This window comes from Suncus etruscus, chromosome 7 (assembly GCF_024139225.1).
Source record: "Suncus etruscus isolate mSunEtr1 chromosome 7, mSunEtr1.pri.cur, whole genome shotgun sequence".
Taxonomy (NCBI): Eukaryota; Metazoa; Chordata; class Mammalia; order Eulipotyphla; family Soricidae; genus Suncus; species Suncus etruscus.
In genome coordinates, this window is record NC_064854.1 from 111,891,539 (window position 1) to 113,044,971 (window position 1,153,433).

At 37.6% G+C, this 1,153,433-nt stretch overlaps 5 protein-coding genes, 1 long non-coding RNA gene, 7 other non-coding genes and 1 pseudogene across 17 annotated transcripts in view; 6 read left to right on the plus strand and 8 right to left on the minus strand.

Moving 5' to 3' along the window:
• Positions 1 to 1,279: 1,279 nt before the first annotated feature.
• Positions 1,280 to 1,477, minus strand: LOC126014914 (U2 spliceosomal RNA). Its single transcript, XR_007497862.1, has one exon. It is a non-coding gene; the product is annotated as a U2 spliceosomal RNA (small nuclear RNA).
• Positions 1,478 to 149,075: 147,598 nt separating this feature from the next.
• On the plus strand, positions 149,076 to 719,033 carry CADPS (calcium dependent secretion activator). Of its 4 annotated transcripts, XM_049777273.1 has the most exons (30): positions 149,476 to 150,037; positions 271,924 to 272,037; positions 282,745 to 283,077; positions 390,800 to 390,880; positions 407,342 to 407,575; positions 412,217 to 412,338; positions 488,205 to 488,316; positions 495,579 to 495,718; positions 514,454 to 514,520; positions 521,585 to 521,693; positions 529,088 to 529,300; positions 543,327 to 543,463; positions 546,877 to 547,064; positions 569,801 to 569,902; positions 572,079 to 572,142; positions 572,833 to 572,956; positions 576,222 to 576,239; positions 588,774 to 588,880; positions 593,894 to 593,914; positions 595,144 to 595,300; positions 596,094 to 596,235; positions 609,866 to 610,012; positions 613,540 to 613,695; positions 617,362 to 617,509; positions 627,790 to 627,864; positions 628,759 to 628,842; positions 669,024 to 669,056; positions 675,602 to 675,709; positions 714,181 to 714,285; positions 717,816 to 719,033. In XM_049777273.1, exons 1-30 carry the CDS (start codon positions 149,591 to 149,593, stop codon positions 717,993 to 717,995), a joined length of 4,068 nt encoding a protein of 1,355 aa, XP_049633230.1. In that variant the 5' UTR covers positions 149,476 to 149,590; the 3' UTR covers positions 717,996 to 719,033. The 4 variants fall into 4 exon arrangements, with proteins under 4 accessions (XP_049633233.1, XP_049633232.1, XP_049633230.1 ...); XM_049777275.1 differs by lacking the exon at positions 609,866 to 610,012 and having other exon boundaries at positions 149,077 to 150,037; XM_049777274.1 differs by lacking the exon at positions 593,894 to 593,914.
• LOC126014764 (small nucleolar RNA SNORA51) lies at positions 429,744 to 429,873 on the minus strand. Its single transcript, XR_007497761.1, has one exon. It is a non-coding gene; the product is annotated as a small nucleolar RNA SNORA51 (small nucleolar RNA).
• LOC126013993 (N-alpha-acetyltransferase 25, NatB auxiliary subunit-like) lies at positions 463,904 to 466,975 on the minus strand. The gene has a single exon (XM_049777277.1). The coding sequence runs from the start codon at positions 466,970 to 466,972 to the stop codon at positions 464,054 to 464,056; it is 2,919 nt and encodes a 972-aa protein (XP_049633234.1). The 5' UTR covers positions 466,973 to 466,975; the 3' UTR covers positions 463,904 to 464,053.
• On the plus strand, positions 615,308 to 615,699 carry LOC126013997 (uncharacterized). The gene is made up of 2 exons (XR_007497559.1): positions 615,308 to 615,366; positions 615,585 to 615,699. It is a non-coding gene; the product is annotated as an uncharacterized LOC126013997 (long non-coding RNA).
• Positions 638,372 to 638,465, minus strand: LOC126014843 (uncharacterized; annotated as a pseudogene).
• A 26,059-nt stretch (positions 719,034 to 745,092) lies between the features above and the next one.
• On the plus strand, positions 745,093 to 747,944 carry FEZF2 (FEZ family zinc finger 2). Its single transcript, XM_049777278.1, has 4 exons — positions 745,093 to 745,941; positions 746,282 to 746,416; positions 746,610 to 746,742; positions 747,685 to 747,944. The coding sequence occupies exons 1-4, from the start codon at positions 745,093 to 745,095 to the stop codon at positions 747,942 to 747,944; spliced, it is 1,377 nt and encodes a 458-aa protein (XP_049633235.1).
• Positions 747,945 to 809,956: 62,012 nt separating this feature from the next.
• Positions 809,957 to 825,679, minus strand: C7H3orf14 (chromosome 7 C3orf14 homolog). The gene is made up of 3 exons (XM_049777279.1): positions 825,561 to 825,679; positions 812,569 to 812,643; positions 809,957 to 810,179 (listed from the first exon to the last, which is right to left on the minus strand). The coding sequence occupies exons 1-3, from the start codon at positions 825,651 to 825,653 to the stop codon at positions 810,045 to 810,047; spliced, it is 303 nt and encodes a 100-aa protein (XP_049633236.1). The 5' UTR covers positions 825,654 to 825,679; the 3' UTR covers positions 809,957 to 810,044.
• Positions 825,680 to 842,342: 16,663 nt separating this feature from the next.
• Positions 842,343 to 842,473, plus strand: LOC126014667 (small nucleolar RNA SNORA38). The gene has a single exon (XR_007497670.1). It is a non-coding gene; the product is annotated as a small nucleolar RNA SNORA38 (small nucleolar RNA).
• An 8,636-nt stretch (positions 842,474 to 851,109) lies between these two features.
• LOC126014583 (5S ribosomal RNA) lies at positions 851,110 to 851,227 on the plus strand. Its single transcript, XR_007497605.1, has one exon. It is a non-coding gene; the product is annotated as a 5S ribosomal RNA (ribosomal RNA).
• Positions 851,228 to 863,868: 12,641 nt separating this feature from the next.
• LOC126015362 (U6 spliceosomal RNA) lies at positions 863,869 to 863,971 on the plus strand. Its single transcript, XR_007498230.1, has one exon. It is a non-coding gene; the product is annotated as a U6 spliceosomal RNA (small nuclear RNA).
• A 14,703-nt stretch (positions 863,972 to 878,674) lies between these two features.
• PTPRG (protein tyrosine phosphatase receptor type G) overlaps positions 878,675 to 1,153,433 on the minus strand; it is an 837,085-nt gene continuing 562,326 nt past the window's right edge. Inside the window, exons 5-30 of one of the 2 annotated variants that reach the window (XM_049777271.1) lie at positions 1,132,116 to 1,132,211; positions 1,062,510 to 1,062,576; positions 1,032,834 to 1,032,991; positions 1,019,608 to 1,019,800; positions 998,002 to 998,186; positions 994,908 to 995,016; positions 984,569 to 984,618; positions 979,775 to 980,549; positions 966,882 to 967,011; positions 951,108 to 951,194; positions 937,303 to 937,394; positions 921,916 to 922,007; positions 912,556 to 912,652; positions 907,231 to 907,313; positions 906,905 to 907,039; positions 905,574 to 905,708; positions 900,015 to 900,187; positions 897,956 to 898,091; positions 895,991 to 896,137; positions 895,057 to 895,150; positions 893,823 to 893,899; positions 893,209 to 893,337; positions 889,277 to 889,423; positions 888,560 to 888,702; positions 881,682 to 881,817; positions 878,675 to 879,562 (exon numbers count right to left, since the gene is read on the minus strand). In XM_049777271.1, coding sequence (XP_049633228.1) covers positions 879,416 to 879,562; positions 881,682 to 881,817; positions 888,560 to 888,702; positions 889,277 to 889,423; positions 893,209 to 893,337; positions 893,823 to 893,899; positions 895,057 to 895,150; positions 895,991 to 896,137; positions 897,956 to 898,091; positions 900,015 to 900,187; positions 905,574 to 905,708; positions 906,905 to 907,039; positions 907,231 to 907,313; positions 912,556 to 912,652; positions 921,916 to 922,007; positions 937,303 to 937,394; positions 951,108 to 951,194; positions 966,882 to 967,011; positions 979,775 to 980,549; positions 984,569 to 984,618; positions 994,908 to 995,016; positions 998,002 to 998,186; positions 1,019,608 to 1,019,800; positions 1,032,834 to 1,032,991; positions 1,062,510 to 1,062,576; positions 1,132,116 to 1,132,211 — 3,813 coding nt within the window. In that variant the 3' untranslated portion in view covers positions 878,675 to 879,415. The remainder of the gene's footprint in view (positions 879,563 to 881,681; positions 881,818 to 888,559; positions 888,703 to 889,276; positions 889,424 to 893,208; positions 893,338 to 893,822; positions 893,900 to 895,056; positions 895,151 to 895,990; positions 896,138 to 897,955; positions 898,092 to 900,014; positions 900,188 to 905,573; positions 905,709 to 906,904; positions 907,040 to 907,230; positions 907,314 to 912,555; positions 912,653 to 921,915; positions 922,008 to 937,302; positions 937,395 to 951,107; positions 951,195 to 966,881; positions 967,012 to 979,774; positions 980,550 to 984,568; positions 984,619 to 994,907; positions 995,017 to 998,001; positions 998,187 to 1,019,607; positions 1,019,801 to 1,032,833; positions 1,032,992 to 1,062,509; positions 1,062,577 to 1,132,115; positions 1,132,212 to 1,153,433) is intronic. The other variant, XM_049777272.1, reaches the window with a different exon arrangement.
• On the minus strand, positions 965,706 to 965,812 carry LOC126015003 (U6 spliceosomal RNA). The gene has a single exon (XR_007497913.1). It is a non-coding gene; the product is annotated as a U6 spliceosomal RNA (small nuclear RNA).
• LOC126014906 (U2 spliceosomal RNA) lies at positions 1,074,405 to 1,074,595 on the minus strand. Its single transcript, XR_007497855.1, has one exon. It is a non-coding gene; the product is annotated as a U2 spliceosomal RNA (small nuclear RNA).

Here is a 1,153,433-nt window from a genome sequence, read left to right on the forward strand (position 1 = left end):
ACAGGAACATTCTGTCTGATTCAGTGATTATAGGCCTAAACCTATGTTTTAACTGCAAAATTAGGGGGTTGTCTTATATGCCAGAAAATACAGTAGATCCTTCTTCCTTCCTGATGAAAATTTGCACAGCTATAAATTTTCCTCTTAGTACTGTGTTAGCTGTTTCTCACAAATTCTGCTATTTTGTGTCTTCATTCTTATTTTTTCCCAACAATCTTTGATTTGCTCTTTGATTTCATCTCTGACCCACTGGTTGTTATGTAGTGAGACATTAATTTCCAGGTGTCAAATTTTTTCATCTGTGTCTGTTTGTTATTCACTTCTAAATTTGGTGCATTATGGTCTCAGAAGGAAAGTAATACAATTTATATCAGGGATCTCAAACTCAATTTACCTGGGGGCTGCAGGAGGCAAAGTAGGGGTGAGGCAGGGCCACATAAGGGATTTCACTTACCGAATATTCGCAATAAAAAATTGCATTAGTAAGAAAAAATATCGCAAAAAATTGCATTAAACATTTGCATACCCCGAACGGAACTTCTTGGGGTATGTGAATGTTTAATGCGATTTTTTTCTTACTAATGCGATTTTTATTGCGATTATTCGGTAAGCGAATAATCGCGAATACTGCGATATTTGTGGGCCACAAAATGTTGTACGGAGGGCCACGAGTTTGAGACCCCTGATTTATATCCTCCTGATTTAAAAAAAATCTTATGGGATAGAATGTGATCTATTTTGAAGAATAACTCATGTGCAATAGAGAAGAATTTATATCCAGTTTTTCTGAGATGGAGAGCCCTATATTTACTAGGCCAATTTCTTCCATTTCTCTTTTCAGAGCTTACATATTCTTGTTAGGTTTCAGCCTGGTTGACCTATCAAAGGTCATGGGGCATTATTGACATCCCCCTCTATTACTGTGTTGCAATTGATATCTTCCATTCAAGTTTGTCAGCAGTTGTTTTAATTATTTTGCTGGTCCCTCATTGGGTGTGTATATGTATAGGAGTGTGATATATTTCTATTGGACATACCCCTTGATTATTAAAAATGTGCATCTATGTTCCTTATAACTTTTTAAAATCTAAAATCTGTATCATCTGCATAGGATAGCCACTCCAGTCTTTCTAAGGGAGTTCTTTAATATTTAATATTGTCCTCTAATATTTTACTTCAAGTCGATGTTTGTTCTGACTAGTCAGATGTGTTTGTTGTAGACAGCAGAATGTTGGATTCAGTTTTCATTTCCAGTTTTTTACTTCGTGTTTCTTTTTTTTTTTTTATTTCCATTCCCGGAGGTACTGCAATATCAGGTCGATGTGCAGAGTGGATGGTGGATGGAGCAAGCTCCTCTTCCGACTCCCAGCTCCAAAATTTCATTTAATATATTGTCCTCGGATAGAGGACATATCAGATATTGAACTGATAAGAACAGATACTACACTTGATCTTAGCCAAAAGGCCAAGAAGCGATTACTTCATGTTTCTTTTTTTTTTTTTTTTTTGGTTTTTGGGCCACACCCTGTGATGCTCAGGGGTTACTCCTGGCTATGCGCTCAGAAGTTGCTCCTGGCTTCTTGGGGGACCATATGGGACGCCGGGGGATCGAACCGCGGTCCGTCCTAGGCTAGCGCAGGCAAGGCAGGCACCTTACCTCCAGCGCCACCGCCCGGCCCCAACTTCATGTTTCTTAACTGGTGCACTTAGTCCATTGACTTTAAGAGAAATTATTGCCATGGTATTTAGTATCATCATGTATTAGGAGTTCTATGTGTCTGTTGGTCTGTCTTGTCTTAAAGTAGATCTTTCAGTTCATCCTTTAAGGCTGATTTTGAATTTGAAAACTTTATGAGTTGATGATATTTATCCATGAAATTATGTAACCTTTCTTCAAACCTGAATGTAAGTCTGGCTGGGTAAAGTATGATTGGAGATCATTCATTTCCTTGCTTTTTGTCCCTATATTCCACCACTGCCCTTGGGCCTTAAGGGTTTCTTGTGACAAATCTGCTATAAATCTTACATATGCTCCTTTAATACAATTTACCTTTTTGATCATGCTGCATTCAGTATCCCATCACTATCTGTGGGGTTTGTCCTTGTGACTAGGACGTGCCTTGTGTGCTTTTTTTAAATTTATTTTTGTTTAATCTCTAGGATGCAGAAATTTGTTGCATGCAGTCTTTTGCTCTGGGAGTTCCTCTGCAATAATGTCCTTGACTGTTGAAACTTCATGTTCTTTTTTCCTGTGTCTCCGGTCTCCAATGATTCTTATGTTGTGTCTGTTTATCTTATCAAAGATTTCTATTTTCATCTGTTCACATTCTTTCAGGACTTTTCTTATTACCTGATCATTTGTTTTAAGGCTTTATTCCAACCTTTTTTGTTGTATGGAGTTGTTATGCATCTCATCTTCCAACTCACTGATTTTGTTTCTGCTGCTGTTACTCTGTTGGGTAGGTTTTCATTTCAACTACGAAGTTTTTCAGTGCTGTTATTTTAATTTGAAGTTTTCACTTTTCTACTTTCATATCATCTAATTCTTATTTGTGACATGTTCAGTTTGTTCCATGCTTTCTTTGAGTTCTATAAACATCCTCTATGTTTCTTGTCTAAAATTCTTATGTGAGAGGCTAAATAGGTCGTTGGTAATTTTGAGGTCACCAGAGCTACCATGTTCATTCTTTAGGTATAGTGGAGGCCTATATTGTCTGCTCTTCATCAAGTTTGCAGTGTGGTTTTTTTCTACCTCCGATGCTCGGGTTTATTGAGTAGGAGGAGTGTGTGACTGTGAGGAGAATGGAGTGGGTCTTTCTCTCTGTGTCCTCTAAACATTAATGCCATAGCCACTGCTGCTGTCACAGAGAAGTAGGCTCCCAGACTTGTTTTCTAGATACTTTATAAACCCCTACTTTAAATAAGAGCCATACATTTGTGTTTTATTTTTATTTAAATCAACTCACAGTTCTATAATTATTTATTAGTTATATTATAATAAGGATTAGTTTTCATATACTAAAATTACATTTGAAATGCTCATAAATGGCCCAATGTATAATAGAGTATGTATGTGTGACTTTCTGTTTTCAGTTCTATTAGTTTATCTATTCTATTCAGCAAAACTCCAAAACTCCAAATTAATATTTGAACTTTTAAAGTATATTAATATAACATGGATGCTTATTTGCAATGCAACCTGACGAGTGTTTTTGACCTCTGGGTCACTGATTGATAAATTTGAGTCATAATTTTTAAGTAGATTTAAAGTAATGAATATGGGACTCAGAAAATACCTCAGAGTCCAGTGGAGCATGCTTTGCAAATATAAGGACTCAAGTTTAATTTCTGGTGCCATATAGCCCTTTGAGAACAGCTGGATGTCCCCTCATGGCCTCCAGTAGTGCTGAGCTTGAGTGGTACCATATTGCTAAATAGCAATACTGACTAAAAATTGCCAGGAATGTCTCCTTGGGATCACCTTTAAAAAACAAAGAAAGGGGGCTGAAGAGATAGCATGGAGGTAAGGTGTTTGCCTTTCATACAGAAGGTCATCGGTTCAAATCTTGGCATCCCACGTGGTTCCCCCCTCTCCCCCCCCCCCCCCCCGTGCCTGCCTGAAACTATTTCTGAGCAGATAGCCTGGAGTAACCCCTGAGCATTTCCGGGTGTGGCCCAAAAACAAAAACACAAAAAAAGTTGTTATTGTAATGGTGACATTGCAAGTAAGCATGTTTGATAACCTGGAAGTCAAGTTTGTGTATATTACTATTGCACAGTGTTCTACTGTGCTGTGCCAGGGACCATAGAGATGCAGATATAAGTTGTGTACAGTTTCTGAGCTCAATAAAAATCCCAGTTTCTGTGTAAATTTTGTAGCACAGAATAACTAAAACACAATTGATAAGATAGTAAATAGTTTTAAGTGGAACAGAACAATTGGTTAAATCTATATATCAGAAAAGCTAAAAGAAAAAAGATGAGGAAGAAAATCTTGAATATGTAAGATTTAAAGACACAAATAGAATGAAGGAGGGTCCAGAGAGAATGAACATAAATAAATTCAAAATTGGGAAAACGGAAATCTTCATGTGAATATATTAAAGTTGTCATTGTAATGAAATGAAATAAAATGAAATGGCTGAATTTGCAGTACCAAGAATAACCCCAATAAAATAAAAAAGGCTGAATGTGAGTCCCAGATATGTTTTCTATCTGAACATTGGCATGTCTCTTTATCTTACTGAGAATTTGTCACCTTATCATTTGAATATAGAAAATAACACTGTCATAGTATGTTTGTTAAGATCAAGTGAACTAAAATATTCATTAAGTGCTAATATTCTTCTGCAATATATTTTTCTTATATAAATCATTGTATCCTCAAAGAAAGTGAAAGGATTTATTAATAAGTTTGTAGCTCTTAAATATTAATCCTGTATGTCCATGATGATGATATCAAAGTAAAGATGTTTGCTCTGCCTAGACAAGAAGTATTACTTTATGTTTTCTTAGGAAAAAATTATGAGCAGAAATAAACATCTCATGCCATCTAAGTTTTATGGTCATTTAGTATACTTTGTTATAGCAGTAAAAATCTGTTGTAATGTGCAGAAATGTTTTGTTATTTGGTGTAAAAATTAAAAGGTATATGAACTTGCCTTCTGTTTCTAGTAAGTCAACAACAGATATTTATTTTGCCCTTGAAATATTGCTAATACATCTACTTTTCATCATCACTGCTACTACTAACTTCGCAGTTATATTTTGAAACTTCCCATGCAGTCTGAAATTACTGTGCCCTTCCTGCCATCTACTAATTTACTTCAGTTTTGAAAATTGTGAACCCAATTTTGTTGAAAGAGAGTTGAAATGAATTAATATTACATGAACATACACTTAATTTCACATACTCAAATAATGTGTACTAACAGTCAACCACAACATAACAATAACCATAATACAAAAAATAATTGGTAAATACTAGAGAACATTCTTTAGTCACTACGTTTAGAAATGTATGTACTTTAGTTATATCTTCTTACGAAATCATTCATAACATGGTGTTATCATTGTCCCCATTACACAGATATGGGAAGGAGCATCTCAATATTTTATAACTTGACCAATATATGACAACAGGAAATTTGGAGAGCCAGTCTATTTATGTAAACTCTCACATAATTATACATATGAAAGCACTGAGTACCAAACACTTATTCAATGAGTTGCAAATACTAAGGATAAACTTGAGTACATAACCACATGTAGGCAGAAACCCAGGATTTTCCTCAAGTAGAAAATAAATACATTTGGTTAGAGAGGGAGGAGAAGAGATTAGGAGTGAATAAATGGATTTTTTTCTCAGACACATAGGGGAAAACTGCACTAAATTCGTAAGCCTTTATATTTTCTACAGCTGAAAAATTTGTGGAGTAATTAAAGCCAGACTTGTAGCAAAACTCCCAAGATAGATATTGCATTTTCTATGAGTGCTTTTCACTTCTTTCTCAGAGCAAACAGCTTTGCATTTTCTAGGAAGCCTGAAACACTTTTTTGTTCTCTTTGGGCAAGTGTAGAAACATAAATATCTTCACTATCACTATCAACATTCTATTCTGGCAGGCCTGTGTTCTGCTCCTTATTTTCACTCACCATAAATTTTAACTCCAAAATATAATAAGGTGCATAGAATGGATTTCTACTTGTTGGAATAGTAAGTTGGCTAGTGGAGGGAGAAAATATGATGAGTGAATTGATCTAGTTCTAAAAAATTGAAAAACAAAATAAGCCTGACTTGATTGTAGATTTTGCTTTTCTGTCACATCCCACATTGAACTCAAAAGAAAAGTCTGACTTCAAATGTATGATATATCCAAATATAACCACTTGTCAACCCTTCCACTGCTATTGTCAGCTAATTATCTTTAATTAAACTGTGTAATTATTGTAATCAGTAATTTAGTCTTCCTAACTCCAAAACATGGGCAGACTGATGTCTTGATAGCAAGAGATTAAGTAATTCTTCTCATAGATACATTCATAATACCCAACTCACTCTTAGAAAATCCAAAGTTTTGGGGCCCGGAGAGGTGGCACAGCAGTAGGGCATTTGCCTTGCATGTGGCTGACCTAGGACAGACCTCAGTTCCATCTCCTGGCATCCCATATGGCCCCCCAAGCCAGAAGTGATTTTTGAGTGCATAGCCAGGAGTAATCACTAAGTGTTACCTGGTGTGGCCCAAAAATTAAAAACAAAACAAAACAAAAAATAAAATCCAAAATTTTTATGGACCCCATTATTTCTCAGAAGCTGTGCTGGCCCTATTTTCTCACTCAAACTAAACATTTACAGTTTTGCTGTCTCTATAGAATACCCATTTGCTTTCACCTGGAAGCCCTCACTTAACCTCAAAGATCCTTCTTCATTTTATTTGTCTCTACTCAATAAACTGTGTCATATAAATTTCCTATGATCACAATATTTAAACACTGTAAACCTCTGCACAACTTATTATTTTGCTTTACCTTGTTTAATAGCATATGTCACCTTCAAAAATAGCATACAACATGCTTATTTGTTTATTAACCTTCTTACTGTACAAGCTATAAATTTATGAGACCATAGATATCTTTTCCTTCAGTTGATTGGATATAAGCTCATATATTTTTAAATACTATTTTATTTAAAAACCTTGATTACAAACATGATTGTGGTTGGGTTTCTGTCATGTAAAGAACACACCTCATAACCAGTGCAACATTCCCATCACCAATGTCCCAAATCTCCCTCCTCCCCACCCCACCTGTAGGGAGCCAGATTCTCCCTCACAGCCTTAGCATAAGCACAGCCATCTTGTAGCAAACTGCCATTTTCTAATAGGCCTGTCCTTTAATTAAGCTATACATTGTGTACGTGCCAACTGGCCATGAGTTGAGGCAGATCAAAAGAAACATAAGGTCACACTCTTCTGGCTCAGGAAACTCAGATCTATAGATAGAGCATTTGGTGTGATAATAGGATGTTCCTCAAGACACTTCTATCAAATTAACAGGCACATGCCAAACCTTTTGAACTGCATGCTTGACAAATGCATGCTTGACAAATGTTTGCATTGTCCCCTCCTCCCTTTGTGTAAAAACTATATAAGTCATGGCATTTCAAAAATAAATTGACACCATAATCAGAATCCTTGGTGGTCCCCTTTTTTCCACCCATTTTTTTTTCAGGTGCAGATCCTTTCCACGATCACGAATAAACTGAAGCTGCAGGCCAGCACACCACCCCCGCCTATACTCTAGACAGCCTTTCTATTTCCCTCCTACCTTCTCATTGTTAGGAAAGTTCTCAATGTAGTTATTTCTCTAACTAAACTCATTACTCTTTGCGGTGAGCTTCATGAGGTGAGCTGGAACTTCCAGACCTCCTCTCTTTTGTCTCTAAAAATTATTGCAAGAATGTCTTTCATTTTTCTTAAAACCCATAGATGAGTGAGACAATTCTGCATCTTTCTCTCTTTCTCCCTGACTAATTTCACTCAGCATAATAGATTCCATGTACATCCATGTATAGGAAAATTTTATGACTTCATCTCTCCTGATGGCTGCATAATATTTCATTGTGTATGTGTACCACAGTTTCTTTAGCCATTTATCTGTTGAAGGGCATCTTGGTTTTTTCCAGAGTCTTGCTATGGTAAATAGTACTGCAATGAATATAAGAGTAAGGAGGGGATTATTGTATTGTATTTTTGTGTTCCTAGGGTATATTCCTAGGAGTGGTATAGCTGGATCGTATGGGAGCTCAATTTCCAGTTTTTGGAGCAATCTCCATATTGCTTTCTATAAAGGTTTTACTAGATGCCATTCCCCCCAGCAGTGAATATTGCATGTGTTCCCAGTAAATTGCATTGAATAAAGGAATGGGTTTTAGAAGAAAATAAATATGTTTGATGATTAAGAACATAAAGCATAAAATGAGAATTTCTGGTTCAAATTTCTTGCTCCAGTTCTTAATAGTTTGGAACCATTTATTTTATCACTATAAACTTCAGTTTCTAATTTTATTTTTAAAAAAGTATAATAGGTGGCTGGACCCATAGCACAGTGGTAAGGCATTTACCTTGCACATGGCCAACAAAGATGGACCCTGGTTCAAATCCCGGCATCCCATATGGCCCCTGAGACAACTATGAGTGACTTTTGAGTGCACAGCCAGGAGAAACTCCTGAGTGCCACCAGGTGTGACCCAAAAACCAAAATAAAAAGTATAATATATAGAATATGACTTGTGGAAAGACTCATAGAATATTAATCTCATCAAAACTTACTAAATTCTCAATAGGTATTGTCATTATACAGTTAAAATCAGTCTTTACAATGAGATATTATCTTACACAAGTGAAGATAGCACATATAGAAATATTGTAAAAAGTTTGTGTTGGCAGAGAAGTGGTGGAAATGCTGCCTGGCCTATCCCCTATTGAAAACAATATGAAGGATTCTCAGTAAAGTAAGAATTCATCTGCTATATGACCCAGCGATCCTATTTTTGGGTATATATTTATAGAACAAAAAACATTTATTAAAAAAATGTATGCATGCCACTATTTATTGCAGTACTCAATTCAATAACTAAGAGTTGGCATAAACCTAGATGTCCAACAACAGATGAGTGGATTATAAAGATGTGTATACATATATACATTGGAATATTACATGGCTATAAGAAATATTGCAATCATGCAATTTGTTGAAACATAAATGTAACTTAAAGATACTATGTTAAATAAAGTAAGCCAGAAGAAGAATAAATACAGAATATCACACTTAAATGTGGTATTTAGTATAACTGCATGAAGAATGCAATGATTTAAATAGGGCTTGTTGAAAGCACTCTAGGACCCAGAGTACAGCAATGAGAAGGATGAAATTGAGTGGAGGAGGAGAAACACAAAAATGAAGGGATGGGTGACAGGAGCCAAAATACTCTTAGGAGTATTAGACAGAACTAAATATTCACAGTCAACAACAATGATATTATAAGACCCAAACCATAACAATGAAAATAAAGCATGATTCTATTATGCTGGCAGACTGGGGGGCATGGCTGGTGGCATGGGAGGGACTCTGGGCACATTGGTAGAGGGAGATTGACACTATGATGGGGTTGGCCCTAAAATATTGTCAATATAAAATCCAAATATAAATAATTGTGTAAGCCATAATTGTTTAAATAATTATTTAAAAATATTCAGGTTTTGTGGATCAGAGTGATAGTACAGTGGGTAGGGCATTTGTCTTGCACATGGCCAACCAGTTTTTGAACCCAGACAACTCATCTGGTCCCCTAAGCCTATCAGGAGTAATTTCTGAACACAGAGCCAGGATTAACCCCTGAAACTACTGGGTGTGGAACCAAAACCAAAGAATCAGTATTTACAAGTTGTTTTCTTTCTCCTCAAAAGGCCTTGTGTGGAATGGTTGTCTCTTCAGTAATGTATGCTACCTCCTTCTTGTACAGGCTCATTATCTAAGAGACCTTTAGTAGTCCTTTGTGAAAGAAGTTCGTATATGTTCTCTTGCTGTCCCCAGTATTAGGAACCAAATTAGCATCTTGGATACTTTGGAAAAGCCCCAGAACCTGGTGGCCATATGTACAGTGGTCAAGTTATCATGTCCATCTACAACAACTTTCAAAAAGATCATGCAACTGAGATTTTGCACTGGCTAAATTCAAGTTATTTTACCAGCAGAAGATCTATCATCCACAAAACAGGGATTTAACAAGTTTATACGGAAAGTTTATACAAGTTTGATAGGTTTGAATAAAATGTGGCTGAAAGCAACTGATCCCATATGACTATGAGATCTAATATATACATATATATATATATATATATATATATATACATTCAAAAAGCTCTGCACAAATGGTGAGTACTGCATTCCTAAGAAACTCAGAATTCTGCTAAGTCCCTGTTTCCCACTTCTGCCCTACCCACGACGTTGCAATAAATCCTATTTCCCTTCCAAGGTAAATATATAAAAAATATTTGAAACTGTTTTTAAATTGTTGAAGGGTCATACCTAGAAGTGCTCAGAAATTCAGTGTCATTCCTTAAAATGTTTGTAGGACACCAATATCACACGCAACAAGGCTGACAGGAGGATATGTAGTGGTTGGGATCAAACAATGATCATAGTCATGTTAAGAACTGCATGTTAAGAACATGGGTAGAGACTGCCTGTTGATTGGGGCAATGGAATGACAGGATCATGTTATTATCTAGAATATAGGCTGGATATAATATATTGGAGATAATTACTGACAACTATTGACCATGTGATGGGCATAGATATGTGTGTGAACAGAAAAGAAAGGCATTTTTATAATAAATTTACTAAACTCATAAATTTATAACAAGTCATGCCTTTGTGGAGAAGAAATCATTTCCAAATCCTAATCTCTTCTTGTTCAGTTGTCATGTAATATTTATTACATTAAACTTGAGAAATGTAATGCAGATCACATTCTTGCTAATTTATTGTTTCCCCAAAGAGATATTTTCCCCTCATCACTTCTGATTGATTTTGTGAATCCCTAAAATCCTCTAACCCATACTCTCAGATTCCTCTGATCCCTCTCTCTCTGAAAAGCTGATTTGTAATTATTTGTAAACACTTACATTAATTTGTAAGATACACATTTGTAGACCAACTTATAACAGATCCTTGCTTTATTCATAATTTTGCTTTGAATAATAAATTATTTTTAAATAGAGACATACTCACTGGTAGATGTACTCATCAGAATATAGCTCAGACATATTCCCACAAAGTTTTCACTTAAAATTAAAACTGTCCTTAAGCCACCTACCTACTGCTTAGTGATTAAGTGTCTGATTGAACAGTCTCTCAAGTGCATATGTGGAAACCACCCTACAAGTAGACCAAATAGGCAATTTTAGAAGCTGTAATTTTAGGACTATGGAAAATACATTCATCTGGCTGTTCTGTGATCAGTGAAATTGACAGCACACAGACTTTAATTACATAATTAAAACTTGAATTGCAAATACCTCTGTTGGCTTTAACACAGAGATTTGCATTCATGTTAATGATGTAATTAAGTAGGAAGATAATAGACATTATCTACCTATCATCTATTTCATCATGTATTCTGAGCACCTATGTGCTAAATTTTTCATGTCCTTTGCCCCTTTAAAAATGTCTCCTTTTGGGGTGGGGTCAAAAAATGTCCCCTTTCAATATTCCCTTTTTATTTTTAATGAACTAAAGTAGTTTTATTTATTTATTCTGGTTTTGGGGGTACACCTGGAAGAGCTCAAAGTTTACTCCTGACTGCACTCAGTAATAACTCCTGATAAGTCCAGGAACTATAGGTTTGCTTGCAATTGAACTTGGGCCATGCACATTTATAAGATAAGTGCTGTACCTGCTCCTAAAGTAGTTTTAGTTAGAGAAATTTTCTAGAGAAATATAAAGGAATATAAATAGAAAGATGTATTAAAAAGAGAACAGGGACTTCTCTGAAGAAAAAGCCAATATATATATATATATATATATATATATATATATATATATATATACACACTCACACACACTCACACACACATATATATTATATATATATTAAAAAATATATATATAAATGAAACTCATTCTCTACCCTGAGAATTGCCTGCATCTTAACCAGATGAAGGTATCCTCAGGGTAGAGAATGAGTTCCATTTTTATTTATTTTTCTCCATGACATCATAATATTTTCCCCAAACTTTAATTCATACTTCTCATTAATTGGATCAAGAGAGAAAATGGGTCCAATACCTATTCCTTCACCAGTGCACACTACCTCCACCAATATTCCCAGTTTCCCTCTCAATAAAAAGACTTTATGCATCTCACTCCATCAATCTCTATGCTTTTAACCTTGGTCTTTCGTGATGGGTACTGTTGTAACATGGAGGTATGTGGTTTTTGTTTTTATGTATCTGTGACCATAAAAACCCTGCCTTCAAGACCACTGCTTCTATGGTTGCTATATTGACCTATCAAATCCATCCTGTATTTTATTTTTATTTTATTTGGCTTTGAGGATCACACCCAATGGTATTCAAAGCTTACTCCTTACACATGTTAAGGAATAATTCCTGGTGGTACTTGGTGGACATATGTAGTGTTGGGGATTGACAGCAGATTGACCATGTGTAAAGCAAGCACACTACCAACTGTACTATGTTCATCTTTAAGATTCAATTCATATGTCAACTGAGTCAACTCTAAACACTACAATAAACAAAAATATAGTCCACAGAATACCTACCAGTAACAAGAAAAAAAGCTATAAACATAATATGTATTAATATATTCTTAGTGCCCAGTTATTTTTTTTCCTTAGTTCCAAGCTGTTACCTAAGCTTCTGACTTAAGATGAATGTTCTTTATTTGCCAGCCCAGTGCAAGGACATGCTGAGTATCCATTTACAATTTCTATAGTGAAAGGTTGGAGATTGAAAATTAATGGGACATTTTAATGTCCAGAAAAGGATTGTTTTCTAGTGGAAGTGAAACAATACATGAGATAGCAACTCTAAGACTATCTTAGCTCCACATAGCTCTAAAACATTTCCAGAAAGGTGAAATTTACACTCAATTTTGATGAATGGGTAGATATTTTATCTGAAAATTGATAAGATTGAGAATGATAAACATTGTTTCTTGACCAAGTGTGAGGAGTATATTGAGTTGGCTTTTAGAAACACAATAAACTGTGTTTCTGTGGTTTTGTAATTTACTTTAGTTTATATTTCTCTATATGACATTCTACTTAGCAAATTGTAAGTCTTGAGCAGAAGATCAGAGTTGCAGGCTGCCAGTCTCAGGAGAAAAATTATCTTTTGAGCTTGAGAAGTTAAAGGGATGGAGGCAGATCCTGCCAACTTTGAAGAAGTCAAACTCTAGTTCACAGTTCTGAGAGTGGGTGTAGTACAAGCAGGTGGGAATGAAACACAGTAATTTCCATGTGTTTGGCCCTTAAATGCCTTTGCACTATTACCAACAGACAAATAACCAATCAAATTTAATTTTTACCAGTAGACTTTCATTACATTATGACACAGTACATTTTGGGATGTCCAATCCAAATAACAAGGGTGGAGTCCAATGGGTATCATTCTCAAGATGCCAACTATTAAACTTATCAGAATTTTGTGGCAATCCAGGGTCTTGATTCTCACTGATACTCACTATTTCCAAATTCCAAAAGCTTTCAAAAGGGACCACTCTTTAAAAACTTCAAACACTCAATTACTTCCAGATTTATTTACTTTTTTTCAGAGCCAACTGTACTAATTTCCAAAGGAAATTGAGAATCTGAAAAGACTCAATTATTCTAAAGCACTCTGCAAGGGAAGCAGACAATTAATAGGGCTTCTGTGTTTGACATTAGTCACAAAGACAGCCATCCCAAAAAAAAAAAAAAAAAAACATAAGTCCAACTGTGTCAAAACTTCTAGGAAGTCTTTTTTTCATTTGAATAAAATTAAGTCACCCCAACTTAATCAACCCCTTCTGTTAGACGAAAATAAACTAAAATACCTCTCATATAAAGCCCTAATTAGCACCCAAGTTCTTTGTTAATGCACTTGCAGAGTTATTGCCTTATTTTCTAAAGGTTCAAAATAATAACTATATTTATCTTCTGTGAGGAGTTCAGCAGTTTTTATAATTAATACTCAGGTTAGAGCTATTTCATGTATATTACCACCAAGAAGGTTAAAAACTTTCTCCAATTTGTTGATACCATTAGAATTCAAGGATTCTGTAAGTAAAATTACTCAATATATTGCTGTAATAGTATTACATTATTACACTATTTTATGCAATAATATTATAATACTATATTAATTTATTATATTATATTGATATTATAGTATATTTCTATCATATGACATATAATATGTAGAAATTCTAATTCATTTTATATACGTAGACCATTTGCTTTCTTTTCAAATTTAGTCTCTTCAGTCCCGAGCACATCACATATAATAATTAGATGTCATTTACCTTACCAAGAATTTTAAATACATTATATAAGCTATCTTAAATTATATATATAATTTTAATTCAATATAATATATACTTTTAATTGAATATATAATCTTAACTAAATTATTAAGCTATTATGTAAGTTATTATATATTTTAACTATTATATATACATACATATATATATATAAATATTTATAAATGTTAGGGGTGGGTGGAAGAGAAAGAAGGAATGAAGAACAGGACAACTAAAGTCAGACAGCCTGAATTCAAAACTTTACCCCTGCCCTTTGTCAATGGTGTATCTTTGTCAAGTCCTTTTTCATACATTTGTATTGTATTTTTCTTCTAAAAATAATGACAAGAAGATCTAAGTATCCAATCCCATAAAAATTACTCTGAGAATTGAATAAAATTTTAAACAGTGCCTGACCCTGGATAAATACTGGTAATGAAGAAAAATTAAATATAATGATTGATTATTCTGTTCTATCTAATTGATCTATTTATTTAGATATAATCTAAAATTTTGAGAACTAAGAGGTATATATCATGCAAAAGTTGGTTTGACCTTTTATATTTGACTTTTTAATTTTTATTTGACGTTTTTGTATTTTTTGACTGTATTTATTATTTGCCAGATTCATTTCTAACCAAAGAAAATTCAATTTCCACAGTCTTGGAAAATGCTATCATTATACCTTCCATATAAATGTGGCTGAAGTTGTTTAGGATACAACTGGAACAAACAAAATGTGATAGTGAAACCAATGAATTGTTATGACAAATCTGTTGGAACATCACTTAACTTCTAATGCTCTTCATCTAAACTGGTAAAATTTTTAAATATGATCTTCACAAAATAGAAATTGAGCTTTTACACTTATAACAGGCCAATTCCACAACTGTGAATATATCCCAAGTACCCCAAAAGTACAGTACAGAAAAGGCCTCTGCATTTTGATGTTCATTGAAGCACTAGTCATAAAACCTGAAAATGACTCAAGTACGCCAGAACAGATGACTGGATAAATAAACTACGGTACATTTAAAAAATGGAATACTTCTCTGCAATAGAAAAGATAAAGCCTTGCAATTAATGGTATGTGGTTAAATTAGGATATTTATCTTATTGAGTGAAAAGAGAGTGGTACAGACCAAGAATGATCTCTCATATGTGGGATATAAAGAAACTTGATGAGACTAAAAGACCCAAAGGAATTAGAAATGAAGATAAGAAGAACTGGCCTTCAGTAAGAAACTTGCTTCTAGGGTTGGGGTAGTGAGGTCTAATAAGGAAAAGCCATATGAGAACAATGATGGAGGGGAAAGTGCCTGTCATAGGAGTAGGCTGGGGTGGGCAGAATGGAAAGTGGGTACATTGGTGGATGGAAGTAGAGCTGGTGAAGGGATTGGTGTTAGCATATTGTACACCTGATACTTATAATGTATAACTTTATAAGTCTTCATGTCAGAGTTTTTCACTAAAAAATTAAAATGATAATAAGAACTCTGAGGTTATGAGAGGTCATGTAATCATCAGCTCACCAGCTAGAGAGTAGCTGAGATGGGTTTTAAATTCTTTTTTCTGAATGAAGCAGCTCTTTTATTTTCACTTTTGTAGCACATTAAATTATCTCGGGTAGCTCCTAAAACTACCAATAATCTAAACCCATTTAAAATAGTTAAATTACAGCCTACAAATGTTGCAGGAAAACAGGGGCCCATTTAATCTATAAAGCTTTCCAGGGGGTTCTAATGTGCATTCAAGGCTGAGAAACACCTAGATTCTTCTACTTCTCTAAAATGTGCAAAAGATTCACTCAAAGCTATAATGTTCACATGATATATTTCATTAAAGTAGCATAGATTAAGATGCACTGCATCATTCATTTAATGTACTCATGTTTGCTTCTTACAAAGTATTCAAATTAGAGAATTCTATATCCTTCAAAATGCTTATATATGATAGACCATTCAAATTTCTGGTGATTTGTTTTCACTTGGGAAGTGTTTTAGAGAACTTGTATTGTTGGTAATAAGTGATATACTTTTTAAAACAAATGATCCCCTCAAAGGCTTCTTTTTGATTTATTTATTTCTCCCAGCATGATAGATTTGATATACTTCCTTATCAGTTTATCAATAATTTACTTCTTATAAATGCTAAGCAGAATCTTGGTATATAGAAATTATCTCTATGAGTTTAGGCACATGAAAGTTTAAAAATCACTGAATTCATTGTTTTTTTTAAGCACAGGAAATGCTTAATGCATTTCTTGCTCTTTCTAAATTTTGGCCCATAAAATACATTTATATGAATTGATAAATTTTATGTTTACAATACATAGATTTTATATTTATAGTTATGTTCCCAAACCAAACATTCATGGGAGAATTTTCATAATTTAAAATAAATAGTAATTTGAGCCAAGAGAGTGAGCATTTTGACACAACACGAGTGATTCATTTGGGTTGAGGACCAGAAATCATATGAATAGCATTATACTTGTACACCTATATTAATTGCAGTGCTATTTACAATAGCCAGAATCTGGAAGTTACCTAGATGCCTGACAAGAGATAAGTGGCTAAAGAAACTGTGGTATATTACACAATGGAATACTATTCAGCCATCAGAAATAAATGAAGTCATAAAATTTTTCTATACATGGATGATCATGGAAACCATTATGCTGAGTGAAATCAGTTACAGGGAGAGAGATAGACACAGAATAGTCTCACTCACCTATGAGTTTTAAGAAAAATAATAGACATTTTTGTAATAATACACAGAAACAATAGAGATAATGGCCGGAAGGATAGGCCCATGATCTGAAGCTTACTACAAAGAGTGGTGAGTCAGTTGGAGAAATACATTGACAACTATCATGACAATGATCATGAGTGAGGTAATTAGAATGCCTGTCTCGAATACAGGCAAGGAGTGGGGAGGAGGTAGTTGGGGGGCACTGGTGATGGGAATATTGTATTGGTGAAGGGGGGTATTCCTTTTTTATAACTAAAACCCAACTACAATCATGCTTGTAATCATGGTGCTTAAATAAAGATATTGAAAAGCCTATTGATTCTCAAGAATCTTTAAGATCAAACATATCTGATGCAAGCATGCATGTTCTCACTCATAAACATTTCATGGTGTCTTTCTTATTTAGCGGTGATCTTAACTACATATACAAAATGGTTTAATTAACAGGTAGTAATATTCTTGTAAAATCGTAGGAAAATCTTGTTTTTCTTCATACATCTTGTCCCACAATAGTTTAAGTCATAGCATCAATATCAAATACATGTTTCCATACTCAAGAAATGTATCTAAGAAGAATGTTTACACTGTGCTAACCCAGGATAGTTATTTAAGACAATATTATAAAGGACCCTCATGCCTACATTTTAATTCAGAGCATATTTCTGTTTGACATCGTTGTTTCACTAATGTCACACATGAAATCACACTAACATTTAAAACAGTTGGTATGCCAGAAGTCATCTGAGAAATATGTGTTTTGTGATTATGAGCTGGTCTAAATGAAGAAAACAATTCTTATTACTAAAGTTTAAAAAAGCTAAAAAGCCCTATTAAATTGAGAGCAACTGCCTTGATTAAATTTCTTAGACATATTATTACTTCTTAATAGTTATTCATTAACTATAAGATAAGTACATGAAGGATGACTCGATTTTAATAGGAAGTAGTTAGGGGACAGTGGATAGGTGCTCAAACTCTGGAGTCTGGTAGAATTAGGGCTGTCATATTCCATCAGAGTTCTTGGCAATCCACTTCTCTCATTCTTAGCTCCCATATCACCAAAAAGATAAGACTATAAGTTCCCTAGGTTGCTCTCTGATTAAATTATATTACTTAATACATTATCTAACACCTTACTAGAAAATGTGGATGAAATTCCAATCTGAGCATTTTCTGAAATTTCATCACTTGAGCCAGAGTGATAGCACAATGTTAAGACATTTGCCTTGCACGCAGCCTACCGGGGACGGATCTTAATTGATCCCTGGCATCCCGTATGGTGCCCCAACCAGCCTGCCAGGAGCGATTTCTGAGCCAGGAGTAACCCCTGAGAGCTGCCGGGTGTGCCCCACCCCTGGCAAAAAAAAAAAAAAAAGAGAGAGAGCAGTAGAAATTGCATCACTTAGAATTCTTGTGTGTGTGTGTGTGTGTGTGTGTGTGTGTGTGTGTGTGTGTGTGTGTGTGTGTGTGTGTGTTTGGGTCACACCCGGCAGTGCTCAGGGATTATTTCTGGCTCCAGGCTCAGAAATTGCTCCTGGCAGGCACGGGGGACCATATGGGACGCCAAGATTCGAACCGATGACCTCCTGCATGAAAGGCAAACGCCTTTACCTCCATGCTATCTCTCGGGCCTCTTCACTTAGAATTCTAATGGCTTAGCTCTGCCTGTCTTCCACACTGTGGATTAACTAAAACAGAAAAAATCTCGGAGGCATATACAATGGAAGGCTCTTTTAAAAGGCAGGATCTGCTTACTGTTTGTATGCTGTCCTAAATTGTTATCCCTCTTTGATTTCACTGTGAAAGCTTTCTTGTCACCTAGTAGTTGCCCTACTTCACTAAACAAAATTAGGTCCCTCTACACATCTCTTACACCTTTTGTATGTTGTATGTAATCATTGAACTGGGAAAATACTATTTAATTTTGACTACACTCCCTTCTTTCTTTCCCCTGCTTCAACAAACTCCCTTTTGCCTCAACGGAACCCCTATAATAGAAAACTAAGTGAAATAATTTAAATTTCAAAGTCTATATCTGGAAACATGTCCCTATTCTTAAAAAAATATTATGAAATATTGAAGGCAGATACCAAAAATACAAAGACTCGGATTTAATTCTAACATACTCCAACTATATTGTGTTGTAGAAAATAAAACTCAAAATCCTCCCAGCCCTATATGAGCAACTTCCTTTCCTCCAACCATTCTTATCTCCCACTTCACCCACCTGTCCACTTTAATTTTCCTGGGTTAGATCACTACTCCCTTTGTTTCTTAAAAACTCAATGAGCAGCCAGTCTTGCAGGCCAAAAGTTCTGCCCACAATATGATATAATGGCCTGAAAGCACTTCTAAGGGGGTTGAACATATCTCCAATTCCTTCTGGAATTTCCAAAGTTCCCTGCACATCATACTTAGACATAACAGGACTATGTAACATAAATACAATGTCCTTGCAGAAACAGTACCTCAAATCCTTTCTCTTCAATCTCTCAAGCATTTTCCTCTAACTTATTAAACTCATGTAAATATAGTCTTCCATCCATAATTTCATCCATAAGTTAAATAATATATTTTATTTAACACTAGTAAAAAATCAGAAATAATATAAGAGGGTCTACAAGTTGTTTTTTCTAAATACATTTTCTAAAATAGAAAATTTTAATTGTCTATATTACTAATTTATTTAAATATCTTTATAAAACATGCTTTTCCATAATTCATATTATTGAAAACATCATGTATATGAACTGTTTTAAAGATATAAATAGCATGTGAGGCCAACTCAGAAATCCGACTATAGATTACAAGAGACCATAATATAAAACTCATTTTTACCTAAGAGGAATTATACATTTTTAAATAAGATAATTTTAAGTTAATAACAATATTAGTCTTAAATATATTGTGACTCACTCTTTCAATAAATATTGAGAAATATTATTACAATATACCATAATATAAAATTAATTTTACCTAACAAAAATCATAATTCTTTAAGGAATAAATGTGAAGTCAATGGTAATTTTAAGTTAATAACAATATTAATCTTAAATATCTGTGATTTACTCTTTCAACAAATATTGATGAATATATGTAAAGCAAAGTTGGAGAAAATAAGATGTATATATCTTGTATTTTACAAAAGCTATGTATGTTATAAATATGCAATGAACATAAGCTCTGAATGTCTTTATTGTGTAGAATTTCTAACAAAATATTCTAAAGTTTGTGAAGTCAGGAATTATATGTCATATATTCCTCAGTAAACCTATTGAATAGTTTTAACATTAAAAACTGCATGTGTTTCCAGATTCTGACTTTTGTAAATAGTATTGCTATGAATACAGGAGTGCAGAGGACACTGTTGTATTATGTTTTTGGTCCTAGGGTATATCCCTTGAAGCGGTATTACTGGATTGTATGGTAACTCAAATTCAACTTTTTTAAGGAATATCCATATATAGGAAGCAACTTATATACAAAACAACAGATGAGTGGCTAAAGAAACCATGATATATCTACACAGTAGAATATTATGCAGCTGTTAGAAAAAAAATAAAGTCACAAAATTTGACTATTTCTGGATAGAAATACTATGTTGAGTAAAATAAGTTAGAGGGAGAGAGATAAATGCAGAATAGTCTTATTCATTTGTGAGGTTTAAGAAAAATAAAAGATGAGGCCAGCGAGGTGGCGCTAGAGGTAAGGTGTCTGCCTTGCAAGCACTAGCCAAGGAAGGACCAGGGTTCGATCCCCCGGTGTCCCATATGTTCCCCCAAGCCAGGGGCGATTTCTGAGTGTTTAGCCAGGAGTAACCCCTGAGCATCAAACTGGTGTGGCCCAAAATAAACAAAAAAAAAAGAAAAAGAAAAAGAAAAGACAGTATAATAATAATTAATAATAATAAAATAATACCCAGATACAATAGAGATGAGGACAAAAGGTCCAAACCATGGTATAAAGCTTACCACAAAGAGTGGTAAGTGCAGTTAGAGAAAGAACTACACTAACAACTACCATGACAATGATAGAGAAATGCCAGGCAGGGGATGGGAGAAGAAGGAAATGGGGGACATTGGTGCTGAGAAAGTTGCACTAGTGAAGGGGGTGTGTATTTTATCGCTGAAACTCAATAATGGACATTTTGTAACCATGGTGCTTAAAGAAATTATTTTCATAGAAATAAAAATAACTACATGTGTCTGGGAATCAGTGGTAAAGCATATACTTCTGATATTATAGCGTATTTTAATAATTTGTTTGATTTGGGCCTACACACATCAGTGATTGGGTCTTACTCCTGGCTCAGCACTCAGGAAACTCTCCTGGCTGGGCTATGGACACCACCTATATGTGATGCCAGAGATTGAACTCTGTTCGGCTGTGTACAAGGTAAACATTCAACCTATTATATTATTGGTCAGCACCTAGTCAGTGATTATAAAACAAAGAAAAAGTGCCTGGTTCATAGTAAAGGAAGTTAAGCATTGCTATTATCAAATATAATACTGCTAGTGTTATTTTACTAAAGCTATTATAAAAGCATAGCTATAGTAGCATAACATAGCTACAACTAGTATTATGCTTTTTCTTATTCTACACTAAAATAGACATTGAGATAGGAGAATGGCCAGTGTAGAGGTGGTGTACAATTTACCAAGTTGTGAAGGAATCAAAAAATTTTGCTTCTCATAGCAAAATATTTTCTTGGCTAGATACTTAACTTCAAAGTTAACCAACTACACCATTCAGATTTTTACTTATGCAAACATTTATATGCTTCTGCTAGCAGTAATAACTCTTTTATACTGCCCATTAGCAGGTTAACACTGACTCTTTCATTGCAAGTGCACTGAGATTGATGTGATGTACAACTAAAAAATTGTGTACCACAACCCTGAGCCCACGCCCTAAACAATACTCTCTTTTGATATTCATTATTATCAACATCTGGATAGTGCGGGGAAGCCATATCTATAGTATCCAGGAAAACTAGAATTGATTTCTACTCTTTGCTGCACCCATGTTTCTTATGCCTTCTTTATCTGAGTTAACTAAAACTTCAGTTAAACCTAATCTTATCATAAGGATTTTATTTAGAAAGGACTTTGAATTCTTTCCAAATACAAACTGACAACTTATTAATTTATGTAGATAGAAAGTATGCACAATTGAAAAAAATCATCCTGTAAGACACATATGCCTGCAACTTCTGAAATGGAGTAGAATTTATTAGATAAAGAGAAATGATTTTCTCTAATAAAAATTTGCTCTAGTTTTCTCTTGTAAGACCTTAGGAAAATCTGTTTTATCTTTATACATTTTGTCCCACAATAGTTTAAATCATAGCATCAATATCAAATAAATGTTTCAATATTCAAAAAAGTCAAATCATATTTACTTTGTTAAAAGTTTATATGTTCTGATCATTCCAGTGTAAAAATTTTAGTGAGTAAAAAGAGGGTCTGAAAATGTAAATACAACTCCTAAAATGCTTAATATATCACATGGTTCTTTTATGTTCAGGTCTCAGACCACATAAGGCCTGGAAAATCATGTGGCCTGATCTGATGCATGATGGGAAAGACATGAATGCTTTTATTGTCTGACTTGTATGTTATGGCCAACAAATGATGTCATCAATATTTAAATGGCCCTTATCAAAAGAAAGTGTCCCCAAAAGAATTGCTTTTCTATGTTTTTGTCACTTGGATTTTTTTATTTACAAACCATTTATGAAAACTACTCTATATAAAGTACTCTATACATATTAACTCATGGGAGTCATTACAACAACCACTTTGGGATCTTCTTATTTTCCCAATTTAGAAATGATGAGACTAAATCTGACTTTACCAGTATCTAATGTTAAGTAAAGCAATGTGCACAAAGCCCATAAATAAGAAAAAGCATAATGTGTTGGAGGAATGCAAGATAAACGTGAATTTCCTGAGGAAATTAACTGAAAGTTGGAAGTATTAGGGTCAGATTTTGTATTAAGATGAGGAGCTTGAATTAACCTGGATAAAAATGAGAAAATACTAGAAATCTGAAAGTGGTCCACACCCAACTGTGCTCAGAGTCTACATTTGGCTCTGCTCAGTTTTCAGCATGCCTAACAGTATTTAGGCATGTGCAGTGCTAGGGATCAAGCTAGGGCCAGGTTTTTCCTTTTTTTTAAATTTCTTTATTTAAACACCAGGGTTACAGAAATGTTTAAAATTGTGTTTTAGTCATACAATAGCCAGTTTCATACCAGACAAGCTCCTAACCACTAAACTGTCTCCAGTCTGGGGAATTTTGGAGTTGAAAATAGATATGATGTTATTTGGTCTCTAGTCACCTATCTGCTAAAAATATTTTACTTGAAAGCAACAGAAATAATATCCAAAAACAGAAATATTAAATTTCAATAAAAATTAAATATTATTTTTTGCTTTGTTTTTATTTTGTTTGGGGCCACACCTGGTGATGCTCAGAGATTACTCCTGACTGTGCGCTCAGAAATAACCTCTGGCTTGGGGGACTGTATGGGACGAGGGATTGAATCGCGGCCTGTCCTAGACTAGTGCGGGCAAGGCACATACCTTACCATTTGTGTCACCACTCTGGCATCAAGTATTAAATATTATTTTTAAAGTTTGGATAAGCTTTGAGTCAGATGGTAAAAAATTTTTTTTCAGGATTTCTTTCCATTTCTCCATTCCAAATTCTCATTCCTAGATCTGATTTTGGTTGTATGTGTAACATAAAGAACAACCCTTCTTTATGTTTGTTTGTGGGTCAGACCCAGTGGTTTTCAGGGCTTTCTCCTGGCTCTGTCTCAGTATGTTTCCTGGAGGGGTTGGGAATTCATCTGATCTGGGAGGGACTGAACCCAAGTTGGCTAAATGCAAGACAAATATCTTACCACTGCCCCACAAGGACAAACTTAAAATTTTATGTTTCTTTACATATATTCAGTAAAGTATAATTAGTGTACAGAGTATAATTAGTATAAAAAGAAATGCTTTTTTTAATTTTTTTTTAAATTTCTTTAAACACGTTAATTACATACATGATTGTGTTTGGGTTTCAGTCATGTAAAGAACACCACCCATCACCAGTGCAACATTCCCATCACCAATGTCCCAAGTCTCCCTTCGCCCCACCCGACCCCCGCCTGTACTCTAGACAGGCTCTCCATTTTCCTCATACATTATCATTATTAGGACAGTTCAAAATGTAGTTATTTCCGTAACTAAACTCATCACTCTTTTTGGTGAGCTTCCTGAGGTGAGCTGGAACTTCCAGCTCTTTTCTCTTTTGTGTCTGAAAATTATTATTACAAGGGTGTCTTTCATTTTTCTTAAAACCCATAGATGAGTGAGACCATTCTGCGTTTTTCTCTCTCTCTCTGACTTATTTCACTCAGCATAATAGATTCCGTGTACATCCATGTATAGGAAAATTTCATGACCTCATCCCTCTTGACAGCTGCATAATATTCCATTGTGTATATGTACCACAGTTTCCTTAGCCATTCGTCTGTTGAAGGGCATCTTGGTTGTTTCCAGAGTCTTACTATGGTAAATAGTGCTGCAATGAATATAGGTGTAAGGAAGGGGTTTTTGTATTGTATTTTTGTGTTCCTAGAGTATATTCCTAGGAGTGGTATAGCTGGATCGTATGGGAGCTCGATTTCCAGTTTCTGGAGGAATCTCCATATCGCTTTCCATAAAGGTTGAACTAGATGGCATTCCCACCAGCAGTGGATAAGAGTTCCTTTCTCTCCACATCCCCACCAACACTGTTTATTCTCATTCTTTGTGATGTGTGCCATTCTCTGGGGTGTGAGGTGGTATCTCATCGTTGTTTTGATTTGCATCTCCCTGATGATTAGTGATGTGGAACATTTTTTCATGTGTCTTTTGGCCATGTGTATTTCTTCTTTGTCAGAGTGTCTGTTCATTTCTTCTCCCCATTTTTTGATGGGGTTAGATGTTTTTTTCTTGTAAAGTTCTGTCAGTGCCTTGTATATTTTGGAGATTAGCCCCTTATCTGATGGGTATTGGGTGAATAGTTTCTCCCACTCAGTGGGTGGTTCTTGTATCCTGGGCACTATTTCCTTTGAGGTGCAGAAGCTTCTCAGTTTAATATATTCCCATCTGTTAATCTCTGATTTCACTTGCTTGGAGAGTGCAGATTCCTCCTTGAAGATGCCTGTAATGTCCTGGAGTGTTTTGCCTATGTGCTGTTCTATATATCTTATGGTTTTGGGGCTGATATCGAGGTCTTTAATCCACTTGGATTTTACCTTCGTGCATGATGTTAGCTGGGGGTCTAAGTTCAATTTTTTGCAAGTGGCTATCCAATTGTGCCAACACCACTTGTTGAAGAGGCTTTCCCTGCTCCATTTAGGATTTCCTGCTCCTTTATCAAAAATTAGGTGGTTGTATGTCTGGGGAACATTTCCTGAGTATTCAAGCCTATTCCACTGATCTGAGGACCTGTCCTTATTCCAATACCATGCTGTTTTGATAACTATTGCTTTGTAGTACAGTTTAAAGTTGGGGAAAGTAATTCCTCCCATATTCTTTTTCCTAATGATTGCTTTAGCTATTCAAGAGTGTTTATTGTTCCAAATGAATTTCAAAAGTGTCTGATCCACTTCTTTGAAAAATGTCATGGGTATCTTTAGAGGGATGGCATTAAATCTGTATAATGCCTTGGGGAGTATTGCCATTTTGATGATGTTAATCCTGCCAATCCATGAGCAGGGTATGTGTTTCCATTTCCGTGTGTCCTCTCTTATTTCTTGGAGCAGAGTTTTATAGTTTTCCTTGTATAGGTCCTTCACATATTTAGTCAAGTTAATTCCAAGATATTTGAGTTTGTGTGGCACTATTGTGAATGGGGTTGTTTTCTTAATGTCCATTTCATCCTTATTTCTATTGGTGTATAGAAAGGCCATTGATTTTTGTGTGATAATTTTGTAGCCTGCCACCTTGCTATATGAGTCTATTGTTTCTAGAAGCTTTTTGGTAGAGTCTTTAGGGTTTTCTAAGTAGAGTATCATGTCATCTGCAAACAGTGAGAGCTTGACTTCTTCCTTTCCTATCTGGATTCCCTTGATATCCTTTTCTTACCTAATCGCTATAGCAAGTACTTCCAGTGATATGTTGAATAGGAGTGGTGAGAGAGGACAGCCTTGTCTTGTGCCAGAATTTAGAGGGAAGGCTTTTAGTTTTTCTCCATTGAGGATAATATTTGCCACTGGCTTGTGGTAGATGGCCTTCACTATATTGAGAAAGGTTCCCTCCATTCCCATCTTGCTGAGAGTTTTGATCAAGAATGGGTGTTGAACCTTATCAAATGCTTTCTCTGCATCTATTGATATAATCATGTGGTTTTTATTTTTCTTGTTATTGATGTTGTGTATTATGTTGAAAGATTTACGGATGTTAAACCAGCCTTGCATTGCTGCGATGAAACCTACTTGATCGTAGTGGATGATCTTTTTAATGAGGCATTGAATCCTCTTTGCCAGGATTTTGTTGAGGATCTTTGCATCTGCATTCATCAGTGATATTGGTCTGTAATTTTCTTTTTTAGTAGCATCTCTGTCTGGTTTAGGTATCAAGGTGATGTTGGCTTCATAAAAGCTATTTGGAAGTGTTTCTGTTTGTTCAATTTCATGAAAGAGTCTTGCCAAGATTGGCAGTAGTTCCTCTTGGAAAGTTTGATAGAATTCATTAGTGAATCCATCTGGACCTGGGCTTTTGTTTTTCGGCAGACATTTGATTACTGTTTTAATTTCATCAATGGTGATGGGGGTGTTTAGATATGCTACATCCTCTTCCTTCAGCCGTGGAAGATTATAAGAGTCCAAGAATTTATCCATTTCTTCCCGGTTCTCATTTTTAGTGGCGTAGAGTTTTTCAAAGTAGTTTCTGATTACACTTTGAATCTCTGTCATATCAGTAGTGATTTCTCCTTTTTCATTCCTGATACGAGTTATCAAGTTTCTCTCTCTTTCTCTTTCTCTGTTAGGTTTGCCAGTGGTCTATCAATCTTGTTTATTTTTTCAAAGAACCAACTTCTGCTTTCGTTGATCTTTCGGATTGTTTTTTGAGTTTCCACTTTGTTGATTTCTGCTCTCAGCTTTGTTATTTCCTTCTGTCTTCCTGTTCTTGGGTCCTTTTGTTGAGCATTTTCTAGTTCTATTAGCTGTGTCATTAGGCTACTCAGGTAAGCTCCTTCTTCCTTCCTGATGTGTGCTTGCAAAGCTATAAATTTTCCTCTCAGTACTGCTTTTGCTGTGTCCCATAAGTTCTGATAGTTTGTGTCTTTATTGTCATTTGTTTCCAGGAAGCTTTTGATTTCCTCCTTGATTTCATCTCAGACCCACTGGTTATTGAGCATGAGGCTGTTTAACTTCCAAGTGTTAGAGTGTTTCTTCTGAGTCCCTTTGCAGTTCACAAATAATTTCAGTGCCTTGTGGTCAGCGAAGGTAGTCTGCAAAATTTCTATCCTCTTGATCTTATGGAGGTATGTTTTATGTGCCAGCATGTAGTCTATCCTGGAGAATGTCCCATGTACATTGGAGAAGAATGTGTATCCAGGTTTCTGGGGATGGAGTGTCCTACATATATCCACTAGGCCTCTTTCTTCCATTTCTCTTTTCAGGTCTAGTATATTCTTGTTGGGTTTCAGTCTGGTTGACCTATCCAGTGTTGACAAAGCCGTGTTAAGGTCCCCCACAATTATTGTGTTGTTGTTGATATTATTTTTCAGATTTGTCAACAGTTGTATTAAATATTTTGCTGGCCCCTCATTCAGTGCATATATGTTTAGGATAGTGAATTCTTCCTGCTCTACGTACCCCTTGATTAATATAAAATGTCCATCTTTGTCCCTTACAACCTTCCTGAGTATAAAGTTTGCATTATCTGATATTAGTATGGCCACTCCAGCTTTTTTTTGGGTGTTGTTTGCTTGGATAATTTTTCTCCAGCCTTTTATTTTGAGTCTATGTTTGTTCTGACTATTCAGGTGCGTTTCTTGTAGGCAGCAGAAGGTTGGATTGAGTTTTTTGATCCATTTGGCCACTCTGTTTCTCTTAACTGGTGCATTTAGTCCATTGACGTTGAGAGAAAGAATTGTCCTGGGATTTAACACCATCTTTATTTCAAAATTTGGTGTGTCTTTTGGGTAGTCTTGTCTTAGATTAGGTCTTTCAGTTTTTCTCTTAAGACTGGTTTTGTGTCTGTGAAGTTTCTGAGCTGTTTTTTGTCTGTGAAACCATGTATTCTTCCGTCAAACCGGAAAGTGAGTTTTGCTGGGTATAGTATTCTGGGTGAAGCATTCATTTCATTCAGTCTTGTCACAATATCCCACCACTGCTTTCTGGCATTGAGTGTTTCTGGTGACAGGTCTGCTGTAAATCTCAGGGAAGCTTGCTTGAACGTGATTTCCCTTTTGATCTTGCTGTTTTCAGAATTCTGTCTCTATCTGTGGGATTTGTCATTGTGACTAGGATGTGTCTTGGGGTGGTTTTTCTGGGGTCTCTTTTGGTTGGTACTCTTCGGGCATGCAGGATTTGATCACATATATTCTTTAGCTCTGGAAGTTTCTCTTTAATGATGTTCTTGACCGTTGATTCTTCCTGGAAATTTTCTTCCTGGGTCTCTGGGACTCCAATGATTCTTAAGTTGTTTCTGTTGATCTTATCATAGACTTCTATTTTCATCTGTTCCCATTCTTTGACTAATTTTTCCATTGTCTGCTCATTTGCTTTAAGTTTTTTGTCCAATCTCTCCTGCTGTATGGAATTGTTATGTATCTCATCTTCCACAGCACCAAGTCTATTCTCAGCTTCTGATACCCTGTCCCAGAGCTTATCCATTTTGTCATTCACTTTGTTTACTGACTTTTTCAGGCCTGTTAGTTGACATGTTATATCAGTTTGGAGTTTTGTGATTTCTGTCTTCATATTTTCTTGGTTCTTATTAGTGTTCTGTTCAACTCGATCCATGGTTTCTTGGAGATCTTTGAGCATCTTCCATATTGCTAGTCTAAAGTCCTTATCTGAGAGGTTGATTAGTTGGTTGGTCATTATCTGGTCCTCAGAATTGTCATCTTCATTCTCTATGTCTGATGCTGGCCTGCATTGTTTCCCCATTGTCACACTTGTATTGTGGATTTTTCTACGTGTTGTGGTGGTATTCATTGTCTATATGATGCAGGCAGCACACTCCTCTGGCTCCTCCCTTTCTGGATGGGCTGACTTGCCTCTAAAGGAGGGGAGTCCTCCGTATATGAAGCCTCACACTGGGTCAAATCTTAGGCCCGAGCATGCAACAGAGAAGACAGTCAGGAGAGAAATGTTTGCTTCTGTGATATAGCACCGTTCTTAGTGTGATTTTTCCTTCTTGTTGCAATGGTGTTCTTTCCTTAGAAAGAGTGCACGGCCACGTAGCGAAGCGGAGCAGCCGTGCTCTGCTGGAACCTCTTTTTGCCCCACTCGCAAGAGTTTCACGCAAGAGGACAGTAGACAGACATAGACAGGTCACACTCACAGTTTTTCACAGTTGGGTCCCACTGGGCCGGTGTATTTTTGCGGATTTTCCCCACCTGGTGTCACACACAGGGAGCCGGCTTTTGCAAAACCTTGCTGGTTTTCATGCTCTGTAGTCCCTCCCTGAAAATGGCGTCTGAGCGAGCGAGGTTTCTGGAGCCTCTTTTTGCCCCACTCGCAAGAGTTTCATGCAAGAGGACAGTAGACAGACATAGACAGGTCACACTCACAGTTATCACAGTTGGGCCCCACTGGGCCAGTGTATTTTTGTGGATTTTCCCCGCCTGGTGTCACACACAGGGAGCCGGCTTTTGCAAAGCTTTGCCGGTTTTCCAAAGAAATGCTTTTAATTGAACTTCTGATTGGCCTGATTTGGCAATAAATCTAATTTTGAATTAATAAATATAGGCAAAGCTAGCAGTATTTCTATTGATATATAGTCCAGAGTCATAATATCTGCACTCAAATTTGAGTGTTATGTCAGTAACCAGAAGTTTTGGCCTGAGATCTGAGGAAGATTCCCAGAAATTCAGATTCTATTCTTAAAGAACCATTTATGTTCTCAAGGAAATCTAATGAAGTTGGTCACTCAATGTTCCTGATTACTCCAAGCAAGCGAACATGTGACTCAGCCTCTAGACGTATAAAAGCCTTTATTACAGCATTGTAAATCACAGTGCCTGGAACATTTTTGTAAAGAAGGCATCAATGTGAGGTGATGAATGTTTTAATTAACTATGTGAAAAGGATCGTTTACAATAAAGACATACATATTTTAAATCACCGTAATGTGCAACTTTAAATGTCTTACAATTCTATGGTCATTATAATTCCATATGGTTGTTGTGTATTATGAAAAGTATTTTGATATTTAGTATAGAAGACTAAGATGTAATAGGTTGGTTGTTGTTTGTTGTACAAAGTGATGAGAAATTCAGTCATCTCTACTCAAATTCGCAATTGCAAAAAGATATTTCATCATTTTCTGTCACCATAATTGGTTGGTCCCTTTCTTATGACAGTAACAATATCTGAGCTGAAAACTCAAAGCAAAACGAATTATCTTTCTCAACACTTAGAATGAGCAATAAATTTCAAAAAAGAAAAAAATAGCTAACATCTCTAACTAGGGAAGTTAGTTATTAAAGAAAAAATTAAGGTTTGGGTTTCCCGCTGTGAGTTGCATGTTTCATTGTCTATGATTGATTTTTGCTAGTTAATTACAATTCCTTATTAAATCAAATATTTCCCCAAGGGACGCTATAAATCTCCACTGTACCTTTTTATCCATTTCAAAAAAATAAATTCTAATTTCCTGTAATATTGTTTCTATTTTATGCCCTAACATCAGAACAACTACTTACAGAAACAAGCAGTTAATAAAACATATTAAATTGGAAGCTTGAAAGAACAGTTTCTAGTAAAATGAATTGAACAGTTAATAACATGCAAAAAAGGCTTAAATTAATTTTCCATAGTTTGGGCATATTATTTTTATTTCTGTCTTTATGCAAAGTAAGAGTACTTGCTACTCAAGGACAAAATTAACAAATCACATCACACTTTATTGCAATGAAAAGTTAAGATCACCTGTTTAGTAAGGCTACAAAACTCAAATTTAAATTCTTCTAGACTAGACCATTAATTTATGCAGGCATAAATGGTGCAGGCTATATCTATTGAATCCAGTTGTTGCTCAAAATAAGAGTTTTAAAAAATGTTAAGCAAATTTAGGAAAAGGATATAGATATTTTAAGATTTAATTGAATTGGTAATCTTGAGTGGATGAGAGGATAAATATTTTACACAGATCTCCTAATAAAAGTTAGTCCAATATTCTATACTCTAAATAAAATGATAATAATAAGAGAATATCCCCAAACATACTAATATATCCCTTTCTGAATTTCCCCTACTGCCTTCAATCAACTCACAGTTTTCATTGCTGACCCATAGCATCTTTGAAAATCTAATATCATACTGAATTTCAGAAGCATATGATAAAAGTAGTCAATGAGTGAATTTTATTTTCTGGTTACAGTAATTAGCTGAGGGTAATTGGATGAGTAATCAACTGAGTCAATCTGATTGGAATGAGTCTGGAGATTTCCATAAGAAATGTCCTTTGGTAACCTGTCTTTCTCATAAAATGGAGCATCAAAGTGAGGCTTGCATTTGTAGGGAATTTGTGTGAAGAAACTGTCTTTTTCATCATGTAAGTAGGTAGTGAGTCAGACAGGTAGGAAAGGGACATCAAGGCAATGGATTAATGAAATGTAATAAAACTAAGTGGTAGGATTTGAACAAGATTTTTATTTTGATATGTGTGTACAGCAGATCCAGGAGGACAGGACCTCCAATTAGAAGAAACTCAGAAAAAGAATATCAAAAAAGACTATCAACTACCCCTAAACCTTCCTCCTAGCAACTAGAGTCTTATTAGGGGTGTAGAAAACCCTACATGTGGCAGACTGGGAAAATCTTATAAAAGTCAACTTGGAACAAATGTAGTGTTAACTGGGTACATAGTACTCAATAACAAGGCTTCCATCTCTATCCCTCAAGTTGTAGACTTTTGTACTTTCACGCTGGATTGTGTACTGGAGCTCACTCTGCCTTTGGAGAAGCCGTTTGGAAAAGGCAAGGGCTCTCTCCTGAGAGTTGTATTTATTACTCTCTCCCCTTTCTTATCATCTCCTTCCCTTTTTTCTATACCTCCAAATTAAATCTATCCTTCTTGACTGCTTGTCTCCCGTAGACGTGTGTGTGTGTGTGTGTGTGTGTGTGTGTGTGTGTGTGTGTGTGTGAGAGAGAGAGAGAGAGAGAGAGAGAGAGAGAGAGAGAGAGAGAGAGAGAGAGAGAGAGAGAGAGAAGAGAGAGAAGGCAATGGATCTGAAAGTCCTAGCCAAGATCTAGGATTGATTTTGCTTCCTGTGCCAGAACAAGGCCCACCATGATAGATCTCCAGAGCCACTTTCCCGAGTGGCAGAAGTGGGTAGAGAGGAAACAGTAGATTCCAGTTCCTGGGGCTGCTTCTCCTCCCCACATCATGTAAATCACCTCAGAGACCTCAATTGGAGCCAATAGTGAGGAAAAGTGACAAATTAAGCCTGAAGAATATAATTAAGACAATTAGGAGACTTAGAAGCAGAGTACTCTGTATTTCTAATTCAAAGTTTGACTTACCTTAGAATGTTCTGTCATATGACCCAAAACATTTCATTTTATTCTCTGAGTTTAGGTTTTAGCAGAAAGGAGTATAGTAATAGTTATGTAGCATGCATATTTAACTAATCTTATGACATCTATTAAAGGTGGTTATTACATTATCTCATTTTATAGGTGAAATATTGAAACTCCAAATGATTGAAGAGTCTATCACAAAGCTATGTTAAGTGATAGACTCTGGTTCCAAAACCGGCCCAATTAATCGGTAGTGCAATTCCTAAATAATGTAGCTTCCTTTAAATTCCTCGAACACAACAGCTTCTATCTTTCTCAGTATCTTTTCATTTGGAATTCTCTCTACTTAAAACATTTCTTCTTGTCATTCATGTCTTATGTTTCAATTAACACTCCTTATATGGTCTCTGCCCTGAGTTCTCTATTTACCATAGTATCCTCACAGAAACTGTATCTCATTATCCTCTCTGTTTCCTTCATTATAGGCTTCTCACCCTGTGGTTTTCCTCAGACTAGAATGTAAACTATAGACAGAAATCTTTTTCATATTCAGTCTTCTATCTGCAGTGCCTGTTCTAGAGCTATCAGGTTGCAGACAACAGACAGACACTTGATATTTTTAAGTTACTCCATACTTCATTATATTTACAATGATTGTGGTTATTCATTTATAACCTCACTTTCATTAATGTATGCTAATGAAATAAAGCAGGGATAGAGGGAAATAGAAGGAGAGAATGATTGATACTTTATAGCCGTGGGAGATCACTGGTAGATTTGTTTTGCTGTGGCATCAAAGCAATTTGATGAGTCAGCAGGTCTGCATTTATCTGTGAATAGCCAAGTTATCATTTTAAATGTCCTCTATATCTATTCATATGCATGGTTACCCAAATAGCTATTTAGAGAAGGGACCCGAATGACTCCAGTTTCTGTATGATTCATGGACATGAGGAGAGCAAATGGAAAGAAACCAGAATGAAAATGAGTACTGAGTAATATTGACCTGCCATGAGGGTAGGGTGGGGTAACATCCTTTATAAGTTCCTCTCTCAAACTCACTTCTACTAAGAAATCTTTACAAAAGTGCTAGCCTATAGTTATGCTTTGTGATAGATTTCCCAAATCTGCCCTAAATATTTTCACAACTGTTGATGTGGATTTGTCCTTGGATATATTTATGAATTTCTATAATTCCTCCTCAAGAGTATGCTTAAGGAGACCTGTCCATTTTTCTACTTTAGATGCTAAGTTGATTCTATAAGGTGTGATAATTAATATTCCAAGACCTATTCTTAACTAATGAAAGATAGAAGACAGTGAATAGATTTCCCTGTGTCCCAATGTTGACAATTTTCTTCAAAGCTCCACCATTTCAATGGGATTTAGTTCTAGTGACCCACAAGGGAAATCAAATCATTAATACAACCATCACTGCCTTTTCTTACTCTTTCTCATTCTCTCCTTCCAAATAAGCTATGTCTTTCCTAGTCTCTGTCCTAGGACTAATTTTTAGAGGAGAGAAGAAAATTAACAAATAGATTTACCCAGATGTGTGATTGCAATAGAAACTCTCATAGATGGAAAAATACCTAAAGTCAAAATATATTTCTTCCTTGAGACAAACAAATGTACCTGAATTTGAAAAGCACTGGCTATATTTCAGTCCACCTGCATGGTCTCTCAGTCCACTTGATTTGAAGCTACAGAATGCAAAACTATAAATGACCTTCCCAGCATAGATACTCTTTGAGGCTCCTCAGATATAGATAAATCATTTTTAAGATTCACCGGCTTTAGTAATCCAGTTTTTATATGCATATTTTCTAATTCCAAATCTTAATACCTTTCTTCTAATGTGGGCAGCCTGAGTAAGCAGTGAATAAGGCAATCATATTCTTTTGAAAAATCAATATTTTCTCTTTTCTAAGTTCTGTACATTAACAGATGATAGGCAAAGTAATTAGGTAGACAAATATCTGGCACATAGTACTCAGTAAAATTGTTTTCACTAAATAGATGAATGATGGAAAGGATAGTAGGAGGAAATAGAAATATTTCCATATTAATTTCCCAATACTGGATATTAATAATAAAATAAACTCAGATTCAGCTGGAATTCTGCCATTATTAACATCAAAAGTTAGAGCAATTTATCTCACTGATTTGTTTTGAATTCCCTGTTGCTTGTATCATTTCAAGAATATAGTAGGCAGCCATTTTGAACTGAATTATGGCAGTGCATGCTTCTACTCAAGAAGCCCAACCACAACACATAAAAACCACCACCACACTACAAAGGTCATAAGAAAAAAGAAGCGCAGAACCCCGAGGCACAATCTATCACAATGATGAATACCACAGATAGGGATGGAATACCGAAGACAGCAAGATCAATAAGAGAAATTTTGTACAAAGGAGAACCCTTAAAGTTTACAGCAGATTTGTCAAAAACAACTCTCAAGGCCTGAAGGAAGTGGTGGAATATAGTGGTAAAATTCAATTAAATGAATGCTTCACTAAGAATACTTCATTCAGCCAGACTTACATTCAGGTGTGAAGGAAAGATACACAGCTTCACAAATAGACAACAGCTAAGGAAATTTACAGACTCAAATTCAACTTAAAAGAAGAATTGAAAGGTCTACATTAAGGTGAGACAGACCCATCAAATACACAAAATTCTTACAAAAAGATGACCCTAAGTTCCATGACAATCATCTCTCTCAGTGTCAATGAACTAAATGCCTGTTAAGAGACACAGAGCAGGAAATGGATCAAAAAGTTGAATCCTACGTTTTTCAAACTTCAGGAAACACATTTAAATAGCCACTGGGTATGGCTCCAAAACAAAACAAAACAAAACAACACACACAAAGAATTTATGGGGCATATCATTAAAATGAAAATTTATAGCTTTACAAGCATTTGTCAGGAAAGAAGGGGCCAAAAGAAAGAATTTAATAATACATATTAAAACTTTGGAAACAAAAACAGCAAAATATACCAAAATAAGCAGATAAAAGTAAATAATAAAATGTAGAGCAGAAATTAATAAACTAAAAATTAAAAAAATTAGAAAGATTAATGAAAGAAAGAATTGGTTCTTTGAAAAAACAAACAAGATGAACAAACCATTAGCCAAACTCACAAAGAAAATGAGAAAAAAACTTAATAAACAGAATTAAAATTTAAAATTGGAGACTACTATAGACACTACAGAAATTCAAAGGTTAATCAGAGATTACTTTGAGAAACTCTATAATACAATATATGAAAATATGAAAAAAAATGGTTAAATTCTTGGACTCCTATAACCACCCAATATAATCCAAGATGACCTGAAAAGATATATCACTATTGACGAAATTAAAATGGTAATCAAAAGTCTTCCTAAAAACAGTCTAGGCCCAGATGATTCACTAGTGAATTCTTTCACACTTTTGAAGAAGACCTAATGCCAATCCCTTTCAGGTTCTGGAAATTTAAAGAAACAGAAACATATCCAAATAGTTTTCTACAATGCTAACATTATCCTGATACTACAAGTTGACAAAGATTCTACAAAAAAGAGAACTTTAGACAATATCCTTGGTAAACACAAATGGGAAGATTTTCAACAAAATCATAGCAAAGAGGATCAAACCTCATCAAGAACATCATACACCATGACCAAGAAAGATTCATCCCAGAGATGCAAGAATAGTTTAACATACATAAGTCAATCAATATAATCACCACATCAACAAAAGGAAAAATCAAAACAATATGATCATAACAATAGAGGCAGAGAAGGTATTTTATAAGGTACAACACTTGTTTATGATAAAAAAAAAACACTCAAGAAGAAGAGAATGCAAGATACTTTTCTCAATATAGTCAAGGCCATTTACCACAAGCCAATGGCAAATATTATTCTCAATGGAGATAAACTAAAAGACTTTTCTCTTAAATCTGGCACAAGACAAGGCTTTCCCCTCTACCACTCCTATACAACACAGTATTGGAAGTATTTTCCATAACAATTAGGCAAGAAAAAGATAACAAGGTAATCCATATTGGAAAGAGAAAGTCAAATTCTTACTGTTCACAGATGACGATATTATATTTAGAAAAGCCTAAAGACTCTACCAGAAAGCTTCTAGAAGCAATATATTTGTATAGCAAAGTGGTAGGCTACAAAAATTAGCATACAAAAATCAATGGCTTTCTTCTATACAAATAATGATAGAGAAGAAATAGATTTTAAAGAAATAACATTCAGTAGAATGTTATTTCTAGACAGTAGAAAGCCTGTCTAGAGTACAGGCCAGTGTAGGGTAGGAAGGAGGGACACTTGGAATATTGGTGATGGGAATGGTGCACTGGTGAAGAGTTTTTTTTGTTTTTTGTTTTTTAGGAAAAAAATAAAGATCATAAGCACATAAGATACAAATAAAAAGGGATCAGACTTGTTCCTCATTAGCCTTTGTTTGCTGGACTTTTATAACTATGACAAGTTACTTGTTTACCTTATTAGAGAATCCTTTTTAGTTTTGTTTTGTTTTGTTTTTGTTTTGGGGTCACACCCGGCAGTGCTCAGTGGTTACTCCTGGCTGTCTGCTTAGAAATAGCTCCTGGCAGGCACAGGGGACCATATGGGACACCGGGATTCGAACCAACCACCTTTGGTCCTGGATTGGCTGCTTGGAAGGCAAATGCCGCTGTGCTATCTCTCCGGGCCCTAGAGAATGCTTTTAAACTGCTTAGACATAATCATGCTTCTAAAGGTAAACTTATTTACTTTAAATTAGGAGGTTCATTTAGATAAGAACTGACATGGATGCAAAAAAAAATAATAATAACATTCAAAATAAGTACCACAGTAGCTCAAATACCTTGAAGTCAACTTAAATAAAATGGTGAAAGAGCCATAAAAAGAAAACTGCAAAACACTGCTTCAAGAAATAAAAGAGGTGGGGCCGGAGAGATAGCACAGTGGTAAGGCATTTGCCTGAGAAGCAGGACGGTTGTTCAAACCCTGGCATCCCATATGGTTCCCCGAGCCTGCCAGGAGCGATTTCTGAGCATAGAGCCAGAAGTAACCCCTGAGCACTGCTGCGTATGACCCCAGAAACAAACAAAAACAAACAAACAAAAGAAATAAAAGAGGACACAAGCATATGGGGGCATATACACTGCTCATAGATGGGAAGGATCAACATTATTAAATTGGCAATACTTCCCAAACAATTGTACAGGTTTAATGCAATTCCTCTAAAGATACCCATGACATTCTTCAAAGAAGTGAATCAAACACACCTGAAATTCATTTAGAGGAATAAACACTGAAAATTACTAAAGCAACACTTAGGGGAAAAAAGATGAGAGGCATCACTATTCCCAACTTTATCTTGCATTACAAAGCATAGTCATCAAAGCACCATGGTATTGAATAAAGACAGAACCTCAGATCAATAAAATAGACTTGAGTATTCAGAAAAATGAACCCCAGATATACATTAAATTAAACTTTGAAAGGGGAAAATGCAAAATATAGAAAGGAAATCCTTTTCAACAGCATTGTTAGGACAACTGATTAGCCACATGCGAAAAAGGTAAACTCAGACCTCTATCTAACATCATGCAAAAAGGTCAAATAAAAATGAATTAAAGACCTTGATACCAGACCTGAAACTATAAGTTATATAGAAAAAAATGTAAGAAAACACTCCATTACATTAAGACTAATGGCATTTCCCAGGAGGAAACACCACTGTCCAAACAAGTAGAAGCAGAGATAAACAAATGGGACTACATTAAACTGAGAAGCTTCTGCACCTCAAAAGAAACAGTGATTAGAATACAAAAGCCACTCAGAATGGAAGAAACTATTCACCCAATACCCATCAGATAAAAGACTAATATCTAATATATCCAAAGTACTAACAGAACTTAACAACAAAAAAATAAAACTAATCACATCAAGAAATGAGAAAAATAAACAAACGTTTCTTCAAAGAAAAACCACAGATGGCCAAAAGGCACATGAAAAAATGCTCCACATTTCTAATCTTCAGGGAAATAAAATTAGTACAACAATGAGGTATCATCTCATGACACATAGATTGGCACACATCAAAATAACAAGAACAACCAGTGCTGGCATGCGTGAAGTGAGAAAGAAACTTTCATTTACTGCTAGTGGAAATACTGTCTAGTTAACCTTTCAGGAAAACAATATGGATATTCCTCAAAACGCTAGAAATTGACCTTCCATATGATACTGCAATACCACTCCTAGGGATATTCTATAGGAACACAAAAACACAATACAAAATGCCCTCTGCACCCCTATGTTTATCACAGCAATATATACAATAGCCAGAATCTGATAACAATCCAGGTGCCCAACAACAGATGAGTAACTTAAGAAATTGTGGTATATTTCCACAATTGAATACTTTGCAGCTATTAGGAAAATTAAAGTTATAAAAGTTGCCTTGCATGGATGGACATGGAGATTATTATGCTGAGTGAAATAAGCCAGAAGGAGAGGGATAGACATAAAATAATCTTACTCATGTGCGGAATATAAGAAAAATAAAAGACAATAATCAACAATATCCAGAGACAATAGAGCTGAATGCCAGGAGGTCAGCTCATGGCAGGAAGCTTGACACAAAGACTTGTGAGGGCAATTAGAGCACTAACATTTCCATAACATTGATAGTGATGGAGGGAGGCAGAATACCTATCTGAGAGACAGAGAGGGGGTTGCGATGGGGAGGAAAGTGGGGGGACATTTGTGGTGGAAAGATCACACTGGTTAATGTTGTTTACATTTTGACTGAAACCCAGAATAAAAATTTTTATAAACACACTGATTAAATAAAAAAATATAAATAAAAACTTTAAATCCAATCGTAGCCTTAAGCCTAAACATAACCCTAACCCTAATACCCTAATACTAAGCATAATCCTAAAACCCAATACTTAAACCTAACCCTAAACATAAAACTTCTCTAGCCTAAATCTAAGTGTAACCCTAATAATAACCATATCCATAACCCTACATTAATACCCTAACTATAACCTTAAACCTTAAACCTAACCATAACACTAACCCTAAACCTAAATAATTAATTAATTAATTAAAAAAATTTAAATAATGTTTCACATCATTGATCATCAGGAAGATATAAATCATAACAACAAGATATGATCTCATGCCACAGAAACTGGCACACATCACAAAGAACAAGAACAAGTGCAGATGCAGATGCTAGGAATAAAGGTACTCTTATTCACTGCTGATACAAATGCCGACTATACCAGAATTTTTAGAAAAATAATGGGGATATTTCTTAGAAAACTAGAAATTAATATTCCATATCATCTAGCAATACCACTCCTAAGAATATAACCTAAGAGTCCCAAAACACAACATACAAAAGCCCTCTGCATTTTTATGTTCACTGTAGCACTATTCACAATTACCAAAATCTGGATGTTTCTAAGTGCCCAAAGGAGCAGATGAGTTTCCAAAGAAACTGTGGTACTCCTACACAATGGAATATTATGCAGGTGTTAGGAAAACTGAAATCATACATTTTTTATATATAGATGGATATGGAGATTATTATGCTGATGTAAATGAGTCAGGGAGAGAATACACAGAATGAGTTAACAAAATTGTGTAATATAAGTAAAAAAGAGGACCAATCCGTGGTATAAAGTTTGACAAATAGTGGGAGAATGCAGTTAGGGCAGAGACCTAGGGACCACCATTGTCGTAGGGACCACTATGACAATGACAGCAGGAACTGATCACTCTGTACAAGAATTGGGTGGTATTGATAGACATGCTACCACTCGCTAAAAATATTGTTGAAAAGAGAGTAAGAGGTAGAAAGTGAGAAAGACAGAGAAACAGAGATAAGAAAACTGTCTACCCCATAGGCAGGTAAGGGGAGAGGTTGGAAGGAAAATTGGGGACATTGGTAGTAGGAAATATACACTGATGAAAGGTGTTGTACATTATATAACTAAAACTTAATCATGAATAACTGTGTCTATGAAAATAAACCACTGTTTTATGAACAACCTTGTGTCCACGGTGTGGATTTTTGTCTGCTTTTTATTTGGAGGCCACACCCTGTGATGCTGAGGGGTTACTCCTGTTATGCGCTCAGAAATAGAGCTGGGGGACCATATGGGACGCCAGGGGATTGAAAAGCGGTCCAGCCGCATGCAAGCAAACGCGATACCGCTGTGCCATAACTCCGGACCCATGAATAAGAACATTTTAAAGTTTCTTTTTTGTTTGTTTGTTTGGGTCACGCCCGGAGGTGCTCACGAGTTATTTCTGGTTCTGCACTCAGAAGTCACTCATGGCAGGGTTGGGGGACCATCTGGGATGCCAAGAGTGAATCAGGATGAGTCCTGTGTTGCCCTTGAGCAAGGCAAACAGCTTACAACTGTGCTATCACTCTAGCCCCATTTTAAAGTTTCTTGAGTTACCTATTTAGATAGATTTTTCCAACTTAACATTGCTTATTTTAATTGTGTACTGTAAAATACTATTATATGGTTATTCTCTGAAGTGTCAGGATTATAGCACATGTCAGTAAATGTATACATTGTAGCCTCAGAACACTTCCTACTGTTTCACTGGCCTCTTTACCAATAATTTCTCTCACCCTTTTCCCCATTCCATATGCTTGCCACCATTTCCTTGAATTCGGAATGTTCCCTAGCAACACATTATTGTCACTGTAGCCCACGTGGTCTAATTTTGCTTCTATAGTTCTAGGAAAATTATTCAGCCACTGCTTTGTTTAGAGATTTGTTGAGAAATTTAAATGCTGGATTTCTTTGTCACTTTAATGTTTTTGTTTTGGTCTGCACTCATAAAATCAGCTGACTCAAAAATTGCTGAAAGACAAACTCAAATACCAGAGAATTTCCCACTCTTTCTAGCTCAGAGTCCCAGAAAAGAAGTGGGTCATAAACAGAAAGAGCCAGAAGCTCTGGGTTTTAATTCATTCCTACCTGTGGCTGACTCCATGTTTGATCTGATGTGCAAACAAAACCAAATTGTATTTATTTATTGGAAGTGTTCAGGGCCTATTCACCTGCAATGTGATAGGGAGATGTGGGGAAATCATGCAGTGCCAGGGATGAAACTATAGTCAGCCATATTCATGGCAAATACCTTACTCTTTGTACTATCTCTCTATGCACTATATTTATGTATATATAGATATAGTTAGATATTATAGATATAGATATATGTATATATAGTGGAATTTCATTATTTACAACATTATTTTATTGAGATATTAGACACAATATGTTCTAACACTAATCATGACCATGTCTCTTTCTTTCCCCCCACCATGTTCCCAGGTTCTCTCCTACAAACCCTCCCATCCCCATCCCCATTACCTTGTCTATCACATTATTTAAGTTCAACTGTTGAGATTTGGATCTATTATTTTTTGGTTTTATTCTTCTTATGATTTATTATTATTTATATCTATTATTTTCAATATTGTTGACTCTGTGGTTTGGATAAATAGCTCCTTCAAAGAACTTCTTAGGATCTTCTTGGCCCCACTCTCCATTGCTTCCTATCAATCTCTTCTCCCATTCAATTTCTTTCCTTCTGTGTCCTCCCAATACTCTGGGGCCAAGGAGGAATGAGGCATCAAAATTTTTAATATTTTTATAAATCAGCTGTTTACAATGAAATACCTCCAAATTACCTGATGGCAATGATCAGTAGAGAGTCTCCATTTCTAGAGATGACAGCCATACTTGCTATATAGTATCAAAACCTCTAGGAAGCTCTCTCTAGTCATCAGCTTAAACTTATTTGACTCCCATTAACTGTATAGAATCTTACACACACAAATGCACACACCATTCCACCAGTTCATATATTACTCATTTAGGTGTATGTTTGCAGTTGAGATTCTAGAGAAAGCTAGGGCATCTTGTGTTTTCTAAGGTCTTGGTTATTCTTTTCAGTCTTGGTATCTTCCTTGGCCACCCTAGGGAAACCAACAAATGCTCTTCTGTTCATGACACATCCACACCTCACTTTCCCCACCTCACAGCCTCACACCAAACACAAACACACACCTTTGTCTTTCCTGTTTCCAAGACTCCATTTTTGTCCAAGGTAAAACTCTCTCTTTCAATGCTTTTCCCTTCAGTGCTTTTTCAATACCCTTTCTTCATATCTCTGACAGGAATCTTAAATTACTTATTCAGTGAATTTTCAGTTGATATTTTAGGTCAAAGCACAAAAGTGAATTGCTTGCTTTCTTTTCTTGTTTACTCTTAACTTTTCTGGAGGCAAAATAAATTCTGTCTACATTTGAGGTAATAACAAACAAATACTTCAGAATAAAATGCAAATTCAGTGAAATCTGCTGCACTACTCTGTCATGGGTCACCAAACTATTGTCCATGGGCCACATGCAACCTGACAAGAACATTTATCTGTCCTGCTGGTGATTTTGCAGCTGCTGCCTTTCCTGCTTAGCAGCTGACTCATCCTGGGCCTGCAGTGCTTATGTGTGGACTTCCTTCATTTCCTCTGTCTCTAAACTCCTCTTCTCAATCTCGAGTGTGACGATACAAGTCAACAAGCTTGCCGTGCAGAGTCTGCTGCAAACTGAAGACCTAGGTAAGAACAAGTTAGGGGATTTGAGCGATAGCACAACAGGATAGGCGTTTGCCTCGCACACTGCCATCTCAGGTTCAGTCCCCAGCATCACATATGGCCCCTGTCCTGTGCCTGCCAGGATTGGATTGAAAGGTGATGGAAGAAATGGCTCTGTATTCATGAAGGTTCCTGCAATAAACCAGTGTGAACTTGAGGTAAAAGCAGAGTTCCACCAGTATGGGCACTGTTGAGGCTGAAATGACGTGGACTGCATTGATGGACACTGCAGCACAGTCTGTATGTCTGTGTGTGCAAAGAGAAATTGCTGGTGTATTATTTCTGTGGTGCTATATATTATATATATATTATATATATACTATATGTGGGTAAATATACTCATATATATATATGAGTATATATGGGTATACTACTAACTGGTTGCCCACTTGCATCACTTGTTCTGACTATCAGTGACAAATAAAAAACTGGACTTTGACCATCTCACTAGCCAAAAGCAGACCCATATTTCCCATTGAAATACTGGTAAGTTTTTTATTTTTAACTTTACTTATTCTTCATTTTAAATATTGTATTTCTTCTCATTTTGGTTTTTTACTTCAAGATAAGATATGTGCAGTATGTATAGGAATTGGTTCATAGTTTTTTTTGTGTGTGTAAACTATAGTCTTGACCTCCAATGGTCTTAGAGACAGTGAACTGGCTCCCTGTTTTAAAAGTTTGGGGTCCACTACTATAAGTTATTTGAGTTTCAATACATTAACAAAAGATGAAGGTAATCAAGGAAGGTTTGACTCATTAAAGATTTGGTATTATCCAAAAATGAGGGACCCAGAGCATAAAAGAGTGGGCAGACACTTGCAGACAACTGACCTGTATACAATTCCAGTTACACCATATAGTTTGCCAAGCCCCAATAGGATTAATCTGAATTTCAGAAGTAAGCCTTGTGCGCTGTTGGGTGTGACCCCCAAACAGAACAAAACAAAACTGGAACTATTTTTTAAATAAACATGTATTTATAAATGATTACAATTTCAAGATAAAGGGATTTTGCTGCTGCAATGTTTATATTTGACAGAATTATGATGAGATGATGAAGACCAGTCTGCTCTCTCTACCTCAGCCCTACAAAGGCACTACTTTCCCCAGGGAGCCTGGATGCTGAAATCAGTGCAGGAGAGGAAATGTTAGTAACAGATAACAATAACTGCCTTCTACTAGGCATTGTGTCTAAACCATGACTATCACATTCACATATAAAAATTCTCAAATAAAAATTCTCAAAATCATGGTAAATATTCAGTAGAGGCACTGAGTAGCATAAATATGCATACAGGTTTCAACAACCTGAAATTTCTTTTGTCTCTTCAGACTTTCTTTGAAATTGAATAAATACTGAATTAACATTTACCTCAGCTGTTTCACACAGTGACTGTGTGTGAGGTTGGCATAGGGAATTGTTAGTTAATGCCATCAGGCTGTGAGCTTGCTGTGAGAGTTAAGATCCTCCACCCATGGGGCCATGCACCTTGCTGGTTGCTGATGGGGCAACTAGAGAAAACCAGAAAGACCCTTCTAGAAAATACAAAGCATAGTTTCTATCTTTGTCTCAGAATCAAATAGAGGCTTCAGTGTCAGAAGCTATCATTAAATTGTTAAAGTCTTTTGACGATAAGATGAATATGCTCTCATTGTTAACTCTTTGTAAACCACCAAGAAGAAAACACATGTGTGAGCATACAAGTAACAAGTGTAAGGTAGGTTCCTGGTTCAGATACTAAGAGTGTAAGAAAAATGACAATAATATATCAATATGTATTTCTTAGGATTCATCATGTACCCTATCACCTTCCTTACAAAGACCAAAAATTAAGTAATTTAATGTATAATTGTATCATTTAGCATAGTGACTAATAATAATTAATAATAGATGCCAATTGAATTCTAAATAAATGTTGAATATATGTTCTGAAGACCAATTATTAATAATCATACAATTATGGCACCAAATTTTTCCTAAAAAGGTACAAATTGCAAATACATCAAACTTTATTGATCAGGATATCTGACATAACTATTTGGTTTTGCTATTGAAATAGGAAAACACTACAGATAATATATATAAGTCAATGGGTATGGCAGTTTTCATAGAAAACTTTATAGAACTGAAAGAGGAGACAGAGAGATAGTCCAGGGGTAAAAGCACATGCTTTGCAGAGAGCTGACCCCAGATCAATCCCAGTACTGGTTCATATATTCCAGTGTTGGACCCATATAATGTCCCCAGAGCAAACTCAAGAGAGATCACTGACACATAGTCAGCAGTAAATTCTCGAACTATGGGTGCTCTCTTTTTTCCCCACGCCCTCCCAAATGGTGAAAAAAAAATCAAAAACAAAACCCACAGAAGACTGGATTTGGGCCACTATCTGCACTTCACTGAACATTAATTTATAACATTGTTACTCAACATGGGATCTGAATACCCGGCATTAGTAAGGACATAAATGGAGAATCTGATCCCTATGTCATATCTACTTAATTAGAAAGTAAATTCTAAAATTAATGAGTACCCAGGAATTCATATACACAGTAATAAGAAGCATTTCCTCTACACAATAACGATCATATTAGCATACTAAAACTCTCAAATGATGTAAAATATCCAGTAGAGGCACTAAGAGGAAATAAAAATAATTGCATAGATTTTAAAACAAATTTATATATATATATATATATATATATATATATATATATATATATATATATATATATGACCTGACTGAAGGGTAATGAAGCCAAGTCTGATTTAATCTGATGCAAACAGATTTACTATTTTATTGCTCAAAAGAAAAATGAGAACAGTTAAGGAAAATTAGAATGAGACCTACAAAATTTGATCAGACCACAAAATCTGAACAGTCCAATTTAGTACAAGTAATGAGTTATCATACTATGCAAGACTTCTCCCTGCCTTCTTTTCCTTAATTCTTCCTTAACCAATAGGTCCCAACTCTAATTTCTCAGATGTACAAATAATTTAAGTATCATTGCCACTGCAGGTCACAAAGTGTTTATCTGTTGTCATACAAGTCAGATTCACAGCTGTGAGGAGAAATGAATGCCTCTGAGGACATTACCTGCTTGTTAACCTACTAAACACTAAATACTAAAACAAAGATGAGCCATATTGGAAAGGACAAAGGAGGGACAGTGTATAATTAATAGCTTTTTCCTCAGAAAAAATGACCACCTGCTCTATCTCTTTTGTTTGTTCTTTTTGGATCACACCTGGCTTTACTTAGGACTTACTCGTGGCTCTACAATTAGAGATCATTTCTGGCGGGGTTTGGGTGACCATATTTGGTACTGGAATCAAAACCTGGTTAGCTACATTGCAAAGCAAGCACCCTACCTTCTGTATTATCTTTCTGGCATCCTACCAATTGTTAACCATAGGAGCCTTAGCTATTCATTTTAGGACTCAGAATCACTTTGTTCTGATGCAGAAAAGGGAAAGTGGTCAGGATGTAACTCAAAAGTGTGGAGTACAGAGGCCAAAGCAATATCAGAGTGGTAGGGTGTTTGCCTTGCATGTGGCCAGCCCAGGACAAACACAGATTCAATTCCCTGCATCCCATATGGTCCCTAGAGCCTGCCAGGAACAACTTCTGAGTTCAAATTCAGGAGTAATCCTGAGCACTGCTGGGTGTGGTCCAAAAACAAACAAACAAAGAAAAATTGTGGAGTACATGCTTTGCATGAGCCTGAGTTTGATCCCTGGCATTGAATGGTACCTCAAATAAGAGTAGGGAGAGCTTCTCTGGAATCCACTAGAATCATTCTGAAGCCATAGTTTCCATTCTCCTAAAAAAGAAACATGGCTCCTAATTTCTCAGTACATTTTATAGACTTGGATCTAGCAATTGTTCTTTTAGGATTATGTTCTACAAAGTTTTTATATAGATTTTAAAAAGTGTATAGAGACATATATTCATCTAGTATTGTTTATATAGTAAGTTTGAAAGCATGTAAAAGGTTAAAATTATTAGAATAGCTAAATAATTTGTTTGAAACTTGTTTTAATAAGTAGTAACTTAAAAAGAGTATTAACTTTAAAAGTAAATTAAAAAGTAACTAAAAGGTAGTTACTTCAACTTTTTATTTGCTTGTGATTTTTATTAGAATAAAATATTTCTTTGCTAAACGTTTAAAAAGTTGAAAAACAATGAATTCTATATTCATTGATTACAATATCTGTTTTTTTTCACATTTTGAGTTTATTGATGGTGTCTTATAATTATATTGACAAGTAAAACTCGATGCTATGTATTAGATAACAGCATTATATTAGGTACCACTAAGATTTAAAGCCAATAATAATAATCATCATATAAATACAATAACAAAATGATAATCACATAAAATATATGTTCATATATGTTTCTTTCATGCTCCGTTTTTTAACTTAAAATACATATCTATTGATATGTACAAGCATTGAATAGTGAGCACCCATGTATATCAAATGAACAATATTATAAAGGAGGTGGGTGACATTTTGTCTTCAGGTTTTATGATTTTTATCTACTGTATTGTATTGATTTTTATATTCTGTATTGCATTAATAGATTTATATTTAATTAAAAATATGACAATAGTAATGCCTTTATTTTTGTCTCACAATATGGAGGTAAAATGTTATCATAATATCTTATGATTGTAAAACTGTCCATAGTTCCATTTTCCTTTCTCTTCCACAGAGAGTAGAAATAGAAATAGAAATTGAAGACATTTTGGGCTGCCACCTTTTATATTTTGCCTTGAGTACAACATTTATTCTATGAGAAAATGAGACAGGATGGCCCATGGCAACAGGAGAAACCAATCTTTGGCTCATTGGGATATCAGTTCCAATTTTGAATGTGTCAGGAGGCATTCATTCATGAGGCAAATCAGAAAGAAAATGTCAAAACATCGGCAAATTGTAAGTAAATAGACTCAGATGCTTTGGTGCAAACTTGCTGAGAACAGAGGCTGTGGTTTCCATATGCCCTGCCAGACTCCACTGGTAGAAACCTTCATGAATATTAACCAATTAAACTGTTCAGGCTAAACTATGGTGGTAGCCAAGCAGTCAGCCTGTATCCTGGAAAAGGGCCTGGACTTTGGCTATTTTAAAATAGTCCAGTGGGCTATTTTAAAGTTTCTCTCTAGGAGCCAGAGAAGTTATACTCTGACCTGCATGCTATGTACTACCCTTTGTCTTCTTATTTTGTAGATAATTATAAACACTCATGACATTCTTATTCTTAACTTCAATGTTCTCTATTAGTCTATGATTTTTTTGGAGGGAGGCCACACCCGGTGTTCTCAGGGGTTACTCCTGGCTATGTGCTTAGAAATCGCTCCTGGCTTGGGGGACCATATGGGAAACTGGGGGATCTAATTGAGGTCCATCCTGGGTCAGCCACGTGCGAATCAAATATCCTACTGCTGTGCCATTGCTCCGGCCCAGCCTGTGATTATTTTTATAAACAAGCTCAGTCCATTAAAAAGAAACACGGGGCACATTTTCTTTCTTTAGTAACATTAATATAATAATCATTGCTTACTGGAAAGGCCAGATTAAATGGAGGAAAACTAGACTCACAGTGATGATGATATACGGAGCCATACATCTAAAACTCTAAAAGTAAGTAGCCAAGTGAACAAACAAAACAAAGCAAAAACAAACTCTTTGATGGTGAGAAGAGATGATGATTCTCCAGGGAAAACTCTTTGATGGTGGTGAGCAAATCAGTTCAAAGGGTCAGTTATATGCTGGTGAACAGAACGTAGACTTTTGTTGGGAATTGTAATGCACCTTAAACAAGTGTCAAATTATGTGATTAGGCCTAAACAATTACTTCGCTAAATAAAAACAAAGCAAAAACAAACTCTTTGATGGTGAGAAGAAATGATGATTCTCCAGGGCAAACTCTTTGATGGTGGTGAGCAAATCAGTTCAAAGGGTCAGTTATATGCTGGTGAACAGAACGTAGACTTTTGTTGGGAATTGTAATGCACCTTAAACAAGTGTCAAATTGTGTGATTAGGCCTAAACAATTACTTCGCTAAATATTGAAGGAAAGAAAAAAAGAGGATTTTATTTTCATTTGGGGGCCACATCTGGTGACGCTCAGGGGTTACTCCTGGTTTGGGGTACCAAGCAGAAATCACTCCTGGCTTGGGGTACCAAGCCAGAAATCACTCCTGGCTTGGGGTACCAAGCCAAAAATCACTCCTGGCTTGGGGTACCAAGCCAGAAATCACTCCTGGCTTGGGGTACCATCTGGGACACTGAGGGATAGAACCAAGGTACATCCTGGGTTAGCCATGTGCACAAGGCAAAAGCCCTACCTACCACTCTGCTATTGCTCCAGCCCCAAGAAAGAGGATTTTTAAAGGTTTGTTTTTAAGCAAGTTGTATAGTGAGTTATTCATATGTAACTTTTGAGTAAGGTTGAATTTTCCATAATAAATGGGGGAGAAAACCCTAAGGAACATTTAAAGCCAATCCTGTATCATCAAAGCTGTGCTCTTCTGCCAAAAATATTTCTATGATTATATTGTTTCCTGACTGAAAAACTGAGAATATGGGAACTCACTGGATTGAGACAGTTTAGGAAATAAATGTAAAATACCCAGCTCTGTGACTCAAAGTTTGTGACTGCACATAGATAAAAATACATTAAAAATAACAGATTGACAATGATTTATTTGAATGGTAGAAATTTTTTTTTTTTGTGGTTTTTGGGTCACACCCGGCAGTGCTCAGGGGTTATTCCTGGCTTCACACTCAGAAATTGCTCCTGGCAGGCACGGGGGACCATATGGGACGCCGGGATTCGAACTGATGACCTCCTGCATGAAAGGCAAACACCTTACCTCCATGCTATCTCTCCGGCCCCAAATGGTAGAAATTTTTGACTTCATTTCTTATAACTGTTTCCCTCTTGTCTATATTAAACAGAGAAGTACTTAGGGCAGAGGAGGGACCATCGTGAGAATAATAATTGGAAATGTTCACTTTGGACAAGAAAAGTGATGAAAGGTGGTAAAGTGTTATGAATGATGCCTTTTAAATAATGGTACTGCAAACCAAAGTGCCTAAAAGGAAAAATAGAAAAGAGAGAAAAGAAGGAAGGAAGGAAGGAAGGAAGGAAGGAAGGAAGGAAGGAAGGAAGGAAGGAAGGAAGGAAGGAAGGAAGGAAGGAAGGAAGGAAGGAAGGGAGGGAGGGAGGGAAGGAGGGAGGGAGGGAGGGAGGGAGGGAGGGAGGGAGGGAGGGGAAGAAAGAAAGAGAAAGAAAGAAAGAAAGAAAGAAAGAAAGAAAGAAGAAAGAAAGAAAGAAAGAAAGAAAGAAAGAAAGAAAGAAAGAAAGAAAGAAAGAAAGAAAGAAAGAAAGAAAGAAAGAAAGAAAGAAAGAAAGAAAGAAAGAAAGGAAAGAAAGAAAGAAAGAAAGAAAGAAAGAAAGAAAGAAAGAAAGAAAGAAAGAAAGAAAGAAAGAAAGAAAGAAAGAAAGAAAGAAAGAAAGAAAGAAAGAAAGAAAGAAAGAAAGAAAGAAAGAAAGAAAGAAAGAAAGAAAGAAAGAAAGAAAGAAAGAAAGAAAGAAAGAAAGAAAGAAAGAAAGAAAGAAAGAAGAAAGAAAGAAAGAAAGAAAGAAAGAAAGAAAGAAAGAAAGAAAGAAAGAAAGAAAGAAAGAAAGAAAGAAAGAAAGAAAGAAAGAAAGAAAGAAAGAAAGAAAGAAAGAAAGAAAGAAAGAAAGAAAGAAAGAAAGAAAGAAAGAAAGAAAGAAAGAAAGAAAGAAAGAAAGAAAGAAAGAAAGAAAGAAGAAAAAAGAAAGATGTCTGCCATAGAGACATTCTGACAAATGGGGGGATTTGAGGAGGTAGATTATGAGAAAAACTGGGGACATTTGATGTGTGAAATATACATTTGTGAAGGGGACAGGTGCTGTAGCACTGTATGACTGAAACTCAACCATGATTGACTTTATGTCTGTGTGTCATGGTGATTCAATAAAAGAAATAAAACCATCTTTGTTTGAAAGTTCTGTTGGTTCTTTTGAACTAATGTATAAAGATCTGAAAATCTTAGACTACAAAACATTGCTAAAAGTTCTAATAATGCGAATTTAATCCAAGTAAGTTTAAAGGCTTTTTGAACAACAACTTTGGTTTGAATTTTGTTTAAGAGAAATTTTTGTAAAGCTGAACTATCATATAGCCATCTGCATAACTCACAATAAATGGGCATTTATCAAGAAACCACTGGGGTCATAGACAACTACAAACTCAGTGTGTAAATAGCTAAGAAATCAGGGTCAGAGCATGAGTAAGTAGGTAGGAAGTTTTGCTTAAACATAACTGACTTGGCTTTGATCCCCAGCACCACATAAGTTCCACTACATATAGACAGGCAGTACAGAGCCAAAATTAAGTCTTGAATACTGCCAGCTGTGGTTCCAAAACTAACAAAAGAATGAAAAAATTAATATTATCTACTGATCTTTAAATTTTTAGTTTAACTATAATGGCATATGTGTATAAAACAGGAAACAAGATATTAAAATAATCGATCGGTATTGAAATAAGTCAGAAATTTCCTTATAAACCAGTAAACTCGTTTAGTCCTTAGGATGTGTTTAGATATATTAACATATATAGCAATGTTTATTAAAACTCCCAAAATCACAAGACGGAGGATAAAGTATTTGGACATTTTTGCTGTACTTGTTCTTCTATCAGGAGACAATGTCTAGTATAATCTGTTGACTTGTGAAAATGTAAGGCAGAGCAAGGTTTTCAGCCAAGGTTATCCTAAAGTAGGTTTAGCAAGTCAAGTTCTTGATGTGTAAGAATGATTGAGAGTGAAACCAATCCAGATCAGCCAAGTGCTGGTCAAGTCTGATCAAGTATATGTACTCTTAGACTCAGTAGCTGAATCCATGTTTTCTCACTATAAGAGTTTGAGTTTTCCATGGTTTTTACTCTCTTTGTAGATAGTTTAAGGGTTACATTAACTGATCTAGCAGTTACCCCAGGGAAAAACTATTTGCAGGAAGTACTCTGCTATGACAATTTTGCCTAGTTATGTAGCAGCACAGTGACAGCTTATAACTGATGGTGTATATGAGACATTTCATAGTAGCATCAACACAGAAAGCTCCGAGAAGTCAGTGTCTTCAATTTATTGTCACCCCAATAAAAGCATAGACAATAGATGCATGACACATGCTTTTAAGACAATACAACCTTTCACGCCTCTATCTACAGCAAACCATCCTTTTAGATAGCAATAGAGCATTTTTGTTTATCCCCCAGGGAACTACTTGGTGTAATATTGTAACTTGTCATTGCCAAGTGAAATTCAGAACATTTACAGAGAAAAAGCCAGCAGCAAATTTGAAAATACTTTGGAACCAACAGGTAGACAAGATGGCTATATGATAGTTCAGCTTTACTAAAATTTCTCTTTAACAAAATTCAAACCAAAGTTATTGCTCCAAACGATATAATTTACAGCAACCTTACTGAAACTGGAAGAAAAGCTGAATGAAAAACTCCAGAAAAAAGAAAAACAAACACAGAATGATCTCATTTATCTGTGCTATAGAAAATAATTGTACTAGGAAATGTAAAAATGTAGTAGGAAATGTAAAAGTAAAGGGGTTGCCAAAATAACGTTGACTGAAGAGCCTAGAGAAGCAAAGAAATCAAGGGAAGGAAGATGAGAAAATGAAAGGGGAAAAAAGGATGAGAATCGGAAAGTAGGGGACTGGTCTATTATTTTAGGGATGTGGGAGAGTGGTATAGTTATACATCCAAAGAATGTAACATTGAAAACATAGGGAGGTTCGTTGAAGATAGGAGGTAACAGAATATGGGAGTACTGATGATGGAAATTGACACTAATGATGGGAATTGGCACTGGTGGTGGGATTGGTGTTGAAATATTATATGCCTAACATTCAACTATCAAGAACTTTGTAAAACATGATACTTTAAATGAATATTTTTAAATATTTCAAAACCACTTCACCTTCTCCAAGAAACTATTCTGCACTATAATTGCCTTGTCTTTGAGGGTTTTGATATAATAGCATTAAACACTTAGTAAATTACTTGACTTAAAATATTAAAGTAAAATCCGCTGTTAATAATTTAAAAGTTATCAGCTTATTGTTCCTTGTTTATATCCCTAGGAGTGGTATAGCTAGATCATATGGGAGCTCAATTTCCACAATAGAAAAATGCCTTATGCATACCTATATTCATTGCAGCACTATTTACAATAGCCAGAATCTGGAAACAAACCAAATGCCAGACAATGGATGAGTGGCTAAAGAAACTGTGATACTTATACACAATGGAATACTATGCAGCTTCAGGAAAATGAAGTCATGAAATTTTTCTATCCATGGATGGACATGGAAACTATTACGTTGAGTGAAATAAGTCAGAGAGAGAGAGAGAGAGAGAGAGATACAGAATAATCTCACTCATCTGTGGTATATAAGAAAACTAAAAGACAGTGTTGTAATAATACCCAGAGACAAAAGAGATGAGGAATGGAAGGACTGGCCCATGATATGAAGCTTATCACAGAGTGTTGTGTGCAGTTAGAGAAATAACTACACTAACAACTATCATGAGAATCGTAGTGAGTGAGAGAAGTAGAATGCCCATCTCAAATACAGGCAGTAGATGGAGGAGGTAGGAGAAGGAGGGCATTGGTTGTGGGAAGGTTGCACTGGTAAAAGGGGTATATTTTTATGACCAAAATCCAACTACAAACATGTTTATAATTATGGTGTTCAAATAAAGATATTATTATGAAAAACAAAAAATAAAAGAGAACTATGGAAAAAATGATTGATCAGCTTAATGCGGATATTGTTATATTTCAGTTTCTTTCTCTCTAGAGAATAGAAATTTACAGGAGGTCACAATTTTTTCAGACAAAGTTTATTGATGAAGGGAAATTGTGGAAGGACAAGGAAGGCAACTTGTCCCTAAGTATAAGAACAAGAGCATTGAATAGAGTGCCAGGCTAACTAAAAAAGTAAACATGGTCAATTTTCTAAAGATCTTGTGTACAGGATTCTAAAAATTCTGTCCCACTCACTGTCTTGTTGTCTATTGCCAGGAAACAATGATCTATGTTCCAGAAACTATGCAGGTCCATATTATGGACATATCTGCTTGTCATCTATGGTAACATAAGGCATCACAAGAAGAACATGCCTGATGAAGATCAACAGCACTTAGGTTCAAATGGAGAGGTTACTTATTACTGCCACCTCAGGGAAGTTGAAGAGCAAAGTGTGTAGGGACCCTAAACATTCCCAAGGGACCACAATATGAGCCAGGAGAATCAAATGAAAGGTGGTGGGCCCAGGAATAAAACACAGTGGCAAGGGAGCCTGAAAAAGGATTTAAAAGGATTAAAAAACATTGACTCTAGCACAGGTACCAGGACTAGAAGCTCTCCCTGCCCGCTAAATCGGAGAAAAGTTGGTAATTAAAAGCATAATTAGTTTGTTCCCAAAGACTTTGTAGGCCAGAGAATGTTTTGGCTTAAGAAAGTTTCTCTGGGGGGCCGGGCGGTGGCGCTCGAGGTAAGGTGCCTGCCTTACCTGCGCTAGCCTAGGAGACGGACCGCGGTTCGATCCCCCGGCGTCCCATAGGGTCCCCCCAAGCCAGGAGCGACTTCTGAGCGCATAGCCAGGAGTAACCCCTGAGCGTCACCGGGTGTGGCCCAAAAACCAAAAAAAAAAAAAAAAAAAAAAAAAAGAAAGTTTCTCTGGAATTATAGGTTGTGCTTCTTTATGGGATGAGGGGCCATAAAACTATGTTATTAAGAAATTTTATGGACATAAGGGAATTTTAAATAATATCCAGATGTTTCAAATGAGAAGGAAAGTTTGAGAATGTCTGAAAAGTGCATGTAGATTTTTGAGTCCTAAATATTTTTGCAAGTCCAATATGCAGACCCAGATTCTTTTTTTTTTTTTTTTTTTTGGTTTTTGGGCCACACCCGGCGGTGCTCAGGGGTTACTCCTGGCTGTCTGCTCTGAAATAGCTCCTGGCAGGCCCGGGGGACCATATGGGACACCGGGATTCAAACCAACCACCTTTGGTCCTGGATCGGCTGCTTGCAAGGCAAACACCGCTGTGCTATCTCTCCAGGCCCAGACCCAGATTCTTAAGGAGATTGTAATTCAAACTTAAGCTGAAGGTAATAGTAGAAAATTAATAACTGGATAGCGGAATAAGACACCAAAGACCACCTGATTGTAATCCTAGTAAGCAATTCCATGAGTATAAAGAAGATAGAGGAGTATCAAAGTATACCAAGTTAACATTCATTTCTTTCTTTTTTTTTTTTTTTTTGGTTTTTTTGGGCCACACCCATTTGATGCTCAGGGGTTACTCCTGGCTAAGCGCTCAGAAATTGCCCCTGGCTTGGGGGACCATATGGGACGCCGGGAGATTGAACCACGGTCCTTCCTTGGCTAGAGCTTGCAAGGCCAACACCTTACCTCTAGCGCCACCTCACCGGCCCCAACATTCATTTCTATATATCTCACTCACAGGTATCTTTTTTTTCTGACTCTCTGAGCATAGGGTTCAGTTAAGTCTTGTCTATGAGCATTGTTAGCCATAACCCAAATAAGATAATTTGGAAGAGGAAGATAAAATAAAATGACATATCCCCTTCCTGTGGTTAGAAGAAACAATAAAATAGAATCACATAAATTGGGGGCCGGGATGATAGCACAGCAGTAGGGTGTTTTGCCCTGCACACTGCTGACCTGGTTGATTCCTGGTATCCCATATGGTTTCCCAAGCCTGCCAGGAATGATTTCTATTGGAGAGTCAGGAATAATTTGTGTATTGTAAAAATAATAATAATAATAATAATAATAATAATAATAATAATAATAAAGTAGAATTACATAACAGGGCCTGGAGAGATAGCACAGTGGCGTTTGCCTTGCAAACAGCCGATCCAGGACCAAAGGTGGTTGGTTCGAATCCCGGTGTCCCATATGGTCCCCCGTGCCTGCCAGGAGCTATTTCTGAGCAGACAGCCAGGAGTAACCCCTGAGCACTGCCGGGTGTGACCCAAAAACCAAAAAAAAAAAAAAAAAAAAAGAATTACATAAACATTTGTAAGTCCTTAATTTGAACAACACCTTTACTTTAAAATGCCTCATCATCAAAATGGGTGAACCCAGGATTATATTAATTGAATAGATAGTATCTTTTTGTTTGTTTGTTTGTTTTGTTTTTGGGTCACACCCAGCAGCACTCAGGGGTTACTCGTGGCTCTAAGCTCAGAAACCACTCCTGGCAGACTCGGGGAACCATATGGAATGATGGGATTCAAACCACCGTCCTTCTGCATACAAGGCAAATGCCTTACCTCCATTCTATCTCTCTTTCCCCAAACAGATAGTATCTTAACAAATTAAATTATACTGAAAATGAAGGAGAAGACACACTAGTTACAAAATTCAGAAAGTATTTCTAGTAGAATTAATAATGCACCATACTTTGAGACATTATAAAATTAATTTAAATTTTATGTCATCATCATTTAGATAAGATATTAAATTAAAATATATGCTTATTTATTTACATATACACTTATATACATAAATATATATTAATTTATGACACAGTGAAAAATATACCATATAAGAAATTTTAAATTTAAACTTAATATATAAATATGTAAGGAATAAGCATTCAATTAATCATTAAAGAAATAATTTTTGTAGAGTCAGATAATAGATAAATGTATACCTAATTTTAAAAAGGCTTTGAATGATACATTAATATTCGACAGAAAATTAATATCCCACTCTCCAATGAATCGGCATCACCAGATTTTTATATATTCTATTTTTTCTTGTAGCATTGCAGAACTTTCCACCAAAAGCTAGAAAAAAAAACAGGCAACATGCCTTGAAAAGTGGGTAAACACTGTTATTTTATGCTAGTGAAACCAATTGAGATTGTATTCCAAAACTGGATACAGAACAAAGGCAAGAGCTCTGTTTTATAGAAAACCTGATGGGCATTGGGGCATTTGCAGGCAGCTGGCAGAAGAGTACAGAAGCAGAAATTCTAGAGCATGTGATTTTGCAGAGCAGAGTCTGAACCTCTTAAGGACATGAGCACATCTGGAGTTTGTTACCAGGTTACCAAGGTTACGAAGGGAGACTGGGGAGATTAGGATCATTTCAAGGACATTCCAAATGCACTCTGTGATTGCACTAGGTCCAGACTCATTTATGTTGTGAGTCTGCTCAGACCCTCCCCTATGGAAGGCCTGCTCTCTGGTATTACTCTGCATGAAGTTACTTGATTGAAATATTGGTAGGGGCTTCTTTTTATTATAAGCATATGCTTAGATAGTCTGATAATTGTATTACAGTTTGAAGTGTGAAATGTTGTTTTAAAATATATGTCCTTTTTATATGTTTTTTTAAAAACTAAAAATGTTGCTGCTCACATAATTTAAATAATCCGGAAAAGTTTTCAGTGAATTGATATTTTTTTGGTTTCAGGTGATCAAGAAAGAAAAATTTTTAATATATATATATATATATATATTTTTTAATCTGTGAATATATCTAGGTGTTTTATCTGACAGTTCAAACTCAGTTTAAGTAATGTCATGGCTATTCATTTGCTCTCACTTTCTGATTTTATTCTCTACATGGGGCCTCCGTTTATAGATACCATGAAGTTACAAAAGAGTGGCCAGGTGCACTAAAGCCACATTCTACCTAGCTTCAAATCTATCAAAAAGTTCTTTTAAGTTCTGAAGGTTTTTTTTTTCTTACTGAGGTTCAAATAGGAACTCATCAATCACTAGACTAGTAAAAATAAAAGTCAATAATATTTTTAAAAATCATCATACTAATTACCCCCAAACTAATTACAATGGCAATAGGAAATTTCCTCAACTTGGAAAAGCACTCACAACCCTATCTCTACTACAGCATAACGTTCTTTTTTTTTTTTTTTGGTTTTTGGGTCACACCCTGTGATGTTCAGGGGTTACTCTTGGCTCTGCACTCAGAAATCACCCCTGGAGATAGCACAGCGGTAAGGCGTTTGCCTTGCATGCGGAAGGTCGCTGGTTCAAATACCGGCATCCCATATGGTCTCCCAAGCCTGCTGGGGGGCGATTTCTGAGCATAGAGCCAGGAATAACCCTTGAGCATTGCTGTGTGTGACCCAAACCCCCCCAAAAAAATCACCCCTGGTTTGGGGACCATATGGGACACCGGGGAATCGAAACGAGGTCCTTTCTAGGCTAGTGCTGAGATGCCTTACGCCTTGCACCACCACACCGCTCCTTCAGCACAACTTTTAAGAGCAAATTATATTTCATAGAGGAAACTTTTCTGTGTTTATCAGAAGGTTGAATTGAGGACCGGCAGAGAGAAATCAAATTCTATATCCTTAACCTATTAAAAGGCAAGTAGTACTGATTATTTATTGCTTTGTAATGTAAATAAGTGGAACTAAGAAAATCTTTTTCTGTTTACATATAATTATTTGTTCTCAAATATTTTTTCTATTCCCAAATCTTATTTCTTACCACAGGATAAGTATCAGGTGGAAAATAGTGAGTCATATATTTAAATGGCAGCAATATAATGGCTTTGATTTCAATCATGTTGACTTGAATTTGGTAGTTCAGTTTTTGCTCATTTTTCTATTAGTTTTCCATATCACTTCCAGCAAAAACATGGTGATGATTATATGATTTGGTCATTTCAAAAAATTTGTTATTGGTTTACTTTCTCATTCTTCAAAATTATCATCAAAGGTGGAAAAAAGTTGTGAAAGTCTTTTCATAATACTTCTAGATAAGTTGTAGAATATCAACTAATATTTCAATAGAACTAAAACTTAGGTAATAAAAGATATAACTTATTTACAGGCACATTTTCAGTTACATTAAGAATTATGTTAACAATCAAAGCAGTTTTCACTAACATTAGAAATATATCCAAGATTGCAGTAGATACAAGCAAGACTAGATATCACAACACAGGCTATATGGCAGAATAGACTAAAAAGATAATTAACTCAGGTGTGTTTAAAATGCAAATTGTTACCTATGACCTAGATCTAATGAGCTAATGATCAGCAGGTGGATTCTGAGACCTTCTCTCTTGATTAGTTTAAATGGTGATGCTTTAGTAAACAAAATTTGAAAATAAAAGGATGTCTGAATATGTTTAGTTTTTTTAATTGCTCTCTATCACTCTGTATATCCATTTATGTACGGTCACTAAGAAAGAATATGACTGATAAGGTTGTCAAAGTTGGTGTGACATATTAGAAAAAATGTTTACAAAATTACACAATTGCATGTTTACAAAACGCATCAATGGTCTTTAGCTGTTCGTAGAGAATTCATTTCCTTGACCTTTCAAAATCTGTTGATTTTAATGCTCAGTTAGTTGCATCTTACACAAAAATTTTCCAGATAAGAAATAGTGTTTTCCTTAGTTAAGGATACATGTATGCAGAAGATGCAAATCAATCTTTTGAGTCTCATTGAAATTCACAATATACATATCGGAAATGATCCCAGCTCCCAGAACACTGTGTTTTCTAAAATAAACATGAAAGAAAACTAAGAATCATAATGAAGTCTTCGAAGTCATATTTTTCTATGACTTCCCCTGATCTTAGATCATCAGATACAAAATTATATCTGAGTAATTGAGGCACATTTATTGTGCTATACCTGGTCATGCTCAGTTTATTCCTGGCTTTGTAGTGTTGGCAGGACTGGGGATCAAATCTCATCAGCCATGTAGAAGGCAAGCATTTTACCAGGTAGATTCTCTCTCTCTCTCTGCCCCCCCTGTCTGGATAATTTATCTGAAGTAATGTTTAGAACTAGATTGAGCACTGTCCACAGTCTTTCATTTCCAATAAATGGGTAGAGTTTTCTCTTCCTTGTATTTACTGTGACTATTTCAATTTTTGTTTAGTTCATCTAGTGCACTGACTAGCACATAATTTTATGACATTTTGTAGAAGTAAAATACAATCACCTAAGATATGATAAATGTTTATCAGCCAACTTTGGGAAGGCAGTGTATTGGAAGACCTTGTAATGTTTGTTGATTTTAATGATGTATTAAGGACTGCCATGATACCTCTAGAATGCAGAGTTGCAAGCAGACATGTAATACAGTAATTTTCAAACACTAGTACATGGAACAATACCTTTTAACATATGTTAAAACAGTTGAAAATCACTGTAGATAGAGCATATTATTTTATAGTCCTCTCCATTAGAGACTCAATGTGTAGAAAAAATTTAAACTCAGGGCAAAAGGTAAATGCACTAAATTTATTAGAAAACTTGAGCTTGGTTATTATTGCTTTGTTTTTAAATATATTTAACCAAGAGTTTGTACAAGATTTTTATAGTGACTATTTTTAACAGCTGGTTCTAAGAATTCTAAATATTGTCTTTTATGAGTTAACTTCATTGCTATTGTTAAGGTTCTTGATTCAAAACTTGGTATGAGTTTGAGTCACGATTTCTCTAGCTCTATAACTTTGAACAAATCTATATCATATCCTTGTGCCTCACCCTTCTTCCTTTTCTTTTGTTTTGATTTGTTTTGTTTTGGGGCCACATCCGGTGATGCTGAGGGATAACTCCTAGCTATGTGCTCAGAAATTGCTCCTGGCTTGAGGGACCATATGAAACACTGGGGATCAAAGCACAGTCTGTCCTAGGTTAGCTCAGGCAAGGCAAACCTCTTGTGCCACCGCTCAGGTCCCTGCCTCACCATTCTTATCTAAATAACCGAACAATATTTTACATGTAGCATGGTGAATAAATCAGATAACATGGATAAAGCCAATGATTTATGTAGGAGTTTATAATATGTTAGCTTACAAAACACATGTATAATAACATAATAATGTATAATAATGCATCAATGTGTTAGCTTTTAATAAAAGTAGCAATATTCATTAAGTGGTGTCTCAGTGATTAGACATTGAAAAAGGCTTGAATGCATGGATGGATAGATACATTTCAAGAAGAGAAGAAAGCTCTTTGAATGTAAAAGATTATAAATAAAAATGAGCTGTGTTTGCCAACAAAAATGTCTCTAAGGAGGAAATGAAATCCTCTACTCTGAAATGTGGTTTAGATTTAATCAGCCCTTGTTTTCCATAAAGCTACCAACCAACATTTATATACTAAAGATACAACCAGACTTGCTATTAGTAATGTCACTGGCACTGAAAATGCAAGAAAAAAATAATGCCTGTTACCTACTTCTTACTTCCCCTGGAGCACAAATGTTAAATCCTTACCTTCTGACATATTCAGTACCCCTTCTCTTTGGAAAAGGTTGAATTTGTTTTCACAATCCACTTTAGTTAATATCTAGTGGCATTGTTTCCCCCTCCAGCTGCTTCCTCTTCTTTTTCAAACTCCCTAAGGAAACATCTTATTTCTGCTTAACAGTCAATTGATTCCATTAACCAAAATATTGCCCTGTGGAGGCTTCTCAATCAGATAGGAAAGTCTAAGTTATCGGAAATTGTAAGTCTTCTTAGAGTAAAACCTTTCATCTTTGGAATGACTTCTTTCTCTTTATTCCTGTGACAACTTCTATTTCCCTAATATGCTAAGATCAAGGAAGAGTCCTAAAGACTATAGAACCTGAATATCAGAAAAATACTAGGACAGATAATCTCAGTTACATGGAAATTCATCATTTTAGATTTGCTAAGAAGGGTCTCTGAGTGGTTTTACAATGGTGGTGATCATAGCTGCAAAGACTTATAACAAAAGTCTACATTAAGAAGTCTACAAGATGAGCACATCTGAGTGTGACCTCCAAACAAACAAATAAAAAAAAGTAGATTGCTTGATTAAGTCTAAAATAATTTTTCATTGACTCATGCTGGTTTGTTAACTAGAACAATTCAAACTGATTATGATATGAGTTTTAAAATTTAAATAATGATAGTCAATAGAGATCTTATTGAATCCTTAAATTCATTGACTACTCGGTTGGACTAAGAATAATATTTAAGCATATTGACATATCTTACAAAATCCTGCATGATCTAGTCCATTCTAATTCTATGGCCTCCCTTTTCTTGCCCCTGAGGCAACAAAACTACTCCAAATTCTCTTGATTCTACCTGTATTTAAATAGAGAATGATGTAACATCAATCTCTAATGATGCCTTTACTAAACATTCAAAGTTAACAAAAGTATCTTGTAGGTGAAAACTTTGTGTCCCTATATTAATTATTATTTTATTAACAATGATACTTATTAATCAAATAAATCAAACAATACTTAAGAATATATAATAGAAATTGAAATTTCCATTTTGTATTCCTTCTCAATCAAATATCCCTTTCATAGTTCAGCACACATAATTCTGTACACATGGTTCAGCATATTCTTCCAAATCTTTATTTTTTAATTTTATTTTATTGAAACCATTGTGATTTACAAATGCTTTCATAATTAGATTTTAGACATATAATGAATCAGGACCTATGTTCCCACTAATGTTTCCAAAGTATATCCTACGGCCACCTTTTGTCCCTGGTCTGCCAGTATATAGGCCCATTTTAAAGTTTCAAATCTGGGGCCAGAGACATAGCATGCCTTTCATGCAGAAGGTTGGTGGTTCAAATCCCAGCATCCCATTTGGTCCCCTGAGGCCTGCCAGGAGCGATTTCTGAGCATAGAGCCAGGAGTAACCTTAGAGCAAAGCTGGGTGTGACCCAAAAAACAAGAAAAATAAAAACAATAAAGTTTCAATTTTTTATTTTTAAAATGCAAGTAAAATGATTCCATCAGGCATCTTATTTTCTTTTTCTCTGATGACTAAAAAATTTTTAATGTTTATATATAAGGATGTATTTTATTTTTAATGAATTGTACTCAGATATTTTAAGTATGATAATATATTATTTACATAGTTAATATTACATAATTAAGGATTCATAACAAAGTTTGATGTTTTACTTAACATTTTATAAAAAATATTTGCTGTTTTAAAACAAAAACCTTAGGGTCATGGATTAGGCCTAGTGGTAGAGCATGCAAACATAAAACTGTTGTTCTCAATTCCCATTATGGCCCCACACTCCAGGTACAATCCCAACAGCACTGTCATTAGGATTCCTCAGAACCAAACATGTGTGCAACCTCAAACATAGCCAATTGGATTTGAGTACCACTTTAAGGATGCATTCTTTGTTCATCATAGCAGCAGTGGTACAATAAAGGGTAAGAGAGAGGGAATTAAATAATAAGTTAATTACTTTAAATATCTGTAGAGGAATAAACTTTAAGAAAGCAAGAAAGACTGTAGGAGAATACATTTTGGGCTATTAGTCCAACCCTGCTGTATGCCAGGAGTCAGTTACTAAAAGAGACATCTTTTAAAATTATCTTACAATATTATGGAAATCATATGGAGTGGGGTTGTTTGTAGATATGCATTTTTAAATTTCTAGGAGTGCTTAGAGCTTTTTTTTCTGTTTTTTTTTTGTTTTGTTTTGTTTTGTTTTGCCATGCCATGCATATTCAGTAGCTTGGTGTAGGGGGATTTGCCCCCTTACCAATGTTTGCAGTTGGGTAGTTGCCACTGTAAGTACTCAGGATTTTTTCTGGTGCTGGAATCAAATATGGGTCATCTGCATACAGAGCATATGCTCCTGCTGCTCATTGAGCTATCGCTCACCTAGAGATATTTAAGCTATTGTACCTTTAAAGGGTTTTCATTGTTAGAAGTTTTGAACTGTCCACTTTCATTTTAAGTATCATAAAATAAAAACAATTAGGTAAAGTCTTTTTCTCTTTTACAAAGACATAAATTGTTAAAGGAATGGCTAATCTTATCATAGAAAATTTCTAGATATGTAATTTTCACTTGATTAAATGCTGCTAGTAAAAGCAGAAACGTAAGATCATTTTAATATCTTTAAATGTTATTATGATTGTTATATTCACAATTTTTAATTTTCATACTTTTCTAGACAGGAATAAAAATAGAAAGCATGAGAAAGGCAAGAAATTAATGATAATAAATGTATAATATCCCAATTAAATTGTACCTCCTAAGAACACACATATTATTGTATTGAACAATATCTTTAAAACCCATATATATTTGTATTTCTACTACCTTAGTTTCTATTGTTGTTTTGGAAGAATATCTGTCATGATTATATTTCACTTTGTTTCTGAATCATTATATTTTTAGACCTATCCACATGAAGGGTTATTTGAAGAGAAGTGCTACATATAGAAGACCTAAAATTTTTATTAGCTTGTCATTTGGAAGCAAAACAGAACATAAATGTAAAGCAGCTAACTTTAAAGTGAAGAGTCTGTGTTTCAAACAATAAAGTTATGTAGCCATTTTTAAAAATCTATTTTGATATTTCAACACCTGCTAAATCCCAATCTTTATTTAAATATCTCTTAAATCCTCTAGGATCTGATGTCCGTTACAATCTACTTTTAACACATAATGAATTCAAGAACATTAATAGATGTCCTTTTTAAGAACAAGATTTAGATTTCTTTGTATTTATTTGTAAAGTAATTAAAGTGATACTTTAAAAAATATATACTGAACCTAAATTCATATGATTCATGGAAAAAAACAGACAGAACTCCCCATGATATTGAACCTAAAGTTATCTTTAAGAAGGCAACACCATTGAGTAAACAAGTGGAAGCAAAGATATAAATTGGAACTACATTAAATTAAGGAGCTTCTGCACCTCAAAGGAAATGATGGCCAGAACGTGATTGTATCTTACAAGTTTAGATATTTCTCTAAATATTTGCTAACATTTATGTGATAACAATTAATAACTAAGATTTATAAAGCATCGATTAAGCTTTATAAGAGCCTTACAAGAAAGAAAATGCAACCCCATCAAAAAATTGGAAAAGTCTTTGCCAAAGCCTTTGAAGCTGCAGGCACAGCCCACAATCACTGCCATGCCAGTGGCCCAAATTCACTGCTTTTCTACTGCAGAGACATTTAACAGACAAAAATACTCCAAGGCATGCAGGTTTAGGGATTGAAAACTCTGGGTCAACTCAAAGAATCCTCCTCTATCTTCTCCATCCTTACGAAAAGCCCAGCAGCCACAGACATATATCACAGATGCTGCCATGTCAGCACATCCACCAGCATCACATACCCTGGAATTTCTGGAGTGAACAGCTGCATACATACAACATATCTACACAACATATCTCAATTTTTTAATATTAACATCCCAATAGGAACACAGCAAATTAGACATCAATGTACCATAGAAGACAGAGGTCAACAAACAAAACCAATCATCAGGGAAATGAAAACCAAACAACTATGTGTTATCACTTCATGCAAAAAATTCTGACACACATTAAAAAGAACAATAACAATTACTGTTGTGTGAATGGAAATAAAGACCCTCATTCATTGCTGACAAGAATGTTGACTGATCCAATCTTTTTTGAAGAAAAAATGTCATCCGTAAAAAAGACAAGAATTGGTATTCCAACTTTATTACATACATGATTGTATTTTGGTTTCAGTCATGTAAAGAACACCACCCATCACCAGTGCAACATTCCCATCACCAAAAAAAAAAGATACAAAAAAAAAGAAAAGAAAATTTACAAAAAAGTAAAGCACAGATTAATTATATCAACAGAAAAAAAAGACCTTCCTATAATTTTTGATTAATCCTCAGTTTAGTCTTTCTCTGCACACAAAATGAGAGAGAAAGGAGTCTTGGGAAAAAAAATTGGGAGGTGCTGATTACTATTACTAATAAATTGCTGTTGATAAAAAAAGAAACAGGAGAATAGATGTAGAAGAGTCAATGGTCTCCATAATATGGTTTTATTTTTTTCGAAAACTACTAGACTTGTTTTCTAATGTTGTTAGTCTCTTGAATGGATCTGGGGATGAGTCACAGGTCTTCTGTAACTGGTTTGGGAGGCCACAAAGAGACTACTTTGTAGACTAAATACATTGATCTCTCTGCAAGCATCAGGAAAAGAGACTGACTTCAAAAGCCTTCATGTTGCGGGCCAAACCTGTTCGCAAGACGCCAGCGCCTGCAAACAGATCCTTCGTGGAGTTCGGGAAAAATTCCACGGGGAGAAAGTGGGTACACGGACTGCGAACGACGGAAAATATGTTGTAGAAATGAATGAAACCACGCAGATTGCATGGGGACTTTCGTTAGCAGAAACAAAAGACAAATTTATTTTTTGAGCTAGCTGTTTTTAAAGGTTAGAGACTTGGAAGGCAGATGCAAATTTTAGACATCAAAGAGGCTGGGAAAGAAAGGAAAGACCCTGGCTTAAATTAGCATGTAAAAGAGTTGAAACTGAAGGTGAAAAGAGGGCACTCTACCTTGTGGTGTGTGCCTCTTCTGAGTGGGGTGTGACACCTTCAACATGAAAGAGAGCATTTGAAGGAACAGAATTTTTATATTCTATCTAAATAGAATTTATTTCCATTCCTGCATGCATCAAGAATATGTAATTTTTCCAATAAAATAATGAGAATTCAAATGCAAAATTGGTCTTCCATTGGCCTTCCATATGACCAGCAATCCCATTTCTGGAAATATATTCCAACTGTTTAAAATTACAACATAGAATAGACATCTGCACTATTATATACTTTGATACACTATTCACAATAGCCAAAGTCTGGAAGTTCCAATTACCCAAGATGGATGACTGGATAAAGAAGCTATGATACATATATGCAATGAAATAATATTGCTTGGTTGTAAAAAAGATGAAGTAATACAATTTGCTAAACACAGATGTATATGGCAAGTATATTGAGGTAAATCAGTTGTAGAAAAGGGAAAGACACAGAATGATGTCTCTCATATGTGGGGTATAAAGAAACTTCATAGGTGAATGCCCAAGCAACAGTTAGGAAAGGATATAATATAATATTCATTAAAGAAAGTCACCACTCAGGAGGAGAAGAACAAAGTGCTGGAAGGAAGTACACAGTTCCCACCATAGAGGTAGACTGGGGGCTGTTTGGGAACTAGGTTATTGATAGAGAGAAGACTTTAGAGAAAGAACTAGTATTGAGATGTTGTATGATTGAAAATTATGAATAACTTGCTAATTTGCAACTCACAATAATGAGGTTAAAAAAGATTATTTGAAGAGATAGATGAGAAACAACAAGGACCAAACATCAGGATTCAGATACACTGATGGTATTAAGGAATGATAGACTTAAATATCCAAAGTCAACCACAAAGTCAACTGCACTGAAATCATGGAAACCAAAATTTAACAACCAAACAAGATGGCAGACTGGAGGTGAGAGGGAAGGAGAACATATCTAGAAATAGTAGTTGAGAGAAGTTGACACTACTGGCAAGATTGGTGCTCGAATATAGTATGTCTAAAAACAAACTGAATAACTTTGTAAATCCCAGTGCTTTTATAAACTAATTTTTAATTTTTTTCAAGTTAAAATTAGGTAAAACAATTTTTGAGGCTGGTGAGATAGTTTAGCAGGTATGGTGCTGTCCTTGCATGCTGCCAACACAGATTTGATTTTTTAATATTTTTATTTAAGCATCATGATTGCAAGCATGTTTATAGTTGGGTTTCAGTCATTTATATTATGCAAAGAGAGAAATAATATGAGTACTTATATACTAGTAATGTGATTCATGAAGCATTATTATATTTCATATATTTAATTTGGTCCATATATACATTTGGTATATATACATTCATATATATATATATATATATGAATTTGTCAATTCAACATTATTTTCTTTTTTTGAAGCAGTGCCTGAAGTTTCTGTTGGGTACTAATCCTATCTAATTACAGGTAAAATTTACTTGAGTCCTTCTCTATCAACAGGTATTATGACCCAAATTATGAAAATAAGAATGAATGTATTAATTAGTTATAGAATTAGATTCTGATGTCAGTTAGTTCAGAAGTAGACGATGAAAAAAAAGAAGTAGACTATGACCTAACAGTAGATATTTTTCACTGGAACAAGAAACATTAGATATATAGATATAGACATAGACATAGACATAGACAGACATAAACATAGACATAGACATAGACATAGACATAGACATAGACATAGACATAGATATAGATATAGATATAGATATAGATATAGATATAGATATAGATATAGATATAGATATAGATATAGATGGGATCTATTGAGATTTATGGAATTAAGGCTAAAATTACCTTATCACGAGAAGATCTTGCCTGAGAATAAAGCAGCACGGGCAGTTTAAGATAATGGGTAGAAGCATGTTCCTAAGAAGACCCCAGATCTGATTGCTACTGAACTGAGTTGCATATCACTCCTACACTTGTCAAATAATGATCAATAACTTGATATGTCTCCTTGAATAAGCCATTTTATTTCTCTAGATGTCATGTCTCTTCTAAAAAATTAATGCATCATAGTGATCACTTCGAAGTTATTTCCAATATTACAATTTTTATAATGTAGTTGATCATTAATTGATATGATTAATAGTTCATTGATAAATTCTCTGAATCTAAGTTCAATTAACAAAACAAATGGTACTCAACATCTGCCATCTTTATAGTTGAAAAAATGTATTATATAATATAAACTTAGCAGCTTGAAAAATCACCCAATCCTCCATCATAGTTTCAAGCCTAAACTGAAAATATGCAAAGATTATTTTATACATATTATTTTTTTTATTATTTAGGGGGATTTACCTAAAGCTTCTCAAAAGTCAGAAGTCACTCATAGCAATGCTGGAATGTGTGAGGGAATGCTGTACCTCTGAGGTCACATTTAGGCATTGACACCATAAGTCAACGGCTCTACAAATTGAAATACATCCCTAGCCTCCTCTTCTTCCTCCTCTTTCCTATTCCTCCTCCTATTCCTCCTCCTCCTCCTCTTCTTCTTGTTCTTCTTCTTCTTCTTTTTCTTCTTCTTCTTCTTCTTCTTCTTCTTCTTCTTCTTCTTCTTCTTCTTCTTCTTCTTCTTCTTCTTCTTCTTCTTCTTCTTCTTCTTCTTCTTCTTCTCAGTCTTTTTCCTCTTGCTCTTATTATTATTCTCATTATCCTTATCCCCTTCCTTCTCCATCTCCCATTCCACCTTTTCTTCCTTTTTTCAAATCATCCTGGTTCTACACTCAGGAATCAATGCCAACAATGCTTAGGGCACCATATGCAGTGCCAGAGGTTGAATTGGAATCACCCATATGCAAGGCAAGGGCCTTACTCTTGTCTAGACTATCTCTTCAACCTCTCCACTACCAATGATATTTTTCTTTGAATGGTGCTTAAGAGTGAATGCCAGAGTTAATTTAATTAAAGATGCCGTTTGCAACTTATGTCACAGTTCTAAATATTTCTTGCTCCATTTTGATGAATAGTCCTGGCAGTTACCCATATTATTATATACTTAAGAATATACACAGAAAAAAAACATCTTTATGTAATTCACTAATAGTTTAATAGTTCTTTAATATCTGCTAATTATTTTACTATAAGGTAGGATATTATATTTCCCAGATGATAATTTATAAGTAGGAAAGCTTTTAAAAATACATTATTTTTGACCTTTTGAGATGAGATTTTTGTTGTGAAATCAGTCACTTTTATTACTAAGGTGTCATTCAATATTAAATAATATGTTTAGACAGGTTGCAGCAATTTGCTTGCTGTTACTCAAATCTTACCCTCTAATTAGAAGAAGAAAAATGAAGCCACATCAGTGAATAATTTAACAAACTCAATGCCATGAAATTACCGTATTATTTTCGTGCCCAGAACAGAAATTTGGGCATAGAGGTAAATATTCACTTCTGCAATGCAAAATATGACTTAGAATAAGAGTGTTGTTGAAAGGTGAGACTATGTGATCCAAACTAATCAAACGTTTTGGACAAGTTGCAGAAAGCAGGTTTTAAAATACAATTTAATTCTGCATCTGATCTAGCTTGGGATGCAGTGATAAAAGAAATGCAGTTATTTGAGGCAAGAGAAAACTATTTGAATCAACTGGAATCCCAGGAAGAATTCTTGAGGGAGTAAGAATAAAACTTCTAGATGGAAAAGCACATGCACATCAAAGTGACAGAGATATCTCTAAAAATATTTTAAGAATATTGTAGGAATTCAAGTTTGTTTTGACATTATTTTTCTACCATTTACTTAAATTCCCAAAGTAGGGTAAGTTAAAGGCTTTACATGGTTACTGTAAAATGATAATCATGTACAGAATCAAGGTTACTTTTCATTCACATCACATATCATTAGTTATATTCCTATTCAGGAAGACTTCTAATTGATTATATCATTTTTTGTAACCTCATCCTCCTTTATTTATTTTAGTATCTCTTCATTTAGTCTGTGGTTTATAATAGAGAACTTAGGAAAAGTACATCCATATGTTAACTAATACATTGCTCTCAAAATGAAGCAAAACACTTCTTTTTATGTCCCATTGACCAGAACTTAGTGATATGTCCACATTCAAAAGTAAAGATCTAAGTTGTGCCTGAGGGCAGGCAAAATGAAAAGAAATTTTTGTATGAAGACATTATCTATCATGCTCATTCCTCCCCCGTTCCTCTATCATTTTTACTGTATCAAGATAGCAAAATAAGAATACAGAGCTATATATGCTCTTGAACAGTGTTTTGTTTGCTTTACTGCTGATCTGTGGAATAATTGCTACCTACTAAAATGTCCTTCAATCAGTGAAAGTTAAGTTGACAACACATGGTCATCCTTGGTCACAAAGCAGAGTGAAGAAGTGGAACCATATAGCCCAAGATAATGAATCTAAGTAGCAGATTGTTTTCACATATTATTTTTCCAGTAAGTATGGAATCCACTGAACAATGGACAGTAGAACTTTTAGTCATATCTGACACTTTCCATCCAACTCATTTTACATTTTCTGTGCCTATATATGTTTTTGCTCATATTATATTGTGTTATATATTTAATTAGGTTATTTCTTTCATCTTTGTGCTGTAATATTTGAAGTCTAACAATATTTAGAAAGAGAAAAAGCATGTTATGTAGAAAAAATTTTAACTTTTCAAAGCAAGAAAATGTCAGAAGAAAATTAATAAGCCTAAATAAGCCAAGTCCAAATGCTTAGAAGAAAAAATAAATTTGTTGATACATCAGAATATGTGACAGAAACAAATAAATATGAATCTATCTTAGACATTTGCATACACAAGACTTAAACTTTGGTGATATCAATGCCACTGACAATAAACTGTTGCATGACCCTTGTGTGTCACATGTCCCAAAGATTTCTGTGTGTTACTTGTCCCAAATAAGTTCTGAAACCTTCCAAATTTGCTGACATCTGCATTCCAACCTTTAGGTAATCTTTAGGTAAGTACTAGATTTGGGGGATGAGGAGAGTAGTTGAGCAGTATCTTGCTGTGTTCAAGGACTACCTTTGGCTATGTGTTCAGTAATCATTTCTGGCATTTATCAGGAAACCATTTATAAAATCAAGATCAGCTCAGATCAGCCATGACCAAGATAAATGCCTCATACACTGTCATATCTCTTCAGCCCCAATCACTAGATTTTGTTTGGTTTCATTTGGGGGCTACATTCAATGTACACAGGGCTTACTCCTGAATCTGCATTCAGGGATCACTTTTGGCAGGCTGAGGGTAGCATATGGAATCAAACCCAGGTTAACCCACTGCAAGGCACACACCCTACCATCTGTACTATCTCTCTGGCCCTAATCATTAGATTCCTTAAAAATAATTACACATCAGTGGGACCAGAACAATAGCCAATGGGTAGAGCTTTTGCCTGCATGTTGCGTACCTGGGTCCAATCACTGGCATCCTATATGTTCCCCCAAGCCTGCCAGGAGTATTTCTGAACACAGAACCAGGAGTAACCCCTAAGCACTACTGGAGGTGGGAAAGAAAGAAAGGAAGGAAGGAAGGAAGGAAGGAAGGAAGGAAGGAAGGAAGGAAGGAAGGAAGGAAGGAAGGAAGGAAGGAAGGAAGAAGGAAGGAAGGAAGGAAGGAAGGAAGGAAGGAAGGAAGGGAAGGAAGAAGGAAGGAAGGAAGGAAGGAAAGAAGGAAGAAGAAAGAAGAAAGAAAGAAAGGAAAGGAAAGAAAAGAAGAAAGAAAGAAGAAAGAAAGAAGAAAGAAAGAAAGAAAGAAAGAAAAAGAAAGAAAAGGAAAAAAGGAAAGAAGGAGAGAGAAAGAAAGAAAGAGAGAAAAATAAAGAAAGAGAGAAAGAAAGAAAGAGAGAGAAAGAAAGAAAGAGAGGGAGGGAGGGAGGAGGGAGGAGGGAGGGAGGAGAGGAGGGAGGGAGAGAGAGGAGAGAGAGAGAGAGAGAAGAAGAGAAAGAAAGAGAAGAAAGAGAAGAAAGAAAGAAAGAAAGAAAGAAGAAAGAAAGAAAGAAAGAAAGAAAGAAAGAAAGAAAGAAAGAAAGAAAGAAAGAAAGAAAGAAAGAAAGAAAGAAAGAAAGAAGAAAGAAGAAAGAAAGAGGAAAGAAAGAAAGAAGGAAGGAAGGAAGGAAGAAAGAAAGGAAGAAAGAAAGAGAGAAAGAGAGAAAGAGAGAAAGAAAAAGAAAAAAAAAATAAAAGAAAATGTTAGAAGATTCAAAGACAATAGGTCATATAAAATGTTTTAAATGAGTTGTTTAGTTTTTTGGATATCTAAAATTAAAACCTGCTATTGGTAAGATATTAATAAAGACTTCCACATAGAAATTGCTTGGGAAATCTGAGATCTTCAAGCCTCTCAAAAACTAGACACTACTACTTTCAATCTCAGTAATCTGATAAAAAAAAATGGTTGACAAGGCCATTGAAAATGAAGAACAGTTGTGTCTGAGCAGAGAAATCAGAATGTTCTGTGATTCAACTTGATGACTCAGTTTACAGAATAGCCATGACACTCTATTTTGCATCATGTGATAGAACTTCTGAGTTGCCTTGACTGTCCTAGATGAAGCACTAGATAGATGCTGTTGAGTATTTTCAAGGACAATAAAAAACAATGTGTGACAGATTATGAGTCTCAGTATGAGTGTATTTAGACATCACTGGGGTATGTAAAAATAAAACAATGGGCATTACTCATCCAGAATCTGAATCTACTCTCGACATGATCCACTGTGACTATCTCACTGCAAACTTGCTTCTACTTTACTACAAACTGTAAATCCCAAACTGATAACTAGTGAAATTTTTAGTCAACTCTGAACTCTGAACTGTTCACAAGCCTGTGAAAAACATCTCTGTTCACAACCTTGTGAAAACCATCCCTTCTCCTGCTTTAAGAACAAAGGGGACAAAGTTTGAGAAGTTTCTTCTTGTTTGTTTTTGGGTCACACCTGGGGTTTTTCCTGAATCTGTGATCTGAGATTTGAACTGGTAAATAAAGAGAAGTTTCCCTGGCCAGAGAGATAGAACAGCGGTAGGGTGTTTGCCTTGCAGGCAACGGATCCAATGCCGGCATGCATATGGTTCCGAGCATATGGTTCTGTGCTCAGAAATTGCCTCTGGCAGGCGAGGGGGACCTTATGGGATGCCACGAATAGAACCGGGGTCTGTTTTACTGTGCTATCTCTCTGGCCCCAGGAAGACGTTTCTTTCACGCTTTGTGGAACTGAGAGAAGAAGCAAAGCAGTTTCTGTGAGAAAATTTCCTTGGTAGAACCTTTGTTGGATGAGGAAAAGATGACTAAATTTTAAATTAGGCAGATGATGTAGTAGTCCCTTCAATGAATTTAATATTGCTTAGGGGGTGTTGCATTAATATCTTTTAGGGAGAAATAAGATTCTTGCATTCAAAAATAAGGCAGTCGCATTGATCTTTGGAATAACCTACTATAAGACAAAAAAATGTTTGGAAAAATATTGATTGCTGTTGATGTCAACTTAAAATAAGTTACTATTTAAAGATATTAGCTCAAAACTTTAAACATGATTACTCTGAACGTGAAAATCCACATAAAGGTAATTGTGAAAATGCCCATATACCATATTTTTCACCCAAGGTGAGAGGATCTGAAGCAGGAGTACTGCACAAATCTTGACAAAGAAAATCATGGAATCGAGTGGCTTCTTGCCTCAAGGTCTCCATACCCACCAAACCAAAACGTTTTGTTTGTTTGTTTGTTCGTTCTTGGGACACATCTGGTAGCACTCAGGCGTTACTCCTGGCTCTCTCCTCAGAAAACACTCCTGGAAGGCTCGGAACCATATGCATGCCGGCATTGAAACCTCCATCTGTCCTGGATCCGTTGCCTGCAAGGCAAACGCCCTACGGCTGTTCTATCTCTCTGGCCAGGGAAACTTCTATTTATTAATCAATTCAAATCTCAAGGTAGGGTGAGGGTTGAGTGAAATACAAAGTGTCTTTAAACTGATCTAGTCTAGGTGGATTTTAACATCTCAAAGGAATATTTGAAAAGAAAAGAGGAAACTGAAAAATGACTTTTTTGGGGATAAAAGCATGGTGTTACCACAACAATCACTTAGAGATAGTATTCAGGAACACAGGTAAAGAACACCACGGGAAATCACTGTCTGCAATGGAATCATCCCATAACACTACATTTTATTGTCTTTATCTTATAATATTTAAAATAACCTCTCAGCTTTTATATCCACAGGCATCCTTGAATACAAATGGCGGATAAACTAAGATAGCAGCGCGGGATACCACACGAGATACCATACCTAGCTTGCAATATGAGATGGCCCCGAGAAAACTCTTTAACATACATTTTATCTCTAGGTTACACCTTCTTTTAGGAACTGAAGCACGTGACCAGTCAGACCACCAAAGCAGTAACTGAGACGTACAGACTTAAACTACACGCTCTATTCTGTGAACACATTCAGGCAAACTAGCATTCCCCTGCTATTCTCTCCTCTCTTCTCACTACTTTCTTTTTTATTTTTTATCTTCTTTTTTTTCTCTTCTTTTTTTTCTTTTTCTCTCTCTTTTCTACTCTTCTCTTTACTTTTTTCCTTTTCTCTTCTCCCTTTCTTTCTAAAGTATTTTCTCTTTTCTCCCTTACTACCCCTTCCATATACCTTCCCCTTTTCCCCCTTTGGAAATCCAACTATCCCTTCACCCCTCAATCCCATACAGACCTCCCGCCATATTAAAACTCTCCACCCTCAGTCCTTAATCTATTAGGCATCAAGATTGACCTCCTAACCCAACGAACCATTACCCAGCACCCAGTGGAGAGGACACCCAGTCAAACCCACACCTCGTCTCCTCCAAGAAAAGGCAGCCAACTCCCCTGCGGATCCATGCTGCGCGGCCCTCCCCACCAACTCCCCCTAACGTGGACTGTTACCTGAAACCTGACTTAGGTCTAAAAGTATCCTCAATGCAAGAACCCTTCCAGGACCTCCCTGCCACAAATCTTTTGCCACTCTGAAGAAGATCTGGGGATGGGATGGAAAGATGCCTGGGGACCCACACACCACAAGAAAAACCCAAAAGACAATGGGAAAACCTGTATTTCCAACATAAGCATAAGAACTGTATCACACCACCTCTTTACCTGCTTTTCCCCAAACGTAAGATAGTCATATGCATCACTTTGGCCCTTTAAATACTTTGCTACCTCATTTTAAAAAAAAAAATCTGGCCTACATATACATATGTAAGCACATACATTTTTGATACCTACTTATTTTTCTATTTATTATTTTTTCATCTTTTTTTTTGGGTATGTAACCTGTTTCTGTTTTCCCCTTTTGACCACCCCCAAATGCACCAACAATATAAGGTAGCACCATTTCCCCCTGCAAAGGCACACTAAAATAAAGGGGAATTCTTACATAAATATATATATATTAAAAAAAAGAGAGCTCTTATCTATTAGAGATAGGAACTCATAGTTGTTTACAATAGAGGGATATCTCCTACCTTGAAAATATGTCATGTGGAATTAACTTAGACCTCAGGTGTTTAGATACCATCAATCCAGCCTTGAACCCTGGATCCCAGACACAGGAACGACACAGTTCTTCACAACTGCTACAGGAAACAAATCCCACCCGGGACAGCCGCAATACTGCGAGGTCACCAACAAATGCCAGCTCTAATATGACATCCTGACAACGAAGAAAATGGGAACAACTTGACCTAAGTGAAGGTTATCCTACCTTTCTAGCTAACGACAAGACAAAATCAGAAGACTTGTCACCCTTTGGAAGGCCCAAAAGCCAAGATTTCGAGTTACAGATGACTGCTGCTAGAACCATGACCAGACTGTATACAGCCTGGGACCAATAAAAAAGCCCTAACCTAGGGTTTGAACTACGATCTGCACAATGAACATGATCCCCAGTTTCAAAGGTCTGGCAGAGACCATTGTAACGGAATGGGGCTTCTGGAAGCACAAAGAAAGACACTGTCCTAGGTGCCATCCTAGCTTCAGTGCAAAGACCAAGATCACCAACCACAGAAGATGAATTAAAATGACACTGATGGAACAGAACTTCTAGAACCACAAAGACTGACTTCATCATAACTCCCACCGCAGTATCTGTGCAGATACTGAGATCCCTAGACACAGAGGCCTGATAGTATCACCCAGGACAGAGCAGAGGTCTTACAAACACCACAAAAGCACCACCGGGAGAGTAAATGATCCTGAACAGAGTCTATAGTTGATCCCATGACAATACACTCCAAGGGCGGAGAAACCCCATATCTCTTAGGCCAAGTGAATTCCTTTTCGAATGACCCCAATATTTACTGTGCCTGGGCAGGAGGGAAAAAAAAAAAAGCACAAATCATTATTTTTATATATATTATTTTATTTTCATTTATTATTATTATTTTTATTTACTTATCTATTTTTGGTCAATTTCTCTGTTTGGGTGTGATAATTGAAGTTGTCCCCAGTTATACTTATTCTTTCTCTTCCTTTCTGTTCTTCCTTTGTATGCTATGCCATGTTTTCTATATCAAGACCATGACATTTTTTGTTTGTTTGTTTGCTTGTTTTGTTTTGTGTTTGTTTTTGTGGGTTTTTATTTTTTGTTTGTTTGTTTTGTTTTGTTTTTGTTTTTTTTGTTTGTTTTTTTTGTTTTTTTTTTTGGTGCTTGTGCTTATTGTTGGAGTCCTCACGGGATATTTGACACTTCTTTTTGTACTGGTGGAATGTTTCACCTTTTTTCTCTCCTTCATTTCTCAAACCGATGTTGAAAGCCTCTGGAAGAATTCCACTTATTTTCGGCGTATTAGACTTTTACCCCAGTTTATTACTTTTCTCTCCTTTAAACAAAACCACGTAACTTGAACTAGCTAGTCCTGCCCCCCCAATTAGAGGGGGAAACAAGGGAGACACCAGGACCAAATAGGTGCAAGACTACTATGCAGTAGGCTAGATACAGAGGAGACCACACATCCTAGCTACCCTGGGGGTGAGGGAAGAGGATATGGGTGGTAGGACAAAAACGGAGGTGTAGGGAGGACAATTTGGTGATGGGAATCCCCCCTGATTTTATGTAAATATGTACCTAAAATATCATTGTCAACAATATGTAAGCCACTATGATCAAAAAATAAATAAATAAATAAATAAATAAATAAATAAATAAATAAATAAATAAATAAATAAATAAAAAAAGCATGGTGTTCCAACAGGTAATCTCTGAATTAATAATCTCTTCAAGGATGACGTCAACTCATATATTTAATTTTCATACGAAACAAAACCAAATCAAGATGTCTTCTGATGTCATTCTGATATCTAGACATAAAATGCAATCACTGATTTAATATTGGCTTTCACTGTAAAAAAGAATATTAATCTTCCAGTTAAGAGTTATAGAGTTATTGAGTTATTGGTCTATTTTGTGAAGATTTTTTTCAACTCTCACAGTGATAAAAATCAGACAATAGTCAAATGAATGTTAATAAAGCTTTTCAAAATATCTCTCAAAAACAATGCCAAAAAAGTGGTTACCAAATACTGTCAAACAAACAACAGCAAATTATATTCAAGTAACTGAGTTAGCTATTGTTTTCTCAAAAATTTAAGATATTCTATTAATATTTTACTTATTGATTTTCTGATTGTTTTAAATTTAAATAACTAGAATTTTATTTAATATATTAAAATATATAAAATGCTATTATAAAAACTTTTTTAGGTTTTTGCATAATATTCTTTCTATTTTCACTGGTCTTCAAGTAAACTATAATCACTGCTCTAGACACAAGCTTACCAAGAGTGAAAGCAAGTCTTCCTCTTGAGACCTATGTGATTGTGGGAAATTACATAAACTTTCAGTGTTCACTCTTCTGTAAAGCAAGAATAATCATCATCATAATAATAATACTTATTAATAGCATTGATATGAATATCAAATTAATTAGCAACTGTAAGAATTTGAATATACTTCTTGATATATATATCAGGAGATATATGTACTTCTCCATACATGTATCAGGAGATATATCTTTTGGGTTGAAATAACAACTTTGCTGATTTAAGCAAAGGATAATAGTAGAGGAGAATGAAAGTTGAAAAACAAGTCCAAATCTCTAGAGGGCTGGCATCAGAATTCCAGGCATTTAACAGTAGAACAGGTCCATCAATACAAGCCATGTCTGCTGGAGGATGAGTTGCTTCAAAACCCCCATACCTTGCAGTTTATTCAAATTCCAAGCACTGCAAAATTCTATTTGGCTAAATTGAAGTCAGTGCCTGCTGCTCAATTTTCCAGATTGAAGAGACTAGGAATTGTTCAATTATTTCCTAGTTCCCTAAAATATATGTGATGACATTTTCTAAGGTGAGGATATGTTAAAAAACATTATTTGCCACAGTATCTTGTCATGATTAGATTATAAACAATAAAAATGATAGAGGCCCATTATATGATGCATCTTTTCTGTAACCATTCTACCCATCCTCTCTTCTAATTATTCATCATGCTTTCATTTAACCAATTACTTCTATTTATTTACACAGATATATATATATATATATATATTTTACACACCATCAGATTTTAGTCTTTATTTTTATATCTATGTACCCATTACATAATTGAATCTTTCAGAGAAAGCTTTTATGGACCTAATTTCCCCCGTAGGCTTATGTCTCTTGAGTGCCGATGAAAAGTACTGCAGCCTGAACACAATCAACTTAAAGAAATTAAGGACCTTGTCTACATGTGTGATATAGTATAAAAGAGAGATTCCAATCCCATAGTAAAAGGAATTATATATTTCATAAGCAAGCTATTTGTTATGGTGGCAGTAAAAAATGGCCTTTGTCAACTTTAATATCCAAATGCATCTATAGTAAGTATGTCATATTCAGATTCATATCTAAAATGTGCATGAAAGCAAAGAATATATATATAAATTCAATTTAAAATTCTCTTTAAAGAACCAGAATAGGGCTGCCATTGATCTTGTTTCTATGCTACTTAAAATGTATTTAATCCTTTGAACAGAGTTTAATGCTTTCTTCTAGAACTAATACTCTCATTTAATTTTTAGTTTCTATGATGTTAGATTTGACGTGTTCAAAATAAAAAGGAAGAAATCTTATTTTATTCAATAAAATTCTAAATTAGCCCTTTGTTGTTCCAATTTATCCCACAAAGGTTCATGTATTTTGAGGAAGCTAATAATCTTGGTATTTTAATATCATGTTTTACAGGAATTAAAATTCAGTAATACATTTCACTGTTATAAAGTATAACAGACAAGTATAGAATTCCATCTCCCTCCTTATAAAGAGTAGGCACAATTCATCATAATAAACTGTGAATCTACTTATTTAGTTTTCACAAAAACGTACCTGTCTAGATACAGATGGGGGTGAAGTGGGGAGAAGGGAGACTTGCGACATTGGTGATGGGAATGTTGCACTGGTGAAAGGGGGGTGTTCTTTACATGACCAAAACCCAACTACAATCATATTTGTAATCAAGGTGTTTAAATAAAATATTAATTTAAAAAAAGATAGGCTTTATTTTTTTATTTTGTATATATAAAACTACATACATACACACATATATACGTAGGAAATGACTTTTGTCATGTCAGGTAGCTTTCCCAAATTTATTTTTAGGTAATAAACCTGAAAAGAAAATCTAGTTCTCTGATCAAGACATAAGTATAAATCCTGCATAGTTCATGCTAATCGATTTACTTGTCTCTCTTATTCACAAAATTGCCTCATAGGCAGCCATGTGAGGTTTAAATAATCCCATTATCTTGATCACTGATGATAGAGTTAGACCTTATTTCAAGAAAGAATGAGGTGGCTGTAGAAAAATGAGATTGTGGGGCCGGGCGGTGGCGCAAGAGGTAAGGTGCCTGCCTTGCCTGCGCTAGCCTTGGACGGACCGCGGTTCGATCCCCCGGCGTCCCATATGGTCCCCCAAGCCAGGAGCGACTTCTGAGCGCATAGCCAGGAGTAACCCCTGAGCGTTACCGGGTGTGGCCCAAAAACCAAAAAAAAAAAAAAAAAAAAAAGAAAAATGAGATTGTGTTAGAGGCCTCTTTTTAATTCTATGTTAGTTTCATAACATGGAATCTTGGAAGAGCATATTTTCATGATGGGTTTAGTAGCAGGAAAACTTGTATGTCAGAAGATCAAAGAATTCAGAGAATATGCCAGGAAAAATTTCACATACTTCTTTTTTCTTTATTATTATTATTATTATTGTTTTGTTTTGGGGTCACACGAGGCAGTGCTCAGGGGTTAACTCCTGGCTCTGCATTCAGAAATCGCTCATGGCAGGCACAGGGTTCATATGGGATGCCGTGATTCAAACCACCATTCCTCCTGAATCGACTGCCTGCACAGCAAATGCCCTACCATTGTGCTAAATCTCCGGCCCTCTTACTTTTCTTTTCTTTCTTTTCTTTTTTTTTTTGTTTGTTTTTGGTTTTTGGGGCACACCCGGTGATGCTCAGGGGTTACTCCTGGCTCTGCGCTCAGAAATCACTCCTGGCATGCTTGGGGAGCATATGTGATGTCAGGAATTGAACTCAGATCAGTCCTGGGTCAGCCATATGCAAGGCAAATGGCCTATTGCTGTGCTATCACTCTGACCCCATCACATATTTCTTAAACCACATAGGGGTTGGGGACCTCCAGAGACACAAAGTTACTACTTGAGATTTTCAACCAATGTAGATTTTGGTTCAGTGAATGAGCCAAAGACGCCATGCTGCTCAGGCCCTTCATGACAGTGGATGAGTAAAATGTGATGAGGAAGGCAATGGGTGGAAGAGTTTAAACCTATGTTCACTTAAACTGCATTGCCAGACATCAGCCCGAACAAATGTAAAATTTCCTGGATCTTCATGACCCTTATATTTGTTGGTTTATTTTTCTGTTTTGGGGTCACACCCAGTAGTGCTCAGGGGTTTCTCTTGGCTCTGCACTCAGAAATCGCTCCTGGCAGGCTCAAGGGACCATATGGGATGGTGGGAATAGAACCGGGTCTGTCTTTGGTCGCTGCGAGTAAGGCAAACGCCCTACTACTGTGCCATCTCTCCAGCTCCTCAACTTCATTTTTCAATTAAAAATTTCAAACAGTATGTAGACTTTCATAAATATATGCATGCATAACTATAAATATAAATACATAACTATAATAAGGACAATAATGTGGATCATCAGATATGCTATTTTCTTCAATACTGTATCTAACTTGCTTCACAATGGATTAGAGAGGAGATCACATAATTGGAGGGGGGTATCATAACAGAGGTGTTGAGGACCTCATGGTGTTGAAATAGAATGAACTCAGTTTCTGCTTGAAAGAAGGATACACTTCAAAATATTGTACTGATACCCCTGGCTGCCATAATCCCCCTGGATCCTTATGGTCCCCCAAAGCCAGAGCGATTTCTCAGCACATAGCGAGGAGTAACCTCTGAGCAATCACCAGGTGAGGTCCCCCCCCCAAAAAAAAACTGAAAAAAATAAAAGAAATTTGTAACATTTTACTTAACTCAAGTTTGCAGTCTCAGAGTTGTTATTATTATATAATACATATTATATAAAGCATTAGTATTAATTTTTCCCTTATCTCTTCTGGGATTTTCTCTTATTCCATTGGTTTTGCAGCCAATTTAAAGTAATTAAAATTGCATTTTGTTTTTATGACCCCAAGTGTCCAATCCTATAATAAGTGCAAGAAGAACTCAATATTTCTTAAATGCTTGCAACTTGCTAAGATTTTGCTTGAAGTTTACTATCAAAAATCAAAACACTCTGGAAGACTTGAAGAAGTCATAATTTATACTGTAGTCTCCTAACTTCTAGGACTAAAGTCTTTCTCCCACATTATAATGTCACTTACTTCATGCCATTGGTAGAAATCTTCCTGCTTAGGGGGCCGAGAGATAGCATGGAGGTAATGAATTTGCCTTTCATGCAGAAAGTCATTGTTTCAAATCCCAGCATCCCATATGGTCCCCCCAGCCTGCCAGGAGTGATTTCTGAGCGCGGACCAGGGAGTAACCCCTGAGAGCTGCCGGGTGTGACACAAAAGCCTAAAAAACAAAAACAAAACAAAACAAAAAAAAAAACAGAAATCTTCCTGCTTAAAGCTCCACCAGAAAGTAGCCTGACTGATCTTTGTACAGGTTTTTTTGTGTACTTTTGCTTCTGCTCTCATCTGCCGCACCTAGTTTCCTTCCTTGTCACTCTTTTGTGTTTCTTTCAGCTTCATAACTTCTGCTGCTCATTACTTCTTCTATCTTGAGACATCTGCATACACATTCAGTTATTTCCCATGTGCTGTAGTATTCTATGACACCATCTCATCTAGATAAGTTAAAATTAAAGTGTCATTTAACTTCATCTCAGACCTTTGGAAACCTACAGCGTCTCTTGGATGCCAGTTCAAAATACTTGAGATCAAATTTATTGACTGAGCTCACTTGACTTACAAGTGTGTGGGTTCTTTTATCAGGCCTTCGCAGACAGAAAGACTCGGACTATAGACCGACTCTTGATCTCATCTCTTATCTATACATGTATGTATATTGGTTCATGAGTAAGTGACTATGTGTATGTATGCATATCAGGATGGTTGAAGGATGGTTGGGGAAGTAAGGAGAAGCAGTGCTGAGATGCATAAGATCACTGTGCCCTGTGAATGCTCTCTCACCAGTGATAGTGGTGGCAACCACCAAGGAGAGGTATGCCTTAGTTTATGTTTTGCATGAAGTCTCTGTGTATTAATAAAGCAAGATCTAATATTTCCAGTCTATTTTGTGCCGATGGCATTTTCTAAATGCTTTCCGTGATATTTCCATGATATTGTGCATTGCTAATAATTACATTCTCATCAGTGTCCCATTCTGAAATATTATCTTTGTTTTGGTGATGAAACTAAGGAAAGGAAGTCAGAAAGATAACATAGGGATTAGAATTCCTGCATGTGCCTGACCCCAAATTGTGTAAACATGGAAAGCCTAAAAATGTCCAGGAACTCCTGAGCACTGCTTGAGTGACATCGTCTTCCACCCAGAGCAAAATAAATAAATAAATAAAGTAAGTTATCAGTGAAATTAATGTGGCAGTGTTCTCTGCATGATATTTGTAAGCCAAAGATAGACTTTGCTTTTAGAAAAAGTTTAGGAAACGTAATTCTTCCCATATCCACTAGAAAAAAAAAAGTTCACTCTAGGAAGTCAGTGAGGGTCACTCAGTCTCATCTTCCAATCTGAATCATTGAATTGCAAAAGGGTAACACAAAAGGTCAGTTCAGATGCCACTTGACTTTAGGATCAAATTTTTTCCTCCTCCAAGAAGAATTTCCGGATTATGTAGTTCTTTTTAGCCCTGTAACATACAGTTCTCCTGTTTAGTGTCTAATCCTAGACACTAAATCCACAAAAATAGAAAAGGAATAAATAATTGTATCCAATGCCTCAACCTCTTTGTGGGAAATTCAATTGAGATACAACTGAGCAACAGCAGCTGTTAAAATATTAGCATTAGGGAATTTGGTGAGAAGCTAAAAAAAGCCACAAGCAAACCTATGATTGGGCCTTTTTTTTTTTAGCCCTTTTTATATTGGCTGCTGTTTTACTTCCCTAGTGATGCTGAAATTTCTTTCTCTATGGAGGGCCTGATCCTGAATTTGGAGGAAGCTGGCTGGTCTTTGAGGCCTGGTTAGATCATTTTATCTAAGTGAGTCCAACTGAATGAAGAAAAAAAGCACAGCCCTTAACAAGCTGCTAAATGAATCAAAAATAGAACCAAATAGTGTACGAACACTATGGTCACTAAACTAACTTTAACCTAACACACACCAAATTGGCAAAGGACTCAATTTCCCTGGCAACCACCAAATAGAGGCCACCAGTACTGAATTGTCCTGCCTCCCACCTCCTAAGTACTGCCTAGTGAGAGTTTCCAAGATACAACAAATCCTTCTTGATAAGAAATGCAGTTTGTGGGCTTTGAATTAGTACTGTGTTGGGCATTTAACTTGTTTGTGGTGCCATCCAACGTAATCCTCAGCACTTTATATCATTCCCTGAGAAGGAGGGATATGAACCTGAAACAGGAGTAAGTTCTGAGCATCACCCCATATGATCCAAAAAGAAGAGGAAGGGAAGAGAAGAGAAGGGAAAGAAAGGGCAGAAAAGGAACAGAAAGGGAAAGGAAGAAAAGAATGATTGCAAAATTGTTTGGAACTCATTCTCTATTGTCTACTTATCTTTTATCTATGTCCACTCATAGACCAGTTCCTAGTCTATTTCTCTTGACTGCAATCCCTCAAACAGAGAAATGACTAAGAAGATTTTTTTAGAGTATCTTTTCATGTTTTTGTGTGGATAAATTTTCAAGGAAAAATGACCCTACTGAAGTAGGGTCACTCACTTTATAATATTGGTGTTAAAACCTGCCTATATTTATAGAAATGACAAATACAAAGACTTACATTTTGAGCTCTTTTGTGTGGGTGTGTTTTATTAATATCAAATTCTCTTTCTGAGCCAGAGTATGTCTATTTTTTTTTTAGAAAAGAGCCAGAGGGATTACGTTAGAGTTTGTGTGTGTGTGTGTGTGTGTGTGTGTGTGTGTGTGTGTGTGTGTGTGTTTAACTTTACTTTTCAGGGTTTTTTCATTTATTTGTTTTTGTGTTTTGGTCCACATCAGTGACGCTTAGGAGTTACTCCTGGCTATTCGCTCAGAAATCACTCCTGGCTTGGTGGACCATGTGGGACACCAGGGATCCAACTGAGGTCTGTCCTGGATCAGCCACGTGAAAGGCAAATACCCTACCACTGCATTATCCAGTTTTTAAATAGCAGTGTGGTTTTCTCTTTGTAACAATATTTTGTTGTTGTGTTTTTAAAGGTAGACACTGCCAGGTCTGTAGTTCAATAGGAAAGTACATACTTCATATATATCATTGTTTTCAATTATTGACATCCAAACAAAGGAAAAATAAGCACTTTCATACTTTTTCTTTACCAAGTTTAGGAGACCAAGTTCTGGGACTATTCCCAGTTGAGGACCAGTTGCCTAAAACTTACAGAATTCTTACACAGTGGGTACGTAACATATAGATTTCATTGTGGAAAAATATAATGGATACTTCTTATTGTTTAAGAAAATGTATTACATGTATACTTGGCCTTCATGGCTAAGAATCTAACAATAGTCTACTGCTTATTTGGATCACTGTCATGTCCTCAGTTCTTTGTGTTCTGGACATACTCCCTCTATCTTGGGATTTCACAAAGCAAACTCCTCTACTCTAAATGACTTTCCCTTTACTTCTCTGCACTCATTATACATTATCTTTTAGAATTTATACAAGAAGCACTTCCACAGGGAAAATGAGAGTGATATTTTTCTTAATGAATTTCATTTTTTTAATATAGCCATTCTCCAGTACTTATTTTTGTCTTGCTTGGATATTGTATTTGTATATTTCTGATAAACATTTCTTTTCTTTTCTTTTTTTTTTAGTTTTTTCGGGCCACACCCATTTGATGCTCAAGGGTTACTCCTGGCTAAGTGCTCAGAAATTGCCCCTGGCTTGGGGGGACCATATGGGATGCCAGGGGATCGAACCACGGTCCTTCCTTGGCTAGCGCTTGCAAGGCAGACACTTTACCTCTAGCGCCACCTTTTCTTTTCTTTTTTTTATTGCTCATTATCAGCACAGTACCTGTGCTATATTATATTAAAATATACTTAAATATATCATTAACTTAAATTAATTTAAATATATCATTAATAGTATATTTCCTAACAGACATTTTCCAATAACCTACTTTCTTATTCTTGTTAGTAAATTCCTAATTAATTGCACACTAATGTAGAATAAATGCCCATAATTAGATAATAAACCATAAAACATACATTAAAAACAGGGTGTGATACACTCCAGGAACTTAACATCAGAGATGTGTTTGGAAAGTCAACTTCATTGACAAGGGAAACAAAAGCAAGAATTTAAAAAAATATTTTAAGAAATTAAAACACTTCTATACAAAAAAAAATAAAACCTGTTACAAAATGAAAAGAAAATATAGCAATGAGAGAAGATATTTACATACCATATCTATCAAAATGTTGATATCTAAATATAATGTCAGGATTTCATGCACCTTTAGAACAAACTGGAAAGCAAGCACTCAATTTTTTAATATTGGCAACAGAACTAAATAAGTTCTTCCCTACGGAAGATGGCCTACAACACAAAATAAAAATGTTAAATTTCACTTATAATTTGAGAAATTCATATAAAATTGACAATGGGTCATCACTCTACACACTGAAATCAACCTCTGACAAAAAAATTGAAAACAACAAATGTTGGTAAGGATGTAGGAAAAAGATACTCTAATAGACTATTATTTGAAATACACATTGGTACAGTCTATATTAAACAGTAGCAAATTAAATATTAACTAGTAAAATATATACTAAAAATATAAAAACAGATATACCTTGTGATATAACAATATCAACACTAGGCATTTATGACAAGGATATAAAAGCACTAATTCAAAAAGGGTTTTATCTTTATATTCAAACAGCATTATTCACAATAATAAAAATAAGAAATTAACCTAAATATCCATTGATAAAATACTTAATAATTCTGCTATTAAAATATGAAATTATTGGGCCTAGCACAGTAGGTAAGGCATTTGACTTGCAAGGGGCGGATCCGGGTTTGATCCTTGGTGTCCCAAATGGTCCCCTGAGTTTGCCAGGAGTAATTTCTGAGTGCAGAGCCAGAAGTAACCTTTGTGGACTGTAGGTGTATTTTCTACCCCAACTTCCTGTTTATCCCACCTGAATGATCAGAACAGCCCACACCTGGAGTGGGCTGGTAGAGGTGTCTTCTTGGGGCAGAGAGGGTATAGAAGAGAGAGAGCCAGAGAGAGGAAGAGGCTGAGAGATTATTAAACAGGAGCTGCCAGGGGCTGGAACTCAGCAAGAAAGCATGTAGACAACAGAAAAGGAAAGAGAGAAAGCTCTGGAGAAAAAGAGATGAGAGAGAAAGGCCTGGCTTAGGAGCAGCAGAGAAAACAACAGGCAGATAGCCAGAGAGAGGCTGCTTGAAAAATTTAGCATAGAAGCCATGTTAGGAAATGCACATGGCTGATAGGGCTCTGAAATAAAGCTAGGCGACTCCTATGAAACTTAAACTAACTGCTTATGATCATTTCTCTGCCGTTATACTCTTCAATTAGAACCATCCGCTGAAGGGACAAGGGGTGCCAAGCCAAAAAATGCCTCACCCAACACGAGTGGACTGCCTTTTTATATTAAAGGAACAGTGTACCACTGGGTATAACCCAAAACAAACAAACACAAATTATTATGCTTTAGGAACAGCTGGATGGAACTTGAAGTAATTATGTTAAGTGAAATAAGTCAGAAAGTAAAAGGATAATTACCAGATGCTTCTCTATTATATATTATATTTATATATTTTATTATATGGAATATGAATTATAAAGAAAATAAACTTGAAATAAACAACAACTACCACTACCAAAATAACTCTGAGATTTGGTAAAAATGGTTATATTTTGGGACAGGATGAGGAGACCAGTAAAAGAATTAGGTACAAGAGTATTTTTATATTGGAGTGGTGCTGAAATTTTGGTGATGGATATTATGACTCAAACAAACATATTGTGAAAGTTTTTAATGAAGTTTCTAAAATTTCACACATTGCAAATTACTGAAAATGAACTTTAAAAGGAAAAAATTAAAATTAAATATTAACTAGTAAAAAATTAAGATAGCCTTTAATTTTAAATGTTAGTGTAGAATAGTATATTCCATTAACCCGTCAATTACGTAAAAAAAAAAAGTAAGAATTTGCAAGTGCCATTTAAATTATAATCAAGTATATAAATCCTAAAGACTCAGAGCAGTGGTTCTCATAAGAGCCACATTTAATGGCAACCATGTTAAATTGCGGAGTCCTATATCTAGACTTTCTGTCAGTAGGCTTAAAATAAGAAATAATTTGTACTTTTAACAAATTCTCAGGAGATGTTGATAATGCTGGTAGAATCCTTAGTAAAAACACTACACACAAAAAATGTATATCCCTGGAAAGCCTATAGGTACCTGAAATTTACTTAATGTTGACTTATCTACAGAAACAAAACTATACAAATAGCGATTCAGAATGGTGAGGTAATTGTCAGAACGTGACTATACAGCTATCTAGTAAGCTAAGTTAGACTCGGTTCACAAAGCAGAATTTATGATGCTGCTTTTTCTTTTTCCTTTTCTTTCTTTCTTTCTTTTTCTTTTTCTAAAAGAGGGTGAAATCAGCACACACAGTGATTGACAGTTGAGGTCTACTCCATAAATGTTCTCATGGAACCATGTGGTGCTTGGGTTTGAACATGAGTCTCCTATACACATGAAAAAATTATGTTCAAGTCCTTTTAGCTATCTTCCTGGCACTTTAACTCCCAGGTCTGTGTTTTTAAGTTGCCTAATATTAAAATTTGCTTAAGGTAGTTGTTATACAGGTAAGATTCCTTATTAAGCAGGGTTGGTAAACACTGCTGTCTTCACTTCCTGTCTTCCACTCAGCAGCACTGTTCTGTGACTAGGATTCCTTCCAGTGCTATATTCCTCCAAACTCAACCATAGGATGTCCCATCACTCAACAGTGATACCCACCAATTTACCTAGTACTTCTTTAGATGCTATCACTCCAGAGATAAACATTAGTACATAAGATTTAGGCAAAGCTGAAAGGTAAATGTATCTTTTAATTTTTTTAGCAGCAACTTTTCTTTCTGGGGAGCAATCTAAGACATTAAAAATAGAATTCATATAGACTGCAAGAGTAGTTGTGTGTGTGTTTATGCTTAAGATAAGCAATATTGGGATAATTCAATGGCTATTTTAATATTTTATGCCTCAGTACAAATGAAAATTTTATTTATCATCTATCTGGACAAGCAGCAAAAATAGTCAAGAAGAATGTACTCTCTATGTATTGGTTGAAGTCTAATTTTATTCCTGAAAGTCAGATAAAATGGTGAGTAAGATTTATTACCTAATTTGAAGAAGTTAAACATTTCAAGGATCAGGTTTCTGGGTAAAATATAGGTTGCCTAGTGAAATTTTAATATCCGATATGTATATCCAATATAATGCTGAAATGATTATTTCTTATATGGAATCTTAATTTAGATTTATACCCAGCTTCCTCTATCTTCCACCTACTCTCCAAATCTTATATGGGGCAAGAAAGCTGTTATCTATGCATTCATATTATATTATCTATATTAATTGGACAATAAAGTTTACTTTGATGGAACTATAGAAGGACTAGTTTCAGAGGAAGTAGAAGCCACGTATTTTGGAGACTAAAGATGATGCAAGATATTTATGGTTTAGGACTTAGCATTGAAGAATAAGCAAGATTTAAGAAAAAGAAGGTGTGGATGGATGACCCAAACAAAATGACAAGGCAAAGAACAAGGGAAATATAGAGCATATGTAGTTAACCAAGATATAAAATTTGAGGGAGGACATAAAGCTGAACAGATTAATAAAGCCAGCATGCAGAGACAATAGCTGACTAAGGAATTTAGGGTTAATACGTTCCACAGTGAATTAAAAACTCTGATGATTAGGATATAGACTTCAAAGAGGGCCTGTCCTGGATCTGCAGAATAGACTACAAAGGAAAGATAATTTAGAAGAGTACTCCAGGAGTTGGTATCATTTTTTAGTTTCATAATTCTGAGTCAGAGCTTGTAATTAGATTATATATTTGACTTCATTGATCATGGCCAGTACTTTTAAAGACTTAATATTAAAAAGAACAGAATGAATATTATCAGGGGCTGAAGAGATACTTCAAAGCACTGTAAACAATAATTTAATGGAGGAACCTCAAAGGTTTTCTTTTTTGTTTTGTTTTGTTCTTATCTTTTGTTAATAATATTTTTTATTTAAACACCTTGGTTACAAACATGATTGTGGTTGTGCTTCAGTCACATAAGAGGATCCCCCCCATCACCAGTGCAGCATTCCCACCACCAATGTCCCAAATATCCCTCCTCCCCATCCCGCCCCACCTGTACTCTAGACAGGCTTTCTATTTCCCTCATACATTCTCATTGTTAGAATAGTTCGCAATGAGGTTATTTCTCTAACTAAACTCATCACTCTTTGTGGTGAGGAACTTCAAGTTTAATCCCCAGCAGTGCCTGCTCCTTCAAACATGATCAGGAGAAACTCCCAAGCACATTCAGGTGTATCCCCCAAGTTCAAAACAAAGAATAGTCTATAAAAACAAGAATGATATTTGTTTCTTTAATAAATATGTGTAAATGTGTAAAAATTGTGAGAGAGAACTCATAACATAAAATGGTCTTACAAAGTCACAGTCCAAATATTTGGAGGCCATTGTATTATACAGAGGACTTCTTTCAGTTGGGTATATTTGTTTTATTTTGTTTTGTTATGTTTGAATTGTCCACATCACTTTTTGAATAATTCACTCTCTCCTCAAATAGAATATTAATATTCTACATGATTTCTAGCTCCAAGGAGGATAGATTAAGCCAAGAGTAACTAGCACACAATCTGGGGTAGAACCTATCATCTCATTCTAAGGAGCAATATTAAGAGCATAGAAAATATCTACATATATATGGGCTCCAGTCATGAGGTTTGAATCTGATAGCTGGTAGCCACATTGGGAATTTGGCAAACTGAAGCAACTATTCATAAGAACAAAACATGTAGCCTGAACAATAAATAGTATAGAGTAGGGTTCTTGCCTTGTGTAATCTCTACCCAGGTTCAATTCCTGGCATCACTCATTGTCTTCCAAGCATTACAAGGAGTAGTAATTCCTGAATCCAGACCCAGAAGTAATCTCTAAGTATCAATGAGTGTGGCCCAGAACAAAAAGGGAAAGTCGAGATAAGGTTCAAACAATCACAAAAGATGAAGTGTCATGAGAACTAATAAAGTCATTGATAGACAAAGAAATTAATTTTCCCCACAAATTTCCACATTTATATGTGGCCAGTCTAGTATTTCTGGTCTTTACAAATTTATCATGTTGCCTATTGTGACTATGTATTCTTACTTTAAATAAAATTTCCTTTTTTCAAACTTAATCTGAAGCCAAACCTGTTCCTTATTATTAATTGGTATCTCACTAAAGCAGGCTAATTATACAGGTGGTCAATATTTACAGTGGACTAAAAGAAAAGTAACTTGGGAGTTGGTTGATAATGATGATGATGATGATGATGATGATGATGATGATGATGATAGTAATAATAATAATAATAATGCTTTTATGTTATCAGAAACACAGGAGTAGATAAAGAGCTGATAGCCTGAATAAATACGAATACTTATCACTTGTTCTTTACTTGTTATAAATTCAGTGCACAAAGTATTAGACAGAAAGTCTTAGGCCACCTAGTAATAAGTAACAGCAGGGATTTTTTTTCATGCTGATAGTCCTCTAATTTTTGTTCACATATATATGGACTACTTGATGAAACTATGAAAAGCAAAGTCAGTGAGATAAGATATTTGGTCATTGGAATTTTGAAAGATTCCAAACTCCAGTTATTTTGTTCTTCTTCTTTGCAATTCTTTATGCAAAGAAATGCTAAATCCATTTTATTTTCCTTTTTTTAATTTTTTTCTTTTAGTTTTGTTGTTACAGATGCTGATGCTCTGGATTACTCCTGGCTCTATCCTCAGGAGTTACTCCTGGTGTGCTCAGGGACCATATAGGATTGGTTGCATGCAAGGCTAATGCCCTATCCATGGCTATTATTGCTCTGGCCCAGAATGCTGATTTTTTTTTACATTCTACTTCTTTACCTTCTAATAGCAATCCACTAATCTTGCAGCAAGAAGCTGTTACCATGCAATCCCAAATGAAATGGACATAATTTTATATAGTTAATTTGTTCAACATTTAAGTCACACAATTCAGGTTTACAGAAAAGAAAGAACTTTAGAAATAATTTGTAATCTCTGCTAGCCTGTTAACTTTAGTTCTGCCTGGTCTTCACATAAAATATTCACAAGACACTGGTAAAACCATCAGTTAGTGCATAACTTCAATCCTCAATTTTATTTTTTAATAATATGTATTTGCTTCCAGTGGCAATTAAGGAAAAAAATCAGATTGTCTGTATAGTACCTTGCTGCTAGAAATCTTTAACGATTTATGTTGTTCCAGACATAGTCTAAATCCTTAATATGATATTTATCCACCTTCAGAAACTGATACTTACCTGAAATGTAAGGACTACCAATTTTACTTCACCATTCATCCATTCATTTAAGCATGTGTGTATACAAAGACCATTTGTTGCATTTCTACAATGTGCTATCTCTATTTTTAATAATATAATTTTTATTTTAATCATAGTGGCTTACATATCATTCACAGTAATATTCCAGGTACATATTAACATTGGATCAGGGAAATTCCCACCACCAAATTGTCCTCCCTCCACCTCCGCTCCCATTCTGCCTCCCATATCCTCCACTCTCCCCCCAGGGGCTACTAGAATGAGTGGTCCCCTCTGTGTCTAGTTTATTACTTAGTGATCTTATAACTGTTTGGTCTTGGTACCTCCATTACTTCCCCCTCTAATTGGGAGGCGGGACTAGATAGGTCAAATTATGTGGTTTTGTTTGAGGAAGAGAAAAGTAATAAGATGGGGTAAAAATCGACTACGCTGACTATGGGCAGAGTCCTTCTAGAGGCTCTCCTCCTAGGTTTGAGAGATAAAGGGGGAAAAAGAAGGTGAAACACCACAACAGTTCAAAAGAAGTATCAAATAAGATATCCAGTGAGCACTGCAGCAATAAAGATATGCACCACATAATTGCCATGGTCATGAGGTAGAAAATATGACAGAGCGCAAAAAGGAAGAAAAGAAGAAAGAAAAGGTAAATATATAAATAGAAAAATAAATAACTACTTCAATATCCACCCCAAAACAAAGAAATAAAAGCACAAAATAATCTTTTTTCTTTTTTCTTTTTTTTCCTTTTATCTAGTTTTTGTCTATTTCTTTGTTTTGGGTCGCTATCTCTATTCTAAGCAAGTTTTAATACCATTTTTCACTAATAAATGATCTGAATGTTAAAAGTGGGTACAATATGTGTACAATAGCAACATGGATACATTATTGATATTGTAATCAAGTATATCATCAAGGAAATCAAGACAAAGAATGTTTATTTTCTTAAGCATTGCAGAGAATAAATCTTTTCATAATTAATAATTAGACTTTTGATCTTAGAATCTAAATAGTGAAGATTTATTCTCTACTACCTGTCCAGAAAATACATTTCTGACCCACAATATCTCACTCTGAAGAAAAGGAAAGTGAAAGAAATAGCAAATGGAGAGCAGTATGAAAGGAGTAAAAGATTCAGTCTGATCTAATCTGTTTGTATCCTCAAGAACTTTCCTCCACAAAGATGGCTGTGAAATTTTACCATGTCCATACTGAATTTTCCCTTCCTGGAGTCACTGCTCAACTTTTATCAAGTGATCTAGTCATGCAAATACCTTAAAGCTATTGTAAATAGCATTACAATAAATATAGGTGTGAGGAAGGCATTTTTGTATTGTGCTTTTGTGTTACTAGGGTACATCCCTAGAAGTAATATAGCTGGATTATATGGGATTTCAATTTTCAGTTTTTAGAGTAATCTCCATATTGTTTTCCATAAAACCATAGACTAGAAGGCAATCCAATCAGCAGTGAATGAGAGTTCCTTTCTCTCCACATCCCCGCCAGCACTGACTGGTCTTGTTCTTTGTGATGTGTGCCAGTCTCTGTGGTATGAAATGGTACCTCATAGTTTTTTTGATTTGCATCACCCTGATGATTAGTGATGTGCAGTATTTTTATGTGCCTTTTGGCCATTTGTATTTCTTCTTTGAGGAAGTGTATGTTCACTTCTTACCACTTTTTGATGGGGTTAGATGTTTTTCTCTTGGTAAGTCTGCCATTACCTTGAAAATCTTAGACATTAGCCCTTTATCTGATGGGTAAATAGTTTCCCCCATTCTGTGGGTGGCTTTGTATCCTTTGCCCTATTTCCTTTGAGGTGCAGAAGCTTCTCAGCTTGATATAGTCCCATCTGTTTATCAATGCTTCCACTTGTTTGGAGAGTGCTGTTTCCTCCTTGAAGATGCTTTAGTCTCAATGTCATGGAGTGTTTTACCTACTTGTTCTATATACCTTATAGCTTAGGATCTGATATTAAAGTCATTAATCCATTTGAATTTGATCTTTAAGCATGGTGTAATCTGGACGTTTGAGTTCGCTTTTTTTTTTTACAAGTGACTGACCAAATGTCCCAACACTACTTGTTGAAGAGGCTTTCCTAGCTCCATTTTGCATTTCTTGACCTTTATCAAAGATTAATTGATTGTATATCTGGGGAACATTCTCTGAATACTCAAGTTCATTCCACTGATCTGGGAGTCTGTCTTTATTCCAATACTATACTGTTTAACAACTATCCCTTTGTAATAAAGTTTAATGTTGGGGAAAATCATGCCTCCCATATTCCTTTTCCCAAGGGTTGCTCCAGCTATTTATGGGTGTCTATTGTTCCAAATGAATTTCAGAAGTGTTTGATCTACTTCTTCAAAGAATGTCATGGATATCCTTAGAGAGATTTCATTAAATCTGTACAATGTTTTAGGGCATATTGCCATTACTATGATATTAACCCTCCCAATCCATGAGCAGGGTATGTATTTCCATTTCCTTGTGTCCTCTTTTATTTCTTGAAGCAGGGTTTGTAGTTTTCTTTGTATAGTTCCTTCACCTATTTAGTTAAGTTGACTCCAAGATATTTGAGTTCATGTGACACTAATGTTAATTGCATTGTTTTTTAATGTCCATTTCTTCTCCATCTTTATTGGTGTACAAGACGGCCATTGATTTTTGTGCATTAATTTTGTAGCTGCCACTTTGCTATATAAATCTATTGTTTTTGGAAGCTTTTTGATAGAAGCTTTAGGGTTTTCTAAATATAGTTTTATGTCATTTGCAAACAGTAAGAGCTTGATTTCTTCCTTTCCTATCTGGATGCCCTTGATATCTTCTTCTTGCTTGGTTTTTATGGCAAGAAATTCTAGCACTATGTTAAATAGAAGTGGTGAGAGAGGGTAGCCTTGTCTTGTACCAGATTTTAGAGTAAAGGCTTTTAGTTTATCCCTATTGAGAAAAATATTTGCCATTGGCTTTTGGTAAATGGCCTTGACTATAATGAGAAAAGTTTTTTTCATTCCCATATTGATGAGAGTTTTTATCAAGAATGGATATTGGATCTTATCAAATGCTTTCTCTGCATCTATTGATAAGATCATATGGTTTTTATTTTTCTTTTAGTTGTTATGGTGTATTATGTTGATTGATTTACATATGTTTAACCATACTTTCATTCCTGGAATGAATCCTATTTGGTCATGGTATATGACCTTCTTGATAAAGCATTGGATCCTATTTGCCAGAATTTTATTGAGAAACTTTGCATCACCACCAAGATGCCCTTCAACAGATAGATGGCTAAAGAAACTGTGGTACATATACACAATAGAATATTATTTAGCTGTTAGGAGAGATGAAGTCATAAAATTTTTCTATACATGAATGTACATGGATGGAATCTATAATGCTGAGTGAAATAAGTCAGAGAAAGAGAGGTAGATGCAGAATAGTCTCACTCATATATGTGCTTTAAGAAAAATAAAAAGGCATTATTGTAATAATGCTCAAAGACAATTAAGATGATGGCTGGAAGAACAGGCTCACAATATGAAGCTCACCACAGAGTGATAAGTCCAGATAGAGAAATAACTACATTGACAACTATCATAACAATGTTAATGAGTGAGAGAATTAAAATGCCTGCCTGTCTGGAATACAGGCAGGAGAGGGGAGAAGGAAAATGGAGGACATTGATGATGGGAATGTTGAATGGGTGAAGAGTGGTGTTCTTTATATGACTGAAACCCAACTTCAATCATGTCTATAATCAAGGTGCTTACATAAACATATTATAAAACAAGATGTACTATTATGGGTACAGGAGGTAGTTCAGTAGTACCACTTGCTTTGCATGTAGAGAAGCCCTGAGTTTGATCCCTGGAACCACAAAAAAATAGATATATTCCAAATAAAAAATGTAGTTGATGTATGTGATTCTGTTTAGTCTCTAAGTTCATAAAAATTGTATTTATTTTATTATATATTACTGAAATTTTTTTGCAAATCTACTGTCTCCTTACTGAAAATTGAATAAATTAACATAATTCTAAAAATAACAAATATCTTAAGGTGTATATATTTTCCCATATATTTCCTCACAGGGTTAATCAAATGAGATGTTCTTTCCTACCTAATCTGGATTTCCCTCAGAAATCTTCCCAGAATAGCTTTTAAGGAATCCTGAATTAGAATTGGCACAAAAAATAAATATATCTTTTAAGGTTTATCTATCTCCAATTGCATTATAAATTAGAGAATTTAAGCTTAGGAACCTGGAGTTACTACCTAAGATTATATAGCAAGTCAGAAGTAAGCCAAAGTTTATAAGCCAGGTCTCCTCCATTTCACTTCAGGGTTCTATTCCCCAACCCTCCTGATTAGCCTGTAGTCTATTGCCAATCATGAGAAATAAGGAGAATGTCAACTAAGAAAGCAGAGATGGAGAAGGGAAGTAAAATGCCAATTACACAGCCCAGACAGACTGAGTGCCTGCTTGCAAGCTGAATAGGAATACACCTACGGAAAATGCCTTTAATTAGAGAGAGATTTTTGATGAAAGGTTGGCACTGTCTCTGAAATTCTTGTTTGCATTTGCTAATGGAACACTATGCATTTATTTCCATGCCATATTTGAGTTGAGGAATATTAAATATTTATTCTTTGTTAGTTACTGAGTAACATGCTGCTCAACTTTCCTATTTACTAACATAGTCATTTATTTAGTCCAAGACTGCCTTTCCTGTTGAAAATTTGAAATGCCAATTATACTGGATTCTAGACTACTCAAAACAAGTTTAAATTTACAAATAAAGGCAAAGAAATCACATATTTATAAATTAAAATAGAGATATCATAGTTAAGTGTTTCAAAGTCATTTGACCCTATGGTATAATGGAAAGGCTGTTTATAGTCATGAAAATTGGATTTGGCACCAAAATTTTATTATTATCCTCTATAGGGCCTTAAACAAATGAACTAATGTTGCTGACTCAGTTTCCTCATCTTTTTTATAAGATGTAATATTGATAAATCTGAACAAGATTATGTTGAGTTTGACCTATTTATTTTTCTGCTAAAATATTTTTAACATGGAAAACTCTACCAGTGCCAATCAGCTCTGTAAACTCTAGATGAAGTCAATAAAGACATGATGACATTTAATGATCTTGAAGAAACTATGGTACAATAGCCAGTGAAATACAGAAAAGTGTGAGAGCAGAAGTGAAAAAACTACCACCAGAAATGACAGAACTAAATATTATACTATATAAAATTTAAAAAAAGGAGTGAAAAACCTCATTATCAGAATAAAAAATAGCTGAGGAAAAAACTGGTGAGCTTCATGACAAGATGCAGAATCCCCTAGAAAACAAGAGGTGGGGAAATGTCTGAAAAAATGAACTCATAATGGTGTAACTTCAAGGAGAACTATATAAGGGGTATCAAAATACCTAAGATATTAGAAGGCAAGTTCAACTACAAAGTACTAAAATCATAGATAATAATTGCACAGTGCTGAGGATTATATGCAATAGATCCAAGAAAGCCAAAGTGTCCAAGAGAAAACAGAACCAAATAGAAAACTCCAAGACACATTGTACACTCAGAATGACAAAAAAAGTGACAGAATATTGAAAGTAGCATTTGTCAAATAAGGGATTTCAAAGCCAGAAATATTATATAGTCAGAGTGATGCTTGAATACAATCCAGGAGTAAGCCTTGAGCACAGCGGGAGTTTACATTAGAAAAAAACCTTACATAAGAATCAAAGTATGTCTATCAAATGAGACTCTGCGAACCAGAAGAGAATGGTGGGATACAGTGTGGGGAGAGTGGTAAATGACTAAATAAACACCTCCCCAAGAATACTCTATTCAGTTAGATTGTCATTTAGATTTGAAGAAATGATGCAAAGCTTTATGGAAAAATAAAAACAGTTTACACAGATAATAGTCTTGAAGCCAATGTACAAGTAACATTAAGAAGCATCTTTTAAATATATAAGGTAAACTTTTCAATATTTTACCATTAAATATGTCATTCTTCCTGTGCTTATGGCTGCCATTGACTAAATTACTAAAGGTTTGTTTTATCCTAGTTTGCTAAAAGTTTTTATACTCTTTCAATAAAGAATTAATGTTTCATTTACTTCAAGTGTTTTTTCCTATTAATTGGGTGTTATTTTACATCTATGGAATTTTTTCTTACCATTGCAGATATTTGCATTATCTATAATAAATTTTATAATATGCTATCAATATTACCTTTTTTTAGCACACATCTATACTTTTATAGTTCTATTTAAATTGTCCTTTAAATTTTTAATTTTCTCCTCATTCTATTGAAGCCATATATCTGTTAGGTTTATATATTTTATGTAAATTTAAAATGTATTATCCTAGAATTATTCATAATATCAATGTTAATTTATATATCTATAAAAAGTAGAAATAGTTTTAAAAACATTTATCAACATAGCATTTACATTCAATATTTATATACAAAATGTGCAATTTTAAGTTTAATTTTGCTAACCTATATATATGCAGTTGATACCACCTCCATAGTTTAAATAAGTCTCTCATATGTATAATATATTTAATATAGTAAGGGAGCAATTAACAGCCAGAAGCTTCATAACTTGAGAAATAGTATATGGAACTGAAGTTATGAGAGTCATATATAGGTAGAAGAATCATTGAGAAATTGTTGAAAAAAATCAAGCACTCTGGTGGTACTGGAATAGTGTATTTATGAATAATGGTATTTTTTTCGTGGTTTTTGGGTCACACCCGGCAGTGCTCAGGGGTTATTCCTGGCTCCAGGCTCAGAAATTGCTCCTGGAAGGCACAGGGGACCATATGGGACACCAGGATTTGAACCGATGACCTCCTGCATGAAAGGTAAACGCCTTACCTTCACACTATCTCTCCAGCCCTGAATAATGGTATTTTAAAAGCATAAAAAGTAAAAATATATTCAACTTTGAATTTAAATGCAATTCAAGATCCAGTATAATTATATTGATAACATAATTCTATTATGTGTATTTATGCAAATATATTTATATATGGTACTTTTAGGCTGAGAGAGAACACAATACTTTGCATGCTAGATATTCAGATATAACTCTAGCACTAAATGATCCCTGAGTATTGCCATCAGTAAACCCTAAATACAGAGCCTGGAGTAGCTTCTGAACATTGCTTATTACAGCCTCCCCCCAAAGTTTTCTATTACGTATAAGTAGTTTGAACTTTGTAAGTTATTTAAGCAATTTGTGCCATACTTTATATGTCAGATATAATTATGCCATATACCTGTGGGGTTTTTGTGAAGAGCATGAAAATTAAAAAATATAAAACTTTGAGAATAGTACTTGAGACATAAATGCCAGCTTAAAAAAATTGCTCATCTTCCAAAAATGAATTGCTGGAATATAACACTAATTAACCGGTGGAGTTACAACACAAACTCCAAAGTGCTGCATACAACCTCTATGCCTTGATATCCTATATTAAGAAGACTATTTTTCCCCTTCCTGGAAGCTTCCTTTACTGATAATATTCTTTGAAAGAGCCATCCACAATCTGTTTCAATGAGCCATTTTTTTTACAGACACTGGAGTATAAGAGGGAATAAAAATTGAACTTCCACAGTCATTTTCTGAAGTTCACTGAGCTGAGAAGTCTTCCTGAAGCTATGGGGAACAGGATTATAGGAAGCAGTCCAAAGGACAGGGAAGAATTAATGTTTGGGAGGAAACAAAGGCCATAAGTCTTTTGTTAATAAAGTAAAAAAAAAAATCTTCTTTGTTCTGCTTCCATTTACCATAGAGACTTACCTAATAACCTGTTTTGTTTGTCCATAATCTGTATTTTAATAGACACATGGAAGAACAACTTTCCTTGATTTCTTTGCTGAAGCTTCCATTTTATAAGAATGACTGCTGAAAATTCAAGTTTAACTTTTTGTTTCTTTCATTAGAATGAATCACTTTTAGCATAAGGGAAGGCAGATATTGACTGAATTGTCTCAATTTGATTTATGAAAAATTTTATTCAAATAATCTGCATTCTAAGTACTGCATTTTATTCTTATATCAAGTGTCTGCAATATTACAATTACACTAGCAATTTTATAGGCCAGAAAATAGTTTCTCAAGGAAAGTGAGTGGGGACAGAGTGATCGTATATGGTAAGGTGCTTGCCTTGTATGCAGGCAGCATCAGTTTCAATCCTTGTTATCCCATATGATCTCTCGAACACTACCAGGAATGAAATAGAAGTGTAGAGCCAGGACTAAATACTGAATGTTGTCTGGTGTGGCCCCCAACAAAATAAAAATCAAATAAATTAAGTAACTTTCAAAAATAACAGAGGAAGACTATAGATGAGGTTCAGATTGGCTGAAGTTTTTCTAAAACCCACGTTGTAAAGTTTTGAATATAATGGTTCATTATTCCAAAATGTTTTAAGTTATATTAAAATATAATAAACACATAATACTGTCTAAAATTAAAGTCTACATAACCATGTTGTATACAGTGTGTAATTATTACCACTAGAATTTTGTTAATATTGTTTGCCTTATATAGATACCATTTTTGCCTTATACAAAACGTTTTGAATTTATTTTCTTTGCAAATTTCCTGTTCAACATTATACCATCAGTGTTTATGTATTTTATAACTGAAAATTTCTGTCCAAATTCTTCCATTACCTCCACCATCCATTGCCAATTTTGGTACCCGGAAATCAGACTTACGTTTATTTTGAAGTTCTTTTTATTGGTTATTTACTTTTTATGTGAGAGTGTACATATAAATGAGAGCATACAGTTTTAATTTTTGATGTATTTTGCTCTTGGATAATGCCCTTAAGCTCTATGTATTTTATCACAAGTGACATAATTTTCTTCTTTGTGGCTGATTAGTGTATCATACCTACCACAATCTTATATTCATTCATTCATTAGAAAACCATTTGTTTCTATACTTTGGTTATTGTAAATGATTCCATTAATGAATGGGAAAGTCCATCTCTTCTACCTAATTTTGTTTCCTGTAGGAAGTAGCTGCATGGTGAATATATGGTCAAAATATAGGTACCATGCTAGCTCTCCTGACCCCACTTTATCCCTTTAATTACACCTTTTATTAAATCTTCTTTTTTTTTTAAAGAAACTTTTTTTCCTTTAGATATGTGTGAGCATATATATTCTTAGTTTTTGTCGGGAGTCTGGTTTCTTTTCTCTCCACCCCCCAAATCCACCAGCAATATAATGTAGCACCACTTTCTCCTGCAAAGACATATTAAACAAAGGGGAAATTGTATGTATAAAAACTAGCTCTTATCTACTAGGGATATACCTAAAATACTACAGTGAAAGATACGTAAGCCATTATGGAAAAAAATTGTGTTTTTAATCAGAAACTTTCTTTGACTTACATGTATTATTATATCAATTATATTATATGTTATGTTATGTCACTATATTATGTTATGTTAGTTTACCTCATTATGTTAATCAATTTTGTCTCTTGAATAAATTTTTACAATAAAAAAAAGAAGAAAAAAGCTAAATAGTCTGGCTGAGAGATATCCCCCATTGGCAATCTACTTTATTGCATTAATTTTTCTCTAATATTTTTAAAACTTAATAAATTAATGGTGAATAAAAAATGAAAGAATATAAAAAAAACTTAGGTACCAAAAAAAATTGAAGAAAATGAAAAAAAATAAGAGAAAAAGTATGGGATCAAAAGCCTAACAGCCTCAGGAACTGAGAATAGTGCTGTCCTTCATGTTGGATATTTATTGCTTTGAGTCAGGAATCATTAGGAAAGGAAAATATTCTCTGGCTATTATCTAACTATTCTATTGGGACTAAATTTTTTTTTTCAAATCTGTGCACTTCAGGATATCAAACAAACATTTTTATAGTGGGCTTATAGAAAGGGATGCTTCCTTTAGGTGGAAGAGTAGAGATAGAACAGTCACAGAATTCTTTCCTCAAAGGCTTTCCACATCTCTATGGCTGTCTGGCTATCAAGTCCTGTTTTCTGCCATTTCTGCCTTGCTTCTCATTCTGTCTAATTAATCTTTTGTTCCAAATTAGTATATACTCAAAAAGAGAAAATAGGATAGAATCCTACTTTTTACATTTAGAGGAACCCCCGTACTATTTCCATATGATGTAATATTTCTCCTCAGTAAGTTACAAATGTCACTCTTTCATAGGATTTTTTCACACCCTTGTCAATATTTATTATCTTTACCTTATTGCAATCATTCTAAGATGTATGAGGTGGGGCCAGAACAGTGGCGCAAGTGGCAAGGAGTCTGCCTTGCCTGTGCAAGCCTAGGACGAGGACGGATTGTGGTTCAGTCCCATATGGTTTCCCAAGCCAGGAGCTATTTCTGAGCACATAGCCAGGAGTAACCCCTGAGCGTCACAGGGTCTGGCCCAAAAACAAACAAACAAACAAACAAAAAAGTGAAATGTATGAGGTAACAACATTTATGATTTTGATTTGAATTTCCCTTATGATATTAAGCATCTTTTTATGTTTCCTTTGGCCACTTTATTATTTGTTTGCTTTTGGGGGGTCACATGAGCAAGGCTTACTTCTGGCTCTGTGCCAAGGGATAACTATTGAGAGGTATTGGGGTTCAAAGGGAATTCTGAGGATCAAACCTGAATCAGGCACATACAAGGCAGGAACCCTACCCACTCTAATATCACTCAGTCCTCCTTTGGGATATTTAAATATATTAAGGCCTTTTTGTGTTGCTTGTCTTTTTGGGGGGGCACAACTGGTGGTACTCAGAGATTACTCCTGGCTTTGCTCCTGGCAGGCTCTGGAGATCATCTAGGAATCTAGCCCAGGTCCATCCTGGGTCAGCCACGTGCCCTACCACTGTGCTATTTCTTCAGCCTTATAGGGCCCATTTTTATTTGATGACTTGTTTTTGTTATTTACTTGCAAGTATTTTTCTCCTTTTCCATAGATTATATTTAAATTTTTATTGATTATTTATTTTTATATAAATTTTTGATATATGGCATTTTCATCCCATACTTTTATTTTGCTACTTGTCCTCTAGGTTTCACAACCAAAAAATGTTATTGCTAAGACTTATTTCAAGGAGCATTTTCTATTTTTGATTCTTGGATTTTTTTTTTCACCAGGGGAGATAGTTCTACCAAGCAACTCTCATGTGATCTGCAAACACTTCTGGCAATAGTCTGTTAATTGAACTAGAAAAAACAATGGAGGCATAAGATGGCAGAACGGCACAAGCCCTATTTTGCCAGGGATGACTGTGGGCATCCTGGTGGTTCTTAGGAACCTACAAGACTACACCTAGTGAAACTCAAAAAAGCCATGTTATGCTAGGATTCAAACTTGTTTTGAATCAAGTTTTTTATTCACCATCTCAATCATATAGTGCTTTTTATGGTTCCCTTCATAGAGTTAAACCTTTAATCTATTTCAGTATAGTGTTTCTGAGTGGTATAAAACAGGAATTTAGTTTTATTTTTAACACTAAATATCCAATTTTCCCAGAATTATTTATTAGAGGATTTTTTTTCTGTCAAATAGTTTAGATTCCTTTGTAAAATAAATGTATGGATCTACTTCTGGGTTCTCATTTCCACTTTATTAATCTATCATTATATGCCTTATTTTTCAGAAATGATACAGAATTATTATGACAGGCTGCAATTTCCTCAGTGCTCTGGCCCCAGTTTCCTATATATCTCTCTTCTCTACCATTCTAACCACACTGGCCTCATTTGTAATATGTAGTCCAAACCCCTGAAGTGTTAATTCCCACTACAATTGAAGAATTTTCACTTTTACTACTTTCCCAACTGCCTAACTTCAAAAAAAATATTTTATTAGGAAAGTACAAATGTCAACAAAAAAGTAGTTTAATCAATAAAAATCTGGAAAGAAGTATACTATATTGAGGCTCCAGAGATTAGTTAGCTGATAGACACAAGTAGTGATCTGGAAATTTCCTTAATAGTTATGTGTACATAGTCATGTTTTCTCTTCTCCTAAATGAGAATCCCCAGAGATTCTTTCTAAGCCCATGAAACAGCTTAAACATTATAGGCACAGAATTCAGAAAGCATCTTAAATTGGCCCAATTCAATGTCCAAATTTATATCACAATGTGGAAGTACGTTACAAGGACTACTGGTAATTTTATTTTGGTGATATTTCTCACAAAACTGGGAATTTTTTTTCAAGAGGAGAGGTATGGGAAATCTCTCCCTTAACAAAACCCCCAAAGTCAGTATAATCCCCTAAGCAAAACAGTTTATGTCTTAGAGAATAATGAGGAAAGCAAAGTGCATCCTGGAGGAAAAGTGCAACCTGTAAAGAATAGAATATATGTTGGAAAAATCAAACAATGCACCCAAGAAATAGAATAGTTTAGGTCTTTTAGCTGTAGAGGGAAAGAAAACAAATATAGAATAGAGGACCACAACCAACACCTTCAAGGCAGAAAATAGTTCAGCTCCTCTACCAAGCTCCACATGAATAAAAAAAAAAAGAATGTCAACTCTCCAAGTAGGCTGATCAAGGTTGATACTTCTGAAGCCTTGGAAGCAAAGTCCTCTTTCTGCTTGAAAAAACAGCAGCCCAGTACCACACCCTATGACCTCTGAAAGAAATGGCCCAACTTAACAACTTAGAGAGATCAAACTGCCGAGACACCGAAGTTATTTCAGATCTATAGATCCTGGACATTACTGCCATTTGCAATGCCTCAAAGTTTCATAGTAATCTCAGCTCAATTTCACAGGAAATCTTATGAAAAGTTACATTGTAGGGGCAGGAGAGAGCACAGAAGTAGGATGTTTGTCTTGTACTCAACAGACCCAGGACGGACCTAGGTTCAATTCTTGACATCACATAGGGTCCCCCAAACCTGCCAGGAACAATTTGTGAGTGTAAAGGCAGGAGTAACCCCTAAACACCACAGGGTGTGGCCCAAAAACCAAAAAGAAAAAGAAAAACAGAAAAAAAGGAAAGTTACATAGTAATATGTTAAACTCAGTGAGCCTAAACAGTAATATCTAAGGTTCAGCTACTCTAGTAAATCTTTATGCACTGAATTTAGTAATATAGAGAGATATCACAATTATTTCAAGTTGAATCTTGGTGATCTAAGTTTTGATAATTCACTTTTTGTTGTAACAAACAATATGAAATAAAATTATTCCTGCATGCAACTGAGCAAGCTAGGGTGGTAAAATTGGGGATATCACTAAAGGACCGTCATTTAATGCCTAAAATATTTGTATTATAAAAATTTAGTAAATAACAACACTCTAATAAAAAGATAATTTTATAAATAAATAAAGTAGGAAATTATTATTGCTATAAAGGTGCCTACTGTTGGGCTGTGTAAAATATCCAATTCTATTCTTACTTTAGCCCTTGAATTTTAATGTACTTGCTATATATATATTGGTTTTGGGGTCATACTTGGCAGTGCTCAGGGATTACTCCTGGCTCTATGCTCAGAAATCACTCCTGGCAGACTTTGGGACCATATGGGATGCCAGGATTCAAACCACCGTCCTTCTGGGTGCAAGGCAAACAACCTACCATTGTGCTATCTCTCCGGCTCCTGTACTTGCTATATTGATGTCTTTGTCAAGGTAAACAATATATTGGGAGCTCATGTATTGGTATTTAGGATGGGAGAGTGATATTTGTATTAAATAAATGGCCAACCTAGGAGGTCACTATTTGCTGCCTAGGTGACCCTAAAGCTTGGGTAGTCCTTTTGTGTGGTTGTCTCCATAAGTGCTTATTTGTCTCATTCTCTATGACAAGTCTCTCTAGTCAATGGTCAAAGGTGGCAACTGGATTTACTGTTGTAAGTTGCCACATATATAGGGTGGGCAAACATGGTGGTACATGGGTGCTATTTTCGATGTGCTCTGGAATCATTTTCAGTAGTATGCTGTAGTATTAGGAATTAAAGCCAAGTTTTCTGCAGGTAAAGTAAGTTTCTCACTATCTAAACAATTTCCATTGTCCACAGTGAGGATTTAACAATTTCTTGCCATAACATTTTTATATAAAAGTGCTCAAGGGAGATGCAAATCAAAACAACAATGAGGTATCATCTCACATCACAGAGAATGGCACACCACAGAAAATAAGAACAACCATGTTGGCATTTTTGTGTAGGAAAGGTACTCTCATTCACTGGTGGTGGAAATGCTGTCTAGTCTAGGTTTTCTGAAAAAAAAAAATGAATATTCCTAAAAGAAAAGCTTGAAAATTAAACTTCCATATAACCTAGCATTACTACTCTTAGTGATATAACCTAGGAACACAAAAAAAAAATGCAATACAAAAATGTCCTCTGCATCCCTGTGAACATCACAGCACTATTTACAAGAGCCAGAATCTGAAGAAAACCCTGATATCCAACAACAGAGTAGTGGCTAAAAAACTTTGGTACATCTACACAATGGAATACTTTGCAGCTATTAGGAAAAATGAAGACATAAGATTTGCTTATACATGAAAGGACATGGAAATTATTATGGTGAGTGAAATGAGTCAGAAGGAGAGAAACATAAAATAATCTCCCTCATCTGTGAGATTCAAGAAAAATAAAAGAGAGTATGTAATAATATCCAGATATAGATAGATGAGGACTGCAGGACCAGTTCATGCCAAAAGAAATGAGTGTGCAGTTAAGCTATAGAAGGGTCCACTCTGGCAATGATACTTGGAATTGATTACTCAGAACAAGAAATGGGTGATGAAAGGGTATCAGCTGACATGTAAGTACCTCTTCATCAACAATTGTGCAAAGCACAGTGTCAAAAAATAGAGAGAGAGAGAGAAATAAAATGTCTGACTAGAGGCAGGAGGCAGAGGAGGTGAGAGGGAAAACTGGGGACATCTGTGGTGGGAAATGTGCACTGGATTGTAAATCAAAGGTTGTAAAAGGAGAAAGAAAAAGAAAGAGAGAAAGAAGAAAGAAAGAAAGAAAGAAAGAAAGAAAGAAAGAAAGAAAGAAAGAAAGAAAGAAAGAAAGAAAGAAAGAAAGAAAGAAAGAAAGAAAGAAAGAAAGAAAGAAAGAAAGAAAGAAAGAAAGAAAGAAAGAAAGAAAGAAAGAAAGAAAGAAAGAAAGAAAGAAAGAAAGAAAAAGAAAGAAAGAAAAAAAAGAAAGAGAGAGAAAGAAAGAAAGAAAGAAAGAAAGAAAGAAAGAAAGAAAGAAAGAAAGAAAGAAAGAAAGAAAGAAAGAAAGAAAGAAAGAAAGAAAGAAAGAAAGAAAGAAAGAAAGAAAGAAAGAAAGAAAGAAAGAACAGAAAGGAAGAAAGAACAGAAAGAGGTGAGAGAAAAAACTGCACCAGAGACAGAAAGGGGAAAGGGCATGAGGAGGTTGAGAGGAAAACTGGGGACTTTGGTGGTGGGGAATGTGCCTATATGAAGGTTATTGTACATTGTATGATTGTACTCAATCATGAACAACTTTATCTGTGGAAATAATAATAGTATTAATAACCTTGTAACCATAGTGTTTAAATAATCACAAAATAGATAAATAAATTTTATTTTTTAAAAAGTGTTCTTGCCTGGGCCCGGAGAGATAGCACAGCGGCGTTTGCCTTGCAAGCAGCCGATCCAGGACCAAAGGTGGTTGGTTCGAATCCCGGTGTCCCATATGGTCCCCCGTGCCTGCCAGGAGCTATTTCTGAGCAGACAGCCAGGAGTAACCCCTGAGCACTGCCAGGTGTGACCCAAAAACCAAAAAAAAAAAAGTGTTCTTGCCTTTTGCATATTTGCTTATATATGCCTTTATAAGAAAGCAAGAAGTAGTAATAGAAGAAGAAGAAGAAGAAGAAGAAGAAGAAGAAGAAGAAGAAGAAGGAGGAGGAGGAGGAGGAGGAGGAGGAGGAGGAAGAAGAAGAAGAAGAAGAAGAAGAAGAAGAAGAAGAAGAAGAAGAAGAAGAAGAAGAAGAAGAAGAAGAAGAAGAAGAAGAAGAAGAAGAAGAAGAAGAAGAAGAAGAAGAAAAGGTAGAAGAATAAAGAAGACATAACAAAAAACTTGGTTTTTATTAATTATGTAAACCACTTTAATGGTTCACTTTTTCATTGGCCAATGTCATTACAACGTAAGTGTGCACAGCAATCTCAATCTTAGAATAATTACACAATAAATACTCATATAATATTATTTTTACCCGAAGATGTCAAGCAATATGTATATCTCTGAGAAACTTTGAACAACTTAGTACAAGCTACTCAAATTTTCTGAAATTTAATAGCTTGATTTCTTTTATGTACTGAAGGGGGAAAAAACCTGTCTTTCGAGGTTAAGTATTAGGGTTACCCAGAGAAAGAAGGTAACAGTTTTGCTTTTAGTTCCTTTGCCATGCCCTTCAACCATCCCCATCTCCTCTCACTTAGTTCCATTGAACTCCAGATTTGATACCATTTTGACAGGTAAGCCATTCTCAGTTAAAAAAAAAAGTTACAATAAAGGTAATATAAGTAAACAAACTTGGGGATCATTACCTGAGGAGACATTCTAGTCTTGAAAAGTTACAAATTAAGAAATAACTATCATAGTATATGCTATTTACATGCACACTTGACCTGCTCTCAGTTATTAAAGTCTAACTTAACTTGGTTTATTAGAGTAATTTCTTTTTTAGAAGATCTCATCAAGGATCTAGCTGGCATGTGAATAGAGCAGATTACTATAGGTTTTTACAACCACAAAAAAAGGGCATAATTTCTTTTTATGACTAACTACTAATACCTCTTCAAAATTGACTCTGTGCCCAATATTTTTTAACCTAAAAATGATTTATATACTAAACACTGTATCATAATCTCCCTGGGTATTAAAAAGATATCTAAATAAAACCTGCAGTGTAATAACTGGAACATAGGTCTCAGTAAATGTTATTTTCTGTGATAACTGCCATGGTTGATCCTATTCCCTTTATAAGAGGCATTGGTTTCACTTTTTCTCTTTCCCTCCCGCACCAATACCATAAACTAATAAAGTAAATTAAATTCACCACACTGCTAATTAGTCTTTTATTTTTACTCTGGTCAAAATATTCTAAGATAAAGTAGAGAGGACCTTAGCTTTAACTAATGTTAAAAATATGAAGTTTTATGAACTAGAAATAAGATCATAAGATGTGGTTTGAGATACTTATTCAACACTCATATATCTAACGTTTACTGTTTGGCAATAGTAGTCATGATCATTTATTGCTTTTTAAAACTTGAGTCTTCTCTGTGGCTAATATGAGCAATATCTTCTTGAAGTGATCCATTTCTTCCCAAAATATGGAAATTGAACTCCCATATGATCCCGCAATACCACTCATAGGGATATATCCTAGGAACACAAAATCGCAATACAATAATGCACTCTGCATATCTATGTTCATTGCAGCTATATTTACAATAGCCAGAATCTGGAAAAAATCCAGATATCCAACAATAGATGAGTAACTAAATAAACTGTAGTACATACAATAAAATTCTTTGCAGCCGTCAGAAAAAAATGAAGTCATGATATTTTCCTATACATGGATGGACATGGAAACAATTATGCTGAATGAAATCAGTTACAGGGAGAGAAATAGACCCAGAATAGCCTCAGTCATCTGTGGGATTTAAGAAAAATACAGTATGGTAATAATAACCAAAGACAATAGAGATGAGGGCTGGAAGGACCGGCTATGATATGAAGCTTACCACGAAGAGTGGTGAGTGCAGTTAGAGAAATAACTACATCAACAACTACCATGACACTAGTAGTTGAGTGAGAGAAATAGAATGCCTGTTAATATGACGGAAACACAACTACAAACATGTTTGTAACCATGTTACCTAATAAATAAAATAAAATAAAATAAAAATAAAAAAAATGCTTGTACATAAATATTCACAGCAAATTCAATCATAATAAACTCAAAATAGAAACAACCAGAAATTATTGCAACTTTCATATGTTAGAAGTATATTTGGCTTTTAACTAGAAAGTTTTGCTAAAATTTTATGGTGAGCTCCATGCTTTAGTTTAAACTCGGGAAAGAACAAAACAGTATTCAGAAAATTTCATCTACTAAAACTAAATTATTGGCTCAACAATGGGAACAAGGGGCCGGGCGGTGGCGCTGGAGGTAAGGTGCCTGCCTTACCTGCGCTAGCCTAGGAGACGGACCGCGGTTCGATCCCCCGGCGTCCCATATGGTCCCCCAAGCCAGGAGCGACTTCTGAGCGCATAGCCAGGAGTAACCCCTGAGCGTTACCGGGTGTGGCCCAAAAACCAAAAAAAAAAAAAAAAAAAAAAAAAAAAACAATGGGAACAAGTGATGATTATATCCTTAACTGTTAAATCCTCCCAATGTCAATATAGTGCTGCTCCGCAAAAAAAAGTCACAAATGGCTATCGAACAAGGTCAGTGAATGAATGAAATAGTAATTGAATTACTGAGCTAAATTATAATAAAATTCCAAGTTTCTAGTGAAATAGTAATTCAGGTCTTAAACCATTCTGAATTCTATAAGGATCCAGAGAGAAGAATAATTGGTTTACTACAATTCCCAGTTTATCATACTAGTGGCTCTCTCAAGAAAAGAAAATCATATTATATTACAAATAATTACCTTAATATCTTCCACTAGGGATTTTTCCTTTCTAATCTATACTACAAATTGCCTTTAAATTAATCTCCTTTTATTAATTTATTGTTAATTTATTCAAAACACCACCTATCATTTATTTCTCTATTTTAATTCCTCACCTCATTTCATTATATTAATTAAATAATAAAAAATGTTTTCTTTAAGAGTAAATATTTCATTTTAGAGAGAGTGGGTGGTTGTTGTGATTTCTATTTTCAGTATTACTGTCTCAGAAATATGCTCTTTGACCACAGAAACAAATAATCCTTAAAATATAATAGTTACATTCTTAAAGTCTTTTACTACCCAATTTTTTTTATCATAATTAGGATGTAAATAATAACTCTTGGAGACACAGTATCATTCAGCACATGAAGATGTTCATGGAAAGTCAAAGTTCTCCATAATTCTTAGAGGAATTCGTTTTTTATCTATTTTTTAAATATTTTTATTTTAATTATGTGAACAATGATGCAAAGAAAGAGGACAAGGTAAAGTTACAGTGAGGAATTTGTTTTGTATTGTTAATTTTTATTCACACCTAGTGCTGTACAGGGCTTACTTCTGGCTCTGCACTCTAGGATCAGTCCCAACATAAGTCAAGGGACCATATGGGATTCACGATTGAACCCAGGATCAAACCTAAGTTGACCTTCATAAGGCAGACCATTACCTGGTGAACTATTCTCCAGTCCTCAATTACTGAGACTTATGAAACTATCAGTAAACATATATTAAAATTTATCCATACTAATTATAGCAACATTGTCATTTTCTATTTTTCTATTTATTTGTATGATAAGGGTGTTATACATTTGTTTATCTAACCTTCACCTTTTCAGAAAGTAATTATGCCAGAGCTATATAGTTCAGCAGGAAGGACATTAGCACACAGCAATCAAACTGGGGTTTAATTCCTGGCATCCCATGTCATCCTCTGAGCACCACCAGGAGTGATACCTAAATATTAAACCAGGAGTAAGTACTGAGACAGCCCGGTGTGCCCAGACCACATAAAAGACATCAACAGAAACCATTTACACGACCTACTACAAGTTAACCCCCACCCGCCCTTGTACCTTTCTGTTCCTTTGTGCTACCCATGGAGATGGTCATTATCTCCTGCTAGAGGGTACCAAGGCTGCCCTCAGATTCTTTGTGAAGTCCATAATCAACCAAAAGGCTCATCAGGCACATCTGACCTCTATGTTAAAATTCAGCAGAACTAATTGATGAAAGCTCAGAGACACTGGTAACAGGGGGCACTGCAAGATATGCACCAAATCTTGATCCTCAGTATCACCACAAGAAGACAAAGGACATACTACCCTGGGACTTCTGGAAAGTCCCTGGCCCACACCATCAAGGTGCTGCTTAAAGAGTAGCCCTTAAGGAACTTAAGGGTTGAGATTGCTCATATCTCATTCAAGAATTGCAAAGCAATTGTAGAAGGAGCAGTCTATTATAGTCACCAATTCCGGGCTGTGCAATGAAGAAAACAGACAATCATTGAGCATATGAAATTGTTTTGAATCTACAATACAACTGGAAAATAATATTTTTGTTTTGGGGCTACACCCAGCAGCTATCAGGGGTTACTCTTGGCTCTGCATTCAGAAATTATTACTGGCAGGCTCAGAAAACCATATGGCATGCCAGGGATCAAAACTGTGTAGGCTGTGTGCAAGGCAAACGATCTACCCACTATGCTATTATTCCTACCCCAGCAAAATAAAATATTTTAAGTAATTGTATGATAATTAATCCATGTTTTATAGAGTAGAAACTCCAAAATCAAAAACATTAAGTAATTTTCTCAAAGTTATATCACTTAGAAAGGAGTACAATAGAATTAAAGAAGAAATGGAATGGTCAAAAATCATTTTTTTATTTAAAGACAAAGATACAAAGAAAGGACAAGGTGAAGTTACAGTGGGAAGGCAATCATTCACAAACAGAATTCTCAAAAGAAATTCCCTTAATTTTGAATTTTCAGACCAAAAAATTAAGAAAAATAAAATAGAACACATGCATATTTACTTTGTCCCTCAAGATCCCAGATTGTAGTATAACATTTCTTAGTAGTACACAAAGCATTCTAAAGCCACAAAATTTATGTAACTCCTTTAACATTAAAGGCTATAGTATTGTTGACATAGTTGATCATAATACACTATTTCATTAAGGATGAATCAAAGGAACACAACAAAGACGATGTTAGTGTGACAATTGTTTGCATAGACCCAGCAAAATATAGGGGACTTGGAAAGAAAAGGCCTTGGCCTAAATAAGGAGACCTTACCCCTGAAGTTTTCTGGCATAAAACCAACTCTAGGCTCCAGGCATACTAGGTTGTCCAAACCAAGTCATTGTCTGTAGTGCCAATACACTTTTATTTTTCACACACTGTTGTTGGTGTGAGGTTTCTGTAGCTAAGGAATATGTCCATATCCTACATCAAAGTCAGGATTATGTGGAGCATCCTTTAGTTTCACTCATAATTAGAGGGTGATGCAGAGAGCTCAGTCCTGAAAGTAGATCGTTGTTGTTGTTAAGTCCTCTGGGTGTTAAAAGGAAGTCTCTGTTGAATAAGTCTATGCCAGAGCGGTAATAGGGTCTTCCATGGTAGAGGATTGCTTTCAGGTAATGTAGTACACGCTGTGGTTGTTTTGTAGATGGCATCCCTGGTTCAGGGATAAATGGACAATGCCTGTTCTTCTGAGGTCTGAGCCAGGTCTTTATGACAATGTTCAGGATGTAAGGTCCCACTGCATTACAAGATTTGTGTGTTCACATCTCTATTAGATAAAAACGTGTTTGAATATAATTTCCCATTTTTAATGTGCCTATGCAAAGGAAGAACAATGCCACACTGTGTGGTTGGTGCCTATGGGGACACTAGTACATGTCCAACAATCCCCTTGTCTTGGTTCTAACATAAACTTTAAATGGAAGGACACTTCTACAGACTTCCTTATTTAACAAATAACAAAAAAGTCAGAGAAAACAAATAGATAGAGGGAAAATTTTGAAATACTTGGGTAGGATGTTAAATTCAGTGAAAGATTTTGGTCTGTGATTGACCTGTACATTATGAAGGCAAAATAAGTAAATGGGGGAATAATACTTGGGACTGAGGCAGTAAAGGACTAGAAATGAGTTTCGTAGGGCAGTGTTAAGGTCACAATACAAGATGGATATTATTCATATATAAAATATATTATATATATATATATATATATATATATATATATATATATATATATATATATATATATATATATATATATATACTGTATGAGCGGGTTCGCTAGTCCCCACATGGTTTTTAAAATGGAAATGAATGAGAAAAAAGTGTCAGTGACTGTCCCAACATAAACCAGTGCAGCATCGGCCCGCCCTCCTCCCCATGACCCTCCCCCCTAGAGTAGGGAGAGGTAGGGGGAAAGCTAGAGGACCCCTATAGAGTCCATGTGGGCAGGCATCCAGGGAAGGCCTGGAGGCCGGGGAGAAAGAGGGGGACAGCTGGGGGCCTGCCAAGCCTCCCAGCAGCCCCCAAGCTAGGGAGAAGGCCTGAGGCCTGGGGCCTCCCCAAACCCCATACCCCATACAAAAATCTTTTAATCATTAGGGAAATGCAAATCAAAACCAGAATGATATATCATTTCATGCATATTTGAATAATTACTTTTATTTTTTTATTTATTAAGCAGGCTATTTACATATAATTTTTATTGAGACCAATATGAATTACAAGTCTTTCACAGTTATATTTATGGTACATAGTGACAGTGAATTAGAGTCACTCCCACCACCAGTGCTGACCTCCCTCTGCCATGGTTCCCAGCATGCATCCCATATCTGCACCCTTAGGCCCCTGGACTGCTAGTGCAACAGGTCCCTCTTGTATATAGATTGTTGTAGTTTGGGTCTTTTGATTCTATTGTCATTGACTTTGGTTTGGACATTTAAATTTACCATTTTTTTATTTCTACTCAATGCTTCTGAGATCGCTTGGCCTCTGGTTCTCATCCACTTTTTTTTTTTCTTTTCTCACTTTCTCTGAAGACATAGAAATATGAGACAGAACAAGATGTTCTGTGGCTCTCTAAAAATGTTGGTAGGATTCCGTCTAGAAGCTATAAATATAAATTAAATTAAAAGAAGAATACATGAAAAAGAAAGAAGAAAATTAGAAAAATATAAGAAAAATAAATTTAAAAAATTGAAAAATAAAAGAAAATAATTGGGGACATGTGGTAAGATTTTTATAGGCACAGTAAATATTGGGAAAATTAGAAAGGAAATTCCCTTGGCCTCAGAGATATAGAGAGTGTCTCTACACTTGAAGCACACTGTCATGAGACCTTTAGTTAACAGACATTAACCCCAAGGTCTCTCTTTATGGTCCCAGGAAATGTTCTGCTCAGTTGCAGTTGTCAAAGTCAGTCCTTTGTAATTAGAGATCTTGGTTTTTGCACAGATCCTAGGACAAAGCCTAAGATAGAGTCTTTCTTTATGGTCCCAAGAAAAGTTCTGCTCAGTTGCGGTTGTTGTAGTCAGTCTTCTGTAATTACTGTTTTTGGCTTTTGTAGAGATCCTAGGATGGCAGATCTTCTAATTCCATCTCATTGTTATATGATGCGGTATCAATCCTGCCCTTAGACCAAGTTTTTGCTGTTACCTCATCATCAGGGTGTCATATGAATCTACCCTGGTACAAGTTGATGCCAGAGCAGTATTAGCACCTCCTCCAGGGGAAATTTAATTCCTGATGCTGTGTAGGAAACGGTGCCAGTTTTAAGGTTGGGATCTGGGGTTCAGAGTTGGATAGTCAATGTCTGATCATGTGAGGTCGGAGTGGAGTCCTCATGACAAATGTTCAGGATGGAAGGCACCCTTGTATTATAAAATGTATGGATTCTTATCCCTATTAGATAAGAACTTGTTTCTACACGTAAGATATCCCCATTTTAGTGTGCCTATGCAAAAGGGAATGATGTCATATTATTATATTATATTACATTATATTATTTTATATTTTATTATATTACTTTATATTAATTATATTATATTATATTATATTATATTATATTATATTATATTATATTATATTATATTATATTATATTATATTATATTATATTATATTATATTATATTATATTATATTATATTATATTATATTATATTATATTATATTATATTATATTATATTATATTATATTATATTATATTATATTATATTATATTATATTATATTATATTATATTATATTATAATAATGGTGCTATACAATCTCTATACCCTGGTTTTTACCTGAACTCTAATCCCAAGCAAGACTTTTCTACTCAAATTACTCACTAAACAGAACCAAAACTTTTAAAAGAAGCAAATAATAAAAATGTTGGTATTAGGTGAATATATTGCAGATCTTGAACCTTTATACACTGTTAGAATGCAAACTTATTATTATAGAAAATGGTTACTCAAATATTAAAAATAATAATAGCATATAATCCAATACCCCTATGAATATTATTACTAAATAATGAAATGAGATCTTAAGAGATGTCCTTTCAAATTTCTGAGTTAATTGAACATTATTCACAATAGTTAAGATATGGAAATAACTTAATTTTTCATCAATATATGAATGAATAAAAATGATGGTGCAGACAGAGACATATGTAGAATGAGATACAATTCAGACTGAAGACAAAAAACTTGACATTTGTAGTATCGTGGATGAAACATGGATGACATTATGTTGAGTGAATAAACTAGATACATATAAACAAAGCTAAGTGTGTACTACAAAAGTCAAAGATGCAGTGAGTAGAATAGAGGTTGCTAGAGAATATGAAAAAGGGAAAATGAGGATATTTTCAGAGTCCAAAGTCATATTAGTTAACCAGAATATGTGAAAGACAAAAGAAGCTGATACTATTGCATATATATATGCATGTTTTCTTTCTCCCTTGATATAATTGACCCATTTATTTTCTTTGAATGGAAGAGGTTTAGAAAAAAATATTTAGCAAGTTTTTTTTCTTCATTCTATAAATATAGAAGCCACTATGGAAACTGTTAACTCCTCTGATCAATAGTTGAATCAGTGTTGACAAGAAGAAGGGGAATGAATATAAAAAATAATGCTTAGCATCGATTGGTTTCAGGTACTGACTTAAGCAGTTTCCATAGTTATTTCTTTTAATCAGTTCCCAAGTTATTTATTTTAATCAATATACTTAATAGGACCTACCTTAGTGTAAATATACTTCAAATTACATGTTGAATCAAAAAGTCAAACTAATAACTCAAAGGTGGGAGCATTAGGTGACATATTTGAAGAAGGAATACTCAGTGATATCTTGTTATTAAATATTTAAATTGTTATTGTGGCATCTCCCCAATTCAGAGAGCACTGAAAATATTCTACATGGACTTGTTTTTCAAGTAAAACCATAAAGTTTTTTTTTTTTTCAGATTGTAGAGGTAGCCAGAGGGAACTTCTCAAGGCATCAAAGTAATGGCCCAAAGTGTTAGTCAAAATAACAAGTATGAAACAAGATATTCAATTCAATGCATTTGTTTGGTTTGATCTTTAGCATTGTATGGTCCCCAGAGCATACCAGGAACAACCCCTAAGTGACAAACCAAGAGTAGATACTGAATAACTGCAAAGTGTGACCCTGAAATAAGTCAAAGCAAAAAATAAATTAATTATAAAGCATGAGTGGCAATCTAAGGCAGGTCCAGAATCTAAATATATTGGGTTATTTGTTGAAGCAAGATTCCCAAAGTTGGGCCTGGAATGGTAGCATAGAGCAGTAAGGCATCTGCCTTGCCGGCATTAGCCTAGGATGGACCTCGGTTCAATCCCCCTGGTCGTCCCATATGATCCCCCAAGCCAGGAGTGATTTCTGAGTGCATAGCCAGGAGTAGCCCCTGAGCATCTCCAGGTGTGGCCAAAAAACAAAAACAAACAAACAAAAAGATTCCCAGAGTTCAGAGAAGAAATGAAGAGAAGAAAGAATTCTTCATTATAGATTGAATCTATGGGTAGTAGAATACAAGAGGAGTCACAATCAGAGAAGGTAGCCACCAAAGAGTGTTTTCTTTGCTACTAAACCACTCTTTTGGCCCACCATGACCCCACTGGTCAGGAGCAATCAAGGTCAAGACTCATAGAAGCTCTCACACAGCATGCACATTGAATTGCATAATCCCACTCAGGTTTCCCAGGCTTTCTGTCTATTGTCTATTCACATAAGGCAAGACGTTTAGGAGAAGACAAATAGTGGTGCAAAGAATTTTTTTTAGAATATATGTAGGTGAAGAGAGAGAAAAAGAAGAAAACCTATTCTAGAATGAATATGAATTTCTCCAAATAAAGAAGAAAATTCCTAATGTAATGGAATTATATTACATCCTATGTTGGTATGCAATCAACTTCCAGAAATGGAAATTAAATTAAATCAAGTAATTTACCCAGAGTAATGGGTTATGGAAGACTTTATAAGATAGAGTGTACTTAAGAAAGTAAAGCGGAGAACTTGCGAACTGGAACAGACAAGCATGACGTGAAACATGATAGTGGACTATGCCATCATAGGTGTCTTTAACACAGGTTATACAAAGATTCCTTCAAACTGCCCTGCCTTGGATTCCATTGTTTTGGCATGATCATATTTCTTTATGGAACCTTCTTGGATCCTTAAATGAGTGAGCTGATTTTATGAAATTTATTGTCAAGACCACCCTATCCCCCCTCCACCTATCTTCCTGCCTGCACTAAATCCAGAGGCAGACTTGCCCTATTATGTCTAATTCAAATTGGCAACTTGAATCAAGCTTCTGGCAGAAATAACAGAATTGCTGACCATTCCACAACCCCCAATCAACTAAAAAATGCTCATATGCCTTCTAGCCCCATTCCAGATGGAGGACCATATGAAACCATCCTTTGTAATCACTTGCCTTACAGTCAAAATCCCTCTTACTTCTACCCTAATCTTTTTTATTCTTCAGGTATTTGAGGGTCTAGAAAGGAGAAATAGCAGAATAGGGAATATCTGTTTCAAATAATTTTATTCTTGGCTAAGATAGGGGTAATAGCAAAAGGGAAAAAAGAAAATATTAGAGCTTTATATATTAAATACAGAAAATAAAGCTTGTTTCCATACTACAAATACAAGAAAATGAGGTTAAAAGATAATTAAAAAATAAAACATGGATCCAGAGACATAAAACAGGTTAGGTGTTTGCCTTGCATATGGCTTACCCAGTTGCAATCTCTAATATCTCAGATGGTCCCCTGAGCCCTACCAGGAGTTGTCCCTGAGTGTAAAGCCAGGAGAAAAATCTGAGCACGATTAACACCAAAAGAAAAAGAAATAAAAATAAAATAAAAATTGGTTGAAATCACATAATGGCCAGCAGAGATGTAATTTGAGATCAAATTTCTTAACCTTTCTACAGTGAACTCTTAATGTAAAAAAAAATAAAATGTAGAAAGTTTTCCCCATCCAAAAAAAATGCCCAATATAGAATTTCAAACATCCTTCGGAGTGATAAGGACAGAAAATTTTCAATTACGTTTAGGGACAAAAAATCAAGTAGCAAGATGTATTGTGGACACCCTGCTGGGCTAAGTAAGACTTTAGTATTTAAACAAAAATACCTTAGGGGACTAGACTGATAAAACAGCAAGTAGGGAGGTTAGCTTGCATGCTGCTTACCCATAATCCCAAATGACACCCTCCCCCGCAAAACAAAAACAAAAGCAAAACAAAAAACACTGCCAGGAGTAATTTTTGAGTGCTGAGCCAGGAGTGTACCCTCCAAAAATAAAAATAAACAAATCGAGTATAAATAATAAATTGGGCTGGGGAGCTTGTTGGGAGCCACAAGTTTAAGCCCAGATATAAACTAGTGGACCATAATCCTATATAAGAACACATCACTGAATGTGCAGGTCATATAAACTTTGATAACAATTGAAGCTTTCTTCATGTGAAATGATCAAAAATAATTCAAAATTAACATGATGATTTCTGACGTCTTTTGGCAATGTTTGCCCTTGCTGCATTTCTCATGCAGCATGGGTCATGTGCAGAAAAGTCTTAAAAAACCCTGGATAAAAGAACATTGTTTAATAAAACTAATAGTTATTTGCAGAGTGCTGACAGGGAAGAGGGGGAAACTTTCTTTTATAACAATAAGCCAATGTGGTGTAAAAATGTCTGAATGTATTGGAGCTGAAGTATTTAATTTTTAATTTTAATCATCAGAATTGAGGTTATATGCCCAGGAAAAATAAAATAATAGAAAGAATCATTATCTTCTTGGTGACAATGGCTTTCTAGCATCAAATACTTAATTTAAGGAAAATAAACACAGAAATATTATTAATCAAGTTAAATAAAAAGTCATAAAGGGGGCCGGAGCAATAGCACAGTGGTAGGGTATTTGCTTTGCATGCTGCTGACCCAGGACTGACCCAGGTTCCACCCCAGGCACCCCATGTGGTCCCCAAGCCAGCCAGGGGAGATTTCTGAGTGCAGATCCAGGAGTCACTCCTGAGTGCTGCTGGGTTTGGCCCAAACCTCCCACCCCCCAAAATGGGCTGGCAGGGGAAATAGTGAAATGGTCAAGTCCCATATCATAGCATCACTCAACTTCCTGAGCATCTCCAGTTGGAATCCTAGAATCCCTCTGCCCCAGCCTTGACAGGCAATGAGGAGGCCCAGGTTATCCTTGATACTAAAAGACCCTAGCAATACTGCATCCATAGTTCTGAACACTAAAACACCAGACTGCTTAACCTTGTATCACCAGGATTAGGTCCCTTATACACAGTTTAGGAAATTTCCATATATATATATATAAAATGGACTCTGGGGTCAGAGCAGTGACACAAAGGTAGGGTGTTTGCCTTGCACACGTTAACCTAGGACAGACCGCAGCTCTATATCCGGGCATCCCGTATAGTACCCCAAGCCAAGAGCGATGTGTGAGCGCATAGCCAGGAGTAATCCCTGAGCGTCACTGGGTGTGACCCAAAAACAAAATAAAAATAAAATTGGCTCTAGAAATAGCTCAGTGATTTGGGTTTCCCAGCTCCACACAAAATACCTGTTTGGACTCTGACACATGGCAAGCAAGTGTGCAAGCAATGCCATCAATGTGCAACCCCAGCAAATACCCAAACAAAATGTATATAAGACATATGTCTTGCATAAGTCTTAGTCTTCATAAAAACCACTAAAAATGCAAAGACCGTGGTAATACAACAACTTAAGTCCAGTTAAAAAGCAATAACAGATAAAATTATGTGTATATTAAAATGCTTTCCAGGAAACTAAATTTTCTCTGAATTTCAAAATTAGGAAAACTGAAAAATTGTCCCAGGATCCAGGTATGAAGGGAAAAATATGTGAATGGTTATGGGATTTTTCTGTAAACCTTTGCAGATTGCTAAAAAATATATATAATTATTGAACAATTAAAAGTCAACTTAAAATGCACTTATAACCATTGCAATATTTTTGCAAAGATCTTCCATTTCTATGTTCCCTTATCACCATAGCAACTTGCATCCCATGACAAATGATGAAGTTATAAGAGGAGGCAGACACAAGGAAGCAGATGTGATCTTTTCAGTCGAGAAACTCTGTGCGAGTGATTACTATCCACAAGTTTGTCTTTTTATTATTGATACTTAGTAGCTCCCAAGAGCTATATCACTTGCTCCTGATTGTTTTGGTGTTTAATGATATTGTTTTGTGTGCTAGTTAGTCTAAGAACAAACAAATCATTGAAACTTGTTATAGGTCTTAAATGCATACCTCCCTCACAGAGGTCACATTTTTTTTTAAAGGTAATATGGGAAAACCTAACCATGAAATTGTAGGCCTCAAAAATGAGGAAATAGGGCCCGGAGAGATAGCACAGCGGTGTTCGCCTTGCAAGCAGCCGATTTAGGACCAAAGGTGGTTGGTTTGAATCTCGGTGTCCCATATGGTCCCCGTGCCTGCCAGGAGCTATTTCTGAGCAGACAGCCAGGAGAAACCCCTGAGCAACGACGGGTGTGGCCCAAAAACCAAAAAAAAAAAAAAAAAATGAGGAAATAATTTAACTTAGTTATTGAAGGGAAAAAATTCTAACAAATTCTTTAAGATTTGGGATGGGTGGGCAACCTATAATACAGCGGGTAAAGAAGGCATTTGCCTGGCACGCAGCCCACAGAAGATCAATCTCTATACTCCCTTATGGTCCCCTGCACCTGCCAGGAGTAACCTTTGAGTGCAGAGCCTGATTGCAGCCAGGTGTGTACCCAAAACAAAACAAAATGATATATATGAGGAAATGCACAACATTCCCATAAATAGGGAGAAAAAAATTACTCAGGACATTGGATACTGTCTTTGAGAATTCTATTATGGGGCATCAAGTACTTTATCTCTACTGGATGTTAACTAGACTTGTGTAAATATATGGTTTCTTTCAACTGAGGAGAGTTTACTAATTTTTAGAAAAATGTTTCATAAACTGCCTAAAAGAAGCATCTTATTTACTGAAATGTATGTGTTACTCCAACATATAAGATAAATGGAAACAAACAACTAGTTTTTGAGCTGAATGCAGAATAAATTGAGAAAAGTATGTTAGTTCTAAGGTCTAATATTAAAAACAAATGTGTGAAATTTTTGTTATGGTTTTTGGGTTACACCTCGCAGTGCTCAGGGCTCACTTCTTGCTCTGTTCTCGAAGATCACTCCAGGCCGAGCTTAGGAAACTACATGAGGTGCAAGGATTGAATTCAGATAGGCCACATGCAGTGTACTATTGCTCCAGCAATAGATAAAATGTGATCAAGATTTCTTTCTTTTTTTTTTTTTTTTTGGTTTTATCTTGCGGCCACATCTGACGAAGCTCAGGGGTTTCTCCTGGCTCTGTGCTCAGAAATTACCCCTGACAGGCTCATATGGGATGCCAGAAAAGGAACCCAGGTCAGTCCTGGATCTGCCACATGCACGGCAAATGTCCTACCACTGTGCTATCTCTTCAGCTCCATGTGATCAATTTCTTTCTTTTGGAGGGAAAGGGGGCACACCAGGGGATGCTCAGGGGTTACTCCTGGCTGTGCACTCAGAAATTGCTCATGGCTTGAAGGACCATGGCTTGAAGGACGCCGGGATAGAATGGTGGTTCATCCTAGGCTAGCGCAGGCAAGGCAGATGAGCCACCGCTACGGCCCCATGATCAAGATTTCTGTAGTTCCTTTTATACTATGTCTAGGACTAATCATGTAAGTTGCTACATATAATTCTTTAAAAAATTAAAAAAGAATAGAATTTAAAGCCTAACATGCTTAATTATCTGCAAGTCAAAGACCGAATCAAATAATTTATGCAAAGTATTTAATTTAGTTTTAAAAAGAAATAAAGAAAATACTAGAGATAGAGAGGAAGAAAAAAGCAAAACAATGCAAAGCGGGAAAAGGAATGAGGTTAGAGAGAAGAGCAGTAGCATTAAAAACAGATACAAGCTGGGGTTTAATTTAATACACTAACGCTTCTTCTCCCACTCAAAATGCTTAAAACAGTGTTCCTCCTCAAGGAATACTGAGTTTGAGAAATACTCCCACAGTTAAATAATGCTTTCTAAGAGGGAAGAGAACGAATACATTTGTCTTTGATTCTAATTAGTCCATAACCATTCTGCTAATCCTTTAAAGAAAAGGAAGTCACGCAGGAGAGTTTTAGGTGCTGTGTTCAACCACTCCTTTTTCTTGTAGTTTCTTAATATTTTTAGTTTTGCATATTGAATAGAAACATCAAAAGAATCTCAGTGATACCTATGCTAACTTCTCAGTTCACTTTGTCCAGAAATCACAAGTAGGCCCAGTTGTTGCCTTAATTATCATGTTTATTTTATTGGAAGTTTTTGTATTATAGTCACAGTAAGTCAAATAAAAGTCAATATATTGGGGCCAGAGTGGTGGCACAATGGTAAGGCATCTGTCTTGCAAGTCATTGACCTAGGATGGACTAGAGTTCGATCCCCTGGCGTCCCTTATGGTTCCCCCAAGCCAGGAGCTATTTCTGAGTGCATAACCAGGAATAGCCACTGAGCATCACCAGATGTGACCCAAAAATAAAAACAAAACAATACAAAAAATTAATGTTATCTAAGCATCCCTCCCTACAACACTTTATAACAATTTATGTCAATAGGTCAGTGTCAGTCCATAAGACATTTCTAAGAATGTACAAATATAAATACTAATAATAGAGCTTTATAATAAATAGATTCCTTCATGCTTCCCTGAAAATGTTTCTCAATGTTTATGTCATGGTCATCTCTTCAAGCCAAAATATTCAGATCTAGTTTATTATTTTCATTTTGTACTATCATGATATAAATGTGTCTTAATTCAATGACTTCTATCTATTGTTTGACTTAATATCTAGTTTTGTTTTATGCTATGACAATCTCTCAACACAAATATGTACATATCTGTTTATAGATTTGATACCATAATTTTATGCAAATTGATATACACATTTTATTTTTAAAAGAGAGATACCAAAAAAAATAAGAGACTTGTAACTCAGGGAAGCAACCCAATTTGCAATTTAGATGTAGAAGCAATTAAACTTCGAATATTTCATTTTCCTTCTTTTCAAAATAAGAATCCTGGACAGGTTCTATAGTGACATAAAAAGGCAATGATCATCAGAATAAAAAGCAAATCTATTATAGCACATACCTCCACATCACAGGACCAAGCAAAGTTCCCAATGTAACTGATAAAAATGGCTTTTTACTGGGCAGAGTGGTGGCAGAGTGGTAGCTTTTTACTTGTACATGCTAACCTAGGACTGACCGAAGTTCGATCCCCCAGCGTCCCATATGGTCCCCCAAGCCAGGAGCGATTTCTGAGCACATGGTCAGGAGTAACCCTGAACATCACCAGGTGTGGCCAAAAAAACAAAAAAAAATAGCTTTTTATAAAGACCAAAGTGTAATGGTAACTTTATTAAGTCATTAGGACTCATTCTACTTAGTAGATTAAGTATAAATAGGTTTTTTTTGTTTGCTTATTTATTTGTTTGATTGGGTTTGGACCACATCTGGGGCTTACTCCAACTATGTACTCAAGGATCACAGGTATGTTGCTCAGGGACCAGAAGGGTGCTAAGGATATGGAGGGTCAAACATAGGTATGCTTGCCTGTAAGGCAAGAGCCTTCCCCACAGTACTATTTCTAGGCCCAACTTTTGTTTGTCTTTTTTCCATCTTTTTTAGAAATACATAGAGTACTTAGGAACTCCTCCTATTTCAATGTCTATGGATTTGCTTCCGACTATACTCAGGGACCATGCAGTACCAGGATCAAAACTGTTGCTCCAGTGCTTTAAGACATTTCCCTAGACCTGGTATAAAGGTTCTAACATTATCTTACCCATAATATTATCTCTTCTTCCTTAAAATGCTAAAGGCCTATTATTGATTATTCTTATTTTGAAGAATAAAAGTATTAGAAAACAACAAAAGTAACTCAGATACTGTGAAAAATATGGTGGTTATCAGAAGAAAATGAAAGCAGGTGTTGAGGAAAGGGGCTTATGACCCTACCTCCACCTCATTAGGTTATTTTGGTAGAGTGATGGTACTAGAACTAGAACTTTTGTGCTGGGTGTAGTGAGACCTGTATATTTAGATATGAAGCTGTATGGCCCACATTTCATGGTATTAAAAAGCAATGGTAAACCAGTAAAGTTTGATGAAAATAGATGAAGAATCTTGGTGTCTCAAGTTTAATTTTTGATAATAAGATCTTTATTTAAGCACTATGATTACAAGCATATTTGTAGTGGGTTTTGATCATACAAAGTATACCCCCTTCATCAGTGCAACCTTGCCCACACCAATGCCCCCATCTCCCTCCTCAGATATCCCTTTCCTGTCTTCCTGACAGACATTTTGTCATGATAGTTGTTAATGTAGTTATTTCGCTAATTCTGCTACTATTCTTTGTGGTAAGCTTCATATCATGTGCTGGTCCTTCCACTTTTATCTCTATAGTTTCTAGGTATTATTACCATAATCTTTTATTTTTCTTAAATCCCACAGGTGAAGTGAGACTAATCTGTGTCTATCTATCCCTCTGACTTATTTCATTCAGCATAATAGTTTCCATGTCCATCTATGGATAGAAAAATTTCATGACTTCATTTTCCTGAAAGCTGCATAGTAGTCCATTGTATATATGTACCACAGTTTCTGTACCCACTCATCTGTTGTCTGGCATCTGAATTGTTTCCAGGTTCTGGCTATTGTAAATAGAGCTGCAATGAACATAGACCTGCAGAGGGAATTATTGTGTTTGTGTTTTTGTGTTTTTAGGGTATATTCCTAGGAGTAGTATGGGAGCTAGATTTCCTAAAGTTTAATGAATAAAGTGAGTCTGTACCATTTGTGGAGTGGGTGAAGATTATGACAGTCTTTAGAAAGTGCAGAGATTGTTGAATTGAACATGATACAAATAAATGTCTCAGAGGTGGAGTGATAGAAAAATTTTTATTCTCACGAATGTTTCTGTGCCAAAGCAATAGCACAGTGGATAGGGCATTTGTCTTGCACATGGCAGACCTGGTTCAATCCTCAGCATCCTACATCATGGTCCCCTGAGTCTGCCAGAAATGATTTCTGAGCACAGAGCCAGGAGTAATCCCTGAGCACCACCAGATATGGCCAATAAATAAATAATGTTTCTTAGCAAAAGAGAGGGTACAGTCTTTCAAATTGGAGTCCAGTAGAGACTATAATCTGTATAAGGATGTCAATTCCTTTAGTAATACTAATGTTATACCTCTTTGAGGCTTTGAAATAAAAAAGACTAGGAAAACAGATCAGCTACTGAGGGTTTATCAAGCAACCATGCAGAGAAGTCTATGTTTTTTGAAAACCCAAGTTGTGAAATTAGCTCAGTCACTTACAGTTTAATGTAATGGAAACTATTTGAATAAGAATTCAGATGCCTTCAGTATTATTTATGTAAACACTCTGAGTTTTTATACCCTCTTTGCAAACATGTTGTTTTTGCCCGCACTCTCTGTGTTTTTGCTGTGTTCCATAAAATAACATAACCAATATAAGGATAAAGGTTAAAAAGCACAGACTGAAGTCAACCCAGGACTGAATGACTTTCCTGGTTACTGCTTTAATAATGACAGGGCTGGGCATTGTTACTTGTCCTCTAAGCTTCAGTTTCAAAAAAAAATTTAAAAAAGGGTGATAACATGCTCATTTTATAAGTGATTTAAGAGACCATGCCTTCAAAAGTAAAATTTCAGTGCCTGGTACAGTAAGATCTCAAGAAATGTGAGCTATTATGTTTAAAGTGCAGCTTGAGTGTGATCATTTCTTGAGGAGCTTCTCGGTTTTTTTCCCAGAGGTCACTTAAGTATTTCCTTCCATGAAATAATGCTCTTCGTTCCATACATCCACTATTCTTTCTAACCCATTTACTCTATTCCTGATAGGGTCCTTGGCTTTTGCATCAAGGCTGTGGAAATAGTTAAGAACATAAATTCCAGCTTGTGGTTTGTTTGGATGTCAAATATAATATAATTTAATATAATATATAATATAATATAATATTAATGATATATAATAATATAATATAACATAATCATAGAATATGAGATATTCAATAAAGATACTAGGGTCCTTAGAGCTGCCCATTGTTGGCCATTATGTCAAGAACAGTAATGTTGTTATGAGGTAGGTGGTAAGCATTTCTTTTGACAGGCAAAAATCAAGCTAATCCACCTAACGACTATTTCGTCATAAGCATGTAGTGATCTGGGGATTCAAAACCAAGTCTTATCTCCAAGGAGTAGGCATTTCTCCACACAAATGGTATCTTGTAGGGTACAGACCTCAAATTTGACACCCAGCTCTGCTTTTGTCACTGCAAAATTGAATTTACTTCTGAATGGGTCCTGAGTACTGTTTGAAAAATGTTGCATATTAAATTCCAGATAAAGAGCCTGAGAGCTAGTGCTCAGGTTGGGCGTTCATCTTGGACATGGCCAACCAAGGGTAGATCCCCCACCAGTGTTTTTGGGTCACACCCGGCAGTGCTTAGGGGTTACTCCTGGCTCCACGCTCGGAAATCTATCCTGGCAGGCTCAGGGGACCATATGGGATGCCGGGATTCGAACCAATGACCTTCTGCATGAAAGGCAATGCCTTACCTCCATGCTATCTCTCCGACCCCACATGCAGCTCTTTCAAAGCTTTGCCATGCCTCTGACAGCAGGGCTGATAGCAGGGTGAAGCAGGGAGCTATATCACTTAAATATTTTAATTGGCTATTAATTTGCACAAATACATGAGTGGAAAGTTTCTTTTTTTTCCAGATAGACAGCTTACTGCAAGACCTTGTATATAGCAGTAAGATAAGAAATAATGTATGCAGTGCTATGTTTGTTTTAAATGTCCTGATGGTTTTGCAACTCCTAGATGTTTTTCTTTCCTTCTGAAACGAGTCCTAGTGGCTCTTTATGTCTTAAAGGTTGCCAACCCTGCAGCCTAAAGCCTCCCAACACTGCTTGAAGTGATTCCTTTGTGAAGAACCAAGATTAACCCCTGAACATCACTATATACGAACCTAAAACTGAAAAGCAAAATAAAAAAGATAAAATAAAACTCCAGCTGTTTATGAAGTTATAGTTATTTAACTATAAGATGGTTTGGAATTTCTTGATTTCTATGTCCTGAAACCATGCTAGTTGCTCACTGTTAACTCTCTGGTTCCATACAAATTACCTACTGGCTCCTGTGTTTGTTTCTCTTGTTGGTGCAATCCCTCCAGATCCAAGCTGCTTTCTTATTGACTCTGTCTCGAAGTCCAGTGCTGCCCTCATTGTCTGTTGCAGAGGTTCCAAGGCTACTTCTCAGGGCCAGTGGGCTAGTGGCTCTTTGTCCCTATGGAATCCCGTTGTTCTCCAGTCAACTGTGTGTGTGTGTGTGTGTGTGTGTGTGTGTGTGTGTGTGTGTGTGGTATGTGTGTGAAATGCTGACTTCCTGCCATTTGCCCAGGCATGAAATGTGGGGTCCAAGAGAGATTATGTTTCATTTGATATCAAAGGAAAGGAAAGGTTATCTTGCCACGGGATATAGGATTTATAACTCACAATTTCTCATCTCCAACCATTTTATTATCTATTTTGACTAGCTAACCAGTCAGTGAATGAGATTTAATACATAAATACATACATACATAAGTAAATAAATAAATAAATCTGGAGCCCCTTCCTTTCCTTCTTTTTCTATTGTAATATATTTGCCAAAGTTTGCTGCCAACACAAGCAGATTTCTTACATTTTATCTTCAAGTATAACATGGAGAGGAGACAACAGCAGTGAATTACTGCCTAATATAACTGCAGAGTGGTCCAGATCAGAGCGAATGTAAAGAATGCATGGAAAGGTACAAGCACCTAATTGTAATGAAGGAATATGGTTCAAATAGAGAAAGAGAGACAATTTCGCGGGCAAGGTGAATTTGGCTTAGGAATTACCTTTAAGAATTTGTTCAATTCCCATATCAAGACTGAAAATGACGTTTCAAATTCATCTACTATTAACCCCCAATAGAATTTCTGCAAGAATTTAATTGTTCTCTATTAGCCACATGTGGTTATTGAGTCACTGAAATATGACTTGTGTAACTAGGGAAATAAATTTCATTTTATTTCATTTCAACTTAATTTAGTTTGAATAGCCATATATGACCAGTAACAAGTTAGACATTTTGCTATGTCCATGTGTGTAGCTTAGTGAGTTAATATGCTCTCTAGGAGATGCTCTAAATGCAGACAGCCTTGAATCCAGGCTTTTACATTTATTCTATAAAATCTCTGTCCCCAGTTTCTTCATCTATGTAAAAGCCATTCAAAACTATGACAATTTAATAAAGTTATTTTGAGAATTAAATGAGGTTTGATTTAAAAAAATACTTTAAAGGCTGTTCAGAATATGCAAACAATTGAAGAAGAAGGCCAAAATAGCCCATAAAAGGATAATTCAATGAGAACCTTTATGGAGGGAGATCATGGGTACAAATGCTCATTTAAGTTCTTACAGAGAACTCCACTAGATCTAAACACCCATTCAGAATCCGAGACAAATCAAAGGAGAGAGTGCAAATTGTGATAAGATAAAAGGGATTGGCCCTTGCTCCAGCCCCTTGCCCCATAGCTACAAAAAGTCAAAGAGCGTGATGGATATAAAGCTCTAAGTGGGAAGATAGAAAATCAAGGGAGAAGTACAGGTGACAAGGAGTAGCAAGGATGTTGCATGAATAAAAGGGCTGTACTGAGGGAAGAACTGGAGGAAGAGTAGAGTGGGTAGGGAACTTGCCTTGCAGGTGCAGATCTGAATTTGACTCTAGGCACATCCCCAGGAGAGCAAGGAATCAGGAGTAAATCCTGAGCACCATCAGGTGTGATCCCCTCCCCAAAATTAATTCTGCAGTGAGAAGTCAGAAAGGAGCAAGATTCAGGTGTTTTGGAGGCATGTCTCAGATTTCGAGATGGATAGATTTCTGTTGTCTCTCAGAGATGACTGGAAGGAAGATAACACCATGGGGAGTCCTGCTGCAGCTATTCTAGAGATGAATGAACCACTGTAGTAACAGTTTCAAGGTCATAACCAGAGATCTGATGTAAAAGTCTTCAGTCAAAATTGTTTGCATTGAAAAAAAAAAAAAAAACACACCTCAGTCCAGAGATCTTTAGATCTCTAGCAGTAGCAGCTCACTGAGTTTATGAATAGGCAGCCAAATTTGAGATCCAAGCCCAAGCTTTACCCTGAGTTAAGGGGGAATGATATTAGAATGCAGCTGAACTGCAACTTATGGGGTTTAATGGGGGTCCAACAAATCAGCTGACTGGACTCACTGACACAAAGTCAGAGCTGCTGACTTACTCTTCAGCCAGTCCATTTTACTCCCTCTCTACAAAGATTGAAAAGCCAAGTAAGGGTCTTGAGGTTATTTCTAAGGAATATGAAACAGTATACAATCTAAGAAGCTTTGATGACAACACAGAAATGTATAGAGATTCAGATCTGTTGTTTTAATATAAAATAAAAAGTCTTAAGTCCTAGTATTGGGGTGAAGCCTTTCTTGGCAAGGCACCTTCCCCCTTCAGCTGGTGGGTATGAAAGTACAGAATGACAGTGTAGAAATTCACAAGCAGTCAATTAAAGTTTTAGGAGTCAGCCAGCTTTATTTCATGGCCCTAACCGCCATGTGCATTTCCTCACATGGCTTCTATGCTAAACTTTTCAAGCAGCTTCTAGTCTGCTCCTGTCTGGCTCTATCTGCCTCTGTCTCTCCTTCTTTTTAGCTGCCCTCCATGCTTCCTTGTTTTTTTCTTCTCACCAGGCAACACCTTTTTTGTTGTTGGTGGTGGTGGTGGTGGTTTTTGGGCCACACCCGACGGTGCTCAGGGGTTAATCCTGGCTGTTTGCTCAGAAATAGCTCCTGACAGGCACGGGGGACCATATGGGACACTGGGATTCAAACCAACCACCTTTGGTCCTGGATCGGCTGTTTGCAAGGCAAACACCGCTGTGCTATCTCTCCAGGCCCAGGCAACACCTTTTATACTTTACTCCAAACTGCAGATCCTCCCAGGTATGGGTGGTTCTGACCATCCAGGTTATATTAACATTTCAATAGAAAGTTTAGGGCATTGAGGAAAGGAGTACCTCACACATATCCATCTAATATAGGGTCCTTGATCCTGGGAAATTTTCTAATCTAAAGAGCAGACACGGAAACTTGAAGGATCTTAGATTAATAGGCACCCTTCACCACACGTATCTGAAGTATCAGGTAGCTTCCTTCCAGATCCTTCAAACTAGTGAAAGGGATTCATTCATTGGCTGTCGAAAAACCAAAACAAGAGACAACACAACAGAGCTTTTCAAATTCAGCACAGACATATCAGAGGTTAAAGAAAACTGTGACTTCTGGTAGTCTTTTCAGATCTGTTCTGGCTAACTCCCTCACATATGTGGTCATGTATGAATTAGTCCTTTTAGCAGTACCTAAGAACCATTCCACCTTGGTGACACAGGTCTTTCAAGACAATAGAAGATTAAACTAATGATTGCTACCTAGAATGGCTGAACTTTGGCTCTACTCACTATTACAGTTTGTAACTAACAAACAGAAACTTCACATTATCCACAAAGATCAGCCTCCTTCATGATCTGCAGTGACTGCATGTTTATGACCATAATCACCAGTTATTGCCTGAACAAGACAGACTGTATCAAAGTATCAGCTGCCAGACCCCAGCAAACATGATCATTGGTTCAGAACCCAGACAGTCTCAATCTCAGAGCAATGACAGCTACAGAGCACTTGTATTTATAAATCCACAGTGGCCATCCAAACCCTCATAAACCCAGAATTAGAAGGGAATCCCAGATCTCTGCTAATATCAGTTTGTAATGGGAGAACCTAAACTAGCCACTAAACCAGGAGTAATGAAAAAGTGAAGGAATTAGCACCTAGGAAGGTCCAAAGTTTAGCTGCTGCTTTGTAGCTTTCTGTTTTGTACTCTGATAGAAGGCATGATGGAATATGCTTTTGGCGTCCCTTCTTTGATCCTATTTCAAAGACTTGTGAGAATTGAAGATGTTGAGATGGTAGTGAAAGTGTAGTGTATCCCAAATAATCATAATCTCTATTTGTAAAACAAGCAAATGTGTAGTGGGTTTATTCTCTTTCCCATGCTTGCAAGAACGGTATGTGCTTTTGGATCAAAGCACAAAGTCCAAATCAGCTCAGTGAGGTTCAGGCCACTTAGAAAACTGAAGGACAGATATAGCACAGTGGGTAAGGTATTTGCCTTGCATGTGGCCTGTTAGGCCGGAAGCACAGAGCCAAGGAGATACTAGAGATAGTTAAAGAATAGAAAGTTTATTAGGTAGTTCAGTTCTGAGAATTCCAGGCCAAAGAGACTTAAGATCACGACAAACTATATATACCTTATATACCTTCTGCACAAAGGCAGGAAAACCACATTTCCACCTCACTGACTTATAGTAAAGTCACAAAAATTAGGGTATCCTAGATTCCCCGGTGAGGTTTGGGAATTAATGTAAGAGGTTGTCTAAATTGGTCCCTTTTCTCTGAGGTAATAGCGCCTGGGGTTCTTTCCTTGCCGATTATTTACAATCTATCTACAAAGTGCTCCTTCTGAGATAAAATTCTGAACATACCCAAAATAAAATAAATCATGGCAGTTAGGATATCCTGACATAATGACATACATACATACATACATACATGCATGCATACATACATCACCCTAAATTTGAGCAGTTCTAATTTTGAATTCCAGCCAGGAATTGTCTTTGGTCAAGGCTCAGCTCAGATAAAGGGGGCTGCTTATTTTTGCAGGCTTCACAGTCATCCCAGAGTTCAATTTCCACCATCCCAAGGTAATTCCTGAGTCCATAGTCAGGAGTAATCCCTGAACATTGAACATGACAAGGGCAGTCCCCCAAACAAACACAAAACAAACAAACAAACAAAAATAACTTGGAGAACTCTTGATAAGAACATGCTTATTATCTTTCTTTTTTATTTTTTAAAGCAAACAACCAAAATTCTTAAACTTAAACATTACAGGGTACAGGAATATAGCTCAAAGGGATGCATGCACAAAATTGCAAGACTTATGGTCCCTTGAGAATCAAGCTATGGTGACCCTGAACATATTCTGATTAAAAAAATAAAAATAAAAGAAAAGTGACAAAAGTTGCTAGAGACATTCTGTGGGAAATATTGAATTAGATATCAACACAAAGCAAAGCAGACCTGAAAGAAAAAAGACTAGTTAGCTGATTTTGCTTGGGTTTGGACTCACAAATGACTTTGCTTAAAGCTCTCTAGCTCGACATCTCCCATGGGAGTCTCTCCACTCCCTTCACTGTGTAAACCAGTTTGTGTTGAGTTTTCATTTCTTATTACCAAAGCAGGACACTTCTTTGCCAATCTCTCTGTGCTAAACTCCTTGCTCTGCCATCTTCTCGATATGAAATCCGATGACTTTCCCTGGTAATCCAGCCCTAAAAGTCAATCAAAATAGACCCAATGACAAAAACCCTGCATAGCTCATGGCAGACATTTTAAGGATGTCCTGTGTGGAACTGACCTTAAGAAGGAATTCTACAAAGTGCCTTCTTATGCAATTTAAATTCTTAAAATAACTACAGACCTAGACAGATAATGCCACTGAGGCTCCTAACTGTCTAATCTGGGATGAAGAGGTCAGAAACTCTCAGTGAATGAAAATAGGTTGACAACAAAATAGGCTAAGAACAAAAACATCTCTTATCCTCAGCAGAGCAGTAGAGTGGGTCAGGACTCCAAGTGGCAAATTAGTGACTTTGCATTTATTTAATGACTTCTCAAAAAAATACCTTTAGCAGCACAGCAGGAGAGCTGTCCCATTTCTGGGACTGGAATCAATAGGCTGATAAAAGTAATCTGCAAAAATAGCTTTCCCTTCTTAAAATATATTTCCTATTGAGCAGCAACCGAGAGGAAACTTTTATCCTGGATTCCTAGACTCTCGCTCCATTTTCTTTTCCGTCTGATCAAGATAAAGTAAAATTGAAGCTTTGATGTTCTGAGAAAGTATTTGCTTAGGTGTTTTACCCTGGGGTTCAGATCCTGCGTAAAACTCCAGTTCACGTTTCCCAACTCTCCCGGGGAGCTGCCTGTCCCCCACCCCCCCTTGGGTGGTGAAGGGGTGAGGCCAGGGAGGCTCCCTGAGATCACTTTGCCTAGAGGGATGCAGCTGGTGTTCTGCTCCTGTTTCCGTCAAAAATTAAACCTGGAACCTCTGAGCTAGGAGAGAGATCTGAGTGCTGAGGACGACTTGAAGAGAAGCACGGAAGCCCTCGGGGAAGTGTGTCTGTTTAGGTTATTCTGGAGCTGAGTGGAGTAGAGAGGGAGGAAACAGATTTCAGAAGAAATCCACCCCAGGACTGTTTGAAATTTGTGGACAGTGGACAGTGTCTTTCTTGCACTGAAATGATTTTCCTTATTAGGTCTCCCTCAGAATTACGCTGTCACTAAGACCCTAATTCTAATCCTTTCGTGTGTGTGTGAGTGTGTGTGTGTGTGTGTGTGTGTGTGTGTGTGTGTGTGTGTGTGTGTGTGTGTAAACATACTTAACTATGGATAGAAAACCTACTTGTTTTTTCCCACATTGTGGAGGGGTGTGTGGTGCTCTCAAAACTTGTTTGGTGGCTTTAGCAAGGGCGCATAATTGCTCTTCTATCCTGGACCATCCGCCACTGTTGGGGGAAGGCTGGTCTCTTAGAGTACAGCTTCTGGGGGGGGGGGGGGGGGGCTACATGGAGCACTGAGGGAAGAAGAATCCTGAATCAACAGTGGTGAGAGATGGAGGCTGGGAACCTGCTAAGTCATGTTCATATCAGGCAGGAACTATAACAGCTCTACTAGCCCCAATAAAATACCTATCTTTATTTCAAATTCTCTCCAGCACTTTGTAAATCATTAATATCTTAGGAACTGGCTTCCAACTCTTCGTTCTTGGGTTATAAAAATGCAGCATCTCTAAGGAGCACTTCTCAAGTACAATCACAGATCATTTGCATCTTTAACTCTTACAACACCTGACAATAAATGCTTGTGATTAAGCCCAGAAACTCACCTTGGGCATAAGAAATCAAAAACAAGAGAGAATGGAGCCTAAAATACACACTTTCAAGACTATTTCCCAGCATCCTTTATTTCAGTGAAATTGAAAACCATGGACCAATATTTAGAACGGCCTTTCTCATAGCTTTGCATAGTCACCTGCCCTCTGATCTCCAGGGGAAAAGCCCACATAAAATGGTGAAGATGCATCACTCATACTTGATTGGGGAAAGCAAGTATTAAAGAAAGCACAATGGTATTATAATTTCACCTGTATCAGAGCAATAAATCCCGTTTTCCCCTAGTTTACAGGAAAAGACTTATCTTGGATATATATAAAGGAGCAGATGTCTGTCCTGTATAATGTTTGGACCACCTTAATCACATAAAGAATCTTCCTGAAGAGCAAAGAATGCATAATTTTTTAAACTTCCATGCTGCTAAATTTTGGAAAAATCCCATAACCCTTAACTAACGCCTCTGAATTATTCACTCAAATCAAGTCTCCAGTCAGGAGCTCTGACCCAAGCTCTCCAGCTACTCACCTTGTGTTGTCATTTTATATTTTTCTTTAGATGGTCTGTCTTCCTTGTTTCTGTACCGGACTCAGGGTCAAGATATAGTACCATTTTTTACTTTTATTCCTGATTTTTTGAGCCCTTATGAAAATATGTTAAGTAAATATATTTTGGGTTATTTTAAAATATCAAAAAGATCCAAGTTTCTTTTTAAATTAAACTCAGTCACTCTTCAAAAATCTGTGACAACTGTTAATTTAATGAATTTGGAGGCTTGTAGAGATGATAGTTCACTGTGAAATTAATTTATTTTATTTATTAAATTGATAACTATTTTAGTAGTTTATTTAAATTTGAATAACCGGCGTTAGGGTAATGGGGACTAGCAGTTATTTTATAGCTTTGTCTTCTGAGTTCTGAGGCTAAATAATGCCCATGGGAGCGTCAATAGGACAAATGAAAAATTTGCTTCCGGATTTATATCATTTGAAAAGGGTGAGAAATAGAGACTAAGAAGTCACTGATGAGAAGTAGAGGACAAAGCTATTAACAGATGTAAATTTTATTCTACGAAGGTCCTTTTAATTTTATTAATTAATTTTGGTTTGGGGATTACACCTGGTGGTGCTCTGGGCTTACTCTTGACTTTGTGATCAAGAATCACATCTGGTGGTGCTTTAGATATCACACAGAGTGCCCAAGATCAAACGGAGTTTGGAGTTTACTGCATGCAAGGCAAGTACAATATTTGCTAGATTATCTTTCTGACACAAAAGAAGTTTCTTAGGGAATAGACAATGTCAGGTGAACGTTGTCCCTGTGACATTTGAATGATGCCTCATGGAAGGAGTTTCAAGGTGATAAATATGATGACTCAAGATCAGATATCTTAGGAGTCCTTCCTTAAAGTGAGAAGATTGGCAAAAATAAACAAATGAAAGTCCTATATTTTTGTTGCTAACATAGCTATATTTATCAAGAGTAAAAAATCATAAAAATGAACTTGTTGAGATGAAACCTAATATTTTCATTTCTTTGGCTGTCCTACCTAACCCTCAGAAGGAACAAAGTTAAGGAAATCTGGGGCCTAAAATAAATAAATAAAATAAGATAAAGCAAATAACTTGTTCAAGATTCATGTATTTATTAAATAGCATGACCAGGACCTGGACTTCGTTAATCAGATGAAAAGATTTGACTCTTAAAATTTTTAAAAATAAACATTATAGTGACCAGAATCTAAACTTACTTGCTAGAATCAATCTGAAATTCTTATTTAAGTATCTATTCAAGTTTGAGGCAAAACCATGAGACAAAATTAGGAAAAAAAATAGACTAAAATAAAGTGCTCAGTGTCTGTAGGGATTAAAAAGTATCCAGCAAATAAATCTGCTTATTAGCACTATTATTACCCACAGATACTTTTATAGTTTAAACACTAATTTTCTCTACAGAGGACAAATTTAAAACTTTATTTGCTCTCAGGTGTCTTTAGAGTTAATAAAAATAAAATTAATAAATAGAATAATAGGTTATGCATAGATTCCATAACTCTAGGAAATTTCCACACTTCTACATGGATTCATTATTCTTAGCTACTTAGTAACAAAACTGGGATTAGATCTTAGATCCATTTGATTCCAGGATCTGAGCAGAACCTTTAATGTATAATTCTACTTTGTGCCTTTGAACCTCTTTTCATACATATTTTTTGGCCCAGAAAACATAACGTTTCTTCCTTCTCTTTAGGAAAGACATCTCCTTCAAACCTTTCTGGAATTATCATGGAAGCATAATTTAAAGTAGAGAATTTTACCTGATGGCCCACTTTATTTATTTTCTATCATTTAGAAATATTGGACAATACCTCATTGCCATTTCTGCTTTTCCAGTTTCTCTTTACTATTTCATATTTCAAATCTAGGCTTTTTTTCCTAGAAGATTCTATAGCACTCAAGGCCTACAGTTCTATCCTGGACCTTGCAGAAGACATTATCGTTTTCTCTTTTGTTGGCTATCTTCCCAACAATACTGTGAGCTCTCTTGAGACAAATAAAAATCCTGCCTGTTAAATTTTCTACTCCCAGAATCTAGCACAGAAGGTGGTACATAATAGGGATTCAATGTGTGTTTGTTAAACCAGTAAGAAAGATAAAAGACTTTCAAAATCTTGAAGTTGAGAGTTATTTAACAAACATGAACTCCCACCTGACGCACAGATACTAGATTACCAAAGACTCTGCTTACAAAATCTAACTTAAATTATCAGGGACATTAGTCCCAATGGTTAAAAATACAACCACAATTAGAATTAGCTAAATCAAAATGCCTTTGAAGTTCTAGAATGCACTTTTGAGGTAAAAAATACTAGAACTCTCAGCTCACCTTAAGGTTTCATGTATAATTTTTGTCATTTATGATCCCCAGGCTTAGAAAATGGCACAAACTAAAAGGAACTTCTTGGGATAAAGGAAAATCCTGATTCCCTGATATGTTCCAACAAGGACAGAAGGATTGCAGTTGCATTTCCTGCCAATTTTCAAAATATGAATATTTTGATATGATTATAAGTAAGCAAGACAAGTTTACTTGAGAAGCAAATAACCCTGAAATACAAAAACAGATTATTGTTTTCCATCCCTTTTTCCACTCAAGTTGATTTGTTTTGCCTTTGAAAAAGAAAATAAGGTCAGTGGCAGGAATTATTTGAGAATATTTAAATTCACAAAATCATAATGAAACAAAATTTGCTCTTTCTTATTCAATCACACCATATAATAAATAACTATGCTTCAGTTTCATTGAGATTTTGGGTACATTATTTGATTAGTTTAAGCTCTCTCTCTCTCTCTCTCTCTCTCTCTCTCTCTCTCTCTCTCTCTCTCTCTCTCTCTCTCACTCTCCTTTTTCACCAAAGGGAATTTCTCTGTTATCTTCTAAATAAAAACCTGTACAAATTAGGTAAACTCTTTAGGAACCACCTCTTGGAGTCACAGTGAAGTATAGAGATAGTTAAAAAAAAAAAAAGCTCTAATTCAGAATAATAATAGATATGAGACAGACCTCCTTTAACATTTCTCGAGTGAAATAATAAAGCTTATATTTTATGACACCTTTTGTAGTAATCTAAAACCATAGTTTTTGTTATGTTAATGAAACAATACTATCTGAGGACTCACTATATTTTCTTTTTATACAAAAGCACTTTCAGAACGATTTGGTTAGGGCAAGACTACCTTCCCATTACTATCTTATATTTAAAAAAAAATCTTCTAACATCTAACATATGTTATCTGAATTAATGAGAGTAATAAGCAAGAACAAAGATTAGTGATAAAATTACCCCATGGAAGACTTTATTTTACCCTAAAATCTTTTCTCTTTTCTGCTATTTAAATTTTATTGCTAGATATAAAGTGAAAAATGCTTTCTTGTATACTTTCCTTATGTCACCATCTCCTTCACAGACAATCTGACTCACTTCTATTCAAGATCAAACACAACTTTTACAAAAGGTTTAATTGCATCTAGACGTTAATAAATATTCTACTTAGGATCTGCAAATAAGACTATAGGAAGGTAGGGAATCTTTTTGTTATGCAAATACAGACTAATAGAAGCTCTTTCTGAATTCTATTTAGCTGAGCCCTCAAAAAGCAATGTCTGAATGGCCTTTTCTTTCCCTTTTTCTTCCAGAATGTCAACCTCATTATAATATCCTTATTACAAGATTATTTGACAAAACTGTTCTTCTTGAAATAATTTTGATGAGATATATAATGATAATTCATATTATCAGGCTATCTCTAATGAAGTTTTCTTGGTTAGGGTTAGAACATTGAATTTTTTTTTTGATTTTTGGGTCACACCCAGCAGCGCTCAGGGGTTACTCCTGGCTCTACACTCAGAAATCGCTCCTGATAGGCTCAGGGGACCATATGGGATGCTGGGATTCAAACCACAGACCTTCTGCATGCAAGGCAAATGCCCTACTTCCATACTCTCTCTCCGGCCCCAGAATATTGAATTCTTGATGAGAAAATAAAACTTGTATAAATGATTCAACAGGAACTGTCCTCTTTCTAGAAGGCACATGCCAGACATATACTTTTACCTACTTCTCTAGTCAATGGGACCCAACTCATGTTTAAAGCTGATAATAGTTTCCATTTCCTGATTATTGCTAAGCATTTTAAACATATTATGTAAATCATTTTCAAGGAAACACAACATATTTGCCTCTTTCATTGCCAATTCAAGACCCCAAAAAATGTATGTTTCAAAATTATCTTTTTTCCCCAAGATCATATAGTTGGTAAAATTAAAATTCCATCGCCAAACTGTCTGTTTCCTAAGGCACAAATTATATTTTTATGAATTGTTTTAAATTCTTGGTTTGAGTCCCTTTTTTTCCTAGAAAAAGATGTTAAATGAATAATACAGAAAATACCTATAAATGTTTTACCTAACAGCAAAAGCTATAAAAATTAAAAACATTGGGGCCAGAGCACTAGCATAGCGGGTAGGACATTTATCTTGCACATGGTGGACCAGCAAATCCCATATGGTCTCCCAAGTACCACCAGAAATGACCCCTTAGCACAGAGTCAGGAGTAACTCCTGAGCACCATCAGGTGTGACAACCAAACCAAAACATAATAACAATAATAATGAAAAACATATAAACCATGGTAATAAATATAAAAACATATAAATAAAATATATACTAAATATAAACAAAAAAACATTATAAAGAAAATATAAACAAATTAAAAACATATAAATGTTAAAATATAAACCATAGCAATAAGAATAATTTAATGTTGATAATGAAATATTTGTCCTATGAGGCTCCATGAACCAAATGGGATGTCAGGGATCAAATTCAGGTGGGCAGCATGCAAACGAAGTGCCCTACACAGTGTATTATCCCTTTAGCCCATATTGTCTTTCTGTTAAGGGACAATCAGATTTTCTTTGACCTAACTAAACTAGGAATGCCTTCCCCTTCCAAAATTTAAGGCCAAGTCTTAATTAAAATTGAAGTACATAGAATGCCAGAGCAATAGTATAGTGTTGGGTGCTGGTATCCCTTATGTTCACTGCATCCCCACTGAGAGATGCCAGAGCCCAGAGCCCAGAATAAGCCCTCAGTATCACTAGATGTGTCTCCCCCTTCTAACAAAAACAAAAAAATTGAAGAACATAAAGATGATCTACTAACCTCCACTAGCATTTATCAGAACTATGATCTATTCTTTGTTCTAAGCACACACATACATTTTAGCTCTTACCACCTTCAAAGTTATTACCAAGATAAGTTCCAGAATTCCAAAGAAGTACAACTGATGGAGATAGACTCTTAAAGAGACAGTATAGTCGCTTATTTGGATCTCTTCTTAAGAATCTGAGAATTGAGACTCTTGGTAAAAGGTATGACATGGAAAAAGCCAAGTTCCTGATTTTGCTATCATCTTATTTTATCATCTTATCAAGAATAGACTTTATGAAGCCTGAGAGATAGCACAGTGATAGCGCATTTGCCTTGCACTCTGCTGACCCAGGATGGACCTGGGTTTGATCCCTGGGGTCCCATAGGGTCCCCCGAGCCTGCCAGGAGCAATTTCTGAACTCAGAGCCAGGAGTAATCCTTGAGTGCATCCATGTGTGGGCCTCAAAACTAAATAAAAGAAAATAAAAAACAATAAAAGAAATAGAATTTACCAATCACATTTACCAGGTAAATTGTGTTAGTTGAAGCAGGTTTATTAATGGATAGACACTGAACATTAAAGAGCTCTGTCACCCTGAATTATTTTTCTCTTTTGTTTCTATAAATGTAAGACCTTCACACAGAGACCATTTGTCATTCAGTTTTACAAATATGCATTTTGTAATATTTGTTATCTCAGCTTTCTAGTCTGACCAGAAGATAGCAAAACTTTAAAATATAAATTCTGAGCAATAAATGTAGAAGCTTTAATTTTTTTAAAACAGATATATACTCCTTTTTACCATTATCAAAGTTTGATTCTGGAAAAGTATTGAGCACTGACACAATTACTATAATGTTGTCATGATTTTTTAAAATTATTATTATTTGGTGAGTTGGTGATCACACCTGTGTTTACTCAAGGATTGTCCTAGACATTGTGTCTAGCTCTGTGCTCAGGACTAACCCTTGGCAATGCTCAGGGTATCATCATAATGCCAAGGACTGAACAGGAGTTAGATACATGAAAGCAAGCACTTTACCTCCTGTACTGTATCATTTGCCTGGTACTATGATTTTTATTTCTAGTTATAACTTGGTTATCACTCCAAAGATTAGCATGTGAAAGAATATAAACACTCATCAGTAATTTATTAAGATATACCAAACCATAAAATAATGTAACCTAAAGTTTTGAAGAAGTTCATTATGGTAAATCATTAGATATAATTCAAAAGTAAAATATAATCACATACCAGGGGCCAAACCTAGAGCATATCTAGTAGGGTGTTTTCTTTGCATGCAACCAACCTGGGTTTGATCCTGGTATTCTTGATGGCCCCAAGAGTAATTTCTGAGAGCAGAGCCAGGTGTAACTGCTGAATGACCCTGGATGTGGCCCAAAAACCAAAACCAAAGCCAAAACAAAAAGTAATCAAACACCAAAATTTCCCTTAATATTCTTTGGGATCAGGCTGTGCAAAAAGATCTTTCTGAAAGAGACAAGTAATAAATGATACCATTCTTAAAACAATGAACTGGAACAGTGAACCCTGCTAAAAAAAAAAAAAAGAGTCAGTGTGATCCCAACAAGGAAGGATCTGTGCAGAGTACAATCCTGTTTCTGCGAACTTCTCTTTTGCTTATAACAAGCAGGCATTAAGATAACTAGGACTGAGTTAGGACATGTTAGCCAACATTTATTTGTAGGTTTGTTAATGCTTGAGGGTAGATAGCATCTATCTCTGGACCAGGAACTAACAATATATATTTTACTTCATTCATCAAATATCTCTCATTCTTTTTTGCTTAATCATTTTTTGTCTTCTTCCAAAAGACTAAGGCCTATATAGTTTAGGGTAGCCAAATTGAAGATATTTTAAACTTAGAATATGAAATTGTACTGACTTCAGTCATTACCTTTTACAATCTGTACAAGTATTTCAGTTTAAAGTCACTGTCATTTTAACACGTACACATGACCCTAGGCAATGAACTTAGAACTCGTTTGAGAAGGTGAAAATATAGTGGTAGTAACAACTATCAAAATAAGGCAAACTGGAGAGAGAGAATAGTTAAACCTATTTTTACCTAACACTTATAATGAGGAAATATCTATTAAAATATTTTTTGCCTTTAACTCGCATGCAAGTCATCCTTCCCCATAATCAACACAAAAGACCCAACTTTCTACTTTGTCTATATAAAACAGCTGCAAAAAGTACATAAACCACAGAAAATGTTTAAGTGTACTAAAAGAAGTTTACATACAAGATATGTGATTACCCTTGTGAATAGCTATTTTTCAAAATACAAATTAAATATTTAATTTATATTAAATATATAATTATATATTTTATTTTATATTTTATATATAAATATATATATATATTATTGCCTGGAGCTCAAGAAAATGCTTTTGCATGGCTTGATTTTATTACTTTTAGTTGTACGACAATCCCTTAATTTCATCCTAATGCACTATATTTTAATCAGAAATACCATAATTAAATAATGACAAATAATGATGAGCCATTTTCTCAGTTCATGAAAAGGATAAACAGGACAGGAATAGTTTAAGCAGGTAAGAAAATATGTTACTTGATCATATACTTCAAGGTATTTGAGTGTTCTAATATTTACTAATCATTTGTGTTGATTTTTCTGATCTTAATTATTACAAGATAACTTCACCAGTTTTTAAGAAATATATAATTTTAAAATATGATAGACAGAACTAAAATATAACAGCTAGTTTAATTTTCTTGTCACACATGAGAAAGCTGTGTCTGTGTCATTAATTAATCTTCTCAGGAAAACTCTGCTACTATTTTACAGAGATTTAAATTGCTTAAATTAAAAACATCCAAGTAATTAATGCAGTATAGACATACTATAAGATCCAAATGTATTTATTTTGTGCCTGTAAGTTATTCTGTAAAGATATTTGGGGAGAAAGGCTGGGCCACACCTATAGTACTGAGAGAACATTCCTGATTCTGCGCTTAGGAGTGTTGTGCTGGGGAGTGAAGAGGGTCACTACTATAGTGGTTGTTTTTTAGTTTGTTTGTTTTTGGGTCACACCCGGCTGTGCCCAGGGGTTACTCCTGGCTCTCTGTTCAGAAATCGCTCCTGGCAGGCACGGGGGACCATATGGGATGCCTGGATTCGAACCACCGTCCTTCTGCATGCAAGGCAAACACCTTACCTTCATGCTATCTGTCTGGTCCCTACTATAGTGGTTGTATGTACAGTAAGTACCATACCTCCTGTACTAGTTCTTTGATTCATTTATTTATTTATTTTGGAGTTTTGGGCCACATCAGTGACACTCAGGAGTTACTTCTGGTTATGCGCTTAGAAATCGCTCCTGACTTGGGGGACTAAATAGGATGCCAAGGGATAGACCAATGTCTGTCCTAGGTCAACCATGTGCAAGGCAAACACCCTACTTGGTGCACCACCGCTCAGGCCCAAGATCTTTGATTTTTAAATAAAAGAAATATTTATTTGAGTGAGATAACTACAGGCAGATAATATAAAGTCTGTTTAAAAGAGATTGAAATGTATTAAGTGGCCAATCTCTTTTTTCCTGTAACAAACATGTAGAGACATTAAAAAGAGCACTAAACTCAGTTTATTTAATTGAAACAGGGTGTGAGTGACATAAAGAAGCTACATGTTTTTAAGTTTCTGTCAATTACCAGTGAGATGTTCCATCATATTTGCAACCTTTTGCACAACCACAGTAAATGCTTCAGTAGGTAGAAAGCATTTTAAGTCTAAATTAGAAAACTCTGGTTAAGTATCTCAGTCACTTCCATTATTTCTAAACTTTTCTACCTGTGGGTGGGATTAAAGATTTTATTATTATAATTTCTTCTTTTATAATATAGTTTTTAGATGGCTGATGAAAATTTATTTCATTATTTTGAGGTTATTTAATTTTTTTTATCAAGCAGAGCTGGAGATTACAGAAGGCCAACATGAAAGCACCTAAAATAGTGAGTTTGAGGATATCAGTGCTTGTATATATGTATATATGTATGTATATACATTTATATATAAATTTATGGGATACTTGTGTTTTTTTTTCCAGAAAAATGAACCAAAGACATTAATAAATGTACATTATTCTTTAGATCAGACATGATATGACTAGTTTCGTCATTATTTGCTAAATGTGCACTAAAATTTCCAATTCCTGATTCAAATGTTTAGAAATTTCTGTCTGGCATATCATCAGCCAGTAATGAGCTATAATACCTCCAAGGGTATTTAATTAAATTCACACACACACACACATATATATATGGAAGATATACAATTCAATACAGCAATTATTACCATTTAAAGTAAAGATTTTAGTAAAATCTGTGTTTCTTGGAAAACTTTTAAAAGATGTTAAATTAAATTAAATAAAAGTATTTAAGATGAATATTAAATTTTTTTAAACAATGCTAACTTTAATACCTAATTCATGGATATTAAGTAGCAAAAGGTAGATGAGTTTTTCTTAATGTGTACAATTTAAATATTATAACTTAAAAAGTTCATAAAAAGGTATAAAATTCAACAAAATTTTATTACACAAAGCCAATGAGAAACTCAATGTTTCTAAAGACATAGTTCATGGCCACTTTACTACCAATGTTTAATATGATAATACTTAAATGCATATATTTATTCAAAGAAGAAATGTTTAATTAGTCAATGGTCTTTGTCTTCTCTTCAAGAGCAATTCCATGGCATGCTCCCTTAATCATCATATGCTCCCTTAATCAATTCATTTTTTTGTGTCTTGAATTGGGTCCCTCCATTTGGCAAAATGAATTACTTCAACTCCCCCTATCTCCTCACTTACCTATGCTTTCATCTTCACACACACACACACACACACACACACACACACACACACACAAACACACACACACACTCTATAGCTCACTTGAATCCTTTGCCCTTTCACTACGGTCTTGCAAATAACCTTTTTTATACTTGTGAAATAGGCTCCTTCTCCCTTAATTCGCAAGGTTTTCACCTTTAAACTTGAGCCCTTTCTCTGAGAAACACACGGCTTTCATTGTTTTATTGTTTCATTCATGGAAGTTTTCACAAACTTGTATTTGTTAATATGCTGCGTTCAAATTAGTGTTGTTTGCTGCTTTCACATACTTATCTCTTTTAAAAATTCCACCTACCCCAAGCACCAGGATCAATATTTACTCTATGAAAAGGCTCTGAATAAAGGATGTTGACTGATTGATAGGCTGCCTATATTTTCAGTTCCAGGGAAATCAGTATAATGTATTTGGAATAACTTTTACTTCTTTTGAAGAGTTAAAAAATGGTCATTTTGGAACCATTTTAACCTTTCTAGATTCTGTTAGATTACAAAATATGTGATAACCACTAAGATTGTGTCCTTACGTTGAGATCAATGGTGATTCATCCTGTTAGTTAAAAAAAAAAAATTCCAAGAAAGACTCTTTTGAGGTAGTATAATGTCAGATGTTGACTTGAGTTTATTTTTTCTCTCTCTCAACTATAGTAACTAGAAATATTCATTCATTCACATATCAGAGTAGAACTCGGGGCAAATTTGAAGATACCTAAAAGTCAGCTGTGATAAAAACTTTAAATACACACTAAACTCCTACAGGAACTTCTACGAGTATCAAATTTCAATGCATTCACAGTAAAATACATTAAAAAATAAACATAGGATATGAGGTTTTCGGAGGTAAAGAGGTCTTCAGGGAGCCTCAGATCCCCGGATGGCAGGGGCTGGTTTGTTTTCAATCCATCTGCGAATCTCTGATTGGATTCAGCACGCTGGCCAGCTCCCCAGACCGCCAGGTTTATTGGCCTCAAAGAAAGGAGCTAAGGGAAGGGAAGGCACCATCTGCTGCATTGAATTGAATAGATAACCGAAAAGCAGAGATGAAGACAGTGCGACAATCCATGCTTTAAATGTTGACGCCGCTGAATTCTTGGGGGTGACTTTGTCTGGTCTCAGGATCCTCACTCCACCCAGACGACAGTGCGCCAGAATGAATAAAGTCCCCAGAAAACAATCCTGTTTCTCTGGTAGGTTCTCCTCAGTTGAATACAGTCCTAGTCTAGGTATTAAAAGATTGCTTCTTGTAGCTTGGGCATAGCAGATATGGGCGGAGGATTTTGCCTCAATAGTTGAGCTAATTGGTTGACACTCCAATCGGGCTCAAAATTTGATTCACGTTGCTTTTCACTGGGATGCAAAGTCAACTGCTGGCATCAGGGCGAATAAGCTGCCCAGCCAGCCACGCTGCATGGGTCCCTACCAGGGTTTGCAAAACCTTGCAAACAGCAGTCACTCTGGAATCTTCCTGACATCCTTTGAGGGAGCATTCAGGATTGAAGATCTCCCAAAGAGGCAGCTCCCTATCACTGAGAAGTCATCACCGGGTTGGGTCTCCATCCTTTCCTCCTCCCCCAACTTTTCCCCTCCCTAGCTGGAGGAGAGGGGTGGAGGCGAAGAAAGTTGGGGGAATCAACATCAAGATCAGCAAGAGGGGATTTATCCCTACCAAAGGGAAGACTTTAAAGAGTGGGGTTTGAAGGGGATCTGGGATCCGTCCTGAAATTCTGAGACTTTGGGGACGACGCGCACTCTCCCCCACTCTTCCAGCCACCCTTTGCGCCGCGGACACGGGAGAGTTAAGCCAATAAACACGTAAGCGCCGCTCCCTCTCCAATCGTCAAGATGCCTCTTCTCCAGCTCTGGGCTGCACCGACAGCTTGCCACACTCGGCATCTTTTCTGGAGGCGCCTCCTTCAGCGGCTGCAGATGGTCTCCGGCGGAGGGCTCGGAGCTTGCCATTGATTTCTCCATCCCTGGGCCATCTGGGGAGGGGGTCTCGGACGCACCCCTTTCTCTCCCCATCCTGGTGGTTCCTGGGGTCTGCATCCTGCTCCCCATCAGTTGCTCAGCTGCAACTGCACCAGCACCAGCAGAAGCAGCAGCAGCAGCAGCAGCGGCCACAACAGCCAAGCTCGCTCCCAGCTTGCTATCCAGCCCGAAGCGCCCATCCCGGAGAGAGAGAGACCCCCTAGCTGCCTCCAGCGTACCCCCCAACCTTTTGTGCCCCAAATCGGGGGCTCCTAGGAACCCCCCTATCCCGGCGCCACCATGCTGGACCCTTCGTCCAGCGAAGAGGAATCGGATGAGATCCAGGAGGAGGAGAGCGGCAAGGAGGTGCTGGGCTCGGCCGGGTCCGGGGCGCGCCTGTCTCCCAGCCGAACCAGCGAGGGTTCGGGCGGCGGCGCCGGGCTGGGGGGCGGCGGAGGGGCCGGGGCCGGGCTGGGCGCTGGTGGCGGCGCCGGGGGCAGCGGCGGGAGCAGCGGCAGCGGCGGTGGGGCCGGGGGACTGCAACCCAGCAGCCGTGCCGGAGGTGGCCGGCCTTCCAGCCCCAGCCCGTCCGTGGTGAGCGAGAAGGAGAAGGAGGAGTTGGAGCGGCTGCAGAAGGAGGAAGAGGAGAGGAAGAAGAAGCTGCAGCTCTATGTGTTCGTGATGCGCTGCATCGCCTACCCCTTCAATGCCAAACAGCCCACCGACATGGCTCGCCGGCAGCAGAAGGTGAGTGAGAGAGTGCGCGCGCTTGGAGAGGCCCAGCCCGGGCGCAGCGCCCCGGACGTCGTCAGGCGGGCGGGGCGAACAATGGGAGAGCTGGCGGCGCAGCTGGCGAGGAGAAGCAGACAGCGCCCCTGGGAAAGGGTCTTGGGGCTCCCTCGAGGCCCCTGGGGCACAGCCCGGGGGGCCTGGAGCCAGCCTGGGGCTAGGAGCGCAGCGCAACGCAGCACCGCGCGCTAGGGCCTTTCATTCCGGTGCCAAGGAGCGTAGCGCGCCGGTTCCACTTTGTGACCTCGGAGGCTGCAGCCCGGGGCACCCCGAAAGGCCTGGCTGTTTTGCAGGGGTTCTCGGGACTCCCCAAGCGGCTGCGCTCAGCTCCGGGCCCGCCCTCCTGGGCGTGCGCCTGGCAGGCGGGGGCACCCGGCAGGTGGGGGCGCGGATGCGCGGCGGCTGCAAGTGCGCCTCCCAGCCGCACTCGCCTTTCTCGGACCCAGCACTTTTTCCAGGGGCCGAGTCAGAAGGCAGAGCTATCTGTGACACTGTGAAGGGCACTCTTCTTCAGCCCGGGTCAGCTGATCACCTCCCAGGGTCGCCCTTGGGCCTTGGGTCACCGATTGCCCTCTATACTGGAATTGCCTCCTCTTGTGTCCTGTACTGACTCGCCCCAAAAGGCCATATCTATTGGGGAGGGGGGGGGTGTCTCTCGCCAGGGTCATCTCCTTCCTCTCTTTCTCTTTCCCTTTGACCCTCTTCGCTTCCCAAGGTGACTTCGCCGCCACCTTCTGGCCCTCTGAGGTCCTCTGAGCTTTGCTGCCCTTGTCTTAGAGTAGCAGCTGCAGAAAGCCTGGCAGTAAGCACTCCCAAGCAAACGCACAAATAAATAAAGCTTTTTGTGCCTAAGACTGGGACAGGGCTCTGACTGTCCTCAGTTGCCTTTGATGCAAGGGAGGCATGAAAACGCCTGTTTTCAGGAGGCATTTCCCTGTCACAATGAAGGGCAGAGTGGTCACTGCAGAGGGAGGGACAGTAGCCAGCATGGAAAGGCAAGGGGTCAAATAGCTAGCTGGAGTGAGTGGAGTGAGTGAGTGAGTGAGTGAGTGAGTGAGTGAGTGAGTGAGTGAGTGAGTGAGTGAGTGAGGAAAGTCAGTCCTACTCTCCTCTACACAGAGAATCAGAAAAGCAGGTGAAGAGGGGGCCCTGCGAGCTTCCAACTGTAAGACCCAATTCTTAAAATAGTGGATTTCTATTTTTCCAGTCTTTGTGCTATTTAAAACAGAATTATACGTTGCCGTAGCGCAGTGTCAGGTTTTCCTATATTTATACACTCTTATCTACTTAGCACAGATTTCTTTGTTTGTTTTACCCACACACCACCCAATACCAGTAATCTCTCTCAGATGTCACAGGGTCGGGGTGCAGTTTTATTAATAAAAGAAAATACCTAAATTGTTTCCTTTTTTGAAGAGTAGGTGGGTTGGACACTCTACTTTCAGCCTCTTTTTCTTGTTCAGTCTGAATTTTGAATTACAGTACAACAAAGGTATCTTTAGAACAGTAAAAGAAAGTCCTTTGAGTTTTCTCTTAAGGTTGGGTCAGGAGAATTGATCTTTCAAGTTGAGCTTGCAATTATGTTGATTTGTGTCTACTGTCTAATCCAAAAGAGGATTTGGATTCCATCTCCAAAATCTGCCCCATTTAATAACAGCATCAACTCAAAATAATCTAATTCTTTTGCAGTGAAAATTGTTATGATTTAATGAAAGGAAAAAAACCCAAAACTTCATTTGTCGAAAGCTGCACTTTTAAATACATCTTTAAATTTAGCACTAGAGAATGAGGGAAGACATCCACTTTCACCAGATCCAGTTTTTCTGAACAGACTTCAGTCATCTGAGAAAAATCAGAAAAATAAGATGAATTTATTTTTACGTGATTGTTTATGTTATCTTAACCCATTCCATGCTCTGATTTTGGGGGTCATGTGGGTCCTCTTTTTTACACATAGCTTTAAAAATCGGAAAAATTTTAGGGTAAATTCATAATACTAGCATTGTTCAAAGAAGCTATGGCAGAAATCTAGTACTAAAAACATATCCTACAAAGTTACCAAAAAATTGGTGGCTCTATTAAAAAAACAGAAAATATATTACAAAAATCCACAAGATTTTTCTACTGTGATGGTATATTTTAAGTTTTAACCACTTCCTGGAAAAGTTTATTTTTTAATTTTTTCTCCAAGTAGAAAGACTTTTGATTAAAAATACAAAATCAAAAAAAGCAACCATCAAAGTAACTAAAAAGTTTCCATACGTATTGTAATACATTTTAATTCTCCAAATGAGATCTATGCACTTCTAATTTTATTTTCAATAAATAAAAATCTAAATATAAGCTAAGTCTGATATTGTAGTATATAGAAATGATGAATTGGAAAAAGCTGCAGGAAAAATGATGTAGGCAAAGGTCAGACGGAGGGAGAAAGAGTCCTGTGAAGAGTGATTTTTGAATTGAGAAAAAAAAAGAATTTTGTGAAATTACTCTGCTATACACTCTGCTATATCACACTGCTATATATTATAATGTAATATAATATGTATATGTGTAATTATATATAATATGTAAGTTACATCTTGATAAACCTGATGGTGGTTGATAACAGACTTTATAATACCACAAGGCTTTATCACAATACTGGCTTCATTTTTAAGTACCTGCTTCTCTTAGCTTATTGTTTTAAACAGACTTGATTTTTAAAAAGTTCTTTAGCTTTGCTGGAAATTTGAGGGAAAAAAAAGCCAAAATTTTCATATACCTTATACCCACTTTTCCACAGACCCATTTTGCCCCAGGATTAATATTGTACAGTAAGTGTTAAAATAAAAAGGTCCATATTAAGCATTTATAGATTATAAAAATATTTCTTAGTTTTTATCCCAAATTTCTTTTTCTTTTCTTCTTCTTTATTTTTTTTGCCTAGAAAAGGAATGAGGTTTACTCCTGTTTCTGCACTCAAAAATCATTCTTGGTGGTGTTCAGGGGTTCATAGGTGGTTGGGGGTTGAACCCAGGTAGGCTGCGTGCAAGGAAAGTGCCTTCCTTACCATCTCTCTTGCTCCCTTCCTGAATTTCTTGTTCTATGATCATTTAAATGATCTTAATAACCCTAACAGTGTAGGTATTTCTGCATTTGGGAGAGATAAAACAAACTCTGAAAAGAGTTTTATATTTTTTAAGTTGCCTAAAGCTTTATGTAAAAAAAAAAGAGTGAGAATTGAAGATAAAGTACTGTGATCCTAGACAGTATCTTTTAAAATGAAACACTGGAAGGAAATACTCTTTTTTTCCTAGTGGGCCACATCCAGTAGTATTTAGGGCTTACTCCTGACTGCACTCAGGGATCACTCCTTGGTAGGGCTTGGTGGTCCCTGCGTGATACTGGGTATTGAACAAGGGTTGGTCCCATACAGGACAAACACCTTTATTCTATACTATTGCTCTGGCTTTTAGAAGTATTATAGAATGTAAATGGAAACTTGTCTCCTGACAACATATCACATACAAATTTTTTTTTGCATTTGGGGGGGCACATTTAACAGTGCTCAGGACTTACTCTTAACTGCACTCAGGGATCACTGCTAGCAGTGCTCAGGTTATGCTTTGAGGTGCTGAGGATAAAACTCAGGTCAATTGTGGCAATGTAAGCATCCTACTGCTGTATTATTACTTCAGTCCCTTTATAGCATTTCTTTATCTAAGCTTAGTTTTATTTGGGTTCAGAGGAGTCCTGCTACTCTTTTTCTGGTTTCCTACCAAATAATCAACATAGGCAACATGGACATTTTGATATTTATTTTGTAAATATCACATGCAAATATTTTGTAAATGATAGAGATGGGCCAGTCTTTCTGCATCAGTCTTTCTATTAAGTTTGAACTTGGGGAGAATGGTCTTCTCAGTTAGAGGGCAATTGGATACTATACAGAGAGAAGGTATCATTGGTAGATAATTCAGACAGATAATTAGTTCCATATCAATCTTAGCTTGGTATAAAATAATACATGGACATTATAGCCATCTTCCAGGTTAAACAATGGGATTTTAAAACAAACTATTTGAGAGCGCTTCATTTGTAGGGATAATTTTGGAGTTGCTATGATTCTAAATATAACATGCTGGTAATGTTAATATGCAATCTGAACAAAACTCCAGCATTAGATTATTACTGTAGATGGCATTGAAGTTTGTAAATGATAATTTGAAAGACAATTCTGCACATTTTACTTCTCTTTTGTGAGTGCATCCTAGAATTTGGCATGAGAGAACTACACCATATGTTTCTGAACCATGTAGTAATAATGATGGGCAGCTACCTCATGTGAACTTAGCTACTTATGGATATTACAAGAGGGAATGTAAAAGCAGTCACTGTAAACAATTCTGTATAATATTTAGAGTAATCTGGCCAGATTTTCAAATAGCCTAGAAATTATTTATATTGCATGGTCTAAACAAATGTCCAAAACATATATTATGTATGTCTGTTGGTTTGTGTACATATATATTTTTGTGTGTGAGTGAGTGTTAATGGAAAGGGAAATCCTAAGAACATATTCTGTAGCAACTCCTATTGTATTAGAGGACTTTTGTAAAGTCCCCCAAAACAACAATTGCTAAGTTCCAGTTACTTAACTTCATGTGATCCAGTTTATATCTTGCCTTTAAGTTATGGCTAAATTGAGTCACTGTTAGAGATAAAGACTTCTCTGTTCCTTATCTTTTTTTTAATGTTATTTGTTAATGATTCAAAAATTTAAATCGTTTATAAAAATAAAAACATAGAACTTGTTCACTGTTTATATCTGATCAATATTTGTGATTCACCCATTAAGATTTGCTCGGAGACATTTAAGTTAGCTCCACTATTCAAAAAGTTGTGTTGCTTTGTCAATGCAACCTATAATTTACATGGAATAAAACACAAATGTTCTCAACCCCCTTTAAGGGAGTTAAAAATTGACTGTTAAATTATGATTTCTATTGAAAAGAATTATGTGTTTCTTTCCATAAGTGAAAGAACTGAATTATTTAGATATGATTTTTTGGCATTCATGTCTGTATCCTTCCTGCCCCAGACAATCTCCTTGGTGCAGTGGATTAGAACTGTTATGCTCTGTTGCAAAGAAAGATGTTAAGAAAATCTGCAATACCAAAGAGGCAATGAGTGTTTCCTATCTCATTACACACTTGGAATAGCCTTATCATTCCCTAAAACTGGACTGCAAATTAAGTATAAAGTGATAAAAGTCAAATGATTCTTTGAAAAAAGTTAAGATGAGTCATAGACTCTCTACTTAAATGTGTCTGTATAGCATAAATCAGTATCAATATGATTTAGTTTAGAAGTAATTTCTAAAATAATTGGCTAGTTAATCCTTGTAACCAGTCCAGTCTCCTACTTTCAATGGCAAACCCAATTATTTTTCTGAGATACATTTCTATTTATAAGATACGGAATGTAAATAAGATATATCCTCTCTCCCGGGTAATTTCTTTGTCATATGAAGAAAAAGATGGGATAATTTCAGATAATTACTACCTTATCCCCTTTGTGTAATAGATGATAGCTTTCTGGGCAAGCGAGTTTACTCATTGTAAAGTCTTCAGTTTCATTCAAATTTGTATTTGGTACTTTTGTATTTTCTGAAATAAGTCAATGTTTTCCAATAATCTGAGACAAGTGAAATTCTAATTTCACGTCTAGCTATCAAAACTTTCAAGTGAAGAGGTGAGATCTTATAAAGCTACAAAATACATTTTTTTAGCCCACTGTCAATGTTTATGACATAGTTATGACAGTGGGATGAAAAATGTATCTTGATTTTATCTACCCAGTATTTTTTTTTCTTTCACCTTTTCTTTTTTTTTTTTTTAAAAAAAAAGAAGGTCTTTTAATGCAGCAGATCTTCTTTTAAAAAAGAAAGTCACCCTGGCAGTGCTCAGGGAACCTGTGTGTTGCAAGATATTGAACTGGAATCAACTGCTTTGCAAGGCAGGTATCACCTCCCAATTGTACAGTACTTTAAAGTTTTTTTAATTTTCAAATTTTAAGATGCAATATTATTTTTTGGGGGGGTCACACCTGGCAGTGCTCAGGGGCTACTCCTGGCTCTACACTCAGAAATCACCCCCGGCAGGCTCTGGGGACCATGTGGGATACTGGGATTTGAACCGTCCTTCTGCATGCAAGGCAAATGCCTCACCTCCATGCTGTCACTTCGGCCCTGCAATATTAGTTTTATATTTCACATAAAAATCGATATTTGTGTTGAAATCAACAGTAGAAGTCAGTTGCTAACCTACTTTAAGTCATTTATGTATTAATATTATAGTTATGATGTTTTGTAATGCTATTTTAAAAAATAATAAATGTATTAGTATAATTTAAAGCATATATGTTTTGTTTTTGCTTCTATTTTAATTGGCAGATGAGCAAAGTGATGTTTGATGTTTTATTTATTTTTGGTTTGGCGGCCACAGCTAAAAGTGCTTGAGGCTTATTTCTGATTCTGTGCTCAGGTACAGGGACATTTTCCTGACTAGGATTAGGACCTTATGCGATGCTGGTGCTGGAACCCAGCTCAGCTGCATGCCAGGCAAGCACTACTATAATCTTTGTCTCTGGGATTAAGATATAAAAAAACTTTTAGAGGTACTACAGAGGCAAAGGATTACTATCTGTAACGCTCATTCCAGATCATGATACATCAAGGGTAGCCAGCACTGCCCCAGTGGGTGTTTGGGGAAAATCAGTGCCACACTTATTAATATCAAAGGATTGTGTTATGCCAGGGATCAAACCCAAGGTCTCATAAATGCCTGTGCTCCACTGCTTGAGTTATCTCCCTGTGAGTGAATTTTCTGAATACAAAAGGCAACAGAAATAAGATTAGTAAGGTATCTCTTAAATAATGGCATGTTAAACACTTTTAACTAAACGGCCTTTGTTTTTAGAGAGATCCTGTTTGTATCTGGTAGAATATCAGGTAACTTATTCTTGCCAGCATCATTCTCTTCTTGTCATTGCTGCACAGACATTGATGATCTGATAGTAGCTTTATAACCCCAGGATATTTCATGCCATATTACCTTTGTTTCACTTTTTTTGCTTATTTTAGAATATATTTCTCACCTTACTTCCCTTGATTTGATTTAGTTTGTTTTTTTGTTTTTGTTTTTTGTTTTTTGGGCCACACCCATTTGACACTTAGGGGTTACTCCTGGCTATGCCCTCAGAAATCACCCCTGGCTTGGGGGGACCATATGGGATGCGGGGGGATCGAACCGTGGTCCGTCCTATGCTAGCGCTTGCAAGGCAGACACCTTACCTCTAGCGCCACCTCGCCGGCCCCATAGTTTGTTTTTTAGTTAACTTAGGTGCTATCTCCTTCAAGAAACTTTTAGATGGTGGCTGGAGCGATAGCACAGTGGTAAGGCATTTGCCAAGCATGCTGCAGACCTGGGATGGACATATGGCATCCATATGATCCCCGAGCCTATCAGGAGTGATTTCTGAGCACAGAACCAGGAGTAACCCCTGGGTGTTTTTAATGAACACTAGAATACCAGAGTACTTCTGGGTGTGGCCCAAACCCACCCCCCAAAAAGCAACTTTATATTGGACTAAATATTCCTATTTCTAGCGAATCTATTTATACATTACCTCCTATTTGTTATAGTTAAGTTATCTTTGATATTATATGCTCCTCTCTCTCTCACTGGACTGTAAGAACCCTAAAGATACGAACTATGAGTGCAGGAAAGTAAATCTTCAGTTTTACATGTACAAAAGAAGGCAAGTCCCCTATTTATGAGCCACAGTCTGTGAGAAAAAAGTCATTTGACAGGGAAGGTGGAGATGGGCTAAGGCCACTCCTGGCTGTGGTAAGGGTCTATTCCTGGCTCTATATTCACTGTCCCTCTAGCAATACTTGAGAAACTATAAGAGGTGATGGAAATTGAATTTTTGCAGGACACATACAAAGCAAATATTTTACCTCCAATATTATCACTCAGAAAATACAGCTCATGAAAATCATCTTTGCTTTGGTTGGGAAGGGGTTTGAACCACACTTGGTTGGGATGTAGGTGGTGCTTAAGGGACCACTTGTGGTGCTGAAATCAAATCTCTGTTGGCTACATGCAAGACAAATGCCTATTAGCTGAATAATATTGTTCAAGTCCCTTAAAAAGATCACTTTAAAAAGATCAAAACAACTATAAATGTCTTGCTATGCCTGAATCCTAAATCTTGCATAACTAATAGTTCATGTTTAGGTAATAAAACATTGTCAGGAAAAGTCAAGATGGAAACTAAATTTCTGTATTTTGTATAATATTCTTCAGTAAGTTTTAGTTTGTTGAGCTTTAAAGAAAAAATATATATTGTGAAAAACACTAGAGTAGAAACTATTCATTAAGAATATAAGTCTAAATCTTGTTAGCGTTATGTAACAAACTGCATACGATCTATATATGCACATATAAATATACATCTTATTTCTATTTTTGTTCCCTGTGGAATTTTGACATTAATTGACACTAATTTTCTCTTGTTTTCAGCTGTCTAAAGTCCATGCTCTGTGAAGGAAGAAAATAAATATATTAGTATTGTGTATCATGTGATGATAAAAATATATTGTGGAACATCTCTAATAAAGTAAAACTGGGATAGAAACTCTACCTCATTTGGCCAGAATACATGCTTGGCATACAATAGATCTTGAACTTAGTTCCCCACACTATATGGTATCCCTGGATACTATGCTGGATACCCATTCCAGCACTACTGGATATGACTCTGGTGAGCTTCAACATTCCTGGGTTTGGGCACTGACCCATTGACCAGCAATTTCCCAGTAGTTCCACTGGGGCTCTGTACATAACTGGGAAGGTCTTCAAAAGTAAAACTGGTTAGTAAGTGTTAGTTGATGATTTTCAAGAATCAAAGAGGAAATTCTCTTTGCTAAGCCATTACTTTTATTAAAAAAAAAAAAAACAAAAAAAACATTGAGGGAATTATAAAGTGAATTATCAAGCCACCAAGTGTTCCATGCTCTTGTATTTATTCTGTAATTCAGAGATCAGGAATAAACAGATAATGTGTTGATGTTCTCTTATCAGCCAGTCAAAGGAATATATCAGCTTGTCATGTGCTGTTTCTCAGGATCATTTTTGTGCAGTCAGAATTTCTGAGATCCTTTGCAATTAATTCTTGCTTTTATGCATGAGTTCCAGAAGTGCAAGCTAAGTTAGCAACCCTCCAGGTACAACAATGCTTTAAATAAGACAATAAAAATTTGGCAAATATGCAGAGTAGTACAGAGTCTACTTTGCCACTTAAGAAAGCAAAGGAAAAACATTGAAAAGTCTTGTAAATAATTAAGCCTTCTGTTTCCCATGCAGAAAAACTGCCTTTTGGTGTGGATGGTAGGCATAGAGTTGTTGAAGCAAAATGCTTTAAAATATATCTTGAGCATCTACATTGGTGATTTTTCTGACATGTATAGCAACTGTTGCCTATAAGGCAATGTGTCATAACATAATGTGTTCAAAACATTTCTTGAGGACTCTTCCATATTTAATTTTTGTTTGTTATACATAATCAGACAATTGTTTTGAGCCCTTTCTACATAGAAGAAACTCACTAAATACTTTTGGCAAATAATACAAAGACAGTTGGCCTTCTTGGTCTCTGAAAATCTATTGGTCTTAGGGAGAAATTAAGGTACATAAACATAGAACAAATAACCTATTGTATACAACAAGATATGGAGAGTGCATTCTATATATTGATATTTTCAGTTTTCCATTCTTTATCTTTATTATGACTTATAATGAATCCCCCATATCCATATGTACAAGTCCTAACTCCCAATACTTTATTTTGAAATTGCCCTTGCAGATATAGTAAATAAAGTATACTAACAAATTATGACTGATGTCTTCACTAGGGACCAATGGACAATGTGCCAATGACATATGTCACCACTGTACAAAGTTGAACAGAGATTTGAGCCAGAGATTGATGGTTTACGGTTAGTGAAGAACTTCAAAAAACAGTTAAGGAACCATCTTAGTTCTAGCATCATACAGAGAGGTAGAACTGGTGTATCACCTGGTGGTTTGACTTTAACTGTATGTTAACCTGTACAATGTCTTGACTGCCTTGGAGAATTTAGCATACATTGCTTCAATTCAAACCTGTTTCCCCCACTGATTTTACAGAATTTATTCTGTTTAGCTATCTAATTTTTGGTAGTTAGTACATAAGCCTGGTAGGCTCTCAATAAATAGTTACTGCATGAATGAATAATCATTAAGTTCATAATTATATAGAAATTTAAAAAATATTATTATCAATATTATTAAAATATTTAAAATCACATTATAGAATAAAATTCTACCCATTTACCATGTTTATTGAGATGATCTCATTTCTTTTTTCTTTTCATTTCTTTCTTTCTTTCTTTTTTTTTTTTTTTGCTCCACACCCAGCAGCTGGCTCTGCTTAAGGATCTCACCACCCTTGATGGTGTTTGGGGGACCATATGGGATAATGGGGATCAAATCTCAGTCAACTTTATACAAGACAGGCATCCTACCCATTGCACTCTCTCTCCAGCCCTCATCTTATTTCTTTTTTTTTTTTTTTTTTTTTTGGGTCACACCCTGTGATGCTCAGGGGTTACTCCTGGCTATGCGCTCAGAAGTTGCTCCTGGCTTCTTGGGGGACCATATGGGACGCCGGGGGATCGAACCGCGGTACGTCCTAGGCTAGCGCAGGCAAGGCAGGCACCTTACCTCCAGCGCCACCGCCCAGCCCCATCTTATTTCTTTTTAATAACAACCTATTTGAGTAATGATCCCCCCAAGCCAGGAGCGATTGAGTAGGCGGAGCATGGAATGTATGTTCACATTTTGAAGCAGGCAAAAGTAATATCTGAGTGATTCCATTAGCTTAAAAGAATTATAGAACACTAACATGGACTTCCTTAATGCATTTTGGGCTCACTCCAATTGTATATTCACTCTCAGGATAGTCAGAGCTATCATAAATTTTAAGGTCTGAGTGAAGAATTTAAATGCAGAGATAGAAATCTCTGAGTATACCAAGGTTTCTGTGAATTTATAGTCATTTCTTAATCAAAGCTAGAAGATGGTTACGTACAAATTATCCTCCTTTTATGATCCCCCCCCACCTCATACAAATATTAAAACAGGCTTCCTATGCTTAACCACCTATTATTTTAATTGAAAACTTCCACAAACCATTGGACTGGATTTTTTAGTTAATTTTTGTTTGATTTAATCACTTCAATTACAAAGTGAAAAAATTATTGAGTTTTAGGCATATAATGTTCTAAAACCAATACTTTCAAAAATGTCCATTTCCCTCTACCATATTCCCCAGTTCCCCTGCTTCCCAGCCTGTTTCTTTGGTAGACACAGTTTTTTTTTTTCCTCCCTGTCTCACTCCATTTTAGGCACTGTGGTTTACAATAATATTACTGATAGTAAAATATGTATACCACTGACTACATTTAGCACTAGTCCTTATTCAGAGAGAATATTTCCCTATGTCATTGTCATAGTGGTCCTTTTCCTGGCCTTCCCCTCTCCCACACTCCTCACCAATAGTGACAAGCTTTCAACCAAGAGCCAGTTCTTTTGCTGTTTGTTTCTATTGTGTTTGAGCATTAGTTATTTCTCTTTTCTTTTTTTGTATATTCTGCATATGAATGAGGTCACTCTTACCATACAAGATCCCTTTCCATCAGACTCAATTTACTCAGTGTGAATCTTTTCAGATCCATCCATGTATCAGCACATTGCATTACTTTCTCTTTTCTTTCTTTTGGGGGGCACACTTGGTGATGCTCAGGGATTACTCGTGGCTGTGCGCTCAGAAATTGCTCCTGGCTTGGAGGAGCCATATGGGATGCCAGGGGATCAAACCATGGTCCGTCCTAGACTAGTGCCGGCAAGGCAGACGCCGCAGCTCTGGCCCCAATTTTATCTTTTCTATGGCCAAATAGTATTTCATTGTGATAATGTACCATATTTTCTTGGTCCAATCATCTGCTGTTTGTTTGGTCCTTGGATTGTTTCCAGATATTGATTATTATGAATAGCACGAAATGAACATAGGAGTGCAGATACCTTTTTTGCGTTGTGTTTTGACTGAGTCATCTGAAAGAACAATTCCAAGATTTTTTTTTTTTGAGGAATGTCCATATTGACATCCAAAAAAGCTGGATTATTTGATATTTCTACCAACAGAGAATAAAGGTCTCTTTTCCCTATTTTCACAGCAATACTGCTGTTATTGCTCTTTTTGATGAATGCTAATCTCTCTGGTGTGAGATATTTCATTGTTTTGATTTGCATTTCCACGATGATTGGTTATATAGAGCTTTTTTTTCACATGCCTTTTAGCCATTTGCATTTCTTTGTTGAGTTTCTGTTCAACTTTTCTCCCCATTTTTGGAGAAGTTGAATTTTTTTTTCTTGTAAAATCCTTGTAAAGTGTTTTTTATATCTTGGATATTAACCCTTTGTCATATGTATGGTGGACAAATAATTTCTCCCAGTCTATGGGGTTTCTTTTTTTTCTGGTCATCACATCCTGTGATGTGCAGAAGTTTCTTGTTTTAATGTAGTTACATTTGTTTATCTTTGCTTTCATTTATTTGTTTGGTCAGTGTCATTTTATCCTTAAAGATGATTCTAGTTTCATTGTCATGGAGAATTTTGCCTATATTTTCCTCTATATAACTTATGCATTCAGGTTGCTCTATTTTGGTTTGACTTTTGTGCATAGTATTAGAAATAGTTCTGAGTTCACTCTTTTTCAAATGATGGCTTACAAGTTTTCCCAGCATCATTTGTTAAAGAGGCTTTCTTTGCTTCACTTCTAACTTTAGTTTCTTTATCAAATATTAGCTGACCATATACCTGAAGGTTTATCTCTGGATTTTTAATTCTATCATATTGATATGAGGGTCTGTCTTTATCCCAGTAGTACCACATTATTTTAATTACTACGATTTTATTGTACAGTTTAAAGTGGTAGAATGTGGTATCTTGATTTTCTTTTAACTAGGGATTACTTTGGCTCTTAGGAGAGGTGTGTTATTGTTCTCTTCAGGGTGGTTTTATTTTAAAATAATTTGTATAAGCAAATTAACCTTAGTTAATGAATTAACCTTTATTAATAAAGATTAATTATTTTTTGGAAAAATGGTATAATCACAGAAATTCCTAGAGAAATTTTAAGACACAACCATGCCAGTTGTCTCTGATAATAGTGGTATTTTATGAAGACTACATTTAACAATAAAGTTACAGATGTTGAGTAGTCATTTAATTAAAGATTAATTTAATTAAAGATTAATTTTCCAGTTTCAATTTTACATACAAGACAAGTACTTTATTTAAGATATCAGACATGATATAGACCTCTCGAAAGCTTCAAAATGACAGGCAATGCCTTGTGGCTTAACAAATAAATAAAATAGCCTATCTTAATGAAGAAGTGGTATTTGAAGTTAGTCTTAAGTGGCTGAGAAGATCAAAGGATAGGAATATATATTTGGGAGACTGGAGTTTGGTAGAAAAGATGCTTTCAAATATTTAAGAGGAGATACTCAAATAATTCAAGTACATTTGATCAGATAAATTTGCATATTTTGCAGTATTGGATATGGAAAAATAAGATCAAAGGTTAAGATCAATTCTTAATTGTAGATGCAATTCAACAGAGTCAACAACTGGAAATTTATCTGTAAATCCAATGGAGAATCATTGAAGAATTTGTAGACTGTAGGTAAGCCAGACCCAGCAGTGCTCAGAGCTTACTCTTGGGTCTGCATTCAGAGATTATGCCTGATAGGGTCAGGGGACCTTGTGGGGTACCAGGGATCAAACCCAGATCAGCTGTGTGCGAAGAACATCCTACCAGCTATTTTATGAAGCAGAGTTTGGAAAGCCTGGAATGAATATAGGAGAGGAAGGGGGAATGTCTTTTCATTGTCAGAAAAAAATAAATCACAATTTATTTTCATTTTTTTGCACAGTTAATTGTTGAAGTTTTGCAGAGAAAAATTTGGAAAGTTTTAGAAAATTAGATTTTATATGTATAATTGTCACAAAAGCTGTTTCAAAAGTATCATATTACTGCATTTGTTGAGCCTTGTTTTTACTTTTTTATTAGTCATTTTTATATGTTTGCAATAATGTGTGGGGCATGTGTAGAGGTCTTTTTACACATTTCATAAATGCCCAGCAAAGTACCTGCCTTTTAGATTATATTTAAATTCAGTGACCATGTTCTTTTATCTTCCTGTGCAGGTACAGAAACATTCTTGCAAAACATAATGAAGAACATAATTTCTCTCTTGGACAAAGATTATAGAGCCAGGCCTGATTTAATTTCAGAAAATATACATATGATTCATTTTTGTTCTAGATAACTTAATAGATACAGATGCAGCTTATCTTTGCCCACAGGGGACACAATTATCCAATCATAATTCCAAATTAATATTAAGGTCACAGGAGGATAGAGTTGAAATAGAGAGTTGAGATGCAAGTTTGAGAACTGAAAAGTTTGAGTCCCTTAGCTTTTCTAGACCAAAAGCTTGGATCTGTCTCCCTAGACATGTTAAGATTCTATTAAATAAAACATGTAGATTTGCAAAACATATGGAAAAGTGTATTTTCAAATTGCTTATTCTTCCTCATTTATCCACAAGCAGAGTTTAATTTTAATGGTCAAAATGTCACATCACATTTATTAGTAGCCAGTGTAACTTACACTAAAAAGAAAGCATATCATTTATTTTCTTGTACATTCTTTGGTAGCAATATCTTATAAACAACATCATTTGTTAGCAGAAATGGAAAGATTTAGTTAGGGAGTTAGAATTAAAAAAAGGGGGGACATATGTTTCAGTTCAGTCTTCCAAAGCCTCAGTGATGAAATGACATATAATTTTCTATTTGTCATTGCTGTCTGTGTGTATAGTTCTCCTGAGAAGATAGGCCACCTTTCTGAGATAAAATTAGAATTGCTGGATTCCAAGGTCTTTGCACCATCTTAAAGACTTCTAACCACCAGATTCATTTCCAGACAATAACAGTGCTTCCTGGAGAAAGACTCATTGTAGCTTTGGGAAGATAGGATCACAGGGAAGTGAGAAAATAGATGTTTTAGGGAGAGCTTGAGAGAAGATACAGAAGTCACCCAAAATTTGAACACATATAAGATAAAAGTTTGGAAAGGGAGATTGGAAATAGGCAGTGAATAACAATGAATGCTAGTAGACAATTTTTTTTTTATTGTGATAGGTACTCAATGTCATTCATAATGATCAAGACACCTGAATAGCTTTAGTGAACATTCTACTAGCCTGAGACATAAGAACTGTCCAAGAAAATGCAGACCTTTGGGTGATTGCCAAGTGGAGCATGATTGGCCTTGCCTTGTCATGGAACTTTTTCTTAAAAGATATTTGAGGACTTGAAAATTTCCAAAAGATATTACCAATACATTCAAAATGTCTTAATTTGCAAATGGGCAAGAGTTACTCTAGTATTTTCAGTAGGTCTGTTAGAAACAACTTCCTATGAGCTTTTTCCATGGTATAACATCATTCACCAATCTTTGTGTGTGCCTGGCAGTAGAGAAGAGAGAATGATTCTTTTCTACTATCTACTTTCCGCAGGCAGTGGCAGTACTGCTGTGTATTATGATTTCGTTTTTATATCAATCCTCCAAGTGAACAGGCAACATACTAAGGTTTGTATTTGTTTTAATTAATCAGAAACACAGTTCTGTGCTGCCCCATACTACAACAAGCAGCAGTTCGAAACAAGTCTGGACTTTCCATTTAGCCCAAAGAACTTTTCATATTTTTCTTTCCATTGCTCTGTGCTGAGAGCTCAAAGCTGTTTTTTAGTCGATATTCAATTAGGATTTGAGTCAGAAGACCATGTTGAGCTTCTACACAGGGACATAATGCGGTCTCTGCACTCACCTCCTTTTGCCTCTGAGTGAAAAACAATCTGTCACTTTTCACTTAAAAAAATCTAGGCTTACTTCACCCTATGTTAAGTATTATGCCGCATTGTTTATTTTCTTATGGCCCGGTAATAAATGATGGTGTTAGGAAAGAAACCCAAATTCAGAATTATGCATATTTTAGTGCAGGATATTTAAGGGAGATTTATGATTTAGAACATTTCCCTTTTCACTTGTGATGAAGAACTTGCTTTTCTGTTTTGTGCGCTCATCCAAATGCTTTTATGTAAGGCTTTCTCTAATCACTACCCTTTGACATACTCTTTTGTTTCCAGCATAATTTATTGCTCAATATTATCTTTGTCATTGAGCTTTGGTTTCAGAACAAAAATAATTCACTCCCAGGATTTGAAGGAAAATCTGAACAAAGAGTTTCTGCAAATCTAATAGCAACAGAAATATTAAGAAGATGAAGTAATTTATTTTGAATTTACTTATACAAAATTAGCTCTTCTATTAGAAATGTCAGGTCTTTGGTACAACAATCATAAGATAATCATGATGAGACCATTGGAAATTTATATTAGTTTTATGTCTCCAACTCAGATAAACAATACATAGTATATTATTGAACTGATAGAGTTAATTTACTATATTACTCAATGGCTCTAAATAATGTCTAGCCAGTTGAGATGATTCAAATAAAAACTTAATCATAACTTGTAAAGGCTTATCTTTTAAAAATACGTTTTTATTATTATTGTTTTGGGGTTTAATAGTTATGCTTAGTGATGATTAGGGCTAGCCCTGCCTCATTATACTAAGTCATTCCCAACAGTGCAGGAAGAGAATTTGGACCATTCACATGCAAGCTGAATCTTTTTCTTTGTACTAACTCTTCAATCCTGGCAAATGTAGCTGTTTGTAACCTGTATATTCTACTTTTAGAGATGTTATTGGTTACTTTTCAATTTCTTATGCCTAAATTCCAAGCAGAATTCAAGTTTTTATGCTATATTTCCCCCTGTCCCCAGCTAAGTAGATATAATTTAATCAAAACCATTTTGCAACATGACACTATCCTAGAAATACAGTTGGGCATATGTGACTTTGGGTCCTAAATTGATTTACTCTTCCTTTTGTAATTAACATAGCAAAAAGAATCTTGTCCTCCCATTGCTTTCAGTAGTCATGTCTAAGGACTAGGAGGCTCAATTGAGGCTGAAGTCAGGGGGGAAGATAGTGAAGTTGTTGAGATCTGGCAATAACTTGATTTCTGCTCACAGTATTATGCTCCAGATATGGATATTCTGCCTTCAGATCCAGATTTACCTATCTATCTATCTATCTATCTATCTATCTATCTATCTATCTAACTAACTATCATCTATCTATCTATCTATCATCTTCATCATCATCATCTATGTATCTATCCATCCATCTATTGTCTATCTATCCATCCATTTAACTATCTATTATCAATCCATCTAGCTATATCTATATACCTATATAGATATATAAACATGTTTGAACTTAGATCAGTTATAAGAAAAGAACATGCCCCTTCACCAGTGCAATCTTCCCACCACAAATGCCCTCCATTTCCCTCTTCACCCTCCCCTTGCCTGTAGTCAAGACAGGCATACTACTTCTCTCATTCTCTACCATTGTCATGATAGTTGTTAGAGTAGTTATTTCTCTAACTGCACTCACCACTCTTTGTAGTAAGCTTCGTATCATGGCTGGTCCTTACAGCCCTCATCTCTATTGTTTCTGGGTGTTATTACTATAATATCTTTTATTTTTATTAAATCCCATAGGTGAGTGAGCATATTCTGTGTATATCACTCTTCCTCTGACCTATTTCATTCAGCATAATAGTTTGTATTTATATATAGAAAACTACTGGTATGAATAGTAGTGAAAAGTAATCTAGTTTAAAGCTTAGAGTTAATTTAATTGTTTGGATGGTTATTCAATGTCAATTTGAGATAATTGCTTCCTGACCTGTGTTGATAAATAAAAGAGTGGGGATTAGACTAGTAAAGAATGCATTAGAAATGATCATTTTTACATAGTAAGGATATTTATTAGTTTTATAGATGGGTAGAAAGGCTATTATTGTATTTATATATAGAAAAATTTCATGACTTCATTTTCTTCATGGCTGAGTAGTATTCCATGGTGTATATGCATCACAGTTTTATTAGCCACTCAAGTGTCTGGGTTGTTTCCAAATTCTGGTTATTGTAAACAGTACTGCAATAAATATAACTGTGCAGAATGCCTTTTTGTGTTGTTTTTCTAGGGTTTATTACTAAGAAAGGTATAGCTGGGTCATAAGGGAGCTCAGTTTCCAGATTTTTGAGGAATCTCCATATTGTTTTTCATAAAGGCTGGATTAGGCAGCATTCCCCACAGCACTGAAGGAGAGTTCTTTTCTCCCCACATCCCAGCCAGCACTGATTGTTCTTATTCTTTGTGCTGTGTGACAGTCTCTGCGGTGTAAGAATACCTCATTGTTTTTTTGATTTGCATCTCCCTGATGATTAGTGATATGCAACATTTTTTTCATGTTATCTTTTGGCCATTTGTATTTTTTCTTTGACTTTTAACATGTGTTAGGAATTAAAGAACTATTTTTTCCGAGGTGGATATACTAATTTTTATTTTAATCAAGTATATAAAATTTTCATTTTCTTGATACCTATATTTCATATTCTTATCTTAGTGCTTTTGATGCAAAACATTGTTACAGGTGTAAGAAGATATCTTAGAGTGGATACTATTTGCATTTCTAATATATAATTAAAGATTTTTATTTGTATGTCCCTTAAACATCTTAATTGCCTTTCTGGGTTTCATTTATATAAGATTCTTATATCCCATTATATTTAATTTCTTCGGCCTCTTAATCTTTATTAATTTTTGAGAGCTCTTCTATTGCACTTTTTTCCTTCTAAAACTTCTACTTATTTTTGTTTGGGGGTCACATTTGGATGCACTTGAGGCTACTACTGTTAGGCAGAAGTCGAAGGATGAGACCACCAAATTGGAGTAAAGTTTAAACTTTATTCTGCCTGCCAACAGCTCCTAACTGACTGGTCAGGGTTCTCTCCCATGAGGGATGAAAGAACCCCACTCAAGGTCATGAATGGGATTATATAGGATAGGGATCTAGGGAGGTTGTAGCTTTCTGATGATCTTTAAAATATTTGGCTCTTGTCTAGGGGTACCTTCCTATTGCTCCCTTGTCCTTCCTTGATAGGCTACTTAGTATGGCCAGGTAGACTGAGGTGGGTTCTATGGAAATAGGCTCACAACATGTGGTCCTTACAAAATGGTGTTTCTACCTGCTCAGAACCTAAAGAAGGAGTCTGCCATGTGGCTTTTACAAAATGGCGTCCCTCCTTATTCAGAATTCAGGTCCCAACACTACCAGGTCAATATAAAAGGAACTCTGCAGTGCCAGGGCTCAATTCTCAAACTCCAACAAATAAACTGTACATTTCAGCCCCATTGAGTTGTTCCCCTAGGCTTCACAGAGGGTTTTGTTTTTGTCCCATAAATGGTCAGTCCTTAGGTCTTACTTTCAATTTGGTGCTCAGTGAGTCATCTGGCAGTGCTCAGGGAACAATATGGTTCAGGGTTATCCAGCTCAGTGCTCCTGCCTGCAAAACATTGTTTAAAACTTTAGAACTATCTTACTGGACCAATATTATCATTTTTAAAACCTCTGTATTTTTCTATCTCAAAGATTTTGATAGTGATTAAACTGTTAGCACTTTATTTAAGTGATACTTTATTATAAGAGACATGGTCATTTAGATATACTATAATGAATAAAATAATAGAAATTACGTGGATTTTTACTGAAATTCTCTAGTGCTTATAGATTAATATAAAAAAGCTGACCTGTTTGTGAACATTTATGTTTTGTCATTTGTCTTTGGGAAATTTTTAGTTTTATTTTAATCATTTCATTTTTAATTTTTGTTTTGTTTTGTTTTTGTCCACACCAGTGTCACTCAGAAATCATTCCTGGTAGACTCAGAAGACCCTCTGGGACACTGGGTATTGAACCTGGGTAGACCTTTTGCAAGGCAAATGCTCTCCCTGCTATGCTATTATTCCAGCCCCAATTTTTAGTGTCTTAATGCTGATTTATATTTACATAAACCAAGTTTATTTTTTCTGCAGTTAAATCATTTTATTTTCCTTGATAATTTCTGGGTTTTATGAAGTGAAATAATTGTTCTAACCCAAGAGTTTAAAGAGTTCATTTTAGTTTTCTATTGGTTTACAGTTTTGTTTTTTGAACCTTATTCTTTTCACATCAGATAAGTACTGTTTCAGTATTGTTACACAGTTTGAGAGAAGCCAAAGTCACCTAAACGTGAATAAATGAATAATTTCACCTAAATTTTTGAACTGTAATGCTTATGAAATGCCAAATAACTGAAATTGTATTTTACTGACCTGAAATTTATATTAGCATAATTAATGAAGTATAAAACCAACTTTCTTTCTAAGCAATTAGTATTTAGTTGTTTCAGCATCATCTGTATTTGTTTTCTAATGTTTTAAGGGTTTTGCTTCTTATGTTAATTCAAATATTATTAATATGAGGGAGTATTTTATTCTAGGTGGAAGGTTATTAATACTGTTTTCTCTTTCCCTACCATCATCACTATGGTTTTATTATCATAGTCTTTTTATAGGTCTTAGGATGTATTAATCAAGAATTTCCTATCAGAATATACATCAGAATATCATGACTTCCATATTCTATTCATTGCAGAATATATTTTAACAATCATGTCTGTTGTAATAAAATATCACTTGAATTTTTACTGAACTTCCATTACATCGATAGATCAATGTAGAGAAAATTGACATTTTATTTATAACTGAATAATCCTGTCTTAAATTAGTGATGCTTTGTATTAGTTTCATAATATTTTTTGTCTTTTGGACCACATCCTGTCTTGCTCAGGTATAACTCTGGCTCTGCACTCAGAAAATGATCCTGGCAAACACTGGGGACCATATGGGATGTCAAGAATTGAACCTGGGTTGAAGTTAAATGCCCTATCCACTATGCTATCACTCCAACCCCTTTTTTTTTATTTTTAATCTCATAATTTTTATCTATTCAAGTTTATTTTTCTAATTTTTAGTTTTTATGCCCTAAATGTTTATTATTATTTTCCCTTAAATATGTAGCATTTATTAATTGAAAACCTCTTGTTTTAATTGGAGGGGCCACACCCAGTGGTGCTCAGGGATTAGTCTTACTTCTGTGCTCAGGGATTCCTTATAGTAAGACCTGAGGAATCATAAGGGGTAATAGTGATTGAATCCAGCCTTATAAACTGTATCATCACTGTGGTATCATTCCATGAATACCCTTAGCTTACTTTAGTCAAAACTTTATCTGCCTTGTGCAAAACACAGGCGCTCAAGGTTAATAGGCTGCCATTAGTCATCAGATATATCTGACCCCATCAACTAAATTGTATGTTCATAAAGAGTAATGGTCCTTTCCAAACTTGTTTAAGCTGATTTCAGTAGTTATTATGGTTTTATAATTCAACTAAGTATTATATAAATTAATAAGATAGGATTATGAAAGCAAAAGAGGGTCTTGGTTTAAATTAAATAAAATTGTATTGGGAAGATTGAGTTATATCGTTGAATGTTATTAAAATGTAGTTGGGCCAAGTTGCACTAAAACTATGGAGTCAATGTTATACAATCTAAATTTCTTTAGTTATGTTGTTTTATAAGTTCTTTAATTTATTCCCATTTAAAAATAAAAAATAAAAATAAAAAATAACATCATAGACTATATAACATGGGTATTAAGGAGGTTGTAGAACTTCAATCAGTGGACATAGACATAATCCCACCATTGTAACTCTACATCATAAAAAGTCATTGAAGCTAGAGAAACAGTAGAGTGGCGTAGGTACTTGTTTTGTACACTACTGACTCTAGTTTAATACCCAAACTTGCATATAGATCCCAAGCACCACCAGGAGCAATCCACGAGCACTGAGCCGGGAGTAAGCTCTAAGTACAGTCCGTATGACCACTTAAGAAATAAAACAAAATAGAATATAAGTCATCAAATGCTTTGTTTGTGGAGACCTGATTTAGTCCCCTGAGCACTGAGTGAGGAATTTCCTCTGAGCACACCAGTGTGCAGCCCCCCAAAAAACAAATAGTAAATAAATGAATAATTACAATTTTTAAAAATATTTTTACATTTGTTCTTTGATGTTATATAATTATTCAACTTAATATTTTAACTAATGAAGTAGATGGTATTTCTTGTATAGGCTGAGAGGAATGATATAGTACTTCAGGTTTCTATTGGTATGTGTAGAGAGAGTACATATTTAAAAGTAGTTAGTGTCATTTTAAATAGTTTAAAGCTATTTTGAGTATGTAAACAATAATTTCTAGTGAAAGTAACAATTTTGTTTGATTCTCAACATATTTATCTCTTCCCCTAATTTCTCTAGTTAATATTAATTAATTGTCAACTACTGTAGATAGACAGATAAGTTGGTGCTTACAGTTTTAGGTACATGAACTTTGAAAACTTTTAAGGTAGGACAATAAATTTTATTTTATAGTTCTTTGAAAAATATTTGAAACTTGGTGCCAGAGAGATAGTGCAGAATTAAGGCACTTACCTTGCAATCAATTGAGGTAGGGCAAGTGCCTGCCTCATTTCAACTGAGCACTGCTGGAATTTAATTTTGGATGATAGAGCCAGGAATAGCTTCTGGGCACAACCAGGTGTGCCCCTATCTCCACTCACCAAATATTCAAGGAAATAATTAGAACTTACTTATGATGAAAAAGTAGTGTTCCCATGTTTAGTTTCCATGCTGAGATATGTATTTCATTTGAATAGGTCTCATTCTAATTAGTTTGCCTTAGAATAAAAGATTGAACATCATTGAATAAATACTTGCATTAATTTTTAAATAAAAATGCATAAAGTATGATCAATCAGTATTTCAAAGGTAAAAAATATCTAGCACTCATCTACATTTTACTATTTTATTTTAATTGAATCATAACAGCATTTTCTTTTCAGGTTTATAGCATAATGACTTGACATTTTTCTATATTGTAAAAGATTAATCTCACTGCCAATTTAACATTTTCTTAGCATCTTTTAAATTTAAAATGCCGCATTATGGATTATAACCCCCAAGATGCATATAATATTCCCTTGATTTATATTTTGCAACAACCTTACTGTCTTTCCCCCATCCATTTGTTGTGATGAGAAGGAAATGCACACACGTCGAGTTGCGCAATGCTCACAGACTCAGCCACTATGCTGTGAATTACACAGGTTTACTTCTGGTGCATATGCACACTTTGGTTGGTGTGCTTTTGTAGTGCTTTCTGAGGAATCGTATCTCACCAGGCCATGGTGCTTGAATATGCTTTCGGTGGATTGTGTGGGTTGAGCACTTTAGTAGTTTCACTTTCACACACTTGGCTGTAATACAATAATGATCCCTTACTCCGTTGTATCATTTTAGGCCCAGAGAGCTAAGTTTCAGGACCACATTTAGTGCATGTGGACAGTACTGGAATTGAACAGGGGCATCATGCTTGTAGGGAAAGTGATTTGACCACAGGTATATCTTTGGGACCCTGTCATTGGGAATTTATGTCTCTCAATCTTCACCCTGTTTCCCACCAGCAACCCCTACATTTTTGTCCAGTACATTCTCTGCCTCTATAGTTTCTATTTTGTTTGCGTAGATTTTATATAGATGTAGATTCATAAGATAATTTTCCTCTTTGACTTATTTAGTTTAGCATAGTTTTCTCATTACACCAATATTGTTATAATGGCAGACTTTCATTTACACGAATGAGTAATATTCCACTGTGGGCAACAGCTTCTTTAGCCATTTGTATATCTGTTTATCAATGGATACTAAGTTAGTTTTTATATTTTGTTATTATTTATTTTTATGAATGATTACTAATTCATCATTATCGTTTTATTATTAAGTATTTACTTATTGTGAGTTTATTCTTATTATGAATTTATTTTTATGAATTATTATTATGATTATGTAATGAGCATAGGGAGCACATATCTTTTCAAATATATGTCTTGGGAGAGATTAAATACTTTAAAAAGGTATCGCTGGATCATATTGTAGTGCTACTTAACTTTTTATATCTTCTGGGCATTTAAGCCATGTAAGGCAGGTGGTCTCCCAATGACCCACATTCCTACATTCCTAATTCTATTTTTTTGAGAAGCTCTTATACTGTTATCTATAGTGGCAGCACCAATTTATATTCCCATCTACAGTGTAAATCTCCTCTTTCTTCACATCTTTGTCAATAGTCATTAATTGTATTTTATTAAGAGCAATCCTAAAAGGAATGAGGTAGTATCTCATTAAGGATTTGATTTACATTTTCTTGAAGATGAATGTTATTGAGCATTTTTATGTGTCCATTGGTCATCATTGTGTTATCTTAGGAAGAATGACTTCAGTGATTCTATTTTTAAATTAAATATAATTCATTATTATTGATATTTTATTTTGGGGACCCTCCCAGGTAGTATTTAGAGCCAGATAGGCAATACCTGCTGGTGATCTGGGGGCCATGAAGTGCTGAGATTTTCACTTAGACCCTGAACCACATCCCCAGCTCTATTGGATTAAAAAAAAATTAAGTTATTTGTAGTTTTCTGTATTACTCCTCTATCAGATATGTGATTTCTGAGTACCTTTTCCCATTCTTTTAGTTTGTCTTTACATCTTGATAATGATTTCTTTGTCACATAGAGGCAGTTTCCTAATTTGATAGTTTTCATTCATTTGTTTTTACTTTAATTGACTATCCTTGTGGAATTAAATTCATAAAAATATTGCTGAGAAAGTGTCAGGCTTTTTCCCTTCTAAGTTTTGTTCTCTGGATTTTTTTTTTAGCTTCTAGTATTATACTCAATTTTCTAATGCAACTTAAGTTAAGATTTCTGTATTGTATGAGAATTATCGTTTTACTGTTTTGTGCATTGCTGTTTAGTTTTCTCAGTCTTGTTTACTAAAGTAACTTTTTACCTGTTGAATTTTCTTGCCTTTTGGATGAAAATTAACCCTGTATAGCATTCTTTCCCATTTTGTCTCTGTTTTTATTCCAACACTATACTGTTTTGATTGGGAGACTTTCACTTGGTTCTTAATTTTCAATTTTACTTTTTTGAATATTCAGGGCCTATTGCGAAGCCAAAGAGATTGTTTATCCTATGCCTGTGGAAAATGTCATAGAACATTGATGGAGCTTTTATGTAATCTGTAGTTACTTTGGTAATAGAGAAATGTTAGCAATGTTAATTCTTTGATGCATGCAAATAGACTATCACGACATTTCTGATTTCACTCTCCAAACCTTTAATTATTTGTTTAAGTTTATGCCTAAGATTTTAATCTTTTTTTTTTAATTTTTATTGTGACTGAAGTGCATTACACAAAATTATTTATGGTACATAGTGACAATGAATGAAGGGCATTCCCACCACCAATGTTGTCCTCCCTCCACTCTGTTCCCAGCATGTCTCCCACATCGCCCTCCTTTACCCCCCAAAATACTAGTGTAACTGGTCTTCACTTTACAGCTTGTTGTAGATTGGGTATCTATTCTGTTGTCATTGACTTTGGGTTTGGTGTTCCAGTCTGATCATTTTTTATTTTCACTACATGTTCATATGACTGGTCCTGGTATCATCATTCCCCCCCCCCTCAATTTATGAGGCTGTATGATTCAAGTTATGCGATTCTGTTGGAGATAAAAAGGTTAAGGAAAAGCGAAGAAAACTTTGGTATCAACTACTAAAAGAATTCCCCAAATAATATCCACAAGAGTGAAAAAGAAAGAAAAAGTGGAAGAAAAAAGAGAAGAAAAATAATATCAAAAACAAACAAAACAAAACAAAGCAAGAAAAAGGAATGCTGGAGTGGCAGGGTTTGGTGTTCCCCCCACTTTTTTTTTTTGTTTTTGCATAGGCACTGTAAGTATTGGGGAAGGAAGGAAATTCCCGTGGTCTAAGAGATTCAGGGTTTCTCCACTCTTAAAGCATACTGTCATGGGAACAACCACTGGCTCCTTACATACTCATTGCCATATCCCAGAGTTTTGTTTGTTTGTTTGTTTGTTTTTTTGTGGTGTCAGGAAACTTTCCTCTCGGTTGTGGATGAGAAAATCAGGCCACTGTAGCTAGCAATCTGATTGTTTTCTTTTTTTGCTTGTTTGGTTTTGTTTTCGGGGGCAATACCTGGCAATTGCTCAGGATATACTCACTCAGTTATTATTCCTGGTGTGTTCAGGGAACCCTAAGAAAGGCCAGGATTGAATTTGGATTGGCCATATATGGGGCAAAAACCCTATCCACTATACTATTGCTCTGGCCTCAATTTATGATTATTTCCTTAATTGTTTTTGGTAGTTCATTATTAATGTATAGGCATGTCAACTATAATTATGTGTATTGACTTTTTATTCTGCAACATTATTCTATTTAATTATTTTTAGTGAAGTTTTTAGAGTATTTAGCATAGGAAATGATTCTGTCAGCATTCCATGAGTTTTACTTTTTTTTTTTTTTTTTTTAATTTTTTTTTATTTAAACACCTTGATTACATACATGATTGTGTTTGGGTTTCAGTCATAAAAGGAACACCACCCATCACCAGTGCAACATTCCCATCACCCAAGTCCCAAATCACCCTCCTCCCCACCCAACCCCCGCCTGTACCCTAAACAGGCTCTACATTTCCCTCATACATTCTCAATATTAGGACAGTTCAAAATGTAGTTATTTCTCTAACTAAACTCATCACTCTTTGTGGTGAGCTTCCTGAGGTGAGCTGGAACTTCCAGCTCTTTTCTCTTTTGTGTCTGAAAATTATTATTACAAGGGTGTCTTTCATTTTTCTTAAAACCCATAGATGAGTGAGACCATTCTGCGTTTTTCTCTCTCTCTCTGACTTATTTCACTCAGCATAATAGATTCCATGTACATCCATGTATAGGAAAATTTCATGACTTCATCTCTCCTGACAGCTGCATAATATTCCATTGTGTATATGTACCACAGTTTCTTTAGCCATTCATCTGTTGAAGGGCATCTTGGTTGTTTCCAGAGTCTTGCTATGGTAAATAGAGCTGCAATGAATATAGGTGTAAGGAAGGGGTTTTTGTATTGTATTTTTGTGTTCCTAGGGTATATTCCTAGGAGTGGTATAGCTGGATCGTATGGGAGCTCGATTTCCAGTTTTTGGAGGAATCTCCATATCGCTTTCCATAAAGGTTGAACTAGACAGCATTCCCACCAGCAGTGGATAAGAGTTCCTTTCTCTCCACATCCCCGCCAACACTGTTTATTCTCATTCTTTGTGATGTGTGCCATTCTCTGGGGTGTGAGGTGGTATCTCATCGTTGTTTTGATTTGCATCTCCCTGATGATTAGTGATGTGGAACATTTTTTCATGTGTCTTTTGGCCATGCGTATTTCTTCTTTGTCAAAGTGTCTGTTCATTTCTTCTCCCCATTTTTTGATGGGGTTAGATGTTTTTTTCTTGTAAAGTTCTGTCAGTGCCTTGTATATTTTGGAGATTAGCCCCTTATCTGATGGGTATTGGGTGAATAGTTTCTCCCACTCAGTGGGTGGCTCTTGTATCCTGGGCACTATTTCCTTTGAGGTGCAGAAGCTTCTCAGCTTAATATATTCCCATCTGTTAATCTCTGCTTTCACTTGCTTGGAGAGTGCAGTTTCCTCCTTGAAGATGCCTGTAATGTCCTGTAGTGTTTTGCCTATGTGCTGTTCTATATATCTTATGGTTTTGGGGCTGATATCGAGGTCTTTAATCCATTTGGATTTTACCTTTGTACATGATGTTAGCTGGGGGTCTAAGTTTAATTTTTTGCAAGTGGCTATCCAATTGTGCCAACACCACTTGTTGAAGAGGCTTTCCCTGCTCCATTTAGGATTTCCTGCTCCTTTATCAAAAATTAGATGGTTGTATCTCTGGGGAACATTTTCTGAGTATTCAAGCCTATTCCACTGATCTGAGGACCTATCCTTATTCCAATACCATGCTGTTTTGATAACTGTTGCTTTGTAGTACAGTTTAAAGTTGGGAAAAGTAATTCCTCCCATATTCTTTTTCCCAATGATTGCTTTAGCTATTCGAGGGTGTTTATTGTTCCAAATGAATTTCAAAAGTGTCTGATCCACTTCTTTGAAGAATGTCATGGGTATCTTTAGAGGGATGGCATTAAATCTGTATAATGCCTTGGGGAGTATTGACATTTTGATGATGTTAATCCTGCCAATCCATGAGCAGGGTATGTGTTTCCATTTCCGTGTGTCCTCTCTTATTTCTTGGAGCAGAGTTTTATAGTTTTCTTTGTATAGGTCCTTCACATATTTAGTCAAGTTGATTCCAAGATATTTGAGTTTGTGTGGTACTATTGTGAATGGGGTTGTTTTCTTAATGTCCATTTCTTCTTTATTACTGTTGGTGTATAGAAAGGCCATTGATTTTTGTGTGTTAATTTTGTAGCCTGCCACCTTGCTATATGAGTCTATTGTTTCTAGAAGCTTTTTGATAGAGTCTTTAGGGTTTTCTAAGTAGAGTATCATGTCATCTGCAAACAGTGAGAGCTTGACTTCTTCCTTTCCTATCTGGATTCCCTTGATATCCTTTTCTTGCCTAATCGCTATAGCAAGTACTTCCAGTGCTATGTTGAATAGGAGTGGTGAGAGAGGACAGCCTTGTCTTGTGCCAGAATTTAGAGGGAAGGCTTTCAGTTTTTCTCCATTGAGGATAATATTTGCCACTGGCTTGTGGTAGATGGCCTTCACTATATTGAGAAAGGTTCCCTCCATTCCCATCTTGCTGAGAGTTTTGATCAAGAATGGGTGTTGGACCTTATCAAATGCTTTCTCTGCATCTATTGATATGATCATGTGGTTTTTATTTTTCTTGTTATTGATGTTGTGTATTATGTTGATAGATTTACGGATGTTAAACCAGCCTTGCATTCCTGGGATGAAACCTACTTGATCGTAGTGGATGATCTTCTTAATGAGGCATTGAATCCTATTTGCCAGGATTTTGTTGAGGATCTTTGCATCTGCATTCATCAGTGATATTGGTCTGTAATTTTCTTTTTTGGTAGCGTCTCTGTCTGGTTTAGGTATCAAGGTGATGTTGGCTTCATAAAAGCTATTTGGAAGTGTTTCTGTTTGTTCAATTTCATGAAAGAGTCTTGCCAAGATTGGCAGTAGTTCCTCTTGGAAAGTTTGATAGAATTCATTAGTGAATCCATCTGGACCTGGGCTTTTGTTTTTCGGCAGACATTTGATTACTGTTTTAATTTCATCAATGGTGATGGGGGTGTTTAGATATGCTACATCCTCTTCCTTCAAACGTGGAAGATTATAAGAGTCCAAGAATTTATCCATTTCTTCCAGGTTCTCATTTTTAGTGGCGTAGAGTTTTTCAAAGTAGTTTCTGATTACCCTTTGAATCTCTGTCATATCAGTAGTGATCTCTCCTTTTTCATTCCTGATACGAGTTATCAAGTTTCTCTCTCTCTCTTTCTTTGTTAGGTTTGCCAGTGGTCTATCAATCTTGTTTATTTTTTCAAAGAACCAACTTCTGCTTTCGTTGATCTTTCGGATTGTTTTTTGAGTTTCCACTTCGTTGATTTCTGCTCTCAGCTTTGTTATTTCCTTCTGTCTTCCTGTTCTTGGGTCCTTTTGTTGAGCATTTTCTAGTTCTATTAGCTGTGTCATATAAGCTACTCAGGTAAGCTCCTTCTTCCTTCCTGATGTGTGCTTGCAAAGCTATAAATTTTCCTCTCAGTACTGCTTTTGCTGTGTCCCATAAGTTCTGAGAGTTTGTGTCTTTATTGTCATTTGTTTCCAGGAACCTTTTTATTTCCTCCTTGATTTCATCTCGGACCCACTGGTTATTGAGCATGAGGCTGTTTAACTTCCAGGTGTTAAAGTGTTTCTTCTGAGTCCCTTTGGAGTTCACAAATAATTTCAGAGCCTTGTGGTCAGCGAAGGTAATCTGCAAAATTTCTATCCTCTTGATCTTATGGAGGTATGTTTTATGTGCCAGCATGTAGTCTATCCTGGAGAATGTCCCATGTACATTGGAGAAGAATGTGTATCCAGGTTTCTGGGGATGGAGTGTCCTATATATATCCACTAGGCCTCTTTCTTCCATTTCTCTCCTCAGGTCTAGTATATTCTTGTTGGGTTTCAGTCTGGTTGACCTGTCCAGTGTTGACAAAGCCGTGTTTAGGTCCCCCACAATTATTGTGTTGTTGTTGATATTATTTTTCAGATTTGTCAGCAGTTGTATTAAATATTTTGCTGGCCCCTCATTCGGTGCATATATGTTTAGGAGAGTGAATTCTTCCTGCTCTACGTACCCCTTGATTAATATAAAATGTCCATCTTTGTCCCTTACAACCTTCCTGAGTATAAAGTTTGCATTATCTGATATTAGTATGGCCACTCCAGCTTTTTTATGGGTGTTGTTTGCTTGGATAACTTTTCTCCAGCCTTTTATTTTGAGTCTATGTTTGTTCTGACTATTCAGGTGCGTTTCTTGTAGGCAGCAGAAGGTTGGATTGAGTTTTTTGATCCATTTAGCCACTCTGTGTCTCTTAACTGGTGCATTTAGTCCATTGACGTTGAGAGAAAGAATTGTCCTGGGATTTAACGCCATCTTTATTTCAAAATTTGGTGTGTCTTTTGGGTAGTCTTGTCTTAGATTAGGTCTTTCAGTTTTTCTCTTAAGACTGGTTTTGTGTCTGTGAAGTTTCTGAGCTGTTTTTTGTCTGTGAAATCATGTATTCTTCCATCAAACCGGAAAGTGAGTTTTGCTGGGTATAGTATTCTGGGTGAAGCATTCATTTCATTCAGTCTTGTCACAATATCCCACCACTGCTTTCTGGCATTGAGCGTTTCTGGTGACAGGTCTGCTGTAAATCTCAGGGAAGCTTGCTTAAACATGATTTCCCCTTTTGATCTTGCTGTTTTCAGAATTCTGTCTCTATCTGTGGGATTTGTCATTGTGACTAGGATGTGTCTTGGGGTGGTTTTTCTGGGGTCTCTTTTGGTTGGTACTCTTCGGGCATGCAGGATTTGATCACATATATTCTTTAGCTCTGGAAGTTTCTCTTTAATGATGTTCTTGACCATTGATTCTTCCTGGAAATTTTCTTCCTGGGTCTCTGGGACTCCAATGATTCTTAAGTTGTTTCTGTTGATCTTATCATAGACTTCTATTTTCGTCTGTTCCCATTCTTTGACTAATTTTTCCATTGTCTGCTCATTTGCTTTAAGTTTTTTGTCCAATCTCTCCTGCTGTATGGAATTGTTATGTATCTCATCTTCCACAGCACCAAGTCTATTCTCAGCTTCTGATACCCTGTCCCAGAGCTTATCCATTTTGTCATTCACTTCGTTTACTGAGTTTTTCAGGCCTGTTAGTTGACATGTTATTTCAGTTTGGAGTTTTGTCATTTCTGCCTTCATATTTTCTTGGTTCTTATTAGTGTTCTGTTCAACTCGATCCATGGTTTCTTGGAGTCTGTTGAGCACCTTCCATATTGCTAGTCTAAAGTCCTTATCTGAGAGGTTGATTAGTTGTTCAGTCATTATCTGGTCCTCAGAATTGTCATCTTCATTCTCTATGTCTGATGCTGGCCTGCGCTGTTTCCCCATTGTCACATTTGTATTGTGGGTTTTTCTACGTGTTGTAGTGGTATTCATTGTCTATATGATGTAGGCAGCACACTCCTCTGGCTCCTCCCTTTCTGGATTGGCTGACTTGCCTCTAAGGGAGGGGAGTCCTCCGTGGATGAAGCCTCACACTGGGTCAAATCTTAGGCCCGAGCATGTAACAGAGAAGACAGTCCAGAGAGAAATGTTTGCTTCTGTGATATAGCGCCGTTCTTAGTGTGATTTTTCCTTCTTGTTGCAATGGAGTTCTTTCCTTAGAAAGAGTGCACGGCCGCGTAGCGAAGCGGAGCGGCCGTGCTCCTCTGAGCCTCTTTTTGCCCCACTCGCAAGAGTTTCACGCAAGAGGACAGTAGACAGACATAGACAGGTCACACTCACAGTCTTTCACAGCTGAGCCCCACTGGGCTGGTGTACTTTCGTGGATTTTCCCCGCCTGGTGTCACACACAGGGAGCCAGCTTTTGCAAAGGATAGCCGGTTTTTATGCTCTGAAGTCCCTCCCTGAAAATGGCGTCTGGGCGAGCGAGGTTTCTGGAGGCTCTTTTTGCCCCACTCGCAAGAGTTTCACGCAAGAGGACAGTAGACAGACATAGACAGGTCACACTCACAGTCTTTCACAGCTGAGCCCCACTGGGCTGGTGTACTTTCGCGGATTTTCCCCGCCTGGTGTCACACACAGGGAGCCAGCTTTTGCAAAGGATAGCCGGTTTTTATGCTCTGAAGTCCCTCCCTGAAAATGGCGTCTGGGCGAGCGAGGTTTCTGGAGGCTCTTTTTGCCCCACTCGCAAGAGTTTCACGCAAGAGGACAGTAGACAGACATAGACAGGTCACACTCACAGTCTTTCACAGCTGAGCCCCACTGGGCCGGTGTACTTTCGCGGATTTTCCCCGCCTGGTGTCACACACAGGGAGCCAGCTTTTGCCGAGTTTTACTTTTTATCAAATTTGGATGACTTCTTTCTCAGATTTTCTAGTCCTCTAATGAATAAAAGTAGCAAAAGTACATATAACTGCCATTAATTTCTTACAAGAAAGTTGTTTAGGTTTTCACCATTGAATAAAATATTAGCTTTAGACTTGACTTATCATGTTGATATACATATATATGTATGCACATTTTTGGGAATATATCATTATAAATAGAAATTGATTTGGGGCAAATATTTTTTCTGCATTAATTGTGATTATCATGTGATATTTATTTATTTTGTTGATTTGTTATAACATGTTGATATTTTTGGCAAATGTTGATCCATTTCTGTATCCTTGGAATGAGTCCTACTGGATTACAGTATATGATTATTTTAATTTTGAAGAATTTTAATTCTTCTATTTTAATTCTAATATTAATGATGATATTGAATATTGAATATTGGTCTATAATGTTTTATTTTATAGTATGCTTACCTAGTCCAGGTTAAAAGATGTTATAAATTTTGTAAAATAATTTTAGAAATAATCTAATTTTTCTTTTAGTGAATGGTTTATCACATACTAAAGGAAATCAGACTACTTTAGAATCAGACTACTTTAGGCTTTATAATTTATTATTATTATTATTAGGTACTATAATACACAATACTTAATTTTTGAATGGATTTCATGAACGTAGTATTCCAACATCAGTTTGACTCACAATCTCAGTTAACCAATAGATAAAAGCAATCCTTAGCAAGATAGACTTTTTTCTAATCTATCATTTCTAACCAACATCAATGTAGAAAAATAACATGAAATTCTTAAAATAACAGCAAATGGTCTTATTGGTACTCATATTCTTTGATAGTAGACAATACCCAATCCCCTAGGTAAGCCCTATCATTTATATACTAAAGAGTAGATTAAATAAGTTTGTAATACATTTATTAATAAATTACATCTCTTAGAAGGGGATTATTGAATCTTAAAGTACTCATGTGGGGCTGGAGTAATAACACTGCTGGTGGGGCATTCGCCTTGCACACGGTTGAACCAGGTTCGAGCCGTAGTATCCCCTTTGGTCACCAAGCTTTCCAGGAGTGATTTCTGAGCACAGAGTCAGGAGTAGCTCTGAGCACTGCCAGGTGTGATCCCTCAAAAACCAAACAAAAGACCAAGTTGCACTTTTTTAGTGTAATATTACATATTTTAGAATACTATTTCTGCACCAAGGAACTTGAATATATTAATTGTTTGCTGGAAACTTCACTAGAACAGCTATGACAGCGGTCGGAGAGATAGCATGTAGGTAGCGCGTTTGCCTTGTATGCAGAAGGACGGTGGTTCGAATCCTGGCATCTTATTTGATCCTGAGCCTGCCAGGGGCGATTTCTGAGCATAGAGCCAGGAGTAACCCCTGAGCACTGCCAGGTATGACCCAAAAACCAAAAACCAAAAAAAAAAAAAAAAAAAAAAAAAAAAACGAAAAAGAAAAAGAAAAGAAAAGAAAAGCTATGACAAAACTTGTTATTTGTAACAAGATGATTGGTAATTTTATCATATTCAATTTAACCACATTCATTTTTTATTCACATATTTAAAAAATGTTGGACTTATAGGTTGGACATACTGACAAAAAAATTCTTTAAAAAAAGTTTTCTGAGCTGAGATCTTTATTTTAGCTCAATTTTCCCCACAAACTATTTTCAAAATGTTGAGAGATGCCAATGGAGCTTCAATAGCTTGAACATAATAACTTATTTATCATCTATAGTTTAGAGAACCTTTCACAGCACATCACAGTATTTTTGACTGTAGGCCATAAATGCTGAAAACAGTGCAGTATAGAGCATGAGGGAATCTCTTCTGACTTGACCTGGTAAATTATATTTTATGTTCCAGAGGTTCTCTTTTTTATATGCTGCCTACAGAAAAAAATTGAAAAAAAAAATAACAGTAGTCATTGTTATTCTTAGCTCTGTTGTTCATTTAGAAGTTCAGTTCATTCCCTTTGTGCAAAATTAATGTCAAAAGCAAAATAACACTTAAACTGTTTATCTAGGCTTCCTAGAGCTTGTAGTTCATTTGCATGTCACTGGAGAGTTGGGGAAAGGATGCTGTAAGATGTGATAATTCCCCTATATTTTAAATATATTTTAAATAAAAGAACAATTAAATATTGAGTGAGGGATGTAGAAAGCCTGTCTCGAATACAGGCGGGGGATGGGGAGGGAAGAGATGGGGGCGTTGGTGATGGGAAGGTTGCATCTACAATTATGTTTGTAATCACGGTGTTTAAATAAACAAGTTATTAAAAATAATAATGAAAAAATAAAAATAAGAGAAAAGAACAGTAACATTGCTTTGATCTGGGTTATTTAAGTTTGCAGTTATTTGTTATTCATTCAGAGCTATGTAGGTATGTGGGCAACTAAAACATCAAATAGCTTTTTTGGGGGGGGCACACTTGGGGATGCTCAGAGGTTACTCCTGGCTATACACTCAGAAATCACTCCTGGCTTGGGGGACCATATGGGAAGCCGGGGGATCAAATCGTGCAGTCTGTCCTAGGTCAGTCATGTGCAAGGCAAACACCCAGCTGCTCCACTTGCTCTGGCCAATCAAATAGCATTTATAATTTAAAATAACAAAAGCCTTTAAAAAGACACATAAAGGGTCCTACCTTTAAAAAGCTCTCACAAAATGGTGGTTTCTAACCAGAGTTGTAAAATATATTTGGAATAAGATTATTTAAAAATTGGAAATTATGCATCAACTAAAACAGCTCACACTGTAGAGATATATTGTGTTTTTGTTTGTTAATTTGCCCATTTAATTTTGGGGTCATACATGTGGTGCTTTGGATGCTGTTTTCAGGTTGGTGATCAGGAATCATTCCAGAAGTGTTCTATAGACAATGTGGTCCCAGGACTCAAACCCAGGCTTCCAGGACACAGAATATGTTCTAAAACTTTGAACCATCCTCCCAGCTTCACATTGCTGAGTACTTTTGGTTTTTTAAAGAATAAATGTAAAATTTAAATAAAATATTCTGTGGGAAATTAAAAATCAGATGCAGCCTACTAATTCCAAACTTCAAAACATTAGTAAATTTGGTCTAATATTTTAATATAAGGAAAATAAATTATGAGAAATTTATATGTGTGTGTTCTAGGTATAGCTATGTTTTCAAACTGCAGAGTCAACAGCACAGAAAGTAGAAGTTCTAAATAACAACAAAACTAAAAGTGTGTCTGTCAAGAAGGCATGCTGAGGGGTAGAGGTAACTTAACAATATTAACGGAGGGTAGTTGACACTGGTGGTGGGTTTGGGGCTATAACATAATAACATAAAAAATATCTAGGGCCTCATATGAAAGACATGCAATTCTATTGCTAGGTCAAAGAGTTACTGACCAAGCTATCAATATTTTTAAGGTCACATCAAAAATACTTAAAAGTATATAAGAATAGAATGAGTAGAGAGGATTCTTTAATAAGGATAAAAACTGAAATGCATTATCTCATTAAATTGATCAAAATCCTTATCATTATTATAAAGCTAAACCCCTCAGTCACTTTTAGATTATATAGATCTAAGAAATATACATTTAAAATAGATAAAAAGAAGAATCAAAAATTATTGTTTTTAATGACTCCTTTAGGACAAATTAAAGATAAGGGAGAGTTTTCTAGTAATATTTATCTGAAGGAGAAATGATTGCAATTGCTACTGAATTGATGAGTCTATATACTTATTATAAAGTGCAACTAAAAAGAGAAATTAGTTATGCGCCTTCAGTTGGAAACACAGAACACACTGTGTTTCAGTCTTACCATAAAATTGAACTTACATACGACCTATACATAGATCTAGCAAATTATTGGAATTCCAAGTAATAGAGAGATACGTTTTATTACCAGTGGAGATGAAGGAGTCAAGATAATTTAGGATATCAGAAACTATGGAATTCAATATTAGCTCCTTACAACAAGAGAAATATTTGAGAAGAAATGATATAAAGGAAGGGAAAAGATAAAAAGCTGACAAGTTAAAAGAAAATTTAGGGGCAGGAGAGGTGGCGCTAGAGGTAAGGTATCTGCCTTGCAAGCGCTAGCCAAGGAAGGACAGCAGTTCTATTCCCCGCGTCGCATATGCTCCCCCCAAGCCAGGGGAGATTTCTGAGTGCTTAGCCAGGAGTAACCCCTGAGCATCAAATGGGTGTGGCCCAAAAAAAAAACAAAACAAAAATTAAGGTGTATTATTCAATCTATCAAATATTCAAAGCATCAAAGTTGGGTTTAAAATTTTTCAAAATTTACTCTTGATAACAGTAGTTTTAAAATTATTCATCTTATAAGTTCAGCAGTTTTCATTTTATCTGAACTTTAGACGAGAAGGTTGAGTGCTCACTATGAACCATATAAATTACTGTTTGATATATAATCCTTCTTGTTATTAGTATGAGTCTGTGACTGAGATTTATAACTTGATCACTATTTTTAGAGGGAATGGTACTAGACTCTGAGAATTAAAGAATTTTGCTCAAGGTCAAACACCTGGATTCTATAGGAGAAGTCACAGTTTTATGGCTGTTCAATATCTTGACAGTTTGGGGAACTTGTGAAAATGTGAGTTTTGGGGCTAACTCTTCTGTGACAAAAGGTCAGGAGAGAAACTCTCACAGGGTCTGAAAACATGACTTATATTGACCATCTGATGGACATTTCCTTTTGATATGAAAAGTTTTGAAAATTGAACCAAAAGAAAAAGTAATATTTTAGAATATATTACAACCAAGGTGATTGTATCCTATGTCAATTAGGCATAGAATATTTATAAATATAAATATAATATCAATTATCTTTATTTAGAGAAATTTTGATAAATTCTAAGCCAATATCTGATGCTCTGAATATTTGATGGATAGGTTAATTAATATACTTAAATTTTCTTTTAATTTATTATCTTTTTACCTTCCTTTATATTGTTTTCTATTATCTATTTCTTAGTGTTGTAAAGAAATAGTATTAAATTCCATAGTTTCTGGTATCCTTAATTGCCTTGACTTCATCTCCATTGTTCATCAGATTAATAGTCAAGTTACCAGTTCTACTCTGTTAAGCTGAGTATCCATGACTATTTTCAAGCATGATTCAGCACTTTTCTCAGTTTTCTCCTTTGGTTCTTTTCTGTTTTCCAAAGTCATACTGCAATCCTGTGGCCTCCACAATATTTTCTCAGCAAATTCTTCTTTTCTATTAACCAGAATTAGTTCCTCATTTTTGTGCTCAAGAATTTTCATAAATTCAGCCAGTTAGATCACAAGTTTATCTGAAACTAAGCCTGTGCTTATGGCACATAATTAAGACCAATAGGCATTGGTATGTATGTATATATAGAGGTATATATGTGTATACTGTGTATACATATATATGTATATGGTAAGTGAAGATATATAAGTGAAGGATATATATTACTTAATATATACTTATGGCTAAAATTAATGAATGGGAGAACTCTCGTTTAAACATTTCAATATGCAAGCAGTGGCCTGAACACTATGGCCTGAAATGAAGGAAATAAAAACTTTGGCTATGTTGAATTAAATGGTTATTGTTGAATTAAATATTAAATATAAAGTCCTTGATGGTGGTGGATGATGGCTAGATGGAGGAATGGAGAGGCCTTTCTTTCCAGGCACCCACCAGTTGGTGGTCTCAGGGTGGCAGCGAGGAAATGATCCACAAGCAGTCAGGTTTCAGGAGACATCAACTTTATTAAGTCCCTAGCCACCATGTGTGGCTCCTAAGCTTTTTAACCTTTTAAGCATGTTCCCTAAGTAGCCCTGCATTCAACCCTGTCTCTACCTCTCTTGTTCAATCCTCTATCTCCAACCTCCCTCTGAATCTCCCCCAATCTATCCTCCTGGTGAGCAAAACAGGAAGCCAAAGACCCTTCCCAGACGTGGGCAGGTCTGCCTCTAAAGGTGAGCAAAACAGGAAGTTGGGGAAGGAGAATAACAGTTATTTGTAGAAGGGTAAAACATAGAAAGAGGAAATAATATATTGATGTATCTGAGAGATAATAGTATAGTTGTCAGGCATGGTTTCAAAGTGCCTTCCTTGGAAACTTCCAATACTGCAGTGTGATTCTACTTTCTCATTACATTTTTATATTATCCTTTTTTTTCTTCTTTTTTTTTAAATTTTGGGCCACATCCAGTGATGCTTAGGAGTTACTCCTATCTATGCACTCAGAATCGCTCCTGTCTTGAGGGACCGCATGGACTCTGGGGGATCTAATAGTGGTTCATCCTGGGTCTGCCTCTGAAAGCCAAATGCCCTAACAATGCGCCATCTCTCGGCCCAATCTTATTATTTTTGATAGTAGTTATTTTATATATTTCAGACAGAAGTGCTAACAAGTATACCTAGGTGTTGAGGATATTTTTCTTTTTGAGAAGCTAGTTAGGGGGCAAGCTCATAAATTGTCCTTTGCATATGCAAAAAGAATGCCAAAGAGAATTTGGGCTAGTGGCCTTCCATTTAATTTTGAACAGAAAAACTTTTCTTTCTTCTCTTACTCATTTGCTAGTTGATGCATTTCTCTACATTCAGTTGTATATTGGTGCCTAACAATGAATTCATGAGACTCAGGAGATATTTGCTTGCAATATTTTAAAAGAATAGAGATGTGAAAGACTAGAATGTGTAACAGGGTAAATGTAGACAAAATTCAATTACTGCCCAGAAATGGGAAATATATTAATTAAGGCTCTGTTTTTTTTTTTTTTTTTCAAAATTTAATGGGGGAGTTGTTTTTGGGTCACTCACAGCAAAGTTCAGGGATTGCTCTGCATTTAGGAATAACTCCTGAGGTGCCAAGAATGAGAATTCAGGTCCGCTGTGTGCAGGGCAAGCATCTTACTTACTGTACTACTGCTATGGGCCCCAAAAGCAAATCGACTTTTATATGAATGAATGCAAGACTGATTATTGGAGACACCAAGAATATAAGTACTGTAAAACAGGTTTTCAACTGAACTTTTTTGTAAGTTCTTTTTTTTGGGGGGGCACGGGAGAGGGTCACACCCGGCAGTGCTCAGGAATTACTCCTGGTTCTGCACTCAGAAATCATTCCTGGCAAGCTTGGGGACGATATGGTATGCCAGGGATGAAAGCAGGGTCTGTCCTGGGTTGGCCTTGTGCAAGGCAAATACCCTACCTCTGTGCTATCACTCTGGCCCCTTTTTGTGATTTCTTAACTTGATCAGAGTAGCACAACGGACAACCCCACTGGTCAGGGTATCAAAGATTTATATAAAAATGTAGAAAAATTATATAGCATAAATTTCAGAAATCTAGGCTGTTGACTATTTAAATGGTTTACATTACAATATGCAAATTTTACAATATGTAAATATTTACAGTATGTCTCTAGCCACATATGTACATATGCACTCACAAGATCATACATAATATTTAATTTTCTGGGAATTACTATTTAAAAATGAATATGTGACTCAAAGGAAAATAACTTTTCACTTATGTGATTAAAAATACCATGGTGATATGCTTGTCATGTTAAACCAAGAATCTTAGAGCTATAATTATCTTCTCATTATTAAATATTATAGAAATAATCATTGTACACTGTATCATCTCTTTGAATTTAATGCCACTTAATACTATGTTAGATTTATGTCTCTCTCAAGAAGAAATTGATGTTGTTTCATAGACAATTTCTTCCTAAACCCAAATGTGAATTTGAGATGATGGGTAGTTATTATCACCATTGACGTGGATAGGAAATTTATGGTTGAGAGGGGTTGAATAAGAGTTTGTGAGAGTCTTTCCTGTAAGCTAATGACAATAATCATGAGGATAATTAGTTTTTGTAGTTCACAAAGCAGTTCATATGCATTATCTAATTTGATCTTTATTGGAAACCTATTTCAATTTCACTCATATGCCCTTACTTGGCTCCAGCACTGTGTCTCATACTGAGCTCACCTCTGCTCAAGCCCTAAACACATGCTTTTGTCCTTCTTGCTTTCTCAGTTTTAGATGTTGAATCACCTATCCTCCAAACTAGAAATTTCAGTGGTTGTACTTGAATGTGTCTCTTGCACCCCACAGATTCACTAAGCCATTTCTTGTTATATCCCCTTTTCTCCTAAAGTTAGCTAGTTAGCTACAGGCCGTGTGTGTGTGTGTGTGTGTGTGTGTGTGTGTGTGTGTGTGTGTGTGTGTGTAGGAGGGGGGCTACATCCAGCTGTGCTCAAAACTTTGGCTTTAGGCTTTATGCTCAGGGATTGCTCCTGGCTGACTCAGAGGACCATATGGTCTGCTAGAGATCGACCTGGGTCAGCTGTATATATGGCAATAGCCCTACCTGTTATGCTATCATTCCTGCCTGATTTTTTACCTTTTGCTTTCTCTTTGTGTGCATTACAATCTCTTTTATTTAGATTCCTTTTCTCTAGTACAACGCTTCTTAACCCATCTTTCATAGTACTGCCAGATTTACTACTGTGTCAATGCTAGAATTTCTCTGAAGGATAAATATTAGTTTTTCACCTTGGCATTCAGGCCTTTCCTAGTCTAACTAACCACTCCCTTATCAAACTGTATTGGACTCCAGTATTATCAATCTTTAACCATTTAATAGTGTTTCTTGCCTCTTGGGCTTTGCTAATATTCTCTACTTTAAAGATCCAGATCTTTCCTTTCCTTAAAAGACTACCTCTTATTGCAATGTGTTCCTGGAAAGCAGATGAAAGTTATCCACTCCACAAGTGAATTCAAAATTTTCATGTGTCCCATTAATCTTCTGAATGTAATTCTGTTACTGAACTTGCCAGTTAAGTATAAAGTTGACATATATAATTACTACTTTCTGTTCATACCTGACCTTGAATTCCTCTAGGGAGGAACATATCCTTATATTTATAAGACCTACACACACAGTGTCAGGAAAGAACTAAGTATTGAAAGTAAGGCAATTATTGAAAAGTAACTGAGCTGTGAGAAAACCTACTTCTTATATTGGATATCTGGTATCCAAATCTAAGTAATATAGTTTATTAGTTTTAGAGAAAGTTTTAACTTGGATCCAACATTTTTAATATTTTTAAATTTTTTTCTGTCTTTTATTTTATTTTATTTTATTTTATTTGGTTTTTGGGCAACACCCTGTGATGCTCAGGGGTTACTCTTAGATCTGAGCTCAGAAAATGCTTCTGGCTTGGGGGATCATATGGGATGCTGGGGGATCGAACATTGGTCTGTCCTAGGTTAGCTGCGTGCAAGGCAAACGCCCTATTGTGCCACCGCTCCATCCCCAGGATCCTTTTATATCCCAGATGAAAATGATTATTGGTTAGCACTAAATATAGCCCTGATAATTTTAAAGTATGTTATAAAAACTACTTCTATAAATCATGCAGAAATCATGTGGACTGTTTTGTCATTTCTAGAGATATTAAGCAATTTTTAGAGTAATTACACAGAAATAAACAGAACCAGGATTTGGGCAGAGTCTGTACCCAATCCTTTTGAAATTCTGAAGAAAGTAACTTTCTACCCCAAACATGCATATCCACATTTCCACCACATTTCTTAGGTTTTTATAGGTTTACAAAGGGCCATATTTAAATTTCTTTTTTTTTTCTTCTCTGTGGGTCTATGACCATATTACCCTATAAATTTGTGCTCTCTCGAGCATGTTATCCTCTCCTCCTTTAAGTTTAGATCCTTAAAGTTTAGGTCTCTTGATTCTATTGTCATTGACTTTTGACTTTGATATCTTGTTTTGTCCTTATTTTCTTCCACCAATGCTCTGAAACCAATTGGCGTCTGGCCCCCAGTTTTCTTTTTTCTTTCTTCTTACTTTTTTTAGAAAAATGCAAAAATATGTTGTAAGATAAAGTAATCTGTGTCCCAAGGTTCTATGACAAAGGGGAGAGACCCTATTTAAAAGATAAGAAATAAATAAAATAAAAGGATAAAAAGGGTGTATGTGGCAGGTGTTTTTGGTTTGTGTGTTTATTTGTTTGTTTGTTTTTGCATGAGTGTAGCAATAGTTGTGGAAAATAGAAAGGTAAAACCTTTGGCCTAAAATCAAATAAGTGGTTCATGAACATGTGATACATATAAACAAAGGAATACTAAGGAATGATGCAATCAGGCAATTTGCAGCAACATGGATGGCACTAGAAGATATTTTGTTAAATGAAGTAAGAATAAGAATTCTTATTTATAAATTCTGTATTTATACATGGTATTTAGAATATATGAATCAAAACAATGATCTAAATGGTAGTTGTCTCAAACACCATTAACCCCAGAGTGTGATTACTCTAGTCATTCTGAATTGAACAATTAATTGTGACTTCTTTCCTTCTTTTATCAAAAAAAAAGTTTCTAGGATTTACTCTAAAATAGAAACCCCATTTCCTGGTCATGACAAATGAGACTTAGCAAAACCAATCTGTATCTAGTTACTCTAGTCTAGCTACCAAATGGACCTTTATTTTGTCCTTACGGGTAAACTCATGAACATAAAGATGTGCAGTTTCTTTTTATCTTTGTGCAATGTCATTCCCTCTAGTAGAAGAATAATCTTGATATGTTATGAACAATTGAATGCATACAAAACACAGCTATATATATCAGTACCAGCATATAAATATAAATGAGGAAATTTATTTCAAATTTGAAAATGTTAATCATATTTTATTTTCCTTAATAAGACGTTCCTTTAAACCTGTTGCTGGCTGATTTCCTTTGATTCCAGTGCTTACCTTTCATCTTATTTTTATTTTCATTTTCATTTGATTTTTTATTGATTCATCCCAAGAGTCTATGAACTCAAGGAGAACAGGGCAATCAATTGCCTCAATTTCTGGAATACAAAATAAACAGAGTAATATTTGAGCAATAGGAGAAGTCAGGAAGTAGGAAAAGGAAAATTGTTGTAGAAATTTTGGGTTCTTTTTTTTTGGATCTGAAGTAGTTTGATAATTTAGAAAGTTCCTGGAAAACAGGGAAATGACCCAAGTACTTTGGCCAATTATTCTAAACATTGGCTGCATATAGATTCACTGATGAAATTTAAAAGATCCAAAGTCTAGGAGGAAGTACATTTTAGAGTCTCCCTAGGTGATTGTAATGTACATCTAGGAATAAACACTGAATTAACCAGAAGGTGCTCAACAAATGTGTAATTATTGAATATTTGCTCAATTAATTAATATTTGATCAATGAATCTCACTTCATGCAATATGTCTAAATATAGCTAGAGATGAAGAAGATCAGAAGGATGTCATTAGATATTCACTGAGTCACTCAATAAATTAGACTCTCAGGAATGCAACATGTTTTGCAAAATTATTATTTCTTTATTTTGGGGGTGCCACATCCGGCAGTGCTCAGGGATTACTCCTACTTCTGCACTCAAAAATCACTCTTGGCAGGCTCCAGGGATGATATGAGTTGCCAGGGATCAAATACAGGTCAGCTGTGTGCAAGGCAAGTGCCCAACTCACTGTGTTATCGCTTCAACCCTGAAAAATTATTTAGTGAAAACTTTATATGCCTATTTTTGCTCTTGGGCATCATCAAGTTTCAGAATCGGGATAGAAGAGCTGTGTCCCTGAAATATTGTAGGAATGTTTTGATAAACATCACAGTAAACATAGAGATTCGTCTAACAATTCCTCAAGTCAGAGCTACATGGCTCCCATTTTGTCCATCCTGTGACTTCCCATTACCCCTATGAGATTCATGCAGTTACTTTCCCTCATCATAAAACCTTCAATACTTGCCTGCATAATTCATGATTACAAGGTTTAGAGGTGAGATAATAAATGAAACTGATATTTTAATTTATGTAGCCCGTGCTTTCTCATATAAAGTCAAGCACAAAGAAAGCACAGGCTCAAAAAATAAGAGTACCAAGAAGGATGTCTTTGATTTCATTATAAAGACATGAGACAGGAAGTTTGAATTTGGAAAGCATATGAATATAGAGATAAATTTTTTAAAAATATCCAGCAGTACTGTTGCATGGAATTTTTACATGAAATTTTCTGGCTAAGACATACCAATCTTCTTATCATTTTAAAGTTTAATTTGCATTAGCATAGTATGCAGTATGGATTTTTTTCTCTTGATATTTAAAGAGAGTGGTGGTGGATTATGTGCCTCACCTGATTGCTCTGTGCTTAATCCTGGCTCTTTATTCAAGGATCATTCCTGGTAGTGCTCAGGGAAACACATGTGGTACCTGGAATTGAACTTAGTTGATCACATGCAAGGCAATTGTCTTTTCCTGCTATACCATCTCTCCAACTCCCTTTCAGCTATATGATAATACTTATTAGGGAAAGGTAAATTTATGAGCTTATATGTCTTCAGCTTTTTTCTATAAACTTAAAAATAAAGTACTCCAAGTTTTCGTTTTCAGTACAAAAGATTCTACTATGGCATTGTTTCTTATAAAATGGATTTGTATCTTGAAAATATTAGAAATATTTTAAGTGAAATTATATAAAGTGATATAGCATCTGTGTTTGATCATATTTTATTTTGTTTTGGGAAAGGGACCATCCCTGCATATGCTAAGGCTGAGTCATGGTTTTGTACTCAGGGATCACTCTTGGTAGTCTCTGGGCCTTAAGAAGTGCTGGGTATTAAACCCATGCTGGTTATATGTGAGGCAAGCACCATAGACATTGTACTCTCTCCAATTTTATAATATTTTTAATCTCAAAATTGAGCCTGTTCCTCTAAATATTATCCTTTATATCCTTTATAGCAAATGAAAAATAGACATACATAGTCTCATTTAAATTTTGAAGGCAGAATAAATTATGTAGTTACTTATCAAACCAGTTCATGTTTTATAAGTGATTTATGATGGGGAGAACATTACTGTATGTTACTTAATTTTCCCAATTGGCAAGGAAGCACCTTATCTCACCATTAACCCATCTTCTGTAAGTTGATCAGAAAATATTAAATACTATTTTGATGTTTTAAGAAAAATATTTTTAGAGAGTAGGATCATGTCAGTAAATATTTCAAAATGAAAAATAGGTCTAGTGTGCATGAAATTATTGGATTTAAATATTTAAATAAAATATTATAATATGATACTGATGTGTCAGCTGAGGAAATTGAAGCATGTATGAGATTATTTGCTTCTGATTGTAGTTGGGAGTCATAACTTTGACAGATGTCTAACCCAAAGTTGGTATGCTTCAGTAATCACATCTGTTATTTTTCTTATCCATACAAGGAAGGTATTTGCTGAAGACTATCCTTTTTTTTATTATTTTTTTTGGGGGGGGTCACACACGGCGTTGCTCAGGGGTTACTCCTGGCTGTCTGCTCAGAAATAGCTCCTGGCAGGCATGGGGGACCATATGGGACACCGGGATTCGAACCAACCACCTTTGGTCCTGGATCGGCTGCTTGCAAGCCAAATGCCGCTGTGCTATCTCTCCCGGCCAAAGACTATCCTTTTTAAAGATCTATTTAAATATTGTGATTTACAAAGCTGTACATAATTCAGTTACTTTGGGCATTCAGTGTTCCAGTATGAATTCTGCCATCAGTGTAACCTTCCCTTCACCATTCTCCCCAGTTTCCCACACACTCCACAAGCCATGGCAGACATAAAAAATTATATTGCTTATTACAATAAAATGATAAATGGAATTATCAGAAATAGTATAGGGAAAATTTTGTGAAAAATCAAGGCTCTTCTTTAACTGTCTTCTACTAGGTATCTCCTCTCACTCCTTTCTGTTAGAAAAGGTAATTATAGCTAGAAAAGTAGCACATAGTTTAGGCACTTACATTGACACTGCTGTCTGTAACTTTTAAAAAGAGAGAGAGAGAAGGGGGCCTGAGTGGAGGCACAAGCGGTAGGGCATTTGCCTTGCATGCTCTAGTCTAGGATGGACCGGCATTCCATATGGTCCCCCAAGCCAGGAGCAATTTCTGAGTGCATAGCCAGGATTAACCCTTGAGCGTCACTGGGTGTGCCCTTCTCCAAAAATAAGAGAGAGAAGAGGCCTAAACAATGGCTCAGTGGTAGGGTGTTTGCCTTGCATGCACTAGCCTAGGACAGACAACGGTTCATCCCCTGTGTCCCATATGATCCTCCAAGCTAGGAGTGATTTCTGAGTGCATAGCCAGGTGTAACCCCTGAGCCTCACCAGGTGTGGCCCAAAAACCAAAGGGGGGGGTGAGAGAGAGAGTCATTTCTGTAGATAAGTGGCAATTAAAAGCTAAGAGCTACTACATTTATGGCTGTGTAACGTACAGAGAGGCCCTAACACTAGTGCTTTCACAGAAAAATCAGGGAATTACCTTTCAGTTATATGTCTTGATAAGTACTTATTCATGCTTCACAAATCTTTGTGCTGCCCAGGAGACTACAAAAGTCCACATTAGTTGAACTGTGACATTTTCTTTTACCTATGTGTGATTCTTTTTACATTATAAAATCCATTGCACAGAACTTCAAAAAAAATAACAAACAAGCAAAAATATGGGACTGGATCAATAGTACAGTGCATAGGGTATTTGCCTCACATGTGGCAGATCTACATTTGATTTCTGGCACCCAGGTGGCCCCCCTCAGCCTGCTACTAGTGATCTTTGAGACAATAGAAAAACTAAGTACTTCTGAGTGTGGCCTCCAAACCAAAATTAAATAATCTTAAAAAGAATCTCAATAGATACATAGATAATTTGTAAATGTTCTTTTGGGGGAAGAGGAAAGGCATTGAACAAAAACTAGTCTGCTGTTTTTCTCTTAGTTCTACCTCAGTTAGTATCTTAAAGTCCTACAAGGCAATGAAGGTCTCCAGTATAGGTATATCAAAAGATATTAGTAGTTATAGTCTTTGAAATTCTCATTTGCTAAAAGTATAAACATAGTAAAAAAAATCTTCAGTATTTTCTTCTGGTTTAGAAAAACAGCATGAATCTCCTTAACATAAACCATTGAAAGAAATTTGGAATATCAAAAAAGAGGCCTATGACTATGTATACAACCTATGTATACAACCTCCTTCATGTAAGACACACATATATTTAGAACACTCCTCACTGAGAATCAGTTCCTCCAAAAGTGAACAAAATAAAGTTTCTGGTGTGTGTGTGTGCATATGTGTGAATAAGAAGTAGATTCTTCATTCAATCCAACAATGTCAATAGCCAGCAAGTAGCAGATGGCCCCCTTCTTCTCTGCCCTTTAGTATGACTACAAGACTGCAAGAATTTTTAGCAGTCACAAGAGCTGGCTTCATCTATCATGCAAGGCTACGCCTCAGTGGTGGCAGCTTGTCTTTCTACATTTAGGATCTATATATGTGGATTAAAGACAGCTTCATGTTTTCACATCAGAATCTGAAGATGAGTGATATGAGGAGAGATGAAGTTCATCAAATTTTTCTACACTCTTTAATTCGTAATGCTACTGGTAACCAGCAAATTTAAGTTAAAATTTATGGTGTTAGGTCCAAAGGTGAAATGTATTCTCTTCATATCCTCTGGTAGAATAAAACAACCTTTTTTATGGCACTTAATGCTAAGATATAAATTCCACAACCCCTCCCTAATTCTCCCTATGATATGGGCAAGACATTCTGGGTTTTGCTTTAACTTTTATATATGATTGTAGTGTAACCTTGGTTATGCCTATTTCTATTTCACTGAAAGAATGACATTATATTTTCTCTTAATGCCTCACATAAACAGAGCCGCTTAAACTAGTTCTACTTGTGACCCCTTCCCTTTTGTTGTTTTGTTTTATTTTTGTTTTTATTTTTGTCACACCCAGCGATGCTCAGTTGTTACTCCTTATTCTCCACCCAGGAATTACTTCTGGAATTTTTCAGAAGACCATTTGAGATGCCAGAGTTAAAACCCAGGTCTCTGTATGCAAGGCAAAAATCCTACTCACTTGTATCACAGTTTCCTTGCAACCTCGTTTCACTCGAGAAATTCAGCATGGACTAATGCTGCCAGAACCGATTCAGATTTATTTTCTGTTTGGTTTTGAATGAATTCTGGTTGCTGTGTATTTATAAACATTTACTAATGCCAAAATGTTTTCAACCCCCACATTCAGTTATGTGATCCCCATGTAAGATTGTGACACATAGCGTAAGAAGCAAGATCATAGAGCTTTCTTTTATCTTCATCCACTTTCTCCTCCTCCTGAAAGCAAATTCAAGACCCACGCTTACAAGACACATGTTCTACCATATAATCCTGATCAATAAACCCTTCTATAAAAGATTCATTTGGATTGGTCTCAAGTATGTAGTTATATTTACTATCACTTAGAGTATTATTTTCAAAAACAATCAGAATTAAGCTTCAGTTATTCTAAGGTGTAGACAAAACATAAAAACATTAGATGTGGCAAACCTACTCACAATTGTGCCCATTCTCTTATATGTGTTTTAATTGTATTTATAACTATTAACCAAACATGTCAGGTTTTTTTCTAGAAAAAAATGTGACTTACATACCAACAATGAAAAGTGAACATTTTTGTGGTGTTTGAAGATTGAGAGTAAGAGTGGTGATGGTCAGAAGCTACCTGTATTCAGGGGAGTCACTTCCAGCTGTGCTCCAGGGGTCATGCTGTCCTGGAGTTCTAGCCTAAGCCTCCCAAATACAAAGCTTTGAGTTAGCACTGAGACCAGAAGTTAACTCCCTCAACAAGAGACAATTCATTTAGAAAAATATGGTTCAAAAATTAACTCTAAGACTTATTATCTCTGTAGTTTTAGGCTGTCTTTTTTTTTTTATAAATTTATGTTATTTAAAGAGCATGCATCACATAGTTGATCATAATATATTTGTTTCTAGATAAATGATAGCAAAATTACTTTTTTTTTTTTTTTTTTGGTTTTTGGGCCACACCCAGTAACGCTGAGGGGTTACTCCTGGCTATGCGCTCAGAAGTTGCTCCTGACTTGGGGGACCATATGGGACACCGGGGGATCGAACCACGGTCCGTCCAAGGCTAGTGCTGGCAAGGCAGGCACCTTACCTTTAGCGCCACCGCCCGGCCCCACTTTTTTTTGGGGGGGGGGGGCAAAATTACTTTTTAAAGAAAAGAATAGATAGGTAAAAAAAATGAATGGGAGTGAAGAGGAAAATAAGAGTACAGCGACAAGCAAATTTGTAAAAATTAGTGTGTCTCCAATGAAGTCATTAAGGTACTGTGAGAAGGTTTAGTAAATTCTTGTTGCTAGCTGACCATTTTGTTGCTGCATTTATTTCTGTATATTAAGTGATTTTAGCTACACATTAGTATCCAAATTGGTGTGTTCCTATGGAAATGACAATATTAAACAAAATTTAGGTTGTTGCAGTGCTGCAAATGCTGCCATGTGGTCCTGGAATTCAAAGCACTATTGTTGATACCTTGGAATTTGTGGGCATGTTTAAAGTAGTGGTGAGGGGACCCCATACTCACCCCAAAAATGTCATGCTGATATTAGCCCTAATACCAGCGTCCTGAAGTTCTGTCAGACAGGTGTCTCTGCAAAAGTTATAGAAGAGTGGTGAAGGAGGGCTATAGGCAAGGCAGCGATTATGGATGATGGGTGCAACAGGGTGGCTTCAGTAGGCCAAAAGTCCTCCCACAAGATTGCCAGCTTTCAGCTGCCTGGCTGGTATAACCATGATTTTTCACAGCGTGGTTTCTATCTCTTTCAGGAATAGTGTGAATAGATGGACTTGGCTAGGTGCACACGTGGAAATTAATTTGTGAGAGCAATTTCCAGGTTTTAGTTCTTTTGTATCTGCTTCTTTGCTTGTTTTCCAAAAAAAGAAATGCAAATACCTGTGCTGCAAGGGCTTTAGTTCCCTTTGCATGCACTGCTGTCCTTAAATTGCTAGGGTCTTATTATCAAGCAAATATCCTAGTTGAAATCCTTGAAATACAAAAATTTGTCTATAATTGTATGCCTATAAAAACACAGTGATTTTAACACTGAAGGAATCCTTCCTTCTCAGTAAATTGGAACTGTTCCATGACCAACAGTTGGTAAACTCTACAATTTGAATTTATCATATATCCATTTATAAAAGTAAATGGAAAATGGAAATATTCTGTAGTATCTAGTCTAGACTTAGTTGAGAAATATGGCCTGATATATATGTATATATTTTTTAGATTAAGAATCATCTAATTGAGTCTCTTCAGAACATGCAGAGTCTAGGAAATAAATATACAGTTCACGCTATCACTCAGTGTAATAGCCTTAACAGAATTGAAAAGGCCATGGTTTCTTAAATCATGTCTGTGAAGCTAGATTCAGTTTCTGGTGGAGAAACTTTACTTATGATTGAGTAGGATTGTAAGGTTTCTAATTAATATAGCTTCTATTGCCCAGAATAGTCATTACTTCATCAACTTGCTTTTCTTCATTTACTTTTCTAGGGGAAATAGGGAGTTGAGAATAAAGACAACAACAAACATGTTTTCAACATTTTCCTAACTTGTTGTATCCAATTTTATATATATATATATATAATTTATATATATATAGCTTACTGCTATATTAGCAAGCACATTCAAGACAGAAAAAAGGGAGATAGCAAAAATGATGGACTAGGGAATCAAAACGGGTAAAACTTCTCTTTTATGTAAAGATAAAACTAATTTGAAGAATTTAGATTAGCACATTTGGGACTATTTGACAAGGCAGTGCTTTTCCAAGATGACTACTAGTTGAATCTTCCAACAGATCTCAAATGTGAGAGCATCTACCTTAAGGTTTGAGGTTGCCATTTCCATGTGTCCTCTCTTATTTCTTGGAGCAGGGCTTTATAGTTTTCTTTGTATAGGTCCTTCACGTCTTTGGTCAAGTTGACTCCAAGAAATTTGAGTTTGTGTGGCACTAATGTGAATGGGATTGCCTTCTTGATGTCCATCTCTTCCCTATCATTATTGACGTACCCTGCTCATGCATTGGCAGGATTAACATCATTAAAATGGCAATACTCCCCAAAGCATTATATAGATTTAATGCAATCCCTCTATAGATACCCATGACATTGTTCAAAGAAGTGGATCAAACACTTATGAAGTTCATCTGGAACAATAAATACCCTCGAATAGTAAAAGCACTCCTAGGAAAAAGAAAAATGGGAGGCATTACTTTCCCCAACTTTAAACTGTACTACAGAGCAATAGTAATCAAAACAGCATGGTATTGGAATAAAGACAGACTCTCAGATCAGTGGAATAGGCTTGAGTTCTCAGACATACAAGCACCTAATTTTTGACAAAGGAGCAAGAAATTCTAAGTGGAGCAGGGAAAACCTCTTCAACAAGTGGTTCTGGCAGAACTGGTTAGCCACTTGCAAAAAAGCAAACATAGACCTCCCAGTTAACATCATGTACGAAGGTAAAATCCAAATGGATTAAAGACCTTGATATCAGACCTGATACCATAAGGTATATAGAACAACACATAGGTAAAACACTCCATGACATTAAGACTAAAGGCATCTTCAGGGAGGAAACTGCACTTTCCAAACAAGTGGAAGCAGAGATTAATAGATGGGAATACATTAAACTGAGAAGCTTCTGCACCTCAAAAGAAATAGTGCCCAGGATACAAGAGCCACCCACCATGTGGGAGAAATTATTCACCCAATAATACCCATCAGATAAGGGGCTAATATCCAAAATATACAGGACACTGACAGAACTTTACAAGAAAAAAACATTTAATCCCATCAAAAAAATGAAGAGAAGAAATGAACAGACACTTTGATAAAAAAAGAAATACAAATGGCCAAAAGGCACATGAAAATATGCTCCTAATCACTGATCATCAGGGAGATGCAAATCAAAACAACAATGAGATACCATCTCATATCACAGAGATTGGCACACATCATAAAGAATGAGAACAATCAGATCTGGCAGGGATGTGGAGAGAAAGGAACTCTTATCCACTGCTTGCTGGAATGCCATCTAGTCCAACTTCTATGGAAGGCGATACGAAAATTCCTTCAAGAACTGGAAATTGAGCTCCCATTCGACCCAGCTATTCCACTCCTAGGGATATACCCTAGGAATACAAGAATACAATACAAAAACCCCATCCTCATACCTATATTTATTGCAGCACTATTTACAATAGCCAGGCTCTGAAAACAACCAAGATGCCCTTCAACAGACAAATCGCTAAAGAAACTGTGGTACATATACACAATGGAATATTATGCAGCCATCAGGAGATGAGTCATGAAATTTTCCTATACCTGGATGTACATGGAATCTATCATGCTGAATGAAATAAGTCAGAGGGGGAGAGAGAGACGCAGAATAGCCTCACTTATCTATGGGTTTTAAGAAAAATAAAAGTCATTTTTGCAACAATCCTCAGAGACAATGAGAGGAGGGCTGGAACTTCCAGCTCACCCCATGAAGCTCACCACAAAGAGTGGTGATTGCAGTTCTAGAAATAACTACACTGAGAACTACCACAATCATGTGAATGAATGAGGGAATTGGAAAGCCTGTCTGGAGTACAGGTTGGGGTGGGGTGGGATGAAGGGAGATTTGGGACATTGGTGGTAGGAATGTTGCACTGGTGAATGGGTGACTGAAACCTAATCACAATCATATTTGTAATCAAGATGTTTAAATAAAGATAAATAATTATTTAATTAAAAAAAGACTTGATGTTGCTTGAGAATAACAGTATCTGGATATAATCATTTAATATTATGTGCTTTCTGCCTAATATAACTAAGAAAAGTATAGGAGCAGAATGAAACAAAGGGGCAACACCTACCTTATGTTGACTGACAGTAGATAAGGATCAATTTTCTGTTTATTGACAACAGATGAATTTTAGATCAGAAGGACTCCTGAATGTTTAGTGATATTGAACTGTTGAAACTTAATTCACATCTCTGGATTTCACACAATATGAAGAATTTTGTTGTTGTTGTTGTTGTTGTTGCTGCTGTTGTTGTTGGGCCAGACTCAACATGCTGAGGTATTACTCCTGGCTTTGCACTCAGGAATCACTTCAGTGCTTTCTTGGTCAGCTATTAGTTATGGTGGGAATTGAATCCAGGTCGACTGTGTGCAAGGCAAGTGCACTACTCACTATGTTATCTCTAGAAGCCCATGATCAATGTTATTTGCTTTTTATCAAAGACCTACATGCAAAAAGTAATGTGTGCTATTAATTTTAATGTAAAAATTAGAGAGCTTATACTAATACTTTATAGATGTTGCACAACATTTTGTAACATTTTGACTTGATCATTATTGTTGGCTCTGAACTCAAGAAGTCATAGTAAATTATAGGTCTTTATAAATAAATAATAGGTCTGTAACTGTTATAAAGCCAATATTAACAAAGTTCACTTATTCTTCAAAATAACATGTGATGTAAAGGAAATTCTAATACTAATCAGATTTTTTACTTGGAAAATAAGTTTACCAAACATGAAAAGCTTTTATATTTTTTAAACATAGAATTGATAGTTCTATAAAATCTTGAGATACCTTCATTTTCATTAATTTTCCAACTTTATTTCTTGGATGATTAATCTTAGATTGTGACACTTTTATGTGATGGAAAAATCAGTCCCTATTAGAGTGTATCTATATAGTAGAGATGAATTTAAGTGGAATGTAATACAGTAGGAATGATGGATACTGATTAAATGAATCAAGCAATATCTATGTAAGAATACCAAAATTAATTTCTGACAATATGCAAGTAGGGCTCAGCACATGTCCCTATTCTTTGGTTGGGCTGGATTCATAAACAGCCAATTTGCAACCTCATCAGAAAATCTGAAACACAAATGTTGTCCTAATCAGAATAATGGTAGAAGAATTATTTTTAATGTTAGCATTATTTGCATGTTATTAAACCTGTACTTAAATATAATCTAATTTCTTTCTCCAATTATGAATATAATTTAAAATATGTATAATATTAAATGGCTACTGATATGCAAAATAAATTTAGACTCAATCTTTCTATAAAATAATTTTCATGAACATTCATTTCTTCTTGGTATAGATTTTGCTGCCTTATATTAAAAAAATGAGGGGCCGGGCGGTGGCGCTAAAGGTAAGGTGCCTGCCTTGCCTGCGCTAGCCATGGACGGACCGTGGTTCGATCCCCCGGTGTCCCATATGGTCCCCCAAGCCAGGAGCAACTTCTGAGCACATAGCCAGGAGTAACCCCTGAGCGTTACTGGGTGTGGCCCAAAAACCAAAAAAAAAAAAAAAAAAGAAACTGGGGCCAGAGTGGTGGCAAGCAGTAGGGTGTTAGCCTTGCACGTGGCTGACGTAGGATGGACCATGGTTGGATCCCCTAGAGTCCCATATGGTCCCCAAGCCAGGAGATATTTCTGAGTACAGAGCGAGGAGTAACCACAGAGCATCACTGGGCTTGGCCCAAAATAAAAAAATCAAAACAAACAAACATATGACTCAGTAGTAGAGTAAAAGCCTTGAATGTGTGAGATCCTGGGTGTGATTCCTGACACCACATATCCACAAAACTGTTATGAAGAAAAGTAGATAGATCTCAAAAATACAATTAGTTAATTGATGAGTGTCTTAGTGAGAATCCTATCATATTGCCGAGTTATTTAAAATATAATCTCCCTGGTGTTTTATATGAAGGGAAACCTTTATGGAGCTTCCATTACATCCACCCCAATCATAATTAGGTTTACATCACTTTTTTAAAACTTGGTATATTTTGACTTTATTTTGTTTTTTATTATTTTCTTATTTTTTTTAATAATTTCTTTATTTCAAACTGCTGTTACAAAAATGTTCATAGTTGAGTTTCAGTGACTGAATGTACAGCACATTCACAGTGTAACTTTCCTCTCACTAATGTACCCCATTTTTCTCTTCCCCTACCCACTGCCTGCCTTCAGGACAAGTATTATATTTTTCTCTCTCTTTGTCTTTTATGGAAGTTGTCAGTGCAGTTATTTCTCTAACTGAGCTCAATGCTCTTTGTGGTAAGCTTCATATCATGAGCTGGTCCTTCCAGCCCTCATCTCTGGTGTCTCTGGGTATTATTACCACATTTTTATTTTCTGAGGTACTACAGATGATTGAGACTATTCTGTGTCTATCTCTCTCCTTCTGACTCATTTTATTCAGCATAATAATCTCCATGTCCATCCATGTATAAGCAAATTTTATGACTTCATTTTTCCTAACAGATGCATAGTATTCCGTTGTACATAGTTCCCCTTTAGCCACCCATCTGTGGTCAGAAACCTGGGTTTTTTCCTCATTCTGGCTATTGTAAATAGTGCTGCAATGAACATAAGCATGTAGAGAGCATTTTTGTAGTGTGTTCTTCTGTTCTAAGGGTATATATCTAGTAGTAGTATTGATGGATCATATGAGAGTTCAATTTCCAGTTTTCTGATGAATGTCCATATTACTTTTCAGAAAGGCTGGACTAGATTGTTTAACCACTAGCAGTGAATAAGAGTTCCTTTTTCCCTGCATCCACATCAGCACTGGATGTTCCTGTTCTCTGTGACATGTAGCACTTATTTGGTTGTTCTTTGGGTCACACCTGTGATACTCAGAGTTTATTCTTGGCTCTACTCTCAGAAATCTCTCCTGGTAGTGTTCAAGGACCGTATGATATCCCGAGAATGGAACCCAGGTCGACTTTATGCAAGACAATTGCCCTCTTCACTGTTTCATCACTCCATCTCCAGGCTTATTGTACTTTTGGTGCTTAAAATAACTTTTGGTAGAATCATGGAATTACTACTAGGAGAAACCATGTTTTCTTTTTTTGGGGGGGGGAATGGAGGGGATGGGGTTGGTCCACACCCAGTGATGCTCAAGGGTTACTTCTGGCTCTGTGCTCAGAAATCACTCCTGGCAGGCTCAAGGGACTATTAAGATATGCTGGGAATTGAACCCAGGTCTATCCTGGGTCAGCCTCATGCAAGGCTAATGCCCTACTGCTGTGCTATTTCTCCAGCCCCAAAAGAACATGTTTAAAACTAAATTCCTTTTGACTTACAAAAGTGTAAAATATCTCCACCATATCTCAGAACCTTTCCAAGGCATTAGGGTTTTACCATTCTACTTAAAAATGTTGTGAGGGCTCAGAGAGATAGCACAGCGGTGTTTGCCTTGCAAGCAGCCGATCCAAAACCTAAGGTGGTTGGTTCAAATCCCGGTGTCCCATATGGTCCCCGTGCCTGCCAGGAGCTATTTCTAAGCAGACAGCCAGGAGTAAACCCTGAGCACCGCCGGGTGTGGCCAAAAAACCAAAAAAAAAAAAAATTGTAAATGGCAGGGCTGGAGTAACACAGTACAGTGGTATGGCATTTGCATTTATGCAACTGACCCAGGACAGACCTGGATTCTATCACTGGCATTCCATATGGTCTCTTAAGCTAGAAGTTATTTCTGAGAGCATAGCCAAGAGTAACCCCTGAGTGTCATCAGGTGTGGTCCAAAAATCAAAAACCAAAAAGAAAAGAAAATGTTGTGAGGGGGGTGGAAGTTGATTGTGGAATTTTATGGATAAAAGATGAGTGCTGTTCATTCTTCTATGAACCTGAAAGTCCCTTGGCATGAAGCAGTATCCTGGATAAATCTCAGAATTCATTACTATGTGGAACAATATTTTATTCTCTATGACACTCATTTGGGAAATATCCTTCTGAGCTTATGACTTTTATAACAATCAAATGAGATAATATATGTGAAAATGCTTTGAAAAGTCTAAGCATTGCAGGCACTCAAGGTATAATGATTATTGTAAGTGACAAGGAGAGACAAAGATCTTTGTGAGCTGTAAAGACCCATAATCTCCTTATTTTTTGGATCTTGACTATCTTGGCCAACATAGTTATTTTGCTCCTTTAAAATCTGTTGGATTTGGGGCCGGAAAAAAAGCATGGATGTAGGGCATTTGCCTTGCATACAGAAGGATGACGGTTCGAATCCCAGCATCACATATGGTCACCCAAGCCTGCTAAGAGCGATTTCTGAGCATAGAGTCAGGAGTAACCTCTGAGTGTCACTGGATGTGACACAAAAACCAAAAACAAACAAAAAAAATCTGATTGATGGATTTTTCTACTCTTAGGGAAATTAAAACAAGTCATATTTGTTTAGTAGATCGTCATCACCTACAAGGATCATTAACTAATATCAAAGTTAAAATTGAAGAAAATAAAAATTAGCATGTAAATTCTATATGACCCAGTAAAACCTCTCCTAGGCATCTGCTTACTTGATATAAACACTATCAGAAGGGTGTTTTTATGCCCCTGTTAATTCAAGCAGTATTTCCAAAAGCTAAAACATGGAATCAAATTAAATACCATCAACAAATGACTAGAGAAGAAGTCACGGTGTAAGCTTCATATAATGGGCTGGTCCTTCTGGTCCTCATCTCTATTGTCTCTGGGTATTATTATTATTTTTCTGTCTTTTATTTTTCTTAAATTCCACAGAGGAGTGAGACTATTCTTCATTTATTTTTCTCCCTTCGACTTATTTCACTCAACATAATAGACTCCATATCCATCTATGTACAGGCAAAATTTGTGACTTTATTTTTTCTAACTGCATAGTATTTTATTGTGAAGATAGATCACAGTTTCTTTAGGATTAGTTTGTTATCAGGGCATTATTGCATTGAGGATTTTTTGGTTCTAGTGTATATCCCTTGTAGTGGTATTGCTGTGTCATATGGGACCAGCCCATGATATGAAGCTTACCAAAATGAATGGTAAGTGCAGTTAGAGAAATAACTATACTAATAACTACATGACTATGATAGAGAAATACAATGCGTGTCTCAAAGACAGGCAGGAGATGGGGGCGGAGAGAAATGGGGAATATTGGTGGTGAAAAAGTTGCACTGGTGAAGAGTGATGAACATGTTATGGCTGAAACCCAATTACAAATATGTTTTTAATCATGGTGCTTAAGTAAATACTTTATTTAACCATGGTGCTTTGTTGCAAGTCAGCCCCTGAAGAGGTTGACTGATGGAGGGATGGAGGATGAGGTCTTTCCCCTCCAGCTCAGAGCACGCGTCTGCCACCCTATTCAGCCGGCAGTTCTGAGGTGAAGCAGCGGGTAAACAGCTCGCAGACAGTCAGATTTGTAGAAATATTAGCTTTATTCGGAAGACAAGACTGAAGCCCAAAGCCTCAGCATCAGTTCCAGCCAAAAAAAACCCCTCGCCTTCCACAGACCCTTGATTTTATCCCCCAGGATCAGTTACCACACAATGGTGGGATCAGATACCACCCAATGGTGAAAACAGAATCAGGTACCACCCTAGGGTGGGGGCAGAATGCCAGGTCACACCCCAGGGTAGGGCACAATCACCGATGAGGGTAGGGTCAGTAACATAATAATTCCATAAAATGTTTACATACACAACAATTCCTCCATTTGTTTTAGTAAACAAACAATATTGTTTACAATTATTAAAGGAAAAACTAGTCAATAATAAAAGAGCTGTTTGCATAAGTGCATCACAAGAAAATGTAAAGAAAAACTTCTAACCTAAACACAGGGTGTCTAAAACAAGAAAAATGTATCAAGGAATCAACTACAAGCTCCTGAGAAGATAAATCTAAGACGTACATAGATCCTTCGAAGAGATTCCAGAAAGGTTGTGTAGCAGGCGAGAAGAAGCACTTTTTCTTTGTTGTTGTTGCTGTTGTTGTTGTTGTATTTTTGGTATTTGGTTTTTGGATCATCCTGGCAGCGCTCAGGAGTTACTCCTGGCTCTATGCTCAGAAATCACTCCTGGCAGATACCGGGATTCGAACCAATGACCGTCTGCATGAAAGGCAAACACTTATCTTCATGCTATCTCTCCAGACCCATTTTCATTCAAGTCTAAGTAGACCAGAAAGCCCATCTTTGAGGGCATTGAATTAGGCCCTTATTTTGGAGGAAGAAGCATATACCCCCCAGCCAATGCAATGATGATCAACAGGCTTCTGAACTTAATCCAAGTTCTTAATCCAGGCTAAAGTCCATATGATGTCCGAAATTGATGTACCAATATAGTCGATTATTTATAGATGGGAGCTTAAGTCACAAACCAAAACAAAATGTTTAAGGGCGAGACTCTCCCTGTGTAAATAAACAACTTGAGGATCCATCCGAAATGGATGGAACCTCCTATAACCCTAGTATTTTGCCTATGATGCGCCCACGCAAAAAACCCTGAGAACAGACAAAAATAACATTTAGGAAATTATAGACAACAATATCTAACCCACTAACCTAAAGTCAAGAAAGCAAAACCCTAATGTAATACATCAATTCCCAAAATTAAAAACTAAAATAGAAAAACATTAATTACAATAGTCAAAAGAAGTGTAGTACCAAATATAAATTCAAAGGTTTACAATTTTAAGAAAAATACAAAAGGTGAAATTTCTACAGAGTCCAATACCAATTTGTAAAGATGAGGGGTCTGGAACTCTGAAAAGACTAGCAAAAGACATTTGATGGGTCTGGAAAAGTGGGTTGAGGCCTGGTACAGAAGATAATATCAAGCTGAATGAAGAAGGAAGGCCAGTACAGTCATCCATGTGTTGGGACATCCCCAAACATTACATCGTTACCATCAGAGTTGTTTGGGCTTCTACATTTCCTTTTGGAGTGGTGCAATCTTGGGGTAGCCATTGTAGAAATGGTCAACAATAGCACTGTGTATGTGGATGGAAAACCAGAAATTTAGATAGCACAGTTTAACTGAGATCCAGAGACTGTGGGTCTTATCCATGGATCTTTTCTCTGGGGTTATATTATGACACAAATTCCAGGTGGCTTCATTTCCAACAAGTTTGCAGCAAACATGGTACAAAACTCCAACAGTCATGGATTTCTTCCTCAGGCTGAGATCAGGAGGCTTGTAGTTGTGGGTGAAGGAGATGAGTTGCACATGTGAAGGGAATCCTGAAAATTAAATGTTAAGGACTAGGAAGAGAGAAAGAAGGATAAGGAAGACTAAATTGGGGAAGATAAAGTTAGGAAAAAGGGAACTATATACAAATATGCAAAACAGACAAACAATGAACAAGACATACACATACAGACTTCACAAAAAATATGGCCATAACACTCACTCATACCAAAAAATATTTGAAAGGATGCAAAATAGAGCAAAAGAAAAAAGAATTCAGCTGAATCAAGTAAAAGTGCTTTAAAATGTAATAGCTGGCAACAGTTTAGATGAATCATTTCAAATTAAAAAAAATTTTTTTTAATGGCAGAGCAGAGCAGATCTGAAAGAGAATTTCATGCATAATACAAACATGGAAAATTCTACTATAAGTGTATAACAGTATGTATACAAAGTTATTGTATAACAGTAACTCTGTGATAGTCAATCATAGATGAGAAGCACTGTGAAGAAAGTCCACCTAAAAATTATCATTATGTCAGCATCTTAAAATTTAAATTGTGGAAAACAAAGCAATGATGTTAAAATAAAAAGAGTAAAAGTCGTTAAATGAGTATATCTAGAAAGAAAAACAACATTAATATGATGAGAATTTTTTCTTTCAGGTGAACCTTCACTAAATTAAATTGTAAGATTTAATAATTAACTGAGACCTAGAGCAATAATGAAATTAAGATATAAATCCACCATACAAGGAAACACATTGGGGGTTCATGATTTTTAATCCTATTCATTGATCATGCTTCTGGAAAGAATCATAGAGCATTAATAGCAACCGATAAGGAAGTGAAATGATTATCTGGTGTTCATTGTAGATTTTTAAGAAGTATAAAACAGGATGTATGCTGCTGTGGATTTCACCAATGTATTAGGGACTTCTTTATTCTTCTTGTCATCAAAATTGATCCAGTGTTGTTTTGCAGCAATTTTACAGTATGAAGTACAGTGTCCATAAGGAACTTTACCATAATGGTTCGACACTGATGATAAGTTGTATTTCTTAATCTTGCTTTTATCCTCTGAAGTGAATTCTACTAAATTGAGGTCTTCTAAAGGAAAATCCACATGTGTGCATTTTTTTATTTGTTTGCCATCAAAAGCAAAACGTTTCAAGTGTATTATAAGTACTGGTGGCAGTGTCCATAAATATGTTTTTTTTTGAAAAATCTCTTCTAGTTTTGCAGCTGTTGCACTGAACTTTGTTGTCGTCCCTTAACTCTTCTTCTTTAAAAAATATCAGAGAGGCATTCCTGTAATGTACATTTATCTGTAGATATAACAGCCAGAGATAAATGAACAAATGTTTCATAAACCTCAGACTTTTGGTGGCATGTGAGACACTGTAGTATAGATTTGAATTGTCCTTGAAAGAGATCATAAATAATAGATTTCTGAGCCTTTTGGTGTTCTGGACTAAATTGTTCATAATTTTCATTTTCCATAAGATGTGTAGTTTTGTCTGTCATTAGATTTACAGTAAGCAAGTCCTGATGTAATTCCTCTATTAGAAACATCAGTAGTTCGTGTGGCTCCTGCTGATTGTATCCAGCAAACTGGTCATTAAGTAAACCAATTGTTACCTTGAAGCTTTCAGGGTTAATATATCTATGAAATCCATTTCCCATGGTTTTGATGAGCTGATCAAATTCTTCTAATTTACCTTCATGCCCCATTGGATTTTTCTTGTTAATATCCTTTTTATAATGATCTTGATGAAAATACTGAGTCAAATCTGAAATATTTTACAAGCATTACAATATTGAGTTCATGTAGCAAGAGTTTCCTATATTTTGTAGCCCAGTTAAGACAGGCTCCTGTCTTTCCTTTTGCATCTCAGAGTGTAAGGGTTTATCACTACCATCAGTCTCACTCAATGTATGGTGTGTGACAGCTAAATCCTTGTTCCCTGCCCCAGAGACCTCAGCAATATTACTGTTGTTAATGTCTTGAGTATTCTGTTTTTGCTCTAAAGGGGAGTTTATAGTCTGAACCTGATCATTTGTGCTAACCCGATTTCTAATAAGGCGTAATGGAACCCAAAATTTCTTGGGAGGGTTGTCATTTGCAGAAACATAGGCATAACCCCTTCCTCTCATGAGAAGATATCCAGCTATCCATTTTTCATCCTCCTTGATCCAAATAGGTTTATGGGTTGTTTCTTGTCTCTGAATATCTTCTTTAAAATGTCTTTCCACTGCAGTGTAACTTTCCCCTTGGGGTAAGTTTAAGTAACTTAGTGTGATAAGTGTCAAAGATAGCAAATCCATTGGTGGTAAACCTCTTTTTCTATTTTTTTGTAATTGAGTTTTTAAGGTTCTGTGAGTCCTTCCTACAATGGCCTGTCCCCTACAATTGTAAGAAATTCCTTTCAGATGTCTTATCTGCCATTCTTTACAAAAAAATGTAAAAGTTTTGCTAACATAGGGTGGCCCATTATCAGTTTTTATAGAATATGGAATACCCATCACAGAAAAACATTGTAAAAGAAAACTACAAACAGCCTTAAACTTTTGAGAAGACATAGGAATTGCCCACATAAATCGAGAATAAATGTCCACCACAACATGAAGATAAAGTTTTCTTGGAAATAAACTGAGTTATATCCATTTGCCAAAGTTTGTTAGACTGTAAGCCTCTAGGGTTTGCTCCTGCTATGTGAGTCTTTTTTGTTAACGGTGCACATATGTTGCCGTTTTCTACAATTTTTCTAGCTTGCCTCCATGGAATTTGGTAATTTACATGTAAACGGCGAGCATTTGTGTGTAGTTCTGAATGTTCCTCTACAGGTGATTTAAATATAGGCATTGCTAGCAATCAGCAGTTTTATTTCCTTGAGCCATTGGTCCTGGAAGACCTGAGTGGGCTCTAATATGCATGATGAAGATGGACTCAGTTCATCTTTGAAGAAGCTGCTGTAATCATTTAAGTATGATCGGGTTATTAGCATTAAGGGAAGCATTGGCTATCACATGATATAAATTTACCACATACAAAGAATCAGAAACTATATTCATGGCTTCAGATACATTTTCTAACAGGTAAATTAACGTTGCTAATTCAACTTTCTGTGCAGATTTATATTTGGTATCTATGGTCATATTAATGTTGTCTCTGGTTATTCCTTCTTTTCCATTTTGGGATCCATCAATGTAAAATACCTTGGCATTGGTAATAGGGGAATCCCAAACAATTGAAAAAATAACAAACTGAGTTTTCTTTTAAAAGTCCCAAGCTTTTTCTGCTGGATAATGGGAGGATATTTCTCCTGTGAAATCTGAGAGGGCCCTTTATAGAGATTCATTAAGAGGCAATATTGACTCAATTTTCTTTTTTGGTATTGGCAAAACTATTATAACTGGGTCAAAACCTAGTAAAGATATAGATTTGAGTCTTGTCTTGATAATAATCTCTGAAATCAGTTGCAAATAGGGGACTACTGAGTGAGGCTGTTTGTTATGTAAATACACCCATTCCAAAGGTCCTGACTGTTGTTGCATCAAGGCCCCTGTGGGGGTTTCTACAGTAGGGAAGATTAACAGAAATACCTTTTATCCTGGGATGAATTTTAAGAGAAATTATTTTTGTAATCTGCTCAAGAAGATGTCCAATTCATTTTTGTCAGCTTTTGTTAAGTTTCTCAGGCTATCTAAAGCAGGGTCACCCTCCAAAGTTTTAAACAGATTAGACAACTCTGCATTCGGGATTCCTAGTGCAGGGCAGAGCCAATTTATGCCACATTAAAGTCTCTGAAAATTATTAAGCGTTCTGAGGTTTTCTTTTTTGATAGAAATTTTTTGTGGACGTATTGACATCCGGTCCAAAATAAAACCCAAATATTGATATGGTGACATTGTCTGTATTTTTTCTAAAGCTATTTTTAGTCCTGATGTTTGTAAACAGTCAATAACATTAGAGTATAAGTCCTGTAAATCAGTTTCATTGTTCACTGTGAGCAAGATATCATCTGTATAATGAAATATCATGGCTTGAGGAAATTTTTCACAAGAAGGGCTCAAGACCTTATCTACAAAAAACTGGCACATTGTTGGGGAATTCAGCATGCCTTGGGGGAGAACAGTCCATTGAAATGTCTGCGGGGATGGATTTTATTGAGAGAAGAAACTGAGAATGAAAAACGTTTTTTATCATCTGGGTGGATAGGAATATGGTAGAAGCAGTCTTTCAGATCAATTATAATTATTGGCCATTCCTTTGGAATAACTACAGGTGATGGTAAACCAGTCTTCAATTTGCCCATAGGTATCATGGATAAATTTATAGCTCTAAGATCCATCAAAAGTCTCCTTTACCGGATTTCTTTTTTTTAGTGAATATAGGTGAATTCCATTGAAAAGAAGATGGTTCAATATGTTCTAAACTTAGCTGTTCCTCCACTAATTTTGTCAGCACCTTTAATTTATCAATTTTAAGGGGCCACTGACCTATCCAAATTGGTTCATCAGATTTTCATTTTATTTTTATTGCTGCTGGTGTTTTTACTACTAAAAATTTTGGGTTTTTAAATCAAAAAAAGGTTCGGGCTCTTCTGGAGCTAATGTTATGTAGAATTTTGCTTTCCACTGTTTGTGTAGGTCACGGCCCCACAGGGATGGTGAAAATGGGCCCATGTGAGGTCTGATTATTGCTTTTTGATTTTCTGTGCCATAAAATATCATAGTCCTCGTACTCAACAGACAGGAGCTCAGGCCTCCTACTCCTTCTAGCGAATACGGGATATCCAGAAGAGGCCAATTTTCTGGCCATTCTTTATCAGAAATTATGGTAACCTGAGGACCCGTATCTATCATGCCATCAAGGGTTGCCCTTCCAAGTGAAGTTTGATCATTGGGTGTTCATCTTTAAATTTAGTAACCAGAGCCACGATTGGGTTTTGAGCAGCACCTGGATCTGTGCTTCCAAAACCTCCAATTCTAGTCTTATCTGAAGTCCCAAATCCTCAGCATCAGTTCCAGCCAAAAAGCCCCTCGCCTTCCACAGACCCTTGTTTTTTTCCCCCAGAATCAGTTACCACCCAATGGTGGGATCAGATACCACCCAATGGTGAAAGCAGAAGCAGGTACTACCCTAGGGTGGGGACAGAATGCCAGGTCACACCCTAGGGTAGGGCACAATCACTGATCAGGTTAGGGTCAGTAACATAATAATCCCATAAAACGTTTACATACACAACAGTGCTTAAATAAATAATTATAAAAAATAGCCATGGTGTATGGAGCTGGCCCCGGTTGCATCATTTATCCAGTTGGCTGAGTACCATTAGAATGTTCTTTACCAATTCAAAGAAACAAAGCTATGAAATATATACTCTGTAGATTATTTGTCATTACAAAATAGAAAGTTATGCTAATTGGGATAAAAATGAATGGATTTTGAAGTGACAATGCTAAGTGAATAAAAGTCAAAACAATTATTAGATAGTTTTATCTTTTGTGGAATATGAATAAAGAAAATTGTAAAAACATATACAACTCATTAACTCAATGAACATTGTAATAGCAGCCAGAAAGAAATAGAAATGTAAGAGGAAAGAGAAGAGGGATGTTTTTAATAATGATCTGAAATTTGGCTAGTGAAATTATGACAATTCATATACATACAGAGAGGTGTAAAACTAAACTCCTGAAATTTCATGATATGGTAAATCATTCTAAACCAATGGGAAATTAATAAAATAGAAGTTTCCCAATTGTTCTTAGAAAATTATCAAATTAAAAGTCTACATAAACTGCACAATGCAACTGTTAAAACATGAATGTGGGGTACAAATGATGCCCGACTCCATCACATCTCATTGGCTATGACAGTTTGAGCAAATTAATTCACTTCTAAAACCCTAAATTATCTTTAAAGTGGAAATTAAGTTACTTATGTATGTGTAATAGAAGTTAATGGTCTATCATATTGGGTATTTTCATTAAAAATGTACTTTATCTTTCTCAGTGCTGTGTTTGATAGAAAGTGGAATCCTGCTTTGGCCTTCAAACTTTCACAATGATGGAAAAATTAATTTCATTTTAGGATTCTTTAGAATAATGTATTTAGGGATTAGATTATAATTCCAGTTAGAAGATGATGGGATTCGTTCATAAAATGGAACAATAAAAAGGAGAGAAAAAAATAGCCTGCCAAGGGGCTGGAGCAGTGGCTCAAGCTGTACTTACATGCAGTGACCTAGGATGGACCTCGGTTCGAATCCCCAGCTTCCCATATGGTTCCCCAAGCCAGGAGGGATTTCTGAGCACATAGCCAGGAATAACCCTTGAGCATCACCGGGTGTGGCCCAAAAAGCAAAACCGAAACAAACAAAAAAGAATAGCCAGCCTTCTGTTCTGAAATTTATTGTCTGATCTTGCCTGCAGTTTATCTACTGAAATACCAGTGTGTTTTATCAAACCGCCCACAAAGCCAGTAACAGGTAATAGGTTGATGAAACATTCTTGGCTCCCAACAATAATCTTGGTATATTTTTAAATATTCATCCTAGTGGCTCATGAGGTGAATAGAATTAAGAGACCAGAACAATAGTATAGTTGGTAGGCATTTGCCTTGTTTATGGCTGACCCAGGTTTGATTCTCAGCATCCAATATAGTACCATAGGCACCACCAGGAATAATTCCTGAGTGCAGAGCCAGGCAGAAGTAATCCATAAGCATCCCTGTGTGTGGTCCATGGACAAAAAAATAATTAAATAAGGGAACAGGGAGCAACCAATAGATTTATTTCCAACAAAAAGTTCTTTCCCCAAACTGCCCACCCCTTTCTTGGAATAGGTTAAAAGATGCTGTAACCAAAATAGCAGAATGGTGATTGTGCTTAGCAACCACTCTTAGACATGCTTACTAATTACCAAATCAAGAAGACCCTCCTTCAGTGTGTGACTTCAGCAGTAAGCAAAAATATCTGTGTTTCAGTGAGTACTTTGAAAAGGTAAGATAATATGAGAGTCTCCCTTTTATCTGCTCAGGAACTATAGGGACTTGAAAACTGAGGAAAAGGACATTTAAGAAATGAAATATAATGGTCCTCCATTAGTTTGCCAAGTCACTTTCTACCCTTATTGATATGACATCAATTATTCTATATTTATTGAAGTATTAATGGCAAATTAAAATTATCATTACTTTGTTTGTTAGACATGATATTTTGAGTGTACAGCATGATAATTTCTGTATATTGTGAAGCAATTACTGCAGTAAAATTCTACATAACTTTCATCACTGTAGGTGACTATTACCTTGGAAAATTTCAAATAGACAATATAGCATTGCTAACTTAGGTCATCATGTTATCCACTAGCTCTCTGAAACTTATTCAACTCTTGAATTTGGGTTTTTTGAGGTCATATAATGTGAATGATCTGATTATTACTTTGTACTACTCTCTGTGTGGCTTAATCACTGCTGAAATCTCCCAGCTCAGTGTATGAATTCTTGTTTTTCGTTTGTTTGTTTTTGGGGCCACACCCAGCGTTTCTGGCTGTCTGCTCAGAAATAGCTCCTGGCTGGCTCGGAGGACCATATGGGACACCGGGATTCGAACCAACCACCTTTGGTTCTGGATCAGCTGCTTGCAAGGCAAACGCCGCTGTGCTATCTCTCCGGGCCCAGTGTATGAATTCTTAACATGTATCATATGTTGAGGGCTCAGGGTGGAAAATGGTTGAATGTCAGTGTACCTATAGGAAGACAATGTACATTTTTATACCTGGGAATCATTCAGTTTTCTAGCAGAACTCTTAAGAACTGATAACAAACTCTAAATGGTCGATTATTCCTATATGGAAGGTTCTGTGTAAAGATATTAAGGCCAGAAATCTGAATTAAAGTAAAAATTGTAGTCCCATCATTGATTAGCTATGTGGTAGGCAGTGTGATGTTCTCACAAATGTTCCACACTTTCTTCTTGTGATAAACCTGTTGAAGATGTATCTGAAACTTTTTATGACTCAGAATGTCACAATATTTAAATGATTCAAGTCAGTGACTATCAAATATAAGCATGTTCTAGAATAACCTAGAGGGTGAGTCCTAACAGCTTACCAAACCTAGCAGAGTTTCAGATTCAGGAGGCTGTGATGATAATGTGAATTTCTATCAAATTCCCAAGTGTCACTGCTACTGGTTTGAGGAATTACACTGTGACAGTCTCCTGTGATGCACTTGTCATCTCACTTCAGAAACTTCTAATATAAGAAACAAAAGTATACTGAATAATGCATGTAAGCCTTTGTGTTCATCTGATAGGGTAGAATCCTCTTCAAATTATAGTAAAGTCCCCAATTTGCCCATCCTTTTAAAAAGCTCTTGGTTCTCTGGTTTTCCAGAAACTGATCATCTTGCTAATGTCTAAACCAAGAGACTACGAAAGTAAATACCCTTAACATGGGTACACAACCAAGTTTCATAACTCCTCATTTTACATTTGATTTTTGTTCCCTCAAAATAAAGTTAGATTTAGGAGTTTTTGTGCTGTGTTATGCTCATGTTCATGTATGTGTTCGCATGCGCACTTGTACTCTTTCTTCTGACTTACGATGCACCAGCTTTACTCAGCCATATAATATTTTCAGCAGGCAAGTCAACTTTGCATGCTATTTTTTGTATATGTATGTGGGAGGGAATGTGGGAGAAGGAAGCTTGGGAAAACAAGTGTTCTTAGAAGAGCTCCAAAGAACCTGTCATTAGAGAGGCAAATTAAAATATTTCAGTTCTTGGTTTATACTTTTTCAGTACATCAAATTACATCCGTCCTTGATCGAATACACTGAAAACTATAGAATAATTTTAAAATGATGCAATTTTAAAATTGCAGTAAGAATGACACAAAGAAAATCACTCTAAATGTTATTTAATCACTCTAAATAACTCTAAATGTAAAAAACAATGTTATATTTTTACTACAGTTTTCTTTGTAAGTTTCTTTCCCAGAAGTAAATCTAAAGAATTATACTAATATCTTCAGTGTCTTGGATATCCTGACATTGCTTAAAACCTTTGATTTTATTAGGTTACGCTTCCAATGCCTTACACATTCTCTCCTATTCTGTAGAGGATTCATCCTGGCTAATAATAAAACTGCAATATATTACTGTAGCCTCAAACTCTATTTCAGATTCAAGGTGCTATTGAACTTATTACTGGAACACATGATAAAATTGACTTCACATTTATCAGTTGTAACTTTTGAATATCCACACATATAAACATTGGGAGATTCAGTTTCGTGTTTAATATCTGGCTGTTCTCAGATATGTATTTTTTTCAGATATGTATCTTTAAGAATTAGTTAGATGTTTTTTTTTTCTTTGAGTTGATAAAAATAGCAAAAACACAAGACAGTTTAAAAAAAAGATAGAGAAGGGACCATTATGAAAAAAAAAATCAAGAACATTTAAATAGCAATGATAATCTTAGGCTGGCACTTAAATTTAGATTTTATTTTTTGTCCAACTCATCCTAGTTTAAGGTTATTTGGGGCCATTTCCCCCTGGTATATTGTGTAATATCTGCAAAGAGGAGTCATACGGGGAGAATAACAAAGGAAATTTCCAGAAAAACACAGGGACTTATCTTTAGGTTGTTATGCTACCTGCAGCCCCCGTGAGTTCCAGTCAAAATGAAGTAGTGTAGTCAGGATTTCCCATCCTGATCAGTTCATTACTAGAAAAGACAGCCAACAGGCATTGAAATAGTAATTGCCTTTCTTTCTTTCTTTTTTTTTTTTTTTCAAAGAAGCAAACAGAGGAAGGCCTACCTCCTTCGGTGTAATGAATAAATGCTACGTTCTGTTTTGTCTGACAAGAATGCCAAAAGATTCTAGGGTAGAGGAAAGAACTTAAAATGATTCATTTTTGTTAAGTACATCTGTAAATTTTACTCTCAAGAAATACATTTATCTTGGGGCCCGGAGAGATAGCACAGCGGCGTTTGCCTTGCAAGCAGCCGATCCAGGACCAAAGGTGCTTGGTTCAAATCCCGGTGTCCCATATGGTCCCCCGTTCCTGCCAGGAGCTATTTCTGAGCAGATAGCCAGGAGTAACCCCTGAGCACCGTCGGGTGTGGCCCAAAACCCAGAAATACATTGATCTTGTTCCCACTTCGAAGTCTGCTGTTCTGTTAGCTACAGACTCAATGCTCCCAACCATTTTTCTTACATTAAAAATTAAATATATTTAAAAAAGTATCTTCCAAATAGTACTTTACTGAATCACCCAAAGGGGAAATATAAGTAAAGGTAGACATTTGTATTAGCCTCAGTTAAGACAAAGTTTGAAAGTGTGATTAGCCTGAAAATGCCTGAGTCTTCTTAATTTATAAGACTGTAGCAGTGTATGAAGTTTTTCAGCCCACTCAGGTTTTTGTACCTACATGGAGGCTCTTTATTTAAAATTTAACTGAGGACTAAATGTAGATTTTTTAAATCTTAGCAACAGAGGTATGCTTGCTGGTTTGTCACATCAACTGAGTTACTGCAGCTGCAAAATCCCTACTCTGTATTCTCACTAACTGTCATGAAAGTGTCTACACCTATTACGTTTTTGAAAAGGTAATAGATAACACTTGTAAACCAAGAAAATATGATAGAATAAATGGCAGATCATTTCTCTGATGGGGACATAATGCTCACTTTTGCTAGTTTCTATCAGGCTCTTTATTTCAATTTGGTTTTTGTTTCCTTACTTTGAATCTTCAATTTCTTTTTTTCCATTTTCCTGCTTGAAAATAAAGGTCTTTTCAACCATAATTATGATTCACAATGTTTTATATTTATGAATAAGCTAGTAGGTTAGCTAGTATTTTCAGCTGCCCAATTTTTGTTAATACATTTATTTAAAAAGAACCTTCTTTGCCTTATGTATGGTGTTCAAGATATGAGCAGTGAATAGATGAGTGTCTATTTCATGACCTCTTGAAGCTTATAGTCTAACATGCAGACAAAAGTTGACTATGTAATTATATATATGAGGGAAGCTGCAACAGAAATTATCAAGAAAAAATTGATGGGAAGAATTATAAAAGTAACCCTTCAACCTTATATAATTCTCTCTGTTTTGTATGTGGGTGGGAACTGTGACTATAATAAGATACTCTCTTTTGATGATGTTAAGTTATATGGCAAAAAGGAAACTAATTTAGTGGTCTAATATAATTATATAAGTGCTTTGAAAGCAAAAGATTTTGTCCAGCTAGACAGTTATTGAAAATAGAGTTTAAACACAAGAAAAATTCAATACATCATCAATGACCTGAAGAGGAAGGGTCAATGGTGATGAATACTGATGGTTTCTAGAAGGTAAAAAAAAACCCGCTAGCTGATGCAAGAAAACTGAGACCTCAGTCTTAAAGTTGCAAGGATCTGAATTCTGTCAATCTAAATGAACTCAAAAGTGAACTGTTCCCACAATTTTAAGAGTTTATTCCTGTTTGCCTTGCATGCAGCCAATAAGTTGTGTCCCCAAAATCACCGATATCACTTCTGAGTATAAAACCAGGAAAAGACCCTGAGCGATAGTATAGTAGGTATAGCATTTGCCTTGCACATGGACAAACTGAGTTCAATCTCTAGCACTTCCTATGATCCCTATGATCCCATGAGACCACCCTGTGTTCAGAATAAGAAGTAAACCCTGAGCACTTTCAAGTGTGGCCCCCCCCAAAAGGGGAAGAAAATAAATTTTGATGGAATTCTGACTTAAGATAAAGAAAGATTGAGGCTACCAAGGGTAGGAAAAGGCAAATAAGGTTCTTTCCGAGAGTTTCTAGAAGAAAAAAAGACTTTCCAACATCTTCCAACATCAGTTCTCAAGTCCTTTAAGAGAATAAGCATTGTTAATATCTATTGCTTATATCATCCATATTTGGGATACTTTGTTATGGCATCCCTAAAAAAATTGAAATACAAGACTTTAGACAAAGAAGCCAATGGAACCAATCTATACATACTTGTGATCTATAGGATCATAAGATATAAACTAATATTATTTCAAACCTCTATTGGAATAACTAGTTTGGCATCAATAGAAAATTAATATAGTGTGAAAAGTGTCTGTGTAATCTGAAAATAACATCTGAGAATATTTTAATGATCAGGAAAAAGCAAATGTGAACTATCTAAAAGGAAGAAAAATATGTTATTCCATTTAGAGGGAATGCCACATATAAAAACCTCGAGGCAGCAAAGAAAAAATTGCATGTAAGAAACCAAACTATTCAGGTATTCAATTTTTCAAGCAAAATTGTTAGAAGTTTTAGGCATATATTAAGTGCTGGTTATAAATTAAGTATTTATGAATTTCATCATTGCCTATTCAGAGTTGATTTATTAGGGGTTATTAAAAATGCACAGTAAATCTAAGAAATAATAATTACTACCTCAAAGGTGGACCATGAAGGGAAAAAAAAAACAACCTGAGACAGAAAACTACAGCTTATTAGATGAAATATTGTAAATGAGGAAGAGTTTACTGTACTCTGAGTGAGGAAAGGTAGGCATGTTTGCATGTCCAGGAAAGTACTACCAATACATAATAATTATACAGGTATTTTTAACTTTGCTCCCTGCATAATAGTCACTTTTACCTTCTCAAACTGATACCAGCATAGAAAATTCTGTTTTTTCTACACTTTTATATTAGTGCATCAGTCTACAGGCTACTTGTTTCAAACTTTTCTATATCAGTGTTTCTCAAGTATTTACTGATTTTAACCTTTCTAACCTGTTTCTACCCTGTTTCTTTTCTATGGCCCTGTTCTACCATGTATCCCTCTAGTTTCTTCTTTTCACTCTCATTTATGTGCTTTTCACCTTTGACCACTTGAAATTTCTTGGAGACTCATTGAGAAACCTACTGAGAAATTGAGAAATGGAATTCAAGACCATTTCCTAACCTAGCAAAAGATTGTACTTGTAGGATGGTAAATTTTAAAGCTTATTAACACAACTGGACAATTATTTAATAATCATCAAAACTGTCTGTTCCTATTTGGACCAAAGGCCATCGTTACTTTAATAATCTCAATGTACTTCTATTTTGTATGTTTGAGTATGCCTGTTTCTGTTTCAGGGACTACTACAGTAAGACTTCTACAGTAATACAACCGACAGATTCAACCTTTTAGAACTAAATTCTCCAACTATTTATTTGAATCACTTGGAAACTAAAAAATTCCTAATGTATTTCTAATATTCCTGATAACATGCTTGAGGGCCAGACCATAGCTCACAGTTACTTTAGACTCATCCCTGAGGGAAGGACCCCAAACATCAGTAGTTTTAAGTCAATCCAGATTATTCCAGTGTGTAATCAATTGATCACTGCTCTAGAAATAAATCAGAAAAAAACTCTTATTCTTACACTTGCAGTTATCACAGCAAAATAAAAAACAGATTAAAAGGAACAGAGTCAAAAGGAAAAAGATCTAAGATAGAACAAGTGTGAAGTCACATGTCTTCTCTCCCAGTGAAGTGATTCTAACAATGCTTACTTTTTGTTTTGTTTTGAGGTCATACCTAGCAATATTCAGGGGTTATTCCTGGATCTGCACTTAGGAATCATTCCTGGCTGGTTAAGGTTACCTGAGAGGATGCTTGGGATTGAACCTGGGGCAGCCGTACCCCCTGTATTATCACTCTGGCCCTCTGACAGTACTAACCTTTCCCCCAAAATAATGTGTGATAACACATCCAGAAGTTGTAAAAAACAATACTAATCTCACCTGAGCTTTGATCCCCTGAATTTTTATTGAGGGTCATTTACATAAGTTTGGATGCTTACAAGACTGACCTTAGTTTTGTCTCTGATCTTTCCAGAGATCAAACTTGATGCAGGCCTCTTTACTGACCCAAGGCCCCATATTTAGTCATAGAATTAGTGTAGACTATGATGTCTCTCAAGGTCCTAGATAAACAGATATTTTTATCAAACTGAGTATTCTAGCACTATATAAGTTATTTTCCAGGATAGGTAAAGGGTGACATATCTTTCTTTGAGATGTGTGGGACTAGAGTGTCACAGACAGAATTAATCAATCCTTTACGATAATACACACATTGTATTTTGCTTTATTTCTCACCTCAACTCTACAAAATATTGAGAATCTAGTTACAAGATTCCCGAGACCGTAACACAGCATAAAAATAGTAATTTTGCTCTTACATCTCTTGCTGTAATAATATATTAACATAAATTCACACTATAAATGGCTTTGGAAAAATATTTTTATTATTTTAATTTAATTGATCTTATTGAGGGTTTTATTTAGATGCCCATAGGTGGATAATACAACCATTTTTGACATGTTTGCAATCACAAGCTACATGTCTGCCAAATTATAGAATATTTCCATCACTCTAGAAAATGCCCTCATTTCAATTCTTAGTCTCTGGATACAACTAACTGGTATCCATCACTCTTTTTATTTTATTAAAAATTAGCTCTGCCTTTCTAAAACTAAATGTACATGGATACTTGCAATATATATATATATATATATATATACACATATTGCATTTGGTAGGTTTTATGCCTTTAAATTCTGAATAATATTTATAGGTTCATCTATATTGTTTTATTAGTGATTTGTTCTGTTAATTATTGAGTAGTTTTCTTTGTATAATTATAACACAATTTAAGTTTTAATCTTCTTTGTATCAGTTTTAGTCACCCGTGATGAATCCAGTCCAAGACAAAGTTTTCTGTGGACATGAGTTTGATTGCTCTTGGGTATATGGATCAAAGTGGAGTTACTGGCATGCTAAGTAGACATATGTTTATATTATTTGACACACTGTATAGTTCAACACGTTACACTCCTAGCAGCATTTTTTTTAAAAAATTGAATTACCATGATAGTTACAAAATTGCCAAGTTATACATGAATGAGTGTCAAGCATTCAATATTCCAATACCACCAGTCCCTTTATTACTTCTTCTACCAATGTCTCTTATTCCCTTCCCAACCTAATTCCTAGCCTACCTCTATGGTATGGATTTTATATCTCAGTCTTCAGAGAGACTTGTTTCCCTCCACCAATGTCATATCATGCCCTCTCCTAACCTTTGTGCACTTGTTATTCTCCTGCTATGTTTCAATGTATCCCGTATATAAGAAAGATCATTCTGTGTTTGCCCCACTTTCTCTGATTAACTTCACTCGATAGGATACTTTCCATATTCATCCACATAACGGCAAATTCTATGACCTCAATTTTTGACTGGGTAGTATTCCATTATATATGTATGTGTGCATATCACACACATATTTATACACGCATACACACACATATATATACACACACTTACTATAGTTTTTTCCAGTTATCTGTTCTTGGGCACATAGGTTGTTTACAGATTTAGCAGCACTTTTTAAGAACTGTAGTTGCTCCACACCATCTGCAAAATTGGCTGTCTATCTTGTTTAGCTGTTCCCATTGGTCTCACTGTAGTTTCATAAACATTTTTCCAGTTACAAATGATATTGAGCACTTTCTCATGAACCTGTTAGCCACTTGAATGTATATTCACTTCTAAAATATGTGTTAGCCTTTTACTTATATATAAAGTTGTGTTGTTGGACTTGTGTTATTGAGTTGTAGGAATATTTTTTCTAGTTCATTGTTTCTTGAGATTTTGATACACTAGTATGGGATGTCACATGTTTGTGAAGTACAAGCAAATTTAATGCCCCTGTGTTTATAGGTAAGATGTTAGTTTGCTAAGACTGGAGCTATTTTTGGCAGCCATAACTTGAGATTTTTTCCATCTCAAATCTTGTGGTTCCTTTAAGTTGTCAAGGAAAACATTGGGAACATTTTTCCAATGTGTTGTTTCCTTCCTGTTATGAAATTGGCACAGTATTTCATCACCCACTTAGAGTTGATACAATTCTAAACTGACCACCATCATTTAAACAGCATGTGGATTTCATACAAAGTAGTACTATAGTTATTAAAGGACCCCAGAGTTTATTTGTCCAGAGTTCATATCCTCATGATGTTTTTCCTCCTTCAAATAGAAATATAGTATTATGAAATATCATAATTTAGAAGTCTAAATGCAATTTGCATTCTTCTCTAAGCATAATTATTTTGGAAACAACTTGAGCCTTGTGCTCACGTTTATGTTGCAACAATTTGTCAAGCAGGAAATCTTCTGGATCCAAAATTTTAGACTTCTACCCAATAATTTATGAACTTCAATACAGCTTCTGAGATGTGGATCAAGCAGTTTCCTTGGGGATCTTTATTTACTATCAAAAGACAAATATTAAACAAAAATATCCCACCCAATTATTAATAAACCCAGGGCTAATTATAGTAAAGGAAACATGATTTGAAAGTTATTTTGAATCTTGAGTCATATGCATATGGTTTAACATGCTAATGAAAGAGTATTCAGTGAATCAAACTTCACTAAACTTAGGCATCTGAAAAAGTCCTGTTAGTTGATTTTTCTCTTTTGCAGGGTTCCCTGATGCTTTAATAAACTTACTAAAAAAAAAGGATAGCTCACATCCCATATGAATGTTGAAGATATACACTGATTTGAAAACTTCATAGGAATCCTTTTATATTACAGATGACTTGTGATGCCCAGCATCCCTGTAAGGAACTACCTTTACAATACTGTGTACTTGACCTTTAAAGATATGAAGTTCTCAAGTTAGCTAGAGACTCAAAACAAACATTATGCATGTCAATAAAAATGTGTTATCTTGGTTTTTCAACTATTTTTTTCTTTTTTCCTCTCTTTTTTATATTAATAATTTTTATTGTGACCAAAGTGGATTACAAATCATTCATAATAGTACTTTAGGTACATAGTGACATTGAATCAGAGGCATCCCCACTACCAATGTTGTCCTTCCTCCACCCATTCCCAGCATGCTTCCCATATCGCCCCTCCTTTGCCCCTGGGTTACTAGTATAAGTGATCCCTTCTGTGACTAGCTTGTTGTAGATTGGGTATCGATCTGTTGTAGTTGGCTTTGGATTTGGTGTTTAAGTCTGATCATTTTTTATTACAAAGTTGTTCAAAACTGATTTTCAGACTTGTAAACTCCCCCTTCACCCTAGAACATTTTCCTTCACCAGTGGCCTTGGTTTCCCTCCCATGCTGCACTCTGTTTTTCTCTCTCCTTTCTCTCTCTTCCTTTTTAGACACTGTGTTTTTACACTATTATTAATGAAGAGATACAGTGCATAGCATTTTATCTCTATCCAGTACCCAGTTATCATCCTAAGTGATCAGTTCCAATTGTCATTGTCTTAGTGGTCTATTCTTTGCCTTAACTGCACTGCTCCACTATTTGTGGCAAGCTTTCTACCATGAACTGGTCCTCCTCTCTATTGTCTCTGGATATTATTTTTATATTATAAATAATAGAGATTAGTCAATGTTTATCCCTCTTTCTCTGACTCATTTTACTCGACATAATACCCTACATATCCATCCATGTATAAGCAAATTTCATGATTTCATCTTTGCTAGCAGTTGTATAGTATTCCATGGTATAAATGTTAAACTTTTTTTATCCACTAATCTGTTTTGGGCACCTGGGTTGTTTCCAGATTCTCACAAGTTTACATAGTGCTTTGATGAACATAAGAGTTCAGAGGGCATTTTTGTATTGTGTTTTTGAATTCCTAGGGTGTGTCCCTAACAGTGATATTGCTAGATCAAATAGGAGCTCAATTTCCAATTTTTAGAGGAGTATGCATATTGTTTTCCAAAAAGAGTGAACTAAACAACATTCTCACCAGCATTGAATGAGAGTCCTCTTTTCCCCACATCCAGTCCAGCACTGGACTTGTTCTTTGTGATGTGTGCGAATCTCTGTGGTGTGAGATGGTACATCATAGATTTTTTGTTTTGTTTTGTCTTTTGGCCACACTTGGTGATGCTCAGGGGTTACTCCTGGCTATGCGCTCAGAAATCGCTCCTGACTTGGGGGATCATATGGGATGTCAGGGGATCAAATCATGGTCCGTCCTAGACTAGTGTGGGCAAGACAAATGCCTCACCACTTGTGCCTCCATTCCTGCCCCAAGGTACATCATTGTTTTGATTTGCATCTCCCTGATAATTATTGATGTGGAGCATTCTTTCATGTGCTTTTTGGCCATCTGTATCTTCTTTGAGAAAATGTTTGTTCAAGTCTTCTCATTTTTGTTTGGTAAAGTGATTCCTCCCATCTTCTTTTTCCCAAATATTGCTTTAGCTATTTGTGGATATTTATTGTTCCATACAAATTTCAGGATTGTTTAAATTTCTTTAAAAAGTCAACTGATGGGGCAGGAGAGATAGCAGGGAGGTAAGGTGTTTGCCTTGTATCCAGAAGGATGGTGGTTCGAATCCTGGCATTCCATATGGTCCCCCGTGCCTGCCAGGGGCGATTTCTGAGCAGACAGCCAGGAGTAACCCCTGAGCAACAGCCGGAGTAACGCCTGAGCAACCCCCTCCCAAAAAAACAAAAACAAAAAAAACATAAACAAAAAGTTAACTGATATTTTTTTCATATGAGAGAAACATTTTTAAGGGCTAAAGAACATGTTTAAATCCATTGAAACCACAATTGACTATTGTTTCAGGGACCAGAACTACATTTGATTTGTTTCTGGGTCTTGGTCCATTCATATTCAAGGTTGAGAAAGGCCAAGGAGTTTACCACTGACTGTTTTGAAAGAGTAAGGTGGATAAAGCCCTAGGTTCCATACAGTTTCTGGGCTGCTGATAGATTTCCCTTGTTGTTTCTGTAAGCTGTAGGGATCAGAGAACTGTTGGTATTATCAAGAAACACTAAAATGTGAAAAGAGAGATAACTACATGTCAGTGCTGTTTGATTTACTCTAAGAGAGAAACTGCATTTTAAAACTCTCCTGTGAAAAACATCACGTTTTTGAATTTATAGATTCAGACTATTTGGCAGAGGATGTTTTGAGGTTATAGATATGCACAGTGAGAGATAATCTTTAAACAACAAATATTGTCCATTCTTTAGAGATTCCATCCAAACTGGCAAGTAATATTTTTGTTTATCACATACATGCATATATAACTTATATTAAAGTTTTATTAAAAAATTGATTCTCAGCCTTTTGGCTAAGATCAAGTGTAAAGTTTTATAAAATAAAATTTTATAGTTAAAGAGCTAAATTTGTAGCTTTTCCAGCTCAAATTGTAAAATAGAATGATAAGTTAAAATTAACATTTCTTAATTGTTTGGTTCCTCATATCACTATAAAAAGGTTCATGGGAATAATTTAAAGATAACTTATTTCACTAGACATAGTTCTGGTGTTAAGACTCTTGCTTTCTATGTAATCATCCCCGGTTTGATCCCTAGTATTGAATATGGTTCCTAAGCACTGTCAGGTGTGAGCACTGAGCACAAACCTAGGAGTAAGACTTGAGTACAGCCAAGTGTGACACCAAAACCAAAATAGTATTAGTTCTTTAAAACTACTATAGCTCATGTATTACAATTAAATAAAAACATTTTAATTACTAATTGAATATTTTTCAATGAATCTGCACACCTGAAGATAGTAGATACTAGAAAGATAGATGAAGCAAAAGTCATCCACACAAAGGACAAAGGACAAATAAAAAAGTCTTCTTAAAAAGATTTATCAGTTGTTCTAGCTTTCTTAGAAATTAAAATAGGAAAAGGCATAAGATAACCTAAAGGGTTTTATTTTTTGTTTCCATATTTTTATAATTTTTATTGAGAGCAATGTTAGTTACAAGTCTTTCACAGTTGCATTTAAGGTGATAGTGATAGTTTGACCTCCCTCTGCCATTGTTCCCAGCATGCATCCCATACCTTCACCCTTCATCCCCTGGACTGTCAGTGTATCAAGTCCCTTTTGTGTATAGCTTGTTGTAGTTTGGGTCTTTTGATTCTATTGTCATTGGGTTGGGTATGATAACCTAAAGTTTCTAATGAATCACTTGAAGCATGAGAAAAATACACCACGCAATTAGCTTTCTCTGGTGTTATTTTTTAGTAAATTGTAGGAGGAGATAATGAATATATGGAAAACTCCCCAGATCTTACATGTACTAGTAGTGTCATATGTTTTCATATCAATGTATGGGATGTTACCAATACCCTGACAGCCCACTTCTGAATTCTAGTACTTTTGGTTACTAATTCAATCAGAAAAAATTAAATACTAATTTATCCTTTGTTCTGTGGGAATCATAGTGTGATGACTCATGACTGATTTGTGAAGTTCATCTGTGTTGTGTGTGGTATGCCTAGCAGTAGAAATTGACTAATTACTAGTATATTTCATTGACTATATCACATTTTTTGATATAATTAAGTGACTATTTTGCAATTTGGAATTATTACAATTCATGTTTCATGATCAATTTGTCCTTATGGTTCCCTGAGCCTGCCAGGAGTAAATTCTGAGTGCAGATCCAGGAGTAATTCCTGAGTGTTGCCGGTGTGACCAAAACCTCCTCCAAAAAAATCTAAGAAACAAATTTGTTTTCTAAAATGTTGCACACATTCAAGTGATTGTTGAAATACTTTCAAAAGTTTGATGAGGTATACCCAAAGAAAAGAGAAGTGAAGCCAAATCTTTGTTGTAGTTTGTGTTTACAGAGAGCCCTTGGAATGAGTATGATTTTAGATGTTAAAATTTGTTTAGTGATTCATATCATCCGCTAATTGCTTTGATCTTTAGAGTGATGACAACAGTTGAAAGAGGAAGAGAGTGAGTCCTCCCTGTACTTAACAAAAAAAGCTTCATAGAGATAAACCCTAATGATTGAAAAGCCCTAAGTATGCTTTAGCTTCATTGGACACATGTGCAGTGACCAGATTTCCTTGAAATTTTTGGATATCACTTGCCAGTTAGTTTCAAAGGAACTGTAATTGTTTTTTTGATTTTGGGGCCACATCCAAATAGCCAGGGATTACTCCTGGCTATGAGCTCAGAAATCGCTCCTAGCTTGGGGGACTATATAGGAGGCCGGGGGATCGAACCACGGGCAGTCCTAGGTTAGCAAGGGCAAGGCATCTAGATGCCTTATTTTTTGCGCCACCGCTCCGGCCCTGAAACTGTAAATTTTGAGAACCACCAGAGTTTAGGTTCTCCCACAGTGAAACTTCTTTCTGCGAGTTTGAGTAGCTACTTTGGAAAGTTATGGAATGAGACTTGGAATGGCAAAGGGTAGTACACTCATCAGTGCTCAGGGGCTACTTCTGCCTCTATGCTCAGGTCATTGTTGACAGTGTTCATAATCCCATGTACTGTTTTAAGGATTAAATTGAGGTCAGCTGCATACAAGGCAAGTGCCTTACCTCCTGTACTCACTCTAATATTGTGATTTTAGACCTTTACTTTTCAAAAAGATCATTGGTTTGGTCCAGAAAACAGTGAGTTCGCTAGGACTAGAAAAAGATGTTTTAACTTTGTTAATCTTCTGTTGCTACACTAAGACTTGGTAGCACATGTGTTGACTTAGTTTGGTCATAACTGTCCTTTATGTTGATTTATAGCTTTAATCATGACAATTCTAGACAATAAGACAGTTTACTGTCTAGAATTAGATTAGAAATATATAATTATTATGCAGCCATTTCCTCTGTATAAAGTAGAAAGCCCCTACTGTTTTATCAATTCAGTCAGTAAACATTTATTAAGCTTCTCTTTACTGGCAACTAGTCAAACCATACAGATTTTTTGAGAAATCATGCACAGTTTAAACTGGAATTAAATTTAAGCATACAAAAAAAGAGACAGTGTGGATTTACCAATGACAAGTAAAAACTCTTAAGGTAGTGCTGAGGAATTGTGAATTAATTTAAGCTTCAGATTTTATTTTTTTGTTTTTGTTTTTTTTCGGATCACACCCATTTGATGCTCAGGGGTTACTCCTGGCTAAGCGCTCAGAAATTGCCCCTGGCTTGGGGGGACCATATAGGACGCTGGGGGATCGAACCACGGTCCTTCCTTGGCTAGTACTTGCAAGAGAGACACCTTACCTTTAGCGCCATCTCACCGGCCCCAAGCTTCAGATTTTAACCAGTATCTTTTGTTTGAATTTTTTTTGGGGGGGGAGGGATTGCACACCTGGAGGCACTCAGGGGTTACTCCTAGCTCTGCACTCTGAACTCACACCTTGCAAGCTCTTTGGACCATATGGGATGCTGGGGACTGAACGCAGGTCGTCCCAGATTGGCTGCATAAGTGAAAGGCAAAAGCCCTACCTCTTTGCTATCACTCCAGCCCTTTGAGCAGTATCTTATTTCCATTTATTTTATTTTTATCTTATTCAAATATAAATTCTGTTTAATATCTACCAGGTAATTATACAAGCAGGAGAGCCACTAACTAATGAACCAACGGTGCTTGGCAAGAGGCTCTCAGATAACACATCATAAATCTTTTGCATGCAAAAGAAAAATGCCTTTGAGCTGATGCTTTGTGGTTCTGTCTGAAGAGGAGTGATAGAGAGTCTAGTCATCTCTTGTAATTCAGAAAAGGTCCACCATCAGTTTTCTAAAGCTTGTATATGTTCTCTCAGATGATGGAGATGATACATACTGAACTACTTAATTGCCCCTGTGAATTGAATTGCATAATGTCTGTAGAACCATTTAGATGGCATATGTGACCTGAGGCAGCAAACACCAATCATATTCTCTGCTTCCTCTGAAATGAGATTCCATGCATAGCTAAAGACAAAAACGCACAACTGGTTGTAAAATTGCATCTTTAGCACCAATTCAGACTATAAAAGACAATTTTAAAAATTATTTTATTAAAACCAACGTGAGTTACTAAGTCCTTCATAGTTTGATTTCGGACATAAAAAGAATCAGAGCTAATTCTTCCACCAGTGTCTACCTTGCTCCAGCAATGTTCCAGAGGCACCCTATATCAATCTTTGCCCCTAACCTGTCAGTATAACAGGCCAATTTTATGTTTAGATGGTTATAGTTTGGGTCGCATAATTATATTGTTGTTGACTTTGGCTTGGATATTTAGTTCTGTCCTTTTTTATCTCCACCAATGAATGCACCTGGGACCACTTGGCCCTTGGCCCCCATCCTTGCTTTTTTCTTTTTCCTTTTAATTTCATAGAAAAATGCAGAAATCTGAGGTAAAGCAAAGTAATTTTTGACCCAAGGTTCTATGAAAATTCAAGAGCCCCATCTAAAAGATTTTTTAAAAAAAGGTGGCAGTTGTTTTTTGCATAGGTGCAGCAAAAATTGGGGAAATAGAAAGATAAAACTTTTGTCCTAAAAACATGGTGTCTCTACCCATGAAGTATCCTGCCATAAGACCAACTACAAGCTCTGGACATACTAAGTTGTCTAGCCCCAAAGGCTTCCTTCATGGTCCCTGGAAAATTTCTCCTCAAACATGGTTGTTGCAGTCAGGCTTCAGTAATTAGAGATCTTGGTTTTTGCACAAACCTTTGTAAAAGACAGCTTTTTAAGTTATTTCCTGTAGGTACAGATCAATCCTATATTGACATTTTCTGCATCCAAACTGCAGCTCCAATACTGCTTTGATAATTAACCTGGGCATACTCACTAACTGGGTACCATTACCTCACAGTTGGAAGCCATCTTAGATTAAAAAATGAAAGATCTATTTTTTTGGTTTTTCAAAGTGAAACGTATTTGACAGTATCGGTAAAATCATGACCCATTTGTTAAATGTAATTATGCATAAACATCAATAAAAATAAGTTAAAAATCACTTATATTCAAACCATCTCCAAAATATGCTAAAATTGTTGCACATTTCTTTTTATTGAAGGGGGCCACACACAGTGGTGCTCAGAGGTTACTTCTGGCTCTGTGCTCAGAAATTGCTCCTGCAGGCTCATGAGACCATATGGGATACCAGAAATCAAACCCAGTTCTGTCTCAGGTTGACCCTATTCAAGACAAATGTGCTACCGATGTGCTATTACCCCACCTTCCCCACTTTTTGGATGATTTTTGCATGGATATATCCAACTATTTTGAGTATTTTTTCAGTTGAGGTCAAAATATCTTTTTTTTTTTTTTTTGGTTTTTTGGGTCACACCCGTTTGATGCTCAGGGGTTACTCCTGGCGCTCAGAAATTGCCCTTGGCTTCGGGGGACCATATGGGATGCTGGGGGATCGAATCGCAGTCCTTCCTTGGCTAGTACTTGCAAGGCAAACACCTTACCTCTAGCGCCACCTTGCCGGCCCCAAGGTCAAAATATCTTAATATAGTTATATTTCTGTGAAATGAAGGAACCATTTACTTAATGCTTATTAAATGCGTTGAAAATTAATAATCGCACAATCTTATTTCATAACTCTTTGAGGGGTCACACCAGCTGTGCTCAGGGACCACTCTTAGCTCTTTGTTCAAAGGTATTTCCTGAAAGTGATTAAAGTATTTATGTACTATTTGGATTGAATCAGCATCATGACTACATCCATGTCCTGGGAAACCATCTCACACTTTATATTATCTTCTTGGTATAATAATTTTTCATAAAATGTACTTCATATTTTGAAGTACATTTAGATAAGAGGTTATCTTCAGGGAAATTTAAATTTAAATAGTACTTTTTTTTAGATTTTGGGCCACACCTGGTGACACTCAGGGGTTACCCCTGGGTATGCACTCAGAAATCTGGCTTGGGGGACCATATGGGACCCAGGAGGTGAATGCCCTAGCACTGCGCTATTGCTCTGAGCCCTAAAATAGTAATTGTAAATCTTTAAGGTCAAATATATTTTAAAAGTTTAATTCAAATTTCAACATAATAACCCTTTTGCTATTTTAAGATTATAACCAGATTTACTTAAGCTGTAACATTCAGAAATAATGAATATCATCATTTTGGGGAGTGGGGAAAAGGAGATAATTTTTAAACAAAAATCAATTGCTAAAATTTTAGCAGTACTTGTCCTTACTTTGAATAAGTAAATTATAAATTAGCAATTCTGATAGGTGTGATAATTCAATTTCCTAGGAAAAAATATCAGATACCGTGCCAGTGAAAGAAGAGAGATGATCAAGAGAGGTTTCCAGATGAGTTGATAGACATTAAAGTGGGCTTTGTAGAAAAGAAATAAGTCCCTATAATGCAGAGCAATGTACATGTCACGTATTGTACATTGCACTTATCACATTCCTTCATTTGTAATTTGTATCATTCTTTTAATACTACAGATAAAATTAATATATGTAAACATATGAAGTTAATAATAATACTTTATATAAATATTATGTATTTTCTCAAAGTTTCCAGTGTGGGTGATAAAAACTTCTGAGAGAGAAAAAATTCCTAGCTTCTAATCCTAGTGGTGGTTACGCAATACTCATCTTTGAAGGAGTACAGAAAGCAAATGCTTTATAGATTTTTCATGAGACTAGGTAGTAGGAGGAGTGGATGGGATATTTGAAACAAGAACAAAAAGCAATTAGGTGAAAATGTTAGACCATTTTACTTTAAATATTTAGGATGGTATAGTAGTTGGAATTGACTCATTCAATTGTACTTTATATCCAAACTTTCTGCCATTTACATATCGAACTTTTAGCTTTTCTTGGGTCATCAGCTTTCTTGGAAGCTTAATATAAGTTAAATATTTGCTTTCCATAAGAATAAAATAAAACAAGATATGCCCTTTCATATCTCAGTATTCCCCTTTTAGGTTCAATATCATAGCCATATTTATCCGAAGAAGGTTTGGTTTATATCATTAAGACTATCTAATATATGGGCCCGGAGAGATAGCACAGCGGCGTTTGCCTTGCAAGTAGCCGATCCAGGACCAAAGGTGGTTGGTTCGAATCCTGGCATCCCATATGGTTCCCCGTGCATGCCAGGAGCTATTTCTGAGCAGACAGCCAGGAGTAACCCCTGAGCACTGCCGGGTGTGGCCCAAAAACCAAAAAAAAAAAAAAAAAAGACTATCTAATATATGATTTCAAAAATATGAACTTGGCTCAAATCCATCAATTTACTTTGCTTTCTGATCTATACACATTAGGCTAGCCTTGGAAACTAAAGGGATCTCAGCTCCACTGGATGATTTCCCACCATCTAACACTACTATGCAATGAACATAAATTAAGACATAGATAATGGCCTGTTAAGAGTTTCACTGATGAAAAATCTCCGACATCATTTTGAATAAAATATGTTCACAAATGTTTACTAAGCTTTTTCTAAAGAAATGAACTTACCCTTATGAAAATAATTTTGAGAGAATGGAAAAATTAAAGAATATTCATTTGTACTTGATAGAAATTTGATTACAAAGTTCAATTGGCTTGATGACTTTTACCCAAGAAACTTTTGCCTTCATGATGATGCTCCAGTGTTGATTTAGATCTGATTAATTTTAGTAATCAAAACATTTGTAGCATTGACAGGGTAAGGTTAAACTCTTGGGACAAAGTGTCTTATCATTGATAGGTACATTTTAGGCAATAATTACAGTATAAATGTCTGTCTATAATATATAAGAATTAATTGCTATTCCAGGTCCATTGAAATGATTCTTAATTTTAAATCTCCTGATTTGTAAAAATTTATTACTTTACTGTCAAAATTAAGATGATAAATACTAGAGATGAAATACTTATTCCAGCATCTCATTCAGGGAAAGTTTCATATTCCTTGTCTGAGCAAGGATATTTTTCAAAGTAGCATCATTCAAATTAGAGCCTTTTCAACTGGAAACATTTCTCTCTGAAACACTTATTTGTTCCTATGTTTGGTTTATTTTCTTCTGAATTATATTGGTTTCAATCGGGGGTGATAATTAAATTCACCTCTGATCACCAATTCAGTAAATGATGGCTAGTTCCTAGTTATGTAATCTTAAGTTACTTTATATTGCTTTACAGAATATAAATGGGAGCAATAACATCTACACTATAGGGTTATTATGCTGAAGACTGTCCTACTTTAAGGATACTGCTCAATACATTGAAGTATACTGTAATTAAAAAAAAAATAGCACATTTTGGGCCAGAACGGTAGCACAGTGTTAAGGCACTTGCCTTGCAAGTGGCTTACCCAGGACAGACCTCTGTTTGATACCTGGCATCCTATATGGTCCTCCAAGTCAAGAGCAATTTCTGAGCGCATAGCCAGGAGTAACCCCTTGAGTGTCACCGGGTGTGGCCCCAAAACAACAACAAAACAAAAGAAATAGCACATTTCTATTACTCAAAATGTAATTTCGCTGATTTATTTAAATAATAATTAGTTGGAATTTTTAATTTAAATTTTTAATTTAAATAATAATTAGTTGGAATTTTTAAGGCAAGGGTTGGATTCTTTTCCTTTATTAATTCCATTTCCATTGTATCTGTCTTCAGAGTTGAAGCAAGAAATAGCTGCCGCACCCAAACTGGACAATTGAGCTACGCTGAATAAAGATTATTTTTGTTTTAGAGACACACATGGCAGTGCTCAGGGCTTACTTTTTATTAAAAATATTTTTTACTTTTAATCGTTTTATTCTTTTTAAAATGACTTTATTTAAACACTGTGATTACAAGGTTGTTCATAATACAGTTGTATTTTTACCCCATGGGTACAAAGTCGTTCATGATTAAAGTTCAGTCATATAATGTACAATAACCTTCACCAGTGCACAACTTAAACCATTAATGTCCCCAGTTACCCTCTTGCTCTCCTCACCTACCTCAGGGGCAAATATTTCCCCTTCCTCTCCTTTCCCCTGTCTCTCCCTTTGGACACTGTTGTATGCAATATTGTTACTAAGGTTAACATGACTATTATTTTTATCTCCTTTCAGCTCCCAGTTCTTGTTTAGAGTGATTATTTCCAACTATAATTATCATAGAATCTTCAATTCTGCAAATAGGAGACAATTTGGGTCACAACAACTCAAGATGCCACTACAGGCATAGAGTAGGTTGAAGATAAAGATTCTACTCAACATACTACTATACCTAGAAAATTATTCAACACAAAAAATGATTGTAGTGATCAATGATTCCCAAATGTCAATATAATAAAAATTGAAGAAGCACTGGCCTAGACTTTTTATCTCTTAATCTCCTTTCTTAGACTTGAGATTTAACAGAGGATATGAGGATGTGATGCTACTAGAGATTACACAGTCTACAATAGTAGAGCTTAAGAGGCCTCTAGGGTTGCATCAAGGCCATCTCAGTGGTTGGGGACCATGCATCACTGGTTATAGAACTGGGATTGTGCATCTTAATCATTGTACTATTATCACTCTGGATCCTTGACACTGATTCTTATGTTACTTTAAAGAATTTTTAAAGAGCCAAAACAACCCTATGACACTACACTAAAAATTACAAACACCGTAATTAAGTCACTTGAATCAAATATATGTAAGACAAGAGCAATTCCATAATTTTTAGGGCATTTTAAATCACCAAGGAGCATCATGTTCAAACATATTGTGTTTTTTTTTTCTGCAACTGTAAACTTGGGTCAGGCTCTAAACTATAGAAAATGAAAGCTGAAAAAGCATAAAACTAATGAATATGAAATATGTCTGTGGAATTATATATTAATTTATAGAAAGACTGTATTTTGATATAGTTTGATTAGGGTTCCCCTATCCCATTGTGGTCTTTCTCAACCCCTAATTTCTATCTATTCAGAGTTGTTGCTCCTGGCAATAGTTAACTTTATTTTTGTGTAGTTGTGGTTATTCAAGCAGAATGCCTCTCAATCTCAAACTAGCTGTGAGTCTTCACCAATAGTTTTATTTCCTCTAATCACAAAAAATGAAAAGTCCTCCTTGGTCTTCAATTCATTCATTCATTGACTTCCTAAGTCATCAAATATGTGCTCTATTACATGGCTAAGACAGAACAAGCATAATGATCCTTATTCCTATGTAACATATACTTAGATATGTTGATATGAATCAGTGAGCAAATACACTAATAAGGAGTGGTTAATTGTAACCAGGTCTATAAAAGAATTATATACCTGGACAAAAACCCAATAAAGAGTTCTATTTTATTTAGTGAAACAAGATAGATTTTGTTGAATGAAACTTTCTTAGAAAGGTGTGAGAAGAGAGAAAGAGGGGAAATGTGATCCAGAGAGAAGTCGGGCTTTTACAGAGTGGAAATAAGCAAGGAAAGAAACAGATAAGCAAATGAGATTCGTGGTCAGAGAAGAACATGGGCTTGAAGAGAAAGCACAGAGTCCTATTTTAGGCAATCTTAGGAGAAAGGTCTTACCAAGAACATTTAAGGCAAGGCAAGAAGAGAAGGGGACTCTTCAAGAGTAAAACTGGAAGGCCATGTGCAAAGCATGTCCAAAGAACCCCAGACAAGAAAGATTGAAAGTTTTCAAGAAATAAATTTTGAAGAGATAGGCTTCTTTGGGAAAAGGATGTTAGATGAAATCAACTAAAGAAAGTAGTGGGTAAGGGGGGAGCTTGAGCTTATTCTTAAAGGAGTGATGAAATCAAAGTATTTTAAATGGGAAACAATTCTGCATTTAATATTTAGTGTAATTCAGTGAACACACACATTCTCCTCATGATATGAGAAAACAAGCACAAGGAAGTTAAGAAATATAAGATTTCATAACTAGATATCAGAGTATCTCAACTTCACCACTACTAACTTGAGGACAGAAAGAATTTTGATGGTATGGTATTTAGTAGCAATTTTTCTACTATACGTCAGAAACCTTCTAGTAGTAAACTTCCTTTTCTTTGCAATTGTGATCACAAAGCTTATGCCCCAAAATGGTAGGATTTATCCTTTGGGGGAAGAGATAAAGATCACCCTGTTACATAAAAAAAAGATAAAAATAGTGTCTCAAATTCTATCATGAACTATCAAGTGCTTGATGTCTGCAAGTCTCTTTTCAAAGCTTTATCCATGTATGCTTTAAAACATACTCTTTGCAATGTCACTATTTCAGATTAATGGCTCCCTTCTTGCCCAGATAATAAATACATACCAATGAATTCCCCTAGCAAAAGCAATGATAAAGAGTTGTATATGACTTTCATAAGTTGCATCTGATGCAAGATTAGTCAAGAAGAGACAAGTCAATGTAGACTGTCTGTATTCTCTGCCTCACAACGATTCTCTTCATTTCTGAGGATTGTTCTTGTTTATCCAGATGCCCACTCAATGTTGCCCAGTAGTACTGAGGCATTGCCTCTGAGTCAGGTCAAGTGTCTCTCAACAGTAGAGGTATTATGATCTAGAAGAACGGCATTGTTTTTCTCCTCCAAAATCATCACTCTGCAGCATATATTAGTAGAACAAAGAAGGATGTTTTCTCTTGTGAAAATAGTCTGATGATGTAGTGAGCTCACTTTAGATTTGTTACTTGAAATATGAAGGTGCCTAACACAATGAATTGTCACCTTTGTTTTTGGTGCCACATCTAGTGGTGTTTGGAGGATCATGCACATTGAGGGTTGAATCAGAATCTCCCACATATAAGGCATGTGTTCCATCTCTTTGATCTCTTGGTTTATAAAAGTCATATATACTAAGTCTCTATATCCAAAAATATGTGTTTGTTTTGTTCATTCAATACCTGGCAAGTTAAAGGAGCTATTTTGAGCCCTTTTCATTTCAAAATTCTTTTCACTTTAGGTCTTTAACTATATCACTATCAAAGTCCTTCAGCCAATAATTTGCCGAATCATTCAGTGACATGTGTCTTTAGTAATCTTTTGGAGTTTAAACTAAAGAATAAGGAAACTAAAGGATCACACAAATGAATGTCAAATAACAGTCAGACTTCTCCTGGAAGGGGAAAGTGTTTGGTTCTAAGTAGAACTTAGAAGACTTTACCTACTCTTAAAAATTAGTTTAGAACATTATTTAGCAGTGCACAGAATTTCCAAGAACAAAGAGTGAGTGAATGAAGTGATGAAGGGAGAGAGAAAGCACTCCAATTATAGAATGAAGCATATTTAAAGGCCTAAATATAGACTGAATTTGTACCAAGATGCCAGAAGTGTGTATTATATATAGCTAGCTTTTGTTTGTAGCTTTTGCTTCTTACATTGGCATCACTGGTCAGTGCTCATAATGTATAATACTAGGTTACATCAAATTTGGCTTAAGTCAATGTGTCCCATGGTTTAATTATGTTTAATTTCCAGAAATTTGCATTATTTGCTTACACAGAATAAACTTGTGCTGCTAAACTGATCTTTGGGAGGCAAATTTGCCAATCTAAATCTTATTATTCACAAAAGCCTCACTGGATAGTATCCATAAAAATCCATGAAGATAAGCAGAATGAGATGGAATAATGATGACTTTTGTCCAACAATACAACTAGTAAGTGAGAAAAAGTAGGTTTTAGGAAAGATGATGAAAACTGTAAGAAATATGACCTTTTGGAAAGAACATTAAAAATTCTGATTTTTTTTTAGAAAAAGAAATTCAGAATTACTCAGATTTAAGTCTCCTCTAACTTCACTTGTTGCCCTGGACAAAACAAAACTCTTTCCTTAGAATACTTCCCTACTGAAGTAATGAGGTAATGGTATATTATTCATAAGATCAGTATAAAGAGTAAAGATGATTTATGAAAAAACCTAGCACATTGTTGGTTCTAAGTAAATGGTATTTGCCATTATTAGAATTAATAAAACAAAAATAAAGCTACTACATTTTAACGTTGCACCATAAATTTTATTTAGAGTTACCTGGCATCCATCATAATACAGAAAAGTTGCATGACTACTGTTGGTATTAATTAAGTAATATCCTAGATATTCATTGGACATAAGATTCTCTGGCATGTTAGGCATGAAAGAAAAGTTTCATCTGGTTTCAATGAAGGTGTCATTGAGCACTAGAGAAGAAAAACATTGTACTCTATAATATTTCCATTGCAAATAAATTTCAGTTCTTTTTATGTGTTTGTTTTGTTTTGGGGCCACACCCAGTGATGCTCAGGGGTTACTCCTGGCTATGAGCTCAGAAATCGCTCCTGGCTTGGGGGGCCATATGGGATGGCAGGGGATTGAACTTCGGTTCATCGTGGGTCAGCAGCTTGCAAGGCAAACACCCTAATATTTCATCAATGTTTTCTTTTTTTAAGGAAGGTTGGGTCATAGACTTTTGGATATTAGCAATGGTTTATGCTCTAGCTTTCATTATTGTACATCATTATTGTACATATTGTTCATTATTGCATTCAACTGACCCTTGAATCTCCAGTACCAGAAATGTTCTCTAAACACTGCCAGGGATCACTCCTGAGCATAGAGTCAGAATAATCCCTGAGCACTGCCAGGGATGGAGCTCCAGCCCTCCCAATATCAACACATTGATAATAATTGATATCGATGATCACTCATGCCAGTGACTATACCAAGAAAGTCACAGTAAAATTATTAACACATGGGCTCTGAAGTCAGCCTCCCTAAGAGCAAATATTACCTCCTGCTCTTGGTCTTATTTGCCAAGGTTTCACAGCTAGTGACAGATCTGTGATTTAATTCTAGACTGATTAAGAGCCCATGTTCTTAATAAACACTCAATCATACTTTTAATTTAAGTTATAATTAACCTCTATCTTAGAAATACCCCATTATTAATCACGTTTATATAAGTCTATTTGGACTGTATATTTTTATTTGTAGAGTTTTCTTCGAAAACTCACATAAAAGAGCTAAAACATTAAGGTTTGTTGAATGTATCCTGACTAATTCTGGTCTCTAGAATTACCTTTAGAGTTCTATAGAGCCAAAAAAAATAAAAGGGAGATGTTAATTGGAAGTCTTTTTCTTCAAAGACTTTTCCACAGTGTTATGATGTTATGATGTTTCTGAGGATTAAAATTGTTGAGAAAGAAAAAATGTCCCCTCCCATTCTGTGGTACTGGTCAAATAATCAAACTTAACAGTTTCATTTAAGAAAAAATAGGTATCACAGAGCTTTAGGGAATCTGTATATATGCATCTGCCAATATTAATGAGGGTAAATGATAGGTATATATATCCCTAAAAATTGGGACAAGGAGTCCAGAACTTCAAAGGAGAAGGAGGAATCTTATGACCAAAGAGAGATGCTCTGTAATTTGATGTTTCCTCTGTCATTAAGGTAGGTTTCTATGATAGATTAATTTTTGGTAAATCGAAAACCCTAATTGTGTTACCCAGAGTAAACGTTGTCATCCTCACTTTTTATTCTTCTAGAGTTGTGTGTTTATGTTCTCCTTTTTATACACACTTACCTCTTGTTGTTACTCATTTAATTTTTTTTTGGGGGGGGGGCACACCCGTCATTGCCCAGGGGTTACTCCTGGCTGTCTGCTCAGAAATAGCTCCTGGCAGGCACGGGGGACCATATGGGACACCGGGATTCGAACCAACCACCTTAGGTCCTGGATCGGCTGCTTGCAAGGCAAACACCGCTGTGCTATCTCTCCGGGCCCCATTTAATTATTTTTAAGTTTCCCCTGAAAATATACTTATTTAATAAAATTCACTAAAAAGCAGATTGATTGACCTCAGAAAATAAGCTCATTCCTAAACAATTTTTCTATATCTGGGGTAAGGATAAGTCAGGGAAAAGGAACTAAGTTATGTGGTGTAGTCATTTTCTAACAAGAGTTAATGTCAGGAAGTTCATGGTCTGGGTTAACACTAATGGCAGTTAGTGAGAAAGAACAGTTAATGAGATGGTCTGATGCATATATTAGCTCAAGTGCTGAATATTTTCTTTGAACTTCTTCCATTATGTTTTAATTCAGGTCACAGATATATCTGGTCAACTGCTCCATTAAAACTGGTTCTTTATATTCCAGGTTGATGCTGGTTTCTTTTCAAGAAGAGCATAACCTAGTATAGAAAGGACTGCTTCATATAGATACATATTTTTACCTTTAACAGCAATATAATCTTAGACTACTAGGAGATCATGGAAGTGAGTGACCACTTAATAAGCTTAGAGAGAAACAAATGCGTCTTGTAGCCATATTATGCAGCATATTAAAATGTCTGTGCTGTTTCAAAAGCATTGTGGATGCCTTTGTCACTTGGCATTCACAAATTCTTGCAACATTTGGTTTGAATGTTGAGCAAAGGAGGGATAGAACTAATTTGTGAAGAAAAGAACTTCAAATAGTCCTTACACAGACAGTAAGCAGTTTTTTTTCTTAGACTCAGTTAACTACTTAGTTGTTTTATTAAGGCATATATTTTTGTTTACTCACTTCTACTTTCTTTATATTTATATAGTTATATAAAATAGCTTATATTTACTGAGTTTCCAGGTATTTGATATTTTCTAGTAAGCACCAGGAATGTGTCAACTCATTTTATTTGTACACAAATCTGTGAGTTTGTTGTTACTTTTATCACCACAAATGCTGTAATAAAGACACAAATGAAGACACTAAGGCAGAGGGAAATTTTGATAGTATGTGGTATAGCTGGGCTTTAAGTCCATGATATCAGGCTTTATAAAACTCCACTGTCTTGTAATAGAAGACAAATATTTGTTACATAAATAAAATGTCACACATACACAAAATAAAATAAAATGTCACACATTAATTTCAATAATGAGAGCTCACTAAGGTCTTGTAGTAGAGGATATGACCTAAAATAATTTAACAGCAGGGAACAGAGAAGAGATAGTACAGCAAGTTAGGTGCTTGCCTTGCATATGGCTGACCCAGTTGTAATCCTTGGCATCCCATCTGCTTCCCTGAGACCTGCCAGAAGTGATTCCTGAGTGAAGAGCCAGTAGTAAGCACTGAGCATTGCCTGGTGTGGGCCCAAAACAAAAACAACAAAATTAAACAATATGTTCACTAATCACAATTCATTCACTTATGATTTCTCATTTAGAGATGTCATGTCCATGTACAAAGAATTATTCTCTTCTAACATGCTGGGTGCAATTGCCTGAGAACAAAGCATATAAAACTTCAGAATCATTTAGCCTAATTTATACTTTTACCTAGTATGTTTCCACGTGTACAACTAATTTAAGGGTATATGTTTCTTACAGCTATATACTAATAGCCTTGATAATTGAAGCAACAGCAATAATGACTTGACCCTTTATTATTGTTTTCTGTTAATCTTCACACATTGTTTCTCCTTAAAAACTTGTGAAATAGTCTCAGAGAAATGAGTTAATTTGCACAGGGTAAAACGTTTAGAAAGAGATATTGGGGGCCCAGAGAGATAACGCAGTGGCATTTGCCTTGCAAGCAGCTGATCCAGGACCAAAGGTGGTTGGTTCGAATCCCGGTGTTTCATATGGTCTCCTGTGCCTGCCAGGAGCTATTTCTGAGCAGACAGCCAGGAGTAACCCCTGAGCAACGCCAGGTGTGGCCCAAAAACCAAAATAAAAAGAAAGAGATATTGTCCAAAGAGCTTGAGACAATATTTATGCTTTGCCCAGTATGCTGTATACTACTTCCTGCAACATTGTGATGTTTTTTTCTTTTTTCACTTTTATACTTTGCTCAGTGCATGGTGCCAGGAACAGTAACAGGTCCCAAAGAATAGACTTAAAAGATTAGTTGGTTGAGTGATTGACTGGTTGGTTGATTGGATGAAATGAAATGGAAATTAGAGCATTGTACCCTACAATAGAGCCACTGAAAGAGTGGTTTATATATGGATCATTTTGGAGTCTTACCAAAATGTAGACAGATCCTAACTCAGAGATTCCAGGTAGGAAATGAGATTCTTTATTTCTAATTTGCTTCCAGTAGTGCTAACATAGTTAGCCTATGCACCATAATTGATATTCATTCTAAATTATTCATATTCTAAATTATGGTAACCACTAACCATATGTGATAATATAAATAAAAAACGAGTTAATATATAATTTAATTCTCCTTCACATTAGTCTCAAGTTCAAAAAAGCTAATCTGATTATTGGGTATCATATTGATCTAGCAGATAAAGTTTTATTAGATTGTATTATTAGTAAATGTTCAATAAATGTTAAAAAAAAGTTGACTTTAAGATCCTCAAACATATTTATATCTTATTTTTGGGGGGTTAAAATTTGTACCCTAATGGTGTATTCCTATTACCATTTATAGTCTGATAACTATACATATAATGTCCAATCTTTGGTGAGAATGCCAATATTTCATAAAGAATAATGATAAATATATTTATACACACATATATTTTTTTACTTAGTCGGAACACATGTGCCTGAGGGAAAAATGCAATATTTTAAAAATAACAAACCATAGTGTTGTCACGACTCCAAAAACACCAGAACTTTCTTGAAAATGTTCTAATTAAGATCAGAAACATATGAGGGGTTTGCTTGTAAATTCCACACTCTCTAGTTTCTATTAATAATTATTATGACTTTGATCTGCATGATTTTGTAATGAACTGATCTTTGTAAATACTTTCAGACCTATAGGATATCGTTATTATCATCAAAATAAGGAAAGGTTTTTATTTTTCGTAATATTCTTAAGATAGTCTAGACTGGGGTGGTGAACAGGATTTTTACCCTCACTCAAAATGACAAAATGCAATATGTGTTTAGTATAATAATGTTAAAATTAGATGCTTTTGTGTGAGTGTTTGTCTGTTTTGGCAGGTCACTGCGTGGTGTGGCTCTCTGACTCTCACAGTTGAAAATTTTGGCTCTTTGTGTCGAACTTGTTCACCACCCCTGTAACTAGACTCTAGTATCATTAGATTATTCAAATCTCTTAATTAACATGGTAAACAGGGTCAGAAATAGATATAATTACAACTAGTATTAATTAAACCTAATAGTAATTACTGAACTGATGTGGATTTAGGATTTTTTTTTCTACTGGATTAGATTTACTCAATAACCAAAGATGATGAGTGAGAGTAGAATGGTTGTGTCAAAAACAGTGGGTGAAAAAAAAAACAGGGGTGGGGGAGGAGGGAGATGGGGAGCATTGGTGTTGGGAAGGTTGCACTGGTAAAGGGGTGTTCTTTTTATGACTGAAATCCAACTACAAACATATTTGTAATTATAGTGCTTAAATAAATAACACTTTTGGCACATATGTTGCCTGAATACATACTGCCCTAGTACATGTTACCTGTATCTCCTCTCTTTTTTGTTTTTCAAAATTACTTTATTTAAATGCCATGGTTTATAAGGTTGTTTATAATAGAGGTTTTGAAGTTGGACATGATTAGTTGTAGTCATGTAATGTATGACACTCCTTGCCAGTACACATTTTCCACTAACAATGGCCCCAGTTTCCCTCCTGCCCCCTTCCCTCTTCACTGCCTACCTCTATGGCAACCATTTTTCTTCTTCTCTTCCTCCTCCTTCTCCTCCTCTCATTTTCCTCTTTCTCCTCCTTTTCCTACTCTTCCTTCTTTTTTTCTTCTTTCTGTCTTCTCTCTCTATCTTCTTTTTATACTTTCTGGTTTGCAATAATATTACTGAAGGAGTATTATCCATATCACTTTATTTTATTTCAGCACTCAGTTCTTATCTGGCATGATCATTTCTAACTACCATTGTCATAATAGTCTTTCTGTGCCCTAACTGCACTTTGAACTTTTTGAGGCAAGGCTCATATCCATGGTCTGGTACTCCTGGCCTTCATCTCTATTGTGTTAAGAATTAATACATTACTATCTTGTTTTTGTATGTACAAAATTAGTGCAGTCATTCCAAGTTATCCCTCTCCCTCTGACTGATTATGAGCAGCATAATACTATTCATATCCATTCATGTAGAAACAAATTTCATGACTTCATTTTTCTTAGCAGCTGCATAGTATTTCATTGTGTAGTTCTACCACCATTTGTTTTTTTTTATTTTTATTTATTTTTTTTGTTTTGGGGCCATACCCAGCAGCACTCAGGGATTTCAATTTCTGGCTCTGTGCTCAAAAATTGCTCCTTGCAGACCATATGGGATCTGGGAATAAAACTTAGGTTCGTTCCTGGTCCTAGGTTAACCAAATGCAAAGAAAATGCCCTACCCTATCACTGTGCTATCACTCTGGCCCACCACCATTTCTATATCCACTTATCTCTTATCTGGCACTTAGCTTGTTTCCAGATTCTGGCCACTGTGAGTAGTACTACAATGTACATAGGTATGCATGTATGTTTTCTGCATTGAGTATATAATCCCAGAAGTGTAATCCCAGAATATAATCCCAGGAGTGGTATGGCTGGTTCAGATGGAAACTCAATTTCTACCTTTTTGAGGAATGTTCATATTGTTTTCAAAAATGGTTAGATCAGTCTCCAGTCCCACCAGCAGTGAGTAAGTTTCTTTCTCCCCACATCCACACCAGCACTGACTGTTCTTATTCTTTTAGTCATGTACCAGTCTCTGTGGTGTGAGATGATATCTCATTGTTGTTTTGATTTACATCTCCTTGTTGATTTATAAAGTGGAACAATTTTTGTTTTGTTTTGTTTTGGGGCCATGCCCAGTGACAGGGGTTATTCCTGGCTATGCACTCAGAAATTGCTTCTGGCTTGGGAGACCATATAGAATGCTGGGGGATCAAACTGCGGTCCATCCTAGGTAAGCATATGCAAGGCAAATGCTTTACCTCTTGTGCCACCACTATGGTCCCAGGTCAAGCATTTTCAATGTGCTTTTTGGCCATCTGTATTTCTTCTATGAAGAAATGTCTGTTCATCTATTCCCATGTTTGGATGCGGTTAGATGACTTTTTCTTGTTAAACTCTATTAGTTCCTTATATATCTTTGGGATATCAGATGGGAAATCTTTGTAGCCAGGTTACCATTTTCTTGAGGTGCCAGGAGAAACCCTTGAGCACTGCTGTGTGAGATCCCCCCCCCAATTAAAAAAATAAGTGAGAAATTCTCAGAACAGTAAAAATGTCATTAGCACATAAAGCTCTTCACAACAATTTTAATTCAGAACAATTCAGAACATAAACTCAAACATTTATAACCTTTGATACTACAACTTCATAACCACTGGTAGTTATTGAATATGGTTATAATTTTATGTATAATTTTATGCTTACATATTTTTCTTGTATGGACTTAGCATTTACATCTAAATTAAAGTACATTTACACCCAAGAAATCAGTGTGTGTTCAATTTTGTTGCACTTTCCACTTAAGACAAATCTTGCACTATCTTTTACTGAGCCCATTTTCCATCTGGGGAGAATAAGACACAGTGTTATATAGAAAAAACAGAATGGTTTATCTCATATGTGAACAACAAGGTAGCAACAAATGTCTAAAAGCAACTGAACAGGAAAATTGATAATCATAACTGAATTGGTGGTGAGTGGGTGTGGGGCTGAAAGATAGGATATTAGGGGATAGAGATGGCTTCACTGATTATGGGTGTTCTCTTGGAGTTATGTGCATAAGGACAATTATTAATATTACTATATATCACAGAATCTGTCAGTATGTAGAAAAAAATCACATTAGGCATGCCAGATATTCAGAAAGATGTTGAAATGTAATTTTAATCAAAACATCTCTGTTCCCAATTCAAAGTGTCTTTGACTATTTTATGATAATCATGTAAATCATGTAAATGGTATGGGACAGCTTCCACACGAGTTTGTGCAAATCAAGTACTTATTCTGGGCCAGATATTATGCATTTATACACATTATCTCATCAAATGCTCCAGGAAGCAAATATGTCGATGTTATTATTCTCAAGAGCTGAGAAATATATTAAATTGTCCAGGATCATTTATCTATGAACTATGACCAGAAACCAATAGTATGGGAACCCCAAATCTGAATTTTTAACTACCCAGTAACACTCTACTGAGAACCATTCAGAAACCTGTTCTTGCTCTCATTAGAAAACAGAAAATGTTTTCCTGTTCCCTAAAATATCTCCTAAATAACTAGGACTGAACTTCCCAGATCATTATTAGGATCTAAATTATTTTACATTTTTAGTTCTATTTAACATAATTGAAATAGACCCTAAACAAAATAGCTTTTAAATTTGAAGTTCAATGAATATTTTTCATCTCTTACTGAAAAAAAAACCCTAAGTAAAATTTTTTTCTTTGCAAAATGACTTTATATGTTAGTGCTCTGGTTGAGTACACAGAGAGGGCAAGGCAGCAGATTATTTAAATAGACAAGATGTCCATTTGAAAGCACTCTACTAATTTTATTATTTAGGAGATATCTTATCCATATGAAAGTCTCTTTAGCAACAAATCATGTCATTGAACTGAGACCTAAAACAGAATCTAAGTATCATGAAACCACTCTATGGAATACAAACCAGGTCTTTCTGTTAGATCTTTAAAACATTTATTTAAAGGATTGAATCTGATCTTAAGTGGTCATTAAGAAGTGAGTCACTAAACTTTATTTTAAAGTGATAGGAATTAAAATAGTATGGAATTGGGATAAAGAGAAAACCTCATATCAATGAAGCAGACTTGGATATTCTGAGAAAGACTCTTAGGTACATGACCAATTTTTGAAAAGGGGCAAGAAATACATTGGAGCAAAGAAAAGCTCTTAAATACAAGTGGTGTCTTGAAAACTGTTCAACTACATGCAAAAAATTAATTCAGAACATTTTTAATGCTGTGCAAAAAATTAAATAAAAATGGATAAAAGACCTTGATACCAGAAACCATAAGGCACATAAAGGTAAACATAAGCAACACTCTATGTCATTGAACGTAAAGGCATCTTTGAGGATCGAACAGCACTGAATAAGCAAGTGAATGCAAAGACAAACAAATAGAACTACATTAAACTGAGAAGCTTCTGCATCTCAAAGGAAATGGTAACCTGAATACAAAGATTTCCCATAGACTGAATGAGAGACATTTTTCACCCAAGATCCATCTTATAATGGGTTAATATCTAAGTTACATAAGGCAATAGTAGAGCTTTACAAGAAAAAGACATCTAACCTCATCCAGAAATTTCCTCAAAGAAGAAATACAGATGACAACAAAGCACTTGAAGAAAATGCTCCACATCATGAATCATCAGTGATATGCAAGTAAAAACAAGACATCTTCCCACACCAGAGACTGGCATACACCAGAAAGAGGAAGAAAAACCAGTATTGAAGTGGACGCTGGGGTGAAAGAACTTTCATTCATTATTGGAAGAAATGTAGACTAGACCAACCATTTTGGAAAACAATATGGACATTCTTCAAAATAGTGGAAATTGAGCTCAGTATTCATATGACTCAATGTTCATATGACTCCTGAGGATATATCCTAGGAGTCCAGAAACACAATGCTGAAAGCCCTCTTCACTATATTCACTGAAGCACTATTTACAGTAGCCAGAATCTGAAAACAATCCAAGTGCCTGAGAACAGGTTAGTGCTTAAATAAATGGTGGTTCATATATACAATGAAATACTCCGCATCTGTAAGTAAAATAGTCATTAAATTCGTTTATACGTGAATGGATATGGAGAGTATAAAGCTGAGTGAAATGAGTCAGAGAAAGAGGAATAGACAGAGAATGATTGCATTCATTTATGAGACATATAAAAATGATGATAGGGTTCAGTAACAGTATTTCAAACCACAGGGTCTAAAAGGAAAAAAGAGAGGGGAGAGAAGAAGAGAGGGAGGGAAAAAATATATATCACAGAGGCAGGTGGGGGGACAGGTAGAAAAACTGGGGATATTAGTAGAGGAAATTGTGTGTTGGTGAAAGGTGGTATAGAGTGTATGACTGAATCTCAATCATGAACCACTTTGTAATTGTATCTCTTTGATTCCATTAAAATTATAATAAAAAAAGAGATGAGTCACTTTTCACAAATCATTTAGTTTCTAGTCATCCCAACAATAAAGTGCTTTCTTATTTCAGTTGTCATTTACTTTGTTCCCATCAAAGAAAACATGTAGATACAACAATTGATAAAAACTATGCAAACAGAATCTGAGAGAAATCTGAAAATAGAATAGGTGTGAGAGCTGCTAACACTGTGCCCTGCCTGATTTCTTCAAAGGGCCTTTTATATTTTTTGAGCAATTTGCAGACTGAGGATATTAGCTAATGAGGAAAGGCACTGATTCTCTGTCCTTTGTTTTTCTCGGAGCTGACTAGAGAGGGGTTACCATGCTGTGCCATTAGTGAGACTTAGGAATATCTGTACCATGCAGTTTTAATGACTATTGCTTTGTAATACAAATTTAAAATTGGGAAAAGTGATGCCTCCCATCTTCTTTTTCCTAAGGATTGCTTTAGCAAGTCGTGGACATTTATCATTCCGAATTATTAATTGCAGCAGTGTTTGATCCACTTCTTTAAAGAATGTTATGCGTATCCTTAAAGGAATTGCATTAAAACTATACAATGCTTTGGAGTATTGCCATTTTAATTATTTTAATCCTTCCAATCCATGACCGGCATATGTGTCTCCATTTCCTTGTGTCCTCTTTTATTTCTTTTTTTGTTTGTTTGTTTGTTTTTTGGGCCACACCCGGTGATACTCAGGGGTTACTCCTGGCTATGAGCTCAGAAGTTGCTCCTGGCTTGGGGGACCATATGGGACGCCTGGGGATCGAACTGTGGTCTGTCCTAGGCTAGCGCTGGCGAGGCAGACACCTTACCTCTAGCGCCACAGCGGCGGCCCCCTCTTTTATTTCTTGAAGCAGTGTTTTATAGTTTTCTTTGTATATAGGTCCTTCACTTCTTAAGATAAATTGGGTCTAAGATATTTTACTTTCTGTGGCACTATTGTGAATGGGATTGTTTATTTAAGGTCCATTTCTTCTCTCCAATTATTTGATTTTTGCACATTAACTTTGTAGCCTCTCACTTTGCTATATGAATATATTATTTCTTGGAGCTTTATGATAGTATTCACGGTTTTCTAACTAGAGTATCATGTCATCTGCAAACAGTATGAGCTTGACTTCTTTTACTGTCTGGATGCCCTTGATATCTTGCCTAATTGCTATGGCAAGACTTCCAGTACTATGTTGAATAGGAGTGTTGGGAGGGGCCAACTTGTCTTGTTCCAGATTTTACAGGTAAGAATTTTAGTTTATCTTCATTGAGTATAATATTTGCCATGTGCTTGGGTAAATGGCCTTGACTATGTTGAGAAAAGTTCCTTCCTTTCTCATTTTGTCAAAAAAAAATTTTTTATCATGAATAGGTGTTTGACCTTGTCAAATGCTTTCTCTGTATCTATTGATATGATTTTATGGGATTATTTTCTTTTGTTGATATGGTGTATTATGTTATTGATTTGAATATGATAAACCATCCTTACATCTCTGGAATTAAACTTACTTGGTCATGGTGTATGACCTTGATGAGGCTTTGGGTCCTATTTGCTAGGATTTTGTTGAGAATCTCTGCATCTATGTTCATCAGGGATGTTGGTCTGTAGTTTTTTTGCTATTAATGATGATGTTAGCTTTATAAAAACTATTCAGGAGTGTTCTTGTTTCTTTAATTTCCTGGAAAAGCCTGAAAAGAATTGATAGTAAGTCTTCTTGAACGGCTTAAAAGAATCATTAGTGAATCCATCTGGGCCTGGGCTTTTGTTTTAGGGAAGACTTTTGATTACATTTTAATTTTCTCAATAGTGATGAGTTAGTTTAGATATGCTAGATCATCCTGATTCAACCATAGCAGATTATGGGAGTTCTAGAATTGATCCATTTCTTCCAGGTTCTCTTTTTTTGTGGCATAGTTTCTCAAAGTAATCTCTGACTACCCTTTGAATCTCTATAGTATATATAATGATCTCCCCTTTTTTATTTTTAATTGGTTTATTAATTTTCTTTCTCTCCCTTTCTTTGTGAGTTTTGCTAGTGGTTTATCAATTTTGTTTATTTTTTCAAAGAACCAAATTTTGCTTTCATTGATCTTTCAAATTGTTCTTTGAATTTCCACTTCATTATTTTTTGCTCTGAGCTTAATTATTTCATATCCAGTAATTTTCTAATCTTGAAGGTCTCATCTCAGAAATATGAACCCAAATTACTCATTCAAATCAGATTCCTAATAAAAACCATATAATTATTTGGTATGCTTCTATGTATGTCTTTTAATACTTAAAATTTCTGTTTTATTATATAATTTTACAAACACTTTTACAATGTCATGTCATTTATCCTGGAAATTTTCAAGCAGGCTATTCCTGCTGAATGTATACCCTTGGCATTACTCAACACAGTCCACTTAATTTCTCATAAATTGATAATAGGATTCAGTAGATTAACACTTTGAAACTTGAGTCTTTTATTATAGTGCCTCAAAGGCAGTGTTTGTACTTACATCTGTAGGCACATGATGACTTGTTCTTCTTTGGAGGATGTTAATAGCCTGGATCTCTAGATCATTCTTTTGTTGGAATTTAATTTAAAGTGATAGTTTGGCATTCTTTTTTATGCTAGAAAAAATTTATGGAAAAAAATACTTTCGTTTATCAATTTTTTTGTATTCTCTGAGGTACAAATTATACAAAGAAAGGCCCAGGAAAAGCTTGATAGGTTATCTTTATAATTTCAGAATAATAGGCTGTTGTTTCCTTAGTAACCTTGGTAGGTGACCTTTTTTTTTGTTTAGTATCTGCTGTTATGATTTAAATATATTTGATCCTCTCTAGTCACTTTATTGATTCTCTAATTATTTGTGAAATAAAACCTACTTTAATTGATTCCTGAGTCCTTTTATCAAAATCCCAGGTGTTTTAGATAGCTTTTTAAATTTCTGGTAAGATAAGATCCATTGTATACATTTTATACATGACACAAGAATTCAATAGAGGAAGCCTGGTCGTTTAATAGAGGGAAATGGTGTTCAGTGATCACAATATAGAAATCATTTTCATTTTATTGTTTATATTTATCTTTAAAATAAAATATTTGTGTTAATATGTATTTCTGGTTCCATTTTTAATTAGCAATATTACTAAAGGTTAATAACATATCAGTACATAAAACTATTCTCTACTCCTTTGCATACTTAAGTAATAAAATAAAGATTACATTTATACTATAAAATGAACTATTTTAATACTTTATTTACCAAATTCCCAGTAGTATGTTTTCGCTGCTATAAATAGTGCTACGCTAATTGAACTTGAGTGTATATCTTTATTATTTTTCTCAACCACTGTATAAATGGCTAATGAGTTAAATAAATTACTTGAGACCATAAAATTAGTAAGTGCTAAGCTAGGATCCAAATCACACCTTGTCTAGCCATGAATCCAAACATTTATTTGTTGTTTCTTTATTTTTCAAGATAAAATATTAAGCCTTGATTTAGAACAATTCAGTGCAGTGCTACAGCTGATCAGTAGCTTAAAGATTTCTACTGCCTTTCATTAAAAAATATGAGGAAAGAAGAATATCACATAATAAATACTGAGTTTAAGCAAAGTTCAACTTTCAAAACTTGATTTCATAGGAGGAGAAATAAAGGTTCTTAATGTTGAAAAAATTGGGGTTGCTTAAAATTAGAGTTTGCTTGATACTGAAGAGCAGATTAGTAGCATACATGAATCACTGTTTATCCAGGTCTTTCTCAGACTGATAAATTAAGTCATTTTTGTTGAGGATGTCTTTGTTTATTTAGAGGTCACAAAAATTTAGAACTTGTGGAAACTAGTGTTATCCAAAAGATAACATCCAAGGATCAGTGTTTCCCAGCTGGGTTCTGCAAGCTCCCAGGATATTCTTTTTTTTTTTTTTTTTGGAGCTTTTCTTCTTCTTTTTTTTTTTTATTTAACCAACTTTATTACATACATGATTGTATTTGGGTTTCAGTCATGTAAAGAACACCACCCATCACCAGTGCAACATTCCCACAACCAATGTCCAAAATCTCCCTCCTCCCCACCAAACCCCCGCCTGTACTCTAGACAGGCTTTCTACTTCCCTCGTACATTCTCATTATTAGGATAGTTCAACACATAGTTATTTCTCTAACTAAACTCATCCCTGTTTGCAGTGAGCTTCATGAGGTGAGCTGTAACTTCCAGCTCTTTTCTCTTTTGTGTCTGAAAATTATTATTGCAAGAATATCTTTCATTTTTCTTAACACCCATAGATGATTGAGACCATTCTGCCTCTTTCTCTCTCTGAATTATTTCACTCAGCATAATAGATTCCATGTACATCCATGTATAGGAAAATTTCATGACTTCATCTCTCCTGACAGCTGCATAATATTCCATTGTGTATATGTACCACAGTTTCTTTAGCCATTCATCTGTTGAAGGGTATCTTGGCTGTTTCCAGAGTCTTGCAATGGTAAATAGTGCTGCAATGAATATAGGTGTAAGGAAGGGATTTTTGTATTGTATTTTTGTGTTCCTAGGGTATATTCCTAGGAGTGGTATAGCTGGGTCATATGGGAACTCGATTTCCAGTTTTTGGAGGAATCTCCATATTGCTTTCCATAAAGATTAAACTAGACGGCATTCCCACCAGCAGTGGATAAGAGTTCCTTTCTCTCCACATCCCTGCCAACACTGCTTGTTCTCATTCTTTGTGATGTTTGCCAATCTCTGGGGTGTGAGGTGGTACCTCATAAGGGAGATGCTCCCAGGATATTCTAAGGGACTATGAGACGAGGGTCGAACAGTAGGTCACATCAGCTACAGAAAGGAAACATTCAGAAGGGGCAACAGCCAGGAAAGGGTTGAGAAATATTGATTTAGATCAGAGGCTGGCATACTTCAATATATGTCAGATCTTTACCTAGGAAAAGTGTTCCCCTTCCTCCCACACACATTTCTCAAGAGTATGGGAGGGCGGACTCGAAAAGAATATTAAATAACTATCAGTCAAATAGTATCTATTTACATACTATCAACTTTTTAAGTTAGGAAGCCATGACCTACAATGAGCAATTATCAAAGAATGATTTAAATCTGTATTCAAATTATCAGCAGAATGGAATAGGGGTTGAAGAGCATTATAATGAAAGAAAGATTTATAGTCCTCTAGTAAAGGAATGCTGACATCTGTGTTCTACATATTATTCATAATTGTTTAATGTCCCATATTGTCAATAAAGCTTTCACTTTGGGGGTTATCTTTTCCTATCATGCAAACAACTTGCAATTTGTCAGTATTCTACAAGTTAATCCCCAATTTGGCCCTAATCAAGAAAAAGTATATTAAATAAACAGTACTTTCTGAGAGTGGCATGATCTCTGGGTAGCTTTATCATACAGTGACATGTAAAGCAAAAAGATAATACTATCATCCTGCAGTCTTATTTTCAGTGTCAAATATTTTGACAAATGATATGAACAAAGGATATGATTACATTTTTATTTATTTATTTGCTTTTGCAGAGTGGCCACACTGGCAGTGCCTGGGGACAGTTTATGGCGTGGTTCTCTGAGTTGATCCTGTCAATGCTCCAGGGGCCACTGGATGCCAAGAATTCTATCTGGGGCTACTACATACAATGAATGTGATTTAGTCTATGAAGCTACTTCCAGGCCCTCTGATTGAATTTTTAACAATCTAGAATTTAAATATCAGTTTAGAGATCATTTTAAAGACTAACAAACTCAGAGTGAGCTAAAATATCCAAAGTCATATATCTCAAAAGTGGTTAAATGTGGAAGAAGAGAACTTGGTCATGTTTATTTACCATCTAGTACCTAAAAAAAGCACTAGATGTATGGGGCTGGAGAGATAGCATGGAGGTAAGGCGTTTGCCTTCCAAGCAGAAGGTCATTGGTTTGAATCCCAGAGTCCCATATGGCCCCCGAGCCTGCCAGGAGCAATTTCTGAGTGTGGAGCCAGGAGTAACCCCTGAGCACTGCCAGATGTGACCCAAAAACAAACAAACAAAGCACTAGATGTATTTTATAATATGATGGTTCATATCTATTTAGTACATTTTGAATAAATGATTTCTGTGTGTTAAGCATTCAAACAGGAAGTTACATGGTGAATAGAATAAACTCAATTTTTGTGGATGGGTCTGTATAATAGAAAAGGTACACATGTAATAAAAAGAACATTAAGTATCAAGAATTGCAAATTTAAGGGGCCAAAAAAGTATTCAACCTTGTCTGAATATTAAGAGTAGTTTTCTAAATGAAGTGTCATTTTATAATAGTTTAGTCTGAAAACTGGAGTGAGTTTTTGGACCTAAATTATAGGTGTACTAAAGCTTACTGCAACTCTTGCTTTATGGATGGATGCCTTCTAAATGGACCAAATAATGTACATGAGGAGATACTCCTTCAAACTTCTATTGCACATGCATGTGTTGAATATTTAGCCTATTCCAGAAAGAGTAGGAAAATATCTTCAATCCTAAATAAATATACATCATAGTTAAATTATTCCACATATATTTATTCAGTAATACTCAGGTTTGTGCATTCAGAAATGCCCTAAAGTTTCTGTTTTGAAGAGACCTCTATCTCCAGCTCAAATATTCTGACTGAGAAATATGAGTGAATATGTGGGCTACAAGCGTTGATTTTTTTTACAAACATTGTGGATAATATAGATGATGAATTCCCAGATTTATTGGGACTACTATCTACTAAGTGGCTTAATTTACTATTGTTCTTCTGCTAAGGACATTTTAAAATACAGATGGATTTTATTATATAAACAATTAAATATTGTATATTATATAAAATAATATATTTATATTAATATATATAAATAAAATCATTGGGCTCAAGGATTACTTCTGGCCCTGCACTCAGGTTATTACTCCTGGCAGTGCTTGGAAGACTATATGGGATGTTGAACCCAGTTTGGCCATGTGTAAGGCAAGTGTCCTATCCAAGGTATTATTCTCTTGGAAGACTTAAATATCACTAATGACCAAAAACATCATTTCGCAAACAACAAAATTAACAACCTATAAGTGGCATTGTGAGAATTTGCTAAAAAATGAAATTTTATTCTAACCATCTGCAACCTCAATGTTGTACTACAACATAAAAGCATATTGTTCTTTATTGCAGAAAGGTATTTTAAAGGTAAATATGAGCCTACTTAAAGAAATTTCATTAAAAATACATGAAATAAATACATGAAAAATAAACATTAACTGTCCATTGGCAAGTATCAGCCTCAACTGGAAGGAAATTGCCCTCTTAGATGCCTAAAAGGAACCCCAACTATTTGTCAGTGAGATGTACTGATGATTTTAAGTAATTAGTAACACAAAGTGTAGGGGATGAGAACTGAGCCCATAATAAACAGCTTTGGATTTTAAGGATAGGGGATCATACCTACTAATGTTTAGAGTCTATTTATGTGGTGTCATGTGTTGCCAGGGATTGAACCTAATATTAACACACAAAGATTGCTTTCTAGCCCTTTGTGTCATCCTTCCCAGGCTATATATATATATATATATATATATATATATATATATATATATATATATATATATATATATATATATATATATATATATATATATATATATATATATATATATATATATATATATATATATATATATATATATATATATATATATGAAACTAGAATTAATTTGTGTATATATAACAGTCCCTGAAATCTCTGTAATTCCAGCTGATTCAGACTGCCATAGGCTTTTAGATATGGAAATCAAAGAGACACTTCTTTTTTTTGTTTATGTTTTTGTTGTTGTTGTTATTGTTTTTGGTTTGGAGTCACACCTGGTGATGCTCAGGGGTTACTTTTGGCTATGAGCTCAGAAATCACTCTGGCTTGGGGGACCATATGATTGAACTCAGGTCCATCCTGAGTCAGCCGCTTGCCAGGCAAATGCCCTATTGCTGTACTATGACTCCAGCCCCTTGTTTTTGTTTTAATTTTTGTTTATTTACTTTTTTCTGTTTCTGTATTTCAGAACCAACTTGAGTAGCAGGTTTTCTGTCTTCCCTGTGCTGTCTTTTATTCTGAATTGTGCATGGTGCAATTAGGATGCTGTATTGAAAATCAGTCTTTTTGTGTATCTTTTAATATATTTTTAATTTTAGAGTTGCATTGAATAAAAAATAAATAGGAAGTAATGAGAGTTCCTACATGCTCTGAGTTCTTCTTTTTAGCACAGTCTCTATTATTGGTGTCTTGCATTTATACAATATATTTTTCAGTTGGTGAGCCAATGTGGGCACATTATTATTAACTCAAATCCATAGTTAACATTAGGATTTACATTTATGTTTTATTGTTTCCTAGTTTCAGGATGCTTTCTGATATTCCCCACCTCTTTGCTCTGCAAAACAGAATTAGAACAATTATTAAAAGAAGTTAAATTTTTCACCCCATTTCTAAAGAGGGAGAGCTGACAAGATTCTTATCTAAATACATTTCGGTAAAGATTTGTAAGATGTTGAATAAAAGAATATTCTAGAGTTTTCATATCAATTGAAATCAAACTAATTTTTCCATTGGAGAAAATTGCTACTAGTAACTTTATTATTAAACCTTATTAGTCTTAGCATGCTATTCAGTAATTTCTTATGATTCTTCTTTGTTTTGGTTTCGGGGCCACACTCAGTGATGCTCAGGGGTTAAGATTTCTGGCTCTGCACTAAAGAATCACTCCTGGCAGGGTTGGGAAACCAACTGGGATGATGGGAACAAATCTGGGTTGGCTATATGAAGACAAGTTCCTTGCCCACTGTACTATCTCTTCAGCCCCTATTTCATATGTTTCTGTGCCAAAGTGGATTACAAATCTTTCACAGTAATACTTTAGGTATATAGTGACATTGATTCAGGGGCATTCCCACCATCAATGTTGTCTTCCCTCCACTCATGTTTCCTGCATGCATCCCTTATCCTCCTCCTTTACCCCCCTGGCTGCTAGTATAAGTGTCCCCTCTATGGCTAGCTTGTTGTAGATTGGGTATTGATTCTGTTGTTGTTGGCTTTGGATTTGGAGTTTAAGTCTGATCATTTTTTATTTCTACTTAATGTTGATACAACTGTCTGGTCTTGGTACCCTCCATTATTTCCCCTCAATTTGTGAGGTGGAACAAGATGGTTCAAGTTATGTGGTTCTGTTTGAAGGAAAGAAAAAGATAAAATGGGACAAAAATCAAACAAAGAATGGGAGGTGTCCTTCTAGAGGCTATATATAAGAGACGAGAGAGAAGGAAGAAAAGAATAACAAAAGAAATTCTTATACTGTCTTTTCCGAAAAGTCCCCACCTTTTCCCATATTCATTCATTTTGTTTCCCCATCCTAGTATGTCATTTCATTACTTCTCCTACTATCCCTCTCTCCCTCCTCTTCTCCTACTATTTCTCTCTTTTCCAATTGAGAGTGTAGATATTATTCAAGGTCCTCCTTTTCTTAGAAGCCACAATTTTGATGCCTGACTTTATACTGATAACTATATTCTTTGTCTCCTATTCTTGCATGCTCTCAAACCAGGTCAACCCCTGCATAAAACACTTTAGTGGTGCTCATTTACTTTGTATGATTTCCAATGTATTACTTTGATGGTCAGTGCCTAGCACTATGCAGTGTTCTCTGCCCACCTCCCTTTGATAATTTTCTACCACTCTTCTCCTGAAAGTATTAATTGCATTAATTCCAATGGAACTTTGAAGCATTAATTGCTGGTTGAGTTTATTGATTTACTAGATAAGTTGTTCCCAACTTCTGATCCGCATTCCCTTAGCGGGTGGCCAGGTGATTGATTTCACTAGTAATATTATTACTTTGTTTGCTTTATTTACACCTTTATCAATGTTTAGAATATAATATCCTTGGTAGCTTTACATTTGACCATTATTCAAATGTCTTACAGCATAACATATATAGTCAATTATTTGTTTACAACTTCACCATTAAGGGCTGAGGACATAGAACAGAAACTATGGTGCTTGCCTTGCACACAGCCCACTCAAAATCAATCCTCAGCACACCATATGATTTTCTTTTTTTTCTTTTTTCTTTATTTCTTTTTATTTTTTTATTTTATTTAAACACCTTGATTACATACATGATTGTGTTTGGGTTTCAGTCATGTAAAGAACACCATCCATCACCAGTGCAACATTTCCATCACCAATGTCCCAAATCTCCCTCCTCCCCACCCGACCCTGCACCATATGATTTTCAAGCCTCACCAGAAATTATCATTGAGCACAGAGGCAGAAATAATATTATAATAATAAATAATTCATAAATACTAATGGATGTGAAACCCCAAAATTCGCAATTCACTTTCTTTTTGTTTTTGGGTCACACCGGGAAAATACTTTTTTTGCTATGCTATCTCTAGACCTAAACAGTCATAATCAGTGAATTCATCTCTATCCCCTAAGACAGTGGTCGGCAACCTGCGGCTCGCGAGCCACATGTGGCTCTTTACACTTTTAATTTGGCTCTTCTGTGTGCCGGGCAGCCGCTCTAGGAGTCAGGACTCTGCTCCGAGCCTGTCAGTGCGCGCCCTGTGTGGCTCTCAAAATAAATTTCAATCGTGGTTTTGGCGAGATTTGGCTCAGTTGAAAAAAAAAGGTTGCCGACCACTGCGGCCTAAGACATTCGATATCCTTCCTTTCAACCACACACCCACTCACCACCAATTCAGTTGTGAGAATTGATTTTCCTGATGAGTTGCCTTTAGCCCTTTGTTGCTACCTTGTTGTGTATCATTCTGGTGGGCTTTTATTTATTTATTTGTTTGTTTGTTTGTTTTGGGGCCACACCCAGTGACGCTCAGGGGTTACTCCTGGCTCTGTGCTCAGGAGGGGCCATATGAGACACCAGGGGATCAAACCACGGTCCGTCCTAGGCTAGCGCGGGCAAGGCAGACACACCTTACCTCTTGTGCCACCACTCCAGCCCCAATTATTTCTTAAAATATAAACGATGTATGCACAATAGTTACAATATACTTAACTGTAGGTTGTTTAAGCCTTCAATTTCACAGATACTGTTTATCAAAAATAATGAACTTATTTGAAATAGACTCAAGGAAAGATATAGAGTGCATGTGTTTCCTCTCACTTTTTGTTTGTTTGTTTGTTTATTTTTCGATTACAACCTGTGGTGCCAAAGTGTTACTTCTGGCTCTGCTCAGAAATCATTCCTGGCAGGCTCGGAGGACCATACATGTGGGATGCCAGAAGTGGAACCTGAGTTGGCCATGCACAAGACAAATACCCTAACTACTGTGCTATCTCTCTGGCTTCTCCTTTTACTTTTGTTTTGTTTTGGTTTGGTTTGGTTTTTGGTTTTGGGACCACACTCGGTGACGTTCAGAGGTTACTCCTGGCTATGTACTCAGAAATCGCTCCTAGCTTGAGGGAAATTGAACGCAGTCCATCCTAGGCTAACTCGCACAAGGCACACCTTATCACTTGCGCCGCCGCTCCGGCCCCTCCTTTTACTTTTATTAAAAAAAAAAAATGCTGCTTTTAGAGAAAGCATATTACGAAAAAGTCACATATATTCATTAGGAAATCTCTTTTAGCTGCAAATAAGAGACTGCTTTTTCCTCACATAAGGGGAAGTTCAGAAATGGGTGTTTGCAAACATTTTCTCAGCTCCTCCAAAAATCTAAGGCCAGACTTCTCTGTGATGCTCTTGAACTTATTGGTCGCACAATTGTAGAGAGTCTATTCATGTCCTCTGCACAAGGGCTTGCCAGGGAAGTGAAAGGTTATACTGGCCAGAAAATTCCTTATTACGATGAAAAGCTTGAACAAAAACCCCTCAAGAGCCTGCTGTTTTTGTTATATGCCCACTCCTTGTTGCAAGGGAGATGGGAAAGGATTATGAAGGCTAAGAAGAGAGAGTTAGAATATCACATTCACATAACTTCTAAAGACTAAATAAAAAGAAAGAAACAGTGGGAAAAGATGAATTTTAAGAGAAAACTGAAAGTTATGAAGGAGGCAGGTAGGTAGAAAAGGGTTCCCCCAACCCCCATAGCAATGTGTTCTTGGGAGATAACTTAAAGTTATGTAGATATAATAAAACCAAAAGATGGGAGTAATAATGTTAATATTTCTTCTTATATTTCATTGTGTCCTTATGCTGTATCATATACTTTGTTATATCCCTAACACATATTACTTGATCTTGCCCTCAAAAAAACCCTTTAAAGTAGATCAGATGATCAACAATAGAGAAAATCAAAATTAACTACTTGCAATGTATGTGTTAAGAAACAAACAAACAAGATCTGACTTGAACTTGCTTGGATTTCAACATCTCTTAAAACCAGCACTTAAAACATGTGTTCTTTTCTTTATTGTAAATCTTAGTTCATCATTACCCGAACCGCTTCAGTAAATTACAAAGTGCCAGGAATGCAATGGGAATTTTCAGGCTTTGCTTAATGAGGTGAATTGAACCAAGAATGCTTGAATATATCTCATAAGTGCTGCTGCAGCACTTTCTTCTGAAATAATTATCTTTCATTTTTTTCAGGTTTTCTGCTCTTGAATGCATTACTTCTGAATTCTGATCTGATGTACAAGTGGTTCCTATACATATCAAATGCTTTAGATGGACTTCTATTTTAGGATGATTCTGTTTGTAAGCGACTCTTGGAAGCCAATTTGTCTATTAGAATTGTACTGTCAGCTTCTCTGGGCCAATTATCTCAGTATATTCATGCAAGGTCACCTTCAGTTATCTATCTAGGCCAGTTAACTTTTACTCAGAGATAAACTTTGTCCCATAGGTTTTTTTATGTCATCTATTTATATGAAATGTTAAAATTTTATTCAGTCTAAGATTCAGGAGTGGATTGCTGCAGAATTAGATCAATGTATGACTTCCGACCACCCTAAAATAAATTGAGCTAATACCATACCTAGGTCATAACATATCTTAAAAATCTAAAACTGTGCCTCAATTGACATTAATATAACTTTTATTCACTCACTGATATTTGTTAGAACCATTATGTGACAGGTTTTATAAGCATGGTATGAGTTCGATATGGTTAGTGTACATGTGAAACGTACTTATGGGATGTAATGAAAAATAAACATAAATTTAACAATAAAAATATAAGGCCTAAATGTCCATCAGTAGGAGAGTGAGTCAGATCATAGAAAAATACAATTGGATATTGCTGTTTAATGAGGAGGAACAAATTATTATTGTTCTCCACTATGTGACAGACTCTTAAACTATATAAATGCAAAGCCATCAAGTTCTAAAACACCTAAAAATTACGACAGTAAATCAGGTTAATAGCCATCTTTAAAAAGGAAAATTGGCTTTAGGATACACACAGAAGCATCAAGGACTGGGCTAACATTATCTTGATAAGACAATGGTTCTATTGGAATGTTTACTGTGAAGATCTCTCATGTTCTGTGATCAAGATGCATATTTTTATACATGCATATGAAAATCAGGTAAATTTATCTTGAAAAAAATCAGTGTTATGGTAATAACTGTGAAGGAAATGTTTAGAGTTTATTGTAATTTGATAGAGTTCCTTTTTTATTGAGACCAATGTAAATTATAAGTCTTTTACAGTTGTATTTCAGGTACATAGGGACAGTGAATTAGGGCCATTCCCACCACCAGTGTTGACCTGCCTCCACCTGCCTCCACCATAGTTCCTAGCATGCATCCCATACCTCCTACTGTAGCTCCCTGGACTGCTAGTGTAATAGGTCCCTATTGTGTATAGCTTATTATAGTTTTGGTCCCTTCTTGATTCTGTTGTCATTTAATTTGGTTTGGGTATTTAGACCTGAACATTTTTATTTCCACTCATTGCTCCTGTGACCTCTTGGCCCCAGGGTCCCATCCAAATTTTTTTCTTTTCTCCATTTGTAACAAGACATAGAGATATGAGGCAGAACAAGATGATTCATGTTATTTGGTTCTTTAAAAAAAAAAAAGGCAGGAGCCCCTATCTAGAAGTTATAAGTAATTTCATAGAGTTCTACTTGGGGCCACTACGTTTTATTAGGTGGTGAGGGAGAACCACCCCAAAGATGCTAAGTAGTCTTAGACTAGTTCTCAATAATGGATACTAACTCAGAGACAAGCACATAGCTCCACCACTCAGGTCGATAACACTGCCTTGGAGCCCACTAGGTACTTGAAGTGTACGAGGAAGTGAGAATATTTTGTGTGGTTTTGTGAAGTGTGTTCTCTGAACTTGGATAGAATCAAACGTTTTGAAGACTGTGTTTTTGAGAAGTTTATGTCCTGCAATTTCCTACCTGTAAAATTCTAAACATATTTTTTGCATTTGTATGGGCTTTTTCTTCTAGTAAACTATAAAGATTCCTCTGCATAATCCCTTATTTATTTTGATTCCTAAATTCTCTAGGCCCAGGCTGTTAAGATGGGATCTTCGATGTGTTTTGTTGATCATAGGGCCCTCGGTCCTGGGATGGCCTAACAAGTGGTTGGTGCTCTGTAAATATTTCTCAATTAGGCAAACACTATGATTACTTAGGAAAAGGTTAAAATGATAACGAATTTGTTCTGAGCCAGCAATCAATCTTCATTATTAGGATGCCCTATACTTAATTTTAGTTTAATTATGTAACCATTTACAGCAAGAGTAAGAGGACAAGTTTAATAATCAATCATCGCTCCCTTTCCTGCTTTATTATTCCATCCTACCCCACCCCATTTTCAAAATAACAGAGTTGCTATTGATTCAGTCTTTTTTTTTTCTTTTTGGGTCACACCCCACAGGGGTTACTCCTCACTCTGTGCTCAGAAATCGTTCCTGGTTTGTGGACCATATGGGACGCCAGGGATCGAACTGTGGTTCGTCCTAGGTTGGCTCATGCAAGGCAAATACTCAACCACTTATGACACTGCTCCAGCCCCTGATTCAGTCTTGAAAGATTTTCTGAGCAAATTATTTTGTGCAAGACACCTCAGATGGTAATCTACTGCAGAGATTTGTGAAGTAGGCCATTTGAAGCTGGCCAGCTTGAAAGAATTTCATGTTATAGTGTCATTTTTATGAGCAAATAAACTGCTGCCTAGGGGCCGGGCGGTGGCGCTGGAGGTAAGGTGCCTGCCTTACAAGCGCTAGCCAAGGAAAGGACAGCGGTTCGATCCCCCGGCGTCCCATATGGTTCCCCCAAGCCAGGGGCGATTTCTGAGCACATAGCCAGGAGTAACCCCTGAGCGTCAAACGGGTGTGGCCCAAAAACCAAAAAAAAAAAAAAAAAACTGCTGCCTAATATTTCAGTTTAAATGTTTTCAAGTACATATGAAATAACTATAATTATTTGGTACAACTCCCCTGATAACAATATTGCAGGTCAGATCAGAAAGCTTGAGTGACTTAGAAGTGAGTACACTCTGGGACCCTGTTGTCCAAGGTGATAGCAGAAGCTAAAGGGGGTATTAGAAACTACATTTTAGAATTCCTATTCGAATAAATAAATAGCACTGGAAAAAAAAAGAAATTACATTTTAAGAAGCTTACCAACTGCTTACGATGTACATTCCAAATTGAGATGTATTCTAAGTGCAAAATATATCTTATGAATTAATATTAGAAGTGGAAGATTTCATTCAAGTGTGTGTAATATTTATATATTAAATATATTAATAGGCCTAATACATATATTAAAATTAATTTCAACTGTTTATAACTTTTTTAGTGTGAATTTTAGAAAATATAAAATCAGACATATGGATAACAATGGACAGTGATGCTTCAGAATGAACACATATGAATTCAACAAACTTTAACGTTTTAGGGCCTGGAGCGATAGTGCAAAAGTAGGGCGTTTGCTTGCCCTCTGCTGACCCAGGATGGACCTGGGTTCTATCCCCGGGGTCCCATATGGGCGCCCGAGCCTGGAGTGATTTCTGAGAGCATAGCCAGAAGTAAACCTGGAACATCACTGGGTGTGGCCCAAAAACAAACAAACAAAAAATTAACTCTTTAATTAATTACTATCCTCAACTTCCTGATTTTCCTATTTGTCCCTGCTCTCATTATATCTATTCTCAAAACTGTTTTATTTCATAATTGAATCAGAGCTCAAGATGGGTTTTAGTTTTAAGCTATATCTTTCACTACACATCTATTGCCTAATAATAAAATTATTTTTATATTTAAATTATATAAAGGAATCTATAATTTTCCAAACTAGATGTAATTAAAAATATTGTTAACACACAGACGTTCCCTGTGGTGCTACACACATGTGTGTTGCCAGTTCATACACATAGTTCTTAAATACACATGTCCCCTCATGAAATGTATTTTTTCATATTTTTATTCTTTAACCCTGGGTTTTGTACTGGCTCTCTCTGCCTTTGTAGAAGCCCACATTCTCACTTGAGCACAATCTCTCTCCTCTTCTCCCTTTCTTTCCTCAGAATTTCCAAATGAAACTTTTATTCAAAAAAAATACTTGTCATATCAATTGTAAACTTAGAATTAACACTTTCAATAATTGAATCACTACAAATTATATGCAGCGTTACAAAGATATTAATGATTGAGTTTCAGCCATACAATTTTTCAACACAAATTCCCTTACCAGTGTCCATTTTCCTCCACCAAATGTCCTCAGTGCCCTTCCTTCTATTCACCCCCAAGGTCTGCATGTAGGTACTATTTAATTTTTCATTTTTCTTTCTTCCATTTAGTTCCTGTGTTTTATCATAGTATCACTGATCAGTTATTATACATGTTACTTTACTTCCTTTCAGCACCTAAGCCTACTCAGAGTGACTACTTTCCTATATCGTTGTAGCTGTCTCTTTTCTGACATATTCCTTTACTCCAAATCCCCAGGGGCAAGTTCTAGCACCATTTTCTAAGCAATATAAACAGAATGAGACAACATTTATTTATTTAAATTCATTTCTTTTCCATATAAAGGTGTTTATATGTAGACAATTCAGAAACAATATGTGGTTTTTCCAAGAAACAATGGTCAAAGAACTGGGATGAGAGTCGTTTACTTTTCTGTCAGACCAATAATTCTGGACCCAGTGTCCTATAATCAATTATGAAGTATAGCTTAGCAACTAATAATCAACAGAAGAAGGTTTTGATGATTCCTTTATATGTAAGTTAGAACTGATTAAATGACACTGGAGCTAAATATTTCATACATTTGTTCATTCATTCATCAGATTCTTATTATATATCTGCCATATGTAAAGCTAGTCAGGAGGAACATCAGTGAGCGAAGTAGCTAGTAGAGCTTGGTCATCCCAAATGTTTAATTATAACAAATAGGATGAATGTGAACTATGGAATTATACAGCATAAAGTCCTAGGTTAGGGAAAAGGAAAGACTTCACAAGGTACTGTTGGGGTAAATGTGAAAGACATGGAAAGACAGGAGTAGAAAAGACTTGGTAAGGAGTCTTTTGGGGGTGATTTTTCTAAATAGGAAATAGCCTAGACATTTTCTCAAAAACTACTGTTCAGAAAGTTTACAAAGCAATGATTAGATACACATGTATATTGTGAAATCATGACCACAGTAAATGTAGTTAGCACCTGAAATTTCTTATACAGTTACAAAATGTTTTTAAGATATACCTTTTAAAAAGCAATTCTAAAGTATAGTATAGTATCACTCTCTCTTTTTTATTTCTCTCTGTCTATCTGTCTATCTCACAGATCTCTCTCTCCCTCCTTATTTTTAATAGGCACTATGGTTTTTAATACTATTAACTTAAAGGATATCCTGCATACCACTTTTTTCTCCTTTCAGCACCCAGTCTTTGTTTAAAGTAATCAAGACCAACCATTGCCAACTGTCATTGCAACAATGGCATCTTCTCTGTTCTAACTGCAGTCCCATCCCCTTTGTGGCTTGCTTCCTACCCCAAGGACCAGACCTCATCCCCTCTTTTCTATTGTCTTTGGGAAGTATTTTCATACTATGCCATTTTTTAATATCCCACATATCAGCACAATAATTTTATGTCTATTCTTTCCCTCTGACTCATATTACTCAGCATGTATGTCTATCCATGACCATTCATGTATAAGCAAATTTTATCTCAGAGTTGGAATTTTGTTTGGTGGTAACATAACCTCTTTCCTCCACCTCTCAGTAACCGGCAACTTCCAATCTACAATATTTCCATGACTTACTTAGTTTTTCCATTTGACTTACTTAGTCTTTGTTTTCCTCCTCTGATTTATATCATGTAATATTAAGTCCTCAGGTTCCATACATGTGTTAGAAATGGCACTACTTCCTTCTTGTTTATGGACGACATATTCCATTGCACATTATCATCGGGCATTTTGTTTTTTTCTGTATCTTGACAATGTAAACTTGAAAGTAAAAAGAATTCTAGGATTCTAATATCTTATGTCAAATATTAGTTGACCATATATGTATGTGTTTGTTTCTAGAGTCATAGTTTTATTCCATTCATTCACACCATACTACTTTGTTGCTATACTTTTTATAAAGTAAGATATTTTTGAAGATGTAAGAGGTCTGTATAATAATATTTTACACAACTACAGCAACTACAACCTGGTTTATAGAATTTGTCGATTTTCATGGTGGTAAAAACTCCTCCTAGACTAATAATCTTGTTTCCAGTAAGATGTGGAATTGGGAAAGGATGTGTAATAGCATTTTATTTTTTATCATTTTCATCATAAAAATTCAATAAGTAACCTCAAAAGAACAGATAATTGTAAAATGAGTTAAAATAGACAGGAGACTATGACTTTTGATATGTGTTACACTTGTTTTATGGTAATTTGTTTAACTATAATTTACATTATTTGTAGTAGTGCTGTGTTTAGTGACTCAGATAATTTCTGAAAATTCAGCTGTCAGTTCTTACGTGCCTGTACAAGCCAGTTCTGACATGCAAAATGGCCTAGCATCTTTTTTTTTTTTTTTGAGGGGGTTGGTTTATGGATCACAATCGTCGGCGATCAGGGGCTGCTCCTGGCTCTGAGATCAGAAATTGCTCCTGGCAGGCACAGGGGACCATATGGGATGCCATGATTCAAACCACCATCTATTCTATATCAGATGCATGCAAGGCAAACACCCTACCGCTGTACTATCTCTCCGGCCCTGGCCTGGCATCTTTTGTATAAAATAATAATGATCCTTGGCTAGAACAAGTCATCATTGTCACTTTCCTCTCTTTCCTACAGATCAGTAAACAGCAACTTCAGACTGTCAAGGACCGGTTTCAGGCTTTCCTCAACGGAGAAACCCAGATTGTGGCTGACGAAGCCTTCATGAATGCAGTGCAGAGCTATTATGAGGTAAATATTCACCATTAGATCTTAGGATCATAGATCAAATAAAGTCTGGAACTTTTGGTGTCACTTTTATAATTAGTCTTCCATAATGTGCTTATATATTGTCAAGGCTAGATTAAAGCAACTAGAAACCGATCTCCAAGTATTAGGAAATTTATGCCACTTTGCCATATGTAGTTCAAAATAATAACAAAAAAATAAACTTTCAAGAAGTGTAAGGACCAACAACTGATTTTTCCAACATAGTTTTGCTTTATTTATTTTCTCCTTTCCTTATTCCTGTACCTTTAAAAAGGTTAAGTTAGAAAATTATTTTCCCAAAAAACCACATTGATAATCCTGCTTTGTTAGCACTCTGAACATATATTTCATGTGCAGATGATTCAGTCTTTAACAGATAGTTTAGTTGATTGAAGTCAGGGTTGCTTTGGGAAATACCTTATTTCTATTCTGATATAACTCTAAACTTCTTTCATGGAGAGAGTTAAGCAAGAGTGAAATTAGTTCCTGTGAAAATATTGATTTGTTTTCTAATTAGTATGTGATAGTAAGTAGTCTTTATCTCTGATACTGCTGGGACTAGCCACAGACTCAATTTATGTAACATTTTCTCAGTGAGTTTCTATTATGATCGGGTTTAGTTATTAAATTTATTTATGTTAGTCAAAACTATTTTTCATTTTATAAGTATGAATGCCTCTCAGTAAGAGTTGAACTTACTACTTTATCGGATGTGACACAGTGTTTAGTTGAATTTAATGGTGAGTAAATTAAATTTGGAATCATGATGGCATGCCAGAGAAAATTTGAATATATTAGACAATAATTCAGTTTAAAAATTTCCAGAGAATAAAGCTATGTGTATACACTTCCTTTCTCTTTAGATTCTGAAAGACATTTCTAATCAGGAAGATCCATAACACTAGTTTTCCATGTGCAAAATCATTTCTAGTCTATAAGTTTAAAGAGTATAAATTCTAATTAGAAAACTTATTTAAGTAATGACTTAAATGATCATTTGTGTCTATTAGTTATATTTGAAAAGTATGGTAATAGGAACCAAAATCCCAAGAAGTTTCTGGAAATTAGCATTTTATCTATATATCTATATATCTACCATTTTATCTATATATATATCTATTATATATATAATGCTTTATCCTATTATCAGCAGTTCTTTTATTTGAAAGGGCCAGTCATGAGGTTAGAATACAACCATTTGTTGATAAATTACTGAATATTTAATATTAAAATTTGAGTATCAGGAAATAATTTGGATTATTAATTATTTACTTTAGTCATTAGAGTGGCTGCAGTAGATCCTGAGACTCATGTTTCCCAGGAAGTTTAATTCTCTGGAGCAAAGGGCCCTACTCAAGAGATTAGAATCAGCTCTTTAATTCAAAGTTTGTTAAATGCTGTTCTTTTCCCTTTACTCTTAGGTAGTGAAATGCTGGGGTTTCTTCTTCCACCCTCCTATAGGGACAATTGCTTTCCTGTTAGCATCTGTCTTTGTGTACAATCTTTGAACTATAAGTATAAAAAAAATACCTTATTCAAATTGGTTTAAGCCAAAAATGAGATTTATCTGCTCAAGGTGCTTAAATTCCAAAGGTAAATCTAGCTTCAGCTATGGATGACTGGATCCAAAAACACTAAAATGCAGGGGGTAACTTTCTTAGTATTGTTCCCTTTCCCAAGATCATTGGTTCATTTGAGAGGCAGGTTCTCTCCATGAGAAGGAACCTGAACATTAGAAAATATCCTGACAATTAGTAATTAGCAATCCCAGCAGTGATATGACTACTTTGCTGAGAGTTGCCGCAAAATTGCAGAGTGAGGGGTTAGAGCGATAGCACAACAGTAGGAGGCTTGCCTTGCATTTGGCCAACCCAGGATAGACCCAGGTTCATTTCCTGGCATCCCAGATGGTCCCCTGAGCCTGCCAGGAGCGATTTCTGAGTGCAAAGCCAGAAATAACCCCTGAGCGCTGCCAGGAGTGACCCATAAACCCCCCCAAAATTGCAGAGTGCCTTGGTTATTATTAGCTCTATAGATTTTCGTGACCTTGACACTATGTGGTGGAAGTGGGGGTTGGAGGGATGCTGAATAAACTGTGGAATCAATGCTATGACAATTTCAACCTCTGGAGCCTGGGTGCCCCACTGAAGACATTTTTAAGGGAAGTATAATGTTTTTTCAATTTGAAATTAGGATGTTTTTTTTGTTTTACCAGATTTAGGGGAAACAATACTTAACAAGCAAAAGCAGCAGATTGTCTTCTAAATTTGCTCTTTCTCCCCTCCCACTCTACCATACTGCATATCATACCTTCACATATTTTTTTCCACAGAGATAATTTTAGAAAAGGAAGGGAGTAGATGTTGGAAGAAAGTAGGGGAGTTGGGGCCAGAGAGATAGCATGGATATAAGGCATTTACCTTTCATGCAGAAGGTCAGTGGTTCGAATACGGGCATCCCATATGGTCCCCTCTGCTTGCCAGGAGTGATTTCTGAGCATTGAGCCAGGAGTAACCCCTCAGCACTGCTGGGTGTGACCCAAAAACCAAAAAAAAAAAAAAGTAGAAGAGTCAAGGTATTAGACTTTCATGCAGTTAATGCTGCTTTGAGCCCTGCTCAAAGCCATATATGGCTTCCTAAACCCTACTAGGAGTGAACCCTGAGCACAAGGCCAGGTAAACATTGCCCCTCCTCCTCCCAAAAAATAGCAGGCATTGGCTTATGGAAAATGAAGAATATATATTTTGGAATTAAACATCATAACTATAAGCAGATATTGATGTTTAATTTTTTGTTTTTGTTTTTGTTTTTGTTTTTGGGTCACACCTGGCGGTGCTCAGGCGTTACTCCTGGCTGTCTGCTCAGAAATAGCTCCTGGCAGGCACGGGGGACCATGTGGGACACCGGGATTCGAACCAATCACCTTTGGTCCTGGATCGGCTGCTTGCAAGGCAAACGCCGCTGTGCTATCTCTCCGGGCCCTGGTGTTTAATTTTGTATATACCTAAAACATCTCTAACATTATCAACCATTGTTACACATTTAATTTTCTTTCTTCTAAGATTACTAGAAAAAGTTGGTTTCAAGCACTACCTTTGTTTTAGTGAGGCAAAAGTAGGTTATTAAATAATAATAATGAAAGAACTTTAAGGAAACAGTGGATGTTTTTCCTTTTTCTATCTATTCAAAGTCAAACCATTGGAACATTAAAATTAAATAAGACCTAAGACGGGGCCGGGCGGTGGCGCTAAAGGTAAGGTGCCTGCCTTGCCTGCGCTAGCCTTGGACGGACCGCGGTGCGATCCCCCGGTGTCCCATATGGTCCCCCAAGCCAGGAGCAACTTCTGAGCACATAGCCAGGAGTAACCCCTGAGCATTACCAGGTGTGGCCCAAAAACCAAAAAAAAAAAAAATAAGACCTAAGACTTGTATTGGCTGAAACATAGAGAGTACATGTACCTATGGTTCTCAAGAGCATGCAGGATTATTTGTAATTACCTAGTTTCCCAAATAGACAAAATGAATAAGCAGGGAGCTGATTACTTCTTTGATCTTTTGCATTATGTTATTTGGCCAACCATTAAAAACAGTACTCTGAATTTCTATTAGCAATCCTTATGGAGTGTCCATACAATCATGTGATGATGTCAGAGTCCTCACACCATTTTCATGTTGCTTTCCTGCTTCTAATTCCTAGCTCTTTTAAGACCTTCCCCTTCCCCCCTCCAAACTCACCTTCCCTTCACATTTCCTGTTTAATTTTTATTCCTTTACATACTGAACCTGACATTCGAGAAGAGAGGTGGGTGAAGCAATTTTACAGAATCTTTCTCACTCATACTCTGCCTAGAAGGAAACCTGGGAGGATTTGATTAAAATAAATGTAAATGTGTAGAAGACTGATATACACTCATTTAATACGAGAGCTGTTAGCTGGGCTTCAGCCAATGAAACAGCCACCATTGAATTTTGTTTTGTTTTGTTTTGTTTTTAGCTGATCTCTTATAACAAAGGCCCAGTTGATTTATGTTAAGCTAGTTTTAAAATTTATCAAACAGTATTCTTCTGCTGCTGGCACCAGAGACTGATATGGTTAAGTCTTAAGAGCAAACAACAACACCAACTGTTGTTATTGTCATTCAAGGAAATATCCAAGCTTCAAAGAATCTCAGCTGCATTGGATATAAAGGGGATATAAAGGTGACCCCATGGCATTCCTTGGAATATGGTTGGTGTAGGATCTATTCTAACTTCAACCCATTCTTGTGCCACTCATCCTAAATCTGAACCCCAGAAGAGCAGTCTGACAGTCCACGCCCAAGTCCTAACTCACCGCTTGGCTAAGAAAAGATCTAATCTATCATTTCAGTTCCCACTTGAACTGTTCAGTGTCAAAGAGGCTTTCAGACTGAGATTCAGAAGGGACTGATGGCTAGTAGGCAACAGCTGCTAGTGTCCTCTACTGGAGGTCAAATATGTTATTTAGACTTTATTATGGTTCTTCATTATTAATCTAAGAAAAGTAGAAGTCAGGTCACAACTGGCTATTTTTCCCCTGAAGTGAAGCTATGAGTATATATATATATAATTATTTCTCAATAAATAACATCCTATAATTCCTCAGTGACCTTAAAACAGAGAAGTATAACTACCCCATTCATTCAACAGGCATTAGTTCTTGTAGAGAAAGCCAGGCAAAGAAGGCAGTAGATATTAGAGAGCATCCTGCCAAGTCCAAGCTTCAGATTCTCTATCTTCATTTGTAATACTTGCCTTGTTCTTGTACTTGCACTTGCCTTGCATTACTGCTGTAAAGATTAAATTACATATATGTAAATATATGCATATTATAAGCACATATGCACGTACACATGATCTTACTCTATCAAGTATCTAAAAAGTGAAATTACTTATAAAGTTACTGTTCATAAGTGAAAGAAGAGAGAAGAAAGTATAAGTATGCTCCCTGGTTTCAGGGCTTAACATGGGGTAAGGGGATTCCCAAGGCCAAGGCAGGAGAAAGGGGCATAGAAAGGGGAAGAAAATCTACTTTTGCTTCTCAGTCACTTCTAACCTCTCCAGGCTATGTCCCCATATCTACTTCACTGAGATTGCACTGGATTTCTTCTTTTGTCAAAAATTTATGAAACAAAGATATATTACCTTGCTTAGAAGTTGTATTAATAGGGCTTAGCACTCTTCAAATACTTAAGCACGGCAGTGGTCATTCCTGAGCACAGGATTAGAATTGCCTCAGAGTACAACCACATGTGGAACAAAATAGCACCCTCCCCAAACAAAAATTGTGTTAATTACCTATGATTAAAAAAGTATATAATTTCAAGTATGATTAATTATAAATAAAATACATGTTTTATTTGTTTTGTTTTGTTTGGGGACCATATCCAGCAGTGTTTAAAACTTACATATTTTTTTTCCACTGACAATTTAATTTTAATTTATATTATCTTCTAGAAATTTATTTATTTTATTTATTTTTAATTTTTAAATATATTTATTTGAACACTGTGATTACAAACATGACTATAGTTCAGGGGTCTCAAACTTGCGGCCTGCGGGCCATTTGTGGCCCTCTGTACAACATTTTGTGGCCCTGCCCTAGAGGAATCTTTTTTTGTTTTGTTTTGTTTTAGTTGTTTGGGTCACACCCTCCAATGTTCAAGGCTTACTACTGACTTTGCACTCAAGGATCACCCCGACTTTGCCTCCTGCGGCCCCCAGGTAAATTGAGTTTAAGACCCCTGCTTATAGTTGGATTTCAGTCACAAAATGAACACCCCCCTTCCCCAGTGCTGGTGTAGGACTTACTTCTAGCACTTTAGGGTCATTCCTTGAGAGTTTGGGGGAACATATCAGATGCCAGGGATAGAACCCAGTAAATAAAAATGCTCGACTCATGGTACTATAAAAACAGACACTGAGACAGTGGTTGAGAGAAGTAGACACTGTAAGAGGGTGTGACAACTGATTGTGTTATGCATAAAGCCTACCTTTAATAGTATAAACCTAGGTGTCTAAAAATGTTACTCAAGTAAACATCTTTTTATAAAAGTAAATGAAAACATGGATAGTAACCAAATAATCAGAAAGACAATTGACCAAAGGTGGCTAGGGAAGGTCTTTGGAAAAAAATGACTACAGAGCTGCTGAGACTTCTCACTGGAACCTGCTCTACATCTGGGGAAGAGTGATACAAATAGATGAGGAAGCAAGCCTGGTTTCAGTTTGATTGATTATTTAAAAGTCACCTCTAAAATTCATTAGAGCTGACAACAAAAAGTCAATTGATTCTTTTACATCCATTTCCTCTCACTTGTTTTCCTGTAGATACTTTCTACTGACCAGTTCTCTCTTTGCCATCAACCTAAACAGCTAAAAAATCAGATGCCAAATGCCTGTTCTTTTAGCCATCTTCAGGTCTGTTTCCACATTAAAGGCAGAGAATGTGCATGTAATTTCAACATACCCCATCTTATATCCTTCAATGAATTCTCATTACCTTCAAAGGAAGGCCAGCATCCTTTGTGGTCTGTCATGTCCTTAGCCATCTGGTCCTTTCCTATACATCTCACCTCAGGCCTTCCTCGCACTCCTCTCAGCACAGCCACCTTGGCTATTTATTTCCTAAAATAACAACATCTTTATACAAGTTTATTTTCTACAAAAAAATCTTTGGCACTCTTTTTAATATTCTTTCCCATTGTCTTCACCTATCTACCTTGCTTTATTATCTCAAAAGCGGTTTCCTTCCAGATTTTCCTTGTTGTTTATTGGGAGAAGTGGGGGAATTCTTGGCAATAAACACCCTGGGGAACTTTGTATTTGTCCCTGACACCATTTTATCCAAATTGCAATGAAATTTTATGGGCTAATTAAGATGATGCCATGCAGGCATAAGGACTAAATCTGCATCTGTTCTGTTCACACTGGCATCTGGCCAGGCCCATTCTACCAAGAGACACCCACAAAAGACAAACAAACAAACAGATGAATAGGTTCCTGAATAAGAATATAAACATTTCTGCAGAAAGAAAACACTCCAAAACTTTCATACTTCATGTAAAATACTGGAGAATCAGAGAGAAGAGAATCACAGGAGAAGGTCACCTAACAAGTTACTGCGATTTAAACTCCTGTCACAATGCCATTTTGCCTGTTCATAAATCCTTTCCATTTGCCTCAAAAGCAGTAAAGCATCTTGTCTTCCTTGAGATCTACACTTATGGGAAAACCATCTACACAGGATATTATAAGTTTTGAGGCAAATTCTTTAGCTTTTTAAGATTCTTAGGGCCTGTAGATTCCTTTAGAAATTCATTTTTTTGGTAAAAATTGATTTAATAAAATAAACTCTAATTGGTATATTTATTGAGACATTTACAATAGATATCAAAGATGTTTTGTAGGTATAGGATTATTTTACAAGTGTTTCAAGATCCCTCTATTATTGTCCTATGGTTATTTTCCCCCCTACACCCACCCTAGATGTGATTTTTAAGTGAATTCTAAATTCTCAACTCAGTAACAATTCCCAAGTCCCGAAAAGCTGGCTGTGGCTTCTAATTTGTGGTGCCAGTACTAACCTCCATTCTTCCCAAACTAGTTCAGTAAGCCAGAGTTAAATGGAGGTTCTGACATCTCTACTTCCAGGTGAAAGAGAAAGTAATGAGATACCCCCAGTAACACTGTCTCTGGGCCAACATGGACATTTCTGTAAATCTGACAGTGAAATAAATATCAGTTCTGTCTCTGGAAAGATATTCTTGTATCTTCTGAAGTGTGACCAGAACACAGCTCAAAAGTGTCAAATATTTCCTTCCTGTGAATTGGAAGTGCAGCTTCACTGCCTTGTATATTATCTCAGAAACATGTAACTCATGTAAGCTATTCAATGTTGGGCACTGAAAGGAATGCTAAATGCTTTTATTGGACATTTAGTTTTAGGACATAGTAGCATCCAGAGAAAATAACAAGTCTTCCATTCACAAGGTACATCAGATCCACGGGGAAAGAAGGAACCAGGTTCAAGACAGAGATCAAACATTCATAGCTACCAGTTTGATTTTCTCAGATGAAATCCCTTCTCTCTAGACACTTGCTTTTTTCCAGTTATAAAATGGAAATTTTATAATGCCTATCTTATTTACTTTATTTTGTTCTGTTTTTTGTTTTTGGTGGGTTTTTTTTTGTTTTGTTTTGGGGGCACATCCAGTGGCACTGAGGGGTTACTCCCGGCTCAGAAATTGCTCCTGGCAGATTTGGGGGACCATATGGGATGCGAGAAATCAAACTCGGGTTTGTCCTGGGCCAGCCACATGCAAGGCAAACATGCTACTGTGGTGCTATTGTTCCAGCCCCTCTTATTTACTTTAAAACTGCCAGACTTTCCACATACAGATCACTTGGGGAACAAGAAAGATATACTCTTTGCCATACTGAATCACTTTATCAGAAATGGAGACTGGCATTACATATATGGAGTTTCTCTCACCATCTGAAAGAAAAAACTTTGACAATTTTTATAAGACAGAGTGACAAACGCAAAGAAACAATTAACTTGTCAAAGAAACAATTACTTGTCACTATTTTTATGAAAATATTTTTTGGGGAGGATCATACCTGGTGGCACTCAGGGGTTACTCCTGACTCTGCATTCAGAAATCGCTCCTGGCCGGCACAAGAGAGCCTATGGGATTCCGAATTTCAAAACACAGTCTGTCCTGACTAGGCTGTTTGCAAGGCAAATGCCCTCCTGCTGTGCTATCTCTTTGGCCCCTATGAAAATAATTTTGAGTGTGCCCAGACAAGATCCAAGAAGAAACCTACCAAATCATGTCAAATAAAATATAAAACCTAAAATAACACAATATGTTCATGAGAGCAAGAATATTACTACTACAAAACTTGCATATCACTGATGCAAAATTTATACAGTTTCTGGAGATGAAACTTAGTGGGAACATTCTCATTGGGGTATATGCTGCCCCTGGTATGGTGATAGCCAAATAAATCAGAATACTTCCTTTTTCCTTTTGTTGTAAAACTTAAGTTACCCTTTTTGGTCTCTTTGAGTTAGCCAAAATAGATGCTATTGAAGCTATCATAAAAGGGGTACTAAATTTTCAGAAAGATACAAAAATCATTAGTAGCTCAATTCAAATTGTGGTGCCAGCAAGAGATTACAACTAAGTGTATTATCATTTCATTACTGATGACAGATTTAAGCCAAGTGACAGATTAAGCCAAGTACTTAGCATGAGCCAGTGGAACAAGAGCAAGCACAAAAACAAACATATAAAAAAAAATAACATGGAATGAATATGGACCACTATTTTAAGTGTTTATCAGGCAATGACTCATTCAATATTTATTTGTAATGACTATAAGACTATTAGTTTCTTTTACAAAGATTAGCTCATGGAAAAAAACAATTACTAAAAAAGGGAGAAAGATTGTTTACTTTTTATATATTATTTTTTACCTTCATTTATTATTATTATTATTTTTACTTACCTAACTATTTTTGGTCGATTTCTCTGTTTGGGTGTGGTTATTGAAGCTGTTGTCCCGTTATACCTATTTTTTTCTCTTCTTTTCTTTTCTTTCTTTTTGGGTTATGTCATGTTGCTTATCTCAAGACCATGGCATTTTTTTGTTTGTTTGTTTGTTTGTTTGTTTGTTTGTTTGTTTTTGTGCGTGTGTGGTGCTTACCATTATTGTTGGAGTCCTCACTGGATATTGGACACTTTTTTTTTGTACTGATGGAATGTTTCATTTTCTTTTTCTCCTTCACCCCTCAAATCGATGATAAGAGCCTCTAGAAGGACACCGCCCACTTTTGGAGTATTAGACTTTTACCCCAGTTTACTACTTTTCTCTTCTTCAAACAAAACCACACAAATTGAACTAGCTAGGCCTTTCTCCCAGTTAGAGGGGGAAATTAAGGAGGCACCTAGACCAAACAGGTGCAAGACTACTATGTAGTAGGATAGGTACATAGGGGACCACATATTCTAGCAGCCCTAGGGGTGAGGGAAGAGGATACGGGAGATAGGACAAAAACGGAGGTGTAGGGAGGACAATTTGGTGATGGGAATCCCCCCTGATGTTATGTAAATATTTAACTAAAATATTATTGTCAACAACATGTAAACCACTATGATCAAAATAAAAATTATATTTAAAATAAAAAGGGAGAAAGATTCCATGCACTCTGTATGTTTTATTGTTTTTGTTGTTGTTGGTAGTTAACTCAAATCCAGCAGTGCTCAAGACTTACTGATGGTTCTATGCTTAGAGGTCACACTTGACAGGACTGGAAGACCAGATGTGAAACTAGGGATTGAACCCAGTTTGGTTCATGCAAGGCAAATATTCCACCCACTCTCTCCAACCCTGGCTGTCATTACAATTTCTCTACTATATGTTACCTTTCAAGATGTTGTTGCCTTATTTAATCCTTGCAACAATCTGGTTATTGCGGAAAATTTCATTTTTCAGTTATGGACTCAAAATAAAAATGAATTCTTTCATTTGTAGACCTATGAAATGGTAGATGTGGAAATAACCCAGAATAGGACCTCCTTAAAGGTGCAGTCTAGCCATTTCCCATAGGGAGCACACATCTTCCATACCCATTTTAATGTATTCCTTACTACTTTTTGTTAGGTATTCCTGAAGAGTGACCGAGTGGCCCGCATGGTACAGAGTGGGGGCTGTTCGGCCAATGACTCTCGAGAAGTCTTCAAGAAACACATCGAGAAGCGGGTGCGCAGCTTGCCGGAAATTGATGGCCTGAGCAAGGAGACTGTGTTGAGTTCATGGATGGCCAAGTTTGATGCCATCTATCGTGGAGAAGAGGATCCCAGGAAGCAGCAGGCCCGAATGACGGCCAGTGCAGCATCAGAGCTGATTCTGAGCAAAGAACAACTCTATGAGATGTTCCAGAACATTCTGGGAATCAAGAAATTTGAGCATCAGCTTCTTTACAATGCTTGCCAGGTAAGATGCATCTCCTGGGCTCCCAACGCTGTGACTTAGCAGGGCTACTTCATGACCATATGTCTTAAGCATTGTCTTCATGAGCTACTTCAACATTTTAGAAGAAATCATGCTTGGAAATTATATTTTAGGGCTGGGGAGAGAGCTCAAGTGTAAGGCTGCATTCTTTGCATGCTTAAGGACCAAAATTTGACCCTCAGTGATTCTTGTGCCTTAGCACCAACAGATGTAGCCCTAGAAGACTCTGGAACGTCTCTTGCACCAACTAACACTTTTCCGCAGGGTCCAACATTGATAAATCTATCTAGTCTAGTTCATCTAGTATCACCAGAAATGACTCTTAAATCCACTAAGCAAAACTAAGAGTCTTCACCAAAATTATATTGTGTAATGGTTACAACTGTTCAATATTATTTAGGCTAAGCTATATTTCTTTTCCTTATAATTTAAAACTTGGTAATTTTTTTATGAGCCCTAACCTAAAGGTCCTGGGCACAAGGCTCATTGATTATTGTGTGAAACAGGTGAGTTGACCCTGTTTCATATCTGGCTCTCACTTGTCAAAAGTAAGAAAAATATAATTATTTTTCTCTTAAAATGATTTTTGTACATTAAAATTGATGTTGCTTACTAGTCAAGATATTTCTGCTTCCTTGGTTGAGGAAATAACTGTATTTGGCAATTGACTATGATAATTAAAATAGAAATTTTCCAAACACCTAAGTATACCATACCCATATATTAATTACATCTTGAATATCTGAGTAGCTCTATGAGGGCTAAAACTTTGCTTGAACTTACCCGTAATTAGGTGAATATTTCCTCTGGATCAGTATTGGATGCATGAATTATTGATATTTCATTTCAAGCATAACCTTTATATTTTAGTTATTCAGTAAGTATTTGAGTGCCTTTTATACAGCAGTAGTTGCAAACTTTAGAGTAATTTTGAAAACATTTTTCACATGCATATCCCCAGCCCTAAACCTAAAGTTTCTGATTCTTATTCTCAGGGCAGGACCCAGAATATACCTTAAATCAAGAATGGTTTGGGGTTTGTTTTGTTGTTGTTATTTTGTTGCTTTTCACAGTCCGTTATATATAATAAAATATATTATATGATGTAAGTTGAATGAAGATACTATAGTATATTGGTTAAGAGTTGTTCTTTTCTTGAAACCAAGCAGGCTAGTTACATCTTAATAGAGTCTCACTGGGTCAACTTAGCCCCTAAGGTAAGTCAAATGAAAATACTATACAGTTTATTGATTAACAATGTGCCTTATTTAAAATAAAACAGGCCAGGTAAATCTTCATAGTGTCCCTCACTAGTTTGGTGGTACTGGGAATATTTAGCCTCTCACATGAGCTGGGATAAAATTGTTATAAAAATGCAATGAGTGTAGAGCCAACAGTAATATGATATATTTTATAAATGGTAGTACTTAAAAATAAATCATGTACTTCTAAAAGACATTTTAACAGACACTACGATCATAGTGTCATACATGTTTAGTTTAAGGATTATAGGCTTCTGAAACATTTTTTCTCTTCCATGGTCACCCTTCAGTTCAAGGTACCAGGGATCCTACCTGAATAACTAGTGTCTACCCAGTTACTAACTCTTCCTCCACTCTTGCTCTATTATAATGCACCTATCAAACACAGCTGGGGTGGTTTTTCTAAAACATCAATTGGATCGTGCTATCCAGAGCCTAAAATCTTCCAGTAGCATCCCAAGATTTTAGAATGAAGGTCCCGATTATTCACTTAGGTTTAAGACATTGCTCTGATAACTTTCCATTACATGCTTACTGGATATTTTTTGTTTTCCCAACATATCTTTGTTGCCCCAACATAATTCTTTGTGTTTGCTCTTTACTCTGTTTAGAAAGATTTTTGTTAAGGCTTTTCATGATGAATTTAGCTGAATTATACTCTTAAAAGGGTCTTACAAGACAACCACATCTAAAACTCCCTTGCTTCAAACCTCTGAACTGCATAAGACACACATAATCTGATCCCTAATTCCTATTTTTTTCGGTTCCTTTTTTTATATATATAATTTTTATTTTGACCATATTGGCTTACCAATCTTTCACAGTAGTATTTTAGGTACATATTAACATTGAATCAGGGAAATTCCCATCACCAAATTTGCCCTCCCTCCATCCCCATTCCCATTCTGCCTCTCCTATCCCCCACCCTTACCCCCCAGGCAGCTAGAATAAGAGGTCCCCTCGATGTCTAGCTTACTACTTAGTGATCATATATCTGGTTGGTTTTGGTGCCCTCCCTTATTTCTCCCTCTGTTTGAGAGGTGGAACTAGATAGCTCAAGTTATGTGGTTTTGTTTGAAGAAAGGAAAAGCAGTAAAGTGGGGTAAAAATAAAATAAGCCAAAAATGGGTGTAGTCCTTCTAGAGGTTCTCAACCTTAGTTTGAAAGAGGACAGGAAAAAACAAAATTGAAATACCACAACAATACAAAAAGAAATATTGAATAAAATATCCAGTGAGCACTACAGCACTAAAGGCAAGCACCACATAAGTCTCGGTCCTGAAATAAAACCATGCCAGAGCGCAAAAAGAAAGAGAAAGATAAGATAACATAAAATAGGATTGGGGACATCAACTTCAATATTAACACTGAAACAAAGAAGTCAAGAAAGATAAAAATAAAAAAAAAAATAAAAATAAATAGATAAATAGATAAAAAACTGTTTTGTGCCCCCCCCCGGTTGTTGTTGTTTTTTTTTTTCCTGCATAGGCATAGTAAAAATTGGGGATATTAGAGAGGGAATTCCCTTGGCCTAGGAGATATAGGTCTCTCCACCCTTGAAGTATAGTGTCATGGGGTTGGCTATAGACTCCTTGTCTGTTCTTTACTCTCCCCTCAGTGCTTTTGTGGTGTATGGAAGACTTCTGTTTCATCATGCGCAATAAAATCAGACCTCTGTAACTAGAGATCTTGGTAGCTGCACAGGTCAAGGAATGGAGCTTATGATGAAACCTTTCTTTGTGGTTCTAGGAGTTCTGTTCCTTTCGTGTCATTTTAATCCATCTTCTGTAGTTGGTGGTCATGGTTATTGCTCTGCTCCTAGGATGGAGCCAGAGATATAGTCTTTTGTTAAGTTTCCAGAAGACACGTTCAGTTGCAATTGTCTCAGTCAGATCTCTGGTATTAGAGACCTTATTTATTGTACAGATCGTAGACCAAAACGCTGGCTAGAGCTTTGTTGTTGGTCCCAGGATGCGTACTGTCTGTCCAGTCATGGGTGTAACGACCAGACATCTGTAGATAGCGATCTTGGCTTTTGCACAGATCAAGGAATGACAAGTCTGCTGATTTTGTCTTATCGTGTTCCTATTTTTACCAGTCTTTTTTCTTTTTTATTTCTTATTCATTTATTATTTATTATTATCTATCTTTTTATCTGTGACCTTCATCAGAATATTATTCTCATGAGTATGGAATTAATGTTTGCTTTATTTGCTAATATTCCCATTGCACAAAACAATTTCATGTTATCTAGTGTACATATATATTTATCTAGTAAATATATATTTAATAAATAAATGGATTACAGATCATTTTAACTCATGTTATTAACTCATAACTTTTTTATGAGTAGTAGTTCTTAGTAGTTAGGTATTTCTTAAGCATTTCCTAATATTTGCATGATATTAAAAGGCTTTTCTAACACTTGCTTTCTTTACAGTTAATTTTAATATGAAATACTAATTACTAAATTGAAGATAAAAAACTGATTGATGATTCAATATGTATTTTATATTATTTTTAATTTTAATATAAATTTTCTCTTTATTTAAAAAATTTAAAGCCTACCTGGATTGTAAGAATGTTTCAATATTGCAGAACTAGTTAATCATTTTTAAGTCTACTGAGCACAGAATAATATAAAGTAACTTTATTTTCTTACTAAAAAATCTTTTGTTTTGTTTTTTGTTTGTTTGTTTTTTGGTCTCACTTGGCCACTCTCAGGTGTTACTCCTGGCTCTATGCTCAGAAGTCGCTCCTGGCAGGCTCAGGGGACCATATGGGATACCAGGATTCAAACCACCGACCTTCTGCACACAAGGCAAATGCTTTACCTCATGCTCTCTCTCCGGCCCCCTTACTGAAAAATCTTTATTCTTCATACTTTCTCTTTTCCTTGCTCAAACATCAGCATTAATAACTTTTGTGACCATTACACAATTATTGGAAATAATCCATCATACTACTAGTTCTAATCTCAGTGTTTTGAGCTTGTTGAATAGCGTTAAATGGTGGAACTATCTCTCACTGTTTTTCCTTAAGAGAGAAATTAATTATATTCAAAACTTGACTAACATTTTTATGAATTTAAAAAGTACAAAATACTCTTCAAAAATGATAACTGCCTACCTAAAAAATTCTAAGATATGTAAAAGGAAATACTTCTTGGATAGGATACTTAAGACATTACTCTGTGCTCATATATAAGTCCAATTGTTTACAATAGAAATCAGCATAAAGAGCATCTGAAGATAATTCACAAAAGAAAAAACAAATGACTTCTGACTTCATAGTTATTTCTAAGTTCCATAATTTTAGTAATCTGAGTTAAATGAAGTATATTGAAAACTAATAAAAATTCTGAAAGGTTAGTTTCAGTAATGATCTTTGATCATGTTATAGAAATGAGCATTTTTCTGACTCTCCATTAAAATAATTTACTATTTTATCTTGCTGAAGACTATTTTCTGTTTAACTTGTAATGGACAATTTTTTACCCAACTTTTTTTCTCTAAGAAATTGTTAAAAATAAATACAAGGTCCTCAAGAGTGTTGAATCCAAGAGATGGTTATTGTATTTTTATATTTTAGTGAAAATAATAGAAGACATTATATTTCCCAGCACTACGAGTTTTTTAGGTTTTCACTTGACCATCTAAGAGAATACTTGGCAGTTGGTAAAATAGTTGAAGAAGTTATCACATGCAAAAATGTTTATTGATACTGCTAAGTGAAAAGCTGGTCTAATTTTATTTTTGTACTGTAATTTAGTTCAAATATAAAGCATAGAAGAGATTAATATTTTTATGAAATAAGTACTAGATGAAAAAATATGATCTTTAATGGTCACTCGGTTAACTTTTAAGGTTTTCAGTTGTGTTTTCTATGTTTCCAGCTTTTTGTTTTGTTTTGTTTTTGATTTTTGGGCCACACCCGGTAGCGCTTAGGGGTTACTCCTGGTTATATTCTCAGAAATCGCTCCTGGCTTGAGGGACCATATGGGCCGCTGGGGAATCAAACCTCAGTCTGTCCTGGGTCAGCCTCATGCAAGGCAAAAGCCCTACCGATGCTCCATAGCTCCGGCCCATTTCCATCTTTTTATACCTTAAGCATATAGTTTGCAATATACATATTGTTTGCAAAAGAAATTAAATTTTCACATCTCAAGGCCAGAACAAAGTAAGCTGCTTTCCTTGCATGAAGCCAAACTAGGATTGTTTTTCGGTAATCTTTATGGTTCCCTAGCACACTGGAAGTAATTTGTGAGTGTAGAGGCTGGCGTAATCCCTGAACATTACCGGGTGAGGCCCAAATACCTATATATGCATATATATTTTTATGTATGCATCTGTATATACACATTTCAACATAGAAACCATCATAACAATGGAATAGAGAGAAAAAATGTTAGTTATGAGTGGTTCTACAGCAGATAGGGCATTTGCCTTTCCCTGGCAGACCTGGGTTTGATTTCTGACATCCCATATAACCACCAAGTCACTAGCAGTGATCACACTACAGAGCCAGAAATAAGCCCTGACCAGTCAGTTGTGACATCTTCCCTTCTTCCCCCAAAGGAAAAGTATATTTTGTTTTCTAGATTTTAACCATTAAGACGCTACTATTTTCATGATTTACCTTGTAATTGCTTATTTATTATTTAATTAAAACAGCTCACTTATTTTTTTATAATAGTGCATTGGTGTTATTGATGGTCAAAGAAAAAAATCTTTTACTTGAAAAGAGATTTTCTTTATTTAACACAATATTTTTGTATAGTCTAAATTTTTTTTCTAAGAGATTTTTGTTGTTGTTCTTAATGTGATAATGTCCACCATGGTTGCATTTCATTTGTGAAAGGGAAGTAGGAGGTCTTTCAACAGGCTCTGACCAGGAAGTTTCAGCCAGTAGCTCCTTTCTTCACACCCTGTCATCATTAGTTCTGAGTCCGTGGAGGTTGGTAAAGCTGTTGGGTTGGCTGAGTGGATCTTCTTGGCTGACCAAATAGTTCACTTTTTTATTTTTGGTTTAGGACCATATCCAGTGGTGCTGAGAGCGTACTCCTGGCTCTGTGTTTAGGGATCATTACTGAAGTTCTTGATGGATAGTGTCATCCATGGCAAGTGACTTAACCACTGTACTATCTATCACTCCAGCCTACCAACTCAACTTTTAAGGCCATATTTATTTTACAATAGATATGAAATTATATCACTTGGGTGGACTGGATTTTTAGAAACAAATATTCATTAAAGTGAAACATAACCATTAAAACAGAAATGCTTCCTTAAGTTAACTTCCATCATTTCAGAGTTCCCATGAGGTCTGAGTTCACAACTGTCACATAGATCCTGTACTTTTCTCATCTGTTGTCAAGTATCAAAAATTATAGTCACTGACCTTGTCATATATTATATCCTGTAGAACTCTTAACCAATCCACAGGAGCAAAGATGCAGATGTTAAAATATTGAACAGTATCTTGTTCAGATGTTTTTGTATTCTCTGGGTCTTTTGTTTTGTTTTTTTTTTGTTTTTTTTTTTTGTTTGTTTTTTTGTTTTTGGGCCACACCTGGCGGTGCTCAGGGGTTATTCCTGGCTGTCTGCTCAGAAATAGCTCCTGGCAGGTACGGGGGACCATATGGGACACCGGGATTCAAACCAACCATCTTTTGGTTCTGGATCGGCTGCTTGCAAGGCAAACGCCACTGTGCTATCTCTCTGGGCCCATTCTCTGGCTCTTTTAATGAGACAAAGTAGTTCCTACACACTTCCAAAAGCCAGATATGTGCATAATGTTTTCTTCTTAAGCATATCACCTCCTAGGGGAGCCTATAATCTAATTTTTGTTGCTGTTTCCTGAAGGTTCATGTGAATTTTTTTATGAGGTTCTGCCAGTAACAGCACTTTTCATCACAACTAAGAAATGCCATTTATCAAAGAGTGATATTATAATTTATACATCAGTTGGTTGCTGCAACATGAACTGTGACTATCAATATTTTTAAAGAAAAGAGGCTTAATAAATGTCTCCAACTTGTACATTTTGAAGAGTCAATATTGTTTGAGAATGCATGGTTCTATCTTCAAAGTGTATGCATACTCAAGCATAATAATCAGTGTAAAATGATTATAAGCTCTTATTATGCAATGTTTTTATTTTCTTAGACTCTTGGGAGCAAGCAAATACATATGCATATGCAGCTACTTCAGTTAAATTATAAAACTAATTCAAAAAAACAAGGGTAACCTTTTTGCAAAGGGGTTACAGGTCCTCTGAGCAATGAAACAAAGCCACAGACATCTTTTTGAAGAAGCAGGTTTTCCATGTATTAAAAAAATGCACAAAAGTGACTTTGGTTATTATAATGATGTGGTACCTAACACATTCATTACAAAATGCAAAGTACTATTTTTCACTGTTCCCTTTCTTTTTCTGTTTGTTTGTTTGCTTGTTTTTTGTTTTGAGGCCACACCTGGCAGTGTTCAGGGATTACTCCTGGCTCTGTTCACAGGAACCACTCCTGCAGCAGGCTCAGGGAACCATATAGGATGCCAGTAATGGAACACAGGTTGGCTGCTTACAAGGCAAGCGCCCTACCTGCTGTGCTGTCACTTTGTCCCCAACCCTGTTCCCTTTCTTCACCTCCACAGCTGAACTGGAGTTCTGTATTCGGTGCCTGCTATTTCTTATCCATCTTCCTTCATTTTCTCTTTCTAAAGTACATGAACATTTTCCATTGGAAAAAATGCCTCTGGGTATGCTTTAAAAGGAGGGGAGCCCACATATTCATAATCTATTTTAATGTAAATAAGCTTTACTTATGGAAATAATTTAATTTCTAAGGGACTATGTGTACGTATGAACCACATTTTCAGCTCTGCTCTTGGGAATAGTATTTCTCTTCTGTTGTTACCGATCTTTTTTGTAGTTCTAGGAATCAATCTAGCTGTGCAATTCATACCTTTTCCCAGTCATCCTTTTTGCCTAATGGGCAGCAGGAATAAAATATGACATACCCAAATATCTTCTCTTCATTTATATGGTCTTAATTTTGGATATTATTTACATGAACTGGAAGTTTTAGCTAAAGAGGGATATATGGAATTAATTTTCTAATTTATCAGTGTCTTTGCATTTTTATAGTGAATTCTCTATCATTATTGAGCTACCAGTTTTCATAACATTTTATTTTCTTTCCTCTGAACATCAATGCAGCCTTTTAGGATATGTTTACTTTATTACAGTTCTATCTTTCTTGGACTTGATTAGCACTTGGCAGATTTTCATAGAGTTTATTTGACTCTGAAGAGAAACCTTAAATTAGCAGGCTTTCAGCTGTGACCTGAGTTACAAGGTTATATCCATAACTCATTACAGAGACTTTAATTTCCATGTGAGAACACAGTTTTCCCTAATCTAGAAGTGATCAGTGGACCCGATGACTGAGACTTTGCTTCAATAGCCAAATTCTATTTCTTACTCACTTTTTGACCCCCTAGCACCAATATATTTCTTTGTACATAATTATCTTTCAATACATATCTATTGAAAATATGTTTTAAATTTTGAGACAATTTCTTTCTAGTGTGAAAGATTTTTATAGAGCCATATACTTTCTTTATTCATTCATGCATTCAGGTTCCAGATCTTTTAAATATCTACAGTACACATGGTATCACTAGTCAAACCCTAGAGATAAATCCTAAAATTCCAATAAAAGGCTTATCTTGCATGCACCTGATCTGAGATCAATTCCCCACACCACTTTTGATTCCCCAAACCACATCAGGAATGATCCTTATCACAGAACTAGGAATAAACCCTAAGCATAATGAGCTGTGGCTCTAAAGCCAAACTGAAATCAATCAAACTAAAAATAATATAAAACATACAACCCCCTCCCAAACAATACTACTTCATTTATAACCCATCGTTCTCCTTGTTCACTAACACACACTTCCCAATAATTTGAATTTTCATTTTTGCTTTGCTTTTTGTTTGTTAGTTTGTTTTATTTGAGACATAATTCACAATGCTCAGGAGCAATTTACTGGATGCCTACTTGGGACTGCCCTGGTAAGGACAATACAGTGCTGGCACATAGGTCATCAATGTGATGCAAAGCTCACATTCCAGCTCTTTGGTCTGTCTTTGTCCCCAATTTTGAGTTTTTGTCCTGTTTAGAGTATTCTGTTTGCTTTTGTTATTTTGCCATGAAACAAATGTAGTAACTTAATTATTAATCACAGTTTTTGTAGGTGAAAATCTGGACACACTTTAGCTGGGTTCTTTGCTCAAATACTAATTAGAAAATAAGAGTTTGACAGAGCGAGGTTCTTAGCTATAGGTTCGACAACAGAAGAACTCACATCCAAACTTTCTGCTATCACTGGCATAAATTGTAGCCTTGTAATTATAGAATTCTTTAAACTCTGTAAGAGAGACAGTCTGTGGTACTTAAGTCTTTGATTTCCATATCTATTTTTAAAAATATGATTGTTAGACCTACTCAGGATAATTTCCTTTTTCCTTAATTTAAAATGAAGTGGTTAAAATCTATAATTATATCTTTAAAACTTCTTCACCTTTTTCACATGGTATGGTTTTAAGACATAGATCCAATCTATACTTACACTAAGGAGACTATACTAAGTTCAAGTCTTTGGGTACTATCTCTGGAATAAGTATTTTAATTCTAATGTTCTTCATGCGGTTGGTTCTTTAAGTATCAATTTATATGTAACCATTTAGAGAATCTCACCATTGCCATTTCTCCTAAAATAAGTTCACCTTCCATCCCAAAAGAACTAAACTTGTTTATCAGTACCCCAGTACACAATCTGGAATTACCTGACATGGTTTTCTATTTACTAATGTCGGTTTCTCTATTTAGATGACCTTTTTAAAGAGCTAAACTATATTTTTGCATTCATCTCTAATAGAGAACACAGCAAAATGTTCAGCACAGAATATATGTTCAATTAAATATTGACAAATTCTGCAAATGCCAAGATATTCCTGGCATCCCTGGGGCTTCAATGTTCTTATTCCAAAAAGGTATTGTTTTGCTTGATATTTGGTTTTGTACTGACTAGAACAATAGCAGTGAAAGAGTCATTCCCATCTAAGACCTGAAATTACCTGCGTATAGTCCTATTTTACAGTGTAGATATTAGCTAAGTATTTCAGAATTCCGCTAGACACAACTTTTTCTCTAGTATCATCTTTCTGTCTTTCCAGCCCAGAGTCCAAAGGAGAAATTCATAATTCAAATCCTATCATCCTGGGGCCAGAGAGATAGCATAGCTGTAGGGCATTTGCCTTGCATGCTGCCAATTGGGAGAAAACAGGTTTAATTTCCAGCATCCCATATGGTCCCCCTGCCTGCCAAGGGTGATTTCTGAGTGCAGAGTCAGGAGTAACACCTGAGCATTGCTGGATGTAGCCAAAACAAAACAAAACAACAAACCAATCAATCAATAAATAAATAAAAGTTTTTTTTTTAAATCCTATCTTCCCAAAGTCACACATTGCCTCTGGTAGTCATTATATATTTGAAAGAGTGCTGTCTTTAGTTTATTTTATTTTAGGGGTCACAGCTAACAGTAGTCTGGGCCCAATCCTAGCTCTGTGATAATGGCTCACTCCTAGTGGTACTCAGGGGTCCCTATGCAGTTCCAGGACTTGAACTAGAGTCAACTCCATGCTAGGGAAGTGACTTACCCCCTGTACTTTCTCTCCAGCTCTGACTGCTGGTTTAGATTGCTGTGTTTTACAAATGTACCTTAATTTCAGATTCTTGGTATGTGGAAAGAAAGCAAGATGCTTTGAGCGTGTAAATAATTTGTCTTCATAAATAGGTGCAAAATTAGAGGGTACTGAATATGAGCCAGACCAGAAATACCCAATTCCCAGAGTGACAATTTACAGAAAATCCCATTGGAATTTCTTTTACATCTTTATCAGTTCTTCCAAGGCAACATAGCTAGGTATTTCTGTCTGACTGCACTGAGTATTAGTGAAAGACTATTGCAAAAATTGGAATTGAGAGACAATGGATACTAAAGAAAGGGAATTGTATACCTTCTATGTAGCCTTCAAAACTACTAGACATTTTAGTTATTTCTTCCCCTTTCTGCCAAACAGAATAAAAATATGCTTTCATTTGAATTTTTTTTTCAGTGTGTTATTATTTTTATTTGTAAGTACATATAACTTAGATACTTGGAAAGATAGGGTAATAAAATACACATATCCTGGACCTGGAACCTAGAACCTCTTATCCTGGAACCTCTGCAGAACCTTTACTTTCCAAGGAAAATTCTAGAACAAGATGTTTCCATAAAGGCTATGCAAATAACATATTTGAGCACTAGGAATTTTTTTTACTTTGTTGTTTTTTTTGTTTGTTTGTTTGTTTTATAATTTTTATTTGATCATAGTGGTTTACATGATGACAATAATATTTTAGTTAAATATTTACATAACATCAGGGGGGGATTACCATCACCAAATTGTCTTCCCTTCACCTCCGTTTTTGTCCTATCTCCCATATCCACTTCCCTCACCCCCAGGGCTGCTAGAATATGTGGTCCCCTATGTACCTATCCTACCACATAGTAGTCTTGCATCTGATTGGTCTAGGTGTCTCCCTAATTTCCCCCTCTAACTGGGAGGTAGGCCTAGTTAGTTAAGTTTGCGTGGTTTGGTCTGAAGGAGAGAAAAGTAGTAAACTGGGGTAAAAGTCTAATACTCCAAAAGTGGGCAGAGTCCTTCTAGAGGCTCTCATCATCGATTTGGGGGGCGATGGAGAAAAAAGAAAATGAAACATTCCATCAGTACAAAAAAAAAAGTGTCCATTATCCAGTGAGGACTCCAACAATAATGGTAAGCACCACACATGCACAAAACAAGTTTTTTTAAAATAAATATCGAAATATGCAATAAGATGTAAAAAGATCTATGAGAGAGGTATACTTACAGAAAAAGACATACAGAAGCAGTAATTTCTACTCTTACCACCTTTTCTTAAATAATGAAAGCCTTTACAAACCATGTAATATAGCATTTCAAATAGTATTTTTTAAATATTTCTAACATGTTCACCACTCCAGACTCACAAATTCACTTGAATTTTTGGTTGGAGGCAGAGGCCACAGTCAGCAGTGTCCAGGGCTTACTCCTGGGTCTGTGTTCAGGAATTATTCTTAGCAATGTTGGGGAGACCTTGTGCAATGCAAGGTGCAAAGCAAGTACGTTATCCACTTTAATATCTCTCCAGCCTCTAGATTCACCTTCTTTTTTTTGTTATTTTTTGTTATTCTTTTATTTCAATCCATTAGAAAATATGTGTAAAATTTCTTATTTTTATTTCCTGCCAACTAGCAAATGATACTACATTGGTCTCACATGAAGACGCTAAGTCAGGAGAAGTCTCAGGATCAATGTTCTGACCACTAGTTTGAAATAGTAATAATGCCTTTGAAATATAAAGCATTCCCTATGTGCAACATTCTAAGTCTAGTATTTTGCCTATATTGTCATAATTAACCCTCATAACAATGTTGTAAGTTAGGCATTTTAATATTTTATATTTTTATGAAAGTACAAATACTCTTTTTATTTCCAATCCTGCTACACTATGCCCACCACCATGATCTGTCCAATATTATTTCAAGGTCCCTTATTTCCCTATCCTCCTTAGCAAAAGATATTCATTTTTATTCACTTTTAATAACAAATCTGGGGAGGGGAGTGTTTATTTCGTTTACAAGGTCAAAAAACCAGTCAATAGCAAAATCTACCTTCAAGGTTGATTTAAATGAATTAATTCAAGGTTGCTTGACTCCAAAATAAACTTTCTGACTCCATTGCTGAAAACAGTAATTCTTCATTAATACTTAAGAATCTGAAGCATAAACAGAAGCTCATTGATCTTTCTTAATGGTTATGTATATGTGTGTTTAAAATGCTTTTAGAAATCTCTATTTTTGTGTTACTTGTTCTTTTTTCCCTAACTTTGTTAAATGAAAGGTCACTTGAGGACTCAGTTCTGTCTATTGGATGATTATGATTTTCATTACAATGGCTTCATTCCATAGAGACTGCATTTGCTTTATATTTGATTCCTTTAATTCTACATTATCAATACAATTGTTTTGTGGCTTGATTTTTTTGATTTTTAATTAAATAAAAGATTCACAGTGTTCAGAGAATGATTCAGGATAAGAAATGTTCATCTTTCTGGGTTTTATATATGATCACATATTGAAGTCAATTGAAAAATAAACTATCAAAACTTCAGGAAATATATTACTGTAAGAACCATGCAGTCTTGATCAATGACTTAGTGCTCTCATTGAGATGAAAGCAGTCATGAATGATCTATAAGGGAATGAGCATGAATGTGTTCTAGCAAATTTAATTCATAATAACAAACAATAGGCAGTTGGTGAATTTGATCCTTGTTACAATTTCTTTAATTAAATAATTTTATATTATAATGAAATTCCTAAAAATAAGTAGCCCTATGATATATAATGTTACCATTTCAACGCAAAATGTTTTGATATAAAACTTAACATAGCTCCACTATTCTGTAAACTGTGAGAAGTGATGATTGTTTATGATATTGGAGCTGAGAGAAGCTATTATATAATGCATAAATGAGAAGTTGTTACTACCGTAATTTTTTTGTTTTGTTTTGGTTTTGGTTTTGGGCCACACCCGGCGGGGCTCAGGGGTTACTCCTGGCTGTCTGCTCAGAAATAGCTCCTGGCAAGCACGGGGGACCCTATGGGACACCGGGATTTGAACCAACCACCTTAGGTTTTGGATCGGCTGCTTGCAAGGCAAACACCGCTGTGCTATCTCTCTGGACCCACTACCGTAATTTTTTAATAATCTGTTTTTATTAGACTCTTTTCCCCACCACACTTGATTGATTCTCTAAGATGCAAGTGTATTGCAGGGCCAGAGAGATTGTGTAGGTATCAAAGCACTTGTCCTGAAAGTGGTTGACTCTAGTTCAATACAGAGCTTTGAATATGGTATCCAGAAACACCACCTCTGAGACTGCTGGGTGTGAGCCAAGCACTCCTTTAGCTTCACAAAAGTGCAACAGAATGTGTTTAAGGCTCACTCCTAAATGTGCTCAGAGATCACTACTGTTGATGATCACCATGGGGTATAAGACTTAGCATCCCTATAACATATAAAATAGAAATATTAATAACTTTCACTTGACTGCATTTGTTGTGAGGCTATATAATACGATAGTAAATTAGCACTATGTGGCATATATGCATTTAAAAATTTAAACCTACAGAGTCACTATCGTCACTTGAATGAAGTCTTATTCCATGAACAGGAATACACGGACTTTTTTTTTTTTTTTTTTTTTTTTGGTTTTTGGGTCACACCCGGCATTGCTCAGGGGTGACTCCTGGCTGTCTGCTCAGAAATAGCTCCTGGCAGGCACGGGGGACCATATGGGATGCCGGGATTCGAACCAACCACCTTTGGTCCTGGGTCGGCTGTTTGCAAGGCAAACACTGCTGTGCTATCTCTCCGGGCACACCGACTTTTTTAATAGAATTTCACAGCTAAATTTAACCACAGTTACAATTTAACCTATATTATATACTGAAATTAAACCCTGAACACCAGTGGTTGTCTGGGGAATTGTACAGTTACAGAGATTTGAATTTACATTCTGACTTTGCTACTTATATTTTCATGAGCTAATTTTTACTTTTTTTTACAGATACATAATATAAGAACAGTGATAGTACTTAGTACATGATGTAATTAGTGTAGTTATCATTAGTCAACATTTGTTATCAAATTATTTTCTTTTAGGAGACTTTTGATTAATCATGATATTTAAACTTGGACTTGTTATCTGGAATTCTTACGATCAAATATTTCATTTAATCATGCCAGGAAAAAGTCTGAATAAGTGTAACATAACTATATCTAATTTTTAAAGAAGAGTTAAATATAATTTGAAGGAAGAAAACTAATATGCAAGCAAAATTTATCTACAATATGAAGCCAAAATGTGACACAGTATATATTTCTAATGTATAAAGACAGTGTAACATGGTGAAGATACTTTATTTTATTGACTTCACTAGATAGAAACCCAGATTTATTTTTTGTTTGTTTGGTTTTGGGGCTACACCCAGCAGTGCTCAGGGGTTACTCCTAGCTTTGTGCTCAGAAATCGCTCCTAGTTTTGGACTATATGAGATGTTGGGGAAATCAAACCCGAATCCATTCTGGGTAAGCTGCATGCAAGACAAACGCCCTACTGTTCTACCACTTCGGCCCCAGACTTAGTTTTTATTATGTTAATAGTTCTCAAACTTTTACACTAACAGACTGGCATTTGTCCAACAAACTGGCTATTGAAAAGCCCTGCATTACCATACAATAGCAATTCAGTAAGCCATAGCCTGAGTTGATCACAGTAATTGAAGCAGTGGTATTGGGGGTAATGATACACTGGTGTTTTAGCTTTGGAGATTTCATATAACAGTGGAATTTGTTGGTTGGCCAGTAGAGGAGGTGGATTTGAACGATGAGATAATTTATGTTCAATGAAGGCAGATTAAGTATGATATGAGTAAATAATTGGTTGCAATTATTTCATTGCTCCTAATTACAAATAAATATTTTTATCCACCTATGTTAGAATTAAACAGCCTCCTGCTGAGTAAACTTTTCATCTTTTGATTCTGAGCCTAACCATCACAATTGTTTTGTCAATGGGCTGTTAGCAGCTTTAACAGCAGAGGACCGGAAATATATTTGTACTTGCAGTCTAACTGCTATTGCAAAAGTTAGACTTTTGTTATTTTCCAAAACCAAGAAGATTTTAGCTAAACTCATCTAGGAAGAAGTCAACCAATACTCAGCCTGAAGTTTTATAGCCAATGCTTGTCTGTATCAGCAGTCAAGAAAATTTATAGACCCATGAACATGACTATATTTGGTGATGTGAGTCACTTATTTGGAGTAATTATTATGCAGCATTATTGTGGCAATCACTGACTAACACAGATTAAAAGTATGCATTATATAATGTATAACTAGCATGATATAGATGCAATTAACTATACATTATAGAACCTTAGGTACGGTGAGTTAGTGAGTTATAATGTTAACTTTCTACCATTTGTTATTATTGCATCTCTATTCATCTATAATCTCTTCTTTTGTTTTGTTGTTTTGTTTTGGTTTTGGTCACATCCAGTGATGCTCAGAGGTTGCTCCTGGCTCTGGACTCAAGAAGCATTCCTGATAATGCTCAGGTCGAACAAATGAAAAGCAAGTGCCTTAATCACTGTATTATTGCTCCAGCCTCCTATAATCTCTTCTTTTATTCCTCTCATTTTCTGTATTGAAACTCATTTGTTCTTTTCCCATCTCCCTATTTGTGCTAACCTGGCAGCAATGAAATGTGTTAATTTTGAAGGGCTCTTTCTATGAAATTGGAAAAATAGAAAAAATAAGTAGGCTAGGGGAAAATATTTTAGAACTAAAGAAAAATGGCTTTATTCATTACACAACAGTCAAATTTCATATAGATAGATTTGGGAACTGCACATGAAAGTTCTCAAATCAGAATAAGAAAACCAAATACTAGTTTATTACAGAAGTCAAGAAAGATTAACAAGAAATGTTATGGGTGTGATATTAGAATTATGTTTCAAGAAACCATCATCAATATAGTAAATCATAGTATCTTAATTAACACAAAATATTTTAATAAAGCCAGAGTGATAGCACAGTGGGGGAGGGCATTTTCCTTTCAAGTGACCAACCCAGGTTCGATCCCTAGCATTCATTATGGCCCCCAAGCACCACCAGGAGTAGTTTCTGAGTGCAAAGACAGGATAACCCCCGAGTGCATCTAGGTATGTCCCAAAAACCAAAACCCAAAAAAAAAATATTTTAGTAAAAAAATCCTAAAGTCTATTTCTCTATCCCAACTAGTCGCCAAGTTGTGTACATTTGAGAACATAGAAAAAGTACTGAATCTGGGATCTAGGTTTTATAACACAAATGAGTGATGATGAAGACGACGAAGAATACTTGACTTTATGAATCAGAAAATAATTTTAAAAATGAAACTTGTGAAAAATCAAATTAATTCTAGAAGCAAAATGTACATGACGACTGGGCATTTTAGAAGTTTTCAGCATTTTGATTGATTGCTTCCTCGTTGTTATGTATTATTTAAGACATGGAAAGTTATACAAAATACTGTAATTCAAACAACCACATACCTATTACCCAGATTAATTAATAAATGCTATCAATACAATTCAAATCTCAATTTCTTTAAAGAAATCGAGTCTAGCTTTTTCTTTCCACTTATCCTTCCATGTATTTCTTAATACTTTCATTACCAACTATACATCCTTAATAGATATATAGCTCTGATGTGGCTATTTTAAATATTTATAAAATCTTTCAGGAAGCTTATCTAAAAGAATCATTATTGGTCTATGAGGTAATTGCATCTTAAGAGTAATTAGATATTACCAAATAATATTTCAATTAGTTATACATTCTCTGGAACAGTGTAAAATTTCTGCAATCTTTTAATTATTCATGGTTAAAAGTAAAAAATTTGCTATTAGTGAGGCAAATTGTTTTCAGCTAGATTGCTACCAAAATAAGATCAAGAAGGCACATAGAAGTTTCATTTTTAATAGTCAGAATTTAAAAATAACCTTAGTATCCTTAAACAATATAATGGACAAATTCTAACATAGTCATATAATTTAATTCATAGGCAATTAAAAAAGAAAAACACTACTACATTCAACAGCAAAAAAAATTTAACAACAAAAATAATATGCCTTACATATATTATTTTGAGAAGAAAAATTGGTAGCCAAAGAATAGATATTCTCTCATTTCCTATATATGATATTCAAATCAGGTCAAAAATAAGAAATCAGAATAATAATTGTATCAATGAAAGGGAATGAACTATGTATATTTATGAATTGCTTAAATGATGTTAATATTTTTACATATGTAATTCTAAAATGGTAGCCACTAACCCCATTAAATAAAACTAAAAGTTTAGTTTTACAATCCCACCATATTTTAAGTGCATAGTGCATTCATATAATGCATGGCTGTCAAAATAGCATAAGGCTGAAGCAATAGTACAGTAGGTAGGATTCTTACCTTACATGCAGCCAAACCAGATTTTATCCCTGGTATACATATGGTCCCCTGAGGAGTGATGAACTCAAGCCAGTAATAAGCCTGACCACTGGTGTAATTCTAAAACAAAACAAAACAAGAAAAAGCACAAGGTATCTTTAAAGAAGAAACAGCACTCTCCAAAAAAGTTGAAGCAGAGATCTACAAGTGGGACTATACTAAACTGAGAAGCTTCTGCACCTCAAAGGAAATAATGCCTAGGATACAAAAGCCACCCACAGAATGGGAGAAGCTATTTACCCAATACCCATCAGATAATATTTAAGATATACAAAGTACTGACAGAACTTAACAAGAAAAAACATCTAACCCCATCAAAAAATGGGGGGGGGGGAAATGAACAAACACTTCCTCAAAGAAGAAATACAAATGGCCAAAAGTCACATGAAAAAAATGCTCCACATCTCTAATCATCAGGGAGATGCAAATCAAAACAACAATGAGGTACCACCTCATACCACAGAGACTGGCACACATCACAAAGAACAAAAACAATCAGTTCTGGTGGGAATGTGGAGAGAAAGGAACTCTCATTCACTGCTGGTGGGAATATCCTCTAGTCCAGCCCTTATGGAAAACAATATGGAGATTCCTCAAAAAACTGAAAATTTAGCCCCCATTTGATCCAACTATACCACTCCTAGGGATATACCTTAGGAACACATAAATCCAATAGCACTTTTTACAATAGCCAGACTCTGGAAACAACCAAGATGCTCTTCAACAGATGGATGGCTAAAAAAACTGTGGTACATATACACAATGGAATATTATGCAGCCATTAGGAAAGATGAAGTCATGAAATTTTCCTGTATATGGAGGTACATGGAATCTATTATGGTGAGTGAAATTAGTCAGAGAGATACTGAATAGTTTCACTCATGTATGGGTTTTAAGAAAAATTAAAGGCATTCAAATAATCCCCAGAGACGAGGGCCAGAAGAACCAACTCACAATATAAAGCTCACCATAAAGAGTGTTGAGTGCAGTTAGAGAAATAACTACACTGAGAACTATCATAACAATGCCAATGAGTAAGGGATGTAGAAAGCCTGTCTCAAATACAGGCAGGGAGTGAGGGAGGGAATGGTGATGAGAAGGTTGCACTGGTGAAAGGGGATGTTCTTGTTATGACTGAAACCCAACTAAAATTATGTTTGTAATCACAGTTTAAATAAGGAAATTATTTGGTTAAAAATAAATAAAATAATAAACCTTCTCAATCTTAAAAAAAGAAAAAAAAAGCACAAACAGAGCTGTCCTATCACCACATTAGCTCTTTCAGAATAGCACTATTTTAGTTCTTAGGTTGAATGTGTAAAATGCATGGTCAAACTATATCTTTCATTTTGCATTTTTATAATATGCCTCACAAATCCAATACAACTCAAGCTAGCTACTACACCTCACCATGAATAAATAGAAGAATAAAGGAAAGAGAAACTTAGAAAGGAAGGCCATTTATTTTTGTATTTTTAATGTAATTGTGACACAAACTCAAGAAAACAGCACAAGAAAAAAAAACTACAAAGATTACATGAAGACTTTCTCAGTGGAGACTTTGCTCATTAACTTTAATTAGGTTTGCAATTTCAGAAAATTATCAAACCCAAAATGAAAACCTTAGGCTCATCTCTCAGGCAAGTTTCCTCAAATTTTAAGCGCCTATGAATGCTCTTGTGGCATCATTGCTGTTGTTACATTTCCATGTAAATAATCTATATGGCTAATTACATTCCAATATGAGTATGGCTTCAATCATTTTATGTTCAGAATCAACTCCTTTGTGCAGAAATGTGTAAGTACCCCATTTCAGTCATGAACAAATGCATAGAGAGTAATAAGTCAGATTAAAGTTGTTTGATTTCTGTCTTCTGAATGTTAATTGGAAGTGCAGCTTTAATCTTTGTTAAAGATACTTAATGAACTCATAGCCAGTCTTACTTTCATTTCAATGTATATATTTAATTTTAGATTATTTAGAATCAGAGGAGGAGAAGTCTGAGACTTGTGTGTCAAAGTAGATCTTACACCCGAGATAAGCGCTTAAATGACCTTCACTATGTTTGAACAGAACAAAATGAATCAGAAGAATTATATGACCTTGGCCAACTTTTATCTTTCCTGAACCACAGTTTTCCCACTTTATATCTTCCATGACTTTGCTAGGTATAGTTACAGTCTTTCTTGTTTCCACAAGTTACTGCAACAATTTGAATTGCAGAGAGCATAGTATGTGTCCTGTATGTCATGGATGATGAGCATTTGGAGAATATGAAGTTCATCTTTATTTTTGTAGTACCAATGTACTGTCTGGCCTGCAGTTTCTCATAAAAGATTAGTTGAATAAGTGAATCAGTGACAGAAGAAAGAGCAGTAATGGCAGAAAGAAGAAGGAAGTTATGTTGTCTCTTGCTATATAGCACATTACCCTAAAACTTAGTGACTTGAAACATTTATGACCTCACACTTTCTGAGTCAGAAAATCAGGGACAGTTTAACTGGGTTCTCTGATTCAAGATTTCTCTCACAGGTCAACAGTCATTCAAGGTGTGAGCCAGAGTTGAAATCTTCCCAACTAGAACTGGATCTATTTCCCAGTTCAGTCAGTGGTTGTTGGAAAGAGTCAGTCAGTTCCTAAAGGATGTTGTAGTCTTTAGTTTTTTGCCGTGTAAGACTGTCTAACATGACAACCTGCATTTAAAAAAAGAGAGTATCTGCTAAGGTGACGCTCAATCATTCATCACAAAAATGCCCTGCTGTGAGTTTGTTGTGTTTGATCTGTTAGAAACAAGTCACTGAGAAAATAGTGAACCCAAAGATCTGACACAGGTGGAGAGTATAAGAGAGGCCATGTCAGAAGCTCTCTTTCACAAATGTCTACTTCAAAGGGCCTCAAGAATTTTCAAAAAGGAGACCATGTCTATTAAAATCACAAAGTACTGTTTACTCTTCTTGCACTGTTATTTTCCCCCTGAATGCATCTCAGCACATCATTATCATCGTTTATGTTTCATTTTAAATCTCACAACTCTTTTATAAAATTTAAAATATTCTCAAATTGTTATAAAATTGTTTTTTATTAACCAATTTATTTACTTTGAAGCAAAAATTGCCACCCATAATTATTTTATTGGCTGATTATCTTCTCTACCATGGGGTACACCCCACAAATGTAGGAATCCATCCTGTCATATTCTCTCCTTTTCAACAAGTGCCTCACACATCATTTAACTCATTAAATATCTTTGAGGTAGGAGAAAAATTGTACTAGTATATTCTGCTATGATTTGTTTTTATAAAAGTTATAAACCTGTTATAACAGTTTCCTAGCATGGGGAATTCTCTGCCAAACTAAAATGAGATCATACATCCAAATAAAATAATCTTTGGGGTACAAGTTATTATTAAATTGCTTCAATGCATTTGAATCACCTATGTTGGAGAGGGGAGAAAATAATGAAGCACTATGACACAAATTATTCTGGGTTTATGTTGCTTATAGTTTGGTTTGTGGGGAGGGTTATTTTTGCAATGCCCTTTCTTGTCTGAACTTCTAAACATTTTTGCCAACAATTTTTGCTTTACACCCATGTAGTGAGGGTTACATTTTCCACAGTTTAATAGTTGACATTTGTTGAGAACAAAGTAATAGCAAGATATATACTAATTAATAGAAAGAAAGCTTTTACATATCTTCTTTCCCTAGTCTCACGGTAACATTTTTGGGGGAGTGGGGGAACACCTGGTAATGCGCAGGACTTATTCCAGATGCTGAATTCAGGCATCACCCTGACAGTGATCAAAGTACCATAAAGAATGCCAGTCATCAAATTTTGATCAGTTGCATGAAAGTAATGTGTCCCACTTGCTATACTATTGCTCTGACTCTCCTCACTACAATTTTTATATAGTAGGCTGAATTTCATATGTTAAAGTGCAAAATTTAAGGCAATGAAACATTGAAGGACAAACTGTTTTCAACCATTAGTGCATTTTCCATACCCTATTCTCCAAATCCCCTCCCCTCCTCATCATGCATGATAAAAGACAGAAAATTTGGTAATGAGCAGGTCTTTCTCTGATCATACTTACGCCATTAACTAGACTACCGAGGGTACATTGTTTTTAAACTTTCATCATATATAATGTTAGCCTCCTTAGAAGATACCTATTAGGATTCCAGCCCCAGCTTTGCACACAGAAAGCAGATTCTCAGGAGTTTGGGCTCAAATGAGCAGGATTTACCTTTGTCAAATTCCTTTTACTTTCCAAGAATTTAAACTGCTCAATGAACCAGAATATGAAATTTCTTATAATTTTGTCAAATATCATTTGGAAGACATAGAAATCAGCTATCAAAATGCAGCTGCAATTGAAGAACATAAAAAGGCCTCTTTGGAAGAAAAATTATTTTTGAAGTCTGGACTTTAGGCCTAGTTCAACTCTCAGGGTATCATTTGCAAGGATGGCCTATTAAAAACTCTTGACTATGTTTATTGGGCCCACCATAGATTAGTAACCTAGGTAGCCAACCATGATAGGAAATATACATAATTCCTCTGACATACAAAGGTATGGTGAATATACATTAAATATACATCGTTTTGATAAGAGTGGGATCTATGGTAAAGGCAAGGAAGTAAACTGTGAGCAGTATGAGGATCTCAAAGAAACTCTGTATTAAACTAGAGCACCATTGAAATTTTCCATTGAACAAATCATTCTTGTGTGTTTTTGTAAGATACTTAACACTATCATTGGTATCTACTCACTAGATGCCAGTTAGTATCCCTTTCCATTTGTATCAAGTGTCCCGAGAGACAGTATATCCACCAACTGAAAACTACTGAACCATAGATAGGAATGCGATATTAGCCAGAATATGCTAAATTGGACAATGAAACTTTCAATGGCCAATAAAAGACTAAGAGTATGTTAACTATATTATGATGGCATGATGGCATGACAGAATGCTGTTGTTCACCATTACTTAAAGACTTGGACTGATGAATAGCCAGGTTTCCTTATTTTTTTTTCTTTTTTGGTTTTTGGTTTTGGGTCACACCCGGCAGTGCTTAGGGGTTACTCCTGGCTCTACACTCAGAAATCGCTTCTGGCAGACTCAGGGGACCTTAAGGGATGCTGGGATACAAACCACCGTTTTCTGCATGCAAGGCAAATGCCTTACCTCCATGCTATATCTCTGGTCCCGAATAGCCAGAGTTGTTATGAGTTGTCATGCAAAAAAAAAAAAAATACAGTACTCTTTTGAGTCTTGACTCAACAACAATGTAACTTTATAGAGAAATTTTATGTCCTGAGTTTGTATCTCTTTTTTCAAAACTATACTGATCTCGATACAAAAAATCATAATGGATAGCCTTACTACAGACAGAAGAAATATTTGGCAAATAATGTTAATGACCACCACAGATACAAAGGTAGACCATTCATCACTGTTGAAGAATGACAAGGTTTAAAGGGTAGAGAAACAATGTCCCCCTCTTCTTCCAAAATACGAAAAGAACACAGTAAAATTAACATCGATGTAATAATAGCTACAATTTGTATTATGCTTACTCTATGACAGGTAATTTAATTCTCATATAACAATGTGATGAGGTAAGTACTTTTCACTTTACAGATTGTGAAACTTCAGGCTCACAGAGCTAAGATGCTTGCTAGAATCACAAACTTAATAGCAGTAGATCTGGGATTTGATCCAAGGTGTCTCTGACATTAAAAATTGAACACTTAAATCCTACTTTATCAGTCAATTTGGCTGTAGTGCAAATAACTTCCACACAGTATTAGGTTGAACGATCAAGTTTCCTCTCCCATAACCTGTTCTGCACATCTGTGGTTAGGTGTGAAACAATGATTGAGATAGCTATCTTAGCAAACTTCTTCCATCCTTTCATTCCCTGACAAAGATTTTTTAAATAAATATGTCATTTCTAGAGTACATAGGGAGGTGTTCCTAGACACACCATCATGTATGATCATTCTTAGAAAAGCAAATAAAAAACTCCAGACATTCAGAGTCAACAGTGAGATCCACATAAATTTGAATAATATACAACAGAATGTTCTACTGAAATTAAATAGCAGATCAAATAATGTGATATTTTATGTAACCACTTCATAAAAATTAGGTCTAGACTTACTTGACATTTATAGGTCATATATACTTATACCAGTGGGTTCGTTTTAAAGTAATAACTGAGTGATAAAGATTTATGCTAGGAATTCTTGCAAATATTCATTACCTGATAAAAATAAACACTATTAAATATCACAGTTTAAGATGTGATCAAATTGAAGCTGAGGAGTTAATTGGCCAATGTCAAACAACTTTTTGGAGGGATTTTATTTCAAGCTTTCATTCACTCTAATAGGTATGTAAAATCACTTACCATTGTAAATACAATAAAAACCTCTTCCTTGTTCCTTTAATGTTTTTAACTTTCTCTTACTATACTTATTTGAAATATAGAAATGGAAATGAAGGAGGATAAAATATAGTATAATATTATACTATAATAAATAAAATATATATTTATCTTATTTTCAAAAGGATTCCCGTGAAATTTTATACTTATAATATCTAAAGATAAATACTTAAACTTGTCAAAGTGGCTTTTAGGATACAATAACAATAACACAGCCATTTACTCAATTAATTACCACTGACTGAATATTTAGATGTAGTTGAGAAATAACTCTAGATTTCTCAAGATCTAGCTCCCAAGAAATGTTTTATTTGAGATAGCTATTGAAGATCAGTGATCATAATTCCTTTCAAAAATAAAAGGATATAATAGTAAAATAGAAAATTGTAATTTGTCTGCAATTCATTAAATTTTAATAAATTTTTAAACAAAAAGTGAAATGAGTGTCAGGTTTTTTTTTTTTTTAATTTTGGGCCACACCTGGTGGTGCTCAGGGGTTACTCCTGGCTATCTGCTCAGAAATAGCTCCTGGCAGGCACGGGGGACCATATGGGACGCCGGGATTCGAACCAACCACCTTAGGTCCTGGGTGGGCTGCTTGCAAGGCAAACGCCGCTGTGCTATCTCTCCGGCCCTGAATGTCAGTTTTAAGAAAAAGGTCCCCTAATAAAGCAGCAGGAAACAGATTTTTAAAGTAGTAAGGACCATATAGCATACCACACCCTGCAGAATCTGAGGGTCGGCTAATTTCTTGCCAGTTGAAAATGTTATGTATGGTAAAGCAAACATTGATCTTGCATGCCAACCTTGTGGGTTGAATTACATCCCTGTCATTTAAACCTGTGACTTACATGGAACCAGTGAACAGCAGTGCTTATAAATTGATAGTTGTGGGAGCAGGAGCAGTGGTGCAAGCAGTAGGGTGTCTGCCTAGCATGTGCTAACCCAGGATTAAATATGATTGTTAATCTGGCTAGGTAAAGTGTTCTTGGTGAGGCAATCATTTCATTGTTATATTCCAGAACTGCTTTTGGGTTTGGAAAGATTCCTTTCGTAAATCTGTAGTAAACCTTAAGGATGTTCCTTTTTATGTAGTTTTCTTCTTTGGTATTGCTGCTTTCAGTATTCTATCTCTACCTATTATTTTTATTATCTGATTATATGCATCTTGGAGTATTTTTATTTGAAACTCTTTTAGTTGGTACCCTTTGGAAACCCAGGATTTGGATATCATGAAATTTTCAGTTATGGGATCTTTTCAGCAATGATTGTCTTTGACCGTTGATTCTTTACAGGGGTTGTCTTCCAGGTTTTCTGGGACAATTTTTTTATGTTGTTCCTCTTTTAATTCATCTCAAAGTTCTCTTATCAGCAGTTCATTTATTTTAAGATTCTGTCCATCTTTTGTTGTTGTCTTCAGGTGTCATGCAGCTTATCTTCCAGCTCACTGATTCTGTTCTCAGCAGTTATTGCTCTGCTGCTGAGGTCTCCCAATGCGGTTTTTATTTTGTCTAGAAAGCTTTTCAGTTCTGTCATTTCTGCTTAAAGTTGTATTTCTACTCTCATCTTGAATCTTACTTCTGTTTGTTTCATGGTTTCTTTGAATTTTCTAAATATCCTCAACATTTCTTCTCTACATTCCTCATTAGAGTGGTTCTGTAGCTGGTTGACACTGGTTTGGTCTTCAGAACTACCATCTTTGCTGACCAAGTGTGGTGGGGTTCAGGGTTGCTTCCCATTGCAACCTTTGCAATCTGGTAGTGTTTATTATGTATTTCAATGTGACTCATTGACTAAAATAAATGCCCAGCCTCTCTGCCTTTTCAGGTTGCACTGGCATGAGGGCAAAAATAGTCCTTCTCAGAAAGGCAAAAACTGAGCAGACTACACAGTCTTGGGATTGTGTAGCAAGGTAGAATGCTTCTAGAGGATCCTGCTGGCTCTCTGTCTGCTTTAGTTTCTTGGGATTGTGTAGCTGGATAGAGCCCATCCAGGTTGGCTGGAAGACTCCTCCTCTTTTCGCAGCACTTCTCTTTCTCTTGAAGAACACTGGCCTGGGTGCAAAAAGTTTCTCTGAGTCACAAAGAGAATCCTATTGTCACTTTGTCAGCCTCAGTTTCTTTGCTTTTTTTTTCTTTTCTCAATTTCACATCTAATAGGTTACTTTTTATTGTTGTACATAATAGTAATTTATTCTAATTTATTATTATGTAGTATTTCAATGTATAATAAGCCATCATTTATACATTCTACTGTTGAATATTTGAGTACTTTCCTGTTTGATGTAACTGTAATTAAGGATGTTCTAAATGCTATACTGTATGATATTGCATGGATTCTAGCACTTTTTTGGTATTTATATAGGAGTACATGATAAAAAGAATGAGTGGTAAAATGTTTTACAGATAAATTCTAGTTAAGAAATCTACTACAAAGTACATCTGTAATAAATACTATTTACAAAAACCCACTTGGAGGTAGCAGGCTACATTTTTTTTAACATGGAAAAGGAGATAATAATGAAAACTCTAACAGAAAATTCTGAGCTTAAAACAATGTATTAAGCTCATGATAACCTAAATAATTCTTAAAAGTAGAAAAATACAAATGGAATTTGAAAACTACAAAAGTCACATATCAAAATATATGGGAGAAGGAAGAATATGATAAGAATAAAAAAAACAGAAAATGTATGTAAGACCTAGAGTCTAGATAGTGGTAATACATTACCTCATGCCAATATTTTTTCTGTGTAGCAATGAGATTTACTTACTAATCAAAAGTTACAGGATGGATACATAGATCAGGAATCAAAAATCCAATCTTCTGCTATTTACTGGAAACCCACTTCAATATACTTGAAAAAATAGGTTCAAAATAAAAGAATGGAAGACAATTATACAAAAAATGGTAACCTTTAAATAAAAAGATAAGAACAGTAAAGCTGAGGCAAAATAGATTTCTGGCTAATCAAAGGTAACAAGAGACAGCAATGTGCATTATAAAACGATTAAAGAATCCATACAGCAAAATTAACCACTCATTAACATAAATGCATCAAACAAAATAGCACCAAAATTTACAAAGTAAATAAACAGGTCCAGAGAGAGACATCAATATAATATTGGATTAACTAGGCTTAATAGATATTTACAGGACTTCTTAATTCCCCAAAAACTATTACATAGGTTCCTCCAGTATATGTAAACTATTTCCAAGTAATGTCCACACATTGAGACACAAACCAGGGCTAATAAATTCATAAAGATTTAAACTACATGAAGTATATTTTTAAATATTTTAAATTTAGTCACTATGAAAGTACAAAATTAGTTATGATTCCTCAAGCATACAATAAATAGTTCAACACCAATCCTTTAGCCAGTGATGATGTTCTCCACAGATGCCTTCCAACCCCCTTTTGCCTCCCACTTAATATTCTTCTCTGAGTACAAAGCACTTTTTAAGTATTTTTTGAACCACTATAGACTAAGAATAGAAATAAACCACCAAGGCAAAGCTATAAGAACTACATCATTTGGGACACTTAAGCCAATTTTTATTGAGTAATTATTGTCACAGCAGGGATATCAAAGATGGGATTAAAGCATTGCCAAAACAAACAAATGAGAAAGATGCTCTTAGAATATATGGGACGTAGAAAAGCAGTACTAATTGAGATGTTGCTATCAATTCAAATTTATATTAGGAAATAAGCAAAATCACATGTAAATAATTTATTTATTTTGCTTAATAATATCTTTATTTAAGCACCATGATTATAAACATGTTTATGGTTGGGATTCAGTTATAAAAAAAGAACACGCCCCTTCACCAGTGCAACCTTACCATCACCAATGCCTCCCATCTCGCTACTCCCCACCCCTGCCTATATTCGAGAGAAAAATTCTATTTCTCTCACTACCATTGTCATGATAGTGTTAGTGTAGATATTTCTTTAACTGCACTCAACACTTTTTTCTTCATATTGTGGGCCAGTCCTTCCTGTTCTCATCTCTATTGTCTTTGTGTATTATTATATTAATGTCTTTTCTTTTTCTTTCTTTTTTCTTTTTTTGGTTTTTCGGGCCACACCCATTTGATGCTCAGGGGTTACTCCTGGCTAAGTGCTCAGAAATTGCCCCCGGCTTGGGGGGACCATATGGGACACCGGGGGATCGAACTGTGGTCCTTCCTTGGCTAGCGCTTGTAAGGCAGACACCTTACCTCTAGCGCCACCTCGCCGGCCCCTATTTTTCTTAAAAGCCATAGATTAGGGCTGGAGTGGTGGCACCTTGCACGCGGCTAACCTAGATGGACCGTGGCTTGATCCCTCCTGCATCCCATATGGTCCCCCAATCCAGGAGCAATTTCTGAGCTCATAGCCAGGAGTAATCCCTGAGCGTCATCGGGTGTGGCCCAAAAAGCAAAAAACAAAGAAAAAAACAAAAAAACATAGATTAGTGAGACTATTTGTGTCTATCTCTCTCCCTCTGACTTATTTCATTCACCATAATAGTCCATGATCATCCATGTATAGGAAAATTTCATGACTTCATTTTCCTCATGGCTGCACCGTATTCCATTGTATATATATACCACATATATATTAGCCACTCATATGTTGTCAGGCATATGGGTTGTTTCCAGATTCTGGGTATCATAAATCTTACCTATTATGAAACTAGAAAAATAAGAAAAAATGAAACTGAAAGTCAGTGTGAATAAAGACAAAATAAAAAGCTTGAACAAAAATGAGATAGAAATAAAAAATGATCATACAAAGATTAATGAAATCAATAGCTGATTTTTTTCTTTCTTTGGTTTTTGGATCACACCTGGTGATGCTCAGGCCTTCTCCTGGGTATATTAATAGAAATTGCTCTTGGTTTAGGGGACCATATGGGATGCTAGAAATTGAACCAACGTCTGTCCTGGGTCAGCCATGTGCAAGACAAATGCCCTACTGCTGCACTATCGCTACAGCCCCAGTAGCTGATTCTTTTGTAGGATAATAATATCAAGATTGTCAAAAGAATTGGTGAAACCAATAGATTATTTTTAATAGGATACAAAAATGACTAAACTTAACCTAAGTTCATGAAGAACGAAAGAGAAGTCCCTAATAATTAGGTTCAGAAATGAAAAGTCAATTAAAACAATTTAATACTGAAGTGTAAAAGGAATCATAAATAGACCATTATGCAAAGCATTGTCACCAAGTTGAAAACTAGTATAAATGAATAAATTCTTGGGCTCATATAAGCTCCCAGACGAATCAGTAGAAAATTCGAACAGATCAATTACAATCAAAGAAATTAAAAAGTAACCCAATTTTTTAAAAACAAAATCTCACATCCAGATTCTATCAGGTCTTCATAGTTGAACTATTATTATATTTCACAAAATTTTATAAAAATTTTGGAGGAGGGGGTCTGATTGATAATACAACAGGTAGGGTGTTTACCTTGCCTGCAACCAAACTGGGACAGACCAGGGTTCAATCCCCAGTATCCCCGTGGACAGAGAGCAGGTATTCTGACATTGTATTAAGAATCTCATGTGAAAATACATATTCTAACATGTTATTGCCTAGAAACCCTAAAAAATCGCTTAAATCTCTATGGCTCAGTTACTCTGTCTTTAGAATAGGGCATAATAATAACATTTAGTAGAGTGACGAGTATCAAGTGAAATCTTATAGCATGTCTCTATCACTACTGCTGAGATCATGATGGTTCACCTTTGTGAAGGTGATGACTCCAAAGCACTGAAATGGAGAAGCTGCTACATTCTATGTTTATGTGGATGTAGCCCCAAAAGCAAATAATAAAAACATGAAAATAAAGATTGCTATTGATATAATTGTGAAAAATTTATTGTTGTTGTTGTTACTAGTACTCCAGTCTTATTCTGGTTTCTGTTTAAGAAATCATCCCTAATATCGAGAACCATATAAAGGTACCTGATTTTGAATCAGGATTGGCCATAGATAAGCAAAGTAACTTAACACCCTGTACTTAACTCTTTGGCCTTAATAGTGAGCATTTTAACTTCTCCAACTGAACTGCCTTGAGGCAGTTTCTTATTATTATTTCTTATTATTCAGAAGTTAATTGCTTTCCTGCTTTTCTTTTGTGTTAAAAATGCTTCTGTACAAGATCAATCAGTGCTGGTGTGGACACAAGAAGAAAGAAACTCATTCACTGCTGTGGAGATGTAGAGTAGTCCAATCTTTTTGGAAAACAATATGGCTATTCTTCAGACAACTAGAAATTGAGCTTCCCTATGATCCAGCAATACCACTCCTAGAGATTTACCCTTGGAACCCAAAAACACCTTGCAGAAAAGTCCTCTAAATTCTGATGTTCATCACAATACTATTTACAATAGCCGGAATCTGGAAACAACAGAGGTGTCTGAGAACAAATGAGTTGCTAATGAAACCCTACATCTATACAATAAAATTTTACACGCTGTTAGGAAAATGAAGTCACAAAATGTGCTTACATAGGGATGGGATGTGAAGATTATTATGCTGAGTGTAATGAGTCAGAGGTAGAGAGAGAAATTATCTCACTCATTTGTGGGGTAAAAGAAAAATAATGGATGGTATGGTAATAATATCCAGAAAGAATCGATATGAGGTCCAGGAGGATCAGTCCAGGGTAGGAAGCATGCCACAAAGAGTGGCAGGTAGAGTAGTAAATGGTCCACAGTGACAGTGATGGTTGAAACTGATTGTCTGGACAAGACCTGGGTACTGAAAGGGGATGAAATAATATATATAGTACCCCTTAATTAGCAATAGTGCAAATTACAGTGTCAAAAAAGAAAACAGAGAGAGAGAGAAAATCTATCCCATAGGCAGGCGGGGGAGGGTGGGTAGGTAGGAAACTGGAAAAATTGGTGGTGTGAAATTTGCACACTACTGCAAACCAACGTGCCTAAAAGGAAAAAACAAGAGAGGGAGAAAGAGAGGAAAACTGTATGCCCTAGAGACAGTAAGGAGAATAGGCTTTAGGATGTGTAAAACTAAAACTGAGGACATTAGTGGCAGGAAATGTGCACTGATGAAGATTGTTGTACATTGCATGACTGTAACTCAATCATGAACATCTTTATCTGTGGGGGGAAAATTGCAACTGTATTATGAGGAACCTTGTAACCATGGTGTTTAAATTATATATATACATATATGTATGTTATATAGCAAGGAAAATTGTAATTGGCATATAAAATCTCAAAAAAATACCTGTTTTCGGAAAGCTTAAAATTAGATATGTCTATAGCTTGATTTATTGGTTTTTGGATTACTGTTTCTTTTTTTTTTTTTTTTCTTTTTGGTTTTTGGGCCACACCCGGCGTTGCTCAGGAATTACTCCTGGCTGTCTGCTCAGAAATAGCTCCTGGCAGGCACGGGGGACCATATGGGACACCGGGATTCGAACCAACCACCTTTGGTCCTGGATCGGCTGCTTGCAAGGCAAACACCACTGTGCTATCTTTCCGGGCCCAGATTACTGTTTCTTAAGCCAAAATGTCATCCAATATGGGAGGTCAAAGTCAAGTCAACCCTCTTCTTTCTTACAGGACCAGAAAGTCACACAGGCTTTGTCCCTTGACAATTGTTTGACCCAGTTGTGACCACTGATTTTGTCCACTTCATCCTCTCTATGCCCAATCTGGACCCAGGCATGGCCCAAAACGCCCCCCTTTGAGACAATGTCTCACATGAGGCCACTCAGATCTGGAGAGACAGGAAAGGGCAAGGTCAAATTGAGAGAGCTGCCAGGCTCCCAGCAGCAGGCTTCTCTGCATTTTAAATAGCATATGCAAATTAAATTAGCAAGGGTTTCATTTCTCTCCTAGCAGCTCTGCCACACTCCCCAATAATTCCCAAGCCAAACTGACCCAGTTTGAAATTAAAATCAGGTTTATTTTTAGAGGAATCTATTTCTCTCTGCCTCAGTCTCAGTGGAAGCTTTTTCTGTTTGGCCTGATAAACATCCAAGTACATTATTCCCAGACCCGCTGGGTCATTCTGACAGTCACTTGATACATAAAAGAAAGCATCAAGTCTCGTTCATGTATATTCAGATGGCAGAAGCAAGCACTACATCTTCTCCTGTGCATTGAGTCTAGTTTACTACATGTATATTCAGATGGTAGAGGCAAGCACTACACTCTCCTGTGCCAAGCCCTTGCTCAGAGATACTGTGTACACGGTAGCCTCTTTCCTCTAACTATGTGCCAATCTTTTATTTATTTATTTTTTGGTGGTGGGGGGGGCACACCCAGCAGCGCTCAAGGGCCACTCCTGGCTCCATGCTCAGAAACCGCTCCTGGCAGGCACAGGGGACCATATGGGATGCTGGGATTTAAACTACCATTGGTCCTGTGTTTGCTTGCAAGGCAAACGTGCTACTGCTGTGCTATCTCTGGCCCCATGCAGCAATCTTTTTTTTTTTTTTTTTTTTTTTTTTTGGTCTTTGGGTCACACCCAGCAGCGCTCAGGGGCCACTCCTGGCTCCATGCTCAGAAATCGCTCCTGGCAGGCTCGGGGGACCATATGGGTGCCGGAATTCGAACCAATGACCTTCTGCTTGAAAGGCAAACGCCTTACCTCCATGCTATCTCTCCGGCTCCCCGTGTGCCAATCTTAAGGCTGGTATTAGGGTCCCTTGAACTGGAAAAACTGTAGCGTTTAAGGCGATTTAGTGGTCCTCAAACTATGGCCCGCGGGCCACATACTGTATTTGTATCTGTTTTGTTTCTTCATTGCAAAATAAGATATATGCAGTGTGCATAAGAATTCGTTCATAAGTTTTGGTTTTACTCTAGTCAGACCCTCCAATGGTCTGAGGGACAATGAACTGGCCCCCTGTTTAAAAAGTTTGAGGACCCCTGACTGTTACAGCATTCACTGGAGACCTATAACATCTCTTGATAAAAATCTAGTCATTATGAATTGCTTCTTTACAGACAGGTCCAAGAGCGTTTTTCATACCAGATGAAGGCTATGTAATTTTCCTTTGTACGGCTTTCCAAAGGGAATTATTTCCAGGATTGTGTAGTTAACATCAGGCTCTTTTCTTAAAGCTAAATGCTGCTAAACACAGCACAAAATTGCCCGGCACCTAAGTTATTACAGTTAAACTTGAAAAAACAGTACTGGATGAATCTGATCTTATATATTAGGCCTATTACAGGCAGGCCTACTCTCTTACTGATTAATTGCAAACAGTGCTATTGAGGAATGCAAAGTCAGCTTGTACCTCTCATAAACTGACTTTGCAAAATGCTTCTTCTCTCCCTTAGTCTAGTTTCTTCATAGGTATAAAATTTTTAGTTGTGAGCTCAGAGAAAGAGCACATGAAGGTGGAGCATATGATTTGCTTGAAGCAGACCCACATTCTATCCCCTGCACTGCATAGTCCCTCAAATACTACCAAGACTAAACCCCAAGCATTGAGCCAATAGTAGCCCCATAGATAAATGATTGATAGAAAAAAAGATCACTTCATTGCGTGAAGATGGAGCTCTAAGTGATTGACTATGTACTTTGCATCTGAGAGATCCTAGGTCCAATCCTTAGTGCTATATACCCCATCCCAGCACAGTGGGATATAGCCCTAGTGATCACCAGTTACTTCTAGCAAGAACACTGCTAGGAATGATCCTGAGATTCTAGTAATGCTGAAATTTTGCTGCCTCCCTTCCCAATTACTCCCTAATATTACTGCTATGATATTAATATTAGATTATTCCTATACTTAAAGAACAGGATCTGACATGATAATTTTTTTTTGTTTGGTTTTTGGGCCACATCCAGAAGTGCTCAGAGATTACTTCTAGCTCTGCTCTCAGATATCGCTCTAGGCAGGCTCAGGGTTCCATATGGAATGCCTGGAATTGAACCCAGGTACATCCTGGGTTGGCCATGTGCAAGGTAAATGCCCTACCACTGTGCTATCACTCCAGCCCCTTGAGCTGGTAAGATATTTAATAGTTCTTTACTAGTATTATTTTTTATTGCTGATATATTTTTCCAAGTAGAAAAGCTTGTATTATAGTAAAAAAAAACAACCCCAAATCTTTGTTTAAATTTTTTATTTAAATACCATCATTATGAGATTGTTCATATTATAGGTAATTTTACAGATAAAGTTGTTCATAACAACAACCTTCACTAGTGTGCATTTTCCATCATCAATGTCAACAGTTTCCCCTCTCATCCTCCCTGATGCCCTTTTCTCTCTCCTGCACTCCTCTTCTTCTAGGGCAGGCATTTTACTTGTTCTCTCTATCTCTCTCTCCTTTTTTGGCACTAAGGTTTACACTACTGTTAATGAAGAGGTGCCATGCATGTAACTTTATCTCCTTTCAGTACCCAGTTCTTGTCCAAAGTGATCAGTTCCAACTACCATTTTCACAGTAAACCCTTCTCAGCTCTAACTTTACTCTGTGTTCTTTGTGGCAAGCTTCCTATCATGGACTGTTCCTTCTAATCTTCATCTATATTGTCTCTGAATATCATCCCCACATTGTCTTTTATTTTTCTTATATCACACAGATAAGTGAGATTATTCTACATTTATCCTTCTCCCTCTGACTCATTTCTCTCAACACAATAATCTCCATGTTCATCCATGTATGAACAAATTTTATGAATTTGTTTTTCCTAATGGCTGCATAGTATTTTATTGTGTAGATTTACCTGTTTCTTTAGAACTCATATGAACAACTCAAATATGTTTTGTTTTTTTTGGGGGGGGCACACCCTGTGACCATCAGGGATATGTGCTCAGAAATCGCTCCTGGCTTGGGGGACCATATGGGACGCCAGAGGATTAAACTAAGGTCCGTCCTGGATCAGCTGTGTGCAAGGCAAATGCCCTACTGATCACTCAGGCCCCAACAACCCAAATATTAATGTGATAACAAACAAGGTATTTCTCTTTGGTTTTCCCATGCCAGGCATAGACTCGTGGGATCTCTGTTAATAAACATTATGATGAAGTTATAAGTTAGAATGACCAAGGCTGAAGGTATAGCTCAAATTTCAATTGGTGTTCACCCTGTATCAAAACACAAGGTAGTTCTGGTGGTCTTGCATTTGCAAATAGATAGTTCTCAAAACTGATTGATCAGAATTAATTACGAAAGCTTATTTAATCCCCCAATCTATATAAAAAAAAGTTGATTCTGACCATGTTAACCTAGGTAGAGAATTGCAGAGAGTTTTGCTAACAGGGAGAAATGACCATCACAGATCTTTAGCCTCATAGTAGGATGACTATTTTACTTCTGTCATAAAAGTCAGCATGTGTGTTTTCAGGAATTCATTATCCCATGTACAGTTTCTCCAACCATTTATATTAACAAATACTCATTGGACTCTACCTCAAACTCAATACTGAATATATTAATAAGCAAAATCTTTGCAACTATGCATCTTACAGACCATTGAACATTGAGCCTTGTTTTTTTTTTTGTTTTTTTTTTTTTGTTTTTTTTTTTACAGACCTCACCTGTTAGGTGTCTATCATTTGAACTTTTAAAATAGATAAATACCTAGCTCAAATTTGATTACTTCCTTATGTTATGCCTGGCAAATCAGAACTCTTCAGGGTAGGGGATTTCAGATGTACAAATCCTGATGCCTCTGCTAATCCCTTAATAGGCTATACTACTAAGCTTAAAGAAAGTGAAAAAAGCCCATTGTTTTGAAAATTTTGTATGCACAATCTAACCTATGGTACTTTTTACAGCTTACCACCTACTTACTGCTGAAAGACTTTTTTTCCTTTTATTTCCCAAACTTTTACTGTGCCTATACAAATTAATAGCCACTCTGGGAATTTATTTTACATTTGGTGGCAACAAACAAAACTTATTTAAGCCTTTCTCAATTTTTTTTTTTGGTTTAAAAAGAAAAGGTGAAATTGTTAGGTCATCGTGCATTTACCCAAAACAAAGGTATTCCCCCAATTTCCTCTTTCTTTTCACCAAGCTCTTTGACTTGTAATAAACTTCCTGGATAGAAACTTTTGTCTCTTACTCAACTTTTACCTTCCTGTGAATTTTTACTGGTTTAATAAACTTCAGTCTGGCTTGGCACACAGAGAGAGACCACGAGGTAAGAAGCCACTGACTTCATGGTTTTCTCCTAATTGGCTTGGTTTATTAATTATTCACTTCTACCTTTCTTCAGATTCTTTTACCTGGGGTTGGAAATATGGTGCATGGGGTGATTTTATACTCACCTATGAATAGTTATGAATTGAGGTCAAATATTTGAATAAATAAAAAACATCTCAGTGAGACTGTGATATACATATGGTCATGGGTAATTTGGGGGTGTAAGGAATGAGGGTTGGGCCATACCTGGCAGCACTCAGGAGTTACTCCTGGCTCTGCACTCAGAAATTATTCTTGGCAAGCTTGGGGGACCATATGGATACTGGAGGCCAAACCCTGTAAGCTACATGCAAAGCAAATGCCCTACCTGCTGTTCTCTCAAGCCCCTGGGGAGTTTCTTTTTAAGTGATGTTTGAGTTTAGTGTGTAAAGGACAATATGTTCTTTGCCAAGTAAAGCAAAAAGAGAATAAATAACATTTAGGACAGAAGGAACTGAATATTCTCAAAGGATCTTTTTCAGTAGTGAAACAAAGGCTGATTTGAAAGCATTTTCTATATGAAGAGAATAAGGCCAAGCAAAGGCATCTTGGCAGCTAAGAACAAACAGGGACTTGGCCAAGACTTCATGTGAATATTTGTTCTTTGTCTCCATTATGAGCTAAGCCTTTAAAAGATGTAACATTAGGCTTTATCATAGGAATCTGGATGACATGCTCCTGAGCTTTTAAAACTTTTGATCCCTTTGACACACACGAAATGTTCCAAAATCACAGAATATCTGCTTCATCTTAAAACAAATATCCCAAGGGCTCAGAACAAAAAGTTCAAAGGATTGAGTACAAGCTTTAGTTGTATGGGGTTTCATTCCCTAACCCCACTCACTGCCTTAGTCCTTCTCACATGCCACCAGGAGTAAACCCTGAGCATAAAAGTAGCCCCTAAACACGATCAGATGTGAGCCTAAAGGCAAAAAAAAGAAACAAAACAAAACAATATCCTATTGATTCTTTCTCCAAAACTGAAGTCTAGAGCCACCATTGACCCTACAAATATAGCAATTGTTGCTTGTATTTCTCAGGCACTTGGAGTTCCAACACAAAGAGTTTGAGAAGGAAGTGCCATATCTACTTTTAGCAGTACAGTTTCCTGCATGATGAAAAGCACTGTTGAAGTGACTAATGATGCATTTTTACCATCAGGGAGGGCCTTCACATAGGGGAGGATCTTCACTTCTAGCTGCAAAGTGGGGGTAAACAAAAATGGATTTAAGAAGACCAAGTAAGATCCAACCAAATGAAACTGATGTCTTGCTTGAACAATAGTCAAGAGAAATATAATAGTCACTTGAAGATAATAAGAAGCTATGAAATACAGCTGGAAGTAGAGAGATAGGACTTGTACTGCTATCTACCAATTACTGCTAGACTCTATGTAGTATAAGAAAAGTATAATTTTTAGGCTTTAAAATATAAGTAAAGAATATAAAGGGATACTTGTAGATATAATTTTTAAAGATGAAAAATGAGCACATTTGGTACTAGATAGAACTAAGATATCAACACTACTACATATATTTAGGAGGCACTTATGAAGAGCTCAGAGTTGGAGATAAGATCAGGATTATACATTAAATAACAAAATCCACTGAACTAACTATGTTGATATCAGAATATTTGACATTATTTCATTCAACAACTAGTGCATTCACTACAATGAGCTTCAATATTAAACTGGAATGGGAGATTCTGTTCAAATCCATTCTGTCCTATTGTTGAGCAAGTACTAAAATACTTCATTGTTTTTATTACCTGTCTAGTTTTTAGTGTAATGTGTTTATTAAAAGAAAGATAAATGAAATGGATTTATAGGCTAATAGGAGATTTTTTTAAAAGAATACATTAGTCAATGTTTAGACATCTGTGACTATTGCTATAAATGAATTATTCTCCCACTGAATACATATAATATTGAAGACTTTGTCTATTTTGGAATTTTATTATCTTGGCCTGTACAGAGTTGAACATATGAATAATTAACACTTTTAGAATCTGCATATGTGATGCCAGGAGATTGGAAAACTAATGTCAATTAGTATTTAAAAACTAGGTTTTCAAGACTTTGTAACTTTAAAATATCTATTAATTGTGCCCAAAGAAACCACGTGATGGAAGCAGTCTGATTATGGAGGGTCCAAAATACTTTCCATCTAATTATTCTCACACTCTATAAATCTGATAGTTAGATGATAGGTTATATTGATAGATAGATGACAGATAAGATAGATAGATAGATAGATAGATAGATAGATAGATAGATAGATAGATAGATAGATAGATAGATAGATAGATAGATAGATAGATAGATAGATAGATAGATAGAAAGAAAGAAAGATAGATAGATAGATAGATAGATAGATAGATAGATAGATAGATAGATAGATAGATAGATAGATAGATAGATAGATAGATAGATAGATCATGTAGTCACTCTGCTCCAATTCTGTTATTTTTTTAAAGGCTTGATTTTGATATAGACAACTGGTAGAAAATAGCACTAACGTTTTCCTGTTAGGGTGACAGTAGTTAAAGTGCTTTGATCTGCTAGACTGTCTCAAGCAAATGACACCAAACGTTCTGAGATTGCATAAAGGGCTAGTTTCACATTTACAAATATCATTAAGGGATATGGACCCTAAACTTCCTTGATTTGTTTTCCAGAAACTCTCCTACCATTGTTTACTGGATAAATATTTGAAGTGTGTAGATTAAAATATTCAACCACATACTGTAGTCTATTATTTTTATATCTATAAGAGAATAATCAAATTTTGCAACTCTGATATTATTTTAATACTAAACCTAATTTCAATTTATAAACCAGGGTCTCTAATTCTTTATTTTAAATATTATTATATATCTTTAGTGCTTTGGATATTTAATGTGTTAAGAGTACTCATTATTAGTAAGATGAAGGTAACTGTGTTTTGCTGGGTATAGTGTGGTATAAAATGTTTTTGGGGAACTTGTGATAAAATGCCCAATTCCCTTATTTATTAAATTACTAATACTTATGGAATTATGAGGATAAAAATGAATTCTATTCAACTATACTAAAAATATAATAGTTAATGAATATTAAATGAATAAGTACTTCAAGTATACTTTGAATATCTTTGCCCTCTTTGGGAATCAGAGTGATATTAGCCCCAGAGAAGGAATTGGGGAGGATTCCTGTCTTCAATGGTTTGGAAGAGCCTATGAATCAGTGGAAGTAATTCTTCTTGAATTGTTTGATAGAATTCACCTGTAAAACCATCTGGGCCTGGACTTTTGTTCTTGGGAAGTTTCTTAATTACTGTTTCAATTTCCTCCAAGGTGATTGGCCTGTTTAGGCTTTCTAAATCTTCCTTTTCTAGTCTTGGAAGCTGGTATTTTTCCAAGAATCTGTCACTTTCTTCTGGGTTCTCTAGCCTAACTGAGTGTAGTTGTTCATAATATGCCCTCATGATGTGTTGGATTTCTTGGGGGTTCTGTTGTAATCTCTCCCCTTTCATTTGTGATCCTGCTAATTTGGGTGTTTTCCCTCTTTTTTTTTTTTTTTTTTTTTGGCCAGTCTTGCCAGTGGTTTGTCTATCTTGTTTATTCTTTAAAAAAAAACAACTCCTGGTCTCATTGATTTTTCTGTATTGTTTTCTTAGTTTCTATGTTGTTTATTTCTGCTCTGGTTTTTATTATTTCCTGTCTTCTGATTGTGTTTGGGTTTCTTTGTTGCTGTTGTTCTAGCTTCTTCAGGTGGCCCTTTAAGCTGCTATTTTGTTGTTTTCCTCTTTCCTGACATAGGATTGTATTGCTATGAGTTTCCCCCTGATTACTGCTTTTGCCCTGTCCCACAAGTTTTGACAAGTTGTTTCTTCATTGTCGTTTGTCTCAAGAAATGTTTTTATTTCTTCCTTGAGTACCTCTTTGATCCAGCTATTTTTGATCAGCATGTTGTTTAATCTCCAGGTGTTAGATTTACTCCATTGCTTCTTTTTACAGTAAATTTTGACCTCTGTTGCATAGTGATCTGACAGAGTGCTTCTTATGATTCTTACCTTTGTGATTTTATGCAGGTTAGATTTGCATCCTAAGGCATGGTCTATTCTGGAGAAGGTTCCATGTGGACTTGAGAAGAATATGTATTCTGCTTTCTGGGAGTGAATATTATTATTTCTGGGAGTGATATATTAGCCATATCTTCTAATTATCCCTAGTTCTTCTAATTTTTTATTTAGGGCTCTTATTTCTTTGTTAGTTTTCTGTCTGGTGGATCTGTCCAGTGGTGATAGTGGAGTATTAAGATCTCCTACTACTATCACATTTCCTTTCATGTGTTTCTCCAGTTTTGCAAGCAGTTGCCGTACATATTTTGCTGCCTCTGCATTAGGTGCATAGATATTAACCAGAGTTAGCACTTCTTGGTCTGGTGTTCCCCTGATCAGTGACCCTCGTTGTCCCTGATCACTTTCTTGAGGTTGAATGCAATTTGGTCTGATATCAAAATGGCCGTCCCTGCTTTTATTTTTTATTTCTATTGGCCTCGATAATTGGTTTCCATCCTTTTATTCTAAGCCTGTGCCTATTTTGTACTTGTAGGTGTGTTTCTTGTAGGCAGCAAAAATCTGGTTTATGTTTTCTAATCCAGTTCTCTATTATGTGTCTTTTAATGGGAGAGTTTAGTCCATTAACATTTAAGGAGATTATTGACAGAGAGGGCTGTTGTGTAGTTGTGTTGTTTAGGGTGATTGTCATTACAATCGGGGTTTGGATTGTGTAATTCGTCTCTGAGTAGGTCATTTAGGGTCAGTTTTGTTTGCACAAATAAGGCGAGTTCATTTTTGTTTGAGAATGATTTTAGCCTTTCTTCCCATGTGAATTAGAGTTTCGCTGGATAGTGTACTCTAGGTTGAAAATTTCTTTCATTCAGTCGTTTAAATATGTCAGTCCACTGTCTTCTTGCTTGAAGTATTTCATATGGGAAATCTGGTTTGATTCTAATGTTCCTTCCTTTGTATGTGAGGTTTTTTTTCTCCCTTATTGCTTTAAGTAGGTCGCCTTCCTCTTTGTTTCTTGCCATTTGAATTACTATGTGTCTTGGTGTTGGTTTGTTAGGGTCTATTTTGTTGGGGATTCTTTTCACCTCCTGGATTTGCTCAGATGTGTCTTTCCAGAGGGTGGGAAAGTTCTCCGCTATTATTTTCCTGACTAATTGTTCTTTTTTTTTCCCCTGTTTCCTCCCCTTCTGTTATACCTACAATTCTTAGATTGTTTCTTTTGTCTTTGTTCATTAAATACTGGACTTTTACTTCCAGTGCTTTCCCTTCTGTTTCTCGGTTGGCTTCTTTGTTGTCTTTTGTTTGCAGTTTATCTTTGAGTTGTGCTATATGATTCTCAAGCTGTGTGATTCTGCTCTTCTGGCTTTCTACAGTAGTATGTAATTCCTTTCATTCTGTTTGCATGAAGTCTCTCATATTTTGTAACAATTCTTCTTTTAGTTGGTTGATCTGTTTGTCCATGGATTTCTTGTATTCGCTGGCTAGTGTTTCTTTCATTTCCTTTAACATGGCTTGCATTTCATCCCTTATGGCTAATTTAAGATCTTCTGTTGGGTCTGTGTGTTTTGGAGGATTTGGAAATTTCTTAGGGATCCTTTCCATGTCCCCTGGATTCAGGGTCTTCCTTGATCTACCCATATTCCTTTGCTTATATTGGTGTGGCTTAGAGTGCAGTGCCTTCTGAATTCAGATTACTTTTGCCACCTGTGTGTTGGGGCTGGGTCCATTCTCTGGAGTGCTGTTCCTGGTGGGTATGTTGCTGAGGCTTGGCCCTTCCCCCATTCTCCAGTCAAGCCTGGTCAATCACTTCTCTTTCCTGTGAGACAGTGTAGCTCTGCTCCTGGCCACAGTGGCAGAGGGGGCCGTTGAGCCTAGATGAGTCTCCTCCCTCACATGAGAGTCAGCCTGTGCTTCCTTCTTGGCCCTCTAGTCACTGCTCCTCCTGGCTCTCTGTTCCCCCAGGCTGCCTTTGTCACCTTGGCTAGTTGGCGAAAGTTTTCGAGCTCCCTCTGGCCTCTCTCTCAGGACTCAGGGTCCTCCTGGGATACCTGTTATGGTGACCCTCTGACGGCCCACTCATGACCTTTCCAGTACCTCCTGCCCAACCTCACCGCCTCTCCAGCACTGCTTGCTGCTCCCTGGCTCCCCGGATCGCTCGTGTCATACTTTGAATATATTAAGAATTAGGGTAATATTAAACACTTACCTAAGTACTTACCTAGGCACTAAGGTAAATAATTTGTATTGTTAATTTATATTTGCAAAAATGCTATAGGTATATTATTATTATCTTGATACTTGAAATGGAGAATTAAAATATATGTCCAGAACCTGATGTCTGTGTAAAAATAAGACTCATGAAAATGGCATTCAGAGTCCCTAAATAATATAGACTATCTCCAAATCAAGAAATTTTAATTTTTGACATCAATCTGCCATTCAACTAAGCATAATAACAAACACCTATATTTAGTTTAAGAAATACATTTGGGCCTGAGAGTACAAAGGATAGGTGCTAGACTTGAATGCATCTGATCCTGGTTCAGTTCCTGGCACTGCCTATGATCCCTGAGTAACACCAGGAGTAATCACTGAGCATAGAACCATGAGCAAGATATGAGCACCTAAAGAAAACAATATAACTCAAAAAGTATATATTTTGACTCTGTCTAGAGAGGTGACTTGAAGTCCTGAGTACCTGCTTTGTAAGTTCATATATAGAGACTTGGGTTCAAGTCCAGACATTGACATAGTCCCTGAGTACCACTGGGTGTGACTTTAAGGACAAAAAAGAAAAGAAATACATTTCCCCCTTATTATTTAACATTTTAGTTTGGAAAGTCTCTAATATGTTCTATAGTATAAAGCATGGTTTAATGATCTCCATATATATCACCTTTTTTTGTGTGTGTGGTTTTTGGGTCACAACCAGCAGTGCTCAGGGGTTATTCCTGGCTCCAGGCTCAGAAACTGCTCCTGGCAGAAACAGGGGACCATATGGGACGCCAGGATTCGAACCGATGACCTCCTGTATAAAAGGCAAATGCCTTACCTCCATGCTATCTCTCCCGTATATCACCTTTTATACTTACTCATCTGTCATCTAACAAGATATTGTCATTTTTGCTCACACCCATTTCATCTACCTTCAGCTTATTTTGAAGTTAGCTTCAAACATCTTATTTGTATTTACTTTAATATGTAATTTTACAAGATAGAACTCATCAAAATAATTATAGCCACAAATGATTATCTCTCTATACATATATTGTTATCATCCTATAATAGCAAAGGTAGTCATATTTCCCGGTGATTGTTAATGTGTGTATAACTTTTTCACAGTTTGAATGGCAGTCTGAATAATATTTATACACATTATCATTGGGGATTATATCGCAAACCTTTCTTATATTCTATAAGTAGAGATACTTTATTTTTATTGAAGCAAAACATTTTATTGAAAAAAGTTAGAGATATGTAGAGAGAAGGAGGGCAGTGAGAAAGAAAAAAAATATATGTTCAAGAGAGAACAAAGCCTCTCTAAATGAAAAAAAAGCAGAAGAGAAGAGAAAAAGTGAGAACTTGGGCTGGAAAAAAAGTTGAGGCAATAAAAAAAACAGTTGTGCTGGGGGGCTGGAGAGATAGTAGTACAGTAAGATATTTGTTTTCCATGAGGTCAACTTGGGCTTGATGTCTTGAAACCCATATGGTTCCCCAAGCATTACCAGAAGTAACTCCAAAATGCAAAATCCTTGAAGATCCATCCCCACATGTGACTCCTAAAAAACTAAGAAACTCACTAGTGAATCTATCTGGGGCTGAACTTTTGTTTGGGGGGAGACTTTTGATCATTGATTTCCTCAGTAGTGATAGGCCTGTTCCAGTCTTTTATATCATCTTGGTTCAGATAGGGCAGGTAATAGGAGTCCAAGGGTTTATTCATTTCTTCTAGGTTCTCTTGTTCAGGGGCATGGGTATTTTCAAAGTCACCCTTCATGATCTTTTCAGTTTTTGAGGTATCTGCTATGATATCTCCCTTTACATTTCAACTTTGGTCAGTTAGGGTTTTCTCTCTTTTCTCTTTTCTTTTATCGTATTCTGTTTATTTTGTTGACTTGTTTTGCATTGACCACAACTGGTTGTCTGGGGTTACCACTAGTTATGCACTCAAGGCAAGTACCCTATTTCCTGTATTATTTTCCTAGACACACTCTTTTTCTTTCTTTGTGCGTTTTATAGTAGCTTGCTTATCAATTGTTTTGTTTTTGTTTTCTTTAAGAACCTTCTCTTGGTTTTCTTAATCTTTTGGATTTGGGGAGTGGATTCCAATTCATTAATTCCTGTTGTAAGTTTTATTAATCCCTTTCTTCAGGGTGCTTTGGGTTCCTTCTTTTGTTCTTTCTTGGTTCCTTAAGCTGTAAATTTAATTTATTCATGTGAGCTCTTGCTTCCCTCCTGAGAAATGCTTGCATTGCTATGAATTTTTAACACCACTTTTGCTATTTCCCAAAAGTTCTGGTATCCTGTGTCCTTATTCTTCTCATTTATTTCCCGGAATCTTTTGATTTCTTCTCTGACCCACTGCTTATTCAATAATGAACTGTTCAATTTCCAGATGGTATTTCTCCATTTCTTTGTGTGTGTGTGTGTGTGTGTGTGTGTGTGTGTGTGTGTGTGTGTTTGGGTCACACCCGGCAGTGCTCAGGGGTTATTCCTAGCTCCAGGCTCAGAAATTGCTCCTGGCAGGCACGGGGGACCATATGGAATGACCTCCTGCATGAAAGGCAAATGCCCTACCTCCATGCTATCTTTCCGGCCCCCATTTCTATTTGTAATTAATTTGTACTGGTCATTCTGGTCTAAGAAGATAGTTGATACAATTTCTATCATTTTGACTTTATGGAGAGCTGTTTTCTGGTCCAGCATATAAACTGCAATGGAGAATATCCATTGTGCATTGTAAAAGAATATGTATTCAGCTTTGGAGAATTAAAAGTCATATATTTGGGACTGGAGTGATAGCACAGGAAGTAGAGTTATTTGCCTTCCATGCTGCCAATCCGGGTTCAATCACAGCATCCCATATGGTCTCCTGAGCCTGTTTGGAGTGATTTCTGGGTACAGAAATATGAATGGTGCAGGGTGTGGCACAAACAATTGCCACCCAGCCCCTGTGGCCAAATGTGTGTGTGTAATGATATTTTTTTTAATGGATGGAACATTAAATAAAGTTCTAAAGAGGGCCTGACATCTGCCTTGCGCATGCTAGCCTAGGACTAACTACGGTTTTATCCCCTGGCATCCCATATGGTCCTCCAAGTCGGAGCATTTTCTGAGCGCATACCCTGAGTGTCACTGGGTATGCCCCCCCCCCCAAAAAAAAAAAGTTCTAAAGAGAATAGCAAAACCCAAAAGGCAGTAGAAACAAAGAGCAGGAAGACTATTCTTCAATATGACGCTTGCCATTGAATTGGAGATGGGGAAATAGATTAGCAAAGGACAAGATTGAGGGAGAAGTGTCTAGCTCTTGATGCAGATGAAGAAGTGAAGAGAAACTGAAAATATTGGTGGAGGGAAGAAACTGGTGAAAGAATTAGTGTTGGAAATGTGTATGCCTGAAATTGAATAATAAGTAACTTTGTAAAGGTAACCCACAGTGATTAAAAATTTAGAAAATAATTTAAGAAAATAAGTTGTATTGACCCCAAGAAGTCAAAGCATATTCTACATCAGCATATATTAAAAAATATTGTTCTTTCCTTTAGAATTATAGTTTAATCTTATCTCATTTATATCTGTGAATTTTGCTGTGTATGTATTTTAGTTTTATTTTTATACACATTTGATTTATTTGTTTGAATTAACTGGTATTTGTAGGTAGGCTTCTCTTTTATCATACCTTTGTTCTGTTGTTGGAATTTCAGCTCCAAAGTAGTGTCCCAATAATTTTCTGGCTTTTACTCTTTCCATCTAAACATTTCCAAGGTAGTAGAGAGCAAATATTTGTTGCTATGGTACCAAAACTGACATGATGAAGATTATGGTTCCCCAAATATTTTCTCCAGAATTAGTAATTTGTGCACTATTAGGTAACAAAATATGAACAAAATGAATAATCATTTATAATTTAATGCTATTCTGGGCCATAGGTAAAGTATAGCATTTAAGACTTTATATAGTGTGTGTTTACTGTTGCAACCTTGATTCAAATCTTAAAACTGCATATGGTCTTCCCATCACCAGGTGTAACTTCTGAGCACAGACCTAACAAATGCTTAGATTTAATTCCTTCATTATAGAAATATTTTTGGGTCAGCATGATAGTGCAACAGTAGGGCATTTGCCTTGCTCGCGGTTGACTCAGGATGGACCTAGGTTTAATCCCCAGCGTTCCATATGGTCCCCCAAAGCCAGGAGCAATTTCTGAGTGCAGAACCAAGAGTAATCCCTGAGTGTCACCAGGTGTGCCCCCACAAAAAAATATTTTAAGTTCAGCGACATTTTTACAAAGAAATTTCCAAGATTGGCTGGGTTTTTTTATTTTAGTTTGCTAACTTTTTCTCTGTAGTAACTGTGACCTTGGTTACATGTCAGTGTCTAAGAGTATTTTGGTATAGGCCAGATTCGTGGTCATACCAGGTTTCATAACTCATAGCTTTTTAAACTATTGTGCATGATTCAATATGAGGGTCACACAAAGAAATTTGGGGTTGTTTTTTAAATAAATTGTATTTATAATGATTTATTTTCACTAATATTTTGGCTCATATACCTATATTATATCATCTAAATGCCTTGATAACAGGGGTCACAAGTTTAAAAAATTTAACTAGCTCGACGATGACTTACTAGTTGTATAATTTTGAATTAACTCACTTGCACAAAATAATATTCTATAACTACTCCAGTTGACTTTATCAAAAGTGAGAAGAGAGGCCTGAGCAATAGCTCAGCAGTAGGGCATTTACCTTGCATGTGGCTGACCCAAGACCAAAGCTGGTTCAGTCCCTGGCATCCCATCTGGTCCCCTGAGCCTTCCAGGAGTGATTTTCTGAGCACAGAGCCAGAAATAACCCCTGATCCCTACCAGGTGTGGCCCCAAAACAGCAAAAAATAAAATAGAATAAAATAAAATAATAATAAAATAAAGTAAAAAGTGAGAAAGGTAGTCTTCCATTGGAAGAGTATGGAAGAGCTCACAACTGAAGGTGTAGCTGAAAACTATGTTCAGAAAAGGCAAAAATCCAAGGTGAAATTGAAGATCTAAGTAGAAGTAAATAAGGAAACTTACTCAGTCTCCAACTACAAAAATAATCAGTTCTAATAGGAAAGATTTCAAGTCCCTGGAGAGTGATTCTCTTAAGGGCTATGTCATGATCTCCCTGCTTGAGATGGTTTCTGATCTGAAAAGTCTCAGCAGGACTAAACACAGAGTAAAAGGTTACACTCCTGAAGGAAATTGTAATCATTAATAAAGAAAGAGATGACTGATTTGGACTAAAAAACTAAACAAATCCCATCATGTTATTTCACAGAAGTTTATTGGAAATTACACAAAATAACAAATAACATTTGTTGAAAGCTCAGTAGATGATTGTATTATATTAGTATTATAGTTTAGGGGAGAAATAATCAATAATTTAACCGTGATGCAAGGATATGCAATCATTAACATTTCTTTTCTGTGAGAAGTTCCTGATATGTTTTATAACTCTAGAATTCTCAGAATTGGCCAGACTTGATGATGGGACATTTATATCCATTAACATTATGACCTTGGGTCTTAAATTTGTGGTCAGTTCCTCTTTGCACAAAATCATGATTACAGAATTATGCCAGAGAACTGCTAGAGAGCACAATTTCTGACCAATTGTTAAGAACTTAGAGAAATAGATGAATGTTACTGCCAAACCGCTCCAATGGATTCACACAGAATAATTGAGGCATGGTTTAAACAATCATAGCTCACAATTTTTTCAAAGTATGTTTTATTTATAAGCTCACCTCATCCCAAAAGAATCCTTGCTGTTCAGATTCTGTATTAGGAGCAATAATCTAATTCTTAAGCATATGAACAGGGGAAATTTGACTCAGAAGTTAACAAAAGGCTTCCTTCATTTAAGTAATCCAAGAAGCATGTTTATTTATATCACAATAAAAATGGCCCAAAGGCACAAGTGCTGAATAAATCAAAATTTATAATGTGTGTGTAAAATGTTTATTGATAATATAAAAACATGGAACAACAGTGTCATATATTTTACTTATCTCACTGGTAACAATTAAAATAAAACTTACTAGTACATCGTGTTGGCAGGGACTCAACGACTAGTACCCCTGCATACTCATAGGAGTAATAGAAATTGACACAAGCTTTCTGTGGGACAAATAATAAGATCCTGGGAAAGTCAAAAACCCCTAGAGGTCCCACAGAGGAGACCACTTATTCTAGTAGCCCGGGGATGAGGATGGACAAATTTGGTGATGGGAATTCCCCTGATTCAAAGTTAATATGTACCTAAAATATTACTGTGAAAGATATGTAAGCCACTATGGTCAAAATAAAAATCATATATAAAAATGAAAAACATTATAAAATCAGTAACTGTTAATTTAAAAATATTTGGTTCGAAATATTTTATGAAAAGGTTTTTTTTTTAAAAAAAAAAAAAAGAAAACCCCATTTGATGCAATAATTTAGCTTCTAGTAATATGCCTTACAGTAATTTTCATATATGTATTCACAGAAATATATAGAAATATGCATAGTTTTGGTTTTGTTTTTTTGTTTTTTGGGTCACACTCGGCAGTGCTCAGGGGTTCCTCCTGGCTCCACGCTCAGAAATCGCTCCTGACAGGCTCAGGGGACCATATGAGATGCCAGAATTCGAACCACCATCCTTCTGCATGCAAGACAAATGCCCTACCTCCATGCTATCTCTCCGGCCCCAAAAATATGCATAGTTTTATAGCAACACAGAAATAATTAAAATGTCAAATGAATTTATAGTCAATTTTTTGCTAATCAGGTAATTGTTCATAATTTTATATAGTCATATCAAATTTTATTTAGTCATTGAAAAATGCAGTGTTTTCTTCTAAATTTCTAAGTTTCTTCTAAAGTAGAAATTCCACTGAAATTTATTTTAATGTGCAAATACTAAGTTGTCTGATTGATAGCATGTTTCTAGAGATTTTAAAAGGACATGTTTCCATTTTAAGTTGCTACTGAGCAGCCAATATCGGTAGGATCAGAGAAGAAAATCTTATTAACTTACCTGCTCTTGGTAAAAAATCTAATAGATATTCATGTACCTTAGAAAATAATGCAACCATATGATTAAGCAAGTAAATAAATAATAAATCTTAGGTAAACCTGCTATAAATCAATAATAAACAATCAATTATAAATCATTTTAAGCTACAAGTATTGACCCAAGATGTGTGTGTATGAGAGAGAGAGAGAGAGAGAGAGAGAGAGAGAGAGAGAGAGAGAGTCAGAAAGTGAGGGAAAGACCTGGAATTCACACCTAACTTGTGTAACCCTGTGCAGTCATTCAGCGTATCTCAGCTTTTTTTGTAGTCACTACTGAGCTGGCTTGGCTACACTCTCACTAATAAAAGCCTTAAGATTCAGAAAATTATGAAACAAGAATCTGAGACTGCCTTATATCGGGGGGGTTAGAAGAACATTAGATAAAATCTATAAATTGGATGTAGGAGGTCTAGTATTAATTGGGAGAAAATTTGCGTTTTCATTTTGCTTTTCTTTACTTGGAAATCAGCAAATTATTTGATTTTTGAATATGGACTTCAAACTTTAACATTATATTAATAGATTATTATTAATAAATTATAACTACTTCACATGTTAGTTGCTTGAGATATCTTCAAATATTGCTTGCATTTATAACATTTAGTTGATACAGAATTTGCTAAATTTTAATTAGTGTTATCAAAAAGCACATTAATTTAAGATACTATTTAAACTTAAATTTCTCATCTGTGTATCAACATACTTATCTTTGGGGCCAGAATGATAGTGCAGCGGTAGGGCATTTGCCTTTCAAAAGCAGCTGATCCAGGATGGACCTGGGTTCATACTTATCTTTGGGGCTGGAGAGATAATGCAGTGGTAGGGCATTTGCCTTTCACGCAGCTGATCCAGGATGGACCTGGGTTCGATCCCTGGCATCCCATATGGTCCCCCAAGCCAGGAGCAATTTCTAAGTGCATGTCCAAGAGTAAACCCTGAGCATCAATGGGTGTGGCCCCCAAAAAACAAACAAAAAAAAAACCCATACTTATCGTTGTAATTCTTCATATTACATTCAGAATATTACAACCAGAAGGGATCTTTCAGTTAAAATAAAAGTCTATATTCGAAATTTCCTGACATCGAAGAATTAAGAACCTGTACCTTCTTTCTTTTTTGGAGGGCACACCCAGTGATGCTCAGGGGTAACTTGTGGCTTTGCACTCAGAAATCTCTCTTGGCTTGGGATACTATGGGACACCTGGGGATCGAACCATAGTCCGTTCTAGGCTAGCAGGGGCAAGGCAGATGCCTTACCGCTTGCACCACTGCTCCGCCCCTGTACCTTATTTATTTTCTGTTTTTTTTTTTTTTTTTTTGCTATTGCCAAAATCAATGACTGGTTTTTTAGAGAGAAAGACAAACTCAGAAAGTAGCAATGTACAGGGGCTAGAAGATGAATCCCTCACCTCAGGAAGGTATGGGCACAGAAAAAAATAAACAATCAGTAAAGAAGAGAAACTCAATCACGAGCAACTTTGTAATTATGTATCTCACAATAATTCAATTAAAATTTATAAAAGAATATAAACTAAAAAAGGAGGAAGAAATCAGCTTGGATGGACAATTATGATAAACTGAAATTTAGCTGAAAGTTTGAATTAGACTGTGTGATCATTTCCTCTTTTACCTGATAATTCGCTGAATTCAGAACTCATATTAAGGCCAACCACCACCCTCTTAGTACATTGGATAAGGCATTTGCCTTGTATGTATCTGACATAGGTTCAATTTCCAGTGATTCATATGGTCCCCCAGCAGTCTCATGAGTGACACCTAAGAAGAGCTGGCATGGCCCCAAAACAACAACAAAAGATTCATCCAATTATTCCCTAGTTTCTATTGTCTCATTCAAATTCACAAATATTACCAGAGGTAGCATGAACAGAAATAGGGAGTCCAATGTTTCAAAACTCAAATCAGCAATTCTCCAATTTTGATGAATGTGAAAATCACCTGAAGAGCTTTAAAAAAACAACATTTTAAAAACAATAGGGTAGGTTAGAGTGAGGAGCATGGGGGAGCATTCTGTCAGGAAACATTTTCCACTTATTACTTGAATGCAACGTGGGGAAATACTGCCAGAAATACCATGGATTCATTACATAGTTGATTTTTAGTTAATTTTTGGTTTTGCTTCAGAATACTTTAATTGTTGTCAAAGGTTTTTGCAACACCCATATTTATTGAGCAATCCCATATTGACTCACAGCTAAAGAATGTAGGGTTTAGATTACTAAGACATACATGATGTCTTCATCTGGGTGATGGTTAAAAGGTATATCTAAATTTAAAATTGTATTAATTGTGTTTGAGAAGGTGTACCTATATCTCAATTAAAATAAAAAGCAATTTTAGACTCTACCATTGGAAGGTCTAATTCACTTAAACTAGTCCTCCAAGAAACTGAGCCCAAAATTAGCTTTTCTTAGTAATTTCTTCCCACTCACACACAACAATTAATTTCAATGAAGAGTCAGGGTTGAGAACCACCTAGAAGCTTCACTGGATGAATCTATACACTCAGTTATACATTCCAGAAATACTTGAGTGTTAATTAGTAATGAGGATAGGAAATAAAACCATGTCTGTTTCTAAGTCTTTTAAAGACAAAATTAACACATCGACACAGGTTGCTATATGTGTTCATTAAACCAAATTGAAATGTGAGCCACCAGTGGTACATGCTAGTGTCAGTGTGTTTCAAAGCTGAGATGTTAACATGTTAGCATTTTAACCCAGGGATTCTACAACTTAAGTCTCATCCTCAGAATTATCTGAGGAGCTCTGTTAAAAATAAAGTTCTCTAAATAACCAAGCCAAAGTCAACAATAACCTAAAATTTAGCAATCTAAACTTAAAAAGGCCTGTTATACTGGCAGGCCGGGAGCAAAGGGTAGTGGTATAGGGTGCATTCTATGGCCATAGGTAGAGGGACTTTGACACTAATGGTGGGAAGGGCCTTGACTCACTGTATATCTAAAATTTGACTATGAAGAATTCTATTGATCACAATTGTTTCAAAAAAATAAATTTAAAGAAAAAAAGTTTATCAGAACAAAAAGAAGTAAAGTTCTTAGGCTAGAGGTTCTTACACTGTTTTGACAGACATGAGCAAGGTGCTAAGGAACAATAAATAACACAGAATTTGGCACAATCTTAACATATAATCCAGAGCGCTTGATGGTAGTTAGAAATTACTGGGCCAACAGCTTCAGATGTTATCTAATCTAATAGAAGCAACACTTCTCGCAAGATATACTTTAAGCATAACTCAGGTTCTCGCAGAAGAAAACTGTGCATTGAAGACATTATACAATTTAATTTAATTTAAGTTAAATTTAAGTTTCAATTTAATTTAAGTCTGGTAGCTAATGAATTGGACAGCAGGTGTTCAAACATAGTTCACTTCTTAATGATCTCAAGTCTGAAAGTTCATGAGAAGCAATAAAATCTTGCTTTGTTTTCTCTGCTGACAAGGAAAGGATATGCAGGGGACTGGCAGAAGGGGAATATGTGACCCCACTGAGCAGGTTATTGCTATGCCACATCCCCGTATTGGAACAGAAGCTGGGATTTCCTAATTAAAATCTGCAGTAATCATAAGCCATCAGAAGGTGGATCTGGAAGCTCTGTGTTACCTCATGCTAGTACCTTTAAATACCTTCAAACACCTTTGCAGTGAAAGAGACTGTGTTCTGGCTTTAAATCTCACCTATTCACATCCCACAGAGCTTTTTTCTAGGGCAGAAGCCAAGACAAAGAGAGAGACTGTTAGCTAATTGTCCTGTCAGTACTTTTTTTCTGCTCCACATCCAATCTCTATGGCTTCCCTAAAAGTTGAATGGGTGCTTATTCACCTCTGTTCCGTTCTTTATCCTGTAAAGCTGCTGAAGGTTCCACAGCTGCTTGGATTTCTGTTTTGTCATTGATCCAGGAATAGAGGCAATTACAGGAAACCACAAGTGACTCTCTGGATTTCTTCCTTCATTCTGTCTGATTAGGCTTGGTCCTAATAAAGACCAGGAAGAAGGAGCAATTTTCCTACAGGGTTCTCCGCACTCTGACTCAGTCTTCAGTTCCTCTAAGTGGAAACACCCTCTCCAAAAAGAGAGGTGTGAAAAATCCTGTGAGGGAGAGGGCTCTGGGGACAGGATGACTAGCTTAACGTATCACTATTTTTTTCCTTTACAGTCTCAGAAAGAACACAATCCCCTGATACTTTGACCTAAGTTTTTTTATGGCAACCCTAAAGAATTAGTACTTCTCTGGGACCAGAGCTATAGTCCATTAGCAGGGTGTTTGCCATGTACTCAGCTAACCCAAGTTCAACTCTTGACATTCCATATTATCTCCTGAGCTTACTGACGTGATCCCTAAGTGCAGAACCAGGAGTAAGATCAGAGCACTTCCTGACATAGAGACCCCCCCCCAAAAAAAAAAAAACAACAGCAAAAACTAAAATGAAAACCTCCCCTTTCTATTTTTATGAAATATCAATCCAATACTTTCTCAAATTATATGAGCTCACTGCAAAATATCATGATAAAATTGAAGAAATTAAGGGATTCACAAGGTATTGGGGACATAGACAATACATATATAATGACATAAACAGATGATTACAAATCGATTTACTCAAGTTCAGTAAATGAGAACATAGTAGGGGTGGCGTAAAAAAGGAGAGCAGGGAAAATTGGCTTCAGAGGGCCACTCAAGGCTTTACAGAAGCAAGCAATGACCTGGGGATTCACACAAAAGTGATTGTCTATGAAAGTTTCTAAAACAGAAAAGCACTTGACAACATTCTACAAACACCAAAAGGCTGGGGTGGCAGGACTGAAAGTGGTGGTGAGAAAAGAGGGTGATAGGCCAGGGAGACAACTAAAGTGGTAAAACGCATGTCTAGCATGTTCCAGGCCCTGAGTTTGATCCCCTGAATTGCATGCTGCCCTCAAGCACTACAGATCACTAGAACCCTAGTGGGGGCCCTCCCTGAGCACTGCTAGCCTGATTCCTGCCAGGAATGAGTTTAGATCTCAAAACTCTGTCAGATGTGTTGTGCATTTAAAAAAAAAAAAAAAAGGAAAGGAAATATATGAGAAAACAAGAATTACCACTAGAGGCCATCAAAACAATGCAAATTTTATTCTAAAAAACAGCAGAAGGATGTTTTTTGTTGCTATTTTTGTTTTTTTGCAGGTGAATGACATATTGTTGTGACATGTATTTTAAGATTATTCTCACTAAAAGCAGAATGGACAGGAAGGTAGTATGTCTTTCTGATGGAAAATTAAGAGCAACTACAGAAAGAAGATTGAGCACAGAGAAATTGGTATTTGTACACAAACAAAAGTGTTCCATTTGTTTCTTGTGGCAGCTGCCAGTAAGAATAGGGTGCTGTCTTGATGAAGAAAGAGTACCCCAAATGACCTCCCTGGAGCCAATTTTTTTTATTTTCATGTGATGCAAAGAGTAAAATAGTTCTGTAAAATCTCTTGTCAACTTAAGGAAGAAAGCATTGCAATGAAATTCTATTGTTGGGGCGGGAGAGATAGCATGGAGGTAAGGCGTTTGCCTTTCATGCAGGAGGTCATCGGTTCGAATCCCGGAGTCCCATATGGTCCCCCGTGCCTGCCAGGAGCAATTTCTGAGTCTGGAGCCAGGAATAACCCCTGAGCACTGCCGGGTGTGATCCAAAAACCACAAAAAAAAAAAAAGAAATTTGATTGTAACAATTTGTTTCTAGGCATCACTTCTCTCTTACAGGAATATTTTATTGTAGATATTTTTAATACCAAACTGAAATTCCACATCTTACAGCATGTGGGTACACTGGATTTAATGAACTAGCTGAGTGCTTTCTGTACTCAGAATTCTTCCACTTTATTAATTACATTAGCAAATTTTCCATAGCCTGGGCTTTCTAGAAATGGTGTGACAAAAAAAGAGAAAAAGAATATTTCCAGGCTGTAGTCTGTTACTTGATTTTAAAGCTAACAGAATATCTATAGATTTTGTAAAAATTAGAATTATCAAGTGTTGGGGCCGGGCGGTGGCGCTAAAGGTAAGGTGCCTGCCTTGCCTGCGCTGGCCTTGGACGGACCGCGGTTCGATCCCCCGGTGTCCCATATGGTCCCCCAAGCCAGGAGCAACTCTGAGCACATAGCCAGGAGTAACCCCTGAGTGTTACCGGGTGTGGCCCAAAAACCAAAAAAAAAAAAAAAAAAAAAAAAAAGAATTATCAAGTGTTATTTCCATTGTGTTAGAAGCTCAAGCACGCATGCTGTGGGGGTCAGGAGATAGATAGCACAGTGAAGAGGGCACAGGCCTGACTTCCTAGCATATGCCCCAACTGGTTTTAACCCCTGCATCACCCAGGTGTGGTCTCCTGGGTCACAGATTATCTTGAATTATCTCTAAATCCACAGAACCTGAGCAGCAGTGCTGCCTCCCATCCCATGCCTTAATCTCTCAACCTGGCATGACAAAAATTACCAGTGGGACTGTCAGACCTCATGAGCAACTTTTTGTCCTCCAAATAAATAGCATATGCCTGGTTGTCTAAGAAAGTAATCTATCCTCTATAATCCCCCAGCACTCATAACTGATGATAACTTTAATTACCATGTAATCAATCCATCATCATTAGCAATCAGACCATTTCAGAGAGGACATATGAAAGGAAGTCTGCCAGATGAAAGACAAACAAAATTAGTGCTCTAGTTGGGGGCAAAAAAGAGAAAACATAAAACAGTGGTTGAAATAAATACAAATTCAAAATATACCAGAAAATGACCTTAGGTTTCATTAAACCATATGTGAGTCAAAGAAAAAACAGAACAAGTCAAATTAAAGTCAAATTTTCTCACATAAGTGGGAGATGACAAACATATCATTTCTACAGTTTACCAAGAAAAATTGTTTGAGCAGATACAAAGATCAAGAGAGGACTATTTTCTGAGATAAAAAATGAAGTTACCCTTTATCTTTCAGACCAATAGAAATGACTTTTATAACTAAAGCACAATATTGTAGCATCTGATTTTATTTATGAAATAAAAATAAATAAAATAAAAGCATAGAAAAGAAATTGATTTGTGTTGTTTAAATTACTTATTTATGACCTTGTTCCCCCACTAGAACATATGAATATAAACATATTCATATGAATACATATTCATATATGAATAATATAATAACATGTTAATTCATTCAATATGGTGTCCCTATGAGCTAAAGTCATGCTAACCTGGATTAAGTGGTCAGTACATAAACTGAATAAATAGACAAAGTCAGAATTAAATCCTTGCAGCATAGCTGATAGAGTTGATTGCCAGGTTGGCCCCACATTGCCAGGAATTCACTTGTGCACCCCCCCCAAATCTAAATGAAGTTTTGTTATATTAACCAATCGGTTCATTGGAATTCTTTTCTCATCTCCCAAGGTTGCACATTTTACAACTAAGAGAAAATATGACCTGGCATTTCATCTCAGTGTGGTTTGCCTGCTTTTCATCTTGAAGTTAACACAGTCTGTGACCTTTTGTGTTCTGTAGTTATGACACATTACCCTGGGAACCATTGGTTCAAACCCATCTTAGAGCACCATAATTCATTCTCATGCCCTCTCTAGAGCCTGTCACTTCTAAGATTTCTCTCTTCAATTTGCCATTAATCCCACTGAAGAAAAACTGGCATCAGAATTCAATTTCAGCATCCTGGTGGGACAGGCAAATGTCAGCAATCTGCAGAGAGATATTCCTAAAAGCTTTCTCAAATCCACATGATAGAGTCTCAGTTGTGGACTCTTAATGTCAAATCCTTACAAGTTAAAAAAGAATACTCTCTGATTTCACTCAGATTAATTACAGAGTCATTCCCCAGACCCACCGAGATGTACTCCTCTGGATTAAGTAACTTCTGGTGAGAAAGTGCTGGGATCTCTTAAAATCAATGCATTTTCAGAATTCATTCAGTAGGAGCACTAGCTTGGAATAGTAAACCATTTCAGCATAATCCTATAGATTTTGCCAGAGATGATTCAGAAGTGTTTACACATCTGAGTCAATAGTAAACTACCCAATTATTTTGCCAGTAATTCCTTTATCAAAACCTTGTGAAATTTTACTGTTATTGATGGGACTTATTTTCCACAAATACACTTGTATATGCAGTATTCTGACACAATGGAATGGTTAAAAGCACAGATTGTAGAGTAAAGATGTCTCTATTTAAATATAATGAAATGACTGTGCCCTCCTGGCTAATCACTATGCCCGGTTCTTTATCCATAAATTGTGGCAAGGGTGATAGCTATTGCATAGAATTATTATGACAATGAAATGACAACACTTACATAACTGGCTTTAAATTAAATTAAAATTGTATAAAATTAATGCAGTTTTAACTGCTCCATCACATTACATTAATCCCATTTCAAGTGTCCAACCATGTTGTGACTATTAACTGTCATATTGAAAAATTAAGATATTGAGGTTGGAGTGATAGCACAGCAGGTAGGGCATTTATTTGCCTTGCACATGGCAAATACATCCCCGGCATCCTATATGGTCCCCTAAGCCTGACAGGAGCAATTTCTGAACTCAGAGCCAAGAGTAATTCCTGAACACAGCCAGGTGTGGCTCAAAAACAAATAAACAACAACAACAACAACAAAAGATTTTATATCTATTGTGACAAAAAGGATTTCTAAGAAACATAATAATCATCAACTTATATTGGTTTCCTCTGCATCAATCCACTCACCATATATATACTCAAGATCATAATTTCCAAGAGTACTTCCATCTTTCTATTTATATCATTAAAAATCCATGTATTTCCCTTGATGTTCCTTATTTTCCTCAAGGCTTCCTCTCTCATATTCCCTGGAGCATTCCCAGGCTTTCGTCATTACTCCTCAGTCAAGCTCAGCTGGTCACATGTGACTAGTCATTTGTATTTTGACTTTTATGATTCTCAAGGTAGAAACTTTGTTTATCATTGCCTCTCCCAGATTTCTTGCCATGAAATAGCATTCAGATGTTTACATAAACAAATCAGTGGAAAATTAAAAAAAAACTTTCATTTCTAGGTCATAGATATCTATATTTAATTCTTTGTCATTTTGCTTCTGTGCCCCAAGGCACTGCCTCCAGGGATAAGTCTGTAGGTACCTGCTATAGAGTCACATAGCAAGCAGGACATGTCTTCAAAACATCACTTAGTCCTCAGGCTTTTCAGAGAGTCTCTCCACTGGTTTTATGGTTTTGTGTGGATCTACATATTTAAGAGGGCTAAATATGGGCTTCTTGTATGATTTGTTTTGGGGGACATACACAGAAGTACTTAGATGTTACTTCTGACTTGCATTCAAGAATTAATCCTGGAAGTTGTAGGGGTCCATATGGGATGCCAGAGATTGGACATGAGTTGAGCTGCCTGTGTACAAGGCAAGAGCCCTATCCTCTGTATTAGCACTCTACCCTCTGGAGTGGAATCTTCTAGTCTTGGAAACCCACTGCCCATAAACACCAAATGATAATGATGATGATGATGATGATGATGATGATGATGATGATGATGATAATTTTCCGAACAACTGCTCACTTTTTTCGAGAAGAATAATGTGGGTGGAATTGGAGTTTTGAGGATCCAACTAAGGATTCTCAGGTTTTTCTCTTAGTTTACTAGTTGTGAAGCCTTGGGAAACTTATTTTTTACCCAGGAAATAAAATTTCCCCAGTGCATAAACTTTCCTAGTGCATACTTCATAATGTTGCTGTAAGCATTCAGGGAGAAAAAGCCTGTGACGTGCAATTGTATTGTCTGACACATAGTAAGAACTAAGTAGAGATTATAGTGCTAGTTCTAGAATTCCCACTTTACTGACACCAGTGAGTCACAGGATTAAATCTCCCATTCTTTCTTTTAAACTGCAAAAATATCTTCCCTGATGCAGATAAGCCACTATTAGAGATTCAGTTATAATAATTATAATAATGAGAACTGAGTGTTATGAAGGAGCAATTCACTTTATACCAGGCACTACAATAATTTAATACCTGAAAAATCCAAAAGAGAAAGTCAGGGAGAAAAGCATAGTGCTTTTCTATGATCTATTTTCACAATCATAAATCATTACTTCTACGGAATTCTGTTCCTTGTAATCATATCATTAATTTCAAGTCATACACAAGAGAAGGAAAATCAGGCTCCACCTAATGAAGAAAAGATGAACAAAGAATTTGTAGACACATTTTAAATGAACCTCATATATAACATGCTTTTCTCTCTATAGTTTGTGGCCTAATAAGTAATTTATCTAAATTGATATAATTATATAGTTAGATAGGTATTATGATAGATATATACAATGCATATAGATCCAATAAACCTTCAGGAGAAGGGATTCAAATTTTTATAACAGATTAGCAAGTAATTAGTTTATACTTAGTCTCTGTTGCAATGATTCAACTATGATATTATAGTATCAAAGGAGTCATAGACAATGTATGACCAAATGAGCATTTATGTTAGATATAAAATCTTTATAAATATATATAGACTATTTTCCACTTTTGTTCAATAGTCCAAATGTGCAACTACTGATCTTGAAAAAAGCTTACTAGCTGTCTTTAGAGTAGACTCAAAAAGAAGATTTTTTTTATGATCACTGTCTAGAGAAAAACTCAGTTCAATTAACTGGGAATCTCTATAAGAAGCCAAATATTAGTATTAGTATTAGTATTTTAAATGCTCCCAACTAGGGGCTGGAGTGATGAGGCAGTGGTAGAGGGATTGCCTTGCATGCGACTGATATAGGACGGACCATGGTTCAATCCCCAGGCATCCCTTATGGTCCCCCAAGCTAGGAGCGATTTCTGAGTGTATAGCCAGAAGTAACCCCTGACCATCACTGGGTGTAGCCCCCCGCACCCCCCCAAAAAAAAAAACAGAAAAAGCTCTCAACTAATACCTAAGAGTAGCAAAGGTAAGAAGAACCTGGCATAGGAGATGATCGTGTTAGTTGAAGAAATTGACAAAGATAAGCATAAAATCATGAACCCTAATCTTACACTGAGGGCTAGTGCCAAGGCCAAGACTTACTGATATATTTTGATACACAAAATGGCATCCCAATTTGGGCGCTAGATGTTGAGGGTACTGGCTGTTCCATTTCTGTAACGGGCCAGTCAGCAGCTAGGAGTGGCACAGAAGTGGACTCACAGGTGAAAAACTATAGGGCCAGGGGCCAGAGAGGTGGCGCTAGAGGTAAGTCATCTGCCTTGCAAGCGCTAGCCTAGGACTGACCGCTGTTCGATCCCCAGGCGTCCCATATGGTCCCCTCAAGGCAGGAGCAATTTCTGAGTGCATAGCCAGGAGTAACCTCTGAGCGTCAACATGTGTGGCCCCAAAACAAACAAAAAACTATAGGGCTAAAGGTATTCCAGTTTCCTAATTTAGGCTCAGCCCACACTCTAAAACGTTATGTCCACTTTGATTGGAGAAAGTTAACTGAACAATGGGTAAATCACCTGAGAGACTTAGGTAAGAGTACTGCCATTAATTAAACCTAGGTGCATCTCCAATTGAGCCTGCGTAGTTTTAACTTAAAATAAAAAAGTGAGAGGAGGAAAAGAAGTAAGGAGAGCTCTTACAGGTGTCTACAAGATGTTACATTCACAGAATTTAACCAGATATTCCAGTGATTTGAGCCTCTTGTAGATGAATTCCAGCATTGTGCTGCACATAAAAATGTGTGAAGGAACTTAGATGTTAAGAAAAGTGTAAGATCAGGACTTATCACTGTGATTTTGAATAAGTACATTCAACTCTCCAGTTCCCTTTTTTTTTTTTACTCATTCATGAGAACTAGTAAACATTGTTGATTTGTTTGTTTTGTTTTATTTTGGAGGAAACAACACACAACTGAGCTTTGTGTTGACTCCTGCCTCTGTGCACAGGAATCATTACAGATAGGGTTTAAGGGACTCTATGAGATGCTGGAAACCAAATGGGGTCAGCTACATTTAAGGCAAGTGTACGACTGTTTGCACTATTTCTCCAGCCTCAGAGTAAGCAATTTTTGGACATTCCATTCTATAAAGTAACTTCTTAAGCTCTTTATAAGCTTTCTGTCTCCTAAGTATTAAAATAACCTTCTAAAGTGGGTGATAATAATGCCTATATTTGAGCAAGAGGAAATGGAAATTACTTGTGCAATGTATGTAAGAACACATAGCTAGGATAAATAAAAATCAAGATTCAAATCCAAAATCTCACATAGTGACTGCCTTGCTCTTTCCAAATTTTTATAAGGATCAAATTAGATCCTCAAAATTATTATAAGCTCTAAAGCACTGTCTATGTGCCAGGTGTTATATCATGATTATATCATAACATGACAAAAGAAAAAAATTCAGCAACTTGTATAACTTTGACTTTTTTAGTTTCTAGTGTTTTTAATGTACTATAGTTTATATGATATGTATATAACAAGAAAATACTTCGAAACACAAAATAATTTAAGTTCTGAAGCAAATGGGATAAGTGAAAGACAATTATTCTGTCTGAAATGATGTGGGTCATGAGGATAGAAGAGAACGAGATTTCACATGGAAAGGAAGGAGTTACTTCTTTACTTTGATAATATTAAAAGTGAGCTTTTCAGGGGAAGGGGAAAAGTTCACTGATAACCCTATGGCAGTATATAGGTAATCGATTAAAACTCTATCATTCTGAAATTAAACAATTTGATTGGTTGAAATGGAAGGGAATAATACTTTATGATAGTTTTCAATGAACTTATTCATCAAATCTTTGTTGAAACTCTGCTCTGTGCCTACTGTGATATCTGGTTTAGAGTTGATAAGAATAACAACTACTGTCCCGGTCCTCCTGGTATAGCTCTTATAATCCTGGGCTGAGGAACAGACTGCAATAGAGTGAACAAATGAAAACACAAAATAATCATACCCTGTCACAATGACTAAGAAGGAAATGAACAGATTGATGTGATAAAGGGTAATGGGTGGGAGGTAATGAGCACTTAGATAAAGTAGGCAGGAGGACCACTCTAAGGAAGTGAACTTAAGCTGTAAAAAATAAAGAATAGGGAGTAACCAGCATGGGTGTAGACAGGAAGAGAAAGTAAAGGGGCTTTGGGATGAGGGAAATTTAATGCTTTAGAAAGATTTTAGGGACGGTTGACTAGATGATTTAGAATTTAGTAAAGATCACATTATTTATTGAAAGGCTATGAATTTTCTAGAAGAGATAATGATGCTAATTGTTGAGAATAAACAGGACATAATTGCCTCTACATGATGATTAAATCAATTCTCTTTTTTAATTTATAAGTTTAATGTAATATGAATGTAAAAATAAATAGTTTGCTGTATGAAAGGAAAAATTTTTATTTCTGATGCATAATGCATCTATAATACAAGGTCCTAGACTGTAGTACAGGGGCCATGAATTAAAGGAGGCAGACCAGACAGAAAAATCTGAACTGTGCTGGTGAACAATCATGGTAGCTTGAACTAGTATGATGAAGAGAGAATGAAGTAGAATTTTATCTTTAGCTACAACTAAACTGTTACCAAATACTTCCTAATATCTCCTACTCTCCACCATCCTCCAAAGAAGGTAATCAAGAACCTGTTACTATAGTTGATAATGTCATGTGTAATTGAAACTTGATAAAGTGTAGAACTCAAGGGAACTAAAAAAGAAAAGAAAAACAATGTGGATGTGTAAACTAGATGGTCAGAATCCTTTCATAGTGTTTATATGTATCAGATTAACATAAACACTTTAGGTGTATATATTTTGTTAACTTACTTCAATTTAAAAAAGAATGTCTTCTTTCAAGAATATGGTTATTAGATTAAATATACATTTGCAACAGGAATAGCTTGATTTTTAATAAGTCAAAAGGCATATAGATTCTAAGTCATTAGCAGAAGGCCATAATAATACCTAGGTTTGGGGCCAGAGAGATAGCACAGCAGATTGGGCAATTATATAGCAAACACAGCTAAATTTGGTTCAATTTCTGCATCATAAAAGATCCTAAAGATCCCCAGGCATGAGCCCTAAGCAGAGGGTTACAAGTAAACCCCAAGCTTTTCTGAATGTGGCTTCAAATCTACCTTCTGTCAGTCTGTCTGTCGGTCTGTCTATCTATCTATCTATCTATCTATCTATCTATCTATCTATCTATCTATCTATCTATCTGTCTGTCTGTCTGTCTGTCTGTCTGTCTGTCTATGTATATACATCTCTATATATACATACATACAAATATATATTAGGAATAATAATTGTTGAAATGTTTTACTTTGTATGTAGTTGAATCCTTTAAGATGATTAATTGAATAGGCTGGTATAATTTTCTCTCTACATTTCACTCTATCTCCCTCTTTTCTCTCTCTCTCTCTCTCTCTCTCTCTCTCTCTCTCTCTCTCTCTCTCTCTAACACACACACACACACATTTTCCCTTTTTTTCTTCTCTTAACTGTCTACAACTCTGAGGTTCAGGCCCCAGTGAGATCGGTATGTACTGAATCGAATTTAGTGGGTGGAATTCAGCTTATAACGTTTCTCCTACATACATAGAAAGAAGCCAGGTACTTCTTTATAATTTATAGAGAAAAAATTGGAAACCTCTGGAGCTGCTGTATTTTATTGCCTAATCGGGCATTGCCTTCCCCTGTGGCCTTGGGAAGATATTTAATGATGCTTTTTCAGTCATAAGTCTCAGTCCATAAAGAAAGGAGCCTGCTGTTCACCTTGAAGAATATTTATGAAGAAGTAAATGTGAATTTCTTTCTGGTTTTCATAATGATACTGAAGATGGGCTAGAAGTTCCACTGGAAAAGAAAAGCAGTCACTAGTGCCAGAAAGAAAGGATGTGACTATAGGACAAGCACAAAGAAACCCATCAGGCAGCAGATTTTCAGCCTTTTGTTCTACGGAAATGGTTGTTTGAGAAGTTCAGACAGCTGATATCAGACTGGTAGAGTGGATTTATAAACAATAGTCATACAACCATGCACAGCTTCAAACAAGCATTGTTATTTAAAAATTATTCACTGGCAAGTGCCTCATCTTACAGTCTGACTAAAACCAAGAACTGATAAGTTTCTATGAGCAAATTCTAGTAAATTAGACTTTTTAAAATGATTCTCTGATACTTAAGTATTTGTTTTAGTTTGGGGGCCACGTTTGGTGGTACTTGGGTGCTATTCCTGGCACTATGTTCAGGGGTTTTTCCTGAGGTTCTTGGGGACAATGTTGTGGTTAGGATTAAACCTAGATTTCTTGCATGCAAAGTTATTTCTCTGGCAATGTCCCTTCAGTTCTTTTTTTTTTTAATCTTTTGTTCTTTAGATACTAAAACACATAGGTGATCATGCCTTTATGTAATCAATTTAATTCATTCACTTAATATAGCCCTCCACAGCTTTCTCCTCTTTAATTCCCCGAATCTGGCATTATTCCTGTTGTATCCTCTTAGATCTGACTCAGATCCCTAATTCTGTGACCATAACTCTAAAGTCAAGTCTCCCAGGATGCTGTCTCAACCAACATTCTTCTCCATTTTCTCTTTGTCTCCATTTGCTCCTTCTCAAACCCCTATCTATTTATCCTCTTTTATTCATATAGTGAAATCTAATCCCCAATATTATAGAAGTAGAATTTGAAGACAGGTGAGGTTCTTATATTAATAAGATGGATGGAATGAGGGCCTTCTAAAAGAAACCTTGAAAGTTCCCTTGATCCATCCATGCTTGGGTACAAACACACACACACACACACACACACACACACACACACACACACACACACACACAGAATACTAAGTAACTTGGCCTTAGGATTCCCAATCAAACCTGTCATAAATAAATTTCTAATGTTTGAGAGGATGTTGGACCAAATCCAACAGTGCTCATGGGTTAGTCCTGGCTCTGCACTTGGGCATATATATATATATATACTCTTGATATGATCAGAATATTTGGGATACTGGTTTGAACCCAGATCAGCTAAATGCAAGGCAAGCTTCCTGCATACAGTATCAATTCTCCAGCCCAAGAAATTTTGATTGTTTATAAAATGCCCAATTGTTACATCTTTAAGGAAGGCTGAATAGTCTGTCACTCCTAAAAATAGCTCTTCCCGTGATCCTCGCAAAGATTTCTATTCTTTGTCTGCAATCTTTCAGCTTTAGTGACCTTCATTCTGGTTATTTCAATTGTCTTTTCCTTTCAAGTCATTCCTAATTTTCTGTCCTTTCTCTCAGTCTTTTATGTCTAATCTCATATTTCCAACTAATCTGTCTGATGTTATTAACCTGCACAAAATGAGCTTATATCATATCAGCAGAGAAGTTTGTTTTTCTGATTTTTGAATTTATTACATAATAAATGCAAGAAGTTAGGACAAAAATCTCAAAATGTCACTTCCTTGTCCCTACATTAGAACCACTGCCTGATTCATTGCTACTAGCATCATTCAAAACACTGCAATCATGAACCCTGCTACTTTACTCACTGGCTCATACTATTTTCTCTTTGAACATTATGTCTTCTATCCCATTTAGCATAATTTCTTGTGTCCACAATGAAATACAACTTTTAATGCTTTATACTTCATCTCCAAAACTTTAAAATTCTTTACTTCTAGAATTTAAGGTCCGCTGTTGATGATATTCTAGATTTTTGTTGTTTTGAGGCCACACCCGGTGACACTCTGGGTTACTCCTGGCTCTGTGCTTAGAAATCGCTCCTGGCTTTCGGGACCATATGGGATACTGGGAACGAACCCAGGTCCGCCCTGGGTCAGCCGCGTGCAAGGCAAATGCCCTACCGCTATGTTCTGGACCCAATATTCTAGAATTTTAAAATAAACTAAAAACCTCAATTAAAAGCATTACATCACAGGACTATTAAGCACAACTTTATTCCAATATAAAACTTGAGCTGCCTGTTTAGAATTTTTACCTACTAAAGATACAGTACTATTCCAGGATACAATTTTATATTTTTCCTAACAGTTTTGCCCTTTGATCAAAAAACTAATTTGATTTTATCTAAGCATGCTTTGAACTGACTTTATCATGATAATCTTTCTTACACTCTTTCCTCCAATTAGAATTCCTTCCTTAATAATTTTTGTTTGTGGAGTGGCTTGGCCATAACTAGAAGTATTTCTGACTGTTTTTGGAAGTCACTTCCTGTGGTGCTTGGGGGACCATGTAGTATAGAAATATCAAACCAAGTTAAGCCACATGCAAAGCAAGTTTCTTAATTCCTATATCTTTTCTGACCTTTCTTTTTTAAAATTATATTTTTTTGTTTGGAGACCACACCCTGTATTGCTTAGGGCTTAAATTTTGCTCAGTTCTCAGACATCACTTCTGGCAGTACTCCAGGGATCTTGTGGGATTCTGGGGGATCAAGCCTGGGTTGAGCTAAAATGCCTACCCATTATGCTATCACCATATCCCCTTCCTTTCTTTTATCTTTTAAAATCTTGCCCATCCTGATCTTCTATAAGCTTTTCCTGTTTTTAAAAGAAAAAAAGGTTTCACCAGGGAAATAAACATGACTGAAAAACTCTATTAGCACATTTTTGTAGATTGATATCTCAACCAGAGGCAGATCCTAAAAAAGATTGGAACAAGATTCTGATATTTTTTGGCAGCAAAAATTCTATAATGTCAAGTTCACTTGCGTCCAAAGGGCTATGCAAACACATCAACCAAGTGCAAATTAATATGTTGTTGTCGGTTTTTTTTTAATGTCCTAGAAACTCCCTCCTGAGAATGAAGGAGAATTGACTATATTTAATAAAGCTATGTTTTTACAGCAATTCACTTATCACTCAGGGAGCCCTCGGGCACTGACATTCAATGAAGGTCTTGGCTAACACCCAGCCTACATTTCTCAGCATTGGTTTTCTTCTCTTTTCACACTTTGAGAGCAGTTGGAGGTCATTATATCAAATTGATATTCTACTTTCTTGGCATTATCTCTTAATTATGTTTACATTATGATTTAAAGTTCATTGTGTACAGTTGATTTAGATTCACATTTCCTATTCTAGGGAAAGTGTTTATAAGTCACCTAAGGTGATAGGAGGGAAAAAAATAACAGAAAAATGCTTTTTCCCAACTCAGGTGCAGCATGGAAATACTAATTTTATTGCTTTGCCTAGAAAAAGCATTTTACTGCTTAGATGAAATCAAACATCAATCTTTCCTTATTCAAGATGAATTCATTGTTGGTACAAAATTTTTTCTATAAATAAATAGCACTAAAAGTCTAAAACTGTCAAATCACCACTTAGTAACAAAGGACATCAAAAGAAACATTTGTCACACTATTATTCTTATTCACATTTTGGAAAGAGTTTTTTTCTGCGACTCATTTATGAAAAATTGCTGACAATGTCAAGTAAGTTTCTACTTCTTCCTCTCTTCCCAATCAGTTCTCACTGCCACCATGAATATCCTGAGGACAATTGGTCAAGCAGCACAGCATCCCCCACTAACTCTGATGCCCCAAAATTCTGAAGGCTTTGTGTTTCCTTGTCTAAATTTTTCATGAAATAGAGAATAAAATGACACAGATACTCTGAGCATGGAAGATCAGCCTAAGAAAACTCTTTTCAAAACCTGAACTTTCTTATAATGTAGGTGACAAGTGATGTTGAGACACTAGGACAAGACAATGTTTGCAGATGGTAAGGGAAAGAACACAGTGATACTTTGAGTAGATGAAAGGTTAGAAGAACTTTTTCTGGAACAGTCTGTATATGGAAGGCATACCTAAAGGTTAAAACTAGACTTGTCTTTTATCTTCCTTTTTTTTCAGAGCACTTAGTAGGTTTTCCATAAAGAATAGATGACGTATGAAAGGCATGGCATAAAGGTTAAACCAGAATTGTTCTTTACTTGCATAACATTTTACTTGCATAGCATTTTACTAGCATAGCAAAGAGTAAGAATTCCATAACTAGATGAAATGAGTAAGAAAATGAAATAGCAGCGAAGGCTCCCTTTTTCAGTTCATTCAATAACTTCATTAGCCACAATACTTTTAGGAAAATTGTCTTACCTGTTTTCCAAATGAGGAACTAAAACTTATAATAAAATTTCATTAGCTTAAAATTTCATTAGCTCAATAGCACTCACCCACTCTATAGTTGAAAGAATTAACTATTGAATAATTTACTTGGAAATTTGTCTTTACCTTTCTGACATTTTCATTTCATTTATTGCACATGGCTTCACTTCCATCTATTACACAATTGTGCAGGTTAGTAAGATATTTTTGAAAGTTCTTTGTATTATATACTCACATATATCATTTTACCATAGTATTGTTAAGGTGAAAATACAAGGTCAGGAAAAGGGTTAAGTTTCTTCCCTTGCTTGAGGCTGATCTCATTTTGATTCTGGTAAACATAGAGTACCCCAAGAACCAGCATGGTGGTCACAGTAATCCCTGGCACTATAGAACCCAAAGAACTGCATCCTTAGATGCTCAGATTGAACAGCTGTGTTAGTTGGATGAGAATTCCTAAAGGGTGCTCCAAGACCTCTTCAATACTGCTTGCAAGACTTCCCACAAAATATAAAACAAAGAAAAAACATAGACAACCAGGAAGCAGCAATAAAACTGTTAGTGCATAATGTTGAAATTTAAGAACAGGCTTTCAAAAGAAACGATTGATTTTTTTTTTCAAAAAGATGAAGTAATCCTGATACCTCTAAAATCTGAAAGTGTTCAAACTAATTCATCCTTACCCTAAATTCTTTTTTTTTTTTTTTTTTTTTTGGTTTTTGGGCCACACCCAGCTTTGCTCAGGGGTTACTCCTGGCTGTCTGCTCAGAAATAGCTCCTGGCAGGCACGGGGGGGGGGGGGGGGAGGGGGGGGACACATTTGGGACACCAGGATTCGAACCAACCACCTTTGGTCCTGGATCGGCTGCTTGCAAGGCAACCGCCACTGTGCTATCTCTCCGGGCCCTACCCTAAATTCTTAATACCTTACATGTCATAGAATCATTTTGTGCTTATTTATTATCTTGTTTTGTAACTGAATACAAGAAGAAACTCCTGTAAATGACAGAAGTTGAGGGATTTTTCTTAGAACTTATTAATATTCTCAAAAAAAATAAATTCTCTGGACTGTTGATAGACATTATTTGTACTTGAATCAGATCATACTTTGCAGAACTTTTGGTCCCAGTGGGGACTTTTCCTTAGATTTACCAGCTGGGCATCAATGTACAAACTACTATTGTTGAAAGCATTGAGTAGAGAACTTGAGCACTGAAATCAGCCTTTTAGAAAAACAAGAACAGCTGGGAGGGATTTGCTACCACCCTGGCCTAATCCCTCTTCTATCCTAATCTAGAAAAACAAGATGGTTGATCCCTCTTTACCATAAACAAAACTCTTCATGTTGTTTTGAGCATCAGGCCCCTGGCCTAGAAGGGAGTAAGCAGCCTATTCTTGATAGCTATTTCCAGGCTGTGATGACAGCTGCCATTGCTATGCTACTTGGACCCCCAGCTCTCTCTGTCATCACAATTGTGCTATTAAGAACTAGCATGAAGCTGGGATCTCCTGGCTATTACTATTTAGAAAGGAATTTAAGAATAAATGAATTGTAGATGATGACAAAAATATATTCTTCCCTCAGTACATTCTGGAGTGTATCTTAGTAAAAGATAAAAAAATGCATAATGTGAAATAAAGTCCAACTCATTTATGTTTACTTGATAAAATAAATAAAGTGAGTTGAACTTTACTTATTATAAGTCACTGGTATAAGATAAACAAGGTACTACCATGAAATATACTCTATTAATTGGAACCAAAAGTCAAACATAGAATGGCTAGATAAGACTTATCCTAGAGATTTTATTTGCCTCTGATAGTATCTAGACTAAGTCCTTTATTTTTTATACATCATGAACTACAATGTAATCACACAAAACTTCAAGAATCATTAAGAACTAGAACGAGATGTTTTTCCAAAAGTTCACAGGGGAAAGGGTAGGTATAAAATAAAAGCACAAGTTTTTGTGTTTCAATATACAAGATATAGAATTAAAGTACTCTGAACCAAAAATTAAATAGAAAACAACTATTATTTGTTGTACTGGAAAAACCACTTAACCTCTTCAAGTATCAGCATTTTCATCTTTATTACAGATAAAAAGCTTTCCAAAGAACAGGGAGTGCACTCAGTGCCTATATGCTGGTACCATTACCTCATTAGAGGAATCAGAATTCTTCAGAAAAATGGATAAATTCTCAGACTGGACAAATTTTTGATGAATTATAATATCCTACACAAGACAAACCTGGAGCATCTTGTAGTGCAATAAAAAGTAATACTCAGGGGTAAAGGGTAAAAGAGATAAAGAATATACCTAGAATCACACTTTATTTTCCTTTTGCATTTCAAGTGATTGGATCTAGTCAGTTGTAATCAATCAAGGCATATGCTTTTCAGTCGAACCACATTTTAAAAATTATTTTCAATAGGCTTATAGTGTTTATATTGAATAATTAAGTGGAATCAAATCAGTAGAAGTGAAGAAACAAGTTTCCCATACAGAATAATTCCAAATTATGTTGATATGACTCAAAGAAATAGAGGAAAACTTGCTACATAAGTATGGGTGGCTTTCTTTCAAAGACAGTAATAAGAAAGGAGGAAAGAGATAGAAAATAACTTAGTGGATAAGCATGGATAATATCACTTTAGCCAAGAATCAGTTTGATATCACATGCATAGCCTACCCCTATGTTAAATATGATAAACTAAGAATTACTTTTTTACTTCTGTGATATTCCCTAAAGTTAATAAATGTATATCCATGAAAAAATTAGACATGCCCAAATAATGGTCTAGAAAATAGAATTAATAGAATTAGCAGTATTCCTTAAACTGTCATGGTCATTAAAAATATAAAATGTTGGAAAGAAAAATAAAGCCCAGAGAATCTAAAACTTTATTGTAAAATATGAGGTATTATACTTACTGGGAAAATGAAAACAATAGCAACAGCAACAGCAATGAAAGAAATATACCCTAAAAAATTTAACTAAACTTGTACATACTATAAAGCATTTTCCAACAGCTGGTACTTAGGATATAGCAGACATATCACCTTTCACAACTGATTAATTCACCTTCATTCCTTGTAGTTCACTCTCCACATGAGTCATGATGATGTTTATGATGCTAATATAAACTTCTCCACTCTTGCCATATTTCCTACCTAATCCTTCCACTTTATATCTTCTACTGTTTTTTTTTTTATTACTTCTCAGACAGATGAATAACTCTCCTATGATTTACAAGACAGGCTTCACACAGTCTCTTTATGACAAACATGGCTCGATTGATAGTTGCCTTATCTTCTAGAACTTTTCCCCTCACCATTTTCTATTCATGTACTGCTCTGCATCCATGTCCCTGCTGTCACTTTACACATATTCTGCTTGACTAATACATGCTTCCCTATCTATGCTTTGCCTAACTAACTTCCTCCTACATGTACTTCTTATCTTATTTTTAAAATTCTCTTTAGTTCTATTTGAATGTAGCTCTTTAGTCCAAAAATTGCTAGGTGAGATGAGGTTGTTTTGGTTTTGGTTATGTTTTGTTTTGTTTTATTAGAGCCAAATTCTGTTCCTTTGGAGTAGTGATAGATTTACTGTATGTTAGCACTCCTTGTCAGAAATTTAAAAAATTTAAATTCCAGGAGTATAGAGCTAGTTAATTTTTTGCTCCTGACTGTAACTAACACATTACCTGTTAATCTGTATTTAAAGAGTTTGTGACACAAGAGAATAATCCATCAAGACATAATAGGATCCATGTCAAGGAATCATACATAATTAAGCATATGCAAATACATTAATATAAAACACCATATAAATAGAAGGAAGATAAAAGTCACATGATCATATCAGTGAATAACAAGAAAAATATTTGACAGTATTCAACATCTATTGGTAAAAAATTCTGATCAATTGGGAAAGCATTATAAGTTCAAGTAGGAAAGCATAATAAAGGTTTTTTTAGGATAAACTAACAGCTAATTTCCTACTCAGTGGTGAGAAACTGAAAGCCCCTTTCCTGAGATCTAGAATAAGACAAGCATGTCTACCTTTTCTTTTTTTTTTTTTTTTTGGGGGGGGGTCACACCCGGCAGCGCTCAGGTAAGGCAAATGCCTTACCTCCAGCTATCTCTCCGGCCCCAGTTCACCACTAATTTCTAGCATGGTTTTGAATTCCTAAAAATGGCAATTAAACAAAAAAAATTATAAAAATAACATAAAAGTGAAAGGAAGTAAACTTATTGCTATTTTTATGTGATCTAATGTCATTAAAAGAAACTTTGAAGACCACACAAAATACTTAGAAATGTTTAATGAGCTCTGTAAAATTTGAGGATACAAGATCAATATAATAAATTTGCATTTTCATATACAATGAGTCAGAGGTAAGGAAAAAATTTTAAATAACATTTATACTTGTATCAAAAATGTAAATACCCGATGACAACCTAGCCAAAAAGGCAAAAGTCCTATACACTGAAAAATGATACAACATTATTAAAAGAAATAGAAGACACACAAGAAATGAGTTCACAAACTGAAAAAAAAATTCAAAAAATTTTAAACAGCCACCTAACCTACAACAGTGTACAGATTTAGTGCAATTCCTCTCAAAATAAAAATAGCATTTTTCAAGGAAATAGAACAAGTGGATCTAACATTTTCTGTGAACCATAAAAACCTACAAATTGGAGAAAAGAAGAAAAATGGTGGTATCAAGCTTCATGACTTCAAACTGCCATTTCAATATGGTACTGGAACAAAAGCAGGCACATCAACTATTGAAAAAAAAGAAAAGCCCAGAAATAGATCTATAAAATATGGACATCTAACCTATGGTAAAAATAGCTGAGACCAATAATTGTAGAAAAGAAAATCTTTTCAACAAATGATGCTAGGAAAACTGAACACCACTTGCTTAAAATGAAACCAAGTTACTAACATCACATACAAACAATAACCCAAAATGATAACAGTCTTGGATATTAAATCTAAAATCATAAAGTAAATGGAAGAAAATAAAAGTGATACACTCTGTGATCTGTCTCAGAGACTTGATGACATTTGCAAGGTAAACAAAATTGAACATAAACAAATGGGGCTACATAATATTAGAAAGCACTAACAGTAAAGTAAACACCCTCCACAACAAATGGGAACATCATGTGTTCAACAAAGAGTTGACATTATATATAGGTATAACACAATTCAATAACAGCAGAAGCAAGTGGGTAAAATACGTGAGTAGTTAGTAGTTATTTTCTTCTTCTTCTTCTACTTCTTCTTCTTCTTCTTCTTCTTCTTCTTCTTCTTCTTCTTCTTCTTCTTCTTCTTCCTCCTCCTCCTCCTCCTCCTCTTCCTCCTCTTCCTCCTCCTCCTTCTTCTTCGACCACATCCAGCAGCACTCAGGGGTTGCTCCTGGCTTTATACTCAGAAATCACTCCTGGCAGGCTTGGGTACCACATGGGATGCTGGGATTTGAACCACTGTCCTTCTGCATGCAAAGCAGATGCCTTACCTCCATGCTATCTCGAGTAGTTATTTTCTAAAAAAATTATTTGGATAGGCCATATATATCCTCCCTCAAATCTGCCAGAATTGATTCCTGAATGCATGGCCAGGAAAAAGCCCTGAACACTGCTGTGAGAAATCCAAAACAATCAAACAAAAAAGCTTTTAAAACACAAGTGTTCATGAGAATTGGAATGAAAGACAACATGGTACACTATTAGTGGAATGTAAATTTATACAACCTTTTTTGGAAAATGATACAGAGATTCCTTAAGAAAATAGAAAAACTATGATCCAACAATACACTCCTACGCATAAAAAAAGGATATGGAAACACAAATTCAAAAGCTTAAATCTGCCCATGAGTTATTTGCAGAATTATTCACAATAGCAAATGGAATCATCTAAATAAAATACCTATATACAGATGATTGGGTAAAAGAGTGGTATATATATACATATATTTACATTTATATTTACATGTACACGTTTATTTACATATATATATATACTCAGTGGAATATTACTCTGCCATTAAGTGTCTCATTAAAGGGAAATGTGTAGGACTTGGGGAATCACGTTAATTGAAATAAAAAATGAAACTATGAAGCTGTACCTCTGGTATTCTATAATATTTTAACCAATATCAATAAAATGAACAATGTAAAAAAATAATGTTGGACTAGAGATGTAGTTCAGTGAGAGAACTGTTGCCATGCAAGTGTGAGAGTCTAGGATCATTCCCTGAATTTATATATATTTTTAAAAAGGCCATAAATGCACTGATGAAGGGGAATATTCTTTTTCTTAACTGAAACTCTAACTACAAACATGTTTGTAATCATAGTGCTTAAATAAAAATATTATTAAAAATAAATTTAATTTAAAAAATGTAAAATAGCTAATGATGAAATTAGTGAATAAAATATATTTGGGAGTTAGTTAGGAAACTTGTTCAAATGTTAACGCACATGCCTTGTATGTGCAAGGCTCTGATTTCACGCAGAAAGCCTCTAGAATTTTACTAGCTATTACATTGATGACTCTCGAGCACTGTGGGAATGAAAACCACAGTGGTAAGGTCTAGCAAAAAAATGTCAGGCCCATGTTCTAGGCTAAGTTTTTCATAAAGTAACCCCATTTAACAAATACTTTTAGGTTGGAGAAATAGTACAAGAGGTAGGGCATTTTCATAGCTCATTGAGCATGGGCTCAATCCCCAATATCCCAGTATCTCTCAAGCACAGCCAGGAGTTAATTCCTGACTGCAGAAACAAGAGTAAGCCCTGAGCATCATCAAAAAGCAGCTAATAAAACAAAACAAGAACTATTGCATGCAAAGAGATGAAGACTAATTTCCTTCTCCTATAGTCCCTGTCAGGACCATTTCCCCTCAAAGAATAAGAAGTTGGAATGAGGAACTAGGATGATAGAGTGCAGCAGGTAGGGCACTTGTCCTTGCACATAGCCACGCTGAGTTCTATCCTCTTATAGGGTCCTGCAAGCCTCCCAGGAGTGATATCTGAGCTCATGCCAGGAGTAAGCCTTGAGTATTGCTGGGTGTAGCCATAAAACAAAATACAAAAAAAAATTTTAATAGACAGAAAAAAGCGATTTTCTGAACAGAACTGGATATAGAAAGGAGGTAAAATGAAATGCATGATACATTTTTGGTAGCAGCATTGCAAGCAATAGTGCCTAAAAGAAAAAAAAAATAGGAGTGTCTGCATTAGAAGCAAGCTGGGGAGCAAGAAGTTAACGGGGTGCTGGAACATTGAGCAACTGTAACTCCGTCATGAACAAAGTTACAACATTTTTAGTTTAAAAAAATGCATCACATAATTGACATAACTGATCATAATACATTTGTTTCAAGATGACAGAAATCAGTTATGAAAAAAATAGAAAGAAAATAGGGGCCAGAGTGGTGATGCAAATGGTAAGGCATTCCAAGCCCAGAGCGATTTCTGAGCACATAGACAGGAGTAACCCCTGAGTGTCACTGGATGTGGCCAAAAAAAAATAGAAAGAAAATAGAAAGAAAAACTAAAAAAAAATAAAATGGAAGAAAAAAGAAAGAAGAAAAAGTTCAGTCACAAGAATATTTGTGAAAATTGTTTCTCCAATAAAGTCATTAATACAATAGCAGATGGTTTAGTGAGCTCTTTTTTTTAAATATAAGAGATAAAAATACAATTAAAAAGAAGTGAGTGTGTGTGTGTGTGTGTGTGTGGCAGTTGTTTTTGTGTGTTTGTGTGTGGCACAGAAAATATGGGAGAAATAGAAAGGAAAAAGTGTTGGCCTAAAAGCAGGAAGACCTTACCCATGAAGTATTCTATATCTCATGATGATTCAACAAATTAAAAAAAATGATTCAAAAAATTTGAAGTGATAAGCTAGTTCCCAGAGCTTCCAATTGTGTTCAATAGCAAAGAGAGGAAGAATATTAACATGGACTAGTCTGAAAATCCTGTGACTTACCAAATACTAATTGCCTTTGGAGATGATTTCTGAAACAGTAACAAATCATAAGGGAAGCTACTACTTGCAAAGAAGCACAGAATGCAGTAAAGAAAAGCTAGCTTCTCTTTCTAGACCTTCCATGCAATGATTCTAAATTAAGCTCCTTAGGATTTAAGTGCCTTACACAACTGAGTCCCAGTGGATCGGTTCTGGCATTTACTGATTACTTAATGGCTCACTGGCTTCTGAGGGTTATAAGTTACCTGTGCTAAGATATAAGGTATAATAAACAAAAGCTCCTTTAAACTTTCAAGCTTAAAGAAATAAATGAGTTCTTGATTCCAGAAGTCCTTTTATTTTGGTATCAAACCACAGCCATAAATATCTGTGGCTATGAGATAGGATTTCAATTATTTAAGAAAGAATTCTCCATCTTTCTAAATTGCCATCATCCTTTGTGCTATTGAAAATAACTATCATTCCCTCTGATTATTGTACTACCTTTGAATTCATTAGTCAATAAAGTAGTTCTGCAATAAATACTATGATTCTACAGGTATGACTTTGGTGTTACTCTTCTATTATAATTTTCCTCCAATTAAAATTGTCCTCTGGAGAATATAAGGTCTAATATGCTGCTCTTCTCTCTCTTGCACTCTATACTCAGCAGCTCCTGTGTCTCCCTACTTAGTTGCTAAAGTAAGTTTGGAACATAATTTGGAATAAAGCAGAGGTCTCCAGAGACATGTTGACATTATTGAGTCAGTACTGAAAGAACCAGAGTTCAATCAAGTGGGATTTTTTAGTGGGGTCTTGGAAGTTAGAGTTGGAATAAAAACCCAAGCTACATTTTTGGTCATGTCAGTAATACACAATAACACAATACTGAACAATAATCTTTTTTGTTTGGGGGCTATACCCAGCAGTACTCAGGGTTACTCCTAGCTCTGTGCTCTATTATTATTCCTGGCAGGTTTGGGGGGTTATAAAGGATGTCAGGAATTAAACAGCTATATGCAAGGCAGATGTCCTACAGTCCAGGGGTCTCAAACTCAATTTACCTCGGGGCCGCAGGAGGCAACGTCGGGGTGATCCTTGAGTGCAAAGTCAGTAGTAAGCCTTGAACATTGGGGGGTGTGACCCAAACAACTAAAACAAAACAAAACAAAAAAAAAAAAAGATTCCTCTAGGGCAGGGCCACAAAATGTTGTACGGAGGGCCACAAACGGCCCGCGAGTTTGAGACCCCTGTCCTACACCCTATATGATTACTCTAGCCACATGTACAATAATCTTGCCCACCATATGTTTCCTCAGGATCTATCAGAGATGAGGAGAATAACTAGGTTCATTCCTTTTTTAAAAAGTTTCTAATCCTATAAGAGCATTAAACATCGGTGCAAACAATAAAAATACCAATTTCTTTAGTAGTGGATGTCATGGGAGGGGCCCCGTAAAAGATTTCATTCTAAAATTTCATTCTTCATTTTTCCCTCACAAAAAATTCATTTAGCCATTAATAGCCCAAGATTTTTTGCCAGTCTAAGGTTTTGTTGAGTAAAATTCATGGTAGCACACGAAAAACTTAAAAAAAAATAAACAGACGTTTTATCAGCAATCATGCTAAAGGATATACAAGAGTATATTTACCTGTGAAGGATAGTATAAGATTTTATGAGAGCCTTTGAGAAAGAGAGGTGTGGTAGAAAGCATACTCCAGAGAGGAGAGGAAGCAGTAATTAATATGTAGAGTGGAGTAGGAACTTTCAAAAAGGGACAAGAGCATATCTGAACTGAACACTGTAGCCCAGCCCGGTAATGCTAGTAATACAGGGATGTTTTCTGAGGACACAGAGGAAACACCCTCTTCAGCTTCTATATATTAGTTCCCATTTCCAGGGCTCTATTCCATTTAGTCTCATGTTGTGAGATGTCTAGACCAATAGCTCCTCTCCATAGATGTTCCCCCCAAACTTAATTGCTCTACTGCTCCATTTTTAGAAAAAAAAATCACTTGGGCTCCCCTCTCTGAACATCTACCTTCTTTACATAAATTAAAAACACCTCAATAGCACCCAAGGCTACTAATCACACTCCTGGATATTTCTTGTGGCCTTTGAAAGTAGAACTAGTAAGGTTCACTTTGAAAAGCACACGCTGGCATACCAGCGCGCCCACGTGACGCGGCCTCCCTCGCGACCCGAGGTCCTTCTGCCAAATTGTCTTGACATCTTCAAAATCGGAGTAGGCTTTTGCATTGCCAAATGCAATGGATAAAAACATAGATGACTGACTCCTGGAGTGAGTGAGAAATGGCTGCATGTGGGGGTTTCCAGGCAGAGTGCTGATTGCTCTACCTGCAAAGTCTCCACCCGGCTGTGCTTCTTCTGAGGAACTGAGCACCGGAAGGGATCCCTGTCCTACCCTTCTCTGTCTTTCCTGAACTCTGGAAGCTCTCCTCAGAGCCCTGGGAAGCGAACCCCAAAGAAACTACATTCGGGAGCTACCCAGCGAGCCAGTGAGTGAGTGAGAAATGGCTGCATGTGGGGGTTTCCAGGCAGAGTGCTGATTGCTCTACCTGCAGAGTCTCCACCCGGCTGTGCTTCTTCTGAGGAACTGAGCACCGGAAGGGATCCCTGTCCTACCCTTCTCTGTCTTTCCTGAACTCTGGAAGCTCTCCTCAGAGCCCTGGGAAGCGAACCCCAAAGAAACTACATTCGGGAGCTACCCAGCGAGCCAGTGAGTGAGTAAGAAATGGCTGGATGTGGGGGTTTCCAGGCAGAGTGCTGATTGCTCTACCTGCAGAGTCTCCACCCGGCTGTGCTTCTTCTGAGGAAACTGAGCACCGGAAGGGAGCCCTGTCATACCCTTCTCTGTCTTTCCTGAACTCTGGAAGCTCTCCTCAGAGCCCTGGGAAGCGAACCCCAAAGAAACTACATTCGGAAGCTACCCAGCGAGCCAGTGACTCTCCTCAGAGTCCTGGGAAGTGAACCCCAAAAATACAGCATTCTGAAGCTGCCCAGCAAGCGAGTGAAAACTACGCCTGACCAGTGGGGCCCGACTGTGAAAAACTGTGAGTGCTGCCTGTGTGTGTCTCTCTGCTATCCTGTTGCGTGAACCTCCTGAGAGTGGGCTGAAAAGAGGCTCCAGAAGGCACTTAGCTCCACTTCGCTACGCAGCCGTGCGCTCTTTCTAAAAAAAGAACACCATCACAAGAAGAAAAAAACCACACTAAGAACTGTGCTGGATCACAGAAGCAAGAATTTCTCTCCAGACTGTCTTCTCTGCTGCGTGCTTGGGCCTAAGATTTGATCCTGTGTGAGGCTTCATCCACGGAGGACTCCCCTACCTTGGAGGCAAGTCGGCCCATCCAGAAAGGGCGGAGCCAGAGAAGTGCGTTGCCTGCATCATATAACCAATGAATACCACCACAACACGTAGAAAAACCCACAATACAAGTGTGACAATGGGGAAACAACGCAGGCCAGCATCAGACATAGAGAATGAAGATGACAATTCTGATGACCAGTTAACGACCAACCAACTAATCAATCTCTCAGATAAGGACTTTAGAGTAGCAATATGGAATATACTCAAAGAACTCAAAGAAACCATGAATAGAATAGAACAGAACACTAATAAGAATCAAGAAAATATGAAGACAGAAATCACAAAACTCCAAACTGAAATAACATGTCAAATAACAGGCCTGAAAAAATCAGTAAACGAAGTGAATGACAAAATGGATAAGTTCTGGGACAGGGTATCAGAAGCTGAGAATAGACTTGGTGCTGTGGAAGATGAGATACATAACAATTCCATACAACAGGAGAGATTGGAAAAAAAACTTAAAACAAATGAACAGACAATGGAAAAATTAGTCAAAGAATGGGAACAGATGAAAATAGAGGTCTATGATAAGATCAACAGAAACAACTTAAGAATCATTGGAGTCCCAGAGACCCAGGAAGAAAATTTCCAGGAAGAATCAACGGTCAAGAACATCATTAAAGAGAAACTCCCAGAGCTAAAGAATATATGTGATCAAATCCTGCATGCTCGAAGAGTACCAACCAAAAGAGACCCAAGAAAAACCACCCCAAGACACATCCTAGTCACAATGACAAATCCCACAGATAGAGACAGAATTCTGAAAACAGCAAGATCAAAAGGGGAAATTACATTCAAGCAAGCATCCTTGAGATTTACAGCAGACCTGTCACCAGAAACACTAAATGCCAGAAAGCAGTGGTGGGATATTGTGACAAGACTGAATGAAATGAATGCTTCACCTAGAATACTGTACCCAGCAAAACTCACTTTCCGGTTTGACGGAAGAATACATGGTTTCACAGACAAAAAACAGCTCAGAAACTTTACAGACTCAAAACCAGTCGTAAGAGAAAAACTGAAAGACCTAATCTAAGACAAGACTGACCAAAAGACACACCAAATTTCGATATAAAGATGGCATTAAATCCCAGGACAATTCTTTCTCTCAACGTCAATGGACTAAATGCACCAGTTAAGAGACACAGAGTGGCTTAATGGATCAAAAAACTCAATCCAACCTTCTGCTGCCTACAAGAAACGCACCTGAATAGTCAGAACAAACATAGACTCAAAATAAAAGGCTGGAGAAAAGTTATCCAAGCAAACAACACCCATAAAAAAGCTGGAGTGGCCATACTAATATCAGATAATGCAAACTTTATACTCAGGAAGGTTGTAAGGGACAAAGATGGATATTTTATATTAATCAAGGGGTATGTAGAGCAGGAAGAAATAACTCTCCTAAACATATATGCACCAAATGAGGGGCCAGCAAAATATTTAAAACAACTGTTGACAAATCTGAAAAACAATATCAATAACAACACAATAATTGTGGGGGACCTCAACACTGCTTTGTCAACACTGGATAGGTCAACCAGACTGAAACCCAACAAGAATATACTAGACCTGAAGAGAGAAATGGAAGAAAGAGGCCTAGTGGATATATATAGGACACTCCATCCCCAGAAACCTGGATACACATTCTTCTCCAATGTACATGGGACATTCTCCAGGATAGACTACATGCTGGCACATAAAACATACCTCCATAATATCAAGAGGATAGAAATTTTGCAGACTACCTTCGCTGACCACAAGGCTCTGAAATTATTTGTGAATTCCAAAGGGACTCAGAAGAAAAACTTTAACACCTGGAAGTTAAACAGCCTCATACTCAATAACCAGTGGGTCCGAGATGAAATCAAGAAGGAAATCAAAAGGTTCCTGGAAACAAATGACAATAAAGACACAAACTATCAGAACTTATGGGACACAGCAAAAGCAGTACTGAGAGGAAAATTTATAGCTTTGCAAGCACACATCAGGAAGGAAGAAGGAGCTTACCTGAGTAGCTTAATGACACAGCTAATAGAACTAGAAAATGCTCAACAAAAGGACCCAAGAATAGGAAGACAGAAGGAAATAACAAAGCTGAGAGCAGAAATCAACGAAGTGGAAACTCAAAAAACAATCCGAAAGATCAACGAAAGCAGAAGTTGGTTCTTTGAAAAAATAAACAAGATTGATAGACCACTGGCAAACCTAACAAAGAAAGAGAGAGAGAGAAACTTGATAACTCGTATTAGGAATGAAAAAGGAGAGATCACTACTGATATGACAGAGATTCAAAGGGTAATCAGAAATTACTTTGAAAAACTCTATGCCACTAAAAATGAGAACCTGGAAGAAATGGATAAATTCTTGGACTCTTATAATCTTCCACGGTTGAAAGAAGAGGATGTATCATATCTAAATACCCCCATAACCATTGATGAAATAAAAATGGTAATCAAAAGTCTGCCCAAAAACAAAAGCCCAGGCCCAGATGGATTCACTAATGAATTCTATCAAACTTTCCAAGAGGAACTACTACCAATCCTGGCAAGACTCTTTCATGAAATTGAACAAGTGGAAACACTCCCAAATAGCTTATATGAAGCCAACATCACCTTGATACCTAAACCAGACAGAGATGCTACGAAAAAAGAAAATTACAGACCAATATCGCTGATGAATGCAGATGCAAAGATCCTCAACAAAATCCTGGCAAATAGGATTCAATACCTCATTAAGAAGATCATCCACTACGATCAAGTAGGTTTCATCCCAGGAATGCAAGGATGGTTTAACATCCGTAAGTCTATCAACATAATACACAACATCAACAACAAGAAAAATAAAAACCACATGATTATATCAATAGATGCAGAGAAAGCATTTGACAAGGTCCAACACCCATTCTTGATCAAAACTCTCAGCAAGATGGGAATGGAGGGAACCTTTCTCAATATAGTTAAGGCCATCTACCACAAGCCAGTGGCAAATATTATCCTCAATGGAGAAAAACTAAAAGCCTTCCCTCTAAATTCTGGCACAAGACAAGGCTGTCCTCTCTCACCACTCCTATTCAACATAGCACTGGAAGTACTTGCTATAGCGATTAGGCAAGAAAAAGATATCAAGGGAATCCAGATAGGAAAGGAAGAAGTCAAGCTCTCACTGTTTGCAGATGACATGATGCTCTACTTAGAAAACCCTAAAGACTCTACCAAAAAGCTTCTAGAAACAATAGACTCATATAGCAAGGTGGCAGGCTACAAAATTAACACACAAAAATCAATGGCCTTTCTATACACCAATAGTAATAAGGAAGAAATAGACATTAAGAAAACAACCCCGGGGCCGGGTAGGTGGCGCTGGAGGTAAGGTGTCTGCCTTGCAAGCGCTAGCCAAGGAAGGACCGCGGTTCGATCCCCCGGCGTCCCATATGGTCCCCCCAAGCCAGGGGCGATTTCTGAGCGCATAGCCAGGAGTAACCCCTGAGCGTCAAATGGGTGTGGCCCAAAAACCAAAAAAAAAAAAAAAAAAAAAAAAAAAAAGAAAACAACCCCATTCACAATAGTGCCACACAAACTCAAATATCTTGGAATCAACTTGACTAAAAATGTGAAAGACCTATACAAAGAAAACTATAAAACTCTGCTCCAAGAAATAAGAGAGGACACGCGGAAATGGAAACACATACCCTGCTCATGGATTGGCAGGATTAACATCATCAAAATGTCAATACTCCCCAAGGCGTTATACAGATTCAACGCTATCCCTCTAAAGATACCTATGACATTCTTCAAAGAGGTAGGTCAGGCACTTTTGAAATTTGTTTGGAACAATAAACACCCTAGAATAGCTAAAGCAATCATTGGGAAAAAGAATATGGGAGGAATTACTTTCCCCAACTTTAAACTTTACTACAAAGCAATAGTTATCAAAACAGCATGGTATTGGAATAAGGACAGACCCTCAGATCAGTGGAATAGGCTTCAATACTCAGAAAATGTTCCCCAGACATACAATCACCTAATTTTTGATAAAGGAGCAGGAAATCCTAAATGGAGCAAGGAAAGCCTCTTCAACAAGTGGTGTTGGCACAACTGGCTAGCCACTTGTAAAAAATTGAACTTAGACCCCCAGCTAACATCATGTATGAAGGTAAAATCCAAATGGATTAAAGACCTCGATATCCGACCCCAAACCATAAGATATATAGAACAACACATAGGCAAAACTCTCCAGGACATTGAGACTTCAGGCATCTTCAAGGAGGAAACTGCACTCTCCAAGCAAGTGAAAACAGAGATTAACAGATGGGAATATATTAAGTTGAGAAGCTTCTGCACCTCAAAGGAAATAGTGCCCTGGATACAAGAGCCACCCACTGAGTGGGAGAATCTATTCACCCAATACCCATCAGACAAAGGGCTAATCTCCAAAATATACAAGGCACTGACAGAAATTTAGAAGAAAAAAACATCTAATCCCATCAAAAAATGGGGAGAAGAAATGAACAGACACTTTGACAAAGAAGAAATACAAATGGCCAAAAGACACATGAAGAAATGCTCCACATCACTAATCATCAGAGAGATGCAAATAAAAACAACAATGAGATACCACCTCACACCACAGAGAATGGCACACATCACAAAGAATGAGAACAAACAGTGCTGGCGGGGATGTGGAGAGAAAGGAACCCTTATCCACTGCTGGTGGGAATGCCGTCTAGTTCAACCTTTATGGAAAGCAATATGGAGATTCCTCCAAAAACTGGAAATCGAGCTCCCATAAGATCCAGCTATACCACTCCTAGGAATATACCCTAAGAACACAAAAATACAATACAACAACCCCTTCCTTACACCTATATTCATTGCAGCACTATTTACCATAGCAAGACTCTGGAAACAACCAAGATGCCCTTCAACAGACGAATGGCTAAAGAAACTGTGGTACATATACACAATGGAATATTATGCAGCTGTCAGGAGGGATGAAGTCATGAAATTTTCCTATACATGGATGTACACAGAATCTATTATGCTGAGTGAAATAAGTCAGAGAGAGAGAGAAAAACGCAGAATGGTCTCACTCATCTATGGGTTTTAAGAAAAATGAAAGACATTCTTGCAATAATAAATTTCAGACACAAAAGAGAAAAGAGCTGGAAGTTCCAGCTCACCTCAGGAAGCTCACCACAAAGAGTGATGAGTTTAGGTAGAGAAATAAATACATTTTGAAGTGTCCTAATATTGAGAATGTATGAGGGAAATGCAGAGCCTGTTTAGGGTACAGGCGGGGGTTGGGTGGGGAGGAGGGAGATTTGGGACTTGGGTGATGGGAATGTTGCACTGGTGATGGGTGGTGTTCCTTTTATGACTGAAACCCAAACACAATCATGTATGTAATCAAGGTGTTTAAATAAAAAAAAAAAAACAACATAGATGACTTTCTTAGAAGCAATAATACATCTGGAGTTCTTAGCTCATGCCAAAGAATTTATGATGCGCTTTGTGAGAGACAGGTAAATCTTAGTGCTGCGCTGCCAGGCATTGGAGAACTCAGCACTCAATTGGAGACTATGGTGATGTGAGATGAGACAAGCCTTGAAATTTGAGTGGAAAATCCACCTTTAATAGACCAGGGAGGAGGTCACTTGGTAAAGTTAGCACTGTGTGGCATTGCTATTAGAAGTGAGACCTACAAGCTGGGGGTAGGGGGTGGAAAGTGGGAGGGAGAAGACTGGGTGGGGTCAAAAAAAAAAAAGCACACGCTGTAGCATGATTACTGCAAAATTAGCTGGAGCTCAGGTACATTCTCAGAGTGTTCAATAGTCCAGGAGCAACCCCAAAGGTCACTTTTTGTTGTTGTTTTGTTTTTTGGTCAACACCCAGCAGTGCTCAGAGCTTACTCCTGGCTCTGTGATCAGAAATTACTCCTGATAGGAGCCAGAGCAATGGCTCAGTGGTAGGGCATTTGCCTTGCACGCGGCTGACCTTCGATGGACCACGATTTGATCCCCTGGCATCCCATGTTTCTTCCAAGCCAGGAGCAATTTCTGAGTACATAGCCAGGGTAACCCCTGAGCATCACCGGGTGTGGCCCAAAAATAAAAAAAAAATAAAGAAATTAAGAAATTACTCCTGATAGACTCAGACCAGATTGGATGCTGGAAGATCAAGCCCAAATCAGCCTCATGTGAGGCTAACATCATCCCTGCTGTGCTATCGCTCCAGACCCTGAACATCATATTTTTAAGTTGAAACACTCAAGTCATGGATATAGTGCTCACTATAGCGCTCACCTTTGCTCAGCAGGACTTTGACTTTTACAGGCCTTGACACATTTTTTAGTTTCAGCATTAACCAGGAGTTATAATTGTTTTTCTGGCACTCACACACATCTCAATATGGTACAGCTGGAAGTTGTTTACAGTGATGAGGCTCAAAAGTAGAAAAACTCAGATTCTAGGATAACATTTGGCGCATTGAAGATATGAACTTGCGGCTGTATGCTTGCAAGACAGATGCTCCAGCTACTGTGCTGTTTTGTGTTTCTTACCAAACAAGAAGAATCCTTATCAATATTTTATTACAGGTGTTCCCTTGGGTCAAAGTATTTCTACTTTATGGTTGTTTATATAAAAAAGCATATAAAACCTGCTTGAATTTTATTGTAATGAAAACTTTAACAAAAGATGAATAAACTAGGTCTCTGAAATAATAACTTCACATTCACTGAGAAGTTTACCCAAGAAGTGAAAAAGTGAATTCATTTCAAACTTTATTTTCTTGGCAAGGTTAGTGTGTTTCCTCAGCTTAGGGAAAGAATTCTCAGAAAGGGATGTTAGTACAGCATTATTTTTTCCTTAAAAAATTGTGACTATAGGAAAGCTATAAATAATATTACAGGAAATGGAATTTAGTAAGGATAGAGAGCAAAAATATTCCTGGGAAAGAAAGAAGCTGTGTTTTTCCACTTTTAATGTGAATTAGAGAAAAAAGTAGGCCATGTGATGAGATATCTCCTTTTGGTTCTATTCCTTCTTCAACAGTATTTGACAGCTCATGGTTCTGATTAATTACTGGGAAGATATCAGGCTCTGGAATCAAGGAGATATGGTTGAATGTTTGCATTACCTTTCCCTTTGTTACGTGTTGGTGACGTGTTGGGGGCCTGGTTTGGGGGTATGTTGGAGTCAGAATATATTGGATGATATATTAGAGAGGAAGACTACTTTCCTTAATGCTAAAGAAAAGACAGTGAACAGTGATAAGAATGCTATACGCAAAACTCACAATAGGTCTGGTACATTCAGCAAACTCCCAGCAGGATTCTGGTAGCTGAACCTCTTCTTTCATAAATCTCACTGAACACATCTCTAAAGCAGGACTCCACAAATACCTATCCAGGTTATTTTTTGCAAACCTAGCACCTTCTTGAATATATTTCTTAACCACAGTATGCAATTGCCAACATCTCCCTTCTGATCTATTTTCTTCCTCAAATTATTTCTAGTCTCAGCCCAGCTGGTAATATTGAGAAGCGCTGAAGAGCAAGAGGATTAACATTGTAAAGTTAAGCTCCCATGTCAGTGTAGCAGTGATCTCTTTGTCCTGTAATCAAGTGTGGACAGGGTAAACATAGTATATGCCCAAGGTCAGTGTCTACAGCAGGGTTTCTCAACCTCAGCATGATTGACATTTGGAGTTGGATAATTCCTTTTTATAGGGACCAACCTGTACATTGTAGGATGCTTACCGCATGACTGATCTTCACTTGCTACATTCCGGTAGCATGCTTTCATTGTGATGTTAACTAAAATGTCCTCTGACTTTGCCAAATGTCTAGTGGGATGAAAAGTCACTCCCCACCTCCACCCAGTTAAGAATTGTCAACCTATAGATCATATTGTGAAGAAATGTTCCAGTCTGAGACTGTATTGAATCAAAAATCATTTTTAAGAGACTGTGGTTAAGAAAAGATTGATTGCTTGCAGCTTATAAATTCTGAGGTCAAATGTCACAGTTCACAATGAATGTTTCCACTTCAATCTGCAGCCCTGATTTTCTGATCAGAAACCATAGATTGCCAGTGAAAATGAATGATTCTAGAGGGGCTAACATAGGGAGATATGGCTCCAGCCTTTGATTGTACCTTAGTGGTGGCCAGTATAAAATGCCAGTGCTTGTTGACTTAGAGATTAATTATTAATGATAAAGAGAGCTTATGAATTTTTCAGAAACTTTCTTCATTAGGTGCAGCAATCTGATTTTCTATTAGGAATATGAGATCCTTTCCAGCTGTCCTAGATCAGAGTCACAGTCTGCTACCCAGGCAGTTATCTTGTTCTCTACAGGATGGCTGCATATATCGACTCTCAATTTTTTAATCAACCGTTTTCTAACTCAACTGCACATGTCAAACTACAGAGACAGAATCCATTAAGCACCGTCTCAAACCAGCAGGGGCCTTGTGGCATCGTGGTTTGATATTTCTATGGCAGAATTTCACAATAAAAAATTAGAGGAGCAAACATTTTGCCAAAATGTCAGCGAGATCGCTGTTGAAATTAAAAGGAAGTTGTAGATTATTCCTCACACCCTAATCCTCAGGGGAAAAGGGAAGCGGGTCTGGAAACAGGGCTGCTACAAAAAATAATGCAAGCTGAGCTGGAGAGATAAAATGGGTCTGGAGATCCTTCCACCATGTGGAGAAAGTGAGAGCTGCCAGAGCTGCAGTCTTTTTGTTTGTTTGTTTGTTTGTATGTTTTTTGGGTCACACACAGAGCTCAGGGGTTACTCCTGCCTCTATAGGATGCTGGTATTTGAACCACTGTCCTTCTGCATGCCAGGCAAAGCCCTACCTCCATGCTATCTCTCCAGCCCTGCAGCCCCCACCCCGTTGGTAAAACTCTTTTAAAAAATCTTTATTTCATAGGTCTTTAGGTATACTTTGTGGGCTACAGCAGTAAGAGAAACAGGAAACTGTGCCTAGGACCACAACTCAATGCTGCTAGTCATTTAGCTCTTCTGCAAAGTTGGGACTGCTTGAGTTGCAGTCTTTATAAGAATAGGACCACCCCCATGGTTGGAGAACAGGTTGAGGTAGAGAGCCTATCCAGAGGGTTCTTTCTCTCAAGCTGTCATAAATATATGTAAAAAAGAATCCATCGTTGATTAGGGTGAAGACTAATTAGTCCAACAACTCCCCCTTGTGTGTTGATAAAAATGCAGAAATGTGAGATAAACTAAAAAAAATTGTGTTATAATGTTCTCTGCAAAAGGCAGGAACCCCTGTATAGAAACTTAAAATGTGGCTGTATTTTGCATAGGCATAGTAAAAGCTGGGGAAATAAAGAAGAAAAAACTTTTAGCCTAAAAGCAGGTGTCCTTTCCCAGGAAGCATCTGATCACATTACCAACGACAGGCTTCAGACAATCTAAGTTTGCCTAACCCCAGAAAGTCTTTCTTCTAGGTCCTAGGAAAAGTTCTCCTCATAGTGATTGTTGTAGTAAGGCTCTGTAATTAAAGTTTTGTTTTTCACAGGTCCTATGTCACTGTCACAAAGTGTGTCCTTGTTCCACTTTGCCATTAGAGTGGCATTTCTTGGAAACATGCCTCAGTTGCACATCATTGCTAGTTCAGTGTCATCATCAGGGTGGTATGGGAGCCCGCCCTGGTACATGCCAGTGCAAAGGTGGCACGGAAGCCTGCCCAGTTAAAAGTCATTGCCTAGTGTATTGCAGAAACCTATGCTGGTTCCAAGGATAGGACCCAAATTTTGAGGTTGTACAACAGATCTCAAAGCAACTGGAGCCTAAGTCAATTCAATATGACAAATGTTCGGGGTAAAAGGCCCACCTGCAACATATAAAACCACCAAGTACTATTGGGGCATCAGTGGGCTATAGCTATATAGTAGTATCTATCCTTCAGTTAATGTCACGCTCAATAATCCCCAAGATATAGGTCTAGTAACCATGCTATTCCCCAGAAAATACATATAAAGAAATACTGAATCCCAATCAGTATACATAAAGAAATATACATAGTAAAAATATACACCTAAAGAAATATACATATCCTTTCTTATGTCTTTTGAATAAGTCCAAGGGGGTAAAATCTTGATTATTGCTTCAGTCAGTGAGGTGATCTGTTGGTAGATAGCAGTCAGGGAGGTAGGTAGCTGGATGGAGTCACCAAACAAGATATGTCCTTGAGCCAAGGTCCACTCAGAAAGCCAAATTTGGTCGTGGACAGCAGTCCATTTGATGAGAAGTGGAAGGGGTGGGGTGGTGCGATGCTCCAGGTCATAAGGAGTAAGGGTCATAAAAGGTAGAGCTGTAGGAATAAAGGATTTAATAGAGAGGGCAACGATTCTGGGATAAATGAATATAGGGAAACAATAGAAAAGTTTTGTAGAGTGACAGGCAGGGAATGGGGAAGGCGGTGCAACACAGATGGACATAAGACTAACATAAGTGTAGCTAACACACATACACACAAAACATGCACAGACATATATTGTAGATTGATCCATCTGTTATAACTTTAAAACTGACCCATCTAGAAACAGGTCAGTGTTTCATAGCCAGCAGGTAAGGTAATGAGGAAATTTTCTAATTTTGTTGAGAATAGACTTGGCTGTAAATGTATCATAGGTTAAATAGTTCATATAACATTATCAAAACAATCAGCTTTTCCAAATAAAATGTCTTCAACATATCACTATAGCTTTTCCCAGAATTTTCTAAATGATTTTATATTGAGCACTATAATAAGATCATAGAGCATCATATTATGGGTCTAGGACACTCAGGTTCCTTTCCTGTAGGAGTCTATAAACAAAAATATTAGGACATGATTGCAGACATACTTAGATTGAAAAAAGGTTTCCAAAACATTCTCAAAATGAGCACTGTAATGAGTCTATAGCATCCAAGTTCCTTCTCCATATTAAATAAAAAAAGAAAAAGAAAAAGAAAATAAATGATACTATAATAACCAATATTTTTAAACCAAAATAAAAAGTGCTGTTCATAAAATAACTAACTATTTATATTAAAATTAGGGTTATCTGGGACCAGAGCTGTGGTACAAGCATTAAGGCAATCTGCTTTGCTCGAACTAGTTTAGGATGGACTGAGAGTCAATCCCCTAGCATCCCATATGGTCCCCCAAGCCAGGAGCGATTTCTGAGCACATAGCCAGGAGTAATCTTTGAGCATCACCGGGTGTGGCCCAAAAACCAAAAGATAAAAAATAGGCTTATCTTTTATTGCTTTTTGTTTTGGGGTTTTCTTTGGTTTGATTTGTTTTGTTTCTTTAGGCCACACCCTATGACGCTCAGAGGTTACTCCTGGCTCTAAACTCTGAAATCTCTCCTGGTTTGGGGGAACATATGGGACACGGGATGGAACCCAGGTATTTCCTGGGTCTGCCACGTGCAAGGCAAACGCCCTACTGCTGTGCTATAGCTCCTGCCCCAGGATTATTTTTTAATGAAAAAAATGTATTCTCTCTTTTCTTATTACTCACTTTATAATCATACTAATTATTAATTCCATTATGATATTAAAGGGTTAAAACGGCCTCAATTCTGACAGGAACCCATTGCTGCAGATTGCTGAGAGGATAAATTTCGAACTACAAATTAGATTGTTTAGTTTAGAATAATGAAGGCTTTCTGTCAAATGGATAATGAAATATGTATAAGCAATCATTCAATAAATATATGCTAAAGATCTATTTTGCTACAGCTAATTTATCCAATTTTAAACCACTGGAGTTTTATTTCCTGTTAAAAATCATTTCTTTTTTAAAATGTATTTTCCAAGATCCCTCATTAGAACACAAAAACATTTCCCCAAAAGGCATTATTTTGCAAATCAATTTTGTGTTCAGGAATGCTAGAATAGAAAGAGTAGAGTATTTACCTGATGCATGCATTTTGTAAAGCTCTTTTAAAAATAAAATCCACATTATAAATATACTTTACTTGTGAAAGTAAATTACTTTTTAAAAAGTGGTTAATTAGGACCCTAGGCTAAATTTTTGTTCTTTTTGAGATTTAAAAGTAATGTATGAGAGAGGAAATTTTTACTACATTTTCCTCTCAAAGCCCTTAAAAGTATTCTCCTTGCTTTTGCAAATATTAAAGGTCAACATTAGCAAATGAACTATTTAATCTTAAATATAGCTTCTCAGAGATTAGTCTTACATCTTAGTTGCAAACAAAATTTCAAGAGATGAGAAATCATGTGTCTTAATGGTGATCTCCCACACTAAGTATTGCTTAGCCTAGGCAATTTTAAGTACAGTAGAAATAAATTAGATTTTGAGGCCTTAGGGCTCTTTTACTTTTGAACCTCTCCAAGTCTCTGAACTATGTATTTCTATCAACATCATTTTTATTTACAGTGATTAAAATACTATTTATTTGCAGGTATTTCCATCACAAGAGAGTACTTTCTTTTATTTACCTCATGTAAGCCATAGCCATATTTACCATCAACAGTGAAAATATAGTTACATTATACTAATATTTATTTGAATTGATTTATTTTCACTCGTGTTCTTAAATCAACATTGCAGGGACTGGAGCAGGTCTGAAAATGTAGATGGGTTGAAAACCTTTGGTCTATCATCTTGTATCTAATTGTTGGTCCATAGAGGACTATGTAAATAGGTGTGAATCTACAGAGATAAAAATGTTGAAGAATACTGGTTTACATGGCCAGATAAAGCAGAGAAGTCATCAAGTCACAGGATGAATATTTGGCTTTATATAAACACTTTCACAAGGATCCAAAAAGAATCTTTGGTAGCAGATGCTCACAAATGATATGTTACCTTATATTTTCTAGCCTCCAGCAACCAGACTTAGTTTTTCCATCTATGTTTTCCTATAATAATGAGCCTGAAAGCCACTTATTAAGATGGCAGCATTGGGGCTGGAGAAATAGCACAGCGTTGGAATCCCGGCATCCCATATGGTTCCCGTACCTGCCAGGAGCGATTTTTGAGCATAGAGCCAGGAATAACCCCTGAGAGCTGCCGGGTATGACCCCAAAACAAAAACAAAACAAAACAAAATGGCAGCGTTACAAAATGTTGATGCTTGCATCTAAACTGGACCCTGACTGACAATTAAAAACATAGTTTTACCTAATCCACACTGGTTCTAAGTAAAGTAAACAAGAAATAAAGTGTTATTGTTACGTTGCTGTAATTCAGGGTTATTTTTTTTTACCTTGAGTTACATTGGTTATCCTGATTAATTTGTTCCCTGTTCTTACCTTTTATTTTAAATATTTAGTTACATTTTTAGTATCACCCATGATATGTTCTTTTAACTTTGTTTGAATATTGTGGTTTACAAAGCTGTTCACAGTATAATTATTTTTCCACCTTTGTGTCCAATTTCTCACCAACCTCCAAGCCTATCCCCCTTATCTGGCACAAAATTATTTATTTATAATTAGCCTCTCTAATACTTGACTAGGATTGAAATTAAGGACTCATATTCATTGAAAAAAATCATCTATACCAAACTCTCCAACTTGCTGTATATGACAAGAGTAGGTGTCAATATATCCTTGCAAAAAAAAAAAAAGTAAGAACTGTCACATATGTTAGAATAGATAATATCCTAATGCCTTGATCATCCGTAGAATTCAATGTAGAATGTTGCAAGCAGGAAGAATTTAATAAATGCTGACAGTGTAATTGGGGTTTCTAGTCACTTTTTTCCTCCTATCTGTTGGAAAATTTGGGGCCCACTATTTTTAATACATTTCCTCCTCTTGCCTACAGATGCTTCTAAAATAGCTCATATTTTTTCTACTTGATTATGGATTTGCCATTTGAAATTAGTAGTTCCTTTGACAGGTTTAATCAAAGCGAAACACATCCTTTATAAATATTTTTGGCTTTCAAGAACAGTATCACCAAGGTAGTCAATTTTTAGGGCAGGCAAAATAGTATAATGATATATGTGGGAAGACTTAGAAGTAGATCCCATTTCTACCAGGTTTTTAGATAATGATTAGACTGAGACTAGGAATTAAACATGTCTTGTCTTTATGACATGCTTCTCAAGGGAAACAGGGGTACATGTGACACTTGTCATGTAACCTGGAAATTACACTGCATCACCTCAATTTGAATTAGGGCTATGATTTATAGCTCTAAAATTTTCTGTTGTCAGATGTCTCTGATTTCCTATTTCTGATAGCACAATCATACTTAGAAATAGTTCCCTCTATGCAACTATTTTTCCACTAACAGCATTTTTTTCCAATAACAGCATAATCTGGAAATTTTGATATTGTTCTTGTGAGTTAAACTTTATATTTGATATCAAATTTAAAATGAAGTTTCTTCTTCTAAAAAGATGAGTATGCATTTTTAGCAAATGATTTCAATATTTCTAGTGTCTAGAGACATTTTAGATATTGCATTTTTTTCGTTTTCATTAAGTGCATTGTTTTTGCCAGTTAAATGCATTGTTTCCCCCACAGTTCAATGCTGCTGAGATATCAATATTAATCAGCAGCACTAAGAAAGCATTTTACTTGTTATAATATTTATGCAGAATTTTCCAATGCTCATTTCTTATTGAGGTGCCATGATTTACAATACAATACCACTAATGATAGTTTCATACATACATTATATATTGTTCCAAGACCACACCCACACCACAATATTCAATTCTCCACCAATTATTTTGGGAAGTTAGTGTAGGGCTTATTTTAAAATAATGAACATACTCATCAATTGGGTGTTTAAATCAAATTTCAAAAATTAATAGAAACTATTTTAAAACTATTAATAATAAAAGCAACATATGTGTACAATACCTTAAAAATTCCATCTTTGGTTTGTCTTTAAAAGAATTCTAATAAGGGGCCAGAGCGATGGCACAGGGGTAGACCATTTGCCTTGCACACAGCTGACCCAGGAGGAGCCTCGATTAGATCCCTGGTGTCCCATATGGTCCCCCAAGCCAGGGGTGATCTCTGAGCACATAGCTAGAAGTAACCCCTGAGTGTCACCAGGTGTGGCCCAAAAACAAACAACAACAACAACAACAAAGAAGCCTAACAGTTATTTTGAACAAGTATTGTGACAGAAACTGGTTCAAAGCTTAAGCTCTGAGTTTAGAAATGAATTTCTCATTCAACTATAAAGGACTTTGTAGATCACAATGGTTTCAATAAAATAAAATTTTAAGATAAAATGAGTTTCTCTTTTAGCTCATCCACTTCTTTACTGTTTAACTTCAACCCCTTGGGCCTCAGTTCTATCATCTGGAAAGTGGCATTGATTATACTAGTAATTGTTACCTAAAGGATTAGACAAGAAAATGAATGAAACACTTGGTAGGGTGCCAGGCCACATAAATACTGTACATTTAATACACTTATGTACATAATAAGCTTATAGGAGGCAAGTTCTGTATTTATTCTGTGCTTACAGCATACAGAACAATGTCTGAAACAAAGCAGGAGTTAAAGATACATTTTAAATAGTGGTTCCATATTAATATTCCCAGTTCCTAGGCAAGGGAATAGACAATCCCAGAATTTGAGGGATTTAGACTGCTATAATTCATACCATTTTAATCAGTTACTTTCATTTCCTCCTATACGTACTCAATTTCAGTGTACATTTAACAAGGACTTAATAAGCTTAAACTATTTACATTCAGATTTCTATTTGGGTCATTATTTGAACACCTGTTAAGTGACAGGCACCACCCCAAACTTCTGGATTACTATATCTCATTAACTTATCAAAAGAACCCAACAAAGAAGATATTATTTTCTCTGACTCAAACTTATGCTGTATTTCTTAGTCTCTTGGCATTGTATTAGTCATTAAGGATTTTATAGTAAACAAGACAAAAGAGGCCCTTGCCCTGACCCTTTTGGTCTTTCTTAGTCTTGCATTTTGGTCTTTTTTAATCTAACATTTTTCAGCCTTGCAGAGAGCATGGTAGGAGCAGATAATGCAGATTGATGAGCATGATAACAGAGTTTTAGGGTGCAATAGGTGTCTAGAGAGGAATAATCTAGACTGGGGCCAAGAAGTAACCTAGGGAAAGAGGACTGAGACTGTTACTTTGACAAGTGAGTAATTGTTGGTCAGATTAAGTGAGCAGAGAAAAGAGCTTGGCTTCACTTCCCTTAGTGAATCTTTTTGCAACCATAATTGAAACTGTACAAATGATGCAGTTAAAAAGACTGATGACTTCAGGGGCTAGCGAGATAGTATGGTATTTATGGTGCTTGCCTTGCATTTGTCTGACTCAGGTTCAACCCCAGGCATTCCATATGGTCTCCTATGCCCCACCAGGAGTACAGAGCACAGCCATCTGAATATCGCCAGTTGTGGCAAAAAAAAAAAAAAATCAGGGATCTTAAAGGAAGATGAGAGAAAACTGGATTATAAAATAAATAAATAGAATCAATGAATTTGAGAAATATTCAGGAGACAACTATGGAGTTAAGGGATAAGTTAAAACTAGTCCAATACTGTGGTATCCTAGCTTCACAAAATCACCTGCTGCTTCTAAGACCTGGACTTCTGCTGCTGAACTCCATTCATAGTTAAAATATCCACTTCTTCTCTTACATGGTTTTAGTTTCCTGTGTCCTTAGGATAGTTCAGATGAATTAAACTATCTCTCAATGAAGGGCATAAATATAACCACTATTACAAATACTTGTAACTGTGTCCTCCATGCCAGCTAAAAACCATAGGCATAGATCAATGGTTCTAAATTATCACCCTAATTTTGTGGATTTGCCATATACCAAAGCATCATACTAAGTTCTCTTTGACTATTGTCTCATTTTTTCATTGATATGATATGTATTGGCCTTTGACATCATTAACATAGGGCTATCTCTTTGCAGATGAAACCACAGATATAAAAACTTCAGTATATTTTTATTGTCACAGAGCTCATAGTTGGCAAATATTTGAGCCCAGATATGAATGCTTTTTAAGTCCCTAACCTCTTTCCTGGCTGGAAAAGTAACCTAAAACATATAGAAAGGAGGGAACACTGCATGGGGCTGTCAATGCTAATAAACACAGGTATATATACAAAGCAAAAATGACCAAGAAGTGCTTCTTCTGTGAAGGAAGCAGGTCTGGAAATAGACTTCAAATGATGTGTTAAATTTGAAATGGTGAAAAGAAGAGCAGAGGTCATTCCAGGCTTGCATCAGAATAAAGGAAGGCTGAGTACTGCAGGATCTTAAAGGAATGGATTGCTTTTCTGTTTGGGGACTTTTATGTATTTATTTGCTCCTTGCTCAGAGAATGATTGTGTTTGGAGCTCTGGCGTTATATTTACCGCATTGCCAGAAGCCAGCAAAGACATAAAACTGGTGACTCAAATGCAGAGAATGCTCTCATTGGCTAGGAAACTGTAAGAGCTAAACCCTGCATTTAGCAATCAAGGAGAAGTGCATCTTTCAGAATGGAAACTTTGACCTCCTCAAGGTCTTCTCAGGGAGAGGAAATAAGGCATGACCAAGAAAAACACAAGCGATCTTATTTTAACTCTTCCATAAATGATCTGGTATCTTCTTGAGTGGTTTTATAGAATACAAGAGGTAATTGAGTATTTATGGAACACCCATCTGTATTTTCTCTACAAATTACTCTGGAACAGAGCCCTGGTAAATGGTTCAGATGAGTGACAACTTTGCAACTTTCATCAGATTTGACCCTACAATGCTGACAGAAATAAAATGAAGTCTATCATGTGTTGACCCCCTACAGTAGAGAACTACCTCTTAAAATTATTATTACAATTCTCCTTTTAAAGTCTTCATAAAACTTCACATACAGAGATTCGAACAGATATTTTTCCTGACCCTGGTCACACTATGAATAAAAAACAGAGGTAGAAATGTATATTAAGATTTTCATTCTAAAATCAATACAGTGTTTCTTTATTTTTGAAGGGTTTACTCCTTCAAAGTAGAAGAGACATGCACACTTCTATGTAGTACAGCCAGCCAACTGTCTCTAGCATGTATGATATGCTATTCATGAAAACTGATGTCTTACCTTAAAAAAAAGGAATAAGCTGTTACTTCGGATGTTATTAGAATCTGCTTTGTGTAAGGAAGGGTGAGGCTAAGGACTAAGGGATGCTAAGGACTAATGGCTGTAAAGAGTTATGAAAATTGCATGCTGAGTGTCACAGACAGATTATCTCATTGAAATTGTGAATTGTGCATTATTACTGTTGCTATAATTATTACTATTTTAAATTTAAGAGCATCGGAAAATATTAAAAGTTGATGTTAATTAAAAGTCAATGGCTTCAAAAACTGAAGGTGCAAGGATTGAACCTGGACAGGAGAAAGTGGGGACATCTGCTACTTGATATAATCAAGGTAAACAAGCAAGAAGCTACATAAAAGACAAGAGATAAAGAACCTGAGGTGGTAGTCAAGCATGGAATACAGAAAGAGAGAGGAAGTCTAAACCTCAGTATATTCTTGAGACCGGAGCGTGGGGACTGCATCCGTGAGTCAGGAGCTGTTCCCATGCTTCCTGTAACTTTCCAGACTGCAGTGCACCATGGAGGCTGCGTTCATGTGCTAGAGCAGTTTGTCTGAGAAGAAGGATAAAATCCAGAAGGCTGCCAAGAAAAGAAGGGCTGAGCCAGTGGAGAGAAATGCCCTTGTAGAGCAGCCCATCTGGTGAGGTGCCTCCACTATTTTTTTTTAGGCAGCCTCCTTCCCAGATGCAAATCTTCCATGTAGTGAAAGGCCAGGCTGGAAATGGGAGAGAAAAAAAAGTGAAAATATTGTGTCACAATCTAGTCAGCAGGTGATTTGTGCCACAGCTATTTACAGCACACCTGCCTCAGTTTCCCAAGTCTCAGAATTAAGGTTGCTCCATCAGGAAAACAAGTGCTGAGAGGCCAGCTAAGTTTAGTCTTCCTGCAGAGAATGATAGTTACTGGGCTGCAGCCAGAGAGCAGACTGAAAGTTGATAGGTTGGAAATTTGATTTCAATTCTCTTACTACTTACAGATAAACTGTGAATAGGTCGTTTTCTTTCTCTTGGTCATGGATAATGTGAATATGTCTTTTAACAAGTCAGACAATTTTCAGAATTGGCACAGTGCAAGGTGCTGAGAATGAAGGCGTGAGCAAAATCACAACATCTCTGCCTTCTAACTGGCAGAGATGCCAATTTCCAATTGGCAAATAAACATGGTATAACTTCATGTTAGTGACTTCTATGAACAACTTTCATTTTGTTCTAGCAAAATACTGACTAGAAATCCTCATTGAGCCTGCTGGGGCTGGAAAATTTTCTGATAAACTAGAACATGGTTGTTAAAAAAAAGTGATTACTGGTAAAGATAAATTCTTAGTTGTGCAAGACAGTGTGTGCCAAAACCCAGCCAGAGAAAAAAAGGAAACCCTTCCATGATCTCTAAGAAGGAACTTAGTGAGCACAGGCAGGTCCTCCACCAGAGCCTGAAGTCACTGCATCAAGTCTAAAATTCCTTCCAACCACAGCGTGTGTCTAAAGCTCCTTCCAAGCAAAGTTCAAATATAACTATCCTTCCAATCACAGTTTATGTCTAAAACTTTTTTCAACCATAGTTCCAGTCTAAAATTCCTCCAACACAGGTCTCCAACATTTCTATTGTAGACCTACCATTTAAATTACTTTATTTTCTCTGAGGTCTGGTCACCACAAATATTTTCAGGAAGCAAAGCATTTATTCAGATAAAGCTGAATTTCATTTTCCTCTCTCTGTTTTATTTTTCTGCATGTTAAAATTATGAGTACTGTTTGGCTGAGGGCTATCACATGATAGTGAAAATAATAAGTCCAGATTTAAACTTGTTTTCATGTCAATGTAATATGTGAACCCTGGGAATTCAAGCATCCCTAAGGAACTAGTGTGTAGCCCAAGGCTTTTCCCAAATACATTGGAAAAGTGTTCCTGCCAAGTATTGAGGCTAATAAAGAAACTCTAGCCTGGACCCCATGATAATTTCTTTATATCCTTACTGGCTGGAAAGACCCTTCAGTGAGGGTTCCTTTTTACTGGGAAACAGTTGCTCATTTCTCCTCCCCCTTCAAATTAAAAAGAAATATTTTTATAAATATAAGAAAAGTAAAAAAAAACAAACATGGAAGATTTGTTTGTGGAGAAGATCTCAAAAGGTGATGTTAGGATATTTAAGGTATTACTTGAAAGATTAATTTTGGGGGCTGTGAAGTGAAAAGATAGTGTAGAGATTATGACACATGCCTTCTATGCACTGGATAGGTCCAGTTCAATCCTCAGCACTGCACAATCAACCAATCATTGCTAGTTAAAGACCTAAAAGGTAACTTACACCAAATTATGTGACTCTAGAGATTTCACTGCCCAGCACTGCCTTGCTAGCCCTGGTTGGCCCTGAACATCCTTGGATGCTCACATACAACCAACTATCCCATTGGCCAGGAAGTCTGAAGCAGCCCTCAGGCCCCCTAAGTATCTCTTGTGAGGGGTCAACTTTAATTGGCCATACAACCCTTTCACCTAGAGTGCATGTAAGATATGTGGTCCCAAAGCATGACTTTGAAAATTTTCCATCTAAGTTTTCCAGACATCTCTGAACCTTAAAATTTTAATAGAAAATTGAAGGAGAGGTTAAGATTTCAACCTGAGATACCTCAGCAAAGGACAAAAAGAAATTAGACTACAGACAACTCAAGGCCACTTCAGGTCTCCCTCATTCACACATTGATTTCCTTCATAAACCAGATAGGGCAGCCAGTTAGGAAAATGAATACTTGATGTGTCTCCACCAGAAAATGGGCATGATGCTAGAAGCCTTATGTTAAATTCTAGGACTTACAATGTGCCAGCACCCCCAAATATTTTTCAGGTCCATTTGGCCCTTCTAATAATATGCAGATTAGATATCTTATCTCAACTTACAAATGAGAAAATTGAAACTTAGACACGTTTGTTCTCTTTTGGTAAAGACATTGTACAGCCAAGATTTGGAAGTAAATCAACCCGAGTCCTCTTGCCCAACTTCATATATTACTTACTGCTGTTCTGTCAATAGAAATACAAGATAAAAATGACTCTTTTGAGTCAGGGAAACTGAAGTTCAGAGGGGATTAAGACACATGGAATATCATGGATCTAGAAAGTGAGGTAATTGGACCCAGAATTTCATTCCTGAATACTCAAATTCCTAAGTCAAAGGTCAGGTTACCAGTCATAGTCCTTGTTTCTTTGTTGTTTATTTAAGAAAAAAAAAGGCCCCAAACTTGAGTTGGCAGAAATTCCAATATTTGGCCAAAAAAATGTCTGCATTTACCTGTGCTGAGCTCAATTCTCCATCACTTGAAAAATAAAACAACAGCTCTTCTACCTCTGCTAGACCTCTGCCAGCAAGAAGATTATTTGCCTAATTAGGTAAAAAGCTCTTGTGCACATATAACATATTTGAACCCTAATGAGCTGTCAATGGAAAGGTTTGCCCTTGACCTAGTTCTCCAGCTGATCTTTCCTTACCTCAGTGGAAAAGACCAGCACAGTAAACAGAACCTTGTTTCCATGGAAGCTCACTCTCAGCCTTTTTCTTTCCAGCATTTGAACAGGTAATTACTTGATTTCGCTTTATATTTTTGGATTTCATACGGTGAAGCTGTCAAGCTCTCTCTAGAGGATGGCCTTCTCTCTCATGCCAGGCTATTTTAGGGAGCTTAAGTTGCGGTCACACTTCCTTTTCAGCTTCTCTTCAGATCATTAACCATGAGACAGTAGTACCTGCCTTCCAGACCCCACCACCACCCCCTCGCTAATTAAAGACTAACAAAGCAGAGGGACTTGCCTATGGGAAAAGTGGGAGATAATAAGAGAGGAAACACTGTCCAGAAACGGGAGGCCTAGGATACCTTCTTCCTTTCTGACTGTCATATCAAGAACCTATATTCATGGTAGGGAACACTGACACCTCTGAATCTTTTAGGTTCTATTGTGGCCCTTGTCAGAAAGACAGTCCACATGAGCTATTTTAATAATACAAACAATGACCACCATTTCCTGAGGGTTTATGGAGTAACAAAGTACTACAAATACTGGACTAAAGTACTTTATTTATCCATCGTCTGACAGCCTGTAGTGTTGTTATTATCCTGATCATTCCAGATGAAGACAGCTGAAGCCCAAAGAAGTTAATAAACTTCCTCAAAGTCATACAGTTATTAAGAAACAGTAGAAAGACACACCCATTGATATCATTTCTTAGGGAGGGTATAGTTATGGCAGCAGAGGCCTCCCCAGAAGAAATCAGGCAACTTTGACAGTAGTGACAGGATAGTTCTTTGTCTGGTCCCACAATTTCAGCTCTATGTGTTAAGTCGATCCATGTATGTAAGGAACAAAGTGTGGGGATTAAGTAGTTCATTTACTAGATCAATTAAAAAAATCTAAAATAGAGCTTTTAAGAAGGTATCAAATCGGGGCCGGAGAGTTAGCATGGAGGTAATGTGTTTGCCTTGCATACAGAAGGACAGTGGTTCAAATCCCGGCATTCCACATGGTCCCCCAAGCTCGCCAGGAGCGATTTCTGGGCATAGAGCCAGGAGTAACCCCTGAGCACTGCCAGATGTGACCCAAAAATCAAAAAAAAAGAAGGTATCAAATCAAATGCAGAGTCAAAGAATTCTAGCTTGAGAAAAGGCAGACAACATTTTAAATACCTCATACCCTTACCAAATTTGAGAACTGGGACATATCTGAGCTTGCTGAGACTCTTTTTCTTCATTTGAATAATGAAAATAAAAATGTTTCCTCACCCATCAAGCTGTTTCATATGTACAGTTTCACAGACTGCTCTATGGAATTTTGTCTTCAGTGCAATAATTATGTAAAAGATAAAGTGAGTAGAAAAAAAAAGATAAAGTGAGTGTCCCCGGGATATGGTTCAGAAAGGGAGAGCACATACCCAGCACGTGCAAAACCTTGAATTGGGCTCTCTGAATACCTCTAGAGCTAATTCCTGTAGCCCTAGGTATTCCTAGAACTGAGCTCTGAACCATCAGGCATAAACTGCTGGGTCATGCATCACTGGGTGATCCTTGAGCACCCCAACACTATTGGGTATGATGCCTACATTTAAAAAAATAGATATAATTAGGCTTATTTGCTCTACAAATTCTCAAGCTCACTAACATGCCAATTTTAACTATATATTATTGTGTATTCTAAGAGAGAGAAGCAAGTCTAGATTTCTTTTCTGAGAGAAGGTACATTAATACCAGTTTCTCCAGACTCTTTAAGAAAGGTGCAGTGTAGGTCATAGGAAACCTGGGCTTGTTCTAGGCATTGATAGATGCTAATCCACTCTCTTTATGACCAATTGGTTAAATAACCCTACATGTTCTTTCTGTAATTAGGCTCCCTAGATCTAGGGTCTGTCTTGTACTTGCTGTATTTTACAATCTTGGTATAACAGAACATTTTTGAGTAAATGACATAATAGAGTAAATGAATGGATCAATGTTTTAAGCCATTGAAAGTAAGTGATCTCTCCCATTCTTTTTATAACCACCTTTCTCTCCCCTTTCTCATTGCACTGGACAAGGCTGCAGAAGAACCCTATTCAGAGTAGTGGCTGGTTCTTTGGGCTGTCTTTTCTATTCAATTTCAACTTGTGTAAGCAATGTCTTTGACAGAATTCCCCCTACTTCCCAAAACAAAAAAATTTTTGGTGTTTGTCCGTGAAGCAGTTAGATGTTTTTCTGCATTTGTATTTTGAGCAAGACCTTTCTGAGTGTTCCAAAAGAGTTTTCACCTTGAGCTGGTGTTGGTCTTCAGAGAAAATTCAATGAAGCTCTCTTTTAAGTTCATTGAAGCTTTAAAACAGTACTGAGAATACTGTTTCCCTCCTACTCCTGTTAGCAAATGGTGATCATATGGACCACTAAGCAGCAATGTGACTTCTGCTGAACCACTTTCAGGGTGTTTCCTTTATTTTATTTAAAATGGAGTTTCCAATTGGTGTTCTCTGAGTATTACATAAAAATAAAACTTGATGCTTAAGCTAAAATGCAGTTGAACTGGTCCAAGTCTAATAGATTTCCTTACTTTAAAACTTAATGACTCAGCACATTTACACACAGCATTTTTTAAAACTTATTTGGAATTTGGGGCTGAATTGATAGCGCAGCAGGAGGTATTTGCCTTTCATGCACTGATCCAGAACAGACCTGGGTTCAATCCCCAATCCTCAGTGTCCTATATGGTCCCCCAAGCCAGGAGCAATTTCTGAGCGTATAGCCAGGAGTAACCCCTAAGTATCACCAGGTGTAGCCCCAAAACCAAAACCAAAACCAAATTTACTTGGAATTCTTCTAGAATATTCTAGGATATTCTAGAAATATCCCTTTGTTCTGGGATATTTTAGATTATTGTTGTGGAACTTTCTTTGGAAAATCTTATTCAAATGCCTCTGTTTCCTATTAACAAAATCTGCATGAATAAAATAAACCATAAATTACTGAACAAAGTAAACTCAATTATACTTTGAAAGATAGCACTAGGCTTACTTGAAAATAAAGACATACTTAAATTTAAGTAATAGGGATTATGGCCTCCCAAGTGTTGCTTTAAATAATATTATCTGAGTCTGGTACTTAACCTTACTGTTAGTAGCTAAGAAATCTATAAATGTATAGGAAAATTTCATGACTTCATCTCTCCTGACAGGCGGGGGTCGGGTGGGGAGGAGGGAGACTTGGGACATTGGTGATGGGAATGTTGCACTGGTGATGGGTGGTGTTCTTTACATGACTGAAACCCAAACACAATCATGTATGTAATCAAGGTGTTTAAATAAAAAAAAATGATAGGAAGTTTGACACAAAGTTGGGGTGGGGGAGTGCACTATGACAATGATAGTTGGAAATGTTCTTTTTGGACGAGAACTGGGCCCTGAAAGAAGGTAAAGGGATATATGCATGATACCCCTTCAGTAACAATATTGCAAACCATATGCCTAAAAAGAAAAAGGAGAATAAAGAAAAATGTCTGCCACAGAGGTGAGGGTGAACTGGGAATATTGGTGTGGCAGGAAATGTGCACTGGTGAAGGTGCTGGACATTGTATGACTGAAACTTAATCATGAACAGCTTTGTAACTGTATATCTCATGGTGATTCAATTAAACTTCTATAAAAATGAGAAAAAAAAGAAATCTATAAATGTGAATGTGACATCTAAAACCTATATAATGTTGTAAAACTATGTTAATTTGTTAAATAAATGTAAGTGAATAAAATCATACAAAAACACAGCTATGCATATTCTTTTACATAACTTCTGTGGTTATTTTCACTTTTTTAGGAGAATTGCACCATTGCCTATAGGATCTTATGGCCCTTTACAGTGTCAATAGCCCTTTACAAGAATGTTTGTAATCTCTTCAAAAGATTTATAGAAATATTAAAAACGAGGGGCCGGAGAGATAGCATGGAGGTAAGGTGTTTGCCTTTCATGCAGAAGATCATTGGTTCGAATCTCGTGTCCCATATGGTTCCCCGAGCTTGCCAGGAGCAATTTCTGAGCATGGAGCCAGAAGTAACCTCTGAGTACTGCTGGGTGTGACCTAAAACACACACACACACACACACACACACAAAAGAAGTATTAGAAAGGAATGGAGATACAAAACATAACAAAACACTTCCTTCTATTTATAGAAAATTTAAATAAAAAAGGTAGGGAATTGTCCAGCTTTAGTTATGCTTGAATATTCCAATCCTCATGCTGTAATAGTTCAAAATATCAAGAAAAACAAGGGCAGATTTCAATGTAGATATCGACATAAAATGTGGCCTTCTGGAGAAGCCATTGAGAAGGTCATAGAAGTAATGATGCAATGAAAACTTAATATACATGATTTTGAGCTGAAAGAGCCACAATTCCTGTGCTACTCTGAAGAATTTATGTCTATGCCATACATTTCTACTAATAATGCTTTCATCTACTTGCTAGTTGCCTGAAGTGTAAACATATTCTTTTTTTTTGTTTCATTTTTGTTTTTATTTGTTTCTGGGGGGGGGTGTCACATCCGGCAGTGCTCCGGGGTCACTCATGGCTCTATGCTCATAAATTGCCCCTGGCAGGCTCAGGGGACTACATGGGATGCCGGAATTTGAACCACCATCCTATTGTATGCAAGGCAAATGCCTTACCGCCATGCTATCTCTCCGGCCCCCCAGTGTAAGCATATTCTTCGTCAGATCAAAACAGGGTCTTCAATAGAAGCCTAGCAGTTTAGAAGTGATTCATGTTCAAGATCATTCATATGTCTTAACTACAAACATGTTTGTAATCATAGTGCTTAAATAAAGGTATTATTAAAAAACAAACAAACAAAAAAGACTGTTTCATGCACCATGCAAGAAATCCTAGGAGGACTTAACTTAGTACTTAAAAGAAATTGGATTTATCTCTTCTAAGAATCTTAACTTTTGCTTAAATATTTCTATGGGGAGAGAGAGTGTTCATGAAGGGGAGGATACAGGAGTTAAAAATTGTTATGAATGAATCAGCTGAATGAATCTATGTTTGTGCTTTTGTGCAGCTGGACAATCCAGATGAGCAAGCTGCCCAGATCAGACGAGAACTGGATGGACGACTCCAGATGGCAGATCAAATAGCCAGGGTAAGAAAACGTTGGAGGCATTTGCTCAAGGATTAGGCCAAAATTCCACACAGGAAGAATGTTTATGAAAGGTCACAAAAAGTAAATTAAAAAACAGAAGAGGAGAGATAAGTACTATCACCCTGACTGACCCCCATTGCCTCTCCTTTCTCATGTCAAGCCAGTCCTTCCAAGCCTAGCACCTGATAAGGTGCTAGACACATGTGTAAACTAATTCATACCACCAGCATATTCACCAAGTATTTCAAGTTGATTATGTTCAAAACCTGACTCCTTATGCTCTTTCTCTCACCATATATACACACTTAACTTACTCCTCTTCATATTTTCTCTGTCCAATAATTATGGGTGGAACTGCCTAGTCATTCTCAATTCTTCTTTCTCTCTACAACTAAGCTCACTGGTCCTGCCTCCAAGTATTAAATGCCTCTTTTTTCTTCCAGCATCATTGATAATATCTCATCTTCAATTATTGGTTGTATAATAACCACCTGATCATTCTGTCTCTATTCCCTTCCTCTCTCCTGTCCATCTTTCATACAATTGCTATCTAAAACTCATATGAACAGCTCAAAACAGAGGGATTCAAAATCCTTTGATCCCCAAAGAACAAATCCTCCTTTTCACAGAATAAAATCTAACCTCTTTAAAATGTTTTTCAAAGCTCTTAATCCACAGACTATACACTTCTTATGGGCTACACCTCCCATAAATTTATCATTAGAACTCCCCAGTGCAGCTACAGTGAATATCTCTCTGAGTAACTGCCCCTTTTTTCCTCTTCTATGCAGTCTCTCCAACTCAATCTTTAGTATTCAATTTAAAACCTTCACTCTATGTTAGCATTTAATACTACCCCACATTTATCTTCTCTTTTGGTCATTAAATGAGGGGTTTTCATGAAAATTGGTAAATCTTGCTGTATATAAAATTTTTCTAGAGCAAAACTTATATCTACTATTGATGACTAATTTAAGTCTTATACACAATTATTACTGTAACTATCAGTCTTTAATTTTATTAACAGTATTTGTTGAGTTCTGACTCTGTGCCAAACATCTTAAATTCATGTACCATCCTTTTAATTCTTTTTTTTTTTTTTTTTTTTTTTTTTTGGTTTTTGGGCCACACCCGGTGTTGCTCAGAGGTTACTCCTGGCTGTCTGCTCAGAAATAGCTCCTGGCAGGCACGGGGGACCATATGAGACACCGGGATTCAAACCAACCACCTTTGGTCCTGGATCGGCTGCTTGCAAGGCAATTGCCGCTGTGCTATCTCTCCGGGCCCACATCCTTTTAATTCTTAAAGTAACTCAATGAGAACATTTTAGTTGTCATTCTTATTTCATAGTTGGAAGAAGCCAGGTTAAATGTAAGTGCTAGTTAAGAGAACAAACTCAATTCTAATCAAGTTTGTCTAAATATTGAATCTGGGAGAGGCCTAAAATAATCATCTCAGGTACAGAATTTAAAGGACTGTAGTGAAAACATAATTTAGAATATATCATGTAATGCTTTTTTATATCTTTATTTAAACACCTTGATAACAAATATGATTGTGTCTACTAGAATTTTCTACTAAATCAATCCAAAAAAAATGGGGATTGGGAAAGCTACATCTACATAAGGAAATATACAATAAGAAATATACCTATTAAGGCAATATACCTAAAGAAATATACAAAGGAAATATACATATCCCCTTGAAATCTTTTGAAATAATCTGGGGAGGGAAATAAAATCCAGAGCAAATTTATAGACTGGGACATGGTCTTGTGGGGTCTGAGATGGTTCATAGCCATCACAGACCAGAAAATGTCCTCAACTTGAAGGTCTCTCAAAAGCCAAAGCCAGGAGAAAAGAGGTCGCTGAGAACAAATCAACAGTAGCTGTGGCAGTACTTTTTTCCTGAGCTGAGGGAAGGTGGGCTTGGAGACTGTCCTTTCACTTTGGGAGCCAGCTGGCAGAGAGTTTGGGTGGGGGGATCGTTCTGATTCCTGAGGACTTAAGAACGGAGGGTAAAAAGAGTTTTTAAAAAAATGAGTAATGGGGCCGGAGAGATAGCATGGAGGTAAGGCGTTTGCCTTTCATGCAGGTCATCGGTTCGAATCCCGGCGTCCCATATGGTCCCCCGAGCCTGCCAGGAGCGATTTCTGAGCATGAAGCCAGGAGTAACCCCTGAGCGCTGCTGGGTGTGACCCAAAAACCAAAAAAAAAAGAGTAATAACAGATCAGGGGTGAGAGAGTGAGAGGATAGAAAAGAATTTGTAAAGGTAAAGTGGTAGTGGGGGGGGGGGAAGGAAGGGTTATATATAACAGGGTGAAAGACTATATACAACATAGACATTATTTACAATACAGATGGGCATTAGACTGACATATGGCCACCACACAAACTCACATACACACACATGGATAGAGAATGAAGATCAATCCATAAATTGAAATTGAAAAACTGACAGAGGTGAAATGGGTCAGAGTTGTTAAAAAAATTCTGGCAGGGCAGATAACAAGGTTTTATACTACCTAGACAAACCATCATTGGTGAGGGTAAGCTTTGCTGAAAAAATAGCTTTCTGGGTTAGATTGTGTATGAAATATAAAACAATCATAATTTTCAAGCCTAGAATACTAAGCAATATGGTACTGAGCACTGTAAAATGAGTATGCATGATAAAGTGTCATCTAACAAATCTTTAGCATCCAGGTTCCTTTCCTGAATGTAAAGTGACAACATTGGTATTATAATATAATAGTGAACTAGCTTGAATTGAACATAAATTGGTAAAACATACTCAATGAATGAGCACTATAACAAGACTCTATGGCATGCAGTTGCCTACTCCAATGATATTTGTGGACATAAATAGTAGATAATATTAGCAGCCTTTATTATAAGGAAATGAATAAATCAGAATATTTGTCTAGATATTATCATAATGCACACTGTATTAAAGTCTAACGGCACTTCAATGCAAAACTAGGGTGGCCAACCTATATCTCCAAGAACTACTGTGAGCAGTGGATTAAAGATTTATCCTAGACATATTAAAAGTATGAAAACGTTCTTATAGTGAGCACTGAAGTGGAAGTCTGTGAATTCCAAACACATTCTACACTGCATTGTTTCTGTGGGTAAAAGCATTAGAAAAATTTTATACACATCTGTCAAAAGCAGTTAATCGAGCATCAGCTGAATCTATACATCTAAACATCTATATCCATTGCTGCAGGTCTCTTTGAAGTGTAAAAGACAAAGTAGGATTTTGTTTTTTGTCTCTTCCCTTCAGTTTCTTTCTTTCTCACTATACTCAGGAACTAACAGTGTTCAAGACAACTACCATTTATAGACCATTGCATTTCTTCATGCAGTTATTATAAATACCACATATAAGTGATGTCATTCTGTATATATCCTTCTTCTGGCTTACTTTAATTAACATAATATCTTCTTGCTTCATCCACATTGCTGCAAATTGCATGATTGCATCATTCCTTACAGCTATGTAATATGTCATAGTATATACATACCACATCTTTAATTTCTGATTTGATATTGTGAGTCTTGCCAGTGGATTGTCTATCTTGTTTATTTTAAAAAACTAGCTTCTCATCTCATCATTTCTTGGTAATGTTTTCTTTGTTTCTATACTGTTGATTTCTGTTCTGGTATTTTTGTTTTGTTTGTTTGTTTTGGGGTCACATCTGGAGGTACTCAGGGGTTACTCCTAATTATGCACAGAAATTGCTAATTTAGGCCTGTATTGCTATGAGTTTCCCTCTAATTATAGATTTTCTGTGACCCATAGATTTTGTCAATTTGTTTCTTCATTATCATTCATCTCAAAGAATCTCTTTATTTCCCTCTTAATTTCATCTTAGTTGTTTTTGAGCAGCATGTTGTTTAGTCTCCAGGTTTTAGATTTTCTCCACATCTTCTTTTAACAATCAATTTGGGGGGGGGTCGACGCTTAGGGGTTACTTCTGGTTCTGCACTCAGAAATAACTCCTAACAGGCACGAGTAACTATATGCAATTCGAACCACCGACCATCCTGGATTGGCTGCATGCCAGACAAAGGCCCTACCACTGTGCTATCTCTCTGGCCCTTGAAAATCAATCTTGATCTCTGTGGCAGTGTGGTCTGATAGGGTGTTTGGTATAATTCTTTGTGAATTTATGTAAGTCAGACTAGTGTACTAAAATGTGTTCTATCCTAGACAAGTTTCTTTGTGCATTGAGAAGAATGTGTATTTAGTTTTTGAAGGATGAAAGGCCCCATATAGATACATTAATCCCAATTCTTCTAGTTTCTCATTTAGGGCTCTTATGTCTTTGCTGGTGTTTTGCCCAGTCAATCTGTCTAGTGGCAAAAATGGCATGTTGAAATCTCCTATTACTATCACCTTTCCATCCATATGTTTCTCTAAGTTTGTGCTAAAGTCTTACAAATTTTGCTGACTCTACACTTGCTGCATAAATGTTGAGCAGAGTTAGTACTTCTTGGTCTATTGTTCTGCTGATCAATATGTAGTGTCTATTGAATGCAATTTGGTCTGATATTATTATGGCTGTCCCATCTTTCTTTTGTTTTCCAGTAGTTTATGTAATTGTTTTTCAGTATTTTACTCTTAATCTGTGTCTATCCTAAAATTTTAAGTGTGTGTCCTGCAGGTAGAAGATGGCTGAGTCTTGTTTCTGTATCCAAACTCCTACTCTGTGCTTTTTGATAAGAGAGTTTAGCCCAATGACATTTAAGAAAATTTTCACAGAAAGGACTTTAGTTCCATTATATTGTGTAAGATTGTTGCTGTTACAATTGAGTATTTGGTTTCTATAATCAATCTTTGAGTAGTTCATTTAGACTATGTGTTTTTAGTGCCAATATGCATGTTCTTTTTTGCTGAGAATCTTTTTAACTTTCCCTTCTATGTAAATAAAGATTTGCTGAGTAGTGAACTCTAGGTTGAAAGTTTCTTTCATTCAGTAGGTTGAGTATGTCATTCCACTCTTTTCTTGCCTGTATTGTTTCAAATGGAGGATCTATTTTGATTCTTCTGTTTTTCCCTTTATAGTTGAGTTTTTTCTCCCTTATTCTTTAAAGAGTCAATCTCTCTCTTGTTTATGCTTTTAGATTACTATATGTCTTTGTTGTTCTGTTAGGTTCTATTTTGTTTGGCACTCTTTTTTGCCTCTTGGATTTGTACAGCAGCCTCCTTCAAAGAATGGGAGTGTTCTCTGATATTATCTCCCTCACTTCTTGTTCTTCCCTCCTTTTTTTTTTTCTCTACTTTTCTGGTACGAGATTTCTGGTAGGAGATTCTTTGGAGATTTTTTTTTGTCTTTGTTCATTAAATACCTTACATTTACTCTATTATTTTGTACTTCCTTTCTTTTTTTGACTTCTTTATATATGTGGGTTATAAATTGTCTTCAAGTTCATCTATGCAATTCTCCACCTGTGTAATTCTGGTATGATGGCTTGCCTACATGTTTTTTGTTCCTTCAGTTCCATTTGTATGGGTTGTTTTATATTATGAAAGAGTTCTTCTTTGAGTTGGTTGAATTGTTCATCTATAGATATCTTAAATTTGCAGAATAGTGACTCCTTAATTTATATTGCTAAAGCATTAATTGTTGATCTTAGTCTTCATCTATAAGGCTCAGGCATTTTAGTGGGCTTGGAAATTTGACAGGAATTCTTTCTATATACCCAACTACAGGTATCTTTCTTAGTTTCCTCATTGTTCTTTAAATTTTGTGGGTTGGAAACCTGGAGTTTCAGGGTGTTTCAGAAACTTATTTATTAAACTGGTTGTACAATAGATGGACAGAAGCATATCTGCTTTAGAGTTTATTTTCCTAAACAAGCAAAGTTATCTAAACATGATAAAGATATTTCAAACTAATTCATTGGTTTTTTTCAACTGAGTTTTGGGCTTATAGTTTATAGAAGAAGAAAGTACTAAGCCCAATCTTCATGGAAATATATGATATAAATTGAAATTTCTTCATGTTGACATATTTTGGGAGGAGGAATGTTGCTGGTACTCACCACACAGAGACCTGAGTTGTAGTTTGGAACTGCAAGGGGATCTTGTACTGCAGCGGGACTGGGAAGTGTATGTTCTTGTCTTTGGATATGTCCAGAATTTATATTTAAGTCAGCCTGATACCTAAAAATAGTATACAGTTACAAATTTGGTTAAGGGAGTATAAAAGTTCTTATGTTTGAAAATCTGCATAATGCAAGAGTAAATATAAATTAGGCTTTAAAATTTACTTTTGTATTTGTAGGGTCTCTTTAGTGGACTATTCAAAAAATGGAGGCAGTTTTTCATTACCTATTTATAAGCGACTATTACATCCACAACTAATAAATATTCATCCAATTTAGAGAAAATAACATAACACATAGATATGTATCAAAACCAAGAAAGATTATAGAATCAATTGTTTTTTACTAAAATACTTAACATTTTAATAACTAGAAAATAATTTTAATTTTTAAGAGACCATGAGTGAACAGTTTGTATATTAGGAAATTAATTTGCTTATATTAAATAGTATACTGAAAATCTCTCTCCCTCACCTTATACTTCTAGATATTCTGAAACCAAGTAGGATTTTCTTGGATAGCAAAATATGCATTAATATAAATCTGGTTATTATTTATAATAATAATAATTTAAAAGTAGAGGAAGGTCCCCAAATATTTCAGTAAGTGAATCTTCCTGTGAGAGATTCTGTGCTTACTATTTTCTGTTCTCTAAAACAGTGACTTTTTCCTTCTATAGTAATCACATGTCCTGACTCACCATAGCTAGTGCCATAGCTAGTTGATCCTGAAATTGAACTCTTAACCCCCAAAAAACTAATCATAGTTCCCAGGCTGTTCTTAACACTGGTGACTGGCCCATAAATGGATACTTAATGAATCCTTTCCCTTCCTGGGACCTACAGACTCTGAGCAAAGTTATAGGGTTCTGTGTCTTTTAATGGTAAAGAAAAAGATGAATGATGAAGTCAACATACAGCAAACAGACAAGGAATATACAAATATTCAACATGTTCAAAGCATTAAATCTACTTTTTTTTTTGCTTTTTGGACCACACCCTGTGACCTTCAGGGGTTACTCATGGCTATGTGCTCAGTAATCGCTCCTGGCTCTGGGGACCATATGAAATGCCTGAGGATTGAACCAAGGTCCATCCTAGATCGGTCACTTGCAAGGCAAACACCCTACCACTGTGCTATGCGCCAAATCTACTTATTCTTAAATCTGAGATGTATATCTTCTTTCCCTTCCTTTCCTTTCGTGTGTGTGTGTGTGTGTGTGTGTGTGTGTGTGTGTGTGTGTGTGTGTGTGGTTTTGGGGTCACACCCGGCAGTGCTCAGGGGAAACTCCTGGCTCAAGGCTCAGAAATTGTTCCTGGCAGGCACGGGGGACCATATGGGAAGCCAGATTCGAACTGATGACCTTCTGCATGAAAGGCAAACGCCTTACCTTCATGCTATCTCTCTGGCCCCTCCTTTCCTTTTTCTTATTCTAAGAAAATAAATGTTTTCTTTGCCTAAGCCAGTCTGGGTCATACAGAGGAAATTTGAGAAATACTTCATCTACTAAAAATTAAATAAGTTATCAAGAGATATTGACTAGTTTGTGAAGAACTGCTTCAAATATTCAACAAAGCACCACTGCTTGTCTTATTTTAACATGTGTGCCCTGAAATTTCTATTTCTAGCATCAGAATGAATTTTAGTGAGGGTTTGCAACTCAACCCATATGGCTGAACATCAGCTCCTGTAAATATCATAACCAGAAATTCCTGGATATGGATGTCACCCGTCATACATAATTCACTTTGTTCTCTGAATTAAAATACGGTTAGAACTATTTATCTGTTTTCAGTGCAATTAAGAGGTATCAACTTTAAGGAGCTTATATTAAATAGGGAATTGATTCAAGGGATCAGGAATTTTTTCTTCATAGGGCGCATGGGCAAGGCACAATCAACACCCAGGAATGATTCAGGGACCACCAACTCTCTCAATTCTGTGTGTCTTGTTTATTCCTTTCTTTCTCTGTAAGTCTGATTTTATTTTCAGGTACAAAACATGACTGCTTCACCTGGTTCTGCATGTTTTCAATTGCCATGAGAAATCATTCAAATTCTCGCTCGAATCTTCCCTCCATCTTCTCCCTTTCATACTACTGCTTTCAGATTCAAAGTTTCATAACCTTTGAATGATTCAACTTCTAGGGGCCAACTTCTAAGGGACCAACTTCTAGAACCCTTATAGAATGGTAGTTTTTATTAAACAAACACTGCAAGTTGGAAGGTTATATAAGAAATGGGGTTCTGTGACTGGAACTCCATTATTTGGGGCACACCCAAACTGATATAGTAAAAATTAATGGCTGCCACTATGTACCAATTTTTATTCACTGCTTTCCATAATTAGTTCTTTGACAGTTAAATATTATCAATACACCCATTTTATATAGGAGGTTAATGCAGAGATGTTGGAGAATTTAACAAAGGATACTTAGTGCCTAGATAGAGTCAGTATTCATAATCAGTAACCATACTACCACACAACAATGATTTTACTAAAAAAACACTCATTTTCTCCATCACTACAACCCAAGAGTCCAACGTGTTTTTTTCTTCAGGCCATCACCTATTTTGTCATGAACCCACTAACCTCTCTATCCCTTTCCCTCTTCCTCTTTCTTGTCTCCTTTCTTTCCTAACCAATCCTTTATTAAAGATGCCTGGAACAAAATAGAAAAGTTAAAATCAACTCTTATTTTGACCTCTGTTTAAAGACAAGGGTCACAATATTTTTCCCCAGGCACATCAAAGACTCGAAGTAATGTGTTCACTATGAAGAAAACTGAGTATTCTAATTCCAATTTTCATCTCTTCTTTTTATACTTTTATCATTTTATTAAATGATGTGAGAAATGACACAGAGTAACAATCAGTTGAAGAGATGTAGGAAATCAAGAAAAATATTAAAGCAGGAACTTCTATCTCTATAGGCTGAGGGGTAATCATTCTCTACCGACCAGGATATACTCACCAACCTGAATTCTTCCCTTGTCTCTTGGGATTTTGTGTTCTTTCTAACATACATGTAATCAATTATTAATTTTGCATCCAGACCCCTTTCTAGAGAAGGAGGATACTGAAATGACCAAACTCCTATTTGTATGTTGGTCTTTATGATATCTGACCCCCATCCAGGAGCCCACTCTGAGTTGCATCTTTTGAGTTGCTTCTAATCATGTTCTTTCTTGTCAAATAAGAGGGAGTTGTAAAGTTGCTATTGGAAAATAGCAGAAAGTTGCTATAGGAATTGACTGGTCCTCTCCCCCACAAGCCTCTCTTATTGATGATTGACTCTGTCAGAAAATTCTAACTCTCTTCCATTAAAATATTATGGTTACTGCCTTCAGTTAATCCAGATGGCCAAATTAACCAAAAGAATCTGAAGAATGACTTTGGTGACTGGGTTATAGGGACTTTGGTGGATTTTCCAGCAGTATGCTCACCACCATCTCCACTGAAAGTCGTATGTCTACATTTTCTTGAAAAGATAGAAGTCAAATGCAAGGCAGCATTTGTCTTTCCACATCCTATACTGTAGCCTGTCAATTCAATCCCATCAACAGCTCATAAAATATCAGAGAGGGTCACATTAACTCACACTGTGATCATCAGACATGCTGCTGTAAAAACCCCAGAAAGAGATCGAAATGCATTTTATTAATCTGTTTGATAGATTGCTTAATCCCTGTTCAAATATTTCCCCAAATCCTCTCATGTTGATATTAAAGTGACCCCAAATTTCACCAGGAATTAAGTCTAACTTATTTAAATTGTGTGAACAGGAGTTGACATTGAAGCTTAAATAGATTGTGGCATTAGTGTTGCTGTGATATTTGCTTGGGTTTTTTTTTTAATCCACCTTTTGGGGTAAAAATCTAGAAAATTTTAGATCATTATATAAGACAAATAATACAGTTTATATAGTATTCGTTTCAGAGGTATGAAGGTTATTTATTAATTTTAATTATAGTTCATTTTATCTTTATTTAATTATTAATTACATTTTAAGCTATCTCTTAAAAGTGGAGTTGCCATTTGGATTCCTGTGCTACACAGAGAAAAGATATCCTTTCATGTCATAGAACTATTGCAAATATTGAAAGAATATGCTCGCCAGAGAGAAATAATCTCTAAACACATTTCCGTTGGAGTTACGTTCTGTGCAATACAAAAATAAGATTAAAATGGAATCTTCTACCCAAAAAAGTGACACTCCTGCATACAAATTAGACTCTGCTCCATAAAGTAGTACCATACAATTGTCCACTTCAAAAAAGAAGGTTCAGTAGTCAAGTAGGTTCAGTAAAGAAGCCAGTGTAGATTCTATATAGCTGCACCCAAGGTACCTTCTAGTATCTGTATTGCTGGTTTTGGTACATAACTTACAAGAACTCATTTCCTTGCTGAATAAGAGCACACCTCTTTAATTCTCTCTATACTTTCACCACCTTTTATTGCACACTGGGGGGGGGGGGTGTGAGGTGATGCACAGAGGCTGCAACAGGCTAAAAGAGCCTTGCGTGATCTTCCCTATCAATATATCATTGTTTTTTAACAGAGACTCTATTTTGAATCCAATTCTGCTGATAATTTAGTTATCTTTTATGTCTGATTTTCCTCCTAAACTGAAAATAAATGGGAGCACTAGTCTCCAAAAGTTATTGGCGGGATTAAATAAGGTAAAGATGATAAAGTACTTAGATTATGCCTAGTATGCAGTTAAGACTCAATGAATGCCATATAACATTGTGATTCTCTAAGATGTTGCTGATTGCATTATGCCTGAAACATATATGCTTGTGTGTATGTATCTGTAAAGAGAAGTTCTTATTAAATATTTATTTAGATATGTATATTTGCACAGATATAAGTAAATATATGCATATTTAGTCAGTAGACGGGTCAAATATGCAAATATTTATTCCCATCTCTTACTTTATGTCTCTTTACATAGAATTTAATATATACAATACAAATGTGGAAATACAGTGATACTATCACACATAGGGAATTTGCCTTGCATGTATCTGACCTAAATTCACTCACCAGCGCCCCATTTAGTTCCTTAAAACTACCAGGTATGATATTAGAGCATAGAGCCACGAGGAAGGCATAAGCACCTCTTGGTGTGGTCCAAAAAAACTTAAAAAACTAAAAGAAATAATGCAAATATGGAAACTAAAAGAATAAAAACTTCCTGTCTTTAGGAGCTAGAGAGACATTACAGCAGGTAAGGTGTTTGTCTTGCATGTGGTCAACCTGGATTTAATAACTGGCATCCAATATGCTTACCCAATGCACTACCAGGAGTCAGGAGTAAACCTTGAGCAGTATTATGGAGCAGTAATCAAAAAAAAATCTGTCTTGGGGCCGGAGAGATAACATGGAGGTAAAGCGTTTGCCTTTCATACAGAAGGTCAGTGGTTCGAATCCCGGCATCCCATATGATCCCCTGAGCCTGCCAGGAGCGATTTCTGAGCATAGAGCCAGGAGTAACCCGTGAGTGCAGCCAGGTGTGACCCAAAAAAAAAAAATCTGTATTGGGGCCAGAGTGGTGGTGCAAGCGTTGAGGCAATCTGCCTTGTGCATGCTACCTAGGACCGACTGAGGTTCGATACTCTGGCGTTTCATATGGTTTCTGAGCTCATAGCTAGAAGTAACCCATGAAGGTCACTGGGTATGGCCGAAAAAAAGCAAACAAAAAAAAATCTGTCTAGGGACCAGAGTGATATCATAATATAAGGTGTTTGCCTTACATGCAGCTAATATGGATTCAATTTCTGACATTCTATATGGTACCTCAAACCTGACAGTAGTAATTTCTAAACGCAGAACCAGGAGTAACCCCTGAGTATTGTCAGCCCACTCACCAAAAAACAAACAAACACTACCTCTTTCAAATCATATATAAGTGGCAGATCCAAGATTCACAGCATAATTTCTGTAATTTATTCAGTAATTTATTTCAGTAATGTGGTTGGAGAATGTTGCTTGGTTGATCTTTGTAGATCTTTTCTTTGAACATGACTTATATTTAAAAAAGTCACACAAAGGTATCTGACTGCTTTCCCTCTGCACTGTCTTTCCTCCTAACACATACCCTCACCCTTTGCCCACACAATAGATTCTCTACTCACTCTTTCATCCCCAGTGACAACTGCATTACTCAAGAATGAAGGAGACCAGAGATTTACAGAGGATATATGAAATAACTGCAATATCACAACACAGAACTCAGAGAACTTTTGGATCTAGAAAATATCTTTCTGTCACACCTTTTATTTTGATCACCTGCCAGTATGTGTCATTTGAATCTGAATAGCTAAAATTTTTTGAAGAATTGTTTTTGGCATTTAAAAAATTATTTCATCTTCTATAAGCAAAAATGAAAACATAGAAAAGCAAATGGCTGACAGCTATCAGCACTTTCAAATGCTATATTTCAGGGTACAAAAGAATACCTCAGTGTGGCTGAGCATAAATAACTCTGGTGGGAATTGCCTTTGGGTAGTGAGCTCTATTGAGGAACATTATCAACCAAAAACAAAAATCATGGCCAGAAAAATTGTCTTTAGAAGACTTTGTCCATGTGTTTGTTATGTGTTTCATAAAGCATTCTGAATAAACAATCCTTTTGTCAAGGCTAATTTACTTTTTTGCCGAGAAAGGAACAATCAGGATGGATGGCTACATTTTTCTCATTTGGGCATCATTTCAACATTAAAATGTGTTTGTAATGGATCTGCTGCTGAAAACTCCCCTCAAGAACCTCAGCCTAGATTGACAGAATGCTATTTCTTCTCATGGCTTAAGTACCCTGAAATGAAAAATAAATGTCCCTGCTTTCCCTTGCATAGTTCAGTTTGATGGTTCTCTTTATAATGCCATTAGGAACTGTCCAAGGTTGGAGAAGAGAAATCATTCTTTGGATTTTTCCAATATTTTGCCATGCCAAGTGTAGTGGACACTAACATTGGGCCTGTATGGAGTTATCTTTAATCACTGAATCTTACATAAAATTTTGCAGTAAAAAGCTGTTGATGTCTCTCACAGATAAATGTGACAGAAGGGCTACACTAACCAATAAAGTCTCTAAAGGCTGATTGAAAGAAACGAAACTACTTCATAAACATCGTGTTTGTTTCTCTACATCTCCATGACAACTGTAAGGACACTAGCTGCCAACAAAAAATCAGACTCCACTTACCCACTCAACCAAGAATGTCATATAGTTATAAAGTTTGAGTCCCACATGATAAAGTTCAGGCTGTTGGGATGTAATCTTTGCTGTTTAATATCCTTCAACATGGTCTGGGGACCACAGTCCACCCACTTTATTTCCCCTTTTCTCCTCAAGGCCATGTTCAAGGAACACAGGAGAAAGGGCAATTGCTTTGCACATGGCTGACCCAGGCTCAATCCCCAGCATCACAAATGTCTGATTCTACCAGAATTGGTTTGAATGCAAAGCCATGAGTAACCCCTGAGTGACCCTGGGTGTGTCCCAAAAAAAAAAAGACAATATTCATAAGAAGATTAGATAATATTCTATAATGACATAGTTATATAAGCCTGGATTTATAGTTGCTTGTTACCTTTTTGGTGAAAAGAACATATCCAAGGGTCAATCTCAGCCAGTTCATCATAGTATTAAACTCCTCTTTAATAAGACACTCAGTCCAACAGTCTACTACTGGAAAGTCAGATCTGTTTCTTAGAAAGAGATTATATCTCAAACACTTGCATTTCAGCACCTGCTTTAAACTTCTTGACCTTAACCCACAGAGAAGAATCCTCATGATTATTTTATGCCTTACTCCCTTCCAGGCACACTGATGGAAGTAGAAATATTTTTAAGAGTCATGTTCTTACATCTCCATTGTCTTTTTTATATATATAAAGAATATTATAATTTTTTTTTGGTTTTGGGGTCATACCTGGTGACTCTCAGAGGTTACTCCTGGCTATGCACTCAGAAATTGCTCCTGGCTTGGGGGACCATATGGGATGCTGGGGGATCAAATCTCTGTCCTAGGTCAGCACATAAAAGGCAAATACCCTACTGCTTACACCACCACTCTGGCTTCAGAATATTATTATTTCTGATATTTACTAACTCGGAATAAGAGTTCAAAATTGACAAAAGACATTAAAGCAAGGGAAATGCTCAATAAAATAAACTCTTAGACTTTAAATGCAGAAATAAGGTTTTCAAGTGGAGGGCAGTCAGAGAAGGATTCTTTGAACAATAGTGGAAAGATATTGGCATATTATTATGGGAGTAGTATGGAATGGTAACAGGGAACCCCTAAAATATCTAAACACTTGTACTCTTGTAAACTAATATTACCCCAATAAAGGAGGGAGGGAAGTGGGAGGAGAAAGAGGAAGGAAGGAAGGAAGGAAGGAAGGAAGGAAGGAAGGAAGGAAGGAAGGAAGGAAGGAAGGAAGGAAGGAAGGAAGGAAGGAAGGAAGGAAGGAAGGAAGGAAGGAAGGAAGGAAGGAAGAGAGGTAATACTTGTACTGAATCATTATAAGCCACTGTTGAGGTCAAGTACTTATCTCAAATTTATCTATCCTGTTTCTCTCATCACATTGGGAAAGTATCTTGCAGTAGATTAAGCCCATCCTAAAAGCAGGAACTGATTAGTCAAATAAATTCCAGAAGGGACTGATTCTTTAATTTTGAGTGGATTTTCTAACCCCAGACTAATTTACATGGAAATGTAGAATGTCATGTTCTTCCAGAATTTAGTCATCCCTCCACTAGCTCTTCACTGTTGAGTTTTGTTACATTGATATTTAATATTGAAACCTGGAAAATCCATTCATCTTCTGGATTCATATTTTCAAAATATTCTGTAGACCAAGAATTAGATCTATAAAGATAGATATGGTCCCTTCCTTTGGCCCAGTTTTAAAGATAGACATTAAACAGAAATTTTATATAAATTATAGTTATCATTGATAAAAAAGACATGAAGCAGAAATATAAAAAAGTACAATAGGAATAACCCACCTAGAAAGTAAAACTGAGAATAAATTATGGATGATTATATGAAAACTGATAGTCACTTACAGAGGCAGAATGAAGATGAATACTTGTGATGTACCTAAGAGAAAGATTGGCATTGCATAAAAATAGCTCCAAGTGCCATATATTTTATCCACTATGTAACTCTCAGTGAAATTTTGTGATTACATTAAACACCCTTCTAACTCACAAATAAATAATAATTGAAAGAAAATAAGAAAAATTTCAAGAAACTAAAATGATGCTTTGTGGATATTAGAAAACTATGGATGACATAACTCATACCTAAATAATTCATCATAGCATAATACCAAACATAGAAATTGATTCAAGGTATCTATATTAGTGGTATTTTAAGTGAGAATTAGAAATGTTCAACCTTTTTGTCTTAAAAGACATTGTAACTTTCTTATTCTGCCTCTAGAAAGCATGGTGTAATATTTTTAAAGTTAGGATTCTTAGCAATTCTATAAGAATAGGAAAACATCTTAAGCATAAAGCAAATCCAGAAAAAAATTTTAGAGAAAAAAATCTATTGAGGTTCTTCTATTTGAGTCTTGATTTAAGCCTTGCCAAAATCTGTCCTGTCCTACAACATATTCAAACTAATGATTCTTTATCATTGTTTTAGCAATTCAAGTTGTATTTTCCCAATAACAAAATCGAAGTCAAACTAACTTTCTTGCCTGTCACCAGATCAATTATGGTATAGATTTGGGAAGGGCCAGTTCCTATTTGAAGTGAGAAGTTATTCTGGGGTAGATTTTTAAATTACTTAGAAAATGTAGAGATATAAAAAAACAAACTAAAGCATATTTTGTCAACCTAATTCATGAGCAAAAGAAAGAAAAATAATAGAAATCAGTCTCTACTAAATTCAGTTTTTTTAAGGAATTTAAATTTGTCATCACTTTATTAATGTTTTGTTTCTTTGGAACATAGTAAGTATTCGTATGAATAATCATGGCTATGTTTGAAATACTTCAAATGAGTTCCTTTTAAATTATTCATATGAGAAAAATATTTATAGATACAGGTATAGAGTATTTTTCTATCTGAATAGGTTAACAAAAACAACTAGCTATGCTTTGATAAAACAAAAAAACTTGGGATCAGAAATAGAATTATAATGAGTTTTGTGACTTTTATAGAACATATTTATGTTTCCTCTCTGTAGATATTTAAGTAACTGAAGGTAAGCAACTGTCTACTCAACCCTATATAATCTTTACACTGGTATATAAAGTAATGAAACCTTCATATCTTTATTTACTACTTTGCTCATGGTTTTTTCCATTTCTTCTCAAGGAACGCAAATTTCCCAAGTTTGTATCCAAAGAAATGGAAAACATGTACATCGAAGAGCTGAAGTCATCAGTCAACTTACTTATGGCCAATTTGGAAAGTATGCCTGTGTCCAAAGGAGGCGAGTTTAAGCTCCAGAAACTCAAACGCAGCCACAACGCTTCTATCATCGACATGGGCGAGGAAAGTGAGAATCAGCTGTCCAAGTCAGACGTTGTGTTATCTTTCTCCTTGGAGGTAAAAACTAATTCTTCAAAGTTTCCTGGCAACAGTCAGCAGAACCTGAATGATTAGATGCATCACAATCAACTTGTTTCCTTCTTTCACCCCAGGAGCAATTATTAAAATAAGAGTGTGCTAAGTGCACAGGTTAGCTAATCAACAACTCCTTATCCAGGAGTTCATACTTTTCTTAAGGAAATGAAGTCTTAGAAACTACCTACTAAAATTAATCTCATTTTGCTTTCTCCATCATAAAATGGCACTCAAAGATTTACAATTTTATAGTCTAAGTGGCAATTAAGAGAGAAGTAACTAACCTCATTATTTTATAGTGAGTCACAAATTTTCTTTCCGGTTGTTTCTGATGTTGACTTTCTTATTGTTGTAAAGCCTAATTTTTAATTCATTGTGTCACCCAAGGAAAGGAGCTATAAGGGAAGATTTATGGCAGAATGTTTGACAAGCTAATAAATATGTCTCACTTCTACTCAGATAACTGATTTTCAGGTGTATCTTGATCTACATGGAAAAATTCTCTGCTATTATCTCCCTCACTATTTGTTCTTTCCCTTTCCCTTTTTCCTCCCCTTTTGGTAGTCCTATAATTTAGAGAGTATTTCTTTTCTGTTTGTTCAATAAATACCTTACATTTTCGTCCATTGTTTTGTCTCTCCTCTTTTTTGACTTATTTATCAATGCTGCTTGTAATTTGTCTTAGAGTTCTTCTATGCAAGTCTCCACCTTTGTAATTCTACTATTATGGTTTGCTAACATGTTTTATAGTTCATTCAGCTCCATTTGTATGGATTCTCTCATCTTCTGGAAGAGTTGTTCTTTGAGTTATATATATATATCTATATATATATATGTATACATATTGCTTAATTTCACTGGTTAGTGACACCTTGATTTCTGCTGCTAAAACATTAATTGTTGATTTAGGTCCTCATCTATAAGGCTCAGATATTTGGAAGTTTGCCAGGGGTTTTCTCCATATCTGCCACTGCAGTTGTCTTTCTTAGGTTCCCCATAGTTTTTTGCATTTAATGGGTTGTAATGCTGGAGTTTCATGTGGTTTTAGAACAAAATCTATTGGATTTGTTGTATAAAAGGTAGCTAGAGGTAGCTCTGCTTTATAGTCTATTTTCTTAAACATGTGATATTATCTATATATAATATAAATGTTGCCAACTAATTCATTGATTTGTTCAAGTGAATATTGAGTTTCTTATTCTCTAAAAAAAAATAAAAAGAAGTGCTAGTCCCAGATTCATATGTAATATAAATTGAAATGTCTTCTTAAGGTTTGTGTAGTTTGAGAAGAGGAGAGTTGACAGGAGGGACCAGAAAGTCCCTCCCTGGACAGATGAACATGAGATGGGGTGAGAGATAGCAGGGAGGTCAGACGTGTCAGTAGAACACAGAAGCAACTTGGGGGAAGACTTTGGATATGGCACTGGCTGTGTTTTTTGGGAGGGACTAGAGTGTCCTTTGCTCTGCAGACAAAGCCGAAATGGGGTGGGGCTGCAGGGAAATCAAGACTGATCATGGGACATGGAAACTAAATTGATTTTTAAATGAAAAACAAAAGCTATGAGATTTTACATTGACCATTAATTTGTGAGACTTAAAGAATAGCTCAAATTCCTTTAAATTTAATTAGGATTTGTAAAGACTAAATTTTCTCAAATACCATTAAAGCTTGCTGTGTATTAACTGAAAATAATTTGTTTTACTGTGCTCAGTTTGCTCAAGATAGCCACATTATTATGTTTTCAAGATGTATTTTGCAGTCAAAAGAGACAACTTTCAATTAAATTTAGCGTGGTTGGTATATGAAAAAAAATCATCAGTTTAATTTCACAGAAACTTCCCTTTTTTCTAAATACTACTGAACACTTTTTCTTTGGTGTCTTTGAATTTGATTATTGCCAATTAGAGGTGACAATATATTCCATCTTGCCTCTTTTTACAGAAAGGGAAAAGGGAGTGGTATGTTTGCTTTCATGAAGCTTTTAATCACTAACTTCTGAATTCCTTATTAGTTCTCAATATTGAAAAACTGATTATTTGATATATACTTGTAGATGACTCCCTAGTCATATTCCTATATGTAGATAATTCACTCAGTCTTTAAGTATACAGATTAAAAGACTCGAGGGCTCCAAAACACTTCTTCATTAGAACAGAACATTGCAAATCATACCAAAACTGTCAGCCAAAATCATGCATGGTGTATGTGTGTGTGTTTGGAGGTGCTCGGAGAGGGAAGGCAAGAAGAGGGAAAGAGGGGACAATTACCTCATCAGGGCTGAGTAGTATTGAATTTAAGGATAGTGCAAAACATACTGGGGGAGGGACCAGCTTATGACAGAGTTTCATGGCAAGAAAGGAGAGCAAGAAGCTATTATCTGCAGCAAGAGTACTGAATCGCAAGCCTGGTGGCATGTCCTTGGACAAGGAACATACTCTGATAGAAAGCATTAGGTACTTAAAGTTATGTAGACCAGGTGCTATACTCTCATTGGTTCAGTGAATCCTTGAAACTGTCTTGAAATTGAAGGTACTTGCAGATAACTTTCACGTATACACAGCTAATGAAGATGCAAATATTAAAATTGAACTTGCCTCATTTGAATACCCCAATGGAGCACCTTCGGGGTGCCTCCTGTTTCTTTTCACTTGTTTCGTGGTTCTTTCTATCGCTCAATTTGTAGTTAGTTGTATCATTTCATTTCATCTTCACACTGTAGCCCAGGAAAGAGCAAGATAAATAACATTATCCCCTCTTTACAGATGAGAGGACAGGCTGAGGTGATTTGAAAATAAGTCATTACCCGCATCACTTGAGGGTGTGACTCCCGGATCAAGCAGCATAACATCAATAAAACTAGGGGGGTCGTGAAGAAGAAAGACTGAGGGTGAGAGAGTGAATAGGGATTAAAATGCTTACGTTGCAAGAAGCTAACTCTAGTTGCATTTTGAGCAACATACATGTATGAACCCTGAGCACTGTCAGAACTGACCTTCCAGCAGAAAGACAGAAGTGAGCACTGAGCATTGTTGGCCGTGGTTCTCAAAGGGAAAAATGAGAGATCTAGAAAGTCTTGGCTCTACCTAGTTTGGAGGCGTTTCCTCCACCTCTAGTAGATAGTTTAATTTCTAGTTTAAGAAGCCACACAGTTGATCTTGATTCATATTAACCTTTTAATATTATTGGTCTAGTGAGCAGCACATCTGTGACTTGGGCATCCTGATTTGAGCCAATCCTATTTCATTTCCTTGTATCAAGTCCATTAAAGAATTTTTTATTGACTACCCACATCTCTCTCACTATGGGAGTGCCTTTGCCTTTCACAGCATTCATATGAGTGTTACATTTTTTTTAAATACTCCTTACTTTTGAGGTCACTGATGCGAATCTCTTTTACAGATTTTTAAATCAATATCTCTGTTCTCCCCCTTGCCTCCTTTCCTTTATTTCTTATGTTGATGAGCAATGGAGAACAATGAATATGAGAATAGCAAATGCTTTAATGGAGTTTGAGAGTAGTGGTGGGAAGAATTGTAAATGACACCATTTTGGTGCATTCAAAACTCCAGTCTGGCTTTTCCCTAAAAAAATTAAAACAAAGCATCTAGGTAGCTGCAAACTTGATTTGGTTCGAGACTGCAGAATAGAGTTTGTTGATTTTATACCTCCCTTTTCAGATTACTGTCTAAATTTCTAACTTTCATTCTGATTCAAACTTCCTTTTTCTGGTTGGAAAATATCAGAGTATCTGGCAACCCTAGGTTGGTAAAAAGTAATGTGGCAGTGGGACATAAGTAGCAAATATTCTTTTTTTAGTTAGAATGTGTCTTTCAGGTTGCTATAGACCCTCTAGTTCCTACTTTCAACTACTCAAAATCCAAGTGGATGGCACTTGCCCTTTACCCAAACTCTTGAAATATCATTTACTTTACTCTACAGAGAAAAGTGAATTCCTTTCTGCAGGGTGCTGAATTAAAGGTTGAACTACTTTAACTAAACAGGTGAAGCGCATGATTAGCATTCAGGAAGACTAAGTTGGAACTCTGATACCACCTTTTCCTAGCACTGATGGCTACGGCCCAAAACCAAAAGAAAGGAAAATAGAAGCTGGCTATTTTTAAAGAAAATAGGAGTTGAGGGCAAAGCAATAATACAGTAGATAGGGCATTTGTCTTGCACAACGCTGACCTGTTATCCCATAATGTCCCCTGAGCCTGCCAGGAGTAATTCCTGAGTGCAGAGCCAAGTAACCCCTAATTACTACTGAGTGTGACCTCAAACCAAAATATTAAAAATGGAGTGAGTCTGTTTTCTTTGCAGTAAACAAAAATGAGTTTGTGTGTTTAACATAAAAAAGAATTGTTAAAGTATTCAATATTTGTATCCCCAGTGAATAACTGAATTGGTGAACTTTGTCATTTCACCCAGAAGGTAAGGAAATCCACTCCAAAGAATTGCATTTTCAGGTTATACTGATTTTGTCAAAGTGGAGAAATCTGAGAGAGGCCATGAGTTGCCTATTGGCTTTGTTTATAACTTCCTCTCACCTTATTTATTTCCACTTGAGATGTTCATGAACTTTGGAAATAATCTTCCCTATGTGGAATTAATTCTCTTTCCAGGTGGTGATCATGGAAGTTCAAGGGCTCAAATCCTTGGCCCCTAATCGAATTGTGTATTGCACAATGGAGGTAGAAGGAGGAGAAAAACTTCAGACCGATCAAGCTGAAGCATCAAAACCAACGTAAGTTATGATTCTCCAAGCCTCATCTTTCAGAATCTTGATCTCATTGATTCCATTTAAGAGAACTCCAATTTAACATAAGCCTTTCTTTTCTTTTCAAACAAGATGACTGTTTTATTTGGCACTTCTTAGAAGAGTTATGATTTACTTAGAACAAAGAAATAAATTCAGGGAAATTAAAGGAATTAAAGTCTCTTTCTAGAGACTTCAGAGTCACAGCGAGTTTGACATAATTTTGTCTTATATTTTCAAAATGTTTATGATACAAGCAAATTTTTTTAAAAATTCTTGCTGTGTGCCAAAGTAATAAAAATTATCAGCAAAGCAGGACCAGATAGATATAGCATGGAGGTGGGGCATTTGCCTTGCATGCAGAAGTATGGTGGTTCGAATTCCAGCATCGCATATGGTCCCCTGAGCCTGCCAGGAGCGATTTCTGAGCAGAGCCAGGAGTGACCCATGAGCACTGCCAGGTGTGACCCCCCTCCCAAAAAAATAACAAAAAATAACAAAAAAAATTCTAAAAATTATCAGCAAAGCAGATGCTACTTTGAAAAAAATATATCAAAACATATTTGTATAAAAATCTCACTATTTAATGTGTACAAAGGTCTTGTACACAGAAGACAAAATATCAAGTTGCAATACTGTAAAGTTCACAGTTGAATGAGAATATTAAAAATAAAAATCACATACTATATCATTACACTTTGGGAAGAGATGACACATAAATAGGAAACAGTTTGTAGGAACATCCTGGGAAGTTGTAAAACATTTGATTTAACATTTATAATAGTTATACAAACCAGAAAGAATGGAAGGAGAAAGGAGAATTCCAGAAGAATCTGCTTATGCAAAATCTTTCAGTAAAGGCCAAGAGCATACATTGCAAGAAGTCACATGTGACTAGAGTTCAGTTCAGAAAAGAAAGACATATGTCATAAACTTCCAATGAGGCAAGAAGGGGACACATAAATGGCCCATATCAAGGTCTGCTAGAAGTTAGCCATGGACAGGAAAGCACAGAAATATGTGATTAGCTATATGTTTTGAGAATATCACTTGGTATGATATGTAAAGGGGCAGAGATGATACAAGAGACCAGCTAGAATTTTATTGCAGTGCTTTACTGGAAAAATGATGATTAATTGACTAAGGTCAATAGAGTCCTAGGCCTCAAAGATTACTGAGAGAATATGGCTTTCATTCCCCCTTGCCCACTGCCTATCTCCTTTTCTTTTCTTCTTTTTTTGTGGGGGGGAGGGGGTCACACCTGGCAGTGCTCAGGGGTTACTCCTGGCTCTATGCTCAGAAATCGCCCCTGGCAGGCACAGGGGACCATATGGGATGCCGGGATTCAAACTACCGTCCTTCTGCATGAAAGGCAAACGCCTTACCTCCATGCCATCTCTCTGGCCCCAACCAATCTCCTTTTCTAACTCAATTAAGCAAGCTACATTAATGAATATCTTTTTTTATGTTTGGTTTTTGGGCCATACCCAGCAGTGCTCAGGGGTTACTCCTGATTCTGCCCTCAGAAATTGCTCCTAGCAGGCTCAGGAGACTATATGGAATGCTGGGAATCAAATGCAGGTTTGTTCTGGTTTGGCTGCATGCAAGGCTGTGCCATCTCTCTGGCCCCACTATGAGTATCTTTTATTGTTATTAATTCATAAGAAACTGAGGTACATATACACAATGGAATATTACACAGCTGTCAGAAGAGATGAAGTCATGAAATTTTTCTATACATGGATGTACATGGAATCTATTATGCTGAGTTAAATAAGTCAGAGGAAGAGAAATAGATGCAGAATAGCCTCCCTCATTTGTGAGTTTTAAGAAAAATAAAAGACATTTTTGCAATAATTCTCAGAGACAAAGAGAGAGGAGCTGGAAGGTCCAGCTCATGGCATGAAGCTCACCACAAAGAGTGGTGAGTACATTTAGAGAAATAATTACACTGAGAACCATCATAACAATGTGAATGAATGAGAGAAGTGGAAAGCCTGTCTAGAGTATAGGTGGGGGTGAGGTGGGGAGGAGGGAGATTTGGGACATTGGTGATGGGAATGTTGCACTGGTGAAGGGGGATGTTCTTTACATGACTAAAACCCAGCTACAATCATATTTGTAATCAAGGTATTTAAATAAAGGTATTAATAAAAAAGAAATTCATAAAAAGGGTAACCCCTAATAGCAGTTCACTGCCATTTTATACCCATAACTGTTTGGCAGAACATTAATAACTTACCAGAATGTTCAAATAAAATAGCTCAAAGAAAACACTGGATATTTCCTAGACTAATACAAAAATCTAAAGGCATTATATGCCTTCAAGTGGTTCTTTGCATGAATAGACAAAGATTTCAGATGCTCAGAAGCTGTTTGAAATTAATGAGTATCTGCAGGAGGGAATAAAAACAAATGTAACACTCATACTCTATTCAACTTCCCTCTTTGTAAACTTAATTTCCAACTGGAAATAAATTCAGCTTCCTTTTTTATAGCCATTAATGAAATCCCAATTTCTTCTGTCATTCTAGCTTGATCATTAGTGATTTTATATGCTACTTCATTGATAAATACTTTAAAATAATATATCACATATGGATTGCAGGGAGCCTATTTGGTTATTCTGCCATCTTTTTAGGACAATGAACCTAATATAGTGCCACCAATTAGAGAAAGATAGAGCTCCGATTATTTTAACAGGCTAATTTTTTCTTTATTTTTTTAGATATTTTTGTGGATATTTGAGCTAAATACAGTAGTGCTTAAGGGAGGTGGGGAGTGGCTGTTGAGCTTAAGGATGCTGTCATAACCTGCTTGATCCAGACACTAAGGGAATCCTCGGAGTCCTGTGTAGGAAGGTGTGTGCATGAAGTTGATAAATGGGATTAGAGATTCAGACACTCAGAAGTGATGTTGCATCCTGGGGACTGGAGCAATGGTGCAGTGGTAGGGCGTTTGCCTTGCATGTGGCTGATCTAGGAAGAACTGTGGTTCAATCCTCCATATGGTCCCCCAAGTCAGGAGCAATTTCTGAGTGCCTCGCCAGGAGTAACCCCTGAGCATCACCGGGTGTGATCCAAACCCCCCCCCAAAAAAAGCAAGGTTGCATCTTATCTCTTTATTCTTGTCTCTCCAACCCTTGAGCTTGAACAGAACACTTATACAAAATTTTTTTAGTATGGCATCACAATTACAGACTTAACCATTATTTCTTTCACTGTACCTAGATAAAATATGCCCAAGATAAGCTACATGTTCATCTTTATAACTCTGAAGACATTCCCCAATAATTGCTAGGTTTGGCCTCCAGTCCACCTAAGTACTCTTGGTAGTTCCCAAGCTCCAAAGAAAAGAAAAAAAAATCAATGTATCTGTTGCTTAATTATCCAAAAGAATGTCACATAATTACTTGTAATGATGGAATATAAACTCTAAATACTTACTAATTAGGAAACGAAAGAAGCTTGGTTTTGTAGATAGCCAGGGCATAAAAGCAGTATATTGTCATGGACAAGTGCATGAAGTCAGGAGTCAATGCTGAAAAAGGTTCAGTCTCAATTGTGTGAACTAAGGTAGGTTAATTAACGCTCAGTGCCTTAGTTTCACAATTTTGGGTGAAAATTAAATACTTTTAAGAAAATTTAATAAATTTACATACATAAACACTTAAAACAGCACCTGTCTCATAGTAACTGTGTTGCTATAATTATCATATTTTATTCACTTTTGAAGGAGAAGGAGAGATGGGGAAGTAAAAGTGTCCCAGACCTAAAACTAATATTGACTGAACAATTTTTTTTGTTTTGTTTTGTTTTTGTGTGTGTTTGGGCCACATATGATGGCACTCAGGGGTTACTCCTGACTCTGCACTCAGAAATCGCTTTTGGCATACTTGGGGGAACCATATAGGATGCCGGGGATCAAACCTGGGTCTGTCCTGGGTCGACTGCGTTCGAGTCAAACAGATGTCTTACTGCTCTGCTATTACTCTGGTCTCTTATTCAACCATTTTTTGACAAAAAATTGATTAAAAATAGACTGTAAATAGTTTTTATTATTTTTTTTATTTTATTATTTGTTTTATGTCTGTCTGTTTCAACAATTTTCAATGGACTAAGGGCTGCACTACAGTTCGGTCACCTATAACAATTTAAGTATCTATCAAAGCCTATGAGATAATCACTACAGTTTTGCTTCAGAGAGACAAAAGATTTTGATCAAATTAACAACCAATAGATAGCTCAGCTGAGATGAAAAACCACAGCCTATACTTCTCAAACATTTTGCTATTCTACCTTTCACTTTAACCACTTTAACAAAAGGCATGTCAATATTTTGACTAGCACTACTCTTTAGCAAAACTGCCTAAGAGGATATATTTTCTTTCATAAATAGTTTATTTTGTGGGTTAAGTCACTTCCCTTATTTGAATGATGATTAATGCGCTGCAGAACTTTAGCAGTAGCCCAGGTGTTCTGAATTAATGTGAACACTCAGCTCAACAGGTGTAACCTGACCCAAATACAGCTATGCTGTCAAGTGCTATATATGTAAATCTGAACCAGAGGGGACCCCTACTATTAAGGTAGATGCAAACAATTCCAGAAGGATCACGAATAGTTTTTATCATTACTTTTACTTCATGAAATAATTATAAATAATAACTGCTTCTACCATTTATTAAAATGTACTTGGGACCAATACTCATGAAGCCAGCCAAAGTGCTAGTTAGTACCAAAGGTGGGAGTCAAACAGACTTGGATTTAAATCTGAAATCCAAGATTGGTTGGACAAGTGTATTATTCTTATTGAACTTTCATTTCCTCATATTTAAAATGGAAACAATAATACAACATGCCTTATGGTTTGGATATTGAAAAATTATGTTTCCCATGCAAAGGCTAAGTTTAATAAACATATTGTAATGTCTCAACAAATGCCAAAAAGTAAAATTGTTAGGTCACATGAAAACTCAATTATTCTTTTTTTGAGATGCTTTCATACTTTTGTCTTTTGAGGCTGAAACAACTAATATTCCCCTCTATATCAGCTGAGCATTCTATCATCCACACATCCTCGGCAGCATTGGTTTTTCCTACTCTTTTTGTGCCAATGTCACTGGAGTAAAGTGAGATTTCACTGTTATTTTGAATTGAATTTCCCTGATGATAAGCACTTTTGATGATGAAAAGACTTTTTATGTGGTGATTTGTCATCTGTATGCCTTCTTTGAGGGGGGATTCTGCATATTTTTGAGGGGGGTGATGTTTGTATTCTGCCAAGTTTTTCAGTGCTCATATCCTGAATATCAAACCTTTGTCAATTATTTTCCCCAAGTTTATAGCATGTCATTTTATTCTAGTCATCAGTTCTTTGCAGTGCAGAAGGTTTTAAATTTGATGTTTTGCTATTTGTTTATGTTTGTCTCAGTCTGTTTGGCATTAAGTAATTTAAGATGACCCTGGGGTCATTATCACGAGAGTTCTGCCTGTTTTCTTCAATGTAATTTATGAATTCAGTTTTAATATTGAAGTCATTAGTTAACTTTTTTGCATGGTGTGAGATAAGGATAGAAGCAACTTTTCTTTGCATCTGACTAGCCAGTTTTCATGATATTCTTTATTGAAGAAATTTTCCTTTCTTCACCTAGAACCTTTTAAAACTATTTACTGTAATTTGGTCTATCTCTGTCTTCTCAGTCCATCCAAAAATTAACTTTTGGGTATCTATTCCAAGGACCTAAGAACTAGTTCAAAAAGATATTTGCATTCCTAGGTTCATTGTCCTATTCTTCACAAGCTGTTCAAAAAGTCTATGTATAGACACTACCAAATGCCCTGAGATTCAATCTACTAATTTGAGTTTACCAAGTGGGGACCCAAGGATGGATGGCAGGAGACCTTGAGATTTCACATTAGTGAAGTGAAATACATTAACACTCTGAGTGTAGGTGTGGTGTTGAAACATTGTATGCCTGAAACTTTAACAAAACTATAAATCATGGAGCCTAAATACTTTGGACATATTATTGATAATCCAAGATCTACTATTACCTCACTGAACCCAGAAAGGTATTAAGAAACATATCGCTTTTGTCACACAAAGGATAAAAGAGAAGTTCGAACCTAGCCAAAAATCCTCAATCTCCACAAACCCAAACAGAAATCCAAACAGAAGGAAAGCGAATAGTTAATTGTGACAAAGAAAGGAAATAGTCTAAAGCTGTAGGATAGATTCTCCAGGCAAGCTGCTCTCAATCTGAATGTCAAGAGCTGAACTAGCCAAATTTAGGTGAAAAGAATGGAAAAGGATAGTGTTTCCTTAAGCCCTCACTCAAAGTCACTCCTTACCAAATCATCCAGACTTCCTACAGCCTTCATCTCTGCAAACACTTTCTTCTGACTTCCGTCTGGATCAAATTCTTTGTTCAAGACAGATTAAAGTGCTTTCTTTGTGTTCAAAAATATTTGTTTTATGACATATACATGCACACACACTCAAGAACTTCTGTGATATTGGGCTTTTCTTTTTTCAAGAATGTGTTGTATGTGAAATGTAAGAATGTAAGCAGTAAGATAGATGCTTTTCTTGGCATAATGCCAGACATCAGGCTCTTTGGAAACTTCTGGACTCTGGTGCATAAATTCAGGAGATCTTAAATTTCTGGGATTCATTGGTAAGACTTAGAAGTTCTTGCCTCATTCCAAAGCTTCTGATTCCAAGGGATGAAGTGGAACTGCTATTTCAAGTAGTCTCTAATATATGAAATCTACTTGGAAACATTTGAATAATCATATGGAAAGTAAAAGATCACCATATGCATAAGAGCAGAAACTTTGGAGTAATATGATTCCTATTTTGGATCCTAATTATTCCACAGACTTTGTCACATTGGGTGAGAATCTAAATCATTTTTCCTCAATAAAATAAACTAGTAATATTTATATCACTGATTTATTGATGAGCATTCAACAATCATAATATCTGAAAGCATGACATAAATGTAAGAAGTTATTTATTTTAATAATAATTATTATCTCCATTAGAACCAAGGTAAAAAGAAGTAGATAAGAAGGATTTTAGATACAGGTGGTATAAACTAAATTGATGAAGTAGTGTAAGACAGCTTTATCTCTTAAATATCAAGAACTATCCCATTTTTTGGGAGAATGTAGTTATTTATATGTAGATTCCTTGCTTGTTCTTGGAAAAAATCTCTATACCAGACTTGTTTTTTTCCAATGCCTTACATATAATAAATGGTAAATAAATCTTAATTGAGCCAGTCAATTATGCTTTAATGGTCCATGGTGAAATGATAGCTGAGAAAGGGGTTGAATTCCATGTGATGGCTTTGAAAGTTTCTTAGAATACTGGTGAGCATGATAATTATAGTGGCATTTTCCCAAATAAATGCTTAAAATCAAAACAATGTTAAATACCTTCAAAAATATTCCAAAGAAGAGAAAAAAATAAAATAAAATGAATCCATTGTGTGAGTTCTTCATGGCACCAAGCCATTGTCACTTTTCAAGAAATGAACTGGTCCCTTCTGCTTTTAAGAAGAGTTTCTCTCTCTTTCCTCTTTCTTCTCTTGCTTGTCTGTCTGATTTTTAAGTGACTAATTTTAAGTGACTGTTTATTAGTTTAAATATTGACTCAATCCCAGGGCCAGAATCCCCAGTTATCCTGGTCTTTCTTCAGCATCTTGGTACCAGTTGTAGATGGAAACCTTGTCCCCTTTGGTGCTCTTTGCCATCTCAATATGATGGAAGTCCAGGTTGTCGTGCCTGCACTACTGAATCTGGGTGAATCAGTAGCAATGATAGATGGTCTCTGTGTTCTCCACAGTTCCCAGCTTCTTCAGTATTTTCAAGATGGAAAAAAAAGTTATAACAATGCTCAGACTCAGAAAACAAATGTTTATTGGAAAGTAAAAGGTAAAGAAGTAAAAGGTAAAGTCCCAGCCAGGAGGGACTTAGCAAAGAGCTAAGTTAAGGCTTGCTCATTTTAGGAGATTTTTATAGGAAAACTGAATCATTGTGTTACTTAGTGAATGAGGTATGAGAGGATTCCCATTATAATCCCAGAGATGTTTTGTTAATTCAGGGTTTATATGTGTTGCTAAGATTAACATCCTGACTTCCTACGTGGGCTGATGGAAACTGTTTATTTAAGACCTTTTAGCAAGAAGAGCCCAAAATGGTACCGAGCGACAGTGCAGCAGTAGGGTATTTGCCTTGCATACGGCTGACCCAGGACGGGCCTGGGTTAGATCCCTGGTGTCCCATATGGTCCCCCAAGCCAGGAGCGATTTCTGAGTGCATAGCCAGAAGTAACCCCTGAGCATCACTGGGTGTGGCCCCAAACAAAAAACAAAACAAAACAAAAAACAAATAAACAGCTCAAGATTTTGCAAGAATGTTTAATTACGATTTATGGTAGGGACAGCTCAGATAAAGTAGCTTGTAGCAGCTGACAAGAAGAAACTGAGGTTTCCACTTTCATAACAGTTCCTAATTCTTTTTATGGTATATTCTGCCATGATGCTGACTCCTAAAGAAGGCGTTGAAGCTCCTTGCCATTCAGATCCTCAAGTAAAGCCACCAGAATCCTTCTTGTGATTTCTCCTGAACACTTAACTCTTTTGCTTTTCCTAATTTTTATCAATTAAAACTTTTCTTTAAAAGTTTTAATTAAAAATCTTTGTACTTATTAATATATTTATTTAAGCATCATTATAAAAACATGTTTCAGTCATAAAAATGGATACCCTTCACCAGTGCAAACTTCCCACCACCAATTCCCCCCATCTCCCTCCTTTCTCACCCCATGCCTGAATTTGATACAGACATTCTATTTTTCTCTCACTCACTACCAATATCACGATAGTTGTTTTGTAGTTATTTCTCTAACTGCACTCACCAATGTTTGTGATAAACTTCATATCATGGGCTGGTCCTTTCAAACCACATCTCTATTGTCTCTGTGTATTATTTCCTTACTATCTTTTATTTTTCATTTTCATGTTTCCTGACAGCTTCACAAAAAGAAGAAAGGGAAGGGGAATTTGGGGAGTAAGCTTTGGGTCTGAAATCCCAGTTCTGCACTGCTATGTCTGTCACCTTATTTTTCTTCTGTGGTATCAATCATATAAATTATTTCTATTCCATGAACAAAAATAGGTGATTTTTTTTCTCCACTCAGATGGAGCAAGTTGAGGAACATGGAAAATAAATTTCTTTCACAATTTCCTTCTTTAGAGAGTTTCCAAACAAGACACATTTCAAATATCAAAATTGCCCCTAGAAATGATAGCCTCTAGAGCAGTGTTTCTTAACCTTTTTCTGACTATCACCCCATCCATCTTAGTTTTATTTCTAGTATAGACTCTTTATTCTATTGGATGCCCCACCAATTCTCATGAAATTGTATTGTTTTTACATATAATCCTCTTGGAATATCCAAGGAAGAGCATCAGGTATCACATGACTACTGCTTGAGAAAGGCTACTCTAGAATACACAAAAGCAGACACACACATAGCACTGATTTGGTCAGTTGTGACCAGCTTTTTTTTTATTGAATATAATTTTTTATTTAAGTAACATTATCATATTTGGGTTACAGTCATAACCAGAACACCCCCCTTCACCAGTGCAACATTACCCACTCCCCCCTTCCCATCCCCTACCTGTATTCAAGACAGGCATTCTACTACAGTAATTTGTTTTTAAGTTCAGTAAGTTGTATTTTTTTTTCCTTAAAGGATAAGAGTAAAAAATATATATAGTAAAGATGTGATAGTGGCAATCACCAATGTTTGCATAGGTCCAGAAAAATGGAGAAAATGGAAAAAAGTACTTGACTTGATTACAAAAAGGCCTCACCCCAGAAGTTTATTGGCATAAGACAGACTCTGGGTTCCAGGCATACCAGTCTATCCAACTCCAGTCACTCTCAAGGTCCCGGTGAAACTTTTATCCTATGGATCTGCTACATACTAATTCCACAGACACATATACATCAGGGGAAGAACTCAGTCACAGAGAGAAGGACACAAAATTCATTTCACTATTCTCTGTTCAGCCAGTCATTTCATCTTCTTATTTGTTTGAGTGGCTACTTCATGCTATCGATTATGCCACATGCAAAGGATGCAGCTGTGATCCAAAGAAGCAAATTTGCTTGCATCATGACATCTGCAATCTAACAGAAGAGAAAAGATAATACACAGACCATTTCAGATAATTAGATAGAGAAGTTTTCAAGTCTTGGGCCTTACTACTTAAGGTTTAATCTTTCTTTAACCTTGTCTTTAGAAGAAATAATGGCTAACTGTTATCTTGAAGTCATTTCTAGCATCTCAATAGCACTGTGTATGCTCAGTAAGCTTGTAATTACATAGATAACCATCATAGTCAATCAGTGTGATAATGACTATAATACAAGAAAAAATCACTCTGCATTATTGTTAATATTTGAATATTTCCTTGAAATGATAAGCATTCCAAATGCATTTTGGACTCAGATTATTTTTTGCTTTATATGTTTAAATTCAATTAATCCTTAGAATTATAAAACATAAATATACATATTCCAGGACTTAGCTCACTTTTCAGATGTATATTCTTTGCTTGCACCAGGTTTTTAGTTTAAAACCTTATATGATATGGCCCTGGGAGCATCACCAATAGAGGCCTGGAAGCCCCTGAGCACAATAGGTGTGACTTTGGTAACCACCCCAACATATACACACCACTACCATCCCATCAGTTCAAAGCAGCTTTGCAAATGTATGCCATAACATTGAATAAGCTGCTTAGTTGACTATCACCAAGAGTGACTTGAGGCCTCTTAAACATTGCTTTGGTGCAAACCCTAGCCCCCAAAAGGGAAAATTATATAGACTCACATATATTTCTTTGTTGTTGTTGTATGTTTGTTTTTTTAATAATATCTTTATTTAAGAACTATGATTACAAACATGTTTGTAGTTGGGTTTCTGTTATAAAAATGAACACACCCCTTCACCAGTGCAACCTTACCACCACTAATGCCCTCATCTCCCTCCTCCCCTACCCCCTACCTGTATTCTAGACAGGCATCCTCTTTCTCTTACTATCATTGTCGTGATAGTTCTCAGTGTAGTTATTTCTATACTGGACTTACCACTTTTTGTGGTAAGCTTCATATGGTGGCCGGTCCTTCTAGCCCTCATCTCTATTGTCTCTGCGTGTTATTACAATAATACCATTTATTTCTCTTAAATCCCATAGATGAATGAGACTATTCTGTTTCTATCTCTTTCCTTCTGACTTATCTTACATCTGACTTATTTCATCCATGTATAGGAAAATTTTGCGATTTCTATTTGTTCTGAAGGCTCTGTAGTATTCTATTGTGTATATGTACAACAGTTTCTTTAGCCACTCATCTGTTGTTCAGAATTTGAATTGTTTCCAGACTCTGGCTATTGTAAATAGTGCTGCAATAAGTATAGGTGTGAGAAAGGAATTTTTGAATTCTGTTTTTGTGTTCCTAGGGTATATCCCTAAGAATAGTATAGATGGATAATATAAGAGTTCAATTTCCAGGGTTTTTTTATATCGTGGTGTTTATTTTATTTTATTTTATTTTTTTGGGTTTTTTTTTGTTTTTGTTTTTGGGCCACACCCAGTGACGTTCAAAGGTTATTCCTGGCTATGAGCTCAGAAATCACTCCTGGCTTGGGGGACCATATGTGACATGGGGAATTGAACCATGTTCTGTCCTAGGCTAGCACAGGCAAGGCAGATAGATGCCTTACTGCTTGCGCCACCACTCCAGCCCCTATTTTTATTTTTATTTTATTTTGGTTTTTTTGGGCCACACACAGCGTCGCTCGGGGGTTACTCCTGGCTATCTGCTCAGAAATAGCTCCTGGCAGGCAGGGGAGCCATATGGTAAGCTGGGATTCGAACCAACCACCTTAGGTCCTGTATTGGCTGCTTGCAAGACAAACACTGCTATGCTATATCTCTGGCCCCTATTTTTATTTTTTAATATTTTATTTAATTTAATGTTTTTATAAAATCTTTATTTAAGCACCATAATTACAAGCATGATTGTAGTTGGGTTTCAGTCATGCAGTTAGGGAAATAACTACACTAATAATTTCCAGGTTTTTTTGAGGAATATCCATATTGTTTTCCATAAAGGCTGGACTAGACAGAATTCCCATTCACATGTTTCTTATGAAATATGCAAGTATATAATGATTGAAACATAAAGCTCTTCTGTATGAATAATTAAGTGATGAAATAGAAAAATGGGTGACTTTTCAAAGATGGCATCTTTTAATACATTTTGTTTTGATTGTTTGGAGAGTGGATTTTGGGTTACATGGCTGTGCTCGTCAAGGCTTACTCTTGGCTTGCAATCAGGGATCATTCCTGTAAGTCTCTGGGGAACATATGTGGTACTCGCAATTGAACCTCGGTCAGCTGTATCAAAGGCAAGCACTCTGTCCACTGTACTCTCTCTCCAAACTTCACATATTGTTTATTAAACAACTAGTGAATTATTTACTGAATAGCCTCACATATTTAGTGTCCCTTTTGAATAAAGAAATATTTTAATCTTTAGATAATGCAAGGCTGAAATATAAATATTAGATTATAACTATAATCCTCATTTGGTCTAAACAATATTAACATATTCAGTGAAATGACATAGAGTTTACCTTTTTCTATTACAATCTAGAAGGTGAGAAAGTAAAAATTTCTGGTGCCATTTGAAAGGGAGTTCGTGCCACATTAGTTGTGCTCAGGACATAATTCTGGCTTTGAACTCAGAGATCATTCTTGGCAAACTGACTCCAAGATATTTAATTCCTGCACCAACACTGAAGCAAAATAAACATCTCTTTGGTGCATCTTAGATGTGCCATATAAAAGTACCAAAGAAAAGTTTTTAGCTGCCTTGTCATTCATACTAAGAAGAAATTTTTCCCATCTGCACATATGCCCACCATGCATAAAGACACTAATTCAACCTATCACAGTGCATGCCCCTCTTTCCAGTACTGAAAAATATGGATCTGGTGGCCCTGGCATCACTGAGATGAGGCACCATGCCATCAGTCTGTTATTAGGCTGAATATCTCTGGGAGTAATCTTTGGACCCAAAAGAAAGTATCACCTTATATCAAAGTAAAAAATAGTTTAATACTTTGTCTACAAGAATTATAATCCAATGTAATAATAATAAATTATTTGACAATTATATTTAATGTTTATATTCCCAGGAGCTTATGAGTTGTTAGAACTCAATTTCAACCAAACATTCATCTTTCAACCAAACTCATCTTAAATTTTATCGTAAATATGGGTCTAGAGCCCTTTCACTTCTGCTGTGAAACAAAAATGTGAAGTAATTTTTAGTAGAACTTAAAAGAAAAAAAAAGAGAAATTATCCAAGTTGGAGAAAAGAACATGTTTTCATTATGTTCATCAGAATGTGTCTCCCCAAAAGTTTTACGCTCAGTTAAGACAATTAAGCTTTTTTTTTTTTTTTTTTTCTTTTGGTTTTTGGGGCCACACCTGGTGGTGCTCAAGGGTTACTCCTGGCTATCTGCTCAGAAATAGCTCCTGGCAGGCACGGGGGACCATATAGGACACCGGGATTCGAACCAACCACCTTAGGTCCTGGATCAGCTGCTTGTGAGGCAAACATCGCTGTGCTATCTCTCAGCCCCAAGACAATTAAACTTAAACCTAAACTAGGATTTATCAGACTAAGACAGAGATGGGCAGAAGGAAAGAGAGCTGAAACCAGAGTTCTCATGATCTTATTGCTATGGAAATGAGTTACTCTATCAAATCTGAGGGATAAATTAAAAAAAAAAAAAAAAAAAACCGGAGGAACTAGAGTCTAGAAAGGGAGCAGGGCTGGAAGCAAAACCATAGAAATGGTCACAGTCCCATAAGGTCTAGAAGTCAAGGCAAGAAGTTTAGATTTTAAGCCCTCCAAAACGGAGATCTTTTGGCTGTTGCATGTAGAGCATAGGGTGTGTTGGGAGAGGAGGAGGAAAGAAAGATTCAGGATACATTGGAACTTAACACTAATATTTCCTTGTTATTTAATTTTAAGCATTTCCAAAATATGTTTCCAATTGGACCCTTAGAGAGCCCACTCAGACCCATGGACAACACTTGTTATCACTCTTTTTTTTCTCATTTTACTTCATCAAACCTTGCGTTGCAGATAACCTTGTCAGTGTGTTTGTGTATTGATGAGTGCTTTTTAAACTGAAGCAATCTTTATCAGGTATTGGAGGTTCACCTGGGAAATAGGGCAGCCAGCTCCCTAGTTGGATCTTTTTTTATTTTATTTTATTTTATTTAGTGGGGATAAAATTTGTTCTTTTCCATGTTAAAGATGTTGCTTTTAAGGAATGCTGTCATTAGGGTAACTTTTACACAGAGCCAAAATAAAATAAATTAACACATGCACTTCCACCCCTCAAGGTTTCATTTCCTGCTTGGTTGAAATCAGATTGCACTATGTTTGTGGTAATTCTTAATGTTGGTAGGGAAGGATAGCATTTCAAAAAGTAATCTACAGTGGGTCTATCTTACAGTGTATCTTTCTCCACAGATAATACAAAAGCTCTTAAAGATTCTCATGTGCATAATTTGTTTACTTAACATTTAAGTAAATGCTGGTTTGTAACTGTCTTTCCTAAGTATAGATATTCTGGAGCAAACTGAGACCATTGGGCAGCCTATCACAGCGAACACAGGAGTTTAATCTTCATCATACTCACACAGTGAGAAAGTGCATGCCTGCTTGTCACTTTTTGTTGGGTCCTTCTGTCTCTTCGGCATCTGCCATAAGGACACCATCTTTGTCTTTGGCAGTTTCAGAATTAGTTGCAGCTTTTAAACTTGAACCTAGAATTAAGATGTGGTTCAGCTGTGCATATACAAATAGCAAGCAAATCATTGTGCTCAAATGAAGGTCATTCTCTGGCCTCACTGAGCAATCTCAATTTGCTCCATTTGTTTGGGTACATAAAAAAGCTTCGCAATTAGAATTATTATATAAACAGCAAAGTGACACTTCATGTAACTAAGCAAGCAGATTATATTATGGTGTTTGTACATTCAGGTGCGAACAATTAGCGTCTCGGTTACATTTGTGAGGCTCTTGGGTGGTTAAAGCTTTAGGAGAAAATAGTCAGGGATTAAAATTAATGTACATGAAACAAGCACAACTCATCCTAGAAATTTCCAGGATTTTTACAATAAATAGTAACAATGGTAAATATTTTTGAAATGAAGGGGGGGTTGTGTGTAAGTTTCTTCTTGAATTTTTTTATCATACATTCAGGACACCATGACTCTATTATATGGACAAATTAAAATGAAAAATAGTAGTCTTAGGGCCAAGGTCATACCACTTGGCTAATCAAAATAAACTGAGATTAGCTTTGTTATATCTAAACTTTTCTAAAGTCTAGGAAAAAATGTTTTATAGATAAAAAGATATATGTATTAAAATGCAAATAGTATAACTTTAGAAAATCTACACAATTTAAGAAAAATGCTCTTTGACTTCAATATTTCTTTAAAAAATAAAGAAAACAGTTTCACACTCATATTTAAAATGAAAAATATTAGGTACTTAAGTGAGATAAAAAATTGATACAACCTTGTGGATATTTTATAGAAAGGAAGTCAGTGAGACTTCATTCTATATCTGGGTTTCCAAGGTGACCAAAACCTTAAGTCTGCTGAAATTAACACCAGATATCTTGTTTTAAAGTGGGGATAAATCACACAAAACTCTAAACAGCAGTATTTCCTTTTTTTTTTTTAATCCAAATGTTAGACTTTCTCTGTATGTGGCTAAAGCTAATCAAGGAACAAGTGATTAAGTTTTCTTCCTGAAACACATATTTTAAAAAAAAATACAACCAATTTAACCCAAGCAATGACTGCACTGCCACTACTTCAGATCTTCAGATGTACTTTATATACTTATTTCAATGTTTCCTTATTCAACCAAAATTTATTGAGTGAATAAAGAAATTGAAAATACTCTCTGTATTAGGAATCAAATAACAAAGGCAGACACGGTTTCTGTCTTCGATAACATCTATCTAGGGGAAGAAAGCATTAAAAAAAGTACCTGATCAAATAAAATCATTTAAGACACAAGTATATATAGGATTATTCTTGTCTATGTTCTCCCCTGAAAATGTAGTTATCTTTGTTTCTTTGCTTGCCATCTCCACTCTGGAAAAGTCTGTGTTCATTTCCTCTTGTGCTCATTTTTTCCCTTTCTCTCCACTCAAAGTGTCCTTTCTACTGTATCATTACTCTGGTCCCTTATCTCACATCTTTCTAAATAAATTTCAGTAAAAACTATCTTGTTTCACACACTCAGAAGTAGTGCATTTAACAATCAAAATTAAGTAGAAGTGATGTGATAGTTAATAGCTGCAACACCTTTAGATTTTCTGGACCAAAGTATTTTGCAGTACCAAAGAGTTTGCAGTACCAAAGTATATCTTCAAATATCCCGAATCTAGTCACCTGAAATTCAGAATATTCCTGGCAAAAAAAATATGTATATTAAGTTTAAAGTCCCAAGATGGGAATATCTAGTAGTATTCAAGAATAAAAATACAACTGTATTTAGATAACATGAGCAAGGAGAAGAAAGGAGGTTGTCAGGGAGGGACTTATGAAATAGAGAAGAGCTGTTCTTTTTTAAAATCAAAAGTTTAATTTTAACTACCCTAATTATTCATCAGCAATATGAAAGCCAAAATCTTCATCATGCTAGTGTTTTCAGCTTTAGATTGGAAAAAGACACTGAGCACTAAATGACTTTGAAAGAATAAAATTCAAAGTTGAGTAAAAGTTTCTTGGGTGCTTCCTTTATTTTATTATTTTGTGTGTGTGTCAGAAGTTACATAGATGCTTATACTAGTTAGCAAGAAAAAAACCCGTGTGATTACATGACTCCTTAAAATAAGCATATGTTTTGAGAAATGTATCGTAGACTATTTTATCTTTGTGAAATACCACAGTGTGTTCGCACAAATTTAGATCAGTCTGGCCTTTTCCACACTAATATACATAAGCTATACTTAACTTCCACTATAATACAGATGGCTCATGATTGAGCAAAAGGTGACATGTGTCTATAATGTTAAACTCAGACTCAAAACCCATCTCACAAAGACTGGAGGAGACAGACAGCACTGCAAGAATGCAAAGGAGCTTTATTCTGGCATGCTGGGGTCAACCACCTCCTTAGAAAATGGTGACCCCCGGTGTGCAAACAGGCCCTTTTTTATAGGGAATTTAGGAGATTCCTGCCTCCAGATAGTTGATTTTTTGTCCCCCCATTCACAATACAGACCAAGCAAAGGGCCTGGGTTGAGGTGTATATAGGGTGTGTTTACTGTACCTCCTCTTTCTATACAGTCAGTGTAAAGAACACAGCGTGTGGTAAGCAATATTCCCATCACCAATATCCCAAGTGTCCTTCATCCCCACCCCACACCGGCCTGTACTCTAGACAGGCTTTCTACTTCCCTCATTCAGTTGCATTTTGTTATGATAGTTCTCAATGTAATTATTTCTGTGACTGCACTAAACGATCCCTGTGGTGAGGTTCATGTCAGGAGCTGGACCCTCCAGCCTCCTCTATTTTGTCTCTGAGAATCATTACATAAATGTTTTTCATTTTTCATTTTTCTCAAAACCCGTAGATGAGTGAGGCCATTCTGTGTTTATATCTCTCCCTCTGACTTATTTGGAATAAATGTGAGTATTTGGAATAAGTATATGGAATCTATTATGCTGAGTGAAATAAGTCAGATAGTTGATTTTTTAAAACTATAGCTTCTTAATACAAAGATGCATCAGACAAATGACGAGGATTTGTCGTAGGATATACGTTGCAGCAGGCAAATGGCTAGGGTGGGTTTTTGGCTCACTGAGGAAAAATCATGCATCTCCAGATCCAGGTTGTGGTATCAGACCCAGGGTATGGTTGTCATCTGGCCATCTGTCTGTTGCTGTATTTTTTGGTATATACTCCTATAGTCTGGTTCCAGGAACAGACTGTTCTTCAGGGCCTAACTTGAGCCTGTCATGGCTGTACTTAGGTTCATAGCAAAGCTACATTATAGTTAATTCTAAACCATGTACAGCATCCCATTTAACTGAGTTCAGAAAAAGTGAATCTGTGGCTACATAGTACAATTGGCTAAAAAAAAATATATATATATAAAGAATATTTTAGGGGTTAATGACATTATAAAAGTTGACATAGCCATAGTTGCACATGTTGTAAATTTGGTAAAAAGTTAATTATAAACTTGATAAAACCTTATTATGTAATTTTATTTTAATAGGTTATTATTTTTATTAAGTATCAGGGAGAAATGTTAGATAGGTTACATTGTTCTTTTTATTTTAAATAATGGATAAGGCAACTAGTAAATAATCTATTGCAGTTTTTCTAGAAATGGTATTGTCTCTCACTGCATTGAAAATGAAGACAAGCATATTATATTTTGGGCAATGATGAAAAAACTTCATGGTTGAATTAGGAGTCTGTGTGGGGTGGGATGGTGAAAAGTTGACTTGAGTAGGAGGTAGTTAAGTATTGGAGGACAGTAAAGGAACCAGTATAGTGACTGTGCTTAAAGTTTAAACAACCAGATAGTTTGTGATCAATTTTTTGCATTTTTAGAAAAACATTCTATTCACTTGTCATTACACCCAATAAGTACAAAGTCTACCGCTAATAATTTGCTACAGAATTTTGAATATACTAGAAAAATATAATCAAGTAGAAAATATTCAGAGCTGGAGGCAGAGTGAAAGCACAGTATGTAGAACATTTGCCTTGCGTGAGGCTAATCTGTCCAGTTTCGATCCCCCATCATCGCATATGGTCCCTCCAGCACCTACAGGAAGAACTCCAAAGCACAGAGCCAGAAGTATCTCCTGAATACCATGGGGTATGGCCTATAAGCAATATACATATTCACAGCTGCCTCTGTATTAAGAACTTTATTGTTATAATTATTTATAATGTAATGTACTTTCATTTAGTGTGGAAGAAAATCATTGCCTGATAGCAAATATGCATTGGGAAATGCATATCCTTCAGCTTCAAGAGTTACTTTTCACTCTGCTTATTCCATCGGAGCAAGTCATGCAGTCACTTTTCTAATATGTATCTTTCTTTTTTTTTTTTTTCTTTGGTTTTTGGGCCATACCCGGCGGTGCTCAGGGTTACTCCTGGCTGTCTGCTCAGAAATAGCTCCTGGCAGGCATGGGGGACCATATGGGACACCGGGATTCGAACCAACCACCTTTGGTCCTGGATCAGCTGTTTGCAAGGCAAACACCTCTGCGCTATCTCTCCGGGCCCTAATATGTATCTTTCTAATTTGTTAATTTGAGCAGAGAAAGAATACTCACCTTTACCTATAGAGACTTAAATATTTAGTTCTTACTAGCATGAAAATTTTTACCTGCAAAAACTTCCTCACAACAAGGTATGGATCAACTGAGATGTGTGCACATTTATACACACATACTTTCTCAATTTTCAAAAAATACATGAGTTTTCCGTTAGAATTTTGTATGACAATTTGATGCTGAATGTATTTGAGACCTCAAAAAAAATTTTTTTTAATTTTTATTGTGATTATAATGGGTTACATATCTTTCACAGTAGTATTTTAGGTACATATTAACATTGAATCAGGGGAATACCCATCACCAAATTTGTCCTCCCCCCATTCCAGTTCCCTTTCTGCAACCCATATACCCCACCATCACCTCCCAGGCTTCTAGAGTAGGTGGTTCCCTCTTTGTCTAGCTTACTATTAGTGGTCATATATCTGTTTGGTCCTGGTACCCTCCCTTGTTTCCCCCTCTATTTAAGAGGCAGAGCTAGATAAATCAAGTTATGTGGTTTTGTTTGAAGAAAAGAAAAGCAACATAATGGGGTACAAAATAAGAAAAAAAAAACAAAGACAAAAAAAAGAAGTCAAATATGCTGAAAATGGGCGAAGACCTAGAGGCTTTCAACCTCAGTTTGGGAGAGGACATGAAAAAGGTAATTGAAACACCACAACAATACAGAGAGAAATATCAAATTAAATATCCAGTGAGCACTACAGCAGTAAAGACAAGCACCACACAATAGTCTCAGTTTTGAAATCAAATCATGCCAGAGTGCAAAAAAAAAAGAGAAAGATAAGATAAAATAAAATGAAATGAAATAAAATAAAATAAAATTGGAGATATCAACTTCAATATCTACACCAAAATAAAGACATCAAAAAAATCGATCAATCAATAAATAAATGTGTGGAAAGATGATTATTTTGTGTGTTTTTTTGTTTTTCCCCCTGCATAGGCACATATTGGGGATATTATAGAGGGAATTCACTTGGCCTAGGAGTTACAGGGTTTCTCCACCCCTGAAGTATACTGTCATGGGATTAACTGTAGACTCCTTGCATGATCATTTACTCTTCCCTCGGTGCTTTTGTGGTGTATGGAAGACTTCTGCTTCGTCTTGGATGGTAAAATCAGACCTCTGTATCTAGAGATTTTGGTGACTGTGCAGCTCAAGGAATGGAGCTTATGATGGAGTCTTTCTTTGTGGTTCTAGCAGTTCTGCTTCTTCAGTGTCGTTTTAATCCATCTCTGTAATTGGTGGTCTTAGTCATTGTGTTGCTCCTAGGATGGAGCCTGGGATAAGGTCTTTCGTTCTGTTTCTGGAAGACCCATTCAGTTGCGGTTGTCTCAGTCAGACCTCTGGAGTTGGAGATCTTGTTTGTTGAACAGATCATAGACCAAAAGCTAGGCTAGAGGTTTTCGTTGCTGTTTTTGTTGTTGTTGTTCCCGGAATGCGTACTGTCGAGTCCTGGTTGTAACAACCAGTCATCTGTATATAGCGATCTTGGCTTTTGCTCAGGTCAAAGGGTGACATGTTTTCTGATTTTGTCTTATCGTTGGCTGTTGAGGAAGGACAATTTGCTCTTAGATCAAGTTGTTCCCATTTCCTCATTGTCAGGTTATAAATTTAGAACTCGTGCAAGTTGGCATCAGAGCAGCATTATGAATGCCCTGGAGGGGATTTGGTTCCTGGAGCTGTTGTGGAGAACTCTGTCAGTTCTATGTCTGGGATGCAGGAGTCAAGGCTGGAGGGTCGGTGTCTAGTTCCCTGGAGTCTAAGTTGGTTCCACATGACATACATTCAGGGTGGGAGATGTCCCTGTGTTGTAAAGAAGTATGAGTTCTTATTCCTAGTAGGTAAGAGCTTGCTTTTACATGTAAAATTTCCCCTTTGTTTAATATGTCTTTGCAGGAAGAAGTGTTGCTACATTATATTGCTGGTGGATTTTTTGGGGGTGGAGAGAGAAGAAAACAGACACACGCCAAAAACTAAAAATATATATGCTCACACATATCTAAAGAAAAAAAAAAGGTTTTCTTTAAAAAAAAAAAAAAAGATTAAATAAAAGACGTAATTAAAGGAATAAAGTGGGTCCAGGAGAGATAGCATGGAGACAAGGCATCTGTCCTTCCTGCAGAAGGACGGTGGCTCAAATTCCGGCATTCCACTTGGTCCCCCGTGCCCACCAGGGGCGATCTCAGAGCACAGAGCCAAGAGCGCCCTCTGAGCACCGCCTGGAGTTACCCAAAAGAAGCAAAAACAAATCAAATCAAAAAATAAAAACTAAAACAAAACAAAACAGAAAAACAAAACAAAACAAAAGAACGGACAAGAATAAAAAAGAAAAGAAGAAAAAGAAAGAAAAAAACAAAAAGGGAGAAAGTGAAATCGGAGATTAGGGAGAAACAGGGTAAGAGGTAGTGTTATATAGGTCTATACTTATGATGAGAGTATAGGTTTCCCCATTGTCTTTTGAGATTTCCTTGTGAGGTGTGCGGTCCAGGCAGGGAGGAGACCTCAAAAATTTTTTTAAAGAGGGGAATTTTATTTCTTCCCATTGAGGGAGAGTCCACACATTAGCAGTGTTCATGAACTATTCTTCTCGCTGTTTTCATGGGCTAATCTTGATTCTTTGCTCAGGGATCTCTCAACAGTGCTCGGAGAATCATATTAATAGTGTCAGAGCTGAGTACAAAGTCATCACCTAACAGCATATAGTATTTTTCTAGCTCCTCATTGGTTTTTAAAGTGCTGATGTGCAAAATCCAGATGTGAAATATAAGCAGGGAAATATGTGCATGCTTGGGTAAGTTCTAGTGAGCAAAATTAAATTACAAATAACTCTGGGCCAGAGAGATAGTATAGCAGTAGGGCATTTGTCTTGCATGTGGCCAACCAGGGATGGATCCAGGTTTGATTTTCGGCATCCCATATGGTCCCCCAAGCCTGCCACAAAGGATTTCTGAGTGCAGAGCTGGAGTAACTCCTGAGAGCCACCAGGTATGGCTCCAAAACAAAACAAAACAAAAAAGCAAATAACTCAGAAATAAAGGTCTTCTAACACATAGTTACAGGTAAGTATATGTATACATATATGTATATTTTTAAATTCTAATTTTTGGGCCAGGGAGGTAGTGCAGAGGGTACAGCACTTGCTTTGCACACAGACAACTCAAATTTGATTCCTGGCACCAGGAGTGATTTCTGTACCCAGACCCCATAGTAAGCTCTGAACACCAGTGGGCATGTTCCATATACCAAAAAGAAAGGAAAAATATATATAATAAAGTTCCAATCACTATATAGTTTATAAAAATGACATAAAAATGTTTCTAAAGACTTTTACATTAGTCTAAAAACATTTTTCTATTTAGTGATTTCTATTATGTGGCATCAATAAAGTTGATGTCTTTTTCTTTTAAATTCCTGTTAGAAATTTTCAGTTTAGTGAACGGGTCATAAAATATCTCTCATTTGCTTTCTAACAAATAAGGCAGAACAGCTTGCCCAGATTTAAATAATAATTTACATTTAGGTTTATTTGATAGACAGGCCATAAGTACATTTGCAAAGCTGGATAAAACCAAAGCACTAGAAAATTAAAAAGAGAGATCTATTTCCCCCTACACATTGAGCTCAATTGTAATTTAAAACCAACTGCTTTAATTATATGGATAATTGGATTAAGCATAGGTTTGCCTAGTTTGTCAGAGTCAGGATATGACAATGTTTGCTGTTCTGTTCTGTTGAAAGTAGGACGAATATACATGCCCTAAAAAAGCAAAGAGTAAAATGTAACATGAGAATGATGCAGAAAAAATAAGAACTTAAGGCTATATAAAGGCGAATTGCCATATGAGATTTCATGACAAATTTCTATTCCAAATGTGACTTGGAGAAGAATTAAAACAAACCCCTACTAGCAAGCCACTTTTATTTTTTCAAATCTAACTTACTGAAATATATAGCAAATAACACTCACTACATTTTCCTGAAATTTCAGTCATTCTTGGCCTCCTTTACACCATACCTCTGTATCACCAACACAGCTATGTTATAGTTCTCTCTAAATATACTCCCGTGTTTTGAAGAAAACTCTATTCTGCTATATTGTAAAACGAGGCTAACCATAAAAATAACTTCAGTGAAAATGAACTAATCTTGAAAATTCTAGATTAATGCTGCTCTCTGCAAAAGTAGGCTCCAAACAACAACTCCAAAAGAACAATATTGCTCTTCTTTCAAAAAAAATGATGAGCACAAGCTTTTTTTTTATTAATATCTTTATTTAAACACCTTGATTACAAATACAATTGTAGTTGGGTTTCAGTCATGTAAAGAACACCCCCCTTCACCAGTGCAACATTCCCATCACCAATGTCCCAAATCTCCCTCCTCCCCACCCCACCTTTGCCTGGACTCTAGACAGGCTTTCCACTTCTTTCATTCATTCACATTGTTATGATAGTTCTCAATATAGTTATTTCTCTAACTGCACTCATCACTCTTTGTGGTGAGCTTCATGTCTTGAACTGGATCTTCCAGCCCTCCTCTCTATTGTGATGAGCACAAACTTCTGCCACATTGAGGCTCTTCCTCAAGTAATCAAAAGAATGACCATCTCCAGAAGTCATATGATTCCCTAACTTTGTCACTTAAAATGATATCCACTAATTTTGGAAAGACAGTACAGGAGTTGAGATACTTGCCTTGCTTCCAGTGAACCACAGTTTGATCCTGGACACTACATATGGTCCCCAAACACTATTAGGAATGATCCCTGAGCACTACTGGGTTTGGCCCCCAATTAATTAAAGTCATCACCAAGGTAGATTTGTCTTTTGAGAGTTTTAGCTTTTACCTCTCTTTGTGGAATGGATTAACTATACTCTGAATTTCTCTGGCTTATGTTCATTCTCTTGGAGGTTTATCTAAACCATTCCACTACTTCTTTTTGGCTTCGTGAATCTTTTCATGCCAGCTTGCAAAGTGAAATAAATGAGAAACACTTAATTAGTAACTTTGTTGAATATGAATAGTCAAGATAAAAGATGTTCCTCTGTGGTTGGCTTTGTCTTCTGAACTACCTGAATAAAATATCAAATGAAATTTGTTCATTCTTAATAGGAAAACCAAAGAAAAGGTTTAAGAGGAACAAAACATTTGAAACAAGCTCCTACTTTTCTCGAAAATGTACTTCGATATATATTAGCATTTTGCTATAGCCTTGGAAAAAAGTTGAGATGACAATTATTAAAGTTACCAGCCCACAAATAAATGAAATGAATAATTTATTAATTTGACAAATTCCAATTAAGCATCTTTAATGTGTACAATATTACTTGAGGCTACTAATAGAGAAATAAGTCCTGGGCATTCATCATGAATATATAATAGAAAGAATCACATTCTGAGGCAAACTGCTCATCCTTTCTTCTTGGGAAAACTGAAGGAACATTGCTTTTGGAGGATATATGACTTTTGGGATGGCCTTGAATTTAGCTCTGAAGCATTTGCAATCACAGGGTGTGCAGCAAGAGCATTTCAGCCAAAAGAAAGCAGTGTCCACCAACACTATATTCTCTCAGTGCCACAACACTTGTAGGGTAATAGAGGTTCTAAAAAGATATAAGAAGAGAACAAAATCTATAAGTATAAATTGAACCAAGCTCCTACTTCCAAAATAAGTCTTGAAAATTAAGCTAAAGCAGTGGTCGGCAACCTTTTTTTTTTTTCAACCGAGCCAAATCTTGCCAAAACCACGATTGAAATTTATTTTGAGAGCCTTTTTTTTTTAGTTTTTGGGTTGTTTTTTGTTTGTTTGTCTGTTTCTTTGTTGGCAGTGCTCAGGGGTTACTTCTGGTTCTATGCTCAGAAATCGCTCCTGGCAGGCTCAGGGGACCATATGGGATGCTGGGATTCGAACCACTGACCTTCTGCATGAGAGGCAAACGCCTTACCTCCATACTATCTCTCTGGTCCCGAGAGCCACATTTTTAAAACCGAAAATACTTAGGATGGTACGCTGTTTTTAGTTTCAATAAGTTTTTATTGAGAATATTTTGCATGTAAGTATCCACATAGGTCGGGAGGATACAAATAACACAACTAATAAAACAAAAACTTTAGAACGATATTATTTATTGATAACATTAAATTCCATAAAATTTGCCTTACACTGTAGAGAAAATTACATCCTGACAATGACTGACAAAGTCACAAACACTAATGGGAACATTGGCCTTGCATTTCCTTGGATAGTTTGAGTAAGTCAGGTTTGTATGTTGTTGTTTTTAATTTTAGGCACGATTCCAGGTTCTCATCGATGAGATGATTTCTCAATTTACTCTTGATAAGATTCAGGCTTGAAAATGATTGTTCGCATAAATATGTAGACCCGAACAAGGAAAGAACAGCAAACGCTAGCTTTTTTTAGTTGATTATACGAGTCAGGAATACTATTCCAGGTGTTAAAAATCAACATATCTTCCTTCTCCAGATCTTTCAAAGCAGACCACTTGTGCTGTGAACTAAGTTCACATTTGTGTTTCTTCAATCATTCTAAATTAGCACAAAGACATTCAAATTTTGAGCTCCACAGTTCTTTGTTTTTAAATCCAGAAATTGCATTTCAAAGTTGCCAATGTCGATGTTAAAGGGAGAAAAATTTAATTTCGTTACAGTGGCATCTAGAGGTTTTTCTAACGAAGGTCAACGTCGCTTTGCTATTTCTGAAATCCTGAAACCTCTTGAGAAAAGCTTCCCTCATATTTAAAAGTGATGTTTTAAAATTGGTGATGTCAATATCAGAATTATTTTCTTGGAGATATTTCAATAGGCTTGGAAAGTGAATCAAAGTTTCTCTGTCAAAATCTTGAGCAAAAACATAATTTGTTTTCAAACTAAATAACTTCTAACATCGAAAAAATTGTGTTTCCTTTTCCTGATTAAGCTGATTTAGATGTGGAGTAAATCCACCTTGAAATACAGCTTTTGAATCCACTGATCTTTTGTTAATTCTGGATAGTGAACACCCTTCTCAAGGAAATATGCTTTGATTTCTGATAATAAGGAAGCAAAACATTTCAAAATGTTTCCTCTTGATAACCAAAATGTGCTGAAAATTTGAAACCCTACAATATGAAGATAAAACAGGTAAAAGAGAAAAACCTTTAAACAATCTTTAAAAGCAAGAACAGTGTTCTAGAGAAAAGTAGTGATTTCACTGAAAGGAAAAATAATCTATTGACACTGTAGTGTGTGCTGCAAGAAACCAAACTAAAATACACACAAAAACAAAACGGCACTTTGTGAAAGGCATATGATAGCATATCATAAAGGAATTAAAATAGAGTGCCTGAAACGTTTTAAAAATATTTTTTATTTAAGCATATTGTTACAAAATTATTCATACTTGAGTTTCAATTATAGAATGTACACCACCCTTCACCAGTGCATTTTCCCCACCACCAATGTCCCTTGTTTCCTTCCCCTTCACCCTCCTCTGCCTATGTCAGAGGCAGGCATTTTGCTTTTTTCTCTCTATCTCTCTTTTCCTTTATGACACTGAGGTTTGCAAAATTTCCTTTATGACACTGTGGTTTTCAATATTGTTAATTAAAGGGTACCATGCATGTCACTTATCCATTTTCAGCATCCAGTTCTTGTCCAGAGTGATAAGTTCCAACTATCAATGTCATAATGTACTTTTCTGTATTCTAACTGATCTCACCACTTTTTATGGCAAGCTTCCTATCATAGACTAGTCCTCCTGTCCCTCATCCCTATTTTCTCTAGATATTATTACCATATTGCCATTTATTATTCTTATATGCCACAAATGATTATTCTGTGTCTACACCTCTCCTTCTGACTCATTTCACTCTGAATAATAATCTGATGTGTTGATGTATGTATAGATGATGCACTGTGCATGGTTCAGTGTTTTTGTGTAGTCACAGGAAACAGAAGTTGCATACCTGTACATTGTATCCACTCATTGTATGATAGACTGGATTCAAAAAAACTCCCTGCTGAACTAAACTCTGTGATGATGACACAGTAAAGATAATTTGTGAAATTCACAATTGTGGTCAAATCCAGGCTATTCACCACCCTCAGTGAGAGTATGGATGCCCACTACTAGCATCTTCTCCATGAAGAAGTGAAGTGGCTGTTCACAGGAAGGGTTTTCTCTCGCCTTGTTGGCAAGAGGGAAGAAGCAGTGCAGTTCCTGTGAGAGCAGAACTCTGACTTTATACAGTCCCAGTTGGACAGAGAATGGGTAGCTAAGCTTATGTATTTGGCAGGCATTGTTCATTTTCTCTATGAATTTAATATTTCTCTGCAGGGGAGTTTCACATGTAGTTTTTACAGTGAGACATAAAATGGATGTGTTCCAAAAAGAATCTGATTCTGGGATAGCTGTGTCTGAGAAGGAGATATTGCAATGTTTCCACTCTTGCAAAAATTCTTTTTGATTGGCATTTATATTATGCAGAAAGTCATAATCAATATGAAAAACAGCATTTAAAAGCATTAGCTCACAACTTTAATCATGAGTACTCTGAACATGAGAATCCACGGAAAAGAAAACTCTGAGTTGAGAATCCCTTCATGGAAGATGCCCACTCTTGTGCAAAATAAAATATGTGTTTTAAGATCACTCCAGGCACTGTATTTCTAAACCCCACCCAACCTGGTCTGAAGAAGCAGGGTAGCAGGAAAGAAATAATAAACCAAGCTAGCCAAGAAAGGATGATAATGGAGTCCATGGCCTTTTACCTTGTACTCTCTGCCTCTAGCCCAAAAAGCTAAAACACCTCTTTCTTTATTAAAACCAATTCCCAATACCAGGAGGCTTCAGGTCAAGAGAGAAAAGTACATATTCAGTGGACTTTTACATATCAAATGAAGAGGTTTAAGAAAGGATGACATTGGGGGAACACCTTTGTTTAGGGTTGATACTGGATATCATCTTACACTCTTGGAGCTGGCCGCCAGGGCTACACACAGGGCGCGCACTGACAGAGGCTCAGAGCAGAGTCCTGACTCCTGGAGCGGCAGCCTGGCACACAGAAGAGCCAAATTAAAAGTGTAAAGAGCCACATGTGGCTTGCGAGCCGCAGGTTGCCAACCACTGAGCTAAGGGATAGAGAAGTAAGTACATTGATGTTGGTGTTGTTCTATCCTGTTCTATCCCTGGCACCATATATGATCTCCCAAACAATGCCAGGATTCTCTTTGGAGTACAGAGCCAAGTAAACGCCCTGAACACAGATGATTTTGGTCCCATGCCCCTCAGAAAAAAAAAAAAAAAAAGAATGTAAAGAAAGAAGTCAATTGTAACCAAGAAAAATAGCCTAAAGATCTAGACTAGAGTATGTGACTGAGGCCTCCTGAGCTCAAGCCTGGCACTACATGCTGCCCTCTCCCATTCTTTTCACATATACATATGATTATACATTATGAGTCTGGTCACACTACCCTGAGTGGCACCACAGAATCATCAGTTCTATACAACTGCACCTAATATCACTGAACCTAATAACACTGAACACCCACCGTCTTCCCTACCAGCACTCTGAGCACTAAAGGGAAGCACCCTTCCAGGAGAAAATAAATAGAGAGTAGGAAAAGAGGTGAGAAAAAAAAGAGAGGGAGGGAGGGAAGGAGGGAAGGAAGAAAGAGAGCAAGGAAGGAAGGAAGGAAGGAAGGAAGGAAGGAAGGAAGGAAGGAAGGAAGGAAGGAAGGAAGGAAGGAAGGAAGGAAGGAAGGAAGGAAGGAAGGAAGGGAGGGAGGGAGGGAGGGAGGGAGGGAGGGAAGGAAGAAGGGAGGGAGGGAGGAAGGAAGGAAGGAAGAAGGAAGGAAGGAACAAAGGAGAGAAGGAAGGAAGGTAAAAAGGAAGGAAGGAGGGAAAGAAGGAAGGAAGAAAGAAGGGAAGGAAGGAGGGAGGAGGGAAGGAGAGAAGGAAGAAAGTAAGGAGGGGAGGAAGGAGGGAAGGAAGGAAGGAGGGAAGGAAGGAGGGGAGGAAGGAGGGAAGGAAGGAGGGGAAGAAGGAGGAAAGAAGGAAGGAGGGAGGGAGGAAGGAATAAAGGAAAGAAGGAAGGAGGGAGAGAAGAAGAAAGAAAGAAAGAAAGAAAGAAAGAAAGAAAGAAAGAAAGAAAGAAAGAAAGAAAGAAAGAAAGAAAGAAAGAAAGAAAGAAAGAAAGAAAGAAAGAAAGAAAGAAAGAAAGAAAGAAAGAAAGAAAGAAAGAAAGAAGAAGAAAGAAAAGAAGGAAGGAAGAAAGAAGAGAAGGAAGGAGGTAGGAAGGGAAGAAGACAAGGAAGGAGGGGAGGAAGGAAGGAGGGAAGAAAGGAGGGAGGGAAGAAAAGAGGGAAGGAAGGAGGAGGGAAGGAAGAAAGGAGGAAAAAAAGAAGGAAGGAAAGAAGGAAGGAAGGAAGGAAGGAAGGAAGGAAGGAAGGAAGGAAGGAAGGAAGGAAGGAAGGAAGGAAGGAAGGAAGGAAGGAAGAGAGAAAGAGCAGTACAACATGAAGACTAGAAAAAGAATGTTCATCTACTTACTATAAAAAGTTCATCAAACCCTTAGTGTGATCTATCTCCAGTAGCTTCCCCATTTTGTTTTCAACTTTGCAGTGAGGGAATACTGTTAGGTCAAGTGCTGGGTCTGCCTTTGTGACCACGGTGGCAAGATCATCTACCAAAAATATGGCACTGGTCCAAATCAGTGATGTCCAAGAAATTATTCTGAAGTGGACTACTGTGAAACTCAGGACAATTTTGTGGAGAAGGTCTTTTCCCATTTCACAGTGAAGAAAGATACTCAACAATATAGGTAGTTTTGGAAAACATTTAAAAATAGAAAGGAAAGAATTTAAAAAAGAATATCTCTGAGAATTTTTAAGTTATCTAAAATCAAGTGTATCTGAAAAGAAATAGACAGCTTCATCCCTTATCAGGATTTGTATTGTTTCTGGGCCATATTCAGAGGTACTCAGGGCTTCCTTCCTCTTGGCTCTGTGTTCAGGGATCATTTGCAGAAGTACTGGGAGATAATATGGGGTGCAGGGAATTGGACCTGGTTCAAAAGTCTGCAAGGCAGGCAACTTGCCCACTATTCTTTCAGCTCTAAGAAATATTTCTTTTTAAGATGCTTTAAAATGACTGTAGAAGTAGTTTTGGAGATAAACATGCACAGGTCTTAATTGGTTCTTTTCACAACTGCATATACTTAGTAAAGAATAAGTATGTTACATTTGTGGATCCCCCCCCAACACACCACACACACACACACACACACACACACACACACACACACACACTGTGGATAGTGTAATGCAATTCACAAATAGGTAGATCCAAAAGGATTTCCAAATGCTCAGAGGTTAAAGGGGTGGAGTTGGGGAATGCAATGAATGGAAAATCAATGATCAGTGTTGTAACCTACCTACATAGTTCCATCAGTCCTTTTGTTGTGGGACTCATAAAACTAGCAAAACTTTCCATACCACTGGATGAAAGATTTTGGGTTTCTTGCGTTCAACACTGAGCCCAACTAATTCTTTGTTGCTAGGGATATCCTATACATTGTGGGATGTGCAGTAAAGTCCCTAACCTCTAATATGTACTAAGCTGTTCCTAAAAGTAATAAATAGAAAAATAAAGAACACCCCAAAACTATCCACATAGATAGACCTTACCAAATGTCCCCTGGGCTTGGGAAAAGAAACTCAGTCCAATTAAGAATCACTTGTTTAGTGGACAGAGGGATAGTACAGCTGTAGGGCGTTTGCCTTGCAAGCAGCTGACCTAGGTCGACCTTGGTTCTATCCCCAGCATTCCAGATAGTTCCACAAAGCTAGAGGCAACTTCTGAGTGCATAGCAAGGAGTAACCCCTGAGCATCACCGGCTTTGGGTCAAAAAACAAAAACAAACAAAAAGAATCACTGGTTTAGCTAATAATTCTTTTTTGTTAATTCATTTTTGTTTTGTTTTGTTTTGTTTTGCATACACATTCAGAGATGCTCAGAGCCAATAATCACTCCTGGCCAGGAATGGGGACCATATGGGATGCCAGAGAACTGAATCCAGTTTAGCCTTTGCAAGACAAGTTCCCTACCCTCTGTAATATCACTCTGACTATCTAACACTTCTTTTTATTTGTAATATCAAACCTTTTTATTTGTATGGGCAAAAGCAGTAATTTTAGAGGTGACAGAGACATTATAATTAGTATTCATTGTCCTTGTGGACAATATTATCAATGAAAGGCTATATTAAAGGGTCTGCTAGCCTTGTATTAACTCACAAAAATATTCTAATAGTCCAAGATCCAATAATCTTCACACCACTCACAGTTACCAAATTACATCTAGCATGCAAAGGGTTGGAAATTTACTGTCAATCAATTTAGGGCTTTATTCTTCAGTCATTATTATCTTCATAAATGTCAAATAGAAATCCATTCCAGTCTAGTCCATTTCCTAATGATGTCCAGAAATGGCACCTGATTAAAATGATTCACTCAAAGGAAATGGAAGGTTTACTTTCATTATTAATTAAATAGTAAGGATCTATCAGCCACCAGTATAAATAATCCACGAGTTTTTTCTATTCAAAACTCAACTCCTGGGCCTGAGGAATAGTACAAGTGTGTAGGGTATTTGCCTTGCATGAGAATGGCCCAAGTTTGATCCCTGGCATCCATATTGTCCCTGAAAAGTACCAGGAAAAAGTGTTCAATGCAGAGCCAGGAATAATCCCTGAATATTTCAGGATGTCCCTCTTTACTTTCCCAAATAAAATCCTCGATTGTTTATTGTCTTACTAATTTTTATATTTTTAAAAAATAGCTATTCAGACCATGAAACACATGGAAAAACTCTGCTTTTTAAAATTTATTTTATTTTTTATTTGAAACACCATGACTACAAAGTTTTTTGTGATTGGATTTCTGTCTTACAGTGAAGGTCTCTCTGCTTTGACCTCTCTTCCTGGCTACCTCTGAACAAGAGAAAGTATTACATAGCATAGATGCAATTCCAGATATGGAAACTTACTTCTAAAACAGGAAGACAGGGTTTTCTTGAGATAAACTTAGCTTCCAAATTACCTTTATGTTTTTATATAAATCAAAATCAGGCCCATCTAAAGGAAAATTAGCCAAACCTTTTAAAAATTATATTTGAATGTTGACCTAACTATAGTTTCTCTTTATTAGTCGATTGCTTTACTTGATTGAATTAACAAGTAGTTATGTGTATAAAGACTTAATGTGGTCACCAACATTTTCAAATGAGGTGCAATATTCCTGCCACAAATGGAAATGTACTCGGAAACAAGGGAATAAAAATGCACTTTGGTTGTGCTTTAGCAAAGCTCTCCACGTAAATTGGCTTTTATCAAAATGGAAAAAGCATTTGCAGCCTGGGACTGCCATCTAGTGGCTAAATTCTGTATGAATTTCTTTTCACCTGAGCTTTTAGAATCTTTTCTTTCTCATCAGTAAATTCATGGATCAGTACATCCTGGCAATCCAACTCAAAGATAGGCAACAAATTATATAAGTAAAGGAACCAGGATATCTAAAATGCCAAATTTCCAATATTATTTTATCATTTTTAATACATTTTCTAATTTCTTATTAATTCAAGGTTGACTCTTTACCTTTAAATTTTTAGCTGAAATAAGAAAGCCTACAATTATGATTATCTGGAAAATGAACAATATCAGTATCCAGGCCTGATTATTCATATTTTGGAAGAAATTGTATTGACCTTAAAATGACTATAGCAAAAGCTTGATACACATATAGTAGGGTTATGCTCATCTGCGCCCAAAGGTAGGTAGGTATTCATCACACCAAGAATTCAACATTTGTTGAAAATTTTGTTTCCTGTGAAAGGTATCTAGAAGCCACATACATTTAACACCATTTTATTTCCCTTTCATAATCAGTTCTCTGAAATATGAGACAGGCCTACTTGCTTTACATGTGTGAGTTTCTCTGGTGATACCAATGAGCTTAAATCAACACAAGAGATCCCATTATAGTATTTTAAATAATAATAATAATTCCACATGGTAGAATTGACTACACAGGGGCCGGGTAGGTGGCGCTGGAGGTAAGGTGTCTGCCTTGCAAGCGCTAGCCAAGGAAGGACCGCGGTTCGATCCCCCGGCGTCCCATATGGTCCCCCCAAGCCAGGGGCGATTTCTGAGCACATAGCCAGGAGTAACCCCTGAGCGTCAAACGGGTGTGGCCCAAAAACCAAAAAAATAAATAAATAAATAAAAAAAAGAATTGACTACACAGAAATAGGGATAAATGAGTGAGAGCTGGAATTTTCTAGGAAGATGTACAGAAGTGATAGAAATTGTCTGATAATGAGTGAGATTTTTATAAGCGGGAAATAGAGCTATTCTTTTTTTTTATTTACCAACTTTATTACATACATGATTGTATTTGGGTTTCAGTCATGTAAAGAACACCACCCAGCACCAGTGCAACATTCCCATCACCAATGTCCCAAATCTCCCTCTTTGCCACCCAATCCCCGCCTGTACTCTAGACAGGCTTTCTATTTCCCTCGTACATTCCCTGGTACATTCTCAAAACATAGTTATTTCTCTAACTAAACTCATCCCTGTTTGCAAATAGAGCTATTCTTAGTAAAGAAAACCAATGGAGAAAGGTTTAGAATTAAAAGGGCTTGGGGGGAGGTGGGTGTTGTGGATAAGGTCACCAATAGGAGTGACAGAAATCTTTGGTCATTGGAATTCTGCCAGCAGATCTAGCATTTTCAGGTCTTAAGGACTCTTGGTGTCTTGTAAGTCAATTCTTGCACGAACAGCCTCTTTTATTTCCTCTGGAAACTCTTTTGAAACTATTTTTCTATCCAAATGACTGTTTCCTGAACACGGGTACTCCTAAGGAGATGCCCTTTGCTAGAGGCATTCAGAGAGAATCCAACTCATGGAAGGTTCTGAATTTGTGTAATCTCAATTCCACTTCTAACATGGGTTTCATCACAAGGTTTTTAAAATATGACTCAAAGGTCAAAATGCCAGGTCTCCATTATGTCTCACCCCTTACTAGCCTGGTGTTTGGAATACATTCTCTGATTAATTTAGGGTTCCTTCTACTCTTTTTTTTTTTTTTTTTTTTTTTGGTTTTTGGTTTTTGGGCCACACCCGGCAGTGCTCAGGGGTTACTCCTGGCTGTCTGCTCAGAAATAGCACCTGGCAGGCACGGGGGACCATATGGGACACCGGGATTCGAACCAACCACCTTTGGTCCTGGATCGGCTCTTGCAAGGCAAACGCCACTATGCTATCTCTCCAGACCCTTTCTTCTACTCTTCTAAGAAAGAGCAGTAAGACTGTTTTGAGCATAGCAAGCCAGTGTGTATAGTTTTGTTTTTGGTTTTTTTTTTTTTTTTTGGTTTTTGAGTTACACCCGGCAATGCTCAGGGGTTACTCCTGGCTCTATGCTCAGAAATTGCTCCTGGTAGGCACAGGGGACCATATGAGCAGCCTGGACTTGAACCACCATCCTTCAGCATCTAAGTCAAATGTCCTACAGCTTTACTATCTCTCCGGCCCAGTGTGTATAGTCTTTAGCACAATGGCAAGCACATTAGTTGTTATAAGGTTAATTTATTATTTTAGTTGTTCTCTGATTGAATGACCTTGATAGAGTTATTTTAAGACTGTAAATGTCAGCATCTTTCCCTGTCAAAGGAAATGAAAGCTTTATTTTATGATTGAGACAGGGAGATTCTATAGTTACAGCTCTTAGCTCAGTTCTCCTCCTTCACACATACACACAGTAGGGCCTCATGTTTTCTTCTTGTTGTTGTTTGGATTTGTGTTTCTTGGTTTTGGGTCCATACCCGGTGGTGATCAGGTTTCACTCCTGACTGTACTCAGAAATTTCTCAGGACAGGCTCAGGAGACCATACGGGATGGCAGGTATTGAACGAGGGAGGAGGAGAATGAGTCATTGTTTTAATGAGTGGGTTATTAGATCTTCTGAATTATGATAGAAAACTTGCTAGGTCTGTTTGGCTACTTTCTATAGGATTTACAAAATTCTAATAATAATTAAAATTCTAATAATACAAATAGATCCCTGATCCCAAGAGTAAAAATGAAAAATAGATTGCACCCGATAAATAAATAATGAATGTCTTTTGCACATCAATAACAATTTCAAATCCCAACCACACTGAACATTCTTCCTATGGTCAAACATGCCAATCAATAATAAAGGAAACAAAAGTATCCATAATATAATAACCTCAAGCCAAAAAATGCATTCTTAAGCAGTCTTTGACCACAAAATAAATTCTAACAAAGCACCACAAAGAGAGGTTACTGGGAGGAAAGGGAAAAAAAATAGCACAATCAATACTGTTAAAAAGCCTCCTCTCATACAAAAAACTAACACTTTAAAAAAATACACCAAAAAATTTTCCAGACCCTTATAAATTCCCAGTTTTCCAAGAAGCTGCCAAAAAACAACTAGAAATATGGGCTCTCCCTGCTTGATTGTCATCTCTTTTATAAGGATCAGGATTTTTATGAAAGTTAAAGAAAGCTTCCTTTCTTCTCAGCCATATCTTGGAAAGTGCCATGTTAGACCATTTATCTTAAATCTGCACTGTTTTTAAGCGTGATATCCAGTCTTAGAGTTCAACCAGGAACTTTCTCTATTAACTGGGAAAATATGAAACATGATTTTTATATAAAATAGTCACCCATACTATATGGTAGAATGTGAAATCTCATGGATACACTATTTTTTAATTTATTCATAGTAATTTTTAAGTCACAAAACTTTGAAAATGTGGTATTAGCAAAAGTAGTGATCATACAGATATTGCTATCAATCTGGGAGCCCAAATTTACTATTTAATTTTTTAAAAGATTTGAATTAAAGCACCAAATATCTTAGGGTCCCATTTATGTTAATAGAATATACATTTATGAGAAAGTTACACCAGAGTTCAACAAACTTTTTTTTGGTAAAGGACTACAGAGCAAATACTCCAGCTTCGCTTACCATAAAATTTATCCACACCACTCAACTCTGTTGTTCTAGTATGAGATCTGTCATATATTCTGAAAAAGTTCATGGATATACTTTATAAAACTACATTAAAATAAATACCAGGTAATAGACTAAGTCTGACCCAAAAAGACATAGGTTGTCAATCTCTGGGTGAAATAAGCTTTCGTCACCACTTAATAAAATCAAATTATTGTATAACAGTGTAAATATTAAGTCCACGAGAGCAGAAAACTTTTTACTCTGATGCTCACTGAAAGATATTAAACTTCAGTGGGCTTGTAGGTGCCAGTTTAAAAAAAAAAAAAAGAAGAAAAATGTATGTCAGAAAAAAAAATCTAGATTCTTGGAAGAAATAGGCCTCCTGGTAGGTAAAGTTTTATTCAAGGAAGTTTTCAATAATATCCAAGTAATGTCTAGATTTCAATCCAATTAAAAGTAAAATGTTAAGCAATTGGAACAGAACGGAAATGATGCTTGGATTGTGAGCAGGAGTAAATGAAGAGGAAAAGGTGGGTAAAGAAATGTTGGTAGTGGTTTGGGGCTGGAGTAATATATATTCAGCAGGTAAGGTGTTTTCCTTGAATACAGCTGACCCAGGTTGATCCCTGGCATTTCCTATGATCCCCCAGTACCACCATGAGTGATCCTTTAATGCAGAGCCAGAAATTATCCCTGGTCACTGCTGAACTTGGCTAAAAACAAACAAACAAGCAAACAAAAGAAATATTAATAATGGAGCTGTAACTTACTGACATCTTCTATTGTATTTATGACGTCCAATCTTAAGCGTTTTGCAATGAGATAATCTCTTGTCATTCAGGGGCTAGAGCAATATTAAAGTGGGTAGTGTGCTTACTTTGTACACAGCTGACCTAAATTTGAGCCCTTATTGGGATCATATATTGACAACTTATATGGTCCCATGAGCCAGCCAAGAGTGATCTCAGAACACAAGTACAAGAACCCTAAGCATTGCTCAAGATAACTTTTAAAAAATATGTGAAAAAGAAAATATTTATCATTCCAATTAACTGGAGAACTTAGGACTACAAGGCATGACTGGCAGGACCCTGAGACTCATATGCTGTTACCAAGAATTTCTCTTGTCAATTGTTTTGTGAGTTGTCTTCATTCTCAAGCAGTTTTATAGAGTCCAATAGATTTCTGACAATAGGTCATGAGTTACATGCTGCCCTAATTGAAAAAAAAAAAGTGCATCCTTAGCAACATCTAAGAAGACTTCTCCAGTTTATGACTTTGAATGAATCAACTAAGTCACATGTCCAGTTCAGAATCAGTTATTCAGGCCTCAGAAATGTAGAGCCTTGTATGGCCACATCACATCTCATTTGGTCATTCATGGGTTCAGCTTCACGTGAAGCATAGGAATGAATGTCAGGGACAGATTGTTCCACGAGAAGAATTAAGATGTTATAACTAGGGACCAGAGAGATAACACATCGGTAGGGCATTTGCCTTGCACACAGCGGATCCAGGACAGACAATGGTTTGAATCCCAGAATCCCATATGGTCCCCTGTGCCTGCTAGGAGTGATTTCTCAATGCAGATCCAGGAGTGATCCCTGAGCATCACTACATGTGACCCAAAAACCATAAAAAAAAGTTATAACTAAAATCAGTGGTAGGAAGGATGTGGAGTATGTAAAGACAACAGATGTGCAAGAACTTCACCAACTTTACCAGATTTTCTTGGGCTAGTCAGCCTGTCATTTGATGGTGCCTTTTCCATACCGAACTTAAATATTTCTACCTTTTTTCTAGCAAACCATAGCAGCTGCTGTCCATCATTGACAGGATATCTTTGTAAAATACAGAACTATTGAACTGTCTTCCCCTCAACTATCTCCTTAAGTAAACTCCCTCATCCTATGTTACATTAGTCCCTTCTCCCTTTCTTAAACATTATCACAAGAGACTGGTTCTATTTGGAACTTCCTTATCAGTCTTTGAGCTCCTGAAAGTAAGGACTATGCCCACAAAAATCCCAACCACAGCGTGTGCTTGAGAATAATTTACTGTAACCTGAGAGCAAAGAAAAATTCTAAAGGGTTTTAATAAAAATGCTTTTTTTTTTTTTTTTTTTTTTTTTTTGGTTTTTCGGGCCACACCAGTTTGATGCTCAGGGGTTACTCCTGGCTAAGAGCTCAGAAATTACCCCTGGCTTGGGGGGACCATATGGGACGCCGGGGGATGGAACCGCGGTTGCGATCTTTCCTTGGCTAGCGCTTGCAAGGCAGACACCTTACCTCTAGCGCCACCTCGCCGGCCCCATAAAAATGCTTTTCACTTTCCATCCCCGACTCACTTATACCCATCTAGATTTTATTGATTTTGTTTGTTTGTTGTTTGTTTGGGGGCCATACCCGATGATGCTATGCACTAACTATGTGCTCAGAAATTGCTCCTAGCTTGGGAGACCATATGGGACATCAAAGGATCAAACCCAGGTTTGTCCTTGTCAGCTGCATGCAAGGCAAATGCCCAACCGCTCCACTATAGCTCCAGCCCCCTAGATTTGATTGATTCTTAAAACAATCTAAATGCTTCACCCACCAAATAGACTCCCAAATCACCGTCTCATCTATCTCATTCATCTCTAAGCCACAATGCTTGTTAACTCTATAATTTATTTATTAGTTGATTGTGTTCTGCCTGGGGAAATTTCTTGAACTTATTAATCTGTTTAGTTCCTCTGTATAGTTCTTTCATTGTTCAGGTAATTACTCAGTTCTTCAAATGAGGAGGGACAGAATCTAGGAATGAAACTTTTTGTGATACCCCAAAGTAATTGTGTGGTATAAAAACAGTAGACAATTATTGGTTATTGTAGAATTGATTGTATTTCTGTGCTGAGGATGAAAAAGTTTCATAATACTATAAAATTTGAAAGGTCTATATACATTTGCAATTTTTTACAGTGAAATAGTTTTATTTTAAAATGACAATTTATGGTATTTACTATAAGCAGTTAGATATCAGTAAAAAATTGACAGTATATCCCAAATTTTAGAATTTATATATTATGTACTACAATACAGTCCATTTTACTAATTGAGGCTTGAAGTTTGGACATGGTAACAAAATTGAAATTTTAACTCCTTTTGTTAAGTATAAATAGAATTTGAATATTTAGATTGCCCTGCAATACCACTACTATAAGAATAGCAAAAAGACAGAGAGAAATTATCAACACCCTAAACATTACCAATAATTATGCCTGACATAAGACAGGAGATTAAAACACAGTTAAATAGCTCTAGATTTTATATTAAGAAAATGTTGAATTTTTAATGATGCAAATTATTTTTTCATTTTTAAAATTTTTTTTAATTAAGCCATTTTGATTTACACAGTATTCATCGTTGGGTTTTAGACATAAAGTGTTTGAGGACCAATCTCACCATCAGCATCCTCCTTTTACTAATATTTCCAGAGTGTATCCGATGCCACCACCAACATGACCCAGCCTAGCCTCATAACAGGCCAATATTAAATTTTGGTTTGTTAACATTTGAGTCTCATGATTTCATAGTCATTGACCCTGGCTTGAATGTTTATTTTTGTTCTTTCTTAATACCATCAGTGGACCTGTACCCCATCTTTTCGTATTTGTGTTTCTCCTCCTCATTTGCTCAATTTCTTTCCTTCTCCTCATTATACTCTGGGGCCTAGTGTGTTTAAGGCAATCCCCATGTAAACCATTGTATTTCTTTGTGCAGTTATTCTAATACCACATGTAAGTGATACCACCCTGTATCTATCGTTCTTATTCTAGCTTACTTCATTTAACATAATATCTTCCAGTTCTATCCATATTGAGACAAATTACATTATTGAAAATATGCAAATCATCCTTAAAAATTTGGAGTCAAGCTCCTCTGCAGCTGCGACCCTTTTTTGTTCTGTACACAGGCTAGTGCTCAGGCAATTAAATTATTATTTATAACTTAAATTGATAAAAATTAATGACCAACAGGGGCCTGAGTGATAGCGCAGTAGTAGGGTGTTTGCCTTGCATGTGGCTGACCCAAAAAGGACCTTGGTTAGATCCCCAGAGTTCCATATGGTCCCCCAAGCCAGGAGCGATTTCTGAGCACATAGCCAGGAGTAACCCATAGGTGTCACCGGGTATGCCCCCCATTTAAGAAGCCCCCCCCCAAAAAAAACTAATGACCAATATTCTATGAACTCTTTTAGATGATTGATGGAAGAAATAAAATTATCATAGTGTGCTCAGAATGAAGTATCACAGCCAAACCTCTTGACTACCAGGTTGGAGGCAAGAAAGGGATGTGTAGGCAGAAGAAAAATGGCACATAGAGTTCTTTTTTTGGGGCGGGGGGAATATACAGAAGCTTAAAAGAATAGTGGTGCAGTATTAATTCTGTTCTGCATCTTGAGAATGGAGAAGAAAACCAAGTAGTAGTACTCAAAAGGTCATGTTGTTGTCTTATTATTTATATAAGTCTGAAAGTTATGAAGAGGCTTTAAAAAACTAATGATGTCTGAATTCTTATGTATGTCAAATTTGATAGTAGTTTTCTCAGACTAGTACTTTTTTCTTTTAGTTCCTTATTCTCTTCTGTCATTCTCTCTCATATACAACCCTTTCTTTCTCACTCTTATCCCCACAACATCCTGCTTTTCCTCCTTATCTCTCATCTCTATTTCATTATATCTGTTGGTTATTTAAAAGTCCCAGGATATTGTGAGCAAATGACATTAAACAGAGAATTATTTCTTTATCTAAATTTTCTCTCCAGTGATCACTTGTAATTTGAAGTCTCAGAAGCCTTCTTGACTCTAGCCGACCCTATCCAATTAAGACATGTTGTGAAGGTCAATAGTTATTGAATTTAGGTTCAATTCTCAAGTTTACTAAATGAAATAATCCATGTGAGACAGGACTAACAAAGTCTGGCACAGTTTCCACTCAGATCTTTGTAATTATTGTCATTATTTTCTGAGGAGGACAATTTTGTTCTTCAATCTTATAACTTCCTATTAACAACCACTTTTGTACTGACTTGCTAGGTCATCATTCCAACATTGTTCCAATGTTCCCCATGTTCCAATTAATGGCCCACAAACCAGAAAAGCAATTTGCCTAAAGTCAGTATCTTAAGAAAATTGTTGTTCCAGGATCACCAATTACAGAGAGGAAGTCTACCATTTGAAGACAAGATCAGAGCAAAATATTTCTTGCAGGCCTATTTGCTGGTTTGTTCAACATACTGTTGAGAGCTGTATGGACTCTTAAAACATCATACTTAGTACCTATAGTGATGGTAGTGGCATTATTACCAAGGAATATCATTAAGAAAAACAGGCTCTTTGCTTTGTACTTAAAAAAAAATCGGAGGAGGCACACTCACTAATATTTGGGTTGATTTTGTGCCCAGGTATTATTCCTGGCAGTGCTCCCAGTACCATAAAAGGCTCTAGGAACTGAACTTGGGTCAAATAAATACAAAGCAAATTCTTTACCTGCCATACTATCTCTCCAGTCCTATAAATATAAATTTTTGTATATATATATATGTATATAGTTATGAGATGGATTATGGAAATCTCTATGTTAAGTTCTTCACCCATGGATCTTCCATCCCATGATTTTGAGACCCTTATTTTGCCCCATCTAAACTAAAACATGCTTCCTCTCTGTCCTACTTTAATACCTACCTTACATTCTCAAAAAATTGGTACCCTAACTCATAAACTAGTATTTATTGAGAATTCTCAACAGGACATGACACTATATTTAATCTCAACAGTCAGAGACAAACATTGTCTCCCCATTTACACATAAGAAATGTGAGGCTCAGAAATGTTAGGATAAATACACAAAATCACTTAGGTAATTAGTGGCTTTGTTATATCTGTTCTACACCTAGAGTTCCGGTCTGTATGATTTTACAGTTCTAGCTCCAACATTATATGTGAGTGTTCATAATTGCCTCAATCCTCTATGAAAGGCTTCCTATTCCCTACAACAGAGCTCAGAAAAAAGAACTTGTCAAATGAAAGAAAAAGGCCTGAAGATCTTGGGAAACAAGAAATTGGAAAAAGTTTCAGTGAATAAAATCCATGTCTTCCTAAGAATAATTTCTTTCAAACAATTGTCAGACCCTTGGTTGTAAACATTCAGAGCGCATAAAAATGTGATCAAGAATCACTGATTAAAGTACTAATCCCTGCTCTTTTCTACGATCATTGATCTTCAATCATGATAATTTATCTACAATAATGCAGGCATTCACTTTACTATCAAAATCAAAAGCTTCCTTTATGATAAAGGGAATGTTGGAAAATACAAAGACACAGAGCTCAGTTCAGCTTATATTTTTTGTTATAATAATTTTTATTTTGACCAAAGTGGACTTCATATTTTTCACAGTAATATTTTAGGTACATATTAACATTGAATCAGGGGAATTCCCATCACCAAAGTTGTCCTTCCTCCACCCCCATTCCCATCTTGCATCTCTTATTCCCCACCCTCAATCCATGGGCTGCTAGTATAAGTGGTCCCCTCTGTGTCTAGCTTACTACTTAGTGATCATACAACTCTTTGATCTTGATACCCTCCATTATTTTCCCCTCCATTTGAGAGGCAGAACTAGATGGTTCAAGTTATGTGGTTTTGTTTGAAGAAAAGAAAAGCAATAAAATGGGGTAAAAATCAAATAAGCCGAAAATGGGCAGAGTCCTTAGAGGTTCTCAACATCCATTTGAGGGAAAAAAGGGAAAAAGTAAGAGAAACACCACAACAATACAAATAGAAATATCAAACAAAAAAAATCCAATGAGCACTACAGCAATAAAGACAAATACCACAGAATAACCGCGGTCCTGAAATAAAAACAGACAGAGCGCCAAAAAGAAAAACAAAAGGAAACAACAACAACAACACCTGCCTACCTACAATATGCTTGGAGCATTCTTGGTATAATGTGATAATCTAACCCAAACCTAAGATATTGCAGTTTATCAGTGTAAAATGACTAAAAATTGGATTTTAATATCATAAGGAAATATGTTCCATATACTGCTAAGCAAACATAAGACTTTGGACAAACTAATATTATGTCTTAGTTTTCTTTTTGGTGAAGCATATCTATCTTCCATCCCACAGTATCAAGGTGACGATTAAGTGAGATAATATGTAAGGGAGCTGGAGCAATAGTACAGTGGATTGGGTGTTGGTTCTACACACAGCCAACCGAGGTTCAATCCCCAGCACACCATCTGATTTCCAAAGCACTGCTATGAGTGATCCCTAAGTACACTGTCAGAGTAAGCCTTGAGCAATGCCCAGAGTAGCCTAAAAACAAAAACGAAAAGGAGAGAAGTAATCTGTGAAAAGTATTTAGGATAATGACTAACTCATAGTTAAGTTTTCAAGAAATAATGCTACTATTTGGATAAACAGGTGACTGTTAAACAGTCAAAATAATTACATTACTCAGACTATAGGAAAATAATTAGAAATGTTTCTAGCATTTTCATTATGGCAGGTAAGGTGTTAAAGCAGAAAGGGGAATCATGCTGGTGGGAAGCAACTGAGTGAGTTTGGAGGGGAGTAGAAAGGGAAAATTATAAAGAGAGACCTCTCCTGATACCTTTATCTTTATCCATCTCCTACAAAAACTTGCTTAAAAGAAAATTGAATAACCCAGTTTTTTCTTTCTAACCCAAACTTTGAAGTGGTTTAATTAATTTCTCCTACACAATAACAATCAATTTTATTTGATTACAACGGAGCACCAGATCTGGATGGAAGCAGGACTGACTGCTGATACCAGCCGGCCTTAGAGATTATCTGGGCTATCCAGAAGCAAAGATTTAGCTTATATGACTTTCCTTGGCACATTGGTCAGTCTTATTCAGAGCTTGACATTTGAATATAGAAAAGTTTTCTATAATCATATAAATTTGGGAAATGTTAGGTGCTATGGCCCCACTTGAAAATTCAAACTTCACATTAGTATAATAAAGGCAGAATCCCAGATAAATATCTGTCCCCAAACTGCCCATTCTCTGCTACTTTACCTTGGCAAGTGAGACAAGTGGGCTTACTAAACCAGCCTCATTTATTCACTCTATTTTCAGGGTGATGTATACTGGAAATAAAGCAGAGACTGGGTTTAGATGGCTCTATTCTGATAAAGCTGAGTTCTCCCACTTGAGTTTTCTTTACTGGAGGAGAGGACAGAAAGGAGATGAGCAGATTGTTGAGAACTTCTCTACACAATTATGTCCTCAGACAGAACTACTCCTGTCTATCCCCATCTCATGTAACCCTATCAGGCATTTTCTAGGCCATGACCCTATATTTTTATCTTCATGTTTCCTTTCCTCCTCAAAAAAAAAAATTTTGTCTATATTGCAAACAATAAGAATTTTTTTCATGAGTGCTGAAACCTTCTCTTTCTTATTTGAAAGAGAATTTTGAGTCCAAAATGGTGTCTGGCTCATATTGTTTCCAATATATGTTGGACAATTGAGAAGCTATATAAATGAATGCATGGATGAATGAACAATAACAGAATACAAATGAGGTCTACTGCAGCTGGATAATAAATGTCTTTTCATAAACTGGAGAGTGCAATGATTGACAAGAGCCAGATCCAGAGGCCAGAGTAGCAAATCAATATTTTTCTTGCATACAGCCAATCTAGTTTCAATCCCTATCACCCTATATGGTCTCTCCAGCCTCACTGGAATGATCCCTGAGTACAGAGCCAGGAATAAAACCTGAACACTTCTGCAAGTGGCCATAATAATAATAATAATAATAATAATAATAATAATAGTTTTGTAAATCAGAAATAATACAGTTATCAAGCTAATGTTCCTATTCCTGTACTATTGTCCTAGCTTCTGGTCTTGCCAATGTAATGCATAAGTCATTTGCTTGGTAGCCAGCAACTTTTGTCCCTTCTAGCTGTTCCCTTCAGCAGTTATTTTACTGACTTAATTAACTTGGATTCAAATTAAGTGTCATCAAGAAGCAGGAGTGGGATGGGGCAATGAAGAGGAATGAATATGTGGACTGGAAATCGCAAACACATTGGAGGGTCTTGAGAACTTTGGTGGTGCTGAGATGTTGTAACAGTATATCAAAGCCATAAACATAATGCTATTGTAAAATTGTTACTAAAACTACAATAATAATATAAATAAATAAGTACATGACATTGTAGTCCACCAAAAACTAGGATCCTATACAAAGGCTAGAAGGGATGAACGGGTAAAAAAAAATAATCAGATGGGAGAATATTCAATTTGGATATTAGAGGAATGCTTTATCTATTTTTGTTACTGTTATTATTGGGAAAGCATACTCTGCTATGCTCAGGGCTTATTCCTAGCTCTGTGCTCAAGAATCATTTTAGTAGTCTCAGGGGACCATCTGCAGTATAGGATGGAGGTCAGGTCAGCAGCATGCTAGAGAGAATTTTCTTAGTTAGGTTCCTGCATAGCCCAGAAACATTCTCTTGTAAAACACCATTTCTTTCACTTTATCTGTTATATTTTTATTCAGTGCTGCTTATGCCATAGGCACTAAGTCAGATACTTTTTCTTTTATTTTATTTGACTTTCTAACAACTTAAGAATTGTAATCCTTAAGAGTTTTCTGACAAGAAAGTTGGAACTCAATGAGTTAAGTAGTTTTCCGTGGTTGCACAACATGTAAGTGACATAGAAGAGAATCCCAGTTGGCACAACACATTTGGAATATGTTATTTATAATTCAATGACTTTAGAACTTTTCAATAACACTACTTTGATTATTTATTCAACAAATTAGTTGTGAAGTATCTAAAAATGTGCCAGGCATTAGTCTAGATATAGAAGTTCCAACGAATAGATTGGGGGGAAAAAAGCCTATACTTCCACAGAGCATGGCTTCTACTGGGAGCAAATACAGTAAATAGGCAACAAAGGTAAAGCTTATATTAGGTGACAATAAATGTTAGGGAGAAAGAGAAGTGTTGGAAAAACTGCTTTATGCAGGTCAGTCAAGGGAAACTTTGCAGATAAGGTGACTTTAGAAAAGCCTGAAAGAAATGGAATGCTTGATGCAAAATGCTAGACAGAGGATAACCATTTGCATATAGACTATTTATACAGCAAAAAATCTAGTCAATAAGCTGAATGAAAATGAGAAGGTTAGAGGCAATAAAGACTGAATTCCTTTAGGATTTTATAATACATGGTGAGATTCATACTATTTGTTTTTATTGAGGTGGAAAATTATTGGAGGTTTTTGAACAAAAGAGTAGTAGAATTAACTTAACATTTTGTCATCTCTTAGAATTTTCAAGGGTGTCACAACTGTGTGGTAGAATTAATATCATATCCTTCAGTTATGTATCATTGACTTTCCATCAGACAAAACAAAACAAACTAAAAGGCCCTCTACTTATTGCATCCCCCATGATCACTTTCCCTCTGGTAACTATCATTTTCACTGTCTGAGAGTTTGTTTCATATTTCCCCAAAAATAAGTATTAGTGAGTAGTTTTTCATGTTTTTATCCTTTTCTGGGAAAGTGTTTATAAATGTATTTTTTCAAAATGTTATTAAGATGCTACATATTTCTGTTATTGAGTTGTGTAAGTTCTTTAAATAGTTGGACATTAACCCATATGATTTCTTAAGCACCACCAGGGTCATCCCAATCCCTATCAGGAGTGATCTCTGAGTGCAGAGTAAGGAGTAAACCTGGAACATTGCCAGGCATGGCCTGCCCCTTCCCCAAAAAATGTTATAGAATTCACTACTAAAGCCATCTGAGCCTGAACTTTGAGGGGAGTGAAAAGCAATGTATTGGGCCATACCTGGCTGTGTCCAGGAACAACTTCTGGATCTGTACTCAGGAGCTAATTCTTCTAGAGGTGTTTGGGGGCCTGTGCATGCTGGAGATCTAACTGAGATAGACAACATACAATACTAGCTCCTTTACCTATCTCTCTAGGCTTTTGCTCTTAAGGAGACATTTTATTAATATTTTGGTTTCTGCTCTTGTGGTTAGTCTGTTTAAGCTATTTATTTCTTCCTGATTCAGTCTTGAAAGGCGGTATTATTATAAAAAGTTCTATTTTCTAGATTATTTAATATTTGCATCTAGATATTTATTATAGTGTTTTATCTACACTGACTAAACTGCCTGAATGTTCAGGCCTGCTCTTGGTTCTGCACTCAGGAATCACTCTTGATGGGTGTTGGATAGACCATATATGGTACCAGGGATAAAATCTGGTTTGGCTGCTTGAAAGATCACTAAGTATGAAAAGCTGCATAAGCACTTCATCTATTGTACTATGCTCTAGCCCTGTTTTACTTTTTACAGGATCACTTTCTTTCTCATTGGAGTTTGGAAGATCCACGAAAAATATATAAGTACAACATTTAGGTCTATAGCAACAAATTAGAAGTGAGATTTTTGTTGGTGACCTGGATTGGAGTAAAATAAGTGAAATTGTTAATAGTGGTCATAATCTGTTTTGAAAGTATGTTTTGAAGATGGGATCAGTAAATTTAATAGTCCTAAATTACTCCCAAGTTTTTGTCCAAAGCATCTAAGATGGTGGCATGTCCCATTACTAACCAGAAGGAGAGCAGAGGAGTATATCTGAATTTTGGATTAGGAAGACAAGAGGTTAAGTTAAATGTTGTGGACTGGACAGATAGATTAAGGTGCTTTTGTATGAAGCCAACCCTAACTTGATTCATTGGTACTGCATAGTTTCCTGAACCCAGAACCAGAAAGCATTACAGAGTCTTGCCCAATGTAGCCCAAAACAAGCAAACAGAAAATTGAGTGTTGTAATTGCTATTACAAAGAGAGCCCATAGTCTTGACAGTATTATTCACAAGAGACAGGAATTGAAAACAGTATAACTACCATTTTTAGACTTGCAGGTGATTGCAAAGAGGGCGTTGAGTTTTACAATGCGTGAGCACGCACGCATGCACACACACACACACACACACACACACACACACACCACAGAAAAATACTACTCAGTTTTTTCCCTTTTTTGGTCTTTGGGGGATGAGGAAGTAGGGACCCTTTTCAATAGTACTCTGGAATTAATCTTGGTTCTGTGTTTAGGGATTGCTGCCAGCAAGTCTCAGGGGACCATTAGTAATGCCAGAGTTCAACCTCAAGGCATCTGCTTACAAGGCATATGCCTTACCCACGGCACTAAAATTCTGTCCTCTACTCATTTTTGTAAAGAACAAAATCCTGCTATATATTGCAACACGGATTGATCTGGGGGGGGGGGGGGTAATATGCTAAATCAAATATAAAAAATGAACAAACAAAGTAAGCTCTTCTATTTTAAGAATCAACTAGTGATTACCAGAGAGGAAAGAAGAGAAGGGAGATGCATAAATTAGGTGAAAATAATTGAGTCAGATAAAGATAATTGGAAATGCTTGTTTTAGTGGTAGACACGATGTAGCTGCATATATTGATGAAGATTAATAGAACTATACACCTAAAATCTACATAATGTCATGAGCCAATGTTACAGCAACTTTAAAATAATCTATCAGTTGAGGGGCCAGAGCAATGGCACAGTGGTAGGGACGTGCATGCGGCTGACCCAGGATGGACTGCGGGTGAATCCTCCAGTGTCCCATAGGGTCCCCCAAGCCAGGAGCAATTTCTGAGTGTATAGCCAGGAGTAACCCCTAACCATCACCAGGTGTGGCCCAAAATTTTAAAAAAAAAGTACCAGTTTAGTGTATTGAACGTGTTGTTTGTGTTGCCAATTAGACGTCATTTTCATGTTCACAGTGGATTAGAATTTCTCGTTCGCAGCAAAATTAACATTTGACCTAGATAATTGCATGTTCAAATGCCTGTAAATTTGAGATGTTGAGCAGCAAGTCTCCCCTCTACTTTACTAGATGACAGTGGCAGCTTTTATGTGCATACATGCATGTGTCCATGCGCACACATATACACATGCCCATTATTGCGTGCCAACCTAATGTGCCTCCAGACACTGCCAAAAATACTATGAGAGACAAATTCTTCCCTTTGAGAACCATAGATGGGTATTAGAAAAGAGGTCTTCGCATGCATTCCTTTGTGTGCCAAGGGGCAGAAAGGAGATTTTAAAAAATGAGCTAATGGGGCTGAGGAGATGTGGCTGGAGGAAATGTGGCTGGAGCAGCTAGGGCAACTCACTCTTCAGCTGTTTTAGTAATTCTATGTCATTCTCATGATTTAAAAGGAAAAAAATGCCTCTGTAAATAAGTTCATCAGGGCCAGAGTGATAGCACAGTGGGTACGGTGTTTGGTTGCAAGTAGCCAACCTGGGTTTGATTCCCGGCAACCCATATGGTTCCTTGAGCCTGCCGGTAGTAATTTCTTAACGGAGAGCCAGGAGTAATCCCTGAGCATCATCAGATGTGGCTCCAAAACCAAAAAGCAACAAATAAAAAGTTTATCAGAATACAAAGATTTTAATAAACTATGTCAGCCCTATAATACAGCTATGCTCTCCCAAAATTTGTTTTACCATAGGTTTCAAGTAAGCCTCAAATTTGACTACCTGGATTTATTCAATCAAAATTTATCAATTTACAGAATTATAAAATTTAGGATGTCAAGCTATGTGACTCTCGATGTATACAAGTCTCACCAAATTTACCACCAAAGTTGGGCACTTGGGTTTCTTATTTCTTATTTTGTGTTTATGCTGTTGTCTTTTTCTTAAATAAATAAATTGTTTTGTCGAATCATTGTGAGATACACACATATTATCTTCCTCTATTGTTATTAAAGAGGTATCAAGCATACTTTATCTCCTTTTAGCACTCAGGTTTTTTTTTCTTTTTCTTTTTTAATAAATAATTTTTAATATAATCACGATGAGACACATAGTTACAAAGTTGTTCATGTTTGGGTTTCAGTCATACAGTGTATAACACCCTTGACCAATGCATATTTCTCACCACCAATATCCCCAGTTTCTCTCCTGCCCTACCCCCTACCCCTCTCCTGCCTGCCTCTTTGACATTTTTATACTCTATCTTCCTTTTTTTTTCCTTTTAGACACTGTGATTTGCAATATTGTTACTGAAGGGGCATCATGATATCACTGTATTTCTTTTTCACACCTAGTTCTTGTCCAGAGTGATAATTTCCAACTGTCATTGTAATTGTGTCCTTCTTTGCCCTAACTACGCTCCCTTTTGTGGTAAGCTTCCTACCATGGACTGGTCCTCCATGACATTTGTCGCAATTGTCTTTGGATATTAATATAATACTATATTTTTGATATCTCACAAATGAATGTGATCATCCTATGTTCATTCCATGAAACATTTCCCTCTAATACATTTTACTCAGAATATCTAGCCATGTATAAGCAAATTTCACTACTTCATTTTTCCTAATAGCAGCATAGTATTTCACCGAGAAAATATACCACCATTTCTTTAGCCACTCATCTGTTCTTGGGCATTTGGGTTGTTTCCAGATTCTAGCTATTGTATATAGTGCTGAAATGAACTTAATAGGAACACTTAGGTTTGTTTTTTAATATATATTTTATTTATTTGTTTGTTTGTTTGTTTGTTTATGAATTTATTGGTTTGGGGGCCACACCAAATGATGCTCAGGAGATACTCCTGACTCTGTGCTCAGAAATCGCTCCTAGCAAACTCAGGGGACCATATAGGATGCCAGGAATCAAACTGGGTCTGACCCTGGTCAGCAGCATGAAAATCAAATGCCCTGGAACACTTAGATTTCTGATAAGCCTTTGAATCACTGTCTTTTACAGGACTCTGAATAGCTAACATTTATTTACTCAACCAAGCCATACTGTATTCATTGTACCCATGCTTTAAGTGATTTATCTCATTTACTCTTGTTGATCATCTCTTTTTTTTTCTGGTTTATATACAATAATTTAATCAGATGTATACATTTAATACCTAAAAAAAGTAATTCACAATCAAAGTCCTTCATGCATTTTATGAGGGAGTTCTAGATTAAAATGATGGTCAATCAGATGGAGCTTTTTGCCTGGGAAGATGATGTCATTTCAGTTGTAAAATCAATGCCTGGAGTTCATACTTCCTTAAATTTTCAGTTTCTTTGTGGTCTCAAGTCTTTTTTTCAGCAGTTCCCCAATTTCTAGAAGTGAGTGCAAATAACTACTCTGCACCTTTCCTTGCACAGTCTTTGAAAATTTTTTCTCCTTCTGTGAGAGAGAAGAGTCTTCTAAAATAAGTTCTTCAAGTTTAAGTGCAATTAGATGTGCTTCAAGCCCTTTAATATGATCCACAACATTGGAAATCAGAGTCTGAAGCCCAGTGACATAGTCTTGAAAACTGGTAAAGACTGGTGGCATGACAAGGCTGCTTTCTTTTTTCTTCTTTTTCTTTTTCTGTAGATTTAGTTTATACGGTCGCAGGACACTCTCACAGTAACTAGATACCCAAAGGATAATAGAAATAGTCTCAACAAAGAAGACTAGATTTTCTAGAAGCGCGGGTTGTGTTTTCAAGGTACCATCTTTAACTTCTAAAAGGTCACCTTTACACTTAGTGAAGACATCTTTTAATTGTTCTAATAAAGACTTTAGCCTATTTTCTACTCGATCCTGGATCTCCGTTGTATCCTCTAAACCATTGGCATCCAGCTCATAAATATCACTAAGGAGATAAAAAGAGCTGGTCTGACAGAGGGCACAGCCAGAACTGAAAAATCCAGCCATTCTGGTAGGTACAGGGCCAAGGAAAGGATACTGGATTTCCCTCTCTAGAAACCGCTTTCCCTTGTCCAGCGCCGCCTCCAGCTGCTGCAGGAGCAGACGGAGGATGTCAATGCCAGAGGCCACACCGTTCTCGGTAGTCTTCTCCGAGTTCTTTGACTCCACGGGGTGGTCCAGACTTGGCAGTGCACTGAGCAGCCTCAGCGTTAAGGAACGAATCCTCAACCACATGGTTTCCTCTTCCAGAGAGAGTCTCTTATGCTCTTCAGAAACATCCCTGTCTTTTGGATCCCAGCTAAAGAAAACATTTAAGTCCCTGTTGTCTCGCAAGAATTCCCATGGAATGTCATCTTCTTCAGGCCGAAGATTCATTGACTTTATACTTTCTGCTAAGCTGGTTGATAGGTTTGCTTCAAGTAAAAGGTCTAGTAACATCCGCTCGGTACGGACTTGTGCAAAATGAAGAGAATTATTCAGCCTGTTCCTAAAAGCGATAAACTCTGGTATCTTCTCAAATGCACCATATTTATAAGCTTGAATAATATATTCTGAGGTATCTTTCTGGTTGGAGTGGAAGAACCTGAGAGCAAAGGTACAGGACTGGGCTGCAGCAGCATACTGACCTAGGGACTCTGCGTATTGGGTCAAAAGGTAACCAATGGTGTCGTGCTGGATATGCTTGGCATCCAGGCTGGAGTAGAGGTCCACCACTGGCTCAAAAGCCCCCAGCATACAGTAGATTCGAACAAGCAGCAATTTGAACTGAGCATTGGATGGGCTGTGAGTCAATCCCTCTTCCAGCAAATTCAGGGCCTGCCACACAGTAGTCTCGTCACCTGTTTCTCTCCATATATCAATAAGTACATGGACAGCAAGGAGACAGTAATAGTCTGAAATTTGCAATTCGGTTTTCAAACAGGATTTTCCAAATTCCAGACCGTGCTGGTACCGTAACATCAATTCTCTGACCACGTCCAGTTTCTGGTTTTTGTTTATCGTGTGGTACAAGCCAAGCAGCCTCGTCAGCTGCACCACACACAAATGCTGCTGGAGAGCTCGGATGTCGACAGGCAGTGCCAACTTATCCTCTGTTGGCGTCGACAAAGGAACCACTCCAAGTAATTGATTAATAAATTTTGTACATTGTGTAGCTGGCAAGAGATCAACAAACACCTTGAGATCCGTAAAACAACAAGGTTTATCTCCAAACTTTTTAAAATACTGAAACATTAATTCTTCTGGATCATCCAGTTTATATTCGTCGTTGAAGCCCTGTCGTCGTAGCCGTCTGATGAGCTCCAGTTTAGCCAGATGTGGACCTCGGAGATGGCGAGAACTCTTAGATTCTTCTGTGATCCGATCTTCTATGAACTTCACCGCCTCTTCTGCTGAATAATGTACTTCTCCTTCTAAAGAATGTTCGCCTGCAGCAGGAGGGGTCCAGGCCCCTTCAATCAGTCGAAAGACAGAATCGAAATAAGTCAGATAGAACTGCCAGTCATCTGAGTTTTTCAGCAAGAGGCAGCGGGACAGGGCGTTGCACTCCGGCCACCTGCTCAGCTTCTTGTACATGGCCATGCACTTATTTTCCCGGCTCTGGAGCTCACTGGTCAGCTTCTCTCCTAATTTTCCTCTAATGACATCCAAGGCTTCTTGATACTTTCCCAAACGCTCCAAGATCATATAATAAAGTTCAACCTCAGCCTCAGCTTCGATCTTATCTTCTTTCACCATTTTCTCAACCATTCTCTCGGCAAGTGGGAGAAACATAGTTTTTGAGAGGTTTTCATCCTGGGCTGATATGGACTGCATAATTAAGCTCATCACAGACCAAAAGTAGTAAGGGTTTTTGGGAACGATCTTATAGAGAGCCATGCCAGCCTGTTGCATTTTCTTGTACTCGCCAACTCTGGCATAGGCCATGAAGAGGTGAGAGTGATACTCCTCGCTGTTGGGAACTTTCTTCACAGCTGCCTCATAAAGTTTCGTGACTAGCTCCGGTCGGTGCATTTCCCTGTAGAGGATAGTCAGTGCTTGCAGTGAGTTGTCATCCGTGGGCTCCAGGGCCGCCACTTCCTGAGCCAAGGTGAAGGCCTCCTCTTGCTTTCCAGTTCTCTGTAAGCCAATGGCCTTTAAAACCTTCGCACAATGAAGATCTTTATGCTTCTTCAACAATTTATCCGCTTGATGAATGGCCATTTTGTTGTTACCATTATCAAGATAATCGTAAATGGGCCGGAGGCGCCTGTCGTTAGGGTCCTGCACATGGCCCCGCGTCGCCATGATGACAAGCCGTTGATCATCTCTTGAGGTAGTATTTTGCTTCTCTGCAAGCTTATGAAGATTCATCTTCTTGCCTACAGGTCTTACAACCAGCTGCTAAGAGGTGGCGCCCATATTCAAATAAGTTCCTTGGACCCAGAGTACTCATTGCTGACCACAGTGTCCGTAAATTTTATTCACGAACTACCATCTGGCTTAATTTTCTGATCTTGTTTATTTTTTTAAACCCTGAGACTTAAACTAGGTAGAAAGCTTAAAAAGCAAATCTGAGACAAATCTAAGTGCCTGACTAGCAGATATGGTGAAAATAAATACTTAATTTCAAATAAATTCCATTACAGTTCCTTCACTCTTCTCTAAACAAGCTAGATGAAGTCTTGGGGTTAGGCATATATAGATTATCCAGTGTGAAAATAAAGGCTGATTGTAAAAGCATACTAACACCATTTATGAGGGTCTTGGAAACACTAAAAGATTTTTACAAAGGAAGGTGAGTTTTATTAAACTCAAATCAGTAGTTCTCAGGTCTCTCTCAGTACACTTAATTGCATCTATCTTTATTTAAATTTGTCTTCCCTGGTTCTGTGACAAAAAAAGTACATAAACCTTCTAGGGAGAAAAATGTAGCAAAATTCCCTGCCTATTGACTTTGATTGGACAAAAGACATGAAAATGACTGTTATTGGGTGGAGTTGTGCATGTCGGCTTGGGATGAAACTAATGTGAATTCTGATTCTGGTCAATTGGGGAAACTACAATTTATTATTACAGATGGAAAAACTAAGTGCCAGTCATGGTTTTCTAGTTACATTTGGGACCCAGTAAATCTAATCAGAGTCTTCTTTTCCACTGTACTACTTAATAAGTAGGTAAAGTGCTTGTGGCCAAATGCTTTTCAAGAGCCTATGAAACTAAACCTTCAGAGAAAATGTGTTAACTCTAAATAGATAATATTGAGTTATATCTCTTTTTTCTTTTTGTTAGGGGGGTGCATTTCTATTAATGCTGAAGAACTACTCCTATCTCTGTACTGGGAGGGTTGCTACCAGTAACACTCAGTGGCAAATGCAGTGATTGGAATCAAACCTAGAGTACCCATATACAAAGAATTTACTTAGCCTATTGAGTTATATCTACAGACCTTAAATTTTTCTTCTGTTTTTCCATTTTTACAAAAAAAATAGTAAAGAAGTAAGAATCCCAAAACAATGGAATACTCTCCTTCTAAAACAAGGAGAGTCAACAGAAGGCATCTTTCAGAATCAATAAACCATGGTCTGATTGCGTAGTGGTGATATTTTTCTACAGCTAAGATTTTCATTTTTCAGAAAGAATTCTCTGACTGTGTCCTATACTTGGCCTTCAGGGCAACTTCTTCCATTGCTTTAAAACAGCACTTCAGTCCATACTGAAGGGCATTTAGCCAATTGGCTTATTCACTATTTCCATTGGAAGCTTTTGGCATTCATGACCACTACCAGTAGTTTCACATGAATTTACATAGAGAGAGAGAGAGAGAGAAAGAGAGAGAGAGAGAGAGAGAGAGAGAGAAAGAGCAAACCTATGAACCATTCCCCAGAGGAAGAAACAAACATGCTTACACTGTTTTCTCAGAGGTCCCCGCTCTATGAAATGATGGGAATCCAGCCCATGAAAGTAAAATCAACAATAATTCCCATAATCCCTCTGTCAAAAGCAACAAAGAGATCTCACAGAATGTGATTCTCACTGGGAGGTCAGCCAAAGCCCTGAATAGCCATTCTGGAATCTCTCAAGTTTTGCATCTCTGTGCCCACTATAGTTGGCGTATGCACTCAGAGCCATTAAGGATGGGAATACTCAGGTGCTACTTACTGATGTTGGCCTAATGATCATCATCTCCCATGTGGGAGATTGTGTGTATGTGTGTGTGTATGGGTGGTTGGTTGGTTGGTTGGTTGGTTGCTTAGTTTATGGGTCACACCTGGTTATTCCTAGCTATGAGCTCAAAAATTGCTCCTGGCTTGGGAAACCATATGGGATGCTGGGGATTGAACTGAGGTCCATCCTAGGTTAGCATGTGCAAAGCCAATGACCTACCGCTTACACCACTGCTCCAGCCCCTCAGGTGGGAGTCTTGATCCAGATAAATTTCAATGTGACCAGGGCTTCCTGGAGTCCCTTGACCACAAGAAGTTTGAGAGTCATTGGCTGCCTGCCGTGGCACTGGGCAGTGTTGGCATTCTTGCTCATTACATGACTAAGGAAAGCATTTGTAGCTCCCTTATCCCACAGAAGCAGGCCTCCATTCCATTCTCACACTTGGAGACAGCCTCATTTGACATGAATACAAGGCTGTTCTTTCCTGAGCATTATTTTAATTTGAGGGGTCCTAGTGGTGCTCAGAGTTTACTCGTGGTTCTGCACTCAGGAATCACTTCTGGGCAGGTTTGGGAGACCAGATGGGAATCAAAGTTGGGTCAGATGCATGCAGAGCAAGTAATCTCCCCACTACACTATCTTTCCAACCATGGGAGTATTTTTTCAAGCCCATAAAGTGATTAGGCATGATTTCATGATTCATTTATAATGTAAAATGACTATCTGATATGCCCACTCCTTTCAGGATTTGATTATCTGAGGACTAGAAGCGCATCTACAGAATATCCACACCAGGATTAAATGTTTTAAATACCAGAAAAGAGATTTAAGAAATAAAATAATTATACTTAATCACCTGCATATAGATGGGGATTGATTATTTTGAGTCAGGCTCATACAAGTGTCCTAATTTCAAATTGCTGGTCTGGTTGTCCTTAGGCCCTGTTTTGGCATGTATTTGCTGCACATGGTTATTGTAGGATCCTTGCTGAAGATTTAACAGCTACCCCAGGGCATGTCCTATCATCACAAGAACATGTCATACCAGCTACTGCTTCTATCACATCTGCTTGCCCAAAGGATGATTGCAGAATTTTAAAGTCAAATTGTGACTGCATATTGCTCAAATTCTCTCTCTTTCTCCTTTCTGTCTTCCTTCTCTCCTCTCCTCTTTCTCCTCCTCCCCCTCCATTCCCCCTTGCGCACGTGCACGCACACACACACACACACACACACACGCTCACACAACACACACAGGCTCACACAGCTAGCATTCACAAAGCCAACAAACATCAATAGGGCAAAAAGAAAATTCTTCTTTTGAGAAAGTAAAAGAATGAACTGATCTAAGGTTCTCACCCCAACCCCAGAGTCAAAGAAAGGTTTAGTGAAGAAGATAAGCAGGTTTGGGGGTGGGATTGGATGAGGGTTGTGGAGAGGAAGTGCTTCCTACACTCAAAGAAAGCAGAGACAATGAGAACAAGTGCTTCAAGTTTACTTTATCGTCACAGTTGCCAGAAAATTAACCCAAAATTTAAGTCCGATTTTATTTTGCTCAGAATAAGAAAAGCAAAACAAAAGTTTTTCCCCTGATGGCCTGAAAACATTTGCAAAGTCAGCTCAGATCTTGATATATCATTCTTGAAAGTGTGCTGGCACTTGGACTAAGTTGTACATCTTTGAGATGTCACTGAATAATTATAGAGTTTTTTGATGATCAGGCTGTAGCATTTTTCTCATCCAATGCTAACAAGAGCAAGCTAAGAGGAAAACACTGTTAATGCCCCCAATTGATGGGTAAAAAAAAAATAGGGCTGTGAGAGATACAGTCAGCTTCTTGGTGCCACCCTGGGAAGAATGGTATGGACAATGAAGCGCACAGTGGCACAGTATAGATGAGATGAACACTTTCACCCAAGTATTCTCACCTAGTAGTTTACCTAGATTAAAGATCCCACTCTCTTTATATTATTATATTACTATATCATATTATATTGTATTATATTATATTTTATTTTATTATTATATTACTAATTCTAGTGCATACCCTCTGCAAAAACTTGTACGAAGGGCTTCTTTCACTTAATGGGGCTTTAGGGTTCAATACAGTCAGGATACCCTATAATCTAGATGCTGTTAATGTGCCCAGCTATAGACTTGAAAACTGAGACCGAAGAAATGAGAATAGTTCATCTGTTGTAATAAAGCTATTAGACGATAGAAGAGCTATCTGACTCCAAAGTTTTTCCCTGGTGTATCATTTGTAAATAAGAAGTGTGGCCAAAGTGCTCTTCAGAACTTTTCAATTCAGAATATATTGCACTGTCTTTCCCAGTCCAATTTCTTGTTTGACTCACCTGCTTAGGAGAACAGGGTGTAATGCAAAGTAGTTTGCCTGTTGTTATATAATTTCTACAAGGTGTCTTAAGACATCAGTATCAAAGACATAGTTAAGATATTGGTGATGGGAATGTTGCACAGGTGAAGGGGGCTGTTCGTTTTATGACTGAGGCCCAACTGCAAACATGTTTGTAATATTGAAATTATTTTTTAAACAAATTAATAAAAAATTTAAAAATTGTAAAAAAAAATGGACACAAAGAAACCTACATTATATGTACACTATAGTAACCCCTTCATGTTCTAAGAGAAGTTATAGAAAAAAATTCCAATGTGGGAATGAAATGAAATGGTTGAGAAACAGGATGAAATAATGTAAGAAACAGTTCCAGCAATCCAGCAATTTCTTTTGGGGGAAGGGGAAGGAAAATGTTAGGGCCACAGTTGATGGTGCTAAGGGACTACTCCTGGCTCTGACATCAGAAATCACTACTGGTGGGATGCAGGGGGCTATGAGGGATTCCGGAGGATTGAAACCAAGTCAACCACATGCAAGGCAAACACCGTCCTGCTGAACTATCACTCTGGCCTCTCCAGCAATACTTTCTTGAGAGCTTCCTTAGCCTGTACTTAGCAGAACCTCCTCTCTATTAATCTGTCATGTTGCAATTAATTTATTTTTTCTAAAGGTACCTTGGCATTAAGAATAAATAGATGGTGGTAAGCAACAAGTTCATATAGATTCACAAGAGCCCCAGACTGTGAAAACAACCTTCATTTCAATGATGAATTTCAATTCTACCTCATTTTACAATGAGAGAGAATATCCTTGGGCTATGGAATATAGCACTGCCAATCCAGCCATGTAATAAGTTCATCTCTGAGAGTTTTTCCTTGAGAGTTCCTTTCCACTAAAACCACTAACTTCATGATCGCCTCCCCAACACCCTTTCTCACCCACCAGCACATATATCACTATTCCCACCCTAGTCTTGCACCTTCATGTTATTTAGCTCAAACCTTGTGTTTCATGTGTTGGTATTCTTGTTGAGTACATTTTTCTTTTTTTTCTTCTTTTAACATGTTTTGTATGTGTGTGTGTGGTTAAAAATTCAACCTTAAAATTCTCACAGTATGAGCAATCATGGCTAGATAAAATGTTGAAATATACAGGATCTATTGGACTTCCAGTTTTCAGTCTGGCATGTAAGAAACTGAGAAGTCATCATTTCTGGCTGCAAAAATAAAAAGAAAAAAAGAAAAAGAATAAAACAAAACAAAACAAAACAAAATGAAACATCTTTTCTTTGATCCTGAGAAAGCTGGGTGTAGAGAGCAAACTTTTGACCCCCAAACTAGAGAGCAAGATAGGAAAAAAATAGTAACTCAGAACCAAATGAAAAAGAAACCCAGGAAAAGACATTATTGCTGGAGCGACACTGATTATCTTTGATCTCCTATATAAACTTTGGCTTTCAACACATATTTAAAAACCAACAAAAGAAAATTAAACATAAATTTGAAAAGACACAAGAATTTAAATTAGGCCTAGATAGGGCTTAAAATCTAAAACTATGTTTAATATACTAGAGTCTTTAATCAGAGGCAATAGAAGTGGACAACATTCAAGAAGAGAAAGGTAATATAAGGATAGGTATAGAGATGCTGAAAGGGAATCACAGGAATTGGTAGAAATCAAATCAAATTTACTCTTATCCAACTATTTTTTTATTAATACTTTTTATTTTGACCAAAGTGGATTACTATTTTGACAAGAATCCTCCCAGGATTTCTCCAAACTCTCATAATGAGAAAATCAAGGTTGACACAAAATTTCATTTTTTACACCCAATATTTGTGAAGGACTAAATAATTTCTATAGATAATTTTTTCTTTACTAAAAATTAATTTTCTGTTTTAACAAAATAAGCCCTGTAGTTACAAACATGTTTATAGTTGGGTTTCAGTCATCGAATTTATACCATTCACCAGTGTCACTTTTGCACTATCAATGATCACCATTTCCTTTCTCTCCCCACCCCCCACATGTAATCAAGACAGGCATTCTCTTTGTTCTAAGTCATTGAAGAATGTTGTCTGGTATTACATTGTATCTATAAAGTAGTTTAGGTAAGATTGTTATTTCGATAATATTGAATCTTCAAATCCATGATCATGGAATGTTCTTCCATTTTCTTAGGTCTGCTTCAATTTCTTCCTGAAGTGTTTTGAAGTTTTCATAGTATAGGTCTCTCACCTTTTTTATTAGGTTAATGCCTATATACTTGACAATTTGGACACTATTTTAAATGGGATAGACTCTTTGACCTCTTTTTGATCAGTCATTATTTGTATAAAGGAATGCAACTGTCTTTTGTGTATTCACTTTGTACCTGCCACTTTGTTGTATTGTTTTATTGTTTCTTAGAGCTTTTTTGTGGATTCTTTAGGGTCCTCACTTAATATCATCATGTCATCTGCAAATATAATTTTCATCTGCAGATATAATTAATTTTCTTTTCTCCACTTTAGATTCCTTTAGTTCCCGTCTCTTGTCTGATTGCTATTGCTAGGAATTCTAATACTATGTTGAATAAGAGTGAAGATTGTGGATATCCTTGACTCATGCCTGATCTTAGTGAAAATGCTTTCAGTTTTTTGCCATTAATATTTATGTTGGCTGTTGATTTTTACAGAAAGCTATTACTATCTTGAGGAAGGTCCTTCCACACTTATTTGGCTGAGAGTTTTCATCAAGAATGGGTGTTGGCTTTTGTCAAATGCTTTCTCTGCATTGATTGATATGATCATGTGTTTTTTTACCCTTCCTTTTACTGATGTCATGTATGATATTGATTAATTTATGTATACTGAATCATCTTTGCATCCCTGGAATGAAACAGACCTTGTCATGATATATAATCTTTTTTGATGTGTTGTTGTATTTGGTTTGCTAAGATTTTTTAAAGGATTTTTGCATCCATGTTTATTAGTGAATTGTCTGCAGTTTTCTTTCTTGGTGGCATCTTTGTCAGAAATGAAGGTTTCTAGAAGGTATTAGGAAGGTATTCATAGAAAGTATTAGGGAGGATCCCTGTCTTTTCAATTATTTGGAAGAGTCTAAGGATCAATGGTAGTAGTCCTCTCTGAATGTTTGATAAATATCACCTGTAAACCCAACTGATTTTGGACTTATATTTTTGTTTATTCTTATTTTTGTTTCTTAATTACTGACTCAATTGATTGGCCTGTTTAGGTTTTCTACACCCTCCTTATTCAGTATAGAGAGATTATATTTTCCAGAAATCTATCCATTCCTACTAGGTTCTTTAGCTTAACAGAGTACATTTGTTCAAAATAAGATTTCATGATGTCTTGGATTTCTTGAGGCTATATTGTAATTTCTCCCCTTTTATTTCTGTTTCAATTTGTTTGAGTATCTTCCCATTTTTACCTTGTAAGTCTTTCCATAAGGTTGTCTATCTTATTCATTCTTTAAAATAAAAAGAGCTCCTGGTCTCATTAATTTTATATTGTTTTCTTTGTTTCTATATTGTTGATTTCTGCTTTGATTTTTATTATTTCTTTTCTTCTGTTTGTGTTTGGGTTCCTTTGCTGTTGATTTTCCAGGAACTAAAGATGTTATCTTTAGGGTGATGAGTTTGTCTTTTTTTTCTTTTATAATGTAGGTCTGTATTGCTATGAGTTTCCCCCCAATTACTGCTTTTGCAGTGTCCTATAAATTTCGGCAATTAGTTTCTTCATAATCATTAGCTCAAAGAATCTCTTCATCTCTTCCTTGATTTCCACTTTGATCCAGCTGTTGTTGAGCAGCATGTTGTTTAATTTCCAGGTTTTAGATTTTCTCCACATCTTGCTTTTACAATCAATCTTGATCTCTGTGACATTGTGGTCTGATAGGGTGCATGATATAATTCTTATATTTTGTGACTTCATGTAAGTTAGACATATGTCCAAAAATATGGTCGGTCTTAGAGAAGGTTCCATGTGCACTCGAGAAGATGTATATTCAGTTTTTTTGAGGATGAAATGCCTTGTTTAGAGCCATTTGTCCTAGTTCTTTGAGATTTCATTTAGGGCTTTTATGTCTTACCTAGTATTTTGCCTACTGGATCTGTCTAGTGGCAATAATGGAGTGTTGAAATCTTCCACTATTATCTCATTTCTGTCTGTATGGACCACATCTGGTAATTCTCAGGACATATTCCTGACTCTGTGGCTCCAGAACTCCTTGGAGTGCTTAGATCAGATGCAATGATAGGGATCAAACTAGAGTTGGCCACAAGCTAGGCAAACTCCTTAAATCCTATGCTATCTCTCTACTCCCCATCAGGAATATTTTTAATATTTCTTCCTATTAGGAACTAAGTTCAACACTAGGATATAACTGTAAGAAAGAGAAACTTAGTCCTAACCTTCAAAATCTTCAAGATTTTCCTTCCCTTCCTATTTAACCTTACCAAACTATATAAATAATAGGAGTAAAACATGTTATATTTTACTTTTAACATGATGTTATTTCCACCTGTGTGTATGTTAGTGGAGGAATTCACAACTCAATAGATTAAAAATTCAATTCATTGCCCAATGAACATGTTTCATGTGTCAGGTTCTATGTTAGTGCCAAGGAGATGACAATGAAGAAAACATGGTTTTCTGCCTATGTGGAGTCTGTATTTCATCAAGATATGGCAATAACAATTATAGACACATAGGTGAGGACCAGAGAGATGTTACAGTGAGAAAGACACTTGCCTTGCATGCATCCAACTTGGGTTTTATCCCTAGCACCATGTAGGGTCTCCTTTGCACAACCAGAGTGATCCCTGAACCCAGAGCCAGGAAATAATCCTGAGCACTGCTAAGTGTGCCTTAAAAATATAACTCTCCAAAAAATAGATTATAGGTGATCATTGCTTCCTGAATGGTTTAGAAATGATTGGCTTATTTAAATATATTGCTTATCCACTTGGCATTTTATTTTCCTTGTTTGTTTTGTTTCTCCTTTGGTTCTTGGCCACACTCATCAGTGCTCAGTTATTATTACTGGCTCTGTGCTGAGGGAACTCTACTAGCAAATTCAAGGAACTATATGAGGTGCTGGGGACACTAAATTGGTCAGACACCTGTAATATTGTTATCTGCATTATTATCTAACCTGTAATATCTCCCTGGCCCTCCTCTTGCACTTTGAGTTATCCTTTTCATATTATTTCCTTCTTAGAAGTGATGAGATTTGTGTTGTCTGTATGAATCATGAAAGACATGGTGTGAAACAAAAATGATGTCAGGTTATTCTTTAGATGACATTAATAAGTTGGAGAAACCTTAGGAAAAAAGTTCCACGAAGAAAAATTAAAATTAAGGTTTGGACACATAGATTTCTAATTTCTAGAGAGGAGCCATTCACTAGAAAATGCCAAACAGGTTTGCAAGAACCTTTCTCTCTTTGCCTCCTAGACAATCCAATTTCGCCAATGCAAGTGACTCCTTTAAGCTGATGAGTAATAATTTTGCTTTAAAAATTAAAAATCCCAAATTCCATTTTATCACTTAGTTTTCACGAAGTGCCTGGTTGCACTGGAGTCAGTACAGTTGATTCACTTGGTATAGTCTGCCTGAAAGAGAGTCGGTAAGATTTTAATTCAGATAACTCCAAACAATTACTAACTTTCCTTCTAAGCAACGGGACCACAGCACTTTTACGCCCTGAAATGACAGTTCTGCTTTGTTAAGGCCAACATTTAATATTATAAGCTGCACCAATTTAACACCCAGTTATATGAGTTATATACCTTGACTAAATGCAAATCCTATCTCCATGGTATGATTTATGGCCTATGGTGAGCATCACCATGACAACGATTGACATCCTTCAACACTAACCTACACAAAACACAATTTTCCAAGGGTCATTTGTTTGCCTAATGTGGATGTATTCTTGGCTTACTCACTTACACATTTAGAATATCAGTCAGTTGTCAAAGGTTTGCAGTGGATGTTTACTGTCATTTTGGGAGGCATATTCCCTTTGTGGCAAATGTTTTTTGTTCATGGGAGGGGGTGGTTATGGAAAGTTCTAATGAAAATTACTGTGTGTATTTGATTAGCAACATTTGTTGATAACATATGGTCTGAAGAGGCTTCCGCAAATAAGAGGCTTTAAATAGTAAACAGAGATGTGACTGTAATGAAGCAGATGCTCTCTAAACACACAGTAAGCACAAGGTGGCTCTGCCCATAGATTTCTCCCCTCCACCCCCACTCAAGTGTGTTCTGTTCTTTTATTTTTCTCCCCAGATCAAAGTGAACACTTTCAAAGCAATGACATTGTAGACTAGCTTTGGAAGAGAAAAAAAAATGTGCTGTAACTTTAAAAGTCAACTCCGTTCCCCAAATATGAATTATCTGTTACTCATGTTTATTGATATTAATAATGATGTAGTGTGACTAAATGAGTCAGCCAGCTCAAGTAGATCTGGAAACAGCATTTGGACACCACGTGTCTGAAATGCTACGATACACAGTTCCCAGTTTTCTATTTCACTAAACATGCTAGAAAGAGCTCCACAAAAAATTTAGAGCACCAAATTATGTCACTAGATGATGGTATCTCAGTTGACTGGTAAGTAGTGTGTTTTTGGTTTATCTTTGTATATGATCTGTGATGAGCAGGCTTCTAATATGCTCATGAAAATAAAAAGTATTTATATTAGAATAAACTGAGGATTTATCTGTATGGTTCATGGGGCTGCAAACTTTTTCTGTAAAGAAACAGAAAGTAAATATTCTAGGCTTGTCAGCCATATGGTCTCTGTTGTAGATAGTCTTGAAGCCCAAAAGCAATCTAGGTGATATGTAAACAAATGAACATAGTTGTGTCTAATAAAGCCATATTGATAAACATTGAAATGTGAACTTATTATTCTATTTATGGGTCACAATATGTTATTCTTCTTTTGGTTATTCACAGACACTTGAAAATGTAAAAAAAAACAATAGTCGTAGATCCTGACCCATAAATAAACAAATATTTGGCCACAGGTATGACTCACAGGCCAGTTTAATAAACCCATAGGCTTCAATTGCAGAATCAAAAACTTCCATGTTTTAGTGCTTCTTTGTGCTTATGACTGAGTTGAACTGTATATCCAACAGCTTAGCTCTGACTGTTCCTCCCTTTCCCCCATAGATGTGAAAGCCAAGGCGAAAACTTGTACCCTGTTTCCCAAAAAATAAATGTCTTATATTAATTTTTGCTCCCAAAGATGCTCTAGATCTTATTTTCAAGGAATGTCTTATTTTTCCATGAAGAAGAATACAGTACACATTTATTTTTAAATGAAAATAAAGGAAATTCATTACCTGTATACGGTATGGCATCAGGATTTCATAAAATGTCACTGGTTGCTAGACCCCAGTCGGAGCAGCCCTAGCAACCAGTTTATAGTAAATTAATTTTCACTAATAAATTAATAAATAAGATGTCTTATTTTTGAGGGGATGCCTTATATTTTTCCCAGAAGAAAGTAAGTAGGTCTTATTTTTGGAGGATGCTTTGTTTTCAAGAAAACATGGGACATGATAAGTGGTATCATTTTCTATGCAAGGCATCTCCCTGTTGTATGAAATAATTAACGATGGGGCTGGATGGCGGTGGATGGAGGCCTTTGTGCTTAGGCCCCAGCCACGCGGCTTCATTCCCCATCCAGCCGGCGAGTTCCAGGCCCAGGTGATCGGCGTAATCAAAACTCACTCACAGGCAGGCTTCAGGAAGCATTAACTTTATTCATGCCCTATTCACCACATGTGTGTGGCCTATCTCATAACCTTTTAAGCACTAGTTATTTTTGGCCCTGCATCTAAACTCCTTTCAGCCATCTTCCCTTTGGTCTCCATGCTGGTCAAAGACCAGAACACAGAAACCCAGAAGCCAGAGCGCACAGCAGCGCAGAAAGGGCAAAGAGCCAAAAGGCCCGAATTCCCTTGGTCCAAGCCTTATATAACATTTCCCAGACCCCTCCCAGGTGTGGGAGGGTCTAGCAGGTAAGGTTACACCTACTATCCGGTTTCCAAGACCCCTCCCAGAAGTGGGTGGGTCTAGGGTCTTAAATAGGTACACCCACATCTCCCCAAGTACAATGCAATTCCTTTATGGATACATTCACTTTTAGATTCACAGTAGCAATTAACTCATGCCTTGCCCTTAAGAAGCTTTCAATAAGTGATATAAGCAAAGAAGGGTTAATCAGAGGTGGAAAGTCCAGGCAGTAGATGCCAGAGCTTTATCCAATAGCAGATCGTCTTTTAAGGTCCCTCAGGTGGGTTGTATTTTAATCCTCTACCCTATTGTGAAAGTATTTTATTTGGTATGGACACCTAGGTCCCAACATATGGCCTTTTATTTATAGAAAGAAAAGACACTGTGGGTGATGACATTTCTATACTCTGTGCTTTCTGTTTAATATAGTTGAAGTAAATAAAATAGTTGTTTATGTTATGACTTGCTGCATAGTGCAACATAATGCCTATTGGTTTCCAGCCACGTTCTAAGTAGCTTATACTATTTGACCTTCAAAACCTTGATCCTTAGAAAGTTGTCCGGACTGTTCCTACACTCCAGTTGCCAGCTGCTGCCTGCACTTCTGAGTTAGTGTATTTTAAAATATGCCAAATCCTCGTGGAGTTAAAACCTCATAAGTTTGGTCTAAAGAGGCAGTCATACTCTTGGTATCTCTGTAAGACCTCACATTTGTTTATCTTGGTGACCAAGTTGTTCTGAATATGTTACTTTTTCCTAAACAATAAATAATATTAACTGTGAGGCTGGAGATAGAGCTTAATGACCTGAATACAGACTTTGCATGCCAGAACTCTGATATTTGGCACCACATGATCCCTCACCCTAGCACCTCCAGACTGACTCTGAGCACCGAATCACAAATAGCTCCAAAATAGCAAAAATATTAATATATGTTCACCAGGTCCTGTGGTGAGATATAAAAGAAATAATCATGCCCTAGTCCCTGCTTTGCAAAGTCTACACTATCTAGAAAATCAGATATACAAGAAATTCCTAAACTACATTATTTACTTGTGTATAGAATGACCAAGTCACTGAAGTTTTGCAGTTAAATGTATGGTCTTTGGAGTCTGAAACTCAGAGTCTGATGATAAAACTTTGGCCCATTACTAAACCTCTAAAATCACAAATTATTTATAAGATGGCTATAATGTATGATATTTCTGTCAGAGTGATTTAATGAGATAATACAAAGATGAAATGAAGCAATCCACAAAAAGCACTCCTCTCATGTCCTGAAAAACCATTAAACATTCAATTGGTGGTGCCTGTTTTTAGCACTTTTTGGTGAGGTAGCTATAAAGTATGAATATAGTAATAAATATATGTCAGGCTCATAGGAATGGGACACCTCACTTATCCTTTTGCTAGCTTGGGTTCAGAAAGCTTAATCTTCCCAAACAATGCATGCAATAAATATTATCAACTTCTATTCTTTTCCAATTAATTTTGAAATTTTAATTTTAAATCAGTCTGGTAAACTCTTAAGTATTCATCTTAAGGGCTACAGTCAATCACCATTAAAAAAAGAGCATGGTGAACACAGAAAAAAAAATGCAACAATGAGAACTAGGTTTATTTATCAATATGTGGTCCCATACAAAGACCACTTTTAAGTGCTTCCTTTACAAGATAATTTGTTGTTGAGTAAGTAGCACTCTATAAATTATATGAAACATGTGAAATAAATTCAGACTAAAAAGCCAGCATATTCCAGAGTCTCATAGTCATGAAACATAACTCTCTCTCTTTCAGCTTAAAAAAAAGACATTAATTAGATCCAGACACACTTGGTGGAACACCTGAGGAAAGCAATATGGTGGCATGGCTCAGAGTTTGGATTGTGAAGTGAAACTGTCATTGGTTCCCTGCAATACATTGACTAACCTCTTGAAGCCTCAGTTTCCTTAACTGTAGCTGTATGATTTATTACATAATAGATATCTTACAGGTTGACCAAATGAGATTTAAATGATAAATTGCAGAGAGATGGTATAAGAATAGGGCACATGCTTTGCATATAGCTAATCCAGATTTGATCTCCAACACGGCATATCATCCTCTGAGCCTTATCTGGAGTGATACCTGAGCTTAGAGCCAGGATTTCTGAGTATATAGTCTAAAAACGGGCCAAAAATTAATTATAATGAAATAAAGATAAAATTCATTAGTGGTACAATATAATGGTTGTTTTAAGATAGGAATCTGTTCCTTGCCTATCACAATATATGGATATATAATAGCTATTATTATTTTTAAAAATATTTTACTGAAAGATGAAGATGGATATTTTCATAATTTTTTAAAGTAAGTAAGATCAAGGGCCAGTGAGATACCACAGTGGTAGGGCATTTGCCTTGCAAGCAGCTGACCCAGGATGGACCTATGTTCAATTTCCAGTATCCCGTATGGTCCCCCTAGCCTGCAGGAGCAATTTCTAAGCACAGAGCCAGGAGTAACCCCTAGGCACAACCTAGTGTGACCCAAAACAAACAAACAAAAATTAAAAGGAAGTAAGATCAAGGAAAAATGCTAACAACTTCCTTATATCACCAAAGAATAGGAAGCGTAGACAAGAAGAAGACTGGGTTTATTTTCAAATTCTAAGGATGGTATCAAAGTAAAGAAAGGCTGCTTCCCTGGGTTGGTACCTCCAGTGTGAGTACAGGCTGAAAGATAGCTGTGGCACTGGACTCTATATCCAAGTTACTTGTGCTCTGAATCATTTATTACTCAGATGAGATCTATGTTTGCTTTTGTTCTCTCCTATGTTCTTATAATTTCCAATATTTTATCCCTGAACCTAGTTATGTAAGTCAAATCTGATTTAAATATATATATATATGTATAAAGGAAAATGTATTTTTGTTTATTTTGAGGCCACACCTAGAGGTGCTCAGGGCTTACACTTACTCTGAGCTCAGGGATCATTACTGGCAGACTCTAGGGATGACAGAGAATGCTAGGAATTGAACCTAAGTTGTCTGCATTCAAGGCAAAAGCCCTATCCTGCATACTATCACTCTGGACCAATAAAATGTTTTAATTCCTTTAATGGTATGTTGTCCTTCCTTTTTGAACAAGGAGCCTCATAGTTTCATTTTTTTACTGGAAACTGCCAATGAGATAGAAAATATTAATTAGAATAAAGGTTTTCTCCTTTTGCCTGCTTAACTGGGCCAGATTACCATTTCAAAATCTGTTTGACAAATTGGAATTTTATAGTGATACAATAACTTGAAGTAAGCCCAGGGTCATGATAAGAAATTAAAAACATACCTGTGTACCTGTGAAGAAGGACAAGTAACCTAGTTTGCAAATAGATTTGAGTGGTCAGGGAAACCTCCTCCTGTGGCTTGAATTTTTTCCAGTTTATTTGGTCCTTGGTCACTAGTTCTTGCTGTACAGTCTAGACTATATATGTTGAAGGCCTTATGAATTGAACATTCTTGAGTGGCAGCGTGAGTTCTGGAAGACTTGGTATTGAGTGTGTCCCCAACAAGCCAGAAAATCTTTACAAAACATTCCCATGAACAATATTCTGGAAATCCAGTGTAGGGAATTCCAGGGCATGAGACTCAAGCAGCTTGTGGCTTACTGTTAAAATGTGTTGTTTTAAAAGTCTTTTAACTTATAGTAGGAATTGCACTCAGTTATCATGACCAGCATAACATATTAACTAGACAATTACTCAAAAACAACTAATTATAGATTATATTTTATAGTGTTGCTATTCATTAATAAGGCTCATTATTAATAATCATGACCAAATAGTAACAGCAAAAATGGTACAGTAGAACTCAAGAGATCTGGCTTCTAGCCAGTGGTGCAATACTCTAGGATAAAGTGAACAAATTTCAAGTTTTATGTGTGTGAAATAGGGGATATAATAGGTATTTTACTTCTTACATTGTGTGAGAGAAAGGTAAAGTTACTCTTGCCTACACAGCACAGAGGCAGACACTAGGTCATTGCTAATGTACTGATTATGAAATAGAAGTGACTGTTGCTATTACTTGAATACATTGCGTATCTTCTTTCCTTAAAAGGAAAGGTAAATAAATTTTTAGGGGTTAATATCCTATTCTAGGACTCTTACATTTATGTTTTACAACTTCTCTCAGCCAAAAAATGTTTTGAAGTAATATGAATTAAGAATATTAATTAACTTGCCCCACATTCAACCATTTATAAGGAAGTAACCAGAATTTGAAGTTAGGATATCTGATTCAAAATCATGTTTGCAAATCAAAACAATAATGAGATACCATTTCACATTACAGGAACTGGCACACATCAAAAAGAACAAGAACAGTCAGTGTTGCACAGATACAGGGAGAAAGGGACTCTATTAACTGCTGATAGGAATGCAGACTAGTTCGAAATTTTTGGAAAACTATATGATACTCCTCAGAAAACTAGAAGTGTATCTTCCAAATGATACAGAAATAGTACACTTAAAAATATACCTTAAGGGCCTAAAAACACAATGCAGAAAAGCCCTCTGCATTCCTGTGTTCATTGCAGTACTATTCACAATAGCCAGGGGAAAACCCTAGTGCCTGAGACCAGATGAGTGGATAAAGAAATGGTGATGCAACCACACAGTGAAATATTATGTAGCTGTGAGAAAAATGAAATCATGATATCTGCTTATACATGGATGTATATGGAAAGTATTATGCTGAGCAAAATGAGTCAGAGGGAGAGGGATAGACATAGAATGATTGCAGGTGGAGCAAGCAATAGCACAGAGGTAAGGCATTTGCCTTGCACGAGGCTGATCTAGGACAGACCTTGGTTTGATCCCCCGCCATCCCATATAGTCCCCTGAGCCAAGAGCGATTTCTGAGCATATAACCAGGAGTAACCCCTGAGAGTCACAGGGTGTGACCCCCAAAAACAAAACAAACAAAAAAGAATGATTGCAATCATTTGATGGATATTTAAAAAGATAATATGAAATTCATGTCCAAAGACAATGAAGACAAGGGCCATGAGGATCCGTACATAATGGGAAGCTTGCCACAATGAGTGGCAGGAGTACAGTTAGGGCAGAGAAGAAAACACTATGACTTGTGATCACAAGAGATGAAAGGAGATAAAATGATATACATGATATCCCTTCAGTAACAATATTGCAGTCATTGTGTCTAAGAGGGAAAAAAGGAAGAAAAAGATGAAAAGTATCTACCACAGAGGCAGTCAGTGGCAGAGGGGAGGCAGGGGAGAAGGTGAGAGGGAAACCTGGGACATGAGTAGCAGGAAATATGCACCATTGAAAGGTGTCGTGAGCATGCTGATGGAGGATGTGGTGATGGAATGTCGTGTGCATGAAAAGCTATCGTGGATATAGTATATAAGTAGTGGTGCCTCAAAAAATAATAAAACCTATGTTCTCTGGATGGATATGGGGAGTATTATGCTAAGTGAATTGAGACAGAAGGATAGAGACTGACATAGAATGATTGCTCTTGTTTTCGGATATTTAAATATAGTATAGTAATAATAGCCAAAGGTAATAAAGGTGATGGACCAAGAGGACTGGTCCATGATAAAATGCTTGCCACAAAGAGTGGAGGAGTAGAGTTGAGGCAGACAGTAATTATAACAGTAATAATGGGAAAGATCACTCTGGACCAAAACTGGGTGCTGAAAAGAGATAAAGTGATATGCATGATAACCCTTCAGTAACTGTATTGCAAACCATAGTTTAAAAAAGGAATAAAGGAAGAATGAGAGAGCAAAAGAGAGAGAAAAATATATACCATAGAGGCAGGCAAAGAGGAGGCCAAAGGGGAGGGTGGGAATCAAACTGAGGACATTGGTGGTGGAAAATGTACACTGGTGAAGGGATGGGTGTTGGACATTGAATAACTGAAATTCAATCATGAAAAACTATGTAACGATTTCATGGTTACACAAAATAAATTTTAAAAATTAATACATCAAACTTCCATATTTAAATTTTTTAAAAAGAAAGAAAATGGGAATAGTGATATAGGAAATATTACATTGGGGGGAAGGGTGAGAATAAATGTACTTGCTAGGAGAAAACTTTCCCTCTCTTTCAAATTTTCCAAAGTTGCTGATGCTAAAGTTTGAAGCTTCTATGTGTGCATTTTATATTTTACTATTGTGATCAAATCCTGTCACTTCTTGTTTTTCATGGTCTCTACTATGTTCTCTCCCTTTCTCTGTTAGAATATAAATTTTCCCTCAGTGGTTTTCTTGCACTTAGAGCATCTTGGATATTGACTTCTCCAAATCACCATTGCTCTGTTGCTTTCATAGCAATTCTTTCTTTGATTTTAGCTGACAAGGTATATTTGAGTGCAAAGGTGAGACTGGTAGTCAGATTTCCATCATTTGCAAAATAAAGCAACACAAGCAACCAACAAACCCAGGAAAATGTTCAAATCTGTTATAAGTTCAAGCCATGCCAAAAATATAAAACTGATAAAGTACTCAGTCAGAAGTAGAGGTGAATAGGGATTCCCAATATGAAGAACTACCCTGTGATTTTTCACTCTCATTCCCTGGGAAGGTGGCAAGACCAAGGAGGAATGCTGTGAGGACTGCCTTCAACCTTATGGAAAGTATTTGGGGCAGAACTGCAAATGCTGAACTTTGTCACTCATAAGCAGAGTTTCTGCAGTGAGTGCAGAAACATAATAATAATTTCATGAATGATTATTAAAAAACATAATAATGTCATTATGTTTGATAAAGGAGTACAGTAATGTTTGTCACTCTAGGTCTATATTCTAAACAAGTAATCAGAGATAAAATCCAACAGAATACTCAGCCCAATGTCAAGAATAGAATAATGGCTAAATAAAATTATGATGTACTCTTTTTTTTTTTTTTTTGGTTTTGGGGTCACACCCAGCAGTACTCAGGGGTTACTCCTTGCTCTATGCTCAGAAATCACTCCTGGCAGGCTCAGGGGACCATATGGGATGCCGGGATTCGAACCACCGACCTTCTGCATACAAGGCAAATGACTTACCTCCTTGCTATCTCTCCGGCCCCATGATGTACTCTTAATACATAATATAGTTATCAAAATCAGATCAAATAGATATTTAACAATACCAAAATAGTGGTGGGGAGAAGTGAACACTCTGGCGAAGGATGTGGTCTTGGAATATTGTATGCACAAAAACCTATCATGAGTCGTATTGTAAATCATGATTCCTTAAAGACATTTGATGCATTCCATAAAAGAATATATATATTTGAAGCTGGAGCGATAGCACATTGGTAGGGCATTTGCCTTACACGTGGCTGACCTAGGATGGACCTTGGTTAGATCCCTGACATTCCATATGGTCCCCTAAAGCCAGGGGTGATTTCTGAGAACATAGCCAAGAGTAACCCCTCAGCATCACTGAATGTGGCCAAAAAAAAAAAAACTCCACAAAAAAAAATTTTTTTGTCATTTCTTGACCCCACAAATTCTTATGTTTTCTATGTGCTATGTCCTATGTCTTCTATGTGCTAAGAATTGTACTGGGTTTAACATAGAAACAAAATATATACAGAAGATTGAGATATTAATCAATCAAATCAAAGCAGTATATTCATAATTATAAATTCTATAATTAGTAGGATAAAAAATCAACGTATTTGATTGTCATCATTAAATTTAGATGGGGTGGGGCTAATCAACAGAGATGATCCCTGGCTTTATGGATTCAAGCTGAGATCAAAGAAATAGTATGGTGAGGAATGCGGTAGGGGAAAGTATTCCTAATAAAGGGCTCCATGCATGCAAACAGCTCTGATGTAGCACAACCAAGGATTGATGAAACGGGAAGAGATGTGTAGAATGTTTGAATCACACCCAATGCCATGAAATAAGCATTATGTGAGAGATTTAAGGGAGGAACTCACTGCTATTCAACTGATGCTTCCAAAGCTCACTGAGGCCAGTACAGAGTGGATGGGGATGGATGGCACTGAGTGTAGTTAGAGCAATGAGTGTAGTTAGAGAACTAACTACAGTAGCATATACCATGACAATGTTAATGAGTCAGAAAAGTAGAATGCCTGTCTCAAATACAGGCAAGGAGTAGGGGAGGAGGGAGATGGGGCGCATTGGTGGTGAGAATGTTGCACTGGTGAAGGGGGCTTTTGTTTTTTAATGAGTGAACGCCAACTACAATTATGTTTGTGATCATGTGCTTAAATAAAGATATTATAAAATAAAAAAATAAAAATGAGTGAATGCAGACACCATTTTTGAGGGGCCCCATCAGTGCCTCCTATCAGTCAAGTGGGACAATCTAGCCTAGAGTGTGGCAAGCCATAGTCTCTTCTAGAAAGATTAAAGACCCTCAGACCAGTGACTGGGTAGAGAAGAACATTTCCCACTTCATATCTTTTTGCTTTTCTGCTTTGATAGGACTGAGCTCCATTTTTCTCTCTACTCCATGGATCCTGCAGTGCTAGTGGAAATGAAAATCTTCACCCCTGACTACAACTGAGAAATGTTTAAAGTCAAACCAAAGAACCCCCATCTCAAAATTTTAGAACTGCACTTTCCAAGACGTAGGGAATGGAAGGAGGCAAGGAAGTAATTAGTGACTGTCCCGGAACCATTTATAGGTAGAACAAATATGTATAACAAATATGGGGGCAAGTTCTCAACTGATTTCATGTTAATTCCAAGTGATTCCTTATAGTGCTCTGTGAAGACCCCTGGCAACTTTCTGAGCAGCTGTCTTGCATTTGCCTAACAACTTAATTAACACTTTTTGTCATTCTGGCAGCTTTGGGAGGGGAATGGGGAGAGGAGGGGGATGTGACAGCCAAGGCTGCTTTCAGTTAACCCTGCATTCACCCAACCAGGGAAGAAGGTAGTTAGGATTAATGTTGTCAAGATGGGAGTCTCCACGCTAACCTCTCTGATTCTGTCCACAGTTGGGGCACCCAGGGTGATTTCTCGACAACCCATGCACTGCCTGCTGTAAAAGTCAAGCTGTTCACAGAGAGCACAGGTGTCTTGGCTTTAGAGGACAAAGAACTTGGAAGGGTAAGTTCCTTCACACAAAGGGATCATTATCACAAGTGATCTTTGGTCTCAGGAGTGTTGAGGAATAGCTTTGTGAGGGGCTTTGACTGTGGGACCACAGGGCAAGATCCTCAGCCTATCTTAGCCTTAGAATCCTCCTTTGCAAATATTTTTAAAGCATGCATTGCAAAAGGACAGAGGGTTCTTAAACTGTTATTGTCATGATATGCCATGCCCTTTACTATACCAAAGTGACAGTCTTCAATAAATAACTTATCCATCTCAAACTTACCCATCTCAAACAATGTAAATCAACACAGTGGCACAAGATAAAAAAAAAAAAAAGAATGTAAAGGGAATTGATAGATAGCAAAATAATTGCACGATGTAAAGATTCCACCACAAGGATACTAGCTGGTCTCTTAGGAACCTCCAAGGAATATTCACTGCAAGGTGACAGTTATAACATCCAGCATAGAAGTTGGAAGATAGATTCAGATCTGGGGACTGATGTGATAAATGAAATGATAAACAAGTCTTAGTAACAAGATTTGTAACTGAGTTTTCCAGGAGGCCACATGAAGGAAAAGGGCCTTCATATAGTGTGTGTGTGTCTGTGTCTGTATGAGAGAGAGAAAGAGAGAGAGAATATTTAGGGCCTAAACTCCATCACTGTAAACAGGTTTTCTGCCTTTCCTCATTCCATCTAGAATGTTCAGATCTCAGCAGGGCTGCAGCAGGATCCCTGGCTGAGAAGAATTATTTCATTCACTGCAAGATGTGCAGTTTTCCGGGGCTCTGTCTCTTCAGTGCCAATGGAATCCAGTGCCTAGTAATGTTGTCAGCCAGAAACAAAACCCTCCAAATTTCAGAGACATTGTTTTCAATACCACTGAGATAATAAAGACCTTTCCCCCCTCACATTGCAGCTCTTGACTCTCCTCCAAGCAGCCAATAATTTCTGACCCTAAATTGGATTTATCACTTGCTATTTTACTATACTTCTGCCCCCTCACCTCGCCACTGCGTGTAATGAAACATGTGCTCCTTCACAGAGCCTGCAAGACCCACGCAACCTGGCTTCCACCCACCCCCTCAGCCTCATCTGCTGCCACCTCTCTCCTTATCTACGAGGCCCCAGCATCTTTGCCAAGTTTCAGTCCGTCAAAGAGACTAAATTCCTTCTCACTTTCGAGGGCTTTCTCTCTGCATGGAAGATTCACCCCAACCTCCAACTCTCCCTCCCTCTCTGGATTAGTGCCAGTGCCACCTCAGAGAGCACTTTCCTCAGTCTTCATCCTCTTTTATTTGCTTCCATTCTCTCCTATTCAGTTTTTCCACACAACATGCAACAACCTTATGAGAAAGGGAGAATTTACAGACATTTCAGTTGTCTTTTTCCCACTGGAAAAATAAAAGTCCCATTCACTAGAAACTTAGAGCCCAGCTCTTAACCTCTCAATAAACTTAACACAGACTGCTGAATGGGTACACAGTATTTTCTGAAAGCTGGGTGACTTTTGGGGTGATGGATACCCACCCATTAATGCTCATGGCTCACTTCTGACTTTACCAGAACCATGCCAAAAATGCTCAGGGGATTATATGGAATAAGAAGGATAGGACCCGCCTGCTGCTTGTAAGTCAATGACTCTAATCACTATACTATCTCTGTGGCTCCAAAAGTTGTGTGACATTAGATAAGACACAATTAAATGAGCCTCTAGCAGTCATCTGTGGACAATAAGAATTACCTTCTTCTAGACAAGCTCATAAGAGCATACACATAATAAGGAATGACACATTCAGTCAATTTCCTTTACTTTGTGTCTTTACTTTGTAGTCTTCATTTGGGGGACACATTCATTGGTGCACAGTGTTTACTCCTGATTCTGTGCACACAGATCACTTCTAGCATGTCTATGCAGACTGCATGAGGTCTCAGGAGTCATATTTAGGTCAATTTTGTGCAAAGCAAGTGCCTATCAGTTGTACTATCATTCCAGATCCTCCTGTGTTGTTTCTTTTTAGCTTTGGCTTTCATCTATGAACTGACCTAGAATCATACCACCAAAAAATAGACCCCCAGATGGAAGAAAAGCAAATAATAGGGCTAAGAAGTCAAAATAATGCATCCCTAAATAAAGGGGGAAAGGTAGAAGGAGACAGAGATGTAGATAGTTCTCAAGAAATGACAGGTATTCATTTCCATAGGAAAAGTGGAAAAAGAAAGAGGGGGTGAAAGGTCACTGAGTCTCTCATACTCTTTGATAGGATATCTTAAAAAGAGTATACAATAAACTGAATTTAATTTTCTTCAAGTTATTCTTTTCTTGTAAGGACTACACTAGAGTGAAGAATCAAGAGGGAATTCATATAGGAAGTGACACATCCAGGAAAGCTCACCTGAGTCCATCAGATTCGGGAGCCTTTGGAGATCCTTATAAATATGAAGGGGGTGGGTCAGGGAACAGTGAGAGGAAGCTTTTTCTTCATTCACTGGTTCAAACTATTCATCAGGTTCTCAAAGCTGTTTTTACCTAGAAAAGCCAAAACCACTGGACAAGTCAAATCCTTTAGTTTATAAAAAGTGCTGATTCCCTGGAGGGCAAGAAGTAGGCCTCCATCCCCAGGGATCCCTCTGTGTTATTTTTTAATCTCTGGCTGAGCTACTGCCCTAGGGTTTTAGTAGAGAGCCCCTCAGTAATTCTTCAGAATAACCTTCTGAGCTGATTATCCTCCCATGCAAGGGAGCCCAGAAGAGGTAAATGACTGGCTAGGAATGAAATGAAAATCCACAGTGAGAACTACATTCGCTCATCCATATTGGTCCTATGCAAAAAATAAAAGTGTTGTGATAAAAATCACTGCCTTAGCAACACAATGCCCCAATTTCCCACTTCTTTAAAATTTGCAATTTTCTCAAGTATATCCCCCTTATTAGCTTCCTGCCAAAGATATTCCCCAATTCTGTGATCTTCACCTTCATGCTAAATGACACGCCCTCTGCTGGTAGCATCTCTGCAAAAAGCAGCTACCTAAAAAGGGTCGTCTTCTTTTGTTTCGTTTTGTTTTGGGGTCATATCCAGCAACGCTCAGGGGCTACTCCTGGCTCTACGCTCAGAAATCGCTCCTGGCAGGCTCGGGGGACCATATGGGATGCCGGGATTTGAACCACCATCCTTCTGCATGCAAGGCAAAAATCCCTATTATTTCTCTGGCCCCCAAAGTGTCATCTTTTTTAAATGTCTTGCACTCACCAACCAAGTGTTTCTATGCTTTAATTCTTTCCAAGCTTATCAAAGCACTAGTACATTCAAAATCCCAGTGCATTCAAATGCTTTCATTTAACACTATTTACTTTGTCCTGTTTTGATGAACCTTTTAAAAAAATAATTCATGCGCATTGGGAAAATAATTTGCATGGCTATTTAGTGGAAACTAATGGTACATGAAACATCACCCTAATGTTTGTTCACAAAGAAAAGCATCTTTGTTTTCAGTTTATTATAGGCTCTTTATAAGATATCCTATGCAAATAAATATACATTCAAATATCTTGAATTTATTTTTTTACATGTGCATTACATAGTTAGTATAAATTTCAGGAGTAAGAGCAGTAGCACAGAACATGGGTCATTTGCCTTGCATGTGGCCAGCCTGGGTTCAATCCCAGCATCCCATATGGTCCCCTGAGCCTTCCAGAAACAATTTCTGAGTACAGAGCTAGAAGTAACCCCTGAATACCACTAGCTACAGTCCAAAAACAAACAAAAAATCAAAATAACTTGTGCTCAATAGAACTTAAATGTTGACAGAAACTTCCAAATTGTCCCATAAAGGGTGTTTTCACAAAAGAGAAAGGAATGTTTATTATATTTTTTCATTACATACAATGAAAAAAACTCTGATTACCGTATTGTCTATAGGAAACAATAAAAAACAAGAATAATGACAGACAAATATCCTCAAGTTCATAAAACTTCAGGGATATGCTTAAATCCAGAAGTCATAGCGTAGTGTGGTAAGTATTTGGGAAAAACCAGACAAGTGAACATAGTCTAATCTAAGAGTTTAGGTCTATTTTCTGAGGGATGATATTGAGTTGGGGAGAAATTCCTACACTAAGTGCAGGAGAGGGTCTAATCAAGGATCAGGATAAAGCAATCCTGTCTGCCCTGGTAACTAAGAGAAGCTGGGACTGGCTGGCAGGCAGCCTATTGTATGGGATGGCTTGTGTTTCCATATCTACGTCACCACATCAAAGCACAGCACACATGGGCCTTGACTAACATGACAGAGTGCTTGATTAGCAGCCTGGAATGTCCAGATGAGGTGTCTGGACGGCTCAGGCTCATGTACACCCAAAGGGGCCCCAGTAATTCAATAGGACTGACACATCCACACACAAAGAAGCCATTGACCCATCAGACACAGGGCAGGATGGGGATGAAGATGGAGGAGAACTATGTTGACCTCGTCTCTCCATTTACCTTGGAAAGGGTGTTCTCCCCAGGGGGTGACCACGTGAAGGAAGAAGCCTTTGTGAAGCAGCCAGTAATAAGCTGTGGCCATTTGTATTGCGAATGGACACCATATTGCCAGTGGGAAATATGCCCAGAATCCATATGGTGGAAGGGCTGTTAACGAGTTCCTGGTGCCCAGAGCGCTGCTCCCACTTTGATTTTGCCAAATGCAGGAGCAGGATGCCCAAAGTCTTTCCTGCTGCTGTTCTGGCCCTGGCTGAGAATTCTCTTTCCAAACTTTGCCTTCTTTGCTCCTTAATACATTACTTGCCACCCTCAAAAAAGTCAAAATAGTTCAAGAAACAAGACCAACTTTCCAAAGACCAGCAGCCTTTCCTCTTCATCTCCAAAATTCTGATATCAGTAGATAGCCCAGATCTGGTGTGACATTTAAGAATAATTTGAGAGAAGGGAAAGTGTTTAGTCATCCTTTTATATCTAACATCCCATAGCTTACCACTTTCACTAGTTTGCAAAAGCCAGTTAGCCAAATTGATAGCATTTAATAGCAAAATTCTTTTTTAATTGAGGCACCATGATTTACAAAATTATAATTGACTTTTAGGTATAAAAATTTCCATCACCTCCCACTATCAGTGTCAATTTCCCTTATTGGCAGAATAGTAAATAAGTTATTTCTCCCAACAGAACAAATAATACAAACATACTATTACAGAAAAATACATGATTTAAAAATAATATTGTATTACAAGTCTGGTGTATGATGCAAAGATAACTAAATTATAAATGTTTAGGTCAGCAGGTAGGGTGTTTGCCTTGCATGTAGGCACCGAGGGTTTGATCCCTGGCATCCTCTATCATCTCTAGATCCCTGAACAAAGAGCGAGGAGTAAGCCCTGAGCACCAAAGACCAAAATAATATTAAACTAGCACTATTTCTAACAGAACAGTAGGAGGTATGAGCAAATCGGTTAATGTATCAGGCCAAGACTTTATAAAATTATTTACAAGAGTATATGAACTACATATTTGAATTCCAGTATCATTGCACTAAGTATATAGAGGGCCTTAAAATTAACCTAATATTAGTATAAAGGCCACAATTGACAGCATACTTTAAAATACATTTTTGTTATCTTTGCCTATCTTTTAAAACTTTTCGATTTTTTCATATTTTGAGCTACATGTTATTTATTACAATCTAATTAGGTTGTCATATAATCTAACATACAAATAATATAATTGAGAAATCATAAAGGAACACTATACTGTAAAATAACTATTATTGATAATAACATCACCTAATATATATTAAGAATGGTGTATTTACAGCTATTTGGCTAATAGCACAGAATTATTTACTGAACTACATGTGATTTAAAAAAAAAATGGCAACCTCAGAACAAAGAATTGAGACATCCTTAAATTTCAATTGTGTTTTAAGTCCTTGAAAAGACTCCAGGTTTTCATTTTGCAGGAACATATAATTTTTCTTTCACCAAGAAGAGTAAATTTAATGGGGAGAAGGGGGTCAAATTTAAATTTAGAAGGAATGGAAAATCAGCACAAGCAAGGCACATCAGTGTAGGCGACTCCTGTTTTCCTGCCAGGACTTCTACTCTTGTTCTATGTTCAGACAAAAGGTCATGTGCTTCTTTCTTCTGATTGAGGGCTGAACTTGTAGGCTGGTGGTGAAGCCAGTAGAGCAATTGTAAAGCAATGACTACCCCTTAACTCTGAAGCCTTATTGACCCCATCCAGAAATGATAGAAAACTGACTTCCCTGCACTGGGCAAAAACTGATAGTTTGAATGTGGAGCCCAAAATTACTTGCTACATGGAAGGATATTCTGCCATTCCAGAAGCAAATCATCAAGTTCAGCTTTTATTTTATCTGTATTTGGTTTTTGTTCCTTTAGGAGATTTCTCAAATATTGCCCAACTCCCTGAATGTTTCCCAGATCTAAGAAACTCTTATCACAAATGAAGAAATGTTTTCGCTGAATTGTCTTCTTTGACTTCACTCACATTATCTGAGAACATGAATGTGCAGAAGACCCTAAGTTAGATTTCCCTCTTGACACCCCAATCAGAAGTATTATCTAAGAACTGGGTCTTCAAGCCATGTACATATGGCTTATAGATGGTTTCCAAGCAAAGCCAAAGCTGAATATTCTGTTACCTGTTGTCCACATCAAGGTGAAAGAGAATTGACATGTATGACTGTAAGCAAGTTTCTTCCTTTCTCCTATTTTCATCTATCAGTTAAGGTCCTTTCTATTTCCCCGTGCTATTAATGTTAAGGGATTTCTATCCTCCTGCAATGGTGGAAGAAATTCTGAGGATTTAGTAAGAGAATGAATAGAAGTGTTTACTACTTTGATACTGTGGAAGAAAAGTTTTTTTTTTCTTTTATAATCATATCTTCTAATAGAAAGGCAATAGTGTGTGGGAAACATACTCTGGGTTTCTTTAATTCTTGTGAACAAGGGTGAAATCTTCAGATTACAGAAACCATAATCCTTATTTTTATAGAATGAGCCAGGGAGAAGGAGGGAGCCATAGAAGAGACTCTACCTTCAAACATGGCTGCATGGTGTGAACCAGTAGGTTTGGCTGGTGGAGTTTTGAACTGGAATCAAGTCCAGCCCTCTACTTCATTTAATTTTCTTCCTACTATTTGTGAAACCCAGATAAGACACTCAACTTATCAGTGGCAGGCCCTTCACATATTTTCTGGCTCTTAATAAATAATTTCTGTTTCCTGGTTAAGCTAATTGTCCTTGTTCCCTACAGGTTATTCTCCATCCCACCCCAAACAGTCCCAAACAGTCAGAATGGCACAAAATGGCTGTCTCCAAGAATTGCCCAGATCAAGACCTCAAAATCAAACTTGCAGTCAGGATGGATAAGCCTCAGAACATGAAGCATTCTGGGTGAGTGCATCTTCTCCAGGTGGCAATTTCAGACACACATTCATTTCTTAAATATTTTAAGAGGCTACAGAGATAGAACACTTCCTTGCATGACTCCTACCCTGATTTGATCTCCTAATTTTACATATGATATTCAAGTACCACCAGGAGTGACTCCTGAACATAAAGCCAAAAGTAAAGCCCTAGCACCACCTAGCACCAAGCCAATTTTTTAAGATAAAATTTGAATTAACTACATAAAGATAGCATAAATGATTTATGAGAAACTAGTAAAATACTTAAATTTGATACTTACTATAAGTTTTCTCAATTCCTATAATTATATTTTCTTCTCTGGAAAACTCACAAGAAAAAAAATTTCTTCCTTTTCTGGGAGGATTTGTAGTATAATACAAAGCATTTATAGAACAATTTCTATATTATTTTGATTTAGTACCTAAATTTTTATTGACTTCACTTATCCATCGAAAGTAAATACAAATATTTCCAAATACAACTCACTCACTAGTTCTACTTCATTAACAACCACATCAATAAGTGGTAGCAATCTCTATAGTTGACCTTCAAACAATCAATTTGTATTGGACTAGTTTTATTGTTTAGTATAGCATTTTAAATATCTGATTTTCTTTAGTATATTTTAATTATTTTTATGCATTGTGGTTTACAATAGAGTTAATGGTAGAGGGTATTTATTCATAAATCATTTTCACACTATACTTACCACCAGAGTGTCTACTTCCAACCACCTTAATTGCAGTACAATGCCCTCTAACCTTCTTCCACTCCTCTCCCTTCAGAAAGCGCCTACTGAAGATCAGTTCTGAGTTTTTCTGGCCTTTTGAGTATATTTTATTTCCTACTATGTTTCTTTATATCCCATGTATGAGAAAGATCATTTTGTATCTGTCCTTCTTGTTCATTTCACTCAGGATACTATTCTTCAAATTCATCCATGTAGCAGCAAACTGCATTATTACTTTAATCTTTCTTATCATTGAGTATATTCCATTATTTATCTGTATGTACTATTGTTTCTTTATCCAGGAATCTGTTCTTGAATACATGGGGTGTTTCCAGATTTTTAACATTGTATACAGCACTGCAAATGAACACAAGTACAAATATCTTTTCTGAATAGAGTTTTGAGCCCTTGGGATAGATGTCAAAAAGTGGCATCTATGCTGAGTCATATGGGAACTCTAATCTTAGTTTCTATTTAGAAGAGTCCATATTTTTTTTAAAAAGGCCAGACCAGTCATTTTACTGTGAATATTTTTAATTTCTCTCTCTTTTATTAATTGCAAGTAGAAAAAGAACATAGTTCTGTGTGTTGATTTTATAGGCATCCACTTCACACATTTTTACTATTGTTATTAGCTTTGTAGAATTTTGTAGTTTTCTTAATATCAAATCTTTGAGTTCTTAACATTTGAGAACCAATAAAGTTATTTAAGTCAATAAAAATAATATTTTACAAACAAAATCTAATTACTTGTACAGAAAATGTTCATTGATGAATGAATATATGCTAAAATATGATCTACTAAAATATATTGCTTTGAACCTCCTGTCCCTAAAAATGAGACCACTTACTTAGAGAGAAGTTGGACATATAACTCTAGAAAATGGAATATTTTACCCACAGTAGGAAAAATTCTTTAAAAATTTTTATGTAGGTACTATTTTTCAACCAGCTATGATGCTGCTTAGAAACAGAAATAGAAAGATCTTGTTCAGTCTCTTTGGAGGAGTGTATGTGTTTAAGTGATAAAATCTAGAGGTAGGTTATATTCTAGAAAAATTCTAAAACTTGATAAAAGGAGCTAACTGTAGATAAGACAGATTTAAGCAAATCCTAGATGAGGTTGGACCTACCTAAATGAGTGAATTCTGAAAGGAGATCTGTAGGTCAGCATAGAAGTGAGTCAGAGACACTTTCTAGTCTTAAAGACGCAAATAATTAGGTGTGATTTCATATGAAATAGGACAAAAATGAGGACCTGAGGATCTTGATCTGATCCTACAGCTAAAAGGATCGAACTAAATTTCACTGATTGGTGAAATTTTGAGAAAATTCTGATTGATTTTGCAAGAACTCTGAGTTTGGATGAAAAATGCAAGGGGTACAATTTGTGAACCATTGAGAAGGAAAAAAACGAGCCATGCTCAATTACTGAGCCACACAAAGTATGAGCAATTAGCACATGCAATTTTAGAAACAAATATATAGATAAGACCAGAACTTTAAGAGACTTCTAGGAAAAAGAGGTTAGGACAGAAAATCCATATGTAGGTAGGTAATGTGCAGTCAGGAAGTAAAGAACAAGACCCTACTATACTTGGTGTCCTAAATTCCAAGAAATAAAGAATTTGAGTTCCAGAGACTGGATATAGAGTTCCTTCACTCAACCTAAGCCACTTTGTATTTGGAGAATTTACACAGCACTCTCTTGAGCTGAACTATGCCCAGAGCTGAATAGTAGGACTATGCCAAAGTTCTCCCTGGATCATGAGAAGGCTAAGGAAGGAGCCAGACTGCTATGTTCTTAACTTTGCCACTGCCTATGTGATATGCAGCAGCTCTTCAAAATGTGTATGACATTGTGTTTCCCTCCTTCTTTTCTTACTCTCGGTCTATATTTCTAAAATGTTAGATGAAATTTGCTCTTTATATCTCTCTTCCCCAATTAAAAACATCCCAGTTTCAAAAGAAATATATTTAATAATTTTATTGTTTTAATAATATACAGGAAAACATTCTGCATCTTTAGCAGAACACTGGATCCCAAATGCTCAGTAAATACTTACTAGGGGGAACCAGAGCATAAGTGGACAAGAGAGAGAGAAAAGAAGAGGTTATATTCAAAGATATAGAAATATAAAAATGATGTATTTGTACTGAAAACTTTGATTGATTACTTGATTGATTTTCTTCAAAGAATCAGTAGCTTAGCTCACATTCTTGGCCTCTTTGGAGCAATATATAAGGAGTTGGACAAATACATTTTTATTTAATCCTCATGGCAAACTTTCAATTTAGCTGTTATATTCCCTATTGGACACCAGTGCATTTTCCTATGCTTTTTATATCTGTTAGAAAATATCGTTTCTGTTTTTCTGTTGATTGTTTATAATTAACCTATTTCAGACTACCTTGAACCTACAGGCAACAGAGGAAAAGCTGTAGACAGAAGTATATGGCCGGCCCCTCAAGTATAATCTTAACACATAATCTCATTTCCTTACTGAACACAAACCTCACAAAGAATAGGTATCATTATTCTCCTGTAGATGAGCAACCTCTCCCTTTCCCAGCTACCCATACTGAGAAGTCATCTCTTTTCGGAGACATCTTTTGTTAGCAAGGGTGGGGACATACAAGGTTGTGCTCGGTGATGACTCTTACCTCTTTGTTTAGGCATCACACTGATTATCAGGCACAATAGGGTGTGTTTGGAACTGAACCCAAGTTGATGGCATCTATATCACTCGGGCCTTACAATCAGTTCTTTTGTTGATCAATTAACTCCATTGGCAGTTCTCAATTATTTTATCCCTGGTAACAACATTCTGTTTCCTAGCATTTACTTTGTATTAAAAATAAAAAGTCATTGTAGCTTCCTTCCTCCTTCTTTTCTTCCTTTTTTCTTTTTTTTTTCCTTTCTTTTTTTTTTTTTGAGGGGGGGTCACACCTAGAGGTGCTCAGAAATTGATCCTGGCTCGGGGGACCTTATGAATGGCAGGAAAGAACCCGTGTCCTTCCTGGGTCAGCCACGTGCAATGCAAACATCCTATCACTGTGGTGGCACTCCTGCCCTCTTTTTTCCTTCCTTTCTTCCTTTCTTCCTTTTTCCTTCCTTTCTTCCTTCTTTCCTTTCTTTTTTCTCTTTTTCTCTTTTTATTCCTTTCTTCCCTTCTTTCTTTCTTTCTTTCTTTCTTTTTCTTCTATCTTTTCTTTCTTTTTTTCTTTTCTTTCTTCTTTTTTTCTTTTCCTTTCTTTTCTTTTCTTTAAAATTTAAGTTCCCATAGGAAGCATAGAATTTGTCCCAGCTTTTTAAAGTATTGTCCTAAGCTCTCTGTACTTTTGTTTTGTTTTGTTTGGGCCACACCCAGTGGTACTCAGGGATTACTCATGGCTCGACACTTAGGAAAAACTCTTGGTGGCTTGGGGGACCATAGGAGATGCCAGGGATCAATGAGCCTGGGTCAGTTATGTTTAAAGAAAGTACTCTTCCTGCTGTACTATTGTTCTGGACAAATCCCTCTGCCTTTTAAATAGGCTATTTAGTCTATTTGTACTTAATGCAATTATTAACCTAGTTTGATTTCCATTAAATTTTTAAGTTTTAGTTTTGCCATTTGCTTTATATGCCTATGACCTTTATCCCATACTCTCTTTATCTGCTTTCTTTTAGATTAATTTAATGTATTTATTTATCCCCTTGTTACATTCTTCACTTCATTATATTATTAGCTATACATGTCAATTAGCTAATTTTCTATAATTTAGTACTTTACATTCTCACTTAGCAGCTATACTCAAGTAACTTCTCTTCTCTGGACCATATTTGGTTTGGCATAAAGTGGAAATAATGATAGTTTCCTCACAAGAGTTGTTATGGAGGTTAAATGAGTTAATACATTTAGAACAAATTCTTATGCATGGTCAGAGCTACAACTACAGTTGGTGATAGTGCTCTTGTCATGGCTAGTGTTCATTTTTGTCTATTCTCTGCCTTTCCCCTGCTGGGCTTCTTCCTGCTGGCTACTGCTAGAAGAATCTTAGTGCCCTCATTGAGAGCTTTTACTCCCGAAGTATATAAGGAAACATCTTGCAGGGACCATTGTTTTTGTCTCAAGATAATGGTCTTTAAAATAAATTCTCATAAAGAATTTGAGACAAATGAGAAAAAAAAATTATCTTTGTATTACTGGCTGTGACATGTCAGGTACTATGGTGACATGATATGGAGAAAAACAGTTGAAATATCTCTTCTCATAAAGTTGACTTTCACTCACCACTTAACACAGAGCATTAACATCTTCTACTATAGAATTGTCAGTAATTTATGGTTTATATTTCCAAAGATGAAATGTCAACATGCCCTTGGTTTCATTGCATTTCATTAGTTTTATTGATACCCCGGTATCATTGTAAGCAGTCCAGCGACAAGCAATTCTAGCAAATGTCCTAACACATTCTTCTCATGATACTAGATATTTATCATAAGCATCTTGGAGGATTATATAAATTGTAAAATATATTCCCCATTGGGGCCAGAGAAAATAAAATAAGTGAAGGTTGTTTTTCTTGCACTTTGTCAACACAAATTTGATCACCAGCTCCTCATGTTGTCTCCCAGAGCCACACCAGGAGTGATCCCTAAGCAGAGAGTCAGGAGTAAGCTCTGAGCACAGCTTAGTATGGCTCTCAGACAAATAGACATAAATATATAGATATTCACAAAAATAGCTATTCAGCTCATGTTATTTAAAACACTAGTGCTAAGCATATAAGACATTTAATAAAAAGGTATAATGTGAATGAAACTTGAGATATATTGTTAACAACAGAAACCAGTGAGAGAAGTCCAAATACTGGATGATCTCACTAATCTGTGATATAGAGAAATAAAAACAAGGAAATAATATCAAGTGATGGCAAACCCTTGACATTAAATTATAAAACTCACTCTACCATAGAGAGGAGGAAGGGAGAAATCTAAGAATAGGCAGACAAGAGTTTACATAGGGACTCAATACCATAAATGCTGACATTATTAGAACCATATTACCTAAACTATATTAAAACATTTTAAAAGAACAATTGATTCATTTGGTAAGTTGCACCAGTTTGAGCTTTTCTGCTAAATAATCCCAGATTGTAGGAGAAAAAGTCAGGAGGATAATCCAAATATATGTGCCCATTGGCTTTCAGTCTTTCATGATTTATTCTAGCCTGAATCCCTGACCTTTCATGAAGGGGCTCTTCTTCCTCGTGCCCATTATGGGAATGATATCACATAAATTTTATAACAATGTTAAAGCAAAAATATATTAAATCATGATACAAAAGAAGACCTGAATTCCAGAACCTCAGACAGAGGTATCTCACTTTATTTGAGTAGATGTACATACAGGAACTACATGAGAATTCAATAAATCATCCAAAGTGAATAATTTTTCAAGTTGATAGTTACATTCCATTTCTACTAGAATTATTACTATTAGCTATTATTGTTGCTCCTACAATACTATTAGCACTGCCACTAAAAATAATAGTGGCAATATTAAGCACTTAAGCACTTATTGTGAAATAATTTGGGGGGGGTCACACCCAGCAGCACTCTATGCTCAGAAATTGCTCCTGGCAGGCTCAGGGGACCATATGGGATGCTGGGATTTGAACCACCGTCCTTCTGCATGCAAGGCAAACGCACTACCTCCATGCAATCTCACCGGCCCTGTGAAATAATTTCTATCGTAAACTCTTGCCATATATCATCTCTACCAGTTTCCACAATAACCCTATGAAATAAATCCCAGGTTATTTCAAATTTACATTTAAAGAAACTAAGGTACAGAGAACTAAGCCAAACAACCATTGTTGGATCAGAATTTCCAAGTGCATGATTCTTCCGAGTCTGAACTATAATCCTAAGGCTAAACTTCTTCTCATTGTACTAAGTGCTGATTTGGCTATGCATAAATCTTGATTTCCATTTATCCATATGGTCTGAAGAAAGAGTTGAAGGACACTAATGCCCACACAGCTAGATCTATCTGTAGTGTGAGGAGCTAGAGGGATAAAGCCACCTGTATGTCTGCAATAACAGAACTTCCATCTGCTCCAGGTACTTTGCATTCTGTTTCATGAACATGTATCAACCTCAGAAAACACTGAGCTGGAGCTGACTAGACAGAAATGGTACATTGCAGCCCTCAGTTTTTCTCAGTTTTGACATCTCCTGGTATGTGCCAAATTAGCAATGAATTCTGAGGAAAACCTCAGAGGGAAAACCCCTCCTTTACCCACACTTTCCAAAGGATGGTTGTTAGTTTTTCTCTGTCCCTGCTCAGTTTTCACATTCAAAAGACTTCAGCAGAAATTGTCTCTATTCAATTGTACTAGCAATTAGTATCTTATTTGTTTTCAATAAGGCATCCAAAGGTTTTGTCTAAAATGGGGAGGAAACAACATAATACAGAAGGTTCTCTGTAACCAATCTGTTGTACATTTAAATTCTGGCTATCTAATTGCGTAGCTGTGGGTCTACAGAAGTATGGCTTGTTTGGGGGTTTGTTTGTTTGCTTTGGTTTTTTGGTTTTGGGGCCACCCCGGTGACACTCAGGGGTTACTCCTGACTCTGAGCTCAAAAATCGCTCCTGGGTATCTGTTTCTGAATACCTGAAGGTCTCCTCAGAGGCTTAGGGAGCACATCCCAAAAAACTGCATTTTTAAGCTGCCCAGAAAAACCACACTACCAGCGTGCAATGGGGAAACCTCGCAGGCAAACACCATGCACCGAGAATGAAGACAAAAGCTCAGATGACCTAATAAATTCCAACCACTTAATTAACCTCTCGGATAAGGAACTTAAAATAGAAATATGAAAGATGTTTCTAGAACTCAAAGAAAGCATAGATTGATCTGAGCAGAACACAAAGACAGAAATCAGAAAACTCCAAACTGAAATAACAGATCTGAAAAACACGGTAGTTCAACTGAAAATCTCAATGGATGGCCTCGCCAGCAGGGTATCAGCAGCTGAGGAGAGAATTGAAGTACTGGAAGATGTAATGCAGAAAAACTCAACACAGCAGAAGAAATTGGAAAAGAACCTTAAGACAAACAAACAGGCAATAAAAAAAAGTACTCAAGGAATGCGAACAGATGAAAATAGAAGTCTTTGATAAACTCAACAGAAACAACATAAAAATCATTGGAGTCCCAGAGACCCAGGTAGGAGATCTCCAGGAAGAATCAACTGTCAAAGACATCATCAAAGAGATACTCCCAGAGTTAAAGACTACATGCAATCAAATCCTGCATTCCCGAAGAGTAAGAGCTAAAAGAGACCCAAAGAAAAACACCGCAAAACACAGCCTCGTTACAATGACAAATCCCACAGATAGAGATAGAATACTGAAAGCAGCAAGATCAAAAAGAGAAATTACATTCAAAGGAGCATCCCTAAGACTTACAGCAGACATGTCACAAGAAACTCTCAAGGTCAGAAGACAGTGGTGGGATATTGTGACAAGATTGAATAAAATGAATGCCTCACTGAGAATACTGCACCCAGCCTGACTCACATTCAGGTTCGAAGGAAGAATACATAGCTTCATGGATAAACAACAGCTCAGAAACTTCACAGATGAAAAACCCGCCTTAAAGGAAAAACTGACTGGTCTACTCTAAGACAAGAGAGACCAACAGACACAGCAAACTTATCTACAAAGATGACATTAAATCCTATGACAATCATCTCCCTCAATGTCAATGGACTAAATCCACCAATTAAAAGACACAGAGTGGCAAAATGGGTCAAAAAGATGAATCCAACCTTCTGCTGTGTTGGGGACTGACTTGTTTGAGGCCATTTTGCTATTCTTTCTGCCATAATCCAGCCTTTCACCTAAAGGCTACATGCAGTCTTGCTGTAAGTTCTTGGGCCAAAGAAAAAGGAAAATGCAGCTGCAAAGTATAATTAATCTTTTAGCCCGGAGGAGAGCAACACAGCCCAGTACCATTCCCAGAAAAGAGGCCTTACTCCCTTAACCATATCCCTGAGTTTACAAGACATTCATTATTGTGTATATGCTACATTGTCTGTTCAAGATCACTGAGGCAAGCACATCTTGCACCACCTCCTGATAGTCAAGCAATTAGGAATGCAGCTAGAAGGTCACAAGATGTTTCCATGGATACTGCAAGAAGTATTGCCCACTTGCCTTATTTGGAATAATGAAGTAATTTTCATGCCAAAAGTGTGATTGACATCACCCTTGTACTGCCCCCTTCTCCTTCTCTATATAAGAAGGAGCTGTAGCCAAATAAAGTTGCCCTTGAGCAGTGAGACATTGCCTTGGGTCTTTATTATTAACCTCTCTCAGATTTTTTACAGTGTGGTTGTGCTTCTACCCAGCAAAATAGGAGTGCGGTTGTCTGAGAAGTCTTCCCAGCTAATTCCTGCTGGCCGGGCCCCCCTGGGGGGCTTCAGGACCCCGCACTGCTGCCTACAAGAAACATATCTGAATAGTCAGAACAAACATAGACTCAAAATCAAAGGCTGGAGGAAAATCATCCAAACAAACAACACCCTCAATAAAGCTGGGGTGGCCATATTAATATCTGATGACACCAACTTTATACTCAGAAAAGTGGTAAGGAACAAAGATGGACACTATGTACTAATCAAGATATATGTGCAGCAGAAAGAAATCAGACTATTAAACATATATTCACCCAATGAGAGATCAGCAAATTATCTAATACAGTTACTGACAAATCTGAAAGAAGAAATCAATAATAACACAATAATTGTGGAAGATCTCAATACGGCCCTATCAACACATGATAGCTCAACCAGACTGAAACCCAACAAAAGCATACTAGCCCTGAAAAGAGTAATGAAAGAAAGAGGACTAGTAGGACATTCCATCCCAAAAAGCCTGGATACACATTCTTCTCCAATGTACATGGGTCATTCTGCAGGATAGACTACATGCTGACACAGAAAACATACCTCCATAAAATCAAGAGGATAGAAATATTGCAGACTACCTTTGCTGACCACAAGGCTCTGAAATTAGATGTGAACTACAAAGGCACACAGAAGAAAAACTTTAACAATTGGAAATTAAACACCCTGCTACTGAACAACAGTGGGTCCGAGAGGAATTCAAAAAGGAAATCAAAACTTTCCTGGAAACAAATGAGAATGAAGACACAAACTGCCAGAATCTATGGGACACAGCAAAAACGGTCCTGAGAGGAAAATTTATAGCTCTACAAGCACACATCAGGAAGGAAGAAGGGGCATACCTGAATAACTTAATGACGCAGCTCAAAAAATTAAAACAATAACAAACAAAAGGAATCAAAAATAGGGAGACAGAAGGAAATAACAAAGCTGAAAGCAGAAATCAATAAAGTGGAAACCCAAAAAACAATCCAAAAGATCAACGAAAGCAGAAGTTGGTTCTTTGAAAAAATAAACAAGATTGATAGACCATTGGCAAAACTCACAAAGAAAGAGAGAAACCTGATAATACATATTAGAAATGAAAAAGGGGAGATCACGACAAATATTGCAGAGATCCAAAGGAAAATCAGAGACTACTTTGAGAAACTTTATGCTACTAAACATGAGAACCTAGAAGAATGGAAAAATTCTTGGACACTTATAACCTTCCACATTTAAGTGAGGAGGATGTAACATATCTAAACACCCCCATCACTACTGAGGAAATTAAAACTGTAATCAAACATCTGCCCAAAAAGAAAACCCCAGGCCCAGATGGATTTCCTAATGATTTTTTTTTTCAAATCTTTCAAGAGGAGCTACTACCAATCCTAGCCAGGCTCTTCTATAACATTGTAAAAATGGGAACATCCCAAACAGCTTTTATGAAGCCAACATCACCTTGATACCAAAACCAGACAGAGATGCTGCCAAAAAAGAAAATTACAGACCAATATTCCTGATGAATGCTGATGCAAAGATCTTCAAAAAAAATCCTGACAAATAGGATCCAATGCATCTTCAAGACGATCATGCACTACGACCAAGTAGATTTTATCCCAGGAATGCAAGGATGGTTTAACATCCGTAAATCTATCAACATCATACACAACATCAACAACAAGAAAAATAAAAATCACATGATCATATCAATAGAGGCAGAAAAAGCATTTGATATGGTCCAACACCCATTCTTGATCAAAACTCTCAGCAAGATGGGAATGAAAGGAACCTTTCTCAATCTAATTGAAGCCATCTACCACAAGCCAATGGCAAATATTATCCTCAATGGAGATAATATAAAAGCCTTTCCTCTAAATTCTGGTACAAGACAAGGCTGTCCGCTCTCACCAGTCTTCTCTAACATAGTACTGGAAGCTCTTGCTATAGTGATCAGGCAAGAAAAAGATATCAAGGGAATCCAGATAGGAAAGGAAGAAGTCAAGCTCTCATTGTTTGCAGATGACTCTACTTAGAAAACACTAAAGACTCTACCAAAAAGCTTCTAGAAACAAAATTAACACACAGAAATCAATGGCCTTTTTATACACCAATAATGATAGGGAAGAGAAGGAAGTCAAGAAGGCAATCCCATTCACATTAGTGCCACACAAACTCAAATATCTTGGAGTCAACTTGATCAAAGACGTGAAGGACCTATACAAAGAAAACTATAAAGCCCTGCTCCAAGAAATAAGAGAGGACACACAGAAATGGAAACACATGCCCTGCTCATGGATTGGCAGGATTAACATCATTAAAATGGCAATACTCCCCAAAGCATTGTACAGATTTAATGCGATACCCTTAAAAATACCCATGACATTCTTCAAAGAAGTGGATCAAACACTTATGAAGTTCATCTGGAACAATAAACACCCTCGAATAGCTAAAGCACTACTACGGAAAAGGAAAATGGGAGGCATTACTTTCCCCAACTTTAAACTGTATTACAAAGAAATATTTATCAAAACTGCATGGTATTGGAATAAAGACAGACCCTCAGATCAGAGGAATAGGCTTGAGTTCTCAGACAATGTTCCCCAGACATACAATCACCTAATTTTTGACAAAGGAGCAAGAAATCCTAAATGGAGCAAGGAAAACCTCTTCAACAAGTGGTGCTGGCAGAACTGGTTAGCCACTTGCAAAAAAGCGAACATAGACCCCCCAGTTAACATCATGTATGAAGGTAAAATCCAAATGTATTAAAGACCTTGATATCAGACCTGATACCATAAGGTATATAGAACAACACGTCTGTAAAACTCTCCATGACATTGAGACTAAAGGCATCTTCAAGGAGGAAACTGCACTTTCCAAACAAGTGGAAGCAGAGATCAACAGATGGGAATACATTAAGCTGAGAAGCTTCTGCACCTCAAAAGAAATAGTGCCCAGGATACCAGAGCCACCCACCGAGTGGGAGAAACTATTCACCCAACACCCATCAGATAAGGAGCTAATATCCAAAATATACAGGACACTGACAGAACTTTACAAGAATAAAACATCTAATCCCATCAAAAAATGGGGAGAAGAAATGAACATTCACTTTGATAAAAAAGAAATACAAATGGCCAAAAGGCACATGAAAAAATGCTCATCAGAGAGATACAGATCAAAACAACAATGAGATACCATCTCACACCACAGAGATTGGCATACATCACAAAGAATGAGAACAATCAGTGCTGTCGGGGATGTGGAGAGAAAGGAACTCTTATCCACTGCTGGTGGGAATGCCATCTAGTCCAAAAAGCGATATGGAGATTCCTCCAAAATCTGGAAATTGAGCTCCCATTCGACCCAGCTATTCCACTCCTAGGGATATACCCTAACAACACAAGAATACAATACAAAAACCCTTCCTCACACCTATATTTATTGCAGCACTATTCACAATAGCCAGGCTCTGGAAACAACCACAATGCCCTTCAACAGATGAATGGCTAAAGAAACTGTGGTACATATACACAATGGAATATTATGCAGCCGTCAGGAGAGATGAAGTCATTCATTTTTTCTATACATGGATGTACATGGAATCTATCATGCTGAGTGAAATAAGTCAGAGGGAGAGAGAGATGCAGAATAGTCTCACCCATCTATGGGTTTTAAGAAAAATCAAAGTCATTTTTGCAACAATCCTCAGAGACATTGAGAGGAGGGCTGAAACTTCCAGCTCACTTCATGAAGCTCACCACAAAGATTGGTGAGTGCAGTTATAGAAATAACTACACAGAGAACTACCATAATCATGTGAATGAATGAGGGAACTGGAAAGCTTGTCTGGAGTACAGGTGGGGGTTTGGTGGGATGGAGGGAAATTTGGGACATTGGTGGTAGGAATGTTGCATTGGTAAAGGGAGTGTTCTTTACATGACTGAAACCTAGTCACAATCATATATGTAATCAAGATGTTTAAATAAAGAGAAAAATAAAAGAAATCGCTCCTGGCTTAGGGGACCATATGGGACACTAGGGGATCAAACCGCAGTCTGTCCAAAGTCGGTGCGTGCAAGGCAAACACTCTACCGCTTGCACCCCTTTGCTTTTGGGGCCACACCCTGTGACACTCAGAGGTTACTCCTTGTTATGTGCTAAGATATCACTCCGTGCTCAGGGGACCATATGGGATGCTGGGGATCGAACCAAGGTCCGTCCTGGATCCGCCACTTGCAAGGCAAACAAACACCCTACTGCTATGCTATGGCTCTGGCCCCTCAGCAGAAGTTTTTTTTTTTTTAACATTCCAGTCCTGTTTCATCAGTCATTGAACAGGATTCAAACAGTGATGTATGTAAAATGTATTACTTTATACCAGGTACTGTTTTAAAACTTTTATATTTTAGGAGTTGGGGAGATATTGTAAAGTATCTTCTTGCATGTGGCTGACCTTATTCAGTATTTGTCTCCTGACATACATGGCTTGCTAAGAACCACCAGGAGCTTTCCCTGAGCACAGCACCCCACTTGGTGTGCTACCCACAAAAATTACTTTATATTTTGTTAAATCCTTTAATTCTCATAAACCTTGAGTTAGGAATAATTTATGTGCCCTTTGTACAGATGACAGAGTCAAGGCAGATTAAAATAAAAGCAAATACCAAGGTTACGTTCATACCTAAGTTGCAAAGTTCTCAGTTCTATCAGGTGAGGATATTAAATTCATGTAAAATCCTTGATATAGCGCAGAGTAAAATTTAACTAAACAATAGATAGTATTCTTCTGAGGGGGAATCACACCTGGTGGTGATCAAGGGTTACTCCTGCACTCAGAAATTACCCCTGGCAGGCTTAGAGAACCATCTGGATGCTGGAGATCAAACCCGGGTTGGTCGCATGCAAGGTAAATCCGCTACCCGCTGTATACTGCTGTATCCAGCCCCTAGTATTCTTACTATGCTTTAATATAATTATATTTTATGGATTTTAGTCAAGTTCTTTTTCCATTTCATTTCATAAGTTGCTATACAGACCTCTGCTTTGCAACTTTGCATGATAGATTTTACTTTGATGAAAGACCTTTGTAATATTTGTTTTCAGAATTTTAAAGAAATCTGAAAATGTTTATGCTTTTATTTTTTAAAGAGAAAAATAGCACCAAAGTTTGTTTTGCAATAGTCATTCTATATAGCATAACCCCCAAAGTGGCAAGAGTAACATCATCAAGGATAATCCCCAGAAACTACTCTATATATCCCTGTATTTATTATAGTATTCTTGTTTTTTCTATATGCCTTATAATTTTACATTTTATATTATTTGGTCATTCATGTAGTGCTGACAACATGAATAACAATATTTTCTTTTTGCTTTATGCTATTTTGACTTTTGAAAGATTTTATAGGAATGCTATTTTTGGATAGCAGAGGAATCCTGTACTATAAACAGCTAACATAGGTGCAGTTATTGTTTTGAATCTTTTTATATGCCAGGGACGGGGAAGGAGAACTTGGTTAATAGTTTCCTTATATAATTCCAGAAAAGCATGAAATTGTAGCAGTCATTGAGGATCATTATTAAAAATGCAAAATAATTTTTCTTTGATCTTTGATATTTATTTCACTATGTACACATATATTCAAGGATATATCTTTGTACATATTCAATATTATTTACTAGTAGTAGGAAGATTATACTCTGAAATGTATTCTCTTTCTTTGGCTTTAGAAGAACCTCTCTTTTATGTCAGTTTCTCCCATGGAAACATTAATCTTTATTTAAGAAAAGTATTGATACTGTCCAGGATAGCTATGTGATCCTCAGAACAATGGGGCTAACATATAGGCCTAGAAATTAATGAATCTACCAGCCCTCTAGCTACTTCACTAACCAAACTGTTCAGCCATCAGCCTCTTATTTCTGCTCACCACTAAAACCATCTTCTCATTGATATAATTGATGTCTCTCCCTACTCCCATCTCCAATACATCCACAGTTCAGCAGCCACTGTAATTAGTGTAATTAGAAATATACACACATATCTCACTTTATTGCACCTTAGTTTATTTCACTGATTTACTGTGCTTCATAAATACAATGCTTTTAACCATTTAAAAGTGCATGATAACATTAAGCAAGTTTATTGGTGTCATTTTTCTCATTTTAGAAGATAATGAGCTGTTTTAAAGTAGTATGTTATTTTTTAAATTAAGGTGAGCATAGTTTTACATAAATATCCATAGCTTTTACATATTTAGTAGACTACCGTATAGTGTAAACATAGCTTGCAGGTGCACTAGGAAAGCAAAACATTTGTGACTTGTTCTTTTGTGATATTTTCTTTATTTCAGAGGCCTGGAGCCAAAATATCTCTGAGGGGTGCCTCTTATGTCACCACTCTGCTTTTAATCCTTTTAAGATGTAGTATAATAATAATAATAATAATAATAATAATAATAATAATATAGTATTTGCTTATTAACAAGTAAATTTAGTGGAACTGGAGAAATAGTACAAATAGTACATGGGTAGGGTGTTTGCTTTGTATTCGACCAACATGGGTTTGATCCTGGCACTGGATATGATCTTCTGAGCCCACCAGAAGTGATCTTTGAATGCAAAAGTCAGGAGTTATGGTCAAAACAAAACAAAACAAAAAGATCACTCTGGGGCCAGAGAGTTAGTACAGAGATAAGATATTTACCTTGCAAACAGCTGTCCCCAGTTATACCCAGCACTACATATGGTCCCCTGAGCACCACCTGTATTTATTCCTGATTACAGAAATAAAAATAGGCTCTGAGAATGAACAGATGTGGCTCCCAAATCAAAAACAAACAAAAGGTCATTCTGTGTGCAATGAATGGAACCAAGGAAAATAAGGGCAAGAGTGAAAGTAGGGAGAATAGTTAGAAATCGGTTTTTGTGGAACAGATGGAGTTATGTAATAAGTGTTTGATAGGGCAGTAAGAGCGTGGGTGGAAAGGGGCTGAGTAGAAAGACTCACAAATTGACAATAGGTTGAAATTCTTTATGCAAATTTTTAAAATATTATATCTTTATAATGTTTGCTCTGATTTTCCAAAAGCAGGATGTTAAAAACTAATTAAAATTAAAGTTTTTTGGTCATCAACCATAAATTAAGGATCTAAAAGAAAATTGTTTTGTGCTAGGAAATTAGGAAAAAAGCATTTCTTCTAGGAGTCATAATGTTATAGAAATAATAAATAGGATAGCAAATAACTTGAAGCAGTATAATTTTTGTATCAGCAGGTTGCTCAGGAGGTGAGAGCTATTGAGATAAGATCTTAAGTGTAGGAAGACTACGGATTCTAACATAAAGAACAGGGAAAAGGCACACCAGACAGCATCGTAAGCACAGTAACTGAGGTGCGAAACTTTATAGGGCAGTCAAGAATTACAGGTAACTGTGTAAAAATTGAAAGTACAAAAATTGAAGAGATTTTTAAGTGAGATCAAGAAAATGAATTTTAGCTTTATAACCTAAAATTTTCCTGAGTATATTCAAGATAATTTATATAAAATGATAAGCACATATTAGTTACCTATTTCAATTGGGATTTTAGACATATATATATATATGTTAATATATAGTCACAATATAAAGTTTTCTTTCAAAATAAATTTGCTTATAGCAAATAAGTCAATGCAAGGGAAAATATCACACATTAGAGGATAAGTAAACAGTTATAAGATAAATCATGAAAGTGGAATATGGGTAGGCAAAATTGGGTCACCTTTCACAGAAAAGGAAGAATGAGTGAAGTACTTTTAGCAGGGAAAGGCATGGATAGAATTTTCAGATGGTAGGATTTATCTAAAGGCTAGGAAGATCCCCTTTAAGCCATTGAAAGTATTTTCTACAGTTTCTCATGGAAATAAAAATTAAGGCTTGAATTGAAATAGCAATGATATGAAGTAAAAGATTAAACAGAATATAGAGCTTTCCAGAAGGTCAAAATCAACTACACTTGGCAACTGAAAAATAAGAATAATGATCAGGAAAAACCAGGAGAGCTCAATGTCTAAGTAGATTCTGATCATTTGTTATCCTGAAAGCATCTAATGTTTGTCAAACAGTATACATATTAATTAAACATATTATTTCCGAAGCAGTTCTGTCTAGTCTCAGTAAAGTGAGGAGCTGGAACTTGTCCAAATAGTTTTGTTAGCAAATAAAAACCAGTTTTGAAACTAGAGTATTTGGGTATATTTGTGTATGATTAGATCTTTTCTTGCTTGATCCCAGTGTTTGAAAACAACAGCTCCATTTCTTTGATCAATGCCATTTCAGCATGAAATAATACAAGGATCAATTAAATAAATCAGTGACACTGATTTTTTTAATCTCCACATAGTTTTAAATGTGTCTCTCATTCTTTTTTTTTCAGTGATTCAATTAAAACATTTATTATTAAAAAAAAAAAAGCACAACAGCCTCAATGGTACTATAAACTTGGGTACTTAAAAAAATAAAGGCTGGCATTGTGGAGAGGGGCTCAAAAAGGCTGGAGTATATGTCTGCATACACAACCTCCTGGGTTTGATGACTGGCACCACATATACCCCTGTGACATATATATATATATATATATATATATATATATATATATATATATATATATATATATATATATATATATAGCCCTGGTGACTCCCAGCATTGTCAATGAATACCAGTATTCATATACTGTATTTCTTTTTTTTTAATAAATCTTTATTTAAGCACCATGATTACAAGCCTGTTTGTAGTTGGGTTTCAGTTATAAACAGAATACCCCCCTTCACCAGTGCAACTTTCCCACCACCAATGCCCCCCTTTCCTCCCCCACCCTGCCTGTATTCACAACAGGCATACTACTTCTCTCATTCTTTAACATTGTCATACTAGTTGTTATTCTCAACTATTATTTTTTTTGTATGAAGTTGAATTTCTATCAACAGAAGAGCATACAAAGAAGGGAAAGATAGAAGGAAACCTTTCTTTGTCAACTTGAAATTTCTCCTATAATTTATCAGAATTAAACAAAAGTAACCAAGGGAAGGTTTTACTAAGTGAGACTTGACAAAAGATTTAAAAGACTTGAAGTTGTAAAATTTAGCACTCTTTTTCTTTCTCTTTCAAAACACCTTTCAGGAATTTCCCTACCTAAACAACTTTTAGCACATATACAAATTAAGTCTCAGTGTAACATTTTCGAAGTTGGATTTTTTTTTTTTGGAATCAATCAAGGAATTTAAGTGAAGTTTGTTCATCAGCCACAATTTCTTCTCTAACTAAATGAGAATCTTAACTACTCTTTTTCTTAGATAACTTAATTTTATATCTTTATTTAAGCATCATGATTACTACTCTTAACTATGCTAATCCTCCACCACACTGCCTTAAAAATCTAACTTTCTGTTTTTTTAGCCAAATGCATTTCCTTATTTGCAAGCACCAAGTTTCAAGGTAACATGCATTAATTAATATACAGCCTCATACATTAATGCAACTTTGATTTTCTCTCCTTAGGTATCTATGGGCCATCGGTAAGAATGTCTGGAAGAGATGGAAGAAAAGGTTTTTTGTATTGGTGCAGGTAACTCTTTCACTTTAATATAAGTCTTAAGAAGCATAAGTATGAAATATTTGATAAAATTATTTTTAAATTGCTATTTTATTCACATAATGTGCACACATATCTTTAAACTAAATGTCCTGGTAATTAAATAAAAATAAATATTATACTCAATGAACTCTCACCTATCATACGTATGTGATTATCATTCACATGGTCATGCTTTTGTGCTTCTTTTATTTTTTTATCCCTTTGAGGTCTAATAAATTAATGCATTCTCATTGTTCTTTGCTGCTCAGAATATTCCTGTAGATAAGAAAGCTAGAAATAAAAATTCACACTGTTCCATCCTTGACTAGGGTTTGAAAGGTGTCTGGAAGGAAGCAAATACATGGAAAAGAAACAAGTGTCTCATGAGGGTGATAGCAACATTAGCACTGTTTTAGAAGAACTTATTTCTAATAGCACTGACAGTTTATACATGAAAAGTTAGAATTTAGTTATGCTTTCAGCATATGTTATTGTCTAGTATAAATGATATAAAATTAGTTGTATGGGGAGCCTTACATTATTCCTGATAACTGAAGTTCTCAAAAAGTCTTAACTGACCTTATTATTTAATAATCTGAAATAGCTCTTCCCAGGTTGATTTAAAAAATAAACACAAAGATAATAAATTATGCAAACTCTAATTCAGAGATGAAGAGGAAATGGATCCTCAAGGCTTAAATCAAGAAATTGCTTATTTAGAGCTAGAGAAATAGCTCAATGGGCTGAAGCACATGCTTTGCATGCAGAAAACCTGAGTATTATCCCTGGCATGGCATAGTCCACTTGAGTACCAGGCCAAGAGAAGCCACTAAGCACTGCTTTGTGTGGCAAGGGAAAAATTGCTGAGTTAAATCCTCCTAAACTCTAGAAACTTAGGTAAGTACCAATCTCACAGAGATCATCACAAACATAGCACAGAGACAGTGCTGAAAATGAGGTTGAGAGAACTTACTTGGGTATGTAAAGGGAAGTGTGGAAATAATTAACTTACCATCAATTTTATGATATAGTCTCAACTGCATGATCTTCTTATTTTAAAATATATTTTCCATGACCAAAATATTCCTACTTAAAATCAGTTTTAGATTAGTCTTCAGATATTTCTGAAATATTTTCACCCCCTTTTTTTGTTTTTGGTTTTTGATTTGGGTTTGGTTTTTGGGTCACACCCGGCAGTGTTCTGGGATTACTCCTGGCTCTGCACCCAAAAGTCAATCCTGGCAGACACGTGAGACTATATGAGATGCCGGGATTCAAACCACCATCTGTTCAAATCAGCTGCATGCAAGGCAAATGCCCTACTACTGTGCTATCTCTTCAACCCCTGCTTTCCCCTTTTAGTGGTATATAACCATATTAAATTTTGTGATTCCTGTGATAATGCTAACAGCTTATATTTATGGAAACCAGAATTACAAATTCATCAATAAGCTTGACATTACAACTTTTCTATATTATGGTGAAGTCATGGGTGAGGCACACCCAGCTATGCTCAGGGCATACTCCTGGTTCTGCACTTAGTGATCACTCCTATTAGGTTCTAACACTCATTGGGCATTAGGAATTGAACCAGGATTGGCTATGTGAAAAGTATGTACCCCACTCTACTACTACTCTGGTCATACAAGAATTCCTTTTATTCCCATTATCACATGAGAGAAACTGAGACTAAAAGTAAATGATTTGCTCAGTCAATGACTCATAAATAGAACTAGAATAGTTCTTCTGACTCTAAGCATTTAAGTGGAATGTTTGCCCAAACATTTGTAAATTCAGTATTTTAAACCATTGCCTTGTGAAGACAAATCTAATGTTGTTCCTAAATCCCCATATAGGATTGGTCTTTTTCCTCATTTTTTATAGACAATATAATGACGGAAAGCCCTGACTTTCACTGTTCAGAAAGACTATTAAATATGAATGAAGTATAATATATGATCAAGCAAAATGCCTCAGAATAAAGCACTTGTCATATAGGAAGCAATATAGCAACAAGCTAAACACAAAAATAAATCATAAGCAACACACAGTCATGTAAATAAAGGAATGATTTATGACTGAAAATATTTATTTCCATTTAACTGCATGATTGTCCCAAATTGTCCTAAATTTGTATTGGAATTAATAGCAATTTTCCCCCATCTTACTTAAGTTTTAATAGAATACTGATTAATCAAATGAGTAAATGAAGACTATTTCACATGGTTTCATAGCTCAAGTAAAGTCATCAAGGAAAAATTGATACCTCTTATCTTCTAACAAGATTTTTCAGTGCTGTTCAGGGCTTAGAACAACTTAGCAGCTTCAGAGGGAAAAAATAATCTTTTGATTGCTAATAGTCCTTAGCAAAGATTGGTCCTAATTGAACATGCATTGACTTAATGTGAGCATATGCCATTAATGTCATCGACAAGACAATGTACTGATTGGCCAGGACTAGGCCACTTGCCTCGCCTTCTCTACCTCCAACTAGAGACTAAAGTAGTCAGACACATTCGATGACAGCTGAAATTAGAGTAAATAATGATTCCCTAAATAAAACCAAGATTCACTTACCAGAAGGAAATAAATGCATGTATACGTATGAAATATCTTACAACTGTTATCTAAATTTAAATATAACGAAACTATTTCAGCAAGCTCAATTGAACTGCCCAATACAAGCAGCTAGAAAATAATGAACCTATGAATCAAACACATCTCTGTAGTTTTAAAACCTTTGTCGTCCCTCCAAATTATTTCAGTACCAATGTCAATAAAGAACCTGAGATTTAGTATATGTGGTTCTTCATTCATAGCCATGTTAACATGAAAAATAGTCCTTGATGTAGGAATTGTGAGATTCAGGAATCAGAGGGCACAACCGGCAGTGCTCAGGTGTTACTCCTGGCTCTGTGCCTTGAAATCACTCCTGGAAGGCTTATGGAACCATGTAGGATGCCTGGGATTGAACCCAGGTTAACCACATGCAAGGCAAATGTCCTACTCACTGTGCTATAATTCTCTCATTCCTGAAATTGTAGATTTTTTTTATAGTAAAAAGTTCATTCTATTCTCATATCTTGACCCAATCAGTAAATACTTTCTTATGAAAACTTTTCTAACCACTTAATTGGACCTCCATCTCAAGCTCTCTCTTCTTTTATATTTATTACCATTAATGTTAAACATATCTAGGATAATGAGATTAGTATGTGCCTTCCACTAGATCCAAGAACAAAAATATAGCCAATTTTAGGACTTTATAGTCTTAAGAAAAAATAAACTACAGATCAAATAAATGAGCGCATGAATGAATAGATGTCATAAAAGATACATTTCTAAAAATGCACACATTGGAATTATGAATGAGTTAAAAAAAACTGGAGCTGGTCAAAATAACAGTGGAATAATTTCCTAAGAATGATGATAATTAGAAAAACTGTGTTTTCCAAATGTCCATAAATTTCAGTCTTTCCTAGATGTTGAAAGGAAAGAGAGAGGTAAGACAATAAAGTGATAAGAAAAGCCAGACCCTTCTTTCATCTCTTTGCTGGACTCTGGTGGCTGTAATTCCTCGACAGTTCTTAAATGGAAATTCAAGCTCTTACACAGTATTTTGAAACTTCAGTGTACATTAATAAATAATTTAAACATTTATGAAAAATAAAGTTTTCTAAAGTCAACCTTAACATAAGGCTGATTTAATTGGTCTAATTTAAAATTTCTTATATAATAACCTTTTGTCTTCTGCAACATAACAGCATTCTTTAAGTGTGCTCAGCCCAGCCTTTGAGGAACATTATTCCAAATTTTTTCTTGTTTTGTTAAGTATAAGGAAATAAAATCAGAGTTTCCTTGTAGATTAACAATCCAATCATCTTTAAAACATAATCTTGGGGCCAGAGAGATAGAATGGAGGTAGGGCATTTGCCTTGCATGCAGAAGGACGGTAGTTTGAATCTTGGCATCCCATATGGTCCTCCGAGCCTGCCAAGATTGATTTCTGAGAATAGAACAGGAGTAACCCCTGAGCACTGCCGGGTGTGACCCAAAAACCAAAAAGAAAAAAAAAAATCTTGAAGGCCAGACCCTGAGAAGTGACAAGATTTTATTCCGCCATTCCTTGAGAAGGTACATGCCAGCTAACCATCTCCTATGCTAAAGACACTTCACTTATGTAGACCCTTTTCTACAAAATTCACTTCTAGATATCCACCAGCCATTTACAATCACTGAGTTTCTATGTTTTCTGTTGTTCCAGAACAGGATCTGGGACATCTAACACATATATTTTAGGTGTTTCCGTGCCCTTATTACAACAGCACTAACAGCTATCTCATCCATTTCTCATCTAACAGTTTCAGTAGATTCCAGTGTGATAGAAAAAACTGCATTTAATTTGGAAATACTTTCACTTAATAATGCTTATGGAAGCTTACCTTTCTTTAAACTCAAACCTTTTTTTAACTCAACCTTCACATGTTCTAGAAAAAAATTAACTTCCCACCAATTTGGAAAGTTATAGTTATTCTAAGAAAAATCTTTTCTCTCTCCACTTCCTCCAATAAATCGCCAAATTCCAAAGTTAAATGGTCCTTATTGACCTACTCAGTTTTCTTTTAGCCATTTGTCAGAAAATTTCAGGAACATTCCAGAAGAGGGCAGCAGCACACAGCACTCCAGGAAGCCAATACCACAACTAAGAATGGAAAAAATCAGCCAAAGCTTATAGTAAGAGTAAATGCATGAATCGCAACATCGCACCCTTCTGTTGTGATATTTTTCGGGTCTCAAGTGAGTGTCTGCAGCTCTCTATTTGTTTGGCTAATCATCACATTAGCAAACTATATAATTTCTTGGGTTGCCAGAGACTGGTAAAAAAAAAAAAATCACCCTCTCACCATTCCAGCAGTCTATGAACACTACTATCATGCCTGAGGGCAAAAAAAGAAACTATTATCCCAGGGCCCACAAACAGGCTGCTTCTATGTTTGATGTGACATTGGATGGGGAAAAGAAAGGGACTGGAAAAAAGTCAATGTTGGATTATACATTATCTTATACAACTTTTTCTAGATTCAGTGGCACTCAATTTGTGAATGCCCATTGTATGGTTTACTTTTGCTTATGGGAAAGGAAGTATAAACAAGATGCGTGAATTTGAAAGCCTTCTTTCAAAATAGGCAAGAATGCTGGCTAGCTACTCTTTGTTTGAATGTTCTTGCCAAATTTGGGACAATGACTTATATGAACATGTATATCTAGTATTTGTTATATTAGCATTACACACATTCTTTAAAGCCCTTCTCCATGTAAATAACCTACCAGCACCAATAAAATTTAGTTAAAATACACTTGAGAACTTTAGAACTTAAGAAATAGTTTATCAGAACTGCAATGGGGCCTCAAGGCCTTCATGACCCCAATTTTGTATTCTCAGCTCTCTTTTTTTAGGAGACGAATTATTGATATTTTTAGAGGATGTTTTGAATAATATTTACTTACTTATTTATAAGATGTCCTTAGGGATAGGGTTATATTTTTCTCATAATGCTCATCAAGACCTTGCAATAAAGTCCCAAATACACTCTGATTTGAAGAAGAAAAAAAACAACAAACTCACCCAGAAAGTTTTCATAGAGAACCAATAGGGGGCAGCAATAGATAAACCAACCAGTACATTTTTCTCCCATTGCCTCATGATTTCTTCCAACTAGGCTCTTCAGGCCAAAGAGAGAGTACAAGGGAAGATTCTGCGAATAAGAACGCCCCTCTAATCACCACTTAAAAGAATAAAAGGACCAATCTCAGTATGGTGAAGGTTACTACAGATGTCTCCAGCAGAGATCAAAGTTCACGTAGAAACATCTCTTGTAATAAGGGAAACTCTATTACAAAAGTTAAGGGATGTCGCTCTTTTTCACCCAGACAGCTGACATCCGTGGATGGTAAACATGCCCATGAGCTTTAGAGTTGGAAGCCTGTAGGATAGTATCCTAGGGGTTCTCTGCAAAGGAGCCAGCAGTAGCATTGTTAACTATGCAAGCTCTCTCTATATACACTGGAGCTGGAGCGATAGGGTCCTGAAGGCCAGCCTGCAGCTGAGAAGCATTCCCCCGAAGCTGGCAAGGATGCTACATGTCTATAGTGTGTGTGGCAGCAGTGACAACAGCCATAGCGCCAGGGCTGAGGGTGGCTCTACTATGACTGGCACCTTGTGATCCAGCACTCATTGCTTATGACAGCATGTCACTCCTGCACATGTCTGAAATAAAAGCTAGACTCTGCAAAGGAACCCAAAGCACTTCTCCAGGGAAGGTAGGAGGGGCTGGGACAACAATGCTGAGAATTGGCCTTCAAAAACTAAACAAACAAACAAAAAACCCTGGAGCATGAATCAATAATAAATGACTGGTTCCTGACATCTGACCAAAAGATCTTCACGTATTGTCTGCAGTTGTGTATTTTTCCACCACACCCATCATTCTAATCCAACCTATAAAACTGTCAATATGGAACTCATCTGCCCAACAAAATAATTAAATTTCAAGCTGGAGTGATAGGACAGCTAGTAGGGCACTTGCTTTGCACATGGTCAACACCAGTTGTATCTCTAGCACCCCAAATAGTCTCTCGAGCTTTCCAGGAATGATTCCTGAGCACTGAGCTCTGAGCATTGGTAGGTGTGATCCAAAAAGCAAAACAAAACAAACAATTTCATTTTCATTATTGAAATTACAGCAACCATAAAAATAGCTAACTTTATTCAATGCTCTCAGCATCAGAACAAGATAGATTCTCAGTGTGTTCCTCATGAGCCAGAGAGGAGAATTTCTCAATTTATATAATCAGTAATGGAAGGTTAAGTCATCTTAACCTTAAGGTTAGAAAGGTTAACTAACCTTTTCCAAGCCACACAGACAAGAACTGAACCTGGAACTACTACTGAGTGGAGAGCATTGAGAAAAGAATCTGGGTGAATAGGGGGCATGTTACTTGATGAAAGATAAGTTCTCAGGGCCACCTTCACAGTTTCTGCTTTTTCTTCCTAGGTCAGTCAGTACACTTTTGCTATGTGCAGTTATCGGGAGAAAAAGGCGGAGCCTCAGGAACTTCTTCAACTGGATGGATACACTGTGGATTACACTGACCCCCAGCCAGGTACCTATCCTCCCCCCAAATCACAAACCTCAGAACCCTCCCCTGTACCAAATTAGCATCTAATTGATATTTGCAGGCCATTTACTCAAGGCACTGGGCAAGGCACTAGGATTTCTCCCAAGTGAATAGATTGCATCTGTCTTTGATCTTTTTAGTTTGTTTTTATTTAGGGGCCATATCCAGCAGTGCTCAGGACTTACCCCTGGTTTAATGCTCAGGGATCAATCCTGGTGGAACTTGAGGGACTATATGGGCTGCCAGGTATTGAACCAGCAATGCCATATACAAGGCAAGCACCCAACCTGCAGTGCTGTCTCTCTGCTCTTCTTCAATCCATCTTACAGAATTTCTATCCTGATTAATAAATGTTCTCCCATTCAAGGACTGTGGTTTTACTTAAGGAAAAGTCGAATCAAAAACAAGAAAGAAATAGATTCTTCTCTTAGATACCTGTGCCCACAGCAAATATCTACTCCCCCCCCTCAGAAACTGAAATGAAACTTTGAAAAAGAAGTCCTATATAGGTGCCAAGAACTGTGTGTGTTGTTTTTAATCATTGATGAGGATTCAGCAAATATTTCTCCGTGTCCAAGTTTGCCACCCCTGTACATCCATAACTCATAACTACAATTAAAGTTAGATGATGACATTTGCTTTACATTTTTTTTATTTTGTTTTGGGAACGCACCAAGCAGTGTCCAAGAGCTACTCCAGGATTAGTCCTCAGGGAACCATGTAGTGATGGGAATTAAACCTGGGACTTTCACATGTGAAGAAAGGATTCTGTTCTCTTGAACTGTTTCCTAGCCTGATGACACTTGAAAACTCTCCCTGAAATCTTTTCCCCTAAGAAGATTCTAATCCATAAGCTTAACCACCCAATATCCTAAATTTTATTTAACTAAGAGGACAACACAAATGGTAATATTTCTTGTAAGCTCTACACTACATAAGATCTACATCCTGCTCCCTCATGCCTCTCCCCCAACCCATTTTCATCTTTTTCCCAGAAAAAAAAATGAATATAAAATCAGCCTCAAAGAACCTTCAAAATGGGGGGGGGGGGTGAAACCATTTCAGCATATTAATGAGCAACAAGCAACAACAGCCCTTTCCCAGAGACAGTTATTTTTATGCCAAATCTGCACAAGGGAAGCATTTCCAACCATACTGCATTATTTGGCCCAAAACCTTTTTTTCTATTCCCATATTGCTCTTCCACATGCAACAAAATACACAAAAAAGAAAAACAGAACTTGAAACAAAATGGGTGTGAACCTGAAAAGGTATATCAGGCCTTGGTCTTGTCCACTTAGGAAAATGAGCACGTTCAGAACCCCAGACCTGTTTGATTTCATCCAGTCCTACACTCTTGGTACTTTGACCCTTAAAGAGCATGTTCCAAAGCTGACCTTTGGAACAGAGGTAAAAGCTGTGCCTAGAAATATTTCTTGGTGGATAGAGCTTAGAAGTTTGAGACAGTATCATGAGAAACTAAAGCTCCGGACATTCTGTAATGACTTTTATTCTTCCCAACTTACTGAATTCTTCTGAGAAAGAAATTTGGCCTCTCTTCAGACCTGCATTTTCAAATGGGAAGCATTTTAAAAAAAGGTCAATATAAGAAGGAAAATAACATTTTATCACTGTAATTCTTTTTTTTTTAACTTGTGTTTTCATCATGTAGTGTTCCAACACCCATCCATTCAACATGTACATTTCCTGCCACCAGTTTCCTCAGTTTTTCCCCTCCCTTCACCCCTAGCCTGTCACTATGGCAGAAACTTTGCTTTTCTCTCTCCCCACCCCATTTTTTCCTTTTACAGCACTTTGGTTTGCAATACTGTTACTGAAACAGTATCATGAATATCATTTTACCTCCTTTCAGCAGTAATTCTTGTCCAGAATAATCATTTCCAGCTATTATTGTCATCATGGTCCCTTCTCTATCCAGACTATAATTCTTTAAAAACAAGTTCATCCCTCCTTTTCTCCATATGCTTGCATTTGAGCTTATTGCATCCCTGCACACATTAGGCATATCCCATTTATAAAGAAAAAATAAACCAAGACTCGGGATCTAAACGGTATAAAGCATCATTAAAATAAAAATATGTACCATAAAAAGCAAAGTTATAGTTGTTGGTTTGTCATCTGAAAGAAAATTTCTCATTCTGTGGTGAGAACAGAAGTAGGGAGAAAACCCTTTCTTTCATAGGCAATTAGCTCTGCACATATATTATGAAAGTTTCTTTTCTTTTAGGTCTCATGGAATATAAGTTATAATTCATTTACCAAGATGTAAGTAGAAAGTAAATTGACTATGTTTTTAAGAATAATAAGCAGCTTCTTTGGTTTTCCAATTTATTTGAGCCTATTTACTTTCAAAATAATGCTTGAAAGTGGGGGTTTATATATTCTCAATGCCATGAGAAAAAACAAACTCAGAATTACTATTTTTCTTTTTATTAGTTTTTGGGCCATACCTGGTGGTGTTCAGAGCTTACTCTTGCCTATCCATTTAGGAATTATTCCTGGCAGGACTCAGGAGATCATATTTGGTGTCAGGAATTGAACCCAGCTCAGCTGCATCCTCCCTGTTTCTCTCTGGCTCAGAACTCAGAATTTCCTAAAGAGTGCTTACTAGAAATGAAATTTCCTGGTTCCCACTTCCAACATTTGAATCAAATGGAGGAGGGCAGACTCTTCCCATGTAATCAAAGCAGAGTATATTTGTACACAATAGCCTGACAGCTGGAGCTTGAGTCTACACATTTTAGCCAATGTCCTTGAAGCTTTGCAGAATCTTCTTCCCTGAAGGTGAGTGTTCAAATGGACAACTTTTGATTCTAGCTGTTCCCCTCCTACTCTGGGCTTTATCCAGAACGACTCGTTGACATTTACGTAGCATGGCTGTTCTTGCCTTTGTTCCCACCTGGGATCCAAGTGTGTGGACTGAAAAGCTAGTACAGCAGGTAGGGCTTTTGTCCTTGCTTATAGCCAGCCTACTGGATTGGATATCTGGCACCCCATATTGTTTCCCAAACCCACCAGTAGTGATCTCTGAGTTTGAAGCTAGTAGTAAGTCCTGACAACAGCCACAAAAAATGAGCATTTACATATAACTTTACCTGATTAGGTCCTTAAAATATTAACTTGGTGAATTTGTAAGTTACTATGAGTTTTGCATACAGGCTAAATATAAAAAAGTTTCATTTGAATTTTACCTGAGTTTAGTGCAGAAGAGTATGTAATAATCCCTCAATTCCTATTACAGTAATAATTAGGTGCTCAATAAAAGATTATTAATTTGAAATAATAAAAAGAAAAATTTAGAACAATAAATGTGATTCTCAGGCAATCTGTAATGGACTTTTTTACTAAATTAGGTAATCTGTTGCAAAAGCTATCCCTTCAGGTATCTGGCTAGCATTCCTTGCCTCTGTTCATTCCAAGACCCCTAGAACTCTTCTGCTATCCTTGATAGCTTAGACCTATGGAATCATGCTGTATTTTCTCCACAAAGCATGCTCTCTGCCTTGCCACACACTAACTTTTTCAGAGTCAGAAATTGCTGCTGTGTGTAAACTCTTTTACACTAGAGTCTGTGTTGATGTTCAATTTGCTTTCTCCTCACTTAGTTTTCTTCCGAATGGTTTGCTCTGCTCCTTGGTTTCTCCTTTCAGAACATTTTCTTTTTCACTGCTGATTGCCTTTGTTTTTGCTGCACTAAATATTTTCCTTTGCCACAATCACTTTGTTTTTAGACTTATTCTCTTGCTAATCACACAGAGAGCCATTCCTCTGTGCCAAACCATAATAGTTAGCAGGATAGGACAATGCTTAGAGCTATCAACTTGCAGATCAGAAAACTCTGAGACTTAGATCTCTTCTTTGTGTTCATGGGTTGAGTCCCTGGATGAATCTGTTTTCTTGTTTGTAAAATAGATAAATGGTTCTGCTCACCTCATACAGCCAAATTACGATCTAAAAAGTTTTTCATCTCTGAATAACTGCTGAGGGTTCTGCACTCCTCAAGGTCTGACTTTCTGAAACACAGCACCACATCTCCATTTCCAGGTCATGAAGGAAGGTCATGGGACAGGGATAGGGGCTCATCAGTGTGAATGATGGATTCAATGGCAACAGCTTTGAAGTAAGTTATCCCAAAATTTTACCATAACGACAAGACAAAGTGATACTTTTCAGGTCTAGGTGTCCTTCAAATCTCTTCTCTCTACCTCCACATTTTCCTTTCATTCACACCATCTTTTTCATCAGGTTTTTACAGCCTACTATTTATAGATCATCATATCCAAATCATATCTTTAAAAGTCTTCCATAAGAAATTAGGCTAATTTTTTTCATATCATTATAACCACCAAAAAGTGGTATACACAACGATAAAGGGAAGTGTTCACTCTGGATGAGGACTGATTGGGTTCTGAAATGAGGTAAAATGATATTACTATCAGTAACTATATTATACAAGACAATGCCTAAAAGAAAAAAGAATAAAATTAGAGGCAAACTAGGGGCAGTGGTAGAGAACTGAGGATATTGATGGAGGAAAACAGAATCTGATGGTGTTGGAATATTGTGCACCTAAAATTTAATCATGAATAGTTTTGCAATTCCCCAGGATTCAATTTTTTAAAATGGTCTACAGTAGATAAAACACTTTCTTTTTATGTGGCCAACTCTGGTTTAATACCCAAGTATCACCAGAAGTGACATATGAGCATAGAACCAGGGATAAGCCCTGAGCACAAACAGGTTTGGTTCAACTCCCCACCAAACAAAAGTCCCAATTAAAATGTAAAAAATATTACTCTATTTTTGGGGTCAGTGCTATAGTTAAGACACCCTGTCAAGTACGGTCCTGGAGTGAACATGGCTAGGATAGCCCAGATAATCTCCAGTACTACAGAGCCCAAGCTGCACCACATATTGAATATTGAATATTGAATTCTCATATTGGCCTACTGTCCTAGTTACCTGAGGATTACCAGGAGGGATTTTTCTGTGTCCTCTTGAGCACTGCTTTGGAAATTCCCAAATTAAATTAACTTAATTTAAATTCTCTACTCTTAAGACCCATCCATCTGTTCTGTGATGAGTCTGTCCTTCTTTAGGAGATGATACCAGGAATGAAAATGAAGGAGGCACTACTTGCCTCTAAATAATTCCCAAATCCTACCCCTTGGGTTCCCTCTCACATCACTATCACTCCTAAAATCCCTATTTTCTGGTTTTAAACAACAAAAAAAAAACACACATGGGTCTGAGGTGTAAAAAATAAAAAGAAGCCAAAGCAATAACACAGTAGTAGAGTTGCCTTATATTCAGCCAACCCATGTTCAATCCATGAATCCTATATGGTTCCTGAGGCCCTCCAGGCAAATAATTCCTGAGCACAGAGATAGGTCTGAGCCCTGAGTACCTTCAGGTGTGGGCCACACACAAACAAAAGTTCTTTATTTGTATATCCCTCTCTATTTATTGGTCTAGAACTCCTGGCTACCTAAAGACCTGAATTAATATTAGCACATGGAAAATATTTTTGCTACCAGTAATCTTTACTATATCAACATTCAGACAGCTTTTTGAGAGTGCCTTGTTGGAAATTTGGGAAAGCTAATAAATCCACTCATTGTAATTTCAAATTTTAACTGATAATTTTTCAGAAAAACAAAAAATTCCTATGAAAAATATTTATTTTCTGGTAAGAGTTCCAATAGTCCCAAAATGCAGGTTTGGGATTATGACAACAGACACAATAGAACTTTGGCCTAAAGTCAAGAGTTTCCATCTCCTTTTCTCTAAAACAAGAACTGCCTGTGGCAAAATATATGTCTCAAGACCATTCATTCACTCGACATGCATTTCCAAGACATACTGTATGCTATGCATATTCCTAGACATGAGGCATAAGGCAGTGAAAAAACTGACCAAAATTTCCCACCCTTATGAAATAAAGCAAATTACCTAACTTGTTAGATTTCAGAAAGAAATGTGAAGAGAAAAATGAGGTAAAATAAAAGTGATGAATAAGGAGAGCTGGAGGTTAAGGATGACATTAATAAGAATCTGAAGTTTGAACAAAAGCCCAAAGGAAGTTAAGGTATAAATCATGCAGCTCGTGGAAGAAGAGTATAATTGAAAATAGCAAGTACAAAGATCAGAATATGCCTGGAGTGTTCAAGAAACAGCAAGGACCCAGTGTGGCTACGATGACATATGACTCTATATGCACATGGACTTTGGGAACAGGAGAGGAAAAATAGTGGAGAGCATTCTTTTGGGTTTGTTGGAGAAAAGACCAAAGTTCAGTGTTGTATAAAAAATGCTTTGGAGACCTTTCAAATATCCATGTAAAATGATGGTGAAAGCAGTTAGATATTCAGGTCTATACTTTGAGGGGTATGCCCAAAGTAGAGAAGAGAAATGTAGTAACAATGTGCTTATTCATGACTATGAGACAGGATATAATCATGGAAGGGATTGTATATACATAAGGAAAAATATTCAAGATCAGAACACCATGATGCTGTGACTTTGAATTAAAAGGTTAGAAGGAGAGAAGCCAATAAACAAGACTGAGAAGTAATAGCCAACAGGGAGAAAACAAATCAGGGTTTTCCCAAGCAAAGAAAACATTTCAAAGCAAATGGAAAGAATGTCAAATGCTGCTGCTAGGTGGACAAATTGAGAAAAGCAAGGAGTTTGGATTATTAATGGATAGAGCAACAAGCAAGGTCATAGGTGACCTTGACAGGAAAGTTTCAGTGGGCCAGCAATCTGACTGAAGGAGATTTAAAATTGAATAAGAAGAGAAAAGCTCTGGCTGTTGAAGTGCAGTCTAAGGCCAGTGAAATCTATGCAGTTTGGGAGTTTACATGGAACACAAATCCTAGACTGACATGTTGAATCATGCTACTTTTAATAAAACATCCAAGGGATTCACATGTGCACTTCAATTTTAATATTGATTCATATCCAATATTCTTATATTACAAAGAGAAAAATAATAGAACATCTGAAGGAAAAGAAGGAAGGTGGGGTCAAGAGTTGTTTTTTTGTTTTTCATTTTTAAATGTAAGAAAAATGATGTTTATAGGCTAATATTTGCTCGAAACATGCTTGATCTCTGTCCCTGGCAAGACAAAGAAAGAGATATGTCAGGTTTACTATGTATCTTCATGTCATGGCCCTATTATGTAACCAACCAGATGAGTATTATACTTCTCCCCCTAACATCAGAAAAATCACTTCTTTCTTGCATTCTAGCAATCTCTGGCCTAAGGAAATCTGCAGAAATCAACATTTTTCAGGTCTCATTTGTATTCATAATATTGATGTTCAACTTAATATTTTTAATTCTGTTATTCCAGGTTTGGAAGGCGGTCGAGCATTCTTCAATGCAGTCAAAGAAGGAGACACAGTAATATTTGCAAGCGATGATGAGCAAGATCGCATTTTGTGGGTCCAAGCCATGTATCGGGCCACAGGACAGTCACACAAGCCTGTGCCCCCAACCCAAGTACAGAAACTCAATGCCAAGGGAGGGAATGTCCCTCAGCTGGATGCCCCCATCTCCCAATTTTGTAAGTAAATATACCATTTGTTTTAAAAAAAATTTAAATAGATTTGTAAAGTGCATCTTCCCAGTTCAATTAGAAATTAGTCGCTTTTATATTAAGGATTCATAAAATCATGTTTGCTGGGGAAAAAGTGAATTCAGGAGGGGAAAATTGAGATAGAATTGTTAGATGAAAGTAATTTTAAAGTGCAATACTTGACATTTTCCCCCAAAGGACTAAACAAAGAAAAGTATTTTAAGGTGGATTTTTATTTCTCTTGGTAAGAGTTTGGAATTCACAGCCAAACATGTATTTGTTTGAGTCCTTCAAATATAGTCTAGTATGTTTGTTCTTGCCTCCCTTCTTTCTATGAAAAATAATTTTAACATAGGTCTTGATCTGAAATAAATTTAAATCTGCCACTTAAAACCATTTAAAAATAAATGATGGCACTATCACATACAGTGGGGGGAAGCATGCATATGCACACACCAATAAACACAGTACTTAAAATTCCATTTTAAACTAAAATACCAATATTCAAAAGTGACTATCTTCTTAAAAAGATCTGATTCGTGCACCAGTCTGTTCTTTGCAGACTTAGATGTCCATTATGATTCCTTGACCCTTTGCCATGTTCTCTTGTCACTTACAATGACCTTAAACTCCCAATATTTTTGATACACAGAGTAAAATAGAAGTTAGCATATACTTGGTGACATCTGAAAATGGGCACAAAGAACAGCAGCTATAAAAATATAATTCCTTTTAGTTATAAATATTACCTTAAATAAATAAAGACTTTTGCCTTACCTTCAAGTCAATGAGTTGTAACTCAAGTACAAGTTACTTTTTAACTGTTTGGGGGCCACACTTGGGAGTACTCAAAGCTTCCTCCTGCTTTTTACTCAGGAATCTCTCTTGGCAGGACTCAGGGACCATTTGGGATACCGGGGATTGAACCCAGGCTGGCTGCATATAAGACAAACACCCTACTTGTTGTGCTATCACTCTTGACCTCCAAGTACAATTTATTTTTAGCAGTAATCATAGTGGTCACTTATTTTTGCATGAAGTTCATTCCTTTATCTAATTCACTGAGCAAGTGTCTGGGACTCTGGTCGGCAACCTTCGGCTAGCGAGCCACATATGTGGCTCTTTACACTTTTAATTTGGCTCTCTGTGTGCCGGGTGGCCGCTCCAGGAGTCAGGACTCTACTCCTAACCTCTGTCAGTGCGCGCCCTGTGTGGCTCTCAAAAGAAATTTCAATCGTGGTTTTGGCGAGATTTGGCTCAGTTGAAAAAAAAGGTTGCCAACCACTAGTAGGTGAATAAATATGCTAGTGAGGAATACAGAAGAGACCTCTGCTCTTATGGTACCTTCATCCTAGTAATTGGTTCAACAAATTAGTAAGCAATTTAAGACACATAAATATGATAATGTCATGTCATGAGTGGGTTAAAGAAATACTAAACAGATCATCTGAGTTTGAGGCCAAGTTATCCCAGCAAGTATCCGTTCAAATAAAATGCAAGAAAAAGCAAATGCCAAGGGTCCACTCCAGAATGTTTGCTTTCACATAGATTTGATCATAGTCTTTTCCCTTAAAGAAAATATGGATGTAGATAGAATAACTCTGTAGTTACAAAAAGTAGTGGAAAATCCCCTTATCAACAAATTCTACATGTATAATTATGTCTAATAGACCTCTTAAACTTGGATACAACTTAGCTTGTGGAAAAACATTCTTCCTAGATGACAAATATGGTACATCAGTTGCTTCAAGTAATTTCTATTCAATATTATTTCTTAAAGGAAGATTCAAATACGTGTAGAACCTTATAAATATCTATACAATCATGTGGGTTTTCACACAAAAAGTCCTGGAAGAAATAAGTAAGACCTTTAGGTAGGTGTTAGCAGAGAAAAAAGGCATTATCCTGTATATAACAGCCACCAAATTCCCATTCATTTCTTCATTTATAACACTCAGGCTTATATGAAAGAAATAAATAGAAAAAACAACATCTTTTTCTAGTGATTTAGTTATTCCTTCATTGCAGTAAAGCATATCCTATTCTTATTTCATTTTAAAGACATTTAGATGCCAGAGAAGTAGTTTAGGGATTAAGGTGGTCATTCTGCATCCAGGACTCCCCAGTTTAATTCTTGATACCACGTGGTCAGAGTAAGCATCAAGCATCATCAGATGTAGCCTTGAAGCCTTCTGAGCACTGCCCAGGTGACCTAGATAATCCTCAGCACTACAGAACCCAAACAGCACCACATCTTTTACAATCTTGCATTGAACCACCAGCAGGGTTGGCCCACAATGGCTGGGACGGTCCCAAGGCTGCTCAATAGCAGCCTACCTCTCAAAAAAAATAATTAAAAAATACTATTGTGCTATGGAATACCTCTCCTCACTCACCTAACACAATTTTTAAAATTTTAATTTATAATAAGATTGTTATGTCCCCTTGCAGTGAATTATGGGAGGTGGGGGAAGGAGGGCTCCAGCTATTATCATCATCCAAATCAACCTCATAAAACATTGTATTTCTAATGATGTTTGGAAAATTATGCTCTTATTTCCAAATAATCTCCATTTCTTATGACATCACTTCACCTTACATTCAGTGTCTCTGTTCTACCATCTGCCCAGATTAAGAAATTACTACATTGTTTGTGATTAATAACAATATAAGAAAGTGGAAAGATAACCAGGGATAAAATCAAATGGAAATCAGACACTGATTTGAGAAAGAAAGTTGATTATAGTTGTCTTTTAGTAGAAATCGACATAGGTTCTTGATTTCTATTTCTTTACATAAATAGGATTCTTTTAGTAATAAAGTTAACATTTCAAGCCATTAGGCATCAGTAGGAAGATTCCACTCAGGACACAGCTATGTTATTACCCTAATTTATCAATGATCTTCTGTTATATTTAATTGACATCCGAAGCAAAATTGTAAAGGTTTGAATTTAGAGATGTGTGAATGTGTTAATAATATCATCCTTAGAGAACATGTGGAATAAATTGAAAGATAAGTGAGTAGATTTAGGATTTTGGGATACATCAGTTTCTGGTGGCTTATCTGCCTTTGCTGTTGTGTCTTGAATTGTTGTCTAGGAAGGAAGGTTTACCAGAGAGTATGGAATTCTATTATACCTACCATGTTCTCTGAAAAAGCAAATCCTGTATCCTGTGCTACAGAAATCACCTTTCATATTGACCTAATTAAAAATGGTGTTTGTTGAATTATTTTTGTTTGTTTGTTGCACCACTATAAACCATGATCTTGTAATAAAAGGCAGTCCTTCCTCAGATATTCATTCCTATAGCGCTGAGCCCCATAACCCATTACTCACTTCAATACCACTGAAACAGAGCTTCAGTACTTCAGCAATTACTGCCTTTGGAATACTAGTAAATGGGATTTCTGTGTTCACAATTTAGAAACTATCGAAGAAAACCAACCAGAATTTAACTAGGCAATCTATACCCAATCATGTTATAGGCATACAAAAGATATGAGAAAAGTTAACAAAGGAATCAAAAACCTTCCATACTGTGATGTCACTTGGTAGTTTTGCATAATAATAAAAAAATGGTTAGAGTGCAAGGGATTGCTTTATCCTAAATCTAGGGAGAGCTTGACCCAGAACAGTGGCTAGAATTACTTCATAGCAACATTCAATGTGTTAAATTTAAATTATAAACATTAAACAAATCAGGCCTTGTAAATAATAACTCATTCAAAGATAAATTTTGATTCATACTTAGGATAACCAATTCACCCAGATTTTCACATCACTCTCTGGTTTAGCATGAAGAGCCTATGTCCCTGGAAACCCTTTTGTCCTAGGCAAATCTACTACATAGCAAAATGATTTTTAAGAAATCACAGTGTATTGAAAAAGAAAATACTTTGGTCCTTTACTTACATTTGGCCATCAATCTATATACATCAATTTAGTTAAGTCACATGATACACATTTAATTCACAGGTTCTCTAGCTAACAAGAAATAAAAACAATCAAGTATTGCATTTTAAAAGGGTTTCCTTGGCTCCAAAAGGTAAGGGGTCATCGTCAAATTCTTAATTCTGTACCCATCTACTTAAATTGTTTTAACATTTGTTTAAAGTATTTGCCATTATTGCAAGTGTATCATTTTATGAATAACTTGAATGCATTTATTTGGTAATAAGTTTAATTAGCTTTTACATGGCAAAGTGAGGCTACAGAGAACTGGAAACTTTTTGAGAGAAAAAATAATAGAGAAAAAATAACACTCCGGTCTTGTCACTGTCTGCTCAAGGGAACTTGAGAGTGAAAAATTTTGCAATTTGGGATACTTGGAAGTGATTGTTTGTCTATTTGAGTTTTTCTAAATTCTGTTTAATGACTTCTGAATGTAATTTTATTTTTTTTTATTTTTGCAATTTCAAAATCTCAATTTTAAAATAAAAAGACACATCTCAGAAAGAGGGGAGTGGAGTATATATGGAATTGTAAAATGCAGATAAAAATAGATCCTGCTATTCATTAGTTTATATGTGACTCTACAATGATCTTGGGAGGGTTCCACCAAGCTTTAAAATTTTTTTGTTCTTTTGTGGCTTTTTTGGTGTTGTTGTTTATTTAATTTTTCCACTTTTTTTGGTTAAAATTTGACAAGATCAAGTCAGTGCTTTAGCTATACGATTTTTTTTTTTTTTGCAATTTTTCTATTTTACAAGCCAATCTTGCTTACTTTGGAAATAACGTCCAAATGTACAGTTGAGTGGCACCACAAATTATAAAGCCAGTGGCCTCTCGTTAAGACACATGAACCCTGTACAATCTATGTTACAAAAAAAAATCAAAATTTGGTACCTCCATTCTTACTTGGAGTAAGGGGAAAAGAGTATTTTAAGCCTTGCTATTTAGTCGATGGTTATTTGATTTGTCACTTGCAATGAGTCTCATTTTAATGTCTATTTCTCATATAATAACTGTTAATTGCATCATTAATCCCCAGAGTTTTAAGAATTGTTCTACTTTTGCTACCACTTGAACAATCTTCAACAGTTTAGAAGGGTCTTGGTTACTGTTGGTTTGGGGGAGGTTGATTTTGGTTTTTGTTTTGTTTTGTTTCGTTTAAGTTTTCTTGTTCAATCTTTGCTCGAACCCAAGAACTTTAGCTGCTAGGTTAGAACTCCTGTCTGCTTTCCTGAGCCTTGTTGCTAGTCTTTATGTTATTCTGGTTTGTTCCTTCTTACCCTGCTAACTTCTAGCTGGACTGAAGGGTAAGTGTTCCCCTATAGCTAGCACAGCTCAGATAATCAGACTAGATTATCTGACACCTGCAATGTGCTTCCTCCCTCTTTCCTCTTAAATCTTCCTCATGTCTAGATTTTGTAGTTAAACTCTCATGTTATTTTCCTGACCTTAGGTTTGAAATGTAAGCTTCCATACTGAAACTAGGATGCATGTGATATGTGCATAATTGCCTCCTCTCCTTGGCTTTCATATTGGCATCAAATGATCCTCTGAGTAAAGCCAACCATTAATATCTCCTAATCTTTTTCATTCCAAGAATATTAATTAACATCACACCAAAAAAATGGCAAGTAATGCTTTTGTTTCATGGAATTCACAGCTACCTGACTCTTTAATGCCTGAAAACAGATCATTTTGCACTTCGATAATGTTTTGTCGTCAAATTTCCTTTCCCATTCCAAAAATTAGAATGCTCAGTGTACCAATGTGTTTGGTAACCATAGATACTTTAATAACTAAAAAGATGGGATAGGAGCCCCAAAGATACTGATGAGCAAGACTTCAAGAAGTTGTAAAATAGAGTTAATAAAGTAAATGTGCTTTTTGAATACTAAAGAGTTCATTCTACCTAGCTTAAAGGGTATGCTCCAGAGACTCAAAAGAGGATTAATTTTGAAAAGAGAGCTATAAACTTGAGACTACCACACACAAAAACAGGAAAGTAAAGACATGATTGAGTCCCTGTAGCTTATTCACAAAAGCTTGGACTCGTAGTCTCACAATGTCTTGGAGGGTTTTGACCTCTGGTCTTCAACGTCTCTCTGCTTCTTCCACTGAACAATGACACAATAATGTATTCAACATCATTTGTATTTGTATTCTTTTTCCTAAAAATACAATTGTAGAGCAAAAGAAAATTTAAAGCTAGAACAATTATTCTGTTCACTATTTGCCTTGTTCACAAAAGAGTGTTTATAATTCCTTTATTCATATAGGAAAAACTGTTGAAAATACATTGAGTTCAAACTTGACATTAGAAGAAGCTAGAAAAATTTGCCAAGAGAGCAGGCAACTATGTACTTGAATATTATGAATGCTAATTTAGAAGTCTTAGGCCATATCATTCCTTCTGACCATTTAATAGTTCTTTCTTCTTATTTTTTTAAATTTAAGTTGCTTTCTTTTCCCCCATTTCTTTTCAATTTTATTTTGCATAAATGTATCCCTGGCTAGCAGACAGATTTTTTTTTACCACTCCAAGCGGATACTTAATTTAATTTTTCTTTGAATGCTGATGAGGCATTTTAAAAAGCTTATCATAGAATGTGAAACTAGTGGGAATTTAGGAGTTTGCTATATATTATTTAAGGAATGAAAGAATGGATGAATAGATGACTGAATGAATTTTGTTTTGAGCAAATTTACATGTATCTACACTAACTACAAGGCATTGCTATCCTAGTAGATTTCCAAGTAGTGGTTTACCCTAATTCTTTTCTGTAGCTTTATCTCATAAAATTTTTTAATAATATCTTCTTATATTGTCAACTTGCAGTTGCTACATTGCAGAAAAACAATTCAAAGAATTAACTCAATATTGACTAAATTTGCTTGACTTAAAGCCACACTGTAAATAACTATATTTTTTACGATTGAAATATATAGCGTTTTAAAAGAACAGACTCCTATTTATTAAGCCCCAAATGTTCCAATCATGAAGATGGACTCTAAATAGCTCATATAAAATAGAGGATTTAATTTTTTGCTGTTAGCTTCTTTAGAAACATTTGACATATTCTTCAATAACCAACTGGGTACTCTATGTCTATATGTTGGGTGGTAATTAATAGAAATCTTTTTATTAGTCCCTTATAAAATTTTATTTTTTGTTTAAGTAGGGGATGAAAAAGCATTGTCAAATATTCTACAAATGAATTGAAGGTATAATAACCACAGCATGGAAAATAAAGTATTATTCATTTGTTTTGAGATCATTGACACTTTCTGTTGTGATTTTCTTTTTATTCAAAGAAATTGTCTTATGAAGAATGAATAACATCAACAAGATAATAAAAATTATATGCTTATCTTCTTAAGTGTACTGCTATGATTTTAAGCTCAATATTTCTTCAACACACAATATAATCATTGATAATTTCCAAAGAAGAGGACAATAAAAGTTTGTGATTTAGAGAAAAGACCATAAAGGAATTAAGTTGTTTGTTGAGGATAGTCAACCGGGAGGGAAGAAGTCTTTTGCTTACTATGCAAAACTCATACAGGATTCAGCATCCCTAGCCACACCAAGAAAAACTTCTAGAAAAATCCATAAACAGCCAGCTGCCATCAATCATTGTCATTTCTTTATTTCATGTCTTCTGATGAGGTTAACTACTGTCATTGTTTGTTATTGTCCAAATCATACATTTACTCTTCTACTGTCAAGCAGATATGACAAGTACACATTTTTCCATATAAGATACAAAGTCACCTTTTAATTTGCAGTTTGGGTTCACAATGATTTCAGCTGTTTTCTTGCCTTTAGCATTCATATCAGGAGTAACAGCCATCATAACTGTGTTCTAAATTTCAGTAATAAAATGATCACCACTAGCTTATTATAAAAGAAATTCATTAAATAAGGAAGCCTCTTTAGAAAATTTGTTTTTCAACAACAGAATTTCTATCTCTTGGGCTATATTAAGTTAAATTAAAAGAGATTTGATCTTAATCATCATTCTTTTATTTTTAGAATAATCAGAAAGTCTAATTAAAATTAAATCATTAAAATTTATAGCATTCCCCTTAAGAAATTATTGTAATATAAAACTGGCCACTAATTTATTTCTCAAAATTTGTATCTTAAACAAGATTGCATAAATATATTGATACAAAACAATAGACTGTAAAACATATATATTGCCCAGGAAAGAGAAATATATGACATAAGACCAAATATCATGATCAATTAAAGATCAAATAAGTAATAGTTCATTTAATAGATTTTGAGGTGGTTGCCTAAATTTGGTGAAATTAATTTAAAAATAATGTAAACCTCTCCAGCCACAGTGGAATCTACCTTAGGAATTGGTATTTCCCTGGAATTACTTAAATGCCAAACCAATTTTTTACAAGCACATTTGGGGTAAAGGTTTTGATTAGTTTTCACTTTAAGTATAGCTATCTTGTATAGGTTTGTGTCTTCTTCTGTATCATGGATTCCACTGATAATACTCTATTTTCTAATGTAGCATAGGCACAATATCAACTGTATTCGTTCTAACTTTGATCTGACATCAGTGTCCTGTGTTCATGCTATAAAATCCTTCAAAATCTTTATGTGCTTACATACTAGAAATGAAACAAGTGGTATTGTTTGAAAAAATGTGCTGGATTCTGCCCTAGTTTCAGACACTATGAAATCACTTAACCTATTTTCAATACATTCTACACTTTTACAAACCAAACAGAATTTCAGAACTCTATATCCGGGCTTGGAAAAGGTAAAAATTATAATCATTTACTCAAATGTAGTCAATCTTTGATTTCAGAAGGCAAAAATAAAATACACATACATATTAATAAAAAAGAGCATTAATATACATTTTTCTAAGGCAGAAATAATCCAAACATCACTGGTGTTTTAAGCAGCCACTTTACCACCCTAATTCTGCTTTTGCTCAACCTAGTGTTCAAATTCATTTTCATTCTCTTGACATGCCAAATATTGGCAAATAAAGCAATCTTAAGGTTCAATGATTTAGAAATTGACTTTTTTTTACTCTTGTTCTGGGCTCTTCTCCCTGCTAATGTCAACATTGGAGTTTTCTTTTTCTATAATAAACCAATTCCAATTGTTTGTACAGGAGGATATAAAGTTGTAAGGAACATTTAAAAAAAATGTTCAGCTCTGTAGAACAGACTGGGACAGTGCAAGAGTGACTATATGGTGTTGCTTGGGAAGCACCCACAAGTTCTTTGAAACAGAATTTGGAACAGCTGGACCACTGTACTGTTTTATTTTAAAATAGGCAACATATGTAATACATATGGTCCTAGACATGTATGGAGACACAGGCAGACAATCTGAATGGTATCCAAAGACACCTGCACCTAGAATTCTGTTTCCTTTTCTAAGTTTTTTTTTTCCTCTTAAGAGCACATGTTCCCACTTTTGGATTTGCAAGATGCCATCTGAATCCCCATGTGTGTGACTCCTTAACGTCAATGGGGAAGTTTCCTGGGATGAAGGTGTCAGAGTAGCTCGATTATTAAGGACCTGGCTCCTCTGAGATCTGGAGGGTGAAATAACTCAGATGCTTGCCCTCAAGGACCATATTGTCTATGAAGAATTCAGATGTGTGTGTGTGTGTGTGTGTGTGTGTGTGATTCCTGTCCACAGAGAAAATGGAACATAATCCAGTAATAGTACAGAGATAAGAAGTGGGAGCTGATTTTTTTTCAAAGATAGTCTAAATCTGAGAGTGGAAAGAAGTCCCAGCTTCCTAGAAACAATGTGGTCCAAGAATCGCCCTTTAATTGATATTAGCCATACATCTTAATACATACATTTTGATTCAGTAAGAATGTAGAAGACACTGACTTAGAAAGCACCAAGAAACTTGCCTATTGATGATGCTTTTTCTCCTGAATGGCCACTCGTACTGAATAAATGATATTTTAAAAAATTTCAAGGCTATTTGTTTTATTTGCTAAAATTTTCCACTGCATTAAGCTCCATCCCACACACACATCAGAAAGATTTAGTAGATGCTAAAGTTTTTATTTACTAAGCTAAGGTGAATTGAGCTAGCACCAGGCATGCAGGTATTTATTTTCTAGATACTTCTTATAAGATCCTTTCAATCACCCTCTGAGATTAGACTAACATACTAGCAATTTAGAAATGAAAACAAGATTCTGAAATACTAATCTACCTTCCGAATCGCATACCCAGGTTAGCAGCCCAGCATCCATATAGTCTTTTTGATGCATTAAGCCCACTAATGTTAACCATCTGCTATCCTGAATATCATCAAATACCATTTCCTTAAATTTATTTTATGGGCATTCCATAAAATAAAAATAGAAAATGCTTATTAGAAGAGTAAACCTATTTGTTTTGTTAAAATAAATTTATTGTAGAAATTTATGTATGCATTACATGTTATGCAGTTTTGGGTTCTGTTATAGTTTCTGAAAAATAGCAAAGAATAAAATTGCCAAAATGTCAGATGGAGTTTAAAAGTAAGATCTCTTTCATTGATACCTTAAAAATCACATTTCCAGCCTTCTTTTATTATAATAAGCTCGACAAAACTCTCAAAGATTTCATGGAAATCAGCCATCTTTTTAAGCACTCTTGAGTTGTTGAAACCATCACGATAATAAGCCAAACACTAAGTAAATGGTCATATTTATCATGTAAGGAAAATCCAGGGTCTGCTCCTTTTTACATGTTTAAAATTCTGACTGAGTTAAGTCCAGTCCTACCCAGATAGAAGCAATGCAAAATCCTTAAGAATTATTAAATGACAGTGACCCAAAAATGAAACTGATAGGTTAGCTCCATTTGCACATAGGAAACAGAGAGCAGCAACTCTTGTTATTTAAAAAGGAAGCCTAGGGACCAAACCTATAGTAAGGGCCACATTGGATAAGGCACTCGCCTTGCTTGTGACTGACAAGCTTTTGATGCCTGGCATCGTATATAATTCTTAAGCACTGACAGGAGTAATTCCTTAGAATAGAGCCAGGAGTAACTCCTGAGCATCACTGGGTGTGACTTCAAAACAAACCAATAAAACTGAGCTCAAACTAGAATCCAGACTTCCTAGATCAGTCTATCTGCTCATTCTTCATATGGATTTATAAAGATGGAGGAAAGGAAAAGAGGAAATATTTTTTTTCTTTTTTTTTTTTTCTTTCTTTTTTTTTTTGGGAGGGCACACCCGGTGACACTCAGGCATTACTCCTAGCTATGCGCTCTGAAGTCGCTCCTGGCTTTGGACGACCATATGGGACGCCAGGGAACCGAACCGTGGTCTGTCCTAAGCTGGCGCTTGCAAGGCAGACGCCTTACCTCTAGCTCCACCACTCCGGCTCCGAGGGAATATATTTTTATACTCATATTATTTTCTAAAAAGGAAAAGAGACTGATTTTTAGCATATTTTTCTGTAAGCCTGCTTGAAAATTAAGTAAAAAAGGAATTGTTCCTCACATGTATTCTAAGCCAAAAATTAGCAAAGCAAAGTTGTATTGATAGAGTAGGAAGGTGGGGCATGTGTTTGTGCCCTCAGATCTCCAAAGAAGCCAAGCCTTTTCAGATACGTTTCCTAAGAGGGCAGCAAGGCAAAAATAGTTCATCATGAAGTTTTCAAGCGATGCAACAAATAATGAAAGAATAAGAGACTTGAAATAAGTGCCATATTTTTTTTAACAGCTTCCAAAGAACTCCCTTCTTTCTGAGCTTAAGAACTGGTTGAACCACCATAATTGAAGAGCAATAAAATAGCAGAGCCAAACTGGCAGAGGCAGACCCTGGCCGATCAGCTTACAGACTCTTCTGAGAAATCTGAGAGCAAGAGACTGCAGCTAGCCAAAATGGTTCAGCTTACTGTTAAGACTGAGATTCGCAGGGCGAGGGAAGCTTTTTCTGAGGATAAAACAAGATGACCAATTCAGGGACCCAACTGATAGTTTTGCTGAATTAAATTGACCTGGGATGGACAAGTTAGAGATGAGAGAACAGAACCTGTCTTAAGAGATAGAAGTGGCCCTCAGGATTTCAGGAGTCATTCTCCAAGAGGAGATCTAAAGATGCAACAGGCTTTGGTCATTGCTTTGGTCACATTAACACACACTTTCTTTCTTTTTTTTTAATTAATATCTTTATTTAAAAACCTTGATTACAAACATGATTGTGATTGGGTTTCAGTCATGTAAAGAACTCCCCCCTTCACCAGTGCAACTCTCTCTCCCCCCTTCTCTCTCTTCTCTCTCTCTCTCTCTCTCTCTCTCTCTCTCTCTCTCTCTCTCTCTCTCTCTCTCACACACACACACACACACACACACACACACACACACAACTGCCAGAGCACCAACTTTTAAACTACCTTTCTTACTAACACTTCTATGTCAAGGAATAAATGTAAATGTAGCTTGGAGACCAAACTATCAAATTAAAAAAAAAATCTGCCTGCCTAACCTCACAGTGAAAACACTTTTCCTAAGATAGATCTGAAGCAATTAACACAGAAAAGAGAATTCTTTTAGATTCCCTAATATATTTTCTGCTCACGTGATAGCCCTTCCAAAAGCTTGGATTTTACCATCCTAATAGAAGTATTTGGCTAATAAAATAGACTTCTTCAACTTGCCTTCTGGAAGCTCTTGTTTCTATGTGTCTTGGGCATAAACAACACATCTTATTCAAATACTGACCACTTGCTGCTTCTATAAAAAATAACTGAAGATATAAAAAAAACAATAGAAGGATATAAATTCACATATCACTAAACTAGGTTTGAATGATACATAAAATTAATAATAAGTGAAGAGATTTCATCATCTCAGAGTCACACACTGTTATCCTAACCCAAGCTTTCAGTCATACCTCAAGCATGGAAGGGAAAAACTACCTGGTATGAAGGCCAGGTATGAAAAATATCCAAACACCTTCTCAAGTCAAAAATTGATTTTTCCCATGTCCTGATACCACCACTGGTCACTGTAGTGACTGGTTCTCCTATTCCAATAAGTACATACAAGGAATAATAAACTCATTTTTATATAACTTTATTTTTCTTCATAGTTTGTATCAGGAGAGTAGTTATGAGGTTGAGACAGTCAGTTACTTTAATGTATAGGATTTAACATTCCTAACTCTTCAGGATTTTTTTTAATCTTACACACGTTGAATTCTCTGAGCTCTTTTGCCGATAAAGAATTTTAGTTACACATATTGAGATTAATTAGTTAGCCCTTAGGAGGTTTTGCCTACATCCTTCACCCTGTAAGGAAAAGTGTGAATACATTGAGACTATTAATTCACATTAAATGTCAGATCATAACCCTTGCTGAGTAAATTTGTTTGTCTCTTTTATAAGCTTTGCTAACTGAGTAAGCACACAATAAGATAATTTCCTTGATTATTATTGCAAAATAAATTCCAACTTAGCTTATTCTTCAGGTTTCAGTGAAAATCTTTTGTTATTATTATTTCTTTTAATTTTGGAGGGTGGGGACCCAAACCTTCTGTAACACCAAATTGGCAATGGGAATTTGAAAGGGGAGGATACAAATATTGTTACTTTGCTGAAAATCAGCACAACCTTTTCCCCCAGATAAATCCCAATAATTGTAGAAAAATTGCTGTAGACATAATCACTGGAATGGCAGAATCTATTAAAATTCTAAAAACCCGAATAGGCTTTTATGAGCAAAGATCCGATCTGCTTTCAGTGTTTGGTGAAATGCAAGCGAAGTTACGGTCGTGTGCTTAGTTTTTCAAGAACAACATAAATGCACTGGAGTTGTGATCATTTGATAAACATGTTGATGCCAATATATTTTTGCCTAAATGCAATAAACTCACCAGTAAGTGATGCAAGTTGACAATGGGAGGTAAAAAGAATATCTTGGAGGTGTTGGTGGGAGGCAACGGGAAAACAGCTAGTGTTCGTAATGCCTAGTGAATTCCTGTGTATTTGAAATGTCAAAGAAAATGTGATGTGTTTCTCTAAATTGTGTCTTTCTCTACATGTATAAATGAACAGACGCAGATAGAGCTCAAAAACATGGCATGGATGAATTTATCTCTTCCAACCCCTGTAACTTTGACCACGCTTCCCTCTTTGAGATGGTGCAACGCCTTACTTTGGATCACAGACTTAATGATTCCTATTCTTGCCTGGCAAGTATATTCTTTAGTCTACAGCAATTTAAACGTGATGACATTTTGAAAAATAAGATGTTTCTCTACATTTATGTCAGAAGCTCTTTTCTTTATTACAGAGCCCCTGTAACAATTATATATGTATTCCTGGTTTCCTGAGTTGAGATAGTTTTACTTACCAAAGAAACAAGAGAGAGCGAGAGGAAGTTATCAGTAGATACATTTCCAATTCCCCAGCCTCCCTAGCTTAGCTTCCCCCTTTTCAGCTGCTACATGAGAAATATTCCCAAGAGGGTAATCGAGTTTGGCACCTGCTTGTGGAGAACTTGTAAAAATTGCCTTGGTTTCTTAGAGTTTAAGATACCCTCTCTCCCCACCCCAGATGATAAGATCCTATGCTTATGTCTCAGAAATGAATTCTTCTTGTGTATTTTTGTAGATAAAATGATTTTTAATGAAATACTTTTTTTTATAACCTACACTATTTTGTTGTGTTTGGATATCTTCTTTTTGCTTCATAGTATTCTGAGTAATTTTTACCCATTGGAAATATTTTCTGTGATGTTTTAGACATTTAAAAGTCCAACTCTCCAGTGAGAACAACAGCATTTTTTAAAATTCTGCTTTTAGTCTAAATTTAATTCAGTTTATTTCAAAGGTTTGCTATCTGTCTTTATTGAATTTCTGAAGATTTGTTTTTGACATTATACGATAAAATTTAGAAGGCTGAAAAATACCCAGTTTATTTCCTTCTGCCAGGCATAAATATGACTTCATCTTTGTTAAAGATAAATATTATTAATTCTACTTTATGTGTAGGAAAGATGAGGAGGAGTATAAGTGATTTTTTTGCAAAGGAAATTCCTTATTCCTGACTCTATACAATAAGGTTAACAAAGCTTTATATTATTAACATTATATTGTTAATGCAGATTGATATATTACCAATGTTAACACATTATGAAAATCTGTTTCTTTCCTAAATGACAGGACTAAATTCTGAATAACTTTTATTTTAAATTCCTTTTTTTCTGTACCAGTAACCAAAAATATCAAAAAGAGAATATAAAATAGTCCTAAAAACAGAAGCAGAATTTATGTAGAAAAAATATTAATCTGTATCTCATAAAAGATTCATTGATTATGAATTTAAACCTTAAATAATCTGATTTATAATTATTTCATCAGAACAGTCTGAACTTTGCCAACTAGAAAGGAATAAATCATTTTTTAAGCTTACCTTGCATTGCCATGCAATTTTTAAAAATGTCTTTTCGATGATTATATGGTTATTTGTGTAATTATAAATTTCATTTAGGAAACTTGCAAGACAATATTCTTGAACTCAAATCATTTTCTTTTATGTATATTTCTTTTTCTCATTGGGAATTTTGAGATAAATTATTTTCAAGAATTTTTAACATGATTTAAAAAAACACTATTTTCTTTTCCACTGGAAATTCATTACCAGAGAAGTGAGTAAATGTTCTCTAAAAAATTAAACCAGAAATAAAATTTTGAAGTTTGCTGCCTATTAGTCATATATAGACTTAAAAATATGATCCAAGACCCAGAATTAATTAGGAACAGCATAAAAGTTTCCTTTCCCATTTCTATACCTGTATTTATTAATCATCACCCCAAAATTGCAAAAAACAGCACCAATTAAAAAGACTACACTCCTGCCTCTATATATTTCATTTTTTCATTATTACAATCTTTTTTTTTTCCAGTTAGTTTTGGAGACCGACCAGCAGGGATACATAAATTTTTCTGTGTCTTCGACTGAGTTCCTAATTGATATTTCTTCAACTCTTTTCAAAGCAGCTATTTTGGCATCTACAAAAGACTTGGTGTCATCTGAGTCGTAGAAAATATATTTTAATCTTTCACAGCAGTGTTGTTTCTAAGATTTAGCATTTGGGGTAGCAGATGGAGTGGCAACGAAGTTGCCTATAGGGGCAGCCCACTGCCTCGACTACTCTCCCGCCCTCTGCAGTAACTTATCATTTGAAATAGGAAAGATGCCGTCTTTCGTTGGACGCATTGCTGAGCTGCATGTTGTCAAATGAAGATTCCCAAGATCACTAATACTAGAGTATTGCAGAGAACTTCCTTAATGCACTTCTAGTCTATTTGCCCTCTAATCCCTTTCATTTTTGCCTTCTCTCTCCTAAGATGGCACAATATTTAAAAGAGGCTTCGAAGATGACCCTCCAAATCAAATAAAATTTATAACTCTCTTAAATTTCCAACTGAAGTGCCACTTTAATTTGCTTATTTCTTATTTAGCCGAAGCACAGAAATTAAAAGAAGTCTAGCTTGATTTCTGGTTGGGCCAATGGGTAACTTTGAATGGCAAGTCACTTGGCCTTTCTGTCTATCTATTTTTCTTAAGTGCTTATACTAAAAGCAGAAATTCCTATCCCACCATGCCACCCAATCTGCTCTACATTGAAGATTCCGTCCAGGTTCTCTTTATAGCAGATGTTCATCTGGTCTTTCAGCAAGCAAATAAATAAGAAGAAAACAAATAGTTGCCAGGGGGGGAAGTAAAACAAAATGCTAAACCAGGGTAAAGAAACTTCTCTCAATTTAATTGAATCATTTTTGGTTTACAACTTGGATATTTATTTTATTTTATTTGTAAAATTTATTTGTAAAAATTAGGTTAATCTTTTCATGAAAATTTTATTTTTCAAACAGAATGGATTTTATGAAGTGCTGGCATGTATATATACCAATCCTAATATTTTTTTAATGCTTCAAAACAGAGAAAGCAGAACACTTGGAGTAAGACAGATGAAAGCTGTCTCTGTCTTATATTAGCTGGGTATCACTCAAATACTCACGTTTGTGCTTTCTTATCTTTAAAATCAAGAAATACCTTCAATATCTACTTTTAAGTTCATTGTCTGTCTTAACTAAACATTTTTGTCAGCTTTCAGCACTCCATCAATGAAGTTGAACATTATTATTTTATTTTTCTATCACTTAGGTTTATCATTTAATTTAAAAGATATTTAAGTAACCATGTAACCAAGACTTTGTCTATCCCCACACAAGACTTTTTATGGCGGCACAGATCACTGTTAGAACAGTGGGTGAGACTCTTTCTAGAATTACCTTCTTTGCGGAAAAGCCACCATTTATGAACTCCAGAACACTGCCTCCTGAGCTCACCTTTCCCATTCAATGAAGAAAATGATACCTACCTCCCAGATAAAACACAACATATATGCAATGGTGTAGATAAAACACAACATATATGTAATGTGTTTAGCATAGTTACTGGCAGAATTCACCAATCAGTGTTAGTGCAGTGATATCTTAATCCCCTTCTCCCATCACTTCCACCCCCACACTCTAGCAACTGTCTGGTAAAACAACTGTATTTAAAAGAAAGCCTTTCCTTTATTTCCCCCAAATAGGGCTGGTTCAGTCCTGGTCAGGTGTTTGTACTTGATGAGTATTGTGCCCGTAATGGAGTCCGAGGGTGTCACCGACATCTCTGCTACCTCAGAGACTTGCTTGAACGAGCAGAAAATGGCGCCATGATTGATCCCACCCTCCTTCACTACAGCTTTGCCTTTTGTGCATCCCATGTCCACGGGAACAGGTAAGCAGATGGCTGTAGATATCCATCCAAAAAACTTTTAAGGCACTGTTTACTTTTTTTTTTCAGGATCGTCTTCAACTCTGTTATCTCCATACAGAGATACACGCATAGACAGACACAAAAATCACAGCCATGCAGATATATACAGAAACACACACACACACACACACACACAAAATCTACAAAGGTCTAACTTAATTTCGTCTCTTTTAGGGGACTTAGACAAATGGGACTTTGGTACTTTTAAAAGTTCTCTAACAAAAAAAAAAAAGTTCTCTAAAATGACAATAGTCTGAATTCAAAACAAGTTTCCTCCATTTTCCTGCAGTGACCTTGGTTGTTAAATAAACCCTCTGTGCATAGTTTCTTCACTCATAAAACAGTCATGATAGTGTCATGTTGGGGTTTCTGAGAGGATATAAGTGGCTATAAAGAACTCAATCTAATGCCTCAATATGGCAAGAGCTTAATAAAATTTGCCTTGTTTATTATCATTTATCTCATCAACATGTAATGTTCACTTACCATGTATCAGTCACTACGGTACACAATCAGCATACATGGTAAGCAAAAACTATACATCAGTAAAAGCAAAGTTATATAGAGATCAGTCCTATGTGGAGAAGAAAATTCTGTTCCATTATAGCATTTAATAAAGGAACATGACTCAGAGGGGCTGGCAGGGAGGCCCTCCCTGAGGAAGTGATGCTTGAGATGAGAATTGAAGTCTGTGTAGGAGTCGAGTGGTTCCAGGCAAAAGGAACAGCATGTACAAATACTTTTCAGAGGGAGAAAGCCAAGCACATTTTAAGAGCTGAAATAAGCTAGGTGAAGCTGGAAGGCAAAGATGATTAGAATGCTTAAAACTTAACCATAAATCTCAGAAAACCTAGAGATAAGAGTGTAACCTTGTAACCATGCAATCGTGGTACTAAAATAAAGATATTAAAAATAAACCAGTATAACCATTTTATAAATTTGTATAAAAGAACCCAGATCATCAGTTACCTGTCTCCCTACTTTGTATTGCTGTTGTCAAACTCCTAGAGAAAAAAAAAACATGTTAAGTAGTGCAAAGTAGCAAATAATTTCAGAACATATAGCATTTGGCTCTGAAGGCATTTCCATAGCTAGTTTGTTATCCTACTGTATGTAATCATACACAATAATAAAGACAAGCCTGTTCTATCCCTAAAAAAAAAAAAAAACCCTGATCCTCAATGCCATAGAAATACCCCAATATCCAGGAAAGAAAAGCCATATGTCTTCAGAAATGCAGTCTCAAAATAATGTTGTTGTTATTGTTGTTCCAGAAAATTCCACAGGTTGTAGACTCAAAAACTGACTATATTTACTTAAAATCAAAATTGTGTCAGTCATCTTTATATATTTGCAAGGTCTACAAGGTCTAGAAGATCTTTTGTGTTTTCCTCTCTCTAGTGCAGGTCGATTTAATGAAATGTAACTTCGACCTGTATAGCTAGGTAACAATAGCTTTGTAGGTTTGAGCATATTAACAGACCGGAAAGTTATCAGATCCCATTGTTACCAGTTTGATAAACCTGTGGATGACCTTTGATTTGCATAAGAGGTATTCCTGAAAATTCTGATACCTGGGGAGTTATCTGTTCATAATTCAGCTTTTTATAAATATGTACACTTTGATGACTATCTGTTACAGCTTTTTGGACTGAATTCTTTACACACACACACACACACACACACACACACACACACACAGAAGTTGCATTATAGTCTCTGGGTTGTCACACTGTATTCTACATATGTTACTGAATAAGAAAGTGTTATAAAATAATGAAGTGTTTTTGTAAACTCCCTGGTAAACATCATCATGAATTATGATACACATTGTCTGGGTTTCATATTGTAAGACTGCCACTTGCTTCACAGTTAGGTTCATACATCTTGTCATGGAAACAGTTTTGGATTTCTTATTTTCTTCTCAGTTCTGATTTTCCTTATGCAAGTTTGCATCTTTTTTTTTTTTTTTTGCTTATTATTTTACTTTGAATGCATTTGCTCTTGCTGTTTGCTGCATCCTTCTTTTTCTTTCTTTTGTTTGTGCACATACGTGTGTGCTCTTGATACTCCTGTGGCTGGCCACACTCTGTGCATGCCCCATGCAACCACCCCCCCTTCCAAAGTCAACAAGTGCATGTATTACTTTAGTGGGCTGCCATCCCATGCAGACCCAGAAGGGAACAAAAATCCCTTCCCATCTGAACCAGAGGCCAAAAAAGATACCAAAAAGGAATCTAAAAAAAAAAGAAAAAATTCCCAAACCCGAGCAAATGCTGAATCTAAAAGGTAAGAAGATAGATTTATATTGGCTTGTATATGTATATTGTAACTTCTCCTTATTCCCTATCACTTCTGCCTTAGCAAATGGAAAGCTTTGTATTTCTGGTAATCTGCTTTTATAAAGTTTTTTTCAAAGGTGAACTCTTTGAAAAATTCATATTAATGGGCTCAAATATCATGGATTTCAGCAGAATTTGAGGCAGGTATTAAGGGAATCTTAAAACATGTGCATGCTGAAAAAACTGAGCAATATGTAAATAGAATCATGAGTCAGATTGCTTTTTTAGTGGCATCCAGTTAGGAGCCTGGTACCTTACCAAGTCATTCATATTAAGCAACCCATAATTTATAACTTTGAAATTATGTTTAAGGAGCAAATAATATAAGTTAGCAGAAGATGGTCTATACATTTAGAACAACCTTATTGTTTTTAGCCAATCTCCTTCAGTTCTACATTTATCTCATCAAAGAAATCTGTCTTCAGATAACTATTTATAATAAAGCCAAAATGCTTATCACTAATTAACGTCTCTTAGTAGAATCACTTTTATAATGAGGTCACCTTGAAGACAGTTTTAAAAATTCTAAAATTATGATTAGCCTTTCCTCTTTTCTATGTCTTTTAGGGATGGTCTTGTAAATTGATAAGTTGGCAAGTTGGTGAGGTTTTTTTTTTTCCTTTTAAAAAAACAAACTAATTATCTCTAATGTTATCCTTATGTCCTTCTCTACTCTTGCCTCAAATTAACATTGCTATTTTAAAGTTTTATTGTAGTCTAAAAACTGGTGTTCTGACCCTAATATTTCTAAGCTACACAAAGTTCACTCGCATCAGTGCATATGCTTCAGTATGAGTATTTTTAACTTCTCAAATATTCTATTAACTTGCTAGCAGACAAAATGAAAGCTCCAACTCTCCCTTCCTAAAAAGGTAGAAACTGTAAATAAGTATTTGCTGCTCTAATACACAAAATCCTAAACATCTTCTAAACTTGCTGTACATAAGGAGAAAAGGGTCTCCCTGGTAAGATTAGACTACTATGAATCTTACAATTAGTAAGTATACAGAGATGTTGTAGGTATTTGAATACAGAACTTTGGAGAGGAAGATCTCTCTGGCCACTATTCAAAGTTCTGTTTTAGGCAAAATTTGAATTGAAGCAGAGTAGAGGATAAAAGGTCACTCAGGCTTCAACCTGGCCTATTCCCTTTATCAAAAAATCTACCTCAAAGGATCAAAGGTAGCATGAGAGGATTTTTATATGTTCTAAGATCTATTCTATCAAGATGTATTGAGTTGTAGTTTTGATGAAAAATCATAATATGAACCGTCAATTATGTAACATTTTGGAGTTTGCAAAGGGACATTTTAGAATGACTATTTCTTTAATTAAATTTTATTAACCTGTAGGCTTGTTTTTTCAAGCCTGAAGAACTTCCAGGTATACAATTTCACACTAAGTTGTAATCCTTACTACACCCAACACCAAAATTTAAGTACCATTTCTATTATCTGAATGACTTCTACTCTTTTCTTTCATTCCCTCCCTTTCTGGTAAATATCATATTTTTTTCAGACTCCAAGAGTCATTTTTGTTGTGATTTTTAGTACATTTGATTATTTTACTCTACTTATGAAAACAGCCATTAAATAATATCTTCTACATTAAACTTTTTATTTATAAATAAATTCTTTAATTGACTCACTATGGGATGCAATTACAAAGTTGTTCATGATTGTCAGTCATACAATGACACCTTCCGCCAGAGTGTATTTTCTACCACCAATGTGTTCAGTTGTTGACTTATTTTAATCATCTCAATCTCTATCCATGTTGTCACACAACACAAGATTTTCTCTTTTTAAAATAACTACATTATATTCTATTTGTGCCACAAATTTTTATTCAGTTTTCTGTCAGTGAATATTTGGATTATTTCTGCTTTTTGGTGATTATATGTAATGCTTCTATGGATCACATACATGCCTTTGAATTCATATTTTCCAGGTAAATAGCTAGTATGTACCTTACCTGGTATTGCTGTGTCATATGGTTTTCTATATTTTTATCTTTATCCTATCTTGCATAGAGGCTATATTAATTTATATTATCCTCAATAGTTCCCTTTTTCCATACCCTTTTAAGGATGTTTCTAGTTTTTTTTAAATTTCCTTCCTTCTTTCCTTCCTTCTACCTTCCTTCCTTCTTTCTTCCTTTTTTCTTCCTGCCTTCTTTATTCTTCCCTTGTCCATTCCTTTCTTCCTTCCCTCCATTTTGTTGTTGTTATTCTTCAGTTCTTTGTTTTTCTTTTCTAGTTTAGATTCACTTAATATTCTTTTCTTTCCTAATTTCTGTGGCTAGGACTTCCAATACCATTGAAAAGTGTAGTGAGAGTAGGCATTTTGGTCATAATCATAGAAAAAATTATATTTCATATTTTACTTTATATTTTATTATACTAAAACTTTTATATTTTAATATGTTAAGTATGGTATTAGCTGTGTATTTTTAATATATATTATGACTTGTATTATTTCAATGTTCCTTTAACTTTTTTATTGAGAATTGTTATTACAAATAGGTACTGAATTTCATTAAATCATTTGTATAAAACAAATAAAATTGTGTGGTACAAAACAATTGTATGATACAAAACATCTATATGGTCATGTGATTTTGATATTGACTTTTGTTTATTATTTAAGTTGATTTGCACATGTTGACCCACTCTAGCCTCCCTGGAATAAATTATTTTTGATCATGATGAATGATTTCTTGTTGAATTAGACTTGCTAGATTTTATTAAGTATTTTTGAATGTGCTTCTTCAGAGTTATTTGTATATTGTTTTCCTTTTGTCTATTTTTGGTACCAGTGTAATGTTATCCTCCTAAAATGTGTTTGAGGCAAGAAAGATAATACAATGAGTAAGTCACTTGCTTCGCATCTCCTTGATATGGATTTGATACCTGGCACAGATATGATACCTTGATCACAGAAATAGAAGTGAGTCCTGAGCACTGCCAGGAATAACCCCAAATAAAAAATACATAAGATAAAATATGTATAATATTATTCCCCACTCCTCATTTTTTTCACCACACCTCACACCCAGCAGCACTTAGGGCTTACTCCTGGCTCTGCATTCAGAAATCTCTCCTGGCAGGCTTGGGGGACCAGATGAGATGCTGGGAATTGAAAATGGGTCATCCTCATGCAAAGCAAATTCCCTATTCACTGCGCTATTGCTCCGGTCTTTCAAAGTATTTTTTTTGAATAGTTTGAAAAGGATATATGTTATGTCTTCTTCGAATGCTTGGTAGAATTCACTAGGGAAGCCATATGGTCTTGAGCTTTTGTTCTTAGAAAGACTTTTGATATCTGTTTTAGTACTTGCGATTGGTCTGTTCAAGCTATCCATTTCTTCCTGGTTTAGTTTTGGAAGATTGTATGATTCTAAAAATTTGTCCATTTCTTCTTGGTTGTCCAATTTGTTTGCATATATATGTTCAGTGTCTCTTATGATCCTTTTTAGGTTAGCTATTTTTGCATTCATTTTGCATATGATGAAATTGAATGTCTGTAAATTTAAATGACAAACCCAGATACCCTAAATCCAAAGCTCTTCCTCTTTGCACTGTATCAGCAATGCATGTAAATTTTGAAGGTCTGTTAGAGCCTGTTCTACATAAATCTAGGATTATCACATATCATTTCTGTGCCTCAATTTTTCACATGCCAAATGAGCAGATAGAATCACAGCATTGGTAATAGTCCACCGACATCTAAAATTATCTTCTATGGGATACAATAACAAATGAACTATCCCATTGTTATATTTTATAAATAAGTATAATTGCTACCATTAGAGGACATTTGTTACATGCCAAGAATTGTCTGACTTTTACATATTTTCTTACTTTACTCTTTTCTTGCTACCTTTATCTTTAAGATAAAGATAAGATCAAGACTAAGACAAATGAGTTCAACTAGTTGTATGTTAACAAATAAATGTCTGCATTTGGCTTTGGTGTTTGTATTTGTAATATTTTTGTCTTATTGCCTGCGTAGAATTAACACTTGTATTTTATGTTAGATGCCAAAGCCAGTCATTTTATTTGAGTTTCAATATCATCAGGTATTAATTAATTAAGATGCATCAGTCAATTTAATTAATTAAAATATTTACTTTTGTCCTAAAAATGCCAAAGTTAAAACATATTCTATCTGGTGATTTGTTTGTTCTTTGGGGGGGCACATTGATAGTATTTAAGACCTACTCCTGGGGCAGTAGGCTTTGCACATGGCCAATCCAGGATGCACCTGGATTTGATCCCTGGCATCTCATATGGTCCCTTGAGCCTGCCAGCCTGCCAGGAGCCATTTCTGAGGGCAGAACCAGGAGTGACTCCTGAGTGCTGGTGGGTGTAATTGGGGAAAAGAAAGGATCTACTCCTGGTTTAAGTTTGACTATTAAGCATGAAGGACCATCTGGGGTGCCAGGGATTGAACCCAAACCAAGTGCTTACAGAATAATTGTCTTACCTACTGTACTAACCCTCCAGCCCTACCTCATAATTTTTGCTTAAGGGTCAAAGTATCTGGAGTTTTATACTTCTTAAGGGAAAATCTCCCTTAAACAATGGGTAACAGTCTTGGTTTTGTAGGAACCATTTTTCTAATTTCTTTTACCAGAATGAAACATTATTTTTATTAGCTATATTATCTATTACTTGACCAAGATGAAGAATTTATGACTCATCCCATCCCGTTTGACTGAACAACAGAACCCCTACTGTAATCTCACAACAGCTTCTCAATTGGTTTAAATGTCATTTTTAAACCTTTTACAAGCTAATATTATTGCACCTCCCCCAAGAAAAAGACATAAACCTAGTCTGGTATGGCTAGAAAGAAGCATTTTCACCCAGAAACTCAGAGGAAAATTGTACTTTTGTGAATTTAAAACAGCTCCTCAAAAGTAGACACACCATGTCAATCAGAAAATATGTTGGGTAGGGCCGGAGAGATAGCATGGAGGTAAGGCATTTGCCTTGCATGCAGAAGGATGGTGGTTCAAATCCGGGCATCCCAAATGGTCCCCCGAGCCTGCCAGAAGCGATTTCTGAGCATAGAGCCAGGAGTAACCCCTCAGCACTGCCAGGTGTGACCTACAAACCAAATATATTCCCAGGTGATACCCTGAATTTTCTGTATTATTTAGATTTTTTTACATAAATTGTCTCTTGTTAAAGGCATAGTAGGTGCAACAATAATTGCCACCACTGAATTTCAAGGCAGTAGTTCTTTTATTGTATAAACACAATTGGAATTTATAAAAATTTAACTAGTAGATAGGTCTCAACTCAAATAATTTGATTCAGCATGCCTTAAATGGGACCAAATATATGCACTTCTACTCAATTTTTCCTCAGAAATTTCTCCTTTTTTTCATATTTCATTCATGTTTAATGAATAAACAGTGTTGTTTATGGATCATACTGATACCCAATGGACAATGCACTCCATCACTACCAAAGCACTCGTGATTGGTTTTCATCCTACTTTATGGTCTTATGTCACTTATTTATAGTTTGGTTGATAAACTTGGATGCACACTGGAATCATTGGGAAACCTAAAAAAAAAAAAAATCTGCTAATAAAAAATAAAAAAATAAACTGGGGCCAGAGAGGTGGCGCTAGAGGTAAGGTGTCTGCCTTGCAAGTGCTAGCCAAGGAAAGACCGCGGTTCGATCCCCCGGCATCCCCTATGGTCCCCCCAAGCCAGGGGCAATTTCTGAGTGCTTAGCCAGGAGTAACCCCTGAGCATCGAATGGGTGTGGTCCGAAAAAAAAATCTGCTAATATCTTAAATAATGCCTCCAGAAACTGCAGAGGTTCTGATGGGACATAGTGTATAAATGACATAGTCTAAATTTCAGGTGAATCTAAGATGTACCAATGTTTAATAAGCCCTGAGTGAGAGAATATTAATTTAAAATAGTGCTTTAAAATTGAACCCATTTTCTCAGAGAGAGAGAGAGAAAAAAAAAAGTTAGTGCAAGGATATTCAGCTGGTTGCGCTTGGCGATTGTTAGATCCACAGATGTAAATCACTATATCTTCTCATTTTTAAATCAGCTCCTAAGGTTGCAGTACTTAATTTTTACCATAATATTTTTAGTATTCTTTCTGATGACATTTAGATTAACATCCCTTTGGTCACTGTCCCGCAGTGACAAGGCAATCAAACAGCTCCGATGATTGCAAGTTGCGTCAATGTTCCTTGGATCCCTTATTATTGGGATTGGAAATTTTTCTCATTTACATTATTATTTAACATTTCTTGAATGCCAGTGCTGCTCTTCACATATGGCCTGCGGAGTAAGTACATTGTATCAGCAATTAACAAATCCATAATGCCAACCGCCCCGATCCAAAGTAAGCTGCATAGATTAATGAGTCTGCAAGCAGATGTAAGAGAGCCTGAGTCCTAAAAAGCTTTGAAATTGTGTCCAACACTTCTTTTGGCAGATATTTTTGGAGCCAAGGTGCTGCCTGCAAGCAGAGACTATGTGATCCTTGTAGATTAAGCTTGAATAGCGGAACTACCGCGAAGATGGAACAAACGTTGCTTCCAGTAATTTTTACATACACATATTCTTTCACTCTTACCTCACCTGCCTTTCTTTCTGCACCCTATCTCTTTTTATCTTGATGTTATAGGTGTGTTTTGGGGTTTGTTTATATATATATTTTTGGCTACATGCAGGTATTCTCAAGGATTAATTCTAATTCTATGCCTGGCAAGTGCTAAGGAGATCATATTCAATGCCGGGGATGTGACCTACGACAGTCACAAAAATTTAAGCAATGTGACTTACACACTGTATTACTTCAGTGTGTTTTATTTAGTTTATTGATTTATTTAGTTTTGTTTTATTTAATCTGTGCAATTATTTTATCTCTTTTTTAATAATATTTTTATTTAAACACCACAATTACAAAAATGATTGTAGTTGGATTTCAGTCATAAAAAGAACACACACCCCCCTTCACCAGGAGGTGCAGCATTCTCATCTCAAATATCCCCCATATTGGGGCTGGACATATAGCATGGAGGTAAGACATTTGCCTTGCATGCAGAAGTCAGTGGTTCAAATCCTGGCATTTCATATGGTCCCCTGAGCCTGTCAGGAGCGATTTCTGAGCGTAGAGCCAAGAGTAACCACTGAGCACTGCCGTGTGACCCAAAAATCAAAATAAAAAAATGCCCCCCATATATTTTTAACTCTGAGAGTTGGAGAGAAGGAGAGCTAAAGGAGAGAGAGGAAAGGAGAGAGAAGGTAAAGAAGTCTCATGTACAACAAGCTTACAACTTTTTAGCAGGAATAATTCTGTTTTACCAATTTATATATAAACAGAGCACTTCAGAGATTATTAACATTGCATATGACTGTATCATGATTATGTTTAGTCCAGAAGAAATGTGCCTTTAAGAAGTATTATAAAAGAGAGATTAAAAAATTCAAACACAATTTTAGCTAAAATTTAACATTCCAAACAATATCTCCTTAGAGCTTTTTTTTTTCCAACTTATCACCTAAATGAGTCTTTTTTATTATTATTATTATTTTGAGCCACACCAGTGATGCTCAGGGGTTACTCCTGGCTATGTGCTCAGAAATCATTCCTGCCTTGGAGGATCATATGGAATGGCTGGGGATGGAACCATGGTTTATCCTGGGTCAGCGGCGTGCAAGGCAAACGCTCTACTGCTGCACCATTGTTTCGGCCCCCTAAATGACTTTTTGTTTGTTTTTGTTTTGTTTTGTTTTGTTTTGTTTTGAGACCACACTTGGCAGCACCCAAGAGTTATTCCTGGATCTGCACTCAAAAATCACTCCTGGCTCAGAGGACCATATGGAATGCCGGGGATAGAACCCAGCTGCATGCAAGGCAAATGCCCTACTCTTTGTGCTATCTCTCCAGTCCTGTAAATGACTTCTTTTTAAAAAATATGGAGAATATGTCCAACACAAATAATATGTAATATCATGTATCAGATTAATAATTTAAACAGGGGCTGGAGAGATAGTACAGCTGTAGGGTATTTGTCTTGCACGCAGCTGATTCAGGACAGAAGGCAGTTCGAATCTCGGCATCCCATATGGTCCGCCATGCCTGCCAGGAGCAATTTCTGAGCACAGAACCAGGAGTAACCCCTGAGATCTGTCAGATGTGACCCAAAATCCAAAAAAAAAAAAAAAAAAGAAAAAGAAAAAGTTTTTATCAGCAAAATCTGGCTCATGATAAGTCATCAACTAATGACCATTTACTTGTAAAACTCATTGTCTGCCCTGCCCTTGTTCTGTGGTCCTTAAATTGTTTGATCTGTGCAAAAAGATCAAATTTCATATATCACATCCTTTCAAGTATATGTTGCCAAAATGCACATATATTTTGGGTTTGAATTCAGGATTTTATGAATTAGTTCTTCAGGGTGGAGTATAAAGCCTAACTGCCTACATTTGCCTGGAAATAAGGAAACCCTTCTCTTCTTATTATTCAAGGTGAAAAATTTTATGAAGTGCTCAGGTAGGAACTGATTCTTTTCCAGGGCAATACGTACATACATTTTTGCAATACATATATTTTACCCATCTTCTCTAACTATCTATTTGATTCTTCCTTCACTGAGACTACAAAAAAAGTCTGAGTCAAAAGGATATTTGACTAATATCCTTTTTTCAACTAGCATGAAAGTTCTTTGAGTTTTTTGAGTAATGAAGAGAATTCTCACTCACCTCCTTCCTTATAGTAATGTAAAGACACTATTGTGGGTTCTAGCCACATGTTTAGAAAACTGGATATGAACTCCCCAGTTTATTTTTACTTTTTCCAAGACTTTTTCAAATTGTCTTTGAGTCAACTTTAAGAAGCTTCAATGTACATTTGTAATGTAGAAACTGCTTGTTATTTTCTGCTTATTCCTTGTGATACAAACACTTTGATATATTTGCTTTAGCAGCATGTCTGAGCCTCAGGGCTTTAGGGCATAATTAGAAAAGGGCATGGGCTGGAGGGAAAGGAGAGGAAAAGGGTAATATTTGGTTTTCAATAATGAAGCAGCAGCTATATGAGTGTCCTAATTACATTGTATAAATAACCTAGAGATAACACAAACTATCCATTCAGATGAGCAAGCAGGCATGTCTCCCTTTAAAGAAAATAATGCTTTGATAATTTATTAATTTTGGAATTATTAATCATGTGAAAATACAAAGAAAAAAATTTCTTATTAAGTCTAAAGAAGGAAGTCTGAATGTTGGCATGATAAAGACTTGCTAGGAAAATTAATTTAAAGAGAAAAAGGTGACGAATATCTGGTCTAAATGTCAGATTCAGGGAACACTGCAAGGACTATTAAGTAGATATTCTGTCCCCACTCTAGCCTTTAAGCTGGAACAATTTAGTAACAAGTAAGATTCAGTTACATGCTTGTTTAAGGACATTTTCATGGCTCCATAATGCAGTCTTCAGGCATTCATCCATTTGGAGAGAGGGAATATATCATGTTTATGGTGCCTGTACTGGCATATGTGGACATTTGCATTTGGAGAGAAAGAATATTTCCACTTTAGCTCAAGTTTTACCCTGGTTGGTTGTGATTGAAGCTTAAAGCTGGCTGTATACAGAGAAGTGGACCTTTTATATGAACTAAAAAAATCATACATTTTAAACACCTGATATTATACTTAATTACTAATAAATATAATACCAGAATATACACATCTTTGTCAGTTTTGAATTAACCTAGTTGCCTAACCTTAAAAAGTGATCTTGCCACTTAAAGTGTTTGTAGTCCAACTTTTAACAGGATTTAGAGTATCGGGCTCCCAGAGAAATGAAATGTTAGGAATCTGTGTCCTCATCTAAGTCTGAAGTGACAATTTCACATCAAAGCAGCTAATTTGCATCTCAAAATGTACTGCAGCTTGAATTCTTTGACTAGATTGTTCACAGTTAATTTTGAATAACAAAATAATATGTTTTAGAATGAAATCCCAGTCTTTAATTCTATCAAATAACCAGATAATTCTTTGATTAATAAGCTCTAACTCAGGAGCATTTAGAGAATGTAAAAAATTAGTATGACTACTCACACAAATGATGGAAATGTAGATAAAGAAAGAAAAAAGAAAAAGAAAGAAGAGCAAGAGAAAGAAAAGGAAAGAGCGGGTGAAAAGACAAAAGAGAAAAAGGAGAAAGAAAAATAATTAGAAGAAAGAAAAAGAAAGTGAGAGAAAGAAAGAGCCAGAGAAAGAGAAAGAGAAAGAAAATGAGAGAAGAAAGAAAGAAAGGAAGGAAGGAAGGAAGGAAGGAAGGAAGGAAGGAAGGAAGGAAGGAAGGAAGGAAGGAAGGAAGGAAGGAAGGAAGGAAGGAAGGAAGGAAGGAAGGAAGGAAGGAAGGAAGGAAGGAAGGAAGGAAGGAAGAAGAAAGAAAGAAAGAAAGAAAGAAAGAAAGAAAGAAAGAAAGAAAGAAAGAAAGAAAGAAAGAAAGAAGAAAGGAAGAAAGAAAGAAAGAAAGAAAGAAAGAAAGAAAGAAAGAAAGAAAGAAAGAAAGAAAGAAAGAAAGAAAGAAGAAAGAAAGAAAGAAAGAAAGAAAGAAAGAAAGAAAGAAAGAAAGAAAGAAAGAAAGAAAGAAATAAAGAAAGAAAGGAAGGAAGGAAGGAATGAAGGAAGGAAGGAAGGAAGGAAGGAAGGAAGGAAGGAAGGAAGGAAGGAAGGAAGGAAGGAAGGAAGGAAGAGAATTAGAAGAAAAACAGACATGACTAAATATATTATTATTTGTGACATGGCTCAAGATGGGAGACTGTGAGGAGAGTGAAGATGACAGAACTAGTGCTAACCACTATGACAAGAACTTGAAGAGCAGTCGACATGACATCTTTCTGATCATGCTGCCGAAAATGTCAACTTTGTGAAGGACAGTGAGAAAATGGGTTTGCCGAAGACTGGAAAGGTGAAATCAAGACATGTCTGCTATGTCAGATATAATATAGTCTGTTGTGGCCCCAGAGACCCATTTTCTCTGTTTTGTTTTCTTTGTTGTTTTCTTTGTTGTTGCAAAATGACTGCACTTGACCTGTATATTATCTCCAGTCTGCAGACTTATATGATATACAAGGAGTGAGTTGTTAGCCATTGTGCAGTTAGAACCAAAGATCAAAGGACTACATATTTTCTTGTCACATGTATGTGTAGTGTTTGTGTGTTTCTAAAGTTAGATTTAGAGGTGCTAATGCTTCTACTAAAATTATGACCTTAGATAAAAAGGGGTGGGGAAGAAAGGGGGGCATTGGTGATGGGAATGTTGCACTGGTGAAGGGGGGTATTCTGTTTATGACTGAAACCCAACTATAGTCATGCTTGTAATCATGGTGCTTAAATAAAGATTTTATATATTAAAAAAGAAGAAAAAAAGGGATATGTGCTTTCTAGAATACTTTTGGTATCAGTAACAAAAAAATAACTCTGATAAGATAAGCAAAAGGCAATCAGTGGGGATAGTGCTAGGAACCTCAAAGAAAGGGAATAGAAAATTGACATCAAGGTAGCAACAGAACAGTGAAAAATGAAACTAATCCAGTGGTTTTCAACTATTACTTTGCATTGGACTACTCTGGGAAACATTCAGTATGCCAATATCCACACATCTCTGAAGAAAATTTGGATCTTCCCAAAAGAACACATTTTAATGAATAGCCAAACATTAAGCACCACTAACTGCAAGGACAGCCTTCAGGGCAAGTAAAATCCACCTGGCTTTTCTAACTAGGCATCATTTACCTGATGCAAAAGTTCAAGAAAAACTTTGAATGGGGCCAGAGCGATGGCTCAGCAGTAGAGCATTTGCCTTGCACACGGCTGACCCAGAAGGAACAGCAGTTTGATCCCCAGCGTCCCATAAGATTCCCCAGCCAGGAGCGATTTCTGAACGCATAGCCAGGAGTAACCTCTGTGCGTCACCAGGGGAGTGCCCCCCCCCCAAAAAAAAGAACTTTGAGTTGGCCAATTTAGATCGTAAACTGACTTAGCTGTATGGTGGCCATGAACAAAAGTACCTCAAGAATCTTGTCCTACAAGCATCTCCACAGCACAGCTGTAGTCTGCAGCGGTGGAAGGAAGAAGTAGGCCTTAATAGGAAGTGGATATGGACACAAAGATGTCAGAAGACAAGGGGGCTTTATGTAGACTTGTTAGGTTATGAGAAGACAGGGGATGTATGATTCTTAGGCATGCTTCTAGTATAGACATGTATGAGCCTGGCAGTTAGTAGCAGGAGTTTAAGATTCAACTTGTTCTGTCTTCTTTACGAGTTTTTTGTTTTGTTTTGTTTTGTTTTGTTTTGTTTTCGGGCCACACCCATTGACCCTCAGGGGGTTACTCCTGGCTATGCGCTCAGAAATCGCTCCTGGCTGGGGGACCCTATGGGATGCCTGAGATCGAATTTCGGTTTGTCCTAGATCAGCTGCATGCAAGGCAAATGCCCTACAGCTGTGATATTGCTCCAGCCCTTTTTTGCTCATTCTTTGTTATTCTTCAATTGTTAAAATTATTGAGAAAGGAGCCATGGTTTCTTTGAGGCACTACTACTATACTACAGTTCTTTGATTTATTTTGCAATCCATACTGCTTGGAATTGCATCTTGGAAAAGGTACAAATGATAATTTAGAAATGGATTACTGGCTTGATTAGAGGACCATGTACTTTGGAAAGATGTTTAATTCCAAATTCACTCCAATCCAAGGGACATTGAAAGCCCCAAATAAAACCTACCTTTTCCACCACTAGTAGAAATACCCACTTTTCTTTTTTTGCTTTTGCTTTTGCTTTTGTGGTTTTCAAAATTTCAAAAACAATTCACCCCAAAGAACTTGTTAGAAATGCAAATTCTCAGCCCTCAAAATCCATGTGGTAGGCTTTGTAAACTTAGGTTCTTACAATCTGGGGTATGGTTATATTTGAAAATGGAGGTTCTAAAATTATAAAGTTTTGTAATTGTTATTACTATTATTTGTCTACATGAGGTCAGTACTGCCAAAAATATTGAGCCAGAATTATCTTCATAGAAAGATATTGACATCTAATGCAAATTTATGTTAATTGTTATAGTTGCTCTGAAATGGTAGTAGTAAGAGAAATGTTTTTCAAACTGAACTATATTGTAGAAGTAATATAATTTGGACAAAAGCCACAGGTGAGAAACCCGATGTTGTATATGAAAATATTTCCATAAGATTATCCTTTGCCTATTGTCCCACCTTGACCTTCCAGGTGGAGGCGCTGTTGAGAGCCAAATAAATAGCTTTGGTGCCAGGCGTTCAGGGTCTTTTGCCAGAGTTGGCTGGCTGGCTCGAGGTGTGTTTTGGAGCTAGCAGCACGCTGACAAAGGAGTCTCTTCGCCCAACCTTTTACCCCTTAACCCTCCTGTCTGTGTGGATTATTTGCTGCGGATAAATATTACCAAGATTTCCCCCCAAAAGGGGACAAGGGGATGGGAATCAATTTCTCATTCTGGGAGTTCTTTGCGGATACTCAAACAATCAACAAAGGTGAAAACAGGACCCAACAAATGGGGCAACACCTGAAGCCTATATGACTAACCTAGATTATTAACAGTAACAAATTAGGGTCAACTGAAGTAAATTACTATGTTACAGAATTTTCAAAAACAGTTATGTGAAACCAAATTCACAAAATGTTTTGCTATTTTTTTTAAAAATGTGAAGCGAGGTAGTTTTATTAAAAGACATTTAGAAGCCAGATCAATAGCACAGTGGGTAGGGCATTTGCCTTGCATGAAGCAGACCTGGGTTTAGTCCCTGGCATCCCCTATGAACTTGCCAGGAGTGATTTCTGAGTACAGAGCCAGAAACTCCTGAGCACTGCAAGGTATGGCCAAAAATAAAATAAAATAAAATAAAATAAAATAAAATAAAATAAAGACAGAGATGTAAAGATAAGAGAAAGAGGGAGAAATCTGGGTTCAAGAAAGAACATGGGATTTAAATAACCTGGTTTTTGCTTTTATTTACCTGGTAGAAACCTATCTGTAATTATTGCCCCCTTCTATTTCCTTGCTAGTTTTTGTTGTTTTAGTTATTGGAGTTCCATTACTTGGCTGTGGTGCTCACTGGTGAATCATGCAGTTTTATTTTTGTTTTTGGGGCTACACCGAGTGACGCTCAAGGGTTAGTCCTGGCTATGCGCTCTGAAATCGTTCCTGGGTTGGGGGAGCATATGGGACGCCAAGGGGTCAAACCGCAGTCCATCCTGGGTCAGCAGCATGCCAGGCAAATGCCCTACCGCTGCACCACGGCTCCAGCCCAAGATCACACAGTTTTTAATCAAGGGGTATGCACGCACACACACACACACACACACACACACACACACACACACACACCTATGTGCCAGAGACCACACATTCTGTTGGAATATAAGGTCCCACTCAGAAGTAGTGATGAGAACATTCTCATAGAATACAGCAAGAGTGGGGCCGGAGAGATAGCATGGAGGTAAGGTGTTTGCCTTTCATGCAGGAGGTCATCGGTTCGAATCCTGGCGTCCCATATGGTCCCCCGTGCCTGCCAGGAGCAATTTCTGAGCATGGAGCCAGGAGTAACCCCTGAGCACTGCCAGGTGTGACCCAAAACACACACACACACACACACACACACACAAAAGAATACAGCAACAGTGGGGTACAATTTCAGAATGGTTTCATGCTCTCATAAAGCAGGCACTTTTAGCTACTAAACCATCCACTGGGCCTCCCACCTGTGATTTTTGACAAATAATTTTATTCCGGTATGTTTCTTCCTCGGTTTGTAAAATAGCGTTCCATTACCACTTCCCTTTCAAAGCAAGCAATTATAGCAGTTACAAACAAATTTGCGTCGGATGTCAAAATTGTGATTCGTCTCATTATGTTTTTGTTGGTGAACTCTGTGCTACGTGTTTTAAAGAAGTCAGATTTGCTGGTGGGCTTTACTTATTTTAAAATAAAACCATTCACACGACATAGGCAATGCGAAAAAAATTTTCAGGAAATACTAAAATAATACTTTTTAGTGGTTCTCTTTTTTGGGAATAGAAATAGAACAGTGTTCAAAAAACAATCCAAGCAGAGTAGTTTTAGGGAAGTGGAAGTTGCTCTCTGATAACCTTTAATAACTACAAATCTAAGTCACTGCAGCAAAAAAGAAAACAATCACTTTTTATGTTTGTAATAATTTCCTTTGAAGCGATATTTAACTGAGGTCAGCTAATGAAGATTCAATGTTGAGTTTTGATCATCTCAAACGCAAATACAATGTTGCCTTCTAATTGCCTAATTGCTTTAGAAGATTTCTTGTGTTAGGGAGACTTAATTTTCCTCACTGAGAACTGCATTTAAATCTGCATTCCTCTCAGAGAACAATAATGGCCACAAGCAGCTCTGTTTGCCCTTGTTAAAAGGTTTCTAAAATTTATAAGGGGTGATCTATAAATCTCCTTTTAAATTATAAATCATCCTCAGTAGCATTTTCCTGTGGATTGATTCCCTGCTAAGAAATAAAATTTTTAAATGTCTCTTTTCCCCCAATCAAGAGTCTGCATACACAAGCCAATCATATAAACCTATGCTTGGTATATTATCAAGTTTAATTCTGTATAAATAAAATTAAAAAGTCACAGTTTAAGAAAGTAGTTGGAGTGATGCACAGTGGGTAAAACATTTGCCTTGCAAGCAGCTGACCTAGGTTTGATCCCTCCTATTCATATAGTTCCCTTAGCCTGCCAAGAATGATTTCTGAGTACAGAGCAAGGAGTAACCCCTGAGCGCCACTGGGTGTGGTTAAAAAAAAAAAGTAATCCCAAAATTTAACAGGATTCCTGGCACTTCATATCAAAAATAAAATGTTTAGCAGACTAAGTAAATTAAATCTTTTTTCTTTTTCCAAAAGATTTAAAAGTAAAAACACTTGCAAAATGTATCTTATAGTTATTATTTTGCCCTTTTTCTTTCTTTCAGTTAAGGGGAAATGACTCTGTAGGCCTTTACTCTTTTTATAGTGTGGGGAAGAACATTATTATTTTTCAAGCAAGGCGATATTAAAAATCAAAAACTTAAGAAACAAGGACGCAGGGCTGGAGCAATAGTATAGAGTAGACCTGCTTGCAGTTTACCCAGGTTCAATCCCTGGCACCCTATAATTATGATTCCCAAAGCCTGACCAGGAGTGGTTCCCTGAGTGCAGAGCCAGAATAATCCCTGAACACAAACCAAAAATAAATAATAAAATAAAACAAGGAGAGGAGAGATAGCTTAATAGACTTTCGCCTTTTGAGATGCAGGTTCAGTCCCTAGCACCTTATGGCCCCTGATGCTAGTGTGAGAACAGCATCCATCACCAGGAGTGACCTCCTCAGTTCTGAGCAGGAATAAACCCTGAATACCACTGGACACGGCCAAGAAAGCAAAGCAAAAAAAAAAGAGGGGGGGGGGGGGAATTTATCAATTAACCCCAAACAGCAGATACATTGCTCTCCTCTGCCAAGTCTTTTGTGCAGTCCAAGCTACAGAATTTTTCCCAATTTATGCTGGATCCTTGAGAAGGTCTATAAATAAGACCATTTGTTTGGTCTCAAGATGACTTGCATTTGCAAACTGAAGAATATTCCAGTAGAAGTCTCACGGTGACGCACCAATGTGCAAACTGGCTCAGCCAGTAATCCAAACAAGTCACTACAGGAACTGGAAAGATGAATCTTTGAATGGGTCAGATTATCCCCACATCTAATTTGGCACAGATAAATTTGAGCCATAAATATGCCGTCTCCTTTATATTTCAGTTTGCTTTATTCAAAACAAATAGAGGAAACGGGTGTGAACTTAATGATGGTTCAGAAACATGATGATATTGTGATTAAACTCCAATCTACACAATGATGCTCTTGTACTTTTTTTACTAGTAGAAACAGTTTATTAAGAGTGAAATATAAATCTGGTGTTAATTTTCCTCCAGTTTATTGAGATAAGATCTCATTTTATAATATATGGAAGTTTAAGGAGTACAGCTTGATGTGCACTTATATATTGGTTGTTAGTGGTTTTTATGCTTTGTTTTGTTTTGGGGTTCACACCTATTGGGGTGCAGAGCTTGCTCCTACTTCTTTGTTCAGAGAGCACTCCTTGGGAAACCATATGGATTGCCAGGGATTGAGCAGGGTTGGGCACATGCAAGGTAAGTGCCCTAGTCACTGTACTATCATTCTGGTTAATTCCATGATAAGGTTAGCAAATATCTACAGGCCCTCAAATAATTACTTTGTTTTGTGTAATGATCACATTTTAAAGTCATATAATCTCCCAATAATTCTCAAGTTCCCAGAATATAACTTCTAATTAAGTCACCCTGTGATGTATTAGGTCTCTGAATTTATAAATAAAAGATTATTTCCTCTGTGTTACCCCATCCCCCATTCTTCCTGTGAAACCTTACCTGCTAGTAAGGCCTGCCCATTTCTGGGAGGGGTCTTTGGGAGGTATCAAAGGGTTTTCCCTCAGGGGCAGGAAGGAGAGATTGATTGGGAGATTGGGAGAGATTCAGCAGGAGAGGAGATGGCTGAAAAGGTTAGAATGCAGGGTGGGCCAATAATGGAGATAGCTTGAAAGGTTATGATAGGCCATACCTGTGGTGGCTAGGGCCTTGAATAAAGCTGATGTCTCCTGAAACCTGCCTGTGAGTTTTCTCCCCACTGCTATCCTGAACCTGCAGACCTGCCTGCTGGAGGGGGCTTGCAGACACGTGGCCTGGGCTGGAGGAGAAAGGCCTCTCACCCTCCATCACTATCCATCACCATCCAGCCCCATCCAGGGCTGTTATTCAACACCTCTGCACTGAGTATCTTTTTTTCCCTTATCAAATATTAGTTCACTGTGTATTTAAGGGTTTCTTTTGGGGCTCTTGACACACTATCATGTTCAGTGTGTCTTTAAATACCATTCCATACTGTACTTATTACTATAGTTTTGTAATAAACTTAGCAGTAAGTGATTGTGATAACAACAATTTTGTTTTCTTTCTCAAAATTATTTTGGGTATTTAGATTCTTTGTGGTTCCATGTGCATTTTAGGACTGTCTTTTCTTTTTGTTTTAATACATAAATTATTTAAAAACCGTGTACTACATAGTTGATCGTAATAGATTTGTTTCCAAATAAGTGGGAGAAAAATAATTTTTTGTTTTTTATTTATTGATTTATTTGGTTTTGGGGCCACTCCAGGTAACACTCAGGGGTTTCTCCTGGCTATGTGCTCAGAAATCACTCCTGGCTCCGGGGACCATATGGGACGCAGGGGGATCGAACCGAGGTCCTTCCTAGGCTAGTGCATGCAAGGCAGATAGATGTCTTAGAAAAAATATGAAAAAGAGTACAGTAACAGTAAAATTGGTGAAAATTTTCCAAGGAGGTCAATAAGTCATTGTCAGAAGGTTTACTAAGCTTTTGTTACTAGCTGATCTTTCTGTTATTTATTTTGTTTCTGAACGTTTAGAAGGTATAAACTACACACCAACCTCTATACTGTTGTGTACCTACTGTTATGACAATATTTAAAAACTTGAAGATGTGGGGACCAGAGTGATAGCACAGTGGGTAGGGTGTTTCCCTTGTATGTATTAGACCCAGGTTCAACTTAGATGGTTGCCTGAACCTGCCAGGAGTGATTTTTGAGTACAGAGCCAGGAGTAAACCTGATCACTGCCAGGTGTGACCCAAAAACAAGCAAACAAAAAAATTGGAGATGTAGGGCTTTGAATATGGTTATGCAGTTCCAGAATTCCAGGCACTGCGGCTAATTGTGGCTTTCCTGGGCTTGTTTTCGGCTACCAGAACTTCTGGAAGAACAAGAAGTCAGGGGGAAAGTTCCCACACATATTCCAAAAATATCCTTGTGATGTCAGGCCAAATGTCAGCATACCTGGAGTTTTGTTCAGTTTGGTACCTCTGCAGAGAGCTGTAGTTGAATGGGGAAGCTGGACCATTGGTGAAATGGCAATTGTGGATGATATGTGCAGGAGGTGTGACATCAGTAGGCAGGAACTTGGCCCCCCTCTTCTCTCAATCATGTTAGTTTTCAACTGTGTGCTGATATATTCATAATTTTTTAAGACTTTGTACATATCTCTTTTGAGAATAATAGTTTGAATCTATGGAGCTGGCCAGATGCAGACATGGCAACTGCATTTGGAAGAAGGAAGTGTGGATTTGGCTTCCAGACCTTCCAGAAGTCAGGACTATCTTTTTTATGGGAAAAATGTCTTTGGAATCTTGATAGAAATTTCACTGATTCTATATGTAACTTTACTAATAACTGATGATTCTATTAGATATGGACATTATTATTTTTCCATTTATTTGTGTTTTTGGCAACTGATTTATTTGTGTTTTCAACAACAAATTTGTATTTTTGATGTCTTGTCATTTTCCATTGGTCTTTAATTTGGTTTTTTTGTTTGTTTGTTTGTTTCTGTTTGAGGGGCCACATCCAGCAGCACTCAAGGGTTACTCATGGCTCTGAGCTCAGAATCACTCTTGGCAGGTATAGGGGACCATATGGAATGCCAGGATTTGAACCATCTTTGGTCCTGGTTTGGCCACTTGCAAGGCAAATGCCCTACTGCTGTGCTATCTCTCCAGCCCCAGGTGTGGTTTTTAATTCAGCTAAGAGGAGTTGTCTAAATTAATTTGTCCATTTGTATAGGCCAGAAATTGAGAGGCATTTAAAACTATTTCATATTGGGAAAAACAGACATTTGCTAAGCACTTAGTTTTCTGTGGAGTTTGTGGTTTAAATTCAGGGGTCCCAAACCTAAGTGCCTATAAAAGATAATTAATGACATTTTAATATAAAGCATGTGAATGGCTACCACAGGTAAGAAAGAAGCCATTAGTACTTGGTAGTTAAAACCAGCTGTGCAGATTGTTAAAAGAAATCAGAAATAAGACTTGTATTATAAAATTGTACTAATTTTAAAAACGTTGGCAAGTAATTCAAAATGTTAAGAAGCTGTGAGCCAAACAGAACAGGCATAAAAGCTGGATTTAACTTCAAGCCACCCGTTTGTGCATTTTACCATTTCACAACAAATGAGCGACAGTTCTGCAAATGTCTCCCAAATGATAACCTCAAAAAACCCCAACCCCTTTGGGAACTGGCACGGAAAAGCAGGACTTCTCAGGACATGACAATCACTGAATTTCTTAAAAATGGACAGCTTCCTCCTGCTAGAGATTTGATTTTGATATGAAACCACTATATGAGGTTTTTGTTGTCTCATGAAATGTCTTCTTTCAGGCCTGATGGAATTGGAACTGTGACTGTGGAAGAAAAGGAACGTTTTGAAGAAATCAAAGAGAGACTCCGAGTTTTGCTGGAAAATCAGATTACACATTTTAGGTAAGCATCTGAGGTTTAGATATTTATTTGGAAGGGATAACTTAAGAAAGGCTATAAGGGGCTTGGCTATCTAAAACTTTAAATCTCTGTGAGATACACTAGGTATTTATAAACAATAAAAGGACAGGGGCCGGAGTACAGCGCAGGGGTAGAGCAATTGCCTTGCATATGGCTGACCTAGGATGGACCGAGTTTCGATCCCCCAGCATTCCATATGGTCTCCCAAGCCAGGAGTGATTTCTGAGCACAGAGCCAGGAGTAACCCCTGAGAGTCACCAGGTGTGGCCCAAAAAACAAACAAAAAATAAACCAAAGAAGCAAAAGCAACAAAAGGACAAAACTAAATATTCAAGACAAAGTCAATAACAATAGAATCAAGAAACCCAAACTATGACAATCTAAACTTAAAATGGGCCTGTTACACTGGCAGGCCAGCAGGCAAAAGGTGATGGTATAGGATGCATTCATGGGAACAATTGTGGGAAGAGGTCAACACTGGTGGTGGAAATGACCCTGATTCACTGTATATCTGAAATCCAACTATAAAAGACTTTTGCAAATTACAATAGTTTCAATAAAATAAAATAAAGAGCAGATCTAAAATCTTCAGATCATTTTATTTCTACTAAAAGAAGAGATTACTCCTGTGCAAACCAAACCTCATCTGCTCAAAAGTGAATTGAACTTAATCTTCTTTAAGGAGACCAAACAAAACACAAAGCCCTATGAATCATATCACATAAACAGCCAGAGGTTCCCATATTTAATTATTTGGCCTTTGACCAGCTCCCCCTTTTCAAAGAGAAAAATTACAATTCAATTGCTTGGATATCTACCTTCTTTACACAAACACATAGAAAGCCCCTGCCTATTTGTATCCAAAGCTTCTCTAATCCCATGCCAACCACATCATTTCTATGTTCGTGTGTGCACACACACACGCACATGCACAAACACAAGGGAGACAGTGTCACCCCTTTTGGGAAAGACTGAACAGGAAATGAAGAAAGGGGTGGTTCACAGAATGTCTCCACCTACTACTTCATTACCAGGCATGATTCTCAGAGCATCTCTACTTTCTTCATTGCCTCTGAAAGTGACTAACATGCCTCCCATGAAAGAAAGGAAGTGGGTCAGCTTACAGACTGATTCATCCCTTCACACACCAGCCTATCAGCAGGTCTAGTGCTTGAGCCATTTACTTCACAGCTCCTCCTCTCCTTTGTAGCAAATGAGATAGTTCTAATTCTCTACCAGCTATTTAGACCAAAGGGCCTAAAATAGTAGGAGCATTTATAATAGTGTAATAAATAATTCCCACTGTTTAACTACTTCCTAGGTACCAGATGCAGGACTTCTGGCTGGATAAACATTAACATATTATTTTATTCTCAGAACAGTTCTAAATGGTAGCTATTATATTCTTCTTTTAAATAATGAGTAAACAAGATCTGAGAACTTAAGTCACTCCAGGATTACACAGCCAGCAAGTGGAATAAGGACATAGAAGTCTAATTTTAAATGACTGTAGTAAGCCCTAAGTACATTGAGACACAAGTTCAAAAGGGCCATGACAGCTTGAAGCAATTTATAGATCTCTTATACTTCCTCTCATGGTACCTCTCATTGTGCATTCCATGAACATCTTTCTGGATTAATCAATATTGGTCATACAAGATGCATTGCCAAGGATAATGAATTCAAGTAAAAGCTATGGCCAGGAAAGGGAAGTTAGCAGAATCCTAAATTGGCTTATAATATATCCTTTTATTCCTATAAAAATGATGTATTTCAATAAGTGTTGAGTTTTAGCAGGTTTCAACTAATTTTTTAATGCCTGCCTCTACAAAAAAAATTGCAAGGCTACATTTGAGCTAAAAAGTGATTGATTCTTCTTTACAATAGAAATCTAAACAGTCTTGTGTCATCTCTTGAAATATTCTTTCATACTGCAGACATTTGCAGAGTCTCTCTTTACTTATTATTCACACATACACATATATACATTATATATACACATATATGGTGTGAATTCCGATTAACATAACACAACGTGACAAAATAAAAAAGCATTTTCTGTTCCTCCAAGAGAGTTGCTATAGGAATCAAGTTTTAGCATATTTCATGCTAAATGTAATATATTTAGGCAACCTGAAGAATTTTCTGTCCTTTTTAGGTATTGCTTCCCATTTGGTCGACCTGAAGGTGCTTTGAAAGCTACTCTCTCACTCTTGGAAAGGGTAAGAACAAAAAACTAAAAGCAGGTTACCTATTTATGAAAGAAACATGAACATAATTGCAATGAAATATTGTTATTGAATGACCCACTTTGTAATTTTGAAGTATTTGGCCACCATTCATGTAGTATCAAAATAAGCTTTATAATACTGCCAAAATTCCAGTTATTGTACCTCTAACTCCCACATAGTTAGGCTATAGAAGGTATGTTCTATTCCTTCCCTAATTTGTGGATGTAATTAGTCTTCCTAACTACATTGCAAGTCTTTAATAAAATTAATTGACTGGTGTTAAGTCACAAGTCAACAGATGCCACTCAAGAAAGCATCTATACCTCACTTTAAACTTTATTTTTCCCTGACTATTTCCATTCCTTCCCTAAGCCACTGATGTTGATGTTATTTTGATATGACCATGTGTTGCACACAGTTAATTGTGTTGCTTGCAAAAAAGTTGTACTATTCACATATCTGACAAAAGTACTTGCCAAGGTCACATTCCTTCTGTTGAGCTGCTTACACATATCCTTGCTCAGGTGCCTCACTTCTTAGTTGTGGTACTAATTGTTACTTGGTTGTGCATATAGTGTTGTAGTGCTCCTTGGGAGCTGTTGCATAAATTTCCAATTTTTATGAAGTCTAAGCAAGTAGCAAGTTGATTGGACAATTCTAATCTTTATTTTCCACCTAAAGGTTCTAATGAAAGATATTGTGACCCCTGTGCCACAAGAGGAGGTAAAAACTGTCATCCGTAAATGTCTAGAACAGGCTGCTTTAGTCAACTATTCTCGGCTTTCAGAGTATGCCAAAATTGAAGGTAAGACTCCCATCTGTCCCCACTTTTCAGTTTAAAGTTTGGTATCCCTTTCCAGGGAGCTTTCTCTTTTCTGATGGCCACCAGGTAACTGAGGCCCATCTGAGTATGTTGATCTAAATTTGAACTGTGAACTCTTCTCTTAACATGGCCAAGTAAATGATTCAAAGAGTGGATGCTCAGGAACTTTGTAAGGGGAGAATATTGAGAATATAATGCTATCTGCTAACTAAGGTCCTTCTGAGAGTTTGTGTGGGCCATAAATTGCTCCATACCTAATATTTGCTTTTGAAAGAGTTCTGTAGGATTGCTACATGTAGCAAAAAAAAAAAAAAAAAAAAGAGGTTTTTAATCCACTGTTGATAGCATTGGGTTTAAAATAAGTTGAATAAAATAATGTCAAGATTTTGCTTAACTCTTTCTTGCCCCTTGAAAGTATCTTGTCTTTTGGTATTGTTCCAATCGGATGGCAGGTTAGTTTCCAGCTATCTCTGCTGGGTCCTAGTTTGTTTTAGATCTGGTTCATTCTTGTTGTATCATATGGAGGATGGTAGGTACAAGGTCCTCTTAAGGAAATGGTCACTGATGACCACTGATCACCCCAAAACACTTTGAGTAATCTCTGCTTGAGAAGATATGGTTCTTTGGGACCTATTCGTTTGCAAAGGTATTAATCACTTTTCATTGTTACCCTGTTGGCTGCTATAGGGTGATTTGAAAACCACACCCAACTTGACCAGTGGTGTAAGTGTATAAATGTGGAAGTTCTGTGTCTAAAACTCAATGTGTCCGCATTCTGGAATCTGATGTTCTCTCACTTGTGAAACTCCTGACTAAAACCAACAATGCCCATTGTCTGCCTTCAGGACATGACTGGGAAGGAAATAAAGACCTAACCAACTACCAAAACCTCATCGCTTACTCTGCCAAAGTCCTTGTTTCCTTAGAGAATTAGGTTAAGATCATGTCAAATTCACAGTGTTCTGTATACTACATGTTTTTCCTCTTTCAATTTTGTCTGTCTGACGATGCAAATTGTGTACCAGTGGTAATGAATTCATTGTTATGCATCCAGGGAGAAACACTTAAGAATTGGGCACTAAAAGGATGTTTATCAACTCTTGACTTGGTAATGAGTGACAAAAATAGAGAAACAAGAAGATCTTTAAAGGGCTATATTAGCAAGTAATTGTTCCAGTCTTAACCTTTTCCAGACTTGATAATGGTTGTATATGATAAAGTCAACCCGGTATCTAATAACTCTAGGCAAGGCCAGAGAGGGGATGGGATCAAGAAACTTTCTGTTGTTAAGGCTGCTGCCTCCTAGCTCTTGGTCTAGCTATGATTAGTCTTTTGGTAAGATCTGCTCTCTTCTTTCAGATAAATAATCCAAAAACAAACTTTAAGATCTGTAAGTAAAAATGCATTCATTTCCAAAGTAGATCAGCTGGTCTGTAATTTCCTTTTGTGCCCCAATTCTTCTTGGTTGTGTTAATTATCTTTTGCACTGTGACTTTTTAGGTCTGGGGATTCTTTGAAGAAACCAATCTTTTTTTTATTTTTCCAACTCTCTTTTCAGAGAAGTACCTCATTCCACACTACCTGCTCTCTTCTGCTTTTCTCCTTCCTTGTCCGTGATTGGCTCAGCCACATTTTGATGTTATCTTTGCAAAAGTGGCTGTGACGCCAATTTCAAAGCATGCTGGGATTGTTAATTCAGACAACCCAACATCCTCTGGCTGCATGTATCAGGTTTTCTTTCATGAACATAGTCCACCTTAGGCTGAGGCATTGCAGCTTAAAAGATATTACTACCAGACAACTTTCTTTTTACAAGGTTACTATCCTCTCAGAAAAGTAGTCTTCCATTTTTTACTTTTGAGCCCCTATGTGAGTATTTACAGTTTAGTTCTCTGAGAATTTTTGAAAGACGTTGTAGTAATATTGCCGGAGACTATGTTTATAAAGAAATACCTCAAGAGCCTTAGATACTAAAGTCTGAAATCCTTAGTATCTTGGAGCCTTAAATCAAAGAGATTCTGTTTCCCTTTACTCATGATGTTTTTTGGTCATTGTATTCTTGCAAACAGTTCTAAAGAAACGTGTAAAATCATAGTCACAATCTCTCTCGTGACTCACGGCATGCTGAATGGTTAATCCAGTAGATCTCCAATTTTGAAACTCCTTTTTTTCTTTTATCTTGTGTTTATCCCAAAATACTCTGTGGCTATTTTCCTTTGAGCTAATGTAACGTTTTCCTCTAACCTGTGACCTTTAACCTCTTTACCTCTGACCTAAGCCTCTTGCATGCCCAAATCCTCTTTTATAGGGAAAAAGAGAGAAATGTATGAGCATCCTGTCTTCTGCTTGGCCTCCCAAGTGATGGATTTAACCATTCGTGAGTACCTATCACCTCCTCGCCATGCTGTCTTCACTCTTTCTGTTTTCATTATTTCAAGAAAATCCAGATCCAAACCAACTCACTCTCCTTGCTTCAAGTTTTTTAGCATTGGCTTGTCTGTTGATTCTGTCTGTGAAACCCAGTGTGAGAAGTCCAGTCACTTTTTATCAACCTAAAACAGGTTAGACAATTAAGCCATTTGTTTGTGATGACTCCAATTTGTCTGTAAGTTTTTCAGTTATTCTATGTCTGTGACCTGAATGCATTTTTACTTTGCTTGTGTGTAACCCCAGTTTGTAAAGTGCTTGTCACTGGTACACAATCAAAAGGTAGCAGCTAGGCTGGGAGCAATGCGTTAGGTGTCGGATAAAGGACACTTTGGGGCAAAATCATGCCGTCTGTTTCATGTTTAAAACGTCAGACTATTTGGGTATAAGATCACGCAAGATGGTCTATTCTCTATAAAAATTAGATCTTATATGCCTCCTTTCTATTCTCTCTCAAGCTGGGAAGTTTTTCCTTGTTCTCTCTGGAGATTTTGACTTGTCCATGTCCTCTAAGCTCTGGCTAGAACATATGACTTAATTGTCACTTGGAGAATTCATGTATGTTTCATAGCTTGATTTCACATTAAACTTAATTTTACTAATTTTCTATTTGTGCAGCATTTTCCACCTCTGTGAAGGAGCCTTTTTTGCTGGCCCCCACACTTCGGGGCGGTGGGAACCCAAGGGCAAACTTTTCTTTCCAATTATCATGTATCACACATAAATGGGGGGCATTTTGATCCACTTGCTCATTAATCCTGCATATGTGTTCTTGTTTCTCTCTCTCTTCTCTCCTTGTTGTGCTCTCTCTTTCAAATAGAGAATCAAAAGGATGCAGGTGAACCAATTGTATATGCATTATGTACTATCAGGACTGTTGAGTTATATTTAGTTTTTGTTTTGTTTTTGTTTACTAGCTCCTTAACGTATGTACTCCCAAAGACTGTTGTGGAGTTTCAATAATACTTAAGGAGTTAATTTGTGCTGTCTAAATATTTCTCATGCCCTGTAGATGTTGACCTATCTAGAGTAGAATTTTCATAAAGGCATAAGCTTTGAAGGTACAGAATTCTGGTGCGCTGCAGATCTTCATTTCATCTTTGGTTCGGGATTCTACTAACTTGGCCTCAGATGCTTCTTAAAATGTTACTAAACAAAACTAACCTTCCTTGCTGTTTTTCTTTTGTTTGTTTTTTTTTCTTGTTTTATATCCTATTGAGAAGTTTGTGTTTTTGATGAATGTTTATTAGCCAATATGGAGAAAGTTGTGTCCATGTTGTTCTTGTGTATATTGTGTGATGATGCAGGATACACAAATAGATAGCTGAACAGGGGGCTTGGCTAAAAGTTTCACAAGATAGAAGTTTTTATGAAGGTCTTCGGCTTTGAAAATTTTCTTCTTGTTTCATTTTAAAACTTATGAGCATATTTTAAGGAGAGTTAAAGCATAAAATGCTATAAAATCTGTAATTACAGACAGCACTGATTATTAATTGATGGTTTTAGGTTTAAAGGATGCTCAAAATATTAATTAATAAAAGTTAAGCACATTTCCATTCATCAAAATTGAACGTATTTTAGAACAATTTTTAGAACATGCCAGATACTAGATTAGCCCTACATTGCTATTTGAAGATTCACAGGCCTATATTCAAACTTTTTTTCTCTCTGGAAAGGAATGTGTTCATTCACACATTCACTCAATCATTAATTTATTTATTAGAAAAGAGTTTAGTGAAAGTGATAATAATAATTTCTGATTATGACAGTCAGTGTAAACAGTAAAGAAGACCTCAAAAAGCTATACATTCAAATCTTTCAGCATTTAGTCACTATCCATGAGTCAGGAGTTCTTAACCTGAAAACTGTCAGCTTTTGCATGCTCAAATTACAGGTATATCTCATCCAAAGTGGTAGAAAATCACTGAAGGCTCTTTAAACAAGGGAATGTCTTGGTTATTTGCATTCCAGACAACTTAGGCTCACAGTGATAGAAGAAAAGACTAGGGGCCAGAGAGATAGAACAGCAGTAGGGCATTTGTTTTGCATGCAGTGACTCAGGACAGACAATAGTTCAAATCTTAGCATCCCATATGGTCCCCCAATCCAGCTAGGAACAATTTCTGAGCACCAGGAGTAACCCCTGGGCACCTTTGGTGTGAGCCCCCCCCAAAAAAAAATATAAGAAGAGATTAAGAAGTCATAATAGAGTGAAACTAAACCTGAAAATTAAGGTCAATTGACATAGGTTTAAAGTGTGATATGTCCAGAAACTCCTCTAAGTTGAAGCATATTAAAATCAAATTATAACCATTATTACTTTTTTCCTAACCTTTAAACATTTTTTCTTACCTCCTGCCACTTCAATTTCTATAGAAGGAACAAAGCATAAACACACATAGGTTTGCCAGACCACCGATATGGAGGTTGCAAGGTACAACTAGAGTTACATGTATACATGGATGTGCAATAGGGACAGCCAGAGTCTATTAGTCAGATTGTCCTTTGAGAAGCAATGGTGATTCTGCAAATGGCATATTGGTGGACTTATGCTTCTGTGTGGTGGTATTATTAAAAATTAAGTGTTTTGTTTAATTGTAGTATCTCAAAAAAAGTTGCAAAGGGTTGCTACTATATGAGAAAAGCTGTGACTCTTGCAAATGAATTCTGTTATTTTAAATATGTCTCCATTTAAGCCATCACAAATTCTAAACCTAGCAAACTCTGAGAAAGTCTACTCAACTATTGTAGTTTTACCTTAGCTCTTGCCTATATACTTGCATAACTTTCTGAGCATCATAATGTTACTACTGGTACATGAAATTAAACCAGTTTCAAATATGCCAAGAATATATGAACTTATATAGATATATAGATTTATGAAAAAAGAAACATGTGGAATGACAGTCACCAATGGATGCCAGCACTCTGCTAAGAATTTTTCATGGAAGGTCTGATTCAGTCTTTGCTTTAGCTCTAAAAAACAATTATTATTCCTTCCTTTTACCAATGAGAGAGATGAATTTTGGAGAGAATCAGTGACTTGCTCAAACATGAATTAACCCAGATATTTCTAAATTCAAATATCATGCTTTTTGGAATCTCATTCTAACCAGACATCCTTTCCAATTTTTATGCTTTGCAGCTAGAGACTATACTAGTCATTCAATATATAAATTCCCCTTCTCTCCCCTCTCTCTTTCTCTCCCTCTCTATCTCTTTTCCCCCTATATCTTCCTCCCTCTCTCTCCTCCCTTTTTCTCTTCTCCCACCCTCATTTTTCTCTCCCTCCCCTTCTCTTTCCTTCCCCTCTCTTTCGCTTTTCCCCTCCCTCTCTGTCTTTCTCTCCCTCACCCCTCTTTCTCCTCTCCCTTCCCTCTCTCTCTTTTTCCCTCCCCCTCTTGCTTCTCTCCCTTCCCTCTTTCTCCTTCTCTCATTCCTCCTCTCCCTCCCTATCCAGAGAAATCAATTCAAATCAATACAGAGCACTTGCAAGTACATACATATTGTCTTTTCTTTACTCTAGCTTCCTACAGATGCAAGACCTCTTGAAAGAGAAGAATAGATGACCAAACTTACTATTCTCACAAAACACGATTTTGATCACCTACTCAAGAGACATGTCAGGGACTTCTCTCCATTAGCTCATGTTTCATGTTTCAAGAAACATTCTTCTTATTTTAATAATATATCAATCAGAATTTCCAAGCTCACATTATTCCATACACTAGTGTTTCATTTATACTTTATAAAGAGTGAAAATTTTAAGGAGAAATATATTTCAAACATAATCATATGAAATTCAGGAGATCTCTTGGGGGGGGCAAGGAATATGTCAAAACTATGTCCTGAACTCTGATTCTAGAGCGATAGCACAGGGGCAGGGCATTTGCCTTGCATGTGGTCAACCTGGGACAAATCTGGGTTTGATTCCTGACATCCTATATGGTCCCCTGAGTATGCCAGGAGTAACCCCTGAGTGCTGCCAGGTGTGACCCAAAAACCAAAAAAAAAAAAAATTCTTTGAACCAGTAAATATGAAATCATTCTTCTTCTACCCATAAGAGAACATGCTGCTTTGATGATTATCATTATCATGGCAACTCATTTATTGAGAAATTAGTATGCAATGTGCAGTTACATGCTTATCTCATTTAATTCACACACTCTGAGATAAAATTGTTTATTATATTTTAATCAAAAATCCATCAAGTAGAAGATTAATTTATATTATTCTATCAGCTGTGACAACTACATTATGATATCTTTAAATGTAAGATCACACAGTTTCTTTTCTTTTTTTCATTTATTTGTTTTTGGGCCACATCTACCTATACTTAGAGCTTACCCTCAGTGCTTAAGGTACTATACAGCACTGGGACTGAACAGAAGTCACCCACTTGCAAAGCACAAGCCTTAACTCCTGTTACCTCCTCAGCTCAAGGTCACCCTATTTGATAAATGTTAAAGAATGTTTCTTACATTCAAAGAAATAAGAATTCATTCCTTTGGGTTAGAGAAATAGTTCCACGTGTAGGGAAATTGCTTGGCATTTAGCTAATCTGGGTTTGAAGCTAGAGCATCTCAGAAAGTGTGATTCCTGAGAACAAAGCCAAAGTCAAGTCTTGAGCACCATTGGATGTGGCCACCAAAGACACACACACACACACACACACACACACACACACACACAAAAACATGTGTCTGCATATATATAAACCCCAAAGTAAATAACTACTGATCATCTTGCTCAAATTTATACAAATGATTAGTTGCAGAGACAAAGTCTGAACACAAATTCAATTCAAAAGTCTATAATTACAACTTCTCTAGTCATAATCCTTTGTCACTTTTGTAATAAAATTATAGGACTAAAAAGGGGGTTATCACAACTATCTTTATCTCAGACCTTCATTTGACAATGTGAAAAATAAGGCCTAGAGAAATTGAAGTCGGTTTCAAAATATGATCATCTAATCTGAGGGATTCTGTACATTACCAAGGCGCTGTCACTACTCTACCAGAAAGTTTTAAAATTCATTAATAAAACATAGTACTCTCAACAAGGAATCATAAGTGGATTGAATTCCCAATATGACAGCTGATGACAGCCAACACCCACATGATAGAATGCTTTTTGTACAGCTCCAAGAAAGAGTACTCAGGATTTGCTGCACCAAAACTTTATATTACTATGTTGTTCCCATGCATTATATAACCTCTTACAAGCTCATTTTTGTTATTTGTAAAAAGGTGCCAATAATAGTTTCTTTCTTTTTTTTTTTTTTTTTTTTTTTTGGTTTTTGGTTTTTGGGTCACACCCGGTGGTGCTCAGGGGTTACTCCTGGCTGTCTGCTCAGAAATAGCTCCTGGCAAGCACGGGGGACCACATGGGACACTGGGATTCGAACCAACCACCTTTGGTCCTGGATCGGCTGCTTGCAAGGCAAACGCCGCTGTGCTATCTCTCCGGGCCCTAATAGTTTCTTTCTGCTTGCGTTGTGACAAAGACTAAAACATATATCTCAAATAAAGCTCTTACTTAGTACAGTGTCTGACAGGCATTTGGTGATGTTAGCTGTTACTATTTGTTATCATTTAAGAGAAAATTTCCAACTCATATATATATATATATATATAAAGTAGATATAATATTTTTATTTCTGAAGTCATATATAAAACACTTCTCAGCCAGTAACATTTATGCAGTTTTCTTGTTGCTAGGTAAACCTTTAGTTAGCAGGCCTGGGATAGTACTTGGAAGTCTGCATTTCTAAAAGTTCTCATATGGGACTAAAGTTACTGACCCAGATATTGCATTTTTGATATTTGCATTTTTTACTTTAAAAAAGGCAGTAAAATATCTTTTCTCATCAATTTTAAAATGAAAGGAGCCAGAAGAATTAGCAGCAAGCAAAGCAGTCATGATCCCTACAGAAAGCAAAGGACATGATACAAATTATTTCAGTCTAGAAGGAAATGCAGTCTAAGGGGAATTCAGTGAAGCCAGTTTCTTTGATATTTTGCAGGGTGTGGTATAGGATGGAAATCAAGTGATGGAATACTTTCTGGACATGTTGCAAAGCTATCCTTCCAGAGCCCCCAAAGACCTGAAGGTTTAATTGAGTAGGTATTTAGCAATATAATTAAAGCCAGCATTCCTATTATAATAAAGGGTCAAAATAAACTATTTTAAAAAAATAATTTGGGGTTCATGAAACTATCAATGAAAGAACTGGATTTTTGAATAAATATTGAGTATATTTTGTTTACTATCTCCAATTGTTGACAGCTTTCTTTCATGTGATTCTTTCATGGAAGGTGAGAGCAACATGGCCTCAGATGGCACAACATTATCATGCTATTTAATGACCCTAGTATAAAAATACCTTTCTACTAAGCAGCTGCATTAAACTATAGAGCTTTACCATTTGCCCATATTGGTTTGCAGCTTAAGCCTTACACCAATTATAACAATCATGATGAGGTAGAGTGGTATGACTGGCAGGGCTTGTCTCACATGACTGCCCCTTGTCCAATAGGAAAAGTGATTTTGAATTTCTACCAGAACCACACAGAGAAAAGAGGAATGTCTCCTGAAGATTAGTGCACATATAAGCAAACAAATGATTACTATAAATATATTCAGAATTAAGCTTACATTTCTAAGGTGCAATAGCTAAATCTGAGGAACAAAGCCTGATTTAAAATATAAATGTTAAAAACTAAAGAAGGAAAACATCCATTAATATTATTTTCTCTCTTGTGGAATGCAATTTAGTCTAAATTTAAAAAAATTTTTAATTATCATAAGCCATTTTCAAATATATTGAGGTATCTAAAATGTTCTCGATTTTGAAGTGTTTAGTTTACAATGTTTTCCCTTTGGCAATAGGGCTTAATCTGTTTGTTGATTAACCAGAATCAGAGATAAAAGTTCCTTTATAGTTGATATTCATAAAGTCATGGGTCAGGAATACATTCTAAGGAACACATTGTTAGGAGATTTCATAATTGCATAAATATCACAGTGTGTAATTACACAAAGTATAGTAGATATATCCTACTACACATCTCAACTGTATTGTATAGGTTAGTGGAACTGTCACTGATTGTGTGGGAAGTGTTTGATTGAAATCTTGCAAACAAACATGACTGAGAGCTTTTGGCCAGAGAACATAGGTGTTTTCCTGAAAGATTGCATTGGGCAGCATCCACTGAGGAATATTTGAGTGATGCAATAGTAACACAGAATTTCCTAAGCATAGGAGAAGATATATACTTTTATACTTTGCTATTAGTAATGTCATAAGTGCTAAAACATAGGTATCAATGAGGAAATGCACCTATGTTTGGAAGGCACACAAAGGAATAGCTCTTGTTATTAAGGAGTTCTCTTAAAGACTTTTGAATAGGACTATGACAGGTTCATATGTGGGCCCTATAGTGTCATATTTTCTGCTGTATGTACAGTGGAGAGAAGGAAAGAACTTAAAAGATGACTTGGAGTCTGTAGCAATAGTTGAGGTGGAGATAAGATTGATTCACAAGTCAACCCCCTTTGGCAAGATTATGATCAAGAGTACAGTGGGAATCAATGTCAAAGTCATTTGGGAAATATAAAAGGTTAGCTACATATACAATCCAGGTATATGAAGTAGGTTAAATATGACTCAAAAAACTGGAACACGTGCACTGCATGCTAGAGGCCCAGGTTGGATGTTGACATTACACTAAAAATGTCCTCTGACTACCACTAGAAATAATCCTGAGCACAGAACCAGAAATGGTATCTGCATTGCCTGGTGTGGCAAAAAAAAAAAAAAGACAAAAAAGTCTGCAATGGAAAGAGTAGAGAAAACAATTCATGGTTTATATGACCATTTTTATTATCCACATCCTATTGTTTTAAAAATGGGTTTTCCCAAAAGAAAGTGATGAGGATATAAGGGATCTAAGAATATATCATTATAATCTCACTAGATAAGTTATGTTGAATTTGGATACTGCATAAGATAGGATTTATATGCTATCTTTTTTTTAAAAGGCAGATATTGTGAACACATTATGATATAGCTATTTATTTTATCTTTCTGTTCCTACTCCAGGTTTTATTCACCCTGAAACCCAGATTATAGCAGATTTAAAAAAAAAGGCTATTTCTAGTAATGACATAATATTAAGACTCATATCTTCAGTAGCACATCAGATAGATTTGAATTTGATAGTGTGGTTTCCATCAATCATCTCCATGTCTCATATCATATTTTAGATTCTGGAAATTCACTCACTAGAACCAGAAATGGTCAAGTTATTTAAGGGCTAATTGGCGTGTGTCTCACTCCTGGATGCTTCTCTTCCTTGGCTTAGCGAAACATGTAGAGGAATTCTCTTTTTTGTTTTTCTGCAGTCAAATTTAACTCTCTCTCTAGAAGCCAAGCAGATTTAATTGTGTAAACATGAGCACTGGTAATTGGGTAAATGAATTTGGAAACCAAGGTATGATGTTTTTGTTTTGCTCTGTTAGGGGGGAAAAAGGGAGCTTGTTTTTCTATGGTGGCAAACCTCACTGTCAGAATTCTGGACAGCCACTTGGCAGGAGGAAAACTCTTTATGAATTTATCATCAAGGCCCATTGAGTTAAAACATGTATCTGTTGTCTCATGGGTTATGGATCAGCCTGGAGACGTTTCATTGTTTTTATGAACCACCAGATTGGGTGTTTTTCTACACAGGTTCTCTGGGTAAGAATAAGTAAGAAGTTTCTCATGAGAATTGTACATGCAGGTGAAACATATTCATTGAAAGAGCCAAAAGATAGATCCAAGTCTAGTCACAGCTTTAGGTGGACATTTGCTTTCAACAAAATGTAAAATGCAGAGTATTTTTCCAAAATAAAAAAATTAGAATTTGCCTACATTTAAATACTCGTCACTTATACTTTTCCTGAGCTCCATTTATCTTATTTTTCCCAAATAAAACATTTACATAAGAGGAAATTGGTAAGTTTATTTTTTAGTCCTGTATTCAAACATTGAGTTATTCCTGAAAGAAAGGAATTTCATCATCTTTTGATTTAAATTGATGGTTTTGCCAGAATATTATATTTATCCTTTCTTCTAAAGCTTTCACAAATAATAAAGCTAGAATATCAGTTTCTATGATCCTGAAGAAAAATTTATTCCCCTAGTGAAAATTCAAGCAAATCGAGATGAAAACTTGGCAATGAAGTGAATCCCTCTCATCATACAGATTGCTTTGTACATGAGAACATCTAGAAAGAAGCAGGTCCAAGGTTAATGAGACACTCATTAAAGAGAGAGAATTGTGGAAGCCAATAGTGCTCCGAGCCTGTGTTGAAGAAGAAGCTATTGTTATAGGTTGTTTGCTGTGCTGATATTGTAAACCACATGACAGATGGGTCAAGTGCTGATTACAGTATTCTAACATTTGGAATAGCAAGTAACATATTTGATAAGCTGGCAAGTTTTTATATATGATTCAACCCACAATATAAAAGCCATGAGAATTCCAACTTGAAAATAATTAAATGAGCTGGAAACAATCAGATACCACACATTTTCCCCCAAAATGACAGATTTTGACATGTTGAAATTCCACAAAGGGAGCAAGAATATTCCCTAGCTCACTTTAATAATGGCCCTTCATCTGCTTTTTGCAAATCAATTAATTTCTGTCTTCTCATAATGTTGGAGATGACAATAAATGTTCATAGGCACCTGGACCGTTACAGAGATCTGTCCCATGAAATACTTGATTTACTTTTTATCAGCAACCTTGCAAGGTACATGCAGATATTCATATTCTTATTTTCTAGATAAGGACACTTATTTATTAGGAGCATAGAGAGGTGGAAGTTTACCTGGGAGATTAAGTGGCAATAAATTAGGATGAGAATCTAGATCTACCAGCTGAGAATGCATCAAGTCCTATATAGGGTCATCTGAAAGGCGAAAGAAACTATTGCTCTTTATTGTACCAAAGTATATCTTCTGGTCTATGATGTTGCCTTCGTCATGTAGCCATCTGGATAAAGACATCAGCCATTTGCGATCAGCCTTTGAGTGTCTCAGTACAGTGGTGCTGGTGACGCTGGTAAGAGTCTCACCTTTGTCAAAAATAATGTTCTCGTTTCTGTAATGTTTAGTAACGCGAGAAAGCAACCGCTCTTCCTTTGTGTTGTATCATTTTTGCTTATTCCGTTGTCCTTTGGAGAATCCGTTATCTTTCTCATCAGCCCATGTTAAAGTCATTTTGTCTCTTCACTTTTTTTTTTTTTACTGTCGTCCTTTCACCTACTTAAGCAGCTCCCCAGCCATCAACTGAGCCTCCTCCAGCCACTCAAAAGCAGACCAGCATGTTATATCAGAGACTCAAAGACATGCATAGGCCAAAATCAAGTACTGTAAACTTCTTACCATTCTTTTACTTGGCAGCTTTCTAGTTTAGCTTGCTTTACTTTTCATTTCTTTGGAGATTTCATCTCGGTTTAGAAGACTACGCTGAGGCTTAGATTCTCGAGTTAGACACTAGAGGTTTCAAAAGACTCAAAAGAGAGCATTTATTTCCAAATGTCCACATTTTTTTTGTCTAACTATGTCTGACATATGCAACATTTTCAAATCTCAATGTCAGCACAAAATAACATTGTTGTTGCATAACATTTGCATGACGGTTTTTCTATGTTATGAGCTACAATTCTGTTGTATGAAATGTTTACTAAGTCTATTGTATTTTTAGTTCCTATTTGTCAGTGCTCCAGCTAATATGAAATTATGTGAGAAGAATGTTACAATACATTTCAAGACAGCATAAGTCACCACCCCAAATTCATTTCTCCGCACAAATTTTTCCTTGGCCTCTGTTGAGGGAAGGAAGAAGGTGCTAGAAGATATTGCACAATATTTTCTTTAAAGACAACATCTAAGTACAGTTAGCTTTTGCATTTCTTTGCCATTTCCAGCCAGAAAGTCAGCTAGGCAAATAAAGAGGAAAATAGTGCCATGTCTCAATAAAGTGGGTGAAGCGACAGATAATGGAATTGCAATTAATTCATTTAGCTAGTAAATAAAAGTCTGATATTTGGATAACTGGAAGATCCAGTGTTCTAAAGAATCTTTAACCTGCTGACTAGAATGGTCACAGGTTAAAGTTAAATCGAAAAGGATTTTATTAAACATGCTATCTGTAAAAAAAAAAACAAATAAACATACTGTCTGTATATATACATCAGGCATACACATATCTGTGTACATGTCCACTAAGAATGGCTGCATGTACATAGACACTTTATGTGTATCTATTGATATATTTGGTCAATCTGAGAGTGCTGATATTAAAACAAATCTTCAGGTGGTCCTAGCTTCAACATCTTGGATTTCTCCAAACATAAAAAAATTGTTCAATTTTAAAATAAATGTCAATAAATATATTGGTGGAAATTTTTTTTTTAATTTTTACATGGCCTGTCTTATATAGCTAGAATTCCCCTACGTTTGGTGAGCATTCCACCCAAAAGGACAATGCTATTTTCAAAGCAAGAGATTTCAAAGATGTGCCCCCAATGGGATTGCCTGCAGATTTGTATTAATGTACAGGCTTGTCTGGTTACTAGAAATGTATGTAAGTGTGTGATGTGTGTATGTGGGTGTATGTGTCGAAGGGGTAATAAGCATAGGATGAGGGATTTGCAAATTGATGTGTAAATGTGAATATAAACTAATGAAAAATAGTGGCCTATGCATATTTACTATCAAAATGCAAATATCTTATTCTACACCTATTACCCAAACATATATACACAGTATGTTTGTAGAAATGCCTGAAAGCCTACTAGTGAAATTATCATAGTCTACTTATTTAATTATAAACAGGGACAGATAACTTAAAAGTACAAAAATCAATTTTCATTTGACTATAACGTTCAAATGGAAATCAATGGGGTTCTCCATTGACCTGAATTTAGAAAGTCCAGTTTAACACCAGTTGTCAGAACTTTTTGGGCTGAAATTTTCAATGATTTGAGAATCTTATGCAGTTCCTTCCCTCACTCTTAGTTTCTGTTGACAGCAATATTCTTCAAAGCCTTTCACTGAATTTCTATTACATTAGTAAATCTCACATTAGTAATCCAATGATAGAATCATTGACTAAAAGATAAGGTGCCCTTTCTTTTATAAACTAGCAATCTTCCATGATTTTAACACCCATACTAGAAACCTGAGGGATATCTGAGGGATTAAAAAAATTTGCAGTGTATGTGACTCAACCCAGTTCTGTATATGTCCCAAACATGCCAAGAGTACTGAGTACTCTGAGTACTTCTGGGTTTCCCCCCAACTAAATAACTAAATAAACACTCTCCCATGCTAACTTATCCTTACTGCTTTATGTCTCATTTGTTCTTAGATGACTCTAAACAGGTCTAAGCATGAAATAAGTTTCCTTGTGAGTTCAGACTAATTAATTTCAGGTAAATTAAAATTTAATGGCAAGGACTTCATGCTTTTTTCTCTCACCCTAGGTGGGAAAAAGTTTCTATTTATGGCAAAATACTGACATTGGGAAGGCCACTCTATAAGGGATTCACCAGAAAGTAGGGTTCAGAATGTTTTTGAGTCATAAAAACTTACAAACATTTAACACAATATAACATAAAAAAAATATATATATAGTTGAGCATATTGTGGCTACCAATATTTTAATTCAGTCAACCAGTGGCACAAATTAATACAACTTTATCCAATAGTTTATCTTCAACCACCTTCTAATAATTTTTTCTATTTTCTTCTACTTGTAGTCTAGGAATGTCCATTAATTTTCAATCTCCTTCATGAATTTGAAACACATCTTTGAAGCTGCATTTTTCTAACAAACATTCCTGCATGTAAAACCTGCAGCCATGTAATAAAAGACAATGCTGTCATATCAATTGTTTAGGGACAGGTCCAGAAAACAAATGTAGTGCCAATCAAGACGAAGTTTCTTTTGTATCTTCCCACTTCATATAGCAGGAGAAAGTCTAGAGAAGGATGCATAAGAGTACATGTATGCTGTCTTTAAAGAATATGTGTATAAAATATTATTACATTTTAAATAAGCTGTCATAAATCTATAGTAGCTTACTATGCCTTCCAAGCTGGAGCACTGTTCTTATTACTATGTAGTATAATAATTATGGTAATAAAATGGCTTTATGGTTTGCTCATTACTAATAATGTGGCATTTAACATTTGCATGTCATGTTTTTAAAAATTAATAATTATTCAAAACTCCTTATCCACTAGATCTAATGGTCACGAAAGAGGTTCACCACTTTCTCTGAGTTTTAACACAAATTCTTGTACTACAGAAAATGTAGGCCGGTTACTCACTCCTGCCAAAAAGCTTGAAGATACAATACGTCTTGCTGAACTAGTCATTGAGGTTCTCCAACAAAATGAGGAACACCATGCAGAGGTGAGCAAGCATGGTGGGAAATATCCCTTGGTCTTTCTTCTCTGAAGTGGCAGGACTTAATTCTACCAGTAATGTGAATTGAATATCTTAACAACCATTTTCTTTCAACTGAGTTTGCAAAGAGCATGAAAACGAAGTTTTGCAAGGAAAAGATTCTGGAGAGTTGTTTAAAACAACCAAAAGGTGGTTGTGTGTTGTACAAGCTTAAATTTTCAGATATTTCAAGCAAAGAGCCAAAGAGGTAAGTATAAGTCAAGAATATAGACAAGGATCTCGACTCAAGGGTTGTTGTCCAGAACACGCAAAATATATTTTAAGTTATTTTGTGGTTGTGTATGTTGCCACCACTATTATTTTTATTTATTGGTGTATGGACCATGGATCATCTTTTTAATATAGATCTTCGTAACTTTGCTTGTCCCCAGGTATCCATTTGTTAATTTTCAATGACCTGGTTGCTTAACACCGTAAAAGAAGCAAACTAGTCTGTGTTGTTCAAATGTCAATGTTCCAACATACATCTAAGTAAATGCAGCTTGCTTTTCTTTTGTTTTTGCAAAAATGTCAAAATGATCATTATGATAACCATAAACTAAGGCATTTTAAGACTAATTAAACCTCAAACCTGTAGGGATTTAAACATCTCAACTCACCCAACTAAAGGTTCCACGATGTCACTATGGACACACAATTTAATATCATAACTCAAAGTAGAAAATTTTGCAAATTATTCTACTTCTCACTCTTCCTCTTTGCTGGAGTGAGTAAATGGGTGAAAAGGGGGCATATTCAAGCACCTGAAATGACCATTCCCATGACTAATTGAGAATTGACAGTGTAGTTCAACAATATATAACGCACCATAAATCAAATCATCCCAATTAATGCCTGATCGCATATTTAAATTTCCTCCCTATTTGTCTACTCTTCCACTGAATCATGGCTGATCGTAGCAGGGAAAAGAGGTATGTGACTAAACCCGATGAGCCAGCCACCTGCTGTCAGAATCTATGCATGCCCTTCTAGTACCATATCTTCTAATGGGACTTTCCCTGGGTGCTCTCCTGCTTTCTAACACTGACCCACGGAATGTAATAGCACTTTCCAATGGACTGCTTGTGTCCTGGGTGACCCTCCACAGCAGGGTAAATATTGGGGGTGATTCTCTTGTGCATGCATGAAGCAACTGATCTACTACTTAATGACTGCAGTTACATCCTGATACATGCCTCCTACCTGCCTTGATTCTGTTCTTAACCTGTGATAGTTTCCTTATGTTTGTCTGTACTTGATTAGAGCAGATGAGCACTGAATGTAGTAACCAGTAGCTAGCCGCAGTTATACTAATCTTTCTCTATATCTGTCTGTAAGCATATATACTGTATTTATATATAGAGAGAGTGCCAAGAAACCAAAACTCCCAAGCCCCTGGGAATGTAATGCAAAGAAACATATTGAGGCAGGTATGACTAACTCTTGCAGCAATGCACAACCTGGAGTTAAAGAGGAATCAAATCCACAACCTTCAAAATTAAAATGTAGTACTAGCCTCCAATCAGATAGACTTAAATTGGACTTGAACTTTTTTCCTACTCTATCCCATATATTATTCTTTTCAGATTAAAGACATTTTAGGTTCAAGTGATGATAATTATATTCTAAATAATATCCTCAAATTTGTCCCCAGAGTAACAGAGGGTTCTAGTCCAACCTCCTCTGATTGACTGTTTGAGGTTTTTTTACCACACTGACTTTTTGAGTTGTTTTTTTTTTTTCACAATCTGAGCCAAATATATACATATTTGAAGACATGGTTTTCCCAATTGTAGTTGTAATTGATAAGAAAAGGGACAAGCATTCTTGGCTTAATCACATATTTTCTGAGTCTGTTACAGGCTAATAAAGCAAATGCATATTATTCACAATAGATACCAAAATATCTAGATATTCCAAAGAAAGAATTTTCCCTTTTCAAAAACCCACTTTTCTATTAAATGGAAATCATCACAAAACTGATATGCAATCACCACACACATATTTTAATCTCCCATATTTAAAGGCAATCAAGGTGCATAAATAGAGTGGAAGTCCATTAAATCCTGCTCCCATTTGCTAACTTTCTAAGTAAGAAAAATAAGCACGTCTACTTTGAAATTGACAGCACAACCTGCTTTTAGAGAAAAAAGGTGGAATTAATTTCTTAAACAGTCATTTCATTCCATCACAAAATATCAATAATCAACCAAAAGCTCCCTGTCTACTGAGCATTGTGGCCATTTTGTACTTGACTAAAAGACCCGGAAGCACAAAGCAGTCTTGACCTTCAAACACTAAAATGCAATCTTGAACTTCTCTGGCTTTATGCCAGAGAAGCACATTTTAATTTCCAATTCTGCTGTTTTCTTGCTTGATTATTTCAACCTAATTAGTAGGTAGATATTTAATCCTATAAATTACAAATAATGAGACTCAATCTCCACTGTCCATTGTTAAGATGAAAGTGTACATGAAGTAAAGCATGTGGTATAATGCCAGACACACAGAAAACACTCAGAAAAGCTTGTCTGTTATTATTAGGAATACTCTTCTAAGGGTGCAATATTTATAACTCTTCATCATAGATTAGATGAGATCTTTGTGAACAGTCTCAAACAGTACAGACAAAACTTATTGAAAACTGTTGAAAGGAGAAAGGGTTGTTTCACTATAGCATAATTCAAAATAATACTACTCCCTGTTCTCAAGTTCCCTTATAGATTCCACCCCCTGGGCAGGTCTGAAAAATGTTGATGCCCCAATTCCTCCCTAACTCCATTCATTGGAATTTTACGGGATTGGGCCAACTATTGTAATGATACTTGGCTGATTCCAGGAAAAACTGGCTCAAGAGCCTCTGGGCTACAACTGAAGAGAGAATGTGTCCTAGCACTGAAATATAGGGTTCTGGGCTGCTAAAAGAATGAAAACTTAAAAAAAATATTCCCTATTAACTTTCAGTATTATGTTCATTGTTAGATTAATAAACTCTGGAAAAATCACTGCTTCCTAAATCTGAACCTTGACAGCCATAAATCACAAAAAATAGAAAGATAATGATCCATTTAATATAAAGTAAATGTACAAGAGAGAAAAATTCCATTGGTTAGAACTCATCACTTATACACACATGCAGTAAATGACAACAGATGTCAAGGGTATCTTATGTGTGTTTCTGTATGGTGCTGGATATCAGATCTAGAGTATCACATGCAAAGCAAGAAACTTCTACTGAGCTAATCCCAGGCCACAATTGATTTTTTAATTGTAGTTTATTTCTGTTCTAAGAGACTATGTTAATTAAAAATGCACACACACATCCACACAGAGATGATGCCTTTATGTACTGTTGCTTCATCTTCCCGATCTCTCTCTATGTATATGTATGTATATGTATATATGTATTGTGGTATACAGAAGTGTACATATATACATGTAGTTTTATACAGAATATGCAATGTGTTCCGTGCGATCAATTGTACCCCTAAAGCATACAGCTTTACTTTTCAATAATGAAAATAATTCAGGTAAGTATTTAAAAGTCAAAATCTCTCTTTTCTTATCTTCAAGAAAGTTTCTAAATATTTCCAGTATTCACAAATCTTATGATGACATCACATAGAAAATAGCATTCACCTGTATAAGGAGGCATAAAAAATATCTTTATAATATGTTTTTAAGTCCTCCCTTGACCAACCCAATCATATAGATCCTGTTTCTTTTATTGAAATTATGATGTGAATTTTTGGTGTTTGCTGCCTTACCAGAATTTTTCTCTCCTCAAAGATTTCAGTTTGATTAGAAAGTTATAAAAGAATAATCTGGGTGGTCCTCACTTCTACACCCCAAACATTTCTATTCTCTTTATTAAGTAAAATCTCAAACTACTCTGACTTCAGTCGTGATAAGTAATCATTGTTCTATGTAGGGCTTTCTATTCTATTCATAGTAGAATTTAATGGTATTTATGACTTCTGCTTAGCAACTTTTAAATAAAGCTGGTATAAGGCAGGTTAAAGCAAATTTGGTTAAGCAAATTTCAGGCCTAAATGCTGGGGTTGGTTTTTTGGTATTATTATTATTTTTTTGTATTGTTTCTTATCATTCTAAAGTAGATCATGTGTGGGTAGACAGCTCAGTCTCCCTAGTCACCTTTCTTGGGCTCTCTCTGACATTTTGTGTGGCTTTGAGATGTTTACAATTAGCCTGCACCAAGTTTGATACCAGTCAATCCTCCCTATATGTCGGGGGTGGGTAGGAATGGTATCCACCAAGTCTACCAAGTCCCACTATTTAGAAAGACTCAAGTGGCAGGGAGATCTCTGGGGTGGGATGGAGGATTGTCTTAGCCTGCAATAATTTAAGCAGGTAGTCAGTAGAAGAGCCTTAAGCCTGAAGGGGACTCAGTCTCAGGTTGTCAAAGTACAATAAAACTTCATCGATTCAGATCCATTTACTCAAACTTGGGGATATTTTAATTGCGGACTTAGAAGATCTTTTCATTCTTCTTACGTAAGATGTTTTATACTGGTCTTGATTTTCTCTAGTCTGGAAATTATAAATAAAATCTTTGCTCAAAAGTTTTATCTAATGGCCTCTGAAATGAAACTTCGATCCCTGACTTCACTTTATATGTCAGCTTACCTACTAGTACTAAACACTTAAAAACTTCTATGTGGATGAAGCCATACAACATAATAACCAATTTACATGTTTTTGCTTTGGTGCCCAAGGGCAGACTGCATTTAAGAGCACCAAAATGACATCTCTTTTCAGAAATCTTAATAACTTAGACTTGTGTGTGTGGATATGTGTGGATATGTGTGTGTGGACAAACTATCATCTCTTCTGCCAGTACTCTGAATCAGTGAAATTTTACTGTAAATTAAAATGGAAACAGCAGGTGTCTATTTCCAGCCAACCTGACCTTCTAGAATGGTCCATGACTTGATTTTTTCCATTTAATTTGCAAACCAGCCACATGTTGATAAAGGAGAAGTAAGTAAAATGAAATCTCATGAAAGAAGAGAGGTAGACCCTTAAGCTACCTCCTAGTGGCTGTTAGAATCTCCCTAAACAACTAATCAATCACAGAAGAGCTTGGCCATTGAACAAACTCTTTCATTTATGGAATTATTTCCATAATCATCTTTCATGTCTCCAAACACCTTCCCATCATATTTTTATTTTTATTTTTTATTTTTTTGGTGAATGCTCCGGAAAGTGTTTCTAATGCAAATACTTTACGGCCTGGGGCTGGGGTGGGAAAGTGGTGGTGGGGAGGTGATGAGGGGGATTGGAATTTGTTTTAGTTTTTCTGCTCTCTTTGAAATCAGCATTAAGAAGGGGTGGGAGCCTGTTAACACCACCACTCATTCTGCATGGTCCCTGCCAGAAATGATTAGTCAACATGCATGCATGCTTTTCAATTGCATTCACATCTGGCCCAGACTGATGTGAATGTTGTCCCTGAAACCCTGCACAATGATTCCCAAAAACCCACGTGCATGAAAATGAGTTACTTCACTGATATTTTTTGGTTTTCAACAGTCATATGTGTCAAACCCTAAAGAAGTAAGTCCTAATCTTTTGGGACAACTCCTAGATTAAGCCTGATATTTCCCACTGACATGATGTAAAACTAGAGTCTCCTTTTGCTTTAAGAGATTAAGAGATTTTTTGACTCAAAAGTTTTGTGACGTTAGCAACAATGATTTCCTTCAACTTGGGAAGAAAGAAGAGTAACATTTCCAGTGTGCAGGGCAGCATGAGTCAATGAACTTGTAAGAAACCTTCAGACAATTAAACCTCAGCTATATAGATACTGGTGGAAAATAATTACAAATTTTCAAGTTAGACCAGCAGAAAACCCATAAACACAGTGAAGAAACTCCCAAATTCTAATTATCTTTTAGTAAGAACTAGCCAATAGTAATCAAGAGCATGAGTTATTGTAAACTGAACAGAGAAGCCCAGGCCTGGATATACTACAGTTGCATCATCTGGCCAGTAGGTCAGACTAAGGCAGGCCTGGAATCAAGAAGAGATTTGCCTTTGGATACTCAGAGGCCCAATTATATCAAAATACTGTTCTTTTTACAATAAGATTACCAAACTCTGCTGGATGCACAATAATTCTTGAAGCGTGAGGTCTTGAGCCTGCCTGCATCTTAAATCCAAGAGACTCATCATTTTTTCTATTGTTTATTTTTCCCAACATTCCAAAGGCTTTTGCATGGTGGTCAGACTTGATGGTGGAGCATGCTGAGACCTTCCTATCACTCTTTGCTGTGGACATGGATGCAGCGTTAGAAGTGCAACCCCCAGATTCATGGGACAGCTTTCCACTGTTTCAACTGCTGAATGATTTTCTTCGTACAGATTGTATGTATTGCCTTCCATAACTCCTAAACAGAGTGCAGATAAATGCAAAAGCATTTCAGAATACGAACTATTTACAACTCTTTGTGGTTTTGTTATTACTTGAGAAAAAAATCAACCTAACAGCTGATGGACTTTTGTGAACAATTTCTTTCTTCCAACAAGTGTGCTGTTAAGGAAAGCCCTTCGTTAATGAAGCAGAAGAACCCAAGAGCAATGCAAAGTGGTGTCAGTACTCATGTTTTTTACTTGCTCTTGAACAAGTTAATTAACTTAACCTCTTACCATTTTGCAATTTTCATCAAAAGGCACCTTCTAGTTGAAAACTGTTTCTAGCTAACTAACACCCCTGGCATTTCAGAGTATCTCGTAGCAACATATAGCAATGGATAGACTAGACTTTCCTCTCCAGGGACAGTGATAAAAAAGGGACAGGGGTCCAGTATTCTTTCTTGCTTGTAAGGTAATGAGAGGAAGAGAGTAGGTGTAAGGAAAACATAAAAAAATAGTGTCAGTTGTCATTTTGGTTGTTTTTAAGGACGCTTGATTGTTTTTTTTTTTTCTTTTACTGAAGAATGCGACAAATAGATCACAGGCTTTTAAGTTCCATTTTTCATTCACACAGGATATAAGCAGGATTTTGATTCTACTCACATATCTTTCCTCTTCCCTTTTATTTTCTTTTTACTTCTCTAGAAGAGGTTTGTTGAATATAGAAGACAAGTCTCCAATGTATATGTTGTATGTTGTAAAAGCAACTGTGGGTGCTTACCATGCCTCTGCTTATCTGTTCTAGATAATTTGTGCAATGGAAAATTTCACAAACACCTGCAAGACCTGTTTGCCCCACTTGTGGTTAGATATGTGGATTTAATGGAGTCTTCAATTGCACAATCCATTCACAGGGGCTTTGAGCGGGAGTCATGGGAACCAGTCAAGTAAGGAAACCTCTTTTGCTACCCTAGGAGGTTGGGTGCAAATGACTGAAGGGTCAGATGTGTATTAAAAGTGTTTTTAGTTAGCATGGACTGATTGCAGATAACACTATGTTTCCAGCTATGACTGCCATAACCTTCTCCAAAAAACAGGAGGGGAAGGAGGAGCAGAAATGTTTTATGAAATAAAATCTTTGTTTCACTTGACATGATAGATAAGGGTATATATATATATATATTTATATATGTGTGTAAATGAATTTATAAAGGGTATATAAATTTGACCTCTGTATCTTACTCCACTGCTGTTATTTCTACATATTTATTTTTTCCCAAATTGTATTCTATAAGTATCAAGACAAAGGGTCAGCAAACTTTTTTGTAAAGGACAGAGAGAAAATATTTAGACTTTTGACTACAGAATCTCTCTATTATTACTTTACTAAATCTTGCGCCAGAGCACAAAAGCAGCTAACTATGAGAGTGAATGAACTAATGCAACTGTGTTCCTGTAAACTTTTATTCATAGTACCTAAAGAATAACGTGTGAGCCATAGTATGTCATTATCTCTGTCTAGAAGCCTGAAATCCACTGCAAGAAAAGAATAATATGGCCATATCTGTTCAGTAAACTCTATTCAGCCTTGCATCATTTAAATTAAGTGTACTTATTCTGAGAAATGAATCCTTAGGTTATGTTGTCATTGTGCAAATGTTTTTTAATGTAATGCTATAAAGCTAGGTGGTGGCACTTAGTTCACACTTATAAGTCTATGTGCTATGTACAGGGATCCTTGTTGAATGTGTGGTCTCCCATTGACAGGAACATCATTATAGAGTAGTTGACTGCATCTGCCTTAACTCCACACTTGTCTTCAGTGGAGCCACTGATCATACCTATATATTCAAAATGTAGAGAATATAGTAATTTATTACCTTAGCCCAGAATTTCCTGAATGTCTCTAACTAATCATGGTTCATATTTTGTTTTTCTCATTCTTTATTCTTTTTTTTTTTCTGGTTTTGGGTCACACTCAACAATGTTCAGGATTTACCCCTGGTTCTGTACTCAAGAATTACTCTTAGAAGTGCTCAGGGAGGGGCCGGGCGGTGGCGCTGGAGGTAAGGTGCCTGCCTTGCCTGCGCTAACCTAGGACGGACCTCGGTTCGATCCCCCGGCGTCCCATATGGTCCCCCAAGCCAGGAGCGACTTCTGAGCGCATAGCCAGGAGTAACCCCTGAGCGTCACCGGGTGTGGCCCAAAAACCAAAAAAAAAAAAAAAAAAAGACTAAAAAAAAAAAAAAAAAGTGCTCAGGGATCAAACCTGGGTTAGCCACATGCAAGGCAAGCACCCTACCTACTATCTGTCTAGCCCTGCACTTTATTTTTTAAATTCCTTTTGGGGGACCACACTCAGTGGTTCTCAGGTGCTGCTTTCTGTAAAGTCCCCTCAGTCACTCTCAGGGGTGCTTAGGGGACCAGACAGTGCCAAGGGATTTAACTCAAGCCTTGTGCATGCAAAAACATGTGCTTGGACCACCTATCTCTCCCTGGCCCCCTACTACTTATTTCTCAACATTCTATTAGAACAATTATGAGAACCTATAGGTTATAAATTTCCATAGGTTCTTGGAAAATTTGATATGCTCTGGGAAAAATGCCTGAAAGATTCAGTGTGTCTTCCCTTCCTTAGCAAGGAGGATGGTAGTTCACAGCCACCTGATCAGTCTGTTTCCTTTTCAAAGAAATGAAAGATTCCTAGATGAATAAAATGTTCTGGTATGATTTGAAAAAAAAAGTCTAATATTAGCTCACACTTATAGATATCATTTATTTTATTTATTTTACTTTTGCTTTTTGGAACACACCCGTGATGCTCAGAAGTTACTCCTGGCTATGAACTCAGAACTCACTCCTGGCTTGGAAGACCATATGGGGCACCTGGGGATCAAACCCTCCTAGGTTAGGTTAGCACGTGCAAGGCAAAAGCCCTATTGCTTGCACCACTGTTCCGGCCTCAGATATCAATCATTTTAATAAGAACATTATTTGTTTGTTGTTTTTTTTTTCACTTTTTTCTCATTAGGTTGGAGCACCTGTGTGGAGCAAAATGGGATATATTTTGAGTACCCTACAGTATTCTTTTTTGTTTTGTTTTGTTTTTGTTTTGTTTTTGTTTTTGGGCCACACCCATTTGACACTCAGGGATTACTCCTGGCTATGCGCTCAGAAATCGCCCCTGACTTGGGGGGACCATATGGGACAATCCTCCATCCTATGCTAGCGCTTGCAAGGCACTTACCTTTAGCCTTTTACCTTACCTTTAGTGCCACCTTCCCAGCCCCAAAGTATTCTAAAACAAATCTGCATGGGCTCCTTCCCTGTGGAAAAGTTTTGACTTGTGCCTACTCATTAAGCAGTTTTTCGAATTGAGCCCCAATCTCTAATACTATATAAAACTCCATAGTATAAAACTGTGGCTGATAAAGAAATTCAAATATTTATTTATTACAATATTAATGACTGCATCCTCAGCAGTGATCCCTCCCTGCCTACTTTTGAGCCAGGTGTGAAGTTTTTTGACTAACCCTCCTGAAAACAGGTTTCTGAAAAAAATAATTTTTTCTTTGCTATTAAAGAGAAATCTACATTTTTGTTGGTCAGATTTAGGGATAGAGCAGTGTCACTCTGCTGACTTATAGAAGCTGGACTCCTGAATGGTGTGCCATTATCAGAATATTCAGGGTTAGGTTTTTGTTTTTAGTCTCTTAAGTGTTGTTGCAGGGCCTGATGTCACTTCCAGTGATATCCAGCCAAATAGGCCAACAGTTCAGTGCTAGAGCATAGAGATATGGTACTTCTCAAGCCATCTGGTTCTGAGGTTGACTAAGGTAACCTTAGCATCACTTGTGAGTCTCCATAGCATCCAGCAATGCTCGAGAAACCATGTGATACCATTGATGAACTCTGTTGCACATCAAGGCCTGTGCCCTAACCCCTGTTCTATTACCCAGTCCTGATGGTCTGCTTTTTCAAATATTTATTAATTTCAAGAGGCTTGTGTTCTAGACAACAGTTGTGAAAAAGAGAAGTTTAATATGAGTGATATTCACAGAAAATAGCAATAGTCTAAAAGATGTATTTTTCCTCTTATGATTTATTGGGGAGTTGCTGTTACCAATACATTTGGGAGGAAGTGGTTTATATTCTTTACTGTTTCTTGTGGAGACCTATAATTAGGGTTTCATTTATTAACCAAAATGCAAGTGTTTGACTTTTGTGATCTTGCCTTCTCATCTACCAAATTAATTCTTTAATGTTTCAGAGTCTGAGAGTTGTTATGAAGCTTTGCAAGTAAGTTCATTACTGTCATTTCATAACCAGTTAAATTATTCAAAAACTGGACCACTTGCTGCGATTCCTCTTGAAACATTAAATCTTCTTAATACTATCAGAAGTAAAGATAGAATCAAAATTATTTTACAACTAGAAGAAATGCTATGTTGGGAAATTTTTAATTATCAAAGAAAAATGTGAAGTTAATAAAATAGATATCTTAGATATTTAGATCATGTTTCCAGCATGCACAGATCCTAGATTAGATTACAACACCATTTGACTCCCTCAGCACCACTCAGTTTAGCCTCAAGGACCCTGAACATCTACAAAAGCCACCTAAGTCCCCTGAATAACATTGGAGTGGCCCTGAAAAAATAATTTAAAAAACAAAATGTAAACTCTTCGAGCAGATATTTGAATATCTGGAAATTAATGAAAGATTCATCATTGTGAATATTAATTTGAGAATATTTCATTTACATGTATTGTAGGTAGCATTTTGCTGTCTCAAATTGTGTTATTGGTTAATTAATCTGGTTGTGATTTGTTTAATTCGTACTAATTAATATATTCATATCAAAATATGTGGAGATATTTGAAAGTGCCAACTAAAACATAAGCTAAATTAAAATTTTTTGGAAGTGCACACATTTTATTAGCTGTTTATAAACAGAATGTGTTGCATAGGATAGGTAAGCAGAATGGCCATCATAAAATAGAGGATAGAGGTTGGTAACATGCTTTTGTGTGAAAGAGGATTACATATATATGATTATAAATGAAATAAGGGCTTTTATATGATAAAAATGAGTTGATAAAGAGCAGAGATTCATCCCTTTGGGGTTTGACTTTTCTTCCCTAAAGAATTGTCTTTTTTGAATGTTTTTCATCATGGTTACTAAAAAATAAAAAACTTAGAGAGATTTGGGGGCCAGAGTGATAGCGCAGCAGTCGGGCATTTGCCTTCCACGCAGCTGATCCAGGATGGACCTCAGTTTGATCCCCACCCCTACCCCCCACCCCGGCTTCCCATATGGTCTCCCAAACCAGGAGCAATTTCTGAGTGCAGAACCAGGAATAACCCCTGAGCTTCACTGGGTGTGGCCTCAAAAACAAAAAACAAACAAAAAAAATTAAAGAAATTTCATTCATTTTTTTATATGATCCTTCAGTACACACCTACAAGTAGTCACTAGTTCAATTCTACTTTTCCCAAGTTATGATTCTAGATACCCAGTTTTAGGTAAAGTGGCTGAGAAATGCTTTATAAAACATTTCTTATATTGAGACCATTGTGTATTACAAATCCTTCATAGTTGTATTTCAGGTATATGGTGACAATGAGTGAATCAGGACCATTCTGGGCACCAGAATGTTGAATAACAGCTCTGGATGGGGCTGGATGGTGATGGATGGTGATGGAGGGGCCTTTCTTTGCTAGCCCTGGCCACGCATCTGCAACCATCTCCAGCCACTGGGTGTGAGGGTTCAGGATAGCAGCGGAGAGAAAACTCACAGGCAGTCAGGTTTCAGGAGACATCAGCTTTATTCAAGGCCCTAGTCAATACATGTGGCTCCTACGCTTAAACCTTTTACACTGGGTTCATAGTCAGGCCTGACATCCAACCTCTTTCAGCCATCTTCTCTCCTCCTGCTTCTTCCTTGCTGAATCTCTCCCAATCTCCTTCCTGACCCTCAGGCAAACCTCTTGATACCTCCCAAACACCCCTCCCAGAAATGGGCAGGTCTTACTATAAGGTAAGGTTACAAAGGAAGAATGGAGGATGGGGTAACATCAATTTGGTGATGAGATAAATGTCCACAGACTTTTCACATTTGGTCAATTTGGTTGTGGTATAAAAATTAAAAAAGGGAGAAAACAGCGAAGCCAAACTGAGAAATTTCATTTTAAACTGCCTGCATCTAATTTTGATCTAAATCATTTTCTTGCTGATTTAAATGTGTTTTATAGTTTTCCATAATTAATGTTTCCAATTGCATAATGTTTTACAGTGTATTTTAATGTAGTAGCCTGTTTTCAAAATGTATGTTCTGTATAAATGTTCTTGTATTTGTGTTTAGGGAAAGGTTAATAGAAACAAAGTTCCAGGGGGTGGGGGGAATGATTGGTTGGTTAAATAGCATTAAGAATAGGAACAAGGAAGTTCCAGGATAGTGTTTGATAAATGAGCATTAAGAAAATTTTAAGTTACAAGTATATTTTGCAGAGAAGGTATGTTCATGGAAAAGGCTGGTATGTTAATTTTCACTTTAAACTTTGTTGCTATGGGAATATTAAGGTTTCCACCTTTGGCATAGGCAGAAGCCAGGAAAACATAGGATAGCCTATGCTCTTTCGTTTTTATTTTTTTTAAGAAAGGGGCAGATGTTACCCCCTCTCCCCTATTCTTCCTTTGTAACCTTACCTTATAGTAAGACTGCCCATTTCTGGGAGGGTCTTTGGGAGGTATCAAGAGGTTTGCCTAAGGGGCAGGAAGGAGATTGGGAGAGATTCAGCAAGGAAGAAGCAGGAGGAGAGAAGATGGATGAAAGCTGTTGGGTGTTAGGGCTGACTATGAACCCAGCGTAAAAGGTTTTAAGCTTAGGAGCTACATGTGCTGGCTAGGGCCTTGAATAAGGCTGATGTCTCCTGAAACCTGACTGCCTGAGAGTTTTCTCTCCGCTGCTATCCTGAACCCTCAGACCCAGCGGCTGGAGAGGGTTGCAGACTCGTGCCCTGGGCTGGCAGAGAAAGGCCCCTCCATCACTATCTATCACCATCCAGCCCCATCCAGGGCTGTTATTCAACAGTAAAACTTTTTTTTTTATTGAGACCATTGTGTTTTACAAACCCTTCATGGTTGTATTTTAGGTATACAGTGACAGTGAGTGAATCAGGACCATTCCTGTTGTTTATTTTTGTTTGGAGGCCAGCCCCACTGGTTCTCTGGGTTTACTCCTTGTTTTGTGCTTAGGGAATTCTCTTGGTGAGCTCAGGGAACCACATGGAGTGTTGAGGATTGAGCCTGAGTTTGCCATGTGGAAGGTCAGCTCCTGACCCACCACATTATCTCTCCAGCCCTATAAAGTTTATTTTAAAAAATGTTAGAATTCAAAATGTTAAAAATAATGTCCTGGTGACAAGAACATACTACCACTAGTATATTGTTTTTTCTAAAGGCAATTAAAAATTCCTTAATTTTCAGATATTTTGTTGTTTTTTTCTTTTTGTTTCTTTGTTTTTTTAATTTGAGGTCACACCCCACAAAGCTCAGGGGTTACTCCTGGCTATGCACTTAGAAATCACTCCTGGCAGGCTCAGGGGACCATATGGATCACCAGGAATCGAACTACCATCTATCCTGGGTTGGCCACCTGCAAGGCAAATGCCCTACAGCTATACTATCTCTCTGGCCTCTATTTTTCAGATTTTCTTTTTTTTTTTTTCTTTTTTTTTTTTTTTTTTGGTTTTTGGTCCACACCCGGCAGTGCTCAGGGGTTACTCCTGGCTGTCTGCTCAGAAATAGCTCCTGGCAGGCACGGGGGACCATATGGGACACCGGGATTCGAACCAACCACCTTTGGTCCTGGATCGGTTGCTTGCAAGGCAAACGCCGCTGTGCTATCTCTCCGGGCCCTCTATTTTTCAGATTTTCTTATTTCAAAATATGGGCCTTAAAAGAAAATAAGGATATAATCAGCATTTTGTTCTTATCAAACTGAAGTATTTATGAAAAGAGAAAATGGGCTGCTTTTCTATGCAAGAGTAATTTGTTATCCTTGCATGGGGAAGAAAGGGAAACCGTACTTCCCCTTAACTAGGCCAGAGAGAGTTGCAATTCATATCATTATATCTTGTTTATAATTGTCACAAGTTACCTTCTGGATTTGAAGTACGAACCCTACAGGTTTCTCATTCAGGGGTGTTCAAACTTTTTAAACAGGGGGCCAGTTCACTGTCCCTCAGATCATTGGAGGGTCTGACTATAGTATAAACAAAACGTATGAACAAATTCTTATGCACACTACATATATCTTATTTTGCAATGAAGAAACAAAACAGATACAAATACAATATGTGGCCCGCAGGCCATAGTTTGAGGACCACTGTATCATAGGACTGCCACCTATAGCTGAATTAGTTGAGCCCAACCCACCTTAATATAAATTATTGGCTCTAACTAGCAAAGGGTCCTCATGTCTTTTTGTTTGTCTGTTTGTTTTTGGTTTTGTTTTTTGTTTTGGGGCCACAAGCCGGTGGTGCTCAGGGGTTACTCCTGGTTCTGGGCTCAGAAATTGCTCCTAACAGGCTTGGGGGAACATATGGGATGCCAAGGATCAAACGCAGGTCCATTCAGGTCGGCAGCATACAAGGCAAACACCCTACCACTGTGCAATCATTTTGATCCCAGAGATCTCATTTCTATCAGCAATTTAGTACTTACATCTCATGCAAATCTTTCCATATATACTTCATGGTATGCCCCTCTCCCAGTATACATACACTACTCAGTACTTGTACTGTTTTTTTCTTTGCCAAGTGATTTCTTGACCTCTATTTTAATATCTCAGGTTATGATGACTCTAAATATTAAAATAAAACATTGCTTCTTTGATAAAATTCACTAAAAAAATTTGAGTTTCTTATTTCTTAAAATGCACATTCTCTGCATAAGATACACATATGAAGTACCTTTTAAAATATTTCCCTTCCAGACAATCAAGGACATCAATATTTTAATAATAATATATACTGTCATTAAAAATATACCTTTGAAAAAATATGCAGCTATTCTAATATAAAATATACCTGGGGCAAATACTGAGTGAAACATGCTTACACTCAGATGATCTTCCTGAGTCAAATAATTCACCTTTGTAAAACAGAAACTTTGAATACCTGTGGCTCTTTCATTATCATGATTTTAAAAATGGTGGATTTGGGGTCAGATATAGAATAGATGGCATATATTGAACTAAGTTTGATGCTAGCACCACATATATTCTTCAGAGAACTGGCAGGAGTGATCCCTGACAAAGAACCAGGAGTAAACTCTCTGGGTAGGACCCCAAACCAAAAATATACTACTGGGTATGTCTCCAAACAAACAAACAAACAAACAAACAAATCCAGAAAATGTGAATTTACTTATTTATCCCCAGAAGCACATTTGGTAGCACTTCCTAGCATCTGGAAATGGGCCTGAGACAAAAGTTTCTCAGTAAGTATATATTGATTTAAATTAAGAACTTTACACATACCACAAATTGTAAAGATATAATAGGAAAACTATGAGAAATTAAAACATACATTATCTGAAGTGGTGATTTTAATCTGGTTGATCTAAGCAACATAAAAGAAAATTGATTTTTAAGTATTACCAGTATACAGATAATATAGAGTCATGGGAACAGAGAGGAAAAGGGAGTTTACTTCTGTTGAGAAAGATATATCATGGAGAGTAAAAGTTCAAAAGAACTAGAAGTCTTAGGAAAGAACATGAGCAAGAGTTGAAATATAAAAATAAGTAGGATGGAAAGTGTATGGTGTGGTTTGGTGAAGAATGAATTACAAAGGAAACAAGCATTAATTGGAGAATTGGTTGGTAAGTCCTAAAAGTATCTGAAGTTACAGCTTCATTCTGTAGATACTGTATTCTAAATAGGGACTATAAAGCACTCATTCTGGGAAAAATTAATTGTTGAATGAAATCAGCAGGAAAAAAAATCTACTATTGCTACAGTAGAAAAGCACAGGTCTGCATGCAGTGCACAGAGACATATTCAATACATTAATTGCATTAAATTTTCAAAGGGATAGGAGTTCAGACACAATAGTGATTATGAACTCAAATGATAAACACCATCCTGAATGTCTATGCGCCAAAGTGAGAGTTGGAATTAAAAAACATCATGGAGAGAGGCTTGAAAGTTTGAAGCAGAAGAAAACGTGTACAGTATCTATTATTGCAACAAGTGGATCAAAAAGTAAAAGTCATTATTTTATTACGTTTGATACCCTTCATAAATATAAAGATGTTGTTTTTGAAAGAAGACACAAACACATCTTCTCTGCAGTTATACAAACTTGATTAGAATTTATTCTAAAAGAAATGACACTATTTCTACTTACTGTCTACAGTAGAAATTAGACATATACATAAATGATCCCATAATTCTACTCCTCTTTCAAACACACAGAAAATATATGCTTTATTACAGTGCTGTTTAAAATAGCTAGGATTTAGAAATAACCCAAATCGCTAACAATAGGCAAATAGATAAGAAATTTGCTGTATCGGCATAATAGAATATCACTCAGCTATAAAATAAAATCTTGCCTTTTGCTACATCTTTAAGGGAAGTAGTGGGTGTCGTTTTAAGCAAACTGAATCTGAAGAAAAATAAATAAATACTTGATGATATCATGGATATGAGGGATATAAAACAGAGCAAGTGATCATGGAAACAGACTCAATAGGACTAAGTTTACTAAGCCAGGAGTTGGTTGAAAAGGTAAGAGGTGAAAGAGAAATAACCAAGGAATAGTGGTGAGATATTGGCACCTTGGTGGTGGTGTGGTGTGGTAACATTATATGCCTAAAGCACAGTGTTAATACTATTGTAAACCATGTTACCTTGATTTAAAAATAAAAACTGAAAAATGAGATAGATACAGACATGTAACACTCATTTATGTGTGAGTGAATAGTGAGAATCTTTTAATCCTGTTCCAGGGGTGGATCTTTTAACTTGATAGAGAGTTGTCCTTTTTTAATCAAAATCACCAAAATGAAGGAGTTAATTCTTAACATATATTAGTTGTTAGGATTTGCAATCGACACTTCTTATACTGTGCTTAGATAACCAATTATCATGCTCATAGAGAGGTAAGATGGACTTGGTTTTAGGTAGTTGCTAAAGGACCCTCTAAAATAATAATTGGTCATATCTATTAGCAGCTTCAGATACCTGATCTGAGTGCTTAAAGAAATGCCCCCTTTTAACGTGTATATGAGTGAAATATGTTTGGAATTGCTTCTTTTGTTATTCGTGTTATTAATAGCCAAAAGAGCTAATAGTAACAGTTGTAATAGAAGGATATTATATAATATAATATAACAATAATAATAATCATGCCATATTACCTTTCTAAAAGCAGAAATCTCAAGCATGCTGCAGGTTATTTTAATTGCAGAGGCTTTATAATCTATCACATGAACTAAATGTTTTTATGAGTCTGGTGCTATAGTCAAGCCAAATGTCATATTTACAAATAAAATATGTTTGATGAATATAAGTAATTTTAACTTTCATGTAAAAAAATGAAGTTCATTTCTAATTTGTGTACCCACCATAAGCTAATATGCTTAAATTAAGTTGCTTTTTGCATACATTTGTATGTTATTCATTCTTAGCTACTTTTAATTTGCTCAGAATTGACATTTTAACTTTCCAGGCTGCCATCGCTAAAGATCTCCTAATTCCTTGATCATTATTCAGTGTGTGTATCATTTAATGATCACATAGGCTTGCACATGTCTCAGTGGAAATCGCTAACAGTTTTGTTACATGGCAGTGTTTAAGACTGAGAATCTCTAGGGACTGAATTCAAAGGCAAATTCTCCAGTTAAACAGAAGCATGGAAAAACAAGTTCCATTTTGCCTTTTCCCTAATAGTCACATTTAGCTGCTTTTTCTCTTAACTATTCAACAAAGAGCATCCTTTAATCCCAAGTAAGGAAGATGGCTTTCCTAAAACGACAGTGTAAAGGCAAACCTGTTAGACACCTGTTTCCCTTAAGAAAGAGAAAAACACCATTGTAAGTTTGCATTCTAGGTTTTCCATCTACAAGTCAGCACTATTATGCCATTGTGAATGTGTATCTTGTTTCTAGGGAAGGAAAGGCCATGTCCAGACTATCACAAAGCTCAGAGTTTTTGACTATTGCTCTCCTTAGCCAGCCAGAGGCAGCTCTATCCCCTGCAAGAGTTCTGTTAGTCAAACACAGCTTGCCCGGGGCAGGGCTGCTTTGGCAAAATTTGCTCTTCTGCAAGATCCAAAAAGAAAACTTCAACTCCTTTGCCAAAGTGCTGTCAACTCCACTTAAATAGGAAGGCTCCTCTCACATGCAGAGTTAAGCTGGGCTCTACTGTGCCAATGACTTTGGCTGGATAGAATACCCTTAAAATGCCACTACAGAGACAGCGGTGCCACTATGCAGTGCCAGCTTGAGGAGCAGTATATGGCATAGTCCCTCCAAGAAGATATGGTTGATTTGAGTTGAAATTTTTGTTTGTTTTATTTTTCTCTCTTTATTCATATAGCTTCTCTTTTATAACATCAGTTGATCAACTCTGTTCAGAAGCAAAAGACTGATACAAGGTTACACATGAACTTTTTTATTAATTTTAAACTTTAACTTTTTATAGGAAATATACAGCCTGACCTCCTTTCATAAGTGGAACATGCTCCTCTAACAATCACTTCCCATTTCTATCTCTATCCCAAATGAATTACTATCTAGCAGATTATAATTCTACTGGTGGTCACAGAATATACAATACAAACAATTTAGTGTTCTTTCCTCACCGGGGTATCTTTTTATGTGTGTAAATATTTCATTTTAATTGGATACACTTTGAGAGGGCAGTTCTATTTTTCTTTACAACTTCTGTAGGCGTATTCTAAGCTAATTTTTTTTCTTGATAGAATCCTTTCATCTTTTCCATTTACTCTGATGCCCCACTCCTGGCACACACACCTGCAGATGTAAAATTGAAAATAATTTCATTTCTGTATGTCACCATTACATATGCATTCAAGTGGTGAGTTTCTTGTTATATCAGACTTGAGAAGTCCACTTCCATTAGTAAGACAAAAGTAAAAAAAAAAATGCTCCCTATTTCTAAAAACCTATTTCCTAGTAGACCTCACTATGCATGCCAAGAATTTAATGTACTTCAAATTCTTAGTGTAATACAAGTTCTAGACACCTAAGACAATGGATTGGAAATTGAAGGTTAGACCCAAATAATGTTACAGTGGGTAGGGCACTTGCCTTTCATGCTGCCAACTTGTGTTTGAAACCTGACATCCCATATGCAGCACCAACAGGAGTGATTCCTGAGAGCAGAGCTACTCAGGAGTAAGTTTAGGGGTAATGCTCAGGAATAAGCTTAGGAGTAATGCTTGGGAGTAAGCCTTGAGCACTGCTGGGTATGAGGAAGGAAGGAAGGAAGGAAAGGAAGGAAGGAAGGAAGGAAGGAAGGAAGGAAGGAAGGAAGGAAGGAAGGAAGGAAGGAAGGAAGGAAGGAAGGAAGGAAGGAGGGAGGGAGGGAGGGAGGGAGGGAGGGAGGGAAGGAAGGAGGAAGGAAGGAAGGAAGGAACGAGGGAAGGAACGAGGGAAGGAACGAGGGAAGGAAGGAGGGAAGGAGGGATGGAAGGAGGGAAGGGAAAGGAAGGAAGGAAGGAAAGAAGGAAGGAAGGAAGGAAGGAAGGAAGGAAGGAAGGAAGGAAGGAAGGAAGGAAGGAAGGAAGGAAGGAAGGAAGGAAGGAAGGAAGGAAAGGAAGGAAGGAAGGAAAGGAAAGGAAGGAAGGAAAGGAAAGGAAAGGAAGGAAGGAAGGAAGGAAGGAAGGAAGGAAGAAAGGAAGGAGGAAGGAAGGAAGGAAAGAAGGAAGGAAAGAAAGGAAAGGAAGGAAGGAAAGGAAGGAACGAGGGAAGGAAGGAGGGAGGGATGGAAGGAGGGAGGGATGGAAGGAGGGAAGGGAAGGGAAAGGAAGGAAGGAAGGAAGGAAGGAAGGAAGGAAGGAAGGAAGGAAGGAAGGAAGAAAGGAAAGGAAGAAAGGAAAGGAAGGAAGGAAGGAAGGAAGGAAGGAAAGGAAGGAAGGAAGGAAGGAAGGAAGGAAGGAAGGAAGGAAGGAAGGAAGGAAGGAAGGAAGGAAGGAAGGAAGGAAGGAAGGAAGGAAGGAAGGAAGGAAGGAGGAAAATCTGAAGATCCCTCACAAAGGCATTTAAATAATGTGATCAGTTATGTCAAAGAGTTCCATAAACATGTTTTTAAGTTGCAATATGATTCATCTTTTTATTCCATTAGCTGTTGTCATTTCTCTCCACATACTGAGCCATCCCACAGCTCTCTGTCCATGAACTGCTTTTGGAAGTGTGCGGCTTGAGTTTTCCTGTTGTCTTGCTGTAATATTAGCCAATTTTTTTACAACCTTATTTGCTTCTGCCCCATTTGCATTGTCACTGTGATGGTATATTTTCTTTCTGTCTGTTTCTTCCACAGGAGTTTAACCAGTAACCTACCCAATGTGAACCTACCCAATGTGAACCTTCCCAAAGTACCAAATCTACCAGTTAACATCCCTCTAGGCATCCCACAGATGCCTACTTTTTCGGCACCGTCATGGATGGCTGCTATATATGATGTCGAGTGTGTATTCTAGTTCACATTAGATCTAATTTAAATTTAAGTGATCTTGGCATGGATATGTATTGTTTATTTCTATACATCCCATATAACAGAGATGGAGATGAATAATTAGACATATTTTGCTGATCATACAGAGACAATATTGTTTATTTCTGGCACACAGTGTGTTTGTAAGATGTTTGCTCTATCTACAGCACTAACAATTTGCCTAACGCCCACTGAACACTGAGAACTAGTATGTTTTGCTTCCTGCATTATTTTGCAAAAAAAAAAAAAATAGATTCTAGGGCCGGAGAGATAGCATGAAGGTAAGATATTTGCCTTGCATGCAGAAGGAAGGTGGTTCAAATCCCGGCATCCCATATGGTCCCCCAAGCCTGCCAGAAGCGATTTCTGAGCATAGAGCCAGGAGTAATAACCCCTGAGTGCTGCTGGGTGTGACCCAAAAACAAAAACAAAAACAAAAAGATTCTATCCATGTTTTGTTTTGTTTTGTTTATTTTAAAGCAGGTGGCACAACTTTAGGAGTTATTTATCCAAAACAGTTCAGGAAAGATCTTTAATGGACTGGCCAGTCATCTCTGGTCTGTCCCATCTCTAAGATTGGTGTGTTGTTGCTGTTGTTGTTTTTCAATTTAAAATTCCTAAATCTTTAAGCTATAGAGTGCATTTTTGTTGTCAAAATGGCTCTCTGAAATAGCAGCATAATCAGAGCCAACTGAAAGTATCTGAATGGATCAGACCTTTGTGATGTAAATTATATGTAAAGTTACACTCCAAGTTTATAACAAGGTAGGGAGCCACTGAGATCAAGTTAACATGCAGATTTCTAAATTTGAGAATGTAAGACTGGAACAGCAAATAACTAAAAGTTTTGGCTAGTCCTATCATCTGAACTGAGTAGAGTCACTTCTTTACATTCATGCATGCAAATTGTCAGGAGTGTATGATAGTATGTTTTTCTTGAATCTGGGCGACCTCTTAAAGTTAGCAATTTGCAGGGATGGAGGTTGAATAACCAACCATGCTTTCTGACTTAGAAAAATGAATCTTCCTCCTTTTTGCCTAGCAAGAAGACTTAGCATCCCTACATCCTACCTTAGGGAAATTAAATTAGAACCACGTGCATGATTTAATAAGTGCAATAAGGTTTAGCGATTCTATACCCTCCTTTGATCCTTTTCTTAGACCATAGCTAATTATAGGCCAGATAAGCTTTTTCTTGAAAGAATAAATTGGCACATTTTCAAAGGAAAGTGTTATTATCAAAGGAATAAAAAATGATCTGAAACAGGCAGTGATGTTTTGAAATCTCAATATCACATTCATCAAGATGGCCCTCAATATTTTTCTATTTCTCAGTGATACAGGTAGGGGATGGGATATTAAAACGATTGCTCTACTTGGCTCCTTCAAAGCTGCCTGATATTTTTTTAAAACCTGCATTCACACACAAGTTCACAATGAAATCTGATGGTCATTGTGTCTGATTCTATTTTTAAAGATGATTTAAAACCTTGAAAAGTTGATAGCCGAAAATAAATTTTCTAAACTGCATAAATCATATCCATGCTAAGATGACTCTAGCCAAAGTTAGATTAGGTCATAGCTGTTCAAATTTTTAAAAAATTTATCTGAAAGCCTCTTCTGTGCATGCTCTGTGAAAATGTTTTTGAAAAGATATGAATCAAGACATTGTAATAAAGCAGATAATGGTCTCTGTTCGATTAATTAAGGCACGAGTGGAAACACATTTTGGTAACTGCTCAGCAATCAAAATAATCTTGGTGCTATTGCCTTAACATTAACAGTTTATCTTAAAAATAAAAAGAAAATATTCTTTTCCTCATGTCAAAACTTAATAATAAGCTCTTCAAAGAAAAAAAAAATCCCTAGAAGAATTTTTGAAACTCTGAAACCAGATGGGTGTCAAAATGTTGTTGTAATAAATACCAATTATTGCATTCATATGTACTTAATGATTTAAAACATACAACCATGCAGTTCCAAAACGGGGTTTAGACTAGAAAAAGTTGGGGTTTCTTTTTCCCAAGATTAGGAAAGGGTTGAGGGGGAAGGATGAATTGTCACAGAAAAACTATGCATTCCCTCATTCTTGAACAATACTTAAGGTAGTTTCTGAAAAGAAGGCATAGATGCTCAGTCACCCGCCAGGAAATGCCTGATTCTATATCTTTTCATAATTCCAGTTTTCTCCTTTGCTATCTTTCATTTTAAGGATGTGTTTCCATGTTACTTGCTCCTTCATGTCAGATATATCTACGTACTGACCTCAGACTGGTCTGTCTTTGAAAACATGATCCTGTTGGTCCAGGCCGTAGTAGGCTTCCCTCTTGGCATGTTGGGAGTTTGCCCCCTCCCCACCCCGCAGTAGCTGTGTATGCATTTATGCACTAGCTATATTTCTCTCTGAAGCATTAATTCAATGCAGCTGGCATCTGTCACAATAGAAACACCCACTCTCATCTGTTTCTATAGACGATGTCAGAACAAGTGGTAATGCATGGTGTGTTGGACATTTTATAAATTACCGTGTTAGCATTAGTGGTATGCGAGGAAGGGGGTTGGGGGCGGCCACCCTTCAGAGTTCCAAATGGGATTCTTACAAAAGAGAAAGCCAGCCAGAGAAGGGCAAGAGGGTAAGACATGGAGCATTTCCTATACACAGGCTTTTCATGGATGCCCCAGGTAAAAGTTTCTTATATATCATTGTACAGAAGGGAGTCATGATAAATTTCTCCATCTGTACAGAGGACTGGGTAAGATGGTTCAATGGTCAAAACGAGCTCAGATTTGGAGCCCTAATGTTTTGCAAATATCCCTTGTCCACTCACTTCCCCACACCACCCACCTTCTTCACCGCATTCTGGGGCTGCCTATGCAATAGGCTGGTTTATGAAAATTGGGATAAAAACCAAATAGAACAAGAATCTTGGATTCAAGGTATCCAGTGTACTTGTGTCCATTTGAGTCACTCCTGTTTCTTTCCAGCTCTTCAAGAGAGAAAGCAGTCCTCGCTCACCACTTTGTTAGCACTGTCCTTTTAAAGCGGAAAGTCTTGCGCAATCTCCAAGAGACCTCCACTCTGCTGGGGAGCTGGGGAAATGCATGAACCTCTGAATCTTAATAACTGCATGTTACCATGTAGTTATTATTCGTTGAGATGATTTCTCCTGGTGCGTGGCCTTCGTTCAAATCATCACATGTGTTAATGTGGTTATTTAAAGAAGGCTGATTTTTACCATACACCATTATCTTAGTGGTATGTTCTTCGGACTTCTCGCTGGTCTGAAACAATTGGCAGAACAAAGCAAACTAAGTCACGTATGGTAAAACTCAAAATCTGCCGGTGGAGACTGCCCCCCACCTCAACCACCAACATGCGTCGTTTGTATGTTGAAGCCCCTGTTTGCCTTAAGCCTTCTAGCACCCACTTGTCTTTGTGTCAGTCTTTTCAAAAACCAAGCCCAGTGGTAATTCCTGATTTCTGATTTTTATCCTGCTAGTAATGGATCAGGCACTTCAGAAGATCTGTTCTGGAAACTTGACGCACTTCAGACCTTTATTCGGGACTTACACTGGCCCGAAGAAGAGTTTGGAAAGCACTTAGAACAAAGGCTAAAGCTGATGGCAAGTGACATGATTGAGTCTTGTGTCAAAAGGTAAGCATAGGTGTCTGACTGGCTCTTCCTGCCTTCTCACTAAACACTGAATCTGAAAATGATTGACAGCCACTCTTTTATTAGCTGAAGATTTAAAAAAAAAACACACAACTTTTTAAAGTTAGCTGTAGTGGTTCAATTAATTACAATCTGAAGGTTTAGGTAAAAATTTACTTTTTCAAGCTAGATGGATGTGATTAACCCCTCCCAACAAAGCAAGACTCTCCTCACCTTTTATATCTGCCACAAATTCGGCCCAAATAGAGCTGTTTTATTTTTGTTTTTGTTTTTGTTTTGTTTTTTTACTTAGCTACAGAGTAAAGAATCTATGTCCATTAGCAGAATATCTTCTATATATAGCAGGGACCTCATTGTTTTCCTGTATTTTGAATAGGACCTCAAAGGGTCATTCACGTCTTAATTATGAGCTGAGCATATATTATATACCAATTACTAGTTAACTTGCCCAAAGTCTAACAAGATATCATTATTATCTCATCTATATGACTATGCACTGCCTAAAAGCCAGGAAGTTGTTGCATATTTCAAAGTGTATAAAAATGTAAATCATTCATTGGACAAATAAGTGATGTTAAACATACATTTTAATTACCTACAAATGGCCTATCACTGTGGCATACGGCATGTAGGCCTGCACTTGAAGGTTAGGAGGAAAAAAATTAAAGCAATATGTATCCATTCAACAAAAATTGAATTCCTCCTAATAACTAGATATAATACTAAGTTATTAACATTCCATGCAAAATGAGAGACCAGTATCCTTTCCCTCATAGAATATCCATATTTGTATATCAAAGACAGGATTGAAATTATTCTGATTTACCATCATTATCATCACCTTGTCTTTCCCCAGACACACATCCAAGTTCCTTTTCCAGTTCAAAACTGTTCTATTATTTTCTCCCCATTCAAAATATAAAAATGACCCACAGGCTGCATGGGCCCCTCCAGGTCTCCAGATGTGGTGTAGTTTAGTTGATGGATCAGTTGTGGCTGATGTGGCTGATGGTTGGCTGGGTTGGTGGGTGTGCTTTGAATTCATCGCTTTAAATTTTGGAAGAAGAAAAGAGAAATAAAAGCACCAGATCCAGAAACCAAAAGGGCAAAAGAACAAGGCAACCCCAGGTAGGTGAGGGTGTCAGCAGAAACTGGTAGAGGAACTGCGAGCTATGAGGAACCCTGGCAGGTGTCTGATAGTCCTTCTGGAAGCTTGAAGTATTCACTTCTGATTTTGTATTTTGCTTTTTTCTCCCACTTTTAGAACCCAAACAAGGAGATTTCTCAAACTCAAGGTCAAAAATTTCCATCAGTTGGAAATTCACCATCTCTTAAAGAGTCTCTATCAGTTTTAGAAAAAGCAACTCTTCTGCCCAATACATTTCACCAAAATTTTCTGGCAGGGAACTTTCTCTGTAGTGAAAAGTTCTTCTCATTCTGTGTGAGGGACTGTAATGCCTGGGAATTAAGACTTACTGGCTCCTGATCTGTCTACAGAGTTATGCAGAAAGATATGGATACTGTTTCTGGGAAGCCAGACATTTGAGAAAAACAAATAGATACACAGAGCAAAAGGCCTAGAAAGGAAAATGGTGCAACTTCTATCTCTTATCATGTATCTCTGTAAATCAGCTACTATAAGCCACACTAACCGTAAAGAATAGGAGTTATTCAAGGACAGGGTGTATATTTTTATTTTGCTATCTTAATCCTTCCCTGCTCTCAGCATCATGTTTGCTAAAATGTAGAATTTTAAATAAATCTCTTAATAATAGAAGTGAGCCAACTGCACACAACCTGACTCTAGACATTAAAGTTCTATTCTTCCCTCCTTTAAATGGAGCTCCTGGTGTAATACAGCCACGAAAGAGGTAAATCGCCTCTAGGCTGCCAGCTTCAGCACATAAAGCATGACAAATTTCTTGGACATAGAATCTGAATTAATTGCGCCTAGAATCATTGTTTTCCTTTGTTCTAGAAGGACAATATAGTAAAGACTTTATTTCATAGATATAAATATGCAATGCCAAAATAAGGCATTGCAAATTTCCAAACATGTAAGAAATGTCAATTATTCCGTTCATAAAAGTTAAAGACTTATATTTTAGTAATTAAGTTACAGTGCTCCCAACAAAACAAGACAGCCCAACTCAAGGAATGGGAGTTGGCTTAAGTGACTTCTCTGTTCTTGACTTGTGGTCCCATAGAGCCCTCTCAGGCATAATAAATCAGCATTCAGCTTCCTCTTTTCACAGCCCCATACGCCAAGGACTATGAACAGCTCTCCCGTGAAAACAGAAGATGACTACTTCATCCTAAGGGAGCGATTTAGCATTTTCATTTCTCAAATGGGGCCGGAACTGGCACATAAACCTCCAAAGATCAGCACAGAGATCTCGATCCAACTCTGTCTCCACTAGGCCCCCATTCCATAACTCCAGAAAAGGATGTATTTTCGGTGGAGCTTAAAATGATCATCATGATTAGAAAACTACTTCAGTACATGGAGTCTTTAGAAGCCAAGATACGTTTATCTTTAAGATGATCATATAATATATAGGAGTGAGGTTTTTTAAGTTTTTTTTTCCCTTAAGAACTGGGCTTCCAACCTTAGAAATTATACTTGGCTTCCCTGCATGCACTCAGGGTGTGTTAGCAAGCTGGCATCATTTCCTAAGCTAACTAGCTGTGTGGTCCCTCCTATGCACTTGGAAAACTGCTACAAATACCTACCTCTTAAAGCAATGCTTTCTTGAGGCTTCGTGGATCTCAAAACATTAGCAGTGAACAATGCTGAAAAGAGCATTAATAAAAACTCCTACTTACTAACCAGATGCTTTTCTTTATGACATGATGATGTGACCTACTTCCCTGGGACCTTTAAAATATAACTTGCAATTCTGATATCAAAGATTAGAGGTCTTGCCTACTGGACATGACAGAAGGTCATGCGAGTAAATAGTGAGTAGTCAGGATCATAATTTATGAGTTCTGTAACTAACATTACACTAGTCTTAAATTGATATGCATATTTACCATTTTAATTATTAAACTAATATAATCTATTGTAAAATAATACATTGATATTTAAATCAAAAACAAACACCCAAATATTTCTATTTCTAATTTCACTCTCCCAAAAATAGTCATCTATGTTTTTGTCCTATAGTAAGCTAATTGTGGTTTTTAATTTTAACTTTAGTCTTTTTCAAAGGAAGGGGAAAGGATGCATATAAGATTTTGCTAATTTTAAGATTTTTTTAATATTAGAACATTCTTTTTTTAATTCAGTGATTCAAAGTAGTTACTAATATGAGAGAACTTACATATGCAATGATGCTATTATTGGGGTTTTGTTAATTCGTTCATCTTCCTGTAATTAGGATTCTCCCTAGACCATAAATTATAGACAGAAATATACCAAGCTACAGGTGTTCCAGAGAAAGGCAGGGCTTACTTGGCTATATCCATGAATAGACCTTCCTTAGTTGGACAACTCATTTTAAAAAAGAACACATGTGAAGTCATTGTCGATTGAAACTGATTACAGCCTTCAATTTTCCTTTTTCACTGACCTCTCAGAAAATGTTTCTTCCACCTGCTGCCATCTGAATGCTGAATTGGTCTTTTACTACTTTGTTTTAATAGAACCAGGATTGCATTTGAAGTTAAGCTGCAAAAAACCAGTCGATCAACAGATTTTCGAGTCCCACAGTCAATATGCACCATGTTTAATGTTATGGTTGATGCCAAAGCTCAATCAACAAAACTTTGCAGCATGGAAATGGGCCAAGAGGTAAAAAAAATTTTTTAAATATATATATATACATATATATATGCATCCTTTCCCCCCTCCATTGAATGTGTAGAATAAACCTTCACAAATTCCTTCCATCTACACTAGTCTGTTAATTTCAAAAATATACTCTAACATTTGTAGATTAAAGCCACAGATTACTATTTGATATCAGTTTGTTAAGTAAATTTCTGAGACATACACTCCAATGAGAATACCAGTATTTTGGAAATAATTCTGAGGTGGAGCTGAGGTTGCCGTAAAGTTCCTTTAAGTTAATGACATTTGATGACCCTGTTTATTAGGCTGGTATCTTCAACAGATCTGTTTGCCAGAACGCCAGTTATTTTCACATTTGAAGTGTGTCTTTGCACTTGGAACATCTGGACAGCAGGAGAGTTCTTTTTCCTGCATCAAACCAACTGCCAGGATATTTAATGTTAGATCCTCCTGCTTCCCAGTTAGATCACCCTGCTTCCTCAGCCAGCAGATTCTGAATTTCAAAAAATTCACAGGCCTTAATTTTCCTTAAACTGAGTTGATTGTGAATGTTCCCTGACCAAAAGTTTAGTCCTTTGCTAAGTTTCCAATTCCAAAGTGATATTTAAAATGTAAAGGAGAAAGAAACAGCAACTTGGGCTTGATTAAAGACTATCATGATCATTTTTCTCTGATGGCCTTAAGCCAGCTAGATATTCATATACCAATTTAAAATTAATTCAGAAACATTTCTGGCAACTCTCATGTTGTTGCCAATTGGCATAAATTGCTCCTAAATCCGATCTTTCAATACCAGCCTTATATGTTCAGAATTTTTACTAAATTATATTTGTTCCTTATTCGTTATTTATTTTTCTCTCTCTCTCTCTGCACTTTCCATTTTAAAGTGTGGATGAGTGGTATTCTCTTTCTGGCAAGATCATCTCCAACTTTGTTTCTCCTCTCTCACCTTCTTCAATCCTCAGCCATCTATCCCTGATAGCTTCTGTTCCAGAATGATTTTTCTTGTCAGGACATTTCCCCCCAAGGGTTCTTTTATTTGTCTTACCTTTTGTTTTTGTTTGGGGGCCACACCCAGTGATCCTCAACTGTCACTCCTGGCTCTGCACTCAGGAATTTCTCCTGGTGGTGTTTAGAGGACTATATGTCATGCAGAATCTAACCCAGGTCTGCTGCAAGCAAGGTTTGCTTACAAGGCAAGCCTCCTACCCACTCTAGGAGCACTCCATCCCTGAGGGTTCTTTTCTGAGCACAATGCTCTGTTGCAGAGGTTTTAGGTTCTCCTTAACTTCTACTTGCAAATGATCTGCAGCAGTGGTTTTCAAATTTCAGTGTGTATCAGACTTCTCCAAATGAGTTCCTTAAAACCTAAATGTGAGCTTATCCCCCCCCCAACCCCTCCCCAGGCATTTCTGATCAGGTCTGAGGTGTGGTTTAGGAATTCGAGTTTCTGATAAATTCCTTGTGATGGGGGAATCTTCCCGTCATTTTGGAGACCACACTTTTAGAATAGTTGCTAAGGAGATGCAATATCCAGGCTATGGATGAAGGAGAGCTTGGGCATGAAAGAAAAGTCCTGAGAAAGAAGTGTTTGACTCAGTGTCCAGGTACCTAAATTCTTCTTTTTTGTTTGTTTGGGTGTTTCGGGTTTTGGGGCTGCATCCAGTGGCACTAATAGGTTATTCCTGGCTCTGCACTCAGAAATCGCTCCTGTCAGGTTCGAGAAACATATGGGATGCCGGGAATCAAACCGGTGTTCGTCCTGTGTTGGCCACACATGTAAGGCAAACACCCTACTGCTGTGCTACCAATCCGGCCCCTAAATTCTTAAGAAGTCCTAATTTGCAAACTGAATTTGATGAAGTTATGTTGCAACTTTTTATCTGAAAATAGGGAGAGCATATTCTACATTTGTTCAAACTATTTTTAGCTGCAGGCCTATTTCTTCATATTTTACCAAGGAGGCTATCAGATGATACAAATAAAATTAGAACTGCTTTGAATAAAGTTGAGGGGCAGAAGTTTAAGAAAGAGGGTACTCTGAGCCCAAAATACCTTGTCTCTCAAACCTTTTGATTTTTATTCACCACCCAACAACCTACTCTGAACTATCTCTTAGCCTTTGCAGAGCCTCTTAAAAAACTTCTATTTTGTGTGTGTGTGTGTGTGTGTGTGTGTGAGATCTCTAAAGTTTACTAAAATCACTTTTAGTTCAGTCTTTCCAGAATTCTATTTTCCTAGACTTTTTCACCCTAAGCATCTTTTTAAAATTTATAGCACAGTGGTAGGGTGTTTGCCTTGTACGCAACCAACCCAGGGTCACCTGGGTTCGATTCCTGGCATCCCATATGGTCCCCCAAGCCTGTGAACCTGCCAGGAGCAATATCTGAGCACAGAGCTAGGAGTAACCCCTGAGCAGCACCAAGTGTGATCCAAACCCCACTAAAATTAATATATAGCTTACATTGCATAACATTCATCTTTTCTTTAATTTTATTGCTTTTAGTATATTCAGAAAGTTATGAGTCCATTACTGTCAATTATAAGGCATTTTCTTTATCCAAAGAAGAAACTCTTACTCTTTAATAATCTCACCTTCTGAATAATAACAGATCTACTTTCTGCGGCTAAGGTTTTGCCAATTCTCAATATTTTATATAAATGAAATTGTTGAATAGGTGGCCTTTTAAGATGTGGTTGAATATTTTCAAGATTCATACATATTGTAGCATATATGTGTTTCTTTCCACTTTTGAGACCAAATAATATCCTACTCTATGAGATATTCTGTCTCACATTTTGTCAGTTTATTTGATAGCATTTGAGTTGTTTTCACTTTTTAGCTTGTATGAATGATGCTATCATGAATATTCATGTAAAATTGTTCTTAATTTTAACTATCTTGACTATATACCTAGGAGTGAATAGCTGGGCTATATAGTCACTCTATGTCAAACTTTTTGAAGAAATGCCACACTTTTCTAAAGTGGCTGCACAATTCACATTCCTTCACCAAATGAATGGGAAAACATCATCTACACTTCGTCAATACTTCATTTTTACTATAACCATTTAGTGTGTGCAAAATAGTATGTCATTGTGGGCTTGGTTCACAATGATACTGATCTTCCTTTTTCTTTCTTTCTTTCTTTCTTTCTTTCTTTCTTTCTTTCTTTCTTTCTTTCTTTCTTTCTTTCTTTCTTCTTTCTTTTTTCTTTTTTCTTTCCTTCCTTCCTTCCTTCCTTCCTTCCTTCCTTCCTTCCTTCCTTCCTTCCTTCCTTCCTTCCTTCCTTCCTTCCTTCCTTCCTTCCTTCCTTTCTTTCTTTCTTTCTTTCTTTTGGGCGGGGGGCACATCCCGCATTGCTCAGGGGTTACTCCTGGCTGTCTGCTCAGAAATAACTCCTGGCAGGCACAGGGGACCATATGGGACACCGGGATTCGAACCAACCACCTTTGGTCCTGGATCGGCTGCTTGCAAGGCAAACGCCGCTGTGCTATCTCTCTGGGCCCTCTTTCTTCCCTTCTTTCTTTCTTTCTTCTTTCTTTCTTTCTTTCTTTCTTTCTTTCTTTCTTTCTTTCTTTCTTTCTTTCTTTCTTTCTTTCTTCTTTCTTTCTTTCTTTCTTTCCTCCTTTCTTCTTCCTTCCTTCCTTTCTTTCTTCTTTCTTTCTTCTATTCTTTCCTGCTCCATCACTCAAATGCTCAAAATGTTGGTCATTTTTTGTGTGTTTCTTGACCATTTTTTTGTCTTCTCTGAGATAATGGCTATTCAAATTCTTTACTCATTTAAAATTGGGTTTTCTTTTATTGTTTAATTGTAGCAGTTCCTTAAATATTCTAGATACTAGGCCATCATCAGATGCAGTCTATTGACTTTGTCTCTTTCTTGGTAGTATCCTGTAAAGCACAAAAGCTGCTTTCAATTTGATGGCATGTAAATTATCCATTTTTCCTTTAGAACATCTCTAAATCTCCACTTTAACAGTTTCTCCAGGATGACACCATTCCAGAGTGGGGAAGGTTTGTTACAGTAGAACTGACTAGACCTCTGACCCACTCCCACCCCCAGCAGTTTTGATAATTCTTATTTATGCAGATTCGTTTTTGCTCATTTGGGGTTGACATTCAAACATTTCAAATTCCCCTGAAAATCTGATTAAATCTATAGAGTCATTTCCTAAGAAATAAATACTTTTACACAAGGTTACTATGCAATTCGAAAAGAAATATAACCTCATTAGGTGAAATTATTGATCCTAGTTGATAATACATGATGGGAAATAAGAGCATTATTGTCACAGTGTGTTAGAAGAATAATGTTAGCTAAACCTTGGAGTTGTAGTTTTTTAGAAGAAAATGTTCTCTGTCTTATGGATTCTCACATATTAGTTACCAAAGTGTCTGACTGCCAGCAAGTTGGTTATACTTATTACCTTACTATTCTCATTTGTCAGTTGAAATATAGCATGTAACACACAGCCTATGAGAAGTATATAGTTTGTCAGAATTGGAGATTCCAGATTAAGAGGATAAATTTATGCCCAAACAATTACATTTTTTAGCTTAAACAATAATGTGCATTTCTTTCTTAACATTGATCTATTTTGTTTGTTGTGTTTGGGAATTCTTGTCCTGGCTTGGCAAACTGAATTTAGTGAAGTTATTATGTTTGCTGAATTTGATCAACTATGATAAAATAGACTTCATATATTTCCTCTGGATGATTAAATGTTACTTTTTCAATAAAAGCAATTATTGGAGATGCTAAACACTAAGTGTATCTGATTTAAAAAAAAAAGCATGGCCCTTTGCTAAGTCTTTAATTCTAACAAAATATGTAAAATGTAAGGAAAAGAAGCAACAACTTAGGCTCTATTAAATAAAATCATAGTCATTTATTTTTCTTAAATGGTACACTCAGATGACTAAGACAGTACAGAGATTGAGGCACATGCCATGCATGTAGTTGATTTTAGTTTAAGGCCCCTCAACACCTCATGGTTCCCCAAACACACACATACACACACACCAGTATCACTAGAAGCAGCCTTAGTGAGTCCCAAGAACCACTGGGTAAAATGGCCCTTGTATCTTAAGCCATAACAGAGAGACTCACTCTGCCATTTTCCTTAAGTATAACTGAATCAGAAAGACTTAAGTGGCCAACTTGTGTAAAGTGAAATCTCTTCTGATGTTAGAATGGCAAATAATGGAGAACAGTCAGAGTAAAGCCAGATAACCATTATCTATAAATACACAATATAGACCTCCACCTAGTGTTATTGATAAGTTTTAGGAAATTAAAACTTTAATTTGGGAGGACATTCCTAAGCATTGCTCAAGTGGTCAGGGTACCAAGGATTCCAGCCACGAAAGAAGTTGAATGTGAGGGTTCATGGATCTGGAATTGCTGAGACCCTAAGGTACCAGAGATTACCTTGACCATCTGTGTGGTACTGAAGAAAGGAAGAGATTAAAAATTAAAAATAAACAGCATTTATCAAAACTGGAGATTTTAATGCCCTTTTTTTTTTGGTGGTGGTGGGTTGTTTTCAGCCACACCTGGTGGTGTTCAGGGGTTATTCCTGGCTCTGTGCTCAGGAATCACTCCTGGTGGGCTCAGGGGCCATATGGGATGCCAGGATTCAAACCAAAGTCTGCTGTGTGCAAAGCAAGCGCCCTACCCACTGTGTTATCATTCCAGCCCCAAGTGCCCTTTTGTTTAATGTAAACCAAACTTTTCTTTTTCCACATCAGTATTATTAATGGAATGATGCTGAACAAAATGATGTTACTTTCTGCTGTATTTCCTTTGTAAGGTTGTTTTTTAGGACTATGGCCTTGAGCACAATTTTAGTGAGAAGTCTCACTCATGCAAATTGCCCCTCATTATTTTTATCCCCTTTATGGAATGAAATTATATCTATCCATAGTAAAATCAAATTATTAAAATTGAATCCACCAAGGATGACTTAGATCCTAAAATTGGAGAACAGATACATGTTCAGTGTTTTTACTAGTAAGTTTTGGGTTAAAAAAATGAATATAGTTCTAGCGACGATTACCTGCCGCCATCTGAATTCCCTCTCTCTGTTCTAGTTTAGATATTGGCCAGGTGACACAATCTTCTCCAACTTCCAGTTCACTTCCTAAATCTCATCATTGCGATAAAGGCAGCTGCTAAAACATTTGTTAACCATACTTTTCCATCTTAAATATTTATTTTTTTTCATTAAAATTTGTGACTAGACAGGAAATTGTGTATTAAGTAGTTTCTCACTTGGTCTAGTGTGTTTTCATCTCATTTCCAAGGTCAGATGGTCTTAACAGAAAGACAACATACACACAATCTGTTCCATGACAAGGCAAAATGTGCAGCACAGGAAGTCAAGTGGAATGATTTTCGCAAATTGTTTGTGAATTTTCAGCAATTTAGCTCAGCAAAAGAAGCTAAAGCGAACTTATAATGCCATTGAAGATTAGTAGTTCCCTTCCCATCAGCATGATCTAGTACCTCAAAATATAATGTAGGGATATTATTACCATTGTCACCATTCTTATCATCTAAGAAGACCAGCAGAGGGATATGGGGAAAGCAAAATCAGATAGAACCTTCTTTGTAGGCATATTAGAATATCCATTTGGTTGTAAGAAATTAGATGCCAGCATACACTCGTATAAAGGAAAGTAACTAAAAGATATCCCCAAAGAAGTTATACAACTTGAAGCTATACATTTGCACAGAAAGATATATTTTCCAAGAAAGAGCAAAAAGTAAGGACAGCGTATTCACTATTGCCTCAGAAAAATAAGTTAATCGAATCAGTTTCAGGAAAATCTGATCAAATAGATTTGTGTGTTATCTCAATACTTGATAAAAATGGAATATTCTTTATATTTACACATTTACTACATAATAAATATATTTTACCCTGCACTACTACCTTTTATAAAATATGTCTTGTTTGATTCATAAAGTATAGAGGGAGATGAGTTTTTTTAATCTATATGCAAATTTAATACCATGATAATTATTTAGTAACTGTAATTGCATCGTGAGGTATATCACTTTTAAGTCTCTAGACTATGTTCACTTGGATTGTGTTATTACTTTGTATGCTGGGAATAATTGCTATGATCACCTAGGAAAGTTCTAGTCCCATGAAGAAAGGAAAGTTCTAGTCTCACGGTAAAATGAAGAACTAACAGAGTTTGATAGACTCAAGTTTCCTTTGGAATTAAGAAGCAGAATAATCATATGAAAACACAGGGAAAAAAAGGAAATATAACGAAGACTAGAGGACACACTATCAGTATATAGTGAATGGGGCAGATGGTGGGACTCCCTGGAAAAAAGTCAAGCCCAGGTTTGGCATTGAAAACTTGAAGATGGGAAGAAGTTCCCTGAACTAGGGATTTTCCACCTTTTTATGCCTTGCAGACCAACACCTACCTGTCTGTAGACCTGCTACCAAAAATCACAGCTCTAATCCATGTCTTCAAGTTGTTTCCTTTGCACTCCTTAGAAAATGAAAAGTTCCCTTTTGAAAAGAGAATGAGAAGTTCCCTTTCAGAAAAGAAAAGTTATTTGTTCTTTTCTTTGGGTGACTCCTACAGGTGGTTTATAAAGATTGTTTATCATCTCTTTTCATCCCTACTCTTTCTCCATGTTCAGCTAAAAGTCCTCACAACTCAGGTTTAGCTGGGCAAAATAATCCCCTGCCCAAATTTATTTATTAATGCAAGACTTACTTGAAAAAAATGTTTTAAAAAGAACAACATTGTCAAATGTTAATACCAAGAGTTCAAATCTTTCTTAGTAGGGAAAGAACAATTGCTCTTAACTCTTTGCTATTCTATTCAAATATTTCAGGAAAGCATTACTCATCTTTGTACTGCTTGCCTACAACTAGCTTTTTCATGTTAGTTAAATCTCATAATTAATTTAATAGATATGAATCATTTTAGAGATCCCAAGAAAATCTAGCAGAATGAGGCACTTACATGAGGAAAGAAAGTAAGCATGTGATTCTGAAATTTTTTTCTCAAGACCTAAAAATAAATTTGGAACCCTGTCAATATTCCTGAATTCTTTTTGCTCTAATTTCTTTCTTTGTGTTTCTAGCACAGAAATCTGTGGATGACTTTTGCATTTAGCTTCAAGTTTATGCCACTTGACACTAAATCCTTTCAGGAAGCCAGCAGTATAGCTGACATGGGTTAAGACTCATTAGATCTATACAATAGGGTTGTACATTTTATGTTGTTTCCCTAATCAACTAAAATTATACTGGAATAAGCTTATTGAGTAGTAAAGCCATCTCTTCCTACCTTTGTTTTTTGTATTTAAACTGAAACAAATACGAATATTTGAATTACAATTGTAGTTGTCAATTTTTTTTTCATATAGACTCTCATTTGATCTAGCAGGGGTCTTCAAACTACGGCTCGCGGGCCACATATTGTATTTATTCCCATTTTGTTTCTTCACTTCTAAATAAGATATATGCAGTGTGCATAGAAATTTGTTCATAATTTTTGTTTTTACTATAATCTGGCCCTCCAACAGTCTGAAGGACAGTGAACTGGCCCCCTGTTTAAAAAGTTTAAGGACCCCTGAATTTAGAGTGAACTACAAGAAAAAAATTTGGAACCTAGTTTTAAAATAATAATATTATCATCATTGTCATCATGATACAGTAATAACAAACCTAAAATATTTTCACAGAGCTTAGTTCATTCCCTTTCCAAAAGTCATAATTTTTCCTTCCTTCTTTTTAATCTTGGACCATGGTATTAATATTGGAGGTTGTTTTTATTTTGGGAGGTCAGACCTGGTGATGCTCAGGGGTTACTCCTGGCTCTGCAATTAGAAATTACTCCTGTTGTGTTCAGGGAACCTAATATGATGCCAGGGATTGAACCCCGTTGGGATATATGCAAGGCAAGTGTCCTACCTGCTCTACTATCTATCACTCAGGCCAATATTATGTTTTTCTCTTGTTGTATATTTTCTTTTTGTTTGTTTCCAGAAAAATAAACTAAGCTATATTTTTTAGGCAACACGACTTCCAGCTTCATACTGAGACTTTATATAGGTCTTCTAATTCCAAGACACATTTTCTTTAAACTTTTAATGCTTAGCTTTAAAATGTTTTTACCTTAATTCATGTTTCTTTTATCTCTCTGAATAATTCAAATTGCTAGATTCAATAATTCAAATTATTAGACCATCCTATCATATCATGATGGCTTATTATTTCTGTATGTTTTCACAGAGATTTTTTTGGATGATAAGTTGAGTTTTTAGTTTCTCATATGTCCTTTTATCTAAATTTTTATTTGCGCTGTTTCTTTTTTTATTACTAATTAACCATCTTTCTGAAAGTTTGCTAAAGAGGGGTAAGTTCGTTTTCCTTCCAACTAGCAGTGTTTTGCATTGTTATTTTTTATTACAAAAATATGAAATAACTCAAATGGATACTCAAGTGATCTAATAAATGTCAAGAAGCTGGCATATGATAGTTTCTGTTGAAATCACTTTTCCTTTTTTTTTTCTGGCATTTATAGCGGATTTTTTTGTTTGTGTGTGGGGTTTGTTTTTGCATTACTATTTAAATTTAATTGACTGCAGCACTTAGAGAAATTTGAAACCTTTGAAGCAATCTCTAAGGAGAGGCTTTAAGCCTGTGTCTGCTAATTCATGAATGAAGAAAAAGAGTGGCTTTCACCGGGGTCTAAAAACAGACATGCCTGACACCTGGATGTAGAAAGGAAGAGCTCTGAGAAATTAAAGTATCTGAAGGCTTTAAGAATAGTCTTTTTAAAACCAAGCACAGTGTTTTAATCAGATTCTCTTTAAAAGAATTCTAACTTTGTGGCTTATTCCCCTGTTGCACTTTTCCAACAAGTTCTCTTGGGAGACAGCCCTGTATTTACTTATTATGGAATCTTACTTTGTAAAACTCAGCTCAGAACACTGCTAGGCCATTTAGCCCTCCATGCATGCTATTTGTAAATGTGTGTGTCTACACATATCAAAGCTCTCACGGAAGGCTCTCGATGAAGAACAATGTGTCTGGTAATTTTTTTAAGAGCTTCAGATCTCTCTTCATCAAAGGCCTGGAGTCAGAATCTTACAGATGCTTCTGGGGCCACGGAAATAAAGTAGGTCTGCAGACCAGGCTCTATTTTTAAATGCATTGTCTAAAAAAAAATTACTGATGAATGTAATGCCATCACCTTCCTAACATGCTAATATTTGTTTTTCTGTGTTCTTCAGCATCAATACCATTCAAAAATAGATGAGCTAATTGAAGAAACTGTTAAAGAAATGATAACACTCCTGGTGGCAAAGGTAACCTTCAACTTCAGGTGAAATGTTTCATTGTGCACATTGCTTTGTTATGTCTATATTTCCATTAAAATGTAACACGTTAAAAAGTTGAGCTGGATACTTGTATTTCTCAAGAAACAAGATTGTACGTCACGCAGCCTCGCGTAGAATGATTTTTCTGAGGATTTTGAGTCGTGTGAAGATGAATTGATACAGTGGCATATGTTAACTTAATAAGAATTGGTCTCTAAACGAGGCATTAGGCTATACAGGAAATGTTTGTTTTGTTTTTCAGCGCTGACAAAGTTAGGTTTTGAAATACAGAAAGTTAAATGGTAATAAGGAATTCTGCCATCATGTAAACCCCCTTTTCCTCTAGTTTTACATGCAGCGAGAGTCATAATAAAACATAAAAGTCAGATAAAGCTATTTTCAGTCACCCTCATGAATTATAGAATTTTAACTAAGTAATGCTGAATGGGAAGACATTTATATTTGCCAGTGCTAAGCTTCTGTTTTCCCCCAAATTACTGATAAAATACAAATAAAAATAGATTGGATTAAATGTAGTGCTAATATGTAACATAAAAACTGCTTTGCGCAGTTTTGGATTTTGAAAAGTGCCTTTAATATTATCGCATGCTATATGCAACTCAATAATATTTTGTCACTTTGCACTTCTGTAACACTCTATATTTGCAATCACATAATAATCAAGAGAAAGCCGGATAAGTCAAATATTTCTATGTAAAGGGATTCTATTCCTCTCCCCAAAAGCAGGAATCAAGTAAACGAACACAAAAATGAGCAGGAGACGCAATGCTTCTCTCCCTCTAATTGGTAATTTATTGTTCACTGGTCTTTATTGTTAACAATTATCATTTGAAACAATAAATTTTTTTTCTATTTTACTAGTTTGTTACTATCTTGGAAGGAGTGCTGGCAAAATTATCCAGATATGATGAAGGAACCTTGTTTTCTTCTTTTTTGTCGTTTACGGTAAGTAAAGAGCTTCTTTCCTAGTTTTGGCTTTAGTTTGTGCTTGAAAGAAGGTTGCTGTTATGGCATTTTGGTTTCAGATTGTGTACATGAATGTTAATTGTGGTCAACTATGAATAGATAGCAATAGCACTAAGAGATCAACAGCACATTGCTTAACAGCAGGCAATCCAAAAATTAGTGTTATTTAATTCGTGTATCTAAAATGTTTGTGGATGTGTGGATATGTAAACACATTTATATATGTAAATGTCTCTGTGGTGTGGGCTTATATCCCAAGAATTCTTGATCTGAGCCTACCTTTATTTTCTCAGTTCATATTTCTGAGCCATCATTTTCTCATCTAAATGTACAGAATTCATTTAGAGGTTGCAGACGAGACTTACAAGTCAGATGGAGCTTGAAATGTGTTTAGTTTTGTTTCTCGTTGTATTAGGTACATTTTTCTTAACTGGATTATTTGCTCATGCTTAAAAATCATAAGTTTAGGGGCTGAGTGATAGATAGCACAGCAGGTAGGGCGTTTACCTGGCACATGCTAAACCTGGGTTCAAACCCTAGCATCCCCCATGGACTCCAACTCTGCCAGTAGTAATTTCTGATCATAAAGCTTAAGAGCCACCAGGTGTGGCCCAAAAACAAATAAACAAAATTGGAAGTGCATATTCTGAGTAATTTATATTCTGAAGACTTTCTTTATTATGTAGACACACAGATTGTGTGTCTATGAAAAGCTGGTTGACAGAAAATGGACCTGGTGGTCTGTATTACCAGTTATATTTGCCTGTCACTTAATTGCTTATTCACTCAGACTGATCAATAAAGATTTCTAGTCTGTGAAATAGGTGATCAAGTCAGAACATATTTTCAGAGATGCAAATTCTACCTCAGAATAGGTCAATTGTATAAAAGTGTGTGTACTCTACGCAGAAGTCAGCATAATTCTCTTTAAGTCGATTCATTCTCCTCTGGAATTGTCCCCTGTCCTCTCTTGAGTGTCATTCTTTTCTTTTACTTCATACAGTCTCTCTTCTCCCTCTGGAGAATTTCCTATCTCTCACATTTTTCCTTTTCCCTTTTAATAAAATTTCTTCAAAAGAAATACTTCTCTGTCAGTAAACAATCATAGACAGGGTTAGTATAAATTTGTTGATTCAGACCTGGTTCTCCTGATGCTAGGTAGACATTGCAGCTGTGTCCTTTCAATGGCAGGGTTCTTGTTATCTCCAGAGCAGTGGTTTTTCCATAATTAGGCCACTGGAAAGGTGATCTGTTAAGGACCACTGTCAAAAGGCCTTTAAAACAAATAGATATTGGGGCTGAAGTGAAAGCACAGAGATAGGGTGTTTGCCTTGCATGTGACTGACCCTGTACGGACCCTGTTTTGATCCCAGCATCTCATATAGTCCCTGGAGCCTTCCAGGAGCTGAGAGCCAGGAGTGATCCTTGAAAGCCACTGAATGTGGCCCAAAAACAAACAAACAAACAAAATAGATATTGTCAATCACAAAAAGACCAGGTCTAGGGTCTGAGGCAACAAACCATCATCAGAACCAAGATCAAATGCCTTCCCCCAAATTAGTCAACTATATGATCTTGAACAGTTGTCTAATCTTTTCTATCCTGAGTTACTTTGTGTTTAGGAGAGGGTTCCTATTGTACCATTTTTATTTGGGATTGTTTCTCTGTTTTGTGGTCAAATATGTATGGAAACAGTGGCTAGATCTTTACTACTGAGCTACTAGAGGATCATATAAGTGACAGAGCTTTGTGTATTCAACTGACTCCAGCCTAGACTTTAATAAAATAGTAGTTATTACTAATAAAATCAAATTGACATAATCATCATATGCTATGCATACAAGTTCAAGTTTACTTTACTTTGTTCATTTCTCAACTCAAATATTAGCTTCCTGAGAATAAAATAAATGTAGACAGAGAACATTTAAACAAGTTTGTAGATAGCATTCGCATATTTACATGCCTTCTTGAAGTACTGATTTTGCTACCGAAAGGATTGAGCTCACTTCCCCAACATATAAAGACCCTAGTTCCTAGAAGGTAATGCCAAAAGCAGCATAAATAGAAGATGATGACAATAGGAATTCTGTGTAATTTTTCTCTAGAGTCATCTAAAATCTGTCACATATAAAAGGATATATATCCAACCCACTACATTTTTTAGTGTTGGTTTTGGTTTGTTTTGTTTTTTGTTTTATTTTGGAGATTGTTGTTACCCAGGACTTCACATATGCAAGGCAACCACACTGTCGGTGAGTGACATCCTCAGCTTCCTAACTCATTTCTTTGAAAAAGAATCCAAGGCTCAGAGAAAATTAATAGAGCAAAAGTCAGACAGCAGTGGGGGGAAAAGGAATTTGGGTCTTCTGTCTTTCGCCTCCAACTACTGGCCTCCTGGAGAGAGAGTGGGATTCAGCTGGCAACTGCCTGGCACTAGAAAGCAGATGGACAAATGAGTAGGGACGATTCATCAAGAAGGATTTAAGCAGGGCACATGAGTGGGAATAGTTGAGACTCCTTAATTCCTCACTGAAGTATCGAAATGGTGAAACAGAGTCAGAATTAAATGCAACATGTCAGTAAAATATTTCTCTGACACCCACAAAAATCTATGACTTGGTCTGAGTCTTCACTTGAGCAAGTATTTTTACTTGCACTAGACTTGAAACAGTAAAAAAAAATTCTGCTGTGCCCCTTGCTTTTTATTGAATGAAATCCATCTCCCAAGGACCCATCTCATTCATGACTTGTCCAGAGATAAGACTTACATATCCACTGGTAGACATATCAGGAACATGGCAGGAAAGAAATGGTCATGGGAGAGTTAGGAATAAAGCAGAGCCTCCCCTGTGTAGTTTTCAAGTTGAAATTTTACCTTCTTACACACATGTGTCGCCTGAGTACCTGGTGCCTGACCACATGTTGCCCATATCTCCCCTCTTGAATAGATTTTTTTTCCTACTTTCATGCTGGATGTGTACCAAGGCTCTCTGTGCTTTTGGAGAAGCATGTAAGTCATTCTTGGACATGTAACTTATTACTTTCTCTTTATCTTATTCTCACTATCCCCTTCCTCCCTACCTCTAAATAAAACAGTTTATACTTTTAAAACAAAAAGGGAAGTTCTGCCTGCTCTCGTCTCCATTTTCGGAGACATTTTGCAGCCACACAGCATGCCTAGTGAATTCGCCATAACTGCAGAACACTATGGTGCCCGTTGCTGGGCCTGTAACTTCCCTTCCTTAGTGACACTTCTCCCACACACTTGGCCACCCCAAGGCCAAAAGCACCCACTTATCATTTGCAGCCTGTGTTCTCATCTCCTGCTGGTATTCCAGTCTTGGAAAGACTGAGCTGTTCTTAGATGTGGCAGGAATCACTTCTTGCATGAGTTTTTCAGCTCCTGCCCAAATTCCAAAAGGCCTTTGATGACTTCCTGCAGCCAGTTGTGTTAACTACCCCCAGAGTAGCATAGAGGAAAATAAGCCAAGCAGAGGCTCCTGGCATTGTGGAAAGAGCCTTAAGATGAAAGGGGGAGGGTCAGTTGGGTATCCTAGGTACCTGGACCATGATGTATAGAGAATGCTGACACTCTGGCATGATTTCCTTCACCCTGTTCCCATTTCCCATTTTTGATTCAATTCTTCAACTATTACCATGCACTTACCACATCCCCACCTCAGCAAGGCTGCCAAGTCTGAGGCATGTGCTTTGCCCCCCAGAAAGCTGACAAGTATCGACAAATATGCCACCCTTTCCCCCTCTTCCTCCTGCTGAGTGCCTTCTTTTCCTGGGTGGGCTTGATTTTATGGTCCAAGCCAGACATTTTGGAAAACGTCTGCAGTGGCACAGAGCAGGCAGGAATATTTATTTCTCGTCTCCATCTGCATTGCTTCCTCTCTTGGAGAGAAGTTGGGGGGAGGAGGGAGGAGGAGATGTGGCTTCTTTGTGCCAGCCCGGGAGGCGCCCAAGCACACCCCTCCTCTCCTCTTCACCAGCCTCAGCAGCAGTAGCAGTCTTGGATTTCAGATTTCTGGAGGCAGGCGCCTTTCGAACTTTTGAAAGATCAGCCCAGTTGGAAGTCGCAATTAGCAACTATCTGCCCATTCCCCCAGCCTACAAGATGTGCTTTTATGTGGATCGCCTGCTTAAAAGGGTCCCTGGCTCATAGGTAGCTGGCACTGTTCTTTACAGGAGCCAAGAAGGGGGACAAGCAGGTGGCCAGATTCTTCTACCAGCAAATTGAAATCCTTTCCTTGGTTTAACCTAGATGCTTATATCTACTTTCTTCTGGCATTCATCCATCCATACATTCACCCAATATATATTTAAGGAGCACCTCTGTGTCACGAATCATGCCAGGTGTCAGAGAAATAGCACTGAGCCAAGAAAACATGCTTTCTGTTCTGGTGGAGCTTACGAAAGGAGATAGACCTATTTTGGAAAAGGGAATGAAATTATCTTGTGAATTATTGCTTTACAAGCCATAATCTGGAAGGAAGTAGAAGCTGGGAGTGGCAGTATTTTAGCTAGGATGGTCATGGTGGAAACCTTCTCTGAAAAGAGTCAAGCAAACTGAAACTGAAAAGGGTTAGCTATTGGGAAGGCTTCTGGACAGGCTGGCATCTGCAAAAGCCAAAAGGAAATAAAATAGGAATCATTTTTGTAGGGTATTTTGGAGAGAATAAGACTAGGTTTTAGAGGATTGAGAGGATGTTGGAATGGAGACATGAAAGAGATATGGAAGTCCTGTGGATTGTGGCATAATAGTGAGAAAAATAAGTCCTGAGAGTCAGTGTATATGAGAAAAAATGATAGCCCAGAATAAATAAATATAGGCTGGCATTCCAGCTCAACCCATCACCAGGAATTGTGTGATTTGAACCAGGATTGCACCGTAGTGTTAAAATCCCCTGTATAACAACGGAGGTTTTATCTGATGAAGATAAATAATCAAAATTTACTAGAAAAGCATTAGCTCCTACTCATTAATGCTCCTGCTAGGTGCCAACACAGAGCTTAGTCTTCAAATTATTTTTCATATTAAAACTTCTAAACAATCCCATCTCCTGCAGATGATGAAACTGGATACCAAGAATGATTAAGCCCTCCAGGTAAACCAGTATCTCCCTTTTAAAAAAAATAGTGTCCAGCTAGAGTAAAAATACAGTAGGTAGACTGCTTGACTTATACATGTTCAACTCAGATTAGATTCACTTATGATCTTTCAGGACTTCCAGGAGTCAAAACCAGGAGTAAGCCCTGGGTATTTCCAGGTGTGACCCAACTCAGAATCAAAACAGAATGGAGTCTTCAAGGGAAAAATAAAGATATAGGAGAGTAGAGATCTATCCAGTAAACAAACTGCATTAAAAGTTTCTCTAAAATTCTCTACATTTCACCCAAGAAGCCTCTTTTCCACTGAACCCATTTCGAATAAATCTAGAATAACAGAAAGGTGCTTGAGAAAGGGAGAAGAAAGATCAATTTTGAACAGCCAGGGGCCCAATCAATAACTACTATATGTCCATTCTCAAAGTCAAAATTATCCTCACTCAATTTTTCCCTCTTTTTCCATAATTTTTAGTACTTAGAAATAAAAAAGCATGTACTTCCTGCTAGAATACAGGACGAGGGCTAATATTATTTTGTGCCCTTGATATCATGCCACAGATCAAGGGAATTTGTTTCTTTTCATGAAGAATTTAAACTGGAAAGCAGCTTAAACTTTAGAGGGCAGCATGTATGCCCATAATAGTTTGTATGTGTTATACTGATGCAATTGAACTATGGTTTTAGCTTTGCGTAAGCTCCTGTGGGAGAAAGGGCTTTCTTGCATGTACTGATCATGGTGTTGTGGTCTTGGTCCATTCTTAGAGGACAACATCATCAAATACATGTAAACCAAGCTATTAGTTTCTGTGTTAGAATGAATATGTCCTCCTTGGACAAAAGCAACAACTCTAGCAGAACTAGCTGATATTTTATTGAGCATGTCCTCTGTGCCGAACACTTTACTAGATGATGTCTATGCATTTTCATGTTTGATCCCCACAATTATCCAATGCAATATATTACATAGCTATCCCCACTTTACAGATTAGCAACACTGAGTGTAATTTGTCCAGAATCCTATAACTACTAACACTTATACTGGTATTTACTCTTTATTGTTGGTAAAAAAAAAAATTCTTCTCTATAGAAACACACAGACCCATAAATGAAGTCAGTTGTTAACTCTTCCCAAACCCATTTTATTCACTGATATCACTTCAAAAACCAATATTCATCTATTTTTTTACACCTAATCAGCAAAATCTTTCAAACGTATAAATCATCTCAGTTTTAGGATAGAATTAAGTTATAAACACTTTAAACTCCCTACTTCTTATATGCTTTTTATATTGCAGTTTTGTTTCAGCACATGCTTATTGAATGTCTGCTATATGCTGAGGATGGGAGCCTCAGCATATGAACAAGGAGGACAATGACTTATTCTGCATTCTCATGAGAGATATGGTCTTGGTAATTTATAAAAGTGGCAATATGCAGAGGGAGAGAGAGAGAGAGAGAGAGAGAGAGAGAGAGAGAGAGAGAGAGAGAGAGAGGCAGGACAATGACTTATTCTACATTTTCATGAGAGATATGGTCTTGGTAATTTATAAAAGTGGCAATATGCAGAGGGAGAGAGAGAGAGAAAGAGAGAGAGGCAGGACAATGACTTATTCTGCAATTTCATGAAAGATATGGTCTTGGTAATTTATAAAAGTGGCAATATGCAGAGGGGGAGAGAGAGAGAGAGAGAGAGAGAGAGAGAGAGAGAGAGAAGACAATGCCAGAAAATCATCACCCCAAAAGATACAACCTTATCTGAGAGGCAATGAAGAAAATGACATTTGAGCTGAGGTCTAGCAGATGAGTAGAATGTCCCTTGACAAAGAAATGAAGAAAAAGTGTTCGAAGATACAGAGACATGGAAGAGAAAGAGAAAGTCTAGGAAGTAGAAATTCACTATGATTTTGGAAAAGACAATTGCTTGAAGGAAGGAGAAAGGGGCCGAAATAGATTGATAATATGATGATCATAAATAATTATAAAATAAAAATGAATAAATTGATAATATGATCATTATGATAAGTTGATAAATAGCACGTCAGGACTCTGGTGATAAAGGGGCCTTCCCACAATTTATAACTCAAGAGTTTTCAACTGGGACATTATAAACTTAATTCAATTAGAAAAGTTACATGTTACAAGCTAGTGTTGGGTTGGTGGTCTTCTGATGTTACTTTTGAGCCACCATTCTAAGAAAGAAACTGATTTCCTTTCATGTATTTTCCTCATCTGGACCAAATGAAACACTTGTGCTTTAAGACATATCAGAATGAATAACCACTGATTTGCCAGGCCTTCAACTGCCTTCTTTTATCAGCCACTCGCCACTGTTTCAGAATTTGACATTCACTCTGGGGCCTGTGACAGATAATTTTATCACCTAGTAGGACATCATTCTCATTTCCAGTTTATTTCCTTGAAAATACAATTGACAATTAACATACCTGCTGTCTAAGAAACCTTTCAGAAGCTTTTTAAAAAGAAGGAAAAAAAAGCATCCGAAGTTAACAATTTCCCTTAGTCTTAAATAGGCAAATGAACGTAGTTCAAAGTGAACATAACACAGACACTGTATTTTCTTCAGACTGAGAGTTGCTGAGAGGCCAGGTCATAGAAATGTCAGGGATGAAACAAATACCTAATGAAAATGTACATGACTTCAAACAGAAATTAATTGTTCTAACCTTACCTCTGGGACACACAGAAAGGGAAACCTATCGCTAGAAAGTCAGAGAGAAAGATGTCATTGAGAAGGCCAGATTAGAAAGCATATGGGCAGGTTAATGGTTGTCTTTGAGCCTCAGTTTCTTTATCTGTCAAGAATGAAAATGCTGCGGCCAAAGTGATAACACAATGGGTAGAGAATTTGCCTTGCATGTGGCCGACTCTGGTTCAATCCAGGCACTCCATATGGTGCTCCAAGCCTGCCAGGGGTAATTTCTGAACACATCCAGGAGTAGCCCAAGAGAGCTGTTGGATGTGGCTCCAAAACAAAACAAACGAACAAAAAAGAATGGAAATGCTGATGGCTCTATCAGAGAACAGATAGGATCATCAGAGATAACAGCAGGCATTTTCATAACACCTACTTTGTGGTAGATGGTCCATAAAAGCCATTCAGCACCTGGTATTTAGCTCATTCAAGAACAGTACGGAGGCTGCTTGTTCTATCAAGCTCATGTTCTCTCTGAAATACCTATCTCTATTTCTCTTGAAGGCTTTTTCTACTGTGAAAAAGCATGTGTTCTCTATTGAACATGCATGCCTCTCTTTCTCTCCCTTCACATCTTTCTAAGTAAGTTTCATTCAACAGAAACTAGTTTGCATCATAAGAACAAAACAAAAATAAGGTTTAATGAATTCAGTGTTTTTATTATATATTTAGCATTTTATTTTATTTGGTGTTGGGGATCACACACACACACACATACACACACACACACACACACACACTGGCAGTCTGGGGTAACTCCTGGCACTGTGCTCAGAAATTACTTCCAGCAGGCTCAGGGGACCAGACGCATTCAAACCCAGGGATTGAACCTCCTTGGCTGTATGCAAGGCAAGTACCCTACTTGCTATACTATGGCTCTGGCCCCAGTTCAGTGCTTTGTAACTGAATCGGCGCTTAGCATAACAATACTTTTTCCTAGGTAAATTCAACTATTTTCTATTATAGTATCAAGCAAAATGTTCTTAACTTCTCTTTCAACACCTTCCTATTTGCAAACATTAGATAAATCCAAGATTTATTTTTGAATAGTCCTTATTTTTAAACATTCATTAATTCAAAGATTTATCCACCAATTCTTCATCCACTTTTCATTCAGGCATAGTATCTCAAATACCTTTGCATTAATTAAAGTTTTGCCTTTATATGGTGTATATACTCAGTGAAATAATACTTGGCTATAATAAAAGGTAAAATCTTAAAATCTGCTGCAATGTATATAGATGGACTTGGAGGATATTATGTTAAGTCAAGTAAGTCAGAAGGAGAAGAGACAGATACCAGATGATCTCACATTCATCTGTGGAATATAGAGAGAAAAAAATGAAGGAATGGTGGAAGGGGATGTGGGGAAAGTGAGATGACTAGAAGTGACCTGGAAATAGTAGGGAAAATCTTGGGCTCCTTGGTGGTGGGGGCAGGAGGTCTCTAACTGTACATTAATACCATGCATGTTAATGCTATAATAACCATGTTACCTAAACTATAATGTAAGAGAAAATAAAGTAATAAAAGTTACTTCACCAGATTGAATATACCATTCTACAAACATTCTGGGCTAAGCCTCTCTTTAATATGCACTGAGATTGCTTGTTTGTCCAGTTCTTTCTTTTTTTTTTTTTTTTTTTTTTTTTTTTTTTTTTTTTTTTTATTTTTGTTCCGCCATTTTTTTTTTTTTTTTTGGTGCCTTTACTGTACCTCCTCATTCTATACAGTCAGTGTAAAGCACACAGCCTGTGGTAAGAATTGGGAGGCCTTATCTTATCTTTTATTTATTTTATTTTTTTTTTTCTTTTTCTTCAGGGCAAATTAAAGTTGTTTTTTTTTTGTTTGTTTGTTTGTTTTGTTTTGTTTTTGTTTTTTTTTTAAAATAAGAATTCATTTAAAGGACAAAATTAATTAACATAATGAGGCAAACCAACACAACACGATATAACAACACAACATAACATATAATATAATTGCTATAATAATAATACATATAAGTCAAAAAAAGCCTCCGACCAAAAAAAAAAAAAAAAAAAAAAAAACCACAATTTTTTTTTTTTTTCATAATGGCTTACATATCTTTCACTATAATATTCCGGATACCTATTCACATTGAATCAGGGGAATACCCATCACCTAATATGTCCTCTTCCCAATCAAAAATCAAATATGCTGAAAATAGGCAAAGTCCTTTCTAGAAGCTTCCAACCTCAGTTTGAGAGAGGATGTGAAAAAAGTAATTAAAATACCACAACAATACCAAAAAAAATATCAAATTAAATAACCGATAAGCACTACAGCAATAAAGGCAAACACCACACAGTAGTCTCGGTTCTGAAATCCAATCATACTCAAGTACAAAAAGAAAGAAAAAGACTAAACAAAATAAAATAAAATAATATTGGAGACATCAACCGTAATCTCCACACCAAAATAAAGATGTCAATGTTCTAGGTGTTTCAGAAAAGTGCTACCATTCTGTGTTTTTCTTTTGTCCTCTGACTTACTTCGTTTAACATAACATGATCTAGGTCCATCCACGTTGCTGCAAAGTCTGTGATTGTATCATTTCTAACTGCCATGTAATATTCCATTGTATATATGTACCACATCTTAATGATCCATTCATCTGTTGTTGGGCATCGAGGTTGTTTCCAAGATTTGGCTATTATACTGAGTGCTGCAATAAATAGTGGGGTGCATACGTATTTTGGAATGAATGTCCTTCCATCTTGGGGATATATGCCTAGAAGAGCAATTGCTGGGTCAAATGGCAGCTCAATTCTGAGTTCTTTGAGCACTCTCCAGACTTTTCTCCATAGATGTTGGACCAAGGGGCATTCCCACCAGCAATGAATGAGAGTTCCCTTCATACCACATCCTCTCCAACAAAGGTTGTTCCCAGTATTTTTGATGTGAGCCAACCTCACTGGTGTGAGGTGGTATCTCATTGTTGTCTTGATTTGGATCTCCCTGATGATGAGTGAAGGTGAGCATGTTTTCATGTATTTGTTGGCCATCCTTCTCTCTTCCTCAGAGAAATGTCTATTCATTTCGTCTCCCCATTTTTTTATGGCTTCGTTTGGTTTTGAAGGGCTCAGGTTTCTGAGCGCTTTGTATGTTCTAGATATCAGCCCTTTATCTGATATATCAGGTGAAAAAATTTTTTCCCATTCTGTTAGCTGTCTTCTTGCTTTAAGTAGGGTTTCTTTTGACATGCAGAAGCTTTTTAGTTTAATATAGTCCCATTTGTTTATAGTTGATGCTAACGTTCTTGCCATTGGTGCTCCATTCTCAAAGACCCTTTTGATATAAAGGTCTTCGAGTGTTCTGCCTATTTTATTCTCGATAAACTTTATAGATTCAGGTCTGATTTCCAGATCTTTGATCCATTTTGAGTTGACTTTTGTATAAGGAGTGAGATATGGGTCGATTTTCACTTTCGTGCATATGAGTTTCCAGTTGTACCAACACCATTTGTTGAATAGGCTTTCTTTGTTCCATTTCATATTCTTGCCTCTTTTATCAAATATTAATTGGCTATATATCTGGGGGTTTATGTCTGGGAATTCTGTTCTAATCCACTGGTCTGAGGTCCTGTCTCTGTTCCAGTACCATGCTGTTTTTAATACTATAGCTTTATAGTATAGTTTCAAGTTAGGTAAGGAGATGCCTCCCAACTTCTCATTTTTCAGAATGTGTTTAGCTATCCTGGGTCTTTTATGGTTCCAAATGAATTTTATAATTGATTGTTCTATTTCTTTAAAAAATTGTGTCTGGATTTGGATAGGAATTGCATTAAATCTATATAGCAGTTTGGGCAAAATAGTCATTTTGACTATGTTAATTCTACCTATCCATGAGGATGGGATGTTCTTCCATTTCTTTAGATCGTCTTCAATTTCTTTCTGAAGTGTTTTGAAGTTTCCCTGGTATAGAACTTTCACTTCTCTTGTAAGATTGATTCCTAGGTATTTGATATTTTTTGATACTATCTTAAATGGAATTGTATTTTTAATCTCTCTCTCCTCAACTTCATTGTTTGTATATAAAAACGCTACTGTCTTTTGTGTATTGACTTTGTATCCAGCCACTTTACTGTATTGGTTGATTGTTTCTAGGAGTTTTTCTGTGGATTCTTTAGGGTTTTTGATGTATATCATCATATCATCAGCAAATAGAGCTAGCTTGTGTTCCTCTTTCCCTACTTGAATTCCTTTGATTCCCTTCTCTTGTCGGATTGCTATTGCTAAGACTTCTAAGGTTATATTGAATAAGAGTGGAGAGAGTGGACAGCCTTGCCTAGTTCCTGACCTTAGTGGGAATGCCTCTAGTTTCTCACCATTAAGTATAATGTTGGCTGTAGGCTTTTCATAAATAGCTGTAACTATCTTAAGGAAGGTGCCTTCTAACCCTATTTTGCTAAGTGTCTTTAACATGAACGGATGTTGGATTTTGTCAAACGCCTTCTCTGCATCGATTGATATGATCATGTGGTTTTTGTCCTTCATATTGTTGATGTGGTGTATAATGTTAATTGATTTGCGTATGTTGAACCAACCTTGCATTCCTGGGATGAATCCCACTTGATCGTGATGTATGATTTTTTTGATGAGGTGTTGGATTCGGTTTGCTAAGATTTTGTTAAGTATCTTTGCATCAATGTTCATTAGTGAGATTGGTCTGTAGTTTTCTTTTTTGGTGGTGTCTTTGCCTTCTTTAGGAATAAGTGTGATATTAGCCTCATAAAAGGAGTTGGGGAGGATTCCTGTTTTTTCTATGGTTTTGAAAAGTCTATGGAACAGTGGTAATAAGTCTTCTTGAAATGTTTGATAGAATTCACCTGTAAATCCATCTGGGCCTGGGCATTTATTCTTAGGGAGTCTTTTAATTACGTCTTCAATTTCCTCTGAAGTGATTGGACTGTTTAGAGTCTCTAGGTCTTCCTTTTCCAGTCTTGGAAGAGGGTGTTTGTCCAAGAATCTGTCAATTTCTGGTGGGTTCTCTAGCCTAATTGAATATAGTTGTTCATAATATGATCTCATGATACGTTGTATTTCTTGGGGTTCTGTTGTAATCTCTCCCCTTTCATTCGTGATCCTAGTGATTTGGGTGTTTTCCCTCTTTTTTTTGGTAAGTTTTGCCAATGGTTTGTCTATCTTATTTATTTTTTCGAAAAACCAACTCCTGGTCTCATTGATTTTTTGTATTGTTTTCTTAGTCTCTATGTTGTTTATTTCTGCTCTGGTTTTTATGATTTCTTGCCTTCTGGTTGTGGTTGGATTTCTCTGTTGCTGTTGTTCCAATTCTTTGAGGTGATCTTTTAAACTGTTAGTTTTGTTATTTTCCTGTTTCTTAACATAGGCCTGTAATGCTATAAGTTTCCCCCTAAGTACTGCTTTTGCTGTATCCCATAAATTCTGACATGTTGTCTCTTCATTGTCATTCGTCTCAAGGAATCTTTTTATTTCCTCCTTGAGTTGTTCTTTGATCCAGCTGTTGTTAAGCAGTATGTTGTTCAATCTCCATGTATTAGTTTTCCTCCATTGCTTCTTTTTAGCATCAATTATAAGTTCTGTTGCATAGTGATCTGAAAGGGTACTTCTAATGATCCTTACCTTTGTGATCTTATATAGGTTGGCTTTGTATCCTAAGACATGGTCTATTCTGGAGAAAGTTCCATGTGGGTTTGAGAAGAATGTGTATTCTACTTTCTGGGGATGGAGGGCTCTATATAAGTCTATTAGCCCTAATTCTTCTAATTTTTCATTTAGAGCTCTTATTTCTTTACTATTTTTCTGTTTGGAGGATCTGTCCAGTGGTGTTAGTGGAGTGTTGAGGTCTCCTACTATTATCACAATTCCCTTCATGTGTTTCTCTAGGTTTGTCAGTAGTTGCCTCACATATTTTGGTGAATTTACATTAGGTGCATAGATATTGACCAGGGTTAGCATTTCTTGATCCAATGTTCCCCTGATCAGTAAGTAGTGCCCCTCCTTGTCTCTGATCACTTTCTTGAGGTTGAATACAATTTGGTCCGATATAAGAATGGCTGTCCCTGCTCTTTTTTGTTTTCCATTGGCCTGAATAATTACTTTCCATCCTTTAATTCTAAGCCTGTGCTTATCCTGTAACTGTAGATGTGTTTCTTGCAGACAGCAGAAGTCCGGTTTATTTTTCCTAACCCAGTTCTCTACTATGTGTCTTTTAATTGGAGAGTTTAGTCCATTAACATTTAGGGAAATTATTGATAGAGAGGACTGTTGTGCAGTTGTATTGTGTGGAGTGGTTGTTGTTACAATCGGGGGTTTGGATCTTGTAATTCGTCTCTAAGTAAGTCGCTTAGGATCGGCTTAGTTTGCACAAATAGTTCAAGTTCGTTCATATTTGTGAATGTTTTTAGTCTACCCTCCCATATGAATGATAGTTTTGCTGGGTATTGGACCCTGGGTTGGAAATTTCTTTCACTCAGTCGTTTAAATACGTCATTCCACTGTCTTCTTGCTTGAATTATTTCAAATGGGAGATCTGGTTTGATTCTTATATCCTTTCCTTTGTACTTGAGGTTTTTTTTCTCCCTTATTGCTTTCAGGAGTTCCTCTTTCTCTTTGTTTTTCGCCATTTGGATTATTATGTGTCTTGGTGTGGGTTTATTAGGGTCTACTTTATTAGGGACTCTCTTGACTTCTTGGATTTGTCCTAAATTGTCTTTCCAGAGGGTGGGAAAGTTCTCTGTTATTATCTCCCTGACTACTTGTTCTTCCCCCTTCCCTATTTCCTCCCCTTCTGGTATACCCACAATTCTTAGATTGTTTCTTTTGTCCTTGTTCATGAGATATTGGATTTTTCCTTCCAGTGCTTTGCCTTTTATTTCTTTGTTGGTTTCTTGATCATTTTTATATTGCAGTTTTCCTTCGAGTTCATCGATGTGCTTTTCCAACTCTTTGGTTCTACTCGTAAGGCTTGTTATTTTGTCTTTTAAATCCTTCACTTCTTTTTGTATGGAATCTCTCATGTTCTTTAACATTTCTTCTTTAATTTGGTTGAGTCGTTCGTCCATGAATTTCTTATACTCGGTTGCTAGGGTTTCTTTCATTCTGTTTAGTAATTCTTGCATTTCCTTCCTCATGGCCGCTTTTAGGTCTTCTTCCCATGAATCTGTGCGTTTTGGTGGGCTTGGAAACTTGATAGGGCTTGTCATGTTGTCTTCAGTTATAAGGGATCTCCTTGATTTACGCATAATTCTTTGTATTTAATGATATGTTTTGGAGTGCTATGACTTCTAAATTCGGCCTGCTTTGGTCTCCTTCCTGAAGGTTTTTCTAGCGGGGCTCACGCTCCCCCCCCCCCTCACGTCCAAACGCCCAAAAGGAGAGAAACTCACTCAAGCCTCCCGGCCGGCCCTCAGGCGTCTCTGGGGGGAGGGGCACGAAACGCCAAGCAAAAGGAGAGAAACTCACTCAGCCTCCCCGGCCGGCCCTCAGGCGTCTCTGGGGGAGGGGCACGACCAAACGCCAAGCAAAAGAGAAACTCACTCAGCCTCCTCCCCGGCTCTCAGGCGTCTCTGGGGGAGGGGCACGTCCAAACGCCAAGCAAAAGGAGAGAAACTCACTCAAGCCTCCCCGGCCGGCCCTCAGGCGTCTCTGGGGGGAGGGGCACGACCAAACGCCAAGCAAAAAGTCAGAAACTCACTCAGGCCTCCCAACGCCAAGCAAAAGGAGAGAAACTCACTCAGGCCTCCCCGGCCGGCCCTCAGGCGTCTCTGGGGGGAGGGGCACGACCAAACGCCAAGCAAAAAGTCAGAAACTCACTCAAGCCTCCCCGGCCGGCCCTCAGGCGTCTCTGGGGGGAGGGGCACGACCAAACGCCAAGCAAAAGGAGAGAAACTCACTCAAGCCTCCCCGGCCGGCCCTCAGGCGTCTCTGGGGGGAGGGGCACGACCAAACGCCAAGCAAAAGGAGAGAAACTCACTCAGGCCTCCCCGGCCGGCCCTCAGGCGTCTCTGGGGGGAGGGGCACGACCAAACGCCAAGCAAAAGAGAGAAACTCACTCAAGCCTCCCCGGCCGGCCCTCAGGCGTCTCTGGGGGGAGGGGCACGTCCAAACGCCAAGCAAAAGGAGAGAAACTCACTCAAGCCTCCCCGGCCGGCCCTCAGGCGTCTCTGGGGGGAGGGGCACGACCTAACGCCAAGCCGTCCAGTTCTTTCTTTTCGTGCATTATAAACTTGAAAAGATTAGTTAATTTTTGATATTAATCTATTAACCTATAAAGGCCAAATTATGTGGTAGAGTAAGAATTAAATGAATTAAATGAAAAGAATGTTATAATAACAACATAATAATAAATTTAAAGAATTAAATGAAAAAATAAGTTTAATACCTGATATAAGGCAAGTATGTAATATTTTAGGTATTATTATTATCATTTTCCTTATGGTTATATCACAGAATATTGAATACTTGATACCCCATTAACCTCCATATTTTATTTATTTTTCTTATTTTTTATTTATTGGTAATATTAGTAATTATTTCTCATGCACAAAATTCTAACACCACTCCCATCACCAGTGTACCACATCCCTCTCTCAAGCACCCCAATAGACCTCCTCCTTTATTTTAAATTTTATTTTGTTGAAACCATTGTGATTTACAAAGTCCTTCATAGTTGAACTTCAAATATGCAGTGAATTAGAGCCATTTCCACCACTAGTGTCAACTTTCCTCCACCAACGAACCCAGAATGCATCCTATACCAACAGCCTTTGCCCCTCGGCCTACCAGTATAACAGGCCCATTTAAGTTTAGATTATTATAGTTTGGGTCTCTCTTGATTCTATTGTTGTTGACATTGGCTTGGATATTTAATTCTGTCCTCATTTTTCCCACCAATGCATCTGAGGCCACTTAGCCCCTGGCTCCCCAGCCTTTCTTTTTTCCTTTCTTCTTAGTTTAATAGCAAAATACAGAAATATGTGGTAAAAACAAAGTAATCAGACCTCCTTCTTAAATCTCCAACCCCACAAGGCAATTATGTTCTCCCATTATGTTCCCCTAATCAATTCTCTATTATATTTCCTTTGAACTTTTATTGCTACCTTGCTATGTATCTTAAATTCCAAATATGAGAGATCATTCCATATCTTTCTTTTTCCTTCTTAACTCAGCATGATATTCTCTACTTACATCTATGTTGCTACAAATTGCATGATTTTACTTGTTCATAGAGTGGCATAATATTTCATTGTGAGTATATACTACAAATTCTTGATCCTTTCATTCTTAGTTAGGAATTTGGGTTATTTACATATCTTGGACATAGTACTAAGCATAGTGAGGAATGTAAGTGTGCCTAAATTCTTTCAAATTTATGTTATTGTGTTTTAGGGATGGATAGATGCTAAGGAATGATATCACTAGGTCATATGGTAGTTCTGTTCCTAATTTTTTGATAAATAAAAGTTTAACCAAACTATTCCCACTAATAATAGATGAAGGCTCCTGCTCATCAGTCCAACAACTGCGGCCACCATGTTTTAAATGATGGCTATATAAAACCATTTGAGCTAGGAATTGTATAGCTAGGAAGAAATGTTTCTTATCTTTACTTTTAGTAAGTTATATTTAGGACGCATAAACGGGGTGAACTTCCTTGGGGAATTTTTCTGGTCCATTGTTTCCAGTAAAGTACTCTTTATTTTTTGTTTTGTTTTTCGGGCCAAACCCACTTGATGCTCAGGGGCTACTCCTGGCTAAGTGCTCAGAAATTGCCCCTGGCTTGGGGGGACCATATGGGATGCCAAGGGATCGAACCACGGTCCTTCCTTGGCTAGCGCTTGCAAGGCAGACACCTTACCTCTAGCGCCACCTCACCGGCCCCCAGTAAAGTACACTTTCTGCTAAGTTTCTGTCAGCTAGTGAGAGCCAATTCTCTACATACTGACACTTGGTAATGTCACTTTGATAAGGATAAGCAATTTAATAGTAATTAACTTTCATAATGGAGGGCATGATTATAATCATCAATTGTGGATAAGAAAACTGAGATTCAGAGAGTACATGACTGCCTAAAAATGCTACTTTGCTAACTTGGATCAATCATTATCATGAAATATTTGGACATGAGAATAAAGCATTAATATTGAACAGAGCTGTGTCTTCATTTTCATTGTCATCTTCCTCAGTCATATTTTTTTACATTTTTGGACCACACCCAACATGCTCCTGGCTTTATGCTCAGGGATCACTGTTGGTGGAGCAAAAGATGCCAGGGATCGACCCAGGTTGCTGTGTTTAAGACAAGCACTTTATCTACTGTCTTATCAGTCTGGCTCTAATCATATTATTTTTACTCATGCTGTTATTGTTGTTACTATTGCTTTCTCCTTTTCCTCTCATTTTCTTTCCTCTTTCCTGCCCCACCTCTTTCTCTTCCCTTATCTGCCTTCAGCTGTGTAAAACACTGTTTTCCATGAATAGAATATGAACCACAGTAACTGAGATGATGTTTGATTCTACAAAGACTCAGTATAAAAATCACTTCAATTATATGGTGAGGTTATTTCCTTTATGTTTTTATTTTAATTCATATTCTTTTATCATGCAGTAAGTCTCCATTTAGTATTTAGTGACTTCTCACACTTCTCTCAATTTTCCAATATTCATCTGTAACAAAGATTGAGAGAGAAAAAGTGAGCATGCCTTTGGTGGCCAACTTCACTGCAGGAAAACAGTTCCTCCTAGATTTAATTGTTTTACTTATATTTTATTTCTTTTCAAGTGTATCTTATTGGAAGTGACATTGATTTTTCATTTGTGGTAGTGAATAAAGCATCCTATTATAGTACAGAATCTAAAGAATGATCTGACATAAGAAAAATTCAGTGACTAAGCAAACATAGTACAAAGGTATGTGGCCAATTTTCAAAATCAGGGAGGTGGTATAGATGTGGAAAATTTTGAAAGCAGTGAATCATTCTAGCCACCCATTTTAGCAGTGTGTAAACTAAGCAGAGTCACTGATTTGAACAGCTAGTTTAATAATAGCCCAGACTATCTAGTGTTACCATTTGTTTGTTTTGCTCACTTTTTACCTGAACTGAAAGGGAAATATGGATGTGTGTGTGTGAGTGAAACAAATAAACAAACAAAAACAGTTCTCTGCGAGACAAATTGCCACTGACAGTGATAAACAATCTATACCCTCAAGTTCAGGCTGAGTCATTGGGGGAGGGAGAAAAGAGGGTTTCAGAGGTGTAGGTGTTGCCTTTATGCAGAAACATTACCATTCAGAAATACCCATACTGCCCTCTTTTGCTCAGCACAGGCATATGCAAATGCCAGGAATGCAAGACAAGGTTCTTGCCCTATCCAGCTTGCTTTCTATTGTGTTTCGTAATCTTGAGATGTTCTAAACCTGAATGTAACAGATGTAAACAGACCCTCACATAAAATCAAAAGCCTATATGGAGGTTGCACAAAATTAAAGCCTTTTTCATTTTCAGTTTTGGTTTTGTCTAGAATGAGAGTATCAGAGTTTGCTGCAGACGGCTCAAAAGCAGCAGCAGCATTAAGAGGGCAAACTCCAGGATCCAACAGATTTGTGTCCAGACATCAGTTCCATGATGCCCCCAGCTGGGGATTGTTTTAGGCAGTCATATACTCTCTGAGCCTCAGTTTTCTCATCCACAATTGATGATTATAATCACGCCCTCCATTATGAAGGTTAATTACTACTAAATTGCTTATCCTTATACCAGGCAAATAATAAGCATGTAACCATTGTGAAGTCTTGAGAGCATTTAAAGGGTGGGTTTGAAAGAGCCCTTGAGCCTTGCAGAAATCCTCTCTGGGAATGAAGGATTGGGACAGAATTGAGGAAAACTGGAAGGAAAAACAGGTCTACTTCATTTGGGCATCTGTTCAGAAGCCCCAGGGGGGAAGAGAAATGAGAACATACACTTCCTGGACCCACTTTCAGTGCACAGTACCCTGAGCAACAGGAGACATGAACAATTCTCATCATTAATGAGGCTGTAGCTCCTAATCGGTGCATGGAACAGAATGCTTTTCCTTAATAGAGATCATTTCCCTGCCTCATGCCCAACTCCCCAGCAGTGCCAACAGCTCTTTGTTTAATGAAAGGTAGGGACTCCGAGTAGTGTGGTAGGATGAGTTGTAGGAGGGCATTATTATCCTCATTACTATGATAATAGTTTAATCACAATCAATATTTATGATCATGCACAGAAGTCATGCAATCAATAGGCAGCCCTGCAACTCGGGATTTTCGCATCCTCGTCTATGGACACTGTCCAGAAAAGCCTGGACCCACTCTTACCTCCTCCAGCCTTTCTGAAGCACGACAGCGGTCCTCAGAAGTCATTTTAGAATAGCTATAATGGTTACAAAGGCAGTTATGAGCCTTGTTTATGATAAGAATATCATCAGAGAAGAAATGTATTAACTTTCAAATTGCTTCCACATTTATCACCTGAATCTTGCCTTCAGATATTGGTGAATTATCTTGTGAAAAATAAAAGTAGGGCATCCTGCATTGAAGTCTCAAACACATTTGGTTAAAGTCAGACCCACTTTGATTTAAATGTTATCTTTGCTACTTCTTAATCGTGTTCCTTGGGGAAAGCAACTTAACCTACAATTTTTTATACAAATTGATTAAGATAGTGTTACTTATACATGGACTATGTATTCAATGATTTTTCATGAGACAAAATAAACAACAACTCGTCTCAAAGTCGCCTAGTTAATTGTTGAGAACTCAGGAATTAGAATCTAGAGTAGGAATCCCAAATCCTCTTTTCATTATCTTAAAATGTCGAAAACTCATGTCATCGATTGTACTTTATTTTAAAACATGTGCCTGCTTACTTTTTCTCTAGAAATGAGTCAAATTTTTAATATAATAATTTTTTGAGCAATAGTCATCTGGTGAATGACCTATTAGAATGTTTTTTGGTGTCTCAGTTCCCACATCTGTAAAATAGCATTTTTGCTCTTTGTACTTTTTGAAAAAGAGGAAAGCAAGATGACCTCAGACATTTATGTATCTGTCACATTTATGTGACACTTAAAGGGGTCCACTACTTCACAGTTGGCCATAAATATCACTAATCTCTAGCAACCATGTAGATATTTCAGCCTTCTGGTGACAAAGCTCTGTGACACCATCAAACTGTCTTAGATTCCAGATATGCTGTTTTTTTCTCCCATCTTCAAAATGCGTTGGAAGGGGCTTTCATTGTAATTGTCACTTGGCCTCAAGCAGGAGCCACTGAGGTTTGCTCAACTGCTCACCCGCACATACAGTCCCAGTACATCCACCCACTGGCACATTCTGTCTCCCCCAAGCAGTCAGTCAGTCCCTCAGTTGGCACTTATAATTTATTCATCTTTCCAAGATGCACTTAGAGCATCCAGATTATGTACGAGGGGGTTTTGCTAGGATTCGCTAATGCCTTGTAGAGGACACATCTCAAAATCCTGATTTCAGTTTACCCGAAAGCCTTTGACATTTATTTCCCTGAAAAAGATGCATCCTTCCTGTGAAATATTTGAATGTTGAAATTCAATCACTCTTTAATTTTTTCAAATATAATTTATGAAGAAAATATACATCTATGGTTTTTAAATTTCAAAACACTCATAATAATAATAATACATTTTAAAGCCACATTTCTCTCATGCTTCTTGCCATTTGCAGGTCCTTATACCAGAAAAGATTCTCTACAATAATTTTGATTTTATCTTTATGTCTAAATGTTATTCTTTTTAATTCACTAAGATTTATTTATTAAAATTTACATGTAACATTATCAAATTAATTAGAGTTATACAACACAAGATTTTATATTTAATATCTACTACAATATAAACACTATAGTAAGTTTAGTTACCAGACATTCCCATACATAAATAAAATTTTTTTCTGGTGATGAGAACTTTTAAGAATACTCTCTTAGCAAGTTTTAAACATGGAGTGTAATGTTAGCTACCACCACTATGTTGTACATTAAATCCTCATGACTCATTAATTTTTTTTTAACTGGAAGCATGTACCTTTTGCTTCTCTCCTGGCTCAGGGATGACTCCTGGCAGTTCTTAGGGGACCAAATGCAATGTTAAGGTTTGAACCAAAATCTGCTGTAAGCAAAGCAAACAACTAAACCCTTGTACTATTTCTATGTCCCCCTTTGCCTTTCTTAATTCATGAAATACTAAACTTACATTGCTATTTTATGCTTTATCACTCTGAAGACATTAACTCCATGGTATAATATAAATGTAAAGTAGTTCACTTCACCATCTTTTCCTTTTCTTCACTCATAGTCTTTCAATTAAGCCAGTACCGTTTTACTCTCTTGTCACTTTTATAACTTTTTTTTCTTTTTCTTTAAAAACTTTAAAGAACACCATTCTTGTTACATCCACAAAATGAGGCTATTGAACTTGTATCCTTTCCCTTTTCATATTTCTTCTTCTAATTTATCTCTGTATCAAACATGGGAATTAACTGCATATTTTATAATTTTATTCGATGAGTATCATAATAAAAAGTATAGCAAATATGGTTAGTACAACTGAATATAAAATATTGTTGTATCTTTTGTTTAAATTTAAGCAGTCATATGTAACTGTCGGATAGTTGAATAGTCCAGGGCTAAACTAAGTTTCATATATAAGTCTGATTACTGGTAATAAATAAATTTCCCCCCAAAAATTGAAAATAATAAGATCAGAAGTAGAGTTCTTACTATATCCTGGGATCTAGGCTAAAACTCAAGAATTCTATGAAGAGTGTTATGACCTCCATTTCATAGTTTAGTAAAATGAAGTATGGAAACATTAAGACATTTATCTAAAGGGACATAAAACACAAAGTATAGCGGGGCAAGCCTATTCAATAAGTGATGTTGGAGAAAATAGTAATGTACATACAAAGAAATGAACTCAGGGCCCGGAGAGATAGCACAGCGGTGCTTGCCTTGCAAGCAGCCAATTCAGGACCAAAGGTGGTTGGTTCGAATCCCGGTGTCCCATATGGTCCCCTGTGCCTGCCAAGAGCTATTTCTGAGCAGATAGCCAGGAGTAACCCCTGAGCACCGCCGGATGTGGCCCAAAAACCAAAAACAAACAAACAAAAAAAAAAACAAAGAAATGAACTCAGACCTCTCTAACACCATGCACAAAAGTAAAATGAAAATGATTTGAAGACCTTTATATCTGACCTGAAGCCATAAGGTACATAGAGAAAAATGTAGGCCAAGTGAGTGGAAGAAAAGAAAAACAAATGGGACTACATAAAACTAAAAAGCTTCTGCACTTTAGAGAAAAAAGTAACCAGGATACAAAATCTTCCCACAGAATGGAACAGACTATTCTTTCAATTCCCATCTGATGAGGGGTTAATACCTAAGATATGTAAGGCACTAAACAAACTTAACAAGAAAACCACACCAAAGCCCACCAAAAAGTGAGGAGAAGAGATGAGCAGAAAGTTCCTCAAAGAAGAAATACAGATGTATGAAAGGCATATGAAAAAGTGCTCCACATCATTAATCATCAGGGAGATGCAAATCAAAACAACAATGAAATATTATCTCACACCACAGAGGTTGGCACACATGAAAAAGAACAAGAAAATCCAGTGCTAGTATAGATGCAGAGAGAAAGGGGCTCTCCTTCACTGCCTGTAAAATGCAAAATGGTTCATTCTTTTCAGAAAACAATATGGACATTCTTCAAAAAACCAGAAATTGAGCTTCTTTATGACTCAGCAATACTGCTCCAAGAAATAGAACCAAAAAACCCAAAATCAGAATGCAAAAAAGCCCTCTGCATAGTTTTTAATTTTAAAGCAGTTTATTTATTAATTGATTGATTGATTGGTTTTTGGACCATACCCAGCAATGCTCAGGGGTTTCTCCTGGCACTCTGCTCAGAAATCACTCCTGGCAAGCTCGGGAAACTATATGGGATACCAAAAAATCGAACTGGGTCGATCCTGGGTTAGCTGCATGCAAGGCAAATGCCTTACCACTATGCTATCTCTCCGCCTGCCCCCCCCCGCATTCTTTTTTTATTTTTATTAATATCTTTATTTAAGCACCTTGATTACAAATATGATTGTAGTTGGGTTTCAGTCATGTAAAAAACACCCACCTTCACCAGTGCAACATTCCCATCACCAATATCCCAAATCTCCTTCCTCCCCACCCCCTCTAGACAGGCTTTCTATTTCCCTCATTTATTCACATTGTTATGGTAGTTTTCAATATAGTTATTTCTCTAACTGCACTCATCACTCTTTGGGGTGAGCTTCATGTCGTGAGCTGGACCTTCCCCCTCTGCATTCTTATGTTTATTGAAACACTATTTACAATAGCCAGAATCTGAAAACAACCAAGTGCCCAAGAACAGATGAGTTAAAAAAAAGAAACTGTAGTACATCTACACAATGGAATACTATGCAGCTGTTAGGAAAAATAAAGTCACAGAATTTGCTTATACATGGATGGATATGAAGAGCATTATGCTGAGTGAAATGCCTCAGTGAAATAAATACAAAATAATCACTCATTTGTGGGATATATATAAAAACAAAAAAGTATAGAAATAATTTTATGTTTCTATAAACAAGGGTCAGGAGAACCAGACCATGCCATAAATAGTGGGGGAGGTCAGCTAGGGCAGAAGAAGGGCTACTATGACAATGACAGTTGGAAATAATTGCTCTGGACAAGAACTCACTGCTAAAAGGATATAGTGATATGCATGATACCTCTCCAGTAACATTACTGCAAATCACAGTGTCTAAAAGGAAAAAAGGAAGATACACACACACACACACACACACACACACACACACACACGATGCCTCCATGGAAGCCTTCAGGAGAGAGGGCAGGGAGCGGGGTGTGAGGGAAGTGGGGATGTTGGTGGCAGAAGTGTACACTGGTGAAGGAATGGGTGTAGGATGTATGATTGAAATTCAATCACAAACAACTTTGTAACTGTGTATCTCACACTGATTCCATTAAATAATTTATTTTTTAAAACATTAAACAAAAAATATAAAATGACCAATTTTATTTTTATGAAAGACCTTTATCTAGTCGGTGATAGATCTAAAATTGGGCCCCATAAGCTTCAACTTCAGAATCTCTGCCTTAAAGCACTATTTCTTAACTGGATGCCTTATGGTCCCCCTTTATGCCTTAAAATAGTCCAAGAAAATCACAGGTGAATACCATATAAATGGTGTGCCATGGCTTAGGACTAGTGACCAATTGGTTGGTCAGGGGTTGGGGGAGTCACACAGGAAGAAAACAAAGTCAAAAGGGAGCTATCACAAGAAAAAGGTTAAGATACACTACTCTGAGCAACCTTTTTCTACTATCCCTAATTCATAATTCACTTTCAAATATTTCCAATCTGCTGATCAATGATCTGGTCACAACAGTATTCTCCAATGTTGATCTGTATATGTATGATCTGTATATACATATATATGAATTTAGATGCAAATCCTGCTCATTCCATTTCTAACAGAAGGAAGAGAATATAGACAAATATAGGAAGTCAGGGCAAAATAGCAGAGGGATTCATAAGTCCAATAAGGCTTTGCTCTTTGGCCTGGAAATTACATTAATTGCATAGTAGGAATAGAAGTTAACATATATTAGAATTTGAAATGTTCTTTTATTATGTCTCCTTATATGTATCATACTCAAAAGAGTCCCAAAACGTACAAATGAGACCATTGTAATTAGAGGGAGCTAGGAATATTAAACACCAAAAACAGTGCCTAACACATGTTACCTATTGTAATTCTTTATCTGCCAATATGCCTCACTGACGAGGAGATCTTTATTTATTCTGATGTTTCCCTTTTTCTCTTACTACAGTTTTATTTATCCTTGAGCTACAATTTCAGAATTATTATCATACTAAAATATTAAAACTCTTTTGTTTTATCACTAGAGTTTTACAATAACTTTCAATATGGGGAAAGAGCTTTCTATCCTATGTTCTTCCTAGACCAGCTTCATACCGCCTCTGACAGTTTCTTAACTTTAGAAGGAATCAAAGAAAACAATTCACTCAGCCTCTTTTTAATAACAGATAAGAAAGGACGTGAGGTGAATAAGTTAGGCAAGTGGCTAAGATCAGTGCTCAAAGGAAGGTTTGAGAATTTGTTTTGTGATTTTTTTCCTCCCACCTCACTGCCTCAAACTAAGTCATGTCGTTTCCAACCACCAATTCTAGTCCCAGTGCACTAAAAGATTGAAAACCATATCTCCAGAGGAGAGATGCGAAAGACATGTGGTCAGGCACTGTGTACCCTCTTAGTACATGTGCCAGTCCATTTTCTATTTTACTTCATGAGGTATGTGATCTTTGTCAGACTGACTCAAGTTCTGTGCATCATAATTTAAAAATAGCCATAAACATATGTGAATTACTGTGCTCCAATAAAACTTTATGTGCTGCCATCACTTCCAGATGGAAGGAAACCTAGTTGTTCTTTTGGTAATACTATTAAGTGATGCTTATTGAACTCTCTTACTGTATACTAGGAATTGGAGTTGGAACTTGACATGAAATAAACCCTTAAAGTTTCACGAGAATGCTTGGAAAATGATAACATGGTTATCTTGATTGTATATATAAGGCCATAGTAACTGTGGACGATTGAATGATTTTCTCTAAGTAATTCAACTGGTTAAGTAGTTGATCTTACCAAGATCTGCCTGCTCTGATTTACCTTCTTGTAGAGGCTAGATTATAAGTAGGTAATAAATAGCTTTTCCTCCTTCCCAGTGTTATCACGCTTATGATGAGGAAGTTGCAAGTCCTTAGTGTGAGTGCTCCCATTCTAGACGAATGCACATATATTTTATATATTTAGGTGAATGTTTGTGCTCATGTTCACCGAGGTTCACCCTCATTTAACTGTGGTGATTACACACATTCTGATTGTTGTATTCAATATAGTTTTTTTTCTTTTTTATTTTGACCAAAGTGGATTACAAATCCTTCTCAGTAGTATTTGAGGTACATAGTGACATTGAATCAGGGGCATTCCCACCACCAATGTTGTCCTCCCTCCACCCCTGTTCCCAGCATGCATCCCATATCACCCCTTCTTTGCTCCCCGGGCTGCTAGTATAAGTGGTCCCTTCTGTGTCTAGCTTGTTGTTGGAGATTGGGTATCAGTTCTGTTGTCGTTGGCTTTGGATTTGGTGTCTAAGTTTAAACATTTTTTATTTCTACTCAATGTTCATACGACTGTTTGGTCTTGGTGCCCTCCATTATTTCCCCCTTAATTTGTGAGGCAGAACAAGATGGTTCAAGTTATATGGTTCTGTTTGAAGGTAAGAAAAATAAAAGGAAAAGGAAAAATGGAGCAAAAATTCAAACAAGCAAAAAATGGAGTCCTTCTAAAAACTATAAAATATGGTTTTTGAGGGTATTCACACGTATACTCACTGAGTGGTTGAACTCTTGACCTTCAGTTTTCACACAATTTTCACAATATTTAGTGGTGCTCGTTAGGCCAAGGATAAAACACTTTAGTTACAGTGATCACACACCTTGCTTTGCAGCATAGATAACACACCTGTTGTGGCATTGGGGATCCCAAGAAGAAAGTTAGCAAAACTATGCTTGCTTGGAGCATGCACATGGGAGTATTACAAGGGATCAAACTCATAGCTTCACACACCAAGAACTTTGGGACATTGAGCTATCCCCCCAAGTCCCCCAAAATAGCATATTATTTTCATAGTGTCACCAACTTGATGTGGTAAAAGCACTCTCTACTCTATAGCCAGCTCCATCATCTATTTATTTGTTTCTTAATAATTGTTTCATGCCTTTCATTTGCTTAGTCTCTTACAGCATTATTGTTTATAAATTGGGAATGATGAAATGAACCATGCAAGATTATCTGCTGGTGACTATATATGAGTTGATTGTATATAAGGTTTCTAATACAGTGATCCTTACATATGGGTTACATAAGTACTCTTAAAGGTTTGTGAAAAGTCAGATTTCTAATTAGTTTATTAAAGTCAGAGGACTTAGGATTTCCCAAATATTGTCCTAGATCATCATAGACTTTCATAGCACCCTACAGGAAAATGAAGTTGAACTCTAAGGGTTGGCCCTAATTAACACAGTGACTCTAATGTAGTCAAAAATTTTGTCTTCGCTCTATGTGGATTTCACATATGAAAATTTTGTCAGAAAACATATGCATTGGGTTTTATCTCTGCATTTGGAACTCATAAACTAAAACATCCATTTAGCTGGACCCATACAGTTCAAATCGAATTGTTCAAGGACCAAAGCTATATGAAGTGGGTGTTGTAGAGGCAAAGCAGCACTATATTGATTATCTTGGTAATTTATTGCTGTGATCCAAATTAGTGACTTATAGGAGCCTTTCTTCTTTTTTTCTTTCTCACAATTATTTTGGTCAGGAATTTGGGGAGAGGTTTGAGATTTAGAGTTTGGTCACTGACTTGGATGCACTCAGCAGGTGGCTGATCTGGGCAGCAGCTGTATGTCTGATAACAACGTGTCTCCATGTGACTTCTTTCTCCCATATGGGGTCTCATCCTGCCTATCTTCTCCTCATGACATGGGCTTCTTGCAGTATGGGAGTCTCAGAGTAGTCAAACTTATGTGGCAGCTGGCTCACAAGAGTGAGGAAGTGGCAGCTGCCAGCCCTCTTCAAGACGAGGCTTAGATTTGGCCTGGTGTTACCTCCATCATATTCTGTTGATGAAAGCAGTCATAAGCCAGCCAAGACTCCAGGGGGAATGGAGGAACAGATTCCACTTCTCAATGAGGGAGTGGCATGCCTGTATAGAGAGCAAAATAATTGGTGGCAAGCATCTTTGGAAATAAGCCACCATGTTGTGAACTGGGCTGGCATCCACATTTCAATGCAGAGAACTCTTTGGAGCCATGCTGGCCTTTTTCTATGAGGTGAGGCCTGAGAAGCAAGGGATAAATAGATCAGAGAGGGTTGAGACAGCAATCTGGCCTCGAGCCAACAAAGAAGGGCACAAGTAACATAGACCTCTTACCAGAGAGTGTGATAACACTCACCTGAAGTGTTCTAACCATGAAATAAAAGCACCATGTCTAGGGATTTAGGTATTTGAAGTTTAATTACCATATCTACATAACCCAATCACTAGCTTGGAATTTCATCAATCAAAGCAATCCCTTTGGAGGAGACAAGGAAAAAGAGCATAAAAATTAATAGTCAACACTTACTAAGTACATGTTATATTCCAGCCCAGTAAAGATTTTTTTTTATTGTTTTTGTTTTTTGGATTTTTGACCCACACCCACTGATGCTCAGGTTAGTACTCGCTCTGCACTCAGGAAATACTCTTGTCAGTGCTTGGGAGATCATATGGGAAATCAGGGTTAGAACCCTGGTCGGTATTATGCAAGGCAAGCACCCAACCTACTGTACTATCACTCCAGTCCCCAGTATGTTTTTTTAACTAAATGAATTGGCTTAGAATAATGTCCTGCATGTTTTAAATACTTTAAAATACGCTGCCTTTTAAAAATACTAGTAATCTATGCAACCACCATAAGAAGAGGTATTCTCATTGTCACTATTTCCAAGGACACTAATGGAAAGAGAGATTAGTTAACTGACACAGTTTATGAATTATGCAACCATGTATCAGTCCAGGTGTCCTGCCCCCAGATCTCTAAGATGATCTGTGTTAAGGAAGCAGATGAAGGAGCGGCATCATTATCCCACAGCAGAAGTCCAAAAAAGGCATTCACTGAATCAAGTTGTGTCCTTGAAATAATCGTGAAATCAGCACTTTCTAGGCCCAAGCAGAGAAATCAACTCTTATCTATTGTAGTGTCAAACACAGAAGGTTAGAGTCCTCCTGTGCAGAGAAAAATCATTTCCCTGGTTGATTTTATAGTTTTACTATGTTGGGTTTTTTTCCCCAAGAGGCCGTGATGGGGAGAAAGCAGAATGCAAGCAGTCACTAATGCAGTGGTATCTGTTCAAACTTCTCTTTTCTTCCATCTTTTAGTCTTACCAGATTTCTGTTTGCAAAAAGGGTCTAATCCACTGGGGTTTTTTGTCTGTGCATTGATTTAATAGTATCAAACCCTGAGGTCCTCTTGGTCTGCACCTGGGTTGCTTTTTCCTGTAATGAAGCAAGAGAAGTGGTTTAAGCCCCTGCCGGGCTCCCTATCAAAGCTACCACAATGATTAACTCGGGTCCCCCCTTATTAGGACCCAAGCCAGAAGAAAATCCCTTAGTCATCAGCATTGTGGATAAAATCCCAGAATGGTGAGTGGCTCAATGAACAGGATTACCTTGGGCACACTGAAAAAATAATGGGAAGGGTCTCAATAGAGAAACCATTAAGCCTGTCTACACATATTAAGTCAGGTGGAGGGTTTGAGGTAATTAGCTGGGACATTCAGTTCAGAGGAAACTGTTCCGGACCATTCTGCCCCTGAGTAAGTGAAGATAATTATTCAAATCCCTCATACATTTTTCCTGGACAATCTTGGAAAAAAATGTCTGTGTCTTATACACACACACACACACACACACACACACACACACACATACAACATGTTATGGTACTCTGGCATGTTGGTCAATACAAAGTGGTTTGAAGGGGGCATTGGTTTTGTATTTATAGTTGAATGATCAGCCTTTTAAGAAATGGGAGATCCAAAGTTATAACTTCTTAGCTGTGTGACTCTAAGCCAAGTCACTTCATCCTCTCCTCAGTCTTGATTTTCTTCAACTGTAACGATTTTAAATATAAATAGGACTTTTTCCAATCAAAGATTCTTGTAAGGATTTAATCTAACTTTTTTTTTGTTATTACTAACCCATCAGCTGCCAAGTAGTAAGCATTAAAAATGCTACTTATAGCTACTAGCTGTTGAATGGGCATCAGGCATTCTGAATATTTGGATTTTACCTTGGGATTTCATCGAAAAAAATGGGGCCCAGTAACCAAGGAACAAACACTTTCATTCCCTACAGCCCCATTAATATGGCACCTTGCATCACATATGTTCTCTATTACATTGTAAAAAACAAGAACATAATTACTCACAGAAAATTTTGAAGTCACAGTTTTCACCTATTTTAGTACACGCAAGAGTAGTTGAATCTCTACTCAGTGGTCCCCAGAAAATAATCCTTGACAGTGTGGAGTATTTGGGGGGAAGTTTGCTAGTGATGGTGATGCAATAACATTGTAAGCCTAAAACACAAACTTTAGCAGGAAGGGAGCAGGGGAGAAAAGGAATGAAGGAAAAGAGAGAGGGAGGGAGATATGGGGGGAGGAAAGCAGGGAGGGGAAGAAAAGAGGGAAGACGAAGGAAGGAAGGAAGGAAGAAGGAAGGAAGGAAGGAAGGAAGGAAGGAAGGAAGGAAGGAAGGAAGGAAGGAAGGAAGGAAGGAAGGAAGGAAGGAAGGAAGGAAGGAAGGAAGGAAGGAAGGAAGGAGGGAGGGAGGGAAGGGAAAGGAAGGAGGGAGGGCGGGAAAGGCAGAAAGGAGAGAAGGGAAGGCAGGAAGGAAGGGAAGGAAGGCAGGGAAGAGGGAAAGAAGGGAAGGCAGGAAGGAAGGGAAGGTAGGAAGGAGGGAGGGAAAGGCAGGAAGGAAAGGAAAGCAGGAAGGAAAGGAAAGGCAGGCAGGAAGGAGAAAAGGAAAGGAGGGGGAGTGAAGGAGGGAGGGAGGGAAGAAATCAAATCAGGTGTTTGGGGGAAATGATCACCTTTGATTTGGAGGCATATGCTTGTTCAAGAGAACAGTAGATATATATTATAAGAAAAAGCAGCGCAGTCTAGTCCAGAGAACTACCCTGTCACTTGTACATGAACTCATTTATGCTGTTGGAGAGAATAAAGCTTTTATTCTGCCTCAGATTTGGAAGGTGACTTCTCAGTGGATAAGGTGTTGACAGAACTGGCAGGAAGTATGCCAGACTGGGAATCAGCTCTGGTTCCTGCTGGTAACCTAGGGGATATCCCAGTATCCCTTTATGACAAGAAATTATTCATGATCTCCAGGTAAAATTGTCATCATTGTCTCAGACAAGTTTTATAGGGATTGTCAATCCAAGAAACTAATCATTGCTATAATCCTGATCTGAATAGCTATGTTTAGTAGCTCTTCTACGATATGCCCAGTTTTGTGCTACACACATCATTTAGTCCACACAGACTCCCTTTTAGTAACATCACTCTTGTCCCCTTCACAGAGGAGGTTAGAGATATTAAGTAAATTGTTTTAAAATATCAAACTAGAAAAAGCAAATGCCCAACATCAAATTCTGGCCAATACTAGAGCCTATCTTATGACCTTTACTAGAAATCTATATTCCTTTTGAATTACTTTATTTGAACACTGTGGTTATAAGATTGTTCATATAATACAGTTGGGTTTTTTTCACACTTACAAAGTTGTTCATGATTGAGTTTCAGTCATACAATGTACACCACCATTCACCAGTGTACATTTCTTACCACTAATATCCTCAATTTACTTCACACTCTACCCTCAGCCGTCTTTGCCTGCCTCTGGGGCATTCTCTCTCTCTCCTCTCCGCTCTCTTTTTCCTCTCTTTCTTTTTTCTTTCTTTTTATTTTCTTTCTTCTTTTCTTTTCTATTCTTCTTTCTTTCTCTTTCTTTCTTTCTTTCCTTTCTTTCTTTCTTTCTTTCTTTCTTTCTTTCTTTCTTTCTTTCTTTCTTTCTCTCTTTCTTTTCTCCCTCTCTCATTTTTTCCCCTTTTTAGACACTGTGGTTGGCATTATTGTGACTGAAGGAGTATTTATCTTTTTTGTCATTCCCATTTGTTATCCAAAGTGAGCATTTTCAACTATCATTTGTGATAGTGGCCCCTTCTCTGTCCTAATGCTCTCTCCCAAAATTTGTGGCAAATTTCTTATCATGGCAATAGGTCCTCCTGGCCCTTGTCTCTTTGTTTCTGAATATTATTATTATTATATTATCTTTTATTTTTTTGTTTTTTATATTCCACATATGAGAGTGATTATTCTGTGCCTATCCCTCTTTCTCTGATGCATTTCACTTAGCATAATACTCTCAATATCTATGTATAAGCAAATTATACGATTCCATTGTGTAGGTGTACCACAGTTTCTTTATCCACTCATCTGTTCTTGGGCACTTAGGTTGTTTCCTGAGTCTGGATTTTGTGATAGACATTTCCTCAATGAAGAAATACAGCCAAACAGCACATGAATAAATGTTCCACATCATTAATCAGATAGCTGCAAATAAAAACAACAATGAGATATCACATCACACCAGAAAGACTGGCACATATCAGAGACCAACAGCAACAAGTGTTGGTGCAGATATGGAAAGAAAGGGGTTCTCATTCTGATAGAGTAGTTCTCACTGCTGATAGAACTATCAACTGTTGTGACTGTTTTGGGGTGTCGAATTTTTTTTGGAAAATAATGTGGATATTCCTCAAAAACTAGAAATTGAGCTTCTATATGATACAACAATACCACTCCTAGAAATATACCCTAGGAAGCCAAAATCAGAATAAAGAAAATACCTCTGCATTCCTATGTTCATTGCAGCACTATTCACAATAGCCAGAATCATTAATACTATATTAAGTTTAAAAAGGTCAAGGAAATTACATACAAAAACACCTTAAACAACCTAAGATGAGAAACATTAAATGGCAAAGTTCTGTAAATAATGCTTTTTAAAAAATGAGTGTCATTCGGGACCATAGTGATGGGATGGGCATCTGCTTTGCGCAGAGCCAAACCAGGTTCAATTTCATGAATTTTGTATAATCTTCCTAGCACCTCCAAGAGTAATTTCTAAATGTAGAACCAGTGCTCTCTTCCTGAATATTGCTGCATTTGCTCCAATGACAAAAATAAAAAATAAGTGTCATTTATAAAAATAACATACATCACATGGGAAATGATCTTATATAGCTTATAAGGTCTGTTATTTATTGATCTAGAGAAAGCTGATGTATGCTTGGATTCCCAACATATATATTTGGACATAATTCCAAAGTCCTGGTGGATTAGAAAGTTTAAACTTTCCTGTCCATTTAGAGTATAGCATTTTCCTATGGGTATATAAAAGGCATGTGATGCTTAAAGGTCACTCAATTCATGTTAGACAGAACAACTTCCAGAAACAAGAGTTAGAATCCTGATTATAAATATGTGCTTATTTTGCCATATCTCCAGAAACCACCTTTGAAAAATTGATGACAACTTCCTACTACTTAAGAAGAGACTAGAGTAACAGAAATGGAAAGAACATTTGGTTAATTTTTCACATAAAAGAAAGGCTCACATCAAAGGCATAAAGGGAGCCTTTATTTTACCTATTAAAATAGGGAGGTGTTGACTAACAGAGCTGGACATTTCCTCACTGATCTGTACTTCCTCTGGGGCCCCAGTCATTTTACTTATATTCTGATTCGGTGTTCTGGAGCAATATTTTAACCTTTCTCCAACCTTGGTGCTTTTCCAATCTTTCTTTCCTGTGACCTCATTGTCCTACCAGTTGGCTCCCCATCTTGTGCCATAGCCTTTAATTTACACAAATATTGTAGTTTTCTTGGAATATTTGCAGTTGAGAAAGTTGCTCTAGAATGCCATAAACAAGTTCAATCCTTCTATATGAAAACTCCTTAATTATTACATAAAGATGATTCATCTTCTTTGCCTTTAGAATTTTTTCAGATAAATTGCCTTTGCTTTCATTTTCCTTTGTGGGAATCATACCCAGTGATGCTCAGGGGCTATCTCTGGCTCTTTGCTCAGGATTAACCCTATGTGGTGCTCAGGGGACTAATATATGCAGTGCCAGGGATTAAAGTAATGTCAGCATAAACAAGGCAATCATTTTAACCTCTGTACTATCTCTCTGCTCTTAATTTTTTTTTAGAAAATATCCAGATGTTCTTGACCTTATTATTAACATCTCCTTTGAAAATTCAATGGCAGGAATAAAAAATTAGGGCCCAGAGAGATAGCACAGCAGTGTTTGCCTTGCAAGCAGCCGATCCAGAATCAAAGGTGTTTGGTTCGAATCCCAGTGCCCATATGGTCCCCCGTGCCTGCCAGGAGCTATTTCTGAGCAGACAGCCAGGAGTAAGCCCTGAGCACCACCGGGTGTGGCCCAAAAACCAAAAAAAATTAAAATAAATAAATAAAAAATTAGGTTCAAAATATTTGTAAACAACCATAGGACTACCATTCACTCTGAGGTGGACTTCCCCCTTTTATTATGAGAAAAGGAAAAAAATTAATAGGAATAAACACATGTCAACAGTTATTATATAAAAAATAAACCTAAGATATTGACAATAGGTATATATCAGAGAATGGATGGTTTTCATTCATGACACAGAGGTTGGCACAGCTCCTCGAACTGCCTTGCAAAGAACAGAATTTGACTGGTGTCATTCTCTCCAGATTGGAACTGCATGTTAGTGGTAAATGGAGAGTGGGTGTGTTTAAAGGTTGATCATTTCAGCTGTAGCAAAACTCCTACCAATTGCCAAGCACCAGTTTTTTTGGAGTAAAGGGGGTGCTTTCTGGATGAAAAGAATTATTTTTGAGATTCTACTTTTCCGTTATTTCTGAATTTATTGTACTTTCTACCTATGAGAGGTAGATCAGAAATTCCAAAGGAAATACTGAAGCTCAAGAGATTTCCTGTGGATCTTGGCATCTCTGCCCTCTGGTTGAGAATGTGAGCAAATAAGTTCCTTGAAATCTCAGGGGTTTAGTGTTCTTAAATGTAAATGAAGAACAAAAATAACATTTTGCAGATTGGTTTAAAAAAGAAACTAAGATAGATAGTGCTTTGCAAATTGAAAAGCAATAAGTAAATATTAGATATTATAAATGGAGGAACTTGAAAGAAAGAAAAGCTTTGTTGTTGTTTTTTACCTGAACTAAATTTTGAAAAAAAATTCAGTGGAAAGATTAAGGGAATTTTTTAGTAGCAATCTTAATTGGTCAAAATCTGGAATGGCTTTCTTAAGTCCCATTAATAGTCCATAGTCATTTCCTTCATCCACCAATCTTTCTAGTCAGCTTTATAGGCAAATTTATAGGCATTTAGACTGACTCGTGCATGATTTTTTATTGCTTTATTTAATCACCATGGTTACAAAATTGTTCATTGTTGGGTTTCAGCCATACAACGTACACCATCCTTCACCATCACCAATATCTCTCATCTCCCTCCCCTATCCCTGCCATGCCATGCTCTAGGACAGGTAACTTGCTTCTCTCTCTCTCTTTCTGTCTTTCCTTTCTGACACTGGTTTTCATTATTGTTAATGGAGGGGTGATTTGCCTATAATTCCTCCACTTTCAGCATTAAGTTCTTATCTAGAATGATCAGTTCCAACTATCCAACTATCATTGTCCTAATAGACTCTTCTCTATTCTAGCTATACTTACTGGTCTATGTAACAAGCTTTCTACTCTGAGATGGACATCCTGACCTTTGGCTCTATTATCTCTGAATGTTACTACCATACTATCTCTTGTTTTTCTTATAACCCACAGAAGAGTGAGATTATTCTGTGTCTACCCCTTTCCCTCTGGCTCATTTCACTCAGCATGAGTGAATATCCATTTAGAAGCAAATTTCATGACTTCATTTTTTCCTAATGGCTGCATAGTATTCCATTATATAAATGGACTATAGTTTCTTTAGCCACTATTTATTTCTGGGCATCTGAGTTGCTTCCAGATTCTGACTATTGCTAAACAGTGCTGCACTAAATAAGAAGTACAAAGGGTATTTTTGTATTGTGTTTTTGTGTTCTGGGAGTATATTTCTAGGAATGGTATTGCTGGGTCATATGAAAGCTCAATTTCTAGTTTTTGTTTTGTTTTGTTTTGTTTTATGGTTTTTGGGTCACACCGGGCAGTGCTCAGGGGTTACTCCTGGCTCTACACTCAGAAATTGCTCCTGGCAGGCTTGGGGGATTATATGGGATGCCAGGATTTGAATCACCTTCCTTCTGCATGCAAGGCAAACACCCTACCTCTATGCTATCTCTCCGAGCCCCAATTTCTAATTTTTTAAGGAATATTCATGTTGTCTCCCAAAAAAGGCTGAACCAACCTCCATTTTTACCAGTAGTGATTGAGAGATTCTTTCTCTCTGCATCCACACCAGCACCGTAGTTCTTGTTTTTCATGATGTGTAGTGTCAGATGATATCTCATTTTTGTTTTGATTTGCATCTCTCAGATGATGAGTAGCATTTTTTATTTGCTTTTTGGCCATTTTTGTTTTTTGAGGAAATTCTGTTCATTTCTTCTTCCCATTGTTTAATAGAGTTAAAATTTTTTTCTTGTAAAGTTCAGTCAGAACTCTGTATGACTTATATATTAACTCCTTATCTGACAGGTATTGAGTGAATAGTTTCTCCCGTTCCATGGCTAGTCTTTGTATCTTAGTCACTATTTCCTTTGAGAAATAGAAGCTTCTGAGTTTAATGTAGTTCTATTTGTTTATCGTTGCTTCCAGTTGCTTGGCCAATGTTGTTTCGTACTTGAAGATGCCTTTAGATTCAATGTCATGGATTGTTCTATCTACATTTTCCTCTATATATAAAGGTCTTTAATCCATTTTTTTTTGTTGTTTTTGGGCCACACCCTGTGAGGCTCAGGGGTTACTCCTGGCTATGCGCTCAGAAGTTGCTCCTGGCTTCTTGGGGGACCATATGGGACGCCGGGGGATCGAACCGCGGTCCGTCCTAGGTTAGCGCAGGCAAGGCAGGCACCTTACCTCCAGCGCCACCGCCCGGCCCCTTTAATCCATTTTTATTTGACTTTGTGCATGGTGTTAAGGAGAGATCTTTGTTCATTTTTTTGCATGTTGATGACCAGTTTTCCCAAAACCACTTGTTGAAGAAGCTTTCCTTTTCCACTTTGTGTTTCTTGCTTCTTTATCATAAATCAATTAGTTCTAACACCTTTGGATTCATCTCTAGATACTCGTCTATCCATTATAATTATTTCCTGATATGCTCCATTTTCTGTTAATTATTTAAACACCTTAAAGCCAGTACTTGCCAGTACTTGCTTTCCTCTCTCCCCTTTTCCTCTTGCTCTCTTCTTTCCTTCCTTTCTTCCTTTTTTCTCCATCCTTAACTTCTGCCCTAGTTTTATGGGTGCCCTTTTTAACCAGGTACCAAATGAATCATAGAAAATTCAGCAGGGGTAAGAAATGTAGGATATAGACTGTACAAAATTTCTGAATTGTTACTGGAAAAAGAATGTATAAGGATCTAAGAGAAAATATGACAAAAGAAGCTAGAAATACCTTGGGTGTGCTGGCAATGATTTCAGAAGATAGGGTGCATTGTTCTCTCAATAATTAATAGATATGTGTAAAGTTTATTATAGTTTATGAAGCACTTTCTCAAATTTTCTAATTCCATCACGATACCAACTTTTCAAAGTATAGTTTCATCCTGTCCTAAAAATCTAGAAATCACCATTAAGGGCATTGAGGTCTTTATCTCTGATTCAAGGAGTTCTGGCATTTTAGAATTTTCTGTTGTTATTGTTTTTAATGGGTCACATCTGTTGATGTTCATGGTTTTGGCTCTGTGCTCAGGCATCATTCTTAATAAGACTCTGGAAGCTCATTTTAGAATGTTTAATTCTAGGGACCAGAGAGTTAGTACAAGGATTAAGGCACTTGGCTTACTCAGGAACAACCTAAATTCAATCCCCAGCATCTCATATGTTACCCTGAGAATCATCATAAATAATTTCTGAGTGCAGAGCCGGGAGTTAGCCCTGAGTTTCTCCAGGTATGCCCCCCCCCAAAACAAAACAAAACAAAACAAATTTAATACTAAATCCTGAATTCTTTTTCTGACCCACTTTATTGACTCATTGGCATTTGTTCCTTAGGAATTAATATTTTTTAAAGTGGCTTTTCAAGAAAAAGAAGGAGTGGAAAATGTATATGATTCTATATATTGGTTTCAGTCACATGAAAAGAAGTCTATCAATAAGGCAAAAAGGCATCCTAACTGCTTTTTGTACAATCTGTCTTTTCATTCTTCTATAAAGTCAAAACTCTGACCTCAAATATCAAATGTAGCCTATCAGTCTCGTCTTTGCCTAAAAAAAAAAAAATTTGATCAAAACTGATTCATGGTTTTGTTCCTTGAACCAAATTTTTCACTCGATTTTCATAGCATACACATTCATTCATGTAAGGTTGGTTTTATTTCACATTTGTTTCTTACTTCCCAAACTTCATGTGTATTTACTCTTCTATCAGCTCACTGAAATAGGTATCTATTAATATTTTGGGGAGGGGGCACATCCAGCAGTGCTCAGGGGTTACTCCTGGCTTTGCACTCAGAAATTGCTCCTGGCAGGTGTGGGGGACCATATAGGATGCCAGGGATTAAACCCGTATCTATCCCAGGTCAGCTGCATGCAAGGCAAACACCCTACTGCTGTGCGATTGCTCCAGTCTCATCTATTAATATTTATCTCCATTTGTAGAGGAAGCAAATGAGACTCAAAAAAGTAAAGTAACTTACCCAAGCTCTCATAGCTTACATATCATGGAGCCATGTATTGAGTCCTGGGACTGAGTCCAAATTTTTTTTCCCTATTATAATACTCAGTTATACTTGCTTCCCAAAACTGAAGGTAAATTTAATAAGCATATCAATACTTCCTTTCTGGATTTTTAAAGAATTATGGTACCCACCCATAGTCATTCATTTCCCTACCACCAACTCCACCATGTTCCCTCCTCTTAAGAGTTAACTGAAATGAAAAGCTGAAAGATTCAATTAGGACAAACTTATTATCAAATTTTGGAGAACAAAGCAATGAGATTGCAACCATGGATCCCAATTAGGACTATGTACCACCCTAAAAACAGGTTTGGATTTAGCGTGCAGAACTGTTCTCAAAGCTTTCCACCTACAAAATACAAATCGGTGAAAACATATTTTCTTTCTCTCCTTATCTCTTCTCTCATCTTTGTTCCCCTGCCTCTCCTTCTGCCTTCTATTTTTCTCCGAAGCCATGTCTCTATAGCTTGGGAAGAAAATAGCAGACAGATTTTATTTTTTAGTACCTTTCTGTGTTTCCTGGTCAGCTCCATGTGCCAGCATATTGTTTTAACTCTGGTGGTAATACAGCATCGAGCTGTGAACAATTAAACATAAATACCAGCCTCACTTCCCTCTCTTCTTTCCTCTTCAGGTGAAGGCAGCTTCCAAATATGTGGATGTACCTGTGAGTATTTGAAAATTGCTTTCGTGGGGTTATTTTTTCAAAACTTTTTGAGAATGTTCATGGTGCCATTTGCATTTGTTGTTGCTGAATTATACATACCTCACTTGAATCACTAGAAGAAGGGCAGTCAAGAATACTTCTTGATAAAAATTTTCAGATCATCCTAACATATAATTTCTTTCATGAGAAAAGGAGAGCTTGAGTGAGGGAAACTCCAGTTCACTTCCATCTTCATTAACCTTGGTCCTTCGGGTAGATTTCATTCTGTTCCACCCATTTCCCCTCCATTCTCGCCTGCACATCTTGAGAGCAGAATTATGAAGTAGACATGGACCTGAGAGTCACAGATATTTTTAAACAAAGTCTAAATTTGTTCATTTGGGGGTCAATTTTGCCCTTGTTTTAAGAAAGCCCTGGAAAACTATTTATAATTAGTTCAGACCGCAATAAGAAAGAGAGCTCTCAAAGTTCACAGATAAAGCACTAGAAGTTGCCCAAAATTTACATTTAAATTGAGGTTAAGTACTACCCAGGAACGCTTGAGTGTGGGATTACCTGTGATAAATCAGGCTACATTTATAGACAGACTTGGCCCTGCCTATTAGCAAAATAAAATTGGAGCAATTTAAATATACTGAGCAATAAAGGGAAAAAGAAAATGATTCTGTTTTCTCCATTTCTAACAAAAGAGGTGGGAGTCTGCTATAAAATATTAAATTTAGAGAGCTTATCTCAACAGCCACCAAGGGTCTCGTTCTGAACTGTTCTCATTCTGAACGTGGTTAAGTACTCTCCTTGTTCAAATACTTATTTGTGGAAATTTGTTTTTTTCTAAAAGGATTTATATTAACATTTAAATTCATTTCCCCGGGAAGCTAAGTGTGTAATGGTTTATTGGCTTATTTCTCAAAGGATGGCAAAATGGAAAATTGGAGTGACTTTAGCATTAGCATATATTTTATTTGTTTAATGAAAGAATGTACAATCAATAATTATGCTTTGAATTCATATAATACGTCTCATTGAGGGACCTCAGACTCCTTCAGATAGACGGTCCTTATAATAGAGAATCATAAAAAAAAGCTCCTGGGCCTGCAGCGAGGAGAGATGTTAGGCAATTTATTTTCCCATACCTAAAGTTTAAATTTTCATTTCAAAATACTCTCCGTTCTTTTTAAATTTTTCATTAGTTAAATAAATTCTTTAATTGAATCACCATGAGATACAGTTTCAAAGTTGCTCATAATTGAGTCTCAGCCATACAATGTACAATACCATTTACCGGTGCACATTTCCCGCCACTAACACTAATGTCCCCAATTTTCCTTCTGCTATCACTCCTTCCTTCCCCCACTTACTGCCTCTATGGCAAAGATTTCTTCTCTCTCTATTTCTCTTTCTTCCCTTTTTCTCTTTTAGACACTGCAGTTTTCAATATTGTTACTGAAGGGATATCATGCATATCATTTTATCTCTTTTGTGCACCCAGTTCTTGTCCAGAGTGATCATTTCCAACTATCATTGCGATAGTGGTCCCTTCTCTGCCCTATTGAACTCCACCACTATTTTGGCAAGTTTCCTCCCATGAACTGGTCCATCTGACCTAGGTCACAGTTTATAGTAAAGATTGATTGGAAAGCACATGAAACTATTAGAGTGACTCATCTTCAGCTGGGTACTTAGACCTTCCAACAACAGGAGCTTTGTATGTAGATTATTGAAAACTACCCCCACTGTACCAAAGACAAACAGATGATGAACTTTCTTATATCAGTTCTTGCTGATCTGGTCTGCCACAGGAAGAAAACAAAAATTCTATTCATAATTTTAAGGTCTAGTCACTGGGTCCTATCTTCTGTAGCCCTCCAGACAGAAAGGAGATCATATTAGCCATATAAGGGAAGATGACCAGCAGACAAGGTCCTTGATACCTGCTTACAACCAAAAATTAATATTTGGTGGCAGAAATTAATAAAGTCAAATACTGGCAATTTTAGGTCTAGAACAGGAATACTGCAGATGAGGTATTTGCCTTGCATGTGGCCAGTCCAGGTTTGATCCCTGGCATCCCATATGGTTCTTCAAGCTATAAACCCTGAATATTGTCAAGTGAGACCCCCAAACAAAGAAAAATATTAGCATTTATATGTGGTTCATGTCGACTTCCTTCAAGCAGGTTTTTGATCTATTATGAAGTATATGGGAGAAAGGGCTCTGTCACCTTTAAAAAAGTACCTGACCGGGCGATCATTTTGTGTTTGTGAATAAATGATGCCACATCTGAAGTTTCTTTAGGCTTTCTGAAAGTCAATTAGCAGAATCTCTACCTTTTAGGGAGACAGAAGAAGATGTAACAGAATGATATAGCAGAAAATATGGTGATTTTACACTGATGATATACAATATAATAGTACCAATACCATCAAATCTTACAAGTACTCGTTTGTGCCAGGCACTTCGCATTTAATTTTCACAACAGCCTTACTCTTTCCAGCAATTTGGTCACAAGTGAACTAAATCAGTGAGTCTCAGCCCTGGTTACATGTTAGAAATACCCAAGGAGTTTGTACATCATCTCTGGGGTGAGAGGTCTAAGCATCTGTAACCAAAACAAAACAAAACAAAAAAGCCCACTTTTTTTAAAATAAGTTTATCTGCATCCAGGTAAAATAAACCATTAGGTGAAAACCATCTCTCAGGTTGTTCTAACTCTAAAAATTGCGATTCATCTGTGATATGTTTTGAGGTTTTTGGCACACATACTGTTGGTTTAGTCTGTGAGCAGACTAGTCATTAATAATCTTGGAGATCTGTCTCTTAATTCTCCTCACTAAGAGAGAGAAGCACTGTTAGCAGTCATTCATAGCATTGCATGATTCCCAAAGCATCTCTCTTGGTCTTAGGAATAGTATTAGATTAGCAGATTTGCATTCCTAGTTAGGGTTTGCTGAGGGTAGTGCAAGCTGGAATTTGTTTTCCTGAAGTTCAGAAGTAGACAGGTACAAGCTACAACTAAAGTGACAGTATTTCTCAAAGCTACACAAGTGATGAACAAAATATGTTTTCATTACATGATGGAGCCCATTATATGTCTATTTGTTCACTTCTTCTTTAATGTTCTCTAAAGTGTATATCATATTCTAGCAGTCTAAATTCAGTGGAAAACCAACATTATGGGCCAGAGAGATAGCTCAGTAGGCTGAGTGCTTGCTTTGCATACTGGATATCAGATTCAACCCCTGGCATCTGATCCTCAATCAGTGCTAGGAAGAGTCCCAAACACCATCAGGTGTGACTCCAGAACGCACAAATAAAAACAAAATAAACTATGTAAAATGTTTTAAAAATCACACATAGTCTTTATTTTAGAATGCATCCCTCCGTCTTTCCTTGCCATTTCAAATAGGGCTCTTGAACTTTTGCTCAAGAACCAAAGATTGTCAGTGTAAGCAGATTGTTCTTCAAGGGCTCCATGATGACTTGCTCTCTCCAAGATCCCAGAAGCCAAGGGGCAATTTGCCTCTACCCTGGATTGTCCCAGAGCAAAAGCAGCTTGTGAATCTACATGGCAGGTGCTACAGATGGCAGCCTTCTCCTTTTCTCCCAGAGCTCAGGGGCAGTGACAATGCTCATTTATTGTTGCACCTGTTGCAAACAACTCCTTCCCCCTGCTGGTCCATTAAAGCAGGGAAAGTCAATGTGTAGGAATTGGACTTGAAGCTGGTTAAAAAGAAAGGTGGTGAGATTAGGAGATTCAAATGAGAAAATTTCATGTTTTCGTGCAGAGATTGTCTTTTATTCTGATGTTGGTTCCTCTGAAACCCACTTTTATCTTCTTGATTCTAAAAGTAAGTAAGATTACGGGCCCGGAGAGATAGCGCAGTGGCGTTTGCCTTGCAAGCAGCCGATCCAGGACCAAAGGTGGTTGGTTCGAATCCCGGTGTTCCATATGATCCCCCGTGCCTGCCAGGAGCTATTTCTGAGCAGACAGCCAGGAGTAACCCCTGAGCACCACCAGGTGTGGCCCAAAAACCAAAAAAAAAAAAGGTAGAATTTGGGCCAGGAAGGTGGCGCTAGAGGTAAGGTGTCTGCCTTGCAAGCGCTAGCGTAGGACGGACTGCGTTTCGATCCCCTGGCGTCCCATATGGTTCCCCCAAGCCAGGGGCGATTTGTGAGCACATAGCCAGGAGTAACCCCTGAGCGTCAAACAGGTGTGGCCAAAAAAAAAAAAAAAGGTAGAATTTGAATTGTCACTATGTACCATAAATGATGCAGTGAAAGATTTGTAATGCACTTTGGTCACAATAAAAATTAAAAAAAAAAAAGTGCCCAGAGAGATAGCACAGCGGCATTTGCCTTGCAAGCAGCCGATCCAGGACCAAAGGTGGTCGGTTCGAATCCCGGTGTCCCATATGGTCCCCCGTGCCTGCCAGGAGCTATTTCTGAGCAGACAGCCAGGAGTAACCCCTGAGCAACGCCGGGTGTGGCCTAAAACAAAAACAAAAACAAAAAAATTTTTAAAAAATCAAATAAAAAATAAAAAGAGGGGCAAATGATTACTGTTAGCTCAATAGACCTGCTAGTCTTTAAGTCTCTTAATGGTATTTTATCTCTATTTCCTGAAGGAAGAGATATATAAAAATAAAAAGTAAAATAAATTACCTAATTAAAAAAAAAGGTAGAATTTCATGGGATCGGAGAGATAGCATGGAGGTAAAGTGTTTACCTTGCATGCGGAAGGACCCTGGTTCAATTCCTAGCATCCCATATGGTCCTCTGAGCCTGCCAGGATCAGTTTCTAGCATAGAGCCAGGAGTAACCCCTGAGCGCTGCCGGGTGTGACCCACAAAAAAAAAAAAAAAAAGTAGAATTTCTTAACAGTTTGGGTGAAATAAACCACATATATTTTTTTAAATCAAAGTTGTAAAAACCAAGATGAAATGTCCCATTGAGGGCAATAAATTTAAAGAAAATAAGAGTAATGAAAATAACCATGAAGGTCTGCTGGATCTCATGTTGTCCAGGAAAAGACTAAGCATACCAAAAACATCAACTGGGAAATAATGGAAACAAGTTTCTCCCACGTCCCAGGTCGGGGGGGGGCCCCAACCCTAAAGAGGATGCCCTTGGATGTGTGGCTGCATACAAGCTAAGGGGAGCACTGATAGCTTTCCACTTACGTTGCATTGGAGACCCTCTATTGTTTTGTATCATGGAACTGCAACCATTATAGGACCATCATGGAACTTGCTCAGCCCTTTCACTGAAAATTGCTTGAAAGTGTAACAGTTGACTACTGTGGCTTTGGATTGTCCTCATTGTTTTTCAAATTAATACCTTGTCATTGTTTCAGCAGGTGTTAAGAAATGTTACTAGCATCCTAGGGGCCAAGCATTGGCCCTTTGCTTGATAATTGTTTGCTTTGTATCATGAAAAAAAAAAATACAGTCCTACTGTTTCCAAACCTTCCTCATTTTCACCCTGGAAATTACACAGAAGTGTTAACTAACTTCAATTTGCAGTGCCTGACAGTCTCGTCTTGTAGAAAAATGATACTTTGTGATCTAAGGTAAATCACAGTAATGAAAACTAATCTTTTTTAGTTATTAGCAAACATACATATCAACTGTGGAAATTTAAGGGGTTGGTGGCAGCTCTCCTAATGACCCATATTACAGTGTTTTAATAGGTTTCTTTGGAGATAACTTTGATTGCGACATCTCAAGCAGTGCACATCCTGCTTCATTTTTTGAGTTCTATTTTTTTTTCAATAAAACATTTCCTAACTCCTAGATAAACCACCTGCTTACCTTTCCAGAAAATCTCATTTATTTAAAAATTAAATTCTTCTCACATTCACACACACACACACACACACAGACACACACACACACACACACACACACACACTTTTTTTAATCCTAAGTCTATCTATGAGGCTGTACTGAGAAACAATAACAAATGGTTAAATGTCTTGTAGGAGTGAACTGATTAGCAATCACTCACTACTTCGTCAGGTTAAACCACCTCTCTAAATGTGACTTGGATAAGAAGAGATGTTTTTGCACTTCATCAATCATTTTGAAGAGGAGAGGGGTATCAGGAAAGGCTTGGCCATCAACTTTTTTAAATGATATACTATAGACAGACCATGAAAGACAGTATGTTTTAGTATTCATAAATGGTGGAGGTGGGAGTGTTTCAATGCAAAGAAGACAGAGAATGCCTCCATTTTAAAATAGATATTTTTGGGGCAAGAAAAAATATTAGTCACAGTAAAATAAATCTCTAAGACCCTCTATTCCAAACCCTCTAGTAAGCCAGTCTTAATTTCTGCAAAGAGCTTCTAATAGCAATTTCTACATCCCAGTCTATGAATATACTATATTGTGCATGATGGATTGTGTCCAGCTCCTACAGATTGCTTTGACTTTAGCAAAGGCAACATGGGTGCAGTGACAAAGGGAGAGTAAAAAGGATGGGTATTGGAACATAAGCCATAAACTACAAATTCCAGTCTCATGTTTTCCTGTCTTTTATTACAGAAACCCGGGATGGATGTGGCCGACGCCTACGTGACTTTCGTTCGCCACTCTCAGGATGTCCTTCGTGATAAGGTCAATGAGGAGATGTATATAGAAAGGTTATTTGATGTAAGTAAATGCCTTCTCCTCCTTGAAGAGCAAGGAGGAGACCCTCCAAAATGTGACAAAATAAAAGACAGGAGGATAAGTCACATTTTGCGAAAATTGATTGGTCCTGATTTAACCAAAATCTCTTCCTCTCCTGCTGCCTTAGGCTCTTATCTGTTGTGTGTCTGTTCTGAACCCACTCTGGTGTGGCCATGTCTCAGTCCCAATCTGTGTGATACGTAGGATGCACACAGTCTCTCAGCAAGCAGGCTGGTTTCTGCAGAAGCTTGACTAGCAGCTTCCTCTCACTGGCAAAGAACCTTTCTTGGTCATGGTGCTCCGCCTTGCAATCTGGCCTTGCTTTAAGGAGATGTTCTTGTCCAAATTAGCTCCCTCTTTGGAGGGTGGTTCCTCCTGACTGCCAGCTGTGGTGTGCAGGTGTGCAGTAATGTGGCATTGTGATTGCTTCGAAGATACTTCCCTTTCTGGAAGACTAGAATTCCTTAGTAAGGCCTGGGTTTTGGCAATCTCTTACTACGTTCAATTTGTTCTAAACTGAAGTGCCCCCTGCCTACCCACGCACACACAAAAAAAATTGGGGGAAATGAGCAAGTGTGTAAAGAACAAGTATATTAGGCTGCCAGACCCAGATTGAACTCCAGAAGTGCTGATTTTTGAGGGGTTAATGGTGACTGAGCAATCCTTTTTCTTGCCATTATTGATGGCACCTACACTTCCAAAGCAAGCCCGCAAGGCAAAATACAAACAATAACGACAGTAACAACAAACCTCTCCCGTCTAAATTGTTTTTCTCTCTCATTCCAATGCAGATAAGGGTTCCTCAGTTAGCCAGATATTGGCTTCCAGTTTCTACTGAATTTTGCCTCTGTAGATGCAACCAGAGTGTTCTTGTCTCTGTGTGGCTCTAATTGTGCAGGCTACTTCTGTCTTTGTGAAGCATGAGCCCCTCCTGTCCAGGTTTCCGTATTCTTAATGCCAGCTCGAACATTCATGTTTTGGTCTAGTATGGAATCTGTGTTTCTATTTTTTTCTGTGATTGTGTATAGCTATTTACATTGAGTTTGTGTGTGTGTGTGTATGTGTGTGTGTGTGTGTGTGTGTGCGTGTGTATAACTTCATAGCTAAGTGAGCTCATTTGTTGGCACTGCTTTGCTCGTCTGCAGCTTCTGACTTTTACATGCTTTGTCTTCCAGCTCATTTGCTTTCGTTGTGTGTTGAAAGTCTCCTTTCTTTTTTTCTCTTTTCCAGTCATTCCTGGTTTGTTTTTTGTTTTTTTTTTTTTCTTCTTTTTTGTGCTCAGTATCGCTCTCCTCCCACTCTCCCTGCATCATCTTTCTTTGAGAAAAACCCTTCTTACTTTTTAATTCCCACCCGTCCTCTCTCAGATTAAAATGGAACTTATCTCTCATGTCAAATGTTTTATCACATTGTATCAAGTGGCATGAATTAGAATCAAATAATCTTCCTGTGTACATCTTCTAGCATGACCCACATCCACTGAGAATGCCTCATACATGCATAAAGCTCACCAGCGGGTCCTCTCCCTTTTCTTCTGCATGTGTGCCTTTATGAAAGTATTGAGCTTAGAATGTCGGGGGGGCACAATCACCCATCCAATAGGCATTGAAAAACAGAGACAAGCTGCACTCTGCAGACAGTTAGGAGTGTGGCCAGTCTGCCCACTTCCAATCAATTAAATTCCAAACCAAAAAATTTCAAGAAGCCTATGGATTGTTCTTTTCAATGCCTAGGTTGCCTTTTTTTCCCCCTTTGATCAGTATCTTCTAATTCTCAGTTTTGTGTGGCCCTTGTATGTGTGTGTGTATGTGTGCGTGTGTGCGTGTGTGTTCCTGTATGCATGTGTGTGTGAATAACCTCCAGCTCTTTCAACCATTTAATACTGAGTTTGATGTTTAAGCGGCAGTTGAGCTTGAAGTTTCATTGACAAATAACCCACCTCTTTCTCTTTTTAATTAGAAGTAAAAGGAGGGAATATATTTTAACACAGCTTTGCTAAAGACAGAAAAATAAAGTGTCCTCTTCTGTGGCCCTAGCTCACATACATGATAAAAATAGACTTGCCCAACTATTAAAGAAAATAGGCAATTTCTAGCCCTCTGGCTTTTCACATTAATTAATAATTAAAATATTTTGAAGAATTTTTTTCACCAATATTTCTATTGATGACAGTGATCACTATAAAATAGCATCAGGAACATTGGGAAACCCCTGCTTCCAATGTACTCTCCTATTTTCCTTATAATGTTTTTACAAGGAAACTATATTCCCTTAATTATATATTTTTTTCTAACTTAACCATTACAGTCTTTCATTGAGCTTCACCCATTCTGCCATGGTAAAATTAGTATATTATTTAGAGATAATGAAATTCTTTTTTTTTTTTTTTTTTTTTTTTGCCATTTACTTACTTTTCTTAGTTTCCAAATAACCTTCTCCCCTAATTTACAGAATATTGGTGCTAGGCAACCTAACTAGTGTAGTGCAAAAAAAGTTATTGAATCTGTCATGGATTTAAAACATTTGTCATTTGAAAACCCAGAGCATCTCAAAAGCTTCATTACCATGCAGTCTCAGTAATTTAATTCAGTACTTACTGTTTTTCTATAATCTAGCAGGAAAACATCAGATTACCAACATGTTTGATTATTTTCAGCTTCTGTTTCCTCAAGCATGGTGTTTATTTCTTCCCATATATTCCCTGCAAGGCTCTGTGTCCATCGAGCTAAACAAGGGACTAAGAATATGAAGGCATCAGGGTCTGAGAATCCTGCCGCCACCCTACATTTCATTCTGCAATGACTTATTCCTTAAACATCATTCCTAATAATAGTGGTTCTGGGATAGGTTTCTAAACAATTGGCAAAAGTCTTTTGAGAAAAAAAAAAAAAAAACTTGTTGATCTGAGATTTCTCTTCCAAATTAATTGCATTTTGATAAATGGCAAAAATGAATAATAGAAAATTAGCATTTCGAATGAAGGAAAAGAGATATATATCTCCAAAATTGTTTGCTGTTTGGGGGTTGTTGATTCTGAGTATTGTGTCATTCTCTGGATTTCAGTTCCTGTTGGCATCTGTCATTTAAGACTTATTCTTTAAGTTTCTGTTGTGTTTTAGCTGCGTTTCAAAGTCAAAGTTTTTGTTTATCTAATATGTCCTTTAAGTTCTTTCTATGTACTAACCTCACTCCCTCCTTTTCTCTTTCCTTCCTTGCTTCCTTTCTTTCTTTGTTTGTTTTTTCTTTCTTTCTTTCCTTTCTTTTTCTTTCTTTCCTTTCTTTTTCTTTCTTTCCTTTCTTTTTCTTTCTTTCCTTTCTTTTTCTTCTTTTTTTCTTTTTCTTTCTTTCTTTCTTTCCTTTCTTTTTCTTCTTTTTTTCTTTTTTTTTCTTTCTTTCTTTCTTTCTTTCTTTCTTTCTTTCTTTCCTTCCTTCCTTCCTTCCTTCTTTCCTTTCTTTCTACATTCCTTCCTTCCTTTCTTCTTCCTTCCTTCTTTATTTCTTTCTCTTCATTTTTCCCCCTTTTGAGTGTGTCATGTCAAAAAGGCTGGATGGCACTAGGGTGCGTTTGTAAGAGTAACTGAGGGTATCTGGACTAATAGATGGTCATTTAATGAGTGCAATTTCTAATGATCTTGGGGTTTTCTCTCTTTCTATCTATCTCAATCTCTTTCTCTCCCTCTCTTCTCATCATTGTACTTTTGGCTGGAATTTGGGTGCTTGTGGGAGATTATCGGCATAGCATTTGGGGTTCTATATTTAATGTTCTGCATTTTTATCTATTTTATTATGTAACTTATGAGCAGCTTTCCAAATTCATCTGCACCATTTTTTTAAATAGGAATTCTCCAGGTTTGTTGAAGAAATTCATTAAGATATGACATTATCTAACCAGGTCTTTTTGATGCAGCAAAAGTTTCCTTGTTTATTTCTATAATTGATTTGCATAGTCCTTCTATAAGTGTCACATCTTTTAGTGATTCTTTTTAGTTGATGCTCCAAATGAAAAGCTAACTGGTTCCAAATAAAAGGATGAGGGAAAAACAATTCATACAATGCTTCTCATAATGCTTCAGAGGTGTAGCTCTTTATTTTTGCATTTGCATTTTTTAAACTTTTTTCTAAAAAGAAGTAGCATGTGATTATAAATTGGTTAGCAAGGCTGCACAATAGAAGTTTATAATATTTTGAAACAAAAGATGTGAGATTTGATTCTCTGATATATACAAAGTTATCATTTCAATCATAATGAAAATGCTGAATTTTTACAAGAGAATCTGCTGCTGGACTCAAGAGGAAAAATAACCTTCTTAAATTTATTGCTGATTTTTGAAAGAAAATAGTGTGTAAAGATACAAAAGAGACTCTATTTCTAAAACAGCAGCAGTTCAGGAGGAGAGTGCTAGCTTCAAGAAGTAGTAACTCAAAGACAGTAATATAAAGCCTGAGTGTCCATAAATCATGCAGATGGTCCCCCCCCCTTGTCTGGTGATTAATTTATCATCTTCCCCAAAACAAAACTATGCTTTTTGAAATCAGGGATCAGATCATCAGGCGAAGCACCTAAGATTTCAAGGTCCGAACAAAAATTAATTTATTTTCTTTCCTCCTTGTACTTCTTGAAGACAGACTGAGAAGAAAATCGGGATTAAAAGAGATGTGCTTAGGGTGAATTCATCTGCTTAAACCTCACAGGCTCAGAGATGAGTGATTAAAAAGCCATCTCGAACTTGGATGGAATCCACATTGGTGGTAATACCACGGCCATACTGGTTTTCTCCAGGCCCTGTGTTCCTGTGAAGCAGGACCAGGGAACATTTGCCTAGAGATGATACATGGATTATATAGGTCAATTATACACTTAATCTGCCTTCTGGAGGATTAAGTATTTGCAGATTGACTCTGCATTTGTCTTCTCTGTGGCAGTTTTCAGACCAGGAAAGGCCCCCTTAACCAAACCACTTCCTAAGCACTTAATCAGGCAGCACGATCCAGTTTGGAGAGGGTAACTGCTCTGTATGCTTTGCCTGGAACAGAGTTTAATTTGCTATTCCATTACCAAATCATATATTGTCCACTTTATGTGTCAGCACACTAATTGAGTGTGAATATTTCTCTTTAAAAGGGTAATTTGAAAAATGAAACCTCTGCCTAGTGAAAGGTATTGGCTGCATTTGTATATGAAGCCAAAGATAACCTTATTTTAATAACTTTGTTCAATGACAAAAGGACTAGACTCTCATAACAGACATCAAAGTAGGCGTGAGAATGCTATAGGAAGTGAAAACGGAAAAATAAGTTAAGGAAAAGCATGTGGTGACTAGGCTGCATCTCCAAAGTAGATCACCAACTGTGCAGGTGAGGGAAACTACTTCCAGAAGTCTAAACCAAGGAGAAGATGCAGAAGATTCATAAGTATAATAAGTCACTGTTCTAGGCAGGAGGTGATTTAAAAAAAAGAAGAAGGCAGATGGCATTGCAGACACTAAGATAGTTATCTCCTATAAAGCAAAGAGCAGAATGGGAGAAGTTTTATAGGGGCACAAACCTTGTCTCTTTAGCCTTCAAACTTCATCCTTAATCCTTATGAGCTGGGTGACCTTGGACAAGGTATTTAACCTCCCAGAGGCTCAGCTGAATCATCTGTAGAGCAGAGATGATAACATGCAGAACCTTCTCCTGGAGTTGGCATGAGGGGGAAACTGCAAGCATCGGGCTCTATGGAAGCATTTGGTAAGTGTTAGTTCACACCACCCTGCATGCCCCACCCACCCCACCCTTGATTCATCGTCATCATCATCTTCATCATCATCCCCGCCATGGAAATATTCACTCCCTGATCTCATTTTTTTTTCTTCTGGTTAAACAAAATGTCATGTCCGTTCCAAAATGCTGTTAAGAGTCTTGTTATCATTTAAAGATGCCAACTCCAAGCTTACTTGCAATTTCTGCACATATAGCTGCCTAAGATTTGGGGATTTGGGGATTTTTTTTGGTGGGGGCACACCTGACTATGCTCAGAGGTTACTCCTGGCTCTGTGCTCAGAAATTGCTCCTGGCTTGGGAGACCATATGGGATGCAAGGGATTGAACCCGTGTCCGTCCTGAGTCAGCTGCATGCAAGGCAAATGCCCTACCACAGTGCTACCACTCTAGCCCCAGCCTGGTATATTTTTTACTTTAGGACAAATAAAGTTCTGAAATCAGCAGAACAGCAAATGTCAGGAGTGAGTCCTGGATGTAAGCCAGACACGAGTGGGAATTCTCGTTTTGCCACCCCTGTGCTATCTAACTTTGAGTGCATTATTTAGCTTCCCTGGGCCTCAGTTTACCTAGGTGTAAGAAAAATGGCTTCTTACAGTAGTTATGATGATTAAATAACATAATGGATGTGATAATTGAATAACATCAAGACATAGTTAAACATTCAAAAGTCTCATCATGGAGCTGGGAAGGTGGCGCTAGAGGTAGGGTGTCTGCCTTGCAAGCGCTAGCATAGGATGGACCGTGGTTCGATCCCCAGGCATCCCATATGGTCCCCCCAAGCCAGCAGCAATTTCTGAGCGCATAGCCAGGAGTAACCCCTGACCATCAAATGAGTGTGGCCCAAAAACAACAACAACAACAAAAACAACAAATCTCATCATTATCTGTTAGAACTATTTGTTCCTTCAAATGACTTTACATTGACCTAGCTCTTTTCCCTCCATGACACCACAACACATTTGCAAATAAGTCAAAACTGAACTTCTGGGCTTTAGAAATTATTTGGAGAAAGAGAGAAGTGATTTATATCTCTTATTATTTTAGAGATATATATACTTTGTATTTTTTTAGGAAATAGAACTAAACCCAATTAAGTAAACATTATAGCCCTCTACCAAGAGATTATAACTTTGAATCTTTGTCCTTTGGAATCTTCTTCTGTGTTCGGATCTACATTTCTTACTTTTTATCAAAATAGGTAAAGTAAAAAATAATCTTTTTTTAATAAAAAGACCATCATTTTTTTTGCCATTATATAATCTTCTAATATACTATAAATAAACAAAATTTTTCATTTGTTCCCCAAATATTCTTTAAGAAGGTATATACAATTATGATCCATTGCAGAACCACAATCCTACCTGTTTGTGATGCACTTTAAATTTCTTCCTACCAGCACTGTCCTTTTCTCATTATCCTGGCTTGTTAAAGGGATAACCATGCCAATTGTTCTATAGACTGGAGGAGTTTATTACTATATAAATATAGAACTGATTTGGGGAAGGAAAAAAATCTAACTGAATTCAAGCAAGTAGTTCTTTTAGACATAATTAGCAACAGCATAATTCAGAATTTTTACAAATCCCTGTATTTCAGGAGATTTTATGAAGCTAGTTAAAACAAACAAAATACCAAAACAGCAAAACAAAGAACTCTACAGACACCAGAGCACAAATTGACCAGGTAGAGAATTACTATAGGATTTTTATTTTGTATAATAATGCACAGATATCAGAGTTGGTAATTGGTAAATATAGGGCCAGAGGTTCTATGCTTTTTGTGTTACTACTAGTTTGAACTTTGTGAAATTTTAGACTAACTTCAGATATGAGTCAGGCCCTAGGCCCTAAGGAAATTCCTTTGTATGTTCTAGTAGTATTTTCCCTGAAGTTGTCAATCTGAAATTAAATCCAACTCAGTCTGACACTTAGTTTTCAATACTCTTCAGATAAAATTTTAATTGAACTATGACCTAATCCCTGTCATCTTCAATTATGTTCCTAAAGAACATAATCTTCAGCCCACTAGCCTTGCTTTTTAGATCCACATGACTATACATATTAAGGGGGGGTGGGAAGCAAATCCAGCATGTTATATGAAAGGCAATAAAGTAAAAAAAAAATAGATACCTAACTGTATAATGAATGTTGAAGACTCAATTAAATTCTGGCCATTAAATCATATCCTTGGTCATAAGTTGGAGCAATAAAGGAATGTCATTTCCAAAAAGATATGAAAACTTAACACAGTGAGAGGAAAATGACAAGTGGATCTCTAATGCAAATTTATGTACTAATATCAGATACATAATTCAAATAGATATACACACATACAATAGGAATTTGGATTGTAATCAAAAACCTCAGAATGTTTGTCATGCTAGACTAACAAAACAACTCAAAGACTTTTATTCTCCAGAGCCCCTCAAAGACCCCGAACATCTTAGCACTCAAAATTCACCATTATTAGCCAATTTACCATTTCTTCTTCTACGAATATAAAGAAGACTCGGTACCTCTCCTGTTGGAATATTTACTATCTTGACAAATGTTTATTCAAAAGAATAAGACATTCTCACTCAAGATGTTGGTTGTTGACATGATAGAAGGCAGGCAAATATCAGAGGGGATAGAAAGAGAAATGATGCACTCTTTACAATGAATCTCATATTCCTGTACAAATCCTTTTGTCCCATAGCCTTCAGAATAACATGTACTGATGACAATTATTTTACTTCTGGAATCTTACTATCAAAACACATTTCTATTCCACATTAATATGAGAATACTGCTCCCCTTGCCTGAATGATTTGAGGTTTTAGCAATCTTGCATTCGGAAAAAAAATAAGGGGTATTAATAGATTTGGGTTCTTTGGATTAGTTGTGTCAAATGCTTATTTTCATCTAAGAGGAATTTAGTAGTTGTCTTGTTTGTAAGCCTCGATCTTACAGATTTACTTTCCAGTGGCTTTCTTCCTATAGTTCTTTTCTAATCTTTTGTCTACCTTGTAAGAGTTTTCATCTCCTTTACTTAAAGGCAACCCTTACATAAAGCCAATCTTGAATTTTCTCTGGACCTTGTATGTATCTAAGATTTTTGTTAAGTGTCTTTGTCAGAACAGCTTTATATGTTCCAGGAGACATTTGGTGAATGTAGTTAATTTGTTTTCTTTTCTAGAGGAGACTGTTCTATTAATCATTATGAGAAGCCAAGCTGATTGCTCTGTTATTGAGGTCACAATATTCTTGCAAAAATGACCCATCCAATATTTTGGTGTTTTATTTTTCCCCTAATGATAGACTTATGGCTCAGAATCAGTGATGACAGACTCCTATACATACCACGTGTGTCTGTGCATTCATATATACAGACATACACACTTATTTCAGGCACATTTTGTGGAATAAATATTATCACATTACTTGCAAGAGACAAAATGTACCAAATTCTCAAACACTTCATATTAATTATCAAATAATTGTTTCTTTCCCTATCAGACTCTATAGAGTTTACTAAAAAGGATTACACTAACCATACTTAGACTCACAATCACTTGCTTTAATTAGTTTTGTCCAGAATGTAGTACAGTGGGTAGGACACTTGCCTTGCATGCAGCCAACCTGTGTTTAATTTCTGATGTGCCATATGGTAACCTGAGCATTAACAGAAGTGATCATTGAGGGGCTGGAGAGATAGTATGGAGGTAAGGCGTTTGCCTTGCATGTAGAAGGATGGTGGTTGGAATCCTGGCATCTCATATGGTCCCCTGCACCTGCTGGGGGCGATTTCTGAGCGTAGAGCCAGGAGTGACCCCCCCCCACAAAAAGAAGTGATCATTGAGCTCAGAGTCAGAACTTTCGATGACAGTAGTGACCATACTCTGTTGTAATAACCAAAATGTACCCAGATGTGGACAAATGTCTTTCCCCATAATGAGAGGGAAGGTGAGTTTAAAAAAATATCACACCTGATTAAGAACCACTGTTCATAATAAATAGGTCTTATGGGGGCTGGAGCAATAGGACAGCATTAGGGCTTTTACCTTGCATACAGATGATGCTGGACCCAGGTTCAATCCCCAGCATCCCATATGGTCCTTTGAGCTTGCCAGGAGAGATTTCTGAGCACAGAGCCAGAGTGATCCCTGAGTGCCATCAGGTGTGGCCCCAAAACCAAAATTAAATAAATAAATAAATAAATGGGTCTTATATGATAGAGCAGCTTAGTGTCACTATGCATTGTAGCAATAGTAACAATAAAGTATCCTTTGGAAATAAGAGATTTCATTTGGGAGGTGTGCCAGCCTAAAATAGGACTATACACAAATGGAAAATGCTGTGAGACACCAAGACTCTACACCTCTTTTGGGGTGAATATCCCCCAAGTAATCCTATGTAGAGCCAAGGGTAGACTGTGGGACAAGGAGTTATGGATTTCTACTTGCACCTCCTTTAATTACTTTTCTTGTTTTTCGCTTTGTAATTCCACATGGACCTTGGCTTAAGAAACAAAAGTTGCTGATTTCACCAGGTGACTACAAGTTATTTTTATGTGTTCCTAGCCTGAAAAGAAGGCTCAGCTTAAATAATTCATTCCAAATTTCCAGTTCAGAAGTTAGTAACTCTTTCTGTTTGAGATGACCAGAAAGTTTATTTAAATTTATTTAATAAAGAGGACTAGTTTATTTAATAAAGAAGACTAGTCTGAATATTTCTGTATCAAAAGATACACAAATGTAATCAGGGTCTAGAGATATAGTATTGCAGAAAAGGTACTTACAGGCCTTTCATGAAGCTAACTTGAGATTGATCTTCAACAACTAATATGGCTCTCCAGCCTCAACAGGAGTGATCATTAAACACAAGCCCAAGGAGTAAGCACCAGATTTCTCCAAATTTGAGCACCACTGGGTGTGGCTCCAAAAAAAAAAAAAAAAAAAGACTTATACTGTCAGTTGGCATAATGATTTGGTTGCTTTGACTGCCTTAGGAATAATTTTTCACTCTGACCATTCCTGGTCTGACTATTATAAACTGAGTTTAATTATAATACCAACCAACTCCAGGTCTCACCCAGCATGGGGGTATATTAATTATGTAATCTGCATGAAAACAGGGATTTCAAGCTACCTTTCTTATTTTGTATAAAAAGACATTTTAAGAAAGGTACTGTAAAGAAGGAACAGCACCAAAATATGTTTAAAAATTGAACAGGGCTGGATAGAGAGCACAGCAGTAAGGCGCTTGCCTTGCATGCTGCTGACTTGGGAGAGACCCAGGTTCAATCCCCAGTATCCCATATAGTCCCCCGAGCCTGCCAGGAGCAATTTCTGAGCACAGAGCCAGGAGTAACCCCTAAGCACCACCAGATGTGAACTCTCCAAAAAAATTAAGAACAGATAGCAGGATGAGAAGATAGCTTATATGGTAGAACACTTGTCTAATATATGTGAAGCCTTGAATTCAGTACCTAGCATAGCAGAGACTCTAAGCATTGCTGGATGTAGCACTGGTGGACCTAGAGCATCCTTAGTTTTGGCTCTGGTGCCCCCCTAAGCACCATATCCAGCACTGAATAGTCAGGTCTGCATGAATCAAGCATCTAAGAGTGGACTCCAGAACTTCATGAACACTGGGTGTGGTCTCTCTCTTTTGTTTGTTTTTATTTTGGCCACACCTAACATTGCTCAGAGTTCTGACCACACCTGGCTCTGTGCTCAGGGATTATTCCTGGATGCCACTCAGGAGACCACTTATGGTGTCAGGAATTTAACTTAGCTGCTTACAAGGCAAGTGCCTTGCTTGCTATACTATTCCCTCTAAGTTTTATTTTATTTTATTTGGTTTTGGTACCAAAGCCAATGGTGCTCATGACTTTTTCCTTACTCTGCACTCAGGTTCACTCCTGGTGGGGCTTGGTTGTTATTATGTGGGGTTCCAGGGATAAAACGCTGGTAAGCCATATGCAAAACAAGCACCCTATCCAGGAAATTATCTCTCCAGCCCTTTCTGGCCTCTATATAAAAAAATAAGTAACATATAAAGTTAAATTCATAACTATTTTTCTACTGAAATATTTTAAATTACGTCTCTCTTTCTCTCTCTTTTTTTTTTTTTTTCGTTTTTGTTTTTGGGTCACACCCGGCAGTGCTCAGGGGTTACTCCTGGCTCTGCGCTCAGAAATCGCTCCTGGCAGGCTCCAGGGATCATATGGGATGCCAGGAATCGAATCAGGGTTCGTCCTGTGTTGGCTGCGTGCAAGGAAAACACCCTACCACTGTGCTATATCTCTGAACCTTAAATTACTTCTTAAGGAAGAGTAATATCACTCTGTCTTACTCAGAACATTTATCATTTAGCAACTTGAGCCATTTTTTTAAAAAAGACATATTAGGGGCCCGGAGAGATAGCACAGCGGTGTTTGCCTTGCAAGCAGCCGATCCAGGACCAAAGGTGATTGGTTCGAATCCCGGTGTCCCATGTGGTCCCCCGTGCCTGCCAGGAGCTATTTCTGAGCAGACAGCCAGGAGTAACCCCTGAGCACCGCCAGGTGTGGCCCAAAACAAACAAACAAACAAAAAAAAGACACATTAGTAAATGCTACCTTGTTTTAAGGAATCAGGGTCAGTGTTTATCAGCTGAAGTTGATTATATGTGAAAGATGGCATTCAGTCGAGTATAGAGACAATTTTGCTAGTCATAATGGGAAGGTACTATTGGTGTCTGGTAAGAAGAGGCCAGAGAAATTGCTAAAAAATACAACGCACACAGGTCAGTCCCACAGTAAAGGGATATCCAGTTCTGAATGTCAATAGTGTGAAGACGAAACAATCCTTCTTTAGACCTCTCCTCCATACATCCATCTACACAAATGGTCTGAACTCTTTGGATTGAAATTTTAATATAGATCATAAACATTATCTGGGATTCATTTTTCACCCAGGGATTTCGATGACTGTCCCTAAAGGATACTGTGCAGAGAGCTCTAACGCCAGTTTAAAAATTATTTTGACAAGGCTTTGTCCAGAAATAACATTTTATGGTCTAAGAAATGAAAACCAAGGAATCATCAGCACCTACCTTTCCCAGATTGAACTTTACAGTACTGTACAGTTCCCATGGAGCTTCTTTATATCAACAAAACTCATTGATCGTGTCAATTTAATGAATCATTCTGACTTGTTTCTACTAGAGGGCACCCCTTCAAGTTGTTAAGGGACTGATGCCTTACATTAAGCAGATGTTCAGAGCTTAAACCCTGCAATAATACATCCCAAATTCAGTTTTTGGTTTGACACTTACTTAGCTTTGTGATTTAGGGTAAACTAAGCCTTTCCAAATCGCAATTTCCTCCTCTCTAAAAATAGAGATAAAAATAATACCTAACTCTTTGAATTCAGAGGAGTAAATGAAGCAATGCCTATAAAACATAAACTATGTCCTTTAGCATAGAAATGACTCCATAAATATGTTTCTTATTATCATCACCACTTTAGTTGAACACTAATACTAACACACGCACTCAAACCTAATGCTACTTTAAGTGTTTTCATCAGAGAAAAAGAAAGTAGTGTTTGTGCCAACCATGAGATGGTCAAAGAACATAATAGCAAATAATAGCAAATAACCAATTCTTCTGCAGGTTCCTTAAAAGAAAAAAATAAAGTTTTGAAGTAAAATGAAAGCCCAATGGGATGGATATCAGATACTGTGTCCCATAGGGAGAAGCACTGGGCTGGGTCTACAGATTTCAAGGGCTGAAGGAGGAGAATGAGTTAGAGGTCTATACCCAGCAACGAGGCATTATTGTAGATGCTGGGTGATAATACAGAGATTAAAACACATGCCCAGCATGTGCCCAATCCAAATTTGTTTTAGGCATCATATATGGCCCTGTTGTTTCCTCTCCCCCAATGTCATCAGGGTAGCCCATCCCCAGCAATTTGTGCCTTGCACTGAACTGACAGCTTGATAGGCTGAGAATGATTGGTAGAGACACTCAAGTGAGGTCTCTGGACCTCCTGAGAATTCTTTTTGAAGTCCATTTCCAAAAAGGAGGAGAGGCATCATTGTAGGACCAGGCAGGTGAAATACTAGGTAAAAACCTTTGTGTATTATTGTCATGCTTGCAGTTTTCTCCTGATTTTCCCAGGAGTCTTGAACCTAGAGAGTTCTGGTGAATTTAATAGGGACTATTTTTTTTTAGCCCATTGATTTTATGGTTTGCTTAAGATTCATTGGTAAACTTTTCTGTTTTTTTGACTCCTAGTATATCTGAAGCAATGTCTAAAATGTCTTAGTTCTATTTCCTACCTTACCAAGCATTTGAAATAGAATCTAATCTCTGGGTCAAATGTGTCTTGACGCTAGCTTTACCCTTCTTACCCCCAAGTACCTTTTGTTTTTGTGAAGATGTAAATGAATTAATTAGCTGTATTGTTTTAATAATAATGCAGTTACACCAAATATAATGCCTTAAGAAAATAAAGCTGGGCCCGGAGAGGTAGCACAGCGGCGTTTGCCTTGCAAGCAGCTGATCCAGGACCAAAAGTGGTTGGTTCGAATCCCGGTGTCCCATATGGTCCCCCGTGCCTGCCAGGAGCTATTTCTGAGCAGACAGCCAGGAGTAACCCCTGAGCACCACTGGGTGTGGCCCAAAAACCAAAAAAAAAAAAAAAGAAAGCTGAAATGGTTGTGTTAATCCAGAACATGTTCTAACTACTGCTAATTTAACGCAATCTCAGAAAGGTTGAGATTGGGGAGAGAAAGGGTTTGCTTTTTTCTAAAATGCCCACGTAAATGGAGGAAAAATTACAATTACTTTATATTTTCAATAATTTATTTTTAATAATAACAATAGCATTTGAAGTTACTAAAATCTACATTCATTTTGCTTATTTATCTGTCCTTTGGAGATAATAACACCATCATGATAAAGGTGTGATTTCTTTCGTAGAAGACTTAAAGGGAAGGAACCTAATGATTTCTGATTTACAACGATTGAGGTTGATAAAAAGCCTATATTCATTGGATATTACCTGTGTGACACATGTTGCTCAAAGAATTAAATGTAATGATTTATGTAGTAGGGTTTATTCCTGACTCTATGCTCAGGAATCACTTGTTATGTTGCTCTGGGATCAAAGCAGGGTTATCTATATGCAAGACAAGTTTTTTAACTCTTAAACTAGTTCTTGAGCCCCACATATTTACCTTTTAAGATAGATTTTACAAATAAAGAAGTCAGAATACTTAAAGATAAACTGAGTTCACCAAATTCAAAAGCTTAGGAAGTTATTGACTCTAGATCAACTTACTTTCTGCTGCAGAATAAATAACTAATGATACTATCTTGAGACGAAGGAAGAATCCTAAAATAGGGGCCGGAGAGATAGCATTGAGTTAAGGCATTTGCCTTGCATGCAGAAGGATGGTGGTTCGAATCCCAGCATCCCATGTGGTCCCCGAGCCTGCCAGGAGTGAGTTCTGAGCATAGAGCCAGGAGTAACCCCTGAGTGCTCTCGAGTGTGACCCCCCAAACAAAAAACCAATACCAAAAACAAATAAACAAACAAAAGAATCCTAAAATAGTCTAGTATGTATTTTTAAACCCCCACTCTACCAAATGCTCTGCATCCCAGAATCAACCACTGGGAATTTCATTGTGATGGAATCATGGTTTTCTGCATGATACCCAGCAGTAGACATGACAATAACAATTTTGTGATCCACAAGTAGAAGATAGCTTATTAGTCACAGCTTATACTCCAACAATGATAGGAGTTGTCTAGATCATCAGGCAGGTGCCTAGTGAAAATTCACCACCATCAGGGCAGGATTTCTGCTATGGAACTTGAGTTCCATAACCACAGCAGAACCTACACCTAATGGTAACAGATCCCAGGAAGCACTACTGTATCCCATTTGAGAGTGAACCCCATCCATAGCAGAGAGGGACCACAGAGCAGTGGGGAATCTTGCATACCAGATGTGCTGAAAAAAAAAAAAAAAAAAAAAAGGGCCCGGAGAGATAGCACAGCGGCGTTTGCCTTGCAATCAGCCGATCCAGGACCAAAGGTGGTTGGTTCGAATCCCGGTGTCCCATATGGTCCCCCGTGCCTGCCAGGAGCTATTTCTGAGCAGACAGCCAGGAGTAACCCCTGAGCACTGCCGGGTGTGGCCCAAAAACAAAACAAAAAAAAAAAAAAAACACATATTTTTATCCTTCTACCTCACTTTCCAGCAAAGAGGTAGGTTTCAACTTTCAACCTGTATCTCCCTCTGTGTTCTGTCTAAATCTTGCATCCCATAAGAATAAATTTTTGTGTCTTATTTGGGGACAGGGCACTTATAATGGTAACACAATACTATTAAATCCCAGACAGCTGATAAATGGTTTAGGATGGCAGCTTAAGTTTCTTAGGCAAAGCTTGACACAGTGGTATTATTGAATAACAATGCCCAAGATTTTCGTACAAGGCCTTGTTGACTTCCTTAACTCACCCATATAGCTAAGTTTTCAATGGCATTATGAGATTTTACAAATCATTAGAACTTTACAGGAAGAGAAAGGAAATCCATAATTACAGAATAATGTGGTTATAGAATCCATGCATAATTGAATAGTTGCAACTAAATCATTACATGGCCATTCAATAATGCCTGTGTTGTCAAATGTGAAAATTTGCTATCAGATATCATCCAAGTTCTTTCTTGATATATTTTTAGCTAAAGTTTATAAAAAGTCGCATAACAAACTCATGAAAGCAAGGAAAGAAGGGGGGAAGGATGCAGGAAAGGAGAGAGTAAGAAAGAAGAAAGAATTTTCTTTTCTCTTAAGCTTTATAAAGAGCTTATCAAATAGATCATCAGCTGTTAACCAACCCTTGAAAGTGGTAAATCCCTTGTCCAGTGGAAAGTGGTCTATAGGCATTGTTTCTAAAGAGTTTGTTTATTCAAAATATGTCTGCTTTTGCCATTCAGTTTCCTAAGTGAGTGGGGGCTCAGTGGCATGACTGAGGTCAGTCAGCCTTCTGCACATTTAATTAAGCTTGTTTCTGTCTGTGGTTTCTGCAGGCCTCCAAATAGTAGTGATCTAGGGTCAGGGGATTATATATATGTGGAGATATGAATATGTAGAGAGCTTCTTTTAAGGACTTCACAGTCAGCTTTTTTCAGAGTTAGAGAAATCGAGGTCTGTTTGCATTTTGTTGGGACACATTAGAAATGAGTGTGGGCTTTCAGCTTAAAGAACATACTAATGGCAAGACACACAAAGATTACTATATAATGTGTTTAGCACAGTCCTATAAGCCTGGCCTGGCAGGGGGGTATTAAAAGAAATATGTAAACAAAAAATATGTGCTTTACAAAGAAAAACTGAGTAAAATTAATCCAAGACATCGAGTGTAAAACTATTTTTCTGCCCAGTTTTTCTTTTTCAAACTTGAGATAGGCTAGCTAGCAGGCCAACAAAACAATATAACACTTTCAAAACAACCCAGAATCAAGGAATCCCTCCGTCCCTAGCAAACAACTCTAAATGATTGTTCGGCCTCACACACCAACATTATTATCAAATTAAACATGATCATAGACAAATTGTTGGCTTGGGCACAATCCCCCCAATCCCCCCTTCATTGGGTGGGGGGAGATGGGGGGAAATGGGGGAACGTGTAAGGAGGGGCAGGGGAAGCAAGCCAATCAAAGTTAAAATAAAGTCTCTTTCTAGCAAGACTACTGTCTATAACATGTTGTTCCTTATAGAAAGTGGGATATGGTGGCATTTGCTTGATTAACTTGCTCGACAAAAGTGACAGCTGCTGTGGGTGCATGCGGATAAGCTGCACGGCGCAGTTCCGCCTTTGTGCATCTGTCAGCAAAAAGGGAAGAATAAAGAGTGAAAAGAGACAAATTGGTCCCAAAAGACACTCCATTCAACTTAGGAGGTTTGCCCCATTCAGGCGCTTGCTGTGCGCCTCAAGTACTGAGAGCTTATTCAATTTCATTCACTCTTTCGAATGAACCCACAAGTGTTTAATTTCTTATTCTGTCGCCTCAGAAAAAAAAAAAAGAGGGGGGAGAAGAAAGGGGAGGGAGCCTTGTGGACAGGAGCATTCATGGTAAGGCAGGACAATTCTGGCAGCATGTATTAACTCATGGTGAGTTTCCGTTTAACTCTAGGTGCTCAAGGCCTACACCCATCCGGGGCTTGAGGGGGGCAAGGAGTTGGAGGGCTAGGCTTGCTCTCTCCTGGCCCGTGGATCCAAACCCAGCTGTAAATAGCAAGCACACACAGGAAGTTTGACTGCATGTCTTATATAAAGACAGAGAGCTGAGACTTAAGCTTTTCCTAGAGATTGGGTGACTGGCTCCTTCAGAATAAGACTGGTAAAAGATATGAAGAATGTATGCATGTGTGGATTATTTTTTACCTCCAAGAAAAAGAAAAAAAAAATAGAGTCACACACAGTGAGAAATAGTAAGAAGGGAATATGGTTTCCAGAGATTAAAAATAAAGCAAGAGGAAAGGGCGCGCTGGGAGACAGAACCCTGCTGTATGGGGGGGAAGCACATGTTAACTTTGAAAAAAGAAAAAAAAAAAAAAAAAAAAAAAACAGATCTTGGTCTTTCTCTTCCTTCTGCATGCTTGAGCCCCAGACTTCATAGCCTGTTTTCTGGCCCTCTTAAAGGGGCAGTGACTATGGACACCCCAGTGTTTCTTCCAAGATTTAAGAAACTTTCAGTTGCCCATTCCCCAGGCTGCCTCCTCCATTCCATCTCCAATTCAACTCCTTCTTATCTCTGCCTTCCCTTAGGAAATTCCAGTCTCTCTTCCAAGTTCTGGGACTTCATCACTATTTCATCCTGTACCCAGGCTTTCTCAGTTCTCAGATTTTTAAATACCACTCAGGGTCATTTCTGGCTCCTCAAAATTATACTGTTTTCTTAGGAGAAACCATTCTTCCAATTTTCAAGCCACTTCAGAAAAATTCAAAAAGGGTTTCGGACCATTTTTGAAGCTATTGGGTTTTTGTTTATTTTATTTTATTTTATTTTATTTTATTTTATTTTATTTTTAGGTTTTTGTTTTTTGGGCCACACCCAGGCTTGCTCAGGGGTACTTCCTGGCTGTCTGCTCAGAAATAGCTCCTGGCAGGCACGGGGGACCATATGGGACACCGGGATTTGAACCAACCACCTTTGGTCCTGGATTGGCTGCTTGCAAGGCAAACGCCACTGTGCTATCTCTCCGGGCCCTATTGGGTTTTTGTTGCCTTAGAATTTAGTGGCTCTGTCTAGACAGTGTCCTCTGGATAAATTTTATTGTCCTTTAATCATCTGCTAGGAAATTTATTCTTTTGCTGTATAGATTGACCTTAAAGCATTCCAATTTACTATTTGCCTAAATTTTTCTGTGTGTATCTTGAAAATGATGGAATTACGCAACTTTGTCTGTTTCAATATTGAGAATAATGATCATAACCACTTCAGCCCAATAAGAAGACTCCCTGAAATTCAACAAAATTTACCTGTGTAAATTCACTTGGACTCCCCAAACTGTCATGATTCATGCCTATAGAAAGTTTAATGTGTGCACATTATAAATTACCCCTAATGTGATTAACCAACCATGTTTTAAAAGCAAAGTTGGCACTCCTCTTTATCATTCTGTTCGGTACATAAGTTACACTCCTTATTTTAGAGTATGATTTCTATAATCATTTCTATATGGTATGCAAATTTCTTATTCAGTTGCTTACGTCAATCTGCTTGTGAATTAATGCAGTTCACTCTAAATACAGTTCCATACCTAAGATGCAATCAGAGGGTGGACAGATGCTGTTCGTGGATAATCTGAATTCAGTTCGTAGGATGGATCCTTTTTCTACCTCTGAAGTCCTTAAGACTCAAAGAATAGTTTTCAGATAACTTATTCGTGTTTCTCATATGGAGAAGACATACCACCAAAACTCGAATTTTGGTTTTGACATAATTGGGCTTTTAATGATTACTATGGCTTGAACATGTGAATTTAGATGGTAACTTTACATTTTCTCAAAAAAAAAAAAACAAAAAACAAAAAACAGTAGGTTCTTTTGTGTAGCACGGGGGTTCATTCTCTCAATGCATGGGGAGACCCAGAACTAAATCCTCAAAATATACAGAGAAAAACAGGCCCTAGAAAAAGGTATTGTTAACTGTGGTCAGTTGGTTAATGCTCAAACAGCACACCTGCCTATGGCTGCCCAGGTGGCAGACAGGCCTGGTTAGAAATTGATTGAGGCTTAATCACATTGGGCTCATTATTATGTCTCTTGGAGAAGGAAAGAGCCTAAACTAAGAAAATCCAGGTACACAAGAGCCCTAGTTTTCCTCTTGAGCTTCATAGCTCCTCCATCTCTTGGCTAAAAGTTATGTGTCAGCCACTGATATTTGTTACAAAAATCTTTCTTGAGTTTTTCTGATCTGCTCTGATAGGTCCTTTTGATCAACCAGGGGCAAGAGAACAGCTGCACTCTAGCTTCTGCTGTAGTATTCATTTTAGGATTTGACCACTAGCTACATTTTGATTCAATTTCTTAGATGCCCAGCAGTTTCAGATATCATGCTACATAAAAGCACAGATCTAATTTTGACACCTAAATTTGATTCTTTCTTTTGGAAAGAAAGAATTTGAGGGGCCGGGAAGGTGGTGCTAGCGTAGGACTGACCAAGGTTCGATCCCCCCGGCGCCCCATATGGTCCCCCCAAGCTAGGGGTAATTTCTGAGCACATAGCCAGGAGTAACCCCTGAGCATCAAATGGGTATGGCCCAAAAACCAAAAAAGAAAAGAAAGAATTTGAGCCTAAGGAAGAATTATTTTTTCCTCACCAAACTAGCCAAAGAGAAGTTCAGAGGTATATTTCCCTATGTAAATCCTTTAGCATTCCTTTATTTAGGTACCAAAATTATTTTTATTTAGGATAATTTTATTTAGCATGGAAAGCCAGGATTTCTGAAGACTCAGAGCTGAAAAAAACATTAAGAAAAATTAATAGTCAATTTACTAAATATTCCCTACTCTATTTTTTTCATAAAAATAAATTCATGTTCTGTTATAAAATGTAACATGAGACTTCAAAGGCAATTACTTGAAGTTATTAGTTAAATGAATTAGATCCATAGAAATTACTAACAACGGTGCTTGACATATAATAAATGCTTGTAATTGCGTATTACCATTTTAATTTCTATTCTTACCAATGATTATTATTAATATTACGACTGAACGTTTTTCCTACGTTAACGTATCGGAACATAAGTATTCTGAAAAATAATGGATGGTTCATGGGGCAAAATGAGGTAAAGCGAAATGAATTACGTTACTGTAAGATCCCTCATTTAATATGTTAACATAACCCTGTGAATCTGAATTGCTAATAGTATTCAGACAGAGTGTACAGTCTGCATCTATATTCACAAACTTATTCACAGACCAGAGAAAAATGCAAAGGTGGAAGCATTTAGGCTAATAGTACTTTTTAATTTGCTTTTGAAAGCTTGCAATGCAATCCCTCTGGGTAGACATTTTGTCTGACTGCATGTAACCTCACTTATGATAAGATAAAATAACAAATATCCTACAGGCAGAGCCTCAGGTTTTCCCCATGGCAAACATGTGACCGAATGAGGAGGAGGCCCAGAGTTGGGAAGACAATTTTGCCAGCAGCTGGGCTGCTGGCCATACACACATGTTCTTTTCTTTTTACTGAGCATTGTTCTGGGTCTTCCTATGTTTTTGAGGGTGTCCCTTGGCCTCTAATCCATAAGCTTTAGAAGTGTCTTGGATTCCAAATTTCAAAACAGGTTCTTATCTCAGACAAAAGAGTCTTCACTCTCTCTCCTGCTTTAAAATCCAAGTCTATGTCACCAGTTAAATAAATAAAAAGACACAAACTCTTAGCATGAGTTTAACTGGGCTGGGAGTCCTGTGATAAGAGGTCACTGGTGTGAGTTACTATGGTAATTGAGTGGTATCAGCAATAGTTTTGCTCTCATGAGCAGTAAAGCACATAATAATAGGCAAACAACAGTGGTTAAAGCAAGCAGGTAGGATTACTATGTTCTTTTGTCAGAAGTATATAATGTCTTGTAGTCAGTTTTAAAGACTTCTCAACCCCAAATCCACCCTACTGTCACCTGCTGAGTAATTTTGTATGCTTAATCTCCTGCCCTCCACTCCAAGATCTCTGCTAATTTGAGACAAATGGGTATTTCTGACCTTAGGTAGAGTAGCAAGGAAGCTCTGACCTAGAAAACCCGCATTCTAAAGCACTGAGAAAAATATTCTTTCAACAATTTTGTTAAGACGCCTTTGAATGATTTTTTTTTGGGGGGGAGCACAGTGGCAATAGCTTTCACTGAAATGGAAGGAGATTGCAGCCTTCCAAGGAAGGTTTTTAGTAGAACAAGAAAAAAAAAATAAATGAAAGAAAAAAGAAAGAAAGAAAGAAACTTGCAGAGCATCCCCACTCCCAACTTCCCCCATAAAACTTGTCACTTCGCATTGCCATCCGCTACCCCAACAATAATCGCTCCATGCCTATTGCTAATTGCGAGCACAGCTGAGGCCCAGCGGGGAGCCCTTGCACAGTCTCAGGCCTTTATACGAGGCTCAATCTGTTGTATGGCACTTGTTCACACACAAAAAAACTACCAGCAAAGGCAGAAAGAGGCAGAGTCACAGGTTTCTTGTAATCCCTCTGCCTCCCCGCTGACAACCCAGCCCTAGAAGCATTCCTGGTTTTGTCCTCCTCTTTACAAAATCTGAAGTGACCTTAAGCTATGAGCATGTCAGCTTTTGAATGTCGAGTTGCCGGCTTCTTCAGGTGCATTAAGGAGCAGAAGGGGAGGGGGCTACATCTGGCTTCAGCGTGTCTGTTTGCAGCACCCCTGGGGCGAGCTGTGGCTTCCTGTAACATGTAAAATATGAGTGTGAACTCAGGGTTCATGGCAAGGAACAGGAGGTCAGGCCTCCATTCAGTTCTAAGTAAAGAAACTGGGAGTTTGCAGATGTTTTTCTGTATGTGTAATGACACCACCCCCCTCCTCAGCCACTGAGCAACTGAGCGCTGTTTTTTGATAAAATGTGCCACAATCAGTGTGCTACTTGCAGATTTATTCATATCAATTTTTGCGATTTATATATTCAGAGACAAGATTGCTATTTCGGCAACTTTATGTTGGATGTCGTACTTGTGCGTTCGAGAGAAAGAGGGATAGAAGTATGGGGTGGGGAGGGTGGGCAAAGAAAGAAAAACAATTAAGTCTGTTCCTTGGGCCACCAACTGGTGGATTGTCAAGGAGACAAAGCCTCTGACTGGAGGGTCTGCGCCCCTCTTTTGCCCAGCGGTCACTTCCTGCCCAAGCTTGGAGCTGAGAATCTATGGCTTCTGGCCCAAAAGAAGGCTGCTAAGGTTACTTTAGGGAAGAGAGTGAGGTTAGAAGTGGCAAAGTGGAGGGTTCACTAGGAGAAGTTCAACTCATTAAGAAAGCCCATTTCATTTTCCCAGTCAGGAACAGGTAGAGCTGAGAAGATCCAAAGAGGGGCCTTCATTTGCATTGGACCCAATGAAGGGGATCCCAACCCTTCCTTTCTACCTAGCTACTCTCTCAGATGGGAAGGGAATTAAGCCTTTAAAGAAAGTTATGCTTGCAGAAATTTCTGTTCCCGACCCAAAGACCTCATATTATATTTTCCCCCAAGGAAGACGTTGGTCCAATGAACACAGAGAGTAATCCTCCTTAGCCGAGGGAATAAATACTCCTCAGTGGGACAGTGTTAATTGCCAAGCCTGGTACAAAGATCATTTGGAGGCATTTAAGAAATACATGATTTTTGTTAGTATAACTGTTCCATGTAGGAGTTATTTCTCATCAAAGGGCAAAAGCTTTGCCTGCCTCGAATTATTATCCTAATTCAACTTAATTGTTTCCTAAAATAAGATCTTCCTGAATACACATTGTGTGAAACCCTAATAAGTCTGTGATGGTAGGAGTCCTTCTGGATAGAGGAACTGCTGGCCCTTTGGTCAGAGGAAAGATGGATCACTGAGTGGAGACTGTAATAACCACTTGGTCAGATCTGAGCCCACAAAAGCAGGAGTAAGGTCTAGTATGAGATGAGGAGTTTCTGTGAAAATATGAGATGATGTAACACTCTATGTAAAAATTGTGCTTTTTTTTTTGTGATTAATCCAATTCTCTATGAGGATTCTCAGTTTCTTTTCTAGACGTCATTTAATTCTATCTCACAGATTTAGAAATGTTGGCCTTGTGGCATGTTTTAAATAAATCAAATAAATGATACATCAAATGCTACCATATTTGTTCTTTGTTCTGCAGTATTGAAACTCGGCCTTGAGAAATTATCTCAGGTCTAGTATTAATGTAATGCCCACTCATCTTCCAAAGGATAGTCTCATTTTTTTGCATAATGTGGTTGGTTGTTCCAGAATAGGATATGTCTAAGAAAGTATATCCAAGCTTTCTTAAGTAAAATTTCCTCTCTAGTAGGGGGAAATGATTTTTCATAAAGCATTTCATTTAATTGGGGTTAATCACATATAATGCAATCTTCATCATTATAATCACTTTGGAGCATACAATTCAGTCATTTTAAATATATTCGTGTGGCTACGCACTAACTTTCAGAAAGATTCATTTGCAAAATTCATTTGAAAACTCCCTGTATCTCTTCTGCAGACCCTGGCAACCATCACTCTAATCTCCATTTCTATGAATGAAACTCTTATAGACATTCATATAAATAAAATCGTAATATATTTGTCTTTTTATCACTAACTTATATCAGTTAGCATTATTTCCTCAAGGTGTTTCTGTATAGAAACAAGTGACACAAAGTGCTTCCTTTTTAAGGCTAAATACTATTCCATTGACTATGGCCTTTAGTTTGCTTGTTCTTTAAACAACACAAATATACTATGTCTATCTTTTGACTATTAGAAGTAATGCTATTATGAACAAGGGTATGTATATACATATCAATTTAATGTCTTACTTCAGTGTCCAATGTTTTGTAACTATATCTAAAAATAAAACTTGTATCTTCTCTTTATTTTTAAATAACAGTTCTTACTTGAGGTTAGAGAAATAGTAAATCAGGTAAGGTGACTGTCTTGTACACAGCTGACTTGAATTTGATCCCTGGCATCCTCTGAGCATGCCAGGACTGATTCCTGAGTGCAAAACCAAGAGTAAGCCCTGAACACCACCATGTGTGGCCCTAAAACCAAAAATAATAACAATGATAACAAGAAGAGTAATTACTTAAGTTGTGGAAAGGGTGGCATTTGCATTTGAGTTATGATATCATTCATAATTGAAAAGTCTCAGTACCTCTGTTTTCTGATTTTTGTGCTTTCTATCTTGAGTTGATAACTAGGAGATAATATTTAACTTCACTTTCTCAATCAATGATGCCAAACTATTTTTTCAAACTATTTTTAATATCTTTATTTAAACACTTTGATTACAAATATGATTGTAGTTGGGTTTCAGTCATGTAAAGAACACCTCCCCTTCATCAGTGCAACATTCCCACCACCAGTGTCCCAAGTCTCCCTCCTTCCCACCCCACTCCCGACTGTACTCTAGACAGGCTTTCTACTTCCCTCATTCATTCACATTGTTATGATAGTTCTCAATGTAGATATTTCTCTAACTGTACTCATCACTCTTTGTGGTGAGCTTCATGCTGTGAACTGGACCTTTCAGCCCTCCTCTCTTTCATCTCTGAGAATTATTGCAAAAAAATGTCTTTTTTTTTCTGAAAACTCATAGATGAGTGAGACTATTCTGCATCTATTTCTCTCCCTCTGGCTTATTTCATCCAGCATAATAGATTCCATGTACATCCATGTATAGGAAAATTTCATGACTTCATCTCTCCTGATGGCTGCATATTTCATTGTGTATATGTACCACAGTTTCTTTAGCCATTCTGTTGAAGGGCATTTGGTTGTTTCCAGAGTCTGGCTATTGTAAATAGTGCTGCAATGAATATAGGTGTGAGGAAGGGATTTTTGTATTATATTTTTGTGTTCCTAGGGTATATCCCTAAGAGTGCTATAGCTGGATCATATGGGAGCTCAATTTCCAGGTTTTGGAGGAATCTCCATATCACTTTCCATAAAGGTTGGGGTAGACTGCATTCCCACTAGCAGTGAATAAGAATTTCTTTCTCTACATATCCCTTCCAGCACTGCTTGTTCTCATTCTTTGTGATGTGTACCAACCTCTATGGTGTGAGGTAGTACCTCATAGATGTTTTGATTTGTAGCCCCCTGATGATTAGTGACGTGGAGCATTTCTTCATGTGCCTTTTGGCCATTTGTATTTCTTCTTTGACAAAGTTGTCTGTTCATTTCTTCTCCCCATTTTTTGATGGAGTTAGATTTTTTTTTCTTGTAAAGTTCTGTCAGTGCCTTGTATGTTTTTGATATTAGACCCTATCTGATGGGTATTGGGTGAATAGTTTCTCCCACTCAGTGGGTGGCTCTTGTATCCTGGGCACTAATTCCTTTGAGGTGCAGAAGCTTCTCAGCTTAATATATTCCCATCTGTTTATCTCTGCTTCAACTTGTTTGGAAAGTGCTATTTCCTCCTTAAAGATGCCTTAGTCTCAATGCCATGGAGTGTTTTACCTATGTGTTGTTCTATATACCTTATGGTTTCAGATCTGATATCAAAGTCTTTAATACATTTAGATTTTACCTTCGTACATGGTGTTAGCTGTGGATGAGTTCGCTTTTTTGCAAGTGATGCCAAACTATTTTTAACAGTATCTTAGGACTGTGGAGGGGAAAGAGCCTTTCAGACACCATCATCTGCCTTCAGGGACCACTCACTATATTGAGATAATAAAGTCAGATGGGAGACAAGGGGATTTGTGACTTATTGGATTTTATACATTTTAATTGATTCAGAAGCAACAAACTTATTTCCAGTCTGGCTTTGGCTAGCTTGGATAGCTTACTGAGATTGCCAACAAGTTAATCAAGCCATTTACAAAAACAAAGAGTATGTCTTCCAGAGAGAAAGAGAGAGAGAGAGAGAGAGAGAGAGAGAGAGAGAGAGAGAGAGAGAGAGAGAGAGAGAGAGAGGTCTTGTATAGTCCATATAAGTTAAGCTTTGAATGAAATTCTCCTATTTGAACTCCTTTCAGAAAGGGTCTTTCAAGACTAGGACTTCCTTGCAATTTCCCTTAGGCAATTAATAGTGATAGGACAGATGGGTTAGAAGGCTGCATTGCATTAAGTCAGGAGTCCAAGTACAGATTTATCATTTTGCTCATTCATTTGAAATGTCAATGCTAAAGATTTGCTTTTTGTTAGTTATTTCTCCTCAGTTCAGGTTTAAGAAGTGGAGATCTTGACTAAGCCTCTTATTTCAGTTAAAAAATAGATTCAGGCATTCTCTGGGCCACTTCTAAAGAGGTTAAAATATTATTACTTGGGCCCGGAGAGATAGCACAGTGGCGTTTGCCTTGCAAGCAGCCAATCCAGGACTAAAGGTGGTTGGTTCGAATCTGGGTGTCCCATATGATCCCCCGTGCCTGCCAGGAGCTATTTCTGAGCAGACAGCCAGGAGTAACCCCTGAGCACAGCCGGGTGTGACCCAAAAAAACAAAAATAAAAATAAAAAAGTATTACTTATGTGTTATATTCTATATGCGTTCTAAAAGAAACAAAAATTTTGAACAGTAACAATTTGTCTAGTATTAACAAATGTATTTCAATGGTCCCTCTCTTCCTAAAGAGAAGAGGTTAAAGTAGCTGAATATTGTTAGCACCAATATATAGGTTAACTGTATATAGTCTTTGGGGAAAAATAATTCTCAACTGAAATGAACATTTGTGACAGCCTGGAAGGGCATTTTATTGTCTGTAAGTGATTTGGGTTTCTGGTATTTTCTATTTCTTTGTGCTTTTTCCATGAGCGTCCTGACGCCGAGACTGGGAAACACCCTTCTCCAGGAATAGTTGTCTAGTAAATCAAATCTTAAATTACAAGCATTCAACAGAAGCAAAGATTGCATCTTTCAAGTGTGTACCCATTTTTAAGAGCACTCAAACCACATGCCCTTTAGAATGTGCTCATTCAGCCCATGGGGAGCTTTGATGACTCCTGAAACTTGCATGAAGTTTAGTGATTTGCCCATTTGGCACAGATGAACTTGAACAAACCTTTTTCAAACCCTCTATGAATTTTGGTTAGAACACTGAATACAGCCATGTCCATGGTGATCCTAAGAGTTGAGAGACCCTTATGGCTGCGGAATTATGTCTTACATTAACAAAGCAATAAGTAGGTTTTTAAGCAATGTAAAGAAACCGTGGATGAAAATCACATGCTCTTCTATTACCCAAATTGTAAGGAAGAAATAAGCATTGAACATTTCCAATGTAAAAGATTTCATTACAGTATTTCAATACAACAATTTAAGTAGGCTGGGGACTCCCACCACCCCAATTAATTATAGCCCACTTTTGTCACAGAAAGCCACGTCAAGAACTTAGTCACATGGGTGTGGTTGAGTTATAATATTACTCTTTGACCCCTTGCCAGCAAATAGAATGTCTTTTCTCCCTGAGACACGCCCCGTTAAGGTGCTGAGGCAATTTCTCTCCTGTGTGATTGAGTTGAGTTAGAAAATGGGTACTTTCCAGAGGAACAGATAAATTCTCTTCAACATTCACTGGGTCTCTCCAGTCCAGAAATACAGGTTAGTTGCTAACACATTACCAAATTATGTTTTTAGTAGAAAATAAGCCAGTCAGAAATCTTTCCAGAACCCTGAATAGCTTGCACTTAGGGAGATGTGTTTTATTTTCTTTTTTTAATTTATGGAGCAGTGTAGAGAATATGGCTAAGACTGAAAAGCGTTTACAAGTTGTGTGCCAACACTGCTATTTAATGGCCAATGACAGTATCATTAAATGACAGTTCATTTAATCTCCACACTATCTGTAAGTCATGTTTATTCTCCTCACTTTGCAGCAGTAAAGACTGAGACACAAATGTGAAGGGGAACATCAAGATTAAATTATGAAAGGCCTGCTTCATGTCCATTGCCTCAGTTTATAGCTGTTGGATCATTTCTGAGTCTCCCTTTTCTCAATTGTGAAGTGAGGTTATAGATGATATGCAACCACCACACTGTCGAGGGCTTAGCAATGACTTGTCCAGGAATTTAGTGCTTTGCCTGGCTGTCATATATGACTTGAACATACCATTTTTAAGGGAAACACATATTTAGAAATAAAATAAGAATAAAACGTGATTCTTCTGAATTTCAATTTTTATTATTTATAAGCTATATCAGTCTGTATCACAATTTTTATTGTTTTATTTTTTGAGCCACTCACGACAGTGCTCAGGATCACTCCTGGCTCTGCACTTAGAAATTACTCCTAGAAAGCTCAGGGAACTATATTGGATGTCAGGGATCGAACTCAGGTCTGACACATGTAAGGCAAATGTGCTACCTGCTGTGCTATCATTCGGCCCCAAGTATTACAATTTTTTTTTCACATTTGAAAAGCAACCATTTAAATATCATAAATTTTAATTAAAATATTTATATTAATATATTCTTGAGCTATTGGGCCTTAAATAAAAAAGCATGATTTCTAAAAAGTTTATTATTATTATTGGCTAAATACTACCTTTATTTATAAGCATAGAACAACATGTTTTGCTTTTGGAGGTTGGGGAGCTTCCCAAACCACTCTCAAGAGCCTAAAAACCATATACCTAGATGACTCAATGTTGGTTGGGCTTAGGGTTCTCTGGAGCCACCTAGGATATACTCTGAGGTGCTGGGGGTGCAAGGATCTAACTCAGAGCCTGGTGCATGTAAAAACTGCACCCAATCCTTGATCTATCTCCCTGGCCAAATCAATGTGTCCTTTTTAAAGTATGTATGTGTGTGTGTGTGTGCGTGTGTGTGTGTTTGTGTGTGTGTGAAAGAGAGAATCACTAAGAGTTTAAACTAGAATTTTGTGTATTTCTAAAATTATACATTATGCATATTACACTTCAGTAAAACTTTTTCTTTAAAGAAAAAAAGCAATATAGGAAGAGTTGACTATACCAGACTATTTTCAATGAATGTCATGATCCTACCTAAAATTGTTTCTCTTATTTTGTTTCCTAATGATGTGTGCTTTCACCTTGTATTAAAGTCAGCATTCTCTCAGGTTCTTTTATTTTGCACTCTTTATTCACTGTGATTTAAGTTTGTGGTGTATAAATTTTTAAAACTAAAATTTTAGTCAATGTTATAATTTTTTTTTTTGGTTTTTCGGGCCACACCCTTTTGATGCTAGGGGTTACTCCTGGCTAAGCGCTCAGAAATTGCCCCTGGCTTGGGGGACCATATGGGATGCTGGGGAATTGAACCGCGATCCTTCCTTAGCTAGCGCTTGCAAGGCAGACACCTTACCTCTAGCGCCACCTCGCCGGCCCCACAATGTTATAATTTTTAAACTCCAAAATTCTGTTAGGAAAAGTTGGTCCACTGTTATAAATTTAGCTTTCTCAGTTGTAGTTCTCCTTGAGAATTCAACACTGCCCACACTAAGTGAACTTTCTCCCTATAACAATAGATAATTTACCAACCTAAAAGATAATAAAAAGAGGCCAGCCAACACTACTCAAGAGAAAACCAAAATGTTTGTTTGATCTATGAAATTGCTTTTCTCGCCCCATCCAACTTTTTCTAATCTTTCCATAAATTTTAATAATGATTGTCTTTCTGCTACTTAAATCTTTTCTAGGGTAATATTCCTGAATCCCAACATTCTGTTTAGAAAATTTTTTAAGATCATAAAGCTGGACTCTTTTCAATAACAAATGGAGGGTTTGACTCTGACACAGATAGGTTCAATAGAACCCTACTGCACATTTCTCCTTTAGTTCTGAGTTGGACAATTTTTCTAAGGAGACACAGAATTGTTTGGATAAGCAAGTAGTTACCATTTAAAAAAAATGTATTGAGGTTAACAGTGACTTATAAGAGTGTAAATATTCAGGGGCCAGAGCCATAGCACAGTGGGGAGGGTATTTGCCTTGCATGCTGCTGAACCAGGTTCAATCTCCATCATCCCATATAGTCCCCTGAACCAACCAGGAATGATTTCTGAGCATTGAGCTAGGAGTAAGACCTGAGCACTGCTGGTTTTGCACCCATAGAAAAAAAGAGTGAAAAATGTTCATATATCTTTGGGGTACAGTTTTATTATACCATGTCCACCACCAAAATACCAATATTCATCCATCATTGTCCATAGACTCTTTCCCTGTCCCCATGAGGTATCCACAGTTCAGTCATTCTAAGGGTTTGTTTTTATTGGACATCATTTCTTATCTTATTCTTTCTATACGACCAATGAATGAGATCACCTGTATTTGTCTTTATCCTTTAACTTATTTTGCTTAGCATAACACTACCTTTTCCATTCATGCTGAAGCAAAGAAAAACAAGAGTACATCTTTTCTCATAGCTCGATATTCCTTTTGCATATATACCTCAACTTATCTATATGCTCATCTGTCAGTGGGTACTTGAGTTGTCTTCAAATGTTGACCACTGTAAATAGTACTGCAATGTAAAAATTTTAGTTGACTGCAACAGCTCATCCAGATGTAGTGGTAAACAATCAACTTGAAACTTTTCTGACTACTCACTAGTTGTGTGATCAGAGACTATTTAAACTTACCTGTTTCTCATTTCTGAAACCAAGTTGTTAAAAGTGATAACCTCTTAAGAGTTTAACTCAATGATCAACTTATAGAATCAGATTATATAATCCTTTTAGAATGTAGTGCAAAGTGTTTGCACACTCTAAGACTTCAGAGCTCAGTGAGTAAGCAACCATTTTCACTCATTGTTTGGTTTAAGAATCTTGTACTAAATAGTTCTTTCTTTGAAACCAGAGACTAAAGTTTCAGAATGGTCTGGTTTGATGGGAGTACTAGGCAAGCTAAAGAGAAACATTACTCTCAAGATTAGTGAGTGTAGAAACACAATGAATAGTTCTTTCTCTTTTCTGTCACAATGCTTTGTTTCCATTGCCATTCATGTGTCATTTGTGGCTTGCTCTGAAAACAAATAAGTCTTCACAGTAAGATCTCTTTAGGACTTCAAGTTAGCATCTAGCTAGAGGTGGAGACTGGGGAATTTAAATTCATTTAGTCAGTCCTGAAGAGGGAAGACTTAAAAGTAGCAGCAGCCACTATAATAACACTCTGTCTTGCTGGTTAGAGGTTGCAAATATTTTCTGTAAAACCTATATCATGCAGAAAGATGTGAATTGGGGGCCAAGTAATGGTATGGCTGATATGGTATTTGCCTTGTAATGGCCAACCCAAGTTTGATCCCTGGCTTCCTATATGGTCCCCAAGTACCACCAGGAGTAATTCCTGAGTGCAGAGCTAAGAGTAATACCTGAGCATTGTTAGGTGTGACCCACAAAAAATAAAAAAGTATAAATTAATTATCTTATCTCTCAATTCAGAAAGCTTTCAGGGAATAATGCTTCCAGAAAACAGTGAACTCAAGGGTGGAAATTTAAGAGAGGAAAATGAGTCACTTTTCGTCTGTAAAATTTAAAAGGAGCCAAAATGTATAGTAATTAATATAATAACATTTTAATTCAGCATTTAAAAAGTCAGTTAATACCAAAAATTTATAATGAACAAAATATCAAAATAGTAAACTATCCATCCTAAATTTTCAAAATCCTGCTTCAAGTGTCTACTCTAATCCTGGTCAGATATTACAGAATAGATAATTTATGTATAAGTTTATTTATAGTTCAGAATGTATGACCTGGATTACATCTGCATTTGTTTGTCTTATATTAGCTAGAAATAGATCACAACAATTTCTTTGTGTTAATATTAAAAAATACAGAGGTTGGGGCCAGAGTGATAGATAGCTCAGCAGTAGGGCGTTTGCCTTGCACACAGGTGATTCAGGATGACCCAAGTTCAATCCCCGGCATCCCATATGATATCCTGAGCCTGCCAGGAGTGATTTTGGGGCAAAGAGCCAGGAGTAACCCCTAGTGCTGCTAGATTGGTTCCAAAACCTCCCCAAAAATACAGGGACTGGAGTGATAGTGCTGCAGGTACGGTGCTTGCCTAGCACTCGCTGACCCAGATTTGATCCAGAGCATCCCATATGGGGTCTCTCAAACACTGCCAGAAGTGATTTCCGTTTTTTTTTGTTTTTGTTTTGTTTTTTTTGGGGGGGGGGTCACATCCAGCAGCGCTCAGGGGATACTCCTGGCTCTAAGCTCAGAAATTGCTCCTGGCAGGCTCAGGGGACCATATGGGATGCTGGGATTCCAACCGCCCTCCTTCTGCATGCAAGGCAAATGCCCTACTTCCATGCTATTTCTCCAGCCCCCACGAGTGATTTCTAAGCATAAAGCCCTGAGCACTGCCAGATATGGCCCAAAAACCTATATATAGAGATGCAGAAATATATGTATATTTATATCTAGATCTATAGATATAGATAGACATATATTATAGTTATGATTCTGAGAATAAGTGGCAGATTTTCTTAAGCACTTTTTAAGTATTAATTATTTTGTTAGGTACTTTAATGATACCACTGAGCATTCAAAATAATTCTATGAAGTAGATTATTATTATTTCCTTTTCTTTTTTTTTTTTTGAAAATTTTTGGTTTGGGGATTATACCCTTTGGCATTCAGGGCTTAATCCTGACTCCATGCTCAGGCAATCCTGGGACCATATGGGATACCAGGGATCCAACCTGAGATGGCTGTGAGCAAGGCAAGCACTCATCCACTGTATTATTGATTTAGCTCATATTCCTAATTCTGAAAGGACACCAAGGATTAGAAAGGAAAGTAGCTTGCTTGAGGGTATCCACTAAATAAGTATCCAACCCAAGTTGAAGGTATAACTTATGTGCATGGGGTTTGAGAAAACTTACTCATTGTCTAAATCCTTTTAATCCAGTATTTTAATCTAAATCAATATATTCCACCACTCATTGTCTGAATCCTTTTAATCCAGATCAATACAGTTTATCTTGTGCTTTATGGACCTTTTATAGGTTTGGATGATAAACTATCACAAAGCAATGACAGTGACTTTCATTGCTAAAGATAGTCACACCTTATCATTTCCCGGGAGATTTCCACACACAATACCAAAGAAATTTATATTGAAATATTTCCTCTTCATGGTTTTTTCTTATCAGTTGCTTTGCTTCTTCATTTTATTTTTACATTTTCTTAGACTGAGAAAGAAAAAGAAAAAAAAATAAGGATGATAGTGACAATAAATGTGATGTTATGATAATGGCAGCAGCTAATATTTTCAAGGCCTTTCATGAATTAAACACTCTACTAAGAGTCCTTACTTTAGTCATCAAAAAATCTAAAAAAAAGCTGGCTAATTTTTATGTGAAGCAACTGAGCTTCTGAGAATGACAGTAAATAACCCAAGATTACAAACCCCAGTAAAAAAAAATCAGGTAAGGCTTATTCTTTTAATGACAACATTTATAGGTAAAAAGAAAAAAATTCAATGACAAAGTCTTGTTTTAGTTCTTCAAACTTCTATTAAAAACCAACCTTCAGATCTGGTTGCAGCTATGGAAGAAGTTCCTAAAATCATTATGTTGTCCATTGCTATAATGGGCATCTTTTGTGTTCCAACTCCAAAACTTTCTCAGAATTACTTTCAGATAACATATGTTAAAGCTGCCAGGCGCACTTGGGATTTTGAGGCTGGAGCAATAGCATACCGGTAAGGCATTTGCCTTGCATGCGGCCAACACAGGATGGACCCAGATCGAATTCTGGCATCCCATATGGTCCCCTGAGCCTGCCAGGAGCGACTTCTGAGTACAGAGCCAGGATTAACCCCTGAGCGTCGCCGAGTGTGACCCAAAACCATAATAATAATAATAATAATAATAATAATAATAATAATAATAAATAATAATAATAATAATAAAGGTGCCAAGGGCACTTTGGATTTTATTGTTCTCACGGTTTTTTTTTTTAGGATTTAAGTAACCTGATTTAGGAAGTTTCCAAATATTATACCTAAAATAAGGGAGGCAGCCACGTGGGCATGATTACACTTAAAAACTTACTTTATGTCTCTTAGTTCCCATTTTATTTCTAGAGTCTAGAGTACAAAGAAATTGCCAAATTTTCCCTACCCAGTTGTTTGAATATCTAGGTGGGGTCATCTTTTAGTCAAAGTGAAAATAAAAGCAGGGGAAGACCTTAAAACATTTTATAGATTTCCTCTTTTGAGGCATACTAACAAATCTTCTCTATTAGAATTGATCTCTAAAGAGATAAAATCATATTAATAAGCTCTGTGAACAGCAAAATGAAAAACTGAAACCACCCAGACACCCTTTAGTGTTATGATAAGTGTTTAATTGGCTTTCTGGGAGGGAAAATACCCTGGTTTTTAGCTGCTGCCAATTTCTATGGTGTAAAAACTCCCAGGATGGTCTCTTTCTAGTTATCAGTGTGATATCCCTGAATTTGGAGTTGAACGAAGATTCAGAGGATCATTTCTTGTGGCCAGAAAACTATTCTACCATCCTAGGGAAGAGTAGATGATCAGCTATTTCAATCCAGAGCCATTCCTGTGGAACTCCAATTTATATCAGCCCTAACTCATTGACCTTGGCAAGTCACTTGAAATCTCTGGACCTTTGTTTCCTACTCAGGAAAGGATGATATGAAAGATTCCTGTAACCTGCAACATTTAAAAGTTCTAGAAGGCTTTCTCTGACATCCAAATGCCTTTAAGCGCCTGCCTTTCTGGAAAACCAAGTTAGCACTCTGTAGCATCCAAAAGCGCCTCCAATTTCATCTACTGAGCATAAGGTTTGGAAAGGAGTGACTTACTCCCTTTGCCTCTTGAAATGTGTAGCCAATGGGGCACCATCCATTTTTTACACTTTTTGAGCTAGATGTGCAATCCAGGAGGAAAAGTGCTGGGTGCTCCAGAGCTTTCAAAGTCCTTCCTGAGGTGGAAATCTGTAAGTTCGATGATACACGAATTCATTGCTAGATGCACTTCCTCATCCTTTCAGCAGCAGGGAAAAAAAAAAGTATTGATGGCTTCAATCCTTTTTGTTTTTATTCTTTAACTCTCTGAGAGTCAAACTTAAGAAATGGAACTACTTATATAAAAAGGGAGAGATGGGTTGCTACTTATATAAAAAGGGAGAGAAGGGTTGCATTATTTTTTTCCTCTCTGAAAGGTGGCACATCTCTCAGCAAAAAGAAAAAGGCATGTTGCACAAGCTTTCTGGCAGTAAAAGAAGCCAGCACCGGTTTGCCTGTTGTCACAGCCAAAGCAAAATGCCACCTCTGCCTTGAAGCCAGAGTGCCACATTCTTCTTTTGTGTCCCTGAGATGCACCCACTCCAAGGCTTATTATACATATGGCCAGGAGGTCATCTGACTTTCTGGCAGGTATAGGCAGAGGCGAATGGCTGTGTTTGTGACATTTAAATTATTAGAGCCCCTAGATTTAAGGTTTGGGGTGAACATACAAGAGCACTCTCTCTCTCTCTCTCTCTCTCTCTCTCTCTCTCTCTCTCTCTCTCTCTCTCTCTCTCTCTCTCTCTCTCTCTCTCTCTCTCTCTCAGTCGTTACAAGGAAGATCTGGCTGTAAAAAAATCCCAATACCCCAAATTTATTCCCAACTCTGAACTCCTTAACAAATCCAGATACAATGACAACAAAAGCTCCAGAATCCCAAAGCAGGAGGTGCCAAAAACACCCTCCCCCCACCCAACAACCACTACCTCCCCATGCACCCCCCCAAAAAAAAAATAAAATAAAAAGTTTCAGTAAGATGTTCTCACTCTTGGAGAGAAAAACCTGTCTATGCCTGAAGCAACTTGACCAGGGCAAACGCCCTCCCTGGAAGGAGTGAAGTGCAAATCTCGAGAAAAATCCCCACCCCCTACCCCTCCTGCTCTCTGGGGAAGGGACAGAAGGTTCCTAAAACTGACAGTTTCGCCTCCATGATCTTTAAAAGAGCAGAAGTTGGCTGTGAGGCTGCAGTGCTGCCTCAATTGGGGTAGTGTGGTCCCTGTTTGCGGCTAGGCTCCAAGCAGAACCACAGTTGGCTCTGGTGAGGAAGGAGTCTAGAAATGAAAGATTGCACAGAGAGACAGAGAGAGAGGCCTTCTTGCATGCCATGGCTGAGACTGTCGTTTCTTGCAAGGTGAAACTTGGCAGGTCTACCTTGCAAGTAAAAAAAAAAAAAAAAAAAAAAAACAAATTAAAATTTTTTTTAAAAAGAAATTAAGTCAGAAACAAGGCTTTAGAAAAACTGTGAGTGTAAGGCATAAACTGATTTTGGATGATCTTTAGGTGAGAAAGGGTGGAATTCCGATCAGAAACATGTTTGTATTTATGCTTTTCAAATCCCCACTGGTGTGCAATTTATGTGCCCGTGTGTGCGCGTGTGTCTAGATATGTTTCGTTTGGTTATCGAGAGACTCTGCCACATTTCCATTCTCTAAGCTCTCCTTTTTCATTTTTTATATATATTTCCTGCACCATTTGCATTGAGGCCCCATTGAAAAAAAAAAAAAAAGAAACATATATAGGTCCATCCACACCTTTTCATTTTATTTGTAAATTGTTTGGTATCAGCGGTGATGCGTCATGAAACCTGGTGAAGTTTAAAAGATTAGGTTTTTTTTTCATACTGACACTTCATAACACTGTTCATATGTCTCCGAGTGAGATTTATGAATATATGAGCAGTACTGCAAAATTATACCGCACCAGAGACTTCCTGCACCACAGGGGTGGCAGTCTAAAGTGACACAGCTTCAAGCATTTTTCACAGACAAGAAGCAAAATTTAACCCCCTTAAGGGGAAGTATGATTTCAACAGCTTGAAATGAGCTCATTTGTAGATGCTTTTCTCCCCCTCTCTCATCTTCCATAATTTTTTGGTGTTAAGATTAAAACAGATTGCATAGCCATCATCAGAAGGGCATATAAACTGCCCAGGGTGTAATTTGGCCCTTAACGAGAAACGCTCACTCTTTGTCTCTATCTGAATATCCCAGTAGAATAATTATAGATAAACTTCACTCTAAATTTCTAAAGCTTTTAGCCTGGTACCTAAAATTCTGTCCCAAGCAGATAGGGTCAAGCACTTTCAAAGGTAAGTAGGGAACAGTTACTTCCATCCAAATATCCCCCACAACTTCCTAGATACCTGAGACCAGGTCAACCAACAGAAAATCAACAGAGACAGTGACCTGACTCTCAGCTAGTGAAACTACTGATCAGAAAGGAGATTCAGAGGAGCCAGAGGTGGTCTTTAGGAATAATGTATGAGATTTTCATCGAAGACAAGTTCTGTTTTCAGCGCAGAGTCCAAACAAATCTCTTTTAGCTGATCCGATTTCCTGGGATTTTGTGTCCATTCATGTGTTTGAACTTGGTGCTCTTGAATTCTCTTTTAACCATTTTGCTTTCTCTTGGATCAGAGAAGGGCGTTCAACAAATGCTCCATCTCAGCTCAATAAATGCTTCGTGATGTGTTGGCTGGAGAACTTTTGTCTCTTTTTTCAGCAATGGTACAACAGCTCCATGAACGTGATCTGCACCTGGTTGACGGACCGAATGGACTTACAGCTTCACATTTATCAGTTGAAAACACTAATTAGGATGGTAAAGGTAAAAGAAAATACAGTTATTATACTTTGCAATAGCTTACTGGCAAACTGCTGAACTTTCTAAACACAAATATTAGATGAGTTCGAACACAGTACCTCATCATAGTTAATAATCAAATATTAAATAGAAATTTAATTTTAAAAGGAGCTTGATATTTTATCCAGGCTGAAAAAAAAACACTTGATGTTTTTACTGTGTAAAAAGAGAAAAAAAAGAAAAAGACTTCAAGGGCCATTGTGTCCTCTGCATTAGACTTTCAAAAGCTGGCTTGGTAGGCCCTATGCTAATCACACCAATTACAATTTCACTTCTGTTTTAATTAAATAAAAATATGACACAACTAATTTAATAGAAATATTTACCTCCAGCTATATCTAAATATGTCCTGTGATCATTATCAAGATGCAAATCAATATTGTTCTCATCGTTAATTGAAGTAGTTCCTTTTACAATGCGTGTATACAATCAAATGTAAAAGATCACAAAGGTGAGATAACATACCCCGAAAGTAGCTTTTTTTACCCCCATTCTTGTGTGTGCGCCTTGGACTAATGATAATTATTTCAGTGTGAAATCTCAGTGGTTTACATGAAATAATAAGATCACAGGAGGGGGTAAATACGTTTTTGATCATTTCAGTTTCCATTTGCTGTTTCACCTTAGAGGATTTTAAAACGTTCGAATGCAAAACCTCATTCAAAACAGTCTCTTTCGAAATACTTTAACAATAATCAGTTGCTGAATTTTTATTGCTTAACAGTTTGCCAAAATCCCTCCTCCCTGTCCTTAGTATCCTGCCCACACCCCCACCGCTGCCCTATTTCTTAGTCTTTTGCAGATTAGCACTGCATTTCACTGAAGGTACTCCTCTAGCCCTGCACTAACTTAAAACCAATTACGGTTCCATTGACTGTAATTAAATAGAATTATTATCATCTATATTTGATCTCACAAAGAATACACCCAGGGAAGGTACCAGGCAATAGTGTATTTTAGGACTTAAAAGAAAAATGTTGCGGTTCAGACTCCAGATTGAGTTTGATTTGCATATTTTCTTACCTCCGTTCCTTAAGGCAAGCTTACTAACCAATGCCTTTGGCCACTTGAATTTGATTTGGGGGAATACATATACTCCTTGGAAGATGGATCTAGGAAGAATCCAGCAGGAAAAGACCTGACTAGACATTGTTCACTTTAATATTTTTAAGTAGTCTTCCATTGCTGATATTCCTAAAACAATAATAGGAATGTTGATATTCATAATATTTTATTCATAAAATATAAGGAGAGGATTATTCTTATCCTTGGATATGTACAGTGGGAGACAGAGACAAACAGACATGATCCTCAGGGAAGGGACATTGAAGCATTATCTTCAAAGAAACCCCTTTACTTTTGCCAAAAGTAAGTTAGGCCAGAATATGAGAAATAAAGCAGAATTCACCACTTCTTCAACAGTACATTACTCAGAGGTCTTGTTTCTAAAGAAAAATAAATTCAAAAATGGATTTTCTTTCCTGCTGCTCTTTGGGGGGGAGAGGGACCTTGGGTCACACCCAGCGGCACTCTGGAGTTACTCCTGACTCTGCTCAGAAATCACTCCTGGCAGGCTCAAGGGACCATATGTGATGCCAGGCATCAAACTACAGTTAATCCTGGTTCAGCTTCAGCTGGGTGCAAGGCGAATGCTTGATCCACTGTGCTATTGCTCTATTCCCCCCAAATCCTCCTTTATTAAGCAAGCATTTATTCAATCATTCAACACTGGATAAATATTTGGTAAGCCCCTAAAGATTATAAAAAGGAGGATTGAGGGGTGGGAGCAATAGCACAGTAAGTAGGGCATTTGCCTTGCATCCTACAGATCTAGATTTGATCCCTGGCATCCCATATGGTTTCCCCAAGCCCACCAAGGGTGATCTAGGAGCACAGAAACAGGAGTAAGTTCTCACTACCACTGGGAACACCCCTGCAAAAAATGGAGGATTGAAAAAACTAGATATAGTCCTTGCTAATTTAGTCAGGGTACACTATTCTAGAAGATAATTAGAGATAAACTCAAGTACTTTCTACCTTTCTTTCTTCCCCGCCCCCATCATATTCTCTCAACTGTTGTTATTCTAATTAGCAATGAAACAATTGATTAAAAATTATTTTGACTTGCCAATCATCTACATTTCTGCTCTACACCATGCCTAGCATTTATACGTCCTCGTAAACAGCACTACCCTTGACCTTCATCAAGGTGTAGACATGATTCAGTACAGCTCAGAAGAACTTGCAAATATATCTATAATTAGAGTTATCATTTAAATTAGAGTTGAAACCAGATAACTTTTTTAAGGAAAGGGGGGCTATGATTATTCTTGCTGGATCATGTGATTTAAATGCACAAGGCATTCATCGTACCCATAGTCTTATATTTCTAAACTTCACTGAGCTGGACCACATCTGCCATCATTCTAACATATGATCTTTGATAGCTGATGACTCCATGATTTTTGATGCTATGTTGCAGTAAATACACTATAAAAATGGAACTCCTATTAGGAATGCTAGCTATTAAAGGATGTGATTTTTCTTTTTCTTGTACTTTAGCAAGTATCCCTATCAATAAAAGAAATAAGCAGCAGAATTAGTAGCTGAAATGATATGCAGTGTGATTAGAAGAGTTATAGTTAGAGAGAGACCTTTAAAAAAATCATGAAGTAGACAACAGTCAGATGCTTCTGGTCATATTCAATTAACGCTACAGGATTTTTGAGAAAAACAGTCCCTGGGATACCTAGGAAATCCGAGAGAAATTGCCTGAAGGAACAAAGAAAGAACTTGTGGTTCTGTAATACCAAACCATTGTTCTTGAAAAAGAGCCAATTTTTTTTTCCTTGAAACCATGAAGTTGTGAACGGAATTGATACACTTGTTTCCCAAGGAGATGAGAAATGAATCACAGGCCTGCAACATATTGATGAGGCATTAGCACTCCATCTTCCCCATAATTGTTGCTGCCCGTAATAGGTTTCATATACCAACATACATATGTCTGTCTTATGAATGAGAGAATATGCAGTTACTAGCCTCAAAATTGCTAAAGACCAGACTGCAAAAGAAATGACACAATATCGTAATTTTTCATCCATTATTTATGCATTAGAATCCCTTCTACTGTCTCTCATGTTATATTAGACTAAACTAAAAGACAAAAATCAAACCCCCCCCAAAAAAGAGAGAGAAACCAAAACAATTATGGAACATTTCCCTTTATGGAACTGAATAAACACAGGCTTATGTTCTTTGCTTTGTCTCATCTAATACAGTTTATCCTGTCACCATTTCTCATTTTCTGTCATTCAATGGATCTCAGTTTTCAGCACAAGTGAAATCTAAGCATAGTGGCTTTTCATTTGACAATACAAAAAGTTTAACTCTTAGCTGAAGGCCAGTGTTCTCACACCTATATGTATTTTGTGTCCTTTCCTCCTTTTCCTGATGATGAAATTGCCCTTACCACTAAATCTTTTCCTTCTTAGAAAACCTATAGAGATTTTCGATTGCAAGGAGTCCTGGATTCTACCTTAAACAGCAAGACCTATGAAACCATCCGGAATCGTCTGACTGTAGAGGAAGCCACCGCATCAGTGAGTGAGGGAGGTGGCCTACAGGGGATCAGCATGAAGGACAGCGACGAGGAAGATGAAGAAGATGATTAGAATGAGTAGGCCTAGCGTCTACTAGGACGGAGTCCTGTAATCAATGCATGTCCTTAGTCTGTTAGTTAACCCCGTTAGGGAATTTCTGTCAAATACCATGCCCATGAAGTGTTTACCAAAACAATTGCCATTTTAGCTCTGTGATACCAAGATGAATAGCAAATGTCCTTTGAATCCACAATTTCCAGTTTCCATGTCTATCTGTTTACAAGCAATATGGAGCACCCTTCCTTAAATACTGTTCCTGGAGAATATAGTCTAATTCCTAGGTGTGTCCCTGTTATCAGCAAATTAAATGATGCTTCATTAATGTACTGTGTATGCACTGATGGTAAATGGATGTGAGGGCAAGTTCAAGTATTTTTCCTTTGTTGTTTCACAAATGTGGATGCCAGTTATATAAACAAGTACTATAAATCATGACACATAAAAGAACTTTGGTTTTAAAAAATGAAAGGTAAGGCTCCAAAAACCAACATTGGTTCTTTATGTTCCCTTATAATGATTTATTGAATCCCTAGTATTCTTGTTGACCCAATCCTTCACTTATCCCATCTAGTTAGCCTAAAAGAATGGCTACTGATCAATGGATTGATCCTATTCATTGCCACAGCAAGGGCGATCCTGTCACGAGTTAACATCAAACACAGTTCAGAGTAACTGTCTTCTATCACAGATTATCCTATTAAATGTTACATTTTGCTTTTACGTTTCAATAACTGTGTATGTAAAAAAAAAAAAACCCCTGAATATTTAAATCGCAATCTTAGACTACAATTGTGTTTATAAGATATGGGTATTTCTTTCCATAGATTGTAACCATAATTTAAATTATTTTGTTCCATACTGTTTTTTATATTTGCCCATGTACATTGCATTTTGATCTGTAACTGCATGACCATGGGGTCCTCTGCAGAGCTGTCTCTTTCTGTGTAAACGAGTGGATCCATCTTGCTTTCGCCTTATATAAAGCCTACAGTTAAGAAAGTGTGGCACACTGTGGCTTCTCAATAAATAACTATTCCAATATCCTAGGAAGACATATTCGAGTTTCCCCACCCCCTCTATCTTCTTCGAAAACCAGATATGGAAGTACAGGATGCTGAAGGAATGGAAAACAGGTAATATTCCTAGAGTGGCCTTGAAATTACTAAAGAGGGTCATTTTCAATGGTGGGTCTCTCTAAGACATAGTCTAAAATTCTGCTGATTCACACTCCACTAATTCAGAATTTGTGGGCATTTGGACATGTTGGGCAGATTATGCTTGCATTATAGGATAAATAAGGGTTTGCTAAGCAAGAAAGTAGTGTAAACGAGAGAAATGTTTCTCCTGTAAGAAGAGAAGGCCAACAAACTGTTTTTAAGCACCACTTTAACAGCAGTGTTTGCATTCAAACAAAGTGTGTGCCAATTATATATGATTCTTATATATTTGTTAGAACATTTTACAAGATTCTCTAAGATATGGAGTACTCCTTTAACTCCCTAGTCCTTATTGCCAATATAATCACCTAGGCTTGCAAGAAATCAAACATTTTGTAGCCTTCTCTGTTTTATTCATGTATGTCACAAAATCGGGCTGACCTTTTCTTAAGGGCTGTCTCGAGTTTTAGAGAACTGTCTACTTTTCCCAGGAGACCAAGTAGTATTTCCTGAAGTTGTTCTTTTCAAATCAATCTCTCTTAAAATAATAGCACATCCCAGTCTCTTTGATCATTAAAGTTTTGGGGTGAAAATCAATATTACCTGCCTTTGATGGGGTTACTAGAATGACCCTAATTTATTGAGCTACTTACTATTTGATGTCAGCATTCTGCATGTATTGCTTTGTTTAATCCTCAGAATAACCATTAAAAAAGAGAAGCATTATTACATCCACTTTGAAGCCAGAAAGACAATAACCTAAATGGTTACATAACTCCAGATAGACAGTAATATATAGATAATAGTCTAGAATTGACAGTACCAATAAAGGGGATATATTATTCAGATATAAAAATTTTAATTACCCAACATCATGCAGCTAAGTTAGTGTGACAAAATCAGAATTTAATATACATATATATTATATTTTAGTTGCAAAACTAAGGCACATTTTTTGCAGCAATTATGAACAAATCAGAGGATAGGTATATGTGAAGTAGTTAGAGATGTGGCTTGAATGGGTGAAGTACTGAATACGACTCCCGGTAAAATATACAAAATGTGTGTACATAAATACAAAGTAAAGAGGAATGTCTTTCTAGTATACTTTTTCCAGCTGGGAGGGGGGCAGTAGAGAAACTGTTTAGAAGCCCCAAGATAAAGCTGTATGAGCATGATAGATAACTAAAAGTTATAACATAAAATTAATGAAAAGCAAAGGTAGTGTCTCTAAAAACAAAGGTTAAAAAAATGAAAGAAGGAAGGAAAGAAAGAGGGCAGGAGGAGGGAGGAAAAGAAAGAATTTCTTCAAAAAGACAATTCACTGAAGCCTAGCACTGAGGTCCTGTTGAATAGCATCCCCTAGTGAAGCAACTGGAAAGAGGAATGTGGGTAAGGAAATAACAGCAGGAGAGATCAGTGAAAAGAAAATACATTTGTTCTGTTATCCTCTTACAAACAAAGCTGAGGATACAATTTAGGTTTCTTGAGTTTATTTTTTCCTTATCTTTGGGATGTAATTGATCATTTTCTTTCTTTTCCTTTTCTTTAAAAATAATATAGAAGGGTGCACAATTCCAAGCAAGGAGCTTTCGTTGAGTAGAAAGTAGACACACTCAGAACAACCACGGAAAAGTGGTTGAAAAAGGTCAAAAAAGTTAAACTTCAAGAACAACCCAGACATAGTTATGCTTCTTCACAATTCCAGTTCCCTCTTCACTCACCAAAGGGAATCTCTATCCTGATGTCTAATGGTATCACTTAAACTCTCCCTTTTAGAGCCATTTTGTAATTAGAATCATGTGGAACTTTTTTTGTTGTTGCTGTTCTACTTTATATTGTTGGTCTAGCTGCGGTTCCTGAGTATGCCAAGGTGTGACAAAATTTCAATTTATTCATGTTAAAATGCTAATTATAGTTTTGGGCTTTTAAGAATAATGCTGCCAATGAATTCCTTTGTATGCGTCTTTCCTTCACTCCTTCCCTGCATTTTTGACGTTTTGAAGATAGAGGATCACTCTCTGTCTCATTCACACACACACATACACACACACACACACACACACACACACAGAGTTGTGGTATTCACACATCAGGTTTCCATGCTCAAACACACACTTGCCTGTGAGTGATGGAGCTCCAACATCAGAGTTGCGTTTGTGGAGAGTCATACCCTATATGTGATGCTCTCACATACCTGTCTGCAGTGTGGCTAGTGGTGCTGGGGTCACACAAAACAGAACTGTCTAACACAACTGCAAAACTTCCAGGACTATGCAAAGTGCACCAGGAATTGAATGTATAGGCTCACACTTACATTATCCAGTAAGCAATTCCTGAGACCCACCACCCCCCTCACATATCTAGGTCATTGGTATGTTCTTTTTTTTAGGAGACACCACAGTTTCTCAGAGGATAAACAAAGTTATCCTCTCGCCAACAGAACATTCAAGACCCTGGCATTACTAGGTATTGCTTTTAATATTCAACATCTTGGTAAGTAGTAAACTGCAGTGTTAGTTCACTGACCATAAAAGTGGAGTTAATTATCTTTTAATGTAAGCATTGGTAAATTTGAATAGCTTCTCTTATGAAGTACTGAGTCCCTGAAAATTTGTTTTGTTTTGTTGTTTTTGGGGCCTCACCCAGACCTACTCAAGATTTACTTCTGGCTGTGCTTGTCAATCAGGCTGACGATGCTTAGGCTCCCTGATCAAATCAGGGTTGGCCCAAATACTGCAAGCGCCTTAAATTCTATCCTATATCTACAGTCCCAATCCTTGTTGTAGTGGCAAATTCTAGAGTTATTTCAAAGTAATTAGAGCATATGATATAAGAAATAGTGTCAGATGAATGGTGAGATTTAGAGTTCTGGAATTTCACAAAATGAAAAAGCCTTGATTTATAATCATCAGTTCACATAACTTGAGTACACATAGATGGACACTGCTAGAATATTGCAACCTGATCTTATCCTTCTGTGTCATCAGGCAGTAGAACCTTTCTAAAAAAAGCAAGTGTGAGTTTACTCCCCCTCTTATTAAAACTAAGAGAATGGAGTGCAAATTCACTCAAGTGGCAGGCAAAGTCATGTGTGATTTGATCTACCCCACTTCATCTGCCCCACTGGTTACTATTACTTCTCCTATACTTCATAGAATTTAGCCACCTCCATTACCTTTTAATTCCTCTGTGTGCCATAATTCTTCTCCTTGGAGGCCCTTTTCCTATGCACCTTATCCCATCCTTCAAATTTTCCTTCAAAGAAATCTTTTTCAAAAGGCACCAACAATTCAGCACCTATTTCCCTGATGACACTCTCTACCTTTATTTCTTTATTATACTCATCACACTGCTTGTGAATGGATGATTGGCATCATTAAAGATTTTGTCTAGCTTTTTCTGCACTTGAGGAAGCTGTGAACTACATAACTTCCCTGCTGCATTCTCATTGGATTCTCTATATATATATGATTAGAAAGTGAAGTTTGAAATCACATAAACAAAGGTGATAAGATTACTATTTTATTAAAAAATTTAGTCTGTGTGGAAGTCAACTAGAAAAATATAGTGTAAGATTCAAAGGAGAAAGAAGCAAAGGAAGCACATGGAGAGCACATAGAGAAACTGAAAAGGACATAGACCAAAGCAGCGAGTCATGTGGTTTAAGCTGTTTCCATTCTATAGGAATAATAAACATTCAACAGCTACATCTTAAGAGAATGAGGAACATGCTTACTGTTGTAGGGAAACCTGGCCTCATGGAATAATTTATGCAGGAGGACAGAAGAAATCAAGTTATGAAGAGTAAAGTTTAAAAGAATATTTCATTTCATTTAGCTTGGGTTTGTTGGTCTGCAAGGCAGAAAGATAACCAGCATTTTAATTTTTTCAAAATATTTAAAGAAATTTTAAGAAAATAAAATAGAACAGAGTTATATGAAACAAAAAATGAAAGCCTCTCTCTTTCTCACCTCCTTTCCCCAAAGTAGCCATTGCTAACAGATGGGCATAGAGTCTTCCAAATATGCTCAAAGCATACACAAATGTATTGGATATATATATTATATGTGTATCCAATATCCAATTGGATATAGTTATATTTTAAATATATTTTCAAAAATGGAATTCATCCTGAGCTTTCTAAAGTAAGTTACATTTTTCCATGATCAGTGGGATCATTTCCATGTCTGAAATATATATATATATATTTACATATATGTATATTTCCCCCTATAACCTTTAATGGTATAAATGGAATGGTATTGCAATGTATAGTATACTCTGGTCAAAGAATAAATAAGAGCAAAGAAAGGTAAACTGACAATTCAAGATGAAATTAAGAAAGATCAAACATAATGGAGGAACGAGTCCATCTGTGAAAGTGACCCAAGAGACTGTGAAATGTGTGACTAAAGAATGTCTGAAACACCCCAAATCTAGTCACAGTCTAACTGCACTATATTATAATGATCTGTTTATATGTCTGTCTCCTTGCTAGACTGCCAACTTCTTGAGGTCAAAAACCATGTATCCCTTTGTGTATGCCAGTCTGGTGCCTAGATACAGCAAGCATTCAATAAAGTTGGTTAAGTTGAATGGATTCACATCAGAGACTCACACCTGAATTATCACAAGGAAGAACGCATAGAATAATTTATTATGCTTTCCATCTATATAGAAATAATTGGTAAATAAAGCAAAGAATTTCACCACCTTATAAAGCCAACCCTTTGCCTCTAAATGAAACCTGATTTTTTTGGTACAGATGTCATGCTGAAAGCAACATGAATTTCTATAATTTAAAAGGTTTTTCATTGTTATTGTTTTAGCATAAATTTTAATCATTTCATTTTATCTAAATGTTTAAAAATCCAAAACAAGTGCGGTTTGTGGCCAATTTCCTCTAGCACATGATTAGCAAATCTGAAATGAAATAAAAATTATGCAAATTATGCAATAATTATAAATAATTTTTAAATCAATATTCATCTTTTACCAAGGTTGTCTTTCTTCTTCATCTAAATACTAAAATTATCATCTATTTTCCCTATAAAATTGTGCATTTTATCTACAATTATAAATATATAATTGTTTTACCTAAGAAAAATATGAGATCTGGGCCAGCAATGGCAAAATCTGCCAGCAGAGTTCTCTACCCAGACAGAAATATGTTGAAGGTCAAAAAAAAATACTGCACAAAAAAATAGTCACAACCACCAGTAACAGAGGGATAAAATAATTACATTAGCATACAAAATAATAGGAGTACAAAAGCAACAATAAGCTCAAAGTACACAAAATAATTTTTCTTATTTCCTAGGAATTGGTGGTACAATAGTAAAAAGCAATTCAAAACATGGTTAACTTGGCATATTTCCCTCTGTCCATCAGAAACAAGTTGGCTTGTTTCCTGGGTGGCTAATACAATTGCAAAGAATAAACAAGGCTTTGCCTAAGTAAATCTCCAAGCAGGAGAAACATGTGATTGAAGATTGTACAAACTGCAATGAAAGTGTTGAAATTTTTGGAATGTACTTAAAATCTAAGGCAATCTAACAGAGAGATATTAGAGGTATCTGGTGCTGGAAAAAGTGCATTTTAAAGGAAGCTCTGAATAGGTTTCAAATTCTAATGTCACTTTATTATTGGAAATGGCATTGCTGAACTCGGTTTCTTCTAGCACCCCCTGGAACAGATATTTGAGCACAATAAAATCCTGTACTGCATTCTTCAATATAATTACTTCCATTTTGAATTTAAAAAATACCCCTTAAAAAATCAAATTTCAAGAATATAGACTAAAAATTCCAGAGCATATGGAGAGTATTGACATCTCAATGTATTTGGAAAGTTTGAACTCTTCAGAGAATGCTTTAATTAAATGACAGTCTCTAGCTTTGTGATATTGAAAGTTGAACTCCTATGAAATGATTTTTGGCAGGATTAGGAGATATCGTTCCTCCAAAACTCACAGAATAGTTCTGATAAAATAATTCTGAATAAACTAGAAATACTTTGTTTCAAAATGCTTTTGGATTTAAGAAAATGGTTTTCTCTCTACTCTGAAAACAACATAGTATCTCAAGTCTGTTTCTTCTCCACCTATTAGTCAATTTATATATTTATATATATTTACATTTAACTGATTCTATGACGAAATGTTTTTCATTTTTAGCATCCTGAAATTGGGATTTATTTTTCTACAATAAGGAAACAAGTTTACATGGCATTTACTTTCTACCACCACCTACCTCCATAATGAAGTTGCTGTATGCACCATCTTGGGTTATAACCCTTAGGAGAATGCAAGGAAAAGGAGATCTATATATCTCAAAGAAGTGCTTTCCACATAGTGAACTGAACACAACAGCAGAGCTAGGGATTGACTCATGAAACAATGTGAAAGAAATGCTTATTTCTTCTACTATCTTAGAGAGATACTTCTTGAAAATGGAGGGCCTACATCCTATTAGAACAGAAGAAGAGAACTTAAAGTTAAATATTGAAAAGATGCTGGCACAGTGGGAAGGTACAGAAAGAAATTAAGAAAAAATATTCTGGAATGAAGCTGACCTTGGTACAGATATCAAATAATCAGTCTTTCTATCTCTAACCATGTGACCTTGGGCAAAGTCCTATATTTCCCTTGCCCTTAGTTTTTTCATATGTAAGATAAAAATGATCAGAATAGAGCTGGAGATATGATGTGTAGGTGTCTTGCTTGTGGTTGACCTGGGTTCAATCCTCAGCATCCTTAATTGTCTCCTTGTGTCCCACCAGGCATGATACCTGAAGTTCAGAGCCAGGAGAAACTCCTGGGTACCACTGATTATGACCTTAAAACTAAAAAAAAAAAAAAACAAAAACAAAAAACTTATTTGAAAAATACCCTAAGCATTGACTATTTTTAAGTTCCTGGGTTATCATCAAGATTAAATATTAAATATAGGGCCCGGAGAGATAGCACAGCAGCATTTGCCTTGCAAGCAGCCGATCCAGGACCAAAGGTGGTTGGTTCGAATCCCGGTGTCCCATATGGTACCCCGTGCCTGCCAGGAGCTATTTCTGAGCAGACAGCCAGGAGTAACCCCTGAGCACCACCGGGTGTGGCCCAAAAACAAAAACAAAAAATATTAAATATAAAGTACTTTTTAAAAAATGCATCTAACAGGTGCTTGATGAATGACCTATATTTCAATAGTAACACTTGGCTATTAGTTTGTTAAATAAAAGAGTTTGGGAGATGTTCACACTCTGCATTACTCAGGACTTATTTCTGCTTGGCATTCCAGGATCAGTTCCATGGTGATTCTGGAGATCATGTAGAATGCCAGGATCACAGGCAAGGCAAGTGCCCTACCAATTGTAGGGCAATGGTTAGCTCTGTCTCCTACTTTATTAAGTGTTTAAGAGTCTGCCATGTATTTTAAGCAATGGACCAATCACAGGTAGAACTTAATTACTACCCTTTAAAAGCTGAGTTCTGTTTCTCACTCTTCCATGACAATGATAGTGAGTGAAAGAAATAGAATGCCTGTCTCGAATACAGGCAACGGGTTGGGGAGGAGGGAGTTGGGGGGCATTGGTGGTAGGAATGCTACACTGGTGAAGGAGAGGGGTGTTCTTTTTTATACCTGAAACCCAACTACAAATAACTTTGTAATCATGATGCTTAAAGATCTCTAAAAAAATAAAATTAAAAAGAATCAAAGAAAATATAAAAAATAAATAAAAATACCTTTCTACAGGCTTTGCTCTAGATATCTTCAGTGGAAGCTATCCCCACACTTCCCTCTTTTTCTACTAATACAATGATTTCTATGCCTTCTTCCTCTTTCTGTTTGATATTCTTTGCCTATTTTAAACATGACTTAAAAAAATTACTGTGAGTTCACTGAAAAAAAAAAAAAAGAAAAAGAAACCAGTCACTATCAGCTATGGATTAACTGTGCAGGAACATGCTAACAGGGTACTCTTGCTACCCACTTCATTTTTTAGCATTTGCTTTTGTGCCTTAGGAAAGAATAAATTGCCACCCTTGTTTACATTTATATGTAATTCTTTGCTTTCCTTGGACTGTGGATCGAAGTAAACGATTGTTGAAAGAATTAATGAATTCCTAAGTTTTCCCTTTAGTCACCACTGTCTAACTTTGGGTATCCTTACAGACCTTGAAATAAGAATTCTAGTGTGAATAGTTTACTTAAGAACTGATCACAGGAAATACTGAGAAGAATGGTGAATGGATAAAGGGAAGGCATTCACTATAGGTAACAAGAATTTAATGACACTAGAGAAATGAAGAGGTCAAAATAGGGAATATATTTCAAAAGTATATCTCTGTTGGTTAGTCAGACCCCCAAATTCTTTTCACTCTCAGGGCAAATGAGAGGTGAAAACCAGGAGAGTTAATTTCTTCAGACAGTTCTTCAAATTTGTGCAGAAGGAGAACCAAGGCAACTCTGGTTGAAATGGTTCTCAGGCAAATAACAGAACTTCAGTAGAAAATAAGGCTTGATTGCCATGAAATGGTACTAGAGTTCAGAGGAAGGTAATATAGGTAGGCCACCAACATTATCTGCAACCGTTACTCTTCTGCAACTCAAGGCAGATGTTATGACCAATGTTGGCCTGAAAACAGGAAGTCACAACCAGGATTTCTCATGCATGTATATTGCCTCACCAAATTACAATTGAAATGTTCCCTGGGTAGTAAAATATATCACTCTATTGGAATACAATGAATCCAAGAAAAAAGAATAAAGTTCACGTATCTATGTTAGTATTGGAAAATTCCAAAATACATTATGATGTAGCAGGCATACTACCACAGAGTCAGGGGTCAGGAAACAAAATATCTGCTGATAGCTTTATAAATAATATTATTGATTCATTTATGACCTCTAGGTAAGAACTTGGTCTATATACATAAATCAGAAGACAGCACTTACATATTGAACTATGTTAAACATATATATATAAACTTAATGTAGCAATAGGGTCATAGACTTATTTGTCATAGCTTTCATGTATTCTACAATGTCTTTTTTGGTGGGGGCCACACCCAGCCATGCTCAGGGGTTACTCCTAGCTCTGCATTCAGAAATTGCTCTTGGCAGGCTCAGGTGACAATATGGGACACCAAGGACCGAATCTGGGTTTGTTCCAGGTCAGATGCATGCCAGGCAAATGCCCTACCACTGTACTATCACTCTAGCCCCAACCACAATGTCTTATTAATAAAATGTTCATTTTCTCTTGTATGTTACTTAGTGCTTTATCCACTTCCACTTCCAGGGTCCTCTGAAAATATAGATGAGAGAGACATTCTAGTTTTTTTCTTTATCCTTTGTACCTTACTTATAAATATTTTCTTTTCAATGCATTTTCTTTTCTTTTTTTAAGTTTTTGAGGCTCTAAAGTTTCAATGCTATTAATAATGACTTCTCATGCACAAAAATTATAATGCCAAATCAGTGCACCTGTTCAAGGCACCCCAAGATCTCTCTTTCCCCAACCCTCCTGAAACTCAACTGTATGGGTCAGTTGTTCCATTATGTTGCCTTTGGACCTTCGTTGGTAACTTGCTATGTATCTTTAAGTTCCACATAAGAGAGATATTATTATTCTGTGTCTGTGCCTTTCCTTCTGACTCAATTCAATCATGATAGCCTTGAGTTCTATCCATGTTGCTACAAATTGCATGATTTTGTTCTTTCTTAGAGTTGCATAGCATCCCATTGTCTGTATATATATATATATATGATATATATACCACAATTTCTTGATCCATTTATCTTTGAGGTTTTTTCATATTTAATTATTGTACTAAGAGCAGCAATGAAGAGAGATGTGCGTATATTTTTGCAAGTTCTAATTTTCTAATTATATATTTTTCTGGAACTAAAATTAGCATGTTCTCAATATCCAAGTCTTTATCTTCAGCTGAAACTAGATACCTTTTAAAATAGTAGTAAGAATGGTATAGCAGTTATATTGAAGTATAAATTTAGGTATAAATAGCATGAGTAAATATAAATCTGTAAAATGTAAATATGGAAAATATAGTGAGGCTGGAGTCATAGTATAGTGGATAGGGTGTTTGCCTTGCATGCAGCCAAGCTGAATTTAATCCCTGCCATCCCATATGATACTCCAAGATAACCAGATTTGATCCCTGAGCAGAGTCAGATGTGTCAAATAAAAGAAGTAGCAATGATGAATAATGGAAGCACTGACACACTCTGAAACTAGAAAAAATTAAAAGGCCATGTCTGCCTGTTATTCACAATAATACAAAGACTCTTGATCTGCGCTGATCTGTTTTACGATAGCTAGGAGAAGAATTTGTATTTGTTAATATAAGACATACTCTATCCTGAGACACTAAGGAAAAATGAGAAAACAAAGTGAATAAAATATAATTGTTCAAAGTTCAATGTTACAGCTGTATTCAAAGGTATATGGGGAAGATTTTTTAGAAAGGAGGTAGGGGCTGGGAATGTGGCTTGACTAGTGAAGCACATGCCTTGCATGTGTGAAGTTTTGGAATTTATCCCTGGCACACATGGCCACCAGAGTGCTGCTGGGTGTGGTCCTGTGACTCTGGAAGAAAGGGTCGGGGGGAGAAAGGAAGAAGAAAGGGAGGAAATATAGAAAGGAGGAGGGAGGGAGAAAATAAAAGGAAAGGAGGGGCAGATGGAGGAAGGAAAGGAGGGAAGGAACATTATATATTTCAGTGGTTTGATTCAACACACAAAACGTACCTGCTTCCCAGATAGTAGGGGTGATGGCAGGACCTAAAGTTGAATGAGAGAGTTCACAGCTAGGAGCTAAAATAGCAAATATTTACTCTCAATGAACATTCAAGAAACAGTGGCAAAGGGCATAATTTTAAGAAATGAGTTTTAAATCTTTCTAACACCATGGGGAAGCTGTCATTGCAAAACAGACTGAAGAAACTCTCCAGAAAAAAAAAAAAAACTACTCAAGCAAGCCTAATTTTTTTCCCCAGAAACAAATCTCCAAGGGGAACAAAAGAAATAAAGAAAAATCTGTAAACAAAATAACTTGAAAGATATAACAATATAATGAATGGACTTTATTTGGATCATAATATAAACAAATGATTAATTAATATTATCACATTTATGAGAAAATTAAAATGTTTTTCTGCTAGGAGTTATTGTTAATAAGTGATGATTGTTATGCAATAAGACCTAAATTATTTATGGATAAGAAAACATTATGTCTGATATGTAAGTGAATGCACATTTAGATGAATCAGGATTGGCTTTGAATTGAGGTTGATATATGGATATATTGTATTATAAAAGGCTTTATATGTGTGTGCAAAATTCCTCTTAACAAGGCTTGGATATATTTTGGGGTTTTGTTTGGAGGGATAGAATCCAGGTTCTCACATATGCATTTACCCTTGATATGCTCCCTAACCCAAAAATTTGCTTCATTCTTGTTTGAATATTCAAGAGATATTCAGCAGAAATCAAGTAACAGGAAGCCTGTATCTTTGACTAAGTGGAAGCTTAACTCTTGCATGAAAATCTTGCTCTTGCAATGAAATAATCCTCTTTCTGTCTTTCTCCTATTAAGGTGGTCTTGATTAGACCTTTCTCATTTCTGTCAATTCATTTGCCTAGAGCTTGATTCTTTTTCTAGGTATAAATGAGATTTTCATTGTGGTGAGTTGGAGGAGATAGGCTACCCTGGCAGTGCTTAGAGCTTACTCCTAGCTCTGTTGTTAGTATTCACTACTGGAGGAGTTCTGGAGAGTATATGGGTGTTGGAGATTGAAATCAGTTTTATTGCATATAAGAAGGGCACTGTAACCATTGTACTGTGTTTCTAGCTCTGGGAGGCATGAGATTTGAAATGGTCCAAGCTGCTTTCACAGGCATACACTTCCTGACCAGCAAAGGCTATAGGGTATATTTGTCAGAGCACAATCTTAGGTGCTTTTGGAAATGGCACAGACCACCTTGGTTTTATTAGTATGAGGTTCTTGTTCAAGGAGGCTAGATTTACAGCTATCTGTCAGCACCACCATGGGACCTAGAAGTGAGCTGGCCTGAGAAGGAATATTTCTAGAGGACAGAGAGATGAAGGCAGTTTAAATTTCTGATTCGAGTTTTCTGAAGAGCAGGGGGATAAGAAGAGAGTGTCAAGGAAATGCTCAAAATATAAAGCAATCTGGAATCATTTGAATGCCAAAAATGATGACATTGGTCCTCCCTTTCTCTGGACAATTCTGCCTTTGGGAATCATCTTTCTCATATTTCGTCCTCTCTTCTGTTACCTAGGTCTGTTCAATGATTTATATTTTTCAAGTTCCCATAATTTAGGACATAGGTTTTTTTGTCTTGGGTAAGACATATGGGCAGAAGGGCCAGAGCAGTTTTATAGTAGTAAGACTGTAGAATAAAGGATACCTTTTTGATGCCAGGAATACCAGGCTTACCAGGATATATTCAGTCTATGCCCTCATATAACTTACATTCTATCCTTCAACTAACTGGCAGGTACACATACTTGCTGGAAACCAGGCTCTGTGCCTAGAAATGCATTAACGGATATAGGCATGGTTAAAATGGTCCAAAACTAAAATAGAAGCATTTTTAATAGAGGTCAGTGGGCTTATCTAATAAAAACTGGCTTCTGAAGGGATTCCCTGATGGGTGGATAAACTCTCTCATTAGCAGCTCATTAACCTGTGCTTTTTCTGCAGACTGAATTCTGGTGAGTGAGTTCAGATCTGACTGAAGCATGGCATTTTGTAAGATACTGTGATACAATGTGATATTTCTTTCTGGGTTTTGAAGAATTCAGTATCTGAGACAGTTTGGGTTCAGGAATTTGATCAAGTTAGACTCCTGATTCATTAGATAGCTGTGTGTACGCAAGCAAACTATCCATGTTCTACAAGTCTCAGTTGCTCTTTTTGGATCAGAATTGAACTTCTCCTTCCTTAATGAGGGGTGAGGATCAATGAGAAGTAGCACAGAAAAAAATCAGCACTGTCAAATGACTGACTAAAGGAAAACTATGAATGAGCAGTTACTACTGTTGTAACAGTTATTGTGATTCATTCTTTACCTCAGTGGAGGAATAGAGAGAAGAAGGCAAAAAAAGCAAAATTCTCATTCTTTCTCAATTTTGTAAACATAAGAGTTCCCCACCCATGGGGCCAGAGAGATAGCATGGAGGTAAGGCGTTTGCCTTGCATGCAGAAGGTCAGTTGTTTGAATCCCGACATCCTGTATGATCTCCCAAGCCTGCCAGGAGCAACTTCTGAGCGTAGAGCCAGGAAGAACCGCTGAGCACTGCCGGGTGTGACCCAAAAACCAAAAAAAAAAAAAAAAGAGTGTCCCACCCTGTTGAATTAGCTGATTTTCATTCTATTCAGGGTAAATCTCATTTGCTGGTGCTTGTCATGAACAGGAAGTATTAGATTGGCCCCTTACCCTACCTGTTCTTCATCCAAGGGAGTAGTCTTTCTCTTCCCAATAAAGACCTCAGGTCTCGAGAAGAAGCTGATTGTGATTTCATTTTCCACAACTAGTCTATCTGCCTTCTAGTATCTTTGGCTAGTGAGTGGAGAGCTTGTGGTGGAATTCTCCTGAACCTGTTTTATTCTTTTTAATCTTGCGTGAATAAATTCCTGTGTAGGCATTTGCTTCCAGACTCATGTTCCCCATTTCCTTGGGATTGGAGCATCAGGTTCACCTGGTGCAAGAACAGGGGCCCAGAGACCGAAGAAGATCCCAATGATGGTGAGTGAATTGACCATCTGGTGGATTGTCACTATGATGGCCTCCTCAAGCTGGACTTAGTGTGTAGTGCCTGTCACTGGAACATCAGTGCACATGATCCCAATTCTGAATGGTTTTATGTTGCTCTGGTCTGGTTGCTCAGCTGCCCACCACTCATGGTAGCAGAGGTCCCCTCAGGTGGGACAGAAGAAGACATGAGAGAAGAGAAAAGAAGACTCTGGGCAGCATCCTAGATGCCAACGGCCACCAAATTTCTTCTACCAAAGATGTTTTGTACAAAGACCTTGACCCCCAACCTGCAGCAGTTTGTCAAGGTCACTAATGGGATAGAAGCCAAAGAGAAAGACCCACTGGAGAAGCACCATCAGAAGAGACATGAGAAGGTCCCCCACCCAGATTCTGGCCCAGGTGACCTCAGAAGCCTACTACAGAAAGTGATAGATAGAAAATCCAAGCCCAAGGCCCGGAGAGATAGCACAGTGGCATTTGCCTTGCAAGCAGCCGATCCAGGACCAAAGGTGGTTGGTTCGAATCCCGGTGTCCCATATGGTCCCCCGTGCCTGCCAGGAGCTATTTCTGAGCAGACAGCCAGGAGTAACCCCTGAGCACCGCCGGGTGTGGCCCAAAAAACAAACAAACAACAACAACAACAACAAAATCCAAGCCCAGTCAAAGCCTAACCAAGCGAGAAGCTACTTTCAGAACCTTCTACAACTTTCTTCTAGGTTAATCTCTTGATCCTATTTGCTTCAGGCACTAGATTGCTGTTTTCTACCTGTATAGATCTTAATAGCTACTCTTTTGTTCTATGTCCAACTACAAACAGATAATTATGTATCCAACTTTAGTGTACTAATATTTGAATTAGTTTGAATTTGTATGGAAGAATAAAGAAAGGTTTGGCAGGCTCAGAAAGAGACCAGGAGTAGAGAAGCCACAGCCTCCATGATTCTCTCCTGACTGGCTTGGTTTATTCATTCTTCACAGCTACCTTTCTTCAGACTCATCCATCTTGGGTTGGAAATACATCAGGCAAAATCGGGGTGATCCTCGAGTGCAAAGTCAGTAGTAAGCCTTGAACATTGGGGGGTGTGACCCAAACAACTAAAAACAAAACAAAACAAAACAAAAAAAGATTCCTCTAGGGCAGGGCCACAAAATGTTGTACGTGGGCCGTTTGCAACCCTCAGGCCTCGAGTTTGAGACCCCTGAGTCCCCTTGCCCCAAATTAAAGAGTATCAACAGATACAATTTGAAAGAAAAATATTGAAATTGAATATAATACTACTTTCCAAAAATCCCTGCAATCTCCATAATACTTGTTATAAATTCTTTCTATGTATTTACAGTGTTGACCTTATATGATAAGTACAATTACAATTTTGGAAACTTCTTTCCTTTCTTTTTTTCTTTTTTTTTTTGGTTTTTGGGGTAGCTCAGGGGTTACTCCTGGCTCTATGCTCAGAAATCGCCCCTGGCAGGCACAGGGGACCATATGGGATGCCAGGATTCAAACCCTTTTTTATAACATGAATATCTTTCCACATTTAAATGTGTCATAAGACATGATTTTAGTATTTTTAACAATATTTTTCTTTATGGAAGGTGGAGGGACCACATCTAATAGTGTTTAAGGGTTATTCAGGCTCTGTGTTTAGGAGTGACACTTGGCAATACTAAAGCAATCACAATTGGTACCAGAAATTCAAACCAGGGTGTGGTTGTAGTTTTAGGTAAGGCAAGTGCTTTATGTCCTCACTATTTCTCCAGCCTCATGTTTTAATATTTAATATTTTATTATAACTGAGATCATGTGTTTTATCTATTTATGATATGTAATGGTAATATAGTATAATGCTTATGCTTTGATACACAAAGCTACTAAACCTTTACTATCAAAGTTATTATATGAATTAATATAAATATAAAATAATTGTTTGCGATAATTTTTGCAATAGCTTCATAAAAAGATCTTCTCACACATAAATATTTTACATAGCTAATTCCCTTAAGACAAAGTCCCAGAAGCAGAATCTACTATGTAGATGCCATCTGACAAATGTCTCTCTTAAAAAATGGTGCAATGTCTTCGTTCTAGCACCTTCACTAATATTAGGCACTATGATTTCAAAATTATTTAAAATTTCAAATATTCCAGAAAATTGATACATCTAAAATAATAGTAGTTTATTACTATTTCTGCCCGTGTCTTTTTTTTTTATTGTGATTTGTTTTGTTTTTGAGCCACACCCAGTAAATGCTCAGGGATTACTCCTGGCTCTAGACTCAAAAATCACTCTTAACAGTGCTCAGGGGGCGATATGGAATGCTGGGGACCAAAGCTGAGTAATCTATTAAGATAGGTTTGCTAGTAACAAATTCATGAAATATATCATCTACTAAGGTCTTTTTCTCTCTCCCTAAAACAAACAAACAAACAAAAAAAAAACCTTATCTTTTTTTTTTAAATGCTGCCTTGGAAGGGAGCTTGAAGTTTATTGTGCAGCCATATTAAGTAAAATATGTCAGAAAAAGGATAATACAGAATGATTTCACTCAATTTTATTTAAAGAAATTAACCAAGGACATGAGTAATATCTATGTAATGATAAAAACCCTTGAAAGCTAAGAATAAGCAGCAGGAGGGAGGAGAATTGGGTAGAAAATGAATACAAGAAGTGGGCATGAAAACAGTATAAAGCCTTTAGCACTTTAGTAGTGGTGCAGATAATAATATTGTATACCCAAAGCTTAGACATTAATACTATTACAACCACGTTACCTCAATAAAATAGCAAATAAAACTTATTATGGCTTGCTTTTCAAGCCCAAAGGCTTGTTCTTCAAGTCTCTTGTCTTTCGAAAATTAGATCTCCCTAGATTGTCTTTATATTTCTTTGCTTGCTTACTCTGGAGAAGTCTGTGATCTCTCTCGAACATATATTTCTCTTTTTCTTCCCCTCACATCTTTCTAAACGGATTATAACAAAATAATCTTGTTTCAAAAATTATTATATATTTAGTCTTACATAGAACACCATCAGCTTTTAACTTATTTTTCTACTTAAATATATTGGTAGTAGGCTCTTGCCATCTTCAAGTGATAAGATTAGATTTGCAGCTAGTGCCACTTGCAGAATTCACCAAGGATTTGCACAAAGGGATTTTCAAGTATTTGAATTGATTTCTATATTCCAAGGCTTTTTCCTACTAAAATAAACTTCTCCACCCTTTTCCAAAGCAAGATTTCTAGTTCTGCTAACTGGGTCACTTGCCAGAAAGCCAAGATTCTGACTTTCACACGGCCAAGACCTTAGAGTTGAACTCTAACAACCTGCCAAAGCTTTCTATTAATGCCAGTTCCTACCAGCACACTGTACACTCATCCTCCTGCCTCCAATCAGAACCTCCATCTCCCAAAGCAACCGGCCAAATTATTTCCAGAAAGTTTTAGGTGGTTTCTAACCTGATATTCCTCACCTGTAACCCAAAGACAGGTCTAAAATTTGAAAGAGCCACCCACAGTTTAAGTTTTGAGTGAGACAGATTCTTAAAAATTCCTTCCTGATTAAGTGCATTAGAGATTTCCTGAGAAGTTGAATCAACAACTCAGTTTAAAGATAACTGTATTAAAAGCTTAGATACAGCTCATTCTTAAAAGTCAATATGAGAGATTGATCAATTGTTGTGATTGTTTGATCCAGTGGAAGAATTGAAAGGAGAATTACTTACAAGGCAAGTAAGGAGCAGAGACTTTTTTGTAGAAAGGAGGTTAGTCAACAAGTCTACAAGTTTCATGCAAATGATTCACTTATTCATTCATATGCAAAAATGTATGACAAGTGTATTTTGCAGATTTTAGAGGTATAACAGATATAGAGAAAGCTATTTAAATTATTGTTACAGTCCATGGAAATGTAAAAAATACTATGCCTCTAATGTTTAAGGAGTTACATAAGTTTTATGGCTTTAGATTGCCTTGTGTGCTGTTAAGAAATATTATAATGTGTTACAATCTGGGGACTTGAGGGACAAAGTAATTGTACATGGATTCTGTTTTATTTATCTTAATGTTCTTTGGCTGAAAGTTCAAAGTTAAGATATCAGCAAGGGGACTTCTGAGAATTATGTTATGGGTGATTGTCCTTCCACTGTAACTTTACCTTGTCCTCTTTCTTTGCATCTTTGTTCTCATAATTAAAAGTAAAAAAAAAAAAAAGATTTAAAATAAATTTTGTCAAAGCACTAAAAAAAATTATTGTTACAGTCAATTACTATTTTAATTCTGTGCACAGTTACATGGAAATTAATAAGCCAAAAACACCAATCCAGAAATATAACCCAATTGGTAACCCAAAAACATATCCCCTGTACCCCAAAGTTTTGCTCATTTTGAACTTTATTTGATAGATTAGCCAAATCTTTTGCTTAACTTAATATTTAGGCTGCTTTTGCTTAACATTGTGATTTGATTCATGCTGTTTGACTGAAGACTGGCCTGTTGATTCTTACTAATGTATAATATTTCATTTTGTGAGTCCAGCGTCATTTATTTATGGGTTCTGCTCCTGAGAATTAGCCAATTTCCAGTTTAGAACTACTCTAAATACTACTACTATGAACATTCTATTACATACTATTTGACAAATATAGGCACATTTCTGGATGGGTACATATGTACCTGTGGGATTGTTGGTCATAAGAAATACAGATATTCAACTTTTGTAGACATTGACAAATAATTTTCAAAGTGTCCCAATTTATACTTGGGCTACTTGTTTAGCTCTAGATTTTTAGCATGTTGCTTTGAAGTGCAGACTCCAAAAACTATGCCTTAACAGTTATATGAAACGTGGTAGCCTCTAGGAGTATAAATATTTACATCTTTATGTAATTGCCATATCAATATTCTGATATCAGAGGAGACACTGAAACCTAACTAGAGTGGATATTTAGCGTTGTACTATCCCTGGCATGTAACAGGACATCAGTAACAAATAATTATCTACTGGCTGGCTGTTTGCCTTTCTTAATTCCTAAAAATGTTTGCGAGTCTGAAGAACAAAATGATACAGGAAAAAAGGCAACCAAAACAAATGCTTCTTGGTGGGTACTCCATTCTGCCTTTATGAATTTCTTCATAAAGAAGACAAAACTCTTTACTCAGGTAAGGAGAAAATGAGACCCTCTGGAGCCTTTGAGAAGCCCAGAAACACCACCAGAAACAAATTCTGTGATTCTTAAATACACCTAAAAAGTTCCTATCCAAGTCACATCAAACCAAACCAATCAAACATAATAGAAACGTCCATCTTCCAGGTTCTCATTCAATGAATCATTCAAAGGCAGACTTAGATTGCCCCGCAAACTTGCAGAAGTTTGAGTGAATACCAGCCCCTCCTGCCCTTAGCCTTTTGCCCTTCCACTTCCAGTCTCTCCTTTTCCCTGAAGGCTTAACTCCTGCTCTCACCACTTAATGCTAATACCTTTGGGCAGGCTGCACCCCCAGAGTTTAAGTAACTGCCAAGTTAAATAATACAGAGACTCCTAAACCGTCTTCCCAGAGAGTCATAAATTGACATCATCAGAACTACATAGCTCTAGTCACTCATCAACACACATCTTTTCATCTCGCACATGCACAGAGATTTATTATACCCATCCCAAATATATGTACGCCTGTTCATATTTTTATTACTATGTCTAACACACGATACAAAGGCAATAAAGTACTCTTCCTCGCGAACAATTGCTTCCTTCGGCTTGCATTCCCGTCGTGTGACAAGAAGAAAAGACATTTTTCACAGGATCACTTCCTCCCCTCCCCGCCCCCCCACCCTACCTCTCAAAGCGACACGTCCCCTGGCCAATTTGCTGTGTGTGAGTATTGGATCAGATACCTAATTAAAAAGGCATTTCTACTGCAGGGCTGAATATAGCCTTGAAGACAGAAAGATAGACAGACAGAGATACACACACATCCATCTATACGCAATATGCGTACATGCATATGGATCATATGCATATATGTATGATTACATATTCGTCCAAGGCAGAGGAGAGCGCACCAAACTTGCACGGGGAAAGATACGGTGTGGATCTGCTTTGGGGGAGATTCAGTTATGGCCTAAGACCCGGCGCTCGAGCTGCCCAGATTTTCGAACCCGCGGTGGGAAGTCCTTCGAGGTGATCGCGAATGGAGTTGCAAGGAAAGATGCTGGCAATCCTGGGACCAGCATCTCTCCCCGCAGATGCACCAAACTGGCTCAGCCTTTCCAGCTCATGGGGTGAAAAATCAGTCTGCGGGAGCTCCCAGATTGCCAAATTGCTCCCCGAAGGCACGGGGGTTCGGGGAGGTGGCGATGGGTGGGGGTAGGGGGACTGCAAACAGCCGCCGGGTGCAGTGGGACGGGCGCTCGGCCACCCTGGCTGCGCTTGTCAGAGTCTCCCCGAGGATGCGGCGCGGGCAGATGAAGACGGCTGTGGCCCATCTGTCCCCCGCAGGCCCGAGCCGATACTGAGCTCCAGCTCTCGGTGCCGCAACCAAGAACCGGGAGGTTTTTTCTGGAAGCGCTCGGCCTTGCCTGGCCCGGAGATCTGGGGTTCTTTGTCTCCCCGATCGCCCGCACTAATCCTGCAAACCGCGCGCATCGAAGGCGGAGGCCCCTGCCACTGGCAAGCCGGTTCGAATGTTTTCAATAAAAAGCTTCCTGGGGAGAAATAGGAAGCAGCCGGGAAAGGTGGGGGTTGGGACATCTATGTATGTGTGTTTATATATATATATATATATATATATATATATATATATATATATATATATATATATTCAGAAATTAATCTATTTTTAGGAGTTAGTTAAGCACTCATACCATGTAAATCGGATTCTAAAAGTCCCTTTGGAAAGATGGACAAGAGAGAAGGATATGCATAAGAAATCCATAAAGTTTATTTGTTGTTGGAGGGAGGAGTAGGGAAAAAAACTTCTCTGCCCCTGGGAGTTTCCCCCAAATTGCAGTTAGAGTTTAAGGGCTTCCCCCTAGGTGGCCTGATTCCGAGGGAGCCGGCACAAGAGCAACCCAGGACAATCAGGTGAGGAAAAGGAGAATAATCAGATTCAAAATAAAGACACCTCTTGCCTCTTTAGACCCAGAGCATGTTAGCTCCCTGGAACTAGAATTTCGTCAACTTTTCCGACTCGAGTCCAAATTCCGAGTCCAAATGCTTGTATTGTCCCTCCTTGAACCCAAGAATAGTGCAAATAGTGTTCTACTTAATAAAGGATTTTTCCTCTGAGGCTGTGTACACTCTGGGAAGGCATCTGCTAAGTAATTTGTCCTAAGAGGAAGGCCACTGCATCCATGAAAAGAAATGTAAAAAAGGCATTGGAATCAGTGACCATAAAATAACCAGAGATGGGGGAGGGCACCTAGGGGGAACAATTTTAACTCCTGCAGTCATATTTACTATACCTTTGCAAGAGAATTCATGGGGAAAAAAAGAGGGCTAAAGCTATGTGCTAATCTGTGAGGTCCCCAAAACACTGTTCCAAGCTTTGGGGTTCAGTCAGGATACTCTAATCTTGGTATATGAATGGCCTGGTCCAAATATGGCAACCCACAGATGCTGTACCTACTGGAGCCCAACAGAGCTGGAGATGCCCAGGCCCCAACATTCAGTTCTGCAAAGGGAGAACAGGAGCTTCCTATGGCCCATGCAGCCTGATTGGCACTGCTTCCCCACAGAACACAACATATTGAGCCCCAAGGTAGACCAGATGGACCCAGGCAAAAGCTCTAGCTATGATAGAGGCATTAGGAAAGAGGCTGGAACATGAGGCCCCAGAGATGTGAGTAAGGGCTGCTGCCCTGTCACCTAGCCAGACTGTCCGTGGAAGATCAGAGCCCTGCATCATCTAGGAATCCAGCCATTATGTCCCAATCCATGGTGAGGCCTTCCAGGCTTTATTTAGAAGGTCAACAAGTTGGATCAAGTGACTGTGAAGTTCAAGGCACCCTGCAGGTGGAGCTTGTAAAGAGCCTCTGCTGGGAGAGAACCTGAGACCAAAATCTGTCTTTACCAAAGTTCCACTTGATTCTTCAGGAAACTCAGAACTTTAAACAGGTTGGGGAAAGTTTGTTTTTCCATGATCCACCTCCCTAAAGCTTCTGTTTATCCCTGGAGTCTCTTATTTCCCTTTTACTGTACTTATTTGGGATGTTTCCCACACTGAAAATGTGTGGATAGAAAAAAAAAAAAAACATGTCACCTCTAATCTCATGAACCGTTCTTCCAAGTCCCTCAAAATGACCAGATTTTTTTACTCTCAATGCTTCTCTTCCCCACCCCAGCATTTAATTTTTCAAAAAAGAAAGAAAACCCTGAAGCATGAGAGTAAATTTGTAGAGTGTGTGTGTGTGTGGGGGGGGGGGGGACAGCGAACCAATATTTCAGCATCTCCCTCCAACATGAGCCACATTTCCTGAGTCCTCTATTCTTCTGCCTGAAATCATCTCGTTTACAGAAAATATTTGTTTGCACTATTAGTTGGTACTGGAGTTAATTACTCAATGTGTTAACGTGAAGTAATATGTATAAAAGTAGGATCAGTGTTTATTGTGTGGGTGAGCTGTTGAGCGGTGCTTGAATAAACTGCAATTAGGGTTAGATAGAGATTAATTAACATGTGAGTGGCAAGGTGTAAAATAGTTTCCAACCCTCCACTTCAATATAATCTGCAGGCTAGGAAAAGAGAAGTTTGTGGAAGCTAATTAAATACTTTCATAAAAGCCAGTGTATTCACCCAACATTTGGAAAGAGAGGCACATTAGGGGCAACTTGTTTTTACCCAAATGTTTTCTTTCTGTGGAGGTAGCACTCCTTTGTGATGCCGGGAAGAGAGAGAGAGAGATGGCTTAGGCAGCTTACAAAAAGCACTGGGGATAGCAAGGCAGGTTCACAGGAAGCCTTTGGAAGCCTTTCAGCCTGATGGAGCTCTTAACCCAGCAGATCTTTGGAGCTGTTGCCGAGATCAACAATATCCCATTTGGAAAGGGGTTTGGGGTGCAATGCTGGTGGCTCAACGGGATCCACCGGAAAGTCGGGATAAAAATTTGGGTTTTGAGCCCCTGCGGGCGTATTGATACTGTTTCAGTGTCAGGGTGAGTTGTGGGTTTGTTTCATGTTTCATGTGTCTGTGTGTAGGGGGCGGGAGGTGTTTCATATGTGTTTTGTTTTCACATTAACACAAGAATGGGGGGGTGCTCTGGATCTGGGATTCTTTCTCTGAGCATCCTAAACAGACTATATGGGAATACTGTCCTCTAGATGTGAAAATCTCTTTCTAGCTTTGAAATCTGGAAGTTTGGCAGTGGGGTGGGGGTGGAGAGGGGTGATTGAGGAATAGACTTCTGAATAGAAGGACACATTTTGAGCTTGGCAAATTAAGAAAAAAAATTACCCAATATTGTCTTGTCCGTGTCACTTTCCTTCAAATATCTCTGTTTTTCTTTTTTCCAGCCTTACCTATCTTGCCAATCAATCTCCTATATGAAATTACACTTCGAAGGGGGGAGGGAGTAAGAGAGTGAAATTCGGAAAGAGAAAAAGGAACGATTTGCCCGCAGTTCAAACTACACCTTTCCGTGTTCCTTTCTCTGAGGCTTCTCTTCCGTGGGGTGTTTGCAGCTGAGCGGCCTGAAACAGGTCTTCTGCTCCTCAGCATCCCTTCCCCGTTGGGAAAAAAAAAGAGAGGTTTGCGTCCACTAGCACTTTGGGGGGGGGGTTCCCCAAGATAGTGGATCTTTGGGATCTGGAATCCTCAACCCTGTTTGCTCATATTATACCCACCTTAATCCTCTTAAACTGTGGTTGCGACTACAAAGCTCATGGTCTTGCAAAAGCCGGCTGGCAAGATATAATTGTCCAGCAAACAAACCCGTCCTAAAGTTTAAAGAAAGAAAAAACAACCGGCAAGCCCTCCTCCTCCTTTCCTGCACCTAATTCTCTCTCTGGCTCTCTTGGTATCAGCCCCCCTCCCATCCTCCAAGAATCCTCAGCCTGGACCACTTTTGTTGTCGCCAAGAGCACCCGGCCTGTTGAAAGTACTGGAGCGTCTTTGAGCAGTTTGTTGTGATACGCAGGTGGAATGGTCTGCAAACAGATGAATTCAGCCCCCCAAACCAAGAGCGGAGCGCGCTGCTTTTGTGCGCCAGGCACAAAACGTTGAATTCCTCCGAACTTACTTGGGGCCTGTCTAGAAAAGGGCCTTTCTTCCCTCTGCTTGTACCTCGGGCCACACTAAGTCTCTGCCCGCCCCCCTTCAGACCTCCCTCCCTCTCCCCTCTGATAATCCTTCTCTTTATTTTAGAAAAACACAAAACCCGGTTCCACGCGGTGCTTTAGTGGCTAAAAGTGAAAGAGCTGCCTTGGCAGAATTCAGCTCTCTGAATCACTTCGGAAAATTGGTTCGCCTGAAAGGCCTTAGGAGGAAAAAACGTTTTAATAGGATCCAGGGGAGGTTCTGCTGGTTCAATCTGCTCCTTAAACAGGTGGAGATTGGACCTTCTCAATTAGACAAAACAGTAAGTACCACGGCAGCAAGGGAGAGCTGCGCCCCGAATCCTCTCTCCGCACGCAGCTTCCCGAGCAAACTGCACGCTGCAGTGTGGCCGTGGGGGGAGTTCTGCCTCGCTTCGGAAACCCGATCCCAAGATCCCAAATCAGTGGTTCTGATCCATCAGGATCGCAAACAGTCAACTCTCCATGCCGTCTGCCCGAGCCACCAGCGGGGGAGCGGGCCAGCGAGCCTCAAGGTCTGGGCTTGGAAATCTGGGCGCGCGGCCTGGTTCTTTGGCGGACCTACCTGAAGGGGACCGCTTTGGGGTTCGACCCGAAGCGGCGGGGAACTCTCTCCCGACCTCTGACGCCAAGCCTAGGCGAGCTAGGTTTTGCATAAATTAATATTTCCCCCCATTAACAAGTCCCCCCCCCACCCTTGCCAACGCTGCGCCCGCGTCCATGCGCCACATCCTAATGAGGTAATTATCATTTGCGCGTGTTCGGGGCTGGCGCCGGCTCCGTGGGTAAATGGCAGTTTATTAGCACGGTGCCCAGACTGGGCTGCAGAGGGCTAAGGGGCTACTTGGGCGACTAGAAGGACACCCCCAGGGACTTTTTTGGGGGGGTTGCATGGAAAGGACCATCCCACCTTCCCAGGATCCTCCCCAAACCTATAGGCCCCCCAAAAGTTGTTCACTAAGCACCGAACTCTACCTCTGCCTGCCAGGGGAGTTCGGTCCCACCACTTCTTCCTCCCCCCCCCACACACACCCCTCCTTTCCCATTTGCGAACCGCTCGCCCCGCTCTCTCGCTCACACTTTCCCGCGGGGATCGGGGGCGCCACTCGCCTCCCTTTAAAGTTTGAGGGGCGGCGGGCCGGTAGGCGCTGGGGAGGGGGGGGAAACACAGGGGCCCGACAACGGAGCCGCGCCGCCGCCCATGTCATTCCACTTCAAGTGACTTCATGTGATGTCAGCTGAATGTAAAAGACAGTGATCTCACGCGGAGGGGAAGATGTTTGCCATCAAAATGTGACAGAGGAGGAGACAGACACGCTGCATGGCTCGAAAGGCAGCTCCTTGGCGGTGGGGGAAAGAGGTAAAAAAAAATCCCCCCCCCCAAAAAAAAACGCGTGCAAGGCGGTTGTGCTGCCCGGTTTTTAACTTTGCCCCGAAAATTGTCCGGTTGGTTGCAGAGAGGCCAGGAACCGGGGAAGGACTTGGGAAGGAAGGGAGGTGGGTGGATTTCATTCGAAGCTTCTTTCTTTTTATTTTGCTTTCACCTCTCTGCCTTTCATTTGTAAGCCCTCCCCTTCTGGGTCCCCCCTTTACAGCATCCTAGGGCCGGGACTGCTGGCAATTTGGTACCCTTGGGTGGACTTGATTCTGCCCCTTTGGAATGCAAATGCATGACCTGGACGCGGCAAGGTGCTTATTATATTAAATAGCGGTTTTGTTTTGTTTTTTTCTATTTTCCCCTCCCTGCCTTTTTTTTTTTTCCCACCCCCGGAATGCAGACTTAAAGAAGAGTGAGGGAAGCTGTATGCACCCTGGCCCAATCCGGGGCCCCGCTCGGCTCGGCTCGGCTCGGCTGGGCGCGCCATGGCCAGCTCGGCTTCCCTGGAAACCATGGTGCCCCCCGCTTGCCCTCGCGCCGGAGCGTCGCCGGCTACGTCCAAGACCCTGGCCTTCTCCATCGAGCGCATCATGGCTAAGACGTCGGAGCCGCGTGGTGCGCCCTTGGAGCCCCGGCCCGGAGCGCTGGAGACGGACGGTGGTGGTGGGCAGGGCAAGAAATTGCTCAACCTGTGCTCTCCGCTCCCCTGCATGATCCCCTTGCCCCCCCTGGGCTACGAGGTGCAGTCCAAGACGCTGCTGAGTTACTCGGAGCTGTGGAAAAGCAGTCTCCGGGCTGGCGGTGGCGGCGGCGGCGGCGGGGGTGGAGGAGGCGCTCCGGTGTGCGGAGCCAGCGGCTTGTGTAAAACCAACTGTGGCATGTGTTGCAAGGCCGAGCTGGGCCTGGCGCCGTCTGCGCTGCCGCCGGGCAGGGTCATCAAGCCGCAGGTCATCAACCAGGCCGTGGGGCTACCGGCCAGCGGCTCCCTCTACTATTTTAATTACCTGGACTCGACCTCGTACCCCCCGTCGGAGCTCCTGGGCGGTCACCTTTTCCCGTCTGGCCTCCTCAACGCCCCGGCCCCCGCCGCCCTCGCCGCGCACCCCAAACTCTTTCTCCTGGAGAATGCCAAGTTGGCCGGCCTGGCTGCGGACAAGTTTGCCCATCCGGCCCCCTATTCCCACAAGGAGCGCTTGCCCGCGCCCCTAGAGCAAGTGCTCAAGGAGAACTCGGCGCTGACAGCCGAGCGCGGGGCCGTCAAGGGTCACAGCAAGCTGCCTGGAAGCTCAGCGGATGGAAAGCCCAAAAACTTCACCTGCGAGGTGTGCGGCAAGGTGAGGTCCGGACCAGGAGGTGCAAAAGAGGGTAGGGCAGAAAAGTGGGGGGAGGCTTGGGGACTGCTCTCACAGCTCTCTGAACCAGCCTCCTGTTTCCATTTGGGAGCGCCTGGAGAGCTGCTGGCTTCATCCAGAGGGCCTAGCTGGACCTCAGTTTCCTAGTCGGTTCAATGGGGATGCCGTTGTTGTCTGCGGCCACATGGAGCTGGGAATACTTGGCTAGTGGAAAGGGCTCTAGTTTCCAAAGGGACTCGGGGGTGTGGGTTGGATTGTGGAAGGCAACCACCGGTCTCTCCTGGCCAGACGCACCACAAGGTCCCCTTGTGTCCTTTCCCAGGTGTTTAATGCTCACTATAATCTCACCCGCCACATGCCAGTCCACACAGGAGCCAGACCGTTCGTGTGTAAAGTTTGCGGCAAAGGTTTCCGTCAGGCCAGCACCCTCTGCAGACACAAAATTATCCATACCCAGGTACGTGCCCCCCACCCCCAGGTCAGGCGCTACCTGAATACCGAAGCAATGGTGGTGCTGGGGAGAGGATTTTTTAAGGGCACCAAACTTTATTTAACCTTCCCAGTGGGCTTTCCTTCCTTCAAGGTCTCCCCTCCACACCCCCAAGCCCAGGCCTTGGCCTTACTGAGCTTGTGCCCTTCCTTCTCCACAGGAAAAGCCGCATAAATGCAACCAATGCGGCAAAGCCTTCAACCGCAGTTCCACGCTCAACACACATATCCGCATCCATGCGGGCTACAAGCCCTTCGTCTGCGAATTTTGCGGCAAAGGCTTTCATCAAAAAGGTAACTTGCCAGAGGGAAAGCCCTTTTCTTACCTCACCTTGGGACTAAGGAGGGGTACCCTCGTGGGAAGGCAAAGAAGGATCTGAGGGAGAAAAGGAACCCCAGAGTGGCAAACTCGGCTCTGCTTTTCTTTGGAATCGGGTTGTGCCCGGTTTAAGGTGTCCATTGGGTTAATAGAGCTCGCTGGATTCAGGCTGGCTGCCCTGAGGGATTCTGAACTGGGCAGGTGGCAGGGAAATTAGGCGCCAAGGGCAAGGGAAGTAAGAGAAAGCAGGTGTAGAGTAAAAAGCGTGTCTCTAAACAGAGCTGAGACTCCCCTTTCCAAGAAAAAAAAAATAGGTAAAATGCACCTCTGGGAAACTACTTAAGATTGGGGGCCGGATTCTACTGCCCTAAGTTTCACTTGGAATTTCCAAGATATCTTGGGATCTTCAGGTGGTAGCAGGGTGACCAGAGGGAGTAACTTTTAACACAAGGAGGAAATTTATTTTATTAAAAAAATTAATAATAAAAAAAAGTGGACGGCGCCTGGGCTGGTGCGAATTTCTCCGAGCAAGGCTGGGAAGGGGTGAAAGAGAGACCCGAGGCTTCTCTGGGCTGCATCGAAGTTCCCAGGCTGGCAGCAGAAGTGACACTGCACAGGCCTCTGGCTGGGGGTAACTCCTTGGTCTCATGCTGGGGTACTGTAGCTGGAGCCGCAGGGCTTGAAGCCAACCGCATTTGACAACTTCTTTACTGGAAAAGGTCACGCCCGCCTAGCCAAGCGTGTCACCTTTCCCGCATGGGCATCTAACTAAGCCAAACCTTGGGATGCCTATAACCCCACCCCCATCTCCACTTCCTTCTACAGCATCCCCCTTCCCCACCCCGAATTGCATTCCACTTCATTCCCCCCACTTTTTGTGTGTTGTATTTTTTTTTCCCCTTTCTGGTCTCCTCTAGGAAACTACAAGAACCATAAGCTGACCCACAGCGGCGAGAAACAGTACAAATGCACCATCTGCAACAAGGCCTTCCACCAGGTCTACAACCTGACTTTCCACATGCACACCCACAACGACAAGAAGCCTTTCACCTGCGCCACTTGCGGCAAAGGGTTTTGCAGAAACTTTGATTTAAAGAAACATGTGCGCAAACTCCACGACAGCGTGGGCCCCGCCGCCCCCTCCACGAAGGACCTGACTCGGACTGTACAGAGCTGAGAGCTCCTGCCTCGCTGCTCTCCCTTTCTGCCCCCCCCCTAAAACAGATCACACGTATAAACTTATTTCTAAAATTAAAGAAAAGAGAAAAAAAAAACTATAGCAGAGAGGCTAAAAAAAGAAATCTATTTATCGAAACCAGCGTATTTTTTGGAAAGCTACCCGTTTCCTCGATGACCGGCAGCAAACGTGTGGCCTCCACCTTTGTAGAAAATTTATTTAAACCCAGTGCGCCGATTACTCACTGGAAGGCTGGCCTAGGGGTTCTGGCTTCCCCTGGGGCGGCTGGTTGGAAACCACTCACCCACCCCAGCTTATCACGTGAGCGCCCCCAGAAGACCGAGGCGCACCCAGCCATCTTTCTACATACAGCCATGTAAATCCTCCTGTACAAGCGAACACGGAATATATATATACCTATATGACTCAATAAACAGAATCATTAGTGAGCGTTTTCTTTCCCCCTCCCCGTGCTCCCCTCGCCTGTAGGGTCAGTTCTGCAATCCCTGAGAGAGAGAGAGAGAGAGAGAGAGAGAGAGAGAGAGAGAGAGAGAGAGAGAGAGAGAGAGAGAGAGAGAGAGAGAGAGAGAGACAGAGAGAGAGAGAGACAGACAGACAGACAGACAGACAGACAGACAAGAGAGAGACAGAGACAGACAGAGAGACAGAGACAGACAGACAGACAGAGACAGACAGAGACAGACAGACAGAGACAGACAGACAGAGATGCTTGTAGCAGTTCCCTTTTCAAATCTAGCTTCTTCTATCTTGGGTGCAGGGTCCAGGGTGAAAAAAAATTAAAAGGGGGGGTGTTCTTGTAGGGCTTGCTGTGTCAAAACCCACCTCCCCACCCCCAGGAGCCGGGGTGCAAAGGCCTACATCTGCTTCCACGTGGTGCCAAGTTTCTATATGGTGACTCTTCCGACGCTTGGGATTCTGGGTGTTGCCTTATTTGGGTAAGAATTTTTTTTTTTTAACTAGGAGGGGTTAAAAGTGGCTGATTGCAGGGAATGTGATGTTGGGGGAACGCATTCTCCAGCAGAGCCTGCGGTACAACAAGTCAAGGGCCAGTCCGGGGCGCTTTTGAGCAAGTCTTTCTCTGGGGAGAGAAGGTGAAGGATGGAAGGGTGCAACTCTGGCTCCTAGTCTTCCCAAAAGGGGAGGATTGGAAGTTCAAAGTCTCCCTCTCTAGTGGATTTTTGAAATTCCCGGGTTCCCAGATTTCTCCATCTGGGCTCCCCCGACCTCCGGCTGCCGTGCGCCCCGACGCGGGAGGGCGCGCTAAGGTTCCAGGGGCTCTCCGCTGCCTCTAGCCTCCTCCCCAACGCCGCGCGGTTTAGTCCCATTCCTGAATAAGCAGCAGCTATCTGGGGGCTGCGGAGCCCGCTGCTGCAATGATCTCACGCTTGCTTTCTAAGTAATGACCCAAATTAAGAGAGAAAATAGAGACCCTTCAAACAGCATTACATTAATCATCTAATCATTCCCAGGAGGGTGCTGGCCGCCGCTACCCCGTTTGATCCGAATGTGGATAATCAAGAGCTCGGATTACCAAGCGGCGCGTTTGCCGTCACCCACTCCCCAGATCCCCCCCCAAACCCCCTCCCTATCTTCCTGATCTCCCGCCACCCCATACGCCTAATATTGGCGCAGCCATTCAACCCACGTCTTCTGCAAAATTGTTCCCCGGCGCGCGGTGGAAAGAGCGCGGGGCCTGGAGTGCGCTTCCCCGGGCAGACGCGCCGTCTCGGTAGAGCGCGCAATGTTGGGGGGCCGGGGGGCGGACCCCCAGAGCGCATTTCCAGGCTCTTTGATAGTTGGGGGCGCGGGGGGGGGGATTGGATCTAACGAACGAAACCAGGCAAGTTCCGAAAGTAACTTAAGGGAGAATTCATTATCCCTCCGGCCAGTAAGCGCTCAAGGCTGAGCTCCCTTAAAAAAAAAAGTTAGGGGTCCCCTGTAATTCCCCCAAGCTCGTCTGCTCCCAGCCCCAGCGTTCCACACAGTTTCTTTCCAAACGTTCACACACTACTCACGCATGGAGATGCTTATTGACGGCCACTTTGAACTGATGGGCAGAGAAATTGGAAACGCCATCAGCGAAAAGGCAAACCCAATTTGGGGAGGTGTGTGTTCCCCAAATGACAGAGGGCAGGGACTGAAGCGCCACCGGGCTACAATGCAGAATAGCAAAGCAGCCCTAGGTTGCAGCTCTGGCCCCCGCCCAACTCGCAGACCCATTGCTCGGGGAGAGAGAACCGTGGATTTTTGTTTGCACAGAGGACGGCGACAGCTTCCTCAGGCTGTCGCGATGGGTATTTTTAGTACCTCCGATTCAGAAATAGGAACGTGTACATTAGAATTCCATTTCCTGAAAGGAGAGCGTCCTCGTTTTTTTTTTTTCCTTCTTCTTTCTTTAATTTTTTAATTTTTTTTTATTCCTCCCTCCCCGCCCCCTTCTCCAAGTCTGGGAAGACGCAGCCAGGGGAGGGGGGAGACGAGGAAGCGAGGATGAATTTAAATGTTAAGTGTGCTGGCTGCAGTTCGCTGAAGGAGATAGGGACCCAGCGAGCTCGATTCAATTTTGGTGGGTGCTACCAACCCCGGGAAACCCCAGGATGAACGGGGAGGCCTCCCAGTTTTAGAACTGTCACCTCGTTGTCCCCATACTTCTGCTGTCCCTAGGGACAAGGATAGGTTGCAAACTCAGCTTCTTGTTCTCCTTCTGGCTTTTATTAGCCCGCCCCACATTTCTGGGGTATGTTGGGTACTCTGTTGACATTCATCTGAACCCAAATAGTTTCCTTTATGCATTTTGGAAAGGACCCTCTTCTTGGAGAACAAATAATATTCAGGGTAACCCCCATCTTTCTAAATATTTTTTAAAAATTTTGGAGAAGGCACAGATACCTCAAAATGTAGTGCAAAAACCTCCTCTTAAAGAATTGGTTGTTGTTGTTTTGTTTTGTTTTGCCTTTTTTGTGGGGCCACACCCATCAGTGATCAGGGCTTACTTCGGATTGTGTCTGAGTGCTCAGAGCTTGAGGGACCATATGGAGATCAAATCCTGGTGGGCCTTGTGCAAGACAAAATCCCTACCCACTGTACTAGAATTGGGTTAAAAATAATCGGTACGTGGAAATCATGCACAAGTTTTCATCCTCCCCTTTAAGAAGAGATATATTTGGAGAGGGGAAAAAAAAAAGAGGAGCATCCCAACCAGAAAAAGAACTTTTAATCCACCAAGAGAACTTTCTTGGAGAATCTTTTGTATAAGAACTTTTCATAAGAGAAAGACTAAGAGGGACACCAATTTCTGGAATGGAGAGGTGGGTCTGGCAAAGGGGCAAGGCTTGCTTGCTTCCCACTAGAGAGCACAGGAAATCAATTGGTGGGCAGGGCAGAAGGCGGTTCCCTCTGGGACTGCTCATCTCTGCAGTGTGGAAGAGCACAGAGCCTCCTAACTGGTTCAAGGGTAAAACGGAGCAGAGTGTCTTGCCTATTCCATCTTCTTGGGGGTTATTTCCTCATAACCCAATTGCTACTTAACCTTCACACCAGTTCCTGTCAATCGCTCTCACCTGAGAAGGTGTCATTTCACATCTGGTGGTAATTGTAGATAAACAGAGTTCTATATCTATAGGGCTCAGCTCCACTTTTGGCCAACTTGAAGTCACTCCTCTGAAATTTAAACAGTCAGCTTCCTTCAGGTGTGGCCCCAAGAAAGGATTCCTTCACCTGAAAAGTAGCGAGAAGAGAGAAAGGAACCTTCTGCTTGAATTACTAAACACCCTTCACAGCCAGGGTAGGTCCTAGAGCCAAGGCTAAGCCTTTTCAGTAATCATATTAACTAGGATTCCTCTTAATTATTCAGCATGCATTGGAATTGACGGGTGCGAGGCTCTGTTTTCGAATTTTTATTTCTCCCTCTTCATATTAAACATGCCTTTTCCTTTGCGACAGTCACAAATGACTGAAACAAGGTAGTCAACAACTGCATAATAATATTCTAACCTTGATTAAATGGAAGAGGCCGCCCTTAAAATATTTTTTTTTAAAAATCAAATTGCGGGGGAGGGGAATTCTGTCACAGACACAAAAAGACTCCAATTATCTTTTTCCCTACAAGATGTTTGTTCTGTCCATGACTGCTCACACTTTAGCAATCTTGCCAGCAAGACTCAAAAAAAAAAAAAAAAAAAACTCCTTCCAAAGCCACAGCCTTGTACATAACAGATTGTACAGTCCTATTGCCTTAGGCGGGTTAGAGGTTCCTCTCTGCAGAGAGCGACACAGAGAAGTTGCCAGCATCCAGACACACATTTTGGGGGGCACTGTGCTCATTCTTGCCTTGGCTGCAGAAGCAGATCTATGCAGTCCCCATTTCACTCTTTGGCTCACAAGAGGATAGGAAGTTGTATGAGTGAGGCCTAAGAGTTACAGCCACAAGCCATCCAGGTGTGTTGGTTGGTGGTGAATGGGCTCAGGGAAGGAAAGGAAGGAGAAAAGGGGGGGTGGTATACTTCCAAAGAGAGGACCAGTCTTGAGAAAATGCTGGGAAATAAACAACCTCAAGGCAGCTGCGTTGCCCTTTTCCCTGCACTTCCCTCTCAAACGTCTGAGCAACCAGTTTGCTCCTAGAAACATGTTAATTGCCAACGGAGCTCATTAAGGCATGCACATGCAAAACACAGCAAGAAAGATTAAATGGACAAAAGCGCAATAATGAACTGTCAACAATCGGGCCCATCTATGCAACCAGGATCACTCAAGAATGAGGCATTTAGAGGCAACAAAGGATTGTCTGGGACAGGAAGAAAAGACGACCTAGACTTTTGTTTAGTCAACACAATTGATTACAAATGAGAGATTAACAGGATAGCTTCAGATTTTTTTTTGAAAAAGAGGCAGCAAAGAAAAGTCCAATTAAGTCCACCGAATGTTAACTACATTGCGTTCCATGCCTAGCCCCAAAGAAATTCTCATTAAACCATCCCTGGCGATCCCTTTTGGAAAGTAATTTGTCTCCCTGATGGAGCAGAGAAAGAGAATCGTGTAAAAGAAAGCGTTAGTTCTTGGCACAATGAGCTTAGGAGACACACTAGAAAGAGCCAAAGGGGGAGTTAATGAGCATCTGACAAACTGCTTGGATTCAGGCCTAGAGAACAGCGATGAAAAGATGAAATTGGCCAACAACTATTCTTTATATCAAACATAAAAAGGCCAATCTGAAATGGGGCTGCTCAGAACTGGCTGAAAGTACATAGCCCAATAAAGAGAGCCACAGCCAGGCCCCTCAGTGGACAGTGGCTCGAGCAGACCGGGTTAGGAAATGGACAGAAAGTGGACACTGACTTCATGGCCCAGCAAAATCCAGCCCCCAGCCTCAGGGTTTTGGAGGGCAGATTTAAAGCTCTTGGTAACCACACTGTCACTTTGGATGGTACTTTCATTTGTCGGAAATACCTCAGGCTAGTCTTTGAGCATTCCCTAAAGTAACTTGTACTTTGGTCATTAGCTTCTGGAAATCATCAAAGTATTTCTCCCAGTTCTAGAAATATAGGACCTCTCGGGAGCACCATATATCAATCACTAGTTCATAATCAACTCTTCTGATCTCCCATCTACAGACCAGTCAAAACTCACCACAATGTGATTCTGTTTTTAATTCTTCAATGGAGCAGAACCGACAAGGAAATGCAGGCACTGAGCCTATGTCTTTGTAAAACGGGGTCGTAAAGAATTTGAGGGGAGGGATGTTGGGCCAAATATAGTGGCTGATTTCTGACTTTATGCTTAGTTACTTGATTTGAACAAAGCAGGTCAGAAGACCTGTCAATAGGAGACTCAGGTCTTACTTAAATGTAAACTACAGGTATCCCCATAACAGAAGTGTTTGGAGACCTAGGGCTAGATCAATAGACATTTATGGTGTAGGATTTGCACGCTAAGGAAATCAGAAGAAATGCTGTGGCTTCTTGTGCCTTATTTAGCCTATTTTTGATGTGAGACAAGTGCCATTTCACTAGAGCGCAGCATTTAAATCTTGATTCTAGGTTTTGTATTCTTTCAAATCCTTGGTAACAGCTATCACATCTCTGAGGGCTTGGCTTGCACTTCAGGCTTTGCTCATGCTTCATGGAAAAAAAAATATTGGTGTCTAGATGTTAAGAATGGGGGAAGGAATATACCAATGGAGAATAAAAACCATTACCTGAGTCTAAAGACTAGTCCTGGTTTTTAAAGCGCAGAGGTGTTATAAAATCTCACAAGGTACGTTTTCGGAAAGAGAGAGGAAATGAGCTTTACTGTTGCAGATAAACCAGTCTGATAAAATTAGTTCTTCGCCAAGGCACCTGTTAAGGCCACATGAGCTAACGTGATTGCCACTGTTTCTCTTTTCCACAGTCTTTTAGTGTGAAGTCATATTTGGAGTGCTTTTCCCCTGAGTTTGAATGCCCTTAGTTTGTCCTTCAAATGGGGTGGTGATAAAATGCCTAAGGGAGATAATATCAGTAGGGAGTAGTTGGAACTTGGAGTCTGGCTTTAGAGTGCTTGAATTCAGAGAGTAGTTCAACCCCATGTTGAGGAAATTAATTTTTATTTCTTTATCCAAAAATAGCATGCGGTATGCGCATGCATGGACACACAAGCGTGCCCACTATCCCCTTCTCTCCCCTTTCCGTTCATCATTTATGATGTTCTTATTTGTGATCAGGGATCGCACACATCTCTGACTGTTGATAGCACATTTTTATAATTAATTTTATTGTGGGGGGTGTGTAGACCACTCGTGGCTGTGCTCAAGGATCACTCCTAGTAGAGTTCAGGGAATCATATGGAGTGTTGGGAATGAAACTCAGGTTGGCTCTGCATACAAGACAAGTGTCTTACCTGCTGTGATAGCTCTCTGGCCCCTGTCCAGTATATTATTCTGAGATGGTGCAGAATGGTCACACACTTAGGTATAGTGATCATCAAGATTTATACTCCTCTTAATTGTGGTGCCTTAGTTGTATAATTGTATGTCATACTCTTAGTTGTGGCACCCACATCATAGAGGTTGCAGTTCCTGCCTCTGGTTTTTTCAAAACTTTTCATTGTGATGCTTGACAAGGTTTTCACATCTTTTTGAAATGCTTACATACACCCAGCTGCAGTAAGGTCTGAAATCAACTGTAGCACTAGACATTAAATTACAAAGCTGCTTAATTAATAACCTGAACTTTCTTAGGGCATCTAGGATTCTGGGAATTTGAAGAGTGACACTTGACAAAGTAGATGTTCTACGTCCCTGTGTCTAGTCCTCTGGGTCTGAAAATTGGTCATAGGAAGAGAATCTATTTCATATTCCATGCCTAAAATAAGTTAACGAAGATAATTATAATACAGTACATATCTGGCTTAGACATAGTAGTCCAGAAGTTAACAATTATTATGAACAAAACTCAAACTATGGCACTTTGTAAAAGAAAATTTACTATGATTCTTTGTTATGTAATAGGTAGGTTTTCTTGGCCCTATTTTGTTTTATTTTTTGCTTTGGGGCCACACTTATTAGTGCTCAAGGGTTACTCCTGCTGGCTCTACACTCAGGAATCATTCCTCATGTGTCTGGGAGGTCATATGAGAAGCTAGAGATAGAACCTGGATCTGCCGTGTGCAAGACAAATGCCCTACCCACCGTATCATCTCTCCAGTCCCTGAATTCTGTATTTTAACTCAAAGCATTTGGTCTCCCAGATCATACTTGAGGAAACATTGATTTAGCACCTGTCTTTCAACCTCACCATGATGCAGGCTTTGAAAGATGAAAGACATCAAGCACTCTTTGTAAGTTACTTCATATATTTGAACATACATTCAGGAAATATGTGAGTAGCTTTAACATGTCATACATTATGCTGGAGGAAAAAAAAGGAAGATAAGGGTGTAATCTCTACCCTCAAGATTATACTTTAGGCCCCGGAGAGATAGCACAGTGGCGTTTGCCTTGCAAGCAGCCGATCTAGGACCAAAGGTGGTTGGTTCGAATCCCGGTGTCCCATATGGTCCCCCATGCCTACCAGGAGCTATTTCTGGGCAGACAGCCAGAAGTAACCCCTGAGCACCGCCGGGTGTGACCCAAAAACAAAACAAAACAAAACAAAAAAAGATTATACTTTAGTGGTAATGGAAATCTCTCTCTCTCTTTCACACATACACACATCAAAAATATCCACTTGTGGGGGCAGAGAATTAATATAGCAAGCACTTGCCTTGCATGAGATCTGCCAAAGTTCTAACCCCAGGACTGCATGTGGTCCTGTGAGAAAACACCAGGAGTAGGCATCGAACACAGCTAGTTGTGAACCTCATCCCACCTCCAGAAAGAAAAACACCAAACAAAAAAAGTACCCATGGGATTATGAAGATAAAATTGGGTATTCCATAGAGTATGCTTTGGGATGTGTTAGTGAACATACATTACTTTTGCTTCTGATCTTCGTTGACCCCATTTGGTGACAGTATTCAATATCTCTATCCTTTGGAAATTTCACTTTGCCTGCCTCTTGGTCTCAGAGTGTAAATTCAGTGGATAAAGATTAGTGGATAAATCCATGCTATTTTATTTCATCATGGTGATCAATTAACTCAGGTTTGGTTAATGAAAGCACATCTTTCTGGGTACAGAGATTGATACAGGACATCACCTGACCTAAACCAGGCCATTGGAAAGTCTATCCAAGACTTTCTCTAGGATTTATAAAGTTGCTAGTCTGGTAGCTCTAGTGTGTGTTTTTGCTTTTGCATGATTGAAAGTCTGAAGCTACAATGAAACTATGAAAAATGGAGAATTGCAAAGCAGGCTCATTGGGGATCTCATTGGGGAACCAAAGAGAGAATAGGGGTCAATGCCATGCCTTCATGTTGCCAATCCTGGTTAGATCCCCAGCACCACTTACTTTCCTGTAGTATCCTGTAGGACCCTAAGCACTGTGGAATGTGGCCACATGGCCTACAGAGGACTTGATCACTGCAAGTATTTCCTAGAAAATTCCCCAGTATCACATTTGGCCTTCACATTGAACTTTAAGCCCAGGTGACTAGGAATAGCAGTAGCCAAGCTTCTTGAATATAGCTTAGAAATCATGCCCTTGCCCCCAAGACATCATTGGATCCTGATGTGAACTGAAGCACATATGGATTCCATAGCTATTGCTTCTAATAGTTTCTCCACTCTCTATAAAACTCTTTACTCATAGAGAACTGGAGAGAACTTTGAAATGATGCTCTATAGGAAGTGATACCTAAGTTAAATATTTATTAATAATAATATTTTTATTTAAACACCATGGTTACAAACATGTTTATAGCTTGGTTTCAGTCATAAAAAAGTACAACTCCTGGGCCCGGAGAGATAGCACAGCGGCGTTTGCCTTGCAAGCAGCCCATCCAGGACCAAAGGTGGTTGGTTCGAATGCCGGTGTCCCATATGGTCCCCCATGCCTGCCAGGAGCTATTTCTGAGCAGACAGCCAGGAGTAACCCCTGAGCACCGCTGGGTGTGACCCAAAAACAAAAACAAAAACAAAAAAAAAGTACAACTCCCTTCACCAGTCCAACCTTCCCACCACCAATGTCCCCCATTTCCCTCCTCACCCATCCTCTGCCTGTATTTGAGACAGGCATTCTACTTCTCTCAGTCATTAACATTGTAATGATAATTGTTAGTGTAGTTATTTCTCTAAATGCACTCACCACTCTTTGTGGTAAGTTTCATATTGTGGTCTGGTCCTTCCATCCCTCACCTCTCTTGTTTCTGGGCATTATTACCATCCTGTCTTTTATTTTTCTTAAATCCCACAGATGAATGAGACTATTCTATGTCTATCTCTCTCCCTCTGACTCATTTCACTCAGAATAATAGTTTCCATGTCCACCTTTGTGTAGGAAAATCTCATGACTTCATTTTTTCTGACAACTGCATAGTATTCCATTGTGTATATGTACCACAGTTACTTTAGCCACTCATCTGTTGATGGGCATCTGGGTTGTTTCCAGATTCTGGCCATTATAAATAACCCTGCAATGAACATAGGCATCCAGAAGGCATTTTTTGTATTGTGTTTTTGTGTTCTTAGGGTATATTCCTAGGCGTGGTATTGCTGGATAATATGGAAGCTCAATTTCCAGCTTTTTGAGGAATCTCCATATTGTTTTCCAAAAAGGCTGGGCTAGATGGCATTCCCATCAGCAGTGAATGAGACTTCCTTTCTCTCCACATCCCCAATAGCACTGATTGTTCTTGTTCTTTATGATGCCAGTCTCTGTGGTTTGAGATGGTACCTCAATGTTGTTTTGATTTGCATCTCCCTGATAATTAGTGATGTGGAACATTTTTTCATGTGCCTTTTGGCCATTTGTATTTCTTCTTTGAGGAAGTGTCTGTTCATTTCTTCTCCCCATTTTTGATGGGGTTATATGTTTTATTTCTTATTACATTCTATCATTTACCTTGTATATCTTAAATATTAGCCCCTTATCTGATGGGTATTGGGTGAATAGTTTCTCTCATTATGCAGGTGGACTTCATGTCCTATTCACTATTTCCTTTGAGGTGCAGAAGCTTTTTGTTTTGTTTTGTTTTGTTTTGTTTTGGGGTCACACCTGGCAGCAGCAGCAGTGCTTAGGGCTTATTCCTGGCTCTGCACTCAGAAATTGCTCCTGGCAGGCACGGGGACCATATGGGATGCTGGGAATCAAACCAGGGTTTATCCCGGGTTGGCCTTGTACAAGGCAAATGCCCTACTGATGTGCTATCTCTCTGGCCCCAGCATGAAGTGTTTTAACTTGAGTTAAATCTTGGAGGAATAGAAGGTGTCAGCTATGAACAAGTAGAGGACAAGTTTTCCAGAAAGCTTAAATGAAAGCCCAGAAACAAGGAAGAGGGTGAGTTGCAATTTGGCTATAGCTGATAACAAATAATGACTTTGAAACTCGATTTTGTTTCTGAGCAGTTGTGGGATTTGGGACAGGAAGAAAAAGGAGAACATTTGCCTTTGCTAAGCCTCAAATTCCTCTCCTGAAAATAAGCACAATACTATTTACTGCACAGGTTTGTTATGGCACAGTGCGTTGGGACAGGACAAATACCTGCTCTACTGTTGGTAAATGGTTGCAGTTATGACCTGAGGTTGTGGCTCCTGTACAAAGACTGATTGACAAGTCTAGATTTCCTAATGGTTTGATTGGAGTGGTCTTCTGGAGTTAGACGTGTCTTTGGGCAGAGATTAGTATTCTTTCTGTGATCCACTGGGATGCAGATGACACATTAGGTTTGGGAATCCATTGACTAGCTGCTTTCAACACTTGCCCTCTACTTGACCGCAGGTGTCTCCTCTTAACATTCTGAGACTCAGGTGCCTTTAAAAGTTTCCTTATAGGGCCCGGAGAGATAGCACAGTGGTGTTTGCCTTGCAAGCAGCCAATCCAGGACCAAAGGTGATTGGTTCAAATCCCGGTGTTCCTTATGGTCCCCCGTGCCTGCCAGGAGCTATTACTGAACAGACAGCCTGGAGTAACCCCTGAGCATGCCGGGTGTGGCCCAAAAACCAAAGAAAAAAAAGTTTCCTTATTAATTTAAAGATTTATTTAAATAAGTTTTTTTTGTTTTTTTGTTTTTTTTATTGGTTTTTGGGCCACACCCGGTGACGCTCAGGGGTTACTCCTGGCTATGCGTTCTGAAATCACTCCTGTCCTGGGAGACCATATGGGATGCCATGGGATTGAACTGCGGGTGGTTCATCCTAGGTTGGCCACATACAAGGCAAACATCCTACCACTTGTGCCATTGCTCCAGCCCCCAAAGAAGTACGGGCACAATGCTGGTGTTTAATGATATTTTGGGAACTCCTAATTACCAAATAAGATTCTTCAGTATTCTTTAGCAAAATGCTATGGATACTATAACGAAAGGAACAATGTGCTTTGTTCACTACTGTGTGTCTAATGCTTGGCACATACATAATAGGCACACTAGAGTTAATTGTTGAATAATGCTTCTGCTTTATTTCCCATTAGTTGGAAGATTACCCTGTTTGGTCTTCTGGACAGTCATTCACTTGCAGTCTTCTTTGGTAGGGATTCAGTCATAAATAATGAGTGAAGATCTGTTTGCTCTGTGGCAGCATTACACTAGGGAGACAAACTGTGAACAATATGCATTTTGCCCTGTGGATCTTACATCCTAATGGTGGGAGACAGGAACAATAGACAAGCCAGAAATGGGGAATAATTTCAGATAATGGTCAACACCAGAAAAGAGATAAAAAGAGAGTGGCCTAATCATATATATGTGTATATATATATATATATATATATATATATATATATATATATATATATATATATATATATATATATATGCAGGACAAGGCTACTTGAAATAGGTGATGACGAGAACAGTTAAAGTCCCAGGAACTAAGAAAAAACTTGATAGGACCTAGGTCAGCCTCTAGAACCAGCCCACTGGGGCTTAATTAAAAAACAAAACCAAAAAACTGTCCTCTGTTATGGTACCAAATTCTCCATTGACCACACCATCTCAAATCTTTTTGGGACTCAGAGAAAGGGGTTTTCCAAATTATGTTTCAGAAACCAGTTTTATTAAGCAGTGATGCTATTGGCCATTGACCCAGATACTACATTCCCACTGAATGGCATGGGAATTGATCAAAGTAAAAAAAAAAATTTATAGAAAGAGATACTGCTGCCATGTTTTTAAAGCACGCGTTTCCCAGCCAAGTCTCCAGATGGAAGCACCGAAGCAACACATCCTTGACTTAAATGTGACTGTTTAACAGTTATATTGGGTAGGCCTTATTTTTCCACAAGGAGGAGGTTGCTTAAGACTCTTAACAGACTTTTGGGTGAGAGCTTTCCAGGATACCACTCTTTCTCTCACACTTCCTGAAGCCACAGAAGTCAGAGACCTAACTGCAGTGTCAGGAAAGGAAATGACAGAATGAATGTTACCCAGCTCGTAACATGATAAGGTTTGTCGGATGTCTTAAGTGCCAATGACTTCGACTCAGGCACTCTTCCTGAGCAGAAAGACAACTTGGTTTTCTTTTGTCTGACAAGCATCCATGTTCCCTTTTTCTACTTAGAGGTATTCTGATTTTCCTTTTGGTTACCCTGCTCCATTGAGTGCAGACCATTGGAATTATGCTATAAGTCCCAATGCCATGATCACTGGTCAAAGGCTATTTTATATAATCCTTTCTCTGTAACTTGGTCATCAAGAGCAATGGGATAAAACTACAAATAATTCTTTTATTTTTATTCCATGAAACAGTAGATCAACTATTACTTGCATATCCAGAGTTACCTTAATCCTTGTCCTCACAAACCTGGTATTGTCACCTTCCTTTTGTTCTATTTATCCCCTCCTTTTTTTTTTTTTTTTTTTTTTTTTTGTATTTTGGGTCACACCCTGTGACACTCAGGGGTTACATGTGGCTCTGTGCTCAGAAATCACTCCTGGCTTGAAGGACCATATGGGATGCCTGGGACCGAGCCTAGGTCCATCCTGGGTAAGCTGCATGCAAAACACCCAGCCTTTGTGCTATCACTCAGCTTTTTTTTTTTTTAACTTAAGCACCACTATTATAAACATATTTGTTGTTGGATTTCAGTCATAAAAAGAACTCCAGTGCAACATTCCCACCACCAATACCCCCATCTCCCTCACCCCCTGCCTGTATTTGAGACAGGCATTCTACATCTCTTACTCACTAGCATTGTCATAATAGTTGTTAGTGTAGTTATTTCTGTGAACTCACCACTCTGTGGTAAGCTTCATATCCTTTCCCCCAATAATATTCTACTGGCATTCTTTCCTTTTATTTTTCAAAAAAATTTTTTTGTTTTGTTTTGTTTTGTCACACCTGGCAGTGCTCAGGGGTTACTCATGGCTTGTGCCAAAAAATTGCTTCTGGCAGGCATGGGAGACCATATGGGATGCCGGGATTCGAACCACTGTCGGTACTGGGTTGGCCAAATGCAAGGCAAACGCCCTACTGCTGTTTTATCTCTCCAACCCCTGGTGTTCTTTCTCATATAAATTACTCAGAGTTTTTTTCTGAGAGTTGCAACTAAAGATACTGATAATAAAAGGTGATTTTCTCATCTTTAGCCTACCCTCTATTTAAAGTCCTGAGAAATAAAACATCTGAAGTTTAATCCTTGGGTTTTCCTATCTTGCATTTTTGTCTTCCTGAATGCCTTATTTTAGTTTTGAGAAAGTAAACATACATTAGGTACTCTGCTTCATGAAAATATCCTGAAGGGAGAAAACTATTCATCCACACCCTGTGCTCATATTCAGCATAAAAGTCTTCACAATGAAGTGTGTGTGTGGAGGGTTAGGTGGGATGCATGGTGAGCAGGGTGTACCTTCCATAATAGAGCAGTTATCTTTCATGTTGAATCCCTGGGCTCAATCTCCACCCCAACTCTCCAAAATGTGTTTGAGCTGAGAAAGAATTAAGCAACTCAAGGAAGAGAGTGACAAATATAGTACTGAGGAGAACTTGATTGTTTTGCCTTCAAAAGAACTTTCAAAGATAAAATAAAGAGATAGAAATAATGGGTATAATTTTTCAGTTGGAAAATAAGCTGAGAGATGTAAAAAAAACAATTTAAATAATTTAAAGTACAAATACACTTTAAATATAAGTGCAAATAGTACTACATGTATACTTAAAGGCTACCAAGATAATAGATTTTAAATGTTCTTAGCATATGTACACATAAAATCTAATTATGTTAAGGGATCGAAATATTAATAAACATGGTGGTATTCATATTGCAGTGTATGTATAGCAGCACGTTGTAAACTTTAATGTTAAATTGATTATATCTCAGTAAAGCACTGGGGAAGGTAAACTAAAGAGAAAATACTGAAATGAAACAGTTTCCTCTCCCATCATATCATATAAAACGAATGATCATAGGATAGAATCTAGTTGGGGATATTTTGTCGCTTAAGTTGTAGAAAGACCTTTGGCAGAGTATTAAACATTATCTTTTAGTAATTGAGGCCAAGCAGGAAGAAGGCTACTTTCTTTTCTCGGGGCCTGGACCCAGGAGTTATGCGTCCTTTAATTTGAATTACATAAATCCTCAAATCTTGCACATTGAGGCAAAGGGTATTATTGTTCTATTATGGTGTCTCCTTTCATTGGAGACCCCTGAACACCTGGTGGCCTTAAGAACACAAAGCCAGAATAGCTTAACCTCCTTGGGCACAATATCAACTGCTCTGGTTGCTGGAGAATTTCCAGGAGTGATCCTCTTGTCCCCAAATTAATACAATTTCACTCTAAAACTCTATATGGTCCATAATTGGTCAGTCAATATAAATGAAAACTCCAGGGGGAATAAAGAGAGTGGAGAGATAATAAAGCATGCTGCTAACATTGGTTCAACCACCAGTACCATATAGGGTTCACTGAATACTGCTAGTGGTTGATCAAATACTCTACCCCACCAAAAATGAAAGAGTAGAAAGGTAATATGAATATTACAGTTATAGTTACAAAGGTTACTGAGAGATATGAGGTTTTGATAGAGAGCTAAGACTAAAAGGGAAGGATACAGAGTAATAGTTCAGAGATACAGTGCTTTCCTCGACTCAGATGACCTGGGTTCTATCTCCAGCATCCTATGTGGTCCTTCAAACACTGCCAGGAGTGATTCTTGGGTATAGAGCCAGGAGTAACCCCTGAGTATCAAAGGGTGTGCTCTCCCCATTCCCACCACACACAGAAAAATAAGACAAAAAGAAAGAACAGTCGGTTATATTAAGTTGCCAGTCTTCAAGAGAAACCAGAAGATAAACAGAACAGCTTCCTTGATCAGATTTTCTTGGAGACACCCTTTCTTGTTTTCTCTTTCAACCTTGGCTATTGTGAAGTATGTGCTCAGAAGCCCTCATACTGATCAAGTTCTTATAGGTTAGCACCAGTTGGGTTGTGTAATAACAACTAAAAGGTGCTAGCCAGCTTTAGGCATGGCACAGAGTTAATGGAAAAAGAAGTGCAGGGAACCAGAGCTCACTAACTGCTGTGGCTGAATCATGAAAATGCATGGCTTGTAGTGAAAATGGAAAGAATTTGCTCTCATAAAAATTTCTCATGTTATACTTGTATTATAAAATTTTTGGAGTTTCTCTGGGAATGAGAACACAACAGAGTTGGTTATCTGGAATGAACCAGAGTAAACATGGGATTTTAAATTCTAGGTGTAGGATTAAATTGAAGAAGAAAAGGTCTCCTTTCCCCCCTCAAATCTATAAAATTGGCACAACACCCCTACTGCAAAGGAATATTGTATTAGGAAAAGAAGGTACTGAATGTTTGCAGTTGCATCTCCTGAAGGATGCTTTGTAAAACTCACAAGTGTCTATTCTAAGCTTAAAGTACTCATCAAGTCATTTCTGATCAAATTACGGGAAATCAAAAGCTTTGGAAATTAGTGTTATACATTCATTTCATCCTTGGTGAAATAAATATTTGCTAAAGAGAAGCGATTTGGAAGTTTTAAATGGTTCCATGTATTCTTTAACAATAACAAATGTCTTCTCCAGTTGAGTTTCCCCATACCTGGTCTCCTGGCCTGGGGGACCATATGGGATGCTGGGGGGGGGGATCAAATCATGGTTTGTCCTAGGCTAGCGCAGGCATGGCAGATGCCTTACTGCTCTGTGCCACCGTTCTAGCCCCAGAAATAAATACTTTTAATTATTTGATTTATTTATTTTAGGGATGGAATTATATCATCATCATTATTCCTATTGTTATTATTTTCATTTTAGGGTCATGCACATTAGTACTAGGGGATTTCTCCAGATTCTGTGCTCAAGGGCTACTCCTGGTGGTGTCCAGGAGATCATGCGATATTAGGGGTGGAACTTGGGCCTCCTGCATATAGTTCATGCACTCCAGCCATTTGAGCTCTTCCCTGGCTCTTTTTTTTTTTTTTTTTATGGTTTTTGGGTCACACCCGGTGGTGCTCAGGGGTTATTCCTGGCTGTCTGCTCAGAAATAGCTCCTGGCAGGCACGGGGGACCATATGGGACACCGGGATTTGAACCAACCACCTTTGATCCTGGATCGGCTGCTTGCAAGGCAAACGCCGCTGTGCTATCTCTCCGGGCCCTCTTCCCTGGCTCTTAATGCTGTTTTTAATCCTCACATTTTGTTTGGGGATCAAGGAGGCTAGCAAAGATTTCATTTTAAACCCAGCTGTTACAGAGTGAGTAGACACTTGAAGACAGATCCAACTCTCAGGTTGTGTCCTTCCATGTCTCCAGGAGGTCTTCTTTTCTGCACATGATCAAATTCCGCTCCTCTTCAAAATTTAGTCCAAAAGCAGCCTTCTTCCAATACCCCATGGGAGTCATCTTTAGAACTCTTGCAGCCTTATATCTCTAGCTCTCTGATAGTGTCTGAGAGTTTGCTGTTTTGGATCAGTAATTTTTCTTGCTTATCTATTATCCAGAGCTTTCACAACTGCATTCTCCTTGATGCTTTGGGAACTAGCTTTGCTGGGTGCTCTCTACTGTTTTATTTATCATTTAATTTCCTGGGCACTTGAACATATACTTCCTCCTGCCTGATGCTTTATTCTCTTTATCATGTTTAGCTAGCTTATTTATATCCTTTGAAACTACTCTACATCATTAAAATTTTTGTGTATGTCTATTGTGTGAGTGCATCTGTGTGTTGTCCCAGAGATTTATGTCAGGACTTCACAGATGCAAGGCTATCACACTACAACTGAACTAGGTTCCTAACCCCTAGATGACTTTTTTGTGGGAACTTCTGTTGGTTTGGGGGGATCAGTCAGTGCTAGAAATAGACCCTAGGTTTCCACATGCAAAGCATATATTCCAGTCCTTTGAACTATCTTCCTAGCCCCTTCTTAGGTTACTTGAAATATCATCTCTTCATACTTGCATGTTGTCCATAAATGTAGTATGATAACATTGTACCATTAAAACATGGGGCCAGAAAGATAGCATGGAGGTAAGGCGTTTACCTTGCATGCAGAAGGTCATCGGTTCGAATCCCGGTGTCCCATGTGGTCCCCTGTGCCTGCCAGGAGCAATTTCTGAGCACGGAGCCAGGAAAAACCCCTGAGCATCGCCGGGTGTGACCCAAAAACCATAAAAAAAACCCCAAAAACACACATTTCACATTTCCTCTGTGAAAAAGTCTTTCTTAATCCCTAGACCCAAATACACCTTCTATTGCATTTATTTTATTCATCTTTATGCCAGGCCCTTTCATCTGTTTTCAGTATTATTACTACTACCAGTTTTTTCAAACCATATTAATTATTTTGTTTTGTTTTTTAACCCACTAGCATTTATGCTCTATAGGAGCATTGACTACGTTGGTCATATACATTTGTATATTCCCAAAACTCAACTATTTGACCAGCACAGAAGTTGGTCCATAGTAGGTGCTTAACAAAAGCTTATTGAAAATTACGGTATAATATTATGTTAGGCTTCTCAATACAGTGTTTTGTCATTTATTTCTCAGTCAAAACTTCGTGATCACTTACTTATATGTATGTCCTCATCTCCATTAATGGATATCTAGTCTCCTTTACCTTCTTCTCTTCTCTCACTGTAGTTACTTTGATCACTTTGCTAGTCCTCACATAAATTGTGAGGTTTCTGTCTTAGGACTTTTGCATTTGCTTTACCTTCCGTAATATTTTATCTGGAAGCTTCCCTTCCTTAGTTACCCCTTGTTTCCTTCAGATCTTGTTTTCTAAGTGGGACTTTCTTCTACCAGTAAATGCAATATTTTCTTAAACATACTCTATTCTGCTTCTCAGCTGAGGTCTTTATCTGTTTACTTCACTGCTATATCCCTCAGTTCCCAGAACAGCAGTTAGTGAATGTATAGGTGTGTTCAGAGTATAGGGTAAGATGCTAGTGCCCCTTCTAATCTAATACCTAATTCTTTATGGCCCCAGATTCCCAGCAAGTCTTCACAACCATGGATCAATGTTACTTTGTACTAAACAGGGTCCCTTCAAAGAGAATCCTCAATTTTAAAAAGTATTTAAAAAAAAGAAAGAGAATGCCAGACACTTAGTAAAGTTCTGATCTTCAGCAACCCTTACATTTAGTTAAATGATAGTAAAGTAATATTCAGAGTCTCAGTCTTTTACTTTGTTGTCATTGGTAAGTCTGACTAATCACTAATTACACATAGTTTTTAAATGTGTATATGCTAGGGTTCAAAGTCAGGACTTCATATATACAAGGCAAGTGCTTTGCTAATAAGACTCACCCCCATACCTAAATATAAAATTTTTGTTGTTGTTGTTGTTTGGTTTTGTTTTGGGGCCACACTCTAAGTCTCTACACTAAAGAGTCACTACTGGTGGTGGTCAGATGGGATGCTGGGGATGAAACTCAGATCTGCTGTGTGCAAGGCAAGCCTCCTTTCCACTGTACTATCTCTCTGCCCCCTCTAACTTTATGTCTTTTGTTTACATCTTCTTTCCACTCCTTGCTGACATTTATCACGGTTTCTCTTTTGCAGACTTAGTTTCTTTTCATCTTAGTCTATCTCAGGGCTGGAAAAGGAGTCATAGTAGCATCATTGATATGCATAAACTTCATGTTTCACTCTAAAAAGTGTTTTGAAGACTACCATTTTGTTTTATTTTTCTTGCCCCTTTCCCTCATTGCGTTGCTACTCCAATGACAGGCACCTTCCATGTGGTGCCTTCACAAATGCTTTCTGGTAGTTGCCTTTAAAAAAAAAAAAAAAAAAACGTTTTTTGGGTATGCAGGTATATGTCATACCCAACAGTACTCATGGCTTCTTCTTGGTTCTGCTCTCATGGATCCCTTCTGGCAGTACTCAAGGAACTATATGTGGGTGTTGGGGTCCATATAAGTACAGTAGTGGCCACGTACAAGGCAATTACCCTGACTTCTGGACTATCCCTCTAGCCCTGTGAGTATGCATATATGTCTTTCTCTTTAATTGTCATATTCAAAAACATCCTTATAGCAACTTTTTGTTGTTGTATGGTTATTGTGGTGCCCAGACATGTACTCTTTTTTCACAAATTTATTCTTTGACCATGATGCTCATTCATCTTTTAGGGATACTACTGGAAGGACACCCTTTCAGTTGAGGTGCTCAAACACACCTGCAGTGTGGGATCAAAAAATGTCCACAAAGGAAGTCACAGCCAGCTGAATTTCCAGGCTCAGAAAGCAGTTTTATCAAGATCATGCTTATTGTGTGTGATGGCTCTAAGAATTGAACTTTGCAACCTGCGCTTGCACGGGAGGCACTGGAAGCCTCTGAGTATTCCCTGATCCTTTAGCTTGGTTCTTAAGTTAGGAAACAGAAAGAATATTGAAGAGGTTCAATATAGGGAACATTTCCAACCGAAAATAAAAAAGCTACAACTCAAAGGTTACCTTAATTTGTGTTCCTGTTATTTTAAAACAATTGTTCACTTAACAATCACTTAACTTATCATTTCAGTAGATAGGATTCAGGTATATATCACAGTAAGCAAACATCTGTGCATTCTTTATTGTGTCCACCATTAAAGATAACTCCACTCACTATAGCAATATAATTGCAGGTCAGGAAATGTGGGCTGGCATCAGCATGTATGCTCTCCAGGCTGTATGATTCCACAATATTCAATAGAGTTGTCTGATTTGGGGATTTGTTTCTTTTTAGAATTTCCTTGTTTCAATGCATAAAATTTCGTCAAGATTTCAGAGTATTTTCCTGCTGCCCTGCATCAGCTCCTTAGCATTTAACAGCCTCTGCTGCACTCGCTCATTTTCTTGTCCCTATCTATTCTCTTTTTCCAGTTTCTAAACACAGGGAGAGCAGGAGTTCTCTAAATAGTTCAGTAAAGTAGTGAATAGATTAATACATTTTGTTCGTGTTTCCCTACTCTACCAATGAGGTAAACTTAAATGACCTAAATGTCAGTAAATTCTAAATACTCTTTGCAGATAGTTGGCTGTGACATTTTTTTGACTGCCAGGTTGATTGAAAGTACAATGGCTAGGGCACTTGCCTTGCACACCAATAACCTGGGTTCTATCCTAACACTATATATGGTCCTGCCAGGAGTGATCCCTAGTGCAAAGCCAGGGTAAGTCCTGAGTGCAATCAGGTCTAGTCCTAATAAAACAAACAAACCCAACATATATATGTTTATATAATGTACATGTAATTAGACAAAATACTGGCAGAATCTGTAAATTATCACCCTGAATATTTTTTTTTTAGAAAACAAAGACTATGATATAATTTAAATGCTTTGGAAGGAGCCCTGACTAGAAATCCCTCTTCAAGCTGATTTTATAAAGTATGAAAAGTCACAAAAATTTTAAGAATTTAAACATTTATGAGTTTCTATAAAAAGTCACTTTTAAGTTAATTAAAGTTAATTCCATTTAAGTTAATTTCCAATGCTCCTTAAGCCAAATAAGTCTAAATCCTCAAGAATTTGCTTCTGTTCTGTAGCAGTTAGACTGATCAATTTTCAGAAATTGTAGGAGAAGAAAATAAATTCTGTCTCCAAATGATGTTTATAATCTCATATCTAAATTAAAACATGTCGATTCCACAGCAATAGTCACTATGGAAATAGAAACATATAGGCCTCGATTCTAAATCAAGAGAGTGTTTAGCTGGGTGGTATATATTTTTCATCATGTTTTTGAAAAATCTGTTACAGTGTGTGCATTTTCAAAGGTTTGGATTTGATAAGCTTCTAAGAAATAGTACATGTATGGGTCAGATTAGAATTAAATGTACTTTGCGTATTTTCAAATGTGACTTATTATTCTTACCCTATAAATGAAAATCCTGTTGAGCTATTAACTTTATGTGATTAAAAAAATTAAGGAAATGGATTTGAAACAAATCTCTTGAAGCCTCTGTATCGGGCAGATCTGGTTAGATATAGCTCCATTCAAATTCTTCTAAAATTTAAGTGTTGTAATAAGAATACTAACAAGTATAGAATAGATTTAAGAGTTTAAATAGAATTGCCACTCACATCTCCATTTACACCTAATTATCAAGCTTAATTTAGTTTTAGGAACTGCTTAAAAATATATTTGCTAGTTTAAAAAATTGTCAGCTTTAAAAAAAACTAATGATAATAACAGAAATAACTTTTTCTAAAAGTATATCATGCCAAAGAGACTTTAAACTTACTTAGAACTTTTAGAAGTTAAAAATCTTGCCCCACAATTTATATGAATAAACAACGCATACGTATTTGTTTAAAGTTTTTGAGTTAGTAAAGAAATAACCCTTTGACGCATTATCCACATGTCCATTATGTGCAAGGCACTATTCTCAATTTATATAAAACATGATCTGTGTTTTGTTTTAAACTTACAGACCAAGCATCTAATTCCTTTCCTCAAAATAAATATTTTCATTAAAAAATTACATAGTTCTGGGGTTATTGCAGAGTGGGTTAGGTGTTTGCCTTGCATGCAGCTAACCTGAATTTGATCTCCAGAATCCTATATGGTCCTCTGAGCATCCTCAGGACTGATTCCTGAGTGGAAAGGCAGGTATTTGGGCAAGGATAAACCCCAAACAAAAATAAATCAAATGACATAGCCCCTTTCTTTCAAGGTGCTCATGCTGTTTCTTAGAGTAAAAACATGTTATCTTCATATTACCCTCCTGAACTTAACAGAAATCAAGTCCTACATACCTTCTATTCCACCAGGCATGTCTTTCTAAAAATAAGAAACAGAAATTAGTGATTCTTTTCCATGGTGAAGACAGACAGGGTAGCAGAGCAATTCTGTTAGTTCTTTGACCTGCAAACACTCATCAACTGCAGAATAAGGATGACCTATGCTTCCCTTTCCTACAAAAAGATCTGTAGTCATTCTTCTCTCCCTTCTTTCTCCCTCCAAGTATTCGATTAGTTCAGCATCTCCTCCTTTGCTGATACTTGGGCTCAGAAACCACCTGCTTATATATACCGTGTGGTGGTATGTAATGAAATAGGTCAGTTCATCTTGGGTCTGTGCTCCAAACTTTAGCCATTTGGACATCCTTTTTTTTTTGTGTGTGTGTGTGTACAGCTTGTCTCATAATTATCCAGAATGCTAAAAATCTTTCTTGCTAGCAGCTGACACCTTAGTCATGCCTCCAAATGTATTGGGGATAATGATCTGCGAAATTCAGATGTGCGAGATTCCCCCCCCCTTTGTTCTAATAGGGTTTAATTTGGGCACTTATTTTTTGTCTTAAGTTTTTGTTGTTTCTACTCAACTTCATGCTCTTTTTCAGAGTACCTTGAAGTTTTATGATTTTGTTTTTGAGCTGAACTGTTGTTTTATTATCACAGACCCACTTTTACTTTAAGCTGACAAGAGGCTGAACAAATAATAGAAATAAAATCTTGCACTGAATTTCAACTGCTCTAGAGACCTCCCTCCACCAGCCCAGCCCAAACAAGAAATGAATGGAACATTTCACATTATAAGAAACTTAGAAGGGGCCGGGCGGTGGCGCTAAAGGTAAGGTGCCTGCCTTACCTGCGCTACCCTAGGACGGACCACGGTTCGATCCCCCGGCGTCCCATATGGTCCCCCAAGCCAGGAGCGACTTCTGAGCACTTAGCCAGGAGTGACCCCTGAGCTTCAAATGGGTGTGGCCCAAAAACCAAAAAAAAAAAAAAAAAAAGAAAAAAAAAGAAACTTAGAAGTAGGAGTTTCAGGTTTGTTTTGTGTGATTCTTTTTTTTTTTTTAAATGATTTTTATTTTGACCAAAGTGGATTGACCCTCCTTTGGGTGAAATTTTCTTGAGGCTGGTAGATGGAGTTCCAGTCTCACACAAAGTGTATAAATGAACAATCTTCTCTCCCAATGTTTGGCAGCCTAATTTTTTTTCTTCCTTTGCATTCCCCAATACTTCTTTCCATGCCCTACTAGTTAGTTCTCAGTCTTGACCCCTGGGACCCTTCTTTAAGTAACTTTTACCTCTGGCTCCTTAGAATATCCTGGGATTTGGTAGATAAATGCCAGTTGAGAATACCTACATTTTTTTCCCTTAAAAGCAGAAGAATCTTTCCCAGAAACCTTAGTCAGAATGTCACTACAGTTTTGTTCCTAAATTTTCTTGGGCAAGGATGGAGGGCAAGCATGATGGCTAAAATAAATTGGAGTCTATATCTCTTAGAACTACCATTTGAAATAAGGCAGCTTCTTTGAAAGCACTCAAGGCTTGGAAAAGGTTAACTCTGGCTATGATGAAGTTGAAATTAAGAAGTTAGAGGAAGGGCCAGAGAGATAGCATGGAGGTAAGGCATTTGCCTTTCATGCAGAGGGATGGTGGTTCGAATCCCAGCATACCATATGGTCCGCTGTGCCTGCCAGGGGCCATTTCTGAGCATAGAGCCAGGAGTAATCCCTGAGCGCTGCCGGGTGTGACCCAAAAACCAAAAAAAAAAAAAAAAAAAAAAAAAAAAAAAGAAGTTAGAGGAAGCAGCAATATCATTGAATGCCAGCCAATTGTGTTGGCTACACATGATTTTGAGAAAGAAGGCAGGAGGTCAGAGTTGCATTTTTAAACAGAGGATCACTTTCTCCCAGGTTAGCAAAAGGAAGATAGAAAATGGAATACATTTTTAAATCAGTGTTATTGTTTTGAGTCCACATTTTATTTAGCATAATAAATATATCAGGTATATTTATTGCTGAAAATTCTTAATAACTACAAAATCATCATTTGTTTTTAACAACTAGCAGCTTAGGGTTTAGACTGATATTTCTGGGGTTAAGGTGCTTGCTTTGCATGGAGCTGACTTTGATTTGACCCCCCCAAATTTCACTATGGTGCTCACCCTTGATGAGTGATCCCTGAACATGAGTAAACCCTGAGTATTTCTGGGTGTTGGCCAAACCACCTCCTCCAGTATTTTTAGCTGCTTATACAGTCAACTAGTTTTTAAATTATCAGCATAAGTCACAATGAAAAGGAAGCATTTAATAACCTCTGTGTCTAAAGTTCAAACTATTATCAATGGAGAACATTAATTAGCTGAAATAATGTAAATACAACTCTTGATTTGTTTTCCTCTAAATTTGATTTGACATTTATATTAAACCCAGATTTTGAAAAAAAATGTTTTTGATGGTACTTGGCATATCTTTATGCTACATTATGTGTTGCTGTAGAATTTACAAGATCAACATTTAGATGTCACCAGAGAGACATACATTCTTGTACTGTGATAGACATTATCAGGCACTCCCAAAGTAGCAGCAGCTATTTACATTGAACTTAAATAGATGACTATGGAAATGTCAAGATGCATTACATTTTAGAAAACTGGAAACATTGATGAGAATGGGCTTTTCATTTTAATTTGCATTCAAGTGACCAAAAAGTGTCTTTGGCATTAGAACGGCTCTTGTGAGAAGAACAAAAATACTCTGTATATGGTAACTAGCAATTCTCAAGCCAGGCATTACAAGCCTTTATGGCATTATAATAGCAATTTAGGGGATCAACCACTAGTGACATTTTTATCCTTATTACTTAGGTACTTTAAAAGAAACAATAGGAAACATACAAAAAGCATTATACACAGAAGAGTAAGAATAGGTTTATTTTATTTGAAACTTTTTAATAATATCTTTATTTAAGGGGCGGTAGAGATAGCATGAAGGTAGGGTATTTGCCTTGCATGTAGCAGGATGGTGGTTCAAATCCAGGCATCCCATATGGTCCCCTAAGCCTGCCAGAAGTAACCCCTGAGTGCTGCCAGGTGTGACCCAAAAACAAACAAACAAAAACAAACAAACAAAAAAAACGAAATAACTTTATTTAAGCACCATAATTGCAAACATATTTGTAGTTGGGTTTCAGTTATAAAAAAAAAAGAGCAACCCAGTGCAACATTTCACCAGTGCAACATTCATTCAAGGCCATTAACTCCCAGAGCTAAAGACTGAATGCAACCAAATCCTACATGCTGAAAGAGTATCAGCTAAAAGAGACCCCAACACATACTAGTCACAATAACTAGGAATCCTACAGATAGGGAAAGAATACTGAAAGCAGCCAATCAAAAAGGAAAATTACATTCAAAGGAGCATCCTTAAGATTTTTCAGGAGACCTGTCATAAGAAACCCTCAAGGCAAGAAGGCAGTGGTGGGATATAGTGAAAACATTATTTGAATTCTTTTAAAAAAACTAAGAAACATTTCAAGAATATATAAAAGTAAAAATAGTATAATAAAATTCTTATTTCATTAGATCCCAACAACTATCAAGACTGCAAAACCAGCTTCATCTCTTACATATTTTTTTCTAAATCATCTCATTTATTTTAATAATATTAGTATTTTCTTAACAGCAATACACAGCGATACTCTGGCATTACTTTGGGGTCTATGCTGAGGGATAACTCCTGACAGGGTTTAGGAGAAGATATATGTTGTCTGGAATCAAACCAAGATACCAATACGAAAAAGTGACCTGCCAGCTGACTCTCATTCCTACCCTTCTGATACTTGGCTTGTTTGGGGGCTACATCTCAGGTGTTACTTTTGTTTCCACACTGAGGAATTACTCCTGGTCATGATCCAAGAGCTCTATGGAAAGCCAGGATCAAACCTGGATTAGCTTCTGCTACTGCCTACTGGACTATATTGCTCAGGCCCCCACTCTGATACATTTTAAAGCAAATCCCAGGCATTGTTTTATCTTATCACATATATTTTAATTTATATATACATAAAATTACAATAATTGTATTATAATCTAGCAATGTAATTGTAGCCATTCCTATTAAGATTGACAATCATGGGGCCGGGCGGTGGCGCTGGAGGTAAGGTGCCTGCCTTGCCTGCGCTAGCCTAGGACGGACCGCGGTTCGATCCCCCAGCGTCCCATATGGTCCCCCAAGCCAGGAGCGACTTCTGAGCGCATAGCCAGGAGTAACCCCTGAGCGTCACCGGGTGTGGCCCAAAAACCAAAAAAAAAAAAAAAAAAAAAGATTGACAATCATTTGGCATAATATATTATTCAATCTTCAAAATATTCAGATATACCAATTTCCTCATCAGACTTTATAAGTTTTTTATAGTTATTTATTTGAATTGATGAAATTTTAGTTTTATGTGTTTCTGTAAATTTTTTGGTAATTCATAATATATAATAGATTTTTTAATATGGGTTATTATAAAAAATACATGTTGGGAAGTCATTGCCAAGGGTAATGAAAAAATTTTTGCTTGAGAATCAGCAAACCTCTCCTGGACAGCCTATAGATGTTAGACAATTTAGTAGAAACAGTTTAACAATCAGATGCTTTTATTTAATTTTATTCTGAAGTGTCAGAACTTCCTTAATTTAATATACTAATACTAATATACTAATATTTTCGACTAATTCAAACCAAAGAAAATACAACCTCCAAGGAAGGACCGCGGTTCGATCCCCCGGCGCCCCATATGGTCCCCCCAAGCCAGGGGCGATTTCTGAGCACATAGCCAGGAGTAACCCCTGAGCGTCAAACGGGTGTGGCCCAAAAAAACAAAAAAACAAAAACAAAAAAAAAAAAAGAAAATACAACCTCATTTTATTTGTTTAATTTTACCGGACTGTAGAGTAATGGTAGAGTTGGAACCATGCTCAATGATGGTCTTGTGGTATATGGGGCATTCAATGGGAACTGGGGCCTGGCAGTGTAGTGTTCAGGTCTAGCAATACTTGGGGCCACTAGGATTACATTTGGCCATTTTTGGAGAACTGTGTAGTGCTATAAACTTGGACCAGGGCTTTACACATGGAGACAAGTGTTTCACTGCTTGAGTTATCTTCCTGGCTCCAGCTTATATTTTGTTAAGTTTTTATTTAATTAAAAAACTGTGACTTAACAAGTTATTGATAGTTGTGTTGTAGGCATATAATATTTCAACATCAATCACCCTACCAGTGTCAACTCCAATTACCAGTGTTCCCATACTTTATAATCGCCAACCCCTATCTACATCCCCTCCCTGTCACATTGACAGGCATATACTAAGCTCAGTGGCTGCAGTTTAGATCTCATGTTTTTAGTGTTGTTGAGTCTGCATTTTGGATTTATAGCTATACCACCCACTCTCCTGCATCCCTAATATAACTGAAGTCCAGACACCCACGTTCTCTTTGCTTTCCTTTTTTATCTTCTTCATTCCTGCCTTGATTTGGTCCTTCTCCTCTCTAAACTCTGGAGTCAAGGATGATCTAGGCATATCCCCTTTACTACATTACCGTCCCTCATCCAGTTATTTTATAGACCACAGATAAGTGAAATTACCCTCTGTTCTTTTTCTTTTAGATTACTTCATTCAACGTATGTTCCCATTCCAACCAGGTTGCAGAAAATTGCGTGATTTCATCATTTCTTGCAATTGCATAGTATTCCTTTGTGAATGTATACCACATCTTCATAATCCATCCATCTATCAATTATACTTAGGTTGATTCTATGGATTAGCCTTTGTACTAGGCAATTGAATAATAGAATGCATGCATTCTTTTTTTTCTTTAAGTCTTAGAAATAGATACCTATAAGTAGAATTGCTCAGAGATATGGAAGTTCAATTTCAAGTTTACCCCAGCTTCAAATCTTAAAAGTCTTCTCCTCTGGGGCCCTAGTGATAGTACAGAGGGTTGATCATTTGTTTTGTATGCTACTGACTGGGGTTTGATCCCTGGCAACTCATGTGGTCCCCTGAGTACTGCCAAGATGATATCTGAGCACAGAGATAGAAATAAACCCTACACACAGTGGATGTGGCACAAAAATTACAAACATTAAAATTAAAATAATAAAAGTCTTTTCAAACAACTAATGATCTTAGGATTTTGTCTGCCACGAAAAAACATAAGATGGAGGACACAATGGTAAGATCAAATGTTTAGCTGTGCTATTTATACTTTGTATTTTTACCATGTCAACAAGTTGGGAGCAGCAGAAAACAAACAAATAATAAAGGTGGGGTTTTGTTTGTTTAGCAACTTCTCAAAGATTCATTGAAATATCAACATTCTACCTCTCTCAGTAGAGGACTTTTGCATATGCTATTCCAATTGTCAAGCAGAATTAAACTTAATTACCCATTGTTAAATTTCCCAATTTTTCTTTGCTTCCTTTCAGTGCCTTTCCTAGAAAAGCTTCTCCCACCTCACTCGATCATATTTCCCTATTGTGTGCTTGTAATACAATGAGACACTCTTTGCTGTAGAAATCAGCTGACATACTCCAAAATGAAGTTCCATACCTGACAAATGTTTTCCCTGATTATGGTTTATTGCCCTATGATGGGATTTCTTCTAAGGGAGAGCATCTCTCAATCCCCCATCTCTTTCTCTGATCTGTCTGAATGCTGTTCGTTTGTCCCTTATGTAAGTACTCTTCATTGGGGCCCGGAGAGATAGTACAACGGCGTTTGCCTTACAAACAGCGGATCCAGGACCAAAGGTGGTTGGTTCGAATCCCGGTGTCCCATATGGTCCCCCGTGCCTGCCAGGAGCTATTTCTGAGCAGACAGCCAGGAGTAACCCCTGAGCACCGCCGGGTGTGACCCAAAAACCAAAAACTCTTCATTGAGTTTTCTGGTCAGTTTCATAGTTTCATTCTTGTCTCTTTCTTCCCCTCCTTATGCCACTTCCCCATCTGCTCTTTTTGTGTTGTTTCTGTTATGACCAGAAGTCAACCATATTTGCTAGAGGTGCTTGCATGCTTTAATTACTGTGCTTACCAAGTGCCACTCATTTTAGTTGCAGAGCTATTTGGTGTTATACACTTTGGTTCTAGAGTTCATTGAGGTTTTCATTCGTGGTAGTACTTAGGTTTTCATTGCACCAAAAATCACACACTTTGTGTGGTGTCAGAGATCCTAAACAAAAAACTATGGAAATCATTTCAGGCATGTAGGGTTGTGTGAAGGATCAAACTTGTACTCTCACTGGCCTGATGTTTCCAAAGCAGATACTGTACTAGGTGACCCCAAAGCCTTAGGTCAGTCTTCCGAATTGACCCAGGCTTTGAGGTAGATTTACAGCAGTCACAGGGGAATATAAATTCAGATACTTCTTATTCTACCACTTAGGCGCCATCATCTTAGTCTCAGCAACAAACACAATTGAATTCAATACATATTTTATGACTAAAAAAATTTAAAGAGTGACATTATGTCTGAGAAATTGAAAGTAGTTAAATATGTAGATAAAACATTTATAATTATTCATTTGTCTTTTTCAAAGTTTATTTTCTAACAAAATGGACTTATTCTTGAAATATTCCAAACTTTCTTTGCTTTTATTTTTACGAGTTCTCTTCTGAAATCCAGCCTGATCCTAATTCTGTTATTTGATATCCTTACTTATGTATTTGTATTCATTTTCTGTGAAACATTATTAAAAGCAATAATGACACTTTGGCAATTACTTGTTTCTGTGCCTTCCAAAACAAAAAATAAGAAATATAGTAAAACACGGGCCAGAGAAGCCGGAGAGATAGCAGGGAGGTAAAGCGTTTGCCTTGCATGCAGAAGATCGGTGGTTTGAATCCCAGCATCCCATATGGTCCCCTGAGCCTGCCAGGAGCAATTTCTAAGCATAGAGCCAGGAATAACCCCTGAGCGCTGCCGGGTGTGACCCTCAAAACAAAAACAAACAAACAAACAAAAAACAGGGGCTAGAGTGATAGCACAGCAGTAGGGCATTTGCCTTGTATGCAGCTGATCGAGGATGGACCTTGGTTCAATTCCCAGCGTCCTATGTGGTCACCCCAAGCCAGGAGTGATTTCTGAGCGCATAGCCAGGAGTAACTCCTGAATGTCACTGGGTGTGGCCCCAAAAAACAAAAATAATAATAATAATATATAGTAAAACAATAATACATAATTTAAATACATGATATAGAATAATTCTGTAAAAGTATGTCTTGGGAATTATCCTACTATTGCACATGAATCTATTTCATGCCTTTATGTTATATATTATACTGTACAAATAAATAATATAACTTTTAAAATATTTTTCTATAATATTCATTATTCCTAATTTTAAAACTATGAGAATCATAGATTCCATGAAAGAGTCTTGCCAGGATTGGTAGTAGTTCCTCTTGGAAAGTTTGAAAGAATTCATTAGTGAATCCATCTGAACCTGGGCTTTTGTTTTTGGGCAGACATTTGATTACCGTTTTAATTTCATCAATAGTGATGGGGGTGTTTAGATATGCTACATCCTCTTCATTCAACCGTGGAAGATTATAAAAGTCCAAGAATTTATCCGTTTCTTCCAGGTCCTCATTGTTAGTGGCATAGAGTTTCTCAAAGTAGTTTCTGATTACCCTTTGAATCTCTGCCATATCAGTAGTGATCTCTCCTTTTTCATTCCTAATACGAGTTATCAAGTTTCTCTCTCTTTCTTTTTTAGTTTTGCCAGTGGTCTATCATTTAAACTCTTGTTTATTTTTTCAAAGAAGCAACTTCTGCTTTCGTTGATCTTTTGGATTTTTTTTTTTTTTTTTGGTTTCTACTTCATTGATTTCTGCTCTCAGCTTTGTTATTTCCTTCTGTCTCCCTATTTTTGGATCCTTCTGTTGAGCACTTTCTAATTCTATGAGCTGCGTCATTAAGCTACTCAGGTAAGCCCTTTCCTTCTTTATGTGTGCTTGAAAAGCTATAAATTTTCCTCTCAGTTCTGCTTTTGCTGTGTCCCATAAGTTCTGATAGTTTGTGTCTTTATTATCATTTGTTTCCAGGAAAGTTTTGATTTCCTCTTTGATTTCATCTTGGACCCACTGGTTATTAAGTATGAGACTGTTTACCTTCCAGGTGTTAAAGTTTTTCTTCTGTGTCCCTTTGGAATTCTCATTTAATTTCAGAGCCTTGTGGTCAGCGAAGGTAGACTGCAAGATTTCTATCCTCTTGATATTATGGAGGTATGCTTTATGTGCTACATGTAGTCTATCCTGGACAATGTCCGATGCACATTGGAGAAAAATGTGTATCTAGGTTTCTGGGGATGGAGTGTCCTATATATATCCACTAGGCCTCTTTCTTCCATTTCTCTTCTCAGGTCTAGTATATTCTTTTTGGGTTTCAGTCTGGTTGACCTATCCAGTGTTGACAAAGCCGTGTTGAGGTCCCCCACAATTATTGTGTTCTTATTGATATTATTTTTCAGATTTGTCAACAATTGTATTAAATATTTTGCTGGACCCTCATTCGGTGCATATATGTTTAGGAGAGTGATTTCTTCTTGCTCTACATACCTCTTGATTAATATAAAATGTCCATTTTTATCCCTTACAACCTTCCTGAGTATAAAGTTTGCATTATCTTTTATTAGTATGGCCACTCCAGCTTTTTTTGTGGGTGTTGTTTGCTTGGATAATTTTCCTCCAGCCTTTGATTTTGAGTCTATGTTTGTTCTGACTATTCAGATGTATTTCTTGTAGGCAGCAGAAGGTTGGATTGAGTTTTTTGATCCATTTAGCCACTCTGTGTCTCTTAACTGGTGCATTTAGTCCATTGACGTTGAGAGAAAGAATTGCCCTGGGATTTAATGCCATCTTTATATCGAAATTTGGTGTGTCTTTTGGTTAGTCTTGTTTTAAATTAGGTCTTTCAGTTTTTCTCTTAAGACTGGTTTTGAGTCTGTAAAGTTTCTGAGCTGTTGTTTGTCTGTGAAACCATGTATTCTTCCATCAAACCGCAAAGTGAGTTTTGCTGGGTACAGTATTCTAGGTGAAGCATTCATTTCATTGAGTTTTGTCACTATGTCCCACCACTGCTTTCTGGCCTTGAGTGTTTCTGGTGACAGGTCTGCTGTAAATCTCAAGGATGCTCCCTTGAATGTAATTTCCCTTTTTGATTTTGCTGTTTTCAGAATTCTGTCTCTATCTGTGGGATTCGTCATTGTGACTAGGATGTGTCTTGGGGTATTTTTTCTGGGGTCTCTTTTGGTTGGTACTCTTCGGGCATGCAGGATTTGATCACATATATTCTTTAGCTCTGGAAGTTTCTCTTCAATGATGTTCTTGACCGATGATTCTTCCTGGAAATTTTCTTCCTGGGTTTCTGGGACTCCAATGATTCTTAAGTTGTTTCTGTTGATCTTATCATAAACTTCTATTTTCATCTGTTCCCATTCTTTGACTAATTTTTCCATTCTGTTCATTTGCTTTCAGTTTTTTTTCCCAATCTCTCCAGCTGTATGGGGTTGTTATTTATCTTATCTTCCACAGCACCAATTCTATTCTCAGCTTCTATTACCCTGATGTAGAACTTATCCATTTTGTCATTCAATTTGTTTAATGAGTTTTTTAGGCCTGTTATTTGACCTGTTATTTCAGTTTGGAGTTTTGTGATTTCTGTCTTCATATTTTCTTGGTTTTTATTAGTGTTCTGTTCAACTCGATCCATGGTTTCTTTGAGTTCTTTGAGCATCTTCCATATTGCTTGTCTAAACTCCTTATCTGAGAGATTAATTAGTTGGTTGGTCGTTTTCTGGTCATCAGAACTGTCATCTTCATTCTCTATGTCTGATGCTGGCCTGCGTTGTTTCCCCATTGTCACACTTGTATTGTGGGTTTTTCTACATGTTATGGTAGTATTCGTTGGCTAAATGATATACCCAGACATGCTCCTCTGGCTCCGCCCTTTATGGGTGGGTTAACTTGCCTCCAAGGAAGGGGTGTCCTCCGTGGATGAAGCCTCACACAGGATCAAATCTTAGGCTCGAGCATGCAGCAGAGAAGACAGTCTGGGGAGAAATGCTGGGCTTCAGTAATACAGCACAGTTCTTAGTGTGATTTTTTTCTTCTTGTTTCAATGGCATTCTTTCCTTAGAAAGAGCATACGGCCGCGTAGCAAAGTGGAGTGGCCATGCTTTGCTGGAGCCTCTTTTCAACTCACTCCCAAGAGGTTCAGGCGACAGGACAGGAGACAGACACACACAGGCAGCACTCACGATTTCTCACAGTCTAAGAATCAAGTTTTATTGAACATTCTTTTTTTTTTGGTTTTTTTTTTTTTTGATTTTTGGGCAACACCAGCAGTGCTCAGGGTTCACTTACTCCTGGCTCTGAACTCATGAATAATTTTTGGCAAACTCAGGAGACCATATGGAATGTCAGGGATTAAACTCAGGTTGGCTGCATACAAGGTCTCCTGTACTATTGCTCTGACCAGTAGGTATTCACTTTTAAAATTTTATTTAAAAAATACATTCATCAAGGGCCAGACAAATAGTATGAAATTTAAAGTACTTGTCTGCAGTTGGCAGACCTCATTTCTATTCCTGGCACCACATTTGGTCCTTTGAACCCTGCCATGAATGATCCTTGAGTACAGAATTAGAGGTAAACCCTGAGCACTGCTAGGTGTGGCCCCAGAACCAATAAACAATAACAAAAATACTTGTCATTAGTCCATGTTAGGTGCCAAGAACCATGAAAACAGCTGATGCTCTGATAGTGATAGCAGAGTCCTTGATATAATATTTCAGTGGAAGAAAAAGCATATTTATAAATTCTACATAGTGCAATGCCACATAAAAGATACATGAAGGTAATTAAGCAGGTAAGAAGGTGATGATAGGTGTGGAGCAAAAGGAGAAGGGAGTCTCATTTGAGAGAGTAGTCAGCAAAGGCCTAAAAAGAAGTGAGATCTGAGCAATGACAAAGAAGAGGAATGCAATGACAAAAAGAGAGGAAAAAATTTTCCAAAAACACACTGAAGTTAGAGTGAAGATGCTTAAACTGGATATCAGAAATTTAGAGGTAGAGTTTCAGAAATAATATGACGTCACTGGAGGGCACCGTGTGGGGAGGAGCACCACATGTGGGTGACTATATCATGTAAAAAGGCGCCTGCTCCACCCCCAGGCAACGTGGTGTCTGTGTGCTGTGCCTGCCTGTCAGTGAGGTTTTCCTCCACTCCCTCCACTGCCAAAGGTCAGTCAAAAGTGCCATAGAAATAAATTTTTGCCAGATGGGGGGTTCTGCCCGATTGGGCTGTGGGTGACTCATATGAAAATTCCCCTTTGGGGGTGGAGAGGCGTTTAGTGCTGAAATCAAAGTTAGGGGGTGGGCAGTGGTTGGGAGGTTAGGGGTTTGGTGCTGAATTGCCCATATGGAAAATTAGGGGTTTGATGCTCTAAATGATCAAGGTTTTTCAAAACCTACATACAGGTTGAAAAAAATTATCTCAAAGGTGGGCCAGAGCGGTGGCGCAAGCGATAGGGCATTTGCCTTGTACATACTAACCAGGACAGACCACGGGTTGATCCCCCAACGTCCATATGGTTCCCTAAACCAGGAGCAATTTCTGAGATCATAGCCAGGAGTAACCCCTGAATGACACAGGGTGTGGTCCAAAAAGCAAAAAGCAAAAACAAACAAACAAAAAAAATCTCAAAGATAACAAATTCTTGTATGTTTGTGGGCAATTAGAATGGCATTTAAGTTCCTAGCCCATTCTGGTATTATTAATATATGTTGAATTGACTTTTTTTTTTTAAACCGACTTGATTTGAGAATTGAGAATGAGTTAAAAGAAGTCTTTGTCCAGTTATAGGCATTTTTGGCAAGTTACTATGTAATTGACTCCAAAACAGCATTTCTTGTAATAACAGGTTAGAACACTGCAATTGTTAGTATTTTTTTGTAAATGAAAAGTTGTTTTTAGTAGCTGTAAGGGCACAGTGGGTAGTATTTGCCTTGCATACAGCTGTCCTTAGGTTAATCCTCAGCATCCCATATGTTCCCCTGAACACCACACAGAATGGTCCTTGAGTCCAGAGCTAGGAGTAACCCCTGAGCCACACTGGATATGTCCCCCAAACCAAAAATAAAATGTTAATTTTTTTAGCTGTTAATTTTTTTAGATGGTCCAATGGGACGAGCACTTGTCTTTCACATGCACATGGCTGACCCACATTTGATCCCTGATATCTCATAGGGTGCCCTGCACACTGCAAGGAATGAACTGTAAATATAGACCCAGGAATAAAGTTTGATCATTGTGGCCCCCAAACCCAATTCCCCACTTCAAAAAAAGTTCATTTGGACCAATCTATTTCAAAAGTCCTTGCTTAGAACATTTCACTAATGAATGGCAACGATGCTAATTTCATTTTGGATTCATCCTATTTCGTTTATGAAGTTAAAATGCATGCTTTGTGAAAACAGTGTTTCCTTTCAACCTAATTTTAACTGGTAATTGCTTCTCTCTGGCTTCACTGGAGAACTTGTGAATGTAGTGGTAGGAAAAAGGATGAGGCAGAAATGATACTGAGTCAGTTCCCAGGTAAGTGTGGTGTGACTTCAGCACTCACTTAATGTCACACTGTTTCCATTTCACCATTTACAATTTGATGATTAATAGTATTGGGGTGTAATGTGCTTTCCTATTAAAAAAAAGTGCCACATATTAACACTACCAATGATTTGCAAGGCCCTCTGAGGGAAAATAAACCTTTGGTTTTAGTATTGAGCTTCTTTTTTTTTTTTTTTTTTTATCTCGGGCCATATGAAAACCAATACCAAATTATTTTATTTGGCTTACTGTCTCATGCTGTTTCATCTTGAATAAATGCTCTCATCAAATGAGCTTTTTGAAGAGTCTGGTCAAAATCTAAGTTTTGCTTTTCAAAATATTCATTAAAAGGGGTTCTCTGAGCAAGGTGTTTGGATTTAAGTTTTGACTGAGCTAAAAAATGAACAAATATTTGAACACAACTTTATGGGCAAAGCAGCATTCTCTCCCTTTTTTTTTAAAATTTCTTTTTTGTTTTTGAGCCACATCTGGCCTTGCTCAGGGATTACTCTTGGTTCTCTGCTCAGGGGTCATTTCTGGTGATGCACCGGGGGAACCATATGAGATGCCAGGAATTGAATCTGGGTCAGTTATGTGCATGGCAAATGCACTAATCCCTGTGCTATTGCTCTGGCTCCTAAATTTATTTTTTTTACTTTTTGGGCCACACCCAGTGATGCTCAGGGGTTACTCCTGGCTATGTTCTCAGAAATCGCTCTTGGCTTGGGGGGACCAAATGGTACACTGGGGGATCGAACAGCGGTCCGTCCTAGATTAGCACATGCAAGGCAAATGCCCTACCGCTTGTACCACCGCTCCGGCCCCTAAACTTTTATATTAAGAAATTATTCTGTTGAAAGTAAAGTATAGAAATTTAGTAGATAATTAATTTTAAATTTTCCCCCAAATTTAATAATTATGTGATGCATTTTAAAAAATAAAAATACATTTTAACAAGTCTTGCAATATTGCTTATAGAGAAAATTGCAAAGGCTGTTAGGAATCGTCAGATTATTGCTCAGTATGCTGTTCAGAATAATAAAATTCAAGTCTTGGAATTTGAGAGATAGTACATTGGTTAGGGTGCTTGCCTTGCACACAGCCAACTCGGGTTTGATCCCTGACATCTCATTTGGTCCCCTGAGCACTGCCAGTAATAATTCCTGAGTACAGAGCCAGGAAAAAACCCTGAACTGGGTATGGCCCTCAAACAAATATATAATAGAAGTTCCATTTTTATCTACTTTAGAAAAAGTAAAAAGTGCATCAGTTTTATTTATACATTTAACTTTATTTAGTATGTAATCAATATGAATAATAACAATAATTTTAGCTGATACTGCCTTTAAAATCCAATAAATATTTTATAATAAGCATATATTATTTAGTAGATATTTTATTGGGCTAATTGACATTTACTTAGATTTTATAAAAATTATAGTTGAAAGTAGATTGATATGCAGGATATTTCAAATTGTTCTGTTGTGGGGCTGGAGAGATAGCATGGAGGTAAGGCATTTGCCTTTCATGCAGAAGGTCATCAGTTCGAATCCCTGCATCCCATATGGTCCCCCGTGCCTGCCAGGAGCAATTTCTGAGCATGGAGCCAGGAGTAACTCCTGAGCACTGCCAGGTGTGACCCAAAAGCCACACACACAAAAAAATGTTCTGTTGTACTAGCTCCATTTTAATGATTAATATTTTTTAAAAAGCTGGGAAATTGGGGCCAGAGTGATAGCACAGTAGTAGGGTGTTTGACTTTCACGCTGCTCAGCCAGGAAGGACTCAGGTTCAATCCATGGCATCCCATATGATTCTCCGAACCTACCAAAAGCGATTTCTGTGCATAGAGTCAGGAGTAAACCCCTAAGCACCGCTGGTTGTGCCCCACCCCCCAAAAAAAAACTGGGAAATTAAAATTAAATTTGTAATGCTCTGTTAAAAAAATCTTATCAATGAAGGCTCTAATGCTTAATACACACACAAAAAACATTCCAGCTTATTTCTACTTTTATTTTAGAGAATCATTAAAGAAATAAAAGGACTGAAGGCTGTAGTGGTAGCACAAACAGTAGGGCGTTTGCCTTGCTCGCGCTAATCTAGGACGGACCGAGGTTCGATCCCCCAGAGTCCCATATGGTCCCGCAAGCCAGGAGTGATTTCTGAGAGCATAGCCAGGAATAACCCCTGAGCGTCATTGGATATGACCCCCCAAAAAAAAATCTGTATATTTAAAATATGTCACCCTTTCACACATATGTGGCCTGAAAACAATTTCTCTTTTATTGTCTAACCTTTCTACATTTTAATTATTAACATAAGGAATCATTTATGCTTTGGCACATGAACTTTGTGACACTGAGCCAATATGCTTCTGCAGGAACTTTTTGTTGTTGTTGTTGATGCACACTACCTCTAATCTAGTTCGGATGTTTTTATTTTTGTGTTTTGGGGTCACACCTCTTGGTACAAAGGGACTCTATGCTGGAAAATCACTCTTTGTGGTGCTCAGGGGACCATGAATTTTTTTGGGTTCAATTCCATGCTTCCTGCTTGCAAAACATGTGTTCAGCACATTGAGCTGTTTCTCTATATCCAACTTAAAAATTTTTTTGAGACCATTGTGAATTACAAGTCTTTCACAGTTGTATTTCAGGCATATGGTGAGTGAATTAGGACCAATCCCACCATCAGTGTTGACCTCCTTCCACCAGAGTTCCCAGAATGCATCTGATACCTCCACCCTTAACCCCCTGGAATACTAGTGTAACAGGTCCATTTTGTGATTAACTTGTTATAGTTTGGTTCTCTTGCTTCTATTGTATTTGACTTTGTCTTGGTATTTAGGTCTGACTTCCCCCCCCCCCCCCACTCAATTCTCCTGAGACCACTTGGCTCCTGGGATAACATCCACTTTTATTTTTTGTAGGAAGACAGAAATATGAGGGAAAACAGAATGATTCAAGTTCTAAGGTTCTATGGTCCCAGGAAAATTGAGCTCAGTTGTGGTTATATCCAATTTTTTGAAGGTTTTTATTATAAAAATGTTGAAGCTGTTTCAGTGTCTATAGAGGTGATTTTATATATGATTAATAATATATATTATATGATTTTTATATTTCATTATGCTAATATGGTTTAATTTTATTAAAATTATTTGTATTTAAAGCACTGTGATTTGCAAAGTTATTCACAGTTAAGTTTTAGATAAACAATGTTTCATCACAATCCCACCACCAGCGTCAACCTCCTTCCACCAATATTCCCAGACTTTGTCCCATATCTAACCCCTCCCTCTGCCCCAGCCTGCCATCATAATAGGCACATTTTTAAGTTTGGTTGTTAAAGTTTGGGTCTCATAATTTCATTGATGTTGACCCCGTGGTTAGCTATTTAGTTCTGTTTTTCCTTAACACCCTCAATGCAACTGAGTCCCTTTGACCCCTGTCCCACACTATTACACATCTTTCTTTCTGCACTCAATTTCTTTTCTTCTCCTCAGTGTACTCTGGGATCTAGAGTGTTCTAGACAACTCCCATTTAAAACGCTGCATTCTGGGGCCGGAGAGGTGGTGCTAGAGGTAAGGTGTCTGCCTTGCAAGCATTAGCATAGGACGGACAGCGGTTCAATCCCCCGGCGTCCCATATGGTCGTCCCCCCCCCAAGCCAGGAGCGATTTCTGAGCGTATAGCCAGGAGTAACCCCTGACCGTCAAACAGGTGTGGCCCAAAAAACAAAAAACAAAAAAACAAAACAAACAAAAAAACCCGCTGCATTCTTCATGCATTTATTCTAAATATCACATGTAAGTGATATCATCTGTATTTTTCCTTTTTCTGGCTCACTCGTTTAATGTATCTTTCAGTTCCATCTATGTTGCAGCAAATTGGATGACTGCATGATTCCTTGCAGCTATGTAGTATTTCACTGTTTATATACCACAGCTTCATGATCCATTTACCTGTTATTGGACATCTTAGGTTGCTCCCAACTTTTAGCTTCTATGTACTGAGTGCTGCAATGAATAGATGAATAGTGGATGTCTTTTTGAATAAATGTTTTTCCGGGCTAGATACCCAAAAGAGGGATTGCTGAGTCCTCTGGAAACTCAATTTTGAGTTTACTGAGAACTTTCCATACTGTTTTCCATGGGGTTGGATCAGGCAGCATTCCCAGCAGCCATGGAGGAGTGTTCCTTTCTCAGCGAATCCCCACCAACAGAGATTGTTTCCTGTGGGTTTTTTTTTAATATTTTGTTTCGTTTTGTTTTTGTTTGGGAACCACACCTGGTGGTGCTCAGGTGTTACTCCCGGCTCTGTGCTCAAAAAAAGCTCCTGGCAGGCTTGAGGGACTATATGGAATGCCAGGATCAAAACCAGGTCTATCCTGGGTTGGCAACATGCAAGGCAAATGCCCTACAGCTGCGCTATCGCTCCAGTCCCTGTTCCCAATATTTTTGAAATCTGCCATCCTCACTGGTGTAAAATGATATCCCATTGTTTTCTTGATTTAGATTTCCCTAATGATAAGTGATCATGAACATTTTTTCATGTGTCTGTTGGCCATCTGTTGATCTTCATCAGAGAAGTGACTGTTCATTTCTTCTTCCCAATTTGATGGACGTTTTAGGTTTTTGTGGAGTTAACCTTTATGATAACTTAGAATATTCTAGATAACAAACTTTTTGATAGTCTCCCATGTTTCTTTTTCCATACAGAAACTTTTTAGTTAGTTGTAGTCCCATTTATTTAGGTTTGATAGTATAGGTCTTAACATTGGCATTCTATCATCAAAGACTTCTATTTTTTAATTTTATTTTATTAAAACCATTATGATATACAAAGTCTTTCATAACTGAATTTCAGACACACAGTGTGTCAGGGCCATTCCCTGTTAACCTCCCTCCATTAATGAACCTAGAGTGCATACTACACCACCACCCTTTGCCCCCTAGTCTGCAAGTATAACAGACACATTTAAGTTTAGATTGTTAAAGTTTAGCTCTCTTGATTTTACTGGCATTGTCTTTGGCTTGGATATTTAGTCTGTCCTTATTTATCAAAGACTTCAAAGTCTAAGTCTTGGGAGTGTTCTGTCTATGTTTTCCTCACTGAACTTTATGAATTTGGGTCTAATTTCAAGGTCTTCAATCCACTTTGAATTGATTTTTGTGTAAGGTGTGATATATGGATCTATTTTTAATTTCTTACACACAGTTATCCAATTGTTCCAATGCCATTAGTTGAAGAGACTCTCTTTGTTTCATTTCAAATTCTTGGATCCTTTGTCAAAGATTAGTGACCATGTACTTGGGGGTCATTGGATATTCTATTCTGACCCATTGATCTGAGAATCTGTTTCTGTTCAATACCAGACTGTTTTAATCACTCTGGCTTTGTAGTAAAGCTTCAAATTAGGTAAAAAGAGATGCCTTCTAGTTTTTTGTTCTTTCAATATGGAATTTGCTATCCTAGGTCTTTTATGGTTCTGCACAAACTTTATTGTTCTAAGTCCTTAAAGAATGTTATCTGTATTTGAATAAGAATCGCATTGAATCTATATAGTAGTTTAGATAAGATGGTCATTTTGATAATATTGATTCTTCTAACCCATCAGCATGGAATATTCTTCCATTTCCTATATCTTCTTTAATTTCTTTCTGAAGTGGTTCGAAGTTTTCATGGTATAGGTCTTTCATCTGACTTGTTAGACTAATTCCTAGGGACTTGATAATTTAAAATACAATTTTAGGGGCTGGGAAGGTGGCGCTAAAGGTAAGGTGTCTGCCTTGCAAGTGCTAGCTTAGGATGAACCACGGTTTAATCCCCCAGCATCCCATATGGTCCCCCCAAGCCACGGGTGATTTCTGAATGCATAGCCAGGAGTAACCCCTGAGTGTCAAACGGGTGTGGCCCAAAAACCAAAAAAAAATTATATATATATACAATTTTAAATGGGATAGATCTTTGATCTCTTTCTCCTTTGAGTTGTTATATTAAAAATGCATCTGTCGGGGCCGGGCGGTGGCGCTGGAGGTAAGGTGCCTGCCTTGCCTGCGCTAGCCTAGGACGGACCGCGGTTCGATCCCCCGGCGTCCCATATGGTCCCCCAAGCCAGGAGTGACTTCTGAGCGCATAGCCAGGAGTAACCCCTGAGCGTCACCGGGTGTGGCCCAAAAACCAAAAAAAAAAAAAAAAAAAGCATCTGTCTTTTGTGTATTTATTGACTTTGTAATTGGCCACTTTGCTATATTGGCTTATTGTTTCTAGGAGCTTTTCTGTGGACTCTTTCGGGTCTTTGATGTATATCATGTTATATTCAAATAAAAATATTTTGACTTCCTTTTTTTTTTAATTAGGATTACTTTGATTTCTTTCTCATGTTTGATTGGTATTGCTAAGTCTTCTAATACTATGTTCAGTGAGAGTGTAAACAATGGACATCCTTGCCTCATGCCTTACCCATGTTCATGAATAGGTAGAATCAACATAATCAAAATGACAATCTTTTCTAAAGTTTTATATAGATTCAATGAAATCCCTATCCAATTTCAGACATCATTATTTAAGGACTTAGAACAATCAATCATAAAATTCATATGGAACCACAAAAGACCCAGTTTAGCCAAATCCATACTAAAAAACAAGAAGCTGGGTGGCATCTCATTACCTAATCTGAAGCTTTACTATAAAGTCATAGTGATCAAAAGAGCATGGTACTGGGACAAAGACAAAATCTCAGGCCTGTGGGTTAGAATATAATATCAAGGGATATACCCCCAAAATATACAATCAACTAACATTTGACAAAGTAGCCAAGAACTTGAAATAGAACAAAGACAGTCTTCTCAACAAATGGTATTGGAACAACTGAATAACCACCTATAAGAAATTAAAAATTGATCCATATTTCACGCCCTACACAAAAGTCAATTCAAAATGAATTAAAGACCTTGAAATCAGACCGACACTATAAAGTTCATTGAGGAAAAATAGGCAGAACACTTCAAGATTTATATATCAAAAATATTTGATGATAGAATGCCAATGGCAAGAACTTTAGCATCAAACCTAAATAAATGGGAATATAACAACTAAAAAGTTTCTGCATGGTGAAAGAAACTCTGGTTAAAACTAGAAGACAGCTAATGGAATTTTCATACTCAACACATCAGAAAAAGGGTTTACTTCTAGGATATCAAGGTGAGTTCCAAAAATTTAACAAGGCCATAGAAAAATGGGGAGAAGAAATGAATAGACACTTCTCTGATTAACAAATGGCCAATAGACACATAAAAATATGCTCACCATCACTCATCATTGGGGAAATCTAAATCAAGACATCAATGAGGTACCACCTTACACCAGTGAGGATGGCACACATAAAAAATAACGTGACCTTAACTATATTGAGAAAGGTTCTTTCCATTCCCATCTTGCTGAGAGTTTTGATCAAGAATGGGTGTTGGACCTTATCAAATGCTTTCTCTGCGTCTATTGATATGATCATGTGATTTCTATTTTTCTTGTTGTTGATGCTGTGTATTATGTTGATAGATTTACAGATGTTAAGCCAGCCTTGCATTCCTGGGATGAAACCTACTTGATCGTAATGGATGATCTTCTTAAAGAGGCATTGAATCCTATTTGCCAGGATTTTATTGAGGATCTTTGCATCTGTATTCATCAGCAATATTGGTCTGTAATTTTCTTTTTTGGTAGCATCTCTGTCTGGTTTAGGTATCAAGGTGATGTTGGCTTCATAAAAGCTATTTGGAAGTGTTCCTGTTTTTTCAATTTCATGAGAGTCTTGCCAGGATTGGTAGAAAAAAATGCTCCACATCACAATCATCAGAGAGATGCAAATCAAAACAGCTATGAGGTACCACCTCACACCCCAGAGATTGGCACACATCACAAAGAATGAAAACAAGCAGTGTTGGTAGGGATGTGGAGAGAAAGGAACTCTTATCCACTGCTGGTGGAATGTGTCTAGATGAACCTTTATGGAAAGCAATATGGAAATTCCTCCAAAAACAGGAAATCAAGCTCTCATACGACCCAGCTATACCACTCCTAGGAATATACCCTAGGAACACAAAAATACAATACAAAAATCTCTTCCTTACACGTATATTTATTGCAGCACTATTTACCATAGCAAGACTCTGGAAACAGCCAAGATACCCTTCAACAGATGAATGGCTAAAGAAACTGTGGTACATATACACAATGGAATATTATGCAGCTGTCAGGAGAGATGAAGTCATGAGATTTTCCTATACATGGATGTACATGGAATCTATTATGCTGAGTGAAATAAGTCAGAGAGAGAGAAAGATGCAGAATGGTCTCACTCATCTATGGATTTTAAGAAAAATGAAAGACATTCTTGCAATAATAACTTTCAGACACAAAAGAGAAAAGAGCTGGAAGTTATAGCTCACCTCATGAAGCTCACCACAAACAGGGATGATTTTAGTTAGAGAAATAACTACGTTTTGAACTATCCTAATAATGAGAATGTACAAGGGAAATAGAAAGCCTGTCTAGAGTACAGGCGGGGGTTGGGTGGGGAGGAGGGAGATTTGGGACATTGGTGATGGGAATGTTGCACTGGTGATGGGTGGTGTTCTTTACATGACTGAAACCCAAACACAATCATGTATGTAATAAAGTTGTTTAAATAAAAAATTTTAAAAAAGTTTACAGGCAAATAATTTTAAAAATAAAGATGTTTTCATAACATTTTACTTTTTTGAAGTAAATGTGAGATATGTCTTTATATCTTAATAATTGTTACTTGTTTTAAAATATTATAAAAGATTATATAGAATACCATAGTGAGGATGTGAATATAGTATTATGCTCATTTTTCTACTAACAAGCTGGGAAAACACTTTCCATAATAATTCAACATTCAAAATATTCCTGAAATCATTTGCCAGTGTCGGAATAGTGGATAAGGTTAGATTTCATAAGTCAATGACCAAAAATTACTTATATCTCACTATGCAATTGAATTAGCATCATTCATACATATCCATACATATTCATTTGATTACCTTTGCTAGACAAATCTTTCACTTAACACTACCAGTGTTATATATATATATATATATTTGGTTTTTTGGGGCCACATCCATTTGAAGCTCAGGGGTTACTCCTGGCTAAGCACTCAGAAACTGCCCCTGGCTTGGGGGAACCATATGGGACGCTGGGGGATTGAACTGTGATCCTTCTTTGGCTAGCGCTTGCAAGGCAGACGCCTTACCTCTAGCACCACCTCACCGGCCCCAACCAGTGCTATATTTTTACTATTGGAACATAGCATGAATTGTTATGTATGATTTTGCTTTATCTTTATTACTTGTAACCTTTTCTTTTTCCATCTGAAACTTTTTAATAAAAATCTGTCTATATAAAAAAAATAACGTGACCAATCTCTTTTGCTAGGGATGTGGTAAGAAAGGAACTCTCATCCACTGCTGGTGGGAATGCTGCCTGTTCCAACCCTTACTGAAAACAGTGTGGAGGGTGCTCATTAAACTCAGAATTGAGCTGCCATATGACCCAGCATTCATGCCCCTGGGTCTCTATTCCCAAGAAGAAGGACATTCATCCCAAAGTATTTATGTATTCCACTATTTATCTCAGAATCAGCACAATGGTCAAGATTTGGAACCTTGATGCCCAACAACAGATGAGTGGATCATGAAGATGTGGTACTTATACAAAATGGAATACTACATAGCAATTAGAAAAAATACAATCATGGATTTTGCAGAAACATAGATGGATCTACAAAATATGATGTTAAATGATAAGTAAGCCAGAAGAAGAATAAGTACAGAATAATAGCACTTATCTGAGGTATTAAATATATAACATATATACATATAATACTCCATGAAATAATACAATGGTAGAAACAAATACAAATGGGTAGAAACTCCAAGCACCATGTGAAGGGAAGTGTTCAAATCAAGTGGAATAGGGGCAACACAAAGACTCGACTGTCCATTATAACATAAAGAAACCAGCACCAGAAACAATGGTTTAGAGTGAACAGGTATGCAATTAATCTATAACTACAATGGTCAATTAAACTATCATAAAGTATTTACCCATAGAACCAGATGCAGAATATGATTGGAAGCCAGGACTCCTGCTGCTATGGTTACTATGTTTTAATGCCTTAATTTTACCAGGTATAAAATAACCCTTCAGCTTCCTTGTCCACAGTGGTTCTTGGAAACAAAGGATGGGCACCCTAATTTTATGCCTCGGTGTTCAGTCATACTAGATATATGCAGTGCTAAGTATGACAATGTCTTGATAAAATACAGCAATTTACCCATTTCCTTTTGATTACGTCTTCTATTAGGACCTAAAGCATATGATCATTCAGACCACTGAAATAGTCAACAATACACCACAACCTTATGTTACAGGTCCCACTAATAGAATATTTTTTGATTATTACCATTTTCTTTTTTTTCTTCTTCCCTGCTTCCTCTTTCCTTCTCTTTTTTCTTCCTCTTCTTCATCATCAATTCAATCTATGATAAATAAAGCCCACGCTGTCAGTTTCTCTTTAGGAAAGGAACCCCGATACATAAGATGTGGCGGATGATACTACATAGGGTAGCCACCTCTTATAGTCCTCACTACCACATTGCTTAGTACTCTAGATGCAAAAACTATGATGATCCTAAAATGCTCTAGCCACTATCTACCCCTAAAATATTCATTTAGCAAAGTCCACCCATCAATGATGAAATGCCTAGAAATTGGAAAAACTTCCAACTCTGACACACCAGTTTTTTTAAACTTATTTTTACAGTATTTACTTATTTTTATTTTCTCTTCTCTCTCTCTCTTTTTTTGGGGGGGGGGGGGTTTGGGCCACACCCGGCGGTGATCTGGGGTTACTCCTGGCTGTCTGCTCAGAAATAGCTCCTGGCAGGCACGGGGACCATATGGGACACTGGGATTCGAACCAACCACCTTTTGGTCCTGGATCGGCTGCTTGCAAGGCAAACACCACTGTGCTATCTCTCTGGGCCCTTCTCTTCTCTCTTATCCTTTGTTTTTGCTTTATTTCTCTCCTAATCTATATCTTAGCTAATAATTTTTTTTTTTTTTTGTGGTTTTTGGGTCACACCCGGCAGTGCTCAGGGGTTTTTCCTGGCTCCGTGCTGAGAAATTGCTCCTGGCATGCACAGGGGGACCATATGGGACACCGGGATTCCGGGATTCGAACTGATGACCTTCTGCATGAAAGGTAAACGCCCTACCTCCATGCTATCTCTCCGGCCCCAAATAATTTATCTTTTCTTAATTCAGTCATTTCTTTTATTTTCTTTTGGGCCACGCCCAGTGATGCTCAGTGGTTACTCCTGGCTATGCACTCAGAAATCGCTCCTGGCTTGAGAGACCATATGGGACACCTGGGGTCGAATCACAATCCATCCTAGATTAGCGCATGCAAGGCAAACAAGCTACTGCTTGCACTACCGCTAAGGCCCCAATTCAATGATTTCTTAAGAGCTCAGACCCATTCTATGAGGGTCAGACCTCCAACAACTTAAGAATAGATTAAGAATAGATTACTAATATCTTTCTTTATGTGGGCATGAGTTTGTAGACAGTGGAATCCTCTCTGATTTCCAAACTTAAAATGTAAACAATCCATGCCTAAAATGTATATAACTCTTATATATTATCCCTACTCCCCCTTTCAGAAATCCTTCTATACTTTCATCCCCCAATCCTGATCTAATATTCCTCCTTATTGAACCTTCTTTATGCTTATTTCTTAACTTATTAGGTACTGAGACCAACCTCCTGCCCAATAATCCACCACCCAGCTACCAAAGCAAAAGGACACCCTCTCAGCCCCACATCTCATGCCCCAGTAAGAAACTACAACCAACACTCCTATTGGCCCAGGTTTTGTGGCCCTTCTTCTCACCCCCCCAAATGTGACTGTTGCATGGATTGAGCTCCAGATGAACCCCTAACTCAAAGGTACTACCTGATCCCTTACTGATGTAAATCATTTCTCAAACTCAACAGGAACATGCTGTGTGATGGAAATGTGCACTGGATTTCACCCCCAACAAGAATAGCTCAAAAGACTTAATGGGGAAACCTCTATTTCCTATGTAAGTTTAATACCTCTATAATAATATCTCTTAGTCTGTTTATTCATAAGTGTAAGATATTCACTTACATCACTTTTTGAAAATTTTTACATTACTTTTTTAAAATTTTATTTATTTCATATAAATATTTCCTTAACTTCACCTGTTTTGGTTCTGCTTGGTATGAAAACCTACAAGAGAATGTCTTGCCTGTGATAAAAGTTCAGGTCAAAACCAGGGCACAGAGATTGTGTAGCCTGTCATCCTTACCCTCAAATGCACCAGCAATATAATATAATGGGTAGAAACTCCAATTTGATAATGCACCTTTCCTTTTTGCAAAAGCATACTAATAAAGCATACTAATAAATAAAAAAATAATAATATGAACAGAAGTAGCTCCTATCTAATCGGGATAAGAATTCATACATTTTATAATACAGGGGCACCACCCACCCTGAACATGTGTCTGTGGACCCAACTTAGACTCAATGTGATCAGACAGTGACCATCCAATCCTGAATCCTAGATCCTAGACATAGAACTGACACAGTTCCCTGCAATAGCACCAGAAACAAAACTTTCCCTGGGAAATTCTAAATACTGCTCTGGCACCAGCATGTACCAGTTTTGATATGACATCCTGACAACAAGGAAATGGCAACAATTTTATCTAAGAGCAGGTTGTCTTACCTCATCACCTAATGGTAAGATGAAATCAGAAGAAACATCATCCTTTGTTCTGTGCAAAAACTAAGATCGCTAACTACAGAAGACTGACTCTTACAAACATGACTAGGCAGAACTTATCAGGGGACCAATAAGAAAGACCCTAGCCTAGGCGTTATCCTAGGATTTGTACAATAACCAAGATTTCTAATTACAGAGGTTTGACTTTGACAACTGCGACTGAACAGAACTTCTGTTTCATAATGAAAGACTCTATCCCTGGCTTTATTCTAAGATCTGTGCAAAAACAAAGACCACTAGTTACAGAAGACTGATTACAAGAGTGATAAAACAGAACTTCTAGAACCGTAAAGAAAGACTCTATCCTAGGTTTCATCCTACAACCTGAGAAAATACCAAGATCTCTAGTTACAGAGGCCTCATTTTATCATCCACGACTGAGCAAAAAGTGTCTTGGCACCATAAAGGGAAATTGGGGTGTGAAAATGAGCATGTACAGAGCCTGTAGTTGTTTCCATGGCAGTATGCTTCAAGGGTGGAGAAATCCTGTATCTCTCAGGCCAAGGGAATTTCCTTTCTAATTTCCCCAATACATATTGTGTCTATGCAAAAAGAGAGAGAGAGAGATAAAGAGAGAAAGAAAGAAAGAAAGAAAGAAAGAAAGAAAGGAAGGAAGGAAGGAAGGAAGGAAGGAAGGAAGGAAGGAAGGAAGGAGGAAGGAAGGAAGGAAGGAAGGAAGGAAGGAAGGAAGTAAGGAAGGAAGGAAGGAAGGGAAGGAAGGAAGGAAGGAAGGAAGAGGAAGGAAGGAAGAAAGAAAGAAAGAAAGAAAGAAAGAAAGAAAGAAAGAAAGAAAGAAAGAAAGAAAGAAAGAAAGAAAGAAAGAAAGAAAGAAAAGAGAAAGGAAAAAAGGAAGAAAGAGAAAGAAGAAAGAAAGGAAGAAAGAAAGAGAAAGAAAGAAAGAAAGAAAGAAAGAAAGAAAGAAAGAAAGAAAGAAAGAAAGAAAGAAAGAAAGAAAGAAAGAAAGAAAGAAAGAAAGAAAGAAAGAAAGAAAGAAAGAAAGGAAGGAAGGAAGGGAAGGAAGGAAGGAAGAAAGAAAGAAAGAAAGAAAGAAAGAAAGAAAGAAAGAAAGAAAGAAAGAAAGAAAGAAAGAAAGAAAGAAAGAAAGAAAGAAAGAAAGAAAGAAAGAAAGAAGAAAGAGAAAGAAGAAAGAAAGGAAGAAAGAAAGAAGGAAGGAAGAAAGAAAAGAAAGAAAGAAGGAAAGAGAAAAAAGAAAGGAAGAAAGAAAGAAAGGAAGAAGAGAACAAAAAAGAACAGAAAGAAAGTACAAAACCTTGTCCTACCATCACTCCTTCCTATATTTTTCTCATGGTTATTATTTGATTGTTGTTTTCTTGTTGCTGTTGCACTTTTTTGTAGTTGCTGGGTTTGTTTTCTTTGCTTTTGCTTTTTTTTTTTTTTTTTTTTTGGTTTTTGGGCCACACCCGTTTGACTTTCAGGGGTTACTCCTGGCTATGTGCTCAGAAATCGCCCCTGGCTTGGGGGGACCATATGGGACGCCGGGGATCGAACCGCGGTCCTTCCTTGGCTAGCGCTTGCAAGGCAGACACCTTACCTCCAGCGCCACCTACCCGGCCCCTGTTTTGTTTTGTTTTATTTTTGTTCTTTTTTGTTCTTTTTTCTCTTTCTTCTTTTCAATTGATATTTATAACCTCTAGATGGACTCCTCCCAGTTTATTTTTTCTCTTTTTCCTTTTCTTTTTTTTCAAATAGAACCACATCAGCTGAATCATCTTGTTCTGCCTCATTAATTGAGGGGGGGGGGGGAATTGGATGATACCAGGACCAAACAGTCATATGATCATTGAGTAGAAATAAAAAAATTATCAGACTTAAATACCAAACCCATCTCAGTGGAGCCAGCAGCTTGGGTAGCCTTGGCAAACCCAGAAGATTGAGTGCCTTGGACAGTCTCAGTGACTCCAGAAGACCCAGTGGCTTGGCTGTCCTTAGTCTATACAGCAGCTTCAGTGGCCTTGGAGGACCCAGTGACTTTGGTGGCCTAAGCAGATCCGGCAGACCTAGTGTCATGGGTGGCCTCGGTAAACCCAGAGGTTTGGATGGCCTTGGCAGACTAAGTGGATCCAGCAACTTGGGTGACCTTTAGCGGACCCAGAGACTTGGGTGGCCTTGGAAGATCCAACACCCTAGAAAGTCTTGGAGGTCTTGGTGAACCCAAGGGCATCAGTGATGGCACCAGAGGCAGCATTGATACCAATGACATCAACCACCTTGAATATACCGAGAAGAGCATCAGCAACATGTCTGGCAATGTGGCTAGTGTCAGCATGGACATGAACGTGTAGGCTAGCGAGGACAATGCCATCAGTGATCTCAGCGAGTCAAGTGGCATAGTGACCTCAGAGGACCCAGAGGCTTGGGCAATCTCTGAAGAAGCCGCAGTTTGGGCGGCCTCAGCACACCCAGCCACTTGGGTGTTCCCGGTGGACTCTGTGTCTTGGGTGAGCAAATTGGAACCAGCAGCCTGGGTAGACTCAGCAGAAACAATCGAATGGTTGGCCTCAGCAGACTCAGTATCGCCTACAATTGACTTTCCTAAGTAGGTAAAAATGTGGGCAGGGTCACTCCCTGGACAATATGGCTTTGGGAGACACAGGGCCAGAGCTTGGCAACTGCTGCCACCAGGGACAAGGGCCAGAAACAGCCTGAGTTTCAGGAGAGAGTGTGAAGGTGCTGATGGCTCACTGTGGACGTGTCTGGTTGTTAAGAGCTCCCTTTTCCACATGCACATTCACATGACCACTCCACACACATATATACATACTTAGCAGGCACACACCTCATTAGAGGCACATAAACACATAACACACTCACATCCCTCCACATACATGCTCAACACACCAATGCTTAACACACAACTTGCATAGACATACATATACACACCTACCCACAATGAACAGTCATACTTCACATCCAAACATCCACAGGCTCATCCACTTGTGCCCAGGAGTCCCCCTAAAGGGTCAGGAAGATGGCAGCTGCCCAAGCAGTAAGTGGCAGAGGACAGAGTGGGAAGGGAGGGAAGAGAAGTTTCAGCAGGAAGGAGTGTCCTTGGTGGTCCAGAGGAAGTGAGACAAAGACCCCATCTTCCCAGAGTAGGCCAATCCAGTACAGCACAGGGGTCCTGGCTAAATCTAACATTCCCTCCGAGAAGCCCCCTAGAACCAGACCCTACCTTGGTGAGGGGAGTGAGTGAAGGAGTGTGCCAAAGAACCCTGCCTTGCGTTACAATGAGCGAGTCTGGGGCCCGGAGAGATAGCCCAGCGGCGTTTGCCTTGCAAGCAGCAGATCCAGGACCAAAGGTGGTTGGTTCGAATCCCAGTGTCCCATATGGTCCCCCGTGCCTGCCAGGAGCTATTTCTGAGCAGACAGCCAGGAGTAACACCTGTGCAACGCCGGGTGAGGCCCAAAAACCAAAACAAAAAACAAAAAACAAAAAACAAAAAAAAAACAATGAGCGAGTCTGGTGCATTGACTGCCTGTGATCCATTTTCCAGGTTCTGAATGCTGACCACCTTTGTGCCTGAGATCTCAACTAGAAGAGGCTGGGGCCACAGGCTCTGCCCCTCACTTCATCAAATAAAATAAGACATATGACTTGTTTACAAAAATGCTCCCTCTGTCTGGTCAGTGGATATACACATTTACAAGGACAAAATAGACGAGGGAAAAGGAATTTTCATTATTCAAGTGCTTTTGTCCCCAAACCATCCAGCGCCCTGAGACTGGCTTGGCCTAGCCTTGGCCCTAGCTGGGTCCCCAGTCAGGGAGGAGGTAATTCTATGCCCTAGAATGTAGGGGGTAGGGAAGAGTACTGGAGGAGAAAGTCCAGGGAGAGACCCCCAGTCAGGGGAGGGAAGGGTGTGTGGCTCCAACTGGAAGGAGATTGCCCTGCCCCAGCCAGTCCCCATCCGGAGTGGGGTGCCCGGCCTTGATTGGCACAGAGGGAGGCCTGAGCTTTGCACACCTGTTAGAAGTGTGAGAGCACATCTTGGGAGGATTCCTGGAACGCTCGAAACCACTGGGCCAGGAGGTCATCCCCACTGACCCTGTTGGGGGAGCCAGAGGAGGGTTACCTGACTGCAGAGTTGTGGCGAGGGCAGAAGGAGCACGAGTGGGCACTGCCACGGGTCCTTTTGAGACACTATCTGGGACCCTCGTACCTACACTCCATGGCCGACTCAGCTCCAGTAGGAACCGAGGCAGCTGGCGGCAGTGTCCAGGCCACATGGAGAGAGAGAGAGAGAGAGAGAGAGAGAGAGAGAGAGAGAGAGAGAGAGAGAGAGAGAGAGAGAGAGAGAGAGAGAGAGAGAGAAGAGAGAGAGAGAGAAAAGAGAGAGAAAAGAGAGAGAAGAGAGAGAAAAGAGAGAGAAAAGAGAGAGAGGGAATTACACAATTAGCCTGGGTTTGGTCTCTGGCATACAACCAAGCCTTCAAACATTGATCCCTGAGCACAGAGCCAGTACTCTGAGCCATACTCTGAGCACCAGTAGTTGTGGCTAAAAAAAATAAATAAAAACCAACAACTACTATGAGAAATGCCTAACTTGTTCACGCAGCAGGAAGAAACTTGGAGGCTGCAGCAGAAGTGGGTGGGAAAATAACAGAGAGCCATAGGGTGTGCCTGACAAAGGGTCTGGCGGACTGCTATAGTTTGTTTTGGTTTTTAGTTTTGGGGCCACACCCGGTGACGCTCAAGGGTTTCTCCAAGCTATGTGCTCAGAAATCTTTTCTGGCTTTGGGGAACCATATAGGATGCCAGGGACCTAACCAAGGTCTGACCTGCGCAGCCGCAGGCAAGGCAAATGCTCTACCACTGTGCTATCATTTCGTCCCCTGCTATAGGTTTTTTATTTTAATGTGTAAATGAGAAAAACTAAATTTCGAAAATTTATGTTATCTTGGGCCGGCGAGGTAGCATGGAGGTAAAGCGTTTGCCTTGCATGCAGGACGACAGTGGTTTGAATCCTGGCATTCCATGCTGCCGGATGTACCCAAAAAAAAAAAAAAAAAGAAAGAAAATTTATTATCTTGGATGATATTTATTCAAGAGCCTAAAGTGGGACAGGGCAATGCAGTGGGAAGGGCAATTGCTTTGCATGTGGCTGACCTGGGTTAGATGTCTAGCAGATCGTACAGTCTGAGCCTGCTAGGAGTAATTTCTGAGTGCCGAGCACCACCAGTATAGTTCCAAAATCCAAACAAGACTAAAAGAAGAGCCCAAGTGACCACAGATGTTTCTCAAGTACAAGAACTTGACTTACCTGTGTGAGGTCCTGGAGTCTCTCCTTGAAGTTAGAATGAGTTCTAGTCCCACTATGTGATAAGGAGTGAGGAATGAGGAAGTAGGTGAGATAAAGAAGAGAACAGAGAGAGAGAGAGAGAGAGAGAGAGAGAGAGAGAGAGAGAGAGAGAGAGAGAGAGAGAGAGGCTAGATAGATAGATGGACATAGAAACCTGCTTGTATGAGGTAGTATGGTAGATCCCGCTAGGATCTGAATACTTCAAGTTACTCCAGCATGGATGGAAGCAGAGCAAATCCTGAATTCTCGAGAAGGAATCCTCAACTCCTGATTTGAGACACAAGCCAGATTAATCACAAATCGCAAATTAAGGACCATGGTTCTCTTGGATTTCCTTTTTCTTATCAGTTTTAAGTCATGTGACTTAGAAATGCCACTATTGTAAACTCCCATAAGCTGGAGGACGGTGGCAAGCTTGTCTCATTATGATAGAGATAACTGCAATTATTATTTTCTTGTGAGATCTGTCCAACAATGGGTTCTAGGCTAGAAAAATATAATAGCATTTTTGCATAGTAAAGATATTTAAAATATTATATTTTGTATATTATTATTCCTCAGACATATATCCAGAAAATCAAAGATTTAGAAAATAAAAAGTGAAGAAATAAGCAACAGAAATTAATATACTGTAGAAAAACGTGGGTGAGCATTTTGTGAGATTTGGTCCAGACCCAGCTGAGCTCAGGGCTTACTCTTGGATCTCAACTCAAGGATAACTCCTGGTAGTGTTTGGTGAACCTTATGTGGTGTCAGGGATTAAATCCAAGTTGACCACATGCAAAGCAAGTGCCTTAGATGATGTACCAGCTCTTTGCCCCCAGATGAATATTTTAACACCTTGGGATTGGAAAGGCTTCTTTGGGGGGAAAGTATGGAGTTTAGGTTACATGTAGCCATGCTCAGGAGTTAATGCTGGCTCTACACTCGGGGAATCACTCCTGGTGGTGCTTGGTGGTCCATCTGGGATGTCAGGGATCAAATCCCTGGCCCACCATGTGCAAGGCAAACACCTGACCCATTGTACTATCTCTCTGGTCCCACGTGTTGGGAAGGTTTTACAATGAAAACAAAAGACTTACAAAGACCACAAAGGAAATTATTGATAAATTTAACCTTAAAAAATTGTACAATTCATGTTGAAAAAATGATATAATTCTCTTTAATTAGGGAAAGTCTGCACCTCTATATTTAGAATATATAATTTAGAACATATGTAGAAAAATATTATAATATATTATAATTATATATTAAATATATAATATATATTTTAGAATATATATTTGCATATATATGTATCCATCATAGAAGTGATCTAGTTTTATTTTCTGTAGCATACTTACCTGCTTATTGTATTAGGATAATAAGGCTGACTATATAAAAATGAGTTTATGAATGTTTCTTGTTTAACTGTTTTGAAATTCCAAAAAATTGTTGTTTCTTTAAATATGTTGTAGAATTCACCATTTAAGCCATCTACTGTTAAAGCTTTTTATTGTTAAAGTTTTTTTTATTAAATTTTCTTGGTTTTGCTCTGCTCACATTTTCTATTTATACATGACTGGATTTTGTTTGTATCTTTCTAGAAATCTATTCCTTTCTTCTAGATTACCCAATTTGTTGGCATATCATTGTTCAGAGTAGTCCCTGATGATCTTGTGAGCATCTGTAGTATCATATGTAATGTCTCATTTCATTTTAAAATTTTGTCTTTTTAGTCTACTTTAAAGTTTGTTAATTTTGTTTATCTTTTCTTAAAATAAAGCTCTTAACTCTGTTGCCTTTTTCTGTCACATTTATTTCTGGTCTGATCTTTGTTATTTCCTTCCTTCAGTTATATTTGGACTTGATTTATTCTTTTTTTAACTTCTTAAGGTATAAAGTTATTTGAGAATTTTCAGTTTTCCTAATAGATGAATTTATTGTTAGATGCAGTCCTTGTATGAACTGCTTTGTAGCATTCCATAAGTTTTGTGTGTTGTGATTCTGTTTTCATTTGTTTCAAGACAGTTTTTAAAAATCCTTCATTTGTTTAACCCATTTGTTGTTTGGGAGTATATCGTTTTCTTTCTGCAAGCTTGTAAAAATTGCAGCTTTTAGTTTGCTGATTTTTAGTTTCATTTTCTTGGGGGTTAAAATGAATACTCAGGGGCCGGTGAGGTGTCGCTAGAGGTAAGGTGTCTGTCTGCCTTGCAAGTGCTAGCCAAGGAAGGACTGCGGTTTGATCCCCTGTCGTCCCACATGGTCCCCCCAAGCCAGGGGCAATGTCTGTAGAGCTTAGCCAGGAGTAACCCCTGAGCATCAAATGGGTGTGGCCCCCAAAACAAAAACAAACAAAAAACAACAACAACAAAAAAAAAGAAATGAATACTCAGTATTTCAAAATATCAGTTATCTTAAATTTATTATCACTTATTTTGTGGATTATTATATCTATCCTGGAAGATATTATATGAACATCTGAGAAAAACGTGTATTTCTTTGCTTTTAGATGAAATAATTTGTTAGTTCCATTTGGTTTATTCAGTGGCTTTTACTACTGGCTTTTGGACTGATGTTTTTGGACCATAACCTGTGGTGCTTAGGGTTTACTCTTGGCTCTACACCAAGGAATCACTCCTGGCAACCCCAGGGAGTCATATGGGGTGGTGGGAATAGAACCCAAGTTGGTTTTGTGCAAGGCAAGTCCCCTACACACTGGTAATGGTTCTGGTTAAAATCCAGCATTATTTTGTCTGGATTTTACTGAGATATTTAAATCTACTACTGTTTTTTTACAGTAGTAAAACATCTGGGTCTTTTACTCCCTTCAGACTTGTAGTATTTTCTGAGTAATATACTCTTTGTTGGCAGATATGTAAATATTTATAATAATTCTTGATGAATTGACCCATCATACTTTTATTAGAGCATTTTCAACTTGGTATTACTTTTGGCTTTAATTGAGTCTGTTGTATATACAGAAAACTACCCTACTTTCTTTTGTGTACCAAAATTTGTTTATTTATGCCTTAACTGATAAACATTTTGGGTTGTTTCCACCTTTTGGCTGTTATGAATAATGCTGTTACGAGCATTGATATACAATATCTTGCTGAAATAATAAGAAATTTGGGTCTTATTTATCATAAACCTATCCATTATGTTTACACAATTTCCAGATCAGGAATGGTGAAAAAGTTGCTTACCTGACAAAAATCTCAATTTAATCTTTTAATTGGGGAGGAAAAAAAAAAAACCTCCAAGTCATATTTTTTATGGTGAATGGTTTTTAATATAAATCTTTATTTCACCACCATGATTACATGCATGTTTGTAATTGAGTTTCAGTCATAAACAGAATACTCCCCCTTAACCAGTGCAACTTATTTTTGAGAAGTTATGAAATAAGATTTCTTCTTACATTGAATACATTTTAGAATTCATTTTCTATTCACTCTTAATACAAATTAATTTATTATATTTTTAAATCATTAATGTTAGCTTACCCCCCTCCCTTTGCCTTTCGAAATGTAAGATCCATAAGGACATGTACTATTTATTTTTTGAGGCTGCCTGTTTATTGCTCTATTCTGTCTACTCAGAATTGTGCAGAAGGAAGTCAGGAATGTATAAATGAAGCACTCAACTGTTATATGCACTTTTGTGATTACTATATTCACTACAACAGGCTCTTTAAAATGTCACTGTTTTCTTAGCATAGAATTCTTGTAGTTCAAAGGTATACCTATAAACGTTGTGGATCTTGTAATCCATGAAAATAATAAATTATATCAAGATGAAAGACAGATGTGGACTAAATATGTAATTTTGTTTACCTCTACTTCAGTGGTATTGCCTCAAACTTTTATATTGATCAACAGAGAAAAAACTTGCAGGTTAATAATTTAGATTTGGGAGGAATAATAAAAAGTGCTTTGACCTTAAAATTAGGGACTAAGTGACCAATTTTCATTAAAAAATGTTTTAAGAATATTTCATTGTGCAACTATTTGTTGGTTTAGTTACTAAAAGTCTAGTTAATACGTTTATAAAGACTCTAAGGCTGTCTTTGAGTCACACATTAGCTTTAAAAGGAAAAAAAAAAAAAAAAAACAAGAATTTTTTAAAAGTACTACAATGCCGGGACCAAGTCCCTTTTTTTGTAAGCAAAGAAACTTGACTCTGAGAAGGAGGATAATGACCGGAAGCATTTTTCTAGCCTCTTTGTTGAACTCATTTTCTTTTTCTTGTATTTTACTTGACATAATCTCAATTCCAGGAAGAAAAGGAAATCTCAATGCCAGGTGTCAAATCCGAAAATCAGTCTTCCTTAATTGCTGCAGTTTGACATGCCCCCATGTTTGTCTCAGAAAGCCCTAAACATTGTTTTATTAATGACAGGGAATTAAGTTTCCTATTTAGACAAATCAACTTCTAAATTCTGTGTGTGTGACTTTCTCACATACAGAGGTATTGTTGTATTTCAACTTGAAGCTTTCTCAAACTAATTTCTCTCCTCACCTCCATGTTTTCCATATCTCCGCATTTGAACTCACAAATGTCCACCCTCCAGAAAAATTTTTAAAAGACATTTTGGTATCTTAATTTAAGTAGTAGAAAAGGTCAAAATCCCCTTCTGAAAATGAGTGTTTTAATTCATATAGTTCTGTTTAAGCAGCTCTTTTAAAAAGTAGGGGGATTCTTTAGGGCTTTTTATTTGGGGACCATACCCAACAATGCTCAGGGTTCATTCTTGGCTTTGTACTCAGGAATAACTCTTGGCATGGCTGTAGACAATATATGGTGCTGGAGACTGAACTGAAGTTAGTCACATGCAAGTCAAGTGCCTTAATTCATGTACTATCTCTTGGGCCTGAGATATTTACAATTTTATTTTGACTCAACTTAAATTCCTTTTCTTCAAGAAAAAAATGTATTTAGATTCCAATTCAGTGTGTTGCCAGGCCTTGAACCCAGAAACTCACATATGTCATTCTCTAACACTGGAGCTGAGACATTAAAAAAAAAAAAAAGAAGTGAAATGGAAATTTGAATTTGCTTAAAGTGAAAAAACAAATGAATGTATCAAGAATGCAAAGAATATACTTTGCAAATAAGGCTTTTACTTAATTTTTTAAAAAAATTGGAGCATAACTCCTTCTGATTGTTGGCATGGTAGTGTAATGACCTCAGATACTATTTCAGCAAAAATTATTATGAATACTTATGCATTTTCAACAATCCAGAAAAACCTATAGAAGCATTTTTAAGACACTTTTGTTTGGAAAACTTCATTATCCAAAGAAAAGAAGAATTCATCATTTTCATGAATAGTAAATTGATACAATGTTTGGGCACTGAAGTGTAAAAATATATGACTAGATTTCTCTTTGATATCTGTTGTGTACAAAAATATGTAGTACTTCATTCTTCCTTATAAAAAATACTTGGAAATTCATAAATATAATGAATTTTTTTATGAAAACTATAAAGCCCTTTCACACACATATCCTTCATCTATTTAAGGGAGAAATTTCTCCATTAAAGTCCCATTTCTGGAACTTTTTGAAGTATTAATTAGAAATGAGAGGAAACAGTACAGCCAAAGCATAAAAATGACTTTTCTTCTGCTCTAAATCATAGTCCATGGTATATGGAATTTAAGTCTTTTTTTCCTTTATTTTTCCCCCAAAACTATTAGCAAGTTAACTAGTTTAGGAGAGGAAAAAAACTGAACCTTCACTGAGATAGTTAACTTCATATTCATTTTGTATTTTAATCTAACCTACTGGTGATTTAATTTACAGAACTCAAAGAAAGTGTACACTCAAATATTTGAGGACATTAACATCACCACTGTTTAATTTTGGAATGTGCCTACTTGCTTGACACAATATTTTACCATCTCAACAAATGTTTAGCCTTTTTTTCACTTCACTAAAGAGAAATAAGTTTCACATTGCTTCATTCACCTTCTTATGTACATATGCTGAGAAAGATTGGATGTTAAAAAAAAAAAAGAAAAGAAAAGAAACCTTCCCTCATGTTCCTTTTTGACTACATCTAAATCTGTTTACCAATCCAAAGCTGCTAAAAAGCTCTGCATTCTCCTGTTAAATCAACTAGATGCCTGGAAACCAAACTGTAATGAAACAGGGGGAAATGATCCATTTATTTTTGTGACAGAACATTATTGAGAAGGTCTAAAATTGTTCTGGCCTCTATGCCAGTTTTCTTGTTTTCTTCTTTTTCTTCTGTCTTCCTTTCTAAAAGGCTTTTAGCTTCGAAGCTGATACTTTTTATAGTTATATAACAGTTCTAATATTTTGTGACATTTTGTATTGTGACACTATAGATGAAATTGTCATCGGACTGACACTGTGCTGTTTATTCCTTAATTACAACTGCTATCACTGTAGAGAACTGTGCTAATGTGCCAGAGCGTATTATGAAAACAACATTATTGTTACCCACACCAACACCCACTCAACAAGATATTTCCAAGACGATAGATTAAAAGAATTTATCAGTACAACGGACATTTCAGTATAGTTTTTAGCTTGCTCTATTGTCTTCTTTTAAACACGCAAATGGTTTGACATTTAAGATCTTAAACTGCAACAAATATCTTGTAGACACCTTTGCTAGCAATGTACAATGAGAATTGTCATCTTCCTTTGGTTAAGCAATGGTTAACTGGGGTATCTCAAAGCTATTTCAAATTTTGACTCAAATCTTTATTACTGACTGTTGTTTCAGAAGTAATGAAAAGAAGAAAGGCAAGTTGAAAATGAGACAGTGATAGGGAAAGTTACTTGCATTCACAGGATTGACATTCATTAAATAACAAACTTAAAATGTAGTAATCGTTCTCAGTTCTCAGAACCATGTCTGAGTTCTTCTAAATCACTTTCTTGGTTTGGTCTCCCATAAGTTTTATGGGATTATCAAAGATTATAGATAAGGTCCAACATGCTATGAATATACTGCTATTACGAAAAGCATCTAAGTGTTACTAGTTTTCCTGTTGTTAAAGTAAACTGTAATAACTGAATGAACAACCACTTCCTTCATAAATTTTGTCTCTATAATGAGATTATGAAAAAGTGAAGATGTTAGAAAATGTAAAAGCAGACCTAAGAACAGGTAGTCACTTTTTAGGAGAATATAGACGATTAAAACACACAAACACACACAGTCTCCATTTTGTAGTGTATTTAATAAACTATCCACATCTCAGGATATATAAACATTTCCATCAGATTAACAGAAAGCAAATTTATGAACTAATAATAGGTCTAAAGGATACAGTTATATATTTGAGTAGATTCACTGAGTCACTAAGGAGGTAGTAACACAGTATGAGAAAATTCACTTTCTAAAGTTCCTGAAGTGACCTACATATTTTTATTATTAAAATGTACTAAAACGGGTTTTTATAATTTATATTTTATTTTCAAAACAGATTGTGAAGTTAGCGCTGTGCCTCATTGTGAATGGTATTTTCTGCTTTATTTTGATTTTCAGCATCAATAGGATGCGGTGCTCTTCCTAGAAGAAACTGTTCCCATTTGGGAATATATTCTTTTACTGATGCCCAGTAAAGAGTCTGGAAAAAAAAAAATCCAAAAGTAAAAAGCATATCAAGCAATTGAACTTGGCTCTTCATATTAGTCTAAATGTTTATGTGTGAGTGCATGTACACACACATGTAAAATGCACTTCCTCCACAGAATATTTTATGTTAATTTAAAAGAAAATTCTGGCTACTTACTAGTGTTAATTTTTAAATTTCTCAGTAAAACCAGAATCTGGCAGAATGACAGGTTTTAGAATTTTATTGTGATTTTACACGCCCTCTTGTGGCCAACCTTGTGATTATTACCAGTAGTAAAACTTAGGGTAACATAAAATAGTCCTATATAACACTTATATCATTAAGTGTTTTTTTGTTTGGTTGGTTTTTTGTTTTTTGTTTTGGTTTTTGGGCCACACCTGGCAGTGCTCAGGGGTTACTCCTGGCTGTCTGCTCAGAAATAGCTCCTGGCAGGCACGGGGGACTATATGGGACACCGGGATTTGAACCAACCACCTTAGGTCCTGGATCGGCTGCTTGCAAGGCAAGCACCGCTGTGCTATCTCTCCGGGCCCCTCATTATTAAGTGTTTTTAAGGTTCCAACTCTTCATACCAAATAATTACCCATACTGAAACTACTACAATAAAATGACTAAATATGAAAAGCTTATTTAGAATTAATAAAATATTTGGGCCGGAGAGATAGCATGGAGGTAAAGTGTTTGCCTTTCATGCAGGAGGTCATCGGTTCAAATCCCAGCGTCCCATATGGTCCCCCGTGCCTGCCAGGAGCAATTTCTGAGCCTGGAGCCAGGAATAATTCCTGAGCACTGCCGGGTGTGACCCAAAAATCACCAAAAAAAAAAAAGAATTAATAAAATATTTGACCTGGAATGAGATCAGGAACTGAGTTCTAACTAATAAATATTCAGATAGTATGGCCATTTCATTTTGACTTATGACTGAAACTCAAAACTGTTCAACTTTGTATCTATGCATCTCATAGTGATTAAATTAAAAAAATATTATGAGAAGGTTGCATGGGTGAAGTGGGGTGTTCTTGTTATGAGTGAAACCCAACTACAATTATATTTGTAATCATGTGTTTAAATTATTTAATTAAAAATATTTAAACAAACATAAAGTGAATCTACTAAGTCTTTTAGATCACTTGATAAAGATAAACTAATTTATTCTAAAATATTTTATATGATGAAAAATATATCACCTAATTATGCTCAAGTCTAATAAATTTTCAAGGTGCCGTAGTATTAAACTGACTGTAGCACTCAATAAGTGATAGAAGCTTATACATCACTACCATAGTATATCTATGGGGTTTTAAGATTTCTTAAACAACTGTCCAATAAAAGGCAAAGAAATCCAAATAGTCAGAAGACCCCTGTGACTGGTGAATTTTATTTTTGGAAATACAGCCCAAAGGGTAGGTAATGTTAGGGACATTAGGTAATGTTAAGAAACCATAATTATTTTCAAGAGAATTTACAAAGGAACAAGGCTTCTGGAATTGGAAATGGTGAGATTTTACTTATCTGTGTAATTGTGCCTGTGGTCTGAGAAACAGCCCAACATACTTCAAATAAATGTTACCCTACTGCTCAAGACAAGCTAAGAAAAATATCCATGAAGGAATGTAATTGGGAGTTTATCCACTATTTATGGATGGATTAACTCCTATTATGGGCAAAGTAAGGTTTTGGAGACTTCAAAAAAGAAAAACACATGCCCAAGGAACAATTTTGTACCAATTTTTTTTCTGTCCTCTATCATTATCTTACTACTACAGATGACCTAGAAAATTAAGGAATACATTATTAGCCTTTAATTTTAATAAGTTTACATCTATGATTGGAAGCAAGAAAAATTGTATTTGAAAATGACTGAAAATGTAAAAGAGCAAACTATTCTGTAATATATTCCCTTTCTTCTCAAATCATACTCATACCAAAATAGTGAATTTTTGCCAGCCATTTTCTCAAGTCTTTTCTTGAATTGAGCAAAACAAAACAGACAAAAGCTATACTGCAGCTCATGAGAGTAGGCATTTAAACGGTGTTGGTTTTGGTGAAGGTACTAAAGTGCTACTTCTAACAGCAGACAGCAGAAAAAGCAATTCACTGAGACATGCTGTCATCCTACAATTCAGTGCATATTGTCTGCTATGGCTTCCCAGGACAGTTGTTTCTAATTGAATAGCTGAAAAGATGCAGGATTTTTATAAAATTTTCACTTGATAATAACATTTTAAAATTGAATCTTACATAGCATGGTGGACACACCAGAGAGACTGAATTATTTTACTCAACAAACTTGGAAATGCCCATACGGGATCAATGGCTTATAATGCACTACAATTACAATGGGATCGCTTCTATTATATTTGCTCCTTAAGATTCTCACCTCAAGAGAAACCACCTCAAGTGGTAGAGATGAGTAAATCCCAGTATGTAGAGATTTTTCTGCTACATCTATATCCTGTAATAGATAGTTAAACACAATGTTATTACATAACACAGAATCAAATGTTAGCTGAAATAGCAATGTCCATATCCTAATTTTCTCATACTTTCCTGGATACCCCATTTGAATTTATGGGAGGGCATCAAAGTAGGAGGCATGATAAATGCTCATTAACTAGTTCCAAAAAAAGAGTACAAGGTTTCTAAGTTTTAATAATAGGTATATATGTGAGGTGAGGTGATAATGGTGAGTCTTCTTTTTTAATTAAAAACATAATTTCTTGGGGACTTGAGGGACAAAGTAATTGTACATGGATTCTGTTTTATTTATCTTAATGTTCAAAGTTCAAAGTAAAGATATCAGCAAGGGGACTTCTTCTGAGAATTATGTTATGGGTAATTGTCCTTCCACTGTAACTTCACCTTGTCCTCTTTCTTTGCATCTTTGTTCTCATAATTAAAAATAAAAAATAAAAAAAAACATAATTTCTTTAAGCACCATGATTAAAAGCATGTTTGCAACTGGGTTTCAGCCATAAAATGCACACACACACACCCTTCACCAGTACAACTTTCCTGCCACCAATGTCCCCCATCTCCCTTGTCCCCCATCTATGTTCTACCTTTTTATTTTAAATAGCTGGTAACCATCAGTAACTTTTGCAAAAAAAAAAAAAAAAGTTTTTTTAAAACAGGTCCAAGTAGTTCTAATATCATCTAATAATAGCCAGATATTTAGATACTAAAGACAGATATTTAGATCCATGTTGTGCTAAACTTGCAAGTAAACAGTTTAAGTAAGAAAAAGAGCTCTAAGGGTTGCATTCAATTCTCATACTGTAAGACAGTGGATCAGCAGAAGGCCCCCTACCCCTCCCTGTCTGGTGGATAATGCTCCCAATCAAAAGCAAACATAATAGAGAATTCCAGTGTGTCCAAATCACATAATTGTATATTAGGGTTACACATTTCATTTATTAAATATTCCATTAATTTTTTTTGGCCACACTTGATGGTACTCTCAGGGCTTTAGGCATCACTCTCGAAGACACTTAAGGGGGGCATATGAGGTACTGGGGTCGAATCTAGGTTGGCTACATACAAGGCAAGTGCCCTATCCTCTGTATGCTCCAGCTCCTCCATTTAAATTTTGTAAAATCATAAATATACCTAATACATTTTAAAGTTCAGTGAGGTACTGCAGTCCTATACAACAAAAATCTTGTACTAGCTGGCTGTTTTTTTCTAGTACTAGATTTCTAGGAAATTTCAATGGCATGTTTTATTGCTAGGTTATATTCTATTGATAGTATTCAAGCATCATATATAATTTGTTGTTTGACTTACAGATGTATAAATTTTATCTTAAGACTGTATAAACATGGGGTAATTAAACTTACTTCATCCCTGGGAAAGGCCTTGATTATCAAGTACATTTCCAGAAATTAAAAACTCTATTGTAACTGAAACAGTTGAACTCTGTTTAAATCTTCCCCAAATCAGCACTGATGTTGTCTTGAGCTTGCTTATGTTTGTCAAGTTCACAGAGGCCTTGGTTGAAGGCCATGTAAATTTTCTCTCCTGTGAGCCTCGTAAGTAGGTAGAAAAGAGAAAGTTCTTTGATCCATGTATAAGCGCTGGAGCAGTCTAAGTACAGGGCTGTTGGACAGACGGAGAGAGATGGAAAAGGGCGTGGGAGTGGGGTGTGAAGAAGCCAATGCTGAACAGGAGAAAAGAGATAGCAGATGGTAGCAGCAGGAGCAAGGAATGGGTGTGAAATGTAAAAGGGAAAAACAGGAAATTCCCTAAAGGGACTCCCCAAAGTTGCACAACCATTAATGCACCTGCTGTCTAGGAGAAGGTGATTTGAAGGGGAAAAAAACATCAATTTAGGGATTAAAAAGCCCGTCTATTAGCATGTCTCTACCATACCAGTTTACAGTTGAGATGTATGTGACAAGCTTTTGGTGCTGATGCTAGAACAGACACAGAAGACTTATGAATCTTTTGTAATTATGAGATTTTATGATATTAAAAAATAGGTTTTACTTTTTTAATTCATACAGAACAAAATCACAAGCTCAATTATACCATTATTCTAAGAATAGCTACAAGTTATTAGTGGCAGATCTAGATACCACTAATACTACTACTATTAGATCAAATTATAAATACTTTTGTCCCCAGAATGAAGGGCTGAATAGAAGTAGGGTTACAGTGCAAGTCTTCCAAGCTGCTTATGCTGGCTCAATCCTGGCACCACATTATCCTCCAAGCATGGTCTGGGATGCCCTGAGCACCCCCCAAGGAGGTAATGCAGGAACCAAACACCACTGCATCCTCAACAGTCAACACCCTTGTATTAAACACTGAACCACCAGCCCAGTTAGCTCAAAATCATAATGAGGGGCCCCTAGACTTCCTGAGCACCAATTGGGAATCTCTCCTTCAGAAAAAAATCCCAGAGTGAGGAAAACATGCCAGTAGAAATTCAAGGCATGCATGATAAAGCAGGTTAGAAACTATAATCTTCAAAAAGGGTTATCACCTCTCAAGAAAACTTTTTCCTTAAGTAAGATTTCTATTACCCTCAGGTGTTTTGTTTACCTCTCTGATTCCTTCTCCATTTCTCTTCTGTCTTTGTGTATGTGTGTGTGTGTGTGTGTGTGTGTGTGTCCATGCATGCTTGCACGTATGCACATGCACTTAGCCATGCTCAGGGTTTACTCCTGGCTCAGCATTTAGTAATTACTCCTGGAGAACTCAGGGCATCATATGAGATGCCAAGGATTGGACCCGAGTAGAATGCATGCAAGGCAAGTGCCATACTTGCTGTACTATCACTCCAGCACCTCCATTTCTCCATCTTAATCTTAAACAGACAGCAACAAAAATTCAAAAGCAATATAACAAGGGAACTGACTCACACAATTGAGTTGGGAGGTCGGCTATTAGAGGGAGAAGAGGGAGATAGAGAAGGGAGATGGGTGTAGTGTCAGCATTATGACAATGAAAAACCATTATAATAGTATTATAAGCCAAAAGTAAATTAATAAAACATTTTATATTGTGACATCTTTCATCTTTTTACTTTTCATAAACCCTACAAGATGGCTTTTTTTTTCTCTAACTTCAGCTAGTACTTTAAGAGGGGTAGATAACTTTTCTTCCTGGATTTTTGTATTCTAATGAAACTAAGCTCATCTTCCTACTGAATGTAGTGAATGAAAATGAGAATTCTATTCTCCCAGAAATCTATCCTGTATTCTTTACCTTCAAGTTTCTTCATTCTGGTCATTTACAATTACAAAATGCCACTGATTTTCCTTCAGGATGCCTCTGCTAGCCTGCCTGTCCATATATAACATTGCCAGCACTATGGTCTTATTATTCACTTACTACTTCAACAAATATTTTTGGAATACCTTGACTCATGCCTAGACTAGCTCCCATTGTATATTAATCCAAGCTTAGTATAAAACGGATTCAATTAGCAGGAAAAATTTTTTTTTATTTTTTTCTTCCCAGATTTAAAATGAAAAAGGCCTTATTTTACCCAGAGGACGAAGTACAAAGTCTTTAGTTTGGTTGATAGGAGAATTTTGAGGGGCAAAAGGAGCCTTACTTGGTGGTGCTAAAGTCTTACTCCTGGCTCTGTTTTCACTCCTAGTGGTGCACAGGGGACCAGGACCATTTGTATAAGTAGTACCAGTGGGGTGGAATCCAGGATGGTTGAGTGCTAGGGAAGTGCCCCACTTGCTGTTCAATTGCTCTGGCCCCTGACATCAGACTTTTGTAGCAGTTGCATTCTAATACTTCTTTATATATCTTTAGCAGTTATCAGAAACCAAACAATCTTTAAAGCAAGACACTACCCAGATAAGTACTTACGAATAGTAAGTACTATTCATTTAAATATCTATTCAGTGAATAAATGACTGATTATAAACAAAAAAAGTTGTTTAAACATTGATAGGATGGGTTTGCTTATTTTTGTTTTTGTTTTTGTTTTTCCAAGCTCATGTTTACTCTTAAACCCTTATCTGTTTGTTCTCAGGCTTTTCCACTCTGGAGAAACTCAAGTTTTCTCTTTGAACATGCAATCCTCTTTTTGCTCTCCTCTCACACTAATCTAAATAAATTTCTTTCAATAAAAACTATTTTGCTTCACTATAAAAACAAAAAGTTGATAGGAAGAGAAAAGCAAATAATAAAGAGGAGGAAGAAAGACTCATTTTACCTAACAATGTCTTATTATCTTGATTATAGTTAGGCTACTAGCCTTTCGAAGAACAAATTTTAAGTAGGTGGCTCCCAAGGTCCAATCTAGTGAACAAAATACTGTATTCCAGACTGGAAAGCTTGTAGGGGTCTGTGGCCAGTGGTTCAGTTGAAGGCCCTGAGAATCTGATACTGCTAGGCACTTGCAGTGCCAGCGATATCTGGATAACATGGTGGTCCTGGGGTCTTTTAGGGCTACACTTGGCAATGCTCAGAAGACCATGTGGTGATAGGCATTAACTGAGTTTGGGCACATGTTAAACATATGCTGTAACTGTAGTAGTAATCCCCAGCACAACAGAAAATTAAAAAGAAAAATCCAAAATTGAACACAAAATTAAATAAATCTAAGTGTCTCTAGGTTGTGCCATAAATACACAAGAAACCATATATTGTCTTAGAATATATATGATTTTTTGGGGGGGTTGGGAGTGTTTGGGCCACAATGGTAGTGTCCAAAGCCAACTTGCTTTTCACTCTGCTCAGGGGTCACCCAGGGTTCTTGGGGACCATACTTGTGCTGGCAATTGAATCAGTGTCTGCCACATGCAAGACAAGTGCCTCATCCCTGTACTAGTTTTCTGGTCTGGAAAGCAGAATTTTGATTGAGCATTCTTAATAGGAAAATAAAATAAAAAATTGTAATAAGTATCTTACTGAAATCATTCTCAGTAATCCTATTGTTAGTGGTCGTAATGTCTGAAACAGCAAGAAATATGTAGCTACATGTGTGTGAAAAATTCTTAGGTAACAGATATTTATGGTTTTAGAAAAAGGGGTTCAGAGGTAAAACAAATTATTCTGTTTCATTTTGGTTCCATATCCAGTGGTGCTCAGAGACCCTCAAGCCATCCAGGAGTGATCTCTAAGTGTAGAGCCAGGGGGTAATCCCTGAGCATGGCCCAGTGTGGCTCCAAAACAAAATATAACACAAATAAAAATATTTATCAATCTGGGGGCCTGAGAGATAATACAGCAGGAAGGGTTCTTGTCTGGAAAACAGATGACCCAAGTGCAATCCCTGGCATCCCATATGATCCCCAGCATGCCAGGAGTAATTCCTTAGTACAAAACTAGGAACAACCCCTGAGCACTTCTGGGTGTCGATCAAAAGCCAAAATATTTGTCAATCTTGAGCAGAGAGATAGCTCAAAGGACTGGAGTGAGGCCCAGTTTCGTTCACCAGTGCTACCTAATCCTTTGAATAATACCAAGAATGACTCCCCAGAACTAAGCCAGATAAAAGCTCTACTCACTGTATATCTTTATGCATCTCTCCCCAGTGGAATACATTTTAAGTGAAAATTTAAATATTGTAACTGAATTAGAATTTCTGACTTGAATTCATGGTGTATTTTATCTTTAAATTGCTATAAATACCTCTACTACCTAGACAATGGGATTTTGGAGTTTGTTTTGGGACATTTATCCAGGGATACTCATGGCTTACTTCTGGCTCTGCACTTGGGGATAACTCCTAGTAGTACTCAAGGAACCATAAGGGGTGTCGAGGACCAGATCCTGGGTTTTAAACATAGTTCCCACCTAAAGGATACAAAGTTCCTTGAAGAAATGGTCAGTTCCAAGTAGCAAATGCAGGTTATAAGCCTGGAAGATTTTAGCAAGCCAAAGGCATTCAGAAGCTAACTTAAAGAAATTTCTATAGGTCAATTTGAACAGAAATAAAAATATAAATTGCAAATGGATTTAAACATTTCAAACCCAAGATATATATGTATATATGTTTATATGTAGCAATACTATACATAACTGCTCAGTTTTGGAGTACAATAGAGAATGAGTTATTATTTTGAAAACTAAATATAGAAAAATACTGGGATAGATAGTACAGTGGTCTTGCCTTGCACATAGCCAGCCCATGTTTGGAGTTTACCTAAACACAGCTGGATGTTTTCCCCAACAGAAAAAAAAATGAAGCCCTTTATATGAATAAACTACTTTTCCCCTAAAATATATTGTAGTAAAACCAGATAATTGATAAGGTAAAGTTTCTCTATTCTATTAGGATATAATTTCAGAAGAATAAAAGAGTTGAGTTATGTTTTTGAAAGTCCTAAAAATATATAGTTAGATATAGTGGTGAACAATGACTAACATTTTCCAAATAGAGACAACTAGGCATTATGGGCTTGTATTTTTTTCCCCCAAAATACTGGATGTGAATCTATGTTGACAATAGTACAGACCTTTATTTATATCTGTACTAGCAATGTAGCAGTCACTAATCTCATGTGGCTCTTTGAAATGTGACAAGTCAAAATTAAGTTGTCAGGGGCCAGAGCGATAGCCCTGGGTATTTGGGTAGGGCATTTGCTTTGCATGTGGCTGACCTGGGTTTGATGCCTGACATCCCATATGGTCCCATGAGCATGCCAGGAGTAATTTCTGAGTGCATAGCAAGGAGTAATTCCTAAGTACCACTGGGTGTGGCTCAAAAACAAACAAACCAAATAAAATTAAGTTGTATGTGTAAAATACTGATATTGAAGACTTTATTATTTGATAACGTTACATTTTAATAAATCTGACTTGTTCTGTAAAGTGGCTTCCAGCAAAGAATTAATGACAGATATACCTTGACTGCATTTCTATTGGTCAGCACAATGCTAGATCTATCAATTTATTTAATAATTTTAGAGAAAAGAATAATAGTTGATAATATTGTATAAGTAGCAATGTCAAAACTCTGAGAAAACTGCTGTCAGAAAGAGGCTGGAGCGATTTTACAGTGGGCAGAGCAACTGTCCTGCTTGTAGTGAATCTGGTGTCAATCCCTAGCACTTCATATGGTCCCTGATATCTCCTAGTCACCACCAGGATCCCTGAGTTTATAGCCAGAAGTAATCCCTGAGAACCATAAAGTTTGGCCCAAAAATAAAAAATAAAAAAAGAGACAAATGATCCAATTTTTTTCCACATTAAGTAGAAATGAAAGAAAAGGGCAGAGGCATTATGTTGAGCAATTTAGGAGACATACCAATTAATGTACTGAATTATTATATTAAAGATTAATTAGAGTATTTGAATTCTGATGGAAATTTTGAGGAAATTGTTATTAATTTCTTATGTTGCTATATAGCATTATTTCTTTTAAAGTCCATCTTTTAGTGATATAAGTGAATTGTGAACAGATATGTACTAAAGTAGTTATAGATAAAACAGTGTGATGCTTGAGGATTAACTTCAAAATAACCTAAGGAAATGGTGTGGAGATGAGAAGACTATATGAAACAAAACTCATTTAGTTTTCTTGTTGTTATTTCTCAGGATGAGAATTTAGATCACAAGTATATGCTTGAAGCTATTCCTTGCTCTAAGCCCAGAAATATTCCCTGGTGATGCTTCAGGAGAAGGTATGTGGTATAAGGTATCAAACCACATAAACATGCAAAGCAAGCACTTTACCTCCTGTACTATCTTTTCAGTTCCAGGATTCATTGTGACTAATAACTATTGAATAATTTTGATAAGTATATGAAAGTTCATTCCATCTTTTCTTTTTCTTTTTTTTTTTTTTTATCTTTTGATTTTGGGGCCACACCTGGCAATACTCAGGGGTTATTCCTGGCTCTGTGTTTAGAAATAGTTCCTGGTAGGCTTGGGGGACCATATGAGATGCTGGGGATTGAACCTGGGTCTGTCCTGGATTGGCTGCATGCAAGGCAAACACCCTACCTCTGTGCTATCACTCTGGCCTCTCATTTCATCTTTTAAACATATGTTTGATAGTGTATGTAGGGGAAAGAAAGAGCAGTACTCAGAATTCAACCTAGGGTCTTAGGTTTAGCCTCTTATTCGTTTGTTTGAGGTCAGGGCTAGTGGTATTCACAGTTAGTCCTGACTCTACATTGGGGCACTGCCAATAATGTTTGAGGGGACATATACAATGCCAGAAATTGACCCCAGGCCTGTACATGTGCTCTGTCTGTTGAGATATCTCTGCAATCCAGGCTTGATATTTTTAACAATTAACTTCCAGTCTGGATAATGATGTAAATGTTACTCTATGGCCCAATATAGTAATATAGTAACAACCTATTAAAATTATTTGACTGAAGATTAAAATAGATCAAATATGAGCACAAGACAAGAACTGAGATTGTTCAGTCATCTTCCCTAATCAAGCAATATATATATATATGTATATATATATATATATATCTTTTATATATGTAAATAGATGTAATTTGAATCTGGCATGCTAAGGTTAGTTCTCAATCACTTAACTTGATGGGGGGCCAATTTCTGAAAAAAAATTTTTATTAAAGTATGAGATACAACTCATTGGTACAAACACAAATATTCAGGGAAGTTGCTGCTTAATGAAGAAAATGAGACATGTGGAGAAAATAGGAGTTATGGCCTTATAAGAGGAGTCACTGGCCATCCAGTATAATATTTTGATGAAGTTATTGCTCCATGAAAGCATGCTAGAGTCTTTTCAGTGTGAGTAATCACTCTATATTTAATCTGCTCTAGTGCTTTCTTATTTTTTTCTCACCATGGAGTATTTGTCCATCTTTCACACCAGATGTTTGTTATCACAAAGTTGCTTTTTTGGCTAAAATTAAATACTGTGAAGAGGAAGGTAGAAAATGAAACAAGTTATAGCCTGAAAAATAAAGAAAATTCTCTCCTATTTTTCTAAGTCTATACCCATTACATCAACGTTTTTGAAAGACAGAAACATATTGTTTTATTAATACTAATGAAAAAACATTCAACTTGTTTTCAAAGTCCACTAGACTTCATATTTAACTAAATCCTCACTTTATATTGATATATCTATTCTGTAAGTAGTATATTTAAATCTTTGAAAAAATTAGTCTCCTAATTCTCTCTTTTAAACTTCTATTTGGCAATCTTGAGTTGGAAGATAGATCAACAGACTGAAGCACAAGGTTTATGTCACGAGCTCTGGGTTCAATCTCTGGCACTTGATGGTCTCTTCAACACCACCAGTAAGGACATGGAGAACTGTTTGTGTGCCACCAGAACAATATCTATTTGATATTCCTGCTTTATATAGTTTTCTATACATAGAAAAGTTTCATTGTAAGATGAATTGTTACTGTGCTTTAAGCAGATTTAAAAAATAAATGTGACATAAAAGTATGTTAGAAAAGTAATTCCCAGTCAGGATTAAGGAGATGTTTCCATTTCCTTTTTCCTTTTTTTAATTTTGGGTCACATCTGGTAGTGCTCAGGGGCTACTCTTGGCTCTATGCTCAGCAATTGTCCCCGGCAGGCTCGGGGGACCATATGGGATGCTGGGATTCAAACCACTGTCCTTCTGCATGCAAGGCAAATGCCCTACCACTATGCTATCTCTCTGGCCCCAGATGTTTCCATTTCAACATTCTCTAATATCTCCCACTATAGAATTATAAGTATTAATATCAATAATATGCACATCTTAAAAGCATTTCCATATCTTTTATAGCTATTGTTAATAAGAATGCATACATTTTAGCTCTCTAAACTTACTAGAATTTTTTATACTTATCCTATGCCTATACATAATACACTAGCTTAAATTTTTTTAAATTATTTTCTAAGTATTTAACTATATCTTTTGATTCTTTTTTTTTTTTTTTTTTTTTTTGGTTTTTGGGCCACACCCGGCGGTGCTCAGGTGTTACTCCTGGCTGTCTGCTCAGAAATAGCTCCTGACAGGCACGGGGGACCATATGGGACACCGGGATTCGAACCAACCACCTTTGGTCCTGGATCGGCTGCTTGCAAGGCAAACACCACTGTGCTATCTCTCCGGGCCCATCTTTTGATTCTTAAAGCAGTAACACAGCAGGAAGGGCATTTGCCTTGCATGTGGTCAACCAGGTTCATCCCTGGTATCCCATATGGTCTTCCAAGCATGCTAATAATGATTTATGAGTACAGAATCAGAAGTAATACCTGAGTGCTACTGAGTGTGGCCCAAAGTAAAAAACAAACAATCCCTCGCAAAACAACAACAACAAAAAATCTTAGTGTCATCTTCTTTTTAAAATTAAAACTTATTCTCTTTTAGTTTTTATTGTATTGGTCAAAATGTGTAAACAATAGCTGATAGAAAACACCATTATCTTGTTATTATTTTATAGGAATATATATTTTATAGGAATATTTCCAAGTTTTAATGGAACCATTTTAAAAAATATATGTATATATACATATGTGTGTGTGTATGTGTGTGTGTGTGTGTGTGTGTGTGTGTGTGTGTGTATACATACTTGGTGGGGACACATGCAGCAGCATTCAGGTTACTCCTGGCTCTGCACTCAACTCAGGCAGGCTCAGGAGACTATAGGATGCCAGGGATTGAAGCCAGGTTGGCCACATGCAAGGCAAATGCCCTTCCCACTATGCTATTGCTCCAGTCACTTTTAAAATGTTTAATTAATTTTAAAGAGTTAGTTTTTAAGAGTAATGCCAGTATTTTCTGATATTCCCAGTGTTGTTTCACCATGCTTACCATGTGAAGATCCCTGATATGAAAGGTATGCCATTTCATTATCTTTGCTCCTTCAAGTATTTGCAATGAGAAAATATACTTTGATAGTTGAAGGAAAAACACCATATCAAGGTATCTCGAGACTATAAAAGCAGGCTGACTATCTTTTTTTTTTTTTTTTGGTTTTTGGGCCACACCCAGTAACGCTCAGGAGTTACTCCTGGCTATGCGCTCAGAAGTTGCTCCTGGCTTGGGGGACCATATGGGACACCGGGGGATCGAACCGCAGTCCGTCCAAGGCTAGCGCAGGCAAGGCAGGCACCTTACCTTTAGCGCCACCACCCGGCCCCTGACTATCTTATAAATATGATGATTTCTTTACTATTTTCCTTGCTTCTTGTGCTCTGTTCTCCCATGCATCCAATAGTAAGTGTATCAATCAAGCTTACATATCTACTCATATTTGGTCTATAATGTCTCTATTTGTTCTGCTTACAAACAGTAATATTCTATTATATAATTATATATAATATAATATTCTAATTATTATTATAATTTCTATATCAATGAGTTGGTTTTATAACGTATATACCCAATCTTAATTCCTATGATTTGCCAAGCTAGTTAGTGCCAGGATCCATGACCTGGCACTATAATATATAGTATATAATATATAATATACTATAATAGGACTATTCAATTCTTTTCTTGGCTCTTCTGTAACAATTCAGCAGCATTCCTTGCTTTCTGTCTATTCAACCCCAGAGCTCCCAATTCAATTCTATCTAAGTCTTCACTATTCTGGCCCTCAATAATTCTTTGTTTTCACAGTTACTAAGTAGTTCAGGAGATTTCATGTTTGATGACACAAAGTTTTCTATTTGTGTGATAACCTATACTAATGAATAAGCCTATAAGTTCCTTGAACTTGGACTTCTACTTATTTTGTTGATCTCACTTTCTGCCCAGAACTAACTCAACAGTAAGGACCTACTGGGCATTCATTAGTTATTTGCCCATTAAAAAGAAGATGCCTCAAAATTAAAGAACCTGTCACCTACAGTTGAGTCTTCTAATTTAGTTTTTCTGACTTTTCACAGCAAAGTCCAGATTATCCTATGTATTTCCATTTAAAAATAAATATTGCAAACACCATTGGGCAAGTAAGACATATGGCAATATAGAATGCTTTGGTAGCACTATGGCTGTGACTTAAATTACTGTGGATCAAACTGCCAGAAGCTGAGAAGATAACTGAATTTTCCTCTTCCTTTATCCTCTAGTGAGGACAGAAGATAACTATATCATGCCTATCGATGAAAATATTTAACAATAAAAACTGAAAACACTGCTTTATAACTTAAATAATATAGCCTTACTACCAAATGTTTTAGTCATAGGATCTCTTGGAAGCTTCAATGGAAGCAAACTTTAGGGTTTTAATTATGGATGAAGCCATACAATTCTGGAAGCAAAGTATAGCAAGCAGCCAAAAACGTTGCACATATGATTTTACTACAAATGGGCACATTGGCCAAATGGTGAGGCCCTGCGCAATTGCACAATTTGACCACATCCTTCATCATCACCAAAAGAGATGTGGGAAATATGTTATGTAGGATGCTAATTTTATGAGTTAACTGTGACCCCTACTAGTAGGTCAAAATCCAATTACATGATTTTTTTAATATATTAAATAATTTTGAACTTGATCTAAATACATGACAGGAACTTCATGGTGTTTTATGTCTTACTAATAAAAAAGGATAAAATATGGAAGGCTGCATCTTGTATTTTTTTTCTCGTACAAATGTAAACTTAAAGATTCCTTCTGTAGACATCGACTTTTCTCATAAATGTAAGTATTTATCTCCTACAAAATTCAGGTTATTTTTTATTTAAGGGGAAAAAAGGCTGGATCCAGTGATCTAGCTCAGTGGTAGAATATATGAATGAGGCCCTAGGTTTGCTCACTAGCACTACTAAAAATGAAAAAGAAAAAAATGAAATCACTAATTCCTACAAAAAGGAATGACAAGACTTTTATAACTAACAAGTTCATATATGAAGTTTATGAACTTAGCTTTATAAATTCTAATATTACTCAGAACAAAGAAATTACTAATATCTTTTTGGAAGGTGGGGAAAAACTATACACTCAAATTATGGAAACTTACCTTTAAAAGGCTAAGGTTCCTTTCAAAAGCAGTCTCAGCTGCTTTCATCTGAAATGTCTTTTTCTTGTTTTGATCTCCAGATTTATTCTCCATTTGTTGAAGTAGCAGTAATTTTTGTAATATTCTAAAACAAAAAAATATATTAAGTATAAAAACATTTTGTTTGATCAATATAAAATACTTTATTTTTTTTTTTTTTGGTTTTGGGGTCAAACCCGGCAGCGCTCAGGGGTTACTCCTTGCTCTATGCTCAGAAATCGCCTCTGGCAGGCACGGGGGACTATATGGAATGCCTGGATTTAAACCACTGACCTTCTGCATGCAAGGCAAGCGCTTTACCTCCATGCTATCTGTCTGGCCCAACACTTCTTTTTTTATTATTTTTTTTTATTTTTTGGTTTTTGGGTCACACCCGGCAGGGGTTACTCCTGTCTCTATGCTCAGAAGTCGCCCCTGGCAAGCACAGGGGACCATATGGGATGCCAGGATTCAAACCACCGTCCTTCCACATGGAAGACAGACGCCTTACCTCCAAGCTATCTCTCCAGCCCCAACATTTCATTTAATGGCACTTACTTCAACCAATTTTGAAACTCAATTATTTAGGTCAAAAATATATGTAAATGTTCAAGTGGACAAAATCGGTTTTATTTTCATGAACATGTATGCCATAAATACATGCTCCTGTTTTTTCAGTGCCACTGGTCCTTTGAAATTATTTTAGCATGTTGAAAGTATGTTTCAATTTTTTTGGTGAAAATGCAAACTGTAATACATATCCCTTTGTACACATACTTATATATACCTCACCAGACACATACATTGATATAACTTGCTATACGAAACCTTCTGCTTAACACTTCAATACCCCTGAATCTCATGTTACACATTTAGAATTGTGCTAAACTTCCATATGTTGGAAGAAGCAATAAAAATATTTTTTCCCTCTTTTTCCAAGAGCAAGATGATGGTTCCATATATGAGTGAGAGGCTCTGTGTATGTATGCTTGCTCACAACAAGGTAAAACAGTAATTGAAGAAAAATGTAAAAAGTTGTAAGCAAATGATTAAACTAAATTGTTGAGTATAAAATGCTTTATAGGTTTTTAACTGGTCCAATGCTAATTTTACACGTTTTTAGTTCTTTTAAATGACAAGAAAATATCGAATGGTTAAAAAAAATTGTATTCATAGCATCTAATTATTTTTTAAATAATTAGATATATTATCAAACATGGGTGCATAAGGCTCTTCTTAATAATATAATTAAAACTGATATCTTTGAGTGGTTAATTTTTGGTAAGAAAAGTATCTTAGAAGGCCTGGTAAGTAAAGACAAGGATAACAAGAGGCCACACACAGAGAAGAAGGTTTACTACTAAATATAAGTACAGTATTGGTTATATAATTTTCCAGGCTCAGAAGAAATAAAAATATGGAACCACTTGTCTAAAATTATGAATTTCAAGATGGTAACATTAGAGGATTAAATCAAGTAAGAGCTTGTGAACAAATGAAACAAGCCAATTGAGAAGAACCATGTAGAACTTAGAAAGAATAAAGGTTGAATTTATTTACATGTTAGTAGGAAAAGTAAAATTATAGACCGGAATTATACCTTTTATTCTTTGTTTTAATAGATAATAACAATCTCTAACACTCTTTTAAGTGTAAAAAAATGTATTTTTTGTTTTGTTTTTGTTTTGGGGCCACCCGGTGATGCTCAAGGGTTACTCCTAGCTATGGGCTCAGAAATCGCTCCTGGCTTGGGGGACCATATGGGACATTGGGGATGGAACCAAGGTCCATCCTGGGTCAGCCACGTGTAAGACAAATGCCCTACCACTGCACTACCACTCTGACCCCTTAAGTGTAAAAAATTTAAATGATACACTTTCAGAATTTCTTTTAGTTTTAGGGCCATACCCAGCTGTGTTCAGGGCTTACTTCTGGCTTTGTACTCAAGGGACATATGTAGAGCTGAAAATCAGTATTTTAGGCCAGTGTTTTACTGCCTCTACTACCGCAACATTTTCAGAGTTTTAAGTCTGTCTGAGCACACAGTATTTTACTAATAAAGCTACTACTATTTACACACTTATATCAGCATTTTAAGGCAAACTGATATTTCTTTATGTCTCATAGAAAGGTCAGTTTCTTAAGCAATCAAGGAAGAGATCTTTAATCAACTTTCTGTCAAATAATAAACACTTACTGCAGGGGTCTCAAACTCAATTTACCTGGGGGCCGCAGGAGGCAAAGTCAGGGTGATCCTTGAGTGCAAAGTCAGTAGTAAGCCTTGAACATTGGGGGGTGTGACCCAAACTAAAACAAAACAAAACAAAAAAAGATTCCTCTAGAGCAGGGCCACAGAATGTTGTATGGAGGGCTGCAAACGGCTGGCATCCCACGAGTTTGAGACCCCTGACTTAGTTACTTCTACCACATAACTTCTACTTTACATCTGATCATTTTAATACCTCAGCCAACTGATTTTCCCAGAAGAAAAAAAACTTTAGCTATAATAATATATAAAAATAAATGAGTAGGGGCCGAAGAGAGAGCATGGAGGGTGTTTGCCTTGCATGCATAAGGATGGTAGTTCGAATCCTAGCATCCCTTATGTCCCCCAAGCCTGCCAGGAGCAATTTCTGAGCATAAAGCCAGGAGTAACCCCTGAGCGCTGCCTGGAGTAACCACCCCCCCAAAATGAACGAGTACACTTAAATGCAATTTTCCCCAATAATGCATAGTTTTTCCCAGGTCAGCTGCATCCAAGAATGCCATGAATCAAGTAAATTCAACATTTTTCATGTTCTCCTCTCTTTTACTCCCTCACACTTTAACCTGAACCAGAATTCAAAACAAGCAGCTGGTATTAAGACTCGTAAACATTTTATTGAATCAACAGAAAGTAAAAAAAAAAAAAAAAGTATTTTATAAAAGTCTACGTCAACACAGGGATACCAATCCTCACGTATGGGCACACTTCTTAGAAAAGCAAAAAACTACGAGAACCAATTGGAAACTCACAACTTTTTTTTGTTAAAAAGCTGCCCGTCCATGTGTTTCTTCCAAGTATGAAGTATTTTCATATTAACTGGAGGAAAGCACAATTAGATCCATTGTACCTTACCCTAGATGCATTAGACTTTCTTGGAAGGAGTTTAGCATTAGACATTTTCATGTCACACTTGACACTGAACAATTTCACCTGGATGGAAGTTGCTTGGGCCAAAGTTGACAGAGATCTTAGAGAACTGCTCTGAATACTTTGAACCTCAAGGCAAACCATCTGGTCAAATGAAACAAGATAGTGATCACTAATCCTCCTGTGAATGGCCAGTGCTGATAAGAGTTCTTCCTTTCAACACACACACACACACACACACACACACACACACACACACACACACACACACTCTGGTCAAATGAAACAAGATAGTGATCACTAATCCTCCTGTGAATGGCCAGTGCTGATAAGAGTTCTTCCTTTCAACACACACACACACACACACACACACACAGACACACACACACACACACACACACACACACACACACTTTCCTGAGGTCTCCCACCCACCACCTACAAATCCCACCCACCACCTACAAACCCACCCACCTGGAGCGCAGGGCCAGGGTCCTTCGCTGTGTCTGAGTCTCCAGTTCAGCACCGCGGACAGCGCTCGCCGGCCCCACCCCCAGGAAGTCAAGTCACAGCTGTTAGCAGGGTCAAGTCTCGGCAAGGGGCCGTTCTGGGGTTTAGCAACACATTCCGCGCCCTCCAACATCCGTCCCCATCCGTCCCCATCCTACTCCCCTTCCATCCCGAGGAACTTTCCACCACACCCCTGCTCTTCCCCGCCCTGGTCTCAGCCGGAGAGCTTTTGGAGCGTCTGTCTAGGACCCCGAAAGGCCATGGGATCTCCCACACTCACCGGGCGCCACTCTGCGCTCTTCCGGGAAGGCGTCTGTTTCCGCGCCAACTCGGAGGTCTCAGGGCCGGCGGGGGCGTGGCCACGCCGCCATCTTTACGTGTGCGTGGTGACGTTATGACGTCGCCCTGAAAGGCGGAAAAAGTCACTTAGGAAGCCTTGTGTATTTATTTGATAAGGTCCTGGCTGGCTGGAGAACCCAAGTGGTGATAGTTCCAGCTCCTGGTTTTTTAAAGACAGGATTTGCACACCTGAAAGGGGCTTCTGAGGATGAAACGGATTTTGTAGAAGCTACCGTGTGCAAGTAAAATTCCATTCTGAAAAGAATTCAAAGTTTTCTGGACTTTTAAGTTTTATTGATGCCCAGTGGAGCAACTTCAGAGTCAATCTCTCAGAGTTTCCTCTGCTGAAAAAGGCAGCAGAATTGCACCTTGCTTGTAGCTGGAACAGGAATAAGGACAATTCATTATCTTAAGGAGTTTTTGGCATCTTATTTGATTGATTTTCAGCTTTCTTTTATAAACTCATTCATTAAAACTGCACCTTGTACTGTCAGATGAATTTGACACAAAACCAAACTTGGTCGAGTGTTTAGTGCATAGTCTGAAGTCTGCATAGCCTTTAAGTTTCTCACAGCTTGCCTTCTAATGGTGTGAAGTTTTTGTAACATGATCTTAAGTCATGGGTGTAGAAATGAGATGCAAAAGAGGTAATATTCTCTTCTTAAAGGTTATTGAGTTGTAAAGACAGAGTAAGGATTCAAATCCAGGTGTTCAGTTATTCTGTCCCCACCCCAATATCTATGCAAAATTTAGTTCTTGTTTGGTTACCTTTACACTTTATTTTTTTTGCTTGGGAAAATCCTCTTCTCCAGATATTTACATAGGCCCAGTTTCTCATTTCATTAAAGCTTCCTCAAAAAAAAAAATTCCATGGGTCTGGAGCAATGGTGCAGCATAAGGCAGTTTGCCTTACATGTGGCTGACCAGGAAGGATCTCGGTTTGATCCCTGATTCCCTTATGATCCCCCAAGGAGTGATTTCTGAGCACATAGCCAGGAGTAACCCCTGAGCATCATCAAGTATGGCCAAAAAATCCCCACCCCGCAAAAGTATTCTTGGAACCTTCTGCATAAGATCACACTTCCATTTTTCCTGTCCTGTGTCTTATGATTTATTTCTCTCCATAATACGGTACCATCTCACAGTATAAAGTCATTGGTGTATTTGTTTAGCAGTACACCCCCACCTTATAAACTGAATTTAAGAGCAGATATTTTTAAGTCTTATTTGCTGATATGCTCAGCAACTAAAATTGCCTGACATATGCTCAAAAATATTTTGAATGAATGGATAAAATAATATACTTGCAGAAATTATATTAGAATTTATGAGAGTTTAGTTGATTGGATTTTTAATTTAGCTATTTCATAAGCCATTGTAAAGATGAGAAATAGACATTTGAAGGAGTCTTGTGTTCTCTACAGGAAATAGAGCTTTTGAATGATTACAACCATTCTTACAATGAGAATTTTTCTTAGTTTGGTATTGGCTCTTGTAATATAGAAATGAGCGACTATGTGACTAGTCTGTTTAAGTTTGTATAATGACAAAGTTGGAACTAATTCAGCTCATTCAACCTGAGTCAAAGTTTTGTTTTGCTTAATTTCTAGGCATCCAACTGTAGTCAGAGCTTACGTCTGGATCTGTGCTCAGGAATCATCCCTATCAGGGCTCAAGGTATGGTGCTTGATTAGAACTGGGTTGACTATGCACAAGGCAAGCACCCTACCTGTCATAGTATCTCTCTGGCCCAGAGCTGAAATTATTTTAGGTTACAACCTTAGAAGCAAATCAATAAGTACTTTGAAAAATTTCTTGAAGTTTATTCAAAATATTACTTCAAATTTATTTCAGACCATAGGTTTTATTTAGATATATGGTAGAAATTTCTTAGTATATCATAATTATACTTAATTTCTCTCTAAAATATCTGCTGATAGTTCTCCTCATGATCTAGCCTCCTCATGATCCTCCTCCTCTTCTACCTCCTCCTTTTATTAACCTCCTACCTAGAAATATTCTGATAGTTCTCTTTATGATTTAGTTGCCTTCTCTTCCTCTTCCTCCTATTCATTTTCCTTTTCTTCTCCTCCTCCTCCTCCTTTTGTTGTTTTTGGTTGTTTTTTGGTTTGGAGTCACATCTCGTGTTTCTCAGAACTTACTACTGGTTCTGCACTCAGAATTCATTCTCAGCAGTGCTTAGGGGGACTTAAGAGATTGTGGTATAAAACCCTGGTCTGCTGCATGCGGCAAGCACTTTACCCCTCTGCTAAGCTCCTATAGTCCTCAACTATGATTTGTGGCTCCACAGACAATAACAATGTGATACTGTGAGAAAAAAATCTTTAAAACTTGTTCTAAAATATGAGATGTAAACTGAACCATAAAAGATCATGGGTACACCAGTCTACACAGCAGAAAGCTAACCATCTCGGAAGGAGAGGGCAGGCCAAGGCCCCGTCCTCCTGAAGCCAGACTTGCTGCCTCCATCACCTAGATTTATCCTTTTCCCAATGGTCCTGCCTCATCAATGGCTCTTTCTGACACCCTTTGAGAATACTAATCTGACCAAACTTCAGATATGCCAGTTTGGGGGCTGATATCACCAGGGCTTTTGGAACGAGTGTGAGAATACTCACCACCCCAGTCTTCCTTTATTTCTTCATTCTTGAGGCCTGGTAGCTGAGCACATACCCCTAAACATCATAGCATCTATAGTAGTGCTTTGAATCACTGGACAGCTTCATTTGTTTAATGCTGTCATCCCTATAGGCACATGCCAATTTAACAGAACGGACAGCTAACAACAAGAGCTTACTAAATCTCCTGCCATTGTATTAATGACTTCATTGGAAATACAAAAATTTTCACAAATGTGCTTGCTACTGTGCTTTTTCTTTTTTTTTTTTAACTTTATTCTCTTCCTTTTATTTTTTTCTTTCTATTCAATAATGTTGCTTTTACTGTATTATGGAAACACTGTATCTGGAAACCACTGTATTATCATCAACTATGTGGTGCCTTTTCTTTAAATAAGTTTTAAAAACTTGTCTAAAATAAATATCTTCATCTTTATTATCAGTAACTTTTGATTTGCATACCTACTTTACATACCTCGGTGCTGTCTAAAAATCTCTTGAGTAGAAAAAGTTTAAGAAATCCTGATCTAGTCCACAGCTGATTCTTTCTGTAAGAAACCTGGCTGGGAAGGAAGGCTCACTGGCAACTGGATAGGTTATTAGCATGTAGCCTCTGTATTTCCTGGGTAAGTTGTGGGTGCTTTCTGGTGTGAGGTATTCATGGTTTGCCTGCAAATTACTAACATCTATTAAGTAAACTTGTTCCACAATGGGTTATTCTGTAAAAGTGCCATGATGTTTCATTTTTTAATGTCCTAATTGATAACAAGAATTTTCTAATAGTTCTCTTAGCCTCATTTTTAAATATTGCCATTATTTAGAGCATTTATTGTCAGTCCTATAAATATGAATTTATAAATATTTGTATTATAAGTTACTGTCCTAAAGAACCCAGAATCTCGCTGGGCTCTTAGAGAATGAGAGAAGATAACATAAAAATAATTGATTGAGTACTTTTTCTGTATTAAGCACTTTGCAAGAGTCATCTCACCTAATCCTTATATTAGTCCTAAGAGGAAGAATGCTAAACTTTTACTTACTTATTTATATAGCTGAGAAACAGGCTTAGAGAATGATTTACTTAAGATCAGCTTGCTAGTAAATTAATTCCATCTTGTTTGATGTTTGCATTCTAAGAAATGGTTACATTGCAAATGTGTAAAGGCATTGTGCAGATTATGAGTCCTATAAAAGAAAGGAGCATTATGAGTTGGAGTAGTCTAGAATAGATGAAACTTTGAGTTACTGGGGCAAAGTTTTAAAACAGAGGTATGTTTTGGTTATTGGGCATCACAGGTAGGAGAAGCGTAGGGTATGATATCCTAAATAAAGAAGGAACTTCACAGCAGAATATTGTAGACGATATAACTACGGTGAGGGCAGATGGAAAAGAAGAAGCATTAAGGGTAGAAACCTTCCCTCATTTTCCCAATTTTCATATATAAGAGAAGATGAAAATGAGAGTTTGAATGTAATAAAGAAAAGGAGTGGAGAAGGTAAGCCTGATAAGCAGAGAATAGAAGTCAGAATAGAAAAGGAAGATTTGAGGGACAAAAAAGGACATGCTTTAAATGGTAAGAAATGTGACAATCACAGAATCCTTGATAAATCCAGACTCCAAACTGCTAATAGTGAATTCTGTTATAGTTTATATAGAGGTCATAATTTTAGACTGCCCTGGAATTTACTTAGTGTAGAGAAAGAACTTAAGAAATAATGATCTTGTACTTAAAATGGAATTAGTTTTTCTTTCTGTTTCGGAACTTTTGGATGAAATGTGGTAAAGTCAGTCTACTTGCTTTATTCAGTTGCTTTTCTTTACTTTGAAATAAAAGCATTAGAATTTTATCTTTTGCCATAGGCTCTTCTGCTCATCTTGCTATGAAAAAATGTTCTATGCTCAGAATATCTTTGAAGTGTTAAAAATTTACTATTGATGGGTTTTGACCAGAAAGAAATTATAACGAGACTTCATTAGGAGCTTTGTAGGGAGAATCAACTATCATCACTTATTCAATAGCAACAAAAATTAGGCCCTCACACACACTGAATACAGTAGATAAGCATTAGATAAGTCATTATTTTAGGTTGTGGCTATATTATAGACCTTGTAAGCTGAGAGAACAAGGCTATGCTGATAAAACTATGTTTAGTCTTAGAGAGTTTCAGTGAAACTTCGCATATGCCATTTCCTTTTTTGGGAGAACAAAAGAAAACCTTGCTAGTTCTAAAATTCGCATGAGAAAGCTATAGAATTTTCAAATTGAATATGCATACATAATAATTCATAGGAAATTATTTGTATAGTGTATATATAGGAAATATGTATACATTTTACTTTTCAAATTTCAATGATTTAAAATGAATATAATCCTTTTGTTTTAAATTGTCACACTTTCAACTGTGTATAATTGAAAAGAAAACATTTCTTTTGCAATTGTGCCTCCTTGATTTCCCAGAGGCTTTTAATTCATTCATTAGTCTCTCTAGTATTCTTTAACCCAGACGTTTTTTGAAATAAGAATATTTTCATTCGGGGTCGAAGAGATAGCATGGAGGTAAGGCGTTTGCCTTTCATGCAGAAGGTCATTGGTTCAAATCCCGGCATCCCATATGGTCCCCCGTGCCTGCCAGGAGCAATTTCTGATCATGGAGCCAGGAGTAACCCCTGAGCACTGCCGGGTGTGACCCAAAAACCACAAAAAAATTTTTTTTTCATTCATAGTCTTTCTGCCTATTTCTTTTGTTTGTTTGTTTTTGTTGGTTTTTCGGGTCACACCCATTTGATGCTCAGGGGTTACTCCTGGCTAAGTGCTCAGAAATTGCCCCTGTTTGGGGGGATCATATGGGACGCCAGGGGATCGAACCGCGGTCCTTCCTTGACTAGCACTTGCAAGGCAGACACCTTACCTCTAGCGCCACCTCGCCGGCCCCCTTTCTACCTATTTCTATATTTTCTCCACAGGCTTCTTTTCCACCCTTTGGTCTTATAATCCAGTAATAATTTTATTATCAGTCCACTATTGAGTAAACAATTAAGAATATTCATATAGACATAACTCAACTACTTGGTAAGCATGCCAGACTCATATTATCACACATTGAAACTGTGTTTATTAAAAACATGTGAGGCTTTTGCTCCAGCTATATTTTCATCATTATTGTTTGCTATATACACTTAAAAACTTTCAATTGAATATATACTTGCTCTTGAAAAAACAAGAGTTGTCCTTTTACTGTGATGCAATCTTTTGTTTCAGGATCTAATGATGTATGAAAGTATAATCAGAAAAGGCTATATTGATTTAATGTATTAAGGGCAAAATTTAAAACATACCCTCCTACTACACCCCTCTCCTCATTTTCTTTAAATTTGTGAGAAGAGTATAAGAAAATATTGGTCTAGTTTATTTTTTTATTTTTTTTATTTTGGGGGTCACACCTGGCGGCACTCAGGGGTTACTCCTGGCTCTGCGCTAGAAACTGCTCCTGACAGCCTGGCAGGCACGGGGGGAGGTGGGGCATATGGGATGCCGGGATTCGAACCACCATTCATTCTGAATCAGCTGCATGCAAGGCAAACACCCTACAGCTGTGCTATCTTTCAGGCCCCTATTGACCTAGTTTTAATATTTTATGGGACACAATGCTCGTTGGAGTTTTAGGTTTTATTTTCAAATCCAATTTTATTTTTTTTCTTAATTCTTTTCAGTAATGATCCACATTGAAATCTGAAGTAAGGATACACCTTGCCGCCTAGCTTCTTAAATTGTGAAGTCACATAACTTAATGTCAAGATCACAAATAATCTGACAACGGTATAAATTTTCTGAATATGCAACAAACAAGAATTAGTTCAAAACTAGCCATGTAAAGAAATCAATGGGAGAAGGACAAATATCTCCTAACTTCACTCATCTGCACTATACGTAGAGAAAATATTAAATAGATTTTATTGAATGGTGACAAAATAGGTTTCCAACTGGAGGGAGGCAATGAAAAAGATTTACGTCATATAGGGAGAGAGATAAAGCATGTTGAATACTTTGCTGTTAGTGGAGTGTGTAAATTAAAACCATAAACGTTAACATTATCATAACTATTCAATTCAAATTATTACAATTATTATAAAATAAAATAAAAATCAACCACATAAAAAATAAAAAAAAGAAATCTGAATAATTGCTAATAGTTTATTTTAACCTCAAAATTGGATATGAATGCCACATAGCATCATATATACATGTGGAATAGGCACATTCACAAACAAATTTTTCTATGTAGCAAAATGATCTTCCTTAAATATTTTTATATTAGGTTTGTATATTTTTTTTGGGGGGGGACTATGTGGTTTACACATCTGGCAGTGCTCAGGGATTACTCCTAGCTCTGTGCTCAGAGATCACTCCTGACAGGCTCAAAGGATCATATGGAGTGCCTGGGATTGATTCCTGATCAAACACATGTAAAGTAAGTGCCTACCCTCTGTATTCTCTTTCCATCCCCAAGTCTGATTTCGTGGTATATGAATAAAATATCAGCAAGGAGGTCATAGAAAAAGATTTAACGTTACTTTTCTTTAAGATTATTAATATTTTTTCACAAATCCCAACTTGTACTAGATTGTTGTTTGATTTACTTATACATTCTAAAGTAGTGTTTAAATTAGATTAAACATAAGCCTCACTTTGAAACTAACCTGAAATATTTGTAAACAGTGTGTATATTAATAGCATTTTGAAGATTGTATTATTATATTTACAATTTTTATCTGAAGAATGTAATTCAGATAAAATAGGAACTAAATATGTTTGCTGAAATACCTTAAAAATCCAAGAAAATTAGTAGAATGGAAAAGAAATGGATTCATTTTAACTCTAGATGGCAGTTAAACACAGCTAACAAAGACCAATTTGTTTGAATACAGAACCAAAAAAAATAATAAAATGTACTTATTGTATTTTACTATACAATTAATTTTACTCTTAAAACAGTTTCATGGTTGGTGTCATTAAACAAATATGTATATAATTTAATTTAATATTTAATTTAATAATTTAATGTTTAATTTAATATGTATATATACATGTGTATAACATATTATAATATAATATAGTATAGACCTATAATTGTGAGACCTTTTCTAACTGATTATGGAGCATACAATTGTGCAATAGTTTGTGTTATATGTATTTTATTTTTTTATTTTGTAACAATTAAATTAGCATAGTTTCATTTTGCAATTATTTACCAATATGAGTTCAAACAGTATGCCATTGGGTAAACTGTTATGGATTTAATGTCTTAATGTTTAAAAATCCTAATAAATGCTATATTCATGAAGAAAATTGTTCTATAAAAGGCCACATCAAAATCTGGCATGATAGCCATGAATGATAGCCACAAATGTCTGGCATTGTATTTTACTTTAATTTACTGTTCATTAAAAATATAGTTTAGGGGGCCGGTGAGGTGGCGCTAGAGATAAAGTGTCTGCCTTGCAAACCTAGCCAAGGAAGAACCGCGGTTCGATCCCACAGCATCCCATATGGTCCCCCCAAACCAGGGGCAATTTCTGAGCTCTTAGCCAGGAGTAACCCCTGAGCATCAAATGGGTGTGGCCGAAAATATATATATATAGTTTAGAAAACACACTTCTATATGTTTTTATTCATTACATAATGTTGTCTTTTTAAATGCTTTTTGAGTACTAAGATCATATTTCTAATAGTATTTTAAGGGAAGAGGAAATATTTGCTAGATACTTGTTCTCATCTCGTGATCTCAGCTCTTTCTGTAAACTCTGTGTTGTTTAAAAGTGGAACACCCAGTGATGTTCAGAGTTTACTCCTGGATTTGCACTCAGGAATCACTCTTGGCAGTGCTTGAGGAGGCAGTATAGATTGCCAGGGATTGAACCTGGGTTGGTCACATGCAAGGTTCTATCCATTGTACTATCTCTTTGGCCCCTCTATAAACTCTTCAAAATTTACAAACCTATACATTAGATCTAGTTTATGATTACTATACATTGATATGGCATTTAGCAAGTAGAATCAAAGGTCTTAATGCATCTTAGTTTCATCTGAGCTAAGCTCTGGGTAGCTTCGGAAAGAAAAGTATGTAATATATTTTTAAATAAATTATCCTTTTTTTCTAATGTACTAGGACTTGAATTTAAGGTTTTCATACATGTTAGGTATATGTACTGCTGTTTGATCGTTTTTCCTGGACTACCTTCTCCCTTTGTTGGTGGTACCAGGATCAAATTCAAGGTTTCACCACATGCATGCATTCTACCACTATGAGCCATATTCTTACTTAGTCCATACTTGGTTGACTTTTGTTTTTTATATTTGGCTGTTTTTTAGTCTATTTTGAATAGAAATTGTTGTCTAAAAAAACATTTAGGACAAAGCTCCCAGAATGTGACCATATAGGTCATTTATTTCCAAATCCTTATAGCATTGGTTTGCATAAGTGAAGATATACCTCTCATCTAAATGTTAAGGAGTATTCTTATATATATATATATATATATATATATATATATATATATATATATATATATATATATGTAGTGTTAAATAATTAATGATGGGGCTGGATGGCGGTGGATTTCTCTCTGCCACCCCAGTCCACGTGGCTCTGCAACCTCCATGCAGCCGGCGAGTCCCAGGCCCAGGTGAAATCACTCACTCACAGTCAGGCGTCAGGAAGCATCAACTTTATTCAAGCCCTAGCCACCATGTGTGTGTGGCCTATTCATAACCTTTCAAGCACAGCAATATTTTGCTAGACCTGCATCTTATTTCCTGTTAGCCATCTTTCCTTTGGGCTCCATGCTGGTCAAAGACCAGAACACAGAAACCCAGAAGCCAGAGCGCACAGCAGGGCAAAAAGGGCAAAGAGCCAAAAGGGCAAAAAGCCAAAAGGGCCGAATTCCCTTGGTCCAAGCCTTATCTAACATTTCCCAGACCCCTCCCAGGAATGGGAGGGTCTAGCAGGTAAGGTTACACCTACTATCTGGTTCCCAAGACCCCTCCCAGAAATGGGTGGGTTTCAGGGTTACAAATAGGTACACCCACATTTCCTCCTTTTCTTAATATTTTTATGCACCAACGTAATAGAGTGAAAATTAATATACCAGCCCTTTTCAAAAATATATTTTTGCAAAATATACTTTACACCTGTAACCTAAAACTCTATTAATGCTTTTTTACCAAGCACTATTTTGGAACTTTTAATGGAATTGTATATAAAAGTGTCTCCTTAGGATTGTTCTGTGACTTTTGCCCCACCTAACCCTTCCAGGTGGGGCGCTGTGGAGTTGGGAATAAATAGCTGGAGGGACAGGAGTGAGGGGTCCTTCTGTGAAAAGCTGCTGGCTGCAGGAGGATTCTTTGGCTCTCCTTGCCCGATCTTTTAAACCCTATCGTTCTGGTCTGTGTGGATTATTATTTGCTGCAGATAAATATTTCCAAGGTCTTCCCCCGAAAGGGGACAAGGGGATGGGAAGTAATTTCTCATTCTGGGGACTGTTCTTGGATTCACAAATATCCAGCCAAGATAACAGCGAAGATATCTTGCATATATAAATAAGAATATATATATATATATATATATATAATTTAAACACCTTGATTACATACATGATTGTGTTTAGGTTTCAGTCATGTAAAGAACACCACCCATCACCAGTGCAACGTTCCCATCACCAATGTCCCAAATCTCTCTCCTCCCCACCTGACCCCTGCCTGTACTCTAGACAGGTTTTCCATTTCCCTCATACATTCTCATTATTAGGACAGTTCAAAATGTAGTTATTTCTCTAACTAAACTCATCACTCATTGTGGTGAGCTTCCTGAAGTGAGCTGGAACTTCCAGCTCTTTTCTCTTTTTGTGTCTGAAAATTATTATTGCAAGAATGTCTTTCATGGGGGCTGGGAGGTGGCGCAAGAGGTAAGGTGCCTGCCTTGCCTGCGCTAACCTTGGACGGACCGCGGTTCGATCCCCCGGTGTCCCATATGGTCCCCCAAGCCAGGAGTGACTTCTGAGCGCATAGCCAGGAGTAACCCCTGAGCGTCACCGGGTGTGGCCCAAAAACCAAAAAAAAAAAAAAAAAAAAGAATGTCTTTCATTTTTCTTAAAGCCCATAGATGAGTGAGACCATTCTGCATTTTTCTCTCTCTCTCTCTGACTTATTTCACTCATCAAGGAGTATTCTAATATGATCACAAGGTAGAAAATAATTGTTCTCTTGTAGTTATTTCCATTGGCTCCTAACTCCCTCAAGTTTTGGTTTATTATAAGTTTTTAAATTATATATAGTTAAATTGCTTTATTTACATACCATATATCACATATTTGACATAGCTATATATTGTACATAAATAATGCATTAATGTCATATATAAATACAATGTATTTATAATAATACATTATATAAATAATGCATTTATTTCCAGTTAAGCGGGATGAAATTATTTTTAAAAAATGAAAGAAAAGGATGGGGCTAGAGAGATAGCACAGCAGTAGGGCATTTGCTTTGCACTTGGCAGACCCAGGATGGACATGGGTTTGATTCCAGGCATCCCATAAGGTTCCCCAAGCCAGGAATAATTTTGTTTTGTATTGTTTTGGAGCCACACCCATTTGACGCTCAGGGATTACTCCTGGCTATGTGCCAGAAATTGCTCCTGCTTGGGGAGACCATATGGGATGCTAGCGGATCGAACCGCAGACCGACCTAGGATAGCGCTTGCAAGGCAGATGCCTTTACCTCTAGCGCCACCGCTCCAGTCCCCAACCAGGAGTGATTTCTGAGTGCAGAACTGGGAGTAACCTCTAAATGCCACCAGTTGTGGTCCCCAAAATAAAACAGAAGGAAGAAAAAAGTGCAGCAACAAGAAAATGTGCAAATTATTCTATCTCACAATGAGATATGTAGTGATTATCAAAAGGTTTATTAAGCTCTTATTGTTAGTGGATCATTCTGTTACTTCTTTTGTTTCTGAATATTAGGAACTTCAAATACACATTGGTATCTAAATTGGTGAATTTTTACAGGTATGACAGTAATAAAAATATTGGAGCTTTCATGAAGCCACAAATACAACCTCACAGTCCGAGGAATTTCAAGAATTATTGCTGATACTGTGGCTTTTGCGGGATCTGTTTTTAGCTTCTAGGCCTTCCAGAGTACGAGATAAAAAAAAGTCACTCCCAAAAATGTCCTGGTGATTTCAATCCAAATAACAGAACACCCGGAGTTTTGGTCAGATTGGTGTTTCTGCAGAGCCATAGCTGAGTAGTAAAGCCAGGCCATTGAAGAACTGGTAATTGTGGGTGATGGGTGCAGCTGGTGTGGTTTTGGTTGGGTGGAAATGTGGTCCATTCTCTTCTCCAGAGATTGCCAACTTTTAGCTGTGTGGCCAGTTTACCCTTAATTTTTTACAACTTGTTTAATTCTCTTCCAAGAACAGATTGGATCTATGGAGCTGGCAGAATGCAGACATAGTGACTTTTGATAGGATTTTGACAAATACTTAAGTATATTAAAGTTAGCAACAGAATAAATACTTGGTTTTTTTCTTTTCTTTTTTTTCTTTCTTTCTTTTTTTTTTTTCTTGTTTGTTTTGTTTTGTTTTGTTTTGGGTCACACCTGGCAGTGCTCAGGGGTTACTCCTGGCTCTATGCTCAGAAATCGCTCCTGGCAGGCTCAGGGGACCATATGGGATGCTGGGATTCGAACCACTGACCTTCTGCATGCAAGGCAAATGCCTTACCTCCATGCTATCTCTCCAGTCCCTGTTTTTTCTTTTTTTTTAAGGAACATAAATTTGCTTGCTATTAGGGACAGAGTTTAGTACAATGTGTAGGATATTTGCCTTGCTTGCAGCCAAACTGGGTTCTATCCTTGGTGTCCTTTTTGGTCCCAAGAGTACAACTGCAAGAAGTGATTTATAAGTGCAGAGCCAGGAGTAACCACTAATCATAGCCAGAAGTAACCACTAAACATGGCTAGGTATAACCCAATAAACAAAAACAAAAACAAATTGCTTTGTTACTCAGAAACTGAAGAAAAAATTCTAAGTTTTCAATGTTCGCAACTAACTTAAATTTAAAAAAAATACATCAAACCCTCCTACAAAGGCATATCTATGGGTCTCTGTCTTTGGGTACATAAGAATCGGAGGTAAAGAAAAGTGGACCTGGGGAAATTTAAGGCTAACTTGCTCCCTGCTGTTCCAAGATCAACAGACCCACATTGCCATAATGTGACTCAGTTCCCAGATATTATTTCAGAGCTGGCCAAGAACAAAAAGATGGTTTCTAAGAAAAGCTTGGTAATGACACTGTGGATGTATAAATGGAACATCGAGTAGGAGGCTGTCAGATTTTTTTTGTTAGGCATTTTCACCTTTTCTCCACCATTTCTTTAGAGAAAAAAAAAATATATATATATATATACACATCAGAATATTTAAGGCAACCACTGTAGTGGTTTTGTGCCCAACAGTTGCCAACTTATGCCATTCTCATATTTTAATTCTTTTTAAATAGTATATATTGCACAGTTTGTATTAAGGTTTTATTTATGTTTGCTTACTTTTAAATTATATGGACAGAGGACAGACCAGATAGGACTATTTGCCTTCCATGTGGCCATCAGGGGTTTGATTCCTAGCATCACACCTGAGCAAAGAATAACTTTTACAACTGAAAAAAAATTTTACAGGGTGAAAATGAGTTTGCTATGTTTAAACAGACTATAGCTCCATATACAATTTAGTAACTGTCAGCTGTCATCATTGTCAAGAGAGGGATAATCCTGAGTTCTTTCTCTTCTTGACTAAATTCTTGATTGTTTTGTTTTTGTACTATCAAGAACAAGATCCATGGTGTCAGCAATCAAATCCATCCCTTCATACCAGTGTAGGGTCCTAGGTGACTACCCAAATTGGTTTTGAGAGTCAAAGACCACCTCCAATAATGCAAGGCACAAAAGGCAGTTTATTCGACTAGCTGAGATCCAAGTCTAATCTAATACTGTGGAGTCTTGACAAGGCCATTAAACCAAATTCTTAAGCAGTTTATATAGGCTTCAAGCATTTCTTTAGGTAATGTAAACAGTTCATCCTCCACAGTATACATGATTGGCCTATATCTATTTGTGCACAAATCATATCATTTCATAGAATAGACAACCCAACTTATAACTCAACTTTGTCAAGGGGGCCATATCTGGTGCAACTTTTCTAAACAGCCTAATTTCTGTGTCTCAGCAGAACAGGGAGGGCCCTGAATTTCAAAGAGTACATTCTATGGTTATATCTCAGCACTGCCTTTCCCCACCTATGGGGAGGAAGTATATGTGTTCTATAGAACTTATGGTTTCGGGTCTTTAATGTCAAGGTCTTTAATCCATTTGATTTGGCCTTTGTGCATGGTGTTAGATGGAGGTCTAAGTTCACTTTTTTGCAAGTGGATGACCAGTTGTGCGTACACCACTTGTTGAAGAGACTTTCTTTGCTCCATTTTGCATTTATTGCTCCTTTATCAAAGATTACTTGAGTGTATGTCTTGGGAACATTACCTGAATATTCCAGTCTATTACACTGAACTGAGGGTTTGTCTTTATTTCAGTACTGTGCTGTTTTAATGACTATAGCTTTGTAATACATTTTAAAGTTGGGGAAAGTGATGCTCAACATGTTCCTTTTCCCAAGGGTTGCTCTAGCTCAGGGGCCAGTTCACTGTCCCTCAGACCATTGGAGGGTCTAACTATAGTAAAAATAAAACTTATGAACGAATTCTTATGCACACTGCATATATCTTATTTTGCAATGAAGAAACAAAACAGATACAAATACAATATGTGGTCCGCGGTTGAGGACCACTGCTCTAGCTATTCGCACGTGATTATTGTTCCAAATGAATTTCAGGATTGTTTGATCCACTTCTTTGAAGAATGTCATGGATATCCTTTGAGGGATTGCATTAAATCTGTACAATGCTTTCAGGAGTATTTCCATTTTAATGATGTTAATCCTCCTAATTCATGATCAGGGTATGTCTCTTCATTTCCTTGTGTCTTCTTTTATTTCTTGAAGCAGGGTTTTGTAGTTTTCTTTATATAGATCCTTCCTATCTTTGGTTAAGTTGACTCCAAGATATTTGAGTTTCTGTGACACTTACATGAATGGGATTGTTTTTTTAATGTCCATTTCTTCTTTATCATTATTAGTGTAAAGAAGGCCATTGATATTTGCATGATAATTTTGTAGCCTGCCACTTTACTATAGGAATTTATTATTTCTAGAAGCTTTTTGGCAGAGTATTTAGAGTTTTCTAAGTGTAGTAACACGTCATCTGAAAACAGTGAGAGCTTGATTTCTTTCTTTTCTTTCTGGATGCCCATAATAGCTTTTTCTTACCTAATCGCTATGGCAAGAACTTCCAGCACTATGTTGAATAGGAGTGGTGAGAGAGGGCAGCCTTGTCTTATACCAGATTTTAGAGGAAAGGCTTTTAGTTTATCTTCATTGAGAATAATATTTGCCTTTGGTTTGTGGTAAATGACCTTGCCTATCTTGTGAAAAGTTCCATGGATTCCCATTGATTAGAAAGTTATAAAAGAATAATTTTATAAAAATATTGAATATTTTAGTAAAGGAATTTAACATAGCTTTATGTGAGAAAGAAAATAATTTGTACATTACTTGATATTGGATAGTGGATTACTAGATAGTGGATCAAATAGAGAATATCCAGAGCAAAAAATCAAGATCAATAGATACTTTTTGATCTTTAACTAAAACAAAAAAAAATCTCCCTAACTATAAAAAATATTATTTTTTAAATAATCACTCAATTATACTTGAAATAAATAATTCTTGTCATCATTACAAGTGAAATGTAATCTATTTTACTATATAGACACATCAGGTTCTAAAGTGATGGTGCAGCCATAGGGCATTTGCCTTGCACAGTTCAATCCCTGGGCATTCCATATGGTCCAAGTCAGGGGCAATTTCTGAGCACATAGGCAGGAGTAACCCCTGAGTGTCACCAGGTGTGGCCCAAAAATTTAAAAAAAAAGAAATAGGGCCCAGAGAGATAGCACAGCGGCGTTTGCCTTGCAAGCAGCCGATCCAGGACCTAAGGTGGTTGGTTCGAATCCTGGTGTCCCATATGGTCCCCCGTGCCTGCCAGGAGCTATTTCTGAGCAGACAGCCAGGAGTAACCCCTGAGCAACACCAGGTGTGGCCCAAAAACCAAAATAAAAAAAAGAAATAAAAATATCAGCTATATTTTTTCACTAATACATGAATTCATGACTCAGTTTTTCAAAGGATGATGAATCTGCCAATCAACTAGCTACACCTTGATATTTAACAATCATGGACACTTCATATAAATGCATTGCTATTGTATTAATATACCATTCACATTTTAATTAGCCAATTTCTAAAGAATTAGCCATATTTGGTTCATAACGATACTACACATATCTTTATTGCTGATTAATAATTCCTGGTTTGAATAAGGTGTATTGTGTTTATTCATTCATAAACTAATAATAACTTGAGTAATTTTGTTGTTGTTGTGTTTTTTGTTTTGGGGCCACACCCGGTGACACTCAGGGCTTACTCATGGCTATGTGCTCAGAAATTACTCCTGGCTTGGGGGGCCACAGGGGATTCCAGGGGATCGAACCACGGTTCATCCTAGGTTAGTGGGTACAAAGCAAAAACCCTACTGCTTGTGCCACCGATCAGGGCCCCTGTCTTGAGTTTTTTCTGTATTATTAATATTATAATTTTTCTACAAATAAATTCAGAGGTCATCACTGGGATAAAAATGGATCTTCCCTATGACTTTCACTCAACTTCTGGTGATCAGCTCTCAAAGTTTGACTTATTTCTGAACTGATACAAGCATCTTTCTCTCTCTTCCTATTTCAAAGTTCAAAAGAGTGAACAATACTTCTCTTACCTATGTATCTATGGAAAAATTAGGACAGTAGTAAGTAATTATCATTACAGTAAGGGTGTGCTCTTAATGAAGAAAACATGTCAGGGTGTCACTGAGTAAATTTTTTTCCTACTACAAATGGAATAGTGTTATATATGAAAGTCTGCCTGTTGTCCTACCTACGACCTTCCAGGTCGGGGTGCAGTTGAAAGCTGAATAAAGAATGGAGGGAGCTAGGTACTCAGAGTCATTTGGGGCAGTTTACAGGCTGAATCAAGGAGCTGGTGGTAGGCTGAGAGGGACTTGACATCTGAGCTTGTGGCCCCTTTTTGACGCTGATGTTTTCCCTTCCAAGGGGCTAGGAGAATGGAAATCAATTTCCCTTTCTGGGAGCAGTATGAGGAACAACAGCAAAATAGGAAAAATACATTTGGGAACCTTGTACTATCTATATATAATGACATTCCTTATTCCTCCTTCTCCTCCATCATGTTTAAACGACAAATTTTAAGCTCAGTTCATTATGACATTTTCTAAAATTAAAAAAATTGGTATTTCATTAAATATATCACAGGTATGGAAAAAGTTAATAGTTAATTATGATAAGGCCTATGCCACTCAGAGTCCAGAGGGTTCAGGAGATCTCTGGATTTCTGAAACAATAAGCTTGGAGCTGGGAGCTCGAAGAAAAGGCATAAAATAGGAAGGCTCCTAAAATGTAATGAAGTGGTTTGCATCACTATGGTGTCTCCTACCTGCTCTCTGGCCATTGTGACTTTGGTGCCACTGATGTCCCTGACTGTATAGAAATAGGGCCTACAGGTGCTAAGCTCATTTGCACAGGCAAAATTGCTTCCAAGTTTGGAAGATGCTTTGTTCCATGATACCGACTCATCCACAGTGGTCTAGGGAATTACAAGTTTTCTTGGTGATTCAGTTCTTCGCTTTCTGGCTAACTGCACTCTATAAGGTAAGGACATGGGGAGAGTCGCTGGGGTTTAGGATCTCAGACGGAAACGCCAAAGAAAAACAAAGATTAGAAGGCTGAAAGTAGGGTAGACTATGACTTCACACAAAGGATACTCAAGGGGAAAGGATGAGGGATTAAGGAAGAGCCAATTTTACTGCAAGTGCAGAGACTATTGAGGTGTTGTGGTTGGGTCTGAGAGAAAACCCCTACATGCAGTGCTGCTAGAGAACTGGCTATTTCTTGGGAGTCTCAGCTCTGCCCAACACAGGTCACAGACGCAAGTGGGAGGTCTATTTTGTTGAGCTGCTCAGGACAGTGGAGGTGAGTTTCTGAGAACCCGTCAGAAGAGGGGCCCAGGGTTCTCCCTGTGAAGGTACAATGATCAGGACCTTGTTCTAGGAGTTTTCTTGTCAGATTTCTGCTGGTACCAAAAGTCTGGGCCTCACTCTGAGGGGAATCCAAAGATTTTTAGTACCTTTGGAAGTAAGGAAGAGAACAGACCCTGAAGTGGTCCTGGGCTGCTCAGAAGAGGTTCCCCTGAGGAGCCCAGAGTCCTCACCTCATTCTGCCTTTTCTTCTCAGCAATGCAGGGCAGCACTGAGAGGCCAAACATCCAGGGGCTAAGAGCTGCTTTCTGAGTCTTCCAAAGGGCACCCTCCTCTCCTGTCATCATGTCCCAGTATAGAGACCTTCAGTATAGACACCTTCCCTCAGAGAGCCCTGGGCCAGTGAGGAGCAGCCAATGGGGAGAAAGGCAGATCCCGAGGACCTTGGGGAGTCCTGCTGGGCCATCCCTGGGCATGAAGGGCAGTCAGGGAGGTGGTCTCTGCCCTCCAGTGTGGCATGGGGGGTCAGAAAACTTATACCTCAACTTGGCCACATTCCCTGAGAGTGCATGACTTTTGGGTTCCCTGAGGAAACTGTATCCTTGGGGCTCCCTGGGTGAGTTTAAGGACACTGAAGTTTGGTAGACAGGCCTCTGACTGAAGCACCTGGTCGACTCTATTATTTGGGAGATACTGGGGGCTCAGGGCTGATCAAGGTCACCCCTGGGCCCCTGAAGAGAAGCTCTGCTGCTGCCCCCTGATATGCACTCCCCTCCCTGCAGAGAGGACCATTTCCATTGAGAGAAGAGAGGAGAACTGAGGGCCTAGCTGCATGACTGGGGAACTATTCTCCTTCGGCATCAATTCAAGGTCTGGGGCCGCCATAGAGATGACGGGGTGCAGGAAATGGGGGCATTTGGGGTTCTGTGCTGTCATGGATCCGAGGCTGGGGAGGAAAGAAGCAGGATTTATGGGATCACTCCCCCAGCAAGGCCCCAGGGTCCTTTCCTCTCCTCTCCTGTTTCATCCTTGTGCTCTGTGTCCTCTTCAGAAATCTGGGCAGGCCAGAAACCACCACCAGCTCTCACCACAAGAAGCCAGCAACTCCCACCTTACCCAGAAGCCTAGGCTGCTGCCCTCCTCTCAAGGGACTGTATCAGGCCCAGGCCCTGGACGACCTCTCCCGGATGACACCATCACATCTCCTCAGGCCACTCTACATGTCCGATCACCACCCAGTGGACCATTTTGTCTCACTGAGGCTCCCAGGCCTAGTGATACAACTTCCCCAGGCCTCGGGTCCAAAAAAGACAGAGCTCCATTCTGCAAACCTCTCACCCAGGACCTCTGGGTTCATTGCAGACCAGTAGAAGCAACCCACAGGCTGACCCTGGTCCTTCCACACCCTCGCAGTCTTGCAACAACAGACTCAGAAAATGGATGCACAGACTTGGTTGCTGCTGCTGCTGCCAGAAACAGGAGGAAGCAAAACCGTCAGACACTGCACTGCTGACTCTCCTACCGCCAGAATTGCAGACCTTGTCGCAAGATATAGCCCTGATCCAACCGTTCCAACCATTCCTGATGATTCAGTATACAGATTGGGGACATCTAGAGAAACTACAGTATACTCCTAAAATGCTGGACTTACATTCCAGGATGCTGCTTTCCATCGGCAAGTCCATCATCCTGAATTTCAATAATATCCCATTAAAATTCTGTATTATAAATTATCCTTGGTTGATAAATAAAATCTTGATCCCCAGAACGTGAACACATCTGTCGTTTTTTTGGGAGAAGGACTTTTCATTTCGGAAAACGCGCGCGCGCGCGCGCGCGCGCGCGCGTGTGTGTGTGTGTGTGTGTGTGTGTGTGTGTGTGTGTGTGTGTGTGTGTGTGTTTGGGCCACACGCAGTGATGCTCAGGGGTTTCTCCTGGCTATGGGCTCAGAAATCGCTCCTGGCTTGGGGGATCATATGGGACACCAGGGATTGAACTTCGGTCAGTCCAGGATCAGAAGCCTGAAGCCAGTACCCTAACGGCTGCGTTATAGCTCAGGCTCCTGAGATGTCTTTCTTGAATAACACCAACATCATCCAAGACAACATAAACAATTTATTTTTATGTGCTTACCTATATATTAATAAAGATAAAATAGGATACTTTGACATATGACACTCTTACATAATGACATTTCTTAGGGAAGTTAATCCATTTGTATCTATATTTCATATTGCAATTACCTCTCTGCCTTTTTTATCTATCTGATCTCTAATTTTTATAATGTCTTTATTTAAACACCGGGATTACTCACATAATTATAATTTGGGTTCAGTCATACAAAGAACACCCCCTTCTCCCCCGTCCCCTTGCCTGTATTCGAGACAGGCATTCTACTTCTCCTACTCATTCACATTATCATGGTAGTTGTTAGTGTAGTTATTTTTCTAACTGCACTCACCACTGTTTGTGGTAAGCTTCATATCGTGAGCAGTTCCTTCTGGCCCTCCTCTCTGGGAATAATAACAGTAATATATTTTATTTTTCTTAAAAGCCATAGATCAGTGAGGTTATTCTTTGTTTCTCTATGTCCTTCTGGTTAATTTCACTCAGCAAAACAGTTTCCATGTACATTATGTATAGGAAAATGTCATGACTTCATCGCTCCTGAATGCTACATAATATTCCATTGTGTATATGTACCACAGTTTCTTTAGCCATTCATCTGTTGAAGGGCATCTCCATTGTTTCTAGAGTCTGGCTATTGTACATAGCTCTGCAACGAATATAGGTGTGAGGAAGGGATTTTTTATTGCGCTTTTTTGTTCCTAGGGTATATCCCTAGGGGTGCAATAGCTGGATCATATGGGAGCTCAATTTCCAGTTTTTTGAAGAATCTCCATATTGTTTTCCACAAAGGCTGGACTAGATGGCATTTCTACCAGCAATCAATGAAAGTTCCTTGCTCCCCACATCCCCACCAGCACTGATTGTTCCTGTTCTTTGTGATGTGTGCCAGTCTCTGTGGCTTGAGATGGTACCTCATTGTTGTTTAGATTGGCGCTTCCCTGATGATTAGTGAATGTGCATGGTATTAGCTGGAGGTCTGAGTTCACTTTTTTGCAAGTGGATGACCAGTTGTGTCTACATCACTTGTTGAAGAGAATTTTCTTGCTCCATTTTGCATTTCTTGCCTCTTGATCAAAGATTACTTGAGTGTATGTCTTGGGAAGATTACCTGACTCCTCCAGTCTATTCCACTGAACTTAAGGTATATCTTTATTCTAGTACCATGCTGTTTTAATGACTATAGCTAGGTTTACAATACAGTTTAACACTGGGGAAAGTGGTGCCCCCATATTCTTTTTCCTAAGGGTTTCCCTAGCTATTTGTGGATGATTATTGTTCCTAATGAATTTCAGGATTGTTTGATCCAACTCTTGGAAGTATGTCAGGGATATTCTTAGAGCAGTGTTTTTCAGCCACTGTGCCTCGGCACACTAGTGTGCCATGAGATTTTGTCTGTTCTGCCATAAGAAAATTTCCAATTTCGTCCATAACATGCGACTTTGACTCACAAATAGGCCAATCAATAGATTATTTCATGATAAAGTAATTATAAAATAATTTCTTGTCTACGGCCATACCACCCTGAACACACCCGATCTCGTCTGATCTCGAAAGCTAAGCAGGGTCAGGCCTGTTCAGTACTTGGATGGGAGACCGCCCGGGAATACCGGTGCTGTAGGCTTAAAAAAAATAAAAAAATTTCTTTGTGATTAATACTTATTCAAGAGAATTATTTTATAGTCAATATAGGCACAGAGTTAATTTTCTTTTTAACATTTTCTAATGCTAGTGTGCCTCATGATTTTTTTTTTTCATGGAGAAAAGTGTGCCTTTGCACAAAAAGGTTGAAAAACACTTCTTTAGCCATTCATCTGTTGTCAGGCATCTGGGTTGTTTCCAGGTCTGGTTATTGTAAATGGTGCTCCTCTGAAGATAGGTATACACAAGACTGCTTTGTATTGTGTTTTTGTGTTCCTATGCTCTAGCCCTACAAGTGGTATAAGCTGGATCATTTGGGACCTCAATTTCCAGTTTTATGAGGAATCTCCACATTGATTTCCTTAAAGGCTGGATTAGATGGCATGCCTACCCACCAGCAGTGACTGAGGGTTCCTTTCTCCCCACATCCATGCCAGCACTGATTGTTCTTGTCTTTTGTGATCTACGCTCTGTTTCTGTGGCATGAGATGATATGAATTAACTAAACTCTTTGAAGTTTCAATTGAATCTAAAACTCCATACATTACCATCAGAGGAATAAATATTTTGATTAAACTGTTATGTAGGTAGAATAAAGTCCTAAAAGTTGAAATAATTTAGGACAAATAAAAATAATTTCTTGGAAAATGACAATAGAAAATTTTCTATTGATTCACCAGGACATAGTTGGTGATATTTGAATTTCAGTCATAGAATGTTCCAACTAACAAAACATATTTTTAACCTTTTGTAAATTGCAAATGGAAGTATTTGGTTCTATTTTGTCAATGTGGGAGGGAAATTTATTTCTTTATTCTATTGGGCCATACTGGTTCTGGTATTCAGGAGCTGCACACAATACTTGATGGTCATGCCAGTCAGCGATTAGGAAGCCATGTGTTCCTGAACTCCAACCTGGACTCCCACACGCAAAACACACACTCCAACATTTGCACTAGTCTCCAAACCCTGCAAAAATTCTGAGTCTCAAAGGAAGAAGACTTAACCTGAAGACAAGTGAGAACAGGAAAAAAAAAAAAAGAATCAAGCTAGAGGTTAGCTCTAGCCGCCATGGGGTTTGGGGAGACCCCATGTGGAAGGCCTTCTCCCTAACTTGGATGTGCTGGGAGCTTTGATAGGCCCCCAGCCATCCCCTCTTCTGCCCCCGGCCTCCAGGCCTTCCTGGGTGGCAGCCGAGGCGGCCAGAAATGGTGGCTCTTAACTTGGGGTGTGCTGAGATTTGCTCGATTGCACTGTTTGTCACTGTCAATTTCTGACCAGTCTACATGTGGAAAACTGCGCAGGGGTGAGCGCCCCCGAGCACACTGCATGTATTACGAGTATTCCCTATCCTTATGTCCATTCTGCCCTTTCCCACACCCCTACAAAGCTCATTTTTACTCCTTAACTCTCTCACCCCCCCCCCAAACATCACTAAACCACATTACTCTTTTTAACTTCAGTACTGCACAATCCTAATCACAGACCAAAGCCGTTCAACTATTTCAAATGACATAAAATGGACACGTATTTCTTTTGAATATTTTATGTGTTTTTTTCTCTGACAGCTATAAGTCTTACTAAATATTCTCTTATACAGTGACGATTCTAACCACTTTTTATCTTCTCTTTATGAGCGTTCAATAAGGAATTTTGGTGAAAGAGTCCCCCAGTTTAATGCTTTTGAATGAACCATGTCATGGGGATTGTTGGACTTGTTCTTATGGCCCCCATATGTGCCAATAATGCCACGTGCCATTGTTCCTTTTTTGCATAGGCAAATTAAAATTGGAAAATACTATACATACAAAGCAGATCTTATCTAATAGAGATTGGAACACACAAATCTTGTAGTGCAAAGGGACCTTACACCCTGAACATTGACAAAATGACCAGGCACAGGCCTCAGAATAATGGGCATTTTCCATTCACCCCTGAACCAGGGAAGCCATCCACGAAACATCCAAGTTTGTCTATAACATCACCTGGAAGCAATCCTCTACCATAGAAGACCCTACCACTGCTCAGACATTGACCTGCTAAAAAGAGACTTCCCTTAACACTGAGAAGACTTAACAACGACCTGCTTACAGGACAGGGCTCTCTGCATTGCCCTTTAATTGTGAGGTGAAACGAGAGGATGCTCCACATCCTGAGTTCAATGTAGGATATGCAGATTCCAGGATCTTTAATACAGAAACATGATACCAACAACAGAGACTGTGTGAAAAATAAAAGTGTGTTGGCACTACAGAGAATGTCTTGGATTGGACGATCTAGCTTGCCTGGAGCCTAGAGTTGGTCTTATGCCAGGAAACTTAAGGGGTAGGGTCTCTTTGTATTTAGGCCAAGGTTATTCCTTTTCATGCCCCTCATATTTTGGTGGGCCTATACAAACTACAATTGCCACTCTAACACCATTTTACTGTGCTCCTTTGACTCTAATCCTTAAAAAACCCACTTAAACTTTTGAGGTTAACTTAAACTAACATGCATGTACATGGAAATGTAAAAAAAATACTATGCCTCTAATGTTTAAGGAGTTACATAAGTTTTATGCCTTTAGGTTGCCTTGTGTGCTACTAAGACATATTATAATGTATTACAATCTGGGGACTTGAGGGACAAAGTAATTGTACATGGATTCTGTTTTATTTATCTTAATGTTCTTTGGCTGAAAGTTCAAAGTTAAGATATCAGCAAGGGGACTTCTTCTGAGAATTATGTTATGGGTGATTGTCCTTCCACTGTAACTTTACCTTGTCCTCTTTCTCTACATCTTTGTTCTCATAATTAAAAATAAAAAATTAAAAAAAAAAAGAAAAAAAATCAAGAACTTCCAGATTGCAAAAGTAACAACATTTTAATAACATAGAATAACTCAATGCAATAGGTGATGTATGCATGCTTGTAGTCCAACTTGCAGTTCTTCAGCGATGAGCAGCTGTGTTGTCTTCCTAGGGCTATGGCTCCAGGCAGCAGGAAAGGCCATAACTGCAGGATAGAAGGACACACAGACACCTGTTAGTCACAGTGCTGGTGCCCCTCCAGATGTCTGTCTTCCAGGCAGGCAATGACATTCCCATAGGAACAGTGCAGGGTGTCATGGAGACAGCTGTGGAGTATGTCTCAAGAAAAAGCCCACTCTTGCCCTTAACCTGGCGGGTGTGGGTATATTCTCACCAGTACAGCTCATCCTTCCTCTTCAGATTACCAAACCACTTTTTGATGTCATCCACAGGCTTCAGTGTATACTTTTGAGCAGCTCTCTGGAACAGCTCCATGTTCTTCAATATTTTCTTCTCCTAGGATCAGAGGAAGAAGGTGTGTGTGTGTGTGTGTGTGTGTGTGTGTGTGTGTGTGTGTGTGTGTGTGTTTGAGAGAGAGAGAGAGCATGAGAGAGTCAGAGAGAGAGGGGGAAGGAGAGAGACAGAGAGAGGAAAGAGACAAAGAGAGAGATCCTAAAGGAATCACCTGACAAGAGTGCTGGGGCTTGGAACTGGAATTTGCACAGACATCTAGCCAACTCAATTTGGGCTTCACACTTTGAGGAAACCTTCATGTAAATTTCTGCCTTCCTGCTCCCCATAAGGGCACACAAGTCAACCAGACTGAGCTTGAACCCCAGAAACTCAAGCCAACCTGAAGCCTGACCATGCTCTAGATGGACAGCCCAGAAAAAGGGAGGAGACAGACTAGTGCAGTGTCTACTCACTTTTTCCTATACTTCACAGGAGCTCCAGCTCCAATTGTCAGCTGTGCCTCTCTGTGAGGAGGTGAGGAAGGACTGAGAACTCAGGGTTTAGGCAGATATCTGTGCAAAGCACCCTGCAGCCCCCATCAAAATTTTCACCCTATTCTCTAAGCCCAGACAGACTCACCTCCTGCTTCCAGGTGGGATTCATTTTCAACAATATGGCAAAGACGGGAGTCAGAAGAGGAACAACACCCTGTGAAAAATGGGGTGGTACTAGTAGGAAACTGCTTATGGTATCTGCAGAAATGTCCCCGTTCAATCGAATACCCCTCTTCTGCACTGTCCAGAACAACTCAATGATTCTCTCTCAGGGCTGAGGCAAAGCCTCAGGAGCTATGACCCAATGTCCTTGTTCCCTACATAAACTGCAATTTCTCCTCCTCTCCAATCTCAGGGGATGTGATCTTGTCACTCCTCCCAAATACATCACGAGACATTCCCCAGACCTCCTCCTGGCCCACGTCAGGTATGCTCCAAACACCTTTTCCATGAGATGCAACTACCCTCCCAAACTTTTCAGGCCTCCAGGAGGTGGTCTGAACCCCCAACCAGAAACAGGAAGAGCCAAGAACCTTTTTCTGCCATTGGTACTGTTTTCTGCTGGTTTTACTTCTCAGGGTTTCCAACAGGGAGATGTGTTCCTGCAGATAGAAAACAGTCATTCAATCCAAACATTCTTCACCCATGTGTCTCCAATTCCTTTTTTTTTTTTTCCATGGCAGCCCGAGATGCCTTGGACACCCTAAAGAGCTTGCTCCCTACTGCCTTTGGTATAGTGGCTTCCATGTGCTACCAGTACCAACACCAGGGCTATGACCATCAAAACCTCACCTACCTGTGCAGGAGCCCCCAATCCTCTCCAGAACCCTACTGTGTCACGAGTAGCTACAATTTCAGTGAAGTGTTGGGTCCCACTAGAAGATCATATTTTAAAGCTCCATGATACAAAGGTTCCCTAATCCCTGTGACTTCCTCATCTTCAAGCTTCCTGCCTGCACTCTACCTTGAGGGTCAGCATCCTGCATGTCTCGAAATCTTGTTTGCAGAGCATACTTAATTCCCGAATCCTCTTCCTGTGGGGAAGACAAAGGTGATAGAACAATTGGTGCAAAACTAACCGAACAAGAGTCAGAGATTTAGCTGCTGAAGAAAAGTCTTCCTGGAGGCCACAGCACTGAGATCCTAGGAAATGGGCAGGGTCTGTCTGTGGCTCCTCAGAGCTCCTGTTCCCTTGGATCCAAACTCTTGTCAACACAGTGATTCAGTGGCCTAGAGTGCTAGAGCTAGGAAGTCCACCTCCCCCAGGATGTAAAGCTGAGAGAAAAATGCCTGCAGTCCAGTCCCTAACTTCAGGGTCTGTGGTGGGCTAGGATTTCCCCCAGCTGAGTGAGAGGCCAGCAGCAGACACAGACACTATCCCTCCAAAACTCTAGACTCTCTCAGAAGAGACAAACCCACCTGGACACTTGGTGCCAAGTGTTGTACAGTCTGGAGAGAGTGGGGCTCGTGAGCGCTCCCACAATGGCGTGCAGTGCTGAGAAGTTGTGCAGTTTCTTGCACTCCTGAGAAGAGGAGGGACTGTGAGTTGGGATCTGAAGTCCTCTCTAGTGTTCATCCCCTCAATGACTGACACACTTCTAAGATGGGCAGGAACCTATGGGACTCCTGAGGCTCATCCCTGGCCAGAACAATGCAGGCAGGCAGGCAGGCAGGCAGGCAGGCAGGAAGGAAGGAAGGAAGGAAGGAAGGAAGGAAGGAAGGAAGGAAGGAAGGAAGGAGGGAGGGAGGGAGGGAGGGAGGGAGGGAGGGAGGGAGGAAGGAAGGAAGGAAGGAAGGAAGGAAGGAAGGAAGGAAGGAAGGAAGGAGGAAGGGAAGAAGGAAGGAAGGAAGGAAGAAAGGAAGGAAGGAAGGAAGGAAGGAAGGAAGGAAGGAAGGAAGGAAGGAAGGAAGGGTTTCTCCACCACTCGAAAACAGACCAATTCAGACAATGGAGACCAGAGGCACCAATCCAGGGAGGCCTTCAGAAGAAAGGCTCATGGAGGGTGAAGGCTGAGTGCCGGATCTTCCACTGTGAGGATGACAGAATGAAAACTCCAGAGAGGGGTCCCCAGGTATCCCTGACACACCTTGGCCACCTTGATCCAGTGTTTTATACACCGAGCCCTGTCCTGGGCTGTGCCTGTCCTGTCTCCCAGGCAGGTTGTTATGACACCATTGGCGACATGATTGAAGTGTGCCATCACTGCCTGGACCGTGGGGGCCCTGAAGTCTCCATCCTCCTCCATTTGGCACAGGCTGGATGCCCGGCATTGTTGGGGGTCTAGCCTCTTGAACAGCTCCTGGGAGAAGGGAGAGTGTCAAGAGGAGATGCCACAGCTTCCTCAAGTCCCATAAAGGTGTCACAGGTGGAGCAGCAGCTTCAGATTGCCTTCCTGTAAAAGGGACTGGGATGGCTGCTTCCTGAAGGGGCACACTCAGGAACCCCTGGGATCTTGAAGTAGTGAGGACTGTGTTTCCTGTGTCCCCTTCCAGTTTCTGGCTGGCTCAACAGCTTGAAAGCAGCTCATAAACTCCCAAAGGGGCCCCTAATTTCTGTGTCCCTGTGGTCCGCTCCATTCAGGGACACTTGGGTTGGGGGAAGAACACCAGGTACTGTGTGTCCCTGCCAGTGATGTCCTCCCAAGGCAGCTTGTAGGGGCTAAGTGACATAGGCCATGGTCAGCAGAGAATTGGTTACACTTGGGGGAAGCCAGGTCCACTATCATCTGGCCACATCAGTGTCTCTCAGTGCACTTTTCTGTCTCTGGCATGGCCTCTGTTTTCAAAAATGTGGTCCAGCCTTGATTCTTTGGGTCAAAGGACACCGTGGGAGCTGGTGATAGGATGGCTGGGGGAGAGGATGCATGTGAACCTGTAGGGGAGGAGGCCTGAAGAGGAAAGTCGGGGTCCAGGAGGCCTGTGCTCACCACGTCTATCCAAGTGATGTGCTGAGCCAGCTTCCGGGGATGGAAAGACAGAAAGTCCCCGATGCAGGTGGATGGGCCGTCCATGGGCCAGCTCTGGGTACAGGAAAGCTCTGTAGCTGGAGCTGTCCCCAGACCTCCTCGAGGCTCTCCATGAGCTTTTTCGTCGATTACAGACATGGCTGTGTGTGTTCCCAACTCCGCTGCTGCTGGCTGTCCAGTGCCCAGATGCTGCTGCCCCTCCGAGGGCTCTGGAGAGCACAGGGAGGCCAGCAGCATGGGCGCAAACTCGGGTGTTTCCGCGGCCTCCTGGATCCTGTGCTCTTCCTGCAGGACTGAGGCCTTTGGTGGCTCAATAGCTGGCACTGGAGCAAGAGCAAAAGGACATGAGCCAAGGACTCCGGTCATGGGCAGGTTAGAGAGTCCTTCCCCAGGCACCCTGGCAGCAATGAACCCCAAGAGGACAGAACACTCAGTCCTACCTCCTCCCTGGTCTCGGCTCCATGCAGGCTGTTCCCCGTCTGGTTCTGGTTCTCTGGACGTCAGGGGTTCCAATTGCACCAGCAGCTTGATGGCGGTGCCACAGACATCCACTTGTAAACAGCACCTGGGGATCCTGAGCCAAGGAGTAGACCACAGACTCTCGGGGTCCTGGTTGTATTGGTCCACCCAGGAGCCCAGCAGGAGAAAGAGTGCACTGCAGAGAAAGAAGCAGGGTGGAGGAAGCCTCAGCGGCCTGGCATTGCTTCAGCAGAAGCCAGCATACACATACTCCACACCCTTGTGTTTTACACACTTACCTAGGAGTCAGCCCATGCAGATACTCCTGGAGGATGGTGATGGTCCGTTCAGAGTACCCAACCGTGAAACGTGTGGAGAGGGGCCATTCTGGAGTGACCGGGGGCAGCCAATGGACCAGAGTCTGCATGGTCCCGGCCTGGACAGTGAGCATGGCACAGGCCTCGGCTGCACATAGGCTTGCCTGCCGCTCAGTCTGTGTGGAAAGAAGAGACACACCATAAGGGAAAGCTCCAAGAATCAGCAGAGGGTTCAGCTCAGGAATGCCAGCACCTCAGAAACATGGCAAAGGAGATGGGAGAGCCAATGTGCAGAGATGGTCTAGGCTTCCAAGCGGTGGGACTTCCTGAGGATCGGTGGATATAGATTATCTTCTCCGTGATTTTGATGGCACGAAGAAATGCAAACTCCTCCGGAATGAAGAGCTTAGGAAGACAATGTCTGAGGGAGAGGTTAGGAGACACTGCCCTCGCGATATACGGAAACACATGGAGGAGGAGGAGGTATCTCAGGGGTCTGCTCTGTCAGGCAGTGTGGAACCTGAGAACTGTCCACCTACCAACCTTCAGCATTCCCTGCCCATCCGCTCTTCCTAGCTCTGCAGGTTTCCTGACTTGAAGGTGATGGGGGACATCCAACCTTCGCAGGCCTCTCTGTCCTACAAGACATCACTCACATTGTGCCTGGTCTGGTAGGGGAGGCATCCCAGCAGTGAAGGCGTCACCTTGCTCACAATCTCCCCAGAACAATGACCACGATGCTTGGTGGTCTGGTGCTCTGTCCCATTGCCTAGGAGGTGAATAGCAAGCCATTTCACTAGCTCCTTAATATGAAGTGACCTGTCAAGAGGTCTACAGAGGCAATCTCGTGGCTGGGCCAGGAATTTCCAGGGTCTTCCGAGCTTGGCTGTGGTTCTAGCTGCAAAAACCTGGCAGATGCATAGTCTGGGAGGGCACACAATGTTCCTTCTAGCCACAGGTTAGATGGCCACTGTTTCCTCATGTCCAGGTCTGTAGCTTTTTGGTCAGGAAACCTAAGACCACCTCCATGGACAACAATACGTCACTCTAAAATAACTGGTTTGCTGTATTCTGTGTGGTGACTAGGTGAAGATATTTTTTTCTAGACTAACTTCACTTCAGTCCCTTCTCTAATGAATGGGATGATTTATAAGGATCAAAAAATACCTGAAAGTACATTACAGCTGACTGGTCTCTCGGTGTCTTGGGCTGAAAGTTGAAATAGTAACAGTAGAAAATTGGAAGTTGTTTGATCTATTGTAAATGATAAGTGTATTCCACTTTTTTATGCCATTCCTATCACTATGTGTGCATCTTTTCCCTTGAACATTGCTTCCATATGTATCTGGGAATATTGGTTTCTTGAGTATTCCATCCCTATTCCCTTGACTGTGGAAAAGTCATGTGATGGTCCCAAGAGAGCATTTGGATGTGAGTCTGGGTCCTGAATTCCCTTCCAGTCCTGGTTCTGGCTATGGAGATTACCTGTTCCTTCACTTACCTTAAGCTGGCCTTGTGCTGGATTGGTCGTATGGGGCACAAGCTGCTTCTGTGCAACATCGGCGAATCCATATCCTTCCAGAAAATCTTCCTTCATTTGTTCAGTTGAGCTCTGTCAAATATGGCAGTAACCAAATCAGGAGCTAAGCATGAGCCACACATGGCCATAGTCCTGCCAATGATTTCCCCAAATTAAGATGCCAGTAGCATCTGAGAGCTACCAATCCAGCTTAGGACTCAGGTTACCACATGGGCATGGGACCTTCACCCCCTCACCCCCAATCACTACTTCTCATTTCTGCCTCTTGGGAATTGGTATTCAATCATCACAGGCACACCTGGCTATCTGCTATCTACTTCCTGAATTGGGCAAACCCTTCAACAAATACCATCTTCATCTCAGCAACACTCTCTCTTACTCCCTGTCTCCCATATAATTTCTCATAACATATACACTCACATACTATATATATGTATATATATACATATATATACATATATATACATATATATATATATGCATGTGTGAGACTCCTTAAGTGGCATCCTAAACATGATCTGGCCAGTACTACTCAGCCCTGTGTTTCCCACATTTACCTTTGGACATTTCCCGCCAATTGTCCCATGACTGTGGCCTTGTTGTCTCTTCGATTTTCTAGTTTGAGGACCGTGTCTCACAATCTCAGCTCTCTGCCAAGGGAAACAAGGAACACACGAAGAAAACATCTTCTTAGCTTGACGCTCTCGAGTCCTAGTGAGCAGAGAATATTTGTCAGTTGAGTTCAACAGTAAACCAGTAAGCCAGTAAGATTCTATGACCTCACCTGCTATTTTTCAGTTAGACCAATCAGAAGAGCCTTCAAGCATCTTGACTTTCTCCTCCATGTTAACTTGTAGTTAACTGTGGCACCAAAACTAAGAGGAATCTCACAAAATGAGGGACCTATCACTAGGACCCAGATTTGAATAGAACCTTGTCTTTCTGGTCAGTGAGTGCCCTAAGAACCACATTGTGCCACTTAAGTCTTTCTCAATTTCCCAAAATTCACACTGAGAATTCATTGTAAATCTACTTGCTTGGAACTATGGAATTGTGGAAAAGGCTAAAAATTTGTGTTGAGTTTTTTTTTTTCAAAGACAAATTTGATTTCTCCAAGTCTTAGCAACTCAGAAACTCTGAGTTTCTAGATCTCACCCCAGCATGGGATATTGATGGAAAATGCCCTCCAGTACAGTCCCTCACTCCAGTGTCTGCAATTGGGGTGGGATTGGCCTCAACTACTCAGATGCCAGCAGCAGGGAGAGTCTATATCCCTCATGTCAGGAACTTTGGGCTTTGGGCCTTCTCAATAGAGGTCTACCCTAGCCCAAAATTTGACACATAGATCTGTCAACTCTTCAGTACATGATATTTTTCTTAAAGTTACACTGAACGAGTAATATGCTATTTGATTCTATACAAATAAGTTAACATTAATAGATTATTTTACTGGGCCAGAGAGATAGCATGGAGGTAAGGCATTTGCCTTTCATGCAAAAGGATGGAGGTTCAAATCCCAGCATCCCATATCATCCCCCTGCCAGGAGCCTGCCAGGAGCGATTTTGGAGCATGGAGCCAGGAGTGACCCTTAAGCACTGCTGGGTATGATCCAAAAACCAAAAAAGAAAAAAAAATTATTTTACTTTCAATGTTATAAATATATAACATTGTGATATAGAGTATATATGTAGCATGTTCCCAGAATAAATACATCTCACTGATTGGGAGAAAATATTCACACATCATCTATCACAACAGGGATAACATCCAAGTTATACAAGACACTCAAGCTCAACATCACAATGCCAACTCCTACAACAACAATAACAAAACAATGAACAACTCAGTCAACAATGTGGAGAAGATAGAGTAATTTCCTCAAAGAAGACAAAATGAAGGCCAACAGATATTTGACCAAAAAAAAAATTTCCTAATACCTAATATTGTGGAAATGAAACTCAAAATATAAGATGTGATATCACCTCATACCAGTGAACATGGTATAGAAAAATATCTAGATTAATATGTGCTGGTAAGGCTGTGACAAAAAAGGAACCTTTACTCAATTTCTGTAGATGATGGCATCAAAGGTATATTAGAAACAAAATAGGGAAAGGACCTAAACTATGGATCAATCATGAACTTGAATGGATGGCCACAATGGCCATGAATGTCTCTCCCCAGAAGAATACTAAACTTGTCATTTTAGTTGTTATGACACAGTGGGACTTATTTATTAAGAAATCTGTCCTTTTCCAACATTGTCAAAATCTCAGAATGGAAGTACAAGAATGCGTGTAATTTTAGGTGTCAATATGGGTTGGTTAGGAAGCACAGCTGTTCGGTCAAATGTGAGTTCAGCCATTACCGTAATGATAATTTATATTATTACTATTTACTTTTAGTGGGCTTAAAGGAATGCAAATTGTCTCCAATGAATGGAGGACTTTACTGAATAAATATGTGATCTATGGATAAAAATTGAGGCGATTACCTAGAAAAGAAATTTAGACTCAAATTTTAACTGAAAGATGCAACAAAGTAAAAGTTATATTAACATGCTTTCAGTTTAAACTGTTATAGATATCTTCCAATAAATATGTAGCAGTAAGATTTTAATTAAACTTTAGAAAGAGGTGATTTAAATTCTTTTCTCATATGGCTTTTTATTTTTTATTACCTTACTTAAACACTGTAGTTGCAGTGTTGCTTATAATAAGGTTGTTTTTTCTTAAATATTGATCATAGTTAACAAAGTTGTCCATGATTTCGTTTCAGTCATACAATGTCCAACACCCTTCATCAGTGCAGGGATACCACCACCAATGTCTGCAGATTTCTTGAATCCTTGTCCCTGCCCACTCCCCTACCTGCCTCTGGGGCAGACATTTTTCTTCTCTCTCTCTTTCTCTCTCTTTTTCACTTTCTCTCATTTTATCTCTCTCCCTCTCTCTCTCTCACTTCTCCCCTCTGCATCAATTCCAAATTGATATTGTGAAATATAAGTTTACCTTATAAGAGCATTTATGAGAAAGTATTCTTGTGTTATTAGACTGCTACACATAGTTTTGTTATGCATGGTAAAAATTTTATTATAAATTATTTTACTTAAATTTTGTTCTGTCTCATGGATTCAAACTCCCCTGACAGATAGGTTTTGGCATATTTTAGTTCTAATTTAGTCCATGAATTGCCAGCTCATATTTTTTCAAAAATCATATTGTTTTCAATTTTAAGAGAGCATGAACTGAAAAGATTGATAAAACTTTATTTAGCATGTGAATAGAAGTATTTAACAATACTTTTAATATTGATAGTTAAAAAATTTTAAGATCTTACAATAGTGACTAACATTTATTGTTAGGCTTTGTGAACTAATTCTGCAATGCTTCTTTAAACTTAGAGAACTGAGTAATTAGTTTTTATTCTTTAAAATTAATGTTTGAAATGCATTGATTTTGTACATAATTTAATGTAAAAATTTTAAACTCAGAATAAAATCTCTCAGAAAAGTGCAATTATCAGATAAATTAAAATTATGCTCTGTGCTCGCTTCGGCAGCACATATACTATGGAATGATATAGAGAAGATTAGCATGGCCCCCGCTCAAGGATGACATGCAAATTCATGACGAGTTCCATATAGAAAAAAAATTATGCTCTTCCTCAATGTATAAAAGAACTTTATCTATTGATTTTATTGTTTAAAAAAGGGGGGGTCAGAGAGGTAGGGCAGGAGGTAGGGCATTGTGTCTTACATGTGGCTGGCTCAGATTTGATCTCTGGCTTCCCACATAGCTCCCCAAATACTGCCAGAAGTTATTACTGAGTACAAGCCAAAGGTATAGTCCTTATTATCATCAGATACAATCCCCCCAAAAAAACAAAACAAAACAAAAATAATAAATAAAAAACAGAAGCTAGGAATATTTTAAGTTTTGTGATAATTCTAGAAAGAAACAAATCAAATTAATATTTAATAGTGTTTTAAAAGTACTTTTTTAAAGTGTTTCTTTAAAAATATTTGTTTATATATTTTGATTTTGTGGAGAGGTATCACCCATTGTTGCTCAAGGCTCACTCCTGATGTGTCTCAGGGGATTGTATGTTCTGCTGGAGATCAAATCTGATCTGACCTCATGCAAGTACCCTACTTGCTATATAATCCCTCTGGCCCTTAATTTATATATATATATATATATATATATATATATATATATATATATATATATATATATATGTTTTTGGGTCACACCTGGCAGCATTCAGGGGTTACTGCTGGCAGGCTCGGGGGACCATATGGGATGCCAGGATTCAATCCACTGTCCTTCTGCATGCAAGGCAAACGCCCTACCTCCATGCTATCTCTCTGGCCCCTATTTTTGTTTGTTTGTTTGTTTTTTGGTTTTTGAGCCACACCCAGCGGAGCTCAGGGGTTACTCCTGGTTATCTGCTCGGAAATAGCTCCTGGCAGGCACAGGGGACCATATGGGACACCGGGATTCGAACCAACTACCTTAGGTCCTGGATCGGCTGCTTGCAAGGCAAGCACCGCTGTGCTATCTCTCTGGGACCGTCTGGCCTCTATTTTTATTTCTTTTACATAGAACCAGCAATAAGTAAGTCCTGAGCACAGCTGGGTGTGGTCCAAAATGGTCTATCTTCCTCTAAAGAAAAAATATCTATTAAAATATTTATTTTTGGTAGCATTATTTACAATTCTGACAAATTTCAGGATTTCCTGCATACTGGTGATGGGTGGTGTTTTTTACATGACTGAAACCCAAACACAATCATGTATGTAATCAAGGTGTTTAAATAAAAAAAAAAAAAGAAAAAAAAACATTCTAGCACCTCACTTATATCAGACCTCAGCTTTCCTTCTCCATCACCCCCCCATCTGCCCTCTTAATTCCCCACACTCCATGACTCTGCAGTGATACACTTTCTCCTAAAGACCAACTTTTAGTTTTCCATTGTCATTAGACATTTGTTGTTTCTTTACTGTTGATTTACATGCCAAATATGAAGGAGACCATTCTGTTTCTGCTCTTCTCCGTTAGATTAACTTCACTCAGCTGAATGATACTGAGGTGTTTCTTAAGCTTTGCTTAACTGTGACTCTCCTCTGACCTTGTTTCCTTTCTGTGACTGCCCTAGTTTGTTGTATGTCCCCCTCCCCTCCTCATTCTGTGACTTGTATCTGTATCCCTGTTGAAATATGCTGAGTGGAAGCTCGAAGTACTTATTCCTCATCCATAGTTTCAGAGAAATTAGTTAAAGAAAAAGAGTTAAGAAAAGGCTGGCAGATATTTAAATGGATGCCTATAATCAAGTTACTGGTTTCAGTCAGCAACATACAATGGTTCAATGCCTATGGAGAGTTTACTATGTAATTTTTGAATTAGAAGACATGTGTATCTGCTGGTGAGAATGCCGTCTAGTCCAACCTTCATGAAAAGCGATATGGAGATTCCTCCAAAAACTAGAAACTGAGCTCCCATATGATCCAGCTATACCACTCCTAGGGATATACCCTAGGAACACAAAAATACAATACAAAAATCCCTTCCTCACACCTATATTCATTGCAGTGCTATTTACCATAGCAAGACTCTGGAAACAACCAAGATGCCCTTCAACAGATGAATGGCTAAAGAAACTGTGGTACATATACACAATGGAAAGATGAAGTCATGAAATTTTCCCATACACGGATGTAGATAAAAACTATCATGCTGAGTGAAATAAGTCAGAGGGAGAGAGAAAGATGCAGAATAGTCTCACTCATCTATGGGTTTTAAGAAAAATGAAAGACATTCTTGCAATAATTTTCAGAGACAAAAGAGAGGAGGGCTGGAAGTTCCAGCTCACTTCATGAAGCTCACCACAAAGAGTGATGAGTGTAGTTAGAGAAATAACTACATTGAAAACTATCCTAACAATGAGAATGAACGAGGGAAGTAGAAAGCCTGTCTAGAGTACAGGAGGGGTTGGAGTGGGGAGGAGGGAGATTTGGGACATTGGTGATGGGAATGTTGCACTGGTGAAGGAAGGTGTTCTTTACATGACTGAAACCCAACCATAATCATGTTTGTAATCAAGGTGTTTAAATAAAGATATTTTAAAAAAAGATGTGTACACTCTTGTTGATCCAGTACAAGAGCTCTTTACATATATACTAATTTCAACTTAAATCACCGAGGCATTTTTACTATTGATGCCAGCAGAGATTCCCGGATGACTTATGTGAAGTGGAGGAGAAAGGCTACAGTGGAGAAGGGATTCTGACTTTTTCTCTATCTCCATTTCTGATCATCTTGGGAATGACTGGAAAGATCTGGGATAGCAGACCCTTGCTCTGGCAAGGAAAGCAAAGTCAGTCCTAGATCTTGCCCAGGTCTTTTAGATCTGTTGCCTTCCCTCATAGAATATAATTTCAGGACGAAATGATCGATGAAGGCAAAAGTGTTTTAAGAGGTACTGGGAAGTTGAGGGAGAAAAAAGAGAATAATGTACTCAAGGAAGGTTTCAGGGAGATTGAGCCTCAGTACACATCCCAAGTTAAAGTATGGAAAGTCCACATCTCAAGTGAGATGTAGGAGACATGACCTCAGGCACCATATACCCAGGCAACACATGTATGTAGTTCTTTTATTCCAAGTTGACATTTTAGGGTTTCTCTCAACTTTTCTCTTTGGGGCGAGAATTTGTTGCTAGGGTGATTACTTGGGTGGTTGCCAGTGAGAGGGTTGAGGGTAATTGATTTTTGACATACCATTTCTGCCCTTTGCTCCTAATAGATTTTCTCTGGGAAGGAATTCAGCCTTCTTTGGACTACAGTGGTACCTGATGAAACTCTTATTATTGACAAAGTGACTCCTTCAATCCCTTCTTCTAGTTTTATGACATATTCAGAACTTTTACAATCTTTCAAAAATTCCTTATTATTCTAAGAATTCATTGCAAAGTGTGGGTACTTCCCTGCCTGCCTGCCTAACTCACTGTTTTGTTCAAATCGGGATTCTAGTACTTGCCATCACTGGATGACAAGATGACAAATCTTTCTATGGAGAGTAAGAATAATTAGGTACAAATTAGAGAAATATCTAATTTCATGAAAGTATATGCCTAATTAAATGTGTTTAAGGTTAAAAAATGATAGCTGAATTTATATTTAAATTTTACATTTATTCTTACAAAAATAGGTAGAAGGGGGTCTTATCAAAGACTTGTGAGAAAATTCTGGTCTATCTATAAGAAAGGGATACATTTGTAGGGAAAAATATCAAGAAAACTGAGCTAACTTAGAAAAATAGTCTGGCTGGGGCCGGAGAGATAGCATGGAGGTAAGGCATTTGCCTTTCATGCAGGAGGTCATAGGTTCGAATCCCGGCGTCCCATAGGGTCCCCCGTGCCTGCCAGGAGCAACTTCTGAGCCTGGAGCCAATAATAATCCCTGAAAACCCCAGGAAAATAGTCTGGATATTTGTACCAGACCAGCTTCATAAACTCTTTCCTTGAAAGAGATGTAAACCAAGCTGTGAAAAATCATGGGTACACCTATTGTTTGGCTAAAAACTGGTAATATCTGTGGGGAAAGCATGGGCCAAGCATCTGCCTTGCAAAAGCCATGCTAACATCCATCTCCCATAATCACCACTTTGCCTAAGGTCTTGCTTCATCACTTTTATTTACCATTCTCTGCAAAGACACCAATATGTTTAAACTCCAGGTATATCAGTATATAGGCTGCTATCACCAGAACTTTTTTTTTTTTTTTGGTTTTTGGGTCACACCTGGCAGCACTCAGGGGTTACTCCTGGCTCTACACTCAGAAATCGCTTCTAGCAGGCTCGGGGGACCATATGGGATGCCGGGATTTGAACCACCGTCCCTCTGCATGCAAGGCAAATGCCCTACCTCCATGCTATCTCTCCAGCCCCAAATCAAAACTTTTTTTTGTGTGTGTGGTTTTTGGGTCACACCCAGCAGGGGTGTTATTCCTGGCTCCAGGCTCAGAAATTGCTCCTGGCAGGCACGGGGGACCATATGGGGCGCCGGGATTCGAACTGATGACCTCCTGCATGAAAGGCAAATGCCTTACCTCCATGCTATCTCTCCGACCCCAAAACCAAAACTTTTTAAGAGTGAATATGGGCAGCCTCTTCCCCCACCCCCACATCCCCCTACTTCTTGGAGACCTGGCAGCTGAAAACACAGCCCATGAAAGCTATTGTATCCGTAATAGTGTTTTAAATTCCTGGACCGCTTGGTTACGAATGCAACTGCACAGCAATTTCATTTGTTTGATGCTATTGTTTTCATAGAAACACACTAATTTAGATGCCAGTGTGTAACTGTTTGGAAGCAAATGAAATAATATAGTGGTCAGCTAGCAACAAAAACTTACTAAACCTGCCAATATCTTAATAACCTTATTGGAGGTCTAGTAATTTTCACAAATTTGTTTGTTGCTGTACTTCTTTTTATTTTTAATATTTTTCTTCTCTTTCATTTTTTCTTTTCATTCTTTTAAAAATAATTTTGCTCTCACTTATCTGGAAGTGTCTATTATGGTCAGTTATGTCAACTATTTGATGCAAGTTTTTTAAATAGGTAAATAAAAACATTTTTAATAATAAAAAAAGAAAAATTGTTTTGTAGGTTGTGAGAAAATCATTGTTGTACATCCATCGTCAGTGGCTCTTGAACTTGTTTATTGAGGTAGTCTATGTGATAGACCTCAATCCATGTTTTCTAATTCTTTTCATTTTGGGGTAGTGGAGAGAAAGATTTGGGATATACCAGTGATGCTCAGGGGTTATCTTGACTCTGTACTCATGAATGATCCCTGGCATTGCTCAAGTGACCATAAGTTGTGCTAAGATTTCGAACTAAATCACTGCCAATGCAGCCACATACAAGGCAAGAATCTTATCTCCCATACTATATCTCTCTACCCCATCTCATTTTTTAAGATTAAAATTTCATTTATGCAGACTTTCTCTAATACTCACACACAAAATGTATTTTGTTATCTCTTTCATCACTCAAAACTTATCTTTATAAGCATCAACTAATTTTGTTTCCTTTTTTTTCTCCGCTGAACTCTGGGCCACACTCTGCTCTACTCAGGGTTTACTCTTGGTTCTATATACTCTGAAATTACTCTTAGTGTGGTGGGGCCACCAAGAAATTGAGCTCAAGTTGGCCATTTAAAAGCGAGTTATTTACCTGCTATACAATTTCTCTGGTCTCGTAAGGTGATTTTTAAAAAAACACATGCTGATAATGAACAATCTTGCCTTTCTCATTCCTATTTCTCTCGCTATATGAGGTGGGTGAAATCTAAGTATAGTTTTTTTTTGCAACATATTGAACTCTTTAAGCAATGTAATATTCATTGGCAAAACTAAGTATGATAATATTATAGCATCACCTCAAATTTATGCTCAGTTGTTGCAATGTAATTATATACAAGACACTTTCCTAATATTTTCTCAAAAGAATGAACATTAACAGGGCCTAGTTAATGTTATGTAATCATGTTTGTGACCATCACCATTGGAAATTATATATTTACACAAGATGTCGCCTTTTATTTTGAAATTGAAAAAGCCCATTGGGTTATAACTGGAAGTATTAAATTAAGTTTTGCTCATTAATATAAATCATTTTGAAACAACTTTCTAATGACTGGATATAGAATTCAGGGTTATTTAATTTTTTACAATAAAGGTGAGAGTAAAGTGTGTCAGTCACTCTTATCTTATGACTTGCATAATACTGTTAAGTCTGCTAAGAGACTACTATCTTTAAAGGTAAAAGTTTGTTTGCATGTTGTTTTTCTTTATCAAAAAAATTTTGGTATGATATACCTAGGTATGAAGAGTTTTAAACTGTGTTTGGTATTTTCCAAGTCACTTGATCTATGCTTTGGTATCATTAATATAGGAAAGCTAAGCAATTCTTTCCATCAATGTTTCTTCTACTCTTTCTACTTCTAGAATTATATTTTTATAAATTTTACAACAAAATTGTCCACAGCATGTGGATGTCTATTATTTTTTCACTTTTTTCTCTTTGCATTTTTATATCATACCTATTGATTGATATATCACTGAATCCATTGATTCTAATAAATACATCATTGGTGTTTTGTGTTATATTTAATTAATAGCTAATAAAGTTAAACTTTGGGGGACACACCCAACTGTGTTCAGGGCTTATTCCTACCTTTGTGTGTAAGATTAACTCTGGTGGTGTTCAAGGAACACTATAGGGTGCAGAAATCAAACTCAAGTCAGCCATGTGCAAGACAAGCACCTGATATGCTATTGTTCTGGTCCCATGAACATCTTTTTATAAGACTGCTTACCAACTGTTTGTCTTCTATGTTACAGTATATGTTCAGCTACTTTGATTATGTTTAAAAGTGGAGTTACTATTAAATTCAGGAAGCTAAAAGAAACAAGATGACAAGATGTTCAGCTCAACTGAATAGATGTTTGTGCTTTTTAATTTAGATAGCAAAAGACTGGGAAAGGAGTAAATTTGGGGGAAATCAGTTATTCTTTTATCTTGTTGAATTGGAATCTTATTATGTACAAATGGAACTGTTAAATATTAACTTGTAGTTTAAGAAATTGTTGGCACTAGAAATATATATTGGCTGTTATTGGTACAAAGAAACTATTTAATTTTATGGCATTGGAGGGAATTACCTGAGGACAGAGGCTGTAACTGGAGAAAGGGCGCTACTTTAATAATACCAGGGAAATACCAGCATTCTTGTTCAAAAATACATAGTGAAATCAACTATTAGGATTAGAAATTATTAGGATTAGCTATTGAGGTAGGAATTTTTTTTTATTTTCTCATCTTGGGTATTTTCCACTTGTAAAAGTACCTAAGGGAGTTAAATTTCTCAGATCCCAGATGGTTCACGTAAGGTTGTTTTCTTTTTATTTTTTTTTTAATCATTGAGATTTATCACAAAAGTCACAAAATGAAAAGATATTTCAATGCCCAAGGTTACTGGCTCTAGTAACTCTAGAGTTGATACAAATGGTGTCCTTTAGAAGATAAGATGGCATGGTCTACACAGAGAATGGAAAAGTTAAGAGTAGGACCACATAGGAACAAATACACTTTCTGGTATAACAAGGGACAGTTGAAGACTAGTTAACTTTTGCCTGAATCATTTGGGATAGGTCCTTTAACAAAGCTTTCTTCTGTGACCACCTTGTTTGTAAGTTAAAGGGTCATCCTATACCTTGAAGTTCTGAAAACTGACTGCATTTCTTTCTAGAGTGTTTGTGTAGTACACAAAATCATATCTTCCATTGGGTCAATCTTGTATAAATAGAACAAAAGCATGAAGAGTTGATAATAGTCTAACTCCTGCCACCTAGTGACCATAATCCACTTGCTTCAGTCACACCATTCTTTAGGACATGAATCATCTGCTTAACTAACCCAAACCAATTTTAGAACACTTATGAATGGGATTAATGATAGAGATGGTGGTGGGTCTACTGGTGCAGAATTTTATTAGTTGTCCACATCACTGCTTATTATTTAAGGGGGATATTTAGGTCCACATTCATTTAAATAGTAAGAAGTTAATTGATCATTTTTAAGAAAACTGGTATAATTGGTTATGAATCTATGTGGCCTAGATGACCCCAAGCATAAACCCATATGAAATATTAAGAAATAACTTGCAAGTTGGGGAAATGGTTCAAAGGATTGGAGCACATGCTTTACATGCAGGATCCCTGGGTTCTCTATCCAGTATTGCATGCCCCCCCCACCCCCCAAGCAGCATGCTTGGAGTTGCTCTCAAGATTCTCTGAGTATGGACACCACAAAAAAATAAATAAATAAAACAAAGAAATAGGAAATATTTATCATAGTGGAAATTATTTGGTTACATGGTAAAAGCTTAAAAATAAAGAATCCCATGCAACCTGTTGGGAGGCATTGACATAAAAATCTAGTTTAAATATTCCCATTCTGTGTTCTGAGGTGTGGGGCAGTTCTCAGGTGGTCTAGGGTCACTGATGGTTATTCTTGGCCAAGAGGGCAAGATAATGAAGTGCTGGGTTCAAGGATGTTGCAGTGTTGCCTTGGCCTATGGTGTCAAAGAACTCCAGGGATATCCAACGTATGGTACTTGTGGGCTTTCTGGCCATACCCAGTGATGTTTGAGGAGCCATGTGGTATTGGAGATTAAATCCAGGTTGGTCAAAAGAGCATGCAGAGTGGTAGGTGTCCTAACCCCTATGCTCTCTGCTTCAATTATTTAAATGAGATTTGTCCTCAAAGGGTTCAATGAATTATTAATACTATGTACAGCTAAATTTCACTTGGTTATTGTTCATCTTTGCACAAAAATATCATACCTGGTAAATAAATTTATTCTTATCATGATTTACATTTAAATTTAGTACCATTTAAATTTAATATGACTGATTTTAACATTCATTGAATTCTTGAGTCCTGAAAATGTTAAATTTTGAATTTAAATTTTAATTCTTAAAACACCAAGAGTTCTAAGATAAATAAACTTAATGCTATTTGAATTATTTCTTCCTTCAATAATCACTAACATTTTGGCAGAGGAAACAAATGACCTTATTAATATAGAAATATACCCTCAAAATATACTTTATAGACTTTTAGAAACTGTTATAAAATAGGAAGCATCTTATTTATAGCCACTTCTTCACACTATGATTATGAGTGACTAGAGAAGCCAAGTAGATCTAGGCTGAGAGAAGATGATGATTGATAAACACAGTGACACTTTGAAAGATGCAAGAGGTACAGAAGATAAAAAATTGGCTGAGGGAAAAGGAATTTCTGTTTATACTAGGTTTCAGGGTTTGGGGGATGGAGGAAGGGCATTGTACCAGCAATGGCGTAACAAAACCCATCTTTTTCTAGTTCAGTGCAATATGCTACATTTGGTGTTTGACATTAACAAATAATATGAAGCCTTCTGTTTCACTTTTCTTAAATTATGGCGCTTTTTCTTTAAAAAGAGTACTCCTTTGGAATGTACTGAGGTTTAAGCCATTAGAAGAGAATATTCAAGTTTCTGGACATTTTTATTTGTTGATTCCTTGCTCCAGTACCTGTTTCTGGACAGGTGTTTCTGATTTGACATGTCGACTTCCCATATTAGTGAACGAATTATCTCGACATGATTTTTCAATTGGGAAAAGTTGGGTGGTTTGTTTCAAATTTAGAAGTTCTGCTCTCTAATAAAAATAAAGCAAGAGCACAGGGTAGTTATCAGGCTAACATTAATTGACTCTCTTCCAGCAGTATTTCTATGGAGTAAACAATTATTTTAATCAAAGAAGAAAACAGATGCAAAAGTAAATTGTTCAAAATCATTATCAGAAAATGACACATGAAACATGTCTTTTGGTATTATAGTGATCAACCTTGAGCAATTTTTCAGAAGGGAACTCTACTTCTTTCTTTCTTTTTTTTTTTTTTACAGACACATTATTATCTATTTTTGTTTTTGTTTTGGGGCTACACCCGATTATACTCAGGGGTTACTCATAGCTATGCACTCAAAAATTGCTCCTGGCTTGGGGAACCATATGGGACACCGGGTGATCAAACTGCAGTCCATTCTAGATCAGTGTGGGCAAGGCAAATGCCCTACCACTGCACCACTGCTCCAGCCCCCCAAAATAAAGGTTCTTAAAATCTGAATCTTAAGAGTAAAGAGTTTCTTTTTCTGAGTGATGGAAATAACTAATCTATATCAATTTAAGCAATTATATTCATACAAAATATCTGAATTGAATGACTAAGAGGCTAAAATATCTATGGACTTAATATGACCTGTAGACCAAAAATTTGACTGCTGGTGTATTCTTTTGATAGAGTGCTGAATAGCAATAAACATAATTTGAGGAAGACTAGAGTTAAATCATCAGAGATGTTGGGGGTTTTATTGGGTAGCTGCAGAGGGTGAACATGTAAAGTTTTGGGGATTGCATCAGTCTGCCTTGTGCAAAGCAAGCTCTTCAACCCCTCATCTCTCTGGCTCTAGATTCTTTTTAGTGGTGGAATTGGTCTTTCTTCTATCTACCACAGGAAAAGCTTAGTGTATCGTTTCTTAAATTCTAATTATTTCATAGAATAAAAATCTGTACTTTGTCAATGTGGAAGAACCATTTGTTATTAAATATTAGCTCCTGATAAGGAGTCACTAGAAGTTCAGTGACTAGTGAACCAGTGTTGTCAAAGTCAATAACCCTATTTGGAATCTGCAAATTCCTCAGAAGTAAAAGCAACTATACTGATCCTATGTAGTTTTTTAGCTTCTCCAATCGTTTAGCCAGAACACATCCTTCATCATTATCATTCATTTTAAGAGGTAGACATTATTTATATGCTTGTAAAAACAGTAATTCTGCTTGTAACAGCAGCAGTTTTTTAAAGTGAATAAATCTTATTTGATATGCAGGTGAAATTATGTTTCCCCTTTAAAGGAGAAAGAACTTATAAAAATACTTTTTGGTTTGCTGTCTCTATAAATGACACCCAACATTAATTTTACCATCATGAAAGATAAAAAATTAGTAGATATGTGATGTGTTATTACAAACTGGTAATCTAATTTCATTGGTTATATTTTCATAGAAATACTCAACACTTATGAATACATCAAAAACCATACTTTATTTTATGTATAGCAATACAATTTACATATTAAATAACACTATAATAGAATGATTTGATATAGTTTAACAGAAGAATAAAGGGAAATTTTTCAGGTTACAAAACCCCTCCCCCTGAACAAATAAAAAAAAAAATAAAAACAACCACTTTTTCAATGGGTCAATGCAACAAATGTTTTCAGTGACTAATTGTCTAATTCCTATTGCACGAATGATCAATGGAATTAAAAAAAGATAATCCAACTTTCACAATCACTGCCTCAAAGAAATAACACATGTTGGATTCTTTTGGAATGCAAAGATGGTTCTTGGTACTTCAATACACAGAAAGTTGAACTCACATATCCACCACCAAAACCCCCCAAATAACTAAAAGAAAAAAAAATCCCCCCAAAAAACAAAAACAAAAGCCAAAAACCAACCAAACCAAAACTATGACAATTTAAACTAGAAAAAAATTAGCTTTATATGAAAATATAAAATTCTATGATTATATACCATAGATACAAAGTTTCCAGAAGATGCTTATCCAAGCAACAAAATATTTACAATTTTACTGATTTTATCTATTTCAAAATGAAGGGAAATAAACATGAGTCCACGTGAAGGCTGAATTTTTTTTTCTCTTTTTTAAGAAACAATGGCTGCTTGCTAGATTCAAGTGTCCTAACAAAAATGGAGTCACTACCCCAAATGTTGGAGAGTTGCGACATTTTATAAAATTGACTGTCTCCTTTTCTGGAGATGTTTATTTCTTAAAACTCAAGATATTTTTTTTCTTGAAATTAATTATCCTCTGTAGAAAATGCTTCCCTTTGCAAATATTTAACAAAAATACTAAAAACAGTTTAAGAGCTAAGAAAGTAGAGGCCAAATATTATTACAATTCCCTTCTATTTGTAACATGCCTTCTTTCTAGAGATAAGTGAAGCCAATAGTGTATGTTAAATGGCAACTGAGGGAAAGTGCAAAGGGGTAGGTTAAATTACAACTGTTTTCTGAAAAAAAAAAAAAAAAAAGCAGGCATTTTCCCTTCATCTAAAAATTCACTGGCACCATTTGAACATAAACTTTAGAACATAAGAGTTGAAAATGCATTTCCAGTAACTGATATGACAAGCTACTTTTTAATTACTATTTCTTAAATTATGATGAGTTTGGGTTTCTTTTATTTTTTTGCTTAGAATTAGCAGTATGTATCTTTGGTAAATTGGTAACTATATTTTAAAATTTAAATACAGTATATATGCATTTAAGAAAAATTTATAACAAGGCAGTTGTGCTGTATCATTATAAAATAATTAAGGTTATTTGTCGATTTCAATAAGTCACTCTGGGCTAGAAACTTCAACAGCTGAACTTCAAACACTACAACCTCCTCTGATGTTACCAAACTCTTTGATTTGCAATAATCTAATAGCTCCAGGGTATAACATTAGGAAAACCAATTCAGTTCTACTTGTTCTTGAAATTCAGAAATCACATCTTTTAGATGTAAAAGATATTGTGGTTTTGGGTGTAACAGAGTTCTAACAGCAGTAAGTTCTCTTTTCTCTGATGTCCAGCATGGCACTTAGTTATCATTTCAGTTTTGTATGATGTGTGAATTTTGTTTCTGAATGAACAGAGCTAAATCCATACACTCAAAGAAACATAAAGTAGCACACTCTAGCTTGCAACAGCTATTTATTTCCCTTTTCTCCTGAGTCCAAGTCATAATAACGTCCTTATATAGTTAAGCAAAGTGTTTAGGTCTCCCAAGAAAATGGATGCTATCTTTGAAACTCTGCCTCTGGAAAGATGGAAGCATATTTTTGCCAATAATAATTGAAGGATTTTTTTAATTGAGGATGAAGGGTTTTTGTTTTTATTGAGGATGCACTCTGGTGACATTGATAAATTGGTGACTATACCTATCATCAGTGAAGTATGTTTGGACCATTTTGGCAAGATAGGCAAATAACAGTTGTGTATGGTTCACTGAGTCAGGTTCTATGGATTTTGGTTCAGACCTGTTATAGACACACAATTGCTTAGAGAACTTCTAAACCATCTTTGTAATGTATCTGTTCTATTTGTTTGTTATGTTATTATTCTAATACCCACATCAGGGATGGCCACAGAATTTTGTTGGAGGTTATGCATTTCCATGAAATAGCATAAAAGGGAATACTTGTCATGTCTTCTAGCCAATATTTACATTTATTAAGAGGGGAAAAATTCATAAATGGAGGGACATGACATGAATGTCCAACATGAACATTACTTTTGAAAGGAAAGTACACTGTGATAACTACTGAAAAGAATTAGGTCATACTAATACTCCATTCAACTAAATAACTCGCTTACTGGTGTGAAATGATCTAGCTTTTATAATAATCTGAAACCTGCCTTCTTCCTGACTCCTCTTAACCACCTGGCAGTTTTAGTGATCCGATCCTACAGTCAAGAATTTCCCTTAAGTTTAGCTAGACATTTGCTTGTGCCACCTCTGGTGGGAGCAAAGGGACAGTCAAGGTAGCTGCGTCATCTAGCACATACAATTTAGCAAACTTGACTCACTTGCACACCTTCTGTCAAGCCTAGCTGACACAGTTCATGAAAAGTCTTGCTTGTTACTCAACCTATGTGATGCAAAGATGGGAGAAACCCTGCAGTCATACAGTTCATAGAAGTTTTGCTGACCTGACCTATGTATTGAAATTCCTGAACTTGGCTTGTAGCCTCTCAGCAGCCTTGGTCTGTAGGTACCACTCTGACAAACTTCAGAGAAAGTCAACTCAAGAAAAACAGAACATCAATGTTGATTATCATGATACTATTCCGATAGTATAATAGTAGCCAAGATGGACCTTTTCGTTGACATTTAATATGAAAAATAAAACCATTTTTTTCCTGAACAGCTCCTATTCTGCAGATAATGAATTGAAGCCATCCCTTTAAAAAAAATCCCTTAAAATATTCAATAGAAGCAACTGATCTCAATAAATTATTTTATAAGTGAAGTGAAATTTCTTGTGAAAGCTTCTACTTTTCCCATTAGGTATTACATGGGGACTATTGTTTCACAGATTAAACCAATTAACTTCCTTGGGGGTCTGTGTAATCATTATCAGCATCATTTACATAAGCTTTTCTATTTCTCAAGCCGAACTACACGAAAACATATAAAGTGGTCTTCCCTTTGAAATGCTTTTTTCCCCTTTTACTCAAGATTCTAAGTCTCTTTCTCCAAATCAGATAGAACCATGTGTTGGGAGGCTAGACAAAGCCAAGACTTTTCTAATGCAGTATTTTCCATTTAATCCTAAGAAAAAAATGTACATAATTAAGAAACATTTGGCAAGAAAGGATAGTGTCAACTATATAGGTAGTTTTTTTTTATTAGGTTACTATATAAATAATAGGAATTGTTAAGAGGACTAGATGCAAAAATCACAGCTGCAAACATCTTCATTAATCTACCTGCTGTGAAGAATGGTATAAACTAAGAAGCATCAATGTAGAGTCACGAGAGGGTTTCATAACTCAGTTCTATAAGATATTACCTTCCCTCTACCGCAAAAGTTGGCCCTGATTTTAGGGTGTAGCTATTTCAGAGAGTCAAAATGGAAATAACACACACTGTCCACATAACTACTGTGAAAACTGCAACACAGAGATATCCTTTATTTTGACACAATTGGGCAATTTTTTTAAAAGCTGTGAATATAACTTTGTAACTTATAAATGATGTCTACATGAAGCAACTCTTGAACCTTCCAAATGGATATATCTTCCATCATAAATGGAATGATTTCAAGGCCGGGCTATTGATAGGCCTTAGTAACTCCCAGAAACCTGCTATTCCTGAAAAGAACAATGCTTACCCACTTGGTTAAAATACAGAATACATACAGTATTGAACAGTGCCTTTAAAAAAAAAAAAAAGAAGAAGAAGAGGGCTGAGGAAAAGTAGTACTGCATTGCCTGCTAGTAGAATGCAACTGCTTTAGCAATATAATCATAATAGATGATAATAATTATAAGAAACTCAATATTCACTGTCATAACAAAGACGTTCACTGTGCTGAACTAAAAACAGCATCGGTTGTCATGGAATGTCACATTGGGTTTGCTTTAATAGTAGATTATAGGCAGTAACACTGATCAGATAGTGCAAACTAGGTAAAACCGCGTTTCACTGTGAAATGAACAGAGGTGCAAATGCTCAGTAGGATACCATTAAGACATAAAATGGCAAAAAATAAATATCAAAACTTTTATCAGTGTAAAAAAGTAACTGGGTTATTGTATAACCTAGAGTCTGGCAAAAAAGGCCTCAAAAAAGTTCTGTCTTCAGAAGTTTTACAAATGAAGTGCCCTTTCAGGATTTCAATCACACCAGTGATTCCATACTCTCGGCGGGATCCGATTCATCAGCAATTAAAACAGCACCATTTTTGTCCACTGCCATGGGACCATTTCCATTTTCTTTAGTGCTGACCAAGCTGAGCATTGCCTTATAGACAAACTGGTATTGTTCCTGAAAAACAAAGAGGAAGACATTTTAAATCACAGAGAGGCTTTAATCATTTTATCGAAGGTGGGGATGCTGATTAAAAAAATCAGTCACTGTGAAAAACATGTTTTTAGAGACAAAGAACACATTTATGCTAAGAAACATTCAAAAATTTTCTTTTTTTTTTTTCTTTTTTTTGGTTTTTGGGCCACACCTGGCATTGCTCAGGGGTTACTCCTGGCTGTCTGCTCAGAAATAGCTCCTGGCAGGCACAGGGGACCATATGGGACACCGGGATTCGAACCAACCACCTTTGGTCCTGGATTGGCTGCTTGCAAGGCAAACGTCACTGTGCTATCTCTCCGGGCCCTCAAAACTTTTCTTAATCCTTTCTCTCTTTCTCTTTTCTTTTTGAAGTTTTTTGGGGTTGGTTTTTTTTTTTCTTTTTTAAGTTTTTGGGTCACACCTGGTGGCACTCATGTGTTACTCCTGGCTCTGGGCTCAGAAATTGCTCCTGGTTGGGGGCCAGAGCAGTGGCACAAGTGGTAGGGCATTTGCCTTGCATGTGCTGACCTAGGAAGGACTGCAGTTCGATCCCCCGGCGTCCCATAGGGTCCCCTAAGCCAGGAGCAATTTCTGAGCACATAGCCAGGAGTAATTCCTGAGCATCACCGGGTGTGGCCCAAAACAAGGAAAGAAAGAAAAGAAAGGAAGAAAGAAAGAAAGAAAGAAAAGAAAAGGAAGGAAGGAAGGAAGGAAGGAGGGAAGGAAGGAAGAAAAAAGAAAGGAAGGAAAGAAAGAGAAAGAAGGAAAAAAGAAAAAGAAAGAAGGAAAGAAGGAAAGAAAAAGGAAGGAAACAAAGAAAAAGAAGGAAAGACAAAAGGAAAGAGAGCGAGAGAGAGCGAGAGAGAGAGAGAGAGAGAGAGAGAGAGAGAGAGAGAGAGAGAGAGAGAGAGAGAGAGAGAGAGAGAGAGAAAGGAAAAGGAAAAGAAATTTTTCCTGTCTGACCTGGTCTGTCCCAGTGTCCCAGGTCAGCTGCAAAAATGCCTTACTGGAGCCGGAGAGATAGCACAGCGGTGTTTGCAAGCAGCCGATCGAGGACTAACGTGGTTGGATTGAATCCCGGCGTCCCATATGGTTCCCCGTGCCTGCCAGGGGCTAATTCTGAGCAGATAGCCAGGAGGAACCCCTGACCACCGCCGGGTGTGGCCCCCCCCCCCAAAAAAAAAAGCCTTACCAATGTGCTCCAGCTCCAGTTTTTGAGTTTTAGAGTCACACTAGCAATGTTCAGGAATTACTCCAGACTCTGCACTCAGGACTTACTCCTGGCAGTGTTTGAAGGATCATGTGAGGTGCTGGGGATTTAGCCCAAGCCGTGTGAATACAAGACAGGCAACCACCCACTACATTATCTCCCCAGCCTTAAAAAGTTTTCTGAAGTCTTATAAGCCAGACCCATAGCTTTTTCATGCCCTTGATCTGTTACTTAGGAACTAATTTTTAATATTGACAGTTCATTAAGGATATCCTTGTAACGAGGTTATGAATTTTCATACTACATTCATATGCTATTTATCTCCCATACCACAGAATTATTGACAGTTGTGAGCCGATAATTCTTTGTTGTAGAGGGATTGTGTTTGCTTGTCAGATGTTTTAGCAGAATTCCTGGGCTCTACTCACTAAATAACAGAACAACTGCTGTAACCACCAAAATTATCTCCAATCATTGCCATCCTTTGAGCTAAATCACATCACTGTCCTTAAGAGGGAGTTCTATACTATGCCAATAATGTTTAAGGGGTTACATAAGTTTTATGGCTTTAGATTGTCTTGTGTGCTGTTAAGAAATATTATAATGTTTTACAATCTGGGGACTTGAAGGACAAAGTAATTGTACATGGATTCTGTTTTATTTATCTTAAGGTTCTTTGGTTGAAAGTTCAAAGTTAAGATATCAGCAAGGGGACTTCTTCTGAGAATTATGTTATGGGTGATAGTCCTTCCACTGTAACTTTACCTTGTCCTCTTTCTTTGCATCTTTGTTCCCATAATTCAAAATTAAAAAATTAAAAAAAAAAAAAAAGAGGGAGTTCTGAGTTTCAATTGATGTGCAGGTTTCATTAATAAGCCAAGTACTTACAATGTCTGTGAATACTCCGGGTCTCATAAGATTGATCATTTTTGCAACCTGGAAAACATCCACAGCATTTTCATTTTCCAGTTGCTGGGACAGAGTGGTAAGGGCACACAACATTCCTGCTGAAACTGCTCCGTACCTTAAGATAAAAAAAGCGTTATTTCAGATTTACCAAGGAACTGAATATTGAATGGAATAACATTACCATTACCCATATCTACAGACACTAAGTGTACTATATTGAGAACTATTCTAGAACTTGAGTGAAATATAGGACAAGAAACAAGATTGTGAAGCTTGTCTAACAGTGACCTTTGTTTATGAATGTAAAATCTCCTAAATTGATTTATCAGATATATCCCTTGATATTTATGGCATGAGAAGTTCATAATTAAGATAGGTGGGCTATAGAAATTTTGCTGTTGAAAAAATATGATTAAGTGTTAATAGAATAAATAACACAATAATCTTAACTAGAAGTTACTGGATAAGAAAAAAGGTTCTAAAAGAAATAGCTTTAACATCTTAACCAGCTAAAATGAACTTATAAAAATATGAGTAAAAAGGAAAATGCATGATGTGAAATGTAGTCATAGAATTTTTATGACTGCCACATGAATTATTTTTGCCACTTAAGTGAAACTTTCCAAATAAGAGCACATACATAAAATTCATGGAAAGATATTCAACTCTGAATAATTTGTAAAGTTACTCTCAATTTTTAAAAAAATCACCATATATTTCTTTCAACTGGTCTTTACCAGTTCAAACTCCTTTCATAAGAATATTTATTGTGACTAGAGAGATGATAGAGTGCTTGCCTTCCACATAGCCAACCCAGGTTTGGTCCCCAGGAGTGATTTCTGACCACCACTGAGTATAGTTCAAAATGTGAGAGTCAGAGAATAGCTTTTTCTGTTTTATTTTTGTTATTTGTTTGTTTGTTTGGGGGCCGTACCCAGTGGTAATTAGGGGTGATTCCTGGCTCTGCACATAGATATTACTCCTGGCAGGCTGGGGGGCCCTTATGAGATGCTGGGGATTAACCTGAGTCAGTAGAGTGCAAGGCAAATACTCTACTGCTGTGCTACTTTTTTTTTTTTTTTTTTTTTTTTTGGTGTTTGGGCAACACCCGGCATTGCTCAGGGGTTACTCCTGGCTGTCTGCTCAGAAATAGCTCCTGGCAGGCACGGGGGACTATAAGGGACACCGGGATTCGAACCAACCACCTTTGGTCCTGGATCGGCTGCTTGCAAGGCAAACGCCGCTGTGCTATCTCTCCGGGCCCTGCTGTGCTATTTTTTATTCTGGTTTTTATTAGCTTTGACTATATTTCCTAGTTGTTCCTGGTTTATATAAGATCAATTCCTAGGTATATTAGAGTTTGTTGATTTTAGGAATGGTCTTAGTATATTTTCCCTTTGCATTTGGTTGCTATATAAGAAAAGTACTTATTTTTATATGATAAATTTGTGTTTAACTATGTACCAGGTGTCTTCTGAAGTTCTATTAATTTGTGGATTCTTTAGGAAGCTGATCACATCTTTACCTGCTATTTACATTTTTCCTCTTAGAGTTTTGTTTTTTGAAAGAACCACAGCGGGCAGTGCTCCAGGATTACTCCTGGTAGGGTTTGAGAAACCATATGGAGTGCTGCAGTCAAACCCAGTGCAAGGCAAGTAACCTACCCACTGAACTATTTTACCAGACCCTTGCCTCATCAATTTTGATACTTCATCAAACAGTACAAGGAGGTATCACAATGTATTTATTATGTAAAGGTTCTGTGTTTTCAAAATTAAAAAATTCACAATAAGTTTCATATTTTATGTTAAAAAGAATATTTTAAAGATTAAAGAATATTATAGGAGTTTAAATGCTTGTCTTGCTTGAAGCTAACCTAGGTTTATCCCCACTATTGCCCATGGCCTCGGCAACCCCAGAGCAAAAAACCAGAAATAAGCCCTGAATACAGCTGTAAATGGTCCACAAACTGGCCAAAAAAAGGAATATGTTTTATTTTAAATTTCTATTAAAAAAAAAAAAAACTCTTTTTGGGCCAGAGCGGTGGCACAAATGGTAAGACATTTGTCTTGCACGCAGCTAACCCAGGACAGACCGCTGTTGGATCCCCCAGCATCCCATATTGTTCCCAAGTTAGGATCGATTTCTGAGAGCATAGCCAGGAGTAACCCCTGAGTGTCATCAGGGGTGGCTCAAAAAACAAACAAAAACAACCAAACAAACAAAAAAACTTTTCTGTTTTGTTTTGGGGCCACACTAACAGTGTTTAAGAATTACTCCCGGTGGACTCAGGGGACCATAGGGGATGAGAGGGTTCAAACCTGTTTCAGCCACAGGAGGTCAAGCACACTCCTTGCTGTATTTAGGCCCTAGGTAGTTTTTTCTAAATAGAAAGAAAAAGAAATACCTTTCAACTTTATGGCACTTTCCTAGGAAGGGGAAATACAATGTGTTATTTCATTGTATGTTTCCCAGTACCTAAATATCTAAAACATTTCACAATGAACTACTGGTATTTCCCAAAGGAAGCAATACTGGGACCAGAGTAGTGACACAGAGCAGCAAGGCATCTGCCTGGCCAGCGCTAGCCTAGGACAGACAGCAGTTCGATCCCCCGGTGACCCATATGGTCACCCAAGCCAGGATCGATTTCTGAGTGCATAATCAGGAGTAACCCTTGAGTGTCACCAGGTATGCCCCCCCACAAAGAAAAACCAAAATTAAAATAAAATAAAATAAAATAAAGTATAAGGTAGAATATGCTACTTTGGTCAGTGAATGTAAGCAAACCATTTGTGTCACCACAGTCTAGGCCTCTCCAAACAATTTTCTCAAATGCACTTCTTTTTTTTTTTTTTTTTTTTTTGGGGGGGGGGGGTCCACACCCGGCAGCGCTCAGGGGTTACTCCTGGCTCTATGCTCAGAAATCGCTCCTGGCAGGCTCAGGGGACCCTATGGGATGCCGGGATTTGAACCACCGTCCTTCTGCATGAAAGGCAAACACCTTACCTCCATGCTATTTCGCCGGCCCCTCTAATGCACTTTTTATATCACTTAAAACAGACTAATAGTGGTATTAAAATGTTTTCCTAACATCACCACATGCATTATCATTATTATTATAATATGTATACTAAACATTCCTTACTGTCATATCTTTCTGTACTACCTCTCACATATATGTCATCATCTCCATATAACTTCCATATTCAACTTTTTGTTTTCTGTACTGCATTTTGTATTGGTAGTCCTTATCTTCTTGTGCTTCCATTTGCTTCTGTTTTAAATTCATTTTGTAGTCTCCCTTCAAGTATTATAATCTGTGAAATATGATGCTGTATTTTATGTTATGTTGTATCTTTTCTAAGAGGTTCAGCGTATTGGATTTACCTTTATTTTCATCCTAGAATGGTTTTTTATTTTCAAGCTACACATACTCACTTTTTTTGGGGAGGCCACACCTGGTGGTGCTCAGGGGTTACTCCTGGCTGTCTGCTCAGAAATAGCTCCTGGCAGGCACGGGGGACCATATGGGACACTGGGATTCGAACCAACCACCTTTGGTCCTGGATCGGCTGCTTGCAAGGCAAACGCCGCTGTGCTATCTCTCCAGGCCCATACTCACTTTTTTTAAGGAAGGTAAGGGCTTGAACTGATAAAACTTCTAGGCTCATGATCCTCCCCACCCCTTGCTATCAGGGGTTAATAGTCGAACTTATCTATCTTGGCTATTCTTGTTTTGTATTTTATGTTTTTGTTTTTAGGCCACACCTGGTGGTACTCAGGGGTTACTCTTGGCTCTGTGCTCAGAAATCACTTCTGGCAGGCTCAGTGGACCATATGGGATGCCTAGGATCGAATACAGGCTTTTTCTGGGTCAACCCCATGCTAAGCAAATGTTCTACCACTGTGCTATCACTCCGGCCCCAATCTTAGCTACTCTTAAATATGCACCTAAATTATTTGAGATCAGAGAGATAATTTAGCAGTTAGGGTGTTTGCCTTGCACATGGTGACCTGGGTTTAATCTGGCATTCCATATGATCTTCCCTACACTCCCAAGAATAATTCTCAGTGTAAAGCCAGAGTTGCCTCTGAGTGTCATCAAAGTATGGCCCCAAACCAAAAGTTAACCTAATTAAAAGGAAATACTCAACAAGACTTTTAAATTGAGTAGAAACAAAGTCAAATATGTTCTACGTACCTCGCATTATAATGAAGGAATGAAGACTGAAAGGATAAAGGCCCTTTTCTCTTAGAAGTTTAGTAATTAAGTTGGATTAAACAATGTCAACTTTCCTGGATTTGCACTTAAAACTACAGGGACTTAGAGATACAAGTAATTTATAATCTAGATAAAACACAAATATTATATAAATTCACTGGCTTTGGTAGTTTCTCACTTTTTCAAAGGGCCCTGTTCAAAGCAATGCTTGTTAACAAGTTCTTCTGAGAAAAAGAAATGTTTTTATACCGCCCTGCCTATACCTAAGAAAGTACTTTTATTTCTTTCATATCTTAAGTACCTCATGCACAGTAATGTTTATATACATTTTAAAACACACTAGGGAATCTTGTGTATAGTCATGGTGGATAATGTATGTGCCCAATCAATGATACCTTTTATGTTTCCTATTATTAGAAATGTAGTCCAGAGTTTAAAATCCTGCTAATGGGAAAAGCACAGCTTTTCCCAGAAATCATTAAGGTAGGCCTTTAGTAGGAAGTGTATTACTGTAAGGGACCTTGGTGGAGGGTGTGGCACTGAGATATTTTATGTGCAAAACCCGGCTATTATTAATTTTTTTTTTTTTTTTTTGGTTTTTGGATCACACCCGGCAGTGCTCAGGAGTTACTCCTGGCTCTATGCTCAGAAATCCTGCCGGGATTTGAACTACCATCCTTCTGCATGCAAGGCAAAAACCCTACCTCCATGCTATCTCTCCAGCCCAAACCTGCTATTATTATTACTGTAAATCACAATGTGTAAAATTAATTTTAAAAAAACTTAGAAGACCAGCAACACAAAAGCCTTCCTTGGGATAAAGAAAAAGTTAGGCAGAGAAATGCTTAAACCATTGAGAAGTAGCAGGTTTAGGCCCAATGAGTGGACTCTGCCTAGCACCTACTTCTTGCCAGCTGTCTGGTTGTCCTGGGCCTGGTTCTGTCTTCTACTCAAATGGGATGTTGGGGATTGAACCCAGGTCTGCTGTGTGGAAGGTAAGCATCTTACTCACAGTACTATCACTCTGGCCCCTCTGTTTTCATCTTATTGAAAGAAGTGAATTTATTTCTATATTTCCTACAGAATATCTCGGCAATTAAAATAATTATTAAGGATGCTTAAAGAGCTTTTGCTTCTTTGATCTGTATCCACATTTATTCTATGAGAAACTAGATTTGGAGATGTTAAAAAACAAAACCATGTAAGCATACATTAGTTTGCATTAGTTGCTATGGTAAAGGTATCATCCCATGTCATTTAGCTCTGAAAAATTCTACTGTACATTCAGGTAAGAATAGGATGAACAGGCAATACTTTAATTTGTTTTTGAGCTACATTTAGTTGCACTGAGGGATCACTTCTAGTAGGCATGAGAAACCACCTGGGATGCTGGGGATGGAACCTGGGTTAGTCACATGCAAGGCAAGCACCCTAACCATTGCACTATTACTCTGGCCCCAAAGAATCTGATTTATAGAAAAATAGTTGACCTCTGAGAGCTCCTGCAAGGACACTGGGGACACACACCTACCAATCCGGGATTCTCAGATCATACTTAGATAACTATTAAGTGATATAAGATTACTATTTGATCTAGTTATAGAGTAAATAAGATGGTGAATAATTGTCATTTTAATAACATTAAGTAGCTGCATAAAAACAATATGAATCAAGGTTTTCTAAATCTAATACGCATCCCTATGTTCTCTACATTTTCTCTAGGATCATAGGCTCTGTATTCAAGCTCTGATAGTAATAAACATTCTCTGAACAGAATCAGCTTGAATGGATGTGTATGGAATACTGAGAAGAAAGCAGTTTGCTTTCAAGCAGCAAATGTCATAAAATAGATGTCACAAAGGTTGTTCACTGAAAATTCAACTCTTATTTACAGAGGGAGCACTTAGGTCTTCCAACATCTAGGAAAGTGGGACCTTACTAAAGAGAGGGCATTAGATAGCAACGGTCATGGCATAAACTGCCACACCTATGCAAAGCTATTAGCTGAATAAAATGTCACACATGCTTGTTATCACTTCTTTTTTTAATTTTTTAATTTATTTTTGGTGTTTTGGGCCGCACTTGGCAGCACTCGGGTTACTCCTGGCTCTGCACTCAGAAATTGCTTCTGGCTTGAAGGACTATAATGGGATGCCAGGGACTGAACCCTCGTCCATCCTGAGTCAACCACATGCAAGGCAAATGCCCAACCACTGTGCTACCACTCCAGCCTCGCTTGTTATCATTTCTAACCCTTCCTCTTATTGAAGTAAAAAGACTGTCAGTTGGAACATTACTACAGAAGTTCAGGGACAATTATTTTGTTCTCGAGATAACTTTTTCACAATTTATGATCGTAACCACAAATTTATTGTTTTTTACAAATTTTTCTTTGAGTAAAGTATCTTTATTTTTGGTGCCACTAGGGTTCAAACTGGTAGTCCACATTCTATAAGATTCCTTTTATAATAACTGGTTTTTGAAATTTAGTGGAAGGACTTAAATATAAATGTGACTACAAACAATAAAACAAAACAAAACAAAAAAATCTCTATAGAAGCAGGTCTCCCCTTTTCACTACTATAGAAATACAATGAGAACCAGATATTAAAAATAAGAAAATGGTACATACTCATCATGAACAATGGTGGGCCCATCCCTTGTTAAGGCCTCTTCTTTGATGACGTTGATAAGTTCAAATGTACTGCTTATTGGAGCGTCTGGGTTAGGCCATTTGGGACACTGAAAGTGCCGAACTTCTAGGACATAGTCATCCTACAATCAACACAACATGATTCATCACAGCCCATTCCTTATTACATATAGTTTATGACTAGCTCTCACTTCCAAGAATATAACTAAATGTGACTGGTTAAAGTAAAATAGTAGGGCAGTCCATTAAAGGTAGTAGTGAAATCTGAGAATCTTGTTCAGGGAGAAATTTCAGAAGAAAACTAGAAAATATATTCTTTATCAAAAACATTAAAGAGGTTAATTAAAACAGCTTTTTTTCTTAGCTTTCTAATAAGGAGGCAGTTTTATACACTGAGATGTTTACTAAGGGCAAACAATCTTAAAATCACCTCCGCATCATTCAAGTGATTACATTTCTAAGGCAAAGAAAACCTTACTTTTATAATTAGGTCAGTGCATCTATTTGTATGCATCTGCTACCAAAGGAACTGTTACATTTCAGCTACCCATCTTGAAAAATCAAATATTTGAAGGGAGGAAAAGGAATGTACATACTTAAAATTTAGTTATACTCAAATGCCTGAGTCTGCCTTGAGGGTAGGAAATTACTTCATTATTGCTTAGGCTATTACTGAGGAAGTGAAGTTTATGTTACCTGTGTGGCTTCAAGGATAAAGTCATGAATGATAATTTGTTCTTCATTAGAGAGGCACAGTCTGTCTTGGCTGATAAGAGTGACAGTAAAGGCCTCACAGTTCATGGATTCTTCTCGACTTGGCCAGTATACAAATTCATCTTCAGCCTATTAGAACAACAAGAAAATTTTTCTGCCCTGCTGTCACATTTATTTTTGAAAATAATTGAAAAATTGCTTCTAATTTTAGTTATTTCCCCCACTTCTAAGAGGAGAGCACACTTAGAGGTCACAGGCAGTGTTTAATGTTGAACCTCTGGCTCCCATATACAAAACATCTGTTCTAGCCTCTGTCTCTTGGCCCTATCATATTTCTTCTGTAATATAGAAGTGCCATATTTTTTTTTTTGCTCTATAAGACGCACCAGGCCATAAGTTGCACATAGTTTTTAGGCAAGGAAAACAAGAAAAAAAATATTCTAAAGCAAATGGTGCAATGTGAGACGCCATAAGGAGATGGTGGCTGGGAACAACCAGCCTGCAAGGACTTAGTATATTTACAATATTCAGGTCCACAGCTGGTTAAACACATTTACCTAACTTTTTTTTATATCAGAAAATAAAAAAAAACATTTTAAATACTTTTTTTGTTAATATAAAACAATAAGTCACAGCAGCTATCCAATGGTCTTGAGCGAAAGGTTCATACGTCACAGTGAAAGTATGTTGGGGCCAGAGAGATAGCACAGCGGTGTTTGCCTTGCAAGCAGCTGATCCAGGACCTAAAGTGGTTGATTCGAATTCCGGAGTCCCATATGGTCCCCCGTGCCTGCCAGGAGCTATTTTTGAGTAGATAACCAGGAGTAACCCCTGAGTACCGCCAAGTGTGGCCCAAAAACCAAAAAAAAAACAAAACAAAAACAAAAAAAAACGTATGTTAACCTGATTGGTCATACTATGTGGTATGTCTACACAATAAAGGAGGTGTAACACTGTGGATGTCAAGTGTATGCTCTCCTCCCCTGCACTCAGGCTTCAGCTCCAAGTGGCATTTGCTCCATAAGATGCACAGATATTTTCCCCGTCTTTTTTTTGGGGGGTGTCATCTGGTATGAAAAATACTGTATATCTCCACTAATCATGTGGAATTCAACAGATACTGCAACAGTTATTACAACAGTTTTGTTGTAAAGTAGACTTCATACATAATTGTTAGTACATCTCACATAGCAACCAAAATTCTCCCTATATGGAGGACATTATATACATCTGCAAAGAGGCAGAGTAAGAGGCATGTCTGCTCCCTATTGCTCTACAGTCCACTGAACAAAGCTAGGAGTGACTTCCAAGCATGGACTAGCTCCCAAGCCAGATGTAGCAAAAAGAAACAAAAATAAGAGGTTGGAGAGTCAATTAATATTTTTCTGTTTCACAACTGCATAATCATCTAAGACATGCTAATTGTTTCCTATGATTTCTTAATTACAGTTCTATAGCTGATCAGCATTTTGCAATTCTTTTTTTTTTTTTTTTGGTTTTTGGGCCACACCCGGCATTGCTCAGGGGTTACTCCTGGCTGTCTGCTCAGAAATAGCTCCTGGCAGGCACGGGGGACGAAATGGGACACCGGGATTCGAACTAACCACCTTAAGTCCTGGATCGGCTGCTTGCAAGGCAAACGCGTTGTGCTATTTCTCCGGGCCCCATTTTGCAATTCTTATAGAAATTATCTTACAATATACTAAGTAAGAAATTTAAGGAGTTTTTATCATTTGATTTTACAAATGGAACATCAAGGGTCAGAAGTCTTACACTGTCTAAAATTAACACTGTTAATTAACGATAACAAAGCCTTTTGGTGACTTGTATAAATAAGCATATTGGTTATAAATATAAAGTATCTTCAAAAAGTAATCTATTCAGTGTTTCTAAAGAAGACTACATAGATCTTTCAGCCTTTTGTCACACAAGTGTTAGAGTAAGCTGGTGACTTTTGTGAGAAAAACAATGATTACAAAAGCCTTCAATTGCTTTTTAATTCAAAGGGCAATTACTTTGTTTACATATATATATCAATTTCAGGTTTTTTCCTGAAAATGCTTTGTTACTACTGTTGAAGTCAGAAATAATTCTGATAATGTCCAAAAAAGATGAATTTTGTTTAATCTTACATTGTTGCATTAGAAATGAGCCAGGAGTCCAATAATACTTATCACCCTTTCAAGTTTCAATGCACATTATTGCCAAGTACATTTTTATTTTTAAAGATCAGCATAAGGGGAAACAGATTAGCAACTGGGTTATACTATACAAAAGAAGTCTCTGTCATGGTTTTAATAGATTTTGTCCAAGGAAGTAGGATCTTTTTAATGGACTGGACCTCTGAATTTAACACATATGAAACATTTAAGCATAGAATGAGATGTAATTCTAAAATTAATCTAGTAAGCCTTTATTTACATATCTGAGAAGTGGTATAATAATAGATACTTGAGTAAGAGCACAACAATGGGAGAAATATTTAATACAAATTTAAATTTAAAAATAACCGATCATTTTGAAATGATTATGAAAATGCAAATCTATCATTTTGGTCTCGTAGTTATTTTGTTTATGATATTTTAAAGATGCAGAGGCATCTACTACAGTGTTTTCTGAATTAGGGGCCAGTGACTTTTGAGCTATTCACAGGATTGCAGAGAAACTTCAGTAACAAGTATAATTTTGGTCCTGGATTTGTGATCTCAGACACGAATGAATCTAGCCTAGAATTGGTGGGCCTCAGAGAGACAGTACGAGCAGTTCCTGTCTGAAGACTAGACATACTGATTCAGACACTGGAAGTCTAGTTTCTTCTATACAGATGAACTTTTGGTGACTGTCCTCTATTAAGGGCAAGGACAAAATATTGACTCATTTAGCAATTGCACAGTTTTAACAACCCTAAATGCTTCCACGTGCCAAATAAAACAGGTATTGCCAGCTAATTTGAAAATGATTTGGGACACTGATGATGGGAATGTTGTACTGGTGAAGGGGGGGTGTTCTTTACATGACTGAAACCCAACCACAATCATGTTTGTAATCAAGGTGTTTAACTAAAGATATTTTAAAAAAAGAAAATGTACACTTCCGGTTTTTTAGTTTAATATTTTCATCTTTGTTGCCATTCTATCATACAGAAGCAACCTCCATCTTCTAAAGCAAAATGCAACACAGTGAAGAAATTCCTCTTGACCGGGCACCCAGTCTAATGCATGACATCCAGAGTAAGAGCTCAATCACAGGCGGTTCTCTCCTTGCTTTTCAAAAACTCTAATTTGATACTCCTAGAGGCACATACTCATTGTTTATTGTTTTTGCTTTGTGATCTTACAATGTTTTCACAGCAAATTTAGAGGAACTAACTAATGCAATGAGGTCTAAGCACAAATAATTAAGCAGTTATTCATACACTTTACCACTATCTTCCATATAGTCTGATATATAAATGGAACAAAAAGGTAGGAATAGCTGAAACAAGTCCTAAAAGCATCTCTAAGTTGACACAAATAGCCTTTCCTATTCCCTTCCTTGTATGTCTTATAAGTGAGAGGAATCCAGTTGGCACTTAAAAGACAATGGAACCACACCACTAAATGTTTCTTGTGAGCATGGGAGCAGGAATAAAACTCCCTAAGCACCACCAGGTGTGGCCCCCAAAATCAAAAATAAAAGTGATATACAGCAGGTTAGGTATTATATAAAGGTTTTATTAATGAGACAAAAGGAATTTTTCCCAAACACCTTCTGCATGGCCATAAATATCCAATTGTAAAGTCTTACAGCTGTAAAGTCCAAATTCTATCCCTAAAAAACACAGACATTATATAGCCTTGGAGTGATATGTCAAAGTAATTTCCACTCCTGGCTTCACAGATCTCATTAATGTATAGCAGAAGTGCTTTACTTACCAAACTCTGGTTGTCTGGCAGCATGACAATAATCTGCGCATTGTGATCCCAAATCATTCGCCAGAAATCTTTCGTAGTATGTGGCAGAGGATGCTGGGTTATAATAAATTCATTACTCCTATAATAGCCCTTCAGTTAGAACAAAAAAAAAACAAACCAGTGATTGTGAGTGTCATTTTAATTAACTTTGTGTTAATAAACTATATTTAGGAAATAATACAGTACTATATTGACCATATTGAAACCATTGAAAAAGGCACTTAGTACATTTTGGATAATTTTTGGATGTGCTTGCAAGTGTAGATAATTTTCTCTCCACATGCAATTCACTGCTAGTTACCCCTGCTGTTTTTACTTACTAGCAATTTCAACATTTATTCAAAGACTACATGGGTGAAATTAACAATAAAACGAATTCCTTAGCAAGCATTTTTGTACCCCTACTGTTCAGCTGTCTTTTGTTAAAGGTTACAAGATACAGAACTCTCTGTAATTTGGATAGTACACGTTGAGAAATTATTTGAAAAAATTGAAATCAGCCACCTAGGTGGGATCTGACTTTTAGCACCTTTCAGTTTAATTGTCTTTATTTATAATTAACTGTTAACTCTCACCATGATATAAGAAGCATTAATGTAATCTGTTCCTTTCATTCCAGGCAATGGTGCAAGACCCACTCGAGCACGTTCGGCTATTATAGGGGAAAAAAAAAAACAAAAACGTCACGTTTGCTTTATTATATACACAAAACCAACCATGTTTTCTGAGATTGACTTGGGAGTAATAGATCTCTCTGACATACCTTTCTTTCAAAGATGTACCTATATATTTTACCCACGTGAAAGTGTTTTCTTCTAAGGCAGACATACAATAAAATTTGGCTTCACATTCTCAAAAGGACACTGATATTACAGGAATAAATCTTTACTGTGGTAGAGGTTTACACAGCAGGTCACTGACAATACGATGCAGAGATGACAAGATTTCAGTATCATTTTAGCTTGATTTTATATCCTTCCACTTATTTAAACATACTCTATTCTTTTGCTAACTCCTTGCTTACTCTCCCGCCCCCTACTCCCATAAAGGTCTTGAATACAGTCGCCTTTTTCAGTAGAGATGATCCCTCTAATGATTACCTCTGCCTGTTTACAACATTGTTTCTTCTACTGTATCTTGTTCATAGGTCATTAACTGCCTTGAATTGAAGAGCCTGAGTAATATATTGATGCAGTTACACAGAATAATCCAGGACTATGATTTAAGAGATGGTTAAAAAAAAGCAGTTATCAAAAAGTGGATGGTACTAGGGGCAAAGCGGTCTCATGAACATTGAGTGGAAATAAAAAAATAATCAGACCTAAACACCCAATCCAAAGTCAACGATAATAAAATCAAGAGACTCAAACTACAACAAGCTATACACAATACCCAAAAGGGACCTGTTATTCTATCATCCAGGGGGCTAAGGGTGGAGGTATGGGGTGCATGCTGGGAACAGTGGCAGAAGGAGTTCATCACTGGTGATGGGAATTGCCCTAATTCACTCTCACTATCTACCTTAAATATAACTGTGAAAGACTTGTAATTAAAAAAAAAAAAGCAATTATCATTGTGGCATAAAGGAAACACAGGTAGAAGTAACCTAACTCTTGAATTTGAAGACTTCTAAGATCCTTGTTATAAAAATACAGTAATTTGCTAGGCACCACTACATATAATCTGACTGCAACCTTAGATGTCTCTAGTGTATGGTTCCACCACTTTATTATATGTAAGATCCAAACAGAACAAAGCAAAACAAAACCTATTCCATTCAGCTGATACGAGGTCATTTTAAGATCTTACATGGCACTACTGAAGAATTTCTGTTCTTTTCTTTGTTACACTCCTTCTGAGCACTAAAGCATTCCACGTACTTTGCATTACACTGTGTGACCAGCTGAAAGAAAAGCAATACTTTAGTTTTCATTCAAAAGTAGAATTGTGTTAACCAATATTATCCTGGTAATCGTTTTTCATTATATGCCTATTAAATCCTGACACTGTATACCTAATATCATTATATTATTGTATAATATATACCTTACATCAAGTTCTAATGTAAAATATAAATTGTTAAAACTGAAAAAACAACAAAAATATCAGTAGATTCTTGTTGAACAAGCATATTATTGTACCCTCAAAATTTCCCGAGGAAATACTGGTATTGGTATTTTTATAATATCTCACTTTAAATATTAAACATATAAACTACTCACTACTAAAAATCTAAATTTTTATTTATACTGTCATAAAAATAATCTATTTTTCATTTAATATCCCTTGCTATAATTTTCTTGACAGTTAATTTTTTTCACCTTAGATTCAAGGAAAATTTTACCGTTAAAATAGACTGAACAGATTAATCTTATTTCCATCTTGGCACAAAGGAAAAATTACCTATAGAATGAAATGCAGAAAGTCCCCAGAATTTAAAGAGAAAAAATAGAAAAGGACTTAGTGTTTAAAGATGATAATGAATTCCTTGATATTTTAGAATCGTACTAAGTACTTAAATGCATTTTATGGGTACTTTTTGGGTGGAGGGATTCAGAAACTCTATGGGTGCCAGGGTTCAAACCACTGTGTTTAAATTAAGTACCCTACTGGCTGTACTATATCTCCAGCCCCCTTAGAGTTTTTTTTTTCAACTTGTTATAAAACCTTATCTCTAAACTCAAGTAAGTTTTAGTTTTACTTCCTTGCTTTATAGGCCAAATACATTTATACAAAGAATCACCTTAAATTGTTTTTCCAGTCTTGTTTTTCCTCCTATGCCTGGTATGAGGATGCTGTTGACATAGCTGTGTAGCTGATTTGAAGATACTTCGGTCTCCTTTCCAAGAATGGCTTCCAACAAGGCATCATGAATGAAAATGTACTGCTCCTAAAGGGGACAATATTGGTAGTCATCCATCCATTCACTCTGATCCCTCTAATGCAACATTATACTGTAGGTCATAATCAATGAAATAAGATAAAAATCAATTAAAGGGACCCTCTTTTGCTGTTAGTAGGAATGTTAGCTGTTCCTGCCTTTTGGAAAAACAATATAGACATTCCTCAAAAACTGGGATTTGAGCTTCCATAAGACCCAGCAATTCCACCCCTAGATATATACCCTAACAGCCCAAAGATACAATGCATAAAAGGTATCTATACTCCAGTAGTCATTGAAGCACAATTTATAATAGCCCAAATCTGGGGCACACCCTAGTGCCTTAGAACAGACAAGTGAAAAAGAAGCTAGGTTATAGTTACATAACAGAACACTATGCAGATCTTTGAAAAGATGAGGGTCATGAAATTTGCTGATAGATGGATGGACATGGAGAGTATCATGCTAAATGAAGTAAGTCAGAGAGGCACAGAAATAGAATGACCACACTCAGAAGATATAAAGAAATATAATAGGAAAGTAAAACCCAAAGACAACAGAAACAAAACCAGGAAGACTGATCCTTAGTAAAAAGCGTGAAACAGTGGAGGAAGACAGTTAGGTCAGAGAAGGAAGGGGCCATCACAATGTGAGTTGGAAGTGGTCATTCAAGACAAAGAATGGGTGCTGAAAGACAAAAGTGATAATGCATGATACCCTTTCAATAACAGTAGTGCAAACCACAGTGCCTAAAAGGAGGAAGGGAAAAAAGAACAGCGTCTGCCATAAAAACAGATTTGCAGGGCAGGAGGGAAACCGGAAGTATTGGTGGGAGATGTACACTGGTGAACGAATGGATGCTTGAACATTATATGACTTAAAGGCAATAATGAAAAACTTTACATCTTTTTATCATATGATTAAATATGTTTTTAAGAAAGAAAAATAATTGGTAGTCATCAAGGAGATGTTTTAGAGGGTACAATCCATCCTTTCCTGAAGCCTTCTTCCAATTAACTCTTTATGACAGGAGCCCCCCTCCCCTAATGTAGGTAACTCTATTACTAAATTCTGAAAAGGAGTTCAGCTAGATTTGTTCCAATACTTAATTGCTTATTCTTTTTACTTTATTTTAGGAATATAGAAAGTCAGAAGTGTATATTCAATGAAGGACTTAAGAACCATTAACTTATATTCCCGAGGTTCAACAGAATGTTTAACTCCCCCAAAGCATCAAGTACAATTGTAAATACTTAATTACATTTAAAAAAAATCCAGATTTAAGATCTATAGAGATATGGCAAAATTTGTGCCAAAAAATGATTATGGTCATATATGTTCTAAACTGAGTTTGTAAATTATGTCAACTTTATTTTATATTACTTTTTTTTTTTTTTTTTTTTTTGGTTTTTGGGCCACACCCGGCAGTGCTCAGGGGTTCCTCCTGGCTGTCTGCTCAGAAATAGCTCCTGGCAGGCACGGGGGACCATATGGGACACCGGGATTCGAACCAACCACCTTTGGTCCTGGATTGGCTGCTTGCAAGGCAAATGCCGCTGTGCTATCTCTCCGGGCCCAACTTTTTGTTTTTTGAGAGCACATCAAGCTGTGCTCAGAGGTTGCTCCTGGCTTGGGGGACGATATGAGATGCCAGAGATCAAACCCACAGTCATCCTAGGTCAGCTGTATGCAAGGCAAACATCTTACTGCTGTGTTACCACTCTGGCCCTATTTCAAGTCTTAATAGAGTGAATTTGTATCCTCAGTATTATCTTTCAGTTAAAGCAAATGTAGAATCTCAAAAGAACAGAGATAGTTACTCTTTACCTCAGTCTGGACGAGGTAGTTACGCTGTGTCCTGATATGCTTCAGGAATCCCAGGACATTAACTGTGCTTTTGTCTTTTATCTGTTGCAGCATGCTGTCTATTACAATGTAGGTGCCTGTCCTGCCCACACCAGCACTGGAAGAAATAAAGAAACTCAACTAGTACTTTTTGCATTATAATATCAGATATGATATCAGTAGATTGGAAAAATTATAACTCTACTAAGTATTTAGTGTGCCTCGAATGACATAAGCTAATTATGAATATAGTATCTAAAGACTTATTAGGACATTTCTTACCTCTTGAGTCTTAAAGGGGAAGAGAAACTATCTTTATACCTAGGAACTGGGGATAAGTGTTATTTATAAATACAGATTACCTCTTTTGGAAGCAGCTTTTCCATAGTATAACTGCATTTCTTAGTCATTAAAAAAATACGCAGAGCATAATCACATTTCTTAGTCATTAAAAAAAATAAAAGGAAAAAATAAAAGGTACACAGAGCTAAGTCCGATAGTAAAAATTTCTTTGGGGAGAATTTGCTATTAAGTTCCCCACAACTCTGGTAAAACCCAAGCCAAGCCATTTGACAGGCATTAATCTACTTTAATGATTCCTAAATGTGTTAGCAAATAATATACAATTCTCATGGGGTTTTTAAACAGATAATGAATTCCAAATTCTTCAAGAAGTTTGATGGTATGATTTCTAAGAACAGTCAAAGAAATGCTTAGGAAATGGGGGACATTGGTGGTAGGAAGGTTGCACTAATAAAGGGTGGTATACATTCAATGACTGAAACCCAACGACAATATTTCTGTAACTACAGTGCTTAAATAAATTATTAAAAAATGAAATTAGGGCCCGGAGAGATAGCACAGCGGCGTTTGCCTTGCAAGCAGCCGATCCAGGACCAAAGGTGGTTGGTTAGAATCCCGGTGTCCCATATGGTCTCCCGTGCCTGCTATTTCTGAGCTATTTCTGAGCAGACAGCCAGGAGTAACCCCTGAGCACCATTGGGTGTGACCCAAAAACCAAAAACCAAAAAAAATAAAATAAAATAAAAAATAAAATTAAATATAAATAAATTTAAAAAAAAGAAAAAAGAAAATGCTTTGCAGCTATACAACATAAATCATGTTAATGAATAGAACAAGCACTATTTATTGGAATGCCAAAAGTGAAAATTAGACAAGAATGCCATTTCATTTAAGCAAATGTGTCTAATTTAGCAAGGAAAATGGCTTTATAGAAGAAGGCTTTACATGAGCTTTCTTTTTTTGGGGGGTGGGGTGGGGTGGGGGTCACACCCGGCAGCGCTCAGGGGTTACTCCTAGCTTTATGCTCAGAAATTGCCCCTGGCAGGCTCGGGGGATCATATGGGATGCCGGGATTCGAACCAATGACCTTCTACATGAAAGGCAAATGCCTTACCTCCATGTTATCTCTGGCCCCATGCTTTCTTAAATGTAGCATGTATAGACTAAAACTCTAAAAACAATTTTTTTAACTCATGCACTAAATATTATTTGGAGCAGTGATTTTAAGTACCATTCTGTGAACTGTTACCAGTGCCCATATGTTAAAAAGTTAAAAATTCATGTGCAAAAGGCTAAAATCTCAAGTGTAAAAATTTGTAGTTCAAGTGAGATTTTTATATATTAGTTATAACTGATAATTTCCTATAGAGTGAGGATTTTACTAATACAATGTTAAAAAAGTAAAAAAGTCATCTCAAGTACAGATTTAATTCCAAAAGTACAAATGCTTTATTAAAGTTTATAAAATGTTGTTATTTCAGAAGGTTTTGGTTGTGGGTTTCAGTGGAAGACTTTGGGGTGGGGGGCGGAGAGTTGTTTGGGCAACACCTGGCAATGCTAAGGGGTCACTCCTGATAGTCTTGGGGTGCTGGGAATAAAATCCTGGTCAACTTCGTGAAAACTCTACCTTCTGTACTATATCTTCAACCCCAGAAGTCTTACATGCTATATTAAACAAAACAGTAGCAGAGGCCATATTTCCACAGAATCCCAACTGGAAGAAGAAGGCCAGGCTTACCTGCAGTGCACCAATACAGGGCCCATCTCTGGCAAGCGGGCTGCAGAGGATCTCCTAACAAATGTCAGGACAGGGAGGGCATACTCCGGAACCCCCATGTCAGGCCACTGTGTGTAGTGATACTGCATCACTATCCTTTCATTCTGGCGACCTTTGGGATTTCCTTTTTGACCCTATGAGAAAGGGGAAAACAGATGTCTGTAAATTCTGACTATATTCTAGACAGAAGTCTAAGGACTAGGGATTAAGACTATGAAGAAGGACACACACACAAGCACAACTTATGCCCTTGTTACTCTTTCTGGATTGAGATATTTCCTTAATATGGCCATCTCACCCCATGAGAGATTATCTACCAGAATGAGTAGCATCAGATAATTCTTAGAGAACTTGTTTAAGACTGTAGCAAGAAAGAATTTCAATTTCAATTTCCATGATTTGGAACCATCTAAAATCTTTTGTCTTTTTGTCTACAAAGCCTTCATTTTCCAAATTTCTACCTCTGTCTCTAAAGTGAACAATGAATTCAGCTCATGTTTTTTTTGTTTTGTTTTGTTTTGTTTGTTTTTTGTTTTTTTTTTTTGGTTTTTGGGCCACACCCTGTGACGCTCAGGGGTTACTCCTGGCTATACGCTCAGAAGTTGCTCCTGGCTTCTTGGGGGACCATATGGGACGCCAGGGGATCGAACCCCGGTCCGTCCTAGGCTAGCGCAGGCAAGGCAGGCACCTTACCTCCAGCGCCACCGCCCGGCCCCTCAGCTCATGTTTATACATAAAATTTGCAATATAGTTTTAAGTGGTTTAACTGTCTACATTTTTAACTTCTTTGGATGAAATATTCCCTAAAGTAGACTACCTGATGTGATTTTTTTTTGTTTTTTTTTGTTTTTTTTGGTTTTTGGGCCACACCCTCTGGTGCTCAGGGGTTACTCCTGGCTGTCTGCTCAGAAATAGCTCCTGGCAGGCACAGGGCATATGGGACACCGGGATTCGAACCAACCACCTTTGGTCCTGGATCGGCTGCTTGCAAGGCAAACACCGCTGTGCTATCTCTCCGGGCCCCTGATGTGATTTTTTTACCTTCTTATTGAGAATTCCAAAAACTTAAATTTTTTGAGAGGATGATTCAAGATATTTAATTAGTCTACATTCAAACTTATAGGGTATGCGATTCTGTTTAAAGGCTCCTATCTAGAATGTAAATCTTCTGTTCAACTCATATTTCCTGATTTCCTCACTTTTTTTTTCAGTTCGAAAAACATAGAAGTTCATTTCTTAATTTCCTTCCTTGATATAATCTATTTATAAAGTAAGAGGGTATTTATTCAAATGTAGAGTTTGCATGGGTAATGGGGCTTTGTAACTAAAGGTATTCTGTCCTATACCAAAATAAAATGTTCCCATGTGCTAGGTATTTTTTTGTTTGCACTAAAACATTCCATAAAAGTAATGCTGTTATTATTTTAAATTAATCCACCACAATGGAATACTATGCAGCTATTAGGAAAAACGAAGTCATAAAATTTGCTTATTCATGGATAATTATAGACTATTATACTGAGTGAAATGAATCAGAGGTAAAGGGATAGACAGAATAATTTCATTCATTTATGGGATATAATAAAAATAAAAGGTAGTATGATACTAATATCCAGAGACAATAGACACGAGCACCAGGAAGACCAGTACATGATAGGAAGATTGCCACAAAGAGTAGAACAGTACTGTTAGGATAGAAAAGGGACCACTATGACAATAATATCTTGAACTGATCACTCTGGACTATAACTGGTTGTTGAATGGAGATAAAGTGATATGCATGATACCCCTTCATTACCAATAGTGCAAACCACAGTGCCTAAAGGACACACAGGGATGAGAGAATGTTTGTATGAGGAGGGAGAGAGATGGGAGAGAGGGAGAAAGAGAGAGAGGGATACAGAGAGAGAGGAGTTAAATGTTAGTCCTAAAAGCAGACAGGAGGACATGGGGAAGTAAAACTGGGGATATTGATGGTAGGACATGTTTATGGGTGAAGGATGGTGTAACTTTTGTTTTTTGTTTTTGTTTGCTTGTTTTTTTAGGCCACACCCTCTGGTGCTCAGGGGTGACTCCTGGCTGTCTGCTCAGAAATAGCTCCTGGCAGGCACGGGGGACCCTATGGGACACCAGGATTCGAACCAACCACCTTTGGTCCTGGATCGGCTGCTTGCAAGGCAAACACCGCTGTGCTATCTCTCCGGGCCCGGATGGTGTAACTTTTAAGACTGAACCCCAAACTTTGTAATCACAGTGTTTAACTAAAAGGAAAAAAATAAGATTCTCCAGTTGAAAGGCATAAAATTAATTGTTCATTGTAAAATATAAAGTAATTCAACCAGGTCATATCAAATAATAAAGTTTTTGGATAGCCATATGAAGTAGTTAGTGATAATTTAAATCAATAGTTCTGGGGCCAGAGAGATAGCATGGAGGTAAGGCGTTTGCCTTTCATGCAGAAGGTCATTGGTTCAAATCCCGGCATCCTATATGGAGCGAGAAGCGATTTCTGAGTGTGGAGCCAGGAGTAACCCCCGAGCACTGCCAGGTGTGACCCAAAAAACAACAACAAAATCAATAGCTCAATTATAAGCACATATAGAAAAACAACACTATTAAATTACACAGTCTTCTGCTATCTGGGGGGAGGGGAAGAATCTAGATGGCCTCCAGCACTACTAAAATTTTATGTGAAAATGGAATAAATGTAAATTAATCTGGAGCAAGATGTCCAAAACTCAAAACACAAAACAATCAGGGCCAGAGCAATAGTATCATGGGTAGGTAGTACAAGCTGTACTCGGACTCCCTTTTAAGAGGTATTTCTTTAAGGCGTAATAGTCAGAATGTTGTTTTGGGTGTGTGTACGTGAAGGCATGATAGTAGTGCTCAAGGCTTAACTGTTGACTCTTCATTCAAAGATCACTCCAGGCAGGCTCAGAGGACTCTATGGGGTGCCAGAAATCAAACATGGGTCCACGTCATGCAAGGTGAGTGCCCTACCTACATACTATCTCTCCAATCCCAATTCTCAAAATGTTAACAACCCTGAAGCAAATGGTCTATTGTTAAACACATAAGAAAATAGTAGGCGGGCCCGGAGAGATAGCACAGTGGCGTTTGCCTTGCAAACAGCCGATCCAGGACCAAAGGTGGTTGGTTCGAATCCCGGTGTCCCATATGGTCCCCTGTGCCTGCCAGGAGCTATTTCTGAGCAGACAGCCAGGAGGAACCTCTGAGCAACGCAGGGTGTGGCCCCAAAGCAAAACAAAACAAAACAAAGAAAATAGTAGGCAATTTCCTCTCCCCATTTTTGATGAAATTTCTGGTTTGTTACCAATTACTATTGTTACCAATAGTGCAAACCACAGTGTCTAAAGGACACACAAGGGATTAGAGAGTGTTTATATAAGGAGGGAGAGAGATGGGAGAGAGGGAGAAAGAGAGAGAGGGATAGAGAGAGAGGAGCTAAATGTTTTTTGTTTGGGAGGGGCAACACCTGACGACACTCAGGGGTTACTCCTGGCTATGCGCTCAGAAATCCTGGCTTGGGAGACCATATGGATGCTGGGAGATCAAACTGTGTCAGCCGCATGCAAGGCAAATGCCCTACCACTGCGCCACTGCTCTGGCCCTTTTTGATGAAGTTTTTAGGTTTTGTGGAGTTAACCTTTGTGAGTACTTTGTGAGTACCTGTACGTTCTTAATGAGTTTCCTAGTTTTAGCCTTTATTTCTTTTGTCATACAGAAACTTTTTAGTGTGAAGTAGTCCCATTTTATTCAGATTGGATTCTCCAGCCCTTGTATTGGTATCCTATTGACACTTCTGTGAGGAAGACAGACAGCTGGCCCACAGACAAATGAAAAAAAAAAATGCTCATACTACATATCATGAGAGAAATCCAAATCAAGACAACAATGAGTTATGACACCAGTGAGGATGATACATATCAAAAATAATAGGAACAATCTCTATTGGTGGTGATGTGATGAGAAAGGAACTCTTATCCACTGCTGGTTGGAATGCTGCCTGGTCCAACCTCTATGAAACACAGCAGGGTTTACAGTAAACTCAAAATGAAGCTGTCAGATGACCCAATCTCTCTTTTGGGTATCTATCTCCAGGACAGTAAAACATTCATCCAAAAAAATGTATGCACACCGCTATTCATTGCAGCAATCAGTACAATAGCTAAGACTTGGAATCAATCAAGAGATGAGTGGATTATGAAAATGTGGTACATATATACAATGGAATACTACATAGCTATAAAGAATGACATCACTTAGATCTGACATTTAGAATAACCTTATGAAGAAATGCATTAGACCAAATGGGAGTTGTCTCGAGCACCCTTAGTCCCAAAGAATAGGGAGGAGAGGGAAAGAAGCTGAGGAGGAAAAACACAAAATGAAAGGATGGGGCCAGAAGCCAAGCATCGCAGGTGCATTGGTGGAGATAAATAAAGGACAGAACTAAATATCCATGCCAAAGTCAACAACAACGGTATCAAGAGACCCAAACTTTACCAATCTAAACTTCAAGTGGGTCTGTTATACTGGTAGGCTGGGGGCAAAGGGTGGTGGTGTGGGATTCTTTGGGAACATGGTGGAAGAAGGTTGACAATGGTGGCAGGATTCTATGTCTGAAACCCAACTATAAAGGACATTGTAAATTACAATGATTCCCATAAAATAAAATAATAGTAGGCAACACAGTTATACAGTAGTTTCCCTTATTTGTGAATGATTAAGCTCCCAAACCACCAGAGGTGGCCTAAAACGACAGACAGTATCAAAACCTTGTATATATTATTTTCCCTACTCATACATACATATTGGTATTTAGTTAAGAAAGTTATTAAGTGATGCATAACAAAATTATGTTAATATTGTTTCTCCCCCCAAATATCTTATTGTATGAGGTCTTTTGAGATCATTGGTTAAAAACTCATAGGTAAAAGGACTGCTTTGAGGGTTACTGCCTTTACTAGTACTCTGGCCAGCTATAAATTTCTAAGGGAAAATACATTTTACGTTGCATGAATTTCCAATACTTATATAACAGCAGATGTGCTTTTTTCCATCTATGTTGTATTAGTAGTATTCCTTGAAATATACTGTGGGGGCCAGAGAGATAGCATGGAGGTAAGGCATTTGCCTTTCATGCAGGAGGTCATCGGTTAGAATCCCTGTGTCCCATATGGTCCCCCGTGCCTGCCAGGAGCAATTTCTGAGCCTGGAGCCAGGAATAACCCCTGAGCACTGCCGGGTGTGACCCAAAACACACACACACACACACACACACACACACAAAAGAAATATACTGTGTAAACATATGCTTTAAAACTTTCAGAAACTAACTCAGCTAAGATAAATTTTATTAGGTATTTTGCCAGTATCTTGAATACTATGTCACGTTTGACATACTGATGTCAAAACTTGTCTCAGTGGTGGCTGTCTGAAAGTTCATGCCTGAGCTATCTACCTGGTCCTGTGTAGTCACTTTTTAAAGTTTACCTTTTTCATTTTCGTATTTCGGACTGAAAAACGACGAACAGTATAGCAGGCATGTACTTTTGTGCTCTTCAGTGTGACAATAATGTTTCCATACTCCTCACTGTTCTCGGTTGGCCAATACTGATCACATTTTCGCTATCAAAATAAAAATGAAAAAGTGTGAGTGCAATTTATGCCGCTATTCTATGATAAAGTGGCTATTAAGAAAGGTGATATCATTACACAGTTGACTCCAAATGGGCTAAATTGTTTACAGAACAGTCTTACTATCTAAAGAAATAATCTTGGGATAACGTTGGCAAAGATCACTTTAGAAATAGAACTAATAGTCAAGATCGTCTTTCAAAACATGATGAACTTTGTATAAGAGACCCAAGAAAGAAAGAAGCCTATATACTTAACCATGAAATGTGTGGGTAGGCTATATTAATTTTATTTTTTAATTCTTCTATGAAAAAATGTTATAAAATATATTTTTGATGTTTATAATGGTTAAACCTCAAAGCCTTTGGGGTTTTGAGGTAGGCTATATTAAAAGGTAATTTAGGGGCTGGAGCGATAGCACAGTGATAGGGCGTTTGCCTTGAACAAAGCAGAATCTTCAGCATCCCATATGATTCCCTGAGCCTGCCAGAGAGATTTCTGAGCAGAGTCAGGAGTAACTCCTGAGCACCGCAGGGTGTGTTCCAACACTCCTCTCCAAATACAATGGAATTTCGTATCAATTGGGGACTCAACTCTATTTACAGTAATAGAACTCGTTAAATCTAAACTTGAGTCACCAAAGGCAAATAGAACTCTATAGTCAATGTGAGGAAAGAAGTTTCTGAATAACAAACTCGAGGCTTAGATTGTGTTTCAGCTTAAATTAGCAACCTGAACAACCCAAAACATTCAAAAATATTATTTAACCTTTTAAAAAGTTCTTGTAATAGGAGGTGTTTAAGAGGAATTTTATGTCCCTTAATCTACATAATTAATAGTTATTTTCATTTTTCCCTATATTTGCAATGTTTCTTTTCATTGTTTATTCATATCTCATCTCCACCATCAGCTCCTTAATAAAATTTATAATTTGTAGGATGCAGCCATTCATTCTGCATTATTTCCAACTAATGCTCTTTTCATCCTTATCATATTTTACTCACCTTTACCTGTGCTTAGCTGCCTCTCCAGACCATAAACAAGGATTGGGAGGACACTTTTCATTTCTGTAACTCTACACCTGGTCAAGCCCTACCCTGCAGCAGGTATTTAATATTTTAAAAACAGTTCACAAGTATTTTTGATGGAAAGACATGACTAGGAATATTAAGTCAAAAGGCTCTTACTCTTCCTTTTTCCACCAGGTTCGTAATCATGATAATGATTCCAGTGTTTTGTTCCCAAATCATCCTCCAGAAATCTTCAAACGTAGACTTTAAAGGTCCCTGGGTGGCAATGTAGGCTTTCGCTTTGTTGTAACCCTTTAAAGATGACACAGCACAAAGGAAGATGAAAGCAGTATCATAGGCCAGTTAATAATTCAAGTGCCTTCCGTATTGGATAGGCTGTGTTTTTAGTGAGAGCTCAGTGCAGTATTAAAACACATTCAGTAGTCTCTGTAGCAGCACTCTTGAATCATTGGGAAAAGGTTTATAGAAACATTCTGACTTACATCAACATAGTTTGCATTAATGTAGTCGCTGTGCTTAGAATCTTTTCCTGGTAAAGGTCTTAACTTCACCCTACTGTGATCATCTATAAAGAACGAAAGGGGAAAAAGCAAAAACAAGATGTATAATTCAAAAACTAACAGCATCTTGAAGCATAAAACAAGACAAACTGGTGATGGGGCATCTCCCACAGGGGCCCCCCAAAAACACTTTTGGCATAATATATACTTAAAGTGCAAATATACAACATTCAGACCCATCTCAAAAACAAAGGCTCACTTTTACCTTATATTCGGATTTGTGGATATTCAAGAACTGCAAATGAGGGCCTTATTCATGTAAAACAAGAGCAGACCTCCAAAAATGCCCTATTCTGTCTTTTAAAACTAAGTTCTGAATCCTTTGATTACCCTTGACCTCATCCCCTCCTTGCTAAAACAAATATTAAACAGATAACATCTGTTTTCAGTAGATTCTATTCTAAATGTGGTAGGGCTCCCTGCTAGCCTAACAGAACCAAAGTGATTAAGGGAACCAGAGCTAATTCTAAGAGTGAGCTCATTGCAAGAACCTGTAGTCCATGATTAGATTTCAGAATTGGTTTAATGTTATACAAAAAAAAGTGTGGAGATGGCAATCTTTGCCTCCTGTGGCATCACCAAGTAAGCGTGTATTTTTAAAATGAAGAATTAAATGAAAGAAAGTTGAGGTCATAAGTTAGTATCTTTATTTAGGAACATAGAAGTTAAAAGCCAATTTCTGATCATAAAATATAGTTCAAAGGGACTGGAGAGATAGCATGGAGGTAAGGCATTTGCCTTTCATGCAGAAGGTCATCGGTTCGAATCCCGGCGTCTCATATGGTCTCCTGTGTCTGCCAGGAGCAATTTCTGAGCATGGAGCCAGGAATAATCCCTGAGCATTGCCGGGTGTGACCCAAAAACCATTAAAAAAATTAATAAAAAAATATATAGTTCAAAAAGAAGCAGAATAATTACAGTAGCCTAGACATGGCTAACCTTTGACTGATATGAATGTAGACTATCTGAAATAAATAGGTCTTCATATAAAAGAATTCCTCATAAGAGACCTGGATACAAAATGCTATGCCTTATTGCCTTATATGCCTTATATGCCTTATGCTGTATTGTGTATTATTTCTCAGACCAAGAAATAAGAAGACATACTTTGTGAGTAGATTTCTATATACTAGAAATGTACAAAATTGGACTCCTATAGTGAAATTAGTGGAGGGGAGACAAGATGGTCCCATCATACATTGAAAGTTGTGATGGTTCATTTAGAAAATATTTTTCCTACATTACATTTCTTATATATTCATCATGCCTGCTTCAGACACTGACATATTACTTTATCATTTTAAAAAATAATGCAGGGGAAAGATGAGGGTAACAGAATGATGTGTCCAGAACCTGACCAAGAAAACAGTAAACTCCGTTCTCTCAGCTTAACTGGGGCCACATGTAATTAGCATTTGTGAATGTATAACATAACCTGATATGATAGTTTTCAGCAAAATGCTTTGATGCTCAGACATGTTGCTTCCATGTGTCTCTCCTTTACTTTGCCACATATTTTTACCATGATTATAAAGAAGCAAACTTCCAGTTTTTTTACTACAAGAGAAGTAACTATGGTGGAGGGTGAAGGGAATGATGTATACGAATGTATTCATTTGTATACATTGGAATCAAGGTATTCCAAGTATACACTGACACCTGGTATCCATTTGTATATATCTTATAGTTAGAAATAAGTATAAGAACAGACAAATCCTCATAATCAGAACAAGATAGGCATCTTCTGGCCAACAAATATGACCAAAGAAATCCATTCAAACAGAGAAAAGTCTGTCTCTTCATTCTTGTTCTCTTTTATATAACTTTTTCTACAAGAAGAGGTAAAATTGTATTCATGGGTGACACCTTATTATACCTAGGAATCATAAGGAATCATAAACTATAATAGTATTAATGCATGACTTAATCTTAGGTTACAGGATTCAAGAGAAACACAAAAATCAATTGTACTTTCTGACACTAAGAGAAAACAATCTGACAGTAAACTTAAGTAAGCTATTCCACTTGACAATAGCATTGAACATAAAAGTCACAGAAATGTAGTTAACAAAATAAGTGCAATTCTTATAAAATAAAACTTTCACAAAAACTACAGATAACCTCAATGCAATGACATTTCTATGGCTCTAGTGCTTCTAAAGCACTCTGCAAATCAATTTACAGAGTATAGGCAATCAATATAAAAATTCGAGCTTTTCTTTTTTTGAAGAGTACTAGGCAAATTGATACTAAAAGTCATACAAAAAAAGTACAGGAGAGCCAGAAAAGCCAAAAAAAATCAGCTGAAAGAAGTACCAGTTTTCAACTGAAAAAAATAATAACAGAGTTTTAATCAGTAATCAATACAAAGTGGAGGTTACATAAAATTAGATGTATATATATTAATTAAATAATTCATTATTCAGAAATAAAATTTCATCCAGTTGATTTTTCAGTAGAAGTTAAATTCAGTTAGGGGAAAGAAATATTTTGGGAAGATGGTCAAAGAACTGGGGTATATGTTTTGCATGTGGAAACCCCTGGTTTGATTTCAGGGTATATCAAGCAAGCACTGACCACCATGTGTCTCCCACCAAGCGAGAAGTATTATTTTCAATAAATAGTGCTAAAACAATATTAACATGCAAAATGTCAAGTTGGAACTCTAACTCGTACAAAAGTAGTTCAAATGGATGAGAAAACCACATGTGAGAGCTTTGAGAAAAACATAGGTACAATATTCCATAATCTTAACTTTGGCAGTGATCTCATAGTCACGATATAAAAAACACAGGTAACAAAAACAACTTGTTTTGAAACTTGTGTTTCAAAAGATGCTATCAAGAAGTAACAATACAATGCACAAAATGAGAGAAAATATTTGCACATTATATATCTGGTAATATATCTGTATTTCGAATGTATAAACAATGCTTACAAACCATCAACAAAAACATAATTAAAAACTGAACAAAAGACTTGAACAGTCATTTCTCCAAAGATGAAATACAAATAGCTGAGAACTACATGAAAAGATGTTCACCACTGCTAACCATTAGGGAAATACAAATCAAAACTATAATGAGATGACACTTCACACCCATTAAGATGTTAATATCAGAAACACAAACAAGTGCGGGTGAGAATGTGGAGACATTGAACCTTCATATATTGCAGGTGGCAATGTAAAATGCTACAGTCACTTTGGAAAACAGTTCAACAGCTTCACAAAATGCTAAACATGTAATTACCATATCACCTAGTTATGACAAAAATATGTAAAAGAAGACAGAAAATGTATGTTACACAAAACCTGTATATAAAATTTCATAGCAACGCTGTATTTGTATGTGGGTTGGCTGGGCCACCTATGTCAGTGAAAGAGGGCTACTCTCATCTCATCAGCTCAGGGGTCACTCATTCCTGGGGTGATCTTCCGTGAGTTTAAGGGACATAACTTGGAACTTCTGCCCAGTATTATTATTCTTAAGAAAAAAAGTAGAAACAATCACAAGTCTTGAATATTATGCAGCCATAAAATGCATCAGATTTTTAGCTGATCCAAGCTGCAATATGATCAGACTTGAAAAGAACCTGCTGGGGGCCGGGCGGTGGCGCTGGAGGTAAGGTGCCTGCCTTGCCTGCGCTAGCCTAGGACGGACCGCGGTTCGATCCCCCGGCGTCCCATATGGTCCCCCAAGAAGCCAGGAGCAACTTCTGAGCGCATAGCCAGGAGTAACCCCTGAGCGTCACAGGGTGTGGCCCAAAAACCAAAAAAAAAAAAAAGAACCTGCTGAGGAGAAGTCATACATAAAAGGTTTTATGTGAAGGCTGGAGAGATAGTATTGGTGTTAAGGCACTCCATAGAGTCCCATCATCACTACCAGGTGTGGCCCAAAACTCTACCCCCCCAAAAAAGCCACACACTAGATGACACTATTTATATGAGCTGTCCAGAGTAGTAAATGCACAGAAACAAAAGTAAAAGGCTTTTTTTTCTCGGTGATGGGATTTCTTGTTAGAATATTTAAAATATTCTAAAATTAATTCATGAAATTAAATTAATTCTGATTATATGAAATAGTACAGAAATTTAATAAAGTTTAAGTCAGTGAATTTTAAATTGTATGTGATTATCTCACTAAAATATTCTTTTTTTTTTTTTTTGGTTTTTGGGCCACACCCAGCAGTGCTCAGGGGTTACTCCTGGCTGTCTGCTCAGAAATAGCTCCTGGCAGGCATGGGGGACCATATGGGACACCGGGATTCGAACCAACCACCTTTGGTCCTGGATCGGCTGCTTGCAAGGCAAACAGCGCTGTGCTCTCTCTCCGGGCCCTCACTGAAATATTCTTTTAAAAACTTTGAGTGTAGTATTCAAATATGGATGGCTTATATTAATACACTACTGTACAAACTCCTATCGTGTTTAAGTATAAGTTATTTACATTCTAGTCAGATATCGAAGCACATTATTGTTTGCACCATGGTTTATGTATAGTAATGTTCTGGTCAGAGAACTAGACTATGATCCTAGATCATTTCATAAGACTCCATAAGAAGTTACTTGTTTCATCCCTGACTTTTTATGATACTGGTGACCTCAAGATAATATTGGACAGGACTAAGGGCATGAACAAGCTTGAAGACTCGTCACCTAAGAAGATTATGAACTCTAATTTCCTAGTTTTAGAAAGATCGCACTGAAACAGCTTACTTTGTCAATTCTCAGTATTTCTTGTTGTTTTTTTAATATTTCTCAGTATTTTTGTTAGAAATCTTAGCTCTCAGACTGGGGAGATGGTTTGAAGGCTAGAGTGCATGTTGAAACCTGGTATTTAATTCCAAGAAATGCATGATCCCTTGAGCACTCCAAGGGGCCCCCAAATACAAATGACCCAAAACACCACAACTTAAGGAAAATCTTTCCCCAAAATCAGTTCTTACCAGTGAAAAACAATGTTAGAAAGCCAAATGACCATCAAATTCTGCTTCTTGGTATATGAAATCACTTGATGTGATACAGTGAATTTCAGAACATTTTCTTCCAATCACCTTATTATGGAATTGAGACTTCACAACTTAGTGAATAAGAAAGGGGAGCCGGGGTCCAGATAAGCTAATGAAAGGTTATCTTTTAAGTATAATATTTTCTTAGCACCCCAAAAATTTTGGGTTGGAATTTCAGCTTCTACTCAGCATGTTTTCTGTCCCTCTGCGGAAAAAAGTTAAAAGTTCATTACTCACATGCTAAAATGTTGATATATCTGTTTTTGTGCTTATTATCTGGATGATTGGAATGTTCTGCAGTAATGTTCATATCAGCCGTACAGCGTTGAACTTCCTATGGAAGAAAACAAACAGGAAGATCTCAAAGATTTTTTAAGTCCAAGGAGATCTCAACAGACTAGAGTATATGCTTTGCATGCAAGCAATCCCTGGCACCACATAGTCCCTTGAACACCATGGAGTATGGCCTGAAAACAAAGATTTTCAAGATTTTAGACACCCAAATAGACAAAATCTATATACACGCACACATAAAGACGTTAAGTATTTACCCATCCTGGCCACAATTACCATGACTTCCCCAATTCAACTTCAGAACTGGCATATTGTTAGCAAATGTGTGAAAGATGTGAAGTAAATAACAGGATTCCATTTCCTTAATCATCTTGTTTATTCCAGATTTTCACTCAGGTTTGGTGATTATAAAACAGTACCTCTTTCTGAATATGCCACTGTCTGATGAATTTAGGAAACTATGCAAGCAGATGACAGTTAAATGTGATACACAGGGAAGAGAACTGAAGAAACTGATGGAAACCTAGTAGAGCATAGCAAGGCTTCAGATAGGAGATAATTCTTAACAATGAGTAGGAATATTTCAGGCAGCAGTACAATATCCACCATGACTTATAATATGCTTTTATGCATTTTAGCCTATCAGGCTTCAAACTATAAAGACTCCTGGAAAGACACTGATATACAGCTTAACTAATTGTGAGATGTAGCACAAAAATGGAGGACCTGAAGAATTCATCTGTCGTCTAGTTTTATCCAAATGATCCTTCTTTAGAAAAACAGCCATGAAAGAAACCACTTTTTCTGGCTACCTTTGCATGGATATAAACATCATCCATTTCCCAACATAAGGTTGCTGAAAAGCCAAATTTTTCTACAGTGTGTGCTTCAAACCCAAGAAAGTATTGCAGCTAACTAATAAGGGAAGTCATTAGCAGTGCACAGCTGCTACCGAGAGCAGAAGCAAAGTGACACAAAATTATCAGGAGAAATGTTTTACATGGAACAGATGTAACAGAGTTTAGAAGCATGCAGGTTTTTTCCACAAAGGAGTTGCAGAGTGATTATGGATGTTTTCCATAACCTTTACATTAAATAGGAGGAAAACAAGGAACTGGTTGTCTTTTATAAAGAAGCATTTCCCAGCTAAGAGTTCTCTCCTCTACTCCAAGTAGGAACTTGCTGTAAACAAAGAATTCGAGGCACAAACCAAAAGGTCATTCTCCAGTCACAAAATTCACATTTTTGTACTCTGGTTTTCAGAAACTGTGCGTGTTCATTTTACTAATTGCAGCCTCCCAGTTGTCCACTTAAATTAAAAAAAAAAGTGACACAGGGGCCAGAGAGATAGCACAGCATTAAGGCGGTTGCCTTGCATGCAGAAGGACTGTGGTTCGAATCCCAGCATCCCATATGTTACTCCGAGCCTGCCGGGGGCGATTTCTGAGCGTAGAACAAGGAGTATCCCCTGAGTGCTGCCCGGTGTGACCGCCCCCCCCAAAAACAGAATGGAAGTGCCACCACAGACATTAATTAATTCAACATGTCTCTAGGAAAAGTGTGTGTTTCTTGATAGTTCTTTCCTTTTCCTTACTAAAAAAAAATAAATTCTGATATTTTCTATTCTTTTTCTTTTGCTGAGGGGCAAGGGATTGGCCACACATGGTCGTGCTCAGAGCTGACTCCTGGCTCTGCTCTTTGGGAGGTGCTTAGAGGACAATATACATGGTCAGGTTTGGAATCATAGTTGGCTGCATACAAGATAAACATCTTATTTGATGCATTATCTCTCCAACCCTATTTTCCATTCTCTTCCAAAATGGTGAACAAACTATGAATTGACACATGCTGATTCAAAGGCACTTCTGGCTGCCAATGGCTCTTTCCTTTAAAATGAGATCAAGCTATAAGCACTACATACGTTTTGATAACAATGATGAAAACAAACAGCTCTAAGTCATACTCAAACATGTGGGTGGTTGCCTTTTAGAAAGGTACAGAAAGTCTAAAGTCTGTGTCCTTAAGTAATTTCAGGAGTATAAAATATTTAAAAATGGATTTGTGTTCTAGAAGGTATTACTTTAATTCATATACCAGTCCCTGAAAGATTTGAACATCCTTTTATTTTTGAAGGTTTTGAAGGTTATACCTATAACAAGTACTTAACTTTAAAATACTTCAGTGTATTATTCACTTTATTATTTTTTCCCTGTACTGCCTGGCTGTGATCAGACGAGTTATGGATTATGGTTGGGCCTCTATATATAATAAAATAATGCAAATGAGCAAGAATGGGAGCAGCTGACTGTACCATTTAAAGCAGTCATTCAATACAACCAATCTAACACTTTGTTATCTAAAACCCTTAACCTGATCCAATCCATTACCTTTATTTCACTTTTCCAATTATACGAATGACAGGAAAACAAAGAATAGTCATAAATAATGTTAAATCTGCTTTTATTGAAACCCAAGGGGTTTGCCTAAGGTCTTCTAATTTGTCCTGTAGATAATAATAATGTCATCTGTAATTCCTTGCAGAACTGCTCTGTTCATTTAGATGCTGATAATATCATCTGATCCTGGAGTGGCTTTTCTCCATCCAAACTGGCATTTTGAAGTTAATGTGATTTTAATAGGTGTAAAAAACCCTGTAAGGTGGTGCTAGCCAATAGGGTGTGGAGAAGCATTTACCCTTTCAACATGGATAAACAGCTGAGGATATAAGCTTCATTGTATTTTACTTTTTCTATAACAAAGTTAAAATTCTCAATCTGAATATTCTGCATATTAACAACTATGCAACCATGAGGGAGGACAGTTTAAAAAGGAGGTTTCAAAGACAAAAAATATCATACTGGGCCCGGAGAGATAGCATAGCGGTGTTTGCCTTGCAAGCAGCCGATCCAGGACCTAAGGTGGTTGGTTTGAATCCCGGTGTCCCATATGGTCCCCTGTGCCTGCCAGGAGCTATTTCTGAGCAGACAGCCAGGAGTAACCCCTGAGCACCGCTGGGGTGGCCCAAAAACCCAAAAATAAAAAAAAAATCATCCCATTAAAAGTTGATATATGGGGCCGGGCGGTGGCGCTGAAGGTAAAGTACCTGCCTTGCCTGCGCTAGCCTAGGACGGACTGCGGTTCGATCCCCCGGCGTCCCATATGGTCCCCCAAGAAGCCAGGAGCAACTTCTGAGCGCATAGCCAGGAGTAACCCCTGAGCGTCACAGGGTGTGGCCCAAAAACCAAAAAAAAAAAAAAAAAAAAAAAAGTTGATATATTCAGAAGTCTTGGAAAATGACTTAGGCTATCCAACCCCTAGCTTCCTAAATTGTGGATTGTCACCCCCCAAAAAGTGTGAGTTACAAAACATTTACTTTCAAGTTAACTTATAATTATCAGTAAATGTTTACTTTATTTGTTTTATATGTCTTGGGGGTCACATAAAAATCTCTAAGGCAGGGGCCAGAGTGATTGCACGCAGCCAACTCGGTACAGGCCACACTTCCATCCCTAGCATCCCATATGGTTCCCCGAGCTGCCAGGAGTGATTTCTGAGCACAGAGCCAAGAGTAACCCTGAGCGCTGCCGGGTGTGGCCCAAAACAAACAAACAAGCAAATCTCTAAGGCAAAAAGAGGTCACAAGTGAAGTTTCAGCAGGCTTGGCCACTTGCTAGCTTCCTGTCTGGAATCTGTGATGACAGAGGCTGTTCAAATGGCAGTGGAGATCTATTGTCTGGCTACTCTATTTGTCTTACCAGAAAACAAAATAAAAAGCAAACAACTCAACAAAACAAAATTATACCTAGAAATCTTTTAGCTTACTTAGCATCACAAAGCAAGACATAAAAGAAAACAGGTGTGCCATAGCCAGTGTGATTGTGATATTATTAGTGCTGAAAACAGGCCTATACCTGTGCAAAGGGAACTGTTCCAGAAAAGACTAAAATGATTCACTCCCAAGTGTAAACTTGCATTGGGTGTTGGAAACATATGGTCTTTGCCAGATATGGGTCAGGTCCCCCAGCATCATCCTGTCGCTCTTCCCTGCTCAGACCACAAACTGCTGCTGTTGTACTTTTCTTCACATGCTACTTGGATTTTGTAATTTTCTTCTCTTAAAATTCTCCAGAGTCCAAATTAATTAGTTTTAAGGGTCCTAGACTGCCGCCCACCAACCTCCTTTCCCATTGCCAGGTAGCTTTCACTCTAGGCTGCTTAGAAAGACCATCTGACTGAGTCTCCACTGTTTCACTGTCATTTAGTTACCTTGCTAAGAATTTCTAGTCCTTTTTTTGTTTTTGTCTTTGGGCCACACCCGGCATTGCTCAGGGGTTACTCCTGGCTGTCTGCTCAGAAATGGCTCCTGGCAGGCACGGGGGACCATATGGGACACCGGGATTCAAACCAACCGCCTTTGGTCCTGGATCTGCTGCTTGCAAGGCAAACGCTGCTGTGCTATCTCTCCGGGCCTTCTAGTCCTTTCTGAACCAGGCTAAATCCATATCTTTATCTTAAATGACAGGAGGCTTAAACCTTCTGGAAAAAAATAAACCATCTTTGGTGAATACATATCACAGATCCTGCACTTGGTCTCTAAAATAACCTTTTACCTGTAAGATTTGGAAAGCCTCGTTTATTTTTTCTTATTCTCCATAAAAGCCTCAACTTAACTTTGATTAGTTTTCTTTTTAATAGAGATTTTAACTGACTTGGCTTAAGATATTTAAGACCCCAATAAGCATGTTGTCATAACCACCCAGGGTTGTTGTGTATCATATTAGGCTCTGGTCATTAGGCAGCCTCACCCCTCTCTCCACAGGCTCCCTTCTCTCCACAACCCCTGCATCATCTATCTTGTTAGTAACACTTCAACTGCATCTTAAATGAAGTAACTATGGCCAACAGTTCTCAGCTCATGGGCTCCTGCTGAGAAAACTTCTCTTGAATTAAGATGAGTACTGGCCTATGTTTAGTTCAGTTGGAGGTGACTGTAATGGGGTGATCCCCTAAGGACCTCATCAAGGGTACTGGACCTCTGGCCTCATCTCTGTATTAAGCTTTAAGCTTAATATTCCTGACCTTTGCTTATTAGTTCTGTCTTCTTCCAGAGCTGTGGCTCTCCATATTATTATTATTTTTTTAATGATTAAGTTAGCATTGCACTACAGAAGCCTCCTGGATGATGAATTGTGGAAGCCAGAGGAGCATGAGGTTGAAGAAACTCGGGTAACAAAGGGAACAGTCACAAAACACCCTGAGACAAGAATGGCAGTTATTTCCAGTGACTGCAAACTTGGCTAAGGGCTTACCATCACAGCTTTGAATCAACTTTACAATTTTTTGGATGAGGACAGAAAGCATGATTTCACTATAGCCACTGGACAATGACTCAAAATCTCCTATTAGCTATTTTACTCATTTTCTTCCAAGCAATATAACAGCTATTCACAATTTTTTTTTTTACCCTCATCCCATATTTTAGAAGACGACGGGCAAACAAAACTCTTGTTAAAATATCCAAACAAAAATCAAAGGGATATTTTACTTTTGCACTCCCTAGGAACTTGATATCTGTATTAGAAGTTATTTTATGTTATACTTTAGTTGACTACTCTAGGATATGAGGGCAATGATTTCTCTCCAATTTCCAGTTGTAGAATAGTAGAATAGTAGATACTTAGGAACTGTTAGAAGTATTATTCTTCTCTCATTGGCCAACTCTTAATATCAATATCTAAGTTGTGTTTGTAATTTTAAGATTAGATCTGACTAGTTTTAGGCTTTTTTTTTTTTGGCTTTTCGGGTCACACCCATTTGATGCTCAGGGATTACTCCTAGCTAAGTGCTCAGAAATTGCCCCTGGCTTGGGGGACCATATGGGACACAGGGGGATCGAACTGCAGTCGCGATCTTTCCTTGGCTAACACTTGCAAGGCAGACACCTTACCTCTAGCACCACCTCGCCGGCCCCCATATAAGGTTTTAGTAAAGGAGCAATATTATAGCAGTTAAGGCACTTGCCTTGCATGTGGCCAACCCAGGTTTCATTTCAGGAACCCCATCTTGTCCCTTGAGCACCACCAGGAGTGATTCTCTGAGCTCAGAGCCAGGAGTAAGAACTGAGCACCACAGGATGTGGTCCAAAATCAAACAGAATTGTATTAAACTAGTACTTTTAGGGAAAGGGAAAAGGTTCCTTATTTTGGCTGTTCCACATTATCCTTTCAGCCAGAAAAATTGCTGTGTTCTCAATTGCATAGTCAGTTTTAGAAATTCACTGATCATTTTGGTTTCTTTTTCTTCTGACTCTTTTACTTAGTCATTCAACTGCTTTACTGATTGTTTTTTGTTTGATTGTTTGCTTTTGATGTTGTTGTTGTTGTTGTTGGGCCACACCTAGTGGCACTTAAGGGTTACTCCTGGCTATGTGCTTAGAAATCACTCCTAGCTTGGGGGACCATATGGGATGCTGGGTAATCGAACTGTGGTCCGTCCTGTGTCAGCCGCGTGCAAGGCGAACGCCCTTCTGCTGCGCCATCTCTCTGGCCCCACAACTATTTTACTGAGAGTCTGAAGGACTTCACAGTTAAAAATATATGCTGGAGAATAGCAACTCCAGTCTTATACACTCCTGCTGTCATTCAAAATGAAGCCAGTAATGTCTTGGTATTCACATCTTTAAAACAGGGACAATAAAAAGAGTTGTCACCCATTGAGGTTGCCCCAAAGATCAAGCGAAATAGTTTTTGCAGTGTGTGAAGTAAATACCAATCATCATTATTCCAGTAAAAAGATCTGGAGACCTGAGGCTGATGTCCTCACATTGGTAATCTTCATGTGTTCTTTATTTTGCTTTTGAGTCAAAACAGTGGTGGTTAGGACTTACTCCTGGCTTTGTGCTCAGATATCACTCACCACTGGGCTTGGAGATACATATGAAATGCTGGAGATTAAATTAGAATAAGCCACATACTAGTGGTACTAGTTAGGCTAGTATCTAACCCACTCTGGCATCTTCATTTGTTCTTCTGTTTGTTTGTTTTTGGTTTTTGGGCCTCACCCGGCGGTGCTCAGGGGTTACTCCTGGCTATCTGCTCAGAAATAGCTCCTGGCAGGCTGTGCTATCTCTCCAGCCCCCCCCCCCCCATCTTCATTTGTTCTTTTAAAAAGTAACACAAAATCTCTCTTTTCCTGAGCTTCCTTAAATAACCAACCACTCTCTCTCTCTTGTTCATGAAACAGCCTGTTACCAGTTTTCCTTTTTGTTGTTGTTTTTTCTTTTTTTTAGTAAAGACACCTAAAAAGATTAACTGTGCTGTTTTAAAATGCTTCACATTTTCCCTGAAAATGATAGATAATAGATGATAGATAGTCGATGATAATAGCATATTAGGAAACTTTTCTATTATCTTATTGCCCCCTTTGTATTTTTGCTTTACTGTTATATTTTTCAGAAGGATATTCTTCCTATCTGAATAGCTCTGATTTGCAACCTTTCAAACCAGGAGATATGGGAAGAGACAAAATTAGAACAATGCCTCCCTCACTTCTCAGTTCACTGCCAGAACTACCAGCTAATAATGCTTAAGCTATAAAGTTCAATATAGACAACAAAAGCTTCCAGCCACAGTATTTCTTCCTGGAGAGAAATAGGGTGCAGATGTCCAGGATTTGTTAACAGGCATGCTTTTGGTGCAGAAAAGCCCATTTTAAGTCAGATCAAGTTTACAGAGGTATAGCTGATTATTTTGAATAATTAAATGGTGTCAAAACCAGCTGTGATGAATAGCACTGGGGTCTCAATTCATAAATAATTGAGAAACTGGAGTTGCATTTGATCATCCTGATCAAATTCTGTTCTCTAGAGGGAAAATGTTTGTCCTGAATACCATCAACATTGTTAAATGCCTCAATATTCTTGCTCAGTCATCCAGCCAACAGTCAATTGAACTAAACACCACACACATTTGCTAGCCTCATGAATACGAAACGTTTGACTTTAAACCATGTTCTTTGTAGTTGTATAGGCACTTTTTGGGGGTAAGCATCCAATAGCTATATTAAATACCTGACATATTTTTGCGTGTTCCATGAAATATATGACATTCCTGAATAAATCAGAGGGTTCTTCTTTCACATTTGCTCTGATTTGATTTTTTAAAAAAAAATCAAAAACAAACAACAATAACAACAACAACAAAAACCCTGAAGAGAAAGACACTATTTCAAAAGAAATGTCAATATAATTGCCTTAATCATGACCTTTTTTGGGATTTTGGAATTGTATATATCCAGGCATTTCAGATTATATTTTCATTTCTCATTGTTCCTGAAAATAAATGCACCTCTTAGCTGAATGGCTTCTAGTGGATGTCACAGTACTCCAGCCTGTTACTTCATTTGCACCCAGGAGCACTTTTGTGAGAAGACAGTGGGCAGGTTAACATCATCACGATTTCCATCTTCCACGAGCAATGAGACCGAGAAAGGAATCGACTCATCCACAAAGCTAGAAGACAGCTGAGCTGCCATGAAAACTTGGCCTCCTCGACACAACTCTTGCTGCCAGAGATGTGCCTTAGTTAAGCGCCTCAGTGAAGAAAAGGGCAGTCTGTTTAATAGCTCCTCTTTGACACCCTGTCATTGTCGAACTGGCACAGAATCCAGAGTTGGCAGGGTGGAGCGTGCTGCTCTCTACCTTGTTTCCTGCATACCAGTTTTTAAAATCAGAAGGCTGTGCTAATCTGTGTCTTTGCTCCAAGGATTAATAACCAGAAACACAACCACCATCAACGCTTGTATAGGCTAAACAATTACTCCCAGACTTTGAAGGACATTACCCATTTTCTTTTCCCAACAACTTCAGCAGGGAGATGGCATTAACACTATTGTTTTCCATGATAAAAAAATCACTGGCCCAGGAAAATAAAGCTCCCCTCAACATAGGCCACCATTGACTTACTCAGATTTCAGAGGCCCTGTGCCCGCTTTACTGTGTGTACCCCAGAAATGACATTGAATTCCATACTATGACTGCTACTACAGTAGAATTAAGAAGAACCTGAGTTTGCCTTTTCTACCCCTAAGTCTATTATAAAAGTGCAAGTTCAGGACACTTGCAAATTTTCACTAGTGGAGGTGTAGAGGGGGGCGGAGAAATACCTGTGAAGATGAGAAGTAAAAGAAAACAAAACACCAAAATCCATGCGCCTCAGTTATTCTTTTGTTCTGCATATAATAAATTCATTTCAAATGTATCCAGATGTAAATCTCTGGGAATTAATTTCCAGTATTGAAACGTACCTCAAAATCCTCGGTGAACCCATGCTGGTTATTAGAATAGAGCTCACCAATGTGTTTAACAAACTGTTTGACAGGAATGGCTTCCATGTCATCTGTGGGAATAAAATGATATTCAGAGTCACAAAGAATTCTTCCATAAAGCAAATAACACGGATAAGGGTTTATTGAACACAAATATTTGCACTATGCATAGAGTAGTAAAATTATATCATCTGAAGGAGAGATCCTCAAGCAGCCTCAGCATTTATTTTACAATAGGAACTCATTATAATTGTGAACACTCTGAGTTGAGTTAAACAATTCTTAATAGTACGAAAATAATTTTTACATGGTTAAATCATCCGTTTTTACCCCTTAACCAAGTCTAAACTATGTCATGGCTATAAATTGTACAACTAACTAAAACTTTTTAAAAAATAAATTGCTAACTAATGGTATCCAATTTGAATTTTACTTTTTGAAATCTAAGCCATCTTTAAACACAATCACAGGTAGGGGCCATTGTATTGTACCAGCTGCTTCAGTTATACTCATTTCTATGTTTAAATGCTCAGAATTTTAGTTCAGGCCAGCTGTGCCTACATGATGCCAAATGATCAGTCAGACTGAATGAACCAGAATTTTTGGTGTTGACAGACTAGGTATAGAGTTAGAAAGACTACACATCCCCATTTATTTAGTTTGGACACTTCTAAAGGACATTTTCCATTCCTGAATCTACCCTACATTATAAGCTGTTTTATCCAGACCCAAATGACACTGACTAGTGCAAGAAAATTGCCACACCCCACGAAGCAGAGCTCCCAACCTCCTATCCCTCTTCTTTCCTCGACCCTCCCCCGCAAATATTTCCTTTTAAAAATACTTCGCTGAATTTGAGATAAACAACAGACATGACATTTACTTTATTCAGAGTGAAAGATCTTTGGCAAACGCACAAACATCTAAACTGCCACAGATGCTTTTCTTAGCAAAGGGTATGAAGATCTGTATGTGTAAATGAGGTCCTACTTTGGCAAGAATGTTATAGATCCAGGCCTGACAATCTGATTTCTCTTCATCTGGTGACAGTTAACATTGACTATGTCATTCCTTCTTACTTTCTTTCGAGAGAGCAAAGCTCGAGGGTGGCTTTTTCCATCTATTGACATTTTCAAACTTGAATCATCCTTAAGTGGAAAATAGCATCTTTTATACTTTGTTTAAGGAAGGTGACTTCTATGTTCAAAATCCAAATTGCTTAGCATGAAAATATTACTTTTCAAATAAACAGTGCTCTGGAAGCACAAATTATTTCTGTGTGAACAATTAAAGACCTAATCATTTTAATAGGCCACCTTATGAAAAAAAATTGCCAAGTTATTTACAAATATTTCAGGGTTGAAGATGTTCATGAATATGCAATCACTTTGCATGCTCAAGAAATCTATAGCTCCCGTAATGATGTAACTAGCATTAGCAAATTAAGCAGAGCCAAAACGTTTCCCCAGAAGATTTAGCATAATGCACAGTTCAGGAAAAATTCCCAAAATTACCCAATCACTTCACTTAAAATGTTGATAAGCAAGCATGTAATGGTTAAATTGCAGAGAAATAATTTAAAACTGAGAAATGGACTGATATATATATACATATATGTACATATAACATATATATGAATTTGGAGATTCTCTAATAAAAGATTAACTCAAAGATAAATTCATCTTTGGAAAAGAGGCAAAACGCATGAAAAGGAAAATAATCATTCATTACAATCTTTTCAATAGACTGATGACAGCATCTCTTTCCTCTCTGGCTATGAAAGATACAATCCTATTTCCAAGGGCAGAGTGACAGTGTGAGTAGTTTAATAGGTCAAAGGTCACAATCATTTCATAATTATTAAAAAATTTAAGATTCTAAATTTAGCTCTATTAGTTAAATTAGCTCTATTATTATTAGCTCGATTGCATGATTAAGCAATGGCTACTTTAGAAGTAATTATCATGCCAGCATGAGTTTTTTTAGTCTGCAAGGTAAAAAAGTACAGTAAGACATCAAGTCATTAAAACAAACATTTCTGGCTAAACAAGTTACTATCTTTTTCTTTTAAAGTACTCAACTATAATTTTCATCTAATGTTACACATGCTCAGAAATCAGTTGGCCAGGTTGCTCCCAGGGCTAAATGCAGCATAAAACTAAGAAATTCAGTAAGATAATCGTGAAAATTTATTTTGCTAGTCTAATTTGTTCATCCAAGAAGTCTTACCACAGCCCTCTGCATTTACAGGCACCAGCAGTTAATGCCATAAAACTCCCAGACATAAGGGTGAACACACACACACACACACACACACACACACACACACACACACACACACACATATTCTATTACCAGCAAGCCTTAAATGTCTTTTAATCAAGATAAGTGAACTCCATGGGCCATAAATCTTTTTTCTCAGTAGTAAGAAAAATATAAGATTATGACTAATTAAAAGTCCTAATTACTTTCCTCTTACATAGTTTTCTATTAAATTTTTCTCAACATGAGACAACTAATTAGGAAATTATTATGACTAACAGAATGCCAAGCAATTAGGAGAGCATCAAAGACATGATCCACTCAGTCTATGCTTGGAAATCATCTGGATTATAACATTTGTAATAAGATGGCACCTCCGAGTTTCATCACTAGACATAAAAATATTAGCAGCACTAGGTATGGCAGTAACTGGGGCCTTTGTTATCATATATTAACATGTACTCAATCCTTCAAAGAGACAGTATTATTTTCAGATTGATCTTGGTTAATAAATCAAGCTCAGAAAGATTAAGTGAAGGTTTATTAAGGCAGATGAACACAACTGATTGCAGACCCAGGGCAATGCATGCTGATTTTTTGTTTGTTTGTTTTTGGACCATAACCAACAGTGCTCAGGGGTTACTCCTGGCTCTCTGCTCAGGAATCATTCAAGGTAGTGATCAGGGGACCATACAGGATGCCAGAATCAAACTCATGTTGGTCACATACAAGACAAGTATCCTGGGGCCGGCGAGGTGGCGCTAGAGGTAAGGTGTCTGCCTTGCAAGCGCAAGCCAAGGAAAGACCTGGGTTTGGTCCCCCAGCGTCCCATATGGTTTCCCCAAGCCAGGGTCGATTTCTGAGTGCTTAGCCAGGAGTAACCCCTGAGCATCAAATGGGTGTGCCCCCCCCCCAAAAAAACCAAACCAAACCAAAACAACAACAACAAAAAAATAAGACAAGTGTCCTACCTGTTGTATTATCTCACTAGTCCTATTTGCTCAGATTTTGAGCAAGAGTTGCTCTTATTTGGGCCAAAGTGAATGGGAAAAGTACTGGATAAGGAATTTACTAGGTACCTAGATTGAGCCAGGAACCCAATGATTGTCCCTTCATAAGCACAGCATTTTTTTTTTATAGTTGTTGGGGAAATGATAAATCTGAGACAGTGAGAGAAAGAATGGTGCACAATTGTAGGGGCCTGACTATAACTGTCATAAAAGGAAAGTCTTAAATGATCTAGGTGAGAATAAATGTCACTGATAGAATGGTGATGAGGAGGAGCATGAAGAACAAAAGATTAACTGGAATCAAAATGAAGGTATTTTTACTAAGTGCCAGTTAGATGGGCGACTGAAATGACATAATAAGAGCAGAGCAGTGACAGAGCTGGTGAGAAGAGAGCCACTCTTTATCAAGTTCTTAGAAGTAGCCAGGCACTGTGCTGAGATACTTTCCATACATTTATCGTTAGAAGAACTTGCAAGAGAGGCATTGTTATCACACATGACACACAAGGAACCTGAGGCAAATTGTGCAAAATGAAATGTTTATTAAGTGGTGTACTGAGCCTCCAACTGGGATTCCTATTTATTTGGAAAACTGTGTGTCTTCATTCCCAAAGAAGCACAATGTAAGAAAAAGTATAGAATTAATCAGAATACTAGTGAGTTGAAATATTTAAATAGAATACCTCTGAAGAAATAAATTACTTTTTCATTTTGAGCTATTATATTTCCTCATAGACTTTTCAAATACCAAAAAATCTAAAGGCAAAAGTGGGAATACAACTATTATTGCTATAATATCACTAGTAAGTTGAGAACCATTTGGCTAAAATGTTTAATATTGGCATTAAAATGTTAGAAGTGCTTCCCTCCGGGCCCAGAGAGATAGCACAGCGGCCTTTGCCTCGCAAGCAGCCGATCCAGGACCAACGGTGGTTGGTTCGAATCCTGGTGTCCCATATGGTCCCCCGTGCCTGTCAGGAGCTATTTCTGAGTGGACAGCCAGGAGTAACCCCTGAGCACCAACAGGTGTGACCCAAAAACCAAAAACCAAAAAAAAAAAAAAAAAAAGAAGTGCTTCACTCCAAGCTTTTAACCTTTGGTGGTTAGAATTCAACTGTGAGTCCTTTTATTTTGGTCAAATGGCCACTTAGACTACTTTTGTTTGTTTGTTCGTTTTTTGTTTTTGTTTTTGTTTTTTTTGGTTTTGGTTTTTGGGTCACACCCAGCAGTGCTCAGGGGTTACTCCTGGCTGTCTGTTCAGAAAAAGCTCCTGGCAGGCACGGGGGACCATATGGGACACTGGGATTCGAACCAACCACCTTTGGTCCTGGATCGGCTGCTTGCAAGGCAAATGCCGCTGTGCTATCTCTCAGGGCCCCACTTGGACTACTTTTAATTAAGGTTAAATTTAACCTTTTTTTGTTTTATACCCCAAACAGAGAAAACCAACTGAGAATAATATACTAAAAGCTAATAGCCTCCAAGGAGAAGGAAAAAAACCTTAGATAAAAGGTGGCAGAATAATTATTAGGGAACAATACATTTGAACATTAAAAAAAAAGTCGGGGCCAGGAAGGTGGCGCTAGAGGTAAGGTGTCTGCTTTGCAAGCGCTAGCATAGGATGGACCGCGGTTCGATCCCCCGGTGTCCCATATGGTCCCCCCAAGCCAGGGGTGATTTCTGAGTGCATAGCCAGGAGTAACCCCTGAGCGTCAAATGGGTGTGCCCCCCCCAAAATAAAACAAAAAAAATGTCATTTCTAAAATAAGGTTATGCCTCTATTGTACCTGAATCTTAGGAAACATTAGAATGAAGTCATCAGAGGTCACTTAAATATGTTATATTTACTGACCAAATATACAAAAGAAGAAATCTAGCTAGTTACTTGCATGGCAAGTACTTTATCCACTGCACTCTCTCTTCAGTTCTATTAAGGATTATCTTTGAAAAAAAAACTTACTTATTTAACCTGCCATGTCTAGGTTTTTAGACAATTACTATTAAGATTCTAGGGGTCTTAAGTTCAAGATGCAATTGTGTCTGTAAGAGTCACTTAACCCATGGTAGTTTCCTCAACCCTAATTCCCAATTTGAAAAGAATGCAGAAAGCCCCAACACAGTTATTGGCTTGATGTTGCTCAAAGGTCAATAGATAGACCTTTCCATCTATCTCTAAGTCCCAAGATGGGATGTTTGGAGGAGGTGCTGATCATTCCCCTAGACAACAGGTCTGAATTTCATGAACTCAGAACTTTCCAGAGGTCAGATTCAGGCCATTTCTCTGATCTTGGACATATCTGTGTCAATTTAAGAAGACAGAACAATATGAAATCATAGAACATTACCATGATTTTAGTTACAAAACAAATAGATTTTTATCTAAATCAGATTTTTGTGATGCAGGAAATGCTGTGGAGATTACAATATTTTATTTCTGGCAATAAAAGAAATCTCTTTTCATTTATGACACAATGAAGTCCATAAAAAAAAGAGCTTTACAATAGTCAAAAGACCAATGAATCTCCTTTGAAGATTATCTCTATATAAATAAAATATGCCAACAAGGTTGGTTTAATCCCCAGGGTTTAAAACTGCATGTATAAAGCCCCTTTATATGCTGCACCCTGATGGAGCCAGTGACCTTCAAATTATTAAGATGAGATTTAACTGTAAGAAAGGCATGAATCATTTCTGGATTTCTAAGCAATGTGTTAGCAGCAACATTTTGTTTTGTAATGTTCTAATTAGAAAGTTAGATTTTCTAATTTCCAGAGAAAAGCATTTATAAGGTCATTAGTATTTGCCAACATGCACATTCAGAAAAGCCTATCTACCCCCATATGATGGGTGAGCAAGTTTCTTTCATATGCTTGATTTCTGATTCTGATAACTTACATATAATGAGAATCTAAAATTGTAATATACAGTGAATATAATTTGGAGAGGACATATGAATGAGGCTCCTATTAATAACCAAGTAAAAATGTTATTCAATATTATTGGTACCAATGGTTTTAAATAAAAATTAAAAAAAGATTATTGGTACTAATAATAATACCTGAATATTCTGATATTAAAATGAAAGATTAAAATGTTGTGGTATAGTTGGACAGAGTACAGTGAGAAGGGTCCTTCCCTTGCACATAATCAAGTATGTATAAATCCTGGCACCCCATAAGGTTCCTGAACGTTTCCAGGATTGACCTCTGAATACAGAGCCAGGCGCAAACACTGAACACAGTTTGAGCAGTCCCCAAACCAAGGGTCTGAGAATTTATCATGTTCAATTATGCTTCCTACAGTGAAATGGTGGGGGGGGGGGGAGAGAGAAAGAGAGAGAGAGAGAGAGAGAGAGAGAGAGAGAGAGAGAGAGAGAGAGAGAGAGAAAATGACTGCTCCAGAGACTGACAGGACAGGTGGGAGGGAAACTAGGGACATTAGTGGCAAGACAAGTGCCCCTGGTGAAGGGTGGTATATAATTTATGACTAAAACTCAAATATAAACAATTTGGTAACCACAGTGCTTAAATAAAGTAATTATAATTTAAGAAAAGATGTTGGTAAAAATTAGTAAAATCAAAGCCCCTTATTTCTTTTGTCAAAGATAAACTTACCAGAAAGTTAAAATCCTATTTTCTTCATTATAAAATGTATATATTGCAAGCAAATGTTTTGTTTTTTTTTTTGATAAAAGAACTGACATATCTATCATGTTTGGAATCTAATATCCAAAGTATTTCTTCCATGTTGGTAATTACTCTTGCATTCTCTTGTGACAAACTAACAATACTCCAGATTTACAGTCCGTAGCATTTCATATTTCACAAAAGTGTATATGAGATCAGGAAAAAAAACTTCATCCTTAGAAGAGTATCTTTACTATATTAAGTCAGAAAAACATACTACATAGTCTACATGCCCAAATTTGTTTGAATTAGTGAAATTGGTATTGGTATCAAAACCTCCCAAATATTCCTATAATGGCTCATTCCTATAATATGTAGAAAAGCTATCTTTAACTAGTTGCCTTATTTATAATACCTTTTAGAAGTCAGCCTTACTTATGAGATTCTAGTTTTAATTGAAATGTAAAAATCAAAGCTTTTAATTAATGTTACCTGCAGTAGTAAGTTACTAAGTTACCCGAGTTACCAATGTAGTATCTACATTTCTGCAATAACTAACATGTTTGTGTAACATTCCCTCAATCATTTCAATCATACAGACCTAATTTCACACAAGGACTATTGTACAGATGAGTTGTGAGTGTTAGGAAGAGAATAAAGGCAACCAGAAAATTAAGAGAGACACTTTGTTACAGAGAAAAATTCAACAAAAGAAATAATCTTACTCAAAGAGGATGAAAGAGAAGCAAATGATCATTCCTAGTGAAAGGAGATAAATACAGTAACTCAGCAAAATAACCAAAGAGTATGCAAAGAAAAAAAAAAGTCTTCTTAAAAGGAAGCATTATTATGGGACCAGAGTGGGTGGAGCAAGCAGTAAGGCGTTTTCCTTGTACACGCTAATCTAGGACTGGCCATGGTTTGATCCTACAGCATCCCATATGGTCCCCCAAGCCAGGAGCGATTTCTGAGCACATAGCCAGGAGTAACCCCTGAGAGTCATCTGAGAGTGTCCCCCCCCCCAAAAAAAAAGGCATTATTTAAATGAAGAAACTGAAGTCCTGAACTCAGAATTGTCAAGAACTGTTACTGCTAGTAAACCCCTTGATCTAAGTAATCCTGTGACCCTGTTTCCCCATCTGTTAAGTGGGGATATGGATTAAATCTGACTCCATAGATCTATAGTGAAAATAAGCAGAACAGGTGATTATGATGCACTTTCTTAAGTAGCCCAATATAAACTAAGTTTTTGGACAGAATATATTACATATTTTGCATTGATGATTCAGTAGTTCAACTTTATTTTCTTTTGGGGGGCCCACCTTGCATTGCAGAGGGTTTTTTTTTTTTTCGGCCACACCCACTTGCTGCTCAGGGGTTACTCCTGGCTAAGTGCTCAGAAATTGCCCCTGGCTTGGGGGGACCATATGGAATGCCTGGGGATCGAACCGTGGTCCTTCCTTGGCTAACGCTTGCAAGGCAGACACCTTCCTCTAGCGCCACCTGCCAGCCCCACAGAGGGTTTATTGTTGACTCTGTGCTCAGGGATTGCTCTGGCAGAGCTCAGGGCACCATATGGGGTGCTGGAGCTTGAACCCAGGTCAGCAATGTACATACTGTACTATTTCTCCAACCCCTCAGAATTCCATTTATTTTTTATTTTGATCGTAGTTGCTTACATATCTTTCACATTAGTATTTTAGGCACATTATTAACATTGAATCAGGGGAATACCCACCACCAAATTTGTCCTCCCCCCTTCCCCGTTCCCTTTCTGCAATCCATATCCCCCACCATCACCTCCTGGGCTTTTAGAGTAGGTGGTCCCCTCTTTGTCTAGCTTACTATCAGTGATCATACATCTGTTTGGTCCTGGTGTCCTCCCTTGTTTCTCCCTCTATTTGAGAGGCTAAGCTAGATAAATCGAGTTATGTGGTTGTTTGAGGGAAAGAAAAGCAATAGAATGGGGTAAAGAGTAAGAAAAAAATGTTAAAAAATTAAAATAGGGCCCGGAGAGATAGCACAGCGGCGTTTGCCTTGCAAGCAGCCGGTCCAGGACCAAAGGTGGTTGGTTCGAATCCCGGTGTCCCATATGGTCCCCCGTGCCTGCCAGGAGCGATTTCTGAGCAGACAGCCAGGAGTAACCCCTGAGCACTGCCGGGTGTGGCCCAAAAACCAAAAAAAAAAATTAAAATATGCTGAAAATGGGCGGAGTCCTTCTAGTGGATATCAACCTCAGTTTGAGAGAGGACATGAAAAAGGTAATTGAAATACCATAACAATACAAAAATAAATGTCAAATTAAATATCCAGTGAGCCCCACAGCAATAAAGAGAAGCACACAATAGTCTCGACAGAACTCCATTTTTACAAGACTTTGAGAACTGAATTTCCAATCTCACACTGTGGCACATTATCTTAACCAGTAAAATTGTTCTCTGGTAGTGACTTGGAATTAATTTTTAATAGAAAATGAGAAGTTTAAGTGATAAAAAAATTGATGAATTTGGGACTTAAGATTGGCTTATGTTAAAGGTTTGAACAAAGAATAACTTGAATCCAGGGGGAGAAATAAGCATTCCAGATCTGTAAAATGCCCTATTTTAGGGAACAAAATCAATTATATTAATCCCTCAGGCAATCAATCATTTAAAATTATCCTCAAAAATCTCCATTAAAGTTCACTTGAAAGTTTTAATAGTCAAAATATATATAACTTCATTAACATTTTTGCATTTTCTGATAATGAACTCTCGTATTGAAAGTATAGATATATAATCAGAAAGCATTGAAAAAAGTAGAAAAAAGAAGCGTAATGTGCTTTAGAGTGTATAAAATATTTTATAAGCATAATTAAGTGACTAGTTTGGTGATCTTATGTTAGAGATTATGAACAAGTCGCAGCATTTTTTTAATAAAAGGTAACAGTTCTCAGAAATGCGGGTATCTTATAATGAATAAGGCATTTGCCTTTTTTTTTTTTCACTTGGCTGTGCCAAATTCAATCCCCCACACCCCATTTGGTCCTCAGAGCCCCAACAAGAGTGAACCTGGATCATAGAGCCAGGAGGAAACCCTGAACACAGTGTGGCCCCCAAATCAAAATCAAAAAGTTAACAGTTCCCAATCACAGATGAAGCTTCTTTCCACTTAAACTCTCCACTTAAACTCTATGTATACTGCATTGCAACATGTAAAATTATAGTAACACCACACTGCTCTGCAACATTTGGAGACATTATCTTTACAAATGTGTTACAACTCTTGGGATATATATCTATGATGCTAGGTGACGTCAACTGAATGCCATAAAAATGAAATTCTTAGTGAAGAATTTTAAGACATTTTTCTTTCCATGAACAGGTACAGTGAGTAGTAACTAAAACCCAACTACAATCATGTAATGTAAAACATGTAAAACTGGGCCGGAGATATAGCATGGAGGTAAGGCGTTTGCCTCTCATGCAGAAGGTCAGTGGTTCGAATCCTGGTGTCCCATATGGTCCTCTGAGCCTGCCAGGAGTAACCCCTGAGCACTGCCAGGTGTGACCCAAACCAAAAAAACAAACAAACAAACAAAAACAAAAAAAAAACAAAACAAAGAAAACCAAAAAAAACCAAAAAACAAAAACCATGTAAAACTGTAATCATGGTGCTTAAATAAAGATATAAAAGAAAAGAAAGAAACAGAAAGAAATGCATCTTTGGGCCCGGAGAGATAGCACAGCAGCATTTGCCTTGCAAGCAGCCGATCCAGGACCAAAGGTGGTTGGTTCGAGTCTCGGTGTCCCATATGGTCCCCCGTGCCTGCCAGGAGCTATTTCTGAGCAGATAGCCAGGAATAACCCCTGAGCATCGATGGGTGTGACCCAAAACCAAAAAAAAAAAAAGAAAAAAAAAAAAAGAAATGCATCTTTAACTTGCTAATTTAAGACAACGAATCAGAAATGAAAATGGAAAACCTTTCAAATCAGCAGAGCTGATAACTACTGAGGATTTTGGTGGATTTAAAATCCTAAAACCTAGGGCCAGAGCAATAGCACAGCATGTAGGGTCTTTGCCTTGCATGAAGCTGAATAGGATTTGATCCCTGACTAGGGTTCAACCCCTGGCATCCCATGTGGTCCCTTGAGCCTGCCTGGAGTGATTTCTGAGTACAGAGCCAGAACTAACATTTGAGTGAAGGTATGGCCCCAAAACAAAACATCCTAAAACTCAACTCAGTCAATAGTGACATGATGGCACAGGCCATGACAGTGGCTGTGCTCTAGGAAACAAACTTTCTTGCCCTGAGGACCAAACAAACACCTGGTGTCTGTGACTGCAAGGATAAGGAATGTCACCATTTAGGATAAGGAAATATCACGATTCATGGTTCTCAAAGTGCTTGATATGATTCTTAGAGGAGGACACACATCCTCTTACTTGCTAAGGTTTTTTATTAACTAAGATTCAAAGAGGCCATAGTAGTGAACAAAGGCTTGTTTCCTAGTGAAAGCAGGGGCAAGATCCTCGATTTTTTATTTCTACTCCAACTGGAAAATAAATTGAGCAAAACTTGAATGACAGCTCAAGAAGTGCTTGATGAGCCAGAGAGGAGGGTGGGGAACACAATGCTTTGATGCAGAAGGCCTGGATTTGATATCCAGTATAGCCCTCCAGCACTTTGCTGCAAGAGATTCCTGAGCACACAGAGGGAGGAGTCCCTTGAGCAAAAATGGATGTGTTTATAAGAATCAAAAAAAAAAAGTAATTCATATCATATCCCCACCCTTAAATGACATAATTGCAACATACTCAACTGCTTTATTCATAAATATACATTGAAAAGAGATGCTACTCATCATTTTCTTTTTCTTTTTTTGGTTTTTCAGTCCACACCCGTTTGATGCTCAGGAGTTACTCCTGGCTAAGCACTCAGAAATTGCCCCTGGCTTGCGGGAACCATATGGGACGCCGGGGGATCGAACTGCGGTCCTTCCTTGGCTAGAGCTTGCAAGGCAGACATCATACCTAGAGCGCCACCTCGCCGGCCCCGCTACTCATCATTTTCTTTTGTTGTTATTTATTTATTTATTTATTTATTTATTTATTTATTTATTTATTTATTTATTTATTTTGGTTTTTCTTTTTGGGGGGGCACACCCGGCGGTGCTCAGGGGTTACTCCTGGATGTCTGCTCAGAAATAGCTCCTGGCAGGCATGGGGGACCATATGGGACACCGGGATTCGAACCAACCAACTTTGGTCCTAGATCGGCCGCTTGCAAGGCAAACGCTGCTGTGCTATTTCTCCAGGACCTCTTTTGTTGTTATTTTTGTTTTGTTTTGAGGCCACATCATCAATGCTCCAGGATTAGTCCTAGCTCTGTACTCAGGGATCACTCTTGGAAGGGTTGAGACCATGTGGGGTGTTTGGGAATGAACCCAGATAGGTCACATGCAATGCAAGCATCCTTTTCACCATCGCTATAACTCTGGCATAAGCAATTTCTTCTTGAGGTCAGCACATATTCTAGAAGCTAGATACTAGGAGGAAAATGGTTCTATATAGTCTATTGCACAAATTGGGCAGATCTGATTACACTATTTATTTATTCTCTGTAAATGGAAAACTGTTGACTGCTGATTGCCTCCTCAGAAAGTCAAGAGTCTAATTAATCTTTTACCCAGAATAAAGGGGAAGGACAAGTGGAGGACAGAGGTTAACATAACACCTATGTCATTGGAATGGGAATAATTTAGCAGGCACAAAATGATCCAATGTGAAGCCAATAAAAATTTCAACTTCCTTCTTTCATTTTTCTTTCTTTTTCTTTTTGCTATGGTGGCAAACCAGTGGGGTTCAGGGGCAAGTTTTAGTTCAGTGTTCAGAGAACTTGCAGTGCAAGCAATTGAGCCCTAGCACAGAGCATGTGCTCCAATCCTTTGAGCATTTTTTGTACTTAGGGATTACTCCCTATACTTTGTTTCTCAGAGCACAGCTTCAAGAAACTACCCTTGAGTGAAGAGAATGTGGTCAACCCCAACTATATCTAATGGCATTACATAGAAAGATAAAGTCCATAACCATGCAATGACTAGTGAAAATTTTCCAACTAATTAAGAATTCCTTACTGGTTCTCAGAAACTATATTTCTTTAAAGGACAGAGTTGTATAGCTAAGAACTCTAAGTAAGTTAGTGAAATAAGTCAGAGGGAGAGAGAAAGGCACAGAATAGTCTCATTCATCCATGGGTTTTAAGAAAAATGAAAGACGTTCTTGCAATAATTTTCAGAGACAAAAGAGAGGAGGGCTGGAAGTTCCAGCTCACTTCATGAAGCTCACCACAAAGTGTGATGAGTGTAGTTAGAGAAATAACTACATTGAGAACTATCCTAACAATGAGAATGAACAAGGGAAGTAGAAAGCCTGTCTAGAGTACAGGCAGGGGTCGGGTGGGGAGGAGGGAGATTTGGGACACTGGTGATGGGAACGTTGCACTGGTAAAGGGGGGGTGTTCTTTATATGACTGAAACCCAACCATAATCGTGTTTGTAATCGAGGTGTTTAAATAAAGATATTAATTTTAAAAAGGAATATAATTATAAGAAATGCCAACATAACTCAAAGTGACAATATTGAAATAGAAAAAGCTTTCAAAGAAAAAAAGTTTAATGGAATTTAATATTTCAAACATATAAGTTGAGGGGCCGGGCGGTGGCGCTGGAGGTAAGGTGCCTGCCTTGCCTGCGCTAGCCTAGGATGGACCGCGGTTCGATCCCCCGGCGTCCCATATGGTCCCCCAAGCCAGGAGCGACTTCTGAGCGCATAGCCAGGAGTAACCCCTGAGCGTTACCGGGTGTGGCCCAAAAACCAAAAAAAAAAAAAAAAACATATAAGTTGAATCCTACAACTTACCAGCACTATGGTGATAACTAATTTCCCCCTTAAAACTGTTTTGAATGTTTTTCTGGGCCACACTCAGTGACACTCACTGAGTGTCACTTCTGGCTCTATGCTCAGCGATGATTCCTGGTGGGAGTCATCATATGTGATGCTGGGAATCGAACCTGCATCAGGTATGTGCAAGGGAAGCACCTACCTACTATACTATTTCTTCAGCCCCTACTTCCCTTTTTGAAGTGCTTATTTTAGTGAGAAGATTATAAATGAGTAAACAGATGGTATATTAGACGATAAACAAACACTGTTCTAGAGAAAGAGGTAGATACAGAGTATAGGAAGCTGCAGATGTGTTCATGAGGGTTGGCGGACTAGTCAAAATGTGACTACTTAAAAAAAATAATAAGGGGCCAGAGAGATAGCATGGAGGTAAGGCATTTGCCTTGCATGCAGAAGGTCAGTGGCTCTAATCCCAGCGTCCCATATGGTCCCCCGAGCCTGCCAGGAGGGACTTCTGAGAGTAAGCCAGGAGTAACCCTTGAGCGCTGCTGGGTGTGACCCAAAAACCAATATATATATATATATATGTATGTATATGTATGTATGTATATGTATATATGTATGTATATGTATATATGTATGTATATGTATATACATATATATGTATATACGTATATATGTATATATATTCATATATAATATAAAAAAACTAATGTCAAGAAGATGAATATAAACATTATCTGAAGATAGGCATTTATCATTACTTGGTGGATCCAAGAGGAAGAAAATTTCAAACTAGTCAAAAGTAAAGGATATCAGGGACGGGAATGATATGCTTTCTATGTGGCTAACCTGGATTCAATCCCCAGAATCCCATATGGGCCCTTAGCTCTCCAGAAGTAATTTCTGGCAGAGCCAAGAGTAACCCTTGAGCGTCAGCAGGTATAGCCCCAAAACCAAAGTAAATGATTTTAAATAAAAATGGTGGGATCCAGCTTCAATCCCCACACCTATCTACTGCAACTAAACTGCAACTGTATACTTCCATATCTATAACTTTTTCTAGAATTTACTACTATGCATTCATTAAGTCCCCCAATACTGAATGGCCTATTTCTTTTTATTAGAAGAGAAAAAGAAAAATCCACCAGGCCAAGAACATTTCATACAAATATCCTAGAACTAAACTTGCAGCACAAAGAAACTATTTTTAGATAAAATATCTTAGAAATAGACTTAAATATCACAAATTATGATTTTTAAAACACTTCTCAGCACAGTATAAGAATCAAAAGATGCAGAGTTCACAGAGATTGCAAATAGACATGATCTATTTTTCTCGATTACTTCTCTGCCCATGAATCTATAACTATTAACTGTCAGTTATTTGTTTCTCACTAACAGTATTTCACTACTTGGCAGATATAGAAAGGAGCAAAAGATTTTGTGAAACCAAAGTCTCTTCGACTGGGGAAGCTTTAAAAGGCCATAAAAATAATATTTTTCCATGGCTGTCACATCAACTTCAGAACAAAAGGGGCAAACAATTAGTCCATTGTAAATAAGAGATGCTTCTTACTTACCCGGAATAGGAATAATAGGAATACTTTCATTGGGGACCACCCGAGGTGAGCTGCTATCTTCCACATAGAAATGAGCTGTCTGAAAACATTTTCTGTGCAGGAAAGAGAAAACAGGCAAACAGTGAGACCAGTAAACTGTACTGTGTGTGAGTTTATCATTTTGCAAGTCTTTACAGCCTTTAGCAGCCTACTGCACTGTGCTAAGCCATGGAAAAGTAACGAGATGCAATGACAACACACAGCCTAGTCAACACAAATAGCTACAGAATATATATCTTTAAGGAGGCTACACCTATCCAGAGACTTAAAAGGGAAAGCTATAGAAAATTGTACTACTCAAATACCTAAAAACTTGGCATGGACAGGGTAAACTTGCAGGACCAACCATCAGGCTTAGCCTGTGCTATTTCTAAATTTGATCTCTTACACAGACAGGACTTATTTGCTAAATAACCAAAACCAAGTTCAAAGCCACATCTCCAATCCTCCCCAAAACAGTCCTGAGAACCCACCTATACAAAGAGCACCACACTGTTAGCAAAGCATCCCCCACCCAAAACTGCAAGGGGGGATTTCAGAGGACTCTGAAAGGGACAGACACTCAAGATCCAAGGCCCCTGCCACCCAATATCCAGGATGACAAGGACCCTTCAGTGTTACCTTATTGGCTTTGTAGTTTGTTTGGTTATTACCTGTACTTCAGGCAAAGCAGGGAGCAAACACTGGTCATCATAGGACAGGCAGGGAACAGAAAAGCCATCAGCAGCTTGTTCAGCCTCTGCCTCCTGATGGTGGCCAGCCCACAGCTTTCCAGCCTTCACGTCACTACTCATTGCGGCCCTAATGAGCTGCCGGAAGCACAGGCTGAATATTTAATGAGGCTCTCAGCGTGAATGGCTATTGTGACCAGAGAAGGGTCCCTGTTAATCTGGCGGAGGGGCTTCACAATAGACCCCACTGCTGGGTCTTTTAGCCAAGCAGGCTGCATCCTTCTGGTGCTCCGTGTCACTGAGATCTGTCCCACTCTGTTGGCGGCCCATGCCTGGCCCCAGCCAGACACACCACAGCTTCACTTCACTCTTGTCCCTCCCTGGCTTTGTACCCCAACTTCTCTTCAGAGCTGTCTTTCTTTCTTTCTTTACTCCAAAAGATCCTGGGACGAATCTGGTGGGGTGTATCAAGTTTCTCGGAAGCCAACCAGGGGGGCTGATGGAGGAGGGGCTGAGGTAAAATCAAATAAACCAATGGAGATTTCCAAGTTGTCAGCCTCCAAGTCATACAGATAATGTCTCCTTCAACTTTACTCACAGAAGAGAGAGCAATAGTTCAAAATGATGAGTTGACACAGTACCAAGTATTTTTCTTTAAGCAGTGCCTATTTTTTAATGAAAAGCAGCTTAAACCAAATGGACATGGGGGCATTTTTGTAGAAGCAGTTTGGACTGCTTCTATGTACTGTGTGGACTTCTGGACATCAATCACTCCCTCTTTTGGCATACATGTTACATGGTTCTCAGGCAAACACTGAAGAAAAGGATTTCTCTCTATAAATTGCCTGGCATTTCATTTTTTTTAACCACTCACTTAGTTGTCTTTACCATAATTTAGAAAATATCTAAGTTGGCCTCATGACATGAATGAAAAATGCATTAGGGCTCCAATGGCATAAGAATTTTATGTCGGATGTAAAGAGATGAAAATCCAGGTAAAAAAAAATTAGATCTATCACTTTCATGTCTGAGCCAATAGCTTTTGTTTTCAGTTAAGTTTTTGACTTGGTTTCTCTCTAACCCCATAGACTTACAGGTTTCTAGAATGTAACAAAAACAAAATAAATTATGGACTTCACAAACATATTAGGCCCAATAACTACCTGATCTTAATATACCTAAGGAAAACGGGCTTTTGTTGAGACTTTGGGCCTTCAAGTGTTTAGTAGCTCAAAAAAATGACATATGGGGGCCGTGGGAGCCGAAGTGATAGCACAGGGGTAGGGATAGGGGTAGGATGTTTGCCTTGCAAGCAGCAGATCCAGGACAGAACTGGTTTGATCCCCAGCATCCCATATGGCCCCCCAAGCCAGGAGCAATTTCTGAGCATATAGCCATGAGTAACCCCTGAGCTGACATCACTGGGTATGGCCCAAAAACAAAAACAAAACAACAAAAAAAAGTGCACTGCAATAAATTCAATGCACTCAGGTCATTTTACATAGTGCAAGGAAAAAAAAAAAAACTCTGGCAGAAACCACACAAATAATGTTTCTATTGTGAAACTAGTTACTATGCCTTCTTTCTAAAATATATAGCTGTTAGTAAAAGAAAAAATTAACCTTTACTGGCCTTTTGTTAAAGTCAAGTGATTTGGAAAGACTATCGCAGCTTTTTCCCCCTAGAAGGAGGTAGGCAGACAGCTACATGTGGAGTTAAAGGCCCCACACTCTCCCCCTCCCCCCAAAACAGTGTGTACTGAAGCAAATCACTCTCTAGTGCCCCATATGCTGTTGTATAATGGATTTTCCCTGGAGCAAAAGAACTCTGTGATAACCAGAGTGCTGGGATGAAGGTCAGAATACTGGGAGACACAGCTGTCCCCACCTGCACCCCCATGAATGGCATATACTATTCTCCCACACAGGGTTTTGAGGACTACTCTACTGAATTAAATGCCCTACCAAGAGGGAATGTTCTGCCATAAAATAAAGGTTTGAATGGACTCAAGCTATTCAGCGCTTTCACACAGCATGGAACATGCAGATGATAAATTCTTTGCAATTGGCTGGGAGTCTTAAAGTCACTTCCTTAAGCCTGTCCTAGTATTCAAATTAAAACATAATATACAATCTTTATTTTAAAATAAAATGAGAAAGGGATCAAGAGATAATACAACAGGTTAGGTTGCTTGCCTTGCACATAGCCAGCCTAGGTTCTAGCCCCAGTACCATACCTGGTCCCCTAAATATCACTAGAAGTGATCCCTTAGCAAAGAACCAGATACAATCTCTAAGTGCAGTCATTGTGTGGCCCAAATACTACATCTACACCCCAAAAGAAAAAAAAAATGAAAACACATGAGCAAAAAAAGTCTATTATTGAAATCATCTTCTTAGTTACCATCACTAACAATATGTCGGGGTATATGTCCTTCTGCATTTGTCTTCATTTACTGGTAGTTCTTTGGTGGTGAATAGCTGAGAGCAGAACAAGAAACAAAGCTAACATTCCTGCTCTCAGGAGTCTTATGTTTCCATGAGAAAACAGCAAGTAAGAAAGCATTTCAAATAGAGCAATGAGGACAATGAAACAGAATGAGGTGATGATGCCAGCTGGAAAGGTGAAGGGGAGTGTATCTTCGGAGGTGGTCTGGTGCCTTGAGTTGTTTAAGTAAGACTGGCACAAAAAGTAGGGGATGTGGGCCTGGAGAGATAGCACAGCGGCGTTTACCTTGCAAGCAGCCAATCCAGCACCAAAGGTGGTTGGTTCGAATCCCAGTGTCCCATATGGTCCCCCGTGCCTGCCAGGAGCTATTTCTGAGCAGACAGCCAGGAGTAGCCCCTGAGCACCACTGGGTGTGGCCCCAAAACAAAAACAAAAACAAAAAAAAGTAGGGGATGTGGAGAAAGGGGGAACAATTCTAGGGATATTAAGAAGTTACACAGAGTCACAGAACAGGGCAGGCTCTACACATTGTAATCAAAGAGGCCAAAGATAAGAGATGGGAAACTGTAGTAAGCAAGAGCAGAGTGGTAGGCCTAAGAAAGGTTCCAGAACATTCAGGGCACACATCTCATTGGCATCTTTCTACAATGGAGTAAGTCCATGGTAGGGTCTTTATTAGTATAGTGACATGGTCTGACTTGCCTCCTCCAAAAATTCACATTGGTGCCTATGTGATGAATAGAATAGAGGGCAGTAAAAATGGGTCAAGATCACTGAGGACTCTAGCAGTAATCTCACCCAAGGGAGAAAAAGGGTTGTTTTCATTCTATCCACAACTTCTTAATAACAAAGAGGAACTGACATTCTCATGATTGATTTGTTGAGTTCCTATTTTCTGTACATTCTGCACAGTGAATGGATTCCTTTAATAAGGATTTGTTGTTGACTACTTTGGGCATTCAAATGCTAGGCTGCCATCAGCTTTTTATTACTACAATCCTCTTATAGACTGAATACTTTAGACAGGCAGCTGAGTTGGTATGCCAAAATCTGGTATTGCTCATTTTGGAACAGTCCCAGGAGGGCCTTTTGGATTTGCTGTGGTATCTATCCAGGAACAAAAGATAAATGCAAAGATTTTTAGGAAAGGGGAAAATTCTAGTTTCTTTTAATGGGTGGGATCATAGCCAGTAGTGCTAGGTGCTACTCCCAGTGGTGCTATCACATAGTATTAGGGATTGAAACTGGGGTGCTTAGATGTGAGCATAAACTTTAGGCTTTTGAACCATCTCCCTGGCCCCAAAACACAAGTCTTAATGCTCCTAACCACTTCAATTATTACACATTCCAAGATGCAATTAATTCTAATTCTGGACTCTAGGATTGGAGATCAAATTTCTGAAAATGCTAAATTTGTCACAAACACGTAATTTTAATTTTCTATTAAGTTCCAATTCTCTTTTAGCTGACTGATAGAACATCACCATGTTTTTTATGTTTTTATCTTTCCATTTTTCCTTCCTTTTTTCCACCAACTCTTCTTTAAGGAACTAAGGATAGTAAAGACATTTTTAAAATTAAGTCTGGTCTGGAAACAATACTGATTGGTTATATTCTATTCCCTTTAATCTTACTTTCATTAGCAGCATGTAATCTCTTGACCTCTGAGCATCCCAATTTACATTTACCTTAGTTTTTGAGTATTCTGGGGTGAGTAGTCAACATCTATCTGTCTTTCTCTCCTCTCCCAATTATATATACCCCAGAAAAGTTTTACAAGCCATGTGGCTATTATCAACAGTACTATATATCTCTTTGGTTTAAATTAACTAAGCAGGATCAGCCTCATTCCTGATGATTCTAGCTGAGTAAGTGAAGGATGGGACAGAAACTAGAGTGGTAGAAAAAAATTTTCCAGAGGATTCTAGTTTGACCAGTCTGTGGGTTTGCCATCACTATGATCAAGGAAAAGATCCCTGAAAGTCTCCATTAATCCAGGAAAGCAACTAAAGAAGTAAAACAATCTTGCATGGTAGACACCCAAAAAGTAAGATTCCAGAATTTAGAGACTCCCATAAAAGTTAATAGTGCAAGAATCCAAGCATATTAGGTGGGGGTGGGATGTACAGAGATAATATGGGTTTGGCTTTGGGTTTAATCCCTGGCATCTGTGATGATTTCTTGAGCACTGAGAGGAGTATACTCTATGCTTAAAGCCAGGAATAAGCCCTGAGCACAACCTGGTGTGGCTTTAAAACAACCAACCAACCAAAAAAAAAAAAAAATTCAAAGATGTTAACATAAAAGTGAGTCAAATACAGAAAGAAAATCTCATTACACATACAAGAGTAAAAGTTTCTAAGGTCTTCTTTTAAGTCTGTTATAACTGGATAGAGCAATAGTAGAGCTTTGGAGCTACAAGCAGTTTACTGGAGTTCAACCACCAATTATTACATATGGTTTCCTGAGCACTGTCAGAAGAGGCTAAAAAAAAAACTCACAAAATTTAATAGATAATTTTTTATAACCTATTCTCTCAAAGGTAGGAGGGAATGCCCTAAATTAGAGCAACTGAATTTGTTGCTTTTTGGATTATTAAGTATTTCATAATGTTTTGAGGGATCTTGAATTCTAAGTGCCCTGTGACTCAAACTTATCTAAAAACCAGTTATTAACATGTCTTTCTAAAACTCACTTCTATGGAAAAAAAAGTGCCAGGATGAAGTTATAAGAAAGATCCTTAGCATAAGATAAAATTTCTTTAATTCAAAGTCAAGGAATATACAGGCCAGAATAAAAATAAAAGAATGCTGGCAATCTGCTGGTGCCCTTAGTTGGTCAGACTTCTCATTTGCCTCTAAGTAGGCAGCTTATCACACTGGTGAGTGCCAACTGTTTAAAAATAGTATCTATCTGGGGTCTGAGTGAAAGTAGGTAAAGATGCTTATAACCCTGGAACCTCATGGCCCTGGAGCTCACCAAAGGTTCCTAGAGAGCAGAACCAGATATAAGCCTAAGCACTACAGAATGTAGCCTAATACAACAAGAAACAAAATAAAACAAAACAAAACAAAATCTTTCACAGAGAATCCCTGTCCTCTCCAATGACACATCGGTGCTTTTGGGCTTAACCAATAATGGCACCTCAAGGAAAGTTCTGAGTAGCAAAATAAGAAGAAAATTCTTAATTATTCTCATTCAGTCATCTCTTTTGAGAAAACAAATGGGCATGTAGATGCCAAGAATCCTAAGAAAGGTTTGACTAGAAATCAAAAAAGGTTAATGCTTTTTGATAGTTTATCAATTTCTGTGGGTTTTTTCCAGCAGCTCTGCTCTCAGAAAGCTGACAGTCCACTTCCTACCAGTGGTGGTTCAGATTCAGATGGTGCCTGCCTGAAGTCTGGTTGTAGAAGTGCTGCTTGCAGGGGGCTTCTCTAGCTTCTTGTAAATATTTGCTCTTGGGTTAACATATCTAAAAGCAACCTCTGATCCTTTCAAGTGAAGGAAGTATTTTGATGTAAATTTCCCCCAAATCAACAATTCTGTGCTTGAGATATCACAGCACATATCTGAGTTCATCTTATAGTCAGAATGCTATAAATATTGACCAAGTATCAGTGACTAATTGATACTATAGAAACACACACACACACACACACACACACACACACACGAGCTGTTCTGACACTGCTTTATCAGTATTAATACTTAAGTCACTATTCAAATGAAATGCAGGAAAATACAGAATTAGCATGCAATCTCTAAATTCTTCATTCTCCAATTTCTTTCCAGGAACTTAACTGTCTTAAGGCAGAATTATTTAATAAGCAGACTTCTGTATAAATACTTTCCAAGCCACCATTCTGTTTTCTGTCTAGGCACCTACTCAGCTAACATCTGGTAGAATCATACAATTCCCTTACTTAAACCACTTTCTACCCTGCCAAAAAGACTGAGAATGATTCAGGTGACCAATCCTTTTCCATAGCCAAGATTTCACTCTTATTGCAAAAAAGGGGGGGATTTCTGAGGTCTCTGGACTTCCATGTTGAAAAAAAGCACCTCCCTTTTGACACCTTCCTGAACTTCCACAATCCTCTCACATGATCACGGTCCTGCATATTAGTGTGACTAGGCCGAGCAAGAGGAAGAACACAACATGCTTTTTAGATTCAGCGGAAAGCCTGGGCTTACTGAATAACCAAAGTGTTGATACATAGGGATTAGAAAGCAAGTCACTGTCTTCAAATTAAGCTCAATGGCTTTATAATCACATCAGGGGGACAGAGTTAGTCAGCAGTGCTGCTCAAAATGCTAATTAGGGCAGTTGGCCGAGCTGCTACTGCATATTAATTAAGCCATCTTAAATGACTTATATACTGCCTTCATTTACATTTACAGTGGCACGCCCACTAATAATTCCTTTTATTCTCCTGCTGTCAAGTACAGAGCCTACATTAATATTTACTTTTGTAGATGGATCTGTTGTCATTGTCTATGTATGAGACCCTTATAAATAGAACATGGAAAACATTCACATGCCTTCCAGGAAGATGATTGAGAACTGTGTGAAAAAAAAAGATGGGGACTGGTTTATCAGGGTAAAATCTTTTAAGAAGCTTTAAGTGACAAATGATAATACACCAATGGAGGGGAAAGGTGATGGGTGTAGTTGTGCTTTTGCTCACAGGAAAGAGGGAGTGACTGAAATAATGAGGGAGTTCCTCTTGGAGAAGAGCCCAAAGGAAGTTCTAAATTAAATTTTTTCATATGCAACTGCTCACTGGCTGTTAAGATTCCTTACTGCATGTTAAATTATTCTGTTTGGAAAACTCAAGTTTACACTTAGGGTATCTTCTCAGGAAGGAATCTTCTAGAATGAAAAATTCAAAATGTGTTTCTCATTTGCATTGCTCCCAAACCATAAAAAAGGGGCACGTGATCTGAATGTGCTTTTGGGGATCATTAAATGGCATATTTCACATCAGGACTATTCTGGGAATCCTGAGACATGGTTATCATACATTGGATAATGGGGCTTTGTCAGATGTGAGGAAGAAAGAAAGTGGAAGAAAGACAACAGAATCAAGTGAGAAAAGACACAGATATTTAAGGAGAAAATGTTTCCAAATATTTTGGATTTTACATGGGTCAGAGAAATGTCCCATTCTACTGTTGTTATAGTAAAACTGAAAAAAGCTTCCTTTCTGCAGTGACATTTTTATAGAAATTGTCTGCAAGGATCAACTTAGGACAAAGGGGGGGAAAATAACAATCTAAATGGTATTCTTTCTTCTAAGTATTAACTTTGACAGGCCACCTAGGAATGATAAAGTACTGGGAATACTCTTGAAACGAGGAAAGCTTTTGAAATCACATTTTGATGAGTCAAAGAATCTGAATAGGACAGTTTCTATCATAGCTGGCTTCACATTGTGGGAGCTCAAGGCAGGTCTTCCCACAGCTGTCCACTGGTACCTAGAAAAAGTTTGCAAGCCAGGGGCTTTGAAAAAGCTGTCTTATAAACATACCCTGGCCTGGAATGTTCTAGAATTCACAAGAGGCTCATCTTCATTTTTCACTACTTTATGTAACTAACACACTTCTATACTGATTGTGGCAATCAACAGGGATTTCCACATATTTTGGTCAGGGACAGGAAATGAAGGTTTTTGTAGCTATCTAATAAAATGGTCTAATGAAAAGCTTTAGGGAAACTACTTTCATTCGCATTTTGCATGAAGTCAGTCAGACATTTGTTGTTAACGTGATACTTAATTTTATTTTTTTTTAATTTTTTCCCTCTAGAGTGATATATTTTAAACATAAATGTAAACATGATATATTTTAAACATAAATTATAAGCTCCTTCACTAAATACTCAGGTGTTAATACTTTATAATAAATATCTGGGACCTAGGTAAGAAGGAAAAAGTTGATTCTAATATCACAATATTAATGAGGAAAAATGCTAAATAATCTTTATATTAATTTTGAAGCCAGCGTACTTTGTATAAAAAAATAACCTGGGCCCGGAGAGATAGCACAGCGGCGTTTGCCTTGCAAGCAGCCGATCCAGGACCAAAGATGGTTGGTTCGAATCCCGGTGTCTCATATGGTCCCCGTGCCTGCCAGGAGCTATTTCTGAGCAGACAGCCAGGAGTAACCCCTGAGCACTGCCAGGTGTGACCCAAAAACAAAAAACAAAAAACAAAAAAAAAAACCCTACCAAAAAAAAAAAAAAGTAACCTGAGCAAAGGCAAGGGCAAAAGCTCTAAGGGCTGGAGTACATCCTTTGCATACTATAGGCTCAAGTTTGACCTCTGGCAAAAAAGGATCCCCTGAGACCACTGGGAGCAACCCCCATGCACTAAATTTAGACTAGGCCTTAAGTAAAAAGTAACCCCAAACCTAACTAATTATGTAAATAAAAACTCAAGAAGTTGGACTCAGAGAGAAAGAAGGTAAGGTGCTTATTTTGCATGCATCTGAGCCTGGCTAATCTTCAGTGCTACATATGGGCTCCTAAACACTGCCAGGAATAAGCCCTGAGCACAGCTAAGTGTGGCCTCAAAACAAAAAACAAACTAACATATTTAAAAAGTAACTTTCAAATGGATAAAGACTTTCTAGGAGTGAGTCAAACTCCAGAAAATCAAAAAAAAAAAAAGAAAAGATGGCAAAATTAAGTTCTATGAAAATCTCAAAGATACAGTGTAAAAATATGTAAAAAGCAAGTTATATATTGGGAGAAATATCTGTAACACATGTTACTGATAAAGATCTCTTTTAAAAAAGACTAACAATACAAAGGAAAAGGGGGCAAAGGTTATAAACATTCATTTTCATGTATTGGAAAATGAATACAAATGGCACTTAAACATATGAAAGATGTTCAACCTCACTTAAGAATAGATACATTCTTGGGGCCAGAGCAATGGTGCAGCAGTAAGGCATTTGCCTTGCAAGCAGCTGATCCAGGACAAACTGCGGTTCGATCCCCTGGCGTCCCATATAGTCCCTCATGCCAGGAGTGATTTCTGAGCTCATAGCCAGGAGTAACCCCTGAGCATCACAGGGTGTGACCCAAAAATAAAAAAAAAAAAGAGTAGACACATTCAAACACCATTTTTTTCACTGGGGACACTGAAAATCTGTGCTAGATGCTTATCCACTTGAAAAATAAAATTACTGGGCCGGGCGGTGGCGCTAAAGGTAAGGTGCCTGCCTTGCCTGCGCTAGCCTTGGACGGACCGCGGTTCAATCCCCCGGTGTCCCATATGGTCCCCCACGCCAGGAGCAACTTCTGAGCACATAGCCAGGAGTAACCCCTGAGCGTTACCGGGTGTGGCCCAAAAACCAAAAAAAAAAAAAAAGAAAGAAAAATAAAATTACTAACCATAGTATTATTGGTAATGAAAGAATGGAACCAAACAAAATGACAATCATGAAGAGAAAGGGCTGGCTAAATAAATCTTGATCCATCTCTTGAGAGGAATAGCACATGCTTCCATTTAAGAGAAGGAGGAAATATCAGATATAGAGAGCAAATAGGGTTAGGTGAAAAGAGTAAAGTTTATGAAATCAAAGACAATTATATACTATATATATTGTATATATGTATATTATACTACCATGTATAGAATGTAAGAAGAAAGATGAATGGACATGGATTCATAGCTGCTTGTTTAGACACCACAATCTTAGACCCACAGATGACAGATCAATGATCTACCAACCTATCTGAAGCAAGCAGGATCTATGTATAATATAAAAAAAAATTTTTTTTACTTTTTGGCCCATACCTAGTGACACTCAGGGGTTACTCCTGGCTATGCACTTAGAAATTGCTCCTGGCTTGGGGAACGCTGGGGGATTGAACCATGGTCCATCCTAGGTTAACGCATGCAAGGCAAACACCCTACCACTTGCGCCACCGCTCGGGCCCTGATATGAAGCGCTTTTCATTTTTGCACTATGCCAAGTAGGACCCACTAAAAATATTAAAGTCACTTCTGTAAAAATCCAAATACTTAGGGCTGCCTTTATTATTTTCTTCTTCTTTCTTTAGCAGATAACCAGCGATCATTTCTTTGGCCATTCTGAGTGATTTTTGTCTACCACTATCCTGCACTAGAGAGGACTATGTCATAAGGAATACGAGTCCAAGGGATCAGAAAGACACGCCTTCAGGTGACACACAGCCATGGTCAAAGGTAGTTGAGTGGACAGAGGTCAAGTAATAGCAATATCCTCACTTCCACACTCTCAGCAGTCTGGGAGAGAAATTAGAAATCCAGTAGGTTGGAGGAAAAGCTCTGAGGAGAGAGGAGAGGATAGAACAGGAGGATGTGGGCTGGTAGTGCATAGTACATAGAACCCTCCGAAATAAGAACTATAGATTTTAGAGGGAGAAATGGCAATGGAGAGCCAACTTGAAAGTCTGAGATTTGAACCCATTAAGGACAGGCTGTGTCTCTGTGTCTCCTCTTTCAGAGTAGCTGATGTGGCTCACTGGATCATGAAGAAAATGCTTCTCCCAATTCAGACTGCCGGGAGAAATTTCACCCATCCAACAGTTTCTAAACTCAATCTCTTTTGACTCTTCGTAGCAGCCCTAGGAAAGACTATACCCTCAGACCCATTTTGTAAATGAGTAAACCAAGGTTCAGAGAGCTCTAGTAAGGCATTCAAGAAGAGTCAGGAAGAAGTTGAATTGTAGTGTGAAGCTATATCTCACTGTGCTAAAGCCTGTCTTTTTTTAACTACTACATGTATATATTTGTATATATATATATATACATATGCATATATACACACAAAAGTAAAGTATTTGATTTGGAATGAGATGGTTTCTATAAATACTTGTAGAACCCAAGTGAGTTCTTGACTTCTAGAATTGGACAGAACGTATAATGCTTTTCCCAAGCTTCGGGCACTTATAAGTACAAAAGAAACTGGAGAAACTGAGTCTGGAGAATTGAGTTATGTGTAACAAAATAAAATCCCTTAGTGTCAAACATATAGCTTGAAAAAAAATCCACTCCCACTTTGGGCCAAGTACATAAAATCTAGTGAATACAGTCCACCTAGCTAAGGCAGCATTTATGGAGAAGATGCAGAAATTGTGCATGTACTTCAGTCTATGTGGTGCTCAGGTGAAGCTGACACTTCAATTTTATAGTCAAAGAAGCACATTATATTTATAATAAACTGGTCACAGCAATATTTTAGTGATGCCCATGATGTCTTTCTCTAAGATGAGAATTTCAATCTAAAGTTACAGAAGGAGTTCTATTTTAGTTTTTTGTTTGTTTGTTTGTTTGTTTGTTTCAGGGGGATTTGGGCCACACCTGGCAGCACTCAGGGGTTACTCCTGACTCTACACTCAGAGATCACTCCTGGCAGGCTCAGTGAACCATATGGAATACTGGGAATCGAACTCAGGTTCATTCTGGGTTGACCACATGCAAGGTAAATAAATGCCTTACCATTGTGCTATCACTCCGACTTCTATTTTAGTTTTTAACTTTGGAATTTTGAAGAGTTCAGAGCCAAATAGAATAGAGAGTAAGGTGCTTGCCTGATTGAAGGTTCGGCTTCCATCCCTGTCACTGTATATGGTTCACTAAGCATTGCCAAAAGTGTGTCCTGGGCACAGAGCCAGAAGTAACCCCAGAGTACTTTCAGGTATGGCCCACAAAAAATAAGGTGAAGACATCAATAAATGTAAAAGATATCTTGAAAAAAAAAAATAGCCACATGATCATTGCCAGCAATTATTGCCTCTTCCTATAAGCCAAAATTATACCATATAGTTTAAAAGAAGATATATGACAAATTTCTTATTAATCTTCTACAGCGCTTGCACTGTGTCTTCTCAGAGCTCAATGGTATGACTGATGCTAACTGATGAGTGTTTAAAATGTCATCTCAATAATGTGACTTTCCCATCACTAGTAGAGCCAAATCTATATAAAAATTCTAATGTAAGTAAAGAAAAAATTTAAGTAAAATATCTAAATTGAAAATACTAAGGTCCCATTTACAAAATAATACAAACTATTTAATTAGCAACTTAATAGGAAGATATAAATTACCACATTAATACTAAATGGAGGTTTCTTAAGATAAGTCTGGCAGAAATGTTATCAAGAGGAGTATGTGTGATGATTAAGATCCCATCATGCTTACATTTTATTTAAATTTTTTCTGCTTATGGAAAGGCTTATTGATCTCTTTTTTAAATTAGCTACAAATTAGGGGTTAAAATATTATTCACCAGTAGAGCTACAGGCATGCATAATATTTTTTAAAGCTCTACGCATGCAAACATCTGAAATTTGGAAAGATAACGGATGCAGTAGACATACAGACATACAAGCACAGAATGCCCCCAGTAATAACCATCCTAGAAACAAAAGGCACTTCCCAAATTGCAGTTAAGCCAAGCAAGCACATGTAGACATCAGCTACACGCAAGCTGAACTGCTTATTTGTAGGTCTTATTTTTGGAGGCTAGAGAAGAGCAGGCGAGTTTCAGCACTTTGCTTTCTAAAGAGCTTCAATCCTTAAGGCAACAAAACAAAACCCTGGCAAGTCAGTCCCAGCCAAAGAAACACCCCCCTTAGCTTGACTGCCCCTCACCTGCTCCCCTTCTCTCCTCTCTCCCCAGAAGAAGGCACTTCATGGAAACGTCTGGGAAAGCCCTTGGACTTTATTTTGTTACACCCTCTGAATGGACAAAAAACAAAAGAGAACAGGTGTAGAAGACAGTACTTACAATTGGCCATTATCATGAGTTCACACAAATGCCCACCCACACCAACATAGACATACTCTGTCAACGGGCCCCTTGGGACACTTTTTAAAAAAAAGCTTATACATGAAGTAGCTGATTTAAGGATTTTTAACCTGAGGTAAGACGTGCAAAATGAGATATCTGCTCATAAGAAGTGAGTATATATAATAAACATTTTTATTCATTTTTGCTAGGGAAGGGAGAGGGCTGGGCAATAACCATAACATTGGGGGCTATTGTGCTCAGGAATGGCCCTTGGTAGTGCTAAGGAGACCATATGCAATGCCACTGATTGAACAGGGCCAAACACATGTAAAGCAAATTCCTTGTCTGCTGTACAATCTCTGTGCCCCCCCCCAGAACTTGTATTACCTCCCCAGGATTATTAGGGTATCACAGATACAATAATGACCTTTCTCAATCCTTTGCCCAATTTCCCACCTTTGATATACTGCCCTGGCAGATGGAATGGCTTAAATTATTAGTAGAATAAACAAAATGTGGCAAGGATTGACTGGGTATCATTTGAACCTTTTTTCTACCAGATTTCTCTCAATTCAGTATTTGCAAGTCTGAACTTTGCTTTCTTTTTTCTTCTCCAGGTATTCCTCTGATTTCTGGACAAACACGTTTTCAGTTCATAATTAAAGGGAGCAGTGGACAGGGACAAAGCCTGTTAGGAATAGCCCTGTTACATTACTATTTCACATTTACATTTATTTACATTCCTATTTTAGTGTTCCCTAAAAAAAAAAAAAAAGTGAACAACCCGAACATCTGAGACAGGGCCCTGCCATTTGAAAGAGGCACATCTGTCGTGCAAAACGTTCGAGGGTTATTTTACTACATGAAATTCTCAAACCACCTGGGTCACAGAATTGCTTACTGAAATAATTTTTATTCCTGCCTTACTCGATGGATAGAACAGTAAATAAAAACTCGGGTGCAGAGATTCTTTATTTTGGAAACTTTGTAGATTCCTGGACTGATCTCTGAATTCAGGTATGGAATTCCCAGGGACATCTGTTAACTTCTGGTTTCCTGGATCGCTTTTTACTTGTCAGAAGGAACATGCCCTAACGGGTTGGGGAGGAAGAGGTGGAAATATGCTGATTCAGAACTTCTTGTCTCCCTCTATTGAGTACATTCTAGAACTACAACCACTGTCCTCGGAAACATCACGAACAAGTGCTGCACAGCTAGGAACATTAATCTGAAGAAATCACGAGTGTGTTGGAGTGTTTTTACGAATTTTCATAAAAACTTGAAATTTGCAGCTTCCGAAAATATTTAGACTTCTTCTCAACCCTTAGCCCTACTCTGAATTCTGCCAGAATCACTCTTTCTGGAATTTTGGAGCAGAGCCGGCTATCTCCGCAGTTTTTCCTCACACACAATCACAGACGCTTAAAACTACCACCCGTAAACTGACAACACTTGACTAAAAAGCAAATGCCACAAAGCCAATTTCTAATATCTTGAATAATCAGTCATGAGCTACCTAAGCACACAGAGGGAGAGGACATGATCAAGACTGGGAAGGGAGAACATTTCCTTCTCAGAAACCCCGAGAAAGGGGTGGTGGAGGATGAACTGAATGGACAAGAGTTTTGGCTTTCCCAAAATGGGAGTTTCCTTTAAAGATGTCTCTGTCCCATTTCTTAACAGAATCAGCCCTGACTTCTGAGGATCACAGAGTATGCTTAAATGGCAACCTTTCGCATGGAATCTCTGCCTGCTTTTGTCTAATGACTGTGTGTTAGCCGGTTCCAAGAGCTTCGTCTGGCATCTCAGGGCCAACTTGACAGCAGGGGGGCCGGTTACTATAACAACTGACAGCTCTGTGAATTCTGAAAGGCCCCGGAGAAGCCTTTTGGGAAACAGTTATTGAGCAAAAAAGTTGCTTGGGATCAGCCGCATTAGGTGCCATGTGACCCAAACCTCCCAACACACAGCTGAATGGAGAAAAGATTTAAAATTAATAATAATAATAATAAAAAGCACACACCTCCAGAAAGAGCTGGGAGTTGGGATCTCAAAAAGACTTCTCATTCCTATGCCTTTTAGCACCATGAAGTGAAACGGTGTCATAGTACATTCAAACCCTTTGGGGACAGTTACATTTTGGCATTTTGAAATGTACTTTTGCTCTTCTTACTGGCTTGACACGGTTTTGAAGAGCTGAATTGTAAAAATTATTCCTAATAATTTTAAGAAAAAGCACTAGGAATACTGGTGCAGTTTCCAAAAAGATAGAGGTGACGTGGGTGACATGGGTGACATTAATTTGGAGAGAAGAATGCCTGCCTGGAATACCCACGAGCCCTGTGGAGGTTTGTTTGCAGATAGATAAAAAGATCACAGAAAGGGCCCGGAGAGATAGCACAGCGGCCCATCCAGGATCAAAGGTGGTTGGTTTGAATCCCGGTGTCCCATATGGTCCCCTGTGCCTGCCAGGAGCTATTTCTGAGCAGACAGCCAGGAGTAACCCCTGAGCACCGCCGGGTGTGGCCCAAAAACCAAAAAGAAAAAAAGAAAAAAAAAAAAAAAGATCACAAAAAGTCACCAAAAAGCGTGATTTGGGAAGTTGGGTTTTTTTGAGACTGTAGAAAAGTTGTACAAACAAATCTCCTCTGTTCCATACAAACTGTAAGGGAGCTGTGGTAGACCCAGGGCCTTTGTCCATGCTGGTTTCTCCATAAAAGTGCCCTTGAATCTATGGGGAAAGGTAGAGTTTTTGATGAGGTTTGCTCTTTGCCCGAAGAACTAGCTGCTATTTACTACTCTGTAAAACTTCCTGTGAACATCCTGTCATCTAAGAAGCCTTCCGGGATTCCCTCTTCCCCTGCACTCCTAACTCAGTAGCCCCTGTCCCTACTTCATCACCACAGTCATTTAGGAAAATGCAAATCCAGTGGCTCAGGCAAGGAGTGGTGAAGGGTAAAGACCAACAGGTGGGACTTACAGAGAGCTTCACTCAGTTCTCCTTCTTCACCCCTGTTGTGTATGTAAAATATTTTAGGGGATTATTATGTTACTGACCCTAACCTGATCGGTGATTGTGCCCTACCCTAGGGTATGACCTGGCATTCTGCCCCCAGATCAGCGTCAGTAACATAATAATCCCCTAAAATATTTACATACACAACACATCCCCAGCCCCCGTGCCACCAGAGAACATGAGAACAATGTCACCAGTTCTTCCAAGTATTGCCAAGGTCCAGATAACTAGGGTCTTAACTGCCATCTTCCTAGTTTAGAGAACAATACCCAAACAAAAAATATCTGAAAGACATGTTTATTTTGTTCTGTTTAAAAAAAAAAAAAACAAGTCTAAAACTTCTTAAAAAATATAAAACTTACAGGCTAAGTTTTATCAGTCCACACATATAACTCATCAATTTAAAAGTTCCATTAAGAAGGGAAAGCCATATGTTGAGACTCCAGAGCCTGAAATAAACTAGATGCTTATGAAATGTCTCTGGATTCAATGAGCTGGTGTGCATGTTTTGCAGGCTGGGGGCTTCAATTTAATCCCTGGTACCAAATGTTCTTCCAAGACTCCAAGTACAGAGCTAGGAGTAACCCCCAAGCACCACTGAGGGTTGTAAAAAATTGTCTCTGAAACAGTGAGCAAAGAAGGGACCAGAGCAATGGCACAGCAGCAGGGCGTTTGCCTTGCACACAGCTGACCCAGGATGGACTGCAGTTTGATCCCCCAGAATCCCATATGGCCCCCTAAGCCAGGAGTGATTTCTGAGCACATAGCCAGGAGTAATTCTGAGCATCACCAGGTGTGGCCCAAAAATAAAATTAAAAAGATAAATAAATAAAAAGAATGGGCAAAGGAAGGAACATATGGGCAAGCACATAGGTCTTACATCGACATCATCATCAAAAATCCCCAAACTGATAAGAGTATTCCCCAAAATATTACAAGCATGTGATCCTGGGCAGGTCAGTCTTTAGAAACTGTTCCTATTCTGCTCAGAAAGCAAATAAGGCAAGTGTTCTCATACAGGACTGTACTAAATTCATTTTATTAGATTCATTTGACTGTTTATCCACTTATGACTGGCAATTGCTATCTCTGACAGTTCCCTTTCCTAGCTGTTCAGTTACTTGCAAGGGAGGAGTCCCTATTGCACTATTTCCTTTTGGCTTCACTGGGATGAAAGAGAGGCCAACCCTAAACCAAATCTAGGCATCAACCTGTGAGATTGTCCAGGTCAGCTGCTAGAACAGATGTGTAGGGCACAGTCCCAGCTCTTTGGCAGCTGTGAGTGTCACTGTTGTTGCTGAAATACAAGCGCCACCTGCGTTCCACTGAGGCACATGTGGTGGGTCATTGTGAGAGTAAAAGAGGGGTGTTCCCCAAAGCCCACACTTGACTTTCTAACGCATCTGTTTGTTTGCAGGAGCCTCCGACATGCCAACACAATTCCTCAGCCCCCACATGTGCAGTCTGCATCCCTTCCTATTTATTACACTGTCTCCAACTGAACAGCCAGGGAAGAAAAAAAATTTGTAATGTCAACAAAACTAAACAGCATTCTTAATGAGGAGGCACCAACACATGGCAAAATTTCGGAACATCTAAAGATAGGAGTGAAAGAGACTTTCTTTCCTAACTGCCTCTAGGCTGCATTGGTATTGATGGATTTATCACTATATTTGTAGTTGGCTCAGTCACATGTTACAGAGAGTCATGAATTTCTCAGTTCAGAGCATGAATTTCTTGCAGTACTAAATTTTAGCAAAATGGTATCTGAGGTTCTAATTCCCACTTAAGAATTTCAGTTGAGGGCCCGGAGAGATAGCACAGTGGTGTTTGCCTTGCAAGCAGCCGATCCAGGACCAAAGGTGGTTGGTTCGAATCCCGGTGTCCCATATGGTCCCCCGTGCCTGCCAGGAGCTATTTCTGAGCAGACAGCCAGGAGTAACCCCTGAGCACCGCCGGGTGTGGCCCAAAAACCAAAAAAAAAAAAAAAAAAAAAAGAATTTCAGTTGAGGCCAGGAAAGATAGTTCAAAGGTTAAGGCACTTATCTTACATACAGCTGACCCAGTTCAATAACTGGACTTCATATGATCCTGAGTACCACTAGGAGTGAGCCCTGAGCCAGGAGTAAGGCCTGTGTTCCATCCATTGGGGCCCCTCCCCGCAAGAAAAGAGTTTCTCACTTTCTATTATTTCTATGTAGTTAGCTTAGTACTATCATTTGGCATTATCCTGAACGGAGAAATGAAATTTGCTTTCATTCCTAGAAGGATTTTCTTTGCTAGAATCATGGTCTAATGCTTAATGTGATTATAGTAACTAACCCTAATCAGCTGGAACTAAGAACAAATAAATTATATTACTTAACAACAAAGTCAGCTGCTAAAACACCTGAAAATACGATTGGTTCTCCAGAAGTTTTCTTCCACATGACTTTAGGAAATACCAACCATAATATCTTTGGACATAGAAACATGCAGAATAAAAACCAGTGTGGGGAGAGAGGGGGAGAAATAGTCTAACAGGATAGTACAGAGGCTTACATAGTTAAGAGTAACTCCTGAGGGGCACAGGAAGTCACCCCCAAGCAAGCAAACAAAAAACAATAGCAACAACAAAAAACCACCTTTGGAAGGAACTAAATGCCTTTTTCAGGCAGACTATTTTTTATCTAGCCAAAGTAGTGGAATGATGAAGACCATTGGCTTGAGTTAGAGATGACACGGTGTTATGTTGATTTTATTTATCTATGAAGTAGATGTAATTATTTCTTGATATTTGTACATAGTGATAACGAGGTTATGCAATCAACTTAGAACACATCTGGTAAGGTCAATGTTCAAAACCAGATTATCCTTTTTCATTTTAATCTTTTTTTTTTTTTAATTTTTGGCCTTACTAGCAGTATTCAGAGGCTGCTCCAGGAATGATATGCTGAAGTCAATCAGTAGAGAGTTCAGGAGACTATGAGGTGCCAGAGATCCTGCATGCAAACCATGTCTTCCTGCCTTGGGCAATCTCTTTGTCCCTCTGAGAGATTCTTAACTATACAGACCTTTAATGCTATGAAGTCATTTCAGGGATGAGAATTTGGCTTATCAGAAAGAAAAACCTACCTTTGAAGAAATTTTCCTCAAAATTACAGAAAAAGAAATCAAACCAATCATAGCTTAAAAACTCTCACAATTCTAAATAGATACCAATGTCTTCTCACAGTGGGTAGGCCACTGTGTGGAAGAAATTAATGGATAGCGGGCCATCCAACCTATTCAATATTTTGCACAAAGATCTTCTCTTGACATCTGCCCTAAACTATACATTTTAGAAAGAAACCTTTCTGAAATTCCCTCTCTGAGTATAGCTCCGAGTCTTTTCAAGAGCATAGGCAATAGAACCCACGAAAACAACTTGTTTTAAAAAGCAGCTTTGGGAAACTACATTCAGTACACCATCTTGAATGATGAGGCTAAAATGGTACTGTTCAAATGCAATTCAGTTCTCCACCTTTTCAATATATTTCCTGCTCTGAACCAATGTATGGCAGGTATGCAGAGCTTAGACACACAAAGGGCACCCTTTGCAAAAAAGAGATAAGCTAACTGCAAGTTGATCTTGGTGATTTTGTCTTTATTAGCTACCCCACAAATTTCTTGTCCCAAAGCACTTCATACCTGTTTCTGACTAGCTGCATAATAACAGTGCTGTGGATTTTAGTGCCTACATCTTTTCAAGGCACATCTTTACAAGGTGCATCTAAAAGAGATCTGCAGTAATTGACCTAGATACAGTGGTCCTCAAACTTTTTAAACGGGGGGCCAGTTCACTGTCCCTCAGACTGTTGGGGGCCAAACTGTAGTAAAAACAAAAATTATGAACAAATTCCTATGTACACTGCATATATCTTATTTTGAAGTGAAGAAACAAAACGGGAACAAAAACAATATGTGGCCCGTGGGCCGTGGTTTGGGCCATAGTTTCACAGCTTACAGTATCTTCAAATCAACTTGTCATACATTCTTTTAGCTGCCTATAAAAGTATTGCTTAAACAATTTCTAGTGGGGCTCTGTATGTATTCAGCTGGCCAAAAAATATTTGAGTTGTCTACTTGTATTTTTTAATTTGGGCTAAATGCGAAGTCATGAGACTAACGAATGGCCTCCAGATGTGTACCCTTTAGGAAATATACTCTTAATTCACTGACTCCAGTGGCATGAAACAGTTAAAAGAGTATAAGTAGGGTTGCACATCCACCTGCGGTCAATGTTAAACAGGAATGAAGAGCTAGATGCTTCAGTCAATTGTTCTGTCTCTACTTCAGCAATTTAGGAGATAGGCATTTCAGAAAGAGAAGTCCAAGAAGGAAGGCAACCCCATCAGACTTCTTATGAGAAAGAAATCGACTTCATTGTTATTAGAGAGCTAGGGCATGTCTGCTGTAGCAGCTAACAAAGCTTCCACTAATTCAAACAAACTGAGTTAATGAGCCAGCCCATTGGCTTCAAAGTACTTTTGGGAGGGAGGCAGAAAGGAGGGGCTGAGTAATATTTTTGACCTAGTTACTTAATGCTTCTCTAGAATTGCCTGTAGCCCAGGAGGAATATCACCCAAGCCAATTTCATTCACTTTTTATAATCACCCAAAATGGTTCTGCTCAGTTGGTTCAACTATATTGAGAATATCTTCCATTCAAAATAAATGCCTTTTAATTTATATCTGTGGTAAGTAATTTGTTCAACTGAGATCATGCAGATCAATAAACCCTGGAAAGAAATTCTAAAGATTATTTTCAAGCAGTGATGTTTAAGCAGTAGATATGTGACTGGATATTGTATATAGTGATAAAAAAATATGTGATCACACTATGGGGCAATAGTAACTTAGACTAAAAGTCTGATCTTTATTAAAGAAAAAATATCTGGGCCAGAGAGATAATCCAATGAGCTAGGCACCAACTTGCATGCATCCAACTTGGGCTAATTGCCCTATATCATTCTCTCAGTACCACCAGGAGTGATCCCTGAGCACAGATTTATAAGTATACCCTGACCACTGAAAGTGTGACCCTCAAGCAAAAATAACCACGTATAGCCCCTGAGCCAGCCAGGAGTAATTCCTAAGTGCAGAGCCAGGAGTAACATCTGAGCACAGCTAGGTATGGCCCAAACAAACTTTTTCTTAGACACACCAAGACTCAGAGTTAAACCAAAGATAGTACAATTCTTATCTGCAAATTCAATGTGTATCAGCTCACAACTAATTCTCAAATAAGTCCTAAAATACAATTCATCACTATTTTTAATAGGGGGTACACCAACATTGCTTAACAAATCTGGGGCCATTCTAACAATGAAAGTACTTGGTCTGGAGGTACAGGCCTGGCAATTAGTGCTTAGACTTAGGCAACACCTGACTGTTCAGGGACCAGTCTAGTACTGGTGGTAAGTAAGGCTCAGGGCCTAGGCATGTGTATAGTCACTTATTTTGTCACCTTGGGTATTACTGTTTGAAAGATGGATTTGTAAGAACTGGAGATGTGGCTCGAAAAGACTGAGTATATGAACTGCATGTGGAAGGCCTAGACTTGACATGTAGCATTACATAGTCCACCAAGGATCAAGATAAGTAGTCCTTGACACTGACAGGTGTGGCCCCCAAATAAATATTAAAAATGGATTTATTATGAATAAGATATTATAGAATATCAGGGGGTACATATAGCTTTATGCCTTTATATGCAGAATTTTATGAAATTATTTATTTGGGGTTTCCAAAGTAGGTCTCAGAGGTACCTGAAGCCACCTAGCAACTAGAGCTACCCCAAATAGAGCTTGGGAGAACTACAAGGTGACAGGAATTCAAACTTGGGCCTCCACAATCAACCATGTGCTCCAGTTACTTTGAGGCATCTTACTGATCCCCTAAATCTCTCGATGCACACACCATACTGCCACAAAGTTCCATGAACTGTTCCTTCTGGTCCTTTAGCCACACTAACCTACAAGGACTTCAGGCAATAGGGTCAGCCTGAAATCTACATCCTCCTTGCATGATGACAGCTACTGACTTTTAGCGCCTACATGGACAACAGCTCCATCAGGTTTTTTCCTGATACGTTCTCTTTCCAGACTTGGCTGAAATGTGACATGTGAGCTGTTCTCTTCACCATTTGGACTTGTTCCTCTAAACTTTCCTCAGTTACATTCACTCATCTGTCTCTCCCAATGTCCTGGGAGGTCTCGTCTGTCATCTCCAGGATGTAGGAAAGCACTGAGAGCACTGTGAGAGGTCAGTCTACTACTCAGGCCAAAGAAAAACTGCTTGATAGTTGGAAAGTATAATGGCTGAACATTCCAAACTGCCATATGTACCAATAATCCTGAAGCAGAGATGGAACTATAAGTGCCCCCTATTTATCCCATCTAAGACACAGGACCTCAAGAGTCCTAATTAGTGCCCAGGCTGAGCTCATAGGTCCACCTCACTTCTTTATCATGATTTTTTTCTTTGTGCTCTCTAGGACAAAAACTCTGTTCTCCTTGATTCCAAGTTACCAGTTTCTTTGGAAATGACACTGGACTCTTCTGTCTGCCTGGCATTGCTTCCAGTGCCATCTTTCCAGCCATGATGAGCCCTGTGGGAAAGCACCCCGTGATTAACCCTAATAATGCATGTGGTTTCAATAGTAAAGACCTCACAGAGGGCCCCTGAGTTAAAGGGATGACCCAGGCTAACCAGTCTTGAACCTTCTCACCACAAAAACACTCTGGAGAAGGAGATGAGATTGCATGCTGGAGGTGACCTCAAACCATTACAGAAATTCCTCTTTCTCTAATGTGGGTAGTGGAAGAGATGTAAGTCCAATATGGATCAGAGGTCCAAATGGAAATAGTCAGAGGCCTTTGGAAAAATCCCCCCAAATCGCCCAAAATTTGCAGATTCCAGCGAATGAGATACACAAACCAACTTGTGAATCCAACTTAGCCTGATACATTTCGGTGTTTCAATTCTGTGAATCAACAAATTTTTTTTGGTTTTGTGTATGTGTGTGTTTGTGTACCTTCTTGTGTACAACACATTTTGAAAATATTTTATTTTATTTTATTTTATTTTGGGGGGGGGTTGGGCCACACCTGGTAACGCTCAGGGGTTACTCTTGGCTATGTGCTCAGAAGTTGCTCCTGGCTTGGGGGACCATATGGGACACCGGGGGATCGAACCGCGGTCCGTCCAAGGCTAGCGCAGGCAAGGCAGGCACCTTACCTTTAGCACCACCGCCCGGCCCTTGAAAATATTTTAATCAATACAAAAGGGTGCTTTCTGACCAACATAGAAGCCAGAGTATTTTGCACACTGTTTTGCTCACAATATACACCAAGCAGTGTTTGTTCCCTTTCACGGTCAGAGAAAACAGGTGAATCCCACAGTTGGCCTGGCCCACTAACTCCATGCACCATTTGACCTGGCTTAACATCACTCAAGTTCCTCTTCTACAGTGTAGAGGTATGAAGCACTTATTTGGGTTGTTAAATAAGCCTGAGTATTTTTAGATTTTGTAGTTAGTTAGTTTTTGCTCTCAGGCATTACTCCTGGCTCTGTGCTCATAAACAACTCCTGGCAGGCTCAGGAAACAATGTGGAATGCCAGGGATCGAACCCTGGTCAACTGTGTGCAAGGCAAAGAAAGGCCCTTCCCCACTGTGCTATCACTTGAAGCCTCTTCTCCCTCTCACCTCCCAACCCCAAGTATTGAATGGAGACAATCCCATGTTCCAAATACATTTACAACAGGACCCTGGGAAAGTTAATAGACCTTCAGATTCTGGGTCCTCTATGAGATTGGGTTTTACCCAAGTGCTTGGCATAGTGCCTGGGAGTACAAAAAGACTCTGAATACTAGCGAGCACTACATTTATCTATAATAAACATTCACGGCAATGCAGAACTCATGAGAATAGACAGTTCAATGGGTTGTGTAAGTGAGATGCATGCAGGAGATCAGGGTTTGAACCTTGGAACCATATGGCCCTCTGAGCACCACCAGAAGTGATTCTCCCAAGCATAAAGCTGGGAGCAGCTCAGTACCCTGAGCAATGCCATGTATAGATTTTTTTTTCTCCCACCTCCCAAAGAATTCAATGACATCAGGCTTATTTTATTATTATTTTTCAAACCATTAAATTCCAATGACAGGAAGTGAAAATACTATAGGGGTTCCACATGGCCACCCCAGGAAGGTCCTGGGTTTGTACCAGGCACACCTAAGGGAACAGACTAAACCATTTCAATGCTTTGCTTCTATTAAGTCTGTTCAATCAGCTGCTCTTACTGAGTCTCAAAAAGCAAGAGAGGATTTTTGTTCTAGTTTCAAAACCTCATGGCCAAAGGGACATGCACAGCTTTTCTGCATTCCCTCAATTTTCTGTGTGAGTTCTCCAGTGCTTTTTTTCACACTAATGATTTTTTATAAAAGGTGAACAGAAAAAAAAAGTTCCTGTCCCTCCAGGCTTTTCTCATGCACAGCCAATTCATTTGTCCTAATGCTAAGTCAATTTTTTTCCTTGCGCTGGAAGAAATTTTCTGCTTCTCCCTTTTGTGAAGCAGCACAAAAAGTTTGATAAGGACTGAGTGACAGATGGCTCCATGGAACGGAGTCTATGCTTTGCATGCAGGAGCCCTACTTCAATCCCTGATCCTACATAGTTCCTACAAGCATTGCTAGAAGTAGCCTGGGATGTCCCTGAGCACTGATGGGTATGAGTCCCTGAAGTTTGAGGAACTAGAGATAGAGTGTAGAGTTTTTCTTTTGGTGGGTTTTATTTATTTTGGCAGGGGGCACACCTGGCGTCACTCAGAAGTTACTCCTGGTTCTGCGCTCATAAATTGTTCCTGGCTGGGGACATATAGGATGCAAGCACAGTTTAAGGTGCTTGCGTAGAGCTAATCCTGGTTCTACTTCAGCACCACATATGCTCCTCCCCCAGAGTATTGCTGGGTATAGCTAGAGAGGTCTACAAGCGCTGCCAGGAGTTGTCCCTAAGCACTGAACCAGCAGTAGCCCCTGATAGCTGAAAGATATGGTTCCAAAACACAAAAACAATGGGGCAGCATTAATTTCCTTTGCTGGAGCAGGCTAGTAATCTCTGTGACTGCAGATCCGAGCAGCACATGTCCTTGGACCCTAACACCAAACCCCTGGCATGGCCATCAAGCCTGATCACCACTTGGAGACCACAAACCACAAAACATGATAAAAACCAAATAAGCTTTTGGTAAAGGCTTCTATCCGGGTCTATGAGACATAGTTTAAGGCTCTGATTACTTTTATTTTTCAAGATCCTGTTAGTTGAAAGCTGGGGAAAGAGCTCATTGGGCTGAAACATAATGCTTTTCATGTGGAAGCCTCACAGTTCATTTCCTTGTACTATATGGTTCCCTGAGCACTGAGATGGGAGTAGTCCAAACATTCTCACACCCAATAAAAGCAAAAAAGCAAAATTAAAGTTCTGACCAAACAAAAGTTTGAAAATATACTAATAAATTCATGTATTTAAAACATTATAAATACATTTTAATTGTGAAGTATTAATACTAGTACATATTTTCCATTTTGACCAAGTTTTGTTGTTGTTGTTGTTGTTTTGGTTTTTGGACTAGACCTGGCAGTACTCAGGGGTTATTCCTGGCTCTGCACTCAGAAATCGCTCCTGACAGGCTCAAGGGATCACATGGGATCAAACTTGGGTCTTCAAACTTGGATCTATCCCAGGTTGGCCACATGCAAGGCAAACACACTAATGCTGTGTGCTATTGCTCAGGCTTCTGGACCAGGATTTTTAACAATATAAAGTGGTGATGCTATCTCTAAGGAGTAAGTGGAAGAAACTTATTCCTTACACAGCCCTTGTGATGAATCACTGGGTATCCAGTCTACTTAACTGTGTGATCTGAAGTTCTTGGACAGAGCAGCTTGTTCTGGGCAGGGCAGAGCATAGAAGACTAAGATGAGCCAATCAGACACTACCCTGCAGTTATTTTCCTAGAACTGCTAAGAACAAGGCACCTCATTTTAGGGGCTTCTGAGCTCAGGTGGTCCATATTGGGGCAGCTGAGGACCTCTCTGTCTCTTGTTCCACACCCAAAGGTGTTCAGGGGTTACTTTTGGCTCTGCTCCAGAAACCAAATGGGATTGCTGGGAATTAAACCTGGGTTGGCTGTGTGCATGGCAAGTACCCCACTAGCTGTACTCCAGCCCCTTTTAGGGAGAGTTTTGTGGCCACAATCAACTGCAAAAGAAGACTGAAGAGATTGTTTGATGGGCCAGATTGATAGTACAGTGGGTTGAGCGCTTGCCTTGCATGTGGCTGACTTATGTTTGGTCCCTGGCATCCTATCTAATCTCCAGGTCCTGTCAGGAGTGATTCCTGAGCTAGCAAAGAGTCAGTGTAAGGTGTGATTCAAAAACAAAAAGAGATGGGCTTATTGACCTTTAGTCACTCTACAAAGCAGGTAAAGGACAGTAGACAGACTCAGTTAATAGGTCCAGACAAATATCATTTATCAACTTATTTTTCTTGGGGCAGAGATGACAGAGATGACCTTTTGTGTTCAAAAGCTCTTATCTAAAACACATGTAATTCTTGTTCAAGTTGGTCTGTGGCATTAATGTTTTACTGTTAAGATGTCTGAGAAAACCTGAGATGATCTTTCCATATCCCTTTGCTCCAATCTACTGAGGATCTACTCTGATCCTTCAAAATATATCTCTGTCCCATTGATTCCCATCTCCAACATGGCAACCCTTCTCTGAGGTATCATCATCTCCTACTTTGGATTAATTCAGTCCCATCCTGCCTGGTCTTGCTGTCCCTGCCCTTCCTCCATCTCTTTGCAACACAGCCACTAAGGAAGTCTGATGGCAGATCTTAATACTCTTCTGTGCAAAACCTGACTCAAAAATAAAGAACAGTGAATTTATAATGGCTCTCATGCTGAATATAATCCAACCCCTATCTATATCCTGTTTCTTTCTGGATTCTGCACCTCCATCTACCGTTTATTCTTCAGAGCTCCAACCACAATGACTTCTTGTTAGTCAGGAAATGGCTTCACACTGGCAATTTCTTCTGCTTGAAATTTGCTCCAGTTGAAGCCACTTAACTTCCTTCTCCTTTAGTATTTTGCTCAAATATTAGGCCTTTAGCTATTCCACCTCTAAACCCTAGCAAACCTTTCTGTTTCTTGACTTTATTTTCTTTTTTTTTTTTTTTTTTTTTTTTGGTGGTTTTTGGGTCACACCCACCAGTGCTCAGGGGTTATTCCTGGCTCCAGGCTCAGAAATTGCTCCTGGCAGGCACGGGGGACCATATGGGGCGCCGGGATTCGAACCGATGACCTCCTGCATGAAAGGCAAACGCCTTACCTCCATGCTATCTCTCCGGCCCCCTTTAAAATATGGAACGCTTCACGAATTTGCGTGTCATCCTTGCGCAGGGGCCATGCTAATCTTCTCTGTATCGTTCCAATTTTAGTATATGTGCTGCCGAAGCGAGCACGACTTTATTTTCTATAATATACATAATACCATCTGAAATGTATACATTTTATTTATTTCCTTATTGCTTCTCTCCGCCACTACGGTGTAAAACCATAATTCAATGATATTTTTTGTTTATTTTGTCCACATTATCATTATTGTTGCTATTATTGTTTTGCATTATGGGGAATAAAGCTATATATGCAAGGCAAAAGATCTATAGCTGATATCCTAGGCCCTTAGTTTGCTCAGTTTTGTCTCACCAGCTCCTAGCACAATGTTCCTTCACATAGATTGGGACTCTAAAATAAATAAAAAGGGGGGAGGAAGGAATAACTTGATCCATTTTCATAACGAAGGAAGCTTGTTAAAGAAAGGGCAGAAACATTTGAAGAAGTGAAGGCAGCCAGGCCAGCCAAGTGGGCCAGTTGGCCTTGAGTTCATTCAACTAAGCAGGGCTGAAGGAAATACTTCTAAATAGAAGCTGCAGGCTTCCCATGGGAACCAGGGAACCAGTTCAAGAACTATCACAACATAAGGATGGCTTCCAGTCAGCTATTTTTTCCCTTATGCATATTAAATGTCATATAATCTGCTCATTTCCCCCTCATTGCCCAGTTTTAAGCAAATGGCTAAGAAAACAATTAAAAATTAAAGAGCAAGAGGAGTTAAGTGTTGAAAACAAAGCGAAACATGTTCTCAGAGAACTTGAAACTGCTGGGAAATGTGTCAGAAGTCATCATGCCAGTTCAGAAACGATTAAAGTTCACTGTGGGACTTGAAGGTTGCAAGCTGCTGGGCTGGGATTTGAACCTGAATTTCCCTGACTCCCAGCCACAGCCCTATCACATCCTTAAAGCCCAGGAGCTCACCCTTGGTGCCTGATCTTAACCATGCTGGCCCTCTTTCATATACAGGTGAGTCTCCCAGGTGTTGAAACACTGAAATGGTTTTTACCTGCATTGATGCCAAAGTCGTGGTTCTCCTTTCCATGGGCTGGATGTTCCCAGGGCAGCATGCTGAGCTCACAGCAGGACCTCCTGGCTCCCTCCCCTTCCTCCCTTCCAAGAGCCCACAGACCTACTCACCTCCAGTAAACTAGCACAGCAATGAGAAGGACGAGGCACACAAAGGTCAAGGCTGATACCACAATCAGAGGGATGATCCATTCCATCCTGCCTGGAGAAGTGCGGCTTATCCCAGAGGTGTTCTTTTCTTCTGCAAAAGAAACCAGGCCAATTAAGGGCACAGCAGTGAGCGAGTGGGGCAGGAGCCAGAGCATGAGGCAGAATTCTGCTCCCATTTGGAAAGGGTTTGAGTTCTGCAGAATGAAGCACATAGATTGGTACTTTAATGAAGCTCTCAATGCTCTGTGCTGCCTGACAGCAGGTGTGGGCCAGTCAGCACTGCTTCCCCTGAAGTCCTGACCCAAAGGGGCCTATTATGCAGGGTCCATGTTGCCACTACATGGATGTGCACTCTTTACATATGGTACAGAGGATGTTGTACTGTGCTGAAGACATTCAGTCTTTTTCCAAGGAGAGACAGGCTCTGAGTAGCCCCTCATACCTACTTGGGTTCACATAGCAAGGCAGCACAAATGCACCCCTGGAAAGGACCGGGTGGGGTAGGAATGGGAGGGTGGCATTGTTTTTCTGCAGGCCACTCATGCTCTCTGGTCCATATGGCAGGAGCAGCCAAAGAGGTTTTCCTCAGAGAACCCCAGTTGACTACAGAGCTCATGTAGCTTTTTTTGTCTAATTCCTTCAGGCATATCTGCATCAGGCAACCACCGAGAGGTGCATCAGAAAAAGCATCTCCCTAAAAGAATGATGGTTGGAGGACAGTCCAAATGTGGGCTCCCAGTCTCCTAGAAAGATGGAGTGAAGTATTCAGGCCAAACAAGTGATAGTTCTGTCTGGATCTCAACAGCCATTCTGAACAGGAACAGCAGCATATTCCAGAAGAAGCATCTGGAAGCTTCTGTCTTCAGTAATCACTCCACTCCAGACCCCAAAAGAGCTGATTTATTTGTTCTCAGGGGTAACTCCAAGCTTTGGGCTCGGGAGTGAGCCTTCAATGCTACTCAGGGGAATTCTATGTGGTACAGGGGATTCAAACCACATGCAAGGCAAACACCTTAACCCATGTACTATCTTTTCAGGACCAAAAAATCTGTTTTTTTTTTTACATCTGATCTTCATTTTGGACCCGTTATCTTCCTGAGCTTCTCCTCTGTCTTATCCATCCAGAGATGGAGTCAGTGCTTTATGCTGCTCCAAGTTCACTTCTGCCTCTCAATAGACACAGGTTAGGGTTAGCCAAAGAGAGTTCAGTTCTCTCCAGTCAACCAATATCACATACCTAAGCAGCAGACTCTGTCTCTCAGGATCTGGAATGTTTTCGAGTCTTGGGGAGTCATTTGGCAGAAAACCTTTTTCTTTCTTATACAGTGGGTTAGATCTGGAAACCTCCAGATGGTTCAAATCAAGCATAGGGGCAGGTGGGGCTGGGAGGAGTACAGGTGTGTGGAGGGAATCCAGAGAGGCAGCAGGTGAGAATTCCAAGGGTAACTGGCCAGAGAGCCTTGAAACTGCACATGCAGGGGGCATGCTCAGAACAGTCCTCTGTGCAGAACTGAATTTACATGCAGACAGCCTCTTGTCGCTGTGCAGGAGGGACATTAGGATGTATTTCCACCTGAAGAAGGAGAGCTGGGTAGGAGAAAAAAAAACCCAACTGGGGCCGGGCGGTGGCGCTGGAGGTAAGGTGCCTGCCTTGCCTGCGCTAGCCTAGGACGGACCGCGGTTCGATCCCCCGGCGTCCCATATGGTCCCCCAAGAAGCCAGGAGCAACTTCTGAGCGCATAGCCAGGAGTAACCCCTGAGCGGCACAGGGTGTGGCCCAAAAACCAAAAAAAAAAAAAAAAACCCAACTGGCCTAAAGCAGATTTTTAGTCAAAATTTGCTCCTACGTATCAAAGAAGTGTGTCATGTTTTGCACCAGAGTTCATAGTAGCTATTTGACCTCCATCCCCCTTGGCTGACTCATGCACAGAATCATGAAAACAGAAGGGCCTGGTCACACTCGGCCTGCAGGTAAGACAGATGCAGGCAAACCAGGCTCTTGTTCAAAACCAAAAAAGTACTTCACTGTTCACAGAGCCTTCCTAATAGGATCAAGCCCTTTGCACTGTGGCTCCTACTTCCAGCACCTTCCATCAATCAGCTGCTTGTCAAGCCCGACCTGGGTGCTGAACAGGGTGCCCGAGGAGGGGGTGCAGCAGAACATCAGAGAAGAATGGCTTTGTGGACACAGGCTAGAATTCCTTAAAGGGGGAGGCAGATATAAACAAATATAGAACAAAACGGATGGGGCAGAGAGATAGCTCACTGATAGGGCATTTGCTTTGTACGCAGCTGACCCAGGATGGGCTCTGGTTCAATTCCTGGCATCCCATATTCCCCTGAGCCTGCCAGGAGTGAGTTCTGAGTGCAGAGCGAGGAGTGACCCCTGATAGCTGATGGGTATACTCCCCCCAAACAAAACAAAACAGTAAGAGAAATATGGATAGGGTCGCTATCCTAGCCAGAGGATTGGTAGAGTGTGACCTGAGAGATGAATGAGCCTTCTGGACAGAGAGCACCGACTGAAGGGGAAGATGGAGTGAGTGGGCTCTTCAACATTGCAGGCTGAAATGAACAAATGCTTTAGTCCCAAGGGCAGGTTATGCTTCTACAGGGTTGTACACCCAGCAAAAAAAAAAAGGATCAGGTTTGCATAGTGTCCCTTAACATAATGTTTATATTGCAAAGCCCTGGTGAGTAGGCAGAGAAACCAGAAACGCAAATGAGAATAAATTTGCAGGGCTCCAGCAGGAAGCAGCCCACAGCAGGCAATTATCAACTGTTGGAGTGGGCGGTTGTTGGAAAAGGCGGTGACACAGGAGCTTAACTACCTTAGTACAAAGCCTGACAAAAGGGTTGCACTCTGTAGCCAGCCAGGTCAGGTCTCGCTGGCCAGCTCCTTGTAGGACTTGATTCTTTCTTACTACATGGCAGGTTTCTGGAAGGGATGGGACGAGTGGGGTGTAAACTCAATGTCCTACTCATCCTAGAACCCTGGGAAGGATCCTTGGCTAAAATTGCCCCTCACTCTGTTAATCTCTAAAAACTTACTGGAAGAGCCTGTGCTCTTTCTGCATCTTTAAAAGAGTTCACTGTGGCCACTCCAGGATTTCTGAGTCTCAAGGAGCAAGGGGGAATGTAGTGCTTAAATCATCTAGGGGTTAAGCAAATGAATCTGGAAGACGAAATACATATTTTGCATGTAATGCAAATGAGTTTAATACTTGGCAAGACATGCTCCCTTTGGCACCACCAGAAGTGACCCCCCCCCCCAATACCTCAAACTGGCTGGAGTGCCCAAACTAAAATAAATAAATAAAATGCCTCATAATCAAAAGGAACTATCACAGTTTAATAAACCTGGGACCAGGCTCAAGGGAAAAGGCTATTTTTGTTCTAAGAGGATTTTCCCAATAAGTGGTCCTTTCAGAGAGGAGATGGGGTGCAGAAGAAGGCCCTGGAGATTCAGGGTTGGGAGCCAAACAGGGCAAGGACTCAGAAGGAGCAGGAGGAGAAGAAAAAGGAGGAGGAAAGGAAGGAAATAAGAAGGGGAAGAAGGAGGAGAAAGAGAAAAGCAGAAGACAGAAGATGAAGGAGGAAGAAGGAGAAAGAGAAGGGAATGGAGATGGGGAAGGAGAAGGAGAAGGAAAAGGAGAGAGCTTGTCTTTCACTTGCTTCAGAGGAAGAGGTTCGGGCAACTCTCTCAGAGCAGTGCTGGGGTGGGGAAGATGAAACCAACCCATCACCCACCGCCTGTCCCCCTCCCCATTTTGACTCCAGCTGAATCGAAGTACAGTGTCTCCATTCTGCTTTTTAAAAATATTTAAAAAAAAAAAAAAGAAAAGAAAAACAGTTTTCAGTGGCATATGTCATCACTGAATTAATGCTGTTTGCCTTTTACTGGTTTGGCTCTCATCCCAGTAGAAGCAAATAAAAACGAAGTACAATGTACTATAAATGCTGCCGGCAGCGCTCCATCACACGGACAGTCTGAAGCACTCCCCACACCCAGAGCCTTTTCAGGACAACTCCTGTGTTGTCAGAACTCAGAGTAGAGATCCAAGAGGCAACTACAGACAGAGGGAAAGCAGGATGCTTGCAATTCTCGAGAAAGATACGAATGCTCTACTCTAAACAGGCAAAGGTCTATAGCCAGGATCCATCCTGGGCAACCTGACTGCGTTTGTTGTAAATGCAACTCATGAAAAACCAGCCATAGATGCACATATGTAAATTACAGAGCCAAAAATGCTGTGAGCATGAGACTCAAACTATAGTAATCAAACTGAAAATGTGCCTAATAAGGAGGCTGGCTGGGAGCTGGAAGAAAACCTGAAGACGCTCCTGGAGGAAAGTCCATAGTAGGGGGAATGGGTATTGTTGGAAGATTGTATACCTGAAAGTTAATGATGAATAATCATGTCAAAATTACAGTGCTTTAATATTTAAAAATAATAATAAAAATATTAAAAATCACCCCATCGTACCTAGAGAAGACTCCATGCCCTATGTGCTCAGCATGTAGGTAATTTAGGTTCGATCCCTGGCACTATAAAGAGCACCACAGGGTATGATCTCTGAGTACCACTGAAAGCCAAAATAGTAATAAGTCAATGAATTAAGATAGCTACTCTTGAAAAAAGAAACAGAAGGGAAAGGGGGTGAAGAGGTAGCTTAAGGGCTAGATCATAGGCCTCGTCCTATGTGAGACCCGAGTTTAATTCTTGCCACCATTTGCTTGTACCCCTCAGCCACGGAGTATTGTCTTGGTACCCCCAACACTTCAAAGCCCAAGTACTGAACCATGGGGCATATATAACAGGGCCATGTATCTCTGAGAGTGGCCTCTCAAGCACCCAAGGGTACTGCTGGGGTGGTTTCTCCCCCAAACTATGGTGAGAAAGACCATAAACATAAAACATCATCTTAAATGCTTCAAAGAATACAGTTCAATAGTGTTAAGTATATTCATTGCTGTGAATCTACATTAACTGTTATTCATATGCAAAACTGTAACCCAGTACTCTGTAAACAACTGCCTCTCCCTATTCCTATCTCCATCCCTTAGATTCTACAACTACCATTCTTCATCTCATCTCTAAGGCTTGAATTACTTTAGGTGGTTCCTATTGGTGCCATCATATATTTGTCTCTTATTTATTTATTTACATTTTTGTTTTTTTGGGGCCACACCCGGTGATGCTCAGGGGTTACTCCTTGCTATGCGTTCAGAAATCGCTCCTGGCTTGGGGGACCATATGGGATGTCAGGGGATTGAACCATGGTCTGTCTGAAGCTAGCACCGGCAAAGCAGACACCTTACTCCTCCACGCCACTGCTCCGGCCCATCTTTGTTGTTGTTGTTGTTGTTGTTGTGTGTGTGTGTGTTTTGTTTGGGGCCATACCTGTCAGTGCTCAGGGCTTATGCCATACCCAGAAGTGCTAAGGACTACTCCTGGCATTGTGCTTATCTTTTTAGTGTCCAGAAGATTATGCTAGTGCTGGGGATCAAACTGGGGTCAGCTATAAGCAAGGATAGCACCAGAGCTCCTGTACATCTCTATGACTCTATGTTTTGTTTTGTTTTTTGAGAGGTGAGGGTTTGGACCATGTCTGGTGTTGCTCAAGATTTACTCTTGTCTTGGCACTCAGGGGTCAAACCTGGCAGGGTTCTAGGAACTATATGTGGGTTGGGGTTGAAACCCACATCAGCTGTGTACAACAGAAACTACTTACATGCTGTACAATCTCCCTGGCCCTGTTTTTAACTAAGTAACAGCAGTGCATCCCCTTATCATTTAACATTCCTACCAACAGGCAGAAAGGTTTAATTTCTCCATTTCCTCGCCAATAGTTACTCTGCGTGTACTGCTGCACTTCTGGTCTCATTTTTGGACAGCAGCCTTCCTAGTGTTGGCCAAAGGGTAAGGCACCCACTCTTGGTCAGAAAAAGAAGCTGCCTTTATTTTTATTATTCAGGGAATCACAGAATAGTGTTGCCATTACTTGCCAGAGCCAGGGCATAAAACCATTCCTGGTGCCACAAACCACATTGGGAATAAATGCTCTGCATGACTTCACAGCACTTAATTAACCCAACCTACAGTCTCTCCAATTGTTTTTTTATTAAGTATTGGAAATAGAGGGTGTCTAATGAATAGAGGGTGTTTATTTTCAAGCTCCATGAACATGGCTGAGCTTGGCCTGCCCTTGGCTGCCTAATCACTTCACTGCAGCATCCTAGAGTCCTGTGAATCAGGCAGAGCTCAGAGCACCCAGCCAAGAGATGCTGCTCTTCTAACAGCATCTTGCTTCTCAATGGAAACTTGCTGGTTCTGGACTGGCTTTCCCACACAGGTGATAAACAATCTGTCCTAGGTTACAGAATCCTCCATCACTCCACTCCCTAGGACACAGAACCTTGAAAGGACAAGATACCTCCAGGGAGAAAGATCAAAGGACAAAGTTCCCAGGAACTCCTTGCAGTCACTTAAACCAGTGTCACAACCTAAGAAAACACTACCAGCTGTTGTTGACATTGTGAGTACACGCTCAGTGATTGATGATGATGATAATGATAGAAAATGATTGGTTTGAGGGATACCTGGAAATGCTCAGGTTTATACCTGACTGTGCTTAGGGATCAGTCCTGGTAGTGCTTGGGGAAATTACATGTGATTTTAGGACTGAACTCGGGTTGGCTGCATGCAAAATAAATGACTGACCTCTGTGATTGATTTTAAATAAAGTACGCTGTACTGTTCTACACTCTAGACCCTCCTGCAGATTTAACCCCATACTCTGTCTTTTATTTTTTAAATTTGGGGTGAGGAGAGGTGCTCAAAACCTAGTGGTACTCAGGGTTTACTCCTGGCTCTGCACTCAGAAATCACTCTTGGCAGGCTGTGGGGAACCATATGGGATGCTGGAAATCAAACCCAGTATAGTTGTAGGCCGGGCAAACATCAGATAATCTGTTGTATTATCTCTCCAGTCCTGTAGAATTTATTTTTAACCCCTTCATTAATAATAACTGCTCTTTTTTTTTTTCCAAGCAAACCCCTTCCTACTATAAGGGTTTCAATCTGGAAATTCTCTAGGACCAGTTAACTCTTTGTTGTGGCATGGATCTGTATGCAGAGGATAATATTCCATACATGCCTATTCTCTACCTACCAAAGACCAGTAGTGCCCCCTCCCTAGTCATAACCACGGAGTTTTCAGGGTCTGATAACAGCAGGGGAAAGAAGGAAATACCTTCTTGTTTAAAAACTTCTGCCCTAAATAGAAAACTGCCATCTTTTGAAAAGCCTACATTAAAATATTCACTTGATAGTTCAACTAACACTTAAATGATCTGTCTTTTCCACTTAGGGAACAAGGCCCAGAACCTGTTAGTACTGTGTGGGTCAGTTCTACAGGGTGGTAATACTGCGGACTGTGTTGGTACCCTTGGTAATCAAGTTCTCAGTCTCATTTCCTCTCTGGCCTGAGAGCTACAAGACATGTCCAGCTCTCATCAGAGTGTTGTATGGCAAGTAACATAACACAGTGTTGCCTTTCGTAAGACAGTGTCATTGGGAAATGCATGTTAATCAATGGCATTACTATTGCCATAATTCAAGCATTCTAGCTGGGTTCCTAAAAGATCTGAGGGTGGTTGGTACAAAGAGGTACTGGGTATTTTTTCTAAAAGACTCCAGGTGCTGGAAGAGGGTATAGTTCATTCTGGTTTACAGTAGAGAACTGGTTCAGTTGTTGGGACAACCTACCTGTGCCCTATCTCAGTTTAATAGGCCATACACATACTGTGAATGAACATAGTGGGTTTACTAGTCTGAAAATGTGCAATGTTTCTCTAATTTAAGGAAATAAAACTGGAACCACTGGCACAGAATCCTAAGTTTGAAGTCTGTGCTTACCCTAGAAACCTGCTGTATTTTTTTATCACCCCTAGACCATTATATTGCATCAAATGGCTTCAGGAATGCCACTCCCACATATATGATGTGCGCTTGAAGAAGAGACCATATTGGGTTTACTAGTACAGGTGGCTGAGAGCTTCCCACAAAACAGATCCCAGGGACAGGTGGTAAAGGATATAATGAGTACACATAGGCTTCTGAGACTTCTGATCAGCTTCCAGGTCAGTTGAAACTATAGTATGTGTAATCCAATTGGCTACTAACAGCGATTCTTTGCTACCTGGTGGAAAGCTGTCTTTAGTTTGGCAGATTCCATTAAAAAAAAAGATAATAAGTAAAATTAAATACAAGTAAAAATAGAGATTCTGTCAAGAGGCCCAAACTACAACAAGCTATACACAAAAGGAACCTGTTACACGAGCAGTCCAGGGGGCTAAGGGTGAAGGTATGGGATGCATACTGGAAACTATGGTGGAGGGAGGTCAACACTGGTGGTGGGAATGGCCCTAATTCACTGCCACTATGTACCTTAAATATAACTGTGAAAGACCTGTAATTCACATTGATCTCAATAAAATAATTTTTTTATTAAAAAAAAAAGAGATTCTGGGGGCTGGAGAGATAGCATGGAGGTAGGGGGTTTGCCTTGCATGCAGAAAGTCGGTGGTTCAAATCCCGGCATCCCATATGGTCCCCCAAGCCTGTCAGGAGCGATTTCTGAGCGTAGAGCTGAGAATAACCCCTGAGTGCTACTAGGTGTGACCCAAAAACAAAAACAAAAAACAAAGAGAGATTCTGTATATAAACCTCATTCTCTCACTCTAGGATTGTGACTTTGAACAGTCACTTACATCAAAATAAGTGGCCTCTCTTCAGTGAGGTTATTTCTATCTAATTTTCTACAATCGTTACCACAGCCTAATGTCCAACACATGGCCTACACTAATTGGTAGTTTCAACCTAATTTCTCTAAGTGTCTCAGTTTGCCACTTATTTTATTCCCTCCCACCCCCAGGTATTTAGGCTATGCCTGACATAGCTCAAAAAGAGGCGTCAGGTGTTACTCCTACCTCTGCATTCCAGAATTACTCCTGGAAGGTTTGGAGGACCATACGGGATGCCAAGGATCAAACCCTGGTTAGCTGTGTGTAAGGCAAGTGTCCTATATATTATACTATCAATCTGGCCCGTTTGTCACTTCTTTAGAAGCATTTCTTCTACTCAAGGCTTAAAAGGTGTTATCCAACATCAGGGAATTTAAATAAGCCTTTTGAACATGGCGGTAGAAATATAGTTTATAATCTAAAACAGTGCACTTTTTGGACAAAAGACTAATACTAATTAATATTTTGTTTTTTATTCAATGTGAAGAAAAAAATAAATGTGCAACATTTTAGAGAAACATACATCTAGAATCTTTTTAAAAGTCACCAATAGGGGCCAGAGTGATAGCATGTGGTAGGGCATTTGCCTTGCCTGCAGCCAACCCAGGACAGACCCAGGTTCATTCCCCAGCATCCCATATGGTCTCCCAAGCCTGTCAGGAACGATTTCTGAGTGTAAAGCCAGGAGAGAAGTCACCAATAATATTAAGGTGCTGGTAATTTCACTTCATTAATAAGCACCAAGCAGTCAGAAGCAACTAAGGAGAAAATGGGATAAAGATTGTGATGTAACTGCTGTGGAATTTGTAGAATTTGTGGAATTTCTGCCTTAAGTCACTGCTCTAGCCCTTCGCCACTATCACTTCCTAACTATAACTAGCCTGTTCCCTCCATTCTTTTCTCCCCTATATAATTTACATAGGAACCCACATGACCTTTCATAAACCTTGACTAAAAGCAACTAAAGAGTTGCTCTCTTGCTAAAATCCAGACTTCCCATTTCAATCAGAATCAAATCCTCACTCTGGCCGTGTCCTTACTCTGGCCTAGAACTGAATTTATCTTGGTTTCTTCTTCTGAGTTTGATGCACAGTCTCTGAAGCTTCCTGGATTGAGCCAAACCAGACCTCATTGTGGGGACTCTGACTTTGCCCGTTCTATAGCCACGAAGGCTCATGGCTTCATGGATTCTGTAAGAAGTCATTCTTCCAACAGTAGATCCTCAACCACACTCATTCCTGAGCACTAATGGCTCATTAGTTACACTAATCAGGAAATTTTTTACTGACATATACTTAAGCACCTTCACTAGAACAAAGACCTCAGGAGTGTGAAGCCTGTCTTAATCTATATTCTAGTCCCATTGTTAGTCCAGTAACCAACACATGGGATATTCCTTAAATAGCTCTTTGGTTTCTTCATTTGCAAGAGATTCAACCTTCTCACAAGTAATTCTTAAAGAAAACATCTCTTTTGAAGGAAAGGCTTTCTTCAATGGGGTTATTATGTTACTGACCCTATTCTGATTGGTGATTGTGCCCTACCCTAGGGTGTAACCTGGCATTCTGCTCTCACCCTAGGGTGGTACCTGATTCTGATCCCACCATTGGGTGGTACCTGATTCTGGGGTATAAAGACAAGGGTTTGTGGAAGGGAGGGGCTTTAGGCTGGAACTGATGCTGAGGCTTTTGGCTTCAGTCTTGTCCTCTGAATAAAGCTGATATTTTCATACACACACACAAACAAACAAACAAAAAAGAAAAGAAAAGAAAAGAAAAGGCAAGTCTTCAAAAGGCAAAAGGCTATTCTGGACTTTTCTCTACAACCAGGACAAGTAGAGCCATCCCCATTGGAAACCCACATTAAAAAAAAAAAAAAAAAAAAAGTCCATACCAGCTCTAAGGAGGAATGTAATTGAAAACATGAAAATTTATTCTAAGTTGTATCTTAACATACGAGATCTCAGCTTTAGATGAATTTTAATGTTTACAAGTGCAAAAGCAAATAAATATTTACCAGTTGCTTTTTTTTTTGCACTCTTATAACTCCACAACAGCTTAGATGCAAAAAAAATTGTTGCTAAACATCTTGTAGTCTGGCAAAAGAAAGAATTTCTTATTAAGAAAATCCCTCACAACAATAACAACCCCCTCATGCTCACAGCTCCTGTGCTGAAACTATCAGGGTGGTTCATTAAGATCTGAGCATATCAGAGAGCAACTCCATTACATTACCCATCATTCTTTGCGGGTGGGGAGGGATCTCCACAGCCTCATTGGGGAACTCAGACCGCTATGCTTGGGCCTCCCCATCTATGAACCAAGCAACTCATTGGATGACACCCTTCATAAATTGGTAGCTTCAATCCAATGGCTTCTATATAGAAAGCACAGCTTCTTGAGCCAGAACCATGAGCTAATGATAACTCTCCCCAATCTTGGAACCTCTTATTTAAGTTTCAATATAAATAATACTTTTCCTGAGTGGTCCTTCATTTATCTTTTATTATCTTTTTGGCAGTACCAGGAAGCTAACCCAGGATAGCACATACCGCAAGGCTACTGCTAATCCCCATCCCTGGCTGAAGGTACCCATTTTAGTCAGGATGGATCTCTGACTTTCTCTCACCATCTCTCAATATCCAGCTTTTCTTGGCTGAATTCTAGCTTGTCATGTTTGAACCTTAACTTCCTGGTGTGCATTCTAGTTGTCTGCTACAATTTGTCCGCTCCTTTATTTTTTATTATTTATTTTTATTTTTAAATATCTTTATTTAAACACCATGATTACAAACATTTTCATAGTTGGGTTTTAGTTATAAAAAAGAACACCCCCCCCTGGACCAGAGAGATAGCATGGAGTAGGGCATTTGCCTTGCATGCAGAAGGATGCAAGAATCTCGGCATCCCATATAGTCCCCCAAGCCTGCCAAAAGCGATTTCTGAGTGTAGAGCCAGGAGTAACCCCTGAGTGCTGCCGGTGGGACCCAAAAATCAAAGAAAAAAAAAAAAAGAAAGAAAAGAAAGAAAAGAAAGAAAGAAAGAAAGAAAGAAAGAAAGAAAGAAAGAAAGAAAGAAAGAAAGAGAGAGAGAGAGAGAGAGAGAGAGAGAGGGAGGGAGGGAGGGAGGGAGGGAGGGAGGGAGGGAGGGGAAGGGAAGGGAAGGGAAGGGAAGGGAAGGGAAGGGAAGGGAAGGGAAGGGAAGGGAAGGGAAGGGAAGGGAAGGGAAGGGAAGGGAAGGGAAGGGAAGGGAAGGGAAGGGAAGGGAAGGGAAGGGAAGGGAAAGGAAGGAAGGGAAGGAAGGAAGGAAGGAAGGAAGGAAGGAAGGAAGGAAGGAAGGAAGGAAGGAAGGAAGGAAGGAAGGAAGGAAGGAAGGAAGGAAGGAAGGAAGGAAGGAAGGAAGGAAGGAAGGAAGGAAGGAAGGAAGGAAGGAAGGAAGGAAGGAGGCCCTTAATAAATAAATAAATTGCTGAATAAATGAATTAACAATAAAATCTTAATGAATCTACTAAAGCTAGAAGTGATTTTTGTTAATTTACCTCCTTGCCTCACTTAAGTCCCTGGAGTTATTCTGAGGCATGTAATATTTTGCCAAGAAATAAACATGAAGACCACAGTTATTGGCCCAATAATAAAAGGGCAGATATGGGGCCGGGTAGGTGGCGCTGGAGGTAAGGTGTCTGCCTTGCAAGCGCTAGCCAAGGAAGGACCGCGGTTCGATCCCCCGGCGTCCCATATGGTCCCCCCAAGCCAGGGGCGATTTCTGAGCACATAGCCAGGAGTAACCCCTGAGCGTCAAACGGGTGTGGCCCAAAAACCAAAAAAAAAAAAAAAAAACAAATAAAAAAATAAAAGGGCAGATTTTCTGATTACAATATAGACACACCCACTCAGGCTGACTTACGCCTATCTTTGATATCAGAAGCCATGCAAGAATCCAGGCAATTTTAGCACTTTCTGAATATTTATCCCCAACCCCGATTATTTTTTGCAAAGGGCCCGACTGCCCAGTCGTATGGAACCTAGCCAGAAAAAGGAGTCACTCACCTGGATGAACAGTGATAAATTTGCTATCCTCGGAAAATCGGTCCCCTCGGGACGTAGGCTTTTTAGATGGCATTTCAGGCCTCTTGGGATCACTTCCTTCATAAAATTCCTCTGTGACTGTGGAGGGCACTTGGGTGGCGGGGACAGAATCGGGGTTCGGGGTAGGGTGGGCATCCCTTGTGTCTTCAGGCTGGTCGGTGGGGCTGGCATAGGAGTCATGCCCAGGTATAGTCTGATGTCCGCCCTCCTGGGCAGTTCTATTGGGAGATGAGGGATTGGGGGTAGGTTGGGTTTGATTCTGCTCGTGGGCCGTGTGGGTCACCCCACTCTTCTCCTTCTTCTCAGAGTCTTTCTCCCCTTCCTCCTCATGCTCCCGCTCTCCATCTTCATTCTCACTCTTCTCGTCCTTTCCTCCTTCCTCAGCCCCTTCGTTGTCCTTGGTTGGAGTAGAGTCACCATCAGGGCCTGAGGCAGCCAAAGACTCTGTCGTGGCCAACACAGGCCGGCCCCCCTGTTTGCTGGCTGCAGCAGCTGTGGGGAGTCGTGTGGGCCACACGGTGCTGGGGAAAGAGGAGATGCCACCGCCACCGAACCCCAGGCCGGCCAGGAGCGTGCTGGTGACCACCGAGGCCACGGTCGCCTGGCTGCCACTGGATGAGGGGCCCATGCCAGTCGCCATAGAGACAAAAGAGAAGGGGATACCAGAGGAGGTCCAGGTAGAGGAGCCCGAGCTGATGGGGGCCATGTCGGCTGAGGAGGCAGGAGATGCTGTGGGCTTGAATGGGGCATCCAGGCAGGTAAGGAGAAGGGGGAACACAAGAGAAAGCAGAGACATGTCAGGCAAGTGGATTAGGTAGTGCTCTCTCAGAGGGTATCATTCATGAATCATTCACCTTATTCAGGGGTCCCCTAATTTGGTACAATAAGGAACCTTAGGTGGCTCCTGTTTGTTCACCATTAGCCTTAGAGACCTTACAATTAAAGGTATGTGGATCCAAGGTGTAAAAAAAAAAAAGAATTCTTTTTAGGTTTTGGGGCCATACCTGGTGGTGCTCAGGGCTTACTCCTGACTTTGTACTCGGTTCTCATTACTGGCGGTGCTCAGAAGACCATATGGGGTACTGGGGATCACATCCAAGTCAGCCATGTGCAAAGCATGCCCTGTACTATATCGTTCTGTCCCAGGCATCCAAATCATTTGAGGGGGGAGGGTGAGGAGGTGGGCCACACTTGATTTCACTCATGTTACTCCTGGCTCTCGGACCAAATAGGATTCAGAAATTAAACACAGGTCAGCCACATGCAAGGCAAAGGCTTACTGTGCTATTACTTTGCCCCACCCGCAATCTTTTCTTGTTTTTTTGTTTGTTTGTTTTTGTTTTTGGGTCACACCCAACAGCGCTCAGGGGCTACTCCCGACTCTATGCTCAGAAATCGCCCCTGGCAGGCTCAGGGGACCATATGGTGGATTCGAACCACTGTCCTTCAGCATGCAAAGCAAATGCCCTACCACTGTGCTATCTCTCCAGCCCTGCCCACTTGCAATCTTAACTAGAAAAGCAAACTCAGTTTTTCACTCAAAAGGGCCAGAGAGATAGCACAGTGGTAGGGTGCTTGCCTTGCATACAGCCAACTTTGGACAGACCTGGTTCTATTCCCAGCTTTCCATATGGTCCCGTGAGATTACCAGGAGCGATTTCTGAGTGCACAACCAGGAGTAACCCCTGAGCATCACCAGGTGTGGTCCCAAAACAAAACAAGAGTAAGTGGTCAAAAGATGCTAAGATTAAGGAAATGGCTCAGAGGCATGAATCAGTGAAGCCTCAGGCCAATCCTGGAAATCACAGTTCTCTGAGCACTGAATTCAAAACAGCCCCCAAATACTCGTGAATGTGGCAAAACAAAAACAAAGACAAAGGGATAAGAGAAGCTCAGAAGGTTAACATATATGCTTTGCATGTGAGAAGTCTACTATATGATTGATTCCCTGAGCACCACCAAGAGCAAACTCCTCAACAACTTGAAATAACAACAACAACAATAATAATAATAATAATAATAATAATAATAATAAAAAGGCCAAACAAAATAAAAGCAAGGATGGAGAGCTCATATAGCAGTGAAAGTGCTTGCTTTGCAAGTAGCCAACCTGGGATCAATTATTTTTTAATTTTTATTGTGACTGAAGTTTATTACACAGAATTATTTACGGTACATAGTGGCAATGAATGAAGGGCATTCCCACCATCAATGTTGTCCTCCCTTCACTCCTGTTCCCAGCATGTCTCCTATATCTCCCTCCTTTACCCCCACCCCCTCCAGAATACTAGTGTAACTGGTCTCCACTTTACAGCTTGTTGTAGGTTGGGTATCTATTCTGTTTGATGTTCCAGTCTGGTCATTTTTTTATTTACACTACATGTTCATATGACTGGTGCTGGTATCATCCTTTTCCCCCCTCAATTTATGAGGCTGAATGATTCAACTTATGCTATTCTGTTGGAGATAAAAAGGTTAAGGAAAGAGAAGGAAAAAATTGGTATCAACTACTTAAAAAAAAAAAGATAGAATGAAAAAAAATCACCGAATAATATCCAGAAGAGTGAAAAAAAAAAAAGTGGAAGAAAAAAGAGAAGGCAAACAATATCAAAAACAGACAAAAAACAAAACAAAACCAGAAAAAGGAATGCTGGAGTGGCAGAGTTTGGTGTTACCCCACTTTTCTTTTTCTCTCTTTCTTTCTTTTTTTTTTTTTTTTTGTACAGGCACAGTAAATATTGGGGAAGGAAGGAAATTTCCGTGGCCTAAGAGATTCAGGGTTAATTTATTTATGGGACCACATATGGTCCCTTGAGCCATATAAGAAGTGATCTCTGGGGCCGGGTGGTGGCGCTAAAGGTAAGTTGCCTGCCTAGCCTGCGCTAGCCTTGAACGGACCTCAGTTCGATCCCCCGGTGTCCCATATGGTCCCCCAAGCCAGGAGCGACTTCTGAGCGCATAGCCAGGAGTAACCCCTGAGCGTTACCGGGTGTGGCCCAAAAACCAAAAAAAAAGAAGTGATCTCTGAGTACAGAGCCAGGAGTAACCCCTAGCATAGATGGGTGTGGTCCACAAACAGAAAAACAAACAAATTAAATAGGATGTTTAATCAAAGACAGGGCCAATATGTACTGCAAATGACAGAGAAAAGAGGATAATGAAGAAGGCAGGAACCATGCTGCCTTAGTGATTCCTGTCCCTGCTAAAGAACACACAGCTCGGCTTGTGTTTCTATCCTCTGACACGGAGAGAGTGAGTGGACAGATGGGGAGAGTATTCGGTCCATCCAGGTCTGCAGTAGCAGAAGGCAAAATTCCCAAAACCACCAGCTTCCAGATCGGTAATGGCAGCCCTGAAGGCTGGCATGGAGCCAAACAGCTGCTACATCTGTCAGTATCTGGGCTGAACCACAGCAAAACCTGTTCCCAGGGGGATGACGGCAAAAGATGCCATGCAACAGGTATTCAGCAGGTGTGGGGGCTTCCCATGCTACTCATGACCAAGGCCTCCTTTTCCAGAGGGGCTAAGACACAGAGCTATAAGGCTTAAAGGCTGGGCTTTCTGACTGCCACACTGAGATGTATTCTTTAATAGAAATTAAAGTGTGGCTCAGAGTTTAAACTTACAACTCAGTGTATAGAAAACTGAGAATGCCAATCCCATGATCTCTACCATTCAAAACAGAGCCAGATGGTAAAGTGAGTAGGGCATTTGCCTTACATGTGGCCAACTCAAATTCATTCCCATAAAGGTCCTCTAAGCTGGCCTGAGCACTGAGCCAGAAATAAGCCCTGAGCATAGTGATATGGCCCCAAAGCAAAACTATAATAAAAAACAGAGCCATAATACATTTGCTTTCCTAACTCTAGCATCAAGGTTTGATTTGATTGTAAGGAAGAACAACTGAGGGCCCAGAGAGATAGCACAGCGGTGTTTGCCTTGCAAGCAGCTGATCCAGGACCAAAGGTGGTTGGTTCGAATCCCGGTGTCCCATATGGTCCCCTGTGCCTGCCAGGAGCTATTTCTGAGCAGACAGCCAGGAGTGACCCCTGGCAATATTGTGAGATGATGACCAAAGTAAATTAAATAATCTGTGCCGAAAATGCCTAGTAAATTTTAGGCTGTTACTGGTAGCACCCACCTTATGATAATTGCAATGACTATTTGTTGCACTGGAAATAGTAAAGCTAGGGGCTGCAACAATAGCAAAGTGGGTAGGTCCTCGTATGATAGTTTAACTTGCGTGCAGCTGACCCAGGTTCTATCCCCAGCATACCATGTGGCCTCTGCAAGGAGTAATTTCTGAGCACAGAGTCAAGAGTAACACTGACCACCATCGGTATGGCCCCAAAACAAACTAAATTAAAAAAAAAATGATAAAGCTAAATACTCATTGAGGCTTGAAAAATTTGCAAATCCAAGTAACTCAAGGCAAATAGACTAGGAATTTTGCATATGCCACAATGAAAGACTTGGATCAGATGCTCTTTTACCTTTCATGCTGCATGGTCCCACTGACAAGAAGTAAATAGAAATGTAGAGAATTTTTTTATCTTGATAAAAATTATACAGAACCATTACTATTTTAACTCTGTTGCATAATTGATTTTTGCAACGTACTTACAATGTAAATTTTGGGGTCTTTTAACCGCTTCAGCTTGAAGAGTTTAACAACATTATACTGCCACCTCGTGGTGAACATGTAAATCACATGCAGATTAACTTCATGATAAATCATTACCGTTTTCTACTTACCACTCCAGTTTTAACAATTCTGGTCCCTTGGAAAATTCGAGTGGTATTAGCTGAGAAACAAAGAAATCACATTGTAAAAATTCAGCATTTTGGAGTGTTTGTTGCTGCAATACGACTTTACTTATGGATTGAATTACATACTCTTTTCATTGGTCATGAAATGGTGTTTCTCTACAGATCTTTTTAGCTGAAAAATAACATTTTAATCATTTTTTAAGTGAGGTCAAACTTCCTTATAGCAAAATGTTAGTAATACTGAAGTCTGTAGCCCGATCTTTTTTAACCACTGCAAATACCAGCGTGTCACCCGCTACAGCTTAAGGGGACAATCCCTCAACATCTGCTTGACTGGCCCAACTTGTCAATATCCAGCCCCTCACCAGGGCTGAGGAGAGATCCTACAGGGGTTTAAGGCACATCGATTGCACTTGACCATGGTTAAAACTCCCCTACTTTGGGAATATGTTTGCCAGAGCACCCCCAGAGTGAACCGAAGGGACAGAGCCAGGAGTAACCCCTAAGCATCACTGGGTGTGGCTTCCACAACAGCCCTCCCATATCCACTCTTCTTTCCCAAACATAACAATCAGTATGGTTTTAGTTTTGCCCCTTGGGGGTGAGGGGGTTCTTGGTTTTGTGTTTGTTTTTTGGTTTTGGGGTTTTGTTTGTTTGTTTGTTTCTTCGGTCACTACCAGTGGTGCTCAGGGGTTACATCTGCTCTGCACTCAGAAATCGCTTGGCAGGCTTGGAGAACTGTATGGAATGCCAGGAATGGAACTTGGGTCTGTTTTGGGTCAGCTGCAGGCAAAGCAAACGCCTTGCCACTGGGCTCTCTCTCCAATTCCAGTTTTATTCCTTTTGAATGCCACAGAAATGGATTGTTATTCCATTCTTCTATAATTTTTGCTTATAATTGATCACTTTAGAGGTTAAACATGCATCTTACATTTCTCATATCATATATTTATCATAATAAATTCAAAGTTGTTATATTTTCAATTATGTTTAATTAAAACTTTTACAAGAAATGCACAACAGTTTAACTCTATTTGCTCACCCTATCTTTTGTGTATTGTTATCTTTTATTTCTACTGATTTTTGTTTGTTTGTTTGTTTTTTGGGCCACACCCAGAAGCACTCAGGAGCTATTCCTGGCTCTGCACTCAGAAATCACTCCTGGTAGGCTCGGGGGACCACATGGGATGCCAGGTTCGTCCTAAGTCATCCACGTGCAAGGCAAATGCCTTACTGCTGTGCTATCTCATCAGCCCCATTTCTACTGATTTTTAAAAGATGGGTTTTCAAGCAAAACTGGGAAGACCTGGAAGAACCTCCCAGTGAAATTTAACCCAAGTGAATGAGCAGTTGTTTCAGTGTAAGACCCAGGTATGAGGTGATTCTCAGGTCCTCTGGTGATGGGAAACCCCCCTCCCCACAAAAACCACCATTATCCTGGTCTAGATCTACTTAGTGATGCTTGGGTAACATACAGTGCTGGAGAGCAAGCCTTGGATGGACATGTGCCTTAACTCCTGTGCTATCATTTGATCTCAACTGATGTTTGAAACTCTCCTAATATGTTATAATTCTTGGGTGGAACTTAAGGTCACAGTGCTAAGTAAAGTAAGTCAATATGAAGAAGACATCACATGGGCTGGAAAGCCACTTATGACATGTACTTGTTTCACTTGGAGATGGAATATAAAAAAGCAAAGAAAACTAACTGGCTAAAGGCAACTGTAAGACTAAGTGAAAGTTCTGGTGGGCAGGAGAGGAAGGAGCAGGGGTTGGAAGAGTTGAAGGAGAGATCTTCTGGGTGGAGGGATGGTTCTAGGCCTTGGTATGGGTGCAGGGAATTTTACCCACAAAGAATTGAGATATAAATGTGCTCCTGGAATCCTCAGAACTGTGATTCGATCAACAATGAGTAAAATAGGGAATGGTGGGGATATATATATACTACCACTGTCATTTGTCCTAGAAACAACACGGTGATCTTTCCAGTGTTGGTTTCTATTTATCTTCATTATCAAACAATTTAACTTTATTTTTTTAATATTTGTGTCATCACCAGATGTTTTCAAGACTTAACCCTAGTTCTGTGTGTGTCCTGAAAGGGTTCAGGGGCCCATGTATGGTGCTGAAAATGGAAACTGTGTTGGTCGCATTGAAAGTGAGAACCCTATCAGCTGTACTATATCTCTAGTCAAACATGGTAAAATGCATGTAATTTACATTTGTAATGACTTTGGGGGGGCGGGTGTTAGGCCATATTCAGTGACACTCAGTGGTTGCTCCTGACTCTGCGCTCAAAAATCATTCCTGGCAGACTCTGGGGGGACCATATGGAATGCTGGAGATAGAACCAAGATTGGTCCTGGGTCGGTTGCATGCAAGGCAAATGCCCTACCTGCTGTGTTATTATTGCTCCAGTCCACAATCACTATTAAAAATAAATAAATAAAAAGAATTTTGGCCCTAATCCTGTCTCTGCCTTGAGAAATTACTCTTGGCAGTACTCAGGGTGCCATATTGGATACTGGGGATTTAACACTGGCTGTATGCAAGGCAAATGCCCTACTCACTATACTTAACTTCAACCCCATAATCAGTTGAATATTTTGTTTTTAATTGTTTTTTTGTTTTTTGTTCTTTTTTTTGGGGGGGGGCACATCTGTTTGATGCTCAGGGGTTACTCCTGGCTAAGCTCTCAGAAATTGCCCCTGGCTTAGGGGACCATATGGGATGCTGGGGGATGGAACTGCAGTCCTTCCTTGGCTAGCGCTTGCAAGGCTGACACCTTACCTCTAGTGCCACCTCGCTGGCCCCTGTTTTTAATTTTTAAATTTTGGGGTTACACCTTGTTATGCTCAAGAGTTACTCCGGCAGTGTTGGGAAACCATTTGTAGTGTAAAACTAGCATCCTAACCACTGTTCTATCTTTCTGGCCCCATAAGCACTTCTATTGCAGTAGTGTTAAATGTACTTTTTGGGGGGGCCATACCCAGCGGTGCTCAGGGGTTACTCCTGGCTCTGTGCTCAGAAATAGCTCCTGGCAGGCACGGGGAACTATATGGGACACCGGGATTCAAACCAACCACCTTTGGTCCTAGATCAGCTGCTTGCAAGGCAAACGCCGCTGTGCTATCTCTCCAGGCCCAGTGTTAAATGTACTTAATGTCACATTATTGTGTGAAAAATGACCAGAACTTCATCATCTGGTCTAACTGAAGTTCTGTTCTCAAAGGGGATATTCCTTGCTCTCCTATTCTTTATATTTCTATAAGGTCTAACCAGTCTATGGAATCTCATGAGTGAAATCATACTCATCTGTCCTTTTGTGACTGGCCAAGTAAACCAGTATCTTAAAACAATGTCTTTGGAATTTGTTCATGTTAACTCTTTAAGGTTGGCCAATATTCTGTATGCATTTATCACATTCCACCCCATTCAATGCTGATGGGTATCAGGGTGGCTGCCACCTCTTTGTAACTTTGAATAATGCTAAAGTGTAGACCATGAACCCAACAACAACAGTGCTGATTCTAAACTGGAGAGATAGTACCAGGATTAAGACTCTTGCCTTGCATGTGGTGACTTGGGTTCAATCCCCAGCACCACATATGATTCCCTCGAGCACTACCTGGAGTAATCTGAGTGCAAATCTAGGAGTAAACCCAAGCACAGCTGGGTGTGGCACTAAACCAAAAAAGAAAAAAAAAAGCCAACAACCAGAGTCTGTTGGGTTTTTTTTTTTTTGGGGGGGGGCATTATCTCAAAAATCAATATTGCTATTTTTTGGAGGGGCCACACTCAGTGGTTCCAGGGTTTACTCCTGGCTCTGTGCTCAGAAACTTCTCCTGGCAGGTTCGAGGGAACCATATGGGATTCTGGGGATCGAACCAGGTCTGTCCCAGGTCAGTCATGTGCAAGGCAAATGCCCTATCACTGTGCTATCACTCTGGCCCAGCACAATATTGCTATATTAATGAAATATTTGCTTTTCACATATAGGTAGTCCTGAAGCAAAAAAGGTATACCTAACCAAACAAAATAAGAAACTTTTTAAGTTGTGTGGTTTTTTCTTAATCAGAAATGAAAAAATGTATACATATATTCCAGTTATATATATATATATATGTTGCTGTTTTATATATATAGAAAGAGAGTTGTTGTTATATCCATAGTCTTCTTTAAGAAATAGCTGCCAATACTGTCAAAAGTATCTTTCATCTAAGACTCCAAATTTCCTGCTCCTCTGACAGGTGTGTACGTGTGTATGAGGGGTGTGGGGTGGGTCACAATTGTCAAAACTAAACTCACCTTCCTGAAGGGCAAAATGTGAAAGAGCTGAGTGCCCCCACCCTTGCCAGTGGGGCATAAGCACTCCCATTCCCAATACCAAGCCTCTCTCCCATCCCATGTCCATATTCCCTACGTGATGCCATGGGAGGCAACCACCCACGACCTGAGATGTTTTTATTCTGTGTAGCTGGAAAAGTGAAATGTGCAGAGACGAATGTGGAGAACAGAAGTCAATGTAATAGTTCTGATTTCAGGTGAAAGAAGTTAGCAGACAGCAAACTACTCTGGCCTGGGATTAAATGTGATCTCCCAACATCCTTCAACTGTTTCTGGATCAATAGTGCCTGGCCTTAGACAGGTAGACACACTTCCCTTTGTTAAGACAAAGACAAAGGGTCCTGGGAAACCTGCTTTCCCTGCCCTTTTAGCAAAGACTAATTAAGGCACACACACTCAGTTGCCACTCTGCCAATGTGTTTGCTTTCTGTTCATCTGCAATAACTGTTGCCAGGCTCAGTTCTGGCCATTGTTAATCAGCAGGTTGACCAGAGGTTGAGAAGGAGAACGTGATATCAGGAGTGCTTATGACAGGCTCAAGAGACCACTGAAGTTAGAGAACAGAGGATGCTTACAAAAGAATTCTAGTAAAGACAGACACCTCCTTGCATGATGGCATAGCAACCTCTCTCGTCCTCTACTGACTTTTTTTGTGGGGATGAACTACGCCCAATGGTGCTCAGGAGTTAGTCCTGGCAGGTTCAAAAGACCAAATGGGATGCTGAGGATCAAATCAGATTGGCCGTGCACAAAGCAAATGCCCTACCCACTGTGTTATCCCCTCTCCATCTCACCCAGACACTTTCAAATCAGTCCTAATTAATTGTCTTTCTAGTTCTATAGTTCTTCCTTTCTAAAGTGACTCAGGGTGATTAGCTATGTTCCAAAATTACAATCGCTAACATCTGTTACTTGCTATTTACTATTTCCTTTAAAAAAGCACATCCATTTCTGGACTCTAAGTTTGTTTAAAATATAATGGAAGGGACCGGAGCAATAGCACAATGGTAGGGTGTTTGCTGAGCACATAGCCAGAAGTAACCCCTGAATGTCACCGGATGTAGCCTAAAATCAAAAACAAAAACCCAACATATATATACTTGGGGAACATTGGTGGAGAGAGATGGACACTGATGTGGAATTGGCCCTGATTCATTGTATGTATGAAACCCAACTATGAAGGACTTTGTAAATCACAGTGGTTTCAATAAATTAAATATATATATTTAATTATATATATAATATATATATAAATATAACTGGATCTGAACATAGTTGATTTTCTTCTCTACCTATTTTATTGTAAGCATTTCTTTAAAACCACTTGGAAAGGAACCTTTGACTTTGCTTGGTACCCACTGGAACAGAGTCTCAAGACTCTGTTGATTTTTCTTTATTTTTCTTTTTGTCACATCTTATGGTGCTCAGGGCTAAATTGTGGCTGTATGCTCAGGGATCGCGTCAGGAAGCTCTTGGAGACATAAAAGTGTGAGAGATAGAACTCGAGTTAGTTGCTTACAAAGCAATGCTTTAGCCACTGTACTATGTATCAAGCCCCAAGAACACTTATTTTCCAGGACTTCTGAGCACTGCAAAAAGGTTCCAAACACTCAAGTCATCAATCTTTTCATCCATTTCTTGAAAACTGGGGTGAAAGTAATGTTGAATCTATAGGGACAATGGAAGATTTGATACTTTGGATAAATCATTGGGCTTTGGAACAAGCATATTAGACTTTATTTAGAACCAATTTACAACCTAATTTTCCCCTCTCAGGTTTTGGGGCCGGGGCCTCATCGTTCCACTTGTGGAGAAATACCTACACTCCAAGCTGCCAAGGAGGTTCAGGTACAAGAACTGGTGTGCAAATATCTATACTTATTAGTCATTCTCCAAATATTGCCTGCCACTATTTTCATCATTTATCTACCCTAGGGAAAGGAAATACAACTATTTTGGGGAATGTGATCTAGACCAGGAGTGCTGCTGTATTTGCTACACTAAAGTAAATACTGCACGAAGCCTCCTTGGGCTCTCAAACTCAATGTCAACATTATCACTGAGAAGATAATCATGTAGAAAAAGGCTTCTGTGGAATTCTCTAACAATTCCTGTGTTCCCTTTTATATCTTAAGTCCTGTTAGTTGATGGATCTGAACATTGATCTTGACTGTTCCTCCACAGTTACCTCATTCAGCATAAGAGGTCTGACAGATTTGGGTTTTGTGTTTGTGCTTGCCCTGAAAGCAGGAGGGAGGCTGCTCGAAGCTCGAAGCCACAGGAGGAATAAAAAATCATGCCCCTCTGTGAATCTCCAAGGACCTCCCTCTCTCCCTTCCTTTTTTGCCTTTTTGGGCCACATTAGACAGTGCTTAGGAGTTATTCTTGGTTTTGTGCTCAGGTATCTCTCCAGGCAGGCTCCAGGGATCATATAGGATGCCAGAGATAAAATTCGGGTCAGCTGCATGCAAGGCAAATGCCTTCTCCACTGAGATACAGCTTTGGCCCCAAAACACTGGCCATTTTTTTTTTTTACGGACCACACCCGTTTGATGCTCAGGGGTTACTCCTGGCTAAGCGCTCAGAAATTGCCCCGGGCTTGGGGGGACCATATGGGATGCCGGGGGATCAAACAGTGGTCCTTCCTTGGCTAGCGCTTGCAAGGCAGACACCTTACCTCTAGCGCCACCTCGCCGGCCCCACACTGGCCATTTTTTATAAGTCACAATGGCCGGACAGTTTAAACATTCCAGCCTTTATATTTTTCTGCAGACAAGGTCTTTTTGAATTGCAATACATCACAAACATTTAATTTTTCAAAGTCTATTCAGAAGGCAGCCAGCTCATGAGGTTCTATTAATCAGAAAAGGCAGTTCTGCAGATTCCCGGATCTTGGTGGTAGTCCATGAGAGGCCCTAATCATGATTTATGTATCCACAGTGCTGGGGCCCAGCCTCAGCAAGCTCCCACTTGGCCTTCCAGGTTCTCTCTCGGGGCAAGCTGGGTTTAAAGTCCCTCAGCACAGGCAAAGGGGCCAATATATGCAAGGCACAGGGGAGCCTAAAAAAGCAGGATTTCTATGCGAAATTAATACAGCCATGCTAATTTTAACTTAATCAAAAGGATGAGCTTCATGTGAACATTAGCAAAATAATACATACATATTAAATGAAAAGTTATAAGTCAAAGGGGGTCTTGGGAGGGAATCTAGCTGAGAGGCTTCTGACATTGGCTTCAACAATTATTATTTTATATATGACACTTAATACAAAGGGTATATTTATCTTTGGTGCTAGGCACAATAATTACTTAACGCCTCTTATTCTGCAGGGTCTTCCAGAGGCCGTGAGTATTATCGATGCTAACACAGTTTGGATTAGAAAATGCAGTTTAGGGGGCCAGAGAGATAGTACAGCAACATTTGCCTTGCAAGCAGCCGACCCAGGACCTAAGGTGGTTGGTTCAAATCCCGGCATCCCATATGGTCCCCTGTGCCTGCCAGGAGCTATTTCTGAGCAGATAGCCAGGAGTAACCCCTGAGCACCACCAGGTGTGGCCCAAAAACTATGCTCAGGGGCCGGTGAGGTGGTGCTAGAGGTAAGGTGTCTGCTTTGCAAGTGCTAGCCAAGGAAGGATCGCGGTTCGATCCCCCGGTGTCCCATATCGTCCCCACAAGCCAGGGGCAATTTCTGAGCGCTTAGCCAGGAGTAACCCCTGAGCATCAAATGGGTGTGGCCAAAAATAAACAAAAACAATCAAACAAACAAACTATGCTCAGTTGTTTCACACTAACTCAAATTGGGGTCCTCAGTCCAGGCCCCCAGACCTTTCGCAGCTTTCAGGAAAACGCCATTTAAGGACTGGAAAGAGAGCACAGTGGAAGGGCATTAGCCTTGCATGTGGTCAACCCAGGAAGGACACCAGTTTGATTCCCGGCTTCCCATATGGTCCCTGAGCCTGCCCGGAGCAATTTCTGAGCACAGAACCAGGAATAATCCCTGAGTGTTACCGGTATGACCCAAACAAACAAACAAACAAACACACAAACAAACAAAAAATCCTCCTCCCCAAAAATGTCGTTTGCCTGAGACAGGCAAATCTCAAACTCCTGGGTTCTGACCTCCAGAACCTCCATCCAGACTCTGGGTAATGCTGATATAGGGTTCCAGGCCTTTAGACTCTATCATACCTAACGTGATAGTATGCAAAATTATGACATTTTCAGAGAAATAGATCCAAAGCCTTCACTAGAGATCCGATTTACAAAGCTTGAAAGAAGCCTAGAGAGAGAGAGTACAGCAGGTATAAGTTCTGAGCAGTGCTGAGTGTGGCCTCCAAAGAAAACAAAACAAAGAATCAAAAACCTTGAACGGTGGGGGCTGGAGAGATTGGTATGGAGGTAAGGCATTTGCCTTTCATGCAGAAGGATGGTGGTTCGAATCCCGACATCCCATATGGTCCCCTGCCAGGAGCAAATTTTTGAGTGAAGAGCCAGGAGTAACCCCTGAGCACTGCTGGGTGTAACCCCAAAACAAAAGCAAAAATAACCTTTAATGGAATGTAGACTGGAGCAGTGCTTTGCTGACAGAGTTCTGGGCAGCAAATGGTTTTCTAAACACTGCAGAAAATGTGACCCAAAACAAACAAACAAATAAAACTAACAAGGGAGACCCTCACAGTGGCAAAACTGAGCCCAATGCTCTTTCCTATTTCCACACTGGTCAAAGAGCATATCACAAAACCAAAACATAGACAAAATGCTTTTTTTGGTATGTTTGCCATACCTGCAGTGTTCAGGATTTACTCATGGCTCTGCACCCAAAGAACACTCTTGATAAGGCTCTGGAGATCATATTGGTCTCCAGTCATATGCAAGGCAAGTGCCTATCTGCTGTGCTATCTCTCTAGATCCTGGTTCCTATTTATGTAAATTAAAATTTTATTAAAACCAGGGCTCGAATTAGGCTGAAGTAAATAAGATAGAGTAGAGTCTGCTGTTATTTAAAATTCTGGCATTTTGTTCTTTAATTTTCTACTAAAAATAGAGCCCATTAAAATATTTGTATCTTGATGTCTACATTTTTTTTTTTTTTTTTTTTTTTGGTTTTTGGGCCACACCCGGTAACGCTCAGGGGTTACTCCTGGCTATGTGCTCAGAAGTTGCTCCTGGCTTGGGGGACCATATGGGACACCGGGGGATTGAACCACGGTCCGTCCAAGGCTAGCGCAGGCAAGGCAGGCACCTTACCTTTAGCGCCACCGCCCGGCCCCTGATGTCTACATTTTTTGGCAGCCCTTTCAATTTGACTCCCAAGAGGAATACCTAGTTCTGCTTTTGGTCCTTTGTACTAGTTTCTAGAGCAGGAGGTGCCCAGATCTCAATCTTAGGAAACCCAAGAATCCTGCCAGCAGGAATTAGTGTGCAAGGTTTCAAGAGTGGGCTGAATCTGTCTTGGATCTCTCCATAAATTCAAAGAGAACATTTGACATTAATGTCTAGAGGTGATATTGAGATCTGATAAGCATTAAATATCAGGTAGATCAAAAGTTCAAATAGCTAAAGGCTGGGTGGTAGCATAGAGATTAAGGTATAAATTCAATGCTGATTTGAATCTCATTATCACATGATTCCCCAAGCACCAGTAAGTGTGACCCTGTTAGAGTTTCTGGCACCACAGGGCCTGAGCAACACCCCATCCTCAGGTCCCAGCACCAAACTCCTACCTGGTTATCCAAGAATTACCAAGAGTGGTCCTCAACTTTACTTGGGAAATTAAAACAAGCAAACAAACAAACAAAAACAAATGAAGGTCTCACTTTCTGAAGCTTTTCAAGCAGCATTTAAAACGCTATATTGATTTCCAGGGTTGTTTGGTTTGGGTTCTGTCTAAATAAGCAAGAAGGGAAGTATAAAGAAAAAGGAATTCCAGGGCTCCAGGGCACCCACACTGGACAATGAGGGGGAAACAGGCCTCACCTTGAAAGAGCATTGTCTGGCTGAAGTCACTGCGCATGTCATTCCGACACACAGCCTGGACGCGGAACAGGTAAAGGCTATCAGGTGAGACATGGCTAATGGTGGCTTTCTGCGGGTGAAGAAAGAGGAAGCGGTGAGTTTGATGGCTGATACATACATCAAGGCAAACCTAGATATGACAGGTTTCTGGAACCTTAGTAACATCTGACAGTCTCCCCGCCTCCCATAAAAGGGCTTACCTTGAAAAAGAAAAATATGCAGAAATAACCTTGATCATATCACTGGACAAGAGAAGAGAATGAACAAAACAAAACAAATATTCTTGACCCTGTCTTGGCCCATGTCTTCTCTATATTCACCACGTTGGACCTTATTTCCTAACGACTTTTCCTTGAAAAGCTTGTTTATTTACAAAGTTTCTGAAACTTTTAAGTACATTAATTTCCAGATGTAGGCAGTTACGAGTCTAATAATGAACTCTCTGCATGCCTGATTCTTTGCAACATAAAATCCTCCCTGTACCCTGGGTGCTGTGGAGCATGATCTGGGGCCACCTGGCTAGCAGCCAAGTGAGATGAACTCCAGCCTGGACACAAACATACTCCCTAGCTGTGTGATTTCATGCTAGTTGCTCAATGTCTTTCAGCTTCTGCTCACTTCAGCTCTAAAATCGAGGATGGAGTGAGAGAAGTAGCTAACCTAGGTCAGAAAAGCCTCATTCACAGGCAGCCCACCATCTTGCAACAGGAACTCTATGAGTGAAATATAGCGATAGACAGGTTGTAGCCAACCAGCCAAATCTGGCCCTCTGTCTGTTTTTATAAATAAAGTTTTATTAGGTGATATTCTTGCCCACCCACCACCATATTGTTTAGAGGTTTTGCTCTAAAGTGGTAAGTTTGATTCGTCACAATTAGTGACCTTAGTAAAAAGCCTGAAATCCTAATGATTTGGCCCTGTCTAGAAAGAGTCCACCATCCCTAGTCAAATGGTCGTCGGCCTCATCCAGATATTCATTCCTCCCTGCTTGAGACCAAGAACCTTTCAAAATGAGAAAATGGAGAAGCACTAACAAGCAGCAGTTGCTTGCTGAAGAGACAACAAAAGCCACTGATTTTAAAAAAAACTTCCTAATGGATGGCGTGTCTTGTCATTGAAATATTTGTTCACGGCCAAGGATAGGAAGCAGCTCAGTGTGTTTGAACCCAGCAGGTTTTCCCTATGTCACTACTAAAAACTTCTGTGCAGTTATTATGAGGTTATTATATTACAACTACTGTTCTTACCAGGAAGAATGGCTTCCTGGTGAGGGCTGAAGGCTGGGGCCATGTCATTTAACTCTTCACCACATCACTGAGCTCTTTTGTAATGGGTGGGGGAAATCTCATGTGCCCTTACCCCACAGGTTTGGCCTAATGACATAGCAGGTATATGGGCTGCTGGAAAAGGCAGGCAAATATGATGTTCTGTTTAGATCTCTGGCTGCAAGTTAAGAGAACTAAGTCAGCACTCCTGACTTCTTGAGGAATTAAGAAAATTAATTTTGTGTGTCCCCAAAGAAAATAACCAACCCTAAAAAATTCGTATACAACAGAACTTGCTGTCAAAGCATGTTTTTCTCTTCATCTCTCTCTCTCTTCAGAAACTAATTTATGCCTCATTCTTTAAACCTCTGACCCCATCTTCTGTTTCAAGTAAAATCTTCCCTCCATCTAGGCAGGGATTTATTAGAATTCGCTGCAAGCCGGTATCTATTCATCTTTGCATGTTTAATTATTTTCCACTTAGAACAAGAGATTGCCTAAGCGTCTAGATCGTTTCTGCTGATTAATGCAAGCCATCCTTTCTTCAGAAAGAGGAAAAATCCCTTATGGACTTCCAGTAGGGACAAGAGAAAGGTGGAAATACATCATAACCTTGGGTGCCTTTCAAAAGCCGCCTCTCTGATTTCACGAAGCTCATCATTCCCTAAAGTGGCGCAGATAACAATGTCTAGTGGGGAAATTGAACATATAAATGGAAATGAAGTAAAAGAACCTTCATCTAAAGGAAGAGGAAAAATATTATCTTATAAATGATTGAATGGGCCTAGGGAACTCTGCTAAAAGAAAGAAAGGGATAACCACGGTTAGGAATTCCACTATAAATATAGTTTATAGTACTCCTGTACCTCTCAAGTGCATGGACAATCTTGGCCTCGTTTTTTCAAAAGTCTGCCTGTGATGAACAATAAACACAAAGCTTTCGAACCCCAAACTGTCACTTTGAGCTTCTGTGAAATGACTGAGACTGGCGAATGGGAAGAGTTTGCGTTTCGAGGGGAAGAGGTTGGCTTCTGCAAATGTGGTTCTCAACGACCTTGTTGGGGTTGACCACTAAACATGTGGGAAAATCTGAGATGGAGCATGAAGCAGATTTATATGCAAAGCTGAAAGGAAAGTCTTACACTGCAGCATGAGGATGGTGAGGTAGCATGGCCAATGGAGGAGTCCTATAAGAAGAGAGCATGTGAGGCAGATCTCACATAGGCTTTGTGGATGCTCGCATAAAAAGATGATGGGCGGGCCCGGAGAGATAGCACAGTGGCGTTTGCCTTGCAAGCAGCCGATCCAGGACCAAAAGTGGTTGGTTCGAATCTCGGTGTCCCATATGGTCCCCCGTGCCTGCCAGGAGCTATTTCTGAGCAGACAGCCAGGAGTAACCCCTGAGCAACGCCGGGTGTGGCCCAAAAACCAAAAACAAACAAACAAAAAAGATGATGGCATGACAGTGGAAAAAGAAAAGGCAAAAACTGAATAAACAAGCAGCATAAATAGTGCTGATTAAGAGCCAGGACACAACTTACCTCTAATTATAATAACCATATTATATGATTTAAGGAAGGCTAGTTATTATTTTAGTGGGGAAAGAAAAAAACCATTTTGAAAGGTCTGCTTATAAACAAAAATTCCATTTCCTGATGGTGTGGCTGCATTAGGGTGAGATGGGGTATTGAGACAGGGTTACAAAACACACTACATGTTATCTAGAGCACTGTCACCGAAACTTGGGGCGACATAAAGCAGGGCCCACAAGAGACACAGGGTGCTTTTACCAAGTCTTTATCGCTGTCCTTGGTAAATGTTTTCTCCTTCTCATCCTCATTCTTGGTCCAGCTGTAGGAGATCATGTAGTTCATGATAGGGGGGTGATAGATGGTCTCAGGCTGGCTCCAGGAGACCTGTAGTGCTGTCTGGTTCAAGGGTTGCACTTTCATATGGATGGGTGGAGAGCTGCAAACTGAACACATACAAGACCAGTTCAGTAGGGTTTAGAACAATACACATGCACGAATATCTACTCCTGTGCTCCCAGAGTCCAACCCTGAGAAGGCAGAAGCTTGTAGTACAGGAAAATCCATACTCCCTTCATATAGATCTTCCTTCTGTTAACCTTCACCAATCTTCACCTACACACACACCCACACACATAAATTTTTCTTGCTAAGTCACTGAAAGGAAAGTGCAGATATTTTTTTATTATTTTTAAGGCCACCCCTGACAGTTCTGCAGGGGTCACACAGTGACAGAATTGAATTTGGGCCTCCACATGATGTAAAACATGTATTCTAGCCCCTTGAGAAATTTCCCAGCCCAACTTGCAGATTAACATTCTATCCCCAAATTCTGTTGCCTATACCACGTGAGAGATGGGGCATCTTGCTGTTAAATTAAAATGGACTGAAGGCATCTCCATTCAGATGTTGAACCCTGGTCCCAGTGTCAGGGAGTTTGGAAACAAGGTCTGTGTGCTGATCTAGAACACAGTTAAGGGTTACTATCAGGTCAGTCTGTCACTAGGACATTCTGAGCCTCCCAGCAAGTAAGCTCTCACGTTGTTTAAATATAAATTAAAGAGTTCTAGTGTTGGTATGGTGAGGCCTTTCTCAGCTAGGCCTGGCACCTGTAGCCCCTTTGGGTATGTAGGTTGCAGGGTAATGGCGGAAAAATGGTCTCTCAGTCAATCAGATGAAGTTTCAGAAAAATTCCAGCTTTATTATAAGGCCCTAACTGCCATGTGCCACATGGCTTCTAAGCTAAGCTCTTTCCTGCTGCTCTATGATCCTTCCTGCCTCTGCTTCCTTGCTGCCTGCCTTCTCTCTCTAACTCTCCTCCTTTTCCCCTCTCTTCTCCAGGCAGATTCCTCTACCTGCCCATTCCAGGTGTGGTGGTTCTGATCATTCAGATGCGATAAAGAGGAAGTTGGGAGTGGATACCCACACTCTCCTTTAGTGGCTATGGCTTTAGCCCCCCACCCCATGAGGTATACAGTCCAGAATCTCATTTCTCCACTTCTCATAGGCTGCTGTCCAATCAGACAGTGCTCTGGTCTGGGATAGCTGCTCTGTATGAGTGGTAACAGCATCTGTGGCCTCAACAGACTATGTGCCGGGAACATTCAACTTTTAGACTAGGATAGCTTAAAAGCTGAGACCCATGATTCTGATAAGAAGACACAGACCCAACGAAGGGAGGTATCTGGAAGCTGGCATTGCTTGCCTGAAAGAGTTGGGTAAAATGGAGCATAGGAAACAGGTATTCATTCCCCTGTCACACATACACGGGACAGGGGGATTTGACTCAGGAATTGTCTCTTGAGGGAGGTGAATTGGTATGAGAAATAGCAGGTGAGAGGGCAGTATTTGGGATGAAATGACAGATTTCAGTATTTGGGATGAAAGACAGAAAGGGACAGAAGGTAAGGGGCCACAGAAGAAGGAGGGGGCACTGATGGGGGTGCAAATGGAAGCCAGTGGAAGTTGCATCTTAGTTCTGAGGATCCAGGCAAGTGGTGTATATATGGGGGTGGGGGGTATGCATGTGTTGACCAGAATAAGGACAGGAAGTAGAAAAGGGCATGTAAGGCATCTGCTTTAAATATGGCCAACCTGGTTTTGTTGTTGTTTTTTTTTGTTTTGTTTTGTTTTGTTTTTGGGTCACAGCAGAGCTCAGGAGTTACTTCTGGCTCTGCACTCAGAAATCACTCCTGGCTGGCTCAGGAAACCATCTGGGGTGCTGGGATTCAAACCACCGTCCATCCTGGGTCAGCTATGTGCAAGGCTAATGACCTGCTGCTGTGCTATTTCTCTGGCCCCCAATTTAGTTTGAATTTCTGGCACTCCCTATAGTTCCCTGATCCCAACCAAGGGTAATCCCTAAGTGCAAAGAGAGGGGTAAGCCCCAAGCATTGCCAAATGTGGACAGCCCCCCAAAAGGGGTATAGATCACAGAAGAGTCAGAGGTCAAACTAGAGTCTTCTCATGTACTGGATGAGGCATAGGGGGAAGAAACAGGGAGGTCTGCAGAAGAGGCTTCGAGGTGGAGGAAAGTGAGAGGCACTGCAGGAGGCCAGGGAGCACCTGGCTTGAAAACTGCCACACCCACACAGTGCCCAAACCACCTGGCAAGAGGCCCATCATGCCTCAGAACCTCTAGGAGTCCCAACTCCAGCCCTAGGGAGCTGGTGGTGGCTCTCTGCCCAAAGAGCACGGAGCCAGCTGCAGGACCCGCCTGCTGGAAAAAAAGCAGAGATTGGTTTTGACAGGGTGACATCCTTTTGCACTTCAACTGCCAAACCGCGCTTCAGTGGGAGAGACTGGCTTTTTGAGACAGGAGGAAGGGATAAATTAATGAGGCATCCCCACTGCCCGGGAGGCATCGTGCTGCCTCCTACACAGATGCCACCAGAATGAGTGGGGTACATCAAACAAAGAAAGAGGATGCCACGGAAAAGAAGAGGGGAGTGACAGGGTGTGGGCACCAGGTGGCGCTAACGTACCACGTTTAAATATGCTAAATATCTGTCTTGTTGCTTAATTTTGTGTGTGTGTGTGTGTGTGTGTGTGTGTGTGTGTGTGTGTGTGTGTTAGATAGATAGAGAGAGAGAGAGAGAGAGAGAGAGAGAGAGAGAGACAGAGAGAGAGAGACAGAGACAGAGAGACAGAGAGAGAGACAGAGACAGACAGAGACAGACAGAGAGATGGGTATGGTGAAGAATTTATACCCCTATTTTTCAAATACCAAAATAAACTCCAAAAAATTATATATAGAACAGTTATCCTTTCGATGATGGCCATGTTTGAGTTCCTGGCTTCAAAAATCTTCTCTCACCTCCTACCACATACTGATATGTGGTTTCTAAAGCCATAGACTCCAGCATCAATTAGTGGTGAGTTTTATGGGGAAGCACAGCTCTAAGAGTTACATCACAACCGCGCAAATAATTCTCTCACCCACACGCGGATGCATCCACTCTTATTTATTCTTTTCCTTTACTGATTAAGATGATTCATATGAAGGTTTTTAAAAAAGGAAACCTAAGTAATATAAAAATGTAAGAAGAAAGTTCTTAAAAATAAAGCAAATCTGACTAGAGAGACAGTGAAGCAGGTAAGGTTCTTGCCTTGTTTGCACCCACCTGGATTTGATCCCTGGTATTATTATATGGTACCTGGGGCCCCACCAGGAGTAATACCTGAGTACCGCTGGATTTCACCCCAAACCAAAAAATAAAAATGAGATAGATAAATAAGGCAAAAGGAAAACACAGAGTCAGAATTGACCATTGTTAACAACAGTATCTCTATGGACATGTAAAATCATACATACAAAGGGCCTAACAGATATGGGAAGATATAGGAAGTTATTCTGTGTGATAGCTGAATTTGTAGCTTTATGTTCTAATCATTAAGTCACAGCAATATTTTCTTAGGCATCTGTTCTCACCCCAACAGGCCCACCTGCTGAAATGATAATTCAGTAATGCAAACAGCCACACACCCATACTTGTGCCAAGCAACATCAGCCGTCACACAGATCCACATGGGATTTTAAATAACCTGCACAGGGGCCGGAGAGATAGCATGGAGGTAAGGCATTTGCCTTGCATGCAGAAGGACAGTGGTTCAAATCCCAGCATCCCCTATGGTCTCGTGAGCCTGCCAGGAGCAATTTCTGAGCATAGAGCCAGGAGTAACCCCTGAGCGCCGCTGGGTGTGACCCAAAATCCCCCCAAATAAAAATGACCTGCACAGTTGGAATTCCAAGTGGGGTCTGCATCCCTAAGGGACAGAGGTTCCCCTTTGCACACTAAGAGCAAGCAAGTTACCCACCATACCCCCACCATAAACCTTTCCAAACCCCTTCACTGTATGTAGCCTAGCCTACTGCCATCACTATGGACCCTCTCTTCAGACCAGGTGAATGGCCATTCTCTGTAGCCAGTACCAGGAGCACTGTAGCAGTGTAGCAGGAGTCAAACACCCTTTGCCAGTAGCTATGACAGCTGTGATAAAACTGACAGGCTGTTTGTCAGCACCCTTGCTACATCCTTTTGTGCCAAACTGAAATCTTTAACCAAACCAGACAGGCCCCACTCAGTTTTATAAGAAAACATCTTCAGGGAGGTGTTCCTGATATCAGCTTTCCCTTCTCAGGAGAATGACTTCCTTCTCTCAGAATCTGATTGCTTTTCACAAGCACCTCCTAAGATGTTTCTTGAAGGCTCTGTGGATAACTGCCTTCATCCTGAACCTCCTTTTTTTTTTTTTTTTTTTTTTTTTTTGGTTCACACCTGGCAGCACTCAGGGGTTACTCCTGGCTCTCTATGCTCAGAAATCGCCCCTGGCAGGCACAGGGGACCATATGGGACGCCGGGATTCGAACCACCGACCTACTGCATGAAAGGCAAACGCCTTACCTCCATGCTATCTCTCCGGCCCCAGAGAAGTGACTCACTTTGTGTGTGTGTGTGTGTGTGTGTGTGTGTGTGTGTGTGTGTGTGTGTGTGTGTGTGGTTTTTTGGGCTACACCCGTTTGATGCTCAGGGGTTACTCCTGGCTAAGCGCTCAGAAATTGCCCCTGGCTTGAGGGGGACCATATGGGACGCTGGAAAATTGAACCAAAGTCGCGATCTTTCCTTGGCTAGCGCTTGCAAGGCAGACACCTTACCTCTAGCGTCACCTCACCGGCCCCCTGAACCTCCTTTAAATTACCATCCAAGTCACTGTTAAAAGTAGATATTGGGAGCCCTTTGATTCTAAGTCGCCATCCAGGTTATTTTCTCAGCGATTTCACTAGAAAATAGTAGGTTTTCCTCCTGCATCACTCCAACCCCTCAAGCCTCTTCATTTGAACTGTTAGAGAAGCTAATGTGCTGCCCAGTCTAAAGTCAGTTACTTTACATAATTATTTGGACTTGGGATCCTTTCTGCCATCACCTTCCTGTTCCAGTTCCAGCTTGCATTTAGTCAACACGGGCCCATTACTGATCATGAATGAAAGTGACTGTGCTGGGACCGAAAGGATGGCACAGCAGGTAGGACATTTACCTTGCATTCGGCTGACCCAGGTGTGAATTCTGAGTGCAAAACCAGGAGTAACCCTTGAGTGCCTCCAGATCTGGCCCCAAAACAAAACAAAACAAAGCAAAATGAAAGCAACTGTGCTTCCTGGGCCATCCTGGGCTGACTAGTGCTGATCTACAGAATCCAGACACCTGCAAAGAATTGATAAGTGTCATCATATCTCATCTAGGGACAGAGCTAGAGTAAGAGAGTGAGAGAAACAGAGAATCTCAACGTCTTAAAAGGAGAAGAAACCAGTCAAGTGGAACAGAGCTACAAGCCTTGCCTTGGACAGCTTATATGCTTGTTATTTCATTATCATCCCCAGCTCAGTACAGGAAGTTCTTTAGGGGAAATTTCCGAAGAAATGGCTTTGTGAAGGATCTTCCCTTTGGATGGGTTGTATGGGACTTTAAACCTGGAAGCATAGTCCTCAGGGGGGTCAATTCTCCTCCATCCCATGCTTACATAACTTTCAGAAAGAGAACTCTTCCTGGTGAAAATGCCATAATCTGCAAGGAGGAAGTCAAAGCAAGGACTCGAGCACAAGCATTCTTGGGATTTACAACATCAGAATAACATCTGGCTAGAACTGCTAGCTGCCAAGCACAAGTCAAAGGTCAGAGTCCATGTATCATCTTGGATAATGCACACATGCCTAACTGAATCCAAGAGTGGGCTCAGTAACTCTCCCTGTAAAAGATAAACGAGAATTCAGGCCCAGTGACTGAGTAGGACCACGAGCCCAATGGCAGAAAGAAAGGGTTTCTGAATTCTAGTCTGTCATGGTCTACTTACTGCGCATGAGTAACACAGTGGGGCTAGCAGGTTTGTTTTTCCCACTTCCGAGGTCTAGGCTCCAAGCAGCGAGTTGGCAACCAAAAAGGTCAGGAAGGTGAGAGGGTGCTAAAAAGTTAAAAACTATCACAGCAGGTGGCATGACACTGGATCTTTGGCAGGTAAACAGTCTTTTTAGAGAAACTTCCTTCCTGCTCCCTTTGCCCTCCATGCCTTCTCTGTAGTCAATGATAAATGAGGACCGGCTTTCTGGTCTAGACCATTTTCAGAGGAGCACACAAAGTCCTTTCAGATCCACTGTAATGAGCTGCATCCTCATCACTATGATCTCCCCTTGGAAAGGTAAACTAAGTTCACAGCCTACCATGCCCTCTTTGGGATATTGGAAATGCAGGTGAAGGGGCTAAAGCAGGCCCATCTCTAAGACCTGAAGATATGCTAAGTTAGTATGACTCACAAATGCCACTAAATCCTACCAGTCCTTGAGGCAGCTGGCTTTATCCTGACTTGGGAAAGGGGGGAAAATATAATTAAATATTCACTAATCTCTAAATTAAAATTCATCATTTTCTTTTATTTCAAATACTGGCAGCAAACCAGAGAAGTTCACACAAGTGATACCTCACCAATAGAAATCAAAGATATATTTCTGTTCGATTCAGTTTTTGCCAATAGCTGAAATTTTCTTTCCTTCATGGTCATTATTATTTCAAAATTAAAGTGGTTTATTAGAGAGGCTGCTAGATTTTTATAATTTAGTATCTTCATCAAGCACCAGACAAATTACTATTTTACAATTAAATTATTTTTTATAACGTGGGGATAAATGGTTTCCTTTGCAATCTATTTCACTTTATGTATCCAGAGGCATCTATGGCACTCGCCATATGGCTGAAAGGGTCTATGGTATCACAAAGGTTAAATACGCTGAGCCCTAAGGATGGTGTAATTACATGCTTTTAAGAATAAAATGTCAAAGAAATTCTATAAAAAAAGGTTTAGTAAAGGATTGGGACCTTGAATTGGTCTTAACAAGCACATCATTTGCCTTAACAAACACAAGTAGTCTGTTAGGAAATCTTAGAAAAAATCAGATGTTGGGCTGGAGAGATAGCACAGCAGTAGAGCATTTACCTTTGCAGTCAACCCTGGATGGAGTGTGGTTCGAATCCCTGCATCTCCAATGTTCCCCCAAGCAATTTCTGAACGAAGAGCCAGGAGTAACCCCTGTGTGCTGGTGGGTGTAACCCAAAAAAAAACCCTAAAAAATCAAATGTTGATTTTTTTTTCTTTTTTTTAAATGTTGATTTCTAACCCTTGTTTCTTGGCACATAATTCCAAAGTCTTTTCAGTTTCCTAAATGTTAAAAACAAGAAAAAACATTTTTTGTTCCAATAAAGGTGGTTCTGGGTGGGTTCTTGGATTTGGGAGTGGCAGGAAAAAAGACAAATCTATGATTAGAATCTTGCAACTTTACCAAAAACCATTCTCTGGCAAGGGATCTAGGCTGAACAGGAGCTCATGTGCACAAAGGAGAGAACTGTTATTAAAAATTGTCTGAGTAAGAGCTGAAGCAATAGCACAGTGGTAGGGCAATTGCCTTGCACACAGCTGACCCAGGACCGAACTCAGTTCAATCTTCAGCATCCCATATGATCCCCCAAGCCAGGAGTGATTTCTGGCCGTATAGCCAGGAGTAACGCCTGAGTGTCACCGGGTGTGGCCCAAAAACCAAAATAAAAAAAATTGTTTGAGTATGTAGGTAGTGAGAGTTCTCTAAGTTTGGTGAATACATCCACCTACCAGAAAGCTGCTACCTCACCTGGACAGGTGTCATGGACTTCTTGGTCCAGAGACAGAGGGAATCCTTGCGGTCCCGTCTCAAGAAGGTGTGTGCATGAGCTTGACAGAAATAAAATCAGAGGTTCAGACACTCAGAAGTAAAGTGCTATCTTGTCTCTTTAGTCTTATTTCCTTTGGGTTAGAGCAGGACACTTATACAAAATTTCTTGGCAAGGCACAATTGCAGACAAAACCATTTCATTCTCTCACTGGGCCTTAGACAACATACTTCCCAGGACAAGTTGCATATTTATCTTTACAGACTCATCTCCACGTTCCTCCAGTAAGGTTAATACCCAGAGATTGGCTATTGTTTTGGCTTTATTCCACTTCATGCAATCTAAACTGGGGCCTGAAATATTAGCCCTTCATATATGACTGCACATAGGCTAATAGCAAAGCTAGATTTGAGAGTGGTAATTATGGTGTATGACTAAATAAATAATACTGGAATCTATACAAATGTTCATAATAAGGTGTGTTTAATATAAATCTGAGTATTCTTTAAGAGAGGCTCTAAGAAAAGTCTTTAGGATCAGCTAGTGTACTCGAGGTAGACCAGGTATTGCTTCATAATATGCTATTCATAATGGGAAACCGTCTCAGCCAAAGAAAAGTGAATTCCCATACAAGCACCAACACATGCACCCTGTATCTGCTACAGACCCTCAGGAGAAGGTGGTAGTGACAAGGTAGCATGTAGGAAGTATGTCATGCTCAATTCAAGTCAGATTAGGCCCTTCTCCCCTTTTGGCATAAAACCAGGGCATCTGAGTTTTAAAAGGGAATAGTCACATGAGATCCTCATACTATGAGACCATTATCTAAACACCACCAAAGATCTAAGATCCTATAAGCTCTTTGCCAGAGATTTGGGTGGCATGTTGAAGATTCACATCAACCAGTAACAATACCGTTCATTGGGTTTAGATGGGATTTCACTTAAATCAACAATTCGAGATGAGTATGTTTCACTAGACCAAGAGTGCCTCATTAGAGTCCATTTTTTTTTCCTCTTAGAATTAGATGGCACAAAATGTGCAACCTGCTCTATTTTAAAAGAGCATCTTGATTCTCCCCTTATATTCACCTACTTAGTTGGGTGAAATCAGTTGTGGGAAGGTTGCACTGATGAAGGGGAGGTGTACTTTTTATGACTGAACCCAACTATAAACATGTTTACAATCATGGTACTTAAATAAAGATATTCCATAAAAAATAAAATGGTGATCCTAAGGCAAACAACTTACCTCCATGCTATCTCTCCGGCCCCAGCATCTCCTTTCTTATTTGCTCTGAGTTACCACTTCAGGACTAGGAAGGTGTCATAGAGTACAATTCATTATTTAGATTCAACCTTGTATTGACCTCTAGTTATGGCAACTGCACCAACTGGTTATTTGAAAAGGAAAAGTTTTGGTTTGGGGCCACACTTAAGTGGCTCAAGGGCTAATTCCTGCTCTGTGCTCAGAAGTGACCTATGGAAGTGCTTAGAGGATGATGTGGTATCAAGACTAAACTACAGTTGGCTGCATGCATGGAAGAGTCTTAACCATGTATTTTCTCTCTACCCTAGATAGGTTCACATGATAATGATTATAGACTCTGTAATACTGGAGGACTGGCCTCCAATATTTCTGCTTGGGCTGAATGAAAAGGAATTTAGGATTATAGGGAACCTGTCATTCACTTGAAGAGATCAGGCTATGAGTAGGTAGCAACCCCAGTTGATAATCAAGCATGCTTTGATATGTGACACCATGGATTGAACCTTGGGAGTACATATGCACACATACAAAAAAAAATTACTATTTTTGCACTGAGTAGATATAGAGATGGAAGATTGAGCCCTGATCAGTCTGAATACCTGGCAACCTCTGGTGTTTGGTGCCTATATTTTGAGGAGCATAGGTCTCCCTATGGGCCAGTTGGCACATTCTTCCCTGATAATCCTTTTTTGGTGCCAGTTCAGAAGCATGGATATATAGCACATGGGCATCTGCTAAGACCTATTCATATTTGATATCTGAACAGAGATTGCACAATGCCTTCTCAACATAAGCATGGATGCAGAACGAAACCAATACTCATTCTGGCCTGAGACATGGCTGTGGCATCACACCTTGAATCAAGAGGGCTCAAGAGGGATATAAATACTATGTTGGAACAAGAACGAAAATTCCAACTGGAGAGAAGTCAGTGTTCTTCTTCCTGTTCCCAGTCATGAGAGATTCCGATTCTGCTTCAGAGCAATAATACAAGAGGTAAGGCAATCTTGCATGTATCTGACCCAGATTTGATCCCTAGCTTTCCATATGGTACACGAGCGCCTCCAGGGTACCCCTGAGCACTGACAGGTGTGGTCCAAAACTCCCTAGAAAAAGAAAGGTTCTGATTTTCAGGCTCTGCTGTCAGGGAGTGAGGAAAATTGTATCTCATGCTCTGTGAAGGCAGTTTATGCCCCTTGTCCCTGGAGAGAAATAACCTCAACCAGATGTTTGTTGGCAGAATTGGTGGGAAGAGTGCAAAGGTAGAAGGTCTCCTGGCTAAGCAGCATGTGCCTCCAAGGAGATGCAAGCAGACATGTGGAAGCCTCATGCTCCTCAGGCTATGCATGTAAGTTATTAAGAGCTCGAAGAGTTTCGGGCTTTGGGAGGAACCATGCAGTTAGAAAAATTAAAAACTATTCCCTGCTTCTGACTGGGGATTGAACACTGGAGCATACACATGCAAAATATATATTCTACTAATAAGTCACATCCTTGTCCCCAGGTTGTTTCTGGAAATAGAGATTGTTCTCTGCAGGGCTCAATACAGAGTGTGGGCAAGTGGTAATGGAGTGCACCAGGGATTATATCTGGCAGTGCTGGGTGTAAGCCATGCAGTGACGAAGATCAAGACTTGAGGATATCGGCCATTTTCTCTATTCCTCAAGAACACTATGCCCACACACATAAACCCAGTATTTTTGAGATAACAAACACTTGAAGTCACAGAGAGGTGCTAAGCTGGCCCTTAACCTCCAACTCTGCCCATAACTTACTTAACTGCCTATGATTTTTTAAAAGTGCATCAAGGTTATTTTTAGTTAAACTTACTTAGATGTGAGGGGAGAGAAAGAAATGATCAAGAAAAAAAATACAAAACAAAAACATAGGCCTCTCCAGCATGGAAAAAGCTAAGAGACATAAAGACAAGCAAGTGAGATAGATGTTCCAGGGAAAACAGGGAGAAAGAGCCAGCCTAATTGCCTAATAAACTGAGAAAATATTGTGAAAACAATAGACAATTTTGGTATTTGCTACCAATGTCAGCTCCCAATTCTCGTGTAAAGCAGCTGTGCCTGGAGCATCCTTGCCACCAGCTGCTGCCAGTTTAAGTGACTCAGCGATTTTCAGCCTTTAGGGGTGGTTGAGAGGCTATTCCTTGGGATAGAAAGAAAACGGTTTTATGAACCAAATTCTTCCTTCCATGTGGCCTCAGTCAAGATGAAAGACAACATGCCAGATCTCAGGACTTGCTTTGAATTTAGATTCTGGGAGTGTGGTGTCAAATCCTGCTTCAAATGCCAATTTATGTTCCTCTAATAAGAATATTTAGACTGGAAGATGCAGGAAGAGTTCAGGGGTTAATCCCCAGCACTACACCCAAGCACAGCCAGGGAACACTGCTAAACACAGAGATAGGTATAGCCCATGAGCACTTTTGGTTATGGCTCAAAACCAAAACAAAACAAAAAATAATTGTAAAAAGCAACTAGTTTCAACCCATTCACCTGTAGTATATAAGAGTCAATACAATAATCTAGACAGTCCAAAATAATAGCAAATGTTTGGCCCTAGATCACAGGACTAAGATTACTAAGTAGGTGGGGTAGGGGAGAGTAGGTAGGCAAAAATGGGGAGGAAGACAGGGAGGACATTGGTGGAGTATGTTGGGCACATAGTGGTGGTGAATTAAGGTAACTGTGTATATTAAAACCTCAAAAACATAAAGATAGGGGTAAGTGAGTTCAAGGGATAAAGGGCTAATTGTGCACACAACCAACATGGTTGGTTCATTAGCAATGCACAAGAACCAATAAGCACAACCAGAGATGGCTTACACACCTCCCCCAAACAAAATTAAAAGCCCAATATAAGTGTAAACATGTGACCTAAACTTCAATCATTAAATTTAAGAAAGATTACTACAACTATACCAGCTCTGATGGCAACGATCTTTTATATTGTGGGATACTTGACATGTCTCAATTGGTTTAATCTACACATCCATTCATATATATACCCATTGATCCATCCAGTTTAATTTTTCCAAAAAAGCCAGTCGTAAGCAATGAAGGAGAGTGGAAGGGAGAGGCAGTCTCAGCATTAGAGAGCTCTTAGGGTACCAGGAATAAATTAGGAGGAAAATCCACACAACTAACAGTAAAATTCCACTATGGTAATGCTATTAAGTTCTACCCCAAGGATATATAGGGAAGGAGAGAGGAGGAAGAGAGAAAGAAGAGAGAGATATACCAATATTTGTTTGAATCCTGACACTGTATGGTCCCTAAATGTCATCCCTGAGCACTGCAGAGAATGACCCCCTCCCCCTGACAAAAAAAATGATTATACCCTAAGTGTTTGGCTAAGGTTCCTCAAATAACAGTTAGATTTATGAGTTACATCTTCAGGTTATTCCACAGCCTTGTTTAAAGCCTTCCAAAAGATTACCATTGTTGTAAGAATACTTAGATTTTGTGGGGTAGGAGGTGGTGGCAGAAAGTGGTACTTTCAACAGTACATAGAAACAAACATGATTATATATAGTGGTACTGGGAAAAAGAAGAGGAGGAGGAGGAAAGTATAGTGCTGAGACTGAACCCAGGGTCATATAAAACATGTCACCAGAATCAAGAATCCAGTATTTTTGAGATAGCAAACACTTGAAGTCACAGATACCCATAATAAACTCCTTATCAAGTAATATGTTTTGAAGACTTCGCTCTCATACATACACTTTTCAATGTTGGTTGCTGTCTACAGGCCTTTCCATCTGTCCTTACATTCCAAAAACTTTGTATGAATGTTACATTCTCCCAACAGGTTTATATCCAGGGGTATTTCATCCTCATTGCTCTACCACATTTCATATATTTCTCTTTTATTGTTTCTATGTTGGGTCATACTGGTCATACATAGTGCTTGAGGACTCCAATCCATGCTCAGGCACTCTTTGGAGTCAAGCATTTAATCTGAGGCTCCTGCATGTACTTTGTCCTCTGAGCTATCTATCCCATACTTTATCAATCTTAAAGCTCCATATGATGTAATCTTCTTTCCTTTTTTTAAGAGTGAGACCTTTTTTTGGATCATACCCGATGGTGCTCAGGGGTTACTCCTGGCTCTGCACTCAGAAATTGCTCCTGGCAGGCTTGGGAGACCATATGAGATGGCAGGGAATCAAACCAGGGTCTATCAGGGGTTGGCTGTGTGCAAGGGCAGTAATCTTCTGAACAACATCAAAGCTATTATCTTTGGTGGATTTGTTTCTTTTGTGCTACTAAAACATAGTTCCATAGTTAAGAAATTCTCAACTGTTAACTTGATTTTTCAAGTATCCAGAACTCATTCGTCAATGATAAATGAGAAGTAAACTGTGAAAGACTTTGTTTTGAGAATGAAAGGAAATACATATAAAATAAGAAGAGTCTAAGATAGCAGCTGGCACCCCCAGCTTGTAGCCTTTTAAACCATAGTCAGCTACACATTTTCAGTGGTGGATGAGGATGTCTGGCTCTTGTAAAGGAATTCACTGGTTACAGAACTATGGGGCAAAAGTTGATAGCAATTGTTAGGGAGATGATTCAAAGGGCTGAAGCACATGCTTCACCAAGTGGAAGCCTTACTCTTTTTTTTTTTTTTTTTTTTTTGGTTTTTGGGTCACACGCGGCGGTGCTCAGGGGTTACTACTCCTGGCTGTCTGCTCAGAAATAGCTCCTGGCAGGCACAGGGGACCATATGGGACACCGGGATTCAAACCAACCACCTTTTGGTCCTGGATCGGTTGCTTGCAAGGCAAAATACCGCTGTGCTATCTCTCCGGGCCCAGCCTTACTCTTGAGTCTCAGCACCATATAATCACTGACCCCAGAATATGTACTGACCCCAGAATACAAAGCTGAGTATAACCTACCCAAACAAAATTGAAACTAACAAAAATTCAAACTAATAAAAATATCAATTATCTATGAAACATCATCATTATGGCACATCAAAATCAAACTTACATCAACTCATATAAAATCATAACAATCATGTCAAAATGCTTTTAATAAACAATCATGATTGTGGGCTAAACTGGTTTGCTCACATACACCAGTGCTCTTATTGGGCAGAGATTTATAGCATGTGTGAATAGTAGAATGGACCATACTATGTGTAACTGAATTGTGTATAAACACACCATACCATTTTAATGTGCAATTGTACTTTAGCACATTAGCGCAACAAAAAAAATCACCTCACAAGGCATTTCTCACAGTTCTCTCATTATCAGTAAGTGGCATACAACTGTAAACATGGTATGGTCTTGTTATGAGGATAGTGTGAGAATTCTGGACCTTCAGCAATGTAAATGTAATAGCTCAAGGGGTTGGGGGAAAAAGTACAGGGGTCTTATCTTACATTTGATCTACCTAAGTTTGATCCCCAACATGTAAACCCCTAACACTGCTAGGAATAATACCTTACATAAGTCAGGCCCTCCAAAAGTCAAAATAAGTAATTAAAAGCAGCTCTACTTGTTTTCTTTTTTGGAATTACTCAAAAACTAAAAAGGAAAATGGCCAACGGCCATTTCTAAAAGAAGAGGTTGAACATAGTCTACAAGCCACAGAATTCTTTTTTTTTTTTTTTTTTTTTTTTTTGGTACTTTTCTGAGCTCAAAGTTTTAAAAGTAACAAGATAACTTCTTGGAAATATTTTGGGGGAGGGCAGCTGCCTACAAAGGAATTAAGTGCTCATATCAGAACTTTTTTTTAATGAGATAAGGTAATTCAAACTCATTAGTCTAGTGACTGGAAATTATTACACTGAAAATAGAATAACGTTAATATTTTCTCCCAAAATAGCAGAAAACCACAATTTCAATGTCAAATTTTTGAAAAGCAATCAGAGAATTTACTTCTTTGTTTGCTAATTTGAGTGCAAATTGTGATGTTCTTTCACAATGTATTTCAACTTAAAATAGATAGTTATTTAGGAATTCTCCTACAGTGGTATAAATCACTAAAAGCTGCTTTTAACAGAACAAGAAGCAAACTTCAGCACTGAAAATGTAGCTAGCAAAGATATCCATCTATCAACAGAAGTTAAGATCATTCTCCAAAACACAAAGTAAACAAACAAAACAAACCCCAGCACTGAAGGGTATATGGACAGTTCTATATCCTCTCATTTCCTTTGCTTATATTAGATTATACAGTGTCACTTTAATCAAACCATCAAATCAAATTATAAGACCAAGTGGTTTTGATTCCATTGAGATTTGAACAGATTTTGTTAAATTAATAAACCATATGTTTCATGTTGCTGGGAGGAAAATTATTTTTTTCTCCATTCTCTCTTCCAAAATTCTTCACAATAAACTGTATTCATAACTCAGCACTGAATGCTCTTCCATGTGCCTGGACTGTGTTGCTAAAGAACTGAAATGACAGCCCATTACATTTTAAAGTCTGTCCAAATCATTTACCGACAAAGGGCAGAGTGGCAAATTGGGTGTCCCTCAAACAAAACCACTGAGCCTAACGACTGTTTCCATTTACTGAAATTGAAGCTTTCTATTTTTCATAGATGACATCCATTATATCTTTCTTAAGCAACAATAGAATATTGAGATGACGTTTCCAATGGTGTCGTACATGATCATGCATCTCATGCTTGACACTGAAAGGCTAGATTCCAGTTTCTCAATTCCAGTATGTGCTGTCACTCTGCTAGAAGAGCACAATAAAGTTGAATTAACTCAGGCCTTCCCTAAAGTCAATGAATGCAAGTTAAAGACTGCAGTAACTTGAATAAAAGTGGGTTATGATGCTCAGTCCTTAAGGCCATGCTAACACCTCTGATAGCAAAGATGACCAAATATTAAGGTAAACTGGTAAGAATTTGGTTACCAAGTTAATAAATAAACATTTAGCTGGTTTTAAAGTCTTGAAATGTATTCATAAAGTAGGATCAGTTTCTTTGACTCATGTCTACCTATTTTAATCTATAAGACAGAGAATATGCACCCTACAAGAAATCTGTCTGGGTTCTCCACCTTTGCTTGAACCCTACCTTAGGGCAGAGATCAATCAACTCTAATTCTTAGGCCAATTCTGGCCTGCCATCTTTTTGTGTGAATGAAATTTAACTGCAAGGCATTTTCTATATTCATTCATTCATAATTCATTTTCTCTATGGCTGCTTTCATGTTCTGATGCCAGAGTTGAGTATTTGAAGTAGAGACCATCTAACCCGCTATCTAATTCTTAAACAAAGTTGTTTACTGGCTCTTCTCCTATATAATTAATTTATTCTTCTTCTATGACAACAGCCCATAAATTCATAATTTCATGCTTAGCTTCATAGCTCTCCTAGGCATTGAAAGCTTCCATAATGATTAGATAGAAAATGCTAATTGGACAAGCTTTGTTCTTTCCAAATGATCTGAACATTAGAGAATGGCATTGTTCTCTTCTTGAACTCTGACTTATGAAATACTGAGAAGAAAAAGGGACTCTCACTCTGGATTGACACTTCCCTCCTTCGAGGATGTTTTTCCTACCTCTGAAAATAAGAATCCAAGTCCTCCTGGTTGCTGCTGATTATCAATATCTGTGGCTGGTATTTGGCCAATAGGGTATTTGAATTACCTAAGTTTTATTGAGTAAAATGGGTCATATCCCATTATATGCCAACATTGAGGAGGGTGAATATACAGATGATATTTAAAAAGCATTGATGAAGCTGGGGTGAAAAACTAAAATCCTAATATCTGCTAATAAGAACATAAAACTCGTGTAGCAGCTTCAGAAACAATTTGCTGGGGGAGTCAGAGAGAGTGTAGTGGATAGAGAATTTGCCTTCCATGTGGTCAACCCAGGTTTGATCCTTAGCATGCAATATGGTCTTCCCAGCTGCACCAGGAGTGATTCCTGAGCCTATAGTCAGGAGTAATTTCCGAATACAGCTGGGTGTGGACTCAAACCAAAAAAATATATAAACAAATTAGGACAAACAAACAGTCTGGTAAAAGTCAAGTTAGTCTATGACTCAGCAACTTGACTCATAAGCTTATAGTCAAAAAAACTAAAAGCATATGTTCATGGAGAATTTTGAATATGAGCAAAGCTAGCAGCATTATGTAACAGTTAAAAAGTAAGAATTAAAGAAAAAGAACTCTCAATGTCAGGGCTGAAAAGAAACTATGAAGTTAAGAAAGTTGGTTGCACTTGGCCAATGTAGGTTTGGTCCCCCACATCAAAGAGTCCTTCTAAGTAATGCCAGGTTCTGCCCTGGAGGCTCCTAAGCACTGTTACAGTGCTGTTATGGTTAATACCCAGCACAGCATAACCTAAAAAGCACTGCATCTTCAAGCCCTTGTATTTAACAACCAAATCAGTTCGATGAGAAATGCTGAGAGTGGTCCCTGATTGCCTTGAGCACTGCTTAAGAGTCTCTCCCAAAGAAACCTCTTAATCTATAAATTAATAGATGGACAATAATATGTGGCATACTGTTCGGTTATATCTTATATTGCCTAAAACAAAGATCATCCTGGGTTTTTTGTACATTTATTTACAACCTGGATTTACCCCAAAATATAGATCATCTTACTTGTAAACCTGGGTGGAACTGGCTCAGGATAGTCTGAGCTATCTGTCTTTACACTGTCTTTACTGCTCCACCCAGGGGTCTTATCTGGACTCAGTAAAAATGGCAGTTCTGGCAGGCAGTGGGGTTCTCCATAAGAGGTAGAAGACTGCCCAGAGTACACGTGTTTCACCCTCAGCTTGGTTTGAATGATTTCATGCATGACCCTGATTCAGACTCATTCACCTGGGATAGAAGATTCAGTGTGTGGATTGATTTTATAGCATACACTCATTCAATATCATATTATCTGTCTACAAAATAGAAATTTTGATACATGCTTGAATACAAACCTTAAAATAACTGTTGAGTGAAGTAAACTAGACATCAAAAAAAACCCATATAATATATGATTCCAATTTATTTATAAAATCTAAATTAGGTTTATCCACAGAGAAAGAAATTAAATTAGTGTTTTTTGGGGCAGGGGAGAAAGAAGAAAGGGGATGAGAAGGGAAAGAAGAAAAGGTAATAGTTACTAAGCACAAAATTTCTTTGGGGGATGAATTAAAGTATTCTAGTATTCTAGCAGTGCACAGAGTACTGATTACATAACCTGGTGACTATATCAAAACCTACTAAAGTACTCACCTGAAAAGACTAAATTTTAGGAACTGGAAAGATAGTACAATGGGGAGAAGGTGCTACTGGGGAGAGAGTGATGCTAGTTTCAAGTTTTCTTTTGTGTTTTTGATGAATAGCCACTTCTGGCTCTGTGCTTATGGGACCATATACAGTTACCCGTTCAAACCCCAGTGAAACATGTGCAAGGCAAGTATCTTAATCCCTGTACTATTTCTCTGGTCCTATAAAATTAGTGGCATAAAATTTTCATGCTAAAAAGTCAACAAGTTGTACATGTATGTGTATTTTTTCTATACCCTGTACTACAATCATAATTTTTAAAAATAAAAATAAATTTGGATCGAGGATATGCAGAGATCAAGGCACTTGGGCCTTGCATGAAAGTGAACCAGGTTCAATTTCTGTTACAACATATGGTTTCCTGAGTACCAACAGGAGCACAGAGTCTGAAGAAAAACCTAGGCATAGGCATCTGTGGTCTTAAAGCCAATAAATAAATAATATCCCACACACACACAGAAAAGCAATCACAGATAGTAAAAAAAAAAAAAATTAAAAAATTAGGGATCAGGGGTCCGAGTGATAGCGTTTGCTTTTCATGTGGCAGATCTGGAACAGACCTGGTTTGATCCCAGGTGTCCCATATGGTCCTCCTAGCCAGGAGCAATCTCTGAGTGCAGCCAAGAAAAACCCCTGAGCATCACTGGATGTGGCCCCAAAACCAAAAACCAAAAACAAACAAAAAACAACAACAAAAAAAAAACTCTAAAAAAATGAAAACAAAAAATTAGGATCAGATCAATTGTACAAGGGTAAAGTGTTTACCCCATAGCAGACCCAACCCTTGTTCAATCCCTAAAACACGTCCAATCAATGCCAAGGGTGACTACTGAGCACAAAACTGGGAGTAAATCCTTAACATCTCCAGTTGTGGCCTACCCAAACCAAACAACAAAATATCACTTTCCATTCTCTCTGCTTCTAGAAAGATCACAAAACATTTTATTACTTACACATCTACAGAGTCAGCAAAGGAAACTCTCTAATTATAGCAATTCTTTTACAATGAAGAACTGATTCGCTGCCTGAGGAGAGATCCAGGGATCCTCTCCAATTCAGGGGAAGACCTCTAAACCAAAGGTCTTGTTCACTTTGACAACTTAATGGAATGGCAACTATTCCATTTTCTAACTTTCTTGAATACTAAGAACTACATGTTCTTTCTACATAGCTAATATATGAATGTTCAGTCCATCTTTTCAAGAAAGTCAACGACAACAAAACTGATACCCAATCTACAACAAGCTATACACAGAGGGGACCAGTTACACTAGCAGTCTGGGGGACAAAGGAGAGAGAGATAGGATGCATGCTGGGAACAGGGATAAAGGGAAGACAACACTGGTGGTGGGAATGCCCTGATTCATTATCACTATGTACCTTAAATATTACTGTGAAAGACTCATAATTTACTTTGGTCACATAAAAATTATTTTTTAAAAAAACCAACAACTTTTGAACTGTTGGTAACCTCAGGAATTTTGAGGTACCAGATCTTTTACTCAACTGTGAGATAAATGCTTCTTTCCCCACTTCTTTTACATTTGCCTCTCATGAAGACACAATCCCTAACGGTCTGACTTCCTTAAAGTAAAATTCTTTAGGGAGAAAAAGTTCTGTTTGATTGTTTTCTTTATTACTATCTTGGTTTAAAAAATGCGTGCCATGTGAGATTTTCAGTGCCAGGTCAATCTATTTCACAAGTTTAAGGGCTTCTTATCCCTCCCAGCATTTCAAGCTGACAAATGATAAAAAAGTCTTTGACAATGTGTTGGCCCCAAATTACTTAAATCTCCTGTTTCTACATGGAATCTGTCCAGACAAGTTTCTCTTGACTCTACACAAACAAAAGCAGAAACAGAAATGAAACAATCAGATTCTTAAACATGCCTTCCTGTTTTGTTATTTTACCTTTTTTTCAAAGATACATGAACTTGGAAAATGGACCTGTTTTTATTATCAAAAATGCAGTTTTTTTGTGGATTACTATCTCATTTCCTCTGTACCTATCCAGATCATACGCCAATAAACATATGCCTTTTTATTGGGATGGAGAAGAGTATTCTTCAAACGAAACCTCCATAATTCAACACAGCAAAACTCCCACAATCTTATAATCAATGTTGATAAATGATCAAGATTCTTTCCTTATTGCACAAGTTCATAATTTTAAAGAACTGCACTGGCTTGGAAATGTTCCATCTCTTACAACCCATTGAGCATTTCTTAGTTCTCCCTCCCTTCCAAATGCTAGGACTTGGATCAGTCTATCTTTCTAAGTGCTACTCTGTTCTCTAGGTCACAATTATGACAAATCATAAAGCTTAAAATTGGGCTCTGTGGGCAGAATTAGATGTTACAGTTTTCTGAAGGAGAAATTCATGTTTACTTTACCTGAGAAAGCAGACACGGATGACAAAGATCGAGATACTTGAAAATTATTAATGCATGCTTACTGAACATGAGAACTGCTGTTCAGTGACAGTTTTAGAAAGCCTCCCTTGGGGATGTTGTGATAGTACAGCAGGTAGCATGCTTCCTTTCAATGCATCGAACCTAGATTCAATCTCTGGCACCACATACAATTTTGTAATATCTGCTATGAATGGTCCCGAGTGCAAAGGCAAGAGTAAGCCCCGAGTGGGACCCCATCCTCTCCCTCTCCCAACAAATAAAGAAAAATAAATTCAAACATCCCTAATAGTTAGTGCTTTGTGAAGTTCTGACAGGTATAATTGTCTGCAAGATTCCTACATACCTACTATTGTGCTGGTAGCAACTCAAACTCAAGTCTGAACTCAGAGACAAATGTATCTCAAACAGGAAGTAGACTAAAAATAAGACATCAGAAAGCTTTCTTTAGACATGAACTGGTTCTTCACAAGGTAGGAACAGAGTGGATGACTAATATATGACTATTCAAAAGGCAATTTTGAATACATCTATGTCAAGGAAATGATTCCCACAATGGCCTCTATTTAGAAGCTGGACACGTTTCTCTTAGCTGAGAAACATAGGCTCTTAATGCAAAATTCTGGTACTTGGCTGGGTTTAAACGCCATTTTAATTCACAACAATTTACGATTAGACATCTTCCTCTGGGCAAGTGCACTTAATCCAGATCTACCTTTAGAGGCTTCTGTCCCCAAGGGGTTGTCTAAGAAGTCTGTCATGTCATGGTTCCAGGCGTCGAGGACAGCAGACTTGAACACCACCCTGCCATTCAGACCCTGCTGTGGTCGGAAGTTGTTTCGCAGATACTCCACTGACTTGACATGGTCTTGTTGCTCTGTGGTGAAGATGGAATAAAAAGCCTCGAGCTAGACAGAGAGGAGAGAGAGAGAGAAAAAGAACATCCATCAGAAAAGTGACGTGGCCCCAAGTGAGGTTGGGTGAACAGAACATAAAACAGAAGTCACTGCTGCCAAGTCTAGAATACCCGGTGGGGTACAGGCTGTTCCTGGAATGTTCCATCAAAGAGTTTTGCTCTGTGTAGATTTGTCCTTGCAACAGGAAAGTGTTTCATCTCAGAACTCTCAGACTGTGGCTCAAACAAGGGAGCCCAATCTTTCTAAAGTGACTTCATGGCAAGGCATAAGTATTTTTTCCAATTTGGGGTACTGAGTTTTGGGTCACATCCAGCAGTGCTCAGGTACTACTCCTGGTTCTGCATTCAAGAGAGAGCCTGATGATATTCAGAGAATCATGTATGGTTTCTGAGACTGAACATGGGTCTGCTCCTGTACTACCTATGCCCCTTCCTCAACACATACATTATTTCTTAGGAACAATGAGATATGAGGAAACTGAAAGGGTCTGAGTCAAACAATCTGGGTGGAAATTCTAGCTCCAATACCCAATCACTCTATGACCCTGAAAATGTTGCTGAGCTTCCATGAGCATCAATTCTTTCTCCGAAGACTGTGTTAATTATAGCAGCATTTCCCCACCAGGTTTGTGTCAGCAGCATTAAATGAGATAATCCATGGACAATGCTGAAAAACAGTTCCCGGCATAGGAAAGCTCAATAAATATCAGTGATTTAATTCTTACCAAGCCTCTTCTTACCTACTCAGTAGAGATCCAGTTCTGCAAAGATGTGCAGCCACAAAGCTGCTAAATGTATGCTTGGTTGGCAACTCAAACTACTCAAAATTGACATTAGTGATGGGTAATCACAGGCACACTATTTTCTTATCTCCAAAACAGATTTAGGGGCCAGGGGAAAAACTCAAAGGGCTAGAATGCATGCTTTGTATGTTTGGAGCCTGTCCAGATCACCTCTTTACCCCAGCATCAACTCCAGAAATGATGTGTGAGCATCAACCAAGAAGTAGGCCATAAGCACTGTTAGGAGTGGCCCCCGGGCCCGGAGAGATAGCACAACGATGTTTGCCTTGCAAGCAGCCGATCCAGGACCAAAGGTGATTGGTTCGAATCCCGGTGTCCCATATGGTCCCCCGTGCCTGCCAGGAGCTATTTCTGAGCAGACAGCCAGGAGTAACCCCTGAGCACCGCTGGGTGTGGCCCAAAAAACAAACAAAAAACAAACAAACAAAGGAGTGGCCCCCAAAACAACAAATAAATAAAATCAGGTATAACCTATAAGATGACTCAAGATTCAAATCTACTAGATTATTTAGTACTCAGCTCCATAAGTTCTTAGTAAATTTTAGCAACTTATTACTATTGATATCATTAAGAAACTCTTTTTTTCACAAGACTGCTGACAGACCTTTTATGAAGAAACAAAGAAGAATAGTTTAGGATTTCAAGTTCATATTTTTATGATCAAAAAGGATTTTTCAGCGCCCTCTGCATTCTGCTCATTGGATTTTAGTTTTAATAATTATTATGAAGATGGACAAGGATAGATATTGGTTGCCAATGGACCACAAAGTTATTCTTGTCACCAAAAAAGTGAAGTGGAGTCTAAGTTGCCCAGTCATCAAGAACATCAAAAATTCTTGGGGATGGGGCTGGAGAGATAGCATGGAGGGAAGGCGTTTGCCTTGCATGCAGAAGGATGGTGGTTCGAATCTAGGCATCCCATATGGTCTCCCGAGACTGCCAGGAGCGATTTCTGAGCATAGAGCCAGGAGTAAGCCCTGAGCACAGCTGGGTGTGACCCAAAAACAAATAAACAAAAAAATTCTTGAGGATAAGGGAAGGAAATGAAATGCCAAAGGCCCCTCAAATGTCCACACAAAATGTTTTCTTCTTCAGGAGAGAAGTAAGGAGTGAGGAAGGGGTTTACTGCCTTGACACTGATTGGTTGCCTAGACTTCAGGAATTTCAGGAGGTGTTTAACATTGATATAGAAAAATTCAAGGAGATACTACTTGTACTTCCAGTGGGTCACAAAGAAGCCTAAGAGGAACTCAAGAGTTACTCAACAGCCTCACAGAAAATGGGCTTCCAGCCTAAAACTCTCTGGGTATTAGAATCAAAGAAGGGCTAGAAGATGGTGGATTTACTAGGGTGAATGCCTAGCAAGACCCAACCACAGTGAATCCCTTGAATCCCTAGCCCACACTGTGGTTTGAGTAAGTGTTGTCATGAGCAGCCCCAGAGGGTCAAATTGTGTAATTTGACTCTGAAGGCCCCAGCACCTCCAGGGTGGCATGGAAAGTCACTGGCACCACAAGACCAATGCAGCATCAAATTCTAGGGCCCTGGCCTTGAACCACCAACCAAGTAGGTAGATTAAGACTCACTGGTGGGGCCTCTGAGACCTTCTGAGCACTGCCTGGAAGTGACCTCTTTTCACCTGTTCTCCCTACCCCAAGAGTAAAAGCACTTAATTCTACAGGCCCACCCATCATTCTACCTTTCTAATTCTCTTGCAAGCATAAGATGGTAAAACTTCTATTTTTGTCAAGCTAATACCACCAGGATAGTTTTTGAACTAATCAAAAAGCAAAACCAGAAAAGAAAAAGAAAAAACAGTAAAGGAGGTAAGGCATTTATTTGTCTTGCATGTAGCTGAACCAGGTTCAATCTCCATCATTCCATATGGAGCCAGGAATGATTCCTGAGTGCAGAATCAGGAGTCAACCCTGGGCATTGCTATGTGTGGCCGAAAATAACAACAATAAAGGAAGAAAAAGTAGGGTCAGGATGTAGCTCAGAAAACCATGGGTCACATATCCCTGAGATCAAACACAGACACATCAAGAACAGAAAAACAAAAACAAACATACAAAAACCCAAAGTAGATCATTATCAATATGCAACCCCAATTCTCTATAATTCATCTAGTTCTCTTCTAATAACTCACATAAATACTGTTCAGGAGTTGTTTTTTTTATGAATCTTTCCAATGTTCCTTCTTTAATTTTTAGTGAAGGAAGAAAAAAAGCATGAACAGTGGGAAAATGAAGGGAAGCAGACCATTCTAAGTGTGACCCAGTCAGATGAAAGCAATTGGAGGTGTTAGAAAGAAATATCACTCAAACCTAGTGATATGTCCTACTTAACAGGCTCAGCAGTCAGAATTAAATTCACCTCAAAATTTCAGGAGATTTCAGGATTTCTTACAGAAAATAGCGTTTTCAAATTACATGAAAGGAGTGAACAAAGACCTTCTGGAGACAGTCTAGGGAAAGTCCAACTAAATGATGAAAGAGATTGAGGAAAACATCCTATGTGGAAAGGTTACAGGAAGTGAAATTGTTTTGCCTAAAGAAAAGGTAAGGAATCATTTGATTCAAGACACTGCATGTGGAAGATGCTTACGAGTTCTTCTTCATGTCCCAAGAAGGCCAAATCAGAGGAAATTGATTAAAATTAAAGCCCAAGAGACGTGAGTTGAATAGAGGGAAAATTTTCTTAATTTTCAGGGAGAATTAAAAAAAAATTGTAACTGGACTAGGCTGCCGTCATCCACTGGCAAGTTAAACTGAAAGCTTTTTGGAGAAGACAGCTGTCACTTCTAAAATTGTCTCATCTCTAAAATGCCAGAGGAGATGGCTTGTAAGACCATCTCCGAAGCACAATTTTATGGGATACTGTGTTTCTTCTCTGAAATCCTGGCTTATACAGTTAGCATTAAATAGCTTATTTCGAAGGTCTCAGGAAAGAATTAGTCATATAAAGTAAAAAGGAGGCAAGTTCTGAATTTAACACAAAAATGCTTTTGCTTCAATTGCTCTTAAAGCTTAATGACATACTATGGTTTAAAAGTTCAGCTGCTTCCCTGTCACTTATTCAACTTGCCCAAAGATTTTGAGCGAAAGATGTGATGGTTCTGAGAGTGAACTGATGACCAGAACGATATTATATTGTCAACTGGATCAGTTTCCCTTGACAGTCACACAAAAGAGGAAAAGCTTAGCAGACACGTCAAATGTCCTCTGGTGGGTAGGCAGTGTTCATGAAATCCTATTCTTGTTCTCAGCTGAATAAAAATTGCCAGTAGCCTCTTTTGCTATTAACTAGAATGGCTGATCTTTGAATAAAAAAAGGCATGACAATCTATAATCTACACTTTCCATTTGGCAGATAAGAAAAGAGCAGATGGGCTAGAAATCTACTGACCCACCATCTGACAGCTCCATTGACTTGCTCCTTGGTCCCTGCCTTACCCTTGTAATCACACTTGCTAAGGGTGAACTCAACCACCAAATAAACCTCCTCTTTGTTGGTTTTCAAGAAAGATCATCTACAGAACTGCAAAGTAAAGAGTCTTCTAGGGCTATGCAAAATGGCTGCCCCATACAGAACTGAGCCCTGGGACAGACCACATACCACAGACCTACATTTCTCTGGGTCTCTGTTTACTACACATGTTTTATACTTGCTCTGTTTTGACTTTTTCAGATCTGCCACACAGCAATCCAGATAGAATGCATATAAGATGAAATCACACCTCTATTCAAAAGTGTTCAACAGCTTCCTAATTTCATATTGCATATTCCCTCATTTCAATGGGTCTCTAACTTCAAAAGTCTTACTCTCATCACCTGGGTTTGAAATCTTGTCTTTAAGCTCCTTTACTACAATAGTTTGACCTTGACCAGAGTATTTCCTTCTGTGGTTCAGTATTCTGACTCATAGAAACAATATTACCTACCTCATAATAATTACTATTACCATAAAATGAATATCTATATAAAAATGTTTAAAATATCCTTATGATACAGTAAGTGCCTTTTTTGTATTAGCACTACTATTATTATTGTCATTGTTTGTTGAGCTGACGGCTAAGATTTCTCTGGGGATCTGAGAGATAGTACAAGTTGTTTCCCTTGCTTATGTTCAACCCTGGGTAGATCCTCAGTACTGTATACAGTCTTCGGAGCACTTTCCAGAGTGATTTCTGAGCACAGAGCCAGGAATAAAGCCTGAACATCAATAAGAATAGCTCTAAAGAAAACGAACAAAAATAATCTCTCTGAAGGACCAAAATGAGAGTACTGCAGTAAAATGCACACCATGTGTGTGGCCAACTCTAGATCAAACTGAAGTAACACCTGGTCCCCCAAGTATTGTCATGTGTAGCTCTAAGGTACTTGAGTTATGCCACAGATTCAAGCCCTCTCACATTGAACCATTAGCAGGGTTGGCCACTAATCACTGGAGAGGACTCTGAGACCAACTGAGCACTTTTGGGGAGCCTTCCTCCAATAAGATATTCTCTTTGCTTTTCTCTCTTTTCTCATTCTAATGTGTATTTATCAATCCCATTATGTTCCAGATAGTTTGTTATGTAAGTTCTGAGCATTAATTTGGTTTCCAACATAATTTTAACTTTAAATGGTATTCAATGTTATTAATAGCACTATTAGACTAATACCAATATTAGTTAATGTTTACTGAATGCTTATTATATGCAAAGCAGCAAGTTAAGAGGGTTATGTGCTTTAGAAAAAGAGCAGGATATACAGCTCAAAAAACACATACAAAGTTATTTAGAATATTGATTATTGTACAGCAACATTCTTAAGAAACAGCAGGTGCAAGAAATATGCTCTAAGCTCCCTTTATCCCCATTAAGGGAAGAAATAAATTTCCAAAAGTGAAGAAAGCTCAAACCTATATTATACATATGACTAGAAAGTCTTCTTAGACTTTTTAAAATAGGGAAATTTAAATTAGGTCCACAAAAAAAAGTATAAACAAACATAGTTGTTTCTTCACTAATTTACTAGCTTATGCCCAAAGCCCTTTATCTTGTCTTTTTTTTTTTTCTCTTACAAATTTACTGTTTGTCAAAGAGGTAAAAAAGCTTCCTACTTTGGCTATACTTCTGAATCGCCTATTTTCATAGGGCTCCCACAGCATATTGAGGTCAGTGAGGCCAGCCAAAGAAGCTAGAAGAGAATAAGGGGAAATTGTTCTCTCACCAGGAATTTTGGTTCAACTGCACAGAAATTCCCTAAGCCTGGTAGTATCGATGTATTACTTTTTCACTTGGTAAGGAAACTAAGCTTAAACCTAATAAGTCACTTGGCCAAGTGATTAAACGAAGCAAAGACTAAAAACCTTGATCTATAAGACTGTTTTTCATATTCTGGCCACTTTCTGCCTTATACATAACAGATGCTCAGCATTATTCACTGAAAAAGAAACACTGATACTGATAATAGAGGGGCCTAAGCAATTCTTTTTAGCTGATTCCAAAAGTCCAATCTATCTAGGACCCCCAACATCAACATACATTAATTATTGCTTTTCTCCACTATGGGAAAAAGCAGTTTTTAGCAGAGCAGGATACAAGCGGTCAAGAACAAGAAGAAAATGCTACCCTCTTTTCAAAGCCCATGCTTTATATCACCCTATTCTTTTCTAGAGGCCGGGAATAACACATTTGAATATCCCTTTTTACTTTACTGTAACTAATGAAGTCTTTATCATTTAGTGTAAAAACGAAAAAAAGAAAAAGAAAAATTTTATTTCTATAATTTTAAATTGACTTTTTAACTATCGAAGTGAACATTTAAAACACTTCTTTCTTTTATTCCTGCTTGGGGAGTTGTAATTGCATTTTAACAGTGCTGTTTCAAGAACAATGTTAACCTTGAATTGCAAATGTGTTGGCTCGGAGTGTATATAAATCATTTCAACTTAGTTTTTATTATAAAAATATTACAGAGAATAATTAGTTTTTAATCTGTTGGTTCAAATCAAAGGAAAGTTGAATCCATTCAAGCCATTCGTGTGCAGCAAAACCCCTAGCCTAGAAGACCTAAAGAAGGGTCCATTGTGGTTGAGAAAGGAAATGAGAGAAAATCAGAAGTAATATAATTACTAACCATTAAAAGGCTGATGTGCACAATATTTTATAGGATTGGTATATAAAGGCAATTAAACAAAGCCAGAGCCCATCAAAAGTAGAATAAGAAACTCCAGGGTAAGCATTAGGCACTGAAATTTCACTTGGAAGGACACAAGGAAGCTTCAACTTCCCCATCCATTTGAGGGGTGGGTGGGCAGGCTCTGTTTTGTTGTCTCATTATTCACTAAGCCAATACAGATGGAATATTAAATTGACAAAGGCCTGGATAGCCAAAGTTTACTTATTCGACCATGGTTGCAAAGATAAAATCAGAGAATGTCCATTTAAAGGGGGACGTAGGGATGTGGGATAAAAGCATCCCTTGCAGCAACAGTTCTGCCATTCAAGAAAGGGCTTTGGACAGGAAAGGACTTAACCATAATTACCAATGAGAGTCATCAGTAGGGATTCATAGTGGCAGCTTTACCCCATCACTTAGAAGACATATTATGTAGTGTTAGGAGAGAAACTTTCTGAATTAAGTGATTCATTAGTTGTTTCAGCCTTGAAATAAACAGTAGAGCTGCAGCAGCCAACAACCATATGGGACTTCCAGCAGAAATGTGGCCAAATCCTCCAGCTTGATATGATAATAATTTGGATATTCTAGGTTAAGTATGTTTCAAAATATATTTTTATTGAACCTGTTTCACTTTTTCTCTTTCAATGTAGTGGTTGGAAAAATTTAAATGATATCTGTGGCTTTTGTTTTATTTCTACTAAACAGTGGACACCATTTAGAGTAACAAAAAATGTCATCAATATCTCCTGAGTCCTGCCACACTGAAGTCAAGTCATTCTTCTTCAGATACCCTATCATTTAATCTTGAGTGATTTTAGGAGACAAGTATTATTATCATCATAATTTACAAAATAAAAATTAGGAACAATAGTTAAGTAATTTGGTTTTTGAATGGAACTGAAAAAGAAATCAGGTGGTTTGTCTCCAATGAAACAGTTTTGTTTTGGATCACACCTGAAGTGTTCAGGGCTTATTCCTGGCTCTGCACTTGAGGATCACTCCTGATGAACTTTGAGGAAACATATGTGATATCAGGGATGGAACCCACATTCAATTGTGCGAGGCACACTTTATCTGCTGTATTATCTCTCAGGCCACTGGAATACAGTCTTTTTTTTGTTTGTTTGTTTTTGGGCCACACCCAGCAATGCTCAGGGGTCACTCCTGGCTGTCTGCTCAGAAATAGCTCCTGGCAGGCACGGGGGACCATATGGGACACCGGGATTCGAACCAACCACCTTTGGTCCTGGATCGGCTGCTTGCAAGGCAAACGCCGCTGTGCTATCTCTCCGGGCCCTGGAATACAGTCTAATTCAAAAATGCTATTCAAAATTTTATGAACCGAAACAAAAAGATTGGTTAAAATAAAAAGATAAAATCATGGAAATAAAACTTTCTTTAACTACTCAAGTTTATTATTGGGAGAAAAATAAAGGAAATAACCAAAAGAAACAAACTAGAGCTATTCAGAATTATATATTATTCTTATTGGTGTCCCAAAAAGGAGTTAAATAAAATTTATGCTAAAAAAATATATAGCTAGTGTCATATTTAAACTATAAGAAGCAAATGGATCTGGAAAGGAATGTCTAGGAGAGTTGCCAACGGCCCAAGCACAATCATTGGAGAACTGGATAATCTAGAATAAAACAGACCTTTTATACTGGACTCAAACGTGATCATCTTTTCCAACTGAGATCGTGTTTTCCTTCTACCTCAATATTCTAGCTCTTGGTCCTTTGACCTCTTATACAAACACAGTGCTGCCATTTTATTTGTGTGACAAAGTACTGGCACAATTTTGCTTGATATTTAGAGGGATGGTTAGTGAGGTCATATAAACCATGTTAATAGCAGGCCAACTGTACCAGTATGGGATTCCAAGAACACCACCATATTTAAATCTACGTTTTCATACAAGCCAAAGACAGAATTCAACTGGCTACAGAACTGGTTTGAATGTCCAAGGAAACTCATAAAAGAGAACAAAAGAGGAGAAATACATGATTGCTCATGTTTGTTCTGGAAAGCTTATAAAAAAAATTTCCATCACACCAGTTTAGAATGCGAGCTAACTACTGTATTTTATGGTGGAAAAGTTCTCATTTTCATTACTGGGAGACACCAACACTGAGTAAGAGAGAAGACAGGAGAAAGAAAAGAAGGGAGCCTGGGTATGTTTTTTTTTTTTCCAATAGAAGCAGACATGGAATTATGTCTACTTGGCTTTTCCGAATTGGCTCTTAGCCTCTGTGAAATGAACATTCTGTGCTAACTTCAGAAAGAATGTTGGCAGGGTCAGGGTGGGAAGGTCTGAAGTGATAATACTTGGATGGCTAATGCTTTCCTCTCTGAGGCCTGCCACGGATTTGACCTCCAGGGAACTTTTCAGTTAAGGATCCAATCTGACCACATGATAATGAGCTGTTTTCCTCCCTTGGGAGGGAGATAGGAATCTATGAAGCAGTGCCTGAAAAAGTAAAGTATTATCTAAAGAAAGTGGGATGACCATCAGATCCATTTATGTCCTCACTATTTCCTTGAAACACTAATACTCAGTGAGAAGGCATGTATTAAGATTCACAGAAAGAAACTTGCCCATTATTTCTTTTCTCAGAGTAGATGGGTGGCAGAAAGTAGAAAAGTGAACAGATGTGAACAAAAAGTACTCTCTAAAAGTCCCAGTTACCAAATGTCACAGTGCTTCTAATGGACAAATGTTTCATAAAATATCCAAGTCCTGAACTGCCCTTTCCATACATACTGGTCTCTGGCTCCCACGAGACAATTATTATTCTTTTCTTTTTCTCCCGTCACAGGCCATTCTACCAAAAAAAGTGTTAAAAATATGTATTTCTTAATCTCATTATCTTAGACTTTATAACTTTGAAGACAAAAAGCATTTATCTTAATTGACAAAAAAAAAGGACCCATTTTCAAAGTCCCCTGCTGCAACCAACCCTGAGGATGTAAATATTTGAAAGGTAATTTTATTTTATTTTAATAAAACAATGCTGACTTTACCATTAGGAAGAAAAGTTGTTTCATATTTCATTATCTCCTTAACGCTGGCAGATCCTGTGCAGAAACCAAACTGCTAGTCTGTCTTTGTTCATCAGAGTAGAATTAAAAGGAAACAAATCTCAAAGTAAAATGTCTGCCAAAAGCAGAGAGGCCAGATAAATCTGTTTAGCCTGGCCCCACACCATCTAATTTGGTTAGAGGGACAAAGAATATCTCCTGTAAATAGCTCCTTCTAGTCAACCTGGCTATTCGCCCTCACCAGAGGGAAACATGGAATGTTTAAGACTAATATCCAGTGCAAGGTGGATACATGAATCAGGGTCAATTATGGTCATTTTTGTTTGTTTGTCTGTTTGTGGGTTTAGGGGCACACCTCTCAGTGCTCAAGGGCTCTGTGCTTAGGAGTGACAGCTGGCTGGACTTGGGGAACTATATACAGTGCTGGGAATCCAACCAGAGAATTCAACCAGGGAAGTTCTGGGAATCCAAACACATGCAAGGCAGGAGATTTAACCCTGTATTATCTTTTCTGACCAATAATGGTTATTTATTGGTCGATCAATGTCTGTTCAAATGTTTCTGCAGTAACTGACATGAATCCCAGATGATTTTGTTAGCTGAAAGCTGGTCCTTGGAACAAAAGAAAAACTAGATACTTGTACTAGGGCAACACAATTGGTACAAAGGTAAATGAGGAAAAAAAAAAAAATTGAAGAAAGGAGGGACCAGAGAGACTCCTGGATCCAGAGTCAAGTGTGCATCTCAGTTTCTAGTTGCAGACACGATTATGAAGATTTCATCAAAAGATGTTCTCCCAAAATTATTTCTTTAAAGGAATTCTACTTTTTTTTTTCTCTCTACTGGTTTTTGCGACACACCAGCAAAGGTTGGGATTTGCTCCTAGCTGTGCAGTAAGAAATTACTCCTAGCAGTGTTCGGGTACCAAATGGAATGTTAGGGATCAAACCCAGGTCAGGCGAGTGCAAGGCAAATGCCATACTATAACTCTAGCCTTAAAGTACTCCCTCTTCCTGGCCCCGAAGAGATAGCACAGCGGTGTTTGCCTTGCAAGCAGCCAATCCAGGACTTAAGGTGGTTGGGTTGAATACCAGTGTCCCATATGGTCCCCCGTGCCTGCCAGGAGCTATTTCTGAGCAGACAGCCAGGAGTAACCCCTGAGCACCGCCGGGTGTGGCCCAAAAACCAAACAAACAAACAAAAAAAAGTACTCCCTCTTCTTGATTAACTTTAAGAGGATTTTTCTTGCTTACATTAAAAACAGACCTGACAAGAACACGACCCAGATATTTAATCCTCACTACCTATTCTGCATATCTGGGCATTAGCTAAGGAAAAGCTCTAGTTAATTCACCAAAGCCAACCAGCTTCAAAATTTTATGGTATGTGTTTTCAGTTACATTCTCCATATTATCATGTAATTCCAAAATCTTTATTTATTTTTGTTTGTTTGTTTTTGGGTCACACCTGGCAGCACTTAGGGGTTACTCCTGGCTTTGTGCTAAGAAATCAATCCTGGTAGGCTGGGGTGGGGGGCGGGGTGGACCGAACAATATGGGATGCTGGGATTCAAACCACTGTCCTTCTGCATGCAAGGCAAATGCCCTACCTCCATGCTATCTCTCCTTATTCCAAAATCTTTATATCAACCCTTCCTAGCTTTCAAACTCTGGCTGGCCCTAAAAAGAATCTTTCATTTTTAGACATTTCTAATAGTTCAAATCTACTTCTTATAAATTCCGTTCATTGTCCCTGGCTCTGCTTTCCTGAATTAGGGAAAAGAAATCTACTTTTGTGTTACCTTATTGAAACGCTGCATCTTTGAAGAGAAACAAACCTCTCTAAGAAATCTTCCTTATATTCTTGATATTATTCCTCTAAAGTGATTCCTCTTATCTCCCCTAATCTCCCACTCCTCCCCTAATCCATGACTACTCCTCCTCTAACATTGCCATAAGGCTACTTTCATTTTACTAATTCCTATCTGCAAGTTAATCACTTAGTTTAAATTTACCTTCCTACCTTACCTTCCTACCAGGACAAAACTCAGAACTGGAAAAACCAGCTACATGGTGTTTGGAATCAGATGAAGTCTGAATTGGCTTCTAGCTTCAGCACTCATTAACCACATGTTCTTAGGATGTTATCTGAGCTTTCTATGCCATGATCCTTATATGTATTATCTTAGTATTCTTTTACCACTACTGATTAAAGTATTTAGTGACAAGTTTGGCCCATGAATAGAGTTAAATGTATATATATATATATTTTTAAATGTATACTTTTTTAAAATTTTTTTTGGGGGGGTCACACCCAGCAGCGCTCAGGAGTTACTCCTGGCTCTATGCTCAGAAATCGTGCCTGGCAGGCACAGGGGACCATATGGGATGCCGGGATTCAAACCACCGACATGAAAGGCAAATGCCTTACCTCCATGCTATCTCTCCGGCCCCTTAAATTTATATTTTTATTTCTTGTACATATATGCAAGTTTTTTTTTTCCCTAAACTTTGGTTAGTTTTAGTTGCTCAAAGCATAATGATTGAGACTGGTCATTATGGTGTGGTAGCCATTTGTGTCAACATGGGTGATACTTAAAGTTACTTCATTTTAGTATGTTTAGCCTCTATAAAATATGGGTGAGTAACAATGGTAGTTCTGGAGATAGTTCTTCATGAGGTTAAATGGGCATAACAAACACAAATGCTTAGAAGAACTCCTAACAAAAGGTTATCTTTCAAGAGAAGAGCTAATATCTTGATGGCAATGATTGCTTCTCTAATTTGATTGCGTGCCTGCAATGGTTTTTGGCTAGTTAATTTTCTGCTGAGCAAGAAAGCTTTAAATTTCTCAACTCTTGGGTTTGAAGCCCTGTGTGCATGTTGGAAAGAATAAAAGCATGAACAAGGAACAGAGATTAAAGAAAAGCACCCTGGGTACATTCATGTAATAATAGATAAAGTCAACAAAAGACATAAACACAAAGCCTCCATTGGGACTGCCTAACTACCTGATGGTAAGAGATGGGAACAGGCTTCCGGAAGACTATCCATTCCACAATTTCACTACAGGGTGGAGTAGTCAAAGAACCTGTGTAACGGTAATAGCTGCCCAGGGATGCAGGCAGGAGCTCCCGGAGGACGAATGGTTCCAGGAAGGTTTCTTTCTCTGCATGGGAAAAGAAACAAAAGAAAGGCACCATAAGTCATACTGCGTTGCAGACAGTCAAAACCCTCCATGCGGGTACCACATCACAAGCATTCTGTTTGTTTACATCCCCAGAAACACTAACATTTGGTGGTGGGAGCCACAGAAAACAAAGCCGCATTTCCCAGGGTGTGCTATGATTTGGGAGGCCCCAGGACTGCTCTGAAGTTCATGAGAAAAGGGTTCCAGGATAATCAACATTGGGCTACACTTCCTCTGCACCCCAACGCCCCACTCCGAGAAAGAGACAAAACACTAACGTAGTCAAGTTTCAGAGAAGCCTGTAGAAAAGGAATGGGGCATAACATGGTTAACCTGTTCCTCCCCAATTTTATTTCAGTGTAGAATCCATTCCTGTCTAATATTTTGTGTTCAATAACAGTGGGACAAACTTTAGAAAACAACACGAGGAAAAAGAAGGAAAAGGAAAAGGAAAGCAGAATTCCTCCCTTCCTCCCTTCTTTTCTTTCTTCCTTCTTCATGTTATAATTCCTTGAGTCATGTCAGTCCCAGAATGCCTCAGAATATGTTCTTATCTCTATGTGAGTCTCCAAAGGTCCAGGTTTGACTAAGAATATTCTTCCATTACTTTAGAGATATCATCAGGTATTTATTTCAGTACTTATTTACTTTTAGTGACTTCCCTTAGCTGTTGAACAACTTCAAGTCCATGGGTTTCAGGGAACTTCAGGACTCTATGGACATACATTTGCTTACACCGATATTCTCCTCCAGTCTTAGAACTCCATCTACTTCTTCTTTCATGCAAAATAATGTGTGCAGGTATTTCAGTAAACATGCAGCGCTAGACTTGAGGTATATGCAATTATGGAACAATGATAAAACCTTAATTTAACTATGTTAGAATAATGACAAAGGCAAACTCAGCTAGAAATAGCCTGAATAAGACTTAATATTTATTTAGCTTTAGTAAAAGGAAATTAAAAATGCCAGCTGCTATTCTGAGGATTTATATGTTTCAAGACATTTAAACAACACTCCATATACCAAGCTCAGTTCTCAGAGCTTTATCAAGATTTATTTATCTCCTATAAAATCAACCCTATGAAGTAGGGTCCAATATTAGCCCTCACTTACAGAATTGGTATGTAAAACCCAAGCGCAAACCCCCATTTTACTCCATGCCCTCTGGAAAATGCCCATTAGTAATGTCATTTCACAGATATAAAAATCAAGGCTAGGAGAAGAAAAATCATTAGGCCCAAGCAATTAGAGAATAATAAAGTAGCATAGCTCCTCACAAGGCTTAGAGAAATCTTGTTTGATGGTTATCTAGGTTTGGACTTCATTTTATTTGTGCTTTACTTTTTTCTATAATGTGGACGTCACAGCTGGCAGTGCTAAGATAAGATAAGATAATACATGCATTATCTACACTTGATCTCTCTCCTTTTTTTTTTTTTTTTTTTTTTTGGTTTTTGGGTCACACCCAGCAGCACTCAGGGGTCACTCCTGGCTCTATGCTCAGAAATCGCTCAGAAAAGGCTCGGGGGGGGACCATATGGGATGCCAAGATTTGAACCACTGTCCTTCATGCATGCAAGGCAAACGCCTTACCTCCAGCTATCTCTTCAGTCCCTACACTTGATCTCTGGAGTCAATTTTTCCTTGAAGGTAAGGAGAGGAAATATTTGGGCCACACACCCTGGCTATGCTCAGTCAGGGCTTTCTTCTGGCTCCTTGTTCAGTGTTCACTTTTGGAGGTATTAGGAGTACCATATGTGATGCTGGGGATTAAACTTGGGTCAACTTCGAGTTGCAAGGCAAGTGTGTTAACTCCTGTAACTGTCTCGAGCTTTTCATGGTTTTTATTTAAAAAAAAATTAAACATTAACTCATAAACACCAATCTCTCCCAATAACAGGGTTCCATAATAAAAATGACAAAAGCAGTTTCTGTTAGATAAAAGATGTGAAATAACAGAATTGTCCTTTGCCCACTGGCAAGTCTGAGCATTCATTTAAATCTGGCCTAATGATGGGGGAAGCCTTTGCAAGTGTGCCTGGCAGGCACAGGTTTGGCTGGGAGGAGGGATGATGTTGACCTTTGCTTGCTGCCACTGTGCTTCTTGAACTGTGTAAATCATCAGAACCAGGTCCCAACGATCAGGGCTTGACATATTAAGAAACAAAATCACCACCTTCATTTCTCCCTCACATTATAGGAGACTTGGAATCACATCTTATCACGCCTGAGGATTAAGAGCTCCAGACTCAGTTACTAGAAAATCTTCAAGAGTGGGGCCGGGCGGTGGCGCTGGAGGTAAGGTGCCTGCCTTGCCTGCGCTAGCCTAGGACGGACCGCGGTTCGATCCCCCGGCGTCCCATATGGTCCCCCAAGAAGCCAGGAGCAACTTCTGAGCGCATAGCCAGGAGTAACCCCTGAGCGTCACAGGGTGTGGCCCAAAAACCAAAAAAAAAAAAAAAAAAAAAAATCTTCAAGAGTATTTCTCTGGAGACCCGAGCCAATATTATGGCTATAGTTATATCTGTCATATGCATGTATAAATGGGACAGGACAATCCCTACAAGCTTTGACCGGCAAATTTCCTACTAACAGATCAACTGAAGGAAGACTGTGACTTCAAAAATCATAAGTAGGGGCTAAAGAGATATAACAGGGGTTAAGGTACTTGCAGTGCGTGTAGCTAATCCCACTTCAAATCCCTGATACCACACTGGTTCCTGGAGTCTCACCAGGAGTGATCACTAAGAGGAGTGAACCCTGAGCACTGCTGGGTGTAGACCCAAAGCCAAACAAAAACAGAAAATAAAGAGCATGAGAAGCGGGGGCCGGGAAGGTGGCGCTATAGGTAAGGTGTCTGCCTTGCAAGCGCTAGCGTAGGACAGACCGCGGTTCGATCCCCCGGTGTCCCATATGGTCCCCCCAAGCCAGGGGCAATTTCTGAGCGCATAGCCAGGAGTAACCCCTGAGCGTCAAAATGGATGTGGCCCAAAAACCAAAACAAAAACAAACAAAAAAAAAAGAGCATGAGAAGCAAAACTGGAAACACTTGTCCCCCAATCAGAGATTAGGTTTCTAAAGGAAACACCAAGAATTTTGGTTTTTTGTTTATTTAGTTTTGAGGCCACTTTAGCAGCACTCGGGAGCTATTACCAGTTCTGTACTCAAGGATTACTCTTCGTGGCACTTAGGAAACCAAGGGGTGTCAGGCTCAATCCCAGATTCTTCCTGCATGAAAAGCTGCATGAAATGTCTGTAGAGCTGGAGTTTTAAATAAGAGCTTGTGCATTTGACAAGGACTGATGGATGTTGGAGATGTGACCACTGTTATGAATGCAGAAGGGCTTCTCTGTCCTTGACTGACCCATGGGCTTCTTCAAATTCTGGTCTTGACTGATGAGAAGTTACAGAGTGGTGTACAGGCAGGCAGATGTGGTGAAGAAGAATGGAGAAAGGGACGTCCCATCATTGCCCTCGGATGTCAGGACTCTGAGACCTACAGGGATTTAGATTACCCTAGTTTTGGGAGTCAAAAAAAGAGGCCAGCAACCTGAAGCACAGTCACACATTTATACTGAGCTGGCACCCAAGGGACACTGCTAGCCACCTACTGACTTTGATGCTTTCACAAGAGAGCTGGGAAAGAGAAGATTTGGGAGAAGAAAGTGCTGAAATTCAGAATAGATTCCCTGCCTGAAATAGCACCTCAATTCTCCACCTGCAAGAGGTGGAGAAAAGTGCAAAGCAGCTTCTCAGCCTGCCTGGCTCAATTCTCAACTCCTGCGGGTTGTGAGCAATATGAGGGCATCATTCCTATATTGATGTGAGATTTTATATATGGGATTATGGGGCAGACTCATGACAAAAGATCCTTTGGGGACAGGAGGTTATTCAAAGAGTTGGAGCACACGCTTTGCATATTGAAGACTTGGGTTTGATCCTTGGTACATCATTGTTCTTTTGAGCACTGTTGTATTCCCTTAACACTCCCCACCTGTACTAAACCGTAAGTAATTCCTCTACCCTGAATCAGTGAGTGTAGCCCCCACAAAAACAGTTTTGAAGAAAAGCATCTTCCTTGCAAGTCATGAGAAGACAACGTTTCCCAGTACCATCCATATGTACCAAGATTGGTTCCAAAGTCTCTACTGTCTGGGAGCTCAGGCAGAGTCACAAAGTAGGAATCTTGAGAGTAAAGCAGCTAGTTGTGTGTTGTGTGTAAACCACACAACCAATGAGTGTGACTCCTGGCAAGCCTCACAACTAAAGATACTAGTAGTATCACTACTAGGAGTCTGATCCTGTTCAATAAGTTGCAGATGCTGCAACTAAAAAGTGCCAGAGGAAAACAGAATAGGAGTTAAGGAGCTCGTCTTGCAGATGCCTGACTCTGGATCAGCCCCTTCACCATTTGCTACCCAAGTAAAAAGCCCAGAGTAGCCCCTGAGAGCTACCAGGAGGGAACCTAACACCTCCTCCCTGTCAAATAAAAATTCATATAAATTCTATTTTTAAAAAAGTATGACAGCCTACGAAAGCACTGCAATCATGTGTGTGAGCACAGCAAAAAGATGAGTAACTCCAGGCAAAAATCACAATCACAAGGCTGTGACTTTTAGTTATTGTAATAATAAAGTGGGGGGGGGGAGAAAGTTGATAAGGGATGGTAGGAATAGCTCAAAGGGCTGAATACGTACTTTGCATGCTGGAGGCCTAGATACCATATGGTCCCTAAACACCATTGGGAGCAACCCTGAGCACAGAGCCAGGAATAGCTCCTGATCACCACCTGGTGTGGTGAAACCACCCTCTCCACAAAGTAATATAAAAGAAAGGGATTTGCAAAAGAGTTTGTAGTGGAGCAAACAGTTCATAAGTGAGAAATAGTCCCCTTATTTTATTTTGTTTAACAGTATTATTGGATATTGTTGAATGGTATTATTCCTTATTCCTCTCAATTAGCAAGGCCTAAACTCATATGCTTTACGTAGCCATGTTATTTTCTTTTCTTTTTTGGTTTTTGGTTTTTGGTTTTTGGTTCACACCCGGCAGTGCTCAGGCAGTACTCCTGGCTCTATGCTCAGAAATCACTCCTGGCAGGCTTGGGGGACCATATAGGTTGCCGGAATTCGAACAAATGACCTTCTGCATGCAAGGCAAACACCTTACCTCCATGCTATCTCTCCGGCCCCCACGTTATTTTCTTAAATGTCTATGCGTGTATTTCATTTTATTTTTCAAGTGTAGTACAAATGCCTGGAAAGTACTTCACGTGTGACAAATTTTCCAAGGACCAAGCAGAATAGATTTATTTATTTATTTTGTCATAGTTTCTAGCATAGCATGACTTTTCTAGTACAGCACAATTGGTATGCAGTAGCTGTGTGACCTTAAAGAGAGATTTTAGCCTCTCTGAGCTACTTCCCTTATCTGTAAAATGGGACCATTGAGAACATTTATTCCTCAGGGTTGTTGCAACAATTAAAAAGGTTAATATAGATAAGAAGCTTAGCACACTGTCTTGTAAACTCTGCCTTATCAAGTCAAGCACTTGGCTGAGAATAGGTTGGACCATTATTTCTTTTAAGCAGGAATTAAGTGAATATTTTCTGAAAAGTGCCAGATAACAATATTTTTAGGTTTTGAAGACCAAGAGACAAAATTGAAAATGTTATAAAGATATTTACATGTGCAAATACATTTCCAACCCTTCTTGACCATGTTCAGTGTAAAAGGATAATTTTTAAATTAAAGAAAAAAAAAAAACTAGTAATAGAAATGTGAAATTCTTTTTAAGGGATGTCACTAAATTAAGATTTAAAAAACTAGTAATAGAAATGTGAAATTCTTTTTAAGGAATGCCTGAGAGATAGCTCAATAGGCTATGTTTTGCATGATGCCGCACAGCAGTCCCCTGAGCACAGAGCCAGGAGTAAGTCCTAAGCACTACGTGGTGTGTGGTTCACAAACCAACCAAACAAATAAATGAAAAAAAAAACACAAATTTACATACATACAAAACAATTTCTTAGTGCAGAGGATAAATGAAATTAACTGATCGAATGCGATAGGGTCTTAAAGTCACAATTGCCCCCTGTCAAATTAATTTGAGCACATGTTTTGTGGGTGAGGTGGCTAAAGCCAGCCAATCATCCTGAAAGTTTTCAGGAGAAGAAGGGGAGACATGCTGCATACTCGGGCACCTCCATCAATATTGAACATTTCGGGCCAGAAAGATAGTACAGAGGGCAGTGTTTGTCTTGCACGTGGTGGTTCCAGGTTCAATTCCTGCATTCTATATGGTCTCCTGAATCTACTAGGAGTTATTATTTCGATCAGAAACAGGAGTCACTCCTAAGTACTGCCAGGTGTGGCCACAAAACACACATGCGCACACGCACACACACACATTTCTTTTGTGAACTTACATGGCAGAATTAAAACATGCTTGAATTGTTTCTCCCCCCTCCCCATTGCTTTCCAAGTTCAGAACAACAAATTTTACCTTTCTCTCTAAAAAGTTCTATATCTTATTCAGTTTCTCAGGTCATGCTCCCTTCACCTAACAACCAGGGTGCTCCAAATGATTCCTCATCAGTGAGAAATCCTGTAAGAAGAGGGCCTGGTTCTGAGAATGTGGCCCATTTTATCAACATGGTCCTTAGAGTCTCAACTCTCTGGACCAAAGACCCAGAGTTCTTGATTCAGGTTGCTGGTATTGTACTTTGCAGTAGAAAATAAACTCATTCACAAATGGATTTTAAGGAATGTTGATCAATAATTTAAATAGGGGCCAGAGAGATAGCATGGAGGTACAGCATTTGCCTTGCATGCTGAAGGATAGTAGTTCAAATCCTGGCATCCCATATGGTTTCCCAAGCCTGCCAGGAGCAATTTCTGAGCGTAGAGCCAGGAGTAACCCCTGAGTGCTGCTGGGTGTGACCCAAAAATCAAATATATATATATATAATAGAAGAGTTGTGCTCATAACAAGTGAGCTTATGTAACCCCCCTCAGTCCATTTGTTCATATGTAAAATAACATTATAACAGCATCAGTATCTGGCCCAGAGTGAGCGCGTATGTCAGTGCTTTGTAAAATAAACTGTAATACAAAAGGGCAGTTTCACTCCCAAACTGCATCTTATGGGAGCACACCACCTCTAACTTTGATACTAATTAGTAATTGGAATTCAAAACATTCTGAAGCCAGCCACTTAACTAGTTGAGAAAAATATTTGAAACACTCCACTTATACCCCCATTCATTCCATTATACCATAATAAGCAGGTACTGTGCATTACCAGATAAAAGAATTGAAAAGAAATGAATCTCTATTCCCACTTTCAAGGATCTCAGTACTGTATGCAGACAATATTATATTTTAATAATTAATTGTTCATCAAAGAAAAAGATGAGGAACAGGGATGCTAAATTCAAAGTTATTCAAATCGAAAAAAATGAATAATGTATGACTTTTATATTAAATACACACTGTATTGAGTAATCTACGTTTCACCCAACTCTCTCATTTTTAAGCATTTTGAATGACAATATGAATAATCAGTTAGGGAGATTTATTTAGAAAAGGAAATACCTTATTGGAATGCAAACAGAGTATATCTGAAGATGATTAAATTTTTCTTATCAATTAGAAAATTTTGAATGAGACCTTTAAAGTCATGGTCAACCATTAAACCCATGTGGGCCCGTTATCCTTGCAGTTTCCTTTCAACATTAAATTATATCTGGCTCAATTCTGTTCAATTTCTTATTTCTGATAGCAGTGCCAGGAGGCAATCTTTAATTAAAGAAAATTTGAAAGATTCAAACATGCATAATTGGATTAAAAATGTGATCATTAAAACATTAGATGCTAATCATTTGATTGATTGCATTTTTCAGTGTTAATAACCTAATATTTTCAATGCTGCAGTTATACAGGGTAAAAAAAAAAAGCCCTTTAAAAACTAAGTTGAGCAGTTAACATATAGAGTAGCTGAGCATTACTAAATTATACTGAAAATACAAAAAAAGCAATGAACAATATATAACACCAAGTCTGTAGCCAAAAATAAGGTGCCATCCCTCTCAGAAACAAGGAAAGTCATGGGGCTGGAGTGATAGCACAGTGGTAAGGCATTTGCTTTCCAAGTGGCTGACCCAGGACAGATCTGGACTCGATTCCTGGAGTTCCATATGGTTCCCGGAGCCAGGTGTGATTTCTGAGCACATAGCCAGATTTAACCCTTGAACATTACCAGGTGTGGCCCAAAAGCCAAAAGCCAAAAGACAAAAAAAAAAAAAAAAAAAGACCCCCAAAAATCAAAAAAGAAACAGTCAAAGTCAATTTTTAGTTATATGAACAATAAATTAACAGGGGCTGGGGTTATCAAAACAGGCCAAGTCCATGTTCTTCATGTGAGCGACTTGTTAAATCTCCAAGACCATAGGATCCCACAAATAGTGCACCAAAAAAACTCCCAAGTATAGAGCTGGGAGTATCCTCAAAGTACTGCCAGGTGTGGCCTAAAAGACAAACTAACAATAAAAGTCCCAAGCTACTGTTTTCAACCAATTCTTTTTGTTTTAGGGACACATCTGTTGTCACTCAGGGGTTACTCCTGGCAGTCTCAGGGGACTATATGGGATGTGGGGATCGAACCCAGGTCGATCCCGGGTAGGCTGTGTGCAAAGCAAATGCCCTACCATTGTGATATCGCTTCAGCCCCTGTAGTCAGCCAATTCTTTAGAATTTGCCACTACATTTTTTTTTTAAAATAAGGGAAAGCTCTTCATATTTCTTTAAAAGCTTTAAATCACGGGGACACACTGGCTGGCCTTCTGTTTTACTGGAGAGGAGTGGGTGTGAGCGAGAATGGGAAAAACTGGATATTAAGCAGCTTGAAATGCACAAAGATTTATGACCTTGCTGATCAAAGCTAATATGCATGCAAATTCCCTAGGGAGCTTATTAAAAAACGTAGGTTCTGATCCAGTAGGTCTGGAGTTGAGGATGAGATTCTGCATTTTAAATTAAGTTTGGCCTCACACAAGCAGCCCGGTTTCCAAAAGGCTAATTGCTCTGTGTGGAGGGGCTCCACACACCCTCAGTAGCTTCACCCCTGCTGTCTTCTGGTCCGCATGGACTGCCACAGGGTCTCTCTGCTGTCAGATCTAATGCCACCCCAGGGCCTTTGCACAGGCACCTCACTCTGCCAGGAACATTTCCTCACTGTTACATTCATGCCTGATTTCAGACCAAATGTCTTTTACCTGCTGACAGCTTGAGAAAAATCAGGGCAAAGGGATTTACACATCCTGTGTAGGAACAGTAGAAGGAAAGGTTCAAAAACTCAGGCTTTAGGAGATGAAAAAAAAAAAACTAGCTGCTGGCAGCAAACTGTGAAGACATTGCATCAGCAGTTCTGGTAAATTTTGCACTAGCCATGTGACTGGGGAGGAATGAAGGGTCTGACAGGCTGGGTCAGCTAAATGCAGGAATATGAAAGGTCTGGGTAGAAAATAAGAAGCTGAGATCAGAAGCCTAGGTTTTAGGTGCTTGGCACTTGAAAGTCAGAGGGGAAGTCTGAAGTCAGAAAACATTAGATTATAATTAGGATATGTGAAAATGAATATGCAGAAACCTGACCTGAATAAGGTCAGGACACAGAAATCAGTCTCAACACACCTGCCAGCAGCCAGCTACACAACCTAATGTATCTACATTCCAGCAGTAAAAGATATTACTTCATTGCCATGGAGAGAAGGGAGATCCCACTATGTCCCAATCTCCCCCAGAAGACTATATAATGGAGTACTGGCTTTAGTTTTAGGGGTGTGCAAATATGTCTCCCCATGAATCCAAAGTCTCTTTTGGTGTTCCTAAATAAACCCATCTTGTTGGTGATAAAACTGATTGCTTTTTATTTGAGGTTAGCAGGGAGCAGAAATTAGTTTTATGGTATAAATACAAGCAGCAACACTAGCTCTAAATAATGAGTGGTTCTTTATCAGCCATCAAGCATAATTATAAGGCATGATAAGTCCCCAAGGAAGATGGGCTGAGAAAGGCATAGGCATGGTTCTGAGGAGAGATTGCTTTCTTTGACAGTTTCTACAATATCTCCTGATGGAAATATTAAAAAACAAGAGCTTGACCTTAGTAACACAAAAACACAATATAAAAATGCCCTCTGTACTTCTATGTTTTATCACAGTACAATTTCCAATAGCCAGAATCTTGAAACAACCCAGGTACCTGACAACTGGTGAGTGGCTAAAGAAACTGTGGTACATTTACACAATGAAATACTATGCAGCTGTCAGAAAAAATAAAGTCATAAAATTTGCCTGTACATGGATGGATGATGGAGACTTTTATGCTGAGTGAAATGAGTCAGAGGGAGAGAGACACACAGAATAGTCTCCCTCATCTGTGGGTTATAAAAAAAAAAGACAGTATGGTAATAACATCCAGAGACAGCATGAATGCTGAAAGGTCCAGCCCATGCATGATATGAAACATACCACAAAGAGCGTCGAGCACAGTTAAAGCACTAACTGCACTGACAACTATCATGATAATGGCAGTGAGTGAGAGATATAGAACATCTGTCTCAAATATAGGCAGGGAGTGGGGCAGGAGGAAAATGGGGGGCATTGGTGGTGGAAATGTTGCACTGCTGAAGGGGGGGTGTTCATTTTGATAATTGAAATAAACTATATACATGTTTGTAATTATGGTGCTTAAATAAAAATATTAATTAAAAAATAAAGAAAAAAAGAAATAGTGGTACATCTATACAATGGAATACTATGCAGCTGTCAGAAAAAATTTGCCTATACCTGGGTGGACATGGAGATATTATGCTGAATGAAATAAGAAAAAAAAGGGGGGGGCAGAGAGATAGCATGGAGGTAAGGCATTTGCCTTGCATGCAGAAGGACTGTGGTTCGAATCCCGGCATTCTATATGATTCCCCGAGCCTGCCAGGAGCAATTTCTGAGCATAGAGCCAGGAGGAACCACTGAGCACTGCCAGGTATGTATGGTAATAACATCCAGAGACAACAGAGTTGAAGGCCGAAAGAACCAGCCCATGATATGAAGCATACCATAAATAGAGATGAGCACAGTTAAAGCACTCTCTGCACTGACAACTACCATGACAATGATAGTGAGAGAGAAAAATAGAATGGGAAATGGGGGTGGGGGAAGAAATGAGGAACATTAGTGGAGGGAAATAAATTGATGAAGGGCGGTACACTAAAAACTCAACTAAGAACATTTCTATAACTATGTGCTTAAATAAATAATTTTTTTTTCTTTTTTTTTTTTTTTTTTTGGTTTTTGGGCCACACCCGGTAATGCTCAGGGGTTACTCCTGGCTATGCACTCAGAAGTCGCTCCTGGCTTGGGGGACCATATGGGACGCCAGGGGATCGAACCGCGGTCCTTCCAAGGCTAGCGCAGGCAAGGCAGGCACCTTACCTCTAGCGCCACCGCCCGGCCCCAAATAAATAAATTTTTAAAGAAAATCAAACAAAACTAAAAACAAGAGCTGCTAAAGTTTGCATTTCCTGGAGAAGTAATGCAAAGTCCAAGAGAGTTTTTTTTTTTTTTTTTTTTTTTTGGTTTTTGGGCCACACCCGGTAACGCTCAGGGGTTACTCCTGGCTATGTGCTCAGAAGTTGCTCCTGGCTTGGGGGACCATATGGGACACCGGGGGATCGAACCGCGGTCCGTCCAAGGCTAGCGCAGGCAAGGCAGGCACCTTACCTTTAGCGCCACCGCCCGGCCAGTCCAAGAGAGTTAAGGGTAAGCTCAAAGAGTCTCAAAAAATTCTAGTTCTATTTCATTCACACATAAAGACAGCGGAAATCCAGATAAGAAAGGGATTAAGCAAACACCATCCAGAGATGGAAAGGGCTAAAACCAACATTTGTCCTCCTACTCTGGACCCTCAGGTTCTATGCTGCAGACCAAAAGCTAAAACAACAATGAACAGATGAGTAGTTAAATGTCAGTGGAATCCAATCTGGTTTTTAGCGCTTAAAAGATAAGCCTCATTCTGTTCAAGCTGTAATGATTTGTAAAAGAGATATATAGTTGGTCATTATAATGTTATCCCAGGGCTCAAGGAGCAGAGTGCCAGACACCCTAGGAATTTCTAGTGGGGAACCCATTGAAAGAGTCTTTTGTTATGCTAATGTATGACCTTTGGAAAGCCCTGAAGGACCGGTGAATCCCCACTGAGATTACAGAGTTGGAATGTTTAGTCCTACCACTCAGTCTTAATGTGAGATTGGTTGGGGCTAGAGACAGATGCAACATCCAAAGGTCACTGAATTAATGAGTCATGCCTGTGTAATGAAGTAGCCATAAAACCTAAAAGGGCAGGGCTTGGAAAGCATTCTGCCTGGTCAACACATGGATACAGGATAGATGAGCTTGTTCGGAATAGGCCTGGCGGTTCTGTTTCCTTTTCTGTATGTCCTACACTATACATTGCTTCCATCTTGGTGTTTCTGGATTATATTTTCTATGACAATTGGGTATCTTAAGAAAAATAAATTGGTGATCTCGGCAAGAGATAATCAAGCGTCTAAGAGCTTGACTTGCCTGTGACTGATCACTCTACTGTCCCTGGAGTCTGCCAGAAATGATCCCTGAGTGTAGAGCCAGGAGAAAGCCCTAACCCCAAAGCAATCAAAACAAAACCAGGTGAACTGAATCTCTGAATTCTGAATTCGGTGAGTCTCTCTGGAAGCCTAAGGAGGAAGCTATGGGTCACAGTTGGTCAGAAGTTAAGGCTCTCAGTGTTCAGAAACCACCATTGCTCTACCTGGTTGTATTAGGAAGCCAGGTGGGACCAGATTGAACATGAATCTTCACATGGAAGGTTCTGTGCTCAAAGGCTTGAGTTCTCTCTTGGACCAAGACCTAGGGCTTTAAGTTGGAGAAAGTTGTCTAGGTTTGAGGTCCTAACATGAAGAAGCTATTACTATCCCCAGGTCAAAATTGAGTTAAATTGTTGGACATTGGGCCGGGCGGTGGCGCAAGAGGTAAGGTGCCTGCCTTGCCTGCGCTAGCCTTGGACGGACCGCAGTTCGATCCCCCGGTTTCCCATATGGTCCCCCAAGCCAGGAGCAACTTCTGAGCGCATAGCCAGGAGTAACCCCTGAGCGTCAACGAGTGTGGCCCAAAAACAAAAACAAAAACAAAACAAAAAAAAAATTGTTGGACATTGGCTGATATTCAAGAATTGCTAGTCAGTGAGGCAAACACTTTCCCTCAACATTGGAAAAAAGTGCCATTAATGCCCAACTCATAGCCTTCCCTTGACTTATTTCCTGTTTAGAGTAAAACCCATACACCTTGCTAAAGCCACATATGATCTATAAAAACCATACACCTTACCCAACCTATATATGATCTGCTTATTCATAGCAAGCAGTCTCTTCCCCATCATTACTGATCACCCACACCTATTCCCTAACTTGCTGCTCTTTCAAAATGGAACACACCCCTACAAGTATTCCATCTGGGTGATATAGTTTTTTATTCTTCAGGCCTCAGTTTCTTGTCATCTTCAGAGACAGCATCTCTATCCCATCCATTGCTATTAAGTATCTACATCACACTTAGCTCCTTTCCTTCCCCTCATGGGTTTACTTGTTCCCTGTCTGACTGCCCAAACAGTCTGTAAAGAGTAAAGGGGGCCTTTACAGGGTGTCTGTCTTGTTCACTTATATTCAGCAACCCAAACACTGCCTAGAACTGAGAGGTACTTCATAATTAGTAAAAAGAAAATGAAGGAACAAGAAAGCATAGCAATTGGCATATATCAATCATAGATATTGCATTTGTTCAAATCTAAGTACCCATCAATTATAAGATACATTATTCTTTATTATTATTATTTTATTTTCTTAAATATTTTATTTTAGAGGGCCACACCATTTGACACTCAGGGGTTACTCCTGGCTATGCACTCAGAAATCACCCCTGGCTTGGGGGAGACTATATGGGATGTCGGGGGATCGAACCGCGATCCATCCTAGGCTAGCATTGCAAGCCTTATCTCTAGCCACCTCTCCAGCCCCAAGATACATCATTGTTTTCTTTGATATTGGAACTATAAATACAAGTGCTCAAGGATCATTCCTGAAGTGCTTGGGATGCCATATGAGGTGTCAGGGATTAAACCTAGGTAGGTCACATGCAAAGCAAGCATCTTACTGCATTATTTCTTTAGTCCAGAAAGCAGCATTATTTCAATGCCATTAAAAAATAAAAACACAACAAGTTACTAATTACAATGACATGCTACTCACATACTATGCATCCTAGGTGAGATAGATAGATCAATGGCTGAGCACATTTTGTATGTGGAGGGATCAAATTAATTTGCTCTGTAGCATTACATGGTCCCTCAAGCACCATTAAGAGTCTTCAGCAAGCATTGAACCTCTAGTACTTCCCAAGTACCAGAGAGAATGGAATCCCCTCCCAATGCATTCTGATTTACAAAATCGTTATACATGAAAAATGGGGGAAATGTTGTTATCCGTGATAATAGATGCTAAACTGACTTATGGATCACATCTCACAATAAATAGATATTCAATCAGCTCACTTGAAATAACATGTTAATTATATGAAATGAATATGTCAATTATATCTCAGGTAATGTGAAAAATATGAGTCACAGTGTTGAAGAAATAGAACAAGAATGAATCAACAGGCTTCACATCAATGAGCTCCTATGAGTTTTAAGAGAGAATGAGAAGCTGGATCCTGAAGCTGTATTGTATGACCACCAGTGAAGATGTGGTTCATATGCCATTGTGAATTCTCATCTGTTTATATTAGCTGGGTCGTCCAGCATGTTTGTAACTCCATGAACTGAATGTCAAGACTCCAATCCACATTGTGGTATGTTTGTGGTTCATATATTTTTTATTTTTGTTTTTTTGGGCACACCTGTTTGACGCTCAGTGGTTACTCCTGGCTATGTGCTCAGAAATCGCTCCTGGCTTGGGAGGACCATATGGGATGCCAGGGAATCAAACTGTGGTCCGTCTCACGCTAGTGCTTGCAAGGCAAACACCTTACCTCTAGCGCCACCTTCCCAGCCCCGGTTCATATTTTTTATTAGTTCATATTATATTCTATAGCCTTTTTCTAAATGAGCCCCTACAAAACTTAGGTATCAAGATATTACTGATGAGGGCTCAGACTAACCCAAATTCAAGGGGGTTACAGAACTGGGTCTCACTATACTTTGTGTAATATGTAATCAGTGAAATTTGTCTATTAGCAGTCTAGAAGCTATGCTACAGCAAGACCATGCCTCCTCCTGAATATATTCCCAGCAGGAAACATAGTTCTATAAAGAGAAGGTCCTTTAAATTGGTTGGATAAACTAAGTCCAAGCATCAGTAAGCAACTGTAAGTTAAAAAAGAGCAAATTGTGACTCTTGAAGTAAATCTAGTCTAGACCTTTTTTATAAATTAAGTTTTATTAGAATACAGCTGTATCCATTTGTGTATCTGGTTGTCGGGAGCTAAAGCTGCATAGCTAAGTAGTTACAACAGAGAATTCATATGAATGTCAACTCAAACAATTGTTATCAGTTCCTTTACAGAGGAAGTATGTTTTCTCCTGTATTACTATGAAAGCTTTTTAACAGATGGTACCATGTAATGTGATTTGAGCATGAACAGGGTAAACTAAAATGGAGAAGTAGAAATGTAGAATTCATGTTTGCCTCTGAATTCCATATGACCCCGACTGGATTCTTTTCACTGATGGACAGAGAATTTGATTTTTTTCCATTGGTATTCAAAATAGGAAGAGATCATAGGAAATCCTAAAGGCTCCTATTCTGGCAATATTATGCACTCTTTTCTTTTCTTTTCTTTTCTTTTCTTTTTTTGGGTTTTGGGACACACCTGGCAACACTCAGGGGTTATTCCTGGATCTGCGCTCAGAAATCGCTCCTGGCAGGCATGGGGGACCATATGAGATGCAGGGATTCGAACCATCATCCATCCTGGATTGGCTGCATGCAAGGCAAATGCCTTCCCTCTGTGCTATTGCTCTGGCCCAATATTATGCACACTTATGACATGAAAGTATTACAGGTTCTGAGAAAAAGGATTTTGAAAAGGATAAAAATCCAATCCACTTGATTAGTTGGATTCCTGTATCCAAACACACCCAGAAACAAATATAAGGTCACCAAACAGTCACTGCACCGAGAATCAAAGACATTAGCCTCCATTATTTTCTTGGTGGTTTCAGGTGATCAAATATGGCATTTTGATATCAGGGTTCACGTGTAAAATAAATACATGTTGATGTGAGTGCTTCCAGAAAAATAAAATACTAAAAGATCAGAGTTTTATGTACAATTAAAAAGTGAACATGACATTAAAAACTATAGTTATACAGTGACAAAAACTGATTACTGTGACTCCACCCCAGATTTACTGTAACTACCTGCTAGACCCGCCCATTCCTGGGAGGGGTCTTGGGAAGGTTAGATAAGGCTTTTGACCTAAGGGATTAAGGACTTTGCCAGCATGGATAGGTAAGAGGAGGAGACATGGCTGGAAAAGCCAAGACAAAGGGCAAGCTAAGAATAGCATGCATAAATGGTTAAGATTGACCACACATGTGGTGGATAGGACATGAATAAAACTGATACTTCCTGAAACCTGCTTATGAGTGAGATTTCTACCCGCCGCTTTCCTGGACCCAGACACCCGTAGGCTGAAGGGGGTTGCAGAACCACGTGGCCTGGGATGGCAGAGAAAGGCACCTCCCTGTGTCCACCACCATCTAAGCCCATTAAGGGCTGTAACTCTACAGATTACCACTGCTGAACTACACTACTGCTATTCTTTGTGCATCCATGGTTCTGGTGACTACCACCATCAGAATACATGTATGAAAGATACATTCTTTAGCTTCATTTTGATGCCTAATCACTGATTTAACCCAGTTAATCTTCAACCACTGGTCAGAATGAATCAGGGATACAGAAAGACTGAAGACTGATCTAACTCACAAAAAAGAAACAGGTACCAGAATAAAGTGATTTTTGTTTTTGGTGGATGCTTGTTTGGGAGAACCACACTTAGTGGTGCTCTGCAGCTACTAATGGTTTGGTGTCAGGTGCTGGGAATTAAACTCAGTACTTCAAAATGCAAGGTACATGCTCTGTCGCTAAGCCATTTTCTAGGCCTAGGATGAAGTGATTTTTGACAATAGGTAGGAAGTAGATTGATGCTGAAAATAGAAACTGTTCCAGAAGAGCAGGAAAAAAGGATGTTTTTTAGAGTTCAATACCCCTGGGTTATAACTATTGCTCCATTGCATGAAGTGGAACCAATCGCTTTGCACCTACTTTTACCCTGTAAACATAGGATTAAGAACTCTTATCTCACTGAGCTGCCTCTAGGATTAAATAAGAATCAATGACAGAACATCTGGGCCAGTCACAGCTAGGGATGAACAGATAAGAGGCTACTACTTCATTCATCCCCTTTGTGGATCCTTATTCTACACCCCTTCTCTCAATTTCAATGGGAAGGTACCAAACCTCAAGTCATTTTTCTGACTACTATCTCCAGTCTTTTATTTGAAGTTTTGTTGACTCAACTAAATCGATTAACATATGCTTCAGAGGTAGAGCTGTCAGTCACATTGTTCCTATCCATATGACTCCCACTGGATTCAAGTCAACCAAGAAACAAGGGATAGGCTGGGGAGGGTCTGAGAATGGCAGTAATAGTAGCTTTGGGTTCTAACTGGGAGTCAGGCACAAGCATGTACAATAATATTAGTGTTAATATTACAGCATTTTAGAGTTGAGTAAACAGAACCGCAAAGAACTCAGGTTTTGTAGCAGGAAGTTTTCAAAACTAGAATCTGTATTCCTGACCACTTCACAACACTGTAATGAAGCCCCAAAGAAAGAAAAGGCCTTTCTAAGAAGTAGCACCTGTCATGTGGATTTATTTCTTGGAGTTCAGATCAGGTAAAACAGTTGGACTTAGGAGGGAGTTGTAAATTCTAATAGCTGTGTACTACAATAACAACTGGGGAATTACTCAGAATTCAAACCTTTCTATAGTCTAACCTATCCCTGTCTCTGGGAAAACATCTAGATATTGAGCAATGAGTCTTTATCAAGAGTCATCCTCTCTTTTTGAAGACCAGGGTCCCTGTCTCATTACTCAGCTTTGATAGATAGAACTCATTTTGCTGAATTTGCTTTGGATGATTCATCCTCACAGATTCTCCATATGTATGTAATTAAATCTGTTCTTTTCAACTATTAATCTGTCTGGTTAATCTGACTGTTCAACCAAGAAGAACTCATAGAGGAGAAAGAAATTTCTTCTCTGTTCCTTTAAGTGGCTTTCCTATACCAAGGTGACATTCATGGAATAGGGCAAAGGAATTTCAGAGCATAGTCTCAGATATTGCATCAAGCACTTGCACTGAGGTAACTGAGGACATATTGTTAAACTCCCCCCATCCTCCACATCCTACAGAAATAGAATTCTTTCAAAGGGTATTTTCCAGGGCTTCTCAAATCCTGTACAAAGGAAAAATATTGACAAAGAAGGTTGGGCATATAAGAAGTGGTCTCAACTTTAAATTTAACTGAAAATAAATCACCTTTGAAGTTTTTTTTTTTTTATCATCACAGAATTGTGAACACCATGAAGTCTTATTAATAAAATAGAAGCTACACAGTATTTCACTTCCTGGCTCTTGCTAAAATAAAACAAAAAAGAAAACAGACGTCTATATTGGTGGTTTTGAAACAAGGAAATCCAGGAAAGAGTGGAAATAGCTTAAGTGTGTCTGTTTCCAGAAGATTTTGAGATCAAAAGTGCACAGATAAGCATTTGTGCTTCCTGAATCCCTAAGAGATGGGAGCCAATTAGTCGACACCAGGGTGCTACATATTTATAGCACACTTCAGGAAGGTTCCATGTCATTGAATGTTGGAAACATAAACTTCAAACGGGAAATTCTGTCGCATGTTAAAAGGTTCAAAACTACCTGTGGGCTGTAGATGAAATAGTTTGCTTTTCCTATTCAAAAAGGATAAAATAATTGGAACGGTTTCTTACTTCAAGGTACAATTAAAATAGAATCTTTATTAATATAGTTGAATACATTTGTATCATGTGATGATTTGGACAGAATCAAAACTGAATTCAATCTTTGTAAATGGTATCGAACAGTAAGTAATGACTGAGTGGCTACTGACATTTTCCCAACATAAACAATCCACTGGATAAAGACAACACTATTAGCAAAGCTATTACAGCAGCTACCATTTACAGGAGGCAGGGCTGACAAACTTATTCTGTGTAGGGCCAGAGTAAATATTTAAGGTTTTCTTGACTCATCACTCTAATACTCAACTGCTGTTGTATAAAGGCATTTCTAGATAATTCATAAAAAAAGATGTGTGCATATTCCAATGATTATTTACAAAAAAACTGGCAGTGGCAAGTCATGATCTACAGATGACACTGATCCATGACAGAGAGGATTCTCAGCTCACTTCAGACCCTCTTCCTTCATGCTTTCCCAAGTCAAAAGCAACTAGAATGAACATTCAAAAGGTAGGAGCTCTGATGATCGCTGCTTCACAAGTTGGAAACCCAGGGATAAAGAAATTCAGCAATTTAGACAGAATCAAACAGCTTCCAAGATGATGAGTCCAAATTAGAACCCAGAAGAATCTGAGCTCTGAAACAAGCCTTTCAAATCATTGTCCACAAATATTTCTTGGAGACTAATTTTGAGTAGAAAAATAAAAATAATTCCATTTCTTTAAAAGTGCTCCATAGTGCAGACTTTTGATAAAGATTCCATTTAAAGTTCCAACTGCTTATTCATGAGAACATATGAAATTACTTTTCAGGCCAATAGCACTGGGCTTTTTGACCTTTAGCACTTAGAATAACTAGGACCAAAAAAAAAAGAGAAAGATTTCTCATGACATTAACATTTCCCAGAGGCAGGGGAACATCGTGTTCATCATTTTATCCTCAAGAACCTGACTAGCACTTAATAGGCACTTGATGGATGGAACAATGGATGGGATCTGTGATTAAAGGAGCTGAAATCTCACATACACAAAACAGGAAAGAATTCCTCGAAACAGCAGCTCATCTTGGCCCTATTGTGTTGCTGAATGAGAATGCCAGATGACTTTTTTCTGTGCCATCGTTTAAAATTTTCTAAAAGACACTTTCTACAAGTCTAGGATTTGTATTCTTCTGAATTTCACTTACGCTACTTTTCAGAATGTGTAGCCTATTGGGACTGGAAAGCATAGTGGGTTAGGTGCTTATTCTTGCATGCAGCCAACCAGATTAAATACTCAGCACTCCATATGGTTCACTAAATCCTGCTAGGAATGATACCTGAACAAAAAGACAGGCATAAGCTTTGAGCACCACAGGACTGCCAAAATTAAAGAAAAAAAAAAAAAGTCCTTTGAGGTTGGGGGAAACACTTGTTTTGCATTCTGCTTACCAGGGTTTGATGTCCTGTAAGTTTTGAGATCCACTAAGAAACCAGTTGTGATCCCTGAGCACTGCACCTGGAGTAAGCCCTGAGCATGATGCACGCATGCACACACACACACACAGACACACATACACACACACACACACACACACACACACACACACACACACACACTCTAAAGTAAAAGGAAAGAGAAATTTTATCCTGCTATTCTCAGAGTAAAAATTTTATGTCACAGTAAGATCTTGTACAGATGAGATCTTGTAAAGATAATCATTATGATGCCAAAGTGATGATGTAAAGTATGGTTGATTTCTATATTTCTTTATTTGCCCTTTCAAAAAAAAAAAACTCTAGTGATGAACATCCAGTAAGTCTGGACCAGTTAGTCCCTGGTAGGGAACAGAGGAAGATAGCTGGGGAGAAACAATAATTGTTTAAAACAATTAGACCTTGCCAGTGCTTTTTACTTTCTATATTTTGGAGGTACATAATATTCATATCTCAAGGGATTTCTGGAGTACATTGTGATGCCTGTTGGGATTCTAAATGCTTTCCTGGTCAGGAGCAAGTTAGCACCAGTGCTACAGTGAGAAGTCTTGTTTTTAGACCTGCTATCTCAGCCTCATCCCTTCTGTTTTCTGATTTTCGTTTTCTAAATTCTGTTAAGAAAGTACTGACCTCACAAGTCATCTCTTAATGCTGCAATCCCAAAACAGCCACAGTTCTTTCTCTGAACTGCAATCAATTTACTGAGAACAAACAGCCTGTCAGGGACACTTATGGTTATTTTTTTTTTAAAGTGCTGCTGTTCCCTTCTCTGCCTCCTTGGTGTGAGGTCACTTGGTACTTGATGTGCCCCAGAGGAAAGCACTGTCTACAGCTTTTACTATCTAATGTGAGGTGTTGTCTTCTTGGATTGTGAAACTTCACACTCACGCAGCAGCAGGGAACACAAAACACCAATTTACCATTGGTGAGTAGTCCTCAAGTGAACCCTGCTTTGACTCACAATCAGGTCAGTCCTGACCACCATTCCAGCCTTCGAGCAGTAACCACCATCTTTTCTGAAACCCTAATGAATTTTTTTCCCATCAGACCACTTACATCTGCTCCCTGGAAAATATATGTTAAAAAGCATATGTTCTTTCTCTGGGGTATAATTTCATGTTGAAGAATACTCTGTACATTCTTCAGAACCATGGTCCACTCATGCAATGCTCTTGATGTTCCAGATGTTATGCAATGTTTCCAGATGTTCTTGGTGTTTTAATCACCAGGCTAAGGCAATCTACTGCCTGTCTATCCCACCTAGTCACTGTCTTCTCTGTAAATGTCAGGCACTTGAGTATTTTCAATTAAGAACAGCAAGGCACAAATATTCTTGTGCCTATCTCATGGCCCATTTATACCCAAATTTCTCTCAGGGAGAGACAGGAGTGGTTCCACTGAGTCAACTTGATAGAGATACTGCTAGATTTTCTCCATGGAGTGGCTGTACTAACTCCTATTTGCAACAAAATATATGAGTATCTGGTATTCAAGACAGGACACTGTTTGAATGTTTAATAATTAACTTTCTGGTGAGTGTTTCTAGTTCATTTTAATAATTTTTTAAATGTAGAGTCCTTAAAAAATTAATGCCTAATATAATGAATGACTCTGTAATTTATAAAGCCAAATGCAGATGTGTAATCATCTTCCAGAAATAAGCAACATTGAAAAATAATTTCTCATGTTCCTTCTCATCCAATATATCACTGTTTTACTTTATATCACCATCACCATAAACCTTGAGTATCTGGAACTTTGTAGGTACAGAACTACGCAATATGTGTTCTTTTATTTTATATAAATCATATATTTATTTTTATAACTGATTTACAATATACCATTGTGAATATCACAACCTACTTACATGTCCATTGGCGACATATGAACTGTTTCCAGTTTGGGCTATTATAATTTCTTTCTTTTTTTTTTTTTTTTGGTCACACTCAGCGGCACTCAGGGGTTACTCCTGGCTCTGTGCTCAGAAATTGCTCCTGTCTTGGGAGACAATATGGGATGCCAGGGATTGAACCTGTGTCCATCCTGGGTCAGCCACCCTACTGCTGTGCTACCACTTTGGCCCAAGTTTGGGCTATTATAAACAAGACTTGCTTGTTCAAGGACTTTTATCTCTCTTGAATATAAAGCTGTATGTGGAATCAATCATCAGTTAATAGGCTAAGCATATGTGCACTTTTGGCAGAAATGGCCACAATCCCTTCTGGGTTATTCTTGCTTTAGAAAATCCAATTCCAAAAGGTATTGCTGGACAGAGGCAGTACCTGCTGTGGCAGAGGACAGGCTGATAAACACCAGCTTCTTCTATCAAATGGAAACTCTTGATTCAGTCGTTTAACACATATTTGCAAATCTACTTGGCTTCTTTCCTTTGTGCCAGATAACAGGGTGGAATATACCATTGTCTTTATAAATTGTTTAAGTCTCATAATGAGTGTCCCATACCAGGGGAGAGAAATGAATGGGGCACACTCTCCAAATGAGCCCTGCATGGAAAATATTCTATGAGGAAAGTTAAGATCTTATCCTTTGCTCCGTGACTCCCTGACTTTAACATAAGGATCTGTGCAAAAAGCAGGATCTCTAACTACAGAAACCTGAGTGTGACAACCATAATTAAGAAGAACTTTTACTGGGACCACAAAGGAAGACTTTGGTGTTAGACAACTTAGTATGTCCAAAACCTGTAGTTGGTCTTATGGCAGGATGCTTCATGATAAGGTCTCCCTGTCATCTTTTGCTGCACCTATGTCTGGTCGCTGAGTACCCACTCGTCACCAACTCCTTGTTCCCATCCTCCTATCGAATAGCCCTCAAACCCCTCTCAGAGCTGCCTGCCTCAGCTGGCCTTCAACAGACAATGCTCTGCTTCTTCACTCAAAAGTGGTGTATTTCTAGAATGGAGATGCTAGGCAATTTTGTTTCTGAAAAGAGGGCGAGTAACCAAATATATTTGCAAGCTTGTGAACCAAGCAATCACTAATAAGTAAGTTTTCTCTCAAATACGGAAACAGTGATCTTTTTTTGTTTTGTCTTGGGTCACACTTGGTGGCACTCAGGGATTATGTGCTCTGTGCTCAGAAATTGCCCCTGGCAGGCTCAGGGGACCATATGGGAGGGATGCCGAAAATTGAACCACTATCTTCCCTAGGTTGGCAGCGTGCAAGGCAAATGTGCTATCTCTCCGGCCCAACAATGATCTTTTTTTAGATGATTTCCATGGGTTGTGATGGTGGAGAAGCTAGTAGATGCTTCAGTGTCTGTTTAACAGTATTCTATAATATGTATATGATCACCTGAGGTTGCTTTGGGTGGGTATCATACAAATGACTAGAGAACAGATTATTCAAGAATTTGGAGGGAAAATCTTTTTTATGTGTAAGTTGTTGGGTAAAACACTTATAAAAGAAAGACTACATTTTTGTATCTTTTATCTAGAGTTTTATCTAGAGTTATTTTAAAGTAGGTTCTTAGAAAAAGTGGAACAAAATCAATTGTTTTGGAGCCAATAATTCTACCCACTGTGGTATTCATAAGTGTTGGTTCTTCTTCTTTTTTTTTTTTTTTTGTGGTTTCTGGGTCACACCCGGCAGTGCTCAGGGGTTATTTCTGGCTCAAGGCTCGCTCCTGGCAGACACAGGGGACCATATGGGGTGCCGGGATTTGAACCGATGACCTCCTGCATGAAAGGCAAATGCCTTACCTCCATGCTATCTCTCTGGCACCCAAGTGTTGGTTCTTCTACTCAAAATAAGCAACATAAATGAATCAATACAATGATAAATGGGACTCACAATATAATTTTTCCCTTCTAAGACCATCTTGGTGATAGTAGAAATATATATCAATTTTATATAATTTATTATATAAATTATTAATTTTATATTAATTTTTATATCAATTTTTGTGCTTTAATCAATACTGTTTACAGAATAGATGAGGTTAGAATTATGGCAAATCACTACCTCTCTGTTCTATTTCTACATAGCACTGAGATTAGCAAAAATCATGACTTATAAAGAAAGCCAAATATGAAAGAAAAGCACTTTGTAAAATCTAGTATCTCAAGAAAAAGTTGATGAGATTTTTAGAATATCTCTGCACAGAGCCTGAAAGAGCTGCATCTCTTGTTACCAGAACCCTCATCTACTCTGGTCCTGCTTGAAACCCTATGCTTCCTTCTCAGACTAGACAATGTTTTTGAACACTTTTGGTCTCACTGGTTACTTTGTCTGAGACACATTTCTAAATAAGGCAAATCTTAGTCTGTAGTTCCATGTCTGAACTGTACTTACACACTTAACTGTACTTCTCTCCCAACAGTTTGTAAAGTCAAAAAGGGCCAGTCCACATCTAGTTTTACAGTAAACTTAGATTAAATGATTCAAAAATCTATGCACAAAAGGAGCACGCATTGCTTGTTCTTAACATTTAAAAAGTGAGAGGATCAAGAGAACAATCTCTCTAAAATTTTGATTAGAAAAATGGATTTAGATAATGAATATGAACCACTGTGTCTACTATGTGAGTAAGCCCCTAACATTTTCTTTTCATACAATTGCTGTGAGGAGCAGCATTCTGAATGATAGCTGCTGTGTCTTTGAGAGTTTCCCTAGTATGACAGGAAGGTCATTCTCACTGGATCCTTCAGTCTAATCCCAAACATGGTGGGTGCATCAGGAATTTCTCCCAACACAAGTCTCCACTCAAGGCCTGTCTTGGCTTTAAAGTTCTCTGATGGCTAACCACATTTTTAGCCATTCACTCTATTCATTTTCTGCTTGCCCATCAGGTATTATGCCTGTGTTGTGGACCCAATACTCTCTCCACCTAGACCTACTTCCTAATTATCCTTCTCAGGCAGCCATCCCTGCCAAAACACTCATAATTAAAATTCCATCTTGGTAGCTGCTTCACAGAGGATTCTAATGACCAATGCTAAGTATGTTTGGCTGGTATGACCAGATTACGTGCTGCCATTTCAGTTAAGAAACATATAAAAATTGTCCCCATTAAAACACATTCACTTAATGAGAAATTAATATTCTAAGATATGGCTCCCACAGCTGAAGAAATGAAAGCCAATTCAGAATTATAACAGAAATCCATATTGATTTTTTCTTTTTATACATCTCTATCATTCCCAAGCCAGAAATTCTATGAAGAGCATAATTATTTATGTCCCATACAATTAATAGATCATTTCAATCTCTCACAGGACCTTAAACTAAAAATGCTTCAAATTCTAACAAAAGGTTTTTTTTTTTTTTTTTAAAAAGCTGTTTCAAATGTTCATTCTCTTCTGGAAAAAAATGACAGAAGCAAAAAGCATTATCAAAATGAACATTAGCCATCATCAAGATAAATAAGAGAAAAATGCATGTTTCTGAAACATCATCCTTTGTATTACCAACCAAATCAAAAGTGGCTTTTAGTTCTTTCTCCTCTTCCTTCAATTTGATGTTTTGATAATTTCACTTACTTGAGTGCTTACTTGATTCACTCATTTGACTAATGTTTACTGAGAATATACTTTTTGTCCTACTCACATGATATATGTCCTACCACATAAATATAAGCACCATAAAGCCTATATTTATTTGGGGATGGTGGCTGTTTGGGTTTTGAGGTTTCACCCCCACATTCTTCATGACTCTGTGCTTAGCAGTGACTTCTTGTGAGGCACAAGAGACTATATGTGGTACTGGGGATTTAAACTGCATGTAAGTGACTATATGCAGTACTGGAATTGGCTGCATGCAATGCAAGTACCTTACCTCCTATACTGACTCTCTGGCCTGAAGTCTATTTAGAAGGTAATATGTGAGTTAAGAAACATACAAGGCTATTTTAGATACTTTTATGAAAAGAAGTTTAGTATAAAACAGGAGAAAGGAGAGGTAATGTGATAGGATGAGAATTTCCTGAGGGAATAAGATATAAAGAGAGAACTGAAATAAAAAGAGGTATAAACCCTAGCTATAAGCTAAGGAAGGAATTTTCCTGAAAGGGACCAGAAAAGACTGGAAGCAAAACACATTAGCAGACTGGTGAAAGAGAGCAATATCCCTTCCAGGACCATATGTGCTAACCTGGGTCTGTCTTTATGAGTATGCCGATCTATAATCAGAGTGCACTTGTAACACCTCTGCTGAATAAATATAAGACCATCCTTTTCAGATAATTCTTCTGTTGTTTTTTTTTTCTGACTTCTAAATTAGATGGTAAGTTGAAACCAAATCTCAGGTAATTCTCCAACTGTCCCCATGCCAGGTAAACTATGCCTACATGTAGCAGCCTCTTAGAGGGTAATTGTGGATAATGAGAAAGGATAACATAATTATGCCAGCACACAGCTCATGAACGACCAATCTCCATGCAGTGAGATTTGGGGATCTGTGAGCTAAAGGAAGCCTACTGCTTATTGTTAGCAGATGGAATCTCTTTCAATTATCATTGTGGAGATAAGACTATGCAGACATACTCAAATACCATACTGGTGGAGGAATAGGGTAATTGTTTAGAAGATTCTAGAACTCTTCAAAATGTATTTGTTTTTGTTTGAAAAAAATTCTTTTTGGTATGTTTTGGGTCATACCCAGTGGTTCTTTGGAACTATTGCCAGCTTTATGCTGCAGGAATGCTTGTTTTTATTTTTATTTTATTTTTATAATGATTATTTATTTTGGGCACCAGGCTTAGTGATATTCACAGTTTACTCCTAGCTTTGCACTCCAAGATCATCCTGGGTGGAGCTACGGGGATTATCTGTGGTGATAGGGATCCAACTGTTGGTCAGGTCTCCGGGCAAGGCAAGTAGCTTTAGTACACTCTGGCACCAGCTGCAGTGTTACAAGTGATACAGGGGGTCATGTGCTGCTAAGGATCTAACCTGGGTCTCTCGCATGTAAAGCAGAACTATCTCTGGTTTTATTTTTATTTATTTTTTTTGTATTTTGTTTTTTTTTTTTTTTGGTTTTTTTTTTTTTTTTTTTTTTTTTTTTTGGTTTTTGGGCCACACCCAGCAGCTGTTACTCCTGGCTGTGTGCTCAGAAATAGCTCCTGGCAGACACGGGGGGACCATATGGGACACCGGGATTTGAACCAACCACCTTTGGTCCTGGATCAGCTGCTTGCAAGGCAAACGCCGCTGTGCTATCTCTCCGGGCCCTTATTTTTGGTTTTTTAGTTTGTTGATTTTTGGGAGGAAATAAAGGCCCACAAATCAGAAGAGTTGGGGGAAAAGATATTTTTAATTCATATAGAATTCCCAAACTCATAACGTATGCTATGGAATTTGAAGGAGTTTAGTTAACTAAGTGTTCAAGATGATGGAAAAGAGGCTTTGAGTACACAACAACACATTGCCCACAACACCAGCCTCCTTGGTATTTCTGAGGCTCGCTTACTATAAGAATGCACATCCTTGGGGGTCAGAGTGATAGCACAGTAGTAGGGAGTTGACCTTGCATGCAGCCAACCTGGGACCCAGGTTCGATTCCCTGAGCCTGCCAGGAGCAATTTCTGAGCTCAGAGCCAGGAGTAACCCCTGAGCACTTCTGGCTGTGGCCCATGAATTAATTAATTAATAAATAAATAAAAAACAACAACGACGACGACACACATCCCTTTACCACCCTCTCATCAGGATTGCTACCAGTAGAAAAAACACACATGCGCAAACAAGATCTTTTTTGGCCAAAGGAGGGACAACCATAGAACCTTTTTTTCCCAGGTCAATGTGAGGGGTATGCTTTCAAATGCAAACCCTAAATTGGAGAATTAAAAGGAAGAGATGGCAGCTTTCTTCAGTGTACACTTCTGTGAGGTGTTTCCAGTCGCCCTCTTTTCCTGCTTTTACTAGGTTTATTATTGTTACCTGCCACATGGTTGAGCACTTTTAAAAGCTAAACAATTAACCTAAAATGCTACTTGCTTCAAATAAACACTGACAACTGCTTGCAGTTTCCCAGAAAGGAGGGTGGGTGGATGGGAGACACAATGTTTGTTAAGCTCTGCAGAGTTGGCTAATGTCAAAAGACAATCTTTCCAGAAAGGTGCGAAGACATTTTATCACAGCCTCAGAGATGAAGGGGAGATTTATTATGGTTACTAAAGCTATTTCTGTCAATGTCTCTGGAATTCTAATTAGATTATTAAAACTTTGCAAATTGCTACATTACATCTACCTTCGACACCTCCCTTCCACAAGGGTACTTTGGAAATTAGAGGATCCTGATGCCATAGGTAATGATGCATTGCTGATAATAAAGTTGCAGGGAAATTCCTCCAATAAAAACCAGTTGGTAAAGACAGAACTCATTTATCTTACTTTCTTCTCTCCCAGCTTTCTGCCTGGGGGTAAGATGTCTGCTGTACAGAGCAGAGACCCAGCTCTTTCCATTCTAGTAGCTGATGACGCTTGTTCACATGTAGCTAAGTTTAATAATTTGTCACGGCTACTTAAATGTCCTCCCTAAATTGGAGAGGCACATCGAGAAATTTGTAAATGAAAAAAAAAATGCCCCAAAGAATATCTCTAGGAAAGATATGGCACAAATGGCAGGTTCGATGCATATAGGTAGTGCATCATAGGGCATTCTGATTTATAACATATGCATTCCAAGTGATACCTGAAGAGAAACAAATTGCTTACTGTTAACCCAGATCCATTTGCAGGTAATAAATGGGCAGGCTCTCTACTCATCAAATAATGGCTTTCATGCCCTTCAACATCAAAGCATGAGGAATGGGTGTCACCCTCTGTGCTCTGCGAGATAACCCCATTCCTTCAGGTGGGCATTTTAGCCCTTCACATCACAGCAGAAGAAAGTATACATGGCTTACTTACCATGATGTACGACGCCCTTCAACCCATGGATAATAGGATCCAGTGCAGAATTGTCCCTTGGACTGACCTACATGTAAAGGAAACATGATCGGTTAAATCTATTCTGGCATCAGACACAACAGTCTCAGTTTAATCTTCTAAAGGGAAGGGGGAGAGAATGGATGCTATCAAGGAGGCTGCTTAGGTCTCACCGAACTAAAGAGATTAACGATGTAATAAAATCAAGCAAGGAAGTCTAAATCAAAAGAAACTTCACAGAACACTAGAACAGGAGAGAAATACCACTGTCCCAGAAAAATTTTAAGACATACCTATGTGAATGAATCTCTTTTTGCTTTGTTTTATTAAAAGTACATCCTGAGTAGTAAATTCATTGAGAGACATTTGAGAACAATCCATCATAGAAGATTTTAATAATTATATTCTGGGTTTGGGGTGAAGGTTGAGGGAACTACCAGCTGTGCTCAGAGCTTATTTCTGACAGTGCACAAGGGGACGATATGTGGTATTGGAGATTGAACCAATGACAGCTAGGTGCTAGGCAAATGCCTTAAATGAAAACAATACTTTTTTTAATTCACATTCACTGCTGGTAAAAATGCCATCTAGTCCAACCTTTTTGAAAAACAATATGATATTCCTTAAAATAATTGGGCATTGAGCTCCCATATGATCTAGCTATACCACTCCTAGGAATATGAGCTAGGATTCTACAATACAATAATGCCTTTTGTCCTCCCATGTTCATAGCAGCATTACTTATAATAACCAGAATCTGGAAACAACCCAGATGCCCAACTAAGAAGTACTGTGGTACATCTATATAATGGAATACTATGCAGCTGTTAGAAGCAATGAAGTTATGGATTTGCTTATACATGGATGGATTTGGAGACTATTAGGTTGAGTGAAATGAGTTAGAGGGAAAGAGATAGACACAGAATTGACTCACTCATATGTGGGATTTAAAAAAAAGACAATATAAAAAATAAGAATAAAAGACAATATTAACACCCAGAGACAATAGAGATGAGGGCTGGAAGGACTAACCTATGATAACAAGCTTATCACAAAGAGTGGTAAGTCAGTTAAAGAAATAACTACACTAGCATCTAGCATGACAACTGTATATAATTATATATAGTCATCTATATAATATATGTATAATTATATATATAGTTGTCATGCTAGATGCTAGTGTAGTTATATATAGAGAGAAAGAGAGAGAAAGAGAGAGAGAGAAACATAGTACCTGTCTTAAAGACAGGCAGGGGATGGAGGGAGGTGGGAAATGGGGAACAATGGTGGTGGGAAAGTTGGACTGGTGAAGGGAGGTGTGCATTTTATGGCTGAAACTGAATTACATATGTGTTTGTAACCATTGTGCTTAAATAAAAAAAAATGTAGCCACAACCCACTGTACTATCTCTCTGACTCCAGATTTCAATATTTGCAACTATATCTTTTTCTCTTCTTTTTAGAACATATTTTACTTTTCTTCAAAGGGTTGTAGTCCCCTATGCCTTACTCTATATCACAAAGAAAATTTCTACAAATCAAAGTAGGTAAGGCAAGAAGGAGAACAGCTGGGAAGGACAGTGTTCTTTGCCTTTATTTTCTTCCAGGCTTTTAATTTAGACTTAGACTTAGACTCTTTGATTTGATCTTTACCCATTCTTTACTTAACTATATATTACCCAGCATTGCATTTCATGTTTGTATTTTCCTTGAAAAATAAAAATTCTTCCAAAATACCATAATTTGGGGGTTTTATTCACATTTAAATGGTCACAAATAAAATTAGATTTTCTTCAAAATAGTCCAGGCACTGATAGAAGATAGAGAGTCAATAAGACTAGCTTTTAATCATTCATTTACATTCTAGGGTAATGAGTCTTATAGTGAGGATACAACTTTTTCTACTTTTGTATGTTTAACTTTTCCCAAATACTTTCCATAATCCATTACCTGTAATCAGAATAGCTCCTAAATTATTTTTCCAGCAAAGGTTTCTATTTTATGCACTTTTAACACAATGGCCTAGAGAATTTGACAAACCATTCAGTATATAGCAAGATCAATTTTGATGCTTTTTAGTTAACCCAGAAGAATCCTGGTAAAATCTTGGATTTAAGTTTTAAAATAATGGAACTGTTTCTACACTCATCCCCATTTCCAGATCTCCTGCTGGGTTTACTATTTGTAGTTTTTCTCCCTGGTCATAACACACCTCAAAATATCTTTCTTTCCTCTGCCTAAGCATGTCCAGGTTAAAGTAGTGGTTCACAATTCAAAATGGTTTTTGTGCCCCATCACACCTCCCACTCAGGAGATTTAACCATGTTCTGAGACACTTTCTCTTGTTGCAAGTAGGTATAGGTAGGAGGCTACTGGCATCAAGTGGGTAGAAATAGGGCTGATTTAGAAATCCTATCAGAATAAATACCAAAGTAAAAAATTACCTAGTCAAGATGTAAATGAACTAAAGGTAAGATGGATAAATGATGAATAGTAATACCTAATCCCTTGCATCAGGGGTCTTCAAACTATGGTCTGCGGGCCACATATTGTATTTATTCCCATTTTGTTTCTTCACTTCTAAATAAGACTTATGCAGTGTGCATAGAAATTTGTTCATAGGGGGCCGGAGAGATAGCATGGAGGTAAGGCGTTTGCCTTTCATGCAGAAGGTCATCGGTTCGAATCCCGGCGTCCCATATGGTCCCCCGTGCCTGCCAGGAGCAATTTCTGAGCATGGAGCCAGGAGTGGCCCCTGAGCACTGCCGGGTGTGACCCAAAAACCACACACACACACACACAAAAAAAAAAAAAAAAAAAAAAGAAATTTGTTCATAATTTTTGTTTTTACTATAATCTGGCCCTCCAACAGTCTGAAGGACAGTGAACTGGCCCCCTGTTTAAAAAGTTTTAAAAAGTTTGAAACCTGCGGCTTGCATTATGGCTAAATTCAAATACAAGTGGCATTCTATATGGTGTTATGTTCATAAACTAATGTAAAATTTGGTAACATGTTGGATTAACCGGATTCCATTCCACTCAGGATAGGTTTGTTACTCATTGGTGGGAAACACCTTTGAATGGAAGCATCCTTTGGATTGGTGCATTAAACCACCTGTTCTCCACCCCAGGATGTGGTCTGGCATGTGTTAATAAAGACCCTGGGTCTCAGGGAAAAACCACTTGTGTTTTGGTTTTCCTATATTGAGCTATCTGCTTCTTAGAAGAGAAAGGCTTGTGTGTGGGAGTTCCTGAATCTGTTTTATTCCCTTAACCGTGTGTTATTTCCTGTGTAGGTGTTTGCCTTCTAGATCCACATCTCTCCAATGCCTTAAATTTAGGGCATGAACCTTCCACTTCAATAACTCGTTGTTGCAAGTACTACAGGTAAGTAATTTTTTTAAGTACAGTGAATAGGAATCTAGTTGATCAGATTCCAAAAATGAAATGCTGTAAGTTGTCATAGATATATCTCCAAGTGCTATGACAGAACGCATCTAGCTATGGTCTTACCATACTTGCTGAGGCATAAAATATTCTTGAAAGACAAAACAGAACATTTAGAAATAAATTTTTTTTACTTGCAACATGTATCAAAGGTAAAAAAATGTAACTTGAACAAAAATGAAATTACAACTTAAGAGTCTACCAGTAACTTTATCCAATTTGTATGTTTTGTTTTGGGGAACATATCTGTCACTGATTAAGAGCTACCCCTGGCTACTATGCTTAGGGGTCACTCCTTGCAATACTTAGGGACAATATGTGGTGCAAGATCTGAACTGGAGTTGGCCCTGTGTATCACAAGTGTCTTAGCCTTTGTACTATCTGGACCCAATATGGCCAAATTTAGAAGTAGTGTAATAAGACTTCACAGAAATATCTCATTTTAAGTGGAAGTTATCAATACATAGGTCATCTCCCTTTTTACTGTTATAGATTTAATCCAGTAGATATATTCACACCTTATCTGTAAGAATTGACAACATGGCCACAAAATCTTGCTTGCTATCCCCATCACATGTATTTTTTCAATATGACTTTGCCCCTCCTCTCATCAAAAGTCATGTCAACTTTCTCACTCTTCGATACTACTAGTCTTGACTCATGGCTCAGGTGGGGCAATGGGACATTAAGAAGCAATGTGCAGGCAAAGGCTTTACTATAAACAAAAGCAGAGGTATAGGCTCCCTTGTTACTCTTTTAGATACTGAATTTACTAACAGAGAATTGCACGTAGATGAATGAAAAACCATAGACAGGACAGAGGCAATTCCAGTTAAGGTCATTCAAGACTCCTTAGCCTGCCAACTACTAGACAGGTAAGTCAAATGAAACCATGCAGCTTTAGTTGAACAACACTGAGTTTAGCAGAAACCAACTAAGTTGGACTTGACAGAAAGAACTGGTCAGTCACTCTACAAAATTAGAAAATATCCCAGAGACAATAGAGATGAGGTTTGAAAGGACTAGCCCATGATATGAAGCTTACCACAAAGACTAGTGAGTGAAGTTAGAGAAATAACTGTACTAACAACTATCATGACAATAGTACTGAGTGAGAGAAATAGAATGCCTGTCTTGAAGACAGGAGGTGGTATGCGGGACAGGGGGGTGAAGGATGTGGGGGATCAGGCAGTGGGAAGATTGCACTGGTAAAAGAAGTGTAATTTCTTATGCCAGAATCCTAACTACAAGCATGTCTGTAATCGTAGTGCTTAAATAAATATATTAATAAAAAATTTTAAAAAAAGTATTAAAATAATGGTTGTTGTAGTTTGTTACTAGAAAATTATTTTAATTCATTATTTATACCCAATAATAACACTAGTAGTTTATGTAAAAGATAACCCAATCCAGGTTCAATTTCTGGCCATTTGTGATTATAGTATCTCTGTGCTTTATTACCCAAGCTTAGACTAGGGGTCTGACTCAGTTTCTATGGAACGATAAATGAAAGATGTACAACAATGCCCTAGTAAGCCCACAAACTCAATTGTTGGCTATTTGGCTGGGATCAAGATGATGGATAAGGAAAAAGCAAGGGAATATTGGAGATTATTGGCCTGTCAAGTAATTTGTTGATTAAAATAGTGATCTCTCTCCAGTCTATCCTGGTTCCAAAACTCGGGGTAGTGAAAAAAAACATGTTACTACTGGGGCTGGAGCAATAGCATGAAGGTAGGGCATTTGCCTTGCATGCAGAAGGACAGTAGTTCAGATCCTAGCATCCCATATGGTCCCTGAGCCTACCAGGAGCGATTTCTGAGTGTAGAGCCAGGAGTAACCCCTGAGCACCACCGGGTGTGACTCAAAAACAAACAAACAAACAAACAAAAACCCGGGGTTCTTTGGCTAGCTGTCCAGCCCAGTGCCCATCACATGCCAGTGCAAGGGACCAACTCCTGGCGTGTCCCACATAATGATATTTTGAGAAATAGATGTGTGTAAAGCTTGTAATATAATGCTGAAGACAAGTATAACATTAAACATGCAATGAATATTGTGGAACAACAACTTGACCCAAATACTCAAATTAAATGACAATCAAACAACATCAGTTTTATCCCTGACCTTCTCAATGTACTTGGCTCTCAATGTAGTATCTACTTGAGTTTGAATTTCAAAAGATACAAACTCATGTTTTATTTGACATCCACTCAATACAGAACAAGCAGCATTTTTTTTTCAGCCACATGAGAAGTTTATTTGGTCTTGATATGGGCTTCCTTCCACTTTAAGATCAAAGGAGTTGCAGAGTAATTCTGAGAAGGAAGTAATGCACCAAAGGAGCTTAAAATGCGGTAGAGAAAACAAATAAACAAATAAAAAAAATAGAATAGGAGCCAGCAGATTAGGCATTTAGTTTTGTACATGGACTACTGAGACTCAATCCCTGAGTGAAAAGCCACGAGTGACTCCTGGGTACTACTTGGTGTGGCCAAAATCCAAAATCCAAACAGAAGGAACAAAAAGGACATTCTGGGGCCAGAGTGGTGGTACAAGTGGTAAGGTGTTTGCTTTGCCCGCACTAGCCTAGGATGGATCTTGGCTTGATCCCCTAGCATCCCATATGGTCCCCCAAGCCAGGAAAGATTTCTGAGCGCACAGCCAGGAGTAGCCCCGGAGATCACTGGGTGTGGCCCAAAACCAAAACCAAAACCAAAAGAAACAAAAACAAAAACAAAAAAACAGCATTATGACATTGTACTACCCTGCAGATTTTATGCTGTTAGTTGCTAACACTTTCATTTCAGAGTTGCTTTCATAGTATTAACAACATTCAAAAGGACAGCATTAGAAACATGTCAGAGAACTTCTAGTAAAAAACAAAAAAGAAAACAAAAAACAGCTTCTAAGCTGCCTTAGAAGGGAGATAAGGTACTAAGGGAGATAGTACATTTGGCAAGATGTTTGCCTTGAGCATAAGCCAGGTTTGATCTCTGCCATCCTATGTGGTCCTGAGTATAGCCAGGAGTGATTCCAGAGTGCAGAACCAGAATTCACTCCTGAGTAATGCTGGGTTTGGCCCAAAAGCAAAACAAAACAAAACAAGAATGTTTCTAAGCTGCCTCTGGACATAACCAAAACATATGAAGACATAAGCAAGACAAGAAATGAAGACATTTCAATTAGAGCACAAGGCCAAACTGATACTACTGCTGAAAAAATCTGAACTTCATAATAACTTTCTTTTTTTTTTTTTTTTTTTTTTTTTTTTTTGGTTTTTGGGCCACACCCAGTAACGCTCAGGGGTTACTCCTGGCTATGTGCTCAGAAGTTGCTCCTGGCTTGGGGGACCATATGGGACACCGGGGGATCAAACCGTGGTCCGTCCAAGGTTAGCGCAGGCAAGGCAGGCACCTTACCTTTAGCGCCACCGCCCGGCCCCATAATAACTTTCTTTCCGAGGAAAAATAAATGGAGGCAAAAAGCTCCACCAAACTACATGTCAGACTGTGCTATTTACTGTTCCTGTTCACTGTGCCACTTAGCTTTATTTATTTATTTATTTTTTTGGTTTTTGGGCCACACCCATTTTGACGCTCAGGGGTTACTCCTGGCTATGCGCTCAGAAATCGCCCCTGGCTTGGGGGGACCATATGGGACGCCGGGGATCGAACCGCGGTCCGTCCTACGCTAGCGCTTGCAAGGCAGACACCTTACCTCTAGCGCCACCTTCCCAGCCCCTACTACTTAGCTTTTGACTTGGCTTCTAACAATCTTCAATCTACCACAGCCAGCCCATCTGCTAAACAGAACAGCCAAGACAACCTATTTGCCTTAAATTGGACTTCATTAGCTACTCCTATAGACCTATAAATGTTACAAGCAGTCTACAACCTCTTGTGGGATAAGGAATTTATGTCTGAAGGTGAACTGAAGAGGAAAACGACAAACAGTAAGAGCAGGCCTTACTGCATTGCAGAGATGATGAACCAACTTTCTGATGATTAGCAGGTAACTGAGCATTCTGAACCTAAAGTGTCATCAGCATAACAGCAAAGCATTTCTCATGAGAAATTATAATTTATTACTTTAGATATATTATTTTAGATGGGATTTTGTTCTCCTTCCCTAGTTCTTACTAAAGAGAATGAACCAACATTGGTGCAGTTTCTCTTATTCTGACTTTAATATGTCAGATGTTGTACACTGGCCATGAAATCTTATCTGTATTTTTTTTACATTTTGGTGTATGTGCTAATGAACAGAGCACCTACTTCCCAGATTTTAACCTCTGTTGCTATCAAAAAATTCCTGGTACAAATCTTTTATAATTTGGCTATCTGTTCACAGCTACATTTCAGTTAGACCTTATCCAAGTACAAAGAATCAGTGGGATTCTTTTATTAATACACTAAATAATACTCAATAATTTAGGGAATGTGTTTCTCTATTCAAGAAGATAATGACAGCAAACTATTAACTACATATTTTGGTTTTCAAGTTTCCTTTTTCATTCTCACAAATACACTTTTCTTCTTGTATGACATCAAGTTTCAGTTGGCAATGTAGACCCTTTTCTTTGTCCTATCTGACAACCCAGTATTTTCTATTTTCTCCAAGTTGTTACAAGAAGAAATATGAGAAGACTGCACATTTAGCATCTAAAATTATCCAGGAATAAATTCAGAGAGAAAAGCAGAAACACACTCAGAATAGGTTATAGTAGAGAAAGAAGAAACTTTGAGAAGTAAAGAACTTTTAATTTTTTTTCTTTTCATTTTTGGGCCACACCTGGTGATGCTAAGGATTTTTTCCATTTTGTGCTCAGATATCACTCCTGGTCATATTCAGGGACCTATCTGGGGTACTGAGAATCATCCCAGGTTGGCCATGTGCAAGGAAAACATCTTACATATTGAACTACTATCTCTTCAAACCAGAGTAGACAACTTTTTATAAAATAAAGAATTTGGCTCTTCCAATCAGCAAGAAGTCAAGTCTAGACTCCTGGCCAGGAGGCTTGGTTTGATTTCAAATAGTACATTTCCAGAATCATAATTCCATCCTAATCTCATAGATATGCGTAACAGCACAGTGGCATCTCATCCGAGAAGGAAGTGTTCCTGCCAGAGGGAAAGGGTATGGCCCCATCTCATCATTTATTATCTAACACTGACAGCACATATTCCTGGTTTCCTTCAGCAGACAAGAAGACACCCAAATCCTCAGCCATTCAAAAAAAAATTAATATGTAAAAGCAACACAGTTATAAATGCTAATAGGAGTCATCCTTCCTCTTCAAATAGAGCTGAGGCATTGACATGGCTTCCTTATTCTTAATATTAGTAGAAACAAGTCAATTCACAAGTTATTCCTCTTCAGAGAAATGAGATTTGTGGCCAGAGAAGGTCATGGAAAAAATGAATCCAGTGCTCTTCTCTACTTCTTTGCCTTCACCTCCTTGCAGTATTTATGCCTCACTGGGCAAGGACTGGCTCAAAGGGCTCTATAGATGCTTTGCTTGTGGGAGCCCAGGTTTAATTTCTGGCACTGCATGGTCCAAAGCACTACTGGAGTGACCTGTAAGCACTTCTGAGTGTGGTTTGAAAACAACCCAACAGGGTAACAGTGAGATATAGTAGTCAATCTACTCAACCACAGATCTTTCCAGTAGAAGATGTGCCTTGGTTCATTCAGGCAATTTCTCATTTCATGATGATCAAAATGTCCCAGGGTGGGAACACAATGCCATTTCCTCTTGGCTCTGAACTCATGCAACACTCGATTTCGGTCAATGCAGAAGAAAGAGGAGTGGGCAGGCAGTGACAGCTGGCAAACAGAGTTTACATAGAAGCCACAGGGTGGTTTGACTTCTTTGTCTTTTTAATGCATTGCATCTCAAGCCAAGAAAAGAGTAGGGCAGCTAGATAGCAAATTAGGAAGGGGCCCAGAACCTGCTCCACCTCTGCCAGTCTTAAATCGAAGACTGTTATTGAACTGGAAAGAAGTGAAGCAGAGACCTTAACCTAACAAAAGTAGGACTTAGAGTTTTAAGCTAGAGTGCAAGCTTTTTTTGTACAGATACTGTCATGACCTTTGAGTTTTTTTGCCTTTTTATTTTTTGAGGCCTGGGGGTAGGGGCAGATAGATGGGATTGAAGCAGAAGAGGCTTATTTCAGGTTTCAGTCACTTGCCTGTGAGTTTCTATTGGTGTGGCAGTGCTGACAGCTTTGACTTTTTCCTGTTAATAGTCTTGCACTGTACCGAAAAGCCCCAAGGATATCAAAGGCTCCAGGGAGCAAGCAAAGCCTACTATTTACACATGTAGCAAGTGACTTCAACCAAAACACATTAGATATGAACTCTCACCTTTGCTTTTTCATTCCCTTGAAGCAAAAAGATGCTCTGAGCACTCCATTTACTAAAACCCTGAAAGCACTATGCAGGATCGCTTTAAATCTCACCGTGTATGCAGCAAGAAAAGCATAAAAGACAAAGGATCAAAAGGGTCACCAAGTTGAAAAATTCCTCCTTCAGAGTAGTTGAGGTTATTGTTTTGGTTATAAGTAGCCAACTATCTAGGTGATATTAGAAGGAATGTGGTGACAGAGACTAGCACAATTCACAAAGAACAAGAACAACCAATGCTGGTGCAGATGAGTGGGGAAAGAAACTCATTCACTGCTGGTAAGAATGTAGACTGATCCAATCTTTTTGAAAACAATATGGATATTCCAAAACAAACTAGAAATTGAGCTACCATATGATCCATATCACTCCTAGGAAATATACTCTAGGTACCCAAAAATACCATGCAGAAAAGTTCTCTGATTCCTGTATTCATTGCATCATTTCAATAGACAGAATCTGGAAACAACCCAAGTGCCTCAGAATAGATGAGTGCTGAAGAAACTGTGGTAAATCTACACAGTGTAATACTATGCAGCTGTTAGGAAAAATGATGCCATGAAATTTGCTTATACATGGATTGATAAACAGTATCTCACGCTAAGTGCAATAAGTCAGAAGGAAAGGAATAGACATAAAATTATCTCACTCATTTGTGGAATATAAGGAAAAAAGATAGTATTGTAATATCCAGAGACAATAGAGATGAGGGTTAGGAGGACCAGTCTATGATAGGAAGCTTGCCGCAAAGAGCTGGGAATATAATTTGGGTCAAGAAGAGTCTACTATGATAATGATAGTTGGAACTGATTACTCTAGATCAGAACTGGATGATGACAGGGGATAAAGTGATATGCATGGTACCTCTTCATTAACAGTAGTGCAAACCACAGTGTCAAAAGAAAAAAACAAAAGAGCGTGAGAGTGAAGGACAGATATAAAGAGAATGAGAGAAAAATGTGTGTGTGTGTGAGAGAGAAAGAAAGTAAAATATCTGCCCCCCCCCAATCTGGGGTAAGGTGGGAGGGAAACTGGGGACACTTGTGGCTGGAAATGTGCACTAGTGAAGAGTGGTGTATACTGTATAACTGAAACTCAATCATGAACAATTCTGTAACCATGGTACATAAATAAAGTATTAGAAAAAAAAGAAGAAATGTTCTGCCTCACAAATTGAGGGGGAAGTAATGGAGGGCACCAAGACCAAACAGTCATATGAACATTGAGTAGAAATAAAAAATGATCAAACTTGAATACCAAATCCAAAGCCAACTACAACAGAATCGATACCCAATCTACAACAGGCTAGACACAGAAGGACCACTTATACTAGTAGCCCAGGGGGAGGGGCAAAGGAGGGTCCATATGGGATGCATGCTGGGAACAGGGATGGAGGGAGGACAACATTGGTGGTGGGAATGCCCCTGATTCAATGTCACTATGTACCTGAAATACTACTGTGAATGATTTGTAATCATTGGTCAAAAAAAAAAAAAGATTAATATATAAAAAAAAAAAAGAAGAAATGTGGCTACTATGTAAATGGCGCACATAACATACTAAAATAATCTTATTCATCTAAAAATTACATAAGGAGGTTATGGGGAAAATGCATAGTATCGGGGCCGGGCGGTGGCGCAAAGAGGTAAGGTGCCTGCCTTGCCTGCGCTAGCCTTGGACGGACCACGGTTCGATCCCCCGGCGTCCCATATGGTCCCCCAAGCCAGGAGCGACTTCTGAGCGCATAGCCAGGAGTAACCCCTGAGCGTTGAGCGTTACCGGGTGTGGCCCAAATACAACAACAAAAAAAAAAAGAAAATGCATAGTATCTTTAGCCCAATTCATAAAATCTAACTCTTAAAATTATTCATTCAACAAATATGCACCATGAACCTATTTCTTGTTGTGAGAGTGAAGTCGGAGAGTTACCAATGATCTTGAACCAGGTATCCAGACCCTTGTGTAATCTATATCTTTGGGGGTAGATTGACTTTATGACTTTATTTATTTATTTATTTATCTTAGTGCACCGTTCCTGGAGGTACTGCAATACCAGATCGATACGTGGAATGGACGAAGCAAGCTCCTATTCCAGTTCCTAGTGCCAAAAATCCATTTAATATATTGTCGTCGAATAGACGACGTATCAGATATTAGACTGATAAGAACAGATACTACACTTGATCTTAGCCCAAAGGCCGAGAAGCGATTGTGACTAACTTTTAATCAGTAGGACGTAGTCAAGGAAAAATAAAAACACTTTTATGAATAGGCTGCCCAAGTAACCATCATCTTATTAGCAAACTCTTCTGTTTGACTTACTCATTTCAGTGAAGTAAATAGTGACATTAGAGAAAACTACTAGCAAGGATTTAAAGTCTGGCTTCAAGTTAGAGAGCAACAAAGAATGCCTACACACATGGCAACAGATAACCATTTTCTATAATCAGGCTCTGATACTTAAAAAATCACAATGCTCTCAGCTAACTCTAAGTCATGAAGAATGAAGGGCCCAACCTTCCCAGAGAAGGGATACATCATTATTTTCTGGTGTCACTGATGCAAGCTTAATGGTGGTGGTCCAAGTTTTCCAGGCTCTTCAATATCTTCAGAAATGAAAATACTGAGTAATGAGGATGCTCAGACTTAGTCTCCAAAAGATAAACATGTGTATTGGCAAGAGAATAGAAAGAAATTTCCCTGTCAGGGAGAAGTTTTGCATAGGAATATTTGTCTATATTTGTTGGGGGAAACTTTATAGGAAAACTGGATTTTCATGCCTTTCATACATATTAGAAGCTTCTCAATTGCTTTCCAGAGATGCGTTGTTAATTTAGGGCCCACTTATGTGACTAAAATAAGATCAACATCTTGCAATCCCACTCAGGCTGGTAGACTTTTTCAGATCTTTTAGGATACATATTTGACCCTTGTCTTAGGTACAGCCTTTATCTCCTTCAAAGGTCTGGGGTATCTAATGACCCCATGAAAACTGTGGGCCAGCAATTCAAAAGTAGAGCTCCTAGGAACTTTAGGCTTATTGAGAATGTATGATAGTATCAGGTAAAATGGAGTCACTCTCAGCTACTGGCAAGGGGAAATTAATATATCCTCTTTGACTATTATCGATATTATAGGCAGTTCTGTGGCCCTCTGTGACCTGAGCTATTATGCTCTAAGCAGAACTTCAAGGGAGAGATTAGGGAAAGCAATGTGGTGGGAATTCAAGTTCCAAGCTGGAAAATTTGGCAGTGATAATGAGCAAATCCCAAATGGAGCAAATAAACATTGATGATCAATTTTGGGACAGAGTTTTCAGTAGCTTTTAGGTTTAGACAAACATTGGAAAACAATAAATCGCAGCACCTGGGGCTGGAGAGATAGCATGGAGGTAAGGTGTTTGCCTTTCATGCAGAAGAATGGTGGTTCCAATTCCGGTATCCCATATGGTCGCCTGTGCCCGCCAGGGGCGATTTCTGAGCATGGAGCCAGGAGTAACTCCTGAGTGCTGCTGGGTGTGACCCAAAAACCAAAAACTAATAGTAATAATAATAAATCGCAGCACCAAAACTTAAGACAATCATAGTGAGAGGTGTCCTCAGGCAAGGGGCACAGCAAAAATGCACAGGAGGGAACAGCTGTAGTTTCTGACTCACAGCTAACACAGGCAAGAACAAAATAATTACAGACCCCCAAAGCTTATTTACTTATTTACTTATTTTTGTAGGGGTGATCTCTATTCTGTGCTTCCTCTGGAGCACTGAATGATTGCTTCAATACTGTGGTAGTCTCTGAAGATCGATTAAGTATCAAACTAGTCTCCGATGCAATAGCTCACAGGGCATTTCCGATTATAAGCCAGCCACTCACACGAGAGTTCTGGTGCCTGATCCTGTCAGAGGGACTTCAACTCTCCTTGTCACTATCCTCTGAAATCAGCCCATTAACTCATCTAAAGATCTGACTTCCTCTACTGACAAAGCCGTGAAAACTAGAGACTGTTAAAGGCGTATGAGCATCTGTTTGAACAGCCTTTGATCAGCAATGTTGAGGAGACATCCACACATTATTTGTGTGGACCACTGTCTTCAAATTCAAAAACGAGAAAAGTTTCTTTCCGGTAGGTACTACTCTAAACAAAAGCCTGCATCCTTCTACCAGGTGGGCCTACAGATTAATACTAACTGAACAATTCAACTTTGTATTTAAAATGCACCAGAGTTTAACAGAGGATAAAATTAAATTGCAATGAGAAAAAGACAAAATCTTTCCCAGCAGGCCTTGATTTATAGAATAAGCCATTTGTAGCAGAATAAAATGAGAAACCAGAAAGTTTGTTCCCAGCGATCGTTGTCTCACTGGGCCAACTTTTTCTCCTTTGAGAAAATAATATGATTTCTTCATAGAGCATGGAGTCTACTTATTTAAGCAACAGTGCTCAGGATCTTTCAATTCCTCTGTAGCTCAGATGGAAAGAAAATGGCCCCAGTGGGGAAGGTGTATATACCATTTAGCCAGAAAGCAGCTTATTTTTAAAAAGCTGCCATTGAAAATAAGCTGAGAATAAGGCACTCTTTAGAAAAATATAAGAATGGATCTACTATAGTTCAATGTGATGAACCCATTTAATTATTTTTTTGGGGGGACACATCCATCAATGCTCAAAGATTATTGGCTCTTAACTCATGAATATTATTCCTGGAAGTACTTGGAGGTATGGGATATAAGGGATCTAATCCAGGTTGACTGAGTGCAAGGCAGATGCCTACCTGCAATACCATCACAATGGCTTCAAAACACTCATATTAAGTAGTAACCAGAGTACCTACCATATTTTCTGGCATATAAGTTGACCCCCTACTTTTCCTGTTAAAATATAAGGTTTGGGCTATATTTGCCATATAAAACTACCTCTCTTTTAATGCTTACCAAATGGAAAATAAAAAATGTAAGAGAAAAAAAATAGAACCCTCAAAGGTTAACAGTATAGGTTTAATAAAGCTAGACTTTGAAGTTCTAACAATCATTTTACATTTGTTATTTGTAGTGAGTGACTTTGATTTTTTTAATTGTGATCTATATTGAGAACAAGGAGGGGGGATCCTTCAAGAGCAGCTGACTGGGGTGCAGTGATTAATAATACAGCTAGAGGGAAACAGAGTGCCTCCTCTGTGTCCCATAAAAGCTGAACAGAGGGGGCCGGGAAGGTGGCACTAGAGGTAAGGTGTCTACCTTGCAAGCGCTAGTGTAGGACGGACCTCGGTTCGATCCCCCGGCGTCCCATATGGTCTCCCCAAGCCAGGGGCGATTTCTGAGCGCCTAGCCAGGAGTAACCCCTAAGCACCAAACGGGTGTGGCCCAAAAACCAAAAAAAAAAAAAAAAAAAAAAAAAAGCTGAACAGAGGACTGAGCACCGGAAAGCCGCATACTGGCGATGACACCCAGCGGCTGGATGGAATGCAGTGCTCAGTAACTCAGCTCCTCTGTGTGCCCTGAAAGATGAATCAGGACAAGCAGAGGACTGAGTGATGACGCCTGGCAGCTGGATGGGATGCGGCAGTAAGAGGGGAGCAGATCACTCACCCCTGAAGCTGAAGTAAGTTTCAGTTTGCTGTTACCGGCATATAAGATGACCCCCAACTTTGAAGAAGTTTTTCATGGGTTAAAAAGTTGCCGTATACACCAGAAAATATGGTAACACTGGTGTATGTGTTTAGTGCAGAACTTTGAAACCATGTTCAAAGACACAGATTCAAAATTCTGCTCTTCAACCCGATAGCTCTGTGATCAGGAGAAAGTTGATTGCCAAATTAGGGGGCTTTTATCATGCTCAGTAAAAATGGAGATTACTCCTACCTAGTCTCAAAGAGGAACAAATGAACATTTAGCATGGTGCTGAACACATTGAGCTTTCTTTAGTTCAACAATCAAATTGTCAAACTAAAGAATAACTGTTCTTTCCCCCCAAAGAGGCAGGCCTACCCTGCTGGTAACCAATCAGGAACATAGAAATAAAAACCTACTTGTGGTTACAGAAAGATCAAATGTTCAGGGGGATTCAAAGTTCAATATGCTCAGTGATGTTACTTCTCTAAACCAACCAATATCACCCAAAATTTTTCATTTCAATAAAATGATAAAGTCATTTATTCAACCCACTAGTCTAAACTGGAAACATGGGAGTTAGCTTAATTCATGCATTTTTTGTCATACATACAAAAGTTCTGAAATTTCTGAATGGTGCTCAGAAGTTACTCCTGGTAGGCTTGGGAAACCTAGGTGATGCCACAGATTGAACCCAGGTGGGCATATGCTAGATAACTGTCCTATACTTTGAACTAACTCTCTGGCCAATGTAAGATTCTACCTGGAAACATGATTTGAATCTGTTTAACACTTCTTTCTATTGCTCTCCTCTATATCTGTCCAGACTATTATGCCACCTTCTTTTCTATCAGTCTAATGTTACTGACCTCCTGACTTCCTGGAGTATCCTCCATTTTTTTCTTAATCCAAGTTAGACCATTAGTTCTCCTCCTGGAATAACATTCAATGAAATAAAATTTTTTTTGTTTTTGTTTTTGGGCCATACCCAGTGACGTTCAGGGATTACTCCAGGCTATGTGCTCAGAAATCGCTCCTGGCTTGGGGGATCATATGGGATGCCAGGGGATCAAACCATGGTCCATCCTAGGCTAGTGCATGCAAGGCAGATGTCTTATGTCCTGCACCACCGCTCTAGCCCACAATTTTTAAAGAAAAACAGAACACCCAGCAATGAGATAACACTGTTCTGACTGATCTGAGTGTAGTCTGAGCATATGAACATTCGAAAACTTTAACAAGTGAGAACCACTGAGCAGTAGTGGTCTTGTAAAAACTAAATGTAGTTTCTGATGCATTTTTATTTTGGTTAAGGGGACACAGCCATTGTTCAGGGGCTACTCCCAGTGTGCTTCAGAAACCAAGCAGTGCTTAAGATTGAACGTGGACCACTGACATGTAAAGCATGCTTCAGCCCCTTGAGTTAACTCCCCAGTCTTTAAATGTAGCTTTTTGCTGCCAAGATTCCACATGGTCAACTACAACCCTTCTCCTCCTTTCTCTTTCTTAAATTCTCTGGCAATTTCACTTCCCCTGAGCCTTTGCTCACAACACCCAGATAGCCCTTCATTTAAATATTCTTTGCTGGGCTCTTTACAAGGCAGGTTTTCCCATTTCAGATCTTCACTCAATGGCATGCTATCAAAAAATCTTTAGAGCCAGAATGTAAGTGCAGGAGGAAAGGAGTTTTTCTTGCTTGCAGCTGATACCAATTTAATCCCTGGCACTGAATATGAGGAACCTCAGCAGTGCCAGCAGCAGCCCCTAAGCATAAAGCCAAGAGGAGGCCCTGAACATCACTTGGTATGGTCCATATTGCTCCTAACACCTCACAAAAGAAATTTTCCTTGATCCCCTCATCCAAACGGATTTGTCTAAAATACCTGATAATTCTGATGACTGTTTATTTACTGCCAATCATCCACAGTAGCTACAAATCCAGGCTGCCTAGGAGTCCAGTGCACTGAGAAAACCTAGGCTAGGGGGTCCTTTAGGTTAAAGCAAGTCATGGGTCCTCTTCAATACCAAGTGTGCCACCAGATACCAACTCTCACAGAGGCCCTCTCACAGGATTTGCTACCCTTTAGGTCCGTGGCCTGCTTTAAAACTTGCACTTTGGGGGCCAGAGAGATAGCATAGAGGTAAGGTGTTTGCCTTGCATGCAGAAGGTTGGTAGTTTGAATACCGGCATCTCATATGGTCTCTGGGCCTGCCAGGAGCAATTTCTGAGCATGGAGCCAGTAGTGACCCCTGAGCGCTGCTGGGTGTGACCCAAAAACCAAACCAAAACAAAACAAAAATTGCACTTTGGGGTCAGTGCATTGCATTGTGGGTAGGGCACTTGTCTTAGACACGACTAACCTGGGTTCAATCCTCAGTACTCCATATTGTCTCTAGAGTATACAACCAATAGTAAACTCTGAGCACTGCTGGGCATACAAACAACAGCAACAACAAACCACTTGCTTCACATGATGGGCTGGGAACTCTAAGAAGGTAAGGCTCACATGTTAAGACTGGGATTTAATATTTTCGATTCTACCTTGGTGTGAGAAGATAACAAATGTCGTTTTATGAAAGAACAACAGGCATTATTAAAAGAGGTGAAGGAGGGGATTTCAGCCCAATTATCCAGAGAGTTGACATAATTCTAAGATTAATGGCCAAAAAATTTAATTTAGTTATGTGTTAGGCTGTTTGAAATGAGATGAGACCTGAGTATAGGAGAAAGTGGAAGAAATATAGTCTAGGAATAAACCTTGAGGGCTGAAAAGGGAAAGAAGGAAAGAGTAAGGAGATAATGAAGAAAAGAGAGAAGAACGATAGAAGGAAGTAAAAAATGAAAGAAGCAAAGGAAACATATCTTAAACATAATTCAAATCTGTCCATCACCACTCTATTCATCCCTGCGATCTATAAACCCAGGTTACCATCACTTTACTAAACTTAATATCCATTCACATAAAATTCTTAGCACAAAACTAGGTATATATAGAACAAACTTAATAATGATTAAGTACTTTTATTTAAATGCTAAATGCTATTGAATCAACCATCCACCCACTTGTTTATTAACTCACTAACACATAAGTCAATTAATATTTACTGAGCACCTAATGAGTGTCAACATGTAGATTAGAATATATTTTTACTAGATCAGAAGTTCACAAATGCATTTGGTCTTACTGCTCTCTTTTCAGAAATGCATTACTAAGCCTCCGTGCCACCCCCACCTCCCCTTACAGGACATCTACCTTCTTCAGAACATATAGAAAACACCCAGATGGCATGGAAGCTACTGATATAACACCCTTGGCTGTGGTGTAAAATGGGGAGGGACTGTGTGTGGTGAGAGGCATAGAATTGCCCATTGGGAAGGACAGGATTAGAGCAGCAAAGCAAAAGAAAAATGAAAGGGCTAGAGAGTTAGTGTAGGGGCATGTACCTTACCTATCTTGATCCCTTGTGTGGCAAATCTTCCTCTAGGACCAGATATAGTCCTAGAGGCAATCAAATTCCACAGGGCTGTAGCCCTAGAAATGCCACATTTCTGCTTTTCAATCTGGTTGAGGATTGCCAGGACTGGCTGTTAGCCCTTTTGCATAGAGCTTAGGAGTTCCTCTTGCCAACACCACCAACCCCTGGTCCTCAAGAAGAGAAATTTCTCTTTCTGGCTGTATGTGTTCAAAGTCTATGACTCATGCAATAGGAAGTGAAAATTAGTAAAGTATTAATATAAAGTCAACCTGACTTGGAGCTTTGTTTTGTTTGAATAGAAAAGACAATAGAAAGCCTTCAAAGTCTTTGGGGGAATTAGTCTATGGTTGCTGCAAAGAGTGCATCTAACAAGCAGGGCAACCAGTTTTAAGACACAACAAATGAACTATGCCAAAGTGTCAAATGAAAGAGCAACAACAACAACAAAAGATCTAGAAACAGCTTTTCACAAGCATTGTATCACTTAGATCTCAGTGTCACTGCAAAAGTTTAGAAGTTTAAAATGCAGAGGGAAATGTGAGAGCTGCTTTAGAAACTTAAATCTGCCAAGACCAACACTCCATGAGGCCCAGTGCAGATTCAGCGGGGAGGGGAGTTTAGACAATGAACTATGGAGAGCAGTTACTCAGCTAGCCTGGAGAGGAGCCTAGAAGCTCTCAAACTTCCTTATACTTTAAGATAAAAACCTTTGTAGAATTATTGCATGCTTTATTGCCTTCTTAACCAAACCCTAAGCCTCAGAAGATGTTTAAATCTGGTCATTGTGCCTAAAAATTCTGTGATCAGGTTGAAATAAAGACCTACTTTTGAAGAGAGTATTGTCTCCATATGAAATGTCCCCAGAAATTAGAACTTTAGAGATTTTGCTCTGAACCGAGTGTAAGTGACTTAATGCATGGGTGAATGTAAAAAAAGTTCCTTTGAACCGTAAGAAAAATTTAAAACAATAATTTCATGTTATGGGCGTCACACCTAAAAGTGCTAGAAGGAGGCATATGCTGCCAGGAGCAAATCAATACCTCACACAACAAAGGCATGTGTTCAACGAATTAAGTCATAACTCTGGCCCTCTGAATTAATCTGAAACTGCTACCTGGTGTGTTAACATTGTAAGGAAATCAGACAACTAATCCACATCTAACCTGGGAACCTAAGGGAGGTCTCAACTGTAAAATGTGCAGGTACAAGATTACAGTGGTCTCTCTTAGATACTTGGATTCTGAAGGAAACATGGGGGTCTTTTTGTTTGTTTGTGTATTTATTTGTTTATTTTGGATCACAGCTGGCTCGTGGTGGGCTGGGCAAACATCGGTCTGTTACATGCAAGAAAGCAAGCATTTCATCCACTAGACTATCTCTCCTGCTCCTAAAATAGGTGTTGTGGTTGACTTTTTATCTATTTATGAGGTATAATAAAAATAATAAAAACAGTAAAACACAAATCTTAAATATACATCTCCATGGCTCTGGCTATATCTCTCTAACAAACATAAACATATACACTGACACAGAAAGATGGAATTATTTGCCAGCCTTTATTGACCTACTTTCACTAATCATTACATTTATAGGATTCATTTATATTTTTTCATATTGTAGTACTTTGTTTTTATACTGCTGTAGATAATTCCATCATAGACAATGCTATAACTTATCCGATAATTTTTCTTTTATTAAGAAATATTTCTCTTATAAATGGTAAAAGAAACTTTGCTGCCTTGAGGAAAGAGGGCAGCAAGATAATAATATTAATGGATTTGAACTTTATTCAAATGGTACCAAACTGCAAGGCCAACTTTATATCCCTGGAGCCAACAGAGATCAAAATCCCTTGCTCACTGTAGGAAGCCACTGAACTTCCTTGACAATCAATTCCCTTTAATATGAAATAAAAATATCACCAATAGAGTTGGGGCTATATCTCAAAGGTCTATTGTACATGCTTTGCCTTCAGGAGTTTTGGATTCATTTCCCTTTACTGCATGGTTCTGAACTATCTGCAAGAGTGTACACCCTGCCTCCATCTTCCATCACCTGCCTTCAAGCACTAAGGCAGGAAAAGAACCCAAGCAGCACTGGGTGTGTCTCATAACAAAACAAAAGAGTGGATCAATAATTCCTTATAATTGTCATGAGAACACATACAAATTCATGTACCGAATAAGCACCAAAGATATCGACATTCATTATCTTCAGTAATACAATATACACATACATTTGGAAAATTTTCTTTCAATATAAACAACCTTGATTGGCTTCCTAAAACATCACAATAAACTTAGGGTTTTTTTTTTTGTTTTTGTTTTTGCTTTTGGTTTTTGGTTTTTGGGCCACACCCAGCGGTGCTCAGGGGTTACTCCTGGCTGTCTGCTCAGAAATAGCTCCTGGCAGGCATGGGGGACCATATGGGACACTGGGATTCGAACCAACCACCTTAGGTCCTGGATCGGCTGCTTGCAAGGCAAACACCACTGTGCTATCTCTCTGGGCCCAGCAAACTTAGTTTTATAATTTTTTTTCTATGTCTAGAATGTCTTATATCAATTAATACCAAGACTAGCAAAGTATATGTGCTATATCTACATTAAAATTAATAGATAATAAACAAAAGTTAATTAATACTTCAAGCAATCACATTAATTAAACTTTTGGGATTCACTGTTAGGGAAGAGCACTTGAGTATAATCATCTCTTCCAGGTTAACAATCTTACCATGAAGTTATCCAACAGTTCATATTCCCAATTTTTTGACAAATTTTTGATATTATGAAAAAAAACAACATAGCAAAATTTTAGCTGTGAGCTTGTGCCAAAGATAAAAGATCCTTTACTTTTTATTTCAGTCTCCAAGTGTAAGACAAAAATATTCATATGAGATTTTTAATTATTTGCATTAGTGTTTGCAGCAAAACCAACAGGACGGTTATCTATGATTTTAAATATGATTTTAGCATACCTCTTGCTTGGAAGTCTGAAAAAGATTAGGACTCTGGAAGTGTGGCCACAGTAGTGTAGAATAATCAGAGGCAGGGTGATAAACAAGATAAATTTGATGGTGGCTCTTTTCTTGAAGGTATATCTATGAGTTTTAATTGCGCCTCTGTCCAATTGAGACATTATGTTTAATTCCATTTTTGTAACAAGTTAAGTTGTGATATTTATTTTAGATTTAAAAACAGCTTTCCTTTAACCCTAAAGTGCATATGCACTTTATGTTCATTCAATGCAGCATTATTTACATTATTTACAATATTATATTATTACATATATATATATATACAATATTACAACATTACAACATTACATTATTTACAATACCAAAATCTGCAAACCATTCACCCAAAGTGCCCATCCAGACATGAGTGGTTCAAGAATATATACACATCAGAATACTACTCAGCTCTAAAATAAGATGAAATCTTGCAGTTTGCTGCAACCTGGATCAAAATGGAGAACGCCATGCTAATTAAGAGAAATTAAGTGAAAAATTCCAGATGATCTTACTCATATGTAGAATATAAATAAAGCAGGGATAAGACAATTCTGGTTGAAAATAACCCTCACATACTATTAATAGACCTGTGAACTGAGATGTTGGGTGAGCTGTGAGGCACAAGATAAAAGGACCTTGGGATAAAGGTGGAAGAATCCTAGCACTCTGGTGGTGTTTAGCATTATGAGTATAAGATAATAATAATACCATTACTACCATAAAATAAACACATTTATAAATAGTTCTTATACAAGTTAACCATTTGAAAAGAATGAAGTAATCAGATTACTACATTGAAAAAGGAAGAAGGAAAAGTGAATTTCAATAACAGCACAGGAACCTTGGGTGCTATATAACGAATAATGGCCACCCAATTAAAAATTATTTAAAGCATTTTGGGGCTGGAGAGATAGCAAGGAAATAAGGCACTTGCCTTGCATGCAAAAAGACAGTGGTTCGAATCCCAGCATCCCATATGGTCCCCCGAGCCTGCAAGGAGCGATTTCTGAGCGTAGAGCTAGGAGTAACCCCTGAGTGCTGCTGGATGTGACCCAAAAACCAAAAAAATTATTTAAAGTATTGTGACTTACAAAGTTATTCATAGTTGAGTTTTAGACATATAATTTTTCAGTACCAATCTTACCACCAGTGTCAACCTCCCTTCACTAATGTTCCCAGAGTCCATTCCATGCCACCACCTTAAAGTCAGAAAGAAGTTTCATGTTATTGAGAACATTATCAAAGAGATACTGGAATATTTGGAAAAGAGTTTTATTTGTGAGAGCCTTTCAAAATTATTAACTGGTTCATGGTAGGTAGCTTGTTACAAAGGGGTTTTGGGGGAAGAGCAGATAGGCACAAAATGGACCACGATGACAATGATAGTTGGAAAGGATTACTCTGAACAAGAACTGGGTCTGAGAGGATGTAAAGTGATATGCATGATACACCTTCAGTAACAATATGAAAAGAAAAATATTGGTCATAGAGGCAGGCAGAAGGGTAGGGGGAAGGGAAACTAGGGACAATGGTGATGGGAAATGTGCATTGGTGAAGGCATGTGTGTTAGAACACTATATGACTGAACTCAATCATGAACAACTTTCTATCTGTACCCTGCTCCTCCCCCCCCCCCAAAAAAAATAAGTGAGTTCAAAATCCAAAATGTTAGCAAAGTAGGTAGGGTGCTTGTCTAGCATGCAGTCTTCCCATGTTCAATCCATGGGGATCTATGTGGTCCCCCAAGCCTACCTCTAGGGATTCCTGAGTGCAGGACTAACCCCTGAGCATTGCTGGGTATGTCCCCAAACAAACAAACAAACACACAAAAATACAATACAGTAAAAGAAAATGTCTAAAATATTACTTGTATGACCTTTGGTAAAAAAAAATTAAGATAAATGGAAAGGGAATATAACACTGTTTGCTAAAGAGAAATGTTAACCACTAAAAGAAGGCCATTATAAACTAATGAAATGATGGTATTGATATTCAGTATAACACCATGAAATAGTTAATAAAAAGAACAAGAAAAATCTAGCTACCAACAACGACATATGACTATGACAAATTTATAAGGTCACAACTACTTTATAATAGTTATAGAGCTTCTTCATAGTCAGATGGTGCATATTTATAAATGCTTTCAAAACTTTTGACAGCAGATAACAGTGGATCTCTCCAGAGGATGGGAACAGGGCAACCTACTTTCTGCTTCTCCTTAATGGACCCTCAGGCCGCTTGAAATTTTTAGATTATTTTTAGAAATATAAAGTAAGTCATTTGCATTTTCAAATGTTGACATATTTGTATATATAAATTTTTGTGTTTTCCATAGATACATCTTATTCTGTATTTGTATATATACAAAATATATATATTTTGTATTACTCTGATCCCTGAATTGTGATGTGTGCCATTTTTTTATACTGGAATAGATTGAATGACCTCGGTAAAAACTGAAGAACTTCATGCTATATGTTTTTTGTTTTTGTTTTGTTTTTGGGTTACATCTGTTGACGCTAAGAGGTTACTCCTGGCTAGGCACTCAGAAATCATTCCTGGCTTGGGGGACCATATGGGACGCTGGGGGATTGAGCCACGGTCTGTCCTAGGCTAGCGCTTGCAAGGCAGACACCTTACCTCTAGTGCCACCGCTCCAGTCCCTACATGCTATATGGAGTTGGAGAGACAGTTCAGGAAATTAAAGCATCTGCCTTGCATAGAACTGATTCCATTTTGATCCCAGGTACCATCAGTGAGTTTACTTCAGAGCAGAGAGAAATCACCTCTGAGTATTGCTGGCAAGTCTTCCCTTGCTCTTGCAAAAAAGAAATATTGACCGTTTCAAGAAATGAAAAGGCTGAGGAACTGAGAGGGCACAAGATAACAAGTGGGTGAAGTAAAGTTCAGTGTACATTGCTGTTTTCTATGCTGCATTCCTCAAGGACAAACACGAACACAAATTTGAAGGATATTTTTCTCTTCTAGTTAAATTGGTTATCAGTTACAACTGTCTATCCCAATAAATAGAACCTTTGCAAACTGAGTTTAAATATTCCCAAGCAGGATTTGCAAAGCACAATCCCAACTGCTGGGCCCTATCTAGCCTTCCAAATATTAATTGCTAGGTATCTACTGGGAGAATGGAATGGGTTATACGTAGTGTTTTATATTCATTATTTCACTTTACATACAAGAAACATATACAATTAAGAATAGTAATTAAACTCATATATTAGATACAGCAAGATAGGTTTTGAGAGCACAAGTAGTTTGTGACAACTAGAAAGTGGTGGTTTTGGGCCCGGAGAGATAGCACAGTGGCGTTTGCCTTGCAAGCAGCCGATCCAGGACCAAAGGTGGTTGGTTTGAATCCCGGTGTTCCATATGGTCCCCTGTGCCTGCCAGGAGCTATTTCTGAGCATACAGCCAGGAGTAACCCCTGAGCACTGCCGGGTGTGACCCCCCCCCAAAAAAAAAAAAAAAAAAAAAAAAAGAAAGTGGTGGTTTAAATCCAAATTTGAGGTTAAATTTTTCTGGTATTCTTTATACCATTCTGACATAGTCACAATTCCTATATGCATAGTTTCCTAGGTCTCATGACAATTTATCCAATCCAGTCATTCTTTTTTTTCTTTTCTTTTTGTTTTTTAGACCATGAAATAGGAACCAAACCTATGAGTTTTTCTGTTTTTGGTTTTTGGTTCACACCCGACACAGCACTCAGGGGTCACTCTTGGCTCTACGCTCAGAGATTGCTCCTGGCAGACTCGGGGGACCATATAGGATGCCGGGATTCGAACCACCATCCTTCTGCATGCAAGGCAAATGCCTTACCTCCATGCTAACTCTCCGGCCACCCTAACCTATGAGTTTTGCATGCGAAGTATGCTCTTGAACCTCAAGTCCTTGAGTTTCTTAAGAGTTACAGATCTACTAAAATTCTTTTTTCCAGCTAAACAGGGATTGGAGAAATAGCATTGAGTAGATAATTATTGGCAGTTATTTTGCATGTAATCGATTCCTGGCAACCCATATGGTACCTGGCACACTGCCAGAAGTAATCTCTGAGTGGAGAGCCAGAAATAAGCCCAGGGTACAGCCAGATCTGGTCCTGAAACAAACAAACAAAAAACTAAAACAAAATGAAAGGCCATTCCAGTTCACAGAAACACCTATGTACATGTGCTTTAAAACCATGTAGGCACAGGGCCGGAGCAGTGGCGCAGTGGTAGGTCGTTTGCCTTGCACACGGCTGACCTAGAACAGACTGCAGTTCGATCCGCCGGCATCCCATATGGTCCCCCAATCTGAAGTTATTTCTGAGCGCATAGCCAGGAGTCACTCTGAGCATCATCGGGTGTGGCCCAAAAACAAACAAACAAAAACAAAAAACAAAAAGCACCTAGGAAGAACAGAATCCCTAAACAAAGAGGGGAGGTGGCCAAAGGTTTGGAATATCTATAGTACATGGTCTGTATGCCAGAGCCCTGGGTTTTATCCTGGTACCAAATAATTTTCCCCAGAAACAATGGATGAAGTCTCCAGCACTCTGTCATAAAAAAAGAACAAGTGGGACAAAAGATAGTTAAAAGGAAAACAAGTCCAGGATAGAAGAAGTGTGTAATAGAAATAGCCAGAGGTTTTTTTTTTTTTTTTTCTTTCAGGAAATGGCAGAGAGTTTTTATTATGCAAAAGGGTAGCATCATTCTCTAAGAGAAGGCTATTGCAGATAAGACAACATGTCACAGGACTTGATGAAGGTTCAGCAACCTCTAAGACTAGTGATTCTCAAAATACATGCGTGGAAGGCTGGCTGAGTGAATTCCAGAAAGCACAATCAGCAGAGGTTCAGAGTTCAATAAGGTGAAAGTGTAGTCTGGCACTGGGATTTAACTTCCTAAGAAGAAATGCAAAAAGAGAGTACAAAATTCAAAATGAGAGGTGCACTAGAATAATTCTGGGGGGGGAATAGTATAGTAAATATTAATCTATTTTGGCTTTATGAATCAGGCATGTTAAATGGAAGATAGCTTGACAAAAACTCCAACATTCTCCAAACTAAGGAACCAAAGATATTATACAAAACCACTCTTACATTATCCCACACAGCTGGCTTCTAGTAATTTATAGAGTAAAAGACTTGCTGTCTAAGTCCCAAAGTATACATATTCAAACTCCATTTTCAAGCTCTAGTACTATAAACTAGCCTCATTGGTTATCCAGGACTCAACAACTCACCGCCTTTGAATTTCTATTGGCAAGTTTTGTATATGCAGAGAAAATGGGGAACAATTGAAAAGACAAATGAATGTCCATGCTCTCAGAATCATGAAGGGATTGTACAGAACCGAATACTAGTGTTCTGCAACATTACTTAGTCTAGAAATATGAAGCAATGCAAATTCTAATAAGAGCGTCTGCTGCCTTGCAAACTCTATTGCACTGTTGTTTAACTTTTCACACACCCAGGTTCTGTCTCCCTGATAAACTTCCAAGGTAGAGACAGAGTATCATTTCTTTTATTTAGCACCTACTCAGTGCCAAGCCCACCAATGTTGCTGAACAAATCGCTGCTGAAAGGATAAATGCCTTCGTATTATGGAGGCAGGAAAATGTATATATTTATTTTGCAATTCACTCGGTAATGCTGGTGGGAATATTCAGCAACTGATTACAGAATGTTTGATATACTCTGTACTAAAGTAAGTATTCTATACATTGAAAAGTATAGAGTATTGGGCCCGGAGAGATAGCACAGCGGTGTTTGCCTTGCAAGCAGCCGATCCAGGACCAAAGGTGGTTGGTTCGAATCCCGGTGTCCCATATGGTCCCCCGTGCCTGCCAGGAGCTATTTCTGAGCAGACAGCCAGGAGTAACCCCTGAGCACTGCCGGGTGTGACCCCCCCCCCAAAAAAGAAAAGAAAAGTATAGAGTATTGGCCTTGAGTTGGAAGTTCAGTAGCGATGGATTTCTTCTGCAAGAGGCTTCTTTTCCTTGTCCCTTATCTTTGGGTCAAGATCCCATTAGAAGATGGAAAACACATCATTGGAACAGACAAAATTTAATTGAGGGGCCGGAGAGATAGCATAGAGGTAAAGCATTTGCCTTGCATGCAGAAGGTTGGTGGTTCAAATCGCGGCATCCGATATGGTCCCCTGAGCCTGCCAGGAGCGATTTCTGAGCATAGAGTGATGCTGAGTGTGACCCCAAAACAAAACAAAACAAAATTTAATTGAACTGCTAACTAGTAGATGGTGGTTATTTACTAAAAAGGGGGGAAGAGATAAAAGAGCCTTTAGGAAGATAGAGGGAGTTGAAGACTCAGAGAGAGTTTAACAGGCTGATATCCAGATCTATCTGAGGAAAGTATGGGTCTCAGAGGAATATGTACCCCAAATCAAGGAGGGTGCAGACTGGTTGGTCAGAATGTATAGGACTGGACCATAAAGTAGCAGAACGCTTGGTGCAGAGTGAGAACTATACAGCATGCTTGAGAAATTTACCAGAAGATATAAGCATAGACAAATTAAGAATATTGATGGGCTTGAGTTGGTTTGAAAGAGCAGCCAACCAAGTTGTGAAGCATAATACCAAGTAGTGAAGTGGAGATATGAGCATTGTAAAGTGCCACTGTTACTGACTGTTGTAAGTCAGCCCCTGAAGAGGTTGACTGATGAAGGGATGGGGGATGAGGCCTTTCTCCTCCAGCTCAGACCACAGTCTGTTACCCTGTTCAGCCGGCGGTTCTGAGGTGAATGCGGCAGGAAGAAAGCCAACAGGCAGTCAGGCTTCCGAAGAAAACAGCTCTTTATTCCGTGAAGAGGCCGAAGCCAAAAGGCCTAAGAATAGGTCCAGGACCAAAAGCCTCTCGCCTTCCACAGACCCTTGTTTTTATGCCCCAGAATCAGGTACCACCCAATGGTGAGATCAGATACCACCCAATGGTGGGAGCAGAATCAGGTACCACCCTAGGGTGAGAGCAGAATGCCAGGTCACACCCTAAGGTAGGGCACAATTACCGATCAGGGTAGAGTCATTAACATAATAATACCATTAAAATGTTTACATACACAACAACTGACTGACTGATCTATGCCTCGCAGAAGAAAGGGAACCTTCAACCTTTTTGTAATTCCGTGAAGTACTATGCTACCACTCAAATGAATGCCCAAGAAATAATGACTAAAGGGTTCACATAAAGTAGCACAAAAGTGGGCAACGAAAGTGGATTTGTAACTGAGATAATACATAGCTACCTGACATGCCTTTGATTTAGGGGATCTGAGAGAATAGCGAGAGATTTCTATCAATTTATCTTTACTACATGTTAAACACTAGAAGTTATGATATGATTAAAAGCTGGTTCTGAGACTCTGGACCAACCACACCTATACCTGAATTTTCTTACCTAAAAAGATAAGACATAGTGTCATTGTAAACAATGTTTTTTTGTTTGCTTGTTTTTAATTAATATCCGTATTTAAACACCTTAATTACAAACATGATTGTGGTTGGGTTTCAGCCATATAAAGAATACCCCCCTTCACCAGTGCAACATTCCCATCATCAATGTCCCAAATCTCCCTCCTACCCACTCCACCCCTGCCTGGATTCTAGACAGGCTTTCTACTTCCCTCATTCATTCATATTGTTATGATAGTTCTCAATGTAGTTATTATTCTAACTGCACTCATCACTCTTTGTGGTGAGCTTCATGTAGTGAGCTAGAACTTCCAGCCCTCCTCTCTTTTGTCTCTGAAGATTATTGCAAGAATGTCTTTTATTTTTTTTAAAACCCGTAGATGAGTGAGACTATTATGCATCTACTTTTCTCCCTCTGACTTATTTCACTCAGAATAATAGATTCTATGTGCTTCCATATATAGGAAAATTTCATGACTTCATCTTTCCATTGTGCAAAGTTTTTGTTAATTTGCAAGAACCCTACCCACAAGTATTATCTCTTTATTCTTCAGTTTACTTTTTAAGTTCAGAGGCAACTTCATGAGTCCCATTTTTACAGCCCCTTTACTCAGAACCTCTATATCCTAAATGTCTCTCCAGGAAAGTAAATGTTTTTTCTGAAAGGAAGGAAAAATCACAGCAAAACTTTCTATACTGTGAAAGTAAGGAAAATGATCATTCTGCTATTGACAGTGTGGTTTTATAGTTGTTGGTTTTAACTATCAACATTAGAAATACATTTGCAGCAGGATAGTTAGTACCAATCTTGGATTTACACAAGTTATATTTCCTAGAAAAAAAAAAGTCATGTCAGACCTAATAAAATGATGATAGTAATTAACCCAAATCATATCCCAGAACATTAATATCACTCTTCAGTCACTGGCTAATATAGATACCCTTGAAATATGATGAATTTCTCACTGACAATGACTAAAGCCTATTATTTGTCTTAGTGAAACTCCAGTCATAAATATCTGTGCACATTTGTCTCATCCCCTCAATTCCACTATCATAAGAGACTTTATATCCATTAAAATATAAAAATTCATAAATTCAAAGTGACCAAGCCTCTACTCAACTCTAATTAAAATAATGATTTATTACAATCATCATTATCTAAGACATCTTAATTGTAGGAAATTTAGAAAACACTTACAGGCAAACTAGGAAAAAAAAGACTAAAGTCAATTTTATCATCTAGCTCTATTAAATGTTAATATTTTCTTTTAAATAATTTTTATTGTGACTAAAAGTGAATAACTAAACTTTCACAGTAATATTTAAGATACATAGTGACAATGAATCAGGGCCATTCCCACCACCAGTGTTGTCTTCCCTCCACCCCTTTTCCCAGCAAGTGTTCCTTAATTTTTGCCACCCCCCCCCTCAAGTGCTAGAGTAACTTTTCCTCTTTGTGTATAGTTTGTCATAGATAGGGTATTGATTCTGTTGTTGTTGACTTTGGGTTTGGTATTTAAGTCTGATCATTTTTTATTTCCAATCAATGTTTATATGGCTGTTTGGTCCTTATACCATTCATTTTTATTTCTCCTCAATTCATGAGGAATAACAAGAATATTAATATATTGGTAAAAAAGATTTCATGGGCAGAGCAGAGCGGTAGGGTGTTGCCTTGCAGGCGACCAACCTGGGATGACCCAGGTTCAATCCCCAGCATCCCATATGGCCCCCCAAACCTATCAGGAGCAATTTCTGTCTTTTTTTTTGGTTTTTGGGTCACGCCCAGCAGTGCTCAGGGGTTACTCCTGGCTCTACACTCAGAAATCGCTCCTGGCAGGCTCAGGGAACCATATGAGATGCAAGATAGGGTTACATTCATATAATGTCCCAATACTACACCCTCTACCGGAAAGTCTACCACCATTGTGTCAGGGTCTTCCCATCAAACATTCACAACATATTCTCCCCCATACAGTAGGCTCAGTTCCATTGATCCATTCTAAGGTTCTATTTTCTTTGGCTACTTGATTCCCTTATAATGCTTCTTTATAAATGAGAAAGAACAATCTATGTATGTCCCTTTCTTTTGGGCTGACTTCACTCACTATGATACCTTCCATGTCCATTCCATAGCATAAAGTTACATGATGTCTTTTGGTATGTAGACAAGTGATATTCTGTGGTGTATATTTACCATAGTTTATCTAAACATGTTCTTGGATACTTGGACTGTTTTCAGAATTCTGACTATTGCAAATAGTCAAATTTGAAACAGGAGTTCAAATATGTCTTCTGAATAGAGTATTTGTGTCCTAGGGTAGATTCCAAGAAGTTGAATTCTTAGGTCAATTAAGAAGTATTCATGTTTTCCAAAAAGTTTGAACCAGCAGACATTCCCACTAGCAGTGGACAGGTGTTTCTTTTCTCCCATATTCATGCTAATGGTGGTTGTTTTTGTTCATTTTGATGTGTGTCAGTCTTACTGGTTTGAAATGATATCTCAATGTTGTTGTAATTTGCATTTTCCTATAGATAAATGATACAAAGATTTTTGGTAGTTTTTGGGCCACACCTGGTGATGTTCAGGGGTTACTCCTGGCTATATGCTCAGAAATCGCTCCAGACTTGGGGGACCATATGGGATGCCAGGGATTAAACAAAGGTCCATCCTAGGTCAGCCGCATGCAAGGCAAAAGCTCCACCACTCTGCTATTGCTCTGGCTCCTATATAGAGGTTTTTCTTTGTTTGTTTGTTTTTGGTTTTTGGGCCACACCCGGTGGTGCTCAGGGGTGACTCCTGGCTGTCTGCTCAGAAATAGCTCCTGGCAGGCACAGGGGACCATATGGGACACCGGGATTCGAACCAACCACCTTTGGTCCTGGATCCGCTGCTTGCAAGGCAAACGCCACTGTGCTATCTCTCCGGGCCCATAGAGGGTTTTTTATAATGCTTATAGAAAAAACTTATCCATATGTCTACTTTGAGAAAGTTTCTATTCTCCCCATTTTTGATGGGATTAATTTTTTTTGGGGGGGGGGCTTAAGTTTTACAAGTGCTTTATATTTTGGAAATTAATTATTTTTGTGGTTTTTTTTGGGTCACACACAGAAGTGCTCAAGTGTTACTCCTGGCTCCATATGGGATGCCGGGATTAGAACCGATGACCTTCTGCATGAAAGGCAAAGGCCTTACCTCCATGCTATCTCTCTGGCCCCTGGAAATTAATTTTTTACAGATTAGTGGAGGGCAAATACATTCTCCTTGTCTGTAGAATATCTTTTTGTTCTCCTACCATCATTTCTTTTGTAGTACTTACTTCTTATTTAGATGTAGTCCTATTTGTTTATCTTTGCTTTCATTTTATTTTTTGCCATGGCATTGGATCATCCTTCAATTATACCTCAAAATTTAGTATCATGAAAGTTTCATTCTGTGTTCCCCAAAATAATTTAATGGAGTCAGGTCAGATATAGTGGTATATAACATTTTGAATTGACATTTGTTCATGATTTACATAAGGGTTTAATTTCAATTCTTCCTTCCTTCCTTCCTTCCTTCCTTCCTTCCTTCCTTCCTTCCTTCCTTCCTTCCTTCCTTCCTTCCTTCCTTCCTTCCTTCTTTCTTTCTTTCTTTCTTTCTTTCTTTCTTTCTTTCTTTCTTTCTTTCTTTCTTTCTTTCTTTCTTTCTTTCTTTCTTTCTTTCTTTCTTTCTTTCTTTCTTTTTTACATAAGATTTACCAGCTTTTCTAATACCATTTGGCTGAAGAGGCTTTCCTTGCTCCACTTTATACTCTTGCAGAAAACTATCAATATATTTAAGAATCTGTCTGGGTTTTCAATTCTATTCAACTGGTCTGAAAGTCTGTTTTTATTCCTGTACTGATTATTACAGCTTTATATAAACTCTTAACTATCCAATAGTAAGGTTTAGGACAAGTGTATTAAGTCACTTAGCTACTCCCCTGAGCTGGCAAACACCATTCCTCAATGAGCACTAAAATTGCTATGTCATTATATGATTCCATCTGGTACGTAACAGGTATTTCATCATAATTTAGTAGGTGGGTGACTAAATGAATAAGTTGAAAGAAAAGGAAAAAGCAAAGAACTGAAAGTCATTTAGCTTGGAATTCTCAAAATTATGTAGAGCTGCAACTTTATTTTGGCAATTACAGAGGGATTCTGTAATTTACAAAGCTATAAATTACATGCCAGCATCTCATATTTGGCTGAGAAACATAAAGCTGAAGATCTCATGAAGCATCTCATCAGTTGCATCTCATGAAGCAACACAAGATGCAAAAACAGCGTTCACATATTCCACTTTCACTATGTTGCTGCACCTGAGCTCATGCAGCTTACTTCTGCTTTCATAGGATGAAAAAAATGTGGAAGTTTCCAAAATAATATTGCATTAAAGTGCACTTTCTGTCTTGGTAGGAAATAAAGCAAGTTAGACTCTCTTTCATGGAGAAGAAAGTATGGGCTATATATGACATTCTGCCTTGAAGCAAGGACATCAAGGACAAATAAATGATTATTTGAGGGAGATAAATATGCTACAAAGCTTCATACTCCAAACAAAGCTAGGCTTACGTTGTCCATATGGCAGACTATGGGTAGCCACAAGCAATTATTTCTACCAGTTGGGAGAGGTTTGCTCTAATTCCTTAATCATACAGCGGACTACTATTAACATTCAAGAACTTTAATGCATTCTAAAAATTATATATATGAAATCATCTGAATTAAGGGTGTGCTAGGAGGCTGACAGAAAGACATAACTGATTACAGAGAAAAGATATGCATATTCTTTCTTTCTTTGCCCATGTCAGAAAAGCCTATAATGTCAAGACTACCAGTTCGTCTATTTTTGACCTCCACTTCATAATGTTTGGCAAAAAATTAAGACAAAACTTTGATGGTAGACCATTTAAGGTTGTATAAGCCAACTAATTTGAGAATAGCATGTAGATTTGATAACAGAAAATTTAAGGGGAAAATATTTACTATCTATCATAGAATGCTCTAAATACATTAAAGAACACTTATGAATAACTATACAGGGAAATAAAAAACATACCCAGGAAATACTTCTTTTTTTTGAGGGGGGGTACACCCAGTGACACTCAGGTGTTACTCCTGGCTCTGTGCTCAAGAAATTGCTCTTGGCTTGGGGAACCATATGGGACGTTGGGAGATCGAACCCAGGTCCGTCCTGAGTCAGCCGCATGCAAGGCAAACACAGTGCCAATGCACTATCGCTCTGGCCTCTAGGAAATACTTGTTTAGGAGATGCCTTCTTCCATAATCTGGGAGTTTACTTGCATTCTTTTTCCTTTCTTTCCCTTACCTTCAATAAAGTGTAGTCTGACTCCTGCAGAAAAATAACAGCAACAAAATACATATCTAGTGTTCTAGAACTCTGCTAACAATACTGACTAATGAGGGAGGAGGCAGAAAGTACTGCATTTCATTTCATTTGATTGATTCATTTTATTTCATTTTGTTGATGGTTTCATTGGAATAGTCTTGCATCTGACGGTGAAAAAAAAATCAAACGAGAAAAAAATATTATTGAAATTAAGAGCAAACTGGCTTAAAATATGGGTCAAACTACGGAGTCACATCAAAACTACATAAGCTATTGAGAACTCAACACCTCAGCTGGTGGGGTTTCCAGGTTGCACGCTTCCCATTCCTTGTCCTTAAACACTATCTTACAGAGTGTCTAGATTCTCCAATGACAGGTGTCAGCAAAATGCAGGCATAGATACTTCTGCCACCTGGCCAGAGATTGCTACTTTCACTCACCATCTGTCACAAAATGACATCAAAATGAAAAGAAGAAAGCTATCTTAGGCTTGAGTTTCTGTGCGAGAATTAGAACACACTAGAGTAATTACCATTGATTTCTAGAGACTCATCTAGAGGATGAGTAGGTACCTGGAAAAGGGAGAGAGGTAAAGATAGAGAGAGAGAGAGAGAGAGAGAGAGAGAGAGAGAGAGAGAGAGAGAGAAAGAGGGAGAGAGAGTGAAAAAGGGGGAGAAAGAGAGAGAAGTGATTAGAAGTTTGGGTGTTTAATATGGATCATCTTCTTTGACCAGTAGGCAGTGAATGACCAAATAAAACTTCTTAGTGCTGTACTGATTTGACCAAATGGTGAAATGTGAATACTATAAAATCTCATTAAAAGTTCGATTTAGGAGCCAAAGAAATAGCATGGAGGTAATGTATTTGCCTTGCATGCAGAAGGACAATGGTTCAAATCCCAGCATCCCATATGGTCCCCTAAGCCTGCCGGGAGTGATTTCTGAGTGTAGAGCCAGGAGTAACCCCTGAGCACTGCTGGGTGTGACCCAAAACCCAAAACCCAAACCCCCCCCCCCAAAAAAAAAAAAAGATTTAACAGACATCAATTTAGAATAGTCAGAATGCAAGACTGTCTTCCTCATGTTATGAGAGGGTGCAAGAAAACCCCAGAAAAGTTAGATTTTAGGTTTAGGTGTACAAAAATGAGAGTGTGAGGGGCCGGAGAGATAGCATGGAGGTAAGGCGTTTGTCTTTCATGCAGAAGGTCACTGGATCGAATCCCGGCATCCCATATGGTCCCCGGAGCCTGCCAGCAGCGATTTCTGAGCTTGGAGCCAGGAGTAACCCCTGAGCACTGCCAGGTGTCCCCCCTCCCCACCCAAAAAAAAATAAACAAAAATGAGAATGTGAATAAAAAAGATAATGAGAAAGAGGAGAAATATTGTTTCTGAGTATTATCTACCTGAAAAACTGATTTTATTGGACTCAGGAGGGGAAGAAGAGAAGTGGAATACTATAGAAGATGGCTAGTAGGACACACACACACAAAAAAAAAAAAACCCCAAAGCTGTGTTTTGACTCCTAATTTTAAGCAACAAGACTGAGATATGGGATCACTAAAACAAAGAGCAACAAGTAAAAAGAGTCTTCTCAAGGGGAAAGCAAGATAGCTGAAAGCATAAGCTTTGCGTGTAAGGTTTTTGGTTAGATCTTCAGCACCACATGGTCTCCCAAGCATGGAGCTGGAAATAAACCCCTAGGACTGCCATGTGTGGCCCGAACTCTCTCAAAAATGTTTTCTCAGACAAGCCAGAGATATAGTAGAGGAGTTAAGTGTTTTCCTAGCATGCAGCTGACCCCAGTTTGATTCTGGTCAGTCCACTGAGAACCACCAGAAACAATCCTTGAGCACAGAGCCAGGAGTAAACCCTAAGCACAGCCAGGTGTGACCCAAATACCCTACCATACATCTTTCTTAAAAGATTTTGATTATTTTAAGTTTCCAATTTAGGTGAAAGCACATGTATAAGAGAAATCACTGTAATGATCATAAAGTAGGAACAACTTTGCAGTATTAGCATAATAGGCTTTTCCTACATAATTTCCCATTATAACGCACTTTTCCTATATAATGATCCTTATTGAGAAATTAATCTTACAAGACTGAGGAGCAGTTACTCCCAAGTTAAAGACTCTACCTTCTCTGACACCTCTAGGGGGGATTAACTTTAATAATAATAAAAAATAGATTTTCTAGCAGTGAATATTAATAAATCCTACTCAAAATTACTATCATTTTTATTAATTCCATTTATTTATTTATTTTTAATTTTGAAGGTTTTGAGCCATAGCCATAGTGATACTTCCAGAATTACTCCTGAAATATATACAGGGGACTGTATGGTATTCTGGGAATTGAATCATGTCAGCTATGTGTAAGGCAAACACCAACCTGCTATTTAATTTTTGGTTTTGGCGTGCCACACCCAGCAGAATTCAGAGCTTATTCTTGGCTTTGTAACTTATGTCACTCCTGGCAGTACTCAGAGGACTCTATGTAGTCCTCTGAAATCTGAGTCAGCTGCATGAAAAGCATATATGTTACTTATTGTTCTATCTCTGGCCTCCATTTTATTTTTATGAGAAAGGTGTTCAAACTTTACAGGTCTTTAATCATCTACCCTGAAGTAGGCTGCTTACCAGTCACTGATTGCTCACCAGTATAGAGGATACAAAAAAAAAAATAATACAGTAACTCTTAGAGAAGTTTACATGAGGAGAAAGGATATACTCTGCTCTGTAATAAAAAATGTGACTGGAGGTGCTGGAACAATAGTACAGCGTTGCCTTGCACATGGCCGACCCGGAACAGGCCCTGGTCTGGTTTTGATTCCTGGCATCCCATATGGTCCCCCAAGCCTGCCAGGAGCAATTTCTGAGTGCAGAGCCAGGAGTAACCCTGAGCACCATTGGATGTGACCCAAAAAACAAGAACAAAAAATATCTGACTAGAGAATATGGACAGAACAAAGTAAGGAAAGATACTGAAAAATACACAGATTCATTCATTATGCAGAGGATAAAGATTACAGACTCCAATATGTATAGAATGTCCTATCAGGATATTTGAAGAAAGAACAATGTCTACTATTCATTTCAAGTGCGTTCTATTTTACACTTGATAAGAAAGCAAATTGTTTGCAAGTATGAAGAGCTTTTACGTGTTCCCTTTTAATTATATAATTCTATTTTAAGAAAAGGTAGAAAAAAAATCAATCTAAAAAATTTCTGGATTTTATTCACAGGTAACTAGAGATCTATTGACAAGTTCCAGACAAAGATAATGATGAAAGAAAAGTACTACCATGATTGAGGAACATGTAAGAGAATCTGGAAAGCTGAGAGTCTGAAATCAAGGTTAACATTTTCAGATATATTTTCATGCAAGTTCTAGGGTAAGAGATGAAGAATTTATATAGTGCAGAAACCCTATTTAACCATATCAAACACCATTCATAACATTATTATAGGATTAGTTCAATTGAAAAAAAACCACCATTTATTCTTTTGGCATGGTTCATGCCCTGTATGCAAACAATGTGAAAGACTGTCAAATTTTTGTACATTTCAATTGCTTGTTTTGGCATTTGATAGACTGAATTTCTATGTAACTTTCCTGAAAGTTTCCTTTCCAAAAATTTTTATATGCCTTGATGCAATTGCTGAAATGACAGATAAGTGTTTGTTTTATATGTTATATAATTTTCTGTGTGGAAAAGTAAAAATGTCTAAATTCCTACATATCAATCCCTCAACTTCATGACTAATTTCCTTTCATCTATATCCTTACACTCATCTAAATTATACTAAGGCAAATTATATTTTATTGATGAATACTTCCATGTGTTTTTCAAAGGGGCTCATTCAATGTTAAATGGATTCCTTTAGCATTTAAGGTATGATTTTTATCATTGAAAATTATAGCTCATAAGGCAAACATTTAAGTTCAGTTTAGTAAAGAGATGGGAGGGTGAGAAAATGAGGAATGGTTTGGCACTGGAGAGATTGTATATCAGGCAAGGTGCTTTTTTTGCACACGGTTGACAAGAGGTTGGTCTCTGGTATTCCATTTTGGTTCCCTGAGTACCATCACAACTGATTCTTGAATAAAAAACCAGGAGTATGACCTGAGCACTATTGGGGGTGACCCAAAAAATGACAAAAAAAAAAAAACAACAAACAAAACAAAACAAAAAAACCCAAAAACAGTGGTTTTACTTTTCACCAGCAAACTTAAATATCTGAAACTTTACAAACTATCCAACTGTACTTATTTTGAGAGAAGTGAGGGACCATTTGGAAATACTCCCCATTATTCAGTCTATCAAGTCTTCACTAGTATTTATTCCACGGATAAAATGCCAAAGCATTTGGCAAAGTTCACAAGAGAATTATGAGACAAAAACTAAGGGATAGAGAATTCAGTTTATATATATTCATGTGCCTCTTGATTCTTTTGCTTATGACTGAAAAGTAGAGACTGTCCAAACAGATTTGATACCTCTCCAGATCTACTCTCTGCCAGAAATGATGCAGAGAGTGGTCGAGGAAGCCGGGTGACTGCCAAAATAGGGAACACAAAAATGGCATTGTAGTCAGGGGGAAGGGAGAGAAGAACATATTTAGAAGTCTAAGAAAGGTTCTCATTTATTAATTTATTTAAAATTAAATTATATCTTAGTTAAAAATACAATCATGTTCTAAAATATAAAAAAGAACAGGATAAGCCACCCAAATTCCTATACATAGGTTGCCAGTATTGGAAACAAGATGATAAGATCTTTCCAATGTTCCAAAATGGATGAGATCATTTGTTACAAACATTACATTGAATAGAAAAGCAGTTTAGTCGTCGTGCCCAGCTTATTAATGTTTTAGTTAGCTAAGGGCCATCTATATAAGGTCTCAATATAGGCTCTTCCATATAGCCTCAGTATGAAGCAGGCTGTACTGTATATGTGTGATTACACTATGGTTTGTGATGAAATTACCTAATGATTCATTTCTCAGGATGTTTTGCAACTGCTAAGTGACACATGACTAGTAGCAGAGCTCAGGGGGTTGAATTTCCACTCTTATACTTACTAGGTATGTGACTATCTAAACTCTACTTCCTTCAGCTAAAAAAGAAGTGATCAGAAAGACATTCCTCATTCCATGACTCACAGCTGCTACCATGTCTGCCAGTGTCTTTGGCCAAAGACGTACTGAACTCTTGAAGAGTGGCAAGTCAAGTGGTGAAAATTTATGGATGTAACAGTGTTACAGCAGATTGAACTGGGGCTTCTTACGAGGAGAGCAGGGCAAGTCTCCTGCCCTATTGAGGCCTCCAAGCTGCACATACAACCCATAATAGCTGCCACACCAATAGGTCAACTTCACTGTTTCCACTTATCTTTGCAGAGATACCTACCTGCACAAATCTCCAGGTATACTGCTTTGAGGGCTGAGATCTCAAAGGGCTCATTGAGAGTCAGAGCAGGCCACCTTTCCTTTATCCCAACCTCCATGCCTTTGGTCTTCCTGAAGCCCTAGCAGCCACACCCATGATCCATAGCCTCCATCATGCCAGCTCATTGGCCTAGTTCCACAGATCTTTGAAGTCCTATACCATGTAGCTGCTTATGGGGTTCTGCAACATCTCTATATCTTTCAGTACTGAAATCCCAGTAGCAAAGCACCAAGATAGATGTAAAACTATCATAGAGTCCACCTAAGCTCAACAAACAAAACCAACAGCAGAATGTTCAACTAGCCACAAGGAGTTTAGTAGACCTTCATATAATGGTATGACCCCATTTTGAGATATCAATTTTCACAAATTTATTTTAATTTTATTCAATAATTTCATTACCGTTTAGGTGGTATTAAGCAATACTAAACAATCAATATTAAGTAGATTATTCATACCTGTCAAAGGGCAGGTTGGGGGAAAGTGGGAAATGGTGGAGACAATGTTTTACTGCTGTTAGAAGACTAGATGCCAGAAATAATTGTGTAACTTTATAAAGCATGGTGTTTAAATAAAGAAATTTATTAAAATATTTTTTCTGGAGGAAAAATATTTTTCTCATGTCTCTAATTCTCTCTTTCTATATTTATATATATATATATATATATATATATATATATAAGTACTAACCTCAGTATACATAAAGAGAAGCAAAGTGCTTAGATGAGTGCCTGGAACTATTCACAATAACATAGAATTCAGTGGACCAGAGAGATAGGGGTTAAGGCATTTGGTTATAAGTGGCTTATACAAGATTCATCCTGGCATGGCTCATGGTCCTTGGAGAACCACAGGGAGTGATACTTGAGCACAGAGCCAGGAATAAGCCCAGAACATCACTGTGTATGGCCCCCAAATCAAGCCAACTCCCCACAAATATGCAACATGTCATGGAAGAAATTCACAAAGCATACCTTTTACTGTTCATATAATATTCCAACTATAGGACAGGCTTTTCACTGTCTCATGAACATTTTTAGTTTCCCAAATTTTCCAAATCTAAATCTTCCTTCCTCCTCCTCCTCCTTCTTTTTAATTACACCCAGTGACACTCAGTTGTTATTTCTGGCTCTGCACTCAGAGCTCCCTGCAGGCATGGGGGACCATATGAGGTGCCAGAATTCGAATGACCATCCAACCATCAATTCTGTATTGGCTGCGTGCAAGGCGAGTGCCTTACCGCTGTGCTATCTCTCTGGCCCCTAAAATTTCCAAATCTAAATTAAATTACTTGGAATTTGTTTTATGGTTTCAAGTATCAATTTGAAAAAAATATAGTATAAAAAGGTAAAAAAGAAATTAAAAAATTATTTTACATTGGAGAATTGTTAAGCCCAAATTTAAGGTAAAAACTCAAAGATGCTTATGGAAATGCTACACTAACCCAACTTCAGAGACTGGGGCTTCACTCTGAGTCATAAATTCAAACAAACTTTCTTTATATTGTAAAATCCCCATCAGAGGCCCCAATTTTCGCATAATTAATAAGGATTATTTGTTGTGAAATAAGAGGAAATTATAAAATGTAACCCTTTGTGTAGGAGGTGGTCATCAAAGGCACTTTTCTTGTCTTCAACAACACTAACTTCTAAATATGGATAAAAAAATTCCTTATCTAATGACATTGAGATATACACATTTGTTTCTAAGACATCCTTATATTTAAACTCGCCAACCCCATCAGAACATTTTGTAGCTGCAACCCTTCACATTCATAGAACCAATTTATTCCTACCATCTGTTAATAATGAGCTATTAACATAGAAGGTAGCCAAGTATCAAAAGTTGTCATTTTCCTAAGAGTAAGTATACCTTTGTATTAAGCAAGTCTTCCAGAATATCCACTTAACATTTCTGACCATGAACCAAAGAGGAGGACAAACATTAGCATATTTTTAAATGTACAAAAGTTAGTTGCTGTGCTGATTGAGTTTTGTAACCTTGGCAAGGCATTTAAACCTCTTTCTCTTCTCAATTCTGTTAACATATAAAGACCAGAAATAAAAGCTGGGGTCAGGATGAAGGCCATCCAGAAACAAAAATTCTTTACATGCTTACTTATCATAAGAATCAAACAATAGGAATAAAGACATAATAAGCTGGTATTAAAATATTTGTAATGGTTCTTTTATCGATTGATCATGCAATACAGAAAAGCTTACTATCCTTAGTAAAAATACTCTTTAATTAGGATTACTAAATCTTGGGGAAAGTGGATGGTAGTCATTCTTGTCTTAAGCTATATCTAACTTATAATAACTGAATTTAATTTCCAAGCATTTCACTGTGTATTTAAGATAGAAAACTTGTGAGTGGTGAAAGATAGTACAGGGAATAAAACACTTGCTTTGCAGCAGCTGATCTTAGTTCAGTTTCTAGCATCCCACAAGTTCCTCCAAACACCAAATACTGCCAGGAGTGATCATTCAGCACAGAGTTAAGAATAGGCTTTGAGCACTGCCAGTTGTAGCCCAAAATAAAAAAAATTAAAAATTAGATAACTTAGCTCTTAGTTTATTTTTTGGGAAAAATGAATTTCTAGTTGATGGATACTATTAGTTCAGATTAATTAGTAAATATATACAAATTATTATTTATAAACATAACCAATTTTATTATTGGACTATTGGGTCACAGAAATTCTGTTTTGAGCCTTCATGATACATATGGTAAGTAGAAAAGAAACTGAAATTTATTTCATACAAGGGAAACTACCTTTGAATTTAGTTTTTGAATGCTTTCCTTTTATGCGATGGCAATTTTGTGAAGGGGTAGGGACAGAAGAAGCTTCTTTTGTCTAAAAAAAGAACAAGATGGATGGAAGTCCTCTTCATTCCCATTTATATGCCAGTAACACAACCAAATCAAAAATATTCCATTACTGGGCCCGGAGAGATAGCATAGCGGCGTTTGCCTTGCAAGCAGCCGATCCAGGACCAAAGGTGGTTGGTTCGAATCCCGGTGTCCCATATGGTCCCCCGTGCCTGCCAGGAGCTATTTCTGAGCAGACAGCCAGGAGTGACCCCTGAGCACCGCCGGGTGTGGCTCAAAAACAAACAAACAAACAAACAAACAAACAAAAAATTCCATTACTGCTGAGAATTAATTCATTTCTGTGGAAATGCTCAGATAAATTCTTCAAAGCTGTTGTGGAGTTTATTTAGATTTTCATTTGTTGGAATGATCACAGGTTTGGTGTAATTTCTCCTCTGGCAGAACACTCTGAACTGCATTTAGTAAGAATCATATTTTCACTTCTCCACTGAAAGATTACATGAGCAAGATCTAAAGAAACCAAGGAAGGCCATTCTTTACAATTATTTTATAACATTTTGTTCCATAAATAATATCTCCTTTGCGTTACAAGTGGAACAAGGCAATCAGTTACATAAAAGAACCCACGTTCACCCTTTGCTTAAACACAAGCTTTCATGATTTCATTTTGTTTGGGGTCACCCACAGCCTCAAACCCTGCAATGCTCAGGGCTTAGTCCTGGCTCTGTGCTCAGGGATCATTCCTGGTGGTGGTTAGTAGACCATCTGTGGTGCTGGGGATGAAACCTGGGAGAGCTGCATGCAAGGCAAGCACCTGACACATTATATTATTGCTCTAGCCCCTCATAATTTCACTTTTAAGGTGGGTGGCTTTCTGCTTTGTTTTTAAAGATGAGCTGGTAAACTACTTGAGTTTTAAAATTCTTCTCTGATATGATATAACTCACCTAAATGGAAGATCTCTGGAGCTGTAAATTATAACAGACTATAAAATGTGTTCAGCATTAAAGGTCACTGTAACTAGATACCATCCACCTAATTTGTCTTTTATTCTAATGAATATAATCAGACCTCAGCCTGGTGATCAATCTGTACTGAAACATAGAAGGGGACAAATAATCTGATACTATGAAGGACAACTATTTTTATATATTAGGCTCTCTAAGGACTATTTGCACAAACCCACTAATGAAAACTCCAAGAACTTTGTTCTGGGAGAAGTGTGTGTGTGTGTGTGTGTGTGTGTGTGTGTGTGTGTGTGTGTGTGTGTGTGTGTGTGTGTGTGTGTGTGTGTGTGAGAGAGAGAGAGAGAGAGAGAGAGAGAGAAAGAGAGAGAGAGAGAGAATTTATGTGTTTGACAACTTATCTTTCACAATGCAGTGGCATCATTAACTTTTGAAATCGAAATCAGTTCATTGCATTTTTCTAGAATAACACATGCCAACACTCACATATGGGCTGAAAGCCATAATCACATCCTTGTCCAGTTCTCTAAAATTAAGTCAGCACCAAAAGACAGAAGGACCATTCAATACCCTTGTACAATGTGCATAAAACAAGGGGAAAAACAAACACCACAGGAGAACACATCAAATGTGAGAAGCAGTGAAAAGTAAGTGCAGACAAATTGCCAGTATCCAAACAACAATGAAAATGTTGCTACAAACCTCATCATGAGCAGCATTTACAAACCCCTTCTGACTTGCTTGCCTGCTCCAGAAATGTTATTTTCATTAGTCACCAAGCTGCGTCGTATGTGTATGCTCTAGGAGCCTGGAACTAATTTTCCTCTTCCTATATAAGAACATCAAATTCCTGCAATCTTGGTAATAGAAGGGGATCATGTTTTCCTGGTCCCAGCTATCACCATTTCTTTTCTTTATAACAAATAGACGAGAGAGCATCCTCCCTGGCTTTTCTCTAGTGCAGCTTTCTCCCCAGTCTCGGACCTCTGCACCAACATGTTCATCAAGTAGCTTCTGCCCTTTCTTTGTCTTGCCAACTTTTTTTTTAACCTCTGCTCTATTGTCCTCTCCAGGTAGAAGCTTCTCATTCGTAAACTGGGCTACATTCTCATGATCTGGTCTTGAACAACTGAATCTTTTATTCACTGAACTTAATCCAAATGAAGAGTGCAGAGCACCTGGCAGACTCATAGCTTGAGGAAATACTTAGTGAATGAATATGGAGAGAAGCCAGATTCTACCATAACCATTAGTGGGAACAGTCTAGAGAGTTTATCCTCTTTTTTCGCTGAAAATTCCGGACAGAACATGATCCTCTATGATGGTGCAAAACACAATCTGAAAGAATAACTTTTCTATTTGGTAGTTTTTTTGGTTCTGTGAATGCTGCTATAGCATCATTACCATTATACTATTATCATATAAAATTATTCCATTTAAATGAATTACAATATTTAGCCACCCCCAAAATAAGCTGACTTAACAAATACACTCTCCTTTCAGGTAGTGGAGGAAACAAATATTGTCATTTGTATCCAGAAGGACCTTGGAAGCCCCCATTTTTATTGCTTGCAAACTCAGATGCAAGAATCTTCCTTTATAACCCTTCCTTTACCTTACTAAAGGTCATATAGGAGACACAGCTTCGATAGTTTCAATATCTGATGCACTATTGTCCAACAGAGTTCCTTTGGACACTAAGACTGCAAGACATTTTGATAGTCACACTGCACACACTTTGCTTTGTGGCCAAAAGATTTTTACATGAAGCTTTTATAACAAGGATCTAATTGAAGGTATGGTACTTTACTGGGCCTCTAGGCTGATTTCATACATTTGCCCAACAGAAAAATGCTCTGCACTATTTCAACATTTATGAAGCCAGAGTGAAGATAATTACTCTGGGGCTCTGGCAGATAAAGGCAGGGAAGGAAGATTATAATTCTGTGCAACTAAATAAGCTGATGGGCCAGAATGTTCCTCTCAGGCAGGGTGCAGCTTTCCTGATCTGGAAATTCAAAACAAACAAAACAAATAAAAACAAACAAACAAACCCAAACAAAAAAAAAAAACACACACCTCTAGGCAGATCATAGCAAGGTGTGTGTAGAGCTGCCTCTGGCTTTCTGCAAACTTTCCGTAGCAGCTGATATAGGGATCCCTCAGTGAAGTGGAAGTGGGAAGCACCTGACACCATTGTCCTTGGCCCAGAGTGCCAGTGAGTTCTCTGAATGAGCCCAGGAGGGCTGCAGCATGTGAAGGAAATTGTTCTGGTAGATCTTTAGCAGTGCCTATACGGCAGTGCCAAGAAAATCATAGCACAGAACAGTAAAGAAAGCAATGGGACTAGGGAAGCTGCAAGGCATCAACCATAAAAACTTCATTTTGATAGCCTGAAGCTCTTTGCATCAGTTATGGAAGACTATCAGGAGCTTTGAAAGCAGGCAAAGAGAAAGCACGCAGACCTTACAATCTCAACAAGTTTTCAAAGAACTACTAGACAGAGAAGGGGTTTAAAAATACAAGCTTCTGGTGTTGATAGTCCAGCAGGTAGAGCATCTGCCTGATTTTTAGCATCCTGCAAAGTTCCCAGGAGTAATGCCTGAGCATAGTTGGAAGGAAGCTCTGAGCCTAGTTGAGAGTCCAGCAAGAATAAAAACAAAACAAAACAAAATATAAGCTTCCTCAATAGAGATTATTTCCTTACAGTCCTACTTGCTGTAGGCCCCAAGGACTCTTGCAAGGGCCCCCAACTCAAAAGAGAACAGAAAGTGTTGAGTGGTATGGCCATATTCCTGAGGCAATATTCCAGTGGAGTTTGTGGAATGTTAATAGTTGAGAAAAGGAAGAAGTTCTGAAGAGAATAGTTGTGTTCTCTGACTCTTCTTTTATCATTTAGGCATAGAAGTTGCTATGGTACAATTCTGAAGGATCAGAAACGATCATGAATATGGGACTAGTCCAGAGAACTACAAAGTTCTCCATCCTAATAAAAAACCAAGTGGGAGAACTCAGAAGGGCCAGAAAATAAAGAAAATTTACTAATTGCAGATGATGTGATACTTTACTTAGAAAATCCTAAAGGCTTGACCAAAAAAAAAGTTCCTAGAGATAATAGACTTGTTCAGGGAAGTGACAGACTATAGAACCAATGCAGAAATTCATAGCTTTGAGCCAGAGCTATTGCACAACAGTAGGGTGTTTTTGTTGCTTGCGGTCAATCCCAGACGAACCCTGGTTTGAGTCCCATCCTACATGGTCACCTGCTAAGAGTGATTTCTAAGCACAGAGCCAGGAGTAACCCCTGAGTGCTGCCAGGTGAGACCCCCAAAAACTCCATAGCTTTTTTTGGGGGGGGGTGTTATTTTGTGTTGTTGTTGTTGTTGCTTTTGGATAACACCCAACTGTATACAGAGCTGTCTTCTGGCTCTGTGATCAGGGATCACTTTAGGTGGTCTCGGGATCTATGAATGCTGAGGATCTTGGGTTGGCTGTGTACAAGGCACTCTGGTCCCAGAAACCCATAACTTTTCTATATGAACATAATGAAACATGGGCTGGAACAATAGCACAACAGTAGGGCGTTTGACTTGCATGTGGCCAACACAAAACAACCCCAGTTCGATTCCTGGCATCCCATATGGTCCCCGAGCCTGCCAGGGGCGAGATCTGAACACAGAGCCAGGAGTAACCCGAGTGCTGCCAGGTGTGGCCCAAAAGCAAACAAAAAAGTCTACTCTCATTCACAATCATATGCCAAAAAATCAAATATCTATATTTTCATGAATTTTATTAAAAAAATACAGGCAGAACACTCCAAAACTTAGACCTCAAAGAAGTCTTCAATGATAGGATGTCAATGGTAAGGATTACAAAATCAAATCTGAATAAATGGGACTACATCAAACTAAAAAGTTTCTGTATGGCGAAACATGATACCAACAACAGAGACTGTGTGAAAAGTGTGTTGTCACTACGGACAATGTCTTGGATTGGACAATAACTTGCCTGGAACCTAGAGTTGGTCTTATGCCAGGAAACTTCAGGGGTAGGATCTCTTTGTATTTAGGCCAAGGTTATTCTTTTCCGTGACTCTCATATTTTGGTGGGCCTATGCAAACAACAATTGCCACTTTAACACCGTTTTTACTGTGCTCCTTTGACTCTAATCCTTAAAAAAAAAAACCATTTAAAATTTGAGGTTAACTTAAGCTAATATGCATGTACATGGAAATGTAAAAAATACTATGCCTCTAATGTTTAAGGAGTTACGTAAGTTTTATGGCTTTAGATTGCCTTGTGTGCTATTAAGAAATATTATAATGTGTTACAATCTGGGAACTTGAGGGACAAAGTAATTGTACATGGATTCTGTTTTATTTATCTTAATGTTCTTTGGCTGAAAGTTCAAAGTTAAGATATCAGCAAGGGGACTTCTTCTGAGAATTATGTTATGGGTGATTGTCCTTCCACTGTAACTTTACCTTGTCCTCTTTCTTTGCATCATTGTTCTCATAATTCAAAATAAAAAAAATAAAAATAAAATAAAAATTAAAAAAAAGAAAATGCAGAAAAAGAAAAAAAAAAGTTTCTGTATGGCAAAAGAAACACAGACAAAAATTAAAGGACAGCTAACTGAGTGAGAGAAAACTTTTGCACTCAACATAACAGATAGAGGTTTGATATCTGGGATATACAAAGTACTCACAAAGGTTAATTCCAGAAAGCCTAAAAAAACTGTCAACAAATGGGGAGAGGAAGTGAACAGGAAGACCAACAGATGGCCAATGGGCACATGGAAAAATGCTCATCATCACTTATCATTAGGGAAATCCAAATCAAGACAACAATGAGATATCTTACACCAGCGAGGAAAGCACATATCAAAAATACTGGAAACAATTTGTGTTGGCAGGGATGCGGTGAGAACTCTCATTCACTGCTCGGGGGAATGCCTGGACCAACCCCTATGGAAAACAACATGGAAGGTTCTCAGAAAACTAAGATGCAATCTGCCATACAACCCAGGAATCCCACTTTTGAGTATCTATCCTCAGGACAGAAAAACATTTATATAAAAGGATGTATACACATCACTATTCACTGCAGCATTCAGTACAATGGCTACAAGTTGGAATCAACCTAGAAAACTTAACAGAAAAAGAGAATGTCCTATAGAAAGATAACTATAAGTCACTACTAAAAGAAATAATAAAGGGCATGAAGAAATGGAAGCACAATCCTGTTGGATTGGAAGGAATAATACAGTCAAAATGACCATCTTTTTCAATGCTTTAAAAAGATTCAGTGCAGAATTTTAAAAAAATTCAAGGCATTTCAAAAGAGAGACAAAATGATGCTCAAATTTCTATTTAGTAATAAAAAAAAGATAAAGCATCCTAAGGAAAAAGATGATAGGAGGCTTCTCTTTCTCCAAGTTATATACTTATAGAAGGCTGTAGTAATCAAAATAACATGGTATTGAAATAAAGATAGACTTTCAGAACAATAGAATCCAGAGACAGATCCTCAGGTATATGGACAAATAATTTTCAGCAAAAGAGCTAAGAGCATAAAATGGTGCAAGGAAAGCCTCTTCAACAACCGGTCCTGGGAAAACTGTCAGTCACATGCATAAAAAATAAAATGAAATAAAATTCAATCCCCTTTGTAAATTAGACACAAAAATCCAATTCAAAATAGACTACAGACTTCAATATCGGAAATAAATGCATAAATTATATTGGAGAAATTATAGGTAGAAGTGTGAGGTATCTTCAATGATTCAATGCCATTGGCCAAATGTCACTAAGAAGTTTCTGCAATGTGAAATAAACTATGACCAGCATAAAGAACTCTGAAAGCCCGGAGAAAATATTTGCCCAACACTCATCTGATAAAGGGTTAATGTATAAGATATATAAAGTAACTGTACAACTTTACAAGAAAGAACAACCAACTCAGGGGGAAGATATTAACAGAACTTACTCAAAAAAGACATACAGATGGCTAAAAGGCATATGAAAATGTGTTCTGCATCATTTATCATCAGGAATAAGTAAAAACAACAATGTAAAATTCATGTCAAGTCACTGAGACTGCACACATCACAAAAAATAAAAGAAGTGGTGTTGGCATAATTGTGGAAATAAAGGATCCTTCTAATACTGACTGTCCAGCCTTTCAGGAAAACAGTATGGACACTTCTCAAGAAGCTAGGGAAAAAGCTTCCATATTAGCCAGTAATTTCACTTCTTAGCATTTACTCTGTGGGCACAAAAACTATTCATAACAGGGGGCCAGAGATATAGCATAGCGGTATGGCGTTTGCTGTGCACACGGCAGATCCAGAACTGACAGTGGTTCGAATGCCAGCATCCCATATGGTTGCCTGAACCTGTCAGGAGTGATTTCTGAGCACAGAGCCAGGAGTATCCCCTGAGCGCCATCAGGTGTGGTCCCTCCACCCCCAAAAAACTACTCATAACAGATGTTTACACTCCTATGTTCATGGCAGCAAAATATCCAAACACTGAAAACAAGTGTCCAGGAACAGAAGACTAGATAAAGAAACTATGGTACATAACACAGTAGAATACTAGGCTTCAGGAGAAGATAAAATCATGAAATTTACTGCTACATGAATAGATTATGCTGTGTGAAGTGAAGTGGGGAACACAGAATCTTTGTCATATGTGAGATATAAGAAACATAATAGGGGAAATAAATGGCCACAGGCAACAAAAACTGAAAATTAGTTTTTTTTGTTTTTTGTTTTTTTGGCCACACCCAGCGGTGCTCAGGGGTTACTCCTGGCTGTCTGCTCAGAAATAGCTCCTGGCAGGCACGGGGGACCATATGGGACACCGGGATTCGAACCAACCACCTTTGGTCCTGGATCTGCTGCTTGCAAGGCAAACACGCTGTGCTATCTCTCCGGGCCCTGAAAATTAGTTTTAAGTAGAAAACTTATCAGGATAGAGTGATGTTGAATGGGAAAAAGGGTCAATGAGTCAATAATAGGAGGATGTAGTGTTGAAATGTTATGCAGGAAACCCTACCATGAAAAGAATTATAGACCAAGCTGCCTGAAAATAATTAAAAAAATTTTTTTCAAAAAGTACAAACAGGCCCTGCACTGGTTTTCCAGTTACCGTTCTGACAACAGTGTGTAGGTCAAATAGAGAGGAACCCGGTTGTGGCACTTAATACAAGCTATCTACTGCATCAGATAATCTTAGCTTAACACTATACTGGTACTAATTTATATTCTACTTTATTTGGTATGATTTGATAATATAGGCTATTTTGGTAGTATCTGATTATAAATAAAACCATTTTCATATCAGTGAATGTTAACTCATCTTAATTTTACACTTCAGCTCAAAAAAGGTTTCATAAGAATGCATTACTTTCAGCTTGTGGGGTCAACCTCCATATATTATTGCTTATATAATGGGCATAAACATTTATTGAGGATCTACTCAGTACCAGACACATGCTTACTTCCCTGTCTTAAGACAAGCCCGATATCAACCCCCAAGATCTTCCATCCTTCTGAATAAGAAAACAGAGCAACAGAAAGGAGAAGTGAACTTCATTTAAGTTTACTGCTACTAATGGGCAGAACTAGAATTTAATCAATAGGGTTCTAGTATCTTTTTTTTTCTCTCATCAAGCCAACTCTCGAGTAATCTCTTTGCTTTTTTTCAAGAGCTCTGTAGTAGGTAATTGAGAAAATATTAACAAGCAAAGATCCTTGTCTTAAGGAGCTTCAGAGGTAGTGTGTTTGTGTGTGTTTGTATGTGTGTATGTGTGCGTGTGCGAGAGAGAGCATACCCATACATGCAAGCATAGGTGCACAAATTCTTGCTGATAGGAATCAGGCTTTCATGATTTTGCAAAAGCAGCTGACAAAGAAGGCAAGGGAAAGGCAAAAGAGAGAGAAGGGAGGCGAATCACATCATAGATATGATAATCATATCACTTTAGAGGGGTGCAGGGAGGCACAAAGTATACAAGGGATTGAGTGTGCTTGTCCTATTCACAATCTTCACTTTAAACCCCTATCAAACTGGGCTAGACAAAATGAAAGACCAAGATAAACATTCAATCTCAAACAACAGGTTTTTTATTTTAAATCTCTTCAATCACATCATTTACTAGTCACAACATCCACCCCGACAATACTTTTAACTAAACATATACTAATAAAGAATCTCTTAAAAGAAGATATATTTTCAACATAAATGGGGGTCAAATAAAGCCTGCCTGTTGAAGCATTGACAATGGAGAGAAACTCAATACAGAAATTAACTAGGCACTTGGGTTCCAAAGGAAAATCAGATGAATCCCTTTTACTTCCAAATATCCTCCCCGCCATCTGCAGACATCTGGGTCCATGTCAATGTTACTTGTCTCTTTCCCAGCTGAAGGGCTGCTCCAAATAAATAATTTATTTCACCATCCAAGGTGTTACGACTAATTATTTTAGCTCCTCTTTAAAATAGAAGAGAGATGTGGAGCTGCTCCTTGAGGAAATTTTAATTTAGGCACTCTGGAATTATGGAGTAATAGCACCAATAACAACCCCTTAGACTTGAGAACTTTGTGCCACAGCCAAAGTAATCAGAGACTGAAGTACGCTCCTCCAACAGGCAAGCAGACAGGAAAGATGCATATATTGGATGCACCAAAAGCAGTAATGCTTATGTCAATGTTTCTATTTTGGATCAAACTTCAAGATACAGAAAAATAACCGCTTACAGTATTGCCTCTCATGTTAGGGTTCTCTCTACTTGCAATGATCATAATCATCACAAATAAACAGTTTTACATATTAACATTCCTTGTAGAGTTTTCAAAAAACAATTTCATTTGTACTTTACAGCAAATTAATTGAATATATATATCCATTTTATGGACGAATGAATTAAAATTGAGAGGGAAGCGTAGAGAACTTTGCAAATGAACTAGGCAGTAAGTGGGAAGATAAGAATTTTGATACTGGATGTGTCACTCCAAACCCTCAAACTTTCTTGCAGATATAGAATTCATAATTAAAGGGAATCGAAGAATTTGTAGAAAGTTCTCGAACCAGATTCTTCTCAAAAGAATGCTCTGAGCATAAAATGAGGTCATCTAAAATAAAGTGATTGAAAAAAGTGGCAGAAGGCTTGCCACGTGGCCAGAGTTCAGATTACCGTCTTTAAAAATTTGTGCTTATATTCAAAGGGAATTAGTGGGCTAGATAGAAAATACAGGGGTAGGAGCTTGTTTTTCCAATGGTTTGATCCCTGGCATATAATATAGTCACCGAAGGCCTGCCAGAAGTGATCCCTGAGCATAGTTAGATTTGTCCAAAACAAAACAAAACAACTGCTATAAAACTACTAATCTCTTTTCAAAAGATTTGGGGCTTTATTGACCCAAACTATTTTGGTCTGCAAAGACACCTATAAAATGTTAAATATGAACTATAGTTTTAGTCCAATTACCATTTAAAAATATAAAATGAGGTTAGCTGGGCTACCAACTTCAGGTGTGAAGACAAATATTCATTTCTTTTCCTGAAGAACTTAGGATTTGGTGTTGTATTAGTTGTTTGCATTTCTGAGACATTTGGTGCTAAACCCTATAATAAGATCAGGTTGTGTTTTTTTTTTTTTTTAAATATAACTAGTGCCTGCCAGCTACCTTTGCAGATGCCTAAAAATATAAATAACTCACTGAAACCTCATTAGAATGGCACTCAAGGATATAAGCTATCAGAAAAAAACACTGCAGAAAGTCAAGTAAGACCTCAATAAGTTGGAACCATAGGTCCTAGGAACTAAATTATTAAGCTCAGAATGATTTTTTCCATTATATGGTGCAAACCTGTTTTTGACAGTGAGACTTTAGGAGAGAACCCTTCACTCAAATATTACATCCTTTGCTATAATTAAAGGGCTGACATCAAATAAATATTATACAAGAACAGTTGATAATATTGAATCAACACTCAAGGATTCAGCAACCTCCTACTGCAATATTATATACTGGAATAATTGCTTTAAAAAAAAAAAGTAAAAACAGTAACTCCTGGACCAGAGAGATAGAAGAATAAGTAAGACCCTGTCTTACTGGAGGCTAAGTGGTACTTCTTATTTAGTTTGGTATCATAGCCTCTAAAAACTAAATGAAAAAGTCCAAGCAAGATTATAGCAGGCAAGATCTTGTACACAGTCAGCTAATATAGGCTAGATCCACAGCACTACCTATGGTCCCAAGCCTGGCCAGGAGTGATCCCTGATCACAGATCAGGGAGTAAGCTCTGAGCATGGTCAGGTAGGGCACAAAACCAAAACCAAAAATCATCAAGATTTCTAAAGAGACGATAATAAAATGAAAAAGTCCAGTATCAATAGCTTTTAAATTATTTCCTAGAGACATCCTCAATGTTATGTTGAGCAGAGGGAATTTTTATATACAAGGGGGTTTCATCTATTTTGAAGTTTACAAATCAGTTACAATTGACAACCCAAAGTTAAGTATCTGGACATACTCTTTCTGCTGCTCATTTTACTTCCTCTAAGTGAATGTTCTGCTAAATAGGTGCCTATTTAATAGACCACTGCAGCAACTGGCAACAAAAACCCATGAAGACTCTTTAAGATCACAGTGAGGTGAAGGTGAAGTATCTAGAAACAGGACTGATTGAAATATTTTAAGCATGCAGATCTTTCTGTGATATCTGAGTAATCCTATTTGATTAAACCTAGGTTGGCCAAGGTAGGATCTCTCAGATGTGGGATTAGAAATTAAATATTCGTAACATCCAACTAGATAACCCAAACAGACAACTGCTGCTCCTATTAAAAAATGTTGGTGTCCTCCAAAAGTTAAAACCATAAATCAGAGTCCCTTCTCACTTAGCACTGCCACTGTGGATAGAATGGAATCCACTGGTGAATAGAATAATTTTTGGTTGTCTGGGGACTGTTTCTCTGATGTGTAGGAGGATATTTGTTAGTATCTTAATCTCTGTCCACAGAATGCCAGTTTTATATATATATCACCACTTCATTTTAACATTTAACATGGGCTCCTATCTCCTACTCCCTACCTCTTTATAAAAACCATTTCTGGGCCTGGAGAGATAGCACAGCAGCGTTTGCCTTGCAAGCAGCCGATCCAGGACCAAAGGTGGTTGGTTCGAATCCCGGTGTCCCATATGGTCCCCCGTGCCTGCCAGGAGCTATTTCTGAGCAGACAGCCAGGAGTAACCCCTGAGCACCGCCAGGTGTGTCCCAAAAACCAAAAAAAAAAAAAAATTTTTTTTCTAATTAAAAAAATCCTCTGAGTTCAAATCTTCACCCATGCTCATTCACATTATCAACATTAAGAACACCATTCATTTAATTCTCTTTGCAAACAGGAAAAAGCAAAAAGAAAAACGCTGTTATTTCTATAAATTATTACTGGCAAAGTTAAGAATATTTAGAATTGCATCAAAGTTTGAATTATGGACAAAAGAACAAGAAGCTAGTTTGAACTTACAAAGAAGTAATTCTTCAGATACTAGAAAAATTGAGAGGTTGGGAGGCACCTATACATGAATATAATTACTAGAAAAACTGACATACACTTTTTATTCTCTTCATTGAGCACCCAACTATTCTGATAGTCTTTACTATTAGCCACTGAAACCCAGAAGTAATAAAATTGCTATTGAAATATTGGCACCAACATTTAGTTGCTTATATAGTAAATAAAAACTTATATTAAAAAAGCTCCATATCTCAATATATTTATCAAAAAAGTGAACATCAAAATATCATTTGGGAATAAAGATTAATCAATATTTAATGTGGATACTTCATACTACCATTTTACATGAATTAAGGATAAATGTTAACTTGTTTTTGAGGTCTAATTGCTATAAAAAGCCTCAGATTTATAAAAATCTTTCAATATTCATAATGTACTATGGAGTACTTATTAAAAATTATTAACATCTAGCAGCATTCACAACTAAATTATTTTTCTTGTAATAGAGCTTTGAAAAGGTAGAACTGCTAAAAATGTATTTCTTTCACGAGTAGAACAATTATTTCCTAATGAACACAAGTTGTTTCCATCTTTTAGAGTGTTTTCATTTTCTCCAAATACCCAGAACATTCCAGAATTATTGGATAACTCTCTTTTTCATTTTTCTGATGAGTCACCATACTGCTTTCATAGTGGCTACATTAGTTTTTATTCACACTAAGAGCACACAAGTTCACATTTATCTCCATCCTCATCAATATTTGTCATTTCTTGTCTTTTGGATAATAGCCATTCTAACAGGTGTGAGGTGATAGCTCACTGTGGTTTTGATTTTTATTTTCCTGTGATTAATGATGCTGAGCATCTTTCATGCACACTTCAACCATCTGCATGCTCCTTGGAAAAAATGTCTACTTAGATCATCTTTCCTGTCTCTAGTAACAATAGCTTTATTTTTTTTGGAGCTATATATACATATGAGTTTCAAAAAATTTTAGATATCACTCACCTACTATATTTACATATATATGATTTAAAATTACTTCTCTCATTCCATAGTCAGCATGAGCATGATCAATTTCGTATTTTTTTGGGGGGGGGCCACACCTGGCGTTGCTCAGGGGTTACTCCTGGCTGTCTGCTCAGAAATAGCTCCTGGCAGGCACAGGGGACCATATGGGACACCGGGATTCGAACCAATCACCTTTGGTCCTGGATCGGCTGCTTGCAAGGAAAATGCCGCTGTGCTATCTCTCCAGGCCCAATCAATTTCTTATTATTTCCTTGCAGAAGAGTTTTACTTTAATGTAAACCTACATGTCTAATTTTGTTTCTGTTGTCTTTGCTTTTGGAATCAAATACAATAAATCATCATTAAGATGAATGTCAAAGAGATAGGCCTTAAAGTTTTCTTTTAGAAGTTTTATGGTCTGAGATTTTACATTCATGCCGGTAAACCATTCTGGGTTGATTTCTATGTATGTTGAAGTCTTTTGCCTGTAGCTTTTGCATGTAGCTGTTTAATTTTCCCAACACTCCTTATTAATGAACTCAGCCTTTTTACCCATTGTATATACTTGGCTCTCCTGATTAAAATTAGATAAGTAGAGAAAAAGAGATTATACTGGGATTACAGTTTACAAGTAGCCTAACCCAGTTCAATTCCCCACCTAACATTCCCAGAACTGAATATGATTTCCAGAGCACCACTAAGAGAGACCCGTTAGCATCCAGTCAGTAGTAAACCCTAACATAACAAGGATAAAACATTTTAATAAAATGATTATATGTATATATTCACAAATGGTACTCCATCAAATAAAAAACTTCTGACCTATGAAAAAATGGGGACTGAAATAAAGACTCCTTATTAGGGGTGTAAGGAGGTAGCACAGGGGTTCAGGTGCTTAATTTAACTTACCCAAGGCTGATCCCAGGTTGATCCCAAGAACCACAAATAATTTACTGAGCACAGGTCAGGGTGATGCCTGAGCACAGAGTCACAATTAAGCCCTCAGCTTTGCTAAATGTGGCTTATCAATCCCCCTTTCCCAAAGAGAGCTATAATGGGGAAGGTATTGTTCCATATGGGAACGCTGGTTCACTACAAGGGCCCAAGGTGCAATGCTGCTCAGTTCTTGCAGTGCTATGGACACCCTAGACCATGTTGTTGCTAGGGCCTCCAGAATCACATCCAATAAAACTTAAAGGGTTTAAGGCAATACTAGGACTAGGGACCATGTGGTACCAGGAATCAAACCAGGGTAGGGTGCATGCGAGGTTATACTATCTCTGAGTCCTAAAAAAAAAAACACCTAGTTTTACTGGGTAGATTCTGACCATTTCTTGCCTGAGTAAATTCCATGAGATCATGGCCAACTTGATAAATCCTGACAGATTTTTCATCTGCTTATTTCAACACCTAAAATATACTTGAGACAATGGCAATCCAATTCTGTGACTTATGTTAGGACTAAGGAGCAAAACAAGTCCATATTATCCACTCAGTAATGTACAAAATAAAAGTACTTGGTAATCATCCTTTAAGTTCAGTGATTTAAATCAAGATGTTAAGATTTTCCAAGGGTCACATTCACAGAACTCAAAGTCTGTTAATTATGCAATGCTCTGCCAATTATTAAATAGTCCTCTGGAATGTCCACGAAGAGAAAAAAATGAATTACATACAGGTCATCTGCAAAAAGGATATGTACTAAAAATATTTGATAGGCTATAAATTCAATGTTTTCCATCTGAAAATTTACTCTAACATTGCATCTGAATATTAAAAATAATGCTGGACTTCACTTAGTGATAAGTCCCCTGAAATCAATTAAATGTTAAAATAGTTTAATTTAAACACATGGGTTTTAATTTGTATGTATACAAAAGTGTATTCTAAATCAACCCAAAGTATTCTCAAATTACACTCCAAGGTAATGTAGTGAAAGAATTGAGTTTATAAATGAATAAAGCCCAAGGATGTGGAAAATGTGAGAAAGATGGTATTCAGACAGCAACAACTGAAAAGAAGTAAATTAAGGATCATACTAGTTTACTACAATGATCCTGAAAAGTAGTATAGGAAAGGTATTTTAACAACCTGCCATTATCCAAGATACAAATTCAAAGGACTTTTGACCTAAAAATAGTTACTCTATTTTAGTAGATTAATACAGTTAATTATTTTCATTTCCTTCCTTCCTTCCTTCCTTCCTTCCTTCCTTCCTTCCTTCCTTCCTTCCTTCCTTCCTTCCTTCCTTCCTTCTCTCTCTCTCTCTCTCTCTCTTTCTTTCTTTCTTTCTTTCTTTCTTTCTTTCTTTCTTTCTTTCTTTCTTTCTTTCTTTCTTTCTTTCTTTCTTTCTTTCTTTCTGCTCTTTCTGCTCTTTCTCTCTTCTAATCTTTTCACTTATATCGTTAACAAAACCAGCAAGAAAGAAAAAGGTAAAATAAAAACAATAGCTATTGGGTTAGGTACATAGTTCAAAGGATAGGATTAGAGTTCATGCTTGAGGGAACTCCAGGTTTAATCTTCAATGCAGTATAGTCTCCGTGCATTGCCAGCAGTAACCCTCTCAGCACTAATTAGGGAGTAACCTCCTTTTATCACTACAGAGAGAAATGATAGTTCATCCTTTGGGGCCATAACCAGCTGTCCTCAGGGCTTAGTCCTAGCTTTGCTTATAGGTTACTCCTGTTAGCCCTGGGAATGGGATGTGGTGTGAGAGATTGAACCAAGGTTGGCATTGCAAAACAAATAAATGCCTGAAACCCTATACAACTTTCCAGCAAAATATTTTCAATAAAAAGCTATTTAAAAATACTTACTTTTTAAAAAAATTACAACCCAAGACAATAAAAATGCAAAATTAAACTTAAAAAGATCATTTTAGATCACTACATATAAAAACTATGACTTATACTTTAGTGTTTTTCTTTATAGAAAAAATAAAAGAAAACTGAAGAGCCCAAAATAAAAATTCACCAAAACAAACATTCTGTTCTTACAATGACCTCTTTATCATTTTTAAATTATACACAAAGATAATTCTTGCATTTCCCTTTAGTTTTAATCCACTTGACCTGATTTGGCCTCCTCTATATCCATATGACAAAAAAAAGATGCTATTATTAATGAAAAAATTCAAGGGCCAACGCATTTCAGAACTTGTGGGTCTCTCAAGTACTTTGATATCAGTTTACAATTAAAAATACACTTGTAATTTTCATGGAAAGTGGCACAGAGATGAGTTTTAATAAATAAAGAAGAAAAGATTACATTCTCTTCACTTAAACTAGCTTTACAAGAAAAGTGGGGAAGGAGGAAAAAAAATAAGACTATCAATCTAATGAAAAAACAAATAAATACACACATATAAAGAAATGAAGTCATCAAGAAATAGAGGTCCTAGAAATGAAATCCATAGAAAAAGCAGAGATAAGAAATAAGCAAAATAATTCAGAGAAGACTCCTACCAGTCTAAAGGCATTCGGTAGTAAATGTTACAAAACATTCTCAGACACAGATATATATATATATATATATATATATATATATATATATATTTGGTTTTTGGGCCACACCCAGCAGTGCTCAGGGGTTACTCCTGGCTGTCTGCTCAGAAATAGCTCCTGGCAGGCACGGGGGACCATATGGGACAGCGGGATTCGAACCAACCACCTTTGGTCCTGAATCAGCTGCTTGCAAGGCAAACACCGCTGTGCTATCTCTCTGGGCCCAGATATTCTTGATACTAAAACTCTCCTTGAAAGCTTCTGAATACCCTAATGTTTAAAGCCTGGTTGTTTACCATACCTACAAGTTTTGTTATATTCACTGAAAAGAATGTTAGACTTTGGAATCTCAACAGTTCCAGAGTTACTACTATCCACGAAGCAGCAAAATCACATTGACCATCTCATGAGTCTTAAATTTCTGGGACTCAGGAGATGGCTCATAAGGGCTGAGGGTAGAAGGATTCAACCCCAGAAGGATCACATGGTCCCCTCCCACGTACAGATGTGGAAGCACCCTCTCTACTAGTAAAACTAAAAATTAAAAACAGATCCATTGACACATACAGCACCAGTGGATAACACCCCCCCAAAATTCTTACATTTCTGATAGAACCACATCATGTGTATGTGTTTATGTATGGACCTTAACCAATTACCCAGACATCAGTTCTACTAAAAACCTAACTTAATTAATAATGATGTGGCAGGACCCTAAAAGGTTTCCTATCTCTCAGACCTGCTGTATATAGCAAGGCCATGAACATGTCCTTTTTGTTTTGATATAAAGGAAAAAAATCTCGGCCAAGGTTGAAGGTAAAGATGGTGCTCAAGGACTTGCTTTCACAATACATTGTTTTCCTTCAAGTCTCTGGTTCTAGAACCTAAAATATGGTCAAATAAGTGCTTACTTGACCTATTTTCTGGGCAATAAATAAGCTCAAGAAATGTGGTGAGTGAAGGCTAGAGAAAAGTGGATGTTGAGATACACCAACTATAATGCACGAACCTCAACCTGGAAGTTTATCCAAGCATATCTGTGGGCTAAATGTTTTTTCAATTCTTGGGTCATATGCTTTGGTCATAGTGCTTAGGATATCATGTAGTTTGGTTTTTGTTTGTTTGTTTGTTTTTTACAAAAAGACCTTCAAATTCATTTCCATTTAATTAAGTATTTACATACATGTTGCAGAATTTAACCATGTAGGAGAAGATACACCAATGAGTAAGATTCCAATCCTCAAGTATCTTATAGTACACAAGATATAAGAAAGCAAATAAAGTAACAGTTTTCATGCCATATGGAATGCTAAAATTAACAGAATTAATGCAAGGACAAGTCATAGCTACTTCAAGTTGGGGGAATGAAGGTGAAAAGCAAGCAAGTGGAGAACAAAGGCTCTTTTCCCTGTTTGAGAAAGGTCACAGAGAACTCTTCATGCTTTCTCTATGGCTATAAATAATCCCAGGTACTGCCATTTCATTTAATTATTAAGGCTCTCCAGATGGAAAAAAAGAATTAAGCAATCTATACCACTGACATGATATAAAGAATGGGTTAGCAAGTTGTGTAACATTTGTGTTTGAAGACTGCTTTCAACTGTGAAGAACAAAAAAAAGAGAAGAAATTACTGAAATATAGACCTTAGGGAAAACCAAGAGTGCAATTATCTTCTATGCAGAAATATTTTAAACAAAAACACAACTGTTACAAGGGGTCTGGACTTTCCAGTAATCACATATTGCTATCATTTGAAGAAGTCTGCACTAGAGATGTAGTCCGTAGGTTTTGAAAAATGAAATGTTTTAAGGCAATTCATAAACAAATGGAGACACATAATTTATTTCTTAAATGTATGCAAGTATAACATAGAATGGATGGATGGAGAGCCTGCAACTTTTACTTCTTTGTGTTTGTTATAAAGTTTCAGAAGTAGTAACTAAAAGGTCTAACATTGAAGCTGGAAAGAATATGAAGTCACAAAAAATATCTAATATTATAGGGAATCGTGCATCTATAATTGTGAAGTTTAACATAATCATCCAATACCAAAGAAATTTCAAGCATTCAAATAATAATAATTGGATAGGAAGTAAAATAATGAAGTAATACATGAAATATAAATTTGCTTCAAATTTAAATTCAGTGATAGTAATGTGCTCCCCTGGAAAATAAATGATCAAACCTAGAAGGCTATGAATAAACATATTAAAAGTTTGGGGGATATCAAATAGATGAGCATTACACTGAAAGACACTAAATTGCATGATTGAAAACATTTTAGCCTTCTAACTTTAGCCTTTGTTAGGTCAATACAGAGAAATGTTCAATCAGAAATAGCCAAGAGTTGGGAAGACCAAAAAGCAAAATCAGAATCCAAGACAGAGTGATGATTTAATTTCAGTCTTCAAAATACAGATACAATTAAAGACAGCATCATTCTGTGTTCTGGCATTCTCTACACTGCAAACTTAAATAAAAGATAATTAAATCACTTTTATTGAGTTCATTCAAAGCTAGTACCTATCTACAAACTACTTTACATTCAATTCACATATAAATGTTTTCATATGACTTTCAAAAAGAATTCAAGTAGGGTTATCAGAACAGTAGAACATTTTCAAAGAGCATCCTTGATGATTTTTGATATTTTGATATTTTTATTTTTATTTTTTTGGTTTTTGGGCCACACCCGGCAGTGCTCAGGGGTTACTCCTGGCTGTCTGCTCAGAAATAGCTTCTGGCAGGCACACGGGACCATATGGGACACCGGGATTCGAACCAACCACCTTTGGTCCTAGATCGGCTGCTTGCAAGGCAAAAAACCGCTGTGCTATCTCTCCAGGCCCTATTTTTATATTTTTATAAAATTCAATTTTCCTCCTGAATTGAAAGTAAATATTCTACTTAAACAAAAAATAATTTAATTTTCAACTTATGTAATTAGCTAAACAAGCATTTATTGTCTTTACTGGTTTAACCACAAATGATCCATCCCTTGTCAATTCCTTATTTCAATTAGATTATTTCTAAACTCATTCAAAACCAAACTTCATAGTTGCCTTTCCCTTACACCTTTCAGAGGAAGTTGGTCTCAGGGTGTATAATGAACCAGATAAAAGGGTGCTCCTTTCATAAACATATATCTTCATAAATAAAGTATTTTATTACTAAATGTTGCAAATTTGTCCTAAGCATTGCAATCAGTCACTTTATAAAGAAAATGTCATTTCCAGGTTGTATGAACTAAAATGAGTACAACCAAAGATGGATGCATGACTCATTGTCACTCTTTTTTTTTCCCCCCCCCCCCCAACCCCTCATTGTCACTCTTATATGAAAAAAGCTTTTCCTGTAAGGAAAATAGTTTTTATCTTTTTCATTAGTCCTTGTAAACAAAAGACCCGATTCCCATTATTCATAGATTCTGATTTTCAATTCTGCCTGTAGCAAAATATGGAAGTCATCAAAGTTACTGGGTCCAAGATCATGTGAAGACCAGAATGTAGCTTAGTAGTTGGTTATATACATGGCAAGCATGAGGTCATGGGTTGAACCTACATCAGCCATATCACCAGATCATGCTATCATGGAGACAAGATGTTACCTGGATATTGTATTGCAATGGACATGTATACCTCTTCTTAAGCAGATAAAATATGAACACCTACTACTTAATTCTTATTTTCTGATAGCAATATCTACAGGATATTCTATGTAAAATCTGAACAGAAGGAAAAATTGCAAAAGAAAAATAGGGCCCGGAGAGATAGCACAGTGGCGTTTGCCTTGCGGGCAGCCGATCCAGGACCAAAGGTGGTTGGTTCGAATCCCGGTGTTCCATATGGTCCCCCGTGCCTGCCAGGAGCTATTTCTGAGCAGACAGCCAGGAGTAACCCCTGAGCACCGCTGGGTGTGACCCAAAAACTAAAAAAAAGAAAAAATAACACAAACAAAAACCCAATCAGGCTCCATAAATTAAGTCTACAGCAGAAACACCTGCAGGTACTTGTTAGTTCAGGTCATTATATGGTTCCTTGGACACCAATAGATCAGATAGGCCTGTGTTCATACTGTGGTTGATTTCTGGGAGGGCAGACATATCTGGTCATGCTAGAGACTATATATGTCCATCTGTGTAGTTGTAAAGTTATGCCCAGTGAAGTTAGGAACCATTACTTATGAGGGATCAAACTAGCATCAGCTGCATGCAAGGCAAGCACCACCTAAACTCATACACTATCAATTTGGCCCAAATTAAATGTTTAGAAACATATGCTTTTTTTTTTTTTTTGTGGTTTTTGGGTCACACCGGGCAGTGCTCAGGGGTTACTCCTGGCTCCAGGCTCACAAATTGCTCCTGGCAGGCACGGGGGACCATATGGGATGCCGGGATTCGAAACGATGACCTCCTGCATGAAAGGCAAACGCGTTACCTCCATGCTATCTCTCCGGCCCCAACATGTGCTTTTTCTCATCAAATCATGTAATACCTATATGAGAGCCACAATTACTGGGAATAGTAAACATTTGATGAGGGAGAGAAAAAGCAAATAAAATAAAAATCCAGAGAAAAACAATTTAATGACAAAAGTCATTCAGTATCAAGGTTCTAGCATCTACAGGAAACTTAAATCTTGAATGGATATATTCATGAGTCAGTCACATTGTGTCACTCAGGGTACAAGTTGTGTGGCTTCGTGAGGACCAAATGTGAGTACAGCCACTTTACAGGTGGAAGTTTTATCTTTCTAGTCATTCTCATAGGTCACTGTAACAGTGATGCAGGGGGCAGAGATGGACTGCATCCATACATATATAAACTTCACTAGTACTGAATCCATGCTAAATACACGTTAAACACCTCCATGACAACATGCAATGAGTTCAGGCTTGTGCCGCAGAGACAGGTGGTGTGGGGGATGAGAGGGAAAAGGGGGACAAGATGCACTGGTGAAGGGTGGTTGGTGTACGTTCTATGACAAATCCAACTATGCACAATATTGTAACCAAAGTGCTTGCAATCATATATCTAAAAAAAAAAAAGAGTCCAGATTTGAATGCGAAACATATGTCAAGATTTCTATTTGGAAATGAAATATAAAATTGTGAAATTTACTTTGTTTCTGGTATTTGGATCACAGTTATGCTGAGAGCTATTCCTGGCTTATGCCTTGGAGACAATACTGGAGTTGCTCTTATGCACAGATGACCACACAGAGCTAGAGACTAAAATCTAGAGCTCTAGCAAGCAAAGAATGTGCCTCAGCCTATTAAGTTATTTTCCTAGACAAAATTTAACATTGTTAAAAAAAAAAGTATAGACACAAGGGTCAGAGAGATCATAGAGTAAGTTCATCATTTTGCCTTGTACTCATTCATTGTGGGTTGCTTCAATCTCTGGCACCAAATATGATCTCCCTAATTCCACCAAGATAAATACATTAGCACAGACTGTAAGGTGAGATTAGCTACAACCCTAAATTGGTGTTCCCCCAACTTCCTCTTCCCAGTCACCTCTTCCTTTGATATGTAAAAGCCCACCAGATAGTACATTTGTTTCTCTCCTGGTATAGGGAATTGGTTTAAAAAAAGAAAGGAATTTTCACTTTGGGCAGGCTCAGAGAAAGCACAAGGCAGAGAGAAAAGTGAAAGAGAGTGAAGTGAAAAGCAGACTGACTCCAATGACTCTTTCCTAACTGCTTAGTGTATTATGTCTCTGCTGCTATCCAGTTTCATCAAACCCATTTGCCTAAGGAATTAGAAACACGGAGTTTGGGATGGTCTCACAACCCTTGGATTTTTATTTTACAGTAGGTAAGCCCTAGGCACCAGTGGATGTGGACCAAAACCCAAATAAGTAAATAAAAGATTTCAAGTGAGAGAATATCAAATATGGGTCCAATTATTGTCAAAGATTGTTTTGGGGGGGGCAAAAAAGTGATGATAGTCTATCCCACATATGTATGGCTACAATTTGATCCCTGGAATTACTCCCAAATTGCCAGGTGTAATTCTAGGTACCACAACTTAAGATCTCTCAAACATCAAGACCAACTGTGTGCATGAATGAGAACAAGTGTGTATAACACATCCCAGTACAAGGTCTGGACTCCACAACTGTGACTCCTGACATTAGTAATGATAAAGAAAAAGAATGGGGGGAGATGATGTGAAAAAAGTAGAATGTCACTGTATGAAACAATGCAAGTTGAAATGTATGAATGTGTATGTGAACTTATTTAAAAAAAATGAAGAAAGCAGCAAGACAGAGACATTATCTGGAATTAGAAACCTATTTTTTTTTATTATTTTCCCTCTATTTTGTGCCTATAAGACAACAAACCAAAACTTACCAGATGCAGTGAATATGAAGGCTTTTGGGGGGAGCAGGTAATATGAACTAGCAGTCAATCATATCTGAGAAATTTTTTTTTTTTTTTTTGGTTTTTGGGTCACACCCGGCACACAGCTCAGAGGTTACTCCTGGCTGTCTGCTCAGAAATAGCTCCTGGCAGGCATGGGGGACCATATGGAACACCCGGATTCGAACCAACCACCTTTGGTCCTGGATCGGCTGCTTGCAAGGCAAACACCGCTGTGCTATCTATCCGGGCCCAAGAAATATTTTTTGGGGCCGAAGAGATAGCATGGAGGTAAGGCGTTTGCCTTTCATGCAGGAGGTCATCGGTTCGAATCCCGGCGCCCCATATGGTCCCCTGTGCCTGCCAGGAGCAATTTCTGAGCCTGGAGCCAGGAATAACCCCTGAGCACTGCCAGGTGTGACCCAAAAACCAAAAAAAAAAAAAAAAAAGAAATATTTTTTAATTCAATTATTTCACTTTGAGGTATTTTGTAAATTGGTACAGCAATGTATCTTGCCTGCCTACAGCTTTAATTGACTGTATATTTAACAAGAGTTTATATAATTGCAAAAAAATGTATAGAAACTATGGTAAATTTGTTCTGCCAGTTCTCATGAAAACATTTTAAATGTTAATTTTCCTATAAGAAAGAAGACCTTTAGAGTAGAACTTGGTTGGATGGGACATGGGTGTGCATTCTACTGAAGGAGGCAGGGCCAGATGTGAGGGCAGGGCTACAAGAGAGCTGGTTTTATCAGAAACAGCTTGTCAAGAGGATAATAATGGAAAATAAGAGAGTCAGCATGCATGTATAAAAGTGATTCAAGTCACCCTAATATTGCCAAAGGCAAACCAAAATCAAGGTTTAAAACTGACGGAAGCCAGGCACAGTTCAAGCTACCTGTTAACAGGGCACTGTCCAGAGTATAGGCCAAGAAAAGATATTCCCTATAGGATGTTCAACTGAGAACAACAGAGGTTCTTGGACATAGATATATATTATTTCACATTTACCACACGTTGTGACCAATATCAGAAACTTCTCTTAATCTTAATTATAATCTGGAAAATGAAAGTCGAATACATTGCTTTACAAGTAAGGAAACTGAGGCTAGAAAGTTTAAGCAACTATATCACCATTATGCAGATGTAAAGTAGAACGGATGGTATTCAAAGATGAAGTATTTTTCACTGGTAAATAAGCTCTTAAAACAGAAGTCTAAAGTGGTTTTTGAAAGTTACCATGGAAAGGGATGTGTGGGAAAACAAAGTGGGTCACAGAGAGATCACAGATGGCTTCCTCTTACTCCACAGTAAAAAAATATATTTTATAAGCCAAAAGATAATAAAGAGGATGAGACACTTGTCTTGCAAGCAGCAAGTTGGGGTTCTATCCATGACTCTGCATATGATTGATGTTCCCTCACCCAAGTACTGCCAGAAGTAACCCACGAGCACACTCTACTGTGGTTCAAATCTCCCTCCACAGAGAAAATAAGTGACTGAATGAAAAGATATCTATGAATTATTTTTATTCCATATAATTATCTTGAAAGTGCTCATCAGGATTTACTAAAATAATCTGATGCTATAAGGCTAGAATTCACCATTTAAAAATCAGTGCCTTACATGATAAAGACCACAACTCTTAATATTTTTGACATTTGGTTATATTATTAGGCATTCAGTTTTTCTCATATAATCTCCCACTGTATCCAGAAAGAAAAAAGAAACAGATCAGTTAAGGAGAGAAAGCAATGGAAGGAAATATTCATTGTATAACTAGTTTTAAAAGATAGTAATGGGAATGTTGCACTAGTGAAGAGGGGTGTTCTTTACATGAATGAAACCCAACTGCTATCATATTTGCAATCAAGGTGTTTAAATAGATATTAATTTTAAAAAAAAGATAGTAAAATGAACACACTAAAGAACAAGATTGGCTCCAGGTAATGGGCTGTGAGAATGGGATAGATAGCTATCTGTAGACTTAAGGCAAAGTTTAAAACTAAAAGACAAGCTACAATCACATACCACCTACACTTATCTCAAAGTTCACATAAAGATCACAAGTTGGAGAGAGAGTACAGGGGTTAAGGCACTTGCCTATATACCCCAGTTCTAACTCTGGCAACACTTGGTCCTATGAGCACTGCCAGAATGGAAGTCCAGCACAGAGTTTAAAATAGACTCAAAAATAAAGTAGTGTGGCCTCACTTCTCTTCCCTAAAAAATATAAAAAGAGTTTTTTCTAGGCTAATTAGTCAAGAATCAATTAATTCTTTAAGTTACCCAAAAGTTTGCAAAAGTTTTGCTCTTAGACACAAAATCTACTCAATAAGCAACAACATTCATTAATACAAACTTGTTTTAAAAAATAAAAAAAAAACAAAGATTCAGGGAAAGTAACTCAGGATTTAGGGGGTAAATATCTTATATGTTCAAAACCCCAGCACTACATGGTCCCTTGAGCACTTGGAGTTAATACCCCTAGAATCTTCTGAGCACTGATTCATTTCATAGGCCCCACACCACTTGGCCTGAGCTGTTTGGCTGTGAGTTGAGCAAATGAATGGCTCCAAGTTTTCCTAAGCGCTAAAAGGGAAACCAAAGAGATAAAAAGGTAAAAGAGAAAAAGAAAGAATCAGACCTCACAATGTACATACTATCTCTAGAATAGTAGGTAGCCTCAATAAAAACTTTTGTTACCATGGAAATTTCAGGAAGAGAAAGAAAATGAGTCTCTTTAAAGAAGTGACTGATGCTATTTATTAATCTTCTTGTAAGTAATGTCACAATTTAAAGTTCCTTAAAAAAAAAAAAAAAACACCTTTTTTTTTTCACATCAGCCTCTTAATATGCTGAAGGAACCTGTTCAAAATGCTTCAGCAGTGAAGTAACTTAGATGATAAATGTGTTCTTCAATCTGTGCACCAGTCAAGTAGCAATAAAATCAGAATAATTCATGCAAAATTTTTCATTATGTTTCTAAACATACTTATTTACATTTTAAATCACACATTAGACAATATGAAATATCTTTCATTTAGACAGGTGTGAACTAGAAAAACAGATGCATTCATTAAACATGGAACAATTTGGCGAATTTAAAAAAAATACTCAGAATGCTCTGGTTTAAATACTTAAGCCACTGCTAACTTACTTGAAAAAATATGGCCATGGCTCCGATTATTCTGTTTTCAGAAACTGCAGTTTGGAAACTGTCAAAGTCATCTGGATTATAAAAGAAAATCTGCATCTGTAAAAGAACAATTAAAAAAATTTAGTATGCACTTTCAAATCCAAATGAAAATAAGACAAACATACAATGGACACCGATTGTAAGATTTTGACAAATGTATTATTCTATCTGTAATTTTTCTTTACTAAAGAATTTGAAAGAAACCCAAGACATTATTCTGTCTCAATCTATTTTCGTAGATATCACTAAAACACTTTTAGTCCAACTACAATGCTTTATAGAAATAATCTCAATTCCTCCTTAAATACTAATACTCATTTTGTAAAAGTTCTCTTATAAGAACCAAAATTCTTTTGTTTTGTTTTGGGGTCACATCCAACAGCGCTCAGGGATCGCTCCTGGCAGGCTCCGAAGTGGGGAACATATGGGATGCCGGGATTCGAATCACGGACCTTCTGTATGCAAGGCAAACACCTTACCTCTATGCTCTCTCTGACCCCAAAAAGCAAAATTTTTAAAAATTTACCCTGAAGTTAAAAAACTAAGCCCATGAAAATCTCTCCACATGTTAAAAACCATAAACACTGTTAGCAGGCATATTTTTATAAAAAAATTTTATATTTTTTATATTTTAACGAGCATTTATAAGAATTTCTCAGCTTTGAAAAATGAGTTAAATGGAATATCTCAGTAATTTCACAAATGACTATTATGGTAATAAGTTACATTTTACAGGAAGTCATTCTATATATTATTTCACTTACTCATTCTAACCACTCCCACAAACAAACACTTGAAATTACACAAAATCAGAAAAGAGGAAATTGTGCTTCAAAAAGCTGAGTTTGGGCCAAAGCAATAGCACAGTAGGTAGGTCTTTGCCTTGCATGCAACCAGCCCAATTTCATTTCCAGCATCCCACATGGTCCCCTAAGCCTGCAATGAGTGATTTCTGAGTGTAGAGCCAGGGATAACCCCTGAGTGCTTCTGGGTGTGGCCCAAAATTAAAAAAAAAAAAAGTTGAGCTTAACCTGTTTATGATTAAATATCAGAAGTATATAGAATGCAAGTGCTTTCAGTTCAACCTTATAAACATTCTCTTACATTTGGCCAAAGATTCTTACTCAAGATGTAGGATGCAAATAAATCAAATTTTGCCTCATTATATATTAATATTTGAACACATTTTGATATTTAATGCCATTTAGAAATCAAGAATAAAAGCCACAGAATATTTTTAAAATTATTAGGTTTGGGAGGCTGCATCTCATGGTGCTCAGAAATTATGCCAGGATTTGCTCTCAGAAATCTGTGCTTGGGAAAGCAGATAGGCTTCGAACTGAAGTTCAAACCTATTTGGGTTACATGCAAGACAAATATCCTACCTGCTGTACTATCTTTCCAGTCCCCACAGAGTAATTTTGAAAGATAGTATAGGTGATAAAAAATAAATTTGGGTTGCTATTACACATCCTCTTACTAGTAAGATTTCAAGTTAATTTCTGTTTAGTTTCTTCACATGTGGAGTCACGTACTTGCAAAGGAGGTTTTGGGTCGACAAATCTACATTCTCAATAATTTGGAGCACAATATTCATGAAGCTCAACACAGCAATATCACTGCTGTAGCTATCATTGTCATCATCAGAATCCTCTTCACCAGCAAATTTTAAGACATTAAATGATCCAATACAAATATAATTTTGCTAACTCTACCCTTCACAGAATATAAAATCCCAATACTATTAGCTCTCTTCTAACTATGACCTTTATTTCCCCACTTTTTCCAAAGTCATGAAGAAAGTTGCTGCAAAAGACTGATCAATCACACTCCAGGTGGAGTTTGGAAATTTTCTACTAAAGAATAAATTCTCAGCAATAAAGAAAAGTCATACGTACTTGGTGTAGATAAGAGGCAAACAAACCAATGCTTACTAAATTAACCAAACTGTCAAGAAGAAAACATTTATTTCCTGATGACTGAAATTGGGTAACTCAAGGAAGATATTCTCTAGGAAGTCACAAACCCAAGTGAATGGGAGCAAGATGGGCAAGAAAACTCTTCTGAAAAGTTGTCTTACTTGCAGTAAATTGTTATTCTAAGATGTTAGAGTCCCACAAAATTTAGAAACTTTTTCAAATATGTTACTTTTTGGATTGAACTTCTTTAGACATCATGAATTTACATGGAGAAGAATACACTCAATGAGGTGCAGATTAAAACAGTTTAATACTGAGTGAAATGCTTTGATACAATGCTACTTATTCAAGAAAAAACTCCACGCTAGGATATTCAGAAAATTACACTTCACTTTCATTTAAAACTCAAATTAAGTAAATTCACAGGTTTTCTGATTCTTCAGTCAGTGAGCATTGTTTATTGCATCATCTAAGTAATACAAAAATAATTAAAGATGTCTTCAAGGGCATTTTCATTGAAACTGGGTGATGAAACTCATCTTTTGAATTGAGAAAATGTCTCTAAGTCACGTCTCTACCCACCAGGATAATCTAGTATCTCATAAAGAGAACTGTAGTACTGAATAGGACAAAAGTCTGAAATACCCATTTTCCCAGTTAGTAACTATTCTCAAGTTGTAGTTAACTGATCTATGTAAACATTTGAAACTATCTAAAATGACAGCAGATCTGTATATGGGTTTTGCTGAGTAAATAGGTCTTTATGTTGTATTAGTAATATTAATGATGCAAATTTGGGCAAAGTTTGGAGATGCATTTTCTAAAAAACTGTGGACTATATTGACATTAATTCCAAGAACTTTGTGTATCTGTTAAGAATCATTCATCCCTACAGTTTTCCTTTCAGTATACACCCCTTCACCTCTTTATTTATTGAAATAATATGACTGAATACTCTATTAGATGTCCCATCTATTCTTTATCCAACATAAATTATTTCCATGTATACCCTAATTTCATCTATTCTTTTTCTCTTTATGGCACAAATGCAAAACTCATAAACCATTTGGTAGTAAGTGAGATAAAACCTGTTCATTCACAAGTAAATAATTAATTATTTAATTTCTAAGATTCAGGACATCTCTTTAAATGACCATAGCATTATGATTAAAATTAGAAAATATCACTTTGATAAAACGCTATTATCTCACTCAAAGTCCATTTTTATATTCTGGCAAAGTTCCCAGATGAAGTCTATTAGAGACCATTTTGATTCTCAGTTCAGGAATCTAAGCTCAAATTCTATACTTAGTTGTTACATCTCATTCTATTAAACTCTTCCATGCATACTCTGATGTGGAGCAGTTGCTCAATCTTTCTTTGACAGTCACAAGAGTAAAACGGAAGTATGTAGTGACATAAAATTAGGGGCCTGTGCCATGGTTCCTTATAATTAGATTCAGGGGAGACATCTGGTTAGATTACCATGGAACAAATATTTTGTCTTCATAATAAATTGTATCAAGAAACACTATTTAGGTTTATCCCAATGTTAAATTTTTTTAAAAAAATTAATCAAATGGGCCCGGAGAGATAGCACAGTGGCGTTTGCCTTGCAAGCAGCCGATCTAGGGCCAAAGGTGGTTGGTTCGAATCCCGGTGTCCCATATGGTCCCCCGTGCCTGCCAGGAGCTATTTCTGAGCAGACAGCCAGGAGTAACCCCTGAGCACCGCCGGGTGTGGCCCAAAAACAAAACATAACAAAAAAAAAATAAACAACTAAAGTGGTATCATTCAGATTTCTCCACTATGAAGCTCTTAATTCTCATTTTGTGACTTAAAAAGTATTTTGTATGAAGATATTTTGAAACTACATAAAACTATATAAATATCCACTGATCCCACGTTTCACCTACTAAATATCACTGATGATTTTAAAACTTCATCAATATTTATTATTCATATATACTCCCTATATTCTTTAATGGTTTCCCATTCCAGTTTAAAAACTCACTTTTCCTTCATCACAGCTTATTATTATTATTATTATTATTATTATTATTATTAGTAGTAGTAGTAGTAGTAGTAGTAGTAGTAGTAGTAGTAGTAGTAGTACTTGGGGGGGGGCAACACCTGGTGATGCTCAGGGGTTACTCCTGGCTATGACTATACTCAGAAATCACTCCTGGCTTGGAAGACCATATGGCAGGGGTCTCAAACTCAATTTACCTAGGGGCCGCAGGAGGCAAAGTCGGGGTGAGGCAGAGCTGCATAAGGAATTTCACAAAAAGAAAAGTCCTCAGACATCATTATTAACAGATTTAATTATTTCTTCTGAACATGAACAGAACATTCAGTGAAGATCATAAACAGTTCTTCTGAACATGGCATCTTTTGCTTATTCCTTGCTGCCAGAGACTTGACAGCACTTCTTCTCACAAATCTGAACCACATTTGGCTTTAGAGAGGAAGCAGTTGAGACCCTCAGTATGGCTTGAAGATGATCATCATTAAGTCTACACCTGTACTTTGACTTATCAAAATTCAATGTGGAGAATAACTTTTCACACAAATATGTGCTCCCAAAAAGGCACATGGTGCGCTTGAACATTCGGGAAAGCTCAGGGAAGCTGGGGGGCAATTCTCTCAAAAATTGCCCATGCTTGTCTGCTTTTCCACTAATCTCCCTGAACTTGGCTTTGAGTTGCATTGCAGGTCAATGAGCTCCATTTGAAGCACAGGAGGGACACCTTGCACATCAAAGGAAAAGGGGTCCACAAAAATTTGGAAAGTGGCTTTGTGCTTTTTGAAGTCTGCAAATCTGTGATCAAATTCCTTCTCTAGCTTAAAAATAGCATCAACATATTTCTCACCACTGAATGGTATGCCTGCATCCACAAATTCCTTGCATGCTGCGAAATGACAAAGGTTTGTCTAAGAGAGCTGGGATTTCCATAACACAAGTTTTGTGGAGAATGCTCTCACGTTGTCATAGGCAGCACTGATAAGCCGCCCCAGGCCTTGTAACATCTTGTTTAGTACATTCAGTTTATGTGTGATGTCAACAAGAAAAGCTAAGTCCATGAGCCATTTGCTATCACTCAACTCAGAAACAGCATTCCCATCCTTCTCCATGAAGGCTTTCACTTCTTCTCTCAACTCAAAAAATCTTTTCAGAACATTTCCCCTGCTGAACCAACATACGTCTGTGAAATAGAGCACATCTCCATATTCTGACTCCATTTCTTCTAAAAAAGCACGGAACCTCCTGTGCTTTAAGCCTCTGGATCTGATTCGGTTGATGCATTTCACAACAACAGACATCACATTGTCACATGGCAGGCATTTACTGCAAAGGGCCTGCTGATGGATAATGCAGTGAAGAGCAATGGCCTTCTCTACACCCTCCTCTTCAAGTGCCACCAGTCCATTTTTCCTCCCTATCATCAATGGCGCTCCATCGGTTATTATTCCAACAAACCTCTTTCATGGCAAATCTGCATTCTCAATGGCATCACACAGATGCCGAAATTAGCGGTGGTCTGGCCATGCATTGGAATTATTGTGAGCAGCACCTCTGTCAATTCAAAATTGCAATCAACACCATGACATAAAGTGTGAACTGCGCAGTGTCTGTAATATCTGTGCCCTCGTCAAGAGCAACTGAGTATGCATCAAAACATTTGGCTTTCTCACACAGTTGATGATAAATATCACTTGACATGTCAGAAATGCGCTCTGCAACAGTGTTGGCAGAAAGGCTGATTTTGCTAAACTGGCCTTTCTTTTCCAGACAGATAATACTTGAAGCCTGTAACATGCATTTTTTAACAAACTTTCCTTCTGTGAATGGTTTCCCTGCCTTAGCAATCATCTCACTAACCATGTAACTAGCTTCGACTGATGCAACATTCTCTTTGGTTTCTTTCTTGAAGAAATCTTGTTGCTTCATTAGACATGCTTTAAGACTGGCAACCCACTTGGTTCTCTCATTTCCTTGATATTTTGCACATTCCTCAGCATGTTTAGTTGAACAATGGTGTTTCAAGTTGTATTCCTTGTGCACTGCAACTTTCTCTGAGCAAATAAGACATGTGGGGATGCCCCTATGCTCAACAAAGAAATACTGCATCTTTGACTTTTCCTGAAATTGTCCATGCTTGTCATCAATCTTTCTCTTCACTGCAGGCTTTGATGAAGTCATGATGAAGGTACGACAAAATCTAATTCTGTGATAAACTTCTCTCCTTTCTCTTCCTTAGGCCTCTGATAATGCAAGGGACAGCGGGCAGGAGCAGCGGAAATGACATCTGCGCTAGGTGCAAAGTATTCTAGATTATTCGCTTACCGAATATTCACAATAAAATATCGCATTAGTAAGAAAAAATATCGCAAAAAATCGCATTAAACATTTTCATACCCCGAACGGAACTGATCGGGGTATGTGAATATTTAATGTGATTTTTTTCTTACTAATATGATTTTTATTGCGATAATTCGGTAAGGGAATAATCGTGAATACTGTGATATTTGAAGGCCGACCACGGGCCACAGAATGTTGTACTGAGAGCCGCAAACAGCCTTCAGGCTGCAAGTTTGAGACCCCTGCCATATGGGATGCTGGGATTTGAACCACTGTCCTTCCTAAATGGGCTGCATTCAAGGCAAACACCCTACCGCTGTGCAACTGCTCTGGCCCCACAGCTTATTATTAATTTATATGTACAAAATATTTATCTACATGAACTAGTTTTTGCATTTACTTCATACACTGATTTATAATCAATAATTATCATTATTTTATACTTAGACTTTTCTCAGATTTGCTTAATGGGAGATTCTACAATGGACTCCTTTGTTACTCGGCCATATCATCACCATCAATCACAATCCTATTTTTAGCACCTCCTTATTAAATGGCATGACATATTCTAGGCTCATTTTGTATTTTCCCAGCTTCAATTCCAAAATTAGTCATCTTGCGAATGAGTCTGTTTGGTTCTATGAGAAATAGAGTTTGAAGACAAAATTCAATATTTTCCAAATGTGTTTGATATCAGAACACTTTGATTCTTTAAGAAATCTATATGGCTTAAAGCTCCAAGTATCTGTTCCAACCAAAACCCTTCTTGGAAGAGAGTTCAGCTTTGTACAAATGAATATTCCCCTATAATGCAGAGGAGTGGGAGATATCATTCACCACATCCACAGAAACTGTATGAGATTCACTTCAAAAAGAAAAATCAATGTTTGGGGCCGGAGTGGTGGTGTAAGTGGTAAGGCATCTGTGTTGCCCATGCTAACAAAGGATGGACAGAGGCTCAATCCCCACCCCCAGCATCGCAGATGATCCCCCAAGCCAGGAGCATCCCCTGAGCATCATTGGGTGTAGCCCAAAAACAAAACAAAACAAAAACAAACAAAAAAGCAATGGTTGACTAAGTAAACTGGAGCATAATAAAAAGATTAAATAGATCAGTTTAAAAACTTTCAAACTCATGAGTAAAAATCACAAAACCTGAATAATATCATCCAGTTTTATCTTGTGAAATGGCAGGAATGAAAATAGCTTCAGGTATTTATCTACCATATTGAAGGTGGCAGACAGCATTGTCTTATCTAGCATAAAATATCATTTGAAAGATAAAACTTTCCAGGAAGCAAAAGTTCTACCACTGACTCTGAAGCATATGCTAAAATACAGGTAAGAAAAATTACTGAATGAATAGTGTCATTAGCATAAACTAACAATCTCTAACAGAGTATAAGCATGGTCTCCACAGCTTAACATATGAGTTATATAAAAACACATAATTATATTCTTTTTTCTCAATGTGCAATTTATCCTCATATACTTAAAATAACTCCAGTTTGCAACTTGTTTCAAAAAGTATATTTCAAGTCTGTATCACTATTTATGTTTGTGTGAGTATAAAACAATATATCTAAAAACAGAAGTTTTTTTATAGTTATAATTTTATTGTTTAAACCATAAATACACGTAATCTGTACCTCAGACTATTTTATCACTTATCAATATTCAATCAGTTAGGCATCACCAACTTCATTTACAACTAAAAATCTCAAAAACTTCCCAAACTGATATAATTCTTTAAAAATTGAGGTTGTGGGCCCGGAGAGATAGCACAGTGGTGTTTGCCTTGCAAGCAGCCGATCCAGGACTTAAGGTGGTTGGTTCGAATCCTGGTGTCCCATATGGTCCCCTGTGCCTGCCAGGAGCTATTTCTGAGCAGACAGCCAGGAGTAACCCGTGAGCAATGTGGGGTGTGGCCCAAAAACCAAAAAAAAAAAAAAAAAAAAAAAAGAAAGAAAAATTGAGGTTGTGCTTGAGCACCAAACATTACCTTTCAACTGAAGACCTCAGACTTTGTATTTTCACTAGAAAAAAAAAATCAGATAATTCCTATTTTGTGAAAGATTCTATGACAAATGAAGATATTATTTGTGTTTAAAAAGAGTGAAATGAAACATCTCAAAATTTAGACTTTTTTAATATAATGCCAAAGCTTTTACATGTATTAAAAAGAAACATAAAGCAACATACAGCTCCTAGCCAATGGAGAAATATGCTAGATGAATACTATTATAATGCAGGTAATAGGCAAAAATGGATCTTTTCTTGAAGTAGACAAGAATATTTAAGTTTCTAGTTGTGTTTAAGTACCTAACTCATCTTTGACATCTCTGTGATAAAAGAAACAAGAGAAGATGATTCAATGTCAAGAGTGAAACATACATCTATAGCTTCTTCGGTGATTTAGAAAATTCTTCGTTTGAATTTCCACTAAAATGCTTCTGTTTCATCAGAAGATAAAGACAGACAGACAGACATCTCACACACACACACACACACACACACACACACACACACACACACACACACACACACACAGAGTTAAGGAAAGAAAGAGCATTCAGATGACCCTGAGAAATGGCAATTTACTAGAATATCCACTACAATTTTTCAGGACACTGGTGAACATATTTTCCAGAATTAAAGAATGGAGAAAAAAATACAAGGAAAGAACAGATGGGGATGAGCAGAGATAAATATGGTAACTGAAAAGGCAAAACAATGGCAGACTTAAAATCACATTGAAGGAAATAAGAACAGAACAGAAAGAGCAAAATATATTTTTCTGATCATGTCTGACATTACCCAGTATAAAGCCAGTTGGAAATGTGGCGTTAGAAGAAACAAGTGTCCAACAATAAAAATGTGAAATGACGACAAAAGTAAAAATCCAAATATAGTTTATGAACTACTGTTGGGTCCACTTGTTGAAAGCTTGTGAAAATTAGGGTTTTGGTATAATCTGCTCTAGTTGAAAAATGTAATGATGTGTACTTTGACTCCTATTAAGTCAAGATTGCACACTCAACAGCAATTAATTCTATAAATCTGCAATAGACATCATATGGAAAGATGTATGTAGGCAGATGTATCTTAGTTTTATTCTTGGATATGACTTGAATGTGCTGTTTATTTTAATTATTATAACTTATTTTTTTTAAATTCGTGGAGTAGACAGAGAGATAATAAAGGGAACTGTGGCACTTGTATTGTAGGCAGGTGATCATGGTCCAGTCCTAGAAGCCAATGGCTCCCAAAACCTTACCAGGAGCAACCCATGAGACCTCAAGTATCTCTGCATGTGACTCTGGAGGCCTTTGAGCACCACAGCATTGCAGCAGCTAAGCAGCACTACATCCTTGGACCCTTCCATTGATCAGCCAGCCCAGTTGGCAAAGAATAGGCTGAATGAGTTCCCTAAGTCTCCTGAGCACTGCTTGGGAGACATTTCTTCCACAAAACAATAATCAGAAATCAGTAGGAGTTTGAGTGCCTAGAAATAAAAACCACCAAATGATAAAGCTCTAAGAACTGTAGTGAGCATTTTGCTACCTCCAGGAAAAATTAACAAAATGAATGTTAAGCCGAGAGCAGAATACTAAAAGAATCAACAAACTTGCACAGCTGGAGAAAAGGATCAGGAAGGTACAAATACATGACGCAAATCACTTTAACCTGGAAAATGGCCCCAGGTATTATTCTGCTAAGATGATTTTACTTTTTCTTTATAAGCTCTCTCCCTCCATTCCTTCTTTCTTTATAAACCTCCCTTCCTTACTTCCTTTCTGTCTTTTTTTAAAAATTTTGGGTCATACTCAGTGGTGCTTAGGAGTTACTGCAGGCTCCGCACTCAGGAATCATTCCTGACAAGTTCGGGGACCCTCCAGGATGGCTAGGATTGAACATGGGTTGCCCATGTGCATGAGTTGCCCTACCAATTGTACAGTCTAATGTTCTCTTTTAATCTACAAAAAATTTAAACCATTTTCTATCCAAGTAATTCTACTTTGAAATTTTAATGCCACAAAAGAATAATTTATTTAAATTAGATATTTAATTTATAATTTTCCTGACATTTTAATGTATAATTAAATCCTAATTACAGGAATATATTATCATTTTTAATTTTTGTGTTTATCATTATCATCTGTAGATGTATTTATCAATTTTTATTCTAGGAATATTATATACACAATTATAAATTACAATTCATTTGTCCCAAATTACAGGCTTATTCTACCCCTCTCTCCAATTCCCATTTTGCTCAGTGGACTCTAGAGGGGGAAGCCATCCCTGGCCTTAGATAGGCCTTGTGTGAAAAGTTTCTCATCACTACTTCTTCCTTCAAACCATTAGTCACAATTTATGACACCTGTCTCATGCAAGTTTGGGGTCTCGGACATGCGATGTCAGTGCTTAGCTGGAGTTGGAAACATGGGCTGTGTGTGGTCCAGAATAGCCATCTGTGAAATCTCCTTATCAGTAAGTGGCCTTGGGCTGGGGAATTCTTATATTAAAATATAAAATTTTCATTCAAATACTCCAAATTCAGACTTATAGTTTTGTTTCCTATCAACAAACATGTTTTACTCCCAATTTCTTTTCATAAAAAGATTTCAGTATATTTTCCATCCTGGTGATGGTTAATTTAATTTAAAATGTTGCTATGAAGGTGTAAGATGTCTACTTACCTACCTATCTATTGTTTTATGTTAGTATTTAGATCAGAATCTGAGTAAAGCTAATTATTTTTCACAAAGTGGTCTTACTAGGGTATTTCCAAAGTGGGCAAAACTGTTCGCTGTAGGGCAATGATATAATGTGGCAGTAGAGGTTGGATGTGGCAGCAGTAGCCTACGTGCCACACTGGGGCACTTGCAGTTTGTTCACTTAACGTAGATTTCAAGGGAGGTGCTAAGTGATTCCTCTTCTGAAAAGAGGGTGGTAGATCAATTTAGTTGGAGAACTTCTGAAAAAGACTAATGTCTCCTTGAGAAGGAATTCTATCTTCAGACCATAAGAGAAATTCTACTTGAGTTTCCAGCCTGTTTTGAAAATAGACTAGCTGGAAATCGAGCTCCCATACGACCCAGCTATACCACTCCTAGGAATATACCCTAGGAACACAAAAATACAATACAAAAACCCCTTCCTTACACCTATATTCATTGCAACACTATTTACCATAGCAAGACTCTGGAAACAGCCAAGATACCCTTCAACAGATGAATGGCTAAAGAAACTGTGGTACATATACACAATGGAATATTATGCAGCTATCAGGAGAGATGAAGTCATGAAATTCTCCTATACATGGATGTACATGGAATCTATTATGCTGAGTGAAATAAGTCAGAGAGAGAAAGAAAAATGCAGAATGGTCTCACTCATCTATGGGTTTTAAGAAAAGTGAAAGACGGGCCGGGAAGGTGGCACTAGAGGTAAGGTGTCTACCTTGCAAACGCTAGCATAGGACGGACCGCGGTTCGATCCCCAGGCGTCCCATATGGTCCCACCAAGCCAGGGGCGATTTCTGTGCGCATAGCCAGGAGTAACCCCTGAGAGTCAAACGGGTGTGGCCCCCCCCCAAAAAAAAAGAAAAGTGAAAGACATTTTTACAATAATAATTTTCAGGCACAAAAGAGAAAAAAGCTGGAAGTTACAGCTCACCTCATGAAGCTCACCGCAAACAGGGATGAGTTTAGTTAGAGAAATAACTACGCTTTGAACTATCCAAATAATGAGAATGTATGAGGGAAATAGAAAGCCTGTCTAGAGTACAGGCAGGAGTTGGGTGGGGAGGAGGGAGATTTTGGACATTGGTATGGGAATGCTACACTGGTGATGGGTGGTGTTCTTTACATGAATGAAACCCAAATACAATCATGTATGTAATAAAGTTGGTTACATAAAAAAAAAAGAAAAGAAAATAGACTAGCTAACTTGTCAACTGATTCCAACCCTTTCTTGACATCTTAATAACATTCCCTCTATCTCATATATGTTATGTGTCTATAACATATAAGTGTATATACATGCACAAATATATAATCATAACTTGTATTGTTCAATTTTTCTGAAGAATTCTCACAGATATATTCCCACAAATGACAACTGACTTCAAGCCAAAGTAAGTTGATAAGAGTGTATCACTTTGTAAAATAGCTGTCACCAGCTTAAGCTTTTGAGCATTGTCAAACGCTGCATTCTATTATTTTTAGGTATTTATTTCTAGTAAGCTTCTGCACTACAATTTGTGTTTTAGAGCAAAATTTATTGTGAAGATTTGTAAGACAACACAACTGGACAATATAAAATGAAGATTAAAGACCTTGGACTATAGAATTAGACACGATTTTAGGCTGAAAACAATGAAAAATACTAAGGGTCTGGGTTCTCTGTCAAAGGGAGGTAATACTGAATTTTCTCATGAGATCCCTGTTATAAAAACTCACTATGCACATGTTTTGGAAAAGTAAGAACAAACTAAATATCTCTGACTTTTCATTAGGCATCTACTTTGCAAATTTAGATGAAAAGTGTATCCACTAGCTAACATGGAAGAAGCAGTCACTGGGAGAATATTCTTAGAAAAATCCTGGTTGAAAGAACTGCAGGTTCATTGCCTTTACAGGCAGGGCAGAATTTCAATAAACACTCTTAAGTATTTGTTTTATACAATTTCATTAATCATGAAGTGCACTGATCCACAATTCTTTTCTTTTATCACTTATGCTAAAACAGGGAATTAACTTCAAGGAATTTACAGTTAGAATCCAAATTTTTGGGAATCAAAGTTAAACTAGGGCTATTATGAATGTATAGTTAGGTCCCCAGATATTTGGGATATCTCCTTCAAAAGTCTCTAAGTCAACTCTGCCTTTAAAGGCTGTTAATTTTTAGAAACTATAGCTCAGTGATTGTATCTCATGAGTCAAATGTATACATAGTCTTTGTACTTTTACTCCAATTAGAAGGAGTTTTGGGCTTCTCCCTCTAATAGGTGAAGTATTTTGTGGATTTGCCATGTATGATTCATGAATTATTTTTTGCAGTTTAGTATAAATTTGACATAAAGGAAAACAGGAGCAGCAAATAGTTTAGTTGGTTATAGGACAGCCAAATACCCATATCCTATATTCAGGAGAGAGGGCAGTAAACTATAGATTTTCCCATCTATAGAACTATTATTATGCTGAGTGAAATAGGTCAGAGGGAGAGAGAAAGATACACAATAGTCTCACTTATCTATGGGTTTAAAGAAAAATAAAAGACATATTGTAATAATTCCCAGAGACAATAGAGATGAAGGCTGGAAAAACTGGCTCATGATATGAAGCTCACTACAAAGAGTGGTGAATGCAGTCAGAGTAATTACTACACAGACAACTATGGTGACAATGTTAATGAGTGAGAGAAGTAGAATGACTGCCTCAAATACAGGCCGGGGGAGGGGGGGAGTGATGGGGAACATTGGTGATGGAAATGTTGCACTGGTGAAGGGGGTGGGTGTTCTTTTTATGACTGAAACCCAACTACAATCCTGTTTGTAATTAAGGTGCTTAAATAAAAACAATATTAAAAATTTTTTATCTAAAAATTCTAAAATAAAAACTTGTCCTTTTTGTTAAAAAAAAAGTGTCACACTATGACAGTCATTGTCTCTGAGTTTTGACATTCCCACGAATAAAACGATAAAGGGAAACACAAGTCTGTATTACAGTGAGAAGAAAAGAAAAAGGTCCTTCATGGTCTGGCATATTGCATAAATATGATTTAAATGTCTTTAAAGTGTAAAGGCCGGGTACTGATATAGTAGAGAGGTCAGATTACAAATGCATCTGGGCTCAATCCCTAGATCCACATGGTTCCTTGAGCATCATCTGTTACTGCCCAGAACATCTCTGAGTGAGTCCCTGAAGGTACAACATTATCAGGGTGACCTGGATATTTCCAGCACTATATCATTAGGCCCATGCACTGAAATACAGGTCTAACAATCATAAGTGGAGCCCCTGAGAACCCCATAGGAGGTGTGTGAGAGAGAGATATATAGAGAGAGAAATGAAAGGAAATAAAGAACACATCCAAACGAATTTGTCAAAGAGCTATTTGCGATATCCTAAATTAGAACTAAATTCTAATCAATAATGAAATAGATAAACAAACTTGGACTTAATTATATAAATGAATACCTAATAGAATATACTAAAACAACAGGTAAACAAGATAGACAAATCTCCTAACAAGTTTATTCAAGCCAAATAAACACAAAAAGTAAAATAAAAAATAAAGTTATATGAATGTATGGTTCCTTTGTGGAAATAAATACAAAATTTGGAAAATAATAATAAAAGCTGAAGGAATACCACAAGGGTTGAGGTGCTTACCCTATACCTAGTTGAACCCTATTCAATCCTCAGCACCACATATAATCCCACAACCCAGACAGACATAAACCCTAAGCACAGAGCCAGGAGTAAGACGTAAGTATAGCTGGGTGTGCCTTCCCCCATTGGCACCTAGCATGCAGTAGGAAAAACAAACTGTGAGAATCCAACATCAGGGTGTAGTAACCAGAGAAAGAATTCCAGAAGCACTTGCCAGTGTTTTCTTGAAGCCAGGTAGTAAGGGCATAAAATTTAAATCTAAAAGCTTAAGAGTTAGTACAGAGAGTAAGCTTTTTGTCTTGCATGTAGCTAACCCAGGTTAGATTCTTGACACTGCATACAAAGCCCCTAAGATCTCCAATAGTGATCCCTAAGTAATAGAACCAAAAGTAAAGCACTGCCATGAGGGTCCCTCATAAAAACATAAACCAATAATTTTATGAATAATTCTATGAAATAGCTCAAAGGACTAGTCAGTATTCTTTTTTTTTTTTTTTTGGTTTTTGGGCCACACCGGTAACGCTCAGGGGTTACTCCTGGCTATTTGCTCAGAAGTTGCTCCTGGCTTGGGGGACCATATGGGACACCGAGGGATCGAACCGCGGTCCGTCCAAGACTAGCGCAGGCAAGGCAGGCACCTTACCTTTAGCGCCACTGCCCGGCCCCTTAGTTAGTATTCTTTGCTAAATTTGATCCCCATAAACACATAGGGAGCACTGAGTCAGGAGTAGCCCCAATGGCTATTTATCAATGACTATTTATTACTATTTGTAAAATGTCCTCTTTCTGTGTGAAAAGTTGATCATGAATAAATAGAATGAGTGAAATAGCCGCCCTTTCGCAAGTGGGATAAACAATCAGATACAATCTCACATAAGAGCATAGCAGAGTCTGGTTTGCTTCTGTCTCACACCTACTAACTGGAGGTCATGTTAAAGTGAGGTAGACAAGTGAGGGGAGTGAGGGTAGGGAGGATTTATCTGTTTGATGGAGCAAGATAAGGTATCCTGCCCCTGGATATCTAATTGATTCCAGCCTAGGACAAAAGACAATTACATGGACCAAGTGCTGCTTCTTTCCATTCTTTCCTTAGAGGCACACACTGTAAATGAAGCCAAAAGGCAGTTGACCATAAAACAAGCCCAAGAGTTGCTTGAACATTTTCAGTTCTTACAGTATTCTAGGACTTAACTCCCTTTAATCCTTCCCTTCCCTTAAGATGTAGAAATTAGGGGCCGGAGAGATAGCATGGAGGTAAGGCGTTTGCCTTTCATGCAGGAGGTCATCGGTTCGAATCCCGGCGCCCCATATGGTCCCCTGTGCCTGCCAGGAGCAATTTCTGAGCCTGGAGCCAGGAATAACCCCTGAGCACTGCCAGGTGTGACCCAAAAACCAAAAAAAAAAAAAAAAAAAAGATGTAGAAATTATTCTTTACTCCATTTTATACAACTTCAAATAAAGATTGTGAAATTAGGTCTTAAAAACCTAATATAGCTGGGAACCAAACTTAAGGTATTTGATTTAGTCATTCATTTAAATTCCTCTCCAGGAGCTCAGAGATAATTCAATTGCAAAAGTCCCTGCCTTGCAAGCCTGAAAAGCACAATCCCTGGAGACTCCCTGAAAAACTTCAATCCCTGGTCCTGACCTCTCCCCCACCCTTCTATAAATACATGCATGGCAAAGTGCAATCCCAGAGGCACTGCTGTTTACAATCTCAGGCATCACAATTTGACTGTGGGATGTCAAAGTGCACTGTGTATGCATGAGCACCACAGCAATAGTCATTTCTTTTTTTTGGGGGGGGGTCACACCCGGCAGTGCTCAGGGGATACTACTGGCTCTATACTCAGAAATCGCTCTTGGGGGAGCATATGGGATGCCAGGATTCGAAGCACCATCCTTCAGCATGAAAAGCAAATACTCTACTTCCATGCCATCTCTCCAGCCCATATAGTCATTTCTTAACTATCACTTGGATTCTAGATAAAAAGCTTCTAGAGAGGTGATTCTGAGCCAGGGAAGATCTGGAGCCCCAGGAACAATAGGGCCATATCTTCAGATACTTGGGTGCATTCGCAGGAGAGGGTGATACTGGAATCTAATAGCTGGAGTTAAAGGATAACACAAAACATCCTATAATGCACAGGACAGTTCCCTACAGCAAATAGGCCTGTCCATAGTTCTGAGACATAGAAAGCTTAACTATAGCAGGTTACATAAAACCTAGACCATGGGTATGGTAAAACACACTGTGTTTTCCCTTTTGGCTACCATCGAGCTTAGGGGAAGAAGGAACAAGTCAGTTGTCAGTTTCTAGACAGGTAGCACACTTTTGTGCTAACCTATAAACCCATAATTGCAAAGCCACTTTCCACCTATTCTTGGCATTCCAGTAATAACTTTTGTTTCTATTAAGATAAAATTCCCTTGCCTGCCTAGCAACTGTACAGAAGTTGCTTCTTAAATGCAGTGAAGCTTAATACCTTGCGCACAGTGCGTGGGGAGGGAGAGAGACCCTAGGTGTATCTGGAATTCATTTGTGTTTAAAAAACATGAAAATAACCACAACTGTGTTTGTGTTCTTTGTAATAAGAAACTTTTAGAAATTGCTTTGTACTTGGGAGTAACAGCCAAATGATTCACCATGAAATGGAGTCTGGAAAATCATTTTGGATAAATGGACCTATAAATTCAATAGAATTTCCATGACAACATAGACTGCAACACTGAACCACAAATAAAAGGTTATATATCATTCAAACCCAACTAGGAATCAGCAATGTGTCTACCATTTTTGAAATGCAAGAAACCTGAAATACAGTTTATTTGTTATTCACTCAGCCGCGGTTCCTTTTACAATTCTTTCCTCACTTCGGAAAGGGTGATTTCACCACAATAGGCTTTAGGAAAATGGTGATGCCAAAAACGTATAATTCAGTGAAATAAAATTAATACAAAATAGAGGTGCTTATATCCGATTTCTCTCCCATGAAAAATGGACAGAAATAGTACTAGAAGAAGTTGTGAACAAGAGCTTGGGAGTATGGGACTTAGTGTCTAAAGCAACTTTGTCAAAGTGCAAGGCTGTGATTTTAATTCCCCAAGTGCAACCTGTGTTAAATCCAGTCCTGGCAATTCTGATACTTGTGTGAGGTTTGCAGCTCTTCACGAGATGGCTTTAAAACATTAACTCTTCATTGCCGATGGCCAATAATGTCATATAACTGGGGTGAAGTGTTTATATTCTTAAAAGACTTTGTCCTATTCTCTACACTCTTTTCCTTCAAAAGTACCATTTTTATGAATTGGTTGCTTGAGTTTGAGTTTTCTCTTCATGTCAACTTTTCAAGTAAACATCCATGATATCAAAAAAAAATGATTAACTCTTCTGAGAAAATATTCTTTTAAATAAATGTTTCTTTGTTTCTGGGTCACACCTGGTGACACTCAGGGGTTACTCCTGGCTATACACTCAGAAAACGCTCCTGACTTGGGGGGCTATATGGGATAACGAGGGAATCGAACCGTGGTCCATCCTAGGTTAGCGCATGCAAGGTAAACACCCTATCGCTTGTGCCACCGCTCCAGCTCCCCTTTTTAAATACTTTTCTAAAAAAGAAAAACCAAAACTTCCCACTATTGCTGCAGAGGGAGTGGGGGGGGGGGGGCTAATGGATCCATTTGGAAATGTACTTAGCAGATAAACCTCATCAGAAGTGCAATGAAAACTGAATCCATCAATCCCTAGTGACAGATTCACACAGGCTATGCTCCTGCTTTATACTTAATCTCCTTTTGACACAATTGAGTCTTCGCTTATTTCTGCCCGGAACAAAACACAGAACTCCTGCTCAAGGATGTGACAAAGGAGCAAAACAGCAAAAAGAAAAAAAAAAAAAAAAAAAAAAGGAAAAGAAAATGGAACTTCTGTTTCATATCTATGTAAATTATTCACTTAAAATAGCATTTAAATAAAATTCAATTCTGTTGAAAAGTATGTTTCCTTAGACTAATAGTTTCCCACCTGGTTAGAAAATTACAGAATATATATCCAGTAAACACAAAATACTAATTGCCAAAGCCTCTATCTGGTCAGAAAGACACCCATTAACAAAGAAGCAAACCAAAGCTGGATTTGCTCCTAGGTGAAACCTAATATAGCCTTTCGGAAGAAGTGGATGGTTTGAGTGGTGAGAAGAGATCAGATTGTGCTCTGACCCTATCACTGCTTTGATCCAAGTTGATTCTTGGCTCAAGAATCTTCTTTTTTCCATGAATTCTCCAGAGCACAATTTTGGTTTCCAAAAGCTTACAGTGAGAGCAAGTACATGATGAAATAGCAGAGACAGGGGTAGAAAATGAAAGATCAAGTTCAATATCTGCCTCGTCCATTACAAAGACCTTGGACAATTATTAAGTATTTCTGGGTTTCTAATTCTAAATGTAGAAAATTGAGGCAATATTGTTATGCTAGCCTGGATGGTAACTTAAAAAGATGTTTGATGACTGAATATGAACATATAGTTGTGATTACGAAACATAGAAAATTAATAATGCCAGAATACCTATTTAAAATGTTACTATGCTTCTCCATTAATATCATTTGTAAGTTTCTATTGTGAAAATTTTCTTTGAAAAATCAGATGGATCTCCAACTCATGAACTTGTTACTGAGTTCATTTATTATTTAAGACATTAGATTGTCTCTGTTGATTACATTTTTCCATTTCATATTTCCATTTTTTTGTGGTTTTTGGGTCATACCAGGCAGTGCTCAGGGGTTACTCCTGGCTCCATGCTCAGAAATTGCTCCTGGCAGGCAGGGGGGACCACATGGGACACCAGGATTCGAACCGATGACCTTCTGCATGAAAGGCAAACACCTTACCTTCATGCTATCTCTCTGGCCCCCATATTTTCATTCTTAACAGCTGAAAGAATATTACTATGTAGATCCAGAAAAATCAACCTAGATCTACCATCAACATTATAATATGCTTGTTTAACAAATATCTGTCTATCTTTCTATCAATTCATTTGTCATGTATTAAACTTTGAAGAGAAACAACAACAACAACAACAACAAATAAACCTCTGTACACTTCAACAGCAAGTCTTAGTAAAACTAGTAACCTCAGCATTAAGAGAAAGCAGTATTTCCCAAATTTTCAGTTCAAGCCAGCTGATGCCTTGCTAGTTTATAAAGGGTAAACAACTCTATTAATGAGAGCATCTTGTGAGTCTAAGAGCTACATCTCAGCAGGGAATTGTTAATACTTTGGGATAAAGACAGAGTTTAAGGAAGCAGATAAAAGCAAATTATAAAAGTCATATCTTTATTAAGTCAAGAATCTATCTACAGGAGATAGTGTCAACCAACAGCCATGTTAACAATGGCTTTACTCATGCTTCAGCCTGAGTAGCTAATAAAAAAACAAAGTTATAAAAATTTTATACATTAAGTATTATTATGAAACACTTGTATGCTGTGTTTTTCTTTAATGTATATTCCACAAAATGACAGTGAACACATCAAAAGTTCTTCCCAGGAAGCCTGGTTCATTATCCCCAATTTTAAGTTTCAGTTGCCACAGAAAGTCATACCTACAAAAACTCCAGTTTAAAATCTTAATAATAAGTTATCATAAAGCAAAAAGAATTTAAAATTGGTTTTCCTTTTTGGGATCAAGAAGCATTGTAGAAATCACAAGTAAGATTCAGAAAGTCCAACAACATCGATTATACAAACATAATAATGTTAATTGGTTTACTGCTTCTTGTTTGCATTCTTACTGTGGAATATTATGCCACTCTTAAAAAGAATGTCAAAAGATGCCCAGAATATATTATTGATTTATGTATGTTTAAGAACACTGTTTACACAGTTGTTTTATTAATTAAAAAAAAACAAGCAATAAAACAAACAGAACAATTGGTGAGAAATTTAATCGGTATATCAGAACAGAAAAATGCAGAGATAAACCCATGATTTCTATTTTATTTTATTTTATTTTATTTTTTGGTTTTTGGGTCACACCGGCACACTGCCCAGGGGTTACTCCTTGCTCCATGCTCAGAAATTGCTCCTGGCAGGCTTGGGGGACCATATGGGACACTGGGATTAGAACTGATGACCTTCTGCATGAAAAGCAAATGCCTTACCTCCATGCATTCTCTCAGGCCCCGATTTCTATTTTCTTCTTCTTTTTGTCCTCTAAATACAGCACGGTGCTGACAAAATTTAACAAGAAAAAAAAATCATATAATCCCATCAAAAAATGGAGGAAGAAAAAAATGGAGGAAGAAACGAACAGACATTTCCTCAAGCAAGAAGTATAGATGTCCAAAAGGCACATGAAAAAATGCTCTATATCACTAATCATCAGGGAGATGCAAATCAAAACAACAAAGAGGTAGCATCTCACACCACAAAGACTGGCACACATCACAAAGAACAAGAACAAATACTGCTGGCATGCATATAGTGAGAAAGGAACTTTCATTCCCTGCTGGCGGGAATGCCATCTAATCCAGCCTTTCTTTTGGTCACATCAGGTAGCAAGCACTCAGGGGTGACTCCTGGCTCAGAAAT

Coding starts and splice junctions, on each gene's coding strand:
- CADPS (XM_049777273.1), top strand. CDS start 149,591: ATGCTGGACCCTTCGTCCAGCGAAGAGGAATCGGATGAGATCCAGGAG. Junction 529,301..543,326: donor TGCCCCCATCTCCCAATTTT/GTAAGTAAATAT, acceptor ATAAATGAACAG/ACGCAGATAGAGCTCAAAAA. Junction 593,915..595,143: donor CACATGTTGATAAAGGAGAA/GTAAGTAAAATG, acceptor AACATTCCAAAG/GCTTTTGCATGGTGGTCAGA.
- LOC126013993 (XM_049777277.1), bottom strand. CDS start 466,972: ATGGCGACGCGGGGCCATGTGCAGGACCCTAACGACAGGCGCCTCCGG.
- FEZF2 (XM_049777278.1), top strand. CDS start 745,093: ATGGCCAGCTCGGCTTCCCTGGAAACCATGGTGCCCCCCGCTTGCCCT. Junction 745,942..746,281: donor CCTGCGAGGTGTGCGGCAAG/GTGAGGTCCGGA, acceptor GTCCTTTCCCAG/GTGTTTAATGCTCACTATAA. Junction 746,743..747,684: donor CAAAGGCTTTCATCAAAAAG/GTAACTTGCCAG, acceptor GGTCTCCTCTAG/GAAACTACAAGAACCATAAG.
- C7H3orf14 (XM_049777279.1), bottom strand. CDS start 825,653: ATGGAGAATAAATCTGGAGATCAAAACAAGAAAAAGACATTTCAGATG. Junction 812,644..825,560: donor GGAACCTTAGCCTTTTAAAG/GTAAGTTTCCAT, acceptor TATCTATTACAG/GATATAGATGTAGCAGAAAA. Junction 810,180..812,568: donor TTGAGGTGGTTTCTCTTGAG/GTGAGAATCTTA, acceptor TTTTTTTTCCAG/ACTCTTTACTGGGCATCAGT.